The sequence below is a fragment of the Ambystoma mexicanum genome, chromosome 10, assembly GCF_040938575.1.
Source record: "Ambystoma mexicanum isolate Mex_15411 chromosome 10, UKY_AmexF1_1, whole genome shotgun sequence".
Classification (NCBI taxonomy): domain Eukaryota; kingdom Metazoa; phylum Chordata; class Amphibia; order Caudata; family Ambystomatidae; genus Ambystoma; species Ambystoma mexicanum.
Window position 1 is genome coordinate 1,172,920,295 of NC_090932.1, and position 1,107,658 is coordinate 1,174,027,952.

The window sequence follows — 1,107,658 nt, forward strand, 5'->3', positions numbered from 1 at the left end:
GTGCTGTTCAATACACCAATAGTCACTATATTACATATAGAGCAACTCTATAGTGTAGTGAACCACGAGTGAGGCTTTTTTCAGCAGCACAGGCTGCAAACGGAATCACTTCCAGAGACTCCCAATTTTTGCAGAAAAGACTCAAAGATTTAAGAATTTGCCCAGCATCACACATTTTGGTTAAGTGGTAAAGCCAGGATTTGGTCACAGTCTGTGATTTAAGTACTTGACCAGCTATATTCCAACCTTTAGTTCATATACATATTTGTTGTTTGCATTTCATGAGTTTAAATAATATATATATATATATATTTTATTATTTATTCTTTAGGTCTATTTAAACCTTTACAAAAAAATGCAAATAGAAAAACAATCTTTGACTTTACATGACAATACAAGTAATTATGTTCGATGTAAATATAAGAAAACATAATTAATTCACTTAACAATCACTATATGCTTCAATAAAAAAACCTCATAAAAACTAGATCCTCTGAGCAGCCAAAATCCTGAACAAACTAAGATAATTCACATATACTTTCTTTTATAGCGATGCCTAGAAAATACACAAATTACATAATACACGTACCTGACCATATATAGTTATAGAAACAGGTCGAGCAAAAACAGTATGTGTATAACTTTATTTTCTTCAGTCTGAAAGTTTCACCATGCAAAGTAATTGGTGCCCAAACATGTCCTTTGAGTTTTAAGACTGCAGTCATTATTCAGGGGGAAATCTCACAGAAAAGTGAGGACAGGGTGTGCAGGGGTCACGGGCAATATCAATAAAACTGGGACAGTCCCACAAAATATGAGATGGTTTGCCAGCCTACTTTTAACACCCCCTATGTTCAATTATATGTCCCGGGCAGGAGGGACATATAATTGAATTGAATTGATTGAATTAATTGAATTGTTTTCATTATTTAAACTTAAAAAAAATGTTTTTGCACGTGAAAATAGTCATAACAATAGCTTCAAAATCTACAAAGGTTATATTCATTACTTTCATACATAGAATACATCCGAGGTTAAGATATTAAGAACATTGACTGTCATGAACAATTATGCCTTTCCTTGCCCAACAATTTCATTAATTTCTATTAGTCCGTAGAGTTAATTTTATAAACCTTTAAAATAAAATTCATTAGACCCTATCAGGGCTCTAAGTGGGCCGCTGCTAGCAAGGCTTTAGGTGGGCCAGTCAGTCTTTGAAAATGATCTTTGAGCTAGGGCCCGGCAGGGGCTCCCCTGACTTCCCAGACCCAATTTCGTAACCCACTAAATTTAAAAAAAAGGTGAGCGATAATACTGCTTCTTCCCAGTAGATATGATATGATATACGTCATTTATAACGGGCCTGTATACAAGTGTTTCTAGGCACGACAAGTCAAGGAAGGGGAGCCAAAGGGAGGACCAAAAAAACGATCTTACTAGGCCTTGTGTCATTCAGATCATGCAAGTGTGAGGGGGAAGGGAGAGGAGAAGTGCCCGGGGAGGGAGGGTGAGGGTGCAATAGGCAAGCTCAAGTAAGTGGTGCTGGGGTGGCCGTCGCAAGTAAGTGCAAGGAGGCAGGGGACTGTAGGGTTGCAGATACAGTCCGTAAGTGTGTGGCAGGCCCGGCAGTGCAAGGGGCTGCTGGTCGTGCAGGAGCCTGGTGCCCGTTAATGTTCAGAGGGTGGCGAGGTAACCAGTTAGCGCAGCAGACAGGTACATCAGCAGGGAAGAGAGAGAGAGAAAGCAGAAGGGAAAAGGAAGGTCTTTTGTTGCTTCCGGAACCTTAGGTGGCCCTGCTGAAGTTTGAGAGAGGCAGGGAGGCTGTTCTAGAGGGAGGCCCCATCCGAGGAGAGAGATCTCCTGTCACTGTCAGCCATGTTTAGAATCATCTCTTCGGTTATAGATATTTTTTTTTTTATTTGTGTTTTTGGTTAAAATTAAACCTTACACAATTATCAAACAAATCGGCACTACATCCATTAAAAACATATAAACTAAAACACCATATATCAGCAAAGTTAATAGACAATACATTATTACATACAACACATACGTTAATTCCCACTTATCACTTTAAGCAACATTTAGGTACAATTTATCTCACTATTACCCAATTTTCCCAACATTTCTTTTAAGAATGCCACTGCGTACCAGAGACATTCCATTATCAAGTGGTAGAGTGACTCCATATGCTTCATACCACAAAGTCTACAAGTGCGCTTAATTGTTGGCACGCCTATTCCTGGGCCAACTACTGCCGGCACGCGTACACAAATCAGTTGGAACCTGAGCGATCATTTCCCAGGGGAATTTCATGAGATAGAGTCTTACATTTCTCTGATTCGTATATTGGATCATTGAGTCTTTATATAATTGTAATCTTAAGAAATCCATTTAATCAATTATTTAATCCCAGTTCTTCATCCTGCAATTGACGGCAGATACAGTCTGGTCCCCAGATATATTGGCTTCAACTAGATATCCTTCGCATGTGGCCCCAAGTTCTACCAACTTCCTTACAGACTTTGTCAGCATCAGTTCTCTCAATTCCTCATACAGTGTTCCATTTACACCTTCCATTATTTTATAATAGAGGCCTATTCTGCGACCCTTTTAGTACGACCACCAAGAATGCAAGCCCTAGCACACTTCTCCATATCCCCCCTCCTTTCTATCAAACAGTTTCCCATTATTAAAATGTTGCCATTCTAGGCCACACATAACCTTCAGAGTAACTTTTACCCCATACAACTCAATTAGAGGGCACATTGAATATGCACAATTCTTTGCTTTTATCATTCTCATTAGAGAGACACATGCATTCACCTTGCCCTCTGCCATTTCTTTATTCATTTTTTATGTGCACTCTGGCTATATCGAAACCTATGTAGATAAACTGTTTACCTCCTCAACTCTCTGTTCGTTAATTGCTCCTGCATATCTCCTCCCCTTCTTAGTCTTATTAAGTGTTAGTATTTCTGATTTCTCTGAACTGATCACAAGACCATTTTCTGTTAAAAAGTCCACCACACTGTCTAGTCTGTGCTGCAAGCTTAAAGGAGTTTGTGCCATTAATATGATGTCATCAGCATATGCGATGCATTCGACCCTAAGCTTCCCCAACCTGGGTGGGTATATGGCCAGACAAGTAAACGCAATCGCCTCCTCTGCGGCTTACCATGTCAAACTCCTCAACGCAATCAGGCCTTTTCTATCAAAAGACACATGCACCAACATAGCGAGAGCCATAACTGGTTCCCGGCTAGACTACTGTAATGTTCTCTTCCTAGGGGCATCCAACAAAAACCTCGAAAAGTTGCAAGTAATTCAGAATAGCGCCCTGCGCGCTGCACAAGGCATTGCCAAGAGGGAGCACATCACCGCTGCTAGAAAAGCATCCCATTGGCTCCCCATTAAGGAAAGGATTATATTCAAGGCGCTAAGCATCACCCACAAATGTGTCCATCTCTCAGCCCCAGCATACCTATCCCAGAGAATCCACCCAGTCGCGTCCACAAGACCCACCAGGACACCCTATGCCAATATGCTCTCCGTGCCCAGGGTAAAAAGAGCTAGAGCTGGTGGTGCCAGCTTCCCCTACCTTGTCGCACTACATTGGAACACCCTCCCCACCTCTCTCCGAGCGGAACCCTCACTGACTAATTTCCGCAAAGCCATGAAAACTACCCTGTTCACCTAACCAACCTCTCATGTCTAAACTTCAATGACTAACATGTATGATATACTATGATGTATGATGTACCCTGTTATATGACTCTCCTTATCGCTTGACACAGGATCCTGCCTCTCTGTAACCCCAGGCACAACCTATACCTGTAACTAAGTTCCCTTACAAGTAACAGCGCCACAATGCCCTTGGGCTGCCTGCGCGCTATATAAATGTAATAAATAAATAAATAAATAAATATACATTAGGTGCCATTCCCAGGGTCCACATGTCAGCTAGGTATATGTTAGATATTTAGAATGAGATTCTTTGTTTTCTAAGACATTGTTTAATTTTCGCAGCACATTATATCGAAAGAATTAGAATGATGTAATACAGTGAATGTATAAGAATTGTAGATTTTTTGAAAAAGAAAGGACAGAATGGAACGTGCATTGGGCTATTTTGATGTTGTAGAGGAGGAGCCAAGTAGCTCTACCGGAAGTCCCGCCCCTATGTTGCCCATATGTTGGGAACCGGAAATTGCGACATGCGCAATACCAGTGAGGGTGCCTATACCACAAACGGTTCTTGAAACAAGGTATCCATTGAGAAAACCCTATATGTATCCACAAAGAAATGATGGTCTTCTGAAGGAAGTTCCAGAAGAAGTTTGAAAATGAATGAAACAGAAGACTGGTGACTCACATGAAGCAGAAATGACGCACCAGAAGAGATGCCAATGAAGAAAGAATATAGACCTTATAGAATCTGATAGTGAGGTAAAGAATTGAGTGACGTTTCATGTGCTGAATGAAGATTGCATGTGTGGAGAAGCACTGAAGAAAATGCAAAGCCGTTTTATAATAGTACAGGTGCAGTAACGCCAGTAGACCAAGTAATCATAAGGCTGGCTATATGTAGTGAATAGACTGCAGGCGATGCGCCAAGATATATATGTGTGTATAGAATCTGGATGTCCCACAATGCATTTTAGCAAACTTGGACCCCGTGAATGAAATGGCTGGAAGTTTGGCGCAGCAGAATAGAATAGCTGACAGCGAAGGAAGATTCTAGAAGGCTTGCCTGGCCTAGTGTCAAAAGTCGGGGCCACCAAGATCCTGGTTATCTATTCGAGAAGATACAATGAACATGAGAAGCAAGCCAAGCTCCTGTTTGAGGTGTAATGGAAAAACACTCGAAGTGCCAAGTTTTCTTCATTTAAAAGTATTAAATGCAACAAAGGAGCTCAAAACGGGGTCTCTAGTCACATAGTCAGATGAAAATAAACTTTGGGGCGAGTTACACCGAGACCAGAAGATAAGGCCATACCTTCACCCTTTTATTCTCAGGCACAGTGAGCCTTCTCAAGGCTGAGTTCAAACGCATTAATTGCATGGCAGACCGCAGGAGTGATGATGGATGTTGGGCTAATTGGGTGGGGAGGCATGACCAGGCCAACCCCCCAGCAACTGGGGTACCATCTTGCGTGCTGCTAGCGAGTGGAATACTCCGGAAAGGTACAAGCGTGCCAACCAACTGTAGAGGGCCACACAGCAAGGAGTTTGAGAAGTCAATAGAACGTTGTGTATTTTCATGACACAGAAGATGACTTGCACTTGGAGTGGGCTTAGTGTCCACCTGACCTTAAAGACCCAATCACAACCCCACAGAAAGTATACTTAGATGTGCCTCTTAAGCTTATCACATCCCCTAGTAGGTTTTCCTATTTTGCCATGTAGTATGACGTCACTTATGATGAATTTTTAGTATAACGTTGTGTTTTGTATGAAATATTTTGAGAGCTCGTTTAGTGAGCTGTGCGGTGTCCGTTGTACTCCCTGTTTTAAAGAATTGTTATAAAACAGTTAATGTTTGCCAACTTCCTGAGTCAATCTGATTATTGATGTATGAGTAAGATATCCATCCCCATTCATCTCAGATACTGTACCTCATCTTAAAGGACCCCGGTGGGTTCACTGCGATGCCAATTTTACACTTGAGTACCTTTATTTTAGCATTTTTTTTGTCTGCCAATTAATCCTATTTTACACACCTTTGAAATAGATTTTGCTTCCGTTCATTCCAGGTATGAAAATTTGATGCAGTCTATTAGGCCACTCCTTTCATCGCTTTGGCCCCAAGTCTTTTAAAGGTTCTTAGCACTTCTGAGGCTGCATCAGACACATTTTAGGCCCGCCCCGAAATATTGTTTCATGACATGCCAGGACTTCTACTGTTGGGTTGGTGACAACCGGCCGGTGTGCCACTTCTGACCCAGCACGGGCCACACTTGAGCACTGGGTCTTACACAGGATTTCAAAGGCTGTCGAACTGGGAGGGAGGACTGGCCCTGGTATTTTGTTTCCTCCTCAGTTGCCCTGCATGCTTGTCCCCCTTAAAGACCCAGTGAACCTTATCCTCCAGGGAATCGCCAAACAGCATGCAGCCATCCAAGGGGATTTTCAACACTGTATTCTTCTGGCGGGAGTCTGTTCGCCAATCCCGGATGTGCAGGTGGCCCCTCCCAGTGATCACAGAGCCCATGGACATAGCTGCTGCCTTCATCCCATCATTAGCAAGGTCCAACATGAACTCCACTTGTGATCCAACCCCTCTTCTGCAGCATTGATCCCTGACTTCAGTCCCCCTAAAGCCGTTTCTGCAGTCTAAGAGGCATAGGTGACTGAAGGAGGGCTAGATGCACTCCACCATAAGCCTTCTTTAGGGTAACATCCACCCTCTTCTCTGTGGGATCCTTGATAGCATCCTCTGCTGCCATGGAATACCTCCCCACCAAGCTCGGGAGGATGTCATCCACTTGGACGACCTGTGGCATGGAGGCCTCTTTCCCCCTGCAAGGGATACAGCTTCGACAAGAACCTGGGTACTGCTGTCTTGTATGGCTCAGTCCATTCCTATAGAATGGTACATTTCATTTCCGTGAGGAGCGGGAGGCCTGTTTTTGGGTGCACTTACACTGGAGAGGGGGGGTCTGGAGACACTAGAGAGCATCAAAGAGAGCTCACCCATGTAGTGGGCCACCTGGATAAGGAGAGTGTGTTAGCTTCCTTATCTCCCCTTGAAGCCTTTGCACTGAGATGAAGGTGAGTCGTCAGAGTTAGAGCAGGAGGACTCAGATGATGAAGGGGGGAACACCCCCACCACAGTGACTCCTGATACCCTCCTCCTACAGGGCACTCCTGAAAAAATTCCAAGAGCCAGTCTTCAGAGACCTTATCCTTCCTCCTCCTCTTGGGTGGTCGAGGTGGAGAAGAGGAGTTAGGGCGAGGGAGACCGTGGCTCCACGTCACGCTTTCTGTCAGCATGCTTCCCCGTAGCAGCCCAAAACCAGTACATGACACAGCACAGCAGGCAGGAGCCGTAACAACCAACGTGAACTGCAGGCCCTGCTGTAAAAGAACTAGAAATCCCCATAGGGGGAGCGTGTGCAGGAGAATGGGTTGCTTAGCAATACCCCAGCGCCCTGGCCGCCTCGGTGGCAGCTGAACACTGGTCATATGTTTTATTGTTCTCAGCTCTGCCCGGGGCACGATCGCCCAGGCTGCAGCAGCCACACCAAATATCAGCTCTGCAGGCCTGGTGGGGCGGTGACCATCCCCAACAGGGAGAGGTGTCCTCAAATAATGCCCAATGCTATGCATGGGTATCAGGAGGTCCCAGGACCACAGGCCCCCAGCTCAACGGAGAAATCCTGCTCGGCAGGGCTTCCCAGTAGCCATGACGATGAGTGGATGACCGTCAGCCTCACAGAGGCAGTCTGTCCCATGGGTTGAAGAGTGTCCCCCCGAGGCTCTGCTCAAGTGGGAAGGATCAGAACACCACCCAAGGAGTACCTGCTGAAGGCAGGAACATAAAAGACTGATGTGTTTGGAGGAGGAGGGCCATTATGCACTGTGGGCGGGAGGCTGGGCCAGTGGGAAAGAAGAATGGAAAGAGAAAAGGGGTTTCTGTGGGAGGTGGGGCACCTCACATATTAATACTGGGATGAGTAAGAGGGATGTGGAGGTAATGCTGTTTCAGATAAATAGATGGTGTTGCTCCGGCCTTGCCCTCTAAAATAAAGACAAACTTTAGGCATTCGTGTGGGCCGGTAAATGCCTTACACAAGCAATAGACCCAAGCTTCTTCAAGTACACTCCCCTAAAACATCTCGTGTACATCTCTGAGTTTATGGGGGTTTTATGCTGTCACACAGTGCTGTTCTGCAACTTTGTTCACATTACTCCACCCCATGCCTCATGGCTGAGCTGATGCTGGTTGGCCCCACGTGTCCCACCCCTCCACTCTACCCCTGCCCATTCCAGATAGGTCTGCTACCCCAGATTCTGCATGTAACTTTCTTGGTACATCCCTAATGTACTGCGCTCCATTGCTTCCCAGCCAGGCATGTAACAGCAGAAGACACAAATCGGCTCTCCAGTCTCTGCTTTTGGATGTTGTAAGCTGTCACAATCTGCCAGGTGTTCTGCAGCTTCTTTTGTCATCATAAGAATGAACTCTGTACTCAGAGGTAAACATCTGCCGCTGCTGGAGTAACTCTGTAAATATACTACCTGAAAGATGGTTTTCTCCTGTATTAAGTGGTGTCACGCATTTACCGTAGATGTGATGGTCTTCTACTCTTGTTCCGTGGGATATCTCAGTATTTGTATTTTAGCACTAACACCCGATCCAGCAGGCCGGATCTGGTGGTAACGGCCTGGGGCCCAAATTACAGGCCTAAGTGCAGCGAGGACCTTAACGATGGGCCATGGCGACATTACCGCACAATCCAGCAGGCCGTATCTGGTGGTAACGGCCTGGTGCCCAAATTACAGGCCTCAGTGCAGCAAGGGACTTAACGATGGGCCATGGCGACATTACCGCACAATCCAGTGGGCAGGATCGGGTGTAATTGCTAAAATATCTATACCTAGATAATCGGAAACCCTGGGAGCTGACAGCAATGTTTTTTGTATACTTAATACTTAAGCATAATTCTTAAGCTTAATACTTAAGCTTAATACAATAGCCTAATATTTAAGCAAAATGGCCACCACGGAACTGGAAGACGTGGCTCCAAGCAGAGACCCTCTTCCACTTCCATGGTGGCCCGGGAGGCTGGAATGACAGCGGTCATTGAGCCGCCGCCCAAAACAATAAGGTGAGTGGAGTAGGGCATGGGGAGGGGTGGGAATGGTGACCGAGGGAAGAGGAGGGTGGGCGGAAGATGGCGGGGAACAGCCATCAGGGGAACGCAGGCTTGTATCGGTTGATAAAGCCCACAATCCAAGTTACCTGATTGGCTGGCTCCCCGCCACAGGTTCTAATTGTATATATATATATATATGTGTTACATGATATTTAGACAAAAAATACTATGAATGTTCTGCAAACAGGTGCCTTTCAATTCAACTTGTTGAGCAATGGGGACAATGAACCAGTCGATGTTAGGGGAAGTTCACAACATGCCCGAGACACACAGATGAGTATATAGAGGGAGATTTAGGCATATATTGTGGATATCCCTCCCTGCAGGTTGTAGTTGCTACCTTTACTGGGTGGGAAAGGCTTGGGCGCATGAGGGGGCGAGAAATACATGTACACTGTGCCAGGTAACTGTTATTATTATTGGCTTTTCAACAGTGCAGACCAATCCGGGAAGCAATGAGAAATTGAATAGAGGCGAGGGAACATAGTGGGGTTGGGGACATGGTGTTAAAGGATGGGGATCTTGCTGGGGTCCCAGATGAGTGGCCGATGAGGTGTTTTTTGAAGAATAATGCCTTACTTTGCTTTTGTGATGTGTATGGTGCCCCACTGATATGTGCTGGCCTTTAGTTGTAGACTGGGTGCAAAGCAAGAAAAGGCTTGCTTTCCTGCTTTTGCCTTCTTGTATCTCTTATTTTCCAGTCTGGAGATGTTGAGGCTTCTTATGTTGTGGTGACCTCTGGAGATGGTGAGAGTGTCGGACTGCAAGAAGGCGCCTATGCCATCACTGTCTTATATGTGACGCAGGCAATCTTAACCGTAATTCGGGCTTTCACTGACAGTCGGCAGAGGTGTTGCTAGGTCTGGAAAAGATCTGGGGCTGCGCTAATGTTGAGACTGTCAGGATTCGGGGCTAGCTAGGCTTTTGGGTGTAGCCCCTGAGCTTCTATTCGGGGCTACAACCAAAAGACCTGGGGCTATAGCCTCTTCAGCCCCCCTTAGCAACGCCTCTGACAGTCTGTGTAGCTACTTGGTATTGTACAAAAATGTTGCCCTCATTTGTGCGCCCCCGCAGTCACTGCGACTTTGGAGGCGCACAAAATGAGGGTGACATTTACTGCGCCCAAGCAAAGCGGGTGTCACCCGCTCTACCTGGGCACAGTAACGGTGGTCGGGGGTTGCGGAGGGTGTCCCCCGCTTACCATTTCGGAAAGTGGGGGACACGTAAGAAAAAAAAAGAAAAAAAAAGCACCCTGCAGCGTCAGCTGTAACCCACGTTAGTGGGAAGAGCTGACGCTGCAGGGATCGCAGGGGGCGGGCGGCACACTTCTGCGTGTGCCGCCCTAAAGGTGAGTGGAGTGGGGGGGTTGTGAGGGGTAATGTAGGCCGGGGGAAGCAGGCACAGAGATCCATATGATCACTGCGCCGCGCCGTAACTGGTGTCGCCATTTTCGGCCGTCGCAGTTACGGGGGCGCAGTGATCACATAAATTCGCTGGTAGAGAAGGCGCGTGGTGGTGTTTACTTTCTCTGCTCCGTTGGGGCATAATGGATGGATTTCAATGGGGTCACTGAGGACTCCACGACACCATCCGCGTGGGCAAGGAGGAATGCTTTGACGATGGTCCTGAATAGGTATTCAGTAGTCTTGTAGAGAAGAGCGTGCAGATTGCGGCCAGTTTTTTCTCGGCATTGTGAGCCTTGAGCGAGAGGTTGACATGGATTGTGGCAGCAAACTGGGGGAGAATCTCTCCAGTCCCATTTCTGTTATCTAGCTCTGAACATGGATATGGTTGGATTGTATCCAATTCTTATTCCACAGCCATTTATAATCAACGAGTCGCACAGTCGCACTTAAGGATGGCATCAAATCGCCACGCACTTCCAAAATATTGTATTGATAGCCGAGTGCCCACAAAGTTTGCTCTCTGCGGGTAACCAGCCAAAACACCCACTAGCCCCTCTGTGCACGTGTGCGTATCTGAAGTACCAGCTAGCCACAGAAAAAAAAACCGAATTAAGTTCAGGGGTTGATATCTAGAGGCAAGTGAGAAAAGAAAAGGACAGATGAAAAATCGTAAATACCCATCCTATGGCCCCTCCCCTGTTTTCTGTTCAATAGTCTACTACAACTGAGGGAAAGTATATGAGTGGCCATTCGCTGGACAGTAGTTATTTCTGTTGCTCTTCACCAGTAATGGATTTGCCAGCACTGAATAACTCTGTTAAAGCAGGACTGCCTGCCAATCTTCTGCTCCGAAATCATTGAAGGGTTCCTGGCCACATTTTCTCTTTGAGTAGATACCGGCTGTCACCACGCCCTTTCCCTGCAGTGATGAGTGTGAAAAGTTACAAAACCTAAGCAAGAAATAGGGGGTGATTGAAGGACCTGGGGCATTGATGGCTGAAATATCTAAGGGGGTGCACTGCACCTGCTGGCTTGATTGCTGGAATCAGGACTAAGATGACCCTCGATGTGACAGTGCGCATAAGGAATAGAGCTACATAATGAACAAATATACAAATAATTGGCTAATATTGATGATAGATACCTAGAAAAAGCGCCAAGGATCTTCTTGCACAGTTTGTTGAAAGAGTGCTTTAAAAATACGACAGTGTTAGTCACCCATGTCAAACTTCCTTTGTTGTCATTTGGAGGAGTTGCAGAATTGATTGTCACTTTCAGACTGTTCATGCAATTCTCCTCTGAAAGAAAAGGAGACGGGTAAATGAAAGATCTTGACAATTTTATTCAACGGAAGGTGTACTCATATTTGACTGATGAGAGCTGTGTTGAGAACGTGCTGCAACCCATCCTTCCTAATACAGGCAATCCACAAAACCGCATGAGTACAAACAAATGAGAGGCGAGTCAGTCATCAACCTTGACTACACATTCAGCACTACCAGAGTGAACAAGAGAGGAATCCATCACCTTTATGGTGGGTACTTTATTCCTGTCGGTGAGAGAGAGAGGAAACCACCGGGGGCATCAAAATATCCCTTGAGTGGTCATGAGCCCGGTCATGGGTTACAATTCAACCGCCCACAGGTAATCCTCTTATTCTGCAGCTCATTGTCTAGGGAGCAAGAAGCATCTTTAAATAGGATCCCATGCCCTATTGCTGGGTAGTTGATTCCCTGAAGAATAGTACAATTTCCTCCAGACCGCACTGCCACAAACAGAAAAAGAATCACTGCTGGGAGGAGGAGTCTCGTGAAAAGGTAGTTGTGCAAAACACGGCTTCTCCCAGGCTTAGAGAAGAGATGAAAAAGACAATGATCCTAGGTGTCTTGCAAAAACCAGCAGATGTGTGCCTGAGTCCATAGACCAGAAATCCCCCTGGTACCAAGCCCGACTATCAGGTCTGCAAGCAGATCCAAATGAGAAGAAAACCAAACAAAGACTAGTTTGCAGGGGCCTAACCTGGACAGAATGAGACGCAAACTGCAGGACAAAGAGGGGAATCCAAGGAAGAACAAACCAGAAGAACTAGCGAGAGAAGTCGGGGCATCAAATACAAAAAGCACAATCCAAGGAGAGCAAGCCAGGTCGACACCAGAAGATCCAAACAGTCAAAAGTCCAATGCCAGCAGGGTAATCCAAAGTATGGAGTCTGTGAAGAAATAAGACAAATGTTCAAAAAAACAAGAAAAAAACAGGATGTAGGCAACCAGAAAATCTCCAAAAATTGCACTATTGGGAAGTAGATCTGTTGAGGAGCACTGGGCCAGTGGGGTGCAGATGTTTTCTTTCTGCATTCAGTGTGCTGTCAGCATCACGTGACGCGTGATGCCGTCGGCACCTGGGCTAGTGGGACGCGTAGTACAGAATGCATCCCCGGTCTCCAAGGCATCATGGCAACATCCAGCTTTGCCCCTGCTGCGTATTGCAGGGGGCTGGCAGCGACGATCTGTGACAGAGCCCACCCCTGCAAAGTCTGCAGCCCCCGCGGACATTCCGGATGTAGACGGCGAAACCTGGTCACCAACAACAACACATGTACCAGCCATGAGGGTTTGCATTTCCTGTCCTCCAGATCATAACCCTTACAGTCCATGAGGTGATACAGGAGACCTTGAGTTACCTGTGAATCCAGGATAGCCCATACCTCGTACTCTTCTATGTCATCCACGAGAACAGCTGGCGGTTTGGATGGTAGACACATCAGGGGAGCGCAGGGTTTCATGTTGGAAATGTGAAAGAATGGGTGTACCTTCCAATGCCCAGGGTATTGTAAATGAACTGCTATCGGTTTCACTACACGCTATATCTTCTAGGGACCCAGAAACCATGGTAGTAACTTATGAGCCCCTGGTGTGCACAGAAGATATGTGCACAGCCACAGCCTGTCCCCTGGTTTGTATTCCGGGAATGGTCTGCGGCAGGCATCCTCATATAGTTTCATGCATTTCTGCACATCCTGTAGATGTTGTCACACTTTTGCCTGTGTCTCCTGGATGTGTTGGATGCAGGAGTCAGCCACGTGGATGGCTGTGGGGTGCGGCAGAGTGATGGGTAGTGTGCGGGGGTATTGACCATTCAAGGCATAAAAGGTAGAGGCAGCCAAAGGGTATGGATGAATTTATTGCCGGAGAATTCAGCTAAACCAAGGAGGGTCGTCTGAGATTCCTGATGTTGCAAACAGAGACAGCAGAGATATGTTTCCAGGGTTTGGTTAGCTCTCTCAGTTTGACCAATTGAGGATGATACTCTGAGGAATAACAGGCATCAATGCCTAGGATTGCTGTGAGAGCATGCCAAAAAAACGAGGTGAATTGTTGACCTCGAGTCAATATGATTAGCGTAGAGAGGCCAAAGAAATGGAAGACCCTACAAAAAAAGACCTGTCACGACAGGAGCTGATGGTATTCCTTTACACGGTATAAAGTGGCTCATGTTAGTGAAAAAGTCAATAACCACGTCCATCATAATCGTGTGCCAAGGCTGACACAGCACTGGCAGTGGGAGTAAAAGCCCCATCGACCGAACATTCTCAGGTTTGCATTGGGCACAAATAGCACCATTCTGAATGTACTCGGCCACGTCGCTTTTCATGGAGGGCCACCAACACCAACAGATTCAGTGTTTATTCTGACCAGGATGCCCAGATAACGTGTTGTCATGGCACCATTGGAAGGCCAGGAGGCACATGTCTGTGTCAGGGAGGTACAATCGGTTGTGTATAGTGGGAACCCCCTCCGCAATAGTGAGGCCCATGTTGGCCAGTTGTTCAGAGCACTGGTTCGCCCACATCCAGAGAGAATCAAAAAGAGAACTGGAGGAAGTGCAGGAACAACAGACTTTAGCTGTCCCCAGGAATGGTTCCTGTTGTAGATGGTCCGGTTCTAGTCTTCCAATGTGAGATAGAGCATCCGCATTGCCATGTTGACTCCACAGGTGTTAGGTACTCATGAAATCGAAAAGAGTTACAAAAAGATACAAGCGAGCTTGACGTGCATCTGTGCATTTTGCTGAGGCCAATGCTAAAAGGTTTAGATGGTCAGTATAGATAAGCACCTGGTGTTTGACTTCTTGCAGGTAGTGCCTCCATTCCTGGAAGGAGGCTTTAACAGCCAGCATCTCCCGCTCAGTGACAGTAAAACATTGTTTTGCTAGTGTTGCCACAGGATGCAAGGAACACGTCTAGGGGCATCTCTGGGATAACACTTCCACTCTCGCCACTGCAGAGGCATCCACCTCAACGATGAATTGGTGCTCTTGGTTGGGGTGCTGGAAGACTGGAGCTGAAGCAAAAACCTCCTTTAGGGCTAAAAAGGCAGCTTGCACTTCCATCGATCAATGAAAGCACACGTTCTGGTCTGTTTAATAAGTCAGCAGAGCAACAATGAGGGAAAAGGACCTAATGAAACGCCTATAGGAATTGACAAAGCCAAGGAAGGATTAGTACCCTGTTGTTACTCATTTGAATTACACAGGGATTCAGAAGAAAACCCAGGAACTCAACTTGTGTAGAATGAAGACACACCTTTCCAACTTGGCATATAATCGGTGTTCCCTGTGGCGTTGTAGCACAGTACGCACATGCTGTACACGCTGTTACAGTGTGTTGAGTAAATGAGAATGTTATCCAAGTACACCATGACATACCTATCCAGCAGGCAATTGAAGACCTCATTGATGAAATACTGGAAGGTGGACAGAGCATTGCAGAGACTGAAGGGCATGACTAGGTACTTGAATAGCCCGTACCTGGTGCAAAAGGCTGTCTTCCATTCAACCCCTTGGTAGACAAAGATAAGGGTATATGCCCATTCAGGTCCAGCTTTGTGAAAACGCTGGAGGAAAGAAGCTGGTCCAGTAGAACGGAAATAAGGAGAAGCGGATAGCTGTTGGAGGGTAAAGACAGGAGAAGTTGGAGAGAGAAATAAGATTAGTAGACAGAGTGTGGAGGGAGATCTAGATGGAGAGACTAGCAGACAGACTGTGCAGAGAGAGAGAATGCTTAAAAGAGAGGAGACATGTGTACTGAGTGAAGATTGAGGAAAAGGTTGTGAGATGGTTGTTCGGAGGGCAAGGCCACCAGGAAAAAGACTACCCCCCCACCCATGTCACCTAGAAAGTTCCTGAGCGAGTCAAAGAGATAGGGCCTCAGACTTTAGGCCCACCATAGATCAGGGATAGACCAGTCAGTATGATATCCTGGCATGGAATTGCAACCTGCTGGAGTAGGAAGACTAGGTAGGGAGATGGGTGCTCCCTCAAAGACTGAGGCAGAGGTGTATAGGGATTCCACCTAGTGTGGGATGTGGGGCCCTAAATTGCCTGTTTTTAAAAACATTTTTATGATAAAAACAGAACACTTACTGTAATTGTCTTGTGACTCATTGAGCATCCTGTTACAATATGAAACCTGTCTCTCATAGGTGATGGATAAGCATTTAGGGCAAGTTTCCAAAACCTTGTTACAAACCATGGGAGATTATGGCTTGATTCAAATATGGCACTTACTTCATCCCATGGACAAGGATTATTCTTTCCACTCAGCGCCTCACAAGTTTTATAGCCACATGTATTTTGCTTTGTTGCACACGCCATATCGGGCCATGTATTACAAAACAGCAGATTATCTAGACAGATCACTGTGCATTCACACCACACCACATATTGCATTAATGTGGACAGCAGGCAGACCACAGGCTATTCATTGATGGGTTCAGGTTAGTTTACAGGTAGATGGAGCATATCAAAGCTGTTCTTGGATAAGCAGTAACATGTTGATGATGCAGCAATGGCATGGGAAGCTTTTAAGGTAATGACTAGAGGCAGATGTGTTTACCACGTCTTGTGTGTTGAGAAAAGTACTTGAAAGGCAGGCTAACCAGCTAGAAGACAAGATAGAGGAGCTGGAGAGAAGAGTGCTGAATGATATGGACCTTACAAAAAACATTTTAAAGCCATGGGGGAGCTTTTCACATTGTGTGAGCAGTGGGATAAAATGATTATATGGTTTATGTTTCTTGACAACGTAATTTAGTGGATAAGGCTGGGAGAAGATAAGCCTGGCTGGACAATATGGAAAGAGCAAACAAAACCATCACATTTATGTGGGGCAGGTAAGTCAAATCTATCCGGGACCAATAGGGCATCAATCACATTTTTAGGGTTTCATTAAGGACCTACACACAGCAAATAAGGAAAGAGCTGGAACAGGCTCAGGAGCTACTGAACAAGGCTGATATGTCTACGCTTTGCATATGCTGCACCTTACATAATGGGCATTAAACAGCAGAGCTATCCCCGGGAATCACACATACTGCATTGCCCGAGGTCAGGCTTTAGACAGCAGAGAAGTCCCCTTAAATTACACATACTACTCCATTCATGGTCAGGCATTAAACTAAGAGCCGCCTTTTCTATTGAATCTCATGCACTTCACCTTACATGGTAAGCTGTAGATAATATAGCCGTCCCCCTAAATTGCACATGCTGCACTGTACATGGGCAGCCTTTCGACAGTAGAGCTATTCCCCTAAACCGCACGTATTGGTACCTTGAATGGTCTGTGTCTCACAAGAAGGCAGAACATGCAAACCCAAAAGCGAGAAACTGTTCAAAAGAGACAAGGGGAATTCTGGAACCCACCTCGGGCTGATGTAGCAAGAGGAGGCAGAAATGCAAAGGGGATGAGCAAGCAATAGACAAGCTAGGGCAACGATGTAGACCATCAATGGCCCATGATTCACTTCAAAACAGCACATGTTGACAAAAGGGAGGAATGGAATTGAACAGGTACACACACACCCACAAGGCCTCCTATGATCTGGGCTCAATGGCACCACCTTGAGTCACCATGAACAGAGTCCCCTGCACACCAGCATATTGTCTGCAGGTGGTATGGGTCCCTGCAGGTACAAGGTGGCATGCCACAGAGAGGGATGCCCGGTAAGGATTGCTGGTGGGGGAAAAGCTGCACTATACAGTTATGGGGTGAAATCTAGCCCCTGAAGGCCAGAAATAAAAAAGGCAAGAGTAATATGTGAATGCTCACCGAACCGTAAGGTTGACACAGGAATGATGTCAAACATGAGGCCTATTGACTCTAAATTTAAAGGAAAGAAAGTGGGACTAAATTTAAAGTACAAAGATATGCACAATGCCTGTCAGGAAGGAAAAGAAAGACACGTGGCAATGATGTTTTGACAAATACATGGAGAGCTGCACTCACACATATAAAGAGACCACAGTGCACAGTATCTTCAATGGGATACCAGATTGGGCTCGAAGCAGCTAAAGTGAAACGAAGCATTGCATGTAAAATAAATCAAATAATGTCATTTTCGTTTTTCCCTCATCCAAGTTGACAAACTGCTAAGCGAAACGTGCACTAGACGTTCAAAGTGTGAATATGATGTTCTCATCTAACCGCCATATACACAGTGACAATTTATAAGTGACACTCATGTATGTGGAAACTGTGAAAGCCTTATAAAATCCTGTGTAAAATTACAATTATGTGCAAGTTTAAAGGCTATTTGTGGCAGGGTACATGGACGGTCATTTCTCCCAATATGAAACGAATCTCCAGGACCTCCACTCTGCTGTCCTGAAGACAGGCCTGGTTGTCATCATCAATCGGAACCATTTCATAAAAATACAAGAAAGAATTACATGGCTTAGATAGAAAACGAAGTGAAGACCAGATAAGCCCATCTCTGTTCTTGCAGCAGGATTGACCTTGAAGTCACAAAGCCCATGAAGTGCCCATTGGGAGCTGTTATCAGGGCATCACATGCCTTGAAGGGGTAAGCTAACATAAACAGACCATGCTCTGCTAGTCACATGCCTAAAATGGGAAATGAAACTTAAAAAAAGGTGGGGGCAGGAGTGAAAGAGACTTGTGAAACTGCATTTGATTAAAATTGGTGAAATACATTTTATTGCATAATATGGGCACCATAAATGTCACAACGGTCCTTCCAGACATTTATTAAAGGTGATAGTAACCCCCTTGTAACCATGCTAAAACGATTATGCTGTAATAAACACAACTAAAGTTATTAAGGAAAATGTGATTTGGGCCTTCCCTTGTTTCTGAGAGAGGTGAAAGTTGGTATGCACGTGCAGGCCATAATTAACATGGAAATGGTTAAGTGGCATATTTTTCACTGATATGGCTCCTGAGTAAATGAAGAAAAACTGTATCTCTGCATAGGAAGGGCATGCAGATTTCAGACTAGTCTTATCTGATTCGCCTTCAAATATAGTTCTCACAAATATATGCATACATGTAAAGATTTGGAAATTTGGGGTACTTGCAATGTTGAGAGATTTCTGTATCCTAAAGCATGACCATGTCCATCTGTCTAAGTGGGATGATGAAGCTCTCTCCTCCCACAACTGTCCCAAATTACTCCCCCATCCCCATGTCCTATTAGCACACATGTGGGAGGTGGGTAGTGAACATTAACGAATCCCTTTCGCGGGAAGCATGACAAGTCAGTGATGCCATTTACCCTATAAGCATCAATAGAAACGTCAATTCCAATCAACGTCAATACAGAAACACCCAGACTGAACCATTATAAACCAATACAAGGAAAAACTAATAAACAAAACCACACCCAAAAGATCGACTGCAATGTAATCAACGCAAGGTCGATGTTCAAACATGCCACCAAAATCTACGACCTCCAATGTGACAGGCGTATCGACATCCTATTTATAACTGAAACATGGCTAGACGACAATTACAAGATCACCCTCAACCACTGCCTGCCTAATAACTTAAAATGCGTCCAAGCAAACAGAAAAACTAAAGGAAGGGGGGGGGGACTGGAAATCTTCCACAAGGAACACCTGGCTATCAAACTTGAAGATCCATTAAACATCAATAAATGCAAATCCTTTATCCTACGCCTACCGGTAAGCCCCAAAACCAACCTGAAATTCATAATGATATACAGACCACCAACATACGATGCAACCTTCATGGACGACCTTCACAGAAGCAATCACAACCCTAGCCATCGAGCACAACCATCTGATCGTCCTTGGAGATTTCAATATCTGGTTTGATGAAGAATTCACAACCACACAAAAATCTCTAACCAGCCAACTAGCAGCAATGAATCTACAACTAGTGAAAGGAGCAACCCACTCGGCTTGGCACACACTAGACACAATGTTTGCCAATACAAAACCAGTTACCACAGCACACCCAACCAAAATACTCTGTAGCGACCACCTTATCATTCCCTTTGTAATCACACTAACCATCCCAACAAACAAGCAACAAGACAAACTACCGATCACCATGAAAAGGAATTGGAGAACCACAAAAAACTCCAACCTATCTAAACTTCTGGAACTCAGCAAACCACAAGCAACAATTATGGAAGAAGCCGCCCTAGACATAAAAGTAACTCTACTCCACAACTGGATCACATCAACGATCGACGAAATCACCAAAGAAAAACCTTTTACCACTTCACGTAAAAGAGCAACGGCAAAATGGTTCACCCCACTACTGAGCACAATGAAAACTAGACTGGAGGACCACAAATGACACGGGAAATACATTTAAATTTCAACAACATATCTGTTCATACAAAAAGGAAATACAAAAAGCGAAAAAGAAATATTACGACAACCAAATCCTCACAGCACCAAACACCCAAAAAGAACGCTTCAAAATCATAAATGAAATGAAAAATCCACCAGGCTGCAACAACACGCCATTACCATCGATGAAACTATGCAATGACCTAGCAGACCACTTCAAAAACAAAATCGCCATCATCCAACAAGCCATACAAAACATACCATGTGATCGGGCTACGGAACCCGCCAATCCTTACGAGGAACGTCTGAACAAACTACAAAACATTCTCGAAATATCAGTGGAGAATTTCGTCAAACTGGTAAATCAAAGCAACAAAACGGGGTTCTCCTGAGGATCCTTGTCCACTGGATATATACCAATCAATCCTCACAAAAAGAACTCCCATGGAATACCACAGGAATGTCCTCAACCTTTTAATCTCAACAGGGAAAGTATTTGTATTTATTTTATTTATAAAGCGCAGCCATGCCCTGGGGCATCTGGGCGCATACCTTGAATATACATCTGTTGCAGTATTACAAGAAATACAGAGAGGGAATATACAAGTTAAACATAGTTATTATATACATAAGGCAAAGTTAAGTACAGTAGTTATATACAGTTAGATCCTGCGGTATAGTGCAGCGTAAGCATGGGCACCGGGAGACGTTAGGACTCCTGCTCGAAGAGCCAGATCTTTGAGTTTTTTCTGAATAGTCAGTAGGATGGTTCAGCTCTCAGTGTTAGAGGTAAGGTGTTCCACAGTTTCGCCGCTAGGGCAGGGAAGCTGCACCCTCCTGCCTTCTGTAGTTTGTATCTTGGGGTTATGAGACAATGGGCCTCATTACGAGTGCGGCGGTAAGGGGTTAACGGTGCCGGTAAGGATGCCGGTGCTGTTAACCTCTTACCGCCGCATTCCGAGGTCCCTTAGCAGGTCCCACTAAGGCCGACTGGTAAAACCAGCCGTCCTGAGCGGGAGCCGCTAAGGGACCATGGAGCTAATAACGGGCCCGCTATTTGTGGGCCCATTATTAGCTCCCTCGCCATTCCCATTGAGCCCTATGGCAGCTCGAATGGGAATGGAGATGGGTTTTTTGAATGGCGACTTACCGGGTCCTCCAAGGTTGGAATGACCCGGTTAGTCCCCATTCAGGGAACCCAGACCCGGAGACGACTTTGGAGGCAGCCATGGTTCTAATAGCACCATTGCTATCTCCAAACTCGTAATGACCCCCAATGTCTTTTAATGTCTAACATTGCCTTGTGCTTTTACTTGCAGGTGCTGCGGTCACCGACGAAGTGCGTAATGTTGCGTGCCTAGAAGGATGTTTCAACGTCCTCAAAGCCATGAAGATGTGCTGCGGTCCCCGGATGAAGAGCTCAGCGCTCCGTAAGGTTTGAAGGTAAGCTGCGGTGCCAGGATGAAGATGACGGCGTCCCGGAAAATTTGAAGAAGACGCGCACAGGTGAGAGCAGATTCCACAGATGGTAAATATAGAAGCAGGATTTCCAAGGTAAGTTTTAATCCCAGGCGGCGGTGAGCGTTAATGCTGCATGGATGTGCAGAACAACGCGAAGCGTCTGCCTCGTGGATTGGAGCAGCTTATATAGCTGTGATCGTGGGCACGCCCACTAGGCCGGCTTGCCTTCCGCACCCTGCCACTCCTAGTGAGTCAGCACGTGCCAGGCAACCCAGTAATAGCAGCCTCACCCCAGAGTACACGTGAGGCTGCTTTAGGTGATGGAAGTTTCCACGTTAAATGCACCTTGCACCCGGGATGCAGTGCTATGCTTGTAATAAAAGCATTTTGTCCCGAATAAATGTTCTTGTTGACTGTTATTTATGAGCCTGGAGCCAAAGGCGCCAGGACTTTGTCCATCCGGGCCCTGTCTGTGTTCCTGGTCATATGAGCCTGGAGCCAAAGGTTCCAGGACTGTGTCCATCCGGGCCCTGTCTGTGTTCTTGGCCCGGTGACCATGACACTCGCCCAGCAACCTGAACACGCTGCACCACACAGCAACAACAACAAACAACACATATATTGCATCAACAGCACACGAGGTCTCGCTCCGATCCGATACTTACACCAAAGCTCAGCGCACGGTGAAAACCGAACTGAAGCCGCCAACAGCACACCACTTCTCTCCCTCTCCTACTCCCTCTTTACCCGACTAACCTAACCCCCCACCCTCTTGTTACAGATCCGCCAGAGCGCCTGGGGACCAACTCTGTTGGTGACGGTGTGCAATATAAATACCTTTAACATTAACATTAACATTATAAATAAACCAGTTTGCATGAGAACTGGACTTCTAATAATTCTGAGAGGTGACCTGCTGCTAAAATCTGGCAAACAACATCTCAGCAGAGAGGCCTAAAGCTTGCATTGGAGACAGAACCAGGAGACATAGAAGCTGATTGGGACCCCTTAGAGGACTCGGAGGAGATCCTTGACTGACCCCTTGCCATCCCAGCAGTGCCCTGATGTTCCCTGATGCCTAGTTCCAGACTTCTCCTGTGAGTAAAACCACGCCAAAGCCATAGATTGTGTAGGGTTTATATTTTTCGAGCATTGTTTTAGTTATTTCCCCATTGAAAAATATCCTGTTTGTCCGTGTAGATGCCTAGCATATTTAATCAAAGTGAACCAATTAAGTCCCCTATAGTGATCATGGGATGGGTATTGTTGGCATTCGAAACCAACAATCCTTTCCCAGTGTGTTTTGAACCAGTATAGACATAAAGACTTGCCAAAATAATTAATCCCAAAACCCTGTTTCCATGTGAGTGCGCAGGGTGCAAAACGAACATTCCCAATTGATCCTCTTCATTTTAAAGTAGAAGGGTGAAGCCTGGTAGTTCCTTGGCATACACCAGGTACAAAACGAAATTGCCCCTGTTTACCCATTGTACTCTGACCAAAACCCCTAAGCCCTGCCTGTTCTTGTTAGGTGTGGCAAAATGAATTTCCCATTGCTTTTCTGTCTCCCATTGTGTTCCCACTCTCTGCCCCTGCATTCCATTCAGAGGAGCCAAGTCTAATTGGTGTTGGGAGGGTGAGGTTTGTTGGGCGAAAACCTAACAAAATCTACAATCACTGTGCTTATTGAATTTTTCTTTTTCTGTCTTGGTGGGTGATTTCAAACGAAATCATTTTAACTGCATATCCTGGTGTTATCTCTGTGCTGGTGCCTTTACAGAAGCCATTTTTGTTTTGTGTTGCCACTCCCTTTGTGGCTGATGTTGTTCTATTTGTGATATTTGGTTGAAATAAATTAATAAATATAACTAATTTGAATACACACCAGCCTGGTTCCTAGTCTATTGTGGCACCGGGTACTTGTTGGGGTTGGGTGTGAGATGGGTTGGAGGCCTTACCAAAGTGAACCAAATAAAAACATAGTGCTTTATTGTAAGCCACATTCATTGGGGGAAAGGAACTCCCTGAGTTGGGTGTGACTGCGTAATAAACCGTGACACAGTGTGTGCCTGTGTTTAATAGAGGCCACCTCCACAATGCCCATTATGAGCTGTCACCCAGAGGTGTTGTTAAGTCTGGAAAAGATCCAGGGCTACGCTAATGTCAGGACCGTCGATACTGTCGGGACTCAGGGCTAGCTAGCTTTTTGGTTGTAGCCCCTGAGCTTCTATCTGGGGTTACAACCCAAAGACCCAGGACTATAGCCCCCGCAGCCCTCACTAGTGTCACCTCTGCTGCCATCACTGGCTGCCACTCACATCATCTATTTGGGACTGAAAGCTGTGGCATGCATGCTGCACCAAGTTCTCTGCAGCTAGTGTCTCAAACCTTGAAGCTATCAGATGTAAAAGCAGCAGCACAGCATCACCCATCTCACCATCGGTTTTCATCACAACTCTAGACCTGCTGGTGAATGTTGCCTCAAATATTTGACAGATCTGCTGAAACTATTCCCTATACATGCTGGCCAACTCTTCCAAGAGTTTTACCAGGCCACATGTGGAGGCACTCTTACTGCTTTCTGACTGGTCTGGGATCTGGTCCCCTTCAAGATTAACGGCAGGATGTTCCCAGCAGCAGACAAATAGTGCCACCTCATCACCGCTGGGGATATGGCTCCATCATGGGCATTGATGGCTTGACGTCAAGCATCACCACATCTTTGGTGTTGGTGGAGTCTAAGGGCCTCATTACGAGGTTGGAGGTAGCCATGGCACTATTAGCGCCATGGCTGCCTCCAAACTCGTTCCGACTCCGCCCTGGTGAATGGAGCAATTACTGGTCCATTCCAAGGTTGGCAGGACCAGTAATTCCCCATTCACCAGGGCCCTTCCCCATTCCCATTTGAGCCCACATAGGGCTCAATGGGAATGGGGAAGGCGCTAATAACGGTACCGCAAATTGCGGTACCGTTATTAGCTCCAGAGTCCCTTTGCGGGTCCCGTCCTTAACGCCTGGAAAAACCAGGCGTTAAGGGAATACCTGTAAAGGGAACTCGTAGTAGGGCGGTAAGGGATTACCGGCACCGGTGCCCTTACCGGTGCCGGTAATCCCTTACTGCCCATCTCGTAATGAGGCCCTGGCCTGAAACTTCTCTGAGGTGCACCCAGAAGGATTCCTGCAACATCAATTATTGATCTGCTTCGTAGATCAGAGACTTCCTGAGGGGTACAGTGCATCCGATTTCTCCTCGCCAACCCATTGATCTGAAGTAACAGAGCGCCAGTGTAACCAAAGCTTCTTTTTTTCGACGACTTTGACATCTGCATCTGTAATCTGACAGTATTAATGGAGTCCATCCATTTGTGCAATGCACAGGAAGTAATGTAGCATCGTACCCCTTGTTTACGCAATTGTCGATAAAATCAAACATGCACCATACAGCACGCGGAATAGAATGAACATCGATCTGCAAAGCAAAGTATGAGCCAAGGTCAGTTGAAGCCGAGGTTCTTTCACATCTGGAATCCGTCGGCAGGCCCTGCAAAACGTCCAGCTGCATTGACTCCTAAGACGAGCCCGCTCTTGGCAAGGGCGCTTTTTCAACATGAGGGCCTTCTTGCACTTCACCTGAGGATGTCTTGGCCTCCTCAGCCTGCAGACATGCAGGGGCCGGGATCTGAGAGAATATTGCCTTCCACTCTCCTGGAGTGCCAGCAGTATGGCGCGATTTGACTGGAAGGTGTTTTCCTGGGTCCCATTCTGGCTGCTGCCCGTGGATGACCAGGAGAGTGGAGAAGGTGTATCATTCTGACAGGTCAAAGTAGAGGGCATCTGTATGGACAGGGCAATAGTCTATGGGGATTCCTAATAACACGGATTTGCCTTCTGGGGGCAAGACCTGGGTCAGGCACTTCTGAGACCTATGGAGGAATGCCAGGCACACACCTCTGTCTATTCTGGCATCGAGTGTCATGTCTGATTTCAGAGCAATTACGCCATTGTAAGTAGGGCATCTCCAGGTGGTAGACTACCATAAACAAGGCCAATCTGCAGCTTCAGTGAGAAGTTTCTTCTTGTTTGGCCAGTATCTATCTGCCCCATGTCCCCGAGGCTATGCAGCCGACATTCGACCAGATTTTGGACTAAGGAGGAGTGGACAGTTTCAAAATGTTGTTAAAACAAATGCCAAACGTCTATTGTGATTTTATGAAAGGTCTAACTAAAGATAGTGTAGTTTTCTCGTTTACTCCTGCCGCCATGATTTAATAGCAATCCATAAAAAAACAGAAAAACTCGTTCATTAAAACCACGGTCTCCAAATCCCTCAGAATCATTCTGTAAAATGAGTCCATTAAACAAGGCCCCTTCACACAACCTCCACCAAAAAATAAGAAAAAGCAGGTCCCAAAACACATTTTAAAGAAACAATTTTGTATATAATACAGCCCTGAAAAACAAAACATATTAGTTCACTAATTTAGTACAAAGCATACACAATTATGGTCTCATTTTTTGCCCTGTGTCGCTACACCCCTGTTGCTGTTTCCAGTTAACATGGTTTCTACTACATCCAGATGGTAGCAAAAATATATGGTTGATTGAAAGTCTGGCGTGCAAGAGCTTCTTGGTGTCTAATGGTGTCCATTGGCTTCAGATGTTTCTTTTTATTGAACCAGTGGAAATGACCTGTTTTTTTCACTGGCTATGTATGTCCCAATGTCCAACAACCTTAAAGCTGCCAATGGATCTAGTGCAGGGGTCTGCAACCTTTGGCTCTCCAGGTGTTGTGGCCTACAACTCCCATCCCCTCTAGCCAGCATAGTCATTTTTGATGGATTATGGGAGTTGTAGTCCAAAACATCTGCAGAGCCAAAGGTTGCAGAACCCTGATCAAGCAGAAACCTATTGGAAGGGGTCAGTTGGATTTTCTACAAGGGATGGCAATGACCTTCGTCATTGGAGAGCAAGAGAGCTGGCATACATAGTCCCTTTGGTTGTACCCCGAAACCGAGGCCCCTTTATGACTTTCCCACTGTGAATGCATTAATGTTGTGCTCCACAAAATACCCACTGACAAATATCAAAACAAACAGAAGTGTGTCTTTGACTTCTCCTCTGGCTGGTGGTGTTGACAGTCTACCAAAATAGAGTTCAGCATATTTTCCCTAGCTTTCCACAATTCATTCACATTGTTTCTCACGACACGGCTAATAGCCGGGGCAGATCAAGCTATTGAGTGCTCCCAACCCTCCTCCACTGGCCAGGTAGATGGTCCATGCTCCACAGGGCTCCCACGCTGGAACACCTTGATGTGGTGTGAAACTGACGGAGGTGGAACTCCATAGCCAGGGCCCTGGCCATCGTTTTGAGTGTGAAGAACGCACCCATCAGCTCTGCGACGAGGAACAGCAAATAAACAGTGTGCACTGCTATCTCGAGGGGCAGGAGCAGGGTCTCTTGGTCTGTCAGGAGGAAGAGCAGGAGTGGCAGCTGGATTAGGAAGGACAGGAGCAAGAACCCAGCTAGCTCTGGTACCTGAAAATGACAAGCAACACGTTAGAAAAGGAAACGACGGGGACCTTAATCTCAAGGTACTTGTAGTCCTTCACATCACCCCTGATGGACAGCTCTACGCTAAGATCCTCAGTCTATATTTTGTTACGTTCTATAGCATCCTTGTATGTAAAAGCTGCCCTTCAAATAAAGATATGAGTCTATATCTGCATGCAAACCATAGCTTTTCATGAAAGGACCTCAGTCTAAATACTCATGCAATTCTTGCCATCTCTCTGTCAATAGACCATGCTCTGCTGAGTACCATATTCTATATGAGCATACAAAATGTGGCATCACTCTGCCAATGCACACCTTTCAATTCATTGTGAATTACTGTGCAATTCGTGTCATCTTTCTAAGTATAGAGCACCGCCCGTGTAAGGTTCCTAATCCATGTGCCCATGGCCTTCTTGAGCTCTGTCTTTGGATGGGCCAGCACTATGACAAGGACTGCACTCAGAATGTCCATGAAATCCATAGTATCTCTGTCTGGATGGCCCACTCTTCAGATAAAGTGCTCAGCTTATAGGGTATGTTTTTGCGGCATTTGTAAAGCCCTACACAACCACAGGTTTGACGTTGTAGCCCACAGTGAGGTATGGTAGTGCTTTGCTGCATCTAACTGGGTTTCTGGTAGCCCGAATTCTGAATATTGTATACATCACTGCACTTTCCAACACCACATCACTCCTCACTGGACTTCCCAACAGCACCCTCTGCCCGCCTTGCAATCCAAACAGAATGCAGCTGCGAGACTCATCCTCCACTTCCCCAGGCACCCTGAAAGCTAACACTCCCACAAAAACAAGCAGTCACCGAGTGGGTGCCCAGAGCCTAAAATGACCTATCACTCCACAGCCGAACTGCACCCACCATCACAATTTTCTGAAAAAGCTTCAAACATACCTCTTTTCCCAAGCCTCGCCCAGCCACTTACCCCACCCCCTGCAATCACCTGTCTATCCTAATCTTCCTATCTTGGTCTAGACATGTTTTGGTAACTTATGTTTCACCTCCCACCTTTTGATCCTTTGGACCTTGTAAGGCACTCTAAGACCCTCTGGCTAAAACCAGCGCTGGACAAAATTCAAACAAAATAAAATATAAATGATACATTGCATGCATAGTGAGAATAATTACAAGATTGAGACACTGTCCAGAGGTTTTCTGATAATTTAAGAAGTAGGCTAGAGGGAAAACCTACTTATGGTACTTGCTTGGAATGGATCTATTGCTCATCCCATCGCAGGGAGATGTCCCCTTGTCTGTCCTCTGATGACAGAAGGCAGAGGCCATTGGATGACACATATAGACTCCATTTGATGCCACCCCAGAACTTCATCTTTCTACTAGGCCTCACAATTATTTCTAAAAAGTCATCTCTCCCATTGTCCAGCGCCGCGCACAGCCAGCCCAGACACCCCCTTCACCTTCTCCCCTGTCTGTGCCGCACAAGCTCCCTTCTCACGGAAGTACAGCCATGTATTGTTGCAACTCGCCTATATCTTTCTCTTCCTCTGAGCTCATTGCCCTGTGTGTGACCAGGCCGAATCTTGACTTGTGTACTCATCCATCTCCACAAACCCGTATGTCCCCTTTCAAACTCCACCTTCGCACCCACTGCTCGAGAAACCCAGACTACACTGTCCCTTTGATGCTGATACATATCTAGCCCCCTGAAGAGACCGAGCACGTCCCCACCACGGCCCTAACTCCCCCTGTACCATATATCAAATGAAGAAACAACACCTATCAATCTGTATCATGATGCACCAAGTAGATCAAACCCTTTCGTGGTGGGCGCTGGGATTAAGGCACTATGTTTTATTGTTCCTTGAGGGCAAAGTATAAGCTGGATATATAGTTGTTAGATGATCTTTATAGCACCTGCACTAAATGTCAGAGTTTAATGTTGATTAGTTGTTTCTAGCCTTTTTCTATGTTGTCAGAATAAATAGATTAGTTACTCAACCTGTGCCCAACGCCTCTGAACTTCACCCCACCCAGATGACCCACGTGCTGCGAGGAGCACAAGCCAATCAAGCTACATCACCCCAGTATAGTCTATAATGTAACCAAGTAGTGAACCAATGACCATGTACTATTCATCACCTATATTGTTAGTCACTGCTGACGAAAATTGGTCTTGTTATGTGCTGTTTTTGTATTGTTTGACAGAGCGCTCTCGGGCAGCGGAGTTCTCTGCATGCATCTTTTACCTGATATAAACTTTGTTCAACTTGCAATCTATCTCCTGGTCTCATTCCCTACTGGGGTGTGTCCATTTACTCTGAGTTTGGGATATGTGTTTGGGGATGAGCGCCTTCAATAGGCTGTTACTCAGCATTAAATATTAGTCTATATGTCAATGAAATCCATAGATGGACTGCCACTTAGTTTATGGTATTAGTCTATGTGCACATACAATCCTTGGTATGCTTCTCTATTTATTGGCCGCCACTCTTCAGTACTTAGGACATTAATCAATATTCTCTCTATGAATGAGGCACACACATGTTAGGACTCCATTCTATATTCACATGCACATTTTTGCCATCACCCTATGCAGGGATCGAAATGAGAGTTTGATGAGCAGGAGCAAAAAGCAGCTCCTGAGTATTAGGTATCACCCAGTAAGCAGGGCCTACCTATGGGAAATTAGGAGAGAGTTGAGAGAGCGCCACAAATGTAACTTCCACATGAGATGCAAACATTAACCTTTTGTCTATACTACATGACCCTCATGCTTTAAAAGCCTTTTGCATGTGTCCAACCACTCCTTTACACTTTCCCAAACATGCTGTGTTATTGTCAGGTAGGTATGTTAGGTATGTTTTATGGCAGCGGATGGCCAAAGGAGTCAAAAATAGTTCCTGGTAGCTGCTGGTTTCATGCTAAGCAGACTCCACTAAGCTACAAGCAGGAGTTCAATAGCTCCCAGCTCCTGGCAATTTCAAACCCTGCTCTATGGATGGACTGCTCCTTGTCTTAGGACTTAAGTCTATATGACCATGTAATACTTGGTTCTGTGTATTTATGGACCACTATTCAGTTTATGCCATCAGTCTAAGTTTCTGTTCAGTCCTTGATATAATTCTGTGGATGGACCTCCACTCAGGTTAGGCCTTCAGCATGTATGCCCATGCAATCCTGGCTATCTCTCTGTGGGTGAGTTGCCGCTCAGCTTAGGTCTTCAGCATGTAGGCCCATGCAATCCTGGCTATATCTGTGTGGGTGAGTTGCCACTCAGCCTAGGCCTACAGCTTGTAGGCCCATGCAATCCTTGCTATCTCTCTGTGGGTGAGTTGCCACTCAGCTGAAGCCTGCATGTAGGTCCATGCAATCCTGGCTATCTCTCTGTGGGTGAGTTGACACTCGGCTTAGGGCATCACTCTATTTGGTAAAGACATGTTATTTCTAAGTATTTATCTATCTCTGTTACTCGTTATAAAGGAGCTCAATTTGTATCCCTGGCAGAAATTTCCTTTTAACAGATGGGGATAAATTACTTGGCTGGTTAAACTGCTTCGGCAGAATGAATTTCGTCCCTATACTATTAAACTCTTCACCTAATTTGTGATCGCCCACAACTGTGGTGAGAAATGTGCTTTTTTTCTATGTTTGCAGGCATTCCTTTCAGCTGAAATGCCATTCATACAAATATAAGTGAATTCATTAACCTCTTTCTTGAGAAATCTTCCATTCTTTCTACAGAGATCAGCAACCTGCGGCTCTCCGTTGTTGTTTTGGACCAGGACTCCCATGACCCCTAACCATGGACTGTGCTAGCGCCGTCTGATGGGTGTTGTAGTCCAAATCATCTGCAGAGCCAAAGGTTGCAGACTCCAGCTCTCCAAGGTATTCGTGGGATCCAATAACTGTGTCGCTGTTCCGATTAACCCATTCATAAAAGTGCCAAATCAAAGCCCATTTAAAGAGCCCCCATTGCCCTCTTTGTGCACATCACTTCCAGGCTGTCTGAGTGCAGGTAGGTCATCTTTTCCTGAAGGTCGTTCATTGGCCCCTCTCTCTAGGAATCCCCTCTAGGGTGTCTGGGTTTACATGCTGGTAGGTCACTTTCTGTGCCTGGTCCCTTTTTGCCTCCTCACTCTGGGCATCATCTTTCAGGTGTCTGCGCCGGAGCGTGGGAATGACACATTCGATGCCTTAGTATTCATTTGGTTTTGTCTCTAACCATCACCTCTATGTTGTCTTAGTCTGAGTGCAGATTGGCAACTCTACATGCCTGGTCATTCATTTAGTCTTCCCTCTAGGCATCACATGTTGGGTGTCTGAGTTTACATGCCGGTAGGACACTCTCTGTGTCTGGTCATTTATTGGCTCCTCCCTTGAGGCATCACATCTAAGGTTCCTAGTTTCAGGGCTCTCTGTGCCTGGACAGCCATTGGCTGATCCTACCTGGCATCTCTACTAGGGTGCCTGAGTCTGACTGCTGGCATTTCAGTAACCACGTTTCTTTTAGCCGCTCTCTACATGAATCACCACTTGGGTACCTCTCTAATTGTGGATAATTATGCCATTTATTTGCTCCACTCACATTTAGATTATCTGGGTCTGTTTCGAGATATGTCGCTCTACATTATTGATTAACTATCCCCTCGCTTCTCCAGTTATCACTTCAAATATTTCAGAGTGCAAGTACCTTCATGTCAATGCATGGCAGTTCATTGACTCCTTTCCAGAATGGCTCTAGAAGCAAGAAGCTGGAGAGGGGGAGCACTGCGTAGGACATGTAGTGTCTGGTTCAATGTGGGTTCATCACCACAATTTCTATAGGGGGTAGTTTAGTTGTGAAAATGACACTGTTGCCATACAATGATTGCTTCTTTCTTATAATGGGGGTCACCCCAAATTTTTTACGCCCTCTCTGCTAATCCCCCCCCCCCCTTGTCTCAACACTGCATAGCCCCCACCAGCCCCATATCTCCCTCCATCCCTAGGAAAGAGTTTCTGGGGTTTGGTTTTAGAAGTGGCCCAAGGGGTGGGTGCAGAAGAGTACAGGGAGTGGGGGAGATGCTGGGGCAGGGAAAGAATTCAAGTAATTTTAAAGCGAGAGGGGCGCACCAGGTACCAGTCTTTAGCACTAGGTTTGAGACTGTGGCTACAAAGGGCTGTTCTATTTGCCATAACAGATAGATATATAGGCCATTTACTATACTGTCAGTACTGTGGGAGGGTGTTACAGATTAGGGACAATGTGCCATGAGGTTTTTCAGATTGGTGAATAAGGTAAGGGCAATGCAAAGAGAGATTGCATAATGTGCAGTGCTCTGGACCAAGACATGCTGGCTTATTAGGCACAAAACATGCTCATCACAATTTACATACAAAACATGTGCAATACCAACCTTTAAACATTCAAATAAAATTCATTTTCTCTGGTCCTCTGTGTGAGATGGTAAGATTTTCCATGCGTTTCTCTGCACTTTGTAATGTGATGTTGAGTTGGGGTGGAGGAATGAATGGACTGTGGTGATAGGCATACCTCTATCTGGTGCCACAGAGATCAACATATTAATATTCTGTACAAAGTTGCCTAATTTATTTGAATGCTTAAAGTCTGGTATTGCATGTGTTTTGCATGTAAATTGTAATGAGCATGTTTTGTGCAGACTTGAAATCCTCTGTTGCAAAAAGGAAAGGACCAGAAAACAAGCCTTCTCTGCTTATGCCGCATGACTATGGAACCTTATACCCGTCAACATCAGACTCGCCCCCATGCTCCTACAATTCAGAAAAGAACTCAAGACCCACCTCTTCAAGGAGTCTCTCCTCGTCAACACCTAGGCCATCACTTTGCCAGCTCTCGCCACCTGACTCACTCGACGCCATCCGCCCCACTCCTCCCCGCTACCCTGTACAGCTGAACCCCTCCTCTGTTTCCCTCTGTATCCTAAACCCTGCTGTATGTCTGTTCTGTTGTAACCTCCGAAAAGCGCTCTGTTATGCATCTGTACTGTTGTATACCTCTGTAAAGCCCTCTGTTGTGTATCTGTATTGTTGTATACCTCTGTAAAGCGCTCCATTGCTTATCGAAGCTAGGTCCACGCTCATTAAATACAATACAAATAACCATAATAATAAATGTTCCTGTATGCCCCTGTCTACTCCTCACAATTCACAGATTATTAGGTCCACTACAAGTTCCAGAATGCTCTTTCGAGTTCACCAATTATTGGGCCCACTACAAGATCCATCATGCATTTTCTGCTGCGTGCCACAGATCATTGATGTTACGGTCCACCACAGCTTGCAGCATGCCGTACTTCTCTGTATCACGTTCATATCCATTTCCCCGAAGGCCCATTTGTTCGGGCCCATATGTTCTTGTTTTTTTTGTACACATTTAGCTGCAAATATAGATGGAGGGGGTTAGGTATTTATTAAGTAGGGAGAATGTGGGGAAATTGAGGGGGGTCTCCCCACACATTTCTTTGAAGCCAAATGTGTAAAAGAAATGAATTTGAGGAAGCATTATCATACAGGGAAGTAGATCCCTGTATCAGAGCCTGTTCTTATTCCCATGGCTTTTCAACTTGTCACAGTTTCTCAATTGTGCAAAGATTCTTTCTTTCCTCTATAAGGGTATCACAATGCAGCACCATACAACAAGTCTATAGAGTACTAGAATACAATACATTAGCGATACAATTTTAAGGATAAACTATGAAGAGTAGGTTTGAGGACATCGAGAGAGGTTGTTTAGGGTTACAGGCTGGGATACAAGTCAGAGAGGGAGAGGCAGACCCAATTTCGATGAATTTTTAGATCTGTAGCTGATCTCCATTTGGAGCTGTGCTCCTGCGAGCTTAATGAAATGGGACAATCCCAACTGCACTGCAGAGTGCCTGGGCCTGCTCGCTTGCCTTCCTTTGCTATGGGCTAGGGTACCCAGCATTTGAATTTTTTGGGGGTGGGGGGTTGCAGGACGTCAGGCTTTAGGCAAGTTCCATTGAAAGTATAGGAATATCTAGCACAGCCTGCTTCCCCCAGGGTGTCTCCGGGCCCTACTATGGGCATTCCAACTTTCAGAAGTTTCTCACATTTTGAACTGTTCCTTTCCTTCTTCTCCAAATGGTATCCCACCTTCCTTCTTATTAACATGGCATTTCAACTTGCAAGAGATTTTCAGCTAGTGAAGGAGTTACCAGGCCCTCCTCTCACTAAAGGCACTGGGGCTGCCACTGTGACTTCTTCCCCGGGTTTATTCGCCACATATTGGCCTCTCAGAGTTTGCCCATTTGAGTGGTCTCGCACAGCCTTGGGTGTTTCTGCTCGGTCTCACACTGACTCCACTCCGTGCTCAGGCCTTTTCTGTGGTGCTTCTGCGTACAGTTATTCAGAGCCGACTTCCTGCTCAGGCAGACAGCAGGATTGATACTCGTCCTCACTGACTCCCAGGGACTCGATATCAGGCATGTTCTGTTCTGCCTTCCAGAGAACTTCGTTCAGCAGCGTCCTGTTGGCTTCCCCTCTTGTTCAGATCTGCATTTCACTAGGGGGAGTGCCGCCCTCTCCCTCCAATCTGGTCCCCCTCTTCTAACTTCTTTGTACAAAGTAGGCAGTGGTTTCTGCCACATTGTTTACTTGGTGTTCCAATGTAAACAGCAACCTATCATTTCGATTTTTCAAGCAAGGTTAATCAGCACTTAATCATACCCAAAAGTAGCACTTGATTGAGTATTTTTCTGAAATATATTTTCGCCAAATGTTGTACCTCTCTTTTGACCACAGATGGTAAGTATGGGTAAGGTAGATAAAGGGGGGTGAGGAGTGGGAGGGGATATTGCGGGAGGGGGTTCTCCCCCACTTTCTGTGGTAAAATTAATTGTTAGAAATGGCAAAAACAAATCTTCAAAATTGCCATTCACCAGAAAATAATCACCAAAGCCTAATAGATCCCTTGATTGACGTATCATTTTATGACTATTGAGGCTGCCCCTTATCCTCAGTTCTGTCTCTGAGCATTTAAGTCAAAACCAGTTTTCGCTCACACACTTATTGATTAACTCGATGATGGTACTTGGTTTTTCAATGTCATCAGGGTTCCTTGTATGTTCCGTAAATAGTTAGGAGTCAATGCCAAAGCAATGCAATCCATTGCCGAGACAGGATAAGGTCTTACAACGGTTTGGTTTATGCATTGAATAGCATAGGGCATAGATCTGTGCCCCTGGGTACTTCACTAACAATGCTAACAGCGGCCATTGCACGGCTATCAAGGCAGATCTGGATTTTCCTAAAGTCCAAAAAAGGGGGAGAATGAAGGTCGACTTTTCCCAGGCAATCTGGACATGGACTCCCAAAAGGACAAGATGGCGTTGAGGTCCAGGTTGTTAAAACGATCTTAAAGATCACGCCTCGTTAGAAGAGAGAGCCTTTTGTTACTTTCACTAAAATGACATTGATTCAGAACAGAAACAAATTTGCTTGGAAATCTACTCACCTTCTCGTGTAGGTTTCCAATGTATCCAAGGTACAATCGAAGGGATTCTATCACGGAGATGATGGTGAGCGCCATGACCAGGAGGAACTGATAGTGATAGGGCAAGAGTTCATACTATAGAGAGAAGAAAGGACATTTCAAGATGAAACACTGTGCTAGGAAATTAAGCAACTCCAAGTTCATAATTGCTCTCTTGTAGATAATATAGCAGAAAGTGTAGGCAGATAATTTGCTATTTATATAGTTATGGTCAGGAAAAAAAGAAAGTCTACCGTGCTGAACCAGGAGAGAAATGAACTCTTTCGAGGTTTTGATAAATATTTTGGACCAATGCAAGTCATATGTTACAGATGCATGTAAACTCCTTTGGGACCTCAATGGACCCTTCCTCAGATCCACCACTGATTTATCTTATTTATCTAAGGGAGGGTCTTCTGAGTTCCCAGGAGCTTGAACATATATTAATAATATTGGAATTTCCCTTGTTTGTCAAATACAAGGTATTTTTTGAACCTCATAGATTAGTCTGTTAATAATGCAAAACTCTACCCCATGAACGATGCTGGGCTTCATTATCCATGTCATATGGAGATGGCATTACTACATGAGGCAAAGCCTCTGGACATTTAAATTTGTACCAACCCAGGAACGGGATTAGTCAAAATAAGCCTAGAATCTGAAGTACTGATCAATTGATTGTACTTTTAGTAAGTGTGTACGTATCGCTTCCCTTAAATAACTTGTAAAGGATTTGACTGCCATGGCTATTATTATTATTGTTGTTATCTTTAGGGTATTTATTGAGAGCGGCCCTAGCTTTCGGAAACCAACAGAGCGTTTTACATGTGGGGAAGGACACAATGAGGGAAAGGGAATCAAAGACACAAGGGAATGGGGGATAACAGCGAGGGAGGGGGCAAATTGGCAGTAAGGGATCTATAAGCAACTAGTAAGGGAAGGAGAGGGAGCAGATTACCCAGTCTCAGGTTAGTTGGGGAGAGAAGGTGTGTGCAACTATGTGTTAGGAAGGAGCCATTCCTTGACGATGTGGGTCTTGTACTCATTCCAGATAAGTAAAAGTGAGGGAGCTAGTCTAGTATTGATGGGGAGGAAGTTCCAGAGTCTTGGAGCGTAGACAGTGAAGGTCTTTCTTCTGTTGTTTTTCTTCCTGCACCGGTAGAGTTCAAGTCTGCACATGTTGTTACTTCTAGTAGATCGCAGGCCTCGAGAGATGCTGAGGACCTCAGGGTGACAGCCTTGTAGATGTTGCAGCAGGATTTGAAGATGATTTTGAGGACGGTCAAGGTGATGTGGTTGAATTTGAGAAGCCTTTTGATCAGTCATCCTGTGGGAGTGTCAGTGTCGTCACTGGAAGTCCTTCGAGAAGTTCATTGCCACCATCCAAGTTGGAAAGGAACAAGTATAGCCCAGGCTTGGGCAGCAGATCTGAAGTTGTTTTCTGGGATGAAGAGCTTGACTGCCCGCAGGATGGAAAGTTGGTACCAAGCAGTTTCAGCCTCATCACGAGTTGGGCTGCATCCCAACTGGGATACCGCCCAACTGTATTTGCGTTACTGCCCAACCCTCCAGCTGTATTACCGCTGGATCACGGGTTGGGCGGTAACTGTAATTCCCCATTCTCCTTTGGACCCAATGGGGAATTTCTTGTGCAATTACTGCCACCGCTATTACCGTGTGGTAATTGTGCCAGAAATTGGCATGTTTGCGGCGCATTTACCCCCAGCTTAGAGCTGGAGGTAAATGCTGCCAACCGGAGATTGGGAAGACTCTGAAATGCGCCAGTAATAGCATTACTGCCGCATTTAAGGGCTACCGCCCAACTCGTGATGAGGCCCTTTGTGTCTTCCTTGCTATGTGTTTCTTGAAGGAGATGTGTCTGTCTATGTCGAACCAGAGGCACTTGGTGCAGATGGTTAACTGGGCTGTGAAGCACTTGAGGTTCATAGCAGAGAGTCAGGTCTGGATGTCAGGGTCTTCAGTGTTGTTGGTCAGCAGTAGGAATTCGGTCTTGGAGGGTTGAGCTTCAGTTAAGCACTCACCATTCAGGACTGGATCGATATGAGGCTGGCCTTAAGCTTCTGGATGTCTTAAATGGAGGATATCTTGAGGTAGAGATGCATGTCATATGTGGATTGGCGGATGTTGTGTGAGGCCAGAAGGTTTCAGAGTGGTTCCATGTAAAGGTTGAAGATCACAAGGGAGAGGATGGATCCTTGGCGGACTCCACAGGTGATGGGTAGAGTTGGTGATCTGGAGAAATCCATCTGGAATTGGTGGTGGTTAGCAAGGTAGGATTAGAACCAGCTGTAGTCGATATTGCTGATCCCATGTGGCTAACTGTAAAAGAAAAAGCTGGCACACTTACATTCACAAATTATTAGACAGCTTGGGATACTTGGATTGTTTAAATGATGTGCCATACGTTGGATCCAATTACAACACATGGATTCACCAGGCTTTTCTGATCTGTAATGAAATGCTTTTTTACAAGTATGAAAAAAGTAAAGCAATTTATAGAGCTTTTCTTCCTTTCTTATCAATGCCTTATAAAGAGGGTCCTATTTGTCACTTGTTCCCAATCGATATGCAAGGATTTTGATCATCACGGAGATGAGATTTCATAAATTCCTGCTAGTCATTCTTGCAATTCCTTGATCATATGCGAATGTCACAATCATTCTATAGAGTCGAATGTGCATTTATTATTCTTTTTGTGTACGTTATAACAAACCGCAGGGACGTTATTTGATTCCATTGCTCTGCATTTTTAATTTTAGACCGTTTTTTCCTGCTTACTTTTGTTTGATGTTGGCAAATTATTCAAGAGTTTGTTGGGTCATGAACAGGAATGTAAATATGACTTGGTATAATGATTTGGCCCGCATCACTTATGAACTTTTCTATGCATGTGCCATTTTGTGACAGCATTTTAAGTATCTATGAGCGGTGTTTTATAACATAAGTAAATTATGTATATTTTGTGATATACTTAATGGTGATGATCATGGCAATTGTGCTATATGAAGGGCCTATATTGACATGTATGTCTTTCAAATTGCTGGAGATTGATGTGTTTTAATTTTAAGGACCTTATCTGAAATAAACAATATATGTCTGACTAGTGCCCACCATGCACTCTGCAGAGGGGTCTCTTGGCGCTGGTCACTGATGCCAACTGAAATAAAGTGTTTTAGTTTGGACCTGAAGGTGGGCACAGAAACCGGATGTGTCATCAAGTAGGAAATAGTTCCACGCTCTTGTAACTTGCACAGAAAACCTACGACCTCCTTTGGGAGCGAGTTTAAACCTGGGGACAGAGAGGCTTATATTACAAGTCCTCTTAAGGTGCACATGGGCTCATGGACTTAAACATGTTGGGGTGGGAGGTCTATTTTTAAACCCCAGGATCATAAAAGAAAAGTGAAAAATAAAGCTGTACACTCTTTATGAGTTGCTTTGACCCTCCGGGGGATTTTCATGCTATTTTGAAGAAGAGTGGAGGCATGATATGATAGGTTATTTATAACGCACTTAATACCCAGAGGTTTCTAAGTGCGGACCTGGGGATCGAACCCATGTTGCTCCGTGTCGTCTCGCTTCCAAGGACCGGTTCCCCTGAGCTATCCGCATGGAACGGGATAGGCATTTCTGTTGTGCATGCCTGCTCCTTCTTCAGATAGAGCCATGGTTTTCCACCTGCATGTATTTTGAGGGTGACGGAACACCAATGGATTCCTATAAGCCCCCCACCCCCATTAATTTACCACCTGGTAAAAGCAGGTTCTGTAGTAATTCATTGCATATTTTGCTTGCAAAGCGTCATTTTCAGGCAGCATTTATACTTTTCCCAAAACTCTTTGTTTTTCTACTCCATTTTGGAAATGACATACATTGCATAAAGGGGAACTTTAGCGCATAAGTGCAAACGGACACTTTCCCCTGCAGTGCAATTTACGAGTCCTGTGAAATGACTCCCAGTGTCTACTATACAAGGACACACACATGACCGATTGATGCATCCTGCGCCCGTTGTGGTACTAGCAACAGGTATTCCGGCATCTCAGGATAGAATGCACTGTAAGTACTAACACATGCACCTATCTCAGCTGGCCAAAGGGCAGAAGACTAAAGTAAACATGTTCATTAAAGGTGATCATCTCAGTTTTAGGGGGACTGGGGACTATATTTTAACATATCAGGATTCATCCATGGATTTATGACCAAGGGATAGAGGCTTACATAAGTAGATGCTGAGCTTGAAGTATAATGCGGAAAAATATATGTGTATTACCTAGTAATAAGGAAAGCATGAATATGTGCAAACATGGGAGTACAGGTCTAATACAGCTACATGTGATTTAAACGAATAAAAACATAACGAATGAAATAATAACGAAAACAAACATATCGATTTTTCCAAACCCCCCGGGACTCCACGCTTCCAACCCCCCCCCCACCTTTTAACCCTTTACCCCCAAATATTATTTTTCCGGTATTTTTTCGTTATTGTTGCATTCAGGGTTTTTCCCTTTATAATTACTACATACTGTCTAATACCAGTCTCAGGGGAATGGAAGCGGAGGTTACCCCTAGACTCCTCTGTGGCAAAGAGGTTCCTGGGAAGGTATTTTCAGATTGCCACAGAATATCAAGGGCACATCTGCATTGAGGTCACGTCCATTGTGGTTAAGGATAGGGTCTGAACAGTATATCCCCACTAATTCTTTCCCAGTTGAAGCCACTAAGGTGCTGATCACTGAGACTCCATGACTGTGAATCACCTCACTGGGTGGGTCCCATGTGATGGTAAGACCTAAGTGCCTTACTGACATAGATACAGAAGGAGACCCTCAGAGACAGAGTTCTCCTGGATTTTGACAGTCTTTATCAACCTTGAAGACCAGCAGGGAGCATCTTAAAAGAAGCGGAAGGCCCCTGACTGTTGTGCAGAGCAGAAAAGTAAAGAGGCTACACCATGTGTGGACCTGAACATAGTTGCCTTACTTCGAACCATAGAGGTACCAATCTCCTCAGAGGAGATGCTGATTTAGGGGAAATACCTTAAATATTTTCTAGAGTAATTTCCAGAAGTCCAAGGTTTCAGAGTGAAGACAACAGTGACTCAGTATCAAGAGGGCCCCCAAAGGGAGAAATAACAAGGGTGCATAAACCTGAAAGACATGTAACAACGGGAAGTTTCTGAAGGGAAGGGCCCCCCCCCGACCATGCATGATGAGGGGGAAAGGGAGCCAAACAAATGGTAGATGACAACAGAGATCTTTTACTGTTGATCTTATAAGTAGGACCCTGGAAAGTACTGATACAGGGGAATGATCTCAAAGGTTTCCCAGAAGACCATGTGGGAGGAGAAGCAGTGCCTCCTAGCACTCTTAGGGTGGCAGTTGATACCCCCTGGCCTGCAGAATAAACATTCAGTTGGCCAGTGGGGTTAAGATGTCTTGGTTGTAGAACTAGGAGAGAGATCCTTAGGTTCTGTAGAAAAATTTAGATATTCCTACCATGACTCTGCTAGTGTGGCATGGCTCCCTTGACCACTAGTCCCTTCCCGACGTACTGAGCAGAAGAGACAACACTGAATCAGAGGATGGTCCCCCAAGAGCAGAAAGACCTGGAAGAAAAAGGGAGGTTGATAGTGGCAATGAAATATCCAATGCCCAGATCAGATGCCAATTACCATGGAGCATCAACTCCTGGGTGGAGTAAGGCCGACCAACGGGATTATAGTTCTTGAGAAGCAATTATTTTAGCCAAAGTTTCTCTCAAGAAGCATCTTTAGGTTTTGGTGATGCCATTGGAACATCAAAGTGAAACAGTGGCTCCTGTATGAAGTATTGTCAATTTCAGGCCCCCCCTCCTCAATGCCAAGCTGTCACATTGTTAGATTTTAATGTGATATGGAAGGAGGTTGGTAAGAGTCCCAATGATAACATTTCACAGTAGAGTCATCACCTATAATCAGGGCCTTCAGCCAGTCCTGGGCTGTCATTTATTTCCCAGGCCCCTGTTATCTAAGGGAAATGGTTTCATAGAGGACAGGGTCAAAGTAATCAGTCGGGGTGTGGAGCCCCAACAGCTTCCATCAACATTGGCTTCTCTAAGGATGAGACAAGACCCATGCTTTGCGGGGACTAAGAATGAGTGCAGCCTTTGAGGGAAGGATCCTGCAGGGTTGGAGTGATGTATTGTCTTGAGTGTATTCACACGAAGATGAGTGTCCACCAGAGTAGGTAGAGAATATTTTGCGTAGTCATATCTAGGGCCAGTGATGGGTGACATCTTCTCTTCTAGCACCCTTCCCGGATGTTTGATTATTACTGTGCTTTTTGACCTTGAAGAAAGGGACTGTCCTGCACTCAGGGAAAGCCCCTCTGATTACTGGAACATGTTTCCACACAGTGTTGTTACTTTCAGTGGTACAACCTGTTCACTGGTGGTATCATGGCATCTTAAATGTGTGTTTTCCCATGTTTTACAGGACTCCAGACCAATACTCACCAATGCATCTCTCCTGTGTGCTTGTTTTTACACCCACAGGTAAGGTCTACCGTTCCTTTGGTTTTATTTGTGTGTCCTTATGTTTGAAGATGTCATTGAGCATTAAGTTGTGTAATGACGTCTACTGTTTGTTCCCTTGGAGTTCACCATCTGAGTAATGATACGTTTGATACATTTTAAACTTATTAATAGGGACAATTCTTAACTCTCCCATTTTATTACTTTCTTCCTTTCTTTTTGTATCTAATATTGTAGAAGGTTACTTATCCACTGCTGGTCTAGGTGGAGTTTGGACATGTCTCTGAATCCTCCTTACACAGGCAAGGCAGTGGACTATGCAAAATACCCTAAGGTCTTATTTTGGTGGCCATTAGCTGCATTAAGAAAGAGTTCCCTAGGAGATGTCTTCAGTAAAAGCAGCAGATCTCTCCAGGCAACAAGGTTAACTGAATGCTGTGTATCAATAGAATCTCTGCTCCAGCTCAGGAAAGTGGCCAGAGTTGTTTTAAGTGGCAGCTTAGGGCATACTAGTGGTGGCAGTGGTGAGAAATGGCAGCAGTGATATTTCTTTTGGTTACAAGTAATGGGAACATTTGTGTAAAAGACATTTGACGTGCATAGGTGAACCAAAGGTGTACCTCGAAAGGCTTATCAAAGTGCCCCCATATTGCACCGTGCGAGAAAACTCAATTCCTCTAAGTAGGCAATGGGAGCTGGGGGGAGGGGTTCTCCCTCTTCCTCTGCCTGTGTCTCCTCCTTCTCTTTCCTTCCACCCTTCTGTCAAATTCCAGTACTACCCTAATTGCCTTTCAGGCATAGTAATTCGTAGTCACCTGTCTTTGTCAGCCGTCCTGCCCCACCCCCCCCTCTTCTAAGACCACTATTAGCACTTACTCTTATCACCGGTCTCATGACCTCTGATAACAGCTTGTCTGTCCCTCCTCTCCCTTCTTGTTTTCTCCTCCCACTCCCTCCCCAGTACTATCTTGAACTGCCATTGACCTCTTTGGATAGTCTCTTGTTTTTTTCCTTACCTTACCCTTTCTCTCCTCTCCCTTACCTCCCCTCCTTCCCCCTCCTCTTGTCACTCTTGCACTGCAACAATTGTCGTCAGATATAGTAATGTTACGGCTAGTTTTGTCTCCTTCTTTCCTCTGTATCCTCTCCCTTCTTTGTTCCATGCACTTGTACTGTTATGATTTGATAGGTATTTTTCACATTCTGTACTGTTTCAAGGACCTGTAAGAATGTCAGTGTATTCTCCCATGTTCTCTCCCTCCTTGAAGCGCTTTGAAACACGATGTGTATAGGCGCTATATAAATAAACAATTAATCAATCAATCAATCAATCAATAAATCAAAGTAATTGTTTTAAGAAAATGGGTCCAAATAGTGAATTTTAAAGAACATTTGTCCCATATAAGAATGAAACAACTAGTTAAACATAACAAGAAACTGACATATAACATTTGTTAAGCGTGAGGAATAACATACAGGAAACTTTTTACCAAAGGCTCCCTGTTTTCCGTTTTTATTCTCCAATAAAAATGGAGTTCACTGTGGTACCTGTCAGAATTTATGTACAACAACTCAAACAAATGGGAAAGGTGGTCGTCCTGCATGTCTCTGTGGTCAATCATTCATTGCAGGCCAATGGATGCATAAACCGAGAGAATGCATAGTGAAAATACATGGATGCAGTGCAGAGTCTCATGTCTCCAATAATCACAGGATAATTGTTTTTTAATGAGCTTAAGTCTGTTTATTAAAATAGATATTGGTTGGATATGCAATTATAGTTTGTGGGCCAGCATGTGTTTGTTTATATAAAGCAAATGTATGTGAATGTGTATGTGTGTGTGTTTGTGTGCGAGTAAGCTGAAGTACAAGAACATGGAGATCAATTTTATCTGTTGCAGTCCAGCACTAGAAGTTGCCCATGTGCGTACCATGTTTTTTAAGCAAATACAACAAGTGACAAATCACGGGTTTCTGTCACTTCTCCCCATGGGGGAGCTATTCTCTGTGAGGATAGGGAGGTGAGCCTGCTACACGATACCCTCCCTAAGGGTAGAGGTAAGCGGGACCTCACCGGGAGAGACTCCCACTTGGGGACAAGTTTAGGTTGGTCACGGATCATTCTCCCCACATGTGCAAGAACTTAAGAAAAGCAATAACGCTCGGACCATGAGATTGTTCTTAGATCTCCAGGCATTCTGTTTCACTGTGGAACACAGAAAGGAGCAGGAGCAAGGAAATCTGGACTTCCCTAGCCGATTTCCCGTCAGTGAACAAGGGGAAGCCAGCAAACCAAGGGAAAGGGTATGTGGCGAACTGCAGGATTCAGTCAATTCTCCTCTGGGGGGATCCTTCCCCTGTGAGGCTAGGGAGGTGAGCCCGCTACGCGATACCCTCCTTAGGGGTATATGCAAGCAGGACCTCATGAGACAGACTCCCCCCTTGGGGACAAGGACTCCCATTGCTTACAGGAACTCCCTAAATCACTCATCTATAACCGATCATAATAACACTTACCGGAATAAAACCTGAAGAGCAAGCTGATGCTTGTTATTGTCATGTAGAAACCATAAGTAAACATAAAAAGAAATACTTGTCTAATACTGAGAAGAAGATCATGCAAGTAATACAGAGTACTCATCTAACAGAGACGAAGGACTTTAATGCTCTGTCGGGAAAGCCCCAGCAAAGCATCATGAAACAAGGAGCAGGAGTCCAGAGAGAGAGAGAAGTCAGCTGTGGAAGGAGAGGTGAAGGAGACAGGGATGCACAGTGTCCAAGACTAGAGGGAAGTTGGTGTATAAACTCTACACAGGGGAAACCTGAAACGGGATAGATTGAGGAGCGGAAGCCTCAGACAAGCAACAAAATCCAAAGTGGTGGTGTGACTGAGAGTCTGTGCACTGGGAAGTCAATAACAATGCTGCAACCATTTACCCAACTACAGCATGGAACAGGTACAATGACGAAGAGAAGAAAATGAAGAATCAAGGAGCCAACCTCACAACCCGAGGAACGGATCTCATACTGAATGCAGGCCCGCTGATCCTAACCCTGAAAGCTAAAGGTAATGGGGAAGGCGGGCGACCCAGGAGTGATACCGAGAATAACCAAGGAAAGAATCATACTCGTCCAGGGGGGGGGTCCTAATGTTAAAGTTTCTGAAGAAGAATGGGAATCTATACAAGAACACTCATACTCGTCTCAATAAATACAGAATAACAGAGAAAGTTAAGAATCATTATTTGTACACTGAAACTCGTCCCAGTAAAGAACGAGCAGTAGAGACTGATGAGAATCATTATTGGAACATTCTTTTTTTTTGTTTTTTTTTTTAAATATATTTTATTAGTTTCATAACATAAGATAACAAAACTGGCATCAGTGGTAATAGGTCAAGCATATCAAAAAAAATAAAGTCCCCAACTCCCCTCCACCCATCCCCCCTCCCCTTCCAAGACCATGGTTAGTTCTTTGTTCATCATGAGTCCATGCCCGGGCCTGGGTCGCCTTCCCTGTTTGTCTCACCCTCCTGCGACTCTGGATGGAGCCGGGGTACTGTTAAGGCCACCCAATGGTGTAGCTCCTCGCTACAATCAAGTCTCTGCACTTGGATCGCTGTCTCCCATGCCGCGGATTCGGCTGTGATCCACTTCGCAAGATCTCCCCAGCATAGGGGCTTAAGCGGGCCTCTGGGGCTTTTCCACCCCATGGCTATACGCCTTTTGGCCGTTATATATATAAGGTCTCTAAGCTTATTGAGGGATTTATTCTTTCTGCTGCGCCTATACCCGCCCAGGATACATGCCGAGGGTTTGTCCACTTCAATGTCAATGTCTGCACCAGCCACTCTTTCCTTCACTTGTGTCCAGAACTCTCTAATCACTGGGCATCCCCAGAACATGTGGGTCATACCAACCTTGGGCTCACTGCATTTGGGACATGATTGGGTGCCCGCGCCGGTAAATCTTTATATAGCTTCCAGGGTTAGGTACGCTCTGTTCATAATATACAGTTGGATGAGCTGTAAGCGGGCATTTCGGGAGTTTTTTTGTGGTAGTGGGTTATATCACCCCAGGCTTTGTCTTCAAAAACAAGGTTTAATTCAGTCTCCCATTTGTTCCGGCATTTGAGGTCATCTTTGGTGGAGCCCCACAGTAGGGCCTCGTAGATACGTGAGGTTTCGTGGCCCCCTTCAGCAGCGTTCAGTATCGTTTCGATGCATTCGTTTTCATCAGTCTGGTCGATAGCGACAGGCCATCTGCTATTCAAGGCCTGTATGACCGCTCTGTGCAACAGAAATTGCCCGGCCGGGAAGCCCGTGACATCGCAGAGATCCGGGAAGGCCAAAAACACCTGTTCTTGGACCATGTCCCCCAGTGTGGCCACCCCGAAGGGCTCCCATTGTGTACAAGTCCCAGGAATGATTGGTCATGAGTGCTGCAATGCTGCAATGGGGATCTGTGGGGAGTACGGATCCTCGGACCCGACTAGCTTGCAGGCCCTTTTCCAGAGTCGGATCCCCAACTTAACAAGGTAAGGGCAATGATCGAGGGCACTCTTTCTTGTCCACAGCAAATCCCTAAGTAACACCTGGGGGAGAGCCGGCTGGAGGAGGCAAGTGTCTGTTGTGTTTTCATCGGCCATCCACCGCACAATGTGTCTTAACTGGCTAGCAAGGAAGTAGAGTTCGAAATTGGGGATCTTCAGCCCACCCCTCTCGTATGGTCTTTGGAGAGTCTCCAATGCCACCCTGTGCCTGCCTCCCTGCTAGAGGAAGCCCCTACAGAGTTTGTTGAGGTCTTTAAAGAACGCGGGGGGATGTAGAAGGGAATGTTAGTGAAGTTATGCAATAGGCGGGGTAGGGCGACCATCTTAAGGAGGCCCGCCCTCCCGGCCACCGAAAGCGGGAGCCGCCCCCAAAACTCCATGGATTTTAAGAGAGAGTCTTTGGCCCTAACGGTGTTAAGAATATGTTCCGTACCGGGGTTTCGATGTATAATTATCCCCAAATATTTGAACGATGTCGCCTGCCATTCGAGGTCCAAGGGGGGAGAGATCCATAATCTTCACTGTGTAGTGCAGCTAGGGGGTAGAGGCAAGATTTACTCTTATTAATCCAGATCCCGGTGTGCTTGTGAAAGCAATCCAGGGTTTCAAGAATGTAGGGTAGGAGGTGTTCAGGGTCCTGTAAGTACAAGTGGGTGTCATCAGCGTACATAGAGACGAGGTGAGTCGTTCCATCTATTTTAATGCCCCCATCTCCATATTCCTGTCTCAGGTAGGCTGCTACAGGCTCAGCGGCAATGATGAACAACATAGGGGACAGAGGGCAACCCTGATGGGTGCCCCTGTGTAGAGACCATTTCGCGGAAAAGGTTTATTGGGTGTACCCTTGCAGTGGGGTTGGCATAAACCAGCTGAGTCCATTTCAGAAATACAGGGCCTATTCCCATCTTCGCCATGGTAGCATATAGCCATTCCCACCTCACGGAATCTAAAGCTTTGGTGGCATCCAGTGACGCCACTGCAAGTTTCTGTGGTCTTCCCTTGGTACTATAAATGACGTGATGTAACCTACGCAGGTTCTCAGTGATGGATCGTCCGGGGACATTTCCGGTTTGGTCTTGGTGAATCAACAGTGGGATCACTCTGCGTAGTCTGTTAGCGAGCAGTGCTGTGAGGATCTTGCAGTCTACGTTTAGCATAGAGAGGGGCCTGTATGAGCCACAATCTGCCCCGTCCTTCCCTGGTTTGAGTAGGGGTATTATCACGGCCTCACTCAGGGAATCCGGGAGGGCGCCACACTCGAAGGCCTCATTATAGACCTGAGCCAATATAGGGGCGAGTGTTTCCTCATAGGTTTTATAGAACTCCCCGGGGAAGCCATCCGAGCCAGGGGTTTTCCCAGCTGGTAGCGATCTAATTACCACCCTGACCTAGTCGGGAGTGATGGGCTCGTCAAGGGTCTCAGCCATATGCGAGTCTAATTTAGGCAAGTTGATGACGTCAAGGGCGTCTTCGATCCCTGTGTCAGAAGGGGGGGGGGGTCTCGGAGTACAAGTTGCGATAGAAGTTAGAGAAAAACGAATTAATTTCCTGTTGGGTATGCACTGCAGTGCCGTCTGGTGTGAGTATGTGGCAAATGAGTGGCCTGGGTGTTTCCCTTTTATAGAGCCAGGCTAAGAGTTTCCTGGGTTTGTCCCCCAGGGCATGGACTATTTCCGTGTGTTTGGCGTAGTTTAGTTTACCTAGGGCTTCCCAGTGCTTTCGGCAGGTTTGTCTAAGTTCGGTAATTTTATGTAAATGATCAGGGGATGGGTCAGCCCTGCCCTCGAGGGCACACAGGTCTCTCTCGGCTCGTTCCAACAGGGTTGTGATGGATCTCTGGGCACCCCCAACTGCTGCGATTATCTCTTCCCTCATGACCACCTTATATGCCTCCCAGGTGGTGCTCATGTATTTAACGCTATGTAGGTTGTTCTGCCAATATTCTTCAGTACCGTCCCTTATGCGTTCTCTGAATGCTGTATCAAGTAGGGCTTCAGCTCTCAATCCCCACGTGGGAATGGGGGTTTTGGCGGGAACAACTCCCAGGTGACCAACAGGGGAGAGTGATCGGACAGTACCCTCGGCAAATAGTGCGCGTCAACAAATGCAGACTGTTGTATTTGGCTGAGAAAAATATAATCTAGCCTGGTATGCACGGCATGTGGTGGGGAGTAGAAGGAGTACTCACGTTGCTCCAGGTGCTGGTCCCACCAAATATCACTGAGTTGCAATTGTTGGACTAGTTTGGAAAGTATTTTGGTTGGGGGGAGGGGCAATCGTGTTTATTGTCAGATCTATCCAGTGGAGGGTCAAGGGTGCAGTTATGGTCGCCTCCCCATGTCATAATTCTGTCCATATATGGGGTGAGCCGTGTATAGAGGGAGTGGAAGAAGACAGTTGCGTCGTAGTTGGGTACGTAAGTACTAACTAGGCATAGCTCTTTGCCCTCGATAGAGCCACAAACCACAACCATCCTCCCCTCGTTGTCCGATTTAGTACTAGTAAGCCTGAAGGGGACCGTGGGGGCAATCCGGATCAAGACCTCTCTGGCATAGGAGGAGTAAGCGGAACCAACTAGGGTGCCATGTCAGGTTTTGGCCAGGGCATCTAGCTTTTTGGCAGTTAGGTGAGTCTCTTGGAGCATGACAATTCCGACCCTGCATCTCTTCAAGTAGGATTGGGCGTGTCGTTGTTTGACGAAGCTGTTCAGGCCTCTAACGTTCCAAGTAACAATCTTTACTGTGTCAGCCATTGGTGTTACGTGGACGGACATGTGGGGCCAGTTGGACTCGGGATCTAGTTAGTGCAGCAATGCATATCGAGGGCTTCCGTGGTCTCCGTAATTTCCGTTTGTAGTTCCCAACTGTAATAATAACTCCCTGTTTCCCACCCGCCCCTTTAACTGCAAACAACCCAAACATAGAACCAGCCCAGCGAGGTCACCCTCGTTATGACAATCCCATTTCTGCTCCGTAGGACCGTACATAGGTCTCCAGGTGCCCTATGGGTGGGTATGTACACCCAAAAAAAGGGAAGAAACTTTCCAGGGGGTGGAGTGAACCTTGACTCCAGTGTCTCCATGTAAGGATCTGATCAGCTGTGTGGAAGCTCAATTCGCCCGCCGGCGGTGGTTAGAGGCTGCATGATTCCTATCGAGATGGCGGGAGAAACGTTATCTCGGTTTCCGCTTTATTTCCTCGACATCAGGTATTTGCAGTCCGTCCATCCAGTCTCTGGTCTGTGCTGGAGTGTCGAACGGGTGTGCCCTATTGTTGTGCAGCACTTTAAGTCTTGAAGGGTACAGGAGCATATAACGCAACCCAGCTGCCTTCAATCTGGCCTTCGTGTCTATAAACTGGGCTCTGTTCATTTGAACCTGGAAGGTATAATCAGGGTAGATAGTGATTGTGGCGGAGTCCCGTTTGATTTGACCACCTGCTTGGGGCGCCCGGTGGAGGTTTCTTAGCGAGGGACCTGTGGGCCCTTTCAATGGTGAAGCCTTGGGAGAGTTTACCAGCTCCCACCTCCTGTATCAGGAGGTTCTCTACATAGTTAGAGGGGTTGGAGCCCTCAGAACCCTACGGCAGCCCGAGGAGATGAATATTATTACGACGGGCTCTTCCCTCCGCCTCCTCTGCCCTATCTTCCAAGTTCTTGACCCTTTGTTGGAGCTCGTCGACGTCTCGGAGGAGGTGCGTTTTGGATTCGGTATTTTCTTTGACTTGTGTTTTTTCGAGCACCTTAGTCCTGCCGGCTAAGGAGCGGACATCCTGGCGCAGGAGGCCCAGGTCTATGGCAACGGCATCGATTTTATGTTCCATCGTTGTTTGGAGTAGTCTGATGGCTTCGAGGATCTGGGTGTTACTGGGTTCGGGTGTCGCCGTTGCTGTAGGATCTGATTGAACGTCTGTGGTCACTCTATTCGAGCTTTCAAGGTTCGGAGATTCGCTGGCTGCGTAAGTGTCCATGGTGGTCTGTCGCTGCTTGGGCCTGCCGTTTTTACCAGCCATCTTGTGAGCACACAGTCCACTCACGCCGAGGGCGCCGCGGGCGCAGGTGGTAGGCCGTTAGTCACAGTCACGGAGGGGTGCTTCTCACTGTTGCTGCAGGGCTCACAAGGCAGTACCGCCCGGGGCCGAGGTGAAGGTATGAGGCTGCTCGGGTGTCCCAAGGGGACCCAGGGGTCGCTGTACAGGGGGGGAGAAGCTTCGGCCCAGTGAGGCGGGAGGCAGCGCCCGTTTCAGATGTCAAGGAAGGGGTAATGCGCAGGCTGCGCGAAGGTGGTCATGCTCCGATCCCTCGCCGTATTACAATTGTTTGGCATCCCCTTTCCGTGGTGAGTGAGAAGTGGGGCCTTTAGGCGGTGATTTCTGGGCGCCAAGGTGGGGCCCCGTACATCCGAGGTGCCAGGTGGCGGGGTCAGGGAGTTGCGCAGTGCCCGAACCCCGTCCTGTGGGTGCAGGCGCTTGTGTTGTCAATGTTGGGCGGCGGGTCAGCTATGGCCGCCCGTGGGCTCACCAGTTCTTGTGGGCGCACAGTGCGCGGGGTATGGGCTGCCCTCGGTGTCGACTGCAGGGCGCAAGGCAGTTCCATGCGATGGGGGACTACTGGGATCCTCTCCTGCGACTCTCCCTAATGTAGATTCGCGTTGGCGGGGGGCAGGGGACCGAGGTCCCAGCAACTTGGGGAGGCCAGCCCCGCAGCAGGGGGACGGAGCACTATGCGGCCGCGGGTCCTCTATCGCTCCGCTCCCGAAGCACGAGTCAGGGCTAGTTACCCCCGCCCCATTTACCATCGTGGCACCGGCCGGCCGCTGGTCTTGTCAGGGCTCCGCTGGGCTCCGCGGGGCTCCGCCGCACTCCACGGGCAGGACGCTGCTGGATGGAGGCCCAGGGGCCGGCCTGCTCCGTCTGCGAGCACAGCTGCTCCGCTCCTCTCCCTCGACCCCGGCGCAGGCTGGCTGCTCCGGCTCCCCTATGCGCTTCAGTGGGCAACGTCCTCTGCGGTGCAGGCGCGCTCCAGTCCCTCGAGACTCAGGACACGGGAGCCACCATTTTCGTTCTCTGCTCCGGCACTGCTCACTCGGCGTATGACGGCGTTAGTTGTCCCCAGCCGTCTGAGAGACGGATCAAACGATTGCGGATGGGATCCGGCGGCGAATGGTGCAAGTTGCAACGTTTAAAAGCTAGCAAAAATACATGAAAACAGCTTATGATGGCACATCAGCACGGAGCTCACAGGAGACACGTCCGCTCTACATGGCAGTTAGCCACGCCCCCCATTATTGGAACATTCATACTCATCCCAGTAAGACCGAAGAGGTGGAGAAAAGTGAGAATCATAACTGGAACATTCATATGTGCCCCAGTAAGACCAAAGAGTTGGAGAGAAGTGAGAATCATTACTGGAAGCCTCATACTCGTCCCAGTAACCATCAAGTGGTGGAGGAGAGTGAGAATCCATATGGGAACAGTCCTATCTGGCTCAGCCAGGGAAAAGTGTGGACACTGAGTAGAGAAAAAGTTGCAAGTTTAACGAACAAGAAAAGAGAGAAGAACAATATTGGAATGGGTGAAGAACAATATTGGAAGGGGGGGAGAAAGTGTAAAGGTCACAGTAGAGAAATTGAAGAGCCCCCATATCTAAACAATACGACTTGATCAAAGTAGCTGCCAAGAACTACATACAGATACATTACTAAAGTGAATTTGCTGTAAAGCAGACCACAGAACAAGCACGTTTTTCTTCTGTGCCTTAGTTGGTTTTGATAGTGGCAGTGACAGTTTAGGTTAGTTTTGGACAGAGGACAGATCTTCCTTTTTGACTCACTGACAACTGACAAGCACCCTAAGCACCCTAGTTAGTTTGTGTTAGGTAGGGAAAACCCATAGTTTAGGGAAAGCTAGGAGTTGAGGGTTTTCTTTTAATAAAGAATATTCCAAAATGGAAGATACAACTCCTTGTCCTTCTTCTGACCCGCCACAAACCTTAGTTTTATTTAAGGGGAAACAATTGAAATTGCCTTGATCTTCAATAGCCAAGCTATGTCCAAATCAAATAAAAGGCATGCAAGCATTACCATTTTCCATTAGAATAAATGTGAAAAGTATTACTTGCAATACATTTATTTTGTAGAGCGAAAAATAAATGCAGATAAATACAGATACAATTACAAGAAAAGGAATCTGGATAAATACAGATGGAAATGTAGAAAAAATAATTACCATAACACTGGGAGCCTTATTTTTTAGCAAACACTTTATGTCAAATGGATATTTGAGATGAGGAGAAATTGAATGAAGGGGATGAGGTGCGCCAGAGAGTCGGTAAGAGGAGCAGAAAAAACAGGGTACAACACAAGAGGGCCATGAAGCAGAGGCTTCACCAGAAAAAATCTCCAGAGTTCTCTATAGGCCAGTCTGCCACATTGACCTCAGCGTCTAGTTGAGCAACTGGAGAATACTGAAAAGTAGGTATCCTGAAGTAAATACGATCTCTCCCTCTTTGAAAAAGGAAGTCACAACAGGTACATTGTTTCCATGGTGATAGATATTGTAAGGGTGCAAGTAAAGCCACTGACACAGAAGGGTCATGGTGATTATTAGAAACTTTTATTCAAAGATAAAAAGAAAAAGAAAACCCAATCTCGCTGTAACTCTAAGAGGGGTTTCCCTGCCTCAACTGAAATAACTAGTGCCAGAATGTACAAAGCAAAAGTCCCAATGTCCAATGTCAGGATCCTAACTCTTTCCCTCACATCTAAGTTTAAACTAGAGTAAAAGTTCGGTATTTGCAGCCCAATGGGAGTGCTACCCTTCCCCTGTACAAATGACAGTTCTGGAATCTTCAGACCTTGAAGAATTGTGGAATATCTCCTTTTCACAGCCTTGTTCTGACTCCTCGTAAAGTTCAACAACTGTTGGGGTAAAGCTCATTCCCTGGTTGTCCCTTCTCAGGCTTTTATTTAGTCCCTGGGTCCCTGGCCCTGATTGGTAGACCTGCTTCCTTTTCACCAGTGTGAGAAATCTTAAGGCGTCTCACTCGCTAGACCCTGGGGATCTGTCTTCCAGGTGGCCAGGACATGGCAATTGCTATTGGATCCAGTTCCAGGTGGTGGACCAGTGCAGCAGGATCACCTGGATGAGGGGTCTTTGGGGAGTGGAGGTTCGTCTTGGTATCCCCTTCCTTATGACACCTTTTCCCCATCCTGCCCAGTAGGATATCTAGAGACTCAACCCCCACCCCTTTCTTGGCACAAACACTTTCTCACAGACAGATTACTGTGAAAACAACGGACTAACACCAGAGTTGTATACTTGACATGTCCCAACACAAGGGTCAGGCAGAGTCAGGCAAGCTTAGGGTTGGAGAACATAAATCTAAAATTCATACTAAAACTATTACAGCTCCCCTAACAGCACATTTCTGGAACATAACCATACTTGTGACGACCTGAAATGGTGGATACTAGAGAAAGTTTCTGGCGTTGATTCTAATAATATAGCCGCAAGACGAGCCCAGCGAGAGCAATGGTGGATGTACAATACAAATAGCTATGAATCTCGCCTAAATCGCCAAGAAGAATGGCTTCATTGCATTACCTAATTTCTAGGTCAGTTTCTTTTCCCAATTAGTCACTTCAATAAATTGGCTCATCTGTGATTTTAATTTGAGGTGATAATTGCACGTTGTCACACTTGCACTCATGGTAGGCCCCATGTCTTGGCTATTTAGGCTTGATTTTTCAAGTTCTTTACCAACTTTTAAGTCTACATCTCATGTCCGTTTAATATAGTGTCATTTTTTCCCAATACGCTATTCGAGAGGTTAAGGAATCTATTGGCCACAGCATCTTTTTAAGGTATTCCGCTTTATTTCGGCTGAATCATGGACATTTAAACATGTCTGCATACATACCTTATTCCTTACAACTCCAGCCTTTTCCACCTTACTTCGGTACATCTATTTCATTCAAATATGTCTGCACATATGCCTCACTTCATTACAATTTTAGTCCACTCTTTAGCTTGATTAGAATTCCCATAAAACGGAAGTTGTCCTACTTCTTTGTCAAGTTTCTGGCGAGATTCGAGCTACCGCTGTTAACAGGTTATGGTACTATAAATAGGAGACGCGAAGGAGCTTCCATTTGCGTTCGCGTCTTTATATCGCGTCTTTATATTCAACTACACGTTTACATGACAGAAGTATGGCGGATACAATTGATTCATAAGCGAGGTAAGCACTGCTGCGACTGTGAACTATATTTTAGTGATGCATTTCTGTAAGAAACTCGATCCGTTTTAAACAGCAGGATCGAATGACCCACTTTAGTTAAACTTGCTCTGCTAGGGGGCGTACTCTAATCAGCCTTGCGCCACATCTAACACATATATTACAGGGAAAAAGGCATATCTTTTGGCACTTAAAGATTCTTGGTAGACATGCATAGACTTTCCGCGTCGGCCCAAGAAGAATGGCAGGGTAGCAAGGATACAGACATGCATTTTTGACTAAGTTAGACATCTGGCAGTCTTTATGTTTGTTTTATTTGCCACCGGATGCCCCTAGTCTTTATTCGTTGTTTTAAATGCAGTTTCCTTTCTTTGTATGCATTTAGGCTCTACTCGAGTGCCTTTTGACAGCAATGGAGTCCCATGTTACGGCTGAAAAAATGTTGTTTACTTTGAAAACATCTTCTTAAACTTACGGAGAGTGGGATTAGTATCTCACAGACACATATGCTCTGCATTGATAAATAATTCAGGTCAGTATATATTTTTAGAGAGGCAGCTCAGTGTGTTCAATTGGACCTTGTTTTCGGTTTGCAACATGGTTGGAATTTGGGAAAATTAATTGGATCCCATGTATCTTTTTATCTCCATAGATGCTAAATAAATGCCATCTGTTTCGTTTTGGGCTGCGTGAAAAAATCAATTTTTCTCTGCACCTTATATGGACTAATATAGGTGAATAAATTTAAAATTGTTCGGCCTATTACAGGTAGTTCATAAATGTTGAATTCTATTTGGGTGGTTAGGTATAGAAAGCTCAGTCATTTCTTTGTTTTTAATATGTATTTTTTCTTCTTTTTCTTTTGTTTTTGTCTGGCATTCATGTTTCAAAGACATTGAGATCGACAATCAAGTTTGAAAGCCAACAATGAAACAAACTTGGATCCCAGTTGTTTGATTATTAAGTGTATTTGTGAATGTCATTTTAAAATGTCAGATGCAACTTACTAGTGCGCCCTGAGGAAGGCGACCATCAGCCCTTGTGGGAATTAGATGAATAGTGTCGCTGAAACTACTTTAAAAATCCAGAGGTATTGTTTACATGTAGTAGGCACTTAGCACTTTTTTGCCAGCATTTTGGCATTTAGCACTTTATTGTCAGCACTTGCAGAATTGGCCATTCCAAACATTATTCATTTAATTAAAGAGGGTTCTTTATACAGCTGTTAGTAAATGTTTGGCCATTCCAAGTCTTAGTTTCTCTTTTGACAATTCAGTCAATTTGCTTACATGAATATATACTACAATGTATTTTTATGATGTTATTGTGTGAATATAATGTACATTTTTATGCTATTATATTGATTGTGATAAATATTAAAATATGATGTTTATAATGATTATTTTCTTTGACTGAGCTTCTTGTCCCCTTCCACCAGTGGAATCAACTGAGATTGATTAGAAGTGTAGTAATCATCTATGTGACCTAATTTCTCTTGTTTCTATTAATTGCTGATAACTACACACACTTGACTTCCTTTTCACTTCCCCACTGGATAAAAGGCGAGCACGAAAGCACACTCTGAGCAGGGCCAACCGCACGAGGAAGCAGCTATTCTAGGATGGCAGCCCACACATGTCCAACTCATGTCCCCCTGCACCCCCACCCCCCACCAGTCAGGGGCACCTGCCAGCAGCCCCCCACACATGTCCCCCAGCCAACATGTCATCACAATCTAGATCCCTGGGCCTTGTGGGCAGCCTCCAAATGCCAAACACCCACCCAAGTATTGCATCCACCCACTTAGAAATGGCAATTACATGATACAACCCCAATGGCAATTTTGTAAATGAACACATGTCCCTCACATACACACAATGGGTGTCAGTGAATGTCAAAACCCATATCATGATATGCATGAAACCAATGAGATGATACTACACATTGAAGTTTGAAGAAAAAATATGTATTAAAAGCAACATAAATTGAATCAAAAATAAACAAACGAAAATGGGAATTAAAAAAAAGAAAGCAGCATGTCCGTAAAATAATGTAAAACCACATATCATAATCCAAAGGAAAGGTGTCCAAAGTCACAGTTCACAAAAGTAAATCCAATGGAAAATTAAAATCGAAAACCATTGCTCCATGGGCAAATTATAAAACAAAAAATAGAAAATCCAACAGTCAACTATATACAGATAAACAATCCAGGGTCCATGATCCCAACAGAAGAAATGAAACCTATCCAATAACAGTACCTAATAAAAAAAACTATATACAAAAATGTGGCCCATTGTCCAAAAGGTCCAAAAAAAATGCAAAACCAAAGGAAACCTAACACTAACTACAGAACTATTTACAAGGGCAGCGGGCCAGTCCGACGGCTCACTTCGGGATGTTCGGGCCAGGGCATCATCGAACTCCTGCTCAATGTCCCGGAGGTGGTCCTCCTCCATGGTCCCTGCGGATTGCCTCGAGGCACTTGGCCCGCCTCAGGGCCCTCCGCATGGAGTTCTCCGCCCTGACCATTGCGAGCCGTGCCTCTTCCGCCCGCTGCCGCTCCGCATCTATGGCGTGGCCCAACCACTGCCACACGGAAGACACTTCCCGTCCTGGGTCCTCCTGCCCTCCGGTCGATGCCTGCCCCTCCGATGTCGAAGGCCCTGAGCCATGATGGCTCCCACCTCGTTGCTGCTGCTGCTGTGCCTGTGCCCGTGCCCTGGCTCCTGCTGCCTGCACATCCTCCACCGGCTGGGGTGCAGTCGTTGATGTGGTCACCCCTGCTGGATGTCCGACTCCCGACTGTGGCAGGGATGCCTCCTCCACCAGCCTGGCCGCACCGTCAGAGGCAGCTCCACAGGGCACCCAGGTGACTAATGGGTGGGAAGATGGCACGGAGGACAACTGGCGCATAGTGGGTTCAGTTGAGGAGGGGGTCTGAGCAAGCCCCATCAAATGGAGGAATCCGGCCTGGGTGACCTGTCCCAGTAGGCCGACGCGGTCAACGAGCCATTCGAGATGACGTGCAGTCTCCTCATGAAAAGACTGCAGGTCACCTCACATGGCCCGTTGATGCAATGCTGCACCAGTCAGGACAGGCTCAACCCGGACCCGGATAGCCACGTCCGCAGGCAGAGGAAGGCCAGTTGTTGTGAGCTCATCCCCTGCCTGAAAACGGGTCTGGACGTAGGCATCCCTGCTGGTGCAAGATGATGCAGTGACAGGATCAGGGACAGGATAGCACACAGGCACCTCCACGGCTGCCTGTGCTGCCTCCTGTCCCTGGTCCTGCACTGCACCACTAGCACCAGTGGAATCCCCACCTCCAGACCCCGTCTCTGTTGCTTGCACGGCCTCCTCCTCCACCAAACCCCCCACCAACCTGGATGACTCTGTGCCATCTTCCCCCGTTGGGCCCTGTGGGGTCCCAGCTGCCCCTTCTGCTGCCGAGGAGTCCAACTCCAACCTCCGCCTCTTGGACCTCCCCCCGGCAGCTGCGGCCTGGGACGCGGCACCGGACTCCTCACTCCCCGACGAGATCACAACCTGGGAGGGGAGCCGGGCCTTGCGTCTCCGGCTGGCGGTGCGATCCCCGCCGCTGTGCTCCACAGCACCTTCTCCGCCCTCTTCATCAGTTGACGCTGCAGACAGTGAGAAATAAAACACAGACATCAGGGCACTGTACAATGGACACATACACACATGACAGTTGTACATGAGTGGCATTGGCAAACCTCAGACATGGCATCACAATCGCCAACACACATGTCATTTCAACTTGCACACATGAGCCATACCACAGCCATATCGCAACAGCCAGCACCATCCATACACATACAACAGCATGAGCAGGCTAAGGTGAGCCAGACATCACATGCAACACAGGGAGTGCACTACACATGCACACACACCACCACACATGCATGCATGTGTACACCTCTGCCAACTGTCGCAGTGTTCAGATCGGCATCCATGCCACATCTGCCAATCAGGCTTCCACATCCTGCTGTCACACGCATCCATGTTGCATCACCGTTGCACCCTTGTCAAATACACACACATGCACATGTACACAGTGCTGATACATGCAGCTGAAAACAACATCCATGTGTGACATCACGAACATGCCTACTTACATACACATTCATCCAAACATGTGTGCCCACACAACTGCATTTGGCATGCAAGCCTACACACACAAGCACCATCCATGTCTTACACATGAGAACCCTTGCATGTGTTAGCCTCACGGCCCTGTACACCCCCACCCATACTTGGCCCCATACAAACACATGTGCAACCTGCACACTACTGGCACATCATCACACACACAGTTTACAATCATGATGCATGTACACTTACCGCTCAACTCCAGATGGTCTGCCTCTCAAGGACCTGGACGTGGAGCGCTGGGGATATGCATTCCAGGACCCTCATCTGATCGTCCGACAAGTGGCCCCGGCGCCCTTTAGCATCCGCTGCCTTCAAGAGGCGCTGGGCCTTGTTGAGGGTCCTGGACCTGAAGTCCTCCCAGCGCTTCTTGACATGATGGAATAGTCGGATTGCTACCCCCTCCGCGTTGATGGCAGTCACGATGTCCGTCCAGATCCGAGTCCGTCCTTCCTTGTCGGCGCGCAAACTTCCAAAGAGGGCATCATACTGCCCCAGGACTTGCTCCACCAGGACACCACGTTCGGTGGCAGTGAAGCTGGTGCCCCTCTGCCTCTCTGGCCGGGGGTTGTCAGTGGTGCCAGATGTTGCAGTGCCCGACATGACAACCCCAGAGGCAGGAGTGGGTGGGCAACTGGGTCCTGGGGCTGGGCTGTGGAGCGATGGAATCCCAGTCGGGAGTCTTCGGTTCCAGCAGGGGTGGTCACAGCAACAGCACACCTGGCTGATGTGCAGGCAGCAAATGGCAGGGCACGTGGGCAGCAGGCAATCAGGCAGCAGCAGATGGCAGGTGGGAGCGTGCTCGGGGCTCTGGGGGGCAGTAATTCGGCCTCCTGTGCAGGAGCGTGGTCTTCCGTCTGCTTACGCATGGCCAGCTTGATACGGAGTGATTTGGCACGTGAAAATCCAGCACGTCTGCATGTAATTCGAGGAAAGGGCCTTAACGCGTAAGGGCATCAGCACACGTATGCGAATTCATTGGCCCAAAGGCCACCAGTGCGTATGCGCGTCTTTGACGTGTGTACGTGGGCGTTTCCCTGTACACGGGTGCATGTTACACGTCCAATGACTGCACGTCAGAGTGTCAGCTCGTGTAATTGGAGGATGGGGCCTTAGCGCGTACACGGGGAAGTGACGCTGGACGTGTGGGCATATTTAAAAGGTACGTGTAGAACGCCATTTGCTTGTATGTGCTTTTCGTGGAGAGCGAGTGGGTGAAATCTGTACTTCTTGTCGGTTCACAGGCGATTTACTTCACAGCGTTCCAAGTTCGTACTCCCTGTTACCTCTGACAGCTTTTTGTCTTCTTGTCTTTTTCCTGGGCCTGTTTCCTCAAACAGCGTTCACTTCACCTGTTGTCCTGTCTCTTCAGACAGCGTACAATTCTTCTTTTGGCGGGGGTGTTGCCAACGCGCACACGCGCATATTTTTCACGCGATTTTTCCTGGCAGACGGTGAGTCGCGCACGTATTTGACATCTGTGCTTGCCCCGTGTGTAGCCTACCCCTTCAGAGGTCAGTCTAGGCTGCGTGTGACACGCATACGTTCATTTTTGTGTTTCTGGGTGCCACAGCGTAGTGCAGGTTTTTTTTTCCACGCACGTGGTCTAGGAGGGGTTGCATGCACATTATCTCCCTTTTTCGGGGTGCCTGTGCGTTGCGTGACCCGTCATCTTCCCCCAGGGGTCACATACAGCCTTGCTAGAGCACTAGGGTACGAATTCCATCTAGTACCCTACCCCTTTGACCCCCAATTGCCCAGGACAATAGTTTACTGCAACTCCCAGACGCACAACAAAATCAGTGCCATGGTTGGGAGGCGAGCACGCGGTAAGGGTGGCAAAGGTGGGCGAGCCACAATAGGTGGCTGTGGTGGATACGGTAGGGGACGTGGCCAGGACTTGCAGGGTGCCCCTAGCCCCCATGTGTGGGTGACCAGTCAGGGACACCCATGCCCCCCCCCTGGTTGAGGGTAACGTGGCTGACACCATCCCTGCTCAGCCCTTGTTGGACCAGCCCATTGTGGCACCAGACCTGGCACTGGGTGACTCCATGGCTGACTTGCAGGTCAGCAGGTCTAGGCCACGTGTGGCGGTGCACGTTGGTGTCACCAGCCCACGTGGATCAGGGGCAGCTATGTCATCTGCTGCCCCGAGTAGGCAGGGTGGGGAGGCTGCAGGGGCAGCTGCGGCTCCATCCACCCCAGCTCTGAGTGTCCCAGCTAGGACAGTGTTGGTCCTAGTCCATCCTGCTGACGTTCCCCCTGACTACATCACACTTCAGCTAATGCCTGCACCAAGTCCCATGGTGAGTGTTCATTCCCACACTCCTAGTCCACAGTCCACTGGGGCTCCTGCCCCTAGTGTCCAGAGCGGCATAGGACACTCAGTATCACCACCACCTTCCAAGCGGAAGAGGAAGAGTGCTCGTCCAGTACAGGCTGATGCCCCAGACACGGCTACACAGTCCGGCCCACCAAGGAAGCCCAGCTTCAATCAGGCCGAACTTGATGCACTTGTGGAGTATGTGTCCGCACATGACAGCAAAATGGTGATTACTGCAGGATGCAAGACCACACCTGCACAACGTCAGGCACACTGGCAGACCATTGCGGAACTCATAAGTGCCCTTGGATTCGTGAGGCGCACAGCTAATGATTGCTACAAGCGCTGGAATGACCTTAAGCGCAGGGCAAAGAAAAAGCTGGCCTCAAGTCATGCCGCAACTCTAGTGACTGGAGGTGGGTCTCCGGCAGAGGACATAGAACTCACTCCACATGAGTATGTTGCTGGGACCTACGTCACGGAGGAACAGATCCAAGGTGTGGGAGACCTGCCAGATTACGAGGCATTGTCCGGTGAGTGCACATGCATGTGTGTGTCATCCATGTGCACGGTGTGTGTGTGAGTGCTTCTGATTGAGTGCCAGGTGAGGGGGTGTGTGCCTGAGTGGTTTGGGTCACCCATGTGCTTCATCCAATACATTCTGCGCACCAGGATTTGGGTGTTGCAGTATCCCTTCTGGCAACAGTAGACATTCAGTAGACATTCAGCCCAACCTCATCTTGCCACAACATAGTTGCATGTTATTCTGTGTTCATTCAGGCTGATTGTCTGCATTCCACCACTTTCACTAGGCATTTCTCAGTCCTGTGTGATGGCATGTGTCATGTATGTGTATTGGACATGCCAATCACAGGCCAATGTGTGATGGCACTGCTAGGCAGCAAATTTCTTGGTGTCATCAATGTGTGCCATTTGCCTCCCCTTCATACGCAGGGACAGTGCATGCATGGGAGGGTTATAGTCGTGTGGTACATGTGTCAATGAAGTACTGTTTATGTTGCTTCTCAGCCCTAATTGTGTTCCATGTTGCTTATGCCTGTTCCCATTTCTTTTCTTTCATGTCTTTGCAGGGGATGACGCACTTGATACTGCTGGGGTTGTGGAGATGGTGCAGACCCAGGAGGGGTCTCAGGCCCGACCGGGCACCAGTGAGGGACGTGGTGTGGTGGTGGGTGAGAACCCACACTTGCTGCAGGCCGTCATCTCAAGGGGTGTCTCTGGGTGCACCTCCCCCGAGCTCTATTCAGGTGTCATTTCGGATGATGAGACCTATGTGCCGTCGCAGGTAAGTGTTTCTGGGAGGGATTCTGTACTGTCCAACCCACCTGCACCAGGGGTAGAACCCTCAATGGGGATGTCAGTGTTGGTAGGTCCGCCTTTGGTGGTTACGGATGCAGGGTCACACTCCGCTACATCTGATCCTGTTCCTGGGCCAGCAGATCAGAGGGGGAATGCAGTCCTGCAGCCTCAGGCAGTGCCGGCACAGCAAGGCGCAGTTCGCCTTGCCCCAGACAGGTGTGGTGCCCGCCGACGCGGTGGCCGTACGCCACCTGGCAATACCGCATGGGAGCAATCCATATACGGTATGGCAAACCAACAGGCAGCATCAACTAAGATGATGGCTCAGGCCATGGATAGGGTGGCCACTTCCATTGTCCCCCAAGAAAGGCTAATTGAACAACTACAGCAGGCAACAGACTCAATTAGCCAGTCACACAGGGAGGACATGTTGGCGTCCAACAGGGACAGGCGGGCGGCACTGGAGACTCTGCAGGAAGCCATTTCTATTGAGTCCCAGGGCCACAGGGAAGCCCTGAGGGTGGAACTCCGTCAGCTCAGGGCAACTCTGGTTGAGCTTGAGGCTTCAGCTAACATGAGGACAGAACAGCAGCTGGAGCGGCTCACACGTACGCTCTCAGCTGAGATGCAGGCAACTAGAGCGGAGGTCTGGACATCCCGTGAGTTGTTGCATGGGGACCTACGCACAATTATCCTCCAGAACCAGACCTTCCACACCCGCATGCTTGCTGCCATGGAGGACCAGACTAGGGCTTTGCGTGGGCTGCCTCCCATAGTGCCACCACCTCCTGATGCAGCTGCAGAGGGTGAGGTGATTGACAGCAGCGATTCTCCCACAATAGGGTAGCCGTGCAGGCCATGAGCCCATGGAGGTGTTTTTTTCCCGCAAGATCCACACAGGTGGGTTTTGGTGTGCACCCTGTCCTCGGACCTCCTGGGTGGCCTCCCCCACCCCCCTGGGCCCATTCATGGCCATTTTTGATTTTTGATATTTTTTTTATTTTTTTTTTGATTTTTGAATCTTGATTTTTTTTGACAGTGTGTTGCCTTGTGTGGCTCCTGTGGGCATACGCTGTATTGTGGCTGGGCACATGCAGGCTTGTCCTGAATTTGGGTCAGATGCTTGGGTTTGTGTGACATACACCCCTCCTGCTTCCCGTTTCCATGGGCTTGCAAAGGGTGTGCCCAAGTGACATTGACTTACACGGTGATGTTGGACTCCCATTTGATGTGTGGGCAGTCTGTAGCCAATACTGTGTATACAGTCCTAGTGCATATTGTTGTTGTATTGTACACTGCATGGTGTATTGATATGTGCCTCTGCATCCATCTCATCCTCCTAATTTGCAGGTCCATTTCTCATGTCTTCACAAGGTGGTCTACTTTGGAACTGGAGTCCATGTTGTAAGCAGTGCACCTACACTCTTGCGTGGTGCTAACACTGTATAGTTGGAAGTGTTCGAAGTGCTGGCATTATCAGGTAGTGAGGCTACCAATTTTCCGTACTGTCATGTTTATGGTAGGTTGGAGGTTGTGTAGGTGATTGGTATTATTGATAAGTATTTGGTAATGTGTGTTGTTGGTCCTGCATTACTGTGAGCATTTCATGTGTGGCCAGTTTCCATTAGGGTCACTGTAGTTGGTGACACTTGGGGCATATTGTGGGGATTCATTTGTTTGCTCTCACATTGCATGACATGCCATGGTGTGTTGTGTGGCCGTGCCGGGGAGGGGTTGGGTGACATGGCACTGTTCTCATGTTGTATTTTGCAAGTGGGTATTCATTTTTGCTGCATGGAAGTGTGTCTTTTGATGACACTGCATTGGTGGTGTTTGTGTAGGTAGGGATGCACACATTGTGACACGTCCAGATAAACAATCTCAAGCTGCTATGGTTCTTGACAGTTGACTGTCCCTTAATTCATCAGAATTGTCAGATTGAGTCATCATTGATTGTCAGATGGTATGTGATAGGGCTGTGTGCACTCCACAGGGGTGTGCTTTCTATGTGAAGTAATTAGCCACCAGCTGCGTACGGGCTGCCTCACCCCGTGCCCTTTCCCCTCCCATGCGCAGCGGGCGTGCATGTGGTTGGGGATGTGGGGGCACCACCATGTCCACAGCCAGGCCCTGGCGTGTTGCAACATTGTGCAGGACAGATACTGCCACTATGATCCTGCACACTACTGGGGGAGCATATAACAGCTGCCCACCAAAACGGTCAAGGGAGCGAAAGCGTGACTTGAGCACTCGAATGTGCGCTCCACTATGCCCCGTGTTGCAATATGGGCTGTGTTGTATCTTACCTCGGGAGGCATGATGGGGTTCCGAATTGGTGTCATGTGTGTGCTCAGAGGGTAGGCACTGTCCCCTGGGGAGGTGGCGATGGGGATCATTAGTGGGGTATTGGCATTACTCTGTATCTGTCATGCATGCGTGTGCTGTGGCATTTCTACTCACCAAGCAGCCATGCATCGCCATGTCGCCCAGCTCCCATGTCCCGGTTTAGAGTTGACATCCTGTAAATGAAGCTGTCGTGGGTGGACCCTGGATAGTTGGCATATACTGAGGTGATGACTCCCTTGGCATCACATACTACCTGGACGTTGATGGAATGCCAGTGCTTGCGGTTTCTATAGATGTGCTCAGATGCCCTGGGGGGACGTAAGGCCACATGGGTGCAATTAATGGCAACTAGCACTTTGGGGAATTGTGCCACCCTGTAGAAATCCTGGCTGACAGCCTGCCTTTCTGCAGGTGTTCTGGGCAGGTATATGTGCCTGTGGACTGATGGGCGTGCAGTGATGATGGCCAACAGCTGGTGTAGGCACCGTGACTGCGTGGCCTGTGACACCCCTCTGCCCCCCACTATGGCACTTGTCCGCTGAAATGATTCAGTAGCCAAGAAGTGCAGTACATTGAGGACCTTCTCCAGGGGGCTGAGTGCTTGGGAGCACAGGGTGGGTGATGTGAGGTCATCCTCCCACTCACTGACCAGGTCGAGTATTATGTGTGGTGGAAACCTGTACCTCCCATACACCTGGTCATCAGGCATACCAAATAGACTGGTTCTGGGTGTGAAGATTCTGGCCCTGACTATCCTTCTCCTCCTCCTGCGGTATCCCACGGCCACTGCTGCTAGGAACGGTATATTCATCCTGGCGTCTGAGCTTGTTTGTTGTTTGTGCACTCTTTTATGCTGCGTGGGAGGTGCGCCTGCTTCATGCTGGCGTACGTGTTTCAGGATTGGACCTTTTATTTTTTGGCGTGTTGTAGGCGACCGTGTAAATCTTCCCGCCCACCCCAGGAATACACGTAACACGCTCTCCCAGGCCCAGTCGCGAGTAAATATTCCCGCCCACCCCTGGAATACACGTACCCCACTCTCACAGGCCCAGTCGCGTGTGGAACTTCCCGCGCACCCCGAAATACACGTACCCAGGGCAATCACGTGTGGAACTTCCCGCAAACCCTATAATACACGTACCCTGCTGGTTTCGCGTGTGGAAGTTCACGCAGACCCATAATACACATACCCTGATGGAATCGCGTGTGAAACTACCAGCGCACCCCAGGAATACACGTACCCAGGCAAATCACACGGCTGGGGGGTGGGGGTGCAGGGAGACAGGAGTGGGGGCCTGGTGGAGGGTGCCCCTGGATGCAGGGGGGTGGGGGTGCAGGGGGACATGAGTGGGGGCCTGGTGGAGGGTGCCCCTGGATGCAGGAGGGTGGGGGTGCAGGGAGACAGGAGTGGGGGCCTGGTGAAGGGTGCCCCTGGATGCAGGGGGGTGGGGGTGCAGGGAGACATGAGTGGTGGCCTGGCGGAGGGTGCCCTACAGTGCTGGGGGGTGGGGGTGCAGGGGGAAAGGAGTGGGGGCCTGGTGGAGGGTGCCCTACAGTGCTGGGAGGTGGCGGTGCAGGGGGACATGAGTAGGGGCCTGGTGGAGGGTGCCCCTGGATTCAGGGGGGTGAGGGTGCAGGGGGACAGGAGTGGGGGCCTGGTGGAGGGTGCCCCTGGATGCAGGGGGGTGGGGGTGCAGGGGGACAGGAGTGGTGGCCTGGTGGAGGGTGCCCTACAGTGCTGGGGGGTGGGGTGCAGGGGGACATGAGTGGGGGCCTGGTGGAGGGTGCCCCTGGATGCAGGGGGGTGGGGGTGCAGGGGGACATGAGTGGGGCCTGGTGGAGGGTGCCCCTGGATGCAGGGGGGTGGGGTGCAGGGAGACAGGAGTGGGGGCCTGGTGGAGGGTGCCCCTGGATGCAGGGGGGTGGGGGTGCAGGGGGACAGGAGTGGTGGCCTGGTGGAGGGTGCCCTACAGTGTTGGGGGGTGCGGGTGCAGGGGGACATGAGTGGGGGCCTGGTGGAGGGTGCCCCTGGATGCAGGGGGGTGGGGGTGCAGGGAGACAGGAGTGGGGGCCTGGTGGAGGGTGCCCCTGGATGCAGCGGCATGGGGGTGCAGGGGGACAGGAGTGGTGGCCTGGTGGAGGGTTCCCTACAGTGCTGGGGGGTGGGGGTGCAGGGAGACATGTGTGGGGGCCTGGTGGAGGGTGCCCCACAGTGCTGGGGTAGGGGGTGCAGGGAGACAGGAGTGGGGGCCTGGTGGAGGGTGCCCCTGGATGCATGGGGGTGGGGGTGCAGGGAGACAGGAGTGGGGGCCTGGTGGAGGGTGCCCCTGGATGCAGGGGGGTGGGGGTGCAGGGAGACAGGAGTGGGGGCCTGGTGAAGGGTGCCCCTGGATGCAGGGGGGTGGGGGTGCAGGGAGACATGAGTGGTGGCCTGGTGGAGGGTGCCCTACAGTGCTGGGGGATGGGGGTGCAGGGGAACAGGAGTGGGGGCCTGGTGGAGGGTGCCCTACAGTGCTGGGGGGTGGGGGTGCAGGGGGACATGAGTGGGGGCCTGGTGGAGGGTGCCCCTGGATGCAGGGGGGTGAGGGTGCAGGGGGACAGTAGTGGGGGCCTGGTGGAGGGTGCCCCTGGATGCAGGGGGTGGGGGTGCAGGGGGACAGGAGTGGTAGCCTGGTGGAGGGTGCCCTACAGTGCTAGGGGGTGGGGTGCAGGGGGACATGAGTGGGGGCCTGGTGGAGGGTGTCCCTGGATGCAGGGGGGTGGGGGTGCAGGGGGACATGAGTGGGGCCTGGTGGAGGGTGCCCCTGGATGCAGGGGGGTGGGGGTGCAGGGGGACAGGAGTGGGGGCCTGGTGGAGGGTGCCCCTGGATGCTGGGGGTGGGGTGCTGGGAGACATGCGTTGGTGGGCAGTAGTGCAAGGTGACATGTCGGATGGCTGGGGGGCATGGCCATGGTGGATGGGCTGCCTACGGGACATGTGCAGGGTAGTCCCCTGTGGTGTGGGCCGCCTGCAGGGGCCGTCGAGGGTGTAGAGGGAACAGCTGGGAGGACCCACACGGCCAATTCACATGTGGGACTCCCCGGCACCCCCGAAATACACATACCCTGCAAATTTGCGTGTGAAACCTCCCGCGCACCCCAGAATACATGTGCCCAGGCCAATCGCGTGTGGAACTTCCCTCGAACCCTGTAATACACGCACACGCTATTTTTCACACAGCGGGTGTCCGTGTTTGTCGTACCCCTTTGCACCTCATTTGTCCTAGAGGGCCACTGTATGGATCATTCATCATAGCTGTATATGGGTGCACATTTTGGCACACATTTATTTCAGGCGCAGGGACGCTACCGCCTGCTTTCTTGTGCATACTTGTTTGGCCCTGTGCACGTCTTTGCCATTGTGCGCTGGTTTGCCCTATTCGATTCCATGAATACGAGTTGTATGCGAGCGTGTGGGCATTCCGCGCACTTGCGTCCTGTACTTCCCCCGTGACGCCCATATTTTCATGCGTTGTTCCCCATTCCGAGTGTTACGCCCCGTGTTCTGCCTACTTTTGTAATGTGCGCCGTGCTGTGTGCAATTTCGCAGCAGCCGTGGCGCACGCCGTTGGATGACGCGTGCGCCGTGCACTTTTTCAGCGCACATCCAATATTTTTTTCGCGCACGGACTTCCATGAATCGATGTGCGCTGGTTTCCCTGCGATTTTCGCAGTTGCACTGCGATTTTTGCACTTTTACTGCGAATCGCACGTTTTGGCACCTCTGCGCGGGAATTTTCGGCGCACATTAATTCCATGAATCGGCTTGTGAATCAGTGACTCATCCCCTGACGTGTGCCTGAAACAAACCTTTAATGAGTCTAGCAATTATTGCATAGAATTCCAGAAAGACGCATTGTTTGGTATTCCTATTCGTTCTTATTTAGGGTCACTGCTGAAAGTGTTACACTTGTGGAACCCCTGTTTTTAGTTTTTTCAAAGAGGCCTGAACAAGAAAGCCAGCCATTCCAGAAGCAAAGAGCCACATGGCGCTGGCCACAGCCAAGGAGCTTGCATTAAAAAAAAGGTGGTAGCAAAGGAGACCACAGGGGTACCGGTGATCCCTAAATGACGTCCCTGCGTGGCTGTATGTTTCGTGCTTCATAGAAAAAGAGGCGCCAAGCTCACTGGAAAATCCTCCACCATCCCAGTCGCCAATCCCAGCTTCTGTTAGTGTTCAGGTTTTCAGAATGTCCATTCAATGCTATCTGGTGATAAAGTCACCTGGGAAAAGGTCGCCAGGGGACGACATTTCCCCAAGTTTGCACTCCCACGAAAAATCAAGTACTTTCCCCAAATATTCTAGGACTGGAGTTAGAATAGACCATTTGACCTGTCCTAGAATATCTGGGAGAAGGCTTTTAGGGGTGCAGGGAAAAAAGTCACCTACCTGGCGACTTTTTCCCAGGGGACATTTTCACATAGAACCCATTCAATCGAAGGTCATTGTTTGAAGCTGTGGGAGGTTTAATCCATTTGCTCAGAGTGCTGCAATCAGAACCCATGTGGTAGGATGCTGTGGGGCAGGATGGATGAGCAAGCGGATCCAGGTCCTCATGGGCAGCTTGGGAGATAGAGCTGCTCAAAAGGTGAAGAAGGGGTTCCAGTGTCCACTAGTGAAATATTTAGCAACATTAACTGTTAATATCAAAGTTTCAGAGAACAACAACAATATATATATGTACTTCAATATTTAAGTTATGAGTTATGAAGCATGTCAGCATTTCTCGGCACATACCAAGCGTATGGTCATTTTGCATGGGAGGTGCTTGGAAATTAGAGTGGCACAACATGTGAGTCGAGGATTGGTCGAGGCATGGGGTGTGGTAGTCATTGATTGATTGGAGCGCCCAATGGATTGAGAAAGAGTGGGAGGGATCTAAGGACAAACACCTTTCCCTTGCCCCACATCACATTAGATAGCAATTTCTCATTTGGAACACCATGATTATCTGGGACCATGCATTTTCTATCTGTGGTGATCTTCTCTTCAGTAATCAACGTGAAGCCAATTGGACCCTACACCACATGGGCCTGGAGTAAGACAGAATCAAAGAGATAGAAAGAGGGCCTCCAGGCCAATAAACAGACCAGTGGCAAATTAGGGCCTACTCTTCGGAGACTCACAACAGTGGATCCGGGGGTCTGAACAGTAACACCACCTGTGCCACATATGCATTATTAGCAGTGTGTAAACCAGGATGCCTGCTGGTGTGATTTCTGCTCTATTCCCCTAAGGAAGTGAAGGAAAGATATCTCAGGGGCAAAGCGTTTGTCTTGGAAGCAAGACAACGCAGTGCAACAAACCCGATCCCGCGCTTAAAAACAACATGGTATTAAGCGCGTTATAAAATACCAATTATAAATATTACCTTGTCATAAGAAATCTCCAAAGTCTCAAGTTTCCAAGCGCTGGTGCCAACTTGGCATGAAAGATGTCCTTGTGAGCTGAAGCACACCAGAATCCAAGAACCAAGATGAAAGTCAATGTTTGTTTTTAAAGTGGAGAGTCGTTTAGTTTCACAATTGTACACACTATTGGTGATTGTGATCATGATTGCACTAATGGTCTGTTTCCCATCACTCAGCGTCATGATATCGAAATAATGGAGCGCTTCTTGCTTTGGCACATACGGAACATGGAATGGAGAGCGTAACTGAGGCCCAACTTACCTTCAGAAGCAGAATAGTGATCGCGGACACCCACCAGAAGGGGAAGTAGAGTGCATTGAAGTAGAGCATCATCTGGAGAGGAAGACTTGACTGCACCTCATGCCCTAAAGGAAAGGGATGTCGTTGTTAAAAAAATAAAGTTGATACCTGTCAGTATTTGCAGAACAATCGCCCATTTAAAATTGTACTTACAAGCCCTCCAACTCAGAACCCTGTGTCTTATGGCCAATGCACTGGGACATTGTATCTTGAATTTGGAGTTCCACTCCAATGAAACTGCCTTCTGTTTTGGATCCCTCTGTGCCAATGGGCCCGAACACTCACCCACTCACCCAAGGGTGCCAACAAACACTTGTGTCCCATAAGGTCTTCAATTGAACTGGGCAATTATGACAATGCAGCTTTACTGTCGCTCCAGCAAGAGCACCCACAATTTATTGGTAAGGAGCTCCAACCATGACCGGCCCTAGGATTTGTGGTGCCAAGTGTAGCAAATTAAGTGCGGGCCCCTTAATTTGCACTTGATGACATCACATGAAGTGACATCACAGGAAGTGACATCACAAGATAATGACCCCCACGTATGTGGGAATGAGCGAAAACATGGGTCAAAATATAAATATTGCGGTAGCGTCCATGTAGTTATTGTTAAGTTGGTGTTTCCCTAGGAAGAGCATTTTTTGGGTGGCTTATAACTTCGCTCCCTCTGGACGAAGCCTCACCAAACTTTGCAAAGTATATGGCCCACTCTGAATTTTTTTGCAAAGTTTGGAGAGGTTTGGTCCAGGGGGGCAAAGTTATAGGGAGGGTCCCAAAACTTTTGTTTTTTCCCATAGACATAATGGGAAAAAACGTTGCGCACGCCTACAGCCCAAACCGCTGGACGGATTTACACCAGATTTGCGGCAGGAGCGGGGGCTTGGTCCGGAAAGCGTGCTTTTGCAAATTTGGTGTAAATCCATCCAGTAGTTTTTTTTAAAATGACCAAAATGTAAGGCAAAAAAATTAGTGATATCTCCGTTCGCTCTGCGGACGGACTTCCCTGTTCACTCCGCGGACAGCGCCCCGATTGGCCAAGCGGCTTGCGTGATGTCCGCGGACATGCAACGTGTTTGCTGATTGGAGGGTGTAGTGCGTGAAGCGCGTCAGATTTTTTGTGGCGCCCGCCATCTTGCATTCGCCGACGACCGCGGACAGCGCGGTGGTACTTGGATTAAAAATTGTATTTATTGGAGTGTGTTGGTGTGTAAGAGTGTTTGGGGAGGGTGGGGGAGTATGAGATAGGTTCAATGTTCTGTTTTTTTTTATGTGCTAGACGCTTTTGTTGTGTTCGATTTGTCTGCGGACAACACGGCTGTTCTGAAATTTTCTATATAAACTAAATGGTGGGGTGTTCCGAGGACGGAGTATGTGTCCGTTTTGTTCAATAGCAAGCTAAAATTGAGCTAAGAACACTCGCAGTGTCCTTAAAGGTTGGTACATAAACGAAATGGGGGTGTCCTGAGGACGCTGTCCGTATTGTACTCTGGGAAGTTGAATGTGTTCTAAGAACACTCGCGGTGCTGAAATGTTTGCAATTAAACAAAATGGGGGTGTTCTGAGAACGCTGTTCGTATTGTTCGTTGTCAGGTTGAAAGTGTTCTAAGAACCCTCCTTATGTCCGCTGACATTACAATTTCCTATGGGCCTTACCCGACTTTTTGTCCACTAAACAAACGATAAATCAGGCTGCTGTGCGCCGACATTATGTGATAATCCTATCACTTGCCCCATCGACCTGGCTGACCTGTTTTTGCGACACTAAATCATATCTCCCCCCCCCTAAGCCTGACATTATCAAAGCATTCATATTCCCCGTCTCTCTCCGTGACGTTATAGGGTGCATAGCCAAACGCACCCAGTCGTCTCCAGTCCTACGCGACTTTACACAGAACCCGGAAAACAACACACATCATCTCACAACACAGCGCGCCACAATTCGGAATATGAAACTGTGATTTAAAAGCAAACAGCAACATTGTACATTTCGTAAAGTACATTTATTTGACATCAAATGTTTAGAGAATATTCAGCGATTTGCATTTGTCTTTGCTGTCGATCCGCAAAAGTTCATCTTGACTCACGCGCTGTTCCTTTGCGCTACACAGGGTGTTGGTTTATGATAAAAGAAGCACTATGGTCGCACTGATAATCGGAATGCTGTTCCAACAACGAGGCATTATGGATTATAAAATACTAGCATATTAAAAATGGCAGTACACGTTTAAGAAGCGACAACAGAACAACCTAATCATTGTGGGGTTTATTTAAATACTAGTGCATTGCACGTGAATGTATGCATATGGATGTAATGAGTTTGCATTTGTGCATTCGCGACTTTCATTACAAAAAAGGGGTGAGCTCAATGAAACGCTATAACAACCATGCCCTTGGCAATCACCCATTATGCACCTGGTGAATTATGCAAATTAGGTTATGACGTCATTTAGCTACTTCTAGCTACTTTTATGACGGCCAATAGCTACTTTTCTTACTAAGGAGTTGCCAACACTGCTCCTAAGCGACTTCATACAGAATCCGGAAAACAACACAGATCATCTCACAACACAGCGCGCCACAATTCGGAATATGAAACTGTGATTTAAAAGCAAACAGCAAGATTGTACATTTCGTAAAGTACATTTATTTGACATCAAATGTTTAGAGAATATTCAGCGATTTGCATTTGTCTTTGCTGTCGATCTGCAAAAGTTCATCTTGAATCACGCGCTGTTCCTTTGTGTTACACAGGGTGTTGGTTTATGATAAAAGAAGGACTGTGGTCGCACTGATAATCGGAAGGCTGTTCCAACAACGAGGCATTAGACCACCATAACGGTTGGTATGTTGCTTCTAGCCGCTAGTACCGCATAAGGGCATATTGGTCCTTGACGATTGTCCCATAAAATGGTGAGGGTCATGAAGTTGTTTACTTGGATCTGCACCTGGCAGTTAAAATCGTGGCATTGACAGGTCTGAAAATCGTGGCATTGACAGTAGGGAAGGATGTACCTGTTTTAAAAACATAAATTAGTCTCACGAGCCGATCTTCATTAAAAATATTCATTTTATTTATTAGGGCGTGAAACAATTTTCTAGCGAGGATAGTGCAACGGAGTATGTTAACTTATTTCCACTAACCCACCCTCTCTCCTCTGCCTTTTTCAGAGCCGTCTGAGCGCCAGCGGACCACTTCGGCGGTGATAGTGCTTCTTCTGTTACTGAAGAAAATTATGTGGCTTAGATATGTCAGTAAAGGAAAAAAAGGGAGAGCCAGCCATGTGATGTCATCAGTGATGTCATCAATGATATTTGTGATGTGATCTTTGATGTCCTGGGTGTTAGTGTTAGCAGTGCACGGTGGCGCGAGTTATGGTTGCTTATTTTACATAATTGCCGAATTTCAGGGGTTTTTCGGTTTTACTTTGAACCATAACGTCCCTTTAACAAAGTTTTTTTACTGAATTTGATAGGTTTTTAGTAGCGCAACTTAACCATAACGTCTCTTTTAAGAACGTTTTTTCATTGAATATATATATAAATAATCTGAGAGGAGACTTTCCAATAACTACACTAGCAAAGTATAAAAGTCGCCCACCAATTTATAATGAAATATTCCAAATAAAACAAAATCCAAACATGAAACTTGCGCTTTAATGGTGCTTTTATGTGTTCTTGTGGGTAAGCATCTGCACTGGAAACCTGACAACCTGGTTTGAAGTCCTAGTAGCTGAACACTTGAGCGAGCACACTTTTTTTAATGCTGGCCTCAAAAACACTGGGGTTGCGTCCACCCGTTGAAATAAGTGGGCGGACGCTGTCCACCCACATGTATCGACGTGTGCCCCGAATATCAGTACAGGGCCAGAACCAGAGAAAATATCCCCTACAGTCTCCAGGATGACAACCTCCCTTGTCACATCCTTGGTAAATATTCATGGCTCGCTTCATATACAATGTGAGGAAAATGTTACATTGTACTTAAACGCTTTTTGGCTTGGTAAATTAAAACATGTGGAAATAAAGCAAATAGCTAAAACGGTTTTGTGCGATATGTTTAATTGTGCTGGAGGAAGGCACAGATTTTAGGCAGCCAACTGCTGCTTTGCATGGGCTTTCAAAATAAAAATGCCCCTGTGCATTGTACACAACAATGATCTCTTAAATAGGCCATCACTAGTAAATCGCACCCACTTTAAATGCTCTGCTTTAAGAAGGAAAGTGATCAGCAGTGCTTACGAGGCCTGCAGAGCATATTGGGCCACTGAGATGAGGCATTTTTCTCTGCAGCGTCACACCAGGAGGTTGACAGGCAACAAGTTGCCTCAACTGAAGAAACAAAAGGGAGCCAAACCTCGAGGGAGAAGCGCCACTTTTGAAAAATATAAGCTTCCCCTTCACCATGCATGCTGCAGCGTGTGCCACCTGTGCGCTCAGGTACTCTGAGTACACAGCCCATGCTGCAGCCTTCAAGAAGAGGGAGTCAACGGCACCCTCGGCAAGGGCCTATGAGTGCGGGGCCAAGTGCAGCTGCACATGCTGCACACACCTAGCGCCGGCCCTGGCCCCAACCAGCTGCTAATGCTTAACATTCCCCAAACAGTTGTGGGCATCATTGCCAGGGACCGTATCTCTCCTGCCCTAAAAATCTTCACTGGCTCCCGGTTGCTGCACATATTAAATTCCAACCCTCTGCATATTCCACAAGGCTGTCTGGGCCCGGGATCCTCACTATCTTCAACTTTATCTCACTAAATACTCTCCCTCCAGACCTCTACGTTCTTCTGGCACCAACTCTTTGTGTGTAAAGCGCTTTGCTAAACAGAGGGCAGGAGGTCGATTGTTTTCTTCAGCTGGCTCCCTCCTATGGAAAAGCCTCCCCTCTCTCTGCGCCTTGAGCAGGACTTACTTAAATTCCAGAAGCTCCTCAAGACTTTCCTCTTTACCACCTGCTTCCCATCTTCTTTCGTCTGCTAATCTCACAGTTGCTGTGATTGGTGTCCTGGGCCCTTATGCATCCTCAGGCCCTGACCTACCACACCCAATCGCCCAGCTTCTGTCTACTCTCAGCACTTGCCTTGGCACGCCCTCTGCCTTGGAGACTCACACTTACACCCAACACCGCTCCAGATTGTGTAGCACTTACCACAGCATGCACTTCATATGTTGCTCACTCACGAGCACGGACACTCCAGCACCTACCCCGTCTGCCCTTTTCCTTGCTGCACTTGCACGTTCTGAATTAATCACAAGTAGATTCATATTTTATTTCCTTTCCCCTCCTCTGTTTTGTATTCAATATGTATCACTCCCTTTGCTCTGTGGGCGTTTTGAAACAGTATGTACTTGCTGTATAAACGCCTAACAAGCGAATAAAATAAATTAAAATAAATAAAGAAATGCATAAATAAATTGTGCTCTGTGTTTTGGTGACTTTTTTATTTTTCACTTTTTATTTGCATTATCGGCTAATTACAAACCTTTTGCGTTTACTCAACAAAATAACAATTATCAGACAAACACTCTTAATAAAACAGAAAAAAGAAAACAGATAAAAACATCAATCCAGATATATAAAAAGTGACTTTTTTCTAATATACAAATCCAATCCTAAAAATCTCTACTGAACACTCTTTCCAAAAATGTCACTAATGCTAAAACCAACAAGGTATTCTCTCCTCTTAATGCTATCTGCCACCATTCCTTAGCTGATAGAGAGATGATGGAGGTTCTCGACCTTCTTCTTTTCCTTGCAGAAGCTACATGATCTATCTCTACGTCTGCTTCCCTGTCGTACTGAGGTCACCTCTTTCGTTGGATGAAAGTTTAACCAAAATCTCATAAACACCATTCTGAAATACCTGTGAGGAAATTTTAACAGGTATTTCGGTCGTGAACCAAGTGCCCTCGCTTCACTTGACATTTGGAAGCCAATTTGCACCCATTTGACTAATCTTAGGTAGAAATCCATTCCCTTTCCCAGATCTTTAGTTTGACTCTATCAGGGTTTTCTCTTAGCTCTTTTTCTGATGTACATATTTCCTCAAGCAGTGCTCTGCAAGAGGGGACCCACATTTCTAAAATGCCATTTCCAGACCCCATTTCCTCATGCAACATTATGAAAATTGGAGGCGCAATTTCGAAGACACATTTCCTGAACAGTGCCAGAGATTTCCAATCAACACAAGCCACCATTGAGACTAACCCCAAATCTCTTTGAATCACCTGGATCGGAGTTGAGGTTGGCAGACAAAGTACTCGTTTCCAAAAGTCCCCTTCTATTTTTGGCCACAAACTCCTAGGGATGAAAAGCATAGATTCTGCACCACTGTAGGGACAACTTTTGCTCGATAAAATTCAATTATAGGCAGCAAGGAAAATCAACAATACTTTCGATCCAAACATCTAGCTTAGTTTGCCATCATTTTAGCTGAAGCTTTTAGATAGTTTCCCGTATAACTCACTGTTTTACTTCTGTCTTTGCTTATCCCCAGGTATTTTATAAGGTCTACCTGCTCTATTTTCATTCTTCCCAGCCACCAACCAAATGTCTGCTTTTTCTTTCTATGTCAACTATCCAGTACCAAGATCTTCGATAGCTCGTTTTCAACTTCATATTCCCCCAATTTATCCAGTTGACGCTGAAGGCCAATTTGGGTCTGATCCAGCAAGATCAAATTATCCGCATAAAGAAGCCACCCTATTTGGTCTTCACTGATTTTCAGGGCGATTGATTTCGCCTTGTTTAGTTAACCCTATGTCAGACAGGTAAAGGTTGAACAGAGCAGGCGTCAAAAGACACCCCTGCTTTAGGCCCGAAAGGTGTTTATTTCCTCTGTCAGCAACCCTGTTGCGTTCAATTGAACCCTCAGAGATGTATCATTGTACAATGATTTAAATTGGTCAGCCGGGCAGTTCCAGTTCACCAGTTTCTGACACAAACTTGACCTACTAACACTGTTGAATGCCTGCGTCAGGTCCACAAAGGCCAGGTATGATAAGGATTTACCCTTTAGAGCCCAATCTTTGAGGACAATCACAATGGCAATATTCGGGCTTGTTCCCAAACCTTTCACAATCCCTGTTTGGGATCTATTGACCCTACTCAACCTCATTACCCACTGATTTAATCTAGATAGCAAGAGAGATCCATAGATTTTCTCAATTACATTCAGAAGGGCAATAGGGCAATAGTTTTTGGGATCATCCCTATTGCCATTCTTTTAGATCTGGACCACAACTGCTCACCTCCATGATGTTGGAATGTCCCTCACTCATTTCCTCGAATAAGATACACAAGAAACTGGCCCATAAGTCCGGCTCTTGTTTTAATACAAAGTTTGTTAACCCATCCAGTCACGAGGCTCTGGAGTTACTTGCTATCTTAATTAGTCTGACTATATCTTCCTTATTATCATCAGCATACCAATTATACTTATACTTCTGATATAATGCCGGCTCTCCTACTGACTCATCAGCATATACGCTTTCAAAGTGCTTTATCCACTCCTCTGTCGAAACACCATTTGTTATCCTGAAAGTCTGCGCTCCTTCATTGTTTTTTTATAGATTCCAAATTACGCCAGTTTATTTTTTACATATAACTCTTAACATGTTCTCTGCATTTCTTTGGAGCATTGCCCCCTTATGCCCTTTAACCCAATTTGGATATTTGGATTGTATGACTCTTACGGCTGACTTATAGTCCAGTGTTGCTTGAGGTTTAAGCCTTTGAAGCTGTTTCCGTAAGTCTCTCGTTTTCTCGGCTAAGTCCTTGTCATAGGTATGTGAGCGGATGCTTTTCTTTCCACTCTGATGTTGTATTTATTGGTAAAATTCTGCAAAAACCATTTACAGTTCAATGGCGATCTCCAGCTCGCCATTTCTCTCTCCTGCACTCTCATCGAAACATGATCAATAAGCTGGTCCAGTCTATCTTTAGAGATTGATAGCCGAGTTCCACCATTCACTACTTCTGCCTCCACTTTCATCACAGCACACGCTTGATCAATTCTCTCTTTCCAACTTTATTTGAGGAGTCTGTGGTCGCTAGCCTCTGTATCTATCACTTCGAAACTATTTAACATCCACACCATGGGGCCTCATTCCGAGATTGGAGGTAGCCATGGCGCTAATAGTGCCATGGCAGCCTCCAATAACGGTACTGAGTCTGCCCTCATTCAATGGGGACTTACCGGTCTATTCGGACCTTTGCAGGACTGGTAAGTCCCCATTGAAAATACCATTCCCCATTCCCATTGAGCCTATGGCTCAATGGGAATGGGGAAGGTGCAAATACCGGTACCGCAATTTGCGGTACCGTTATTTGCCCCCTGGTCCCTTTGCGGGTAAAACCAGACGGCCTTAGCGGGACCCACAAAGGGACCCCGGAATAGGGCGCAAAGGGATTACCGGCACCGTTGCCTTACCGGTGCCCGTAATCCCTTTGCGCCAGCCTCAAAATGCGGCCCATGTCTCTTGAAATAAACATGTAATCAACCAATGTTTCATGGTTACCACACGACCAAGTAGGTCTACAGGGTTTGTCATCATAAAAATGGCCATTTAAAATATGAAGATCTCTTAATCTATAAACTCCATCCATGCCAGCCCTCTCTGTATTGATGGTTTAACGTATAATGGACGTACTCACCTTACCTCTCCCTTGCTATTAAGGCATGAGGCGTTCAGATCACCACAAATAATTACTGAGCCACTACTTTCCATCATATGTTTTGTCAATTGTTACTGAGACTTACAATCTGGGGCCCCCATTACTCTTGGATTCCAATATACGTTAATTAGTGTCAGGCTGGCCCTCTTGGCTTTCCCCTCCCCTTAAATCACTACTCTTTGAATGAGGGAATTCTCATTTTCCACAAGTTTCACTTCCATACCTATGCCATTTCTTATGGCTACCAGAAGGCCAGAGGACGGCCTCCCTTTTTGACCTCTTAATGCCGGGTTCAGGAGGACAGTATACCCATCCAAACTGGTTTTCTCATCTAACCATGTCTCCTGGAGACATAAAATGTCAAACCTCCACCAGTCAATTCCCCATTTCCTAAATTAGTGGGAAAACCCTCTTCTATTCCATCTTGCCAAACATATGTTTCTGGGTTTCTTGTTTACATCCAGGTATTGTTAATTAGCTCCCATTATAGCATCCGGTAGCCAAGACCAAGACCAAGACATGTTTTCAAGCATTGTTATATTTTTCAATTTCTGGAGTTCAACCATTCGCCCCGGGGATGACAATCCTGTGCTAGAGATAGTCATAACCAAGTCCAAAGGTGCACATTTCTCTTGGCTTTCCGGATCTATTGTTGTACTATTGGGTGGGTTAGTCCAAAACACTGCTGGCCCTCCAATACTTGTGTTTTCTTCCCAATCGTACGACTTTATTGACCTCTGGACTTCTTCCCAGATCATCCAAAAATAAGTCCACCACAGCTGTCAGATCAAAGCCCAACACCAGCAGGCTCTCGGACGATTCCAATAATGCTTGTTTTACAACAATCGAGTATAGATGTAAATATACCAAGTCCAATCTTTCCTCCCTTATAAATTCAATCACTTCAAGGTTGTCCAATCAAAGTTGGCGCAGATTCAGGGTACAGTGGAAAAGTTAAATTACAGATTTCCTGTTCAAAATGAAGTTATCCATTTTGCCCATCAAACTTTCCAGTCTTAAACATCGTGAGTTGTCTGTTTTCACCCCTTCTTTCCTCATATCTTCCTGAGAAGCTTTGTTATTGTTCACAAGAGTTTCAACAAACTCAAGATTAAAGGTATATTCACTATAAGCTTTGTGTCTCTTTCCTGGTGGTATAAAAGATTTCTGTGAGGATCTTACTGCTGCGGTCTCTTTATCCGTTGCAAACTCATTGACCTTAGTTAGTCTAGAAACTGTATTATTAATCAGGGGATGGGTAAAAGACACCAATTATTTGGACTGTGCTTCCCTTCTCCATTTTCCCCCTTGGGTTTCTCCGTCACTGCAAACTTCCTGTCGTTTGCCAACCTTTTCTCCGCCAGAGATGGAGAATTGGCACTCCTGTTGTACCTCCTTTCTCCTGCTATTCAAGTTAACTTCTCCACTAGATATCGCCACTTTTATAAACCCTCTCCATTTTTCATCGTGGTCATCTTCTTCAATGTTATCTTCAGCAACTGATCCGTTATTACCCTCACTAAGTAGTTCACAGAGCTCTTCTAACTTGTCGTTGATTGAATATACCGATACATTCATTATTGAATTCTCTACAGTGTTCCTTGGTAAGTCATCCAGTTTGTCTGGTTCATTTGATTCTTCAGATAGATTTCTTGCTGCTGCCCTCTGTTTCTTCCTACTCAGCCCCTTAACAGCTTTCCTCTTCCCCAAATTGGGAGACATTAGAGGAGCCATTTGATTCCTCAGGAATGGCCTGGAGTTGTTTGATTTGACCATCGGCACAATATTTCGCTTTTTAGGCGCTACAAGGGCAGCCCCTCTTCCTGGTCTTTTACTTCTTTTTTTTCCTGAAGATGGGATAGTCCCTGGTAATTTCTACAGGTTTCTTTCCGGGAGGATCTCCGTTTCCACTTTCTCCTCTATATCCGTAATCAAGAGGTCATCTACTCGCTCCGGCTGTGCTTTCTGTCACACCAGATTTGTGGTTAAGGATCCTACACACATTTCATGAATTTCAATTACACTATTTACTGGTCCCCCTTCTACTCAACAGGGAGTCTCAGTCTCCTGGTCGTGGGTAGTCACTGAGGGAATTAAGATTACGCTGGCTCCCACCATACCCGCCTCCAAAATTGGACAGCATTGATGACAGTGTTTTGTGAGTGATCGCACATTCCTTGCACACTCCCTTTCAAGGCAATTGCTACCTTTTCCTTCATAGCCGTAATATAACCTTCGATAAATGTTATTTTTGTGTGCATCATTGCCATCAAGGTTGCTTGATCTTTCAAGTTGTCATTAATATAGTCGTACAACTTGAGAAACAGAGCCACTGCAAGGGACAGGGCCGACATTTGAGTAAACATATCTGAAGATGAATTAGTGTTTCTAGGTTTCCCAATTAGGCTGCCACACCTGCCCACCTCTTATTGCTCGGCCGTCCCAGGTTCAAAGCTGGAGTATAAAAATGATGCCACAGTTGAGGCATATGATGTTGAGGAATCGCATAGCGCACACTCCAGAGATTTTCCTTTTGAGTTTGTCAGTGGCATTTCTTTTCCCAGTTCCCTCAAGGTTGCCTCAAACTCATTATGAGAGATCTCAAGTCCCAAACTCTCCTCTGATGTGGAGTCTCTTGATCTTTCTGGTCATGGTAAGTCATTTGAGTTTTTACTTGAGTTCACAGGTGTTAGGCTTCTAGAGTCCACCATTTGGATCTTATGTTGAACTCTACTGATGTTGTTCCATAAGGAGGCTCCTAATTCCATTCTCATTGTTTTTACTGATATGAGTTCTTGACGATTTGGAGTACTAGTATTGGCTACTTCCATGTCAATTGAGGTGTATGAACCAAGACTTGCACAATGCTCCTGCGGGGTCGTAAGGGACTGAAATTGCAATGCGACTTTTCTTTGTGTGGCATGGCAGCGCATATTCTTTTTCGCTGTAACGTTGAGCTGTTTGGATAGTCTGATAGCAGGAACAACCTGCTTTATTACAGGATTCACAGCAGAGCCTAGCTATCCAGTTTTCTCAATGACCTCAAGTCCTTCCAAGAGCTCTATGTCCGTCAAATCCGCTACTTCTGTTGGTTGTCATATCTGTTTGTGATGGACAGCAATACTTTTTCTAAGGAAATCCGATGTTTCTCTTCCTGTGAGGGGATTCAATGCACCCCTCCTCTGATCACACTCCTCAGGCTCTTTTCTTTTGACCAAGGAGGAAAGCCCAACTTTCTGCACTACTTCCTTATGCCCATTTTGTGTCTGGGGACGCTTTCCTTGTGCAGGCAATATACAGCATTTTCCACATCTCTGCTCGGTGTAAACAAGACCTCTACCATTGTCCCAAGACTCTGGCATTGCTCAATGTCACCTAGGTTGGCGACCAATACTTTTACCAGTGTCTGCCTCCTCCGGGGGCAGCCAGGTCAGGTAGGCTCTGGCCGGGGAGCACCACCGGATTTGACTTTTGAGTTTCTAGTTTTACCGTGCACTTTTTCATGGCGTCACTTCTATCCTCGACCGGGCTCACCCACACTCCTCGCCCACTCTCTCTTCCCCCCCTCCAAAAACAGAAACATTAAATGGTTGTGATTTAGGAGCTGCAGTGGGAGAGGGGGAAACTCCCTCCTGTGCCCGCATCAGTTCCAAGTCTCCAAACTGGGTGGGGCTATTCGGGGGCCATTAGAGGGGGCACGATGTTCACAATGTTCACAATGGTCTCGACAAGCGGCTTGCTCATTTGTCTGCGGGGCATTAATGCAAACTGATAATACACTCATTACTTGGTGCAGAGGCTGTTTTTCGGCCCTCCCTCCAGAGACATCTAGAGCGGGGAATTCCATCTGACCGTTTACTGCCCACGATTTCTGTCTGCTTCGGAAACTCCAGCCTTCGTCCACCATGCCCAGCTCCACTTTTCCTGTGCTTTCGTCCTTCGCCCCTTTCCACTGCATCTTGTGTTCTCCTCTCAATCTCCTGTCGAGTGACTGGAGAGAGACTGGACTCTCCGCAGGCGCTCCACACCTCCTAGCACCAGATATACTCTCTCTTAAAGACAAGGCTTCAAATGCACGAAGCAGAGTTTTGGTGAAATGAGTTGAAGTGTGATTCTCTGATCGCTGCAGAATTGGGAAATGGAGCTTTCCCATGACGTATTGATACCGTCTACTTCCTAAGGCTCCAGTGATGCTAAGCCTCAAAATTACACCAAGTTAGTGAGAGCCCTTCCACTTGGTTACCAGTCTCGAACCCACAGCACGTCAGATGGCAATATATAATACAAAACAGTTTTTAGGATTATCGCTGTCCTCAAAAAAAGGCCCTGTCATCATGTGCTCCACCTCTGAGCTGCTGACTGCTAGCTTCTGAAAATATCCCAACCACCAGATGAGGTAATTTCCTGCTATCACAACTGCAGATGTGTGCAGCAATTGCCTCTGGTAAATCATCACACCTTTGGATTTACAGTGGAAAAATACTGCGTGCATGTGTAAACGCGGTGTGAATGCGCAAACACATGTTCACCAATCAAAATTCAGAAGCAAATAGTCCTGAATGCTTTCGGCACCGCACAGTGGCCAGAGACTGCAAGAGCACTATGGAATCTCTGCTGTGCATGTGCCCCTGCTCTCTACCCCAATCTTGTGTCACTACCCCCCACACCCCCTGTAAATGCTCTTGTCCCTGACAGATATATTGAGATGCTTTAAACCCCTGAACTCTATCTTGCAGTTCTTGTAATTTTACCCTGCCCAGAATTGCTGCATCCTCCACCATAGAGCGCCCCCTGCTGTTCCATATGTGTCCTGTTTTGAGAGCAGATTCCACTGTCTGAATATACTGCCACCATTGGCCGCTGGTCCAGCAGCCTCTCCTGTAGGTCTATGGCTGATTACCTGTCAAGTCCCCATACTTTTGTGAATCCACCAGGACCATGTCTATAAGGGACCACGAGAGAACGTATGTCAATAAGGAACAGATCCTTCTGGTAGATGACGTCATCAAGGAGGGGGCAGATCAATTTGGGTTGCTGACAGTGGTACTGTGAGTCACCTAGCATTTTTAACAGGGTGATACAGATGGACCTGTGAAACGTACAAATGCCAAGCACAGTGATCCAGTATTTTTTATTTCTTTTTATTTATCTATTTAAATTTATAAAGCGCACAACAGCCCTTGAGCATCGTGGTGCTGTTACAGTATGCTTACTTAGTTGCGAGATGGGTACAGTTAGATGACAATGCAGGCAATAATGACAACAGGGAAGAGGACAATACAGGTTCCTTGGTTACAGTGGAACAAGATAAAACGGGTTCAAGCTTACAGTGGAGCCACGACAAGTAACAGAGACAGTTATTAGTGATATATTGTTAACATTACATAGGAGTGCTGCAGCTGTTTAACATTACAGACAAGTGGTGGTAGGTCTACATAGCATAATTAATTGAAGAGTTTGGTTTTCAGCACTTTACAGAAGACTGCATATGATGTTTCATTTCTGAGTGCTGTGGGAAGGGCATTCCAGTTTTTGGGGGCTATATGTTGGAAGCTGGAACCTCCTGCTTTAGTTCTTTTGAAGGAGGGGGCGTAGATCTGGTTGGAGTGGTGCCTTCTAATGGGTCTGGATGATGTGATGGGGTGATCTTTTCAGATAGATAGGGGGGCAGTGTGGGAGAGGCACTTGTGTGTGATGGCCATGGTTTTGAATAGGATGCGCTCTTTGACTGACAGCCAGTGCACATCTCTTCTCGCCTGAGAGAGGTGTTCGCTTTTAGGGATGCTCAGTGCTGCCCTGAGGGTGTTGTTTTGCATAACTTGTAGCTTATTAAGGTTTTAGGCGTATTGTCAATGTTGGGGGTCGAGTTTATTGAGCGTCTCTTTGGTGCCTACCAAGAGGATCTCTGTTTTTTCTCCATTGAGATAAAGACCATTTGCTACCATCCATATCTGGATGGCTGTGTAAATGCTAGCTAGAGCAGCTGAGTCTTGTTCGTAGGAGCCGGTTAGGGGGAGTAAGACTTGGGTGTCGTCAGCATAGTTTGTGTACACTATGCTGCGACTGTCCAAGTCATTGAAGAGTGGTAAGGTGAAAATATTATATAGGGTGGTTGCATTGCAGGTGCACAGTGTATGGTAGTGGGTCCTGCGCAAGCAGTGTCCGAGAAGACCCTTATAAGTCTCCCTTTGAGGGAAGACGAGATCCAAGCTATGGGTCTAGGGGAGAAGTGGGCAGCATTTTTGAGTTTTTTACAAAGGGAATCATGGTTAACGAGCTTAAACACAGCTGATAGATCTAGCAGGAGGAGAAGTGCCGGCTTGCCTTTGTCCATAATGCCACTGAGTTGTACCTTGAGATCAAGAAGGGAAGATTCTGTCCCATGGCCCGGGCAGAAGCCTGATTGCCTCTTGCCTAGGATGCTGTTTGCTTCCAAAAACTGCTGAATTTGGGTATAAGCAACCTTGTCCAGAATTTTCAGCAGGAATGGGACGGTGGTCTGTAGTTGTTGGCTATCTCAGGGTCCAGTGAAGGTTTTTTCAGAAGTGGGAGAACTCATGCCTCTTTTAGGCATGCATGTACTGTGGTAGAGTTGAATGAGGCATTAATGAAAGTTTTAAGGAATGGGCGAAGGTCTCTGCTCATTCTTTGACCTGGATGGGCAAGCATCGCCTTTGCAATTGGATGGTCTGATTTTCCGTACGATGTCCAGTACTTCGGACTCAGTTACTTCCCTAAACGAGAAGAGTGTTTTCTCTTTTGCGTCCTTGCTAGTCGTATAAGTTGCTGTCATGTTGTATTTGGGTAGGTCTTTGTGATGATCATTGATCTTTTTCTGTAAGAGTTCAATTTTATTAATCAGGGCTGTTTGTACACTGGTGCACCATGCTTCGTCTTTAACGACTTCTTGTGAGTTGGTGACTGGTGTGGATAGTTCCTTAAAGACAGCAAAGAGCTCTTTAGATTCTGAGGTAGTGCTAGTGATCATATTGTTGTAAGATGAGGATTTTGCTAGGGCTATAGCTTTTTTGTATTGAGTAGTTAGAGTTCTGTAGGCGGTTAGCGTGGAGTACTGTGGGGATCCTTGCCATTTGCTCAGGGCTTTGCACTTGAGGGCAGATAGTGCTTTCATTTCAGAGGAAAACCAAGAATTAGAGTGTTTTCTTTTTTTTGCCTTTTTCTTCTCTAGCGGTGCAATGGTGGCAATAGCTGTTTTGACCGTGGTATTGTAGATATCAGCCAGCACAGAAGGGTCTGATGAGAGTGGGTGCTTGAGCACTGGAGTATCTAGGTAGGGATGGATCCTTTCTTTGCTTAGGTTACGTGCACATCTAGCTAGAGCAGGTGGGACAGGCATGAGAGTTTTCGTTGTGTTGGAGCTGGTCGGGATGAGGAAGTGGATAAGGTGGTGGTCAGTCCAAGGGGTCGGAGTAGGAACTGACGTCGACACCGCAGTTATCATCTACTACCGTATCTAGGGTGCGCCCTTTGCAGTTGGTGGGATCGAAGAGTTTTTGGTGGAAGCCAAGTTCCTGAAGAGCTTTAGCTAGGGAGTTTGATGGTTTATCTTTCTGATCATTGACTCCCAGATTGAAGTCCCACAAAAGAATGGCTTTGGAGGTGGTTTTCAAATTTTCCCCCAGGAGATGGATTAGATGATCATGGAAGTCTGCTATTGGTCCTGGCGGGCGGTAAGCTATGTGAATAGCAATGGTGGTGTTGGGAGAGATAGCGATCTTGATTGCAAGGGAGTCGCCGTTCTCACTGAGATGTGAGATGGTTTGTCTTACTGCTAGAGTCTCCTTAGCTATGAGGGCTACTCCCTCACCTTTGGCAGTAGGTCTATCTTCCCAGACGATGGTGTATCTTGGTGGGAGGGCTAGGGAGAGTGCCGGTCCTGATGGTTTATGGAGCCATGTTTCCGCAATGACTATGGCATCAATGTCCAAATTGATGATAAGGTTGTGAATTTCTGTGGCATGTGCTGGGAGGGATCTAGCATTAATCAGTGCATATTGCATTGGAGAGGGCACCGGATTGGATTTATTATTGCCTCCAATTATGAGAGGGCATCCAGTTATGAGGTAATCCTGACAGACCCAGCCATTTAAGTGGTGACGTGTTATTTGGTCAACCCAGCTACCTACAAAGCAGAACCTGTAGAGGAAGGAGACTACATGCCTGATTGTGAAGCACACATGGACAGAATGGAAGGGAACATACAGATAAAGGAGGAAGAAATAGCAAGGGCAAACATGGTTTATGCTGAAGGGTCATCGAGTATAGACCTGGAGACAGGGAGGAGACATACTGAAGTGGCAGTGGTGTGCAGCATGAATGGAGAAAATGTAATAGCATCCCAACAATGACTACCCTCCCACTATTCACCACTGGCAGCAGAACTAGTAGCAATGATCAGTGCATTAAACATGATGCAAGGACATGAAGCTAATATTTTTTCCGAGTCTGCCTATGTTACACCAACAATACATTCAGGATTGGCACAATGGGAAAGGATAGGGTTCTGAAGGAGTGATGGGTCCCTGGTATAACATGCAGAGCTGCTCACACAGCTAATTGAGGCCCTAAAAGTACCACTAGAAATGGTAATAGAATGTGCCACCCATGCAGGTAAACAAGACAGAATATCAATAGTAAACAAAATGGCTAACAGAGCAGCGAAAGAAACATCCTATCTACCTGAAGGAAGTATAAGAAGGTACCCAGGAGCAAAAGAAAGAGCTCTACTCATGGCTGTACAAAGGTGGGTGGGTAGGAGGAGAGAGAGGAAAGCTTCAACACAATACCCATTGTCCAAATTATAGAAATGCAAGGAGAAGCACTGAGAGAAGGAAAAGAGTTATGGATACAGCATGGGTGCTCACTCTCACCCACTGACTTAATTTGGCAACAGAATAGCACAGGGATGCCTGTAATTGCCAGAGAGAATTGCTAATTGTAGCGGTAGAACAGCTGCACTTCCCCACCCATGCATCCAAAGAAAGTATAGCAGCTGAAATGAATGAAGGATGGTACATGCTAAATGTTCATGAGAGAGTAACAGAGTTCATGGGGAACTGTGTGGCGTGTCAACAGTTTTTGTCTGGTCATACATTGAAGACAATCCGGGCAATGATCCGTCAGCCGGGAGGGCCCTTTGGGACTTGCACATTGACTTTGTTTACATGCAAGAATGATGTGTCTCCTACAGGTACATGTTAGTTGTTTGTCCTTTCTCATGTTGTCTTTAGGCGGGACCCTGTGCAAAAAGTGCTGCCAAGTTCTTGGTGAGGGAAGTGTTCCCAAGATGGGCAGTGTGTGAGGAGACGAGCTCGTATAATGGTCAGCACTTTGCCAATGACCTTTTTGACGAGAACCGTCTGCTGGCAAACAGGATTGTTGAACGCCCCAATGGCTTACTAAAAGGGCGCTTGGCAAAGCTAACCCCTTCTCTGTGCGAAAATTGGTGTTCTTGACTCCCCCTTGCACTCTTTGCTCTGCGTAACTCACCCATTATGGATCATCACTTGACTCTGCACATAATTGTAAGATGTAGGAATATGCATGCATCTCTCCTTCCTACACATTCAATTCCAGATGCTAACCCTAGCTCAGAAATAGTCTGAGATTAAATGAAAGCATATCTGACAGAGATGACAAATGTTCTCCGCTACATCTCCCGCCAGGTTCAGCGACCTACATGTCGGGCGACCAACACTGAAAAGCACACAGGTGCCCATCAGGGGGAGGATGTGTGTGCTCTCCCCTTGCCTCGGCTCCCCGGCACCCAGTTCTTTGTTCCCGCCCCCTCCAGCCCGAGCTCTGTGGTTGGTAGACCATAGTTCTATCCACGAGGGTTTCTTCCCCCTGCACCCAAGCGTCTTAAGGTCCTGGCTCAAGGCAGAGGTGAGTTCTGGGCTTCCCAGTGTCTCCTTTATTTTTTTAAATAATGTATTTGTCCTTTGGTTCCTTCTCACGCTACTGCACCCACTCCCCCCAGCTAACACCCTCATTTTGCCACCTCCCTCCCACCCCCAGAACTCAGTGATTGGGCCTGCAGCCCTATTCAGTGCCAACACCCAGGGCAGCCCTCTGCCCATTGCAGCCCCTGCAGCCAAGGGCCCCAAGGCAAAGGGCAGCTCCTACAGAAGCAGCTACAGATGATGTCCGCCGGTGTGTGCCAGAGAAGCAGGAAGCAGGCAGCTGTCAACCAGCAGCGACAGACACTGTAATTGTGGTACAGACAGGAGGCACAGCAATCACTGCACCCCACCAAACTGCCCCAAGCCTCTAATATCTTATCTTCCCCCACCACCCAAGAGCTTGTAGCCTGCATGTACCCATTTCTATCTAGCAACTGTTGCCCAATATAGACTCACTGCGTTGTGAACTGTGTTACCTAGCAATGTCTCACATCTAGTAGAACTGTTAGTTAGCAATATTTCACATCCTGGTGGATTGTATTCTAACTGTGCTAGCTAGTCCAGACAGAATTGTGCATACTAACTTGTGTTGCATCTAGACAGAAATGTGAATATTAGCTTGTGTCACATCTAGACAGAAATGTGAACATTGGCTTGCATCACATCTAGACCAGTGGTAGAAGTGTACCAAAAAAAGTAGTGGAACTGTGACCTGGGAGGGGAGCAACATGCAACACATTTTTCAAGGGTTGCAGCCATTCTGCATGACAGGCAATTGAGTTGAAACATATCTCAATGTATCTGTAATTGCTATTGGGTGGTAAGGTGGAAAGAAGTGCTTTAAATTCACACAGAATTGTGAAAATGGTTGCAAAAGGTAGTTGAACGGTTCATAGTAAAAAATAAAAGTAGTAGAACTGCACTCCCGACCGTTCCCCTTCACTTCAACCACTGATCTAGACAGAAATGTGAATAATGGCTTGCGTCACATTTGGACAGAAATGTGAATACTCGCTTGCGTCACATATAGATAGAAACTTGAATATTTGCTTGTGTCACATCGAGACAGAAATGTGAATACTAGCTTGCGTCACATCTAGACAGAAATGTGAATACTGGCTTGCATCACATCTAGTACAATACAGGAAATGAACCCATAGATGGAGGATGACAACCTATACATTTGTTTCTTCATAAATTATAACAAATGATTCAATCTTTTTTACTTTGACACAAAAAATGTTAATAATATTGCATATCTAAAAAACACCCAATGGTGTAGAAATAATTAGAATATAAAACACAATTAATACCTTTTCAAAAGATCCACAACATTCAACCCCACATACCATTCATATCTCTTTTTCAAACCAACATTCATGCAACAAAAACTCTATGACCAATTGATTTTGGTCACACTCCAGTGTACAAATATATTGTTGTTCGGTATTCAATCCTTTTGTTACAATCTTCACATATGAATAACCGCCTATATCCCATTAGGCAGTAAGTCGACAAGTGTTTCGGGTTGTATTTTCTAGACTTTACTCAGTCCACTATATACACCAACCCACTTCAGGACAAACAACAGGAACAACAATAACATCCCTTTCGATCTAGCAGGGTGGGTCAAATTGCCTAAAAACAATGGAAATAAAAAACTTTGATTACATATTTCCTTTGTGTCATCCTCCTAATTCCATCACACACTATTAATGGGTAAAAATGTCTACATATAGAACATACTGTTGTATACATTTTCATCTTTTATTAGAGATATGAAAAACAACTACCAAATGGATAAATCCTGTACGTGCCCTACTAGGAATCCTTAAATAATCAGAACAACCATATAAGGACGCCGTCCACAACATACAGTCCAACACTGAACCATAATACATCAAAGATTATCTATTTTTCTTTTTTTGACCAATCAAATACACTTACTCGGAAAACACCAAGTAGCAGTTCGCTCGAAGTGTCTCAACAGCCCAATCTTTTAAAAGGACTTCTTTTAGTCGTGTGCATAGTATCCTTAGCACACCAAACTCTTACGATATAGAATCCTCAACTTTTTTGGCATACACCTAAACCAATATTTTTAAAAAATAGCTTATTTTGGTTTTTCACCGTTTAGCCTAGAGGCCGTCTCACAATCTCTTCATGCCATCTCACCTTGTTGTAGTGGTCACTTTGTTCGAAATGGGAAATGTCCCACTCTTGCCTTTTTACTTTCAAGACTCCGCGGACTTCACAAAGTAGACGCTAAATTTCAGAAATCTTTCCTAGAGGAAGATTATGTAAATGCCTTTTAGATGCATATCGAAGGAGCCGAAAAAGTCACCAATATCAGATATGCTCCTGCATTTCTTTTCTTAGACTGATTATGCCCCACTCAAAGTTTTATTGTCTAAATATTCACCCCACACTCGTGGTACATCATTTTTGTAACAATGGTGGGCTCTCTTGTTTCTTGTTTCTCTGCGTCTCAAAATTCCACCATTATATGTCTATGCCACAAACGACATCAACACATTGCCAAAGTTCGTAAGCATTGCTGAATTCTATCGTGTTTCCCGCATTAGTTTACAGTGCCCGGCTTGTCTTAGCTCCGCGACTGTGTCATAAATAGGCAGTAGTTTTTAAAGTGTGACAACTAAATCTCGTCATTCTGCAAGTAAATAATAGATGCATGGCACCATTTAAAGCACCACACACGACCTATCATGGCTACGCAACTACATGCTCGACACGCGACAACCTCTATGGCCTGAACACAGCTTCTCATAGCCTCGCATGTCTGTAGTTGTTCAGCAGTTACACTAACAATCTGACCGCATTCGCAAACATGCATCCATTCCCTTTTATGTGCGAAGGCGAGATTCTGCACACAAGTAATGCCCTTCCTTACCTGCTTCTCACGTAACGCTTCCCCTCAATGGTAAACAGTGAACGCGACCGCCGCCAAATCCTGTTTATATTGTCAGCTGATCGGCTTGCCTTTTACTATAGGCATAGAAACAGGACTGGTTTCTCACATTACGAATCAGGATTTTTGCTCTTTCTATATAGATAGAAGGCTTCTGTATATATTTCTATGTGCTGTGCCGGTATGGATATCCAATTTGTGTGTATATACAAATTATACCCAAACTATTGTGCTCCCAGTTGGAGGCTTCTTTTGAAGTATACAATAGAATCATCAACACAACGTCACAGTGTGACGCGCCCAAATGATATAACTTCCTCGGGCTACCTGTACAATAATGTTGACTTTCTATCACATGTTCAATATATTTGCAGATTTTAAGTTTTCCAGCGGGTAGACCAGCGAAAGAGGAATAGTGAATAGTTTCACCCAATTGTGATCCACACCCCCATCTCAGGGGTTTCAATTTCATGCTACTCAAGGGGTCCAGCTGAGATACTAAGCCTAATCTGTACTCAGTATAATTAATGGGTGATGAGGGTATTCCATTCCACTGATAGATTTAGCCCTTGCTTAACACTATTTAGGGAATAAATCCATCGTTGTTCCATTTTGTGTAGTATGTTTGCTGTATAGCCCCCTCTTCTTGATGGACTAACAGTGTGGAGAACAAACCATTTAAGGTTTGTATCTTGATGTTTCAACCGTATGAAGTGCTCCACCAGTGGCTTGTCCGCTACCTTATTGCAAATGCAGCTCCTGTGCTCCCCGATGCGCTGCCTTACTTCGCGTGTGGTTTTTCCTACATACAGCAATTTACATGGACATATGATAATGTAAATGGCATTTTTAGTTCTGCAATTTGTATGATGTTTCAATTGCCAATTAAAAGTCCAGTGGATAAATTCTGTCCTGGTTTCTGTCAGAGGACAGGCCACACATTTCCCGCATTTATAATGCCCTACAATGGGGGGTAGGCCCCACTGATTCAACAATGTGGGATCCTTATGTTTTTCTGGGTAAGTATGTACCAGTTGCTGTTTTAGGTTTTTGCTCTTTTTAAAGGCAAACATCGGTTTCTTACTTGGGAACCCTGGTTGTTTGATTAGGTCCCAGTTGTGATTAATGATCTTTTTTATATCATTGCTCATAGGGTTGGTGGTAGTGACACACACCAAATGATCTTGTTTCCGTTTATTCCGGGGAGTCAGGCAAATGTCTCTATTCGTGTTGGATACCCTTTTTAAGTTGTCTTTCACCAACTTCCTCGGATATCCGCATGAGGTTAATCTGTCCTTCAGGAACAATGGATGTTTGTCAAATTCCCTTTCCTCAGAACAGTTACGGCGCACTCGCAAAAACTGACCATAGGGAAGGTTTTGCTGAAGTCCCACCGGATGATAGCTTGAGAAATGAAGTAGAGTATTTCTATCGGTGGGCTTCCGATAGAGAGTAGTGACCAAGGTGCTGTCAATTCTTCTGATCATTAAGTCCAAAAAACTTACTTCAACTTCATTCATTGAAATTAATCTCCTCGCTGCAGGTATTATGCCAGTTTTTAAAGGCTATGAGGACATACTAGTTTCTCTCCATACAATGAAAATGTCATCGATATACCTGTACCACGCCACCAAGCCATGGCAAAAAGCTCCTTGTTGTTTAAGGAGACTGTTTGGTCCAATGACAAACCTATCTTCATAGTCTGCCATGAAAAGATTTGCAACATCGGGGCAAAAGTCGCCCCCATGCTTGCACCACACCTTTGTTTATATAAAGTCTGCTTGTATAGGAAATAAATGCCCGTCATTGCAAGACGTGCACACTCTAGAATGAACCCTGTCGGTGGCAAATGAGGTTCAGATCTTTTGTGTAGGAATTGTGCCAACACAGCCAGGCTTGAAAAAGGTATTAATTGTGTTTTATATTCTAATTATTTCTACACCATTGGGTGTTTTTTAGATATGCAATATTATTACATTTTTTTGTGTCAAAGTAAAAAAGATTAAATCATTTGTTATTATTTAGGAAGAAACAAATGTATAGGTTGTCATCCTCCATCTATGGGTTCATTTCCTGTATTGTACTATATATTTAGCCCACAGGACCCTAGATTATTGGGCTATACCCTTTATTTTTGAAAATAGCGTCACATCTAGACAGAAATGTAAATACTGGCTTGCGTTGCAGCAAGACAGAAATGCAAATATCAGCCATTTGTCACATCTAGGTGAACTGTGTTAGTTAGCCATTTTCCACATCTAGGTGAACTGCGTAAATCAGCCATTTGTCACCTCTGGGCAAACTGTGTTGCTTAGCCTTCACTCGCATCTGGGCAAGCTAATACTAACACTCAACACTTCGCATACTCCTCTCACATACTGCACTAAAGACAACCAGAACTCCTCAGCACAGCAAACCGCACATACTTCTCAACACTGCAACAAGACATTGCCCACATAACCTTGCACAACACCACACGATGGCAGCTTCCGAATCTCGCACCAGGCTCAGTGAAGTACTCATCCGAACTGAAGCTGGCAACAGTACATCACAGCTCCCTTGCTCTTTTTCCCACCCCTCCCACTAACCATACCCTCTCCCCTCCTTATTTTTCTGCTGAAACACCAGAGCTCCGAGCGTCGCACCTGTGCGCGTTATAAAAAAAACCTTTAACATTTAGTATTGAAGGATTTTACAATGCTATTGGTGAATGAGGGGACATCACCTCTGAAATCGTGTATTACAGAGAGATGAAATGGGTGGGGGAGAGAACACTAATGGTACCTGCAATGTGTGCTCACTCATCCCACAACTCACAAGAAGTAACAGTAAAGGAAGGGGGATGTCTGATGCATATGTTATTGTGTAAAACCAGAGGGCTCTTTCAGGGGCACACCATAGACGTAAAATGGATGTAAGTATTTAAAAATGTTCATTTATAATGTACGTAATACCAGAAGGGTTTCCTAAGCCTGGGAGCGGGATTTGAACCTGCATTGTGCTCCATGGTCTTGCTTCAAAGACAAACACATTGCCCCTGAGCTATCCTTCCTCCCTGGATAGATCGGGATGGGGTGTACTCTGATAACTATATGCAACTTGAATTCCTGGCCCAGGGTGGAACTACCAAGCGCATGATCCTGGAATATAACACAGAGAAAGGGGAAAACAGGTTGTCACAGCCAATATGCGAATATTCTGTAAGAGTGCAACATGACATGATATTCCATGGTGTCACACCAGGCCCCTGATGCAAATCCAATGTTTGGTGTATTACATTAGAAAATGGTAAAGAAGAATGGTACAGTGCCAAGCAGAAGGATTGGTGGTGTTTGAAGAGAAAGTGGTGAAGAAAATAGATGTAGGAAAATATGGAATAATAACATACATGCCTTAACCTGGATAGATGAAAAACACTGCCCAGTCTACACAAAGCCGCTTGCACAGTATTCTTTTGTTTCAGAGCAAACGGGGCGGTGTCGCTGCGGATGAACACCAGCTGTGGGTGACTATGAGCATTGCAGAGTTGCAGAAGGGGACTGCTGCAGTGATGGACGTGTGGTGGGCCTGTGGGACAAGACCGTATGCCCAACTGCCACGAGACTGGGGAAGAGTGTGTGCACTGGTGACCCTCCACATCCCTGCCTTGGTGGTACCCCATGCAGATCTGGTACCATTCAACAAGCTATTCACAGAGAAATGGAAAGATAAAATAACTGGACCCATGAAGATGTGGGGGGAACAACCAAAGATAAAAAGGAGGAAGAGGGCCAGCAACTATATCTCAGCAGAATCCACCCAGAGCTTGGACGCTATCCCACAACATTTAAGACTCTTCAGCAAAGCGTCCGTGCTCTTCAGCTCACTCCTACTTCTTGGGGTACAAACGGCAGCTTACACAAAATGGATTCAAATCACGTGTTATGAGATGCTCCAATGGCTAATGCAACTGAAAAAGGATTAAATGCAGTCCGAAAAGAGCTCAGAGCTTTGCGTCTAATGATCCTACAGAATAGGCACGTGCTGGACCTCATGACTGCTATGAAAGGCAGCATGTGCCACAAGATCAGAAGCACATGTTGCACCACAATACCCACAAACGATGCAACCAATGGGACACTTACAGAGGCTTTCAGGGGGATACAAACAATACATGAAAGGATGACTAAGGAAACACAACATATCACATAAAACACCTAGTTGGATGCATTATTTGCATGTGTCCCAGATTGGCTGGCAGCAATGTTCAAAATAACAGTCCCTTTGCTCGTCATGATTCTCGTCGCCATCTTCATCAGCCGGTGGGTCATCGGCTAGGGCAACTGCTACCAAAGGAGGGCACGATATATAATGGCTGCCAATATAGTTGAGCTGGGTAAATTGTTAGGTAAGGAGCCTCCAAGTGTGAATGAAAATGAGGATGATGTGGAATTTATATTTACAGCACCTCCACAAAACTTAGAATGTTATGTAGCCCTTAGGGGCGAGTGCTCCCCCAATGGAACAAAGATATTGGTATTTAGAAAATACAGACAGGGGTACGAAGAAGAAGGGGACATAAACAGGGTCACATGGGTGTGGGTCTGCAAGGAAAAGGGAGAGGAAATGAGTGGGCAGGAGATGCCGATCGAAAGATCGATCGAAGGGGGGAATGTATTAAAGGTGCTAATTCAGTGCCAGATAGGCGGGTGCACCAACCACCTACGAGAGTAAACAAGGATGAACAGGGTGCCTTCTAGGCGTGAGTGAAACATGAGCACACAAAGAAACTGCAGGCACACCATGAAAGAAAGCCTGGCCGGAAAATGTGGGGTTGGGGTTGCACTGGGCGTATCATCAGCCTGGGGAACCTTTGAACGTCAGAACAAAACATAGAGGAAACCCCAAATAAAGATATCTAGCCCGGCACTTGGAGGAAGAAGGGAACCAGACTTAAGCCAGTGAACCATTTACATGGCCAAGAATGCCTATCGGCAGGTGGTTATGGGAATGGGAATCTGAACAAAGTGGCATTCCTGGAAGGACCAATCAAACAGTAAGTTTCTCTGTCCCGGGGAGGTGGCCAGCCTTCAGAGTATCCACTAAAAGGTTTGTGAAGGCCAACATCCAGTAAGTACCATGTGAATGAATCCCTTCCCACCAGAAGCATGGTGTCTCGTTTTTTTTTTCTCAATGGTGCTGACCAATGGCAGTAAATTAAAGTTCTGGCGGTCAGCAGAAATGTTATTTTACTAATTGCAAACTGTTCCTGGGAGGGGTGAGAATCGATGTGGTGCCAAACAGGGAGGCGATGATTTGGGATACTGTTGATCTCTTAGCTCCAATCATGTTCTACTAACATACGTTAGCTCTAAGGATATGACGTAGCATAGCCAATGAATTTCTTGGGAATAGAAAATAAAAATCTTCAAGCTGTAACTTTGTCTAATGCTTTGACCAGTGTATTCAGAGTATACAACTAATGCTCGCTGTATGATCAGATGGCAGCTCTCATCAATCAGTTCCTGTCCACTGTTCTGCTTGGTGTGTGCTTGCCCAGCGGTAATAAACAGCCTTGCTTCTTGCCCGGTGTGTGCTTCTTTTTGTCTACAAGTTTTATATAGTAGGAAGTGAACTTGTATCAAGGCAATGACATGCTCCAGCTGCCCCCATGAGGCTGCTTTGAATGGTTTGTGGACATGCTTTCATCTGTAGTGGTCATACCAAGGATTCCTGGCTGCTTTTAGATGATGCATACATTTGGTGGTGTTCCCTCAAGGCTTCATTTCTGGCCCGCGTTGTGAACCTGTCTATGCTTATGTATTATTGATTTTCTGTGAATACTTCCTACCCACTGGAATCTGTATGTGGTGATATGGAAAGCATGGCTACTTATCCAGTTAATATCAAAGGTATGACTATTACATACAATTGGAAGATGTTCCAGGAAACCTATGGAAGTATTGCATACTCACCTCTCAAATGTGCCAGTATTGATGGTTCCGAATGTACAGATAGCTTACTGGCACATACGTGCCACATGCTTAGAGTGCCTATGAATATCGTATGTCATTATTCCATCTCAAGGGAACTCATTTTTATCAACTGAAACCAAATAATTCAGACAGTTTAGTGCTCCGAAGACAATTTCTTTTTAATTGCCTTCAAAAGTAAGTTATTAGACTACATGAATTTTAATAGAAAATCATTATTTGTGTGTTAGTTGATCATTTATTCAATGTATGCATGGATTTTCCTATTCCAAGAGGTCATGTTTTGATCCCTAGATTACAAAATATTTGCTGAACTGCAATGTACAGTTTATTCCTATTGCCAGCAGGCTCTCATAGGCGGTCAGGACAGCCACTGAAACTTGAATATCGGTCTGGAATGTGACTTTGCAGGAGTTAGAGGTTTTTCCAGCCACTGATGAACTGGACTGCGCACATCATTTCATGCTCACGCGCCACCTTTTATCTGGATCTACTGCAATCAACGGGACTCGCTTGCCCCGCCCATCGGAGCAGGCATCCACAGTGGGTGGGACTTCCTGACCACTTTCCATGGTGGGGGGATCTGGCTCAGACCACTTGCGCCCAATGGTGAGATAGGGCTGGTGAGGGATGTTCTGGATGTCAAACATTGTTGGTGCTTTACTTAGGTGCCATTGGTTAATGCAGCCCTGGCCACAGATGGGATTATGTTTCATTTGATGACAAATGTAATGTTTCTGGACTTGTGTCCCATTGTGATGGGAGTGATCATGTGCCTCCGCGCGTCTCATGGTGGAAATGTGGTTTACTGTTTTGATGGCATATCAGTGGAACAGGCCATCGGCAGTTAGAAAGCCATGCATCTCAATATTTTTGCACAAACAAAAGTATCTGCAGCTGATATTGCTGGTGTGAACATCCTTTTCAGGGTGAAGCATCTGTCAGGGTTTCAAAATAGCACAGCCGATGCTTGCTTTAAGAGGCAGGAATTTAGGCATTTCCAGTCAGCAGCAGGTGAATAGGTGACAGAGTTTCAGGTTCAGCTATGAAATCTTGGGGAACAGTCTTCTCTCATCTAATTACCGCCCCCTTGCTACCTACCACAAGTATGACTTACGGAATGGTTTTTCAGTCTCTTTTTTTGGTTTTTGTAATGTGTTATGGTGTGGTCAGATTTTCTCACTCAGTGCATTGATAGCCTATCTTAGATATTTGCATCAAGGAAGGAGCCGCCTGTATGAGAAAAACATGAATTCTGCGGCTCATGACTTGGATTTTTTTCTGGCATTTTAAAATGATAGATTTACACTAGGTGCATCGCTAGTTGCACCACATCTGCATTATCTAAGTTCCTGTCACATTAAGGTAATTTGGAGATGACATTTGTGCCTGCAAAAATAGCTTTCTGAAATGTGAATAGTTAATTACATCTACTAAGCTATGCCTTGTGTAATGAAAACGTTTCTCAGCCCCTTGATTTATAAGCAAGCAGTATCCCAGCACATAGGCCTGAGTTCAGCTGGTAAGCCTGTGTCGTCGTGTCAGAGCTATTAAATGAATAATATGTGAAGTATCTGGTATTTACTCCTGACCCCACAGTATCTGCATCACAAAAAACAAAAATGTCTAGGACTGAAAAAAAATTATTCCTTTCTAACAATGTTCTCATTTATTTACTTCATGTCATTTTTCTTGACAAATTATTACGAAGTGAGTTTTGGGTGCACACCGAAACATAGCATAATCAACTTTTCAAATTTCATGGAAAATGTTTCTAAAAATATGTGCATGAACAAACACCATCAATAACATAGGACAGGCCTCCACAAGCCTACTCAAGAATTCAAGTAGTTCAAAGTCAAAACATTTGCATGGTATTTTTCTCTTATTTACACACAATTATATTCATCTAAAGTTTCAAGTTGATTCTTTATCAACAATGCGTCGACACACAACGTTTCGGCCTTTTATAGATCTGAACTCAATTGTTGCTCTTTCTCTTTCATGGACTTCATCAGGACCAGTTCACTTGACTACAATGAATATGTATCCATGCAACAGTTTGTTCTAGATATTTGAAGTTGTCAACCTTTCTGACCAGGTTATCATGTGAATTAGTGCTATTAACACCTTTCTCACCTACACATGGATGACTACAGAGGGTTGCTCATCTCCCCAGAGGAAATACAGAAACTTAAAGAGAAAATGGTGAGCAGGCCAATTTGCAAACTTCATGCTGAACTCCTCCACAGCCTCACATCTCATTGATATTTGCATATTTGCTGGGCAGGAGAGGCTAATCTTTGCATGCCAAAGTCTTAGGAGCACGTTTCATCTCTGGCTATTTACCCATGTCTTTGAGACAGCAGTTGAGAAAAGAGAAAACGTGAGCCTCCCCGCCCTTCATCCTCCGCCCCGGCAAGGGGTGGGGTGCGCATACGTACTCTTCTATACCCCCTCTGAAAGTGGGAGATCATGCAGGGCGCTCTACCTCTTTGGCATTCCCTTCCTTTCGGGTACCGGCTGAACTTGGCGCTCTGCACACTGACGCTGCCAGCAGTACAGTTTGGTGCTAATTCCTTACCAATTCCTCACTTTCTGCTATTGCACTGTAATTCCAAAGGACTGCAAAAAACAGGCGAATGCACAACTCAGACAAAGCTGTAGAAGTATTTTCATTTTTGGAAACTGTAATATTGCCATGTATTTGAGATTTCAGGAAACTGCGGCTCCACCGAGCAGCCTTTCCAACCGAGACAGCAATCTGTGAACATTCCCTGGCAGTTCCTCTGAAGGAGCATAGCCGGCGCCAAGCCTTGACCAGGAGCTGAAGTCAATCGCCAGATAGCATCAGAAACTAGATGAGGCCTGATAACCGCCTTGCACGGGAACACTTACTAGGCCCTGACGCGTTTCCTAACAGAGAACTTCGTTAAGAGCAACTGCTTTAAACAGCATTTGCTGTTTGTTGAAAGACACAGTTATTGGCGTTGCCAATGCGTGTTTGCAATGCTTTCTGCTCATCACTTCAAAGGAAGTGCAATGCTCTGTAGCCCACACCACAGCAGGAGGGCCCTCAGATTAAAACTGTAAACATCCAATAACTAATTCCTGTAATCTGGACATGGTTCTCTGTGCACTGTCTGGATACCATGTCCCCACCCCCTCCCGCCCCCAGGTTTAGGGTGAGGCAATAGCGAAAGATTACTCAGTGGTTTGAGCCTCTCATTCAGAGCTCTCTGTGTTACACCTGCAATTTACAGGTCCAAGTCTGCACGGGCGCCTCAACCTTTCATCCTTTATTAAAATGAGAAATATTGAGTTATACAATAAAACCACCTTCAATACAAAATGCAACATACTAGCATTCATAAACTAAATAGAGCAGAGAACATGGAAAACGTACCCATTATGTCTTGCTTTCTGCATTATTCCACACATTCTGCATTATTCCACGCTTTCTGCATTATTCCACGCTTTCTGCATTATTCCACACATTCTGCATTATTCCACACTTTCTGCATTATTGCATGCTTTCTACAATATTCCACACTTTCTACATTATTTCATGCTTTCTCCAGCATTGGATCGTTCATCGATTCACATGCTTAGAATATTCCCCGTCGTCAGACTGGGACCCCTCGGTACACATATATAGCCTTTTCCTGTAGGAAAACTTCCGACACTTTTGTGTCCTATCTACGTCCTTTTAGGACCCGCCTATGCATGCTCCGTAGGCCGTCCCAGTATAAGAGGCCCGCCCCCGCGGCTCCCCTTCAGATTTCAACCGTCTCCAAAGTAGTGGGATCTCCTCGCGTTGTCTTACTATTTTGTACAAGGTTGTATTCCTAGAGTTTGAGTTAGAAAAAATTTCCTCCATGTCAGGAAAAGCGCTGTTCCGTCCATGCGCGACGTGCAGCTTGAAAAAAGTTTACGAGGGGGACGGACATATGGATTGTATATATTGCCTCCACCCTCATCATTCGGCGGATAACTGCGACATATGCAAAGGGTTTTCTCAAAAAACCCTCAAAGACCGGAGTCGACGACTGGTGGCATGGCTGAATGATGGAGCGGGGGCATACCCCCCTTCTGAGGTAGGCTCCACACAATTGGCGAAAACATCACGCCGTGCTACCTCGTCGGAACCACCGGCGAAGAAATCTCGACCGACGGAAAAAGAGTCATCTGGGAGTCACTCAGCTAGAGACTCCTCGTCAAAGAAATCATCTTCATCAAAAAAGCATGAAAAGGAAAGGAAATCCTCCTCGGGCGATCATCATAGATCGACCACAAGTCGAGAGTCGAGTAAAAGCAGGCCAAGTGTGGAAAAGGCGGGACCGCCTAAACCACCTGCTAAGTCACCGTCGTCGACGGCGGTCCAGTCATCGGCCTCCACCCTGCCACTTACGCAGGTGGCATCCACCGCCCCACCGACAACGGCGGCGACGATGGCCTCGTCGACGGGGGTTCTACAGGAGGCCTGGAGGCCTGAAGTTTTTGATCCGATCCCCCCGGATACTTTACTGCAAGAACAGGCTGTGTCGCTGTCCTCGGAGGACGAGAACGAGAGAATAGCTGGCCCAGCAGACCTAGGGCTACAAGTGGCTGACAAGTCGTCGACGAGGGGATCCGGTATACCGGTATCTGCCCCTCTTCTCAATCCTCAATCTGTTTTGTCGTTGGAAATTCTGTCCACGCTTCAGTCCTTGCTACAGTCGTTGGACCAGAGACTACCTCAGGCAAACCTGCCACAGTCACCCGTCGACGAGCCGGGCCCGTCCCGTCCACCGACACACCTACGCACGCCAATCTCAGCACTGGCACAAGAGGAAGGGGAGCTGCCAGATTCGGAGTCTGACAGGGGAGCCATGTCGGATATCTCCTCATCCCCCTCCAGGGATCCAACCTGGGAGTCAGAGGTGGAGTTGGAAACCCCTCGAAGCCCAGCTCACCCGTCCCCTCCGGACGACATTGCGTCATTCCATTCTATGATGGAGAAGGCATGCAAAGAATTTGGTTTGTCTCAGGAAGAACAGAAAAGGGACTGTTTTTTGTTCGACCACATGGGTAAGAGAAGGAGGTCTGTGTTCTCAATACCAATACTAGACCACGTGTGGAAGGAGGGGTTGCAGACAATGCGTCACCCTTTTTCAGAGCCGGCAGTGAAAGGACGCCTCGAGAAAAAGTTTAAGGCTCCAGAGTCTACCCCCAAGTGTTTATCCTCCCAACCAACGCCAGACTCGGTGGTGTCGGCGGCAGCGGCGAGGAAGGCGAAGGCCCAGCACAAGTGCACGACTCCTCCGGAAAACGAAGCGAGACGCCAGGATGCCTTTGGCAAAAAAGTGCTATCCGTGGGAGCAACCACAGTAAAGGCCGCAAACTCTCTGGCGATTGTAGCCAGATACGATAGGGAGATGTGGCACAGGCTAGCTCCGTTGCTTGATCATCTTCCGGAAGAGCATAGGAAGGCAGCAATGTTACTTGTCCGAGAGGGTGAGGAAGCCTCAAATCACGCAATAAACATTGCGGTGGACCTCGCTGAGTCAGGCTTCAAGCAAGTCAATAATGGGGTCGTATTACGACGACAGTCATGGTTTAAGTGTACCCACTTCAGGCCAGAGATACAATACAAAGTTTTAGATATGCCCTTTGAGGGAGACCTTCTTTTCGGTGAGAAGGTGGACGAAGCCCTAAAGGGGATGAAAGAGGACTGGGACACGGCACGTTCATTGGGTGCCCTCCAGAGTGGCCGAAGCTACAAGTCTTTTTGTCCCTTTAGAGGGGCTTCAGGTAAATCAAGATTCTCTGCGTCTGGAGACAGATCCTTTGGCAGATCGGCTTACCCCTCCCAGGGATACAGACGTGCTTCCCAAATGGCAAACCAACGCCGGAACTTCCAGACTTCCAGGAAAAGACCATCATATCCGTCGTCGTCGAGAGACAAGCAAAATAAAGATCAGCAGTGACATACAACACACCGTTCTGGGGGGAAGAGTGTCAGCATATGTCGAGGAATGGGAACGAATAACGACGGATCAATGGGTGCTGGACACTATAAGAAACGGACACTCTCTACAATTCAAACACAGCCCTCCGCACATTCCACCTACGTTCACCGCTCATTCCCATCTGAAGATACTGCAACAAGAGGTAACACTCATGTTAGCAAAGGGCGTGATAGAATTAGTTCCAACATCACAGAGAGGTCAAGGAGTCTACTCAAGATATTTCGTCGTAAAAAAGCCAAACGGCAAATGGCGTCCCATTTTAGACTTACGCAATCTCAACAAGTCTTTAAAGAGCCTAAAATTCAAGATGCTCACTCTGCAGGAAGTGATCCGCGCCGTTCAAGAGGGGGATTTTCTAGCGTCCCTGGATTTACAGGATGCATACTTCCATATTCCAATGTGTCAGAAACACAGGAAATTCCTGAGATTTGTAATAGGGCGGACTCACTACCAGTTCACGGTTCTTCCCTTTGGGCTCAAGACCTCCCCCAGAACGTTCACGAAATGCCTGGCTCCAGTAGCGGCCTGGCTAAGGAAGCAAGGCCACCATGTATACCCATACCTCGACGACTGGCTGGTAAGGGGATCCTCCCCAGCGTCGACCAACACAAGTTTACAAGCCACCATGCAGCTTCTACAACAGCTGGGATTCGCCATAAACTTCGAAAAATCCTCTCTGCGGCCATCGAGAACGCTGGTATTCCTGGGGGCACAGTTCGAGACCCAGTTAGGGCTAGTGAAACCTTCTCTCGACAGAACCTCAAGACTCAATCAGCAAGCGAGCCGACTACGGCGAAACACCAGGCTCTCAGTGAGAAAATACGTTTCGGTCCTAGGGGCCATGGCATCCTGCATCCATCTGGTGGAAAACTGTCGCCTATTCATGAGGCCAGTCCAGGAATTCCTCGCGGACCGATGGACACAGGCTCAAGGATCGTGGTCAGACAAGATAACCATCGACGACGACAAGCTGTTTCGGACCCTTCAGTGGTGGCAGAGTTTCCACAATCTGAACAACGGTGTACCCCTACAGGAGCCGGAGTTTCAGCGAACCATAGTCACGGATGCGTCCCTAACCGGATGGGGAGCTCACATGGGTGCTCTCCAAACGCAAGGTCGCTGGTCTCCAACGGAGTCACTCCTACACATAAACGTGTTAGAGCTCAGAGCAGTACGATGGGCCTTGAAGGCATTCCTACCACACATCAAGGGTTTGCGAGTACGAGTACTGACCGACAATACAACAGCCATGTTTTATCTGAGGAAACAAGGAGGGACGCGATCAAGAACTCTTTCCATAGAAGCCCAGAAAACATGGCATTGGGCATTAAAGCACGAAATTTCCATCGTGGCTCACCACCTCCCAGGAGTGAGGAACTCCCAAGCAGACTCCCTCAGCAGAAGCATGGCCCAGATTCACGAGTGGGAAATGGACACAGTGCACCTGATGAAAGTGTTCGAGAAATGGGGTCACCCCCCTCTGGACGCCTTCGCGACCAAAGACAACAAGAAATGCGAGCAATTCGCAAGCATATGGCCTCAAGAGGGTTCCATGGGGGAGACATTCTCCTGCCCATGGATGGACATGTTCCATTATGCTTTTCCCCTGTTCCCCCTCATACGGAGGACAATACAGTGGATACGCAGATACAATTGCCGGGTAATCCTAGTGACACCATACTGGCCAAGGCAACCGTGGTTCTCCGACCTGCTTCACCTGTCGCTGGAACATCCCATAGCGTTTCCGAGAGTCCTGAACCTACTATCCCGGGACAAAGGCACGGTGTGGCATCACGACCCGGACAGTCTCAACCTTACAGCCTGGCTCCTGACTTTTCGGAGTTCGGTGCTTTAGACGTTTCGGAGGATTGTCAAAAAATTCTGCAGGCGGCTCGAGCCCCTTCTACAAACAAATCTTACTCCTATAAGTGGCGGAGGTTCTGTGAATGGTGTAGAGGACAACAAGGCCTACAACCGTTGTTGGTGACGCCGGAACAAGTTCTACCTTACCTGCTCCTCTTGGCGGAGAGGGGGTTATCCTTCACATCGATAAAGGTGCACCTGGCGGCCATCTCAAGGTTCACGAGGAAGAGGCAGTCGTCTCCTCTATTTAGCGATAGACTTGTGAAACATTTCATGAGGGGTTTATTTCGAGTTTTTCCCCCGGTAAAATGTTTCCCCCCAACTTGGAGTCTCAACACAGTGTTGGCAGGCTTAATGAAACCGCCTTTTGAGCCTATGGCCACGTCCGACATAAAATTAATTTCGTGGAAGTTGGCGTTCTTGATTGCTATCACATCAGCTAGAAGAATCTCGGAACTGCAAGCGCTGGTCGTAGACCCGCCATACCTAAGATTCTTTAAGGACAAAGTGGTCCTGGCAACTAATCCTACGTTCGTCCCAAAAGTTCCGACAGTGTATCACAAACACTCGTCCATTGTTCTCCCTACTTTCTTCGCCACACCATCATCGGCAGCAGAAAAAGCTCTTCATACCCTGGACGTTAAGAGGGCTCTGAAATTTTACCTACATCGTACACAGGAACTCAGGTCTACTCGACAACTGTTCATCGCATATGGTCCGTCGACGAGAGGAAAAGCAATCTCTAAACAGGGATTGGCTCAATGGGTCTCATCGACGATTGCGTTTTGTCACTCTAAGGCCGGAAGGCCACTGCAAGGACATCCTAGAGCCCATTCTACAAGATCGATGTCCTCCTCAGCAGCTTTATGGGCAGGAATTCCGCTGACAGACATATGCCAAGCTGCGGCATGGTCAGTGCCCCACACGTTTACCCGCCACTACTGCCTTGCCAGGCAGCATGCGGACGAGGTGCAGATGGGAAGAGCTGTCCTGCGCCATCTGTTTCAGTAAGGTAAGCTCCACGCTGTGTAGAATCTGTTTTCTACCTTTTTGATGACAGTATACTTTATGTGGGTAAAGTTATATGAGTTAACTTATTCCTACTGTACATATGCATTGTGTAGTATGGTGAGGGTACATTACATTACATTCTCACCGCCGTCTCAAGTGTTACTGCTATACAATCTATTCTAAGCATGTGAATCCATGAAAGATCCAATGCTGGAGAAGGGAATAGTTTCTTACCTGTAACTCCATTTCTCCAGCATTGGTATGTTTCATGGATTCACATGCGCCCGCCAACCTCCCCGGAATGCAATGTATTTGATTGATAAGTTTAACCCTTCCTACTTTGGAGGGTCCGAAATCTGAAGGGGAGCCGCGGGGGCGGGCCTCTTATACTGGGACGGCCTACGGAGCATGCGTAGGCGGGTCCTAAAAGGACGTATATAGGACACAAAAGTGTCGGAAGTTTTCCTATAGGAAAAGGCTATATATGTGTACCGAGGGGTCCCAGTCTGACGACGGGGAATATTCTAAGCATGTGAATCCATGAAAGATACCAATGCTGGAGAAATGGAGTTACAGGTAAGAAACTATTCCCTTCTGCATCATTCCACGCTTTCTGCATTATTCCATGCTTTCTGCATCATTCCACGCTTTCTGCATTATTGCATGCTTTCTGCATTATTCCACGCTTTCTGCATTATTGCATGCTTTCTGCATTTATTTCATGCTTTCTGCATTATTCCACGCTTTCTGCATTATTCCACACATTCTGCATTATTCCACACTTTCTGCATTATTCCTCGCTTTCTGCATTATTCCACACATTCTGCATTATTCCACACTTTCTGCATTATTGCACGCTTTCTGCATTATAGCATACTTTCTGCATCATTCCACGCTTTCTGCATTATTGCATGCTTTCTGCATTATTACACGCTTTCTGCATTATTCCACGCGTTCTGCATTATTCCACACTTTCTGCATTATTCCACGCGTTCTACATTATTGCATGCTTTCAGCATTATTCAAGCGGGACACCGAATGCGGCCAGGTGAACCTCCTTATAGAGCTCATATTTAAGATAAACCTGATGGAAGAACTTACGTTGTAATGGTCAGGGGCATAATCCTGCCCAATATTTAGATACCCGGAGGGTATGATCCTGTTGCCCACTAATACACTTGCTGGGATAACAGTCAATCCCAACAGACATTGACTGAGTACAAACCATTGTGTCACTCATCAGCCATTGCACAGCCTTGAAAAAGACCATCACTGGTCAAGACACGTGCCGGCTTGGCTAGGGTACAATGTTATTAGTCCTATTTCTGTCAAATTAGCAATGTGAGCCTGATATTAACTCACTGGTTACTCCAAGCATTAAAAACATCTTCCAAATTGGACCGGTGTAGCGTTTTGGTGCGATTCCGTTTATAGTTATGTGTTATTTTGCACTTTTTTTTATTACAGGTGGTTTATTATATAATCGGTGTGGATACATTAGTCCATGCTCTCTGCTCTATTAATTGTATTATTTATTTATTGTGCCACAGTTTACAAGAAACGTTTCACAAATAACATCCACAACATTACAGTATTACAATAAAAAACATGCAGTTAATCAACGAATCATTTGGGTGGAATAAATCATTAGAAATGTCATATTTCAATTCTAAAATTAAACGCCCTCACTTCTAATATAAAACGATGTAATTTAGCCCATATTTCGTATGCCAACATTTAACAATGATCACTTGGCTCCCCAGTTCACAGACATCCTTGTTCACATATTTGCAGCCACTGAAAGCAGTGATAGTTGTTTTCCTGACATAGTACGCCCCCAGAATTGATCTGCATGAACACACTTCAGAGCATGCCCGCTCCGGCCCAAGGCTTCCATTCCCGCCCTCTTTGTAGCTGCACAGAAGGTGAACAGATGTTTCAGAATGTCGACTTCTTTGTTTCGTGGCTTACACGCCGAAGACAGCCTATCATATCTAGCTCAGGGGTGCCAACACGTCACGTGTCCCTATGAAATTTGCTTTATAATCACATGACAGCTAGGATGTTGGTCAAGTAGGTTTACATCTTCCCTTGCCACAGACAATTGCCAATATAGTTACTGTACAATTTTTTTTGTTTTTGTTTTGTATTTAATCAAAATTAGATTTTTACAAAAGAAGAAGAAAACTTTCTTTGTTATCAACTGAAGAGAGAAGAAGAGAAAAAAAAAAAGTCTACCGTTTCCTGTGTACACTGGTGCGCTCATACCGCTGGTTGATTGAGGGTTTCGACTGCTGAATTTTTTTGCAGAATTTTCGCCAAAGCAATGTCTATTAGCTTGGAAGCCGCTATTAGCCATCTAGTTTTGGCTCCCGTGATCAAACTATTCCACCAGACATTGTTGTCGATGACATATGATGATTTGAACATAGGGCCGAGAAAGGCCTCTCTTTCGTGGTCAATTGAAGGGCAAGCCATCAAAAGATGTTTGATTGTTTCTGTGGATTGAGAATCTCCACAGAGTCTGCAGGATTTTTCTTTTGATGTGGCCCGAATTGCCAGGACTTCTTGAGTCGGTAGAAGATTTAAACGGGCTTTGAGTAGAGTTCTCATGAGGCGCTTAGTCGGATATTTCAGACAGTACTCCATTGGTTGCTTTAATTTGTTGTAAATTGGTGGCAGGTGGGTTAGTAACTTGTTCGTAGTTGAGTTGTCGTTTGTTTTTATCCAATCCAGCCATTCCATTTTAGATTTTATTCTCATGGGATTCTGAATTAGTTCCTCTTCTGAGCAGGCTATTTCTTGCAGCTTAAGCTTTTGTTTCTCAGCCCAGTTGGTAAGGGATTTGTTGGTTTCCTTCGATATTTCTTCAGAAATCATTTTATATATTTCCAAGCTGTCTTTGTTCCGCAGTTTCCTGTAGAGCTGAATCGTGCTCTGCGCAACTACAGCCTCCAGGGAGAGTAGGCCGAGTTTGCGCCTTATAGGAGCCACTGCTGTCGATTTGGGTAAGCCTAGAGTTGTTCTCCAGATGAAACCTTCTAGCTTTGCCCATAGGGTCATAGGAATGGAAAGATTCGCGTCCATGCCGTATGTCAAGGCTAAAATTATTTTGGACTTATAAAATTGGATTGCAGGGAGAAGACTGAATTTACCATATTTTCTGTCCACTGCGCGTAGTTGTGCTGTTAAGTTTTTAGTTTTACACCACAGGATTTTCTGCATGCTAAGAGATTTTTTCGAACTGTCGATGGTTACTCCCAAATATTTGAATGAGGGTACTATTTCGATTTTTGATTGGTTCAAAAACCACTTCAACGATTCTTTTTTCTTACGACCTTGCTTTTGAAAAATCAATATTTTTGTTTTTGAGTTGTTAATCTCCAGATTGTTCTCCTTTGTGTACTTTTGCAGATTGTCCAGTTGTCGTTGGAGACCCACCTGGGTGTGGTCTAAAATGATGAGGTCGTCTGCATATAGGAGTCTGGCAACCATTGTGGTTCCTATTTTCGGAGGAAACGATCTAATTGGTTCTTGTGAAGTTTGGAAATCACCGAGAAAAGAGATAAAAAGAGCTGGAGTCAAAGGACAGCCTTGTTTGACTCCTCGATTGGACGGTATAGGATTGGAGAGTAGTCCACTGTTTAGCCTGACTGATATATGAGTATCCGTGTGTAAAGCGATGATTGGGTCGAGAATCTGACTAGGGCAATTCCAGTTTTTCAGCTTGGCCCACAGTTTGGCTCTGTCTACTCTGTCAAAAGCCTGAGACAAGTCCACAAAGGCAAGGAAGAGTCTCGGTGCTCCAAGCAAGACTTTTTCTTTTAAGATGCTTAGGATCATTAAGTTAGCCGCTGTGCTAGCATTTTTTTGGAAACCGGTTTGGAGAGGGTCCATAGCTGGCGATGTTGTTTTCCAGTTCCGAAAGTGGGTCAGGAGATAAGTGGCAAAAACTTTTCCGATAACATCCAATAGGGCAATTGGGCGGTAGTTGGACGGGTCGTCTCTCATGCTTTTTTTGAATATCGGGACGATAATTGCTTGTGTCCAGGAGCTCGGAATTATCCTTCGTTCCTTGCAGTGTTTGAATATCAGGCTCAGGGCTGCTGACCACGCCTCTGGGTATTGCTTCAAGTCGGTGTTAGCTAGACCGTCCGGCCCAGGTGCGCGCAAAGGTTTCAGTTTCATGATAATTGACTTTATATCGTCTGTATCGGATAGGTCGACCCAGTCGGATTTGGTTGGTGGATGTGCCCTCTCAGTGTCTGAGGGAGGATGATCAAACAGTTTAGAGAAATGGTTAAACCAACATTCTTCCGGCACAGCATTTATCATTGACAGATTTGGATGAGATTTCATATCGTTGATCAGTTTCCAAAATTCTCTGTTTTTTTTGTTAGCTATGATCGTGATCATGCTTTCAGCATCAGCTTGATAGAGTAGTGATCTGTTGTTTCTTAGCCACTGTTTATATACTCTGAGCTCCAGACGGTAAGATTCCCATATGCTAGGGGAGTTCATCGTAGTTGCGACTTTTTTTAGTTTTCTTAGGTGGCGGCGTCTGATCACTAAAGTCCGGTTGTAAGTATGGGTAAAGTTCTCACTTCGGCTGTCTAACCTTTTCCGAGGTTTTTTGAACTGCAGGAGCAGAGGGATGTAGCTACTCCTGGATGTTGCATCATTGGCTTTAGTATCCATGATGAGAGCTTCATAATCGTTAGTCAAGCATTTGATGTCGTTGGCGTTCATGCGTAAACGAGAGAGCTGCTTGTTCACCTCAACTGGGACGTTATAGAATTGCTGGTCATATCTCTTGGTTCTGCACGTGAGGTTTAACAGGTTGTGGTCACTGCTTTCCGTTCTGATTACTTCAAAAGACGCAATGCTTGAGTAAATATTTTCTGCAACAAAGATGTAATCAAGGGTTGCTGTAGATTGTTCGCGCTCCCATGTCGGAATAGTGAGATGATTATTGACATTTGCGGCGTTAAGAAGGTTTTTAGAGTTCATTAGCGAAAGCCACAGAGTTCCTCTTTCTGATGCTGGCGTGGAATCAGTCGCTTTTAGGCAATTGCAGTTCAAATCTCCACAGACAAGAATATTAGAGGTTTTGTGTTCAATTATTATTTCGTCGATGGTGTTGGCAGCTTCATCACAAAATTTAGCGGACGACATTCTTTGAGGATTCCAGTAGGTATTAATAATTGCCCAGATTTCTGAGTCATTTCGTTGTTCGTTCTTACAAGCACTACCAAGAAAGCGTAAGTGGCTATGATTGTCTTGATGATTTGTAGATTAGACCCAGTCCGGATGGCTATCAGGAGGCCAGAAGATGGTCTGCCAAAAGGCCCCTTTAGCGCCGGCGAGATCGCGATGTTATAGCCATCAAGTGCCGGTTTATTCAATAACCACGTTTCTTGGAGGCATATAATGTCATGGATTCCCAGGTTGTAGCTGCCAATTTTAGTTAGATGCATGTGGCCTCTAGTGTTCCATGACGCTACGGATAAAGTAGCATTCATTTGGACTTCATTTCTGGATTCGGGTCGCCGACGTGGTGAATTGGCTCCCCTTGTTTGCTGCTATTTCTTTAGACCTGGAGTAAAGGCATTTCGGAGCCAGGACCACGTATCCTTTGTTGATGTAGGGTATCGGTGTGTCGTAGACTGGTCTACCTCTTGTTTAGGTCGTAGATAATGTGCTGGAGATGGTGGTCTTTGTTCGTTCTGGCGCGCTGACAATGTATGCGATGGCGAAGTTGATCTTCTATGTTCATTCCAATTTCTTGTATCATTCCTGTCTTCCTTTCTTTCATTAGCATAGCGGTAGTGTCTCGAATGAACAGTTCTAGATGGGACTATCCCCGACGTTCTAGTTTCATGATAGACTGGTTTATCCCAACGAGGCGGTGTTCTTCCACGTCTTCTCGATCTATACAAATCTTCAGTCTGTGATTTATATCTATATTTTTTTACTGCCGGGGATTTATTGCTTTCCATCTGGGTCTTGGTGGTTTTTTGAGACGGGATCTCAGTCAGGATGAAGCCCTCTTGGGCCACTTTTGCGTAGGCTTCTTGGGGGATTGCTTGAAGCGCCGAATTCTTAATATGGAGATATGCTTTCGTTTGCTTGTTTCTGTGATACGGCTCTATGAGCGTAAAGTCGTCAGATTTTAGTGTGTTAAGTATGTCGACCTGTTTGAGAATTTTGAGGACAGTTCTTCTATTCAAGATCATGTAATGGTCTTCTGCCGATTTTTGTTCGATCTTGAATAGGCGCACTGAATCACGGATCTTGCCGTTGGTTCTTACTGAGGATTCATGTTGGTATTTGGTTTTCGCCACTTTTTCCTTATAAGGAGACGATTTACTTGAGATGGTAGATTTAGTGGATTTTAATTTTTCATACAGTTGGTTGATACTCAAGTCACCCGCCTGGTTAGGATCAGTCTCACCCTTGCCAACGTGGCTAGGTGCAGATATGTTTACTTCTTCTTTTTGTAGGGGCGATTGCGTTTCATGAGGATTTCTGTCGCTGTCTCCCGTCACAGTATCAAGATCAATAATTTCTGCTGGGTCCTCATATTGAGATACATCCATCAATGAACTTTGGCAGATGAAGTCCTCGACAGATCGAGGCGATTGGATAGGGCGGTAGGTGCCAGGTGAGCCATTTTCGTATGCTGTCACTTCATCTGTAGAGTAAGTTCTGATCTCTTTAGAGATTCTCTTGAGAGAAGATGGTGGCTCTATTGTGGGTTCATTATATCTCTTGGACGAATCTAGTTGAGGACTTTTTGTTAACTTCAATAGAGGTTGATTTGACGTTGAGGGTAATGTTTTTTTGGAATTGGCTTTTGTCCCGTTTTCGGTGGCGCCGTTTTTCTGTGGGGTGATTTACTTTTTTCGTTAAGAAAGAGCGGTGCTGTTTTCATAGGTTGTGTTTGTGGTGAAGTCTGAGTTTCTTTCTCATCCAGGGAGCTTTTTTCCAGGTTTGTAGTTTGTAGCAGTCTTAGTTTTTCTTCCAAAACTGATAATTTCAGGTCCCAGGTTTCTCTATGTTTCTTATTAGTTTGCTCCAAGGCAGTAATAAATCCTTCTACAAATATCAACTTTGTATGCATCATTGCTGAAACTGTGATGCTGTCCTTTAATGAGTCGTTAATATTTTCATAAAGCTTCCCAAAAGGAGCTAAGGATATTGTAATAGCCGACATGATGGTTGCTAAGTCGTTTTTTTTTAAAGGAGAGTCTTTGGAATTTGGGGGGGGGTTATTTCACTAAGTCTCCTGTTCCTTGGCAGTGGACGTGGTGAAGAGTGCAGCAATTGCTCTGGCGAGAGTAGATTTTCATCTGTTTGAGAAAGCTGGTCTTGGTTTTTCGGTTTTTGCATTTGTTGTTCCAGCGGCAATTGCGACTCTAGCTGTGTCTCCGGCGGTTGCTGGTTGTTTGGGACCGAAGGAGACAGTGGAGCATTTTCGTTGACTGTTTTTTTTTTAGAGGCAATTCAGCGATTAGGGGCAGCAGTACGCCAGTTCGATCTTTCCCTTTTGGAGGTGTGAAAGATTTGATGTTATTTGCAGCCTCCGTTGTACCCAAGCTAGTCATGCTAGGTGGTGGTAATTGCACGGGTTTCAGGATGTCGGACATAGAGTCTAGGGTGGTTTCTTTTAGATTCGGTTTGGTTTTTTCCGCTTGGATTTTCATAGTAGAACTTTCCCTATTCTGGACATTGTTTAGATTAGAATCGTTTTTGTTGGCACCTGAAGAATCCATTACTTTTTTGGGATACAAGGATGTTTTTCTTGCCTTGTTGGCAGGGGGGAGGTCCTGTATTGCTTCCAAGATTTCTGCATCTGAGAGTTCATTGACCTCATCCAATTTTCTTTTACATTGTTTTGTAAAAAAGTCTTTTAACGGCAATGACAGCAATGGGCAGGGTAGATTTTTTTTCCCTGTATCTTTTTTCTTATATTTCTTTTCAGGGTTTTGTGTTTTTTTGAGTTGAACATCACGCTTTAGGTTCTTAGCGGCTATTTGGGATGCGGGAGATTCAGAGGCCGGTTCTTCCACAATTTCCTCAATATGTTCATTCGATGTGTTGATGTTGCAGGGTTTAGTTGTTCTAGGCTTAGAAAGGTTTTTGGGACTTGAGTGGTTTCCGGGATTTTTTTCCCTTTGTGGACTTATTGAAGGTAAATGTTCGTTGGTTGCGTGGATTTGGGCCAGGATTCTGACCGGTACCTGCGGAGTGTTTTCATGATTGCTGATGGGCTCTGGTAAATCAGTTGCATGCTCATCCAATGCGGAGGAGATTGCCGCTGGAGTAGACAGAGCATTACCAGGGGCAGCGGCGGCGCAGCCAAGAGGAAAGGGTTTCGGCATTGGTACTTGAGGCTGCGTCTCTGGGTTCGTGTTCGTAGCTTCGCCTCCGTCGTCCTGTGGCCTCCCCCCTCAAGACCGTCCACCCGGGCTGCGAGCACAGGGGTAGATGCCGGCGGTCCTCCGACCGCCGAATCGTCCGCACCTCTCGCCATCGTCGGAGCCTGGCGGGAAGGCTGGGCAGGCTGGACGCCGGTACGGGAAGGGGAGGAGGGGGAAGAGCCCCGCAAGGCAGACGGCGAAGAAGTCGAGGAAGGCGTCACGCCCTGGAAGCTCGGTGAAACCAAAGGGTCGCCAACACAGCGTCCCCTCCCAACTGGGGAGACGAAAGGATCCGAGGTAGGCGCGTCTTGGTTAGTTGAAGGATGCGAGAAATTAGCTGCCTCCGCTTCTGTAGGTTCTGTAGGTTTTGCAGCACTGGATAACAGCTCCGTAGGCGTCAGACATGATACATGAAGAGAACGGTGGCCCCCGCTGAAAGGGTTTTCGAAATCAAAACAGGTTTTCAGGGATGACAGGGTGCTACCAGAAAAATCGCTGACCTAAGGTGTCAGAGCAATGATCCTTGGGACCTTCGATTTTGTAGCCGGATGTTTCATTGACGTAGCATCGACACATTTAAAGTTACTTCTTAGAAGTCTTTGCTCCACTGAGCAATCTGGCCGCACTTGTTGCGCTTCTTGCGGACATGTAGAGATCATTGAGCTTTCCTGTGAATGGACTTCACATGAACCGCGAGGCTTCATTTTCAGAAGGTCGCGGGGCGCGGACATGCCGCGGACTGCTGATGACTGCCTCTACCTCGCCTCTAGCTCCGCTCGCCGCTCCGCTCTGGAAACAGGTATTTAGTGGGTCCTCCCACTGTAGAAAGGATAGAGAGGGTAGAGAGACTGCTGATGACTGCCTCTACCTCGCCTCTAGCTCCGCTCGCCGCTCCGCTCTGGAAACAGGTATTTAGTGGGTCCTCCCACTGTAGAAAGGATAGAGAGGGTAGAGAGACTGCTGATGACTGCCTCTACCTCGCCTCTAGCTCCGCTCGCCGCTCCGCTCTGGAAACAGATATTTAGTGGGTCCTCCCACTGTAGAAAGGATAGAGAGGGTAGAGAGACTGCTGATGACTGCCTCTACCTCGCCTCTAGCTCCCTACTGTACAATTGTCTTCTTCCTTAACTGCCACAACAAAGAAGAGGAAGCCCACTGTGTGATTTACAAGGACCACAAGTGGGATCAATAAGCAATACTCTTTCAATGTAATCAATATCTTTTAATGTTGTATTTTAACAGATTGTGGGTTGCTGCATTTTGACCATTCTTCTTGCATATATGTGTTGAGGAAGGCTTGACCCTTGAACTGCTTGGCCCTTGTCAAGCAGAAACTCGAGTAGGCAACTGCAGAATACAACTAATTTTGTTTCCCGATCAATTAGCTGGGGATAGCGGCAGATTTGGCTGTGCTATCTACCCCATTAGATATTGGTTTAGCACACAGGAGCACACAGGAGGTTGGCGTGAGGCTGGGGTGACCTACAAATGCACTCCTAGGTGTATGATACACACAGGGTTTCAGGAATACTTTTTTTAATTGAAGTTTAATTTATAATTGAAGTTTGGACACTTTTTGTCTGGTGGTGGCAGCACTCTTGAGTTGTGTGTGTTTCTTATATGGCTGTTTTTAAAAAGACTGTGAACCAATTTTGCGAACACGGGTCCTTATATTTCTAGAATTGAGGTATTGTCCTTTTTTTTATCCTGCATCGTTGAGTTATTATATGAATATGGTTATTTTCAAAGGTGTGTTCTTTTTTCTACTGAATCCTAATTCTTTGTTGAATTGACAATACATGTTAAATGGTTGCTAAACTTAGTGTTTTGATGGCTGAAGATTGACTCCTTATGGTAACAAGAACTCTTGTAGATCCTCCCTAACTGTTCATAATCCTTCATGTGGTCCCACCGCAATGCTTTTCTTTTTATATCACCCAGGGTCATCCTCTGATCATTTATTCCTAAATCTACCTCCCAAAGATACCCAATAAGCGCCATGGATGTCGTATAGCCTTCTATGGTCCAAGGAGACTTCCCGCTTCTTTTAACACAGTCTTTCAAATGCTACCAGATGGTGTATTTTTCTGCTTCTCAAATCTTTATCGAAGTTGCTACTTTCCTTACCTCTAATGATGTTTCTAAGAATATAAGCCCTAATTCCAACCCTATCCATTCTGTGGGAACCGACTTGGGAATCCCAAAGGCTGGTCTCCAGAGGAATTCTTCCAACCTTTTCAGCACACCTTAGGATCAGTCTCCAATTTATACAGAATAATCGGGAATATCTTCATTTTGTATACCTCATTTACAAAAACTAGCGTAAATGCCTGCATGTCCTGTCAAAGTCACAAAAAGCCACCATGCGGTTTTGAGCTCTAGTTTTTAGTTTCACATACCTTTTTGCTGCTGAGTGAGACATATTCAACAATACACCTAAATACAAAAAATCCATAACTTTTACCACTTTGATGTTTTCCACTTGCCTCTCTGTATCCTTAACGTTCTTGTTCTTTTGAGCAACCCACATAATCATTTTGCCTTTTGAAGACTGCTCATTCTCCTTTGCGTTTTCTCTTCAGTCTCCAGGCGTCTTTGTAAGCAACTGTAGTATGATCGAATATAACTCTTTGAGAGTCTCTTCAATGTGTGCTTGGTATAAATTAAACAGGCGGGGGTGGGGCATAGCACCCAACCTTGCTTTAGTCCCCAGTCAGTTTGAATTTTTTCCATAAACTCTCCATCTACATTTAATCTCACCTCGTGGGTATGGGTGTGTGTGGGTGATCGTGAGCAGCATTACAGTTCTTAATCCGTGCCCAAATTCCCCATTTATTGCCGCAGCCTCAATCAATCTACTTTGTTGTATGTTGCCGACATCTCTAGAAAAGCAGCGCACACCAGACCCTTTCATGTCACTTCACACTTATTTTGTAGTACTTTTACCATTATAAGGTTTGCATTTGTGCCTCAGCCATGTCTGAAGCTTGCTTAAAATGTTGACAAAATCTTCTCATTTTCTACCATTTATTAACCTCTTCCAAACAAAATCTTGCTGGACACATGAAGGGGGACTATAGGTCTGCACAAACACAGCTCTTCCCTTTCCCCTTTCTTCAACATTGGTATGGTTAGTGATTCTACCCGTGATTCGGGCATAATTCTAGTTGTTTTAATTTGATCAAACAATATTTAAAAGGCATACGTTCAAGCTACGTAGCACCTTTTTAACAATATTGGCTAGGCCATCTGGGCGTGGGGCTCGAGATTTTTTTTGCAGGTTCATTTTTTTGTCTAACATATTTTCTTAAGAGGTGACACACCCCATGGTTTACTCGCATTTTCTATACAAGGGGAACGCTTGCCATTATGTAATGTCAAATTGCCTCTAATATATTGGCTCCAGAACAGAGCCGCTAAGAGGCTAGTCTGCGGGATGTTTTTCTTAGAGGAAAAATTAATGTAGCCGACCCCCAAGGGCTTTAGAGTCCCTTATTCAAAATATACCTAACACCCTTTTCCCACAATGCTCCGACTTTGATTACTCTATAGGATTTTAGCCAGTTCATGTACTTCTGTTTAATGTTATTAACCTGAATTATATACCGTTCCTCCCTGTTATTTCCTTTATTGGCTAAAGTCTGTATTTTAAGGCAGAGCTCTCTTTTCTCTATCGCCATTTTTTAATCAGACAGCACCAACCTTCCTTCCTTCTTAACCATATAAAACTCACCTTTGATCGTGGCACGCATCTGAGACCAGCTTTTTACCATCTATGAAAATGTTTCTGGTTTAGGTTTCTAAGTCCCCCGAATACTGTATTAAATAGTCCTTCTTTACACTACAGCTGGCCTGAGGCTTTGTGTATGTTTTGTTCAAACTACACCAGCACTCTTCGCTTTTTTGTTGTGTCCGTCCATCCTATCATACGTAAAGTTTCCCTTTCCCTCAAAGTTGGATGCCAGTTTAAAGGGAAGACTGTATGATCATTCTGATTGTTTCTTATTATTTTCAATCTGCTCATTTCCTCATGTGTAACTTGAGGTAGGAAGATATAAACCACTAGAAACCCATGATTAACTTTAAATAAGGTATATTGCCCCGTATGAGTCAATCTGTTATATCTTTTAAGGCATTTAGCCCAGCTTTCCCAAATGTGGCCCCTTTCTTTTGCAGAAGATTGGGTGTAGGGAGGTCGCTTCTCCCTACTTTTTCTTCTACGCTTTCTTCTTGTTTTTCCGTACCCATGGCATTTAGACCCCACAGAAAATATTCTTTCAAAACTTGCCAAGGACGTCCACTTTTCTAGAATTGTTTTCACGTCCTCTGTATTAATATTAAAAAGTTCAACCACTGATGTGTTTTATGCAGAGATCATTAAATATTTTTCCCCTTCCAACAACGGTCCCTAAGACAAACCCGCCCCAGTAACAAAATGGTGCTGCTCACTTCTCCAAATCTCTCAATACTAAATTTATTTTGACTACCATTATTATTCCTCCACTCGCCCTTGGGAGCTGGGTATGAAATGCATTTATAAGCATCTAAAATCAGAGAATCCACCAACCAGGTTTCCTGCAGCATTAAAATATTGTGCTTAAATATACAATTTTTTGTTAATTCATTCTGAGTAAAAAAAAACTGCAAAAATCTCTAGTGTTCCAAGATAGCAGCAATTAGGGATGTGACATTAATTCCTTTTTTATCACCTTAGGCATCCACTGGTAATTCCCGTCAATATCAATACGTACCAACATTCTCTGTTCACTTACATCTTATCTAGAGCACGCCATTTTCAAATCGTTATTCCGCAAATGTCCTCTGATGACTCTCTCTTTTTCAGTTCAGCTTGTATCCCCCTCACATTTTTCCCTCTTCACTAAAAGACTCCAGTGAACAATAGATTTTTTTACCTTTAACACCAACAGGTCAACACCTCTTTTAAGCAATTCATCGACTTCCTGCAAAATAAAACATGCGATTCCTGAGGACTTAAAATGGACAATGACCTTCCTTGTGACCTCTTGCTCTGGGAACTCCACCCAGCCAATGTCTGCAGTTGTAACTACTCGGAGCATAGGAATGTCATGGCAAGTTTAACGACGTTTAACAATCTCTTGTCTAGTTTAATGATGGCATATCTCCAGTTCACACACGTCACAATTCAATGATAATACTTCCAGGTGGGCACCTACATCTCCCCCTTCCTTAAGTGAGCCGTCTTCTAGTTCTCTGGCTCCTTAATCAACCACTCTGTGTCCATGTTCTTTTGTTTTCCTCCTCTCCTTCCGACTCCATGTTATTTCCCATCAGGACTTCCCCTTTATCTTTTTATTTACTAATCATTAAGTCTCTTATGTCCCATGCTCTCCCCTTTTCTTCTCTCTCACCAGTCTCTACTGTTCCATTTAAATTAATTAATTGTGTGTATGTCATGTTGCTGTTGGTATTACAGTTGAATTGCTGTATAATAGGTTTGGGTATATTATGCCACATTGTGCGCTCTATTTATTTCATGTATATTATGCTGCATTTGATAAGTCTTATTATACAATTCAATGGATATGGAATCCCATCCTGCCCAGGAGCCTGGTGGACTCCCAATCTCCCATAAACCTATACATTACATATGGGATAGAGTACCCCAAAGTGTGCCTTATAGGGATACCGCAAGTCCCTGAGGGGTTCTGTGATGGTTACAGAGTCGCGCGGATGCAGGCAGAGTGCCTTTACAAGGTCACAGAACCTCGAATGCTAGAGATGGACCCCCAAATACAACCGAAGACACCGTAAAATCACATGAGGGTGAAAAAGCATCATCAGATAAACACAACTGGACAAATCGTAGTTAGGATCAGTACAACATATGCACGGAATGTCTGTGGAGTTCTGACTTTGCACCTTTCCATAACAGCATGCTGAGCCTGGGTGAAATGGGGTCGAATTTCGAAATCTCAAGAACTCGGATATTTAATGGAACTCCTATGACCTGGAAAATCTAGTGGAGCCGTTGCTGACAGAAAAGATCATCTCCCCAAAAATATCCCGGCCATCTATGAAAAGCAATATCCCGGCCATCTATGAAAAGCAATATCCCAGCCATCTTTGAAAAGCAATATCCCAGCCATCTATGAAAAGCAATATCCCAGCCATCTATAAAAAGCAATATCCCAGCCATCTATGAAAAGCAATATCCCAGCCATCTTTGAAAAGCAATACCCCAGTCATCTATGAAAAGCAATATCCCAGCCATCTATAAAAAGCAATATCCCAGCCATCTATGAAAAGCAATATCCAAGCCATCTATGGAAAGCAATATCCCAGTCATCTATGAAAAGCAATATCCCAGCCATCTATGAAAAGCAATATCCAAGCCATCTATGAAAAGCAATATCCCAGCTAGTTGGTTCCAAGGGAAGAGAGTGGGAAAAGCGAAGAAGCGAGAGGGGTGGGTAGAGGCCCGACGAAATGGACACAACTTATGTCAACAGATCACAAAACAGGTGCATACCTTAATTGGCAACTGACACACACAAATCAATGTGCCACGCTTCTGAACCCTCCCCCCAGAAAGATGCTGCAACTTCCTTTATATCAAGCATTGGCAATGCCAGCAGTTTGGGCTTTTGTGTAGGCATGGGAAAGGTACTTTCCAGGCACTGCCGTAGAGGTATTAACTGGCCATTAAGGGTAGCAGGTGCAACATTGTGTGAGTACCTGGCCATCTAATAGCAGTGCCTTTCAAATGTCTAATACTTAAAAGCAAGCCAAAACTGTTGGCGTTGCCAATGGGTGTTCTTAGCAGGACTCAGTGAAGGACACTCAGATTGCTTATAAATCGAGGGCCTGAAGGCAGACCTGGTTAAGACATTTTTATTACACAAGTAGCACTTTACAGCTCCAAATTAGTCATTAACTCTCTGAAGACTGCTTTGAAAAAACACTGGCAGGCAATTCGAGTAGAATGTTGGATGATATGGCTTGCAAAAGCTAGCTCAAAGAGATCCTAGGAGTATCTGTTTTGGGCAGGGAGGGGAATGAAGTGGGTGGAACGGCCATAGGGATTGGCCTGGCCACGGGCAGTCAATCGGTGGGTAAATAACCAAACAATACCAACAAGCGTTGTGTCCCTCCTCGTATGCCTTTTCTCCCTGCCTGTACTCTAGTGCAATAGTTCCAGCGTGTAGCCGGTGCCACCTAATAGCCAAAACAAATAAATGGGATACTCCCATTCTCCGATTCGCACTTGTTTCTGCTACAGCCTGCAATAAAATACATGTCAGATGGGCTGCTTAACAGCAGCAAAGAACATCAAAGAGCCCTTAGTGATATACACTTTAAAAGCACAATTTTCAGCATTTTCAGGGAGGTGCCTGCCACCTTTAGGAAAGTACAAGCTGGTGGCTGCCTCGGGCCCTCGAGCCCCAGAGCATTATGGAGCACGAGTCCCATGGAGCCATATTCCCAGGCACCTGTTCACCAGGCTGCCACTTCACTCAGTCTCTGGCCATTATCATGCCTGGGCAGTACACTTGTTCCACCCCACGGAAGTTTCTGGTGTCGCTCGCGGGCAGTACACCAGACCCCGTCTTCTGCAGTCTCTACTTTCGCCATTGCTGATGGTCATATATTAGGGGGGGTTCACCAGGCTGCCACTTCACTCCTCAATCTTTGCCTATTGTCAGAGATCAGTGGCACACCCGCTCCTCCCCAGCGCAGTCTGGACTTGGCCTTGCGGAGTGCCATACCTTGCCCTAACCCATTGCAGTTTGGCCTCCTAAGTGCACCGTGACCAGTGCAGCTGCCCCTTCCCAGTGCAGTTTGGTCGTCTAAGGCCAGGATGCCATAACTGGTCAGTGCAGCTGCCCCCCCCCACCCCACGCGCAGTCTCTGGTCGCATTTCGGCGTGTCATACCTGGCCAGTGCACCTGCCCCTCCCCAGCGCAGCACAGTCTCGTCATTGTGGAGCGCAGTACCTGGGTTCACACCTGCCCCTCCCCAGCGCAGTTTGGTGCCTTAAGGCCAGAATGCCATCACTGGTCAGTGCAGCTGCCCCTCCCCAGCGCAGCATAGTCTCATCATCTCATCATTGTGGAGTGCAGTACCTGGGTCTCACACCTACCCCTCCTCAGCGCAGTCTGGTGCCTTAACTTAAGGCACCAGACTGCGCTGAGGAGGGGTAGGTGTAAGGCTTACTAAGGCCAGAATGCCATCACTGGTCAGTGCAGCTGCCCCTCCCCAGCGCAGTCTCTGGTCTCATTTCGGCGTGTCATACTTGGCCAAAGCACCTGTCACAGGTGCTGAGTACACGGGGGCATAGGGGTCTCTTGCCCCTGTTGTCCTTCAGCAATGGGAGCAGGTGTGTCATGTTGCCCCCGTGGAGATTATGTACATATTTTCATGAGGATTGTTGCAAGTGCGACCAAAAACGAAAATAATACCCGATTTTGGGTGAAAGTAATCTTAAAAGGCAAACAAGCTGTGACTGTTTACAGGCTCAGAGGGCATGGAAGGGCTTCTGGGCCCCTCCTGCAGTGCTCTGTGTTGGTGAAGTGCTAGCATGCATTTTACAAAGTTAGCACGTGCTGCTCACTTCAAAGTGGGAAGACAGCCTCACCATCAACTCAACTTTGATTGTGGGGACAGTGGACACGCCGTGCACGTTCTTGTTCTGTTATTTCATACTGTTTTTCTCTTTAATCTGTTTTATTTTTCTAGCTTTGACATTTAGCATCTCACTTTATTTCCATTCGTTCATCCCTAACTTTCTCTTTCTTTCTGAATCTTTTTTTCAGCCTCCCCACCTGTCAACCTTCCTCTTTCCTTTCCCTCATTTATCTGTCTCCCACCACCCCAGCCCCATGGTTTTGCTGCTGTCTCCCTCTTAAATGGTAAGTATTTTTTTATTTATTTATTGGGTATTTATAATGTGCATATACACAAAGCAAGAGGGGGGAACACGGATAAAGAAAAAGAAAAACGGTTCTACTAGTCCTTGTGACATTCGGATCGTGCAAGTGCAGTAACAAGAAGTGCCAGGGAGAGGGGAGGATGGAAGTGCCAGTCAGGGCGGCAGGGCCCGTGGATTAAGCGAGTGCCAGGGGAGGCCAGCTGGACAGAGCAAGGGGAACGTGGAGAGTGCAGGGGAAAGAAGGTTTGCGTGCTAAGTGCAAGGGGCGAGGCTGAAAGAGCTCAAGGGGTGCAGGCCCAGCCAGGCTAGTGCAGGGGGAGGGAGCCCGGAAGGACAAGTGCAGCTAGGGGAGGTTCAGGGGAGACCAAGTGCAGGGGTGGACTGGTCGAGGAGGCCCTGGTGCCCTGTAAGAATCTGAAGGAACCAGGCAGCCAGTTTAAAAAGCAGAGGGGCACATAATCAGAGGAGGGGAAGAGGGAAGGAGGAAGAGAAAAGGAGGGCCTTCAGAAGCTTCCAGAACTTAAGTGAGCCACCCACCCTCTCCCAGGTGACATGTGCATGACTGTTCTGAGTCCACTGATTCAAACTCCAATAAGTTAGCTCGGCATGTTTATGCACCTGCTGTGAAATGCTGTGTGCAACCAGAAGGTCCAGCTGCTTAAGAGACTGGCAGAGAGGAATAGAAGAGAGGGAAATACAGAGAGATGGAGGGGAAGAAAGGAAAGAGGGAGCAAGGTAGATACAGACATGGAGAGAAAGAGGAAGCGAGAGAAAGGCAGGAAGTGTGCTAGGGATAGAATGTGAAGCGTATAGGAGGGAGGGAGGGCAGGGTGAGTGTGAGAGAATAGGTAAATGGGTTTGGGAAGGGGCGAGCAAAGAAGAAAGAATGGAGGCATCAGGAACGAATGTGTGGAGAGAGAGAAGGAGGGATGAGACTAAGGGAGTGTGAATTAGAGTGATGGAAAAAGCAAAGGGAAAAAAAATTAAGCATTTGAGGGATGGAGAGAGGGAGTTACAATTCGGAAAAGATAGAGGGAGAGTTGGTAGAGGGTAGTTGGGACTATGGAGGGATAGTGGTAAGAGGAATGAGATGGGATGAAAAGCAAGTGTGGAGGAGCGGTTGCAGGGATTGTTTAGATACTCAAAGTGGCCCACCATAGCCTAGAACAGAGGTCTTCAAACTGTGGGGCGCGCCGCGGCCGCATCCCAGGGGGGGCGCCAGAGCCCAACATGAAATGTAAAAAAAATAAAAAATCATGTTTTCTTTTTTTTTTTAGATTGGAGGAAATGGGAAGGGGCAGCTCACATGGTCAGACTGGGCCATAAAACGGTCTTAGGCACCAATGAAAAAATGGCCAGCAGTTGCAGATGGATATTCAGTGTTTAGTCACAGACTGTTTGAATAGTACCCAAGGGGTTGTTTTTTGTGCAAATGTAAAGAAATGGTGATATTTAAAGAATATTTATTCAGCAACAATGGTCAAAACTACTAGCTGCATAGTAAAGTAACTCCTCAAACTGGCCCACATTGGCCAAAAAAGTGGCCCATTTTTACTGGCCTACACTAGCATTTTGCATTTTTGGTACGGTCATCTCCCTATTGCCCTATAGGCCAGTCCAAGCCTGCCGGCTCATCCATGATGGGTGAGGGGGCGTCCACCCACTCGACACCTCACCCATTATGGAGGAGCCGAGGAGCCAGCCCAGTGAAACACTGAGCACTCCCTCAGCTGCTTTTTCCAGCTGAGGGAATGCTAATGGGCTGGCTGATCTGTCAAAGGGAAACTCTGTTTGCCTTTGATAGTTTATTTCCCCAGCCGCACATGATCACTGAGCCATGCAACGCTGGGGTTGTTTTGATTCGCCAGCCTTGCATAGCTCATTGGAAATGCTGGCTGGGGCACTGCATGTATGTATGTGCGAGGGGGTGCTCCTGCGCCTCCTCGCACATACGGGCAGAGCAACCTGGAGCGGGGCATTTTAGCAACCACGCGAGGTACGTTTATGGTGATTTATTTTTTATTTAAATGTGTATGGATGTGTGTATGCTTGTGTTATGGGACTGTGGTGGGAGCAGAATGGGCGGCAGCACTGGGATAGTGGTGGGAGTAGGGTGGGGAGAGCCCAGGGTCTGTACTGGGAGTAGGGTGCGGTGATGGCACGCTAAAGTTCATAGCGATTTCTACATACTGTCCATCTGGCACTTTTGGGGGGGGGGGCCCGGCCTGCCCAAACTTTGCTCAGGGGGGGGGGGGGCCCAGGCCAAAAAAGTTTGAAGACCACTGGCCTAGAACCATAGCCCCCAGATATGTACACGTAGACACAAACCCTGAGAAACAATAAGGTAAAAACAGAAAAATAATCCATACCCCTGCAGAGGCTGCAGGGATTTGCCACTCTACAACTAACCAGTGCAACAGAACCACAGGCTCCCTGAAGTGCAAGGCCTCTCTAAGGCCCTCCTTCTAACTTGGCCTGGAGCACATCAACCAATCATTGTGGTGTTCTTCTCAGCTCCAGAGTGCTGCTCTGATGGCAAGGGATTCTTGTCAGTCTCCCAAGGACAGTGTTAATGCCTTCAATCCTTTCAGTTTAAACGGGTCCTGAGCTTTGGGAGGCCCCCTGAGAAGGTACCCACGTTGGCAGTCTAATGACACCGCAACATGCTCCTTTCATTTGGGAAATTAAATGTGTGCTTGCAGCGCAGACTTTACAGGCTGTCTTTGCTGGTGCCTTAAGGCCATCACCTCTATCAGGCCTCTTGCAGTATCCAGCAACCTTATTACTGTGTTGCATTTTTACTCCGGTTTCCTCTTCATTAGCACCCTGCTATCAAAGAGCAATTAATAGCTTTTCAGTCGACAGTTAGTGTTTCAGCTTCCACACTCACTGCATTCTTTTGACTACATTATAATGTAAGCACCCCAATGGTCTTTTGGACTGTTTTTCCCAGCTGTAGGCAAGGGGGCTCCAAAACATAATTTTGAAATGGGCCACCACCAGCCCTGACACATTTTCAGACATCCCTGCATTTTCCTACTGCTTTGTATTTGCTTCTCTTAACCCTCTGGCCCATACTCCCCATGGCTGCTGGTTTGACTACAATTTATCGATGTATCGATCAAATCTAAGGAATGTTCAATGTCTGACACAAGTTTCCACTCTCAGTGGGCAGGCATGTGCTTCCCTTTCCCCCTCTAACCCCCTTACCGTCTCCCACACACCAACCTCAACAAAAACACGGAAGAGAAAACGTACTTGGTCTCCCTCAATCGCTCAGTACTCATCGCCACTCCTGTCTTGACACATCTCCTCATCCTCCCAATCTCGATCATCATCACCCACCCCCCAAGCCACACCCTACCTGAAACCCCTCTGCCTTGAATTCTCACCGACCACATCTGAAACTCCTAACCCCCCACACCCCACTTTCAAATCCTCCAACCCGACTCCAATCAACCTATCACACCAGTCCAACCCGTACCCACCAAACCCACCAACTCAATTGCCTGCCTACTTGTCTCATCGACCACCAAGCACCCCCCTCTATCGCCCCCTTTTCCAACCTCCCCTCTCCCTTCCCAAAACTCTGCAACTCCCTCATCATCCTCCAGTACCAAAGTAAATTGCATCCTTTTTAATGCCCGATCTGTAGCAAAAAACAGACACAGCATCTTTGACCTCCTAGCCTTTGACAAACCGGACCTGGTCTTTATCACGGAAACCTGGTTCTCTGACTACTTCGCTCCTATTGCCAATTAAGCCTTCCCCCCTGACTACTCCCTCATCCCACTGAACCGTCCCTCTAGAGGAGGTGGAATAGCAATCGCCTTCAAATCTCACTTCCACGCCTCAATCATTGACAACCAGCCATCCATTCCTTCCTGCGAATCACTCCTCGTTAAACTATCCCTCCCCCCTTTGTTCTCCCACAGCTTCCTAAGCATCTACAGACCCCATGGCTATGATAGATAATTCTCAAACAACCTCTGTGACTCTACTGCCACCCTCCAACTAAACCATCCCCCACCCTCACCATTCTGGGAGACTTCAACATATGGCTCGACATCCCCACCAACCCTATGGCCCACTCTCTGGTTGACGGCCTAGACGCGATTAACCTCCATACCCACATAAGCGGGCCGACTCACTATAAAGGAAACACACTTGATGCCATCTTCAGCTCCCACAACCTGATTCATCTCAACCCCCCCACCCCTATCATCTGGTCTGATCACTTAATTGTTTCTTTCACCATTCACTCTCCCAACCCGCTCCCATAAACCAAACCAGAACCTCCGGACCTACGCAAATGCTGGAAGAAACTAAAAATCCTTCCCGACCTAGCCGATGCACTCCTTCAGTATACCCCCCTACCCGCCTACCCAACAAACTCCTAACCTCTGACGCATTTGACTCATGGCTCAGCACCTCACTAATCCCGCACACCCCCTCTTGCAAACCATCAGCTCGCCATGGCCATTTTCCTAGATGGTTTACACCAGAACTGAAGATCACTAAACAGCTATATAAATCACTAGAATGCAAATGGCGGAAAGACGAAACAGCCCTGAGCAGATCTTCCTTGGGACGGCACCATCGCCTCTACAAGGCCGAAACCCGGAAAGCTAATAAAGCCCATTACAACTCCCGAATCATAAACTGTAAAAACCCCAGCAAAGAACTTCACAAAATCATCGCCAAATTCACCAAGCCATCATGTACCACCACCCTTCCCACCCCCTCACAATCACTGTGCGACTCACTCTCTCTACACTTTTACACCACAGCTCTCGAAAGAACAAACTCTCTAACCAACAAACTTGCTCTCATACACCCAGGGCCATCTTAAGCATTTTTGGGGCCCTGGGCATGGACATCTTTGGGGCCCCCCTCCACCAGACCAAAGGAATTAAGTGATCAAGAATATCTGGTGGCACACCCTCCCCCAGACCCCTTTCAAACGTGATCATAACCTATAGGTTGATATCCTGCCTCGCAGCATTCAAAATAAGCATGTTTACTCCTTTTAAGTCCCCTTATCCTCTTCATTCTTGCTCTAATCAGAATGATAAACAAGTAGCATTTGCCTGTGGGGTGCAGTATATCAATGCTCATTATTATAGTGGAAGCAACAATTTAGCCAATGTAACCATGAATGAGGCTTTTATGAAGATCATACCCTGACAAGGAAATCACTCTGAAGGGCTGACAATTTTGAAAGGTTTAGGTACTGTCAATTTTGAGAGAATAGGCAATAAAAGATTACATGAGATGCCCAGGATCACACATTGCTTAAGGGGTAACATTGCTTAAGGGGTGAAGCTGGGATTTGTGCCAACTCTGCAATTTTTGGATTTGAGCACTTTCTTTTCCAGCTCTTACCATGTATTAAAACAATCTCATTATATAAAACGGAGTTGCAAAGTACACAAATCACATTTCCAAACCTGACCATTTTTAAAACCAAAATATTACAGAAGGGTGTTATGCCAAATGGGAATGATTCTAGCTTCATTCTCATCATCAAGGGAAGTATATAAGTACCAGCATACCAATCAATGTGATTTAACAGATTTAATATAGGTATGTCTTTTGTATGTTTAAGCTTTAAATACTTCCAAAACAACGGCTTGTGAAATTGTCATTCATAAACGTGCAGAAAAACCATTGACTTTTATACAAAAAGCAAAACGTTTTTTGTGTCAAATAAGCAGACTTTAAAATATGCTTGCCAAAGGCCTACAACATCTGGTCCGCTCTCTCCTACCACCCTTTCCACTCAAATGGCCTACGTAAGAAGAAATATCAAGTAATGAGCTAAACGATGCCACCAGCATGCAAGAAGGCAAACCTCACAGAAGACAGCAGTGTAATGCAAGAGATATTATATGATTTTACCAGGATCACTGTATTGTTTGCTGGCAAAGCCAGGATACAACCATGAACACTTTGGTTCCACAGTCTTGAATTTGGATACTTATTCACCTCTTGGATTAATAGTTGATGCTCATCTTCGGAGGGGATTGCCTAGGTTTTAAAACGCCCAATCTGAACAAACCGATTTCCAGACCTTCACCATATGAATGACATGTTAGTTTTTACAGCAACCCCTATCTGGTTGCAGAAACATTGCTGATAATAGCACCTCTTAAGCTGCAGAACCAAGTAAATATGCAGGTAGGTTTATAAACTTCAGACATAGGAAAGGTTAAGCCAGCCTTGCTGGAATGTGCTCTTCTAATCTTTCATATGAACACATATCTCCACAATGAGTGTTTAACACACTGAGTTAACCTCTGAACCATTGTGGCACTCAATTTATCAAGATGCATTTCACCAATTTCTATTGCACATGATCAACATAATTCCCACAGGATGGAAAGAATGCTACAGAGCTCTGCCATAAGGAACACACAAACTCTGTATACCAAAGTGAACGCAGAAAGCATTACACGATCAGTTGATCATGGCAGAATGTACTTGTCAAAACAGACAGGGAATTTAGCGCCTCAGCAGCATGCCATAAAATATCCTGGGGTGTGCTATTTAAGTCTGGTGAACAATGGAATCTTACTTTAGATAAGACAGCCTTATGGGGGCCCACTCCAAGGTGAGGGCCCTGGGCAAGTGCCCCTTTTGCCCTCCCATAAAAACGTCTCTGCATACACCCACCATGCAATCCACCCACTTTACCTGCAATCCCAACACCTGCGACCACTACCCAACCGACTTTCGACTCCTTCACTCCAATATGAACTGACCAATTTCCCAAACTTCTCTCTGACCACAAACCATCCGGCTTCCCGCTCAACCCCTGCCCAGCAACAACCCTCAAAGAAATGTTTGCATCCCCGCGCAAGAGAACACGCAAGAACCATCATAAACGACTCCCTCTCTTTGGGAATTTTTCCCGACGCGTTCAAAACTGCTCATGTCAAGCCTCTTCCAAAAAAAAAACCTTCCCTCGACCCTCTCGAGCCCAAAAACTACCACCCCATCTCAAACACCAGGTTCCTCGCCAAGCTCATTGACTGAACTGCCTACTCCCAACTAAATGCCTTTGTCGAAGCCAACAATCTCTTTCACCCCGCTCAATGAGGTTTCAGAGCCGAACACGGAACCGAAACCACCCTAACCGCAATCTGGGATGACCTTAAAAACACGGCTGACCCTGCGGGATGCGCCGCTCTAATCCTTCTTGACCTATCCGCCGCCTTTGACACAATCAACCACTCAACCCTCCTTGACTGCCTCCACTCCTTAGGAATCTGTGGAAATGCTCTCAAATGGATAGCGTCTTTCCTCGACAATAGGAACCAAATAACCCTACTCTCCACCTATGCTTCCCACGCCTGACCGATCAACACAGGAGTTCCACAAGGAGCATGCCTATTGGCCCTCCCGTTTAACCTCTATATGTCCACCCTCCCACGAATAATCCGCTCGCACAATATCCTGTGCTATAACTATTCCGATGACACACAACTAATCCTAAAACTCCTGAATTCAAAACCCAACTGCCAACCCGACCTCGCTTCCTGCCTCCTCGACATAGATCGCTGGATGACCACAAACCACCTCTAGCTAAATCCCTCCAAAACTGAAATCATGGTATGTGGCAACACCGAACTTCTTCCCCACCCGCTACCCTGGCCATCTGCCATGGGCATCTCCCCGGCACCCTCAAAATCTGTAAAAAACCTTGGATGCACCCTAGACTCAGACCTTACCCTCTCACTCTAAGCCAACGTCTCCAAGTCCTGCCACTATCACCTTAAAACTCTTAGACGCATTTTTCCATACCTCTCCTTTCCCAACAGACTTTCCGCTGTCCAAGCAATTGTTATGTCAAGACTGGACTATGCTAACCCCCTCTACCTCGGGGTCCACGCATACCAACTGACTAAACTACAAAGGGCACAAAACGGTGCAGCCAAACTGTTATTAGCACTTGGCCCAAGAGACCACATCTCCCCAGCCCTCAAAACTCTGCACTGGCTTCCGGTCGCCCGAAGGGTGACCTTCAAAACCTTATGCATCTCTCACCGAGCACTGCATAAAACCGGACCTCAATATCTTCAAGACAAACTAAAACCCTACCATCTTCCACGCACTCTAAGATCAAGCTCTGCCACCTCCTAGTCATACCCAAAACCAACTCAGTCAGGTTAGGTGGATCATCATTCTCAGCCCTGGCCCCTACTCTGTGGAATTCACTTCCACCCCACATCCGACTCACCGAGGACCTCATGGCTTTCCGCAAATTACTGAAAACATGGCTCTTAACTCAAACTGGATAACAGAAATCAATGACCTTAGCCCAAAGCTGCTTTATCATAAATAACAATCCAGCATCATGATCCGAGCGAGAAATCAAAAGCTAATAACCGCCAATGTAAATTATAATGGATAAACTGAATAGAATGAGTGAAGTGGGTGAAATTAGTAAAGTGGACGAAAGGAATAAATTTGATGAAAGCAGTGAAGTGGATGAAAGTAAGGAAATGGATGAAATCAATGAAATGGAAGAGAGGAACGAAGTAGATGAGATGAATAAGTGGACGGGAGAATGGAAAAGATGAGTAAATGATACGGATGGTGTGCACTGAATAGATAGAGTGCATGGAACGAAGAGATGGCATGGAATGACAGAGTGCATGGAGTGAACGGAACGAATGAAATAGATGAATCAAGTGCATGACATGGATGGAGTGCATGGGACACATGGAGGGCATGCAAGGGATGGGGTGCATGGGAGGGATGGAGTGCATGGGACGGGTGGAGTGCATGAGATGGGTGGAGTGCATGAGACGGGTGGAGTGCATGAGAAGGGTGGAGTGCATGAGATGGAGGGAGTGCATGGGATGGATGGAGTGCGTGCGACGGATGACGTGGGTAGAACGGACGAAGAGTGTGGAGCAGACGAAGAGTGTGTGGAGCGGATGGAGAATGTGTGGAGCGGACGGAGTGTGGGGAGCGGGTGGAGAGTGTGCAAAGGATGATGTGGGTGCAACAAATGGAATGCATGGATCAAAGGAAAGCATGGAACTGATTGAACTGATGCAGCGCATAGAACTGAGGGAGCACATGCAAGGGATTGATTGCTTGGAACAAGTAAGGCGCATGGAATGGACATTGCACAAGAATGGTTGGAGTACATGGGACGGTTGGAGTACATGAAATGGTTGGAGTGCACAGAACGGTTGGTGTGTGCGGAACGGTTGGTGTGCCCAGAACGGTTGGAGTGCGTGGAGCAGTTGGAGTGTGTGGAGCGGTTGGAGTGTGTGGAACGCATGGAGCGTGAAGGCGCTTGATCTCAAGCACCTACTGAAAACCACCATATCACATCACCACGCTCACTCTCTTCTATACACCACCATCCAAATAGAACACAGTGATACTATGACACATTCGGTATAGCTGTTCTCATACCAACACCTGCCACATACTTCCCATCATCCTAACTAAACACAGCTGGCTGCACACCCGTCAGCCTAGGCGTTCTCCTCAGGCCTAACGCAGCCAGAGTCAATCTGGTATCACCCTGCCAGAACTCACACATACTCCTGATCTCCCAACCACCACACCTACCCCTAAGAAGCAGCCATCAACGAGTGCCACACCTGCTGCACACATATCCGGTGCACACACGCACCTTATAACTCTCTCTCTCTCTACTGACTTGAACTACGGTTCCCGAGGGCGTTTAACCTACCAGCGCCTTGTGATCATACCAATGGTACATAAGGCGCTACATAAATGCAAAGTAACATACCATAACATAACATATCAAATCACAGCATATTGGTACTGACTGCAATCTCGTTGTTTACTGTCTCAGCTGTGAGGCCGTGGCTTGAATGGGCATGCATTATGTCCTACCTCACGCCTCTTTTGGACAGATTTTGGGTTGCCAGCATTTCTCGATTTAAAATTGTCATTCTGATACACTGCACCTTTTGGACACGGACACCATAATGGATGAGTTTATCAGATTGCAACGGTACATGAAAACATATTTGCCTGGAATTGCCTGCAATAGTGGTCATTTCAATAAACTGAATATTTTGTACTAGTCTCCCGAATGAAATGCAAAGCATTATGCTATGCTCTTTTGGACACCTTACAACAGAATCCAACAATTTTAAGGTGTTTACAACTCGTTGGAGTAAATCGTGCTAACTTTTGCAACATTAGGGTTAAGGATTTAGTAAATGTAAAATCAAATAAAAATCTTGCCCCTGTAATGAAAATCAAAAGTCGGCACCCATGGCACCTGCCCCTCCCCAGCGCAGTCTCTGGTCTCCTCATTTCGGCGTGTCTTACCTGGCCAATGCGCCTGCCCCTTCCAAGCGCAGCCTGGTCTCCTTATTTCTGCTTGTCATACCTGGGCAGTAGGGGTGCAACAAAACCTACAATATTTGTGGGGGGCTAAGTGGTGATGGGTGTGGCAAACCTGGAGGCTCTACCCCCTCTGTTCTACCGCAAGGGTTGTCAGGCGTGGGCCCCAAGTGGTAGCTGCCCAGCATTACACATAAGCGCACACAGACACACAGACGCAGACACACACAATTACACAATCACTCGCTCATTTAAACATCCCATTCACCATATACTCGTTCATTTACAGGCGCACCTAGCCCATCAAACACCATACACTCAGTCTTACACACTCACTCATTAACACATTCATTACGTACACACTCCTTGCAGACATACATACATAATGAACTAACATGCAACACCCTTTAAAACTGCTAGTTTCAGAAAAGGCGTCCATGGCCTCTCTACCTAAAAAAAGAAAGTGTGCGCATCAGCCCCTTCCCCATGGATGCTTGGCTGGGCTTCAGCTCCCCCCGCCCCCGCAGAAGTTTTGGACTATGTTAACTGGACCTAGCAGACTTACGGAGCAGCAACCTGACAGAACAGGACACAGATGGTAAATGGCGCCTGAACTTCTCTGTTAACAAAGGCCCTGCAATTACTAACATAAAGCATTTCACTGTTAGCACCTGCATTCATATGAATACATGTGTAGGCAATTGAAATTGTGATGTGGGGTTAGTACTTGCATGCCAGGGTAGTAACCAAAGGGTAGAGAAGAGGGTGGGGGGCAGGAGACCACTCATTCTCACAGCAATCCTTAAGTGGATGCTTTCATACTTAAAGGAGAGAGTTAATTGCTTGTAACATTGAAGTAGCACTAGACTAGTCTGATTTGAATGCGTAAAGAACTTAGATGCCCACCACACAGAGAAGTTTGACCTTCCCCCACTGTGTCTGAAGTTAGTGCCTCACTCAACATTTTAAGGGTTATCCACCCCTCCTCCCCATCCCTCACACCTCCCCTCCACCCCCGAATGTAGGTTCGTTTGCACCCCAGGATGTGTGCATTTGATTTTTGTTCGGCAGAGAGGTGAGGGAAGCCTTTCTTAAAACTAGCAGCTTTAAAGTTTTGCTGCGTTGCATAGTCACGGGTTTCAGGAGAGGCTTCTCTCCCCTCTCTGAATAACATAAAGCTATGTGCAGAAGCCCCGCCCCCAGCTCACAGTTCGGGCGGCTCAAGCCGAGTTACCTCAAAGGCCTTGCGCGCCGGCCGGGCGGTGCCACTGCCCCTCCCCTGCTCAGTCTGTGGTCTCGTCATTTTGGAGTCTCATACCTGGATGGTACACCTGCCTCTCGGCTCCGTAGACGCTCGTCTTATTGTTGGTGAAGAGAGACCCGCTGATACTGGCCAGGCTCTGCCGGATGTTGTGTGGCAGAGGAGTGTAAGCGGCCATTACGCATCTGCTCTGTCCTCTTTGGGCTCCACGGGATAAAGCGGGATTAGCAGAGGCCTTTTCATACCAATTAAGCGGCACGTCCAACTGCCGGCCTTGCTCGGGTCGCTGAAGTAAGTGAGGAAGAGGGGGATTGACAGGCCTGCTTAAACACGGCTCCTTTGTGTTCTTGGGTCAGAAGGCACAGGCCTCTTATTCTGCGGCAAATTTCTCGTGCAGAGACGCTTCCCAAGAGAAGTGAACACACATGAAATCTGCCTAGAGGCGGTTCAGACCACTACATACAGTGACAGCAAATAAAATGAGCAGGTCGCATGCAGTGACAAGGGAGTGCCCGGGACTGCCCACCACAGCAGGAGGACCAAGTAGGAAGCAGCGCCCAGATCAGGCTGCGCCAAAAAAGCTGGCTGCGTTATCACTTTGTATGTGCATTGTGAAAACATAGCGCAACATAGTACAGCACCAGCAGATGCAGCGCCATCTTAAGCACTTTTGGGGCCCTGGGCACGGACTTCTTTGGGGCCCCCCTCCACCAAACTAAAGGAAGTAAATGATCAAGAATATCTGAGATGCCCCCCCTTTCCCACCGCAATCACAACCCATAAATTGATATGCTGCCCCACAGCATTAAAAATAAGGATGTTTACTCCCTTTAAGTCCCCTTACCCTCTTCATTCTTGTTCTAATCAGACTGATAATGTTGGCCTTCAAATGCTACTTGTTTATCAGTCTACGAAGAGGTTACTTCTGTTCTAGCATAGATACAGGAGACTTTATATCAATAGAATCCAGGACGGTATCCAGCCTGTAGTATTAATGCAGGACTATGTAAAAGGTACATGTAATCCAGAATAGACAGAGATTTCACATTTGCTGCCTCACAGAATGCAAGCGTGCTCAAGCATGGATAGAGCAGACCAATTGGTAGGAAGGAGACAGCTAGACGTACCATAGCATGGATAGTAGAGGCAGATTAGAAGCTACCAGGGAGGTGCCTCTATCCAGACAGAGATTAGAAGTGGGACATGGTTTTCAAATAGTGTTGCCATTAGGATCAAATAAACAAGTTCCTGTGGTGTGCAATATATCAATGCTCACTATTACAGTGGAAGCAACACTATAGCCAGTGAAACCATCAGTGAAGCTGTTTTCAAGATCATACCCTGAGAAGGAAATCCCTTCTGTCTACCACCCCTTCCACTCAAATGGCCTACATAAGAAGAAAGATCAAGTAATGGGCTAAACGATGCCACCAGCATCCGAGGAGGCAAACTTCACAGAAGACAGTACACTAATGTACGAGATATAAGATGATTGATAGGATCACTACATTGTCTGCTGGCAAAGCCAGGATACAAGCATGAATGCTTTGGTTCCAAATTCTGATACTTATTCATCTCTTGGACTAACAGTTTATACTCATCGTTGGAGGTGATTGCCTAGGTTTTACAACACCCTACTGAGCACACCAATTTCTAGACCTTCACCATAAGGATGACATGTTCGTTTTTATAGCAACCCCTATCTGGTGCAGGTATATTGCTGATAATAGCACCTGTTGTGCTGCAAGACCAAGTACATATGCAGGCAGGTTTATAAACTTCAGACATAGGAAGGCTCAGCCAGCCTTACAGGAATGTGTTATTCTAATCCTGCATAGTAACACAATACTGCAATGAGTGCTTAACACACTGAGCTAACCTTTAAACCATTGTGGCACTCAATTTACCAGTATGCATTTCAAATGTGGCTATTGCACATGATCAACATAATTCCCACAGAAAGGAAAGATTGCTACAGGAGTTGTGCCGCAAGGAACACACAAACTATATATACCACAGTGAACACAGAAAGCATTACATGAGGAATTGATTGAGGTAAAATGTACTTTCCAAAACAGACAGGCAATAGGTTTAGAGCCTCAGCAATATCCTTGTGTGTGCTATTTAAGTCTGGCGAACAAAGGAATGTTACTTCTTTAGATCAGGCACCCTTGCGGGGCCCCCTCCATGGTGGAGGCCCTGGGCAAGGGCCCCTTTTGCCCTCCCATAAAAATGTCCCTGAGCAGATGTATGTAAATAGTCGTTTATACTCAGTGCTGAATATGGACAAAATGTACTGGGGGAACTTCCCTCCCACCCACCTTCGTGTGCGCGCGGGCGAAGTGCAATGATTCCAGGAAATGGGCCGGAACAAGACATAGCAGGGTCCCAGACTCGACTCTTTCAAAAGACTCAGCGTTGGTGAGAGCGCAGGCTGCTCCTTCTTCAACGAGCACTGAAGCCAAGCCCGCATACAGAAACTGCCAAAGCCTAACATACAGTTTTTCAGCTGTTTAAACTGGTATATATGCCCTGCATTTTACAGACATCTCTTTATTAGGGTGGATATTGTGACCAATCAAAACAGAAAAGTCCATTATTCGCTTAAAAGGTTTTCTTAATAAATAAAACATGTTTAACATTTAACATTTTGGTCATTATGCTGTTCCCATAATGCTCTTTGCTTATATGTAAATCGCCAGGATTAGGTTCTGTATAGAGATACTGTTGGCCTCATTCAGAGTTTGCCAGTCTGGAAATAAGGGTGCTAGTAAGCTCACTGGCACCCTTGTTTCCAGATCGGCAAACTCTGAGTCTGCCTGCTGTGGCCGCTGTGCCCGACAGGTCTGACCCTGCGGGTGCAGCGGCCACGGTAGGCAAACTCTTCACGGAAGCACTGGCTTCTGTGTCCCCACCCCCATAGCGTCCCATGGAAATGGGGACCTACAATTTGCTGGCGCCTGACTTCCAGGGCTGCCGGACTCGTAATGAGCCGGTGGCACCTGGAAGTCAGGCGCCGGTAAAATATTACGAGTCCGGCGGCAACCTGCCAGTAGCACCTGCAGGGTTACCGCCAAACCCGTAACGAGGCCCTGTTTTGTGCAACCTGGCCAGGGGCTGCGCTCCTTCACCCAGACCCTCCTTCCAAAAGCCCGGCCCCTCCTAAGAAGTGACGGTTCCCCCAATAAATGTCAATTTCTCGAACTGGGCGCAGTGATAGGTGGTGCTGGGGGCTGGGGAGTTGCTAGTGGTGTGGGCGGGACTTGGAGCTAGGTGTCGAATTATGTGGGTGCCCTGAATGTAGAGTGCTGGCGCTATCTATACCTGTGTTTGATGCTGGGGTGGACTGGGAACCAAAAGAGAGAGGGCCTGGAAATAATGTTCAAAGGTGCCCCATATTACATACACATTTTCAGCAAGCACAACCCTTTTCCTATGAGAAAATGTGGAAATAAGATAGGTTACTGCACAAAAGAGGCCCAGGGTTTAGAAGCCTACGGGAAATCTGCAGAGTTCCATATAGGCCAGCCACCCCTGGTTTGAGGTTAAAAACTGAAAGTTGTAAAGGATGGACAGGGCGAATGGTGAAGGAGAAAAAATCGACCTTAAAGTAAATGCCAAACAGAGTGGTTAATTTTGGCACTATGCGGGGTTAGTACTGGGAAGAGGCATCGTTGCATTTTCAGTGTGTACAGCATCCAGGCAACCACAGCCTCAAATAGCAATTTGCTAAAAAGGAAAACATTTTTACCAACATTTTAAGTCCAGCTGAAATATGGTATTAAAGCAAGGTGAAATACAGCTTTGTGAATACTCTCAAAGCACTAAAAAATGTCTCCCTGCTCCTCCCTAAATTGTAGATTTGATAGGGTCCACCACCGCATTTTTGTTAATCGTTTGGTACTATGTCGGACACTAAATTATTATGCAATTCCTGTAGTCCATGAGCCAGTAACTACACTCTTCTGTGGCCCTTACTTTCTCCTTACCCCTTTTCTTCTGTCTCTTGCTTCCTCCACACTTCAACCCATCCTGACTATGGCTTTTGCTTCACCAACCTTCATCTTCTCGACAAGTGCTATTGGCATCCAGCGATTTGATGGCACAATATTCCCAGCTCACAGTTTTCAGTGCAGAAAACTCATTCAAAGAAATTCACTGACAATATATAATTGAAAACATTTTGTAGGCAGTACATTTGGGAAAAGTAATAAGGGAGTTTTGGGTGCCAATATTGGGTTGGGGGAGTTCTCCCCACATTTTGCTGCCACAATGAATCGAAAATCGGTGAATAGTCAAAAATGAACCATTCTGCCATGAAAAAAATCCATGGTAAAAACACATGGGCCTATCCTTTCACTTCTTCTCAGCCTCCCTCATTGAAGCTCCTCCCACATAACAGCAAGAGCTTCCAACGGACAGTCTCACCATCGCCATCTGTATGCCTGAAGTGACCTGCCTGAAGAAACCTTCTGGTTGTTCCACATCCAGGGTGAGACGGTCAGGGCCTTGTTCGACTTTGGCAGCACCAGCAACACCATACACCCTGAACTGCTATCCGTGCACAATTCCCGGGCAGAGAACAACATGGCTACTTATTGCATCCACACGGACTAGATTATTTAAGGCCCTGATCCTGTCAGGGGGAACAGGGAGCATGTCACACCCGGGTTGCGTGGCCTTTGAGAGGGAGGATGAGGGATCTTGGGTGAAGAGGGGCAGTCCCAGCCTCCTCCCAGAGTGTCCTCTGCTGGTACCGAAGTCCCTTCCGCAGTGCCTGTCAGGACCTTTCCTGGCCAGAGTTCACTTTTCTCTTTCAGGACACCAACTCCCAGAATGCACCTGGGTACACGCAAGAAAACCAGAACCAGGGCAATGCATTCAAGAACAGACATGGAATGGACTGGAATTTTTCCTGCCCAACAGAGATGAGAAACCCAATAACGGACTGATCCAACCCTAGATGGACCGCAAGGGGAAGGTGGTGCAACAGAAAATGAACTGAGAGTGAAAAGGGACTGCAGGGGTTGTGGGGGAGACACAGAAGTCCCCCCAACCGAATTGGAAGTAGAACGCACCAGCAGATGAAGAAAGACACAAGGATAACAAGCAGCCTATCCTCATGGCTGCTATACTGCAAATTGAGATTGAAAACATGTGGGATTAAATGTCTTTTTAAAGCCTTCCATGGATAGCTAGGCCAGAGATTGGTCAAGGGGAGCATGTGACCAGGCGGGCCAATGGGAGCTGCGAAGAGTGTTGGAAGGGGGAGGGCTGGCCTATAAAATCCCAGTCAGCACAGAGGAGATTAAAAGGTGTTCAGGTGAGATCAGGTGGAGCAGTGGTTGATCAAGGGATCAGACAGAGGGCAAACGTTGGAGTGGAGTGCTGAGGAGACTGACAGTGTTCTGACGGAGTGCAGGTAAGGTATTGTATGTAGTAAAGAGAGGTACCAATGTAGTTAAGTGAGGTGAGGGGGGTGTAAGATATGAAACAAAGAAAGGTTTGAGATAGAGAGAGAAGTGTAGGGGGATTTTGAGAGGGAGTGAGAGCAGAATTAATAGAGAGGGAGAACCTGGTAGAAGAATGTTGAGAGTTTACCGGGTGGTAGTGGGAGTAGTGATGAGGGCAGAGTGACTCAGGAGGAAGGTTGCTGGGAATGATATGCAGATAGCGTGTGTAAGATCGGGAGACAAAGGAGTAGACGGGATGCTGAGGGAGAGAGGTGAGAGGAGAAAGGTGCAGGTAGTGCAAGGGGGATGGAAGTGAGGTGATAGGAGAAGAAGTGGGGAGCAGATAGAAGGGGAGCGAGAAGGGAGAGAAGTGTGAGGAGAAGGAAAGAGGTGCAGAAAGAGAGAGGAGTAAGATCATGGAGGGAGGAGGGAGAAAATAGATATAAATGGACAGAGAGAGAGGACAGAGGTGCAGGTAGTGTGAGGGTGGTGGAAGTGAAGGGATAGGAGAAGGAGAGGGGAGGAAATAGAAGAAGGGAGAGAAGTGAGAAGAGAAGGAAAGGGGTACAGAGTGAGAGAGAGGAGAGAGGCAGGGGAGTAAGATCATGGAGGGAAGAGAGAGGATATAGATAGAGAGAGGGGGCAGAGGAGAGACTTAAAGAAACCCCCATGACACCGGGCAGTCCAAGAGAGCAGAGGTATCCCTTAAATGGTCCTGGAGTTAGATAGATATAAAGGCCATGAACGTTAGGTTTCCCCATCTAGGTTAAATGATTCTGGGAGTCGTAGGGAATCCCTTAGATTCAATGCCACAGTCTTCCCAGACCAGTTGGTTACACCTTTAATAAACCCTTTATATCTACTATCTTTGTGGCTATGGCACTAGTCTTAAACACAATCTACCCCTCATGAATCTATCACAAAGAGTGCAGGTGACACCAGCCATTGTGTTTTCACAGCCTGACTATATCAAAGTTGTGTGTGTTGGACTGCTCAAATGCCTAATCCATCAGCCCAATGCCGTCCAGAACAAGGCTCCCAGGGGGACCCTGCAACTGAAACCACAGGATCACATTTAACCAGGCCTGAGCTCCTTCCACTGGCTCCCAGTGACAACCCACATTAACTTTACAATTCTGTGATCACCAATCAAGCCTCCTGGGATACTGGACTGACCTGCCTCGCGTGGAAAATAAAAATGTACTGTCTGACAAGACCTCTCAGAACCTCTTCTGCAGCGAAAAACATTGTTGCTGCAACATTCAAGAGAAAGAGGTGTGGAGGTAGAACGAAATGGAAGCTGCAGTAACAGCCCTTTGGAAAGACCTTTCACTGTCTGTAAAGATGGAGAACAATCACCTTTGCTTCAGGAAGAGCATTAAGACGGATTCCTTCCATAACACCTTTAGATCTTGCACTTATCCAGGGAGCTGTATCTGAAGTATTGTTACTTCTGCTTCCCTCCTCTCTTCACCATCTTAGATCCCCTATGTGACGAATGGGATTCTGCTCTGCAGGAGTACACACATGAGTAGGGGTAAACTGACCCAATGAGCCCTCACACGCCTCCAAACCAAAACACAAGGCAGCCATAAAGGTATAACAGGGACATATAAGAGATATACCTCCTTTGCCTTTTGTGGTAGCATGGGCTGAGGGGAGGCTGTGCTCTTAAGTGCGGTGTGAAGGTGAACCAGTAGTGACCCAAACAACACAGTAGCACAGTTCAAAATAAAGGAAATGCCCAATCTAGTTTCTATACAGATATGAACACTTTAATTAAACACACCATCTGCACATAGAATGACAAGAGATTACTAAACAAAAACCCACCCTAAAGGAAGAATAGAGAAGATGCTACATACTGGAGATAGTAGCTTTCTATACGTAGTTCCTGCGGTTCTAGGTAAGGTACTTCCATAAAAAATTATATCTCGTCAGGTATATTTTCCCAGAGGGCAGGTTGTGCCCCAGCAGATCTCTCCGAGAAGCTTTGGGGTTGGCTGCTTTGGGTACTACAGTACTGTCATATGCAGGCGGTGTTCCGTAAACAATGGCCCTCTTTCCCTAATGGAGACCCATGAGTGTATCAGTAAAATTGTGATGGCAGAGGGGACTAGGTGTGGGGTGTCCAGGTTATACAGCCTGCTTCAAACTCACGTTAAATCGAGAAACATGATGAAAGCTGCATGGAAAAGAGATTTGGGGTTAACTTTGGAGGAGGATAGATGGAGTAGATGCTGCCAGTTGACGAAAACAGTCTCACTTAATGCAGGTCTCCGACTAGGCTGGTTAAATTCGCCCCGATGCAGGTGGTGACTGTGGTGGGAAATGTGGCAAAGTGCAAGCCGACTCGTTCTACATGTATTGGGGATGCCCCCCACATCCTAATATTCTGGGGCAAAATCGTGGCCATATTGGATACCATGTTGGAAATCCTGCCGGCAATAGCACTGCTCAAATATTTGCTAGTCTGTTACAAGACTCTTTTTTAACATTGCATGTGCTATTGCTAAGAAATGTATACTTAAACACAGGAAGTCAAAGTATGACCCTAGCAGTGAGGAATGGCTACTTGACTTGCAATACACCAATGAAAAAGAGGACGACTATGTGCTTTCTGCAACTTCCGCATGTGGGCCCAAAGACATTTGGAATCCGCTCAGACTATTCTTAGCATGTTTCAGCTCGACTGGGTGGGAGAACGGGGCGATGTTGCACTATGAACTGCTCAGCGGTCTATGTACTTGTGTAGGTGCCAAACTATTTTTACTGTATGTCGTTATACTGACATGGTGCCTGATTCTGAACACTTTGTACTGCCAATCGTGTTGTGCTGTATATGATATGATAGTTTATATAGCGCCTATACACAATGTGTTTCAAAGCGCTTCAAGGCAAGGGAGGGAACAAGGGAAAATACAATGACATTCTTACAGGCCATGAAAAGTAAGGATGTGAAATTAACTATCGTACTCGGCCTGACGACATTTCAGATAGTGCAAGGGCTAAGACATAGATAAGGAAGGGAGGGGGAGAGTGGGAAGGAAATGGAAATTCGCCATGCGACTACCGTACTAGGCCTGATGACATTTCTGGTAGAGCCGGAGAAAAACAAAAGGTGAGGCAGAGGGGTGCAGAAAGGTTGGGGAGGAACAAAACAAGCGACTATCATACTAGGCCTGACGACATTTCAGATAGTGCTGGAGGTGGGTGGGGAGGAAAAAACCAGTAAGGGGATGAGGGAGGAGACAGACGAGGTTGCTATCATACTAGGTCCAGGGACAATTCTGATAGAGTAAGTGCATAGAAGAAAATAAGGGGAGGAGATAGGAAAAGGGAGAAGGGAAAGGAGGAGAGAACAGAGAGCAGTCAAAAGAGTGGAGAAGCAAGAGGAGAGAGTGAATACAATTGCAGAAGTCAGTATTAACACATAATGTTGCAAGCCAGGATACAAGATGAAGATGGGAACAGCATGATTCAGGGGCACCATGAGTACAAGATGCAAAGGAAGTCCAGCATGAGAGTTGAGAAAGGGTGACGCACCGTGAATGAATGAAATCCATAAAAATCCAGCATTGGCCACAAGACGGTGATGGTGAAACCAGAATTTATCAGGACAGACTCCTGCAGAAGTAGGCTTGAGTGGGTTGAGGGGGGAGCAGGGTAGAAGAATCAAGCAAAACAGGCAATACCAATGTGCGAGAATAGTGGGGGTACAAAGGAGCATCACGGGGGGACCAGAGGGGGTGGGGATGGCCTGTGGGGACATAGGGTGTAACACATGTTGGTGCATGCTTACCTGTTGTCTGAGCAGGGGGTCGGGCCCTGGATCCTCCTAGTCCAAACAGGAATTGCCTGTTACTTTGTCTGCCTTTCGCTTAGGATGCCCGGGAGAGAGACATCCTTGATCTAATAGGTAAGAGCACGAAAGAAGAGGTAGGGCTAAGAAGGTAGGTGGCGCTTAGGCCAGGTGACCTACATCCACTTGCACCTGCTCCTCATCTGCAAAGGAAAAGAGGCTGGAGGGCTCCTTAAGTAGGGAAAAAGAGTGGCAAGCTGGAAGGCACCAGGTGGGCGGGGCTTGCTAAGTGGTATAAAAGAGCGGCGGGCAGGAAGGCACCAGGTGGGCGGGGCTTGCTAAGTGGTGAAAAAGAGTGGCAAGCAGGAAGGCACCAGGTGGGTGGGGCTTGCTAAGTGGTGAGAAAGAATGGCAGGCAAGAAGGCACCAGGTGAGCGTGGCTTAGGCCAGGTGACCTACATCCACTAGCACCTGCTCCCCATCTAAAAAGGAAAAGAGGCTGGAGGGCTCCTTAAGTAGGGAAAAAGAGCGGCAAGCAGGAAGGCACCAGGTGGGTGGGGCTTGCTAAGTGGTGAAAAAGAGCAGCAGGCAGGAAGGCACCAGGTGGGCGGGGCTTGGCCAGGTGACCTACATCCACTAGCACCTGCTCCCCATCTACAAAGGAAAAGAGGTTGGAGGGCTCCTTAAGTAGGGAAAAAGAGCGGCAAGCAGGAAGGCACCAGGTGGGCTGGCTTGCTAAGTGGTGAAAAAGAGTGGCAAGCAGGAAGGCACCAGGTGGGCGGGGCTTGCTAAGTGGTGAAAAAGAGGCAGGCAGGTAGGCACCAGGTGGGCGGGGCTTGCTAAGTGGTGAAAAAGAGTGGCAGGCAGGAAGGCACCAGGTGGGCGGGGCTTGCTAAGTGGTGGAAAAGAGTGGCAAGCAGGAAGGCACCAGGTGGGCGGGGCTTGCTAAGTGGTGAAAAAGAGTGGCAGGCAGGAAGGCACCAGGTGGGCGGGGCTTGCTAAGTGGTGTAAAAGAGCGGCAAGCAGGAAGGCACCAGGTGGGCGGGGCTTGCTAAGTGGTGAAAAAGAGGCAGGCAGAAAGGCACCAGGTGGGTGTGGCTTTCTAAGTGGTGAAAAAGAGCAGTAGGCAAGAAGGCACCAGGAGAGCGGGGCTTAGGCCTGGTGACCTACATCCACTTGCACCTGCTCCCAATCTGCAAAGGAAAAGAGACTGGAGGGCTCCTTAAGTAGGGAAAAAGAGCGGCGAGCAGGAAGGCACCAGGTGGGCGGGGCTTAGGCCAGGTGACCTACATCCACTTGCACCTGCTCCCCATCTGCAAAGGAAAAGAGACTGGAGGGCTCCTTAAGTAGGGAAAAAGAGTGGCATGCAGGAAGGCCCCAGGTGGGTGGGGCTTGCTAAGTGGTGAAAAAGAGCAGTAGGCAGGAACGCACCAGGTGGGTGGGGCTTAGGCCTGGTGACCTACATCCAATTGCACCTGCTTCCCATCTGCAAAGGAAAAGAGGCTGGAGGGCTCCTTAAGTAGGGAAAAAGAGTGGCATGCAGGAAGGCACCAGGTGGGCGGGGCTTGCTAAGTGGTGAAAAAGAGCGGCAGGCAGGAAGGCACCAGGTGGGCGGGGCTTGCTAAGTGGTGAAAAAGAGCAGCAGGAAGGAAGGCACCAGGTGGGCGGGGCTTAGACCAGGTGACCTACATCCACTTGCACCTGCTCCCCATCTGCCAAGGAAAAGAGGCTGGAAGGCTCCTTAAGTAGGGAAAAAGAGCGGCAAGCAGGAAGGCACCAGGTGGGCGGGCTTGATAAGTGGTGAAAAGGAGTGGCCGGCAGGAAGGCACCAGGTGGGTGGGGCTTGCTAAGTGGTGAAAAAGAGCGGCAAGCAGGAAGGCACCAGGTGGGTGGGGCTTGATAAGTGGTGAAAAAGAGCGGCAAGCAGGAAGGCACCAGGTGGGTGGGGCTTGATAAGTGGTGAAAAAGCGGCAGGCAGTAAGGTACCAGGTGGGCGGGGCTTAGGCCAGGTGACCTACATCCACTTGCACCTGCTCTCCATCTGCAAAGTAAAAGAGGCTGGAGGGCCCCTTAAGTAGGGAAAAAGAGCGGCAAGCAGGAAGGCACCAGGTGGGCGGGGCTTGCTAACTGGTGAAAAAGAGCAGCAGGCAGGAAGGCACCAGGTGGGCGGGGCTTGCTAAGTGGTGAAAAAGAGTGGCAAGCAGGAAGGCACCAGGTGGGCGGGGCTTGCTAAGTGGTGAAAAAGAGTGGCAGGCAGGAAGGCACCAGGCGGGCGGGGCTTGCTAAGTGGTGTAAAAGAGCGGCAAGCAGGAAGGCACCAGGTGGGCGGGGCTTGCTAAGTGGTGAAAAAGAGGCAGGCAGGAAGGCACCAGGTGGGTGGGGCTTGCTAAGTGGTGAAAAAGAGCAGTAGGCAAGAAGGCACCAGGAGAGCGGGGCTTAGGCCTGGTGACCTACATCCACTTGCACCTGCTCCCCATCTGCAAAGGAAAAGAGACTGGAGGGCTCCTTAAGTAGGGAAAAAGAGCGGCAAGCAGGAAGGCACCAGGTGGGCGGGGCTTAGGCCAGGTGACCTACATCCACTTGCACCTGCTCCCCATCTGCAAAGGAAAAGAGACTGGAGGGCTCCTTAAGTAGGGAAAAAGAGTGGCATGCAGGAAGGTCCCAGGTGGGTGGGGCTTGCTAAGTGGTGAAAAAGAGCAGTAGGCAGGAACGCACCAGGTGGGTGGGGCTTAGGCCTGGTGACCTACATCCAATTGCACCTGCTTCCCATCTGCAAAGGAAAAGAGGCTGTAGGGCTCCTTAAGTAGGGAAAAAGAGTGGCATGCAAGAAGGCACCAGGTGGGCGGGGCTTGCTAAGTGGTGAAAAAGAGCGGCAGGCAGGAAGGCACCAGGTGGGCGGGGCTTAGACCAGGTGACCTACATCCACTTGCACCTGCTCCCGATCTGCCAAGGAAAAGAGGCTGGAAGGCTCCTTAAGTAGGGAAAAAGAGCGGCAAGCAGGAAGGCACCAGGTGGGCGGGGCTTGCTAAGTGTTGAAAAGGAGTGGCCGGCAGGAAGGCACCAGGTGGGCGGGGCTTGCTAAGTGGTGAAAAAGAGCGGCAAGCAGGAAGGCACCAGGTGGGTGGGGCTTGATAAGTGGTGAAAAAGCCGCAGGCAGGAAGGTACCAGGTGGGCGGGGCTTAGGCCAGGTGACCTACATCCACTTGCACCTGCTCTCCATCTGCAAAGGAAAAGAGGCTGGAGGGCCCCTTAAGTAGGGAAAAAGAGCGGCAAGCAGGAAGGCACCAGGTGGGTGGGGCTTGCTAACTGGTGAAAAAGAGCAGCAGGCAGGAAGGCACCAGGTGGGTGGGGCTTAGGCCATGTGAGCTACATCCACTTGCACCTGCTCCCCATCTGCATAGGAAAAGAGGCTGGAGGGCTCCTTCAGTACGGAAAATGAGCAGCAAGCAGGAAGGCACCAGGTGGGCGGGGCTTGCTAAGTGGTGAAAAAGAGCAGCAGGCAGAAAGCACCAGGTGGACGGGCTTAGGCCTGGTGACCTACATCCACTTGCACCTGCTCCCCATCTGCCTCCCCATATGCTGCTTGCTGTATGACTGTCTTTTAAACAAAAGTTTAAAAAAACAAACAAAAAAGGATATCTCGCAAAAAACAGGAGCAATTGCAACCTACCGAGTCTCTAAGGCCCAACAGCATCGTGTGAGCAGTACAAGGTCAACAATACCTAAATACAGTTTTTAGTGGGCTGACACATCAGACCCAGGATCGAACATTGATGCGAGCTGATCAGGCTCAGTTCGGGTATGTAGGATCGTGGAGGCAGCAAGCGGGTGTCAAGTAGGGCGAATGCGGTGCTTTGTGCAGTACAACAGCAGCTCTTCAAAGACGCATGCTGGGGCATGCTTCGCAGTTGTCCAGGCCGAGTGTGGTTTTGGGCCGCAGGGAGGGGTTGATGAGTGATGCTCCAGCGGTTCGAATCAGCAGGTGACGGTCTGCGAAGTGGTGACCTTGGGTGCTTCTATGTGCGATTGATGAGGTGGCATTTCTTGGACTAGTAGGGCCGAGCTGTGGTTGTATCCCCGGTTCGAGTCAGCAAAAGTCGCTTCAGGCCCAGCAAGTGACATGCTTTCACTAGGACACAATGCAGTGTCAAGCTGGTTTAGATGCAAGCAATAGTTCAGCTGGTTGAAGAAATGAAGACACCAGAGCCTTCAGTCTTGTTCAGATGTGGTGAAAACGGAGTGATCGGTACAGTGCTGTAGAACAGGTAGCTTCGGCTAGTCTAGCCCTCCGATTGCTGTGAGGCGTCCGCAGCGGACACAGGGACAGGATGCTTCCATTCAGGTTCTGCTTCCCTAGTGTAAGAGATCTGTTGCAGAGAGGTTGGTCCTGGTCCATAGCACTGGTCACTCCTGATGTGCCCTGGGACTGGTTAGAGACAGATCTTCTTGTGTCGAACGGCTCATTCTTCACCTCAGGCTGAGGGCTTTGGACAGTACAACTGTCCCAAAGGAAGTCCAATGAGAATCTTCAGAATGACTGTTCGACCTTAAAGGATCCTTGACGAACTGAGTGAATCTGCTGAAGGGGTCAGCGACACCTTCTTGTAAAGGTACAAATCCTCAGGTGATTGGTTTAAAGTTAGCCTCCTTTAGTGGACCAATCCATGCTCCTGGCCAGAGTGAACTTTGCCCCGTTGATGTCACACCCAAAGTGCTTTGCTCCAGAGGAAGTGGATGGAACAGGAACGGGAAAGAGAGACAGCGTGAAACATGATGGTGTAAGGCTTCTTCCACTAACCAGAGCCAATCTGCCTATCCTACTCCCATATCCTGCCCATTTCTGACAACAAAGGCCTTTCGGCATTCTTTACCCTGGTGTGAGGCTATTCCTCCTGAATCGGTTTGCTCCTTTGATACCTGGGCCCAGTACAGCTGCCTGCCAAATGGCTGTCTCTGGGGAAGGGTGTTACCGGCCCTCACAAAGGGGATCAAAGAGAGGTTGGGTTTTCTGGGTTTCTCTTCTACCATTTGGCCGTATCGACCTGTGTGACCCGAATACACATTCCCCTTCCACAGCAAAGCTGACTCACAGGAGCTGACTCATGTGCAATATCAATTGTGCAATATCAATTTGAATGTGGTGGTTATGATCATAAGTAGCACCATGCACTATACCTAAACTCAGGCATAGCTTATTTTGAGAGATTACCCTGCCACCAGCATGGGGCACTCATTATCATCGTATTGATACAAGGGCCATATCTTAAATGCCGCCCCTGTGCTGCAGTGACTAGGCTGTCGCTGTGGCGGCCAAGTGGGCATCTTGTGACCATTGAAACTGCTTTGTGCCATGACCGGAGTAGGTGCTGCGGATCAGGCTACTGATGCAGTAGGGCATAAGTACACTATGCTTTTTTCATGGAGTTGCGGCAAAGGGGGATCTGGTAGGCAGATTACACTTTGGAGAAGAAATCACCTGCATCATTTTATGTGCTAATAAAAATCAAAAAAGCCAGGGCTTGCACCCTACCAGATGGCAAATCCTCACACCCTACTTGTCCTCCTCTACAGCAAACCCTGCCTCTGTCTCCTCCCCATTGACATGCTGCTGAGTTCCTAGCACTTGCTCTATCAGTGTAAAAGGCCTTGCAACAATATGTATGTGCAAAGCCGATAACTCCTCATAACTCCACCAAAGACCTCAGCTGGTGCAAGGACATCTAAAATGCTCTCCTTCATAAAAGTTCCCTACTCCAAACCAAAATCACTGCAAAAATAAAAAGAAACTCCTGATAACTGAACAGCCTCTAGACCAGCGGCCCCTCACCCCTCCCTCCACTCCCAGGTTCGAGTTCACCCCGATCACAACCACAGAAACTACCAAGATTATTAAAGGACTGAAACCCTCAAAATGCCAAGGAGACATTTGTCCAGCCACCTTCATAAAGGATTGTGCTGAAGAACCTGCCCCATTCATCACGCCGATAATCAGTACACCCTTCTCAATTGGCAATATTGCAGAGAATCTAAAAGAAGCCTGGGTACTCCCACTTCTCAAGAATCCCACACTAGATGCCATCATTCTAACCAATGACTGCCCCATCACGACCGTACCCTTCCTCCGAAAAATAATACTCGACAGAGCAGCCTATCTGCTAAACCAACATTATCTGGAAACCCACAAGCGTTTCGGCCTCTGGCAACAAGGCTTCCATCCCGGTCATGGTACGGAATACGTCCTCTGGGACCTAAAAATCCAAATAGATGAAATCAAGGACAATGGCAACATGGGCAGCCTCCTCCTAATTGACCTCTCGGCAGCCTTTGATTTGGTCAATCACATAATACTCTGCCAACACCTCTCCTCAGCTGCCCACTTCTTAGCCAAAGCCATAGCCTGGATGGAGTCCTTCCTGACTAACTGCACAATGAGAGTGTTCTCCACCGCAGCGGTAGCCCCCCCGGCACCAGTCACCCGTGGAGCGCCTCAAGGCTCATGTGTCTCACCGACACTGTCCAATATCTTCACCAAACCCCTCTTTGACCTCCTCGATGTCCATGGTGTCACCTACACTATCTATGTGGATGTCACCCAAATCCTCTTAACCATCTCCGGTAACTCTTACACTAACTCCAATGCACTTAACAAACTATAGCAAACTATCCAGGCCTGGATGGCACAACACAGACTATGCCTAAATGATGAGAAAACCAAACTACTCCTCATCAGTATACTACATAGGTTAAACAGACGCAGCAGCTCATACAAAGCCTGTTCCATCGACAGGAATACAATCACCGTTGCCAAAGAGGTAAAGACCTTGGGTGTATGCCTGGACTACACGTCATCGCTAACTGGACATGTAAACGCTATCGCATCAGAAGCAGCTCATACTGCGAAACTGATTAATGTCTACAGGCCATTCCTATCCATGGATAGCTGCATCACACTCTCTAGAGCCCTCATACTATAAAGGGTCGACTATTGCAACTCCCTTTTCACAGGTACTAATGATCGCAACATAAAAAAATCCAGGTAATTCAAAATAACACTGTAAAATCAGCCCTAAATATCTCTAAAAAAGACCACATTTCCACAGCCAGACAAAACATCCACTGGCTCCCGGTCCAGAAATGCATCAGGTTTAAAACCAAGGTGGCAATCAGGGCATGCAGGATGGGCAACTTAGACGATTCCTTCCTGTATGTTGGACATGTGGAATGACAGGACATATAGAGCGAACATGTGGGAGCCAAGGGTATGCACAGAATGGGCAATTCTCAAGAGAAGGGGAGCAGCTTATCCTCCAGCATATAGCCCACAAAGGGTTCACCCAAGAGCAGACAGTGTATCAGACACAAGCACAACGAACACAGTAGGCTTTGCAATCACAGCAAGCACCATTGAGTCCGCCACAAGGACAGTCACAGCCCGTACCCATGCAGATACAGAAAAGTGCAAATACATGACAGTTATTGACCCCTAGAATAGGAGGTGTCACCGGGAGGGTGGGATTCCTTTCACAGGTACTGGAATAAGTAAGTACCCACAATAGGACAGCTCATTGGGTGTTCAGTACTGTCTGTGACACCTAATCCTCAAGAGGAACCAAGGGTTGACATCACGATAGGATGCAAATCCTTTTTTTTTTTTAGTAGACACTGGAACAGCTCGCTCATTATCGGCTAATGCCATGAATGCTCAAGGATTCTCAGGAGCTACAAGTAGAGTTATTTTTACTGAGAAATTGCCAGTCTCTATAGGAGAATGTGATATGTGTGTTCCATTATTGTATTTGAAACAGACGCCAGTTAATATACTGGGTCGAGATTTAATGACAAAGTTAAACATGACAATTTCCTTTACTGATGAAGGCATAGTGTGCTCTATACCAGGAATATATTATTTGAATGTAAATGAATTCATTATAGCATTCACAAGGCAAATAGCTTTGCGAGGAAAGCTGCTAGAACCTGAGGTTTTTCACTATGGGGTACCCATTTTGTTAACATGGCTACCTGGTTTAGTGGGCAAGCTAATGAGAATACCTGATGAATTTCTGGTCAGACCACAGATACCAATGGACGAAGAGGGGGGACAGATATTTCCCCTGGAATTACAGGCTGCCATAGTACGAGGGGAGTTGGTCATGCTCGAAGGATTCGATGACGATGGCAGGCCATGGAGAACAGTGATTGCTATTGGGGAAGGGTGTAGGTTGACTGACGTCACTGATGAAGATATGTTTAGAGATGACCCGTCAGATGACGAAGTAGTGTTTGAAATGAGCATTACATATTGGATCAGGACAGAAAAGAGAGAGATCCTGCAGCGAATGGTGATCATGCGGCAGCGTCCCACATTTTTTGATGAAGAAATTGAGAAAATACCAATCTCCTTATGGACTACGGAACCCTTATGACGTAGGCCTGTTGTAGGGGGAGGGAGAAGTTAAGATTAAGCTGAAGCCAGGAGCAATTTACCTCACACAAGGCAGTATCCTATGTCTCAAGAGGTGGATGAGGGAATTTTTAAGACTACATCAGCCCTGAGGGATCAAGGCATTTTAGGGACGTCACCGTCACCATGCAATACCGCAGTTTACCCTATCAAGAAATCAAAAAGGGGGTTGTGACATTTAAATCAGGACATGAGGCCGATTAACCAGATTGTAGAGGCAGAGTTTCCTCTAGTTCCAAATTTGGCGACAATCCTATGTAGTATCCCTGTAGAGGCACACTATTTCATGGTGAGTGACTTGAGAAATGCAGTTTTCTCAATCCAATTGGATAAAGATTCTCAAGATCTGACGTCAATTACGTTCCATCAGATTAAGTTGAAAAGTACAAGATTATCTCAAGGGTATAGTGAGTCTCCATCGATTTTCAATAGGGTCCTGCAGATGGACCTAAGCAATATTGATTTGCCAAGTGCTGTGCTGCAATACGTAGACGACATTATATTCTGCAGCACATCAGAAGAAGAGTGTAGATGAGACTCAATTCAGTAAATAATTATTTTAGTAGCAGAGAAAGGATAAAAGATAGAAAAAGAGAAATTGCAGTATTGCCAGGAAGAGGTGTTGTAGATAGGGCAGTTAATCTCACACGAATGAAAGAAGGTTACACCTGAAAGAGCAGAGGTGATTTTGAAAACAGCAAAACCCCACTTGATAAAGCAAATGTATACGTTTTTAGGACTGTGCAATTATGTCAGAACATTGTATTTTTAATTATAGTTCTTACACAAGACCATTGTTGCAAGCCCTGAAAAAGACACAGCAGAATCAGGAAAACGTTGAATGGACTGAGGAAATGGAGGAGGGGTTTGAAGAATAAAAAAAGGCAAATTACAGTGGGATTTTGGACACAGTAATGAGGGGTCACTTTCCTTGCGAACAATCGCTGGCAGCAGCCGCGTTCACTGTTGAGAAATCTGCAACCATAGTAATGGAGTGTTCCATGATGTTATTTGTCAAGCGTGCTATGTTTGCTGTTTTGCAAAACCTAAGGTAGACTGATATCTCAAAGAGCCTCTGCTTATGAGGTGGTACTATTGAATCCGGCGATCAAAATAATCAGGTGTAAAATAGTGACCCCTGCCACATTTGTTGCTGAACCACTGGCAGAAGATGAACAAGTGCATGACTGTTTGAATTATGAGGAGTTCTATGATGATATTCCGAGAGTGAAAGAGAATGCTCTCGCAGCAGGGGAAATTCTCTTTATTGACGATTCTTCGAGAATCGATCAAACTGACGGAGAAAGACATTCAGGTTCCGCTGTAGTAAAGCACAATGCTAATGGGGAGTTTGAAGAAATGGCAAATGCAAGACTACCGTCTCACTTTTCAGCAAAGGCTGTAGGGTTAGTGGCACTGATTGTCATGCTCGAGGAACACGCAGACTAGGAATTAACAGTGTACAGTGACTCTGCCTATGTGACGTCAACCGTGCACACAGGGCTAGCATGTTGGAAAAGGAGGGGCTACCTCAGAGCAGATGGCACTCTGGTGCAACACGCTGCTTTATTAGATAGGCTCATTAAGGCACTACAACTCCCAGTAGCCATCGCAGTAGTTAATTGCACAGCACACACTAAGAGAACAGACTTTATTTCATGCAGAAATAAAGCCACAGACAAAGAGTTGAAAAGGGTTGCATATTCATCTGGCATAAAGAGTTTTGATACGCCTGATGTGAAAGGGAAGATTGTCGTAATGATGATTGTGAATGAAAGCTCTAATCACTCATCAAAAACGCAATTTATGGAAGTTCAGGGTGGAGCCCCACAGGAAGAGAAAGACCCGTGGACAAGAAGGGGTTGTTCTTTATCCCCTACCGAAGTACTGTAGCGACAAGACAGCACTGATAAACCAGTAATACCTGTAGCCTTATTAAAGGAATAGTGCGCTCAAAAATGTTATTGTCCCGAGCGTTCGGGCATGTGGTTTAAAGCAATGTGTGATCGATCATAAAAACATTTCCTATGCACCTTACCATAGTTTTCCTCACTTTTACAAATGTAAAATCAAGCATTGTGGCGCGGTCATCTTGTGCTAATCTTATCCGTTGCCCGCATCGCCCTAAGTTAAACTGCCCTTGCGGCACTAAATTGCATCCCCAGCCCCTGAAGCTGACATCACTAGACTCGTACGGCCCATTTCACAATGCGAATGCACGTCTCCTGTCAACATTCTCTGTGCGCCAGCTAATGGCGTGTCTCCATGGAAATGGCAGGACGCCTCTTTCCTCAATAAGTATAAACAGACTGCTTCTCATCAGACAACATCAGAGTTGCTTTTTCAATTGTTTCACTGCCTTTTTTTGTATTTCCTGTGACTCGTTTTTCTGCTCTATTCAGCTATTTTCGTTGCTCGTAGCCTGTACGAACAGATACTAGTACTAGCATTACTATCAATTTTAATTTTGTCATATAATGGCACCAATATAGCCCTACCAGTACGAGCCAGAGTATTCTGAGGTGGAATTAGTTGAAAGAGAAAGATGCAGAAACATTGGGGCATCGGACAACAGTTGGGAGGACGAATCACCGGATCCTGAACCAGAGCCTAGTCGCATGGAAGACGTCTCATCCTGGTGTACCTGCAATCAGTGCTAGGTCATGGCAACCGAGGAGGGGAACTGCTGTGGTAGAGAAAACTCTGCATGATTAGCCTGCATATCGGAAGACGAGACATGGCCGCAATGCGTTACCGAGCTGTATGACTTGAGGGCAGCCTGCCTCACAAGGTCCATGTTGAGGATTATGATGGTGCTTATTCACAAACTTCACGCAACACTAGTTTGCCCTCGCAATCCAAGTAACGAGTAAGTGTACTCTAGATGTAATGTAACTTAGGCCACTAACGTTTTATTTTTTCTCCTATATTGTCGTAACTTTGATCTATCACTGCCAAATGAATGTAGTCTGGCAATTCAATCCATCTCTCACGATTTGGGGAAATCATAGTGGTCATCTTATGTGTCTTTCACGTACAACCAAGAAACAATATTTCTCTGCCCCCCAAACGTTATGGATTGCGTGGGTGTTCACTTTTGTAATGTGTCTACACTTTAAAGTCCAAGTTGATTGATCTATGAAGTAACATTTGTACTGGCAACTATGCGATAGGATGCATTTTTAATTAAGGTTTGTACAAATATCATGTTCATTTAAATACAGTTTGTATGTTTCTCTTCCACAGGTGGTACTGGCTGGTGGCCTATCGTTTGTTTACATGGTGGATTCACTGGAGCGTTCGACGAGTAATACCCACCTGTGTCGTTGGTGGCATATATTCCCCAGTGACAGCGGTCAGTACAGGGATTTTCCCACACTGTGCTGCAACCCGAAGTATACAATTTGTAGTACATTTGTGCCATAAACATCAGCAAAAAAAAAAATCATCTTTTATGAATAGTTGCTTCAATTTTCCATTGAATCAAGGACACACTCACTTGTCCTTGCAGGGCTGGCAGGGTGGGAACGGCCAAGGTGCCAAACACAATGTACACTTCAAAGGTATCTTCCGCGCAAGGGCCATTGCTCTCATGGCCCAGCCAGACCAAGTATCTCCAGGCAGGCTCCCCTGAAGCAGACCACGCCCCTGCAATCCACATAAGTGCGTCTCCATTCAGCAGTGTTCCGGCCCTTTTCTGCATCACATACACACCCACTTTTCTAATTCTTTATAAACCCCTTGATAGTTATCCTGAGAACATCTGTGAGTACTGGAAGACAACTTGTGATCGTGCTACCTGTTCTCCTGCTACTAACTACCCTGCTTGCTGAATCCAATTGTTTGTTAGTCAAGGTAAGGGCAGGTCACCTAATCATCTCTTTCTGATCTCAACATTTTATCTATTTCGAAACACATGTACCTAGTAGTGTAATGTTCATTCATCTCAATGACTTTACCATTGTCTACTATTTAAAGTGTTCCCATCTCGATATATAGCAAATTTCATCAGTGTCAATTGTTATAGAATTGCATCTTTCTCGAACCATGTCTATAAGCATGGTTCCTTTTGATGCATGAAAGTACATTCAACGGACAAGTAACACGTTACGATTTACATCTCATCTATCAATTCTGTATGAAAGTTATCCCGGTGTATATTCGACTATTCTACACAGGTTTTGCTTCTTTGACCAAAATAAACATTGCATAGAAAGCTTTGATATAATCCCATCAATCTCATGCATTCAGTAAAATTATTTTGTAATTATGTGTACTTTTTTATACAGATTTTTCAAGAAAGACTGCTTGTATGGTTTTAGGAGCCATGTCAAAAGCATGGGCACTATATGCATAAATACCTGACGAATATTGATTTAATAATAGAATGTGTATTTCCGGTGGATGACCTTGAAAGTAGAGTCAAGGCTGTCTTGAGAGACACAAAAAAAGCATCAACTCTGATCGTCATGTAAATTGCTTCCAAATGCAAATCCAACTCTATTCATGCACACGCTGCCTCAGGTATTTACCAGATTGTATTGCTTTTTAACTATACCACATTTTACTACACATCTGTCCCCGGTTTATGGAGCATCATAGAAAGCAATTATGACCATAGAAAACAATTCCATAGTGCCCTTCAATCTTTTTGTAATCGAGTGCTTGACATGTCCATTTTTTCAGGAGAGCATTCTGACTGGAGCACAGACCCTCACAAATGACTACACCACCAACACGTCCAGTATTCCAATGGTGAGCCCTACAGACTTGCAGAAGTTCATATTATCAAGAGTTGGATCTTCCCACATATCTAATGCAAATCGAATTTTCCCTTTTACCACTTCGTGACAATGCAGTGAAAATGAAGGAGCAAGATTCTGCATCCATTTCTTTTACGGAGTCAACAACAACTTCTAGCGCCTATCAGGTAGTTTTATTTCACTTTTCAATTACGAGAATGTATTATGCTTGGAATTTCAAATAATATGAAATTGTTTATGTATCCTGTCAGTTGTTTACACTTTGTGTCATTTAAGGGTTTCTCTTTATATGTACCATTGTCTGCATCCCATTGTCTCTGTTGCATTTTGCTGTTTTCATCCATATTAAAACAAGTACTATGTTACAGGGGGATGCTGGTACTTCGACTACAATTACATCATCCTTTGGAGCTGGTCCAGAGTATGAGGTATGCATACTGACAGTTCCCTTGAATCAGAGAAAGTAAATCCTACATAGGATACCATTAGACAGTGACATTCTTATAAACGTGCAGTCTTTCAAACTTTTATCATTTCAAATCTAACATTACAATTTCTCCCTAATGCAGAATACATTGGAAAATGTTTGAGGGCAACATTACAATCAGTATGCTTGGCATGGTGATGTCTGATCGAGTACACTTGCCATCAGTCAGGTGAAATTTGAAATGTATATTTTGACTAAATGATGTACTCTGTTTAGGAGGGTATGTATGTAAGCGATGTGTGCGATGAAAGATTTTAATTTAAAAAATGTTTGATTCTTTTAAAAAAAAATCAATATTCTATTCAAGGAATGTATACAAGGTCGGAAATTAGACGAGGAGGCACATGGATCAGAGGTGGTGGACCAGCTTGCTGGTATGGTCGTTACAGAGAAGACCAGTGTTTCACAGAAAATCAAGAAAAGGGTAACATTTTTTTTTCATTTTCTCGAAGTGTTTTGGACTGGTGTTTTCTTCATAACATGTTTTTTTATTTAAAGTACGATCTACTGTACGTGTGATTTACATTGAACATGTTTTTACAACCCATCTCCTAGATGCCCAGAAAAGTATAAGGACACAGACAACAAATGAAACCAACGATGCTGCTTGCCAAACAGATTTCACCATGGAGCAACTACTATTTGAGGCGCAGCGTGGTCCAGTCAATAAGCAGACTGGAGATGCTCATGCCCAGTGGCCAGAAAATGAATTCAATGTGACCGGCGAAGCCAGCAAAGTGTTGTTGGACCATTGCTACAATGTGAGACCTTGACAAGATGAAGATGAAACTGAATATAATGAAGATTAATTGGAATTCCTGGAGGACCACTTGACACAATCTACACCCGCAAAAAAAGGTCCACCCAATAAACATTCATTGTTGATGGTTTCTCCAATTCGTGTGCAAATAACACAAGCTGAACTAACAGAGACTGAAGCTTCAACGCAATTGACCGAGGAACTTGCCAAAGGTCTCGACTACAGTTTGCCTAGTTTGGGCAAATTGTCCATTACAGTTGAGTCACAAACCGCAATCATGCAGGACGATTGGCTAATAAAGGAGCAGAAATACATTGTATTTGACAGCTGCCTGGTAGAGATTATACTGATGCTGAAATGTGTGCATCCAGTGAGGGGGAAAATATACGGGGAGCCATTGTTGATTGTGACTTGTGTATCACAAGGCACTAACCCGAAAATCCAAGCCACCTGTGCCCACCTCCATCATAGATTTTCATGGTCCGCTCAACCAATGCTGGGCAAAGTGCCATCTGGAAATCTACTGTGTTCAGCAGCTCTACTTTTCAGTGGCTCTACTTTTAGTAGGTTGTCAATTTGTGGGACTTCAGTTCCTTGCTAAAACGCGGTACTACAAATATCGAAGAGAATTTGTATTCCCTGCTAATAGTCAGGCCTGGAAAATTTAACAAATGTCAATTGAAAGGACAATCTCTAGCAAACAGTTTAGGCTAGCTGGTAATGGACAGTGTGACAACCCTGGATTTTCAGCAAAGTATTGCACATACCACTTTCAGGACATGGAAACTTAAAAGTTTGTGAGTTCAGGGGTCGTGCAGGTGTCCGAATGTGAATCCTCAGTGGCCATGGAGAAACATGGTTTCATAAAATCCCTCGAACATCTTCAATACAGGTGAATGCAAATAGACCTCATAGCCACTGACAGACATGTTGCAATAGCCAAGGCCATGTGAGAGCAATTTCCAAACATTCGCCATCAATTTGATGTATGGCACATTGCCAAATCAATCAATAAATAAATCACAGCTGCAGTTAAAAAGAGGCTTCTGAAAATATTTTACCATGGTCCCAGTCTTTCAGCAACCATCTTTGGTGGAGCTCCAAAACTTGTGATGGGTCTGTGGAAATTCTACTTGAAAAATGGCACTCATTGATGCAACACTGTTCCAACGTTCACTCATGGACAGAAAACCAAAATGTTCACCAATGTGCACATGGACCTTTATCGGAAGAACAGGAATGCAAGAAGAAGTGGTTGGTTCCATCTTCACCTCCACACAAAGCTCTTGAGAAGATCGTGTTTGCTAAAACTCTTTCAAGAGGCCTGAAGCGACTCACAGAATTCTGTCACACAAGAGATTTGGAGGTGTTCCACAATATGTGCCTAAAGTACAGGCCCAAGAGGTTGCATTTCGTCATAGACGGTATACAATATCGAACATTACTAGCAGTATTAGCCCATAACGGGAAGATAGGGAGAGAACAATCGAGAACTGCAGGAAACTTTGGGATGCTTCGTTACAAATGGCCTTTGCAAAAAGAAGCAAAAAATGGCTGGTCAAGCCAATATTATAGGAAATGGAATTCGATTTTGTGGAAGATCTCACTTTGACTGTGTTGGACGTGTATTCTCATGGAATTGATCATGATTTTGTTCCTAAGACACATACATTGCCACAAAACATTGCAAACGTGTCCTGTCCACCAACAGCGGACCCCATTGAATAGTTGACTTCCTGGTATAAATGATTAGCAGCAGTGTGTATGTTCCACAATGTTTGTACATTGTACATGACCAATGGAAATCTATTTAACTTGAATTTCAAAGCTATTATAAGTATTAAGAAGTATTAAGCGTCCAAATTGTCTTTTCAAATGTATCCTCTTTGTCAATTATTTTGGCAAGAAGTGCCTGTTCGAGGATGCCATACAGTGTAACTCTGTGTTTTCCACCTTCCCGCTTTCGCCCAGCTCTTGTGGGTCCTTCACTGATCAGGGCACGGGAGGGTCAGATGGATATCAGCATGAAAGCAACAGCGGGGTCTGCAGTTGCCTTAGCATGCACATGTCCAAATAGACAGAATAAATATGTGTCCCACTAGGGAATGAGACCTAAGCTAAATAACAAACTTGGCATGCAAGAGCTAATGACTGTAAGCAAAACACCGCATGAAAGGGTGATATTGGTGTGAAATAGGTGCATTCTGACCTATATTTTTATGTGGGCATGTGTTAGGGTTCTTTGCTTTCAGATGCCTTATCAGAAGGGCTGATCTTTGATTTGAGGCCTTTGGAGTCTTACAATTTCAAACACAGTGTGGATAGGTGTTAGTGTTACCAGATTATAAGACCAGTCTAGATTCGGTATATGGTAGGTGAATTTGAGGTGGTGCAGGGGTAGGGTCTGGTGACCAGATGCGTTCAAAGGGAATTGGGGTCCTGGATTCAGGGACTGTGGCCTGGCAGGGAGGGGTTGGAGATGGCATGAGTCAGTCAGCAGAGATGGGTGGGGCACTAAGGTTGGAGCAGGCCTTGGTCTCACATTCTTGGATGAGCACATTTTGTCAGGGCTCGATACTTGCTGCTTGCAAAAATGAATAGCTGAATTTCTGTGAGAACAGGAGACATGCTGAGCTGACAGAGGACAGAGGTGGTGGGGGCTGGCTGTGCAAAGCGCTGGGGGAGGGAGAGTGAACAGTTCACCAGAGGGGCAGAGGGCCTCAAAAAAGAAGGCGTTTGGAAGGAAACAAAATGTAGTTCAAAGAATACACATTAGCACAGCCTTAATATACTGATATGAAACATGGCTGATGCAGATAGGTACAGGAGGGGTGGAGATGTATCCCACCAAAGCTTATACATCATTTGTCCAGTACGAGAATGGTGCAGGGGGTTGGAATATGTGTAATACAATAAAGAGCAAGATGATACGTGTTGTTTACTTGCCTCCAACCCCCCGCACACAGGAACTCTATAAGGTTTTCCAGCATCACTAGTCCTGAAAAAATGGACCGTCTGCTATAACTGATTTACACAAATGTATAACAAGTTTATTATTCAAATAATTCAAACTGAATTTAAACAAAAAACACTACCCTCACCTAACACAGTGTACTAAACATTAAAAAACAAATATAAAACAAATATAAAACATCAGATGACTTATTTATACGACACAGAAGATATCACATAACACACAAAAAAATCTCAATGTGTCACTAAAACAACAAGCATCCCAACATGTTTCTGTTCTTAACTGCCCAGTTCAGGCGAACATTCTTCAGGGGATAAATTTAAAAGCATCCACTAATCTCTTCCACACCGTGTTGAAAGGGTAGATTCAGGCACCCAAGAGGGTAAAAGGAAAACAACCTCCAAGCCTTTAAATGGTGAAACTTCAAAGCACGTCACAGGATGACAAATTTGCTGGTTTCCCTCCAAATGAGAAATCAATACTTCAACAAAGCGTCACAGTCCGCTAGAGTATCGCCACACCTCCACCAATGTAGGGATCAAGACTGCAATTCACAATTCAGTAATGAACAAGTTGAAATGGAAACATCCATACGATCAAGCAATAAAGTACAGAGTCAATAGCATTCAAACATACTCGGCCAGCACTCGATTCAGAGGAGCCATGGCTGCTGCACAATCTCAAAGCGTCTATTACATATATCTATATCCCCGTTGGTGGAGTAGGATGTTTTCATGTTAATAGGGATTCTTTATACCTATTTAAACATATTATTGGGGGTTGGAATATACCGCCTCTCCTCCAACATTTGTTAGGGCATGGGAAGTTCAGTGGAGATGGAAGGGCACTTGGATTTATGACTTGTCAGTGTCCACGTTATCCGCAGAGCACATTCCTCCACATAACCAAGGCGCACACAGATGAGACAATGGGGAGGACACTAACTGGAACTGTTGTCATAAAATAACTAAATCACTATCAATATAGAAGAGTAAAAAAGTATTCACAATAGCGCGGCATTGGTGTATGCCAGCATACAATTTGTTTGTTTTTTTAACGTATTTGAAATGCCTCGTTGGTCGGCCGGGCTAATCGCTCCCATGGGAGTGAAGGTCACTGCGTTTGATGTTGCTTGTGGGCTGTTCACACCGACGAATCAAGTACAGTATGTTTTTGATTTGTGGCTTTCCTTCTCCAAAAGGAAACTCAGCATACACGCTCCTAAGAAGGTTAAATTGTTGTTCGTCCTTGGAAGAAAGGGAGGATTTGCTATAGATTGAATGACATTGAGGTGTCTAATACCTGCAAAAATTATAAGATTCACCATTTCAAAACTGGACAAAGGAACATGTAATTTCATTTCATGAAAACCGTTGATCTGAGAGGACACTCTGCGTTACGCCAAGAGAATGGAAATAACAAATATAATGTAATTTTACTGTAGATGTGTTCACAGACGAACAAGTCAAGGTTTAATTTTCTAACCGGTTTTGCTGGCTTACATTGTAATGGGTTGCTGCTTGGGGCATATTGTCACAACATGCAAATGCAACCTGTATGTATTTGTCTTTGTCCCGGGCACATGGGCAGTCTAGCACCAAAATGCATGGAGTCCATGTCTGGGTTCTCCCATGTTCCACCAATGCCAAGTTCGTTGCTAATACTCTGTTATAATGCTGTCTATGTGTTGTTCAAATTCTTCCATCAGCTTCTGCATCCACATCCCATAGCGAGCTAAACACACTCCACAGCACTAATCTCTCAAGCACATCGTAGACTCCAACTTTCCACAATGTTTTCTCTGTGTTTCCATTGTTTCTGTTTTGTGTTCATTATTAGGTTTCACCTGGTGCAGAATTAAAGGGTAAATGGATAAATTAGAATAAAGAACGCTACTGAGATATATTTCTGTTATGTTTTCTACACAGCTACATCCTTCCTTTCTGCAATTGTCATTGATTCCAGATACCCAGTGATGGGTTCTTCAGCGGGCAGTGGCAGATATACCTAAATGGCTGGCTTACAATTACGCTGATGTGGGACGATCGCGCCAGACCGATATGCCCTTTCGTGGTACCAGCGACAAGGAGCATCCTGACATCTTTTACGGTGGTCTAGCAAGAAGCTGATGCCGAAACCTTGCGATTCAAGGTGCATCCAATGTGCTTCTTCTCCGAAAGGAATACCATGTGCCTCATGATAAAGATAAATCTTTGAAAACATAGAAATAAAAAATTGGGTTGAATATGGAAATTGGCGGATGTTCTTGGAGCATTTATTGTGACATAAAAGCACATTATAAATTGCAGAGTATTAGTGTTGCCTTTAAAAATTGTGTTTTCTAATCCGATTTGGGACGTGCTGTGCTGTGAGAGGATTTGTGTGTTGATATTCCGGGTTCTGCTTCAACTAACGTTAAGACGTAGGTGATGACTAGGCGCGTTTGGCTACACTGTCCACTAACGTCATGAAAATAGGTGGAGAATATCACAGGGAATAGTGATGTCAGCTTCAGGGGTGGGGGATATGATTTAGTGCCGCAAGGGCAGTTCAATTTAGGGCAATGCAGCAAACGGATAAGATTAGCACAAAATGGCTGTGGCCTGTTGCCTGATTTTGCATGTGTAAAAGTGCAGAAAACTAAGGTAAGGTGCATAGGAAATGTTTTTATGATTTTTCACAGTTTGCTTAAAACTACATGTCAGAATGCTCGAGACAATAACATTTTTGAGTGCACTATTCCTTTAAGGGTGGCGTTAGAACAGCTATATTACCGTGCACATGTCATTAGGGAAAACCTTGCAGCAACCATTGCGGAGGACTGGTTTGTGCCGAACCTGTTAGAACACATTGCTTTTTATGTAGTCAATTTCATCGTATGTCAGAAGTTCACTGCTGGGCACACGCTGAGAACAGTCTGTGGAGTTATCCCTCAACCAAATGGTCAATTTCAGCATTTACATATTGATTATGTTGATATGCTGCACGTGTGTAATGGATATAGGTATATGATAGTGGTGGTATGCCCCTTCCCAAGGTGGATCGAAGCAGATCCATGCACACACCCTGATGCCACTTGCGCTGCAAAGTTTTTAGTCCGAGATGTATTTCCTAGATGGTAGTATGTGAGGTGCTGAGATCAGATAATGGCCCCATTTTGTGAATGAAGTGTTCGAGAAAATTAGTATGTTGCTTAGTATAAAGCACAAGTTTTCTTCTGCTTATCACCCGCAAGTGAACGGAATATGTGAGAGACTCAACGATCTGCTCAAGGAAAGCATAGCCAAATTAAAGGTAACAATGAAGAATGGGTGGCTGCATTTCCTGCTCCTTGCATTATATGCATTGAGAAATCAGCCTGGCCCAGACCACCACCTCACACCCCACAAACTAGTCACAGGGAGGTGAATGAGAACGCCTCTAACTCCTCCATCAAGTACTAGGAGTGATGCCCAGACAATTGCAGAATTGTTAGGAACTGAGTTACGTGATTACTTAACATGTATGATGGCTAGTATCTCTCTCATTTCAGACCAAGTCAAGCGGACGGAGTATCAGTCTCAGAACACAGATGAAGACCATTCAGCAACCTGAGTTCAAGAACTATCTATACCTAAGATATTGCCAGGAGATCAAATACTGATCAAAAATGTCACAAGGAAGCGGCACAAGCCTAGATTTGGTGGCCCTTTTATTGTGGAAAATGTCACACTGTCAGCAGTCAAGGTCCTCGGAGGATGAGCTTGGATTCATCAAGGTGACGTGAAAGTCTACGCTGGAGAGACCCTTGCAACCCCAACCCATTCGGAAGCAAGTCAAGAAGAAGCAAGTATGTGCAGACTAGATCGATGGCGAGAAAGAATAGATAGACAAAGGCTACTTTGGACTGTGGCTCCTTCGCAGGCACTCTTGTAGACACTTCATGGGAGTGCATACCAGCAATTGTTTTTAAGCCACAGGGGTTTGTGACGTTGGACTGTGGCTTCCCTGGAAACACTCTTTGTATCTGCTACAGCAAGGAGTGAGAAAATTACTGTTTTTAAGCCACAAAAGTGTGTTGACATTGGGCTTTGGAGTGCAAAAGAAAAAGCAAACAATGCCAGATCTGGATTTCCTGTTTGACGATTGGAAGAGAGAGCAGTTCCTCGACTCTTTCCAAACTGAGTTTCTCTTTGGTGAGCCATATGGTGCTCACTGGTGTCGGCGTACACAGACTACTTCTTGCTGTCTTCATCTTTACACTCAGAGCTTACCCTGCTCTTGTCGGGCGTCGTGTTGATGTGCACACTTTCATCCAAGATCCTGAGAATGGCCCAGTGATTAGACGTCTTCTGGCAGCAATTGTAGACTAGATCAGACAATTGTCTGAACATCTATGGATGCACGAATGGTCCTGTCGAGTGATGACATTCACAATTTATTGACCTTGATCTTTTACTATTTGCTTGAAGTACATCCTCATCTTGTTTGGCACAAAGACAACACGTTTGTGTTCATTCGGAATCCTATCAATCGTCCTGCAATCAGCCAGCTGCTTGTGGAGCAGATTCAACAGCTGCCAGAATATGTTATGAGATTGCTTGAATTAAAAGAGTTTTTCTTTCCTTAAAGGTAATTACAGGCAAACCATGTGGTCCATAAACCACATAGCTATTCCACAAAGTGATCAAAGATGCAGATGAAAGGAGCCAATGTACTGGTGTATGATATATGCTTGCTCAATGTTTATTGTTGTTTTTCTTATCCTGATAATTCATGCTGTGTCTGTTATGAGTCCAAGAAAGGGATAAGTTCCTTTAATTCTTCCCACTCCAGTAGCTAATGGCGAGGTAGACATTGCAAGAAAGCGTAGGCCCTATGTAATTGTCCCCACACCAGTGGTGCATAAGAAAGCACCTAGTTCTGTGACAAATGGGTCTGAGGTTCTCTCTGGGGGGAGATCGGCTTTGTTCTTCATGATCTTTGGATGCCTAGTTATTATGCAAAGAAGAGACCCAATAGACATGCAATAGAGGATGATTACGAATTAAATCATTATTTAGACAGTACAGCACATTTAGGAAATAATGTGTGGTATCAACATATGAAAGAGGCGGGCAAACAAACTTCTGAAGAGGAATGCTATGTTTGTCCACTCCTGCCTTATAGTATGGGGAAGTCTAAGGTTTTTATAGCCATTGAAATAGATGTTCAAACAGCACATTGGATGTCTCAGATAGCACTTAGCAAGAGGCCAGTTCATGGGTCGAACAGCATCTTTGGTATGGGCGAAAGAATGGTCATCCCCTAATGAAGATGACTATGTTCAAGATTTAAAGACGAGAGCAAGAACATGAGCACACACCAGAAATCATATGATAAGATATGAACAGCCTGCTAAGAAGGGAGGAGGAATCAGATGGGAGATAAATAGAAGACTTGAAAGCCCAGGAAAGACTGCAGAAGAAATCTGAAGATGGAAGGAAAGAGGTCAGATGCAGATCTCGGGATCAGTACTTTCTCCAGACTGTTGGGAGGAAGGTGTAATTATCTGCAGAGCTTGAGTAGTGATTGGTTACCGCAAGCCAACCATTGACATTGTGGAAAATGGATGCAAACCTTTATGGCTGAAACTTGCAAAATTACTGATGTGTGTTGAAGACAAAGGAGGTCCTTTGCAGATAGTACCTCTGGACAATGCAAAGCTGTGTTTTAGAAATAATGGCATGAGAAAAGTTGGAGAGAATCCAAATTGTGGTTGAATCTTTGATGCACCAGGAATGAGCATTGGGACAGCAGGGATAATGGATCACAACTGGGCCTGTGGATCCAGAGTTTACATGAAGCTACCCAGAGATTGGGGAGGACTATGTTCTTTAGCGATTGTTCATGTTCCAGCATTGGTGATTCCAAAGAGTGACCTGAACATTGGTGAATTCTGAAAAGCAGATGCTCACCTGAGAAAGAAGAGATCTGCTGAGCTCTTGAATCAATTGTAGAAGGAGAACTATTTCTCAGCAAAGTCAATAGAAGCTTTTGATTCCATCCCATATGAATACAGATTGTTTAATAAGACTTCATCGATAGTCACAATAATCTTTATGCCCAGGATCTAGATGGATACAAATACTAAATGGTTACAAACACCCAGATGGGAGCTGTTGCAGACAATCAACACTACCATAAAGGGATTCAATGCTATCAAGGTAGAGCTGAGAGCCGTGCGACCAATGACCCTACAAAAGAGATATGTTCTTGACATGATCACAGCTATGGATGGAGGTGTTTGTGCCAAAATCTGACATTCATGTTGCACATTCAAACCTTCTCATGACGGCGAGAATGGCACCTTATCAGAGGCCATATTAATGTTGACAAACCTGCACGTTCAGATGATAGATGAAGTAGAAGACATTGTTGATGAGATTTGGCTTGGATCGATCTTCTTGTAGATTACACAATGGATAGCAGACATGTTTAAGTTCTTAGTGATGGTCATGGTCGGATTTTGTGTGATCAGAATAATAATCACACAATGCACGAAGACTGGAAAGAAAGCTGTGGGAATGAAGATTATGATATGATAAGGCATTTATAACGCGCCTATACACAAGTGTTTGAAGGCGACACGAGGCAAGGGAGGGGGAACAAAGGGAAGGCAGACAATGATTCTACTAGGCCAGGTGTCATTCAGATCGTGCAAGTGCATGGGAAGGGGGAAGGGAAAAGTGCAAGGGGGAAGGCAGAGGGGAAAGTGCAGTACATGGGATAGTAGAATAAATAAGAGAAATAAAAAGGCCAACTGGTGGCAAGTGCAGTGATTGATGTTGAGCTGACAAATGAAGAAATTAGCGATTACGTGAAGGCAAGCATTCACGCACCAGAGGGTACAAAGTTCCTGTATCCGAGACACCACAAGAAGTATGTGGAGAAATGGATTTACTGCAGCCCCAATGGACAATGCATGCTTATGACCTGGAGTGTTGATGAGCATGTGAAATCAGCAGGAGGTCTGAAGGGAGTCATAAAGATATGGGAGTATCAAAGAAGCATTTCTTCAGATGAGGATGTCTGATGTGAAGAGTGAAGAGAGAGTGGCCGATGAATCCCCCAGAGTGGAGAGTGTAGAGGTGGAGTCAAGTACCCCCATCAAAACTCTGCCCCCATGTTGGGAACCAGAAATGGCGACATGTGCAGTTCCAGTAAGAATGCCAATACCGCAAAGAACCTTCGAGATAACGTACCCACTGAGAAAACCCTATATAAATGCACAAAGAAATGGTGCCTGCCTGGCGGAAGTGCCAGAAAAGGTGTGCATTTGAATACGGACGGAGACTGATGACGTCATGCAAAGTAAGAGTTGATGCACCTAGAAAAGATGGACGAGGAGAAAGAACATAAACATTCTCTAAGAGCTGAAGAGAAGATGGTAAAGATGAGCAACATTTCAGGCTCCAGATGAAGATGCTCATGCTACAGAAACGTTGAAGAATATGTAAATCAGTTTAAACTTGTACAGATGTAGTAACGTAAGTAGGTAAAAGTAATCATACGGCTGGCTACGTAGTGAATAGTTTTGCGGCGATGTGCCAATATATACATATAGGAATGTACAGAACCTGGATATTCCACGATGCACTTTAGCAAGGCTCGAAATCCCATGGGTGGAAAGGATTTCAGTGTGTGGCGCAGTTGGAAATTACTGATGGCGAGGGCGAATTTTGAGAAAGACTTGGCTGGCCCAGCACCAAGAAGATGAGGTTTCAGTGAGTTGGGCGCCTGTCAAAAAAGGCTACAACGAACGTGAAAAAAGAACAAACTTCTGTTTGAAGCAGAATGAAAAAACCCTGAAGGCGTCAAGAGTTCATCATTTAATAATAGTAAATGCAGCAAAAGGCTCGAAAGAGTGGTCTCTAATAACATGGGTGAGATCAAAATAGCTTGGGTTAAGCTACATTGAAACCAAGAAGACAGAATTATGCTACACTCCCTTTTTTTCTCAGGTGCAAGCAGCTTCTGCGAGGCCAAGTTCAAAGCCTTAATTGACTGGCAGACTATAGGAGTGATAATAGATGTTGGGCTTACTGGTAGGGAGGCAAGGCCATGCCAAACCTCCATGCACCTGGAGTGGTAGCCTGTATGCTGCTAGCGTGTGGAATTTTCCAGAAGGGTGCAAGAGTGCCAAACCAATCATAGAGGGTAACGTAGTAAAGAGCCCTATAGTTTGTGTAACCAATAAATCGTGGTGTATTTAGTGATGATAATGATGACCATTTATTTGGGGTAGGTTTAGTTGCCCACCTGACTTAAGATACCCAATCATAACCTCTGGCTATATAGAACATATACTTATATGTTCCCTGAAAGCCAACCACCGTTACTCATATGTTTTTATAGTTTGCCATGTAGTATGATGTCAGCAAGTACGAGTTTTTGTTATAAAAGTAGTTTTTTCTGAAATGTGTTGAGATCATGCTGTGCGACGTCGGATGATGTCCGTTGTACTCCCTGTTTTAGATAACTGATGATAAAACAGAACTCAGTTTTGCCAATTTCCTGAGTCGTTTTGATTATTGATGTTTGAGTAACGTCTGCATCCCCATCTACCTCTAAGTATTTTTACCTCGCCTTAAAGGACTCTAGGTCTATCAGTTCACTAAATAGGCTCCTGCAAAATAAGTCTCTATCATCCATTAGCCTTTGGAATGTAGCAGGGGCTCTATGTTACCCAAATGGGAGAACTGCAAACTGGTATAGACCTTGGGGGGTTGTTAAAGGCTGCTTTCTCTCAGTCAACTGCGTTCTATAGCACTTGCCAGTAGCCTTTTCATTAAGCCCAAGGTGTTGATGATCTGGGCATCCCCAAGGCGTTCTATCAACTCATCAATTCTTGGTATAAAATAACTATCAAAAACCGAGATAGAATTTCGTTTTTGAAAATCTATGCAAAGTCTCCATGAGGCGTCTGTTTTTGCTACTAGAATGATAGGGGAAACCAGGGAATTTGTGAAGTTTCTATCACTCCAAGTTTTAGCATATTTTCTATTTCCTCTGCTATGATATATATATCTATCTAGCTATCTGCATTTTTACATAGCGCCACTAACCCACAGGCCTCAGGGTGCTCGTAGAAGATGAAAAAAAAGCCTAAAGCTAAATATCTGAAAGAGAAAGACAGACTAGGAGTAGAGTGGGTGTTCATATAGTAAAAGTAGGTTCATTGATCCTTTAACCAAGCTCTATATCAAAAAGAAACGTCTTCAGATGTTTCTTAAAGAGGATAGTTGAGTCATTATCAACTAGATGTTTGGGGAGAGCATTCCACAGGGCTGGAGCCCAGGAATTAAAACGAGCTCCTCCAATCTTCTTCAAGTTGATACGTGGTTGACTCAGCTGAAGAGTATCATTTGATCAAAGGGTGCATCTGATATGGTTCTTTGTTATTCTGGTTTTTAGACTACGCCCTTGAAATCTAGCCTCTGTCAGATAGATAGCCAATGCAGGCTCCTACGAGTCGCAATCACATGTGCTTTACGCGTTAGGTCGCAGATGGCGCGTACTGCGCCGTTCTGAATCACCTGAGGTTGTTTAATATTTGTGAAGTTCTTGTAAGTAGACTGCTACAATAATCCAACTTTGAATTTATGATAGCAGCTGCGATCATGACTCGATTTGCATCAGATAAAAATGGACGAATGTGCCATTGTAGTTGAGTGTAGTAGCAGCATGTGAATTTTAAGTGGTTAAACTGCCGGTTTAAAAGATAAATGGGGGTCAAGAAAGACACCCAGAGTCTTTACTGTTTTAGAGACAGGAACAATGTGTTGAGCTATGATGACATTCTCGTATGTAAAATCGAGTTTCCTCAGCTTGTGTTGAGTGCCTCAAATGAGAAGCTTGGTTTTTGAATTATTCATAGCTAATGAGTTCATTGCCATCCATTTTTGTATCATGGTGAAGATATTATTTATCTGTACAAAATCATCGGTGTATGTGCTAGATAAGCCTCACTATAATCTGTGTATCATCGGCATAGTTCGCAAAATATACCCCAAGAGTGGAAAAAAGATCACATAGCTGTTTTTAATAGACATTAAATATCAGAGGCAACAGGTACAACCCCGGAGGGACACCACAGGTGAGAACAGTCCAATTAGAGTACGCAGTGCACTTTACAACATTCATGCTTCTCGAACCGAGAAAGGATTTGAACCATAATGTGGCAGAGGGGGAACACCTACCAATAGTGGTTAATCTATCCGCCAGGAGACAGTGGTTCACAAATCAAAAGCGGCGGTTAGATCTAAAAGGAAAAGCATTGCCACATTTCCATCCTTAATGATACTTGTAATCTGAGACTTCAAATCCAGCAGAGCTGTCTCAGTCCCATGATTGGGCCGAAAGCCCGATTGCTGAGCTGCAAGAATATTCTGGCTCTCAATTAACAGCTAATATTGCATGTATGCTATTTGATCCCAAATGTTCAGGATAAAAGGAACGTTGGTAATAATGTGATCATTCCCAACCTCTTTGGGATCGAGATTGTCCTTCTTCAATTAGGGGGTGACCCACGCCTCCTTAATGTTTTCAGGTACCAAAGCTTCATGAAAGGAACGATTTACAAACCTTGTTACCCAAGGAACCAAGAATGAAATAAAGTCGTTAAACAGCGTAGCTGGAAAAATATCACCCCAGCAAGATGTAGGTTTGAGTTTATGAACCACTTCCAGTGCTTCCTTGTCTGACACTGCTTGGAACGCGAAGAGTGTTGACTCTGGAATATGTTTTTTGATGCATTAGAGATAAAGTTTGCAGTGTAAATCATTAAGTTTACCTGTTCTTGTATATTATTCTGGTGTTTGCATGTTTTCTCTGTGAAACTGTCATGGACACATTGGCCCCAGCTGTTATCTACAGGTATAGTAGGAGTGGTTGTGCTTCCTTTTAACTCCTGTAGAATAGGTAAGAGCTCTTTAGGTCTTGATTTTGCTGGTAGAATTCTAGCATTCAAGTTTGATTCCTTAGCCTCTTAAATCAGGGATTTAAAAATATGAGTATCCTGTTTGTAAGCATGTCTTCTGATCTCTGGGATCTGAGAGGACTTTAACTTGACCAATTGCCCAGGGCGTGTTCTAATGGAATGGAAGACATCTTAGCTCTTCTCGGTTCCTCTGAAAAGACCTCAGAGAATTGGGCCACTAAGTCCTGGAGGTCAGCCTGTTGTTCCCTACTAAGGTCATCAGGAATTAAGGTATGCTTTTTCTCTTCCTCTACCAAGAGTGCAGTCATGGTTACAGTGCCGTGCTTTTCTCAGGCGGGTTGCCAGCATTTCAATACGTTGATGTGATCATTCTGGGGTTTTTGTCTTTGGTCGGGCTGTGAGATTAGTGTGAGGGACGCTTGCATTCTAGGACCTTGTAGAGTCCATACAATTTGGACAACGACTTATTTTTAGAAGTGGGTAGTAGCACTAAAACCTGGTCCCCAACAGAAAAGAATCCAGCAATCAGCTTTTTGGTTGTAGTGCTTGTTTTGCCCTTCCTGAGCCCTGGATAGGTGAATGTTGACATTCTCCCTCACTGTTTTTATGTGGGATTTAAGTTTGGCTGCAGCCTGAGATATGGACAAGCATCCTATCTCTCTTCACAAGTTTTCTGCAGCATATCTAACATGTCCTAAGGTTTTTTTTACTGTATAACAGATGAAAGGGATAGTAGTCTATTGCTGACTGAGAGGTTTTTTTTACAGTAAACAGAGCCCAAGGTATCATTAGATCCCAGTTCTTTCCACTACCAGTTTCCAAAGGATGCATTTTAAAGTCTGATTAAAATGCTCTACTAAGCCGCCCATTTGCAGGTGGTATACTGAGGTTCTTAGCGTTTTAATGTTAATCATTTCTTTCACTTCCTGCATAAGACGAGACAGGAAAGTTGTGTATTGATCTGTAAAGATTTCTTTAGGAAATCCCACACTGGAGAGAAAGTGTGTTTTAGGATATCCTGGGTTGTGTTATTTCAAATGGGGGAGCTTTGAGGTATCAAGTCTCATAATGAAAGCTCACTACAATATATTGTTTTCCCAATTTGGAAGGCTCAAGAGGTCCCACAATGTCCATCGCAATTCAGGAAAAGAGAACTTTGATAACGGTTAGAGTTTGCAAGGGAGCTTGATGTATTGGGGTATTGGCAGTGTTTTGTCAAATGTCGCACTATGCCACATAGGTTTTGATATTGGGGTAGACACCGGACAAATAAAATGTGCCAAGTAATTGATCTTGGGTTTTCCCAATCCCCTGGTGCACAGCTGTTAGATGGAAAGGGGCGAGTTCCATCACAACATTTCAGTGACTCTTTGGGATACACTACCTACACTTCCTCAATATAAAAGGCCCCTTTTTGTGAAGTACAAGGGTTCTTCTGCTCTGCCTCATGATCCTTGGCTATAGCATGATCAAAAGCCTCAGCCAGGTTTTGATTGTTTCTTTGGATAAAGGTCAGATCAGGTAGGTTAATGGAATCCTCAAAATCTGTTTGAGGTAGACTGGCTAGATTCCTTTCGGCCTGCCTGAAGTCTAGCTGACCCCTCTCCTTTGTAGACAGATCTTTAACTTCCTGTAGATGAGGGCTCAGGTCTGCTCTAGGATACCCTGAGCGGTAGGTTCTCCAGGTTTTACTGTATAGCTTTGGGCCCCCGCACACCACCATCAATTCTCCCCTAGAATCTGTGTCGATGACCCCTGAGGATATGTCCAAGGAATATTTTCATGCCCAGCCTGACTTAGCTGCCAAACAAATATACATCCCTGATGGTGGAGAGATTGCCAGATATATTAGTCTTCTTTACTGGGTGGGTATTCCTACCTCTATTAGGCTAAAAAGGTTGAAACCCAAAGGGATAGGATGTAGCTTTTTCAGGGAGTCTGGCTTTAGGGTCCTTTTTTTTCACTAACATGTGGGTCAAACCTGTACCAAGTTGTATGCAACCAACTTCTGACACCACCTCTGATAGGTCAGAATCCGGACTCAGACAGCAGGCATGTTTTAAGAGTTTTTTCTCTCAAAGTGAAACCTACTCTTTCCCTAACTCTGCAGAAACAACAGACTCAACAGAAAGACAAAAAGGGTGCTCCTCAGAAGCTCAAGGTGTCTCAAATTAAATAAAGTCCTCTCTCCGGAATCCTACTCTAACCTAATCACTTTCCCTATCCACTAACAGAAAACAAAAAAAACAAATAAAGACTTCAGAGAACTACCCACGGAAAGAGATGGATGCTGGCTTCCGACCCCACCCCCATCCTTCGTTACCATAGGCCCTTGCCTATGTTTATAGTTCAAGTGATACAATTCTTGATGACTGGACTGTTATACAGGTTTGTGTCTTGTCCCACTCTGGATTTCTTTCAGTCTCACCCCCGCTCTGGGGCTCCTCTCCTTCTCACTCCACACTCTGGGGTTCCTTCAGTCTCTCCTCACTCTAGGGTCCATCCTTCTTCTTATTCCCACTCTGGGCTTTCTCTCTTTGTCCTACCTACTCCAGGGTTTATTCCATCTTTCCCCTCTCTGACACCTTCCTCTTTCTCATGCACCACCCTCTTTTCTTTTTTGTCTCTCCCCACTGTGGGGCTTTCTCTCTTCTTATTCCCCACTCTGGGATTCATTTCTTTCTCTCTCCCCACGCTGGGGTTCTTTCAATATTTCCTCAATCTGGAGTTTTTCCTTCTTTGCCTCACTCCTCCACCCACCTCCCTCTCCACTGGTGCCAGCGCATACCTGATTGCTGTGGATGGTGCTCTTCAGGAGGGGTGTTGGGTTGGTTTGGCTCTCCTTTCTTCATAGAGCCGCTCACGTGACTCTTCAACTGGATTCTGCGTGGGTGTTCGGGTGAGTCTTGTCTCCCACTCGCTCAGTGTGGGGTTGTTTAGGTGGCTTCTCGCCATCTTTCAGATAGGCCCACTGAGTTACTTTGTCTCCTGTCTCTCCACTTCCCAGGACTGCTTTGGTCGCTCATCTGCCGTGCCTTGCTCCACTTTCCCAGAGCACATCATGGAGCTATATGACAAGACTGGGTCTCTCACCGGCCACACCCCTTGTGGTCTCCTCAATGTGGTTATACTCCGCTGGACCTTGAGACTCTCTCTCCTGATTGGTTCTTCCCTAGAAGCTCCTCTAGAGGCCTGGTTCACACATCTCTCCACCGTCTTCTGCGGAGATGAGACAGTGGTAGGGTCAGAAACAGTCAGCCATGTTTAAAGGGTGTATAGGGTTATCATACCACTTAGCCCATGTGTAACCCATAAAGGTGTTAGTGTCTGAGGGGGAGAGATGGTGATTTGTATCCCTTTCTTGGGTTTTACTGTCCCCCAAGGAGGAGTCGCCTCCAGAGGGAGCACGCTTACCCTGTCCCCTATGGGGTGTTAAGCATAGCAGGCTCACCTCCCTAGTCCCAAAGGGGATAACTCCCCCCTGGGGAGAGGTGACAATCTCCCTTGATTCATCAAATAGGTTACAACGTTTCTGTATTTGCTGCTTATCCTCACAAAGTCCGCTGGAGATAATTGAGATAGCAGAGTGGAATTTACCGTTATCAACAGTCAAACAAGGAAGATTGTAAATATCATAACGAACTACAGGGACCAGAGTTCCTTCAGTGTTGTGATTAAGCAGAAAGGTCGACAGCACACAATATGTGCGATACAATTTAATTCATGTATTAAATAAAATGAATATTGGCCTTTACCTTTAGCAACATTTAGTACCCCCAACCAAACAAGTTGCATTTGTGACAGTAGCTGCATTGTAGTCACCGTTTGCATCAGATAAAAAAATTCACGCTGCACATTCTCAGTTACAAACTCATTTGGGGAAATGGCCCCATTTTTGTAAAGCAGAATGGTTGTAGACTCTCCCGAGTGGGCACCTTCCCATAGAACGGTTATTTGTGGCCGTGTTCGTTCTCAGAAGAGGGGCTACCAGACCTTTTGGAGCATTGATTAGGAACTTGCGGTTTCACCCTAGGTTACCCAGGGTAATACAGACGTGGAACCCTTACTCACTGTGCTTCAAGAGGCACAGCTTCACTTCACTGATGAGGCCCAACTAGGCTGAAACACATGTCTGGGGTTGCTGGTGTTACTCTTGTTCAGAGGAGAATTGCCTAGCATTTCGGTGCTGGATTGCCCTTGTTGGTGGGACAAAGACTGACATGCAAATGGATATTTCTCCTCTGTGAAAGGTACAGCGAGCTAAAACGTGGTGGTAGACCATCCCGAGCGGGTACCTTTCCATACAACCAGTTATTTGGCCGTGTCCGTTCTTGGTAGAGTGGCTCCCAGACCTTTTTGCTCATTTGGGGAAAACCCTGCTCTTTGGCTTTAAGTTTTGCATCCATTTTATCCCTATGGAGGACCAAACCCTCCACTTCAGTGTTTCTGGATCCTAGCCCAGGCAACGCAAGAAGAGACTTCCTGAATGAGAGGTTGTCAGTGCCTTCTTTGATTGACGAGTAGCCCTTCCAACCCTTAGCCAAACCTTCAGACTTGTAGTCCCTAGATAGATGCAGGTCCTGAAACCGAACCTGGACCTGAGCAGAGGGACCTTGGCTCTCCGAGGACCTTTATCGCCTGGATAGCCGACCCCACAGTGAGCATTTGTTTGCGAATTAGTACAACCCGAATAACCACTACACTCGGCGCAAGCACGCCTCAAAGGGAGAACCTGTTGCAAGCCCATTTATGGATAATAGTACTTGACAATGGGAATACGCATTTCACCCTGATTACTCTCACTCTTTGTTGTTACGTCATAATCTAAATATCTGCAGTAAAGTATTTTGCATACAGTATGAACATTTCAAGCAGAAACACCTCAGAAACCGTGCATGGGCTCAGATGGTCAATTCTGCCATTAAAGCAAAGCTTCTGCTTTCTGATTTAACTTTGTGATGGGTATTCCAATTGGATCCAGAAAAAAACATCACACCAGACAATATCCTACCCCTGCTCCTCCCAACCATCAATGCCTTGCCATTTGATTCTGACCAAGACACTATGGTTAAAATATACAACAACACCATGGCCATAGCCATGGACACCATCGCACCACTGAAAAACTGTAAAAGTAAACAACAATCCCACCTTAATACTTGATTCGCCGCCCATCTAAAAGAACTGAGACTGGAAAAAAGGAAGCTTGAAACTGTATGGCAACACTCCCCTACAGCTGAAAATAAACTTAAACTCAAACTGTGCGCTACAAATTATAAGAAAGCAATCATCCAAGCTAAAAAAGAAGTCTATAACGACCGAATTTCCAAAGCATGCTCCAATACAAAGGAACTATTCGCAATCTTGCGAGAACTCAAATCCCCCATATCATCACCTGATAACGTACCCAAAGACAAGCAATGGTGTACAAATATCCAAAATGCCCTCGCTAATAAAGTATAACACTACAATCAAAACTTGATATAAAAAAAGCCTTGCTCCCTCTTAGTGAAATTCCCAGCACGCCCACGCCCACGCTCAAACCTAGCCTAACACCCTTCAAATTCTCTAAAGTTTCCACTCATGAAACTGAAAAAATCATTGCCTCACTAATACTATCCAATTGCAAAGGCGATTACTGCCCGGCCCAGATAATCAAGGATGCCGCCAGAGACCTTGCCCCCTTCGTCACTAAACTCCTCAATGCCTCCTTCTCATCTAGCACCGTCCCAAGTAGCTTAAAAGAGTCTGAGGTTCTCCCCCTGCTTAAAAAAACAAACCTTAGACCCCTCCATCCCCACCAACTATAGGCCCATCACTACTGTCCCTTTCCTCCTGAAGATAATTGACAGAGTGGCCTATCTCCAAATCCAAAAATACCTGGAGACCAACCAACTCCTCGGCACTCGTCAATCGGGCTTCAGACCGCAACACTGCACTGAGACCGCCCTTATAGATCTTAAAACCCAAATTGATGAGCTCAACGATAAAGGAAACACAGCTATGCTACTCCTCCTTGATCTGTTGGCGGCTTTTGACCTAGTGGATCACGCAGTACTCTGCAAACACCTAGCGTCAGCAGCCCACTTCTCAAGTGAAGCCATAGCCTGGATCCAATCCTTTCTCGACAACAGAAGCATGCAAGTCTTCTCCACTTTAGACTCTGCAGACCCTATCCAGACAACATGTGGAGTCCCACAGGGCTCTTGTGTCTCGCCAACGAAGTATATCTTTACTAAACCTCTATTCGACAAATTGGACAGACTGGGTGTCACCTACACAAATTATACAGACGACACCCAGATCCTCATCCCCCTTTCGGGCAATTTCACTACAGATACAGCTTTAGTAAACAAAATGTACACCCTTATTCAGGCATGGATGGCAACCCATGGCCTCTGCCTGAATGACGAAAAAACAGAGATCCTCATACTAGGCTCACCCAACAACCTAAAAAAACTCGATTCCAACTACAGTTCCTTCAATATCAATGGCAATATAATCCCTGTCGCCAAAGAGGTGAAAACCCTCGGTTTCTATTTGGACTCCACTTTGTCCCTAAGGAAACAAATGAACTCCCTGGCCTCATCCATAGCCTATACCGGTAAACTTATTAAAGCATGCAGACCCTTCCTCTCACCAGCTAGCTGCATTATCCTAGCCAATGCACTAATCCTCTCAAAACTGGATTACTGCAATGCACTTTATGCAGGCACAAATAAATATATCATCAATAAACTTCAAACCCTACAAAACAATTCACTCAGAACGGCCCTGAACCTCCCAGCTAGAGAGCACATCTCGAACGTGCGGAGAAAATACAACTGGCTAAAAATTAGCGATAGGATCACCTTCAAAATTGTCACACTAACATTCAAATGTCTGAACAATGCAGCCCCCCCCCCATACCTTAGGGATAGAATAATAAGAAAGACCACTGCACGACCAACCAGAACAGCCAACTCTTTCTGCCTCCAAACCCCTAGATTCCGACAAATAAAAACAGGAGGTAATAGCTTCCCTGTGCAAGCAGCCCAGTACTGGAACGCCCTACCAGTTGAACTGGGAAGGGACCAGCCCTACAACAGCTTCAGGCACCATACCCGCACCTGGCTTCGACGCAACGACCTCTGATACCTGTGACCGTGAGCATTGTGATCTGATGGCACACATACCCCTCCACTCTTACATGTAAAATGTACATAATGTATTACTATATATAATTTGTTACCTTTCCACCCTTACATGTATAGAATGTACATAATGTAATTACTGTATACAATTTATGTTATCAACAACCTGTAATATGCAACCTGTAACCAAGTTCTAAGCATTCTTGTTATTCTGTGCGCTCAGCTACCCAAGGGTTTTCTGGTGCCCTATAAATAAACAAACAAACAAACAAACAAATGGTTTCTACCGGATCCATTAGTTTAGTGGCAAAGGGTTTTTTGGATGCTGCACTGCATAGGTCCAGCAACAGGGAACATTCTACTGGTTTGAAAAACTGTCAGTCTCCAGAGGCACTGCCCGGGAAGCCTGGGGCACAAAAGGTCATGCACAAAAGTGCGGCGCTGTGCTGTGCCCCGGGCTTACAGCGCTGTGGTGCACAGATTGACAGCGGGCGAGTAGAGCAGACAGAGGGTGGAGCCTGCATCAGGTAAGAGGGGGGTGGCGGGAGGAGGCACAAGAGGCCGCTTAGCGGCTGGGAGTTCGGGCAGGGGGGACCCCGACATGGAGGGGGATAGGGCTGCACACAAAAGGTGGCGCTTGTGGGATTGCGACCTTTTGTGCGTGACCCATAGACATAAATGTGCAAAAAAATAAATACAGAGACCATCAGTCACCAATTACCAAAATGCAGTTGGAATACAGAATGTTTTCCAAACTAGTTCAGTAAATGTATAAACAGACAAAGGCTAGCAACTGGATCCAGAGAAACCTTTTATGCATACCTGATCACATTTTATTTTATTTTTATTTGTTTATTTCTATAGCGCCGCGGCCCACGCGCATCAGGGCGCTTTATAAAGAGACTAAGACAACAAAAAACAGACGGGAAAATATGGGATGGGTACAACCTGTCAGAGTGCTTAAGAAGGTCTAGACTATTTACAGTTCATTTATTTGAACAGAAGGGTTTTCAGTTTTTTCTAAACTATAAGTAGTTTGGCTCTAATCGTAGGTGGACGGGAAGTTCATTCCATTTGGAGGCCACTTTAGTGGGGAAAGCCCGACCTAGTTCCTTAGCTTTTTTTGAGTGCGTGACTTTCACTAGCCCTTGGGTTTTAGACCTCAGGGCACGGCTAGGTTCATATGCAGTGACCTGTTTTTTTAGATAGGCAAATAGATTTTTCACATGGGCTGGTCCACACTCACAACCCCTATGTACGTGGAGATGAGCAAATGAACATTTCCCCCCACACTCTCCCAAATCAATGAACTCATGCTAGGAGGCACCATATATATTTATTAATTTACTGGAAGATGGTTCGCCCAGTCACATGGGGTTACAGGAAGCGCTGGCATCCCTCGGTCGTGGCCCCGGCCCGTGTCAGCCTTTCGGGCCCCGACGTCATGTTGGCGCTCAGTAATAACCTTGGGACTGAGCGAGTGTCTCCTCAGAGCTCATCCTTGGGTGCCTTCAGTGGGTAATGCTGGAACTCCTCCGGCACCTCTTCTCCCTTCTTTGATTTCTTGTAGAAGCCAGCAGAGTCCAAGAGGGCGCAGATTTCATCGGCCTTCAGGTCTCCTACTTTGACCACCTGTGGGACAGCATGGACAAGTCATTAGTAGACGTGCAGACGCTCCAAGCAACACACACATCTCTTTCTCAGAACTCCCCAAACCTTGGGTTACAAAGATTCTTTGAATATGACCATAGACGAGAACAGTACAACCTTGCTACCCATCCCAATTGGCTGCTTGCCATGGCTGGCTTGGTCTCCAGCTTTACTTGTGTTTGAGCAGTGATAACGTGACAGTATTACAGTTGGGACAGCGCAATCATTTTCTAACTCTTTGGCTTTTTCTACTCTAGTTGTGATCAATAAAACATGTTTGATTGCTGTGAGTTCACTCATAGCGAGGAATAGTCCTTTGTTGTTGTCACCTTGGAGGTTTACATGTGAACTAGATCAGGAATGGTGATAGAGTACCCGGAAATCTTTTGTTGCTGGCTAATTGAGCTGAGAGGGCTGCACCTGCATGCATGCACTTATTTCACTTTCCAGTCTGCTTACCATCTGGTGGATGAAAGGAGCTCTCTAAGTTAAAAGGGGTACATGTAACCAGTGCTCCAGATAAGATTTGGAAGTGGCAAGTATTTTACACACTATTTTTTAAAGTTGGGATTAAAATGATTTGTAGGGAGTACACATGTAAATCCAATTCCCAACGGGAGTATTTTATATGTGAATAAAAATGTTTTAACTGGAAAAAAGAAATATTTTGTAATCATTATTTCTTTGTATGCCAAAGAAGGTCTGGGAGTCCCTCAAATGGTGCAAACACAGCCCATTGACATGTTCTCTGGTGGATGGCCCCCGGGAGAGTCTCACCACGCTTTAGCTCACTGCGCTTTTCACAGAGAAGAAATGTCCATATGCATATCAGTCTTTGTCCCACCCAAAGGTATTCCAGCACCGAAAAACGTGTCTGGGTTGCTGTTGGTACTCTTGTTCAAAGGAGGATTGCCTAAAATTGCGGTGCTGGACTGCTCAAGTGGGTGTGATAAAGACTGATACGCAAATGGATATTCCTCCTTTGTGAAAGGTACCGTGAGTTAAAACTGCAGACTCTCAAGTGGGCACCTTCCCACAGAACAGGTCATTAAGCCGTGTTAGTTCTCGCAGAACGGGTGCCCATCAGGGACGTCATTTGGGGGTCGCCAGGGGTCGCAACTAAGACCTCTGTGATGTCCCTTGCGACCTCTACTAAAAAAAAAAAAAAACTTTTTTTTTTTTTTTTTTTTTTTTAAGTTATGCAAGCTCCTGGGCTGTGGCTCTTTACTTCTGGGGTGGCTGGCTTTCTTGTTGAGGCCCCTTAAAAAAAAGACTTGAGGCACTCCTGTTCTTATTTTTCTTATAACACTTTCAGCACTGACCCTAAATAAGAAAGAATAGGAATACCAAATAATGTGTCTTTCTGGAATTCTATACAGTAATTGCTGGCCTCATTAAATGTTTATTTCAGGCACACTTCATGGGGTGAGTCACTGATTTAGTCTGTTCTTAAACGCCTCACTAAGCCGTTCATCCTTCTGAGGTCGATAAATGAGTACCAACACAGGTTGGGTGATATTGGGTGTATACTTTTTCTATATAAAGCGCTTAATGATGTGTTATTATATAGCACTTACGCTTATCATTTGGTCATGGACGTCTGCTTGCATACACAGTCATTTGGTAATACGGGCCAATAAACACTGAACTTAATGATACATATGGCGATCCATTCTTGTATGAATGTACATCATATAGTGATATCATAACTATATTTTTCATAGTGTACAATGCTATGTGATGCCACTTCCTGTTTTGTCAACGGGTGAAATGTCGTGTTCCATCGCTACCCGCTATATCACTTTGGGGCGGGGTCTAATGACATCACTTCCTGTGATGTCATCAGGGGTCAAGGGTCGGGTGATGTCACTTCCGCTACCCCTGGCATTTTGGTGAAATGACGTCCCTGGTGCCCATACCTCTTTTTCATTATTTCTTTGCACCTAATTATTCATAGACATTAAGATACATGTTTAGTTCTTCTGAACAGTATATTCCTGTGGTACTACCTGCGCTACTGTCCAAACAAATCCATTGAGCTGTGTCGGTGAAAGCAGGAGCAGAAGGTTCTACATGTCTGTTTCCTATTTTGTGTTGGGAGTATTGTTACTACCTATTTTTATTTTTGGGCAGTATTTGTCAATTTTTAGGGTGTGAAAGTGGCCAATACACCCCTTATCTCTGGGGCTGTATTTAACTGTTTGGGTATCGAATATAATCGATTGAATAGTATATTTGACCGAATTCGGCGAATACCATTCAATCGATTATAAAGTCAAATTAAATACCGAACATGTGGTTAAGGGGTTGTGGGGGTGTTCCTTGCTCCCCATGTTCAGTATGTTTGGCCTTGAGGATTGCAGGGGTGTCCTCCGCTTTTGAATATTAGAGGCGGGGGATGAAAAAATAAATAGAAGGAGACTTTGCTGCGTCGTATCCGACCCGGGTTAGAGGGCCAGAACTGACACTGCAGGGTCAGGAGAGGCATCAGACGGAGAAAAGGTAAGTCGAGAGGGTGGCGGGATGTACTGGGGAATTGGGGGAGATTGGTTTGGTGTGTTTGGCCATGGTAAACTCGTATTTGCAGCGAAATGGACTACGGTCAATTCCACCCTGAATAATTCTACCATGATCAAACAATCCAAATCTGCTGTTTGTAGGTAGATTTGGAGCGTGGCGGAAGTATGGATGTATGCGGCATACCTGTGCCTCTTTAGGGTCACCATTGGGTCACCATTCATAAGCATACAGGCCAGGCTTATTTTACCTGGTGGGCTCAGGGCTAACTGGCAGGGGCAGTCCATTCCTCACCCATGGATTTGAATTCAGAAGCAGCAATTCTGTACCTTAGTTACTGGATCTTGATGGTGTGGACGAAGGGCTCATGTCCCAAAACCCTAGTATAAAAGGTGTTGTTGAAGCTCAAAGCAATCCATAGTACCTTTTAAAGGGCTCATCAAAAAACAGCCTTTCTCAGCAAGCAAGAGCCCTGCAGTGGAGCGTCGAGCTCCATCTTGCATCGCAGAACAGAAGAAGCCTACAGCACTAAAACAAGACCACCAGCCCATCCTGCATTCCAAACCCATATGCTAGCCTGAGATGGAGGATTTTGAAATACAGGTTAGAGGTCATTATACAAATTCAACATTTCTGAAATGAAACCCAATGGCAAAAGAAACATCTGAAGCATTAATATTCTAGCAACTGTCCTGCATCGATCATAAAACTGGACCATGCCGGTTCCTCCATCCTTCCGTACTTCATATCTGATAACCAACCCAGAGAGCACCTGGTCCACTAACCAAAAATAAAGCTTTGGCACTGCATTCCTGCACCAGGTACATTTCCTGTGTAGCCACAAACTGAAGTCTACTCTTTAAGGTCAAGTGCTATGTTTGTACCAGACAAAGGCAGGAGCAAAGGCAGGAGCACTAAGTCGAACCACTACTTAAAAAAGCGTGCCAAAGCCACAAATTGGTCCCGTTCCTTTCATGGTCTTATGCCAAAAGGAGGCTCCATCATAATCACCAACCTGAGCATGATGGGGCCTCCTTTTGGCATAAGACCATGAAAGGAACGGGACCAATTTGTGAATTTGGCACACTTTTTTAAGAAGTGGTTCGGATTTTCACTGACGGGATCCCTGCCATCTTGAGGAATTCAAAGGACTTTGTTCAGTATGTTTAAGACTAGAAACCCCTGACCAGGCACTCCTAAAATGTAGGTACTAAATCCAATCTTTGGGGGTTTTCACCGTAAAAATAATTTTTCTTCTTTGGTGACTTCTTTCCATTTTAAATCAGTTGACTCTCCATTCCTCTGAAAACCCTGCTTGGCCGTATTAAGGCAATTCTTTTTTCCATGTGTGCCAAGCGCTACTGAATTATTTTGAGATTTAATAGAAAAGAGATTGCAACAAAATGTGCAACAAAAATATAAAAAAATAAAATAAATGGTAAATACAGTGTGTGATGCTACATCAACCTTTCTGATGGTCCACTTATCTGATATTTGACTGTGAAGCGGTCCACGTCATTAGGATAATCTGGCCCTTTCTTATCCCAATTTCTGCAGTAAACATCTATTTATTTTATTTATAATCTTTTCTTTTAGGAAAAATCTTTTATATTTAGATCTAGACATTACATCTTACATTTCTAATTGTGTTAAACTATCTATATCATTGTCCTAACACACTTCTAACGAGAATCAGCTATCCAGTGCCAAAAAAGCCAATTCTTTCTGATGACATTAGGATGTATGGCTTGGCGGAAATTCCACCTGTGCAGTGGAAGTGACAGTTTCCACCCATAATTCTCCTCCACCAGAATGGAAATCCCTAGGAGTCCTTCGCTGGGGGAGAAACAAATCCATAGTTATTGCCTGAAATTTCAATGTGATCTGGATGCTCATATGCCAGCCAATTTAGTCAATCAGGCTGTGCAGAAACCTTGGCTCTCCTAATTGGCAGGTATTGTATTGTCATGCAGCATTTCAAAAAGTGCATTAAACACAATTTGGTGGAACAGCAACGGGGGTGTAATTTTCTCCTAATCTGCCATTCCTTTCAGTAGTCTGAAATTCTACAATTCTATAATTCCATGAGAACTGGAGCAAGCCTTTGCTGCACCAGATTCTCTTCTCGAACCCTTATTTGCTACGCATGGATGTGGCGTATAAGCAAAAGGATTTGTGATTGGTGTTTTGTTGTCTGATTCTCAGAATCTTTAGAATAAACTAAGTGCACTTGTGCTGGGAGATCGTACATCATAACTGACAATCCCCGTTAGCCACCCACTTTCACCAAAAAAAGCAAAGACAAGTGACGGGGAAACGGCAGAACAAGCATGGGGTTTCAACTGATTCCCGTTTCTTTCATGGGAGGAATCGTTTTTCTCCCACCACACTTTATAGTCTAGTTAAATGTTGTTTCTCATCCATGCACCATCTCTAATCTGCCTATTTATGTGAGGCCTGCAAAGCTGGACGGAGTACTCAAGTAGCGCCTTGTCCCACCTCCCAGGTCCTGCTCCATCTAACAGTGTACCAGTCACACAAGATGATTGGCTCCCCAAGCCTTCTCGAGTATTTACGTCACTATTGTACTCCTCAGTGGGATGCAGGGAATTAAGTCCTTCTCTCATTGTTGTCTAGGCTCTTGTACTGTTTCAGAGCGTGACTGAGAAAGCCAACGAGCAATAGATGGACATGCTTGAGTCGAGAAACTGTGCTGTTATGGACATGAGGGCGAGCATTGAAAAGCGCCTTGAGATCCCTGTTGGCACTGGCTTTGGGACTGGCCATTGGAAATTAGATTTTTAATTGACCTTAGGGCTGACTTACATACTGTCCTTGGTATAGGAAATTCAGGGCAGGTGTTGGGACTGGCTTTTGGCACCAATTTGGGTATTGGATATGAGATCAACATTGGGACAGTCTTTGAGATTGGCCTAGTAATCACCCTTGTGATTAGCAATTGGCTTTGAGGTTGGCCTCTGTTGCCTTTAGGACAAACATTGGCATTTGACTTTCGACTTGCAGTAGGATCTTTCCTCAGCGATTGACGATGGGACTGATCTTGGTGCGGACCTTTGGGAATTCCTGCATGGATTTGCTTTTGTAACTGGCTTACAGACGTTTTGGGATTGGGGAGTACCGGGTTACTCGTTCAAGAAGAAAATGTGGCTCCATTGCTATGAGAGGTAGGCAGCGATCTGCATATGAATTGCTATAGGTGCAGCAGTGTTTGCAGGTAATCGGAATGGATCTGTGTGGCTAAAGACATGGGCACGTCCCTTAAGAGGTGCGAATGGTGGGTGATTGGAAGGGGAGCCTGATAGAGATGCACGGGGGACAATGACACACTAATGGTGGTCATTTAAATGTATTTTTCTTGCACTGTGTTTTCTTCAGTCTTACTAGAACTGCTGTAAAACGCAGGGTGGAGTGGAGGAAAGGAAGGACTCGGTATGGGGGTATGATTTTGTGGGGTGACAGTGAGTATGGGCGTGGGTAGTGGGCATAAAAGTGGCCGGGGCAACAGCAACATAGTTATGATATGGCATTTATAACGCGCCTACACACAATTGTTTCAAGGCGCAACCAGTCAAGGGAGGGGGAACGTGGGGAGACAGACACCGAAGATACTAGGCCAGGTGTCATTCAGATCGCGCAAGTGCATGGGAAGGGACAAGGGGGAAAGTGCAGTACATGGGATAATAGAATAAATAACAATAAATAAAAGTAAGGCCAGCAGGTGGCAAGTGCAAAGGTAAGTGCAGACAACAGGTGTCAAGTGCTGGTAGTGGGACTGTAGGGATACAGAAGCAGTCCCCAAGTGCGGGGGTTGCCAGGAAGGCAGTGCAGGTGTGTGTGACTGGCGGGGCAAGGGACATGGGCCTGAGTCAAAAGGGAGGCCAGGTAACCAATGCAGTTTTGGTTTAAGCCAGTAGATCAGCAGGGGAGAGGCGGGAGAAAAAGCAGAAGCAATGAGAAAGGTTTTGAGGTACTTCCGGAACCGGAGATTATTCTCCTCAAGTTTCAGGGAGGCAAGGAGGCTGTTCCAGTGGGAGGCCTCAGCCGAAGAAAGAGATCTACCACCAACTCGTTGCATGCAGAAGCGACTGACCCTGAAGGAGTTGGGGGTGGATGAGCGAAGAGCTCAAGAAGGAAGATATTTAGGAAGAGAGAGTTGAAGGTATTGAGGCCCCAGGCCCCAGAATGCCTTGTAGACAATGCAGAGAGTTTTGAACTTAATCCTTGCAGCCACTGGGAGCCAGTGAAGAGATTTCAGTCCTGGAGAGATATGATCCCTGGGCTTGAGGCCAAGGACAAGTCTCGCAGTCCTGTTCTCGTTGAGTTGCAGAGGGCGGAGAGGGGAGGCAGGCAGATTTAGAAAGAGGCTTTTACAGTAGTCCAGCCTAGAGAGAACCAGAGCTCTGGAGACAGTGAGCTTCTGGGGGAAGGAGAGGGAAGGAAAAACACCTCTGAGGAGGTGCAGCTGGTAGTGTGACTTCTTAGAGACATCAGAATGTGAGGAGAGAAGGAGCGTGTAGAGTTGAAGATGACCCCGAGGTTTTTAGCCTCACAGGTGGGAGCAGGAAAAGGGCCAAGAGAGGCTGGCCAGAGAGTGACAGGAAAGGAGGGAGCGGGTGTGCCGATGAGGAGAATCTCAGTTTTACTGGTAGTAAGGCAGAGATCATTGGCGGCATACCACTCCTGGATAGCAGGCAGACAGTCAGAGATGAGAGAGGGAGAAGAGGTGGCTGAGGGTAGCCTGAAAATGAGCTGAGTGTCATCCGCATAGCACTGGAAGTTGGGGCAGAAAGCAGCAATGCAGTGGGCAAGAAGTGCCGGGCATTGGTTGAACAGCTAGGGAGAGAGGTTAGAGCCCTGCGGAACACCACAGGTAGAGATAGAGATAGACGAGAGGTAGGACCCAAGTTGAACCAGGAAGGGTCGGTCAGAAAGGAAAGAAGTCGGCCACGCCAGGGCCAGACCGGTGATCCCCAGGTTATCACAGAGACGGTTGAGCAGGATGGCATGGTTGACCGTGTCAAAGGCAGAGGAGAGATCAAGTAAGATGAGGGGGTGTTGGAATCAATGTTGGAGAGCAGGTCTTCACAGATGCTCAGGAGAGCAGTTTCTGTGCGTCTGGTGCCAGACTGATGATCATGGAGACAACCAACAGATTCAGTGTGAAGATTGAGCTGGGAGATGGCCAGCTTTTCCAAGAGTTTGCCCAGAAAACGAGTGATGCAGATTGGGTGATAGTTAGCCGGGCAGGACAGGTCGGCAGAGCGGTTTCTAAGAAGAGGTTGCACAACAGAGTGCTTCAGGGGTGAAGGGAAGACTCCGGACTACTTTATGTTTTACACTTCGACCACTGCAGGACAAGCCCACAGTAAGGAACAGACTGGCCTCGTGACGTGCTGCCTATGACCTGTCATCCTCCTGGAGTTACCTGCATCCGGAGCTCAATCTCTTGGTATGAGATGTACAGACAGGCCCGGCACAAAGGTCACGTTACATTTTACAATTAAATTAATTACAGAAAGGAAACATGTATGACCGGTCCTAACACTGAACCTTGCATGAGGAAGAAGAAATGTGGTGGCAATTTGTATTATGGGCTGCCTCTCTCCATCCCTTAAACACGCCACTTGCTACCGTGCGGTAGGTGCACATCCAAGTAAGGCACCGAGTCTAGCAAGGCAGAATGGGCTTAAGGACACTCACCTTCACCACTTCATCCTTTGAATTATAGAAGATAAGCCGCGGCTCCTCCTCTTCCCTGGAGTCGTACTGTAGATTATGGCTATGACGCCAGAGTTAAGGAAATCAATTTTATTTATTTATTTATTTATGCATTTATATAGCGCACCTAACCCAAAGGTATCTAGGTGCAGTTATTGAGAATCCATTGAGGTTACAGCAGGAACAGACATTGCATCATGGTGAAAAAATAGCAGAGTAGATAGCTACCTTTTCAGTATGTACAGTTACAGTTACATCATAATTACAGAGGAGGGCTAACATGGAAATGCATATCAGAGGGTATACATGCAACTTTTGGTAAACCGCGTGATTGTGTAATGTTTGCAGAATTTCACCTACACATCCGGTTCAGAAAACGTAAGGCAGGAGGTCAGACTCCTCACTCAGGCAAACATGGACTTCTCTTGGACATGTCACGGATACAACAACAAATATATTTTTTTATAATGAGCTTCCTGACTGACTCCAGTCTCTAGGTGGAGGACCAGGTATTGAACCTCTGTACTCGGCGCTGTTCCGTTTCTATGAGGAGCGCATTGCACCTGAGCTAGCCTTCCGTTCAACACAGTCCACGCCTAGGGCCCACTCAATACCTGCCATTTTACTGAACCAATCCCATTGATAAGTGATGTAGGGCTCCAGTCGCCTTCTGCCACCATTCCATCTATTAATGGACCCTTGCTGAAATGGGAATCCATGTCCCACAGAAACTCTGTCCTTGGCCTCGCTCGGATGGGAAGACGTCTAGGCGCGAGATAGGATCTCAGGCCCCTTGGATTCTGGGTCTCTCATGAAGGGGTCCCATCTTCCAGTGAGACCGCAGCCCAGTATTTGCAGCCTTTTCTTGTTGTCTATCTCTGGGCGGTTTAGTTTGTATATGCCAGAAACAAACTATGTATTACGTACATTTATTGGGAAATATACTCAGTGCAATAGTGAATATGACCAGAAATAGTGCAATAAAAGTAAAGGGGAGCAAGACACATGGCCGTCATCAGTCTGTCTGTATGCCTGTAAACAAAACCTGCAAAAAGAATTTGCTGCCAAAACCGCTGTTGTTAGATTGACTCTTGCTGTATTCAAGTTTTGTCTTGGTGGAGAGGGGTAGAGGGTAGCCTGCATTTCCAGGTTAGTCATGTTTTGCGGGAGGGGGTAGCCTGGAGTTTATTCATGTTTTCAGGGCTAGTGCAAGAGGGATTAGCCAGGGTAGCCAGGATAGTCATGTTTTGCTAGTGAGGGGTGAATCATGTTTTGCCAGAGGGGGTAGCCTGGGGTTAACTTAAGCTTTCAGGGCGAGGGCTAGAGCGGTTAGCTAGGATTGCCATGTTTCTCATGTCTTGATGGAGAGGGGTAGAGGGTAGCCTGTATTTCCAGGTTAGTCATGTTTTGTGGGAGGGGGTAGCCTGGGGTTTACTCATGCTTTCAGGGCGAGGGCTAGAGCGGTTAGCTAGGATTGCCATGTTACTCATGTTTAGATGGAGAGGGTAGAGGGTAGCCTGCCTTTCCAGGTTAGTCATGTTTTGCGGGAGGGGGTAGCCTGGAGTTTATTCATGTTTTCAGGGCTGGTGCAAGAGGGATTAGCCAGGGTAGCCAGGATAGTCATGTTTTGCTAGTGAGGGGTGAATCATGTTTTGCCAGAGGGGGTAGCCTGGGGTTAACTTAAGCTTTCAGGGCGAGGGCTAGAGCGGTTAGCTAGGATTGCCATGTTTCTCATGTCTTGATGGAGAGGGGTAGAGGGTAGCCTGTATTTCCAGGTTAGTCATGTTTTGTGGGAGGGGGTAGCCTGGGGTTTACTCATGCTTTCAGGGCGAGGGCTAGAGCGGTTAGCTAGGATTGCCATGTTACTCATGTTTAGATGGAGAGGGTAGAGGGTAGCCTGCCTTTCCAGGTTAGTCATGTTTTGCGGGAGGGGGGTAGCCTGGTGTTTGCTCATGTTTTCAGGGCAAGGGGCAGAGGGGTTAGCCAGGATTGCCATGTTACTTATGTCTTGATGGAGAGGGGTAGAGGGTAGCCTGCATTTGGAGTTTACTCATATTTTCAGGGCTAGTGCAAGAGGGCTACAGCCTCATCCTCTCTCCATCTAAGCACCACTAACCTGGCAAACCATGTAATGCCCACACCCACCACCAAAGAAACACAACTCAGATGGCAATCATTCATTCATGTTTTAGTTCGATTTTTAGTCACATTGCAGGAATTATTATCAGAAATTTTGTTTGAGATTGTGTGCCTAATTAAAATGTTGGCTTTGGTGTGATAAGATGTGCAAGGTGTATGTACAAACCATATCACAAATAAATTAAAAAAAGACAAAATGAAAAAAGAAAGTAAGATGACACTCTTGGCTACGGCACTTTACTTCCCTCCCTCAAAACGCGACTACCTGGCAATGTACTACCTGTTCTTCACTTAAACTAAATCAGACAAAGTATCAAAGAAGTGTATCCGGAAACATTTCAGCTGTGTTTTAATGTCAGTGCTGAGCGATGCACTCTAAGATGTGATGTCATACAGATGATCCCATGCATTTCATGCATGCATTACTTTCATGCACTGCCCATTTGTTTCAAGCTATTCTTGGGGGGGTTCACACTCATGGAGGAGAGCACAAAGCATGTGCTACTACACACCATTGACATGTTGCCACAGGGGGTGTCATGTCATTCTAAGATAGATTTTAATTTCCTTTTGGCGGATGCGAGTCAAAGGGCCTCGTTGCAAGTAAGGTAGCCAAAGTAGAACGGGCAGTATTTTTGAATACTGCCTGTTTTACCACTCCTCCTGATTATGGGGTTTTGAACCCATAGAGGAAAAAAACCCTAATCACAATGGTAGTCATGGTGCTGGCGCTATTACCGTGTGCGGTAATGTCGCCACTCCCCAGTGAAGTACAATGGGATTTCAGAATGGGGAGTAACTGAAGTCCCTAATCAGGCAGTGAATTACCGTTACCACTGGCGATAACGGTAATACACTTTGAATGAGATCAGCGCTCCTAATGCTGCCAAACTCGTAATGCGGCCCAAAGTCACATTTAATTATGTTGTTACAGCTGCTAGGACACAGGGAAGGGAGTGTTCTATTCTTGATGCTGATAGAAATCTTTATTGTTTCTCACACTTGAGGGAAGGCAGCCACTGTGCCACCCATTATTTTAGTGACACATCACCCGCCCCAGCAAATCCATCGCATAAAATGGGCTGCAGGTTTAGAGAGAAAAGTTTGACATTTGGCACATTCTCATCCAAAGTCTGGGCGAAAGATCCTGGCAAATCAAAATCTTAAACAGGGTATATTGGACCCTGGAGCGTTTGTGGAAGAGAGATCTTTCCAATAAGAATGACTGCTGGGGTTGTGTGCATCAAGTTGGAATACTGGAACATATGATGTGGGATTGTGTGTGGGTGTGAGATATTTGGCGGGAGCTCGCTGCAATTTCTGAGAAGGTACTGGAGATGAAAATTGATAATGATTTTACGACTTTAATCTTGGGTGGAGATGAATTGCTTGAGGAATTAACTACTTATCAGAAGAAATGGCTTTTTCGTAATGCTGCAATGGGGAAGAAAATGATCCTAATTGGTTGGAAATCTACTGTTTCACCTAATATTGATGTTTGGATTGATGAAATGCACAGGCTGGCAGAAATTGAGAGAGCAATCTACAGCAGAGAAAGGAAATTCTCTCTTTTTGATAAGCTTTGGGGGAAATGTATGCATTTGTATTAGACTCTGATTAATTTTATTACGGATCTGGGGGGCTGGGTTGGGGGGGATGGGTATTATAATTTGCTTGTTCTAATGTACATAGTTTTGTTAATTGGAACCTGCTGTTCTTTTTCTCTCTCTTCATTGATGGTTATTTGTACTCATTGGAATATCATCTATGTATTTTGTTATTGAATATATGAAAATAAATCATTTTAAAAAATGGGCTGCAGGCATCCTTGCTATCACCCGCTTGGTTTTTCAGGGGCAGTTTGAGCGTATTTGTAATTGTATGTGTGCGCTCTTGTGCATTATCACGACTGTTCATTGTTGATTGTTAACAAAATTTTCAAGAGAAATGTTGATCTTAATGTTTTAAAATTACATTAAGTATAAGGGCTATCTATGTGAATTGGACCTGGTAATTGTTACCGGCATCACTATCTATTTCTGGATCAGATTGATGGATAAATGGCACGGTCTCCTCACCATTTACCCTGTACTCGGGCGAATATCCAAGGTCCTGTTTTTAATATGGATGTGTGTGTGATGCTGATGTGGAGGAAGCAGCACTCCCACCGTAAAATGGGAGAGTTGTGGTGTAGTAGCAAATCAAGCTTATTTTGCCTCCCAAGACCTGAATATGGTGTTCCTTCCATGGGCCATACCGGGGGTAACGTGCCAGCAGCCCGAGTTAAAGGCCCTAGTGAAGTGGGGGCAGTTAACGTTATTACCACACCAGCCAACTTAAAATGAGGCCCAGGGCCCTCATTACGAGGTTGCCTACAGGCAACCTTGCCTTACCGTTGCTGTCGCCTGACATCCCAGTGCTACTGGTATATGACAAGCTGCAGAGGAACGGTACATTCCCATTCCCGTGGATTCCCATAGGACTCCATGGGAATAGGAACCCTGAAGCACCGGCACCATTAATAACGGTGCCGGTGCTTCAGTGAAAAATCTGCCGGTAGGGGCCTGAGCTCCCGGCAGGTCAGGCCTGCTGGTAGTTCACAGTCCCTACCGGCAGACTTCGAAGTGAGCAGGTCCAGAAAGGGAGCCGGTAACGTTGTTATGGCACCTTTATTTCCGTGCTGGCTGACTTGTAATGAGGCCCCCACTGTCTCCACACGCTTGCCATTGGGTGGAACAAATAATGGTTAGAGCTCCAATTGCAAAGATGCTAATGGTTTTGGCTTGACTATCTCACTACACTGAGAGAACCTACTCATTTTCCTGCAGCAGCCGGCTAGCCTTTTGAGCTTGGCCTTGCATAGGCCACTGGTTCACATAATGCTGGGTGAATGGTAGCATTCCTCATTAAAGTAGTTACATTATTTCCCTATTTGGATATCGCTATAAGTTTGGATCTGTATTTTATAGCATTTTCGTATGTTACCAATGGTCTGAGATTTACAAAACGTATTCTGCCTTTATTTAATACAACTCTGACAACTTATTAAAACAAGAGGTTGTTGATTTTTTGGGTGGTAAGAAACTTTATCCATTTACAAGTTGGCACATTAATTTAATAGAAGCATTGATTATTTTTACAGAAAATGTGTTCAGTCGAGACAAACGTTCAATAGACACTGGAAATTGTCTAGGCAGTAACTAGGGCTCCCAGTTTTTCTGATATTTAAATAAGACCCCCTTGGGCCTCATTACGACCCTGGCGGTAAGGGGTTTACGCCAGCGTTAGCTGCGCCGACCCCTTACCGCCAATTACGAGGTCCCTTAGCGCCATGGCGCTTTTAACACCTGCTTTTAGCAGGTGTTAAAATCCATGGCGCTAAGGGACCATGGAGTTAATTACGCCACCGTAAATTACGGTGGCGTAATTAACGCCTTCCCCACTCCCATTATGCCCTATGGGGCAAAAATGGGAATGGGGAAGGGTAAATGGGGATTGGGGACTTACCGCCCCCGCCAACCTCGGAATGGGGCGGTAAGTCCGCCAACCACCATGGCGTAAACATAGTTTACGCCATGGTGGTAAAGTCACGGCCCAGGCGGTAACTTACCGCCTGGGTCGTAATGAGGCCCCTTGTATTTACACATAGTACTAGGCCCTTCTCTACACACATATCAGTCACATGCTACCATGATTACGTCATCTGATATAGAATTTGTATTACAAATACATGTCCAAGTACATTAGACACATCTCCTGCCTGCCTAATGCATCAACAAACTTTGCTTACTTCAAAATAATACAACTTCTTAAGAAGATTAAAGCCACTTGCCTAACCTCATTTTCTTTCAATTCCTTAATTAAGACATAGGTATGAAAAGCTAATATTACTGGACGGAACCCCCCTTTTATACCATATTCCCCTTTTCCTCTTTCCGCTCATGTGTCTCCCACCCATTCATCTTTACACATCCCATCCTTGGCACTGACTCTTCATTTAGCTGACTTGGCAAAACCAGTGTTCTGCCCTTGCACAGGGGTTGCGTTACAAATCAGTCTGGTAAAAGCCCCCACAATACTAGGGTCTGCTTCAGCACCTCTTAAATCCATCACACAACCAATCACCAACTTGATCTACCAACCAGGCTTTAGTGGTCTAGAATACGCCATCACAGTTAATTGAGCTGCACATAGCAGAATCCTCAATTCATGTGTTACGGTTGTCACACATGCACACCCAAACCACAGTCCTCTCCCACCACCCTATCCCTGCAGAATTTGTTGGTCTTTTTTCTCCCCTCTTTCCTATTCTCATTCCTCCTAATCTTGCTTGTCCTATCTCCCACTCCATCTGATTCTACCTTAACCCTTCTTTACCCTCAGACCTAGGTCCAGTTACACCCATGCGGGGTCACAATATGCTCCATTCTCAGACAAGGTTTAGGCGCCGTAAGACCACTACAGTGGAGAAGGGCACAGCCAAAATGCCTAGCAACATAACACAGTAACGGGTTTATTTTATATCCAAAAATCCTTCTAAAGTTTTGAATAGTTTATGCTAGATCTGGGGCGGCAGTCTCGAATCGGGGGACTGGAATCCATGTAGTCCCTGCATGTACACGCTAGGGTCAATTCACAAAGAAGTCCATTTCCATGCGAGTATTGCAGCAAGCATACATTGTGACCACTCACAAATTGCATATCTAGCGTGGTTCAACAAGAACCCTATGCATGCTATGAGCAATGTGTGCCTACTACCCTTTGCACACACAAATGGACCTTCTTCCCATAAAAAACAGAAAATGACAATTTTCAATCCCTTTGCCTGGTTCATCAGGCATTTTACGGAATTGGAACTGAATATCTCCAAGATAAATTTCGACCTTACACACTGGGTCGTCCTCTTCATTCACAAAACCGTTTTAGGGCCTCATTACGAGATTGGAGGTAAGGGGTTACCGGAATCCGTATTCCGAGGTCCCTTAGCGGGTCCCACTAAGGCCGCCTGGTTTTACCAGCCGCCCTTAGCGGGAGCCGCTAAGGGACCATGGAGCTAATAACGGGCCCGCTATTTGAGGGCCTGTTATTAGCTCCTTCCCCATTCCCATTGAGCCCTATGGGGGCTCGAATGGGAATGGGGAATGGTTTTCAGAATCGGGACTTACCGGGTCCTCCAAGGTTGGAATGACCCGGTAAGTCCCTATTCCGACAACCCGGACCCGGAATGCGGTAAGGGTGTAGCCATGGTGCTAATAGCACCGTGACTACCTCCAACTTTGTAATGAGGCCCTAGTATTTTTGTGCCTCGCATCCGAAGGTCCCGGGTTGGTGGCCGGGCCTTCTCTGTTTCAGCTGCGAGGCTGTGGATCACTCTCCTCCTAGCCCTTCAGGCTATCCAAGATCATCTTTCCTTCTGTCGTTCTTTAAAAACGTTTCTGTTTTAGTTGTGTTCCTTTTTTTTGCCTATCTGTTGGTTGGTTTTGTGGGTTCAGCGCCAAGACGCCTCTGGCATACGTGCGCTCAATAAATATTAAATCAAACCAGTCAAGTCCCTGAGCGTTAAATTCACAACGTGAAGGCGACAAATAAATAAAACATGGTTTAACATTTTTACCTGAATGTGGCGTTAAACTGCACTAGATATGGAACACTTTTGGGGAAAAATATTTAAAAGGTGACATTTGTTGCTGAAGATTTTCCTATATCCCCAAAACATATATGCTATTTGTTGTCATTTGGGATGCTCCAACAGACACACCCATTTTGCATAGGCAGAGTAACTGCTAGGAGGTGTTGCATCTCTTCCGGTGTGCAAATTGTAAACGTGGAGTAATTTGCACACACATTTCTATACACCCACTAATGCATGGCCTGATTCAAAGTTTGTGAATCAGGCACACATTTCCCAGCTTCAATAATATGCAGGTCCGAATTTACTTGTGCTCAACCAAAGGTTTTGTGAATTGGAGGCAATGACCTTGTAGTTCACTCGGTGCAACAGGACTCCCTTAGTTCTCTCATTTTAATGAATAGTTTCTGCCAATGGCTCAATGGCTGGAATATGTGACAATGGCCACCATGGCTTTCTATCCCTTTCCTTTGACCTTGTTAATGAAAGTGTGACCTAAGATAGTGGTATGCTGCCATTGACAAAGGATTGCTTTTCCATTGAGAAATTGAATGGAAAATTGGACAGTGAGATGGGAGCCTACGCACTTCAAGTATTTAGGCATTGGTCCTCGTTCCGAGTTTGGAAGTAATCGTATAGTTTTTCTGCAGAATTAACACCAGATTCGATTAGTGTTATCACCACAAGCTCTAGTGCACTTAACACCAGAGTCTGGGTGTCAGTATGCCGGTCTTAATCCCATTTTTGTGAGTCTATGTGAGTCCATGGAGATATTGTCAGAATTACCGGGGGGCAATACGTCTGCTGTGGTAATACTGCCGATTTCTTGGTGTTAAATTGGAAGATTAACCTCCAACCTCTTTTTGGAGGTAAATCATGTACTTCAAGTGCAAACTCAGAATTTGTCGTGTGATAAACATAGCAGTAATTATGTTACTGCCAAAAAAAGCCAGCAACGAAATTACTGCCAATTTCTACCACAACACCAAACTCAGAATAATCCTGATTGTCAAAGTGGATGAGGGTGGATTTCATCTCCTAGATTTTAAGCTTCAGTAAAGTGATGTGAATTGCTTGATTAAATATGGTTGTCTGTAATTGCTTTTCAATAGCTCAGACGATGGGTAGAAGCCTTGGTTCAGCTTCCAATACCCCTTCATTCCCCAGCATTGTACACACATGACTCTAGTATTGATGTACCTTTTTACAGATTACAAACATGTGGGTTGAAAACCCTTCTCATTCAATACATACAAAAACCTGGTCCAAATAGTGATGTGTGACAGTCTTCATTTTCAGATATGTGTGGCATAGGAGGGAAATGTAGTAACATGTATGTTTTTTATTAATTTGCTGGCTTAACATTTTAATGCAGAGAAAAATGATTTGTGGCACAGATACATGGCTGCTCACTTTTGGAGGTCCTCATCTGAGCTGGTATTCCTACCACCTAGTTATATCCCAATATCTCCAGAGGTTGTGAGTAACAGAATGAAGTCTCTTTGGTTTTTATGTCGAGACAAACTCGTCTCCTTCCCCAATACCTTACTTGATTCCACCAGTGAAAACTATATTAATTTGACCCGAGTACTCAAGTCTGCTGAGTCTACCATTAGACTCGAGCAACATTTGGTGATGCACCTAAAGGGTTACACTTACAGAGAAATGTGGGTCCTTAAATCAATCTGATCATTTTAGAGGAATGTAAGTTCCAAACAGACTGTTTAGTGGTGATGATTGGTCATCTCAAGTCTCACGATACGTAACCCAAGGATCAGGAAATGGAGAAGGGAATTTTAATAGATTGCTCTCCATAAGTGATCTTGATGAAACAGCTGTCTAATTTTGGGTATGTCATCTTGCAATAAATGCTTCAATGTTCTTGTGTCACATTTGAGTTCAACGTTCTTCATAGATATTTTAATTGCACATCCCAGACCTACAGTAAAAGAACAGCCAACATCCATCTTCCCCTAATCGAGGATCTCTTCATCTTCAAAGCCTTCAAACGCACTGCTTGAGGGGCCCAGACACACTTGATAAGCAGACTTGAATTTCCTAAAAGGTTGAAAGACAGAAACAATGACATGGTCTTGAAGAGAAAGATAAATCATGGAGATACCTTAATTGTTGGAAAACGGACCCGTCCTATATTAGTGCTTTTTTCACAGAATGGAAGGTTTTGCTCAGCCAATTTGTGCAGGTCTTCATAATTTGTTTTAAACAACTGATTAGTTCAAAAATTTGAAAAGCACTTGGAAATGATGAAAGGAGGTCTGTGGAAAGACGTTTGTGAATAACTCTTGTCTATGCCCCCAAAATCTGGAGCCTCATCCCCGTCAACACCAGACTTACTCCATCACTTCTACACTTCAGGAAGGAGTTCAAGACCCTTCTCTTCAAGGGATGTCTTCTCCCTAACATCTTGGCCCACTCACCCTCCACTCTCCACCTAGCCTGAGACTGGGTGATCTGCTCCCCCTTTTTCCTCTGTGGGTTGCGTGTAGATCCCTTGCTGACAAGTTACCCACACTTACTCTCCCACTTTATCACCCCCCTGCCTTGCATCTCTGCTTCCTTCAATGTTTCCTTCCCCCTATGGTTTTTAAAGCACTCTGTTGCTATCGGAAGCTAGGTTCATGCTAAAAAAAATACCCTCATTATAATAATAATAATAATAATAATAATAATAATAATAATAATAATAAAGATAATAATAATAATAATAAAAACTCAGTCATAAGCAATGGCAAAGACCGGCTGGCAGAAATCAATAAGCAAGTAGAAGATGTTCATACTTCCACTATAAACAGAAATACAAACAACTTAGCAAAGGATATGTGAGAGTTTAAGAAATAAATGTAATGTATTTCTCTATTTGTCCAATTACTACCCCATCAGACTCAACTGTGATAATAACAGACGACTAGGCCCAATTGACGAAAGTGGTGTCCTTTCCATAATCCTTGGGCAGTGATTCCACCACCCATATACAAACAAGAAATGTTTTGGGCGAGGTTGGACCAGGGGTCACCATAGATACCTTTTTTTAAAAATTTCTTTATTGTTTTCTTTGAACAAAAACAAAACACATAACATACAAACAAGCGTAACATAAATGACTTATTGGCACTTTGTACGGATCTTGCCCTTCCGCTGTCATTTCATAGTTTTCTCCAACGACCTTGTTAGTTCAGTCCAGACCTCCCGTTGGGTCGAACAGCAGGTCTAGTACACATAATGTTCTATTCTTGGGCTTCGTGCTTGGTCTTTCTATTTCGTCTATGGACCCTCTGTTTCCAAAGGATCTTCAGAGTTTCCCTCCTCTCGGTGGCCAAAGAGGTCTTGTATTAGCGTGTTCCATGCGGTCAACTTGTGCGCAGTTTCCCCTTCCCCTGTTATCACTGCTCTCATCCACACCACCGTCTCTGCCTGCGTCCACTTCTGAAGGTCTGATCACCATGCATCTACGCGCGGGCCCTCCCTTGACTTCCATGTCATTGCTATCCTTCTCTTGGCCATTATACTTATTAAATCTTTCATCTTTGCTAGATGCGATTTGTGTTTGCCCCCCTCTTGAGAAGAGGCCCAGTAGGTACTTTTCGGGGTGTTCCGACTGGATTTGAAGTCCGCTTCTTGCTATCTTAAGTCTGATCCTGTCCCAGAACTCTTGTATCACTGGGCAGGACCAGAACATGTGTACCATGTCCGCTTCTTCCGACGAGCCGCGGGGGCACCCGCTCTGGCCTCCCATCTGGACTTTATTCATCTTTTTGGTCGTGAGATACGCTCTGTGCGTTACATATAGCTGCGCCTGGCTAAACCTTGCATTTCTGGATACTTTTTTTGGGTATCGTAGGGCCCTGGTTCATTCTTGATCGCTGAGGGGTCTCCCCAACTCCTCCTCCCAATGCTGCCTCGTGTGTTGCTCCTGTGGGTTTTTAACTTTCAGTAGCTGTTCATATAACCTGGAGGTTGTGTGCGTTCCCTCTGCAATGTCATACCATACGTCTAATGTTGTCTCTTCATCCTGGTCTTCCCAATCTGGCCATCTTCTCGTAATGTTTCTCATCATGCCGGTATATAGGATGAATTGACCCACATGTATTTCATATTTGTCTACCATTTCGTGGAAGTCCGTCGACCTTCCCTACCTTCTCAGGTCTCCAATTTGTGCTACACCTTTAGCCTCCCAATGTGCTCAATATGTTGCTAATGTGTTTGTGTTCCCTCCCAGGAGACCTGCTAGAGGGATTTGTGCCAACTGCAGATCTTTTGCCCCTTGGAGTTTCCACGCTCTTTTCCATAAGTCCACTGCAATGTTGAGCATGTTCGGCAGGGTTCTGAGCAGGGGTCTGTTGAGCCATAATATTTCCCTTAAATAATATTGCTTCAGTGCTGGCTGGAAAATGCTTGTATCTATTGTTTCGTCTTCCCCCAGCCATTTTACTGCAAATTGCAGCTGCCCTGCTAAGTAGTACCTCTCGAAAGTCCGGTAGTCTAATACCCCCTTCTTCGTAGTCCTTCTGCAATGTCCTTATTGCGATCCTATTGCTCCCTCCCCCCCATAGGAATGAGGAATGAACGCGTTATCGGGTTTAGTTTAGTGAAAAAGGCCCTGGGTATGCTGTATGGGATGTTCGTGAGGAAGTATAATAGGCGGGGCAGTACCACCATCTTCAGGAGGGATGCTCTTCCCATCATTCCCAGTGGGAGTGTCCCCCAGAAGGTCATCGACCGCCGTTTTCTTTCTAAAGCGACAAGCGTGTTGGATGTATGGGTATCAGCGGTGTCATGATGTATCCCTATACCAAAATACTTGACGTTGCGGGGCGCCCATGTCAGGCAGACAATGTGGGGGGACGTGTTTTAGACCCGCCAAGGGGAAGAGGAGGGACTTCTCTTTATTAATCGCTATGCCCGAAAGCCTGGTGTACGCCTCAATCACTTCTAAGAGGCAGGGTAGGTTTGTGGTTGGCTTGCTTACGAACAGGAGCATATCATCCGCGTATGGCGAGATTTGGTGGAGTACCCCATTTATGTCTAGTCCGGTGTCTCTATATTCTGCTCTAAGGAATACCGCAAATGGCTCTAAGGCCAGGATATATAACATTGACGATAGCGGGCACCCCTGCTTGGTTCCTCTATGTATCTTCCACTCCTTGGAAATAAATCGCCCAGTTTTCACCCTTGCTCTGGGTTCCTTATATAGTAATCTGATCCAACGGAGGTACCCCTCCCCAATACCAAAATGGGTGAATACACTCACCAGCCATTCCCAGTGCACAGAGTCGAAAGCTTTGACAGCGTCCAGAGACACTATTACGCTCTCGTCTTGTAGTCGATTTGTCTCATCTATCACGTGGTGAAGTCTGCGGAGGTTCCAGGACGTGTTCCTTCCCGGAATGTAGCCCGTTTGGTCCGGGTGAATCAGCATTGGTATTACCTGTTTTAAGCGGTTGGCTAAGACTGCCGTTAGTATTTTAACGTCCTGATTAATAAGGGATATCAGCCTATAGGAGGCGCATTTCCTGGGGGACTTCCCTGGTTTAAGGATCGGGACGATTATTGATTCCGACAGGCTTGTCGGGAGACGCATACTCTCATACTCATCTTGGAATGTCTCTAGTAGTTCCGAGGCAATGGCGCTCTTGTACGTCTTGTAGAACCCTCCCGGGAGCCCACCCGGGCCCGGGGTTTTGCCGGTGGGAAGTTCTGTGATCACAGTCTCTATTTCTTCCACCGTGAGGGGTGCGTCCAATAGCTGGACCTGTTCTTCCACTAGCCTCGGCAACCCTATTTCTACCAGTGCATCTGCTATGTCCTCCGGGTCTATTTCCGGATTCGGGGCGTACAGTTGCTCGTAGAAAAGCGCAAACAGAGCATTAATGTGCTCTTGATCCCTGATCTCTGTCCCAGTGTGGTCTTCTAGCACCGTTATGGGATCCTTTTTACTCTCCTGTCTGGTGAGCCAGGCCAGGAGCCTACTAGGTTTATCCCCTTCCACGTCTAACCGCTGTAGGTACCTCCCATAGTTTAGCCTCCCTAGTTTTTCCCAGAGCAACATACATTTAGTCCGCAGCTCTATCAGCTCTCCCGGTTCCTCCCCCTCTATCCCCGCTCATTGTTCTCTCAATTCAATCTCCCTCTCGAGTTCATTCAACTCCCTCATGGCGGCTCCCGTCAATCCTCCCATTTTGCCTATTGCCGCTCCCCTTATTACTACCTTAAATGCGTCCCATAATACGGCGCCACTCTCAACACTGCCCTCGTTCTGCTCGAAATAATCATCGATCACCTCCTGGAGGTGTTCCTCAAACTCACCCTCTCTCAGGGTCTCTGCTCAAAGTCGCCATGTTGGAATAGGGGCTTTCCTATTGGTGTGTGCCCATGTCGCCACTATTGGGGCATGATCAGAAAGTTTGCATGCTTTGATGTTGATTCCAGTGATATCTTGTAGCGATTCCCTGCCCGCGAATATGTAGTCTATACGTGTGAATGTTCCATGTGGTGCGCTGTAGTGTGTATAACCCCTCCCCTCTCCATGTACCTGCCTCCATACGTCCGCTAGCTGTAGCTGCTCCAGGATCCTATGCAGTTCTTTGGCTGGGGGTGCTGGCTTCTTGTGTTTATTATCAGACCTGTCGAGAAGGGGATTCAAGGTGCAGTTGAAGTCGCCGGCCCAGATGAACGTTGCCTCCCTATATTGCGCTAACTTGAGCGCTAGCTTTTTAAAGAAGTCTGTTGCATCATTATTCGATGGGTAGGTGTTGACCAGGCACACCTCTTTGTTTTCTAGCATGCCATGCACTAATACCAGCCGTCCCTCTGTGTCGGTTGCCTGCTTGAGTAGCTGGAACGGGACCCCCGGGGCAATCCATATCAGTACTCCTCATGCGTAATTTGAGTATGTGGCGCTGTATATCTGTCCTCCCCATTTCTTATCCACATTGGCCTGTCTGTCTCTTGTGAGGTATGTCTCCTGTAACATCGCTATCTTGATTTTCATTCGGTTTAGCCAGGCATAAACCCTAAGTCTCTTGACATACGCATTGAGTCCTCTCACATTCCAGGTAGCTATTGTCAATTCGTCTGGTCCCATGATCTTCTCTGTGTGCCTGGCTTCATTATCCCACTGCCGTGTCCTTGCACCCTGCCCTTTGGCCTCCTCGTACCTATCTCCCTCAGTGTTCTGGTCCCGGTTCCTTGCCTCCTGATGCAGCCACAGCTGCTGTCGCTGGATTCCTGCCCCATGTTACTCCGGTTGCTTATTGTCTGTATTATTTTAATGTCCTTTGCGGTAGTCCTTCCGTAGTTCGTGCCGTGTGCCGCCCATTCACTCCATTCAACGTCCTTAACCTTAACAAAAACTGGAAAACTAACGCCCAGCCACCCTCCCCCTGCTCGGGCTCCGCCGCGTCTCTCGTCATGCCCCTTTGAGAGGGGCAGACTCGCCGCAGCGTGATGCCTTAGAACTGACATCCAAGCTAGTAGTTCATTCTTCCCGGGGGCGCCGCTTCTCTCAGCCAACACAGCTAAAGTGGGGCTGATTGCTCCTCTATGCTTTCTTCTAGCTTCTTTTACTTATGTAATGCTTATTTTCTTTGTTCCAGGTTGCCTTTGTTACTCCTCATCGGGGTCTATTTCCGACATTGCTAGCGTTTCTCTGCCTCATCTGAGGGATGCCTTGTGTGTCCATCCAAGTGTGGGCCTCTTCGGTGGAGTCGAAAAAACATGTTTTGCCTTGGTGTATCACCTTGAGTTTAGCGGGGAATAGGAGCATGTATTTTACTCCCACGACCCTGAGGCGTTCTTTTGTTGGGCCGAACTGTGCCCGTTGCCTCTGAACCATAGCCATATAGTCCGGATACATTGTGATCTTGGAAGAATTTCTGATGATTCCCTCCCCCCCTTTGAGAACGCTAGTATTTTCTCCCTGTCCTTGTAATTCATGATCCTAGCAGTCATCGCCCTCGGGGGGGGGGGCACCCGACTGGGGTCTTCCAGTCAGGGCTTTGTGTGCCCTTTCTACCACAAAGCCCTGGGATAGTACACCTGCTGCGACCTCCTGGAGGAGCATGTTTTCCACGTACTCGGTGGGGTCTTTGCCTTCCTCACCTTCCGGAATTCCAATTATGCGGATGTTGTTCCTCCGCGCTCTCCCCTCTTCATCTTCTGCTCTCCTTTCCAGAACCTTGATGCTCTGTAATACCTCTGACATCTGTATCTGCGTTACAGCAACCCCTGCCGTATTTTGCTGCACCTGCTGTTTCGTCGCCGTCACTCTCTCTGTTAAGTTCCTTGCGTCCCAGGAGTCCCACATCTACCATTACTGTATCCAGTTTATTTTCTAGAGATGCTTTCAGAGCCCCTATTGCTGTGTCCATCTTGTTTTCGAGGGATGCTTTCATGGAGGCAATGGCCTCCAGTATCGTGCCTTCGTTAGCGGCTTGCACTGGGTTTGAGGTGTCATCTGCGGCTGCCGCCTTGTCCGCTGATGGCGACTGTTTGTGTCCGGATGCCTTAGTAAAGGTTTCCATGCTTACTTGCTTGGTTTTCCCTTCTGTTTTCTTGTTTGGCATTGCGGGGGGTACCGTCCTCGGCCTGTGTTGCTAATACCAGTCTTGGCTGTGCCCCACGTGCCGTGCCCCCTGTTTCTTCCTCCGCCCAGCTCTCCCTACTCCTCTGTGTTTGCGGGTCTCTCCGGCGTATGTTCCTCGGGCACCCTGCACCTTGTGATAGGGTTGTTACACTTTTCTGGCAGGTATATATGTTGGGCCTTCGTATCCTTGACACCCTCGTTGCCCCTGGCGCTTTTTGCTGTCGGATGTCGCCTCGGGCTTGGGCCTTTTCCGTGACTGCTGCGTGTGTCCTTCCAGGTATGGGACTGGAAACAAGGATCTCCGTGTTGCCTGCGTTGCGTATGAGCGGTCCGGGAGTCACCTCACCGTATCAGGGGATAGGTTCGGCCCTATGTCGGTGTTCGCCTGCACCGCGTGCACTGGGTCCGGCTTCAGTATTTATATACAGGGGTTCTCTCTCCTCCAGCCTCACCTCCGGTGCCCGCCTTCTCTGTGGTGCGGCTCCGTGTGCCTCTGACCCCCTCGTTGGGTTTCGCGGGCGCGGTTGGCCATCCGGAGAATGTACGCTTCGATCCGCGTCCTCGGGTCTCCTCTGTTTTGCCGTCCTTCTTCCTCCGGCGGCGCTGGTCTCCGTAGGTTGTGTACTGCGGTCCCCGTCTACGCCTTCGGGCCTCTCCAGCTTCTGCATCCCACTTCCACCAGTTGCGCTGGTGTCCACGTCGTGGGGTTGACTCAGGCTCGGGTCTTCCCTGCACTAGTTTCTGCGTTATGCGCGGCAGGTGTCCTTCTCGCTGATCGTGTAGATTCTCCGGCTCACTCTATATTACGCGGCCGGGGTTCTCCCACAGCTCGCACATCCGCCATTTTGATTTCGCGGGACGATTTCTCTCCGGCGGTCTATCTTCCTTTCCACCGCCCGATTTTCTCTGGGGGCTTCGCCGGGTGGGCAGCAGGTGTTCCGGTCTCTGTGGAGAGACTTTGGCAGTCTTCTGGAACCAATTTATGCTAGTTTTGTCGGATCTTGTCAGGATCGCTCCAGAGCTCCTCAGCGGCATGTCTCACTACATCGGCTGCTTAGCCACGCCCCCCCCCATAGATACCCTTGCCACCAAGGATACCCAAATTAAAGGTTGCTGGGGAAATTCCCAACCTATCAAAGAACATATAAAGAGGAGAATGTACCAGCAGTAGCTTACAATGATTAGCTGTCTTTGTTTACTTGTCAACCACTCACTAACTAAAGAAGACACATCATTACTTGCATATGGTCTCCCGTTTCTGCCAACAAACCCTAGGGACTAGTTTCAAATAGAAATAGAAATTAGATATTTATGTAAAATCTGCTTAAATTGAAATAATCTTTTGAAACCATCCTGAACCAGTAGAGAGGCTTCATACAGGTCTACCCAATATATCTGTTATAATGGCCATGGCAGGTCAAGTATTGGCTGAGATTTTAAGATTTGAAAGAGTTATCTTGAGAGGCATTGCAAACGAAAGGAATATCTTTGCAAATTGCTTAATAATTTCAAACATCCTGAACGTCAATCCCTCAAAAAACTACAAAATAACATAAAATAGTCATAACAACAGATGACATGGGCATTTTCATTATGAATGCAGTACAATATGAAGACATGATCATGTTTGTTTGTTTGTTTGTTTATTTATTTGTAGGGCGCCCTAAACCCTTAGGTAGCTGGTCGCACAACATGACAAGAATACTTAGAGCTTGATTCCAGGTGTAGACAGGTAAAGAGAATACTTGCAGGCATAGTTATAGATGTTAACAGGTACACGTGAGAGGCAAGATACGAAAGCAAACAGCTGTAGTCATTAGTCTAGTGGTCATTGAGGCGTAGCCAGGAACGGGTGTTGCGTCTAAAGCTGTCATAAGACTGATCCCTTCTTAGCACAACTGGTAATGCGTTCCATTGCTGGGCTGCTTTTACAGGGAAGCTATTGCCACCTGTGTTTTTTAGTCGGAATCTAGGTATTTGGAGGCAGTAGGAATTGGCTGTCCTAGTCGGTCGTGCAGAAGACTTTCTAGTTATACTTTCCTTTAGGTTTCGGGGGGCTGCGTTGTTGAGGCATTCGAAGGTTAATGTGACAGTTTTAAAGAGGATCCTATCGCTGATTTTTAACCAATTACAGTTTCTCCTGGCGTTAGATATGTGCTCTCTAGTCGGGAGGTTCAGGGCCGTTCTGAGCACATTATTTTGCAATGTTTGTAATTTGTTGATGATGTATTTATTGGCTCCTACATACATTGCATTGCAATAGTCCAATTTTGATAGGATGAGGGCATTGGCTAGAATAATACAGCTTGCAAGTGAGAGGAAGGGTCTGCATGCTCTAATAAGTTTGCCAGTATAGGCAGTGGATGAGGTCAAGGAGTTTACCTGTTTTTTTAGGGATAGCGTGGAATCCAGGTGGAAGCCAAGAGTCTTCACTTCTTTGGCAACTCTGATTATATTGCCGTCAATGTTGAAGGTGCTATAATTAGTGTCAAATTATTTTAGGTTGTTGGCCGAGCCAAGGATCAGGATCTCTGTTTTATCGTCATTCAGGCAGAGGCCATGGGTTGCCATCCATGCCTGAATGAGGATGTAAATTTCGTTTACTAAGGCTGTTTCTGGGGTGAAATTGCCCGAAAGGGGAATGAGGATCTGGGTGTCATCTGCATAGTTAGTGTAGGTGACACCCAGTCTGTTCAATTTGTCAAATAAAGGCTTAGTAAAGATATTATACATAGTTGGTGAGACACATGAGCCCTGGGGAACTCCACATGTTGTTTGGATTGGGTCTGCAGATGCTGCGGTGGAGAAGACTTGCATGCTTCTGATATCAAGGAAGGATTGGACCCGGGATATAGCTTGACTTAAAAAGTGGGCGGCCGATGCCAGGTGTTTGCATAACACTGCATGGTCCACCAAGTCGAATGCTGCTGACAGATCAAGGAGGAGTAGCATAGCTGTATTTCCTTTGTCGTGAAGCTCATCAATTTGGCCTTTAAGGTCTATTAATGCTGTCTCTGTGCCGTGCTGAGGTCTGAAACCACACTGGCGGGAGCCTAAGAGTTGGTTGGTCTCAAGCTGCTTCTGAATTTGAAGATAGGCCTCTCTATCTATTATCTTCAGGAGGAATGGGACTGTTGTGATAGGCCTGTAGTTTCTGGGGATGGAGGGGTCTGAAGTTTGTTTTTGAGAAGGGGTAGAACCCAGGATTCTTTCAAGCTGCTTGGGACGGTATTAGATAAAAAGGAGGAATTAATGAGTTTAGAAATAAAGGGGCTAAATCTCTAGCTGCTTCCTTAATTATTTGGGCCGGGCAGATGTCACCTTTGCAGTTTGATGGCTTTAGGGAAGCAATCATTTTTTCGGTTTCCTGAATGGAGACTTTAGTGAATTTAAATGGAGCTAGGTTGGACTTGTCAATGGCAGTGGTGATAGTTGGGGTTTCAGCGAGGTGAAGAGAGGCTTTTTTTACTGCAATTTTAGTTTCCAGTGTTTTTATTTTGTTTGCTTGGGCATTTTGGATGTTAGTACACCATTGCTTGTCTTTAGGTACATTGTCCGGTGGAGGTATGGGTGATTCTAATTCTCGCAGGATCACAAATAATTCCTTGGTATTGGAACATGCTCTAGATATTCTTTCATTGTAGACTTCTTTTTTGGTTTGGATAATTTCTTTCTTGTAGTTGGTGGCACAGAGTTTTAATTTTAGTTTATTTTCTTCCGTTGGGGTATATTGCCATGTAGTTTCTAAGTTCCTTTTTTCCAGTCTAAGTTCTTTTAGGTGAGGGGTGAACCAGTTGTTGAGATGAGTCTGTTGTTTACTCTTGCAAGCCTTAAGTGGGGTAATGGTATCTAGGACCTTGGCCATAGTGTCAATATAGGAGTCCACCAGCATCAGATCAGAATTGCTTGGCAGGGCATTAATCACTGGAAGGAGGAAAGGTAGGATGTTATCTGGTGTGATATTTTTTCTTGATCTTGTGGGGAGAGAAGGTGCCATTATTTTTTCTTTGTTTGCTTCTTTATTAAGTGTTAAGCTGAAGTCAATTAGGAAATGGTCAGTCCAATGTTGGGGTGTAATTTTTGTGATTGTTGTTGAGCAGTTTGAGGTGGCTACCCAGTCTAAGGTCCTGTCTTTATCATGGGCAGGGGCGAGGACTTTTTGGGAGAGGCCATGTTCATCAAACATGGTGGCTATCGATTGAGCTTGTTTGTCGTCCGGGTCGTTAAGTCCTAAGTTGAGGTCGCCTAGGATCATTATCTGTGATGAGTCTTTTGTATTATTTGCTTAGAGGCTAGATATGTCCTCTTCAAATGAGCCTAAGGGCCCTAGTGGCCTGTATATGAGGTAGATGGTTAGAGTGCGACATGGGGATATAGGCAGTTTCGCCGATAGCAGTTCACAGGATTTTAGTGGGGGTAGCATGGATAGTCTTAAGTCCAGGTTGGCTTTAGCAATGATAGCTAACCCACCTCCTCTAGAGTTAGGTCTGCCCATTGTTAAGAGTTGATCTTCTTTTGGTATCGCTAAAGAGAGCGCTGGGCCTGCTGCCTCGTGCGGCCAGGTTTCTGTGACCGCTAAAAGGTCGAGGTTATCTGATGTTAGAATATCGGCTATTTCAGTGGTAACGACATATCTAGCATTGATCAGTGCTCCCGCTATTGTAGTTATTCTAGGTAATCTTTGGGTTTTCAAAGTTACTGGTGTAGGTTCTTTCATTTTTGCATCTGGAGTGGTTTGTTGGTGGGCTTGCGTCAAATGCAGAGTAGTATTCTTAGGGTCGTTACGGCGGTTTAAGTGGGTATTGCTAGTCGGTTTAGGCTCGTAGATGGAAGAAGGTCTAGCTCGAAGCCTAGTATTTCTGTTCATAATAGGACAGGGTGCATATTTAATTTGGTCCATGGTTATCGAGATTAGTTGTATGAGCAGCAAAGGTGCAGATAACAGCAGAGTTTTGCTGACATACATCATGCGGCAGTAGGTGCCGGTTACAGAAAATAGGGTCAAGTGGTCTGAGGCTGAGGCCTAATTGGCATGAGTCAGGTCAGGTGGGTCAGGTAGGGATCAGACTAGGAGTGTTTGGCTGCAATAGTTTATGTTCAGGTTTGATCATAGATCTACTATCAGTAGAGTCGCATTATTGAAAATTGTTGGAAGATCACACTGCTGATATCCAATTATATATACAGATTACATCACTCTTACTGGGTTGGACCAAGGCTGTGTCAGCAAATGTGAATTTGATTTCTTAAATTGCCCCAATCCAGCTATACCATCTTAGTATGCTTTACCAAAGCATCATGCAGACTCCATAAAACCACCTGGCAGACTCATTGTGTATTTATTGTTTGTCAATATTTGTACAGTTGAGTAAGTTTGTAGATATTTTTCTGAAATGATTAAGCTAAGAGACGGAGATGTACTCCAAGGATACTATTATTGTCATCAAATGAGTTGTAAATTGCCAATTTAATCCTTCCACAGATTATTTGGGAACCTTAGATAATAAGACGCTTGGCACTAATCCTTCCCAGAATGAAACCATTCTACGTATTTGGAAACTTTTAAATACCACTGAGAACACAACCATTATAGGGGAATAAATTGTAGAAATCTTGACAATAGTACTCAAAAGAAATAATTTCCAGTTTAAGAAATACTTCTGTCAACAAATAAAGGGTGCTGCCATGGGAGCTGTCTTTACTTCCCATCCGGTAGTGCTCTTTATAGCACAATTTGAAAAATATCATAGTTTGACGGCTACAAACTCCAATCGAGCACAAATAGCTGAATGGAAATGTTATATTGATGACATGTTTATGCTATGGGTAGTGGTTGACAATTTCCTTTGGTGGCTAAACTAAATAAAACAGCACATTCATCTTACAATGACTGAGAGCAAGGGTAACATTCATTTCCTTGACCTCCAAAAGGCCATTAACAGTGTGAATTTAAGTTTGCATTAAACCTATATATCATACCACTCTGCTGCACTACCAGAGTCTCCACCCATGGTCATTACGAGGTAACCTCCCGGAGGGTCAATATCTCAAAATTCATATTAACTGTAGTTCAATGCGTAACTATCAGCAAAATGCACTAGAACTAGACAGCCATCTAAGCCCACAGGGTTATCCTGCCAAGTTGATTCAAAGGAACAAGGTGTTTTTACCCTTTGAGCAACACTCTACACACCCACATCATGAATATCTATCCAAGAAGAGAATTGATCTGTGTAAGCACCTTTAACCCCAATACCCTAACATACAAAAAATTATTAAAAGACATTGGTTGCATAGGCTACCTTCTGAGGCCATTCCACTCTTCACTTTGAAAAAAGAGGGGAGAGCATTTGAGAAAGAGGGGAGAGCATTTGAGAAAGAGGGGAGAGCATTTGAGATGGCTTACTGCATCATAAGTATCACTATATTAAGGATGGCCCGTCACACATTATGGAACACAACTCCTGTTTTACGCCATTCTCCATGTGGATCATGCACTACCTGTTAGTTTACCAAAATAATGAATTTTCTGAGGACTGGAACATGGGACTGAGAACGTTGCCAGGCGACACAGTGTAGGAGAAAAGCAGCACTTTATTGTATTGAGTGTCCATCTATCTGATGTAGGCTTTTCTGTAGCAAATACCCAAAAGTGATATTGGGTTTTTGAAATATAAACACATACAGAAAACATATAGTTTCACAATATATTTGTAGCCATTTCCTTAGATGCAGCACCAATGTTTGGTAAAATTAGTTAGGTTTAATTAATTCATGAACTCTCCAAATGGAGTAACCTTTTGTTTTCAAGATGACTCCTCCTAGCAATGTTCAAATCAATTCAATCATTTGTTGTCTTTGCCAGTTTGGACAGCAGCCTGCTTGATATGGATCCTTTCTCTTCCTTTTTGACAGGTAGTCCTAAACCACTGTTGATCCTGTTGGGCACAGCTTTACATTTTCCATCAGTATTTAATAGGGATTTGCTTTTCTGGGTCCCTATCTTTTTTCCGGCGTAGCCAATTATTTGATCTACTAATCAAGTCTAGAGGGCAACCTTTGTTCATGTAGAGTCCATAAATTCCAGAGTTTAAGAAAAGTCTGTACTCAGCCCAGGAGCTTTATGATTAAGAAGATATTTCAGGATATGCACACTTTCTGTGTGTCTTGAAGGAGCCTCTTGTTTACCACTAACGTTTGCTGGATTTCTTTGTAACCCTGTCTGCTGCTAGAAATATATACAATTATCAGATATAATGGAGTAGGGGGAGGATTGTCAGGGGTATTTCATCTTAAGAAAGAGTTTAGCAGCGTGGATCTTGAAGACGTATCGGGTATCCCTCCTCTTTTATTCATGATGGTATCAACATTTTTTAGACTCTTGAGCCCTAGTCTGCCATGCCAGGCCTGTCCTAGATCTTTCTGCCTGTTCAGAAATGTGACAGATATGGAACTACACTCTTTCTCTTTTAATCACATAGTTTGTACAACAATCCTTAGTGGTTCTGACACATTTAATCAAGCACTTTATTGCTTCTTTGCCAGAACCCAGTCCTTTATGTAGCTCTACTTCCAGATATGGGTTATTTTGCTGTTCTAATGCCCTCTTGTTTAGCTCTTTTGTTTTCATTTAGAAGTGTAGCCGGGAATTCTTCTTCTTACTATCTCCAGATTTGCTGGATGTATGTTAATAGGAACTATTGCAGAATCTGGTCCTTAAATTAGTTAAAATCTCAAGATCAATCCCGTGAACACATCTGGATGTGTCCAAATAAACAGAGTGTCATCTGGACAAACAATAGGCCAATGTTCTACCTTTTGAACGGTTTGAAGAAGATGGAATGACATTAAGAAAAAAACATTTCTAGGGCACTGCTTATGTTTAAATAAGGAGGACAACATTTCAGTATGTTCCTCTTGCTCCTGACAAGTCTCCACTAAACATACCCATCCATTATATGCCTCGGGCATAATTTATCATCAGTTGCCTTTCCTTCAGTGCCCAGAAAGTTTTGACCAAGTCTGGTTTTAGCACTATGTAATGACCATTGACTCATGTTAACTGGCAAATTAAAAAAGTATCATATCTAGTTTGTGAGAGCTCTTGCCTAAGCTTAGCCTAACTAACTGGCTCTGTCATTGTTATTGGCATCACATTATGAGACCACAATTTATTTACTACTGTAAGGACTCCCCTGGGTCCTTTTTTATCTAACTTATCTGGAGGCCTGATTTTTTTAGAACAGCACCTCCACCTAGCAATTTTAAAACCATCTTAAATTGTCTGGTTCGGCGGCTTGCATTTTATGTACTAGACAGTTATTAGTTCATTGACAACCTATCTATTACAAGGAAACAAAATGAGTTTTGTTTTTTGTAAGATGTCCTCTTTCCAGTCATATCATAGTAGAATCAGAAACATAGGACAACAATAGCTGAAGTAAAGATCTCGGGAATAATTGAACCCATCGCATATTCGAGCCATACAAAGTTGAAGGCTAAAGATGCAAGGAAACTCCACTTAAATTTTATCCAAATGTTACTCTCAAAAGAGGGGCTGATTTGCTCTCCTTCACCTTTGATAAGACTCTTCTTTACCATTTGATTGAGAATTAGAAATTAGAATTCTTGATTTCATATTATTCCTTGCAACAAGAAAACATTTAAGCCAATTTCTCCACTACAGTGACATTGTTCTCCAATCTTCTGTGAAAAGCACGGCCTGCTATTGGGCCTATGATCCAAAACTGGCCTACTAGCAGTTGGCTTTGTTAAACCGTGCTACTCTCTGGGAAATTGGGAATCCAGAGCTCTAAATAATCACTTCATGAAGACCTTGGTTGCCCAAGGCAGACTCCCCACTCTAGCTGTCATCAGAACAGAAAGGATACTATAGTGCCCAGCGCTCCATCATGAACAGGTACAGCTCTGGCATCTTCTTGATCCCTCACGCCACCACACTGGGTGCCTAATAGAAAACACAGCACACTGTTAGCCTTCAATCAGGCAATATCTTAAACATCAATATGCAGACACCAAAGGTGCTCCCAGCCGAACACCCTTCAATATCCTTCACATCATTTACGTTCATGGGGTCAGTGAGAGTTTATGGAATAACACATGAGCCAAGGGGCACCTACCATACTATTGTGCACTTATCATTTCATCAATCTAAGCATTTATTTCCATACATTTAGACAGATGCCAAGACCCTCTGAACACACAAGAGAATTCATGATTTATTTGCAAACATTCTGACTATCAATGTAAGACACCACCTGCAAACAATTTGGAGGAAATGTTTATATTTTTCTTTGATTTTGCGACATCATAGATGACATGTTTCTTAGCATGTCCATTCACCATTATTCTAGAAAGAACACTCTCAAACCTCGTTGTACTGTAGTTTTTAGTCTGTGCACGTGCCAAGTGATTATTTCAGTGCAATTAATGTTGTTCTTTTACAGTTGCATTTAACTTTATGAATTAAGCAGCAAACAATATAACAATCCCATTTTACCTGTTTTCCCACAGAAGGCATTTCAAATAATTCAAAGGAAATGTGAACTTTTTTGTTTATTCAGTGTTGTCCATTAACTTACAAGGTGGAAAGCTTGTTGCTCTATCTTTATTTTAGGTCCCCATTGCATTTGTCAAGAAAGGAGCATTTGTTATCACGTGGTCTTTGCGTGAAGTCTCATCAAATGTCCTCTTCTGCGTCTTTATAGAATGATGTATCTACCATCATCCTTATGCTTTTTAAATCTAACGGCATGAAATAATTACATATGGCCTTTTTAGTTGTGGCTTTTCTTTTTAGCAGGTGTGTTCTTTTTCCAAAAAATAAAAAAAATAATAAGTATATAATGGCAGAGATCATAATTTAATTCAGAGTAAGTACCATGCTTTCTGTATGCACAAACCAAAAGTAAAGTGTCATCAAAGCAATACTTCCACAAAATGTTACTATATTGTTTAAAGCAAGCGTCCTGGAAAGAATAAAGGCCCACAATACAGTAAGGAAACAATAAGCACCTCTACATAACATTAATATAACTATTGAAGAAAATTGATGATCTTTTATGTTATTTTACGTTATTGTGATTTATACTGTGCACCGCTGCCATTTTCATCATCTCTAGGCGCTCTGACGGTTCTGACGAGGAAGGGGTTAGATAGTGGGATTGAGAGGGAAACGTGTAATAGAGCGTTGATGTGCTGTTGGTAGTTTCAGTTCGGACAAGCAAGTCACTGGCCCTCATTACGACCCTTGCGGAAATCGGAAAACGATGGCGGAAATGCAATACCGCCATCGAATAGCGCTCGGTGCGACTCTGACCCGTCACCGCAAAGTACGAAGCCATTAGCGACACCGTAGTGAACGCCAACGCTAACTGCACCAAGCACGCGCACGCGCGCCATGCGAAACCGCAAACACCACCATGGCGCAACGGTACGCCAATTCCGACCCTAGCGGACATGTACCTAACGCCATCAGGCATGGCGTAATGTACCATTCCGCCATGGTGAGAAGTACGGCATCGCGAATCAACCGTAAACGGCCCCACTGAGTGCCTGTACACCGCTCCCTGCCCACAAAGTACAACTCCCCGTAGGCGCAATGAAGCCACAATGCAACCATTGAAATGTACAAGTCACCCATGCATGGCAACGAACAAAAGAAACACAAGAGGGGCCAATGGGAGCTGCAGGGCACAGATGGCACGAATACAGAAGCCATCCCAATGGACATGACCACAGTCCCCCACCAAGAAACGCACGCAAACACAGGCACCTGTGACCAGCCATATTCCGAGAATCACATCATTCCACCAGTCCACCTGGCTGACCGGCATCTGTTACACAAAACCCAATCCCCCGCCCCTGAGCATGACAACATTCAAACTGTCATATTGGCAGCCCCCATCCCTGACCTCACGGGCTTAGTAGGCAAACGCGCACAGTACAGTACCACGCAACTAAACTCCGAAGCTGGAACCCAATGCAGATCTCCTCACAATACATCGCCCCCCAAATAGGCATATGCCACATCACTTGCAAAGAATAACGCTACACGGGCCAAATCAGAATAGAAATTTAATGCACATCAAAGTCACCAAGCCCATACAGCCATCAGGCCATGAACTCCTAAACACCAATCACCATTGTGGGCTGCATCCGCAAGAAATGACCAGCCACTACTTGTGTGTCGTCCTGTTCCCTCATGGTACACAGAGCCACATTCACGTACGAAAAGGCAACATGGAAGCGCACAGAACCGCAGGGCCGTCCCAATGGGGAGGCACTAGTCCAGCTGAAAGGCCGAAATGTTGCTCCGAGCCACCAGTACTGCGTAAGGGCATGTGGGCCATTGGCGATCGTCCCATAAGATCGTAATGCTGCTCCACTGATTAACACGAAGCAGCAGGTGTCGGGAGTAAAACCCATCTGCAGGAGTGGCATACAGATGGCAGTGGCAAAAGGGGAGGAGATACCTGTCAACCAAAAGAAAAGAAAAAGAACAGAATGGCCATCAGAACTACATTCCAACAACTCACTTCAATGATCACACGAAATCCACAGCCATATGCATGCTAGCCCACTCCAAAGGATCATCACCACCCCAAAACCACTTGCGACTCCTAACCATCTATATCGAGGTGCAAACACCATCACAAACGGGTGTACCTGTGCATGCGTCTGTCAAAACAGAATCCATCAGATGGGAATGTTAATGTGCATGGACACAAGTGTCTGAGGGCGTGTCGAGACAGGGAGGGCTCAACAAGGCCAGATAGACGATGGTCCCACCATGGCAGCCCTGCATCACATAGCGTAGGGGAGGCGGATAGATCCCAAGAAGCCCTGTACATGGCAAACTCTGTATCAAATCCCCTGCCCATGCATCCATTCATCATTCCCTCACCCCGGAATCAAAACGCCTGAATAATTACTCACATAACATTAGAAACATCCATTGAGTCTGTGCGTTATGCAGCCTGCAAAATCCACAGTGCCCCAGCCCGTAATTCCAGTGTTGTGAAGTAACATGTATGTGGGAACGGCCGGCCTCATCGCCCACGTAGCAATTGCGCATCCCAAACTATTCATATCAATCATTGCTTCCTCGCCATGGGCCCTGTCTCAAGGACATTGAACAACAGAACGTTATATTTGCAGTCAGACCTGTGGGCATCTCCTCGCCGCTAGCTGGAAACCGAAAGCGCCGCCCTTGGAATTCCACATTTGCAACATCACGCCGAAAAGGCATCTGTGGCCGTTCGAAATCACTAATTATTCCATCGAGTGCGGCTGTGTGTGAAAATGTCAACTGCCTTCACCCACAAATGGGACGCCCCGCCCGTCATTGCAACTCGGTAAAGTGATGCATGAGGGCCCACCGTTACTCGAGTACTACGTTCCACTGACCCTTCACATGTCTGTTCGCGACTGCACAAATAGTATGTGCAAGAATGGGACCACAGCAGAATGAACATGTCAACCAATGTTACACGGCCATCGGGTACAAATACATGATTGCAATAGCAAGATGCCATTCCCCGATTTGCAGCGTTGTGCGCGGGACGTGCTCGGCCAAAGGGGAGAGCAGCTTGCACAGGTGGAATTAATCACCACAGGTGGAGGCCATACAGCCTGAAAACACATAAATTGCACAGCCAGTCTCCTCCCACAACCACACCGAAATGCTACCGGCAGGACTCGCGATGTTGGCCCTGGGGGACCTGATAGCACTGCAACTACTCCAACTCCAAGAAGAAGACGAACACCAACTGCTACCGGCCGCACGAAGGAGACGCAGGAGGAGGAGGAGGCCAAGGCAGGGCCAGCAAGGCCCACCAGCACAGCCACTACCACCACGCAGGCAGCCCGCAATCCCACGCCTCCGAGCACATCCGTTCAACCTCACTGACACCATAGCCGCCATTGTGGACATGACACAGGCTGACCTTGTCAGCATGATAGATAGCCCTACCGCCATCCCACCCCTACTGAAGGTGGTGTCTGTACTCCACTTCCTGGCCACAGGCACCTACCAGCACACAGTCGGACAATTACATGGCATTTCTCAGCCACTGTTCTCACGGACACTATTGCAAGTGCTCGATGCCCTCCTGCAGCACGCAGACGACTACATCTCTCTACCACGCTCGGAGCAGGAAATTACCAACACAAAAGTGGGATTCCATGCACTTGCCGGCATACCGGGTTGCATTGGTGCCATCGACTGCACCCATGTGGAATTGGTCGTCCCACATGCCATGGAGGCCCAGTACCGCAACAGAAAACAATTTCATTCCCTGAATGTACAAATGGTGTGTGACTCCAACAGGATCATTACACATTGTTGTGCCCGATTCCCTGGATCAACCCATGATTCTATGGTCTTGAGGAACTCTACAATACCACGCTACATGGAGCGACACGCAGGGAACAGATCCTGGCTACTCGGTGAGTCTCATTACATGCATGATTATGTGGGGAATGTGATTTGGCAATGACCTGGCAGGAAGGGGGGGGGTGTGCGTACGTAGCAATGGCATTCCACATCATACGTTTCTCGTCCACATACAGGTGATGCTGGATATCCACTGAAGAGATGGCTCCTCACACCAGTCCGGAACCCACGGGACCAGCATGAGGAGGACTACAACCATGCCCACTCACGTACCCGTGTAGTCATTGAACAGGCATTCGGCCTACTGAAGACTCGTTTCCGCTGCCTCAGCAGGTCTGGCGGGGCACTCCTGTACCGCCATGAGAAGGTTGCAAAGATGGTGATGGCATGTGTCATGCTCCACAACATGTGCGTACGTAGAAATGTGCCCATGCCCCCTGACGCAGAACTGCAAGCACCTGATGATGGTCATGATGAGGGTGGGGATGTGGCAGCACCTCATGGAGTCTGCGAGGCACCGGAGGCCCGTGACATTCGTCAGCATCTCATTGATGCATGCTTCTAGCACTCACGCCTGGTGGCTGATACATGGACACGGGACTCGTGGCACTGTGCGTGTCTGGGACATGCACAACATGGACTGTACGCCTATGATGGCCTAGTACACAGAAATCAATGTCCACACATCTCATTGGTTGATCGTGCACTTTTTATGGCATATGTGATGTCATGTTGAACACCCTATCGACCCGCCACCCAAGTGAGCCCAACACACCCCCTCCACCCTCCTACCTCCCCCACGAACCCCAGTGTCCAAAGATGCTCATTGTCAGTGGGCTGTCGCTATTGCAAGCCCCCTCTGCGGGTATCAGGGGCACCCCTGCCTGTGGAGCGCAGGTTCCTTCCAGATCTACGTTGGGGGCTGCCCTGGACGGAACTTGCAACGGATGATGTGTCTGCCTGCTCACGTCCATGCATGTCCCTAAGGGTTTGCGAGAGCTCAGTGAGCACACGGCGCACTGCGGCAAGTTCGGCACATACGTCTTTGGACGTCGCATGCAGTTCCCCCCTCAGGCTCTCGGTGCTTCTCTCCATTTGGACTCTCAGGCTCTCGGTGCTACTCTCCATTTGTGCCCTCAGCGTCTCTGTGCCTCTCTCCATTTCTGCCCTAAGTGTCTCAGTTGATGTTTCTATGTCTGCCTTAGTGCCCCCACATTCATCGGCATGGTCCTTGAGGAGCGTGGCCATTTGCTGCTGTTGCACGATTAACTGGTCGAGGGACTGTTGCCTCTGCTGGGCCATGCCCATTTGCGGGGGTGTCACAGAGGGGCTGTTGTCCTCATGTTGCCTTGCCACAGGGCTTGGGGGGATGGCCAGTCGTTGTCTTGTGGGTGCCCCTGCGTGGTATCCTCATGTTGTACGGGATGGGACAGACAGGGGGATTGGGACAGGTCATGGATGGATCTGACTTCGACATCCCCGTTTTCTGTGTCGGAGCATGCTGCCATCAATGGGGTGTCACCTATGGTGCTGCTGCCACCAGAGGCAGTGCCTTCTGTGGCATCCATTGGGGGGACCTGTGGTGGTGGTGTTGTGGGCATGCTGGCTGCTGGGGTGCCTGTTGATGTTCCCTCCTCTGTGCTGCCACCTGATTTGTGCAGCTGCCGTGTCTTGATGCGTGCAGCTGAGGTGGAGGGTCTCTGGCCGTTGGTCTTGGCCCTCTTTGCAGGTGTGCTGGTAGGGGTGTCCTGTAGCTCGTCGTTTGGATCGGACCCTGTGGTGGAGTAAAGGAGGGCGAGGGTTAATGATGGGTCTGTGCGAATTGGAATGGCATTGTATCACATGCTCTGGGGTGGTACCTGAGGGTGATTTGGGTCGGGTCCTTGGAGGTGCTTTGATTTGTGTGTGGAGTGAGGGTGCAGTTGTTTGGCAGCCTGCAGTTAGGGTGTGCCTGCTGCACGTGTAGTGCGTGTATTAGGGGTTTTTAATTATTTATGTATTTATTGTGGGTTTTAACGTGCGCTATCAGGCCGATGTGTGTGGCCGTTCTCCTGGACATGTGTTTCTGTTGCACTATGTGGACGCATGGTACTTCACATGGATGGACAGTGTGGATTTGGCATTGTTTTATCGGGCCCACCTACCTGAATCTTCGGATGTCTGCACTCCTTTCTCCATCCCTCCGACTCCCTCTATGCTCTCCATTCCGATGGTGGAGGCACAGATTTCTTCCCAGGGGGTCAACTTGATGGGTGATTCAGGACCTCCCCCGGTGGCTGTGGCAATGTTGCGGTTGGCAGAGAGTATGCTGCGGACGCGTATCCGCAGGTCGTCCCATCGCTTGCGGCATTGCTGTGGGGTGCGGGGTGCGGTCCCCACCGCACTTACCCGCTGTGCCACCAGAGCCCATATGGTCTTCTTGTTTGCAAGTGCCGTTCTGGTCATTTGCGTGGAGAAGACGACGGCAGCATTCTCCTGGAGGGTCTCTGTTAGCACGGTGAGTTCCTCGCGGGAGAAGTGGACCTGCCGCTTGCGGTCGCACGCTTTCTTCGCTACTTTTCCCATTTGTCTTGGTTTCGCTAGGGTGGGTGACGGGTTGGGGTGTGTTTCAGGGTAGTGATTTTAGTGGTTGTGTGGTTTTAGTGTTTTTATAGGTGTACGCCGGGATGTTTCCCGTTCCGGGCCCATGTTTTAACTTCCGTTTCCGTATATTTCCGGTCACCGTACTTTCCGGTAGGCGCACACTGCGGTGACCGCTAAGAGGGGTGGCGGTATTGCACCTAGGGCGCCGTACGGCGGCGGTGTGGGCCGTTTTGGGGTCATTTCCGCCATCGCGGACTTTGCACTTCCGCCGTGGCGTGGTGCTCGTGCCCGATGGGTCGGAATGGGCCGCACTTTGCTCCTTCGTGCAATGGCGGAAACGCTATTTACGCTGTGGCGCTCCGGTCAGTCGCTTTCCGCAAGGGTCGTAATGAGGGCCACTGTGTGCTGGTTTGTTTTTGTTGGTCAACCTTATGTGGTGTTTGGTGCATGATTGTATATGTGTGGTTTGTGTGAGTTTGGTTTAGTGTCCTGTTGAGTGTTGTAGAGTGTCTGTAGTTTACAGTGTTTTTTTCTTCCTGTGGCAGAGGTATGTGTCTGGTTTGTTCAGTGTTGGAGGATGGGTATGCAGAGTATTAGAGAGTTTTTTTGTAGTGTTAGTCGGCAGTCGTTCTTTTTACAAAACATCACAAATACGTGTGGATTTTGAGCGGCAGGTGGATATCACCAAATTGTAATGCAAGACTGTACACACTTGGTAAGCTTTAAAGGAATGGTTCGCCCAAAAATTATTATTGGGCAAAAAGATGGGCAATAATTTTTTTTTAAAAATCAATCTTTTTTTTTTAAGTTCCTATGTAAAGTTTTGAGCAAATGAAACTCAAACTTTATAAAAGGAAGCACATGGGGGCATCCATTTTGTGAAATAGATGCCCGGCTGTGCTTGCTTTTGCAGCACTAATGAAGGAAAAGCCAGCCAGCTGTAGTAAACAAAAGCTACCACTGGGTGGCTTTTCCTTCATTGGTGCCGGGACTCGGAGGGCGGAGACCGGAGACTACAGGCAGAAAAGCTGCAGCTGCATCTCAGTAAGTGCTATTTTTTTTTTTTTTAAATAAACACTAGCTGCAATTTTTTTCCTACGTTTTCCGGAAAACTTAGAAATGAAACCACAGCTTTTTAAACGTTGTATTTGTGTTTGCGGTAGCTTCATCTTGGAGCCCCATGAGCTTCATTTGCTCGAAACTTTACATAGACACTTAAAAAATATATATATTTTACATATTTGTTTTATTATTGGCCATCTTTTTGGCCAATAATATTTCTGAACTAACTATTCCTTTAACTTTCCTTAGTGGTTTGGCCATTACTAAAATTATGTTTAGCTCATGACAAACAAGTCTTTCTTTTAAAACGTTTCTAAACTTATTATTTTCAGAAACATAATTAGAGGGTATAATCCCTACTTGATCACCTATATGGAGAAGTGATAGGGCCACCAGCATGCCAAGACCGAATACGGATACAAGGGTGGCATCCTTCCAGCCAGGGCTGCCATGGTAACAATATGGTAGATGCACTCCTGGGCCTGTAGAATTTACATAGTTGCCAACATGACCCATTCCAATCTGTAGGTGCTTATCCAGTCCTGTTTTTATCTTTGCATTCTGGGACTTGTAATCAGACTTTGATAATGGGAAAAATTGAACTACAAGCCCAGAATGCAAACCGGGACTGGATAAGCACCTACAGATTGGAATGGGCCAAGTTGGCAAGTATGAATCTTTAGTGTTGACTCTCATTCCTCCGCTTCAGAAAAGCAGAAAAGTGTTCATCTGATTCCAGAGAATTCACCAGGGTCATGAGGACTGTTGTGGATTTCCTACCATGGCACTGTGTTCCCCTTAGCCATGAGTGTAGCAGCCCACACCTTGGATCCTGCAGTGCGTGGGTTCCACCACTTTTCAGAAGACCACTCTAGAGCCCTGTTAATGATGATGTTATTGCAATGTCAGTAAACTAGTTATGTCTGTGGTTGATTTACCTCCAGGTACATTCTTGCAATCTGATTTGGTTCATGTCTGCAATGGCGGTATTATGTCTTTTCACTCACAATTCTTGTTGGTTTATTCCGCTCCATCCTTGCCAATGACATGTCCATTATCAATAGAACTTGAGTGTTCTTGGTTACCAAGTAAGAGAGAATCTATAATTGTTATGATTCTATTTTCTTAGCTTGCTCTGATAGTTCTATAGATATTATTGTTGGGTACCAAGGTAGATGACAGTGAAGTCAGGACTAAGTTTAGGTGTGTTTTGTTTTTAGTTTGAAAGTTTATGAATTGCTTCCATTGAGCCTTTTGTTTGGGCAACCATGTGGCGGGATGCATGTGGCGAGAAGCATGTGGCGGGAGGCATGTGGCGGGATGCATGTGGGGTGCATGGCGATGGAAGTAACGATTAACATCCCTGCAAATTCTGAAGTCCACTTGTTTTGTTTGACTTATTAAAATGTGAACGTTGATATCATTTGATATACTCGTTCCTATTCTAGTGAATCCCATTTTTGTGTGAATACATTGTAGTGATCTGCTTGTCGGATGTGTCATAATGTTGGTGTGCAGGTGCTTTGAGTGTAGAGCGTTAGCCTGGAGAGTGTTCCTGAGGGTGACAGTTAGAGCTGTGCTGGCCGGGGTGCTGGATACCAGTGGTCATACTTCAGTACTTTACTTGCGTGTACCTGGCAATAAAGGCACTTACCTAATTACGTGGTACAGGCATGATACTTGTAAATTGGGGATATGCTTCTGCCAATATCCCAAACCCACCACCCCAAGTCATCCCTTCTTTCCTGTGTATGTAGCAGCTACTTCCCACTGTCCCATGGGCTTATCTTCCACTCGCAAACTAAAGTCTGGATACTGCTGCCAGGGTCATAATGCGCCACTCCACAGACAAGACTAGGCACTCTGATACTACTACGGTGGTGGTTTAGCACAGCATAAAAATATGTTAACATACCACTGCATTGTACATCCTGTATTGCCAACTTGTAGTGTAAGCTTGGAATGTTGCAATGAAATACTTCAAGGAACTTGTTAATAGTGTGAACCCTTATGTTGCTTTAATTGAGGTAACACATCGTACGATGAAGGGGATGCAGAATAACTCTTACACCAAATATTAAGACCGACTCAGGAAGTTGGCAAAATGTCTCTCTCGACTGTTTTATTTTCAATTGTCTAAAACAGGGATTTACAGCGGACAGCAATAAACGTTGCACACGTAATATGTGACATGATACTACATGGCAAACTAAGAAAACCTAGGTGGGATTGTGGTTGGCTCAAGCGGAACATCTAACTATACTTTCTACAAGGGATTGGATTGTGATTGGGTCTCTACAGTCAGGTGGACAACTTATGCCCACCCCTAGTGCAAGTCATCTTCATCAGTTATTAAGTACACAGTACATCATTGACTCTAAATTTATAAGGCCCTTCGTTATATGGCCTTCTACAATTGGTTGGCACGCTTTTATCCTCCTGGAACATTAGCCTCACTAGCAGCACGTAAGCTGGTACCCCAGGTGCTGGTGGGTGGACTTGACCATGTCTCCCCGCCCAATTAGCCCAACATCTCTCATCACTCATGCCGTCTGCCATTCAGATTGTCTTTGAACTTGGCCCTGCAAAGTATCATTGCTCCTGAGAACAAAAGGGAGTATAGGCACAACCTTATTATAGCTCAGGTCTCCACATCCACTCCTATTTTCATCCTCAGATACCTTGTCTCAAAGGCTCTTTGTGGAATAGACACCATCCCTGGTGATGTGCATGTCGCAATTTCCAGTTTCCAGCATATAGGCAAAATGGGGGCGGGACTTCCTGCAGAGGCATTCAGCTGCTCCTCTACAAGTGTACCTATCGTTGAAGCAATGGCTAATGACTCCAATCTTGAACCCCAGCAATGCAGCTGATGAAAGTGCATATTCAGACATTTACCAAGTATATTCTTCTGTCTGCACAATCCTGGTGGAGGTCTTCTGCTTTCTTCAGAAAAAAGAATTCTGAATTATTTATGTATTCATTTATAGCAGCACAAATAACCCATAGGCCTTATGCATTCATTGCTATTGTTCTACTTTTATTCGTAAACACATGTTTGAGTGTGCTCTATATTCGTGGACTTTTAGTTGATAAGATTTCAACCAATTTAATTTTTTTAAATGACGAGTCCCTCCATGCTCTCCCTTAAGCCCACACGAGCAAAGACCCATCCCCCAACCTTCCACCCTTCGACCCCACGTAGCCAGTTACATATACACATACATATATATGCAATTGGTCGATTTCGACCAAAAGTGCACAAAGTGCACACGTTTAAACAGCTGTCTGCAAAGTATTAGGTTTACTACATTCTGCACAATGTTGCAAAAACATGGAATATTCTTCTGGGTGATGGTATAACAGCAGGTGGGTGGTAATACCACTGTTAATGTGCTTCTGGAAGTTGTGTATAGTGCTATTAGTGTAATGGAAGGGATCACAGTTGTGTTTACCTGGGTGTAATGTATGTGTACTGTGCGTACAGCTTCGAGGCCTTCGGGTTGTTTGTGCGTTTATAAATGAAATTAATAAATAAATAAATAAATACATTGGATAGAAGGTACAGACGTATGGTGTAAAAACCTTGATAAGAAAAAATGTACCTAACGTCCTTCCATAGAAAAGTGTGCTTATAAATGAAAAGGCACAAAGACCAGATACATATTTTTGCCATATATGGATGTCACTTTCCACAAGGTTGTTTGATGACAACTTCAACTAAAGAAGCGAATCCTCATCTCAGGCAAGATTGACATATAAATCAACATAACATATATACAATTGAATTGAGTCACACAAAACGAAAACGTACCTTCTTGTATGACAAATCCCCCCACATTCCTTATAAACAGATTATGCAAAAAGTACAAAAGGACTACACACAAACATAGACACTAACACACACACGTGTAAATTGCCCCAGCCTAAATGGTGACTTGTAACTTGGACAAAGCATATCTGCTTTATGAAGTATACCCTGAAGCTGAACCTTTGTAATAATTAATAATGAAACCTTTAAACACTGACCCCACAATGTGAAATACACAGCACTAACTGCAAAGGCACAAAGTGTAAGCAAGGTAATGGTGATGCAAGAGCTATTTAACAGGAGCAAATCGCCGTCAGAATTGGAATGGGACTGCTTGGTGCATAAAACAAGTTCCCTGGAATAAGAGCGAGTAAGTCCTGTTTCACTACATTGCTTTCCAGGAGGAAGTCAGAATGACCTCCAAAGTACTTCCTGCAAGTGTGCTCCTCATTCATACCCAATGAATGTCTCATGTCCATGTTTGTTGCCAGGAGCCCATCTTTGCGCACCATTCATGCTCAATGTCTTGTGCCCACCTGACTAAGATGCTGAGTCCTCATTGTATTAGGTAGCACATTTAACATTAGATGTGAAACCTTCTTCGAGATTAGAATTGCATGACGTTGCCATTGATGGCTGTCTTTCAGCTGGAGGGAGGGGGAGGTGCTCTGTTGCAGGCCAAGACCTCTGATTATGCTCTGTCTTGCTCTGGCTGTGTTCTCAATGTAGCTTAACATGCACTTGGATGTGCACTGGCCTATCCTTTGCCATTTCCGTGGTGTTTATTTGCCCGTTGCCTACTAATATCATCATTACTCCTGTTGGCATATGCATCTTCTACTGTGATCTCGTCTTCACACTCAAGAATACTTTTCGAAGAGAATACGCTTACCTTCAAAATCTCACTTCAAGACACACTACTAGGAGTGGGCAGATTCCAGCGGATCTGCTCTTCAAAAAGTGAGGTAATATTTTCAGGAAATTCTCCTGCTTTGGTGAATTTTGCCTCACCCATAATTCCTGCTTCCCATGCAAATTATTGGTTTGCAATTTCATTTCAATTTGGCATGCAAAATTACCACAAAATCGTGAAAAAGTCGAACGCGAGCTGCACTTCACATAAATGTTTTGCACGCTCTGGTTTTGACGATTGAACACGTCTTCTTTCGTGCAGAGGGCCACCAACAGACCCTTGTGTACCTGTTTTTGGAGCAAGATGCTGCTCTCTGAACTTTTTCATAGGTCACAACGCTGTTCTCTTAACATTGAGGGGAGCTGGGAGCTATTTGGCTCCTGCTTCTAGCTTAGGAGAGCCGGTTTAGCTGGAAAGCAGCAGCTACCAGGAGCTACTTGGGGCTCCTCGGGCCAATGGCGCCTTACAAACATGCATATGCCACATTAAGTATTTGAGAATGTTCATGAAGAAGAATTAGGGGACATCTAGTACACACTGAAATATAATGAATCCTAGATAATAGACACTAGGCTAAAGTATGGCATCTCATGTGGAAGTTAGGTTCATGGTGCACTGGGTATTTGTTCCTGGATCCCTAGCGGTAGCTCCTGCCTACTAGGTGCTGTCTGACACCCAGGAACAGATTTTTGCTCCCGCTCATCACATCTTAATTTGGAACCCTTATCTATGATGGTGCCTTTGGTTCCAGAAGAGGAATGTGTATGTCGCACAATCCTCCCCCAGACTGTATTTTTTGCATGTTTGGAAGTTCACTGGGATTGGCTACCAAATAACATCTCACAGATGGTTTGCTTCTCCCTCTTCTATTTCCAAGTCATACTCTGAGAATGTGCCAGTGGGCTTCTTTGGCGTCTTAAAAACATCTACATATATGCAGGGCATCAAGGTCCAGTTTAGCATTTCCCCAACTATGGTCTACTCTGCCTTGCACTTTATTTACAGCACAGAATTTTCAGTACTTGAAGTTTTTCAAAACTTAATAGAAATAGACCAATGAAAGAGGCTTACTTCTCCTTATAGAATGGAAAAAGCTTCTGGCTACAGGAGCAAGTAAAGCCAACAATTACAGGAGAAGTCGAGCCAGTAAAACCAACACTTTCAGGAACCGTCTGATTAGCACATCTTCAGGACGCTGAAACTTTTTGGCGATCTCTATATAAACACCAACGACATCACTGTATAATTAGCAAATGCTACCGAATGTTGCCAAAAATGCATCAAAATTAGACAGTAAATTGTTTCAGCCACTTGTCGCTAATCACGGACACGATGCTCTGCAATGTCATCGAAACTTGTGCCCTTGAACTTCTCCCATAGGATTAGACAAAGGCAGGTTCAAGCTAATGAGCTAAAATGGCGGTGGTATGGCTGCGTGCAAACCTCCCCAGGTGGAGCGATGTCTGGTGAAAAGTCACACTGTTATGATATCTGGAGTTCGAGTTCTGGTCTACAGTGTCTTTTTTTGTTGAGTGACTTTCGACCCTCAGAGACGTGTTGCTCCAGTTACCATTCTCGATCAGCACACCCTCTGGCCTACTGAACACTTGCAATTCATTGGTGAGTTAAGTCGTGGGGGGAGGACGCGTAAGCAGGGAGAGGAGCAGAATCGGATTGCTTTAGCGTCAGTGTTGGCACCCTCCGAATGCGATCACGGTGCTTTGGAATAGAAGCGCGTGCTTGTAGGAGTATTGGGCTGCTGTCAGACAGTTTTAGGAAGCCAATATTCATGTACCTGGTTTATGCAGGTTTGGAAACCTTGCAGGCAGAATCGGGGAACTCGTAGTAGGAGGTGTGGTTCCTTAGGGGAGGGCTGAAGATCTTGGGTAGGAATTGGGTGGTTTGAACATGACTGGGCCCATTAGGCAAGGTTGAGGCCCTCTGGGGCAGAATAGCATTTTGGGCGTTTTGGGCAGGATTAGAGTTTGGGTGTTTTTGCAGTGTTGAGTGCTTGCTTTTGGCAGGATCAATGTGGTTTTAGAGCAGGACTGACATAGGTTGGAGCAGGATTGAGGGGCCTGTTCTGGGAATTAAAATGCTTGAGAAGAGGACTGTGGTGGTTTGGGAAGTAATGTGGTTGTGTTGGGGTGGTATCCAGGTGTCTTTACTGCTGATTGGCGTTCCTTAAGGAAGATGTGTAGGGGCCTATGGCTGTCTCTATTTGTGCATTGGAGCAGTTTTGATGGTAGGAGCTGGTGTACTTGCCAGTCTATATTAGATAGACAATAATTGTGGGCTGGGGAGACATCAATGTGTGTAGTAAGGGATGTCAGGTGCTTAAATCTTACCCGGGTATGTAATATCAGTTGCTTAATGGATTCTCTGTCAGTTGAAATGACTCCATTTTTTTTGTGAGTATTCCATTTTGAGCACTGTGGGCTGCTAAAATCATTTTATTCGAGGCCCTGAGGATCTGCTGCTCATGGCCCTCTCATACCAGTGGGCAACAGAGTACATGAAGCGCTGAGCTGGACCAATCTGAAAAGGCAGAAGGGGGCCCAAATTCGTTCTGCATATCAGCTTGACTCCAGGGTAATCTACTCAGAGTTGATGTGTCTATCCTCTCTCTCCAAGTCACTTCTGGCGGGCAGAGCGAGACCCGTGAGCACAACTCGTATTATGGCGGTATGGTAGCAACGGTTCCGTTACCGGCGCCGTTGTTGCCTTTCCGCCATACTCATGAGGCCCAGTGATTCTCAGCAGTGGATTCAGACTGGGGGCTGGAGGACAGGTTTAGAAAGCAGCTCGCGCGTGGGGCTATATTGTTTTCTTTCGCCCCTTGCTTCATCCGCTATGCCTTATTTGGACCCATTACACCCATCTGCAGCCCAACTTTGAGCATATTTAGTTTCACAAAGAGATGCTAATCCTTGGAAGTGGGAGCCAGGCCAGCTAAAAGCTGAGCAGAGCAGCTAAGTCTGGCTTCATGCTTATAGGGGCTGTGCAGCCTTCTATCCTCTGCCACTGTACATGAGTTGCTGCTGTCTATTAATGATTGCTTAAAGACTCTCTGCTCTCATTGGTGAGGCATTTGGCAGGTTCCCGCTGCAGCGCCACCTTCCATTTCCCCGGACTGAGCATCCTTGCACAGTGCTGCCTTCTGCCTGTAACTTCCTCACTTTGGGAGGGCTTCAGCCCCCCACAGCCCCCCCGCCCCCTCCCCCTCCCGCGGTGGCTAGCGCCGCCGCTGCTAATGCTCATAACAGAACACTTCCATTGGTTGGTGAGACTAATATGCAAACATTCATCTTCTGAAGAACATTTGCAGAGCGTGTGGTGTAGAGCTGGAAGAGCTCCTGCCCCCCTGCTTCAGCTACACTTGATAAATACACACATAGGACATTAAGTGGGCGGGGGCGGTGGCCCCCAGGCTTGCCACAGATCCCTCAGTCCTCCCTGATTCGCAACCAAAGCAGTTTCTCCTGAGCGCACGTCAGGAGTCTGAAGGCATGTGTTGGGAGACTTGCGCTACCTGAGAATACATTTGCAAGCTGTGGAAGGAATGCATTTGGGGAAACGAGAAGTCGCTATAAGCAGCCCTGCCCAAGCCTCACACCTCAGAACTGAGGCTTTCTTCTTGTTTGGTTTGCATGGAGCATTTTCCGTCAATCTTGACCATGTCCGCCCCCTTCTGGACAGTGTTCTAAGCACACTCTGCTTTATCCTTCCTCATGATATATATTTCAGTCCAGTGGTCGAAGTGTACACGCAGAAGTAGTGGAACTATGTCAACTTCTGGCCCGCCTGCTCCCCACAACCCCATCGCCACACCACCTCCGAGCCAAGCCTGGGTCCCACCTTTCCTCCATTCCACATCCACTGCGGTGTAAAGGCTGAAAGAAACGCAGTGAAAGAAAATGCAAAATACATTTTAAACGACCCCCATTAACTTTATTCATTGTCCCTCATAGCATACAGCTTTACCGACCCTGCCCTCTCTAATCACCCACCATTCGCACCTCTTAAGGGGCATGTTTTGTCTTGAAAATCGGGTCACCCTAGCAATGCAGCAGCCGCTGTGGTGTTGTGGGGGTCACACGGGCCTCCTGTGGCCCACACACGCGCTCAACTATGCACTCATGCACACATGCATGCAAGGAGACACGGGACGTGCTGTTGCTGCTTGCGCTTCCCGGCGGCAACTGCCGTCGTATGCAGTTTATTAAACCTGCGCATGCGCGGGCCCGAAACGAGGCTCGCGCATGCGCGAACAACCTACCTGGGACGTCACATCCCTTTTTTTCTATAACGAGAAACAGTATAACACTAGGGGTGCCTGGGCTCCCCAGAACAGGTAAACATGAACACTTTTGCTCACCACTCGGGAGCGGCCTCTCTTGCTGCCAGCTCAGTCCCCTGAGTCCAAGATGTAGTCCTTGAGGCGAACGGGTGGCTTGCAATCCCGTCGGACCGGATACCGGGGCGGGACCGTCGGCAGGGGTCGGTCACCCTCTCCAGAGGGAGTGCTCTCACTCGCTGGCACGTCCTCGTGCACTCGGGGATTCCTTTCGGGGCCTCCAGTCTCACCCAGGGTCTGTGCTTCCTCCGGCATGTCCACCTTCTTAAAGAAAGACCGGTTGCGGGTGACGGTGCCCCGCTCACACGCTGCCGTCACCATGGTCCCTTTTACATGCGTTACCTTCCAGGGGCGAGGTTCAAAGGGTAGAGACAACTTGCCTTCCGGGTGCCGATTACGAACCAGCACCGAATCATCAACTTGCATTTCCATTTCTTGCAGACCCCTCCTCTCGCTTTCCTTCTGGTTGCGCAACTCTCGTTCCTCCTGCACTTTCACGTCGTCGATGACCCCGGGTCTTCTGCCCTCCATTTCTGGCAACATTCCCCTCGGGCACCGCCCAAACAGCGCCTCTGCGGGAGCGACCCCCGTGGACTGGTGGGGCGTTGCTCGATACTCCCTCAAAAATTCCACGAGCGTCGTCCGCAAATTTTCACCCCCACTGGCTGAAATCCTCAGCACCTTGTTGAGTGTCCGCATCATTCTTTCGGCCTCTCCATTGGCTCGTGGCCATAGCGGAGACACGCGGCGGTGATGTATCCCCCTTTCTCGGAGAAAATGAGCAAACTGGCTCCCAGTAAATGGGGGTCCATTATCAGAACACAGTATGTCCGGGAAGCCGTGCGTCGCAAACATTTTGTCCAACGCTCTGGTGGTGAATTCCGTGGCCGTCGACTCCACCACCTCGACCTCAGGGTACCTCGACCACTGGTCTACGGCCACCAGAAAGTACATGCCTCGACCCGTCGAGCCAAAGTCCACATGCACCGTCCCTCAAGGCTTCGTGCTGCGCTCCATGGAGCGTATTGGCGGGGCCTTGTCTCCCGGGGTTGCCGCCTGGCAGGCCAGGCATCTTCTCACAAACTGTTCCACCTCACCGTCCAACTCTGGAAACCAGACCTTGGGCCTCAACCTCACCTTGGTCTTGACGACCCCCTGATGACCAATGTGCGCCAGTTCCAACACCCTTTTCATTAGCGCCTGTGGTATGACAATTTGTTGCGCTCTGAGAAGGAGTCCATCATCAGAGATAGATAGCTCGTCTCTCACTCGCCAGAGCGCTTGTAGGTCCCTCCGGGCCTCCTCGTTCCTCGTGGCGCCGTGAGTTGTTGCGCAGCACTTCCCTCCAATCTCCGCTCCTCACCGCGGCTTTGATGATGGCGAAGACCTCATCCTTGTAGGATTCCGTCGCTATGGCCAGTCTCAAGAGAGCCATTGGCAGTGCCCCCTCCACCACCTGACAGAGCAAACCTTGGCAATCCTCTTCACCGCTCTCTGCTTCCGTATTCTCCTTGTTGGGATGTTGCGACAGATAGTCCGCCGGGTTGTTGGTCCCCGGTCTGTATATTAGCCGTACTCCATACTCCATGAGGGCCAACATCCACCTCTCTATTCTCGGCGGTGGTTTTGATGACACTCCCGCCAATATAGGCAATAGCGGTTTGTGGTCTGTCACTACCACGACGGGCTTGCCCAAAATGTAGAGGCGGAAATGCCGGCAGCCCCACAGGATGGCCAGGGCCTCCCTCTCAATCTGCGAGTACCTCATCTCGGTACTGGAAAGGGCCTTACTTGCGTATGCAATCGGTCGCATGTCCCCTCTCTCATCAGGCTGTAGCAACACCGCCCCCACACCTACAGGGCTGGCATCCACCACGATCTCGGATTCCACCGATGGATTGAAGTACGCCATCGTGTCTTCATCGGACAGGGCATTTTTGAGGGCTTGAAATGCCTCCTGTTCACGAGCTTCCCACTTCCATACTACATCATTCCGCGTCAGAGCCCTGAGCGGTTCCGCCAGCGAGGCCAAGCTCTTAATAAAACGCCCGCAGTACGTCACCATACCCAGGAAGCTCCTCACCTCCGTAGGAGACTGTGGGGCGGTCGCTTCACGAATATCTCTGATCTTCGCCGGGTCAGGCGACACGCCGGAGGCGTGAAAGATGAGTCCGAAAAACCCAATTCGGTCTTTAAAGAATTCGTACTTCTGACGATTTAGAGTGAGACCCAGATCGTGCAGTCTTTTGAGTGTGTCCTCTAGCCTTTTCATGTGTTCAGCTTCAGAGCTGGCGAACACCAAAATATCGTCACTCACATTCAACACACCTTTTAGGCCTGCCAGAGCTCCCCGGATGGTGTTTTGGAACACCTCGGCGGCCGATGAAATGCCAAAACTCAGACGTTTGAACTGGTAGAGACCCTCGTGCATCGTAAAAGTGGTGATGAACCTCGAGTCTGGATGGAGCTCAAGCTGGTGGTAGCCAGCCCGCAGATCCAACTTAGAGAACACTTTCGCCCCCTGCAACTCCCCTACAGTGTCATCCATGGTGGGCATCAAATGCCTCTCCCTTTTGATTGCGGCGTTAGGGAGGCGCATATCTACACATATCCTCACTGCGCCGGGCTGTTTTGGCTTGGGTGCAACCACTATAGGTGACACCCAGGGCGTAGGCCCCTCCACCCTCTCGATGATGTCCATATTGACGAGCGACCGCAGCTCTTCCTCCACCTTCTCCCTTAGATGGAAAGGGATCCGCCTATGCTTCAGGGCTGTTGGCCGGATTGACTCGTCAATGTGCAGACGCACAGGGGGTGCCTTCAACTTTCCGACCCCTTCGAAAAATGCCCCCAAACTTGACAAGCAGTGAGTCAATGTCCGCCAAATACACCTTGTATGCAAAATGTACCAGGTTCAGTGCTTCGGTTGCCGCACAGCTGAGTAGGGAATGGGGACTCACGTCCGTGACAAAAAATCTTGCCCTGATAGTTTTTTCCCCCTTGGATAACAGGGTTACGAACACGCCCTTGATTGGCAGCAGAGTTTCCCCGCCGAACGTGAATATTTTCGCCGTCGACCTGTCCAGTGCGGGAGGGCCTGGAATTTTCTGATAGTGCTCTTCCGCCAGTACGCAGACCGATGCTGCGGTGTCAATTAGCACTTGTGTCGGCACTCCTTGAATGTCCACTACACACTTGGGCTGCCTCTTTCTCTTAGTTCCAGAGGCAATCTTTGAAATGAAGAACACTTCGTCCTCCTCTTCCTCTTCCTCCTCGGCCCACTGTAGTCTCTGCATATCCTGCTCTAGGGCCGCAATGCTCCATTGTCGTCTTGACCCACTCCCCCGAGCTCTAGCCGGGCCTCTCTGCACCGGGACGGGAGCAGGGGCCCGACACATTCTCGCATAGTTCCCCGGTCCATTGCACCTGCCACACGATCTTGATTTTGCTGAACACTCCTCCGAATGAGGCAGATCATACCCACAGTCTTGACAAATCACGTTAGACCCATATGGTGTTTGGGTCCCTTCCTTTCTCGGACCCCACTTGTTTTTCGATCCAGCCCGCTTGCTGATGGCAAAGGCATCCTCAGATGCGCCCGGTCGCACTGCTGCATCCATCCTGGCACCTCTCGCTTCCGCGAGCTCATACGTTCTGCCGATGTCAAGTATTTGTTGTAAGGTCCATCCTGGCTCTCTCAGAATTTGTCTCCGTAATTTCCCGGATCGACACTCTTGGATGACCTGATTACGTATCATCAAATCCTCATTGTCCCATCGGCAGGTGGTGGCCATCAGCCGCAATCTGGCACAAAATCGATCTAGGGATTCCTCTTCCTTCTGTTTTTCCCCGCAGAATAGGAATCTCTCGAAATCAACATTGGACAGTGGTATGAAGCGATTCTCCAATGTTGCTTTGACGGCATCATATGTGGTAACTTGCAGGTTGAGAGATTCATATATGCGAATTACGTCCAGACCTGCGGAATACAACAGAGTCGCCCTTTTTGCGTCGTCATCAGTTATCCCCGTTGCTGTGAAATACATGTCAAGTTTCTTAATCCATAGCAACCACTTTGGACCTAACTTTGACGGGGGACCTGATACATCAAATTCTTGCATTGGTAGCAATGATCCTTGTTGTGCTCTCGTCGCTACTGCCGCAGTTCCTCCTTCATCCTCGCTTTCAGCCATGGTCACAGGTCGCACAGGCACCTCTTAATGTCTAAGAGGCCGCAAACCTGACTGGAGTTGATTTTGCACGTGCCTCAGATTGCTGCTGGCCAATTCACCGCCTTGTCGTGTCTTGCAGCACTCCTTGACGGGGTGTCTGTGTCGAGAAGATCGTCCTCAGGGCTCTGGGGCGACCAAAAGTTCCAAAAATTGTTCGGTGGCACTTACACAGCAGCGCACGAGCACACTTTCAGGCCGCTACTGCTGTGTGCTTGCCCTTTGTAATTGCCAGAATGTCCGCGCCGGGTCCGTGCTTCCATCCGACGTGGCGTCGCCAGCTTTCACATCCGTGAATGTGAGGCCAGCACTACGGCGGTCTCCCGCCTCGTCGCCAGTTGTGGTGTTGTGGGGGTCACACAGGCCGCCTGTGGCCCACACACGCGCTCAACTATGCACTCACGCACGCATGCAAGGAGACACGGGACGCGCTGTTGCTGCTTGCGCGTCCCAGCGGCAACTGCCGTCGTACGCAGTTTATTAAACCTGCGCATGCGCGGGCCCGAAACGAGGCTCGCGCATGCGCGAACAACCTACCTGGGACGTCACAGCCGCAGTACGTGGACCACAGCACACACTGTAACATGTAATGCAGTGTCCACAATATATTTAACACTGTAAACACTTCCAAATGCAATGCAGTACTTGCAGTACCTTTATCACTGTATAGATTGTGATAAATATGTAATGCAGTCTCCAAAGCACATTTAACAATCTATGGACTATAAAATGTAATACAGTACATTTCATTATTCATAGTACATTGCACTGTTTGTACAGCGGGTTGCCGGAGCTATCCCAGTGCATCTTACGAGGAGCTGTAGGAAATTAATGTTAATGTTAATGTTAAAGCTATTTGTACCGCGCACCGTCAGAAACGGAATTGGTCCCCAGGCGCTCAGACGGATCTGTAAATGAGAAGGCGGGGTGGGTTAGTAAGGTGAAGAGGCAATAGGATAGTGAGAGAGGTGGTGTCCTGTTGGCAGCTTCAGTTCGGTATACACTGTGCGCTGAGCTTTGGTGCGAATATGGGATCGATGTCAGTCCTCGTGTGCTGTTGGTTTGGCTTATGTGTTGTTTGTTGTTGTGGTGTGGTGAAGTGCGTGCGGCTTGCTGTGCGAGAGGTGGTTGTGTGAGTTTTGTGTGAGTTAAGTATGCAGAAAAGTGCGTGTGCATGGGTGCGCATGCGTGTACGTATGTGCGAGTGTGTCTCTTTAACCCTGCTTCACTAATAGAAAGCATAAGCTGCAGGTGAACTAATTCTATGCCATCAGAAGCTGCAACGAAGCGCAGACTGCCAGGTGGTTCCAGGCGAGATGCATCAGGGATATGAAGTGTCTAACCCATTATCTGAAGACATAAGTGCATCCTGGAAGGCTGCCCGTCCCCGATTATCAGGAATAGCTGCTGCTGCGCCTGTGTTTCCTCTCTGGTCCAGCCCCTGTGCATAAAGCCTTTTACAAAAGCAGAGCTTGGCCACAGAAGCAAAAACATGAGTAGCGGTGTGTCGACAGCATCACCACATTTTAGACGCCACTGTAGATGCCTGGGGTAAGGCCCTGGAGCGTCTAAACCAATTAGGGCTTTGTCTTGGCCTCCATTTTGTTCAATCTTTTTCCTAATGTCTTACATGACTATTTTGGAGCCTTGGGCCAGGGTTCCACCGTGTTTGGGGGCTGCCTCACCCCTGTCCAGTTGTTTGTTGACAATGCGGTACAGCCAGCAGTAATGGAGCCGGCCCTCATTGGTCTCCTGCAGGGTCTCACAGAGTGTTGCCGTGGGCAGGAATTGGTCAACAAAATCAATAAAACACACATTATGGTCCTGAAGTAGCGATTGCGAGGAAGAAGGCCACACTGAAAATACTGTGTCTCAAATACTCCTTTGGAAGTGGTGGTCTATTGCTACCACCTGGCTGTTTGTGTTGGCCCGCCAAAATTCTGAAGAGTGGCACGTGCCTCGCCCCAGTGGACATGCCCAAATCTTGGGTGCAAGAGAACATTTGGCCTTGTACCTATTTCTCGTGCACTTGAGGTTCACCAGGCTGCGTTTGCTTCACTTGGTAGAGCTACGGTCTGGGGTGGACCTAACTCGAGTGGCGTTGAGCCCGTGGAATTGAAATTCGTTCTCCGTGATGCGCTCCCCCAGTAAACATCTTCGCTTTGTGTCCGGATAGTCTGGGTGTCCGTTCTATTATTGATTTGGCTAATATATCCACCCACTACTTTTTTGGGTCAAACTGTAGAGTTTCGAAATGGCAAATATGTTTCGATGTGCCATTGGAGAAGCGTCCCACCTGAAGGATGCTTCACGGACCCCGTGGCATGAAAGACATGTTGCTTACTGGTGGCTTCCCAGAATGTTGGATTCCGCCTCACCTGACCAAGTTCGACTTTGGGCTGCTGAGGAACCCCATGAATTTAATGGGCTTCTGACTTGATGAGCAGTGTGGAGTGATCCCATACTTTAGGTGTATTGTTTTGTACACTTCAGGACACACTTTAAAATGAATGGCCTCGTTGCACTATGAATATGAGTTTCCTTTTTCCTTTTGCCAAGGCTTACACAATAGATCCTAGAGTCTGAGTCTGTTCTGGTTTTAGGATTCTGCCATCTTACAGCAGTCATATGGTCTATAATGACTTGCTTGCTAAATGATTTAACACAGGCCACATCTTCTTTTTAGTGTATACTGCTAGAAGTGATTTTTATTGCAATTTGTTTTTTAATGTATCTGTATTGTTTTGTCTTTAAAGGTTCCTTTTACACCTGTAGCAGATGTTATTATTATTCATTGCATTGTTCTGTGAGTAGTTTTTATTTTCATTTGAATGTTTTAATGTGTAATATTTCTGCATTGTGTTCCATATAAACAAATATATTGTTTATTGACTCCGCTGGCATTGGTCGTCCTCCACTATCTGGAAACATAGACTGATTGAGATAAATGGTAGGAAGAACCTCTTGGTTCTCTTTGTACAATAGGGAATCGTTTCCATAGACCATCTGTGGCAGGATGGACCGGCGCTGTGCTTTGTGCTTCTCCGGTTCAAACATTCGCTGGTGGCTAGGGAAAAAATGAAATATGTGCTTCTGAAAAAAGATCTATAGAAGCCCAAATCCCACTGAGAGATGCTCCAAACCTTTTCACTGTACTCATGTGTAACAAGATAGAAAAGCCACAATTTAATTTGATTGTTTTTTTTGTAACGCGCTTAATACCGTACCCGAGTTCGGTTTCTAAGCGCAGATCTGGGATTCGAACCTCTCTTGCTCTACGTGGCCTTGCTTCCAAGACCCGCCTAATACCGTTACCCGAGTTCGGTTTCTAAGCGCGGATCCAGGATTCAAACCTCTGTTGCTCTGCGTGGCCTTGCTTCCAAGACTCGCCTAATACCGTACCTGAGTTCGATTTCTAAGCACGGATCCGGGATTCAAACCTCTGTTGCTCTGCATGGCCTTGCTTCCAAGACCAGCGCGTTGCCCCTACGCTTTCCTCCTCCAAATCTCTGGGATGTTAAAGCAAGGCAAATCAATGAAGGACCAGGACCCTGATGCATGATGTGACCTCTGCTTCAAAGCACACATTGCCAAGCACACACCAAATCAAACCCTTTTCTGTGTCTCAGATTCAGATTCATGTGTCCAGGCTTTGGGGCTCTCCCTGGGCGGTGGCAATACCCTCCTGGCAAGTTCCCAACAACTACTCTGGCCCCACTGAAATCTGTCCAGCATGACTCATTATAGGACTGAAGAAATGTGACCACATTTCCCCCATTCTCAAGGAACTACACTGGTACCCCTCTAAGCTTGTGTTACCCTCAAGACAGCCTGCTTCACCTACAACACCCTAATGTCCAAGACATCATCATACTTTAAAAAGATCACCATCTCAGGTGGTCAGTAGAGCCAAGATGTCACCAGACTAGAATCCAAGAAGGGCAAGAAGGAGAGACCAGTAAACAAGGATTTTACAGCTTCGCTCACAAGCTCTGGGGCAGCCTTCCTGCTCATATCAGGCCAGCTCCAACCATCCTGGGACTCAGGAAAGATCTGAAGACCTTCTCTTGAAGAAACAATTCACTGACAAATGAAGACCTTTAACTGATTAGACACCCCCTCTATGTTCCGCTCCCTTTATTATACAGCGCTCTGTCGCTTACTAGCCACGATTGCACTAGATAACTCACCTACCTACAGAATGGATTGTAAATTGAATCGCTTCTGCACCAGTTGTCTCAGAAACTGTGCTGTAAAAGGCACCATTTCCTCCCATTATTTCCAAACATTTGTCAGGCTAGAAGCCCCCTGGACTCTGCTACATTATTTTGGGTGCCCTCGCAATTCTTGGTTACTTATGCTAATTTGGGGAGATATATAGGCCCCTTCAGTGAACATATTCCCCAGCCGTGACTGACCATGAACTCATTTAGAATACTGGTGCCGCGTCTGGAGCCACCTGTCCCCCAGGCCCATAAAGCTACCTGGGACCCTAAAAATCAGCATTCCCACCTTTTTCTTATTCTGCCTTTAATTCAATTCCCACCTCCACCCATGTGGCTTGTCCTTTGTGTCCTCCTGGCCTCTTCACATCAGCATTAACCTAATGTTACAAGACTAAACTGCATGACGAGTTAGATTTTCTGTGATGTATTCTTGTGCATACAATTGTTGTTGCTGCTTTGTTGTGTTCTGAAAATTCTTAATACAAATACAGATTTTATTTTTGCAGACATAGCAGGGGGCTACATTACAGGTGGCATCTTGGAGTCGGGTAGCCAAGAAGGGAAAGAAAGAAAAACAGAAATCAAGGCAGGTGCAGTAAAAACAGGCAAACAAGTAGCAGACAACTTACCAATTCACCTCTCACAATACATAGGCCCTCATTACGACCCTGGCGGAAAGGGGAAAACGATGGCGGAAATGCAATACCGCCATCGAAAAGCGCTCGGTGCGACTATGACCCGTCACCGCAAAGTACGAAGCCATTAGCGACACCGTAGTGAACGCCAACGCTAACTGCACTAAGCACGCGCGCGCGCACCATGCCAAACCGCAAACACCACCATGGTGCAACGGTACGCCAATTCCGACCCTAGCGGACATGTACCTAACGCCATCAGGCATGGCGGAATGGACCATTCCGCCATGGCGAGAAATACGGCATCGTGAACCAACCGTAAATGGCCCACTGAGTGCCTGTACTCCACTCCCTGGCCACATTGCACAACTCCTGGCAGGCGCAATGTACTCACACCATGCAACCAGTGAAATCTACAATTCACCCATGCATGCCAACGTAGAAATGCATGCAGGTGTTCGAAGCGCCCCGTGAGTGGGCATCCATGTACGGCATTTCACCATAGCCGTACTGATGCAGCACAGGCATGTGAAGGTACAAGACATCAAAATGGAAATCAAGAACACATGACACAAAACAACAGTAGTCCCCCATCGCTTGCCACCAGCGCAAGGCAACATCCAAAACAGCATCCTGAGGGGGATTGCACCAGACCTGTACTCTTGCCAGTAAACAAACCAACCATCAGCAGAAGCATGTACCACACAAGTTGGCAGAGTGACTGAGCAGCCAGGCACATCCCAAGAGGGGCCGATGGGAGCTGCAGGGCACAGATGGCATGAATACAGAAGCTATTCCAATGGACATGACCCCAGTCCCCCTCCAACAAACGCACGCAAACACAGGCACCTGTGACCAGCCACATTCTGAACATCCCATCATACCATCAATCGACCTGGCTGACAGGCACCAGTCGGCCAAAAGCCAATCCCCCGCCCCTGAACAGCACATCATGTAAACAGTCACAATGGCAGCCCCTATCCGTGACCACACTGTGCTACGTAGGCAAAAGCGGCCAGTACTGTACCACACAACTCAACTCAGAAGGCGGAACACAATGCAGATCATCTCGCAATACATACCGCCACAAATCGAAAATCGCCACATCACCTGCAAAGAATAACGCAACACGCCAAATATCGGAATACAATTTAAATGCACATCCAAATGACAAAGGCCTCACAGCAATTTGTAAAATAACACCAAAACATCCATCATCACCGAGGGCTGCATCTGCAATAATTGACCAGCTTCCACTTGTGTGACGCCCTGTACCATCATGGCACACAGGGCCAACATCAACGTTCCAAAAGGCAACATGGAAGCGGCAAGAACCGCAGGTCCGTCCCATGAGGCAGGCACTAGTCCAGCTGAAAGGCCGAAATGTTGCACCTAGCCACCAGAACAGCGTAAGGGCATGTGGCCCATTGGCGATCGTCCCATAAGATCGTAATGCTGCTCCACTGATTCACCCGAAGCTGCAGGTGTCGAGAGTAAAAACCATCTGGAGGAGTGGCGTACAGATGGCATCTGCAATAGGGCAGGAGATACCTGTCACCAAAATGAAACACAAATTAACCGATTGCACTACATGACACATGATGCATCACTATCTTCATTCAACACACCAAATCCACACCCATATGCATGCTAGCCCACTCCAAAGGAATATACACACCCCTAAATCAGTATCGATACATAACGAAACCAATCGAGGTTAATACACCATTGGCAACGTCGGTTACTGTGCATGCGTCCGTCAAGATAGAACCCATGACATGGGATTAGTAACGTGCCTAGACACAAGTGTATGAAGGCGCGTCGAGACAGGGAGGATCCGACAAGGGCAGATAGACGTAAGTCCCACTATGGCAGCCTTGCATCACATAGCGCAGGGGAAGGGGATTGAATCAAAAAACACATGTACATGTCAGACCCTAAATGGAATCATCTGTCCATGCATCCATTCATCATTCCCTCATCCCGCAATGAAAACGCATGAACATTCACTCACATAATATGTGAAACTTCCATCGCGTCTGTGCGTAATGCAGTCTGCAAAAACCACTGTGCTCCTGGCCGGATCTGTAGTGTCGTGAAGCTAGATGGACTTGGGAACGTCCTGCCTTATCGTCCACTACGCTATTGCGCATCCCATTCAATTCATGTCATTCATTGCTTGCTCGTTATGGGCCCTGTCCCAAGGACATTCAACAATAGAACGTTACATTTCCAGGCAGACCTGTGGGCGTCTCCTCACCGCTACTTCGCAACCAAAAATCCTGGCCTTCGAATTCCTCACTTGCAACATTACGTCGAAAAGGCTTCTGTGAACGCTTGCATTCACAATTACATCAATGTAGTGCGGCTGTGTGTCATAATGCTAACTGGCTGCAATCACAAATGGGACGCCACGCCCGTCGGTGAAGTACGATACTGTGCTGCATGAGGGTCGGCCATCGATCGAGCCCTACATACCACTGACTCTTCACAGGTATGTAAGCGGCTGCAATCATAGCATGTGTAACAATGGGAGCATAGCATGAAAATCAGTCAAAGTACATCACACTGCCATCGGGATTTGATACATGATTCCAATCCCAAGATGCCATGCGGCCAAATGCAGCCTTACGTGCGGGACGTGCTCGGCCAGAAGGGATTGCATCTGCCACAGATTCATTCAATCAGCACAGGTGGAGGCCATACAGGCCGACAGCACATATATAGCAGACCCAAACCCCTCCCACAACCACTCCCACTCCAAAATGCTACCGGCAGGACTAGCGATGTTGGGCCTGGGGCACCAGATAGCACTGCAAGTGCTACAACTACAAGAAGACGACGAACAACAACAGGTACAACAACCGGGCGCACAGGGGAGACGGAGGAGAAGGAGGAGGAGGAGGGCAAGGCAGGGTCAGCAAGGCCCACAAGCACTGCCACTACCACCACGCAGGCGGCCCGCAATCCCACGCCTCCGAGCTGATCCGTTCAACCTCACTGCTGAGCAGATCCACACCCTCTACCGTTTGGACCGGGACACCATAATCGCCATTGTGGACATGACACATGCTGACCTCGTGAGCATGATAGATAGCCCAACCGCCATCCCACCCCTACTGAAGGTGGTGTCTGTACTCCACTTCCTGGCCACAGGCACCTACCAGCACACAGTGGGACAGTTGCATGGCATTTCACAGCCACTGTTCTCACGGACACTCTCCCAAGTGCACGATGCCCTCCTGAAGCACGCCGACGACCACATCACACTACCACGCACGTACCAGGAGATTACCAACGCAAAGGTGGGATTCCATGCACTTGGCGGCATCCCGGGTTGCATTGGTGCCATCGACTGCACCCATGTTGAATTGGTTGTCCCACATGCCATGGAGGTCCAGTACCGCAACCGGAAACAATTTCATTCAATCAATGTGCAAATGGTGTGTGACTCCAACAAGATCTTTACGCATTGTTGTGCCAGATTTCCAGGATCTACCCATGATTCTATGGTCCTGAGGAACACAAGAATACCACGCTACATGGAGCGACACGCAGGGCACAGATCCTGGCTACTCGGTGAGTCTCATTCCATGCATGACATCGTGGCCCATTTGATGCGTCAATGACCTTGCAGGAGGGGGGGGGGGCTACTTAGCACTATCATTCCACTGACACCCTTTATTCGTCCCATACAGGTGATGCCGGGTATCCACTGAAGAGATGGCTCCTTACACCAATCCGGAACCCACAGAACCAGCATGAGGAGGACTACAACCATGCCCACTCACGTAGCCGTGTGGTCATTGAACAGGCATTCGGCCTACTGAAGGCTCGTTTCCGCAGCCTCAGCAGGTCTGGCGGGGCACTCATGTACAGCCATGAGAGGGTTTCTAAGATGGTCATGGCATGTGTCATGCTGCACAACATGTGCATACGTAGGAATGTGCCCATGCCCCCTGACGCTGTACTGCATGCACCTGAAGATGATGATGATGAGGGTGGGGATGTGGAGGCACCCCAGGGAGTCCATGAGGCACAGGATGCACGTGCAATCCGACAGAGCATCATAGATGCATGCTTCTAGCAACCACGCATGGTGCCTATTACACGGAAAGGGGACCTGTGGCACTGTGTGTGTGTAGTACAGGCACATAGTGGACTGTACGCCTATGAAGGCCTCGTACGCAAATATCAATGTCCACACATGTCATTGGATGATAATGAAGTGCTGTATTGTTAATGTGATTTGATTCATACACCCTATGGACCCGCCACCCAGTGAAGCCCAACACACCCCCTCCACCCTACTTCCTCCCCCCCCAACACCAGTGTCCAGATATGCATGCTGCCCGTGGGTAGACGCTATTGCAAGCCCCCTCTACGGGTATCAGGGGCACCCCTGCCCGTGGAGCGCAGGTTCCTGCCAGATCTGCGTTGGGGGCTGCCCTGGACGGAACTTGCCACGGATGACGTCTCTGCCTGCTCGCGTCCATGCATGTCTCTGAGGGTTTGTGAGAGCTCCGAGAGCACACGGCGCACAGCAGCAAGTTCAGCACAAACGTCTTTGGACGTCGCATGCAGTTCCCCCCTCAGGCTCTCGGTGCTTCTCTCCATTTGTGCTCTCAGGCTCTCGGTGCTTCTCTCCATTTCTCCCCTGAGGCTCTCACTACTTTTCTCTATTTGTGCCCTGAGTGTCTCGGTGGATGTTTCCATGGCTGCCCTGGAACCCCCGCATTCATTTGCATGGTCCTTGAGTAGCGTGGACGCTTCCTGCTGTTGCTCGATCAGCAGGTCGAGGGACTGTTGCCTCTGCTGGGCCATGGACATTTGCGGTGGTGTGACAGGGGGGCTGCTCAACACATGTTGCCTTGGCACAGGACTTGTGGGGGTTGGCCAGTCGTCGTCTTCAGGGTGCCCCTGCGTGGTTTCGTCATGGTGTAGGGGATGGAACATGCAGGGGGATTGGGAAAGGTCATGGATGGTACCTACGTCGCCAGCACTGTTTTCCGTGTCGGAGCATGCTGGCATGACAGCTGTGTCACCTATGGTGCTGCTACCACCAGAGGCAGTGCCATCAGATACGTTCTTTGGGGGGACCTGTGGTGCTGGGGTTGTGGACTTGCTGGCTGCTGGGGTGCCTGTTGCAGTCCCCTCCAGTGTGCTGGCACTTGATTCCTGCTGCTGCCGTGTCTTGATCCTTGCACCTGAGGTGGAGGCTCTTGGGACGTTGGTCCTGGCCCTCTTTGCAGGCGTGCTGGTAGGGGTGTCCTGCAGCTCGTCGTTGGTATCGGACCCTGTGGTGGAGTAAAGAGGGGCGAGCGTTAGTTATGGGTCTGTCGGATTTGGAATGGCAACGTATCAAATGCATTGGGGTGGTACATGAGGCTGATATGGGACTGGGCCTTGGAGGTGGTCTCATTTTCGTGTGGATTGAGGATGCATTCATTTGGCTGCCTGCAGTTAGGGGGTGCATGCTGCACATGTAGGGGTTGTTTATGGCATCTTGATTAATTTGTTTATTCATTCTGACTTTTAGAGGGCGCTGTCAGGGCAAAGTATGTATTGCACTATGGGGTCACATGGTACTGCACATGTTCGTGGTTTGTGGATTTCGCATTGTTTCTCTTGGCAAACCTACCTGATTCTCCGGATGTCGGCACTCCTTTCTCCATCCCTCCGACTCCCTCTATGCTCTCCATTCCTATGGTGGAGGCGCAGATCTCCTCCCAGGGGGTCAACTTGATGGGCGACTCTGATCCCCCCCCGGTAGCTGTGGCGATGTTCCTGTTCGCAGAAAGTATGCTGCGTACGCGGATCCGCAGGTCGTCCCACCGCTTGCGACATTGCTGTGGCGTGCGGGGTGTTGTCCCCACCGCACTTACGCGCTGTGCCACAAGGGCCCATATGGCCTTCTTGTTGGCAAGGGCCGTCCTGGTCATTTGACTGGAGAAGACGACGGCGGCATTTTCCTGCAGGGTCTCGGTCAGCACGGTCAGTTCCTCTCGGGAGAAGTGGACCTGCCGCTTGCGATCACACGCTTTCTTGGCTACCTTTCCCATATTTATTTTTTTAACTGGGGTTGCTAACGGGTTGGGATGTGTGTCAGGGTCGGATTTTTAATGGTTGTGTTGGGATTCGGATTTTATAGTTGTGCGGCGTGCTGTTTCCCGTTCCGGCCACATGCTTTTACTTCCGTTTCCGTATATTTACGGTGCCCGTAATTTGCGGTGCCCGCTCATTACGGTGCCCGCTCATTACGGTGACCGCTAAGATGGGTGGCGGTATTGCACCTGGTGCAGCGTACGGCGGCGGTAAGGGCCGTTTTGGGGTCATTTCCGCCATCGCAGCCTTTCGGATTCCGCCATGGCGTAATGCTCGTGCCCGATGGGTCGTAATTAGCCGCACTTTGCTCCTTCGTGCAATGGCGGAAACGCTATTTACGCTGTTGCGGTCCGGTCAGTCAATTTCCGCAAGGGTCGTAATGAGGGCCATAGACCGGAGATCTGCACTTGTAAAACCAAGAGTAGTTCTAAGAAGGGGCTGGCCATTACATGCAAGCGTATAAACCCATAACCCCAGGTAGCATCCTAGATCTTGCAGGTAGACCCTGCAGTATCATACGATCAGGCAACTCCAGTCATCGGAGAGTAATCCATCACCAGAAACTGCATGGAATGGGAAGTCTCACTTCTCCTCTCCACCCCACCTTCTCCCTTAAGCCAATCATAAATACCTGATGCCCCATCAAGACTGGCAAGAACAGAAGAAAAGGGACAGGAGAAGAGGGACTACACACCAAAAGGCAAAAAAGATGCTGGGGGGACTGGCACATAGTAACAGCAGTCCCCAGCAAAAGTGTTTTTACAGGAGGGCAAAGGACTCCTACTTACGCAGGAAGGTGCAGGAATAAGAGGTGAAGAAACATTTTATACGTAGACGCTGTCTTTGCGATATGACTCATTATGAGGTTTTTCCTCATAAAAAATGCTTAAAAATCCCAATAAAAATTCTTGATTGATATGATGCTCTGATTTCAAATACTGTTGATTTAGAATAATTTTGTTTGTAAAATACAAATGATCCAAAAGAACATAGGATTTCTGTCGAGGTTGATTTGTTCCAAAATTGGTTCTGCTTTCTTCATATGATCTTATGTTTGGTCTTTTGTCTCGCATATCACTTTGTCTTGTAGGTAAGTTCTCTATATATACAAGGATATGTGTGTGTGTGTGTGTCTGTTCGAAATGTTCAGCATACTTCCCAGCGTGCTACAAAACTAAAAATTGGCACGTGGGTAGGTTCCATGGTGTAGACAATGCAAAAAGTATAAAATATTCATTTTTCTATTTTGTACTATTTGTAAGTGTTTTTTTAAAGCGGTATGCAATGCTTGGATAAGTGTGTGTGTGTCTGTTTGAAACGTTCAGCATACTTCTCAACATGCTACAAACCTGAAATTTGGCATGCCGTTAGTTTCCATGGCGTAGATAGTGTAAAAAGTATATGTTTGTCTAATTTTATTTTTTGTAGTGGGAATTGCAATGCAAAGCACGGGTACAACTGCTAGTTTAAGTATATGTGGTGTAATGTATTTTTTTGCCATTTTGCACATATATCTGCCCTATCTTGTAGATAAGTTCTTTCAAACTACTTTATTTTACTTAGTTAAAAACAATTTGTGTACATAAAACAATACATTGCATTACACATCTTTGCAGGCTTATCCACAGCCTGGATGTTTTCCAGGCGGTAAGTTACCGCCTGGGCCGAGACTTTACCACCATGGCGTAAACTACGTTTACGCCATGGTGGTTGGCGGACTTACCGCCCCATTCCGACCTTGGCGGGGCGGTAAGTCCCCAATCCCCATTTACCCTTCCCCATTCCCATTTTTGCCCCATAGGGCATAATGGGAGTGGGGAAGGCGTTAATTACGCCACCGTAAATTACGGTGGCGTAATTAACTCCATGGTCCCTTAGCGCCATGGATTTTAACACCTGCTAAAAGCAGGTGTTAAAACCTCCATGGCGCTAAGGGACCTCGTACTCAGGCGGTAAGGGTCGGCGCTGTTTACGCTGCCGTTAACCCCTTACCGCCTGAGTCGTAATGAGGCCCACTGAATGTAGACATTGACTGTGAGATTTCAATGAATAATTGAATGAAATTGAACTAAAATCCAGCGGGAACATACCCCATTCTGCTTGGCCCAGCAAAAGTAGACACAGGTAATTCCAGGAGAGGACATTACAGGAAGGAATTGCATGCTCTGCTCTTCAAGAACCACCTCGCCTCCACTGACTTCCTGCCAGCAACTCTTTGCCCATCCCCAGGCTCCCCTTGTCGTTCTTTTTTGGCACATCTCTCCATCGCTACTTAGTAATGTTTGCGTTTTATAAATCCCACACATACGTGCATACAGAGTGCAGGGTTCCACTTCAGAAACAAATAGGAGTACAGAGCTAACCTGCAAAATGAGGGCACCTGTTCCAAGAGAGGGGTCCCCAGTCTGTGAGGGAATGGGCGACACCCTCTCGCTTGACAGCTGCCCTCCATTCTCAGGCTCAACAAATAGTACATTATAGTACATCAGAGAAGGGCACATTCTCAAATCATACATAGTGAATAAGGAAGAAAAGGGTACTGAAGATGACATCCGGAAGAAGGCATAGCACACCCAGCCCGAGAGTGTGCGCTTGCACACACACACGCGTGCACACCGACAGACACACAAAGTTTAGGAAGAAGGTCTGGGTATACTTACACCATGGTTACAGTGGGCAAAAATATTATTTTAAGGGATACAGATTTCGTGTCTCTGGAACAGAGACTTACCTTCAGAGAGTAACGACTGTGTGTGACAAGGCAGAGGTTTGAGGTGACAATCAGCACATCACTACCACCATAGAGGTTCAGGAACATCCGTTTCAACCCGAAAAAAGCAAGCAAGACCATACGGTGGAAGACTGATATAAGCGGAAACTGGCCTGCCTGCCACAGCTCCACCATCAACCCATCAAAATGGCCTCCCTTTGTTTCGTGACTTGTCAGAGCCATTATTCTATTTGTTAACGAGTTGGCCTTCCACCATGATTGAACAGACAAGTAAGCTTTAATCTGTACACACTAACCGTGCAGAACCCAACCACTTACTATGATTGTTCCTCTGGCAACCTCTTGGTCTTGCTCGGCAGATGCATCTGTGGGATTGTCTGTGTCCTGTGCAGAGATTCCTATGGCCAGGAGACACAGAACCACCTTCCACCCCATCGTGCTGCGTGTATCACCAAGTGCGCACCAAGTCTGCAGGGTATGTCCAGGGCCCAGAGTTTATCACCCTCACTGTGGATCAAACCACTCTGCGTAGGGGTGTACCAAATGGAGATTCCTTTAAGCAGATGTCAGTTCCCTGGTGTGATCTGTGGAAAGGGTTATAACAGAATGCTGGGCAAGGTCGCCAGCGGCCATTTCACATTGTGAAATGGGGAATTTTAGAGTCCGGTTTACAATCTACATTCTTTCGTCGACTGCCTCCCCCTCATACTTCAAGTTATTGGTTCGGCATATATGACTATTTTAGTTTTAACGTTGAATTTAATGGAAACAGGTGCGATCTTATCGCGTTTTCTCTCATGAAAGCTTGACCTGGGGAAATGTGTTCAGTGATAAACATTCCAGATCGACAACCTTTCCACGTCGCAGGGGCCGATTTCTGGCTAAGTGAGATTTTTCAGTGGATACTCAGGTGGCTACGTGTGATTATTTTACTTATTTGCTCTTGTTACCCTTCAGCAGAAGGCGGCTTCGACAACATTCCAAACACACAGACACTTACACGTGGGAGCTCCTCTGAACACCATCTCCCTGAAAGGGAGCACAGCGCGGCTTTCAGCCTGCATGCTTGTTTTTTGCTGTCCTGTTGCACACATTCGAACAGTTCGGGATTTATGACGGGGAAGTCCAGGACTACATGTCCCAGAATGCAAATAAAGAAACAAGACTTGAATACTACCCTGGAATGGAATAGGGCATGTTGGCATGTTTGCTCTTATTAGCCCTGAAGGAGTGTGCATCAGTTGTGTTAGCAGATTGTGTCTAGGAAAAATAAAGACACAAGGTGGGGGAGACTAAGTCAAACTCAAGTGACTGCACAACTGCACTGTGATGAAAGTTAGTGGAAGGCTGGAGCAATGAGGGCTCGAGGAACATTCCAGTAAGCACTGTGGGGGTGGGCACAGTTGAGCAGGGCTGCTTCCAATGAGAGATAGAGGCAAGGCACACTGTGCTGCATGTGAAGGAGCCGGCATGCACAGTGATTGTCGCAGCATGGTTTCATTTATTTTATTGTATTTACTGGTAATTTATTAAGTGCCATTTCTAGGTGCTGTCACTTTGTGCCATCCTGATAGGGAAGCGGGCCGGGAGGAAAACTGATCTTTGCATCGATTGGAACATTCAGGTCAGGTAAGTGCAAGGGGAAAGTGGAAGGGGAGAAGTGCAAAGCGGGAAGGGAACAGTGGGAGTGCATCGCAAGACGGTAATACAACATAAGGTGCAAAAGAGCAAAGTGCCAAAGTGCAAACCCAGGACTGTCTCAGATGAGGGAAAGTCCAACAGTGCCAGAGCCAATCCATGCTCAGGCACAGGGACGGTGGTGGTGCAACAAGGAGGTCCCAGATCAGAAAGTGTTTACAGCCAAGAGGCAAAGTACTAGGGGTTGATGAGGCGAGCCTTGGGTGTTTCCGGAAGCACAGGTGGGTTTCTTTTGCTCTAAGAGAGGACTGAAGATTGTTTCAGAGGTTTGCGCCAGGGGCAACAAAGGTCCTGCTGCTGAGCTTTTTTCTCCTCACTCGCCATACGGCATCGGACGTGGAAGAGGCCGAACATAAGACTGCGGAAGGGCGGTATGTGGACAGCTTCTCTTGGGGGTATCTTGAGTGCATGACCCAATAGGCCTGTTGATGATGCAAAGTTCTTTGAAAGAGATTCAGGCATTGGCCGGGATCCAATAAAGAGATTTCAAGATCAGTGTAATGTGGTCTCTAGGTCTCGTCCCAAGGAAAAGAGTGGATGCCTTGTTTTGTAGGACCTGCAACTGGTCAAGAAGCATTTTGGGAAGAACAAGGAGAAGACCTTTACAGAGGTGAAGACTAGAGAGATGTGGGGCTCTAGTCACTTCCGCCTGGTAAGGAAAGGGAGGATGCGCTTACGCTGAAATAGCTGGAAGAGTGATTTCTTTGATAGATCTTGCACTCGGGGGCGAAAGTGTGCGAGGCATCAACGATAACCCCAGGTTCCCAGGCTTCACGGTCCAGAATAGGAGGAGTGCGTATAGAAGAGGACAAGGAGGAAGGCAGGAAAGGAAGGATGGGGAGCCCAGGTATGTGCTTTCTGTTTTGACTGTGTTAAGGCATTGGTTATCAAAATTCCAGTCCTGGGTATAAGAGAGGCAAGACATAATGAATTCACTGGAAGGCCGAAAGGGGTCGCCTCCAAACTTGAATGCAATCTGTTATCAGCATAAGGCTAGAAGGTGCAAGAAAAAGTTACCATGAACTTTGCCATCGGTTATAGGTAAGTGTTAAAGAGACCTGGGAAGAGGGTGAAGCCTTGTGGGATCCTCTAGGTAGAAATTCTTGGGCCCAAGAGGAAAGCGAATCACCTCACCTTGATCCATTTATCTCAGAGAAAGATTGCTGTCCACCACAGGGTGCTGTCTTTGATCTCAAACACATTTTTCAGATGATCGGGCAAAGTAGCAGTGTCAAAGGCAGAGGCCAGTTCCAGATGAATGAGGATGGTGGCGCAGTCACAGTCTAAAGGCTGCAGGAGCTCCTCTGTCATGAAGCGGAGGGCAGACTCAGTTCCTCTAGAAGGCCGGAACACAGATTGATGGTCCTGGAGCAGGAAAGTGGCTTCACTATCGATTAAGTGCTGGGTTTGGATTGTGCCAATAAAGTTAGTGAGGGCAATGGGGCAGGTGTCACTGGGCCATCTGAAGGTTTTTTGATTAGAGGAAAAACGCACATTTTTTTTAGATTTTTAGATCTTTGGGAGCAACACCCACAAGAAAAGATGTACTGCTCTTCGAGGGAGAAGGATGGGGTAATCCCATTGTGGAGGAAGCTTTTGGTACCAAGGGTGCCAGGTATTCCGAGGGGGGCACCTCCACCATAAATAATGTTTTACCCCATTAACATTTTTAAACTGAAATGGTGCATTTTAAAGCACATTTTATTTAGAAAAAATGGGTTAAAAGGCCATACAATTTACAATCTCTTATGTAGGGTAACAAATAAAAATCACAAAAGATGGATGCCGAGTCACCAACAGTAGACAGGAGCAGCGCACATCATTTTCATGAAAGCCTGTGTCCCCAAAATATGGCAGCATTGCACTGCTAACCACTTTCATGATGGTGACCACAATATATGCTAGCATGACCACTGACCCTGTAAAACACATGTTCATGCAGCCTGTGCCCATATGTATGTGACTATTCCCACTGTATACTTATGTGATGGTATCTCGAACATATGTCAGCATTGTGAAACACTTTTTCATGCACTGTGCCTACACATATGTGTGTATTGCCAGTTTAAAACTCTTCCACAGTGGTGTCCCCAATATAGGCCAGAATGGCCCTGTAAAACATTATTTCATGCTGCATGTGCCATCCAAATATATGCCAATATAGTCAATGTAAACAGTTTTATGATTGTGACCCTACTATATGCCAGCATGCCACTGTAAAACACATTCAAGGCTTGCTGCGACACACACACACACACACACACACACACACACGCACAACATTCGAACCATCCACTCCAAGCATGCATAATAACGCTAAAAGCAAATGTACCATTCCACGTGGAAGCAGTGAAATTGTCCTCTATCTTCCCTCTTGTCCAGAGGGCTCCTCCAGCTTCCACCAGAAGCCCCTGAAGAGGAACATGTGCGCGGGCCAGAACGGGGTCTCAGCTTGGTTAAAAAAGCAACATGCAAGCTGTGGGCTGGAGCAACACGCCCCTGCCACGGGCTGCATTGACTGTACATAGCATACAGGGCCTGCCACACTGCTCAGGCAAGAGAGTAGACCAGGATGTTGAAGAGGGGCCCATGTGTACCACCACTGCATTATCCTTCAATCAAGGAAGACCCACTCTGAAAGAAACATTTACAGGATCAAAATAAACAGCACAGACAAAGCCAGTCGTTTTGGATCCCCTGATACCTCTCCCCCTCACTGCTCTGCCTATGTTCCTATCTCTATGTATTCTCCACCTGTTTTGGTTCTTCGGCTATTTAGCAAAGTTTACATGCTGTAGAATACCACACATATGTGCATGTGTTAGGTATTGGCATCATATGGTGGTTACCGAATCCATTTGCCAGCTGTTGCCATTATATACCCAGACAGTAACTACATTTTCCATGTATTTCCATGATATGCTCTAGTACCAGCATCATATAGCAGGAATTGCCATCAAAGGCCCTCTAATTGTAATTGTAATTGGTTATTTGTAACACGCTTAAAGAGGTTTCACGCTCTACGTCGTCTTGCTTTCAAGATGAGTGCTTTGCCACTAAGCTATACTACCCATGCCTAAGCTGGCTCATTGCTAGGTATTTCTGCCACATTCCCAGTATACACCCTGCTGTTGTCCAATGCTCAGTATCCCACACCATTATGCCACAATGTCATTGATGACAGATGATCTGAACCCCAAAGTGATTTTGGCATCCTTGCACTCTATTTTAGATTATTTGTTACTTGAGACTATGGTCACATACTGCCCTAATAGCTACCCACATGATCTTTGGCTAGGAAGCTAGATCTTTGGCGGTCCCAAGTCTCTGTAGGGTCATCAATTTGGTTGTTTGAGTTACATCTAGTACCGCATCACCTTAAATCCACAGTAATAACACCTCGGTTGACCCTGGGCCTGGGAGATCTTGCACATTTTTGCCCAATCCCCCAAGTTTTATTACACAGGAAAGTTGAGTGAGGCGGTGACTGTTACAATTGCAGACATTTATGGAGGTGCAATGTTTGCTGGGTGACTCACACTCTGAATTTAGGCATGGTCAAAATATTGAGTCGGTGGTTGTTACAGCCATGGATGAACTTAGGCAGGTGGTGGATGGCGGAGGTGTCAGGGTCCTTATTTTACTAGATCTGTCAGTGGCATTCACCATCACTCCCTAGTGGAACGTCTGTGTAGATTAATTAAGAGTTCAATATGTCCAACTTCTCTGAGGGGGCGTGCCATGCCCCAGCAGGGCTGTGGTGTATGTCCAAAGACCATGAGAGTTATGGCAACCAGACTACCTTTGTAGGGCGCTCTTCATGGGTGAATCATGTCATGAGTAGCTTCATGACAGAACGCACACACAAGAGATATGTTTCAGCACCTACAGCAACTCAAAAAAATACATCAAAGCAAAACAGTGAAATGATTAACACACATTCTCTCAAATAGACAAATCTAAGGGAACGGTATTCCAGTGAGCAATTTCTAGTATTCTTGAAAAAACGCCCAGATATCTTCCCACGGCAATGTTCTGTAAGTCAGTCACAGGGCTTTGAAAGTGTTCAAGCACAGTACTTTCATGATGGCATCACCTTTGTCATGGCTTGTGACTTGTGGTCATTTTCCTGGCTGCTGTCTCAGTCTTGGCTTGGTCTTGATCCATGTCCTAGCCTTGGATTGTAGGATCAGGCAGTGACTTCACAACAACTACCTGGGCAAGCCCTGTAGATGACCTCTCTTGCCTTAGAGGTTTCTTTGTGAATACCGGAGTTTGACATTCTGCCCCCTACCGGGTACTTTCAGTTAGGATTTATCCCCCCTACCTGGGCTGTCAAAGGTTAGCAAGACTTCCTTTATTTAGACTTGTGGTCTTGCAGCAACTCCCACCAGGGTATGGGCTACAGCCCCAGCTGGCTTCACTCAAAGTGCTTAGGGAATTGCAGGTTGTGGACCGAGTCGCTCCCTGGGCCCAGGTTCTCAGCTGTCCCATCAATCCAGCTTGTCTCTTTAAACATGCTTTTCCAAAGCTTGTGAGCTTAGGGACCTTTAGGAATGTTGTTGATTTATGTTTGGGGTTTTGTTCTGGGCGCAGCTACTTGACCCAGTGACCCAAATAACACTTTTGTCAGTCCGGTGTCGTGCTGGTGTGTTATTTCAGGGAAGGACCAATCCCCTCCTTCCCTTGGTTACAAAGTTATACGTTTGATACACACTTAGACTGCGCCACCCACGTTTATTACTTGAAAAAAAAAACGCTCACTCTTCTTTCAGTAATGTTGGAGCAAATTTAATTATTGGTAAGCTCCCATTGCACATTTGAATGTTGTTTACACATGTTTCAGCCTCTCAAGGGCCTTTTTCAAGACAACACCTTTTTTGAGGGCTAATTACTTATTAAATAATACTTTCTATCTGTGTATTCCACAGATAGCACAGTGAAAATACCACACATAACAAACAAACCAAAACCATATTTTGGTAACAAATCAGTCATGTGGTAAAATAATAACATTTTAAGCATGCATGTATGCATACAGATGTACATAGTAATATATTAATTAGTGAAACAATGCAAGAGAAGAAAGAAAAAAGAGAGGAAAGAGAAAAAAGATGGGGAAAAAGAAAATACAATAAATAATAGGTTTGTGAAAAACGTGTACATGATTCAACCTCATGTCTACATTCCATTCAAAATTAAAAAAACGTACTAATCCTTGTTTCCAAAATGTTTGTCTTTGTTCAGTACTTCTAAGTCGCTATCCCAAAGTATGTCCTTTTAATGGTTCAAACAATCTTCAACATGCCAATGAATAAACCTTCTTATTATTTATCATTTCCCCACAGTATTCTGTACAATAATTTCTAAATTGGCAGTTGTTGTTAACGTCTTTCTTAAAAGTTAAAATCCCCATGTTTGTGCACATTAAATATTGTCATTCCATAACCTATTTGCGCAACATCTTTTTGCTATTATTCACCTATTCTTGATAATAATAAATGCCCATTTATAAAGAGAAATTTGTGGCTTACCGGGATTCCATCTCTCAAAAGTCATAGATTAATCACTGTGGAATAAAGAAACGTATGTATTGAACTGCTCTTCACTGTATATCATGAAAGGCATGTAGTATCAAGTCCCCCGCCCTGTCTTGTTTTTTCCCTGTCTCTCTTTTTTCTTTCTTCTCTTGCATTGTTTCACTAATTACTATATTACTATATTACGCACCGGGAAGCACGAGAAAAAGCACTGTTTGCTGGCCGGACCCGACATCTGTGGCTCGTGAGGACTGCTTCACTACACGGCCCGGAGGACGTCTTTAGCAGCTACACCACGCTGCCTGGAGTGTGCGCCCGTGGCTCCGCCCATTCTGTGCCTCGGGCACTTTTTTTCTCCTATTAAATCCCGTGGTGCAGCGCACTCGCGCGTGCACCGGGAAGCACGAGAAAGCACTGTTTGCTGTTCGCTGTGTGCAGTGGGAAGAGTGCCTCGACTTCTCTATCTACAACTGTGCATGTCTGTCATTATTCCTCCGCAAGATTTACTCTCGACTGGCTACATTCGACTGCTGGCCACTATAGGGTAAAAATAATTTGATACACTTAGGGATTGACTTAGGTCTCTGTTGTGGTTTTCAAGTAAGTGTGTTTAAAGATGGGGAAAAAGAAACCAGGATTACCAATGAAAGATATAAGAGCAGATTTTTTCAATGCTGTTAGCACGCGTCGCGCTAGTTTGGCGCGGGCTGCTGCTCTTCCTTTCCCTGTAATCAGTGATGAGGAAGAAGCCCTGCTGCAATGTGCTCAGGACTGCTCACCATACTGCAAAACTATTGAGGATACTATTGACCCCTTGCAACCTCTTTTTGTTGATGATGAACTGATAGAGCTTACTGAGGGGAGGGAAAATGGTTGTGAGGGTGAAGCTGCCTCGGTGGCCTCTAATGGACAGAAAGACAGTAGTTTCTGTTATGACAACTTTTTGGAACTGCCAATCAGTCCATCAACTGCATTCGGGCAGGCCTCCGTCCCTGATGTGAAACTTGACAATCAGGTGGGGGACGGGGGTCTGGGTTCGGATCTTGTTACCACTCTAAGTATATTTAATAGATTCCTTCTAACCGAACTGAGAAAACAGACCCAGGTTTTGAACTTATCGTTAGAACTATCTAAAATACCCCACTACCTATCGGGGTCCATTTCGGTGGCGTTAAAAAAGGAAACCCCCTGCATTATGGCGCAGGTTCTTAAGCTAATAAGGGACAATACGAACACTCTCCAGGAAAAACTGGCTTTGTCTGATGTCATAATCACTATTCCATCGACACAGACCGTGGGGGGGGGTGCCTCCAAATAGTCCTACCAACAATTTACAGGCCCATAATACAGACAAGGTCAAGGAAATAAACTGTCCCTCCAAGATCCAGGACAACGAAGTCTATGAGGTAAAAATCTCCAAACGTCAAAGTAAGAAACTGGCAAAGCAAAATAAAAAAAAAATAATAATAACAATGCAGCTAGAAATAAAATGTCTCAAATATTTTTGAGGAATTTGGATCCTCAACAGTTAGAGCACGTAGAGGGGGCTCTACTTGTGAACCCTACTACGGTCCATGCTAATCCAGACACACGTGCACTGCCAACTACTAACGCTATGGGTCTCACACGTGACAAGGGAATTTCTTTGAGGGACTCCTTTTCAGATGGGGCTAACACTCTAAGTGAAGAGCTAAAAAAGAAATCAGATGTGATGTACCAAATCTTCAAAGGTCCTCATTCACTTCAAGCAACTAAAGACAATACTACCCTAAAGAGCGTTTGGGGAACAAATCTCCATGACGCGTGCGCATCCATTATTGCCCGGGAGTTCACCCGTCCACTGCATTCCGAAGGAATGTCAACCTCCTGCCTGCCACGAGAACCCTACTATGATAAGCATACTATGATTCTCTCTGATCCAAAAAAGACACTAACATCTATTAATAAGGGTTCAAATGGTTTGGAGCTGGATGTTGACAGCAGTGCCGGAACAGTAGACAGTAAAATTAAACTGAATAAAAATCTGAATGCCAATTGTATCCTTGACAACAATGTAGTGTCTCTTGGTTGCTCTGAAGATGAAAAAGAGCTAGAACTTAGACGTATTATTCTGAAGGTGTTGGGTGAGAATCAGACTCCAACAAGTAGCTCTACTCTGGGTACGAAACAAACTAGCATGCAAACTGGTGAGAAGTTTGTCTCTACCCATGGCTTTGTGCAGGGTGGTATGGGTAGAATTGATCACGGAATGGGAAGAGCTGACAAAAAGGTTATACCACAGGAAAATATATACACTAATGGGTTCTCACCTTTTGACAATATGGGATCTGATTTGAAACAACCTGTTTCTCCTGAAATCCCTAGTTTGATATTGACAGCACTATTCCAAGAGCAAGTGCCCATTTCACTGAACCGATCGTACATACTTTCATTACTTTCTACCATGCCTGAACTTAGTCTGATCCCTTCGGCCGATATTACCCTGGTTGATTTCATTCATAGGATCAGCTATGACTATGTGAGACTTGCTATACCCTCTGCTCTGATTAGGTCGGTTCTGTTGAAGGAATCAGAATCTTTTCAAAAACTGGGTTTTGATATCTATGAATATAAGTCTCAAATTATTGCTCAAAAGAAAACTATTCTGTCTGAACAGGTGCAAGTTCAACCTAGTCAATCCACTAATCCCCCTGATGAGGAATCAAACCTGAACAAGCAGGAATGGAGGTGGCTCGCCTTGACTCTGAGGGAGTCTATTGACTCACTCAGGAAGCTTGGCAATACCCTCTAGCCTCCTCCTCGTTCTTCAAATTTGTGAGTTGGAACTCTCGGGGAAATGTGAATCTTTTGAACAACGAAGAATGCATGAATTTTCTGTCACAATTTGACTTTGTTTTTCTTCAGGAAACCTGGTCTAGGGAACAGCTATGCTGGGAAGGGTTTACTGTGGTCAATGTTTGTGCACGGGGCTCCAACAAAGGCTGCTCAAAAGGTGGACTACTAATAGCCATCAAACAAAACAACTCTTTGTCAAAAATGGGGGAATGGTGTCTGGAACACCACTTTCTTGCTGCAGTGTTTAAAATGGATATAGAAAACAACGAGTCCCTCTTTATTTTATTTATTAATATCTATTGGAACCCCAGTGAGATGTCCGATTTACAACTTGGTAAGAAACTGACCGTTTTGGGATCTATAATTGAATCCTGGCGTGAGACAAACCAGGGAGGTCAAATCATTATGGCGGGGGATCTTAATGCAAACTGTCTATGTGATATGTTAGTGGGGGATGAAATGCTGGCCAATGCTGAACAGTCTGTGAGGGTTGGTGGCTCTGGAGTATTGAGAGGCAGATTGTGGTTACATTTTGCGGAATCTCTGGGTTTGGATCTCCTTCGAGGGCACCAACATACTTGGAAAGCCAGAGGCTTGGAATCCACTTTAGACTATATTTTGTGTCTATTGGTATCTTTAGGAGTGTATATGATTTGGAGGTGATTGACTCTAGCTCTAGTGATCACTCTTTTCTTACCTGTAAAATGGCCTTGAAATTCCCTACCCCAATTAAAGAAAAATATACTCATGGGGTGATGATAAATCAACAGGGAAATAGAATTAAATGGTGCCATACTAAAATCGTCAAGTTTACTTCAACTATGATAAGGGACTATCGGGTAATGACTGAGTTACATCGCGATCTATGCTATTCTCCCTCGAACCTTTCTATATATATTAAGGACACCATTGACAATCTGTCCCCCCGTTTTACACCAGGGTCTAAAGTAAAACCAAAATGTAAACATTCTATGGATATGGTGATCCATACACGGAAACTTGTTTATAGAAAAGAACTGAGAAAATTAAAAAAGGAAGTACTGTCATCCTCTGACTTCTATAAGAGAAAAAACAAAATCAAGCAAACCTATAAGAATTGGCATATCCAATATAGAGCAGTACGCATGCAGCAAGATGGTGAGCTTATGTTGAAAGCAGTGCGAGGGCACTGCTGTTCAAACTTCTGGTACCTGATAAATGCAATCGAAAAACCTCAACAAGATATGGCAGTAAATGTAATCAATGAGGATGTTTGGCATGGACACTTTACAAACCTTTATGCATTGAACAAAGGTAACCAACAATTGCTCATGTCTTAACCTCAGTCTTGGTCTTTGAAGTTTTCGAGCTATGATATTACTGATATGATTAGGAAATCCAAAAACTCTGGAGCCATGGGTCCGAATAATCTATCTAATAAATTCTTAAAAAGGGACCCTGTGATTTGGGGAAAAATCTTATATATACTGTATAGTAACATTTTGGAGACCAAGCTTATACCCCTATCATGGAAAGTGTCCATCGTTATTCCTGTCTTTAAGAAGGGAGCACGCATGTCCCCATCCAGTTACAGGCCAATTGCAATTGCGGACCCTGAGTCCAACATTTTTTGTTCGTTGGTCCTAAAGGAACTTCAAGAATGGATTACTGAAAAATCCATTCTTGACAACAAACAAATTGGCTTCAAAAAACACATTGAACAGACTGTGGTGGGCTAGTGCTAAAAACGTTGATAGCCAACTCTATGGTAAAGGGGACTAGATCATTGTTTGTGGCATCGATGGATCTCAGTTCAGCATTTGACCTTGTCGATAGACAACTCCTCTGGCGGAAGCTACAGGATCTCAAAATACCTCTCCATTACTCCAGATGATCATTGCCTTATACACTGACACCAGTTTAATGGTCCGCTTGACAACGGACGGTTTACTTTCCAGACCTATTACAATTCTGAATGGTTTAAGACAGGGTTGTATGCTGGCCCCGACGGTCTTTAATGTGTATGTATGTGGAGCCCAAAATGCCCTCAGTGGTAAAGGTTTGATTTCCCCTAAGCTTAATAATGTGTGTATTGACTGGTTGGTTTATGTGGATGATTTTCTCTTACTGGACAAAACAAAAATTGGTTTGCAGAGGCTTCTAAAAGCTTTTGAATCATTTGTTGAGGGTATTAAGTTGAAAACTAACCCAACAAAAACTGTTATTGTTAGATTTGGCAATAAGAATAAAAAGGAGAATGCCTTTACTTGGTTATGTGAAGGAAAGAGAATTAAGGCGCTACCTTCATTTAATTACCTAGGTTTCTATTTTTCTGGTCAGGACTCTCTTGCCCTGATATAAACTCAGCTAAATCTAAAAGCAGACATTGCCATTAGGCAATCGAGGGCAATAGATAATACATTTGGTAAATTTACTATGGTGCCGCTAAGAGACTTTTACATAAAAAAGGTTATACCACGCTTAACCTATGGTATAGAATTATTTACTAAGGAATTACATACCCATCTGATAACTATTGAAGGGAGAATCTTGAGAGCGGTGCTATGGTTCTTGCCGAAATGTATACCCTTAGCCTTAATCAGATATGAACTTGGTTTGCATTCCCTTTCCTCCTACGCAGTCTGGAAAAGACTATTGGCCTCATTACGACCCCGGCGCTAAACCATGGTGCTATTAGCACCATAGTCCATGCCGGGGTCCGCCATGGTGAATGGCGGAATTACCGCCCCATTCCAAGGTTGGCGGGGCGGTAATTCCCCATTCACCTTGGCCCCTTCCCCATTCCCATTTTTGGCCCATAGGGCTCAATGGGAATGGGGAAGGCGCTAATTACGGCACCGTAAATTACGGTGCCGTAATTAGCTCCTAGGTCCCTTTGCGGGTTGGTTTTTTAACGCCTGCTAAAAGCAGGCGTTAAAGTGCAACCCGCAAAGGGACCTCGTAATCAGACGTTAAGGGTTTAACGGCGCCGACACCTTTTACGGCGCCGTTAACCCCTTAACGCCTGGGTATGTCTTTGGAAAAAATGCAAAACCAGCAAGGAAGAAACGCTGTATAATTGTGTGTACCTTGATTCTTCGAATCCTTTTATGGCTGCCTTAAAAACAGAAAGTGAGACTTGTTTGATAGAATTAGGTCTAGCTATGAGCTCACTATGTAACAAACCTGGCAAAGTTAAATTTAGTTTAATGGGTTCAGATTGGCAATCTACGAAATCAGTCATTGAAGACTCTAAACTGTATAATTCAGCCTGCTCCATTTGGAAATGGCAGGCAAATATACAAGGCTATCTATGTAAATACCCAAGCAAGAGGTTAAGCAATGACTTCATGCGCTTCCGCTTTAATGTCTTACCCACCAGACAAATTTTATGTATTAGAAATCGGACCAATGAGGTTGTCCCTTGGTGTAGATATTGCAAAACAGTTGAGACTGTTGAAACCTTACAGCATATTCTACTGGTCTGTCCTGGCTTAAAATCACAGAGGATTAGGTACTTCTCAAAGTTTGTAGTCTCTATCTTTGAAGTACAAAGAGACTTTATTTGGCACAGAATGCTCCATGACAACTGTTTAAGTCTAAAAATAGCTGTGACAAGTTTCTTGAGAAATGTCTGTGATTTGAGTTAACTGGGATAATTAATTTTCTGTTAAGAAAGGGGATTTGTTTCTAACTTATTTTTTGGATTTAATGTTATTATTTTTTTATTTTTTCAATACAATTGGTTGAAAGGTTATGGTTCTCATCTATGCTTTTAACTTCTCTGCTGCTACTAATTCAATGCAAGTCTTTACTGATGTGTACAAAGTTTGGAATTTTAAGCTCTTGAATTCATTCTATTTTATGTTTAAACTCGTTGTTGAATTAATTTAATAATTGATGATTTTCTGTAAAAATTGTATAACTGTATGTTTTCTCTTGTGAGATTGTAAAGATTTGTAATAAACCAAAACAATAAAAAAAAAAAATCTGTATGCATACATGCATGCTTACAATGTTATTATTGTACCACATGACTGATTTGTTATCAAAATATGGTTTTGTTTTGTTTATGTTATGTGTGGTATTTTCACTGTGCTATCTGTGGAATACACAGATAGAAAGTATTATTTAATAAGTAATTTGCCCTCAAAAATGTTTTGTTTTGAAAAAGGCCCTTGAGAGGCTGAAACACGTATAAACAACATTTGAATGGGCAATGGGAGTTTACCAATAATTAAATTTGCTCCAACATTACTGAAAGAAGAGTGACCGGTTTTTTTTTTCAAGTAATAAACGTGGGTGGCGCAGTCGAAGTGTGTATCAAACGTATTATCCTTTAGGAATGTGCATGCAATGGATGGGTTCACACAGAATTACTCTGAGTCCAAATAACCGAACAAACTCAGGAAGATGGCAAAGTACTGTTTCATTAACAATTATCTAAAACAGGGAGTTTACAACGAACATCACCGGACGTGCGCTCAGGTTCTCTCAGCGATTTTTACACAAACAATAGCTTTTATATTAAAAAGACGTCGGTGACGTCATAGTACGACGTGGCAAATAGTGAAAACATATCAAGGATCGGGATTGGCTAACGGGAGACATCCAAATATATCTTCTATAGGGACTAGGATTGTAATTGGCTGCCCACTATCAGGTGGACAACACATGCCTACCTCTAAAACACACCACCATCTTCAGAAACATTAGGTACATGGTTTCTCATTGGTTTTCAAACGTAAGGTCTTTCGATATATGGACTAATATAATTAGTTGGCAGTGGATTTTCTGCAGCACTTAATGCACATGTAATTTTCTTCTTCGTATTTGAAAGTTCACTTGATTCTCTCCTTCAGCATCAGGTTCTTTAGGATCCATACATCCTCTTCAGCCTGAATCTCTTTCTCCTTGACTTGCACTCAATGCTCGGCCTTCTTGACTTAGCAAACACAAGTTCTTCTTACTTTATTAAGCTCTCCCCATTATAGCACCACCCTTTCTCAGGGTGGACTCTCTCAGGGTGGCCTTTCTAACAGCCACCAAGTCAGAAGGAGTGTGCCTCCTTTTGTACATGTGCTGATAAAGTAATTGAAATGAGGAATCTTTGCATAAGGTTGCGCTACTTAGATGTACTGTTATTGTAATATGCTGCACTTATGTTGAGAACAAAATCTTTAACTCAAGAAAGTAGTACACTTAGAGTATTTTTATTCCAAAACATTAACGTGAATTTTCTACATTTTTAGTTTTGACTTGCATTGAGTACAGTACAACGATTAAATAATTAAAAGACCTGCACTATATGTATACTATCCTTGACTACAATATAGCTTTGTCCTTATTTGAAATGGGTGTCAGTGTGTTCACCCCCCGCTTGTATAAATGTTGGGATACAGTGAGAAGTCATATCCAGGTAGTTAATCGGAACTTGATGCATGCCTGAATTAAAATGCTAGAAGAAACAAATCTGGCTGCATCACCCTTTATCTGCACATAGGAGGGGGTTGAGAAGGATAAGGATGGTAGATGAGGCCCCCACCCCTGCTATTAAAGAAAAAGAAAAGTAAAACAAATGGCACAGTCTTCAGGTTTTGTATTGCCCTTTATTGAGGAGCTTACTGATCGTAGGTTACAATACGACACTCTCATTGTCCTGGGGGACTTCAATATCTGACCGCCTGATTTTGTCCTTGCTATGCTGACCGTAGTCAATGACCTGGTCCAGATTGTAGACCAGTGAGGCATTGGTGCCCTGAGCCTTTTAACCTCTCTGCCGCATTCAAAACCATTGATCATGACACCATTGTTCATGCCATCCTGATCAACAGACATTCAGCAGTGGGTGTCTCCAGGGTCCTTGTTTGGTTTCTTTCCTTTCTCTCAGATCGTTCCCAATCTCTCTCTCTCTCTCCCTTCACCTTCCAGTGTTATGCAGATGACCCACAATTTTTGCTCCGATCCTCATCTCACTTTATCTGTCATTCCTGATGGTCTATCTGCCATCCAGTCCTGGTGTATTTCCAATGACCTCCGCCTCAATGCCAGCAAGACTGAGATATTTCCTATTGGGACTCCTGATCCCTCTTTCTGTCACTTCACTCTGGCCATTTTCCATGGGCTCTTCCCCTTCTCCTTTGTCTGAAGCCAGAAAGCTTGGAGTCATCTTCAACCCCCCTCTCTCCTTCATCCCTCACATTGACCTTGCCAAGAAGTCCCACTTTCAACTCCACCTCCTCAAAGGAATTTTCCCTTTCCTCACTTTCCCCCAGAAGCTCAGTTTCTCTAGAGCTTTGCTTCTCTCTAGGCTGGACTACTGCAATAGCCTTTTCCTTAATCTACTCTGTTCCTCTCTACGACCCCTCCAGATAATCCAGAATCGGCCTGCAAGGCTTATCCTTGGCCTCAAGCCCAGGGACAGTATCTCTCCAGTGTTAAAAACTCTCCACTGGCTCGCGGTTGCTGCAAGGATCAAATTCAAATCCTTCTGCATCATCCACAAGGGTGTCTGGGCCAGGGACCATATTATCTGCAACTTGCTCTCACTAAATACTCTCCCTCCCGATCTTTACGTTCCTCCCACACCAACTCTCTGTGTGTTAAATGCTTCGGTAAACAGTGAGCTGGTGGCCGATCTCTTTCCTCAGCAGGCTCCCTCCTATGGAACAGTCTCTGCCTTCCTCTTCATCTTGAGCCGGATCGCCTCAAATTCCAGAAGCTCAAGATTCTCCTTTTAACCTACTCCTTCTCTCCCTCCCTCCTCTGCTAACCTCACAGCTGCTGAGATTGGTGACCAAGGCCCTTATGTGTCCTCCTGGGTCCTGGCCTCCAATACCCAATTGCCTACAGCCCCCGCCCCGCTCAACACTTTACCTTGGCACCCACTGGCCTGTGCCACCACAGACTTCCACTTACCTATTTATTGGTGGTTGAATACTCCACCTAGGCACTTACAGCTGCTCACTCCTAGCACTTCCCACTTGATACACCTAGCACTTACCCTGTATTCCCTCACCCCTTCTCTCTCTCTGCACTTGCACATTCTGAATGTTCACAAGGCCTAGTAGATCCGCCTCCATCTTACAGTGTAATACCTAATTTTACTCCCATGTTCCCTCCCTGTTGCCCTGTCGGCGCTTTGAAACACAATTTACTTGTATAAGCGCCTTACAAATGACTAATAAATAAACATTAAATAAGCTCCCTATGCCCCTCACTTGCAGTATACCTCAGGGGTCTGCTCTCTCTCCTCTTCTCTTCAATATATATATATATATCCACCCTCTTGTCAGACTGATTCACTCTTTTGGTTTTCGGTGCTACTCCTACGAGGATGACATGCAAATCTTGGTTCGCCTGGAACTAGCTCTCCCTTCCACTGCTCAGCATTGTCATTCCTGTCTGTCTGCCATCCACGCTTGGATGGGTAACAATTGGCTCTGTCTTAATGGTGATAAGATGGAGGTCCTTTTGGTTGGTGCTCCCCCTTACTCCTCACCTTGGTCCTCAGCCTTCTGGCCGGCTGAACTTGGCCCCCTGCTGCCTCCCTCGGCAGTAGCAAAAGATCTTGGGGTCAAGTTAACTGCGTCCCTGTCCATGCTTGCCCAGGTGAACGCTGTGTGCCAATCTGTCCAGTTTAAACTTTGCATTCTGCGCACCTCATCTTCGTCCTCTAGTTGTCTCTTCTCTCACTTCAGGTTCCTTCCAGTATTGCAATTCCCTTTATCTTGCCCAAACTGCCCATCTCCTCCAGCACCTTTCAATTTTACAAAATTCTGCGGCTGGATTGGCCGTTGGGGCTCCTCGTCCTCCACCATCAACTCCGTGCACTGGATTCCGGTGTGCAAACGTCTGAAGTTTAAGACGTTCTGCCTGGTCCATTTTGCCTTCTACAGAGAGTTTTTTGCAGTCTAAATTTAAGCAATAGATTACCACCCGTCCTCTCTGCTCTGCCACCACTTGCTGTATTTCTATTCCCCTTTTCAGTGCTCCCTCATAGGGGGCGCTCTTTCTCAGTCGCCACAGCTCTGCTGGGTAAACCTTTACCTCTTTTGCTCTGCAGCATCTGTGATGATCTTCCCTTCCGGCACGTGGTGAAAACCTTCTTGCTTTCCGCCTAAATCTTTGCCCTTGATCTCTCGTTGTCTTTCAGGATGTGCCATTAGCACAATGATGCCCCAGTTGGTGATTGTCCGCGCTCTATAAATATACACAATATAACATAACAACATAACTCTTCAATCCCTGCCGGCATTCTAAAAGCAGCAGTTTCATGTATGGATGGAGAACCAAATCCAAAGCATGTTGGCTCCTGCAAGAGCACAACCAAATGATCCAGAACAGGGGACCAACTGATCGTACAGCAATCCAAGATCTGAATTCAGTTTAATGGGAGGTTCTGTGGCTAACGAGAGATAATCTTAGGAAAACCGATTGGAAGGATGTGAATGAATAGTAACAGCTGGGAATTTCTCTGGGCAACCTGCCAAACACTACGCTTTCAGCCTGCCATGCCAATGCAGAAGGGGAAAGACCATATGCATATCCAAAAAGGGGCAGTCCAGCCCAAACTGCTCTTTTCTGCACAAGACCAAAAGCGACTCCAGGCACGTTTTTCGCTTCCTTAAGCATCATCGCTGAGGTGCAGCTTGTACCTGTGAGCAGGGATCGTAGCTGGTGGATTCCCTGGTCCCTGTAACCCCAGTTCCCTGCTCTCCCATATTCAAGTCTTTAGCTACCAAGTTGCAAGCTGAGGCCAAAGCGCTCTTTTCTGAGAATATCCTGAACTGCAACCGACTGCCCTGGAACACAGTGTTCTAAGGGAACAGGTTGCTTTGCACAGAATGCCTCCACATTGTAACAGGGAACCAGATGGCGGTTCCTCTCAGTTACCAGGGGGAGGCTCTCATGCTCAAGCATGAGATACTGTAGATTGCGTCGCTGGGCTTTACTTAAACCTGAACCAGATTCTGAACTACTTCAATTGCCTGCAAGTAGCCACTATTTTTTTCAAATTTTTTTTTTAGTAAAACTTTGTTCAATAAATCAGTACTGAACTTTTGTTACATTAGTAAACCATCGTAATTTACATGTTAAGTCTCAAGTCGTTCTCAAAGTCTAAGTCGAGGTCCACATTCGTTACATTTCCTTAGGCTATTTCATGACACTTATGTTTTCTTGCAGTAGGTCTTTTCTTTTCCTCTGATTTTTCTTTTGCCAGTCGCTGACTATTTGTCGCTCAGGATCATATCGAGGTAGTCAATTAGCCTGCATGATAGCTTGATGATTCTGCCAGCACTTACATAGGCCCACCATTCGTCCATGTCATTGTTTTGCGGTTTGAAGCTACTCAAATGCAGAATCCGCTGGCTGTTTGTGCCAGTACAGGCAGTTATCAGATGCTTTAAGGACTCAATTTCTCCAGTACCACAGAATCTGCATTTATTATAAATTGTATCCTTATTCCTTCGTATCCAGAGCATTTCCCTAATATTCAAGACGTTTAGCCTGAATCTTAGGAATTGGTTTCTGTGATGACGTGACGGACAGTCTAATAAGTACTTTGGTTGGTTATGTAGTTTGATTTCCCCTAGTGATAAAGGAAGAGCAGTTTTGAGTTTCATGCGTTTTTTGGAGTTCGAAATCCAGTCCCAGATTGCACATTTTTTTTTTGCATGTTGCGGCCGATTTAGTAACTCCGATCTGTTTATGCTAGCAGCTTCCATGATGGCATCTAACTTTAGATTCCACATCTATGTTATCTTGGATCGCATCTCTTTGATTCCAATCGCAAAGATTTTGTATGCAGGAATCTTTTCACCAAGGTACATTTTCCTCAGGGTGGCGAGAGATTTCCATATAATTATCATGTGGAAAGAGTTAATGGCCAATTCATGTCTCAGCACAATTACTGAGATGTAATGGGGGAGCCTAGGGGCTCGTTTCCAAAACATGCCTGCTAATCTTTGCGAAAGACGATGGTCAAGATTCCAACCTGCTTCGGCACCAAACACGATAGTTGGAATACATTTCTGAAGGTAGAATGTCATTATTGGGGCGATCGTGAATTTCCCATATTCGTTGTTGATCTTTACTCCTTGTAGACCAAGTTTGATTGTTCTATTAGTTAGGTCTTTAGTCCATGCTGCTTCACAGATAGAGTCATTGAACATCACACCAAGGTATTTTATGGACTTTACAGTGCTTAATGCATCATTTGCAATAGACCTTCTGAATTTATTGTCTTTTCTTGTAAGCACTTGTCCGATGCTCATGATCTTTGTTTTTTCTGCATTTATCATAAACTCGTTTGTTTCCATATACTCATATAAACGATTCAAGAGACGCTGCAGACCAATCTGAATATAATCAGTCAGCACCACATAATCTGCATAGACAAGGCATTTGATTGGTGTTCCGTTGATCTTGGGAGGAAAGCAGTGGATTGTGTCTAGCCACACGGGCAATTCAGCTATGAATGGTTTGAACAATTCAGCTGCCAAAGGGCAGCCTTGCTTGACACCTTTATGTGTGGTTACTGGTAGCCACTATCATAAACCACCTGAAGATCTTCTGCAGGTCATGTCAGGATTGCCAGATCAGATCTTCTGTAGGTCATGCCAGGATTGCCAGATCACAGGCAAGGCATGGGAGCAGTTTAAGGATCTTGTGGGCACTCCCTTAATGTCAATGGGGCAATTTCCTAGTAGGTGGGGATGAACACCAATGGTCCCCTGCAAGCTCCCAGGGGCACTAGTAAAAGCTTCATTTTGGTGCTCACAGATGAAGCTGCTACATATCAGAAGGGGTGGTGGAAAGATTAATTCATGCCAAAGTGGTGGTAAACGCTTTTATGCAGCTCTTCTCTCAAGTGGCTTCCTAGCGAATCTGATCTTTGACAAAGATGCCCTGTTTTTCAACAGTTTTATTTATTTGTTTGAAAATGCATTCAGCACAAACATACACCACCAAACTGTTATTTTGCTGCCAGATGCCATGAAAGGGCAGAACAGCAGAGAGGCTACTGCATAAAGAGATCAGTTTCCCCAGCATTATGCAATGGAAGGTGACCAGACAATGGGCCTGATTGTGTTACATAGGGGGGTGGGCTGATGTGCGGAAGGACGAGCTGCCATACTGAGCCTTGCAGTGCATAAGAACATGTAGACGAAGAGTAGAGGGTGAGCGTAGTACGACTGGAGTTTACAACTAGAATTTCTTCTGGGATGTGGGCTTTGAAGGGCCATAGGTTGGTGAATGATGCAAAGGGACTTAAATTGCGTTATTTGGTCTGCAGTTAGCCAGTGGAAAGCAGGCCATGGCAGGGCTGATGTGGTTGAATTTAGAGTCCGATTAGCAGGTGAGTCCCAGAATTCTGGATTCTCATGCGGTTGAAGATGTGTAAGGAGGAAATGCCACAGTAGAGGCTGTTTGTAACAGCAAGTATGGAGGAAATTAGGGCACTGACCACAGTTACTTTGGGAGAGACAGGTTTTGCAGAACTCTTTTTAGAGTGCTGAGTTTGAAGATGCAAGAGCTAACCACCACTTTGCATAGGAGTGGGCACTGTGGGACCTGGAGGAGGAGGACCCAAGAGATGAACACAGTGATCAGGATTTCAGATGTGTCTCAATTCTACTTGTGCCATTTGCGTAGTATCCGAGAATATATGGCTTCCACGCATTATGCGATTTTATGAGCAGTGGGCATGGAGTCGTCAGATTCGACACAAGCAAAGAGGGTGGGTTGGTCAAGCATGTCAAAAACTGATGTGGCCTAGTGGCTAAATTATGTGGTTTGGTGGGGCCGGGTGCATTGTGGCCAGAGGCCATAGCCACAGGCTATGTCCAGTGGCCCCCAGCCCCGCAAAGGAGGCGAAGAGGCCACTGGTCGAGCAAATTTGGGTGACGTAGCATGGCATGGTGGCATGGCCATAGGACCTTCCCCAGCAAAGTGCCCACTGGACATAGCCACATGGCAAGCGGCCCATGGACCAACAATAAGGAGTAACGTGGTTACTAGGCCTGGACCAGGTGCAGTGTCCATTTATTTGTGGCTTGGTTGGGCCGTAGGCATGGCTAAAGGGCATTTAATGGGATAAGTGGCCACTGGCCAAGTCCGTTGGGTACTGTAAAATATGGTATTCCATATCATTAAAAACATTAAAATTCCGTTAAATAACTTTTGTTAAAAGGGACTTTACAAAGAAGTTGAAAAATTACAAACCTAGAAAATCCATTGAAAAAAAACGTTCTTAAAGGGACGTTATGGTTGCAGCTCAAAAAAAAAACTGCAAAAATTCACCAGTCAGGAGTTCGAAAGCAACCAAACTGTGCCACTGTCATAAATCAAGCATACCTCAACGACTGCCAAGCACTACTCATGACGTTTCTCAGGATTGTAACTACCCTAGGAAATGGTTTCTTCTATTTGATCTTGACAGTTGTTGGGTATATGTTTTGTGTTGCCTCTCGGACGATATCTAAACCAAAGATAAAAGATTCTTGTGGCCCTCACATGAGACTATTATTCAGCATGTGCTGGTGAAATGCTCTATGAATTCAAACACATTCTTCCTCACTCTTACTGCCTGTCGACCACTTAGAGCTACAAACAGGTTCTCGAGGGTTGGCTAGATCTAATGGAATTAAATCATTGTGACAGGAGACTTCATCCTGCACCTTGACAATGCCCCAGACAAGACTCCTGCAAGTTGGATATGCCACATGTCAAACATGGGATTAAACCAGCTGATGCACGCCCCTAATCATGCGAAAGACCACACCTTGGATGCCATTCTGACTAGCAAAACACCAATCACGGTCATCGCAATCCCCAACCTGTTGTGGCCTGACCACCATTTATTCTCAGGCAGATACTCCCTGAAGCTTAAACCAATACCCTCACTGGCACCTGAAGAGGATTCCCACACTCTATATAGTTTCTGCAATGCTAATAAGCCAGAACAAGGGCCATCATGGATTCTGCAAGAAATTGAAAAGACACTGGACCCAATGAACTAAAGTCAGAATCAAAACATCAAATAAGTGGCATAACAAAGCACTTTCTCTCCTCAAACGAGAAGAGAGGACTATCGAAGCAGTGGCACAATTTAACAACCCAAATGATAAAACACCCTGCAAAACCCACGTTACTGGGACTAAAATATCGATTCAACAAAAGAAAAGTCACCCCTGCAGGAGAGATTGTCAGAAATCTGGAACACTGCTGACAAACTATTTGGGCCTCATCACGAGTTTGGCGGTATAAGGGCATATATACTCCTGAGTGGTATTTGCGTTAACTCCATGAGTTGTGGTGCAAACAAACCCCATCACGAGTTGGCGGGCCCGCACACACGGCCTGGGCGTTTATTGAAATAGCGTTGAGCGGCATTAGTAGCTGAAAACCTGAAAACTCAGTGAACACTGCGTTACCGCCAGTGTCTTGTGCTATTAGTGTGCGCTACTAGCGCGCACTAATAGTTCTGCAGGAAATGCTTCACTGCCAGAACGGGAAACAAAGCGGTGACCATTTTGGAAATCACAATCCACCCAAAACCGGAGCCCCTGGAAGTCATCCACTCCAACAAACCCCAAAACATTTCTCAGGAGCGTGTGAGGGGCTAGTCTGCCCTGGACAGGGTGCGCAAACCTAAGTTCTCGGACTCCGAACTCACTATACTGGTGGAGGAGGTAATTTCCCACCAGGGTGAACTCTATGGTCCCCAACAAAAAAATACGGGCTACCACATCTGGGCAGACATCTGCCAGAAGGTAACTGCGGCAGGCCGTGTCCCCAGGGATGGAGAGGACTGCCGCAAGCAATTTAACGACCTGCAGGTCCGTGTCAGGGGCCTCCTGGCACAGCACAGGAGTGAGAGCATGGCGACCAGTGGAGGGCCACCACCACCAAGGAAGCTGGCACCATGGGAAGAGCAGTGCACCACCCTCATCGACATGGCATCCATTGAGGGAGTGGGAGGAGAGGAGGCAGGCACCCCCCCTTTCAAAATGCATTGTAAATGGGCCACCACTCCATCCCCAGTGTGAATGTCTGACAGCCAGGCACTGTGAGTGGGTGCAGTACGTGTGATCAACCACAGCCTCCCACGACTGCACCATTGTACCAGTGTGCCTAGGCGACCCCATGGATCCAGAGTTGTGAGTAGGGCAGCCAATGGACACATGCAAACACCATGGCACACACATCCATGGCGGGGCACAGCAACATCAGGTGGGCATGTGTAGTACCATCCCCCCTCACTGACTGCAGCATGCCAGCTGTGCATTTGCATCATATGCATGAAAAAGCTATCCCAACAATTCCTAACTGTGTCTCACCCATGTAGTATGCCCCAGTAATACCAACATCGTGAATACTAAAAAGGGTCAGGCCCAAGCATGATAGAAATTGTCCTGTACAACCCCCCCTTGTAAACCTTGAAATGCATGAACATAACTTGAGGTGCCCTCAACCAGCCCCACCACCCGTGAAGGGCCCGGTAGGATACTCCAAGGCAGAGGACACACTCCACCCCACCACTCCAGGGGCTCACCACCTCAGTGCCCACAAGCCACCAGGGACTGACCACCTCGGCGCACACAAGCCATGAGGGCTGCCTCACCAAGCCCATCCCAAGCCACCGAGGTCTCACAGGATGTTGAAGTCACCACGAGTGCAACCACCCCAGAGGAGGGTGCCTCATCCTGTGAAGAGCAGCATGGTGTACCAATCATTACGCCTACACACAGTCCAGTGCAGCAAATGGACACACCCGAAGGGACCCCTGAGCATGTGGAGAGTCCCAGCCACAGTCCACATGCCTGTGCATGCCGCTGCTCACACACACCAGTGGCGGATGAGGACATACCCTGATATGGATCACCTGCTGCAGCCCCTCCATCCACAGCAGCCCCACCAGACATCTCGGCACCACAAGCAACAGCAGCCCCACTACCCTGAGTAGACCTGCCAGGCACTGCAGCCCCCACAGATAGCCCAGGACCACATAGGAACAGGTCTGGCCAATTCAGTCATGGCATGCCTGGATGTAATGGAGGCACGCCAGATGAGAATAGAGGGCATGGCCAGCGAAGACAACCGCCACATCAAGGCCATTAGCAATGAAATTGGGGGGCTGCCAAAACCATGGTGCGCGACAATGCCCGCACACGTAAGGTTGTAGAGGGATGCACTGCAGCACTCACCGGGTTTGGCTAGCGAGTATGTGAACAATGCGAGGTACAATCTGAGCATGCAGAACAAATGCGTGAGTCAAATATCTCCTCCGCCAGCAATTGCAGTTGGCTGTATTGGTGACATCCACCTCAACAGCCCCCTCAGAGGGCTCCCTACAAGGGTCACCCAGGCCTCGGTCACAACGGCATTTGCAATGGCACTCCCCTGAAGGCAGAGCATGTGGAAAGCAACAACGTCCCTGTTAGATGGACAATGGGCCGGGCACATGGACCCACATGCACTGTGCTGGGGGAGGGGGATATGTGTGCTGGGGAGTTGGTGGGGGCAGGGGGGTATGTGTGGTAGGAGAGTTGGTGGGGGAGGGAGGTATGTGTGCTGGGGATTGGTGGGCAGAGGGGGGTATGTGTGCTGGGGAGTTTTGGGGATGAGGGTGTTAGTTCCACTTTAATTAAAGCCTGTTCAAACATGACAGAAAGCTTGGATATTCATGATTGTGTACAAGTGTAATTTATTTTACAAGTGCTCTTCGTGACATGTGCCCATCCACCAAATCAGAAAACATTCTCACTCAACGCCTAACTGGCCAACCTTCCCTCCCTCACCCCTTCCCTGTGTGCTTTAGCCCCGGCAACGGGCACATGGTCATTGTCACTCCCATCCCCTGGGTGTTGCCCCTCAGCATCAGGGGTAGTGGCACATTCCTACGGCAGCAGATGTTGTGCAGCATGGCACATGTGAGTACAATCTTGCCAACATTTTCTGGAGCATTCATCTGTGCCCCTCCAGTTATGGTCAAGGCACCGGAACCGTGCCTTCAACAAACAAAATGTCCTTTCCACACATGTGCAGGTCCTACTGTGGGCATTGTTATATGCAGTTTGTGTATTCCTCACAGGGGCCATCAGCCAGGTGAGCCTTGGGTATCCTGAATCACCTGCATTGGATGAAATGTGTACATGAGGCCTAGGTTACTTCACTGGGTGTGCAAGGAATAAGCAACAACAAACTATGCACTGGGGTCATCTTTATGTGCAACGGGGACATGCAATGTGATTGGTATACATCCATCATCTTTAAGGACATACATCATCTGACCCGTACATGCACCCTGTGTGATTGAGTTGGCTGTCCTGTGGCAGATTACATTTGCCTGCATAAGGGATTACTGGACGCGCACTGGTGGATGATGACCTATGTGTATGGGATTGTGTGGGACACTCATGCTCAACATGTAACCACTTGTCCTTTGAATTTGGTGTATTCATGTTCCACAGGTTTTCTCTGCAATGTGTGCCATGTCCCTTGCAGCCCACTTTCTACATGCACCGCTCCCTGGGTTTGATTGGCACAGTGGTGCATCCATACCGTCAGGTTGAGGCTCCCGTCATGACTGCCTGTTCAGGGCTAGTGTTGATTTGTATTTGGTTGTGGCTGGCTCACTGGATGGTGGAACTTTAGCTACACGGCACCAGTTTTTGTTTGTTTCACATGCGGGTAAATGTGCATTCATGGGTCACTCTCTCAGGGATGTTCATGTCTGGGTTTGGCCTGATCATCTACAGTGGTTTAGTGGATGGGTATTGCATTCCTCTCACTTTGCCTTCCTGTAGGGTGCCCTGGATGAGGTTACTCTTGTGTGTCAGGGTGTAAAGCACCACTGCAACACAGACAAGGTGCATTCTAGTTGTTGTGGTCCCATTTGTTATGGTTTTTTGAGAAGTGTGTGCCATCCCCTTTTGTGGGTCTATATGTGGTGGCCATGTTCAGGTCTCCTTGTGTGCCTCACATATATGGTACTGTTGCTGTGATGGTCCTGGTGGCATGAAAGGCTTACTATGGCTCTGCCTCCCCTACATGTGTTGTACTTTGGCATCTATTTCAGGCAGGGTTTGTACTCACCAATTATCCATGTGCTTTGGGCTCTGTTTCTCTCCATGTAGGCTGGCAGTGTGATGTTGCGCAGCACCATGGAGTCATGGGTGGATCCAGGGTAGTGAGCGCAGCAGTGGGTGATGGTCAGGTCTGGGCTACAGGTCATCTGCACGTTCAATGAATGGAAATGCTTCAGATTCCTGTAGGCTGCATCATGGTCCCGGGGTGCAATCAGTGCAACATGTGTGCAGCCTAGGGCTGCAATCACGTTCGGCACTTTGGCAATGACATAGAAATATGTCTTGAGTTCACTCACCTGTGCCTGGGTGGTGGGCAATGCAATGTGTTCCTTCACATGGTGCAGCAGTGAATCCAGCACATGGCCCAGAACGGCACTGAATGTGGACTGGGCCATGCCATGCATCTTGGCAACTGTCTGCTGGAAGCCGCCCGTCCCAAGGTATTGTAGGACTGACACCAGCTTCACAAGTGGGGCCACAGCGGTGCTGATGGCAATCCTGCTGCCAATGTCACCTTGGATTGTGTCCAGCAACTGGTTGATGGTAGCCATGTCCAGCCTGTACTCGGATACTAACTGACCATCAGTCAGGGCCCATGGTGTTGGCCTGACCCTGGGGATGGCTGGCCCCCTTGCTGGGGCTGGTCTACTCCTCCTCCTCCTCATCATCATCATCATCATAATCATCCTGCCCCCTCCCCTCCTTGTGCCCTGGGCTGGTTGTCAGGCCTCTGCAGTTCCTGGCGCAGCATGTAGAGGTCAAGGCTCCAGTTCCAAATGGCAACATGGTATTGGGAAGAGTGTGTGGGGCATGGGTGGGTCTTTTGTAGGCCTCTTGTGTGCATTGTTTCCACCTGTGGCTTTGTTACTCTAACCTGTGTTCTTTTACCTCCAGCATTTGACCAAGGGTATTTTCAGCACTATTAGCGCCGGTTTTCCGGCGCTAGGAGTGCCGATACTGTATTTGTGATAGGTCTGTGATAGCGCGTTGGGTTGTCAGCGCAATTACAGCCAGCGCTATTACAGCTTGCTGTAATAGCGCCCGACTGGAATAACGCCGGCTGAATTGCAGTCGTGAACCAGGCGGAGCGGTATTGGCGGCGCTAATAATGTTACCGCCAGATTTAAAGGCTAACGCCCAACTCGTGATGAGGCCCTTAATCTGGAGACTGCAAAGGATATTGCAAACGTTTTAGGAAAAAAATCAATTACATCATGGGAAACATCCATAAATTGCAACCCCCTTTGGTGTTCCATCATACTCTCCTAGTGTCGTTTTCATCCTTCTCCTCTTCTTGCCAATCAATTCCAGTAGAGGTGGTGCTCAAGAAGGCTTCCAAATTCAAAGACTAATCTGCAATAAGTACCCATGCTCAGCATCATTCACGAAGGGCCATCTGAGAAGCATAGGGCCCCACGTCATGTCCATCTGCAATGCTTCCTTTTTTTAAAAAAACGTTTCCTTGCCTCCTTCATCAAGACATCCAGAGTAATTCTTCTTGAAGCCAACTTCAACCCCTGTTGCATTTCTTCCATTCAAGGCCTTTAATTGTGGAAATATTGTGCAAGGGCCAACTGCAGTGAATAAATCTCACTCTTCCATGGCCAATAGTCATGCTTAGGCCCTCCAGAGAGAACTCTTTTCAACTTTCGGGAGGAGATTCTGAAATCGTTAGATGTTAATTTCCCCAAAATCCTTATTCTCTTGTATCTATAAGCAGCCTCTGGTACTGTGGATCTTGAGGTTCTGTTAGACCACTTGGGATGGCCGGTAGAATACCTGGAAAAGCCCTAGCTTGGATTCCTCAAAGAGAGAAGCTTCCAATTCCCAATTGGTGACCATAAATTCAAAACACACTTCCAAACGTTTGGGGTGCCACAGCGATCTTTCCTTTCACTGTGGCTCTTCAATGTACACATGAGACCCTTGCTTCCTTTCAGAAATTCTTTAATTCACCATTCCTTCTAAAGAAACCCACTCTGGATCCTGTCAGCCTAGGTAACTATCGCTCCATCACCCATCTTCCCTTCCTTGGTAAGATCATTGAGAAAGTGGTAGCCGCACAACTGCAGCAACACATCAACACCAACAATCTCCTCCAAACCTACCAATCCGGGTTCAGACCCAGATGCAGCACGGAGATAGCAACCATACAGGTTGACAACAACAGCCACCCCTGCCTCCTCATTCTGCTTGACCTCTCGGCCGCTTTCGACACAGTAGACCACCAGGTGCTTATGGACACCCTACATCGGTGCATGGGGATCAGCAAGCTTGTCCTATGCTGGTTCAAGTCCTACCTCGCCAACCGCAAGCAGTTTGTTTAGATGGGCTCATTTAGATTGCCAATGCTACCCGTAACCTGTGGAGTCCCATAGCGTTCCATCCTCTCCCCACTGATCTTCAATCCATACATGGAGCTGCTGGGAGCCTTCCTAGCCACACAAAACATCCACATCTAGCAATACGCCGACGACAGACAGCTATTCCTCAAGATCGACTCCATCTAGGACATCCATAGGCTCAAAACCTACCTCTCGCTGATCCAGTCTTGGATCTCCAGTGCATAACTGAAGCTCAACCCATCCAAGACTGAATTCCTACTCCTCACCAACAACACCAAATACCCAGACATGCAGACCTTGCTATCAACCATGAACTCTGAGGGGTTCACACCCGAGCTAACCTCCTGCGCCAAGTCCCTCGGGTTCCACATCGACAAATACCTCTACTTCACGACACACATAGCTAAAAATACTCTGCTGGTATCAACTCTCCCTTTCCCTCCTGCGAAAAGTCAGCCCTTCCTCCATCTGGACAGCTTTAGATCCACCGTTCGAGCATAGATCCTATCCCACCTGCATGGGGACACTGCACACTCGAAGGCATCCCGTCATTCTCTCTTGTGCCCCTGAGTAGTGCCCTACACATGGCCGCACGCCTCATCAAGGGTCTACCCAGATACAACCACATCACCCTGGCCCTCATCAATCTTTACTGGCTCCTGGTGCATTCACGAATCACCTTCAAGTCTTGCTGCATCATCTATAAGCCAGTTGGCCTCAAGTCACCCAGCTACCTTGGAAGAGAAACTCTGCATCTCCGGCAGACAGCACACCACCAGAAGCCAGGACACGTGCAGGCTTGAAATCTGCCGCTGCAAAAAGGAAAGATCCAGAAAAGAAGCATTCTCTGCCTATGCCCCAAGACTATGGAACCTCCTCCCCGTCGGCATCAGACTTGCCCCCATGCTCCTACAATTCAGAAAAGAACTCAAGACCCAACTCTTCAAGGAGTCATTCCTTCTCAACACCTAGGCCATCAAATCGTCCCTCGTGCAACCTAACTCACTAGACGCCACCCGCCCCTCTCCTCCCTGCCACCCGGTACAACAGTACCTCTCCTCCTCCCACTTTGTATCCTATACAGCGCTGTATATCTGTTCTGCTGTTAGCACTAAAAAGCACTCTGTTATGCATCTGGAATATTGTACACCTCTGTAAAGCACTCGTTATGTATCTGTATTGTTGTTATACCTCTGTAAAGCACGCCATTGATTCTCGAAACTAGGTCTGCGCTCAATAAATGACAAAATAATAATAAAAATACAAATAATAAAATATAGTGCATCGCTCGCAAATCCTCAAACATAGATAAATCCTTGGTTTGATTTGTTTTAATTTAACGTATTTAATTTATAATGTGCATAATTTTCTGTGAAGGGAGAAACTGGGCACACTAAACTGCTTCTGGGCGCAGATCTTACTAGGTTTTCCGATTTCCATGAGAAAATAGAATTACTGATAGAGAGCGTGTGAGGAGCCAGGAATGAGACGCGGACGCAGAGAACTCATGGTTTTGGCCATAAACCTTTATTGAAACAAAAAGGAGTTGGAAAACACCTCACTATCCCTATTCTAGGAGGTATTTCCCTGCCTACAACAAAACTAAGGCTCTGTCCAATGTCAAGATGTCCAAAGCAAAAAGGTCCTATGTCCGAAATACTATTCTGGCCATTACACTCTGTAAATTAACTCTAAGGTGAAAAGGGGAATGTCTTTGGCCTTGACAAATACAAAAATGCTCGAAAAGGCTAACTCCACCGGTGGTCATTCTGCCAAAAATGCCCCACACAGTCCAATGCATCTCAAAAAAGGGGTATTAACTCTGCCACCGCCACTTGTAATCCAGCGGCAATCCCGCTTGACCAAGTAGTGATACCGGTAATTTCTTTGGGTGCTATTCCGGTGCTTTTCCTGCCAGAATACCGCCCAACTTGTAATGAGGGCCTATATCTCTTGCAGGCTCTAGTTAGAAGACCTGCCTAGCGACCACATCCAACAGAATTTTATGATTTTCACCAAAGCCGCCCCCCTATTCCATCCAGGACATTGGACCTCCAGGACAGTGGGCCTCAGGGCTCACTTGGGTGTAGTGTCCCTTACCCTCACTTATTCTCTCTCCTTTCCACCTTCCCCCATCCGTCCACTCTGAGGCAGTCGTGTTCTTCGTGTGTGAACATTACACAACTCCTAAATAAATAATTAAACAGGTGAACTAGAAACAAACCCTAAGCTTTCTTACTAACTATGACTTTTTTGTTGATGACTTCTGGGTCAACATTTGGTTACCTACATTTCATTTTTGTTGGGATGTTTGTGGCATCATGATCATGAGCCATCCATGGATGCAGCTGAGTTATGGTTGTTTCACTATGGTGGTGTCGCAGTTTTGGTTGTCCCAGAAACCATAGCTGGGACATTTTTGGGGTTATGTTTTCTTGCAATAACTAGTTTCAAGGTTCTTTTACGGAATATGATGGGATTTAAATAAGTATGTGCGGGGCAGTATAACACAATGGGACAGCAAATCAAGCAGCAAGGAGGAGATCAGCCAGTAGTCGATATGAGACATCATGTCGTGGACTGAGGAGTATTGTTTGGTTGGCGGGTACAGGGTTCTCCATGCGTCTGAGTCCGAATTTTTCCATAACTTGTTTAATGGCCTTTTCAGTGTTAATGATTGCTCTTTTGGTGCATGTAGAGCGGTCCATCGTCACGTCTAGGATTGTGTGCAGTCCCCTGCCCATATCATCAGAAGATCTAGCCAATTATCCAGGATGGAGGGCAGCTGAGTGTAAAATGCAGGGCCGTTAAGATTGGGCCTCTGAGTATTAACCAAGATGATGTCAGTGCCGGCCACCTTTCCTCGCAGAAGAACATACCTACCACCGGGGTCTATAATGGAGTGGGTGAATTAGAAGGAGAGAGTATGGTGGATTAATGTCAGCACTCCACAGGATTGGAATGATTATGATGTATAGTACTGGAGCAAAGGCGCCATGAACCCTCGCTGTTGCATGCATCTTCCGCAACATCACTTTTCGGGGGTAGAGGCATGCAATATATGCCATCTATTGTCTAACCTTCGCTGGGCTGCTGATGCCTCTCACATTCCAGCTAAGGAGTTCCATTGGTTTTAAGAGGCAGGCCGTCATCAGAGTGCAAGCTTGTCCATGTGTCTAAGATCAGTCGCGATGCCAGTACTATGAAGCATAACATCTTAGTCCATGTAGAGCCAGAACAATGCAATTTTAGAACTGTGTTTCGCCCCTCCCTTCCCCCACACCATCCACCCCAACTCGACAGTGAAATCCTCCTCCTCCCCAACCAATAATGCAAACTTCAAAGAGGGCGTTGCGAGCAGCATGCCAACTCGGCTGCCCCCAGGAAAACTGCCCAACAGGGTATAAATGTTTGCGTTCTTGCCACGGGGTATGACATCTTCAGAGTAATAGCCTGCATCCCCAGACTGCAATGCTGCATTGCTCCTAGCATACCCCTATCGCCACCAGCCGCTATCGTGCAAGTCCAATATCCACCACAGCACATCCTACCAAGAAAGTATGGTATATACAAGTCAAACCCAATACAGCAGTCGGCAAAGGCACCATCGGTACTGTGTCGGCTCGCTGTACTGTTTACATGTAGGCACGCACATGAATTTCCAGCCATTCGCATGGGCCACTGGGACGAATACAGGCACTCTGGAAACAGCCGATACCATGCCATCAGCCATTCCCTGTTGCAGGAGCCCTTTGCCCACTGTGTTTTTTTCTTCGCTGTGTCCTTTCCTTTCGGTGGCCCATAGGTATATTAGACTCAATCTACATTTTATCCTCCCCAGGCGATGTGAAAAAGTGTGCACTGTCCTTAAACTGAAGTCTGAGCTTGGCTGGGAACAGCATTGCATACAGCATTGCGGGTGCGAAGTCCAGGTATATGAAAACTCTGCTGGCTTCGTATCGTAGTTCGCCACGTTCCCATGGATAGCTTCAGAATTAAATATCGGCCCCTGTAGCTGAGCAGGTGCACTATAATGGTCTTTGGAGGGGCCCACAGCCTGGGCGGAGGCTGCAGGGCTCTGTGCGCTCTTTCCACCATGAACTAAGAGGAGAATAAAGGGTCATCAAGTATCACATTGAGCATATGTTATACATAGGCCACCATAGATCCTATGAAGGGTGTCTCCAGAATCCCCACAATATGTATGTTTTTCTGTCTGGAGCGAGAGTCAAGGTTGTTGCATTTTGTTCTGGTGAGTGTCAACTCCTTCCTGAGAGCCACAATATCCGTCTCCACAGTGGTCATCCTGTCTTCCGTGTCACTTATTCTAGTCTCTGCATGTGTAATCAGACCACTATCCTTCTGAAGCTTAGTCCACAGTGAGGACATATTGGCTGACTTGTTATCTAATTGGGAGTTCACAGACGCAAATCCACTCTGCATGGCCTCCACTATCGGGATGAGAGGGCGTTGCCCAGTAGTATCCTCTGGTCTGTCCATCGATTGCGTAGCCAGCAGCGTTGGGTCCCTGGATGGAGTGTTGGTATACAAATCCATGGGGCAGCGCTTCCTACTCTCTGGTCATAGATGTGAAGGGCACCAGCAGTGAGCACTACACATAGTAGGAGTCGGGCCACAGCCATGTGCTACCCCATACTGAGGGTCCCATCTGGCACACACCACAAACCCTTTCCCCACAGAACGGGCCCACAACACCATTGCAGGCAGCTACAGCAAATTAAATGACTCCTATTATCTGGGCACTCACCATGTAGATCCAAGATGGTCACAGAAGGGCCTATAGTGATGGTAAGAGTCTCTCCAGCCCCCAGTCTGCAGGGGGGCCACCGATCATCCTCCAGAGGCGCACCCAGGACACCAGCTGCCACCCCAAACTGAGGTGTACCTGCCTCTCTCGACACTGATCCTCCTACACGAGAGCGACACAGGCTCGAGGGGCCCTATTCCAGCATCGTTGCTGGACTCAGCGTGGGCGAGACATTCCTCAACACAGCATTGGCACAGTTCCAAAGCCCCCCACCAGGTCATGCTCTGCACTCCATACAAGCTGACGGCAGTACACACACCCTCAGCATCCTCTATAGGGGATTGCTATTAGGACCAGCACAGGATTGTGGCTCTGGATCGCAGCCACCAAGCCTGCCGGGTTCCATGTGTTAAAATCGCGTCACAAATGACAGTTTACACAAGAAATTGTGGCAAAAAAGGCCATGGTTTTGCTGCCGCAATCCATGTAAAGGATGCAGGGGACACCCCCGCAACCCCCAGACCCATTATACCATTTAAGGGGAGCAGGAAACACCCCCGCAATCCCCGCTCCCCTTAAATGGTACAATGGGGTACACCTTTACCGGGTCAAACCACAGCATTTTTGCCACGATTTTTTGTAAAGGCGACATTTTTGCCGCAATTTTATTACTGCATACCGCCTGCCAGCCTCGGAACATAACCCAGCCCCGCCGCAGATGGCGGGGACGCACCGCGATACATACTGGTCCATTAAAGAGGTTAGCTCAGGTGTCTCCACAAATTCCCAGGAGCAGGCATTGTTTCTTCAGCGGCCAGGTGCTGCCTCTGAAGGCAGGAGCTATTCAAGGATATTTGTCAGGCGCTGAAGCTCCATGTTTAGGCGGACATCTTGTTACTGCTCAACCTCACCACCCAATCCACATGTCCTTTTAACAAACATTTTCCAGTGAACTTTAATGTTTATTTATTAGTACACAATATCATATCTACATAAATGAAATTCGCGAAACGTGGCAGTCCTTTCCAAACATTGAGATTAAATAGCATATTACAGTTGGTACATTTGCATACATGGTTGAATCCATGCCTTTTTATTCATGTGAAGGCTGTGTTAATATCGTGCACAATGACCTCTCTATTGTTATAAGCGTGCAAACGTACTTGTATTTGAACAGTAATTTCGACGAATGTTTTCTTGTACCAACCTTACTTTCATAAACGATATGATAAGTGGGTGGTAGGATGGATGGATGGATGGATGGATGGATGGATGGATGGATGGATCTGTACAGTTTGGAATCCCTTACAGGAAAGTTCACACTACAAATGTAAAAGTGATTTGAAGACATTTGCAGTTAGCCTGGGTTCTCAGAGAACTTGTCTCTTTTTGTTTTTAAAAGTCTTAACCTTGTTTATTGATGTCTTTGCTGGATCTACTTCCAGACCAATGTCAGGAGAGGGCAGCATGGCACCTTGTGGAATGCTTATTCATTGCTTTTAATAATTATTTTTATCTAGCGCTCACGCTGCCTTCAAGCACATAGGGAGAAAGGCAAGAGGAGTTGGGATGGCCAGAGAGCTGTTCCAATGGCCATACTCCACACGTTGATCAGAACAGGTTTATCTTCCGAGGTCAAGATGATCAAATGCAGTGTGAAGGGGAAGCAGAAGGGGCGATCTGTGTGAGGCGCCTCAGCAGCACAGGGAACTCACTCCCAGAAACCTGAGAGATGTCTGTAGAAATGACAGAGAAGACCAAGAAAGAGAACAACAGAAGAAAGAGGAAGAGTCTAAAGAGAGCCCAGGTACTACAGTGAAGCACCATCTTGGAGGATGCATTAACTCTGGGCACAAAGGATGTGTTGTCATTGAAATTCGCACCCAAGACTTGATACGTGGGTAGAAAGGGTGGGGCTTAGAGAGCGGGTACAACTGGGTCGAGGAGGTGAAACGTTAATTTTGGAAGAATTCAGCATTGGTCCGTGTTCATCAGCCTCTGTTTTTTTTTGTTGTGGGGCAGCTGGTCACCAGCTAGTGCCCTAATATATGTCTTATAGTTGCAGATGTAGCCGAGCGTTTTCAGCATACAGGTGGAAACCTATCCCAGAGCTGCTTAGAATGTGGGTGAACGAGGACATCAGTGATGGGGCAAATGCATGGGGCTCACTCCATTTGATCTCGGATGGTGAAAACGAGACGAGAGGGATGTCAGTTTCACTTGGTTGGTCCCATTGCAGCGGACGTTTGCAAACCAGTTGTTTGTAGTGTTTTCAATGCTTGGGATTATGTAATAACCCATAGTGAACCCTTTCAAAAGTCACCAAGAGGGTGAGCTGAACCAAAGCAAGCAATGGCTGCAGTTCTTAGCTATGAGTAGCTCTTCCCGGATGTCCATAAAGGATAGATTCTATGCCATAGGGAGGCCACACACACCAACTACACATTATTTAGATGCCCGTTATATCCTATAAGGGACCATTGTTTCAAGATCATTTGCTTCACGGGGGGTGGGGGTGGAAGAGGGGGAGAGGGTTCCAGTGATCGAGCTGAAGTGGAGTAGGGCCTGCAGTTGGTATGTGGGCATCTTGGTGAGTGAGGCCATTGTGGCATGTGGAGGAAAGCTTTGCCACTGCTTAAAGATGTATTGCATAGATGATTCAGAAGTGGCCCATCACTGCCAGGCAAAGCTGTGCCACACTCTAGTTGCAAATGTATGGCAGATGACAGAGATAGCGGAAACCTGAATAGTGTGGGCGAGCCGGGCAGAGCTTTAGGAGGATCAAGGCGAGGGGGGAGTTTATGAGACTGGAGCTGGTTGGAGGGATTAAAATGGGGAATTAAGACCCTCATCAGGGAGACATGCAGGATTGTGTGATGGGACCTAGAAGGCCTATGGGGAGGTGAGTGTCCACTTCTGAAAGATGCAGAAAAGTTATTTGGCTGTTATCATCCCATTCAGGTCTTGCAACCTGTTCATGATCAATCAGTAGAGGATGAAGGCCACACAGGCTGAGGTGGGGCAGGTCCTGCACTGGGCTACACTAGACTTTTAGAATCTGCAGTATGTATAGCAGGCTCAGGGGTTAGGCTGCAATGTAGATTTACCCCCAACATCTTTTGAGAAGTCTGACACAATGCACCTATGGTCTTTGGGTTTCAGGGGACTAGTCTATGGTATTGGAGCTGGATGCTCAAATAGGCATAGCTCGGCCCAGAGAGCTCTTCACGGGCGGCACTGGAGATGATAAGCATCAGACCACCAGCCCTTCCGCATCCTCTGTTTCTGCTGAGGATGTCATCATGCAGTGCGAGCAGATTGAAACGTGGGAGGTGGAGGAGTCGGAGAACAGTGACTCATTCATAACTGGGAAGTCATGCAAAAGAGCGGAGAGGATTTCATGCATGTTGGTGGCCTTTTCTGTGCAGAAAGGGATGTATATAGTGCATGAGTGGGCGTGCTGTCTGGTAGATGCCACAGAGGGGCTGCTGTCCACATCAAAAGACTGGGCAGGGGGCAGTTGCTACAAGTGCAGTGAGACTGGATGTGGTGTCGGCAGTGGGTAGGTGACCAGGTGGAGTCAGAGTTCAGTTACCAACAAGGGTGGACATGGGCCCTTGAACCTTCTCATTATAGGCTGAGAGTCACTGACTGATGTATGGGTGGGGGTTAATCAGAGCTTGGCCTCTCGGGTGGCTAGCAAGACAGTATCAGAGGCACGCATTGAGGAACTATTTAGTACCCTCTAAGGACTTTGGAATGCAACTATGCAATGAAACCTTGATTGAAGGCCCAGAGGAGACCATTGGTTGGAGGATATCAAGGGGGAAAGGTGTGTAGCGGGACTGTCTCCAATAAACATATTTTGAATCTCTGCACATGGTGGTCTTTATATTGGCGACAAGGCGCATCAGCATCACAATACCCTGCCCCCTTGCCTGCTGTGGAGGAGCATCTGAGGGATCCGTCTTTAGCCCACTGGAAGGAGCCATTCCTGCCCTTTCTTATATGCCCACTTTATTTTATGTTAAGAGAATATTTGCAAACTAACTGGTGGTACTGTATCCACAGTATTCAAGGCTGGTGCATGACAAACACTTTTGTATTCAAGGCACTGTCCTTTCTTTCTGTGCTTCCTTTCAATGACCCTCTTGTATTTCTTGTGTGAAATGTTGCTGGGTAATTGCGCAAGGGTTTTAGGCATATCTGGCAAAGGCGGATTCATCGGAATCCATCTTGGCCGAATATGAGTCACCAGAAGGATGGCCCGCCAATGCGTCCACACACTGAACACATAGTATATGACTATGTGGGGCGTGCACAGAGGAACAAAGGGAGCAATGGGCAGCCGAGGAGGAACAGGTTAGGAGAAGATCAGGGTGGAGTGGTGCTAGATTGGTGATATGGAGGCGGGCATGGGGGTATTGGCCTGAAAGAAGACAGAGAACAGTGGGTAGGGGCAAGGTGGGAAAGAGACCTTGAGGCAGAGTAGCGTGGGTGTATGTCGGTGATGTGGGGTGATGGAGAGGCATGTGGGGAGAGCCTCCCATTGAGAGATGGAAGGGGGTTTGGTGAGGATCCCCCCTGGGACGGAAAACTAAGCAGAGGGTGGGGGAAGGAGCAGAAATGCTTAAAGGGATTCGCTGAAGAGGGGAGGTCACTCGGCGGGATTCAGTGAGTCAGGAGTTGGCACGGCCGAGTTTGATGTGTGGCACTTCAGCGCAAACACATAGAATCTGTGCAAGGATATAATAACCCCAGTGTTTTCCAATCACTCCTCGTGATCCTGCCAAACCATGGGAACATTGGGGACATTATTTAGCAGCTCTAGAACAGAGCATTTGGTGTTCTCACACAGTGACTGGGACCAAGAAGTACGCCAAGACCAGAATGTTCAGTCCCAAGTATTTTATTCGGGATTATCTGCAACAAAATGGATTAACTAAAACTAAAACATGATCTATAGTGAATACTGAAATAATAAGTCCGGATGGCCTGTTTCCCAGGCTGCTGTAGACCTCCCTGGCTGTCTTGGCTTTGGGAATGCTCACCCAGTCGCCTGGGGATCTTGAAGTGTCCAGACAGTTTTCTCACCTCTTTCCACAGATCTGCTTGCGTTGCAGGCATTAGGGTTCCCAACCCCTTCTTATTACAATAACTAGTTGCAGGCAGGCTTCTGGGCCCCATACTCCAAATGCTAACTCTTCCCACTAGTCCCTCAGGCACCCAGGGAAGCTCTGAAAGTCTTCAAGTCCTTTTGTTGAGACAGAGAGATAGAAATGGAAATGAATCCTTTTAATTCTCTCCAATTGTAGACCCTTCTTGTCTCTTCCACCTGTGTTTCTCTACTCCTGACATACGTTCCCTGTTTCACTTCCGTTCCTCCAATAACCTTCTGGGCATGCCTAAATCTGACCGGGCCTGAACCTTCCTAGGCTGATTGGCTAGGTTTCAATGGTTAGTCACTATCTCCAGGGTCTCACTATTCTTCCCCTTTCATTCCTTCTCTGAATGTTTTCCTTTAACAATCCTTCTTCCTTCTACATGGTGACAGCTTCTGACTTCTGCCCTCTGACATTCTCCTTCCAAGTCCTCTCTCTACTCCAGGTCCTTCACCAAGCCAACCTCATTCACAATACCATGTTCTCTTCTCATTGTTACCTCCTCGTCAGCACTGAACTCACTTTCTGATGTTACCACCCCCCTTTAATAATACTTCCACCTCTTGATGTTGCCACCATCCCCTCTGTATCGCTTACCTTAATGCCACCTTCATCTCCTGAACTTACAACCTCCTCAATAATACTTATTTCCTACAAACCCATGATCATCAGGGTTTTCTCCTCCGTTACACCTCTGTCTTGCCAATATCATCCATCTCTTCAGCCTCTGCGCTCTCCAAATATCTCTCTTCACCAATCACTTACACACCCCAACCTGCTTCTCCAACAACCAAACTCATTGTCTAGAGACTCTGGATTTTATAGGGCTCGGTTTCCTCTCCCTGTGCTGGGCTCTTGGTAGTCTGCACCTGTATTCTGTAATACATGGAGTTTATGCACGTACAAATAGCAACACAAGTCAAATAACATCCGACTTTCTGATAGAAATCATTCTGGTAGCAGATATACCCCTGTCAAATTGGTCACAGGTGTGTGAGGGCCTTTTAATCTGCAAAGCGTTATGAAATGTATTATTGTGATTAATGTTTTATTCTCCAAGTGGCCAGAGTTCAAGGTGCTTTCCACTGTATTTTCAGAAGAAGTAATATGATCCATTGGTGGTATATTTGTAAGAGAGGGAAAGCCAACGTGTATTCTAAGAGGTGAACACCTACAGTTTTAAATTGAGGATAATTGTATTAATATGCCAAATCAAATCGGCCTGAATGTAGGCACTCTACAAATTATCATCCAAAGTGCAATGGCAAAACCGAGTGAATGAATAGGATTTTGTGTGTGAACATGCCAGTTGCGGTCAATCAAGATTTGAAATGAACAAAAGGCACACATGAAACTACATACAGCAACAGAACGATGTATGCTTCAAATGGGGAATCCTGAATCATACCCACAGTGGGCAGGTTTTCTGTATGTAGGTTTGCTCCAGTGTGTTTGAGTTATTTCCAAAGTAACAAATTGAAGTTCGAGGAAAGGAATGAACGGCTTGAAAAAGCCCAGAAGAAACACAAACATTTCCATGATTCCAGGCTCTCGAGGAAATAAAGTGCAACAATCAAAATTGGGCACTAAATGGGAATGCAGAAAAGTGCCTTTTTACATTTTCCACTCCAATTCAAGGGGCAAAACTATGTGCAAGGCTGCAGGGTTCATGATTGGGAAATTGGGGAGCAAAAAGAGGTTGATCAAATTTGTAGAAGGTTTGTCATCAGAATAGTTTGAGTGGAGCGGCACATCTCAGTTGAATGGAATGAGATTTGTTTGAAGTGAGTGTTGATGATCATTGGGAAGGAATGGTTATCAGGAGCCAGGCCAAGGAAGATGAAAGTGGGACTTTGGTTGTGGATTGATTTGCATCTAACAGAAACTTTAGGGGACATTAAGATTTGACTTCGAGCTGCGCTTGCTTTGGAACGCACGGCTCATGAGTGGCTTACAGTTGAAGGGAGGCTCCACTGTTGGGAGCAGTTTCCCTTACCTCCACAGGCCATAATAAAGGTCTGGCTGAAGTCTACCTGTGTCGTCTTCTCTACTCAATACTGATGAAATGCTTCACTGCGTGGGTGAGCAGCCAGGGCCTGCAGAGCCCATGTGTGTGCAATTCTAAGCACAGGGCTTTGAGTCCGGGCAGGCAGCCTGTGTTCTCTTGAAGCTGCTGTCTGGGCGGGCGGCCCATTTAAGCAGCTACCTGGGGGTGTTGATCCTGACACCCAAGCATGCTTGCATTTTGGGAGCATGATCCTTCTTGGCAGGTGAGCCATCAGCACAGGCGGTCGCCGTGCAGCTATCATTCTTCACATTAGATGTCAGTTCGGTTTAGAGGATCATTCCTTCTCGGATGGGAGGAGCAGGCAGTATTGGGCAGCTGCATGCATGCCTGTGACAATAGCAGAGGTTGTGGAAAAATGAGCCCCAGAATTCCTGCAGGTGTTCACAAATGAGTAGGGAAAACTGAGGAATATCGAGCACCACATTAGGGTTAAAGCGGGTGCCACATCGGTGGTTCACAAAGTGAGACCAGTGCCACACCATCTCAGGGACAAGCTCCTGAGTGAGCAGGATGCTTTAGCACAGAAATGCATCATAGAGTGAAGGCGACGGATTGGTTATCCCCCATAGTTCTGGTGACCAAGAGAAGTGGAAACCTGCAACTGTGTGTCAGCCTTGGAGACCTGACCAAGAACATTTCGTCTGACTGCCACCCCTTACCTATCATTGCAGATGTGTTGACCATGCTAGGTGAGGCCAGATGTTTCTCGGTTATAGACCTCTCGTCAGCTTACCATCAAGTACCCTTGGCACCTGCTTGACAAGACGTCACTGCATTCATCACCAATGAGTGAGCTTTAAGTACTGCAGGATGCCCTTTGGCCTGGCGTCGGCTGGGGCCGTTTTCCAGCGCATGATGGAGAAGGTCTTGGAGGACATGCAGAATGTTGTGGCTTTTCAAGACGATGTCCTTGTTTATGCAGACTCGGAAAGGGAGAAGGACAGTTTGTTGAGAGCTGTGTTGGGCAGGCTCAGGGAAGCAGGGCTGACAGTTCAGTGCGGCAAGTGCAGGATTGGAGTAGAAAGTGTTGAATATCTGGGCCATCAGATAACAGCTCAGGAGATTAAGCCTAAACCAAATCTCGTCGAAGCTATAGGTATAGCACCTCGTTCCATAGATGAAGACCAATTGAGATTGTTCTTGGGGTTAGTCGACAACTACCACACATTTCTTCGCAATTTTGCACTGATATGAAATTCCCTCAGATCTCTGCTGAAAAACGATTGAGGTGTGACTGGTTGGAAGAATGTGGAGAGGCTTTTGAAAGGATCAAAGGAGATATAGTCAGTGATCCCAGCCTAGGGACGTTTTGTGACATAAGTAAAACATATCTGGCTTTGGACACAAGCATGTTAGGTCTGGGGGTGACATTGGCGCAGAGTGATGGTAATGGTGAACATGTTGCAGCGTTTGCATCAAGGCCCCTTATAGGTGCATAGGGCAATTACTCTGTATGGAAAGAGAAGCCCTTGACGTCTTTTGGGTGATTTAGCATTTTACATTTTGTTTGTGGGGCAGACGTTTTATAGTCAGAACGGACCATAAGCCCTTGCTATAGATGCTGTCAGGAAAGGGGTAGATCAGTGGATCACCTGGAGCTGCGAGATGGCTTTAAGGACTGCAAGGATATGACTTTCAAGTATGTTACGTACCTGGTAAAAAAACACGGTTGTAGATTGCCTATCAAGGTTACCTGTGGAGCCTTGTGTAGTCAGTGAGGAGGCACATGTAGTTGTGTGGAGTATTGGTCAGGAAGCGATTGGCAGATGGAATGGAGTCTAGCAGAACTCTCTGATGAAGTACTTAAATACGTGGTGGAGTGGACAGTTGCCGGATGGGCTCAGAAGAATGTCCTGGAGAAGAGGTTTGAACCTTTCTTTGAGGTGAAGAATGAATTGTCCCTGGCGGGGAAGAAACTCATGAGGGGCGATACACGTGTTCGCCTGGAGGGGGAGAGAGTCAAACTGATGGAATTGGCACAGCAGGGTCATTTAGGGGATGGTGGCACAAAAGGGACATTGTGCCAATGTTACTGGTGGCCCATGATGGACATGTGTGTGGAGCACAAGGTGAGGGATTGTGGCACTTGCCTAGCAAGTGACATGAGCAAGGCTGTGCAGGAAACACCATTGTTACCATTACCAGATCCCAGTCAACACTGGCAAAAGGTGACCATGGATGTTATGGGTCCTATCCAGGGTTTGGGGAATGGTAACACGTTTGTTTTTGTGTTAGTGGATTATCACACTAAATGGGTGGAGTGGAGGGCTGCAAAGGATGCCACTACTAGAGAGTTGTTCAGGGCTTTGGAGGATGTGTTTTTTTGGGAGGGATGCCGATGGAGACTGTTACTAACAATGGAGTTCAGTTTACTTCAGATAATATGAGGACGTTCTTGAATCAGTACTCCATCAAGCATGTGTATACTGCTTTATATCATCCCAGGGCAAATGGCCTGGTGAAGCACATTAACAGATTTGTGAAAGGAGGGATTAGGTTGGCGTTGTGGTCTGGTCTGCAATGGCAGCTTGTAGTCAGACAAATGATGTGGGGTTACTGCACAACTCCACACTCTGTTACTAAAGTGTCTCCACTTGTATCATTGAAGGGGCAGGAAGGAGCCTGGTAACCAAGTGTGCCCTGGGTGGTTGGGTATTGCAGGAGCGGTGTCGGTAGATTGTGAGGCAATAATGAGGGTCATACAGAAAGGCCGGAAATGTTATAAGGACATTTTTGGGATGAAACCAATAGAGTAACGCTGCTAGGGCGGGTTGTTGGTGATCATGTCGTGGTCAAGTACCCCAGGATTGGTCTCAAATGTCTTGAGAGTAAAAATGTAGGCCCGAAAAGGATCACTGCTGTGAGGAGTGGTTGTGGTAGAAGGAGGTGAGGTTGGGTCAAAAGGGAGATTGGTACAATTCGAGGGTATGTTTAGTCTGGTCTTTTGAGTCCAGGAGTGAGTGTTGCTAGGGCAGAGGAAGGATGTGTTGATGAGCCCAGTGACATTCTGGCTCTATTGAGGATGCTGACGCTAGGGGCAGTGCAAGTGATAGGTCAGAAGGAGGCCTACTCGCCTTCAATACTGTGTGTGTTGAACCATGAAACCTTAATATTGTTCTAATTGTGGGTAGGTGGGGGAGGGGTCCCATTTTGCTCAGTTTATTTTCCCCTCTCTTCCACCCCAGCTTTCCTTTCTTCCTTTTCTTCCCTTGCTCCTTTTTTTGCCTTGGTTATTGTGGTGAGGGGAAGGATGTGCTATGATTTGACTTTGAGCCGCGCGGCTTGTGAGTGGCTTACAGTTGAAGGGAGGCTCCGCTGTCGGCAGCAGTTTCCCTTACCTCCGCAGGCCGTAACAAAGGTCTGGCTGAAACCTACCTACGTCATCTTCACTCCTCAAAAGACATGTTTTCAGCCATGCTGTTAGTAAACGTAAGAGGTTTTTAAAAACAATACCAATACATATAATCCATTTATACACGTTCATTGGCCACGCATCGAGCCTTCACACAATATTTTGTACATTAGTACCAACATAGTACTTTTCCTAGACACATAAATGATACTGATATTTTGCAGGATCTTGTTTTCAAATGTCTTTACTTTGTTGTATCAGGCCTGCGCTGGTTTAAAGACTAGATCCATACTAGGTTTGTGGATACAAAAAAATAAAACAAATGTTTTTATGAGGATTGGAACAGCCTTTTGTTTGTACCCCATGTAGAAGAATATATATATATATATATAATAGAAAGGAGTGTGACAAAACTGCCTTGACCATTTACCCTCCACCTTGCTAGCAGTTACCACATGCTAAGTGGTTTTCCGTTTATGCAATATTTATTTGTACCAACCTAAGCGCTTTCTTGTTTAGGCCATGATTTTTGTGTACTGTTGATCTCAAGTTCTTGCCAGGCTGGGGTGAGTATGGCATGTTGTTTTTTCCGTACCTGGGGTGAGGATGGCATGCTGTAGTATTGCCTGGATCTAACAAACTCAAGATCAACAGAGTGGTTGTGTGTATGTGAGTTGGTGTACTGTTTGTGGAACCAGAGAACGACCGTGCAGCAGAACCTGCACAAGAGCCAAGAGCTTTCCCTACAACCCTTTTCCCATCCACAACCTCTCCCTAATCCTCTTTCCGGTTAACCCCCTTCTTATCCAACTAATGAGACCCTAATCCTCTTTCCTCAGCAGGGTTACAGAGCCCTGTGTTTTTCTAATTGCATGTCCCAAAACCGTGGTGGGGGTAGTTGATTTGGTTCTACTCCTGCGCAGTGGACCGTGGAGCCTTGTCATGTAGTTTGTTTGCATGATATTTCGGGGGTTGGGCATGTTTGTATAAGTGAACAGTGAATGAGTGCATGTATAAAGGAGCAAGTGGCGTGTGAATGTGTGTGCTTTTGTTAAATATGTGGATTACTTATCGGTAATCTTTATTACTCCTAGTGCCACTCTTCCTCATCCCAGTGCTTGCCGATGAAGCACCTTGCCTCATATATAAGTACTGGGACAAGGAAGAGGGACATTGAGGATATACTGGCCTGAGGAGTTGATTTTGGGATTTGGTGGAGAGCAGGAGGGAGAGGAGACGTGTGGGAGGGGTGGGGCAGGAGAAGGGTTTGCTAATACATAAAAGTCATCAATGATAAAGCAGGCATGATATGTATTAGTGGCTAGACTGGCATTTTGGTACAGCCAGTCTAGTCATTTCTTACTGTGGCATGACATTTGTACTGGCCATCTATAATAATGTAATCATGATAAGTGTTATTACCTGTCTTGCCTGGCATTTGGGTTCAGGCAGTATTGCCGTTTCTTACAGTGTCATGGCATATTTTCTGGGCATATATAATGAAGTACGCATCATAAGTGTTATTACGTAGCTAGACTAGCATTTGAATGCAGCTAATCTTGCAAGCATAAGTGTAATTTGGGTGCAGCCAGTCAAGCCTTTCCTTACAGTAGCCTGGGATATTTTTCTAGTCATCTATGATAAAGTAAGCATGAAAAGTGTTATTACATGGTTAGATTGCCATTTCGGTGCAGCCCATCAAGGTTTGTCTTACTGTGGCATGGCCTTTTTTACTGTGCATCATCAAGGCCACAGAAAGCATGACACTTGTTATTACGTGTCTAGCCTACATTGTGCAGCCAGTTTTTACATGTTTTCTTATTGTGGTATTGTATTTTAAACAGCAAAGCAATAAGAAAGCTCAGCGGGTTAAGCACTAATTGCTGCAAGCTATGTGAGATATACAGGTTTGAATCCCGGCAAGGCCAACTCACCATTGCATTCTTCAGAGGTTAATAAATAAATGTTAAACTTCTGTTGGAATTATAATTGTATTTAAATATGTTCTATGAATAGTGATTTGGAGAAAGCGCTTTATAAAAAACAAATCGTTATCATGAATCAAAGCATTAATGTTCCTGTGCATTGTTGGTGACTTGCAGCCACTGGATTTTTGGAAACTGCAATATCGCAGCAACTGGCAATGTACGGGCTCCAGTTATCACATAATGACAATACCCCACGTGCAGCTATAAATGGCACAATATGGAAGTAACTGCCCATATAATGTTGAAGTGGCATACCTATGGCAGTACCTCAGCTTTGTGGTGTCTATTGGGTTTAACCCCATAATATCATGACCCCCATCCATGACATAGGAAGGCAGCAGCCTTGTTAAAATGTGGTTGGTTTCTAAAATATTCTTGTCTGCTTGTCTTCTCCCTCACCCGCTCTCAGGCTTCCCTTTGCCCCCTCTCCCTTCCCCTCCTACTCTCCTCTTCTTCTCCCACATCACCTGATGAGGTTTCTAGACAAGTCCACTCTATGAAAGTCTCATTCAAAAGGGTGCTGCCTTGATCCTCCAGAACTATCAAGGACAACATTGTCTCCCTTGTTTTAGCCTTGGCCAATTTCTGCAATCACTCCTTTGCCACTGGATCCTTCCCCTCACTCCTCAAGCACTCCCTTGTACACCCTCTCCTCAAAAAAGCCTTCTGCAGACTCTTCTTGTCTTGCAAACTACCACCCTAACTCCATTACCCCCTTCCTGGGCAAACACTTGGAGAAGCTGGCCATCTCCCAACCATATCCCAGCTTATCCACCACACTGAATTTGTTTGTTGTCTCCCCAACCACCAGTCTGGCATCAGAGCTGCCAGAAGCATGGAAACTGCTCTCCTTAACACCCGTGAAGACTTGCTCTCTAATCTCGATTCCAGCTCTCGTTCCATTCTCATCCTTCTTGACCTTTCCCCTGCCTTTCATATGGTCAATCATGCCACCCTGATAAATTGGCTCGGTGATACACCTGGCATCGTGGACCTGGCTCTGGTCTGGTGGACCTCCTTCCTCTCCGACCGACAATCCCAGGTTCAACTGGGCCTTTTCTCTCCACCATCTCACTCTCCACCTGTGGTGTCCCTCGGGGCTCTATCCTATTGCCCTGGCTCTTCAACATCTACTTGGCCCCTCTAGCCCATCTGATCTCCACCTTCTCTCCTAACTTCCAGTGTTATGCGGGTGACACGCAGCTCTCCTTAAAGCTCCCCTCCTCTAGCTCCTCCTCGTCCTCTCTCTTCCTGACTGCCTTTCTGCTATTCAGGCATGGTGCACTGCAAATGATCTCTGTATTAATGCCAGTGAGATTGAGATCTTTCTAATTGGGAACCTCTTTCCCTTCCAGCCTCTGGCCACCCTCCATGGGCCGACCTCCTCTCACACTTCTATGAGGCAAAAAACCTGATCTCATCTTCGACTCCTCTCTCTCCTTCTTGCCTCACATCACAGACCTTGCCAAGAAGGCCCACTTTCGGCTGCACCTCCTCAGAGGCATTCTTCATTTCCTCACCTTCTCCCAGAAACTCAATGTCTCCAGAGCTTTTGTTCTCTCCAGCTTGGTCTACTGCAACAGCTTCTTCCTCAATCTGCCTAAGTCCTCCCTTCGCCCCCTTCATCTAATCCAGAACAGGACTGCAAGACTTATCCTTGGCCTCAAGCCCAGGGACAGCATCTCTCCAGGCCTAGAATCTCTCCACTGTCTCCTGGATGCTGTGAGGGGCAAGTTCAAGACCCTCTGCATCATTCACAAGGATTGTGGGGGCCTGGGACACTGCTATATCCAACTCTCTCTCTCTAAATTCCTCCTTCGGTCGTCTAGCTCTAACTCTCCACAGATCTGATGCGTTTCCAAGCAGAGAGTGGGGGTTAGATCTCTCTCCTCCACAGGTGCCTCCCTCAGGAATGGCCTCCCTGCCCCTCTCAGACTTGATCTGGATATACTTCAGGTCCGGAAGCTTCTGAAGACCTTCCTTTTCTCTTCTTCCTTCCCTCTCCCCCTCCCCTGCTAATGTCCCCGTATCCCTTGACTGGCTGCCCATGCCTGCCTAGTTCCTTCAGAGTCTTACAGGACACCAGGCCCCCCTTAGTCCAGTCTACCCCTGCACTTGGTCTCCCCTGTCCCCCGCCCTTCAACCTGCACTTGCCCTTCTGGAGCCCTCCCCCTGCACTAGCCTAGCTGGGCCTGCGCCCTTGTAACCCTTCCAGACCCTTACCTCACACTTAGCTCGTGGTCCTTCATTCTCTTGCACTCTCTGCTTTCCCCTGGCTCTGTCCACCTGGCCTCTCCTGGCACTCGCTTTTCTCACGGGCCCTTCCATCCTGACCGGCACTCCGCCCCCTCCCCTCTGCCCTGCACTTCTCGTTACTGCACTTAGACAATACAAATGTCACAAGGCCTAGTAGGCTTGTTTTTTGTTTTATCCTCCTTGGTCCCCCACCCACCTGTCTTGCGCCTAGAAACACATTGTTTATAGGCGTGTTATTTGGTATTTTAAAAATTGCACATTTATGTACTTGTTTTATTCCTGCAAGCCGCTTCTGGTGATGTCACAAGGGATAAAGAGGAACTGATGCCCTCCAGGTCAAAGGTCATGCGACATCACATCCTGTGATATCGTGTGTGTGATGTCACTTCTGCTACTCCTGGCATTTTGTTGAATTGTTGTCCCTGGAACTGCGTTGCACAGAGAGAAAAAGGTCAGGCCTACATTAACAAGGTGAAGGTACTCTGTCATTTAGTCTGTACATTCAACATTCAGTCCTACATCGTGCAGCCCACTGTGACTTTGGCCAAACAGGAGTAATCTCTGCTTTGCATTGCATTATTTGCATGCCACAATGGCTCGCTGAATAGCGCCAAATCTGCAGATGTTATGTTATGTTATCAGAACTTGTTAAGCACATGTACACCCAGAGGCGTCATGGCACTGAAGGCATAAAGGAGGTTACAATAGAGATATGCTTTTAAAATAATATAGTTTTCAATTTCCGCCGTAAGACAAGATGATTGACAAGATGGTCAGATCTGACGCCAAATCCAAAACACACAGGAAAGAAAAGGGCAGTTATTCCAGGTTTCAGAGCAGTGCATTAATGGTCAGATGATCTATATTGCAGGTTCTCTGTGCAAGAGTGTAATGTGCACGAGATCTGACATTGTAATTGAGTATGTGGTGGCAGGTTATGAGAGCAGATGCCCCCCTCCCTAATGGAAAGGAGTGCCCCCTCTGCATACACACACATGCACACCAGAACCTCCCATACACACAGTGTGTCCACTGGTCAGTAACTGGTCAGTAACTTGCAGCGCAGGACTGGTCCTCACTACTCTGCTCTCTGTAGATTAGGCTTGATTTGGAACAGGGACGTGATTTAGGGGTTGCAAGGGGTAGAAGCTGCTATCCCTGGCTCCCCCTCTTCTACCCCTAGACCTGTCCTTGCAACCCTTGGGCCAATGGACAAAGAAGCAGCGCCAAGAGCAGATATCTGTGCTGCACCTGAAAAAAGGCGGCTGTAAATGCAGCTAAATGTGCCACAGCTTTTGTCACCTGGAATCTACATCTGGTTAGTTGGAGAAATAACAGGAATGCAGGAAAAACCATGAAGCAGCCATCGCTAACAGGTTGGCATTCCATTGGTGAAGAATGCCTGGATGGTTGGGTTCAGAGGCGGGGCTATCTGTGCAGCTCATACCCAGTACTGTAGCAACAGAAAGGGTATGGGAGCTAGGGATAGCTAGCTGGTAATGGGTAAGGGCAACCTACACTGTGGACATCAGCATCCTGAACATGTTTTACAGTGAGAACGTTGGAATATATTGTAGTAACAGGCATCATTAAGGTGCTTTACAATGGGAGTGCTGGCATTTATTGCAGGCACAGCCTTATGAAGAGTTTACAGTGTCAATGCTGTAAAACGCTCATGCCTATTGCTCATGCTTTTACATCAATTGGATTTTTTCATTTTACCCAGTTCAAACAATTGTAATTTGTATGACTTTTAAACTCCTTTTTTCTCAAATATTATGCTGCACAATGCACCTTTTTAAACCATTTTAAAATAATCTCCCAGATCCGCCCTATTTTATTTAGTTTTCTCACGCCAATTCTAGCAAAATATGAATGCTCTTCCTCTGAAAATGTTCATCAGCTACGAATGAGCTGGAATCTTTTAGAAGACTGGTGTGCCCTCAGGAGCCACCCGTCCTTCCTGACCATAGCAGCTACGCCCACCAATGTGTGGAAAGGACATGCCATCGTCTACTGTGTACATCCTAGGGCCGGGCTGCTGGTAGAGTGCGACTGTCACTCTCCTCACAAATTCACTTTATGGAAATGCGGACAGCAGGCTGTGGCTTAACACCTTCACACATCCTGTTGCATTCCGAACTTTCGTAAAGTGAACACGTGCGCCGTCACTTTCACACCCTGCACTCTTTGTCAGAGAGGCTCACTGTTTCTGGCTGCTGCATGGTGAACAAATGGGGCAGGTGAGGCGGCCCTGCTGTGGGCGTCACACTTTTCTCAGCCTCACTTATTCCCCTGTCCTCAAATTCATATTTATTTGCCCATGCTCAGTCATTTAGCCCTATATGGATATTCGATAATCCATTCAACCATATCACACTAATGCAATAATCCATCCAGACACCTTCACAGTCATATGCCCTTAAAGTTTCATGCTTTTATCCATCTTCAAAATCTCTCAAGCATCCCTCCAGCAGTGTACACTTATCCATCCACGTCTCCCCATTCATTCATTCACACATCCTCCCTCTCTCTAAGTCATCATCCATTCCTCCTGTGCCCTCTCTCCAATTTCTGTCAGCTTTCCCTCGACATATCCACCCTCTCACTCAATTTAGTTTGTGAGAGTGGTGAGCTGTTAAGGACTGGGTTGGTCCGGCCACCACCAAATGTGCCTCCCAGTCGGTGGAAAGAGTGGTATCGCATAGGCTCGCTACTTCCACGAAGACAGTGGCCCTCATTACGACCCTGGCGGATTTTTTCCGCCAGCGACGGACTTTCCGGCCATGGCGCAAAGTCCCTTTACGCCATGGCGGATGGCGGACTTACCGCCCCATTCCGAGGTCGGCGGGGCGGTAAGTCCCCATTGACCCATTTACCCTTCCCCATTCCCATTTCGGCCCCATAGGGCTCAATGGGAGTGGGGAAGGAGTTAATTACGCCACCGTAAAATACGGTGGCGTAATTAACACCAAGGTCCCAGAGCGCCATGGATTTTTCCGCCCGCAAAAAGCGGGCGGAAAAATGACCATGGCGCTCCAGGAACTCGTAGTTGGCGGTAAGGGGTCCGCGCAGCTAACGCTGGCGCAGACCCCTTAGCGCCAGGGTCGTAATGAGGCCCAGTGTCACATCCTCAGGGGTGCTGTGTATCCTTCCCTTAAAGCCACATACAAACAAACTATCAGAGAGTACATGAAAAACCCAGTACAGCACACTTATGTTATTGGGACTTGTACCGCGCACCACTGCCATTTTTCATGGTCTCCAGGTGCTCAGGCGCAGAGAGGGGAAAGCGCAAGAGAGCTTTGATGTGCTGTTGGTAGCTTCAGTTGGAAAAATCAGTCACTCTGTGCTGGTATGATTTGGTGGATTGTCATTTGTGTGTTGTATGCAGATATTACTTGCGTGTATTGAGTGTTGTGCGAGAAGGTAGAGTTTATTGGCTTCGGTGTATCATGTCTGAGATTTGTATCTAGTCAGTTATGTAATGGGTGGTGGATATGCCGAGAATTAGAGACTTTGAGAATAAGAGAGTTGTTAGTAGGGTTGGGTGGGGCTTTTGATTTGCTGCGATGGGTTGGCTCTTTCACGTTGTCTTGTTCCGTGATGAATTTGCGGTTGATGTTTGAGTGGTCCATTCTCCTGGAGTTCTTTTGCGTTGTGGTGGGTGATTTTGTGTCGCTTCAACATTTGTTTTCAGCTCTGAGTGTTAAAGAGCCAAGTTTTCAATTGTTTCCTGAACCTGAGGTGATCCTCTTCTGTTCTTATTTCCTTTGGGGGTGGCGTTGCACAGTTTTGCCGCTGTGCAGGAAAATCCTGATCCCCAAAATGTTTGTTTTGAGTATCGTTTGTGTTCGAGGCGGACGTCGTGGCTGGATCTTTGTATTCATATTCGTTTGTAGATGGGGATTTTCTCCTGTATGCATTTTGCTCCTTGGCCATGGATCGCTTTGTGTATTATGCAGAGCGTTTTGAAGGAGACTGGCAGCCAACTGAACTTTCTCAGTGCTGGTGTGATGTGCATTCTCACTTGCAGGAGAATGGTGATTCTCTCATATTTGTAATGTGACTTGAACATAGTTTAATAGAGGGCAAACCTTGCCGGGCAATGTGCTGGTCGGGCCCTGTCAGACCTGCACACCATTTGTAACGTGAAGTACAGAGTTTGCGCCTCATTGGAAACCGAAGGACTGAGGGCAACAAGGGCAAGCCAGCAGTTGGACAGAAGGTCACACACCAGCAGGTAAAGAATGCTGTGAATGCCCTAACCCACAATGGAAGTATTCCAAGATGGCAGTGATGCTACAAGGCATATATCATGATGCAGAACGTACAGGTGCAAAGACTCACCTCCTTATGCAATGCGGAAAGACTAATTCAAACAGATTTGAAAATTGGTTCGGGAAGCGCAAACCAGGAGTGAATCCCAAACCCCAACATTAACCTCATATGGCTTATCCCAAGGGCTGAGACAGTTAGTACGACCACAGAGAGTCTATAGACAAGCAGGGTTAACCCAGAGAGGGGAGGAAGAGATGGAAAATTAGAAGGAAGCCGAAAAGCTTCCATTGGTCCCTTGATACACGGGAAGACCACTACCTGGAAAGAGAGAGTACAGATTTTAGGAGCTGTGCATGGCTCTGGCTTCTCATTTCACCACAAAAACCCAGGACATCCTGTCTGCACTCTCCTCCTCTTTGCCTCTCCCCTAACCCCTCTCAGGCCTGCCTTGCCCCCCCCCCCCCCCTTCCTCTCAGTTTTTCCTCCTTCTCTCCTGTAACACCTGAAGATGCTTCCAGACAGGTCTGGCCAATGAAAGTCATCTAAACAGGTGGCCCCCTGCTCCTCCAGAACCATCAAGGACAACATTGGTTCTCTCGCTCCAGTCTTGGCCAATTTCTGTGATCACTCCTTCGCCACTGGCCCTCTCTTCTCAAGCACTTCCTTGTGCACCCCCCCTTCTAAAAAAGCCTTCTGCCGACCCCTCCATTATGGCAAACTATTGTCCGATCTCTATCACTCGTTTCCTGAGCAAACACCTGTAGAAGTTGGCCATCTCCGAGCTAAGCCTCCACACTGAATCTGTTGGTTGTCTCCATGACCATCAGTCTGACTTCAGAGCAGCCAGAGGTAGGGAAACTGCACTCCTGAGCACCTGTGAAGATCTGCTCTCTAATCTTGACTCTAGTTCTCCCTCTATCCTAATCTTCTCGACCTTTCCTATGCTTTTGACACGGTCAACCACAACATCACAGATCAGGATCTGGCTTGGCTGACCACCTTCCTCCTGGACTGACCCTCCCAGGTCCAGCTTGTTTTCTTTCTCTCTACCACCTCTCTCTACATGTGGTGTTCCCATGGCTCTATCCTCCCCCCTGGCTCTTCAGCATCTATCTGGCCACTTTGGCACTCCTGATCTCTCTGTTCACCTCTAACTTTCAGAGTTATGCAGATGACATGCAGTTCTTTTTCAGGCTACCCTCAGCCTCCTCCTCCTGGCTCATCCCTGACTGTATATCTGCTATTCAGTCATGGTGTGCCTCTAACAAGCTCTGCCTTAATGCCAGCAAGACTGAGATCCTTCTCATTGGGGCATTCACTCCCGCTTTCCCTCTCCCACTCTGGCTGCCTGCCTTGGGTCCTATGGTAAGGCAAAAAACCTTGGAGTGATATTTGATTCCACACTCCCTTTCTCTCCACACATCACAGATCTTATGAAGAAGGCCCATTTCCAGCTGTACCTCCTCAAAGGTATTCTTCCTTTTCTCACCTTCCCCCAGAAGCTCCCTGTCTCCAGAGCTCTAGTTCTCTCTAGGCTGGACTACTGCAACAGCCTCTTTCTCAATTTGCCTACCTCTACCCTTCGCCCTCTTCAACTCATCCAGAACAGGACCGCAAGACTTATTCTTGGCCTCAAGCCCAGGGACTGCATCTCTCCGGCCCTGAAATCCCTCCACTGGCTCCCGGTGGCTGCAAGGATCAAGTTGAAGACTCTTTACATGGTCCACAAGGCTTTTTGGCGCAGTGGCCCTCTCTACCGTCAACTTTCTCTTCCTACGTACTTTCTGCCTAGAGCCCTTCGCTCATCTACCTCTAACTCTCTGTGGGTGAGTCGCTTCTCCAAGCAGATATTGGGGGTTAGAACTATCTCCTCTGTAGGTACCTCCCTCTGGCATGGCCTCCATGCCTCTCTTCGTTTTGAGCCGGATCTACGTAAGTTCTGGAAACTCCTCAAGACCTACCTTTTCGCCTCTTCTTACCCTGCTAACCTTCCCTTGCTCCTGCTCTGTCTGCTGACTGGCTGCCTGGTTGTCCTCTGAGTCTTTCAGGACACAAGCCCCCTTTTGCCCCCCTGATCAGTCCCCTTGCAGTTTTCACCTGGCCCTACTTGCACTGCCTTCTGGCTAACCTTGCACTTCCGGGCTGGGATAATCCCAGCCTCCCAGCACTTAACTCAGGGCCCTGCTGCTCTGGGTGCACTTCTCCCTGTACCCTTTCCCCTGTTCTTCTTGTTTGTGCAATTGCACGATCTCAGTGACACAAGGCCTAGTAAGATTGCTGTCTTGTCCTCCCTCTGTTCTCCCTCCCTTGCCTTTTTGTGCCTTGAAACACTTGTGAATAGGTGCATAATAAATAATCAATCAATCATTCAATCAACGTAAGTGCAAAATAGATGACATTTCCAAACATCACCTGCTTTACCTCCCCACTCGATTATGGGTTTGAAAACCCCCTAGACAAGCCCTGCTTGTGAGTGGAGGTATTGCCTCCACTTACAGTGGCAGCTTTTGGGCTGATTACCACATCTGGTACTACCCCTCCACAATGTAGTCCCATGATGTCAGAATCATGTTGCAAATTACCACTACCACCAATGATAGTAGTAATTTAATAATGTACAATTAGCACTGCTGATACCTCCAAACTCGTAATGAGGTATTCATCTTCTTTGCTACCCAATCATATTTCATGATTGTTCCACACATGCAGTGTCCTCATGCAGTGTCCTTAAAGTGAATGTTGCCCTGCAGTCCAATCACGGCAAAAAAGACTTGGTACTCAAGGAACAGCCAATTTTAATCCTTAAGATGACACATTGCAGAACTACATGCCTGTTAAAGTGGCAAAAATGTATATCAGACTGAAGAAATGCCATCAACTGAAGACTAAGGTTTGGAACAGTCCTAGCACTGCAGGCACATGGCTGTATCCAGCTCCAAGTTAAGCGTGCAGGCATCTCGGTAGCATTCTAGGTCACAGGCACATGTGTTTTTTCATAAATGCACATCAGCAAACCACAGTTTATTCCAGATCAACTTGTCCAGATAGCCACATGCCACCGCATTCATGGAAGAAGTTCAGATGGCTGACAACCCAATGATTGGTGTATCCTTCATTTCACTCATTAGATCTCTTTAGTTTGTGGGCATTGTACAAAGGCTCACACTCTCCCTGTACATTACAAAATGGCTGCCAATACATAGCAGGTGCTAAACTGCTAATCGGGTGCCAGAGCATTTAGTGCAGAGCAGATACCCTAGGTCTGCCTTGCTGCTCCCAAACCTGACCGCTTCGGAGCTGTTTGAAACCTTCATTTATGACCACCTCAGGTCCTCCTTTTACACGTTCCCCCAGGTTCAACAGGGACACTTAAAAAAATATCTCTACAACAATACATACATTTTAAGCATTTAAAAAGTAATCTCTTCCACTTTTTGCAATGTTTCTAATTACATGAATGTTCGAAGCCAGGGGTGAACTTCCATGTTTATCAATCCTCAAAGGAGTTGTTGCCGGCATGCCCTCCTTTCCATGACTCCCCCAAAGGAATCAACAGTGCTTGAGTTAGGAGATGTGTCTTTATTGGAGAAGCCGACTCTGTATTCTGGATGGACTCCCGGCGAATCAGCGGGGAGAGAATACCCCGTTCTCATAATGGCTCTTTGATTCCATGGGATTATATTCAATGCATTAGCCGATAAATCCTTTATTGCCACGATTAGTTTCTAATTCTCCTTGACTTCTTCAAGCGAGTATAGGAATTTTGGCAACCTTTGGAAAAATGAGTGCTGATTTTTATATTTTTCTGTCCGTGTTTCCGTCAACTCAGCTCTTCTTGCATCACTGCAAGTCTGCCCGATGCTACGATCCTTTACCAGTTAGCCAAGACATGTCACCAGTTCTATAGGGAAATCAAAGAAGAGCGACTGTCAAAAGCAAAATACAAATCAGAGACTTATTATCTAAATATGAAAATACATTGAGCACACCAAATGACACTGGGAATAAGTCATACATTCATCATGAAGGCCGAATACTAGATTGGGCAAATCACTTGATCAATTATTTGTAAAGATCTCTGAAATTCTAAGGGGCTCATGTTCTTGAAAATCGTAATTGGACTGTGGGGAGCCGTTACCTTTACACTTTAACGTAAGCTGGTCCCCACTGCCACATTCTGGTCATTTGCACTGTGGGGTCCATATGTGAATGGCAAACGGCGGTGAACAAGCATGTACGCTGCCTTTTGACCTTCACATTTGCACTCTGCAGTGCAAAGTGAGTAAACACTGCCTGCCATTCTGGCATGCCAGTCAGCATCTACTTTTGATTGTGAGCACTGCCTACCAATGTTGCATGGCAAGCGGCGCTCACAATTACAATCTCCAACATGCTCGTATGGCGGAGAGCATTTCATTTTCATTTGTGAACACTGCTTACCATGTGTGCATGGGCCCTGGGGTACTAGTTATTGAAGACTGGTGGTACCGGGGGTGGAGTGTGCATTTGGCTGTGCGTCAGTGAAAGAGAGGATGGATGAGCCAGGCCACAAATTTCCACAGAAGGGATCAGAAGAAAGGAGGAGCCGTGTCACACTTTGTACATGGATCTAGGCAGCAGCGCAGCATTACTGAGCAGAGTCGGCCAATGGCTGGGTGATGAATTTGGTGATAGGCCAAAAGAGAGGCAGTGGTAGCATTGTGGAACAGCAAGTTAAGAGGGTGCAGACTGGTTGGTTCAACATTTCTGAAAAGGAACCCCCTGCAGCTGGAACATCTTTAATGTGTAATGCCTGGTCCTGTTAGCTGGTTGGGTACTACAGCAGAGGTCAAGTGTGTCCTACTTATTGCAAATCCTCACAGAGTTGGTGAAATCACAACCTGTTCCTTATCCTTAATGAACAATATAGAATTATACATGTGTCGAGCAGGGCTGGACTGAGTACGGAAAGTGGCCAAGGAAATGGTTTTTCAAGGTGGCCTCATGTAGCCATATACTGGAAGCTTTGCAACACATTCTTTAATTTATCCCACTCAAAAGAGGCCAACGGTGCAGAGGCCCACCACAAAAACTCCAGAGTTCCCTGTAGTTGTCAAGTTGATTACACCTGCACTCCTCTTGCTTGTGCGCTATCAAGGGTCAAACTGCTGCTGGTGCCCACCTGCTTCTGTAAGCACCTGCCTCTGCCAAGGAGCTGATATCATCATCTTCTGCTATCTTTACTAGATTTACTTTTTATTGGAACAAGGTATACTATTGCCATCAGTACTGCAAATGGCAATATTTAGCTGTGGGATCCCACTAGCGAAGGGGGTATGGTATTGTGGGGCCCTGCGGGGTAGGGGTGTCAGGAGATTTTTCTCAACCCCCCCCATGAATAAACATTTCCCTTTTGGGAGTTAACTCATTCATATCTGCGAAATCACCCAAGGGAGCATGAGCGTTTCCTATAATGTTGCATGCAAAGTATAAAAGGTGTATACCTTTTAAACCTACAAAGTTGTACTCCTACCAGGCATATTTTCAGAGTCCCTGACCAGAAATTCAAGTAGTCTCGTGGATAAGTGTCTCCCAACAGCATGAGTTTGAATCCCGGTTTTGGCAGTAAAAGCAGATAGAAAAAGCTAAAACCCATAAAAGGGGCACGTGTATTTCCCAGATCAGAGATCCAGGGAGACATTTTTTGCCGGATCCTGGAAAATCTGGTCCGATGACCAGCGCTGTTTACCATGCAAACCTGTGCAGTTCTCAGTCACCTGAACAGCTCCTGCGTACGCTTAACCTTTTAACTGCCATGGGTTCCCCCCCCTCAGTGCCACGGCCTTTTTTGTCGATTTTGGTATTTCGCCATTTAATGCCTTCTAACGTTTTCGGTTTCCTTAACCCCTTAAGTGCCAAGGACGAGGTATCTCATCCTTGGCAACAGGGTGGTATAACCAAACCACACAATAAACAAATAAAATAAGCAATTCAAATGTGTGCAATATGCAGGTCACAGGTTCCAGTTATGCTAATGGCAACTTGGTCTGGTCTGATTATAACATGGTGCACCCGATATTATCTCACCAAGTGGCCACTTCCTGTATTGTAACAGGGTAGACTGATATTGTGCATTTTGTTAATTTTGCGTACCCCCTTCTGAACGCCTTAGTTGCTTCGCTCCTCCAATTTTCCTGGTAGTTATGCGCTCTTCCATGTTTCACCAGTCTATGTCCTACCATGCTTTCAATCTTCATGCCTCTCGCTACTCCATAGTTGCCAACATGATCCATTCCAATCTGTAGGTGCTTATCCAGTCCTGGTTTATACTTTGAATTCTGGGACGTCTACTTCTACATTTCTCCGTATAAAACTCGCACAACAAGTGCCAGAATGCACAGAAAAAAAACCAGGACTGGTTAAGCACCTACAGATTGGAATGGATCGTGTTGGTAACTACGCTACCATTCACCTTGTCCCCATGTCCAACTGTGAGTTAACTGGTGGATGGGAACAGAAGAAGGGAGAGACGGTCCCAAGGTGGATGAGGTACAGTAGGGATTCAGGTAAGTTGCTGGAACTCAAGTTAAGGAAAAGTCGATACTGAAATGCTGGGTGCCACAGAGGGTGATGCAACGCAGTGGATATTGAAAATACCACACCACAATCACTGTCTACAAGTCATCGCACCTGGTCAGATCTTGATGAACTGATAGGGTCACGGACTGGACCCTGCCGGGGGGGGGGGACAGGGATCTCAGCCCACCTTGGGTAGGCGGTCTACCAGGGCATATGTCAGAGTTGATCCTACCCCAGTGGTGGGGCGAGGGATTTAGGAGGGCCCCAGTCCCTGAAAACCCCATGAATGCATCTTAAATGATACCTTGGATGCCACAGTGTTTTGCACAATCCCTTGCCAACCCATTTCTGGCGGTTTTCTTTTAATTATTTCTGGACTAAAAGCCCCTGAATGCCAGGTGGCAGCCACCAAGGCCAAACAACTCAGGTGACAAACAGCCTCTGGACCCCAGCAGAGAAATGCCAATTGGCGCAAGAGCAACAGAAGAGAAACCGGACCGAACACCTAGCAGAGCAGACTGCACCTGCCTTGAAACACTTGTGTATAGGCGCGTTACAAATGCCATATCATATCATATCATATCATATCATGAAGACCCACTCATGAATTTGGGGTGTGGCTAACGGGTTTTCAAACGTTGACCTGTGCTAACCCAAGCCTGGGGAGAAGGGAAGGGCTAGATTATCCCAGAACACCGCCTGGTCACCTGCAGAGTCCCACAAGGCTCAATACCTTCCCTGGTGATCTTTCATCTACAGATGGAACCATTGGGGCTCCCTTCTTAAGGATCCCAACTTCTCACTCCAATGATACCCAATTGTATCTAATTGTTAAGTGCTGTCCAGGATTTCTCATGCCTCAGGACTTGCTGCAACACCATCAAAGCCTGTATGACAAACACATACCTGAAGCTCAACCCAACAAATTTGACATCCGTGCAAATAGGTCAGGAGTACAGTGCAGTGGGGTAGTAAATTGTGTAAAAAACGGTGGACCGATTAGTTACTAGAGACATTTTGCAGCTGCATGTGTATGTGTGCATACTGAGGTAAGGGGCTGCTCTTCTACCCTTGATAATTTATTTATTTATTTAATTGCTCATTTATATGCGCTTAATACCAACGTTGTGTTTTCTAAGCAGGGGATCGAGATTCGAACCTGTGTGGCTCTGCGTTGGCTTGCTTCCAAGACAAACCCATTGCCCCTGGGCTATCCTTCCTCACCAATGACCCTCCTTCCTGGGTTTCACGCATTACTTGTTTTATTTTTATGTGTTACAGCCTCCTCAGAAATCCACTTTGAAGTTTGCACCTTCTGTTTATCAAGGTGTGATTAGCAAAGCATGTGTGTATTACAATTTGCTGCTATCACTTAGCTCTATGGATTGCATGCGAGTTATTCTCGGGGCAGTGTGAGTGGAGTTGTTGCAATACTGGGTGCAGTGTGAGTGGAGGTGTTGCATGTGTGGGTACATCTTTTGCAGCATTTCCTCTGGGTGCTGTCTGTGGTTCACACGATTGTCCAGACGTCTTCACTAAATGTTCTGTTCATCAGCACGAGGGTGCACGTGGGCGCCAGCAGTTGGGCTGGTTGTGTATGGCACACTTTTTCTGTAAGGTGCACATGTGAGTTCATGGGGACCCTGTTGTTTGCCATGCATCGATTTAAAGACAGAGTGGCACATATGAGGTTGAACAGTTCACCAGCTGTTGGTGCTGGGTGTGTTTCTTGGCAAATGGTGCATAGTCCATCACATGTTGAAACGTGACGTGCTTCACTGTAGTGTGGCATTTGAGAAGGTGCACTGTTCTACAGCTGTCTTTCTGGGTGGGTTTAATTACCCTGTGGTGCATGCTAGGGTGCACCGTTCTCTGGCTGTTGTGCTGGCTGAGGTTCATTGTAGTAAGGGGCATTCAGGGTTCTCTGGTCACCAGATGCAGTGCTGGCACTGATTCCTCAATGGTGTAAACGGTGGTACCTGCTTGAGGGCACCTGTTTATCTGTATGGGGAAGTTGTACTGTGTTGCCGTTGTGCTTTTAGTCCTTGCTTTCTGGTGTTAGTTACTTTTCTATGTTTTAGGCTTTTATTCTGTGGTTTGTAAAGAGGCAGGTGTGTGGAAGTGGCTTGGCAACTGGAATGAAGAATGCTTTGTGCAGTGGTGGCTCCTCTATAATGGGGAGCTGACCAGCCGTCACCCCTCCCATTATGGGGGAGCAGAGGAACTAGCGCAGTGTAAACACTGAGCGGTCCTTCAGCTGCTTTTGGCAGTTCAGAGAGCACTTCTGGGCTGTCTGAACTGCCAAAGGGAAACACGGTTTCCCTTTGCCAGTTCTGTTCCCCAGCTGGGCATGCTCAATGAATCATGCAAGTCTGAGGTGTTTTGTTTCCCTAGACTTGCATAGCCTATTGGGAATGCTGGCATGGGAACTGCGTGTCTGTATATGCGAGGGGGCGCTCCTGCACTTCCCCGCACATACAGGTAGAGCGGGGAGCTTCCTTACAACTGCTCTGGCTTCTGCGTGCATGTGCAGGAGCCAGGAAGCATATGCTTCCTACCTCCTGTTCATGCTACGAGGGAGCTGGAGCGCTGGGAGGAAACAAGCGAAGTTTATGTTAATTGAAATATGTGTATGGATGTGTGTCTGCTTGTGTTATGAGTAACTGTATGATGATGGGTGCAATTGTGTAATGAGCCAGTGCATGCTGCGTGTGAATGTTAAGTCAATGCAGTGTGTTTGTGTGTGTATGTGTGTGCTGGGCCAAGGAGCTGAGTTTGGTGACTGGAGGTGTGGGGGTTGTACAACAATGCCTTTGATGCACGTCCCTCCCTCCCCACTGGCAAAATCCGATTCCGAGTTGCTGAAAGGTGCAGGGGACAGGCATGGTATTATTTTTTTACTGGGCATCTATGAAAGATGTCTAGTAAAAAATGCCATGCCTGCCCCCTTGTCCCCCCAGCACCTCGCATACACACATAATCACATTGGTTGTGTGCATGTTTGTGGCGCTGGGGGGCCCAGGCATGTCATTTATTTACTGAGCATGTGAGAGAGATGGCCTGTAAAAATATAACGCCTGACCCATGCACCCCAGGGCCTCGCATACACACATAATCAAATTGATTGTGTGAGGAGCTGGGGCGGGGGGGGGGGGTTCAGGAGGAAAGCATGTCATTTTTTCCATCTGGGAATCTATGATAGATGCCTAGTAAAACATACCATGCCTGACCCCTGGGCCCCACAGTGCCATGCATACACACATAATCATATTGATTGTGTGCTTGTGAGGCACTAGGGGGTCGAGGGGGCAGGCCCATCTTTTTTTCATGAGTATGCCCAGTAAAGAATGCCTTGCCAGTACTCTGGGAAATCTAGCGCCTCACATGCAATGTCATACCTGACTCCTGATCCACCCACTTACTCCCATTCACACATAATGGATTATCTGCACGTGTGAGATGCTGGTGGGCACAGGGGGAAGGCATTCTATTTTTTAAGTGGAATCTATGATAGATGGGCAGTAAATAAAATGCAATGCTTGTGCCCCCCAGTGCCTTGCATGCACACAGTTGATAATGTGTGTCTGGGAGGCGCTTGGGGCCTCCTGGGGCTGTCATGGCATTTTTTACTGGGCACCTATGCTCAGTAAAAAATGCAATGGCTCTCCCCTGGGACTGCAGCGCTTTGCATACATAATCTGCCCCCTAAATCCTCCAGTGCGTGCCAGGCACTGGCGCACCAGGGGGCAGGCATGGCATTTTTTTTTACTGGGCATCTATGATAAAGCAAGCATGATAAGTGTTATTACATGGCTAGACTGACATTTTGGTGCAGCTATTGTAGCCAATTCTTACTGTGGCATGATATTTTGTATTGGGCATCTTTGATAAAGCAAGCATAACAATGGTTTATTATGTAGCTAGACAGGCATTTGACTGCAGCCAGTCTAGCCATTTCTTATTGTGTCATGGCATTTTGTATACAGCATCTTTGATAAAGCAGGCATTATCAGTGTTATTGTGTGGCTAGATTGGCATATTGGTGCTGCTAGTCTAGCCATTTCCTATTGTGGCATGACATGTTGTATTGGGCATCTTTGATAAAGCAAGCATAACAATTTTTTATTATGTAGCTAGACAGACTTTTTAATGCAGCCAGTCTAGCCATTTCTTACTGTGGCATGACATTTTAAAGCAAGCATGATCCGGTTATTGCGTGGCTAGATTGGCATGTTGGTGCAGCTAGTCTAGCCATTCTGTACTGTGGTATGCTGTAAAATGTACCATTTTAACACATTATTTTAAAAAATGTCTTGGGAGGAGGAAGCCCCCGAACCCAACTTGATAGGTTCAGGCTCTGTCCCTAAGCTCGATCGCTCCAGCATATTTGGGGGAAATATGTAGGTCCCTCCCTTAAAAAAATCACCAACCGCCACTGGCTTCATGCATGGTTTACAAGGAGGAGATATATAGCTTCTGGCTCTGATGCTGGATTTGGTGCTAGGGTGTTGAATGCTAGGAGAATGGTGCAAAGGTCGGACGTGCTAGGTGATTGTCTATTTACATGCAACAGAAAACTAAAGATAATGCTCCTAGTGCACCATTGGCCCCAGGGAATATCTCTGGTTACAGCAGCAACCCCTCACACCAAACATTCTCTGCTATAATGGTTTAGAAGGCTGCACATGCCGTTGCCCCCTAAGGTTAATTCCTATTACAAGATGTCGAAGGGGATCACAAAATGGAGGCTTTCATCTTTAATACAAACTGAATTCTGTGTGAATTAATTGATAGACAGAATGTATATACAGACCCTTTACAATGTAGGTATTAATTGGTTGTGAATTGTATATGCACAGCTCCCATGGTTAATCGCTTCCGGGAGCTTGCATAATACAGCATGAAAAGTGCAGAGACAGTGGAATTAAAGCATTTTACAGCACAGCACTGAAACCATTTACGGTTAAACAAGGAATGAATAAACGAGTCAGGATATTTAAATCATACAACATAATATGTTTAGGGTTATAAAGGCATACACAAAAGTTACATTTGGCAAACATTTGCATTAAAACAGAACTGGTTGGGAGTAGTTCATTTGGGGCCAACAGGCCATTTGCCGGGCGCCTAAAGTGCTACTGGTTATTTGTGTCCAGATATTTCAGTGTTGGGAACTATGGCACTATGTATGCTTCTCTAAGATTTTTTTTAAGGTTCTATTGAAGCATTTGTGGTTCTGCTCTTGCCTAGCTCATTAGTAATTTCAATTCTCATCTCAAGTGGGAGACAGCTCAGCGATTTTAGGGTTGCCAAATGTGATGAAGTCTATTGATCACATTTCACGGCTTGCACTTCTGTTTTGTACTATTTGCCATAGCTTTATGAGGTGCTTGACATACCCATCTATGCGAGACTGCACTAGTCTTAATTAATTAGATCTAGGAATTGTACTTGTTCAGTTTTGTGGTTCACAGTTAAGATGGTAAGGCTGTTTTGATTGGCGTGGAGCTGTAGATGTGCGCTTTTAATGAGGGTGTCAGAAAGGCAAGTTTGAGATGAAAATGATCCCAAGTTCGTCGATGTTGTTGTAGAGTTTGATGTGAGACGGAGTAGTTTGCCCAATGACAGGTATTACCAGGCGAGTGTTGAAACCTATGTGAAGAATTGCTGTTTTCTTTGCATTAAAGCAAAGTGCCACGATTTTGCCATTGTTTGCAAGTCAGATTTGACTTAAACAACTGGGTGCCATTCGCATAAGGCTGACACGTCTCTGCATAGGTGTCAAAAGGGCCTGCAACTGGACAGCCATTACACATCCAGGTGGATATTGAGGAGTCGTGTGGAACTCCACATTACAGAATTTGGGTGAAAGATGCAAAGTCTTTTCTTTGGATCTCTGCAGGTCTGTTGCTTAATGAAATACAACAAGCATGGGGTTATGTTGCCTCCAAGGACATGGTTATAATATATTCTGTCCAGGAGAATGTTCTTATCAACCATAACAAATGCGGCTGAGAGAACAAGAAAGATGAGGTCAGTTTTTCCATTTTTGTCCAGGATATTAAGCATTGCCTCTTTAATATCCATCTGTCTAGTTTCAGTGGTGTGGTTTGGGTAGAAGCCTGATTGCCGGTCATGGGAAAGGTTCACCTTTTTGCTGCATTCTTGTAGTTGGCACGTGGTCAGTGTTTCAAGAATTTTACCCATGGATGGGAAGCTGTGGCCAGCCCCTCTGGATCATAGGAGCACTTCTTAGAAGGGGTCAGAGGGCGGCTTGCATAAAGGAGTTTGGGAATGTCCCTGTTTGCAAAGAGGTATTGTACAAGTGAGCTAGGTATGGTGCCCCTGTGTACATTTGGTCTTTTATAACTTAGGCTGGGCCTGGCTTTCATTTTGCTGACATGTTTTCAGGGGCGTTGCTAGGGGGGGGGGGGCTAAGGGGGCTATAGCCCCTGATCTTTTGGTTGTAGCCCCGGATAGAATCTCAGGAGCTACAGCCAAAAGACTAGCTAGCCCCCAGTCCCAACAGTTCCGACATCAGCTCAGCCCCGGGTCTTTTCCAGACCTAGCAACTCCCCTGCATGTTTTTATAATATCCGTCTAAAAAATGGGCTGAACCTTAACTAAGGTGAAGTGCATGATCTTAATAATATTAGTAACTTCTTCTGTTTAAGTCTTTTAAGTTTTTCAGCACTCTTGAAATCTTTTCAATTTCTATCGGTGTAATACATGTTAACATACATGAGCAGAATCCATGTGGCGAAGAGTAGAAAATAGTCAATTAAGCGCAACAGGTCCCATGTTTTCCGACCTTAGTGAGGACCGACATGGAGTGCTTATTGGTAGGCTGTGTGCCAGTCAACGAGGTCCTCTCAAGTATCGTATAGTATCAAAAAATTCATCCATTTGCCCTTTGAGTCCTAAGTAGTAAAACATATCCTCACTTCCCCTGTGTGAATCCTTGTGATGTCCACACAAGTATAGCAATGCATGTGTGTGGTAGGCAATGTGTTAGTGATGCAATTCTGTTGAGGGAACGTTGTGCGTGAAATTATAAAAATTACCTTAGCTGGGGACAGTTCTGCGAGTTGGTACATCTGAGGTTATGGTACAGATTACCTTAATAAACTGATCAACTCCATCCCGGCGTATGGGAATCTACCAAAGTCCGATATTTAATCTTAGATTTGTGTAGAGAGTGCTGTTGACAGTAAAATGTGTTCTGTGGACATGGAAAGTAATAGGAATTCATCCTGGGCCTTTTACTGGTCTCCCAGCAGCGAGGTGTGACTGAGAAGATATTGCCCGTAGTGGCCGGTATGTACAGGATCTGTTTAAGATCTTGTATTTTGATATTTGGTGCTACACCGTCACTGCAGACATGACTTGACAAACCACTTATATGGCTAACAATGTGTGTAGTTAGCAGGCTGTTTCCTTTGATCCTGCGTCCATGGTGTGTTTCTCTGGCAAACCCTTTCCTAGGTAATGCTGCCAAGCCAAAAGCAAGGTCAACGAACTGTTCTTGCAAGCCCGTCCAATATTGGTAGTGCCACTGAGACTTGCATCTTCAGACAGCCGGCCTCTACAGCATCGGGCTCATGATTGTAGAGTCTAGCGATGTCTTGAATTGCTTCTCCCCAAACCATCGGTGCAAGAACTGCAAAAATGTTGATGGAAAACGAAACTGACATCCGACTGATATCTGATTTACCAAAACCTGAGTGTGATGGTCATTCTTAAATTTAAATTATTATGATGTTGTAATTGATTAGTGTATGTACTGTATGTAATTATTATGTGTTTATTATGATGAATTGGTTGATATGAGTATTGTTTTTGAAAGTTGTATTGTTCTATTAAATATATTCACAATAAACAAGTGTACTACTATTACTGGAGCAGTGCATGTGTTGCTGGCTCAGATTAGTAAAACCTTTGGGGGATTTTGATAGATGGCTCAGTCAGCAGGTTAATGAGACAATCTTAGGGCAAACTCGGAATTCATTATCCCCCGATGTGTGTAAGCCACACTCTACTGTATTGAATTGAATTGATATTTTATTTATATCGCGCTCATACAAAGGTGTTTCAGAGCGCGACTCTGTATCAATTATCCGACAACTTATTTGTTTATTCATTCATTGGTGATGGGTGCCATGCTGTAGGCAAGTATTTACCCTCCAACCTGCAATTAGGCAAGCAAGTGATCGGGGGTGGGTGACGTGAAGGGTAACCGGGAACAGGGAAGATTACAATTGGGTTTGGCATAGAAAATAAGAGGCAGTTAAAGCGAGCGTCACCATGCAGGAGCAAGACGGCTGCTGCTGTTGGGTGATTCTGTCTGTGGTTTAACAGTCGTGTTGATGAATGCAACCAGATATCAGTGCGCTTGCCTCGAGCGCGAAGGCTGGTTGGAAGAGAGTGGTCTTCAGAGTCTTTCTGCATTTTGGTTGGTCTTCCCTTAGTGCAAGATCGAGTGCTCAGTTGTCCCACATCTTTGATCTTTGAACCAAGCAAGTTCAATCTTCTTCTGGCCCAGCAGGTTTTAGGTTGTTGACAGCAGACTTTACCACTGAAGACAGATCTGAGGTTGCAAGCACGAATGTATGTCTAGTTTTGTCAATCTGGACAGATAATCTGTGTGTGTTGCCCAGTGTAATCTAAGTGTCCTACTCAGAGGTTTGAAGGACATTGTGTGGTCGACTGAGAACAAGTGATACGAATGACAGTGTGAATACGGGACCCCGGCAGAGATAATACAACAGTAATTTGGTGTTTTCTATGCCTGGCGCAGTTTGAGGAATTAATGTTGGGCACAGGATGTGACGAATCGTACTGCGTTTTCAAGACAAGACGGTCACTGCAGTGAATAGAGAAGGCCATTGTGAGTGCATATACCACTTCTGGGTGTTTTTGAACTAATTCCATATTCCACATATTGGTTGGTGATGGATCACAATACAACTAACTGTGATCATATGGACTGCTTGCAGATATTGGCGAAAGTGGAATCCAATGGGGGACTCATGAAATCGCAGTTGGATGAAGAAAACCACACGAGTTGTGAGCGTAGAAGTCCTGTACTATACTAATGATGCGCCAACATATGGGATGCAGTAGAACATGGGAGATACAGGGTTTCAACCGGTGGATAGATATTCTTGAATTTTGTAAAGGCCTAGCATTGTGTTATTAAAAGAACTAGCCCTTATATAGTTCTGGCGATTAGTTGCAAGGCCTATGAGGACGAAAACATCTCTTTAAAATAATAGAAGAGCGATACTGGTATTTGAACTTTGAATGTTGTAATGTCTTTATAGCACTGATGCCCTTTAGGCAAGTGTTATAAGGAGCAGTTTAGGTATGAATGAGGTGTTTGAATGGGATGATTAGTGGGCACTGTAGTATGTGTCAGACATTTCTTATATATTGATGAAAAGTTTAGTAAAAGATATTTTTCAAAAATATTAGGTATACTGTGTTGAGAGTAAAAGCAACCAAATGATGACATGTTGTTAACATATTAATACATTAACTAATTTTGAAATTGAAAATGAGTCTCAAGTTGGTTTATGGTTATGATTAATATCAAGCATGGATACCCTCGTGTCTATCTTGTAAACGTTTTATGCTATGTTATGTTACATGCTTGTATAACACCAACACTTGTGCCACCTTTTGGCTGCCCAAAAGCACTCAGAGGATGCAGAAGAGGGGAGCACAGGACATGAGCAAGATGGAGCAAAGAGGGAAGGAGGAGCTAGTGCAGAGGAAGGGGTAGAAGAATGAAGGTGCCATGAAATATTTTGTATAGCACCTTTTGCCACATGTCTACCGCCACAAGTGGTTTAGGGGGAATAAATGAGGAGGGTGATGGACAAAGAAATGGGGAACATGGAAGCCACCCTAAAGTGCTGCGGAGAAGAGGGATTCATAGAAAGGTGGAAGATAACATGGTAGAGACGATGGGGCAAAGGCACAGAGAAGTAGAATGTAATGAGCAAGGAGGTGGGGAAGGAGGGAACATGGTTATGCCATGTTAGTTACTTGTATCATGCTTTTTACCCAAATGCGGTAACATCACAGAATGCAGGAGGAATGGCAAGGAAGGTCATATGGCACCAAGAGTTAAGAAGGCAGCAGGAAGGTGGGTATAAAAATGAGGCAAGGAGGGAACATGATCCTATGGCACATTAGTTGCTTATATAGCACATATGCCACAGAGAGAGCTGTCCATCTTGCCCATGGGAAGAGGGCAAATGAGGTCACCTACCTTTCTCCCCTCTTTTGTAAAACCTTACCCCAACCTTCCACTAATACTGTACTCTATTCCTTCCTGCCAGCCCATCAAACTGCCCCCATTTCGCCATAGTCCACTTTCGCCGTCTCTCTTTCTCTTTTTGGTTTTGGTGAATTTTTGTGGCACTTGAGCCACAAAATTGCCGAAACCATTGTTACAGAAGGGAAAGAGAAGGAATGGGAGTCCTGAACTGAGAATATCTGGTTGGCATCGCAAGGGGCAATGCCATGGCATGAAACCCCCAACTCACTAAAATCTCTTTTTCCAACTCCTCCACCATACTACCCAATGAGAATTTCCTTAACAATATTTGCTCCAATCAGCTGCTTTCAAAGATGCAAGTTGGTTGCTTGGCTTTCCATTTCCCAGCTGGCAGTGATTCAATATTTCAATAAAAGGAAGCAGGCGCTCCTCTCCAGAAAGGACATGTCATGATAACCTGTTCTGAGATGAGAGTTTGCGGCACACGCTTTTTGCTCACTGTACCTTTCACAGATGGGAAATAACCATTTGCATATCAGTATTTGTCCCACCCACATGGGCAGTCCAGCACCGAAATGCTATGGCAATTCCTCTCTGAACAAGAGTACCAACAGCAACCCCATACACGTGTTTCAGCCTTGTTGGGCCTTATCACCCACACCAATTCCCTCTACCCCACCAACCCCACGCCTACTCTCTCTACCCCTACCCACCCCACTCTCTCTACCTCTACCCCTACCTACCCCATTATGTGAGCTGGTTGGCTTTTGTTTGGTCTATTTTGGGCTACTTTTGACAAGTCCTTCTGAGGCTGCTCTGTTCTTCATGTTATTGTCCCCAACCAATTTCGATCACTCAACCAACCCTATACTCGCCCACCCTCTCTATCCCCACCCTTCCCCCACTTGCAACCCCTACCCACCCACCCCAGCCCCATTACGTGAGTTGGTTGGTTTTTATTGGTGCTATCTTGGGCTACTTTTGACAAGTCCTTCCGAGGCTGCTTTGTTCTTCATGTTTTGTACCCAACCAATTTCCATCACCCACCTACCCTATACTAACCCACTGTACCCCAACTCTCTGTACCCTCACCCACCCTAACCCCACTCGCTCTACTGACACCCTCCCACCCTATCCCACTCACTGTAACCCCACCCATCCTACACCCACTCTCTCTACCCCCAGGCACCCACCCTACTCCCATACTTTCTCACCCAACCCCCTCCCTACTCGCATACTCTCTCACCCAACCCCCACCGTCTCTGCAGCCACCCACCCTACCCCCAGGCACCCACCCTACCCCCACTCTATCTACCCTCACGCACCCTATCCCGCTATATCTACCCCCACCCACACACCCTACCACTGGCTCTCTCTATTCCCATCCAACCAACCTTCCTCTGCTCTCACTACTCCCACCCAGCCTACTCAGCTCTCTCTACAGGCACTCATCCACCCCAAACTCTCTCTAACCCCACACACCCACCCTATCCCCCTCTTTCTCTACCCCCACCCACCCTACCCTTGCTCTCTCTATCCCCACTCACCGTACCCCTGCTCTCTCTACACTAAACTGTTCTCTACCCCACACACCCTACCCTCACACTCTCTATCCCCAACCAACTTACCCCTGCTCACTCTAGCCCGCACCACCTTGCCCCCACTCCCTCTACCCTCACCCTATCCCCGCTCTCTCTACACCCACCCACCTACCCCCACTTTCTGTCAACACCCTCTCTACCCCCACCCAACCCCCACTTTCTCTACTCCACCCACCCTACTCCCAATCTTCCCCCACCAACCCACCCTACCCCACCCACCCTACCTCGCTCTCCCTCAGCCCACCCACCATATCTCGCTCTCTCTACCCACAACCACCCTATCTCACTCTCTCTCTACACCCAGCCCTCCTCTACACTCACCCATCTCTTTTGAGCCCTCTATCCCCACACCCACCCTACCCACACTCTCTCTACCCCATCCATCCTACCCCCACTCTCTCTACCCACACATACCCTAACCCTACTCTACCCACCCCAACCCACCCTACCGGCAGTGCCCTTTGTGCCTGCTGTTTCACCCACTTTGTCTACACCCACCCTACCCCCACACTCTACCATCGCTCTCTCTGCCTCCATCAACCTGCACTACCACCCCTCTCTACCCCATCCACCTACCCTATCCCCACTCTATCTACCCCCCCACCCTACCCCCAATCACTCTGCCCCCCAACCTCGCCCACTCTCTGTACCCCCACCCCAATCTACCCTGCTCATCCTTCCTCCCACACTCTGGCTTTATTTTTTACCCTCTCACTCTCCACCTTTCTCCGTCATATTTCCTCTTGATCATCATCCATGGCATCAATCGTTTCCTCCCTTACCCCACTCTCTTTCCTTCTCACTCTCTTGCACACCTGTGCCCCTTATTGCATCTTCCTTCGAAACTTTGCACTCTCCACCTTGCACCTTGGTGCCTATAAATGCAAAATGCAAAACATAGCAGCAAACGCCCAAACTACTGGCTTTGCCAATGGTTGTTTCTGTCAGTCATTGGCCATGCACCACCTTAACTACACCTCTATTTGTCCAATAGGGAAGCATTGCAATTGATGCAATTGCAAACACTGAGTAAAGCCAAAGTAAAACACACAGATGTGTGCCACTGCTGTGGTGCAGCATAATATCAGCCCAAACTATGCGATTCACAGTCTGCATGATGCGCATTACCCTCGGTGCACGACTATCTGATCATGCCTCTTCCAAGGAATCATCACCCAATATACAGCACTTTTGCATCTATCAAGAATCAGCCAAATATGAGAGCAGCTCGATACAGGATGGCACAACTAAAATCATGGCCTCCGTGCCCTTGATTTAAATTATAAATCATTTTCTGGCGAATCTCTTAAAACCTCTGTCCCCCGATTAGATTGCTCAACTCCTGTCACTCTAATGGATCTCTTGACATTTCTCACGTCTCCTAAAGTCCCCCCCACTTCAGTGGATCACTTAGATCTCTCTCATGTGCATGGATTCCTTATGTAAATGTCACTTGAATTATTTTCTTAAAGTCTCTCCCCGTTAAATTGATCTCTCAGCCTTCCCATGCTGCAATGCATCTACACTACAGTTGAAACTTCAATGGATCACTTAAAGGGCAACTTTCCTGAATGGATTCAAAATGCTGTCTCACATTAATTAATCCGTAAAGCTTCTGTGATCTGACTTAAATGAATCCATTATGTCTCCAAACTTTGATTGCTGCCATAAAGCTTCTGCTTCTTGATTGGATCACAAATACTCTTCCACTTGAAGGACCGTTAAAGCCTCTCCCCCTTAAACAGATCCCTAAAGTCTCTCCCACGTGTCCGTCTACATTGGATCCTCCGCTGCTGAGCTACTGAAAGCTTTTCTACCTGACGAAATCTCTAAAAACCCGGGATCCTTGAGAAGGCTGGATCTGGGGGAGCTTGTGAAACACCCGGGTGTTTCCACGGAAAGAGTAAGGGCCACCTGTGCAGCCGAGTATGCAGGAAATAGCAGTAGCATCAAAGCAGTCGCTGTGCACAGAGGGACGTTCCACCAAAAGAAATTCAATTTTCACATCAGTTATAGTGCTTTAGAACTGCCAGGCTATTATGCAAGTCTTGGCACTTAAGAGGTTAATCTTATGCCCTCTGGGACCTCGTAGATGACATGCCCATGAACTCATTACTCCACCCTCAATCTTAGGGTACAAACGTGAATACTTCAAATAGAAAATGAGCCACCTTTTTCTCCTAAATAACCCAACAACTTCCTGTCAAATGTCTTGCGAGCTTTCATTGGTTAATCCTTGAAGTGATGAATTGGTGTGCCAGGCAGATCACCATACATGCCCATGTGTTTGGTGGAGCCGCCCCTTTATCAAGGGAGTGAACACCTGCTCTTTGCATGTCCAAACACAGAAGCTGACAGCGTGGTCTTTCTCCACTAGCAGCAAACTGGGAGGGCTGTCCATATGGTGCTCTCGCCTCTCTGCCCTGCGACTCAGGGCCGATCAATGTATTGATCCTGCAGAGAGCGGTTTATTCATTAGTCATCTACACCTTGGAAGGCAGGAAGCCGAGAGATTGCAGGATCAGCGTGTCATGACCTTTCTCCTGGGCGCCTGCAGGGGCTCCAATAAGCCACGTGCAGCCTGCAGAATAGCTCAGCACAGCAGCTCCGAGCATCACATCAAGAATATGCTCTATTCCCGGAGGCCAAATGACCTAGAATGCTAGGGACGTTTTTCTGATGATGAATAGTACAAACTGTTGACCTATGTGTTCTTGAGATCTTCCATTGAAGGCCTGATTCTTGGAATGTTCAGTGTGGTGCAAAGTGATTTTGCGCTACAAAAATACACTTTGCACTCCTCTGTGAATCATGGTGTTTGTGGTGCAAAGTCAATTTTAGAGTGTACTGCAAATATACTCTTTGTATACACTAAATGGGCCTAATTCGCAGTGCAAAGAGTACTTTTGCATTGATACACTTTGCACCGCTCTCTGAATCAGGGTGTTTGTTGGCACTTTGCACCACTTTGCACTGCGCAAAAGATTCCATGGAATAGGCCCTAAATCGTCTCCTTAATATCTAGTTAATAAAAATGACATCAACAATAACAGCAACAATAATAATTTGCCTTTTAAGTACCACAGTTGACACCTTTGTTGGCTCTACATCACAGGCGCGTCTATTACCCAACTCGGCGGCTTGCATTCTATTGCTCAGCAGGATTACATGTTCGGTGAACCCACCCAGAATTGGACCCGTGACCGGCAGTATACACAGACATATTTGCAATTTCATAAGATGTCACCTTATGCCTCTCAAAAACAAAAGAATGAAAAACAACATACTTGCCGAGCTGAAGGACCATCCTGACATTTGCGACAGCATTAAATAAAGGAGGAACATTTTACAATGTGGCACACACGGAAATCGCAATCTTTCTCTCTTACTCTTTGGTCATTGTTTGTGCCTCAGGATACCTTGGCAATGACTCTCTTTTAGACAGACAGGTGTCCAGCTGCAACCTTGCCCTCCTCCCTCCAACCTGTGGGCATTCAAGCAGAGTGGTTAGCTGGTAAAGGCCCAAGCACTGTGATATGTGGTGCTTCCACCTCTCATCCCATCTACACCCGTTTGACAGCTGCCCCGGAGCCTACACTTAAGGGCAACAGGGGCCAGGCATATTGTCTGTTGAGCCAGAATTACTTGGTGCCATGCTGTGCCTACATTGGTTGACCTGGTAGGAGGAATGGACTGTGCCAATATCTTGGGCCCCAAACGTTGTAGTTGAACATGTCCACATTTCAGAGCTAAAGTAATACAGGAACCCACGTCTTCTGAGTGACAGAGCACATCTCTAGCCATGAGTCAGAGAGCAAACTCTGCATTATAGTCATACACTAAATTGCGTTGTTTTGAAGTATTAAAAACACTGTCAGAGTAACACCAAGCCATCTCTAGGCATTTCTGCCCCAATGGTCTCTTCCCAACCTGCTGGATCCAAGGATCTTCATCACCCTCTGCATTACCATACCTGGTCTGGTCTTATGTTGCTTGATCCTTGCACAAATTCCAGAAATATACTCTGACCCGGAAGTGGATCAACGACCTACAGTAGGTGGACACCACACATCTTGTGCCCATACCCACCACTGTGAAGATATGCATTAGCAATGTCTGGCCTTTCTGAAGAATAAAACATGTGTCCCAGAGGCAGGGCCTGGGGTGCAAAACAGCTGCCACACAAGTAACAGTAATTTAAGTAGGGTTGATGCAAAAGGTATGGTGACTTCTGGCACCATCTGTGACGAATCAACTCCCGGGGCACTAGTGCTCCAGGGATGAATGTCAGTTTCTAAACCTTCAATCAGCTCCACAACTCTAGTAAACCAGAAGGGATCCAAACAGTTTGGAAACACAAGCAAATTATAAACCTCCTTGTCCAATTTTGGCAACGTGGACGGAATGGCAGGCTTATCGCTGAAAGGCCGTGGATCGTTGGTTAGTTGCAACACAACAAACATACAATTTTTACCCAATGTTAAAAGGGACTGTCTAGTCAAGGTTGTATGACAATATCTACTTTATTATCATCATAACAGGCAGTTAGTTCTAGCACACTATGAAATACAACCCACCCTGTAAAGAAATGCTGAGGACAGACACTTTCAAAGAAAGAAAAGGGATGCACTATGGATACTGACAGGAGGGTAGTCGGAATAGTAAATAATCGCAACAGTTCAAGGATACTTGGTTTCAGCACAAAGGGAGCAATGGGTCGTAAAAGGTCTCTATGGTTTTCAGAGAAGGACCGTGGCACAGAACCACAATGTATCTTGTGCTTGTAGATGTTCTTGGTGCTCAACAGAGTCAAGTCAGTTTCAGGGCACTTTGCAGCTTCTGTGACAGAGTTCATGATGGGAGACAGCTGCGGGTATCAGGCGGCAGGCAATTTGGTGAGTGAAGCTGGACGGACGGCTGCAGGCTGGTCTACACAGGGGCTCGGGTCAGGATTGTTGTCTCAGTGCTGGTAGGGGGTTCTGAAGCACTGTTTGAGCAGTCTCAGATGGCTTTAAGCGACTGCAACGTAAAAGCAGTCAGCGGTGCAGTTGGTTGCAGCTCGAGGGGCTCGACTGGCTCAAAAATGTCCTTTAAAGCGGACGTCGGTAGATGCTCGTCAAAGGCACTTCTAGCTTCTTCACTGGGCTAGTGTCGTCCTTTAATGTGGACAACTCAAAGCTCAGGAGAGTGTTGAAGGCAGCTGCCTTGTCTTTGGTTTGGTTCAGAGACACTCTGGCACTTCCCACCTAGGAGGCTTGCTGCAGATCCTGGCAGGGCACGCTGTGTGCTGGCTGCGGACTGGTTCTGGAGCTGCTGAAGGGTCCTCTGGATTCGGTATTTCCCTCTGTTCCTTGGGAGATGTTTAGGGGAGGGATCTTGCTTCCCTCTTGGAGGCCCTGGCCTTCCTTCACTGGCATAAAACGGAAGCAGTGGTCGAAGTAGGCGGGAGCAGTTGGGAGCGGTGCTCCTCTGCTTTTTTTAATTAAGCTTCATGCTTGCTATACTTTTATTTTAAAAAGAACCCGTTCTGGAACGTTTTCATTTTAAAATAAAAGTATAAGAAGTTGTTAAAACTTGCACTTCAGTGCACTGCATCAGGAGTAGGTGGGAAAGGTGGCTTTAATCCTTAGCATGCCCCTTAAGAGGAGCGAAAGGTGGGTGATTACAAAGGGGAGTGTGCATAAAGCTGCATGCTGTGGGGGACAATGAATAAAGCTAATGGGGGTTGTTTAAAATGCATTTTGCATTTTCTTTCACTGTGTTTCTTTCAGCCTTTACACACTGGTGGGGTAGTATAGAGGAAAGGCGGGATGCAGTTATGGGGTTTGTATTGCATTTGGGAGGGGGCGTGATGATGGGGTTTGTGGGAGGTGGGTCATCAGGGAACATAGTTCCACCACTTCTTTTCGTACACTTCGACCACTGGGTGTAAGGCAGACTGTACCTTCAGCCAGGGTACAATGCCAAGTTCTTCTTGTTACTCCTTGCAAAGTCTTCATTTGATTTGTCAAAAGAGTGGCTCGGCCCTCTTTTAAGGCCAAATGGACCACAGGGATTGGTGCAGGCTAAGCCTACCTTAATGAACCAGTCCTGGGTCCCCGCCAACAATATGCATAAGGTCATAACTAGAGTGCTTTACAAGAGAAAAGGTAAAAGGTGAAAACATTTAATATAAAGTCACACCCGATGGAGCTCTCTGTGGTTCCTGATTAAAGCGGCAGGTCTCCCTTAAAGCTGCGGTGAGACCAGCCTTTCTGGCTCCGTCAAACCACATACTCGTACCTTGTGAATGGGATCCTCCTCCGGGGATGACTAATGTAAATACGCAATCCCAGACATGATATTTTACTGTCAATCGATACTGAGGGGAGTAGCTGGCTTTAGGTTGACACAGTGCATATACAAGGGTATGTGGGTTCCCTGTCTCCTTTGTTAGCCTCTGCAGCCAGGCCCCATGTGGGCCTGTTTGAATTAGTTTCTGATTAGTATGCAAATTGCTGCCACCAGCTAGAGGCCCCAACAAATGGACAGGACAGATCCATGGAGCCTGTGTTAGTTAATTAGACTGGCCATGGCAGGGGGCAGGTGTGTCCCTCCCCCTTCTGGAGATGTATTGTGTACTCCTCCTGTCATATCCCAACTAAATATGACAGAGGGGACTGTGCTTGTAGTCGCTGTCCACATGTCTATGCGTATGTTCTGCGGTGAGCATAGGAAAGATGTGTGCGGATTAGACTCACATATTTTCCGGAGATTGATTTACCATCATCAATTTCATTTAATATTTCAAAAAAGCACAGGTGAGAGCACACCCACCATGTGAATGGTCGAATTCTTCACACCATCATTCTTGTCAGATAGCATAATATAGCACTATATGCACTGGCATCTCAGGTAATGACACTGACTTCCTTTATCGAAAGGATGCACTTGAGCTCTCCAGCCATGCAATACTTGGGGACCGATTCATGGAATTTTCTTGCACCGTTCATCCCTTCTTGCTTTCAAAGTACACAGTCAAAAGCCCTATCACCTGTTCTGGTGTTGCAGCCAATCACGAAAGGACATCCTGAACATTCACAAAATCCTTGTTTTTCTTAAATATCCTATGCATGGTTCTCTGGAAACTAGAGGAAGCAGATGGTAACCAAACTGTGTTCTCTTGAATTGATATGTTCTCCGTGGTGTTAAAGTCGGTTTTGCAGCCACAGTGTATTTCTGCTCAGAAAGCTCCCTTCATTGAAAGAGTCTGCTATGATAGAGCAACATGCTGAGTAAGATGGACCATGTGAACAAGAGAAGCCCTGCTTGCCCATGCCCACTGAGGTAAAGGCCCCAGAGCCGAGGAAAGGCACACTCTTCAGCCTCCATCTTGAATAGATGAGTAGAAGCAGAAACACACAGGATTTGAGCATTTCATGGCCCATTATACTTAGGGAAGGATTAGACGTCTCAAGTGACTCAATCCTAATGGGTGTCTAACAGGAAAAACGTACGTTTTATTGTGCACAACAACCCCAGCTTCTTTGATGTCTGCCGAGCTGTATTCGCTTGTGCGCACCAATATATTGCGCTATTTGGTGGCTTGGCAAGGTATTGCCTAGAAAAAACGAATTCCATAATAACGAGGCTGAAAATGCCGAATTTGTTGACTGAATTTGTTTATATTTTGACAGTTTTTTTGCCATAAATAGATGGTTGGGGGGGGTTGGATAAGGGAATATAAAAAAGGCTGGGACATGGGGGGCGGGGGCTGCAGGGTTCTCCCCCTGCATTCAAAAACAAGTGCAAACATTTTCTTTTTTGAAATTCGATAAAAACAAATTCGCCATTTTGAGCCTCGTTATTTTAACGTAGATCCCCTTTACAGTACACTACCGTGTGCTAGAAATTGGTGAAGTGTGTGCTGAACAGATTGACCAAACAGTGAATCTAATGCTAGGGAATGGAAGCTCGATGCACTTGTATGTGAGGCGGGTCATGCATGCAGCACTGGACAGTGCATGAGCCATATCAGTCCAATGGAGGAAATGTGTACAGGGTCAAGCTGTGTGTTGGATATTGACTGAGATTCTCAGTCGTGGTAGTAAGTAATGCATGAATGCAATTATCATGATGCAGTGCAATGTGTTAGCAAGTAAACGGCAAATAAACCTAATGTTTTGAGAAAAAGAATCCATTGTGCAAATTCATGGTTCAAATCCTGCGGCTCCTCACATTACAGGGCCTGCGGTAGCAGCCCTGTAGTTATGGTCAAGTTGCGTAACTCATAGGAAGAGCACTTTTTGGGCGGCTTATAACTTTGCTCCCCCTGGACGAATCCTTACTAAACTTTGCAAAAAAAGAATATTGCCCTCTCTGAAATGTTTTGACAAGTTTGGTGAGGTTTCATCAAGAGGGAATTTGGGGGGCAAAGACGCAATGGAAAAACGTTTTTGCTCACGTCTACAGCCCAAACCACTGGACGGATTTCCACCCAGAATGCGGCAGGAGCGGCGGCTTGGTCCCAAAAGCGTGCTTTTGTAGATTTGGTGTATCGCAGTAAAAACCTGTTAAAAACACAACATTGCACTTGTCAAACTCATCAAACAATCTCTGGGGACGGGGGGAGATGATGATGGGATATGGCCGTAAGAAGCCAAAAAAACAGGTGTTTTTCACCCCCAAAGTCTGCAAACAGTGCGGATGTTCGGGGACAGCCCTGTGATATTCGCAAACACTTGAGATGTTCGGAGCCATCTATGCCTATTTCGGCATTACTGGGTTGGTGAAAAGCAGTTTTTGGATGGCTTAACTCTTTGGCGCCACTCAATGAAACTGCATGACATTTTGGAATTTTATTCCAGACATGATTCCGAATGGTTTATAAAACTGTGAAACTGTTTTGAATATTGTAAAGGCTTATAAATGTGGTGCCATTTGACGAATCCACACAGAAGTTTGCAAAAAGATTTTAGATCTAGATATACATGTATTTGTAAAGTTTGGTGGGATTTTGTCAAGAGGAGGCTAAATTAGAGGGGGGGTTTAACATTGCCGTTTGATGAATGTGGACAAAAGTTTTCCGAAAGATTATAGACCCAACCGTGAATGTTTGTGTAAAGTCTGAATGGATTTTGTCAAGTGGTGGCTAAGTTATATGACTATTTTATGTACATACATTTTGACACTTTTGAAAAAATAAAACATGGGCAGATTTCCAGCAAACTCGTGTAAGGAGCATTGGCAAGGGCCTTACAGCATGGTTTTGCAATTGTGCCTGTGTTTTATTTTTTGACAAGTGATATAATGTAGGTTCAAAAAGTAGTGTTATACCTTTGGTGACTGAGGTATAGCCTGTGGCCATGGTCAGTGTCCAGATTGTCTTGGTCATGGCATACGGTCATGACCCGGACAAAACCTAAGGGTTCCCGCCTTAGTGCTAATGGCTCCCATTGCAGGGGCTGGACTGGGGGATAATGGTCCGGAGCCCTCGTTATCCGCCCTCGCTTCGCTTGGGCCGATAACAAGGGCTGCCGGGCTGTTATCCCCTGTCCACTCCCTGGAACGGGGGATGAACGCCACATTATTCCGATTAGCATAACACATCTTGTTGAGTCTATGTACTTTACTGAGAAATGCAAAGTAGATGGAGTCTATAAATTTTCTTTTTTTTTTAGTTCTATTTTTTAACTGTGAAAGGTGGTTCCTAAAGGAACCTTTCTTTTGTTTTTGTATGTCTTTTGTTTTTGCAGGAGAGGATAGAACATAAGGTGGGGAGGGAAATGAGGGAAGAGGCACCAAGCACTAATATGGAGGGGCAGGTGGACAGGGGAATGTTGCACCTGTGTTACTTCTAAGGTAGGGGGCAGAGTTTCTCATGTTCCTTGATTATAGCTTCAAAAGCACTTCAAAATTGCTTCCCCCTGCAGAGTGATGTGTTGCAGTATATGCAGAGGACTGTTGTCTGTCTTCGAAAGATATTGATCAACAGCCTCTTTTATTGTTTGCAGGGTAGCTGGTGGGATTTTGTGCCCCACAGAAGTAGGCTGTGTGGTTACAGTATTGGTTCAGGAAGATGATGTGGAGGAAGCCAACCTACTACTTGCTAAGAAAGGTACAACCTTTCTGAGAGCATTGCAGTGTTTGGATTTGGTGTGGCAGCGCATGGCGGTGGTGCCGTAGGAGTACTGTCCAGGTAGTCCGCTACTGATTACATCTTTCACTTTGGTAGCTTTAGCCTTTGGTACATTTCCAACAGTGGTAAAGGACTGCCCCACCCATGATTCTCTCTAGGTGCTAGAGGTAGGCACTTCCTCTACCTCATCTTCTTGGTCCTCTTCATTGTCTTTAGAAGTACTGCTATGTTGTGTAGGTCCTCCAGCTGGTGGTGCTGGTGGCTCCTGTGGAGGATGGATGGCAATAGCTGTTATAATTTCTCAGATAAATAGCAGTTTTGCTAATATTATTATGTGCTTTGTACTAGATTGTTAATGGATAACGAGTAAGAATAGGTGTAGGAGCTTTGCAAGGGTACATTTTGAGCTTGAAAGTTCCTAGATCAATAGAAAATGCAGTTCTGAACTGTCCTCGAAGCACAGACCCGATCGTGAACTGCAGACGTGTTCTCTGACACATCAGCATGCCGCACGTGAGCGCATGGTCACGTGGCACTGTCAGGAAGGTCTGCGATGACGTCAGATGTTCGCGGACATCGATAGATGCAAAAACAGTGGAAGAAGTTGCAAAAATTGTTCTGAAGTGTAAAAAAATGATGCTAGATGGTGGGAAATGGCAGAGTTTTAAGGTGAAACTTTGTAAATTGGACAAAAATGTTACTATATTGGGGTAAGTATGATATTAGTAACTTGTAGGAAAATAGCATGCACTGGTAAGAACGTTGTCTTTGATGTCCTGGGTGTTAGTTTTAGCAGTGCAAAGTGGTGGCGCGTGCTATGGTTGCTTAGGTTACCATAACTGGCAAATTTCTGAGGTTTTTCGGTTTTACTTGCAACCATAATGTCCCTTTAACAATGTTTGTCATTGATATTTATACAGGTAACTATGTGTTGTGCCAAAGGTATCAGGAAAAAAAGACTCAGACGAGCCAATGTACGCAATATGTCCTGCAGGTGTAGCTTTCTAAATCAGCTGCCAATTGTAATATGCATAGAATATGCCACACTGGCCTTAATTATGAAAAGGGGGAGTTCACATAAAATTAGTTCTACCACCTGCCAAAGACACATTCATATGGTAACTTCCTTGTGCGGTAATCAAGGGGAAAATGTGATAAATGCAATAATTTTGAGGTGAGATTCATCATGAAAAGCCCCCTGCGCTGACATTTTCAAACCTCTGCTTTCCTTGCACAATCCTTGAACTGTGTACAATGATGTTGTGTACACTGACAACCTATGGGCCATACCTGCATATTCAGTATAGATTTAATATTTGGTTTTTGCACTTTGCCATAATTCTCATTAGCACCCCAGAATTCCTGATTGTCCAGTAAGGATGTTGGGAACGCGGGCATTATTTATAGGGGCAAGCTCCTGTTTCCCACATTTTTTCAGCACTGGATTCCAGCACTATTTGTCTGCCTCCCTACTCACTGTCTCCTTTCTTTGTGTCCCTCTCCTTAGCCTCACTCTTTACTCCCCGCCTTCTCATGGCACAACCGCTCTGCCTCACCTCTTTGCTGGTCGGGGCTGGCGCCATTACCCCTTCCATCTCAACTCACAGCTGGCACCACACGCCACTGCACAGAATAGGTGGCACGTAAACCCAAATGCAGTGTCTGCTTCAATTAGTTTCTAATAGATTTCTATGCCTTTTCTACACCCGCGGTGGATGCTAATCGTGATAATGTCCTCAGGCACGGACATATTGTCTAGTAATGGCCGATCGATAATGCCCTTGCTCCGCTTCGGATATTACCAAGGCATGGTGGGCTGATATGATATGGTACAGCCCACTCCAATGCCATGATCCCGAAATTAAATGTGTTAGTGACCATTCGTATCAGGAATGAGGGAATTGGTGAATCCCCTCCCAAGTTCTCCAACATCCTCATTCTTTTCTCTTGAACTTAGGTCACAAAATAGGGGGTCCTGCTGTGATTTCAGTGCTGTAACCATGTCTTCTTTTAAACAGTCTCCCTCTTTACCATACTAATATCACCCGCATTTAGAGTGCAACATTCTTCCACTCATTTGTAGACCCAACTGGACACAGCTGTTGCTGGGCTGTTCTTCTGATTGGGCATGTGCATGAAGCTGGGGCTGCCTCCCCGTGAGGTTGCACATGGCCATCTTAGTCGCTTGGGCCATTTCATGTCAAAGCCTTCACAGTGGTGGTAAGACTCACCATATGGACCTAACCAGATATAATCTCCTTCATGCGCTGCCCAAGAGTGCTCCATAACTGTGTGCCTTTGCTTAACCCCCTTCTGATGAAGTGTCTTATTTTACAGAGACATGCTCCTAGGTCCAGGGCCATCTAAAGCAATGTTAGGGCACAGGGCATGCACAACTTTGGGCCCTCCCCGCTCCCTCGAACCAAAGCAATTAAGGGCTCCAGAATATCAGGTTGTGCCCCCTTCATCGTGATCACAACACATAGCTTGACATGTTGCCACACAGCGATTAAAATAGCCAATGGTACTCCCTTTCAGTCCCATTACCCTCTTCATTCTTGCTGCTACAAGAATAATAAATAAGTCGCATTTCAAGGCCAACATCAGCAGTCCACGACAAGGCTACTTGTGTTCTAGCATATGTACAGGACACTCTTCATCATTAGTAACCACGAGGACGGTACACCAGTCATAGTATACATTCAGGACACAGATGATATGTATACGGTGTACATAATCCAGAAGAGACAGACGACTCAGATTGGCTCCCTCACAGAATGCAAAAATGCTCGAGCATGGATACAGGCGACCAGTTGGAAGCAAGGAGAAAGATACAACTACCATAGCATACATAGCGGATGAAGGTTAGAAGCTACCAGGAAGGTACAAGTCGCTGTGCTGTGCAATATGTCAATGCTCGCTATTATTATAGAGGAAGCAACACTATAGCCAGTGAAACCATGAGTAAAGCGGTTCTGAAATTCATACCTTGAGAACAAAATCACTCTGAAGAGCGTCAATTGTGAATGGTTTAGGGACCGGCAATGTTGACAGATTGGTAATGCAATATTAAAAGAGATGCCCAGGATTACACATTGGTTAAAAGGTGAAGCTGGGATTTGCGCCCACTCTGCAATTGCTACACTTTACCACTTGCTTTTCTGGTACGTACCATGACCTAAAATAACCCCATTTTATGTATCTGACTTGGAAAGTTGACAAATCACATAACCAACATGACAATGTTGAAAACAAAATGCAATAGAAGTATATTATGCAACATGGGAATGATTCTAACCTCATTGTCTCCATCGTCAAGGGAGGTAAGTACCAACATACTAATTGATGTGATCCTAAAAGATTACATCTGGGTTTCTATTTTGTATTTTAAAGCTTTCAATTGGGCCAAAGCATAGGCTTGTGAAATCGTTATTTACAAACATGCACAAAAAACCTTTCAGTTGTACAAAAAAGGCAACCGTTTTTTGTGCCAAATGTGTAGACCTTTAAATATGCTTGCCAGAGGCCTGTAATATCTGATCTCCTCTCTTCTGTCTAGAACCCCTTCCACTGAAACTAGAACCCCTTCCACTGAAATGGCCTAAATAAAAAGTCGGATCAGTTACTGAAGGGGCTAAAATATACCCATAGCATGTGAGAAGCCAACCTTTTCAAAGATGACAGTGCAGTAATGTCAGTGAAATCAGATATTTTGTCCAGGATTATTGTATAATCTGCTGGCAAAGCCAGGATCGAAGCAAGAACGCTTTGGTTCCACAGTCTTGAATTTGCATAACTAATCACCTCTCGGACTAACACTTTATAGTCTTCATTGGAAGTGGCTGTCTAGGTTTGACAAGCCTCCATCTGAAGAAACCAATTTCTAGACCTTCTTCATCCTGAAGCTATATTAATTTTTTATAGCAACCACTACCTGGTACAGGTACATTGCTGATAATAGCACCTGTTGCGCTACAAAACAACGTGCACTTACATACAGATTTATCAACTTCAAACATAGGAAAGGCTGAGTTGGCCTTGCTGGAATTTAGTATTATAATCTTGGAAATGAACACAGATCTCTGTAATTAGTGCTTAACACACCAAGCTATCGTCTGAACCAGCGCGGCATTTGTCAGTATGCATTTCAACTTTGGCTAATGCACATGATCCATATAATTCCCATAGAAAGGTGAGAATGCTGCAGTTGTGCCCAGTGAACACACAAACTATGTGTAGGACAGTGAACACAGAAAGCATTAGAGGAGGAAATGACCAGAGCAGAATGTGCTTGTCAACAAAAGGCAGGCAAAAGGTTCAGAACCTCAGCAGCATGCCATAAAATATCTTGGCGTGTGCTATTTAAGTTTTGTAAACAAAGGTAACTGACTTCTTTAGATTAGGCAGCCTAGTGGGGAAACCCTCCAAGGTGGGAGCCCGGGGAAAGTGCCCCTTTTACCCTCTCATAGAGACATCTCTGCCTGTGTCCCGGTACTGCATGTCTGCAGAATCAACTGGTCTCTTGTGATGCACTTTGTGACAATTGGGATAAGTGCTTACACATTGATTTGGGAGGTAGACTCTTGAGTAGAAGGAACTCATTGCCTTCCGCTCTCTGCCCTAGCGTACTGGAATACGATCCCGGTCATGATAAGGACCGCTACAATGCGCCTGCACTTCAGAAAGGGACATTAAACCCTGCTTTTTAGTGGACTGCCCATATGTGACTTAGGACCACTGTCCCCGAATTACCACCGTTCGTGGTTTGTCTTTTAAATGTAACCAATGCAGGGACAGCACGGTTGCTCCCGAGCTAGGTCTTTGCTTCATAAAACACAAATAGACATTGGGCCTCATTACACGGTAGGCGGTAAGGGTTTACCGGTACCGGTATTTTACCGGTACCGGTAAACCCTTACCGCCTTACTACGAGGTCCCTTTGTGGGTTGGTACATTAACGCCTGCTTTTAGCAGGCGTTAAAAAACAAACCTGCAAAGGGACCGGGGTGCTAATTACAGTACCGCAATTTGCGGTACCGTAATTAGCGCCTTCCCCATTCCCATTATGCCCTATGGGGCAAAAATGGGAATGGGGAAGGGCAATGGAGGAAGGAGGAATTACCGCCTTCCCAACCTTGGAATAGGGCGGTAATTCCCCTTTCCTCCAAGGCGGTACCGGTAAATTACCGGCATGAACCATGGCGCTAATAGCGCTATGGTTTACCGCCTACCGTGTAATGAGGCCCATTGTCATATGGCTTGGTTGATAGATTCAACTGTGATAAGTGTCCGGGAAGAAAGTAGCCTGGCAAACACAATTCGTCAAAAGGTTTATGGCCTCATCACCAGTTTGGAGGTAACGCGAATATAAGCAGAGTTTGCTAAATAATGCCTATTTTAGGCTTCTCTTCATTACAGGCGATATTTCCCTCTGTCGGTATTGCCAGGGAAACCCACTACCAGTAAAAATGCCACTGCATTACAAAGTGGTAAAATCGTCCAATTTCAAATTCCACCTAATATATGGAGTAGGTTATTATGTTCAATACAGGGGCAAACAACGTTTTCAATAGGTACAGTGGAAGGGCGTTAAAAAGTGAGCATCCCTGATGCCCTCCTTCTTACCACCTTACGCATGTAATCCATAAAAGAGTCATAATGTATCTTTTTGTGCATTAAGAAAATGTAAAGTAGTCTTATGAACCACTACTGACCACTATACATTCCACCCTCAAAATGATGGGAAATGAAAAGAATTATAAAACGTAATTGGGCAGATTTCCAGGGATACCTTTGGCGATAGGGGTAATTACCTCTGGGGTGGGGGGGTACTGACGCAAATAAATATGCCCACCTTGCAATGAGGCCCTAAATCCTGAGTGCATGTGGTTGGCGCATGAGTTTTGAGGGTGTTGCACTACCAACAATCAATTGTCTCAGGGAAAGAAATGGCTGAGGTGTGACTGACCTTATACCACCCCTGACTCTTGGTATGCAGTGATTTCAGCGACAACAATTTCAGAGAGGGCCTTTTCAACGAATTGAAAACAGCTAAACAAAACACCAATTCTTTTTAAAAATATACATGGAGGGTGGGTAAGGGGATAAAATGGGTGGGGAGGGGTTTGGGACGGGCTTAAACTCATGGGGAAAAAGGGGCCTTGAGGGGAGACCCTCCAATAGAAAAATAAAGAATTATTTATTTTGCTGTTTTTGTTGATTTAAAAAAACCCTTTCTGTCCTATTTCACTACTTCAGGCGGCCTCCTAGGTCTAGTGCACTTAACAGATTCAGACACTATCCGTCTTCTATCAACAACCAAGCTGTTAGGATTTGCACTTCACAATCTGTCGGATGCCCATATGGCTCGCCTGCCCAGTCAGTACCAACCACAAACAACATAGAGATATTCATTTCAACACACAAGTGACAGGTACCTCCTACTCACATCCATCAACACCAAAGGCTTCTGCGTCTGCCTTCTCACTATCTGACTAACACAGCGCACCGGTCTTTATTACAGAGTCATGCGCAGCTAGGCCAACGTTATCGGCAGACGGGCGCCAATAATATATAATCCCACTTTACATTACATTTCCGCATGTATGCCCTCCAGCAGGCATCAGCTGGACACTTCGGTTCACAACAATAATGTATGCCACACATTCACAATCTAAAACCCAAGAACCCCAAAGCGGCTCTCTTCCCGTTTTCCCGCCTGTTTAGTGGCTCTGGTGCAGAGCAGGCCAGGATGGGCACTTCTATGGAGGAAACGGGTGCGTCGGGGGGGGATGCAGGGGGGGTCCTGGCTTCAATCCCCATCAGTTCTTATTTTTTGACAACTAGTGAAGATGGTACTGCTTTGAAGGAACACATGTAATAGCGCTTTTTGAAATTATTTCATTGATATTGGATTTTCCCTATTAAATAACTTGCAACAAGCATTCTCATCCTAGCATTACAACATTTCCCCCACCAGCCTTTTACATCTTCAAGAACCTCTGCATTCAGACGCGCGATATAAATGCAACCCCCAGGATCACTCCTCTGCTTTCAAACAGAGAACCTTTCGATGGAAATGTTTCTGGTCCAGAAATCTGTAACAAGAGCTTTTCCCACTGCTTGTATTCTGAGACCTTAAACTTCTTCCATTGTCTCATGCAGGGTTGGCCTTAAATCAGGGAAGGCCGGGCGATTGCCCGGGGTGCCATTAGCCCCCCAAGACGCCATTAGCCCCCCGCCATGCCAGCTCGGGGAAGCCTATGAAGGGCTCCCACGAGCTGGCGTAGTGGGAGAAGGTGCGGCAGGCACCCAATTGTTGTTAAAGGCGCCTGTGGCGGCGGGGGGCATTTAATAACAATCATCAGCACCCTATTGAGATGATTAACTCCCTGCTCTGACGCGGGGGCGCAGTGATTTTGATTAGAATAAGGCGCTCATGCGTAAGCATGAACACCCTAGTCCAGTAATTAAGTCCTGCTCAGGAGCCGCAGAGGGGAGCTAACGCTACTGCAGTCCGTTTCTTCGGCTAGCATGAGCGCCCTACTCCAGTGATTAAGTCCTTGCTCAGGCTCCAGAGAGGGGAGTTAAAAACAAAAATTGTAGATAAAATAAAATGTTTTCTTAAACCAACCGGCGGCTGCCACCACTAAGGCCATCACTGGTCTTGTGTGTATCGTCCTTGCGTTCGCTAACGCTACTGCAATCCATTTCTTCGGCTGATTGGGGAGTGTCATTATCACTTGCTTGAGAAATCATAGCCTAGTTAAGTCCTGCCCATACAACACTGCATTTGCCCCAAGGTGTCTTTGATACATACTTGGTAAAAGAAAGGATGGGGACAGGCTGCAAAGACTGGCATTAACTTCCTTGCTTGAAAGCAGACTTAGTTAAGAGGCATTCGGTGCTGGGCAGGTTGCTGCTGTTTGCAAAGCTTTCCTCTACCAGTGTGACAAGCAAGTGTCTAGTTTAGTTGGACAGGTTTCTGCCATTCTTCCAATCGGTTCATTGAAGGAAAAGTGCTCAAAAAAAAGCAAGGACACTGAAATCATAGGCTGAAAAGCAGTAGAAGGCTGTATTGGGGATGTCTGGTCAAACTAGCCCACTTGATCATTTTTTATAGCAAAAACCATCAGCCACATGCTTTCTTGGGGGGATAGTAGCCCGGTAAACCGAATTAAAAGCTTGAGTGAAGCAAAGGTGTTTAATGAGAACTACAGTCTGCTGGAAAGTCAGCCTGTAAGGTGCTTATACCTAGCATCACCTTGTCATCTGGTCCAGTGAGGCAATATTTCTTTTTAAATTGAGAAAGAGTGTGCTGCTGCGTCTCAATTTATATAAAAAAAAAAACAACTTCAGAATAAGATGGCCGCCGAGGAAACACAGATAGTGAACTACTCTTTGTGAAGTGAGACAAGGCTGGTTGGCAGCCAAGTGGTTGGGAGGAGGAAAGTGTCAGGTGGTCAGGAAGGGGTGGGGAGGAGCGGGGATGCAGAGGTACAGGAACAGGTGGTGCAGGGAGACAGTGCAGAGAGGGGATCCGGGGTGTTGGAGGTAGGTACTAGCAGAGAGAGGCTGTGCACTGACGGGAGGGGCGCCAAGCCCATCAGAGGACTACAGGTCCATATTACGAGATAAGGCGCATGCTCCAAGACTTCTAAAACGTTGACAGAGGGCCTCATTACGACCCAGGCGGTAAGTTACCGCCTGGGTCGTACCTTTACCACCATGGCGTAAACTACGTTTACGCCATGGTGGTCGGCGGACTTACCGCCCCATTCCGAGGTGAGTGGGGCGGTAAGTCCCCATTAACCCATTTACCCTTCCCCATTCACATTTTTGCCCCATAGGGCATAATGGGAGTGGGGAAGGCGTTAATTACGCCACCGTAAATTACGGTGGCGTAATTAACAACAAGGTCCCTTAGCGCCATGGATTTTAACACCTGCTAAAAGCAGGTGTTAAAACCTCCATGGCGCTAAGGGACCTCGGAATCAGGCGGTAAGGGTCGGCGCTGTTTACGCCGCCGTAAACCCCTTACCGCCTGGGTCCTAATGAGGCCCAGAGTCTTTGACGTCACCTCCTGGGGGCTAATAACTCAGTCTGCTTTTCAATGCTGTGAACGGAGAGAGTGGGATCACAACACTGTCAAACTGTGTTAGGTAGTAAATAAAACAAGAGAAGCTCTGCCATAAAGACCAGAAACTGCCTTCCTCGGCTACTGCATCCTACATGCGTGCGGTGTAGAGGCTTCTGTATAGTCCACTGTCTGTCGTGTTCGTAGAGAGCTGCACATTGGCAACTTCTTCACTTTCTAAATGCTATATCCTCCTGCGGTGACATCATAGCAGGTGCTTATGAAAGATTCAGAATCAGCTGCTGTGAATTCATAGCAGGGGAATGTAGCATTTTCTCGGCCAGATATTTATATCTTCTCCTTTTTGAGTTTCTGCAGCTGAAGGTGAAGGGGGAACCTGTTTCTGTTATGCTGCATATAGTTCCCTCATTAAGCGCTTCGAGGCCATAACCTAGGGCAGGAGGCGCCATCGAAATGCAAGATGACATAACTAAACACCTGCAGACAAGCCTGGTCCATGGTGACCGGGAAGTGGGTGGAAAAGTGATGCAGGGGAAGATGCACGACATAACAGCTTTCAACTACGGTGTGTATTTGCCCTCGAATTTCAAGTGACCTCATAGACAGCTCAAGCTTTGCTCCCTTTGTATATCAGATGCCATTCAGAGCCCCTAAGGGAATTTATCACAGTCTTGGGAGGATAACTCAGGGACCAGGGAGCTAATACCGGGCCCGCTATTTTCAGGCCCGTTATTAGCTCCTTCCCCATTCCCATTGAGCCCTATGGGGGCTCGAATGGGAATGGGGAATGGTTTTCAGAATGGGGACTTACCGGGTCCTCCAAGGTTGGAATGACCCGCTCAATCCCCATTCTGACTACCCGGACTCAGACATGGGTTTGGAGGCCCGTGCACCATGGCTACCTCCAACCTTGTAATGAGGCCCAATGTCTTGGAATGCCCCAGCCTGCGTATGTCTAGTGGTCTATGCAAGGCTGGGGGCGTTTTGCAGCCACATGCTTGGATGGCCAATTGGGTGTGCTGTCTGGGATACAGCATGCACATTTCCGTAAGGTGAACTATTCTGTTCATAACCAAGATTGTGGGCATCACGGGGGGCAGTATTTCCATACCCAGTGCTCACACATGAAGCAGAACTCGGGAGAGGGACTGATTGACACCGCTTCCATCTTCCTGCCCGCATGCAGAGTATGTGGATATCCTGACCCAGAGAACTGGCAGCGCCATGTCTTGAGGTGGGCTGATTGAACTTTGTTTATGCATGTGTATGTATATGCAAGGGGTTGTGTGTGCATGCCGAGTGGGGAAAGGATTTGGGAAAGTAGAGTGAGCAAGTTGCCAGAAATGTCTTTTAATGACAATCCTGATATATTTTGTGCACTGGCTGCAAAACAACGTGTTACAGGACAATGGCTGCCTAAACTGACAGTTTACATAGCCAGCATGATGGTCACTTCTTACAGAGGCAACACTGGCATTATTGGTTACATTGCTCATGAGTATTCTTCCACTGGCAATCCTGGAATATATTAGCACAGCCATTGCAAAAATGTCTCCTTACTGTGGCGTTTGTGGTATTATTGGGTACAGCCAACATGAGTTTGTCATTACAGTGGGAACTATGGCATTATTGGACACAGTCAACAAAAGTGTGTTCTTACAGTGCCAACAATGGAATATATTGGCACAGCCATCAGTAAAATTTATTTTTCCGGTAGAAAAAAATACTAGCAAGTATTGTGCACTGAGGTTCCATGAAGTGCTTAACAGTGAAATTGCTGCAATATATTATGGCCGAAGGCATCATGAAAATGCATTGGGAAATGCCCCTATGTACTGTCAGTGACCTTGCATCTATTGAAATTGATATTGAAATTGTTATGAGTTAACCTACAGAACCGACAAAAGTGTGCTGTAACATACAATATTTTAATCCATTGTTTAAAAAAAGATTTTTGGGGGAAGAGACCCCCCCAAACCCGCTTGGATGGTTGGGGCTCCCCAGTTGAGCTCATTCTCTCAAGCAACTAAGCACAAAATATTTACAGGCCCCAGTGAAAACTCTCATCACAACCTCTGAGCCAAATGTATACTTCGGTAGGGGAAAAGCGGCTACATTTGTGATAAAGATGACACCCTATCAATGAGGGTGGGGACCTCTCTTACGCAGATTTTGCGCACATCTCCTAAATACCTCTTTTTCACTTCCCAAGCCATCCTGAACTAGTCATCCCACAGCGGTCTGCTCACAGCTGAATATCCCTAAGTTGCAGTGTACTCTATATCAGAGATTTAAGATCCCTTCCCCAACCTCTGCTCTTTCCCACTTTGGCTCATCTAGCAGACATACTCGCCCCCCAAAAGAGATTCAAGTACGTCTATATGGCAGAGTATGACCACCTCACAAGGGAGCAAGTCCGGTGGCTGTGTGGGACTGAGCCTGCTCGCCACTCTTACTTACCTTGTGCTTAAACGGTGTGAAGAGAGATAGACATCTGGACAGAATTAGGCAAAGAAGTAGGACACATGTAAATAGCTGACTGTATTTCAATGCCGTTGTACAATGCAGCATGTAATGCAGTCGCTAGGAAATATTTCGGATACGGGCAATTCCGGCCTGGAAAAAACCAACTAGCCTGCCTGACCTTTCAGCGTTGTACACATCCCCCCCCCCCATGCATCACCTGCACAACGACACGCAGCACCTACTTACTCAACATCCCGTTTGCGGATTGGCTTCCCAGAGGCCATGACTTCAGCCACCTTTGAAACGATGGGGTCATAGTTGATGCTTGCCACAGCGATCACCTCTTCATTCCTGAAACAAAGGTCAAGGAGATGAACACAGTTTTAGGCATCAGATCATCCGAAGGCAATGTTATCGCACCACTGTACCAGTTAGTCGCCATATTACAGTGAGGCCGGCTCTCCCAACACCACATGCAAAACGTAGAGCACCAAAGGAGGCCAATGTTGACTAATTCTGGATGCTGCGGAGAGCACCTATCAAAATCCCTTGGTGAGATGTGGACGATGAGAAGAAAGGGAGATGCGGTTCAAATGCGCCTCAAAAAATGTTAGTGTTTGTACTATGTCCAGGTTTGTACACATCCACAGAAAGAATTGTGGAACGGGTTACTTGGTTGTTTTTTCGGAGTGCGTACGCTTTAGGAAATGCCGACATTGTTGTGAGGGTTATGCAAAAGGCAATTTTACTTCCAGATTTGTTAACATTTGTGTGCGCATTAGAAATAGCAGAGGGGTGTCCTCCACCATGGTTCCCCCACTCGCTCATGGAGGAAATTGGTGACGTAAGGTTGAGCCGCTGGGGGAAGCGGGGCACGGAATGCTCAGTGTGTGAAGAAGAATTTACTCTAGCCTCAGAAGGGTATTATGATCACCCATTGTCACATCAGAATGGGGGAACAATCCTCAGGCAGGGCCCATCCAATCATGTGTAGCCGATGCAAAGGGACGGCCAATGGGGTGTAAAGTTCAGGATCCAGAGGGGAATGGGGCAACGTAAACTGGTAAAGATGCAATCAAAGATGCCGTTCACACTAACCTTTTGAGTGTGGATTCCAAATTCTAGGCCCCTCGATTTATATTTGTTATTAGAATCAACAAAAGGGAAGGTGGGGCCGACAGCTTCATTTGGCGTACTTTGTCAATGTTGACGTCTTAAACATCTTACGTTGCATGTGAACATTTTACACCAACCCACACCCAACACCAGAGTAAGACAAAGGAGGACATTGTCCAAAGACAGAACCCACAACCCTAAAGGAAAGAGCAAAGAGAAAACTTCTCACCACTTTCATGAGTCAATCTGCAAAATCTGGAATGGTTTAGGCTGACCGGCAACACCAGATACCTTTACCATGTACTGTAGGAGTTGCTGAACCTGTTTGCATCTTCTGGCTCCGAAGCAGGCGGTGTCAGAGATGATGCTCTTCAGTGGGAAGTATGTTCATTTGCAGCAACCAGGACATGCGCTAAACAAAATACCATTCTTCCAAACTACCACAAGTCAAATTCTTCTTTCTATTACAACACACTGACTCCGGTATTAAGCATTTCTTTCATTACTCAGAGCCTCATCAGCAAAGAAAAATAGCTGAACACTAACAATGTTTTGAAAGGGAACCGAAAAAACATTTGTTGTGTTAGAGTGTGGGGTAATATGCCGGTGCATCCGTCCAATGGGAGTCAAATGCGAATGGGGAGTAATTGTTACCGGCACCCGGCAATGAGGAACTACCGGGTCCACCGGGGCTGGAATGCCCCGGTGAGTTCCCATTGCTGGGTGCCGGTAAAAATACGACCCTGGCGGCAGCCGTGCCGGTTTTACCGCCAGCTTCATAATGAGGTCCATTCTATGTAAAATTATCTCATAACTATGAATGAGGGATATCCCAAAAATCTGACATGTTTCCGGCCCTTGAGGCCTGGAGTTGGACACCCCTGATAACTCCTAATGTGGCATTAAGCACCTGTTCCAGGGGCTGCAACGGGTGCTAACGACCCGACGGCCTTAAAGGCCTGAGCGACCTAGAATGTTAACACCTGTTCCAGCCCTTGGAACGGGTGCTTAATGCCATTAGCACCCCGGGTTACCCAAGCGGTAACCCGGGGTGCTAAAACAAAAAAGGATTTAATTCATTGAAGGGGACACGCAAGCCGTCCGTTCAATGAATGAAATTCTTTTCGAAGATGGCTGCCATGGACAGGGATAGCGGGGCTCTTAGGAGCCCCTCTTCCCTTTCCATGGCAGCTGGAGAAGCAGGGAAACAGCTCTGGCGGCAGCCGGGGCCGCCACAGCAAACAGGTAAGTGGGGGTTGGAAAAGGGGAAACTGACAAAAAAATAAGGGAACGGAGGGGGCAGGGGGGAGGTGGCGCCGGGCAGAGCCGGCCATCAGGCGGTATGGAACGCAGGCTTGCACCAGCGGTTCAAGTCAGTGTTCCTAGCCACCTGATTGGCTGGCACCCCCTGCCAGGGTGCTAATGGAATTGCCATTACTTCAGCAGAGAATGTTGACTACCTGGAAATCAGGTTGAAGAGGAACGGATCCTGGAATGATCATTTAACTAAAAGCAAACTAACATTAACATTAAAGAGAACATGTGTGGCAATCATTTACTCAGAGTTAAGAGTGATGTTTCCCGCTCCGGGTGGATACAAAGCTACGGGGCAGACAGGCAGACAGGTGCACATTTTGGAGCAGGCATCTGGGATCACAGCATATTTGGAGCGTTGTGAAAACATCTTTTTGAAGAATGTATTTTCCTTAATTATGGGAACACCAAACCCAACACTCAAATTGGAATTCGGCTTTATGGGCATGGGTGATGTTGCTGGCCTTAAGCCGTTTTTATATTTTGGCTCAGAATGTGGTAAACAGCAGAATTAGGATTTCATCACGAATTGGCCATTATCCCAGTGGTGATAGCGCCGAAAATAGACGGAAAGCTGAAGATTTACCTTTACGCCCAAACCCGGGATTGAGCAGAGTGGTAATGCTGCGGTAATAGCGTTACCGCCACATTTTGACAGCTCCCCCCACCAACTGATGAGGCCCTAGACACTTACAGAAATGCGCCTGTGGAGGTGTCTTGGCTAGCTCGGGAGGAGCATCACGGCCACGGTTCACACATGCAAAGCACATATTAGCCACTTTAAATGTGAGTTGCTGGTGCGGAAATCCAGTTGAAATGGCACAGCAAGCTCCAACTATAGTTCAGGCAGCTTCCTCGACTTGGGTGCTTCGGAACATGACGCGGACAATCCCAATGGGAACCCACTGAAAAGAATATGCAGCGCGAAACTGGATGCCTGGCTTTGAAGTACACTTTGAGGAGAATGAGCCATTCACATCTCAGCAGTTGTATCACACATTTTGTCTCGGCAACTAACGCTGGCCAAACAGAAACTCTTAAATGTGGCTTTTGTGCCACGCTATAGGAAGAAGCAATGCATTTTCTGTTTGTATGTCCCTTGGATCATAAAATCCGAGAAAAACGTCACGTGGCTCAAACCAGTTCTGAGAAATAACCACGTAAACTGTACAAAAGGCGTGCCCAAGTTGTGTACGTTTGGTGTGGAGAGCCATCTGCTTCTGCCAGTTTTCTAATTAGGGCTTGCAATAAGGCACCGCTTATCTCTAAAATGGCGCCATAGTCCGACACGGTTATCTAGGATGCCCCAGCATTTTAGTAAGGGTAGAATTGCTTGCATTTTAATATGCCACGTGAAGGTTGGCAATGAGCCGCTGGGCAAGTAAACGTCGGTGGTATGTATACCTATGCTGCCCACAATCTGTCATCGAATGTACATGTTCTTAGAGGAGAATTGTGCCGAGGCTTTGTATATATCTTAGTTTTCTGTTTTTAAAGAAATGGCTATCTATATATATATGATGGATTTGGCTCCTTCGTGAGGTTTTCTGGTTGGATCTTAGGTTTATGGACTAATATTTGAGTAAGAATATTTCTGATGATGGCGACTATTCGAATCATAGGTGTTCATTGGTTGGAGTGTTTGCCCAGTTGTTTATGGCACTCTATAAATTAAACAATTGCCAGTTACAGCCCTGTTAATAATTTAGCTCTGCACCTGGCCTACTGGCTTACCTATGCATTCACAATTCAGCACTCTTTGTATTCTTCCCTATTGCAATGATTGCGTGACTTCTGGGGTCGTATATCTTTACAGATTTCAATGTTTGACCACCATCTAGGCCAGTGGCGCTGCCATTACTGCCGTCAATCCTAATATTCCTTCCCTGCATAGTCAACAGGGAACAAAGCAAGTCTCCAGAGCAATAGCACGAGGAGCTGGACTACAACCATACTCATAAGACACAATCCTAACACTAGCCCCTCACACCTTCATGATATGCCCTCATAATGAGGGTGATGGATGCAGGTAATATTAATCACTTTATTGACTAGACGGGCATACACTCCATGAAGGATTCGATCAGTACCTTAGTCTGATAGTTTCTTTGCACTGTCATTAGTTGTCATTATTCCCCTATGTCTTCCACAGTGGTCACTAGGCCATAGTATCCTCACGTGATGACTTATTGATCATTTAAATCTGTCATAATCCACTGCCAACGTACACAGCTACTTCCGGCCCCACGTACCCTTCAAAGCTGTTGCGGGTCCGTTGGTACCTTCCATAGCCCTACCTAGGCCAATCCATAGAATGCTCTATTCCCCCGGGACTGTCCATCACTGTCACTGTACCTTGGCACCTGCCATAGCTCCGGCAATACCATTGGCACCTTCTATACCAATTGCTAGGCCCTTGGAAAACGCCATTGTAGTCACTAGGCCCCTGGTACCTTCCACAATCACCACAAGACTTTTGGCAGCTCCCACAAACATCATGAGAACTTTGGCAACTTAGAACAGGGTCACTCAGGCTGGTATTAGCCTGTTTGACCTAAAGAAATTGACCCAATGACAATTAAGTCGAATTTTGCATGGGTCATTTAGCCTTCGGGGCAATTTGGTCGCATGTATTACAAAATACCAGCCATGGAGAGTGGGGGTTGCAGGGTTTTCCCCGTCCCCATTTTTGATATTTTGCAATTTTGAGGGTGCAGGGGTGTCCCTCGCTGCCTTAAAATTGGAGGCTGGGAAAAACAAAATAAAAAAACAAAAAAAACCGCATGTGCTTTTAAACAAACCCTCAGGCTTTATAGTTACCAAACAGTTGAGAAGGCTTCGCACCTCCACACCTGTCAACAGTTCTTTCAGTAGTCCTTGGTAGCTCACAGACCTGTTGTAAGTTCTTTGCAACATTGCCGACTGGCTCTAGGCCCTGATATCCTTTCACACGGTCACCTTGTTTTATTGGCTTCCAGTATGATCTCTACATTTTGACATTTGGCCTTTCACAGCTGGCATTTCGTTAGTACATTTATGAGTCGATTAGTAGTGGAGTGGAAGAGAAAACAAGAATATTAATGATAACCAACAGCCAGTTCTACTTGAAAGCTGGTCAGAAGTGAGCGCAGGGTTACCACCTCTGTCAACAATATCACAACATGTTCAGAGAAATAATGGCCCCGGAGTACTTTCCAAAAGGCGTTTCAACATCACCAACCCGGGCTGGCTCTGAACTGGAGATCTTGCTGTGAGGGATGGTCTAAGGGTGCATGCTCATGGGATGAGAGGTCGCTGCTGAGCTCTGAGCTTCCACACATCCTTTCTGTCAAACAGTGGGGGTCATCATAAGGTTGGCGGTGCAGTAGAAGTGCCAGTAAATCTGGTACTGGCCCTTTGAACTCACCGCCAAACTACACTTATAGTAAATAATGTATTACCGGCACTAGTATTATCTGTGTGGGTAATACCTGTAATCCCCAGGACTCCATTGAATGGGGGTTTACTGCTCTTTCCGTCGCCTGTAATATCCCAGTGATACCGGGATATCAGGCAGCCAAAATGGTAGGTCAGTTTGCTGGTGTCCCGCCAGTAATACCGGCAAGCTTGTAATGACCGCCAGTATGTAAAGTGATGATGTAACCACATCACAAGAAGAGAACATGGTCTTCCATTCCCAGCAAATGAGAGATATACACTGGGCCTCATTACGAGTTTGCCGGTTCGGATACAACGGTACCGGTAAGCTTACCAGTACCATTTTATCCGGACCGGCAAACTCTGATTTGTGCTCGCAGGTGCCTTTCATTCCCGCCAGGTCTGACCTGGCAGAATGAAAGGAACTCGCGAGCACAGCATTTCGGGTGCCTGGGCATCTGCCTTCCCCATTCCCATTGAACCGTAAGGGGCTCAAATGGGAATGGAGAAGCATTTTTTCTTGCACCAAGGAATGGGCAAATAGCGGGTCCGGCAAGGCCGTAATGACCCGGTAATTGCCCATTTCTGGGCGCCGGAAAAATGCAACTCTGGCGGCAAGGGTTGCAATGAGGCCCACTATGTGGATCTTTGTGCCCAGAAAAGCATAGATGAAAGGCAGAATGTCACAGGAGCACCTATACCAGTTGGGTGAAGAATGCAGAAGAAGGGTTCACCATGCCCATGAGTAATGAAGTGCTGACAAGGTCGCATACAGTGCACATATGGAAGTGCTACTATTGGTGCAGGCAAGTCTACACTATATGGTTATTTCAATGAACAGCCATTGGGCTGTTAGAAAATACTATTTAGGGGGAATCTGCAATGGAAAACCTGCTCAACTATATTGTCACAGCCGGATCGGGCCGTGAAAGAGCACATACTTGGGGCACTGTGGGAGATATTTAAGAAAATAAGTGCAATATGGCAGGTGAAAGATCTGTGCACATTTGGACATTAGACGTAAGAGAAGTCAGGTCAGTAGCATCAACTGTGATTAGGAGGAGCAAGAAGGAACAAACACTTCACAGTGGTTGGGCTGGAAAGAGCATTACTGGAAAAACAAAGAAGACCAGGTGGAAAGAATATATGGATGTGGTAGAATGAGAAGACAAGAAATCCATTTAGCAGGAAACAAAATGATGCCCAACACGAACACAACTAAGAAGAAAGCATGCGTAGAGGAAGGGCAGGGAAAAAGAGAGTGTAAAACTAGAGGTAGTGACGGGCAGGGAGTATTGCACACATGCATGAAGGATGGGATAGGAAGCAGATCCAGCAAGGGAGCAGGATAGAGGAGTATACAACTACAGGAAGCCCAAGACAGAAATTGTGCACATCTCCATGGGTGATGGGACACAAGTGAATGACCTCACATCTGAATGCTGGACACGCGAAAGCACATATTGGTTGGGAGGAGGAACCTGAAGGTGAGAACATTGAGGGATGGTAGGAAGAGGATCCACAGTTCAAGAAAAGCAGAAGGTTAAGAACTGAAATGAGGGAACACCAGGCCAGGCTTATTTAGGAGGAGTAAATATCAGGACAGCCAAATACAGGAAGGACTGCATATCAGAAATGAAAAGCCCAAGCACCCATGCTCTCTTGGCTCTGAAGGAGCAGACTGTCAAACAGTGTGAAACCGACATACCTTCTCTAATATCATTGATTGATTAATTGAGAACACTACCTCCTATACCCACACAACACCCCCTCATTTTGGCCAAGGCTCTAACTGACTGCTCCTCTTCGTGTGCTCAAAAGCAATTTCAAGCCCATCCACCTGATTACCAACACAGACATTTCCACTGAGCCAATCCCCCCCACTTGAAATGACCCAATTATTGCTCCGAGATAACCTATGCAGAAACGTACTAATCTTCCACGCCAATGCTAAACATGCTCTTGAACTCCACTCTCTGATGACTGAGAGGAACCTAAACCAGGGCTGGACTGGGCACTTAAAGTGGCCCTGGAATTTTTTTTCGAAAGTGGCCCCATATTTCGCTGAAGAAGTGAGCACAGCGCGCAAGCCCAACCCTTCTATGAGGGGATTGAGATTATCCCCAAAGAAGATGTGGAATGAAATTAGTCCATTTAAACCATGTTTTAATCATATATGGATTTTACAGTGGCTCACAGCGGAGTGTGCCTCATTGTACACATAGCACATACAGTGCCAAACTCCACAGAAAGGGCCCATTAGCAGCTGCCTCAGCAGACAGAGACCTTTCAGTAAAGTGGGTGAGTGACCCTGTGATCCAAAGAACAATGAGGAAGGATTACACAAATAATAACAAAATGCTCTTTTATATTGTGCGTCACTGCCCCATCTCATATACAGTACATATTCAGACTACTCAGCATAACGGAGGACTTGTCTGCCGTAAGAGAGCTGATCAGCACAGCACACATGCAGGGCCTCTTAGCACACGCATGACACCTCCACACATACCAGGTACTTTACAGTGGCTCACAGCAGAGTGTGCCCCTTTGTACCCCTACCCCATAGCTTAGAGGAGAACTTCTTCACACACTCATGTTCGAGTTTTGGGGTTTCAATTTGGGGTTTTTTGTGTAGACAAACACAACCCCCCATCACATATCTGTAACTATTTCAGAGTCTTGGTTTTCCAAATTGGCGATTCATTGTTTTTTAGTTTTTAAACTGATGACTGGGATAATTTTCTTCTGTCATTGCGGTGTCCTGTCTAGCAAGGAGTCTGTGTGAAAGGGCAGACTGAGCCCAGGTGGGGGATGAAGGGATTACCAAATGCTGCTGCCTCTGAGGAGCCAGTTGGTTTGGGGTCAGGGCCAGATACATTATAGGGTTCTGATATGTCAGACCTACCCCACTGGCCTTAAAGTATTTGACCGTCAGAAAACCAGAGGCAATAACTGGCCGTTAAAAATGTTGCATCCGGTCCTCAAATTTGTGTCCACACTATTTAGCCTACCCACTTTTGCTTAGTTGACAAATAGGCAACACCCTACTTTCATGAAGTTTTTGGACTACCACCCGCTCAGAGAGCCGTCCAAGGGGAAATTTATCTCACAGCAGCAAAATGTGACCAGTATGTTGTATGTTCTGGAGTAACATAACACCATCACAGAGTATCACATGACCGATTTTCACTAAATCACAAGCATTATGTGTGTGGCATCATCCGCAAATGCATCATAAAAAATGAAGTAACGAAACGAGGGAAAACACATGAACTAGAGCGCTGGAGGACACGAGGTCCGAAGCCTGTTAATAGCAACATTTTTCATTTTTAGCTGAGTATTTTTCCTTCACAGAAGGTGTCTGTGTGTCAGGGTAGGATGGCAAGAGAAAAGCATTACCAGTGGCGCAGTGCTTGCCCTTTGCTGCCTGACGGGCTGGAGTCTGGACACAAACGTACCCTGCAATGTCAAACTAATTATCTCCCCAAGCAAGGCCCGTAGTGTTAAAAATCACACTTTGCTTTACTTTAGTTTCGATTTGCTACAATTGACCGAATTTAAATGGTTAAATGACGATATATATGCGGGGGGGAAACACCCCGCAGCCCTCCACCCAATCCAACCCCCACCCCAACCCCCCCTCCAAATCCCCTTATATTATTATTACACCAACCCAACACATAAAATATATTAAAATGACCATACGGTCAATTGTGCAGAAGGTCAATTAGGACCCCTATTATTCGAACAATTGTGTTATTCGAACAACTGTAAATGAACAATTTGGGTAGTACCTAACTTAAGTAGGCTCCTCATCTGACCAGCACTATGATGAGACCACCACCATCCACCAAAAAAAACACCAGTTGCTTCCAAGGAAGCTAAGGTGAGGGTCGTTTCGTTTGTGCAAACAATGTAAACTCTCTGCTGGAAGCTAGCCCTGTGCTGTAACATTTCAGTGATTGAAGTCCCGAGTCATCTACTCAGTCAGCACTGAGAAACAAAGTGCGTTTCATACTTATCAACGTTGGCCAATTCCCCTCGCTATGGTGAGTGAGCACCTATACACGAAGGCGAGTATTATCGTTAGTCTTCTTTATCTACTCAGCAGCATCAAAGGAAAAATACACTTAACAAAAAAATGTAAGCACATTTAAACAGATTTCAGAGAGCATGAAATGCAATGACTCAATGACCCGTAATGTCTGTACTCCTTATCCATTGCCCCACAACATGACACATGACCTTGGCAGTCCCCCTACTTTCAGAGAGTGCGTGACTATGGGAATTTAACGGAGGGGCAGGCCAGCCAGGGGAGTTATTTCCGGAGTATGGCACGGTGGCCTGTGCACCCCCAGCTATGAGGCACGCAGGCACAGCATGCCCCTGGGAGGCTTGACATGATAGAGATTTTGCAATTCACCCTCCTGCGGCTTTCAGAGCACGGGTCTAATGGGTTTCACTGGCAGCTGAGAGGGGAGTACAATTGCCAAGCCGTCAGCCCGCAGACACCACATCACGCACTCAGATCCTTAGACCAGAGGCGACTGACCCTCCCGTCCGGTGGAGATTACACAGAAAACAATGGTCTTATCTCAGTTTATAGTCAGCAGCAGAGCGTCAAAGCAATGCTAACAAATAAATAAACAAACTTGCATCACGGCTAGGCCTGTCTGACACACACAGGCACAGGGGTGTATCCCATTTTGTGCACTTGCAGCACTTGACTTTTCTATAGTATTAATGCACAGAGCTTGTAGGCTCTGCACACTTGGGGCGCAAACAGCGCAGTGTAGGATCGTGTCTCTACACATAGAGACGGTCACTCATTTATGGGGTCCCGCTCTGATGGGCACACGCAAGTGCAGAGAGGAGCCCTCTGCCAGGGGTGGCCGTGGCCTGGCTTCCCCACAGCAGAGCTTCAGCCAGTGGCCAGGTGTGCAGTGCAGCCCGGCCTTAGCACACAAACAATAAAGGGGCGCTACTGCCCTGTACCCACCCCACCATCCGCTTCCCTTCCTAGATGGGGCTCCCTCTCAGCCCTGCTGGCAGGCATCCTGCAAAGCCCAGCTCTACTCCCACGGTCTCTGGACAGCCCCCCTGTCTAAGAGCGTGGAAGGAGCTGAACTGCCTGGCACAGTCTGTGTTGCAACTGTGCCAGCAGGTCGCAGTGTTCCACATCGCATGTGCCCCGAGGGCAGGCCTCAGTCATCCAGCCAGCAAGACTATGCACCGAACTAGCAGTATGCCACCCGCACCCTCCTTAGCAAAGCAACGCAAAGGAAAGGTCTACACAGCAGGGGCATCGCATGTGTGGGTCATTGGCACAGGGATTGGTGTAAATGGGAAAACAGCACACAGACACAGGGCCCACCCCCCAAACAACTGTGCAGTTCATACATCCAAAAAACAAACGTGTATCAACGCTTTCCAAGCACTTCACAAAGCCATCTATCCCCTTCCATGAGGACTCGAAAATTACATGTGGTGTAGCGCTGCACATTGCATGTGCTTCCAGGGACAGATTCGAGAAAGGCAAAAGCAAGAAAGAACATTAGACATGTGCTATAAAAACACAAAGCCACTCATATTTACTCAAGGAACAAGATCCTCGAGCAAAAGATCACACGATCTCCAGATAAGCATTTTGCAGCTTACCTTATCGGCATCGGTGATCAATCTTCCTGACTTGCGGCTTGCAAGTTGCCATTAGGCCTCATGAAGCCCGGGCCAGCTCCCTGCAGCCTGACCTGCTGACTGCCTGCACTGCCAGCGCAAATGGGTGCCCAGGAGGCCCTCATGCGCAGGCGTGGGGCAAGCCCAGCCCAGTTGCTGGTAAGAAAAGAAATTGCAGCGCCTGCCTCGGTCGCACTGGTGGCAGCCAATTCACGGCAAACCACCCAGGCGGAGCCAATGCAAAATCGATGCGATCTGTGCTCAATGAGGTGTATCCTTCCGCTCAAAAAGAGGCCCTACAGGTGTGAGGCCTACCGGGGGATGTCCCGGTGTCCCGGTGGGGCAGTCCAGCCCTGCCTAAAACATTCCCACCTACCGAGCTCTGGCCTGACCTCTCTGCCCTGCACAGGCTGACCACCTTCCTTCTGTGTTCTGCAGCTTCACCAAGAACATGAAGCTATCAATGGCTGCCATTATCAAATGCTCCTCTTTGCCTGATCTAGCAAAACAACCAACACTGATAGAGATTTCCATCCTATCCTCTTCACATAAGGTAATCTGCTACCTTTCCTCTTCTACAGAATCGTTCCAGATCATCTGACCGACCCACCTGCCCAACCATACCCTTCTGCCAACAACAATCTAGTCTGGCTTCAAGCCTTATTTTCTTTAACCAAAAGCAGTGGAGCGCTGCACAAACAATGGGTTAATAGGAATACAGGGAAGGGGAAATTAAACAATACAAGAAGTAATTAGGGGTGAGGCGAGATTGACTGGCTCAGAGGTATCTGTGGTGCATTAAGAAGTTGCTCCTTGAAGATAAGGGTCTTGATTTCTCTTCTTAATTGATTGCAAGTGGGTGCAAGTCTAATGTTGATGGGCATGAGGCTCCACAGCCGAAATGGTGCAGATCGAGAAGGCCTGTTTCACAGTTGTTGGTGTTTGTTTTTTGGTTATTGTAGTTTTGCAGCACTAATCTGGCCAGGTCCTGGCTTCTTGTGGACAGTTAGCCACCAGAGATGGTGATCTTATTGACTAAGTAGGAGGGAGCATACAAAGTGACAGGTTTGTAAATGATGCAGCTAGTCTTAAAGGCAATATGTGTTTTTATGATTCGGAAGATATGGGCCCTCATTACAACCCATGCGTTAAGGGGTTAACGGCGCCGTAAAAGGTGGCGGCGCCGTTAAACCCTTAACGCCTGATTACGAGGTCCCTTTGCGGGTGGCACTTTAACGCCTGCTTTTAGCAGGCGTTAAAAAACCAACCCGCAAAGGGACCTTGGTGCTAAGTACGGTGCCGCAATTTGCGGCACCGTACTTAGCGCCTTCCCCATTCCCATTGAGCCCTATGGGGCAAAAATGGGAATGGGGAAGGGCCATGACGGCATGGGGAATTACCGCCCCGCCACCCTCGGAATGGGGCGGTAATTCCCCATTCCGCCATGGCGGAGTCGGTAAGTTAACGGCATGGACCATGGTGCTATTAGCACCATGGTCCAACGCCTGGGTCGTAATGAGGGCCATGGTCTGGAAGAAGAGCTTGACTTTCCACAAATGAGAGATTTGGTGCCAAGCTGTAAGGGTTGTCTTTTCTGGGTGTCTTTTGAAGGAGGGATGGCTGTCAATGTAAAACCCCGGTACTTGGTGCATGGTGTCAGCAGAAGGGTGAAGCCCTCTAGGTTAATTGTGGACAGCTAGGTCTGGATGAGGGTATGTTCAAGTTTATTGGGGAGGAGGAGGTATTTGTTTTAGTGGAGTTCAGTTTGAGGTATTTGCTGGACATCCATAAATTTATCAGGGTGAGGCAGGCCTTGAGCTGGTGGATGTCTTTGATGTTATGTTATGTTAATTTATTTTGTAAAGCGCACACTCGCCAAAGCATCTTGGCGCTAGCAGAGACTGGAGGAGAAGAAGATCAGTTGGAAAGAAGAGGAAAAGGTTTAGAACAGGTAGGCTTTCAGCAATCAACGAAAAGCCAGATGATTATCTGTGGATCTTAAGGGAATGGGCAAAGAGTTCCACAATTTAGCAGTGGCCACCGAGAATGAGCGGCCCCCAAATCGCTCAAACTGATAGCGAGGAACAGCAAGAAGACAGGAGCCCTTGGACGGCAGTTCGCGAGAGGGCATATAAATACAAAACATTTTGTGGCGATACTGTGCACCTGACCCATAAAAGGCCTGGTGCACTAACACCAGTGATTTAAATTGCACACGCTGGAGAACTGGCAGCCGGTGCAATGATCTAAGAACGTTAGAGATGTGAGCCCCATAAGGAGTGCCAGTGCAAATATGTGCCAGGTCATTTTGAAGAAGTTGTAACCGGTGCAGCAGGTACAAAGGTTGTGCCAGCAGCATGGAGTTACCATAATCTAGTCGAATTAATACCAACGAAGCCGTGACCAGAGACCTAAATCGGGCAGGGAGAAGCAGCAACACCCTGCGGAGAACACAAAGTTGGAAGAAGCCTGCCTTGCAAATGGCCCTGACCTGGGAATTCATCAACAATGAAGCAGAGAAAATGACTCCCAGATTTTTTACCTCCAAGACCCGAGAGGGACAAGTCCCCAGTTCAACGGGCCAGAAGGCCAGAGACCAGGTCAAGACATGCCCAGTGACAGCCCGCTGGGGACAGTTGGGGGTACACCATCAGGACCTCAGTCTTGTCCCTGTGTTTAATTTCAGCCAATTGCTGCCCATCCACTCACTCACGGCGCCATGCAACTCCTAAAATGAGATGCGAGGTCCGGCTGGGAAGAATTAAGCCGGACGATGATCTGTGTATCATCAGCATAAGAGTAACATCTGAAGCCGAAGGAGCGGATGAGCAAACCAAGAGGCCAAATGTGATGTTAAAAAGAGCCGAGGGCAAGGCCGATCCCTGGGGGAACCCACATAGCAGCATCGCAGCAGCTGAAAAAACGGAGGCAAGAGTCAATATTGGCTACGGTCGGCCAGAAAAGAGGCAAACCAAGCCAAAACTTGACCAGACAGACCGGCAACAGCCAAACGATCCTCCAATAGCACCTGGTGGTCCACTGTATCCAACGTGGATGATAAATCTCATAAAATAATGTAAGAGATTTATGTAAGGGATTTTGAGGTACAGTTGACTAATCTGGTTAATGTTAGTTTCAGACCATGTCTCTGGTAAGGTGAGATCCTATAGGCTCCATATAAATGTTGAAGATCAAGGGTAAGTGTTGGATCCTTGATGGATTCCGCAAGTGACATTTGTGGGGTGTGATCTGGAAGTATCCATCTGGACGACTGATGCCGGACTTCAAGTATGAGTTGAATAATCACTGATTCCCATGCAGTTGTTTAGTATGCCAATGATCGCTTGATGATCTACTGTGTCCTAAGGCTGCCGAGAGATCGAGGAGTACAAGGAGGCAGTGGTGGCCCTCATCAATGATGCACAGAGCATCATCTACCACTTGGCTTGTGCCAGTCTCCAATCTGTATCTGGGTATGAAGCTTAATTGGTAGGTCTGAATCAAGTTGTTGGTGTCGGTGAGTATGTGTAGTTGAGTGGTTACAGCTCTTTCGATGATCTTGCCAAGGAAACAAAGGTGTGTTTGGGGTGAAAGTTGCTGCGGTCATCAGGATACAGTGTTTTTTTATTTTAGGAGGGACAGTATTTGTCCAGTTTTGATGGTAGTGGGAAATGTTTCTTAGATGAGGAATGCATTGACGAAAGCGAGGAATGGTTGGAGTGTTCCTTGTTATGTGTTTTTAGGAGAGAGGCTATTAGGATGTCATCAGAGTAGGAGGTAGCTGTGGGGATGCTACAGTGTTAGTGAGGTCCTCCATAGATAGTGTTTTGCAGGTGGTCCATGTCGCTGTTTCACACAGTGGGATGAGTGTGGCGGTGTGTTGTGGTTTTTGTCAGTCTTTTGAAAGATTTTGCAAATGAAAAGGTTGTTAATGGCAGTGGAGTTCTCAATGGAGTGAGGCGTTAGCATGTTGGGGAGAGGATTGATGCACTGACTGCCTTTACAAGAATCTTGATTTCATTGTTAAGTTTGCAAAAATCTAGTGATCAATAGCCAACCCCTGGCCTTTTGCTTGATCTGGTCTTTTCCAGTGGCTGACTGGTTGCTGTTGACAATCTGTGCATTTTTGCATGGGCCCATCACTACCTGTCCCTTTCTCTTCCCTGGTTTTCTCTACGGCCCCCTTCCCCACAGAGCTAGAGAAGTGTTTTCAAACGAATGGAGCCAGCCTGAATGCTCCAAATTCCCGCACATACGCTGTTAAGAAGAATTTCTGAACTCTGTTCTGGAGGAGCAGAGGTTCAGAAGGCCAACCTAGTTTCTTGGAACAGGGTAACCTCTGGACAAGCCAGACCAATCAGGGTCACTATGGCAAGCGGTCAAGACTAAGGGGGTCATTCCAAGTATGGTGGTAGTCATGGCGCTATTTGCGCCATGACTGCCTCCCATACCGGTACCGACTCCGGTTTGGTTCAATGGGGACTTACAGGTATAGTCCGACCTTTGCCGGACCGGTAAATCCCCATTGAAAATGCCATTCCCCATTCCCATTTGAGCCCCCATAGGGCTCAATGGGAATGGGCAGGGCGCAAATAACGGACTCGTGTATGTCAATTCCGTTATTTGCACCCTGGTCACTTAATGGGTCCCGTCCATAAAGCCTGGTCAGACCAGGCATTACTGGAGGGACCCGCTAAGGGACCTCGTAGTAGGGCGGTTAGCGATTACCAGCACCGGTCTCCTTCCCGGTGCCTGGTATCCCTTACCGCTCAGATCGGAATGAGGTCCTAAGTCTCAGGAGGGGTGAGGGTGACTGAAAGACCTCAATGAGCATACAAAGCAAGGACACTTACAAATTACTCCAGACAGTTGTTATATTAAACATATAGACACATTTATTACAAGGCCTTTGTAACATAGACCATAGCAAAGAATCACAGTAACACTAAGTAAACCAATACATCACACTCAATACAATATACATACAAGACCAATCGGGTCTAAAGGGTTAAATGCACATAATATGTTGACAACCTAGAGGGGAAGAAAACAGGTAGTGCAGGTAATCTTTAGACCCAGTTCCACATCAAAAATACACCTAACTGAGAGACAGTCTAAGCCCTATGAAGAGAGGAGCCTTGTGCTCAATAGTACATGCATGCGCTTGTGCCAATGGGAAGGATAGGGTCTCTTCAAGGGTCTCTAGCAGCTCAGGAAGGTGGATGAGGCGATGCAGAACAAGTTCCCACTATTCCAGAAGGACCTCAACTTGAGGGAAGAGGCAGTTTGAGAGTGCGGGATGGAGTCGCTATTTTGCAATAGCTGTGGGAAGGAAAGGGGCCCTCAGGGGCTACTCGTGCGTAAAAATAGGCTCTTGCGCTAGGGGCCACCGGTTGGGGTAAGGACTACTCGTCGGTCCCCGATGCAGGCAGACCCAAACTTCACCAGTACAGTCCACTTCGCTGGCAGGTTCGAATGCGGCAAAAAGGACGTCTCGACACCTTGTAGTTCCCAAGATACAGCGATGATTCTGAAATGGGACAGTGGCGATTTCTCCGCTCCGGGCGGAGGAATTGACCCAGGTTCACTGCCGCAGGCTTCAGGGGCAAGAGGGTCACAAATGTAGCGAAGTTGCACAGTCCGTTGCCGCAGCAGGGCAACACGGTACCCGCTTTTACTCCGGTCCTGGCACACTCGTCTCACTTCAGACCTGGGAATGCCAAGTGTACGAAATTCAGTGTGAGGGTGCCATGGACACAGAGCTAGCAGTATACCAAGTTTCAAGGAACTCCTCCAAGCGGCTGCGGTGACAGAGCAAAGCAACTGGGTAAGCTTGTCAGCCCACTGGTTGGCCCAGGGACACTTTCGAGAAAGCTTACTTGCAGGGTTTGATGAAGGTGCCGAGAATAGTTGGTCCCACTATTCCAAGTGGTCGAAGTGTCTTCGCAGACCTTCTAGGATGACCAGATGCAGAGGGGTCCCACAGGACGACAGCGGGCTCAGGGTGCCAAACCTTCCAGCAGGTCACCAGCGGTTCCTCGACTCGGCTTCATGTTGCAGGATACTTGGCTCCTATCCTTTGTTCGGTGTGAACTCAGGAGATCGACAAGGAAGTGGTGTTTTCAGCCTCCTCTTATCCAAAGTTCCCTTTGCGCCAAAATGGAGAGGACCCAATGGGAGATCTGCTCACAAACACACACTCCATACGTGGACCAATCACAGACCACGGTGGTCCCAGGCATTCAGGGCATTCCAGACTCTCTGGCACCCAGGATGTGTATTGGGATCAGACATCCCAGCCCACATCCTGGAGGCACACACATAAGGCATGCAGAAGCCTGCAAAAGCATTGGGATTCGCGGAAAAGTGCATGACCAAATAAGGACTGACCCTGGTCGACTCGACCTGGGGAAGGTGAAGGGGCAAGATGGCCAAAGGACAGGACAAAGAACCTCGTGGCATGGCCATTTTTGAGCCGGGCCACCTATTTGTGCCAAACGCGGTTAACATGGCAGGAAGGGGTTAAAAATAATGTGAAAAGATAGCTGCCACCAGTGCTGTCCATGACACATCTGCAAAGTTCATAAAAAGTGCAGCAAGAGTTTCTAAGGCCTTTGGAAATGACTAGAGACCCAAATGTGCTGTATTGTAAGATACATTGCACACTTGTTACATGTTGCACAAAAGCTGCAACATGAGGAAAGGACTAAGGGAAACAAAGTCTCCCAGTACTGCCTGTCTTAAGGGCATGTCAGTTTCCCCATAAAAAGTGAGCGAAAGCCCAGAGGAGTGCAGCTGAAGGCCGTGCTTCTCTGGCAAAGTCAGTCAATGGTGTCTAAACAGCAGCAAAAAGTTTGGGGGTTGACATATGGAGGGAAAATGACATATAATTATGAAATCTTTCCTAACACTCGCCCCTCTCAGACTAAGGACAGTGGGAACTAATCCACCCCTGGATGATTTTCTTGTTCAGGTCGGTTAAACATTCTGGACAGCCCATCAGCATTGCTATGTTGGATACCTGGCCTATGCTCAATAGTGAAGTCAAAGCCTTGCAGACTTATGGACCACCTATGCAACTTTGGATTCTCTCCCTTCATGTTCATTAGCCACTTTAAGGGCTTATGGTCAGTTTGCACAGTGAAGTGGGTCCCATAGAGGTAGAGCCTCAGCTTCCTTAGGGCCCACACAACAGAGAAACATTCTTTCTCTATTGTGGACCATCTGAGCTCTCTGTCCTTAAGCTGGCGACTAATGAAGCTAATAGGGTGTTCCTTACCCTTCTCATTTACTTGTGATAGTACAGCTCCTATCCCAGTGTCAGAGGCATCTGTCTGAACAATAAAAGGTCTTTGGTAGTCAGGGGCCCTGATAACAGGGGCCTGGCACAAGGAGTATATTAAGCAATTGAAGGCCTTCTCACACTCGTCAGTCCAAGTTACCTTCTTGGGTTTCTTTGGAGTAATGAGAGCAGTCAGAGGGGCAGCTATGGTACCATAGTCTGCCATGAAATTTCTGTAGTACCCAGGGAGTTCTAAAAAGGCTTTCACTTGGTTCTGTGTGGTGGCGGTAGGCCAGTCTTGTACTGCTTGTACTGTACTGGGTACAGGCTGTATCCTCCCTCCACCTACTTCATGTCCAAGGTAGACCACTGATCCTTGCCCAATCTGGCACTTACTGGCCTTTATGGTCAAGTGGGCCTTCTGAAGAGCGTCTAACACAATCCCCAGGTGTTTCACATGGTCTTCCCAGGTGGCACTGAAAACTGCTATATCATCCAGATATGCAAGGTGGAATTCATCCAACCCATTCAACACATGATTCACAAGCCTCTGGAAAGTGGCAGGTGCATTCTTCAACCCGAAAGGCATTACCCTGAACTGGTAAAGACCCTCTGGAGTTGAGAAAGCGGTCTTCTCATTAGCATGTTCTGCAAGGGCTATTTGCCAAAAGCCTGCAGTGAGGTCAAACGTGCTGAGGTACTTGGAGGCACCCAAAGTATCCACCAGCTCATCTGTTCTAGGCAAGGGGTGTACATCTGTCTTGGTGACAGCATTCAGAGCCCTGTAATCCACACAGAACCTCAATTCAGAAGTACCTGCCTTTGGAACCAAAACCACTGGGCTGGACCAAGGACTACTGGAGGGTTCAATCACCCCAAGATCCAACATTTTGTTGACCTCTGTCTTAATGTAAGACCTTACTTTGTCTGACATTCTGTATCCCCTACTTTTGGTAGGTACACTGTCTCCTGTGTCTATGTTATGTTTGCACCAAGGTGTCAAACCAGGGGACTGTGAAAACAAGGGGGAAAATTGCCTAAGCAAACTTTTCACCTCAGACTGTTGATCAGAAGTCAGGTGAGGGGCCACTCGGACAACCTCAATGGAGCTGTCTGAAGGACTGCTTTCGAATAGGTCAGGGAGAGGTTCCGACTCCTCCTCCTCAACATCTGAAGCCAGCAGCAGTGCAGCGATTTCAACTCTTGGGATGAAAGCCTTCAGTCTATTTACATGGAACACTTTTGGAGCCTGTCGAGGCCTTCCGAGGTCCACCAAATAGTTGACCTCTCCCACAGTGACTCCACCACTGTGTTAGGGCCTGGCCATTTGTCCTGTAAAGCCCTAGGCCTTACAGGATTCATGCTCAGGACTTGCTGACCAGGTGTGAAATTGATGATGGAAGCTTTCTGGTCATACCAATGTTTCACCAGGGCTTGCCCTGCCTTCAACTTTTCACTAGCCAGCCCCATCAGGAGTACCATCCTTTTTCTGAGCCCTAGCACATAGTTCAATACATTGGTAGTAATGGGGGGAGTGGGCATCTCCCATCCCTCCTTGACTATGGCTAAGAGTCCCCTTACAGGGTGACCAAACAGAAGTTCAAAGGGGCTGAAGCCAAAACCCTCTTGTGGTACTTCTCTGTAGGCAAACAGTAAGCATGGTAACAGAAGATCCCATTTTCTTCTTTGAGGTTCTTCCAGAGCCCCAATCATGCTTTCGAAGGTCCTGTTAAATCTTTCTACCAGACCATTGGTCTGTGGGTGGTATACGGAGGAAAACATATAGGTGACACCACATTACTTCCACATGGCCTGCATTTACTTTGGTCACACTAGGAACTCACAGTTTTTTTTGTGAAGTGGGTAGGGATGGATACATCTCTACCACTGAACTCACAAATGCAAGTAAGTACACTCTATCGTGCTAAAAGACACAAAGCCGATCCAGACTATATGTGTGTCTGCCATTTTTCGGATGAAATTCTAAAATCTTTAATGAGCTTTCTCCGTTAGGCAGGTGCAGGAATGTCTATTAAAAAGACTGGAGAGTGTGCATTGTATTCTCCAGTGGGTTCCTCTTTTGCATCTGAGCATGGAAGAATCTTGTAGGGTCCTTGATATTTGTTTTTCAGGATCCTAATAGGGAAGACCCTGCCTGTGCTGTTTACTGGAGCACTAGGTCAGGTGTCCCAATAGCTGACCGGTTTCTGTGGTATGAAAGTGGTTACACCACATTCCTCGAGGCTTGAGGAGGCACACAGTTGGGTTCCTCCTAGTTTTCAGTGGCAGCTTTGTCTGCATTATTTAAGGCCCTCTCCCCTTTCCATGTGGTAAATGATTCTATGCACGGATGGGTGAGGCAGCCCGAGACCTGCTACTTTCGTCTGCAAAGAGGTCTGGCGGGCTGCACGCAGCGTCTTCTGCATATACTTTGACATAAAGTTGCTGCCTCTGTCAGACACAACTTCTTTAGAGAAGCCAACCCCAGTAAATATTCCAAGCAAAGCTTTTGCAATTGACTTGGCAGTCACAGGTTTCAATGGGATGGCCTCGGGATACCTGGTGGCATGGTCGACCAGCACCAGGATAAACCCATTGCCTGAGGATGTTTGGGGGTCAAAGGGAGCAACAATGTCAATCCCTACCCTCTCAAATGGTACCCCCACAACTGGGACTGGTACCAGTGGAGCCTGGATGGTTGAGCCACTCTTACCAGATAACTGGCAGGAGGCACAACTCCTGCAGTGACTTTCTACTTACACCCCCATCTTGGGCCAGTAGAAGTGCATGGATAACCTTTGCATGGTTCTCTTGATTCCAAGGTGACCAGCAAGGGGCACTTCATGCGCCAGTTGCAGGAAGAAGGGTCTTACAGCAAGGTAACCACCAACCTCCTATGGTCTCCTTCTGTAGACTCTGTAGGCTCACTATACAGGAGCCCACCTTCCCAATAAATCCTGTGCTTCCCAGGAGGTTCACCCTCAAGCTGGGAGCAGGCCTATCTCCTTAGGCCTTCCAAAGATGGGCACTCACGTTGGCCCTTACTAAATTCTTCCCTGTCAGGACCACCTTCTACTAACAAATCTTTTATTCAGGATGGTCACTGGGGTCAAATACTTCAGGTATCACCAACTCCTCTTCAGGTCCTGGTGATTGACCAACTACCTCCACCTCAGTGGTAGGTGAGTTAGTAGGGAATATTTTCTTTCCCTCTTTTTGATTTCCTTACTCCTTTAGCCTTGGGTTTCCCCTTTGTCGCTGGTAGGGCATTGGTCTTGGCCAGTGGTGCCCTTGTTTGAGACCTTCTGCAGGGTCTGTCAGCTGTATCTCCCACAAGCCCTAGATCTCTGAGATCATTTCCCAGCAAGACCTTTCCTGAGACACTCCTCTGTATGCTCACTGGAATCCTGACTGCTGTACCATTTATAGTAAGATTTACAGGTATTACTGGGAACATGAGAAGTGGGCCATCAGCCAACTTAGTGGGCAACAGAGGAGCTCTGACAACTTCCTCTGGGTCCACCAAGGTAGAATCCACTACAGTTAGACTACACCCACTATCCCTAAGAGCTGGACTATCTACTCCATTGATCAGCACACTGTCTTTAAAGTAGTGCTTGGTATTATCTGGAATCCTAGCATAAGCCTCTGAGATTTTAGGCTCCCGGGAACCCAGGGAAACTAAAACTACCTCAGCTTCTATCCCACTGAGGAAGGAGTCTGAGGAGAAGGATGCCCCTGTAATTGCTTCTTCCTCATCGGAGGAGAGGGCCAGATTAGCAGAGTGGACCCCCAAGGTTTTGACCTTACATCTGGGATCCCCCTTCACATCGTCAGTTGCTACACAAGCAAAACAAGATCCAGTGGGTCTGTTTACATAGGGAGGCTTACTATAACCAGAGTTCTGTATTGGAGGCTGACCTCCACTACCCTGTGAGTTCTCTTGGGTCTTACCCTTATTTTTCTTTTTGTGGCCCTTATGCGAGGAAGATTTATCAGATTCCCCACCCTCCTTATCTTTTGACTTTTTCCTTTCCACCTGCTTACCAGGATGAGTATTGTCCTTATGGGACACTCTATGTGACATCCACAAATCTGCTGGTATGGCAAGCTTCTTAGGATCTATCTCCTTTGAATCTGCCAAATGCTGCTTAAGCTCAGGGGAAGAAGATGCAAAAATATGTTCCAGCATGACAAGACATATCATACCTTCAAAATGTAGAGGCCGTATAACCTTCAACCCAGCCAGTCAAGTTCTTTAAGGATTCAGTTACATAAGATATCCAAGTACCACCTTCTTTCTTTTTGTACTCTCCGAATCTTTTCAAGTATTGGGCAGGAGTCTTTCCAAACTTGAAGACAAGAGTTTGCTTCAACATTGCAAAATCTGCTCTCTCAGCCTTTGACATTACCATAATGGCACTGAAGCCAGAATGTGGCAGTCTGCTAAGTAACCAGGCAATTTTATCAGCATTGTCAACTTGTTGAACTTCACATGCATACTGAAAAGTATTCAGGCAGTCCCTAATGTCATTCTTTTCCTCATACACACAGAGCAGATCCTCAGGAAACCTTGGATCAGAGGAGGCACAGACCCATGTCCAGGACGCTTGGATCCATTGGCAACTTGAAGCTTGGCCAGTTCCAACTGGTGATCCCTGTCTTTCTGTTTTTCTGCCTGCTCTATTTTCAGTTTGGCCATGTTAAATTCAAGCTCCTTCTGCCTAAACAGCAGCTGAATTCAAGCATGGTCTCGCCTTCAGCACTGGCAGAGGAAACGTTAGACATTACATCTTCCAAATCCTCATGGTCCCTGGAGACCAGTGCAGCGACAGAACTACTAGTTCTGCCAGTGGGAGCAGCCCCACCTCCTTCTGCACTGTCATCAGAAGCTAAGGCACTAAGCTGAGCTTCTTGCCAGTCCATGATTCTTTGGATCATTTCCATTTGTTTGCCTTGAGCAGAGACACCTCTCTCAGCACACATCTTTCTCAATGTTTCAGATTTAGAAGCATGTAAAGTTAACAAGGTACTTGTTTCCATATTGTTAGATAGGACTATGGTTTTTTTCAGTTATACTACAACAATTCACTATGTGTCCTGGTAGGAATACCTTGAAATGCCTTCACTAGTATGCAACAATGGATACCTTCAGTCCTATCCCACCGCTGTACACCAATTTGTTAAGAAGGATTTCTGAACTCTGTTCTGGAGGAGCAGAGGTTCAGAAGGCCAGCCTAGTTTCTTGGAACAGGGTAACCTCTGGACAAGCCAGACCAATCAGGGTAGCTATGGCAGGCGGTCAAGACTAAGTCTTGGGGGGGGTGAGGGTGACTGAAAGACCTCAATGAGCATACAAAGCAAGGACATTTACAAATTACTCCAGAGAGGGGTTATATGGAAAATATAGACACGTTTATTACAAGGCCTTTGTAACATAGACCATAGCAAAGAATCACAGTAACACTAAGTAAATCAATACATCACACTCAATACAATATATATACAAGACCAATGGGGTCTAAAGGGTTAAATGCACAAAATATGTTGACAATCTAGAGGGGAAGAAAACAGGCAGTGCAGGTGATCTTTAGACCCAGTTCCACATCAATAATACACCTAACTGAGAGGCAGTCCAAGCCCTACGAAGAGAGGAGCCTTGTGCTCAATAGTACATGCACGCGCTTGTGCCAATGGGCAGGATAGGGTCTCTTCAAGAATCTCTAGCAGCTCAGGAAGAAGGATGAGGCGATGCAGAACAAGTTCCCACTATTCAAGAAGGACCTCCACTTCAGGGCAGAGGCAGTTTGAGAATGCGGGATGGAGTCGCTATTTTGCAATAGATGTGGAAAGGAAAGGGGCCCTCAGGAGCATAAAAATGAGCTCCTGTGCTAGGGGCCACTGGTTGGGGGTAAGGAATACTCACTGGTCCCCGACGCAGGCAGACCCAAACTTCGCCAGTACAGTCCACTTCGCTGGCAGGTTCGAATGCGGCAAAAAGGATGTCTTGGCACCTTGTACTTCCCAAGATACAGCGATGATTCCCAAAAGGGACAGTGGTGATTTCTCCGCTTCGGGAGGAGGAATCGACCCAGGTTCACTGCAGCAGGCTTCAGGGGCAAGAGGGTCACAAATGCAGCAAACTTGCACAGGTCGTTGTCAAGGCAGGGCAACACAGTTACCGCGTTTACTCCGGTCCTGGCGCACTCGTCTCACTTCAGACCTGGGAATGCCAAGTGTACGAAATGCGGTGTGAGGGTGCCGTGAACACAGAGCTAGCAGTATACCAAGTTTCGAGGGCCTCCTCCAAACGGCGACAGTGACAAAGCAACTGGGTAAGCTGGTCAGCCCACTGGTTGGCCAAGGAGCCCCTTCAGGGAAAGCCTACGTGCAGGGTTTGATGAAGATGCCGAGAATAGTTGGTCCCACTATTCCAAGGGGTCGAAGCGTCTTTGCAGACCTTCTAGGATGACCAGTTGTAGAGGAGTCCCCACAGGACGACAGCGGCTCATGGTGCCAAACTTTCCTGCTGGTCACCAGCAGTTCCTCGACTTGGCTTCGTGTTGCAGGATACTTGGCTCCTATCCTTTGTTCAGTGTGAACTCAGGAGATCGACATGGTAGTGGTGTTTTCAGCCTCCTCTTATCCAAAGTTCCCATCGTGCCAAAACGGAGAGCACCCAATGGGAGATCTGCTCACAAACACACACTCCATACGTGGACCAATCACAGACCACAGTGGTCCCAGGCATTCAGGGCATTCCAGACTCTCTGGCACCCAGGATGTGGATTGGGATCAGACATCCCAGCCCACATCCTGGAGGCACACACACAAGGCATGCAGAAGCCCACGAAAGCATTGGGATTCGCGGGAAAGTGCATGACCAAATAAGGACTGACCCGGGTCGACTCAACCTGGGGAAGGTGAAGGGGCAAAATGGCCAAAGTACAGTACAGGACAAAGAACCTTGTGGCATGGCCATTTTGAAGCCAGGCCACCTATTCGTGCCAAACGCGGTTAACGCAGTTAACATAGCCGGAAAGGGTTAAAAATAATGTGAAAAGATAGCTGCCACCAGTCCTGTCCATGACACATCTGCACAGTTCATAAAAAGTCCAGCGAGTGTTTCTAGGGCCTTTGGAAATGACTATAGACCCAAGTGTGCTGTATGGTTAGATACATTGCACACTTGTTACATGTTGCACAAAAGCTGCAACATGAAGAAAGGACTAAGGGAAACAAAGTCTCCCAGTACTGACTGTCTTAAGGGCATGTCAGTTTTCTCATAAAAAGTGAGCAAAAGGCCAGAGGAGTGCAGCTGAAGGCAAATTCAGTCAATGGTGTCTAAACAGCAGCAAAACGTTTGGGGGTTGACACATGGAAGGAAAATTACTTATCATTATGAAATCTTTCCCAACATACGCCGCGGCACTGTCCACAATATATCAACACTCTTTCAACCCTAACACAGTTCTGTCCACGTTCTATGAATGGATGGCTGGCCCTTGAGACTATGGCCCCTTTGAAACCTACCAAATTCAAGGCTAAATCTGCAAATGCCAAATTGCACTAAAACGTCCTAACTGTGACCTTGAAAGTAAATAAAAAAATGCTATGGACCAATTACGCTACCTTTCACACCTTAACGCATAACACTTAGAGCAGAACAACACTGCCTCAATCATAAACCATTGCAATGCTCTAAAATTACTAAAACACATACAGTTCTCTACAACACTCCTTGCAGTTTTCTTCACAATGTTCTTGACATTTTCCACAAGGTCTTGGTCCCTACTCTAAAGAGGGAAGTGCAGCCTAAACTGCTAGGTCACATCCCTTCTGCATGAGACCACAAAGCAACCTCAGATATGTTTCGGCTTCACTGGGCATCACCAGGGAAGCACAGCTTGGGTCTCTAGGCAGTGCATGCTTCAGGTGGTCCACCTCTGGGTCTATCCGTTCCACTTAGGGTAACCAATGTAAAACTGAAGCATGACGGATAGACTTGAATCCCAAGCTTGTCTAGAGTCCCCAACTACACCTCACTGATGAAGCCCACTGAGCCCGAAACATATGGGGTTGCTTGTGGCCTTGTGTAGAAGGGATGTGACCTGGCAGATGCCCCCTTTTGAATTGCTGAATTAAAAAATATTGCCCAGTGCAAATCCAGTCGTTCTAATTCACTCAAAAACGCTCATCCAGCTCTCTTCGGTTTTGCAGGAGACTTAGAAATCAACATAACACAAATGATCCAGATGGGTAAATAGATTAAAGACAGAACAACAGAAGACGTATATGAGAGAAATGCCCAAAGCAGTGGCGTTGCTAGGGGGGCTGAGGGGGCTATAGCCCCGGGTCTTTTGGTGGTAGCCCTGGATTGAAGATCAGGGGCTACAGCAAAAAGGCTAGCTACCCCCGAGTCCCAACAGTCCCGACATTAGCATAGCCCCGGATCTTTTCCACACCTAGCAACACACCTGGCCCAAAGTACAGGAATGAGATGCATCAAGGTGAGTGCAGAAAGTGCACGTCAAGGGAGGGGAGTAGAGGAGCGGTGCACTTCAGGAGGGACAGGTGCAGGAGGAAGTGCATATAAGCAGTGGTGAGTAAATAAAAAGTGCAGAAGATGATGAATATGTGGTGGAAAACGTGTACATCATCATAAGTCCTTAAAGGGAGGAGTGCACGTTGAAACAGGCACAAGTAGAAAGAGGCTCAGACAGAAAAACATGTATTCCAGAACAGTTTATGACATGAAGCAAATAAAATCAGCTTTTGGCTGCATGAAATGTAATAATTTGTATCCATCAGAGGGAGTAAACACAGGCATCATGCAGAGGTGTTGCTAGGTCTGGAAAAGATCAGGACCTACGCTAATGTCGAGACTGTCGGGACTCAGGGCTAGCTAGCCTGAACTTCTGTCTGGGGCTACAACCAAAAGGATCTAGGTGATCACTGCGATGGCCAAAAATGCCAACTTTTTGTTTTAACCCTTTACACCACATATATATGTGGACCCCCCATTATTAATATTATACTCTAAACTCCCCCCCCCACATATATATATGGTGTAAGGGGGGTTAAAAAGAAAAGAAAAAGTCGGCATTTTCGGCCGTTGCAGTTTCCAGGTCGACATTTTTGTACGATTCCCAACCAAAAGACTCGGGCCATAGTAAGGACCGTGCCTAGCAACACCACTGCATGTATGCAGAACAGGACAGAACAGCACACAATGATTTGCACATCAAGACCAATTAGTAAATCAGGACAGGCAAATCTAGGAAGGTGTGCAAACCAGTGCTCTCAAGTGCAGCAAGAAGATTGCATCAGTAAAAACTCAGAATAAGGAGTGCACCACTGGACAGTCACATGCTGGAAGGAGTGCAAATTGGCAGAACATTTGCACAAGGGGTGGCACACAAAGAAAGCAGGTATATCAGCACAGGTACATACAGGATATTGTGCACAGTGGGCAGGAACACACAAGGAGAAATGTGCATGTGGCAGGCGCATGTAGGAATGAATGTTCATCGATTTAGGGAGTGGTGAATAGAGGAAAGCTTGCCCTTTGATGTGGTGCATGACAAATAATAACAGGGCATTAGGACTCAGGCAGCAACAGTAAATCGCAAACCAAAAGAGGTGATGGTTGGAAGGTTTGGAATGAATCCTAATCTCTGGCATTGCTCTGGGCAACCCTCCATACCATCGCTCTTTGCCTGCCAAGCCATTACAAAAGGGGAAAGACCATATGCAAATCAGACTTGGCCCCACCCCAAAAGGGGCAATCCATCCCGAACTGCTTGGTCACATTCCTTCTGCACGAGACCACACGCATCCCCAAACATGTTTCGGCCTAGTTGGGCCTCATCGGTGAGGAGTAGCTTGGGTCACTAGGCCCAGCAGGCACAGGACCCACATCTGGGCATACCCGTCCCACTCGGGTTGACTTGCGCAAAACAAAAGAGGTGATGGTTGGAAGGTTTGGAATTAATCCTAACCACTGCCTGGTAAATCAGCACGAGAACTGTTCCATGTGCAACAGCACAACAGCAATGGAAGCTAGTCAAGTCTACTACCAACAGTCACCTTCTTTTGTACATCTTATCTGCTGTAATCTCCTACTCCAAAAACAATGTGATAATGTGATTTCCTGACCTCAAAATGTATCTAACAGCAACATATACAGGTTCCAGTGTAGGGCCAGCCAGCAGGTTGGTAATGCGTTTTAGGATATTGTTTGTATAATTAATATAATTGGGTCTTGCTTTTTAAAATTTAAAGCAAGGCCTTTCCATGGTCATAAGAATGAATGTGAAGTCCCAACAGCCTATCCAAGGATGTATTTTAAAGAGCTCCCTTCTTCTAACATGCTAAAAGGAGGTAATGTTGACAGTGGCAACCACGGTGTCTCACTTCTGGACCAGCCAGAGGAGGGTAAACCTCAACCCAAGAGTTTGTTCTTCACACAGCTATGTTACCTCCACTTCTCTACGTAGGAGGTCATCGTATTATCAACGTTACTTCTCTTCTGTTTTCTAAATCACAAAACAATGTAAACGCTTTTAGAGACTGAATAGCTCCTATTGCAATATCCACGCTCAACAAATGCTGCATTTGGCCGAGTGGAATCCCTTGGCAATTTCAGAAAATACATATGTTACAATATCGTTCCGCAAGTTTGGGTCTAAAATGATGTTTTCCACTTAAAATCACACTTCCCAATGACTTTGTGATGACCGGTAGAACCGCCATATATTCCTTCTGTTCTGCCAAATCCACATCTCAGAGGCTAAACATACCTCCAGCAGACACCAGTGGCATCAACAGCCTCAGAATAAAAAAAAATAAACAAGGACTTACCCCAATAATGAGATTTTTCTTTACTTCTGGGTCATGAGCAGAATCCCTGCTTCGTCAGTTGCCTCACAGTGTCAGTGAAGGGTGCACCCGTTAAGATGTACAATCCCAACCTCCGAATACTCGGGTGCACATATAAAAAAAACTCAACACCATTTGCTTCCACTCTCCATGGCTTCTAGGTTGCTAGAGGAATTTTGTGATACCACAAGTAAACAAAGGGAGGATCACATTCACCTAACCAGTGCCTTTTGTGGCTGGCACAAAAAAAATCCTTTGGAAGATGCCCTCAATCGAGGGCCCGCTTCTGTGGTCCTCTATTGGAAGATGCAGCGTCCAAGAGAACAATCGTTACTGTGGTAACCTGTTCTTCTCTTGTATGGTCAATCTTTATTAGAATCACAGCTATGCCCTACATCTTACAGCAGTCACTGATAGATGTAAGGTGATGGGGATTTATGGGTTGTTCTACTTAGCAAAAACAACAGCTATGCATTGGCCTCCATATTTTGTAATGAGCCATAAGAAGAGGATGTCTTGATACTGCTACTGCAGGACTCAGGGCAAGAATAAAGCCTATATCAGTGGTGGCTTCACAACCATTTTGTTGGCTGACTGGGTCTGGAGATTTTAACATGTGCTAAAAGATACCGAAAACCTCCTCCCCATACAATGGCAATGACTGATTATTCACGTGTTTGACAGTTGTTTTGTGCTCACCCATGCTTAAGATTGTCAAAGTTCCCAAAATCCCTCGCACGACAGGATGAATCACATTTTGCTCAATTGGGAGATTCAATTTTTTAAGATAAAGAGCAAATCAATATTTTTTCTTGGGTTCCAAACTCTCATTCTTTAGATCCAGGGTCAATATTTCAGAAATGATCAACAGATTATTAAGCAACTCATATAAAATATCTTATCAGAAACTATTCTAACTCAAATTGAAGGGCAGTCGGCCGTCCCAGACATGTGCAATTATTCGGGATTATTCTACACAATCCGAGGTTCTTTAAAGACTACATGGTGTTACAAGATACTTACCACTCTCCAACAGCAGTACGAGGTTAACTTTTAAGATCTAATTAAAGAGTATTCAGTGTTACCTGCAAGTCTGATGTGATGCAACTAAATGCAGGGGTTACCCTAGAAGAGGGCAGTTTACATGCCCTTGGGAACATCCCTAGGTGCCAGAGAATGTGCCCTCCTCATTGTTCATAATCAGATAGAATAGGAACATAAAACTAAGGGATCTTGTCGATAGCAATTAGTCAATTTCAATATATTAAGATGGTTAGTAACTCCAGCCTCCAGTATGCAGGAATTGGCTTTTATGTAGCTCAGGCCTAGATGGGAAGCAATGCCCTAGGTGGGAAGCAATGTTGTAGAACAATGGGATACATTTCTACGATGCAAAATATGGGTACAAATAGATGGAAGAATATTGGTATCAGTTAGAAGGTAATGGAGAGAGGGAATACAGAGGGTTACAGGCATTGCATACAGGTGAGGAAGGGAAAAGGGAAACAATCTGGGCCGGGGAGGTTCCACAACACTGCTGCCATTGGAGCAATAATTCTGTAACTTCCCAATGATCTGACCTTCCTAACTGTGCTGCTGAGTCCCTGACGGGGCGCCCACACAGGAAGCAGAGCATTCCCATTTCTGGGTGCGGAGCACTGGGCGAGCAGTAGCATTAGAGCATGAGCGGGCTGTTGTGCATCAAACAATGCACAACATGACTAGATGTAGACTCTTCTAAAGGTTTTTCTAAATGAATGGCTGCCATGCTGGCTGACAAACAATTTGAGATGCAATGTTCTGAGCCCAAAGAAAAGACTGAGCTCTCCAAATGATGGAAGTGTTGTGTGCTTCCAGTCAGTGCATGCCTAGGATAACCTGATAGTTGGTTGTTTGGATCAGATCGAAGGACAGAGACTCCTTATGAGGAATCTTTAGAAGAACTCAAATGATGATAGTCACTATAGAGCCGCCTTCAAACGGGTGTCCTTCCATCCCCTGAACACTTGCTTTTACTCTATGGGTACCTCGTTGGTTGTAGGCCAGGTGCTGTGCATAAAAAGCCACGCTGCACCAGAATCAACCAAGGCCATCGTCTCCAGTTCTCCCACTGAAGGCACATTCAGAAGAACTCCAAGTATCAGTAGGGTCGAAGTTGTCACCAGCGTCACTTCTAGGTAAGATAAGGGACTAACAATGTTTTCCTGACCGTCGTTCTATGGTTGGGACCTGGTGTTTACCAAACTCCTGGGTGGAGCCATCGGACAATTACAGTATATAGGTACATGCCTGCTAGGAACCTGAGATTGGCCTAACTCAACACCATAAGCACTCCCAGGATAAGAAACCAGCATGGAAGTGGCACTGTGACAGCTTTCAGAGCAAACTACTGGAACAAGTTTCATGTGGTTTAAAGAACTGACCCACCATTTAAAAGATTTCAGCGATAGCTTTAAGCCTGGCTGCAGCATACTAGTTTGCAAGGATGCCCCTACACCGGATGTCTCTGGAGACACATGACTTCACACTTATCTATCACAGGCTGCACCTCCAGTCCCCCAATCATCCCTGATCCCACTGACCAGTCCTTTTACTACAGACAGATTTCCTTTTCCCCAGTTCCACAATGTGCAGTTGTCACTGTGATTTGATTGAAATATACCTTTTACCTGTTGTCCTCTGCTTTGAAAAGGCTTTACAAAACCAGTGTCTTGTCAGGATTCACCACTGTAGTCCCGGGTTGTGGTCCCAATCACTATGGCAATGCTGGAGGCTCCAGGGATGAATGCGTGCGCCACATACGTGGCACGGAATGACGTCACGTACCCGGAAGCAGGAACAGACGCAGCTTCTTTCTATTTAACGATCGGCAGTATGAGGCTCAGCGTGTTGCAACTGCCTTGTTGCAGTAATGCTTGTTTCTTTCTTCTCCTTGCTCCTCTCTTCTGTTTATCCTGAATTCTGCCATTTTCACCTTGCCTTGCCCAACCCTTGAATCCTGCTCGCATTTGCAACCTGGTCTCTCTACCCAGTTACTACTTGCTCTGCTGCCTTGCTGTTTTCTGACTCAGCTATCTTACTGAAGAGAGGGTCCTGGGAATGGCCTTTATGACCCATATGTGACTGTCAACCCGCAGAATGAAGAATGAAAAATATGACTCGCTGTTTGGGCTGTCACCGACTGTACCAATGTATCACAGATATGAGAAGAGATATTCTCTCAGACAGCTATTTAAACTGTACCCAGTTGATGGTTTCGAGGAGACAGAGGTCTCATCAATGGACCAGGTCAACTGACAATAATGGCAGGTATCGATGACATCATTAGGGACATCACGACATAGCCATGAAGAAAATACGCATCCATTCATGAAGCTACACAAACATGCTCTAGGTCATTGCTTGTAGTCATGAAAAACATGCTTAGAACTCCTGTAGGTAAATGACGGATACATTTTGCATAATTCTAAGAACCTTTCCTTTCTTTCGCCAAAGCAAAACTGCAAGATGCCGAATGTACGTGGAACAAGCTTGCATATGCTTTAAATAAACATAAGAAACCATGAAAACACAAAGGGAACCTATAGGGTTTGTTTGTTTGTTTGTTTGTTTATTTATTTATATTGCGCACCAGACCCTTAGGTTACCGGGCGCAGCAACAAGTATATGCGAAGCTTACAATGTTACAATGTTATATAAATGAATTTACAATATTACGCCATATTACACAAATTACTAGAATGTACAGATAAAGAGTTGCCGTATTTACATGAATGTACAGTTAACAATATACATGATTAGCAGTAATAAACATAAAGGTTGATGTCGCGTCGGGGTGCATTAGGTAGGACTACGCTTGTGAGTGTTCGGGTGTTAAGTCATTGTTGGCGATAATGTGTTTGATAAGGTTCCTTCTGAAATGGGGGAAGGGTTGGTCAGCTCTAAGGTTAGGTGGCAGGGCGTTCCACAGGTTAGCAGCTTTCACAGGGAAGCAAACGCCACCAATTTTGGCAAGTCTGAATCTAGGTACTGCCAAACAATTGGAGTTGGCGAGTCTCATGGGTCTATTGGAAGTTTTTCTTTTTATTTTGTCCATCAAGTAGCTAGGAGCAGCATTATTTAAGGCCTTATGGGTTAATGAGATCATTTTTAGCTGGATTTTATTCTCAGTAGAAAGCCATTTATGTTGCCGCCTAGTCGAGGAGATATGCTCCCTCTTTCTTATTCCTAATGCAGCTCTGAGAGCATTATTTTGTAGAGTTTGAAGTCTTAGGGTAGTGGCTTTATTGGCGCTACTGTATAGGGCATTACAGTAATCAAGTCGGGAAAGAATTAAGGCTCTAGCCAGGATTAGGCAGCTGGTATTAGACAGGAAGGGCTTGCCTGCTCTGATCAATTTACAGGTGTAAGCAGTGGTGGAGGCTAAGGAATTTACCTGTTTAGTGAAGGACAGGGTAGAGTCGAGATAAAAACCAAGTGTTTTTACTTCCCTCGAGACTTTAATGACATTTCCGTCAATGCTGAAGGCTGAGTAATCTAGGCCCAATTTGTTAATATTGGCTTGTGTGCCCAGAATGATCAACTCTGTCTTATCATCATTCAGGCAAAGACCGTGAGTGGCCATCCATGCCTGAATGATGAGATACACTCTATTCACCAACTCCCCATCCTCACTGTGATCCCCAGAAAGTGGGAAGAGAATCTGTGTATCATCTGCATAGTTAGTGTAGGTGATACCGAGATTGTCCAAATCATCGAACAGAGGTTTGGTGAATATATTGTAAAGGGTCGGAGAGACGCAGGATCCCTGAGGGACACCACAAGTAATGGGTATAGGGTCAGCTGCTGCCGAAGGGGAAAAGACTCTCATAGTTCTCTCACTCAGAAAGGATTCTATCCAACTGATGGCTTGGGTGGAGAAGTGAGCGGCAACGTCCAGGTGTTTGCAGAGGACTTTGTGGTCCACAAGATCAAACGAAGCTGAGAGATCTAGTAGGAGGAGGAGGGCTGTCTTACCCTGATCTCTCAGTTCGTCTATTTGGGCCTTTAAGTCAATCAGGGCTGTTTCCGTTCCGTGTAGTGGGCGGAAGCCAGATTGTCTAGATCCTAGTAGTTTGTGCAGTTCAAGGTAGTTTTGAATCTGTATATAGGCCACTTTGTCCAGGATCTTTAGCAGAAACGGAACTGTGGTGATTGGACGGTAATTGGTGGGGATGAGAGGATCTAAAGTTTGCTTTTTAAGCAACGGGAGCACCCAGGATTGTTTTAGGTTAGCTGGGATGATACCTGTGGAGAAGGATGCATTGACAAGTTTGGAGATGAATGGTGATAGGTCTCTGGCAGCGTCTTTTATTAGCTGTGCTGGGCAGATGTCACCTTTGCAGTTGGATGGTTTGAGGGTGAGGATGATTTTTTCAATCTCGAGTGTGGAGGTTTTGGTGAGGGAGAATTTGGTATGTTGAGGCATGTGGATCGCCTTAGGTGGTGACAGTGTAGGGAGTTTAAGCGAGTCTTTTTTAAGTTGAATTTTGTTTTGGAGGGTAGTAATTTTATTAGTTAGAGCATATTGGATGTCAGAACACCAGGTCTGATCTTTAGTGCAGGTGTCTGGTATGGCAATAGGTGACTCAAGTTCCTTTAGGATGGAGAAGAGTTCCTTCATGCTTGATTTGGAGTTGGCGATGCGATCGTTGTATGAATTTTTCTTAGCCAGACAGACTGCGTTTTTGTATTGACGGGAGATAGATATTAGGTTAGCCTTGTTCTCAGCAGTTGCACATATTTTCCAGTTGGATTCATAGGGTGACTGAAGTGAATCCGGTTGGAAAGACAGGCCTCAGATACATGAAAGGGGAGACATGATCCCTGCAGCATGAGGTCCTACGATGGATTCCACAGCCAAGGACAAGGGCGGTTGGAAAATTCCTGGTTCCAGAGTCAGCAAGTCACCTGCAAGAATTGAGAATAAAATCCTCAAATTGCAGACAGAAGAACTTTGTTTTGCGGTCCCCTCACATGTGACCCAGCAGAACAGGACAATGCTCATTTACTCATGGTGGGAAGAGAAGCTGTTCCCAGTGAGACAGAGTGGAATGATACAAGTGTTGCCCACCAAAACTGCAATCTGCAAGCACTCTTTCAGGCTTAGGTGATCAGACAGTGGTAACAATATGGAACACAGCCCTCCATGTTCTTATCCATTACCTTGAAAAGGTATTCTCAGCTCTGTGATCAGACAGGGTCCTAGGCCTGGGAGGACCCGCTCTAGCCAATCCAGAAGCTCAACTTGTTAGGTGGTATAAAATGTTGCACAGGCCAATGGTCTTCCTGCGACCATGCAACAGTGTAGTTTGCAACATTTATGGGTAGTCTCAGGCGGAGCCAGCCACCTGATATGGGGAGCCAATAAATATACTAATATATCGTTTTTGTATCTGTAGTTAGCCTGTACTGACAAATGAAGACCTCCCGTAGGTTTTTGAGGTGGACTCGATTTGTGTGACGTCACATGGAAACAAAACCCTGTAACATGTTCAGAAGCTGAGAATGCCAGAGAATTGTTTCTTCCTGTGTGATCCCTGTCAGTATTGGATAATAAAGACAATATATTTTGCCCCATGGCTAAGACTTCCATTCTTGCGGTGGGGAGTCTTTGATGGGCCCAAGTTTCTCTGCCAAGTATCTGGACGAATTCTGTGAAGTCCCATCCGCAAGTCCTTAACATTACCATTTGCTGTGGGCTCTGTGACCTTGCTGGTTTTTGCCCATCTTTTCCATTGGATGTTTATAATTTACCACATTGTGACGTGGCTCCTGTGATCATCTCTTTAGTTCTTTGTGGCATCATTTGGCCAACTGCATAAGAACTGCGGGATGTTTTCCCTGAGAAGCATTTTTTCCCACATTATCGGATCTGTTCCCCTGGGCAGAGCCAAGAGTCAGTTTCATAGTCGGTCTCACTGTGGTTGTCCTGGGGGCCAGACGCCACCATCAGCCAGAAAGAGCACCCTCCGATTCTAAGGTAAGGAGGAATCTTGACATGTCTCATTTCTGGAGGCCCAGAAACATTGCAAATATCTAAGTCGCAACTTGGCCCGAAGATGGACAGAGAGCAGAGTGACCAAGTTGTGGCAATAACTGGTCTTAAATCAAGTCCAATTTATGATAATGTCTCTGAGGACCACTCCTGTGATGAGGACCGACAGTAGTCTTACACAATCATTTTTATGAAAGTCAAAATTAGAACCTATTTCATAGATAGCCCATTTGTTTAACTAAGGCGCCTCATCTTTCTCTACCATACTGTCCTGATATACATCCAGCTGGCTTGTAGTGCTTTGTCGATACTGTTTCACTCATGTAAGCAGCGCCCAGATGTCTGCAGGCTTGAGTGCGCTTTTCAAATGAATAATAAATAAATAAATAAATAAATGTGCTGTGGGGCTTGGTGGCACAAGAAGATCAGATGAACATGTGTGGGAGGAAGTCAGTAGGGAATCTGTGAAAACAAATGTTGACTTACAGTCAGATTTTAAATAATGTCTGGGATGCAGGCTGTGGCCACACGTGCCCTCAGGCTGCTTTTGGTGGTGGCACATGCTTGAGTTTTGTCATTTCACACATTGGAAAGGAAGGGGGGAGCTGGACATCAGAGTTAAAATGGCGATCCAAAGCCGTTGTGTTATTTCCTTCTTTTCACCTTGCATTTCTAAAACTGATGATCTACCCTCTTACTCCCTTCCTTTGCAATGTTAACCATAGTCTAAATGTGGAACTCCCACACTGTTCTATCACCAAGCGGACCTTCTCCGGAAATGGTGCTTAGCCACTTTACTCAGACCATCTTGTTCTAACTTCATGACAAGTGTTTGGAATTCAATGCACCAAGACTAGACCTTTTCTACCCTCTTCTTTCCAATGTGTGGCCCCCAGCGTTCCCTTCCCTCTCTCTACCTAAAGTCCCCAGTGTAGTAGCTCTTCAGAGCACTCCTACCCGGCCCATTCATTCCAGTGTTTTCTGTTCTGTCCCAATGTAGGCATATGGCTCATTCCCTGTCCTCTCATTCCCTTGTTTTTATCTTCTGTCCCTGATTTAGACATGCTGCTCACTCCCTGTCCTCTCATTCCCTTGTTTTTATCTTCTGTCCCTGATGTAGACATGCTGCTCACTCCCTGTCCTCTCATTCCCTTGTTTTTATCTTCTGTCCCTGATGTAGACATGCTGCTCACTCCCTGTCCTCTCATTCCCTTGTTTTTATCTTCTGTCCCTGATGTAGACATGCTGCTCACTCCCTGTCCTCTCATTCCCTTGTTTTTATCTTCTGTCCCTGATGTAGACATGCTGCTCACTCCCTGTCCTCTCATTCCTTTGTTTTATCTTCTGTCCCTGTGGTAGACATGCTGCTCACTCCCTGTCCTCTCATTCCCTTGTTTTTATCTTCTGTCCCTGATGTAGACATGCTGCTCACTCCCTGTCCTCTCATTCCCTTGTTTTATCTTCTGTCCCTGATGTAGACATGCTGCTCACTCCCTGTCCTCTCATTCCCTTGTTTTCACTTCCCACCCCAATTGTAGCCACATTGCTCACTCTGTGCCCTCTTGTTCCCCTTGTTGTCATGTTCTGCTCTTCTTGTAGGTATACTGCTCCCTCCCTGTCCTCTGATCTCCTCGTTTTCACTTTCTGTTCATAAAGTGGGCATACGGCTCACTGTGTGCCCCCTCATTTCCTTGTTTTCACCTTGTAATGTAATGTCCTGGTAATTGGCCCTCTAGTTTTCTGATATTTTAGTGACCTCAAAACGTGTGCGTCTCTGGAAAAAGTGGGGTCGGGATGTTAAATGAATAGAGGGGGGTTGCAGGTGCAATATCCTCAGATAGTGATACGCACAGCCCGGAGGTACCAGAGTGCCAGATGCTGGATTGGTTGTAGGTGTTTATTGGCATTGATACTTGGGCATGTGCTTCATCCAGATGGGTGAACCCAAGATTAATCAATTCAAAGTCAGTGCTGTAATACCAGGTTACCAGCTGGTGGATTTGTGTGATATCTAAAGATGTGAACAGTGGTACTGCTCCTTGAAGATGGTGTTTCTAGGCAGATCTCTGCAGTGTGGACTATGAGTAGTGTAGGGTGGTTAAGGGATGGAGAGGTATAATGTAGGCATGCTGCTCACACCATGGCCTCTTACTCCTAGGTTTACACCTCATGGTCTCAGGTTAGGAATACTGCAGGCGATGGCCCTCTCTTTGAGGCAGCGTGTTGCCCTATGGGACCTGCCTGGGATGTAGATCATTTCCTGGCCTATCATAACCTTAGGGTCATCTCGTGGCTGATTGTCAGAAGTTCATTCACCTTGTCACTCCTTGTGTTGAATTTGCGGCCAATGCCCTCCCAACTCCATGTTTTCTTTTGCCCCGTCTGGGATTGTTGGGCCCCTCCATTACACATCCCAACCCACCCCAGTATACATGTTTAAAGTACCTCGTGTAAAACGCCACAAACTTCAGCTCGTCAATGTCCCCTTGAATGATGACATCATCAAAGCCTTCACCATGCCCTAAAAGGAATGAACATTGAGCAGGCAGGTTAGGCAGCTGTACAGTTAAGGTGTTTATAACATACACACTGCAAACTCACCATACAATTCCTCTATGCAGATGGCATTATTGTGAGTTTGATGCTAACAGTAAAACATGTTTTATCTTAAAATACCGCCCAATTGTGAGATTGGATTGCATGGGATATTTACAGCAGGGGCACACACAGAAAATGCATGGGGTCAATACCCCATACATGACCTTCTAGGGCTCCTTATGACATTCAAGCCTGCCAAGGAGAGGGTAACATTGCCAAATGTCTTGATGAAAGAAAGCAAGGTAGAAATCTCCTGATTAAGAAGGGGTGTGTTTCCACCCAAAATCATAAAGAATGGTGGCAATGTGTAACCCTGTTACAGACATACCCGAAACATGCTAACAGACAGACAGGTACAACAGGTAGACATCTTAGAAATGATCCGGGTCTGGCAGAAGACATAAATCCAGACATTCATTGAAACCTACAACTGTACATTCTGGATGGATCCCCTTGGATCAGTGTGGGCAACCCTCTGCTGAATTGCAAGAACCAATTGCTGAACCTGTGTATTATATTCTTTATCAGTGTTCCGTTTGAGACATATGGGTCTCATTACGAGGGACCTGGAAGTTTTTACCAGCACCTTTTCTGGACAGGGTCATTCCGACTCTGCCGCCAGGGGCGCTGAACAAACGACAGGCCTGATCTGCCGATAGTTTAGGCCCCTACCATCAGGAAATTCACTGAAGCACCGGAACTGTTAACAATGGTGTCAGTGCTTCAGTGTTCCCATTCCCATGGAGTCCTATTGGACTCCATTGGAATCGGAACTTACCGTGCTGCTGCCTGTGATATCCCGTAACACCGGGAAGTCAGGCAGCGGAAACGGTAATGTGAAGTTACCGGCAAACTCGTAATGAGGCCCATAGTGTTGAACTTTCAACCACTTTGTGTGGGATGGTTGCTTGTTCTGATGTTAGTGCCAGTCTCAGGCAGATTTACTGTGATTTTAAGCGTGAAAGCCTCTCTTAGTTACAAATATTGATGAGCACATTATGGTTGGTTTCCAGTGTAGACACTTAGAATATAGTTTACATTATGTCCACTTTGCGCATGATTTCCTTTCCTTTTTATTCAGGCCCCACATCATGGCCGGTTCCCAGTGTAATCAGTTAATCCATGATTGACTGGCCTTAACTGTCCTCTCCTGGCATGTTTTACATTGTGTTGTGTGGCAGGCCGGAGGAAGGATGCAGACACTTGAAGGACATTATTACTGCTGTTTATTAACATGATAAAGATAAAGCCTATCAATTCCTATTGCTAGAGGGGTATCCCTGCCTATATAAATAACTCAAGGTGCTTGTCAGTCGCCAGGAAGTCCCAAATTAATATGTCCACTGTCCTAAACTAGTTATAACTGACCCTGCCACTATTTCAACTAACTTAGCTTATACTAAGAGAATGTCTCCCCTCTCCTAATGATCTCTTATGGCAGTGTCTCTCCTTAGTCCATAGTGCTCCTCAGTAAGATATATTCAAATAGTCTCTTGTCACCTTCTGGACAAGATTGTGCAATTCTTTTACAATGTACTTGGATTTCCCCTTTAGGGACAGTTGTTCCACAGTGTTGGGCATCACTCTTTCTGATACTTTGATCCAGGCTTATATGCCTTTCTGACAGTAGTACTATAATCAGGCCTTCTTAGGTTGGTTATCCTTTGTAGTAACTTGACCTTCCCCCTTTCCTGGGGTTGCTCAGTTTGATAATTTCTCGTTTTAGCTGGTTCACTTAATTTCACTTCCCATTCATATTTATAAACGTCTCTCTGCGGTTTCATCCACTCTTTATTTCTTAAACTGTGGAGTACTTTCCATTCTTCCCAGGATGTGTGTACCCAGTTCGAAATATTATCTCTTTTAGGCTTATTCATTATTCTTTTGATCAGATTAACACAGTTCCACTTTAATGGCTTTATATTTAGTACCTCATCAATTTCACTGGGATGGGTTTCTCTTGCTCCATAACAATGCCCCGGCGGCCTCACAGTACCCCCATTCTCCTGTTACCTCGTATTTGCAGGAGAATGCTGTTGGGCTCTGTGCTCGCTCGGGTTTTCTTAATCTGCTTTGGATCTCGTGCTTCTCCTGGTTGTCGGTGCCCTGCAATCGGTCCTCTCTCTCGTTGCAACCGGGTATGGATGTGGGTCGTTGACTCCCCCGCTGGGTGGTGTCGGTGCAGTTCGATGGGCGTACGGCCCACCAGAAAGTCATTGTGGTCATGCTACCACCGGTATAAGGATTCTCTTTTACTCAGGTTCTCTCTACTCAGAAACACAGCTTCTCCAGAGTTTCCCTTTGATGTTCAGGACTCCTCTGAAAGTCGCAGGCTCCATGGCTCACCTCGGCTCCGCATCTTCCAGGCGTCAACTCATCAAGGGGCTTCCCCTGTTTATGCTCTTCTCTCTCTGTCTGTGCTTTGCCTCTCCTTGGCATGTTCTGCCTCTTCCCCGGATGTTCAATCTTTCTTTCCAGTCTACTTGTCTCAGTTAAATGTAAGTCTCTCCTTAAAGAAACAGATGCTTCTCCTTGGACATAATGGGGTATTTTAGTTTTGTCTTCATCCAAGTCTCTGGATTCTACAATTTTCTTCATATCTGATAGTCCATGTATGCTATTAAGGTGGGTGGTCTAGGGAGTTCCTCACAGGAATGGGAGTCCTTGTCCCCTAAGGAGGAGTCTCTCCCAGTGAGGTGCCTCTTGCTCACACCCCTAGGGAGGGTCTTGCAGAGCGGGCTCACCCCCCTAGCCTCAAGGGGGGGAGGCTCCCCCTTGGTGAGAAGGGACACATATCCTTGATTCGTGACAGTTGTCAGTGCTGGAAGGGAGCTCTACTAATCCTCCACATGTTGACCTAGGGCCTCAACAGGCAGTGGGCACAGCGCAATGGAGATTCTGTCCCCACCCACAGAGTCTGATATTAGCTTGCAGGTCTGTTGGTGTGCACTGAACCGCCAAGCACAGACTGCAAGCAGACAGTTGCGATCTGTGTATATTACAGAGCTTCCCTCTGGAAAGTTCTTTATGGCACGCATATCATAACTGCCCTATCTCTAGAGCAATGACCCACTTGCCACTCGTTTTAGGGCTGGAGCAGTGACCAGATTTGTGTTGCTTGTAGTTCATGTGCAACTCCTAAAAAGGGCTGGGTTTTCCACTGGCACAATGGCCACATATGTTTAGGTGTTAGCCCTGGGGATAACAGCAGCACCAGGCTTGTCATTGTGCAGGCATTACACTGCCACAATTAATGACTCCATGCAGGTGCCAAAACAGCACTTATTAGGTCATTTCACTTATATTGTTAATTGAACCCCTGGCATAATCACCACATAGATCAGCGCTTAGCTCTGGCACATGGACTACATTTACACCAGTGCTGTTAATTGAATTAGAAGTGCACAGTTTTGTTCATTGTGCTAGCAATTTATACTTGCTAGAAAAATAGTCTCAATTAAAAAGGATACAGACCCAGTATATCCGGGATTGACAATGCTAGTATACGCCCAGTTTGACAAACTCAGTAGGCACCCAGTTTAACTGCGGTATACTCTAGTTTGAAAATACCCATACCTAGGATCCTGCCTCCCCAGCAAAGAACACAAAATGCATACCTGCACCCTGTGCACTCACCCCCCCACAACTTAAGACCATCACCTGTCATCCTGCTTCTTCATCGGTATGCCTAACATAATTTGCTATCATTATCATTATTTACAGAGTAACACTATAGCCATAGACCCATAAAAGTGAGGCTTCCTCTACAGATAGTTAAAGAAATTAAGGCACAGTGATGAAAAGTGGTTTGCTCAGGATCCCATAATATATGAATTGCCGAAGGTAGGGATTTTAGCCCTGTCTTCCTGGTTCCACAGTTTCCGATTCAGAAGGCAGGGGAGACTTCATCTTCTCCTATTCCATCTTCAAAATGAGCAACAAAAAATATGCTTTCTACAAAGTTGTTATTCATGGTTTGAACCAGTATACTATTCAATAAATCTGGTTTTCAAAGCACCAATATATTTGCAGGTGGAGCCTATTCATAGTCTGTATCCTCGGGCAAATACATCTGAGAAACAGACTAAAATTATAATGTAAACTTACTATAATTGTAATCTTAGTCTGTACAATTGTGTGTACTTTCAAAGCACCAAGTCACATGATGAAGCAACCTGAAAACATATACTTGTAATTGAAACATATGTTCATGAAGCAGGTATGCATCAATTAGTCAGAAAAAAGAAAGGGGATCAAGCCAGTCCCACAATTGAGTGCAGTGGCATGCATATTGGACATAGGTCTCAGCAACAGTCAACCTGCTGACCTACCATTCCAGATATGTACTTGTATCTCATTTACCCTATTTTTCTTACCCATCCATCGATGTCCTTCCCTTGCACCACATTATCAATACCTCCCTGTTTCTTACAATTAATGTTCAGAACTCTGTTCCCCTTTTGCTCCATCCTTTAACTATTAACTCAATCCTCTTTCCTCACCTTGCACGCACCTCCTTCCCTTGCCCACATTGCTCAATTCCCAATTCCTTGGAAACGATGCCATTTAATTGCTCATCACACCATGTCCATTCCATGCCCCTCAGCACCGTCCGTTGCCCTGGCTTACAGTTAGACAGTAGACCTCCTCGATTTGCCAGTCAGCCTCTGGCAGACACCACAACAAGCCATGGTCAGGGTCTTCTGGTATTAGTGGCTATGAGGTCTGCACTTGGATAATGCAGAGCAAAAGGCAGCGATGGGACGTGGCTTTTTTTGTGCTCCAAGTTGCACTTTCTTGGAAAGTCAGGTGCATATTTCAATTTATGTAATAAGAGAGAACTGGAATACACCTTGGGCGTGGTGAGGGAGCAAGAACGGCCTATTATATCTATGTGTATTTTCAAATAAGGTGGAGTGTGTGTTTCAGTTTCTGTGACTGGGACAAGGTGTTTGAGTGTGTTTGTGATAATCCGTGTTCATGTGGCTTTGTATCTATATATCTGAATCTGGTGTTGATGTGCATGTGTGTCTTTTGTTGGTCACATAAAAGAAGAGTGTTTTGGATAGGACAAGGAAAATGATCACAGACTCAGGGGGGGTCGTTCAGAGTTGGGTGGTAACAGTAAAATTGTCAGTATTTGGCAAAAACCCTTTATTTTATCATCCACCCAATTCAGGGTTTGATCAAATACCATCAGTGGTATTCCATGTGAATACCGGCAGTGGTATTTTATGCAGCCTTTTTGCAGAAAGTCCACCTATTTTTACATCTGCCTTGAAGGTGGTGGTAAAAAATCCAAACAGGCCCCACTTTCTTTTAATCTTTCTTTTTATTCCACAGAACGGAAGCGCTGGTGCTTCTCTTCAATTGAGTGAAACATGTTTTTACAAAGTGCCATAATGATGGGGTAAAAGGGTGGGCTTCTCCAATTGTGTCCTTTTACCACCTTCCACATATAATGCATAAAAGGCCCCAAATTTACAATTTTGTGCATAAAGAAAATCGACAGTAGTACTATAAACCACTACTGTACATAATCCATTGCTCCCTTCACATTGATGCTGAAAATGGCTGAAAGAAAATGTTAAAGAAAAACCTTTTATATTAGCGCCACCAGAGGTGGTATTTCTCAAATATCAATGGAGGTATTCCTGATGTACCACCACTGTTGGTGGTAAATTTTGGGTGGGGCAGAAAAGAATTTCAGAAATACCACCCACAGAGCTGTTAATTTAATCAATGGTAGTAAAAAATCCGCTCAACTCTGCGTCCAAAACTAAGTGCCCCACACGGTTCAACAGCCATTTCTATAACCACTATATAAGTAACATCCATGTGTGCTGTTGAGGGTGCTCTTAAACTCTTCTTGTATGAATACACCGGTGATCAAGTAATTCACCAGGACATAGGGAAAGCATTTATGCAGGATCAAACCAAAGACAAGCTATAAAAACATACGGGTCCTTACTTCCTTGACATGTAGGTGTCGTGATACGATGCTGTCGATTGTAACAGACCAATGGTGCATGGGGGAGCAGTTCTGCCAACATTACCATGCAGGGTAACAGAATCTAATATTTAAATGCATACATTGCCACTGAGCGGTGTGAACATGTCCCTGAAGCCTAGACTCCTCTCCCTCTCAATCACTGTGGAGGCCCATGTGTGGGGGCCACCGGGGCACATCTACAACACTGCTGAAATCTAGATCAATGCCTTTCTCCATTTGCAGAGAATGTGAGCGGGGTTTGCAGCACTTGGTTCCTTTGTGGCAGGCCAGATTCTGAAAGATTGTGTCTTTTTCGATAATTTCTTTTACCTTACAGTTTGGAACTCTGGCCCATGGGGCAACAGCCCAGCCAGTCTGCGGGGAAATAGCCTCTTTGCACACCTTGCCAGCCTGCCCCGGGGTCCAACCCTCTCCACTTGGGAGTATTCAAACTGCACCAATTTAGGCTTCCCAAGGAACCTGATGAGTCAAGTGGTACGAACACTGCTGTAGTCTTTTGATGTACATACGCAAGTCTGACCATATGAGGCAAGCTTTTATAGCTTTGCATTGGTTGCCAGTAGAGAGCTGTGTATTTTTAAAATCTATGCTAGATGCTACACAGAATATGCCTTGAAAAACTGCCCTCTTTTGTACACTCGAAATTTACAAAGTATACCCGATATATAACTTTGCGGGATCCACATCTTCACATGTGTTCATTGGCCCCAAAACAACGAACTACAAATTAGGTAATGTGGTAAGTCAGAAAGACGAGGCGGACAAAGGGATGGCATTTCAGCAAAGTTGTATTCAAAGAATAAGAACGAGAAGACCTACCTGTCCCTATAGCCAGAGGGATTGCCCTAACAAAGCTATAACTAGGGTGCTCGTCGTGAAGGTGATTGTCCAAATCAAAAAGTCTGTCCTCCAACTCCAAAGTATCCTACTTTGACCCTACCACTAACGAAAAGGATTCAGCAAAAAACAAAAAGGTGCTCAGGAGAATGACTCCCTTCTCCTGGTCAAGCTTACTCAGCCTTAGTGAATGATCTTCTTATGGTCTCTTCTAATATACTTGATTAGCCCTTGCAGTTCCTCAATGTGGCTTTTCCAGAACTTCACAAGGGTTTGATGACTCTTCTGAATAAGTGCCTCTTTCTCAGGGTTTGGCTATTAATTGAAATGTGATGCTATCAGTGTCTCTCTTTTGCCTCTTGGGTCTTGATTTAAAATATTTCTTTTCCAACTAATGTATCGAGGAAGAGGTCCCCCGAGCTCTTATAGGCTTAGTTGGTAGTTTTCCAAACTACTGGCATGAGGAGGAAAGCTCCCGAAGTCTTCTTGACTCCTTTTGTGTACTTCACAGCTTGTTCCACTGGTATTACTGTTTTCACAATCACTGTGACGAGGGAGATTACTCCTGTATGATTCTTTACTTCCCTTACTGGTTTTGAACTTCTGTGAACCCCACCCAGGTCTCCCGCTGCTCCCATTACCTCGGTGGTCACGGGTGCAAGTCACCAGTTCTTCCCAGGGATCTCAGGTCAGCTTCCCTTCTAGTCTTCCCTTCTAGTCAGGCTCCCTGCATGTCTCTCTTCAGCCTCTCTGGTTCCTGTGCAGCTGAGACCTTGGAGAGGCGGTTCCGATGCTGTTTGCGGACCACACTGTCCACCTGCTTGAGGTCACACCAAAGCTTGGTTCCTTCCAATCTTTGAGAGAGTTGGTTCCCCACCGACTCGCAGAGAGCTTTTCTGACCTCTGCCCACCGTCCTCTCGGCAGAAGACCAGCATCCTTCCACTGCCTTCTCTTCCCCAGGTTTGAGCTTCCATGGCTTTGCTGGCTTGAAGCTGGTTTCCCTTCTTGGCAAGTCCTTCCTTTGTTTTTCCCCCGATTGCTGGTTCATCCCCAGCAGAGTATCAAAGTCCTTCTTTTGTTTCCAGTATGTGTTCTTAATGCCGCCTTGGGGTCAACTCATCCCAGTGCTGTCGCGCTTTACTGAAGTAGTGGTTGTGATTACTCATTCACTCTCTTTTTCCCAGTACTGTGGAGCACCAATCTTTTGTCAATCCAGGGCTCAACTACATGTGAGATGCCAACAGTACTAATACTGAACAGTAAATGCAAAACACAACTCTAACATTAACTGTCAGTTCACCTCATCCTAAAATTGCAATGGATTCAAAAGTACATAATCTGAACATTAATAACAATGCTAACACATCCCTATATGCACTGAAGTAGGCATTAAGTGACATATTTGTCACATTGATTTGTCATCTTAATTTAATGGGTGACAGATAATTTATATAGATCTAAATGTTAACGATATTGTCTAATCCTATATCGCTTTTGAAAATATATTAATATATCTCCAAAACTCTATATATGGTCCAGCCCTATGTCAATCTTAATGTTTCTTTTACTCTTCCTCTTCTCAGTGGTTTTAGGTCTTAGGTGAGTACAAGTAGAGATATTATAATAGCAAACAGTCGTTTGTTCAGGTTGGGTCTCTTGGAACATTAAGGGTCTCATAGGGAAGAGGTTTAGGGAGTTCCTTCATGGAACAAAAGTCTTTATCGCCCTGTGGTAAGACGTTATTACATCAACAGGCTTGTTTTCGCCGATTCTTTAGCCGAACATAGGCCGAAACACTCATTGGATAATATGGGGGATGGATGGGTAAGGGAATGTAGGGGGGAATAGGGGCTACATAACAGGGAAGGGGTGCTTGGGAGGGATCCCCCAAATTTTATTTTAAAAATTAGATGAGTTTTCCTGCCAAACATTTTCAGCAAAAAGAAAACCCTGGCGATCTCAAAAAATAGAACCCTCCCTGTGAGGTCCCGCTTACCGCCACACCTAGGGGGAATGTTGCGTAATGGGCTCACCTCCCTAGCCTCACAGAAAAGGTCTCCCCTCTAGGGAGAAGCAACGAGATTCCATGAATCGTCACAGTAATCATTTCAGAAAAGATGTTGAAGACCCATTTAATCTTCCAATGATCTTTCTAATTGTCTGTGTACTGCTCATTGTTAGGTCTACCTACCAGTGCTACAAACCCACCTTGGTTGGTTCAGTGCGCTATATAAACTCATCGAACATAACACATATATTTAGGGTTCAACTGCAATGAAAAGACACAGTCCCTCTCACACATTGGGCAAGGCTTTTCTGGGAATCATGTGCATTTACCACTGCTCCACACACTCCCTCGCTGTGCCACAGTTACCTTTTTGCATTTAAAGGTGGCAACATGGAAAGCTTGACTGTGTTCCTATGGTCAGATTGGTTGGGTGAAATGATCTTTACACTGAAACCTGCATGGTTGAGCTGGTTCTGAGTCTGGTGGGACAAAACCTAACTAGAAGGAGGGATGTTTTATACCCAAGTCGATACATAAACTAAAAATGTGCATATAGGTGCTTGCAATTTGCAGTATTTTCCACTGAGCCACTGGGAAAGGAAACTCTGTTTAGTCAATATTTGCTATCAAATTCTATACAAGCAACACATTGGGATTCATAAGTGTGCCGGTCTGGAAAAAATGCAGGTAATTCCGGCTCCAGCATTTATTCTGGACCAGCACACTTCAAGTTTGCCGGTGGGGGCCACAGATCTCCATGCAGGCCTGACCTGCCAATATTTTTGGTCCCTATCAGCAAATAAATGCCTGAATCACCTGCGCCGTTACTAAATCTGGCTATGTAAGGAACAATATCGAAGGCATATGTAGAAAAATATCTGTGCTGTATCCGGTAAATTAATCTCGACTCATATTTCCACTTCAACAAAGTCTCCATTTCTAAAATGCAAAAACAGGTGCAGAAGGTAATTAATTCCTTCACCAATTATTCCTGCTCCATTTAACCAATTACACATCCATGGAGGAACAGGAATAGCAGTTGTGATGAATCTGTCAATGTCATCCCTCCTTTCTCAGAGATAACCTTCCCTTTTTTAGCCAGGGTGAGGAAGGTGCTTAATGATCCAAACCCTGGACGCAGATAAATGAGGGAGGATCACATGGGGAGGTGATCCTCTGGGAGAAAACACAGCTTTGTTGGCGGAAAACACATACCCCCCTTTCCTTTTAGGGATGTTCCTTCCCTTCCCCAGGCCTTGTTGGCCTATTGTAATACTCTCCCTCACCCCTTTGCCAACGCCACCTCCAAAACTTCCCCACATGACAGAGGATAATATAACCACAACCGGAATGAGGAAGAGAGACAGAGCAGTAATGATTACTCCCAATAGAGTCCAACATCCACTTCCTCAGTATTGTGCTAAAACCAATCTGACAACAACTGGGACAAGGACGAGGGCTGGCGTAATAAATATGACTAGGACCGGCAATCCCGCGCTGTGGTGTAGTCTTGGAAGATTGCTCAGACAGGCGGGGAGGATTAAATTCAACATGGCTGATAATGAGGCGTGTGAGCTGTAGGAGCGGATGCTGACTGCAACACCTGTCGCCGGTCAGAACGCCAAGCCAAGCACGCCACAGGAAACAGAGCAGTCGAGACCTGAGACCACAGAAAGAAGCTTAAGTGCAGAGAAGCCACCACCGTCGAGTGCAAAGCAGCAGGAGCCACGCCCAGGTGGAAGAGGCATGGAAAAAGCACAGCGGCTAAAGGGGCACATGCCAAGTCAACAGAGTGAAGGAAACCAGAACGAAGACATTCGAAAAGCATTTCCAGCACCCAGTAAGGCAGGGAAAGCGAACGGGTTACAGGGATGCCGCATTGAACAAGGGAACCTGAAATACTTATGAATTGTACCACAAACGGGTTACTGAACCCATATTTATAGGGGGAAAGCAAAGTGAAGTTAACAGTGAATATTAAAGAGAACTCAGTTGAACAAAATCTAACAAACCAACTTTGGGCAAAAATTGTTTGATGAACAAAAGGGAAATAAACACATATAAGTCCTGGCAGGAGAGAATACCAGGCCAAGCCAAGAATATGAGACAGATTGTAAGCCAAGAAAATTCAAGAGCGCATAAAAGTCCCGGCAGAAGAGTATACCAGGCACAGTCAATTGTGTAAAAAGGATACTTAGGAAGAACCATACCCTTGGGATTGTGAATCAGTGAACTGCGTGAGAAAGTCCTGGCAACGGAGTATACCAGGCAAAGTCAATTGTGTGAAACAAACCTTAAGGAGGACCCATACCCTGGGGATTGTGCAAGTCTATGGAATTAATTGCAAATATCAGGAAGAGGAAGTTATCTTCTTAGGTTATAAAGAATTTGATTACATTTTGGAACTTTTGTTTTTGCTGGAAAACAAACCTGGGGAAGGGCGACGTTCCCAGGACTTGTGAACACCATCTAAGTGGAAGCCTTTTTGTCGAAATGTTAACTTTTTTTTAACTTGACCATTTGGGCACTTTTTCAAGCCAAAGAAACACTTGTGTACAGGCGCGTTATTAATGCCACATCATATCATATAGACATTACCCTTAGCACATTAGAGTTATTTTTAGTATGTGAGGGCCAGAATAGTATTTAGGACATAGCCATTTTGCTTTGGACATCTTGACATCTGAGAGACCCTTAGTTTTGGTTGAGGTAGGGAAATATCTCTTAGAGCAGGGACAGCCAAGCATTTTGCAAATTTTTTATAAGGAGTAAAACTCTACAACAATCAACATGGCTCCACTGTGTCTGCATCTCATTTCTGGTTCATCACAGAGTGCTTGTATGTTGCTTAAATCAAATCCAAAAGAAATGACCTATTTTGCATTACATTTGGTGCACCAATACCATAGAATTGCTTGGACGAGTCTATCCTGATGAGATGTCATTACCGGCACCTACAACAGTACAAAACTAAGTGTCCGCTGCCTGCAATGTCCTACCTCACACAAGAAACTGCCCAACGAATACTGCATTTAACGCTCAAAGGCACAGCTGAAAACAACACAGCCAATTATGGAGCTGAAATCTCCAAACTCTTCATACGGGTGAGTGACATGCTACAGCGTTCACTCCACTTTCAAGGGTTCTCTTCCTAAGTCAACGTCCAGCATAGACGTAACGTTGCACATGAAAACTGAAAAGGGACTTGAAACATACCACTGGATTTACTGTGCTTGTTAGGACAGACATCTTGTACAGACCCTGTCCCAATGGAAACCACGAATAAGTAGTCATGTAACCAACAGTGATATAACTATCGAGCTTAACCAATATGGCAGCAACAACAATAAATGTAAATGCATGAACAATCAGCTATACCTGGAGCTATCATGCATTCCATGAAGTACATATCCTGACCAAACATACTCGGCATACCAAGTGTGCCAAAAGACCAATTAATCTTAATACAAGCGAGAATTCAATTGTCTATGAAATCAAATGCCACAACTGAACACACAGTGTCCTATGAACATAATAGACAAATTGTATATATTATCAGAATATCAATCACTCTATACGTAGTACGAGCTCATCACAAAAGTACAGACCAGTCCAACTGGTGATTCAGACCATCTATATGTGCATGAAGATGGAATATGCACTGCTGTTCACTTCTTACCAGCAGCACATCGACAGATCCACTGCCCCTGTGCACCACAACATTTTCAACCACAACCCAATGAAAATCTTCTGGTGGGTGGTTGAACTCACAAAATTGTGTGACCAGCAGAGCTGTTGTATGGGAGCATAGCTCAGGGGCAATGTGCTTGCCTTGGAAGCAAGACGACACAGAGCACCACAGGTTCAATGCTGTGGTGCATGCTTAGAAACCTCTTGGTATTAAGCGTGTTATAAATAACCTATCATATCATATCATCTTATTACGAATGCATGATTTATGTTCATTAATTCGAACATGTACTGGGTGCTTCATTTCCCAACATAATGTTTCTTGCAGATACATGTGATAACATACACCCCATTTGATGTTGTACAGTTAGTGAAGTGGTTCAATGTTCATGTTTTTACTTTTGCCTCAAAAGTAGTAGTTTGCCTAATACATTGACATACAGAACAATTCCCAAACCTGTAGTGCCCTTTGACCGGAGGTAAACTAAGCATTGTATGAGTGTTAGTGTTGCCTCCCTCTTTTTCTCTTGAGGCATGCACTAGTCATTGACTCAGATTCTCTCCTGACAATGCAGATTACGTGATGAATTACTCAAATGGCAAAACGGTGTGACACAAAGAAGGTGATTTTTTTCAGTTTTTTCTTTGGAATCAAGTAGGTTTTCCTAGGAAAAAACTGTGCCCGTTTAATGGAATACTTAAGTAGCTTTGTTGGGTAACCACATGCCAAAAGGCATCTCCTCATAATGTTTGCTTGATGATAAAACTCTGCAAGCTTCATGCAGTTTCTTTGCACACAGAAACTGGTTAAAAGGAATATTGTTTTTCAGGCTCATGGTATGTTGGCTACCATGGTGTACAATGGTGTTCCTGCCTATCTTTCCTGAAAGGCGTTACTTTCAGATGGTCAGCAACAACTTGAATCAGTAAATCCTAAAAGGAAATCGCTTTCTGACCGGAAGACAATGCGAATTTGAGATTTAACGCATTCACCCAAGAAACAAAAGGCGTTAAAGTGACTAAATCACTTTGCCACACATTATAAATGTCACCAATATATATATATACAGTAAACCTTTGTGTGCTCAAAACGGGTTTCTGAGAGCCAGAACATTGGTTTCTTCAAAATCTTGTACAAATACGTTTGCAAAGCTAGGGGCAAATGAAGCACCCATAGATGTCCCATACATTTGTTTATAGAAGATTCCCTTATAAGTAAACACATTCTTGTCCAATTCTATAGTGGCTAAATAAGTGAGAAGTTTGGTAGGTACCTGATGTGGCACTTCCCATGAATTAAAACTGTGCGTAATGACTTCAATGGTCAATGTGGGTAATACTTTCCTTCTTGTCTGTTTATACAGTTCTCGTCTTGCCAATAAGATTTAATTCCATCAGTTCGGTATTCAAAATAATTTGTATTATTCAGCGGTCACATACGGCGTGTACCAGGGTTACCTAGTGACAGTAAACTCACTGGTTTAGTTACACGCGTCCATGCGACTCACTGTTCCTCTTTGTTCTGGTTCTTCTGCCTCCATCTATATGGTAAGCTGCTTCTTTTCTCCCACGGCCCATGGCAAACAGGAAAGGAGCTTTCCTTGCTCCGGGTGTCAGCTGGTGTTCGATTGCCACCATGATACAACATGCACAGCGGAGAGCCTCTCTCTCCCTAGGGAAAGTCAGCTGCAAGGCAACTTTTGCTGCTCTGCAATTCAGGTTTTTCCCTTTGGAGACCCTCTCAGGACCGACACCCGTTAGAATTGGTTCTGGCGACTCCCTTCTGCACTTGCATCTGCATCTGCTCTGCCACTGGTGGGGTCTTTAACTTCATCCTGAGGTCCTAATGGCCTGCACCTGAGAGGGCCTTATATATTCAAAAGTCCCGCTCAGATGTGGGTCATTAGAGCCACCAGACTACCTCTGCAGTTTAGTGCCTCTGAGGCCCTCTTCTTCATCCCAGTACTGAAGGTATTGTGGGATTTGAAGTCCCCAATGTTTCTATTGTTTCTTTCTTTACATGGTTCACGTTTACAATAAGCCAATACGAGTGTAGGGTCTTTGGGGAACTTTTTAAGGAAGGTAATCCAGTTTTCCTGACCTGGTTCCCCCATGTAATCCTCCTGAGCAGCTCCACCCCCAGGGTCAAGATCAGGGAGAGTCTGCCTAGGATCTGCCTTTCCCTGGTCACATGAGAAGGGTTTCCGAGGAATTCACTTCTGATTCATCACACCACCTGCAAGTAACATTTTTTAGTAAAGATACAGACAGGAACACCATCCTACACCACGATAGTCAACATGGCATGAGCCTAAAAAACAATATTCTTACCAACCAGTTTGTGCATGTGGAAACAAATTGCATGAATCTTGTAGAGTTGTATCATCAGCAAACATTATGAAGAGTTACCTTTTGACATGTGGTTACTCAAAAAAGCTACTTAAACATTCCATCACATGGGCATAGTTTTATCGTAGAGAAAACCTTCTTGAGCGCAGAGAAAACATTGAAAACAATCACCTTCTTTGTGTCACAATCTTTTGCCATTTGAGTAATTCCTTACATAATCTGATAGTATATTATTGGCATATTTTACAGATCATGGATCCAAATTTGGCAAGACCGCTTTTTGCCTTTAAAAAAGGAGTGAATCTACTTCTGTCTAAAAAGAGGGAGGCAACACTAACACTCGGACGATGCTTACTCTACGTCCCGTAAAAGGGCACTGTGTGTGCAGGAATTGTTCTGTGTGTCAGTGTGTTAGGCAAACTACTACTTTTGAGGGAAAAGGAAAAACATGGACATTGAACCACTTCACTAACTGTACAATATCAAATGTGTTGTATGTTATCACATGTATCTGTGAGAAACATTAGGTTGGGAAATCGGAGTGCCCAGTACATGTTTGAGCTAATGAACATAAATCGTTAAGCGTGGTAGGCCATTGCAGGCAGCTGACACTTAGCTTTGTACTGTTGTAGGTACTGAATGTAATGACATCTCATCAGGATAGACTCATCCAAGCAATCCTATGCTATTGGTGTACCGGATGCAATGCAAGACAGCCGCGAGGTACTTTCTTTTGGATTTGATTTGAGCGACATAGAAGGACTGCTATGCCGGTTCCTCTGTGAATGTGTAACTGGATATATGGGGCAGCAATAAGTGGAAAAGGAATTAATGACCTTCTGCACCTCTGTTTGCATTTTGGAAATTGAGACTTTGCTGCATCAGGTAAATCGATCTCAACCCATAATTCTGCTTCAACACAGGTATTTTTCTGCATATGCGTTCGATATTGATCCTTACACATCATGATTTCATGTTTCATTGGGAATTCTTCTTTTTGTGCCATTAACTATGGCCCTGAGGAAGATCACTGCACTTTTTCCGTTCTTCGAAGCTAGTAGGTTAAGCATTGGAGCTATGGGATGACATACTATAATCTGCACAGTGGTTGAGCGTTGTACATTTGAATTACAGTAGCATCATACGCACATTACTGTTCAATACTAGTTGGCCCTTGGACTTTGGCTGCAATTGTGACTAGGGGCGTGAGCCATCCATGTGATTGTGCCCCCACACTGGACATAGTGTACTAGCACATGCACTTTAGTGACTTGTATCAGCACAGTGAGCATGTCTGCACTTGTTGTTATGCTTATCAATGTGTGCTTTGTAATGTATGTATTAATAAAATATCCCGGTAACCATGTTTATGTGTGGGAACATGTTGCACTAAATGGTAAGGCATGTTGTCCCTAGTACACAAAATGTGATTTTGACTACGTGTCTACATGATCTATTCATGGTTTCTATCTATGAAGACAGTGTGTTGCTTGTATAGGTTTGTCCTGGTCTTCGTAGTTGTTCAGGGCCCCTGGTGTAGTCTAATGCTTTCAGATTCTAGGCATCAGGGCAATTCTGATGACCTGATAGACACATCTAAGGTATTTTTCATTTCTTTTGGCGTTTTGTGTTGTGCTACAGATCTTAAGGTTGCTTTTACAACCCTTGTATAGTCTTAGTTTGGCATTTCCACTATACCCAACATAGTATAATACAGTTGTGTCAGAAATACTCCTAGTATTACTACCAATGTTTTTTTTCTCCAGTTTCCTGGGTTTTAGCACATTACAAGTTTGACAATCCAAGCATTTTCCATTTAGCACAAGCCTGAACCATATTTTCCAGTAAACACAATACCGGCATAATCCAATATAATCCCAGTTAGACCATGCCAATACATTCCCAGTAAATCAGCCTCAGTGTGGTATTCCCAGTATATTCCACGTTTGACAATCCTACACAACTCCCCTCTTGACAACCATAGTATATTCCAAGTGTGCACAATTACAGCATATCAGTATGTCGAAAACCAGTAAATCCTTCTATAGTTCTAGCTTTCAGAATCCCACTGTGCTTCCGGTTTGCACAATCCACGTATCCCCTCAGTTACACAATGTCGTAAATTAACTACTTGCACAGTACCATTATACTTTTGATTCATAAATATATCTCTACTCAAGTGTGTGTAGTCTATATTTTTGTGGTCTATATTTTTGTGGTCTATATTTTTGTGACATATGTTTAGCCAGTCTTTGCACACAGAACCATAGGCTGCTTTGCAGCAATCGCACAACCACATTTCTTCCTAGAAACTACATTCGCCAAAGACATTTGTTGTAGGCTCTGCCTGCAGAGCATGATGAACAATCTCAGAGTTGTTATACATGAGCGAAACATGTTGGGAGAAAGTACTCAGGGTTGTAAATTGAAAATGTAACCACAATTGAGCAAAATTGTTATTGCTTTACGAGTGCTTAAGGAATAATGTTTTTAACACGCACGGTCTGTACTATGAATAGGTTAACAGACTTTCCTCACCTTGCAGTTAGGAGCACTCCAAAAAGCCTGTAGTACAAGCTACATTGTTTATAATGGTTTCAAGCAGGAAAGTTTTATCAATAAAATAATCCTGAGAAAAGGACACTAAAAAGGTTGTTTTTCACATAAAGTAGTAGTAGATTCATGGGTTTATCCCAAGGATACTCATACGGTCTGCTGGCTGCTTGAACCCCTTTAGACCATTTGCTGTGCCCTCCGCCCTGGCCTTGCCTTTTCTCTGCCTCTGCTGCAATTCCACTCCCTCCCTCCCTCCCTTCATCAACAGTGCTGCATTACTCTATAAAATGCCAAGCCCATTGTGAAGTGCCCCGCTGCTCTTGTACTCTGTTTGTGCTATAAGAAATTAAATAATACAATACTAATGGAGCTGATAAGGGCCCTGCTTGGTAGGGTAAGGGCTTCTCTGATGAACCTTCCAAGTGCTTATTCAGGAATTCAGGACCAAGCCAGAAGGTCAATTTGGCACAGTCATGGGTGGTGAGTGAGAGGAGCCAAAAACAATAAAATATATAAATATATCTCTCACAGGAGAGGAAGATAAATAATGAAAAAATAAGCATTGACAACGCCATACGGTTCGCGCAGCCGCGCATACCCCAGCAGTATGCTCCATTTCCTGCCAGAACAGCCTCACATGTACATGTGTTACTAATAGGTCCAGCAGAGTCTTGGATGCCACAGTAATGCCACCTAACGATAGTTGCATCCTCATATGCACAACACTTGCCACGTTTGCATTGTATAACAATTAGTTGTTATGCACGTCTCTCTGAAGTTGTCCAACCCCTGCGAAAATGGTTTCTTTCTTTAAATCTCATCATGCTTTTGGCGAGTGTTCCTGGCTCGATGCTTTCTAATTTGGCACATGTTCTTTTTCACACTGATTGCTTGTAGAAACATTCCCAAGCCTGCCTAAACATTGGTGTTCGAGTCCGATTCATGTCCTGCTCATGTTAATTCACCTGGTGCTTAAAAATGTGGCAAACGTGGCAACCACATTTCCTTGGGCAGAACTGCCAAACCTCTCCTGGTGTGCTACTTAAATAATATAATGTTTTACCGAAAAAACTTACTCAATGGGCTTTTTAGAATATTAAAATATTTTTCAGAACTTGGAAACCCCATTGTCATTAAGATTGAGGTATTTCTTGTTTTGGGGGCTTGACATTTAGGGCAGCGGCTAGTGATCAATCCAGCCCGGAGGCAAAGAGCAAACTGAACATTTTGTACCCTGGAAAGAAATGTGTGAGCGCCCCCTGTTTCATCCCAACAAGGGTGATTTATACTGTGTGCGCGCATTCGGGGTCCCCTACGCCCCTGATTTCAACAGCTCTGATGGCTTCTTTAAATGTCTTCTTATTGCATTGCAAGCATCACCATCATTATGAGAATATCAGGTTTCACATAGCGCTTAATGCCCGATTCCTCCTTCTTTCAAGGTCTATACATAATAGCTGTTATGATGGATTAATGTAATGGTACTCGATTGATCAACCTGAGAAAGATGAAGGGTTGCACCAGCTCTGCCGGCATTGGAACTTTTGAAGTGCAGGCTGCACTTTAATGAGCGATTCAGCCCGGTGATAATAAACAAGGAAACCCTATGCTATTGTTCTGGCCAGCTTTATTAGTTACTCACAACAGTGAGCTACACTATATCTGACCCTACATTTAGATCAATTTTCTGATACATTTAATATATATTTGTTTTTTTTTAATAAGTACATAACAATATTCTTTTTCGCTTTCGATTGCTGAGTGCTCAGACTTTTTCTGGGGTCATCATTTTTGGGTCATGTAGCATCTCTGCATTCCATGCCTGATCCTGGGAACCTCTTATTTTTTGGGGTGGTGGGAGTTTTCAACCCTCTTGTCATCAAAGCAATTTCTTTGCTCCCCCCCTCCAAGAAAGGAAAGAACTCTGGGCCCAATTCCAAAACCTTTTTTTTCCGCAAACGATCCGATGAGCTGGCACAGCCCCTTCACTGGATCCGATGAGCTGGCACATCCTTCACTGGATCTGAAGGATCCGATGAGCTGGCACATCCTTCACTGGATCCGATGAGCTGGCACATCCCCTTCACTGGATCTGAAGGATCCGATGAGCTGGCACATCCTTCACTGGATCCGATGAGCTGGCACATCCTTCACTGGAGTGTTTTTTTGTTGTTGTTGTTGTTGCCAGAATCAGAAAGGGCATTTGAACGTGTGCATCTTAGAAGGGCACACACCGTACCCGCCAGAGGTGTGGAATAGTGCACATTAAAGAGGGGATGGGGGGTGGGGGGTTAAAGCATTTGAAAGTGCTTCCTGAATTCACAGAAGTTGCATTTTCAAATGCGAGAAAAAGTGGAGTACACCCTCTGCAAATGTTTGGAACAGGTGCAGGGGTGCAATGCATTAGTGGGTGAATTCTGAATCAATTTCACTTCAAAAGTGGCGCAGCAGTGGTATGAACCGCTGTAGTGCATCCCCGTTCTACTCCCAATCAGGGATAGCATTTTTTTTTCATTTTGACATTTCACAACAGGCGCTTTAAAGGGCTGTCATTGGGAGATAGGCTCCCAACACCCAGGTGGGTGCTTCCAACAATAACGTATGCACGGTGGGTGGCAAGTGCATCACTGCGCTGGCGCATCACCCTCCAACATGCACGGATCACTTTTGTAAACAAGGTGATCTGCACGGACCTTACTTTTGTGGGGGTAGGAAGTAAAAATGCACATGCTCTGTGGCTTTTGTACTTGCGTGATTTATTTTTTTAAGAATCTGACCCAGTAAATAATAATAGCAAAGACAATACTTTGTACATTTAATCCCCTCATGCAGAGCCTCTTTCAGGACTCCTATCTTTTCAGTTCCTGAGGAGTCTGGATTTTAAAACTTTGTATTGGAGGCGTAAAGGTTTTCACCCATGTCTCATCCCAGGAGGCCTGATGGGGCACACAGGGGGCGATGGAAGGAACATGCACTGGCCAGACTGCTAAGGTTTGGAACCTGGTCTTAGAACCATACCCCTTCTTTTTATGAATTTTATTTGATTTTTGTAACATAAGGGGGGAGTCAGGGCAGAGAAAGGAAGGCTAAAGGGGGCATTGACAGAGGAGCCAGGAGTAAACCTTCCTGACCCCGACCTTGGGGCGCGGAGGGATAGAGCGGCAGGGCATGCACTGAACCTATGACAGGGAGCATAGTCAAAGTTAAATCTTCACAGCTATTACCATCATCTAAAGTATGCTATTAATTAGAGTGAGTGGTGGAGACATGCGTGTAGGGTAGCCTGCGAGGCTCAAAGTGAGAGTGAAGGAGTGCTCTGGCTAGGAGAGCAAGTACAGAGACAGGCTGGGACTGGTGGGCCAACAGCAACTGTTCTCTAGCCAATAAGGAGCCAAGTATGATGACTGCTGTCATGGCATCAGCAGTATTTCCTGTCCTGGCCCCTCTTTCCTGCTCCTGGCTCCTCCCACTTTCTTCCCAACATGCACCTTCGCAGGCTAAGATTCAAAATGACTCCATGATCATTACAAAGCTATTGAAAACGGTTCAGGGGTGTTTGGAAAACCATCTTAAAAGGATATTTATGGTGGTAAACAGGAACGAGTTTATGTGGGGGTCTCCTCCAATCAACCAGCCAGCTGAAATGTACAGGCCAAGCATGTACAGTGGTTGGAAGACACTATCACTCTTGCTCTCAAAAGCACCTGCCAGTTAGGGGGACAAATGGGGTGTGGTGATTTGGGCACTCTGATTTCAGAGGCAAAAATATATTAGCAATATTACGGTAATAAAAAGAAAACACGCCAGTGCGACTATTGCATGCACCCTCATAAGACTCAGCAGAAATACACATGAAATGGAATGCAGTGTTTACCTGCATATCGAATGCTTTTTCCAAACATGGCCGTCCACAGATAAGGGACCGTGTTGATTTCGACCCCCTGTGCCAGCATGTTCAGGGCAGCTATTCGACCTGGTGAAGAAGAAAGAGTCGAGACTTGTGCTTACTGAAGTGACACAAGAGCTGTGAAACATAAGTAAAGTCACAGTGGAAATTGAAAAAATACTTTCCTATCAGTCACCAACCTCTCACTCGAGGGCACCGATGGCTGCACCAACCCATACACTAAGTATGATTTCAAAACTGTCTGAAAAACTTTTAAAGAGACGAAACTCTACAGAGCACATTGCTAAAATCAAGCAAGAATATTCGATTTCTTTAGAAAAAAAAATGCAACATTCAGCAGAATTGAATATTGAAAGTATCAGGATCTGGGCTTCATGAAAGTGTCTTACAGAGCAGGATGTGCCACTGGGTGCATGCAACCACACCACACATGCCGGGGGTGATACACAATTGAGGTTCTGCCTGGAGCATGGCAACTGTTTGTTTGCCCGTCGTCGTGGTCTCGGTTTGGGTCTATTAGACCTAAAACATTTGACCTAATCAAATTGTATCAAATTTGACCTTTTTTTTCGGTCTGAAATGTGGGGGGAGACCCCTCACAAGCCCCTCAATTCCCCTTAACCTAATCTATACGCTTACCCAGCCCCATATATATATTTAATTAAATTTGACTGAAAAAACGGGCACAAAAATTCAATCAAATGTTTTAGGTCAAATGGTTTTAGGTCAATTATGCTAATACCGTGGTCTCCTGTGCAATCCAGTTTGGTTGAGGTTTTCACCAGACCAGAGCATTGCCCTTGACTATATTCACAAAAGAGCAACTTGAGGTAGAGAACTGAGTGAACCCGTGACCTTTAGAACTGTACGCCTCTGCTAGGTCACACTAAGAGGCAGTTATATTGGGCTGCGCCCTAATTAGTTTGCAACTGGATTGTTCCTGCAAAAGAGTCCTGGGCTGTACCTGTCTAAAGGGCTCATGGACTCCCCACTGCTTAATTTTAGATGGTGACCCATCTCAACTGGCTCCTAAATCTTATCTTGGATAAACTGTTTGGACTGTACCCCAGAGCAACTTGCCCCTCGGCTGGGCCCCAGATGATCTGATTTTAGGTTGGGATCTGCTTGTAGTCCATCCTGCGAATGTATTGCTCTTAGATGGTCCCCAACTGGATGGCTCTTTGGTTGGATACCAGTTTGCTTTGGTTAGGCCGGACCTCAGGTACATTTGTTCCTAGATTGTCCGACTAAGCCTAAAGGCAAATGTTTGAATCTACACCAACTACCACTGGTCAGCCATGTACGCAATCCACAGGCACACACAGGCTCCAACTTTCATTTTGTACACACTATACAAGACTCTGCCCCCTCAACCCTCTGCTACACTGCACCACACATCTGGACTCCAGCCAGGCCCGTGAGGTAATTATCCGACCTAACAGACAGGATCATAATACAGAGAAGTTATGACAATATACACCACCTTAACCCAAATGCATGCAAGCTTCCACAAAAAAGCTACCTCACCTACAGACACTGGGTTGTTCGATTCTGTACAAATCAACACATTAGCCACTCAACACCCTTCTTTCCCCCTTTTCCCTACTCGCCCTTGCAGGACCCTGCTCCAAGGAGCCACCAAAGGATATGGCAGAAGCCGCACTTTACAAGACCCAATGACATTACGTTCGACATTATGGCATCAGAAAAGATAACAGATACCCTTCCTCATGAGAAGCCTCCGCTGGCTGATAGTTCACAATGAGTAGAATTCAAAGTAGTATGGGCCTCATTCCGAATCGGCCAGTCTGGTAAAAAAAGTGACGGTATTCATGGATACTGGCACTTTACCGGACCGGCCGATTACGGGTTTGCCAGTGGGGCACCTTGGTAACCTCCAGCTAAATGTTGGAGGTAAGGCAGGTGCCCTACTGGCAAAAAAGCCCTCATTGCCGGCACCTGCATTGCTGGTGCCGGTAATGACGACAAATCGTATCATGGAGTCCTACTGGACTCCATGAATGGGGATTACCTCTGTCCCTCCGGCACTCGTAATCCGGCAGCAATGCCGCAAGACCGAGTGCTGGAAACAGTAACCGCCTTTGCTGGTATCGTGGCGGATTTACCGCCAGGAGACCGGCAAGGTTGGAGTGAGGCCCTATGTCTGTTCTAAATGAATCTCTCTGGTGTGGCCCGTGTTTGTAGAAACTCCCTCTGTGACACACACCCTTCCAGTTTGTGCACATCAACCAGGTCCCCATCCATGAAGTTACATGTGTACGACACTTTGACGGGCATTTAGTAATCAAGGTCCTCACTCTCTGGAACCGAGGTCCCAACACAACCAAAAACAGGTATTATTCCTCTACTTGCAACCTCATTCCATACTCCTTAAGTTTTCCCCTCTTCCCGCTGCAGACCCGACACTATCCCACTGAATGTGCAAATTATATGACCTGCAACACAGCACAACACAACACCAATTAAGGCAAGCCGTGACTGCTCCGTTCATCTTGGTCACACACCAAGCAATCCAAAGTGATCAAAAGCACATAGTGAGAATTACAACTAGATCAGGGTTGTCCAACTCTAGGCCACTAGGGCCGGAAACATGTCCGATTTTCCGGATGCCCCCTCATTAGTGTTCATGAGACACATTTGCATACATTGATTCTAAATGTATGCACATTTTATCTAATGAATATTCATGAAGGATATCCTGAAAACTGTCAGAATTCCGGCCCACGAGGACTGGAGTTGGACAACCCTGAACTAGGTCATAGTCATACGCAAAGCATTCCTATCCACTACGAGTCCCCTCAACTGTGTGGCCCATGTTGAGCATTCCAAGCAGAGCAGCGTTGTGTGACTGCTGCGAGCCACCCGCTGGCCAGTTCACATCAATGTAAGCAGCAGGTGAAGCATTCCACGCAGCGGCGCTGTACTCTCTAGCATTCCACACAGACCCGAGTTGCAGCGACTAATTCCAAGCAGAGCATGCGTGCACAAAGCGGCCCAATCAGCCGCGAGTCACGTGCTGACGCTTCGAAACGGATAGGCTGTGCACAAAGCGACCCAATCAGCCGCGAGTCACGTGTTGACGCTTCGAAACGGATAGGCTGTGCACAAAGCGGCCCAATCAGCCGCGAGTCACGTGTTGACGCTTCGAAACGGATAGGCTGTGCACAAAGCGGCCCAATCAGCCGCGAGTCACGTGGTGAGTCAGACATTGGGGATTCCACACGGAGCGGCGATGGACACACAGCAGCCCAATCACCTGTTACTCACACACGGGGCCTTCCAAAGCGATCCGAGTCGCAGACGAAGCATTCCAATCAGCGAAAGTATTCACACACACGCTGAGCAAATAAATCGGAGAGTCGCAGTCTGCTACCCATCGCACATAAATGACTCTCGTCAGGTGAACATATCAACATATTCAGAACATTGCTTATATCTGCACCTCCCAGGAAACTCCCTCTGTCATGCTTTCTTTCGTCCTTGCATAGTTCTAAAACTATTTGGCCACCTCCTAAATTAACGCAGCGTTGCTGGAAATTATTGACAACGCGTGCATTTTTTCATTATTATAGTACATCCTGAAAGGGGAAGTCATTCAGACGGCCTGCTGTGCTCACTGAGCGAATGCCGGCCTTCCCTTCGTCGTCAGGGAATCCACTGCACGTGTATATCCTGAAATGGCAGCAGCACAGGGTCAGGGGAGACGTGCACACGTTCCAGTGCGGCTAAACCGCAGGACCATTTCAATCATGCTGCCGAGTTATCTGTCTCTGCTTGGCCGCCTATTCTACACGATGCAGCGGCCTCTTTGCGGTTCTGTGGCTGCTGTTAGGAGATGCACCCAAGTTGGATCCCCCGGATGATCATTAAATGGAAGCCCATCACTGCTCAGGTCTTGAGGTCAACGTTTGGCAGGCGGTGATTCCTAGGTCTTCACCTTGGTGACAGAGGGTCCTGTCCCTCTTTTGAGGAGATTAGTCGCCTTGTATAGAGTCTGGTATAGAATCTGGAATATTGGCAAAGGCTCCTTTCATGACAGCAGTTTTCAGGCCCTTCTTGAGAGAAGGAAAGCTCGGCAGAGCCATTATGTGGGGGAGCAGTGCTTTCCAGTGATGGAACCTTGCGGGCCTTGTGGGGGAGCAGTGCTTTCCAGTGATGGAACCTTGCGGGCCTTGTGGGGAGCAGTGTTCTCCAGGGATAGAACCTTGTGGGGAAGCAGTGTTCTCCAGTGATGGAACCTTGTGGGGGAAGCAGTGCTTTCCAGTGATGGGACCTTGTGGGCCTTGTGGGGGAGCAGTGTTCTCCAGGGATGGAACCTTGTGGGGAAGCAGTGTTCTCCAGTGATGGAATCTTGTGGGGGAAGCAGTGCTCCCCAGTGATGGAACCTTGTGGGGAAGCAGTGCTTTCCAGTGATGGAACCTTGTGGGGAAGCAGTGCTTGTGGGGAAGCAGTGCCTTTCCAGCGATGGAACCTTGTGGGGAAGCAGTGCTCTCCAGTGATGGAACCTTGTGGGGGAAGCAGTGCTCTCCAGTGATGGAAGCTTGTGGGGAAGCAGTGCTTTCCAGTGATGGGACCTTGTGGGGAGGCAGTGCTTTCCAGTGGTGGGACCTTGTGGGGAAGCAATGCTTTCCAGTGCTGGAACCATGTGGGGAAGCAGTGCTTTCCAGTGGTGGGACCTTGTGGGGAGGCAGAGCTTTCCAGTGGTGGGACCTTGTGGGGAAGCAGAGTGCCCAGTGCTGGAACCTTGTGGGGGAGCAGTGCTTTCCAGTGATGGAACTGAAGCAGTGATTTCCAGTGGTGGGACCTTGTGGGGAAGCAGTGCTTTCCAGTGAAGGAACCTTGCAACCTGATTGTTTTTCCTGCGAATGAAACTACTAAGAGGCCAAATAGCCTGATGGCACCACCATTCTTCTTAGGCATTGCAGAACAACAGCACAAAGACATGTTGGCCTTCTCCTCTGCATTCATCTTGAATTGTTCCCACATGTACAATTAATGATACAATACACTGCTAGTGAGTGACCAGCACAGTTCATTTCAAGCCCACCTTTCATGATATGAACCCACCTTGCATGTGCGCCATCTGCCAGTGAGGCACGTTGACTTTCTTGTTATTGCGGAAGGCCAGGGGGAAGGTGACCACATCGCCAGCTGCAAAAACCCCAGGGATATTTGTCTGCATCATCTGGAATAAAGCTTTGAGTGAGACTGGCACCAATGACCAGCATGCGTATCCACAAAGGACATCTACGCGACATTTCAATCACGGAGCGGTACAAGCACACATCCACTCAAATGACTCACGCAGCCAGCTAGAGACTCACATTTTGTGAGATATCTTAAGCCACTGTCTTCACGGGTCTCATCTTGCATGAGTGTTTGGTTGGATTAATTAGACACAACTCCACACACGTGGAATGATCCTACGGCAGAGGACATGGCCATGTGTGACTCTGATTACGTATCAAGTTTGTTCTTAAAACGCAAGTGTGGTGGCCAGTGTTCTCGATAAATGACTTTACGAAAGTCCTCTACTTGGGGATATGAGCAGAGTGCATCCCTTCTTGTTTTTGGAGGCTGCTTTCAGTAGCACATGCTGTGCAATTTGATGCAGCTCTGCAGGGGTAGTTGCCGCCTAGAGTTTACATGGAATACTATTGAAGGCCAGGGCGTGGTGACTGTAGCCAACACCTCAGAGTCGACCACTGATTGAGAGCTGGAATCCTCCTGTGTGCAAGAGTTGAAGCGAAGCACATTTTAACATTTTAGAATCTAGCAGAGTCCCATGCCTCCTAATGAGATAGAGTCGTTATATTATTTATTATTGAGTGTATTTAATTTCTATATCTTTTAGCTAGAAGCTAGCCACTAGATAATTTGTGACAAAGCGGTTAAGAAGTACTTTGGAATCTAAATGATTTAAGGCCATACATATTGCATGTTTCAATCCCTATTTTTATTATGCATGCCATCACATGTTTCACTCTTCAGATCTTCCTCAGGGCTTTAACACTGGAGTGATAACATTACAGTGCATAATGTAGTAGCAATACTGTGAATACTTATGCAATCATATCCAAATGAACATGTCGTTTTAAGATGCCCTATCTCCGTATACAGTACATGCACCTGAGCTGGTTCAAATACGTCATACTATTAAATGTATGTTTATTGCACAAATTACAGTGGTTTCAAAGCCTACATACCAAAGGCATGATATCCTCCCCCATACATTATTTTCCATATCACACAGGGGTAACATAATTCCCGTGAAATATGGATTTCACCCATTGGCACGGGGAACATCACCCACATCATTTGGACCAATTGTTTTCTGAGCATTGCAATCACTTGAAATGTTGAATAAAAGTGTGCCACTAGCCTCAAAGCAAATATGTCAATTTCTGTGTGCCGCGATCCGGACAATTCTGGGAGCAGCTGTGAACCAAGTTAATGATTTTCTTCTCATTTACTCAGCAGCTATGAACTAAACTAATCAACCCCCGTTGCTTAATCAGCAGCTGCGTTCTCAGACAAGGTGAAGAGCCATTCTGGGTGTTCCACTAACTGCCCAGAGGACCTTTGTAAACCCAGTCCTTCTACAGATCAGGGCTGTAACCCGTAAACTGAAAACCTCTTCATTGAAACCCCAGCAGTGCAATTAAATATATGAAGTATATCATTTATATTTTGTTTTACTTCTATCTACAAAATACGTTTCAACATTTCTCAATTTTGCAATCTTTGGAATTATTTACATGTTGCAAAAAATATGTCTCATACTATAGCAAATTAAACTATGCACTATAAATAGTAAACATCACACTCTTATAAATGACACAACACTAATAGCATAATCTGTATATTGGTATCATATGTTAAATTATTTACTTGCAGATCATTCTCCAGGATTTAAGATTTCAATAATTGTGACATGAAATATAAAAAAATACATCATCGTTATTGCGTGTTACGAACCAATCATATCAACTTAAGATCTGGTGATATGTACACACAATGTGTATTTGTTTTATCTTGTAGCCCAATCCCCTTGATGGGATTATTGGATCATAATGCAGCTACTCATTATGTAGGTTTAATTTATTTTATACATTACACATCTGCTTTTATTGATTTGTCAGTCTTTTATTCAAAATGTGAATCCCATAAAAATACAACCAATGGGATATGACAATTGCTTAGTAACAACAAAAACAACAAAAAACGTGACCTGAAAATCAATTGTATTACGGAGGAAAACTGGGGAAACTATATCAATGAGACTTTGGGTAGAGTAGAATGTACTGAGTATGTCTTCCCAATTCCAAATTATTGAAAATGTAAAGAATTTACCCGCGGCAGGTCCCGATAGGCTTTGTAATCTTCTGATTAAAAAACAACCTGAGCTTTGGGGAGCAGCTCTACACCTATTACTCAAACAAATAGGCAAACTTGGAGTAATTCCAATCTCATGGAAAACCAGTAATATCTTAACAGTACACAAGAAAGGGGTGTGGGAAAAGCGTGCAAACGTTCGCATGTTAGCGATGTAAGATATCTCCTATAAGATCTTCACAAGGGTTCTATTATGTGAATTGAATGCATGAATAGTGGAGAAAAAACCCTAGCATCAAATCAAACAGGCTTCAGGGAGAAATCTAGCACCACACACAATCTGTTGATGTTAACTTCTGCAGTTGAGCATGCATGGGAAAAAAGCAACCTAGATGTTTACTGTGCATATATCGATTTCTCCGTCGCTTTTGATACTGTGTTAAGAAATCGGTCATGGCAGAAACTAAACTCATGGGGAATTCCACAGGGCCTATTAAGAATGCTCATGTTACTACAGACAGATACAACTGTATGTATAAGATTGAATGCAGTGGGAAGACACTCTAAATTCATGGCTACATGTTGTGGTGTAAAACAAGGGTGTATGATTGCGGCCATTTTCTTTAATTTATATCTGGCTGACATGAAAGAAACATTCAATATACCTGAAGCCAATCCGGTGAAGATTAATAGTGTTGTTGTTGGATGGCTCGCATATGCAAATGACTTGCTAATTTTAGATTACACACCAGCATGTCTGCACCGAATGCTTGATTCCCTAGTGGCTTACTCCAAGCTCAATGGTTTGACAATCAACATTGACAAAAGAAAAATAATGGTCTTCTCTAAAAAACAGACCAAAGAAATATATATGGAAATTGAAGAGCAAAAAGATTGAACAAGTCACGACATATATGTACCTTGGCATAATAATAGATGAGAAGCTAAATTGGGAACCACACTTATCTGCCCTGAAATTACGGTGTCTTACCTCAGTTAATGCACTAAGTATATATATATATAGGAAGAAACAATGGTTATTCAGCTTCTGCTGTTTCGATTATCTACATTGCAAAAATAAAGGCGATGCTATTGTATGCTGTTGTGATATGGGGCCATAAATTTGCAAGGCGACTTGTGGTATTTGAGCCCAAAATACTTAGAAAATGATTGCGAATCCCACAAAGTGTGAGTGTGGAATAACTGTATCTAGAGTTTAACATAAAAGAAATTTTGTATGCCTACATAAGCCAATGTGTAATGTGCTAAGAGAATGTATGCAAACTGCAAACAGATATGATCATTGTCCCATATGTAAAGGCATTTTTAAGGTTAGAAGGCAATGAGTTAGTTGGGACTATGGGTACTGTGCAAAAGACTCACAGGAAATGGACGTTGGGGAGGGATCATCAAAGCATAACAGTGGACTTGAAATCGTGGTTAAAAAAGAAACTGTGTGAATTTGGATATGAGCACAATCTGATAAACATAGCATTGAAAGTACATAGTGGAGCATTTTGTGATGAAAGATCTACTCTAATCATGCTTCCAAGGTTCATTAAAGCATACCCCAGCACAGGAACCTTTCATACTTACCTATTACATTTAAAACGTCTGCGGTGTTCGAGACTAAAGGCGACAGACTAGAAATGCCATATGTGTGCAGGAAGTGTCGTTTATGTGGCAATCAGGTGATTGAGTGTTATATCACTTGATCATGGATTGCGGAAGTCTAATGCAATTGAGATACAGGTATTTTAAATCATGTAATAATGCGATTGATATGAATTAAATTATGGAACTATGGATGGGTTTTATGAAAGAAAATGATATTAACCTCATTTCATAGAATTGTTTTATATAAAAATTGTGGACATTTTAAGATGTATTGAATAACTTGTTTAGATAATGTTTTAGGAGCTTTTATATTCAATTTGGTGTATTTAATATGTAATTTTATATGTAAAAGTTGGTATGTCTTGTGTTATACAAAGCCTGTTGGCTGGATGTATATCTAATAAACGTGAACTTGAATAAAGATACACAATTAAATTAAAAGATATAACTTGTCGTCATGCAATATAAATGTACATACCTACTGTTATCAAACTCACAATGTAAAAAGGAGAATCAATAGTTCCGTTCTCTATGTCATCACCCCATGGAGACTTACCTTCCTTAACTATTGAGTAAAGATCCTTTAACCTCTATAGAATTTGCCCAAAGTGAACAGATTCAAGAAAAGTTACATTTTCACAAGTTTCGCTGTCTCATTACAGGGAGGAGTGATCTTCTCCCTGGTTCTAAATATTTCTCACAGAAGAGTAATATATGGTGTAAAGGGGCAAACAGGGCACGGTGATTGCATTACTCTGTCTTATCCATGCTGCCATATTGTCAGATAGCTTCCAAGTCTAACACTTTCTTATAGTTATTACTTCGTGATCCTCATAAGATGTTTTAATTGTCATACAATTCTATTTCAATTCTTGCAATATTGCAGACATCGGAATAGCAGAAGACTGACATTTTCCAACTTTTGCATTGGCCAATTGACAAACACTTTTTTGTCCACTAATACTTCTTTAAAAGAAGAAAACGTCTCTTTTGTTTCAAACGTAACCATGGCACTGTCATGAATTGGTGAGATCAGGTAAAGGCTTGGTAAGAGTGGCGAATGGTGGAGTACATTTTCCGCAGTAATTGACCGTGCATAGGAAGCTTTGACTTTGGAGAGTGTCTGTGCAGGTGTCGATTTCTTGATGTTAGATGGGTTTTTTTCAGGTCAGCCATTATGGCTTCCTGATTGGATGCATATACCAAACACTACAAATGAGCATTGAGAAACGTGCATGTTTTTGGAGTAGTGTCAGCTCATAGTGCTTAAGATGCAGAATAACAGAACAGTGTACTAGAAGGTGGTTTCTCATATTTCGGGTGTATTCTTTACATATAAGAGCCCTTTGTGAATCATGCCTTGGAAGACCTCTGCCAATGAAACACTATCGCTTGAACCTGCAGAGATCAATGTGCATAGAAAACATGTTCTGCAAGCATTGACGGATTGGCTGTCCCCTTAGAAACGTTGCTTTAACCCTTCAGAAGGTGGCAAAGTGTTTATGCCTGTTTGCAGCTTTGTAGACCTGCCTCGATCTGGCCATTTCACCAGTGGGTGCAATGCATATCCACATAGTGGTAGCGGGACGGAACAGCAGGGGTCAGAGTAGTGAGAAAAGACCTCATGTCTGTCAATGCGAAATTCTCTTGTACACCATTCCACAGTGACGCTTGTTTTTCCACGCGGCACCGGCCCACTGTTGGGTCCATCACTGCTCTGCAGGAATCTACCTCTTTGAGGTTGAGATATTTCCAGATCTTCTGGGGGGACATGCAGGGCTCATGCATGATGGGTTATCTTAGCCTTGTTGACTCAGTACTTTGGATCACCTGAACGCCGATATCGTCCTCTATACCTCGCAACTTGGAGGAACTTGCCAGCTGATGTACTCTGGCCTGAACATGTTCCTTGGATTCGCTGGGCCGTTGCACGGCTCTAGGCGGGTGGTAGTGCGCATAATGAGGATTCACTTGTAGGTAAAAATGCAGTGACAGGAGTGTATGGATCTTTACAGTTGGAGTCAAAATGGCTACTACCCCCTGTCTGTACCCTAACATCTATAAGACAATAAAGACAGAAGACTTTTTATTATTAGGTTATTCCTATGGCTAAGTCCCTAGGACTTAGCCATAGGAATAACTTAATAATAAAAAGTCTTGTGACAGAAGTGTAGCCATCATCCTCACTGACTTCTGGCATTGGTAGGAACAGATTGTTGGCCTCCCATTCCAATCATGCAGCAACATCTCGAGACAATGGGGATCGATCTCCCTCTTGGCAAATAAATAATTCTCTTGACAGCGTCACTACATTGCCCAACGTGGCCCCACTGATGATGCACTCCCCAACCCCTTGTCAAATGTTTAGGAATTGTGGTAGTACGTGCAACCAGTGGAGCTAGAGCTACGACAATGCGGGCCGGGTCACGTGTCTTATACACAGTGGCCCAGTTCTCAAAATCTTCAATAATCTGGGTACAGTAAACCACCCCAAATGTCAGTGGGCCACCTCTCCAGAACGGCACCTCAATGAGGGTTCCCAACGGGAAAGGTGTCTGCTGGGAGGACAATGTGTGCTGAGCAATTCCTGCTCAGCAAGCGCATTGTCCTTGCAGCAGGACACATTACCCTTTCTGAAACGGTAGAAATTTCCCACTGCCAGGACAATGCCACAAGGAGGTCTGGGCAACCAGAGGGGCTCTCCCGTTGCCCTGTGTAAGCAGAGCATTAGAATATGAGCCATTAGGCACTGATGGGAGCGCGGGGGGGGACTGTTAGCAGGGACCTTTGTCCCTTCAGAAATGCTCATGGGATGTTGTGAACAGCAGTGAGAAGGGTGCATAATGTTGCATGCGTTATGAAATAATTACTATGGCTTTTCTCAAGGGGGATTTGTTAGGCTCACAATCTGCATGATGCTATTGTGACTTTGCATGCAGGATGGGGAGAATACAACTGAAGTCAACTTGTTGCTCAACATATTTCTATGATGTATTTAGTGTAAAGTTAATTATGAACGGGTATTTTATTATGTAATGTGCTTTGCTTCCAAGGCATTGCTAGAAATAAAGTATTATTTAGGCACATGAAACGCAAAGGGAAACCTTAATAAATATCTGTATCAACTAAACCTAGGAAGATGTGCTCAGTTGCTTGACCACATCCCGGTTTCACCATTTAACCAAAGTGTGTGAACCTGGACAGATCATTTAATCACACTGTCTTATGTGCAGCGCTGTAAGTGATTCACTTCAAAGCTTATGTCAATATAGCATGCTGTTATTTTTTTTAACGTTTTCTAGAGTCATTTTCATGGTGCCTCCAGTATCAAAGACTGATGATGCTCCTTGCGATGTCCTTTTCTGTGAAGTCAATTCTGTTGGTGCAATCCATATGCAAATTAGGAGGTTTGTATGTCTTTTGCCCCAGAGCGCCTGGACACAGCTCTAATAGAGGAGTTGCCTGCATCTGTAATGATTCTGCAGTTTTCTTTTTTTTTTGTTATTTGTTAAAATGCCATCTGCCACTAATGTTACCAAAAAAGTAGATTGGGGCAGGGGTGGGTGGTTTGTGGGCCCGAATGAGACCATGTGGAATTGCACCCACTGCATTTGGAGGGAAAGCAGCAGGACTTTTTTCGTGGCTCGCCCCCCGCATCCCTCCACTCTTGCAATGCTGGATAGTCACCTGATTGTCATATACTGCTCCCGCTCACTCTTCACAGCCCTAATCTGTGTTCCATCATGCCAGTGGTGCAAGGTTCTCAGTATAGTATACATAACAAGGAGGGACGGGCACAATTTAGCAACACGAAGAGGGGGAGAGGATAAAGAGTTTATCCTACAGTACAAGACATACTATACTGGGGGGAGGGGCTGCCACCCCTATTTTGTGTCAGCTGAGCATATATAAAGTGCCTGGGAAAATGAAATGTCTGTAGGGGCGACCCAGAGAGCAGTGACAGGCCGAACTGAATTAAATTGTGACTTGGGTCATTGCAAAGTTGGAGGTAACCATGCCGCAATTTGTGGCATGGTTACCTCCTTACCGGGTACCAGATCCGGGTTCGTCAAATGAGGATTTAACAGGCCATTCCAACCTTGGAGGACCCGGTAATTCCTCATTCGAGGAACCCGGACCCGGTACATCCCCATTCCCATTTGAGCCCCCATAGCGCTCAATGGGAATGGGGAGGGAGCTAACAAAAGGCCCGTTAATAACGGGCCTGTTGTTAGCTCCCTGGTCTGCTAGCGGGACCCGCTAAGGGCGCCTGGTTTTACCAGGCGCCCTTTGCAGGTCCCGCAAGCAGACTTGTAATAGGGCGGTAAGGGGTTAACGGCGCCAGCACCATTACCGGTGCCGTTAACCCCTTACCGCCCAGCTCGCAATGACAGTCTCACCTCAAGTGTTGGGGTGTGAAGATGGGTACTGGATGGTCTATTATTAGTAACTATTTCAAGGAAGAGAGTTAAAGGGGATAGAGAAATTCTATCTTGCCCTGCCTAGTTGGGCTGTCCCTAGGTGGCGCTGATGTGCCACTTATCTAATAGTGGATAGGTTAACGGAAAAGGGAAATCAATTGTTTTACTGCATTTAGTTTCAGTACCAATTTATATCTTGTATCTACTTGTACACGGCCACGATAACCAGTTTGGTGCCTTACTCGTGTGCAACCTTAAAAATATTTTTTTGGGTTAATTGTCGTTCAGTATTATGGCGATGACTCCTTTATTGGCCAGTACTGAGGAGGCAACGTATCCCTATTAAATACATTCTCAAAATGAGGCGCTAAAACGCTTTCTTTATGAAGAGTGGTGTAGGGGGTCTAAACACACTGATATCCAAGTGGACCCCTTGTAATGTGACGGAGACTCTAGTAAAACCTTTTTGACTATCTTCCCGTGTTAGACCATCCAGTATCCATCTTCACACCCCAACACTTGCGGTGAGACTGAAGACCTAGGGCCTCATTATGAGTTTGGAGGCAGCCATGCCGTTAATAAGTTAAACTCGGGTCCGTGGTCCCTGAATGGGGAAATACCGGGCTGGAGGGCCCGGTATTTCCCCATTCAGAGAGCCCAGACCCGGACCATCCCCATTCCCATTCGAGCCCCCATAGGGCTCAATGGGAATGGGGAGCATGCTAACAACTGGCCCGTTAATGACAGGCCCGTTGTCAGCATGCTGGTCCCCTTGCGGCACCCGCAACGGATGTCTGGTCTGACCAGACGTCCAGAGCGGGTCCCGTGAGTGGACCTCGTAATGAGGTGGTACGGGGTTAATGGCGCCGGCACCTTTACCGGCACCATTAACCCCTTACTGCCTCACTTGTAATGAGGCCCCAAGTCACGATTTAATTCAGTTCGGCCTGTCATTGCTCTCCTGTGCGCCCCTACAGACATTTCATTTTCCTCAGCACTTTCTATAAGGTCAGCTGACACCAAATAAAAGGGTTGGCAGCCCCTCCCCACCTCCCAGTTTAGTATGTCTTGTAATGTAGGCTAAGCTCGTTATACTGGAGAAGCACACCACATTAACGAAGGGAGAGGCACACAAGTTGCACACGTGGATAACTGCACAATTGCTTGCCATTTTAAAAGTCAATTGGGCACATTAGGAGTATGGCACTTTCGTAAAAAAAAAAAAAGTAACAGCAAAGGAATTGCTGCCACGTTAACGGCGCCATCACGCCACAAATGTGGCGCTATTATGCAGGAGGTCCATCAGATATAGCTGATCTCCTGGGTCATTTTGCTGGCAATTTTTTCTGCATTTTTTATACCCTCTGCCAAAACCCCCATACCTTCTCCACCCACTAGCCTTAAAAGGTATGTACCCCAACCAAGCCCCCGTAAAGTAGCACCACAAAAAATGCAGCAAAACGTCAGTTTCACCAAATGTGGGGAATGGCTGTGACCAATTGAGTGAGTGGCTCTGCTAATCCCGGCTTAGTTCTTTTCATTTTGGATCTTGTATTTTACTGACTGGCACAGGATCAGTCAGATGTGTGTCATGGCATGGCATTTACAAATGGCGCGATCATATCCCTTGGCAGTATATGTAAAATGGGTGTAGTTTCAACTGGCCAATGATTTATGATAGCCTATATTTCATAGCCTGTAAGTGGGACACTTTATCAGGCACCACATATGTGGTGTAGCACATATGCATGTCTGGGGCCAGATAACCAAAGTTTGCACCGGTGCAAGTGCAAAGTATGTACGGTATTAGCACTAGGGCAAAGCTTGCCCTATTTTTAAAAATACTGGGACACATTAAAAAAACCACTGCACCTCAGCAAGTGCAGTTTGGCATATTAAAAGTCCCAGGACAAAAATTGCCTTAGTGCAAAAAAGATGCATTTTCACTACATTTTTGCATCAGGGCAAACTTTGCCCTAGTGCTAATACCGTGCAAACTTTGCACTTACACCGGTGCAAAGTTTCTGTAATCTGGCCCCAGAAGGGCAGCCAGACCTATCAGTTACACCATTTTTGAAGTATCCATACATGACGTGTGTGCTGTGGCAAACATGACATGCGAGTGGTAGTAATGTAGGTCAAGTATTCACATTCAGATCAGAGAGTAAATCCTAAGGCTTATTATCATGTATTTATGTGCACCCATTCAAAGAACCTTATTCGGCTGTGAGCCATCAAAGATCATACACACAAATACAGTAACATATCCACATCAAATACATGAAACTGACACAGTGCAACCATATAAAATACATCCATCTTCACACCCTACCTGGGACTGCTTGTTCTGATTTAAAAAACTTCAAGTATCAAAAAAAGAAAGCATACATATGTTAATACCGCATTCATATCAAGAATGAAATACAAGCAGAGTACAACATCAATTTTGCTCAACAAGTGCTTTCCTCGAAATTGTTTGCCCTTCTCAAAAAAGACAATAGGGACCAAGCCAGAAGACATGAATTGGCCATCAAACGATAACAAAGTACCAGGCGACATTGTGAAAACGAAAGTTGTCTTAAAACTGGTAAAATAGTTTAACATAAAAAAGGACATTGGTTCATCCACTGCGCATGGACTAGTGTTCAATTCTTTCCCAATATATAGTCTTTTGATTAGCAATTGTAATTATTTCCAATTCTTGCAAATGAGAGATCTCAGTAAGCTCTTCATGTTCAGATCTATGTTTAATTTATATCAGTGATTGGTATACTCGTGCCAACATGTGTTTCGACCTTTCAGAGCATAGGTCTTTTTCAGGGCCAATTTATCACCTCTTCATTGTTTATTTGTGATACAAAATAATTGAGGACTTATATCCAACATCTTTCAGAGGATCTTCCTAGCTGAGTTATTACTGCAAATCATGTGGACTGTTACTCTTTTGCTCCTTAATTTGGAGAATTTTTTCTTTATCATGCTTCCAATAGCGTTATTTGTATGGTAAAATAGTTTGTTTGCAAATTTCCGAATAAGCAGGACAAAAAGAGGACATAGTGCAATACGTCTTCCCTGTCTGCCCAACACAGAGGACAACTGGTATGGACAGAAATGCCCGGCCACTTAGCAGTATTGGCTCTTAACTGTAGGCTGTCAAAATGTGCTCTAGTGATCACCCATCGAGCTGATTGACTATGGCGAAGTGTAAGGTAAAATGGTAATGATTCAACGCGGCTAACAGTTGCATGGCTCCTGTTTAAACTAATCCTCATTCCCCTAGATTCCCGTTGTTCTTTGACCATGATATTTAGGCTATCCTTGTAGCTGTTTTTCTGCACATTGGTCAACAGCCTATCTGGGATAAAAAGTGCCGGTACATTTAGCCTCCCAAGGCCCGTTCTGATATAATGCAACAAGAGGCTCTTCATTACGCCCTCCCTACTCAGGAGTTCCTTGATTATACACTGCCTATGTTGCACCTTGGGATCCGCAGCCAATGATCGCGAAGGGCCAGGCGTCATTCGTCTTCCAAATAGGCTGCACCCAACCCCACATGAACCGCAAAATAGGATGCAGAGCTGGGAAGAGCCAAAAGCCATTTAAAAAATGTGTTCTCACTTGATGTTCTCAAAGCCCCATAATGAGGCACCGCAGTTAGTCGCTGCCTTTGTCTGGATATTATAAACGCTTAGAATCATCTACAAGGGTTGGCCTGGACACATTCCCATAAAACGTGCAACTCCCCCCAAGCATTGGCTCATCCAAATGTTGTGTTTATTAACATGAGCTTTACCAGTCAAAGATCTAGAAAACCAAACCGCATACCCAAATAATGAAATTCAGCTACTCTGGTTATAGCTGTCCCCTTACATATCATTGTAATCATTTTGATTATCTTGTTCCCAGGTGCACAAGCCTTTGCGACTGATTTGGCTGTGTTGACTTGCAAATCCAACTCATTCATGAAATGTGTGTAGGTAGATATCAACTTTTGAAGTGCCTTTGGGGTACGACTACGAGCAATTAACACAGTATCATCCACATGTGTAAGAGCGCGATACAAATACAATATCAATCTCAATACATAGGGAAGGATTGGGAAAGCTGTATTGCCTAATTTTGGGTTATCTGTATTAGTCTCTAGACCATATAAAGAGTAAATAAAACTGGTGCCAAAACGCAGCCTTGGCCAACTCCATTGTTTACGTCAAAATGTGTGCATTGACCCTTCTCCCCATAATGTGCACATGCACAGTTAGCTCGGTGTATCGCCTGCAATAAAGTCACTATCCAGGGACCTGAGCACGCTCCATCATTTTGCCCTGTTAACCGTGTCGAAGGCAGTGCTCAGGTTCATAAATGCTACAGAAATAAGCTCCTTCCTGATGTAAATCGACTGGGCCTACACCAAATGAAAATGTAAGGCCTGATCCCCTGTCCCCACCCCAGGCCTAAAACCAAGCTGAATATCAGCTGATATAGGTTTCCATGATAATCAATCTTCCAGATACCCCGACACCACCCTTCGAAAGATTTTAAAAGTTGCATCCAGAAGAGAGATAGGTCTATAGGATAGAGGACCCTTCTTAAATAATGGGAAGATAATAGCGTCTTTCCACGAGGCAGGGATTACACCTGAAGTGGCAACAGCATTTTATCATTAAAAGTGGCGCCCAAAGTTCCGGTAAATCCGGAAAATAATCCACAAGAATTGCATCGGGACCTGGGGCACGATTATGTGCTCGAGTTAACATTGCCCTTCTGTATCGCCTGTTTTAATGTAAACTTCAGCGTCACATCTAGAGCAGTCATTTTCCCCCACTTTGGAATGACCCCGATATAAATTTGAAAAATGGTGCACCCAGGCCCTTGCTTCTACTGTCATTAACTGTTTATAATACGGGCCAGCTGCCGCCACCAGTTCCCAACACTTTTTTGAGGCTTTTACCAATATGTGTATTTATTTGATGGGTTGGCAAACACGATAGAAGAGGCAGTGCCTGGCCCGGGCGCCTTTACAAAGATACAGTGATAATACAGGTGATATCAAACCAGCTGACCAGGGGGGAGTGGATTTCTAAATTATAAAGGGGACACATGGTAATAGCGGAGCACACATAAATAAGAATTTGGACATTGAGCCAGTAATTACATGAATGCAATTTATAATTATAATTGTTCATTAATAACGAACTTAATACCAGCGAATGGTTTCTAAGCCAACCTGTGTTGGACTGCGTTGTCGTTTCCTAGATGAACGTGTTGCCCCTGAGCTATCTTTCCTCCTCATAGATGGTTCAAATGTCTTTTTATTGTGCATTGCTTTATCTCTGCTTTTTTTGCCACAGATATTTTACCTTTTTTACCAAAAATTGTGAGTGGTGAACCCTGCTCCCTCTTTTCTCCCAGGCCTCTTCCCTACCCCATATTTCCTGACCCAAATCCCCCCTGCATTTTACCGTTAAAAAAAATGGTAAAAATTGACTTTGCATGAAAGACTAGCTATGATGAAAAAAATGTGGCAAAAAGACTGGATAAAAATGTATATATATGCATAGAACACCATGTGATCTGTCAGGGGGGATTTACGAGGAAGGGAATCAGGGATTTGGGGGAGCCCTCACAGGCGAGCAAGTGAACCTGGCCTGGCATAGTTCAGCAGATTGGGATGTGAGAAGATTCCAGCGATGGGAGCAAGTAGTGAGAATGAGCAGAAGCAGGAGGCAGCACCGGGTCGGTCAGGTGGTAGAGGCATTCACCAGCTTTAAGGTGAACGTGGACAAATCACTGGTGTTCCCACTGGGCTGAGCAAAAACAAAGAGGTGATGGCTGGAAGGTTTAGAATGAATCTTAACCAGTGGCATTGCTCTGAGCAATTCTCCAGACCATCGTTCTTCGCCTGTCAAGACATTACAGAGGGGGAAGACCATATGCAAATCAGGCTTGGTCCCACCCCAAAGGGGGCAGTCCAGCCCGAACTGCTAGGTCACATCCCTTCTACACAAGACCACAAGCATCCCCACTGGGCTCACATTGCAGGACCTGCCGGAGGTCGGGCTACCCTGGGAGGACGATCGATAACTTTCACTATTTGGGTATTCAAATTCATCACTCCATGGCAGACACCTTTCAATACAATGTAGTGAGGGCACTCAGGGGGATAGAAGATAGGATTGCATTTTGGAACAGATTACCTCGGTCCCTTATGAGCACGATAGCTATTTGTAAAATGCTGATGCTCCCCAGACTGCTTTATTTATTTGCGAATATTCTGCATATGGCTAGGATTGCCTTCTTAAAATTAATAGACAATACGATTATGGATTTACTGTTGGGAGGGGAGCGACACAGGGTGCCACTGGCCACATTACGTAGGAGGCAGCAGGAAGGCGGGGCTGGCTCTCCCAGACTTCGAACTATACTTCCTGGCGTCCCAACTGCAACACGCCACTAGGTGGGAAACCGGAGAGGAAGGTATGGACGGGCAGCTGATGGAAAACCCGAGAGACACTACACAGGGATGCGCCCTGCCTGAGCAAGGTGTTAAGGCAGGCATTGAAAAGGGTGTACATTAAGCAACAGTTAGGGGACAGATATACCGCCAATAAACCCCAAAGGGCATACCCCTGGGTGGCAGAGACCGTAAGGGACATAAGAGACTCCAAATGCGCTCAGGAAGGATGCCTGGTGTTAGGCGACTTCTTTGAGGGGGAGGGGGGAGACACTATGCAAGGTTAACCAACACATTTGCAATTCAGTGGGGCACAATACCAGAGGAACCCCCAACTACCCCCAATCTCCAGGCCATCCTCACTACCGGGAATGAAGGGCATGCTATATCTAGGTTGTATTCTGCACTACAGGACAGCAGATCCCACCCTCAGCCCAAAGTAAAGGAAAAGTGGGGACGGGATATGGAGACCACATTTGAAGAATCGTAATATGCATGTGAGTTAGCAAAGTATCTAGAAATGCCGGCTTTAAGTTGATTCAGTTTAGAATCCTGCACCGGGTCTCTATGAATCCGCAGAAATTGCATAGGATGCGCCCAGATCACCCACATCAATGCCCCAGATGTAAGCCAGACTTGCCATTTCTCTTGGCACATGGTGTGGACATGCCCGATAATACAAACCTACTGGCGAGAGGTGATGGCCAGAATCCATGCTTTATTGGGCGAGCCAATTAGGCTGTTCGACCAAGATATGCCTACTGGGGGTTATACCTGGGGGCAGCCGGGGAACCAGAGGAAGAGAATGACAGCCTTCTTGTTATTGTTAGTGAAACGCATACTAGCAATCTCGTGGAAATGCCAGAAGCGCCCTGTGCTGTCGCAGTGGCTGGCCGATGCACAATGGTGGGTAGCTGCCGAGCAGCGGATTGTGCAAGAAATGGAGAGCAAGGAGGGGAACGAGGATAAGGGACTTGCATAGAACATTCTCCTAAATGACTTATACACCTCTCCAGGTGATCACTTCCCTGAGATACAGAACACTTGATCACAGAAGGACGGAGAAGGAAGCTAATGAGGAAGGACCGCCGGCTGCTGGTGCAGCGTACGTTATACAGCTATAGACGGGCATCGGCGGGGAGAGGGGTACCTCCTGAACTATTTCGGCACGGACTGGGCTGGATCGGGGGCGGGGAACGGGGTGCATGTTGTTGCTGTCTTTGTTCTATGTTTTGGGAATTTCAATAACCCGATTAAAAAAAGAAAGAAGATGTAGCGCTGTCACTCTCAGATCTCAATGCGGCAGCTAATAATGCATGGAGAGATGTCAGCGGTGAAGGAGCCAAAGGGCCAGAAGACCTTGGTGTCATCCACAAAGAAGAAGTCGTGAAAGCCAAAGTATACTCGGGCAGGTTTTTTAGAGGGTGAAAAGGAGTGGTTCCAAGACTGAGCATTTAAAGATGCACATGGGAAGATGGATGGCAAAGGAGGTGTTAGGAGATTGGGACGGAATGGTCAGAGTCGACCACTCCACGTCGACTATGGTGACTTCGAAGCACAGGGAGAAAAGGAAGGGATAATCCATAGTGTTGAAGGCGGCACAGAGATTGAGTAGAATACGTATAGATGAGAATTGGGAGTGGTGGGCAGTTGTGAGAAAGATGGAGACGTGTGGGAGCGGTTTTGGATCAGTGTTTACTGTGAAATCCAGATAATTGGAGGGGGGGGTGCATAGTGACTCTTCTCAAAGGAATTAGTGATGTGGTTGAAGACCACCCTCTCAAGGATTTGTAGTGGTGAGGTAGTAAAGGGACAGGTCAGTAAAGTAGGGATTGTTAGGATCAGCAGTAGGTGTCTTTAAGATGGGTATGACTGCGAACATCTTGTAGCAGACAGGAAGGGGGCCAGTAGATGGAGAATGCAACAGGTGAAATGAGCAATTTACTTTTGTTCTGTTGTGAAAGGATCAGTTGGGGGCACAGGATGGGTTGGCGTGGGAGTGGTAGCGGAATTATATAGAGACAAGTCAGTGGAGAACTGGGGAAGAGCTAAGAAGGAGGAGGGCACAGAAGGAATTACATTTGTTCACATAGTTCATTAATGTGCCTTAGTACACATAACATAACACATTTTATATGATGTGTGTACAATTTCAAATTATATTGAACCTTCTCAAACACAGCCACCCGAATCACTTTAATAGCATTTGCCATCAACAGAGAACGGTAGGGTATCCTGTGCTGCTGAAACCCCAAGGAACAAAAGAGTGGGAGCCAGAAGTGTCTCCTCAATTCAGAATCAGGTGGAGAAAGGGGGAGAAAATACACATGTATTTTAATCTCCTGGTGATCGCATGGGCAGAGGGCTGCACCTGGTTCCCTTGCTTGCCAATTCTCGATATTCACAGCAATAGGGAGTTGCTGGAACCGAAGCCTTGGAACCAGTTTGCAGACATTGAAATCTAGAATGATCCACAGGTATAACTCCAGGTTCCCACAGAATTGATAAGCCAAATACTGAATACACGAAGGCTACCCTTCTTCAGCCTGGAACCCCTTACAGTCTTGCAAGGCTGGAACTTCATTTTCTCAGGACTTTCCAAGGTGAGGTGGGAATTAAAGATGGATTCTCAAACCAGGATTTCAAGCGTAGCTCAGTCAGTGTATCTTGGACATATATCAACCAGGGTATTTGTGATGCACTCGATAGTTTGAAGAAATCTGAGATTGTTTCCCTGTTTAAGCCAACCTACTGGTTCAATCACTGTGAACAACGGGTAACGCATTGATATCAGCTTTGTGCTGCAGCCCAACTTCCTTATGGAGGCTATCTTTATTTATTTAATTATTGTTCATTTGTAATGCGCCTATGCACAAGTGTTTCAAGGTGCAACCATGAAAGGAGGGAAGGCAAGGGAAAAACAGACAGTCTTCAAGGCATGGTATATTCAGATCCTGCAAGGGCGCAGACAGGTGTGGGATAGGGGAGTATGGGGGGGACAAGTGCAGGGGTGGGGGAGTGCGGGGGACCAAGTGCGTTCAGTCAGAAGCTAGGGTAAGTGTTGAGAGATGCCATTCTCATGGGTCATTGACCAATTGCAGTAACGATGAATGAGGCAACTGCCAGGCCCCGTGGCAAGTGCGAGAAGACTGGCGAGGGTGCCAGGGAACTGTGAGACTCTGAGGTACACCAGGCAGCCAGTCAGCAGGCTGTGCGGAAAAGGAGGGAGAGGTTAGCAGCGTAGTGGGAGAGAGAAGGAAGAGGAGAAGATGAATGTCATAAGAAGTTTCCCGAACTTAAGATGGAGGGCGGCAGGGAGGCTATTCCAGAGAGAGTCCCCTGCAGAGGATAAAGATCTCCCTCCAAATCTCTGCGTGGAGAACCGGCTCACTCACAGAAGGTTGGAGGTAGATGAGCGGAGGGCTCGGGAAGGACAGTATTTATGTAGGCAACGTTGCAGATAGGTAGGTCCCAGGCCCCAGAAAGCCTTGTGGACAATGCAGAGGGTCTGGAACTTGATCATTGTATCCACAGGGATCCATTGGATGGATTTCAGTGCTAAAGAGATGCGGTCCCTGGGCTTGAGGCCTCTGTTGTGGTTTCGTGAGAAACTCCTAACATGGCTCCAGAAATGTGTTTTCTTCCACCAATTTGCTTTGAATCCATGCATGGCCCCGAAGCCTGCTAGCATACGTTGAAGTGGGGCTTGGGGTAATCATGTGCAGAATAATATGTGCTTCTATCTTTTGCTTGCCATATATATGAAAAAGTGTCTAAGCCCAAAATTTACTTGAGCCAATCTACTTGTAGCTTGCGATACTTGCAGACCCCTAGCTAAGTGCTCTGAGAATCATACTCCCAAGTACTACAGTCATGCATGTTGCCCGGGGCCCCCAGTGAAGGGAGTAAATCAGCGATGAATAAGGGAACTGTCTGAAAAGCTACATTGCTCATGCTGTACTGTCAGACTTAGGATCCAATGCAGTGCTCCTGCACAATGCTTCTAAGCACTAGTAGTGAATGTATTTGTATTTGTATTTTATTGAAGTTATATAGCCCTTTCATCCAAAGTGCTTTACATAAGAACAGGCAAAATACAACAAGCATGAGATGGTAAATGAATCATAACACGAAAACAGTTTAAAGAATTGTTTAAACTGCATGTTTGAGGCCAGTTGCAGATGACAGTTCCAATTTGTTGAATCGCATTTCTCTTTCCTCCCACCTTGTTCTACGATTCGTTTCACATTTCTTTTCTTCTCCTTGCCTTTAAGGGGTGAGGGGATACCCCACCATTTCACCCCTGCACTGCCTCCTTCTCCCCCACTGTACTTCTACATTCCCCCTCTCATACATATCTATTTTGCACACTTCACCAAAGTCGAAATTAGCCCATATGTTGTTCCTCGCTGAAGCATATTCCATAGATGCGGGAAAGTGCTTGGTGCAGTGCAGACGTCATGAAGCAGAAGGTCTTACCTTGTTAACAGGAATGAAGCCCCTGGGGTCGATAGCGATGCCACTCTGCTTAAGAAACGCTGTCGTTGGACTAGCTCCTGAAAAATATGAAGGAAAATGCTATATATAAACGACAATAATGTACTTTTCTACTTACTGTGCACTTCCACACTGTCACCGATACCCAAAACTAAGTCATCACAAGTTTGGCGGTAAACCTTAAATGCGGCGGTAACACTATTACAGCCGCATTTAAGGGTCTGCCAAATCACAGGCTTGGCGGATTCGCCCCCAGCTCTCTGCTGGGGGCAAATCCGCAGCGATTTTGCCAATTTTCGGTGCTATTACCACCGGCGGTAGCAGCGCCGAAAATTCCCTATTGGGCTCATTGGGGAATGGGGAATTCCCGAATCGGCCCAATGGAGAATGGGAACTTACCGTTCCGCCACACCCATGATCCGGTGCTAATAGCACCGGGGGTAATACCGCCGGGGTTACCGCCCAACTCGTGATGAGGCAACTTACAGTCTATACCTTGATTCACGTTACTGCCACCTCCCTCTCCCCGCCTCAGGCCTTGCTTGTGAATAGACAGGAATCCTTTCCAACTAAATGTATATTTCTTAGAAACCCCCAGTTCCATGCATGGTATAAAGGTATGACCTCTGTCCGCCATCTTCCTTCATGCAAGAGTTTGCAAGGGGGCCTGTCGCAGGTGAACCAAATGACCAGTGACGGCCTTTCAGGGAAAGACTGGCATTTGCGGCCCTTCCTGTGGCTGCTGCTCGGCTTGGGCCAGGAGTTGAGGCATGAGCCCCTTTCCTCCGGATAAGTACATGAGGCCTCACTGGTACACCTGCGGGGCAGTAGATCAGGGTTAATGCCCAGGCATGATCGCAGTCCGGCTGCTCTTTCCAGGGCCTAAGAGAGATGTACAGAGATTCTATGACGTTCTGCGGCACTGCATCCACGCCGGGAGTCATTGGAAAAAAGGGTGCAATCTGCAATGCATTCCTGTTGACAAGCATGTGGGTGCATACACCCGTCACTCTAGTCCCCTTAGGTCAGTGTGCGCATGTGCAGGAGGTGTGCCGGCATTTAAGAAACATGACTTTATTTTACAGCCACCCTTGAACAAAAACGCACATCCATCCATACGGCCAGAAATATTGTCGAGCACTCCAGTGCCACCGTGGAGTGACGGCGTGGCGGCCACTACTGCCACCACTCACTGCTGCCCTCCACAGTGTCAATATATTTTGGAATGCAGCTGCAAAGCTCTTTGGGCATGATAACAGTGGCGCCTCCCGACATTTTTCATAGCAGTGGCCTGATGAGGTCACTGGAAATCTTTGGGTGGCACACGAAGTTGCATTCATAAGAGGCAGGCGGGCCGGTGGGGGTCCAGCGCTTTTATAAGGGTGGCCAGGGCCTCCCCCCTCTGCATGATAAGTGCAGCATTACCCATGGCAGAGGCATGATTTACAAATACCAATCAACATAACATGAAAAGAACATGATTCTCTGTTCTTCTGCAGAAGTAAATTACAACGTGGTAATTTACTTCGGCAAAATTACTTTGAATTACCTTGGGGTTTTTTCCAATTAGTTTTTTTAAATAGGAGGGTCCTCTCTCTTCCTCATTACTATCACCCCAAACCCACCTATACTCCGTACCCTAAAAATGCATATGTATTCCACCATCTTGAAGTAATGTTATCGAAGTAAATTACAATCTTGTAATTTACTTCGGCAAAACAACACAACACCAATAACATTACATACTATTTTTATCTTGAAATGAGACAACGAATGCTTAACCTCTACTTTCTTTAAACACATCATCGTAGATATCATTTATCTTTCATTCTATAGGGGGCAAGTGGAAAAGAAACTGCAAATAGGGTGAAATAGCTTCCTTCCTATAGTGAAGTGTTGACAAATTCAGCCAAAAGCATAACTTAACAGATGAACTTGCCTTAAACACTGATATTCTATAGGTCGACACTCAGCACAGGAACTCCTACTTGTCAGTGGTATTTCCCCTGTCCTTGCACCCTGAGGTTGTGCTGCTGGCTGGACGTACCTTCTATGTTCTTGTCGGTCTAGGTGCCCCTTTGCCCCTCTATTGGCACAGGCAACTTTGGTGCACTGATCACATTCACGTGCTAGCATGACTTTAAACATCAGCAAGTTATTAGAATGGTATCTGTCTGGGTATCAGCGTATCCCATGCTGGCTGTGTACCAGAAAATAATTGCCAATGCCCAGTTCAAGGCCTCTACATGTGGCAGTTGAGGTACAGCATAGTAGACCTGTGCATGTCCCATGCCTGCCATAAAACTGGCATATATCCCAAGACATCCTTTCTTCCCTCTCTTCCACTTCACATCATACACCAACACCGGAGCCTCCCTTGTCCCCTCCCCCTCCTCTTACCCTCTCCTCTCCCTCACCGGTCGCACCTGATGAGGTCACCAGACAAGTCCAGTCTATAAAGGCTTCATCCAAACAAGTGGATGCTTGCCCCTCTACAACCATTAAGGACAATATTGACTGCCTCGCCCCAGCCTTGGCTAATCTCTGCAATCTCTCCTTCTCCACTGGAGTTTTCCCAACTGCCCATAAGCACTCCCTTGTGCACCCTCTGCTCAAGAAACCCTCTGCCGACCCCTCCATTCCAGCAAATAATGCCCTATCTCCATCACTCCTTTCTTGGGCAAACTCATGGAGATGTTGGCTATCACTCAGCTGACCTTCGACACTGAATATATTGGCTGCTTCCATGACCATCAGTCTGGATTTAGAGCATCTAGCGGCACAGAAACTGCTCTTCTGAACACCCGTGAAGACCTGCTCTCAAATCTTGACACCAACACTGCCTCTGTCCTTATTCTCCTTGACCTCTCCTCTGCCTTTGACACGGTTAACCACAACATCCTGATCTTACGTCTCCATGACACCCTGGGAATCACAGGTTAGGCTCTGGCATGGATAATCTCCTTCCCTCCGACCACCCATCCCAGGTGGAACTCTGAGCCTTTCTCTAGACTATTACTCTCTCAACATGTGGCGTTCCCCAGGGATCTAACCTCTCCACCTGGGTCTTCAACATCTATATGACTGCCTTGGCATGTGTAATTGCCACTTTCTCCTCTAACTTCCAGTGTTACACGGATGACACGCAACTATCTTTTAGGCTACCCTCAGCCGCCTCCTCGCTCATATCTGACTGTCTGCTATTCAGTCATGGTGTGCTGCAAAAAACGACCTCTGCCTCAATGCCAGTAAGACTGAGATTGCTCTCATTGGGACCTCTGTTCCCGCCTTCCCACTTTCCCTCTGGCCGGTCTCACTTGGCCCAGTGCCTGCATCCACCTGCGAGGCAAAAATCCTCAGAGTCATCTTCGACTCCACTCTCTCCTTCTCCTCTCACATCTTTGACATCTCCAATAAGTCTAACTATGAGCTACACCTCCTCAGAGGTACTCTACCTTTTCTCACTTTCTGCCATCAGCTCACTGTCTCCAGAGCCTTGGTTCTCTTTTAGGCTGGAGTATTGCAACAGCCTCTTCCTCAACCTCCCTTCTTTGGCCCTGCGCCCTCTGCGACTCATCCAAAACAGAACCGCAAGACTTATCCTTGGCCTCAGGCCCAGGGGCCGCATCTCTCTGGCACTGGAATCCCTTCACTGGCTCCTTGTGGCTGCAAGGATCAAGTTGAAGACCCTCTGCATTGTCCACAAGACTTTCCGGGGCCTCAGACCTACCTATCTGCAATGCTGCCTGCCTAAATACTGTCCTTCATGAGCCCACTGCTCATCCACCTCCAACCTTCTGCGGGTGAGCCGGTTCTCAAAGCACAGATTTGGCAGTAGATCCTTATCCTCAGGAGGCTCCTCCCTCTGGAATAGCCTCCTTGCCTCCGTCTTGAGCCAAAACATCTTAAGTTCCGGAAACTCCTCAAGACCTTCCTCTTCTCCTCTTCCTTCGCTCTCCCTCTTCCCTGCTCACCTAGCTCTCTGCTCTCTCTATCTCTCTCTCCTCTTCCTTACAGCTTGCTGACTGGCTGCCTTGTGCACCGCATAGTCTCACCAGTCCCGGGCACCCCCGCCAGTCCTCTATCGCACTTTCCTCAGGGCCCTACACCCACCCACCTTCACAGCACTTAGAAATAACCCAAGAGTGGCTCTCTGTGCGCTTATCCCAGCCTCTACCGACTGGGTAAACTTGGACCTCCCCCTCCCTGTTACCGTCTACGCACTTACACAATCCAAATGCAACCTGTCTGAAGATCGTCTGTCTGATCTGTTCTCCTCTGTCCTCTCCCCATAATTTGCACTGGAAAAAACTGCACAATCGGTGTCAGGCCTATTTGCTGTGTCTCACCTGTTAAATGTATTTTACGCACTTATTCTGCCTGTGCAGACCGTTATTGTCAAAGAATTTCAAGGGCTCTGTGCGACTGTTGTTTTTTCCCCTTGTCCCTAACCCTCCTTGAGCGCTTTGAAACACTTTCCTGTGTATAGGCGCTATATAAATAAACACTACAATACCATGCATATGCATGTGCATGCCCACCTGCCTGCTAAAGTCGTTACCTGCCCCTATTACTACAGCCACACACCATATACTAGCACCACTACTCTGTTGTCGCAGGTCTGCTGTTAACAACAGTAGCAGAGCAGTGCCAATGTCATGTAGGCAGAATGGAGCAGCTTGCGGGAATGGCTAACAGCACCCTTACATTCCTGTAATGTTTTATTTATTTTGAATTATGTAGCACCTAACGCCCAAGCACTTTGCAAAGAAAATAAACTGCATAATAAAATGAATACGTCCACAAATCAATCATGAAGAGAGAAGGTGCTCTGTGAACCGGGATTTAAAGAGGGAGAAAATGAGAAGAGAGTGAAGTGCTTGGGGGCCAAGAGAGAAAAGGAACGAAACCAAGAAGGGGCACAGTGAGGACGGGGGACTACAAGAAGCAAAAGAGATTGTGAACGAAGAGAGCACAGGGAGAATAAAAAGAGACAAGCGAACAAAGATAGGGAGGAGCCAAACCATAAAGGCATTCAAAAACAAGACATAAGAAATTGAAAAGAAGGCGAGTATTGAAAGGCAGCCATGAAGTTTGTGAAGGGAAGCAGAAATAGAGACCCAAGGGGAGGGAGAGCAAAGAATATGAATAGAAGACGAATACATAGATCTGAGAGGAGCGAGACGCCAAGCAGGAACACCAAGGAGCAGGCTTGAACAGCCGAAAAGGCAGGAAAAGACGAGCAAAGATATAAGAGGTTTAGAAGCATGGAACGTAAGGAACGAACGAGCCCTACGAATGTTAAGAAGTTGGAAGCATCATGAACGGGCAATAGAGGAAATGTGGGAAGAGAAAGTCCAGGACGAATCGAAAAAGACACTAAGGTTACGAGCAGCAGAAGAGATAGAGAAGACGGGGCAAAGGAGATAAAGGAAGGGAGTGAGAGGGGGAGGAATGGTAGAGGCGGGGAAGAAAACACCCTCGATTTTAGAAGCGTTAAGATGTCAGAACGTGACAAGCCATCCAATATTGGATGGAGAGAAGACAGGCAGAATGGGAAGAATGGATAGAATCGGACAGAAAGATTTGGGAATCATTAGCATAAAGGTGGTAAGAGAAACCAAACAGAACCAATAGGGGAAGTATAAAGAGAAAATAGAAGGCGAGCACCGTAACAGAGAAGAAAGACAGAAGAAGACTGGCCTGCCCTAGACACAGAAAAGGTGTGATCAGTGAGATGAGATCGAAACCAGCTCAAGGCAGTGTCACGAAAGCCAAGACAGGAGAGGGAGGAAAGGAGAATGGAGTGGTCGATCGTGTCGAACGCAGCTGACGGGCCGAGAAGGGCAAGAAGAGATGAGCGTTTCGCATTGTGACAGGAGAGAAGGGAGTCATAAACAGCTAGCAGGGCAGTCTCAGTGAAATGTCTAGCCGGAAGCTCATTGTTGCTCATGAAAACAAATAACTAGCACAGTAGTGCAGTGAGGCTCATCAGGTTCATGAATAGCAATGAGCTAGCTTGATATGCAGAAGCACGTGGCCACTGCACACTGATGCTACTTGTTGAGCGATCACTGATTGGCAGTTAAAATAATCACGTTGCCAAAACACTGCACATAGTCAAACTGAGTCTCCGACAATAAGTGTCAGTGCCGCAAAATAGTTCCCAGGGCTCAGCCCAGGCAAACACCGCCACAAGTTAAGCACGACATCCATCCACAACAGCACAACCTGAATGACCTGTAACTGGTGAACGCACAGTGCTTCTGCTTACTTCTACCAACTTCCTTTCAGTATTCGTGTTATAATCCGTGGCAGAATATGTTTAATGTTTATTTACCGTGCCTCGGGATGGCTTGGGAGCTTTGTGTAAAGGTTTGACCCAACCCCTTGTTTATGCAAGATTAGGCAAGCAGCACATAGTAGTGGTCGATACCTAAGGATTACATATGCACACGTGGGCATCTCATTAGAGTTTATGGGACTACACATGAATCACAGGTTGATTAAACACCGCAAAACAGGCCCTTTATTGGAGACGGTCTTTACAGCGCTATCCACATTCCCCAGAGTGAACTCATTGTGCACAGCTCCTTTCATAAAGGCTGGATCCTGATTACAGGATTGGCTGGAACGAGTGGGGCATTAGTAGAGCTTTTGGGATTTTACCCTGGGTTTCCACCTGCAGTGCGATTCTGTTAGCGGCTAGGGACTCTGTCTTTCCGAGCTACTGCCGTCTTAGTTATGGGAGGTTGGGACTGGTCCAGGCCCTGGGGATTACTGGAGACAGGGTCCATCTCCATAGCCCAACCTGCAAATCGGTCATGTCCTGATCGACAAATGCTCTCAGGTTATGCGTTATTGCAGGACATCATTGGGCATCAACATTTAGCAAAACAGTGGCCCAAAGTGCAGCCATGTTGAGGCTTAACCTCACATTGGGGCCCCAGACAGTAAGAGCCCAGGGCTCGGAAGTGGTATCTTGGCAAACTATCTCAGAGTGTCTGGAGACCTGTGGGGAATACTTGCTTCAAATGATTGAAATTCAGACAACAACCCAACCCTTTTGCAATCCTTGTCTACCTGAGATTTTAAAATCAGAATCTCTTTGTGGATCCACTTATCCCCTGACCTCACATGTTTCAGGTGACATCTAGAACACTCCTTTAAAAGAGTGATCTCACCAACGACAACAGTTCATGCTGCTTGCCCGCCATAATCATTGTGGATCAATTCCTGACTTTCTGTGCAATATCTTTGGAGATAGGCAATGATTGAGGAAAGTGGGTCATTTCGATACACATGACAAATGCATGAATTTATTTTGTGCGACACTTCTCTGTTTGTGGATGACGTTCTCTGCTGATCCCACCCAAAAAAAGACTACAATGTGGATGGAGGCACTCATGGAAAAATGGCTAACGGACCCTATATACTTCCACCAAATCCCTTGTTCCCCCATCTATGTCCCTGGCTTGCCCGCACAAGATGATCTACTGATTTCTTTATTCCACACATTCGTTAGCCACTAGCCCACCTATTGAATGCCTTGTTGTTGGTTAAGTGCTTTATCAATTCAACAATTCAACAAACACTTTGGGGTGCATGTGCAATCTGGCGTAGAGGCTCCTGACAGCGAGGAAAAGGACCCACGGAATTAGGAGCAGCGATTTAAAAAAAAAAGAAACAAGCACTATAAGCACATTTTGTTATGTGTCTGTTTTGCCTCTTGGAATTTGTAATCGTGTTACACAGTGTGTGCATTTACTCATCTTAATCTCCTTATCGCGGCTGAGTGGCCCTGGAGCGAAATAAGTTGAAGGCCTGTCTGCATTTATTTTCTCAAGACAGAAACATTGGAAAGAGGGCGGGAGATTGCAGGCAGCGTGGCCATGGAAGCCGTGGCGACGTGGACTGCTAGGCATTAGGGAGAGGAGAGGAAAGGAAAGCGCGCCAAGGCAATGGCAAGGCCTGCACAGCAGCCACCCAATGAGGAAAGCGCGCGCAGGCTATGGCAAGGCCTGCACAGCAGCCACCCAATGAGGAAAGCGCGCGCAGGCTATGGCAAGGCCTGCACAGCAGCCACCCAATGAGGAAAGCGCGCCAAGGCTATGGCAAGGCCTGCACAGCAGCCACCCAATGAGGAAAGCGCGCCAAGACTATGGTAAGGCCTGCAGAGCAGCCACCCAATGAGGAAAGCACGCCCAGGCTATGGCAAGGCCTGCACAGCAGCCACCCAATGAGGAAAGCGCGCGCAGGCTATGGCAAGGCCTGCACAGCAGCCACCCAATGAGGAAAGCGCGCCAAGACTATGGTAAGGCCTGCACAGCAGCCACCCAATGAGGAATGCGCGTCAATGCAATGGCAAGGCCTGCACAGCAGCCACCCAATGAGGAAAGCGCGCCAATGCAATGGCAAGGCCTGCACAGCAGCCACCCAATGAGGAAAGCGCGCCAAGGCTATAGAGAGGCCTGCAAAGCAGCCACCCAATGAGGAAAGCGCGCCAGGGCTATGGCAAGGCCTGCACAGCAGCCACCCAATGAGGAAAGCAGACCAAGGCAATGGCAAGGCCTGCACAGCAGCCACCCAATGAGGAAAGCGCGCCAAGGCTATGGCAAGGCCTGCACAGGAGCCACCCAATGAGGAAAGTGCACCAATGCAATGGCAAGGCCTGCACAGTAGCCACCCAATGAGGAAAGCGCGCCAAGGCTATGGCAAGGCCTGCACAGCAGCCACCCAATGAAGAAAGCGCGCCAAGGCTATGGAGAGGCCTGCACAGCAGCCACCCAATGAGGAAAGCGCACCAATGCAATGGCAAGGCCTGCACAGTAGCCACCCAATGAGGAAAGCGCGCCAAGGCTATGGAGAGGCCTGCACAGCAGCCACCCAATGAGGAAAGCGCGCCAATGCAATGGCAAGGCCTGCACAGCAGCCACCCAATGAGGAAAGCGCACCCAGACTATGGAAAGGCCTGCTCATTAGCCATCCAATGAGGAAAGCGTGCAGGCTATGGCAAGGCCTACACAGTAGCCACCCAATGAGGAAAGCGCGCCAAGGCTATAGCAAGGCCTGCACAGGAGCCACCCAATGAGGAAAGCGCGCCAAGGCTATGGAGAGGCCTGCACAGCAGCCACCCAATGAGGAAAGCGCGCCAATGCAATGGCAAGGCCTGCAGAGCAGCCACCCAATGAGGAAAGCGCGCCCAGGCTATGGCAAGGCCTGCACAGCAGCCACCCAATGAGGAAAGCGCGCCCAGGCTATGGCAAGGCCTGCACAGCAGCCACCCATTGAGGAAGGAATGTGCTAATCACAGCTTGGCGTCAATGTCCAGGTGGAGGGGATTTACAGAGTCTGTGAATACCCACACAAGAAATAAAGGAAAACACAAGTTGTGAATGAAAACATAGTAAAAATAAACATGGAACAAGTCAAATACTTGTTGCAAAACATAAATATGGAAAAATAGATGGAAATGTCTGGAAATAAATGTTATAAACACGGGAGCCTTTATTATACGGCTTAATTTTAAATCTGCGCCATAACACAACACATTATCCATGGCTCGTGAACCCCATATCTACCTTTAATGAGGGTGGAAAGTGAGTTGTGAAATTGTCACCCCCTGTTTTACTCACCTATACCAATGACACACACATCTGCTCGCAGGACCTTTCCGCTTTTCAGCACTACCTCCTTCAGCTTGAGAGAAAGAAAACAGGCACATGAGGTACACACATTAGTCACTGCAGTGAACACACCAATGAAAACAACTCACTCACTGGGTACGTCAGAGCTCTCAGTTCGCCCCCCCCCCCTTATCAATAGGTCACCAAAGCTTGGTTTTTACGGTGTGTGGTGAGATTTGCAGTTCTGCTTTTAATCATGACAAAACTGAAAACCACAAGTCCCAGAATGCAATGAAAACACATCAAAGAGATGCTCGGACTGGCCATCTTGCCTCTGGCGTCCTCCCACACTGCACTGCACACTATCCTGGCAATGCTCTTGACTGCCCAGCTGAGGGCACGGCTATGCTTGAGCCATCTCACCCACTGTTTGCACAGAGTATTCTCATGATGCCATTCTGCACTCTAACCTTTCCTAGTGAACCCCGGAAACAGAGGCAGGGGTATGCTGGTCGATTCTCTGCATTGCCAGCTGGAGAAAGCAGCCTGATTCTCTAGAAATGGCGAATTATATCAATCAATGTACCTCACACATGTATTAACTAGTGTTGGCTATTTTTTTTTTTACTCAGAACTGGTGGATATTACACCGAGGTGATCTGTGGAATTTAAATTGGACTGTAATGAAACATATCTAAGGTTCAGTGCTTGGTTGGACCCTATACATCTGGTATACCAAATATGAATCCACATGAAATACAAGTTCTCCCCCTGGGTCAAACTGTACATCAACAAACTCAAGAGGTATGAGTGGTCCCTTGTCAGAAATGTCCACCAGAGCCGGGTTGGCTTTCGACAAGTTCACAAGGTGTGTGTCTCCCCTGCCATGCACAGTGTTAGGATTTCCTTACTAGGCATCGTCTGGCTTGAATTGAGCTGTCATTTGCATACAACCAACTTTGATGAGCCCTGTAGAGCTTGTAAATGTCACTGCATCTCTCCCAAGAGTTGTAGGTAGTAGCTAACTTTCTATGCCAGGCTGAAAAAGAGGCGACTGGGCAGGCCTTCTCCGCTTTCATACATAATCTCATAATCTAGAGAGCATTTTGCCACCTCCCTCTTTACCACCTCTCTACTCCTGTTTGGGTCCTGATCCTCTGTGGCGCCAAGATGCATGCATATTGCTCCTCCCACCATGGCTTTGGTGGCTTCAGATTGGGGCCTCACCCCTAACCTCTGCCTTTGGCCAAGCCTGCCCTCTCATTCCAGCATGACTTTTACTCACTAGGGCCTTGCTAGCCACCTGATATTCTCCCCCCACCGCTTCACAATGTCTACAAAACACCTGCGGCTTCCATCCATGACAACAACCTCCACCTGATGCTTCCAACCAAAGTCCTCATATTTCCAACCAACTCCCTGACGTTGCCAACCACCCTGCTGTTTGACCTCCCCCTGAAGTTCCAACCAACAAGGAACTGCCTTCTGAGTGCACGCTCCATGCACAACATGTGCATGGAGCGTGCAGTAACAGGGCAGTTCCAATGACTGAGCAGCTAGTGTTTGCTTAAATATACATACTATCAACCAAAGCACTGCATTTTCTCGTACTTCGGCTGACAGTAAATTCAAGCAAAACATACACATCTCGTCACGTAGGTCCCTGCACCCTGCTGGTCACCGCCAACAGCCTGCGCCTAAGAGGGATCTGCGCCCAAAGGGCTGCGCCCGAATGTCTGGCTTCATGGTAGTTAACACGGCAACCGACAATTGGAACAGCACTGACACCATGTGGTCATTTAAAGTATGAAACATACATAAAATGTTTAGACCTCTCCACAGCTGGATTCGTAGTCATACAAAATCAAGGATACATTTATGGAAGAGGATCATACTGGATACCCTAGCAGTCCTTATCTTTTTTAAACATCTGATTACTGGACAGCGCATCTAAGCATCGCAGGAATCTCTGATGGAACATATCCTTCAGCAAAGTGAAATAGCCACCCGATTTAAAAAAAAAAAAGATAATTTTCCTTTAAAATATTTCAACCTCTTGCATAAAGGAGCTGTCAAGTATCATATAAATTACGCATCATCTATGCAAACATCCAAGCGTCCAGGCACAATGCAGGGAACTATGGCGAGGGGGTCATGTCATGTTATGTCATGTTAAAAGTTCTTATGCCGCGCACTGTCGCCACTTGAGTGGTTCCTTGGCGCTCTGGCGGATCTGTAAAGCAAGAGGGTAGGGGGGTAAGTTAGCAGGACACATCAGGAAAAAAAGAGCAAGAGAGCTGTGATGTGCTGTTGGCAGCTTCAGTTCGGTTGACACCGTTTGCTGAGCAAAGGTGTGTTTTCGGTTTGTAGCCGTCATGTGTTGTTGTGCAAGGCTATGTGTGGTTTCTTTCATTGTTGTGGTGTAGTGAAGTGCGTGCGGTTGGTTGGTTGTGTTGTAGAGGTATGGTTGTGATTAGTTCTGAGTTTGAGAGGTGTGTGCAGAAGGATGAGTTTCTTTTTGTAGGGTTGGTTAGTGGCGGTGCCTTATCCTACACCATCTGTTTTGATTGACTGTTGCACGTATTCCTTCCCCTGTCGTGTAATCTGGTGTGCTACACTTACCCCTCCTATGTTGTGTGCAGAGGAGTGGGTCCTCAATGGGCTAGATCTTCCCCTCTAGTATATTTTTCTGTGCCACAATTACCACCCCCATGGGTTCCTCCAGGGTTGGGATGTGTTCCCCCCATGTCGTGTGATACATCGGTTTCGATCTGGGCACCTCTCTCTCCCCTTTTTTATCTAAGGCTCTCTATCAGTGATCCAATGAAGTCAGATCCATCTCTCTCCCCGGTTTCCTGTTTGACCCTCTATAGAGAAGGGTACACATAGGTCTCCTTCCCATTCGGACTAGTCTCATCCTCCCTGCACTCCATTCCGGTCTGGCTTATTCCCCACTCCTTCTCCGTCTGTGTTAATTTCATGGTGAGTTAATGTTCATTCGTTTTTGTCCTGTTTAGAGTTGAAGAGCCAGGTGTTTAGATGTTTTCTGAATTTTAGGTGGTCCTTCACAGTTTGTATTTCTCTGGGGAGGGAGTTACAATGTTTTACGGCTAAGCAGGAGAATGTTGATCCACCATGTGTTTTCCTCATGTACGGTTTAGGTTCTAGGCAGATGTTGTCGCTGGATCTGAGTGTTGTAGTCGGCTGGTAGAGGGTGATTTTCTTTTGTATGGATTCCACTCGTAGGCCGTGGATTGCTCTGTGTTATGCACATCGTTTTGAAGGTGATTTGTTTTTTGATTAAGAGCCAATGTAGCAACCTTAGCGCTGGAGTGATATGGTCCCCACCTGAGAGTTTGAGGAGAAGTCTGGCAGTTGCGTCCTCTATATGTTGCAGTTTCTAGGTATACGCTGTTGGCACAGTCCATCCCGGACATGATGAGGGAGATGATGGCCAGTGTTTTGTGCGTGAAGGAGAGGAATAGTAGAATCTTTTTTAATTATCGCGTTTACTTGCGGTTCTAGGGTTAGCTTGTTGTACATCAGATTCCAAGGTTTTTGACAACTTCGGATGGTATGGGCGCTGCTCCCAGTTCTGTGGCCCATTATGTACTGGCTGCTTCCTTGGTTGTTTGATGTAATCATGATTTCCGTCTTGTCCGGGTTGAGTTTGAGGTTGTTAGTGTTCATCCATTGGTAGAGTTTTTTGAGACAGTCTATTAGCGTTGTGTTCTCCTCTTGTTCACTGACGATTTTGAAGATGTTTGGGTATTATCTGCATAGTTGTAGCAGCTGAAGTCATGTCTTTTGATGAGGTTGATTAGTGGTGTCATATAGATGTTGAAGAGGAGCAGGGATACAAGGATCCTTGTGGTACTCTATTGGATTTGTTAATTTTGTCTTCCTTTGTGATATTGGTTATGTATTTGTACTCACTCTATTTGAATGTAATTTTGAAATACGATGACTTATGTCTTTCCTCATTGTTGATTGATGAAAATTACGTTTGAAATCTTTCCTATTAAGAAACCTGTCATTTAAAAGTCATTGTGTAGTGTGTGTCAGAATGACTGGCCGTAAATATTTTTATTAAAATCAGAAACAGTGCGGGTCTATCAGTTGTATCCCACCATGTGGGGATCACTGCCTATGATCTTCGAACATACCTGAGACGTCTTGTCCCCCTAGGAGTCCATGATAGGGATCACCAGCTGGCAACTGGTTGTGTTTGGCATACTTTCCTTCACATCTCAGGTGGCCTTGAGACTTTTCCCTTTTGCACCTGAAATAATTTGTTATATCTGCAAATTGACTGAATTTGTTTGTTCCACTGAAATACAAGTACGGAATGAATTATAAGATTACACTGCACTGTCCCCCCATCCCCTCTCTTGGACTTTCCTAAATGCCCCATTTATTGCATAACAACACAAGACTGTACGCAAACATGTTTTGTGGTTTTACTTCTTTTCCCAGAGTAAGGCACTCTGTTTCTCTATTATCAAATGTAATACTTATTCATGCGCTTGGACATTATGGTTAAGTCCATGACAAGTTCAGTGAAAGACGTGTTGGCCAGATCATGTTACATGTTCAACATATGCTTATCTTCAAAACAAGAATCTATACGACCAGAGTTGATCGGAATTAGTTCACTTGTCCTCAAAACCATAACTGGTGCATACTTATTGATCCTTAAAAATGTATTGTTATAGTAAAAAGATTGTTGAACATTCACACTTCTGGCTTTCGAGTATTTCATAATTGATAACTTTTTGATTACCAAAGTTTATATTCAGGAAACAACAAATTGCTGTGGGTTAAGAGTGACAAATCACAATAGAAATGTCCAAAGATTGCCCTACTATGGCACTAAGCTAAAATATAGGTTGAACAAGTCACGCCAGCACCAGGTCATGGCCTGAAATGTATTCCCCCTCCTTGCACACTTGATTTGTTTATTTGCCTTCTTTCTCATGCTCTGGAATTTCACAGCGGTTCTCAAACTCGTGTAGATTGTTACAAGAAGGCAATACCATTATCAGAGCCGACAGAACTTCAAGCAAAGGCGGTGGAGTGGCCTTCATGGCCAAATCCCACTTAGCTCTTAGAGCCATGCCCCACACCAGCCTCCATTCTGCTGAGCTCCTATCAGTGAAACTAACACTGACACCCTCCATCACAATACTCATGCATCTTGTCTACCAGCCTCCTGGCCCATTACATTCCTTCGAGGGCAACATCCTAGACCTCCTCTCCACCCACACTAAACTTGCATCAAAAACTATGCTCCTAGGTGACCTAAACCTCAGCCTCCACAACCCCAATGACCCACATGCACTATCACTGGACAACTCAATTTCCAGTTTAGGCTTCACACACAGAATCATCACACCCACCCACTCCAAAGGCAGAATGTTGGACTGGATCGCTGACCTCAACTGTTCCATCTCCATCACCCAAAATGAACCTGTTGCATGGTCCGATCACCACCTCATTCTATTCTCCTCCCCAGCCAAAGCCAATCTAGAACCCCCATCTTTAGCCAGAAACTGTCGGAATATTTCCATAGACAGCCTCCAACCCTTCATCAGGGACATCCTTAACGAGTCTAAATTCAATAACCTTAACCCAGCAAACCTGGTTGACCTATTTAACAGCACTCTCAAGTCTGCTCTCGATATTGCTGCCCCCCTCAAACTCAGGAAATCCAAACCCCTGGCCCACCTCAACAAATGGTTTACCCCTGAACTAAAGAGCCTTAGAAACACAAAAAGAGCTACAGAAGCCACTTGGCGCAAAACACCTTCCACTTCAAATAAGACAGCGTTCACGTTAGCATCCGCGAACTACAAAGCAGCCATCCTGTCGGCCAAAAAACACACCTTTGACTCCAGAATCCAAAACGCCAATTCCAGAACCAAGGAATTATTCAGCATATTAAAAGAGCTTGAATCCCCGGCATCCCTCCCTCAGGATTGCATCAAAAACGCAGAATGGTTCACTAAAATACAGCAAGCCTTCGCAGATAAAATCACCCTACTCCAAAACAGAATCAAAGCCAAAAAAGCAAGTCTTCGCAAGGGCCCCCAGCCACCCCACCTCAACCATGATAAAATGGCCCACCCCTGCCCACCTTTCTCCTTCTCGCAAGTAACACCCAAGGAAGTCGAAGACATCATCAAAAGCCTAAAACCCTCCCATTGCGAAGGAGATGTCTGCTCGGCCACTATCATCAAGGAGCGAGCTAAAAACGTAGCCCCTTTCATCACCACCGTGATAAACTCCTCATTCACCTCCAACCAGGTACCCAAACAACCTCACGGAAGCCTGGGTCATGTCATTACTCAAGAAAGCCAATCTCGACCCAAACATCCCCACCAACTATAGGACCATCACTACTGTCCCTTTCCTCCTAAAAATTCTGGATCGTGTGGCTTATCTGTAAATCCAGAAACATTTAGATGAGAACAACCTCCTCAGTCTTAGACAATCAGGCGTCAGACTCATACATGGAACTGAGACAGCCCTCTTAGATCTAAAGATCCAAATGGACGAGGCGAAGGACAAAGGCAAGCTAGCAATCCTCCTATTGCCCAACCTATCTGCGGCCTTTCGACCTCGTCGACCACCAGATTCTCGCCAAACACCTGTCCACAGGAGCAGCATTCTCCTCCGACGCATCCGATTGGATCGAATCCTTCTTAGCAGACCGGACCACCAGAGTCTTCTCACCCTCAGCCTCAGCTGACCCCACCCTGACATTGTGTGGCATCCCACAGGGTTCCTGTGTGTCACCCACATTATACAACATCTTCACGAAGCTACTCTTCGACCACCTGGACAACCTGGGTATCGTGTACACTAATTATGCAGACGACACTCAAGTCCTCATCCCCCTCACTGGTTTCTATGACCACGATTCCAAGCTGCTCAACAACATCTATCTCGAAATCCAAGCTTGGATGGCCGACAACGGCCTCTGTCTCAATGACGACAAGACGGAGTTAATGATCGTGGGTACTTGGCACACCTGAAAAAACACAATAGTAGATACTCCTCTTTCGTCATTGACAACAACACAATCAATGTCTCCAAAGAGATAAAAACCCTGGGGGTTTATCTCGATTCAATCCTCTCACTTAAAAAACAGGTCAATAGTGTTGCGTCCTCCACAGCCTACACAAATAAACTGATCTACAGCTGCAAATCTTTTCTATCCACAAGCAGTTGCTTAATGCTGGCCAGAGCACTCGCTCTATCAAAAATTGATTACTGCAACACACTATTCCTCTGCACCTCGGAACACAACCTAAACTAACTCCAGGTGCTTCAGAATAACTCACTGAGAGCAGCACTCAGTCTACCGAGATCTTCTCACATCTCCACGCACAGACATAATGCCAACTGGCTGCCCATCCGTGACAGAATCACCTTATGCACTCTGGCCATCACGCACAAATGCCTCACAAATTTAGCCCCGAAATTCCTGCCAGATAAACTCTGTCAACACCAATCCACACGCACCACCAGATCCTCTCATGCCCTAAACCTAGTGGTTCTAAGATATAATCTAAAAACAGCAGGAGGAGCCAGTTTCCCAGTCCAAGCTGCCAAACGCTGGAACGCTATCCCGACCACCCTCAGACAGGAACCATCCTTCCTTACTTTCAAAGCTGGTGTAAAAAACTGGCTGAGCAACAAACCTTCTCAGTAAGAGGCACGTTGCTTCTCCTTGCTTTGACCCAGCTGTAACCAGGGTCTGCTACTGCACTTCCACTCGTGTATCTCATATCCTGGCCCATCTGTAACCAGGGTCCTACTTGTTGTCCATTATCTGTATGCCTGTCTATGCCTGTAGCCTACGTTTTCAAGCGCCCAGTTACACCAGGGTTCGGCGCGGGATAGAAGTAATAAACAAATACAAATACAAAAATACAAGTTTGCTGTGTTGCACTGTGTGATTTCACTGTGCAGTTTACTTTCAGCATGTGTTTATTTGGTCACGCTTAGGTACGTTACTTCCTTTCCCAGAATGCAGTGTTTTATTTTGGCACTGACTTCCTGGGTTGTGCTGTGGGATTGCGCTATGTTTTCTAACACGCAGTTGCTTTACTTCTTTTCCCACGTTGACGCTTTTCGGGGAGCGCTTCCTATGTGAGTATGGAATGTCAATCGGTGTCCCAAAATACAGTGTTGTGTTTCATTAGCACCCACCGCCAAAACCAGTCAGCCAATCAGCTCACTTGGATTGTGGTCTAAATCATACCATAAAGGTTTGCATTCTGAGCCAGTTGAAGGTTCTTCTCCGCTTTCCCCCCACTCAATAGCACATTTGCCCATTTTCTGCGACTTCAATCCCCCTCTCTGGCTAAACCCTCATCCGACTGCCTGCACCACACTTGCTAGTCTCACACCAGACACGCCACCATCCTTCTTGCACGCAGGCCCCCAATGGAAAGAGAGAAGCGTCCACATCATAGCGTTGCTGCTTATTATGCGGCTTACACACTTTCCACCTCACCAGGACACTCGCTCTGTAGTGCTTCCTCAATTGGCCTAATTTCCTTATTCACTTAACAGTGGCAGAACATTTATCCTAAACTGTGGCATCTGCAATTAGAGCGGGTACTGTTGAGACATGACAATCCACATTCTGGACAGCAGACAGGGCTAGCCAGGGCTAGCCATGGGCTCTGTTTTCCAACATGCACCGATACTCGTTGGAAAGCCGGGGACGCGCTGAGCAAAGGGAAGCCTGGGAGGACCGTAACATAGCTGCATCTTCCAGCAGGCCTCCCTGGGCCCACGTCTCCCCACAACCCCTGCAGCTGGGACCAGCTGGGGAACCTCTCACAGACAGGCCGACGCCAGAGGTCAGGAAGTGGCAGTGGGGAGGGAAACTCAAGGTGCGAAAAGGGCGGGATGGGGGAAAGAAGGATAGCCCATCCCCAAAAAAGTGCTTATAAGCATTACACCCCAAGCAAACACCCTCTTTTGCCGGACTCGCTGGGTGCAGAAAGGATTCAAAAACTGTAATGTGGAAAAATGTGAAATGTTTAATATGTCATGATTTAATAATCTACAGCAGAACCGTCACAGTGGAGGTACGTGGTGCATCCAGGCTGGTAGGCCTGCCAGAGAACATAAGGGACTGTGCAGTGACTGAGATTGTTGGCGGCGGATTACCTAACCCCGCAGGCCACAGGGAAGTGGGGTAGGGATGCGCGGGTGAAGGTGGAAGGGGAGGTGCAAGAATCAAAATGGCGGGTCAAGGCAACTGGCGATAGGGTCTGGCAGGCGACAAGGTAACAGGGCACAGGGGAATCCAGTTAGTCAGGGAAAGGGGTAGGAGGGCAAAGGTACGAAGAAGCGGTGCAGCAACTTGGAGAGTTTGTAGAGGACTAGTGGTCGGTTACCATGGGTCGAGCAAAGGATGAGGAGAGTGGGGGAGAGCAAGGAAACCAAGGGAGGCAGGAGGAGACAAAAAGGAAGGAACCCAAGGGATGGGGGAGAGGTCCACAGACCCAGGAATGGAAGGAAACATAGGAGAGGATAAATGGCCCGGGGAACAAGGGGGAGGAAGAAACCACATCAGGGGGAGGAGCCAGCAACCAACCCCAAGGGAAAGGGAAGTCACTGAGGCAAACAGGAAAGTGGCAAGTGCAACAGGGAATGAATGAGGACAGGAAACAAAAATGGGGCATGTAAGAAGGTAAGTCACAAAGGAACGGGGAACAGCGTACAAGGCCGAGAGACTGAGTAAAAGAGGCAGAGGTTAAGGCACCAGGGCCGTGGGCTAGGAGGTGAGAGAGTTCCAGAACTCCGGGGGAAAGGAATCAGTTAGGGACATGGAAACTGGGGGTTGGGGTACCAAGGGGTTGGGGTGAATGAAAGTTGAAAATTCCCCTGGCCAACAGGGGAATATGGGATGAGCTCAGGCAATAGGGTTAAAGATCATGCACCAGCTTAATGATCTTGCACCTGGGTAAAGTAGTAAAGTGGAAGTGGCTACCTGAAAAGCCGTTGACCGAAAGGGAGAGTGTGTTTGAAAGTTAGTAAAGTGTAAAGGCGTCAGCCCCGCACAAAACCGGATGCTGCTCCGCCAAGTTAGAAAGTGTAAGGGCTTTCAGCTCAGAGCAGAATCCTGTTGCTGCATTGCCAAACGAACACCTGTTAGCTACCTCCTGCTTAATAAAGCAACTGCGGCCTGTGCACCCACAATAAGGGTCTGTGTGTTATTTCAGGAGGTGGGGGGTCGAGGGCATGGCAATGGGGGACATGTTGCTTGAGGGATATGCAGGGGACAATCCAAGTGAAGTGGAAACCAAGCATTACAACATGCACGGCACACGGGCCTAGTGTGGGATGTTGTGGCTATGGGTCTTTGGTGCTTGACTTCTCAATTGGGCTCGCACTCAAAAGGCTTGCTCTTCTTACGTTTTGGGGCACTTTGGCATGCACTTTCTTTACCAGCTACATCGTTGTTCCTTGGAATGTGACTTGAGTATGACTTGTGGACTTAATTCCTCACCGAGATGTTGACTGTAAAGCTCTTCCTCAACTGACCTGCTTTCCTTAGGGTCATAGTTGCTCTGGCATGGACTGTTTCCCAGCCTGCAGTGTTAGTCCTTGAAAGGCTGCTCTCTACTTATTATTCAGTTCCCCACAGAATGATTCTAGCCAAGTTTGTAGTTTGGCATTCCTCTCTGCAGAGCGGATAAACTGTCTACGGACTCCGGACTTCCTCTCTGCCAATCTCTACCATCATGGCTGGCCCAGTCTTTCTCTTCCAGCTCTGTCAGACAGTGGAAGTGGACCCGAGTTGTAGGCTTCCATCTCTATTGACAGCCCACTTTGTCTCCTCCTTCCTGCCTCTCCCAAGGTGAATGGCTTCATGTCCTCAGTGACCTGTGTGGTTCTCTGGCCTACGATAGCAGCTGCAGTGTGATTCCACTGCTCGCACTAGTCAATGGCTGCCATCTCAGATCCTGCTTCCTCTGTCCTGCTCATAAATCCTTTCTCTTATGCTCTCCTCACTCCCTCTGCATTGGCTGTCATGGAAGAAATCCTCTGCAAATTCTGGTGTAATACATCACACTTGGCTAGGTAATTTTAACCTTCGAGTCAGGTGGGTCTAACCAGCAAGGAGCAAGGTATGCACCATTTGATGTGGATTGAAGCAGGGGTGGTGGACTGGGAACCAAAATAGGCCCAGGAAATAATTCTCAAAGTGGCTCCATATTGCACATTTTCTGCAAGCCCAACCTTTTTCCTATGAGTAAATGTGGAAATAAAATAGGTTACCACACAAAAGATGGCTCCATGTGTTAATATCCCTGCAAAAATATCGCCATATTTTTTGTGGCGATATTAAGGCATGGAACCTGCAGGGGACACCCCCACAATCCCCTATTTTTTTAAAAGGAGCGGGGGACAGCCCCGCAACCCCCGCTCCCAAAAAAACCCTAATATTAGCCCCACTAAAAATATTGCCTATGGACGTTCCTGGCGACCATATATACGGTGATATTTTTGGTGGGGATAATATTACCCGATACCCAAAAGATGCCCAGGGTGCAGAGGCCTACCGGGAAATCTCCAAAGGAAATCTCCATATGAAGCCCTGCCTTCCCTTTTTATGGCAGCCCTCTTGGAATAGTCTTTTCATTGCGTGAACGGGACACCCAGAGTTGCCCCTTCACAGAACGAAAATACTTTCAATTAGCCCCGTTGCAGCTGAGGGACAGGTACTAATGCCATTAAGCACCAGTTCCAAGGGCTGCTGAGTAGTTACCAATCGTTCCACCCCTTGGAGCGGGTGCTTAACGCCACATTATGGCCTTCAAATGTTATTCAACACAGATTCCGTGACTCTTCAATACAGGGGTGGACTGACCTGTAGGGAACTCTGGAGATTTCCCAGTTGGCCACTGGACTTTGGGCCTCTTTTGTGTGGGAACTGATTTTATTTCTATATTTTCTCATAGGAAAAGGGCTGACCTTGCTGAAAATGTGTAATATGGGCCACTTTGAAACTTATTTCCAGGGCCTGTGAGGGAGTCAGGCAGAGGTGTCCTGTTCAACCTCTTCCTGACCAAAGTTGAGAAAGCTCTGAAAGAGGTGAAGGCTGACAAACCTACGGCTAGTTCTATAGCTTGCCATATGTTGCTTTTAGGAGAACTGCTAATTAGATACAGCCTCATCTATGCGTCTTAGAAACCTAATGCTACAAGCAAAATCATACTATTAACACTTCCAACATGCCTATGAAACCTGATAACATTAGGCCGAGGGTATGCTAAGACGCTGTGGGGGATTTTCTAAAGAAAAAATATCCCTTTTGCACCGGTGAAGGATTTTGGTTATCTGGGCTGTGTTGCAATCATCTGGGTACATGGACCAATCCATTCTCAGAAGATCGACCGACCTCTGTTTCGGTGACAGTTGGCATGTAGTGACATGAATGTCCCCTGGAAATAGCGCCTCGTGCTTAGTCTGTCATGGGGCAAATATCATGTCTCCACTTAGTCAATTTTCAGACAAACAGCGCGTCTTTACTTCTGTCGGCAGACAGTTGGGCACCAGGTCCACGCAATAGTGTTTCAGGTACTAGGGAAGTGATGGCCAAGAGAAGGCAGTGGTGGAGGGAAGACGGCAGGAATGTGTGGTAAGAAGGTGGCATGGTGCGGGTGGTGGAATGGGCATTAAAAGGAACACTAGACTCCCAAACGTGTGGTGAAAGGGGTCTGCAGGGAAGGAGGTGAGGAGGAACGGAGGCTGAAGGGAGGTATGGGCGACCATCCATTATGAGAGCAGGAACCAGAGAAAGAGCAGGCCAAAGGGGCAAGCGTGGCATGGAGGGGAATATAGAAAGCATGTTTTTTAGATTTCCCAGTGACGCAACCTTCGCAACACAGAGTAATTGTCATGTACAGCAGGAGCTGGCAATCAAACTTGCAGGGGTTGCTTTTTTTGACAGTCAAACATGCAGCTTTCCATATTAGCAAAAAGAAGCCACATAGAAGCAGAACAAGACATTTAGATAAAGTATACAGCCCTTAAGGGTGGTTTCCTTAGGAATTGCTAAAAGTTTTTTTTTAAATGTGACTACCTCAGCATTGGAGGCCTTTTGAACTAAGGCCTGTGCTTCTGACTCATATGGACCCACGGTGTTTGGGGCACTGAAATTGGCCTTGATTTTGGTATTAGAACACTGGTTTCGGAAAGGTCTTCTATTATCTTAATAAAAGCCCCCAACCCCAAATCCAGCCAAAACGCGAGCTGGGCTTGGAGAGATAAGTCATGTGGTAGTGTGGAGAGTGGTTTATTGCTGAATCCTTCACTTGGAAAGCGCAAAGTAGAGCATCTTCAAGGTCCACCAAAAGGGTAAAGCAGGCTTCAAACATTCAGCTGCCCACCTGTGGTACCAACCTGTTAGGCTGGTCACAGGAAACCGGGGTGCACAATGTCAAGTTGCAAACTATTAGCTAGTCATAAGAAAGTCACTCAAAACATGCTTTTAAATTATGCTAACTTAATGGAGAAATAGGATTAGATACATATTGAATGAGCAACAGTGGCCATTACATGGAAGGCTTTACAGATCCCTACAATGGGGCTTTGGTGGTTACCTCCTTAGAATTATTTTGGTATTCAATGGCAAATAGTGCATTTTAAGGCACCTGGAACCTGTTACTTTGATGAAAAAGTGGTTAGGAATAAAACATATTTTTCTGAAGGATTTGGAGCCTCTTTTTTCTATCCAAAAGAGATTTTACACACAACTTAGTGGCAAACCTTGGTGAAAACGTTGAGCATTTGCTGACCACTTCATAGAGGGGTGTGGTAAAAGTATGAGCATTAACTTAATTGTATATGAATTTAGGGTAATTAATTATGAAAAATGTGCATGCATTTGCCTTATCTACCCATTATCCACTTGACAGTTGGGCTGAGTATCAAACGATGAAAAGGTTTCCACTAGCACACCATGTAATAATAAATATAGGTGACACTAAAAGTAATATTGCTGATAAATATAATGCACAGCGGCATCAAACACAAACCTACCTTGTACAAAATACAGCATAAGCAAATGATTTAATAAAGGAAAGTTGGCCGTGCATGCCACTCACGTGCCCATTATGGTCCTACTAGCTGTACAAAGGAACAGAATATGACAATTTTCTCGAGGACACAAACATAGTACAATTATTTTGCTCATTAATACCTTTGTCAGCTGGGCAAAGTATCTAAAGATGACAGGGTTTCAGCAATGGCACTGCTATAATAAGGAAATTGAAAATAACTTGCATGGTGGCAACAAACTCAAATCTTGCATCTACACAAGTAAGTCAACTGGAACCACAGCAGGCTCTTTGGCTAACATTCTCGCACAGTCCAGTACTCTGCCCTGGCTATACTGCTACTGAGGTCTCTCTCATCCCTTCAGCACCTCCTTCTAGGCCTGCACACCATGGCCAAGAGGAACTGGCGAGCAACAATGTAGGGTGCCGCAAGCCACATGTTGCTCTCGAGCCACAAATTGGGGATCACTGCTCTAAGCCAAACAATCTGGTGTTTTATCCAGTTGTTTGTTTGTTACACCGGCATCTGGAATGCCCGGAGCAGGGTGAGTGGCAGGAGGAGTAGGCGTTCCTTTCATTTGGGTTAGGGAAGTCCCTGCTTCCCTCTCGGGCACGACACCAAGGATGTGCACTCAAGCCCACCTCCATTCCTCCTAGTCTAACCTCTGTGGGTAAAGTCTACTTCACACTTGGGGATAAAGTCTCATTGATAGGGACATACTCCAGTCCAAGATATTTATAAACGCTTTCCAGGGATCAATCAAATGCATACCACATACATTTAACAGGCTGTTTGCAGGGAGTGAGTTTATGAGGTAATGGCCGATACTTGTAGAGCTTTTACCTACAACAACACAGATCCAAGGACCAGCTCGGGCTTGTAAACCACTCAGGGTTACGTTCTGAAGATGCATGTTCACTCTATGGATACTATGCATACTCCCTAAGATGTCCAAAGCTGTGGCGTTGCACAGTGCAAAAAGGCGTTCAAGTCCAAGAAGGCGAGGTGGCCTGGACTGCCCTAATCATTACCATTGGAAGGAATAGATTAGCCCTTTCTATGCCAAACAGTTTTAAATGTGACACAAAGGGAACCATATTTAGCTAATTTGAAGACTTGTGGATTTGATACCATGAGGGGTCCTTGTCACAGGATAATGATGGTTTTGGTAACAGGAGGTATCCTAGTAGAGGTCTTCAAGCCAGACCTGTGGGATGTATCCCATGAGGGCTCCTAGATGGGTGCGCATATGTTACACCTGTGTGGTTCCCAACACTGGGGCTTCTAGAGAGATGCTCTTGTGACAGACCAGTAGGGATGGTTCTGTGAGAGCTCCTAGATGGGTACCACCATGGAAGAATTTAGAGGTTATTTCTACAACAGTTGCTTGATGGGCGCATTAACGACAGGCCTGTAGGGCTCATAATACTGGGACACTTTGATGGGAGCCAAGTAAGGTGGGATTTGCAGAGGTTGCAGAGCATGTGCTGGAGTCTTCCAACTCTACAAGACCCCAGTATCGAATATTAAGTAATTCATTAATATAACATACCAGATCACATGAGAGCATGACTCACCTTGCCATCCTGCTCCCGCAGCTCCGACACCTCTGTCTGAAGGTAGAACTTCACCCGCTTGCTTTCCATCAGCTGTTTCATTGGAGAAGAAAAACACAGTGAGTACCGAAGAACCTGGGTCCCAATTACCTGTTGCCAAAATTCCATCATAAGGGAGGGATTCAACATGTATGATCAGAGTATGTTTTCTTGACTTTAAACAATAAGAAAGTGTGGAATCCAGGCTCAAACCCAGCAGAAACCCACAGTCGATGCCTTTACTTTGTTTACCTTACAGTTCTTAACTCTCTTGGCCAATCAGCAGGCTTGGAATGGAGGCTCTAACTGCCTGTAAAGGATGCATTCCAAGCTTGCCTTTGTTATGTGCGGACACTGTCCAAGGAGACACAGACAAGCTCTGTCACAGGAAGCCCCAGATGAGGCTGATCTCACACACGCCCATTGCAAAAGCTCTAATAGTGTTAGAGCCCTCACCATTGGGCTCAGGACCAATGTTCCCTCTAATTTTTTTGGGCTGTGTGCGCCAAAGAATAGTTGTGTGCGGGCTGTTTTTCAGTCATGTGCGCAAATGAGTGATGCGCTGCCAGACCGGGGGTGGTCGTCGGCGCAGCGGCGGCGCAGCGCCGGCGCAGCGCCATACCAGTGAGCAAACCTTAGTGATCAGATTCCACAGTGTGCAAGCGAGGAATGCGAATTTGCAGCACAACAAGCTCTACTTCAAGGGACATTTGGGTGCTCTATTCTCCTCCCAAGACTTTAGCTCTTCTGAAATTGTGTCCTTTTACATCTCTAAACCAAGATCTTTCGTTTTATGATGGGTTGGTACAAGAACAGAGGGGTTCTTGTAGTGGAACACAGATTCTGCCTCACAAATTAATATTGGCAAAGCATTAGCTTCTCCATTCACTAAATGTATGGAATATAAAGGAAATGCATTCTCTTGGTTTAATGAAATAAACAGTACATGAACATGATTAATGACAAAGACGGCTTAATAGAAGGCGGGATATGAATGGACATTGCACTCTGACAGTTAAATAAAAAGCACTGAATCATGTAATCATGTAATCTCAGATGATTGTCACCACTCACCTCACCAATGCCATTTGTGAATGTCATGTGACTGCCAGTGTTTAAACATAAGGTCTGTTGTAACGTAACTTTTAGATCATGTGATCTCCATATGTGTAGCAGTGGAGAAAAGAGGTGTTCATTCTACAATACTCTGCCCATTTGAGGCCCACTGTATTTATTTGCAACTGGATTTAATTCTACAAGGTTTTTACTTGTCGCACCATGGAGTACTGACCTTCCACACACCAGGTCGGGTGGAGAACAATCGTGTGGCAAGCACGGGATGGCTCTATCTCTTCTACACATATGCCCAATTCAACATATTGAGGGTTCATGTGTCTGTTACATTACAACACTCCAGACAACGCCTCTACAGCCAACTTACACAACATCACCACCTGTCCACTCCCTGCCCTGGTCCCTTTCGGGATACCAATGCCCCTATGCCCTCAACAAAGACACTGTGGGGTCGGTGCTTCCGAACTGCACACAGCAACAAAGGCTAGCATCATCCGGGGTCAGACTGGGCCATGTAATTGTCTCAGGCACCAAAGAAAAAGTGGCTCGCACTTGCAAATAGCTTTTCATTCCTTTTGTGATACTGTTTGAGTAGTACCCAGGGGAGCTTTTTGATAAAGTGACGTGCAAATTGTACATTTTAAAGAATATTTATTCAGCAACACTGGTCAAAACTACTAGTCACAGCAGAGTAAATTAACTCAAACTGGCCCACATGGGCCAATAAGGGTCCCAGTGACTTTTTCTTTCTTTCACCAATGCATCAGGGCTGGACCCCTGAGCTGCTCGGGGCTGGCCCTCTTGACTACAGCAAAAGAAACTCTGCTGCAAGACCAGGGGCTCTGTGTGTAAACCAGCTGACTCGCACACTAAACTTTTTCTTTCTTTTACCAATAAATCAGGGGATATCGCGAACGCAGTCCCCCACTACTAGAAATAATGCAGTCGAGTACCCTGCATTTGGGGACATCGCAGGAGTCAGCAAATCCGATGTGCAATGGATGAGCCTCACCCGGGGAGCTCTGCCTTTCTGATCACAGATGCTCCCTTGCCAGGTAAGTATGAGTTGCGAGCAAGAGGGCAGGGGTTGGGCGGCGGGGCCTGTTCTGGAAGCCCCGCTAAGCGAGGGTGAGAAGGCCGGCACTGACCCAGACCCAGCCCTCCCAGAAGCCCTGAGCGTCTGCAGAGCTGCCTGCCCCACAGGCAGGGAGAAGCTCCGGCAGGCAGAGCCCAGCAGAAGAGGCACATTGTAGCACAGTTCATTTCTCCCATCAGGCCCTGCTCGGCCCGAGATTTGCATAAATTCGGACCTGGCCGCCAGCCAGCAGGCACAGTCGGATAGTGAGCAGGCCTGGTGCAGTGGGCCCACTGGCCCGTCAGCCCCAGGAGGGTCCATGGCCCTCCTGAGCCGACAGGTCACCCCGCTTAAATGGAGCGTCTCGGGTGGGGTGCCCCCCATCAGGACACGGCAACGCCGTGAAGGCAAGGCCCAATCGGTGCTTGGACGGGGCCGGCGGCAGCCGGTAGCCAGACCCCCCTCCCTCATAAATCCCCAGGAGCTGCTGTAGCCAGACCCCCCCCCCCCATAAATCCCCAGGAGCTGCTGGCTGGGCCTTCTTCAGGTTGGAGGGCCTGGGCGCGAAAACAGGCAGGGTGGCTTCAAGAACTACCGGGGCACCTCATAGCATGGGGCGCACATGGGTGGGGGGGGAGGGTGCGGCTGGGTGACGTCCATGGGGAAACACACCATAGCGTTTTTTGCCAAACCCTTTTATAAGACGAGAGTCCTCTCCTCCTTACCTTGTAGCACAGTGGCAGGCTGACTGTTGGCTGCTGACTGTGGCCTGGGTCGTCGTCGCCTCGCCTGGTGGTCCTCCTCAGTGTGGCTGTCCTGTGTGTGGGCTGGGCACTGGGCTGGCTGGTGGTGTGACTGGTGACTGAGGTCCACTGGTGCACCCCAATAAATCATGCCCAGCCAGGGCCAGGGCCAGGGTGGGTCAGAGGCCCAATAGCATCAGTCACGTGCGTCACGCCGTGATGGACCTGGCGGCACTGAGTCTGGGTGGACACGAATTTTCATTGGCTTGTTCTTCCCCCAGGCACAAGTGGAAGTTGTTTCAACTTTGTAAAGAAGTGCAACAACAAATTTGTTGTTACTTCCTCCAAAGTTGAAGCAACTAGTGTGCAATGTCACTGGGCCCCAGCTCAGCCCTGCAGGCAGGCTGCCCCCCCAGGGTCAGGACTCGGAGGGAGGCGGCAGGTGTTACAATTGCTTTAGTGTGTGCAATTGCTTCAGCCGCCTGCCGCCTCCCTCCACAGATCAAAGTAAACGTTGAACTCGGCCGGCCCGAGCAGAGCGCGGGCCTAGCACCACACGGCACCGGCCCCCCACGGCCGGCGGTGGCCCGCCCACCATTTTGAATGATGCTGCCTGCTTGCTACACATGCATCTGCATGCATCATAAGTTATGATGCATGCATGATGCAATCATCAAAGCAAGGTAACAACATCTAGTGTTAACTTGCTATGATGATGAATTGTGTGCAGACACTGCAGAGTGCCTCCTGGCTCCTGCCCTGCCCAACCCAGCCCCAGGCGGCCCAGCCCCCAGGAGTCTGACTTGACTTCCCGGCTGCGGGATGAAAAAAATAAAATAAATAAATAATCATTTCACCCCAGGAGTCTGACTTGACTTCCTGGCCGCGGGCTGGGAAAAAAAAAAAAAAAAAAAAAAAAAATCACAAAATGATGATTGCGGTGCGCGGCAAAATAAGCACTATGCGCGGCTCACAATCAAAAGGTGCGCGGCCGCACAGGCGCGCACCTTACAGGGAACATTGCTCAGGACCACTTTCTATTGTGGTGGTCAACTACCACACAATAGAGCCCTCTGGCTCTAAAACTTCAATATGATAACAAGCATCCAGTGCTTTGACACAGACACAGGGAAATTGTAATGATACCTGCCTTTGAAAGTCTGTACATGAACAACCCCTCGATAGGATGACTTTGAAATTGCATTTAACACAGAAATTACCTTGAGAAAGTACATACTGTATTTGAAGCACTTTAATTCAGCATTGGCAAGACATTAATTAAGCAATAACCACCCAATGCATGGGCTGGAACAGATGGTAATGTCGAGGGCCTTTAACGAGGGTGCCAAGTGCCATTACCACTCGTTCCAGCACTTGGGATTGGTGGTTATTGCTACTAGTACACTGGGTATCAAATCCGGAAACCCGGGGTGCAAAGAGCATTGTATTTGATTCAATGAACGGGACACCTTGCAATGTCCCGTTCATTGAATCAAAATACTTTCTTAAGCTGGCCGCCATGGATCAAGAAAGCGGGGCTCCCTACGGAGCCCCTCTTCTATTTCCATGGCAGCCAGGGAGCAGCAACAGCAGCACAGAGGCAGCAAGTGCCACCGCCGCTGAGGAAATGAGGTAAGTGGGGTTAGGGGTGGGAGGGACGAGACATTTTAAAGGAAAGAGGATGGCGGAAGGTGGCGGGCGGAGGTAAGAATGGAACGCGGGCTTGGATCGGTGGAGTCAGGCCGCGATCCAAGGAACCCGATTGGTTGCTCCTCCCAACCGGGGTGCTAATGATTACGAAAAAACTATTTGCCCAAATTAAAAGGTACATGCACAGGGACGTAATTTAGGGGTCGCCAGAGGTCGCAACTTTTTTTTTTTTTTTTTTTGTAATGCAAGCTCCTGGGCTGTGGCCAGCCCATGTGGCTCTTTACTTCTGAAGTGGCTGACTTTCTTGTTCAGACCCCTTAAAAAAAGAAGAAAAATAAGAACAGGAGTGCCACACGTCTAACACTTTCAGCAATTACCCTAAATAAGAAAGAATAGGAATACCAAATAATGTGTATTTCGGGAATTCTATACAATAATTGCTAGACTAATTAAAGGTTTATTTTAGGCACAGTTCAGGGGGTGAGTCACTGATTTAGTCTGTTCTTAAACGCCTCAAGTCAGCCTTTCATCCTTCTGAGGTCGATAAATGAGTACCAACATAGGTTTGGTGATATTGGGTGTATATTTTTTCTATATAAAGAGCTTAAGCATAAGTGCTATATAATAACACATCATTATCAGTTCGTCATGGACGTCTGCTTGCATTAACAGTAATTTGGTAATATGGGCCTATACACACTGATCTTAACGATACATATAGCGATCCATTCTTGTATGAAATGTACATCACATTATAGTGATATCGTAACCATATTTTTCGTAGTATACAAAGCTATGTGATGCCACTTCCTGTTTTGTCAACGGGTGAAGGGTCGTGTTCCATCGCTTCCCACGATACCACTTTGGGGTGGGATCAGGGGTCATGTGATGTCACTTCCGCTACCCCTGGCATTTTGGTGAAATGACGTCCCTGTACATGCACTGGTGTTATGTTTTCATACAGACTTGAAACCTTGTACATGGGTGAGTAAATTGCCACTTCAGTTTCTGCAGATAACACACATACCCACTGCATCAAAGTTTTGAAAAGGTACATTGATAATGCGAAGAATATAACACCCTTACATTGAATTGGAAAATGCAGAAATCCTGTTTCTAGAGCCAGTTAGGCATGAACTTGCATGGTTGGTCCAAATCTGTTCACTAAATGCATACAAAAGAATGCATCACTTCACTTTGAGACTTCTCACTCAAAGTTTCAAAGCTGGGTTATTTTACCAACAACGTCTATAAATCTGACAACATTATGGGACGTGCCATTTCTTCAATAAAGTCTTCACAAATGCTTCTTGTTACAGGCATTCCCGAAAGTGAATGATTAACCTCTCCGCGAAAGTCCCTCATGAAGAAAAGCATACTTCATCCTGTATCTATATAACAAAAGAGAAAGGAAGTCAGGCCTGCTGCGACTGCAGAGCGGGAGCATGCGTCTCGACGTCTCTGTCCGCGCACGTGGTCCGCACGTTGCCAAACATGCAGCCATTACGTAGAAAGGTGGGGCTAGTGCACTCACGTCACCTGTCAGAGCCAAAGGTTGCGTTAGTGAGTCCCTCCACAGCAGTTGACAGGAAGGAAGCAAGGAGGGATAGAGGCAAGTCTAGGGGAAGAGGGATGGAGCTGGTAGGTTGTGAGTTGGGGGGGATGAGGGCAGTGAATGGGGTTGTGGCAAAAACTGTCCACAAAATAATGCAGAAGGACTAAGGTGAACATGCACAGGAAATTCGACAGAGTGCGTATAAGTAAGGAATAATAACGTGTGCTGAGGGCTTCACAAGCCGGTAACGGCCCACGCCCAAGTCATAGGCCGTGCGAACGCCTTAACACCGGGCCCCAGTGCCATTTCCGGGCCAGTGAAGCCGATAGAGCACGTTATTGCTATGAGCACCCTGAGGCAAAGCCTGGAGGTGCTAAGAGCAATTGGAAAAAAGAAAAAGCCTGCTCTGCTTCGTTCGCGGGTCAGGATTGCCATGGAAATAGAAGCCAGGGCTTTTCTCTGGGGCCCTGATGCTAGTTCCATGGCTTGAACAGGAAGCCAAGTGGACAGTGAGGGCCTGCCGGTGGAGCCCTTTTCAGGTAAGGAGCGGGGAGTGGGGGGTATTCAGGGGCTTGATTGGGGGCGAGGGGGCAAACAGCAGCGCCGGGTGGAGGGCGGCTGCGTAGAGCACTCGGATTGCTCTAAACCCGGGCTTGCATCAGTAGATTTAGCCCGGGTTTGGAGAAACCCGATTGTCTGCCGCATGCGCCAAGGGCGCTAATTCAGAAAATGGGTGCCTAGTTGTGCTCCCGTAGTGTTCTGGAGAGGGGCATGCAAGTAAGCCAGCCCATCAAAAAATATGTTTTTCTGCAAAATAGGCCAGCGAAGTAACAACATGTTTGTAAAAACAGAATCCAGGAAAGAAATGCATAGTTTGGTGATAGATTAACATTTTCTGGATGGAAAGGGGCTATCTGACAAAAGTAGAACTTCAAAGAAACGACAGATAACTAAAATGATCAGAAAACACCATGAACCAGGATAGGCAAAACGTATATTTTATAAACTGAAAACGCCTCCAGAAACTTGTGAGTATGGCCATGAACATTGCGAAGAATATGGATCTAAACAGGTGACAGAGCAAGGTGGCATGGCTGTGCGTGCTACTTAGTCCAGGATGCGAAAAGATTAGTAAACTCTAGTAGGAAGGAATTGGAACCCTATCCATGACTGCAAATACATCGAGAGACAACTTTTCATTTTTTGTTAATAAACACTAACTGCTAAAAACGTATGAAGAACCTGCAGAAAATATGAGCCCTCAATGATGGGTATGCTGGGAACTGGCTATGATGCCAGTTACTGAACATTCAAAACTGTCCACACATGGTACACTAACAGCAGAAGAGCTAGCTTATTCTAACTGCGATACGACCAATGCGAGCCACTGCGTTTCAGGTTCTCTCTATATATATATTGGTGCGTTTACATGTTTATGCTTTTGCATATGTGCACCTGCCTTTTTTAACACCCTGCCCTCTCTTTTTTTTAATACTCCCTTAGCCTTTTTAGATCTGCTTTTTTTGTTCCCTGAAAAATGAGAAAAGCTGGTGCAAATGTACCAATGCAAATTCACAGAGGTGCAAATGCATTAATGTGAAGACGTTAGCAAGAGCATAATACAAATTGAGTATTTCACACAATTCTGCGCCACTGTTTGTAAAAGAAAGTAAATAACTCTGGAACGAGTTGTATGAGAGTTTATTTTGGTGTTTTTGTTTGATGGTTTAGTAGGAAATAAGCCCTCTTTTGAGACACCCGTTTGGGCCTCTCTTGTGCCTTTTTCAATCAGGGCAATGGCTATTTTATTCCTTTTGTTTATCAAATGTTCATTTGCTTCTTTTTGGCTGTGAGTCACGAGTTAAATCCCTCCTAGAAACTCACGCGTCGGCTCTCCGTTCGGTCTTCAAAGGGGAAACAAAATACTTCAAGTCCCACAATCCAAATGGGGCTGAGGGAAGAAACAGGACTGGATGGCCTACTCGCACCATGAGAGCTCTGTGCGTCAGAGTAAGAAAGAGTGGCTGAACCAACAGGCCAACAAGAGAGCGCATTTGAGAGAATCAATGCATGAGTGAACAGAAAAGAGTGAGTGATTAAGAATAAATAACATGAGTTATAGATTTAAGTGAGTTAAGAAGGGAGCAATGAGGAAGGGGATGGATGAGGGCTTGAGATAAGGGGTTAGGTGGCAAGTGATTGAGTAAATGAGAATTGAGGAAATTAGTGAATTAGTAGAGTGCAAGCGACCAAAAACAATGGGTACATTAATCAGTGAAAGTATTACTGGGAGTTATTTTTTTTTTAAAGAAAAGCAATCAGAAAGAAAGCAATATTTAAACAAGGATACCTTTTGTCATGTTCTGCAACATCCTTGTTATGTTAGAGGCTGGGTTAGGGTGGGATGCTTTGGGGAAGGGAAATGACGTTGGAGGACAGGAAGTTCTCAGTGTGAAATGAAGCAGATTTGAAGCAAGTCGTTCTTGTGGGCCTCCGTTATTTCATAAATACACTGCGGTGCCTGCCCGCAGTCTGACACTGGCGATGAAGGCCCAGTGTCCCCAGACAAGCGGCGGGGCACGCGCAATTGCCAGGTGACCTCCAGCCACTCAGGCCGCAGAGGTGTGGTGTCATAAGCAGAGGCCTGGGCAGCCCGACACACGCGAGCGCCGGCCCGCTACTTCCAGGTGTCCTGGGTTGTGGCTGCGATGCATAGTCGCCGGCGCACATTGTACGCGGCAAGTCTGAGACCGTTATTAGACTAACACCTGTTTGTGCAAGCTCTTAGAACAACATATGCTTCTGTAGTTCTCATGTCGCTCCTTCGTAAGGAAGAGATGTCTTACACGCACAGTGTGGCTATAATGCATTTGTCAATCTGTCAACACATCAGTATTTCTTTATTTTCTGGTGATTTGTAAGACACCCACTGACAGCCACCAGAGCCAAAGAGGAAAGGGGGAAGGCATCTGTTTATTCACAGCTGCGGGGAGGTTCAGATCAGGCAAGTATATATCTGTGAAAAGCATCGGTTACTTTCTCAGACCAGGTTGAATGCATCTTGGGAAGGAGGGGATGTGTTGGCAGTGGTTGGAGTGGCCGGGAGCGGTGCTCCTGTACTTTTTTTTAGTTAAGTTTCACCGTTCCTATACTTTTATTTTTTAAATAAACCGTCCCGGAAGGACTTCTTTTTAAAATAAAAGTGTAGGAAGAATTTGAAACTTGCACTTCAGTGCACTGCCCTGAACGTTGCCTTAAACAGCAGGTGTGTTTGTTTCGGGGGTTTGGGTTGCACCTGGGAGTGGGCGTGGCGATGCTGTTTGTGGGGAGCGGGGACAGGCCAGCAGGGAACATAGTTTCACAACTTCTTTTCGTACACTTCCACCACTGTGTGTTGGTGGTGCACACTACACATGTTATTGTATGTATATGTCGCGGTGTGGCACACTGATGGCAGGAAAGCTTGTCAACGTATGCAGCGAGTCGCACATCTCTCGTTTCTGTTCAGTGTGATTTTCAGTCTAACACATTTCTGCTTCATTTTCATTGCACACACCTTTGTGGCAGTGGGACTTTTGAAATCCATGTGTAGAGTTGGCAGTTAGAGGTTTGTCAAGCTATTGATAGGACCATCTCAATGCTCACCTACTGCAATATTGGTTTCTTTGTGGTTGATGCTGTACTGCTGTGCTTATTCTTTTTTTCAGTATCCTGCTTCGCCCGCTAAATTGTGTGCTTTTTGTATCATGTTATGAAGGCAAACCACATCAGAAGGTGTGCAGGGGAACGAGACTTGTATTTCAGAAGGCCATTCTTTTGTGTTAAGTGGATTGTGTCTTTCTCTTTGATGCAGGTCCAGTTTATGTATTGTTTGCGCTAGTACAGGTGTGCACAGGATCCTGTTGTGAGGCTAGTCTTTCTGCTTGAGCAACAGTTAGTTGCAGATTGTTGTTTTGGATAGCGGTGGAATGGCTTCCCTCCGCACACTGATCAACCACTAGGATTGAGTTCCATGCAGAATCATTTGGAGCAAGACTTCTATGTGTCTATTTCTTAGTGTCTATATGACAATCAGTGCAAAACGTCATTGAAGATGTTTAGTGACCAGCAGAGCAAAAAAAAAAAAAAAAAAAGATCACAGGTAGGTTGCTTCTAGGTATTGTGGTGCGTGTGCACAATCCTGTGGTTGTGGCATGGTTTGGCGGAATTGTGGCCGAACTGATCCAACATCTCTGGTTGAGGACTCATTTTGTTCTTCCTCATGTATTGTTTCATTTTTTTTTGTGCTTTGTATTTGTGGCCTATTATTGCACTTCTCATTTACTTTGTCTTTTTTATGGAATCTGTGACCACCCTCGTGCTGTGCATCACTTAATAAAAGCCTTTTGATTGATGCCAATTAAGGAGCCCCCTTTATCTGTTGGCTCCTATCTGCTGCATCAGGGCACATTCTGTTTTACTCAAAATGTGTTTTTGTGCTATTTTGCCATATGTAATGTCAGTCTTTTATGCGGACTGTTGTGTCCCAAAACTGATTTTCCTTCAGTGAACGTGGCTGATTAAAGTTGATACAATTGGATGGACCTTGCAGAGATTCTGAAACTGCCCGCAGTCATTTGGCAATCAAATGATTAGCATGTTATCACTGTAACAGAACTTAAACAGTGGTTTCATCCATCATAGCCTATGTTTTTCTTTTTTATTAACTAGAATGATGTGATGTCAAGGCGTATGCTCTGCGAAATGAAGATGAAATTACATGGTTTCCTCTGACAGGTGGTGATGTCGCTTGTTCCGTTCTGCCACACGTAGATTGGGTTACTGTGGTGCCAGCCTTGATTCTACAAGTAGACATCATTTTCACTTGGAAAGTAGCTGCGAGGTAAAATAGCCCTTGTGAGCGAATTAGACTTTTTCACTATTTGTCAGATTGCTGCCATTTTGGCGTCTTATTTTACAACGTTTTTTTGGTCAAGTCGGTGATCTCCTATATGGATTTGGTAACTTCTGTTTCCAGTGGTTTCAAAAGGGGAGCCTACGTTATTGTTCTTCTGTACATTGTGGGGTATTTTTCGGAATTTCATCCACCCAGTGATCTTTTGCGTGGGCAGGCAGGCAGGCAGCAGGGGCTCAGGCAATTTTTTGAGAGAGGAAGTCATTACATTCTAATGTGTCAGACATTCCATGCCTGTGGAAGTCAAAATGCACGCGTATTTAAAATTCAGTAAGTAAACAACTTCTGTGGCAAAGAAAAATGTAAGTTGATTCCTAGATTAAAAAAAAAAAAAAGAACATGCATAATTCGTTTACCTTTGTTTTTCAAGTTTGAAAACAAAATAGAAGATACATTCGAATCTTGCCACTGAAAGAGGATGCAGGGACTCCGGAAGACTTCCAATGGAAATAACAACCAGCTTTTTTAAGGATACTTCTATGATTCCAGACCTGTAAGTCATATTTTACACACTGTGTGATCTTTAGAATAATTTGACTTCCTTTCTCCTCATTTTGGGATTTTCTAAAACAAATCTGGAATTTAAAAAGTCCTAAAGGGGCTTAACTGAAGTGCTGGCTGGGTGTTATTTGAAGAATGTATGAGCCTGTTGTGTGCATTTGCTGGTTGGCAGATTAAATCCCCAAAGTGATGGCTGGAAGGCTTTGAATTGTTACTACCAGCGCCACTCTGAGCAACCTTCATACCATTGCTTGTTAGCCCTTCTAGGATGTCTACAATACGTCAGGTACCCTCCTGTAACCACAGTCTTGGTCCTACCACCACTGGGAGTAGTCCAGCCAGAACTGCGGGCCTCTTGAAGGGGCGAGTTTGTGGTTCCATATACCATTTTCATGTGTTCACTGGCTGAGTACTTTTTGTATGTATCTATCATATGCATTCTCTGCACCTCGTTTGTCTGTATTCATTCTCGCTGATTATGCTCTTGTTGAGTTTCAACAAAGGTACAGCTCTCCTTGCATGAGCTGTCAGATTGTACATTTGATTTCCATATTTTGTGGTGGTCCGCCTTTGTTTTTTCTATGTTCATTTTCAGGTTTATTACTGTAAATCATAGTCTTCGAAGGGCTTTAAGAGAAATGATCTCACAAAAAGAAGCAACATCCCACTGATCACAAAAATGCAATCTGTGAGCAATAAAAAATCATGACCCAAATAAATGAGAATGGAACATGACTTTTTGTACTATAGTGTAAGTTGTGAGGAGATGGCACAAAATCTCCTTTATTTATGGTCTAAACTGGTCTGAGGAATTGCACTTTCTCATAAGATATAAACTGGAAGAGGACTGTCCACATTGCTTTCTCAGCAGTGTTTATTATTGTATAAATAGATATGTTAAGGTATCTACCCACCTATCTATCTAGTTCCCAACTGGTCTGCCAGCCCATCTATCTATTCGTCTATAGATCCTCAGGCTCAATGCCAGCCTCACATTGATCTAGTCCTGGATGTCCAGTGCTTACCCCTCCAAGACCGAATTCCTACTGCTAACCAACCACACTGAACACCCTGGCATCCAGATCTGGCTCTCGTCTAAGAACCTCAAGGGCTTCACACCTCATCTAGCCATCTGTGCAAAGTCCCCCGGGTTCAACATCGACAGCCACCTCACGTTCAAACAGCGCATAGCAAGGAAGACACAACGACTTGGTACCAACTTTCTCTCCAGCGGAAAATCAAGCTTGTCATCCCAGAAAACAACTTCAGATCTGCCGTCAAAGCCTTGGTTCTCTCCCACCCTGGATGGTGGCAACGGCTCTTTTGTGAGGCCTTTGGTAGGCCTTCCAGCGAGTGTCCGGCCACCCCTGAGATGTGACTTTTATTCTGCAGAGTGACTCATCAAAGTCTCTGCAAATTTGGCCAAACTCTAGTGCTCGATTCTCAAAAAAAGAGGCATCTAAATATAGCACAGATGATGAGCTTTTTGTAGATGCCTGATTTATGGAAATGTGCAGGTCACATTAACAAAAAGATGACTATTTCCAAAGGGGCTGTGCTGCAGCACAAAAGATTCACTATCAAGCCCCCAATCATACATTAGAGTGGTGGCTGCGCTACCGTGGGAAAGGGAGGTTTCATTGCAGGAGAATTCATTGAATTCGAATTTGTCAATATGTTTTACATTCATTTGGCAGCAAATATGTGTTGGGGTGCAGGTAAAGGTAATAACTAAGGAGAGGGAAGTGGGGGTTGGCTGCAGGGGGGTCTCCTCCACAATACGTTTGTGGCCAAATTGAATCAAAAAAATAAAATTGACGAAATCAGATACAATGATTTCTCCTTGAAGAAATCACATAGAACCTGCTACCTGAGACTATATTATGACACTATGTCAACCTTCCAGCACCCACGCAGGGGCTAGGAGCGTATTTCAACGGGGCCCTAAAGGGTCTAAAGAGCATGGTACTCTGAAATGCTGAAAAAAGAAAAAAAAACATTTCAATTTCTGCTTAAAGGATATAAATACAGTGGGCAGCAGTGGTTCATACCTCTGCTTTATCACTTAGAAAAATGCACGACAGGGTCAATACTGACCCTTCATGCATTGCACATCCCTCTGCACCTTTTCCAAACAGGCGGAGGGCAAGGTCTGTTTTCTGCGCATTTTAAAGCTCATCCGCTTTATAGCCCATTCCCTTTCAAATGGACAAAATTCCCCCTAGTTTGCGCAAATGCAAAAAGTGGGTGAAAAAGGGCATCTGAATGTGCACATCCGGTCAAAACTTTATGGGTGCAAGTGAAGGAAACGCCCCTGTGCATACCATCACTTGCACCTGGAAACATTATGAGAATAGGGCCCTCCATCATCAAGTGACAGTTTTTGTCCAGTCCTTTAACAAGGTACAGTAAGGTTTTCTGAAGATGGGCGCCAAGGAGGGAAGACGCGCATGAGCGGAGCTCCGTCTCCCGGCTCGGGGCCGCAACTATAAAGTTAGACAAAAAAGCTGCCGAGGCTCTCAAAGAGGACGGACAGGGTGGAAGCACCCACGACACAAAAAGAAGGTGAAAATTAGCAGGGGAATTTCACACGCACCATAAGCAGCCGAGGTGCAACGCTCCGGCGCCACAGAGAGGGTCCGCACAGGCCACAGTCAGCAGACGGGAGAAAACCCGCCCTGCCATCGGGAGACGAGCTGAGGGCGCACCAAGGCTGACTGGCACAAGAGGAGCAGCAAGCCCGGGAGTAACAGAGAGCGACTCGAGCGCATCCAAGAGCAGACACCAGCCCGATACGGGCAGGAGCCCCACACCCAAGGAATGGGCCAATGCATGGGGAGGAGAAGCCCAGGCATCCTGATTCCCCTGGTGGGAAAAGCAAGGGAACAGCGGCGAGCAGAGAGGGAACGCGAGGCCCGCAGGTGTAACCAATCCCCACCCCGCCGGCAACAACGGCAATACGCGGTGGATGCTCTGGAGTACTCTGGGACCCTGAGGAGAAGTAGACGGCCCAGCAGGACAGCAAGAGGGACCAGAGCCCAACGGAGCGACGAAGCAACAGGCCCCGCAAAGAGGAGGAAGAGCAGGCCCGCTTCAGACACACACGAAAGAGGCTATTTACGGCCCCGACGCGGGACAACAAGAGGTGAGGAGTAGGGCACCCCAGGGGGAACCACACACGCCAAGTGAAAACCTTACAATGCGACAGAGAGGGCCCCAGGGACAATTCAGGGAACGCAACATCCAGTGCCCACCACGGAAGCCATAAAGAAACAAGAGAAGGACCCAACACCAGAGAAGGCCCCAGGACCACCCAGGAAGGAGCATAAGAGACAAAACATCCGCGGGGCCCCATCGACATCGAAGAAGGAGATACCTTCCTAGACCCACCGGGAGAGACGCATGGCCACAGGAGAAGGGACATAACACCACTGAAGGCCCCCCGTACGCCCCAACCCAGGAGGTAGACACAGGAGAAGCAGGGAAACCTAACAAAATAGCCGGAGGGGGGGGGGCGGAGAGGGCCAGCACACCACTACATCCAGAGATGCAAAATAAAGCAAGGGCTACAGAATAAACGAGACACTCCCCCCACAATAAGAGAACAAGCAGAGCACCGGAAAGGGCATACTCAGGAGTGCAGAATAGAGGAGGAGTGCGTAAATCATTACCAAGACACACCAGACCCAAAATAAGGGAAAGGGGACAACAGCACGGCGCATAAACCGCGACCAGGGTAGGGCAAGCACACATGTCCAAAACAAGGAGCCGGCAGTCACAAGCAACAACCGCAAAAGGGAAACAGGACCAGAGCCTGGCACAATTGTGGGGAGCGGACCTGCAAGGAAACCCAAAAACTACAACCCAAAAGGACAAGGAAGAGACTGCACGAGTGGAGAAAGAAGGAGCTGACATGACCACCAAAAAAGATCTGAGAGATTGGTTTAAGGAGTTCCAAGAACAATTTATGGCCTCTATGCATACACAATGTGAAACAATGAAGGGCGAAATCAAACAAGCGGTACAAGAACAAAAGCGGATGTAGGAAAACTGGAGGAGAGGACAGACATCCTAGAGAGAACTGTCCAGAACATGGATGAGGAAACACAACACTACGCGGAAGTTCAAGAACGCCTGGCCAGAATATCTCATAACCTAGAGATACAATGCGAGGACCTAGAAAACAGGTCCCGGAGATCGAATATAATAATTAAGAACATGGTCGAGTCGATAGAAGAAAAAGACCTCAAATCCGCAGTACAACAAGTGTTCAGAGACATAATAGAGGAAGAAGAGGAAACAGAGATACACATAGATAGAGTCCACAGAGTGGGGCTGCTCCGTGTGGGAGAACCAGGTACACGCCCCAGGGATGTGTTAGTAGCAATGACCTTGTAGACACAGAAGGAGCAGATACTACGGAAGGCAAGGACGATGGAAAAGATAAGGATGAACGGGGTAAATATACACCTATATCAGGACTTGGCACAAACGACACTCCAGAAGTGCAGGGAAATGGCACCAATCACAAGAGAACTTATAGCAAGGAAAATCCAATATAAATGGACATTCCCATTCGGCCTTCTATTTACTTGGGAGGGCAACCAACAGAGAGTCACCATGTGCGAGGAAGGGCATGTGCATTATGAACATACAAGAAGATGCGGGAGGAAAAGCCCGAGCCAGAGAACCAACAATAGGACAGAGAATCCCGAGAGGATGGCAAACGATAAACACCAGAGATAAACACCCTCCTAAGAATAAAGAAACCAAGTAGACACAGCCCTCGAAGGGAGGAGAAAAACAGGAAGGAACCCACCATACACCGAGGCTAAAACAGAATAAACAAAGAAACGACCGACAGCAAGTATAAAGAGGCGAAGAGAGCCGGGAATCGTCCACGGATTCCGGAGACCACTAAATTGGATTTAGGACTCCCCACAACCTAGTTATACCTGAGTTCAAGAGGGCATGGCGCGAAGGGCAATACGCCCTAGCGATCATAGGGCCCAGAGCCCTCCTCAGGGAAGTTATGGGGATGGGGGAGGTTCTTGAAGGGGAAGTTGGGGGGGAGGGAGGGAGGAAGGGGAGGTTCGGGGAAGGAAGTTATGGGACATTCACAAGAGGTAAAGGGGATAACTACCGGCGTTCATGGCTTTCACAGCAAATCATCTCAAAAGACACAAGGAAGATATGAGACACAGAGGACAGGATGGAGCTGAGAATATTAACATATAATGTCAGAGGACTAAACTCCCCAGTCAAAAGAAAAAAGTGGAACACTTTTTACAGAAGGAGAAATTCGACATAATAATGCTACAGGAAACACACAAAGAAACAGGGAAAAGAGAAGCTCCGCCTGAAAGGATATAATCAAATACTACAAGCCAACCATGGGGAGAAGAAAAAGGGGGTCCTGATCGCAATAGCCAACACACTCAATGTGCAAATTCGAGAACATTAGCAGACAAACAAGGACGATTTCTATATACGACTATACGGATCAAGAATCGCCCACTGACACTCACAACAATATATGCCCCAAATACTGGCCAGGATGGATTCATAGAGGACACAATAAACAAACTAGAAAACTTCACCAAAGAGGAAGTGATACTAGCCAGAGACTCCAACCTGGTGTGGAGCCCCAGAGAAGACCGCTCAAGTTCCAAGCAATCACAACAGGGGACCCCGACACAATCCCTAAAGAATACGATGCAAAAACTGGCGCTAGAAGATGTATGGCGGAGAATCGGGTGAGCGACCCCAGGATATACATATAACTCTCATGGACATGGCACTAGCTCCAGAATAGACAGGCGAGCCTGGTAGGAGAAATCTAGAAGGCAGAAACGGGCTCCATATCGCTATCAGACCACGTACCCCTATGGATTACACTTCACATGTTCCGCAAACAATCTGGCCTATGGCGATGGATACTACCAAGAGAAATTATACAGGAATGAGTAATGCGAGAGACAATTAGAGAACAGATAGTGGAATATTTTGACCATATAAACACGCTGGAAATGACAAAATCCACAATATGGGAAGCCTTTGAGGCGGTACTACGGGGACAGATAATTGCGCTAAAGGTACAGAAGGACAGACAATCCAGAAAATGGGAAAATTAATTAGAAAACAACCTAGCAGAGATAAGAGAGGAAATGTCCAACAACCATTCCTTAAAACTGAAGAGAGCCTATTGTCACTTACAGGGACAGTTAGAAGCCATTCGAACCAAAAGAGCAGAGAACCAACTGATTCACCTGAAACACTGGTACGCAATGAAAGCGAACAAAGCGGACAAACCCCTGGCAAGACAACTGAAAGGGAAACAACAAAGTCAGACTGTAAAGGCACTGAAAGACAATCTAGATCAGATAAACACCAACAAAAGACATACAGGAAATATTTAGAGACTATTACCAAAAACATTATACATCAGACAAACCAAAGAAAGAGGAACAATTAGCCTACTTGAGAGATATAACACTCCCAACCATAACACCAGAGGAGAAACAACTACTGGATGAACCAAAACAGCGGAGGAGGTGACAAGAGCAATCAGAGAACTACTGAAAAATAAAGCCCCGGGACCGGTCGGCTATATGGCTGCATTCTATAAAACCTACACAGAATCCCTGTCTCCTATATTAACGGACCTATATAATACCTTTAAAGACACAGCAAACATTACAAACTCGATGAATGAAGCAAAGATACTGGTCTTCCACATGAAAGGGAAAGACCCGGAGAATCCGAGCTTATATCACCCAATAGCATTAATAAATCTAGATGCTAAACTATACACAAAAATATTAGCCAACAGACTTACACCGCTACTCCCCAAGCTGATACATCAAGAACAATCAGGTTTCATTTCTAACAGATCAACGGATGACAACATCACCCGTCTGATAGAAAAGGTGGGAATCGCCAACATCCCAGCAGTAATGTTGCCGATAGATGCGGAAAAAGCATTCGACCGAGTGGAATGGTCAATGATGTTCGACACAATGGGGAAAATGGGCATGGGCGAAACATACATCAACATGGTACGCGCCAACTATGAGCCACCCACGGCCAGGATAGCAGTAAATGGAGAGCTATAAGGGACGATCAGAATTGAAAGAGGCACAAAACAGGGGTGCCCCCTCTCCCTGCTCCTGTACGCAATCTTTCTGGAGCCACTCTTAGCGAAAATCAGAGCCACACCCAGCATCAAAAGAATAGATATGGGAGGGGTATCACATAAAACTGTGGCAAATGCGGACGACATGATGATGACCCTAGCGGACCCGGTGAGGTCACTAGCCCATCTCACACAAGACATAGAAAAATTTGGAGCCATATCAGGATTGAAGGTAAACAGGCAAAAATCAATGGTAATGGCATTGGCTGGAGATGAAAAAGAAATCCATAAGTGGGCAGAGGCACTACACCTAAAGGTGGAGGAAGAAGGGGTAAAATACCTCAGAGTCACCATGACCAGCAATATCAAAGCTCTATACACAGGAAATTACCCGAACCTCCTAAAACAGGTGGGAAGAGACTTGGAAAAGTGGAATCCACTATCAATTACATGGTGGGGCAGAATAACAGTCATCAAAATGACAATCTTACCCAGACTACTTTACTACTTCCAAGCGCTCCCCATACGGATCCCTCCCACATTCTTTAAAACACTCACCAAAATGATATCAAAATACATATGGCAGAACAAAACAACAAGACTATCAAATCTAGCACTCACGACACAAAAATCAGTGGGGGGGCATGGCACTCGCTCACTTTTGGAAATATTATGAGGCAGCCCAACTATGGATCTGGAAGGAATGGATCCCAAACAAATCAGAGAAGTTATGGGAGACTCAGAAAAGGGCAGTGGCAAGGACAAACCTACAGCACTTACTCTGGCTGAGCCCCGAACATAGACACCCGAATGTTCGAATAAGCGAAATCATGAGCGCCACCCTGGAAGTATGGAACAACGCAACCAAAAAAGAAACACTAACAATAGGCCCGGCCCCCTTTATGCCCCTATTTGAGAACCCAGAATTCCAACCGGGCACGGAGAAAGGAGCATTCCAGAGTTGGATAGAAGCGGATTGTTCAAAGGTGGGGGGCATGTGCGAAGACTAGCGAATCAGAACATACTTGGAATGTAGCAAACTCCTAGGCCTCACAGAAAGGGACCGATTTAAATACGAACAATTCCATCACTGGCTATCCACTCAGAGAATAACACAAGTGGCTACAAGACCTCTGACCCCATTCGAATCATATATCATGACACAACCAGGGACATAAAAATTCGTCTCAACCATGTATAAATTCCTAAACGCCCAAACAGAAGAAACAAAATGGCACTATATGAAGAAATGGGAAACGACATTAGGAAAAGAAATCACGAGAGAAAAGTGGACCTATATCTGGCAAATAATCCCAAAATGGTCGAGGGCGATCCAAACAAGGGAAGCATGGACAAAAATCATTATTCAATGGCACTACACCCCGGAAAAGATACACAGTATGTATAAAACAGCACAAAACAAATGCTTGAGGGGCTGCAATGCGGTCGGCAGCTGGAGACATATATGGTGGGACTGCCCAAAATTACAAACCTTCTGGACGGAGATGAAGGCCCAAATGCAGGAAATGTTTAAAGGCGTAGAAAACCTAGGAGAAGAGGTATGGATGTGCGGTCTGTGGGATCCCAAGGATAGGACACTGACAAAAACACAAAAGAGAAACTTCATGGGACTCCTTTCAGCAGCCTGGCTAGCAATATCCCAGAAATGGAAACAGAAGCTGCCCCCATCTAATTTGGAATGGTTGCAGAGAGTCTGGACACATGTAGCGATGAAATGCATCACCTATAACATACAGGGGGTCCGTCAAAACTTCAGATCTGACTGGGGAGTGGCGATAGAATACCTGCAAAGTGACTATATGCTACAGTGGTGCCCACGTCGAATACAAATTCTGGACATGTTTACATGAAGACATGAACTCTAAAGGAACACTATAGAAACTTTAAGAATGGACTGCCGGTGGGGGTAAGGGAAGGGGGGGTAGGGGCGGGAGAAGGGACGATGCAAACCCCAATCTTCATGTTTATGAAATGCAAATAAAAATACCTTTAAAAAAAAGAAAAAAACAAAGTACAGTAATTATTACTGCTACGGGTACGATCCTTAAAGGGAAGGCGCTAACATGCCGTATAATGATGGGCAGCTGCGAGATCTAATGGACCCAAAGGCCACCCGTAGAGGCCTATGTGAAGTGAAATAGAGACAAAGGAGGGGCTGGGTCATGGAGTATCAGTGCTCTGCCCTGCTTGGTTTAAAGGCACATTTATATGAGTCCGGTAAATTAAATAAAAGGAGTCAAATTCACAATTTAACGACTGTTCAAAAAGGTTTTAATGGTCCCATGTGGCATGGTCAATACAGCCGACACGTGTTTCGACCCCCACTGAGTCGTCTTCAGGGCTGTTTGCTAAATATACATAGTATCAACAAGAACAGCAGAAACCAAGTTCAGCATATTGCACAATTAGCACAGTGTGAAGTAATATTGAACAAAACATATGTTGCAAAAGAAATTTTACAAGAGCAAATAAACAAAAAGTAAAAAAAACAGATTACATACCCCATGGTTGTTGTCACACGAGAGAGGTATTTGAAGAAGCGGGTGAAAACAGAACAAAGACATTGATCATGTTATTTATGGATTCAGTATTACATTGCAAAGCAAAATTAATAGCTCACCCGAGGTTAAAGGTAAAGGACTCAATGTATTATGACGTAAAACAGCTGGTTTGCTGTAAACGCAGAGAGTAGGTGATGGGTGCATACCTCTCCCTGCCAAGCACACCCACTTATCTCAGAGAATAGATGTTTTAAGATGCCGAGTCAGTTTCGATAGTGCTAGATGACAAGTGGTGAATGCCCATTGAAATGTTATAACAAGCTACCTAGCCCATGCCACAATCACCGCACCCTATTTATGTGTCTAGAAACATAAGTCTAATCAAAGCATGAAATGAAACCGCTTACCCAGTCCAAATGTAGTTACAGTCCCTAAAAAATAAGTCAAAACCTATAGGTACCAATGATGAATTTGCATGGTAATGAGTTAATGGTTCTATGTCATTTCATCTCGGGATGATTTTTCGCAGGGTTTTTTTACCGTGAATTTTTCAACGAAAAAACTCATTGAACTTTTATTTTTTATTTTTGGGGGCTCCCCCACGACAATCCCCCCGTCAACTTTTATTTTGTATATGTTCCCAAACACCCCAAATAGGCATCGTAAAACATCTATTCTCTGAGATAAGTGGGTGTGCTTGGCAGGGAGAGGTATGCACCCATCACCTACTCTCTGCGTTTACAACAAACCAGCTGTTTTACCTCATAATACATTGAGTTCTTTACCTTTCACCTCGGGTGAGCTATTCATTTTGCTTTTCAATGTAATACGGAATCCATAAATAACATTGTCAAAGTCTTTGCTCTGTTTATACCAGCTTCTTCAAATACCTCGTGTGACAATAACCATGGGGTATGTAATCTGTTTTTTGACTTTTTATTTTCCTTGTAAAATTTCTTTTGCAACATATGTTTTGTGCAATATTACTTCACACTGTGCTAATTGTGCAATATGCTGAATTTGGTTTCTCCTGTAGTTGATGATACTATGTATATTTAACAAACAGCCCTCAGGACGACCCAGTGGGGGTCGAAACACGTGTCGGCTGTATTGACCATACCACATGGAACCATTAAAACCTTTTTGAAAAGTCATTAAATTGTGATCTACACACAACGGGAATTTGACTCCTTTTATTTAATTTACCAGACTTATATTAACGTGCCTGTAAACCAAGCAAGGCAGAGCGCTGATACTCCAGGACCCAGTCCCTCTTTTGTCTCCCTTTAACAAGGTACCCCCTGAGTCTGCAGGTGTCCTAGGCCAGGTGCATTCAGTTGGTGGGGAGCACGGTTTCAAGTGGGCTGGGTTAGCAGGTGCGCAGCCAGGTAATCTCCAAAAACTGCTTTTCCACCGGGCTCTGCCAGGGCTCCCTCAATGCTGATTGTTCATGCAAATTCTTCTACTGCCACAATCATTACAAAATGAGAAGTAAACTTAAGTGCCTCATTACGAGTTTGCTGTTACTGGGGCCTGATATCCCGATTTTACTGGGATATTACGGGCACCTGCAGCGGCGTTAACTTCCAATTCCATGGAGTGAATCACCAGCCCTGCTATTACCGGTGCCGGTGATCCGAGCAATTCTCTGCTGGTAGGGCCTGGACTCCCAGCAGGTCAGGCCTGCCTGTAGTTCATTGGCCCTACCGGTCTGGTAAAAATGCCAGATCCGGTATTACCAGCATTTTTCTTGGGCATTTTTACCGGACTGGCACACTCGTATTGAGGCCCTTAGTGTAGTTTGTTGGGTCCCAGTTCATTCCATCAATGTATTTGTGCAACAACCATGTTCTTCAATGTGGTAAGAGTTGGACTTGGGGATCGCCTCAGGCAGCCGAAATGGGGAAACGACACTGCACCGTGCCGAGGTACATCTCTCTTTGCTTGCTTTGCCCAGCCCACAGTGATTCATTGTGGCCGGGAGGTACAAGCCGACCCTTGGCAGTGTGAAATCCCCTCCTGCTGTTACACACTGTTAGTTGAAGAGGGCAGCAAATACATTTCTATACATTTTAAAGCATCAGGTAAGGGAGAGATCAGATGCAGGAAAGGTGAATATCTGGCAGGGGGAGAAGTGAAGGAGGTGAGAAAGATCACTTGCTGGATATTGAGGTCCAGGTAACCTGGAGTCGTACCAAGCAAAGAAGGCCGGGAACTAGAGAACTCGGGACATAGAGAGACGAACCAGTGGGGCCGAATGTGGAGCAAGGCCAAGATGTCAGGGCTGAAACCATTGATAGTCTTACTGGCCTTGGGGTAAAGAACCCATTGGTCAAGTGTGTTATCAGGTATTAATTCTTCAAAAACATGTCTATTCCTTCATAGTATTGACTTGTGACTGTATATGTTTGTGTGCACCACTTTGATTGCTGGTTACTAAGTTCAGATGTATTTCAATCTACAAAAATGTTTATGTTGCAAACATGAATACACGTGCATGAGAGTAATTTGTCCAGTAAACGCAGCATGTAGCTTCAGCACCCTTGCGGAAAAAGGTGGAAAAAACAGGGAAATCACCCTTGTGTGACAACCTGAGTACATAGAAGGGTGTGATAATGCGGTAACGGAAGGTTTGGCCGCGGAAGAATTGGTCGAATCCGATTTTCATCTAATTCTTTTAAACAATTTTTGATGCAATTATATATTGTGGGTGGGTTTAGGTGAATAACTAATGAGGGGGGTTTATGGTTCGGCTGCAGGGAATCTTCCCCCGAAAATATTTCCGGCAAAGTCCTCCCCCAAAAAACATTTGATTAAATCGTTTCCGACCAAAAAATCCGACCAGATCACATAGAACCTGGGAACGCAGGATCTGCATGGATTGCTGCTTCCTTCACTGTGCACAGTCAATGTACATCCTCCACTGTTTACAGGGGTGGATTAGAATTGTGGAAAAGAGTGTGACTGCCCTGGGGCACAATAGTTCTGTCTTTTGTCTGTTGTTCCAGCGATGGCAACAGACTGAACACATCCTTCTAATCCAGTTCCTGTCGCCATGCATTCTCGTTTATTTTTTTTCATTTTAACTGCTGCAGTTGCAAGGATGGGAATCGCAAAGAGGAGGCAGCACGCAAAAAGGAGGCGCAGCAGACCCCCCCCCCACATACCTTCAGTATTGCTCTTCCAACCTTCTCCCCAAGGAACTTCTTGAAGGGAATATCTTCCAGCTCCACCACAGACACCGAGTGGGCCTTGTCACACAGGTAGGCCGCCACTTCCATGCCTGAAAATACAGTGGACGATGAGAGTGTGAACGTGAGGCCAGCAGCCTCTAAAGTTAGAGACTGATGAACGGGAGGCAGAGCTCATAATAGGCAGAGTAGTGAAGTGCATGCAGAGATGACAGAAACAGCAGGTAGGCTATTAGAATGGGCATAACGCTCAGTGGGTTGAGGGCTTGCTGTAGAGATCTTGGTAATTTGGGTTCATGACGGGGCTAAGACTCTTTCATTCATTCAAGGTCGATGTACGGTGGACCATTGAGTTATTTAAGCACCAAGAGCCAATTCAATCTTTACTGAGGGCCATAAAATGATTTGTGTTTCTTTTACTATATTAGACTCTACACATTCAGGTGTTTTTCTTTTGTGGTGTATAAACTATATCAAATCAGTTATGACTTCTGACTCATTTTCCAATATCCTGGTTATGAAACCCTTCCTTTGTAATAGTGCAAGCAATACCTAGAAGTTCAGAACAGAGTGGGGATACACATGAACACATTAGACTGGATTGTTCTAGTGCTAAAGCGCTCAATAAATACCATAATAATAATAATAATACACATTTTTTTTAAAATGTATAATGGGTTATTTGTGAATTTCGAGATTATCAAGACTAACAGATGAAGTCTGTGGGTGGGTAAGATTGCTAAAATCATAATAAAGTAGTAGGTATGTGAGAGGTCCCTGTAGACCTGCTCTAATCCTACAAGCCTTCATGGTCACCAAGATTTATGTCCATTGGATCATTATTGCTATGTGCAAACTGAGTCCGTATAATGGACTGGAGAGGACATTGCACGTCAAGCCTTTGGAAGAATGAACCTTGAATAAGACAATATGCTTTACTATGGTGGGGGATTGGGAAGCCTACTAAATAAAAGAAAAAGGGAAATCCCAAACACAAATGTTAGGAGGAGGAAGCGCATCAAGGACAACGGAAGCTCTTCCAAGACGAAAGCTATGAATGGTCATCTTAAAAGGGGTGCATGAAAACTCAACCAAGTTGGCCGATATGGGAGCCTCCATCAGAAAGAGGATACCAAAGGTCATTAAGGTCACCATTTATTGAAACTCACTTAAGAAGAACTACAGGGAAGGGCATCTTTGAAGGATGACATGGTCATTGTCCTCGTCCTCAAAGAGGAGAGATGGAAACTTACCCAAGATGAATGGTATAAAAGCCTTCAGTACCGTAAAACAACAATGATGGAGATCACTTTACAATGACACCCTGCAGGCGCAGGGAAGCTAACCTTAAAAGTAAGAACGGGACGATCCACTTAGAATGGGATACAGAAGTTCCACTTAAAATGGGCATATCTAGTCTCACCTTAGACAGGGAGTAGGGAAGGCCAGTACAGCGACTGGATATAGAAGCTCAGCTTAGGAAGGACATGTGTGCCAACATTAAAAGGGGGATACAGAAGGATCCCTTAGAAGGGACCACAGAAGCTCATTTTAGGAAGAGGATATCAGAATCCAAATGTATGTGCGCTCCTCAACCTTCTCTGTGATTGGAAACAGGGGATCCTCACTAATGACACTGTGCGGCCTATGAACCATACGCAGAGGCATGTGCAGTGATGTGGAGGCAAGACCCCACACTGGAGGAAAAAAAATATGCCAGATGGTAAAAAATGACAAAAAAGAAGACATCATGCAATGGAGCACAGCACAGGAAATATTGAATTGATGGAACAAGAAGAATTCAGCATGACCTCCTCTCAATGAAGCAGCCTTTTATACTGCTGGCTCGGCCACCGACATGAAGGGAATGCGCAACTGCCATGATGGCCTGGGATCCTTGCCACCCATCCATCTAAAGTCATAAAGGACTGCAAATATCTTAGCACTGTAAATAAAGGGGCAAGCTCAGGAGCAATGCCAGATGCCTGATCCAACCTGCAAACACGCACACCTTCTGCCACTGCGCGCATCAATTGTGTGTGCTTGGGTTCAGCAAACCCAATTATCATAGCCCGATCGCCAGCATTAACACATGCATCCACAAACATGTTCAACACTGCCACACCAGGCCATACTTAATACAACAGCCTGTCATGATAAACTTTGAGCATGAGAGAATTCACCCTTTCATAGTAGTTTGGCAGAAAATGAGTGATTAAACCACAGGACATGAGCAGCAGGTTCCCAAGACTTACCACTAGCAGGGTAAACTTTCTACCCAACCAAACACTGGATCTTTCAATTGCAAATACAGGAACAACAGATATTAAATGCTTCAAATTCCTCATTACCAGCCACCAAAACAGAGTTCAATTTATAGAATATATTTCCACCTGAAATACATGGAAAGCGAGTTGGATCTTCCAATCACTAGGCTTTGGGCAACCGTTTCTTTTAATCATTGACGTTAATTGCTCTCCCTTTTCTTGTAATTTAGGTCCCCCATAACAACTCCCACCCAACCTGCCAGCCCATTCCCCCTTTCTCTCAGCCGTCCGTCCCCCCTTACCTCCTATCTATGTATATATCTGTTTGGTGGTGGCAATCAAACTGCCACAACAAAGAAGTCCACTTTTAAAATGGTGCAGGTAAAATGACTGCAGACCTCTTTCCACAAAATGCAAAGATTACCTTCAACATCAAAAATGACCCATAAGCAGATGCTCTTTTATATCCAAAAGAGCTGGACAACTGAGGAAGTGGAGCAGCCTCACCCAACCCCACAATGGAGGTTGGTGATCTTGTTTTTGGATGCCTTCCCAGAAACCAAACAGTCCCACACACCAGGAGTCCCTTGTCTCCACACTACGGACTCAACGCTTATGTCAGCAGGCTGTGAAGGGTGCCTATCACCAATGGGTACCTCCAAATCAGTAAATATGGTGATGGAGGCTCTAAGAATTAAGCCTTCACCTTATAATTTCCCACATTCATGCAAAATTGCATTAGGATCACTGACTCCATCAACCCCTGAAAGGATGCTTGGCGAAAAACCTGGGCAAACTCATTCTTGATATCATCCTTCCGTCACCCAAAAGCACATACTTTGTCTTTGCCAATCACCAAGACTTGTGAGATGAGATGCTCCTTCTTCCTTCACTTTCTACTTATATTATTATCCCCCGTTTTACTTGTCCCCCCTCTTCTGAGCAGCTCCCTGTTGTCTCCCTGCATAGAAATAAAAAAATAAAAAAGCACCATCTGATGAAGGGCCTCGGGTGGCTGGGACAGCAGGAGGGGATTGTGCATTCTCGCCCGCTGTTCCAGCCACCTGATTGGCTGAGCACCCTTACCCGGGTGCGAATGAATCAAAAACCAAGGCAAAGCTCTGGGCAACCCATCAGAGTATCATTTTCCAGCCTGCGATACCATTAAAGAAGGGAGATAATGGATTGCACTTTAGGAAGAGGATATGGAAGTTCAATTTGAAGTAGGATATTGGAAATCATTTTAAGATGTATAGATAGTAGTTATCACGAGCATGGAGATGAAATATAATCCAATCAGAAGGAGAGGGACTCCAACACAAAAAAGTGAGGGTGAACGATCACGTCGTGAAGGACGAAAATTAAGCATCACCTTACAGGGAGAACGGAGCACATCTGAGAACGGTTGGAGGAATGGGATAGAAGATTTCCCAAGAAAGAAAACAGGAAAACTTATATAATTCATTAACTTATGTAAGGTTGAGGAGAAAAAGCCAAATTCACCTAATGAGCAATAGTCTCAAGATTCAAATCGCTGCAGAAGGAAGGGATGGGAAAAACACTTGAAATAGAGGAGGGGAATGTGCAGATAGCTTGCCTAAGGGAGGGAAGGAAAAAGGAAAATGTAAACTAAGAAGAAAAAAGCTCACACAGTGCATCCAAGAAGGGCAGGAAAAGAAGCTCACCTAAGAAGGATGCTCCAATGATAACAGCGTTCTTACTCATCGCCAGCTTCACCACCCAGTTGGCATCTTCAGGCGTCCGGATGGTGAACACATTGTCCAGTTCCTTCCCTTTGCAGGTCAGCGTTTTAGGCCTTGGGAAAGAAAGGTCTGCATTTTAATACATTTATTTACAATTTGAGTCATGTTTGCCTTGTACATCAATTATGTACATCTGCCTAGCAAGTATTTGCATTGCTGGACCAAATGGGTTAATACAAACGGCACACAAGTGGTTAAATCAGACGCAGGAGATGTTTGTTCTCTCATTGTTATGAGCTGGTGCTGGGCTTGGCAGGGAGGGTGGTTAAAAGAATGAACATCTATATTTCACTGCTGTGACTAGATCAGGACCAGTGATCTCATTTATGACTCCTAAAACTAAGTGGCACCTCATTTTCTCTTCCACTGACAATAAGGGCCCGGTTACTGATGGACTGATAAGGCCCCCGCTCGTGGAGCTGCCCTAGATGTTTACTTCATATTCCATTAGCACCTAAAAGTACTTTTAATCCCTCAATTCAAAACCATATACTCACAACCTTTGAGAAGAAGGTCTTGGAAGACTTGAAAAAACTGTTTTACATCCAAAGAAAACAGCAATTTTTCCAAAACTGAAAGCGTGATTCTAAAAAGACTATTGGATAATCAAGAAATCATCTTTAAACCTGCAGATAAAGGGGGAGCCCTTGTCCTTATGGACAAGAGTGATTACATAGATGAAGTCAACAGACAACTGAATGACAAAGAGACCTATAGAGAAATGAACTTTAACCCAACAGACAAAGTACGGACCCTAATTACTGCGATACTAGATGAGGATTTGGAGAGAGAAGTCATCAGTGAAAAAACCTACAACTTTCTCATGAAGGACCATCCAATCATGCCTGTCTTCTATATATTACCGAAAGTGCACAAAAGCCTAGAGAAACCACCCGGGAGACCTATCATTGCAGCAACAGAGAGCATTCTGGAACCACTAGCAACATACCTTGACAAAGTCCTACAACTTTTGATACAAAACAGTCCCACTTACGTGAAGGACACAACTCACTTCCTCACAGTACTGAAAGATACCCAGTTTGTAAAAGGCCGAGCCACACTATTTACAATGGACATCAGCTCGTTGTATACTAATATCATACACAAGGATGGCCTGGAAGCAGTGGAATGGCTACTATTAAACTGAGAAACATGTCTGGGAGACAGGCTCTTCATACTTACATTACTAAAACTGGTATTGAATAATAACTTCTTTAAATTTAAAGACAAACACGACCTACAAATATCAGGAACAAGCATGGGGGCAGCTATGGCCCCATGCTATGCAAATGCATTCATGCTATATCTCGAGACAGAGCATGTACTTAATTTTCCTCAATGGCTCAGACATCTGTTAACGTTTGTCCGTTATATCGACAACATATTTGGGATCTGGATAGGGCCTTCGGATGAATTAGAGGAATTCTTCTCTATGATGAACAACATGAACAGACGGAATAAATTCACAACCCAAACCAGTGACACAAAGATCAACTTCTTGGATGTACAGATCTATTGGGAGACGGACCGTCTGAATACAAGAATCTTCACAAAAATAACGGATACAAATAGCCTTTTGATAGCAACAAGTTTTCACCCCCAACGGACATTGGAGAGTGTACCCTAAAGTCAATTTCCTAGATATAGGAGGAATATCTCAGACACAGAGGAGTTTAAACGACAATCTAAAACCTTGGAAACAAAATTTATAGAGAGAGGGTATAAACAAAGTAGCATCAGCAAATTAGCCACCAAAGTGGAGACGATACAAAGAGAGACTTTATTTGAAACCAAACCGAAAAAAACGGAAGGACAGTTAGTCTATTTAACTACGTACTCCCTACAAAGCAAGACAATTAAAAACATCATTAAGAAGAACTGGCCTATGCTACAATTAGACCCTCAGCTACAACATCTCTTTTCGGAAAACCCTATTTTTGCTTACAGAAACAGCAAATCCCTACGTAACAGCCTGATAAAAGCTGAGATGACAGATGTCCCAAGAACAAAGAAACAGCACCGGGGTACCCATCTGTGCCATAACTGTCAACATAGCAGCAATGTGATTACGGGCACTAATATTTCACACCCATACTAAGTGAAAAGCATTGAACTCCAACATTCATGCACATGTGATGTCACTAATGTAGTGTACGCTTTAAAATGTCCGTGTGGACTCTATTATGTAGGCATCACCACCCGCAAAGTTAAAATTAGATGGACCGAACACAAATCCAATATTAGAACTCAGAACACCAAATCGCCTGTGGCAGCACACTTTAAAGAACATAAAGACACTACTGCACAACTTAAGTGTGTGATCTTAGAATAAATCAAAGTAGCCTCCAGAGGGGGTAATTTACAGAAAAGATTGCTACAACGAGAGATATTCTGGGTTGATAGACTGGACACTTTGTACCCAAGAGGAATAAATTGTGACTTTGATTTAATGTGTTTTTCTAATTTAATTGCTATTACTCAATGCCTCTGAGCAAACACATTGTGAGTGGAATATCCAACAGGTGATGTACACCATCTATAAGACTCGAGATATCCATTTTACCACATGACATGTTTTCTGTAACTTGTTACCATTCCACAGAAAATATTTTCACCATATAATATAACCCAGTTTGGGTTTTCCCTACCACACCTCCAGTGCGAATTGTAATGAAGTAATGCATGAGAGATGCATCTCACAACGTACAACTCACGACCCGGGTGTACTGGAGGAACGCTGGGATAATTCTCAGTGTTCCGACCGCACTGCACTTAGGGTCGCATAACATTTTCTTTTTACAGTATTTGTATTTACTTAAGAATGATAGCATGATCTTTTCCATTTGCTCTGAGATCATACAGCGACTCTCAGTAATCACCAGACAAACTCACCAAGATGCAGTGTGCACAACACGCAATACTGCCAGAGAATTGAGACATACAGTAACCCTTGCTACATAGACTCGTTCTATATGCCCACACCAAGATGGCGGGCGCTACAATGAGATACACGCATGCGCGTGGCCGCCATAGTGACAAGGATATACTCTCGGGGGCGGCTTCTGCATACTTCTTGTGAAACGAGTAGAACCCGACGAGTAAGGTAAATGAAATAGAGGCAATATTTTGTTGCAGCATTACTCCATACCATTCAAAATTCACTCAGCCGACTTACAGACACACAGACACCATACGATGTGACAAGCGTTTAGATAATGATAATCCCCAGAGCATATACAAACATACGCGTAACGGCGTAAAGCACACTCGAGATTACGGCTTGATTCGGTTCTCCGCAAGAGCATACACATAAGGCATACTGACACCGTAGTCGAAATTACAACGTTCTGCAATTGCAGATTAGCTGATATTGATTCTTTATTTACAGAACCTTGAAACACTCCCTGTGGGTGATCGATAAGACATCCTCCTACATAAAAGTTACTTTGGAGAGATCACACTCGCCCGTGCGGTGAGTATCTCTCTTTTAACCCATTAAGCATATTTAATTGAAACGTATGATTTACATCGTAAGGGATGTAATCCGAAGAGTTATACAATTTGACAACTAACAGTTTTACATCAATCTAATAAAACCATGCTAGATGTATTAGATGACATGATGCTAAATCTATATAATGAAGCCCATATCTGTCTTACCCACAGAATGGACCCTACCTTTTGGAACAGATAACTTTAAGGCCCTGAAGATGAACTTTTTAAAGTTCGAAACGCGTTGGCACTAACTACAAAACATCATCCCAAGTATCCTCGGTTCCTTGAAGTCTACTCAGAACCCCATGCTCGATCTCTCGTCTGCCTTTGACACTGTCAACCATGCCATCCTGCTCAACCGTCTCCGTGAGAACCTGGGTATCACTGGTCAGGCTCTGGCATGGCTGACTTCTTTCCTTTCCAATCGACCCTCCCAGGTCCAACTTGGGTCCTTCCTCTCTGACGTCTTCTTCTCCACCTGTGGTGTTCCCCAGGGATCTAATCTCTCTCCCTGGCTTTTCATCCAGTATCTGGCACTCCTTGCCCACTGCATCGTCGCCCTCTGCCCCAACTTTCAGTGCTATGCGGACGATACCCAGCTCATTTTCAGGCTACCCTCGGCCGCCTCCTCTCCTTCCCTCATCTCTGACTGTCTGTCTGCTATCCAGGAATGGTGTGCCGCCAATGACCTCTGCCTTAATGCCAGTAAGACTGAGATTCTACTCATCGGCACACCCACTCCCTCCTTCCCTGCAGCGCTCTGGCCGGCCTCTCTTGGCCCTCTTCCTGCTCCTACCTGCAAGGCAAAAAACCTTGGGGACATCTTCGACTCCACACTCTCCTTCTCTCCTCACATATCTGACGTCTCTAAGAAGTCACACTACCAGCTGCACCTCCTCAGAGGTATTCTTCCCTTCCTCTCCTTCCCCCAGAAGCTCACTGTCTCCCGAGCCCTGGTTCTCTCGAAGCTGGACTACTGTCACAGCCTCTATCTTAATCTGCCTGCCTCCACTCTCCACCCTCTGCAACTCATCCAGAACAGAACTGCGAGACTTGTCCTTGGCCTCAAGCCCAGGGACCGTATCGCTCCAGGACTGAAATCTCTACATTGGCTCCCAGTGGCTGCGAGGATTAAGTTCAAAACCCTCTGCATTGTCCACAAGGCCTTCTGGGGCCTGGGGCCTAAATACCTCCAACTCTCTCTTCCTAAATATCTTCCTTCCCGAGCCCTTCGCTCATCCGTCTCCAACTCCCTCAGGGTCAGCCGCTTCTCAAAGCAACGAGCTGGGGGTAGATCTCTCTCCGCGGCAGGGGCCTCCCTCTGGAACAGCCTTCCTGCCTCCCTGAAATTTGAGGAGAACCATCTCTGGTTCTGGAAGCACCTCAAAACCTTCCTCTTTGCTTCTGCTTTCTCTGTCCCTCTCCCCTTCTAAATTCTTCATTGAAATTGCACTGAATCTGCAACTGGCCCACTCTCACCGACCTCTGTCCTGGGCCCAGTCACTCTCCACTTGCACTGCCTCCCTGGCAACCCCTGCACTGCGGGACTGTCTCTGTATCCCTACAGCCCCCCCTTCCCAGCACTTCTGCACTTACCTTGCACTTGCCACCAGCTGGCCCTATTTATTTATTTTATATATTTTTTTATTCTACTTACTTGTACTGCACGTCCCCCCTCCCCTTCCCCTTGCACTTTTCCCTTCACCTACCCCTGCACTTGCACGGTCTGAATGATACCTGGCCTAGTAGGATCGTTGTCTGTCTTCCCCTTGTTCCCCCCTCCCTGCCTCGTCGCGCCTTGAAACACTTGTGTATAGGCGCGTTACAAATGCCATATCATATCATATCATGGAGTCAATGGGGAACCGACAGATTGTGAATTGCTAGAGACAACCTGATTGTCTTCCTAGTGTTAGCCCTTTAATCGAATATCATATATGTATAACACAAGTTATACTTGAACTTTATGTTTACACTGAATTATTGTTATTACTGCTTTGAACACATGATTCCCTGTACCTTTCAATGCCAAGATTGTTTTCCTAAGCGAATACGGACATGCAACTAATGTCTAATATAATTGACCTGATTAAATTGATGTACTATCTAACTCTTGAAACATATGCTTGTGACTATTGAGACATATTACAACATAGGCAATACTATACATGCTTTAGGTTTGATGAACATATTTTGACAGAAATTGCTATCATTTAAATATTCTAAATTGTGCCTGATGTAATAACAATTGATTATAAGAACTGGTCAAAGTTTGAGCGAGAAAGAATACATGTGGGCATCGACCCTATAGGAGTGCAGGAAAGTTTCACCCTTTTGCAATAAAGGGCTATCTTTCATATTTTGCTTCATATTCCATTGCCATAGCAATGACCCCGGCCAGGCCTAGCGTCTGCATCAGCAAGACGAGTGCAGCAACTCCCTGTTGATGATAAGCCCCAAAAGCGCAATTCTCCAATGCACTCCTGACAACCAATAGAGTTTTACATTAGGGAGCGGCTTTGGGATCTGTATACTGTTCGGGCCTGTCAGCGCGTGTACGCTGTTAGCGCAATAACGAGAGGCCAGCGGGACCAGACTTTGGACGTCTCGCCAGCCTCGCATTATTTTGCGGTACGTTTGTTGCAGTGCCCAAAGGACCCCACATTACAAAATAAAATGCATGGGGACGTACCCCTGCTCAAAGGCGGTCAGCAAATTCCCTCATGCAAATAAAGCACATGCCTGGACTGTGCTTCCTGCCACTCATGCGCAAGGGTGACGCTCCCCACCCGTAGTGAGGAGCAGCCACTGCAAGCATAGAACGATACTGGGCGTTGTTCGAGAATTGCTGACTGCTCTACTCATGTCCAGAAGTGAAAGCAAGAAAATGGCACTGCCATTATTCCAACTCCTGGAAAATTCCACCATTCTACTGTTTCCTATTCATCAACAACTGCCTCACTCAGTGAGCATACACGACCTTAAAGTCTAGTTTTATGGAGCACTGTACCAAGTGCCTTTTACTGTCCTCAGCTGTTTAATGGTATTTGCCAAATCTTGCTCTTTCTTAATTTGCCTACCGATTAACTCGGATTTGGTTTAAGATCTTCTGTTTAGCCTACCAAACCTTTCACAGCACTGCCTTTTTTCATATCTATACTTCAGTCTTATTGTCTTCCCAGAGACCTTAGTTCCAGCTTCCCACTTCTCAAGACAGTTCCTAATTTTATCCGGCAATACAACTTTCTTCTTCAATTACCTATCTGGTCTCCTCCTCCAACACACCTTTAAGATATCGCTCTTCTCTGCTCGTTGATGGGTCCTTCCTCTGTTTCCATGTTCTAGTCACTAAGACCAAGCACCAAGAAACAAACCCCTGGATGCTATATACATTTCAATCAAACATAAACACTGACCAATATGCAGATAAAGTGCAGCTCTGAAAGTGTCATCTTTGACCGAAGTGAAACACCTTAGGGTGTATTCAAAGACAGTCCATGAGATGATGCGTTTCCTGACTTTCCGCAACACTTGTGCCAATTCTATGACAGTGGGGCTCTGCACAGAATCCTCCTTTCGCATTGTCAGGCATGCCTGCCAATTTGAATTTGAACTCTCTTTTGAGGGAGATTAATTTGTGGGCAGCTGTGTTGGGAGACAGTGTGGAGGCTGGGCAAGACAGCGTAGATGGGGCAAACATCCTGAAAGCCCTTGGTAAACCCCACTCCTTCTCAAATGAACTGGGGAAACGGTGCCTGGTCCAGCTAGACCCTTAGTGGGGCCCTGCATGGTGCATGCAGATAAAGGCCGCAGAGCAGCGTGCATGCCTTCCTACATCTTATGCACCCTACTCATGAGGGCATTCATGTTTGGTACATCCCACAGTACATATTACATAACTCTTTCCTACCCCTGGATCCTCCATTGTGGACTTCCATGGAGGTAAAGATCTACACTTGGCTAGCAATCCTGTGCTCCCCGCGCCTCGAAGCAATTTTTTGCAGCGTGAATTACGGTGGTCGAGTAGAGGCATACCATTTCCTCCAACATTGTAGGCGGTCAGCTGACTGCTGTGATGAGTAGACCGTAAGTAGAGATTTTTTTTTGCACTCTGCCAGAATTAGCCCTGATGAAGGACTATTCCGTCAGAAATGCACTGACATTCTGGTTATTGCCTCAAACACTGGCTGATTAAAATATGTTTGACTTCTCAAATCTTGAATGAATTGTGAGCTACTTTTTTGATTTTGTCTAATAGACAGATGCACACATCTTAAGATTGAAGTAATGTCATCTAGCTTTTGGAGCTAGACCAAGGGAATGCAACCCTCACCACCGGCTTTCGAGCCTAGATCCTGTTGCTTTAAAGATCTACACTGTGACAACTTATTTTCATTTGGAAAGTCTTTAAAGCCAGGTTTTTTTCAGTTGCCGTTTCCCCCAGTTAGGGTATTGTTGCTGAGTGGGATTCTATATTTTTCTCCCAGAGAGTTTTTGTTGTTGGGGTTTTAGGTTACGTGTCTTTTCAACTGGTGCTTTTTAATGTATGTTGCTGTTATTCTTTTCTGATGCTTATACATGGCGATTAGCAGAGTTTTTATTTTTCTTATCAGTACTGTGCCGCCCTTTGGTGCTAGCGCGCATTCTGTGAATTAAATAAAAAGTGAGGTGCTCAAAAGTACCCCAGCTCAGACACCAACCAGAGGTTTCACGTTGCAGTGCTCTGGAACATCTGGGTCTTGTAGTACTGCCGCCTAGTTCCAGGCCCCAAAGCCTGGAGCCTTCTCTTCCCGCCACCCCAACATACCAGGGTTTCTGAGGCATGAGAAGGTGCCTTCCCAGCATGACTGTCTCCACAAGGTTACTTCTGGAACCCCATCAGCCCTAGCCGTCATAGTCAGTTCTGAGGGATCATGAATGGCATTGTACAAGAAAATCTGGAGAGCCGGTGGTTGCTGCCTTAGGCAGTCCCCGATGCCAGTGCTCCTCCCAAAAAAGTCTTCATTTCTCTGCCCTCATACCACAAGCCTCTGCAGGCAGCTTTGGGGAGTGGAATTCACACCCACAAGGTCAGCTTGGCAGCTTAAACACGGACACTCTCCCATGGATGTACGCAGCCTGCAACCAGCATTGCTTGGGCATGGACATCTTCACATCGCTGGCGCTCGCCCTTAATTTGAATAGCTGTTTTTTCAGGTTTGCATGTGTCACATGTCTATAACACTGTATCACACCACCCACTTTACATGTACAAATTCACAGTCCGCTCTGTTGCCCTTTTCACATGCATAGAATAGGGGTTCACCCCACAGTGCCCATGACACTGTAGATCTATGGGTCTATGTGCCTCCCTACAGTGCTCCTCACACAAAGCACATTGCAGTTCACCTTTTCTTACAGTGTCTATGACTTGCTTTCACTCGATGGTGCAGGCATTGATAGCCCTCCCTGGCCAAGCTAGTGATGTCATTTTTACACTGATGTGTCTTCCAGGCCTTCCACGCAGGTCAATCACAGACCAAAAGGGCAGCCATCTCCAATGAATAATAATGTTATCTGAAAAGGTCTGTTCAAATTATTCATCGTTTTATATGTAACATGGCACATCCCAAATAAACAAGGTAGACACAATCCTGAATCCCAGAATCTGAAAATGACCCTATTTTATTTCAAATCTGTCCATCGCCTCTGGCCTTTTTAATTCTCTCGTTTTCATTATGCTTCCTTTCAACCTGCATGGGGAAAGCAATGGCGCACCCCTGAGGCATATTGCCACTCCTTATCTCCCTCAGCTTGCTGCACATTCTCTCAGCTCCTGGGCATCAACCTTCCCCCCCCCCTTCACATTTTTCGGAGCAGTGCTGGCACTCAACATGCAGCCATCAGGAGTCATATCTCTGGCTTCCCTCCGAGCAGTGTATTTGGTGCCGCGCAGGAATCCAGCATGAATGAGTTCCTAGAACGCTGCGCTGACTATGCACAGTTCGGGTTAGGTAGAAGGAGGACTAGATGTCGCAGGTCTGTGTAGGGTGAACGGAAGGGGTATATGATGCTGTTGGGAGGAGGTGAAGGTGGCCCGGGTTGGCTGCTTGAAGAAGGGGGATCATAGGGGTGAAAGCCAGATGAGAGATAGAAGTGCAGTAGCGGTGTGGGAAAGAGGCAATTTCGAGGGGACAGAATCAGTGACAGAGCAGAGAAGATAGGGCATCAGCTTGTGGAATTCCGCTCGAGGAGATCAGAGGGGAGGGTTGATGAGCGGGAGATCAAGATCAGGCTATACACATATATATGACCCAGTCAAGTGGATCACTGCAGTGTATATTGTGTGTGACATCCCTTAGTACTATGGTAGAACATTCCACTATCACATAACCGGCTGCGCATAGGCTCGGCAGACCCCTTGTCTTAAGTTACTTACGTGCTCCCGGTGGCGATCAGTAGCTTGTTGTACTCCATCTTGAAGCCATTCTTGAGCAGGGCTATCTTGTTCTTTATGTCCAGGGCCGCCACCTGAAATTAGTTCTGCAAACTGTGAAAGGCTGAATGGCTGACGTGCACAAGGCAATTACAGTTACATTGTTTCAATACAGTCAGGGATGGCCTTCTCAGTCATGGCTTTTAAAGGTTGCGCTTTGCTGTTTTGTGTTGTGTTTGCTTGCGTTGAAGTGCATGTGGTGTGACCTGTGCAATTCTTTGTTCTCTAATCTGCATCATGAGTGCATACCTGCCATTATGGTGTATTCTATGAGACAGGTGTGGTGGGGAACCTGCAGAAAAAGTGATGAACCCGCCCCGAATCTGGAGACAGTGTGAAAGCTGTAAGATGTTCAAAGTTGCAGTGAACAGGTTGCACCGCTCATATGGCATTCTTGCGTTATTTTGCGAGACGTATGCGCTAAGGGCGTGTGATGTTTGTAGGGCAGAGTATGTGCCCTAGGCATAAAATGCCTATAAAATGGTGCCTCCACCTGAAGTGGATTTGGCAGCTAACTCCAAGGGTCCTCCTTTAGAAATGCGGCATCAGATGCAATCGCACACTATGGAATAATAGGTTGAGTAACAACAGTTTCAACCAATGAAAGAATGTCCAACACAACTGAACTGTAATGTTTCAAACCCCCTTCATGGGGCATATTTTGATGTTTTGGTTTTAAGCCCCTCACCCACCATTCCTTACCCAGTAACATCACACATTTGGTGTCTAGTCAAATGGTCGACAGACAAATGGTCGACACAATTTGGTCGACAGGACAAATGATCAAATTTTTTTTTTAGTTATATATATTTTTTTAGGTTTTCATTTAGGGAAAAAAGTGGCTTTTAACAAAAAAAAAGGGGGTTGGGCCCCCCCCCCCCAAAAAAAAATGTGAAAAAAATAATAATAATAATTCGATCATTTGACCTGTAGACCTTTTGGTGTCGACCATTTGTCCTGTCGACCATTTAGATTCGACCATTTGACCTACAACCCACACATTTATAACGTAAAGGCTCAAGGCCACAGTGCAGATCCTTAGTCAAGTATACAAAAGTTTTGTGCAAAATGTGAAGAGTAAATAAAGAGGTACCTTGAGAATTTTAAATAACGCACGTCCATAAATAACCGTACTTACACCCCTGGCAGGGACAATGGGGATAGAACTGTGATTGTTGAGCAGAAAATAGCTAAGGCCCTAAATAAGGTAGTGTACCACATTAGGAAAACACAAAAGAGTCTGTATTTTTGCCTTTTTCTTGCTCCTTCCAGCCTCTAGAAGGCAACAGTTTGGAGCTTTCGGAAATGCACCAAAATTTTGACCTCGTAGCTGCATCCACTCAGTCACAGCGACTTTGGTGCATTTCCATTTACTGACTCCCATTACTGCGCCCAAGCAGAGCAGGGGTTTCGGGGGTGTCCCCCGCTCTCCTTTGCAGGGGTGTGTCCCACTTACCATTGTGGTAAGCGGGGAACAAGAAAGTAAGCGTCAGGTCCGACCCATGTAAGTCGGAGGAACCAACGCCGCAGGGATAGCGGGGAAGGTGGCATACACAGAAGTGTGCCGCCATAAAGTTAATTGGGGTGGGGGGGTCAGGTGAGGGAATGTGGGGTGGGCGACATGGGTAAAGTGATCTATTTGATCACCGTGCAGTTCCGTAACTGGCATCGTCATTTTCGTTGGCGCAGTTATTGGCGGCGCAGTGATCGCATAGATTCGAACAGGTATGAAACATGGAAGTGAGAGGGCAGTCACAAGAGTCGATAAATACAATTAAGGTTTTGCGCAAAAACCATCCACTTATACAACCAAAACCATTCTACCTTCAAAGTGGGCTATTGCGCTGGGCCAGGTGATGGTTCTTACCCAAAAGGTAAAATAATGGGAGCAATTTCTGATGCACAGCTTTCCTTCACATTAACTCAGTGGTCAAGAGTATTAATTTTCGACTAGACGCTATCTAAAATCTCACCTCTCCTATGAACAAGTCATTATTTAGAAGGAAGATCCTTGGGGATGGCACATCGGAATAACGTAGTATATACCTTGGCCGCCCCAAAATCTTAACTGACAGATGCCAGAGATAAGACGTGCACCAATATCCCTACATTGGCTCTTAGTGGCATCTAGGATAAAGTAACCCCTTTTTTGTATCATGTGCACAGCCTTTGGAACAAAGGCCCAAGCTAACTACTGAAACTGCCCCTGCATTATACTCCAGCCAGAAAATTCATCCAAAATGCATCATCTGCCCAAAAGGACTTCAAAAGAGAAGAGCACAGTCCCAGACTTTGGAGTGCTCTAAAACTGCGCACTGTGATTTCATCTAAATCATGTGCTCTGTGTCCGAGTTGGCACAGTCGACACTACGAGACTCAATGGCAGTTCTACAGTTTTTATTACAAGTTTCCCTCTCGTCTGCTGTGAGAACTCCTCCTTAACCCAGGTGTCTGTAACTCTGGTAACCGTTACTGCCCAAGGTCCATTTTAGTCTAATGAGCATACCCTAGGTGCAGGCTCACTGGCTCCCTCACTCTCCCTACACTATCCATGGGCAATTGAGCCTTTCACTATCTCTGTTGGATTTGACTAAGCTCAATCGCGTCCACTCTCACCTTACCCTTCTTCTCTGCCTCTCTCCGAACTCCACCCTCCCATCCTCTCTCCCTTCAGTGTTTCACTCCTCCTCTCTCCTGCCTCCACCCTTAGATGTTACCCCCTTCCCCAGTCTACTCCTCTTTCCCCCACAACTACTACTCCTCCTCCTTTCACAATACTGCTTCTCCTCCCACCCTATGGCTCCTCCCACTCTTCTATTATTCTTCCTCCCACACTATTACCCCACCAACTGCACTACTTCCACTCCTTCCATTACTACACTACTCCCCCACTACAATTCTTCACCTACTACTACAGTCCTCCTCCCACTACACGAACACCCTCATTTCACTAAATAGCTTTCACTTCACATTCACTCCATACACTATTTTCTGCTACTCCCTCATCACACAAACACACACACTCAAATTGCAGAATCCCTCTTACTCCTCAACCAATACCACAAATGCTCCAACAACCCCCTCCACTAGCCGCTGCTCGTTTCTTTCTCCTGCTGGTCTCTTGGTCGCGCCTCCTCCACCACCTCTGACCTCACCCAGTACACTCATACCTGCTTCTTTCTGTTCCGCCTTTAAATATCCCTCCTATTTTAGGGATTGTGCTTCTCTTGTCTTAGTCAATCTTGGCTACTCCCCCAACCCTGTGATGTGTATGTGCATGGGAAGCTTTGAAATAGGCTCAAGCCTGACACCTGGTTCTGTGGGTCATGGTAAAAGTTTGTGTTCTGGCAACTTGTCTCCTTTCTGGTGTCTTAGGTCCTTTTAATTGTTCCTGGTGGATTAGTGGATGATTGTGTGCCCGATCCCCTTCCTGTGTTTCGTGGCTGGACCATACCACCTCTGCAATTGATGCATGTATCAGAGGCTTCCATCTGTGGCTCTCAGCCTGTTCTCGGAACGTATTTGCGCAGTCTCGCCAAGGTGTGTGGCATGCTTGATAGCGCTGGAGGGTTTCTGCAGGTGCTGTTGGTTTCCCTGCTGCTTTGTTTCTCTTGTCTTGGTTGGGCTGACCCTCTTGCATTACTGCAGATCTGCAAAAATAAGAGAGACTACCGAGTGGTTTGTTCAAAGGGCATGGTAGAAGATAATGGAATCAGGGCCCTTTTGCTACCACCGTCAACTCAATGGTAACACTGTCTCAGAATGGTTCCCCGCTAATCCTCTCACCACTGGCTCAGAGGGGCTCCTCTTCCCTCTTCACAAGGCTTGGTGTATAGCCTTGTCACATCTGTGGTAATTAATTATGTGGTCATTTACTTGATTGGGTAAAATTGATAGGTATATGTAGAGGTCTGGGGGGTCTTTATGATTGGTAATGGGCAGTGGTGGGGGGAATTGGAGAGGACCCTGCATTCCACTAAAAGTAAAAAGCGAAGTAAATTACTGCAAAGTAAATTACCACGCAATTATGTATTTCGATAAAACCACATAGAACCCATTATGTCTAACCCTGAGAGAGCAAACTGTCTTACCTTCAGAAATGTGCTGATGTCCAAACTTTCAAAGAACCATTTGAGCTTATTTAGGAACATGCATATGTAATGGATGGGATCATACAAAATAATTAAGAGTCCAAATAACGGAACCAACTCAGGAAGATGGTACTGTTTTATTAACAATTATCTAAAATAGCGAGTTTACAACGAACATCAACGGCCATATGCTCAGTCTCTCAGCGATCTTTACACAAACAATAGCTTTTATACCAAAAATACGTCAGAGGTGACTTCATATTACATGGCAATAATGAAAAACCTATCAAGGGTCGGGATTGGCTAAGAACATCTAAGTATACTTTCTTTAGGAACTAGGATTGTGATTGGTTGTCCACTACCAGGTGGACAACATATGCCTACCTCTAAAACATGTAATCTTCAGAAACATTAGATACATAGTTTCTCATTGGTCTTAAAACTATAAGGTCCTTCATTATATGGAATAATATAATTGGTTGGCACGCTTGTGCCATGTCTGGAATATTCGGTTCATTTAGCAACACGTAAGCCCAGGCCTAGGTGCAAGGAGATGGGGCATGACACTACCTCCCCACCCAATTATCCCAGCATCTCTCATCGCCCATGCCTTCTGCCATGAAGATTGTTTTTGTCCTTAGCCTTGCAAAGTATCCTCCTCTTTGAGAATGCACGGGAGTGAGGGCACTCATTATCGTGCCTAGGACTCCAATTTGAACTCTATTTTCATCCTTGGCTCACGTGACGGGAGACCACGGCTTGGTCCATTCTGCAGGTTTTAAATGCTCTAAAGGGATTAAACTTGGCACTCTAGGTGTTCTTTCGTTGCACCTTAACAAGGGATGATTCATCCTCTGCACGTTTGCTCATTTCCAGAATAGATTGCTTACCTGGGGCCTCATTCCGAGGCTGGCGCAAAGGGATTACCGGCACCGGTAAGGACACCGGTGCCGGTAATCCCTTTGCGCCCTATTCTGAGGTCCCTTTGCGGGTCCCACTAGGGCCACCTGGTTTTACCCGGCAGCCTTAGTGGGGGCCGCAAAGGGTCCAGGGAGCAAATAACGGTACCGCAAATTGCGGTACCGTTATTTGCACCTTCCCGATTCCCATTGAGCCCCGTGGGGGCTGAAATGGGAATGGGGAATGGTATTTTCAATGGGGATTTACCGGTCCCACAAAGGTCCGCTAGACCGGTAAGTCCCCATTGAATGAGGGCAGACTCAGTACCGTTATTGGAGGCAGCATTGGCGCTATAAGCGCCATGGCTGCCTCCAATCTCGGAATGAGGCCCCTTGGCTGCTTCAATATTGACTCCAGGCCAGACAACCTTGCCATATAGCTCCATGATTCTGATTCTTGCTGCAACAGTTTTCCTTTCCTGCATCATGGCTCCTGACTTACAAAATTCATGATAATGGCTGCTTCTCCTGCGTTCTATTCATTCCGTATAGCTAGCTTCTATGATTACTTATTCTACCTTGCGTTTCGGCGTCTGTACATCTATTGAACGGTTGATTTTCTGCAACACTTCGTGGATGTGTAATCTTCTTTTTCGTATTTAAAAGTTCACTTGTTACTTTACATCGTCATTAGTTTCTTTAGGATCTATACATTCTCTTAAGTCAGTATCTCGGGTCGTCGTGCATACTTTTTATGGCGTCACTAACTTCTTTTTCTTTGTTCCTTCTCATATTCCTTCAGGGAGGTCCTCCCTTAGGTTGTCATCACTTTGGAGTTACATTTGGTAGGGTTGTCTCAACAAGTATCTTCTTTCGAACATATGCTGCAGTATTGGCACAATGGCCGGTGTCAAACATAGCACTGTTTCATGCCTCCAACATATGGGAAGAAGGGGGCGGAGTCTCCGGCAGAGGTATGCAGCTGCTCCTCTTCACATTTGACTCATACGTGACTTGATAATGTGACGAATGACTAAAGCCAACCCAGCTACTGAATCTGACTGTTGGGCTCTTTTCCATCTGCCTTGCTGCTCTTTCTCCTATATTCCACTTTTGCTAACTAAGTAACCTACCTTCTCCCTTTAATCACTCTTCACTCCAGTATTCTGTTACCTGTGCACATATACTCAACCCACGTGTACTTATCCTTTCCTCTGCTCTGAATTTGATTGCCCATCTATTCTCCTCACCCTTTCATTTTTGTTCACATTATGTCACATTGGTTATGTGCAGTGCTTAGAAGTAGCTGAAGGCAGTAATTATAGCTCTTTATAAAACAGCTTATACAATGAAATAAATAAATACAAAATAAAGGCTGTTCCTGAAAATGTAACTTTATAGACTAGTTGTCTTAGAATTCAAAGTGCATATACCTCTGGTCCCATTATATAAAATCCACCTTCTAAAGTCTATTGTAACTAAAAAGCTGCTGCAGGCGATAAGAAAAAAGAGAAATAATCAAGGTACCCCACCCCCCAAAAATCTAAAAAGCAAAACCATAGGCAGGCTCTATGTCCTCCACAGTACCTGCCAACAAATTCAGGACTGTACTGGCACACTGGAGGCTTCTGCAGGCTTCTGTGGACTCTACTAATGGATGAACACTAAGAACCTCAAAATCAACCCGGACAAGACGGAAATCATAATTACACCCGACAACCAAGGAAACAACCAGTAATCCCATGACCCACAGAACTGGGAACACCACCCACACCATCCGAAGGTGTGAAAAACCTTGGAATCCTAATGGATGAGTTAATCCTAGAACTGTAAGCAAATTCCATGAATTGGAAATGTTTCTTCCATCTACACATGATCAAAAAGATTCTACCAATCCTCTCCTTCACGCACAAAACACTTGCCATTATCTCCCTCATCATGTCCAGGATAGACTACGCCAACAGCGTATACCTTGGAATGCCGGTCTACTTACTGAGGAAACTGCGATGAATACAGAACACAGCTGCCAAATTTCTCCTCAAACTCCCACAAAGGCACCATATCACACCAGCGCTAAGGATCCTTCATTGGCTCCCAGTCAAAAAAACAAATCTCCTTCAAAACAACGTGCATAACACACAGAGCAATCTACGGCTAAAGAGCGGAATTCATACAAAATAAAATCACTATCTACCAGCCGACAAGAAAACTTAGATCCAGCGATGACATCCACGTGGAACATAAATGATACATGAGGACAAAACTTGGTGGATCAGCATTGTCTTGCTTAGCCGTAAAACTTTGAAAGTCTCTCCCCAGAGAAATATGAACTATGAAGGATCATCTAAAATTCAGAAAACTTCTAAAAACCTGGCTCTTCAGCTCCGAACAGAATGAAAATGACTGAACAACATCCACACACCATGAAATGAACACACAACTGAAAAGGAGTGGGAAGTAGGCCGGACCAGACCAGAGTAGAGGGCAGAGGAGAAGAGAGGCATCTGAATGGGAAGGGTGTTTGTAAACCTGAAGTCTACCAATCCTGATAGAGGGCCAAAGGTGGTAACAGGGGAGGGAGAAGTGGTGTAGAAACTAAGCAAAAGTTCCACAAGACTCCAGGGGTTGATTCACTTTCCCCAAGGTCTTTTTAGACTTCCTTGTAAGCCAAGGCAAATGTTTTAACAAGGTTGGGAAACATGTAAACAAAAAGGGTTTGATTCCCTTTTCCCCCCCAGAGTCTTTTCAAAGTTCATTAGAAAGTAAGCAAAAAGTTCAACAAGACTCAAAGGGTTGATTCCCTGTCTTTATAGTGTTCATATAAGTTCCATAGAAGTGTAGAAAGTAGTGATCAACCTTGTCTTTCCGGTAGGCCTTGATGCTCAGGTCTTGTGAAAAGGATGGTTGGCCTGGACACCTTTTCCAAGCCGTCTTCAGGGTTCGCAACCCTTTTCTCAGTACCGCTTTCTCGATCTACTCTCCTGCCAAGTAGGGTATTCGACTTTCTCATTCACCCACAGCCTTGGTTTACTCTTGCCAACGTCTCTGAGTGTCCCAGGTATATGCTTGCTCTGTGTTCCTTGATGTTATGGTTTGGGGTATTTGTCCCCCGTGGGGTCACAGAGCCACTTAACTTGATTAGCTTCCTAGCTCTCTTTCTCCAAGTCCCAGCCTTCGTTCACGCTCCTGCCAAGGTCTGTGAAACTCTTGTATTCTTAAAGTTTATAATCCTCTTGGTTACTAGTTGGGGAACGTTTCACCAGCATGGGTCCAGGCCCCCTTCACTTGCTCGTTCTCACAGTCCCTCTTATTTATATGCCCCAGCCAAGTTCTGTGTGTGCTGCTGGAATATGCAAAGTTTGTTTCTGTCATTGTTCAGTGTTCATACTTCCACTGTGGTTCCCAGACCCCTTTAATGTGATTAATTTGCTACTTTGGCTCTTCATATGCCTTGCTTCAAGCTTCTTGCCCTCTCTGGGACTCCCCAACCCCGGGATGAGCCACCCTGTTACCTATAGGGTCTGGGCCATCCCACGGCTGTTCAAGGGTAACCCAAGAGCTTTGGTGGATCACCAGGGTCTCTGGCATACTCATCGGCCTTCTGTGTGCTTCTTCTGCTGTTCGGCATTGGTTCCTGTGCACTCCTGCCCCTCGAGTCACCGGCAAGCAGAATCCCTTCACTCCGGCCTGCTTCCCATGTTGTGAGCCATCTGTGAGTGCAGATCTCTCTTGAATGCGGTCTGCTTCTCCCTCTGGCTGCTCTCCACATACCTGGAGCCTCTGGCGGCCAGCATCAGACCAAGAACGAAGACGCCATCCTTTGCATCCCTCTCTGCCTTTGAATGGTAGTGGACCAATCGGGTCGCTGAAAGGCCAGAGCATTTATCGTTGTTCGTGTGAATAATCATCCTTACTCATGTCCTCTTCTTTGTCCCAGTAGTAATTTCCTGGGATGTATTACAACAATAGGGGGGGGGTATCAGGTAATGTGGAGACAGATGGGTTTTGAGGGAAAGGTGGAAGGGGCAAAGGGATATTGTGTTCTCCCAAGCTGGTCACCATTCTCAATGGGGTTCTCCCTCCCCATGGGATCCTCCCACGGAGCACCACTGCCAGGTGGACTATCGAGTAGAGGCCTCAATCTTGTGAAGCAACTCCAGGCACAGTATTAAGGTTTTATGGATAAGTTTTCAAAGCCTTTAGCTTCATTTCTTTCATGGGAAAGCAAATCTCATGTCCTGCAGCTTGTTGGGTGGAGGCGGGGGTGGGGGGGGACTCAGGAAAATTTCTCTTTGATTTATTTTCCCAAAATCTGCTATTTCCCCAATGCAACTTTGAAAAGTCCATTATTCTCTGTGTTGCAATTGTAATTTCAAAAGAAAAACATTACAGCATTTTAGTCCATTATCAGAGTCCTATCAAAGACGTTTTTACAATGCACAGTTTTAACCCTCATAAACAATAACAAACAGCAGAAGAATGCAGGCTCAGATTCGCTTTGAGACCTTTAATGAAAGGCTGGGCTTTTCATCGCAAATTGGACTGTTTTTCCATTTTAATAAATGTGTACTGGGTTCTTCTACGTTACACAACAATTCCTTTATGTGCCTTGTCAATTAACGATGAACATACATTATTTTTTTAGGTGAGGTGCAAATATTGCAAATTTCCGTGCGCATGCGTTTTTCCGATGCTGTGCACAGGCTGCAGCTCACATGTTTGTTTTCAAAATGGTGCCTTTCTTTGCATTCTTTTGTCCGATAAAGATTTCCCTCCACCCCTCTCCACCATAGCACATGCACCCAATCCATCTGATCGATCGTAATCCCTCGACATAATAAGAGCAGTGTTGTGGAATCATAAGCATGACTTTTCAGTTTGTGTGGAAGATGTGGTGGATTAACTCAGCTGGAGCCGATGGCTTGTCAATGGGATGGCCGAGCACATATGCATTTAAACTGGCATGATGTGAAGTCATGGGGGTCATTACGACCCTGCCGATCCGGTAACAACGATGCCGGTAGGGTTACCGGCACCGTTGTTACTGGACCGCCAGAGTACAAGTTTGCAAGCCAGATGCCCTCCCAACTGCCGGCTCTGACTTGGCAGTTGGAACGGCACCCGCTCGCAGACTTTCACGGTAGTACCGGCACCGTTATGAATGGTGCTGGTGCTACCATCATCCTCATTCCCATTGAGTCCTATGGAACTCATATGGGAACGGGGATTACCATTTTCCCAGTGCCTGACTTCCCGGAACGCCGGGGTTGGAATACCCTGGCAATTCCGGGAAGCCAGGCGCTGGAAAAATCACGAGTCCGGCGGCCAGCCTGCCAGTTTTACCAGCACGGCTACTGCCAGACTCGTAACAAAGCCCATTGTAGTTGCAGCATTATTAAGGACATTAAGACTCCAGTGCACTGACAAGTCAGATGTTACAGAGTTGGCTCAGGAGCAATTATTGTGCTGAGCACCAAATTCCCACATCACGTCAGAGGCTTCCCTTAGTCACAGAATGTGCTCAAATGAGAGGAGAAAGTGCCCATCAACCATCACCACCAAGGCTGGTCCAGCAGCCCCTTTTGCACATGCCTTGGCATTTTGTGACCATTGTAGCCCTCTGGTACTTGGCCCCCAAATGGCCCTGCGATAGGAGATAGTAGACATGTACTATCTCATCCTCCTCAAAAAGACAGGCTATATAACAGTTGCAAGACTGCATCCTGTGTCAAGCCATTGGTCCCCCGAACAACCTGGCCCCCTGTTAAGTGCATAGAGCAGAGTTCAAAACCTTGGGTAGTGCATCAGTTTTAATTTTGAGTGCTTGGCCACAAGCTAGTATGCACTGATGTCCATCAACAAAATCTCGAGATATCCTGTTGTGGAAAATGTTGCTTTAACTGCAGCAAGCTCAGATCCATCGAAATTGAAGATGATGTTTCAGACTCATTGATTACTTAACACTGTGAAGACAATCCACTTGCCTCCTTTCCAGGGGGGGAATTGAGATAGTTTCAGACCTACTGGGAGTGAAGAACGTCTGCATCACCCCATGATCGCCTCTACTAATGAGATGCAGACTAGTTCATAAGAATATCAAATAGGTTTATCCCAATTGCACTTGATCAACACAAAGACATTTAGAAGGCTGCCGATCAATTCCTACAGGAAGAGTGGTCCACATTACAACCACTGACAGGAGTGGCTCCAGCACTGCTACTCATGGGATGATCGTCAAGAACGACCAGCCCTACACACCCATCATGGCCCCCACCAACATGCATTAATACAGAGGAGATGAGGACATTATCACAATGTAATGCAGAGGAGAGTGTCCACCAACATACCAAAGAGCCAACTATTTTCGCTGGTGATTAGCAAAGACAAATATAACCAGCAAAATTATCATGCGATTCTAATTAACACCATTCACAGTAATGGCCAAAGATGGTACTGTTGTCACAGCACAGTGATGCGCTTAACTCTCCCGCAACATATCCGTCTTCGGGCAGATGAAACAAGGGCCAATGGACACAAGTTTGAAGATGAAGAATTTTGCCCTGCAAGTCATCGGGGATAAACTACCTGAACATAATGAAACTCCAGCGCTCAGCTAAGCAGGAGTGACTATTCCAGAACAAATCTGGTCAGAACAGGACAATTGATGAAACCAGTCATCTACAAGAAACCCACTATCTGTAAGACGAATGCCATGTCGCTTCAGTCGCTTTGTGATTGAGTGACCTCACATTGTCCTTCTATGGACATTATGTCAATAGAACTTGCAGGACTGTGCTTGAAAAGCATCTGATAGATTTACTTAGCTGACAACCTGTCGAGGTGACAGCCAGCACACATAAAGGCACTCAAACTGACACGTGGTGACATCATCATCTTCACTGCGTTTATAAAGTAGGGCCCCAGTGCATGTATGAGTAAGACGCAACACAGAATTGGCTTTGATGGATTATTACGCTGCAAACCAAGTGCCCACACTACGTCAGAGGCCTTTCTCAGAGCCAGCAAGTGCCTGCTTAGATTTCAGGTCGACACATAACTGAAGAGACATGGATTATGATGGGGGCCTTTTTCTCAACCTCCATCCAGAAAAGGCTTTGCCAACACCTTTTACTCTCTCAGCTTAAACTGCTGCCACCCAGTGCTTTTGCCTGTACCAGATTAACTGTGCCCTTTGCTCTTGCAGCCTAATGCCACCCATGGATGGCATCACACTGTCCACAGTCTGATGCCGGTGGGTGGAGTCCTGCACCAGGAAAAGCATGCAGGAGCCTGAGAAACACTTCAGAATCTACCTCTGCCGAGTAACCAATCCCCGCCAGTATCCATAGCCCTCTACTAGCCAGGACCCCTTACTGGTCCAGTGATGAGGAAGGGCTTAAGGAAGGAGCCAAAACCAAAGAGGGATGGGGGATGGGGGGTTCCTGTATTATGTCTGTGGTTAGGTGGGGCGAATACCTAATTTACAAGAAGATGATGATCAGGGAGGCTACACAGGGGTACTGTGCTCGAGCACCACTGCTAGGAGCTTTGCTATGATCCAAAAGAAAGAATCCAGTGTTGCCAACATTAGCAGAGTTGCTCTGATCCAATGGAGAATACCCACTGGTTGTATGATAGAGATCCACCATCCGTCCCGTGCACAACCTCATCTCTTCCTTACCTGTGTCTCAGTGAGGACCTCGATGTCATGGGTGTGGAAGAACTCTTTGGAGCGCAAGAGGAGCTGATCTGGCTGGGTATCCATGGACTGCAGCATCAAAGAAAAGACAAGAAGGCACATTTTAGTATGTGGCGAACCTCATTCATAAACTCCAATGGGACAGTTGTCAACAAAATCCAGAACAGGGCCACTCCATGCTCCGTGGTCTTTCTGTACCGTTGTCAGAATTGGAACCTATGCGTTGCACTTGATCTGCGGCCAATGCGCTGTGTCTTTGCTGCACAAAACTTCAATTGCAAAGGATATGTTGTGGCCTCACATATGTTGATTGTATGAGGAAAATGTTACGATTGCAAGGAAGGTGCACTTCTTGCAAGAGATATGATGTTATTGCCAGGTGTCTGCTATTGCCAGGGATGCATTGCTTTTGGTAGGAATAGATTGTCAATGCCACAGATATATCTTTAAGACCAGGCATGCCATTATTGTGACAGATGGGTCATCACAGACAATCGTTTATGGCTGTTGCAAGGGAAATGATTTTACTGGCATGAAAACCTGATCATTGTCTGTGATTTACAATGTAATTCTAAGGGATTCTGAAGGCTGCAAAATCCGTATAAAAGCCTTAATATTAATATTCCTATTACAGGCAAATTGAGACATCACAATTGACCTGTAATAAGAAAATGACATCATAACTGCTCTGTAATCAGTTATCACTGCCATCTGTGAAGTCACAAGGCCTGCTGCTTGAGCCAGCAGAGAGCAGAATTCCAGCTGTCACTGCAGCGCATAGTGAAAGTTCTGACAAGAATTTCAAATTCCTTGTTTGTAAAATAGTTTTCTGCAACACTTTATAGCTATTAATTGATAAGGAACTGTTTATGGTGCAAAGTTTAATTTAATTTGTGTGCTGCTGGAGCTTAACATATGTGAGCAAGAATGTGCATGTTTTTACTTGCAGCACAAAATGAAATCGTTTTTTGATGCATTTTATTAAACTGCTTTAACTAGGTTTTCACAGCACATTAAGAGCTGCATGTTAGCTTTATTAAATCCACACAGATTCAACGTTGAATATATGGATCAGCAAATGGAAGATCTCTTACATTAGATTAAGCAAGAGGTCAGATATTAAAGGGAATGACAGAGTGGCCTTGTATCATATGCAATAAAATATCCCATAACGCACGTAAAAATGATATTGCAAGAGTTCCATGACCTTATAAAACCTCAGCCTTTGTCCTCGTTCCACTGTTCGGTCATGGAATTCCTCTGTGACTTGCAATATCCTTATAACATACGGGGTGGGGATACTCTATCCCATATATCAATTTGCTACGGAGATGGTATAACTGCCAGGCAGATGTGTTATTGCCAGGGCAATGCTAATATTGTAAGAAATATCTTACATTTTTGATGGAGATGCTGTTACTAGTAGGGGCATCATGTTTGTTTTGCCAGAATATGTTGACATTGCCGTGATGTGGCGGGCTCCCCACTGATGTGCCCCCAGCTAGTTCCCAACTCCTCCCTGTGCACTGGCGTACGCTGATGGCATGTCTTTGATGGTGCTTACACTTCTTGCAATGCAAAGGCCTTCCTATGTATAGGTGCATTTACTACATGGAGGTCAGAAACCAGAGAGATAATAAAGCGAAAAGTGATGTCATGTATCCCCTAGGCATGCCAAGCCCCCTTGCTCAATGATGTGGGACCTCTAAATTCGGGTGGGCGCCCCAGTTTGAATACCTTGGGGTAAACATTACCAAAAACAATCAAAGCATGAGTGCATCCAAATAATGCAGCTATGTTGAAGTAAGCAGGGTGTTGGGAAACCGTCCAACACAAATAATGCGTAGACTTCTAATGCTAGACCACTGGCACTGCCGTGTATGGTTCACGAGTCTGGGGTAGAAGTTACTGCAGGGGATTACTGCTGCAACAAGAAAATCCCTTCTTAAAAACTAACAAAGTTTACTGAAAACCACATCCATATATGTAGTAGTTGAAGGAATGGTTGCCTCTACCTGGAGGATAAAGCATGTCATAGTCTTTGTTGATGCGGCTGTCAATTGGGGTTAACCCTCTTCGGTCCCTTACAAGAGATTTGATTGCCGACTTGATGTCTATGCCCCGCCCCTTAATAGGGATGGGTTAATATTTAACTATCGAAATTCAAGCTGCAGGCATGCTATGCAAGTGCTCTGTGAAGACCGAACGGTGCAAAAGTCTCACTAAAGTAAAGATGTATAGCAATCTGGCACTGTAATCCCGAGCGAATAGAATTAAACAAATCTGCTGTGCCTAGTTCCTTCCCTTGGAAAATAGCAGCGTTTGGAGTATTATCTTAAGTGATATACACATAAGGGTATCAGGTAATATTATCCCCATATATATGGTCGCCGTAAATACTATCGCCGGGAAAAGGTCACGGCGATATTATATGGGTCACCATATATATGGGGACAGGGGCAAAAAAAAAACATTTTAAAAAAAAAGGAAAAAAATATATTTGTGGGTTGCGGGGGTGACCCCAGCATGTTCCATGCAATAATGTCACCACAAAAAACAGCAATTTTTCGACGATATTTTTGTGGCGACATTATTACATGGAACCCACACAAGTCACCAGCAGGGGACATTTTTCGCTTAAGTGATATAAACGTATCTGCCACGTGCATCAGTGACTGGGAGTTGACAAACTAAGCATGATCGTGAACACCTATATTTGTGTGATTGCGTCTCCTTGGAGACCCTTGTGTGCTTTCTACTATTCTGGCCTTTTTAGAGTACAGCCAAGACAAGACTATTGCTACCCATTTTACGAAAACATTGTGGGCCTCATTACGTGTTAAGTGCTAATTCGGTGGTACATCTGCTGAACTACACCAACATCATTTACTGTTAACTCTTTTCAGCCCCATGCGTGTACAACAGGATTACGAGTGGTGAAACGGCAGTGTAAATCTCCACTCGTGGGATTTTGGTGGAATTACTGAAAGCAGTATTTCTATCGTGATAATTCTGCCAATTTTCTGAGGAAAAGTTGAGGATTTAATTCCAGCTTTTTGCTGCAGGTAAATATTCCACTTTTCCTCCAAACACAAAATTAGGTAGTGCTGGAACAATTGCAGTAATTCCGTTACCACCCAAAAAAGTGCTGGTAACGGAAAATCACCTCCATCATCGAGCCCTGACAAGTATTTCTAATACTTGATAAACGAGTGGCAGTAGTATAGAAATAGTTTCCAATTCAGGCTTTTTTCGAATCCAGAGACATAGGAAGCCATAAGAAATGTTGAACGAGTTAAAATGTAACAATGTTTTTTTTTTCATAGATTTGAAGAGAGAGACATAAATGTGACCTTCGTTGCACCGGTCACACCCTCGTTCGACGTCAAAGAAATGAAAGGTGTACATAGTTCCTGGCCCTCTCCTCCACATCGCTGATGTACTGCAGAAGTGATTAAAGCTATTCACTCAGAGAGCCATGTAGACCCTATCCTGATGACATTGTTGAAGAGATACGTTTGCAGTCGATGGAGCAAGTAGACTGACTGTGACTGCGCAGAAATTTGAGATGTGTTAGAAATGAAGCACATTTACATTCCTGCATGAAGCTACGAAGACACTTAAAATGCCTCGTAGACACGAAGAACATGTTTAGGGCCCACTTAGATAGAGGTCGGATACACCTTTGCTATGCAGTGACCGCAAGTCACACAAGAATACATATGAACTGCTTGCTGATGCTAAATGCAACTAACATGAGTGGCCATGTAAATCAAGATGGAACCCACAGCCACATTGAAGTAAATGAAAGGTACTGAAAGGGCTTGAGAATACAGAGAGAGGCCCGAGATGCTGATTTCGCAGAAACGCACAGGCTAGGCTGTCTGTGCAGCCAGCATACATATTTTGGCCAAGGACACGGAGGGAGAGAAAGTTTCACATTAGCAGAAGAGATAGGACACCTGCATGTGTAAAAGCTGAAAATCTTCATAAATGTGAGCAGGAAAAATCGAGTTTGTGGACCCTACACACGTAACCTGAAGCGGAGGAACAGAGCCTATTAATTCGAACCAGAGTCCACTGTTCCCATCCAACTGAAGACAGGCGATACAAAAGTAATACCAGGATCGAAGCTAAATGTTCTGTCTCAAGGCCTAGAGGATCGGAGAGGGTAACCTTTTTGGGTACATACAGCACGTTTGGGGCTGTTTCCGCCACCTTGAATAGTTGCTCGTGCGCTGGTAATTTTCCAAAGTGCCAAGGCTGAGAAGACCCTCTCTGACCAATCCCTACCCACCTTCCACGCTAGCTCACACTTTGTTGCAAGACCTAATGGTAGTGCACTAACTTGACATGCGTGTAGTTGCAACATTTAGGAGGTGGTCACAGGAGGAGCCACCAGATACTGTTCAGCCAATAAAAAGTACTAACCTAATATGTTTTTATATGTAGCCTACCGTACTAACCGATCCCATTCTACCTTAGGTTATTGCTATGTATCATTTATTTTGTGACATCACTTTGCAATAAAACTCCATTACAAGCTTATAACCAGTGAGAAAGTATCGGAAAAGCATGCAATGCCCATAACTTGATCCCTGTTTCAAAAGCTTTTAATAAACAGCGAGTTTTGTCACATTTCTGGTCACTTCCTTTTTTGTGCAAGGGATTGCCCCTGAACCAGTTCCTCTTGCTTGTAACTGGGGACATGAACAAACCCCGCTTTACTTCAAATTAAAGTGTTTACAAGGGAAAATGTGAGGATATTTTAACTATTGCACATGTATTTGAATGGTTTTATAAGTATATATTAGGAAACGTCTTTGTTCATCTACACAGGAGGCCACCCAGGGGCGGCTGAATGATGTGCACCTTGATTTATTCACACCTAAGTTGGTCACGTGTGCCAGATCATTTGAGTTCATTATTGGTAGCAATCTCTCCTTCTGGCAACATATCCCAAAAATAGCCCAAACCGACTGTTATCAAGGAGCACTCTTCTGGAAGATAAAAGCATTCCACCCATCAGGGGATTTTAGAACCACGGTCCAGGCCCTGGTCATCTAACACCTCTATTAAGGCAACTCCCTCCTCAACGGCACCCCGACCACCCAACTGGCACCTCTTTAAGACCGTTCAACACGTGCTGCAAGTCGCATAATGGGAACTAAGAAATGTGGCAACGCCTCCCCCCAAACCTAAAAATATTACACTGGCTACCCATTCCAGCAGGGATACTCATCAAAACTGCCTACATCACATATAAGGCAATTACTGCGCGAACACCAGCTTACCTAGCCGTAAAACCAGGGGGCTCGGGTGGGAAGCACTAACTAGGAGCCAGACCATTAATTGCGAGGCTCGGCAGTAAACTGGGATGCAAGAGGAAGCAAGGAAACAGGCCTTCTCTTGCTTTGCCCCAGACTACTGGAACACCACCCAAAACACAATCAAGACTACTCCAATGCTCTTGCAGTACGGGAAGAAACTCAAGACCCTGCTCTTCTGGGAATACCGATGGATCACTTAGGAACGGCTACTCTGAGCGATATACAACTCCTGCGGTATGGGATATCCACATTGCCATAACCTGTAACCTCCCCCTCCACTGTCCTCTGTTAACCCTAAATCACTTGTACAGCGCTCTGTTGCATCCTAGCGTGGTCTGCGTTATATAAACTCGATGACAAATAAAAAATACAGAGTGATATATTATGCACTGCACTTTTATGGAAATGTACTTTCCGAGGTAGGTGTATGTTGATTGCATTGGCTGATGATATGCCAAGCTTGCCACTAATGATGTTTGTTGTAATGCATATGTAGCTATTGCCAAGGATGCGCCATTATTTGAAGGAATAGGTTGTTATTGCCAAGAATGATTTTTTATTACGTGGGAAATGTGCTTATCCCCAGGACTATGTTGCTGCTGCCAGTGATATCTTTCATTGCAGATATATATTGTTATTCCCGTGGATACTGTATGTTTGTATTGCAGGGAGAGGTTTTTATTGCCAGGCATGTCCCTATGGCGAGGGATATGGTATTAAAGCGAGGGATATATTGTTATGGCTGGGGAAATGACACTTTCACTATGGGGATGCTATCACCAGGAATTCGTCTTCATTGTCAGGGTTATTGTATCCATTGCTATGGATAAGAAAGTGGATGTGACTTAGAGTGGATGGGCCATTCAAACCTCCATAATGGTGAGGACTACGATTCACTCGTTGATGGAGTTTATCCTGCCATCTGCAACCTTTGATTACCTAAGCCCAACAGGTCAACATCTGGAGCAGAACTGATGGTAGGCATTTATTTTTCAAGACTATGGGCCTCATTCTAAGGTTGCCGGTCTGGAAACAACGACGCCGGTAAGCTTACCGGCACCGTTGTTTCGGGACCGGCAAACTACGGGTTTGCCTGCCGGAGCCGCTGTGCCCGGCAGTTCTGTTCCTGCCGGGCACAGCGGTCACGGCAGGCAAATCCGTCACGGAAGTACTGGCACGTTAACAACAGTGCCAATGCTTCTGTGGTCCCCATTCCCGTACGAAAATGGGGACTTACAATATCCCGGCACCTGACTTCCCGGCTGCCGGGGTTGTAATCCCCCCGTGGCACCGGGAAGTCAGGCGCCGCTAAATAATTATGGGTCCGGCAGCCACCTGCCGGTAGCAACGGCCTGGTTACCGCCTGACCCATAATGAGGCCCTATGATTCTCTTTCCCACAAAGGATTTCCCTTGTCCTATACTGTGCCACACCCTTCTTCCCAAGACACCCTACAGGAAATTGTGGCGTGGAGAGAACGTGAACAATCCCCATCTGGATAAAGCATACACAAACCTTGCTCAGCTTTGGCCGGTCGTATGGTAAATGTTTCTCTGTCGTACACATCACTATCCGATCCGAGAACCCCTCTTGCCGCAATGTTTCTGCACACACCAGGCCTGCAGGTCCTGCAGAGTCAGGGAAGAGGAGAATGATGAATACAATGGGAAGAAAACATATATATGTTCATCATTATTCTTGTGGGCCCCTACTGACTTTCGGACACCGTCCTTCGAGTATGTTGTACGCTGTTACCCGACTCCTTGTGCCTACCTCTCTAACTATACTCCTGACCTATAGCCTCCCCCCTCATCCCTCTCACCCTCTTCTTCCTAGATCTTGTCCTTTCTGACTCCATTCCAATGGACATCCCAATCACGATCATGGGAAATTTCAAACTGCACAGAATCCCCCCCAACTTGACTGTGGGACCACTTCCTGGCCACCTTTGACCACCTAACTACCCTCACCCAAGGCAACTCTCTTTCCTGCTTCATCTCCCACGAGTAACAGCCTTACCAGCACTTCATCTCTGCTTTTACTACTGATGCTGGAAACAACCTACTTACTACCAGGAGAATACGCCCTCTCCTCACCAGCCATTTGACGAACACTCCCATCTCTTATCAGGGCCTCAATCACCTTGACTACTGCTGTTGTTATCATCTGGGCCACCACGTTACTCCCTGGGACAACATCCACATCTACAGCGCCTGCAGCCTCCACAATCCTCCTCCACTTCTCCCACCGCCTCCTTGGTGAATGGTTCATGATGCGCAATTGGTCCCTCTTTAAATTCTTAAAGCTGGTTTCCAAATCCATCCATGGACTAGCCCCACCTCCTTACCATGCTGCCCCTATGTCCTGCTACTCTCCTCCCCGCTTCCTTCACTCCAGCAATGTCATTAGTTTCTCCGTCATTGACCAGCCCTGTACATCCTCTCTCTTCAACCCGGCATCACTGGCAAACTCTACCTGTGACATTAAAAACAGCACAAACATCCACCCCCAAAGGGCCTACTTCACACTGTACATGGCAGGTGTGTGAGGCACCCACATGAAAGGCTGCCCTACTTACTTTATACTTCGATGCACATGTTTGTGTGTAGAACTCATGTTATCTCTCAATAAATGCAATATGTCAACATAAAGCTTTCGGCCATCTTTCAATATATACCTACAGGAATTATGCACACTTGAAAAGGGATTATATTGCTCTTGTCCCTCGTGCCTCATCATTTAATCCAGGGACTCTGAACTCTTCCTCACGTGACCAGCAGCCTGATTTTCGTACAGCCTTATCTAGCCCTAAATCTCAAGAGATATTGACTCTTGCTTCCTGTGACGTCACACTTTGCAGTATATCTTGGTCCAGCTGGCACAGGTTATGAATCCTACTCTTTACTCCATCAACCCTTTGCTCTTTTTCATGGCATGACGTGGTTGGGGGGAGGGGTGGGTTCAAAAAATGAAGATGTTGTGTATAGCGAGTACTTAAAAGCACCATTGCCAGTCTATCCTCTTGTGTGAAATGGGCTGCCATCTTGAAATGTGTTCTGCCAGCTCCCAATAGAGCCGTGATGACGTGCAGTAGATTTAACCTTGCCCATTGCTGCCCTTTGGGAGCCTCATGACCCTGGCTTAGTTCAGACTCGCATTTATTCAAGGTCCCCTGTTTTGTCAGCAAGAGTTTGTTGAACAGACATTGCATTCTTTGATTGTTGCAGTCATAGAACAAGATCCTAAGCTGATTTTCTCTACCTCTGGTTTCTTCCCTTCGAGGATATTGTTTGTGCTCTCTTGCTGTGCCACTTTTGTTAAATGCATCACACATTCTTGATATTTGGCTTCTAGAAACTGCCTCTGTGGTTTGGACCTCTTGGTTTCAGACCTGTGGAGATGATAATTGCACTCCCTGATGCCTTTCAAGGTCTGGCTTTTCGCACATTTCCCCCCCTTTTTTTTTTTACTCCGCCCCTTTGCCAGGTTCGGCATTGTCCAGACACTGTATACTGTCCGTACTAATCATTTGAGCTCAATATAGTGCCAGCCACCTGGATTTCCTAACCCTGGAGTCTCCCTCTTTTCAGAATCATGAGTCTCTGCGTCCTAGATCTGGCACGCCTGGAACCCAGGAAACAGGGAGCCTCTCTTGACGGCGACTGGCTCACTTCTTCGCCCGCTTCCTGTGCTATTCTTAAGAGGACCAGGATTTCAGTCCCTAGATTTCCATTCTCCTTCATTTGGCCAGTGACACATCCTACTCCCCCTCGCTCACTCAACCTCTATGGGAGCTTCTCTGCTGGAGGCAAACATGGAACAGCAGAGCGTTCCCTTCAGCCAGTGTGGATTTGTTCATCTCACTCAGCAGTATCGTTCTGTGTTTTTTTTTTTAACAACTTTACTTAGGTTTTCAAGAGCATTGGTGACAAACATTTTGAGGATAACAAGTGTTGCCTTTCCTCATTGTCCGCTTCAGCTTCAAGTTTTATTTGCTCTTATATTTTAACAGCTTAAAAGTACCCCCTCCTCCACCCTCCCCCCAAAGGATCTCTGTAATTCGGGTTTGGGAGTGGGCATCCTGGGGCCTTCATTCTTTGGCCCACGCTGATCTCCTCCTCAAAGTTCTGGCTCAATCAGGTTTGATCATGCCACTGGTTTACCCCACCCTACAGCAACTAGTGGCACAGTAGTATGAGAGTGAATATTGACAGATGCTGCCCGCCCCAGAGAGGGACATGACCGGTCCACACCTTTCCTACTGTACGTGGCCAGAAACCGCGGAGAACCCGGGTTTCAAAGCCTACCTTCTGGAATTAGACAAGAACAAGCCCAATCATCTGTCTGGCAGGGCAGGGAGGCATTATGTTCCTATTAAAGACCTCTAACAAACCTGCGGCGATAGACATAGAAGAATTAATATCTTCCTTCAGTGTTGACAGAAAACAAATACATTCTTTTCGCTATTTAAATACTCAAGATGTTCCAGACAACAGAAGGTCTTCCGTGTGTTCCTTGGGATGCGGATGAGTTATATATCAGTGTTCCCTCCTCTGTGGGGGTTTATGTCTATGTCTACATTTCTCTGCTACTTGCCCTGTACACAGGAATTCTACTGCAACACGACACAACTTAACAGGAGAAGTTCCAAAATCACAACAGTCAATTAAGGATGTCCTAGTAAGGATTTCAGATACAAATTAAGTCAGGAAAAGGCCTAGCTTAAAGCACTGGAACCTGGGAATTGCAATCAACATTTGGATACTACGTACAATTGGGAATGGCATGTTAACTAACAATCAAGTTGCATTGCATGTAAAAAGAAATGAAGAAATTACACTATAAGGAATCCCATGGGAAATTAAATGAACATCCCATATATTGTCAGTCTGTTTTCTAAGTTTATTGGGGAGATAAACCAAATAACAATGACTCGAGCGCTACAGTGTTTTTCCACTGCACGCTAAGGCATTGTTAAAAAAGATGGAATTGCAGATAAATACACATATATGCAATGATTCCATTCTAGCAGTTGCGACTCTAAAACTCTGCTGATCGGACAAGTGCGATGGGCCTGGGGTACATGTAAAGGTGTTCAGGGGGCATTAGCGGGGTCTGGTGAATGGGAGGGGGAAGAGCTGCCAGCTTGCAGGCCAGGGTAAGACTGAGTTCTGCAACTCATGGTATCGCCCTATGAAGGCTGTACAGTATGGAAGAGAGAAATGAACCCCTCGTGGCGAGTGCAGGCTGCCCCGCAGGACTCCCAGAGTCCGGCTTCTTCTCTTGATGGATTTCTGGAGACCTCGTTCACATTCCTCTTTGCCCAGCACTCAACGGGTGGGATCCCCTCTTTAATCTTTTAATTCCTGCTATCCTGGAAATGGGGAGTGGCTACCTGGTAACGGTTTAGGAAACGAATGCACTGTTCACTGACTCGGGCATGGGGACTTTCTCTTAAAAAGAGATGACGGTGGTTCTGACATCGCTGAGGCCACAGAACATTTTGATCTGGGTACATTTCATTTTCCTTTAGTTACTCATACATTAGCAGGGGAGGCTCTGCACGTGGCCATTAACAGAATGCACCAAGAACTCCATATAATTGGCCATTAGTGGCGGTGACCTTTCTAGTTTAGCTGTATTGGTGGAACTTGTAAAGGTTTTCTTAAGAGCCTGGCGGGCACTGAGGACCCTAACAGAGAAAAGTACTTACTCTCACATAAATGGCTTTAGGGCCTCATTATGAGTTTGGTGGTAATTTCTTGGTAAATCTGCTGAATTGCCGCCAGCATTAGTTATCGTTACTGCCACTTGGTTCCGTGACTTCATTCCAGATTATGAGTGATGGCATGTGGTGTAAATACCCGTTTTTTAATTTGATAAGACTTCATGGGGATTTTGGCGGAATTATTGTGAACGGTAATTCCGCCAATTTCTTTGCCTGAAAGCGGAGATTTTGCTGAAGGTAAATCCTCCACTTTAGTGTCAAACTCGGAATTCGGCTGTGTGGTAAAAACACTGTAATTCCATTACCATTAAAAAAAAAAGTGTCAGTAATGGAATTACTGCCACTTTTTTACCACATCGCCAATGGTGTAATGAGGCCTTAGATGTTTGAATTTCCTCTGCTTTTCAAGATAATGCGCATTGAGCAAAAAATCCTTTCCGGACCCATTCATCAATATTCATCATTGCATTGTTTTGTATTGTAAATGACAGTGTGTGAACAGTCATCCTTTTAAGAAGTTCTGATTGTAAATTGGTGGTCAACGTCAACATATGTTCAGAAGATTAATTTTCTTAATCGATCATTGAATTATTTCCTTTTTATTTCAAATATTAATAAAAGTATTGTCAAAGCTACATTTTGCTTTTGTATAGGCATGGGGTAGTCATTTGCCAGGCATTGCCATAATGGTGCTACCTGCCCAGAGGATGGAAAGATCTTGCAAGTGTTGCGAGTGCATGGATTTATGGTGGCGGTGCCTGGCAAATGCACATCTAATGCCTATACATGAAGCAGATCTGTTCGCTTTGTCACTGCTTATTTTTAACAGGAAGTCAATGCAAGGAGCAGATGCGAGTACAGACAAATTCTAGCACCATAAAAAGTAGGCTGATGCAGCCCTAAATGGGGATGCCTGCACAGGTTGGGTCTCATTAGGAGTCTGCCGGTAAATCATCAGTAAATACTCAGATTTACCACCCAACTCCTTTGCCAGTACTGCCACTTACTCCTCCTGTGGCATTATCACAGGATTACCAATGGTGGTAGGTGGTGGTAGGTTTAGATCCCAAGTTTTGGAGTCGAATGATTTACAGAAAGTAGTTATACTACAGGGCAAATATGCCAATTTGTGGAGTTAAAGTGGGGCATTTACCCCCAGCATTTTGCTGGAGATGAATTCTACCCGTGCCTTTAGCTCCAAACTCGGAATTCGACGCTACAGTAAAAGTGGCTGTAATTCGGTTACCGCCCAGAAATGTGGCGATAATGGAATTTACCACCACTTTTTACCGTAACAGTGCACTTGTAATGAGGCCCATTGTTTTTCCCCACAGACTGGGATTTTATGTAGGCCTATTGTCTGTGCCACTATTATTCACCCCAGGGATGTCATTTAGGGATCGCCAGGGGTCGCAACGTAAGGCGATCCATTCTTGTATGAACTGTATATGATGTCCTAACCATATTTTTCGTAGTTTACTTAGGAACAATGCTATGTGATGCCACTTCCTGTTTTGTCAAGGGGTGATAGGCTGTGTTCCATCGCTTCCCACGATATCACTTTGGGGTGGGGTTTAATGGCATCACTTCCTATGATGCCATCAGAGGTCAAGGGTAGTGTGATGTCACTTCCACTACCAATGGCATTTTGGTGAAATTACGCCCCTGATTCAGTCAATCAGATTCTCTGTATCCACTACTTGAGTCTGCAATACAATCCAAGGTATAACTTTCAGGGGCACACAGATCTCTAGAGTAGATGCACTAACAGTGGAGTAACTTTGCTAAAAATATTGCGGGAGACATGAAATCTGAAGAAAAGGTGCCGCAGCCAAATGAATGGGCACAAAATGCTGTGCCATGAAAGTTGGGGGGGACAAACACCCCTGTCCCCCCTAAAATTACGCCCACTAACCCACTAGAGGGGCATGCTAGTTATAATGTGGGCAACTGAGCTGCAAATCGCGGAATGCAAAGAGATGTCACCAGAACTGGCTTGAGGTTGGCCAGATTGCAGGTTGAATGGCCAATTGCCAAGTATTTCCTCTACAAAATGTGATACTTTAGTGTCATGTCAATACAAATGTACCTATGCATATAGAAAAAGAACGAAAGAACTGTATAAGTGTTTCATGCTCGGTTTTGGAGTCTATGTGCACAGCGCGTGTGATCAAATTTACCTAAGAGCTACAAGACCTAAAAAGGAAGCGTGGACTATAAAAGTTTGTTATACAAGCAGTCAACATCGATCTTCTTAAATTGCTGCTTCCATTACTCACTGAAGTTTACGAATATATATATATATTTTTTATAGTATGAAACAAAATTGTTAGCTGAAGAGAAAGGGAGACATTCTATCTGCACATAGCAATCTGCAGGGAATCAGGTAAGCGAACCTGTCTGTCAGCAATTGGCACATAGCGCAAACACCCAGCTGTGTCTCTGCACAAGAGGAAACGGGCAAATATTGTAATGATCAGTGTAATGTGTAGTACAAATGTATAATAAAAAAGTGAAACATCTCATATCACTGAACATGACAGATTTCCGTATTGTATTGGGTTATTTATTTAGCGCTCTTTCCTCATTTGCATGGCCTCAATGCGCTTTGTAGTTGGGATGCCCTTGGTGACCGTAGTCAATGTGCTGGAGGTTCTAAGAGATTTAGATTGGGTGATCCATGTCTGCATTTTTCGCCGGTCTAAGACTTAGGTGGCTCGAGTAAGCAGCCCAAAAAGGTCAGGCACGTGAGTGGGCGCTGTTGGAGGTTTGCGATAGAGTGCTATTGTTGAAAAGTCGATCTGTGGCCAGCTATACCGAAAGTTGGAGTAATGCTTCCCAAATAACTTTTTCGAGAGCCATGACACGAATAGTGAAGCTTAAAGGAACTGAACACATCAAGAATTACAAATGGTTTACCAAACAGAACAATGTTTTTGTGACGCAAGAACACTGCGCACTGTAAGCAGTGTTCCCAATCGAAATAGTAGGGGAGGGTTTCATTGTAATTGGAGCAATGCTTGCCATGCTCGCATGGCAAGCAGCTCTCGCAATCAAAAGTAAGCACGGCAGAGTTCAAAAGTGCAGGGCAAAAGGCGATGTACACCGCCTTTTTCCCTGCACTTTTGCACACTGCTGTGGAAATGATGACAATTTGATGGTGGGGCGCCATTTATGTTGCAGTACAAATGTAATGGTTCAATGTTGCCTGCTAGAAGTGGCGAGAGGATTGTAATACGTAGTGCAGGAATGTCATTGTAGGTGTAGCAGAAACAGTTTGGTGTTCTAGGTGGAGGAGGGGAAAGTTCAGATGGGGACCCAAGATACGAGAAGAAAGTGAGGGGGCGGAAGAAAGGAGGATTGTGGCTTTCATGCCTGCTGTGAGGGTCGAACATGGCCTTTAATGGCTCGCCTTTCATGGTAGGCCCGAGCGAATCGAGGGCCTCAGCTTGGGCTGTGGCCCGTTAAAGGCCTTGTCCAGCCCCCAAAGCTGGTATGAAAGTCATTCGCACCCCAGGGTTCATCTGGGGTGCCAATTACTGTTTTTTTTTGCTCAAGAGATTTACGCTTCTTGTGTAGCCAATCTCCCGGGGCCGCTACCATATGCAAAAGAGACTGTCTCTTTTCCATTTTATTTATTTTATTTGTATTTATTGTTCATTTGTAAGGCACTTATACATCAAGTAAATTGTGTGTTCGGCGGGCAGACAGGAGGAGCGCCAGGACCAGAGAACAAAGGCTCCCTGTTGCATCCCCATATTAAAAAAAAAGAATGGGCGCCACCCGGGGAAGGGCCTTGGGTGGCTCGAACAGCAGGCGGATATTGTGTATTCTCGCCTGCTGTTCCAGCCACCTGATTGGCTGATGGTCCTTGCCCGGATGTGAATACAGAAGAATGGCAAATGCAGCAGGGAAATGGAAGTGAGAGATGTTTGGATGATGAGAATTTTCCAAGTGAGTAGGTAGCTGGTAGAGTGGAAGCAGAGGCAGGAGGCGAGTATTAGCAGAAAATGCAGGGAAGTGGAGTACTAGAAGGCTTCCAGGGATAGTTGACAAGAGTTTGATGCCATGAGTTTTCTGCATCTGTGGACTAAGTGGGCAGTCGTTGCGGTGACGGTCGGGTGTGATGAGGATGGTGGTCACAAGTGAGGGGATTGATTCAGCAGCGTGTTTCGATTTTGGTGATGGAAGTTAAGAAAGGGCTGGGAAATGGTCCAATAGGGCGCCCTCTGCTCTGCCAGCCACACCCAATGGAGATGTGCTAGGCCTAGAATGGTGCTCATATGAGTCTGAGCAATGGATGCAGGGTTTGAACCATAAATGAAATTCAGGTAAAGCCAATCGTAGTAGGATGTTTAGATCAGATGGTGTGAGATATATCCTTGTGTATGGGAAATCATTTCTGTATTGGCTGTGTGGAATGGAGAGATGCTGTAGACTGGATCATATGGCTATAGCTGTGCTCCTATCAAGGCTCAGGCTGTACTAATGCTCATCCATCCCAGTGGAAGCATACAACAAAGCCATTGCACCGTCCTGTCCCACCCTTGCCCCATCGATGTACCCATCCTCAAAGCGACCTCTTCCAGCTTTGCTGTACCTGCTCCAATGATCAGCACATTTGTGGTTCCAGGGTTGTAGTTGTTGAGAGAGATACATTTTGCCATGACTTTGGTCCTCCTCTGAGACTGAAGAGCCTGTGGAAAGAAATATGTCCGGTTTTACCCTCATAGTTGATTCATTGCACACTTGAGGCAGCCAAGGCAAGCCGGCTGCCACCTCACAGGTGAAATAGCCACGTCGGTTCCCAGCACTTGCGCACAAGGGATTTTAAATCACATAATAAATCCTGATAATTAACTCATATAGTACATTCAACCTACCTTTCAATATACCAAACAGCACTTTCCTAACACACTGAGTTTCATGGGTTTTGTTGCAAAAACGAGCATCTTAACTAAAGTTTTTTCACTGGAATACATACTATATATATATATATATATATATATATTAAAAAATCTAGGGCAGAATTGGTACTATCTCCAGATAAAGGGCTCTGTGAGCCAACGTAGAGGCTCCGCCCATCTCCACAATCCAGCCATTCGCGTATACTCACGCACTGCAAAATCCCATCAAAGATAAACAGAGATATTATGGAGGACAGTAAAGAGAAATGTGTTACCAGCATATTAAGCTGCAGTGAAGTGAAAGGCCAAAATCTACACTGCATGTGGAATGGTACAGATGTGTCCTGGCATAAATGTGGGGATGGGGGTGACAATCGGAGAAGAGCCTGTGCCCCCCCACACTTCCTGTTCTGGTGTGAGCATTAAGAGCTCAGTAATGCAACCATCATAAAACATGGTCGGGAGAGAGAGACGAATGGGGAAGGATGTTTTCTGCAAAAATGCTGCCAGTTACACTTGTGGGAAAAGGGACAGAGAAAATGCTAGGCCACATGTAAAAATAGGGAGATTCACCTAAGGCTGTGAGGAGGAAAGGGGTGAACATTGAGCAGTGGAAAGGAATGCAGTGGGAAGGAGCCCTTTCGGTGCAAGCATAAAAGGCATGATAAGGTGGATAATGCAACAATATAATGGGTGTAGCCTAAGAAAATAATTGTACAAAAACATGAAAGTGAAAAAGAAACAAAATGTGAAAAAATGGCTGAAAGAATGAGTCTGGCAAACGGATGAAATGTGAGGGCTTAATAACAGATTAGATGAGGCCTGATCAGATCAGATCTATGGAGGTGGCTGGGGTTAGTTTAGCTGGTGTTATGAGTGCGCAAAGACAGCCAAGAATGGGAATGTGGGAGTAGGATTGCTCTACAAATGCGTTTAATGGTCTTTAGATGAATTGCCAGAGTTAAAGCAAATCAGTGTTGCCGCTGACCCTCACACGGTCACAGCAATATGCAACATCCATGGGAAATAGCTCTGCCATGGTCTTTTAATAGTTTGGCGTCACACACTATAGATGCATATGTGAATTAATATATATCTATATAGTATGCACACACACTCACACACATATATGTGAAAATAATTTGTTTAGCAGGCATAACCCTTTATAAGGTCTTGGCCGACGTACTAATTATCATATCAACTGGACCACATATTTACTGGGCATTTTCCTGTTTATGTTGCAATATTGCCTTTGTTACTGTTAAGCCAACAGTAGCATCATATCACATTTGACTAGTTGATTGCTTTGCTTCTTATGTTCTCCATACAGTATTGACGAGCTGCACCTGCCAGATATGATGCTGTATTCTAGCGCTACAGTTGTAACACTGTTGTCTTGCAGTGCTGCACTGTAATGGTTTCCTTTCTAGTTGTGTGTTGCATGAGGATGAGCAAAAGAGTAGTTGAGCAGTATAGAGCATGCAATAAAGGGGAACTTGCATTCGGAAGAAGATGGTTTTGGAAATATCCTGAATATGATATGATATGACAGACAGCAACGTCATTTAGGGGCCGCCAGAGGTCGCAATTGCGACCTCTGAGGTCTCCCTTTGCGACCTCTGTGGTCTCCCTTTTTCTTTTCTTTTCTTTTTGTAATGCAAGCTCCTGGGGCTGTGACCAACACCATGTGGCTCTTTACTTCTGGAGTGGCTGGCTTTCTTGTTCAGGCCCCTTAAAAAAAAGAAGAAAAATAAGAACAGGAGTGCCACATGTCTAACACTTTCAGCACTGACTCTAAATAAGAAAGAATAGGAATACCAATGTGTCGTTCGGGAATTCTATACAATAATTGCTAGACTCATTAAAGGTTTATTTCAGGCACACTTCAGGGAGTGAGTCACTGATTTAGTCTGTTCTTAAACGCCTCTACTCAGCCTTTCATCCTTTTGAGGTCTATAAATGAGTACCAACACAGATTGGGTGATATTGGGTGTATATATTTTCTATATGAAGCGCTTAAGCGTAAGTACTATATAATAACACATCATTATCATTTGGTCAGGGAAGTCTGCTTGCATTCACAGTAATTTGGTAATATGGACCTATACACACTGATCTTAACAATACATATGGCGATCCATTCTTGTATGAAATGTACATCACATTATAGTGATATCGAAACCATATTTTTTGTAGTGTACAATCTATGTGATGCCACTTCCTGTTTTGTCAACGGGTGAAAGGTTGTGTTCCATCGCTTCCCGCGATATCACTTTGGGGTGGGGTCAAATGACATCACTTCCTGTGATATCATCAGGGATAGAGGGTCATATGAGGTCACTTCTGCTGCCCCTGGCATTTTGGTGAAATTATATCTCTGATGATAGGTTATTTATAATGCACTTAATACCCAGGGGTCTCTAAGCACTGACCCGGGGATCAAACCCGTGTTCCTCCATGTCGTCTTGCTTCCAAGGCGAGCACATTGCCGCTTAGCTATCCTCCCGAGACATGTGCAGTAATTTATTATTTTTTATTATTGTAACTAGACAATTTTACAAATAAGGTGACCGAGTCTTTCTTGTTCATGTTGCGAATCCAATCTTCTTAATTTTGTATTTAAGGGTTTTTGTTTAGGGCTTTTCCTTCCAAGTCGAGACTCTGCAAGAATTTAGCTGTGGCTATGGTCAAGGAAGTATTCTCTCCACACATCGACCATTTCCACCAGGCTTCTTCCGTTAATGTCAGATGTTGGAGCCTTTGTGGTTGAAAATAGATAAGTCTGGAGTGTGCGGTCCCGAGGCATAGCATGAGAAGGAATTTGGATTCTTGCAGAAGCGACATGAATTGCACTTAGATTGTCTTCAAAAGTGCAACACTTCATTCGTTTTCAGAAGGTTAAAGCAAGACCTCAAGAATGTTGTTCGATGCCCTTTGTCTGGAAATTTCTTAAGATATTTTCGGACATCATTCACTTTTTGTGTGTCTCTTATGAGGTCTATGGATGACTTGTACTCCTTGGCTCTATCGAGTGTAACAATCCAATCCAAAGTTTTTAATTTTCCTTTGACTTTGTCAGGAATGTATTTGAGGTCCCATTGGGAACTTCCAATTTTTTCCAGCAGTTCTAGGGAGTTTTTGAGCCAAGCTGTTAGCGTCCTACTTTTACCATTGGTCAATTCGTTGTGGCATATGTCAAGTATTTTTGGTCTTGGCTTTCCTAAGATGTTTCCAAGAAAAAGCATTGTGTTCCTCTCGACCACTGATTTCATTGATGGTAAAGACAGTTCTCTTCGAATTACAGCCAGGGGAGTTGAACTTGTAATCTCAAAACTTGTCACCAAAATAAGCCTTCAAGCTTTATGCACAATGTCGGTGGTAGTTGGGGCATGGCCTCAGCACCATATGTTACTGCCGGTGTAACTTTTGCTTTAAAAAAGTTTATCACCGGTACTAATAAGAATTTTCAAAATTTTCTTTCCAAGATCGCCGCTTGAACGGCAAGTGTTCTTGTTTTTGCAAATAGGTGTTCCTGCATAGTGACTTCCGTGAAGCTCTGGGATATTTTCACCCCCAAGTAAGTAAAGTTCTTGGCCAAATCCAGTTTCTCTGAGTTCATAAATCACTGGTATTGACTGTTGGATTTTGTTTTGTTCTTTTCAATGATGAACACCTTAGTTTTGCTTATGTTGAGATCCAATTCGTTTTTCTTAAGGTACATCGAGAGGATGTTTAATTGACCCTGTAGGCCGATGGCTGTTTGATCCAGGAGTAATATGTCGTCAGCATAGAGGAGTCTGGTGACCTTTGCATCCCCTATTGTTGTTGGAAAAGAACGAGTATCGTTTTCGATGTCCATAATGTCGGACATGTAGGCATTATAAAGAGTTGGAGCCAGGGGGGCATCCCGGCTATACTCCCCTTGATGTTATTATGTGGGTGGAAAGTAGGCCGTCAGTATTCAGACGCACATACATTGAGTTGTCGGAGTGTAATGCTTTAATAGGGTCTAGGATACTAGCTGGGCATCCGAATTGCTCTAGTTTTTGCCAGAGTTTTACTCTTTTACTTTGATTCACACGATCAAAGGCCTGGACCAAGTCTATTGATGCCACGAATATTTTTGGCTGGCCTTCCATCACTCTCACCTGTAGGATGTTGATCAGCATGATATTGATTGAGGTATTCAGATGTTTTACGAAACCAGATTGGTAAGGGTCCGCTGTTTTGGACTCTTTCTGCCAGATTTGAAATTCATCCAGGATCAGGGTTCCGAATAGTTTGCCAATAACGTCCAATAACGCTATTGGTCTGTAGTTTTTAGGGTTGTTGCCTTCTTGTAAATCAGAACTATATTAGCTGTTTTCCATGATCCGGGTATTTTTCTGGTGGCGAGAGATTTGTTGAAGATCTCGAAAATCAGGTAGCCCATTCTTCCGGGTTTTTCTTTAGATGGGTGTTGGCTATTCCATCCGGGCCCGGGACTCTAGAGTTGTTCAGCGGCTTTAACTTTTTCAAGATAGTTTGTTTATCGTATGGAATGCCCCAATCACAGGAGACTTGTTTGGCCCCGTTGTTTATGATTGTGGGGGGCTGTTTAAACAGGTCAGTAAAATGCTTCGTCCATGTTTCCTCCCTGATAGTACTTAAAATTTCAGAAGCTGTGGGCGCTGTTTGTTTGACGATCGAACAGAAACTTTGGAATTTCTCTTGCAGATAGCACCTAGCATTGTTTCTGCATCCAGTTGGTAAAGTCTCCATCAAGAGATTTGTAGCCAATTTTTGTAGCTTTTCCTCAGTTCCGCAGCACGAACCACATTTTCAGAGGAAGGCGCCATTTTGCCCAGTCGTGAGGCTTTTCTTGAGCAGGCTTTTGTAGCTCTTAGTTCCTCGTTGCGTCTGTGCAAGTGTGTATTACCTAGACCATTTCTTGTCGGTCTTTGCTGTAAATGCGGGACCAGGAGCAGATAGTATTCCAGGTTTGTTACTTTTGGGTCGTTTGTTTCTTGGAGATAATTTCCCTTGTATCTCCTTGTAATCAAGTTGAGAGCTTTTTTTCTGAGCTTTAGCCGAGTGCCTTGCAGATTGACTTCAACCTGGTGCGGCATTACTAGGGATATGTCTTTGGATGAAGGCCAGGATGCTGTCAAGAGGTTGTGATCACTGAGAGGTTTTAATCACTTTAAATGAATCGATAAGTGAATATAATTCTTTTGAGGCATAGATGTGGTCGATAGTGCTCTTACGGCCTGCACTCTCCCAAGTAGGCTTGTAGTAGATGGATTTGTCCAGTTGGTTTAAGTTGTGCAGGTCCAGAGAGTCCACGAGATCAGCCCATGCGTGTCCTCTCGAGGTCGATTCGGCTCTCTGATGGGTTATCTTTGGCTTCACTGGGTTTTCACCTCCTATTTCAGGAATTGTTGAATTGAGAACTCCACATATCAGGATGTGGTCCACTTTGTGGGTGCTTATTGCCTCAGTAAAGGTCAGGTCCACATCATTTAAGAATGCTTTGGTCAACTGTGAGCAGGGATTCCAATATACATTTATTAGTAGTATAAGTTCCACCTCTGATGACTTTGGGGGCCTTTGACTTTGATTCCATGTCAACAGGGCCACTTGGATAAAGGTCGATGAGACCAAACTGCATTTTATTTGCAGGCTCCCTCCTATACGAACTGCTATTAAAAAGCCAGATGTCAGACGACCTTTAGTTCCTTTGAGTGCAGGAGCTAATAAGGTTTCAAAGTCATCTATGGTTGGTGGAGGGAGGAACCAAGTTTCTTGAAGGCTCAAAAGGTCAAATTGGTCGATATTAATCTCTCCTGCCTGAGTAAAATAGGAATGGCTTCTAGTGTTCCAAGAGCCGATGGTTAGTCTGCATTGCAAGGCTTTGTCATTAGTTGTTTCACACTTAGGGCTGTTGATAAATGTTTTTGGTTGCTACTTCCTGGTGTAGCGAGACAGTGCAGCTGGGATCCAAGCCCATCTGTTGTGATCTTTGTCACTGGTCCTCTGCTTGTCTGTTTCTGGAAGGGTGCAGGTCGAGTTCTTCCTGTTTTTTTTGTTGCTCTCCTATGTGGCTCTTGGTCCGGCGGGTTTACGGTAGGCATCTTTCTCTGTAGACAAATAGGCTGTTCCAGGAGGCGACAAAGAGGACCTTGAAATGATTCGTACCCTGCTTGCATCAGTAGGTTGCCTTTTGGACAGTATTCTATCACTGGCTCGAACTTCGTCTCTCGTACTAGAAGTCCCAACTGAGTTGGATTGTGATTGCGTTTTCAGGGTTGATAATGGGTACATTTTTTCTCTCCCCTTGTTGCTGTTCAGCTTGTTCGGACCCTCGCTTGTCTCACATTTCATGTTATGGGTAGCGAGTCCTCTTTCTTCCGATGTTATTTCACAAAGATGGTAACCAATCTTTGTAGTTTGCTGGTAGTCGAAAGCAGCATTTTCTTTATGGTTTGTGGTGTAATATGAAGGAAAATGCTGCCAGTCCTCCGTTTATGTGCGAATTCTACGACCTTTATATCCTCGCTAGAGATCGTACCTTCGTTCATAGTTCTCTTGAGGAGCTTCAACATTGCTCTTCTGTTCAAGATGGATTTGTCTTCTATGTTTGATCAATTTTCTAGCTTTAAAGTTCTTGTAGCCTGGCTCTTGTGTGTAAAGAGTGCTGATACTCGTATTTGTTTAGAAGATGAGTATGACGGGAGATGGAAGCTGTTTCAATGGTGTCCGTTTACTTTATCAGCAGGCTTAACCCACGGACTATAGGCAGCCTTTGATTGAGCAAGATGACTCCGCTCTTGGGAGCGATTAGGTCTCGATCTACTTCTTTGGTTGGAAAGCCTCTTTTTCCTGTGTTTTCTTTCTTCATTTAGCAAGTCTTCGTTATAACTAGAACCCGTCAATCGACGGTTCCCAGGATTGTCCACCTGATGTTCACTGTGGCTTTCGTCCCCTTTGTGTTGACCTTTATTTAACTTCTGCCCTGACAAGCGACGTATAGTTCTTCTTTCGGGGCTAATCCGATTTCTTGCAGGAAGGCCCTCATCGTGTTTTTTAAGGGACCCTTTCAATGATCCTGCGCGATTGTCGGCGCGATGCTTCAATAATACAGGCGGGGCTGGTAGCTCATCCACAAATGAGACCTTCCTTTTAGAGGAGAAATTTCTGAATCCGAATTTTCTATGGAGTAGACACTGATGTTAGACAGGTCGATCATGTCGCTTCCTAACTCTTCTCGGGGCTCTACAGTGTCTCTCCTTGCAGTCAGTGGGTTTGCCGGTTTTTGAGATTTTATTTCCATAACGGTAACCCATTTGGTTAAAGTCTCGTTTGCCTCTGAGGTATTCACTTTTTGAGGTTTGAAATTTGTCAACTTGTGGCTTTTGTTCAAAGGATCTCGGGACTGAGTTTTGTTAAGACTCAGTGTTCTTAAACCACTGTTTTCGTTGTTTCACCTTGCAGTTTTCTTGAGGTTGGGCTGGTCAGATCTTGAAAATCCTCGTGGTTGGATTTATTTTGCGTGTGATCAGCTTCAGTATAGCCCGATTTTCCACCTGGCTTTTGGATGGTGTTAATTGATGATTTTGATCTAGCTTTTGACAGATAACAATCCAGTTGCTTCTTAGCAGTAGGGGAGGGCAAATGTTACACAGCCCTCGAGGTTTTTTCTCCGTCTTTGTTAAAGGTTTTCCCTTGTTGAGACCTGATATTGTTCTGAGAGGAGTTCGCCGAACAATCCAACCTATTTAATTTAATAGCTTCCTTCTCCGACGTTTTCTCAGAACTAATGTTTGATGTTGAGGGGGTTTGCGTTTTGGCCTCTACTGACTGCTTTTTAAACAGGAAAATCTCTTGTTTTTGCTTTTCTGCCGAGTTAATTGATGTTTGAATATTCTCTGTCATTGAACCCTGGTCTCTCGTGTTCGCCTACCAGGCTTCTGTGGCCATGATGTAGCCCTCCAGGTGGGAAAGCTTTGTATTCATGGTGGCTGTCATGAATGTGTGTTCTTTTAATGTTCCATTTAATGATTCATATAGCTTTCCAAAAGGAGCCAGGGCTATCGTAACAGCCGACATTATGGCGAATATGTCCAATTTCTTTTCCGGCAATTTTTTTTTCCGTTGAGCTTGGTATATCTCTTTGTGGTTTCCCTTGTGTTGGAGTCGCTGGTATGGCTCTCGATATGTCCACAGGGATGTCTTCTCTTGAATTTGGTAAAGTCAATTTCGGGCAAAATGTCGCCTCTGTTTGTTTTGTCACTTTCTTTTCTTTGAGATTTAAGCGGTGTCGGCCGATTGATCTTCTTTGAGGCCGATCTGGGAAAAAGATATATCCGATAAAGCATTGACCGTTTTCAGGGTTCTAGGCTGATGATCCACAGTTCGTTAACGTTTCTGTCATTTTGTGCTGGAGAACCATTGCTCTTTTTCCTTGGGGATCTTTTGTTTGACCCAAGGGGACAGAGGAAGCCTGTGACTGGCAACCCGAGCTAACAGGTCCTGATGACTTAGCTTGACAAAAATGCCATCGTATTGAGTCGAGGATTTGCCACCTGTAACAGTGGACTCCTTATCATTCTGAACAAAGATATTCTCACCAACTGATGCGGACATGCCCTCCAGTGTTTCGGCATCCGATAATTCACCCACGTTGCTGGATGGCATTTTGACCATTTTATTAAAGAACTTGCCAATGGGATTGTTAGTATAGGGCACGTTTGAAATCACTTTCCTAGAGGGGGTTTTGTTTTTGTAGGAACCCTCTGGTGAGGTGTAGATTAAGCTTGTTTTTATTAATGTGGAACGTTGAACACAAGGTGCTTCCGATGTCTTGTGAGAGCTTAACTCTCGAAGGACTCTTTCGGATTCCAACTTGAATGGAAAGGGATGGAGAGTACTAGGAGGACCATCTCCAATAGTCTCCACTTCCGATTTCTCCAGCACAGATACGCTCAAATCTGTCACCAAATGATGGTCTTTCAGGATATTGATGTCGTCTGTATCAGAATCATCAAGGTCTTCTGAGGTGATTATAGTTACATTTGCTAGACAGTTTTCTTTAAAATCAGTTAAATCGAGTTGTGGGCTAGGTAATTTGCCCCTAGCGGTGACCGGGTGGATTTCATTGTCAGCGTCAAGACACTTAAATAATAAAATGCCTTTGCGTGCTTTAGGCACTTCACTCGAATTTAGGGAAAAGATTGGCAATATCTCCTTGTTGCCAGAGTGCTGCTCATGCTGCTTGGGACATGCTGTTGATCCCTGTGTTGAGGGGAGGAGGATTAAGATTCTGTGTAAACCCGGGCTCACCCCACCCCACTGCCATGCTCATAATCTCCTTCTGCGCCACGTCAGCACTAAACTCCCCCCCTGGAGCAGAGTCGGAGTGCGCCTTGCCGATGTCATCTCTGACAAGCAGCTTTCACCTGACACGGCCTCAGAGAGCGCTGCTCCATCGGTCCTCGGGCCTCTAAAGGCGTCCGCATCGGCTCGTTGCGGGGGCTCCAAGGTAAGTGTTGTTTATGGGGAGACCTCAGTGGGGAGACTGGGGGACTACATTTTGCCTCCGGGGGCACACAATTCTTGGTAGAGTTGCTGGAAGTGGCGGGTAGGTTGAAATGCGCTAAACCTTTCCTGAGCTCGCTGCTGTAGGTTGGGGTCAGAGGGAGGGAAGACTGGAGAAGAGGCAGGCTGGTTTTCAAAGAGGCCCACAAGGCAGGGCGAGCCAGACCATCCTGCACGTCTTGATTCGTAACACGGCTAATGCGCAGGAGCCAGCCAGCTTCTTCCAGTAAGGCTCCTGTGTGTTCCGTACTTCCCTCTTCAATTGCCGATCTCACTTTCCATTTCTTAGACTTGTTCACCGTTAGTGCTTTCTCACACAGTTCGGCCTGGGCCGTCTTCGTTGTTAATGCCACCATTTTGGTCCTGGGCTGCCAGACTGCACCTCCACGCAGCTAACCGCGGCCAGAAAGGGTTTTTAAACCGTCCTCCTCCTTAGAATGAGAGGCAGGGAAAACAGACTGTAGCTTGTCACAGGGGCAAAAAATGAAGAGAATAAGCTGCCAGACTGCACCTCCACGCAGCTCTCCGCAGCCATAAAGGGTTTTTAAACCCTCCTCCTTTTTAGAATGAGAGGCAGGGAAAACAGACTGTAGCTTGTCACAGGAGCAAAAAATGGAAAGAATGAGCTGCCAGACTGCACCTCCACGCAGCTCTCCGCGGCCACTCCGCGGCCAGAAAGGGTTTTTAAACCCTCCTCCTCCTTAGAATGAGAGGCAGGGAAAACAGACTGTAGCTTGTCACAGGAGCAAAAAATGGAGGGAATGAGCTGCAGACTGCACCTCCATGCAGCTCTCCGCTGCGGTAATTGGGTTCCAGGCAGAGCGAAATGGGAAGACAGTTCCAGAGGTTTGCACCAGCATGAGAGAAGGCTTGGTATTTGTGGTAATAATTTGCTAGACTTGAAACATTGCTTTCAATTTTGGACCGCTCTATTTCCGATTCTGATTACAGGCTTGCAGTGCTGTACGTAGAGCACCGCTTGCTAGGACGGTATTTGAAATATTGCAGTGCTGCACTTGAACCACTGCATGCAGTATTGCAGTCCCGGTTGACCTTTAAGCATTTCAGCGCTGCACGAAGACCATCACTTGTGTTATTTCTGTGCTGCACCGCTGCACTGCACATAGTATTGCAGTGCTGTTCTTGGATCATTGCTTGCAGTACTGAAGTTAGCAGTCAGAACATCATTCGCAGAAATGCAGCACGGCACATGAAAGACTTTTGGTGACATGGAAGTGCTGATCTTCTTGGAGCCGTGGGAGGTTAGTCCTATGAAACAACCCCCAACTGTTGCCTTGTTTCAATCCCAAGCACTTTCTAGAAAATGCCTTATCAGGATCTTGAACAGAAATGGCAAAACTGGGTTGATTTAACGCATTCCATTGCACAGAGATGTTTCCTGTCAAACAGAGGCATCGCTGGGGGGGAGGGGGGGGGCTATAGCCCTGAGTCTTTTGGTTCTAGCCCCGGATAGAAGCTCAGGGGCTACAACCAACAGGTTAGCGAGCCCTGAGTCCCTTTATTAGGGTAGCCTTGGATCTTTTTCCAGACCTAGCAACACCCCTGCTGTCAGATGTGCCTGTGCTGGAGCAGAGCATGTTACAGAAATGTTGAGAGACAGAAATGATCCGAGATGGAGATTGAGCTTCTCTTTGAAGTACTGGCGTGTTCTTAGCGCATAGTTAAGCCCTGAATGGCATTTTTGCAGAGCTGAATAAATGCAACGGTTAAGGCCAGTAAGCTCTTGCAAACTCAATTACCTCTCTTTCAGTGAAAGATTTGATAAATCGCAATAACACGAAGAAAAGGCATCTGAGCTCAGCAAATTCTGTGCTCGCCCGTGTGTACAACCTGCAGCACACATGACACACATTACTACAGCGCTAAGAAGTGGAAGCGATGGGCACGAAGCACTATGCAAAATCTAACATTGGGCCTCATTACGACCCAGGCGGTAAGTTACCGCCTGGGCCGTGACTTTACCACCATGGCGTAAACTACGTTTACGCCATGGTGGTTGGCGGACTTACCGCCCCATTCCGAGGTTGGCGGGGGCGGTAAGTCCCCAATCCCCATTTACCCTTCCCCATTCCCATTCTTGCCCCATAGGGCATAATGGGAGTGGGGAAGGCGTTAATTACGCCACCATAAATTACGGTGGCGTAATTAACTCCATGGTCCCTTAGCGCCATGGATTTTAACACCTGCTAAAAGCAGGTGTTAAAAGCGCCATGGCGCTAAGGGACCTCGTACTCAGGCAGTAAGGGTCGGCGCTGTTAACGCTGCCGTAAACCCCTTACCGCCTGGGTCATAATGAGGCCCATTATCACGTATATGGTGAACATCTTTGATTAGGCATTTCATAGCATTTGAAAACAGCACCTCTTTCACCCGAAAAGCATAATAATGACTGTACACAGAGATGCTCTCGAGAACTCCATGTGTACTGTAGTGTGTGCTCCATTGTGAGCAACTGTAAAGAAGGCCTATAATGTAGGATTTTGGGAAGGCTTCCTGGGCAGGGTGCAGTGTGCATGTTTGAAGCATTTAGGGCAGGTGCCAGAAGAACGTGGGGAGACCACTACAGGTGCTTATGTAGAGGAGAGACCGAGGATGGGAGATGCAAAAGGCCTTTTTGAGATGTGCAGAATGTGCTTGAAAAGAAGCCAAGATCTTCAGATTCTAAGACAGGCGCAAAGGCCGAGAAATAGAGCAGATGAATGAACAAGAGTGCAAGGAAGGAGGGAAAGAGCAAATGAGGTTTCCAGCAGTAACTTAGCTGACAATGTTGGAAGGTGTGAGGGTAGAATAGAAAGCGGGATGGATTGAGTTACCAGAGAAAAAGATTTAAAGCAAATCATTCGCTGATTAAAAAGCGCAGGAATAATGGCAGTGAAGGAGTAAGGGACCTCGCCCGTCTCCTCAGCATTCTGCTTTCAGAAATAGGACAGGATCAGTGTACGATAGTTATGCATGAGACGCGTTCCCTGTGGTCACTGAAGGGGAGATGGCAGCAGGACTTGCAGTGATGCCCGAATGTTTGATTGACTTCTTACCTGCTTGCTGGCTCGGATGTGGACCTTGTCCTTCTCTATTCTGACCTGAAACAAGAGAAATAAAAAAGACTTGTCAATATACTACTGCTTCCCTTTCCCTTATATTTGCAGCTGAGTGTAGACCCGTAAGTGACTCCATTTTGTAATGAAAGTATGTTGTCACAGCTTCCTAGCGCAGTAGGGCAGGATCTTAGCCATGACCTGGTTGATAAACACAGTACAGGGTATATGATGGGCACTTGGAGAACATCACGTGTCCCCGGCCTGTGTAATGGGTAAGTCTCATCAACAGTGACGCAAATTTTAATCTGCTGACCATTTTGCTGAGAGTGGTAAATTTGGATGGAATTAATTTTGAAATCGGGACGCTAATCTAGAAAACATAAATCAAGACATATATTTCAAACTGCTTTAAAAGAACATACTGTCCTGGGAGGACAAATCCATTAATAGTAAAACCACAAAGGACTCCTCCATGTATGTATGTATGCTTCTATTTTATATGACAGGGTCAGATTCAGGACCCCGTGAGTGGGAAGGATGATACGGAGGGACACCAGTCTCTCAGACCCCCTCATAGGCCATAGGTGCACCTTTGGGATATACTTACCCACTCAGCAGTACTTCCCCACATCACCAAGCTGCACTTCAGCAGAACCAGCTAAACGGCTGCGCTGGCTCCTGTGAGCACCACTGCCTCACTTTAAAACTGCATTTTGCAGCTACAAAAAGATGGCTACCCCATCTTGCCAAGCACATATTGCGCCAGTTCGAACAGGGAGCACACTGAGAAAGGCCGCCAGTAATTATCACCCCATTGGTGATTGCTGCCCAATTTAAAAATGTGTGTGATTTTTGTGAATTTTAAAATAAATAAATATTGTGTTCCCACCCACCGGCCTGGTTCATGGTCCGTTGTGACCCGGGGTATTTGTAAAAGGGGGTGTGCGACGGGTCGGGTATCGTCTCAATTTGATTTTGTTGAAATTAAAGAAAAAGTATTCCTATTGAGCACCACATCCCAGGCTGAGACCAAGTGTCCCGGTCTGGTGTGTGATGCCTGATTGGAATCCTTAACAAATTGGGGGCTCATAGTGGGGGATTGAGTTTGTTTATTCACCCGTGACAGCCTAACACAGCAGACTAACATTCAAGGTAGGGATACTTTGTGTGGTTGGAACACTGGGTTACACTGTAGAAGCGCCTCCCCAAAACAAAAATCCTAAGTACCAGGTCTGTGTATAAAATCAAAGTTAAAGCAACCCCAAAAATAGACAAAAAGCAATAGAATACAGATTACCTGTATATAAATAAATTAATAAAGAAAGAACACTTTCCAAAATGGCCACAGTAGAGATCAATATAACTAGGGAGCACCTTCTGCACAAATTATTTTTCTGGGGGGAATGGCCAGAACAAGATGAAAACGTCAAGCGAGAAGAAATGGTGCAACAGGTCACTGCCATAGACATGGATACATATCAGGATGATGGCCTATTACATCAAGCACTGAGTGAGTTATGCATGACTCTGAAAATTAAAGAGGAGCAGATTAGAATTGTCAGATTTGCGGCCTACCTGTATCTCCATATGGGAGTGATGCAGACAAATCATGAGGAAAATACAACTTTTGCGCAAAATCAATCCGAACTTTTAGCTCAAATCCAGATTGAACTAAAATTAGCGGAACAAAAATTGCAAAAAAGCCAAGATTCTGGAGCAGAAGCTGGAAATTACATTCAAAAATGAAAAGAGGACTTGGCTCTCCAAAGGCAGAATAATGTAGACCAAGAGGCCCAATTAGAGGCATTAAAAGTAGAGTGTCAGGAAAAGGCTGTCTCTCTAAAAGAGAGTCAACAGAAGCTGACTCAACAATTAACATATAACAGGGCCTGCTCAGGACAAATAACTATGCTGCAAGATCAGGTCAAAAGATTTGAAGAGGAGAATAACAAATTAATTATTAAAGGACTTCACTCCCAAGCAGAATTTGATCAAGAGCACCAGAAATTAAATACCATCAAGCAACAAAGGGATGACCTGGCTGAACAGAGAAGCACCCTATATCAGGAGAAAGGTGCCCTATGTCAGGAAGTAAGCAATTCAAAAACAGAGTTACAGGAAAGTGAGTTGGGCCTCCAGAAACTATATTAACTCAAAACAGAATATGGAAAGTTACTGGAGCACACCAGACAGGTAGAAAGTGCTCTGGGAGAGAACACCCAAACTAAAAACGCACAGACTCAGGAGGCGAGTCTCCTGCAACAAAAATTGCCTCAGTGTTCTCAAACTATCCAGGCAGCACAAAGAGATAATGAGGCCCTCTGTGAGGAGAAAGATGGGCTCCACAAGCAAGTGGCAGCTCAAGAGCGGGTCATAGAGGCCAGTAAAGCCCTGATAGCCGAGCAAAAGGCTCAGATCTTTGCCTATCATCAAGAGATAGTGGCTGAGAACTCAAACCCATTTAATACTTTGCGCACTGCTGACTTCATGGCTACCAGTTCACATGAGCCAGAAACCACAAGGCCATCAGAATTAAATAGGCCTAGCATGATTCAGCTGACAGGTCAGCGCCTCCCAGAAATTGATAGTAGGGCATCCCTAGGTAGATACAAAAATATAATGGCTGATGCCTCTGACCAGAAAACCTCCTATGATGAGAGAGTCAGGGAATTCAATCTACCGAATCACTACCTCCAATGGGACCAGTTGGTTCGATTTGCACAGAAACAACAGGAAAAGAGGCCCCAAAAGAGCATCCTGAAGCCCTCCACCCAATCAGGGCAGTGGGGGGGATACCCTGCCAACCCTGGAAGCAGGTAGGAGTCAGAAGACTACTCTCCTGTGCGCCACAGGGGAGAAGAACCTAGGCCCCACCATTCTGTGAGCCCCTCCCAAGCTCACAGAAACAGGGAGCACCTAGATGATCAAGAGGGGGCCTCAAACAGCAGCGCCTCTGAGTCTGAGGGCGAATGGACTCAGGTGACGCGGCGAAAGAAGGCAGATAAACCAAAAAGAGTTCTGATGAAAGACCCTATTAGACAGATACAGGCCATCAGGAACTTCATGACACTGTACAATAAAAATGCAAAATATTCTGTTTCAGAGCATTTAGAGCTCTACGAACAAATGATGGATACATTTCACATAAAAGATAGCCAGAACTGTATAGATTATGCCAAACAGACATTCTCTCCAGAATACTCCAGCTTCTTTGCTGGACTGGAAGACCAAAAACATTGAAGATGATGCACCGACAAGGCAGCCATCTTGAAGCACTTTTCCACCCACAGAAAACCCGAAGAGGCTCGCAAAGCCTCCTACAATCTTCAGTGTGGAGAAGATCAGGCCCCTCAAGAGTTTGTGCAGGAATTAAAATGCGCCTTTGCCCAAACTACCCAGAGGGTGTCCACGGATAGCAGGGAGTTTATTACTACCTACTTTCATGCACTCCCAAAATACATTATGACCTAGCTGGTGAGGGATTTCCATGACCAAAGATCTCTGGACTGGGTAATAGAGAAGGCTACCCGGAGATATGAAGTCCAAAGACCTGCAGAAAATAAAAATCAGCATAACAACCCCAACCCAGCCAACACACCTGCTGCTGCTAAGGTGGCGGTGGTGATGGTGAAGGTTGCCCCCATTTTGGACCTAGAAATGGGGGAGTCTAAAAATGTATCAATCCCAAACCAGCAAAATCTGAGACCAAGAAGGCCTTCTGGCCAATCACAAACAGGGGGTGGTCAGGGAGGCAATCCCACCAATGGGACCACTAACTCTCCTTATATTATAAGTCCCAGATACAAGGGCAACCGACCTAATATGGGATATGTATGGACTCCCAGAGCCCAGCTGCTTTCCAACACCAACTTGACGAACTGGTCATAATCACTGATTTAGATTATGTCCGGAACGGGTTCGTGGAGCACCTGGTTAATTGGAAAACCACAGGCATGCTATGTGCTAATAAATCGCTGAAACATGGCAGGCTTATCCAAAATATTGATGATCTGGTCACCTCTAGTGGGATGACCATCTATTGGAAGAGGATCAAGGGTCATTCCAGAATAGAGGGGCCAGACAAACCTGGAAACAACCTAGCCTATCAGCTGGCCAAAACTGGAGCCATCCATGGGGATCTCCTTGAAATATAATCCCTGTTGGGGGAAATCCAGGTCACTGCTTTCACTAGGTCCCAGACAAAAGCTCACAATGAAATCTCAACTGGTGGTCTCTACCTCATTCCGGAGCCTGATGCTAAGTCACGCCCATGATGTGGCTACAGCCGGTCATCAGGGGTTTCACACTACTTTAGAAATCTTGCGGGAGGATGCTTACTGTCCACACATGGGGCAGGACCTCGACCAATATTTGAAGGGGAGTCTTGTGTGTGCACAATTACAGCCAACTTCACTCACACACCGAGCACCCCTCCAGAGGAGAGGGATGACACTGCCTTGGTCAGATTTACAATTAGATTTGATTGGGCCCGTGATTCGCTCCTCTAGGGGGAACAAGTACATGTTAACAGTAACATGCTTGTTTACCAATTGGGTAATGTCTCCCAGCCGCAAATTGCAAAGCAGAAACAGCAGCTGCCCTGATGATCAACCACATCTTCTCGCGTTTTGGCCTACCCCAAAGGATTGAGTCAGACCGAGGTAGTCACTTCACCAGTGAAGTGATGAAAAAGATGTGAGAGATACTTGGGGTAAAAGGAAACTTCACTTTGCATACCGCTAGTCCTCTAGTGGGGGCATGGAGAGGTACAATAAAACAATTGTGAGCATTTTTAAAAAGTTTTTGGCAGATTCTGGGCCAAGTTGGGGCATACGATTACCACTTGTCCTGATGGCCATCAGATCTACACCTTCTTCTGCAACCAAGATGTCTCCATTGGAGCTGATGGTTGGGCGAAGTATGGTGCTACCTCGGCATTTGCTCTACAGAACACAAGAGCAGTCACTGATAAACGCCTCCACAACACATGAGTATGTGGAGAATTTAAGAAAACACCTTCAACATGCTTTTGCATACACTCAGCGGAATCTGGAAAAATCTGCAGAGGGGATGAGACTCAATATGACTTAAAAACAACCAAAAAGGAATACCAAGTAGGAGACATGGTCTACCTGTACAATTTCCAAAGGAACCAGACCAAGGAGTGGAAATTTCTCCCCAGCTGGCGCAGACCTTTTGAAATTGTAGATAAAATTTCACCTGTCGCCTACAGAATCCGCATCCCCAAAGGAGAACTGACAGAAGAGAAATGGGTCCATATTAATCAGCTAAAGAGTTATCACCCTATGCACACTTTGCAGCAAATTGAGGAGCCAAGAGATAATTAAATAGAGGAGACATCTGAAACATAAGAACAAGAAAAAGAAGAACCACGAGGGAACAGATAGGTTTAGAGCATGGGTGCACAACATACGGCCCGCGGGCCAGTTGCGGCCCGCCATGCCCTTTTGACCGGCCCGCGAGGCACAAAGACTTTCCTAATGGAGGGCGGCCCGCGGCCGCCCTCCATTAGGAAAGTCTTTGTTGTCTTCCGGGCCGGTGAAAACACTGGCCCTCATTGGCTAGCACACACACGCATCACGTCGCTCCTACGAGCCACGTAATGCGTGTGTGCTGCACCAATGGAGGGCCAGCAGCACTACGGCTGGCGTGGCCCATAAGGCTTGATGCCGGAAGGCATTTCAGCCTTGGACCACGCCAGCCTTAGTGCGATTCCAGCTTACCTGCCTGCCTGCCTTCCAGCACGTCTCCGGTAAGTGGTCTGTTTGTGTTTGTGTGTCGGGTTTGTTTTGCTTTATGTTTGTGTGTATGAATGTTTGTGTTTTAATGTATTTTGAGTGTATGTTGAGATGCGGGGGTAGGGGGGTGTGTCGGATGTGTTTGAATGTTTGTGTTTTAATGTATTTTGAGTGTATGTTGAGATGCGGGGGTGGGGGGGTGTGTCGGATGTGTTTGAATGTTTGTGTTTTAATGTATTTTGAGTGTATGTTGAGATGCGGGGGTGGGGGGGTGTCGGATGTGTTTGAATGTTTGTGTTTTAATGTATTTTGAGTGTATGTTGAGATGCGGGGGTGGGGGGTGTGTCGGATGTGTTTGAATGTTTGTGTTTTAATGTATTTTGAGTATATGTTGAGATGCGGGGGTGGGGGGGTGTGTCGGATGTGTTTGAATGTTTGTGTTTGAATGTATTTTGAGTGTATGTTGAGGTGGGGGTGTGTGTCGGATGTTTATGAATGTTTGTAGGGGTTCGGATCTGTATGGGTGCTTGTTTGAGAGTTTGCTGATTTGGGGGGGTGGGGGGGTTCGGGTCTGTATGGGTGCATGTTTGTGTGTGTGCTGATTTGGGGGGTGGGGGGTTCGGGTCTGTATGGGTGCGTGTTTGTGTGTGTGCTGATTTGGGGGGTAGGGGGTTCAGGTCTGTATGGGTGCATGCTTGAGTGTGTTTGGGGCATAGTGTTTGGTTGGGGGTGAGGGGGCCATGGGGCATAGTGTTTGGTTGGGGGTGAGGGGGCCACGGGGCATAGTGTTTGGTTGGGGTTGGGAGCCATGGGGCATAGTGTTTGGTTGGCGGTGAGGGACAGGGGGCATAGTGTTTGGTTGGGGGTGAGGGGGCCATGGGGCATAGTGTTTGGTTGGGGGTGAGGGACAGGGGGCATAGTGTTTGCTTGGGGGGTGAGGGACAGGGGGCATAGTGTTTGGTGGGGCCCATGGGGCATAGTGTTTGGTTGGGGGTGAGGGGGCCATGGGGCATAGTGTTTGGTTGGGGGTGAGGGGCCCATGGGGCATAGTGTTTGGTTGGGGGTGAGGGGCCCATGGGGCATAGTGTTTGGTTGGGGGTGAGGGGCCCATGGGGCATAGTGTTTGGTTGGGGGTGAGGGGCCCATGGGGCATAGTGTTTGGTTGGGGGTGAGGGACAGGGGGCATAGTGTTTGCTTGGGGGGTGAGGGACAGGGGGCATAGTGTTTGGTGGGGCCCATGGGGCATAGTGTTTGGTTGTGGGTGAGGGGGCCATGGGGCATAGTGTTTGGTTGGGGGTGAGGGGCCCATGGGGCATAGTGTTTGGTTGGGCGTGAGGGGCCCATGGGGCATAGTGTTTGGTTGGGGGTGAGGGGCCCATGGGGCATAGTGTTTGGTTGGGGGTGAGGGACAGGGGGCATAGTGTTTGCTAGGGGGGTGAGGGACAGGGGGCATAGTGTTTGGTGGGGCCCATGGGGCATAGTGTTTGGTTGGGGGTGAGGGGGCCATGGGGCATAGTGTTTGGTTGGGGGTGAGGGGCCCATGGGGCATAGTGTTTGGTTGGGGGTGAGGGGCCCATGGGGCATAGTGTTTGATTGGGGGTGAGGGGCCCATGGGGCATAGTGTTTGGTTGGGGGTGAGGGGCCCATGGGGCATAGTGTTGCACTCCAAGAGTGAATTCAATAATAAAGCTAAAACAGGCACAGTTAGGAGATGTACATCCTTTGCTTTTTTGAGGAAACCTGACTCAACGAAGGCCATACTCCTCTTGGGTAACCCAAACAGCAAACTATAGCAGTCCAAAATAACGGAATGTCCAATCAAGGGTCAATAAAATATATATAATTTAATTAAACAGACGATATACAATAACTAAATCAAAATAAATGATAGCAATGGAAAATGTGTAGTACAAAATGTAAGTTTGAAATGCAATAAAAATCGTTACCCCTCAAAAACATATCTTTTTCCATGTGTTTAATACAAATTGGGGGTTGAAAAAGCCTCCTGACATGTCCCGCCTACCGCCCCGCCCACTTTTACTTTTCGGCCCACTATAGCCCTCATGTAAGGTACTTTCGGCCCTCTGTCAAAATCAGTTGTGCACCCCTGGTTTAGAGGTATAATTATTTAACAGGGAGTAATTTCTTCATTATCAGGATGAAAGGGATTCCCCAAAATTCTAGCCAAATCCATAGTTATCTGCGTCTTGTGAACGATCAATTACCTTTATTGTTTAAATACTGTCCTTATTGAATGTATGCGTGTCCCACTGCTGTCAACCTTCCTGGAAGGCAGTCAGTGGGAAAATGTAGTAACCAGTTCTTATTTATTTAATAGATTCGTACTGGTTCCGCCCATTCATCACCAAGGAGGACCTCCCTGGGGACTGGGAAAGGAAAGAGCAAAGGAAAAGCTGAGGGTGTCGCTCCACACCACAAAGAAAGACCAGAGAGAAAACTGTGGGTGTCACTCCACACCACAAAGAAAGACCTGAAGAAAAACTGTGGGTGTTCCACAATCGAACGAGAAAACACACGAGGATCGTGGCATACCGCCCCATGATGAAAGAAGGACTCCACCTGGTGAGCCCCACTTTGCCCCATTGATGAATCCCACTTTGCCCTACTCTCCACCCACAAGGAATCACAGAAAAGTCAGGGGGGGGTTTGTGGGATATATTTACCCACTCAGAAGTACTTTCCCACATCCCCCAAGCTGCACTTCAGCAGAACCAGCAAAATGGCTGCACTGGCTCCTGTGAGCACCACTGCCTCGCATCAAAACTGCATTTTTCAACCACAAAAAGATGGCTGCACCATCTTGCCAAGCACATATTGGGCCAGTTGGAACAGGGAGCACACTGAGAAAGGCCGCCAGTATGTGTCCTCGTGTGCACCAAAAGAAGCGAATGGAAAAACAGCGCTGCTCTGCTGTTTGCTTAACAAGTTCCCATTGAAAAGGGAATAGTTTACATGAAAAAGGTTGCTGCACTGACACTATTTTCCTCTGTTCCTCATCACACTACGTTTATCAAGGAGGCCCTGTCATGCTCATCTATATCCAAATTTTGCTCTAGTAGAAAACAGCAGTATCCCTGAACGACAGCCTGTTGTTCAGATCTGTAGAAATGAAAAAAGAAGCTTTGCTTCAGCTACACGGAAAATGCTTTACTTTTGGGCTACAAAATGTCAAAGATCAATGCTCCAAAGAGCCCTGGCTCTCTGGGCCTATGCTGCAGACTGGGACAATAGTATCTGGAACGCCTACCTGTGAAGTGAGGAAGTGGCAATAAACATTCAATCAAATTGGGAAACCCCCATGGCCACACTGGGTTGGACTGACAGTTGGTGGTAGCTGAAGAGAACAACAATTGTCCCAGTGAAGGACAAAGGCTGCCAATTTGTTTCAAAAGACTATTTTATTAAGAAAGTTTTAAAACAGTTATCTTTGCAGCAGGAATTTGCAGGAATGTAAAAAGTTAACAGTTTTAATGTAATTTTGTGGGTTTTAATTTAAGACATTGTAGCCTTCACTGCCATATTGGGAACATAAATGGCAGAGAATTGGGTATTGTAAGGAAGGTTTACATGAGACCACTGTGAAATTCAATACTGACATGCCTAATGATAATTCACACACCTATATAAAGTTATAGAATTTTAGCCCAAATATTCACTTGAAAAACAATGAAAAATTGTTAAGCGGACGAAACAAAGTCTTACACAGTGTAGAGTTGGACTGTCATGCTCTGCGTAAAATAGGTAACCTGCTTATGTAATTTGTTAAGATGCCCAAACCGTACAAATGTGCCATTTATGTCAAAACTGGACTTTAGCTAAAGTAATTGTGGGAGGGTCACGACATTGTAAAACTCACATCATAAATCTGACATCATGCTCTTGAAACGCAACCGGCTGATAGGAAGGAGGTGACAATCACCCCTGTCCAATCCAGTTGATAGGGGCATGCCTATCTTAAGCCTGTCCCACCACATCATCCGATGATGTCAGCAATAAGGGTGGCTGACAGAACTCTACACACTCTTTCCTGAATTTCCAGTGCCTGCGTTCCTGATCTTCTACATTCATCTTGCTAGATTCCAGATTCCACTGCAAGGCCAAAGCATAGTTGATCCAGATTCCACTGCAAGGCCAAACCATTGCTGATCCTATCCCAGCAAAGCCTTAATCCAGAAAATCTCACTAAAAATCCCAATAACCAAGGGAAAAAGCTATGGTATTCTTTTGGGGAGCATCTTGAGACCAGACTGGCTTTTTGCCCACTAACTGCATGCCCGCTACACCTCTGCCGTCCAGCTGTACTTGTTATCCAGTGACCAGACAGGCCCAGCTGTTGTTCTGCTAGGAGAGTCTGCCACTACCTGGTGACCCGAGCCCTGGAGTCCAGAACCCGGTTGACTGTTCCTAATCCCAAATTTAAGAGCGGACTGAGTATTTCACCATTCTATAGAAACTCAAAGTCTACCCCATCTTGGCTTTTGTCTTTATTTCCACTGTCTAAGCAACCATATCCATATCCTGATACCTTGTCTAGACTTTTCTAATTCTCTGTGCACCCTGTTCTTGTTTTTCTAGTATTAGCGCAATTCTTTTATTCACCCCATATTGTAACTAATTTAAAATTAACTCCCACATAGATGTGAACGCAGCATGGAAAGGTTGAAGTTGCAAATCAATCTTTGAACGTACCGTGGCTTTGTGTCTAGATAATTTAGTTTAACTAAAATTTGCCTTTAATTTTTAAAACCGAATTTCTCTTTATAACTGCTCTATTTTCCTAAAACTGGACCTCATTCTACCTTGAAAGTCTCATCCAATTTTTCAGCTATAGGCGTTCCTTCACCTCTATATTGTCCCTGTGATGCGCATCTATCACCCTGCCCCCAAACCGTATTCCGATTCAGTGTTTTTCACCCATTTAAAAAAAAAAAACGTTTTTGCCATTTAAAGCTAAAAAAGTGTAAATGCAACTTTTCCACGTGTGAATTCGGCTGTACTGGGTTTTGAATGTCAACCTGCTTTGTGAACTGTATGCTTTTGTGATACCTTGCAATGGGTTGCTAGTGATATAACATCCCTGATACGGTGATAAAACATATGTACATCATTATTTAAATACACATATAATTAATTATTTGTCAAAATTCGAGTGTCATTTTAGGCCATTGCAAAGGGGAAGGTCGGATTTTGATTCGGTTTGCTGCCTCTTATCCCTGACTACCTGGTGCTTCATTCTATCCACTCAGAATTCGATTATTTGTGGGTTGAGGGAACATTGCAGGGGGAAACCTTAACTTGGGTGCTATCTATCCTAATTGAAAAAGTGCTCCTATTCAATTGTGCTTTGGATATGTCCTTGTAGAAGATTAACCAAGTGTAGTTCAGTGGTTTCTATTGCAATTATCACCCCATTGGTGATTGCTGCCGAATATTAAAATTTGTGTGATTTTTGTGAATTTTAAAATAAATAAATATTGTACTTTCACCAACCGGCCTGGGTCATGGTCCATTGTGACCCGGGGTATTTGTAAAATTGGGTGGGAGATGGGTCGGGTATCGTCTCAATTTGAATTTGTTGAAATTAAAGAAAAAGCATTCCTATTGAGCGCCACACCCCAGGCTGAGACCAAGTGTCCCGGTCTGGTGTGTGACACCCGATTGGACTCCTTAACAAACCTGAGAGCAACCAAGAAAATCCAGACCAGAATCAAACAAAGGGGAAAATAGAAACACTGCAAATAATACAAACTATAAGCCTTTACCACAAACAGCTTCCAGCACCACAGAAAACACCAACACAACAGAAATGAACTTCTAGGCCCACTGCACGCCAGAGAATAGCAAGGAAACTACCAGAGATTGCCAACAAAACCGTGCTGGAGCATAGGGAAGGGCTTAGAGGGTTTTTTAAAACTCTTCAGCTTTGTAACCCAGCCCATGGGAAAGGACAAATCCAGATTGGCCATTAGAGCAGGTGAGTGCTGGAACAAATGGATGGGGTGGAGGGCATGTTAGAAGCAGTATAAAAAGTGGAATAAAGGAAAGGCAGTGTGTGAGTTTCAGGGGCGATGGCAGGAGGTGTTGAGGTAGACCTATGACCTTATGATGGGGCGGGGTGGACTGATGGCAAATGAGTGCTTCTGATAAATCAGAAAAAGAGTTTGAACTTCCAAGGAAAGAAACACCCAATGTAAGGGAATAAGCTGGAGACCTGGAAGTACAAGCTACCATGTCACAGCTGTCGGAAACGTAGCAACTGCGGTAGGACCCCTTCCTCGCTGACCAATTCTTCACTTCTTAACATAGTGGTACCCCCAGCCCTGAAGCTCATCCTCTTAGAGCTTCAAAATCCCTCTCCACCTTTATCTGGAATAAAAAAGGACAACCACAGAAAAGATGTGATTTATTTTGCCGCCCATGACAAATAATGCAATTGCGTGTCACCTTCAAAGTAACAAATCTCTAGTAACGTATCTCTAAAGAAACTATATCTGATCGATTGAATATATTGTTAACTTAAAAGTTGTACATTGATTTGTATGAGGGAATATGGGTGAGGTTTTTGGGACCGGTGTGACTTCTTGGATCCATGCTTTGTTTTCCTGGCCTGTTTGCCTGTATTGTTTTACTATACATTTGTTAATAAATATGGGAATACAAAAACAAAACAAAAAACGTACAAGCTGCCTGTTACCCCAAATTCACTGCGGCATTCTAAACTTTACTCTGTTCTCATGATGCATCTGTTTGTATTTGTGTATTTGGCTTTAAGGAGCACAACTACCTCTGGAGAGGAACAGACATCTGCACAAGAGAGCGGTAGGCTGGCAAACCTGATGGGTGATGGCGCGGAACGATTCAGGATTGGGTACAATGTTGCGTTATGTTGGCAGGAACGTATAGGAAGCATGTCCTCCTGAGGCTTTCCTGGCACTACAAGTGAAGAAAAGGCATTAGACAGGTTAACTGACAGGTTCCCACAGGCGACCACAAGATGCCCAGAAATGCAGGTGTCAAGATTGGGAAGTAAGTCCATTGGGAAGGGGCAAAGACTGAGCCAGAAGAGCCACCATGCACTTGCCTCTTAAAAGAAGGCTCCCGGAGCAGAAAAGGGGCAATGAGTGCTGGAGGTGGGTCGACTATATCTAATTTTTTCTTCACGGAAAGGACGGGCCAATGCCCTGCACAGCTTTATGGGTGAGGTAGAAACAATTAAATTACATGCTACAATGGGCAGGGTACAAGTGAATTTGCTGTAGAATTGGCATACCATGATTTGATCTGAGAATGCAAGTCAAAAGGCATGCTGTAGAGTTCTGAACAATCTGCCCAAATTTTAGTGGGTGTGGCATGTGGGGAAATGCGAAGATGGCAATGCTGCAAAGGTCTCGCTGAGCTCCACTAACCCTGTTCTCATACAACCTTGATCCGGTGCCCCTATCCAGCTCTTGATGCTCCCAATGTGAGGAGAGACATCAGGGAGGTGAGGTCCCCTGAGTCAGTGTCATGTGCAGAACTGTTAGTATGGGTCCAGCAACCCACGGCGAAGACTGGGGAGAACAAAGCCGATCACCAAAATAGCACCGTCTGAATGCTGAACTGTTGGGTGGGCGAGATCACGGCAGTGCACAGAGGAGCGGAGCCTAGCTAACCTGGAGTGAAGATGGGCTCGGAGCTGCTGTGGAGATGGGTTCCGAAATGGTAAATCATATTGTGGACTGGCCTGGCCAGGGGTCTTAAGCTGCAAGTCAGAATTATAAAACTCAACTCGGCTGGCGAGAGCTCACTCTCGATTGCACAAGAGGACTGTGGAAAGAGTAGCTCCTGATGCCGAAGAGTGTCCCGGCTTCCGCCGTGAAGGTTGCCCTCTCCGAGTACACAATTCAACCTACAAATAAGCGGGCCCCTTACCCGCAAATGTTATATATTAAAAGCAAGGTGCCAAAATCGTGGCCACTGAAGAGTGTGGATGGAACATTCTAGAGGATTCTAGCCCCATGTTGAAGATGGAAGCACCGCCTTTGTTGTGGCATGCCTTCATAACTGGCTATGATGGTAAAGTGGAGATGACACAAAGCAGTCCTACAAGCCATGAAGAATAGGGGAGTATTCCTTAAAGACTACAATACACATGCTTTTTGGCTTCCAGCTGCTACTCTCTACAAACGCTACAGGCCAGGGAAAACTACCTAAAAAGGTGGGATGAAGGGGAAAGCCAAAAGTTGTGGGAAAAGCTTAACAAGTGATATTCAATTGACTACACATTAAGGAAACCCAAAAACACTAATCACTGAGTGTGACACAGCCAGGGTCGCATTCAGGGAACATGGAAGATTATCTTATAAGAAAGATATGTGTGTCTCCCTGTAACGCTCTGAACGATTACCTCAAGACTACTCTGTTGGCAGAACTGCAACTCCTCAAAGAAGATCTTTTGAAAACCATAGCAGAAAATAAGCAAGAAAACGTGAAAACGTTAACCAGGTGGAGGACGATATCACATTGATCAGGGATAAAACTGCTTCAACTTCTACAGCAGTCATCGTCATCGGTAAAGGCTCCTCAAGGCAAATATGAACATTATGAGAACATCAGGATTAAAAACTTCAAGGAAGGTTCTGATCTGCAGGATATATATATAGCGGGATCTGTATGAGCACTGCTTTAACAGGTTGTGCCTCAGGACCCAGGTATTGAGATCCACATTAAGAGAGTGCATACGGTAGGTTGGCCACACAAAGAGCCCGGAGACGCTCCAAGGGAATTGCTTGTTAAAGTCCATGACTATGCAATGAAACTGAGGATCACACAGCTGCACACAGAAAGGATACGTTTTCAAAAGGCGATCGTTATTTCAGTGGTAGAGAGGAGAAAGCATACAATCTCTTGTTTCTGACCAATGACTTCCTTTCGACTCGAAATGAAAATGTCTTCTAACATAAAGAAACCCTTGAGCATGATTCAGCATGATTTGTTCTGAATCCAAAGTAGTGTTGGATGTTGCTAAAATGGACACTTACCTCTGTCGGGTTAGGCTATTTTATTGAGATGTATACCATGCTCCACTGGCATTTTCAGGGTCTCCATGCATTTCTGGTGCATCTGACAAGTAAGGAAGGTTTGGGAGGGGTCATTAGTGGGATGGAGCAGGAGAGTGAAAGATAGCTTTTGCTTTGCTTTGGCAGCATTAGTTCGGAAAACCGGGCTCTTCGTGTTAGGTTTGCTTCCAGTCGGTATGGGTTTGATGTTGATTTGGTGTGTGAATCTTCATGGGATCGTTTGTGAGTCCATGGTGTATCTTTTTGTGGAGGTTCAGTGTTTTGCATTGAATCAGGTGTTGCAAGAGTCTGCAGTTTGCTGTGTGATTTCAAGATTGAGCTGTATGTCTGTTTCAATTGGTGGTTGTGTGCTAGTTTGATGGAAAATTGAAGGGTTTTAGTAGGGTTAGTAGAGAGAGAGGTCTGTGCGTTCTTGCAAGTTACTTAGATTTGGTTGGGCTCAATTCCTTGTATGGCCGTTGGCGTTAATATGCTTTCTCATTTTTCTGCTATTCGGATTGGTCTGGTTCGGTTACAGTTGTCTTGGTTTGTCGCATCGCTCCTTTTGCCATGGTCGGGTGTTTCTCATTGATAGTATTTCCTGTTTACATGGGTCAATTGAAGAGCCAGGTTTTTAGTAGTTTCCTGAATTTTAGGTTTTCTTCTGTTGTTCATATCTCCCTAGTGAGGGAGTTCCATTTTGCTGAAATGCAAGAGAATGCTGATCCACTGAATTTCAGTTTTGAAAATTACTTTGGTTCGAGGAAGAGGTCACTGCTGTATCTCAGGGCTTGCTTCGGTTTGTAGATGGAGATTTATTTACTGTATGAATTCCACTCGTTGGCTGTGGATTGCACCATGGGTTATGCAGAGGGTTTTGAATTAGATTCTGTTTTTTGACTGATAGCCAGTTTAAGATTCTCAGTGCCGCTGTGATGTGTTCTCACTTAGAGAGTCTGAGGAGTAGTCTTGCCGCCGCGTTCAATATTCGCTGCAGTTTGTGGGTTAGGTAGTCTGGCATTACAGGAATATGCTGCTGGCGTAGTCTATTCTTGACATAACGAGGGAGATAATAGCGAGTGTTCTGTGTGGGAAGGTGAGAATAGGTAGTATCCGTTTGATTGTGTGTTAGCGGAAAAAGCAATTCTTTACTACTGCACTTACCTGTGGTTCAAGTGTCAGGTCGTTGTTCATTATTTTTAAGTACTTTGCAAGGTGTTGGCCGGTTTCCCATTTTAGTAGGCCATGGAATGTGATATTTGTTCATCGGGTTTTTGGATGGGATCATGGCTTCTATTTTGTCAGGGTTGAGCTTAAGGCTGTTGGTGCTCATCCATTTGCTTATTTGTGTGAGGCAGTTCATGAGGGTTTGGTATGGTTCTCCAGTAGTGTTGATTTTATAAATAATTTGTGTGTCATCTGCATAGGTGTTGCAGGTGAGTCCATGGGCCTCATTACACGGTAGGCGGTAAGGGATTACCGGCACCAGTAATCCCTTACCGCCCTACTATGAGGTCCCTGGTATTACCAGGCGTTATGGAAGGAACCCTCTAAGGGACTTCAGAACTAATAACGGTACCGCAAATTGCGGTACCGTTATTAGCTCCTTCCCCATTCCCATTGAGCCCTATGGGGGCTCAAATGGGAATGGGGAATGGTTCCCGGTATGGAGACTTACCGGGTCCTCCAGGGTCGGAATGACCGGTAAGTCCCTATTCCAGGAACACGGACCCGGAATGCTGTAAGGGGGTAGCCATGGCGCTAATAGCACCATGGCTACCGCCTACCATGTAATGAGGCCCCATGTCTTTCGATGAGGTTGATCATGTATATGTTGAAGAGTAGCAGCGAGAGTGATGCGCCTTATGAAACTCTGCAGGTTAGCCAGGTGGGTTCGACCCTTTCTGTTAGAAAGGATTTTAACTATAGCAGGGGCATGTTGCTGATTCCTATTTCTTGGTGTCTCTTGACAAGGGTTTCGTAGTGGACTGTATCGAAGGCTGCAGATAGGTCTTGTAGTTTTAGTGCAGAGGTGATGTTGGAGTCAGCGTTAGTTTTTAGGGCATTCCAGACAGATAGTAGCACAGTTCCCATTCCTCTCATGGATCTGAAACCAACTTGTGCCTGGTCTAGTATCTAAATGTGTTATAGGATCTGTTCATATATGTAGCTTTCTAGTAGTTTCACTGGGTAAAGGATGGAAAAGATAGGTCAGTAGTTGGTTAGGTCTTCTGTGTTTCCTGAGGGGCTTTTGAGGAGTGGTTTAATGCATGCCACTTTGAAGCTTTGTGGTACAGCCCCTGCTGTCAGTGAGTGGTTAAAGAGGTCCCAGAGGAATTCTGCCTTTGTCTCTTGGGTGAGGATAATCTTGTAGATGTCTAGTGGGCATGGGTCTACTGGTGATCCTGCTTTTTTGCCTTGATTCACTAGGTTGGCGAATTCGTCTGATGAAAATGGTGAGAAGTGTTTCTGTCTTGTGGTTAGTTTGGAGTTAGATGGTTGGTGGTGTTGTTATTTGTGTTCTTGGGCATTCTCTTGACGACTTGTTGGATATTTGTGCATTTAGTTTTTTCAACTGGTTGCAAGATCATCACACAGTTTCTGCAAGGGAGTGGGTGTGTTGTTGCAGGCTGTCGGGATTCTTTGTTTATTGATGATGCTGAACATCTCTATTTGGGTGTTGTTCGCTTTTGTGATTCATTTAGTGTAGTATAAGTTTTTGCTTTAAGAATTTCACTTTTATATAGTTGTAGCTGTCTTTGGTATATGATTTGTTTTGTTGGATGTAACATTTCTTCCATTTTTGTTGCAGTTTCCGTTTTGTTTTGTTCATGTCTCAGAGATGGACTGTGAACCATCTTGGTGTTGTTTTCTTTTACAAGGGGGAAAATGTTTCTCCTGGTGCAATCTCATCTACGGTTTCCATAATACATTTTTTGATTATCTCGTTCTTTACTTCTATGTGGTGTGACGGCATCATGGGTCAGACACAGACAACAGATTCAATTTCTTTCAACAAAGGTTTATTAACTCAAAAAGGTAGGGTGGGGTCATGCCCAACTTGCCCTATTCTAAGGTGGGATTCCCCTACCTAAATACAAATAAGGATAGTCTGTGTCCCGAAGTCCAAAGTAAAACATTTGTTTGTGTCCAAACCTATACTTGTCCTCACAACTAACTGGATACAATGAGTAGGGACGTCAGCCTCAAACTGAATAGTGTTCAAAAATAAAGTTCAAGCTTTTTGTTGCTCTTGGCTTATGCTCAGCTCCCTTTCCCCAAGTTCAAAGTAGTTCATAAAGCACAGGGGTTCCCTTCCCCAAGAGTTCAAATCTTCCAGCTTTTCAACAAAACACAAGAGGGAGTTTCCTTCCCCAAAAGTTCAAATCTTTCAGCTTTCAAAATAAGACTCGATGTCAAAATCACCAAAAAGACCATTGCACGACACAAGCTTCTTTATAGGTGTTTTCAGTGGCTTTTCAATTCAGGGGGTACCCGGTCTAGGCGCAGTTGTTGGACCACATAGTCCTCCCATTCATTCACATGTGTCACACTCTCCTAGCATTGTGTGGTGGCTTGGTTATTCACCATACACTTGCTATACCTTCTTTGGTTCTTGCCAATGCTTGTTTCCTTGTAATATACAGTTCCTTGACCTTTATTGGCTTTGACAAATGTTGGATTTCTCATTTCATGCATACTTTCATGCATGGCTTTCCTTTTGATTCTGCACTCGGTTGTGCTGTGGCGGTTGAGTGGCAGTTTTGTTGCTTTCTATTTCTTCATTAATTAGTTCCAGAAGGTTGCATTTTGAGTCAGTGTTGTCTTCAGGGTTGTCTGTGAGTTGTTAATGAGACTTTTTCTCTTGCCAGTCTTTTGTGATGAACTGTGTGATGAAGCCTCTTTGTTTAATGGTGCTTTGTCTGCCCATTAGCATCCTTCCTTGTGTGGTTAAAGTGTTTATGGATTGCTGGTTGTTGAGGGGAATTGTAAGTTGATAGGTAACGTGACAAGTAATTTTTGTCATGTTTGGCAAAGGGTCTCTCTTACAGAGAGTGGTTTATTATAGTGGTTATTGTAGTTCCTTGATGTAGCAAGTTGAGATCATCTTCTTCCGTCTGATTTGTTCCCCTATGTTGCTTTCTTGTGTTTCAGTCTTCTCCTGGTCCGTGGCATTTTGTTGGGGGTTTGTTGATGCATTGGGGGCCTGTTGGTTTGTTGTTGGTTTCTTGTTTGGATTTGGGTGTTCTAATGAGGTCAATGTTTCTGGTCATTTGTGGTAGATTGTCTGGGTCACTGGAGGTTAAATCTTGTGTTGTTCATCAGGGGTAAGATATTGCAGGAGGAGAATTCCACCAGGGAAAGTATTGCAGGAGTAAAATATTGCAGGGGCAGGATTTCGCAGGGGCAGGCTATTGCATGGGCCAAGCCACCCTGGGACAGTGGTCTCACAGTGGCTAAACCCTAACTGTGGCAGTGGCAAGACTCACAGTGGGAGAACCTCACAGCGGTAAATATGAGAGTTCTAATTCAAGAGCTATTTTCATTAAGCAAGAGGACACCCAAAGAAAATACAAACTCTCAGAAGAACGAGAGAATATTGTCTATGAACAAAGGGCCCGAGTCATTTGCAAGGTCTAACCTTCATATACTGTCAGACTTACAAAAACTATCTGATTGGCTAGTTGTTACTTAGCAAGATATAGGTAATTTTCCTAATTTCACAGAGTGAACAATTGGAGTATTAACCAACATTTGCTCATAAGAAGCATTGCAGACTGGATGAGAGGGCTATGCCAGTAGGTAGGGTGGATGGATGGACTATGCCTAGGGGGTGATTAATAGAGAGAATCTCATTCCTTTGGTGGAAGTCATATTTGGGGATTTGGGTTACGGGAGAGAAGGGGAATTTTCACATCTGCAATCTTGAAAGAAAGGCTAATCAAAATTATTTTGTGTTTATGCTTCTGAGACCGCATGAAGAGCTGTTTATTAAGTTCCTGGGCAGTAATCACAAATTCATTAAAATGCTTGCAGACCTGCAGATCAAGTAACTTAGTTTATATGCTCAACCTAAGAGAAATTCTCTTCACCCATGGGAATAGATGATAAAACCTACTGGCGCTTTCTGCAAAAACTTGCATGTCCCCATAAAACCACTTTATGTATGACACACTGCTGCCACCCAGAGGCTAGCCATGCACATTAAAAATTGTATTTGACATTTAAAGCTAACAAGGTTTGTTTGCAGTAAACGTCAAATAAAAGTTTCAAACAGATTAAATCACTGCATATTAACACATCTCAGAAATAAAAGCAAGAGTATGCAAACTGAGATGAATTCACTGCATAATAAAACACATCTCAGAAAAAAAAAACACTTTTGATATGTGCTAACATCAGCTCTACTGGCCAAGATTTGTCTTGGATTAGATGAACTACTTAAAGGCATGTCACTGGCGCATGGCCAGTTAGATGCTCCTGAATCGCGAGCCATCATAAGTCATCTTGAAAGCAGAAAAGATATGGCCTTGGTATCCACAGACTTCCTATCTCATTCCCTTTACCGCAAAGGCACTGTTAAAGCCTTGGTCATCACAGATCACTTCCCTAGAAATTCAGAATACGAGAGTAGTCCAAATGCTCTTGGAAAGAGCAGACCATCAAGACTATTCTTTAAACCATGTTAAAGGCACTCTAATGTGATGAAAGCAAAAGTGATGCCAAGTTGTTGACGATTGGGGACAAAATAGCCGACATTCCTACAAACCCATATCTAAGTTTGAGGGACATGTTTTCACATTGCAAAGAAGCTGTGAAAAGCGAGATAGTGCAAACAAGGTAAGTGCATCTTTCACACTGTCATTTAGCAAACAGGGCAAGTAGTGCACATATGTGATGTGGGATGGTTACAGATTAGGGAAATGTGAGGGTCACAGACTCCTACACCAGGCTTACTGGGAGGAGAGTGCAGCTTGCTGGCCATTGTACCAGTGGTCTCAAAAGACCTTATGCAGTAGCAACTTGTGCTTGATCAGAGGTGGTGGGAATGCAGCAGGTTCACAGCCTCAAGATGGCTGTAGCATTTTTTACACTAATCTTTTTACTTTTATTTGACTTTAAACACTTCTATAGCGCCAGCTTGGACCCACAGGTATTAGGGTGCTGACAAAACATAGATCAAGGGGGAAACCTCAGAGGGATGCTGGGGGGGGGGGGGGCAAAGAACGATTAGGAGACAAAATAAATTAGGTAAACAGCCAGGTTTTCAAGTTCTTTTTGAAGCACTCGAGTGGACGGTGCTCCAAGATCCAGCGAAAGGTTATTTCAGGATGTAGGGGCTGCAAGGTAGAAGGCTCCTTTATCGGCTCCTCTAGTTCTGATTCTAGGGATGCTCAAAAAAGTCTGGTTGTTGTATGCTCGACTATACATTTTTTCCGTAGTGTGTTGCCTAAGATAACATGGCATAGTGCCTAGGATGGATTTGAAGGTGATCACTAATAATCGAAACTTAACTCGAGCCTCCACCAGGAGTCAGTGCAAGTCCCTTCTAGCAGCAGAAACGTGATCACAGCGTTTGAGGCCTGTCACGACACGCACAGCACCGTTCTGAATAACTTGGAGCCTATTCATTTTGGTTTTACTCATGCCTATTAAGAGGCTACAACAATAGTTCAATAATCGCAAGGGCGACAGTTTCAGCATTATCATGACTAATAAAAGGCCTAAAATGGGCTAAAGGTTTTATATCAAATGTAGCAGCAGAAACCAAACTACCCAGGTGGGCCTTCATCGATAGTTGCTGGTCCAAAACAACTCCAAGGGTTTTGACCTTTTTTAAGGGAACTAAAATAGCTTCACCGAGAAGAAAGCTAAGGTAAGACGGACCCAACTTTGACAATGAGAAAGGCGAGCCCATGATCAAGAGCTCCGTCTTGCTTTGGTTAAGTGCAAGATTACTATTCAACATCCAGTCCTCTATGGATGAATACACACGATTAAGCTCAGCCTCGTCCACTGAGTGTGTGCCTACCACCGGGACGACCCACTGGGAATTGTCTGCGTAATTGGTGAACACGATTCCCTCTTGGTCCAATAAGGCAAAGAAGGGGACCATGTAAATGTTGTAAAGACATGGGGATACACAGGTGCCCTGAGTGACACCGAAGTCAATTGGAATAGGGGGGGCTTCCGCTTCCCCTGCAAAAACTCTATTTCGACAGTTGTTCAAAAAGAACACAATCCATTGTGCTGCCATTGGGGAGAGGTTAGCTACTGCCTTCAACCTGTCTACCAGAATGGAATGGTCAACCAGGTCGAAGACAGCAGAAAGATCATGAAGCAGGAGCATGGAAGCGAGACCCTTATCCATCCGCTCCATGAGTCTAGATTTTAATTCTAATAAGGCGGTTTTGGTGCCATAACCGACTCTAAAGCCTGATTGATGAGGGTTTAGCGCCGGAAAGTTATTGAGGTGCTGTGCAAGCTATTCGTAGGCAAAATCTGAGCAATGTAGCACTTACTGAACACCTGCTATCTGCACTTTAGCCCTTGCACTTGCCACTTGCTGGCTGCACTACTTGTTTTTGATCCCTTCTATGACACTCTCCCATCCTCCCCTTCCCCTTACACTTTTTCCCCTCCTGTTCTCCAGCACTTGCGCAATCTCAATGTCACTGGGCCTAGTAAGATTGTTGTCTTTGTTCTCCCTCTGTTTCCCCTCCTTTGCCTCGTCACGCCTTGAAACACTTGTGTATAGGTGCATTATAAATACCATGTCATATATCATATCATTGATCAAATGAGTATGCTGAGGGAGTCGGGCTGTGTGAGGCATGCTCAGAAGGTGGCATGCTGAACTTCATCTATCATCTATGTGTGCATTGGCACTTGTGAGCAGACTCTCAGCAGAGGGATAACCCCATGCGTGGTAATGCCACACACACCACTGCCGGAGACTCTGCACAAGTATGAGCTCTCCTAGATATGTTGTGTTGAGCCTGGTTTCCTTTCTCCTGCGAAAACTATTGTCACTCAAGATTCTCCATGGCAGGATGCGTGCAGCCATAGTTACAATGGGTGACGCCATTGCTGACGTTCTCTGCGTGCATGTGCACAGCCAAGAACGCCACGAGTTTGCTGCTTGCGACAAGTGCTCGGAAACGTGAGGAGACACTTGGTTTCCATACCTTTCCCTATGCAGGCAGGCATTCATCACTGCCATGTGTATGCAGAAATCAGAATCTTGGGAAAGAGCAAGACTGAGTGCACAATGAATCGGTCAGGTGCTTTCTCGAAACAATGTTGCATGGATCTAGATCATATCCTGGGATGCCACTTCCTGTGACATCACTGAACTCAAGAAAGTGTGATGTGTACAGTAATGACATAGGTTGGCGGTCAAAGCTGCTAATGAGTTTGGCGAACAGAGACTCGCTGTCCCACTGAATCCCATGATTTTGACTCTGAAGCTCCAACACTAGCGAGAATGCCATTAACGCAGGAAGAGTTCTGAACTCCAGAAAAAAGTTAAGCCAACATTTACAAATGGAATCACAAGGAAAATAAAAATGGCCCAAATTCAATTTGTTTTTGCAGCTGATCCGCTGACATTTAGCATGTGTTGTCTCTGCTACAAACCTCTGCAAATTCTCAGACGACAGGGCACCTGTCGTGGTGCTCTGAGTCTTGCTGGGCTCCCTCCTCCTTGAACTGAGATCCGAATTGTGGACGGTGCCCAGCAGAGACGGAATGCCTACAGACAAACCAGAATTACAAAGGCTAAAAGCAAGCAAATCCTACAGAGCAAATGTCACCAGGATCATAGCAAAAACATATCTCATGTAGGATGTATTTATTAGGAGGGGGCTTCAGTATTGCTAAGAGCAATTTATTAACCAGTGCCACAACTAAGATCTTTTAGCAGGCCTTCCTATTTTATTAAGGAGGCAGGGCAGAATTCAAGGTATACCCAGGCTTTTAACTACAGAAGTTGGTAAGAGTTAGGTTGCACATCTCAGTACAGTTTGCGGTCCCCTTAATGCAGGTTCTCACTCTTTCTCTAGTGCACACCAACCGACAGGATACATTAGATGCCACATGTAATGAAGGGACGCGACTCACGTGCATAGGCATGAAGGCCTGCTAAGCCACATCAGTGTATGTTTCTCTGCGTGTGAGAGTCTATGCCACTGCTGCAAGAGAGTGCCGCAGTCTGGGGTGATCACAGCGAGCTGTGAGATGGTGAACGCCACAATCTAATGTGGCAGCATGTCAGCGACGCGAGACGCAGAGGAGCCGTGAGGTCTATCAGTGAACACTAACACATCAAAGCAAGCTACAGCCATCAGCCCAACTCCCCCATCATCGGTGCACTTGCCCCTGCTGCACTGGGGCGTACGGGACAGGGGGTGGGTTGACTTGCCTGCATAGGGAACTTAACCACATCCTGCAATAACAAGCACACATTTTAACTTTATGGTGGAGGAGAAACAAAATCCTCTTCACTTTACCCAACATTGGGGGTGAGCACAAACATATGGCAGCCACAACAGCTCTCGCGGCCTACTTCAGACCACAGAGGAATGCTGGGTTGGGATTCTGCATGCTTGGACAGGCAGAACTCTGGGCACTATGTGGTGAATGGCGAGGGGAAGACTATGAACATGCAGGAGTTTTCCATGATGTAGTTATGTAGGCGCACACAGAGATCGACGTAGCTCACCATAGAGGATTCAGCGCAGCTGGGTAAAGCTCACAAATTGACCAGCTCCTGGGCTGCAGATTATGAAGGAGACACTTGAGGGACGAAACAAGAGAAGATGAAGACCCTGACCATAATGGAGGGAGTTCAAGCAGTGCGAGACTGAGATACAGGAAAATGAACATAATGGTGGGTAGAGACCAAGGGCCATTGCAAGAATGCGCGGCCATTCACCACCTGAATGAGGGTGTCCCCCCCAGCAGGTGCCCCAGGCCTCGAGTGAGGCAAATCGAATCATTTGTTTAAAGTGTGGAGTGCACCAGAGCAAACACAAACCAAAATAATTCAAGAAGAGTTCATTCAAACACACAGACTGGGACCAACTACTCAGATTCAGGGTGATAAGCTTCAAGAACTGCTCAAACTCTCCTAGGGAGACAAAGGACAGAGAAGCAGAACACGTCATTCCTTTTGCAGAACAAGTATGCAAGGGTTAGACACGATTGCAGTGAATGTCAAAGCGTGGCCATACGACTGCCAGCTTAAACCGAACCCAAAGCTGAAAGAGGCATAAACCAACATTTAGGACGTTATTAATGTTCAATACATTTTTTGCTTAGGAATTATATGTTATTTTCACTAATTGTGTCAAATATCGTTTATGGTATTTTTTCATTTGTATTTGGTTTTTCTCTATTCTATGATTGTGCAAGATTACGCTTCTTTTTCCTTGTACTTTCAGTGTAATTAGCACCCAGGGCGGGGGGTGGGGTCGGGGGAATCAGCCAATCTAGTTCTGCAGATCACGGGCTGAAATTGCTGATCTTAGGCCGCGTTCCATGGAACCCGCAGGCTGCCTTCCCCGCATTGACCGTCATCTTCTCCCCACCCTCCTTCACCTTTTTTTTTCTTCATATTTCCAACCCGCCTCCACAGCCCAACGTATCCGATTGTGCCAGTCACGAGGCCTGCCACTGCTGCTGCTTCTCTCCGTCTCACTTTGCCGGCCACAACGGAAATGGAAGTGGGACTCCATAAGGATCCCCGCCTTAAATCTCCTTGGTGGCCATCTTTGAGCGGTCATTTCTATGACAGAAGGGGTCGCTGCAAGGCATCCAGTTCACTTATAGAAATGACACCGCTATCAGCATCCTGGGTTACTGCTTTGGTAGCCTAGGGTGTTAATGGCATTAGTAACCCGTTCCACGGGCTACACTGGGGGGGTAACATCCCAGTTCACTCGTTAAACGCCCTTACTTCCTTCAGTCCTTTAACTCGGGCGCCAGGCCATTACCAACCATGTAGCGCATGAAACTTACGCCATATTAAATGTGAGATATATCACATATATGTGCTTTTTTAGAATTGCTAGAATAACCCTTATTTGGATGATGCCGTTGGACTTAGACATTCATCGGTTAAGAAAATAAATGCAGTTTATGGTCCAAGAAATTTGAAAATGATCCAACCTGGGACAACACCCTTTTTTGTATAATATAGTTTATACCAGCGTACTAGTTTGGAATACAGGTAACCCCACAAGGTATAAGTAATAAACCAAAATGTAAGCAGTCCGATGCCCTTCAAAAAACTCCTGACATTAGATTAAAGCACAAGTAGAAAGAAATATCCCCAGAAGTGCTTATAACAGGTGCAGGGCATTCTACTCAACTGTACAACAGCAGAGACGCAGCAAGTGATCTGGATTGACCTTCTCTGAATGATTATTACTTCCTGTTCACAGTGGTGGTTTGCGTCAGGCATACAAAAGTAAAGTTGCAGATTAATGGCTCAGTGCACCCCTTAGACGTCGGATACAGGCAAATGGCATTTCACAAATGCTCAAAGGTTGGAGAGGAAATAGTCAAACTTAGTAAGCAGATATATTTGTCACTGTTTGTTGTCTCGAATAAGGCAAGCAGCCAGACAATTTCAGAAACAGGGACAAGAGGGTGTTCAACAGCAACTCAGAGAAAAGTCACTCGTCATCAACAATAACCAGCCCGCACTCCGCTCCCATGCACCTCCAACCCACAGAACCTCAGCCACATCCCACTCATCACCACCTATGCTCCACCTCCAAAGCCCACACAACTTCAATCTCATCAGTGCTTACTGTGCAGTAGTACATGCAGAAGGCATTGCTGATCTCTTCACCGCTCACAACCTGGGTGCACTCTTTATGATAGAGGCATGGCTTACCTCCACCTCTACACTACCTGGAATTCCTCAACTGCACAGACTACAGCGTCCAACAAAAGGGCCTCAAAGGGAAGACTGGCAGGCGGATCAATTGTTCAGAAGCAATTCACACTCACATTTATGGAACTCTTTGCCTGACATTTCCCACTCGCCTAGTCTCAGACAGTTACTTTCCACCTGATCTCCCAACCACACGAAACATCAGGGTATTCCTGCACGAAATCACAGACCTCATAACGAAATCATCCATCAACCACACAACTAGCATCTTCCTCAGTGACTTCAACCTGCCCAGGAGACAATCCACCAAGAAAACATGAGACTCCTTATACTGCTCAACAATATGGGCCTCAAGGAACCGATCACAGAACTAACCCATAACAAAGGCAACTCGCTTGACGTGTTATACACCATCTCGCCAGCCATTCTATGTCTTCACCCTGACTTTGTAATAGACAGAACAAACAGCCATACCTTTCCTGTTTCACAACGTACATCTCCTCCAGCGGGGCTAACACAAACCAATCAAAACATTATACCACCCATTCAAGAACTTTCCCATGGATGCACTAGAAGGAAACCTCATCGCCTTCACCTCCCCCTACGATGCACAGCTTAGCACACTCAGCCACATCCTTAATGAGACGACCAACACCTACTGAAACTTAGATTCCACACACATAAGCCTTCTGCAGCTTGGTACACACAAGACCCCATCGACAGCTAGCATGCCATCTGCAGACAATAACGGTTCCAGATAAAATCCCATCAACAAGAACCTCATCACCCTGAGAACTCTGTTTAGCACCCAAGACACTCTTCCCCCCAGCCAAATCAAACTATTACACAACAACCATCATGGAACCAATCAACAAGAGCAGAACAATACACCAACCAATGAAGCATTGCATCCACCCCCTGCCAGACCCTGACAAATGCAATGCCATCAACAGCTTCTTCACATACAAGTTAGACAATATAAGGCAACGCATTGACAGCTCCAAACACTCCACAGATGTCTGACCCATTCCAGCCATATCAAGATGCACCAAATTCAGCTCCTGATCAACACTCCCACAGCATTCAAGACCACCACCTACAAAGACAAGATCTATGTGATTTCCTCGCAGTAGTTTGGTTGAAGCTCATTCGCTCATATTTAGTTTACCACATTTTACTGCATGAAAATGCGGGGGGAGACCCCACAGCACAACCCCTACTTTTCTTTTTTTCCAATTATATTTTATACATTTTTAATCTTGTAAAGAAGAACATTACAATGTTAAAACAGTAGGGAGTTCCCGTACCTTAAAACCAAAAGACAGAGTCCAACACTGAGTTTAACAGTGCAACAACCTTGAGAGTCCACGTTCACTGATGGGAGGGGGGGGGTAAGGTGATTTAATTCTAACAACCACTCCCATTAACAAGTGGAGCCCAGGGTAAAACTGCATACATGTGTCAAAACAGGACCGGCCCTTCTCTGGGGCCGCATGTGTTGAAATAACTCGAAGTGCTCACACCGCACTCAGTACGTCGAGCTCAAGCTGTTCTGGGAGCCATATTGATACAAAGCCAATTGGGTCATTCCCCTCAGTGCCTTTTGGAGGACCGATTATGCGCAGTTGCGAGGCCTACACCGCATTCTCGAGAAGTTCAAGCCTGCTGTCAAACATTCCAGCGCTTTCACCACTGCTTCCACTTCATGGTTGAGTTTCTGCACCATGGGGAATGTTTGAACACATTGCCGGTCCAACTCACTGGTCTTCTGCTCTAGTGTGTAGGTTCTTGTCTCTATTTGGGCCACCTTCTCTGTCAGTTTATCTAGTTTTCCTTCCAAGCGAGACTGCTCTATGTGCCCCAGCACCGCCATAACCGGATCTTGAGGCAATCATTTCCCCCTGGTACGTTTGCCACTACGGGGCGTATAAAAGTCAACATCCTCCACTATGGCCTTTTTCTTCCCCTTCCCTGAAGTCATGACCCTTTGCCTCCATCTGGCAGTCCATGTCGGGGCCCCTTCATGGATCAGCCAATCCTCCACCTCGTCACAATCAGCACACTCAGTGGGTGTGGGGCAAGAAGGCGCAAATTGGGAATCCTCAGCAGAGCGCCACTTTGTTCAACACTTATGTGCACTTCCTCTGTATCCTGTGTGATTCCGATGCCCTAACGGCGCCTCAGTGGGCGGTCTGCCACAAAATGCTCTCGGTTCGCTGTGATGGTCCCAAGGCAGGCTGCCCTCTGCATTCCACTATAAGATGCCCCGGGGCCGCTTTGCATTCTTCAGTTGGTCCGGGTATCAGCCGTGACCCCGCCGACCTTGAGGTCTCGATCCCTAGCTGAGACGGCTGCCTTAGATCAGGAGCTGCAGCAAGTGTGCCGTGCAATGGGGGTTCTGGCCCTTTGCATGTGACCTGGTTGGAGAAGCTCGATGCACCGGACGATGCAATGCCAAAGCCGCCCGCCCCCAGTGCGATCGTCACACACCGGGAGTGCACTTCCACAGCTCAGCCGCCTCACTCTGCCACCAAGTTCGCCCTCATATGACGCTGCGGAGATCTCAAGATCGAAGCAGGCATTTGCTCTGGTATCACAGCTGCCAGCTCACTGCGGTGAGGTCTCCTCCCAGTGCAAGTTATAATGGTGCACCAAGTGTCGGTGCGGCCCCGTTCTTGCCCGACACCCACTTTTCTAAATACCTAGACCCAACCTCCATTTATATTTTGCGGTAACATTTTACAAAATATTAGGAAATGGGGTGCAAGCAAACTGGCCTGTGAGGAAATGTGGTATTTCACAAAGACTTTATCACCCCTTCTCCATTGTTAAGGTCATTACAGGTGTAGAATTCACATTACTTCTCAAGGTCATTAATGCATCCCTCACACGAGGCAAATTCCAAGATGCACTGAAAATGATACAGATCCTCCCCCTGCTAAGGTTACCCACACTCGACCCGGATAACCTCAGCAAAGTGATTGAGAAGACCATCGCTATCCAGTTGTATGAAAGCATCACTCAGCATAATCTCCAGTGGGACCATCAATTAACTTTCCATGCAGCATAGAGATCACTGCCATCCAAGTTATCAAAGATGCTCTGCGCATCCTGGGCAGAGGGGACCACTGCTTACTCATTCTACCATACCTTCCTGCCCCCTTTGATACTGTTGACCATGAAGCCCTCCTCAACTTCCTTGCCACTCCCCTGGGCTTCGATTTACCAGTCCTTCAGTGGCTCGTCTCCTACCTCTCCAAAAGAGAACAACTTGTCCAGATGGTACCCAATGGAGCCATGTGCCTCCCAGGAATGAAGAGTTCCACGGGCTACATCCTGTCCCCTGTCATCTTCAACCTTTGTGGGCCTTGTCACCAACACTGATACAATAATAAGCAGATGACACAGCTTCACATAAGGAACAATTGCATCAACCACATCCAGCTACTTAAGCACGGTTGTCACGCTTCCGATCTGGGATGTCACGCACCTATCTGAAGTTTACCCTGGAAAATATTAAATTAATTCTCCTAGGAAACCCCCAGCAAGCATGTGCAAGTCCAGATTTGTCTGACTCGCATACACCTCAATGGATCCTTTCCACAACTCTCACTCAGTGCATAATCTCTCAGCTTTATCATGAACTATGACCTCTCATTCAAAACACATCACCAAAAAGAACCAAGCAGCGCAGCACTAGCGTGTGCTCCTCCACAAACTCAAGCCTTTCATTCCTGCCCCGAGTTTCAGAAAACGTGTTCCAGCTCTGGTCATCTCACAGCTGGACGATGAAAATAACCTCCTTGCAAGAGTGCCAGATGCCACCTTTGCCTCGCCAAAAGCCATCCAGCCTACCGCAGCACACCTCATCACAGGACTAGGAAAATTCAACCACATCAACCCCATCCTCCTGGAGCCGCTTTAGCTACCCGTTCAACCACACACAATGTTCAAGACTGCCTGTATGACATACAAAGCAGTCACAACTAAAACACAACTCTCCCTGGCCGAGAAACGTACCATCTCCAGAGGCCAATGCACCATCAGAAGCCATGACATCACCAGACTGGAAACAAACAATGCTAGAAGGGCTAAACTAGGAAACAGACCTTTTCTGCTGTTTACCTTGTCTCTGGAGCATGTTACCAATGCTGAAAAGACTAGCAAACTCCATCCTACACTTTCAGAAAGGACGCGAAGATCCACTTTTCAAAGAACACTTCACCAATTGCTGATCGCACCTTTCAACCCTACCTTTCACCCTCTGGGCTTCCCAGCTCCCCATTTCAGCTGCTCTGCTATCTCCACACCCTACGTGTAGCCAAACCTCCTTGGTGTGCCTTCTGTGTTCAACACTCTGTTGCATCCCCTCTAGGTTTGCACTTTATAGTAATACCAGCAATCACTAGTTGCCTTTACAACACAAATCCAGATACATTGGTACATTCTCAATTCACCTGGGGCGAAAACTGAACAAGATGTTGGTGTGTTCTCTGCAGTGGAAGATTTCCATAGTACCACATGGGAAGTAATTACAGGTCAGAACAATGTGTTTATGATATGAGTGATAGCCTAATGATTTAGACCCATAGAAAAAAAGAAGTGCACCATGAAAGACTATGGGGCTCATTACAGTTTCTCCGGCCCGGAAACAATGCTAGTACAATTGCCGGTAGTTCTGGCACCAGCATTTTTACCAGACTGGAGAAAATTGTTTGCAGGTGGGGGCCATGAGTCTACCTCCAGGCCTGACCTGCTGGTAGATCAGGCCCCCAACAGCAGAAGAAATACTGCAATTACCGGCAATGGTATTACTGGTGCCGGTAATTGCGGCAAGCCCCTCCATGGAGTCCTAGGGGACTTTGTGGAATGGGGAGTTACCGGCATTGCTGCCGCCTGTAGTATCCCGGTAATACTGGGATATCAAGCAGCGGGAATGCTAATTTCGTTTTGGTGGCATCTTACTGGAATTCAGGGGGCGGGATACCTCCAAACTCGTAATAAGGGCCAATGACTTGTTCTGCATATGCCGAACAAATTGCTGATGCTTTGTCTGAAAAAGTGTTTATTCCGGAGTTCGCACTCAGGAATTCCTCAGCTATGTCTTCATCCCCACCAAGTAACATTCCCGAAGTAAGAAGCTTTCTGGGAATGTGCAATTACCGTGGATTATTCAGACTGAACTTGAGCCTTGTGGAACCGAATCAGGGAACTGCTTAGGAGTGACTTCCGAACACAACGCAGTGTTCCAAGCCACTAAACACACTTTAACAAGTGGCAACAACAGTTATTTCAGCCTGGAGCACCTTGCAGAATCGATTGTCGGGGTAGGCCTGTGTGGCCTGGGTGTAGCACTGAGCCTCTGACCAGGAACCTGCCTCTGCTGGTAGGGAGTAGAGGCGACTGAATAGCGCAGGAGGAGACTGGCTGTGGAAACTGAAGGCCTTCAGGTTAGAGGAAATCACCTAAAAAAAACAATGATGGAAGCCACCAATGCCCGTGGGTGGATAGACGTCATGATTAGGCATTGGCACTGTATCCCAGAGGCAAAGCGTCACCTGCAAGCCCTGATGAATGTGTGCCCAGAGTTGCAAATATGCCATGGGTGTCTTCTGTCATGTAAAGTAAAAGAAACACAGACCTTCAATGTGAGTTAGGTCATGTTAGAAATCCTTCAAAATCAGGCGAATTCCCCTGCCCTTCCCTGCCCACATTAAACATTCTAGTATGGGTTCTTTAGGGCACATAGTGGTTGATACAAGAATAAACGGTAACATTCCAAGACATCAGTGAGGCAGTGCAAGTGCAGACGTAACCTTCCACGTTCCACACTGTGCGTCACTATGCCTGAGACGCTCAAGGCTGCGTGCTTCGTCAGTAGCCAGATAAGCTTCCAGCTGTGTTGGGGTTATTCGGTTAATGTAACATATCACTGTGCTTTGAATCAGGCAAAGACAACTAGCAAGAAGGAGGTATGATTAAAATATGCCCGCCTTAAACATTCTCATTCGGAAGCCGTCTTCTATACTCATTTCCTGGCCCTGCCCTTTAAACGTGAAGTCGTTGTTTATATTGCGCAAATTGAAGTGAGGCTGGCCAATTACAGGCACGTTTGAAGCTATAGTTCCCCCAATGCCACACTCCCCTAGTGCAAGTGATGTTGAGCTTGGGCTGGGGCACTGAGGGTGCTGCCTTGCCACCCTTTGTGCCCCACTCCCACTGCCAAAGTGTAATTGAGTGGCCATCGGGTGGCCATCAAGATATAGAACCACCCAGGATAAGAAAAGGCATGAGGCGTAGCTGGAGCCATCCCTGGAGGCCGCTCTTACGGGCCCCCTTTTTGAGGCCACACATTGCCACTGCACTGAGCAGAGACCATGTCACTGATGCAGACAAATCACTTGTGCTAGCTAGGGGCCGGTGTTGTATGCCTAGTGCATAGTTGTGATATGGTAGGAGCAAGTAGGTGACATTAGACACAATATATAAGGCTGCCCCACTGACGGCTTGGACATGGGGAAAATCATTGCTGAGGCAAGTTATACTGTGATCAACATGTTTACATGCTACATTGCTAAAAACAAATTAATCTATCATCACTACTATATAGTGTGAAATTAATGCTTGTAGGAGTCACCCATATTCTCCTAGGTCACCCATATTCTCCTGTGGCTCAGTGGACTAATACATCCACTATAGGGGCCTGTGTTTGAGGTCACAGGTTCGACTCCCGGTTCGACTCCTGGCAGGTCCACGCAGCCCTTGATCCATCCAAGATCGATTCGATTGGCCACATTACATGTTTGCCGGTCTGGAATTAACGTGCTGGTAATAACGTTTACCGGCACGTTTCAGGACCGGCAAACTACACGTTTGCTGGTGGGAGTGGCCTGACTTACCTCCAGCCAATAGCTGGAGGTAAGTCAGGCACCCTACTGGCACCAGTATTACTGGTGCCGGTAATACTGCCAATCCCCCCATGGAGTCATGTAAGACTGAATATGAAGAGTTTGTGGTCAAAGCCTCACGTATTAAGGTAATCCCTCAAGTAAAAATGCTTGGGATGATGATGGAATCTTCCTTGGGTTCGGAGGCGCAGACCAATTACCTCTACAAAAATAACGCCTACTATATAAGGCTCCTGAGAGCCATCCGCCCGCTGATAAGCGAGAACAACTCAGCCACAATAGCCAGGTCCATTATACTGTCACGGCTTGATTAGGGCAATTCATTATTGCTGGGAGCATCTAAAAAATGCATCAAGAAATTCCAGATAATGGAAAATAACACGGTCCTGGTAGTTAAAGGGTTCAACAGTAGAGATCATATGACGGAAGGCAGGAGATCTCTTTATTGGCTCAGGGTTGAGAGAATCCTTTTTAAAGCCATGCCGTTGGTGCATAGATGTCTATACGGAGTGGCCCCACTGTATCTTAGATCTAACTTTACCCTATACACCCCAAACAGGACCTTGAGATCACAAGCACTAGGCAAGCTGCAGGTTCCATTGGCAAACCGAGCCAGGCGGGGCCGGGAAATCTTTCCCGGTCCAGGCAGCTTGGCAGTGGAATAGTCTTCCCATGGCAATGGGAGCTGAACCAAACTACAAAATCTTCAGGAAAAACCTGAAGACTTACCTTTTTAAATAAACTCCCGCTCAAATGGACCCTCACCAGCACTCTTCCATCTTTTCCTGCAGTTAGTTCTGTCTCTCTGCGCACTGATGCCCGCGGACTTTCAGTGCTTTATAAACACACACATAAACATAAACTCCATAGAATGTGGATTAACCTACCCTCGCTGGGACCTGTAATTCTGGCAGATCAGGTGCTGGTATTGGTATTACCATTTGGTCGTATCCCACTGGAATTACTGGCGAGACACCACCAAACATATAATGAGGCCAAATGAGTACCATTAAGTTGGGCAACAATAAACCTCCGTTATCTGTCAATAGTGCCAAGTTGCCCCTCTGGGGGTGCACGTGTGCTCTACAAATACACTTGTTATGTTCTGTTAACATCCCTAACCTGCCTAATCAATAGCCAGGTATCATGGGAATTGTAGTCCGAAACATCTGGAGTGCCAAAGGTTGCAGGCCCCTATCCCAGGTGGCACCCTAGTGATCATTGCTTATCAGCATAAGTTATACTTTCTCAATGCATCAGCGCTTCCCTTCCAGGGCCTGTGAGTTGAATTTATAGAGTTATTAACCCACCATTATTAACATTAGTTTCTTCTCATCTCAAGAACTCATGGCAATGACACCCAAGGACGTACTATTGGAAAACTAAAATGACCATGTTTGAAATGATGGATGGAACTAGTATCCGAACATTCATGATGTCTTGTCGTTTTAGCCCCCCAGGGGAGCTCATCTTCACCTCCTGGGTCTCCTGTGGACACAGAAGGCTCTGCAGGTCACTCGCTCATGTGTAGGGTGCAGCTGGGCACGTCACTCGGCACAGGCGTCATGGAGTTAGAACTATGCATGAAGTGCGAGATGTATGTCTGAATACATCACCTGGAATCGGGGCAGTCCATCTAAAGCGGGAAAGTCTTCGATGTCTCCAGTGCTGATGTTGAAGCAGGCACCATGCCAAGGGCAGCGCACCCTCCCTTTAGACAGCACCCCTAGAAGGCAAATATTAGAGGACATAGATCAGCCAAACACCCATGAAGAAGCACATCTTCTGTTCAACAAGCCAGGCGGTTTCCTGGCTTTTTCTCCCCGAAGGAACAAGCACAGCAGCGCATTAAGAGGCCATGGGGGATGGGGGGGGGGGTCCCGCTCAATATAGAAACTGACATAACATCACAAATCGAACATATTACATATACAATAATACATGCATCACGTATAATGGATAACAAATTACATAACATAAAACACAACATAAGACATATAGCAAGGAGCAAAACAGCATTTTCTATATCACATGGAATATAAAACAGGTAATTTAACACATATAAATTATAGGGCCTCATTTTAAGTTTTGTCGGTATTCTAACAGTAAATCTGCCAAAACGGAATTACTGTTGCCGCCACTTGGGCCTGTGGATTTACAGCGGGTTTACAAGTGAAGGTAAAGCTGTGTAAGTCCCTATTTTTGGAGTCCACAGCACTCCATGGGGATTTTGGCATAATTACCACCACATTACTGCCATTTTTACCACACCAGCATTCTCGTAATTAGACCCATGGGGCCTCATTGCAAGTTTGGTGGTAATCTGGTGGAAAATCCATTTGATGGCATTGCAGTGCAATTACCGTTACCGCCACTTGGTCTGTCGTAGTTACCCCCAGATTACAAGTAGTGGTATGGTGGTGTTAGTCTCCATTTATGGAATCCATAAGACTCCATAGGGATTTCAGCAGAATTAGCACTGTCGGTAATGCTGTCGATTTTTGGCGGAAAGGTGGCGGAATTACCTGCAGCATTTTGTCTCGCTTTCCCAATCATTCCCACCAGGCCCTATCAGACAAAGAATCCCTTCTCACCAGATGATTCACATTTAGGGCAATCATTATCACTCCACTGCAGAATTGTCATGTTAGCTAAACGCTTAACTTTTGCATGTTGCGTGAGATTATCTCTCATCCACATATCAGTGCAAAATTCAGAAACAACTGCTAAACAAATGCGTCCGAGAGAGTGTCTGACTTGCAGTGGTAGAGACTAGAGTCCCTGTGAAATCTGCCACATCACCTACGCATCATGAATTATCTTCCGTTATCACTGCCCCTTGATAATGTGAAAATGTGGCAAGATGCCACGCTCCATATCTCATACAACTCCCTTTCTTAGTTTAGATTTTCTTCCAAGATTTTCCACTTAGATTGGGTGCAGTAGACCCCAAATCTCGATCTAGGTCAACTTCAGTATCTATGAACGGTAATATATGGAGAGTTTTGAAGGCAATATCCCTCGGACGGACGGCGTGTGGCCAAGTAAGAGGGCAGGCGCCTCTATCTTACACTCCCCACCCCAAGTCAATTAGGTATCCCTTTGGGTCTGGCCTACACTGCATTCTATATGCACGTCATTCACAAAAGAGCTTTTTCTAAATGCAGAGTATTTGTAATGATCATAAGAAATAGGCATATGTGCTGCATTACACAAACCTACATCTTAAACTGCCATTTTTGCACTCTACCAAACCGACGGTCTGCTTGTGAGAAGATACTTAAATAGGTGTATTTTCTATCATGCTCTGCATCTACACCAGGGGCCTGCAACTTGCGTCCCTCCTGATGTTCTGTACTGCACAGCCCATGTCTTCACACCATTCGCTATGCTGACTAGGGCTGATGGGAGTTGCAGATCAAATGATCAAAAACATCTGGAGATCCAATCGTTGCAGACTGCGGATCTATACACTGTCTTGCACATCTTATGCACTATGTTCTGTTCCATGTGTGGTGTGCCACAGGGATCAGCAGCGCCATCTACAAACCAAGCTAAAAGGTAAACTCAACCACTGGCAAGACTGAGCCAACTGTTCAGACTGAACTTTCTAAACTATGTGGATGAAATGTAGACATTTGTATAAATGCCTTTGTCCGATACACAGGACTCAAAGGTTTGGTGGTATCGTAGTTTGTTGATCGCATTAGATCACTGGGTGGGTCTAAACCTTTTTTAAGAAGAACCCCCTCCAAAACAGAAATCTTGATTTTTGGACCTGATTGTCTAAACCCTAGTCCCATCTGGCCTGTTGCTTCAGGCCCCTGCCCATCAGCCATATGTGGAGGTAAATATCCTGAGCATTTACTTTGATGCTGATTTAACTCTAGAAAATGAAGGAGGTCAACCTGCAAAGACCGAACACGTCCTACTTCACCAATGACAAAAGCTTTCTCCCCTGCTCCCATGTCCTCGGGGTGTCCAATGGGCGGCTGCAGTGGTCACGTCTCACCTGCACTGCACTAATGGTATACATCCAAAGACTCCAACGTCCACAAAATGTGGAATCTTGCTTCCTGCCAAGGACTCCAAGTGGAAGTCATCTTTCTCCAACCAACAAAGTGTTGCATTGACTCTCATTTCAACAGCAGGTGAGGTCTGAGGGCCCTCTGCATTGATGTTTAAAAGTTGGTAAGGCAGGCACTCTGTTACCAGTCTTTAGCTTCTCCTCCAAACGCACGTTTTCATGACTCCATTAATCTTCAGGGAGGCTGAGTTTCTTTGCTGTTTCAGGCGTGTCTTCATTTCTTTTTCAGGTGTGGCAAGTTAATTGACTCCGAGGATTCTGGTACTTGTATTTTTCGCACTTGATTTTACTGGCAGGTGACTGGGCACAACTCCCTCCATAGCACAAATGTTCCCCTTTATGGGGGCAGGGGGAAAGCCATGGTTGTGGCTCTCCACTGTAAGGCATGATGGCCCTGCTGCTGCTGCCTTTGAGCCCGGGACTCCTGGAACAATGTTTAAAAGTTGGTAAGGCAGACGCTCTGTTACCAGTCATTAGCTTCTCCTCCAAACGCAGGTTTTCATGACTCCATCAATCTTCAGGGAGGCTGAGTTTCTTTGCTGTTTCAGGCGTGTCTTCATTTCTTTTTCAGGTGTGGTAAGTTAATTGACTCTGAGTATTCTGGTACTTGTATTTTTCGCACTTGATTTTACTGGCAGGTGACTGGAAACTCTGCATTGATGACCGCATCCTTGGTCCAAATAGTCCCTCCCTTTTGAATCCCGGCTTAGAGGGTACATGCTGGGAAGAAACATATCATCCAGATCCATGAATCTCCTGGTGGGTCTGGATTTAGTCGAAGTGACTTTGGGGGAAGAGCATGTTCTCAAAACGTCCCATAATGCCATTCTTCTAACTCTAGAAACATATCATCACATAGGGTAATAAAGAAAACAAAGGCAGCCTTGCACATGCAGCGTTGTTTTTTCTTAAAGACTGCAACAATGTTTTATTAGCTAGTTGCTGGCGAACATTCCACATTTTCAGTTATATTTTGCCATCAGGCTGGTGCGGCCTGTTTGTCTAACAGGTCGCAGTTAATTAATATTGAAAACAAACATTTTCGGTAAAAAATTGAAAACGTGGGTAAACGTTCTAGCAGCTTCACGTTCAATCTACAGACAGTGCAGCTTTCCAGCAGCAACTCGTTAATGTAGGACTTTTCTATGTAGGTAAGTAGCGTAACATCATAAAGACATTTAATCTTTGATCTTTGAAGTGGGGCTGAATCACACCAGTCACAAAGCACAGGGAATTGGTGTGGAAGGTGCATTGCTATCAGGAATAAAGAAGCTTCAAGGAAGACTTCTTTATCACCAGGTCCTGGCGTCTATTGGGTCCTTGAGGTGGATGGAGCAGGGTGCAGTGTGGCGGGTTTGGGGGGCTCCAGGCGTGCACCCAGTGCGTCTTCAAAGGCCGATTATCAAGCTACCTTTATAGATCCCAGTTCACAAAGGCGGGAATGGGGCATAGCAGTGCATTCTGAAATTTGTTTGCCAGAAGACTTGTTGTGAGTGAAGTGATCTCTGTATTCAACCTGCAAGACAGGGGATGAAATCCTGGCGCCGGCCTGTATGCGTGGGTAATATTCATATTGCTGTTCAGCATCCCTTCACAGTCGCCATGGCACAGGTGTATGGAAGTTTCATGGGGCACAAAGAGTTCATGTTTTCTTTGTGCTGCTGTTGAGAAATGTCTTACCGAGCACTATCTCCCATGGTTTTCAACGGATCAGATAATAATATCCCTATATATATGGTTGCCATAGATAATGTCACCGGGAAAAGGTAGTGGTGACATTTTAAAGGTGACCATATATATATGGAAAGGGGGAGCGGGGGTTGTGGAGGTGTCCCCCAGTGCCCTTGAGAAAAAAAAGGGGTTGGAAGTTGCGGGGCTGTCACCCGCATGTTCCATCTAATAATATCCCTGCAAACAAACAGCAATTTTTCGGTGATTTTTTTGCATGCCATTATTTTTGAGGGGACATTGTTACATGGAACCGTTTTCAAGAGACACTGCCAACTGCAGCTGTGGCAAAGCTAGGTGTGCCCACACAACACGTATCTTCCCCCAATACTTTTAAGCAGTTTTGGAAGTGATACAAATTTATTTGAAAGGGAAACGCTGTTAATTGAGCACCGGGCTCCACCCAAATCAGCTCCCAGCTGTCCTTATGCTCCAAAGATCACTTTCCAGGCCTGTGAAGACCCACACAGGTGTGACCTACTACAAGTGTGGCCACCTTGCGAGCAGAACAGCAGGCGTGCGATTGCTGTGAAGATGTAGTCAACCTTTATTGCTTCCAACTGAATCAATTTCTGCTCCCAAGAAAAGACCCTCATTCATGACATCTGAAGGCTGCAAGTGCAGCAAATATGTCTTCTGTTGCCTGGCAGCTCTGCCTGCAGCATCGTCCAGCGAGAACATAAAAGCCTATTTACACGTTGGTACGATGGCCACTTTGTGGGCATTGCCCATGGACTCGGGAAACATAAGTTGAGTCCGGCACATGGGGTTTGAGATGTTGCCAGCACTGCCTAGAACACTTGGATAGTAGCTGTCCGGAAGGAGTCTAGACCCCTACTGGCGTAACCACACCTGGTGACAAGCTTATAGAGGCGTCCATGTGTCTTTTGGGATACCGCGTGCAGTACTTACAACCTGCCTATGTCATTACCACCCTCTTGTCCACTAGCACGTTAATGAACCCCCACATTTGTGAATATTTTATTAATAGTGGGATAAGATGGTTTATGGAATTCAGGGGTCAAATAGGACATATGCGTGCATCCTGCAGACACAGGTTCCAATCCTGGCAGCGCCAAGTCAGTTCTTTCTCCTTCTGGGGTACATAAATTGAGTACCATTAAATTGGGTAGTGACACTTATCTGTTACATTATTTAGAAGCAGGAGGAATATGGATTGAAACACTACATAAACACGTGATGTTTTAACAGTTAAATTTGTTCCAGAAGCAGTGGAGAAAGCCATCCAAGCGTTGCAGGAGCCATCAATTAGACAGAGCCATGAAACTCACCTTTCACTAGCGGTGCCCCGTAATGTGGGCATTTGTGTCCCATGGCAGAGTATTCCCCATTTTGCTTGATCAATAGAGCTTTTCCGCAGCCCAGATCCACCTCTCGCATCCTGGTTGAAGCAGAAAAAAACAACTGGCAGTCATTCCACAAAAAAGCAAGTTAACTGGAGAGTGGAGGACATGAGCCCATGTGTACCAATGGGAATCGAATGTATGTGTGCGTGTGATTCTGTGAACTTAATCGAAGAGTTAGCCTGTGTATAAATACAAGAAAGTCATTTTCTGCCAGTCATTACTCCTTAATGGTTCAGTGAGAAAGGGGGGGGGGCAACACATTTCCTAACATGCCCCCTATTTTGAGTTCATCTCCAGAGGTGTACTACTTGTTAGCAAATATCGTCAGAATCCAAGTAGAGAAGCAGGGAACAAAAGTAAAGTTGCCCACAACACGGTTAAAGACACACGTGCCCTGTGTTTTCCTTTCTATACAAGGACCTGCTTGGACTTCACTATTAGGCTGGCAATGAACTATGACTTTACAAGGGCAGCAAAGTAACAAGTCATTGCTTTGCACTGCGGGCTCTCGCTATTAATTCAGGTCACGTGGAGAGAGAGAGAGAGAGAGAGAGAGAGAGAGAGAGTGTATATATATATATATATATATATATATATATATATATATATATTGAACTTCAATTACACTTCCTACATGTTTCTTGTGGCTGTAGTGGCCCTTCTACTCTGTTCTGTCAACACAAATGATAACAGTTCGCAGCAGAAGTGATGAACATATAGGGTGTATCGGCTTGCTGGCTGTGGCCTTTCACCTCTGGAAGTGATACTTGCACTCGAGCCTACTATGGAAAATGTTCCAAGAGGTGCCGTCCTCACATCTGCCAGTGAGAGCAGCAATTGTCATATGTCTGGACACATATATATATACAGCCCACTGAGATTACACTATGACCTACTTTATAACAGTGGCCGGTCCCACGGTTCTTCCCTATACTACAATCCCAATGGCCCCCTACCACCACAAGCTCATGTACACCACCTCATCTTAGTACCCTGTCCCCCCTTGGAACACCCTTTCTTTGGCAATAGATCTTCAACCTCTCCAACTACCAACAAAATGGTCCCCCCTCGGTCCATCTCCACTAGATGCAGAACACCCCCTCTTCCCCATAACCACTGCCGCCCACAGTGAGCCTCAGGTGCAAAGAGTGCATCATAGTCAGGGGGACCTTCTGGACTAATGCATAGCTGATGAATAGTTGCCACCGCTGCACTCTCCAATGGCCTCCACATGTCTCTCCACTGGCCTCCACACGTCTCTCCAATGGCATCTCTCCACTGGCCTCCACACATCTCTCCACTGGCCTCCACACATCTCTCCAATGGCATCTCTCCGCTGTCCTCCACACATCTGTCCACTGGCCTCCACACATCTCTCCAATGGCCTCCAGACTTCTCTCCACTGGCCTCCAGACTTCTCTCCACTGGCATCCACACGTCTCTCCAATGGCCTCCACACATCTCTCTAATGGCCTCCACACATCTCTCCAATGGCCTCCACACATCTCTCCAATGGCCACCACACATCTCTCCAATAGCATCTCTCCACTGGCCTCCACACATCTCTCCAATGGCATCTCTCCACTGTCCTCCACACATCTCTCCAATGGCATCTTTCCACTGGCCTCCCCACATCTCTCTAATGGCCTCCACACACCTCTCCAATGGCCTCCACACACCTCTCCAATGGCCTCCACACGTCTCTCCACTGGCCTCCACACATCTCTCCAATGGCATCTCTCCACTGACCTCCACACATCTCTCCAATGGCATCTCTCCATTGTCCTCCACACATCTGTCCACTGGCCTCCACACATCTCTCCAATGGCCTCCACACGTCTCTCCAATGGCCTCCACACGTCCCTCCAATGGCCTCCACACATCTCTCCACTGGCCTCCACACATCTCTCCAATGGCATCTCTCCACTGGCCTCCACACATCTCTCCAATGGCATCTCTCCATTGTCCTCCACACATCTGTCCACTGGCCTCCACACATCTCTCTAATGGCCTCCACACATCCGGCTCTTTGCACTATAAAACTGCACTAGATTCACTATAAAACTCACGCATACCCTTTGATGTAACTACTACACAGTATTTTTGGTCCAGATTGTAGCCAAATACATATTTACATATACTCCCCATAGCAGTTCATTCTCAGTGGAGTCATTGAGTGTTGCAGACATTAGCAGGGACTCTCTCATAGACGGCGGAGACCTGCAGACAGGCTGTCTCCATCTACACCCCCAGACTATGGCGTGGCCTGATGCAGCTGCTCAGCGTGGCGGGATCACTCCCACAGTTCAGAAATGAATGCGCTCAACAACATCAACCTCCCAATAGGGATTCCAACACCCCTGAAACTAATGCATACCAGGATTACTTATCCCACACATCGTCCTTACTCTTTATTTCTCCCATTCTTACTCGGCAAGGGGTTCATAGATGGGCATCCGAGTTGCCCAGAATCCCACAATGGCAGCCATTTTCTCAAAAATGCAAATGGCATGTAAGAGACCACTTACTGTTGTAATGCCAGTTCATACTTTTGCAAAACTGAGTGTAAAGGTAAATAAAAATACACGAAAGTGCACAAAACGAATGCAGGCATACAACAAAGAGGTTTTGCAGGTGGGGGGAAGAGGAAAGTGATTACCCGTCCTTTCTCGGACTGTGCCTCCAACCCATTCCTACATTCCCAACGTGTTTAAGTGAAGAAGCTGGGATTAGAACCCAAAGCACCGGCTTTCGAACTTTATACTTTGCCACGAGGCCAAATTGTTTTGAGGCAAGAATTTCAGTTGTTTTGAGGTGAGCAGAAGGGGAAGTGAGGCCTGAGGGAGACTGATAAGGAATGAGGAGGCAGGATGAGGAGTAGGGAGGACGTGTGAGGATTGAGGAGAATAATTGATAATGTCCTAAAAGGTGCAATGTGTGATAAGTGAAGAGGAGAGAGACGAGAGGAGCAGAGGAAGGAAGGGAGGAGCAGAAGTGAGGCATGAGCCGGTCAAGTGGCACAACGAGTAGAGCGCTCGCTTTGACATCTGTGCAGAGCCTGCTAACGCAGGATTGAATCCCGGCAGGGCCAAACTCAGCCTTTCATCCTTCCGAGGTCAATAAATGAGCACCACACACCAGTGGGTAATAATAACCAGTGCTCAGATACCTGAGGGTTCGTAGTGCTATATAAAATGCCAAATTATTAAATTAATTATTAATTATGAGGAGAAGGAAAGAAGAGTAATACTGATGAGTGAGGAGAATGACTGCAGAGTGAGAGGAACAAGTGTGGAGGAGAGGAGAGGACGCCCTAAAATGGATGCAGTACTTAAGATTGTACATCTTTGTGGTTGTAGACTGGAGATAAATCAGCCTTGCCACATTTGAAAAGTTCCTGTCTTTTGTCCTTCTGCCTATTGGTTCTCTGCAAGTGGTGGTTCTTGTGTGTCCACTTCCTGACTGAAGCAAATCTAGGACCCAGTGTGTTTTGTCTTTTGCCTGTGCAACTGCAATCCACAGTGTTCACATTTGGGTTGCAGACTGTCTGACTAGCGGCTATCTACCTACCAGATGAGCTAGTTGGACTGATCTTGAAAAGTTTTGTTCTTTGCTTTGGCTTGCTGGATCTTTAAGGCTGAAGTCGGACCACTCCCAGCTGGTTGCCTGTGAATGCATTTCTCAATATGCCTTGATAGTTTTTGTGCAGCTTCCTATTTCCCCCAAATCTCTCTTAAGTACTCTAATTTTATGTTGTGTAGACCATAGGTCTTCAAACTGGGGGGCGCGGCTTGATACTCGGGGGCCAGGTGGGTGCAGGAGACCAGCATGAAATTACAGCAGGGAAAGAAAAAAAGAATGAAAGAAAAAGCCAGCGTGCGATTGGACATCCCAACATGACCCCACTGCACATGTTCAGTGTAATGGGGCCAGGCTTAGGGACAGTGGGCATGACCGACCCAGGAAATAAACACCCAGGAAGTGAACGTCCCTTTCCAGAGAGGGCACTTCCAGGGTGTTTGCATCCAGTGATTCCAGTCGGACGAACGGAACAAAACGGGATAGGGATTATACAAGGTAAGGAGGGGGCCTTGGGGTTCTTTTTGGCATGGGTGGGGAAGCCCTCCGATTGATTTTGGAGATGGTGCAGGAGTCCCGGGGTTGTTTTTGGACCGGATGGGGAAACACTTGGGTTGGTTTTTGGAGCCGTTGGAGGAGCACAGGGATTGTTTTTGGAGTGGGTGGAGCGCCCTAGGACTGTTTGGGAGTGGGGCTGGGGATGCCTAGGACTATGCAAGGAGCAGGGCAGGGGAGACCGGATAATGTGGGGGCTGGGAGTAGTACAGGGTTGAGAATATACAGTGCAGCACAATTTCCAACAGTGTGTACATTCATTGTGCTCTGTATTTGCACACGCCATTTGGCACTTTGGGGGCTGGGGGCACCTGCTGAAATTTGCTCTGGGGGAGTTGGGGTGAAATTGTTTGAAGATCACTGGTAGACTACGTATGGTTATCGCTCAGCAATTGCTCTGGTTACCTGCAAAAGTTGAATTCTCCCGGTCTCCCTTCTAGAGATTAGGCTAGTTTTCTTTTTCCCAATTCCCCTTAAAACTTGTGACCCAATTCACAAAGATTTGAACTGGAGCAAATCAGAAGATGGCTGTAAATGTCTTAGATTTGCACCGTTTACCTGATACAATAAATTAAAATCTAGAGTGAATCTGGTGATGCCCAAAGCATGGTATCCAGTGAAAATGTTGCCAGCAAAAATGTAGTCAGAGAAAAAGTAGCAGAGAAATTACCTCTGCAGTGAAAAAGTTGCCAAGCAAAATGTAGTTAAAAAATCTATCTAAAATGTAGCCACAATTGTAGTGCTGCTGTAGAATTGTTAGGGTTAAGTAGGGTTGTGTGGGCTTGTGATTGCCTGGTTTAGGGCAAGAAAGGGGTAGGTGTTATGGTTAGAGTAAAGATTTTGGTTAGAATTAGGGTAAGAGTTAGGTTCCGGGGGGTTGATGCAGAGTTGGTGATGTTGGGTTTTGGTTATTCGTTAGGGTAAGTGTTGGGATAAGGGGTTATGGTAAGGCTCGCATTAATAGTGTAATGGTTTGGGTAAACGTTAAAGAAAGGGATAGGGAAGTTGGGGAGGGCTGGTGATGTTGGCGTAGGGTACGGGTTAGGATAGACCTAGTGGTTAGAGCAAAGCAAGCATTAGGGTAAGTGTTAGAGTTGCAGTTAGGGTAAAGTTAGTATTACAGCAAGGGTTTGGGTTAGGGCAAGAGCTATGTAATTTGTGAAAAGGTGGTAATAGGGTTGGTTGGAGTTATGTTCACTGTTCATTTTCCATTGTTTTTGTATTGAGTAACATGCAAATAAGACGATTTAGCGTGCTGAAGGGCTCTTGTTCTGTAAGAGTTCAATATAGCAATTAGAGTTAGCGTAAGCTCTAGGAACGGAGTAAGGGCGATTGTGGCGGTTTTATTAAAGGTTTAGGTCATTGTTAGGGTTACAGCCTTGTACTTGTGTATTTAAAAATAGCTTTTTGGCGACCTTGTTACTGGCAACATTTTTACACTTTTGAATGATTGTATTGAATGACTACATTTTTCTTTTAAATGAGATTTTGCTGGGTACATTTTCACATGAATACATTTTCATGGGGACTTTATTAGAGAACCCAAAGCTGCTGAGATGTCCTTGAGCAAATCTTTTTAAATCACTATCTGCTCTTTATTCAGGTTTAAAGCAGCTTTATTCCATGTGTCAGTGGGTGCTGACCGATTCCCTTCTAATTGTAGCGCTGCTCGACTGTTAGGCACTGATGCCAGCTTTCTGCCATCTCATGCCGTAGACCTCAAGAGGCTCCACTGTAGAGCAAACACAGTGGCACCTTACCACCCTTAGTGACAGCAGGCAAACCCCCCAAAATGCACCCTATCCTACATGATTCAGAGCAGGGGTCGGCACCCTGCGGCTCTCCAGATGTTTTGCACTACACCTCACATGATCCTTCACAGTTGACGAAGGTGGGCATGGCTGGTGGGAGTTGTAGTCCAAAATATCTGGTGAGCCAAGGGTTACAGACCCCTGGTAAAAGGTAACTTGTCTAGGAAGGATGGTAGTTTATGTCATGACTGTGTACATTAGTGTACTTTCTACAGTGTGGCCTCTCAGCCCTTCTCATTTTGCAGTAGCCTGGACCAGACAATCACATGTGAGCATTTCTTATGCTTAGGACGTACGGTACTACCCCTCCTGAACACTAAACACTGCTACTGCACATCACCTCAAAATTGCGTGAGGGTAAACTACTCTGGCACCACCACCTTGAAAATCAGCTAGGCAATAATGGACCTTGATGTTATGTAATGCTAAGCGGATTTGCCATATTTATCTATATATTTATTTATTGTGCATTTGTTAGGCGCTTATGCATCAAGTAAATTGTGTTTCAAAGCACTCACAGGGCAACAGGGAGGGGATATGGGAATGAAGAACAAATACAACAATGAAAGATTGGGCAGGCCTACTAGGCCTTGTGAGCATTCAGAACGTGCAAATGCAGAGAGACAGACGGGATGAGGGAGTGGGGGAGGTAAGTGCTAGGTGCATCAAAAGGAACTGCTAAGGCGTGAGCAGCTGTAAGTGCCTAGGTGGTGTGGTCAGCCCCCAATAAATAAGTAAGTGCAGGCCTGTGTTGACATAGGCCAGTGGGTGCCAAGGCAAAGTGCAGGGAGAGGTGGAGGCTGTAGGCGATTGGGTGTGGGAGGCCAGGACCCGAGGAGGACACATAAGGACCCTGGTCACCACTCTCAGCAACTGTGGAATTTAACAGAGGAGGGTGGAACAGAGGAGGGTGGAAGGGAAGGGGTAGGTGAAAAGGAAAGTCTTGATCATTGGAAGTACACCAGGACTGGATGGCAGATAGGCAGTCAGGAATAATGGAGGAAGGAAGAAAAGGATCAGAGGGAAGTTTGAAGAAGAGTTGTGTGTCATCTCCATAACACTGAAAATTTGCGGAGAAGGTGGAAACGAGGTGTGCAAGCGGAGCAAGGTAGTTTTAAAAGAGCCAGGAGAAAGGTTAGAGTATTGGGGGATGCAGCAGACAGAGGTGGGGGAGGAGAAAGAGCCCAAAATGACCTGGGAGGGACGGTCGTTGAGGAAGGTGGTCAGCCAGTTCAGTGCCCGCTCCGAGATACCTAGTGAATTGTGGAGCCGTTTTATGAGGATGGAGTGGTTGACCATATCAAATGCAGAGGAGAGATCAAGTAGAATGAGAACAGCTGGAGAGTTGGAATCAAGAGATGCAAGCAGTCCCTCACAGGTGTTCTGAAGAGCAGCTTCCATGCCTCTGGATGCCTGGAATACAGATTGTTGGTCGTGGAGGCAACTAACAAGTTCAGTGTGCTTGGTCAGTTGTGGGAGACCAGCTTTTCCAGGAGTTTCCATAGGAAGGGGGTGATAGATATGGGGTGGTAGTTAGCTGAACAAGACGGGTCTGCAGAGTGTCTTTTCAGGAGGGGGTGCTTAAGGGAGTTCTTGAGGGAGGAGGGGAAAGATCCAGTAGCAAAAGAGTGGTTGCAGAAATCAGCGAGTGCAGGGGCCAGGAAGCCAATATTGTCCTTAATGGTTCTGGAGAAGCAGGGGGAAACCTGTTTGGAGGGAACCTTCATGGAGCGGACAACTCTGGTGACCTGGGAGAGAAGGAGGAGAGTAAGGCAGAGCGAGGATAGGAGGCCATTGGAGAGAATAATGGTGTGGGTAAGAGGGATGGGGAGAGGGACGCAAGAATGCTCAGGATGTCCTGAGTTTTTTCAGTGAAATGTGTGGCCAGTGCGTTTCAGGAGACCTGGGAGGGAAAAGGAGAGGAGGAGACTGCCGAGGGGTTGGCTAGTTCCCTGCAGATTTTAAAGAGTTCAGCCATGTTGTTGGATGCACTAAAGATGTGGGTCTGGATGTGGGCCCTTTTCTTGGTGCGGATAAGGAGTCTGTATTGACTTTGGAGCCTGCAACAGTCCCATTTGTGAGAGGATGAGCCTGAGGTCTGCCACTTCCATTCCGCAGCTCTGCATTTGCGTTTTGGGGCTGCAAGTTCAGAGTCATACCAGCTGTTACCCTTAGAGGAATGTTTCGGGCAGATCCTCAGGACTGGGGCAGGAATGTCAAGGGTATTGGTAATGGCAAGATGAAGTTTGCTGAGAGCGGAGTCAGAGGTAGAGTCTGTACTGGGGAGAGTGGGCGGTGAAGATAGATGTGTTTCATCGGACGGATGTTCATGAACAAGGTTGTCATTGCTGGGGTAGGTGTGTTCAGAGGGCTGAGAGGACCCCGTTGAGAGGAGAAGAGAGAGTGGTCTGACCAGGAGAGTGGGGTAGTCATTGGGCAGGAGAGCAAAAGATTGGTGTGGATGAAGGCATCAAGAGTGTGTCTAGCTGAGTGGGTAGGGCCAGAAGTGGTCATGGAAGAGAGTGGCGGCCATGATTGAGGACTCAAGGTGGATGTTAAAATCGGCCAGGAGAAGGAGTTTAGTGGTGGTAGTGAGGCGAGAAGAGGAGAAATCAGTCCATTCAGAGAGGAACAGGGTGGTAGAACCAGGTGGCCTGTAGATGATGGTAATGGTCAGTGAGGAGGTGGGAGAGATGGCTAACTTGCAGACCAGGCTCTAGAAGGAAGAGTAAGGCTGGGCGGGTATGAGGGAAGAAGGTACCAACTAAGGGAAAATGAGACCAACCCCACTGCCTGCCTGGTTAGGACCAGGCTTGGAGATGATCTTATGGCCATCAGGAAGATGGGAGACAAAAGCAGCGACTGAGCTGGCCTTGAACCATGTCTCAGTGAGGGCAAGGATATTAAGTTTAAGGTCTGCAAGAAGGAGGCAGATGTTTGTGGCAGAACGAACATTAAGCGTGGCTAGATGCAAGATATCTCCACCTTTGAAGATTTTCCAAGGAGGGGTACAGGGGCATGGTACACCAGTTAGGGGGGTGAACAGAGAGAGAGGAAGAAGGAGGAGTAGTAGGAGTGGGTAGGAAGTTAATGAGGGTGGCAGGCGCAGTCAAAGAGAACGAGGTTGGGTTGAGGACCTTGAACCAAGATGGTGCCAGTGTGATAGACATTAACGATTCACTTGGATGATGCGAAGCCCGCCAAGAGGACTTTCCATTCAGTGCCACCATTAATGGGTGAGGATGCAAGAGGAGAGAGAGTAGAGATGAGGAGTCCATGGATCTGGAGAGGGGACAGAGAAGAGGATATCAGTATAGAAATCTGTCTGGAAGTTGCGCTGGCATAGGCGTCTTGGCTAGCGGTCAGGATATCTTTTTTAAGCTTTTTTCTTCCAGGCTTTTTGAGAGAGGGAGGATAGGTGATAGTATAGCAGTTAGAAAAGATAGGGGAGGTGGTGAGTGCCATAGGGGTGGAGGAAAGAGGAAGAAAGGGGAGGGGCTGCACAGCACAGTACGAGCACAAACTCACCAGGAAGCCTAGTAGCCAAGGGAAGCAAGAAACAGGTGCACTGGAATAGCAATAAAAGCACACAAAACATGCAGGACACCTAAAATCGATTTTTGATGAAAGGCACTCTAAACACACAAAACGAAATTCCCAGCACAGATGTAAGGGCATATGATCATTGCTTGTGAATATGACATGTGACAGTATCGCAAGTGGACACTAAACACTTTTCTAGAATAACATCCCATCACTACGGTATCTGAGTATTGCTTGAGGATAAGGTACTGTGGCTCTCCCAGATGTCAACACTGTCAAGGAATAATGTACCTCGACTACCACATGTATGCATTGCTAGGCAATAAGGTGTGGTTATTCTACCTACTACACCTGCATATTGCATTAGGATGAGGCATTGTGACTTTACCACATTTGAGCATTGTTCGAGGATAAGGTATTATGACTCTGCCATGCTTTAACAATGTCTGGGAAAACTGTAGCTGGCCTCTGCCATTTGTGAGCTTTGCTAGGTAACAAGTTGCAGTGGTCATAGTACATCTCAACAATTGCATGAGGATAAGGCAATGCGACTCTACAACGTCTGACCATTGCTGGGCAATAAGATGCTGTAAATATATCACATTCCCAAACTCTCTGGACATAATGTCCCCCAAAGCTACCGTTCTAAGCACTGCTGTGAGATACGGTTCTGTGAATATACTGTACATGGATTAGGGATTGCAATTCCACAACATCTGATCACTGATGCGTAATATGGACTCCAGTCCTGCACCTACTGTCCATTCTCCAGGTCTTTCACATGGCACACCGAGGCTTCCACCACATCCTTTGGGTGAGGGTAAGGGTTGAGCGTGATGGGACGATCTTCGTGATGGTAGTGCCGTGCAGTGCCGTTCGCTTTGTATCCCAGGGGGCTAGCTTTACCGTTGGGGGACATCTCTTCTTTTTCTCGCTCTTTCTCTGGAAGCACAACCTCTACTTTTATCTCAACTGTAGTGAAAAAGCACAAGATTCATTTGTAAAAAAAGTGTACGACTAAGTTCATAGAAACAGCACGAGTCTAGGCAAGGGCAGTGCTTAATAAGCACAGCATTCCTTGCCCCGCAAATAGTCCATGCACGCCTCTTACTCCACTCTGATAATCTGCAATGTAATGCATCTCTGTCTGCAACACAACATGCTAGCGCCCTGTAACTAAGCCGTTCAATTATGTAACAGCGCCACAATGCCTCCGGGCTGTTTGTGCGCTTTATAACTGTAAAAAATAAAATAAATAAACAGTACCTGTACTGCTTGCCTTCATCCGCATAAACAGGTTTTAGACCCTTAACATATTTAGGCGTGGCTTAAACCTATTGACTTCAACAATGTATTTATTTGAATTTTTGTAACGCGACACTCGCCCCTGGGGCTCAGATCGCAATGATGGCATTTTCTCACACTGGAGTCAGGCATCCTTTGCATTCTGTTATCTTTCATTTATTTTATTTTTCTCTCTTCAAGTATTGTGCAGATTACATCAATACCATGTCGGTATTTGTGTTTGTATTTATTTAAAGAATAAGGATGTTCATTTCAATCAGAAATGGCTTACTACAAACGGAGGCGGCAGAGGCATTACTGATAGCTCAGGGGCAACGTGCTCGCCTTAGAAACAAGACTACATGGAGCAACACAGGTTCGATCCCCTGGTCCGCGCGTTGTAAATAATCTATCATAGTGCAAAGGGTGCCTGCACCATAGCTGAACTGAATGCTAAGGTTGAATTCGTAGTGGTATGAAGTGAATGTGTGTACCCTAATTGTGTTATTCACACTCTAGTAGAGTTTACATTTTGTTTATTAACTTTAAATATTATTTAGAGGATTTAAATTAATTCCAGTGTTTTTTTGTGGGGGTCTGGCATATATAGCGCATGAATGTATTTCGTATAGGTCTACGTAGCATGAGTGTATCTTGCAGGAGTGTATGGCATATGAGACATTCATTTTACATTTTGTACATGTACACGATTTACATCTTGTATAAATCTTGTACCCATGTGAAAATGGACATCAAAGTTACTCCTGACATTGATGTAAGTTTTGTGACGACTCCTGGGAAATCATCACCTCTCCCCTAGGGAGCCACCCTCTAGGTGAGCCTGCTAATCTTCACACCCCCTAGGAGACAGGGTAACTGTGATCCCCCTGGAGTTGATTTCTCCTTAAGGCACAGGAACACCTCCGAAAGGAGTACAAGTCACCATCCCTGCCCCTCAGATGATAATAACTGTATGGGATATATCAGAGCTAAATGGTGTGAAAAACCCACACACACTTTTATCATGGCTGACTCTGCTTATGACCCTAACTATGCCCAATCTCCACAAAAGACAGCAAAGGGACAAATTGACCATCCCCTGGAGGAGCAGTCAGAGAAGAATCAATCAGGAGACAGTCTGCACAGGTCCTGCAGAGTTTAAAGGGATGGTCTAGTAAAAATTTTTATTTAAAAAATAGATAGGCAACATAAAAAAAAAATACTAGCATTCTCTGTTTTAAAACTTCCTATGTAAAATTTTGAGCTATTCAAGCTCCAAATTCGCAAAAGCAAGCACATGGGCGCATCCATTTTGTGAAATGGAGGCCCTCCTGTGCTGTCTTTTGCGGCACTAATGAAGGAAAAGCCAGCCAGCTGTAGTAAACAAAAGCTACCGCTGGGTGGCTTTCCCTTCATTAGTGCTGTAGGCGGAGGACGGGGACCGGAGACCAGAGCAGGAAAGCTGCAGCTGAATCTCGGTAAGTGCTATTTATTTATTTTTTAAAAATAAGCACTAGCTGCAGTTTTTTTTCTAGGTTTTCCGGGCTGGAGGAGCCCGGAAAACTTAGAAATAAAACCGCAGCTTTAAAAACGTTGTATTTATGTTTGCGGTCGCTTTAGAAGCGACCACAAACATAAATACAACGTTATTGTGTTGGAAAACGCTGTGGTTTTTCTTTCCAAGTTTCTCAGGCTCCTCTGGCTCGGAGGAGCCTGAGAAACTCGGAAAGAAAAACCGCAGCGTTTTCCAACACAACCGCGTTGTTTCTGCCTGAATCTGCTTTCCCATTTGGGGTTCTCGGGCTCCCGGGGAGCCCGAGAGCCCCAAATGGGAAAGCAGATTCAGGCAGAAACAACGCGGCATTGCGGAAAACAACTGCGTTGTTTCTGCCTGAATCTGCTTTCCCATTTGGGGTTCTCGGGCTCCCCGTGGGGAGCCCGAGAGCCCCAAATGGGAAAGCAGATTCAAGCAGACACAACGCATCATTTAGCATTTCCCATTTGGGTCTCTCGGGCTCCCCACGGGGAGTCCGAGAGCACCAAATGGGAAATCAGCTGTAGGTAGAAACACTACGCGGCATGTAAACATAACCGCGTTGTGTTTCTGCCTGCTGTGGCTTTCACTTTGGGTCTCCGGTGCTCCCCTGGGATTTTTCTTTCCAGGTTTCTCAGGCTCCTCCGAGCCGGAGGAGCCTGAGAAACTTGGAAAGAAAAACCGCAGCGTTTTCCAACACAATAACATTGTATTTATGTTTGCGGTCGCTTCAAAAGCGACCGCAAACATAAATACAATGTTTTTAAAGCTGCGGTTTTATTTCTAAGTTTTCCGGGCTATTCCAGCCCGGAAAACTTAGAAAAAAAAACGCAGCTAGTGCTTATTTCTTTAAAAAAAAAAAAATAGCACTTACCGAGATTCAGCTGCAGCTTTCCTGCTCTGGTCTCCGGTCCCCATCCTCCGCCTACAGCACTAATGAAGGGAAAGCCACCCAGCGGTAGCTTTTGTTTACTACAGCTGGCTGGCTTTTCCTTCATTAGTGCCGCAAAAGCAAAAGCCAGCACAGGAGGGCCTCCATTTCACAAAATGGATGCGCCCATGTGCTTGCTTTTGCGAATTTTGAGCTTGAATAGCTCAAAATTTTACATAGGAAGTTTTAAAACAGAGAATGCCAGTATTTTTTTTTTTTTATGTTGCCTATCTATTTTTTAAATAAAATGTTTTACTAGACCATCCCTTTAACTGCATCAAGGAAATCAGAGGAAGTGTGGCAAGCAAGAGAGCAAGAACACCAGTCTCAGAGTGCGGCACAGCAACCCACATTGGTAGAGTACGGTAAGGCAAGCGGACAAGCGGCCAGAGAAGCCCAGTTAGGCGGCAACAACAAGGACATGCACCTTGGAGAGCAAAACCGCAAGTCAGCCAAGAAGCCACCTACACAACCCCACACTGAGGTAGTGGGAAGAAGGACTCGCCAAAGGCCAACGCAGAGCCCAGGTGAAGAGTCGCATAAGCGGCTCCACAGCACCAGGATACATGACCCAACTTGACGCCCCTCCCAAGGAGTCCCGCTCTCAGCAACCAGGAACGCGGTGGCTGCCATGGAGAGGAAGGTGACCAGGTGCAGGAGGATGAAATGTAAGAGCTCCAGGGGGTAGAGGGGTGCAAAGAACCCCAGAGTAGAGACTGAGAATGAGTAAAGCCCTGGAGTGGGGAGCGAGAACAAGTAGAGTCCAGAAGAGGGGTGTGAGAATGAGTAAAGTCCCGGAGGGGTGAGAGCCAGAAGAAAGAACCATCCAGTCGGGAGTGAGAAACAGGAATTCCCCCAGAGTGGGGAGAAACTGAACGAATTTCCAAGTGGGGAGTGAGAAGGACAGACGTGCTTAAGTGGGGAGATGCAGAAAGAACTCTCACATAGGGAGTAAGAAGGAGGAAGACCCCAGAGTGGGGGCGAGAGACTGAAAGAAAACCCAAACGGGGACCAGGCCCAGAGACGTCTGGGCTGCAGAAGCCGTACAACTTCCAAGTCACCAAGAACTGTATAAGGGTGGACTACAGACATAGGCAAGAAGCCTAAGATAAAGAGGTGTAATGGTTGGGGTCAGAAGCCAGCAGTCATCCCTGTTAAGGGGTAATTCTCTAACCTCGGATGGGTTTGTTATTTCCTATTTTCCTTTGCAGAACAGGTAGAGCAGGTAGGTAGAATAGGATTCTGGACGGAGGACTTAGTTATGTGTAGATGGGGATGGACGTAATTTTGAAAGGAAAAGAAAAGACAAATAAAGGAACAGAGCTCCCCTACCCAAGAAGGGCTGTGCAGGAGAGAAAAGAATCTAAAGCAGATTTCAATAAAAGACAACAGTTGAGAGACGGTTAAAAAAAAAAGGAAAGAAGACAGAGGAGAAAAGGGAGCGAAATGACAACAACTCCCTGTGGGCGCCGCTGCCTTGAGAGAACACTCTGTAGGAGGTAGGAGGGCCGTGTGTGGGGACGACCCGGCGAGTGAACTGCAGGCCGGCTTGCATGCCAGGAGCACCCTGGCTGCCCATGGGAAAATGGCAGGTGTTAGTCCACTGCGGGCCAGACCATAGGGGCCCAGGAAGATGAAAGGGCCCAGGCAGCGTGCGTGGGGCTGCCCAGACCAAAGATGTAGAGCTACCCAGTCCGGGACTCGGAGGTGGTGGCCTGAACCAGGCCGCCTGGTCGTGCCCCTGATGGTCCGCCTCGTGGCCAGCGAGAGAGGCCCAACAACAAAGATCTTCCGAGCTGCGCTTGTCAGGTGGCACAGGAGGTGAATGCGGCAAAGTCTGGGGCTGCCCAGCAAGGCAGTCCCGGTGAAGAGGGTGCTGGTGGCGTCCTGGGATGCCTCGTCATGGCAGCCTGGGTGAAGAGAAGCTCCAGCGGCCCAGCCCTTCTGTCCCTTTTACAGAGGGATGGTGTACCCCAACTTCCAAAGAAGGGTTCAGCAACAAATGTAATGTATAGAAGATGTTAGATCCCATTAAATGCTATAAACAGATGGGAACATGCCCGAAGAAACACATAACAACAGTAATTCATGCTGCTTGAGAATCCTTAAAGACATCATAAGCGATTAACGATGAAAGTGTAACAATCACTGTAGAGCGAGGTGCATTAGGAGTTCGTTATCCCTACTTCTATGGTTGCCTCCCGTTGTAGGGGAACACAGTGAAGTAAAGAAAGTTCCAGAACTAGGGAATTTTGCACATGTGCAGCATCATTGTCAACTTTGGACTTTTTTGGAGTACAGAGATTCCAATGGCGATCTAGATGTGCCTCTGGTCTGGTCCTCTGATAGAAGTAATCCTTTGGAGAGAGCTTGCTGTGGTCGCGTAGGACAATGGTCTATATGGTGCCGATTATACCAGGTACCGCACCCAGCTGCCTTGGCTTCGGAAGATGGTGTTATTTTCTTTGATGCAAGTGCATTATCTGGCCGGTTTCTGATGTCCATTGTGTCATTCTCTTCAGCATCCAGGAAGGTTTGGGGTTCATTGGGAACCAGTCTTTGGTGATTACCATTCTTGGCAAGTCTAAGAGGCCTTATTTTAGGCCCCCTTTTTTAAACGCTGTAAGTAGATGCAAAAGATTCTTTCTCTTTACAGGTTACAAAAAAGAAGGGTTTCGTCTTTTGGACATGTTGAAGAATGGGACGCACGTGGCCATGTCAAAGCAGACAAAAAATAAAGGCCCTTTGTTTTATAAAGGCAAGGCCTTACATACGCAGTTTAAACTAAAATAATATAGTCTTAAAGACTGAGGGAAGGTTCATTATCACAACATAACCCACCACCAGGTTATGGCCCAAGATGAAGCCGATGGCCATAAATTGGGGAAGGGTCATTATCCCAAGCAATAATGGCCCCTCCCGAGGTACATAAGGCTATTAGCAAGTGGTGGTAATGGCAATACATGGTTTGGGGGTGAAGTAAGTGAGTGAGTGAAGTAAATGGTCTGAGTTAGTAGTTCAAATGCGATTTTATTTTGTATTTAAATAACATAGTTCTCTTCTTAAGTGAAGCATTTTAACTGCACCTTGGTTGAACTGGAATAAATTGTGGGCGGGACAAAGACTGATATGCAAATGGTGATTTCCCATCTGTGAAAGGTACCGTGAACAAAAATCGATGGCTGCAAACTCTCAAAGTGGGAAAAACCACAGAACAGGTTATCATGCCATGTTCTTTCTGGAGAGGGGTGCCTGCTACCTTTTTGAATAGATTTCACATGAGCATGAATAAGATGTAATGTAAAAGTAAGTAAGGACGCCGGTAAGATAGCTCAGTGGGTTGAGTGCTCTCTGCTGCAATCTGAGCGTGATCTGCAGGTTGCAGATTCGAATCCCGGCAAGTCCAACTCAGCCTTTCATCCTTCCGAGGTCGATAAATGAGTACCAATTTCGGTTGGGTGATGTTGTATGTAAATATGTGATCTGTAAAGTGCTTTGGATTAAGGCGCTACATAAATAACACATCATTATCATTAAAAGTAAACGGTTTCTCTGTAAGAAAGTGAAAGCATTTGCCAATGTTTTAGATTAGACTTGTGTGTTGCATAGCATGTTGCAGCAAAAAAAAAAAAGAGGGAGTGAATTGTTGAAAGAATTCTTGCCTGGAAATGTAATGTATGTTTCCCTGTCTGCTTCTGAAGACAGAATGTTCAGAATACAGTCAATACCAGTAGTTATCAACTGCACTCTAAACATTCTGATTGGCTGAAAGGAGGTCGGTAACGATCACCATGTGCTAATAATACTTATTGATTGCAGTAATCTTTGGAAGTGCATACAATGAGACAACTGCCTGAATAGACAAAGGCAAAACATTCCATAAGCAAAGCACTATGGTAGAAAAAGGCAAGTTCACCTGAGTGAAGAATCCTCGTAGGACAGTGCCTCTGTCTCCATCTTACTGCATGCATACTCGGAAGCGAGCTCAAGCACACACTTAAATGACAAACAGGACTTTAGACATGACCCTACACTGGATGTGCTGCCAGTGCAGACTACTAAGACGACTAAGAAGTTGAGAGATAAGTTGGTGTTTTTATATCCCAAGAACACCCACATAAACTTGGAAGGTTGGGCATTTTTACCGATTAAAGTATGTTAAAATTAATCTTTTATTTTAATTAATATTTCTGTAAGTAGACAAATAATTTAAATGTAGTTAATTTACAAATCTACTGTGCAAAGCAGATTTATTTTTCAGCTGAATTACTTTCTTTTCCCTGTGCTGGTCAGCAATGCTGTACTGAAAAGACTGACACCCTGATTCATGGAACGTTTTCCTATGGGATTGCGCCGTTATAAAACACTACCATGTTATCAGTAATGGGAACCATTTAGCATGGACGTGCCAAGTTCTATACACTATGCAACCCCTTTATGCATATTGATCAATGGTCCTACCACCACTACATGACATTTACTAGGAACACATGTTAGGATGTAAGAGAGCACTTTCACTGGGTGGCTGCAGAGGCCTTGCAAGGAGAATATCTGGCCGTTCTATGGGTCTCAGAAAATTAAAGTGCAGCATTACCTGCAATTTACTTTGATTTGGAGCACTCATGCACTAATGGGACATCCCTAGTAGGGCACAAGGATGTGAGACCAACAGAATAATCTTGACACAGAAAATTTAGTTCAACACCTTAGTTGAACACAACACAGCCGGTTGAGTTGGAGGAACACGTGTCAGGGAAGTCAATGTTCAGAGAATAAGCAAGATGGCCTATCTGGCTTGTGCTAATCTGTACAGTGTGTAGGATGGGAGTAAATAATACATTGGCAGGGATCTGTATTTACATGATACCTGAGGCAAATTCGCCTCCCCTGCATGGGGGTGACTCCCTTGGAATAGGACCCCCTAGCTTGACTCTCAAGACCCACTCTGTTCTCGAGTTCAAGCACGGGTGAGTTCCTCCAGTCTCGATGGATGTCTCCTAAAAGTCAAAAGGGGAGCAACATCTAACAGTTTCGGGATGGAGGAGTATCAACGCAAGTGAAAGGACCTATTCTGAAACACCTCTGTATAGGCGCGTTATAAATGCCATATCATATCACCTCGTGTCCAAGTCCAGTTTCCATCATTTAATAAGCAAAGCCCAGGGATGTTGCACCCTGCTGGCTTCTTTCCTCATTCACAATCTCGGGGATACAGCACCCAGCATACTTCTTGGCATCTCAGTCTGAGGGGTACAGCCCTCAGCTAACTCTATTCTGCCCTTTGTCTAGTTTCAGCGAGTTTTTGGGATCTAGCCCCCATCAGGCAATCACCTCTCTTTTTAGGCATATAGCTTCTGCTTTTGGTTTTCTCCCTTCCTTTGGACCTGGTATCTGCCTGCATCATACTGCCTGTAGCGTTGGCTGCTTCTTGATTGGATGAGACATCGTGTGGTTCTATGCGTTGGGAGTAATGCTTTGAAGTTCAGTGCTCGGGGGATTTAAAATGGCTGATGGAAATCTTGGACACCTGCCATGGGAGTAAGGATTTCTATGGTGAGTAAGCTGCTTCCTACACTGCCTGGTTTACTGCTTTACTTGCAAGGCATGGGGAATTTCGCATGCTTCCTCCCATTTTCCTTGGAAATTGAGAAGTGGTGTTTCCAGTGTGGTTTTAAGACTACGCTATTGCACTTATGGCATGAGGGGTGTGCTAGGACGTGCTTACATTTGCCACTCCCTCGTTCTGTGTGTATCTCGCCGCTTGCTCCACGAAACCCGCACTGGTGATGCGATAAAGCCTCTTTTGTTTCTATTTCTTTTCTTTTCTGGACTTTGCAACACACTGCAGTATCTCAAAGCACTAGGAAGCAAATGAAAGGCATCCTCCTAGCGCTGTATATAACACAAAACAAATAAGAAAACAAGACATAATAAAACAAACTTCATTTTGGAAGCCACCAGTTGTGTCAAAGAATGAGACATGACTCGCTTGCCAGTTAGGCCCGCGTGTGTCTTCCGGTAGCTAGGCGAGAACACCTCCTGATGGGAGGGGAAATAGTACCTCTTAATGAAAGGAAGGATCAATTTGCCCCAGGGTGGAATGATGGAAGGGTGTGAAGGGTGGAGTCCTCCTGCCTTTAGAGCCCGGGGCATTGGCCTACAAAATAGCACTCCATTCCCATGCTGCCCTGTTTTGAGTATGCGCTGCCCTGCTTTGGAATGCTACGCTCACTTAGGTTGGGTATGCTACACTGTGTTATGTTATGGTAACCATGACATGTTTTTAAGCTGTCATGCAATATTGTCTGTTAAGGAATATGTGTTTTGCTCCCAAATCTAAATGCATGTTAACTGGAAAGGGCCTGAGTTTTTCTTGTTTTTCACTTGCATTTTATGTATTTCCTCATTCCTTATTTATTGCAATTTTTTGGGGACTTGATGCCAGCTTACATTTATAGCAGCTGGTTAGGTTATGTCATAGAAGGTTATATTATGTGATGTTTCATGATTTAGTTTTGCATTCATGTTGAAAGTCCAATTGCCTTGAAGCAGCCATAAGGTAGTATGTAGCATCCCCCCAAAAAACATACAAGAATAAAAAGCATGACCGGAAAGTAGACCTGGAAAAGTAATCTGGCAACCCCTATTTTGACAGAAGATTCACATGCAGGCCTATATTGTCAGGATTAAATAACTCTGGCCTAGGTTGAGAAGGATAAAAAAGGTAGGATTTTCCAGACTGACTTCCATTAGCACCCTGGTAGGATTTTGCAGATTGACTTCCATTAGCCCCCTGCAAGGGGGCGCTGGCCAATCAGGATGCTCGGAACGCAGGCTGTATTGTATGGTACAAGCCTGCGTTCTGAGCTGCCTGGATGCTGCTAGCCAGCCCCCTCTTCCCTTTCCCACTCATCCTTCCCTTCCCTCTTCCCCCGCACCCATGTACATCCTACAGGGGTGCTAAGGGTGAGGCAAACTTAATTTAAAAAAGAAAATCTTATCTTCATGTATGAGGGTTTGTGTCATCAGTGCAAAGTCACTTTGAACCGTGCAAAATGTTCCATGAATCAGGCCCTTTGTGTGCGTATTTGGGAGCAAGTCAGCGGGTTTATGGGTTATTCAGGGCCCATGCAAAGATATGTCTATTTATAGCTTGAATAAGCATTTAGATGTGTTCTAGCGACAAGACAAGAGGATTAGGAGCCAGGAAATACGCATGGGTTCGCATACCAAATCTGCACGTTTTCGTCCTGAAGTGAAGTTGAGCATGCCTTGGATCCGTAAAAGAAAATGTGGGAGATAATGCATATCTCGGCATGACTAATCCTGCACGATTGAATATCTGCCTTGAATGGCGATCAAAACAAGTCTTATGTCCCACGACGTTCTCAAGACGGCTGCTCTGCTTCTCAGCTAACCCAGCTTTCACATTAAGATAACATGTGACATCACTGATAGAAGCCAAATCTCAGATAACCTTTACTAATCAAAAGGTTTGCAGCCTTGCTGGCAGTCACATGTTTCTTTACACCTGGGACTGCATGCATGCACTAGGAGAATAGTCTGTCACAGCAAAATACTGGGCCAGCTGTGCGGCAAGGCGATTCTAGGTGTAGTTGCCTGGGACGCCTAACCACTAGGCTCTACAAACATCAAATGTTCACTCATTGCAAGAGAATGGCTCATCAAAATGGCAGCATGGACCCTTTCAACATCATTTATGTATTGTTAAGTGTCCGTGTTATAGCAGACGTGCCACACTCATTTCACTCCTAAATAACTTAGTGGTATCATCGCCAAATGTAATATTATTCAATGTATCGACTTCCGAAGAATGCAATCCTGCATCACCCCCGCCAAGATTCAGACTTGCGAAATGAAAGGTGGCCCTGAGTGTCAGGTGAGCACCTAGCTTGTGAGCTGCCCTTGTCGCCAGTGCATCACGTTTTTAAGTTTCTGAATATAGAAGCATCCATGCTTGGATATCTTTCAAAGGCAAAGAGATTTCTACTTCGGATGGAAGAAAGGAAATCCATTTGCCGAACATGGCTCCGTGCAAAACACGGGGAACAGTTTCTGAAAAATACTGATATTTTCGAAATCGTGAATTTCGAGATCTGGGAACAACCAATTGCACACATGGAGTTAGATATCAGGAAACATAACTCTGTAACTGGACCACTTGTGCAAGCTTATTGAGATAAATCCGAGACTGATTCTAACAGAATACACATCATAAACTCACAACAAGAGGACACGCAATAGTTCATAATAGTTGTCAACCACTTTGTTCCCTTTATAAGTACTGTCATGTCACAGGTGTTATTTTATTGAATGAGTTCTAAGTGTATAATTGCCCTGAAGAAGCCCAGACGGTGAAACACATGTTAGCAGGCGTGTATTTAGACTCTTAGTGAAATAATGTAGGCAACTCATATTATAAAATGTTATTCAAAATAACCACTACTACATTGTTTAATAATTATTTTGTAATAGTGGCTCAGAAAGCACCTTGTTAATCTCGAACGAAGCGCAAATATGCATCTAGGCGAATATTTTCCTTTTTATACTTTGGGTGATAGCAGCAAATGAAAAGGAATGTACATGTATTAGGTCCAGGGAGTTATACAAACTTAAACTAATGCATAGGATGAACTCCTGTAATACCTTTTTATTTTAAGAGCAATTATTCTAGAATCCGGACCTAGTTAATTTGAGGAAATATACAGTAACATTATTCTTACAAAAAGAATTGCCAATTGAAGCTGCTCTGGAAGCCCCAGATGCAAAGGAAAACACGGGCCAGATTACAGACACTTTTCCCCGGTGAAAGTGCAACATTGCACAGTGTGTGCATAGGGCAAAATGTGCACTATTTCTAAAAACACTGGGACATATTAAAAAACCATAGCACCAAGGCAAGTGCAGCTTGGCATGGCATAAGCACCAGGGCAAAAGTTACAATAGTGCAAAAAAGATACATTCATTTAAAAGGTTTTTCAGTTTGTGTAGATTGGAGACAGGGCAGTCGCCCATCTAACAGAGACGGGGTCACAGGTGCATGTTCTCTGATGGCCCATGCTGTTTGGGAGGTACCTGGGAGAAGCAAAAGTACCTGTACTTCACTCGTGCATAAGCAGATTGACTTGCGTATAAATCCAGTGGCTGAAGACATACTCGGTTGAGACCTTTTTATTACACAGGAGCTGATTTGCAGCTCCAACTAAGTTATTACATTTCAGAAAACTGCTTAGAAATAAGATCACCATCTTCTTAAAAGCACAGAGCTAGCTCAAATCGAACCCTTGGGAGAGGGGTGTTTTGGGCAAGGTAGTCGGTAGGAATGGTCATATGACTTACATGGGCATGGGCAGTCAATGGGTGAGTAAAAAGCCAAACACCCACAAGCTGTGTGTCCCTCCTCACAACCCACCATCTTCTATCTTCACCTCCCTTAAAAATAGTTTTGTCTTACTGTCAGCGCTTACACCACCACTTAAAATCCCAAATTAATACGAGGCCCAGCTCGAAAGATAACCATCTGTTGAGGCCCTTCTGCCAGGAAAGGCCCTTTCTTCAGACAGTGTTCAGTGGAGGACTGCAGATAGTTTAGAGAAAGTATGAATTCTAATTTGTTTAGTAAAGCGTATGCCAATGCATAGAACCAAAGGAACTCACTGTCATGTGTACCATAAAATCCTCCACTGTCCTTCATTCCATGACATGCTCTAAAGCTTCTTATGTTGGCGTGGAGCATGGTCGGAGAAACTGCTACCAAATAAAACCATACCATTAGAACACGACGGAGAATGTCAAATGTGCTAGATGTGCTAGATGGGATAGAATCCTTCTGTCATATCTGGACTGGATATTTGCATTCAGCATTCAGTTATTTTACTTTATTTATTTATTTATTTGTAACGTGCCATAGCCCACAGGCATCAGGGCGCACACAAAACACTACACAAGCAGACAGACATAGAAGACGGGACACTAAGCACAATCAGATACCCAAGGAAAAGAGGACAGATTAGCGGAATAGGAGGGTCTTCAGCTTTCAGTGAAATTTGCCTTGGTTCTTTTCAAGGCTTAGGTTGGAGGGAAAGTAATTCCACACCTTAGCTGAGATTGTAGGGAAGAAGTTACCTAGACCATGAGATCTTTTAAAGCAAGTTGTTTTGTTAAGGCCTTTGTTTTATGAGTGAAAGTCTCACCTAAGCTACTTTTCAGAAATGCTCAAAATATCCTCCAACGTATGGGCTTACAATTAAGGAAGGATAATGTGGTCTAGAGAAACCAGCCCAAGACGTATTGAGGACAAAAGCAAAAACACTGTCTACTCAGGCTAGGACACTGGATAAAAAGTATGGAAAATGTTCATCATTGGCGTTAATAAACTTTTATAGAGGAAAAGTGGTTCCAACACTGATCCACGGCATGAAAGCAATACCACAACTGACGCCTACAATATGGGCTAAAGTTGAAGATTTGTTTTGGCGAAGAACACTTAATCTATCGCAATCAACGCCAATAACCAATATCAGAAGAGAACTGAGCCTCTCATCTCTGGCTACCTTGACAGAAGGGAACCGTTTAGCGCTGTTTAGAAAGATCTTTCTGCCCAAGATCCATCCTATCTTTAAGATTCTATCTGAGGAAGCCGAACTGCATGAAAGCAAGATGCTGGCAACTCGGATAAAGGAAGGAGAACGACCTTAAAAGACATAGGGCCTCATTACACGGTAGGCGGTAAGGGTTTACCGGTACTTTACCGGTACCGGTAAATCCTTACCGCCTTACTATGAGGTCCGTTTGCGGTTTGGGGAATTTAACGCCTGCTTTTTGCAGGCGTTTAAAATCCAACCCACAAAGGGACCAGGGAGCTAATTGCAGTACCGTAATTAGCGCCTTCTCCATTCCCATTATGCCCTATGGGGCAAAAATGAGAATGAGGAAGGGCAATGGAGGGAGGAGGAATTACTGCCTTCCCAACCTTGGAATAGGGTGGTAATTCCCCTTTCCTCCAAGGCGGTACCGGTAATTTACCGGCATGAACCATGGCGCTAATAACGCCATGGTTTACCGCCTACCGTGTAATGAGGCCCATAGACTGCCCGGAAGATGTCCTGATCCACAACCCAACAAGAGCTAAGAAAAAACTTTTGAAAAAGGACTGGATTACTACATTGGGAACAGCATCAGCCAGTAGTCTTGCTAAAGATCTCCCTGTGGGCAACACGAAGCTAGACCAGCTATGGACCTATTTATGAGGATGAGGCTAAATCAGATAGAAAGGAATGAAATAAACACAATTCGTGGGAAATCTAAAGAAAATGACTGTCGTTTCTGTGACAAAGGTAGTGCCCCAGAGACCCTGAAACACCTGTTAATAATGTGTAAGGGTGATATAAGAAGACACCTAGGGCCACTGACAGGAAACTACAGGACATTGGAAGAGGAAGACATGTGGAAAGCCTTGATGAATGGCGAAAAAACCGCGTGTGTTATAGCAGCAGTCTCTATGATCAGCGATATCTTGTCAATACCGGAAAAACCAAGAAGCAAATAGACCAGGACAAAACCTACAAATAAAAACAAAAAAAACAAAACAAGGATGTATCAAGAACAAGGATTGTCACGATTTTGACTAGTTTTTGTAAAAATTGTTAAATCAATTGAATCAAATAAATTAAAAAAAAGAAAATGTGATCTAACGAGTTAGACAAGCGTCACTCCAACAAAGGCTGATGGGAACTAAATCCCATTGATGCTGAAATTAAAGTCACTGCCTCTTGGCCCCAACCAATGACACATGCCTTGATCAGGAGGTGTCTGGGCAATGAAGACTAAATCAAAACATTTGAGACCCATTACAGGTTGATTTAAATGCCTTTGTGTGATGAAAGTTACTTGTATTTCTATTTCTCATATTGGAGGTTTTGATTGTGCAACTCAAGGACATATGCATGCCTTTTTTAACATACAAATAAAGGAACGGAGCACTTTACAATTGATTCAAACCACCACTACATATTCCACCTTACACCCCATGTACATCTAAACTGTAGTCTAAAAGAAATGCAAGGAATGTAAACAATGGGGCATATGTTGTGTAAACATATACCCCATAAAATCCCTCTCCCATCATGGATTCACTGGGCATACATCTCGGTCCATCTCCCGACTCCACCTCCAAAGCGATGACCAGCGGATATGAAACATGTAGGAACCTGACTCACTAACCAATCACAGGGCTACTTTGACTTATTCAACAACCCGTCATCAACCCCCTGTACCTCAGTTACTCGATACCTAAAGCTTGTGAATCTTCATCATAGAATTCTAGAAGGTCTCTCCAGATGGACTGGAAGAGAGGGTCTCTGTTTCCGATTGCCAATTGCCAACTTATCCATTTCCACCCACCAATTCTCCACTTTAAAACACACCTAATTTCTATTAATCCATGATACCCCCCTGACTTATTGCCATGGTCATCTTTACTCAGAGCCTGGAATGAGTCAAAGTTCAGCTTGCCACTGGTTGAAAAAACATAATTTCAGCCTCAAGCCTGAATTGGAAGCCCATCTCCTCATCCATTCTGTAGTCAATTTCACACCAGCTGGGAAGAATCTTGGCACAGGAGAAGAAAACATGTTCATAGTCCTCCAGGTCTGCAACATTTCTAGCAAGCATCCCTGTCTCTTGCAAAGGTGACTTGGCTGCCAGTAGCGGCACAGGCATGTTTTCTGTTGGCGAGGCCAATCTTTAACGTTGATGTGTTTCTTTGTATCGTGGATCTTACCACAGCCCTCAACAGAAAGAGGAGTCCTTAGGTCCTCAATCCACTTGCCGAAACACTTTTCAAATTTATGTATCTATTTATTTATTTATTTATATTTATATAGCGCGCAAACAGCCCAAGGGCATAGAGGCGCTGTTACTTGCATGAGCTTAGTTACAGAGGTACAGGCGTGGTAGCAGTCGTTGGCACATTATAAATAAATACAGACATGGTTATCATTACAGCTTATGCGATTGGTCTTTACAGCTTAAGCAGTGGGTCATATGGTTAGTATTCATGCTGCTACAAGGGACTTTATGAGAAGAGGATGGTTTTCATTGCTTTACGGAAAGCGAAGAGGGAGGCCTCACCTCGGATAGTGGGAGGTAGGGCATTCCAGTGAGTGGGTGCGAGATATGGGAAGCTGGATCCGCCGCTCTGGCTCTTTTTACTAGTGGCACACAGAGCATGTTGGTATAGGGTGATCTGGTGGTCTTGTAAAGGAGACGGGGTGGATTCTTTGTGAGAGGTAATCGGGAGCAGTGAGGTGGATGCACTTGTGGGTCAGTGTCAGAGCTTTGAAGACGATTCTTTCCTTTATTGGGAGCCAGTGGGCTAGTTTTCTGGCCTCCGAGATGTGTTCCCTTTTAGCAATGCCTTGGGCTGCATGGAGAGCACTATTCTGGATGACTTGTAGCCTTTCCAGGTTTTTATTGGATGTTCCTAGAAAGAGTACATTGCAGTAGTCTTGCCTGGAGCCGGTGATGGCTCTGGCTAGGTTTGTGCAGTTCTCTTTGGAGAGAAAGGGCCTGACTGTGCTGATCAGTTTAGCATGATATGCGGCTAAGGAGGCAATTGCGTTGACTTGTCTGTCCATGGATAGGTTGGAATCCAAATAGACTCCAAGAGTTTTGACTGAGTCTGTGACAGGTATTTTGATGGTGTCGATGGTGAAGTGACTAAATTGGGAGTCTAGATTTTTTAGCGTGTCGGGGGAACCTACCAGAAGGAGTTCGGTCTTGTCAGAGTTGAGGCATAGTCCATTGTCTGCCATCCAGGCTTGGATGGTGTTGTAGAGGTTGTTAAGGGTCAAAGAGTCAGTGTCATAGTTGCCAGTGAGGTTGAGGAGGATCTGGGTATCGTCTGCGTAGTTGGTGTAGGAGATACCCATAGCGTTGAGGATGAGGAAGAGGGATTGTGTGAAGATGTTGTAGAGGGTGGGGGAGAGGCAGGAGCCTTGGGGCACACCACAAAGTATGATGGTGGGTGAGGCGGAGGCTAAGTCAGAGAATACTTGCATGGTTCTGTCTTGTAGGAAGGAGGTGATCCATGCCATGGCGTCAGGGGAGAACTTGGCAGTGGAGGAGAGGTGATGGCATAGGACGTCATGATCTACGAGATTGAACGCTGCAACACATGGTCTCCTGCTGGATGTTCCTGCATATAGATCAGGAGGCCGAACTAGCTGCTCCTGAGCTAAGGATAATGTCCTGTATTTATTTATTTACTTTTATAGTTGCGCACAAAGCCCATGGGCATCTATGCGTTGTTACGCACACACACACACACAGTGGATTTGCGTAGCGAGTAGTGACAGACAAGATTGTTGAAGAGTAGGTGACAGTAGGTTAGTTGAGTTTTACATTTTATTTGTAACTGGTGGAAGGGAGGCTCCTTGCATAGTGGACGATGGAGATTATTCCAGAGGGTAGCAGTGCGGAACAGGAAGCTGGAGCCATCAGCTCGTTTGCGCTTGAATCTCGGTATCCTGTGTCAACAGTTGGTGTCTTCTTGGGAAGCAACGAGGCTCCACTCTATGATGTGCTGAGGCAGTTCTTGCGCCATATGTAGATCCAGAGTTCTCACTGCAGAAGGCAAAATTCCCCTCTAAGTTTATTGAATGTTTTTAGTGATATCACACTTCAAAGTTGTTGCACATTTAACAATTGGCAGATGAAGTGTTGCTGCAGCCGACTGAACATGTATTTAATCTAAACATACATTTTGTTGAGGATAGGCGACACTTTCGGTAGCAAAGTCATTTTGATCATATTTAGCACAGCCCATAGGCCCATGTGTGTCCCGTTCATCATCCACAGTGCTCGCTGGGGGTGTTTTGCTGTAGAATATCCAAGTTTTAGCAAGGGAAGAGAATTATCGAGTACTTTGGTTGGTCATCTGCGCTGGCAATGTCCAAGTTCCCCAGTGGGCCCAGATGTCCAAGACTTGCAGGTCACATCCCTTGAGATGTCCACCAGAGGCGAAATCACTTGCCAAATCATTTGCCATGAACACAGGTATAGAAGTGTATTTCTCTGAAAAGTTAACAGCAGACCTTCAGCAAACAAGAGAGTTTATAACTCGAGCCGCCTACTCCCAGCTTCCTCGCTTCCAGATTTCCTTGCAGCTCACATGCCAGGACTTCAATTGCCCAGTCGACTAAAACTTGGGACAGAAAACATCCCTCTTTCATGCCCAAGAAGAGGGGCAGGTGTTTCTCCCACGCATTGTTCGCAGTGACGGTGGCCCAGACTCCTGTGTAGAGAGCATACATAGCATCTGAGAAGGATGGCGGGAATCGCATTCTTCACAGCGCCATGAAGGGCTATTTCCAGCAGATCATACTGAGGTCTCTTCTCCAAACTCCGGCATCTCACCCCAGAACCACCACGAGGCAGACTGTGTTGTTATGTACACAATGTTTCGCAGTGGCCTCGCATTGGCCACACCTTTTCTTCCTCCTGTGAACTCAGGCTGGATGCTGAGCACAAGTTAGCCAATATATTCCCGGCAGAGGTGTTGCTAGTGGAGGGCCTGGGGGGGCTGTAGCCAGATAGAAGCTCAGGGGCTACAACCAAAGGGCTAGTTATCCACGAGTCCTGACAGTCCTGACACTAGCATAGGCCCAGATGGTTTACAAACCTAGCAACACCCCGGATTGCCTGTAGTGCAAGAAGGATCTTCGTCAGTGTTTTTTAATCCACTTGCGATGGGGCAGTAGGCCGGTAGTCAGCTAAAAGCTGAGAATCGCTCTGCATTCTGTGAAATAGTGTAATGAGCAAGCATTTAATTAAATCTGGAAAGGATTTAATTGACCGGCACTCATTGTACGCCTGGAGTTGACATTCTGTAAGCATGGTTCACGCAGTATGTGACAAAGCCAGATGAAATTCACAGCACAATCTCTGTGTGATAAAGATTCTAAATACTTCAAAGTGTGAGTGGAGACATGGAATACTTACAAGCTTGGAAACTTATACGGTCTCATGCAGATAGCTGTCCACTGGAGGGCGATAATCGCAAAGTAATCACAAAGTTTCAATATATTTTGAGCCATCACAGGTAAAGACATTTTCTAGCTACCACTTTATTGTGGGAGGGTGGTCGGCCATTTTCGCTGACAAGCTACTTTGCATACCCATAGTGCATTGCTCTGTGGCTCTGAACTAGAGTTGAAGTTCCAGGGAGGGCTACTAGATGGTGTTCCATGTGTGACTTGTGAACTGAAATTGTCTAGTCTACTCTCACAATACAGGTAGACTTAATTTGTCTTGCATGTTTTAACCCCACCATAATAGTGATGCAGTTCTATGTCCACATCCCTCCTATTGAACACTGCTAACAAAAAGGCAGCGTTTTGTAGGCTGATTTGGTGCAGCCTTCAACAAGTGGGAAAATAGACCCTCACCACCTGCCCATCTGCATCTTCTGTCTTGATTTACTTTTAATCAGGGGGGTTGACTCCCTCAACCTTCCTTTTACTCCTCCCAACTCCCCCTTCCCTGCCCCGCATACGCACACGAACATACATACGTACACATAACTACATTCACACACACTTACCTGCTGCCAGCCCACGGTTTCCCTCTTCCGGCCACTGAAACATGTCAACCCCTGTGTGCACGTGTGTGTAAAATGGGGCGAGGCTTGGCCAGCCTCAGTAGTCTGCAACCTTACGATGTGTGGCCTCCTTTGCCCGCCAAATGTAGATTGCGGGCAAAAGACGGCACACCATTGATAGTGTTTATTACAGGTGATAGAGCTATTGCCCAAGCCAACTACTCTCTAAAACCTCAGCCATCCACCTTACACCACACTTGAACTTTGATTACTGATACCAACCACTGGCCTAGTCAACACCACATGAATAGTACTATCCTACAACTTATGCTTCTCTCTTCAGCTATCACACTCCCCAGCATTAGAGGGCAACAACCCTCTAAATTACACTCAACAGCCTTCAGGCATTGAGCTCCCCTATTGGGATAACTCCCAGACTACTTCTCCAACCCAACAGAACCACACTGATACACAGCACTAGGTGATTCCAACCTGAACCCATAATCACCCCAGTTTTTGCATCTGCCCCTCCCGATACCCCATAGTCAACCACCCGCCGCCCTCACCCCCTCCCACTTGCAGAGCTGTGTTCACTAAGGCAAACAAAAATGGCAAGGAGCACCATAAAAGACCACTTTATCAGTAGTATTATTCCAATTTATCATTGTAAACCCAGTTTGCAGTATGCCCTGCTAGCACTGCAAGGCCAGGTTGCATAAACCAGATTCCACTGTACCCACTTTACACAGTAAGGCCTTATTTCCACTATGCCCAGTTAGAACAGTACAACCAGATAGAATTATACCCATTAGGCATAGTAATGGTAGATTCTGCTATGTCCAGTTTGGTTACATGTGAATTTAACGAATTGAGAAATAACTAATTCAATAAAAAATACTGATTTATTTTAAATGGGGGTCCACCCAGAGCCCTCTGTTTACCCATTTTTCTAACCCCACCCCTAACCACCTCCCGCAGCTTTTAACCCCTTCACCGCAATCCCTATATATTTAGCATTCTGTATTTATTTCGTTAAAATTGCATTCGTTTTTTCCTATTCGATATAATCACTGCATACTGTCCAGTTTGCACAATAAGGCATGAATACACATTAAGGCGTAATTTCATTAAGAGCAATTACCACTCCCAATCCAGATTCCACATGCCAATTTTTACTTGAAGGCCAGATTCTATAATGGCCAGTTATCACACGAAAGCCAGATTCCAGAAATCCCATTTACCACATTAAGGGGGTCGTTTCGAGTATTCAGAGTTAGTACAGTAAGGTCATATTTTAAAATTTGAGTTTTTATGTAGCGCCACGTGTCTTGAAAGGCCTCATAGCACTAAAATAACAAACATCTCCATTGAAATATGAATGTTTTGCAAAGATCACACACGTTTTTCCACTTTTCTTGGGAAACATTTTGCTTTTTGAAAGAGCTTGAGAACTACATTTTTCTTATATCTACACATTTGCCATTGTTTTGTCATGTGAGCTGATAGTTTCTATATTTCCATCCTAAGAGGGTGCCCTCATGTGCCTGGTTGTGTACGCCGCGCTTACACCTGCTGGTTATTTACCTTTCTTTGTATTGACACAGTTTTAGGGGTTAGTACTCCCAATTGTCCAGCACCCTTATGAACTTGCTTGCATTTATCAAGTGAAAATGCTTACAAAACATTTCTGCTTGAACTCCCCAAATGTATATTCCATGAGTATGTTCTCATTCTTCCCAATTCAGAATCTTCAACATTATGACAGTGCTGAAGAGCGAAATTTGGACATGTTGCTCATTTCATCTGCCTGAAATGGCAGTTTCATCCGCACATATCACCACTATTTTGGCACCACAATATCCCTGCTAGACAGATGATCCAGCCACGTGACACACTGGGCCTCATTACGAGTTTGGCGCTCTGGAAAGAAGGGTGCCGGTAGCAACGTACCGGCTCCCTTTCCAGAATGCCAAACAGAGTCTGCCGGTAGGGGCACGGAACTCCCGACAAGCCTGACCTGCCGGGAGTTCAAGCCCCTACCGGCATGCTTCAGTGTCCCCATTCCCGTGGAGCCCTATTGGACTCTACGGGAATGGAGATTTACCGTTTTGGCCGCCTGTCAAAATATCCTGGTGGCACCGGGAGGTCAGGCGGCAGAAACATTGCGACAGGGTTGACGGAAACCCGCCTCCTACCGGCGGGTTTTACCAGCAACCCTGTAATGATGCCCACTGTCTTTTGTTTTGCCATTGTGTGTCTTTTTGTCATTCAAGGAGACTTCTAGTCATGTAACAGGACCTGGATACTCATGCCCCGACCACAATGCACACAGGCTTCTTGGGTTGAAGGCTGGCTGATATGCACTGGGACATGCATCTTTGCCATCATCTCATCTTGGTGAACCAGAGGTTAGAACACTCACCTGGGAAGCGAGCAGCTGTAGGAGCTGTGAGTTCCATCATACCATCACCAAATTAATTATTCTCATCCATGTTATTAATATTCATATTTTTGGTGTAATATGAACAGCTGTTTACTGTTTCAGTAACGCCCAGTATTTTGCACGAGATGCCTGGCAAGGAAAACTCGAAAAACACCCAGAGCATAGAGTCAAGGTAAAAGACATGTAGAAATATAGTAATAGCATGATGGAAATGGGTCTTTCAATGTCCTTCAGGCATTTCACAAGCTATAAAACAAGGCCTCCATTACAGTGAGCACAGTTTATTTCCAAGTATAAACACAACTGTACTTAGAAAGTAGCTCCTTAAAACCGGACACCCAGACTACGAAAGGGCATTCATAGTCTAAAAGACCTGGCTCAGTGCTTCTTTGTATATTTGTCCAGTATCCGTTTCGATCCAGCCTACGTGACCAACCCTTGTGGGTAATTGGCAAACTCAGACAACACAGCCCTCCAGGTATCCTCAGAAATGATTGGCAATAAAAAAAATGGAAGGGAGAAATTACTGTATCTGTTGTCCGAAATGTTGGGACATTTTTTAAAACTAAAGGGGTGGATCGGGGCAAGGGTAATAGTTATGGTAAGGGGGCCAGGGGTCTCCCCACGCATTATTATTTTAAAAAAAATAAAAGGATGCAGTCATTTCTTCATTCGATATTTTCATGGACATCCTGCCCTTCAGCAATGAAAATGGTGCCTCCATTGGTCAAAATGAATGCCACCTTTCAATGTTTGACCCCCTCCAAGCGACCAACTCTCTTTTCCTTTGCTTTCCTCTCTTGACTCATCAAAACCAGATAAACAGCAAATCGTTCCAGTTTTACAAACACAAGTACACTCTACCTAAGGTGCAGTTTGTTTGTTTGATATTGTGCAATCTGTGATGGTAATTTTCAACAATGTCCCATATTTCCTACCGATACTTACACCAGAACCCATAAAATATGTGCTAGTATTAAGATTCTCATCCATGCAAAACACGATCAGCGTGCGGTTGACTGGAGAGTCTCATCTTGTTATAACTGAATATAGTAATGTAAAGGTACATGATCGACAGGTCAATCTAGGGCAGGTCGCCTCCCTCACATAGCTTTTCCTGTGCCCTTCACAAGGATGTGTGAACGTAAGGCTATTAGCAGGAGGCTGCATTTCAAAGGCTGTGTGAACTCCTATGGTTTATCTTGTGACTTTGGCAAAAGAAAGGCCCCATGATTCAATGCATTCCCACTCAGGAAAGCAAGGGAGGAGGAGTCCCCTGTTCAGGAAAGTCAGTTAAAGGATAGGCCTATGCTTCTTCCCCCCCAACCCCACGCCCAGTTCCTTCTCCCCCGGACAACAGAATTCTTTTAACCCCGAAAACACAATTCAAAAAAGTACACAATTCAAAAAAGTAAATGTGGCCTTATTCTTTTATGTCAGGTACTTATGGATAGTTAGCATACCCATACACACAAAAACACAATGTGAGGCACCCAGGGATTGAGAAACTATCAGCGCTGTATTTATTTACTCCATTGTTAAAATCAAAAGGCAGTTGGAGGGATCCATGCACGCAACAACGCCAGACATGTTTCGGCCGCTAGGATTTTGTTATCATACCCATATTGGCCTTAATCAGGCAGTGGGCCTCATAACAAGTTGGGCGGGGAGGTAAAAACGTCTTGGTAATGCTAATACTGCCCTATTACTGCTGTGCCCAACTATTAGTTGTGCAGAAAGTTGTGAATTCACCTATAGCTCGGAGCTGGTGGTAAATCGCTGACTTTCCACCCATTTTCGCCACAATTACTGCAGTGGTATCAGCGCTGTAGTTATTGAGCCCGAAAATGCCCCATTGGGTCCAGTGGACCCAGAATAAATGGGGACTTACAGTGCCACCGCAACCTGGGTTCCGGTACTAATAGTGCTGGACCAAGTTGCGGTTAAGCTAATTGCATTAGGCGGTATCCTGGCGGATTTACTGCCAGGATACCGCCCAACTTGTAATGAGGCCCAGTCTCTCCCAGTACTTCCTCTTGGTAAGGCACTCAATGGCAGTCTCCTTAATAGTCTCTTGTTTTCTTCCTCATCAGTAAAAGTTGCAGGATCCCCCCTCCAGAGGACTGGTGAAAGGAATTAACTTGCAGAAATAACCAGCGCTATGTTTGTTTGTGCTGGTGTTTGGGACATCAGCACACTTGGTGGTAATGATGAGTAAATCTTTAGATATAGCGCTGCCATGTGATTGATTTCGTGGTTTGTAACACAGAATCGATTCTGACCATAGAAAGATATGAAGGAGAGGACACTGATATGAAAGCACCTATGATGCTCTTCTGCAGGAGGGCAATGGTACTGAAGTAAAATGTTTGCACTCTGCATTTTCTTCTTCCCTAAGCCACATACGTGCAACATGCTGGACGCTGCATGCTTACACGCAATACAACATATGGCGTCAAATTCATCGATGGCTTTTATTCATTCATTTTATAATCCTGGCAAAACCCTATGCTTTTTCTACAATAGCCTTTGGAGAACCTCCAGGAAATTATTTATTATTATTATTATATATTTAATGGGATATAGTTTTGAAAAAAAACTTTACACATATCAAAAATACATTTCTGAAAACTTATACAGAAACAGTATATAGTGCTAGAATTCATATTACACAATATATAATACAATTTATAAAAACATAACCTAAAAAGGACTATCCAAATGGATATAACACATAACGAATGAAAAATAATAAAAACATCTCATATTCACTTCTAATTTCATTTTCATCCCCCCCCAAACCCCCAGTTTCCTTTATCTTAATGTTGTCATTTCATTATTTCATTTTTTAGAGATGACTCCCCTCAATTGAGATAGTTAATGTACCACTCCTAAAATAAAAATAAAAATCAAAAGCCACTCTGACACAGCAATATCATTATCTAAGTTTCTTTGTTTTACAAATGTACTAGAAGGCTGAAACAAACAAAGTGAAAGAAAATGCATCATATGATCACCTGTTGGGAGTCACTGTTCCTCAGAGCATGCAGCTTTTTACATCCCTCCCCTTTCCAATCACCCACCGTTCGCACCTGTTAAGGGACATGCCAACGACCATAGCCACCCACCACTACCCACACATAGCTGTGCCTGAAACAATCTAATGTGCTGGGAAGTTAGTCTTCCAGTGCTGGGACCAGCTGCTCACTGTTGGTGCAGTACTGCGTGGCAGGTCATGGAATGGAATTTAAGTCCCATAAGGTGATTGAAATAAACTGACGCAAAGCTCTGTCAGCATGCTAGCTCAATGAACTACAACACCTGTGTGTTACCTGCTGGTGTAGTAGGTGTCTGTGCAGTCCCTGTGGTGTCAGAGGGCTGTGAGAAACCAAAGGGTGTCTCACCTGCTTTTCCTCGGGGATCTCTCTCTCTCAGGTGGCCAGTGCATGGCCATCGCCTTTGGACCCCGACCCTGGGGTTCGAACAGTGTGGGAGGATCACCTGGGTGAGGTGTCTTCGGCGAATGGGGATGAGGCAGCCGATGGCGAGACACTGTATTACTCCCTTTCCCGTACCCATGATCCCTCCTTTTTCATGCGATTCTCCAATGTCCCAACTCCCCCCTTTCCACACAAACACTGGGCCAAGGAAGAGGACGACTGACAGCAATAATGCTAACTTTTACACATTGCATTGGATATGTTCCACTAATTGGGTCAGGTACTTGACTTTAAGTGCATATAGCTGATACCAATTAGCTCTCCTCATACAGATAAAAGGCGGAACATAGAGACACACTCTGAGCAGGGTGGAACACGAGCAAGAGCAGAAATTCTGGGTTGAAGGCAATTCTACTGGAGCAGAGCAACGGACTGAGGGACGAGATCCACGTGTGGGGAACCCCAGGAGTTCCCTGCAGTCGGTCGTTGCCTCCAAAAGGCAGTGAAAGACATGCAGAGAAGGGCGAATCCCAAACAAGAACGGCAGAGTTGGGGAAACGAGGCCAAGCCTGTGGTACTAACTTAGACTCGTAAACTGAAAGACAAGAAAGAAACGCACACAGCCGGTGACTTGGCAAGCGACATGAGAGACCTGAGTGTGCTAAAGAAAGATTGAAGTGGCATATTATATCGCACAGTTGAAGGCTGCACAAGTGTGGATGAGACACAAAGTAAGATAGACCTGCGAATGGACCTTGAAATAACGATAGCTGTAAAGTCAGAGATACTGAGCAACGGAATGGTCCGGCAAAAGGAAGTAGCCCACTCAAAAGTCTCCATGAAAGGTGAAAAGTTTGTATCAATAAAGTGAAAGAACTGTAAAAATGAGGTGATTGAAATTAACCCAGAGAAAAGGTGGGGGCGGGGGGGGTAAAAAGGGGCACTTTGGTGCATAATACTATTTACTACCCAGACCAGGAAGCACTGGTGCAAATAACATAGGAGTGTGAATTGAAAGCTGGAAAGTCGAAGTGGTCCTGCACAGGTCTGTAGAAAAAGCAATGCACATTCAAAAGTCTTCGACATCGGGAAACATTTCAAGCCCGACTGAAGGAGATCAAAGGTGAAATAAGTCAGGGGAATGGAACCTCTGAAGGAGGTGAATTAAGCTTGGGGAAGGGAACCCATGCAAGTGTTTTGTTTTGCTGTGAAAGGTCTGAGCCCGATTTTGAGGGGGAACGACGTGAACTTTCTGGTGAACTGTACTTTTGCTTTTAGAGGTCTGAGCCCGACAGAGGGGGACCAACGTGAACTTTTTGATGAACTATGTTTTGGAAATTGGAAAGTAAGACTTTAACGTGGAAGGCCAGGAGGGCCTTGATCCACTGCCTTTGTGTTAAGAGCCTGAGCCAGAGTGTGTGATCTTGCCTACATAGACCGCCTTATTCCGTGCTGTCCAACGTGGGGGGGCAGAGCGGACTCAGCCACATTTATTCTTTATATTTGAACACTGGCTTTCCATTGCATACATATTCTCCTTTTCACATTTTTTGTACAAGATATAGGGCAGACATTAGGTTTTTGTTAGTATAGGCCATTTTGATTTGACTAACTCAACTAGGACTGTTTTATTTATTATTTGATGGTCGAGACTACTTGCATCTTAGCTATGGGGCAAAGTAGGAGTTTCTTCAACCACACTGAAACTTCAAGAAAGGTTTTACAAATTGTATCCTTTGTGCCAGTGTCATACTTGGGATACCATGCCCCCCCTTACAGGACTCACTAAAGCAGGTACGTCACACTATGAGGGCTACTAGGCCCCCCCATACCAGATCCAGACATTTGCAGTGTTCTTATTTGAGTTCACGTATTTTGGGGCCAAGTCTTTGGGCATGTGTCTGTGAAAAAGAGGAAACACGCCCAAATTCCCTTAGAAACAGGCTCAAACCACACACTCTGACCATACTGGAACAATGTTTGTGTGCAGCTTCATCAAAGTGATTTACAGTGACCATACTGACAAGGATTGTGGCCGCAGCATCATGGAAGAGGGCTACAGTGACCATACTGGCATAGATTGTGGTCACATCTTCATGAGTGATTTACAGTGACCATAATGGCCTAGGCTTTGTCCACAGCTTCATGGATGCGGTTAACAGTGACCACCATACTAGCAAAAATTGTTGCAACAGCTGCATGAAAGTGACTTACAAAGACAGTTCTGTTGGTGACATTGCAACTTCTACATATTTACATGTGTGACCATAGGAAAGCAATTGCAAATCGTGTCGCTTTTTAACACATTTTTCTCAGAAATTGTAATGTAAAAGAACCCCACCCAATCACCCTACATTTGGGGAGGAAGGATAGTTTAGGGGCAACGTGCTTATTTTAGAAGCAAGACAACAGAGCGCAACACAGGTAAGAATCCCAATCCCACTCCCACGTTTAGAAACCACTCATTGGTATTAAGCACTTTATAAAATAACAATTATAATATAATTGTCAATACTAAAATACATTACTTAGGTCTCCATTGCTACGCTTGTTCGCTTGCCGCATTTTATGGGGAATTGTTTACAATGCTAGTATTCACTAACGAGCTGTCCCCTGCCCATAGCACCAAAAGCGACCTCTTAATCTGATGTGCAATTTTTATTGTACTGGCTGAAAACAGTGGTGGCTGATATGTTTGATGCTCGATTCTAGTAGCAGCTTTTTCAGTATTTGTTGAAGTCTCCTCAAGAAGTGCAGATCCCCAAGAAGGTCGGTTCATCATTCTGTGATGTTCTTTAGTTATATATAAGATTCCTTATAAGTGAATAGATTCAGAACACTGAAACATTATTATTTTTTGTATTGTAACAGTTTATTGAGAAGCCATTATCAACACAGGGAGTTCCTTGCCTCCCCCCTCAAGTGTTTATGCAGCAAACTGTTTAACAGATTCTTTTTTAGCCCTATCTCAGACATTTATCATGCCCCTTGGATCCCTCTCCCCCAAGCTAACAATGAACCAAGGACCAGGCCGGTGCATGGGAAATATATTGGTATTTCTTTAAGTTAAAAGTAATAGAAATTAGCACGAAAATGTCAAACACCACTTTATCCATGCCATAACACAATCAATTTAACTCAGCATAAATAAATCACAAAAGTGAGTTAAAAAGAACACAATTACAATTCTTCACTTTCTGCACATTTCACTTCATGAAATAATTACACTGATCAATTACAAAGGCACTTATCATGTAATGTGCGATTTTGATTTTCCTGCAGGTTTAAAAGGCTAACAGTACGATTTCAAGATTGGTAATTATGATTTCGCCCACACTTTTGGTTTAAAATAAACACAGGGTGAATTATCGGTTTGATTTTCAGACCCCCCTTGCTTTGGTCTATTTTGGGAAGTCAGACAGAAAAATGTGAATGATTGGGGAATTTTGGATTTCAGACCCCCCTTAATGAAAGGCCTGTATTGGGGAAGCTGGTTAAAAAGGTTGGCTGATTTAACAACAAAGACACGCCTCTTCCTTAAAGAAGTCGGGGTCATCTGGACAATAAGGATCACCCAAATAAATTATAGGCTATAGTTTTCAGCGCACACTGGGAAGTGAGCTTTGTTAATTTAGAATTTAAACATAATTCACCCTGTTGAGTTCTGCCAAATGGGGAATTAATTAAATTAATATTTCTGGTTAAATAGGCCATGGATCTACACAGTTTTGCCTCCTGCCCACTATAAAGGGAAAGGATTCAAGGCAAGCAGCCTCCCCCACCTTTTGGTTTCCCAGGGCTCAGTTTTACTTACAAAGCAAGCCTCTGTTTAATGTTCAGGAAAGCCAGCTGCATTTCAGGACACTCTGGAAAGATAGGGGAGGTTCTGGTCACTCCACTCTCAAAGATGGCCTCCCGCTCCCCACCATAGGACCCAGTCAGTTTTGAGGCCTTCCTAGAAATAGACAGCTCCACCCAGATTCACTCTCGGCAATCTCCTCTGGTGTCTCCTTACAGCTGTAAGATGGTAAGGTGCAGCAACCTTCCTGATTGTCTGTCTCTTGTCTGCCTGTCTCCCTCTCAGTGCAGTCCCCCTTATATATCTGCAAAACACCATCAATTTTACAATCTTGGGGAAGTACCCTGCAATAGTTCCTGCTACTAGGATTGGACAGTTACCCTTCTCTCTCCTCCTAAACCCAGCCTCCAAGTCAGGTTTGATTTAGGGGTCTGGAAAAACATATGGCAAATCCCATGTGTAATCGCCCTTTGTTCTCCTTTCAACTTTTTTTTGCAAAAACGAGTTATGTATCACTCCATTATTTTACTAACAGCTGCCATACTAAACATATTTTCTGATCCAGCTAATCATAAACCGACCACCAAATCCATACCATGTAACACGGCCATGTGGCACATTTCTGCCGTTTCCATAAAAAGCACAACAGTTATGAAAATGTAAGTTATTAAGTATATCCCTAATTTCATTTTCTACCCACTCACCAACTCTCACATTTGGAACATGTTCAGTTCAGTCAGAAACCTAGGCTAACTGGCCATTTCAGTTCCCAGAGTCACAGGTAGATGACTTACATGCCCAAATTCACCTGGAAATTACATTAAAAAAATTGCACTAAAATGAAATCGATCCTCTTTGTGGTTGCTGAGAAAAAGACCTAAACGATAGTCACTTTTTCTGCCTTCCGGGCCATGTGTTTTCACTGGGTCAGCCTGTACCCAGAGTTTTATTTATCTGTCTCCTTTGTGTTGGAAGCTTGCTCTTTGAGGTGGGTGCCCCCATTTTCACACATATTAGTCATGCTCCATCCAAGGGTAACTTTTCTTGAAGTCAATGCTTTCAGAGCAAGCAGGTCTGGAGAACACTCAATTTTGACACCTTTAGCAGGACATTTTATTGCGGTTGGTCATTAGATAGGAGATGTGACATCCAGGCTGGGAGTGGGAAATTTAATTGTGATGTTTTTCCCACAGCCAGCAAAAGGGTTTGCCTGGGGCTGACATTTTCCATGAAGACAAAGTGGCTCTTCAAATGTCACTGGAGTTTTGTAGATGAAACATAATATGCATTGCTTGTTGTCAACCCGCACATCATGTTTTGTTATCCTGACATTTTTCTGTGAGCAGTGATACTTTTTTTCTACTTTTAAACTGCTTTTATTTGCACACACCTGATGAAGGGAGACCCCTTCTCCTGAAACATGTAGTGACAACAGGAATTACACTTGACAGTAGATGTGGCTACAGACTGTGGACAATTCCTGTAAAACTTTATCCTGTCAGTTACCAATTTTATGTTATTGTATATGAAGTCAATATGTAAATATGTCAAGTTGCAGTATTACTGTTTACTATTCAGAATGTGAAAGGAGGCACAAGTTGATCCTCTTAATGTATAATATTTGAGCTTGAATTTGAGCACATCTGTGAGGAAAAATAAATGTACTTTTCACATCTTGAAATTGTTGTTTGCTTTCATTCAAAGTGCTTTTGAATCTATGAAATGCATAACACAGTGTTTGCGGTTCTTTCCCAGAGGAGTGCCCGGGTATTTCCATTTTTTCATAATTGTATCACTTCAGCCAGGGATATGATATGATGTGGCATTTATAACGCGCCTGTACACAAGTTGTTCTAGGCACCAAGGATATCGACCTGGAGCACCTGAAATCATACGTACTCAAAACTAACATTTTTAATTGTGTAAAATGTACTAGTGCCTCCCTCCCCCCCAGGTGATGTGGTACGTTTGGGTGCCAGATACCACCCCTTTGTTTCTAAACTCTTGAAAGATGTAAGCTTTGATTAATAAACATGCTTCCATCTTTCATCTAGTGCCGCCTGACACTCTGGCAACATGATCACCGTGCATGGTTGCCCGGCCGAATCGGGAGTTTGTTGCAGCATGCGCTTCTGTGAGGTGCTTGTGGGGGGTAGGGGGGGTCATCAGGGCATGCAGGGGGCCCCCCACATTTTCAGCTAAGCTATTGCCTGGAGAGTTAGGGGGCGGACGCAGGAAAAAAAGTGCCCTTTCCTATCACCAACAAACGATAATTCAGAAGGGAAAAAGTAATGGAGGAATGGATTCATTTTTGGTAAAAATAAAATAACGTTGTATGCAGTAGTTCCCGCCAAGTTTGACCAGGGGCCCGGCAAAGCAACTGCAGCACAATGCTGTGCTATTCTTTGGACATGCAGATTCCTCCAATGTGGCTTGTTTGTAATCCCCATGATCCTGCTGCTTGAATGTCCATCTGGCTTTTAGAAATGTATTGCACTTTAACAATGAGAACATATCTGTTTTTTCCAGCAGAAATGCCACTGTGCCAGTGTGGCATGGGCGCAGATGCCCTCTGTATCTATCAGGCATAGTTCGGATCCACAGTGGGAAAGCTATTAAAGGGATTTTGGAAGTAGGCCAAAGAGAGCATCCGCCCGTGGACAAGGCTACTATGCCAGCTTCACACAGGACCAATCTCTGATTTGGGAAAGCGTTTCATGTTCGTGCAACAGCCTGCATAAGAGGCTTAGCGAGCATTGCTTAACCTATAAACCCCAATGGTATGAAAGCAATGTACGGCACAGTCATTTTCCCGAAAGCACACAGGGTCCCCCCTAAGCCCTTTCAGTTGTCATGGTTGGGCCTGGCGGGGTGTACTCAATCAGGCATTCGCCTCGGAGGCAGCGAGGTGGCGCGGACACCAGGCGATACATGGTCCCGGGACCAAACAAGATTTACATGGAAAGAGCTTAGGGTCAATGGCATCAAATGATGAAAATCACAAAGAAGGCAGAGTTGCCGCCACACAGACTTGTGCCATTCTCCCATGATATAACAGTTAGTCAGTGCTTTAAGTGGGGTAGTAAATTGAGGGGGGGGGGGCTCTCGTTAGGGGGCTTGGCCTAAATATGAGTGCTTAGATCAAGCCCCCCAACAAGAGCCCCCCCTCCCAGCCCTTGCATTCAAGGAGCCGTGGTTAAAGAATTGCCTGGGGGTAAGGTGGGATGAGCCTCCCGGCAACCCTTTAACCACATGGCTCCTTGAATGCAGTGTGCCGCCTGCTGCGTGATGTCTCTTTATTCCGAAACAGGAGGACAGGGTTGGCCAGCCTCTCCTTTTGTTTCTGCGTAGAAAGCTAACACGCAGTGGAAGCCCTTCAACCAAGCACAGTTAATGGGCTTCCTGCTGCATGTTAGCGCTTTACTTAGAAACAAAAGGAGAGGCATGCCAACAAAGCCCTCCTCCTGGTTTCGAATGAAGAGACATCACACAGCATGTTTAGCAGAAGTGCTGCTCGGTTACACCGCTGATTGTCAGCATTTTGGATTAGAAAAAAGAAAAGGCGATCCCTTTTCTTTTTTCTAATCCAAAACACTGACACCTGCAAGCAGCCATGTAACCGTTCAGCGCTAGGCTAAATGGCTGCCTAAGAGGTCGGTGTGGCTGGGGCTATTCGGAGTGAGCCCCAGCAGGGCCCCAGGCTTGAGAGCCCATCTCAAAGACTGCCGGGGCTTGGCCCTTGCTAGCCCCTGTCCACTTAAAGCCCTGCATTTAGTGACATCTCATGACCTCCGATTCTGATAAACGATTGTAGTTTAAAAACAATACATCTTTTGAAAACATGGGGATCTATCTGGCGATTATGGCGAGGTTTATAAGAGGCGCGCACAACGGGGTATACAACCTAGCAATGCCTCAGGCACACTTTCTGATTGATATCCGTGACTATTATATCCGTGACTGCGATAACAGCCGGCAATGGTAGGATGTCTGAATTAGTACAATCTGCTGGACACTACAGTTTTCAAGTGTTAAATGGCCCCTACTGGATCCAGTTGTACCATTTACGTGTTTAGTCACTGGACTCCAAGGGTCAGATTGAGAAATGTTTCTCCAGGCGCAAGGGCTTCTTATGGTTGGAAAAAAGTTAAACCCGCACCAGAGCAAGTTAACTCTCCATCACATAGAGGCATATGCCTGATTGGCAAGGCAATTTCCAACTTTCCCATGGGCACACGACTTGGCACTAATTCGGGCATTGCATGACACTTTACATCAGGAAACTGTACCACTTGCACACGCGATATAATGTAGTCCATGCAGTCAGTCATCTAGAATGGTCATGTCAGGGAATTTGCTGGTGTGTGCTCGAAAATAACCAGTAGCGTGTCCAGACCCTTTTGACTGGGTGGCCCAAGTGGGGCACTAACTTATACAGGGGTGGCATGAAGTACGAGCACACACATAATGATCAATGTTTAGGATCATGGGGTGGACCCAGGGGTGGCCAATCAGAATCCAGGGGTAGCACGTGCCACCACAGGTCACTCGCTGGACACGCCTCTGAAAAGAAGTGCACACCCGTGAATCAGTAACTTAGAATTCACAATCAGCTTAAGACCATCTCCATGCCACCATGCCGAGGCTGGTTATCGCTAACTATCCGTAATCCCCTTTTATTGTCTTGTGCCAAGTGGTCTTTGAGAAACGAGGGGAGCCACAACATAGCCAAACCCATTCCCATGGCAGTCGGAAGTCTCTGTAGTGTCTTAAAATCTGATGAATCAAGCGGCACTGCTATGGTGGGCGGGTTAGCATCTGGGGAGATTTTAAGATTCCCTCTTTTGGAAACAAGCAACCTGTTTCCACCCCTCTTGGAGTGTCTAAACCCTCATTGGTTATCACGGAGCCATGCAGTCTCTTAATTGGTCTGTGGCTCGCTGAGTGCTGTCTGAGTTTGGCCCATCAGATGTGGGTGTTGTCAGTAGTGGGGCAATCGCTGCTTCCTTTTCCATGGACTGGATTAGTCCATACAGCGGGATGAGTGACTGCCAGACATAATATAACAATGGACTCCCATCGGCATTTCTGAACGTGGGAAACATGTTCCCCAGAAGCTCCCGCTGATCTGACTGCCTTAAGGACCCCATGAAGAGGCAGGGGCCTGATACTCAGGGGAGCAGTGGTCCTTCTGGTTCCTTGATGAAGCAATTGTGCGTTTTTGTTGAGAGCTGGCGTTGAAGGGTGGCTATTTTTGCCTGAAATACCGGAGGTAATTTCTCTGCAGGTTGGTGTGAGGCGAGAGCTCAGCAACATGTGGATTTGAATGGCTTGGGAAGTTCTCTTTTTTTGGCCGATGCAATCAGGTTCTGTAAGAATGCCTTCTACTTGCTTTCAGCCATGCAAAAGTAGCCTCTTGGTTGGGTTTCAGGAATGTTTCTTGCATTTTATTTGCCGAATGGCATCTTCACCGAATTTGTTTTGGCCGATGTATCTGCTTTTTTACCACAAACAGTGGGGGGAGACCGCCGGCACCCCCCTTTCACCTCCTCCTACTATATACACCTTACCCCCAACCTACCATCTACCTTTTTGTGGTAAATAAAAGTGGCAAACATGTATTCGGCAAAGTTGCCATTCGGCAAAAGTGATGCATACCCTTGTTTGTCCTTTGAAAGCAATTCAATTTTCATACATCTGGGATTCCTGCAATTTATGTTTTAGGTTTCTAGAGTTTCTTTTATTTGTTTTGAATTCCTCTCCAAGCCCTTTATTTGCCCTTTTAGTCTGATGACTAAACTTTACTGGCATATGGTGCCAGAACACAAAGGGTTTCCACCATTTCATGGCCCTGGAAAGATGGCTGAAGATTACATAAACCAATGGAATTGTCCATTGCTGTCCCTATCGGTATAATGGTGTCAATGGTAAGTCTATGGTGGCTTTCCACTAGCGGAGCAGGCTTCTGGAGCCAGATAAGGAGAACTTAATTATAACATTGACAAAATAGACTCATGTTCCATTCACAATTCCTTTGACGACAGAAGGCACGCAAGTTCCTGCCTACGACTCTAGAGCAACGTAATTACGCTTCACCTTCTCATTGGCTTTGTACATTAACAGCAACAGCACCATTCTAAGCAATGAGCGTGAGATATAGGTCTGACGCATGTCCCTTCGTACCACATGAACCCCAATCAGCTTTGCTGGTTCCACTGCATCGCCCCATAGCACCATGCAGGTAGCTTGTGTGTCCCTCGAAGTCATGGCCATTACAAGAGGCACGCTGGAGTCTCTGATCCAAGGGGTTTGCCTAGACATTAGTGATGCATGTGGCAGAAGAGAACATGATACTCCAGGCTGTGTTCAAGGATCTGATATCCAGGGCAGAGGGGGGATCACAGGAATCATTGATCGCCTGGACATTGGCAAAGCATCATCCAGAGTCTGGGCGGGGTGCTGCACGTGCCTCTGACTCCAAAGGGTCTCTTTATGCACAGGGTATAGGCCACTGCTGGCATTTAAACAGAGGGAGCTGTTCAAGCGTGCATGACACAAAGGGGAGGTTGGTTTAGAAATTGCATATACCCAAACCACTGTCCAGGCATTAGTGTTGTGCCGGGCAAAGTGCCACATGTGTCATTGATAGCCAGAGGAAGATGGTCATATGATTCTCCTGGTCACAGCTGTCTCCTGGCTTGGATTAGCCCGTAGGGCAATAGGTCCGGGCCCAAAGGGCCTGCCCAACAGGACTGGTGGGACGGTTTTCTGGGCGAAACTTGGCCACTTTAATGGCTTAGCCGCACTATACAATTGGTACTTTTTCCATAAGCACTGGCTGGTTTATAGTCATAATGTCGAAAAAAAAATGTCGACAGACAAAAATGTCGAAAAAAAAATGTCGAAAATAATAATGTCGACATCCTATACTTATAATGTAAAAAGTCATTTTTTCGAAAAAAAAATGTCGACATTTTTTTTTTGACATTATGACTATAAACCCTTAAAACTATCAACACCTCACCCAACACCCCCCTGCCACCCCCCCCCCACACCCCCCAACCACCCCTCATACTCAACACATACCAATTATTTATTTATTTATTTATTCAATAATTAAATAAATAAAAAATGTATTTACTATGGGGGGGTCCCCCCCCAAACCCCCCTCACCCAACACCCCCCTGCCGCCCCCCCCACACCCCCCCAACCACCCTTTCACCCCTCATACTCAACACATACCAATTATTTATTTATTTATTTATTCAATAATTAAATAAATAAAAATTGTATTTACTATGGGGGGGTCCCCCCCAACCCCCCCTCACCCAACACCCCCCTGCCACCCCCCCACACCCCCCCAACCACCCCTCATACTCAACACATCATATATATATTTATTTATTTATTTATGCATACACTAAATTAATGTCGAAAAAATATCGAATAATGTCGACATTTTTGTTTGTCGACATTATTGTTTTTCGACATTAATTTGTCGACATTTTGACTGTCGACATTATTGATGTCGACATTATGACTGCACACCGCACTGGCTCACTGTGCTTGTGTTTTCAAATACGCCTTTAGTTGCACATTTCGCCAAAGAAATGCTCCCACAGTCCCCACTCATACAGGTTTATGTGGTACATTCAGGGTAGTACAACCTGCCTAAAGGAGGATAGTAATGAAATTTCACTTACAGGAAGCTTAGTGTCCTGAGTTGCCTTTAGGACTTGAGAAGACCATCCAAGCAATTGTCAAGGACATGGGAAGGTCAAAGCTTACAAGGGAGGGATGTGTAACATGAGTGGATCTATTTGAGAATGGTATATTGTTGGCATTCGAACAGTGGGCAAATAAATATATTATGCTCACAGGATCGTTCTTAAACTGCGGTAGAACAGTGAAACAGATTTGCTTTCAACTGGGGGAAGATCCCAGGAGACTCTGAAATAAAACCAATTTTAAAAAAATGATACCGTCGGTGGGATCAAAGAAAGGATTCATTACTCAAATATAAAAGGAACAAATTAATGGGAAAACAAAATAGGTTTGAAGATGAGAAAAAAATGGGAAACGATTTAGGAATCGAGTAACTTATCCCCTTCACAAAAAAGTGTCCAGTAATGCTAAATTCAAATTAATATAATTTAATATCCTCCACGGGGTATAGTTAACCCAAGCAAAATTGCATAGGCTTAATCCAGTCTTACCTCACATGTGTCCCAGATGTCAACAAGAAATTGCAGGATACTGGCATGTGATATGGGAATGTCAGCTGGTTCAAATATGATGGCAAACAGTAATTGCCAGAACTAACTCATTAATGCATCGAATCTTCGATTGTAACCCATGTATTTATTAGCGAATTTACCAGGATGTAAAAAGTAACAGCACATTAAACAAATTGCCAATTTATTGATTCTACTTGGTCAAAAGAGACCAGCTATCTCTTGGAAATGCCTCAAAGGACCTTTGATTAACCAATGGCTGAAAGACATGCAAAGATCGAAGGAAATACTACGCAGTAGTAAAAAACATAATGAAGAAAATAATAGCCTGCTGGACTGGGGACAGTTATTCAATGAGTTAATATCATCGCTGGATGATAAACCACCCCAAGACCCATCATAGAGGGTGGATTTGAGTAATGCAATGTAGACAAGAGAGGTGTATCACGAAACTCTACAATTTACGATGGAATCTTGAATATCTGCGATCAGCTATTAATCTAACACTGGGAGGTTGCACGGTTTAATAATGGGGACCAACTTCTCAGCTAGATTACCAATAGACGATAATACGCTAAATCTGGAACAGAAAGATATTATCGAGATAAGTAAGCTTATGTTCATACATACACGGCTTATGCTGTCGCGTCTACTGCCAGGTTTCTGTAAAAAATCAAGTATGCCTGTGAATGAAAGTCACACTTTTTGGTGCCCAGGACTATTTCTCATTCCAGTCTGACCCTGGGTTCCATTGATAACAACGGATCTGTCCTGGCATCATCGATGCACTGGGTAGAGTATTACAGCTGTTACTAATACCAAGGATTCTGTCCGGCATTAGTAATCTACAGGGCCTGGTGCCACAGAGGTCATTGCAACACAGCATACTCTGCACGTATCATGTCATGCCATACAAAACCAAGCCAATGGCCGTCACCAGAGTCATGGTGATACGGCACAGAGGCTTGTCAGGATAGTGGCGTACTGTGCCCCCACCCGAGGTAACACAACTGTGGTTTATGGAGGGGGGAGTGAGAGGATATGAGAAGTGGGAATAGGATAGAGACAACCAAACAACTGGAAACGTGAGGAAAAGGGTGTATGATTGTGGTAGTTGCAGTGAATGTGCAATCAATGGTAGTAGACCAAAGGGATTCTGATCAGGAGACTAAGAGAATATAACCTGCCTTTGATTTCCAGGACATTTTCTGTGGGAGCAGTTTCTAGCACATGGATAGCATGCTAGAGTTAGGGCATGGTTGTGTGATGGACTACACTCTAGGCATGTGCACAAGCGCATCCTAAATCTGGCAGTGTACAGGTCAATGCAGGGCACACAAAGGGGGCGAAGGACCGGAAACAAAGGATAGTCTCAATCCTCCAAGTGCCATCCCTGCTTGGCCACTTGATGTGGAATGTACTTTGTTAGGCAGAATCCAGTGCAGTTTCCTTAGGGAGCACTACACCAGATTAGGACTACAGGTGAGAGCAATAAATCCCCTTTGGTATAAGTCTGTACCACAAAGATTTAGTTGGTAGCTGTGGCTGAGCAGTCAGTCTTATCTCAAGAGGGAGATGAGCAGTATTCATGGTTTACACAATAGGTATCACAATACTATGGGACAAGGAAACATTGGCCAAAGCTTTGTATCAAAAAGAGAATATATTTATTATATACACATCTAGTTCAATACATAAATCACAGTTGATAAAGTAAGTTCAGTTAAGTCAAGGAAAAGTATATACAGCTCCCTATTCAATTGTAGACAAGTTTGCGGTAGAGTGAAAACTGAGCAAAACGGCACAGTGAAAACCAACTACAAATGGCGCTCTAACAATTTACCTAATGGGAGGGAAAGCACAAGTTAAACTGAAATATCTTCAGACACCCCCTAGCAACACTTACCTGAAGTTTTGTGAACAAGTAATGCACAGGGACACTTTAGCAGGAAGATAAGTGAATGAAAACTGAGCAAAATGGCACTCCACAAGTTAAAAACAGTAGGAAGGAAGAGGGGTTTAGAAGATTTAGGTGCATCAACACATTTCTCATTGAAAACCAATCTAGTGAGAGCAGTTCTAACAAATCAGCCAGAGTCAATAGGCCTAAGCCAGAGGTACAGGACCAAGAGCTTAGGAGCAAAAATGTTCTTGTAGCTGCAGTCAAGTCTTTAGTAGAAAAATATTGAAGAGGTAGATGCGAGGCGAAAGGCAATGTTAAGAGAGAGGGTGGCCAACCCAACAAGTAGATAAAGGATTTAAAACACCTTTAGGGCTACCACGGAAAAAGGGAGGCCTGGCGGAACAATGTACCTTAAACCTGAAGAAGTGGCTCCTGCGGTGGTGGTTGTTCCTGGTAGTTCCGGCAGTTCGAGGGGTCCAGCAGAGGAAGAGAGGCTCTCGTCATGGAGGAAGGTTCGAGTCACTGCACTACCCAGGGATAAAACCAGCCGCGGTGCTGCCAAACGAAGTTTAAAAGGTATGCTCCTTTTAATCGCGGTCCGGGTCGATAGCTGCCTGGCTATCCGGTCTCCAAGTGCGGGGCACTGTCGATTCGACCAAGGCAGGTCCCGAGAAGCAATGGGTGAACTGGTTGTCCCCACCAGCTCAAGGGAAGAAGACTCTTTCGATGAAGATCTCCTCTCGTCGTGTGGAAGAAAAGTGGTGAGACGATCCGGCAGGGCTCCACCGGTGGTGTAGATGCTGAAGATGTCTGTGGCTTCTCTCCCCTTCGTTCCGTATTTCCAGTGGCGATGTCTTGCTCTTTCAGTCCTCAGGACCCTGCTTTTATGCAGAAAGAGACCCATTCATACAGCCTAGCTGTCACTCACACAGTGGAGTGGTCTTCTTGGCGGGAGACCCTCCAGCCTATCAGGTTACTGTGTGACCTGAGTTGCTGTGGCAAGTCTATCCAGAGGTTCTACTCCCCCTCCCAAACAACAGACCCACCCCAGACTTCGAGGCGCAGAAAGGAGGGCTTTACTTGCAGAAGCCCGCCAAAAGAGCAAACAAAGGATCCCCGACCTGGGTTAGGAGTATGGAGCAAAACTCGAGAAAGAAGTTAAATTAAAGTTCTGGCAAATAAAACCTACTGGAGTAAAGTTAAAAATAAAATAAACCGGCGGTATGTTAGAGGCTGTCAGTAAAAGTATTAGCCTCGAACAATGGGAAAATCCCATCGGAAAATATTTGCAGTTGAATATTTTTGGTAGTAACCACTGCCACCAGCCAGAAACTTTAGAGAGCGGGACTTTAAGGTACCCCCTCGAAAATGAACCTAAGGGAAAAACTATTAACCCTTTTCAGTACCTCCATAGTAAGATGGGTTGTACTGGTTAAGTTTGTAAGATTTGACTAGTAAAGTCAATGGAGACTTTACATGCTCTGGGAGACAGTAGTCAGTCACAGGGTATGGAGTCTATGTTTGGGGTCGCTATGACACCCCTGTGTCACTGCACGAAGGGTGCTGTGTAACACATGTGCATAAAGATGGTTCCTATGGGGGAGAGAAAACCCCATAGGAATTAAACATAAAAAAATAGCCTAGAACACACATAGCAAAAATGCCTAAGAGTGGGAAAAAGAGTGTCACTCTTAGCAGGTAAAAAGAAACAAACCCTTCAAATCCAGCAAAGCTGCTGGGGGTCTCCATAGGTAAGGGAAATTAGCTATAGAATGAGAATTCTCCCTAACATACTTTAATCATCAATGTTGGGGGATACAGGTAAAATGTAGTGCAGTCATTGAAAGAAAACCATCAAATCCTACCAATGTGTACCTCTCTATAATGGAAAAGTAGACCCACAGGTCAACATCCAGGCTGTGGACAGGTGACTCAAAGCTATTCTCCTCTATGTTATCACACAGAGGGATGCCATCAGAATGTCCTTCCTTATTAACTGATGTCGATGCACATGGCACAATTTAAATATCATCCCAAGAAAGAAGGTAGGCATTCTTACATTGCCATTATGTAATTAGCCAAGCTCCAAAATGAATTATAGGGCAATATAGTGGCTACAGGTTGACACCTATGAATGCTGCCAAAACGCTAATCAACCAGACATGGGCACATTGCCTCCATGCCACCAGATCCCCCCCACACACTAGTCACAACTAGCATGTCCACATACATGCTGATGCCATCCCCTCGTGGCCACGTCCCGCAAACCGGCGCCGAGTCTCGGCACAGGACTAGACTCCTATCATGCCGTCAAGGACAGCCACAAAGCAGCATATACTCTCCCAGGCCTGTTCTCACGTAAGTTATGTTAATAGTTCAGTTTGTATACTGCACTCGATTGGTCTGAGGTTGATCCTGAGAGTGGACTATTGTTCCCCCACCAGTGGCATCTGGACCTTAGCCAGCAGAGGAATGAAAAAGTGGGGAAGCGTGAAGAGGGAGCGTAGTTCCGCATGAATGATCATTGATGCCCAGGGCAGAGTGGCATAGGTGTAGCTGTCTCTGATTCCAAGAGGACTCTATAGACATCACTGATGTACAGTGAAGAGTGCCACATGTGCCACCGATAACCAGGTATCTGTGCCATCGAGTGCCATGTGTCACCAATACCATATTTAGCCCGGCACTGATCAAGCCTCAGTGATAGCCAGGGCAGGGGGGAAACTGGTATCACCCATATCCAGTGACTGTTGAGGCAAGAGTGATACCTGGGTAACAGTGCCACGGATGGCACTGATTGCCAGAGTGATTTTCGGGCATGTTTGGTACTGAGGTCACCGTGCCCTAGGCTTACTTATAAGAAGGAACTGTATCCATTATCAGGGATACAGTGTTCAGAAGTTGGCATTTTCTTTGGCATGTGTCGCATAGAGCGTGTACCCCATGTGGGATATCATTGTAAAAGGTCTTGAGTTTCGAACTCATATTAACGTTTTCCTCTTAATGGATGCATTTTTCTGTTGTTTGTTTTTATCTGGTTTTGTGTGCGCACTGAGGCTTTAGGGCGAGTTGCGCGTTATAAGAAAAATAGATTAAATAACTAAATAAGTGCGGGATGAGTGGGGTTGTTGATTCTGTTAGGCAGAGAACTAGGTTGGCTGAAGTGGAATAAATCCATCCTTTACACCCCATGCCTGCGCCTCACCACCCAAGCAACATGTACCAGTCTAGGCGAACGTTAAGGGCAGCATTACTATATACGCTTCATTTCCGGCGAGGTTCCAGTCTAGCAGATTTCGATCTTTTGTTACTATTGTAAAAAAGTGCTCTTACTATTGCTAGCCTCCGTTTTGAGATGTCTTCAAACACCTACAGAAACATACGTATGCATGTGCGACTGGTTTTTGTATGGGGTGAACCCCACTGTGAAGCAACGGAGCGCTGTCTGAGAAAGGACTACAGTAATGGGGTACAGTAACCTGGATAGACTCTTAGGAAGGGTATGCAGAGCGGATATACAGAGTCTTACCGGCAACACATACAGGTGCGGGAGGGAAAGGCAGACCCATTAGTTGGTGGATCTGCTGCTGCGGTTCTTCCGAAGCTATAGTCCCCTGAGATTCGTAGGATACGGCCTTCCTAACCGCACCGTCGAGTCCCTGTGCCCGCCCCAGTGATTCCTGGCCTTGACTTCTTCTGCTCCCTCCTGGCAATCATGAGCCTGAACAGACAAAAATACCTGGAGAATCTGGCTCATAAACACTGGTCGAAGTGGGTCGAGGCGGTTGAGAGCAGTGCTCATCTACTTTTTTTTAAATCAAGTTTTACCATTCCTATACTTTTATTTGAAAAAGAAACCGTTGCGAATTGGCTCTTTTTCAAAGTGTAGTAAGAAGTTGAAACGTGCACTTCTGTACACTGCACTGTACGTTCCCTTAAATAGCAGGTGCATTTGTTTGGGGGTTTGGATTGCACGTGGGAGGGGATGCAGTTTGTGGGAATCGGGGGCAGGCCGTCAGGAAACATACTTCCACTACTTCTTTTCATATACTTCAACCACTGAACATAAGCCCCTTTCCTTGCCAGGTCAAGTGTAGGAGAACGGTCTCACTGCTCAGTGATGCCTCATGCCACGTTCGGGGTGGTCACTATGTAGCAGAAGCTGCGCACAAGAGGTTAAATCTGTGTAGTGAATTAACATCTCGTTAACAAACCCTGCCAATGAACAGTTCCCTTAGCATCTGGGGTGCTTAGGTGGCACTGAAAGTTAAAGTTTACCCTCACTAGTGGTGATGACGTTGCCTGAGAGCTTGCAGTTCCTGCAGCCCACTGTGTGTAGACTCCGTGTTACCAGAGGCAGGGGTGAGCGCAACACCCCCACACTGCTTCTCGGAAGTGAGGTGGTCAGCTGCCGAGTCCCATTAAGTACCTGACCGCACCCCAAGAGAGAAGGTCCTTGCCCTTGCCTGGGACATGAATGTGCGCAGGTCAGTGCTCTGCTCCTTGACACTGCTGGGTGACGTGCACGTTGTTTTCTGGTACAAGAAGCTGCGTGTGAGCTGGGGGAGCTGCTGGGAACGGAATGCCTCTTTCCATGGATTAGCCGGGTCCTGCCGCGGCCGTTAATCCGGTCCCGCCAAATCCCTGAATTAACGTTTCGCGACGCAGCCTCCCTGCAGGCGCGCGCGCGCGCGTGTGCGTGACCCAGTTGCGCGAGGGAGCCTGGCGCGTGGCGGCGCACGCCTGAGAACGTTACCTGGCTTGGGCTTCGAGAAGCATCCTCCCATGGCGAGCTAATCCAGCGCCGAGGAGCGGGCAGGGCAACACGCTGCGCAGCTTCGGCTCTTTCCATCCAGGTCTCCAGAGGGGCCACGCCGCTGAGGCATACTGCAAGCGGTCGGAAGATACAGGCTTCACAGAGGCAGCACTCCCACCGAGTCCTCTACACAGTGGAGGCCTTTCTCACCATCCCCAAGAAGAGGCCTTCTTCACCACCTGTAGGAAATCAGAATGGGCAGGTCAATTGGCGACTCAATGCAACTTCATTATTTCAAAGTAACAGAACATACTACAGTCACAGATCGAATAATAGCCCTGGCGAGGGCACAGCAAAGTCCATCCCATTCATACAGGTGGATTTTATAGGAACGCCGTCCAATGCCAATAAAACACCCCTGCCACTTTAACCCTCCTTTCTGGATTCGCTTTTTTCTCGAGCTCTGATGAACCCACAAATATATATTAAAAAACAACGCATGTGTAATCACATTTTTTTTAAAAAGGTTTCATCTCTTATGTTGGTCGTTATTATACAATATTTCCAAAAACAAAAGGCTCTTCACGCAGACATTGCCTGTGGCTCAAACAGGAAACATGCACTCTGCACCCAGTGTCAATACCCCCAAAAAGTATGGGACATAGTCCTTCGTCGGTCTCTAGTTGTGGCTATTGCTCGGGGTGGTAGTGAAGGATTGTTGCATGGGTGTGAAGGATAGCCCAAATGTGCGTGTGTGCCACAAAATCCACCCGTCTTCATGTGTACCAGAAAGCAAAGTCTGCGCACCACTAAGGCTTGAACGAGTAGCATGGAGCTGCAAATAATAGAATAGTGTCTAGCACCTCTCACTGCACATAGATGAAACCCAGGATGTAGACAGTTATTTATCAAGTCACCCATTTCTCCTCTCGCACACGGCACCATTGCAATTTAGCGGTAGGCACAGGCCCATTCCACACACCCTGCACTCACATGTAACACAAATACGATTGCACAACAACTCTACCATAAGAATGAAGCTACTTTTAACGACAAAGATTCAAACTGTAAGTTCCCACATTACTCTCTATCTACTTAAACACAATCCTCCGCCTTTTGTTCATAGTATACCTCCCCTGCGCCCGTCCACATGCCATTCAGACATGGGTGTCTGGCAGGGGCCTGGCCACCCTCACATAACTTTAATTGGCTGAAATACACACATGCATAATAGCACCTCCCAATTCTCCCAGATTTTGGACTCCGGTCCCTACGGGGGCGTAAAGCCAGCAGCATGTTGGGACCATTATTATGATGAAAGGCGCTATACAAATGACAAAATGAATGAATGAATGAGTCCCATCTTCACAGACCAGTGATGGGTATGACAAGAGCAGTGATGGGTATGACAAGAGCACCCTCACAGGATGCTGACAACCCCCTTTTCTAGCTTTAGGGATAACGTCAGCCAGAGTTTCCAGAGCCTACAAGTTTTCTGGCAAGGGTGTCACAGTATGATGTAGCACCTGACAATGAAAGATGCTGAAAGTCTTCCCCTATTTTCAGGAGTCATATGGTTTAGGGTGAACCCCATTGCAATTGTATCTAGCATAGCCTTCACTGTATAAAACGTGTTGAATAATTATCTGAAATGCCCTCACACCAGTGTCACTGACCATATCCTAGTCACAACAGATCGCTGGCCCGTCTTCACTCTGATGGTTCTTAGGATCCGGTGGAGAATACTGGACGAGCTTACCTACCCACCTATACTGGGCACGAAGTGTGAGACGTGACCGAGCCATTTTGAATTAATTAACACTGCATTCATTTGCATAATTAGTACCCGGCAAGGGACAATGAGCGTGTTACAAGCAAGCTCATTGGCTCTCGCGGAGTCGTTACCAGCCCGACAAAGCCTTTGTTGGGCTGGTCGCAGCCATGTCCTGGCCACCATGGAATAGGGAGAAGGGACTACTTGTAGTCTCTTCTCCACATTCCATGGCGGTCATCTTTTTTGTGGCCTTTTTTTCTTAGTTTTTCTATGGCTGCCATGGAAAGGGAGAAGGGACTACGTACAGTCCCTTCTTCCCGTTCTGTGGTGGCCATGTTTTTTCTTTTATCAGTTGCTGGACGGCACAGGCGTCTCACAACTTAAAAAAACACTATTAGTACCCCCGCCTTACATGCAGAAGTACTACTAGGAATAAGCCCCTTGCCAGTTGGCCATTACTGCGTCAGGTAACGCCAGGGGCTTGTGTTAAGGCCCTCAATTTGCTCGGACATGTAACTATGGGTCCCGGGGCATTACCTGAAGTGGCAATGCCCCTCCAGCTCGGGGTTTAATGCTTAAGTATACAATATTAATAAGAACATTCATAGGCAATGAAAATTCAGCCTATTATCTCTGGTATAGACTCATTCCAAATGTTCTGACTTGAGCATTAGTTTAAAATCATTGACTTTCCTCTTTAGTGGCACATCTCTGTGTGCTAATAGCCTTACAGGCCTCAAGAGGAGTCAGAATTGCTTCGGACAATGACTTTTGTCCAATTTACAGCCCTTGGCTTTGCCTTAGGGAATATTTTGGGGTGGGTCATTATCCCGCGATCATCACACCCCGCTCGGTCTATGTTGAGTAATTGGTATGTCAATAAAGTGTTATTAGAGGCAGTAGTACCATGATCTTTTCTACTCCAATCTCAGTGAAATAGTTCAGACATTTAATGGAGATGCCAGAAAACATATCTAAAAAGAAAAAAATCCCCCATTATAAGAACATTTGGTAGATTTCTAAAAGTTTCAGACATATCATTAGATAACGCATCTGCACTGGCAGCTTAATGACGTACATAACACTAGTCAAAGGTGGCCACAGGAATTGCACAGCAATGCAGTTATGCAGAGCTTGGTGAAATGGCAAACGGATCAGTGAAAAATACAATATAAAAGTCAGTGGGAGCTGTCAAAAATGGACATCAGGGAAAAGAGTGCCTTGCATGCTACCCAAGATTCTTAGAAGGCAACATTCTACGGGCCAGATTCACAGAGCGCTTGCCCATGGGACTGCGCCATTATAAACGCTTCTGTGAATCAGGCCAATTGTGTCATACCTGAGCAGCCATGGCGAATAAACTCTGCTTTATCAACGGACAGGTCTGAGGCCAGGTTTCTCTTGACACTCATGTGGTAGCTAGAATGAGCACAAGGATTAACCCTGCAACGCATTGCAGTGGATACAGGAATCGACAAGTACAGTGTGAAGAAGCTCAGAGATCAAGAAATCCATTTCCAGGGAAAGTGATCACCAAAAAATAAAAAATAGTTTATTAACTACAAATGAGGAAAAGTTAAGAAAGCACAAACAAAAATAACAGTGCCCTATTGGCGATCAGAATAAATACAGAATTTGCTGATCAATATAAAGTATGGTTCAAGACCCTAGTCTAAGTGTTTATTTGGTCAACCTGTTAAAGTATGGAAATATGGAAAACATTTGTTTTAGAAAAACGCCTAAATGTTTGTCTGGTTGTTTCAGTGGGACGATATGGAGGACCAGGAGAGAGGGGATGTAGATGTTGTGGTTGAAGTGAGATCCAGCTGCGACAATTTGCTGACAGAGTCATGTGACAGAAAGCAGGCACCCACAGCATCAACTACCTAGGAACAGGATGAAACACATGACTTCTTGCCAAAACCGCTAAAGGAACGAAAGAACGCCTGTACAGCAGAAATCCTTTAGCAGAACACAACTCCCATTTCATTCCATAACCAAGCCGCGGGAGAAGCCCAAAATGCAGATCAATACCACCACGGTAGGAGCCGTGGCAATGTCGCACATCATTACGATTGGCCCCCTGCCGAAACACCAAGCTAGGCATGACGCAAGAGTTTAAATTGATTTACCCAGTGTGCACCACTGCTTTGAAGTCACTCACTGCATGCCACCATGCTGATCCAATCGGTCTCCCGTTGTTTCCACGACAGTAATTACTTCGAAAAATACATGTAGTTGTGGGTTAAGGGATAAAAAGGGGTTTGGGAGGGGGCTGGGGCAGGAGTAGCAATGAAGGGAAAGGGCAATGGGGGGGGGGATCACCACAAATTAAAAAAATAAATACATTTGAAAATTAAATTTCTAAGTAATTTCTTGGAAGTAGATTACTTCGAAGTAATTACTGTCGTTGAGATGACATGGAACCGATCCAGTGCTGCATGGTGCCATCGCAATGGGTGGTATTCCCACACTACCTCCAACCCCCAGGCTTATCAAACTTTTTTGAAAAAAAGCTGTTCATCATTCAAAGAGAATGGGCCTCATTACAAGTTTTCCGGTCCGGTAGTAACGGTGCCGATAAGCTACCGGCACTGTTACTACCGGACCAGCAAACTACGAGTTGTGCTTGCGGGTGCCTTTCTGCCCGCCAGCTCACCGGCACCCGCGAGCACAACTCGTTCGATGCACCGGCACCATTTGTGAATGGTGCCGGTGCATCGGACCTCCCCATTCCAATCGGAATGGGGAGTAATGGATACCGGCACCAGGCAATGGGTAATTACCGGGTCCGCCGGTGTCGGCATACCCCGGCAATTGCCCATTGCCAGGTGCCGGTAATTTCACGAGTTTGGCGGCAGCTGTGCCGGTTTTACCGGTACGGCTACTGCCAAACTCGTAATGAGGCCCAATGACTCCAAAGCTCTTTCAATCACGGGATACATTTTGCCAACGGAAAACTGTACTACTTGCAACCAAAACAAATCTTAGCCTCACATGGGAGGAGGAACTGTCAAATGGCAAAACGGGCCCTGACCTCATAGCTTTACATGAGAAACATGAACACTTGGGGGAATCTTCACATTATCTCGAAATCATAGATGAGTCACAGGAAGAGATCCGTCATAAGGGCCAGTTGTCCACAATAATATGTAGAAAACCTAACAGGCAAGAAAAACCAACAGAAGATCCTTGGGCTTAACAAAACCATGTTTATGAAGGAATATGTCAGCGTAGGGTTACTAGAAGAATCAAAAAGCATTCAATACCCTCCTTCGACTTAGAAGGTTCTTCACCGCCACACTATCAGGTTGTGTTTTTTCATGTAAGATAGACTTGGGAGTGGGGACAGCGTTTGAAAAACAACTCATGGATGTAAACTACATTAAAAAACGGGTGAAACTCAAGTAGCTGAATGAACAGGATTATCATATACATACTCTTTGGTAGGAAGTGAAGCTCTCAAATTAAACTCAAAGGCATGAACAGAACAACACAAAACAAGTACTGCTTAATTATCTAAGTGACACTATACATCTCTTGATTTGTCTGAGGATAATAACCACCTGAATGTCAATTCTAGGGTAGATTTAACCTCTCTGTGTTCAGTAGGTCACAGCTTCAATAACTCAACCCGGTTCTCCCAGCGAGGAATAAATAAAGTATGCCCCAAAAAATATAACTAATCCATGGTGAATTGATTTGATGGGGCAAAGAAATCAATCAACCTTAACTTACGCAATCAATTCCTATAAATAATAAAAACAGCATTTCGGTAAAAAGTAAATATCACGTGCATACAGGAAAAAGAAGTTAAAGCAAGCATTGGCAAAGCCAATAGTTTTGGGTTTGTACTTGTTTATTGCCTTTTACATTCAGCATGAAGGGAAGGAATGAGGAATGACAGCACAGGGAGGATGAAATAACAGCATGAGGGGAAGGAAGGGCAGCACCATGGGGCAGGTTGAGGGAAGCTCTGGCGGGGGCAGCACAAGAGATTAATGACAGCACGAGGGAGAATACAAAACTCCAATAGATGAAAGCTAGGCCAGCAACAGTACACATGAGCATTATACAACATTTGAAGGGAGGAGTGACAGCGCAGATGGGGGAAAGGAGGGACAGCGAAAAGGGGGTATGACAGGGCAAGGGGGAGGAATGGCAGTGCCGGGGGGAGGAGGGACAACACATGGGGGAGGAGAGACAGCACAATGGGGGAGGAGAGACAGCACAAGAAGGAGGGGGAGCGGGGACAGCAAAAGGGGGAAAGGAGCAAAAGCACAAATGCGGGGTGACATTTGTTAGTTGTATGTATAATTGCAAGCTTTGGTCACAGTTGTCCTATACTATAGTTTTGATCTCACTGTGATTTCTAACAAGCACACCTGTATGTTGTCAGTGGTACTGCACCTCTCCAATGAACTGCAATCTACAGATGCTCTCACAACTTAATTTATTGGAGAGGTGCAGTACCACTGACTACATACAGATGTCCTCATAAGTAGAAATTGCATTGAATTTTCTTATGAGGACATCTGTATGTTGTCACTGGCACTGCACCTCTCCAAAAAATAAAATAAAAAACAAGAACCATGGAAACAGGAAATGGAAATGAAAACAGCTTGCGAGAAGGAGAAAACTTCTCCACTGACAAAATACAGATGTCCTCATAAGAAATCACATTGAGATTTCTTATATGGACAGCTGGATGTTTTCAGTGATACCGCACCTCTCCAAAAATCCAGCATGGAGACAGGCTGTGGTGAGAAGAAAGACCATGGCATGCCAAGATAAAGTACTTCTGACTGGGCGAAAATTTATTAAGTCACTATTGGATTACATCAGCATAATGGAGCAAGAAATAATATTTAGGGAGTCGGCCGATCATTCCACAGCATTTCCAGTTATCATGACAATGGCAAAGCCAGCTTTCTGGCATCCCGTTACTCACCCTCTTCTCCATAGCAATCGTGATGGCGAAATTATTGTGACACACCACCAAAATGCACCAAAACCAAAAATACATACATTTACAATGTCCATAAAAACATTTGAATGTAAAATCTCAAATACACTTTACGTACTCAAATTTGTAGATAGTTTTTAGTTAGCTAGAGTGTTCAGGACGACCAGCGGTATGCACACATTTTGTTTGGTTTTGCCACGTTTTACCAACATATTTCAATGTTGCTCTTGAGTCGTTTTCATTAGATGTTGTTTTGCACAGCTACAGTCCTTCTCCGATGGTCTATATATAATCAAGCAATAAGCCCCGAGCCGCGGGCGCAATACCGAGATCAGTAAAGCCCCGGGCCCATAGTTAACGAAGGCCCGGGGCTTTACCTGACTCGGTCATTCGCGTTTTTTTAATGACATTTTATGGCAAAAGTATCTAACTGGCGCTGGAGTTCACTGGGGTTTTAGGTATAGGCAACAGGTCTTCTGCCCAAAAAAGCCTCCCTACTTTCTCACCACGTGCTACAGGCGCATCTGCTTCCAAAGCATTTAGCTAATTAGCAGTATCGTTGATATAGATTGAAAATAGCAGTGGAGCCAGCACACACCCTGCCTGACGCCTCCCCCCCCCCTTCTGTTGTTAAACGGTCTAGTACATGTTCCTGCCAGGCCTCACTGCACCATATCAAAGTTATCTGTGTACAGGAAATGTGTAGCGTCGACTATCCACGGTGGGACTGCTAGATCTACTAATAGGGGCCAGAGTTGGGACCAAGACCCGGAATCAAAGGCTGTCTGTAGATTGATGAATGATGTGTATAGAGGCAGCCTCCTCAAATTTACACAGTCATTTATCAGCATTGTTAATCTAAATGTTTGGATAATTACTGATCAAGATTTTCTAAATCCGGATTGGTCAGGGGATAAGAAATTTGGATCCTTGCACCAGTCTTCTATCCTGGGACAGAAGACATAACTAAACTGCAGTATCAACATGTATAGCTTCCTTAACCTTATCAAAACAGGAGCATGCCAAATCCAAAAACTGACCAGGATCACATGTGGTGTGTGATTGATGGCTCAGGTGATCAAATTCTGGCGACTATCATGATGGAGCTTCAGCCTTAGCATTCTATGCCAAAAAGATTTTTTTATTTTTATTGTGTTTTCTGTACACATGGTACGTACACAAATTTGATCATAAAATTCAGACACTACAGTAAAATTATCATTCCTAAAATCATCAATGCTAATATTTGATAAACAATCAACTCACGTCTCAAAATTCCTGCAGAATCCAACGAAAGAAAGCATGGACGAGGGAAACAAGAAAAAAAGAAAAGAAAGAAGATAATAAGAAACATACATCACATCAATTATGCAATTCTTAGACAATGATCTGGATCGAGTAACATAACTCATTGCAAACAAGTTCCTTTAGAAAAGAAGTTATCCCAGAATCAAAGTGGGCTAACAAAATAAATCCACTTGGCGTCTCTTCCGACATTGAACCTCAGAGAAGACCAGAAGGTTGCTATGGTCCGTCCACGTAACAAATGGAAAACATTCTCCTGATATCAAATGTCACCATTCCGAAGGAGCCTCCTTCATGGTCAATAACTTCCTCTTAATCAAAGAATCATTTATTTTACACGCAATGAGGTATGAGAGTCAGAGATTCACATATATGATATTCAACCAAGGTATTTTCCTGAAACTGCAACACATCTACTCAACTTGAAGAATTATTCTACACTAATCCCAAGGCAATATCTTATTTGCGTAAACTAACTGCATTTCCATCAATTATGACAGGCAGAACGTTTTTGGCATTCTGGAGGGGTGGGTTGGGTGCATTCGTCTCTGCTGGTGATGTAACAGACGTGTGTGGTTTGAGTTTGTGAGCAGTCTTGTAGGGAAAGCAGGAGGTGGCTGGTGACCTGTCTAGTGGAGGGTTAGGGGTATGCAGGGAATGCCTATACATTGAGTTAGGTGGGGGAGAAGTAGAAAGGCTATTGATTGTTTACTTTTTGAATGCACCCGCTGACAGACACACAAACATGCACACACAAAATGACATTTGATTTGCAACTACTAGGAGAAGACATTCAGATGCTATATTAGAGTGTGCCATGCATGTGCCAACTTGTGAGTGACTGGTGAGGAAAGAATTCCAGTGGCATCTCCCCTACTCACCTCCTCTTCCTCGTCCGAAAACACAAGGCAGCTAAAGAGATCCAGGATCAGCTTAGTCGGATCCACCACTAAACTCTCACAACAAATCACAGCTGGGAAGCGATGAACACAAAAAGACACTGTTGGGGTGTGGTCATTTTTATTTTTGAGTTGGGCTAAAGGGTTTCACAAAAGATTCATGAAGATCTTCACAAAGAGGTCCACAAAGGATTACATGAAAAGGTGTCACAAAGGGTTTCCTAGGGACGATTTTGGGATTAATGAGGATAAGCAGAGAGGTATTCACAAACGTTTCACATAAAGGGAGTGAAAATTTAAGGGACGTTATCAACTATCACATTTAATAATATGTTGAAAAGAGAACTAAATGTTTGAAAGACAAAAATCTGCCTTGTAATCTCCTTGTGTGGCTTACCTCTACCCCGCCCGAAAGCAGCCGTGCACACCATAAAGGGAAACAGGGAGAGTGCTGCGCAAGTTCTAGGGCCGCTGAGCTTTGACGTGTTTGGTCTCTGATTGACCAGATTAATGTTTCTGAAAGGTTTGGCACTCCAGATCCGACTGCCAATCTTGCACCCAGGCCATGAACTTGTTTGGGAGTTAGGTTACGATTGAGGCATGCCAGTGAGTGTCGCAAGGACAGTGAGGTGGCCAAACCCTGAATATGGGATTTGGTTTGATTTGCCAGTTTGGTGTGGTGGAGGGTTCAATCTGGACTAGTCTCCTCTATAACTTTATTTGCAGTTTCGGGAAGATTCAAATCAGGACCAGATGTAAAGATTTCCTCAAGAGCTCGAAAAGCCTTCTTCACTACGTCCTCCCATTAAATCCCTTTAGCAGAGTTTCCATCTTTAAAAGGCAAGTAATATCACAGATACAGGCTCTCATGCGTTTGCTGGTGGTCCGCTGTTAATTCCGGCTGGGTTTCTGGTAAACTGGCCCTACCGTCTCTGCCGCCCGATGTCCCGGCATTACCTGGATATTTCGGGTGGCAGAGAAGGAAGTAAGTTCCCATTCCAGGACTCCATGGGATGGTATTGCCTGAATCACCAGCACTGGTATTGCCGGTGACGGTAATTCAGGCCTTTCGTTGCTGGAAGGGACCTGAACTACCGGCAAGTCAGGCCTGCCCGTAGATCCCTGCCCCCACCAGCAAACTTGTATTTCCCTGGTATGGAAAACAATACTGGTGCCAGAATTACCGGAATTTTTCCCAGCATTTTTCCCGGATCGGCCATGTTGTAATGACCCGGATAGTGTTAGTCTGAGTAAACACTCTAATGATATGCTAAAGACCCCAACATGACAATCAAATAGAGGAAAGAATGAATCCCAAGTATTCAACAAATATGTTTCAAAGTTGAAATTCGTAGGTTACGCTGACATCTAATTATTGTACTCCCTTCCTATATCCTCTTGTATATGTGCTTGGTGTTATCAGCATATTACATAATTGACAATAAGGAACTAGTTTTGGATAGATGGGAATATCAAATCCATGCACCTCTGAAAAACAGTGCATTGCATAACCCAAAAGGCATTCAAATTTTTCTAATTACAGTGTGGGGTCCTAAAAGACTACTTTCACTGTGTAGTAAGGTGTCCCAGTCGCCAAACATAATAGTAAGTTGCCTAGCCTGTCCTTAATATCTACAATCAGGGGAGTGGGACCACAGCTCTGCTGAACTTAGAAAATAGGTGTCCTGCTGGAGTGTAGAGACACTAAGGAGCAGTACAAGGCAGATGGAGAGGATTAACAGCCAAAGAGGAGAGATGCTGATGCGTGATGCCAAGCTGCTGACAAGAGCCCTGCCAGAGTGGAAGGAGGTAAAAAGGCTGCATCAGACAAGAGGAAAGCAATTCCTGTCCGACCGAAGAAATAACCAGCGCTGTCAAGTGGGTGAAGAAAGGGTCTAGCGTCAGCAGAGTCATGCCATCAGTCGAGATCAGGTGGAGAAATGCTCCTGAAGAACAGTCCCTGGTGTTAGATCAAATGGAGGTTTTCGTACAGAAGTCTTTCTGTAGAGATGGAAGGTGCAATCCTGCAAGGCCACTGATAAATCATGGGGGGACCTGCAGCTGTATGTCAGGTACTCGGACCAAAAGCAGCAGCAATGTGGAGGTACAATTAACAGAAGTCTCAGAAGAAGAGCGATACACCCCTGAGACAACGTGGCCAAACCAGAATCCCAAGAAAGAACTCGGCAAAAAGGGAATCATCCAAAAATACTGATGTTAAAAGTCTGAAACGGAGATTTGGTCGAATTTCGGCCATTCGAAAATACCCAATGGCTGAGAAATTCAACCAAATCCCCCATTCGGTTGTGGGGGTTGCAGAGGTGAGCCCTGCAGTCGGTCCCGAAAAAAGAAAAAAAGGAAAGGACCCTGCAGTCCCGGTTCCCGATAATGGAAGTGAAAGGTAACAGGCGTCGCAGGGACACCGCGAGTCGGCATCAAGGTAAGTAGAGGGGAGGCGGTGGGTGCCAAGTCGGAAATGTTCAGGGTAGAAAGGACCAAAGGTTATTTCAGAAAAATGATCTTCAGTCTTTTCTCCCTCAAACATTCTGTCTCAAGCTTTCAACCCCGATCCGTAAAAGGTGGGAAAGGCTTCTTAGAAAAATTGTCAGAGAGCACATGGTGTGAGAGAAGCAAAAGGTGTATGCTATATACCAGCAGCAGCCATTACGTATTTTAGCAAGGCAGGTAACCTGTTGTTGCATCCAGGACCAGTGATCAGATACCCAAGCGTGCCACCATGCAATTGATCATTGCGATCAGAACAAGAAAAAAATAAACGTGTATTTTGAAAGATGACAGTACAATTAAACACTGGAAACAGAAAGTAGTAAATGCAGTGCATTTTGGAACTTGAAGTGAATGTTATCCAACATATGACTGGGCTACTGAAGACTGGAATGGGAAGAGAAAAAAAAGGAAGCTATTCTGGAACCTGAATGGGAAAGTTCTCAAAATTCCCACAGCACAAATGAGCATTGAGATCGAAGGGAAGCAAACACATTGCACCGAGGACTTTGAACTGAAGGTTCCCACAAACACCACAGCACCAGTGACTGTTGGGAACAGTAGATGGAGCATCCATTACATCATGGAATCTAAATTGACAGTTTCCAAGTGCACAGCAGGGCACTGGAATGTTGTGAACAAAACAGAGGACACTCGTGCCATTCTGGAAACTGAAGGGAGGAAACGTATTGCACAGCGGAACTTGAAGTGGCATCACCAGGCATCCACCAGTGTAAAATGGGGAACGCCTTCTGTACCCTGAAACCGAAACTAGTTTTCTTTTTTAATGTATATTTTACATTTTCATAAATAGTACAAGCAATCACCAAAAAGATCAAACATTGATACAATCAAAAACAAAGATATTTACAAAATGAACTACATTAGTAAGTAGTTTTCTAAGACCAACACGCGAGTGGTAGGTACTAAAGGCAAGTAGATTGTTCTAACTACAAGTTCCAGGGAGAAAAGCAATGTGATAGTCCCGAAAACCTTTTTTTATTTGGGGGGTCAACCCCCAAACCACTGTTTCACCATGTTTTTAACCGCCAAAACCCTCACCACCTGTTTTATCCCCTTACGCCGCCCCACCCCCCAAAAATATATGTGTGTGTTTTTGGTACAGATCACGACAAAGAATTCAAAAGAGCTCCTATCTCAAGTATTCATTGGGAATGTGCAGATTCGCTATGAGCGAAACCATGAATTGCATATTTGAAATGTCCTAGGAAAGTGCAAGATTACCTCGTTGCAAAACACATACATTATGAAATTAGATTATCAAAACACTTGCAAGCAGAACAGTGCTGGTGGGCAGCCAGTGCTGTGCTCAGCTGAGCATGCATGGGAAGACGGGTCAGCGGGGCGGCCAGGAAGTCACCCACAGGAGCAGGAAGTCCGGAAGTGCAGCGATGTGAGAGGGAATGCGGAGCAGACTAGAAGTGAGCTCGGAGACGATAAGGAAAATCTGGAGAATGTGACCCTGAGGAAAAGGGAAAATGGAGGCTCACCCCAAGGAGCCCGAGAAGAAAGTTGTGTGTGTGTCATTGGGCTGGGGGGAGGGCAGAAAAGAGCGGGGGAAAAGTAGACCTCCCCCTCTGAAACTGCAGCAATGTTTGGGAGAAAGAGTAGGAGGGAGAGGTGTGTGTGGGGGGGCAGGAAAACAAGAAAATTGGGGCTAAATGGTGGGCAGAGGTGAGACAAAGCTATACATGAAAAGGAATGTGGAGCGTGTGGCGAATGGGGTCAGCATAGTGATGGCCAAGGCGAAAAAGAGGCACGCAGGAAAATAAAACGAGGGGTTCATGAATAGAGTTAAAGCATAGATTTCAAATGACCAAAAAACAGAACAGTGTGTAGGGAAGAAACAACATAGGCCCTATTAATGAACATCCTGACTATTGTCCTGCAAGAGACAAAAATAATAGTGTTTCTAAACCGAATTTTCAGATTTACAACTTGTTTTATAGGAAACCAACACATGTATCACCAGTTCTAATATGCAATAGGTGATCTAAATGAGTATATGTAATAATAGCCTCTCAAACTACCTCAAAAATGCCCCTAGTCAAAGCTAAGGGATCACAATTATCTAGTGTGACATTAACAATAGGCACATTGTCTTGCAAGTATTTAATGAATCAGTCTCGGACAATGTGTATATCCATTGAAACAGAACCACTAGCCATGTGCCCCATCAACTGCACTCTTATGCATTAGGAGGAAGAGCCTAACTCGCAGGTCTCTGAAAGGCGCTCAAATGTGTGCGCTATTGGATCAGACCAACAGGGATCTTTGAATAAGGGATGTCGCCACAGAACCCTTAGCTGTAACCTCCAGATTACTGTAAAGGTGCATTTCTATAATCTGGCCTGCTAGACAGATTTTAGGAGGCCATCCTAGTTGTAATAAACAGGGGAATTCGGAGAGGTTAGCCATACCCAATCAAGGTAAGCATGACTAATGGTCAAGGCTTAGTCTCAGGAGAAAGTGAGTGGAGTCAGGGGTCCACAATGAGTCCACACATGAAGCACACACTAATTCAATTTAGACAGGCAAGTACGAAAATACTAGAAAAATGAATCAAGCAGGTAGTAATATCACACAATACTGAATGATCAAACGCATACACAGTCACATTAGGTTTTTAGGAATGCATACAAAACTTAGACAACTAAAATAAGGTAAGTAGCGATGCAGTAGAATGAAAACAGAAGAATGATGCCCTAACTTTATAAATCCAATCTCTATGATGTATTGGGTCTTGTGCACAAACGTCACAAAGATTCTTCTTAGGAGAGGCGACAGATGTAGCAAGAGTTCTTGTGGTGGTGAAAATGTCCCCTAAGATATTGAACAAGTTACAGGTTTGTAAATTATTATTCCTATATTTCAGATACAAGCTTTTAGATCTGATCTAAAAACGATTGAATGAAATAACCAACGTTTATTCTAAGGTTTATTCAAAGAACACAGGGGGAGATGAATGTGTTGCAATTACTTACCCATGACACTGATTTGCCCAGATGACTAGATATGTTGACTGGGTGGTCGCTGGCGGTAGGTTTTCAAGCTGTTGGATCCAGTACAAGATGCCCTGGAGCTGCGGGTGCAAGGATTCTTCTGGTCGGTTCCAGGAACAGAGTGCCACCCTTTGCAAAGAAGACATGCAGAAGGCACTGATGCAGACCTCTTCAGGCCACTTCACCAGACATGGGAAGCCAAGTTCCAGCGACACTACCGCACACGGTGACAGCAGGCGTCTTTCCAGTCGCAGTTGAAGACAACCTTACAGAGAAGGATCTCTTGATGATGGGAAGCTGAAACCTGGCCTATATAGCACTGTTTTAATTCCTGACTAGGTGGGTGTGGTATCCTTGAGATTGCCCTTCCCTGCTAGCCATGAACTTTACTATGCACATTGCACTTTATTTTGCACTTTACAAATGTATTGCATGATTGCACCTTGTACATTTCTTAAAAACCCACAGAAATGCGTTTTTGATTATCAGGATTTTTGTGGTATTAAATGTTATGGTTTATATTCATGCTGAATCAATGTGTATGTATATTAATGCTGTCTGTGTTGTACCTGACAATTTGTTGATTGATAAAATGTTTCCATGACTATGGTTACGAGAAGGGTGATATATGACTGATGTTTGAGGGACAGTGTCACCAAAAAAGACTAATTAGGTATGAACTGTGTATCTTTAATCTATTCTTGTTACCCACATGGGTTCCATTATGAAGACATTGGGCCTCATTACGGGGTGGGCGGTAAGGGGTTAACGGCGCCGCTAATGGTGCTGGCGCCGTTAACCCCTTACTGCCCTATTACGAGGTTTCCTCGTGGGACCCGCTAAGGCCACCTGGTAAAACCAGGTGGCCTTAGCGAGTCCCACGAGGAGACCAGGGAGCTAACAACGGGCCCGTTATTAACGGGCCCGTTGTTAGCTCCCGCCCGATTCCCATTGAGCCCTATGGGGGCTCGAATGGGAATGGGGATGTGCCGGGTGCGGGTTCCTCGAATGAGGAATTACCGGGTCCTCCAAGGTTGGAATGGCCCGGTAAGTTCTCATTTCAGGAACCCAGACCCGAGTTTGGAGGCAGCCATGCCGCAAATAGCGGCATGGCTACCTCCAAACTCGTAATGACCCCCATTGTGTTTTTGTATATTGGAAGACGGCTTGTGGCACGAGCTGAAGACCACCATATTTCTGGTGACAAACGCAGAACAGCAACGATTGTACAGCGGTAGCCCACTGGAGAGCTGGTCAGATCACTGGTTAGTCCAGTGACACTTCCAAAGACTGAGGATGGCTGTATCCTAGATAACACATTGAGACCGGTTGGTCCCACCAGTCCAAGGGTTGAAGCACCACACAGGGCCTTCGCAGTACAGAAAGTCCAGTAGGGCTGCACCGGGCCAAACGCAAGAAGGGATCTCAGGCCTCTTCAGGATCTTCAGTCAGCTGCTCTTGTACACAGGACACTTGGCTCCAATGCTGATCTGAAGAAATGGCTGCAGGAGTCCTCTACTTATCCTAAATCCTGGTTGGAAGTTAGTGCAAGCCCACCAATGGTAAGGATCTACACCATTCAAACAGCCAGCAGTTGTCCAATCAGGCACCACTGTTGGTTTCACTCATGCCACACCCTCAGACCCTTTGACACCACAGATGTGGATTGGGACCAGACAGTCCCACACATTTCCTGGCCCACACACACACACACACACACACACACACACGGCATCACTAGCCTGTGAAAACAGCAGCTTTCCCAGGCAAATGCATGACCTTATATGGGATTTCCTGACCTGAGAAGGCAAGAAGAAGGCCAAACAACAATATAGCCAAAGGACAAGCAATAGATCTCATGGCACGGCCGCTTCAGGACACTAACCACGTTTAGTAGCCAGACGCGGTGAACACAAATGTGCAAAATAAGAAGAATGAAAAAATGGTAACAATATATCTATTGCCACCAGCTTATCTTTAGGCACATAGAAAAGTAACCAGAAATCCCAAGTGTAAAAGACTAGGGTGATACAAATGTATGCCCACTGCCCTGCATTATAAGATGCTATGTGCAGTGTTAAAAAGTTACTAAAAAGCTAAAAAGACAAAAGGGAAACAGTTTCCAAGTACTGATAGTCTGAAGGACTGATCCACTGTCCACATGACCAAATTTGCAAAAGACTTCACTCCCCTGTAAAAATTCAGGACAGGTTCAAAAACAAAAGCCAAACGTTTGAGGGTCCATAGAATAATGGAGGGAAAGTTGACTAAAGAGAAATCTTTCCTAAAACTGCTCACAGACTCTGCCCCCCCCCCCAACACCCATACTAGGGATAGGGTGATCTAATCCATCCCTGAATGGTTTTCATGTTCCAGTGGGTTATACATTCTCAACAGTCCATCACCATTGCTATGTTGTGCACCTGGCCTATGCTCAATGGTGAACTCAAAGCATTGAAGGCTTATAGACCATCTGAGCAACTTAGGATTCTCTCCCCACATGTTCATTAGCCACTTTAAGGGCTTATTGTCAGTCTGCACAGTGATGCAAATCTCAAAGAATTAGGGTCTCAGCTTCCGAAGGGCACACTTGATGGAAAAACAATCTCTTTCCACTGTCACCCACCTGAGTTTTCTGTCCTTAAGCTGGCAACTAATAAAGCATATAGGATGTTCCCTGCCTTTATCATCTAACAGTGAAAGGACAGCACCTATCCCAGTGTCAGAGGCATTTGTTTGCACTATAAAAGGTCTCTAGTAATCTGGTGCCCTGAGAAGAGGGGCCTGACAGAGGGAGCCCTTAAGGCCTTGAAAAGCCTTCTCACACTCAGACGAAGACACATTATTAGATGTCTTAGGGGTTGTGAGAGCAGTCAGAGGGGCAGCTATGATTCCATAGTCTGTCATAGTGTTTCTGTAAGACCCAGGGAGGCCTAGAAAAGCTCTCACCTGTGTTTGGGTTGTGGGGATTGCCCAGTCTTGTAGAACCAGTAATTAGCTGGGAAGAGGCTGAATCTTGCCCCCACCAACCTCATGCCCAGGGTAGGTCACTGAACTCTACCAAATCTGGCACGTGGTATCCTTTATGGTCACCGGAGTAGCTCTGGCAAAAGCCGCTGGGTTTACAATTGTGGAATCTACCACAGTTGGACATGCCCCAGTGTTCCTAACAGTAGAAGCACTTAGAGCTTATACCAGCACACTATCCCCAGGAAATTAATGTTGGGAATGTTCAGGTATGGGAGCAGAAGCTCCAGCATTGCTAGTTTCCAAGGAAACTAACTCTACTTCAGATCCTTCACCATTGTGCAAGGTATCTAAAGAGAAGGATACTCCTGTACCTCATCTTCTTCACCTCACAGCGTTGTGAGCCAATCTATGATGCCATTCCTTTCCTCATATATACTGAGCTGATCCTTAGGGAATCTAGGATGAGAAGAGGATCCAGAACTGCTCCCAGAACATCTGGAGAATCTCTTGTGGAGCCTTGAGACTCTTGTCGTCTTCCAGCTCCAATTGTGATCCCTATCTTTGTTTCTCAGTCCTGTCAAACTCCAGCTTAGCCATGTAAAACTCTTTCTGCCCGAGCCTGAGCTTCTCTTTTTTAAGCTCTGGTGTGGCCTCAGCCAATACTCAGACAATACTCAACTATCAAACATACATACGGTCACCTTAGGTTTTTAGGCATGGAAATGCAGCAACTTAGGCAACTACAAGAAGATAAGTTGTGATGCAGTAGAATGAGACCAGTTCGCAAGAATTATACCCTAACCAAGTACAATCTCTATGATGTATGGGGCCTTGCGCCCAAAAGTCGCAAAGCTTCTTCTTAGGAGAGGGGACAGATATAGGAAGAGTTCCTGTGGTGGTGAAAAATGTTCAAGAAGATACTTCGACAAGTTACAGGTATCTAAAATATGATTCCTATCTTTCAGATAAAACCTTTTAGATTTGACGATCAAAAACAGATGGAATGGAATAACCAAAGTTTATTGAACGGTTTATTCCATGGAGAACAGAGGGAGGATAATGCATTGCAATTACTTACCCCCCTGACTCCGATTTTCCCAGATGACTAGGTATGTCGACTAGAGTTCGCTGTAGGTAGGTTATCCCACCATTGGATCCAGTAGAAGAGGCCCATGAACTGCAGCTGCAAACATTCTTCTGGTCAGTACCAGAAGCAGAGAGCAACCCATTGCGAAGAAGAAATGCAAAAGGCACCAATGCAGAACTCTTTAGGACACTTCGCCAGACGGGAGAAGGAGAGTTTCAGAGATGGCTACTACACACTGGAGACAACATGCGACTTTCCAGTCGCGGTTGAAGAAGACCTTCCAGAGCAGGATCCCTTAATGCTGGGAACTGAAACTAGGCAGGAAAGCGAATTGTGACACAAGCTGGCAACCACAGAAAGTCTGGCGACGAATACAGAACGGCAACAATTCTATTGAGGTAGAACACTGGAGGGCTGGTCAGATCAGTGGGTGGTCCAGGGACACCCCTGAAGGCTTGGGGTGGCTGGATCCTTGAGAATGCCTTGAGACTGGTTGGACCCTCCATTTCATGTGTTGACGCATCATTCAGGGCCTTCGCAGATCAGGTATTCCAGCAGGGCTTCACCAGGCCAAACGCAGAAAGGGATGCCAGGCTAATTCAGGAGTTGTCCACAGATCTTCAGTTGGCTGCTCTTCCACACAGGATACTTGGCTCCAACGCTGATCTGAAGAAATTGCTGCAGGAGTTCTCTTCTTATAAAGAATCCTGACTGGAAGCTAGACCAAGGCCAACAATGGTAAAGATCTGCACCATTCAAACAGCCAGCAGCGGTCCAATCAGGGACCACTGTGGGTTTCACTCATGCCACACACCTAGACTCTCTGGCATCACAGATGGGGAGTGGGACCAGACAGTCCCATCTACTTTCTGGGACAGACACACAGACAGACAGACAGACAGACAGACAGACAGACAGACACACACACACGCTTTCTCAGGTAAGTGCCTGACCTTATATGGGATTTCCTGACCTAAGAAGGCAAAACAACAATATGGCCAAAGGACAAGTGACAAATCTCATGGCATAGCAATTTAGGGCACTAGCCATGTTTAGTAGCCAGACACATTTTTGTGCACACAAAAAAAGAATGCAAAATTCTAAAAATGTATCTGCTGCCAGCTTGTCTTTAGACACATATAAAAGTAACCAAAAATCCCAAGTGAAAAAGGACTAAGGTGATACAAAGGTATTCCCACTGCACTGCATTGTAAGATGCTGTGTGCACTGTTAAAATGTTACCAACATGGTAAGAGATAAAAAGATAAAAAGGGAAACAGTTTCCCAGCATTGATAATCTGAAGGACTGGTCAGTTTTCCCATAACAAAATGAGCAAAAGGCCAGGGCAGTGAAGCTGAAGACTTCACTGCATATAAAAAATCAGGGCAGGTTCAAAAGTAAGAGCAAAATGTTTGGCGGGCCATAAAATATGGAGTTAAAGTTGCCCAAAGACAAATCTTTCCTAGCAATCACCTTGCCCCAATTCGGAGTCCAACACCCTGCCTCAGCTAAACAGTGCAACTGACAAACAAGGAACTCAGAAGACTGAGTGTGCACTTCCGTTAATAAGAGGGCCATGCCTCTGTAACCACAGAATCCCAGAAATCATCAAAGGAAAACTGGGAGGGGGCATGAAGCCGAACGACAATATTACCATGTGGGTATACGACCAAACTCCCAATGGCCGATGATGCCCTGAAAGGCACGGAGGGGAAGGAGCCCATCCATTTTAATTCCCAACCTCAATCTCCACCTGTTCTGAAACTGAATGATGGGTCGTAAGTGTAAACAAGACCAAACAGTCACCAAGGATTATGCCAAACAATGCAGCAAACAAGTCGGGTGTGGGCGTTAACTGCCCGGCTCTCTCATCCTCGGGAAGAAAGTCACCCGGACCCAGAAATGAACAGAGAAAATGCATTATTTGGAACAAAAGACAACCGAAGTTTCGCTGTCAGCGACAGATTATTCATGGTTAAGCATCATAGAAGAAGGACCACACATTTAAAATCATTCATTACGAGTCCGGCGGTAGCCGTGCCAGTAAAACCAGCAGGCTGCCGCCAGACTCGTAGTGATTTACAAGCGCCGGACTTGCCGAATTAACCATGGCATTACAGCCCCTGTGGTCCGGTAAATCTGGTGGCAGCAATTCTGCTAATCCCCATTCCCGTGAAGTCCCAGAGGACTCCACGGGAATGGGAACCACGGAAGCACCAGCACTGTTAGTAATGGTGCCAGTGCTTCCGTGATAGTCTGCTGGCGGGTGCCATTCTGCCCGCCAGGGTCAGTCCTGGCAGGTGGAACGGCACCCGCCAGTAGACTCGTAGTTTGCCAGTCCAGGAAACAACTGTGCCAGTAACTTTACCGGCAACGTTGTTTCCGGACTGACAAACCTCTAATGAGGGCTGTAGTCTTTCTTACAGAGTTTTGTAGTCACGATAAAAATAGAAAAATCACTCAAAAAGCATAGTGTGCAGCGACATATGTGCCAATAACTTACAACAAAAGTGGCGAGTGCTTGAAAGTGCGAAACTGATGCTTCACAGGCGCATGGAGCAAATTGTACGAGCAAAATCCATATAAACAATTGCATGTGATTACAATAAATTTAGTACAAAACACAGTCACCAAGGATTGTTTAACCCTACTGGGTTCATCACCAAACCTTCCATGAAACTGGTTTGCTCAAGGGGCTCTTTGCAGACATCAGGGCAGGTGCCTGTTAAGAAAGGAAGAAGGCAATGTGCACGGAATCTCACAGTGTACAACTTTGAATCTAAATATGTGCATACAAAACCCAAGACTTGTGTATACTAAAACCCAGGAGAAACAATAATACCTATATATGAAAAGGAATGTGGGGTAAGCACTTAGAACCTCCTTATGACTGAAAGGAAAGTCGGCAAACTCCTTACCCACTATGCTATTACAGATACTGACAGCGCTAAACCCACGTAGAGGGCAAGCAAGGACAGGATCTGTGAGCTGACACTCTGGATGATACAGAATAAGGAACTTAGAAACTGTACTCACGAGGACCGGAAAGACCACTTGAATGTCAGTAAACTCACGAACCCAGTTGATCAAACAGGAACCCTGAAGGCTATAACAGCAATGGGTGGAGGAAACTAAATACATAAGACCCTAGTCAAGGGGCGAGTACAAATAGTGATATAAAATAGTGAGGAAACAAAAGGGCATTTACACTGGGACTAGTTACAATAACACCCACACCTAATAATCCATAGGAAATGAATGCAGAAGTGAGATGGAAAACATGGAATGGATCCCAATAGAAAGTAAGGATCAGGAGCAGGGAAAATGATATCACAAAAGGAAACCTTGAGGCAGGAAGCTAAATCTATAAAGGGAAAGACTAAAACATCAGGTTTTTCCGTAGCAAAGGACAGCAACAAAGAAACAGAAAACACAGGCGAATTGGGCAGCATCAAAGGGTAAAGCACAGAGACAGGCTGCCTACAGACAGAGGAAGACAGAAAGGGAAATCCAGTGAGCAGAAATCAATTAAGCAGAAGAATCCGAAATCCAGGGCAGAGGAACAAGAAACAGGAACTGGGCACTAGGCACAAAAGCTAGGAACAAGGAACAGGAACTAGGAACTCGGCACAAACGCTAGGAATGGAACAGGAACTAGGTACTGGGCACAAACGCTAGGAACAATGAACAGGAACTAGGTACTAGGCACAAAAGCTAGGAACAAGGAACAAGAACTAGGTACTAGGCACAAAAGCTAGGAACAAGGAACAAGGGACCAGTCACAACAGGAACACAGCAACAATGACCAGCGCTGGACTGAAGCAAACTGAGGCTTTTAAAGCTGCTTAACGAGCACACCCCTCAGGCGTGCCGCCTGCTGCACCTGCAGCCACAGGTGTTGCCTATCCTCCACCCAGCCTTGTCCTGCAAGGGAGGAGGTGAAGCAGTGAGCCAGGCATTCTGGGAAGCATAGTCATTTGATTAAAGTAGCAGTAGCATGCTGGCTGCCAAAAACCTGGAATGGATCCGGAAGGGAAGTAATTTGGGAAATAAGGTTTTAGCGCTCCCAATTCATCAGGACACTGTAGCATAAGGTTCGGAGGAAATGTCCAGTAGGGAATAAACCCCAAAACATGCCCCCAAGTGGCGGGAACGGGAGCGAAGGGAGCGAGCCGTGACACTATACCCCCTCCCACGGCCGACTCCAGGCGGCCGTTACTCGCACAAAACATCTTCTTTCCATGACAGGAGCGCTTTGTCTTCAGAAGTGGCACTGACGGAAACGATGACCCACGGACAGAAGCAGAAGGACTGGAATGAATAGAATCAGGCCGCAGTCTATAAGATCCATAGGCAGGTTTTCGGTGAGGAAGAGACTCATGGGTCGAAGAAAGCCATGATGGACTTGCAGGACCTGAAGCAGATTTGGAAGGTCCAGGATGCTCAGTCTCTGGGAGCGAACACTCATACATCATTGAGGAGGGAGGCAGGCTGGTGCAACATGCTTTGGACAATGATTGATGCTCTGGTAGCCCCCCTGCTGAGAGAGGACACACAGGAGGTGAGAAATCAGCAGGTTTCAGGAAATGTTCATGTTCAGACAAAGAAGGTGGCGGCCGAAGTAGTGGTTCGGATCGTCTCTCATCATCCATTTGATTAAAGGCCTGTGGTTGAGGGTGACCAAGGTTCGACTGCATCTGTCCCATGCCTTGGGGGCCTGGAAGTCCAATGGGTTGTACGAGGTTGGCACTCCTGGTGTCAGTCATGTAGCCACCTTGTTGCACATGGAATACAACCGCAGGAACGTTTGGCATACCGATAGGAGTGATAGACGCAGTACTTGGCACATCAGGCACATTCGCAGCAGGAGCAATAACGGGCACATTTTGAACTGCAGCAGTCATATCCTTCCTTTGGCTACTAGCACCCGAATGGTGCAGCAGTTGGGGGGCCGTGCCCGTCCCTTCCTTCAGGCTCATGTGGGATCCGGCAACAAAAAGGCTGTCAAGCGGCTGATCCAAACCGGCCCCCAAATGTGAACCGTCCAGCCCGTTATCCTGGTTGGCTACTTGTTCGATGTCTGGGCCATGGCGGATGGTATCCGTCTCCCATTTGTAACACTCCAGGCAAGTCCAACGGCCTTGCATGTAAGGCCCTCCCGAGTCGTGATCCAGCTTGATGTTTCTGGGAGAAGATTCAGACTCAGATGTAGCATATGCGGGAGGTGCTGATTCTACAGTCAAGCAGTTGGGAGAATTAACTTGTGTAAAAGGCAGGCCTTCTGGTGATCCTCCTGAAGCATAAGAAGGGCAGATTGGACGTTCATCCGTAAAAAATGGTTGGGATTTAGGAGGTAGCTCTGAAGTAGATGAATCTGCAACACGATCAAACAGAGCAGACAGGTGCACCGCCGATATTGGCAGCGAGGCTGAGCAGGATACAGGTCTTTCATGAACTGAAGCCAAATTAGCAGTAGGCTCTGGGACCGAAGACAGGCACTCAGGATGTGCTACCGGAGGCTCCATGGCTGAAGGATAATCCGCTGGATGAGTCACTGTAGCCGAAAACAGGCATGCCAGAGGAAATTCAGAGGCTGAGGGCATGCAAGCTGGAGCCGTCTCGTTAGCTGATGACAAACTTGTCAAGGTCTTTGACTCTGACCACGTACATGGTGAAGGCTCTTGAGTGATTGGCAGACATAGCAATTGTTCATTGATTGAAGACACGTTAGACAATGATGACTGCAGAGCCATGGACTGGATAATCGAAGAGTCAATGGTTGTAGGAGGACAAACAGAAGTCCCAGAAGTCGACAGACACATTTGTGGCTCAGGAATGGAATGCACCTTTAGGGCGGTTGACTCCTTGGCACCAGTAACCAAAGACTGAACTGTAACCATGCCGTCCCTCTCCTTAGTGGATGACACAGAGTCTCTTCCTTTGTAAAAGTCAAAATCAACCAGAGGAATCACCATAGTAAAGTCTCTGTTAATCAGGATTTCGTCAAATGTCCATTCCTCTGACTTAGCTTCTGAAAGTGGCATATTAACAATCAACAGTTCAGGAATTGCCTGCCGGGTCTTATGTTCAGTATACTGTGGAATGAGTCCATCAAAACATGAATCTTGTACTGTCTTTGACTGTTCATTGAGACAAAATTTGGCAGAAGAAGGAGCGAACACAGAGGTAGCATCGTTTTCCACATCAGCTTGAATGTCTACTTCAGTCTCAGCAGCTAGATCGAGGGCTGAACCTAAGCCTACAGTAGTGACTGATTCTGTGTATGCCACCATTGTGGATTGTGTTTGGGAATCAGAAGCATGTATGTGTTCAAGCTCAGAATTATGACTGACTGCTAAACAGGAAATCTTAGGTAAAGGAGTGGCTTGTAAATCTTCAGTTAACGGCAATTCCTGACAAACGGTAGAACACTTGTCAGAACCTGTGCCCTGAATAAGTGTTGTGCTAGAAAGAGAACTTTCACTCCCAATAGAATCTTCATATTGACAAGTATCATGACCTACAAAAACCTCCGCACTCAGGGATTGAACAGTATTCACTTCATCAACGGATAAGGTTTGAGGTGTATTCAGAAAAGACCGTAAAGTCTTATTCTCCTCTAGTAAAGTAATGTATTCTTGTTTTAACTCCTCAAGTTCAGCTTTTAGCATGCCCCGCCTTAACTGTACATCCCTATCAGTAGGCATAGGGGAAGGCATGGTGGCATCAGGGCTGGATCCTGCCCTAACCTTCCCGGTGTGCACTGATTGTACATTGTCATTTGCTGCTTGCAGGTTTTGTGATCTATACTCACTCTTACCGACTTGGTCTGTGTTACCCTTAAGCAGACTACTGACATCAGACTTCTTGACATTAGGGACTACAGTAAGTACTTGTGCACAGGAGTAAGCAGTTGACTGAGGGCTGAAAACAGAAGATATGCAATGAACCCCTCCATTCTTTATGTTTGAATCATGAAACTGTTCAATCTGAGGTACAGCACAACCGGAATCATGGGGTTCAACAACAGACGTTCTCGTGTGTAATAAATCTAACAGTGTGTTGTTTTCCGCTGCTAAGGCTTGTGCGGACATAGCATCTGGATCAAAATTAAAGACAGAACTAGGATCAGGCAATGTACGATGGGCCATCCTGTGGGTAAAATACTCAGCATGTAAGTACCTATTTGTATCAAGGAGTTCTTTTAAGTCAGGATCAATGATTTGATTGTCACAGGTAGACTTAGGGGAAACTTTCTGTACTAACTTGTTAGTTACCTTGCTGCCTTTCTTTCTTAAACTGGCCATATTCAAACGCGAATAACGGCTGGTCATTCTGTTAAGAAAGGAAGAAAGCAATGTGCACGGAATCTCACAGTGTACAACTTTGAATCTAAATATGTGCATACAAAACCCAAGACTTGTGTATACTAAAACCCAGGAGAAACAATAATACCTATATATGAAAAGGAATGTGGGGTAAGCACTTAGAACCTCCTTATGACTGAAAGGAAAGTCGGCAAACTCCTTACCCACTATGCTATTACAGATACTGACAGCGCTAAACCCACTAGAGGGCAAGCAAGGACAGGATCTGTGAGCTGACACTCTGGAAGATACAGAATAAGGAACTTAGAAACTGTACTCACGAGGACCGGAAAGACCACTTGAATGTCAGTAAACTCACGAACCCAGTTGATCAAACAGGTACCCTGAAGGCTATAACAGCAATGGGTGGAGGAAACTAAATACATAAGACCCTAGTCAAGGGGCGAGTACAAATAGTGATATAAAATAGTGAGGAAACAAAAGGGCATTTACACTGGGACTAGTTACAATAACACCCACACCTAATAATCCATGGGAAATGAATGCAGAAGTGAGATGGAAAACATGGAATGGATCCCAATAGAAAGTAAGGATCAGGAGCAGGGAAAATTATATCACAAAAGGAAACCTTGAGGCAGGAAGCTAAATCTATAAAGGGAAAGACTAAAGCATCAGGTTTTTCAGTAGCAAAGGACAGCAACAAAGAAACAGAAAACACAGGCGAATTGGGCAGCATCAAAGGGTAAAGCACAGAGACAGGCTGCCTGCAGACAGAGGAAGACAGAAAGGGAAATCCAGTGAGCAGAAACCAATTAAGCACAAGGATCCGAAATCCAGGGCAGAGGAACAAGAAACAGGAACTGGGCACTAGGCACAAAAGCTAGGAACAAGGAACAGGAACTAGGAACTCGGCACAAACGCTAGGAATGGAACAGGAACTAGGTACTGGGCACAAACGCTAGGAACAATGAACAGGAACTAGGTACTAGGCACAAAAGCTAGGAACAAGGAACAAGAACTAGGTACTAGGCATAAAAGCTAGGAACAAGGAACAAGGGACCAGTCACAACAGGAACACAGCAACAATGACCAGCGCTGGACTGAAGCAAACTGAGGCTTTTAAAGCTGCTTAACGAGCACACCCCTCAGGCGTGCCGCCTGCTGCACCTGCAGCCACAGGTGTTGCCTATCCTCCACCCAGCCTTGTCCTGCAAGGGAGGAGGTGAAGCAGTGAGCCAGGCATTCTGGGAAGCATAGTCATTTGATTAAAGTAGCAGTAGCATGCTGGCTGCCAAAAACCTGGAATGGATCCGGAAGGGAAGTAATTTGGGAAATAAGGTTTTAGCGCTCCCAATTCATCAGGACACTGTAGCATAAGGTTCGGAGGAAATGTCCAGTAGGGAATAAACCCCAAAACATGCCCCCAAGTGGCGGGAACGGGAGCGAAGGGAGCGAGCCGTGACAGTGCCTAGCTAGAGCCATCGTCAAATAAAGGATCCCATTCTTGAGATTATAGACCTCAGCAATGAGACGGAGCACTGCAACATAAGGAGATGCCTTTTGTTGCATCTCCAATGAGATCCTTTTTGTCTTTGCGACCTGTCAGGACCCGGGCAAACTAGCGATCCCCTTCCTTTCTTCTGTAGTCAGCCTACCAAATAAGGGAACAAAGCACTGCCGAGCAGGAGATCAACAGCAATGGAACTCCACTGGGGGAAAAGCCACAAGGCAAGAAAGAACTGGGCTGCAGAATTTAGGATCCAAGCGGTGAGGAGTCCATCAGCAACCAGGGAGTCAAGAACAGTGGTGACATGACTACATCCTGTCACAAGCTGCTTCAATATGCTGCCTTTGCCAAGTGACAAGTCAGCGGTGTACTCAGTGTTGGCCATCTTGAAACTTGAAGAAACACATGACTTCAGGCCAGCATTTGAAAAAGAAGGAATACCTTCAGGGAAGACATCTCACAGCCAAGTACAACCAAAACATCCTTCCATATCCATGCCTCATAGAGAGGAAGTCAAAATGCAAGGGTGTAATGGACACCCCTGCAGTCCTCCCAGTAAAGCTCCCCCGCCTCTCCACTATCTCGGAGCCGCTACATTGGTCCAATGCCTGCATATACTTCACGGTAGCAGGAATTTTTGGAGGTCCCTCAGCATAGTTGGCATGAGCCCTCTTCATTATATGCTACACCACTGTCCAGAAACCAGTCATTACCACCAACACCAGAGCAGTGCCAAAGCTCCCCACTGCACAGCTGGTTCTGCCACCCAGAACACCAAGCTAGGCACAGTGCATGTGGCTTTCAGATGGAGCTAGCATCAAGTGCCACCATGAAGCCTTCAACACCCCAGGCTGCTATGAGGTTCTGAATGCAGCGACTGAACCCACTGCCACCATGAAGCCTACAATGCCCCAGGCTGCCATGCGGATCTGAATGCAGTGACGGAAGCCACCGCCACCATGAAGCTTACAACACCCCAGGCAGCTATGCAGATCTGAATGCAGTGACTAAACCCACTGCCACCATGAAGCCTACAATGCCCCAGGCTGCCATGCGGATCTGAATGCAGTGACTAAACCCACTGCCACCATGAAGCCTACAATGCCCCAGGCTGCCATGCGGATCTGAATGCAGTGTCTGAACCCACTGCTACCATGAAGCCTACAATGCCCCAGGCTGCCATGCGGATCTGAATGCAGTGACGGAAGCCACCACCACCATGAAGCTTACAACACCCCAGGCTGCTATGCAGATCTGAATGCAGTGACTGAACCCACCGCCACCATGAAGCCTACAATGCCCCAGGCTGCCATGCGGATCTGAATGCAGTGTCTGAACCCACTGCCACCATGAAGCCTACAATGCCCCAGGCTGCCATTTGGATCTGAATGCAGTGACTGAACCCACTGCCACCATGAAGCCTACAATGCCCCAGGCTGCCATGCGGATCTGAATGCAGTGACTAAACCCACTGCCACCATGAAGCCTACAATGCCCCAGGCTGCCATGCGGATCTGAATGCAGTGTCTGAACCCACTGCCACCATGAAGCCTACAATGCCCCACGCTGCCATGCGGATCTGAATACAGTGACGGAAGCCACCACCACCATGAAGCTTACAACACCCCAGGCTGCTATGCAGATCTGAATGCAGTGACTGAACCCACTGCCACCATAAAGCCTACAATGCCCCAGGCTGCCATGCGGATCTGAATGCAGTGTCTGAACCCACTGCCACCATGAAGCCTACAATGCCCCAGGCTGCCATTCGGATCTGAATGCAGTGACTAAACCCACTGCCACCATGAAGCCTACAATGCCCCAGGCTGCCATTCGGATCTGAATGCAGTGACTGAACCCACTGCCACCATGAAGCTTACAACACCCCAGGCTGCTATGCAGATCTGAATGCAGTGACTGAACCCACTGCCACCATGAAGCCTACAATGCCCCAGGCTGCCATGCGGATCTGAATGCAGTGACTGAACCCACTGCCACCATGAAGCCTACAATGCCCCAGGCTGCCATGCGGATCTGAATGCAGTGTCTGAACCCACTGCCACCATGAAGCCTACAACGCCCCAGGCTGCCATTCGGATCTGAATGCAGTGACTGAACCCACTGCCACCATGAAGCCTACAATGCCCCAGGCTGCCATGCGGATCTGAATGTCGTTACTGCATTCACTGCCACTACAAAGCCTATGTGAGTGTGTAGGAGTAATAGACGGACAGAAGGGTGGCATGTTGATTGGCAAAGACTTCTAATAACAACAATGGGGGTGGGGTGGTTGGCGGAAAACTTAACCGATCTGATCTCTAAGAGGTGTGTCCCTGCCTCAACAAAACTAGCTAATGAAACTGTTGGTCTGTTCCCACATCTTAACCTATCCCTCAGAAACTAAACCTAACAAAAAGTGAAAAGGGAAATGTCTCTTGGCTGTCAACCTGCAGCCTGGCTTTGTAGTTCAAAACAAAAGTTCCAAAAAGGTGCAGAAAACCAAACAAACGTTCCACAAGACTCAGGAGGTTGATTTCCTTTATCTGCAGTCTTTCCAGCTTTATCCAACTTGTCTCAGTGTTTTTAATGTTCACGGTCAGTCTTTATCTTTCCTTGACAAACCTGATTCCCAGGCCTTGCCACAAGGAAGATTGGCTTGGACGCCGTAGCCAAGTCATTTGAGGGTCCCAGGCTCTTTGTGGGCAGACCCGGCTCCCAGATGCTGCAGTGGGGCAGAATAGCCTGGTTTTCTCTCTCCCAAGCTGTGTTGAGGGTCCCCAACCCTTTCTCTCAGTCACTGCAGGTCTCAGTCCCTGTTCTCAGAAATCCTCCTCTTGGTCCACTCTCCTGCCAAGTAGGGTACTCAACGTTCTTGGATTCACAATTCTCTCTTGTTGTCTTCACTTCCACCCACAGACTTGGTGTAATCTCCTGCCAAGGACTCTGAATGTCACTGGTGTACACAAACATCGGTGTGTACTTCCCCAACATGGGTCCCAGACCCCCTTCACTTGATCTTGGACAATGTTCTCTTTGCTTAATCTCGCTCCAATCTGCAGCCTTGCTTTACTCTCCTGACAAGGTCTGTGATTGCCACTTGTATATGTAAAGTTAATTTCCCCCTTTATAACTGGTCGGGGTATGCCTTCTTGATATGGGTCCCAGACCACCTTCACTTGGTTTTTCACAACGTTTTCTTTATATAGTTTTGCTTCGACCCACAGCCTTGGTTTACTCCTCTGCCAAGGTCTGCAGGTGTCACTTGGATCTGTAAAGTACTTATTCCCCTTTGTTACTGGTCGGGTCTGCCATTCTGATATGGATCCCAGGCCCCCTTCACTAGGTCACTCTGCCCCTATGAGTATTCCTTCTGTTCTTTCCTCCAGCCCTCTTGTGCTATCTGGATCTCCCTGACCCTGGGAGTAGTCACCCTTCTACCTGCATGGTCTTGCCCGTCACCCTCCTTTTGTTTGTGGGTCTCCCAGGAGCTTTGGTGTCTTCTTCTGTGCACCGGGTCCTACTCTAGACTTCCACACGTCTTCCCTGCAGCTTGCACTTTGGTCACCATCGGATATTTTCCTTCTCCTCCGGTCTGCCTTCTGCGTCATCGGCCCTCTGTGAGTGAGCTTCCCTCCTGGACACCGTCTGCCACTCTGCACTGTGGGTCTACACAAGCCTTGCCAAGTACTCTGTCCATACTGAACCATGGAGTCCTATAGGGGACTAACAAAATTGCTAGCGCCTGATTTCTCAGCCGCCGGACTTGGAATAGCCCAGTGGCACTGGGAAGTCAGGCGCCGGTAATTTTTTACAGGTCCGGCAGCAACCCGCCAGTACCACTGGCAGGGTTACTGCCGGACCTGTAATGAGGCCTTATTTTTCTGTGTTTTGAGACTGCCAACATGGGGCAGAGCGCCAGGGCCCATTTCAATAGAAAGAGGTGAAAGGCCCCGACGACATCCCTGTAGGTACATGGCCTTTACCAGTTAAACGCTGTATACGGGCTCTTGAGCTGTGATGCAGCAATGTGTCTGGACTGGCAGCAGACCTCAGGTCAATCCCTCCCTGATCCACCACGGCTTCTCTCCTGGGGAGCCCAAAAGTGAGGTGCAGAGTGCCACATTAGGTGAAATTTCCAGATACTCGCTGGCTGTGAGCACACTGTCTGCTTTATAGTGGCACGGCCCTAAATACTTAACCCGACTATGCAAATGTTCTTTAACATCACTGCAAACTCAGAGAAAGGCAAAGAGACCTGCTGTACCCCCTGGTTTTGCACCCGATGGGTGTGCACACATTCTCGTTGATGCATGTGGGGAAAGAGGTCCGAGCAAGGTTCACCACTTGGGTGCAAACAGTACCCTATTATCCCCATGCATACAGGCACCCGGAAGAATGTGCAAAGGCAAATAAAAGAAGCATTGGCAAGGCCAACTGTTTTGGTGTTTACTGCTGTTCTTTGCATTTTGCATTTATATGCACCAGGGTGCAAGCAGGAGAGTGTAACGTTTTAAAGGAGGATACGATTAGGGGTGCAGGAGTGCAATAGAATGAGGTGGGGGCTAGAGCAAGGGAGGAAGCCGTTGAGAGTGTGCCATCGATGAGCTAGCGGAAATACAATAGTGAAAAGGTGAGAGTGAGAGGGTAAGCAATAAAGCAAAACTTTGGGGAAGGATGAGGGGATGGAGAGAGGGCAACATGGTGGGGGAATGGAGGGGGTGGGGTGGGTGGTTTGTGTGGTGGGGTAAAGAGAGAGGGGGTGGGGTTGAGTAGAGACAAAGGGGCGGGATGGGTGGATAGGGGTAGAGGAGGGGGCAGGTTTGGGATAGGGTGGGTCAGTGAGAGAGGGCAGAGAGTGGGGGCTGTGTGGGTGTCGAAAGAGTGGGTGGAAGGTGGATGGGGTAGAAGGAGTCAGGGTAGAGAGAGTGGGGTAGAGAGAGTGGGTGGGGTAGAGAGAGTGAGTAATATGAAACTTAATTCTATTTCTCAATCTAAGTCAGTGGTATTCAAATATATAAATGCCCATATTCTATTGAAAGCAGTCACTGCATCTCTGATTAAAGATCCTAGTGCCCCCGTGGACATCCCAAGGGGGCAACCCCACAGTTTGGAGGCCACTGGTCTGTGTTTAGATGGGTGTGCATGTGTCCAGAATGCCAATCGTCTTTAGTGTTCACATCAAACTTTTCGGCTTCACAGCTTTTAAAATAACGTCCTTGTCTTTGCCGAGTTTATTGGCACAGCAAAGGTAAGGAAGGGTGTTACATACAAGCAGTGATGCGGGATAACATGAACGTTTCCGCGGGTGATCTCAGTTTAATCAATATTGTTTCCAATTAAATTGACATAGCTATCATCAAAGTGGGGCAAACATTTATCAAAATGGTATCATACACAGAAATAGACCTGCACTGTGTGCATCTCTGTTGCATGCCAGATCAGGACACGTCTACTTCCGAGGCTGTGGGACCAACTCAACATTGACGGATCCGCCTGGCGTCTGCCCTGTGAAGAAGCCAGAATGACAGAAATCAAAGATTCGCCTCCCACATAACGGTTATTGCATCAACAAGGTGGACATTGGAGTTTGTGGCAGTCGCCATTAACGCTGCTCTGTGGCATAAAAAAAGACTTCGTCAGTTCCCACAACTGTTAACATGACCCCAACAGTCGACGACCACAAAGTCACATGACATGCTCTAGGAACCAGACAAACTGGAATGAACTGCTGAAGGTCTATTACAGCAGACGGCACCACACCAAACTCCCTAAAGACTTCCTGCTGGACACACTTGCTGTGCACTCCACTCCTACAATGGTAGGCAAGTGGGCCGAACAGGTAGCACACAGCGGCCATCATTTGCTAAAGATGCACAATCACTTGAACTAGTGAGTACAAGGATCCTAGACGACAAACAAAGACACACGAAGGAGCATTATGTAAGTAGTAATAGACACATGAATTGGTGGACGCATGAAGAAAGTCACAATGAAGTGCAGGTATACATGCATGGCAACAGACAGAACCGCATGGGCCAGAGTGGTTGTAATAGAAGCAATCAAATGAAGGCACTGGTAGAAATATACACAACACTACCAGCTTATTGCATGCTATGTGCATTCGAAAAAGTATTTTAAACTAGATAACCATGCTGCCCTTGTCACAGCGAACAAAAACTGGTGCCAACCCGTTCCTCACTTAGACAAGATCAGGGGCTGGAAGCCCGGGGGAGCAAACAAGCTCACCATACTGCCCTTGGCACAGCGAACAATCCGAACAAGGGAGGCTCCAGCCTGGATCTAACCGCTGGGAGTGGGCACACAATCCCACCTAGAAACCCTGCATTATTCCATAAGACCACTAGGGCCCTAATGCAGTGTGGCTGAGGCTGCTGCCGACACACTCACAGGCGTCCATGCTCATGCCAGCTATTTGGCGCGCAATACCCCAAGTGAAAAGGAACAAAGAAAAAGGAAACATTTCAGTCCCAACCCTCCCAGTCCCCAATCGAGCATGACAAAGGTTGCTGCACGACCACATAAGCCCCGTTGTCGAAGCAATATTTCATCCAAAACACCAACCTTTCAACTTAACCTCTCCGAGGTCAAGAAAGAGGGCTCAGACTGTGGAGAAAGTCCTGGCCGCCCGGCGTCGGGATGCAGCTGTTGGCACACACTGTGCCACCCACATCAAACCACATATACCTTAATGAAGGGCTTAATCCCTTGTTCCTTCATGAGCGTGGAGAGCCAGCACTGGCCCCGGGTATGCCACTGGGACAAACCATCCCACAAAGACCCGGAGATGGGGGGCCTGCCTCAATCTCATCTCGGAAATAGATCAATCCACGTTTGAAAGTCACACAGACATGTAATGTGTGAGGAATTTGACCATCCGCACGGGGAGTGTGCACTCGCCTGGGCTTTTTTAATTTTTTGATAATGAAAATGAATGATGGGAGACCAACCTCGGAAAATGTGTGAGGCCATTCCGCACACATTTTCTCTGCTCATCGCACGAAACGCATAGTCATGTGTACTCCGGGAGGACACAGACTACAGGCGCCGTCTTCCCCTGTCATGTTAAACTGCAATGTGTCAGCTACACATACATCAACGCATCTCAAGAAGGGGGAAGGCACACCTTCCTCCGACCATGTGCAGCCTAAATAAAATATCAAAGGCTACATGGAACTGCCTTCCTATTGTGGTAGTTCGGCTGGTGGCAGTGCATACTAATGAGGAATAATTAAGGCAATCCTGGAGAAGAGGCTTGGTTGTCGAACTAAAAATCGGAAGGCAGAGCTAACACACCTTTGTTAAGAAATGTGTTAACTTGAAGCTAATTCCTACCCCTCTGTATGAAAGGCAGTGAATGGCAGGTCTAGGTCCATTAGTTACCACAGGTGTCCTTGTGGAGCAGACCCCTTTCAGAGGGAAGAAATATGTGATTTGGGGAGACAGGAAGTCTGCTCCCATCACAAACTTCAAGGGAGACCTCTGCTTTAATCAAGAGTCACAGAGGGCTCAGTTAACCAGAGAGACACTTTGATCTACAACAGACAGGAAGACGGGTGGGACTTAAGTGTATGTTGCCACCCCTTTGTAAGTGATTTCAATCCGGCACACACCCAAGTCAAAGCCCAGCATGTAGTGCGCAACTGAAACCCTTATTTATTTTTGTCTACACATTCAATATTCTGAACGATATACCACTCATATCACACCCTTCTCCCGGAACCCCCCAGTCACACTGAACCAGGAATCAGGCTAGTTTGCAAAGGTAAATATTTATTTATGTATTTAAAATGTAATCACAATATGTTTTAATAGCTAAACAACAATCACCAATGGGATGACAGAACACTTAAGAATATCTTTAATACACTAGGAATAAGTAATGAGCAAAACAAATGCAGCACTGAAATAATACTTTTGTGTTGGTTCAGATCAGATAGCACTATGGTTAGAGGTTCCCCCTGCAACACCCCCCAACTCCCAATAGGCAATGTAAAGAGATAGGAGGGGAGAGCAGGTATTCAGGAATAGCACAAATCAAACCGAATATCAGTCCCACCTTCCCCCCATAAAACACAAGAGAAAAACGGAATTGACATTTCAGCTGTCAAATTGGCTTTAAAATTGTCTTTAGAAATGACTGGGCAAAAACACCAAATGTGGTAAAAAATGCTTAAATTGTTCTAAATTCTTATGGGAGCCACTTTGAACAGTTACACACAATCACAAGCAATGATTTAGTCCAAAGAAAGCATTTGAAATCTTAAGGTCCAAGTCGGAAGCAGTTTAAAGCTCTTTTACACATGTAAACCTTTCAGATTTTTAAAATCACAGCAAACTTTACATTGCGCGATATTTGCGATAACGTGAGAATGGCAATGAGTGTGATATTGGGTTCTATGGATAGCTACAGATGTTAGGTACAAGTAGGAGTTGAAATTTCGTTTCTATCATAAAAACTGATGGAGTTATAGAGGTTTTAGTAAAGGTCGTTTTTGCGAGATGGCGCGAGAATGGAAAACAGAAATGCACTTTTGAAAATGACAAATGGGTTTGCTTACACTAGAGGATGACTTTGAAAAAGCGAATACCACACATGGACCTCACACAGTCACTTGATCAGGGTGACCCGCCTGCTAAGGAAACTCAACTTCTTCAGATGAGAAAAGGGTCAGCGCAAAGATGGTTCTAACAATACTGGTTCTGAAGAAAAGATAGGATGGGTTTGAGATAGGGATAAGACAATGGAAAGATACTCCTAACAATATGGGTTCTGAATGAAAGAGAGGACGGGTTTGAAATATGGATAAGACAATGCAAATATACTATGGGCCACAGTTCTTCCTATTAATACTCACAGGATATATTTTTTTAAATGGGCCCTCAGCTCTGGTCATAGGATTGGGTCTGGTCTAGGAAAGACAGCAACTCAGGCATGGTACTGGATCAGCTATGCCGGTCGCCGGATTTGCACAGGATCTGCCCTTGTAGTCTGTGGGTACTTGAATCAGCTTCATGGCGTGTTCCTCAGGCAAGCCTAGTAGTGGCAAGCCAGAGAATTTCAGGATACTGGTTCAAAATACCTTCTCACACCACACAGTGCTTTACTGAGTGGAGAGAATACATTTGAAGATGTGTGCCTTGCTGGAAATCAATGGCTCTCCAGTGCTGGCAAGAGTTTTGGCATCTGGATCTGGAAGAATATTAAAGCTGGATGGAGGATGCTGGAATCAGGAAAGTGAGTGGATCTTTGAGTCCCTATGTGTTGTCAGCTGTCTCTATTCATGCTATAAAATGACATCACAAAGGGGGTGTATGAGCCGTCTTGCTCCTGTGAGCTGGGATTGGCCTAAACTTCATCTCCGCCTTGTAATTTGAGTGATTGGATCCAGCCCGGATGATGTCAGATTTTATGGTTTGCTTTACAATCTTTAGAAACCTCCCTTTAGACACTGGTCTCCAAATCTGATTTTATATTAAAATGTATATTTCTACATTGGTCACCTTTATACAAATCACATACAAAGATGCCATATTTTATGTAGCATCTGTTGCTCAAAATCCTGTAGCTGTGGGATCTTGTTTCAACTTTCTACAGAATTGTGTCCTTTTTGCTATGAACCCAATTTCCAAACTTTACACAACTTTCCACAAATGTGTGTGTTTAACATAGGGATGTGCGTGTATATTTTCACATTTCTAACGTAAATACAGTCCCCATAAACCCACATTTATTGCCATTCCTGTTCAGAATAAGCTGCACGGTTGTACTAAGTTTTAAAAGGTAGCGCAAAAATGTAGGTTGATTAATATGCCATTTTCAGATTTTGCACCGTTTTTGATAATAAGTTATACACCTTCTAAAAATGTACATTACATATCCTGTTAACACCAAATGGTCAGTATTTATCACTCCTTGAAGCATGTGGTAGCCCCTTCCTTTTGGAATTTTCTTCTGTCAGCTAGGAGTTTCCTGGGCTGCAGCAGTTTTACGACCTTTCACACCTTCAATATCCTGGGCTGAAGCTCTGTCATTGTTCCTTCTCTTTCCCTAGCCAAACGTCTGGGCTAACCAGCAATTAACACCTCCCCATGAGTTTCTGCTGAGAGGAAGGCCCTCCTTCTGGGAGAAACCTGCTTTTCCAGTTCTTGCAGTTCAGTCAAGCTAATTAACTTCTTAAATCCAGCAAAAACCAAGTTTGTTGCATCAAACAAATACATTTCTTTCTTGGCCTTAAAATCTGTGGGACCAACAAAGAAAACACATCTAAAATCTGTATTCCTTTTTGACAACAATCCTTTTTATGTTTTGCTAATCCAGCAGACTTAGTTTTAGGTCTTTTTAAAGTTTCATCAGTAACTCATCTGACAGCTGTCATTCAGATGGCCCCGGGTACTGCACCCAGAATTTGGCATAGGCTGTAAGTTTTCACACTTTGTATGTTTCACAATGCTTCATTAGGTTCATGAATTTTAGCACAAGGCAAGATTTTGAATGTTGAGAAGTGTTGTGTTATAGGCATTTTGGAGTTTTTAGCAACAAAGCAGATGTCTTTTGCAGGCCCATTATGGGGTTTCACTTACAAAGTACTGCTTCTCTCTCTGCCCTCTGTTTGCTTGTCACGATGCCCACTGGCACATTTCTGCAGAGTGTGCTCTATTCCACCGCACATGCACCATGGGTGGCAGGTTGTGCATCCCTCTTTTGTGTGCTGAAGCACGCGTTTTTTTGTAGGTTTTTGTAGGTTTTTGGTGCGCACAAGGGTTTTGCTGCCATTGTTGCCGTTTCTTTCACCATAACTGGCAGGATGATGCCACATATCATAGCGGTGTGGGTCAATACATCCCACACCTTACCTTTCCTGTTGCAGAGCACTCTGGTCCTGACCTCATACATAACAGAAGAGTGTTGTTGGGGACCCAGTATTGGTTCATTAAGGTGGGCTTAGCCTGCACCAATCACTGGGGCCCATTTGGCTTTAAAAGAAGGCTGAACCCCTGACTTAGCAGATCATCCGACAACTTCGAAAGGAAGAAGGACTCATTTGAACCCGGCAGAAGGTGCAGTCTACCTTACATCTTCCATCAGTGAAGGAAGGCCAGGACTTCCAAGAGGGAAGCAAGATCCCTCCCCTAAACATCTTGCAGGGAACAGAGCGAGGTATCGGACTAAGAGGACCTGTACAACAGCTCCATAACCGGTACCCAGACAGCACACAGCATGCCCTGCTAGGTTCTGCCAGCAAGCTTCCTAGGTGGGAAGTGCCGGAGAGTATCTGTACTAAGGACAAGGCCGTTGCCTGCAAACACTCTCCTGAGTTTTGGGCCGTCCACCTTGAAAGGAAGACACAAACCCTGCGAAGAAACTAGGGGGAGTGCCAAACGAGCATCAACCAGAGTCCATCTTTAAAGGACATTCTCGAGACAGTTGAGCCCTCAAACCGTGACAAGCTGCACTGCTGACTGTTGTCATGCCGCAGTCAACAGAGCCGACTGAGACGCCTTGACCAGTGCTCCAGATACGCCAACCAACACAGAGACAACGATTCTTCACCCTGATCCGCCGTGTAGGCCAGCCTGCAGCCGTCCATCCAGCCTCGCTCGCCGAACTGCCAGCCGCCTGATACCCGCCGCTGTCTCCCGTCTCAAACTTTGTCTCAGGAGCAGCAAAGTGTCCTGTAACCGTCACGATGCTGTCGAGCATCAAGAACTTCTTCAGCACCAGGTACATTGTGGTTCTGCCCCACAGGTCCTTCTCCGAAGGCCCCTAGAGACAGTTACAATGATTTGCCCCCTTGGTGCTGAAACCAAATAACTTTGAACAGTAAGACTGATTACTTTACCAACTACCCTCGTATCCAGAGTGCATCCCTTTCCTTCGTGAAACCGTCTGTCCTCTGTGTTGCTTTACAGGGTGGGTTGTATTTTGTAGTGTGCTAGAACTCTCTGTTGTAGTAATAATAAAGTAGATATTTGTGTACACCTTGACTGGACAGTCCTTTTTATCATTGGGTAATAATTGTATTTTCGCTGTGTTGCAACTAACCAACGATCTACGACTTTGCGGAGATATGCCTGTGGTTCCATCATCATTACCAAAATTGGATAAAGAGGTTTATAATTCACTTATATTCCAATCTGTTTGGATCCCTTCTGGTGTACTAAGCGTGTGGGGCTGATTGATGGTTTAGAAACCGATATTCATCCCTGGACCACTAGTGCCCCGGAAGTTGATTCGTCACAACATGTTACAGTACTCCTGATTGGGAGAAAAGACATTAAACATGCCACTATTGGATTACATCCGCGCAACATAACAAGAAAACCTTTTTGGTGATTTTTCTCTGCAGCGTATTGCCAAAATTAGGGTGAAAATTTCATGATTGCAAATACCACTTATGGTGTCTAGATGTTTCTCCATCTTCAGGGTCTGGTTCAGCATTAAGCAAAAAACCTTTTAACTATGGCATTGCAACACTATGAATTTCGTCAAAGTCCTGAACATTAATCATTGCCAGATATGAAGGGGTGTCCCGCGACCTGCTTTGGCAGATTCCGCAGCGCAGACATATACCTGCTGAGCTGCTGTCGATAAAAGAGACTGCTATCATGATAATAAAGAAGTAGTCCGGTAGGGCCTGACAGGAGAGCTCACCCCACAATTTGCAGTGACTAGGGTGGTTAGGCAGGGGTGCATTCATACTTGCTCCCCTCTTGTTTAATCTCTTCCTTGACAAAGTTGTTAGAACCCTACTCTAGAAGTGTTTAGATGCCCTGAGGTTGGGCCCAGAAAAACTACTGGCACTATTCTTCGCCAATGACGCAATCCTACTATCTACCTCCCCTCGGGGGTCAAGGTGGCCCTGGCGTCATTTGTGAGGTGTTGTGGTAATCTTGGGCTCACCCTCAACACAGGAAAAATGAAATCCATGGTTTTTAGACCTATATTTTCTAAACAACAGCGGATCATGGCCAGTGTAGGGGGAATAGTGCTCGAGAGGGTGAAGGTTTATGACTACTTGGGGGACAGATTTAATGAAAATGGTTTCTGGTCCTCCCAAGTGGATAAAGTATGCAGACACTTGTCCAAATACAGTGGCGGGATACTGAGATTTCATGCTTGTCATGTTAGGAGAGCCATCTCCCCTGCAATCGAATTATAAGAAACAGGCTGTGATATCTGCCACATATGGGGCAGAAACCGGGGGTTACGCAAGCACTGCAAACTTGATTATAGCAGAGACTGATTTCCTTAAGAAATTGGTCCTGCTATCTTGCCGGACCCCCAATGCCTTAATCCGCATGGCAGTTGGTCTGGCCTCTATTGGCAATGAGATCTCAGCAAAGTCAATGCTCTTCTGCTTAAGGCTGTGGTCCAACCGCGGTTGGAGTTATTTCATGATGCTATCACTCACCTGCTTGGCTTATCTGGAGGGAAGAGTCTACCAAAGGTCACCCATGTGTGGAAAACCCTGTTTGATCTGAATGAGCAAGAACTTTGGATCCATCCTAAGATTATTGGCAAAGCCGCTTTAACTCTGGTCAAGAAAACTATTGCTTCTTGTAGAAGAGAAACCATGATTAGTAGCTGCCATCAAATGTGGTTGAGCGACAGATACTTAGAGAGGAGGTTTGAATTTGGCTTTGAGGCATACTTGGATTATATCCAGCCATTTTACACTAGTGCCCTATGTCGACTTCTGCTTGAGCACATTGAGGCTAGGCTCGTTCACAAAATCTTGAAGCCCAAATATAATTGAAGTATGTCCCTTGTGTAACATGGACGTTGAGTGTCAGTCACTTTTTGTTTTTTTGCACCAGCCTCAGGAGCTTGAGTCACTTCTACATAAAGTCCATACTAAGGGATTCAGGCGTACCAACGATTACTGACTCACTGAGCCATCTGCTCAAGACCCTGACATCGTTGTATCAGTGGCCAATTTTATTCATTAGGCATGGTATACAAGGCCTAGGACTTGATGTATTAGAACTGTACCTAATGGGCTCTCTTTCCCAATCATCTCTTCTGTTGTGGCCCTAATGGAATGACCAATTTATGTAGGGTAGGACTTACACATCTCCACCCATGTGAGCAAAAGTTCTTAAATTCCACGAAGGGCTGCGAGACAGATCTCTCTATGTTGATAAATCTTATACCAGCTTACACATTGTTATTTTTGTGAACGAAAGATTCAAATCTCCAAAATGAAAGATTTCAAACTATGTAAAGGGCTGCAAGATATCTCTCGCTGTGTCGATATAGCTTATATATCCCTATCTCTGCAAACGCAAGAACACAAATGATGTAAAGGGCTGCGGGATAACTCTCTCTATGCAGTCAAACACTACACTAGCGCTTCACATTGACTTTTCCGCAAGAGTAAAGGGGCTACGATTGATTTTAAAATATGTTGCAATAAATTCTGGCCCCAGTGTTTTAGTATATTCTCATTATCCACTTTTAAGCGTACGGCCTGCTGTTTTGATTGACTATCCCACAATGAATTTGATTTTCATGTCTACCATACATGAGATCCTCTTATGAACATGCATTTGTCTGCTTGTGTGTGTATGTATTTATATGATGCTCTTATGGCGAATAAAGAATTTTGATGATGATTAATCTGTGCCAGATTAGAAATTGTGGAGCATTGATCGTGGGTGCGTCTGGCACGCAGTCTGTCATTTGCGACTGCGTGGCCACTTCTCTATGCACAATATTAGGGGTGTGCAGTGCTTTAAGTGGGATAAGAAATTGAGGGGGGCTCTAATGAGTCGTGAGGCCTAAAAAGGGTTGCACTCAACCTCATCAAATCAAAAGGGGTCAGTACACCCTGCTATCTCACAGTTCTTCTAAAGGAAATCCATTATTCATACATACTAATGAAAGGCATTCTAATGATAATGCTTTAATACAATGTGTGGCAAAAAAAAAAAATCAACAAATGTAGTCTGTTATAATTTTCCTTTCCCGTTTGAAAAGTACCTAATTTCAATTTTTGTTTTAACTGATGTTGTGATTTTAAACGTTACTGTAGGGGACATCTACTGAAAGAGCAGTAGTGCCACTCATAATGAAATTTGGTAAGGGAGGTCAGTTCACGGAGCCCTAGTGTAGCCTTGGCTCAAGGCAAATATTTGGAGACAGCCAGGGCTGAGTTCTGGCTAACTCTGGCACACTTAAAGCCGTGGGGGTGCGAGTGGGGGGCAGTGCTTTAATTTGCCCGGGGCCAGCTGGGGCTGGGCCGCGGCAGTCTCCAAAAAGTGGGCCTGAGCCAGGGCCCTGCCGAGGCCCCCCGGTCCCTCCATGCCAAGGCGGGACACATAATCCCGCCACGGCAAATGTGCCCACCCTTTTCAAGTCAGACAAGCTGACAGCAGTGCCAGTCAGCCACAGCGTCTCTCAAATTCAGCAACGCTGTGGCTGGCTGGACCTTCTCAGTCACTACAACTTGCTCTCATGACCCCTCAGGTGCACGAGAGGAAGTTACGGTCCCATTGTTTCCCCACCCCTTCCCCAGGTCAACAAGGCGTCTTTGACCCTCAGCGAACCGGGGGGGCTCACAGAGACCTCAGTTAGCCGAGGGTCAATTGAGTACTTTTCAAGCCATCTTTACATATTTCTATGTTTATAAAGATGGCTTGGAAAGTACACAATCCAAGCCATCTTTTATAAAGCTTTAACGGAAAAGATGCATCGGGCTTTGTCCGTCGGCAAAGCTTTATCAAAGATGGCTTAAATTGTTTACTTTTCAAGCTGTCTTTTATAAACATAGAAATCTGTAAAGATGGCTTGAAAAGTACACAAACCATAGTAAGGTATGCATACAAAATATATAAATACCTACCCACATTTAAATATTTATTTGTGTACCTTACTCTGGTAATTTTCAGGCCACGACCATCATGGAGGCCACGCCCCCAAATGAGCATACCCTCAATTTCTTAGCCCACTTACAGAGCTGGTGGTGGGTCAGGGATTCGGGGATATACGCAATAGTGATTAACCCTCACTAAAGAGTTGGTAAACCTCATTGCGCAGCTAGTGGTGCTGCTGACATCACTTCTTCAGCACGGGAGGTGCATACAACAGAGGTTGGGGGGCACATGACAAGTGGACACCGCTCTGAAGCAGTTTCAAATAAACGAAATAATTTTAAACAATAATGCAAGTTATTCCTTTCACTCCCATTTGGCTGCCTGTGGAGAACAGAGGCTCAAATTCTACGCCATCTGATTGGTCGAGCGCCACTTGTTTCCTGGTGCAGTACAGCGCTGCATTATGAATGGCTGGAGACTTATGAAAGCAAGTTGGCTGCACAAGCTCCAAAATACGGTCGCGCGGGCTGTGTAACAGAGCTGTAACCATTAGACCAAGCTTCGCAAAATGCGCACTTCAGAAGTAAAACGTTTGCTGTTCACGGTCCAAGACTATGGAAGGATGTACCACTGGAGCTGAGAGAATAGGGTCTCCCCTGCGCCTTTACTCTGTCTCCTTCTGAGGATCTGCACGGGTAAGGAACGGGGCATCATGTTCCGTGCATATTCACCATTACAACTTCCGGAAAATGCGGTGGTTATTAAACAGAAGAGATACATGTTTGCTGAACGTGCACAGCCTGCCACTCACGCGCTGCATGGAAACATTTGAACACACTTTGAAAGTGATGTAAATAACATCTCAATCTTAAACCTTCATTTAGCAAAGTCCCCAAACAGCCACCTGCCTGCCAATGCACTCAGTTCACAGGTATACTCAGCTGTTTTGCAGTGCAATGAAGCAACTTGGGTGATTGATTGTCTGATTCTCAGATAAAGACAGGTGACGCTGGCTCGCAGCCCAAACCTGTTTACACAAGACTGCATTAGAAGTCTACATACACCTGCAGGCAGGTGGACAAGATAAGAACTGGACCAGCCTGTCCTGCTGTCCCAGAGCTATGCAGCGCCAATACAAATGCAAGCACACTGGGGTCAGCAGGGGGCGCTAAAGAGCACGGTTTTCCCTCGGTTATCATGAATGATGAAAACAAAATGAAAACAATCTGAGCGTAAGTGGCAGCGAGGTACAATCCTGCACACCACAGTCCTCACAAGGCCAGGAGTCACTGACCTGTCAGTGGCAGCAAGGCTATTGCCGACTGACACCTCATGTTCAGCTGCCCGCCACATGATCTGTCTCAAAAGTAAAAACGCAGACATCTTGCAAGAAGAAGGCTGCCAGGTCCAACGACACGGAGCCAGGCGAAATGGAGGCGGCACCCCCGATAACCCGGGCGGCGTCCTTCTCGGTTTCCAGCCCCCTCTCTCCCTTGTAAGGGGGAGGGGGGACGCTGGGTCAGGGCGGCAAAGTAGAAAGCCCGCAAAGGTAGCGCGGGGCAAAATCAGGAATTGCCCCCGAAAGGGAAGCGTGGCAAAAAGCAAGGAAAGCCCGCGAAGGGCAACAAAGGAAGGGGGCGTGGTTCCCTCTTCATAAGGAGCGGAGCGCCCAACAGTGGCACACAAACAACTGCAGCCGAGGGACACCCGTGCTCTGTGCACAGGACTGCAGTGGAAGGTTTTCGTTTTCCCACCCACCAACCCTATGAACAGAACACTCAGAAAACGCCTGGTCGTCATCGTCGCAGGTCGACTAGGCGGTGTGGCGGTGTTTGGACAGACAAACACAGGAGACAGACTCCAGAAGAGCCAGGAGAATGCGGGAAGGGTCTTCGCTCTTCCCAGACCCAACGCCCCTTGGGAGCCTAAGCGGCAGGGGCGGCGGGGAAGGACAATTACGGCTCAGCTTCCCCCAAGGAAACGGCACTCTCCCCGCTCAGGAGCACCTGCAGGGGCAGGACAGGCTTGGATACTACCAAAGCAGGGAGAGTTGGGCCTACTGATGGACTCTTGGGAAAGGAAAGGGGGAAGCAGGTTCTTGGGACACGGAGTAGTCGCCGCACCTGGCAGACAAAGTTTTTCCACAGTTATGTACAGTTTGGGTTTTGTATTGTGGAATAAATTCTGCAGCCATCTTATGCCAACAAACAAACAAGTCTCGGTCTGCACTTTCTGGGGGAGAAAGGGCAAAGAGTTATGGTTATATGTTGTATGTTGGTCATAGGTGGACGGATGCCGGGGTTATGATAAAACCCATGCTCAGAATGCGCCCATTCATCCAGATCAATGATGTTTCCTCGCAGCAATTTGACAGAGGCCCATTTGGTCGATTTTTTCCGCCACATTGTACAGTAAAACATGTGGGGGAGACCCCGTGCAGGCCCCAATCTATCATCCCCCACCTTTCTAAATACCGAAACCCAACCCCTCATCTACATTTTGTGATCAAATGTGGTAAACAAAACAATTATGGGCTGGCACTTCGGGCATTGCCCAAAAGGCCGCCAGAGTCCGAGCCAGGTCCGATTTGTATCCTGGCTGATTTTGGGGTGAGTGAGGTATTTTACGCCTCACTCACCGGATCAACTCACATCATTTGGGTTGTACTGATCAGCACTTGAGGCCACCTCTACAGGGAGAGCTTCTCCCACGCTCCTCTCCTCTTTATTTTGATGTAGCAGTGCACACCACCACATTAAGTGGAGTGCTGCAGGGACACTTTAGGTCCCCTTTTCTTTTTAACACAAGTGAACCCATTGCCTGACTGACTGAATCACAGTGTGCTGAGAGTGAATACTTTGCATACGGGGTGGGGGGGGTCATCCTTTCTGCTGCCATAAATCCACCTAACAGATAGTGTAATTCATCCTTCCAGTCATTGTGCCACTGGTGAATATATAGAACAACCCAACACTCTGCACCAAAGACATCTCCAACTAACCCAACCTCCAGAATGTGTCACAGGGACCAATTTAGGGCAGTGCACCAGTTAAACTGCTTACGGCCTAGGTCCCGTAACGTAGACAAGATGGTAAGCATCAGCCCTTCCACTCCCTCACCTTTCTTCCCTTACTCTGTAGGCCCTATCCTGCCTACAATCTCACCTTCTAATCCTACAGTTCACTAAGCCACACAGCAACATGCCAAGAAATCATGAAGACAATAGAATTAGGAAGAAAGGCGAAGAAAAGTGATGGCAGTCGCCCGAGAAATGCCCTAAAACCAGTCAACTAGAGAAATCCCACTGCCACACCTCGCAAGACCCCCTAAAAGCCTTCTTACATAGATACCTTCTAAATCATTCAGCCAAAACCGAGCAGATACGAGCAACCGACCAGTCCACCGACAGGAACAATCAACAGACAAGCGGGACGCAACCCAACAAGCTCACCTCTATCTCTATATCAAACTATTATAAAATCACAACTGAAGGAACCCTTGCATAATACACCTTTCATCACAGAACAACTTACAACCACCCCACAAGGACACCAGGATGATAAAAAGATTAGGACGGACTACAGGAAGAACCTAGCTAGCCTCTTCGATTTGGAAAGCATGAACCCAAAGTCCTTGGAAGTCAAGAGAGCGACCCACAGACACTCCTCCCACTGTTAGTACCGACCAGAGAATGGTGGGCAGCTGACACCTCTTGATCAATGCATGGTCAATTGCCCAAAAACACTCCTCAGACATATTGGACCTCCTGTCATTTCATCACAGAAACATGCCTCTCTGATGATCAATCCCTAATCATGCAACGAAAATATTCCTCCAAGCTGCAAGATAAAATGCACTAATTGTGCCAACAGGAGAGGTGCAGGGATATCACTGGTCTACGGAGGTTCTATCAAAGTCCCAACCCCATGGGGTGAGAACAGGCCAGATTATGAATTGCTTGCAGTCATCTCTTCCCCGTCTCACACCTCATTCCTGAGCTCTCTCCTCATAGAGAGACCACATTGCTAGAGTCACGCACACTAGAAAATATTTTCTGTAATAGAAACAGAATCATGGTCTGCTCGCCAGTCCAGCTAACCTGGGGAGATCACCTATACATTCCTTTCACAATCTTCACATGAGGCATCACCACTCGCTGAACTATCAATTGGATCCACAACTGTGATCAGACTCTGGACTGAAGTAGGAATCACTACTGTAATGAAAACACCGGTGGCAAATTAATTATTACACTAGACCTGCCAACAAATACACCTGGTGAGCTAATCTACATCCTACACAACTGGATTAACTCTGCTCTGCTATACAACACAACGGTCATCCCTACTGGTTTTGTTCACCGGGGGCCTGTTACCACTAGGGGTTGAACATCCATTGTAACACATAAAGGTTACAGGCTACCCCTCCCTCTTAACATGATTTCATGTAACCTAAAAGACTAATGCTGGTGGGCTTAAATCACCACACAAACAGGTCTTCACTGATTTCAATGCTCAAAACACAGAAGCTGTGGTTAATTCTGCTCTGGACACCATTGTACTGAAAAAACCTTTCAAAAACTCACAGAAGAAGAAACTGGCTACATGGTTCTGTAGAGCAGCAGTTACATGCCTCTGCAGGAAATCCACCCCTCTACCCCGTGTATGTTGGAAGCCTGAGATAGTGCCATGCTTGACACCAGCTGTTGTGACCAAACCACAGCGAATATTCGAAAGAAGGTACCCACTGAGAAATCTCTATCAAATGTATCCCCGAAGAGACGACAATCTGAGGGAGGAACTCCCTGAAGGAATATGAAAAAGAGTGAAAGAGAAGCTGGTGACGTTACAAGATACCGGCATGACGCCCTGAGGATACTGGCTGAAAACAATGTATGGATCGTAGTTAAGAATCGAGTAAACCTTTATATGCGAAAAGAAGATTGCATGTGTGCGAAGAACTGCAGAAAATGCAAGCCGTTCAATAACTGTACAGATGCTGTAACGCAAGTAGACAAAGTGATCATAGAAGTTGGCTATATGTAGTGAATAGACTGCAGGTGAAGTTACCATTGTATAGAGGTTGGGCATCGGTGTCATGAATTTAGTAAGCCAGGACCCATGGAGAAAAAAGGCGAGAACTGTGTCGCAGCAAGAATAAGCCGAGATTGTAGATGAGCATGGTGAGGCTCTCTGGCCTGGTGGCAAAGCTGAAGATGCCAAGGTCGGTTATATATTCTTGAAGGTGGTGAACATGAGAAGCTGAATCCTCCCTTGTTAAGGTGCAAAGAAAGAACACCAAGCATGCCAAGTTTGATTCTTTTAAGACATTTAAATGTTGCAAAATTGAGCAAATCGTGGTCTCCTGTCACGTGAGCCAAGAATTGAAACAGAGTTGAGCATCGAGTTCTAGAACAACGATATATTCCAAGAGACAAGAATACTTTGCAAGGCCAAGTTCAAAGACTATCTACCTGGCAGAAGGCATGGGTGATGAGAGATGATGGGTTAATTGGGTGGAGAGGTAAAGTCAAGTCCACCTCCTGGCACCTAGGTCTGAGCTTACGTGCTGCTAAGTGAACCAAATATTCCAGACATGGCACGAGCTTGCCACCAATTTATAGAGGGCCGTATAATGAAGGGCCTTATAGTTTGAAGACCAATGATAAATGTCCTGACAGTAGATAACCAATCACAATCCCAGCCCATTTAGAAAGTATACTTAGATGTTCCCCTTGAACCTATCACAATCCCTCGTAGGTTTTTCTTATTTACCACGTAGTATGAAGTCACATCTGATGTATTATTTGCATATAAAGGATGTTTTTATGAGGAATTCACTGAGAGCTCGAGCGAACGTCCATTGATGTCCGTTGTAACTCCCCGTTTTAGATCATTGTTAATAAAACAGCACATTTGCCATCTTCCTTAGTTGGTTCATTTATTTGGTGTCAGAGTTATTCTGCATCCCCATCCACTGCATGCACGATTCCCAAAGGGCCATATGCTCCGTTTACTCCCAAACTAAACTGCATATAGAAAGAAAATAGGAAACAGGAAGTTGTTTTTCCTCCAGATTTCCTCCAATTAGACAAACTCTCCGAATGTCGACAGCTACTCTTTTACAGGGCAAAAATCATCAAAGCCAAGACAGCTCACTACTCTTTATGTGCAGAATCAGCACAACATTCAGGGCGCACACAAAACCAGTAACTGAGCTTTCTATCTGGAACAAGCGCCATGATGCCCTCAGGCTGCTGAGCGCTCTACAAATTTGAATAAATAAACAAACAGGGGAGAATCAGAGGTGTGCGGCAGGAGATCGATGATTAATTAGAAGGGCAGTTGAAAAAGAATGTTTTCAACCTTTTTTTAAACTCATTTGTCGTTTGAATTTATTTTAGTTCAGGAGGGCTGGAGTTCCAGATTAAAGGGGCTTGAACGTCAAAGCCTGTGCCCCCAAATCTACCCAGCCTAAATCTAGGCTTGGAGAGTCTGGCTTGATCCTGAGAGTGCAGGATGGCTGAAAGGAATTCAGGCACCCCATAAAATATGTTGGTGCCTCGTGAACCAGACATTTGTGGGTCAGAGTCAGGATCTTGTGGGAGACACGCTGCTTCATGGGCAGCCAGTGCAGCTCCGTCCTTGCTTGGGTAATGTGATCTCGTCTATTGAGACCCGAGGTTTCTTTCACAGCCCTATTTTGTGTCACTATTAATAAAGCCACAAGAAGCCCGGATCTGGGTGACGTGCTGTCTCAAGGTCAACTTGGCTTCCACAATAACACCCAGAGTCTTTACACTCTTGGCGACCAGGATGGTGATGTTAGCAATGACAACGTTTTAATACTTGGGGCAAGTTTAAGCATGTGGCCGGAGGCAGCAACTAGAAGCTCTGTTTTTTTTGGAATTGAGGGCCAAGAAGTTGGTTATCATTCAAGACTGGATGGTAAAATAGATTGTGTTAATGGCCTGTGTGTCTTGGGAGTGGATGCCGGAGAGCTTTAGGATAACCTGGGTATCATCTGCGTAGTTGGTATAAAGGACGCCCAGGTTGTCGAGAAGTCCCAGCAGTGGCAGGATGTCGATGTTGAAGAGAGTGGGCAAAAGGCAGGAGCCCTGTGGGACCCCGCAGGTGACAAGTGATGGTGATAAGCTAGCATCATTAATGGTGACTCTGGCATTGCGGGGGCCCAGAAAGGAGGCTACCCACTGTTCTGCCATTATGGAGAAGCCCACCAAGGACTCTAACCTGGTCACCAGTAGAGCATGGTCGACCAGGTCACAGGTGGCAAAGATATCAAGCAACGTCAGGAGGGCGCGGTGGCCCTGGTCTATGATGCAGGAGAGACTGGATTTCAGATCAAGCATGGCAGTCTCAGTGCCATACCAGGCTCTAAAGTCTGATTGCCGTGGTCCCAAAATGCTTTTCTCTTCAACACATTTCTGGAATTGGAGATATGCCACCCGATCCATGATTTTGAGAAGGAAGGGCATATTGGTAATGGGACGGTAGTTTTTTGCGAGCAAGGGGTCAAGATTATCCTTCTTAAGTAAGGGGGTGATCCAGAAACACACCCTTCGGAAAAAGAGAGGTTGACAAGTTTGGTCATCCAAGGGCCTAGAACATCGAGGCAGCCTATTAGTAGCCTGGAGGGGCAAGTGTTGCCTTGCATGAGGTGGCCTTGATGCTGGTAACAATTTGGTTGATTTTGGAATCAAATGCTCTAAGAGAAAGAGAATACGGTTAACGTTTTAACAGTGATGGAGGGGGAATGTCCTGTCATTTTAGGGGAGCCCAAAGATAGGGAACATAGCCAAAAGGAGATGCATAAGATAATTCAATAATTCTACACAGCACCTTACTACCCTACCAAGACTATATCACCTCCATCCCCAAACACCCCCAATTTAACCACATTCCGCCCCTTCTCCCTACGCGAACTAAACTCACCACAACCGACTCCTGTAACCAAGCAGGATATCAGGCAGACCCATGCCCCCCAAACATTTATAAAAACATATCACTAAGCATCTGGAACCGATGCTCGTGTTCTTATACTTCCTTATTGACTGGATCATTACTAGGAGCGCCCCTCTACTTTTTAAATAAGCTTATGTGGTGCCACTTGTCAAAAAACTGACAGCAGAACCAAATTACTCTGCAAGCTACCACCCCATCTCAAACAAACACACTGTTCATTGGAAAAGTACTAAAAGATCACATAGGCCCAAATATGGGATTCGATTGAGACAATATAACCTTATTCATGAGGCATAGCAATATTTTAGACTAATGAGGAGCACAAAATCAGCCCTCTGCTCAATCTGGGACACTCTAAAAAAAAGGATGCAAATGAAAACAATAATTTGCTTGCCACATCTCAGCAGCTTTTGAGTTGGCCTTGAGATTCTTCCAAAACAACTGGAAGACAATACAATAAAGGGGCAGTTCTATGCTGGATCACCTATTTTCTCACCAACTGAACCAAAACCACCATCATGCCCCCATACAAATCCCCAGCCTCGCCCCCGTTGATGCTCGATTACATGACACTCCTACTAGCCCTCATCAGTTTGTCTGGGCGTACCAGCTACAGCTATGCAGATAACCCACAAATAATCTACCAACTGATGAACAACCTTTTACAAAACTCACCAGACCTACAAACATGCCTTGCTCACGTGGATACATGGATGATGGTAAACAGGCTAAAATTAAACCCTACCAAAGCGGAAGTTGTGCTTTTCAGTGTGGCTCCTTCCCACACAGGTCTAGTTCCATTACTCAACAAGATGGAACCTATTGGGCCAGTGTAATCCTCCACAGAAAGGAAGCCCAGAATCACAATGGATAGTAGCCTCATGCTCACACCGCAAGAGAGAACCATAGTCAGAAGGCGTTTTTCAACTCCATACTCTACGATGGAACATACCCTGTTTATCTTTTACCCACAAGAACATGGTCAGGACATCACTAGGCCTATCAAAACTGGACTATGCAAACAGCGATATTTTGGACTTCTGGAGTGCAAAAAACAGTGGCCAGACTACTCCCCATGATAAAAAGGTTCAAACATATCCCACCTGCGCTGCGCCTGCGCCATTGACTCCCGATAAAGAATAGAATACATTTTAAAACCCTCTGCATCTTACACCGTACTTATCATAGAGAGAGCCCAGCCTCCCTCAAGCAGAAATGTCAGAATTACATACCGTCCAGGACACTAAGGTCCAGTAAAGCTGCTCCAGTCTTAGTTTCTAGCTTAAACAGGAAAAGGCTACGAGAATCCTCACTCTCCCTACTAGCTACCAAACTATGGAATACTCTACCAATCCATCTTCGCATGAAAGTGAACCACCTGACTTTCAGAAAACAGCTCAAGGCATGACTCTAGAGAAGTACATCACTCAACATCAGTTCTCAATCTCCAAAAGAAGAAGTGTTATCCCTACCCCTCTTTCCCATTTTTTTCCACTCCTTCACTAAGCTCCTGAGTACTAAAAGCTTTCAATGTACACCAACAACACTCCCCAACAGATGTCTCACAAGGTCTAACTTACTAAACACAGACTTCTACTCCTTCCAGTTACCATAGTTAAGATCACCATCCAACACACTCATCTCTACTCTCTCAACCTTAGGACAGCCCTTATGGCTAACCTGTTCCAACATAACCCCACCCACAGCATAATTGAATCCATACCAGAACATAAGTAATGGGTGCTTCTGATCTGCACCAATCAACTCCACATCGGTTTCTTGCATCTGCCTTTGCTACTATCACTCTAACACCCAGTACTCCACTCGCTTTCTCTTATAGAGTCACACGTAGCAAGAGCACCCTTATAGGTAGGAGGATGGAAAATACGACCACTTCCTTAATATACCTTACCTTAACTGAATCTTGCACTACAAGTGATCATTTTCCATGTCTAAAATAATTTCAATAGTTATATGTGCACAGAATCTGTTGGAATGTCTCTAATTGATACATTTTGGCAATGAATACATCATTAATAGAGGTTCTTCCATGATAATAACAATAGCACATTGTATTCCTCTTTGTATTGTGTTATTATTACTCAGTGTGATGGTATACAAAAAACGGGCATCAGAAGAATGAAGAGCAGAATCGGCAGGTTGAGATTTGAACTTGTGGCTGAATTAACACATGACATATATTTATTTATTTATTGTGCATTTATGAGGTGCTCATGCATTAAGTACATTGTGGTTCAAAGCGCCCACAGATCAACCGGGAGGGAACTTGGGAATGACAGGCAAATAGAACAGTGAAAGAAAGAGGTGGTTCTACTAGCCATTGTGAGCTTTCAGAGCGTGCAAGTGCAGAGAGAGGGAGGGATGGTGGGGGGGGGGTAAGTGCTGGGAGTAACACAGATGGAGGTGCAAGGGAGTAAGTTGCAAGCAACTGTTAATTGACTTGCAGAGATCCCTTGACAAGAGAGGACAACTGCCAATAAATAAGTGCAAAGCCTGTGATAGCACAGGGCAGTGGGTGACAAGGCAAGTGCAGGGAGTGGGCGGAGGCTGAAGACGATTGGGATGGGCGGCCAGGGAACAGGTGGAAACAAAAGGGCGCTGGTCACCAATCTCAGTGACAGGTTTAGCAAAGGAGGGTGATGAGGTGAATTGAAAGTCTTGAGGAGCTTCCTGAATTTGAGGAGATCAGGCTCAAGGCAAAGAAGGAGGGGAAGGCTGTTCCATAGGTGGGAGCCAGCAGAGAAATCAGCCACCAGCTTGCTGTTTAGAGAAGCGCTTGACATGCAGAGAGCTGGCGCCAGAGAAGCATAAAGATCTGCAGGGAGAGTATTTGGTGAGAGCCAGTTGTAGATAGCATGTTCCCTGGCCCCAGACAGCCTATTGGATAATGCAGAGCGGTTTGAATGTGATCCTTGCAGCAACTAAGAGCCAGTGGAGAGTTTCTAGGGCTGGAGAGATGCCGTCCCTGGGCTTGAGGCCAAGGATACGTCTTGCAGCCCTATTCTGGATTAGTTGGAGGGGATGTAGGAGGAAGAGGGCAGATTAAGGAAGAGGCTATTCCAGTAATCAAGCCTAGAGAGTACCATAGCTGTAGAGACATTGAGCTTTGGGGGAAAAGTAAGGAAAGGAACGATTCCTTTGAGGAGGTGAAGTTGAAAGTGGGCCTTCTTGGCAAGGTCCTGGATGTGAGGGAGGAAGGAAAGAGGAGTCGAAGATGACTCGAAGGGTTTTGGCTTCAGAGGAATGAGAAGGGGTAGAACCCATAGACGGTGGCCAGAGTGAGGGGAAAAAAGAGCAAGCCGGAGTCCCAATGGGACGGTACTCAGTCTTGCTGGCATTGAGAAGGAGATCATTGGAGGTACACCATGACCAGACGGCAGACAGGCAGTCAGGAAGTAAGGAGAGAATCAGAGGGAACTTTGAATAAGAGTTGTGTGTCATCTGCATAACACTGGAAGTAAGGGGAATAGGTGGACATTAGGTGTGCCAGTGGAGCAAGTAGATGTTAAAGAGCCAGTGAGAAAGGTTGGAGCCCTGGGGGACAGCACAGGTGGAGATAGAGATGGCAGAGGAGAAAGAGACCAGGATAACTTGGGATGGACGGTCGTTGCGGAAGGAGGTCAGCCAGTCTAGTGCCCGCTCCGAGATACCTATGGTATTGTGGAGCCGTTTTATGAGGATGGAGTGGTTGACCTTGTCAAATGCAGAGGAGAGATCAAGTAGAATGAGAACAGCAGGAGAGTTAGAATCAAGAGAGGTGAGCAGTTCTTCACGGGTGTTCAGAAGAGCAGTTTCCGTGCGTCTGGATACTTGGAATCCTAATTGATGGTTGTGTAGGAAACCACCAAGCTCAGTATGCTGTGTCAGTTGGGCGACCAGCTTCTCCAAGAGTTTCCCAAGGAAGGGGGTGGTAGAGATGGGGCGGTAGTTAGCCAGACAAAACATGTCTGCAGAGGGCTTTTTCCAAAGGAGGCTCACAAGAGCGTGCTTGAGGGAGAAAGGGAAAGATCCAGTAGTAAAAGAGTGATTGCAGAAATCAGCAAGTGCAGGGGCAAGAGGGCCATTATTGTGCTTAATAGTCTGGAAGAACAGGGGGTGGCCTGTTTGGAAAAGACCTTCGAAGAGCGGATGACTCTAGTGACCTCGTCGGACAGATAGGAGATAAGGAAGTGAGAGAGGAAGAGGGTGTGATGGGACGCCATAGGTGGTAGGAGGGTGAGGGGAGGGGAGGGGGAAAGGGAAGCAAGGGTGCTCCTTTCGATGTCTTTTCGATGTCCTGAGTTTTTGCAGTGAAGTGTGTGGCCAGTGCATTGCAGAGGCCCTGTGAGAGAAGAAGTGAGGTGGAGACTGCGGAAGGGTTTGCTAGTTCCTTCCAGATTTTAAAGTTCTTGGGTGTTGTTGGGTGCACCAGAGATGCAAGCCTGGAGTGATAATAATTCAGTTGAGCCCTCGGGCTATAGCATGGCTTAAGTTGCAAAAGATCTTGTAACAGTATTTATCATGCCCTAGTATTTCCACGTCAATGAAATGAAGTCACAGACTTAGCCTTCCCTTTCACAACCCATTTATTTTGGCACATACGGCGGGTGTTAGCGACCCCTTGTGGCCAAAACGTTGTTATAGAGAGGAGGGAAAAGGCATAGAGAAGCAGAATATTTGGTTGGCATGGCAACTAGTAATGCTATTGGCGCACACTGTGTGCATAACAGATACATTTTATTTGTGTCCTGCTGCACACCATGCTTTCTTCTGTCAGAATGTGTCAGTACAGGCAAGAGTAGACACATAAAACTGCAGAGCCCATGTATCTATGGAGATTTAGTCACAATCAAAGTCTCTCATCCTACTCCTAGTGCCTCATACTAGTCCTGTGTTCGTAATGATAGTCCTTGTCGCTGTCTTACTCCTCATCACAGTCGTAGTCAGTAATGTCAATTCACCAACATGCCAAGTGTCGTAGATGTGCCACCCGCTACATCACAAGCATCAAATGGCCATTGCCCCTCAGTAAAAGTGCAGAAAATGAGGTCATATGGCCTTTTAACCTGATGACATCACAATGACATCAAGGACATGACTGTGGAGAACGAAATAAAATAAGACTGACAAAGCAACAAGGTTACTAAATCAAATAAAAGTCTAGTTAAATCACCAACCATATATTAAATACAACACGATCATGATAGACCAGGTATACTGCTGTAATATACCAGATGCATACTGGGCAATGCCACCATATGCCAGTTTCAACCTCATTCAAAGTGGCGGCTGGGGAGTGTTTTAACTGGAGGTGCGTCAATGTTTGATTCGAATATGTGGGAGCGACCAAAAGTAGGGAGGGAGCTCGACCCAATCAAGTGTGGTTGGGAGGGTTCCTCCACCTGATAAACGTTTTTTTTAAATGGTTACAATGGTGCATTTTACAACATGCATTTTTAGAAAAATGTGGTTAAAACCCATACAGTCACACCTGTTCCCCAGGGGCCTTCTTCCCAGGTGGCCAGGGAAATGTCATTGCTTTTGAATCATGACCCTGGGGGTGGAGATGCGAGGGAGGATCTCCTGGGTGGAGGGTCCTGGGGGGTTGGGAAGAAGATGCCCGCAGGTGAGACATGGTATCCCCTTTCCTTTTCCATGTGATGACCAACCCTGCCCTATCCCTGCCTTTAGAGGCTTATCAGTCACTTCCCATTTTTTTCCCTCATGTTGACCACTATAGTACTGGGACGAGGAAGAGGCGACTAAGAGTGGTATACATTGACAGGTCATTTTACCACTCTAGTACTGAGACAAAGAAGATGCCTGGATCGGTTGTGTGGGTCAGGCATGTCCAAAATACAATACTAATTATGGTCAGGCAATTGTTCTTGAGGACTCACACCTGCAACCTGTTAAATGGTTGCAGGTGTATAAAAGGTGGGACCGACAAGCAAGGGAGAGAGAGCAGCAGGTGTGGAGACTGCAGTCAACCATTGAGAGAAGCAGAGTGTGCCGAGACGATGACCCTGTGCTGGTTAAGTCATGTATTGAGATTGGTATTAGAGCCAATGCTCTAATCTGCAGAGGTCATACGGATTGGTATGATTTGACTGTGGCATAATTGTTCGCGGCGGATTTGACTGTAGTCAATTGCACCACAAACCCAATTTTGCTGCGGGCAAAATCATACCAGTCCACCCTCCCTCTCCCCCCAATACACCCCCACCTCCCTCTCCCACCCCCCGCCTCTCCCAATACATCCCCACCTCCCTCCCCCCACTTAACTTTCACCATCCGCTTTCCATCTGACCCTGCATCGTCAGTTCCGTCCCTACAACGTGGGTCAGAACTGACGGCACAGAGACCCTACTCCTCTTTTTTTTATTTTTTTTATTTTTTTAAGTCCCCTGCTTCCAATGTCCCAGAAGTGGGGGACAACCCCGCAACCCCTGTTCCCATTATAGCGAGCGAGGGAGGCAGGGGACACCCCTGCATCCCCCATTCCCCTTATTCGATATGATGGAACAGTATGGCCCATTTGACCGTATTTTTGGTTGTACGATCATTTTGTACAGCCTAAATTCGGTCAATGGGCCATAGGGTCAAACAGAATTGGTCAAATTTGCCAATACCGGTCGTGCAGCAGGAAGTGGTGCCGAAACAGACCGTTTTATATTGAAGAAAGACTCCTGTAAAGGCTTGCTACCTCTGTGTGTTATGGTTGCACCGGAGTGTCAGATGGACAGAGGAACCCTTTGTCGAAGCAGTTCAAGAAGACTGGAGGGAGAAACCTATTGGTGGGAAGCAAGCGCTGTGGTGAGCTGCGTGAAGGGAACCGGTGTGCAACCTGGAGGCTGTGACACTTGGTGTGGCAGAGCAGAGCGAGGGAGCAGGTGGAAAGACAGCAGTCCAGACCAGAATAGGCCACCCGAGGACCAGAAGCGAAGAAACTGCTTCAGAGGGCCGGGCCGTTCACCTGCCCGGAGAGCGCCACTCCACCCGCAGAGAGAAGGCTGGCAAGTGTATGCCAAGCCATGTAACAGGTGGAAGAGGCAGCTGGATCTCCCCCACCAACAAGCAGCATGAGCCACATTAAGAGGAGGATTGCGTACCGATAAAGGAATGTCAAAAAGACCAGTGAGCCTGCCGGACACCAGTGGGGAAAACGGGTGGTCTAGAAGACTAGTACATGAAGGGAACACACAGAAAGACTGTTGATGTGTCTTGAGAGACCCAAAATCAAATGAAGCAAAAGTGCAAGAGTGAACCTTGAGTTGACTTGTGTGAGTTCCAAAGGCATCCTTTTGAATACCGAACAAACTGAAAGCATTATTGAATACCATAAAGAATTGAAGCGACATGAAGTTTGATTGAATAAGCATTTGTGAATGCCGCACAGAGATAAAGCAAATTAAGAGAATGTTTTGAAAGGGACAAAAGCAATGTGTGGCAGGTGGCAAATACCACAAAGCAAACTGAATGAAATACAAGTGTTGGCAAAGCAAGTAGAATTCCCAAGAAGGGTGAGAAAAGAGAAATAAGTATCAGCAGCATAACCAAGTGAAGGGTGAGCAAGCTTCTGATACAAAAAGTACTTTTCACTGTTAAGGAAAAGCAGTGGACAATCACTGCAAACGCTGATGAAAAGGGGTATTGGTTGTGTGACCTGTGATGAGTGGACCTTGTGGTCTGTTAACTGCGCCTAGACGGAGAGAACCCCTGCATTGGAGCAATATTAAAGAACAACAGCCAAGAATGGGATATCAGTTGGGTGACCTGTGTTGGGTGGACCACGTGGTCAGTCAACTGCGCTTAGACCGAGGGCCCGGCATGGAAAGCAAATGAAAGGAGGAATCAAGAGTGTAAATCTTGCATTGGTGTACCAGAGAAACTATCCTTGGCAAGAGGGTTGGGGAGAATCCCAATCCTTTGATAATTGTTTTTTTTTTAACTTTGAACTTTCTGTCTTGAACTTGGGGAAGGGAATCCTGCGAGGTTTATGGAACTGTTTGGAACCTGGAAAGGGGAGCTGGAAGAAGCTCAGAACTTAGTTTGGAACACTATTTCTTTTATTGCTGACATTCCTACACATTGTTTAGCTTTAGTTGTGACGGCAAGCATAGGTGTTGGGCACAGACAGACCTTTAAGTAGAACTCTTTGACTCAGACTGTCCTTAGTTTCTTTAGGAAGGGAACTCTCAACGTAGCTTAGGGCAAGTTAGGCCTTCATCGATCCTGACATTTAAGTTAAATAAAGTGAGTTTGTTTGAATTTTGAATCTGTTGTCTCTGTCTTCCTTCATGATGCCTTCACAATGGTAGTACATCAAAAAAGAATCCAGTAGATACAAGTCACCAACAGTGAACAGGAGCATTTCCCAACACATCGCCATAATGCCTTTGAACCGGAAATATGCCAGCATGAGAGACATTTTCATTCATGTTGTCCCTATACATGCCCATTCAGGCTGCACCAATATATGCCAGCACTACAATATAAGAACCTACTCCCGTTGGCTTTGCTAGTAAAATATCCATGTCACAGTAAGAAAGCAAGTCAAGACTAGTTGCACTAATGTAGGTCAGTCAAGCCATCTAATAACACTTATGTTTGCTTTACCGTTGATATCCAGTAAATAAATGTCATGCCACAGTAAGAAAATAGATGGGGGCTGGCTGCCCCAATATAGGCCAGTCTAGTCACGTAATAACATGTCTCGTGTTTGCCTTACCCTTGATGCCCAGTAAAAAATGCCATATCACAGTAAGAAAGTATATTAAGACTGGCTTCAGTAATATAGGCAGGTCTAGCCACGTAAAATAACATATCATGTTTGCTTCACCCTTGATTTCCAGTAGAAAATTCCATGCCACAGTAGGAAAGTATATCCAGATAGGCTGCACACATGTAGGTCAATCTAGAAACATTATAATGCAAATCATGCCAGCTTTACCCTTCATACAGGTAAAGAAATGTCATGCCAGAATAAGAAAACATTACTAGACTGAGTGCACCAATGTAGTCCAGTCTAGCTAGGTGATAACATGTGTCAAGTTTGCTTCACTCTAGATGCCTAGTAAAACATGTCATGCCACAGTAATAAAGTATATCCAGACTGGTTGCACCAATGAAGACCAGACTAGCAACATTACAACTCATATTGTGTTGGCTTGACCATTTATTCACAGTTAAAAGAAAATACCATGCTGTAGTAAGAAATAATTTACTAAAACCAGAAGCCTGCTCCCAGTCACGCATACACACACACACACACACACACACACACACACACACACACTACATTCCCTCTCTCATTCACATGCACGCCCTTACCAGATTCATACACATTTACACATGCACCCATACATCATTCATACACTCTTTAATTCACACACCCACTCGAACAACATACATTCTATCATTCACACGTGGACACATGCGGATACAAACCAGGCATACATACATAAGTACATACATACAAATATACATAATATTCCTTACCTGCAGCCCTAGTCCAGACATGCCTGACAAGATGGGCCCATGGCTCCCACGCAGAAGGCTACAGGACACCAGGAAGAAGAGAAATCTTCTTGGGTGCACGTGGAGTCGGAGTGTCGCAATCACACTGTCCCAATGGCCCTGAATGTACAGGGAGGTGCAATAGCACCCCCTATGCACATTCATGCCTGCAGGCCCTACCCTGCATCCCCAATGGCCCACACAAAGCAAAACACCCTTGGCCTTACATGGTCAATTGGACATGCAAGCAGGGAACTGTAAACTCTCAAAGGGAAACCATGCTTGCTGCAGCTGGGGGAGTGCTCAGTGTTTTCACTGGGCTGGTTTGTCTCATCTATGTGTGGGGGTCAACGCTCAATATGGACAAGCCACCCCCTGCTCATTTGTCAAACATCCTGATCTACCACCTGATTTCATGACCAGGAATGGAACTATTTGCCTAGAAACTGAACTAAATGTCCAGGTGCAGACACCTATAGCCGGTGTAAGGGTGCAGAAGTAAGACTCTGACATGGAGGGGTCACAGTGGTTGGCATAAACCTTTATTATATTGTGAAAATGAAAAGAAATCCCTATTTTACCCTGACTCTAAGAGGGGTTTCCCCACCTCAACCAACATACCTAATGTCACTGTCAGGATGTCTTAAGCAAAAGTCTCAAAGTCCAACATCAGATTCCTAGCTCTGTCCATCACACTCTAATTTAAACTAAACAAAAAAGGAGGTGTTCACAGCCTAGAGGAATCACTCTCTTCCCCTGGACAAAAAGACAGTTCTGGGTTTCTCAGTTCCTTAAGTGGTGGGTGAAGGCCTTCCTTCCCCACCCTTCCTTAGGCTTCTGGTACTGTTTAACAACTGCTGGGGGATGTCTCCCTTCCCCAGCCTTCTTTAGGCTTGTAACAGAATTCAATAATTGGTGGTGAAATATCCTTGTTCCCCAATTGGCCCTTCGCAGGCTTCTTCAGCATCTCTGGGGTTCCCAAACTTGGATTAGTAGGCCAGTTTCTTTTTCACCAGGCACTGTGACAAAGAGGAGTTTGTACATGTCTCCGAAAAGGTGGTGTGTCCATAACCCTGGTTGGCGGACCTGGCTTCCTCTTACCAACTACTGCAATGGTGAAGAGTGGCTTAGATGTTCCTCCATGCTGTGGTGGGTCCCTGACTCTGGTTGGCAGACATGGTTATATTCTCCCTAAGGTCCTCTAGTTTCAAACACAGACTTGGTTCACTCACATGCCAATCTTTGTGTTTCTCTGTATTATTCGAACAGTTCGTTTTATGGTCTCTTGATGTCACATACACACTTGGTTTATTCCCCTCCCAAGTACTGTCTTCACATGTATCACTTTTCTCAATGAGGTCTTAATTTCACATACAGACTCGGTTTACTACCCTGCAAAGTACTGTCTTCACATATATTGCTCTCACAGTTCTCTTTATGGTTTCTCTTATATGACAGTCCTGGGTCACCATCCTTCCAAGTACTGCCACAAAGAAGATTATGCCTTCTTATCACTTAATTGATCTGTCTCCCAGAGAGGAACCCAGAACCTGTTTCCCTTGTTACCATATCTTGGTAAACTGTCACTTAGGATCATGTAAGCGCTGTATTTTTCCCCCCACTTTTCATTTGTTAAACATTTCAGGGTTTTCATCACCCCAACCACAGGCTCAGCCACCAGGTAACCTTCAGGATCTTGACTGCAGCTCTCCAGTTAGTTGCAGGTTTCCCTGTGTTCTCCTCTGCTTCGTCAGCACTGTGGTGCCCTTGGTCGGGTAGCTGCAGCAGCTCCACGGCTTCAGACCCACTTCAGCGTCTCCCTCTTCGCTGGACCGCATGTTCCTGTCGGACTGCCCTTTGTGCACATCCCGCAGCCAGTCTCTTGTTTGTTTAGCGGTTCCAGTGGAAACCACCCCTTCAGCATCTCCGCGCCTGGGTCTGCTCATGCCGGCCTTCTCTGCAAGCTTCCCTCTAGCGGTTCCTCTTCGTATCATCTGACAATCAGGTGAGCCTGTTGTCAGTTATGCTACTAACCAGTAAACTCTGTCACTGAAGACTAGACCGTTCAGATAGACTCCTCTGAGTAATCCACGCAGCTCTGCACTTCTTCCTCGTCACAGTTTCTTGCTTTAGATCTTCATTGTTCTCAATCCTATTCTTCCTCATCTAAGTCCTTCCTACTTCTTTCACACTACACACGTGTATAGGATAGGAGGATAGGGGGGAGGAGAGTGGGTGTGATAGAGGGGTGGGGGTACAAGGTGGATACCGCATTCTCCCCAATAGTCGTCACTGTTTCCATAGGGGGTTTCCTCTCCTATGAGATACACCCGCTGAGTACCACCCCGATGGGCACTATCTGGTAGTAGCCTCACCTCCCTGGCCCCATGGGAAGGGGCTCCTCCTATGGAAGCAGTGACAACATTCTGGGATTCACCACACTCGGTATAGCTTCATATGTCATATGTCGGCCGGCCTACGTCATAGGTCCTCCACAAGCTAGTGCACAGTAGCAGCTTCATTTGCTCTTTACATCATATTCTCCCAGTAAATCTTTATATGTCCAGCTAGAGCCTCCTGCGTCAGGCACAGTCATATGTCAGCAACAGGCTCCCATGATGATGCACTGCCATCATATGCCAAGTTCAGCCCTACTAGGAAGATTCAGCCTTGTATGATCATGTACTGACACCACCTGGCAAGTGCAGCCTTGTGTACTAGGATCCTCGCGTCCATGGACATGTTCAGGAACTACCATTAGTTGTTATGAACAGCCTTTAATTCACATGCACTGCCTTAACATGCAAAGGGCAGCCTCATGTTTAGGCACAGCGTTGTGTGGTATATCCAGCATTCCATGTCTATGTAATGCCATCATATACTAATGGAGCTTCATGTGCAGAGGTAGTGCTATTGTATGATTTGTAATGCTTTAAATACTTAGGTACTGTTATCATATTCCAGATGAAGATGCCACCAACAGTCACATGCACTTGCAGTGCCATCATAAGTCCAGCAAAGCCTCGTATGGCCATGTACTGCTATTTAATGCTATGTACTGCCTCGTGTGCCCTAAGAACCTGAATGCTGCGACTCTTCTCTCACAATATTGGCCACCGAAGAAACTTTTAGAAGTTCATAACAATGCTCCCCAAGGACAGCTCAGCGGAGGAGATTATCTGTGCAAGTCACCACCACAAAACCTCGGAAGATAAAGTTTGCTGGCCTTTGTCAGGATGTGCTGTAACATCCCGACCAGCAGCCGCTCCACATCGTTTGGTGGGAGGTCTGCCGTTGCGGCCACAAGGGAAAAAGGAAGTGACGTTGGGCTAGGGAGGGGGACAGGAGAAACAGTTAGTATTACGTTTGTATTGAAATAAAGAAGACATGCCTTGGAGGTCTCGTGTCCGGAGCATTAATGTGTGCAGTTTGAGTGCCCTAGTCGTGCTTCCGGAATCTACACAATTGCGACGAATTCGCGGTACGCTGACCCAGCGTATTAGGAGGACTGTCATCTGACAGCTAGCGCGTGTCGGTGCACCTCCTTGTGAGAGACGGCACAGACCTGCAGAGGCCCCGACCCTCCAGCCCGCCGCACATCGTTAGCCATACATGGCGGTGCCTCGGGACAGCGTGGAGCAGAATGCACTGCGGCCCGCAAAAGAGCCAGAAGCTCACAAGGAGAGGTGTGCTGCGACTTCGAGTACCTGCAGAGGGTGTCGGGAGCCCGCAAGGAGGGACAGCGAAGAGCGTAACACGCTGCAGCCCATAGAAGATACCAGAAGCCCACAAGGAGGGGCGCACAGCGATGCCAGAAACCCACAGAAGGTGCCGGGAACCCGCAAGGAGGGGCGCGCAGTGGCCCAAGCGGTAAGCGTGCCGCCAGTCCACGGGGAGGCCGGGAAAAAAGACTACATCAGCCCAAGTGGTGGGAGGGGAATCAAAGGATCACATCAGGAGACTAATCCGGGAGATCACGGCAGCAAAGGCCTGAACACACCCCACGCCAAACCAGCACGGGCATGACAATCAAGCAGCTGGGGGGGCAGGTGAGGAGAGAAACTTTTCCCTGGAAACCAGGCACCACCTGATATACACAGACTAAACTTAGTAGTCAACCCACCAAAGGGTGCAACACAAGGAAAAGCATTCAAAAGGATCCCTTACGCCACACCAACTACGGCAACACTATGTCAAGCCCGGTGGCATCCTCGGCCTGGACAGCCTCCACAACATCCTCATCACGCCCAGATGGAGACACCAATGCTAATGCAAATGCGAATCAGGCCATAGCAGCAGGAGGGACAACCCAAGCACTGAACATGCCCCCACCATTCGACCTGAGTGACACCATCAATCTGGGGCCCCGCTGGGCCACATGGCTAAGGGATTTTAAATTCCACGATGGGGCCATAGGCCTCAAGGATGATGACAGACTAAAAAACACCCTGTCCGTAGCAGTAGGGCCAGCCGTCAGACATTGCAGGAGAGCTACTAAACCTGAACAACGCCACATACGGAGAACTACATGGCAAACTAACAGACTATTTCGCCCCACATACCAATATCGATTACGAGCGCCACATATTCCACACCACCAGGCAGGAAAAGGGTGAATCCCTTGATAACTTCATGATGCGTCTCCGCATCAAACTTAAATACTGCGAGTTCCACCGATACTCCAATGAAGAAGCGTTGCGGTCACAAGTCATAGCAGGGTGCATATTGCAACCCTTCAGGAAGCAACTACTGCAAAAACGGAGAACCCTTGAGGAAATACTGGCCATAGCCAGGATGGAAGCAGCGGTAGAGTCCCAGCTAGAAAGCCTCGGCAAAATAGCGTTGCAACAACAGACGCCACACCAGGACCAAATCAACAAACTGGCCACATTGGCAAACCAGGGTAACAGGCGTTCAGAGGCCACCTGCTACAGGTGCGCATACGAGTACCCGCACACAGGGGAGTGCCCAGCAGTGGGACAACAATGCGCCGCCTGTGGCGGGATGGACCACTTCAGGGCAGTGGGCAAAAACGTGCCCACCTCCATATCAAGCAGACAGAGACCCTCAGAATGAAGGAGGAGCACAAGCCACAGCCCGACAGACACGAGACTGGAAGAAGATGCCAGAACACAATGCAGAAAAGGGAGAGAACACACGAAACACCCACGGCAGAGAAGACAGGCGATTTGCAGAACCATCGAGACGCAGCCAAAGAAAGATATTCATGAGATAAATAGAGATGCAGTCACCTTCAACCAGTGACACCCCGTCATCCGAAGATGACCAGAGAAAGAAAGGTTACGTCAGGGCCCTCAATGACAACAAAACGACCACCCAACATAGTCCCACTCTCACCCTGCAAGTCAACAACACCCCTTTGGAGTTTCTCATAGACACAGGGGCCACCGTCAATATCATTAGTGAACAAGCATACAACACACTAAAAAACTCGCCCGAAATACGCAAAGCCACGGTGGACATATACCTGTACGGGGCAACCACGCCTCTGCCGTGCAAAGGCACCATCACCACGTGGTGCACACACAATTCCCACTTTTGCGAAGATACCACTACACATACTTTAGACCAAGGCCAACAGTGGATGCATATTGAGCTTCAAGACAGCAGTCGACATGGGGCTGGCACACATCCTGTACCAACTGATGGCTCACAAATACTTTGCCAAACCAGAAGCCATCCAACACACATTCCCAAAACTATTCAAAGGGCTAAGGAAGCTCAAAACAGGAAGGTCCACCGACACATCAACCCTGACATCCCACCAGTAGCGCAGCACTACAGGGGGATACCAGTGAACATACAGAAGCAGGTAGAAGACGAGCTAGCAAAGCTCATCAAGGCACAAGTCATCGAGCCCGTCACTGGACCAACACCATGGGTATCGCCCATAGTCCTTGTCCCCAAAAAGTTCCCAGACGGATCAATCCGCCTGTGTGTCGACATGAGAAGAGCGAATGTGGCAATCGAAAGAGAGAGACATCAGGCGCCAAGGATCACGGACATGATCCACCTCACTACATTCTCTAAACTGGACCTAACAAAGGGATATCACCAAATTGAAATAAGCCCCGAATCTCGCTACATCACAGCGTTCGTGACCCACGTGGCATTTTTCCAATATAAGAAGCTTAGCTTCGGCATCTCTTTGGCCGCAGAGATTTTCCAAGAAGAAATTCACTGAGTCATACGCCACATGCTGAACTGCTTAAACTACTCAGACGATGTGCTAGTATTCGGGAAGACCAAGGAAGAACACGACGTGGCCCTGCACCAGGTCTGTGCTGCATTGGAATCAGCAGGTCTCACACTCAAAGAAAAATGTGAATTCAACAAGGGGTCCATGCGATTTTTTGGGCACATCTTCTCGGAGAAAGTGATGCGCCCGGATCCAAACAAAGTGGCTGCCCTCAACACAGCCTCACCCCCCACTAACATCAGAGCTACGCTCCTTTCTTGGACTTGCCAGTTACTGTGCCAGGTACTTAAAAGATTATGCCACAATAAGCAACCCCCTGCGTCTACTCACTCGCAAGGACCAACCCTTTGAGTGGTCCAAAGACTGCCAACACGCATTTGAAGTCATCCGCAATGCCATCTCCAGAGCAGAAGACATGGCCTACTTCGACGCACAACGCACTACGGAACTGATTGTCGACGCCAGCCCCGTCGGGCTGGGAGCCATCCTCACACAAAAAGATCCGTCAAACCCATCCGAAGTGTTCATAGTGGCATACACCAGCAGGAGCCTCACCACCACTGAACAGGCGGTGGTATGGGGCAAATATTTCCATCTATTCATGTACGGAAAAGAATTTACCATCATAACTAACCACCAAGCCCTATTCACGATCTACGGGGACCCCAAGGCAAGAATGCCCCCAAGAATTGCAAGATGGGGATTGCGTTTACAAGACTACAAATTCATCATCAAACACCGACCGGGAAAAGAGGACAACCCTGCAGACTATCTGTCCCGCCACCCCACAGTACCAGCGGCCGCCCAACCATCCATAGCGGATGCATACATTAATTATGTGATACACCACCTACAACCACTCCCCGTCGGATGGCCAGAATTGGTCGCCCAATCGGAACAAGACCCAGCCTTGAGAATAGTCCGGCACTGCATACAGCTCGAAAAACGGGCCCACATGCGTCAACAAGCCAGACGCAAACCAGAGACGGTCAAGGACTACATCAAGTGGCTAGACCAGGTCATGGACGAACTATCCGTCGTTGAGGATCATGTCATTCTAAAAGGGTGCAAAGTCGTTATACCCGAGTCCCTCTGTGAAAAGATGGTCCAACTGGCACATGCAGGACACCGGGGGATAGCGGCAACCAAACGGCTACTCAGGCAAAAAGTGTGGTCCCCAAGCTGGACGCCTTGTTAGAACGGCTAGTGGGGGGATGCAAGATATGCGCGCAAGTAGCTCCTCCACCGCGCCCAAACCCTGTACAAACATCCCCGCTCCCAGAACAAGTCTGGGATGAGCTAGCAGTAGACATGTTCGGCCCACTCAGAAACGGCACATACGTACTGGTACTGATCGACGAACATTCACGATTCCCGGAAGCACAGCTGGTCGAAAGCACAGCTGCCACGTGCATCATCCCAGCACTGGACTGGATGCTATCCGCATACGGAATCCCGAGGATAATTAAATCAGACAACGGCCCGCCATTCACCAGCACAGATTTCCAAAAATTTGCAAAGTACATGGGCTTCCGAGATAAAAAGATTACTCCCCGATGGCCGCAGGCAAACGGCATCCTTGAGAGATTCATGACCAGTGTCAAACGGACACTGCAAATAGCCAACATATTGAACAAACCATTTGAACAAGCCCTCTACCAATTCCTAAGGGAATATAGGCACACCCCTCACAGCACCACGGGGATGTGTCCGGCTGATCTAATATTCAGGAGACTAGTCAAGACAAGGCTTCCAGAGGACCCGCGACCCGATCCCCCAACGCTGCTAGAGCAACAGGCCAGACTAAATGACATGGTGGGAAAGAAGAAAATTAAGGACACGGCCGATGAGAAAAGACGAGCTCAAGAATCAACCCTAGAGCCAGGCGATTTAGTGATCGTAAAACAACAAAAGAGGCGGAAAGAGAATGCCACTTTCGCACCCGAACTGCTCACAGTGACCCAAAAAAAAGGCAGCATGATCACCGCTGAGGGAGAAGGTCATGCCACAACAACCCACAATGCATCCCACTTCAGGAGGGTGGCTGCCCCTCTAGACCTGGCCTGGAAAATGGCAGACGATGAAAGGGAAGGAAGATAGCGGGTGAACCATACCTGGGAGACAGTGAGGCATCAGAAACTGAACAGGAAGAGACACTTGCACGACCGGTCCCATCCACCCCGCGTAGGCATGGAAGACCACAACGAAGTCGCATGAAGCCACAAAGACTCATCGAAGAGATGGGGTAAAGGACACTTCAGGTCACATGTTAAAAAGGAGGGAGATGTCAGGATGTGCTGTAACATCCCGACCAGCAGCCCCTCCACATCGTTTGGTGGGAGGTCCGCCGTTGCGGCCACAAGGGAAAAGGGAAGTGACGTTGGGCTAGGGAGGGGGACAGGGAAAACAGTTAGCATTAAGTTTGTATTGAAATAAAGAAGACGTGCCTTGGAGGTCTCGTGTCCGGAGCATTATTGTGTGCTTGTTGAGTACCGTAGTTGGGCCTTCAGGAATCTACACAGCCTTTAGCAAAATAATGAAAACACTCCATATCTGAATTTATTTCACTTCTCTTTGAAGCTGCCCTGTTTGTGATTTTAGAACAGCACAAGTGCACGAGCATTGGAGAGAAAGAGAAACTGAAAAAGGCAAAAAGTTCCGCAGCCAGGCTGTTTCTAGTGCCTCTGTGCATTTACTCTACTGTGGGAAAAGATGTTCCAAGGGCCTATTTGCACCAGAAAATGGACGCCATGTCTTCACAAAGGCATTGATGGAAGGTTATCTGTGATTGATAACCATCAATGGATGCAGTGCATTACTGCAAGGACAATAGGACATAATTATAGCTCGTTATTATAAAACCACGAGTGGGCCTACATGAAGGCAATGCCATGGAGTAAATATCCTCTATACATTAAATTGTCACTCCTAACGAGATTTGTACATCTTTTCACCAATTCATCTATAAAAACACTGTCATAGCAAATGTGAGCTTTTCTGCATTGCTTGGACTCTACCACGTGCTCAATGGAAAGGCGAGTGCTTCTAATGTCTTTCCCTATTGTTTTCTTTCACGTGCTTTCCCTTCTGGGGGTATTTTCTTGTGTTGTGCCTCAAGCTCACTTGTATGAGTGAGGGGGAGTGGGTACATAGAAATTAATATTAGAATTGCAGAAATGTAGGGAGCGTCACGCGTGACCTAAAGTGGCACCGTTAGATGTGTCAATACTGAGTGTCTGGCCAAAGAGAACCTTCTTAGACATTGCTCCGATTATATAGTGCAATAGTGCATCATGTGCCCCTGTGGCATATACTATGTTGGACAATCCAAGAGATCTGCGAAAATCCGATGGAATGAACTCCGATCCAACATTCGGACTGGGAACTTGAACTCAGCTGTTACAAGGCATTTTCTAAGAACATCGCCACCATTTCAGATACCAGAGGTGATCTCCACTAAAGCACATGAAGCTATCAACAGGACATTGAACTGTAGGGGAGCCTATTGGATTGACAGGCTTGACGCGGTGTGCCCCGGGGTTATGAACGAGGAATGTAACTTATGTTTTCTATGTACACATTATAATTCTCTTTGGTTTCCGTGGGCTGACTAGGTTGTATGTCTTTTTTGTTTTTCTATTGTATGCTCCATCTCTGAAATCATTTTGGACTTCCTTCATTTTTTTGTTTTCCCTAGTTTGCTTTTTCCGTTATTATTTTTTTCGGTGCTTGACATTACATTGTATTTACATATATGTGCCTGTTCCCATGAGGTTAGCTCTCATATTTAGTACATTACATATAGACGTATTCCATTGTTTGCACTACAGACTTTACATAATGAATAGATAGTTATTATTTTTTTCGCTATTTGCATCTTTCGGTGGTTAGAGCTGATGTAACCGTGAAGGACCCTTGAAGATTACAGTCTCTGCTGTTTGCACGTTTGAGAAGTATTTTCACCATGCATCCGTATGTCACTTTTTTCTACCTTTTTAATCTCGGGTGTCTACCTTTTACACTTTTATATTTTCCGCTAGTTCTACTTTTTTCAAACCTTAATGTGATGTGTGCAGTTCGTCACCGCCCGTGACGTCACCGCGCCCGACCGTGGCGTCACGTGGCCTTTTTTTTGCTACAGCTTTCGCGCAGAGATTGGGTCGTGGTAGATTGATAGTTTACTTCTGATCTGGTTTACCAGTCCCTCGATTTTTTGTCTTTCCAGCTGATGGAATTTTCTGGCATTTTAAACCATTATAAAGGAATTATTAATATCATATTGTCCTATACAGATGAAATTCTCTTAAATATCCCAGAAGCACAGGTATCACATGTTACACCCATCTAAGCATGTATTTATTTATTTGTTTCTAGAAAACACTGTATTCATGATCACGGAGGTCCTGTTTGATTTGAAACATGCTTCTGTTCTTGTTTATTTCATTACATACCGATTGGCCCCAGATGAAGGATTCTTTCCCGAAATGAATTGTTCGAAATTGAGCAGTTCTGTTTTTGCCGATGTTGTTACTTCTGTCTCACCTTACAATATACTGTGAAAAGTTTTTATCCGAAGGCTGCTGCGGTCATTTGTCTTACCTGTATTTGTACATGTGCCGTAATAACAATGGCTGTTGTTTGGCCATAGGGTTGAGCTCACAGCACTAAGGAGGTTCTCTTTGGTCAGACCCTCAAGCTCACTTCCCTCATTGACCTCATCCCAGCCAAGGCCACGGAACCTATGCAAGCCCAGCATCTGCATTCATGGTCTGTCTGCTCCACAGGATGAGGTCACTTTTACAGAGTTCCCTCATCCTTTGGAGCAAACAGGCCATGAGTAACGGTAAACAAAGATTCGGTGTGCGTTTTCGCCTAACACCGGTAGCACAAGTGATGCAAATGTAATCATACAAGGCCATCTGCTTCACCACAGCGCACCATTTGGTGATAGTTTCCAATCTTCTGGCCAGAGCCTAGCATGGCCCTGAGCAGCTCAAGCAACCTGTGGGATTTGAATTCCCCAGCACATCCTGTTGCCAACCTGTGAGCCCCAGGTCAGCAGCATTATGAGCCAAGGAGGCCTAAGCACTGTGGGGACACAAGTGGGGTTAAGTGGCCCAGTGCCACGCACCAGTGGCATGTCCTCTCACAAACTCTCTCTTCTTCACCCCCAAACTATACCAGAGCAGTTATGCACTTGCACAGAGCAATTTCAAGTCCCTCCCTCAAGACATAAAAAGATAACTCTACAGCCAACTCACTTAAGGTCTGCAATATAGTCTCTTCTGGGAGCAAACATAAATGATTGGGTGCCGGGTTGGAAACCAATGTTGCGGATGCAGATTGGATCGAGCACTTTGCTACACTTTATAACCCCTCTGACGGGGCATTGGGCGTGGTAACCTTTGACTCTGACGAGGTACCCGAGTTGCTAGAAACAAGGCAACAGAGAGAGGAAGGGCAACCATTGTCATTCTCAAAGAAGTAGCAGATGTAATTGTCCATCAAAAACTCAGCCGTTCGCCAGGATCAGACAGCACCGCAGCTGACCTGTTTAGAGAAGAGATAGAATTGTGGGCCTCAGTATTAACAGTTTGATTTAATGCCATGTGTGCAAAGGTGCCATTTCTGGCATCATGGTGGAAGGCAATAATTCAACTCATCTACAAAAAGGGTCCAAGAAACGGTACAACGTCCTTTCATCGTCTGCCTTTTCATCCCCAGGCTTTTCAAAGTGCACATTCCATCGAATGTGCTCATTGAATTTTTTTTTGGGGGGGGGGGGGTCGGAAAGGGCAGATAAGGGTTTGGGCGGGTGGGCAATGGCAAAAAATAAGTGTGGGAGGGGGGTTTGGCCCCGCCCCCCCCAAAACAAATATAAAAAACAAAAAGCGATGAGCACAATCGATGGAATGTGCACGTTTAAAAGCCTGGGGATCAAAAAGCAGGCGATGAAATGACATGGAACCCAAGAAACATTCCGTCCTCGTATACACCAATCTCACTTCTTGACTCTCTAAGATCTTTGGAAGAGCGCTGTTGGGGAAAAATCAGATCTTGGATTAACACCAGCGATACTCTCGATAAGATACAACTGGGTTTTCGTCTAGGACTAGGGACAAGTGGGAACATTCTAATTCTTTATTTGATTTTGGCCAACTCACTCTGAGGTGCGCACCTATATATCTTGCATTCATGGACCTAAGCACAGCCTTTGATATAGTTAATAGGAAAAAGTTGTGGGCTGTGCTTGGGTCACAGGGTTGCCCGGCGGGAATAACACACTTGTTGATTGGTTTGCATAAAAGTACCCAGGCCTGTGTGAGAAGTGGTTCCTCTGGCCATTGCACTGCTTACTTTCAGGTCCAGGCGGGAGTACGACAGGGATGTGTAACGGCTCCTGTCTTGTTCTCTCTGTACATCAATGGGTTAAGGGAGGCCCTGAAGCAAGCCACCATTGATGTGCAGAAAATAAATGGTAAGCCATACACAGTCTTGGCATATGCCGATGACAGTCCCGATCACTCGTACACCTAGAGCTCTGCAGGACCTTGTCACGACGTACACAGACTTCATGACATCATTGGGTCTGAAGGTTAAAGCTGCTAAGTCGGCAGTTATGTCTTGCGATTTGAGCAGGAAGAGCTCAAAAATGGTATCAATCTGTACAAAGGGTGCAATAATCCCGAGAGTCATGTTTTTTGACTACTTAGGATATGTCTCACCCCAAACTGGAAACCTGCAGCCCATATTGAGAAGCAAGTGATCAGGTTCAATTAACCTCTTGGGGGGTTGTAGATTTATATCAATGTCCAGTTCTAAGCCACTAGATGTGGTAAAGACGGTGTACATGAGCAAAGCAAAAGCAGTTTGAAAATATGGAGCATCGCTTTAGAGCCAAAACATCCAAGTCTCCGAGAACCATTTCCTAAAACTCATCCTTGGCCTCCCCCAATCGGCTCCAAACTATGGTGCCCATACTGAGCTAAGGATGCTGTTCTTAGGTGATGAAATGGAGTTAGAGCCAATCCTGGACTGGCTCATACTATGGGCAAATCCGAAAGCTGGGGCAACTCTTTGATTAAAAATCTGAGAGCAAGAGGCAGATCTAAGAAAGTTCCATGGCTGATACAGATGAGGAAGTGATTGGTAAAACTGAATGCTGAACACCACCAGACGAATCCTACGCTAATCACCAAAGCTGTTGCAACCCAGTCAAGCATTTTCTATTTCTAGGGCTGAGAGAAAACACATAGAACTAGAGAAGGGCACCAACAGAAATCTGGCAATGATCTCAATAGATGCGATACAAAATGATCTATTATGAGCAAACCATCCTGGTGGGACACAAAAAGATAACTCTACAGCCAACTCACTTACCACCACCCTGGGCAATGCACCCTAAGAACATATGCCTCTATGCTCCCAACAAAGACCACCTATAAAGCAGACCCACACGCAGTACCTGAGTACTTCCTGACCCACCCCAGCTTCAAGTCCAGCAGAGCACCTGCAGATAACAGCAGCGCATGGTGTAAATCCCAGTAACAGAACAATGCAGCAAGGTGACTAAAGTCATGTTTACATAACACATGAATAATGAGGTAGCACGTCTCATAATTTAAATGGAGGCGAGAACACCGGACACTGGACCTTTCCACTTGCTCCCTTGCCCAGAAAAATCTTCGTGTTCATTGACTGCCCTTTGGGAAACATGAATTTTTCATTTTCTGGCTTCCAGGAAGGCGGCATTCTCATTGAATTTCTCATGGGTCACAAGAAAGGTTCTGGAGGTACCAAGCCAGAGCTCAGGGGTAGAAGCCTCAGGCGAAGCTGAAGGGGAGGGCTGCAATGAGGGCGTGTGGCCTAAATGATGGGCATGGCCTGAAGTGGCCCCGGCACACGACAATGAAAAAGAAAAGTTGTCAGGTTACTTTTTTAATTTTTTTATTGTCTCATGCTGGGGAATCACCCGAGCCCTGCTGGTGACAAGCCAGTGTCAAATTGCACTGTGCTGTTTCATTGGTGCCCAATTAGTTTTGTTTCATTCAATAGACTGTGTGAAGCAGTGAATTAAACGAAACCAATGGAATCCAGCACCTACGAAATAGCACAGTGCACCTACGAAATAGCACAGTGCGATGTGGCACTGGCTTGTCATCAGCAGGGCTCGGGTTTGAATCCCGTGCTAGGGATTCCAACCTGAGCCCTGCTGCTGACAAAACAGTGTTGCAGCACACTGTGCTATTTCATAGGTGCACAATTTCTTTTGTTTTATACAATAGACTGCTTAACGCATAAAGTGCCTTATGGGCTTTATGAAGCAGTCTATGAATGAAACAAACAAAAATCCACCACCTAAGTAATAGCACAGTGCAATGTGACACTGGCTTATCAGCAGTGTGTGGGTTCGAATCCTGCTAGTGGAAAAAAAGCAAAGTGGTTGTCGGGGCTGTGTGGGGGTGAGCCACGGCTCTATAAAGGTTTTGGGAGACTGCCACGGTCCCACTTAAATTCATGAGTAGCTTGTACCACTGGAGATCCTTAAATGACGTCCCTGTTCACAGGAGACCTATGACTGGGTAAGGGGTGGCATCCTACCTCGGCCTTGTGTGTCTGTGTGTGTGATTCACAGAATGCGGGCACCACCTTCCTGTGAAGGTAAGTGGCTGCTGCTTCCATTTCATTAAAGACATTAATGTAGAGCCTCCACGCCCTTCCAGCAAGAAAGAACCACAAAGGCCCTGTCAATGTTGGACCAGGAAATCGAGTTTCTATTCCAGTTTCCCCACTTGGCCAAATTCCAATGAAACAGGTTTACTTCTGCATTTAACGCCATACGTATGCATTTATTCATTTTAGAGTGTTGGTTCGTTAAATTGTACATGCTAGCTCACATCGCAAATGCACGCTCACACAGCACATACAGCACAAAATATATACGCATACACACACTTGCATTGGACATACACCCACACACTGCACGTATACATCTACACTACACATATATGTTCATACTGTACAAACATGCATAAACTGCGTACACACACCCACACTGCACATGCATCCAAACAATACACAGTGCTAAACCATCACACACACGCATGCTACATCCACACACTGCACATGCACCCTCATAAACTGCACACGTAGCTACAAAATCCGCACACACACTGTACATATGCATACACACGCACATAGTTCAATTTCTATTCAAAAGCCACAGCTACTGACTTTGCCAAGGCTAGTTTTTCCTTTTGTTGTTGAGAATTTACACGTTAGCACTTCATATTCAATAAAAGCAGCACTTCTGGGTACTTTTTGGGTTCATATCCCACTGGCAGCACAAAGTCCTCTACGCCTGTGCATTACTGCACTCAAACTCATTTTGCCTTGGCTCATGAGGGGAGAGACATTCTTGAGTGCACCTTTGCTCAAAGTCCAATGGACTCTATAAAAATGTGGATTAACTCCACCACCGCCACTTGCAATTTGGCGGTAATTCTGCCAGACCAAGTAGTGGTAACGGTAATTCCATTGGGCTCTATTCTGGTGGATTTACCACTGCAATACCGCCCAACTCGTTATGCGGCCCTAAGTCTTTTTCCTGGATATATGTCTTACTAGAGCCAGGGTCTCCAACCAGTAGATCGTGATCCATTGGTAGCTCGCCTGAGGCTTCCCAGTAGCTTCTTGCATCATACATCAAAATTAACACTGTAGGTTTATTTTGTTGTGTGAAATCCCTGGGCCTCTTCCCCAGTGCGCTCCCTCACCTCTTCCAGCAAAACAAACAGTCAAAAGCTGTGTGCACAGTGAGAGGAGGGGCTGGATCAGAAGGGAGCGGGCCAGTGCCCCAACCAAGGGTAACTATCAATAACTATTTTTAAATTTGAATTTTATTTGTGATTTGGTTTATGAGCAAACATTAAACCATAAAAATAGATTTGGTTTATAGGCAAACTTTACACAATAAAATGTATCAATAACAAAAGGGAATGGTGAACGTTTGTTGTGGCCATTGTCACTAAGAGTTGAAAAATGATGGCTGATTAGAAAGGGAAGGGGTGCATAAATCTCCATGCCATGTGATAAAAAGTTGGGGCTCTGATCGTTTCAGTCTTACTGCGTTCCTTTAGATGTGTTCGGTTAGCATTACTTAGCATGCTGGTAATTGTAGGCTTTCAATCAGAAAGCTACAGCTATAATAGTTTTTTGCTGCGTGTGTGTGTGTGTGTGTGTGTGTGTGTGTGTGTGTGTGTGTGTGTGTGTGTGTGTGTGTGTGTGTGTGTGTGTGTGTGTGTGTGTGTGTGTGTGTGTGTGTGTGTGTGTGTGTGTGTGTGTGTGTGTGTGTGTGTGTGTGTGTGTAAAAAAAAGCAATCCACGCAAGTCCCAGCTTGCAAGAAAAAAGGTACATCTAAAATGTATGTGTTGCTGTTTATTGCAAAACTGTGAATAATTTTTTATTTTTTTATTTGAAGATACTGAATTCTCGGTTGTAAGGTAATAGTACCCAATTGTAGTTACAGTTGGGATGGAATTTGGTGCGACAGGGAGGAGCCCACCTCTATGCGTGTCCCAATACAGGAATTCAAAAGCTAACAGAAATTTTACATTTAAGTAAATGGGGGGAAACAAATAGCAGCGCTGCATTCTTGTGCTTGCCCACTTACATTTATAAAAACTAAACAGGAATGTAAAATGACACATGCTATCAATTCCAGGACTTAAAAAACATGATTTAAGAGTTCTGTTTCAGCATACGTTTTACGAAACAAGACTACAAATTAAGTAATTAGATTAGAAAAGTGAGCAGTGATTTGTATGTAAATATTTTGATATGTATAGGATTAGTATAGCTTAGACCTGGTTACTAAGTAACGGAGAACTGTACAAAACAGGGTTGTGAATACAGAGAGAGAACATTGAGGAGAGCCATGAGTTGAGAGAACAATTAATAGGATTGATCTACTTTAGCTATGTACACAAACCCGGGAGATCTACAAAGATCTGTGGGGAACATGTATGCTTATGTTAAAAAAGCCTTTCAAATACTGGACTGAGATGATGCAAATTATGATCACTAATTTTGGTAAAATTTGGCCTAAACACCATGCAATTTACAATTAATTCTCCAACACATGGACAATTCCAATAGATGCCATGGCATCAACAGTATGTAGGATATGCAAGCAATGTGCCGGCATTGTCACTGTAAAACACGTTGATGCCATTGCAAACAATGTTATAATTGTCATTTTAAACTATCTTTCTGATGCTGGAGCCATCAATATGTCTGAGAGAGCTGCATGTGCAAGACAGGCATGGCCCATTGGTCATGCGCCATAATGACCTGCATTATTCCTACAGAGCTGTTCTCTGTGATACTGCCTCCTTCTCAAGGACTTTGCTCAAAATGTTAATATAATCATTCATATATTGTTTGGTTGGGTTGTTATAGGATTCATGCACATTGCAAGTCATCGCTATAAAACTGAATGTTATTTTAACCCTGTAGTTTTACACATGTACATTTTTTTCAATCTTGGCAATTGTTTTGACATAAAAACATGTAATGGTAGTCAAAGTAGTGCTTTTGCTTACTTTTTCATAGCTGAATTCTGTGACGTGGCATGTGAGCAATCTGCATTAATTGGTGATATGCTTAACTCGCAGTGGATTTTATTTTTTGACAAAGTAGATCCTAGTATATGCTGAATGTTTTTTTAAAACAGTAGAACACATTGATTGAAATACTCCTCGAATTGGTTTTGCACATATAGCCCCAAAAGAAACAAATAAACTACCCTTGTTGAAATCCTGGACGAAGATGGGTCATCCAACAAATAAGAAAAGATGTACCATTTCCATTGAGAGTAGGAAAACTTTTTTTTTTTTTATTTCCAGCGTAAAAAGAAAATATGCATCTTTAATCTAGAGTGCCCAAGTTACAGTGCGAAATAATTGCCCCTAAGGAAGCTGCCTGCGATCCTAAAGTAGGCAAACTAAACACTGTAATGCAAGTGCTGTTACTGAGGCATCCTTTGAAGTTGGTAATTATTTGATGAAAAACAAATGTTCTTTTACAGATTGTGCAATTGTGAAGGGTGCAGTGACTCCCGGGGCTCAGTATGTTGTAAGAGATTTTAAAATCTGTCCTGAATTTATGTCTGCTTTGTCAGGTGTGCAGTTAGATGCAAACACTATGGCAAGGGTAGGAGCAGATTTGTCATTTCAAAAGCACCTTTATCCCATTAGTATGGCTTCAATGCGCTTGTGGGGGGAATGCCTTTAGGGGACCAAAGTACAAGGTATGGGAAAATGTTCAGAAGGGATAGAAGGCATGTGTTCATTTTGCCAAATAGAAACAAGGGTGGGATGACCAAGCCCCAGTAAGCTACCTATAATTGTCAGGCATGTGGATGGGTGCTGAGAGGTGGTCAGGAGAGTGAAAGAGCAGGAGACTAGTTATGTGTCCTGTTAGGCCAGATTTTTGTTGGGGGACTGAGCTGCATTCTGATGACAGAGATGTTGTGCATTGTGTTTTAGTTTGGCGTATGGATGCAAATATGTGCGGGTAGGTGGCCGTTTCTGCGGCTAGTGTCCACCGACGTTGTGTGTAACTACATACCTTAAGCATCAGTTGTCATTTTGCTTAGATGTGTCCATGGAATTGGTTCGTCCAGTCTTCTCCGAAATTATACTTTACCTTTTGTTCGAGGATATACTGAGCGATGAAACTGTTTGTGCCTGCCCCTGCAAATCTGCCTTTTCCAGACATGAACGTACTGAATCAAAACTTTGATCCAATCTGGCAGCATCTGAGTGCTGTTCTTTTTTCAAGCTACACAACGAATTACAGAGCACTTGTGATTAGCATGCAGTGTCCGTCTGCCCACTGAATGTTGCGATTGGTTTCCTAAATTCTGATATGCTTAACAATTTTTAAGAGACAGCTACTAATAAAAAATAATAATGAAATAAAGATGTTTCTGAAGTTATTAATATCATGGTAAATGCATATGTTATTCCTTTTTTATAAAGCAAATGAATCACCTTCAAGAAATACTACCACTGCTCAAAAAGAAACGCTAGACCCTCTTATACCTACGAACTACCGCCAATACGAACTACGACAGTGCCCTTCCTGCTTAAAATCTTGGATAAGATTGCCTACAATCAAATCCAAAGTTTTCTGGAACAACATAAACTCTTAGGAGAGCGCCAATCAGAATTCCGGCCTCAACATGGCACAAAGACTGCCCTCATTGACCTAAAGGCACAAATAGATGAACTAAGAGATAAAGGAAAAATGGCTCTCCTCTTGTTGCTGGACCTCTCGGCGGCATTCGACCTCGTGGACCATGGGGTACTTTGCAGCCACTTAGGCTCTGCCGCACATTTCTCTAGAGAGGCCATAACTTGGATCAAATCCTTTCTTAGTGACAGGACCATGAGGGTGTTCTCCCCATCGGCAGTGGCTGACCCAATCCCTATCCGTTGCGGAGTTCCTCAGGGCTCGTGTGTCTCCTCGACTCTCTACAACATATTCACTAAGCCCCTTTTTGATGATCTGGACCATCTTGGTATCACCTACACTAACTATGCAGATGATACCCAGATTATCCTCCCACTTTCCAGGGATTACAACAAGGATTTGGCCTTGGTGAATAGGGTGTACATCATCGTTCAGGCATGGATGGCAACCCAGGGTCTATGCCTGAATGATGACAAAACAGAGCTGATCATCCTAGAGGCACATTCTAACATTAAAAAACTCAGCCAGGACTATACCTCATTTGAAATTGATAGGAATATCATCAAGGTACCTAAAGACCTGAAGACACTTGGCTTCTATCTGGATGGCACCCTCTCTTTCGACAAGCAGGTGAAGTCATTGGCCTCGGCCACCGGCTATACTTGCAAGCTCATTAGAGCAGGCAAGCACTTTCTCTCTGACAACAACTGCCTTATTCTAGGGAGAGCATTAATCCTCTCGAGACTCGACTAGTGTAATGCCCTCTACATTGGAGCTAATAAATCCATCACCCACCGAATTCAAGTTCTACAAAACAATGCCCTACGTGCCGCCCTTGGTGTATCTAAAAGATCACATATCTCAAAGATCAGGCGCCAAAACAATTGGCTGTCCACTCAAAACAAAATTCACTTAAAAGTAGCGTCCTTGGTCCACAAGGCCCTAAACAATGTCGCACCAAGCTATCTTTGTAACAAACTCACAAAAAAAAAAAACACACGCGCCCAACCAGAACCTCAAATGCCAATAGCCTCATCATTCCAAGATTCAGGCTATCCAAGGTGGGGGGCAGCAGCTTCCAGGTCCAAGCAGCCCAATTATGGAATTCACTGCCTAACACCCTACGCGAGGAGCAGCCCTTTCTGAAATTCAGAACTAACTACATTAATCTGTTGAGGTCTGCCAATGATTAGCCCTTTGGCGCCCACTTATCCTCACACAACTCCAGCATATACGCATCATTATCCTATTCGCCTTTGATTTTATGGACTGCCTCACTCTGCCTACTTGAGTCATTGTCCACCTAGTGTCTGTATATATACTATCTTTATTTTATTTGTATGTACTTTGTATGTAAATTGCAAATGCCACCTACCTCTGATATATTGTATTTTGTATCTGTACACTGTATGTAACCCATGACCTGACCCTGTAACCCAAGCTTCGCATTTTCTTTTCTGTTGCGCCTGGCTACCTTCCGGTCTGGTGGGCATTATAAGTGAAACAAACAAACAAATCTTGGTACAAATTCTCATACTCATGGACATCACCACCCGAGTAGCTCTTGCCAGAAGCTGCAGCCTATTGGCCATTAACTACAAGTAGTTCTTGCTAACGCAACGGTTGGAGATCCCTTTACTCGAGTTTTGAGTGTGCACCGCAGATATGTGCTTTGTCTAATAATTTTCTATTTCTAGTTTAAGAAATTATTTGGTCCTGTTGGCAGTAAAGATCCACTTGTAAAGTGGAGAACAAAGTACATATGTGAGATTTTGTTTGGGTAGAGTAACCCAAACATCTGCAAGGACCTATGTGTTGTATCACCTAGAGTTCATATACATTCAGTACTTTCATTACTATTTCTCATACATATAAAGATCCTCTTTACCAGTATGATCTGACTCTGTTAGAGGAATCCTCACTGGGCTTCAACGTGATGATAGAATTTTCAAATGATTCTGTGCAGTGTTCAAATCTGCATCTGGGGTATCTTTACTCCACTCGGCAGTCTAGTGTTGACTATTCGCACAAGTTTGTGACCTGGTGACAGCAGTAACTTATATTTCCCCCAGCAGGGATTCGGTTTCTATGAAATCCCCCTGCAGGGCTCCGGTTTTATCCAGCTGGTCAGCCAGGTCATTCCCAATCTTATCTGGCCCCTCGATTTTGGCATGAACTCTTATCTTCTTCCTAACTGGAGGCCACCAGAACGTCAATTGGCTGTATCGGGTTGGCCTGCTTAATGGGTTTATTGTTGGCACAGAGCATGCCTCGATTCTGCCAGTTAATCAGGTGCTCCATGAACCCAGTCCTGACATAATCCGAGCCAGTGATTATGACCAGGTCATTCAGTTGGTGGTGCACTACAGTGAGGATGGCTTGATGAATGACCATCAACTCTGCAACCTGACTTCTTCGGGGTCCTATTTTGTTTTTCATTCACCCAGGCATTCGCAATGCCAGCCACCAGTTCTTTTTCCCTGTTGTCATCAACATGGTAGGAGCACCCATCCACATAGACTGTGCGAATTCCCTGACACAAGTCTTCTTCATAGACCTTGTGTGGGTAAGTTGAATACACCTCCATGTTGTGGTTGGTCATTAGACTTTCGTCCTCAAGATAGTTTTCTTGAGCACAATCATGCAAGTCTGCCAACCCTTGTGCGAGGGGGCTCTTCTTGTTTTGCCCATATATGACCTCCACAGGAAATCCTTGCATGGACAGAATCCAGGAAGTAATTCTGGAATTAATGACATTCCCCGCCCAGATTCTGTCACTTTGGATATATTGCAAGGGTTAATGAGGAGTGTTGACAATGGTGTGCTCCATCTGGATGAATGGGTGGTAATTTGCAATGCCCACCCGGTTGCCAGGAGTACCTTCTCACAGTCATTGAATTTTTCCTCCACAGAGGACAAACTCTTGCTCACGTATGAGATAACTTTGTTAACCTTGTCATGCTTTTGATACAACACCACTGTTAGACAAGTATCGGAGAACACAGTCTCCAAGAATTCATTCTTGTTATTTATCGGGTAAGCCAAACAAGGAGCCTGGTAAAGGATTCTTTTCAATTGTTTAACTGCCTCGGCTCGTGCCGGACCGCAGTCTCACTTGACTCCGGCCTTTCATAAATGAACCAAGAGTCGAGTGACCTCTGCGTAGTCTTCAATGAACGTAGTTAGTGAATACAAGGAGGTTTCTTAATTCTCGCAGAATAGTTGGGTCTTTTAATTTCAATAAGGCTTCCACCTTCTTTGCCTGGGGATTCAGACCCTCAGGGCTGATCTCATGCCCTAAGAAGTTCACTCGGGTCTTACACCACTGCGCCTTCTGAAAGGACAGTTTAGCTAAGGCTTTCTGCAACTGGGGTAGAACATAGTGGATTTCTGCTATGTGCTCCTCCACAGTTGAGCTCTTGCTAAGAATATCATTTACATAGGCCAGGTTTCCCTTTTCGCCCAAGTCGGGCATGGCCTTGTGTAGGAAGATGTTGAACTCATTGCCGGAGTTTGTTTCCAAAGGGGGTTCAGGTCCACACATACTGCTGTCCCCGAAGGTAAAAGCAAGCATGTGCTGGTCTTCCCTACTCATGAGTACTGTCCAGTAGCCATTGGTCAGGTCAATGGCGGAGTACACCTTTGACACTTGCATCTGTGCCAGCCCTTGAGATCGATGTAGGGAAGAGGCCATCTTGACATGTGGATCGGTTTGTTCAACTCCTTCAGGTATGCACATAGTCTCCATTGACCATTGGGTTGGAGTATCCCGAGTACTGCGTTGTTGAAGGTACTGTGGATCTGACAAATTATTCAATGGGATTCTAAGTTCTTAATAAACTCTGAGGGATTCCATGGACACAAGAGGTAACCAGTATTGTTTCACAAATACTGGAGCCATCTCAGGGTTCGTGGGTATGGTGGTTGGTTGAATGAATGAATGTGCGTCCACAGTCGTATGAGTCCACTGAAAAGATATCTTGGAATTCCAGGAAGACCTGTTTCAGCTTTTGTCTTTGCTCCTCTGTCTCACAGGCATCCGCAAGATTGATCATTTCCTCAAGCATCTGCTTTAAACAGGGAAAGACCTCAGGCTTGGCAATTTCAGCAATATCCTCCAGGTGGGTGGAGAGATCTCTTTTGATGGTGTTTACCTGGACAGCAGGTGGCTGGGATTCGAGGTAGATGTCCTTGACTCTAAACACTACTCCCCCACTCCCTAATGTCACAAGTCACCTCTTCCACCCAATAGAATAATGTTGGGCATCAACTGCCATTTCAATAAAGGTATCTGCGCCCAAAGTGATACTTTGAGGGTCATTGTTATCCACCAATATTCGTATGGTGTTGTGTTCTAGGTCTACTAGAGGTGTCAAGTCTAACTACAAACCTTGTTGTTGGAGGTGGAAATGTACATTTATATAGGTGTCCTGATGTTGTAGGTTCTGTCCTCACATACTTTTGAGGGGAATAGTGGATTGTCACACCTGTCCTGATATGGTATTCTTTTCTCACACCTGAACCACATAAGGCAGCAATTGAGTTGACTGGAATGCTTTTTTTCGGTGTTGTCAAACCCCATTGGGTTACCCCCCCAGTCATTACCAGGCTTTATCACTAATTAAGGCCAAAATGATGTGAATCAGTTGAGAATGTGACTGCTCAAATAAAAGGCGGAAGAGGCATCTCTCACACCCCAACAATTATGCTCTATGTTTTTGTTGCCAATGGAAATGTTTAGCATACACCTGTTAGGGAAGAGATGTTTGGAGTTTGGAGATTCCAGACCTACTTCCCATTTGTCAATGAACTTCAATGTGGGAATGGTCTGAACTTTTGGCAGATTCCTGAATAATCCTTCACTTATGAAGCTCCTTCCATTATTCAGGTATACGCTGGCTCCCCCCGGCTACTCACCCTCAATTAACTGAATGGGGAAAAACAATTGCTCACCTTTTTCAGAAAGTCTGTCAGACTTCGAGCAGGTTCTTCCTTGTCTGGTTTCACAGAACTCCACGTTTCTTCTGATTTTGGACTGGTGTAACATTTTAGGGTGTTCCTTTCCAGTGTGGATTGGCACTTAAAACTGGGAGGAAAGTTGATTTTCAAGAATGCAGAAGGGCTCCCATCACCAGTTTGTTCTCCCACAGATATGATAGTGATGCCTGGTTATTTTTTAAATGGAATTCTAATTTCTCAAAAGGTTGATCAATTAAATGACAATAGGTAGTCATTTTTAACTATATGTCGCTGGTTAGAATGGGTCCAGAGGACCTTGTTTACACAGTCAATCAGAGGTGATCATCTCCTCAGGAGATCGTTGGGACATTCTGGGAAGCAGGGTTAGGTTGAGGATTGGACCGAGCCCTCAGCATGCAGCCCAGGTCATTGGTCAGTTGCTGGACCTGTCACTCGAGCGGCGAGACCTTTTCCGAGCTGTAGGGAGGTCTCGAGTCATACCTCTGCTGCTCCCAAAAAGGTTAACTGTATCTTCTCCTCATTTCTAATTATATAGGATGGTTAGACTGGGTCGAGAGGACCTTGTTTACACAGTCAATCAGAGGTGATAACCTCCTCAGGAGATCGTTACCCAATAAACAAGGTGTACCCTCTGGAGTCACGACTATCACTGGATGTTTCAGTCGATGTCCCCGATTTTTATCTCCAGATCTGCAGTCTCTTTGATGGAAATGTCATTCCTGTTGACATTTTGGAGTTGTCCAGGAAGTAGTGTAAGGGGAATTTGGTGACCCTCCCCCTGTGCTGAGTTAAGTTGGTCAAATGCCTTTTTGGGCAGGAGGGTGGCTTGGGAGCAAGTGTCCACTGGAGCCGATAATTCACCCTGACCCTGAACATTGACCAGTGCATAGAATCTGCCTTCTTTCTCCTCTGGGGTACATAGAAAGTGTGAGTTATTTACAAGCCAGGTGGTCATTTTCTTAATCTTGAACTCCGACACTGTGTGATCTTGGGCGATTTTCTGTGTCAGAGATCGGGAATCTGTAAATAAAATGTTGCAACTAACAATGGGCGGATTTGGGGAATCCTCTTTCTTCCCCGATTCTTTGATGTCCCCCTTTACTGAGAGGCAGTGCTCAGAACCAGTTTGGATGGAAGGACACCTCCATTTCTACCATGTCTGGCTCACATTTTGGGTGTTGAATCAATTCTTGTTCTGGGTCAGTCGCCATACTTATACCCTTTCCTACTCTGGATCTTTTGGGACCCATTTTTTTGGGAGGGATCCCCCCCATTTCCAAAAGAGAAGGTCTGCTTACATGAATCCTCCAGGGACTCTTCTCTTTCAAAGGGGATAATCATGAGCTCTTCCACAAAGTGGGTTCTTCTTTGGCCTCTCCTACTTACCCTTTTCTCTTTGAGGTCTAACATTTCTGGGATAGAAGAGTCACTTTCAGGCTGAGAGCTTTCTATGGGTTGCATCTGGGTGATAACAGAAGCTTCCTCTAGGGCTTGGAAATCTCCCCTCCATTTGGGCCCTCTCCTCAGGAACCTGTGGTTTGTCAGATGTTTCCTCCCATCATTTCCCTCTGCTGCTCCCAAAAATGTTCAGGATGGGAGGTGGAGTGATACTTCTCTCCTGAGGGCAGTCTGGAGGGAAATTACCTGGGGCAGTACTTATCTGATTGATTTCCCCCTCTTGGGCTGTGGGAGTGTATACATCCCCAGGATTAGTTTGGTACCCTTGTAACTAGGGTTTATATAGGTTGCAGGGTCAGAACGATCAGTGTTTGGGCCTCTGCTTGACTACCATTTGATTGGACCGGGGTGGGGGTCCTTTCTGCCTTCCATTTGCTTGTGGCAAGAGGGTTACTTTTAGCAGAGGTGTTAGATGGTTTGGCGGTTTTAGGGGGGGTTACTCTCAGTGGACTTCTGGAACTCATAGATCCTGGTGGCCTGTTCAGTCACCAATTCCAGTGTCCTGTGCTCATGAAAATCATGCACCAACAGAGTCATTTGGGGAGCGCATGGAAATATGTAATTATGAACTCCCTATTATTGGTGTTCACACACCGGGAAGTCTGAGCAAATGCCCACTTTAACTCCTGCACAAACTCCCTAGGCGCCTGATCCTCCCCACATTGCAAATCATATGGATCCTTACAGGCCTCTTGTGGGTTCCTATGGGTGGATTTCTTCTTCAAAATGGCCACCTTATAGGTGGACCATTTATAATGATTCTGGTCCTCCTGACCCGAAAAAGAAACTGTAGTACTCAGGAGAGAACGTCCATTATACAAACTGCATACAATTTATGTCATTATTTATTCCAAATGAGGATATCATCTGTTCATACAATTCCAGATGTTCCCACACTGAATACCTAGCTTTTTTATGATATGGGGTCATGAAGCTCTTTATGGCCTTGATCTATCTAATTGGGTCTTTGAGAAAACCCTTTCTTTGTTTTCCTATCTTCCCTTTCCTCTGCACCCAAGTCCATTCACCTTCTGACTCAGAACGGCTATTGGTACTCCATTCCCTATCTTCTAGGCACTCCCTATCCCTAAGAGACCACAGGGTCTGGACTCCCCTCGCCTGTGATGCTATGAATTCTCAGGGTCATTTCCCTTGTAGTCACCTTTTGGCACAAAATTAACACTCAGTCTCTTCCTCAGACTGACTCAACTGTCTAGTTTCCCCCCTTCCAGATAGTTTGGGGAAATGCACCCCTTCCCCTGAATGTAAGGAGGTTTTTAATGTGCCCCTCCTGGGTTGAAGCTTTGAATGTTCTTCTCCAGCAAAGCGAGCTAGGTGGTCTCTCTGCAATCTCATTTCTTTTAAGTTCAACTCCCTCATTTTCTCATCAGGTCACTCTGGTCCGGCCAATTTCCCCTCTGTGTGATAGAGGACTGGCCTTCTGGATCTGTTTGGCTAGGCCTGGATAGGTCTAGGTGCCTCACGTTTCCTTGGGCTTTGTAGGTGGAATGCATGCGGTCAGTCGCAGTCAGCCCATAGGAAGTTGTGGTTAACTGGCATGAGGTTCCTGGTGTGGAGGGCATCACCCCTGGATAAGAAGGCCCTTTCCTATACCCTGATTGGCCAGGATGCCTCAATGCCTGTTTGTAATTTTCAATGTCATGTGTTAAGCTCTCACACCCGCTTCTATCTGTTCTTATTTCCTGATGATGTTCAGAGAGCTGGCTTTTTAACTCTGAGACCAGGTCATGATTGTCCTCAAGCACTTTACTCTGAGCCATTAATCGATTTTTCAATTCCCTGATTTCATTCCGACTTGACTCATTTCCATTTTGTGCAGCCTGCATTGTCTGCGCATTTTCAAAGTGGTTTGCTTTCAAAATACCAATCTCTTTCTCTTGTGTGTTTCTATACTGTGCTGCCTGTAACAGATCAGCTTCCACTTTCCTTAAACGCTCCATGAGTTGTACATTTTCTTACCTGTAGTTCCTGAGAACCTGACTGACTCTTTTCTGAATCCACTTTCAACTGATGCACCTCCTGTGCAAGGACACTATTCTCCTAATTCAAGAGGTCTTTTTCCATCACAAGTTGTTGTTTTAAAGTATGTACCTTCTGATATATCTAATCAAAGTCATTTTGGGAATCAACCCCTTTTATAATCAACTGACTGTTTTTATTTTTCAACTCCTTTATTTGTAATTGAAAGGCCATAAGGTCATCTAATAGCATCTATTATAAATATTCTGATCATTTACCTTATGTTGCAGTGTGCTCAAATGTTCTACACACTCTTTATGTGCATCTTGCAGTGCATACAACTGTGTTTCATGCTCTGCAACTCTCTTGCTGCTGAGTGTTTAACTCATTTAGAGTTGTTCCATGAGGCATTCTTGTTTTAACTCGAAATGATGGCTCTGCTGTGCTTGATCTTCTGTTTAAGTTCTTTCTGCGCCGAACATTACTGCACACCAGGAAAATGTCCAAGAACACCAGATTTAAACTCACCCAGCTACATATCACTCACAGAGCATACATGACCGCACAGAAGCTGAACCTCATAGTGGGAGAAGGCGACCATACCTGCCCAAGATGCATGGGGTGGGAGCAGGGTTAATACACGTGTTTTGGGAGTGCCCAGTAATCCAGAAATTCTGGGGAGCAATAGCGGAGAAGGTGGCACGAGGAGGCATTCAAATGCAGCAGTGGCACCCGCAGAATTGCCTGCTGGGTCTGTTCCCAAGGGGCGGGAGAAACAATACCCACCTCACCAGAATGAAAGACTTGATCTGTATATTATCAAAGTGCAGAATCACCATGGCCTGGAAATTAGCTGAAGACCTCAGACTTGAAGCCTGCTGGGCAGACTTAAAGAAATGGCCATTGGCAAAGACTGCAATGTGGCACAGAGCGCTACAAAGGGCGCGTATGAAAGAAGTGAGGAATTGAGGCTTGGAATGCTCTGACACGAAGCATGTTTGCCCCTGAAGCAGATGGCCCCATTGAGGCATTAGTCTAGGAAGAGTTGGGATACAAGTAATAGAGGGAACAGATGAGAAGTGCATGTAAAAGGCTGACACCCCTGGGAAAAGCCCACATTGATATGTGCCTGCATTACTACATAGACATAGTGAAACTCGTCTGTATTTGTTTTATTTGTTTATTTTGTGTGTTTGTTAATAAATAAAAACATTAAAATAGAAAAATTAAGTTCTTTCTGCGCCTCATTTAGAATCTCAGTCTGACTCTGCGCTGTGAAGGCATCATGAAGTTTGACACAGACAACAGACTTCAAGTTTAAACAAAAGAGGTTTATTTAACTGCAATGTCAGGATGGTTGAAGACCTAACTTGCCCTATGCTAAGGTGGGATTTCCCTACCTAACTAAAACTAATGAAAGTCTGTCAACAGGTTCAACTTAAAAGTCTGTTCGTGTCCAAAACCTATCTGCCCCTTCATAACTATATCAAACCATTGTGTAGGGATGTCAAACTCAAAAGAAACAATATTGAACTCAAAGTTCTGAGCTTTTTCCAGCTCACAGATTTCTCTCAGCTCCCCTTCCCCAGACATGAGAAAGTTACAAGAAGGAAAAGTCTCAAAGGTTACCTTTTTCAGTTCAAGGCAATAGGCATTCTGTTCCCAAGAAAACAAGTGTAGTTCAAAATTGTTGCAGTGGTTTTGTTGAGTTTGTTTAGTGATGTCTTTTGCTCTCACCAATTGGGATTCTCTGGTCTAGGCACAGTTGTCAGACCACATGGTCCACCCATTACAGGTAGCGCAGCCAGGGTCCCTGGACTTCTCAGCCCAAAATACAACTTCCTTGGCACTTATTCCTGTGCACCAAGTCACCCTTACTTGACGCTGCTGTTTTGGTCTCCTGGCCTTTAGGGTGCTATCATATATCCTTTGGCTTTTCTTGCATTGCCTTGTGGCTCTGCCACCAAGTATCACGCACCCTTTGCCAAGTACTTGTCTTGCCACACTGCAATCATTTATTAAAGTTCATTGTTCAGGCTTTCTTTAGTCAAATGTAAGATTAGATGTAATTCACTGTGCAACACAGCTTTACTATGATTTCAGTTTCAATTTAGAGTTAAAAAAAAGTATTCTTGTGTTTCTTAATCAAATTCAAGTTTGTAGGCACACTTGCATTGTTTCAAGGTAAATATATTTTAGAGTTTGCAATTCAATGTGTTCGTTTAATTCAATTGGAAGTTTCCTTTCAATGCAATGTTCAAAAGTCAAAGTCTCATATAGGTCAGTTTTCAGTATATCTGCATTTCCTTGTAATGTTAAGTTTTCATATAGTTCAGTATTCAGTATATCTTGGTTTCTTACATGGTTAATATTTAATGTAATTTGGTATTTAGTATACCTTGGCTCCTTGCAAGATTATGTTTTTAATATAGTGCAACATTCAATAGGTGGACGCGGCTTGCCTGCAGTCCTATTCGTAGCTCCCCAGTTCTAGCGTGTCCCTCCGACACTCCCCAGTGGTGTGCTCCTGTTCCCTGTGGGTCATCACGGAGCTCACTGTTCTTCGCGTGTCACTCTGACACTTACCAATGGCCTGCTCCGGCACCCAATGGCTTCTGCTGCGGGTTACGCTCCACTTCTGGGGCGGGGTATTCCACCAATGCGAGCCCTGCTCGCCTTGCTGGTTCTCGCGAATGCAGACAGTGTTCTTTGAGGCCTGGGCCTGCCAGCATCCTAGTTTGGTGTCCAGTTCCACCTCGGCTGTCCTGCGAACAGCGGGTCCCTTGCTGGACTCTCTGCTTCTCCATCATGGCTCTCTCTGCTGGTTCTCCTTGCAGACTTTCTCTCTCCTTGTTGGTCAATCATTTTATGCACCTGCAGCCCTCTCTCCTGTTTGGTCGCTCATTCTATGCACCTGCAGCCCTCTAACAGACCATAGTTAGACAGACATTTCTGACCTTCCAAGTGTTTGGGATGCAACTTCCTCGTCTCAGTACTTAAGTGATGAAGAGGGGTAATCTTCATTACTCTCAGTTGCCGATTCTTCGTCTTAGTACTGTCAGGTGGTATGTGTGAAATCATGAGGGGAATTGGCTTTTAACAGCCTATAAAGGTTGAAGGAGGGTCAAGTTGACTATTACTAGGAAAAGGGGATAGCATGTCTCACCTAGGGGTATCCCAATCCCAATCCTCAAGGACCTTTCACCTACATGATCCTCCTTTGCTTCTCCACACCCAGGGTCAGGATCCAAAAGCGATGGCTTTTCCCTGGCCACCTGCATAGAGGATCCAAGAGGAGGAGAGGTGATAATACCATCAGGTTTCTTACAGCGCACAAGCCTCACTCTTCTGCAATCGCCCCTCCACTAATTGCAAGTAGAAGTATAAAGCTGTGCGCTGAGCCATTTAACTCAGTTCTTCTTAACAATTTCAGGTCATATAAAATGCCTCTAATCCTTTGTGCCATATCCCACATTCACACCAAATGGCAATTCCTTCTGATGTAACATCTTGGATAATTTTAGCTTGTCAGCTCCCTTCATCTGCCTCGATCTACTCACCACAAAGTAACAGCTTAGGCATCATCTAATTCAATTGCATTCATGTTTTAAATTGGCCTCTTTGCAATTTTTGTAGAATTTCCTTTGCGCAGGGGCAAAATCACCCTGTTCCCGCTTCATTTCCAATCACAATGCCAAATCAAAAATCAACTCTTACGCAATCTTAATTTTTCACCTATATGTCTCCCTGGAACTCAGGGGTCAAGTCCTTGCGACACTTTAACAAAGCAAAGATGACTTTCCCTCCACCTTAATGCAATTACATCAAAATGAATAGTCTGTCACAATGCACTTGTCATGAGTCAAAAATAATCCGCCAAATCCCGGATGAACCCCAATTTGTAATAGTTTGAGAGGCCACCCTTAACACGGGGAGTTCCTTCCCTCCCAAATCAAGGTGTCACAGAACAAACTCTTTAATGGTAGTTCCTTGTTCATCCCTATTTCCGATTCATCTCATACCCCTTGGATCCCTCCCACTGAGCTACCAATGAGCCAAGAACCAGGCAGTGTTTAATATATTTATATTTATTTGAATGACATAATAAACATTGCACTAAACTACACACACCACCTTCTTTGTGGCGTACAATTACACTCCTTTTTACATAAATAGATCACACAAGCTGTTTGGCAAAAACCAAATCAAAATACTTTACTTTCTACGGATTTGATTTGATTTTTGCATTTTTAATGTGCATACCTTGTAGGGTCCAGGAAGAAAGTGCATCTGGGCACAGATGAGAATTAACAACTAGTCAGAGGCTTCACTGAGCTGTACCTCGGTGCTTGTGTTAATTAGTAAAAAAACAAATTACAAAAAAAAAGTTACGTTTTCATTTGCTTCCTGAAGACAGAGAGATTCTATCCGTTGCAGATCCATTGGTAAAGAACTCCAAGAGTGAGGGTCAAAAGAGGAGAAACACCTATCATCCCATGCTGTAGTTTTAACAAAAGGGACCGCCAAAAGGCCCTGTTCCATAGATCGAAGTGATCGATTTGGGAAATGAATTTGGATTTTTGAAATCAAATAAGCCAGAGCTAGGCCATGGATACATTTAAAGAACTGGCACAGAACCTTAAACAGGATTCTTTCCTGCACTGGAAGCCAATGAAGATTTTTCCAATACTGTGAAAGCGTTGACTCCCCCGGCAGTGCAAAAATGGGCCTAACTGCAGACTTCTGTGAAACATGCAATCTCTTCATTTGAAATCTTTTGACACCCATAAGAATGGCGTTACAATAGTCCAATTTTGAGTTTGTAAGTATGCCAATCACTGTTGAGCAGTCCTTTTCTCCAATAAGAGGCAGTAGGGGCTTAATTAATTTTAATTGATAGTACACAGATTTAACCGTCTGATTGACATGTAGGTTGCAGTGCATACTGGACTGCCAAATACAGCCAAGGTTCTTTACTGTATCAATACATTTTGTGGGAGCCCCAAAAAAAAAAAAAAAGGTTGGACAAGAGGTACTCTGTAGGGCATTTGCTACCTCTTCTTGGAGCCGAATGCAATAACCTCAGTTTTTTATGGGTTTAGTCGGAGCTTGTTTTACAGCATCCATCTTTTTATTTGGGTGCCATCAGCGTATGAGTGTTAACACAGGCCAAACTCAGATTTTTATTTCAACAGTGGGCGAATATAAACATTGAACAGAAACGGGGACAGAGGATCCCTGGGGCACCCCATAGTCAACAGACAGAGTTTGAAATATATGGGCCAACTTTGACCTGCTGAGTACAGTTGGTCAGAAAGGAGATAAACCATTCCAGGGCTTCATCCAATACCTGTGCCACCGACAGTCTGGAAATAAGAATCTCAAAGTTTACTGTGTCAAAGGCTGCCGACAAGTCCAGCATTACAAGCATGCTGATATCACCTTCATCAGCAGCCCCCAACAGATCGTCCCAAACTGCCATAAGGGCCGTCTCAGGGCCATGGCCTGGTTTAAATCCTGACTGATATGAGTCTAGAAGATTGTGTTCCTCCAGAAAACTCTGCAATTGAGTGATTACAGTTTTTTCCAAGATTTTAGCGTGCCATAAAAGTCCAGCAATTGGACGATAATTAGAAAGATGTTGTGGTTCAATGTTGACTTTTTTATAGCAGGGGTGTAAGGTAAGATTTTTTAAAAGTCTGGTGGATCATAGCCCTGGACAAGTGAGAAACTGACCAGGGTTTGAACACCCTTGCTAAGCGCATATGCATGTTGCTTGACCAGATAGGATGGAATTGGATCGTAACATACGTTGGTAGGTTTGAGTTTGCCCAAAAAAATTGCCATCAATGCTTGCGGGTGAGAACATGAATTTGCGAGAAATAGTTTCTGGGCCTCATTACGAGGTAGGAGGTAGCCATGGCGCTATTAGCACCATGGATACCCCCTTACCGCATTCCGGGTCCGTGTTCCCGGAATAGGGACTTACCATGTCATTCCGACCTTTGCGGGACCGGTAAGTCCCCATTCCGGGAACCATTCCCCATTCCCATCTGAGCCCCCATAGGGCTCAATGGGAAGGGGGAAGGCGGCAATAAAGGTACCGTAAATTACGGTACTGTTATTGACCCCGGTGTCCCTTTGCGGGTCCCATCCTTAACGCCTGCTAAAAGCAGGCGTTAAGGAAGGACCCGCAAAGGGAACTCGTAGTAGGGCACAAAGGGATTACCGGCACTGGTGTCATTACCGGTGCCCGGTATCCCTTTGCGCCCTACTTGTAATGAGGCCCTCTGTCTTTATTGATAGTTATTGATAGTTTCCAATCTTTATTGACTGGAATAAAGTCTGGGACAATACGTTGGGTATCGATACTGCCTCTGATAGTTCTAATTTTGTCCAGTGAAAAAAGTATTGAACTCATTGGCCGTTTGATATGAGGCTGTTAGGCTAACATTGGTACACACGGGATTGGTGAAATTCCTAATAACCGAAAAAAGGCCATTGGGTCTGTTATCGGCAAGTTTCATTTGTTTTGTAAGGAAGAGGATGTTGCAAGTAGAATTTCTTTTTGGTCTTAAGCTATATTTTTTCTTTTTCCAGTAACCTTTAAGACACTAAAGGTTTTAGCGCATTTCGGGGTAACAACCCCTTCTTCAGGAGCAGAAATGCAGCTGTAGATACAAATAAAAAGCTATTGAAACAACCTATTGTAACATAATTTCTCTTAGATGATCGTGTAAAATGTAGCATAACATCCATAATTACAAATAAAAAATCAAAGACTATTATCAGACCTGCTCTCCATACTGTGCACAAAAATAGAGGAGTCCCCAATGAGAAAACCAAGGTTAGCTATGGCTATTACACCGGAGTTTGGGTCCAGAAAAAAAACGAATAAAGAATCTATCCAATGTGAGTCAATATACATATACCTATTCCATTTAGATGGGTCAAGCAATTGTTCCAATCCACTGTGAGTTTCATAAAATAAATACGTTCCATCAATGAAATAAGCATATACTGGCCTCAGATCTACTTATTTGAGCTTGCAAGAGAAACATATCTTACTTACATCACACAGGACGTAAATAGTGAACAACAAGGGATCACTTTCAGGAACAGGGGGATCCCTCCCAAAGATAAATGGGTCCCAAAAGACCCTGACTGGGAGAGGTTAAGTATGGTGACCGACCCGGCTCAAGAAACTATTCAACCCCCAAAATATGAGACAGATAAGGTAGAAATGGAGGGGTCCTCACCCCCAAACAGGATCCGAGAACTGCCTCCGTCAGAGTTCAATATCAAGAAAATGACCACCAGGCTGGCTAATAACTCACACATCTTTGCACCCTGGAGGAGAAAGAAGACTGATTTTACGCGCCAGTCAGGGTGCAGGGTCATTGTGAATTGTCAGCTCTGGTGGACACTGGATCCCAAGCCACCCTCCTGTCAAAAAAGGCCTTTAACCAACTAAAGTCAGGACGGGGAGTGTGACCAAATTCCTCTCACACCACTTCCCGGACAACTCCAGAATTTCAACAGGAATTATATTTTCATCGAAGGTTCTGCGCATTTGGAAATCAAAATCGGGTGACATTGATTAAAACATCTGGTGAAAGTCGTGACTCGAGAGGGAACACCTTGTTTACTGGGGAACGATCTCCTGAGGAGGTTATCACCTCTGATCGACTGTGAAAACAAGGTCCTCTGGACACAGACTAACCGGCCTATGTAATTAAAAATGAGTTCCAATTATGTAAGCATGAATGGTACCTGTTATTTATTGATCAACTTTATGAGAACGTAGAATTTCATTTCAAGAATAACCAAGTGCCAGACAACACCATCATCTCTGTGAGAGAACAAACAGGTGATGGGAACCCTTCTCCATTCTTGAAAATCCACCTTCCTCACATTGGCAATCCACACTGAAAGGGAACACCCTAACATTTTACACCAGTCCAAAATCAGAAGAAAAATTGAGTCCTGTGAAACCAGACAAGGAAGAACCTGCTCGAAGTATGACGGGCATTCAAAAAAAGTGCGAACAGTTGTTTTTCCACATTCAGATAAATGAGGGGAAGGAGCCTGTACTCGCCAGAGTATGCCTGAATAAGGGGAGCTTCATCAGTGAAGGATTATTCAGGAAACTCCCAAAAGATCAGACCATTCCCACATTTAAATTGATTGATAAATGGGAAGTAGGTCTTGAAACTCCAAATTCCAAAAATGTCCTGCCTAGCAGATGTATTCTAAAAAATGTCCATTGGCAACAAAAACAGCAAAAAGAGCATAATTGTTGGTTCATGAGAGATATCCCTTCTGCCTTTTATTCAGACAGCGACATTCTCAACAAATGTGCAATCAATTTGGACCTAATTAATGATAAAGCCTGGTCACCACTGGTGGGTAACCCCATGGGCGTTGATAACACTGAAAAAGCATTATCGTCTGCTCAATTGCTGCTTTATGCTGTTGAAGTTCAAGTGCAAGAAGAGGTTACCATCCTAGGATTGGTGCAACAATTTACCAGGATAGCACCTCATACATCAGGATGCCTATATACATTTAAATTCCCACCTCCAAAATCAAGGTTTGTATTTAAATCCGACACTTCTAGTAGACTTAGAATACAACACCGTTCGAATATTGTTGGATAACAGTGACCCTCAAAGTATCACTTTAAGCAGAGACACCTTTATTGGAATGGCAGTTGATGCCCAACATTATTCTATTGATTTAGGTAATGAAATCATGGGACCAATCCCAAATGACTGTTTCGTCATCAGCGATGGTATTCCTCCAGAAAAGAAATGTAATAGGCATGGGGGGAATTTCTTGGTGTACTTGTCCTGCCCCTAAGGCGTAGAAGAGGTGACCTGTGACATCAGGAGGAAGGAGGTAGTGTTTAGAGTCAACATCCACTACCTCAAATCCCTGGAACCTCCCGTCCAGGTCAACACCATCAAAAGAAATTTCTACACCCAACTGGAGGATACCTCTGAAATTGCCAAACCGGAGGTCTTTCCAGGTTTCAAGCGGATGGTCGAGGAAAGGATCAAACTTGCTGATGCCTGTGAGACCGGGGAGCAAAGACAAAAGCTGAAACAGTTCTTCCTGGAATCCCCAGATATCTTTTTAGTGGACTCATATGGCTGGGGACACACATCCATTCATTCAACCACCATAACCACAGACCCCAAGATGGCTTCGGTATTTGTGAAACAATACTGGTAACCTCTAGTGTCCACAGAGTCACTCACAGAGATTATTAAGAAACCTGTGGGATAATTTGTCCAATCCATAGTACCTTCAACAACCCGGTACTCAGGACACTCAAAACCAAACGGACAATGGAGACTATGTGCAGACCTGAGGAAGTTGAACAAATGGGTGCACATGTCAAGATGGCCACTTCCCTACATCGATCAAGGGAAGGGATGGCCCAGATCAATGGATCAAAGGTGTACACCACCATTGACCTGACCAATGGCTACTGGACAGTACCCGTGATTAGGGAAGACCAGTACAAGCTTGCCTTTACCTTTGGGGGCAGCAGTACATGTAGACCCAAACCCCCTTTGGATACATAAACTCTGGCAATGAGCTCAACATCTTTCTACATAAGGTCATGCCCGACTTGCGTAAAAGGGGTATCCTGGCCTATGTAGGTGATGTTCTGATCAAGAGCTCAACTGTGGAGGCACATATAGCAGAAATCTGACCCAGTTGCAGAAAGCCGGAGCTAAATTGTCCTTTCAGAAGGCACAGTTGTGCAAGACCCGAGTGTACTTCTAAGGGCACGCGCTCACCCCTGATGGTCTTAATCCCCAGGCGAAGAAGGTGGATGCATTATTGAAATTAAAAGACCCAACTACTCTGCGAGGATTAAGAAGCCTTCTTGGACTCACTAATTATAGTCAGAAGTTCATTGAAAGCTATGCAGCGGTCACTCGACTGTTGATCCATTTATTAGAGGCCGGAGTCGAGTCGAGTGGGGTCCGGAACAATCCAAGGTAGTTAAACAACTGAATTTAAGCCTTTCCCAGGCTGCTTGTTTGGCTTACCCATAAGGAACAAGGAGTTCTTCTTGGAGACGGGGTTCTCAGATACTTACCTGACAGCAGTGTTCTACCAAAAGCATGACAAGGTCAACAAAGTCATCTTGTATGTGAGCAAGACTTTGTCCTCTGTGGAGGAAAGATTCAATGACTGCAAGAAGGCACTCCTGGCAACTGTGTGGGCTTTGAAAAATTACTGCCCATTGATCGAGGGGAAGCACATCATTGTTAAGACTCCTCACCAACCCTTGCAATATTTACAAAGTGACAGAATTCGAGCGAGAACGTTAGTAATTCCAGAATTATTTCCTGGATTCTGTCCATGCAAGGCTTTCCTGTGGCGGTCAGATATGGCCAAAACAAGAAAAGTACACTAGCGCAAGGGTTGGCAAACTTGCATGATTGTGCTCAAGAAAACTGTCTAGAGGAAGAAAGTCTAATGACCAACAACAACATGGACGCGTACTTAGCTTCCCCACACATGGTCTACGAAGAAGGCACATGTCAGAGGATACCCACAGTTTATGTGGATGGGTGCTCCTATCATGCTCATAATGGAGAAAAATAACTAGTGGCTGGCTTTGGGAATGCCTGTGTGAATGATACCCGAACCCTCTGCTGGTCACAAAATAGGACCCCGGAAGTAGTCAGGTTGCAGAGTTCATGGCAGTTCATCAAGCCATCCTCACTGCAGTGCACCACCAACTCAAAGAACTGGTCATAATCACTGTCTCTGATTATGTTAGGAATGGGTTCGTGGAACACCTTAACTGGAAGAATCGAGGCATGCTTTGTGCCAACAATAAACCCTTAAAGCATGCGAAACTGATCCAGTGACTTCCAATGAGATGACCATCTATTGGAAGAATAGAAGGGGTCATTTCAAAATTGAAGGGCCAGATAAGACTGCGAATGACCTCTCTGACTAGCTGGTTAAAACCAGACCTCTTCAGTGGGATTTCATAGAAACAGAATCCATGCTGTAGGAACCAAGTGGCTCCTGTCACCAGGTTGCAAACTCATGCTAACAGTGAACTCTTGACTGCCCAGTGAAGTCAAGATACCCCTGATGCAGATCTAATCACTGCACAGAAAGATGCCACATTGAAGACCCCATGAGTTTTCCTCTAACAGAGTCGGATTATACCGGTATGGAGGATCTCCGGGTGCTGATGAAGTTTTCTAAAATGTTCCAGATCCAAGATGGTTTGATGGTAAGGAGAGCCCTATCTGGCTGTGACCAGTGGGTGATACCTACCTCATTCCGAATCCTGATGTTGAACCACACCCATGATGCGGCCACTGCTGATCACAGGGTGTTTCACACAAAATTAGAAATCTTGCTCAAGGTTGCCTACTGGCCACACATGGGCCAGGACCTCGACATTTACCTAAAGGGGTGGCTTGTGTGTGCTCAATTTCAACCCAGTTCACTCACACACAGAGCTCCCCTACAAAAAAGGGAAATGACACTGCCCTGGTCAGATTTGCAAGTCGATTTCATCGGGTCAGTGATTCGCTCCTCTAGAGGAAACAAATACATGTTGACTGTGAAATGCTTGTTCAAAAAGTGTTTAGAATGTCTTTCAGCTCCGAATTGTAAGGCGGAGACAGCTGCCGCACTAATGATCAAGCACATCTTTTCTCAGTTTGGCCAACCGCAAAGGATTGAGTTCGATCGAGGAAGTCATTTTACCAGTGAGGTGATGGCAAAGATGTGGGAAATTCTACGGGTAAAAAGAATGTTTTCCTTTTACCCCTAGATACTCCCCATCTTCGCCTCCCATATTGCCTACCGCTGGCCTCAAGCGGAGGGGTGGAGAGATACAACTAGACAATTGTGAGTATATTAAAGAAGTTTGTGGCAGACTCTGGACCCAGTTGGGACATCCAATTACCACTTGTCCTGATGGCTATAAGGTCTACACCATCTTCTGCAACAAATATGTCTCCATTTGAGCTTATGGCCGGATGAAACATTTTGTTACCTCAGCATCTGTTCTACAGAACTCAGGAGCAGACACTGATAAATGCGTCCACCACTCATGAGTACATTGAAAATTCAACGAAGCATCTCCATCACGCTTTTGCTTATGCTCAGTGCAATTTAGAAACATCACCTGAAGGAATGAAGACCTATTATGATCTAAAGACCACCAAGAAGGAGTATGAGGTAGGAGGCAAGGATTACCTGTACAATTTTCAGACCAAAGAGCAGAAACGTTTTCTGTATTGGTGTGGTGCCTTTGAAATCATCCGAAAAGGAGAACAGACCGAAGAACAATGGGTCCACATCAATCGGTTGAAAAGCGGTCATCCCTGACAAGCATTGTGACATATTGAGGAACCAACTGAAAGTCGAACAGAGGGACCATCCGAGGAGTGAAAGGAAAGGGTGAAAATGCTGGATGGAAAGGGTGAAAATGCTGGATGGAGACTTACAACAGGTGAGTAGTTCAATCAAATATTCTTTCAAAATATTAAGGAAAATATATGTTATGTTGATGTTCACAAATGTTGTAATTTCTTTTCTCTCAAATCCAATGTCCATCTTCTGGGGAAATATGTTTAGTAAAAAGTACTGAATCTCTCTTTTCTTTCTATTGCTAGATGATAAACTTCCTTCACTTCTAGCCTGGCTGCAAACATGGAGTTCGGGGAGGACCCCAGGGACCCCGGGAAGAAGGCAGGAAAGGGGGTTCCGTCCTACACACCCCAAACCAAAGATCAAAGTGAAGGCCGAAGTGTCCACTCCGTAAAGAAGGAGAAGGAACGGGCTTCCACCCTACGACCCCCAACCCAAAAATGGAGGAGGAAGCTGGAGCACGGAAAAGAAATAAAAAGGACTTCGTATTAAAACTCTACTCTGCACTGTTCTTCCCCACTTAGGAATCATGGTAGAACTGGGGATGGGGGGAGGTTTGATCATAGTCCCAAACAAACACAACCAAAGGGCCCATTGGAAAAATGACCTGCCAGCCTTCAAAAACCTTCACGCTGAAAATTGACCTATTAAGGCAGACTAGGTGGGTGTCTTTCTACAGTTGAAATCCACAGAAAGCTGAAAGAAAATGCATTCAGAGTGCAAATCGGAACGGCACATCACACTGCTGTCTGAGAGATAAATTCAGCATTTTCACTGAAATGGCCAACATCAAAAGGTGGTGCATTATGACAACTCAGACCCACTTTTTAGCATCGAAACAAACAGCAGATAATTAAAAAGATATTGTGTGCAAAAAGAAAGAAAAAAATCCACTGATGTAAAAGCAAAGTGAACCATGAACAGTACAATACACAGTATTTAAAAGTATAAAGGCTGATGTTAGAAGAGGCAATATGTGAGTTAATTCTGCCAAGGACAATCTGTGGGTCTCTGGGCAGAATTTGCAAATGGCTTCCTCCACTGCAAGCGTGCTGGTCTCTGGATCTGAAGAGGGAATTTCTTTGAAGCTCTTGCATCCCAGCTATTTACAACTGCAATACAGTGTGGCCTGCCCTTAATGCTGTTCAAAACAAACATCCCTCATTGCCAGACCAGTTGTCTCTGAAGGCTCATTTCTTTGCAGGGAAAATGGCCTAGCTAGTGCGTGACTGGAATGTAGGGAGGAGCTGTATGAGCAGGGCCTGCTATCAAGGGAAGTTGAACTCTGAGTAAAATACAAGAAAAGACAAGGTTTTCAGATGGAAATGGTGATCAACTTCAGATATGCAAAAAGAAGGGGTAGGGACAGCAAATTTAAACAATACCGTTGACTATCTCATATTAGTTCCTGCGGCTTATTCCTGTAAAAATTGACCTAATAGCCAAACCGTAAAATCACAGTACACATTTTATTACAATTCCATATACAAATTCAACATAGTATCAATCTAAAACACTCACCTAAGAACATCCATAAGCACGTTATAGAATACAAGAATCATCAAACATATAATACATACAAATATGACTAACAATAGACTCCAAAAAAATACATCACATCAACACAGTAGGATAACAACTGAATTTAACTTAGTCCGGTTTGTGTCTCCTCACTTAAAGGCCCAACATGTTTCTGTCCCTAGCACCAAAATGGTCTAACATTCATCAGTGGCTGTCCACTGTAAATCTTTAGTCGGGCTGCCAATTCTTGTATCATGGATCTTTTCATTCACATTAAGAACACTTGCTAATACTATGACCCCAAAATACAAATAAAACAAAAGGGGAAAGAAAAGAGAAAACAGAGAAACAGTCACCAAAAATTCATTGAGGATATTAATTCATCTATATGAGCCAGAAAGAAACAATTTATGTTTCATCTGGTATGGGTTTGTATAAACACAAACTAAAACATGAACAAGGGTACCTGCTCATTATGCATGGTAACACCCATACACTAGAGAATTAATCCCACAATCCTTCATCATAGGACTTGTTCTTCAGAATGGCCTCAAAGTGCCTCTATGACTACTGCAAGACACAATGCACACAAACAAACCGATCAATGTACAAGGAACCAATTCGAAATACACCTCCATCCTTATCCAACACCATGCACAGCTGCATTTGCATAGCCCATGTACGTTGTGTATGCGTCTTAATGCTCTACACCATTGGAATTAGCCATCAAATGTCATGGAATAGTGTTATCTATTCGCACACCAGCAGAGATAAATCTGATGCTTTTCACTCTCTAAATGGTAAAAAAATTCAAAAAGCCATGCAGTAGGCTTGATAGGTGGGAAGTGCAAGAGAGTCTCTGAAACAAAAACCAAGGATCAAGGCATCTGCCTGCAACACTCTCCTCAGCTTTGGGCCATCCGCCTTAAACGACGAAACAAGCCCAGTGAAGAAGCTAGGAGGAGTGCATCGACAAGCATCTACCGATGTCTGCCATAAAGGACATTTTCGAGCCAGTCAAGGCCCTCGAGCTGCAACTGACTCCTGACCCCGAGCTGCCATGTAGGCCAGCCTGCAGCCGTCCGTCCTGCCTCGCTCACCAAACTAGTTGCCGCCTGATACCCACAGCTGTCTCCCATCTTGAACTATGTCGCAGAAGCTGCAAAGTGCCCTGAAACTGACTCGCTCCTGTTGAGCACCAAGAACACCTACAAGCACCTGGTACATTGTGGTTCTGTCCCCCTGGTCCTTCTCCGAAGACCCCTAGTAAAATGTTATGACCCCTAGTAAAATGTTATGACCCCTAGTAAAATGTTTCCCTTTGTGCTGAAACCAAATATCCTTGAACTGTTGTGATTATTTACTATACCGACTACCCTCCTGTCAGTATCCAGAGTGCCTCCCTTTTCCTTCTTTGGATGTCTGTCCTCTGCATTCCTTTACTGGGTGGGTGGTATTTTATAGTGTGGTAGAACTGTCTTTTGTGATAATAATAAAGTAGATATTTTTCTTTATACAACCTTGAATGGATAGTCCCTTTTATCATTGGGTAATAATTGTATTTTCGTTGTGTTGCTAACCAACGAACCACAACCTTTCAGAGACAAGCCTGCCGTTCCGTCCATGTTACCAAAAGTTGAACAATGAGGTTTATAATTTGCTTGTGTTTCCAATCTGTTTGCATCCCTTCTGGTGTACTAGGTGGGGCTGATTGATTTAGAAACTGATATTCCTCGCGGGACCACTGGTGCCCTGGAAGTTGATTTGTCACACATATTTACTGAGAATTATCAGGGTATAAGTCTCTTGCAAGAAACCAATTATAATGGATGCCACCGAGCCAGAGCAAGCACACAGCTGGGGTTATACTGCATTGATCATATAAACCAGCTACAAGAAAGAGTAATTCTTCCTCTGTACAAGACAGCTGCTCTAAATGCATCAATAATTATACAGCAATAATGTACAAAACCCTGCCTATCACTGCTATAGTGATGTGTTTCTCACCCATTTCCTATTCCTTGCACTGGCTTTCATCACTTCAAACACTGATTGAGTGGTGCTACGTCTACTTCTGCATCAGTGGCTTCAGATGTGCTTACTGACCAAGCATCTTTTATTACGTGTGTCAAATTCTCAATTGGTTACTGATGGTAAATCAGTGTAGGTTGCCGATTTTAATACAATCACTGTTTCCCTTCCATCCACTGTAGCGTGGAGACGGACCGATATATTTGTAAACCAGCTTTTTGTCTGGATTGCCTGGTCCTCATTTAGCAAATACTAATTCTCTGTTGTTCCCTTTTGCACGTTAGGAGTGAATCATACAGTTGTATTGTCCAGTTGATTTACCATGTGGTTTAGTGCTTTGCTTTTTTTTTTTTTTTTACACAAAGTAATAAAGTTGCTTTTGAAAGACATCTATGCAGAAAGCATTGTACATTGATGTAAAACTAAAGCTGTGATGAGGGACATATAGGTGGTCATTAGGCGTATGACTATTTTTTAGATCAATGCTGCCATACTTGTTTATCATTACTGCTACTCATATCAGCCTTAAATTCATCTGATTACAAGTGGTAGAAATGTCACATTATTCCCCCATTAATGGAGTTCCATAGGACTCAATTAGGGACTTGGAGGAAGTATCGCAGATGGTTGTTATTCCACAGAGAATAATTCCTCCAGTTTTTGGAGATAAAGTGGAGGACATATCTCCAGCCAAGTGCTACAAGAATTTCTTCTATTTTCCTTCGAAACTGGCAGTATGATGGTGTGGTAAACTTGGCAGGAATTCCAGTATCTCCCATTTCTTACAGCACCACTACGCCTGTAATGACGCCCATAAACTAGTGATTGAATTACAAACTACGGAGCCAATGTATGTGACCCTTGGCAAATCAATTTATGTCACAGCGCCTTAGTTTCCTTAGCTGACAAAACAGTTATCATGCTACAACATTTGTAATGTGTGTGTATTCGATGGTTGGTTCAGTGTTTTGACAGCGCAAAGGAGAATTTTGTGTGGGAGACATGATGATGTGATTAAAAGTAAGGTACACTATGTCACTGTAGGGCATCATAACAAAAGATCCAAAGATGCTGCAGTCACTGTAATTTATAGCTATTGTTTCTATGGAAAGTAAACTATCAAGTGCCGGCTACCAACTCACTGTGCTCTTCTTTTTAGGTGGGTACACCGCATTTCTTTTTTGGAAAACCTCACCCTCCATCCGCCACACCAATATTATTAACTAAGCTTCACGCCTGTATGTATAAGAAGATGTAGCTTAATCAGTTTCCGTGGGGAATATTTGCGTATAATTTGTTCGCTCTTAAAGCCAGACTGGATATTACTATTTAGTGTCTTGGCCAGCCATAGCCTGCCTGATGTCACTGCAAACTTTCCCCTTGGGTTCATCATGGTGCGATGGCATCCTGTCCCCCCATCTGACAACTGTTGGAGAGTGAGAAAAGGAACTAAAATGCTTCCGATCAACACAGAATCTAACTGTGCCTCGATATAAGCTTCACTGAATGTCTACAGATTTTAGGGACCACTCCTCTGTGTGATACCCAGCATTTTATTTATTTTTTATATAACGTGCTTAATACCAGAGCTAGGCTTCTAAGCGCAGATCCGGGATTCGAACCTAAGTTGCTTTGCGTGGTCTTGCTTCCAAGACCAGCACTTAGCCCCTGTGCTATCCGCCGTTCACATTGCTCTGCATGCACAAAACAACACACTGAGGGAATGTCTTCTGGAGACCCTATATTACGTCTCTACTGAAGCTGTGTCGACGCTTAACTAAATGCTGTAAAACTATGAATATTAAAATGTGTTCTCATGTAGTGCTTCATGCCAGATAAATACCTACTGCTTCTAAGCACTGTAATAGCAGGGGATACTATTACCCAATTAAATGGCAGCCCCTGCTCCTTCTTCCTCATATCCTCCTCCACTACGGTACTATCTCCTCTATCTTCTCTAACTGCTATACTATCACCTATCCTCCCTCTCTCACAAAGTCTGGAAGAAAAAAAGCTTAAAAAAAAAGACATCCTCACCACTAACCCTGGCCTACTTATCGTAGACACCTATGTCAGCGCAACTTTCAGACAGGTCTTTACTGATATCCTCATCTCTGTCCCTTCCCCAGATCTACGGACTCCCCATCTCTACTCTCTCTCTCTCCTCTTACATCCTCACCCATTAATGGTGGCACTAAATGGGAAGTCTTCTTGGTGGGCTTCGCAACATCTAGGTGTAGCATTAATGTCTAGCACACTGCACTAGCCTAGTTCAGGGTCCTCAACCTAACCTCCTTCTCTTTGACTGGTGCCTGCCGTCCCTCCTTAACTTCCTCCCCACTCCTGCTACTCCTTTTTTCACTCGCTCTGCCCCCCACCCCTCTGACTGGTGTCCCACGCCCATGTACCCCTCCTCGGAAAACCTTCAAAGATGGAGACCTCTTGCATCTAGCCACGCTTAATGCTCGTTCTGCCGTCAAACACTCTGCCGACATCTGCTCCTCCTTGAAGTCCTTGACCTCGATATCCTTGCTCTTACTGAGACATGGTTTAAGGCCAGCTCAGTCATTGCTTTTGACTCCCTTCTCCCTGATGGCCGTAAGATCATCTCCAAGCCTCGTCCTAACCGTGCAGATGGTGGGGTTGCTCTCATCTTCCCTGAGTGGGTCCCTTCTTCCCTCATATCCACCCAACATTACTCTTCCTTCAACAGCCTGGGATGCAAGCTGGTCATCTCTCCTACCAGCTCCCTGACCATTGCCACCATCTACACAACCTGACTCTACCACCCCGTTCCTCTCTGAATGGCCCGATTTCTCCTCCTCTCTCCTCACAACCACAACTAAACTCCTTCTCATGGGTGATTTCAACATCCAGCTTGACTCCTCAATCACGGCATCCACTCTCTTCCATGACCTCTGCACCTCACTCTCCCTCTCCATTCTTCTTTCTGGTCCTACCCACTCGGCCAGGCACACTCTTGATGCCTTCATCCACCCGATCTTTCGCTCTCCTCCCCACTGATCACACCATTCTCCAGGTCAGAACACTCTCTCCTCTCCTCTCACCTGGGCCCTTTTGGCCCTCTGACCTTGCCTCCTCCACCCATGCCAACCTTGTTCATGAACATCCGCACGATGAAATGAGTGTCAGCTGCTGCCTAGCAGCTACCTTAATCCCTCCCTCCCCACTGAAGACTCTACCTCTGACACTGCTCTAAGCAAGCTCAATCTCGCCATCACTAATACCCTTGACATTCTTGCCCCAGCCATGAGGATCCACCTGAAACATGCCTCTGAGCATAAAACCGGGTAAGACTACAGACTTGCAGCCCTGAAATGCAAGTGCAGAGCTGTGGAACGGAAGTGGCAGACCTCAGGCTCACCCTCTGACAAACTGGCCTGTCACTTACTCCAAAGGCAATACTGACTCTACATCCATACCAAGAAAAGGGCCCACATTCAGGCTCGCATCTCGGGTGCATCCAACAATATGGCTGAACTCTTTGAAATCTGCAGGGAACTAGCCAACCCCTCTGCAGTCTCCTCCTCGCCTCTTCCCTCTCAGGCCTCTGCAATACACTGGCCACAAGCTTCACTGTAAAAACTCAGGACATCATGTGCACCCTTGCGTCCCTCTCCCAGTCCCCTTCCCCAACCCCCATGCCTCCTATGGCCTCTCATTCTCCCTCTGCCGTTCTCTCCTCCTTCTCTCCTACCATGCCTGATGAGGTCATCAGTGTTGTCTGCTCCACCTTCTTCTTCAGAACCATTAAGAACAATATTGGCTCCCTTGCCCCTGCACTCGCTGATTTCTACAACCAAACTTTTGCTACTGGATCTTTCCCCTCCTCCCTGAACCACTCCTTTGTGCGCCCCCTCCTAAAAGAAACAGCAGGCGAAGCGAGCGGGAGCAGTTGGGAGCGGTGCTCCTCTACATTTTTTAATTAAGTTTTACAGCTCCTATATTTTTATTTTAAAAAGAAAGCGTTCCGGAGAGGTTCCGTTTTAAAATAACAGTGTAGGAAGAAGTTGAAACTTGCACTTTCAGTGCACAGCACTTAACATTCCCTTAAACAGCAGGCAAATGTGTCTGGCGGTTTGTATTGTGTGTGGGAGGGGGCATGGCAATGGGGTTTGTGAGGAGCTGGGCAGGTCAGCAGGGAACATAGTTCCACTACTTCTTTTCTTACACTTCGACCTCTGGAAAAAACCTTCTGAAGGTACATGTTGTCCAGCCAACTACCGCCCCATGTCTATCACTCCCTTCCTTGGGAACTCTTGGAGAAACTGATCTTCCCCAAACTGACCCAGCACACTGAACTTTTTGGTTGCCTCCATGACCATCAATCTGGATTCTGAGCATCCAGAGGCACGGAAACTGCTCTTCTGAATACCCGTGAGGAACTGTTTGCATCTCTTGATTCCAACTCTCCAGCTGTTCTCATTCTACTTGATTTCTCCTCTGCTTTCGATACGGTTAACCACTCCACTGGACTGGCTGACCTTCATCAGCGACCATCTAGCCCAGGTTATTATGGGCTCTTTCTCCTCCCCCACCTCTATCTCCACCTGTGGCGTCCCCCAGGACTCCAACCTTTCTCCCTGTCTCTTTAACAACTACCTTGCTCCACTTGCACACCTCATTTCCACCTTCTCCCCAAACTTCCAGTGTTATGCAGACAAAACACAGCTCTTCTTCAAACTTCCCTCTTATCCTCTTCTTACTTCCTCCATCATTCCTGACTACCTATCTGCCATCTAATCTTGGTGTACTTCCAATGATCTCTGCCTCAATGCCAGCAAGACTGAGATCCTTCCTATCGGGACTCCTGCTCCCCCTTTCTGTCCAGCACTCTGGCCTTCTTCTGTGGGCTCTCCCCCTTCTCCTTCATCTGAAGCCAGAAACCTTGGAGTCATCTTCGACTCCTCTCTTTCCTTCATCCCTCACATTCAGGGCCTTGCCAAGAAGTCTTACTTTCAACTTCACCTCCTCAAAGGAATTCTTCCTTTCCTCACTTTCCCCCAGAAGCTCAATGTCTCTAGAGCTCTGGTCCTCTCTAAGATAGACTACTGCAATAGCCTTTTACTTAATCTACCCTCTTCTACTCTACGACCCCTCCAGCTAATCCAGAACAGGGCTGCAAGACTTATCCTTGGCCTCAAGCCCAGGGACCGCATCTCTACAGTCCTAAAAACTCTCCACTGGCTCCCGGTTGCTGCAAGGATCAAATTAAAATCCCTCTGCATCATCCACAAGGCTGTCTGGGGCTAGGGACTAGCTATCTACAACTTGCTCTCACTAAATATTCTCCCCCCAGATCTGTATGTTCCCCCAGCACCAACTCTGTGTGTCAAGCGCTTTGCTAAACAGTGAGCTGGTGGCTGATCGCTTTCCTCCGCAGGCTCCCTCCTATCAAACAGCTTCCCCCTTCCATTTTGTCTTGAGCTGGATCTCCTCAAATTCCAGAAGCTCCTCAAGACTTTCCTTTTCACCTCCTCCTTTCCTTCCTCCCTCCTCTACTAAATTCCACAGTTGCTGAGATTGGTGACCAGGGCCCTTATGTTTCCTTCTGGTTCCTGGCCTCCCACACCCAATCGCCTACAGCCTACACCCAGCACTTTGCTTTGGCAACCACTGGCCTATGCCAATACAGGCAGCACTTATTTATTGGTGGCTGACCACTCCCCCTAGTCACTTACAGCTGCACACTCCCTAGCACTTCCCTCTTGATACACCTAGTACTTACCTCCCGCCACCACTCCCCGTCCCCCCTCTCTCTGCATTTGCACGTCCTGAATGCTCACAAGGCCTTGTAGGTCCACCTCTCTCTTCATTGTTATATTTTACTTTCTTTGCCATGTTCCCTCCCTGTTGCCCTATGGGTGCTTTGAAACACAATTTACTTGATGTATAAGCACCTTACACATGCACAATAAATAAATGTATTAACCCAAGAAGGACGGCATTTAAGAAGAAAGCGCTTAACTCATGAGCTAGCCACCCAAGCATGTGAAGTGAGTGAAGAATGGGCAATGCTGTAGGGCCGCCCAAAGTGAGGCAGGGTAACTGCTGTTACCATCAGCAGGCCAGGAGAGGGGCAGCCCAGCTTCGCCCCCCGCCTGCTCCTCTCCTCCCCCCAGCTAGAGAGACACGCAGTCTATGCAACACAAAGCTGAGGAAGGGTGAGGTGTGAACAATCACCTCACCCTTTCCTCCTTGCAGCAAGGTGCTAAGCACCTAAGGAAACCAACAATCAGGCAGGGCCAAGGTTCAAAGACCTGCCCCCCCCCCAGGGGGGCAGACAGTTGGCTATCCGGCAGTGGGCTGGAACTCAGCAGCCCCCACTACTATACATATCAAAGACCCAGGGTTTCCCTGGGTCTTATAAATGAGAGCAGCATGCTCTGACTAAACACAATCAGTTTGTGGCCCTGAACGGGGGACCCAAACAAACAGGAGGTGCACTGTTTACTCAGTGCCTTCCAACCTTTGCTTCTTTACCACAGAACCCTCCCACCCTACAAACAAGGGAGAAGAACAAAGGAAAAAAGGACAAGGCACTGTACGGTGCCCACAACAAGTCATGGGACATGAGAAGCCGGCACGGGCCAGAGGGGGTAAGCTCAGGACCCGGTGCCCAAAAGTATGTTACTATTATGATATGTGATTATTGTTATCTCCATAACCATATCTGTACAATAGAAACCTACGGCCTTTTATTGCCAACACTTGACAACACTATGTGAGCCAAATTATTCTGGGTGAGGGTATGGGGTCGGCCAATAATTATGCATGCATATGGGTTCAACAGTTATAGGTCTTTTCCATACAGTGTTTTTGCTTTTTTTCCAGTTGTGGAAGAAGTCAATTTGCGCTACTTCAAGGATGCAGGTTCCATTCCAGGTTAGACTAGTTCTGTCTCCTCCTTCGTCTTGCAGGACCAGTTTTACTGCCTGCAGGGTTGTGCGACTGTGAGTCTGTGTGAAATGCTCTACTGTGTGATGTTAAAGACCTGCAGCCGCCCTGGGCCTAGGAGTGTCCAGTCCCGGGCACTCGTGTAGTCCAAATTAGGTGACGGGTTCAACACAGAGGCCAAGCACGAATGTAGGAAGAACTGGTCCAGTTTATGGGTTGTGGGGACACAACTAGGGGTGACAATGACAGAAGCACTGCTTTATGAGAATGTATACAAATTGCAATTATTGATACACTTAAACCAAAGATCTAAAACTGCATGTGTAAATAACAAAAAGGTATACGTTTTGTGTAGTATGTAATTACTCACCACCTTGCAAAGAAATAATGACCAGCACTTGAAGTAACTTGGGCCTATCAGAACTAACTATGCACGTCACGTGAAATTGTTTTTATTTACAAATACGAAACCATGCCTAAAATCACGGGCTTATATGAGTGGGTGCACGTGCGCGCGTGTCCCTGTGTAATGTACCTATAGTTTAAGATGCACGTGCGCACGGCTTAATTTATTTATCGCATAAATGTACCAAATAGATTTACCATTTCGCACTTTTGAATTCCCTTTTCCTCGTGGGTGCAAATACTTTACCCATGACTGTTCTGGCGGCGCACACGCGCGCGCGCGCGCGCGCGCCCTGCCAACCAGACAGCAATTGGCGGCCCCTTGCCACACTTATTTCACCGTTTAAACCTAGAGCAATGCGGTGTAAGTTGGTTCCTTGACACAGTGTGGCGAAAAGCATTTACAAAAAACGTGTCAGTAGCCGTGTAAGGTGCATACCATCATTTACTTTGACCTGCTTTAGCCACTCTCAGAGACACGATTCGTAATACCCACGACCGTCTGCCTACTTGGTAGTAAGTTGTGAATGTGTTTGCTATGCGTGGTGTCTGTTACTTACTGAAAGAACGTACACATTTTCTACCTACGCTGTTACCTAGGAATGTGGCCGTTACGACTTTTTCAAGGCTAATATTCGTTTTACGTGCAGAAAAAAAAGGTTTTAAAATTGGACCGAACACAGACGTTGCAATGAGCATTGTTGTCTGGGGTCTACCTCTTAACTCACAGTCAGGGTTGGGGGATTTGAAGCATCCTGGATAAACGCCACCTGGTCTACATGCACCCCCAAGCAAGCATTGGCAAGGGCAGACTCCAGTACCCTGATAGTGCCATCATATGACTTGTATGTGTTGATGCATGCTAAAGTATAACCCCACATCTGCAGGCAGGCCCATAATATGCTAAATACAGCCCAAGAAGCCCCAATAAGGCCTTCTTGTGCATGGTAAGCCACCATGTGTAGGGTATAGACGCGAAGTTACTGACATCACATGCCAAATGCAGTCTCAAATTCCCCAAGCATGCCATTAGAAGCCTCTTTAGTCCCTATGTGAAAGCATAACCTCACATGTCCGAGTACGGTCAAAACATGCCGAACGCCCATACATGCTAATATTGTCCATTCCATTCGGGAGATAGTAGTCCAGCCTTAACTTTGCATTCTGGGACTTGTAGTCCTGGGTTTACAGAGGCGAATACACATTTAAAACCAGGACTGGAGTACTGTCTACCAAATGGACGGATCATTTTGACATGTCTGGAAGCATGGTTTAGTAATCATATTTAAGACCAGCTTTAATGTTAAGATTCTCGTGACGGAGTGCTTTTTGTTCACTGATAAAGGGCTTAATCGTTTGACAGAGAGGCCGATTACAGGAAGGGCTACAAATCTGACGTGGCTTTATGTCAGCCTCCTCTAAATACAGTCGCAGAATTTGGGGTTTGAGAAATTGGGCTCAATATACATGTAGAGAGAGAAAAAAGGGTTTAAACGAGATGAGGCTACGAACTATAAAAAAGTGAAGTGCAATAATGTTGGGAATGCCAATGCCAAGGTGCAAAAAAAACCAAAATGTAAAGTCTACAAAGGTTGTGTGTGGAAACGTTAAAATACAAATACTTACAACAAAAAGTATTTCCCTTATACAAAGTGCATCACACTGCCAATCAAATCTTAACTCAAAATATATCCCCGCTTCACAATACTCACTTTATCTATAGCATTCATGTGAGTTACCTAATATTTAAAGCCAGCGCTCAAGTCGAGGGTACAGCGGGGGGACGCAGTCCCCCCACTTAATTCAGAGGGCCCCCCCCAGCAAAAATGAGAAACATTGAATGTCCTCTTTAAATCTATGAATTAAAGACGATCTCGGGGATCAAGCCAGACACTTCACCACTGCACTATGTAACCTGGTGAAGAATAACAAACAACTAAAGGTCAAATGTCCCATTTCAGTCCTGCAATTTCTGGCACGTCACATCTCATTCGTTTGCTGATGAGTCCCCCCACTTTCATTTTTAGGACTTGACCACTATTTAAAGCGAGTGATGTGAAATAATATTTTTTTTTATGTTAAGTTCCCTTCCTCTGCACCCAACACATCTACATAGAATTCTAGAAGGAGGAAGCCCCAGACTCCAACGAGAGCTGCACCAGGGCAACTCATGCCTGTCTTTGGAGTGCCACACTGTCGGCTATTGCCCCAGACCCCCACTGAGTTTGGGTTATGCTATCCCTCTTATCCTGATGACACCAAAATGTATGTACGGCTCGAACAACCCTGGGAGGCTATGGACCGAGTTTTATTGTGTGCTGAAAAAAATTAAATCTGGTTGCTGGACAATAAGCTCGAATTGAATCCATCGAAAACAGAAGTTATTGTCTTTGAGTCAAAACTTGAGAATGGCACTTTATTTCCCATGTGCACTTTATTTCGGCGCACCCATGAAGTTTTCTGATAAAGTAAAGAATCTTGCCTGCATCTGGCAGTCCAGTTTGGACTGCAATTTGTATGTTAATCAGGCAGTCAAATCTGCATACTACCAACTGAAATTGATTAAGCCTTTGCTGCCTCTTATTGCAGAAATAGATCAATCAACAGTGGTCGGTTTATTCACAAATTCTAAACTAGATCACTGTAATGCACAATACAGAGATTGCAGGTAGCACAGAATGCTGTCATCAGACTGTTTTTTGCACTACGAAGGAAGTCATCCGTCTCACAGTATCGGAAAAGTCTTCATTGGCTTCCGGTTCAACAGCGAGTTTTGATCAAAAATCCAATGTCATCAGCCCACCCGATCTCTTTGATCAGCAGGACAAAATGTAATGGTATCTCCTCTCTCTAAAACGACAACACAGGGTGATAGGTGTTTTTCCTCCTTCGGTTCTCATTCTTGGAACTCTCTACCTAATGACCTTCGACAGATTGAGTCCTTACCTGTGTTTAGGAAGAAATTAAAAAACCCATCTTTTAATGTAATTGTCCTCAGCTATCACAAGTCTCTATGACAGCATAATGATGTAAACAACTGACTCTAATTAATATCTGGGCCTGGATGCAGTTCCTGCTTGGACCCTTTTTCACTGGGTATGCGTGCTACAAATATCAAATCAAACTGTGGGTGGTTGTGGGTGAGCGGGTTCCCTGCCATCTGAAAACTACGGCTACCAGAGATCCTTGCTGCAAAATTGACACCGATTTAAAACACCTGCACTGACTGCAGGCTGAGATTGCCTCTCTGATGATGGGATGAGCCCTAAAAACGTTTGGAGGCGAAGACCAGTTGCTGAACGGTATTTTGATAAGGGAGCCAGAGTGTGCCCCTCCCCTCCTGTACTGATATATATTTATCCATGAACACAAAAGTATTGGATCAGCACACTTCGTGGTTTTTGAGAAAGTGAACAAGACTGCTGACCCTGCCGGGATAATGGAGCGGCACAAACAGTAAGCAACCTCGTAATGAGGGCCATTGTCTTTTTTAATCATATAAAGATGTTCTTCAGCGAATTATTGTATAAAACTTCCCATTACATGTTAAGTGGCCGTCCAATTACATTTCCCACCCGCTGGGCAGCCAAATTGTAGTTCATTCTTATTTCACGTCCACATCCCAAGTTAAACTAAGAAATGTTCACCAAACATTGTTCTTTTTTCATCATTTGCATCCATAGTAGTATAATAATAATAATTTAGCATTTATATAGCGCTACGAACCCTTAGCATACCCATGGTGTGTGCCGCTCATTTATTGACCTCGGAAGGATGAAAAGCTGATTTTGGCCCTGCCGAGATTCGAACCTGAATCGGCAGGCTTTGCACGGATGTCAAAGCGAGCGCTCTACTAATTTCTTCCTAACAGGTTTATCATGTACAATAAAATGCATACATTATGACCACATTTTAATCAAGGAAATGATGTTACTTCTTTACCATATTACACCTTACAGTGATAATAAATACATTTAGCCACCCAATAAACAATGAAATTGAAGGTTCTATGTGAGAATGTCTTCCTCAAAACTATCTCCACTAACTATTGTAGCAATAATGTCCCCAATTAAAAGTGTAATAAAATATAGAGGGCGAATATTGTAAGTATGTGCCAATTTACTAATCTTAACCCAGTCATAGTATATTCAAGAGTTAGTGTTGGATGTTTTTTTTTTCAACCCACAATTTGGTGTATTTTTCTTAGGCTATGTTTCAACCGAGCCAGCATTTTCACAGTGCCCGCTGGTGATTTTTATATTTGGAGTGGTGTAAACATTCCTATTAATGTGTGCAAGCAACCAATTGTAGTGAGGGAACTCATACTAACCAAATATGGATTGTGGAGGGTGCATGTGTTCTCCCCAGACAATATTTTTAAAATAATGGGCTAAAATGGTGCATTTTACAGCACACTTTCTGTGAATAATTGGGTAACAAGCCACACAGTTCACAATCTGTTTGGTAGGATAACAACCCATGAACAATTCCAGTGCTATTGTAAGAAAATATACGGGCTACAAAAATGCAGGCCAGTATGCCCACGTAGGAACACTCCTTGTGTTGGCTTTGCCCGTAATACCAGTACAAAATGCCATGCTATTGTGAGAAAACATGTCCATAATGGCTGCATTAATGTAGGCCAGTATTCCTATGTACAAGCACTCATCATGTTGGCTTTGCCCATAATGCCAATAAATAACAACATGCCACTGTGAGAAAACATGGCAATGTTGGATGTGCAAATGTGGGCCAGGATGGCTATGTAAGAACACTCATCTTGTTGGTTTGCCCACAAGGCCAGTAACAAATAAAATCTATTTTAAGAAAACATGCCATACTGTCTGCAGCAATGTATACCAGAATGCCTACCTAAGAACGCTCAACATGTTGGTTTTGCTCATAATGCCTGTAAAAAAATGACAATCTTATTTGAGGAAACATGTCCCTACTGGCTGCACCAATGTAGGCCAGCATGCCTACGTAAGAGCATTCATGTTGGCTTTGCCCAAAATACCAGTTAAAAATGTAACTGTACGAACACTCATTATGTTTTATTTGCCCATAATGGTAGTGAACATGTTTGCCACTGTACATGTTTATTCTGGCTCCACCAATGTGCCTCTCTCTAAATAAAACTTTCACCCCTGTCCACACTTTCATACACACATGCTAACATACACTCGGCTCACTCATTCACTCGCATGCACAGCCATACTCTATAAAATCAACACTACACCCTCATTCACACACAAACAGGATCAAACATAAACAACATACACACTGTACTCATCTTCTCACATGCGCACAGACACATCCCACAACTCCTCTCATACACGTACAGCATACATACATGTACGCACGCACTCACACATGTGTACACAAAGAAATCTTTTTTTTTCCGTGCCAGCATTATGCCCGGTCTCCAGCACAAGACTTTAGCCTGATGACGCCATGATGGCCTTGCTGCTTGAATGCACTCTGCAGACAGGAACTAGGAAGCAGGAAGAGGTACTGGGTTCCTAACATGTGCAGTGGAACTGAAGCAACACCATCTCGCTGTCCCAGGCCACACAAATGCACAGGAAGTTGCAGGAGCTCTTACACACATTTGAGCCTGCAGTAACCCAGCCTGCAAGCCCAGTGGACCATGCAAGGCTTGGGAATTGAAATGCCCCTGTCCTTGCATGCTCCAGTGGGCATGCAGGCTGGGCCACTGTAGCTTAGTAACAAAGAAGCCAGCCCAAGACAACCCCCTCAGCTGCATGCCCTACTTGCATCTGTACGTAATTCATGAAAAAATTAGTCATCATCCCACACGCTGCCCGACGGCCCCTTAAGCCACCATTTCCATGCCTGTATTGCGAAGAAAGACCTGCTGGTAACCAACACTGGGTGACTTGTACAGCTCCATTACAACTCCTGCCAATTTCTCCTTATTTTTATGTGCTTTTTTGGGCAGACCTGACGCCTGTATTCCCTTTGCTGCAGGGCAACACAGCACTCCATCCCTCCCGTCCAGAACACAATAACATTGGTGTGCATGTAACCCACCTAGCTGCAATGTCCCTTTTGGCCACTATTATTATTATTATTATTATTATTTTTATTTACCGTTGTTTGGCTAACACATGTCAACCTTTCAACGTAAAAAATGTTTTTTAAAACAATCCATTAGTTAACATTCAAATACAGTTCATAATCAAGATTAAATCATATACCATTATTTTAAAAAAAGAAAGCCATTAGATATTGTTATACATACATCAATGTCAATTCATAACACTGATCTTGATCCATCACATTGTTATTTTCTTAAAGGCCCATACATTTTTTTACGTTAGCTTTGTCTAATTACTTGCCATCATCGACGCTCCTAAGTGTAAGTTTATGTAAGAAATGTGTGATGGCGTATCTAATTGAGTGCCTGTCAGTATGGTACAAGGCCTCCCATAATTGTGCGGCATCCAAGTTAACGTGTTTCTCAAAGTGACATTTAAAATAAAAACATCTTAGAGGCAATAACACTTGACAATTAACTACTAAATGTTGTAATGTTTTGGATTCCAAGTTACAATATCTGCACAGTATGTCTCTACGGTGTAACATTTTCCATTTTATCATAGGGTCCTCAGTAGTCCATACATTCAACCTAAATAGTAAAAAATCTGAACGATGCTGCGGGTTAGGCGATTGTAGCAAATAGGCAGCTGTTTCACCACATTTTTTCAAATAAAATGGATTTCGCTTAAATCTGACGTAGGCTATGCAGCAATCGCGCGTTAGACACCAATCCAGCTCGTATCGTTTTTGTTTAGCTTTTTCTGGATTATTCACCAAGATTTCAGGGGAAATATCAGCATGAAGCAACATTTTCATGGCTCTATGCCGCCATAATTTTGCCACTGTTAATGCTTCAGACACAAATAATTGTTTGCATTCCGATAGACTATAATTGCCCATTATTGCCACTATGCAAAAACCAGGGTCTCTGTTGATCATTCGACCCAGTGCCACCCTCCCATTTCCCACACCTCCTTCCAGTAACCTTGAATTTTAGGACATCCCCATAGAGTGTAGTAAGAGGTACCTCTATCACTCTCACATCAAGGCAGGAGGGCCTTTCTGCATTAATCATGCAATGTAACCCTGTTCGAGAAAAGTATGTTCTATGTCAAAACTTGCTGAAGTTGCCCACCTCCAGGGGAACCATTAATGCCTCCCTCCTCTCATCATCAGTTGGTATTTCAGAGCCAACACCCCCTTGGCTTCCCATTGCCATTTTTCTTTTTCAATTTAGCAACCTCTGGTAAATCCACGATGTTCCAAATCAGCACTTACAGGGTGACCCTGACTCACAATCCAAAGCCCCCATTACTTGACGCCACAGCTGTATCACCTGTCTTATGGCTCGTGACACCTTCTCATATAGACTCTGGAGGGGACTTTGTTCTCCTATGTGCTCCCTTTCTATGCATAAACACGAGACCAAGCTGTTCCTTTGGATCCACTCATTGGCTACTGCCAATTGAGAAGTAATATGATAACTGGGAAATGAATCCCTCCTTTGCATGCTGACCGACACTCTCAGCACTACATTTTGCTAGAGGAGCCCCCGAATCAAGGATTCGTTTTTTCATAAAGTGTTCCTCACAACATGTTTTGCAGTACATACAGATCTCTCATTCAACAACATCTTTAACAATGCCGCTCTTCCCAGCATGCAAAGAGGCAGCACTGCCCAATGTTCCACATCTGCCTCAACTATGTTTTTAATTCTGGTAGCTTGTTGGGTCTTCTGCCACTTGGAGTGGGCACTTATTCAGGAATGGTTCCTCACTCAGCACCCTGTATGGGACATAGATTCGATGGTTCCCAATTTATTGGCAAATACTGGATTGCCTAAACTTCCTGAGCATGTATATTATTCTGGGACCCGACCAACAAGGCTCTCCCAAGTAGATCAGAAGATCGTCCACATATCATGATATACAATATTCTCTTCCTTCTGGCCATTGGAAGCCCTTCCTCACTGGGACTCTACACATTCATTCCACCAGAGGCTCGATTACAAGAGTGCCCAAAGGTAGGACAATGGGCAACCCTGAGTCGTGCTCTGGGGTAGCATGAACCCTCTGGAAATCAGCCCATTTATCCTATCTCTGGCAGTAGGGCTTGCCTACAACAACTGTACCCAGGAAAAAGAAGTGTCTCCAAAACGCATCTGATGTAAAACTTCCAAGAGGAAAGACCAGTTGACCAAATCAAATGCCTTCTTCGTAGTCCAGCGCCTTAATTGGTAAGTGGCCTTTTAGTGTTCCTGCCATAGTGAAGGCCTTAATTCCCGAGGATCTACCAGGCACAAATCCACATTGATCTGTGTGGACCAAGTGAACTAGGACCACAATCAACCAGTTTGCAAGTACCTTTGCCAATATCTTGGTTCTATGTATATCAGTCTATAAGTTGTATGTATCCCAGATGGTTTTGCCCTTCTTAAGCAGGGCTATAATGATAGCCTTCCTAAATCCGGTGGCAGTTCCTCCTGCTCCCGGGTACCTTCAAACAGAGAAAACAAATGTGCACTAATCTTCCCTCCCAACCCCCTCCAGAGTTCCACTGTCCACCAATTGCGTCATACGGCCTTCTCGGACTCCAGCACTGAGATAGCTTGTTCTGTTTCCAATGTTGTTATAACTTCTTCCGGTTCCCTCCGTAGGGTATACGATAGCCAGGATACCAGCATTTCCTGGACAAATCGATACTGTTTGTTGACCCTGAATTCCGCCACATGGCTAAACAGTTACTAAAAGTAGTCTGCGATGGCTCCTGTGGTACCGCTGTCACCCGTCACGAATCTAAATGAAACAGATCCTATCTGTCTCTCACGTCTAGATACACGCTACCTTTTTTCCAACCATGACAGTAACATACCAGCCTTATCCCTTGACTCATATATCCTTCCCCTTGATACTCAAATGGCCTACCTGGCATTATCCATTGTTGCGTTCCTCTATGTGTCCGTGTTAAAAGAATCTTCTTGGGATCTTACTGTTCTTGGTCATTAGGAACTCTCACGCCAAAGGGTGACCTCGAGGACAGCCAGTTCTGCATATTTGGCCTTTTTCCTGGATAATAGTATGGGCATCGCCTCACTCCGCAGCACAGTTTTGTATACCTTCCACATCAACGCTACCTCATCCACTGTATATTCAGTGCAAAATAACATTGAGGGCTCTTCTCCTAAAGCTCCATTCCTTCCAGAGCCACCAAATAATAGGTGTTTAACTTCCACATCCCTCCCCTGTGGTGTTAAGCCCCCCAGTGCTGCGAAACTGCCAGTAGCGATGGGTGCTCAGCAATCCCTCTGGGAAAGAATGGTGCCTCTTGAATGAAATCCAAACCCAGGACTAAAATATAATCAAGCATAGGCATAACTCTATCTGCACCTGAGTGGAAGGAGAATCTTGATTCTTTGGGATTTAGTTCCCGCCACGTGTCTGCAAGACCCAATGCCAGTGACAAATTGTAATGGTGGGCCTCTTTTCCTGTACGTGACTTAGCCGCACTCAATCAGTTCCGAGATCCATTACATCAATGAAGTGACCAAGGATTACCCAGAAATCTACATGCAAATGACAAAGAACATGCTGTAGTTCCATGAGAAGGTATACTGAAAGGAGCGGGGTCGGGAGGGGGAAGAGTGCATAAACGCTGTCCACACCCACCTTTTCTTCCCTAAATTCCCCTGTTAGAACCAAATATCGACTCCTCATATCTCACTGTATCCCAATACCTGGGAGCAATTTTTTCAAAAAAGGGTAGCCATTACCTGCGATCGATTTAAAAATCCTGTTTGCATGGGGTCTGGATATGACACGAGAACCTATAATCTGAACATGCAAAGTAAGTTTCTTGTAATAAAAAAAACATTGGGTGGATGGCGGTTAAGAATTTATGCAAATGCTCCCCATTTAATTTTGTACCCCAGCGCATTCACATTACATGTCCTACAGGCGAAACATCACTGCCCTATCAATTCTGTGCGTACCATCGTAACCATCCTACACGTCTGAACATGCCACTCTAGGTTTATGGGTCATCCACAGTACTGGATTAAGCCCTGTGAAGTCCCTATGCAGTCGAAATGTGACCCCCCAGCCCCCTCGCAAATTATCTCCTAAAACGCTTTTAATTTTCTGCACTGTTTTATTTTGATCCGTTGTCGCAGGGCCCCTGAAAGGAGTGGGGGTGCACAGGCTACTTGGCCTAACGGATAATCTGGCACTGGTCATCCACAGTGCAGCCAGTTTGATGACAATATTTTAATAAACCTACTTGTGAACAAACATCCCTCCAAATTCTCCCCAACCCACACTTCCATAGAACGAGAAGCATCTGTTGATAAACCTACTTGTGAACAAACATCCCTCCAAACTCCCCTCCAACCCACACTTAAATAAAACGAGAAGCATCGGTCACCTAAACTATTCAAACTAAGATAATTTATGTATTTTTTATTTATTGTGCATTTGTAACGCGCTTATACAACAAGAAATGGTTTTTCAAAGTGCCCACAGGGCAAGCGGGGAGGGAACATGGGAACAATAGGCAGATAGAAACACAACTAATGAACAGAAACAAGTCGGTCCTACTAGGCCTTGTGAGCATTCAGAACATGCAAGTGCAGAGAAAGAGAGAGGGGAGAAAGGAAGGGGGTAAGTGCTAGAAGATTCCCACAGAGGGGGAAATGCCAGGGAGACAACCAGTTGCAGGCGACAGGTAAGTGCCTGTCAGAGATCACTTGGTAAGTAGTGGTCGCCTGTCAATAATAAGTGCAGACCTGTGATGCAACACAGGCCAGTGGGTGCCCAAAGGTAAGTGCTAGGAGAGGGCGGAGGCGGAAGGCGATTGGGCAGAAGGCCAGGACCCAGAAGGACACATAAGGGCCCAGGCCATCAATTTCAGCGACTTTGGGGTTTAGCACAGGAGGGAGAAGGGGGAAGGAGGAGGAGGAGGTGAAGAGAAAAGTCCTGTGGAGCTTCCGGAATTTGAGGAGGTCCAGCTCAGGACAGAGAGGAAGGGACAGGCTTTTCCAGAGGAGGGAACCAGCAGAGGAAAGAGAACAGCCACCAGCCTACTGCTTAGAGAAATACTTGACGCGCAAAGAGTTGGTGCCAGAGCAGCGTAAGGATCTGGAGGGAGAGTATTTAGTAAAAGCAAGTTGGAGATAGCGGGTCCCTGGCCCCAGACAGCCTTACAGATGATGCAAAGGGTTTTGAATTAAATCCTTGCAGCAACCGGGAGCCAGTGGAGAGATTTTATGACTGGAGAGATAAGGTCCCTGGGCTTGAGGCCAAGGATAAGTCTTGCAGTCCTATGCTGGATAAGCTGGAGTGGGGGCGGAGAGAGGAAGATTGAAGATTGAGGAAGAGGCTGTTGCAGTAGTCTAGCCTATAGAGTACCACAGCTCTAGAGACATTGAGCTTCTGGGGAAAAGTGAGGAAAGGAAGGATACCTCTAAAGGAGGTGGAGTTGGAAATTGGCCTTCTAGGCAAGGTCCAGGATATGAGGGAGGGAAGAGGGAGAGCAGTCGAAGATGACTCCAAGGTTTCTGGCTTCAGATGAGAGATAAGGGAGAGAGCCCATAGCAGGTGGCTAGAGTGAAAGGGGGGGAAGATTGTGCCGGAGTCCCAATAGGAAGGATATCAGTCTTGTTGGCATTGAGGCAGAGATTATTGGTGGCACACCAGGACTGGTTTCGCAGATAGGCAGTCAGGAATGGTGGAAGAAGTAAGAAGATTAGAGGAAAGTTTGAAGAAAGGTTGGGTGACTTCTGCATTACGCTGGAAGTGGCGGGAGAAAGTGGAAATAAGGTGAGCAAGCAGAGCGAGATAGACATTTAAGAGCCAGGGTGAAAGGTTGGAGCCGTGGGGGATGCCATAGGTGGATATAGAGGCATGAGAGGAGAAAGAACCCATGATAACCTGGGAGGGACGGGCAGAGAAGAAAGAGGCCAGCCAGTCCAGTGCTTGCTCCGAGATACCCAGGGTATCATGGAGCCGTTTAATGAGGATGGAGTGGTTGACTGTATCGAATGCAGAGGAGAGATCAAGTAGAATGAGAACAGCAGGATAGTTAGAGCCAAGAGATGCGAAAAATTCTTCACAGGGGTGTTCAGCAGAGCAGTTTCTGTGCCTCTGGATGCTTGGAATCCAGATTGATGGTCATGTAGGCAACTAACGAGCTCAGTATCTGGGTCAGTTGGGGGAGGACCAGCTTCTCCAGGAATTTTCCAAGGAAGGGAGTGATATAAATGGGGCAGTAGTTAGCCAGACACAGGGGGCAGGAAGAGGGCTTTTTCAGGAGGGGCATACAAGAGAATGCTTGAGAGGAAGGAAAAAGCCTGGTAGCAAGAGAGTGAGAGAAGGTGGATGCAAAGGCAGCAACTGACACTTGTTTAAATCGGGTGAATGTCCGTGAACGAGGTTGGCAGAGCTGGGGGAGGAGTGGTCAGAGGGCAGAGAGGACCCACGTGAGAGGAGAGGAGGGAATGATTTGACCAGGAGGGCGAGCTAGTGAGTGGGGTGGAGAGTAAAAGATCAGTGTAGATAAAGGCATCGAGAGTATGTCCAGCTGAGTGGGTAGGACCAGAGGGAAGAATGGAGAGGTAGAGCGAGCTGCAGAGGTCACAGAAGGGAGTGGACCTCGTGATTGAAGAATCAAGGTGGATGTTGAAGTCACCCAGTAGAAGGAGTTTAGAGGAAGATGTCAGGAGAGAGGAGGAGAAATCAGCCTATTCTGAGAAGACAGGGTGATAGCTCCAGGTGGCCCATATGTGGTGACAATGGTCAGGGAGGAGGTAGACGAGATGACCAGCTTGCAGACCAGGCTTTCGAAGGAGGAGTATGGCTGGGTGGGTACGAGGGAAGATGGGACCCACTTAGGGAAGATCAGGGTAACCCCACTGCCAGCATGGTTAGGATGAGGCTTAAAGATGATCGTGTAGCCATCAGGGAGAAGGGAGTCAAAAGCAGTGACTGAGCTGGCATTGAACCACGTCTCAGTAAGAGCGAGAATATCGAGGTTAAGGTCTTCGAGAGGAGGCAGATGTAAGCAGAGCGAACATTAAGCGTTGATAGATGAAGCAGGTCTCTACCATTAAAGGGGCAGAGCGGCGTGGTACACCAGACGGAGGTGGAGGGAGAGGGATGGATAGAGAGGAAGAAGTAGTAGCAGCAGGTGCACAAGGGAAATTGATAAGGCACAGGTCAAAGAGGAGGAGGTTGGGTTGAAGACCCTGAGCCACGGCACTTCCATTGCAATGGACATTAATGATACACCTGGATGAAAAGACACCCGCCAAGAGCACTTCCCATCTAGTGCCACCGTTAATGGGTGAGGATAAAACAGGAGAGAGAGTATAGATGAGATGAGGAGTCCAAAGATCTGGGAAAGGGACAGAAAAGAGGATATCAGCAACAATCTGTCTGAGAGTTGCGCTGATGTAGGTGTCTGCAATGGGTAGACCATGGTGAGTGGTCAAGAATTTCTTTTAAAACTTTTTGCTTCCAGACTTTGTGATAGAGGGAGAATCGGTGATGGTATAGCAGTTGGAGTAGATAGACGAGATTGTAAGCGCCACTGGGGTGGTGGAGGGAGAAGGATGGAGGATAGAGGGATGGACTGCAAGGCACACGCACAAACTCACCGGGTGGCCTAGTAGCCAAAGAAGAGAGCAAACATATGCAGCAGAAACAATTGGATACAACATAGGGGTGTAAAGTTGTAAAAACACACCTAGATTTGAGAATTCAAAAGGCACACAAATGCAATGCAAAAATGAGGGTGTAAAGTTGTAAAAACACACCTAGATTTGAGATTACAAAAAGGCACCCATGCCGAAAAGGTAAGGGCATAGTAAGGCAAAGAAAAAACAGAGGTAAAAGACTAAAGGCACAGCCTGCATTAGTGAATCGGCATCAGGTAGTCCAGAGCATAACTCACAGGTACTACAGAGTGGGAGAACAAAGCTCTAGGTGCGGCATATTAAATTAAAGGCAGGCTTCCCCTCCCTTCTAGCCTTTAAAAACCAGCTGCTGCTTCCCGATTTCAGTCACCACCAATTGGTGTTGCAGCCCACAAATCATCAATGTGTGCCAATTCAACCTTTATAAGATCACCATCCACTCTAAAATGTGCAGTAGTGTCTCCTCTGTTGATGAAGACCTCACAACCTTTCAAATTATCGCCCCATATAAAACCTACCATATATGCATTTATTGCATCTGTGTAACGCCCAGACCCTGAGCTATCACAGCGTGTGTACACATCCTGGGGAGAGGGAACAGGCACAGACATGGATAAAGAAAGAGTATATAGTGCATCACGATGACGAGGAAGCGGTCTTGGTCATGGTCGTGGCTTCTGCCCAGTCGGCAGAATAGCAGTTAGTCATATTTGTTGAACAGCCATGTTTTGACAAGCTTTCTGAAGATTGTATATGTGGCTAAACTAATTAAAAACGACTAGTTGAACTACTTCAATATTTTGTGGAGACCAACAACATCTCATCTTAACTTACCTGCTAAATTTAGACCTCAGCATGGGGGCCGAGTCAGTCATCACAGCCATTATGGTCGGTTTACGGTTCCGAACAGACCAGAGAGGTTCAGGGGTGCAGTTAATTGACATTAATTAGAAGAAGCTAGGGGTGCCGGCTGCTACCTCTCACAGTCCACCTCGATGTCCCTGGCACTGCCTCTGCCAAACCTGTCCTTAGCAGTGTGATGTCAAAAAGTAATTTCTTTCATCTGAAAAAATGAAATGAAAAACACTGATGAACTGAAATCCCTTTGGTTTTGGCGCTGTTAAGTGTGTGTGTGTGATCATAAGGAATCTAAAAAAAATGTCACAATAGCAACTAAGACGGTGTCCAGAATTCCTGTTATTTAGACAACTGTGTTTGTCTGAATAGTGTGTGTGTGTCAGTGGCAATGTGCTTAATTGTGACGTTTTATATTTAAATGTGAGACTTTATAGCAATATTGTGCATTTCAGATATTACCCACTTTTTAAAAAGTGTGTAGAAAGGAACAGAGATAACTCAGAGGGTTAAGTGCTTGCTGCTAGTGACTGTGTTGATACTGAAGCCTGTCAATGCTTCAAACCCAGCATAACTGACTGAGGCGTTTAACCTTCCGATGTTCAAACACTGGGTGCCAGTAAATTGCATTACTGTAAACTCTGTTACTTAGAGCTCTACAAAATGAAGGAAAATAATTGTCAAACGCTAAGTAGAAAATAATACAATAAATCACATTTGTTTTACCCAACACCATTCGATTCAGATTTCTTTTATATTTTCAGGTTGATTCAGAATGTGGTTTGGTGCTTTGTAGGTCCACTTGTTTTGCGTTTAAAAAGGCTGTTCTCTACATGAAAGACAATGCATTGCCTTTTGGCGTTTGGGGCAAGCAAGTAAAATGTTGGTTAGTGGGAACAGAGCACGTGCTAATAGGATCACATGTGCGAGGCTCGTTGGGTGATACCATTGCCTGTGGGTGAGGTCTTGCGTGTGCATTCTGTGTAGGGTTTTGGATGTGCTCTGAAAGCTGGAGGCTGGAGTCTAAATAGTAGATCTGTCTACATTCAATTGGCAACAGGCATGTCTGGAGCTGCCTGCTGTCCATAAACTGCCGCTCAGGATGTTGGGAGCTGTGATGGGGCAAGGGATAGAAGGCTCGAGCCTGTCGAATAGCAGAATCAGCAGGGTCTTCAAACCCGCTCACTCCTTCTGGAGGGGCCATGGGGCAAAATGAGCCTGATCTCACATACAGGGGGTTGTTACCCCTTTATCTCTCCTGAATGAAAGAATGAGCTCTCTCAGACACAAGTTATCATCCCTGCACACACATTGAATGAATGTGGTATGGATCTATAGATATAGAACTCTAGAGAAAACTGGAGTGAAAATTCAGAGCGTTTTAACAGAAATATAATTGTCTTCCCAGATGGGAGACTGACTCCCTTAATATACATGCGGTCACTGAGATGACCAAGAGTGAAACTGTACATTCAGTTGTGAGATTACCAGCATCGGTTGATACTATGCTCCAAGCAAGGAGTGAGATGCCCACTCAATATATCACACCGTTTATAGGTGTGAGACCCATCCTGAATGCTTGCCCAAAGAGCCTTGGCCAGAGTTTCACACTGAAGAAGTGAGCATGTGATCCGGGGTCTGCAGCCCACACACACGCAGGGGATTCCCATGCTCCCACTTGCGAGATTTGCACCAAATTAGTGAGATTGTGCTCCAAGGTAGGAGGCACCCGCACAGTCTTTGCTGTGACGTTTGACACCCTCACAGGATGGGACGGCATTTCGTTCTCGCATCCTAGTTGTGTTGCTCTGCCTTTTGAGGGCTACTATAACCTGGATGATTATAGAGGGGTGGAGTAGGGGCAGTGATGGCCTACTGGAATGCAACTCGAAGGCTTAAATCTCCTTCTTACTTGACTTTAGTATATGCAGTACATGCTAGCCAATGTTTCCACTGTTCTGCGCTGCACGCGCCTCCCCCCCCGCGTGCCGTTGCACCAAGTTGGCAACTACATGCAAATTTGTGGTCCTATAACTGCCAGTGATGTCACTTCCTGTATTTGCCCCCCCCCCTCTAATCCCCCCAGGAAATTCATAAGTCGGCTCCCCTGGCTGGAGCTCATTGCTTCACTGGGGGTTAGGGCAGGGGTTTCTTGGGGTAGAGAGAGTGGGTGACAGAGCTGAGAGATCTAGTGCGTATTTCACATGTGGGATGCATGTTGTGCGAAGACATAAAGGCAGGTGGAAGGTACTATTGTAGAGTTGGATGGGTGTTGGTTAGTTTAGAAGACTGAGAAATAGACCACCTAAAACCAGATCACTATATTCTCCATGCACATCACCTGCCCCACCGTCACTCCCTGTCCACCCTGGGTCCTTCCTGATATTTTCAGCCAAGGGGGCATTTGCATTAAATCTGCCACTGTTGGAGGCGGGACACTTGGCGGGCACTGCACAAAGCTGTGCCTGGGCAGTTGAGGATACACTTGACACACAAGGCGTTATCTTCCAGATGAGAATACCTAGAATATAAGGCTTTACCTGGCATAAAATAAAGGACTTTGTTGGATGAGCCTGCACTTGACCTGTGATTGCAGCACTTGGGCTGTGAGGATGTATCCTGCTTAAGATGAATACACCTGGCATGGGATGCTGGACCCAATATAGAACGGCCATACATGGGTAGAATATTCCCCCACCAGGACATGTGAAGCAGTATTGTACATGTTATATCTATGCCTGGCATGTGCAGCTTTAAATGGCACAATATGGCAGTTCCTAGCCATATGAGGCTGGGCTGGGCTGGCATCTGGCGGCAGTTTTGTACATCTATTATGGTTCTGCTCGGCGTTCTACTTTAGTACTAGTTGATATTATATGTATTTACAATTATTGTAGTTATTATTTTACATTTGTGATGTTTCTCTTTACATTCACATAATTTTCTTTTTGCATTAATATCGTTGGTAAAGGTCATATAACATCACTTCATGTGATGACATCAGAGTCAAAGGTTGTGTGGTGATGCTTCCTGTGATGTCATCAAATGTGTGATGACACTTTCTCTACTCCTGGCATTTTGGTAAATTGACATTCCTGGCACTCTTGCAATTGGATCTGCTTGCTGGCTTTTCATACGTTTCCCAATGAGAAGCTCTTAGTCAGTTTAAGGGAAATTGAATGCACAGGCAACACCTTGGAATGGCTGCACTCTTTTATGGTGGGTAGATAGCAGATGAGAACCCCAAAACCTTTCAGATCAACATCATGGTCTCTGGGTTTTACAGGGATTTGCCCTCTGCTTCTAATATAATATATGATATAAACATTTATTATTATAATAATAATTATTGTATCAGCCATCACCCTCGAATGGTCAAGAAGTTTGGTGTCATGGCATATCATTATGCCTATAATACAAAGTTCATTTTCAAGCTGAGCCCTGCTGACCCTTAGGATACCACCCTTTATTCTAATTAGAAAAAGTCCTACAATGTTCTGTTTTACCCTAGATGATCTTCCCATACCTTAGGTTACCAGGCACATTAGAGGATGCTACAAAATAGGTTATGTACAATCAGTATAAAGTAACAACATAAACCCTGGTGTCAATCTCCTGCACTCTATCTGGGTAGCATTCTCTTCCAAAAAAACATAAACACAGTTAAATTTAATTCAAATTAACATACAATATTTTGAAATCACAGAGGTTTTCATAATACTTATATAAATGTTCATAAACTCGTAATGAAGCTAGCCGTCTACTACTTCCAATCAATATATGATGATTTTCTTATTTTTAAAACCAAAAAAAGTCCATTAAATGTATTTCTCACTAGAAAAAGTGAAAACATTCCAAAACAAGTTTGTAATTCTCTGCAAACCGATCTAGATGTTAAACAAATAAGTCCCAGCGTGTTTTGGCTAACAAATCCTTCAAGGGTATGGGCCTTAAAGCTTTCCTATAAAGGAAACATATGTTCTTAAAGAAGCATTCATGAAATCGGTAAGAAAATTAAATCTTTATGAAAAAAAATGTCATGCTTACTAACTTGATTTCTGTTACAATAGAACTAACATTGAAATTCCATAAGAGAACGTGTTCACTTCTGTTAACAAACAACACAGAGGTATAGTGATCAAATGAGTTTAAAAAAATCTTATCTTTGTGTCAGTCCTCTCAAGAAATGCTTGGATCTTACCTAAAAGATTATCTATGAAATGTTTACATGGTTTTCACAATGCACTTCTGTTCTTTGTATAGTTGAGCAATATGCAATTCATGATTTACAATAAAACATAAGACCAATTCTAGATCCTTCAATTAATATTGAAAGTCAACATCGAATAGAAACAATATCCTGATATCCTTGCCTATATGTACTTTACAAAACAATGTGATTGACGTGTTATCACTGAAGTCCATATGGTGAAAGAAACTGTCTTCTTACTGATCCGTGTGCAAATAGTTTCCTTTATGGGATAGTGTTAAGGACTATCCCTTGAAGTACATCTTCTTACCTTTTTGTTCAAATAATTACATCTGCCCTAGCATACATCAGATATAGGTAGCAACATAGACAAAATAGCAAAATGTTGTTTAGTAAAATAGATAACATAAGTGACAATAGAACAGACAGAAGGGTTCTCTGATGAAGAAGCTTCACAAACACTAAGGGTCTGATTCACAGAAGCATTTTATAATGGCACAATCCCAAGGGAAAACATTCTGTGAATCAGGCACTACACATGAAAAAATAAATCACACAAAATGAATAGTCTCCAAAAGAAAAAACAGAGTCCATTATAAAACAATTAGAAATTCGGATCCAGAGAGAAATTATTCATAAATGACATGCCTCAACACTAGCACAGCACCATGAAGCCCAGAGAACACCATATGCTTTAAGGATATATTTACAGCCAACATTATGTCAGGACAACCCACATTTTGTAAAACGCTGGTGACAAATCTTGAACAAATGTTCATTTCATATGATCATTTTAACTATGTAAGAATTGGATAATTCCTTACATAGGCTAGAGACTTCTATTATTATTATTTTAAAGAGTAATCTGTTAATGTACCTGAAAAAACAAGAACTGGATGCTACACTATATGATATTATTAATGAAAAACATGAGAAGGAATTTGAAAACAAGAAGATTAGTAAATTCAGGTGAGATATGATGGATTATAAACTAGACACTGTATATTCTTGGCAAGAATATTATCAATTTAATAGGAAAGAGGGATTAAATATACTTGATTGCTGAGAAATACAAACTTGTTTGGGAAGTTTTGGACTTGCACTAGTAAACAAAAATGTAATGGACTTCTTCAGTTTACAAATAAGAAAATCATCACGGACGGATTGGAAGAAGGAGATAGTGAATTTAATTAAGCGTTAATGAGAATGTATTAAATATGTTATGAACACTAATTTGAATTAAACCATTATTGTGACATTAATTTCAATTAACCATAGCTGTGATTATATGTTGTTTTTTGGAAGCGATTGCTTCTCGAATAGAGTGCTGGAGATTTACGTTAGGGTTTCTGTTTTTACCTTGTACGAATTTCACATGTCTTTGCGCCCAGGTAGAAGACTATTTGTCTCCTATCTCCAGAAGTGTTTCATTAACATTTCACCTTTTATATTTCCATATATTTCTATTAGAGAGTGTGCCTTGTTACTGTTACGCTCACCTGACTCCCACGGAGGCGCTGGCCAGGATCGTGCTGCTGTGACCTCTTCTAAGGTGTTGCGCGGGGCTCAGAAGATGGACTGGACCGGACTCCCAACTCCTGCTTGTCCGGCTTGCAAAAGTATCGTTCTGTAGGCGAGAATAAGGGATTAACTGTCTGCGGGGAATGCTACCAGCCCCCCCTTTCCCCCCTCACCCTCCTCGAAACCCTTCTGTGCTTCCCGTGGCGTCTCACCTTAGGGTCTTGAAGGGCGAGCTCTCCTTCCTGCTTCTGATGCAGGGGCGCGTTGGTATCCAGTTACTTCACTGGATTCTTGGTTTTATGAGAACCAAACTTGCTTGGCTTCCAGGTAAGTTCCTTGAAAGGTTCCCCTTTTGTCCTTGCATCAATATGCTAATGTCAATGTCTTTTTCCCCATAGGGGCCGGGGTACAGAATGCCGGGGAAAAGGCACCGACCCGAGATGCGAGGTGCGAGGTGCAATCCCTGTAGAAATCAGGTAAGTCTTGATGAGCGTTTTTGGGTAATGTCTTTTCATTCGCTCATTGACGCTAATGTCTTTTTCCCCATAGGGGCCGGGGTCCGGAAACGCCTGGATGCGGCACGGTCCCGAAATGAAAAGGGAATGACCCAACAGGTAAGTCTTAACATGGAGGTTTAGGTTTCCTCATTCCCTTCTCTCTCTCACCTTTGCTCTTCTCTTTTTCTCCCTAGGCGTGAAGCTGGTGCTGGGCAGGACAAAGACTGATATGCAAATGGATATTTCCCATCTGTGAAAGGCACAGTGAGTAAAAGCAGTGGCTGCGAACTCTCAAGTGGTTAATAACCACTGAACAGGTTATCATGTCTGTTCTTGCGAGAGAGGGGCGCCCGCTACCTTTGTAAAACTAGGCGTGAAGCGTGGCTGCGAATCCGGGTGATCGCTGCTGAACATGGAGGCGCCCTGTGAAGGTGAGTGGAATGCGGCGCTGCGGCGGTCGATGCGATGTGCTTTTAAATTAAGTGTCTTCCTTTGCAGGATCGTCGGCGAGCTGACTCCGGAATGCGGATCTTGCAGGTAAAGTCTTTTCCTTCTCCTATTCTCTCTTTCTCTTCCTTTGTAGGTGATCAGGATGCTGGCAGGCGTGGCAGAAGTCGGAATGCAGGAGCAAACACGGTGAGCGTCCAGCTGCTAGATGCAGAACAACGCGAAGCATGTGCTGCTCTTCGGGTGTGGTTTAAATAGCCTGTAAAGTAGTTCCAGGTATGTATCCTTCCACTCAGATATGTATTCTTCCTCAGACCACACCCGAGTGATAAAGTAGTCCAAAAGATAAAGTAGTCCCATTCAGTCCTCAAGAGGGCCTGGATGTAGCAGCACGGTCTGCTTCAGGTAAGTGCACATTAAAACACTTACACACATGTCTTGCTTTATGAGCCTGGCGCCTAAGGCGCCAGGACTGGGGTCCAGAATGAGCCTGGCGCCAAAGGGGCCAGGACTGCGTCCAAAAGGCCCCAACTTGGGCCTGCTGGGACGTCCTTGGGGAAAATGATGTCTGCCTCTGGGGTTGCTGGGCTGGGCCTGGCTCCTTGGAGGTAGGCATCATGACAGTACCCCCCCACAAGGCCCCTCCCAAGGTTGTTTCCTCCGGGGGTTTTGGCTTGTTCGGGAATCTACGGTGGAACCTTCGTATTAATCGAGGTGCGTGAATATGGTTACTAGGCTCCCACGATCTCTCATGAGGTCCATAACCCTTCCAGTCAACAAGATAGAAGAGTTTTGACTTTAACATTTTGGAGTCTAAAATGTCTTTCACTTCGAATTCTAATTCCCCATCAATTTGAATAGGATCTGGAGGCTTGAACAGTCGCGTTCCTGGTTGTACCGGTTTCAAAAGTGATGCGTGAAAAACGGGATGAATACGCATGTTGGAAGGCAAATCCAGTTTAAAGGCCACTGGGTTGATTATGGCTTTGATGGGGTAAGGCCCAATGAATCTTGGATTGAAAGTCCGTGGGCCCTTGAGAGATAAATGTCTAGTTGCTAGCCAAACCTGGTCTCCTACTTGGTAAGGAGGTGTTTTACTTCGGTGCAAATCAGCGTTTTCTTTGTACTTTTTCTTGGCTTGCTGTAAATGAGTTGTAGCTTCTTTGAAGGCTCGGGTTATTGTGGAATGCAGATGATTTACTGCGGGCATTTCCAGGGTCAGAGGTGGATCTAGGTCAGAGGTTCGAGGATGGTGACCATACAAAGTATAAAAAGGAGTTTGACCGGTTCCGGAATGCATAGAATTGTTGTATGCATATTCTGCGATCCAAAGAATGTCTTTCCAATTGTACTCGGATTGGTGCAACATGCACCGAAGATATTGCTCGAGAGTCTGATTTGTCCTCTCGGTTTGTCCGTCGGTCTGGGGGTGGTGGCTGGTGGATAATCGCACATCTATTTGTGCTAGTTGGCAACACTTCCTCCAAAAATGGGAAATGAATTGACTTCCACGATCTGAGACTAGTACGGAAGGGAAACCATGTATTCGAACTATATTCTCCAGGAATTCCTTGGCCAGGATGGAAGCTGAAGGCAATCCTTTTAGAGGGATAAAGTGGGCCATTTTGGAGAACAGATCCACGATTACTAGGATAGTGTTGTAACCACCACACGGAGGCAGGTCCGTAATGAAGTCCATAGACAAGGTGTGCCAAGGTGCCGGTGGAATCTCCAAGGGTTGAAGTAGGCCGGCTGGCCTGTTCCTTTGACCTTTATTTTGGGCGCAAACTCCGCAAGACATCACAAAAGACTTAATGTCTTTTCTCCAAGAAGGCCACCAGAATTGGCATTTGATCTTTTCTTCCGTTTTAGCGATACCAGGGTGTCCTTCCATTAACGATTCATGATAATGAGCAATAACTAGTTCTTGCAATTCCTTTTTTGGCAGAAATAACCGCTCTTGGAAATACGGTAAGTTATCCTTAACGGTGAAGTGGGGACCCTTTTGAGTCCATTCCAGTAAGGCTGAAGGGTCAAAAAGTAGTTTGACTCGAGTTTCAACGTCCCCGATGGTTTGCAATGAAGTCAAACCTAAGATTCTTTGTTCAGGTATTATCAGCACAGGTTCTAAACACGAATTGGGTTCTTCCATGCCAATCCGGGATAAGGCGTCCGCTTTGCCATTCTTGCAGCCAGGGCGATAGGTAATTATAAAATCAAATTCTGCAAAGAATAAAGCCCATCGGAGTTGTCGTGAAGATTGGGCTTTGGCCGTCTTTAAATACTGCAAATTTCTGTGATCCGTAATTACAGTGATGGTGTGTCTTGCACCGAGGAGGTAATGACGCCAAGCCTTAAAAGCAGATTTAATGGCCAGTAACTCTTTGTCGGTAATTGCGTAATTAATTTCAGGAGCTGAGAATTTCCTGGACCAAAAGGCTACAGGGTGTAGCTGGTTAGTTTTCGGATCCCTTTGCGACAGGACAGCTCCCATGGCTAAACTGGATGCGTCAGTTTCAACAATATACGGGAGATCAGGACGCGGGTGCTTCAACACAGGTGCGGAAGTGAATTAGGTCTTTAGGTCTTGGAAGGCTTGTTCGGCCTCTGGAGTCCATTCAAAATGTTTATTCTTACGTAAAAGAGCAGTAATGGGTTGGACTATTCGTGAAAACTCCGGGATGAATCTTCGATAGAAGTTGGCAAAGCCAAGCATACTCTGAATCCCTTTCACTGAACCGGGAGGTGGCCATTTGAGGATGGCGTCCACCTTTCGTGAATCCATTCGAATTCCTTTAGGAGTCAGAACAAATCCGAGGAATTCAACCTCAGTGGTATCAAAGACACACTTTTCCAGCTTGGCAAATAGTTTGTGCTGGCGCAATTTCTCTAGAACTGCTCGAACATGTTTTCGATGATCTGACTCAGAAGATGAGTACACCAGGATGTCGTCGATGTATACGATGACACAAACATCGATAAGTTCTCGCAGAACATCGTTCATGAAGAATTGAAAAGCTGCAGGCGCGTTGCACAAACCGAAGGGCATAACCTGATATTCTAAGAGCCCGTATTTGGTGCGGAAAGCTGTCTTCCACTCGTCACCTTCTTTTATTCGCACTAGGTGATAAGCTCCCCGGAGATCTAACTTGGTGTATATACGAGCATCTTTTACTTGATCAAGAAGTTCAGGGATCAGAGGCAGGGGATAACAATTCTTTATCGTTATCTGATTTAAAGCGCGGTAGTCAATACAAGTTCTAAGGTCTCCTTCTTTTTTAGGCACGAAGAACAAAGCGGAAGAGACCGGGGACTTTGATGGGCGAATAAAGCCATTGGCAAGGTACTGATCCAAATACTGACGCAAATGCTGGCTTTCAGGTTCAGTGAGAGCATAAATCCTACTACACGGCGGTTGAGCATTGGGAACTAGATCGATCTGGCAATCGTAAGAACGATGGGGGGTAGCGTGTTAGCCTGTTCTTTCTGAAAAACGTCCTGGTATTCAAGGTATTCTGCCGGTAGTTGAACAGTGGCGGGGGTTACTATGGCTAAACCAATAGCTGGATTTCTAGGATAACAAGTGGGACCACAATCTGGAAAAGTTATTCTCTTTGCTCGCCAGTCTATTCGAGGATTGTGTGTTTCTAACCAAGGAATTCCGAGGATTACTTGAAATTGTGGAGCCTTGATTATATCAAACACTATTGCTTCCCGATGTCCATCCTGACTCACAAGTGTCACTTCTGTGGTGGAATGCGTTACCGGCCCAGAGGCTATTTCGGTACCATCAACCATAGTAATGACATCCTGGTTTATTTTTGGATGCAGAGGAAGGTTCATCCTGGAGGCCAATTCGCGGTCCACGTAGTTTCCGATAGCTCCGCTGTCGACGTATGCTTTGATGGCATGCAACCGTTGGGGCTTTTTTGGATCCACGAGCACCATTGGCAAGACAAAATGCGAGGTCAGAGAGTTCGTTTTCAAGCTCGGCAAGCGGACCTCTACGCTTGTCGAGCCAGGTCGTTTCCCGAAACAGGTTCCATTAAGTTGTTGTCAGAGGCACCAACCACCTTCCTAGGTGGTTTTACCGGACAATCATGAAGAAAGTGACCGGAAGCCCCGCAATAGAGGCATAGTTGCTTTTGTCGCCTTCTCTCGCGTTCCTTCTGAGTTAACGGCCCCTTAACTCCCCCCTATTTGCATAGGTTCCGAAGCTTCGGTATTCCTGGGGTTTACGAGGGTTCTGATCGGTACTCGGGTTTCAAACTTGGACCGATCTGCTTTCCTATTCTGAATTCTGTGATCCAGTTGTACCACAAAGTCAATATATTCTGCGCAGCCCTGGGGTGGATTCACTACTTGGGCCAGAATGTCTTTTAGCTCTCGGCGCAGACCCCGGTGAAATAAAGTGATCCTTTTATTTTCAGGCCATCCGGTTTCCACCACCAGTCTGTTAAAGGAGGCTATATAAGACAAAAGATCTTGACTACCTTGTCGTAGAGATAGCAGTTCGTTGTCAAGGGCCTGTCCCTGCGAGTGTCGAGCGAACAACCTTTCCATGCTGGCCTGAAAGCCCTGAAAATCCTGGAGAATTGGATCGTTCTGGTTCACCAAGGGAACAGACCAATCGGCAGCACAGCCACTTAGGTACGATAACACGAAGGCCACTTTGGTCCTATCATCAGGGAAGGCTCCTGGTCTGCATATAAAATGTAAGCAACATTGGTTCATAAAAATGGCATATTTCTTTGGGTCCCCCGCAAAACGTTCAGGCGGTGCTAAAGGCATGGATCCCGGCAGATTGATCTGAACAGGGTTACTCGAACCCAACGAAGTGGAAATTCCCCCGGGACTAGGTAAAGGAATTTGTCCAGCCTGACTCTGTAGCAATCGTTTGGCCAGGTCATCAGTTTGTTCCTTGGAGAGAATGAGTTCTCTTTTGAGGGCATTAGTCTCTTGGCGAGCTGAGTGTACCTCTGCCATTAATTCCCCCAACAGCTGGGCCAGCTGGTCTGTCTCAGAAGTCTCCATAGCGCCCGGGTGGGAAATTGTGGGTAGGCTTCGCGTTCTGTTACGCTCACCTGACTCCCACGGAGGCGCTGGCCAGGATCGTGCTGCTGTGACCTCTTCTAAGGTGTTGCGCGGGGCTCAGAAGATGGACTGGACCGGACTCCCAACTCCTGCTTGTCCGGCTTGCAAAAGTATCGTTCTGTAGGCGAGAATAAGGGATTAACTGTCTGCGGGGTATGCTACAAGCCTCCCCCTTTTCCCTCTCACCCTCCTCGAAACCCTTCTGTGCTTCCCGTGGCGTCTCACCTTAGGGTCTTGAAGGGCGAGCTCTCCTTCCTGCTTCTGATGCAGGGGCGCGTTGGTATCCAGTTACTTCACTGGATTCTTGGTTTTATGAGAACCAAACTTGCTTGGCTTCCAGGTAAGTTCCTTGAAAGGTTCCCCTTTTGTCCTTGCATCAATATGCTAATGTCAATGTCTTTTTTCCCCATAGGGGCCGGGGTACGGAATGCCGGGGAAAAGGCACCGACCCGAGATGCGAGGTGCAATCCCTGTAGAAATCAGGTAAGTCTTGATGAGCGTTTTTGGGTAATGTCTTTTCATTCGCTCATTGACGCTAATGTCTTTTTCCCCATAGGGGCCGGGGTCCGGAAATGCCTGGATGCGGCGCGGACCCGAAATGAAAAGGGAATGACCCAACAGGTAAGTCTTAACATGGAGGTTTAGGTTTCCTCATTCCCTTCTCTCTCTCACCTTTGCTCTTGTCTTTTTCTCCCTAGGCGTGGAAGCGTGGCTGCGAATCCGGGTGATCGCTGCTGAACATGGAGGCGCCCTGTGAAGGTGAGTGGAATGCGGCGCTGCGGCGGTCGATGCGATGTGCTTTTAAATTAAGTGTCTTCCTTTGCAGGATCGTCGGTGAGCTGACTCCGGAATGCGGATCTTGCAGGTAACGTCTTTTCCTTCTCCTATTCTCTCTTTCTCTTCCTTTGTAGGTGATCAGGATGCTGGCAGGCGTGGCAGAAGTCCGAATGCAGGAGCAAACACGGTGAGCGTCCAGCTGCTAGATGCAGAACAACGCGAAGCATGTGCTGCTCTTCGGGTGTGGTTTAAATAGCCTGTAAAGTAGTTCCAGGTATGTATCCTTCCACTCAGATATGTATTCTTCCTCAGACCACACCCGAGTGATAAAGAAGTCCAAAAGATAAAGTAGTCCCATTCAGTCCTCAAGAGGGCCTGGATGTAGCAGCACGGTCTGCTTCAGGTAAGTGCACATTAAAACACTTACACACATGTCTTGCTTTATGAGCCTGGCGCCTAAGGCGCCAGGACTGGGGTCCAGAATGAGCCTGGCGCCAAAGGCGCCAGGACTGCGTCAAAAAAAAGGCCCCAACTTGGGCCTGCTGAGACGTCCTTGGGGAAAATGATGTCTGTCTCTGGGGTTGCTGGGCTGGGCCTGGCTCCTTTGAGGTAGGCATCATGACAGTTACCCTTTTGATCAAATAATGATATCATTTATTCTGCCCATCGTGGATGAGTCTAATAGCTCCAGGCTTGGACTGGCAAGATTTCTACTGAACCAACTGGAGGGACTGCAAAATTCTGCCATGCACATCTTATTGAGAATGCAACAACATCAACATTTTAATCATGCACTCTGATCATTACATGGTCTCCCTGTGGAAAGCAGGATTACATTCAAGTCTTTCTTCATTGCCCTCATAATGTGGTATGTGATGAACCCAGGGAATATGTCCGCTCTTCCCCGTGAGGAGCCACCCCATTTGGGTCTAGGGAGGTGAGCCTGCTAAGTTTAACACCCCCTAGGGGACAGGGCAAGCAGGATCTCACTGAGGGGGAAACCCTTTTAGAGGACAGGCAAAACCAAGATAGGGATATTGGTTATCCTCCTTTGTCCCCAAAAGATAACAATTTAGTTGGTTATATGGGAAATTAATGGTGCACTGACTAGCAACATCATGCACGTGTGGTTGACTTGTCTTCTGACTCCTTTCAGACAACGTCTGTGACTGAATTGAGAACAGAGCATAAACATGGTGCTTTTCAGGGTAGCAGAAAAAGATACGATCCACATGTAGAGCAGCAGGTAGACATGTTATCCCTAGCTCCCGCCCCCTCACCTCCATCATACTGGAACAGTAGGAGAAGAGCCCTATGTGGGATATCAGATATCATCCCAAGACCGCATTGCGTATATGAGAGACGATATGCACTCAGACAACCGTATTGAATGTACCCTCCTACAGAGAGGGTGGAAGAATGTCTGCACACACCATTGGACATCATAGAGCTGTAAGTGAATTCTGACAAGAGCAGAGTGACGTCAAGATAGTGAGGCTCGCTGAAACAATATGCAAATACTCAAAGAATAAAGATGTAACAAGAGAAACATGTAATTGAATATGAAGTAATCGTGTATGCAAAGAAGATAAAGTAACCTGCTGATTAATAAATGTATATACACAAAGAAACACAAGGTAGATGAGACATATAGAAGCTTGCTGCAGGGGAAAGCTGATGGAAAGATCGATGTCAGACTTGTATTAAAACCATTAAAGCTACCTCTGAGACAGACCCGGACTGCAGAGTGAGGAGACGCTGGAAAAACAGCTTTGGGTGAGTAATAAATAGGAGTGTATTGGCTTGAGATCAAGGATGCTATTTCAAGGAATAATTGCAAGGCGCAAGGGAGTCAAAAGGATAAGCCATGTACGTAACACATATTTCTCTTAGATTAAGCAAAGGAGAAAACATCTTCAAGGGCCAAGTATTAGACAAGTAAAGATGTGGAAAGTTCTTGTAAAACAGAGACAGCAAGTGTCCAGAGGCTGAGAAGTGTAATGATACCCAGCACAATTGAATCAAATAGCAGTAAATTGCAGGGCAAGATAGACACATTTGTGGTCTCCTCACATGTGATTCAGAAGTTGAAAACGAGGGCTATTCATTAAGCCCAAACGAAGATAATAGTGTGCCTAGACTCCCTTGAATGTCCCAGAACAGAGAGCAGGCTTCGAGGTCAACTACAAAGGAGAGGCCTTGGCTTGGGGCCTGACTGATGAGAGACAATGGACTCATTGGGAAAGTGAGGAGTAGTCTGACGTTGCTTGCGACACCTGAGTTTTTTTTGCTTACGTGCTGCTAACGAGCCAAAAGTCAAAGGTTGGAAAAGAATGCCAACCAATCAGAGGGTCTGTGTAGCAACATGCTATACGATGTTGCAGAGACCAACCTGCTGCCATTTCTTCCACTATAATCAGTATTATATGTATTTAGAGGTAGTTTGAGGTGTGTCCACCAGATAAGGGGCAGCCAATGAAGGTATTAACACTTATGTATACTATAGGTACATATGTTCCCTTAACCAATCCCTCCCTTCAATAGCTTTAAGTTTGCCACGTAGGATGACATCATAAATGACGCACATCGAGGTATAAAACCTTTGTATAATCACATTTGGGTGTGAGTGTGTGAATTACTGCCTCTTATTCCCCAGATTGCCCCACTTTATTTTATGCTGATAATAAAGTAGTACTTTGCCATATTATTTGACTCTGTCAGGTTATTTGGGAGCAAGATCTATATTGGTAATTCCATCTAGCACATGAGACGCTTCAAGGTGCTAGATCACATTTTGCTAGCGGTACAGTTGGTTCTGGTCTAATCGACCTAGGCCCAGATCTAGACTCTCGGACTCTTGATTTATTCCGCCAGTAGCCAGAAGACTGTGGAGCTTCGTGTGGAGATCGCCGTGCAAATAAAAACGTATGGGAAGAATCAGCCGACAGATGCCCCTTTGATGAAATTCCTATCCGGTCCCCGCTGGTGACAGCGGACAGAAGGAGAACTGGTCGATTGGGGAGGAGTTGATGGGGAGGGACTCGAGCTGAGCCACAGACATAAGTAGAACATCAAAGGAGGCAAAAATAGGGAGAGGGTCTGTATTGCAAATATATGTAAAACAGTAACAGTATTTTTGGGGATAAGAAAGAAGAGAAATAGATACCTTGATTCCCGGTTCCAAGAGTGGCAGAAGGGTAGGCAATATGGCAGAAGGGTACGCAATACAACTCGAAATAGGAGTATTATTTAAGGATTCCTGAGGCAAGGCCAAGAAGAAAAGTGTGTATCAAACTCCAAAATTGAGTAAAAACTGAGATGAGATACATTTATTTTAGATAGTAAAGGAAGGCGTACACAGAAAATGTAAAAGTGCACACGTGTATGGGGTTATAAATATGTCAGTATAAAACTTTTATTGTGCCTAGATTAGGAGACATAAAACAATAATACAAAATTAAGGAGATCAGCAGTTTTTTAAATCAAGAGATTGACGTCAAGTAGGGAGGGTAAAAATCAAAGGAGAATAAATAAAGACTTAAAATATCAATAATAAAACACCAAATTGTTAAAATTGATGGAAAGTGTAAAGGAAGGAACTAAAAGAACATCATTGCATAGATTTTTAAAGTGGTTAAAAAATAGTTTTTTTGGTAATAAGCGGCGATTGATGGTGCCTGCTCAAATTAATCATTGTGGTATACTTAATAAAAAATAAATAAGAGAATAAAAGATCGACTTGTCATCATGGGGGACACTCCTCTTCTCCACCTATGTAGGACACTGCTGAGATACACACCCAAGATAAGACAATATCACGGGGAGTGGGTTAGAAGCATGACTAATAAAACACTCATGCCGTGGCCTCAGGAGGGTTTGTTGTCAAAATTGCAACATATGACAACATATTTACATGCTGCATAAAAGGGGAAGAAGTTACAGAAAAGATTGGCCGTTTGAGAATTGGGGAAAATACATCAGAGCGAAAAAGCAGATCTGCCTGAGAAGGAGTGGATGCTTAATCAGCATAAGGAGGAGGATATAACACCTCTGGCTCCTCTTTCCACTCCTGGAAAAACTCCTCTGTCCCCTTCCGAAAACAAGAGCATGGATACTGAGGAGCACAGTTTGTATCCTTTAAAGGAATTGAAAGCAGCAACGGGTTATGCTAATCTGACATACGAGACCCCCCGCTTATAACAGTGAGGATAATGCGGAATAGAGCAAAAGTAGAGAACACAAATGTATGACAACACACAACAAAAGTAAACAGCGTGATGAGAGAAAGAACAGGCAGGACCGACAGATGGAGATAGAGGAAGAGGCAAGGTGACAGAGGGAAGTGAAAGATAGGGCTAAGGGAGTGACGACAGTACAGAATGAATGGATGGGAGGACAGATATTACTTAAGTTAGATGGTAAGGCCATTGATGGGGGTTTGAGAAAGGGAAGAAAGAGAACATGAGAGGGCATACAAAGAAGAGAAGGAAAAGGAGAGAAAGCAAAAAGGAAGAATGAAGAAGGTACCAGGCAAGGAATTTAAAAGAGACTAGAAGAAAAGAAGCAAGAATAGCTAGAAATACAGAGAATGCAAGTACGCAGGTTGAAAAAAGGCAATAGGAAGAAGAAAAAGAGGGGAGAAGAAGGGAAGATGAGATTAACAGAAGTAGGGGACTAAAGGATGATGAAATAGATAATATATTTCATAGAAGCATAGTGCTGATCGAAGCACAAGAAAGTTTTGAGGAAGAGTGAGGGTGATTACAGCCCTGCAGGGAGCTGCAGGGGATACTGAGAAAACAGACATGGGCTGACAAGCATGAAGCAGAAAACATAGGCAAGATGATTGGGGATTTATATTGGCAAATGAGAGATAAAGATGGAACTAAAACCTAAGAGGATGTTGAAGAAGCTTTAGTGAGGGAAACAGGAGGAGGGTCTGGTGACGCATTAACAGATGAGAATAGAGCGCTGTCTGTTTTCAAGTAGACTAGATCTGGATGATGTGGAAAGGGATGGAAGTCATACAAGCTGGGGCATAATGATGTCAGTTGAAGAAAGGGAAGAGAACGAGATAGTGGGAAGAGAGGGCACAGGCAGTTTCTCAAAAGATTTGAGTGTAGAGAAAGGGGTAAAATGGTCAGACTTAGAGGACCCTGAAGAAAAAACACCATCACCAACACCATACACTGAGCAACCACAATCACAGTCACACAGTGCAGGGGATGTATCTCCGCCTTAAGTAAGCAGACTAAGGTCACTACCAGGATGGAGACCAATGGGCGAGACTAGCCCCGCCTGGAAGACAAGAAGAGAGTAGGTGGGTATGGTTTAGGATGATTTTGCCTAATAAAAAAAATTGTCGCATCAACTAAAAGTTCTAAAAATGATACCACCAAAGGTTCGAACACCAAAAGTTCGAACCTTTGGTGGTAGCATTTGAAAAAAAAAAAAACGGGGGCTGCGGGTGTGTCCCCCGCATCGCCCCACTCACTATACATTATGGCAGCCTTCCATTTAAAAAAAGAAACGGGGGCTGAAGGGGTGTCCCCTGCAATGCCTCGCTCACTATACTTTATTGTATAGTGAGCGGGGACTGTTAAACCCCTGCAGCCTTCTGTTAAAAAAAAAAAATAAAAAGAAAAAGGACCCTGCAGCGCCAGTTCCCGATCACGGAAGTGAAAGGGAACTGGTGCTTCAGGAACCCAGCGTGAAGATGAAGGTAAGTGGGGTTTGTTTATGTTGGGGTGTGGGTGGGGGTGTGCTGAGGGTGTGGGTGGGGGGTGTTATGGGTGTGTTGTGTGTGTGGGTGTGTGAATGTAAGTGTGTTCACATGAGAAAGGTGCAAACTTTTGATAGTTCGCACCTTTCCCATGCAAACATTTTGCCTGCGGTACTTTCAGCCGTGGGTAAATCACTTGGATTTGGTGGGTATGATTATCGCTCAGGGTTTTCACAATTCCCATTATTTGAGAAAGGGGGAGGACGACCACAATATATTCTGTGGCCACAAATGGACAAGGATAATTTGAAATGTAAATTACCTGGTTTGACTTCAGGTGCGGGAAAATTGATTACTACATCGGGAATGATGTTAGCTATAGGTGACATAAAAGGCCTGCAAGCAGCCATCCTTGGAGGGATGGCTGACGACATTTGGAAGTGAGCAGGATATGCGGGTCTTACTGCACAAAGGACGACACACGATGGAGCGCCATTCAATACATTTAATAATTGCAGATCAGATGTATGGTGAGTGCTCAGAGTACAATATCCAGATATATCGGATATGGGTGCGATCATGACTCGGAAGATGGGTAAGGATGAAGATACTGTTGCTTTTATTCAAGATATTCAAGAGAGATGGTGTCTCGAGACAAGGAAACCGTGGGACAAAACAGTGGCATTATTTTACCAAATTGTATGTCAGGGACTGCCGGAGCCAGTGCAAAGGCAGATAAAGAAACAGGTAGGGACGGAAATGAATATGACCAGAGATATAATTGACTATCGTGCACCAATGCCGATTGTTACAAGAGAAGAAGAAGAAAGCTGAGAGTAGAAAGCAGGAGGAAGCGAAGTTAGTTCAGAACATGTTGTGAGAACTAGCCATAGAAGGAGCAGTATTGCCAAGTAATGAGGGTATGACGACAAAAGAGAAGCGACCAGTGCAGCAGAGTTATATAGTATACCCTATGTATAAGAGTGGGTAACATTTTTGGCCAAGAGGAAGAGGGAATGGACTCAGGAGAGGAGGACGAGGCAGATTTCAGAACCCTCAGGCAAGAGGAGGATTTAATGGCGGACAGCCACAACAACAGTGGAATTGTGGAAGGATGGGACATATAGCCAGAACATGTAGAAGTAGAGGGGTCATACAGCAAAATTGGCAAGCTCCAAGAGGGGGCTGGGCTATGTTCCACAATATAATACAGAACCAGAGGAATATTATGCCAAAGATCACACGCAGAATCAGGCATGTGTGCTGCAACCACAGCAAACACAGCAAGCTCCACTACAAATGCAATCACCACAAGGGCAACCACAGCAAGTGCCTGTGCAAGCCTAACAGATACAGACCCAGCAAGCACAGGCACAACAGGCCATGGTACCACAATGGAACACAAATGTAGGAATACCGCAAACACCGACTCCTAAACCAAGGAGTGTCACTGTGATAGCAGGAAATCCTTTCACAGGTACAGGGATACATTTATATCCACAATAGGACAGCCCAAAGAATGACCTGATGTGTTCAGTACCATCAATGACTCCGGGCTCCCGAGAGGAACCAAGGGTCAAGGTAACGATAGGTGGCAAGACATTTTCTTTCCTTGTAGACAACAGAGCAACTTGTTCCTGTGTCCGGGTGGGAAAATACCCAAGCATTGTCATGAACGTGCAGGATTCTCTGGGCAATGCGTTTAGTTACTTTTACAGACAAATTACCACTCTCTATAGGAGAACATGACATGTCTATGCCCATATTTTATTCTCGGCAGACACCAGTTAACAAGCTAGGATGTGACTTGATGACAAAACTTAATATGATGATCTCTTTTACTGACTAGGGAATAGTGTGTTCCTTTCCAGGGATACATTATATGAATGTGACCACATTTAAATTAGCCTTCACGGGCCAGAAAGGAGTCTCTTTAGGTCTCAAAGTATTTTTGTATGGAGTGATTGTTTTATTATCGTGGTTACCAAATTGGTAGGTAAAATATTGAGAATACCTGAAAAGTGTTTGTTTAGACCAGAAATACCCATGGATGATGAACAAGGAAAGGGTACCCCTTTAGAATTAAAAGCAGCAGTGGGCAGAGAGGAAAGAGTGGTTGTCCATGGAACAAAAGATGAGGTAGAGGATGGAGAGAAGTGATAGCCCTCGGTGAAGGATATAGGTTGACAGACGAAGAGCTTGATAGGGATGATTATTCTGATGATGAATTAATATTCTTTATAAGTCTCACTTATTGGATTAAAGTGGAGAGTTTGAAAATACCACAGAGAATGGCAATGGTAAAAAAGAAACTGTCATTTTTCCAGGAATATTTGGAGAAAGTGATAAATATTTTATGGACGAGTCCATATGACATGGTCCTATTCAAAGGAGTATGAGCAGTTAAAGTTTAAATCAGGAGCAATTTTGCCACGAGCAAAATATCCCATGTCCCGAGAAGCAGATGAAGGTATATTCGAGACCATTTCCGCTTTAATGAATCAAAGAATATTGGTGCCATCTGAGTCCCCATGTAACACAGCTGTGTACCCAGTGAAGAAATCAACTGTGGGGAGGGGGGGCATCGGGGAGATTCATTCAGGATCTTTGCCCCTACACAATATTGTTGATGCATAGTTTCCTTTAGTTCCAAATCCCGCCATGATATTATGCAATATTCAATCTAAATATTTCACAGTTGTAGATTTAAAAAACGTGTTCTTCTTAATTCCCCTTCATGAGGACTCACAAGATTTGACTTCCTTTTCGTATAGAAATATTTGTCTGAAACATAATCATTTGCCCCAAGGGTACTGCGAGTCCCCATCGATCTTTAACAGGGTCCTTCAGATGGACCTGGACAATGTACAGCTCGAGAGTGCAATAATAAAGTACGTAAATGACATATTGTTGTGCAGTGAGACAGAGGAAAGGTGCAGGGAAGACTCAGTGTGACTCATGATCATATTAGCAGAGAAAGGTTACAAAGTGGACAAAGAAAAGTTACAATATTGTCAGGAAGAGGTCCTGCACATAGGACAGCTAATTTCTCAAGAGGGTAGAAAAGTGACACCGGAAAGAGCAGAAGCAATTATGAAGACTTTAGAACCTAAAACAGTGTGGGAAATTCAACAGTTGTTAGGCGTATGTAACTATTGTAGGGCCTGGGTTTTTGATTACAGCAACTAACTTGAACCACTTTTAAAAGGAAGTAAAGAAGCGCTGGTAGACAAAAGCAAGATAAGATGCACAGATAAAATGACTGAAGGATTTGAGGAATTAAAAAGGCAATTAGTACAGCCCCTATCGTAGGAATTCCAGACTATCATGAAGAATTTTACTTATTTTCTCATTTAAATGGAGAAGTCATAAGAGCAGTTCTCACACAGAAAACGACATTAGGACATGGACATAAACCATTGGCTTATTACAGTGGGATTTTAGACCCAGTTATGAAAGGGCATTACCCTTACGAACAAGCTTTAGCTGCTGCTGCCTTTGCAGTTGAAAAAGCTTTGAGTATTACAATGGGGTGTTCAGTAACAATGTTCGTTAAGCATGCATTGTTTGCCATTCTAGAGAAACCCAAAAGTACATAGACCAGACAAAGAGCATCAGGGTATACGTTAATTTTCTCAAAACCTGTGATCTAAAGTGTTGGATGAAGAATAGTGAATCCAGCAACAATGATGCGAAATCAGACATGCAAAATAGACATGTGGCTGTGACACTGTGGAGTGCTTCATTAGGTAAGTCTTTGCATTATTAGTGGACCCTAAATGTTTTTCACAAATGGCAAACTAATTGAAGTGCAGATATTGATATATAGTCATTTAATTTATAGGCTAACATACCTGATGCAATGCTTGATTAATTTTATAGAAGCAAAGATTCATCAGCCCTGCTTAATACCAACTTACATCAAACAACAAAATGATTCATATGAGATATCATACGAACATAAATGTACAATAAATCTACAAACTATTGATTAGCAAGATGATTTGGTATGACCACATTAAGTTGATAAAACATGATATATTCATTTTTCAGACCTATAGTTTGAAAAATCAGATAATGAGGAATAGGTAATTGGAAGAGAATTTGAGTCAAATAGAACAATAACGTATAAACCAGGTAATACCATTGCTCAGTACTGAACCAGGTAAATCATATTAACGTATTAGTCTATTATCAAGCAACCTAGTGCATTGAATGGCATACATATTATTTTTCAGGTGACAAATAGACCCATGCTCGGGAAATAAAACTGATGACCATTGCAATTGACAATAAAAGTAATCAAATGCACAATATTCAAGGTACAGAAGTTCATTATTTCAAATGAGCAGAAATATTGATAGGGAAACATTTCAAACTAATGTACATTTCATCACTGTTTTGTAGATCCTGAAGAAGCACTCAATGTGGAAGAATTGTATTCCACGTGTGAAACACATGTTGGGCAAGAAACAATCAAGATACTAAACTTATATTAGTAAATGGAACAACACAAATTCATTTGATCAAACCTCATTATCTATCAAGGAGACACGAGGCACATTGTCTTGGAAATGTAAGACATACTTTGTTAGAGAATTATACCAACAGAAATGTATACAAGGAATTAATTATTTGCTTGTGACCATGTATCAAAATCATGTATGTGTTGGTTTAATTTATGCAAAGAATACAATGTTCCTAACATAATTTGTTCCTATCATTTTCTGTTTCGATTATTGTGTACAAATGAGTTAATTTGCATAAAAACAAATGATCCCATTCATTATAGTATTATAACAGGTGTAATGCATTTAGCATTCCAATAGTTGCTGAGTGTGCAATTATGTAATCATAATTAGCACAGGCATTTTGAGAACACTTGGCTTTGTTTGGTTAGAATCAGAAACTGCCAAGGCTCGTTCATCAAATAGATCCTGAGACAAATTATCTGGTAAAGTGTAATATGGAAGACACCAATCAGAGACTTTAATACCAACTGAGGAAAAAGAGAAAGAAAACAGAGACTTGTTGTAGTCACTGGGACGCTGGAAAGGGCCAGGAGCCTGTGCTACTATGACTAGACGAGATCATGCAGAGGTCAGAATTCAGTCAGCATTTCTTTTGTTTTTTAAAGGATTTTCCTGTGTTCAAAGTGGTAGGGACAGAATTCACGCTAGTGTAGGTTGTCTGGGTGACGAACTACGTTTTCTTTGTAGGACATCCTGACGAGCACCCTTTGAACTTCTTTTCTCTATGTTAGGCTCCACACATTAGGGACAGAGTAAGATTTGAAACACTTAATAAAGAGTCCTTAAGAAAACGTTAGAGTGTCTGTCTCCTGCTTCTGACTTACCACAGGTACATCTCAGACCCGAGGTTATGCACTAGAGGTTCCAGAAGTACGCCTTCATGTACTATTTGATCAGAGTCCACTCTTCTGTTCTCTGTCCCAAAGACGTGACCGGAGCATGCAGGCGGCTTTTCGGTGTGTGCCGCACTGTGGAACACTCCACTTGTCACCACAAGAGGCCTAGAAGACCATTTTCCATTCAGATATGCTTTGAGAACCTATCTCCACACCGGGTTAGTCCTTCAAACGTGCACTGGTTGTTAATCAGTTAGTGGCAAGAGGCCTCCCTTCTAGTAGTAGTGCACTTAAGAAGGCATGGTAACACACCATAACATTGGGTGCACCTACTGCAATTGGGTTCGACGTCCGTTCATCAACATGGATTTTTTTCAGTGGGTTTTTGGCTGTTTTTTTCTTGAAAAAAAAACCATCGAAAAAAATGGGGGGCTGTCCGGAAGGGGTGGGGGGTCGGGAACAGTGATAGATTAATGAATGGGGTTGGGGGAAATCACCACAAAAAAATAATTCCATGTTTTTTTTCAGAAAAAGAAATTCGGCTGAAAACCCATCGAAAAAAAGTTTGTTAATAAATTAATATAGAACCTATTGTTATATGATGATACCAGTGTAACCAAATATACATATAATACATAATAATATCCTTAGGATGTATTGTTCCGGTACACGTTCCTGCGTATGATGTCTGACTCAACAATTGCCCCAGAATATGTCATTTGTGTTGCTATGCACCGCTACATTTCTTTGCACGATGTGATTTCATCGCTGTCCATCATTTCTGTTAGAGGTGCAGATGAGTCGATTAATACGAAATCTGCACGTGCGCCCCTTGCATCCCAATAAAGGCGGGACGCAAGTTCAAGTTCTACACTTTGAGCTGTTTTAATTACATTTGATAAGATAATAAATATCTGTGTGTCCTATGTGGAAGGTGAAAAAAGGGCAACTTAAAAGAGAGTGTATGTGCCCAAAACTCAGAATAAAGGAGGCCTTTAATTTCAAGGCAAGGATTGTGAAGTGATCCATCAAGGTTGGTGTGTACAGTATAAACTATATCCAAACTTCGTGAGGGATCCCTCGATGCAAACTTTGACTTTCCAGATATGTTGGTCTGTTTCCATTAGACCTAGCTAGCATAGTCAATTGTGAGGGATCATGGGAGTTGTAGTCCGAAACATTTAGAGAGATGCATATTCCTAGAGCCCTGGATGGGAAAACACAGTCCAGCCAATAAGGCAGCTCTGTGAGGTTGACGGCAGCCATACATAGCTGTGTTCTACTTGTAGAACACGGGTTCATATCCGACTCAGCCCTTCATCCTGCTGATGCAGTGAGTGCCATTAAAGTGGATTACATGAACAGTTGTTACTACGGCCCCTAATAGTACAAGGAGGCTGGCATAAAATGTTTAATATTATTGATATGATATGGCATTTATAACGCGCCCATGCACTAGTATTTCATTAGCATTGTGAATTGTCTGTGAAGCCAAATGTGTTCTATAAATCCACCTGTGTCATCCGGTGGGTTCGTAATCACAAGGTCTGCGGGTTCCTGAGAAAGGCAGTTTACAGTAGGCTTGCCTCAGGGTTACCCACGCCTCCTCGGGTGGACATACCAGTGACCTTGGGCGCTGCCCACAGTGCTTAATTTGTGGCGGTGTTTGCTGGGGCTCGGCCCCGGCACTTATTGTCTCAGATTGATTATGAAGTGATGATAGCCAGAGCATCCGGCAACCCCAATGAGCAAGTGCGAGCTGTAGTTTAACCCCAAATGTGACACAACACTATGGGGAGCAGCTGTTGGAGGTGGCAGCAATGTTGGGGAACTGCCTGCCCGCAGTGTTGCAAGCGTGCTAGAAAGTATTTGGGCCCTGGCACTTATTTTCTTACACATTAAACACTCCACCCTTGCAATGAGCTAGTGGGGTACATTCTGTGGCACAGTAACTGGTGCAAGAGCCTCGTTTCATTCCCTGCTTCTGTTAGAAGTTGGGGTTATCTATCAGTGTTGCACATTCGTGGTACTATATGTAGCACTTCCTGTGACTGGGTAGGGGGTCAAAGGCTGCGTGATAACAGTTCTTGGGAAGTGATTGGGCGATAAAAGTCACGTGGGGTCACCTGTGCTATGGAATGATTTTAGTGAAAGGACACCAGTGTTAAACCGGAAACAACAGCGGAATGTGAGACCTTACCTCTGGAACAAGACCCCGAACCAGACTCGCATGGGAACTCTGCACCTCTTTTCGCTCGAGTAATGAGAATCCCCCATGGGCGTGTCCGTGTACTAAGGCCCCTTTAGAAAGCTGGCCATGGCCCCTTGGCTACACGGGCTACGGGCACCCTTCGGGATGATGAGTGTTGGACCCCAGTTTCTGGCGGGCGAACGCGCCAGCGAAGGTGGCATGGCGGGCGCCGCCCCTTAGGGCAGGGAGCCGACGGAGAAGCCGGCCTCATAAAGGCACAGGTTTTCAGACACAAACACATTCTCCCTCGGTTTCCTGCCCCCACCGGATCGTGGATTTTGTTTCCCACCAACCCTCCCAAGAAACAAAATGTTTGTAATGATTTGTCTTTTGTTTTGCAGGTCGCCCAGCGGAGTTACATTGCGATCCCTGTAGCGAAGTAATGGCAGGCCCATAGGGGAACGCTCAGCCAACAGCTTAGATCTTACGGTGCCCCAAGAGTACTAGGCTCAGGGGAGGCCCTGGGAAAAAGGGGAGGGACGTAGGGGACTTGGGAGCCAATTCCAAGCCCAAAATTGCGGGGGTGGGGGGAATCAACATAAACTCACAATCAAGGCCATCAAGGGAAGTCGGTCGGGGGGAGCAAGTGGAGACTACGGGGGGCTCAGGTAACGGTGACAAAATCAGCAAGGGGAAGTCTTCACGGAAGGAGGGGGGCATGAGGGGGAGGGAGGTGGAGGATCCAAGATAGTGCGGCTAGGCGAATAGAGGGAACAGGGGGGAGGAAGCCAGCCCCAAGGAATAAGGGGGGGGGGGGCAAGGACCAAAAGCTGGGGGACAGGAGACGGGGTACGGAAGAACAGGGCTGGGAAGTCTGCCTCTGGGGGGAAATGGAGCTAGGAGATGGAGGGGCAGAAACGGCAGGGAGGGGGGGGTTTGGCGGGACCCAAAAAACTGGGGACCTGGTGAGTGGAGGAGCAAGCGAGGGAAAGGAAGGAAGTAGAAGGGATAGGGTACACCTAAGAGATATTACGCTGGCAGGGGGGGCACTGGGCCAGACTCCACAGGGAGGCCTGGGGGAGAGGGAACTGGGAGGATTTAGGGGCTCGGCAAGACGGAAGGGAGACATGGGGGGGGCAGGATAGATAGGATAGGGCTTCCGGTACAAGCAGCACTTGGGAGATGGAGGTGGGGGACAGAGTAGAGTAGAAAGGACTCAAAATAGACGGGCATCGCAAAGCGATGACCATATAGGCAGGCAGAAAGTTGTGGGCCGGCACCGGAGGGCGGTGTCGGCCTTAACGTACGGATGTGGGATATGTGTAGCGTTGGGGCACTTGTGGCGGTGCCGGTATAGGAACCTGATCACTAGCGAGGCACCGCGTGGCTGCCGGTTTTACCTAGACCCAAACACAGGACACAGTGAAGTGTCGGGGGAGGGGGGTGGCAGGGGATTCCCAACAAAGACCTAGAGAAAAAGGGGGGGCCTATGTCAAAATCGCTCATGGGAAATCTACAAACGGCCAGGGGTAGAGAGAGGTTAATAGCAAGGGTCGGGCTCAACCTGAGGCGTCCACCGGACGAGGAGGGTAAGGGAGGGGGGGGGCAAGGGTTACCTGGGTAGCCGCACACAGAGTAGTATACCTGTGGTTGTGAATTACGGATCGCCTGTAAGATAACTCCAAGACTTTATGCAAAATAAAGCTGCTGAGGCATTTTACTCTTCCAACTTTATAAGGTGTCCGAGTTGTTTTTTCAACATGTGATGTATGACATATGCGGGTGGTATGAGGGGAGGAGGGGGGGAGTGAGGGGCCAGGTCATGGAGGAGGGGGGGGGGGTCAAGGCACTGGGGTGCCCACGCTAAGGGTTTCTGGTGCACCTTAATTGTAATAGGGACAGGTGCAATTTGCTCAGACTCGCCAAAGTTTCTCCTTTTAACCCCGAAGGCTGTCTCATTGCTGCCTTCAATTCTTAGGTGCGCGTGTGGAAGCCTCACAGGCAGTGTCATATACGTGAACATGCATGTTCCGTGGGGGTGGGGAGGGGACATTTCAGTGTGTGAGGGAGACAGGACCCGTTTCTTCCATTATCGTGGAGTTGCGCAGATTAAATTCTACGAAATGGCTCACTCGCTGACGTGAGGAAAGCGTGAATGTCCCCAGGTATGCCGCCACCAGGGTAGCCTGGCCCGCGGGGACACTGGGAGGCAGCTAGGCATGCTGGGTCAGAGAGAGAATGACGCCTTAGGAAGTGAGCGTTCGCCAGAGGGGCTGGGGCAGATGCCGTCTCCTGCTGCAGCCCCTCAGGCTTTCTCTGGAAACCTGCCATTGTGCCCATAAACCGGTGTCACCATCTGCCTGCCACTCGCCCTGCCTCAGCTGCAACAGGGATTGACCAAACTCCGGTTGTGTCTGGTTCAGACAAGTAACCCGTGTGATAAAAGCCGGCCCAGCTTGATAAAGTGTCACTCGCCTCCGCGCCTTCTGCGCGCCTTTGGCACTTTAGCGAGCGGAGTGCAGCCAGTCGGCCTGCCCCAATGCTCTAACTAAAGCCCCAGCAATGCCGAGTGGGCCATCTGGGAATATATGCATGGCCTTTATAACACGGGAACCCAGCTGGGGGGCATCAGATTGCTGTATGGAGGCGGGGCATGCAGACAGCTCGTCCACACAGGCCCAGCCTGGAGTTCACAGAAAACCTATAAAGTGCGTAACAGTGAAACGTGCTATTTACGATTGCATTGCACAGTTGCAAACAGTGGCAGCACCTGCTGTATTATGCACATTATGTGTGGGGATATCCATTATAGTATGCGGGTGCCATCCTTCTGGTACTCCCGGTTCTCATGTGTTTCACTTGTTCCCCTAAATGTGATGTTGAAAGTCACTCTGTTGCCCTTCGGGCCGGTTCACACCCGGCGTTGCCCTGCTTGCAGCCATACAGCCAACAGCGCAGGCGCTCCGACTTGCTCGCACTCTGACACTTAACACTGCCCCACCGTACAGCGCAAAGACGACGGCGGGTGGCTTGTGAATGCGTGGACGTTGGGGTCGTTGGAGGGCACGATGACTGGAAGTAATCATAAGGCATGTGTGCAACAAACCCCGGGGGAAGCCCACTCTCCCCAAACCCCGCCCTCCCCACAGACACATCTCAGCATTAGGGTTGTAGGCTAGAACCCCTCACGGAGGTACACCCCAGCGGAGCCTCCGTCCTGCAAACCAAACACACTTCTCACACAGCGCCTTGAAATGCTGCCTCGGTGATACATACTGGGTGGGGGTTTATGGGCCTAGGCAAGACCCCCAGCTCCATAAACCATCTGTGCGGTCAGATGAAAAAACGATCCTTTGCCGGAGCAGAGCCCCTTTTCTGCACTTTGCTGCGCAGAGGAGAAGTGCTTACCTGAGCAGAAACGCGGCTGCAGCAGGCGTGTGGGGCTTGCAGCCGGAGCCTGGGGATGCTGCACCCGGAGCGTGGCCACTGCAGTAGGTGATTGGCGGGTGCAGCCGGGGTCTCGGGGCTGCGGCAGGAGTCTGTCAGCGCTGCGCTGGTCTGTGGACTTCAGCAGGGGTCCCGTGGCTGCAGCGGGGGTGCGCGGGGTTGCCCTTGGGGCAGCAGGCACCTGGGGAAGTTGCGGAGCTGCCGCGAGAGATGACTGGCAGGCTGCAGCGGGCGCCACGCGCTCCCAAGATGTGAGAAGTCCCGGCGCAGGCAGGAAGGATGCACTTGGCAGATCTTTGCGCTGCGCTCCAGTGGGAGTGCCTGAGTGGGGGCTGGGGGGGGAGGCTTCTGGAGAGGCGATTGCGGGAGATAGAGGTATGAGGCGAGGAGGCTGCAGGAGGGAGAGAGAGAGAGAGAGGTAAGGGTTCTTCGGGGATAATGAGCTGGATGCAATTGTGGGTGCAGGGAAAAGAGAACGACGCTGCGAGAGGAAGGGGATAAGACTCCAAAGGAGAGGGGAAGAGTGTGGAAGAACGAACAGTAGCGTGGAAAGTAGGAGCCTGCACGCGAGGGGGCAGTGGGGCTGCAGGTGAAAGGTGAGGGGACTGATGTAGAGACGGGGCGGAGCCACTGAAGAGGGAGGCGCTTCAGGTGAAGGGGCGGGGCCTACGGGACTGGCGCCCGGGACTGCAGGAGCGAAGACACACGGAGGCTGCGAAAGGGAGGAGGAAGCTGCAGGAGACGGGAGAGGAGGGGACAGCAGGAGAGGTAGGAGGCTGCAGGTTAGGGAAGGAGGGGACTGCAGGAGAGGTAGGAGGCTGCCGGTCAGGGAAGGAGGTGGCTGCAAGCGGGAGCGGCGGATAAGACCTCGGGTTAGCAAGGATCAAGCTGCCTGCCATGGAGACAGCGAGGGCGGGGCTGCAGGGAGGAGCAGGAGGGTGCAGGAGAGAGATGCCGGGGCGCAGGAGGGACTGGAGAGGCTGCAGGAGAGAGCGAAAGAGAGGGGACGGTCCGATGAGGAGAGAAATAGAACGCTGCAAGGGGTGGAGGGAGGGTTGCAAGAAAGGGAGCTGTTAGTGCTGAGGCTGCACGGCTGGGAGCTCGGGGCTGCAGGCGAGGTGGTGCAGGCCGGCAGGAGGGGAGGCTGCTAGCCCCTGGAGAGGGCTGCGGAGTGGCTGGCTGGGGGATGGGGCTGCCTTCAAGGCTCTGCACGGGGTACACAATAGGGTGGGCGCAGGAAGTCACCCCTCGTGCAATACCAGCGCTCTCATATGGAATCCCGGGACCAGTTTCCAATTGAGACCTCAGGAATTAGGACGAGACGCCAACCAGAAACTAGTCCCATTCACTGCTCTGCCAGGCTGCGAAGGCCCACAGAAAAACGCCACCAGTGCACGCAGAACAATGGAGCCCTGCCCCGAACCCGCTGCTATAAATGTACAAATCAACCGATGGAAACCTGGGCCCATCTCACGGAAGGGGTGTAAGGACGCACCCCTTTAAATAATACACAGAAGGGGTCACACAACCGAGCTAGGGATTTTAGGGCCCTGTGAGACAAAAGACGCCCCCTTAATTTGCATATGTGTTGACATCACTGAAAGTGACATCACAGAATCTGTTACAATCTTTTATACCTGAAGGCATCATGGGAAATTACAAGAAGTTGTGAGGAGTAAGACATGACACACGTACCTTTATGGTATACACTAAATGAAGAACCACTGTGATTATTATATATGTAGCCACACTACTATATAACCATGGTTATGTATTTTAATAATGATCAGTATGAACAGGATTCATTTGTAAGGTATCCATATTTTCATAGATAAGGTACAGTGAGATAGAATAAGTTGCCCAGGATCACACACTTCAGTTAAATAGTGAAGCCTGGGTCTGAAAGTGGTCTGTGATTATGGCACTTGACCACATATCTTCTAAGGTTTAGTTCCTACACATATACATTGTTTGTTTGGCTTTCAAGAGCTAAAATACTGCTTTATAACATTGACTTGAAAAGTATTAAGTCACATATTAAATCAGAAACCAATATTATAAATCCTTACAGAAACAAGTATGCTAACGTAGTTGTCCTTTTCCAGTCAGGATTGGGAAAGTAATATGAGCCAAGTTTTACCACTGTGCTTCCAAACGTCCCGCAAAATATGCTGTGTGTTATGATTGCCTGCCTGTAGTCACTGTCTGGCACAGACATGTAGTGTTACCAGGGGAGCCGACTTATGAATTTTCCGGGGGGGGGGCCCAAATACAGGAAGTGACATCACTGGCAGTTATATGACCGCAAATTTGCATGTAGTCGCCAACTTGGTGCAACGGCCTGTGGGGAGGCGGGTGTTGGCGCGCTCAGCGCAGAACAGTGGAAACATTGGCTAGCATGCACTGCATATACTAAAGTCAAGAAAGAAGAAGATTTAAGCCTTTGAGTTGCATTCCAGTAAGACATCAATACCCCTACTCCACCGCTCTATAATCGTCCAGCAACACAACTAGGATGGGAGAATGAAATGCTTGCTAAACAGAAGGTACAGCTGCAAGGTGGAGTACCACCACCACCAAAAAAAGTTCCCAATTCAAGGGAAACGAGAAGTAAAGACGTTTCCCGATTAAAAACTACCAAGCAAGACGTGTGTGGTGCCATAGTTCAGTAAAACATCAACAATTCAAACTTACAATAGTGCTGCTGTAGATTGGCCAGCCACAAGTGACATTTGCTAAGATGTTACCTCTGGGTAACCAGATAGAGTTAGGGATGTAGCTTAATCTTAAACCTTTCAGTGGACACATCAGATGTGCTGCTAAAGTATAATGCAATCCTGGCTGAATTATAATGCAATCCTGGCTGAAGTATAATGCAATCAAGTGTGGTTTCAGAATTGTGGGGGAATTGTGTTAACCGCTTTTAACATTGTAGTTTACCAGAAATTCTGGTAAAGTAGTGTACAATGTTAAAAAAGCAGTTACCCAGGCTCACCCTGCACCCAGGTGATGTTTGGGACTGATGGAAGTACTTGCATCTAAATGTTGTAGCCATGGTTGTCTCCATGTTTTAAAAACTCCCACTTCCCGGGTTTTCAACATTCATTTGAAACACCCCTTATTCAAAAAATGAAGGAGCCAGTAAAAAAGCCAATGCTGAAAAGCCTATTTCGCACAAGTAGTAAGACCCAAAGGGTAAGAGCGACTGTATAGCAGACCATGCCAATGTAGGATACTCCAGGATTACCTTCAGTCAAAATTCACCCACTGCAATGTTCCTAAATTCAGATTGCAGAGTAGTGTCTGGCTGAACCTCAATCAGCTCTTCTTGGGCATCAAATGGATGATGCACCACCTCCTCTGCCAGAAAAGTCTGCACCACCAAGTCATTAATGCCAGTATTTACTTCAGGGAAGTATTCATCAAAGCTGGACCTTAATGTTGCTAGGTGGCTTGCCCAGATCCAACTGTTCTCTTGCAAAGGTTTAGCTTCCTCTTGAAGGCAAATACTTTTTTATCCATTCTTTCCTCTGTGTTCCCATGTACACAGGAATGCCCCCAAAGGTGGGATTGGGAGTTTCTAGGGTGGTGAGTTCTAGTGGTCTAAGTTTCCGTGATAAAATACACAAATCACATAGTATGTCAACCAGACAATGTATCATTGTGTACAGCTTAAAGGGGGCCACCTGACCCAAAGCAGCACACTAGGAGATGTATTTTGGAACAATCAACATTGTAAACACACCTCTAGTTTAGATTGTAAAGAGTGCTTGTGCTGCAATTACAAGCACCCAGTTAATAAAGTCCAGACTTAAAACACTTGATCAGCATTCAGTGAGTAAAATAACCTTATAAAAATAAAATGCAGATTTGCATAGAATTACAGAGTATTTTGGGATTATGGGGGTAATACCGCTAAAATCCACCATGGAGTCCTATGGACTCCAAAAATGGGGACTAACACTGCCTACCACCACTTGTAATCCGGCAGTAATACCGCCAGACCAAGTGGCAGTAATGGTAGTACAGTTTGGTGGTATCTCAGCAGATTTACAGGCCACACAGAGACATCACCTCTCCCCATGTTGTCTTTTATTGTAAAGTGGATTACCAGGTTTCAAACCTGTAAAATACCCGTCTCCTCAGGTGACTCAGACCCCCACCATTCCATCCTACATAAACTTGATGCCCCCAGGCTGTTCTTCTAGTCTACTTTTATTCTACCCATGTAGATCCAGGAACGTCATACTCCTGTTACTTTCATGGATTATTTTACTTCCTGTTCCTTAAAGCCAGGGGTCTTAAACATGTGGCTCTCCAGATGTTTTGGACTACGACTCCTATGATCCATCACCATTGACTATGCTGGCTGGGGCTGATGAGCATTATAGTCCAACACATCTGCAGAGCTAAAGGTTGCAGAACCCGGAGTCCAAGCAGAGGCCTGGAACTCCATACTGCCACAAGCACCTTATCATTTGACTCTGGCTCTGAAATAGAGACTTTATGCCGGCCCTTTACCCACAAACACTGGTTGTTAATATTATACCTTGGAGCATGCACGCGTTAATAGCACTAGTGCAAGAAACAGACGTTCAGGACGGGCGGTAAAAATACTTCTGTGGGTCGTATGCGGCCTATGAGTTCACAGGGTTTGGTTGACCAGGGAATTGTACACGAGGCATGGAGTTGGGACAGGATGGCAGGTTAGCTGCTGGCAACCTTTCAGGTGGCATCCGTAAACCCATGAAGAGGGAGCAGAGATGTGCAGTGCTTCTTTGCCCCCCTGATTCTCTGATTTGTCAGAGCTACATTTTCAAAGCCTCTCTCTGAATGGAGCATGAGTCCATTCATCTCTCAGTTGACTCACACAGTTATTGTTCTGTCTGAGTCTTTCATTTGTTATAAAACAGCACCCAAGGTTGGGCACCAGTAAATCATCAAGAATCGATGACTGGGAGAGATGCTGCAGGAGAGCGATTCCCCCTTATTTGTATGGTGCAGTAGCACAGATAGGAGAAAGTGGTTGGTTGGCTCTCGACTTACATCTACCTGTTCATTAGCACACCTGGGAGTGGGTAGTTGAACTGGCTTTGGGGTCCCCATTTCTCTATGACAGCATACTCTTGAGGGCATACTTTTTTAATGAACATTTAATTGCAATTGCATGTGTATACCAAGTGCTTAATTTGTAAAACAGTAGGTGCCTGTGCCCAAATATGTTCTAGCACTTCTGTGACACTTGGGCAGTTCCACACCACTGCTGCCACCCAGGGTCAGACTGGGACAAGAAATAGGCCCGGTCACCCAAAAGAAAAGTGGCCCACCCCTCGCCTCACGACACTTGACCTCTGATGATATCACCGCAAGTGATGTAATTTGACCCCACACCAAAGTGACATCCCGGGAAGCGATGAAACACAACCTTTCACCCCTTGACAAAATAGGAAGTGGCATCAAATAGCATTGTTCCTAAGTAAACTACACTACGAAAAATATGGTTATGATTTCACTAAGGTGATATACATTTCATACAAGAATGGATCACCATACGTATCATTAATATCTGTGTGTATAGATCCATATTGTCAAAATACTGTGACTCCAAGCAGACGTCCAAGGCCACCTGATAATATGGTATTATATAGCACTTACCCTTAAGCTCTTTTTTATAGAACAAATATGCATACAATATCACCCAACCTGTGTTGGTACTTATATCGACCCAAGAAGGATGAAAGGTTTTTGAAGAATAAAAAATGAAAAAATAAATTTGAAAAAAATTAATTTTTCCAAATATTTTTTTTCAAACCGGCCCAAGCATGGCCTGAAACCGCCCCTTAATCCCCAGGGATGATTTCATCCCGGCCAGGGGCCAATCCGACCCTGCTGCCACCACCCATAGTGAGATAGAGGCCGGGCCTTTGTGGGGCCACAGGCTCCATTAGGAGCCTATTCATGAAGACAAAAAAAAGCACGCGCATTCTTTTGCCATGATGACCATCATCAAAGCAAAAGAAGGTGTGCGCTTTTTCTTTTGTCTTCATTAATAGGCTCCTAATGGAGCCTGAGACCTCACAAAGGCCCGGCCCCTGTCGCACTAAGCATGTGTGGCAGGGGCCGTGGATCGGGCTGTTGCTTGTTAATGAAGCAACAGCCCGACCCTTTGGTCATTTATCCTCTTTTTTTTTTCAAGATGTGGATGCGTGCCCCCCCTGGGCATGAGGCTGTGGCCCACCAGAGGGGCGCATCCCACAGTTTGAATACAGCTGCGCCTAAGCCCTCCCCTCCAGGACCATACACCAATATGAGTCCTAGAGGGGAGGGCTTAATAATCGCACATTTTTGCGATTATACCCGGCCGGCGAGAAGTGATGCAGTATCGATGGAAAGGGCCATCGATTCTGCATCACTTCTCTCCGGCCGGGGGGGCTCAGCCCCGACTTGATTTTGCCGGGGGGGGCTCGGGCCCCGGAGCCCCCCCGTACTCGGCGCCCCTGAGTATTACTGTGCAATTTTAAATTGTATCAAAAAAATAAATGAGTGTGTGAAACAATCCTACAGCACTAAAATCAAGTGTGTGGCTTTAAAGGCAGGATATATTTGAGGATTCAGTTGAACTGCCTTGAGAAATGACACACATTTGAGCAGCTAACATGAGCTGTGTGGGGCTTTCACATGCAAATGGTACCATTGATGTTATTATCACACTTACTTCTGAAGAGACCCTTATTTGAAGGTCTAGTCCTCATTTTCTCTTTTCTAGACACAAAATGTCCACTTTCTTACGGTAACCCTCAACAAGTAGTAGTCAGGTTGTCTTCAGTGGAATAGGGAGTGATTAGGATGGTGTGTGCCGTGCCTTACGGAAAAAGGTTGACACACATAATCCAGTGCAAACCGTCCTTTCCTGAATGCACAGGCCGTTAGAGGGGCAGGTTTGGCCGGGCTGGCAGAGGAGCTGAGGTGAGTACGGTATGGCAGTCAGGAGTCGTAGGCGAGGAGAGGAAGGACAGGGGTTCCCGGGTTGTTTCCCCCAGATTAGGCACGCAGGGAGGGGATTGAAGGAATAGGTGGAGGTTCTGGGTGTGTCCCCTGGGTTAGGTAAGCAGGGAGGGGGGCACAGCAATGGGTGGGGTTCGGTGGGGTGTTCCCTGGAGAGGCATGGCAATGGTAGGGGGTGGTAGGGTACATGGCACGAAGATTCATCCGTTTCAGAACTCCTGTTGCGCAATAGTGACGGCTCAACAGGAGGATGGAGCAGCAGTTCAATGTCAGGGGACCATTATTATAGCTTTGGAGGCAGGTTGACAATTATTCTGCCCACTCCCTTGCATCACCCTGGTGCAAGGTCCCACTCATGGGTTCCTACAGCATCTACATGCAATGCAGGGCGTTGTCATTTGGGGCTTGAAGCTGAAGGCATGTACCTCTGTGCGCACAATCCACAGTAAATACATCCCGCTAAAGAATAAGGCCAAGAGATAGCTTTGCAAGGATAACAAGGTTTTACTCGTACAAAATACAAGTGCCAGCAATGAAATCTCCTGCTCGAGAGCGCTCTCCTCTTACATCATTAGGCATGAGTTTATAAGTACAAAAAACTTCACATCTTTGCTGAACATTCTGGGGCTCCTTTTTTTTTTGTTGTTTTTTTTTGGTTTTTTTGTTACACTACATTGTTTAATTGAACAGATACAATGGATATTTCACTGGGAAGTCATTTCCATATAACCTCTTCATTCGGCCTCAATTCCCTCTTGAATAACAAGCTCTTGTTGCGGAAACACCTTCGCTTGTGCCCTCTCCCGACTGCCCTCTGCCTGCTCTCGCTGCTGCGGTGGGTAGCCACCATGGTGAACGTCTTGAACTTTGTTCGTGATCATTGGGCCAATGTTTTCGTCCCACTGGGATTTGTGATTGGCTGGTATTGGGATCGAAAGAATGATGAAGGCTTAACATTCTGGGGCTCCTGATTGGAGGCACCCTATACACGGGCCTGGTCCATAGGGGATGCCAGGCGTTAATTGGCTGCTTCTTCCCACGTCGATCTTGGCTCACATGGGTCAGCTGGGCTCATCCTCGCGGTGAAGGTCAGGGCACACATTTATACAATATATCTAATCTAAGCTAAACAAGAGAAACTGGTTATTCATCCATTATGGCAGGCACCTGGGCATCATAGGAAAGGGGTGCCAGGGAGAGGGTGGATAAAATACAGTTATATTGACCCCTGCATTAGTTAATACTGCAGTTCCTGCACCCAAGGTCTCTCCCCTGGGGATTGATCTATGATTAACCCTTCACGGTACATCATGTTACAGGAGACGTGTGTTGCTATTGGAGAGATATACAGTCGTTCAGGCTTTAGATCTGTGGTGGGCACCTTAGGGAGGTTAGGGCCTGGGGGTCAGGTTGGTGAAGTGTGACCGGCTCCGGCCTGACTGGGTGGGGGTCAGAGGCCCAAATGGCAGTTTAGTGAAGATGGATGGACGCTGCGCAGAGCCTGGTACTGTCTCACACTCTTAGCTGGGGGCATTCCTGGAAGCGATACTAGATATTCGCAACACTGGAGGGACAGGAGGGAAATGGACTTCCATGGGCACAGGGCTCATGCGGAGCCACCTGGTGTGCCGATAGCTTGGTACCTCTGTGTGAACTCAAGGCGCAAGCATTGCAGGCCATCAGCATGTCTTTTCTGGGCCAAATACAAAATGGAGTCACAGAGCAGGAATATGGCTAGTGCTATTCTCGTATTTCTATGTGCTACAGGGCCTTTGTCTGTACCCTGGGGGTGGGGGTTGTTCCCCCCTTGTAGGTTATATCACTTTGTATGGGGTTTGCCTAACTTGAAAGCGCCTAGGGAGGTGCGATAGGCTCATTTTCATCCCGACAAAGCGCAGCCCCTCCCATCATGAACAGGTCAGTACTGAATATTCTCAGTCATGCACAGCTCTCCCAGAAGTGCATGCAGGGACCTTTAATTGGGGCATTGTCCTATATGCAGGCCTCCAGGGCCTCTGTCCCTGCAGACATCAGGCGGCCTGGCTCATAGGAGCCAGTGTAAACATATTAAGTAAGTAACAAGCCAGACATAAGAAGTCACTTGCCCCATCAGTTCTCCACTTGCACAAAGCACATCATTTCTTACTTGCCAAAAGTATATTCTCGGTTTGCAAAGGTCTCCCTGCTCACTGTGCTCAGAGAGGCACAGCTTCACCTCACTGATGAGGCCCGACAAGGCTGAAACACGTGTATGGGGTTGCTGTCGGTACTCTTGTTCAGAGAGGAATTGCCATTGCATTTCGGTGCTGGACTGCCCATGTGGGTGGGACAAAGACTGATATGCAAATGGATATTTCCCATCTCTGAAAGGTACAGTGAGCAAAAAGCGTGTGCTGCAAACTCTCACCTCAGAACAGGTTATCATGCCATGTTCTCTCTGGAGAGGAGCACCTGCTACCTTTTGTGAAATATGTGTAAGGAACTTGAGGGTGGTCACCCTACGTTACCTGGGGGCAACCAGACGTGGTCTCCCTGCTCACTATGCTCAGAGATGCACAGCTTCACCTCACTGATGAGGCCTGACAACGCTGAAACACGTGTTTGGGGTTGCTGTCGGTACTCTTGTTCAGAGAGGAATTGCCATAGCATTTCGGTGCTGGACTGCCCATGTGGGTGGGACAAAGACTGATATGCAAATGGATATTTCCCATCTGTGAAAGGTACAGTGAGCAAAAAGCGTGTGCTGCAAACTCTCACCTCAGAACAGGTTATCATGCCATGTTTTCTCTGGAGAGGAGCGCCTGCTACCTTTTGTGAAAAGTATATTCTCACTCGCCAATAGCTGGTGGCAAGTGCAAACCGGTTTTTAGATGCTACCTTTTTGTCGGCCTACGGGTCGTACAGTGCCAGGAGTCGGGTCGGGATGTTGCCAATGAACTTCCCCCTCCTACTCACTGTGCAAGGTCAGAAGAGTAGTTGCAAATGGAGAGGAGCCAAGAAACTTGGCAGAGAAAAAGAAGTGTAAAATAATGTGGATGTATGTGTGTGTTTGTTATGTGTACGTGTCTGAGTGGGAGGTGCAGATGGACACTGCATAGTTGGACACAGGCACCATGACAACGTGTTTTGCAGGGCAATGCTGGCATATATTAGGCACGGATACCGTGAAAACGTGTTTTACAGGGTGGTGCTGGCATATGTTGAGACAGGCCTCATGATTTTATTTTGGGCACAGTCAGCATGCATATGTATTTTTATAGGAAAAGGCTGTCATATATTGTTGGGATGAGGCCTGGCAGAATGAAAGTCTGGCAATGCTGGCATATTGCATTGACAGGCCTCACAATCAGCCTCGGGAACATGGCGTTTTAAAATACGTTTCAAAGGACAGTGCTGCCATACATTGTTGAGACAGAAGCTGTGGTCTTTATTTGAGCACACCCAGCATGAAAGTGCATTGCAAAATGCTCGAAAGCACTGTTGGTGACCTGACATATTCCAGTTTTCATGTGTTTCCCCAACATACCCAATTGTGAATTGGCTGTCATGTTTAACACATGTTTTCAGACATTTGTACTGCAAAATACACTCATTTAAAACTTAAAAAAATGTTCGAAACAGAAAATCTCTTCAATCTACAAAAATGGTTTAGCCTCGCTAGATGCTATCACTCAGACCAATTCAATGAGCAAAAGGCATGACCCTTTAACCGTCAACGGTGGAAAATGCCTCTGGGACACTGTTGTGGTCCTATAGTAATGACAGATAACTGCTGGAGGAATCTGACACTCCGGGAGCCTTGTATACCTTGTAAGGCAGGGTCGAGAAATCGCACAAAGCTTGGGTCCCGTGGCGGCACCGATGGGCTCCTGTGGAGGAGGCAGATACAGCTAGCGTCTTATAGCACCGAGGAGCCACTGGTTGGGCGCTGCTGCCTGCTGAAGTGCTGTGTCACTGTCACTTGCAGATGATGCTAGAGACCTATAGAGTCAACGTGGCTCTGATGGAGTTCTGTAGCACTGCTGTCTGTGAGTCTTACATGCATCCCCCTTGAGGTACTGGTAGAGCAATATCAAACCACTGCCCCCTACCTCACTGATGAAGCACTGCTGGGGTCTTTGACCTCTGATAGGGTTCTCCTCGAGGGAGTCCGGTGTGCACGAGTCCTGTAGCCCCAACAGGCTCTGATGGAAGAGACTCACATTGCTGGCTGTGCGGTATGTTTTTTAAATGCAGTCTTTCAGTTATTTTGTTTAAATAGCCATGCCTGCAGCTCTACCCTAGCTATTAATGGATACCTACAGTAGCATCCAACACATGTTTTGTGTACATTGTTTTATTATGTCATTCTGACAATATTATGCTATGAATGATGTGAAGAAAAATTTAACTTCCATCCCTCATCTTCCATCTTTCATCTGTTTTGCTAAATTCGAACTTAGCTGTGCCCAGTGGCCGCGTTGTGCCTGCCTCTGTTTTGCCTAAATCTAAGTTAGCAGTGCCCTGTGGTTGCATTGTGTTTCATTATGTTGCGCTAGAACTAATCCTAACTGTGTGCACTGCCCCCCCTGTCTCCAACCCCTTGTGCCCCCCTTCCTCCTCCTTGTACCTCAGAATGATGTGTCCGCCTCACCACTGCAGCTAGCTATGTCGCTATCTATCTCTCCTATCTTCTCTAACTGCTTCACTATCTCCTATCCTTCTCCCATCACTAAATCTGGCTGGAAGAAACTTAAGGACGACATACTGGGCCCCAACCCAGGCCTTCCTATTGCAGACACCTATGTCACAGCTTCAGCCAGAGTGACTCTCACAGACATTCTCTTTATCGTTAACGCACCTGACCTATGGACTCGCTACATGGTCGGCTTTCTCTCTCCTATCGCCCCTTCTCCCATTAATGGTGGGACTCGCTGGGAGGTTCTCCTTGACCTCTTCACCATTTCCAGAGTTATCATTAATGTCTATCTCAACGGAACCACCCTAGTTCAGGGCCCTCAATCCAACCTTCTACTCTTTGAAAGGCTCCTCCCTCGCCTCTCTAAACTTACCTCTCCCTCTGGCCAGGCTCCCTTGCCCCCTGTGCCGACCTCTTCCTCTGCACAGGCTCCCTTGCCCACTGCACCTTCCTCCTCCTCTGCACAGGCTCCCTTGCCCACTGCGCCTTCCTCCTCCCCTGCACAGGTTCCCCTTCCCTGCCACACTGACCCGGCTCCCCTGTCAGCCTTGGCCCCTCCGCCATCCTCCACTATTCCCCTTGCCCTTGGGCCACCCTCGGGGGGGGGGGGGGCACCGTCCCCTGCACCCTTCGCGGAAGACCTTCAAAGATTGCAAACTACTCCACATTGCCACGATCAACACCCGCTCCATATGCAACCTCCTTGAACTCATGGACCTTGATGTTCTTGCCATCATGGAGGCATGGTTCTAGGTTAGCTCTGTCATGAGCTTTGGCACACTCATCCCTGAAGGCTACAAGATCCTCTCTGCAGCCAGGCCAAAGAAGATTGGTGGGTGAGTGCACTGATCTTCCCAGAATGGATACCTGTGACCATCACCCCCACCCAGGCATACTGCTCCTTCAAGAGCCTAGTCTGCAGGCTCTCACTCTATCCTAAATCTTCTCTCCTTCTGGCCACCCTCTATCTGCCACCAGGACAGTACACTCTCTTCCTCTCGGAATGGCATGACTTGGCCTCCTCTATACTTTCCTCCTCCTCTTAACTTCTCTTAATGGGTGATCTCAACATCCATCTGGACTCTCCTGACTCCTCAGGACCTCTCTATCCTACCCTCTGGCTCCACGCACAATGCTGGACACACTTTGGATGCTCTCATCTCCACCGACACCCCTCTCTCTGTTCCTATCACTACCTTTTTTTCTTGGACTGACCACTCTCTCCTCTGTTCACACTTGATGCTCCCCTATCCACTTGCAGCAGCAGGCCCGGCACGGCCACTCAGCTTCAAAGTCACCAGACCTATGAAAAGAGTGACATCGGCTGCCTTTGCCTCCACCTACTTACCTCCTCCTACTCCCGCGGCTGACTCCCACCCCGACACAGCCCTCGCTAACTTCAATCTTTCTATGTCCAACACTCTTGACACTCTTGCCCCTGTCATGAGGGTCGGACTGAAGCCTTCCAAAAAGTGCAACTCTTGGTACGACTCTGATCGGGCTGCCCTTAAATGCAAATGGAATGCGTCGGGCGGACCCTCTGACAAACTGGCCTGCTGAAGTGGCAACATCCACCCTGCATCTGCACCAAGAAAAGGGTCTTTATTCAAGCCTGCATCTCTACGGCATCAAACAACACGGCTGAACTCTTCAAAGTCTGAAGCAGCCTCTTTTTCTGTCACGCCCACACAGGACCTTTGCTCGGCCCTGGCTGCACACTTCATCACAAAAACCCAAGACAGCCTTTCCTCCCTCTCTTCCACGCCACAACATACACCAACACCTGAGCCTCCCTTGGCCCTCTCCTCTTTCCCTCTCTTCTCTCTCACCTATCACTCCTGATTAAGTCACTAGACAAGTCAGGTCTATGAAGGCTTCATCCAAACAGGTGGACCTCTGCCCCTCAAAAACCATTAAGGACAACATTGACTCCCTTGCTCCAACCCTGACTGATCTCTGCAATCTCTCTTTTGTCACTGGAGTTTTCCCAACTGCTCTTAAGCACCCCATTGTATTGTATTGTATTGTATTGTATTGTATTTTTTATTTATATAGCACACACGCCCTTAGGCATCTTGGCGCATTTCTTACATTGGGGCAGTAAAAGTAGTTACATGTACATACAGTGGATAAATTACAAGGATAACAAAGAAAAGAGGTACAGTAGTTAATTTACAGGGTTACAATTAATCACAGAGGAGTAGATACAGGGTAGGAATGTGGTACAATAGACCAGTAAGTGGGACAGTATACCGAAGGTGTGCTATACATTGTAGGAGGATTTAGCAATATGGAAGATCAGACTGTTTGAGCCAGGTCACTACCTGATTTCTGAATATGTTGAATGAGAGTTCGGTAGAGAGTTCCACATTTTGGCTGCAAGGACTGGGAAGCTACTGCCGCCTGGCTTTTTTAACTTGAACCTGGGAATGGTCGGCAGTTGGAATATGCGGATCTAGTCGGCCGGTTCTAGGATTTCCATATGAATTTGTCACAAAGGTACGTGGGTGCTAAATTGTGCAGGCATTTGAAAGTAAGTGAGAGGGCTTTAAGACTTTAAGACTGATTATTTGGGGAACAGATAGCCAGTGCACACTTTGCCTTAGCTCTGTGATGTGTTGAGATCGGGGTGGTTAGTTGCTGATCTAAGTGCATTATTTTGGAAGATTTGGAGCTTTTTCAGGTTGTGATTGTTGGTGCCGAGATAGAGAGCATTGCAGTCTATCTTGGATAATACTAGGGCTCTGGCAAGACTAATGCTTTTACCTGTGGTCAGAAATGGTCTGATAAGCTTTCACGTGTGTGCAGTGGAGGAGGCCGTTGCGTTGATTTGTCTTGTCCGAGAGATGGCGGAGTCGATGTAGATACCTAGAGTATTTACATCTTTTGAGACCATAATGATGTTACCATCAATATTGAAGGCATTGAATTGTTTGTCGAGTCTGTTAAGTCTGGCTTGAGTTCCCACAAAGAGCAGCTCAGTTTTGTCGTCATTGAAGACATAGTCTGTGTTTGGCCTTCCAGGCTAGGATGATTTGGTAGATGTCATTTAGTCACGTGGAGTCTATGTAGTCTATGTAGTAGTCACCAGAGATGGGAATAAGGATTTGGGTGTCGTCCGAGTAGTTTGTATAGGAGACACCCAACTGGTCTAAGTCGTCGAAGTGGAGCTTCGTGAAAATATTGTATGGGGTGGGTGAGGTGCATGATCCTTGGGATACTCCGCAGGTGACGGGGACTGGGGTCGCAGAGGCGGTAGGAGAGAAGACCCTGGTGGTTCTATTGTTTAAGAAGGACTGAATCCAAGAGGTGGCTTCATCAGAGAAATGTGCTGCAGATGAAAGATGTTTGCAGAGGACTTTGTGGTCCACCAAATCAAAGGCCGCTGATAGATCTAGTAACAAAAGGAGTGCCAAATTGCCTTTGTCTTTTATGAACTCCATTTGTGTTACTAGGTCTAACAGGGCTTTCTCTGTGCCATGTCTAGGTCGGAAACCTTATTGGCGGAGTCCTAGTAAATTTCTGCTTTTTAGGTAATGCTGGATCTGTAGATAGGCAGCCCTGTCCAGAATTCTAAGGCGAAAGGGCACTTTTGTGGTAGGTCTGTACTAAGTTGGGGTGTTAGGGTCTAGGGATGGCTTCTTTAGAAGTGGCATTACCCAGGCATCCTTCAGATTCATCGGTACTGTGTTGGTTGCAAAGGAGGCATTGATTAGGGTTGTGATAAAGGGAATGTAGTCATTAGGTGACTCTTTAATAATAGATGCGGGGCAGTCATCGCCTAAGCATCTAAAAGCTTTCAAACTCAAGATAATATCCTCAACATCCTTTGTGGCGAGAGGTGTGAATTTGAACAGGTCATGATTATCAAAGGGGGTTGTTTAGCTTGTCAGTGGGGCAGTGTTAGTAGTTAGGCTTGCTCTATTTTTCTCTATTTTGGTTTGTAGAAGCTCAATTTTGTCAGAGAGCGCTGACTGAATATTGGTGCACCAATTAACATCATTAATGCAGGTTACAGGAGGAACAAAGGGGGGTTCAAGCTCTTGAAGGATGCTAAAGAATTCTTTAGTGTTGGATTTAGCTTTGGATATTCGATCATTGTAAGAATCACTTTTAGCTAGGAAAATTGCTGTTTTGTAGTTCGATACAGCTGTTAGGAAGGTCTCTTTGTTGTCTACTGTGGGGAAGCTTTTCCAGGAGTCTTCGGCAGCTCTTTTATTCTTGCGCACGGTTCTAAGGTGTGGAGTGAACCAACTGTTTAAGTGTGACCGTGGTTTGGCTTTCCGCATTTTTAGTGGGGCGATCATGTTGATGGCATTCAAAATGGTGGTGTTGTAGAAGTCCACTAGAGTGGTTGGGTCGCTATTGGAGATAACAAGGTTTGTGAGATGCTTGACGAATGGGAGAAGTTTATCGGCAGGTAAGTTGCGCATATGAGACGATGATAGTGTGATGGTCGGACCAGGCACAAGGCAGGTTGGACAGGATGTTAATATTGCAGTCGAAGTCCGTGATCCAGTCTAGTAGTCTACATTTATTATGAGTTGGTTGTGAAATACGTTGTGTGAAACCTAACTCTGAGATACTGTTAGTGATTATTAGTCCATTGGCGTCTTTGGGGTCATGGAGACCTAAGTTAAAGTCTCCCAGGAACATCACTTGTGAGCCTGGCTTTATGTTGGATGTGAGGAGAAAGTTATGTCCTCCTCGAAAGGAGGAAAGGGGGCCTGGTGGTCTGTGCATCAGGTGAATGGTTATGGTTCGCGTGGGTGTCAATGGTAGCTTAATAGTGAGGCGTTCAACTGAGGGGAAGGTTAGTGTGTGGCCGGGCCTTAGCCCAAGTGAAGTTTTTGGGATAAAGGCGACGCCTCCGCCTTTAGTAGAGGTCCTGTGCTGCCTAATGATAGCATAATTATCCGGAATGGCCAATGAGAGAAAGGGACCGGAAGTGGGCTGTAGCAAGGTTTCTGTAATGGCCAGGAAGTCTAGGTCATTAGAGGTGATGAAGTCACAGATATTGAGTGCATGGGCTGTAAGTGATCTAGCGTTGATGAGTCCCCCTTTGATGCCGTATTGCATCTGGGGCTGCATTAGCAGCAGAGCTATGGTTGTCATGATGGGCAGTTTTGTCAGATGTAGGTACCTGATTAGGAAGTGAGAAGGTGGCTTTGGCCCAGTTTTTGTTGATGCTTTTAGGTAACAAGTAGATGGCTCTAGGGAGTCTATAACTCAGTCTGGAGTTTCTGATTGTGGTGGGGCAAGGTTGGTTGAGCGTAAGCCTAGCAGCATTTAATTGGATCCATTGGGCGGGAGATGGTGTAGGAGGATGAATAGGAGAGCGAGGGTCCAGATTGTTAGGTTTTGTGCCTATTAGATCCAACTGTGGTAGGAAGGTGGTAGGCAGCACCCTCTGCTTAAGAAACCCTCTGACGACCCCTCCATTCCGGCAAATTTTACCCTATCTCTATCATTGCTTTCCTGGGCAAACTCCTGGAGAAGTTGGGTATCTCTCAGCTGACCCTCTACACTGAATCCATTGGTTGCTTATCGCTCTTTCAACTGGTGGCATTCCCCAGGGATCTAACCTATCCCCCTGGTTCTTCAACATCTATATGGCTGCCTCGGCACGTGTGATTGCCACTTTCACCTCTAACTTTCAGTGTTACGCAGATGACACGCAACTATCTTTCAGGCAACCCTCACCCCCCTCCTCCTCGCTCATATGTGACTGTCCGCTATTCAGTCATGGTGTGCTGCAAATGACTTCTGCCTCAAAGCCAGTAATACTGTGATCGTTCGCATTGGGACTCGTGTCCCTGCTTTCTCACTGTCACTCTGGCCAGGCTCCCTTGGCCCTGCGTCTGCACCCAGCGGCGTGGCCAAAAACCTGGGGGTCATCTTCGACTCCACTCTCCTTCTGCTCCCACATCTCGGACATCTCTAAAAAGTCGAACTATCAGCTACACCTCCTCAGAGGTACTCTACCTTTCCTCACCTTCCCCCAGTGCCTCACTGTCTCCAGAGCCCTGGTTCTCTCCAGGCAGGACTATTGCAACAGGCTTTTTCTCAACCTCCCTGCCTCCGCTCTGTGCCCTCTGCAACTCTTCCAGAACAGGACCGCAAGACTTATCCTTGGCCTCAAGCCCAGGGACCGAATCTCTCCGGTGCCGAAATCCCTCCACTGGCTCCCTGTTGCTGCAAGTATCAAATTTAAGACCCTCTGCATTGTCCAAAAGGCTCTTTGGGGCCTAGGACCTACCTACCTGCAACGCTTACTTAAATACTGTCCCTCTTGAGCCCTCCGCTCATCTACCTCCAACCTTCTGCGAGTGAGCCTTTTTTCCAAGCAGAGATTTGGAGGGAGGTCTTTATCCTCAACAGGAGCCTCCCTCTGGAACAGCTTCCCCGCCCTCCTCTGTCTTCAGCCTGATCTTCTCAAGTTCCAGAAACTCCTCAAGACTTTTCTCTTCCTTCTCTCTCCCACTACCCTGCTAACCTATCTCTCTACTCTTTCCCTCTCTCCTCCTTTTCCTTACAGCTTGTTGACTGGTCGCCTGCTGTACCACAGAGTCTAACAGGTCCCAGGCACCCCCACCAGTCCTCTCGCACTTGCCTCCGGGCCTTGCACTCACCTCATTATCACTGCACTCATAATGACCCATGAGAGTGGCATCTCTTGGCACCTACCCCAGTCTCCACGGACTGGGTGCACTAGGACCCCCTCCAATACTTCTCCCCCCCTGCATATTCCCCCGAGACACCCTGTAACTGTCTTTGCATTTGCGCGTCCCAATTATGCCATGCCTAAGGATCGTCTGTCCCCCCCGTCTTCACTCCCTGTTACCCCCTCATTTGCACTTGGAAAAACTACAGAATCGCCGCCAGACCTATTTGCTATTATCCCCACTGTTAATTGTACAATATGCACTTACTCTGCCTGTGCAGACTATTATCATTCAGAATTTCAAGGGCTCTGAACGACTGTTGTTTCTGCCCGTGTTCGCCTCCGTCCTTGAGTGCTTTGAAATACTTGCCTTGTGTATAGGCCTTTTATAAATAAATATCACCATACCATACAATTCCACAAAAAACATTGTTTTGAGTGTCAAACAAGCAGACACAATGGAGCTTTAAAAGGGGCTCTCACCCTTCAGGCAACATTTCAAACGCTTTGGGGTTCACCCTAAGTTAAATGGGTAATCCAGAAGTGGACCCCTTAGAAAGACCTTGCATCTTAGCCACACCTCACTGATGTCGCACAGCCATGCAGAAGCACGTGCCAGTGGTTGCAGCTGTGCAGTGAAGTGCGTGTCATTTCGCTGCTGATCTGTCATTGTGGGTGGGAGTAGATTGATATGCAAATGGTATTCCTCCTCTTGTATCCTACAGGAATGTAAAGTTTTTTTTAAAGCATGAACCTAGTTGGGGAGCAATGGAGCGCTGTACATAGTTAGAGCAATTTAAACCTGGCATAGCATTGGCCAGGTGGACTCGATGGTGAGGAATGGAGGTCGGATGGCTGGTGCTTCTGTGATTAATAGCACCTATCCGAGGAACTGCAGCTGACGACCAGAGTGGCTTCAGTGCTTTCTTGAGTGTTGAGCCGTGCGGCTGTCTGCTGGCGTGTTATACCACAGCAGTGGCGTGTCCAGGGAGTGGCATGGGCTGGCACCTGCTACACCTGGAATCTGATTGGCCACTCCAGGTGCCACTCCATTATCCTAAACTATGATCATTATGTGTGTGTGCGGCCCTACCTCTTGCCACCCCTGCATAAGTGAGTGCCCAACTTGGGCCACCCAGTCAAGAGTCTGGACACGTCACTGTACCACAGTAACAGCATGTAACAGGGGAAGACGGGTTTCTTGGTTTTCCCTTTCATGCAAGGTTTTCTCTCCAGTCTCGGGGTGCTGCAGGTTTTGGAACTGCGCTGTCCCCCAGAGATGGCTAAGAAAAAGGTGATGCTTGTGTGGATACTGCCTTGCATGTGATGCAGGCCCCCTTGGAGATGGTTCGGGCTAGTTTCAGCACCCAGTGCATCTCCTTGAGGGTGGGATGTATGCTTGAGTTTCCTGGTGCCTGTAAGCAGTATGATGGACCACTTGGGGTGGTGATAGGACTGAGGCTCAACACCTGAGAAGAGAGCACCTCCCAAGCATGCAGGTGTGGCTGCCCAAAGTCAGTGGTTGAGAGGAAGGGCTTTTACTTTGCGTGGGGTTTTTTGGTCATGTTATTTGAATGAGCGGTTTCAGTCAATGGTAAAATACAAAGATTTTGCATTCTGGGCTATGGTCAGCATGAACCAATGATTGGTTGACTAGTTGTTTATGCAGATTCCAGAGGAGAACACGCTTTGTATTGGTGGGTTTGCATTTGAAGTATATTATTTTCATGTACTAGTTATTCTTAAATGAATAAGCAAGCACAAGACAACATTTTAACCATATTATGCCTTCAGTGCATGCAACCTTTACGTAGAGTTGTGTGTTGTCGGAGTATTGGTATGCCGAGATCTGGTGTCCTTGAGGAGAGCACATTGAGGTTCCATGTATGAGTTAAAGATAATGGGTCACAAATGGACCCTTGGGGGACTCCGCCTGTGATTGGACAGCATAATGATCTGAATGTCCCCATGTGGACTAATTGTTTTACGATGTAGGAGACCAACCTGTCGAGAATGCAGTCCGTGAGCCTCCTTCGTGTTGCTGGAAGTGCGAGTAGCGTTGTGTAGTCGACAGCGCCTTGTAGACTATGGAGAATGGGTACAATCCCAAAGAACAGGTTATTTGGCCGCCTTTGCGCTCAGAAGAGGGGGACTCAAGCGAATGCCAAATGCAGAAATACGTGGAGTTTCCCCTCTGCTTAGAAGCGTTATCCAGATGTGTGGCCTTAGCTGTATGGAACTAGAGGGACACTGCACCACAGCCACAGCTCGGTGAGGATGCCTAAGGAGGCAGAGACCCGCGCCTGGTCTTGCTGGTGGTACTCTTGTACAGTGGAGAATTGTCTGTCATGTCAGGGCTGGATTGCCTTTGTAGGCGGGTGGTGCAAATATGAATTTCCCCTTCGGTAAGGCACTGTAATCTAAAACAAGATTGTTGCCCCTTGCAAGTGGACAATCTCCCAAAAAACGTGTTATTTGGCCTTGTTCATTCTGATCACAGGGGTTCTCGCTTTTGGCGAATGCTTAAACATTTGGGGTTCTGAAATGGACCCCTTGCTCTCTGTAACTAGAGAGAGGCTGCACCTCAGCCATACTGCTCTGATGGCACCCAACACGGCAGAGATGTGTGAATGGGGTTGTTGTTGATACAGAGGAGAATTATCTGGCTTTTCAGTGCCAGACTATACTTAGTGGCATCAGAGTCATATGCAAATAGACATTTCTATTCTTGTTTTAGCTCAGTCTGCCTCACCGGATTAAGTGAGTACCATCATCCCATGGGATATGTTGTTTGGATGTGTTCTTTCATAGCAGAGGGCCTATCTCATATTCTGACAGGCAGTTAAAAGGTGTTTACTTTGTTATTTAGTCTAATTCTGCTGTCTTGGAAAACGCCAGACATCAGGGAGAAAATCTGGTGCCCCTATGGGATTCTCAAAAAAAAAAGGGGAGGGACTCCAAGCAAGAAATCTACCCACGGCCGTGCTTGGAAGAAGCACGTATATATAGAGCAACTAAGAGGCCGGGATATGGAACTTAGTATAGGTAAAGGGACAAAACTGGATAAAGTTTAGACATATACTGTTGTTAATACAGCTAAATATACATAAAACACATCGCAAGCTGGGAGGTGAAAGGATTCAATTCACATCCTCTACAAAATAGAAAATAGATTTATTAATTGGATAAAATATACCATAAGGATTATAAAATCTCATAATATATCAAAAATATTGAGATAATAAAATACAATTTAAAACATACTGACACATAAATATCAAATGATATTCACTCGAGATAATGTGCAACACAACCAGACCCAATCACATCACCAATCATTCCATTCATACTAAACTCATAGAAAACTAAAGTGCATACTTCAAAAACAGTAATGATCTCAAAAATACACAAGAAGTGCATGAACATCAGCAAACAACTTGTACAAAATATTCTAGCACCATAATTGAATTCTGGTCAGTAACAGGTACTGTAACACTAGAAGATAAAGTGTCCGGAAATAGGAGACCTTATTATGTCATATTAATTGACAATAGGATCAACACAAAGAAAGACCAATCAAAGAACCAACATGTTTCTTTCCATCTTCATGATCGAAATAATTGAGTGGAAATTCATTGGGGTAAGCTGAGGTCTGAAGTCTTCAGTGGTGAATGGTACTGGCAGTTACACAACTCTGTATACCAGTCTTGACCTAGCACTATGCTGTGAACCGGATTCAACTGTGCAAAACAGTGAGTCAGTCATATAGTGTTAAACCGCACACTGCAAGACCAAGCCCAATTCCTGGAAAGGCTCACCTAGCTAAACCAGTATCAGCAAAGGCGTGGTTTAAAGTAGAACCGTAATGTGTCCAATCCCATAATTAGGGGAAATTCATATGGGAGAAAGATGCTGCTATAGACGTATATCCAATCCGGCTGTTCATTGTACCGAAAGCTAGCGTTCGACTCCCGTCCATTCTGCAAGTGAAAACAACATCTCGGAAATGAAAGAGGGAAATGGCTTCGAGATGCAGCAATGTCCATCCCAATGCTAATGATACAAACATAAGCACTGACTTAGTAGGACTTGCTGGAGAACATGTACATTTGCGCAACCATTCCCTTCAGTCTGCTGTGGCTGCAGCAGTCCTAAACACTATCATAAGTCTGCTCTGAACAAAGGGACCTGTTAAAAAAGTAATTGCCTGGCTGGCGTGAAGCCCTAATGGAAGTGTTTGTGGATCAGGGCCCAGAACATTATGTAATATCGACACCTCACTCAGAGGCATCTCTGGGATTTTATGAATCTGGTGTCGGGGGTCAAGAATGAAACTTGGACACATAAAAAATATGGTTTTGGCTAAAGAGTTTTATTGATGGATAAAAAGGGGTTGGAAAAAGGCCTCACTGTCCCTGCACTAGAGGTGGGTCCCTAAAAATTGAATATCTGTCAGTGTCAGATTGTCCAAAATAAAACCATCCTGTGTTCAAAGTACTATTCTGACCCTCACATTCTAAGGAAATACATCTTAATATGTAATGATAATGTCTTTGGCCTTCAAGGCTTTAAAAAATGTTTAAAGGTGGAAATAAATAAATAGCTCCAACAAAAGGCTCTTAAGGATATTGCTCCTTAATCCAGAGGGTATCTCCCTTCCTGAGATTCCTTTTCACAATTTCTTGACGATAATTGTTCTTATCTTTCCTATTGTTCAATATCAAAGTTACATATGTATTTATCTGTCTGGGTTGTCAGGATACCTGGTATACTTTCCTGCCAGGATTTCTGTGTTTCCCGCTATTCACATACCTGTAATTGCCTGGTATATTCTCCCGTCTGGGCTTCTTGTTTTCACACACTTGCATATTACTGGTACACTCTCTCCTGGCAGGGCTTCTTATTCTCACACCCTTGCAATGGCCTGATATACTCTCCTACCAGGACTTCGGGTGTTCATACACTTGCAATGGCAGGATACACTCTCCTGCCAGGGCCTATTGTAGTTGCCTGTGTCTGCAACTCCACCTTTGATCGTTGTTCACATTAGTCATTTTGGCTAATTCCTTTAGACCATAGTATATTGCCTCATTAGTGTTTTGTTCACATTTCTAATCATTCACCACATTAGCATTGTGGGTTCATTTACATTGTCCATTAAAGATTCCTTTCTGAGGCCAATGTGCTTTTAACTTCTTACTTTCATATTTAAGAAATGATTTTCTCTTTTTATCAGACTTGGATTGTGCAATGTTTAACATTCAGTGTGTTCGCCGATACGCCCCGTTATGTTCACAACAACTAGAGTGTTGCCTGTGCTTAAGGCTTTCGCTGCTCTGCATTCCTCTTCCTCGTTGCAGTGTTAAGGTGTTTCTGGGAATAGTCGTTTCTTTTTTACTAACTTGCACGAAAACATTGAAGGAGTACCTGTTCTAAGGGCGTCTGCCTGAGGTTCCCAGTGGGACTTGTAGGAGCACCTGGTAACTCTGAGACGCTCAAAGATCTTCTGAGATGAGGGGCCAAGAGGAGCCTGCCAGAGAAACTCAAGGGAGTCTTTGGCTATTGAGCCAAAGAAGTCTTTCGTGAGGAGCACAGGGCTGATCGGAAGCACATGGAGCCTTGGGCTGAGGAGCCAAAAGAGCCTTTCATGAGGAGCCCAGTGGTGATGAGGCACATGGGAACCTCTGTCAGGCATACACATGGGAATCTAGCTGCTGATTAAGCAGCAGGCATGTCTATGAGCAGGCGAGGCATAGACAGGGCAGGGCCTGAGCAGGCAAGGCCCACCCAAAATCTGTAAATGCACACTCAGCAGCGCTGTGTGGGAATTTACAGAGTATCATAATTATAATTGTTCTTTTATAACACGCTGAATACCAGAGATTGGTTTCTAAGCTCAGGATGAGGATTCAAACCTGTGTTGCACTGCGTTGCCTTGCTTCCAAGACAAATGTGTTGGCCCTGAGCTATCCTCATCACCTCTAAGATGTTAATGTCACGGTGGTGGGTCCAACTACATTAGCTTCAGGCCCCACTTCTTAGACAATCCTGGCTATGCCTCTGACGAGCAGCACAGGCAGGTACAGATTGAGAAATCTGGACATAGATAGAATCCCTTGTGGGCTTCCTCTACTTCGTTCCTTCCTGATGTATAGGCCACCAGCTCTAAAGTAATTTATCTTAAAGTCATAGCTCTTTGGGACTTTGTGCAACATGAGCAGCCTTGAACCCAGCACACAGAGTAAGCCTCAGCAGAACACACTCATCTCGTCCCCAGCTGCCCTGCTCCACTCTTTATCCTCCATACCTAAACTGTGCTCCCTAGTTATGCCAAAGTCACCCTTGGGAGAGACTATATTAAGCAGAATGGGGGCCTCTTTACTCTGAAGTGACCCTTATTTGAAGGTCTAGTCCTCGTTTTCTCCTCTTTTCTAGACACAAAATGTCCACTTTCTTACCGTAACCCTCAACAAGTAGTAGTCGGGTTGTCTTCAGTGGAATAGGGAGTGATTAGGATGGTGTGTGCCATGCCTTACCGAAAAAGGTTGACACACATAATCCAGTGCAAAACGTCCTTTCCTGAATGCACAGGCCGTTAAAGGGCCAGGTTGGTCCGGGCTGGTAGAGGAGGTGAGGTGAGGTGAGTATGGTATGGCAGTCAGGAGTCATAGGTGAGCAGAGGAAGGACAGGGGTTCCCAGGTTGTGTCCCCCAGATTAGGCACGCCGGGAGGGGATTGAAGGAATAGGTGGAGGTTCTGGGTGTGTCCCCTGGGTTAGGTAAGCAGGGAGGGGGGGCAAAGCAATGGGTGGGGTTATGTGCGGTGTTCCCTGAAGAGGAGAGGCAAGGCAATGATATGGGGTTAGTAGGGTACTATGCACGAAAATTCACCCATTTCAGAACTCCTGTTGCACAATAGTGACGGCTCAACCGGAGGATGGAGCAGCAGTTCAATGTCAGGGGACCATTATTATAGCTTTGGAGGCAGGTTGACAATTATTCTGCCCACTCCCTTGCATCCCCTTGGTGCAAGGTCCCACTCATGGGTTCCTACAGCATCTACATGCAATGCAGGGTGTTGTCATTTGGGGCTTGACGCGCAGCCCCTCCCATTATAAACGGGTCACCACTGAATAGTCTCAGTAATGCACAGCTCTCCCAGAAGTGCCTGCAGGGGCCTTTAATTTGAGCATTGTCCCATATGGAGGCCTCCAGGGCTTCTGTCCCTGCAGACATCAAGCGAACTGGCTCATAGGAGGCAGCGTAAACATATTAAGTTGCAAGTTACGAGCCAGACATACCAAGTCACTCGCCCCATCAGTTCGCCACTTGCACACAGCACATCATTTCTTACTTGGCAAAAGTATTTTATCACTCGCCCATAGCTGGTGGCAAGTGCAAACATGTTTTTAGATTGTGCATTGGGACCCCAGCCGGCCCATAGAACTGGGGGTGTCCCAACAGCACTTTAAGATGAGCAGCAGCACCCTGGCGATGGATGGGGATGAAGATTAGTACTCTTGCATCAAATCAATAAGGACAACTTGATAGTTTGGCAGAGGGAGTCTGTTTAATGACAAGTACAAAAAAGGGGATTCCATGAATATCAGCAATCGCTCTATCTTCCTTCTCGCTTCAACTCCAATTAATTTCAGAAAAAACACATCATTTATGCTAAAAATTCATCATCACTGACGTGTAACTCTTAAAATCTGGCATGCAATTCTATTGGTTCTAGGAATGTAACTTTAATATAGGTGCTATATCTGTAACAGGGAGTGGGGATTGGAGAAACACTGTCAGGTCGAGCATCTAAGCCCTTCCATGGCTACTGTAAACATCCCTACAAGTACGACGTCTCATTGGTTCTACTAACTATAGGACCCTAGATTACTTGCTCCACTATGATTGGGGTGGCAACAACCCCACTCATACTTTTCTACTTGCTTAGCAGTGTGCAGAATAGCCAGGTGCAGGGAGTTTGTCTGCACCCCAGCTTCCCTCCAATTATTACTACAATCAATCATCACCTCAGTGGACATGTGTCAATTATTTCTTTGTGGTTGGCCTCGAGACTGCTTCTTGGTCTGGAAAAGTTAAGACATCTGTGCATGACACAAGTCCATGCGTAGGTGTGAAAGTTTCATCCCTTCACGCTCGGCTGGTCACGTGATTCTGACACTGTGAAATCGTCTTATTCTTCATGCAATTTGTGTGTTTGATTTAATTTTGCCAGCCATCTGCCTTCTGTGGCTTATCTTGACCTTTCTGAACAGCATACTCTGTTCTTCTTTTAATAAATTGTATCCACTGTTGGTCTATTTCAGCCGATACGACCATGATTCTTGGCATGATTTGCCTTCGTCTGAGTTTCTCTCTGTCTTTAATTCTCACTTTGTTCGCTGCGGAGCTCTCCTCTTGAGGCCTTTAGTAACCTTTGGTTGATTCTGCTCTTGTTCATAGTGGAAGTATACTTACATAAAATGCTCCTTTTGAAGTAGATATGTATAGGCGGCGCTTTCCGCAATCTACTTTACTACTAGCATAATCAAGCCTCACAAATTATTGCTTCTTGCGGTTCCTTGCATATGTACACATTTAAACTACATGAATATCTTCATCTGGCCTAATCTTTGACATTTTGACGTTGATTATTTCACTTCAGGCTCAGGATGTCACTTGTCCATGGTGTTTCGTCTTTTTCCATCATTCACAGGTCATCATATCTTCTATATGTGAGTCAGTCCGGGTTCTTGTGACGTCACCATTCATCTTCTTTTAGTATCTTTTTAGCTTCTTCGGGGATTGCATTCTGACAATCTTCATTCTGTCTCATTTGTCGAGATGGGTTTCTCAATGGATATGTTACTGCCCAGGTTTTCTTTGGTGTCAGTACTTCAACAGGTGCTTTTCTTCTTATAGGTACTGGGCAGAGCCCCACTGCAGCTCTCTGCTGGTTTATTTGCTCATCATACGTCACATATTTCGGCGTCAACGTTCCTGATACTTCAAAATGGACGGTTGGAGTGCGAATCGTGCTTAGGACCTCCTCTACAAGACGCTCCCTTTTTTTCGGCCTATGGGTTGTACAGTGCCATGAGTCAGATTGGGATGTTGCCAATGAACTTCCCTCCCTACTCATTGTGTGTGGGCATAAAAGTAGTTCCAAATGGAGAGGAGCCAAGAAACTGGGCAGAGAAAAAAATGAAGTGTAAGATAATGTGGACGTATGTGTGTGTTCGTTATGTGTATGTGTCTGACTGGGAGCTGACACTGCACTGTTGGACACTATGTACAGTTGGGCACCATGAAAACGTGTTTTGCAGGGCAATGCTGGCATATATTAGGCACTTATAGCATGAAAACGTGTTTTACATGGCATTGCTGGCATATGTTGAGACAGGCTTCAAGAATATATTTTGGGCACAGTCAGCATGCATATTTATTTTATAAGAAAATACTGTCATATATTGTTGGGATGAGGGCTGGCAGAATGAAAGTGGGGCAACGCTGGCATACTGCATTGACAATCCTTATGATCAGCCCCGGGAACATGACCTTTTAAAATATGTTTCAAAGGACAGTGCTGCCATACATTGTTGAGACAGAAGCTGAGGTCTTTATTTGAGCACACCCAGCATGAAAGTGCATTGCTGCTGGTGGCCTGACATATTGAAGTTTTCATGTGTTCCCCAATATATCCAGTTGTGATTGGCTGCTATTTTTAACATTTTTTCAGACATTTGTACTGAAAAATACGCTAATTTGAAACTTTAAAAAAAATGCTCAAAACAGAAACACTCTTCAATCTACGTGGTTTAGCCTCACTCGATGCTATCACTCAGGCCAATTCAATGAAAAAAAGGTATGAGCCTTTACTGTACAAAGTCACCAGCGGAAAATGCCTCTGGGGCAATGTTGTGGTCCTATTCTAATGACAGATAACTGCTGGAGGAATCTGACACTCCTGGATCCTTGTATACCTTGTAAGGAAGGGCCGAGGAATCGCACAATGCTAGGGTCCCGTGGCGGCACCGACGGGCTCCTGTGGAAGAGGCAGACACCGCTGGCGTCTTATAGCACCGAGAAGCCACTGGTTGGGTCCTGCTGAAGTGCAATTTCACTGTCACGTGCAGATGATGCTAGAGACCTATAGAGTCGACGTGTCTCTGATGGAGTTCTGCTGCACTGGCAATGTTCTTCTGGTGGAATCTCGCCCTGCTGTGCTACTGCTGGCTGTTAGAGTCGTACATCCCCCTTGAGGCACTGGTAGAGCAATATCAAACCACTGCCCCCTACCTCACTGATGAAGAACTGTTGGGGTCCTTGACCTCTGATAGGGTTCTTCCCGAGGGAGTCCGGTGTGCACGAGTCCTGTAGCCCCTACAGGCTCTGATGGAAGAGGCTCGAATTGCTGACTGTGCAGTATGTCTTTTAAATGCAGTATTTAAGTTTTTATTTTTTTTTAATAGGCATGCATGCAGCTCTACAGTAGCTATAAATGGATACCTACAGTAGCATCCATGTTTTGTACATTGTGTTATTATAAATCATTTTCACAATATTATGTTATGACTGATTTGAAGAAAAAAGTAACAGGGATAGTAGGAGCCCGGTATGTATTGGCGCTGGATCTGTGACTGTATAATCACGTCTGTTCAAGTTCAATAATGAATGGTCAAGACACTTTGCCTGTGTGTTAAGTCTTCATTTAATTGCCACATCGTTGCCCGTTGCAGCTGGGCACGTGCTGGTTACAAGAGAAAGCCAATACGTGTTTCAACCGTAGATCTTTATCAAGGCTGTTTAATAAGGTGTTCCCTGTCCACATGTTCAATTAGAAGTTCTAAAATTACTTCTGATCCCATGGTTAAGTTTTCTTCCCATTTTGCCGCAAGATCAGCGTTCTCCTGATTGTTGAAATCTGGGAAGATTATAATTCTTAGTCCACAAGAGATTCTTTCCTGTTTGATGTAGGTTTGACACGTGTTTAGACCGTAGGTCTTTATCAAAGCTGTGTAATAAGGTGGTGAGGTGCAAGTGTTGATTGGTGATATAGTGAGTTTCATGACATATCCCGAAGCAACATAATTAAATGACATTGATGAAAGTTATATTGATAGACATGTTTCCATGTTTATGTTGTGACCGATGTGTTGAGGGACATTGTGACGTGTGAATTCTGTATTAACATATATGCAATACATGTTAATTGAGTTTTTATAGTATTCAAGTAAGTTTATGCACCATGAAAAAGCATGATATGCATAGATGGGAGAGAGAGAAAAAGAGAGAGAAAGGCTGGATTAGTTTAGGTGACTGAGCACGTTTGTTGTAGTTTGATTAGCTGGCAAGATAATGAGATATTTTACCGGAGTCTATATTTGAATGCCGATCCTTATTTAAGGACGCTGGATAGCCACTGGAGGAGAACAAGGAGGACCATGTTTATGTTAGCATGTTACAAAAGGTCAGAAAATGGGTGAAGCTGTGAATTGGTGAGCGAGGTGCCTGGTGCTGGTGGCTAACGTGAGGCAGTGTGTTTGCTGTGTCCAGGAATGTCCAGACCCCAGGTGGGGAGGTGATGTCCCAGAGTGGGACTGGAGGCGAGATGTATCAAGGTGAGGCTGCATTGGTGGTGGAGGTCAAGGGATGGGTAGTGCTGAAATGGAACTGGTAATGCACGCGGTAGTGCAGTTATATGGTTGAGTGGTTGACAGAGAGTACGATCTACGGGGCTTGTGCGTGCCTATAATTGAGGAAGGATGTATGAATGGGTGGAGGATTAAGTGCGATCTAGGAGGTAAAATGTGCTAAGCAGTATACTATGAAAGGGAAACTGGCACGGCAGGCTGAGCGTGTGGTGCTTAAGTGAGTGAAAGATGGAGAAGCGGTGGGGCACGCCTGAACCACGGAAGCACGGAAGCAATATGGTGTGACGTAGATCAGCAGAGCAGTGGTGTGCAGGACTCAGTGGCGCATCAAGGTTTGGATAGGAGCGGTTAAGGAAAATGGGCCTGGAGACAGGGCTAATAGAGCAGTCGGATGGGGGGATGGGGTGGAATTCAGATGTGCTAAGTCTGCATACCGTGTTTTCCGGGCGGTCAATAAAACGGCTGGTTGCAGCACTAGCATCAAGGCGTGGTGCCAGAATCAATCATAGGGAGGGGCATGTCGTAGGGCTCCTGTGGGTGCCAAAGCGGGCCAGAGTTGGACTGGTGCGTGTGGCGTGGGCCGATAGCTGACCGGGACGTGGATCATAATTAGCCGATATCGGAGAAGAAGTCGATTGTGTGCTGAGGGCGACGCGTGTTTGGTTGCCATGGTGCCAGCAGTGTGGGTTGTACAGGGTGGCAGGAAGGCACAAGTGGGGGCCAAATGAGAATTGGCCCACGGCGCGTTGATGAGGGTACAGTGGGGCGGGGTGAAATAAGCTCGATCGGGCCCCAGCGGGGCATGTAGTCAGAAGATGCGTAGTCCAAGTGATCTTTCGATCCCGCCCACCATCTTTTGTCTAGGTTAAGTAATAGGCGGTGGCAGGTTGGCTGGCTGGTCCTGTGTGACCAGGCAGCCGATTGGTTATGGGCGGAGCGTGCAGGCCAGGAATAGGTTGGGAGTGGCTAGGGTTGGTGTGCTCCTGACAGAGAGTGACGTAAAGAGTCTGAGGGCTGGGTGTACGTGTGTACACATCAGCCCAGTATTGAAAGTTAAGAACAAGGTGGGGAATTGTGGAATAGCCGGAGGGCTGCAAGCAAGGGAGCGGGGGTTGCTCATTAAGGTGGTTTAACAGCACAGAAGCTGATTGAAAAACAAAGAATTTAGTGCAACAACCTTTGCATGATATTATGAACATTAAATATGCGTGTATTGATGCCGTAATAATTGAGAAAAGAAAAAACGGTGAGGGGGTGGTGGGGTTGGCTCAATTAGTCACTCAATTACATATGCAGTTCCTCTGTAGATCCTATTACTCAGAGCTATAATGAACCTGTGTTGACAATATGTATAAGATGACAGGTTTGACAAATGTTAGGATAGGCTTAGGAGGAAGACATTGAGCTAGTTCTCAGACTAAAGTCCAAGGCTGTAGATTAGGTGCAACCACCTTTGCAGGATATTAAGTACATTAAGTATACATGTACTGATGCCGTAACAGTTGAGAAAAAAGGGGGAGTTTAGCAACACTGGTTATTCAAATAAAGGACAGCAATTGCAGTCCCTTGGTACATCATATTCATCAGCGCTTATATCAACCTATCTGGAAATATGTATAAAGTGACAAGTTTGAGAATTGTTACGAAGGTCTTTAGAGGAACACATTGAGCTTGTGCTCAGAATTAAGGCCAGAGCTCCCACATCTATATTTGCAAATTAGTTTTGCTTCACGTTCTCGCAGTTTGAGTTCTCGGTCTCCACCTCTCGAGTCTGAATGGATGATTTTGAGTCCCATAAATTGGATGTCTTCTTTCCTGTCTAGCTGGTGTTTCTCTTGCCAGTGAATGGCCAGCGGGTATCTTGCGTCTTGAGAGTTGAGGAGACTTATATGTTCTCTAACCCTGGTTCTTAGTTCTCTTATTGTGCTGCCAATATATTAGCGGTTACAGGTACAGATTAATGCTTCGTTACGAATTTGGATTTACAATTATTACATTTGGTTACTTTGTTTTGTTCTGTGTCATTGTAATCAAGAGTTTTGGCGTTCCTTGCATGGGGACACATGGTGCGAGTTCCACACTTGTGGAAACCGACTGCTTTGCTCGATGTGAGCCAAGAATGATTGGTAACTGCTAATGGTGCCATGTACAATTGGCTCAACATGGTGCGCAGGGTCGGGGCCTTGGTGTAGGTCAGTAGTGGTCTAGGGGGTATCAATTGTTTAATATCCTTGCCTATACTGAGTAGGTGCCAATGTCTTTGGAGTATTTTCTGGATCCTGTGGCTATCCTGGGTATACCTGGTCACATATCTGATGGCATCTTCTGGACCTGGCATAATGGATTTGGCTTTAGGGGTCAGTAGGGTCTTGCAAGCCCTGTTGGTTGCCATGTTGATTGTTGATCCTATCACCTTCTCAGTATCTCCTCTTTCAGAAAATCTGTTGTGCAACCGTTTGCATTCTGCACCAAACGACTCATTTGTGCTACAGTTACGTTTTGCTCTAATGAATTTGCCTTTGGCTATATTGTCTATTACGCTTCTGTGATGACAGCTAGTAGCGAAAAGTACAGAGTGAACCTCAGTGGGTTTTCTGTATGTAGTAGTTGTCAGTTCATTATTTTTCACGCTGATGTTTATGTCCAAAAAGTCGATGGAGCTGTCACAGAGTGTGTCAGTTAGCTCTAGACCAAACTGATTGTTGTTGAGGTAGTCCTTGAAGCAGTAGAGCTGTTCAGTGGAGCCCGTCCATATCATCATGACATCATCAATGTAACATTGCCATTTATGGATATGATGGTAGAAGTCAGGGTTAGACAGTGCATGGACTTGTCCGTATTGATTCATAAACAGGTTGGCCATTTAAGGGGCATATGTTTTGCCCATCACAATTCCCTTTGTCTGTTTGTAGTATACTTGGTCAAAGATAAAGATGGTGTTTGTAAGTGAGAATTCTAAGAATTCTTTGGTCAGTTATAGGTGCGAATAGAAGGATGCAGATGCTTTGGAAAAGGTAAAGGCAATGGCCCTGAGTGGTACGGTGTGGTCAATGGCCGTATACAGAGCCTTGATATCCAAAGTTACAAGTAAATAATGTGGTTGCCTGGCCACTTCTTGCAGTATTAGCAAAGTGTGCATTGTGTCCCTTCGATACTTGGGTATGTTGGGGACCTCTGGAGCAAAGATGTCATTAATATATTTTGCAATGGGTTCAGTGACCCAACAAATCGCACTTAGTATTGGTCTTCCTTCTGGAATTTTGGTAAATGTCTTTTGTACTTTTGGAAGAAAGTAAATTGTGGGCATTCTAGGGTGCTTGGGTTGAAGACATCACTTTCTCATCATCTGTTAGAAGCCCACGTGTATAGCATTTGGTAAGGAGTGCATTGGCTTGTTTAATGATAGTATTAGATGGATTATCTTGCAGTTGTTCATAACACCCTGGTACAGACAGGTGTGTTCTCGTCATGCTAATGTAGTCACGTCTGTCAAGTATCACTATATTGCCAGCCTTGTCAGCTTCTTTTATTACGATGGAGGTATTCTGTCTAAGTGCTTTTAGAACTTCAAGTTCCTCCGACGTGAGGTTATCTTGTCTTGTCTCATGTTTGTCACATTTTGTCCCTACACAGGGGTGCCTGTCCGTAGGCAGCGTATGGTGCAACGCCTATCTAATAGGGATAGGGTAAAGAGAAAACTGTCCCTCAATCTACCAAATGTACAGATGCCCCGACCTGTATTAAAGATTCTGAACAGAAAATGCTAAAAAAGAGAGAGCAACCAAGGTAAAAATCAATTTTTCCTGGTGCGGCAGGACTGATTATTAGATCACTGCCCAACACAGCTAAACATAGCTTACATGAGTATTTAAATAACCATGGGATTTTCTGTCCATGTTTTATTCACCCTAAGGAAATTTAGTTTGATCTCGTGGTGGAGTGGTAGATGTTGTTAACATTTAAAAAGGCAATTGGTATTGGTACATCAATGCCGTAAGTGTGAAACACTATAAAAAGCTCACAGCTTGTGAGTAATGGACTGGTGTTATGTTACTTATAGGGTATCACCCCTTATTGTTGGGGATATCTAAAAATGGCCATTAGACCACCCATGACCAATAGGGTCGACCGGTTTCGATGGAGTAGGGGAATTCAAACCATCTTCTTCAGGACCATCTAATCAATCATGCGGTGAGTCTGTCTTCCAAACATGCCCAATGGTAGGGGTACGGTGTGGATGGGCTGATCTGTCTCCTGTAAAAGAGACAAAAACAAATGGACCATAGCAAGGTGTAAGTTAACCCAGTAGTCCTCTCAGGATGTAACATGCAATTATGTTAATCATCAGAGATCAGGGGAACCAATTATAGGTGCAAGTAAGTCAATGGGAGAGTCATAGCAATATGCATGGCTACCAGCTGTGTAGCAAACCAGCAGCGTCTAACACTACAAGAAGAAGTGGGGGTGGGGGGCCAAGAAGTAAGTGAGAGGGTGGTAAAAAAGGGAGGGAGGTGCAGACTAAAGTGCTCATCATGGTGGCAAATGCCAAAAAAGCACACCTGTATGTCTAGTGACTAAGAAGGCGGTCAGTCAGGATGCCCAGGCAGACAGAAGGGCTAATTTTTATAATCTTGTTCTAAAGAAAGGTGAAAAGGCCCATAACAGGCTATTAATCAGCGCTTAAACTATAAGTTCAATGGAACATATCAACACGCCGAATGCTCACCACTGCGCATCTCTAAATGCGAGGTTCTATGGTTTACCTGCTTTACAAAAAGCAGAAGAGCAATGCGGCAGCCATCCGTGGAACGCAAGGGTAGTGAAGCTCCTCTACGGGAGCGTGCACCAGGAACAAGACTTAAAAGTTCTGACATTAATTTAGATCCCATGATCAAGTTTTCTTCTCATTTCGCCACAAAATCAGCTTCCTCCGGATTGTTGAAATCTGGGAAGAACATGATTCTTAGTCCACAAGGGATTCTTTTCTGTTCGATGTAGGTTTGGACTCGTATTTCGACTGTAGGTCTTTATCAAGACTGTGTAATGAATTGGTGAGGTGCATGTGTTGATTGGTAATATGGTGATTTTCGAGAAATATCCCGAAGAAAAATAATTATATGACATTGATTAAAGTTATATTGATAGACATATTTTCATGTTTATATTGTGACCGATGTGGTGAGTGACATTGTGACATGTGTGAATTCAGTATTAACATATATACAATAACAATACATGTTAACTGAGTTTTTATAATATTCAAGTAAGTTTGTGCACCAAGGAAAGCATAAGATGCATAGATGGGAGAGAGAAAAAAGAGAGAAAGGCTGGATTAACTTAGGCGACCGAGTGTGTTTGTTGTAGTTTGATTAGCTGACAAGATAATGAGATATCTTATTGGAGTCTATATTTGAATGCTGATCCTTATTTAAGGACGCTGGATAGCCACTGGAGGAGAACAAGGAGGACCATGTTCATATTAGCATGTTACAAAAGGTCAGTAAACGGGTGAAGCCGTGAATCGGTGAGCGAGGAAGGCATCACTGCCTGGTGCAGGTGGTTAACGTGAGGCAGTGTATTTGCCGGGTACAGGAGTGTCCAGATCCCCAGGTGGGTGGGTGATTACCCGCAGTGGGGCTGGAGGCGAGATGTATCAAGCTGAGGGTGCATGGGTGGTGGGGAGTCAAGGGATGGGTAGGGCTGAAAAGGAACCGTTAACGAACGCGTTAGAGTCGTTCTATGGTTGCGTGGTTTGACAGAGCGTGAGATCTGCGGGGCTGGTGAGTGCCTATGATTGAGGAAGGATGTATCGGTGGGGGGAGGATGAAGTGCGATCTTAAGCAGTGTGCTATGAAAGGGAAGCTATAAAAACTCAATTAACATGTACTGGTATTGTATATATGTTAATACTGAATTTACACATGTCAAAATGCAAAATGCCCCTCACCACATCGGTCACAATATAAACATGATAATATGTCTATCAATACAACTTTAATCAATGACATGTAATTATGTTGCTTCCGGATATATCACGAAACTTACCATGTCACAAATCAACACTTGCACCTCACCACTTTGTTACACAGCCTTGATAAAGACCTACGGTCGAAACACGTGTTGTGACCAGCACTACACATGCCCAGCTGAAACTGGCAACAAAGCGCCGATTAAATCAAGACTTAACACACAGGCAGTGGAGTAACTTTGCTGAAAATGTTGGGGGGTCGGACATGACATCTGAAGAGAAGGTGCCCCAGCCAAATGAATGGGGACAAAATGGTGTGCCATGAAAGTTGGGGGGGACAAACACCCCTGTCCCCCCCTAAAATTACACCCATGCACACAGGCAAAGTGTCGACCATTCATTATTGAAATGGAACAGACGTGATTATACAGTCACAGATCCAGCGCCAATACATACCGAGTTCCTACGATCCCTCTTAACCTAACACACGGGACCTTGTGAGCTGGTCCCACTGAATCCCCGAACACGGCAGCGAGGACCTTGTGAGCGCAAGGGTCTGTTTTTCCTATAAGCGCACACCAACCTAATTTACAAGAAAAATGTAACCTCCACAAAAAAGACTAAATTGTTTTGATTGTCAAACAAGCAGACACAATGGAGCTTACTTTTTAGGCAAAACTTGACAAGCTTTGGGGTTCACCCCAAGTTAAAAGGGTAATCCAGAAGTGGACCCCTTCTACTGTTTGCTTAGAAAGACCTTGCATCTTAGCCACACCTCACTGATGTCGCACAGCCTTGCAGAAGCACGTGCCAGTGGTTGCAGCTGTGCAGTGAAGTGCGTGTCATTTCACTGCTAATCTGTCATTGTGGGTGGGAGTAGATTGATATGCAAATGGTATTCCTCCTCTTGTATCCCTCGTATCCTACAGGAATGTAAAGTTTTTTTTTAAGCATGAACCTAGTTGGGGAGCAATGGAGCGCTGTACATAGTGAGAGCAATTTAAACCTGGCATAGCATTGGCCGGGTGGACTCGATGGTGAGGAATGGAGGTCGGGTGGCTGGTGCTTCTGTGATTAATAGCACCTGTCCGAGGAACTGCAGCTGACAAGCAGAGTGGCTTCAGTGCTTTCTTGAGTGCTGAGCCGTGTGGCTGTCTGGTGGCATGTTATACCACAGCAATGGCGTGTCCAGGGAGTCGCCTGGGCTGACACGTGCTACACAGGGAATCTGATTGGCCACCCCAGGTGACAACCCATTATCCTAAACTATGATCATTATGTGTGTGTGCGCCCCTACCTCTTGCCACCCCTGCATAAGTCAGTGCCCCACTTGGGCCACCCAGTCAAGAGTCTGGACACGCCACTGTACAACAGTAACAGCATGTAACATGGGAAGACGGGTTTCTTGGTTTTCTCTTTCATGCAAGGTTTTCTCTCCAGTCTCGGGGTGCTGCAGGTTGTGGAATTGCGCTGGCCCCCAGAGATGGCTAAGAAAAAGGTGATGCTTGTGTGGATACTGCCTTGCATGTGATGCAGGCCCCCTTGGAGATGGTTCGGGCTAGTTTCAGCACCCAGTGCATCTCCTTGAGGGTGGGATGTATGCTTGAGTTTCCTGGTGCCTGTAAGCAGTATGATGGACCACTTGGAGTGGCCATAGGACCGAGGCTCAACACCTGAGAAGAGGGCACCTCCCAAGCATGTAGGTGTGCCAGTACTAGAGATTGGATGGCTGCCCCGAAGTCAGTGGTTGAGAGGAAGGGTTTTTAAATTGGGTGGGCTTCTTGGGTCATGTTATTTGAATGAGCGGTTGCAGTCAATGGTAAAATACAAAGATTTGGCATTCTGGGCTATGGTCAGCATGAACCAATGATTTGTTGAGTAGTTGTTTATCTAGATTCCAGAGGACAACAAACTCAGTTTTTGGTGGGTTTGCATTTGAAGTATATTTTATACATGTACTAGTTATTCATAACTGAATAAGCAAGCACAAGACAGCATTTTAATCATATTATGCCTCCAGTGCATGCAACCTTTACGTAGAGTTGTTTGTTGTCGGAGTATTGGTATGCCGAGATCTGGTGTCCTTGAGGAGAGCACATTGAGGTTCCATGTATGAGTTACAGATAATGGGTCACAGAATGGACCCTTGGGGGACTCCGCCTGTGATTGGACAGCATAATGATCTGAATGTCCCCATGTGGACTAATTGGTTTACGATGTAGGAGACCAACCTGTCGAGAACGCAGTCTGTGAGCCTCCTTCGTGTTGCGGGAAGTGCGAGTAGCGTTGTGTAGTCGACAGTGCCTTGTAGACTATGGAGAATGGGTACAATCCCAAAGAACAGGTTATTTGGCCTTCTTTGCGCTCAGAAGAGGGTGACTCAAGCGAATGCCAAATGTAGAAATACGTGGAGTTTCCCCTCTGCTTAGAAGATTTATCCAGATGTGTGGCCTTAGCTGTATGGAACTAGAGGGACACTGCACCACAGCCACAGCTCAATGAGGATGCCTAAGGAGGCAGAGACACGCGCCTGGTCTTGCTGTTGGTACTCTTGTACAGTGGAGAATTGTCTGCCATTTCAGGGCTTGATTGCCCTTGTAGGTGGGTGGTGCAAATACATATTTCCCCTTGGTAAGGCACTGTAATCTAAAACAAGATTGTAGCCCCTCGCAAGTGGCAATCTCCCAAAACTGTGTTATTTGGCCTTGTTCATTCTGATCACAGGGTTTCTCACTTTTGGCGAATGTTTAAACATTTGGGGTTCTGAAATGGACCCCTTGCTCTCTGTAACTAGAGAGAGGCTGCACCTCAGCCATACTGCTCTGATGGCACCCAACAAGGCAGAGATGTGTGAATGGGGTTGTTGTTGATACAGAGGAGAATTATCTGGCTTTTCAGCGCCAGACTGTACTTAGTGGCATCAGAGTGATATGCAAATAGACATTTCTCCTCTGGTAAGGCACACTGAGCTAAAACAAGATTACGTGAGTACCATCATCCCATGGCATATGTTGTTTGGATGTGTTCTTTCATAGCAGAGGGTCTATCTCATATTCTGTCAGGGAGTTAAAAGGTGTTTACTTTGTTTTTTAGTCTAATTTTGCTGTCTTGGAAAAAGGCAGACATCAGGGAGAAAATCTGGTGCCCCTATGGGATTCTGGCTTCGAGATGCAGCAATGTCCATCCAAGTGCTAATGACACAAACATGAACACTGACTTAGTAGGACTTGCTGGAGAACATGGACATTCGTACATCCATTCCCTTCAGCCTGCTGTGGCTGCAGCAGTCATACACAATATCATAAGTCTGCTCTGAACAAACAGACCTGTTAAAAAAAGTAATTGCCTGGCTGGCACGAGGCCCTGACGGAAGTGTTTGTGGAGCATTGCCCAGAACATTTTGTAACACCGACACCTCACTCAGAGGCATCTGTGTGATTTCATGAATCTGGTGTCAGGGGTCAAGAATGAAACTCGGACACTGAAAATATGGTTTTGACTAAAGGCTTTTAATGATAAATAAAAAGGGGTTAGGAAAAGGCCTCGCTGTCCCTGCACTAGAGGTGGTTCCCCAGTGGTCGAAGTGCCCGAAAAGAAGTAGTGGAACTATGTTCCCTAAGGCTTGCACCGCTCCCCACAAACCTGATCGCCACACCCCCTCCCATGCCCAATTAAAACCCCAAAACACATGTGCCTTCTGTTTAAGGGAACGCCCAGTGCACTGCACTGAAAGTGCAAGTTTCAACTTCTTCCTACTCTTTTATTTTCAAACGAGACCATTCCAGAACGGTTTCTTTTTAAAATAAAAGTATAGGAACGGTAAAATGTAATTAAAAGAAGTAGAGGAGCACCGCTCCCGCCCACTTCGACCACTGTGTTTCCCTACCTAAACTCAAAACTAAAGATTTGTCAGTGTCAGGTTGCCCAAAACAAAACATTCCTGTGTTCAAAATACTATTCTGACCATCACATTCTAAGGAAATGCATCTTAAAATGTAAAGGATAATGTCTTTGGCCTTCAGGGCTTCAAAAGATATTTAAAGGTGGAAATAAATAAATAACTCCAACAAAAGGCTGTTAAGCATATTGCTCCTTAATTCAGAGGATATCTCCATTCACCTTGATTCCTTTTCACAATTTCTTGACAATAAAAGTTCTTGTCTTTCCTCTTGTTCAATATCAAAGTCACATATGTATTTATCTTTCTGAGTTGTCAGGATACCTAGTGTCCTTTCCTGTCAGGATTTCTCTGTTTCCTGATATTCACACACTTGTGAATGCCTGGTATATTTTCCCACCAGGACTTCTTGTTTTTACACACTTGCAAATGACTGGTGTATTCTCTTGCCCGGACCTCTGGTTTTCACACACTAGCAATTGCCTTGTACACTTTCTCCCTGCAGGGCTTCTTGTTCTCACACACTTGCAATGGCTTGATATATTCTTCTGCCAGGACTTCTGTTTTTACACACACTTGCAACGGCCTGGTATACTCTCCTACCAGGGCTTCTGGTTTTACACACACTTGCAATGGCCTAGTATACTCTCCTGTGTGGGCCTCTTGTAGTTTCCTGTCTCTGCAACTCCGCCTTTGATAGTTTAGTATGTTAGCCATTTTGGCTAATTCCTTTAGACCATAGAATATAGCCTAATTAGTGTTTTGCTCACACTTCCAATCATTCACCACATTAGCATTGTGGGTTACTTTACATTGTCCGTTAAAGATTCCTTTCTTAGGCCAATGTGCTTTCATCTTCTTACGTTCATATTTAACAAATGATTGTCTCCCTTTATCAGACTTGAATTATTCAATGTTTAAAATATGGTGTGTTCGCCAATGCGCCCCGGTGCTCCCTTCGTCCCAGTGTGGACTCACTGGCTCTTTGTTGCAGTTTCTGGTCTGTTTGCAGTTTGCCGATGACAGCCACAGGATTCTCTCTGTTTCGCGCTGCTTGGCTTTCATTTTCCACATCCCCGTGGCTGTGGCTGGGTTTCTCCTCTCCTTGTGGATCTCCAGTAAGCTTCTTCATGCAGTTATTCACCGGTGAACACCCAGCAACACTGTGTTTGCTTCTGACGTTCCTGCATGGAATCTTCCTCACGTCGTCCTCTGCTGCTCACTGTATGAGCCGCTTGGCTCCAACTTTCTCTTTTCGGTTCTTCAGCAACACAGAGAGCTGCAGTCCGCTCCCTCGGTTTCGTCGTCCCTTCATGGCTCTGGCTGGGCTTCTCCTCTCCTCACAGCTTTCCAGAAGCTTCTTCTTGCGGTTTCTCACCGGCGAATGCCCAGGAGCACTGTGCTTGCTTCTGGTATTCCTGCATGGAATCTTCTTTGTGGCATCCTCTGCTGCTCACTGCATGAGCCAGTTGGCTCCAACTTTCTTTTTTTGGTTTTTCTGAAACATGGAGAGCTGGAGTCCACTGCCACCAGCAGTCTACCATTTCTTCTGGTGATCTTCTTTTAAATGTCCCGGGCACAGTTGTATTTTCACAGCAACTACAGCATTGCCTGTGCGCAAGGCTTCCTCTGCTCTGCATTCCTCCATTCCCCTTCCTTATCACAGTGTTTTGGTGTTTCTGGGAATAGTAGTTTCTTTTTACTAACTTGCACGAAATCATTGGAGGAATTATTTTAACATGTCTTGAGGGTGAATTAATGTTTGAAAGTTGCTCTGAAGAATTGTTTGAGGGAAATTCAGCATTTTCCTTGAGAGAGCAGAGCAAGAGCCACAATTTACCATTAGGGTAGTGTGTATGGGTGATCAATCCTGTAAGGGGAAAAAGGGGTACCATGTCTCATCCATGGACACCACCACTTTCTCCCAGAGGCTGTTTTCTCCCATGTGATCCTCCCTCATATAGCCACCCCAGTGTCAGGATCAGGCAGCGGCTGCCATGCCACATGCGAGGGGGTTACCCCACTGGCAAACAGCATTGAATCTATCAGATTCTTCACAATGGGTACTGACATATTTGTAGCTCCCTATATCACAAATTACAATTTCAAAAGCTGGCAAAAATTGCACTTCTCCATGACTGATTTCCCAAGGGATTCTGAGGTAGGGAAGGTGGTGATACGAGTACATGTTGTCCTTTAGAACCAAATTATGCCCAGAATAGCTGCTGCAAAATGTTCATTACTCCCACAGATATAACACAGTGTAACATTTAGGAACATGCATTATAAAGTTTTATGTATGAAGCCTTAGGCTAGTTGTTCATAGAATTATTATCACTCTGCCACTCTGCTGGTAACCATAGTTTTTTCACCAACGTTGGTATAATGATTGCCCGTGAGGAGTAGACCGGTATCTCAATTTCTTCTCCCTCTGCATCATATCCATTCAGGGTTATTTGATGCACTACTTCAACTTTTGAATGGCCTTACAATTCACAAACATATAATCAGGCAAAAGTCTGGCAACTATAGGCTGGTCTACCTGACTTTAATCTAAAATAATCATTGGAATCTCTTTTAAATAGAAGCTGCTTGTGGAATACGGTGGGTTATCGGGTACCCTAATTGGATTATTTGATTGGAGTTAGGACAAAGGAAGAGTAATTGACGTGGTCTCCTTGAGTTCCAGTAAAGCCTTTGATTCAGTTCCACGCAGGGATAGCTCCCAAACAAGATCGACAGCCTTGGGATGGGTGATAGGGCAGTAAACGATGTTAGAAAGTGGCAGGGTGACCTGCAGCAAAGAGATATGGTAAATGGATGCTACACGGCTCTGCCATGGTTTCATTCCATGCGTGAATAGATCATCCAGCCCTGGTTTTAGTCTTTACATGGTGCTTCCTGTGGTTGTACTCTTCTCACAAATGCAGGATTGTACATCCCAGAATACGAAGAAAAGAACTGGAGTGGATTAACTACTCAGGCAGGGAACGGAGCAGCAACTTGAGAAGTAGGCATTGCCTCTAAGAAACACAGGGTAACAAGTGGAATAAAGCAGTAGTGACCAACCTCGTAAATATAAAGGAATTATAGAGCTCGGGTATGTCTATGAAATTGGAGGCGGGCGGTTCAGAATTAACTCAGTAAATACAATTACCACCTGAGAAACAACTTAAAAGGGGAAGCTGAGAAGGACACAAGTTCTATTACCACCACCTCTATGAGACAAAACTTACAAAGGGAAGTTGAGAAGGGCAAGTTCTATTGCCACCTCTATGAGTAAACACTTAAAAGGGGGCGCTGAGAAGGACACAAGTTCTATTACCACCACCTCCATGAGACAAAAAGTAAAAAGGGAAGCTGAGAAAGGAAACAAGTTCTATTGCCACCTCTATGAGACAAAACTTAAAAAGGGAAGCTGAGAAAGACAAGGTCCATTACCACCTCTATGAGCAGAAACTTAAAAGGGGAAGTTGAGAAGGACAAGTCCATTACCACCTCTATGAGCAGAAACCTAAAAGGGGAAGCAGAGAAGGGCAAGGTCCATTACCACCTCTATGAGCAGAAACCTAAAAGGGGAAGCGGAGAAGGACAAGGTCCATTACCACCTCTATGAGCAGAAACTTAAAAGGGGAAGCTGAGAAGGACAAGTTCCATTACCACCTCTATGAGCAGAAACTTAAAAGGGGAAGTGGAGAAGGACACAAGTTCTAGAACTTCGATCATAAATACATAAAAATAGACTTGACCTGGAGTGCTTAATATTACATGAAGGGGTGGGTGTGAAGAGGGAAAATGGATGCAAAAGAAGGAACTAAGGAGGAAAAAGTAAGAGGGGAAATCCTTTCCAGTGCCATTGCTACTTGTGTCATTTGCTGCAGCCCAGTGGAGTGGGACGCGTAGTGCTTCAATATAGTCAATCTGTGTGTCCTTATATAAGGCCGATTTATACTTGCATAGGGAGACGGAGGGGGAACAGCAGTACACCTTAATCCTGTGGGGTGGCGCTGAAAACTGTTGGAAAATCTATGGTTTATTCAAAGTTTTTACAATTGCTAATGTACAAAATAACTACATGACAGTGTACACAACTGCATGACATGACAACTTAACCATGTAAAGTGTCTGCAGGTCTGGGGGCAGTCAAAGGGTTTGGTAAGTACCCGAGCAAAACATTTGGTGTGGTCCCTTTCCTATGCTTTGCACTACGCTAGCAGCACCGCAAATAGGTGACATGAAAAGTCAAAGAGTTTACGTGTGGAGGATATAGATGTGTTAATGAGGCCCTCTGGTTGGAGCTGGGCCAAGCTAAATGCTTGCTGTTGCTCCATTGCACTCACCGTCAAAAAGATGTGTAGGGTAAATCTGCAGACTGAACACACTGGAAATCTCTCAATGCTCATGTCACGGTCGCACATTTGTCCTCCTTCAAGAGCATCTCGAGGCATGAACCGTGACCCTATCTTGTACGCTCGAGTCAGATGAAATCTGTGCACGTTGCTGCTAAAGTGAGCTGCAGTAGGACACTTCCCTCACGATAACCCCTGCCAGAAGGCTCCTAATTTCATGTATGTTTTGGCTTTCTCTAATGGGTTATATTCGCAAAGGTACAGCTTTATGTAAAGTGCTTTGGCAAAAGCGCTACATACATAAAGAATTATCCTAAATGTCTAAATGTTAGCATCAATAAATCCAAGCATAGACTCAGAATAATGTCTTACGTCTTAAATCTGTCTCTCAAAGTGTGGCTTCTGTGACTCTTATGCAACTTCAGTCCCAGGTGTTTCTTTACTTCCTTGAGATATGTGCGTGAATCTTATTTTATACAGCTGGCCTGTCTGAAGTGGTATAAGACTAAGGGCCTTCACACTGCAAGCAACTGTATGTGCCCTCCTTCCCAAATACAACTCCTAGACACACCACTCTTCTGCCCCAACCTTTCTGATGGTCATGAACCACATGAGAAATCCCTATAAAATAGCCCCTCTGGGTAAGCGTCTTCCTGAAAACTGGATAAGGCAGTTGAGGTGGAGGGAGCGGCATCACAGTCAGGAATAAGGCCAGAGATCTTGCAGGAAGCCGGCCTTCTAGGCCGTTCAAGCAAGGTGCTGAGTCCAGGTGGCCGGGAGGTGAGCTCTGTGTGCATAATACAGCTGAGAAAGGGGCCCAATGGGAGCCATGAGTCCAGCTCCTTTTTGTAGCCTTCCTGCACCCTGCCATGTCACTGATGGGTAATGAAAGGTGTTGATGGTAAGTGAGCGGTCACCAGCAAGTCAACTCTTACCCTTGAATGTATCTGAGATAAAGCGCAGATACATTGAGCGATAAGTCATTCAGAGATTAGACTTGCCGTCATTTGTGATAAAACTGTTTAGCGCCACCCTCACTTGCCTGTAAATCGATGGTTGCATGGGCAGAGCAATATGGTAACCACCATTGTGGGAGTAGAACCTCATCTTCATGAGGCACACTAAACAACCTCTATGTAAAGGCACAGCCCCTACAAGATTGTTCACAGGTCTTCATCTCCGCTCTGGGCCTGTGTCTTGCCTACTAACTCTCTTGGATGTTAAATGCAGGGGTATCCATAGCAGTCTCCAACCTTATCCCAATGCAGATGCTGGAAATACACTCCTATGCCTTCCACCACAGATAGACAGGGACAGGGGTAAAGGGGCAAGACCACCAGTTCTGTGCTCAAAACCCAGGTTCTGCATGGGAATAGAAGAAAGACTAGATAACAAGGTACATGGGACAGGAGGGAGCAATGCACTCGGCTGGATAGTGCACATGGGTATCCCATCCCATCATTTACCTTCACTGAGAGTGATGCAAATCCTTTCACACCTTGCGAATATGAAACAGGAAAAGTAAATTGGAACAAAAATATGTGATAACATGAATAACCTCTTACTTTCTTTTGCAGTGCTTTTGTTTGCCGAAATGAGCGACGGGAGCTCCATGGCGATCCATATACAGCAAAGAGCAACTGTATCAAGAGCAATTGAGCTGTTATTCTACACCCCAGAGCCACTGCGGTCACACTGATGAGGCCTAAAGAAGAGAGAGCTCTACAGCACTCTTGTCTAAGTGGGCCAGTGGACTGGCACTGAGAAACTGTGGGGTGTACTATGATTTTAAGCAAATCTACTGCAAGCTCTTAACCATTGACTGGCCAATTGACTGCTCTTTTCTTTTCGACAGGTTTGGACTGTCACATATGACCTAATATGGCAAAGAGCAGCCAACAGATCGACATTCAAGCCCTGAAAGACCTCCAGATGCGCTTTCCTGACATTCCGCAAGGGGTGGTGTCGCTATACTTGCTACAGTACAACAACAATCTTGAGGCTTGCTCCCAGGCGCTGATTCAAGAGAGCAGAAAGTATTCGCACATGGACTATCGTAGCTCTGATGAAAATCGAAGAAACAGGAGTCGCCTTTTGCACATTAATCTTGGGATTCATCCTCATTCCAACAGCCTGGGTGGCTATGGGGCTCAAATCAATGGTGGCCACACACTGGTACACAGCTCAAGCGACGGGCACATTAATCCACAACATACCGCTGGGAAACAGCTCCTGTGCCTGGTCCAAGAGCCACATTCTGCCCCAGCTACTGTAGCAGAATCCCCAACATCCAATCCCTTCTTCATAAGCAACCATAGCCAGGATGCATCCAGTTCGCCGCCACAGTCGCAACAGCAGTCGCCTTCTTGGCAACCAGGAGTTAACTCGTCTACTATGCACATCAACTCTTCATATATGCACCTACGTCGGCACTGTACAAGTCCTACTACTATGGCAGTCCCACAAAACAGTCCTCCTGGACGAAGCCTGCCTAGAGCTTTGCAGGTCATTCCACAAAGTCAAAGCAACCAGTATGGGCCCACTGACTCTGCGTATGTAAGACGGGCTTCTCAAGGTTCTCCGGTTAGGCAGAACCCACAGACTACACAGTGGAGGCCCTCATCTCAAAGTTCCTTTCCTCATTACAATCCATGTGCTGTAACTGGTCACTCCCATCAAAATTCTAAAATGTCACACAGTCCCCCTACACAACTCCACATTCCTCAATCTGGTTGTCAATCGCCACCCACGACTCGCCGTCTTTCTCCCTTTAACTCGCCTTTGCACCAATTTCAGCCAAATCACCTAAGCCGCCAGTCCTATGTTTTCATGCCTCCCAGTCCTTCCAGTTCCCCTACCCATTCATACAAGCATTCACCCCCAAGCTTTCCAAACCAGGACACGCAGTCCATGCCGTATCTCCCTTATGGACCTAGCTTTACCAAATGTTCTATGAATAAAGTAGAACTGACTGGCAGCCCCCCACATAGAACTAGGAATGCAACAAGCAGGAGCCCCTCCCCAATCAATAGCCATTCATCCCAAATGGGGCCGCTTCCCCTCTATGCAGCAACTATGCTTTCAAGATCTCCTTCTAGGGGGATGTCCAGCCCAACACAGTCTTTCTATGGTGTAAATCCCTTGTGCATCACATGTAGCCCTCCAACAGGGCCTGGCTCACCTTTGCCATCTCCTTGTGTCATGGTAACACAACCCAACCCAACTGTTTTCAAAATAACCGTGGCTCCAGAACCAGTTTCTCCAATGCCAAGACCTGAAAGCGGAAACTCCAGCCAAAAATCCCAGAGGAAGAGCAGTTCTGGGTTAGATGAATACGCCTACATCCAAGCTTTGCTGCTACATCAACGCGCACGGATGGAGAGGCTGGTCAAAGCCCTGAAGCTCAAGAAAGAGGACCTGGACAGAATGAAGGTTGAAGTGAACAGCATGGAGCATGACCGCATGAACAGGCGGCTCAGGAAGGTGACCTACTCAACTTCAAACCCATCACCCGAGGAAATGACCAGATGGAGGAACTTGAACAGGCAGCTCCAAATAAATATCGACTGCACTCTGAAAGAGATCCACCTACTTCAGCCTTGAGATCACAAGACCAGGTCTGCGTCAAACCCGGAGAAGTGACGCCAGCGAAGAAGGCCCCCTTGCCCCCTGGAATTGCAAAAGCTGCACCTCCTTGATTCATCCTGCACTAAATCGCTGGGTGCACTGAGGGGTGTTGATGAATCGGGAAAAGCTCCAGCTTGCAAAGTGAACCTGGAGATTACGATTTTAAGAATAGGAGGACAAACATCACCAAAGAGGGTTAAGTTCATCCTGCAGGCTCACACCTTTGTCCGTTTCAGCAACCCAAGGGAGGACAGGAAAGACAAGCGATGCACATCACTCGAGGTTTATAGCGCGCAATTCACTCTGATGTAGTAATTGGACTTGGCAGAACTGGGGTCCTTCTCTAAGTGTGACCCGTGGCACCACCCATTCATGCCATTTAGAAAATATTGTTGTTTGAAAATGTGTATGCAAGGAAAGCATTGTATTGGAGATAGTAATCCATCTGATGGCGCTTTACTTTTCAGTGTGGTATTCGGCTAGGCGCTGCATGCAAGCCAGAACTTTTGGCCCTTGTTGACTAGTTTGACTCCAGTTCTTAGGACCAAAAGGGTTGTCAATGTGTGATTAGATTTGGTCCCTCAGACTATTACACACCTGATGGAAGATCAGAAATCAAAATTGCAAAAACAGGGGTGGCTTAAAGAGACTACTGGTAATTCTAACCCTGAAGTTGGGGGGGGGGATAATTGCAGTATTATCCAGAGTAATTCCTGTAAAAGTAGCAAAGCAGCTGTTTAGAATGAGACCCTGTAGGCCAGGAATATCCGCTTGAAGCATGTGTAGAAGGAACCTGGGGCAGTGCACTTTCTTCTTATACAATTCTCACCACACATGATATCAAAGCTTGTCAAGCTACATAGCCAATGAATGAATGCTTAAGAATTACATTCATTGATTCATTGTGTTTACAAGATTAACATCCACCTGGGAGATGTCTTGACTAGCTGTGGGGCATCGTTGTTCATCCAGAGCAGTGTTTTGGCAGTCTTTCTATGAAGGTTGCTCTTCACTGAGGGACCACGTAGACGATGATTCTTCTTTCAACGGAAGAATTACTGCTGCAAAGCTGGGAAACCTGGAGCTGAATATACACGCATTGACTGGTGGAAATCTGACCCTCATTTCAGATGTGTCCCCCTGGATTTTATGGTCTCCAACAATGACAATGGAGTATGGTCTCAAAAGGCCTACAAAGCACAGCCTCACATTTCTTGAAGGCAAGAATGAAGGGTAAGACCCTGTAAAAGTCCTGTACTCCTCTAACCAGCCGCTTCGTAAGTTCCCCATCGCCAGATATTCAGACAGGTGAGATGGTGGGGGGCTTTCAGTCCCACTTCATGCAACCATTTTTGCTTCTGCATACACCAAGCTGCCCCACTGCTCCAATTCAGGAAACTTTCAGGGGCCTCATTGCCTAAAAGTCATGGAAGTACAAATGCATTTTGCGCATGTGCGAACAGAGTTTCTGCATGCACAATTGCATTCTGGCTGCTGCACATACATCTGAACTGAACTGCATTAATGCATTAAGACTAGCACTACAGTAATTATGCGTGATCAAACATGGTTTGCAAATGTGCAAAATAAATTTCTGCTGCCAACAAGCAATTTTTTTGAAAATGAGGCCTTGGCCTCATTACCAAAAATATGCAGTAGCACAAATGCCTTTTTCGCACCCACAGTTGCATTAGCGCAGGTTCATATCGATGCACACTGCATGTGCCCTAACCCTAAGGCAATTTCACATACAAAAATGGTAGTAGCGCCTGTACAAAATGCACTTGCGCTGCTGTAGATTTTCAGAAGCGAGGCTCGCATCCCATTTATCAGGTAGAAGTAAAAAAAAATGTGCTTTTGTTTTTTCAGAGTTCTATCCCACTCTTTTGCTTCTACCGCCTCTGTAATAACCCATTACCTCTCTCCCCATTCTCCCCCGACCTCTCTGCCTGATAACTTTGTGCATTTTTTAAAAATACTTATCACAGCTCAAATCTTATCTTGGACCTTTCTTGATCTCTGACAAGTGCCTGGTAATAATGTATTTAGTGATCTGCGCTTTATTGGAATGCAGAAATATGCAATATGCGGAAGAACGCTACTACGAGACTGACCGGGAAGCATTTCAAACTCCCAAAGTTGTTACTTTCACCCGGAAGTAAATCATCGGCGTGTCAACATTCAGCTGTAAATGAAGGTGCTTAATTTAGGAATAGCTCTGTTGAAATAATACGGATCGCCTGTAAGTTAGCTCATGTATTAAAACTGCTGACATGTTTTTTTCCAAAGCACAGTTGTGGACTTTACTTCATCTGGGGAGGGCGTTGTGATGGGTGTCGCCATGAAGGAAGGAGCTGGGGCCACAACACCTTCGGGAGAAACTCCCTAGCCTGGTGTTTTGCCCCCCTGGTGCGGGTAGGGCGGCCATAGGAAATAATGGATAGACTTTGACCAGGATAGATAGCTGATATCGTCAGATAAGGCAGACGAGTGAGCCATTACTGCTGAACTTCTTTGTTATCAGGCAGTCATCGAAAAGTGATAAGGTTGTGCCATGTGAAAGGGACAAGGCACGGGGGCCCAGAGGTCATACCTTTGTTATGATATGTGCAATTGGGAGGCAATGCACCAGGGTTGTACAACTCCAGGCCTTGAGGACGTGTTTTTAGGAAATCCCTCATTAATATTCACGAGGAAAAATGTGCATACATTTAGAATCCTTGTATGCAAATTTATCTCATGAATATTAATGGAGGTATCCTGAAAAACCGACATGGATCCGGCGCTAGAGGCCTGGAGCTGGACAACCCTGAGCCATCACTCACTTATCTCAATGCGTCTCTGGCTCAGGTGCTTTCTGCAAACTGGAGCAAACAACACAGAAGAAAAGAGCTACTCTACTTCCATGCTTTCTCAATGCCTACTCAATCTATGTGGCACGTTCGGGATGGCAGTCAATGCAATTCAACAAGAGCAGGGGGCGGGAGTGCCAAGGCCCTTATGCAATGAATAAGGAACGCATTGTAAAGAATTGCCCTGTACGTTGGTATTATTTTTTTATGTGTAGAATGCTGACAGCATGTGGGTTCAATTGGACGTTTTTCACACAAATCTATATTTTTAACTGCAACGGCCCTCATTACGAGTTTTGCGCTATTTGCATTAGGTATGCCTCAGGCAGGCGTTACCCTCACTGCATGTGGTTATCTGAGGGCTCTGCCTGGAATAGAACGTTACCAGCGCCAGGGGGGGTAAACTCTAACCAAACACTAAAAAAAAAAAAAGCAGCATTTCTGGAGTACCTTATGTTGTTAAAAGTAAAAGTTTTCGAATGAATTTCCATCCCCGCGTGAATGTCGGAAATGCTTTCGAGACATCAGAAGACCACACTGCTTCAAGAAGCAAAAATGCACAGGAGGGTCAGTAATGACACTTCTATGCATTATGCAAACAAATGCTCCTTCTCCTTTTACGTGCCAAGACCGCAGAACAACATCCCACCACACATCTTCAGGGCTCCTAAAATTACTTACAGGACACAACAGAACATAGAACACCTTTGCTACCCTCCCCCACAGTCCCCAACGGGACCACCATACCAACGTATGTCTCTTTGTATGACTCGTATGTACTGTGTACGGATCCATGTGATCGCCCGCCCAACCATAATGTCGAATTTCAAATTGCTGGCTCCCTTTATGGCGTGACGCAGTGATCACATAAATCACTTTTCCCCGCAAACCCCTACTCATCCACTTACCTTTTCGGCAGCACACTTCCCAGTGTGCCACCGTGTCTCCTATGTCCCTGCAGCCTACGTTCTCTCCCACTAACGTGGGTCTGAACTGGCATAGCAGGGTCGCTTTTTTACTTTAAAAAAACATGTTATTGTCCCCCGCCACCATCCAATGGAAGCGGGGGACACCACCAAAACCACAGACCCCCACTACACCAACAAAGGGGAGCAGAGGGGACCCCCACAACCCCTGCTCACATTAGTCAGTGTAGTGGGGGTCGGTATGTTAGTACCGCACAAATGCGTAGTAATTAACATGTTGCAGTGTTCGGGGTGACATTTTTGTATGTTTCCCGGTGTACAGCGGTACATTGATTCCTAGCTAGATTAGCTCTATATACATATTATCCATCAATCCCTACATGCAGACATGGCTGAAAATTGGTGAGAAAGTTAGTTGAGGATCTGAGATGTTATGTTATGGCTATTTATAAAGCGCCACGACAGCCCAGAGGCATCTTGGCGTTAAGCAGCAAATGGGTAGGATTAAGAAAAACAAAAGGGCCGACTCATTAGAACAAATACGATTTTAAGGACCGCCTAAAAGACAAATGGTTGTTCATATGACAGAGTGATAGAGGGAGAGAGTTACAAAGCACAGCAGCTGCTATGGAAAAGGCTCATCCACCGATTCAGGAGTATTTAGCATAGGGGATTACAATCCGACAGGCATTGGAAGAGCGGAGAGACTGAATGGGAACATATGGGCAGAATTAAGCCTGTCAATACCACGAAAAGCGCGATGTATCAGGCACAATGTTTTAAATTGAAACTCTTTTGGTCACTGGTAGCCAGTGAAGATGGCACAGAACTGGAGTGATGTTGGCACGCCTAGGCGTACCGGTGGCTACTCTCGCCACAGAATTCTGAAGAACCTGCAAACACCTCATCAGATAAGCAGGTTGTGCCAGGTAAAGAGAGTTACAGTAGTCCAGTGAGGATAAGACAAGGGAGGCCACCATAGGGGCCCTAAATTCAGATGGAATAAAAGGGAGAACCTTGCGCAAAATCTTTAACTGGAAGTAGCCCTTCTGGTGCATAGCACTGAGCTGGTTTTGGTAGAAAAGAAGCCAACATTTTTACCCCTGGGTCTTTTCCAGCCACCACTGGAGTGGGACACGGGCCAAGAAAAGAGGGCCAGAAGAGCAGAGTCCAGAAAACCATACCCGAGGTGGGCCCAACACCTTGGTCTTGTCACCATTCAGCTTGAGCCAATTGTTGCTCATCCACTCCCGCACAGCACCCAAAAAGACACCAAGCGTTGATGCACTGTCAACCTGAGAAAGGTCGAGGTGCACAATAATTTGCGTATCATCTATGTAGGAGTAACACAGGAAGCAATGAGAGAGGATGAGCTTGGTCAGGGGCTGAAAATAGATGTTGGACAAGATCGAGGAGATGGCGGACCCTTGAGGGACACCACAAAGAAGAGGGACAGGAGTAGAGCAAAAATGGGGAGAGAGAGCGATTGAGTCCGGTCTGATAGAAAGGAACTAAACCAGGCCAGAACGGCACCCAAGAGGCCAGCATCTGCGAAGTGCTCCAGCAGGATGACATGATCAATAGTGTCAAACGTGGCGGAGAGGTCAAGACGAATCAATGCTCCCACACTGCTGTGATCCTGATCTCCTCATGTCATCAACCGCAGGCACTAGAACTCCCTTGGTGCCATGGCCTGATCAAAAGACAGACATAGAAGGATGAAAAAAGAGGAATCTTCTAAAAATGAACTAAGTCAAGGGCCCACCAGAGATTCCATCCATTTCATCAGGAAAGGAAGTAAAGAGATGGGTGCCATGGGGCAGATGCCCATATCACCACTACCCTTTGGGGGATCCTGCATATTTCTGTCCCATAATTTTAAGGAATACCACACCAAGTAAATACCACATGACCCATAATTAGGCAGCCGATCACAACATACGGTTTCTCTAACAGTCAATGCCTTTACGGTTACCACCAACGGTACATATGTTGCGTGCAACGTGTGAATCATAACATTATGAACACAGGTCAGATTTTGTTTGCATTTTGATTTGATCACTATGCCCTTGTGAGCAGATCAATCAGAACCATGTCTTCGAGTTGCCCAATAGTTGCAAAAAGAAGGTGGAAAGTATGCAACTGTATGCATAGTTGCTTACTTTAGATGCACTTGTAAATATACATGATCCAAAGACACCTGTAGAGCCACCTCACCCAGCAAGTTTGGATTTGCTGCATGCAGGCCAACTTCCAGTTATCTTTTCCTGAAATAGAGACCTTTTGTCAGGGGTAGAGGACACCTGTTCCTGGCATGCTTTCAGTGACGGTCCTTACCTCGCTGGCCGTAGGGACCGGAGAGATAAGGTCTGTCTTGTCCCATAACCACCTTTGCTATAAACTATGATATATTGATAGGCAATGTGTCCATTGGTAAGAGGAAATTGACAAAGGGAAACCTGCGGGAAATTGACCACAGGCAATTGAGAAGTCAGGAATGTTGTGTTTCCAGGTGGACCTCGTGTTTCCAGGTGGACTGGGGCATGCAAGCAACTTTCTCTACACCAACTGATCTGTGACGAGGGAGCAAGAGGCCTCAGGACCCTGAGGAGTGAGGGCCTGGAAGAACTGCAGTGGCCGCTGCAGGGATACGGATCCATCTACCCCATCAGCCAGTACCATTCGGTCAATAAAATTCAATCAAATTGGGTGATAAATGGCAAACATGGGGAGCGGGGATTGCAGGGGTGTCCCCCGCTCCCCATGTTTGGCATTTTTGGCCTTGGGGGGTTGCATGGATGTCCCCCGCTTCCTGAATATTGAAGGTGGGGGACGAAAAAAAAGAAAGAAAAGGGGACCCTGCAGCATCGGATCCGACCCACGTTGGAGGGACGGAACTGACACCACTGGGTCAAGAGAGACAGCAGCAGAGGAAAAGGTAAGTGGGGGATGAGGGGTGTATTGCAGGTAGAGGGGCAGAGATTTGTGGAGTTTGGCCGCGGTAAAATTGCATTTGCAGCGAAATTCACTACAGTCAATTCTGCCGCAAACAATTCTGCCATGGCCAAATCACACAGATCCCCTCATGACACAGGCCTCAGTAGCTGACTTCCATGTTTTGTATCAAACAAGTCACTTTGTATTGATTGAAAAACAATGACCCGACCGGAAGTGGATAATGGTTCCTGACAGCAGGGCACTTCACCAGAGCACTTGCAGTGCTGAGACACACCACCAAAGTGGTGAATGAAACATTGCAATTCAGTGACAAGTGTGTCTTGCACCTGCTAGTCCTCTTGGAGATCTCAGCTGCGTTTGACACATTGGACCATCAGACACTCTTAACCCCACCTCTCTGATACGATGGACCTCTCTGGTACAATTTTAAAATAGTTTGCTTCCTACCTATTCGGCAGACACTAAGTTGTACAGATAGGTCTGTTCAGATCCAAACGACTCCCATTCACATCTCCCCAATCATGTTTAGCCTCTAAATGGAAATGCTGGGAATTTCCTTAAGCGCCCCAACTTAGCCATTCACCAATTCGCTGATGACAACAGTACATCAAGGTCAAAGGCCGTCAGGCAACCTCTGTGAGAGCCTGGCCCCTATCAAAACCTGGATGTCGAATGCCTACCTTAATTTTAACCCCACCAAGACAGAATTTGCCCTCATTGGCCCGCCTGCCAAACAGCATGCCCAGAAGGGGCTTGGCAATGGGCAACTGGAAGGATTCACCTCAAAGCTTATCCCTAGGATTAATTGCCAACAGCAGCCTCTCGTTCCAAAAGCACTTAGCCAAGAAAGCCCACATGGCCTGACTTCAGACCACCACACACCATAAACTCAAACCCTTTGTTACCCCGGATGACTTCTGCACGGTGGTTCAGACTCTAGTGATCCCCCACATTGATGGGGAAAGGTCCTCTTAAATGGACCCCCACCTCGTATCCGACCCCCATCGAGGCTGTCCATCACGCTGCCACCCATCTCATTATAGGCACCCATAAAGTTAACCACTTCTCTGCCTCCCTGCATGAGATTCACTGGCCACCCCTTCCTGAAAGAATCCTATTCAACACTGCTTGCACCTCTACAAGGCAGTCATTAATGCACACCAACACACCTGGTGGCTCAACTCCACACCTCTGCGGGCCCCGGTTGCTACTGTAGAAAATCCATCAAAAGGCTGGTCAAAGCCAGCCCACAACAGAGGACCAGCAAACACTTTTTTCCAGGCCACACCCCAGTTCTCTGGAACATGATCTCACTGCAGGTTCAGAAAGCCATCCTCCAGTTCCACAAAACATTAAAAACGTGGCTTTTACAGCAATGCCACACTTCTGAATCCATGTGCTCTTCTTACAACAGTAACAGTACGCCCCACTGCTGCCTTCCACACTTTGTAAAAGGTTCCGTGCATGCCCTCAAGCTATATTTGTGCTACAAACTATATCATTAAAAAAAGACTCTTAGTTTGTGCATGAAGCGGGCACTTATACATTTTCAGGAAGACCTATGCTCTGCCACAAACTAAAGTCCATTTGTAAAGCTACTGTGGGCGACAGGTAGAAACACATATAGGCGTGTGCTTCCTAAGAGGCAGGCATCCACTCTGGGTAGCCATGCTTGCCAGTCAAAGGAGGTCCAATTCATAGAAGTATGATGATAATAATAGCAGATGTTTATATTGGGCTATCTGTCATAGGTGCTTTTATTACCTAATGTATCGGTACTCCGCTTGCCACCATCAGAGGGATAAAGGTCCTCTCAGGGTTCAAACAGGCTGGCCCCATGGCTGAGGCGAGTGCGCTTAGCATGCTGAGTTATATCTGCTGATAATCGCAGATTATAGGCAGTCCAGAGGTCGATTGCCAAGATGATGTAACATCTTGCTCATAAACCCTATGAGCTGATGTGAAACAACTTAGTATAACAAACAAAGAGGAAAAAAAGCTGCGCAGTGGCTTGACCGCACTCCAAGGACTAAACAACGAAGTATATGCAACTAAGGATTCATTCACAGCTGCTAATGTATGTTCATGTGCTGCTTTACCTATGTCATGTGGGGTTCAAGGGTCTCTCTTTAGAATCTGCTAGTTTTCTATTCTAACCATTTTCAAGCAAACACTTACAATTGTTCTATTTGGGAGCAGTGAAGGGAAGAGCTGGCTGTCTGTACGAACCAGATCTAGCTATGTGACTCTGGCTAGCGCATGCACTCTGTCTGGAGCCCCCGTGGCTTGATGAGGAGCAGCCAACATGACCCAGATTGCCATACTGAGAATCTACAGCAATGGGTAAAAATGCTGGGACGGTTTCTGACACCCTGGATCCCTCCCTGAAAAGCTCTAATAGCTTCCGAGCAAGAGAACAGATCAGATTGGCGAGCCTCGTTCAATTGTGCTCATGGGGAGAATTACTGGGCCAGGGTGATGGTTTTGGGGATGAAGAGTTTAGGATGGAAACATGAAAGAAGTACCAATAAGAAGAACAGGAATTGTAACGGTAGATCTGAGGAAAAAGGAGGCGAGGAGAATTTAAGAGAAGACTCTTGTTAATCTGGCATTGACTGCTCTAAACTGTGTGGGATCGCAGTAATATGTACTTTATTCACAAAGGCAAGGGAGTTACCCATTTCCACACCTGCACCCAGTCATGAATACTTAATTCCCTCCTTGCTAATTGATCATCTTTATTATCAGCGTCCTTGCTTTAGGTTACCCAGTTTTAGGTTGTGATATGGCACATCAGCGACATTTATGTAATCCAATCTAGTGTTAACAAACTTTATTCGGCGACTGCCATAAAAGTGCATCATACTACATACAAACTATACATTTCAAGCATCAATTGGGTAGTAAAATCATAAAATGAATAAAAAGATTCCACATACTTCAGTTCAATCCCCATGCAAGCGCAGAGAGGTTTAAATGCTAGGGCTGTTGCTTATCTATAATTACACATGATGAGACGTATAAACCGAGTAGTATAATAACCATAAAAAACAATATCGAGAGCCTTCAGCCTATCAATTTTAATCCTGATAGCAGTTTTTAAATACATGAACCAAATCCCTGCAATTAAAGGGGAATTGGCCATTAAACTGTAGCACAACCCCTTCTGCATTGCGTGATATTCAGGCTTTGCAAAAGTGGAGTCATGGTTTGTTTCCTAAGTTGTGCACATCTAGGACAGAAAAAGATAAAATTCAGCAGATCCTCAATACCCCCATTGCACACAATGCAATTGGAATTGGTAGGTGAAGCTCCTGTCCAATAAGCTGTAACTGCCCTTAGTGGCAATAAACTTTAAACAGGTAATTTAAACCAGACTGAAACACCTGACATACCTCAACACCTCTGCCACTGGCATACAGCTACCACTACCCAAAAGGAATTTGGTATAGCTTGTCGCGCATAGACTCTCTCAACAATAGCAATCTATCTCTAACCCTCAACAGCACCCACCCACGTGCCTGACCTCTCCTGGGCTGCTTAAATCGAGCTTTGCCTGCCACCCAAGTCTTAGAATGGCAACATGCACACAAGCATCCCCTAAACTAAATCCCCTACAATTTTCCATACACATTGACTATGGTTACCAAGGGCGTTCAACCAAGGAAAAAGCGCATTGAGGCCACACAAGTGGGGCAAGAGCGCTATATAAATGACAAAATACAACACAATACAACAGTCCAAAATGTTCTATTAAGTAATTTTGCATATATTGGTGGCGTAGATCATGTATCTATGATTAAAGGGCTTAAGGAGTTCTCTTGATTCATGGTCGCTGGATAAGACCTCAAGAAACCTTTATTTGTAAAATGTGTTTGAGCTGCTTTCTGTTGTAGTAGCGTCAGTAAAGATCAATCCCGCATTGATTCTATCAGAGGAACATGTCATGTATTGTAGTCGGGGAATTAGCATGGTTTCCCTTTCCAAGGCCAATCTAGAGTGCAATATCTGATGGGTGCCCTCTTGTTTGACAACACCCTTCGCAATAATAACAAACATTATTTTGCCCTCAAGGAATCCGATGCCTAACTCTTGGTGTACTGCAAAATTCGGCGCTGAGGTTGGCAACCCCAAAAACGATTTCTCCTTAACCTGGAGTATAGAAGGATATGTAAACCCCCAAATTCCTGCTCCATACTTCACCACGGCCTTTGTGGTGTACAGCTTGAGCATCATTTTGATAGGACGGGCTTTATATATTGTAGTGAATCTGTTTATCCCACCTATGGCTTGCCCCATATTGTTTGCTTGCTTAGTGCAATGCCGATGCCTGTCAGTGTCTCAATACTCAAGTGAGTTGGTTGAACGAAGAAGCGTGCCCCTTTACACAGATCCTGGAATGCCTGCAGTTCCTATTGGAGGCCTTGCAGCTCATCACAAATGATTTTGCCACATTCACCTCCAAATCCAGATTATACATATAACTCGTGCATGTGTCAATCAGTGTATGTGGGGTTCTCGCAAGGAGGACTGCATCGTCCGTGTATACCAGGATTGGAATTCTCAAAGTACCAAAATACCGAACATGCCGTTTTTTTTATCAATCAAAGTGGTCATTAAATCATTCACGTATACAGAAAATGGCGATGGGGCTAACGCACAACCCTGGCGAACCCCCGTTTCCACCGGGAACCAGAGTGGGTACTGACCATCTTGTCTTTTGTGCACACATGCCCTAGAATCACTGTGCAAAGACCTTAAAATATGTTCACTGAACAATGCTGCCATTTTAAGGACAACCACAGTTGTGTTCTATTAACCTTGTCGAACGCTGTTTGTAAGTCTATAGAAGCTAAATAGATCTTTTACTTTTCTGAGCCAGGAAGAATTAGCCAGTAACAAATAAAGGTTCTAAATGTATTCCTTCATGCCCAATCCCTTTCTGAATCCCAGTCGTAGCGGTGACAGCAGTCCCTTACAGACCACCCGGTCCTGACGCTTTGCCAGTAATACCCTCCCACATATTTTGAGTTGGGTATCCAAGAGAGAGAGAATGAGCGGTACGAGCCAGGATGGTTTTGAGGGCCCTTCTTATCTACTGGAATAAGTATAGCATCATTCCATGCTACTGGAAAAGAGAGCTGAGCTATACTAAAGCTATTACAGAAATCGCCAGCACCGGTCCCCATAATTCCACGAGTATCCCAAATAGATCGGATGGGATTGCGACCGGCACTGGGCTCCTGCCTGTTCGGATGCCCTTCATGGACCTCCTGTCACATTAAAGTGATTACTGCAATTTCACCGGTTCACCCGTCCGCCTGATAGGTAATGGGTTCATTGCAGCTATTAAACTTTCTACTTATCTTAATTTGTGTCACATAATGATGATTTGGAACAATGCCAACTTCCTGAAAGATAATTAAACGAATACAAACTTCTTGATTGTGTGTTTTTTATAGACACATTTTGAAAGAAAGACACCCCTCCAGCACACAGGGCTGGATGGAAATATTTGTAAATATTGTTTGCCGGCTAAATCTGGGGATCTGGGCCGTTTCTTTGTAGTGGCAGCTTTACCAATTTTTTTTGCTGCATTATTTTATGGGGGCAAGACCCCATATGGCCCTTTGAATGCCCCAACCACCCACAACCGTAAATTCAATGATGTATGTACCCTTTGATTGCCCCTTTTAAAAATAGGCCACAAAAAATACAGCAAAATGGCCACCCTTAAACGCGAGTGTAGGGTGGCTGAGAGGAAATGGTGGGCCTCTTGTACATCCTCCGACATATACAGCAAAATGGCCACCCTTAAACGCGAGTGTAGGGTGGCTAAGAAGAAATGGTGGGCCTCTTGTACATCCTCCGACAAACTAGCCTGCCGCCTGCTCCAAAGGCAATGCCGGCCCTCTGTCTGCACCAAGAATAGAGCCCACATCCAAGCCCGTGTCTCTGCAGCATCTAACAACTCGGCCGAACTCTTTAAAATCTGCAAGGAGCTGGCCAACCCGGCTGCAGTCTCTGCCTCTCCCATCGCCTCCCAGGCCCTTTGCATGGCCCTTGCCTCTCACCTCATCTCAAAAACCCAGGACATCCTGTCCGCCCTCTCCTCCTCTCCTCCTCTTCCCCCATATCTATCTGCTACCTGTGGCCCTCCTGCAGCCGCCCACTCCCTCTTTCTCTTCCTTTCCTCTGTTCTCCCCTAACGAGATTTCCAGACAAGTCTGATCTATGAAAGTCTTGTCAAAACAGGTTCTTCCCTGTTTGTCCAAAACCATCAAGGACCACATTGACACCCTTGCTCCTGCTCTGGCCGACTTCTGCAACCTCTTCTTTACCTCTGGAGCCTTCCCCTCCCCTCTGAAGCACTCTCTTGTGCACACCCTTCTCAGGAAACCGACAAACGACCCCTCATGCCCGGCTAACTATCACCCGATCTCCATTACTCCTTTCCTGGGCAAGCTCCTGGAACAGCTGTCCATCTCCCAGCTTCACCTCCACACCGACACTGTTGGTTGTCTCCATGACCATCAGTCTGGCTTCAGAGCTGCCAGAAGCATGGAAACTGCTCTCCTGAACATCTGTGAAGACCTGCTCTCCAACCTCGACTCCAACATCCCTTCTGTCCTCATCCTACTGAAACTCTCTTCTGCCTTTCACACAGCCAACCATGCCATCCTGCTCAACCGTCTCTGTGCTAACCTGGGTATCACCGATCAGGCCCTGGCCGATCTCTTTCCTCTCTGATCGACCCTCGCAGGTCCAACTTGGGTCCTTCCTTTCCTCCCTCTAATTCTCTACCTGTGGTGTTCCCCAGGGGTCTAACCTCTCTCCCTGGATTTTCAACCAATACCTGGCACCCCTTGCCCACTGCATTGCCGCTCTCTGCTCCACCTTTCAGTGCTATGCGGATGACACTCAGCTCATTTTCAGGCTTCCCTCTGCCACCTCTTCTCCTTCTCTCATCTTTGATTGTCTGTCTGCTATCCAGGAGTGGTGTGCCACCATTGATCTTTGCCTTAATGCCAGTAAGACAGAGATTCTCCTCATCGTCACACCTGCACCCTCCTTTCCTGTCACTCTCTGGCAGGCCTCCCTTGGCCCTCTTCCTGCTCCCACCTGTGAGGCTGAGAACCTCAGGGTCATCTGCAACTCCACACTCTCCTTTTCTCCTCACATCTCTGACGTCTCTAAAAAGTCAAACTACCAACTGCAACTCCTTAGAGGCATTCTTCCTTTCCTCTCCTTCCCCCAGAAGCTCACTATCTCTAGGGATCTGGTTCTCTCTAGGCTGGACTACTGTAACAGCCTCTTTCTAAATCTGCCTGCTTCTAATCTCCACCCTCTGCAACTCATACAGAACAGGACTGCAAGGCTTGTCCTTGGCCTCAAGCCCAGGGTTCATATCTCTCCAGCCATGAAATCTCTTCATTGGCTCCCAGTGGCTGCAATGATTAAATTCAAGATCCGTTGCTTTGTCCACAAGGCTTTCTGGGGCCTGGGTCCACAATACCTTCAACTCTCCCTTCATAAATACCTTCCTACTCGAGGGCTTCGCTCCTCCACCTCCAACTCACTCAGGGTCAGTCGCTTCGCCGAGCAACGAGTTTGGGGTACATATCTTTCCTCAGCTGGGGCCTCCATCTGGAACAGCCTCCCTGCCTCTTTGAAACTTGAAGAGAACCATCTTCAGTTCTGGAATCACCTCAAGACCTTCCTCTTTGCTTCTGTCTTCACTCTTCCTCGCCCCTGCTGATCTGTTTGCTTCAGCACCGGGCACCTCGTTACCCTATGATTTTCAGGCCCAGGTCCCTGCCCACACAGCCACACACTCACACTGCCTCCTGGCAACCCTGGCACTTGGGTCTGTATCTATAACCCTACAGTCCCCTTACCTGCACTTATCTGACACCCCTTGTCTGCGCTTTAATATTGCACTTGCCACCTTGCTGGCTGCACTACCATTTGTTGTTGTTTTATCCTTTGCTCAGCACTTTCCACTACTCTCCCTTGCACTTTCCCCCGTCCCCACCCGTGCACTTGCGCGTTCTCAATGTCACTGGGCCTAGTAAGATTGTTGTTTTTGTCCGTCCTTGTATCCCTCCGTTGCCTCGTCGCGCTCTGAAACACTTGTGTATGAGCGCAATACAAATAAAATATCAATATCAATTTCAATTCACCATATGCGGTGAAACGGCCGCGACTGGGTGGCCCGGTATCAAATATGTAACGTATGTTTTGGGCTCAACTCTAGTAGAACAGGCATACGTTAGAAAACAGCCATGGGCATGTTTCTCTTGTACTACAGTGCAGACATGTTATAAGGCTAATTATTCATTTAAACCCAGGAGACAAAAGGATGTATGTAAAATAAGTAATCCAAACTAACCTGCAGTAATCCAATGGAGTTACTTGTGTGCTGAAGTAATGCAAAACAGTGTGACATATTCTTAAATAATGCAAAAGTTGGGTGAAGTAATCTAAGCCTGCCATTTGTATACGTTACCCGGTTGTCAATTAAAAATCTATGTCACCAGCGGTATCCAATAAAAGCATTTCGAAATGGGTTTTATTGGCTCGAGTTGATGACATATGAGCTTTTGTACACGTCCTGAATCAGTATGTAGGATTCTGGGTAATGTTTCTCTCTGCCTGTGCACACCCAGTGCCAGCCCTCTCACTTCCTTCACATGTGAGGGCAGCGGCCCAGGAACATGCGCCCCCCACCCCTCCCCATTGCGCGGCTTTCCCCTGGCACGTCTCTTTATGTAGTGCAACTTATTATTGCCTTGTGAATGCTCCAAATCGCCCTGACATTGTAAATATACAGAAATGTAAAACAATAAAAGTGGGATCATGAAACACGTGAATATGCAGTTGGCACGTGGAAGACGTGCATTTTGCCGAGGTACAATTCGCTGATATACGCTACGCGCGCTGCAATCCACGCTCCATTGTAACTCCAACAGGGCCCATATAAAGTTAATTCCCTCAGCCAATCTGGAAAAAGTTATGCTGACCTTGCTTGAGGTGCCGCGTGCATTATCTCAAGAGGGGGCGGGGTGTACATTCATGACTCAGCTGATATTTATCGAGGTCACGGGAATGGAAGCCCGCTTATAAGCCAAAGTGAGTTTTCTTCACACAAAGACAAGCGCCACAGAAAAGCTCACTGAGACTGTAAATTGGTTGAAGCTTGCTCGAGATTAACAGCCTGATTCATGGAATTATTTGTGTGGAAAACGCAGATTTGCGCGCCTTTCTAGCCAAAAATCTCTGTTAAGTATGGGGATTTTCGGGCAGAAAGGCGCGCAAATTTGCGTTTTTCACACAAATAATTGCATGAATCAGGCTGTTAATTTTGTGTTGGTATTACAAAATTCTAGCCCTTTTTGTAAAATTTTGTAATACCAAAACAAAATTACATTTCGAGCAAGCTTCAACCAATTTACAGTCTCAGCGAGCTTTCCTGTGGGGCATGTCTTTGTGTGAAGAAAACTCACTTTGAACCTGTTACACGGAGTAGAGGAACTCATTGGGGGTCATTACGAGTGAGGCGGTAAGGGGTTAACGGCGCCAGTAAAGGTGCCAGAGCCGTCAACCCCTTACCACCTCATTACAAGTCTGCTCACGGGAACCCGCTAAGGACGCATGGTTTTACCAGGCGCCCTTAGCGGGTCCCGCGAGTAAACCATGGTGCGTTGTTAGCACCCTCCCCATTCCCATTGAGCCCTATGGGGGCTCGAATGGGAATGGTGATGTTCAGGGTCTGGGTTCCCTGAATGGGGAATTACTGGGCCCTCCAAGGTCGGAATGGCCCGGTAATTCCTCATTCAAGGAACCCGGACCCGGTACCCGGTAAGGGGGTAGCCATGGCGCTAATAGCGGCATGGTTACCTCCTACCGTGTAATGACCCCCATTGTCTCCGTTTACCTCTTAACACACATGTGACACTCCAATTTAACTTTAGAGAAATTAGGGCGTGGAGGTCAATAAGTTGATATCCCCAAAAAAAAAAAAAAAAGTTCCTCACATTTTTGCACTTATGAGCAAAGGCTGTTCAAATAGTGTTGCAGGGGATGTTCCCTTCGTGATAAAGGTCCCCTCTTCCTCCACGAAAACAAGTCCTTTTGTGCTATTGAAGTCTCCTCTTCATCATGGACGTACATGTCCCAGAGTGACTCTGTCGACAGATATAGGGCAAATAGACATTTGTTGTCCAACAAACCGCCCAGAGGCTGCTAACTTCAATTTGAATTCAAAATCTATTAAGGCTTGGGTGACAATAAAGGGGCTAAAACTACTTGAAGAAGGTCTGTTTAGGCCCTTGTGACCTCCAAAAGGAGTTGCCGGTCCACAGAGCGGACGTTCCTAACCTTAGCGAGTCGAGTAATGTAATGGCTGGAAGACTTGCTATGTGAATTCTAATACAAGAGACACTAACAAACTCGGCTGTCCCACCGTGGGGCTACTGGGATTTGCTGCGGGGTGGGACATGGCTGTGACAAATCGGGCAAAGAAAAGGAGCCTTGGCTCCGGTACTTTCATGTTTGACAGTTCAAATGTACAGAAGACGCTTCATGCAACTACTAAACCAACAGCTTTTAATGTACTTACCACTATTGATAGGCATAGTGAAAGAAAGCTGGCCCCAGAACATAAATGCCCCCGAAACTTAGTGTCCAGCTCTCTTATTCAAGCCAGACCACGCAGAGGGCCGCAGTGCACAGTATCAATCGCATTAACCTATCACACACCAGGACATCTGATCTACAAGACAGATCGGGGAGGAAACAGGGAATCCCCTCAACATGGTCCTGGAAGCAGTCAGGTGGAGGAAAAGGCCAAGTACATTGTACGAGTACCTAACTTTTCGAGGCAACTGGTGAATGGGGCGGCTCTTTGGTTAACAAATCCGTACTAAAGGTTGTCTACCAATGATTTGTGATGACATAGTTGAAGTTGTGTGCTTATCAGATTTAAATAACCCTAATTGTAATGTTAATAAATTAGTTTTGACCCATCAAGCAGTTGTGGAGGGGCTACTGTCTATGAAATATCAATCTCCCCCCAACCTCTAACATCCATTGTGTGTGATTAGACCATCAACAAGGGCTTATGCGGCTTAATTGAACTGTCTATTGAGTGACAAAACCCCCTCACATCAGCCAGCAAGCCCACCCAGGCTGGGTCCACCCAACCTGTTGAAGAGCTGATTACATTAGACTCATTCTTTGCCTCCCAAACCCTGCAAGGGACCCGTAACTGAAGATTAAATATCAAGAGAGAAATACTCGTGAGTGTAACCTGAAGGTATTGTCATAGAATATTGATGGTTTGCAGAGTGAACTCATGGACCGGATATGGATTGACAGGGCTTCATTGATAAACCATAGATAATCTGCTTCCAGGAGACCCGGCTTCTGAACCCATCTATAAACCTGGCTATGGTACTTTCTTCATTCCTGTGGTAAAAGATTCGCATTTCCAGCACAGCAGGGGGGTGCATTCTTCAGCTACCCCGAGGGCACATGCACTGTGCCTTCACAACTGGATAACGCCTTACAGAGTTCTCGAGGCCCCTCTCCAGCTCTCTCTGCTACGCAGCGCTGAGCTGTTTTTCCCAATCTTCTCTACATGCTGGGCTAAAGCAGCAGCTATTGCAGTCTGCACACAGCCCTGTCACTGCCCCCACCAGCTTCTCCATCCCTCCCCATGCAGAGCTAGGGCCAGGCCAGGGAACAAGCCCATTAGCACTGCAGAGATACAATGGATCTCTAAATGCCAGGTGCAATCAATATTTAATTCGCCCACTTCAATTATGGAAATGAATGTTTGATGGTTATCCCGCCTGCCTGGAGCTCTGATGCTGATGTTTTCACTCTGACCCCAGCTTCTACTTCCAGCTGAGTCCATCTTGCGTGGGTCATTCCGGGACAGCAATGTCACTATTTAACTTCGTGACAAAGGCAATGATTTCGTCATTTGCTTCAGTCCTTACACTAGTAAAGGCGCACTACGGTCACTGCTGATGAATCAGTGGCCTTCTGATTGGCTCAGGGAAGTCTCAGTGACAGCATGGTGCTTTACATCATAAGAAGGCGCCCTTTAGCTGAGCCAATCGGTGGAGGCTGGGGACGACCTGCGTGCTGGTTGGTCTGTGGACAATGCAGACAGTGGACAGACACATCACTGCTTGGCTGTGAGCTGTGGCTGAGGCACGTTTAGATGCAAGAGTTCGAGATTTCGGCCTCGTCACCGTGATACTGTTCTACTTTTACGAGGGTACCAGTCAGGGCGTCCACGAGTCGGAAAGCTTTTGCTCTGTTTATTTTGTCCCCTGAGATTTCTTGCAGACAATTTGTTTTCTGCAGAAAGGATTTCTGGAAGAAATACTATGTTTTTATACAGCTATTTAGGCAAGGCCCTTGCTTCTTGTCAGATCTATAGATAGCAGGTGCTGGTGTTATCAATTTAATGGCACTGAACATGTACACCTGGGCTGCTGGCTGGATGTAAACTTGGAAGTGCAGTCTGGCCCCATGTCTGAGATGGGCGCTTAGGTTGCTGAGATGTCCAGCCATGTTAAATGCGGTTGGAGTCTAGTGTATGCTTCATTTTGAAGCCGGTGCCACCGAAACCCTGAATGAGATGGTGGCATAAAAATCTAATCACATGCCCAGGAAAACCGTCAAATGCAACCTGCCCTTATGCTTGAAAAGGCGGACATTTGTACAGATTCTATGCGGATGAGATAAGAGCATATTTTTTCTCTTAGAATTCTTCTACAGATTATTTTCTGTTTACTTAATGGCCCAAATGAATTTCCCCTGTGTAGCACACACAAAACAGTTACATGCTCTTCTAACCTACTCTTCTAAACATAGATGCCTACTAAACCTGAAAAGGTGGTATCTGACTTTGACACAGGAATGAATTGCATCACCCCTGCTTTACTCAGCACCTGTGGAAGGGTCCTTTGATAGCTTGAAGGGTCATTTGATCCCATGACAGGAGCAAGACAATCGGGAAGGAGGTTCAGCAGATATGCAAGAAGAAGGACGCCTCTGATCAGCTCTGAATGCAAGGCGTAATGGTGGCAACGTATGTATGTGTTTCAAACCAGTCATTTCCCTCGTTAGTACATTAAACGTGCATTTTTCACCATGGTTCTTATGATCAAATTATTAGTTTTTTGTTTTTGAATGGCGGTGGGGGTCAATCGCCACTCCCACTACCCTGCCCTGCCAACCACCATCCCCCAACCCACAAACTCATAACATATATATATTCAGTGAAAGAATGTGTTAAAGGGACATTATGGTTAAGTTGCACTAATAAAAACCTATGGAATTCAGTGAAAGGGACCTAATGGTTACAGTGGTTACAAATAAAACAGGGGAAAAAATTCACCAGTTATGGTAAGCTAAGCAACCATACCTAGCACCACCACAATGCACTGCTAAGACTAACAACGAGGACATCAAAGATGACATCACAAATGTCATTGAGGACATCACTGATAACATTACATATCTAGGCCACTTGTTTTTGTTCACTGACAGACTATGAAAATTCAAAAGGTGCTATATATCTAGATGTTAACCTTGTATGTTCTTAAAGTGATTTCCTTAGGGTTTGGTCTCGACTCATGGCGTACATACATAGGGCAATGAACAGGCCTTAAACACACAGTTCATTTTTATACATGAAGATGACCTTTAATGTTATTGACATTTTCTGGTGATGTTGTTTTTTTCTTCCTTACTTTAGTTTCCCTGTATTTGCCTTTGATTTGTATGCAGTGTGGGTCTTCATATGTATTGTTTGTACTAAAACAACTGTGTAGTAACTCTTGAATTGTTAGCTTTTTATTCCATGTTTAACATTACTCAAAACTCTGATAAGGTAGCATTCATTATTTTACTTTAAAAAATGACCAGATTAAAAATAGTGTACTTCTGTGGTGCATGTGCCAGCCATTGCCTACGTGTTTGTATGATTAGGTTCCCAACAACACCCCTATTTAATGTTTTCTTTAGATGAGTACATTCTTTAATACATTTAGTTCATTACAGGTCTCCCGATCACCCTTGACAACTTTCTACCACCATTGTAAACATAACCCCTTGTATGGACTTTTCATCAAAATTAACTTTATATGTGATGTCATCAGTGATGTTATCAATGCCATTTCTGATGTCATCTTTGATGTCCTCGGTGTTAGTTTTAGCAATGAAAGTGGTGGTGTGAGTTATGGTTGCTTAGTTTACCAAAACTGGTCGATATGGGGGATTTTTGGTTTTACTTGTAACCATAACATCCCTTTACCAAAGATTTTTCACTGAATTTCATAGGTTTTTATTACTGCAAATTAACCATAACGTTCCTTTAACAAAGTTTTTTTTAATGAATTTCATGGGTTTTTATTAGTGCAACTTAAACATAATATCCCTTTAACAAAGTTTTTTATGTGAATTTCATAGGTTCTTACCAGTGCACCCTAATGTGCTACAACTTCCTAATGTCATACTTACCCCAATATATCAGCATTTTCAGCCAATGTAGACAATTTCAAATAAAAACTGTGCCATTCCCCACAGCCTAGCAACATTTTTAACACTGCTATGAACTTTCAGCAACCTTTTGGCACCATTTCCTGTTCGCCAATGTTCGCAGATGTCTGACGTCAACGCAGACTGTTTGGACAGTGACACGTGACCACGCATGCACAAGCTGTGATGATGTGTTTGCGAACACATGCATACTACACCAATGACTCTGTGCTTCGCGAACCATTCTTACTGATTTCCCATCTGCAGTCCAGGAGAAAGCACATGCTTGGAACAATATTAGCACAACTGCTATTTAACGTCAAAAATAGCATCAGTCATGGCCATCCCTCCTCCACAGAAGCCACCACCTGGAGAGGCTCCAGAATGGAACAAGCACAATCATGCGCATAAAACAATCAAGAGGACCAGCAAGATGACATAGAGGAAATGCCTACCTCCAACACCCAGAGAGAATCATGGGTGTGGCAGTTTTTTTTACCACCGTTGGGGATGTACCAAAGGCATAAGGCTACAAAGTTTAAATGCGGAAAACCTGGGCAGTGCTCCTATAGGACCGCCTCCATGCGATGCCACATCAAATTCAATCACCGGGATGCTCTCAGAAAGGCTGTTCCTTTCTCACAAAGTAGTAGACTCTTCCTCTACCTCATCTTCCTCAACCGCTACTGGCACCACACAGGCCACTGCTGTGGGACAGAAGATCCCACCAGCTACCTTGAAAGTGATAAAAAAGGCTGTTGATCCATTCCTTTCCAAGACAACAGTACTCTGTATATACTGCAACACACCACTCTGCTCTGGGAGCAGTTTCAAAGTGCTTTCGAGGCTGCAATCAATGAGCACGAGAAACACTGCCCCTTTACTTAGATTTAAGACCCACACAACATCTTTCCCTGTCCATCTGCCCCTCTGTATCTTTCACTGGTGCCCCTTCCCACATTTCCCTCCCCCAACTTACTTCCTAGGCTCTCCTAAAAAAAATGAGGTTCCTTTTGGAACCACCTTTCACAGTTAAAAAATAGAACTAAAACTAATAATTGTATAGACTCCATCTACTTTACATTTCCCAGTTACTCTCCAACATTTCTATTAGCATTTTCTATTATGCTAATGAGAACAATGGACAGTTGTATACTAGAGAAAAATATAAAAGAACAGAAAGAAAGTTCTGTTCCAAATACCTTTCTCTAGCATAAAATAAGGACCATAATCTATTGACCTATATAACTATCTGTGGTATCCACAGTACCCTTTCCAGGCCACGCGTTACTAAAAGACCCGGATGGGATGTGTACACCATCGCACAGGAACGCCCTTGTAACCTTTTTACTTTTATATTTGTAACACTCCCTCATTGCCTACTTTCGAACAGTCACACACCCATCCGCCAATTATTTACCAAAACTCGACATATAACCCTATCAACATATTAAACTTCCACACACCAACTGTCACTTAACAAATGCACATATGCATTGTGCAGTGAGAGAAGTGCAGAAATGGAAGGGGCAGAACGGATGGCAAGTGCTCTTGGGAGCCCAGGAGGGAAGTGTAAAGGGATGCCAAGGTGAGAAGCTGCTGGCTAACTGCTGGGGGAGAGGAGTGCCAGGGGTGGGGTGCGTCTTAACCGTAACATCCCTTTAACAAAGTTTTTTCTGTCAATGTAATACATCACCATCTATAAGTTATTAATAATTCCTCTTTTAAGAACTATAAACCTCCATTAACAAACATATTGTTTGCAACTCATACTTATATCAATCGTTATCAGCAGCCCATGCTGTGGATGCAAATATTGAATTGCCTACAGCATGAAGCTCAAACATAGCCCCCAGCTCCACCAAACCACCCCTATTATTCACTGCACCTACCCTGCATCCTAACTCAGTGCCCACTATACCCTAATAATGTGACCAGTGGCCAGTGCTCATGGCTTGCGGCCAAGGGCAGTCTTCAAATCTGTGGGGTCTGGGCTTCGGCCAAGCTGTATTACCCAATAAGGAAATCAGAGTACATGTTTATGTTTGCTGAGGGCCAGGTCCACTACCCAGACACCAAATTTATATCACTAATTTTTCCACTTACATCCTGACACTTTGGAAAAAGTAGAACGCAAGGCAAATATGTGAAAACATGCTTTAGGTCCTTGCTGAGGCACGTCGCACAAGTTTGTTGTTATAACGAGCACATTTCTGGTGTTGTTTTTGGTTTTTACTTGTAACCATAACGTCCCTTTAACAAAGTTTTTCCACTGAATTTCATAGGTTTTCATTAGTGAACCTTAATCATAACGTCGCTTTTAACAATGTTTTTTCACTGACTATCTTAGGTTTTTACTAGTACACCCTTAATTTTCTACACGTTCCTTATATTATATTCACCCCCCAATGTAGCAGCTGCAGAGTCCGGCTGCAGAGTCCGCAGATAGCTCCTCTTAAGGGACCCACCTATTACTTTTCCTCATTCTCAATCTGGCTATCCAGGAGAGAGCACATACTTTGGAAAGCTACTACGGAGGCCTGCAATCTTGCTGAGCATGGCATCTGTTATCGCCATTCTTCCTCCCCAGCCATCCCCACCATCACCATCACCATCTGGAGGGCCTGGACAGAGGAACATGTGTGGTGATACAGATTAGGTTGAAGAGGAAGATGAATACAAGGTGCAGGAAGTCCCTATCTCAAGCACTCAGAGTGAGACCTGAGTGTGGCCATTTTTCACCACCGTTGGGGATGTACCGAAGGCTCGTGCAGCCAGGTTGAGATACACTGAGTGTACTCAGGTGTGGAAAACCTGGGCTGTATTTTTACAGAACCACCTCCATGTGGCGCCACACCAAATCTAACCACCCGGGTGCTTTGAGGAATGTAGTACCTTTCTCGGGTAAAAGTAGGTTGAAACCCTCTACCCCATCTTCTTCAACTGCTCCTGTTACCACAAAGGTGCTCCAGTGGCCGCCTCGCAGGCCCTACAGAACACTGTTAACCCTTAGCTTCCAAGGGTCACAGTAGTTTGTATGTACTGCGATGCACTGATCTGTAGGGGGAGCAGTTTCGGAGTAATTTCGAGGCTGCTGTCAAGGAGCATGAAAAAACACTGCCCCTTACCTTTAATTTATACCCACCCAACATCTTACTCTGTTCACCCGCCCCTCTGTCTCTGTGGTTGGTGCCCCTTCCCTCCCTTCCTTCCCTTCAATCCCCCACTTTTCCTAAAACAAACACAAAAAGTCAACATAATAAAAAAACAAAAAGAGGTTCCTTTTAAGAGCCACCTTTCAAAGGGGCATCGTGGCGCTGTTACAGCGAGCTTGAACTTACATTGGTAATATGAAACAGAGTCGGTTACAGTAATATATACAGTATTAAATACTTTGAATACAGTAGTAAAGACAGGAATGAAATGTTGTCACAGAAAGATGCAAGTCAAGTATTATGCTTTTGCTATGGTTACAGTGCAATAGCATGACTATGCAGGCTAGTTTTATACATTAGCAGAACAGTAAGGTTTTTAGGGTTTTGCAGAAGGTGGTGTATGATTTTTCATTCCTTAGTGTGGTTGGCAAGGCATTCCAGTTTTTAGGTGTGAGGTGTTGGAAGCTAGATCCTCCCGCTTTGGTTCTTTTGAAAGTAGATACATAGATCTGATTGGCGAGGTGGGATCTGGTGGGTCTGTTAGAGGAATTGAGGATGATTCTTTCAGAAAGGTAGGGTGGGGCATCTGATGAGAGACATCTGTGTGTGATGGCCATGGCTTTAAAGAGTATACGTTCCTTTACCGGTAGCCAATGGGCTTCTTTCCTAGCTTGACAGATATGTTCCCTTTTGGGGATGGTCAGCGCTGCCCGGAGCGCATTGTTTTGCGTGACCTGGAGTTTTTTTAGATTTTTAGCAGAGGTGCCTAGGAATAGGGCATTGCAGTAATCCAATTTAGTGCCTACTGTGGCTCTGGTGATGGATAGGCAGTTTTTGGTGGAGTGAAAGGGCTTGACTGCGTTGATCACCTTGGTGTTGAGTGCTGCAGAGGAGGCTATGGCGTTGACCTGGCGGGACATGGATAATGAGGCGTCTAGGTAGACTCCTAAGGTTTTGACAGTCTTGGAAACTGTGATGGTGAATTGTTTTTTGCACAAAAAGTGGTGGCTCTTAAAAGAACCTTTTTGTTCTCTCTTTTTAACTTTCATATTTGTTTTGATTATTTTGTTTTATATAGTAAACTAACAAAGATTCTACACAAAGTAATAATTTTTTGTAACTTTCACAAAAAGTGTTTTGTTTTTTTGTGTCTATTTTTCATTTTTATTTAATACAACTTCTAACTAATTTTTGAATCCATACTTTGTGTTCACAAAACGGATTCAATGCATTTTGAAAGTTTTCCAGGAAACTCTGATTGCCCGCATCAGTTAGCTCCATCGCTCCGAAAATTGTTGACAATATCAAATGTAATGTTCTCATTATGAAAAGATGTCATTCCAAGATCTTTCAAAAAAGCACACACAGCTTTATTCACATTGCGCCTTGCTTTTTCCTTTTGCCGATAAAATAAATTCCACATTTGTCTCTGAGTAATCCGAGAAAACATAATTTTTGAATTTGGAAACATTTCTATCAACTTTCCAAATGTATCCTTCTTTGCAAACTGCAATGAAATTCCAGAAACATACCCCCAACTGTTCCCTCTACAATAAAGAACATTGCTATCCACATGTTTTAAATGAACCATCTTACAAAACGAGAGTAAGTCAACCCGATTAATTTCAAGCACTCCATACCATGACACTTAAAATTCATGCAATCCAAGATTTTCAGACAATCCACACTGCTCAGAATAGACCTACAGCCAATGGATCCAAGAGTCCCCCAAAATCCATACACTTTGCCTCCTCAAAGACATAGCCATAGCCATCTTCAGTGCTCTCACCAAACAAAACTCCTGCTACCCTCTCTTGCTATACACCACACCCAGGAAACCTGATTGGCTGATCCCCTGTTGTCCGCAGACTACAACATTGTCCGCATACACGGCAGCCAATCAAAGGGGTGGAAGGAGTTTTAACTCAATTTCGGTAATTTATTCTTTAGTGTTGGCTTTGAAAAGAACCTTTTGGTTTTTTGTGCTTTTTTTGGGTTTGTTAACAAACAATTTTTTTCCCCTTTTCTTGCTTTTATGTACAGTAGTACTGTACCCTGTAAATCCTCCCTTGCAATTTCCTTACAGGAAATGTTTCAATGCATTCCTAACATTGTAAAGAAAAAGTACATTTTCCGACATCTGTGAAATGGACTCCATCTTCATCAAAAAGGTTCATACCTTATATTGACATTCCTGCAGCATATAAAAAGCAGATACAGCTTTGTTAACAAGCTGTGGCAATTCTTCCATTTGTACACTGAAAAAGGTTTGCACATCTCCATATTTGCCTCTGATTCATTTCAAAATAAATAATCTTTGCAGCAGGAAACTGTTCAATTAGGCTTTGGAAAAAATCTTTCAGGGCAAACTGCAAATACATTGCAGTCACATACCCCAAACTGTTCCCTCCACAATGCACAACTATAATGTCTGGACATTAAAAGCGTGCCATATTTTGACAAAATGACAGCAAGCTTGCCCAGTTTGACCCAGAAATTGTATGCCACTATACATCCACTTCTTGCAATCCAATACTTCCACAGATGCCATGATTTTGAACATACACCTTCTATGACTATATCGAAGAATCTCCCAAAATCCAGATACTTTGATTCCTCAAAGCCACAGCCATGGCCATCTATGCCTTCACCAAACCAAAATCCTGCTACCCTCTCTTCCTGTACACCACACCCAGGAAACCAGATTGGCTGATCCCGATATAACCGCGGACATCCATGACTGTTCGTGGTCTCTGCAGTCCCCTTTCCATGCCAGGCACCCTCAAAAGACCCGGAAGTGGCACCTGCCATCCACGGAATACCACGGTGTCCGCGGACATGACGTCCTATTGAAGGGGGTGGGAGGTTTACACTCCATTTAAACAATTTGTGCTACAATCATGGCTCTTAAAAGAGCCTTTTTTATTTGTTTCAGTTGCGAATCCTTTTTGTTTTTCTCATTTTTATATCCTACAACTACCAGCAAATGATTTACTATACAATCCGCATTTCCCATTGAAGTTGTTCATATTACTTTTTCAAAGCATTTTTAACATCGAAAAAAATAGTCATTCCCAACATCATTTAAATTCACTCCATTGCTCCGAAAACTATTTACACCATCCAACATGATATTTTAATTCTGAAAAGAGGCCATCCCTGAAACATATAAAAAAAAGCACATACACACCAGCTTCCTCGCTTTTCCATGTCTGGCCTCAATGTATTGCCATCTCCATATTTGCAAAAAATAATCTGAATGGTTGGAAACAGTTCCATTAGGCTTTTCAAGAAATCCTTATTGGCAAACTGCAATGATGCTGCATTCACAGGGCCCAAACTGGTCCCTCCACAATGCACAACAATAATACCTGGCCATTCAAATTGAGCCATACGCTGACAAAATGATAATAAACTCACCCAATTTATCCCACATACTATATACCACATAACTTCCACTCACTGCAATCTAATAGTAGCAGAAATGCCACAAGATTCAGTAAACCTTTTAATGAATTCATGCCACAATCTCCCACCATGAACACATTCATGCTCTTCCTAGCAATTACCACAGCCAATTCCCCTGCACACAATAAACAAAACACCTACTACCCCCTCTTGCTGCAAACCACAACCAGAACACCTCTTTGGCTAATCCCCACAGCCCCCTTTTCATGCCAGGCATCCTTAAAGGACCAGGATGGCTCGACTGCTATCCGCAGACTACCTCATAGCATGGGGGCTAATACGCCAACAGGTATCTAACTACATCTATAATACTACAATAGTACTTTAAAAAGTCAAGATAGTTAGAATACACCAACAGGTATCTAACTACTTTAAACATTCATTTAATAACAACACACTCCAAACAAACATACTATCACACTTACACTGACATAATTGTGGTAGGGTTTTTTTTAAATCCTGTATGGATTTTCTTACCCAATTATTATTAAAGTCAATACAACAACAAAGTAGCATGCACTAATGTTGTACCAAACATAGTTCATGGAATTTATTATTTATGAGGGTCAATAAAAGTAAATGTATATGTAAAATTGTATGCAATTAAAACTTTTCAACTATTCTGCGTGACAAATTAGTGTAAACAAATGCATATTCCATAAGCACTATCCTCAATTGTACTTCAATCATAAATACCACATATTTTCTACTCCGCCTACAGTGCCTATAATTACTACACACATATTACTATAGTATGTGTTGCCAGTGGCAACAGCCACCACAATATAATTAAACCATATAACAAGTACATACAATACAACTTCAAATAACAAAACTCGCCCTGAACCCCCTGTCATTGAATTGGTGTCCGCGGACACCGATACTGACCGCAGACTCGGCGGCATCTGCAAACCCTTTTTTACCTATAAAAAACACTCCATATCATCTTTATTCCACTCCCCTACCCTTTCCACGCTCTCTTTCAATAATCAAATAACTCCAAATGTGTTTTCCAAACTGACACTTCACAGCGCTGTCCGTGTATTACTGCAGTGTCCGCACACTATCATGGCACCTGCACACCCCTTTTTCACCTATAAAAACAGTGCCATATCATCTTTATTCCTCCCCCCTTCCTTTCCAGGCTGTCTTTAGGCCACCAAATAACCCAAAATATATTTTTCAGACTTTTCCCCCACCGATCCATCAGCAGACATTGGGGGCTGTCCGCAGATCCAACATGACGGGCGTTTAAATAAAATATGATGTTCCGCACACTTTTCACCAATCAATCAGTAGGTGCGACCGATGTCTGCAGACATCACACTGCCCCCTGATTGCCCCAAATGCCTGTCCATGGAGCGAATAGGGAAGTGAGTCCATGGACGAAACCCAGATATCACTAATTCTTTTGGACCTACTTTTTTGGGCATTTAAAAAAAACAACTGGACAGATTTACAGCCAATTTACAAAAGCACGCTTCCGGGACCAAGCTGTCACTCCTGCCGTGATTTGGTGAAAATCCATCCAGCGGTTTGGGCTGTAGGCTCGAGCTAAATTATTTTTCTATTGTGTCTATGAGTAAAACCACAAATGTTGGTACCCCCTATAACTTTGCCCCCCCCTTGACGAAACCTCACTAAATTTTGCAGAAACCATCCGAGGGGGCAGTATACATTTTTTGCGAAGTTTGGTGAGGATTCGCCCATGGCGGGGCAAAGTTATAAGCCGCCCAAAAAGTGGTCTTTCTATGAGTTGAGCAACTTAACCATAACTAAAGGACTGCTACCGCAGGCCCTGTAATATATATAACACTTGTGTACAGGCACGTTATATATATATATATATAATTTGACCAAAACAACCACAGTGAAAAATGCATGATTAGTGTGTTGAAAACACGTTATACAGCACTCAGAAAAAGTGTTTGATGGTGTAGTGGATGGACCCCCAGAATCCAGAAAGGGATTTCACCTCAACCCTCCACCTCTGCTGGTTGAAAAGGCTGATGCTAGTGCCTTGACATGGGGAACTTTGAAGAGGTGACTACTCATGGTCAGTGGACGTAGATGGAAAGCTACAGATCATTGAACAAGAGAGAAGGTAAGGCCATCTACGGAGCACTTGCATTCTTTGCCACACTCCCCTCTCCCCAGATTCAGCAGAGCCAGCTTGCTGTCAGAAAGGACAACACCACAGCAATGGCTTTTGTCGAGTGTCAGGGCAGAATAAATCACAGGCCTTTAAAAAGGGTAGCTGCAAGATAGGCCAGTGAGTGGAGATGAACCTTCTCTCTGGAAGTGCCACACACACCAACAGAGCGTAGAACACACTGGCAGATACTCTGAGCCTTACTCTGAATCTTGCAACTAGAGAGCTTTGCCCTGATTGCTGAAAGACTGGGGTTTCGCAGGATAGACTGGCCGCCTTGAAGGACAACACCCTTCTCCCACTATTCTACCCAAGGATTCCAGTGGTGGGGCTTGAGAATGGAATCCTTCGTCAATGCAATGGCCCAAGAAGATTATGTCTGCATCAGAGGTTTAAGTGAGCGGGAACTATTGGGAACAAAGTTGTATTACTTTTGTTTTTTACTCTTAATAGTTCCATTACTTTTTACAATGATTTCCACATTCACAGAGCTGATTTATTTTGTTGCAGTTAAACCATGCTGCTGTTTTTAGCTCTGTATTTAACTTAATTAATATGCCAATCTCTTCACCTGGGCACCTGCTGAGTTAGTAAGCAGTAAACAATGTGTGAAATCATGTTACATGCTGCTTTCTAGCTCCTTTGTGTGCTTATGGGTGTTTGCCGGGCGAGTTTCTTAGACACACATTGTTTGAAGGATGCAATGCAAGCAGAGAAGTGCATATTCAACACCTTATACGTTTATTTTGTTGGTCTTAAAAGTTCTGGCAGAGCCTTGATGGGCAAAACAAATACAACCTTTCTTCAATCTATGTATCCCTTTGGCATTCATGTTTGCCTCTTTCCATTTTTTTGCTGGCATTAAGGTGTGTACATTTATTGTTTACAAAGAGACAACTGGTTCTTGACCACTTTGGGGTAATTGTCAACATCTTAAACCGCATTTGCCAGAGCATGTGCTAGTAAAGAAGGCTGGCTTTGACACATTAATGTACCATGTTTAAAAAGCTTGGACATTCCCTCGTCCCCTTAAGTTTAGTTTTTAGGAAAGAGGACAGGTCCCTATGCCCCTGCTTTCCTTTGCACTTGAACTATTATAAATTGAAATAGTGTGGAACTGCTGTACAATAATATAAAAAGTCACCATCAAGACAAAGGAAACATCTAAATGGCAACCTCCACAGACTTTCTCTACAGCGTCTGGATTTTGCAGATGTAATTCCCTCGCCCTAGCATGGCCGGTACAGTTAAACTGAAAATTGCTTGACCACGCACTCTAAAAGCCTCATGGCCTCTTGACGGGATGAACTTCATCTGGCTTCAGCTGAGCCACGGGGAGACAGAGGGCATCCCACAAGATTCCCCAAATCCTAGGAAGCAATCCATGCACACACCGTCTTCCAGCCCCTTGTTTTAGGTGAACCTGCCACGCTTTTATCTCAGGTTAAACACGAAGAGGTTATATTTGATAAAAAAAAACTTACAATGAAAATGAGGGCTAGGCTGCTTGCAAGGAAAAATATTTTAATATCAGGAGGTTAGGTGGATTTGTTGACTCATGCGGGCGACCAAGCATGTGGTTTAAGTTGGCACCACAGTGAATACTAAATTGGACGATCATTGTTTACTCTTAAGGGTTACCTCAATGAAGCGATTTATCAAACCCCATGTGGCTAAGCACAATGTAGTCTGATTGGTTTCAGGACGTAAACCACAGGGTAGGCAATAAGGTCCTTCCGCCAAAGCTCAGAGGTGGACGCGGTTTCCATTTGCTGCTCTCGGCGGTTATTACGTCCACACTATCTCCATTCTCTGAGACGTACAGCACCGCTGGAACTCAAGCTGCTAACAGAGACGCTCTTTCCTGCACAGGTGACTTCATTACGACACATTGTATCCATCCAGTTGTTCTCATGGATGTGCCAACACCCTACGCAATGGCATGATACCACATCTCAGGTGATTCCGGCCTATCAGTGTGTGTCCTGAAAATGAATTCCATTACATTCACGTATATTTACAAAGTTAGTTTTGTGGAGCTTGCATATACCAAATCTCTAATTGAAATTAACTATTAAAAACTGATTACCCTACCATCCATTAAACTTAAAGACTATGTACGCTTTTCTTCCTTTGAATTCTTCCGTCCTAATGAAGACGGGGCCTGTATTTTAGTGGCCCTTGAAGCATAAACTCAAGTAGCTTGAGTCGGCGAACCCTATTTTAGAATCTTTGGCTTGTCTGCCAACCTTTTTGAACTGCTACTTCATCAATTTCTTTTGCGGTTCAACATTTTTTATTTTCATAACAGTAATCAACAGCAAAAGCAAACATTAAGCAGCATAAAAGCAACAAATTATAAACTACTATTAAGCAACTCATTAAAGAGAAAAGAATAGAGATACACAAGGGAAAGAAAAGATGAAGAAAAAGAAACAAGAAAACAGGAAAAAGGCAGAAATTCATACAGCAATGATAGATGACAACAATCCACAGAATCAGGGGCACAATAATCCCAATGAAAGATCAAGACTAGCCATAAACATCAAGAAAACATCTCCAAATATCCCAGAAATTTTCAATTTCATCTTTGCATTTATAAATGGCTTTTTCATACATCGAGACAGTTAGAAGCTCTTCCACCCATTCATCAATATTAAAAGAAAGGCTCGACTTCCAGGACCTCAATATCATTTTTTTCGCAACCATACATGCACGCAGCAACCACATTTTCTTGCCAAAGTCAACATCATCCAGCATGGAAATATCTCCTAGAATGAACAGAGAGGCACTGATGGGGATTGCAATGTCCAGAACCAGACTCAACCGTTCACAAACCTTTTCCCAAAATTGTATTGTCTTAGGACATGACCAAATCAAATGACTGAGGGAGCCTCTAGAACAGTTAAATTTCCAGCAAAGGTCAGTGTCCAGAAGGTGTCTCCTGAACAACCTCTCTGGAGTCGAATAGGCCCTAAACAGTAATTTTGTTGACAAACCCTGAGGCCCCAATCCAAACTCACCAGGCGAGTGTTCTCACAGCACCTCTTCCAACATCCCAACGTAACATTCTCCCCCAACTCAGCAGCCCAAATAGTAGGCAGCCGAGGATCCCCTTTTCTTGTAGCCTTTAGGAATCCATACATGGAGCAGGGTGTGCAGTACTCGAGCATGTTTCCACGGCTGTCCAGGCGGCACTCTGAACAGTCAATCGCGGCATCTCAACACAAGCTGAAATTATCCTCTTCAGTTTTCTGAATTCGGCAAATGAACAATTCGCCATGTCATGTAATTGTGCAAGACGAGCATACGAAATCCAATTACCATCTTCAAATAAATCTTTCAAATATTTAACACCAGCCACAAACCATTCAATCCAAAAGAGGGGTGTACCTTGGAACTTCAATGCCGGGTTATTCCAAATGGACGCGTCTGGATGCAAATAAGGATCAGCACCCATTTGATCCGAGAGAGTGCACCAGCAGTCTTGCAAAAAAGAAGTGAGTGCACTGGCCATTTTGGACTTACATCTTTTAGAGGTCAACAGGGCTTTTGGATCCAGTTGGGATACTGCACCACACTCCCAATTTCCTTTGATCACCTTGGTACTCATATGTCAATACCGATTATGTCATTAGAAATATTTTCCTTAACCTTATGTGGTGAATTTTTTTTCCTATGAAAAATGTGTTTTTGTCTCTCAGTCACAATGTGATTTACACGGTTTTTTAATATCTCTAATTGTTTTTGTTTGCAAATTCTTTTCGTGCTGGTAGCAATACAATTCATTTTCTCATTTCTGTTATACAATATATATGTAAAACTCCTTTTTTATTAAATGAACTATTTTCTTTTACATTTTCCTTTGTCAATTCCCCTTTCAATTTGCTAAATTCCTGTGAGGGAACTCCTTTGCTATGTACTATTTCTCTTTCGATCCCTCACCTATCCATTTTCAGAGAGAATGTTGTGTTCCCTTACACTTCATCACACTTAGACAGCCGAACCAGCTGTAGATGGGTAATTCATTGGGACCGGCCGTTCTAATTTAACAGACATTACAGCAGAGATGAATGTAAGAAGTCAAGATGCAATTGTTTTGATTAGGCTAGAACCAGGGTGCTGGAAATCAGAACCCTTAATGTAACAAGGCTACCCTCTGCGTGAGATATCGGATACGACCCGGGTGGAGGCTATAGCACTAAAGGGCCTTGATTGATGAGTCATTCATGTGTCCAGAGAGAAATAACATTTTAATAGTTATCATACACCTGCTGTAATTAATAGGAATGGTAACTGGGGATTACGAATTTGCCATGTATATGATACCTACTTGTGGAGAAGCATTTCTGAATTGCAGTAGAGTCAGGGCAGGAGCCAATATGGAGAACAAGTCTGTGAGCACAGAAAAACTGGATGTTCAATCACACGAGCTGTAAACTAGGGACTGTCAAAAAGTGTGGACTTAGATGCAGTCTACCGTGACAAATTGTTAGCAGTCTATTTATGCTCGTTCTCAGCACGTGATCATTGTCCATTCCATGGCTAGCTCCCTGCACATGTCCAATGGACAGGTGATGCTTGATGACTATTCTTGTGCAGGTTACATTCCATTAATAGTTACAAGAGTTCAGTGCATTGAAACATGGTTCTCTCTGTGTTTCCTAGGACACTCTGCAGACTGGTTGAGGTTTCTTCTCCACAAGTCTCTGCATTGACATTCTAAATGTGCAATTCTTAGTCAGAGCCAACTCATGGTTTATTTAGTTCCAAAATTCAGGATAAAACTCATCAGAAACATTATAGGTTCACGATAGGTATCCGTGTCAGTACAGGTAACATCTGGTTCTTGGTCCAATTTCATGATTTGGGTTTAGATGTTGAATTGTTTCAAAGAGTAAGTTAGTAAACATCTGTTTTTCATTTGTTAGTTGAGCCCACAAGAGGTCATGGGTGCTAACTCCCCACAGTAACACCCCCATAAGTGTTATTGTTGGGTTTAAGGATGCTGTTCACATGCACAAATAGTTATGGAATACTCAACAATTCAGACAGTGGCCTCCACCAGATTGACTTGGAGTCTGCAGGGTACTGACCTGAGATGTAGGGGCCAAGATAAGAATGTAAAGAACATTTTGTAAAGAGACAAGCACACATTTACTTGCACCTTACTTCAATATACGTAACCAAAACATTATTCCAGTTGAATAGTATTTTGCTGAAGGGTCTTGCATCAGCCAATAAAGCTTATCATCTGGCAATATTGAAAAAGTATGCTGTTATATTTAAAGCAACAAAGGTTTCTGCTATTTTCATCTAGAACCCGTTACAGACCGCGGCAGCGACTCTCCGGATTCCGCAAAATAAAGTTCAACCAGTTCCACATTTTAAGGAAATATGTGCGTGAGACTTTGTGCATAGGACACACACAGGAATAAGATTGCAGTAAGTGTCCCGCTGCATGGAATGCGCATTGGGATAGTGTGAGCACTACTTATGGCCCGAGTATCAACATTAAACTGCAAACGCTTTATCCTAAAGTAAGCACACAGCATCCATGTTAGTAGCCAGTTTGCTACAGTAAATTCCGGTTACTACTGTGCCATCCACGACACTTTTTCTGCTCTGTTTCGCTTGTGCACAACCACACTACCTGTTACTCCCCACACTCCCACATGCTTCTTCCATGTCATCTCGAAGTAAGCGACAGCCAGGCACTATCTCAGTCCCTTTCTGCAGGCTGTTCCCCCAAATCCATGTGAGAGACGGTAGAAGACACCTTACTGGAGCTTTAAAACATGGAACCACATGGAGCACTTGTGCTTATATTGTGGAAGAGAAACAGAAGTATATATGCAAAGAAGTTCCCTAAATTGAAGGAAGGGAACAATGTGGCTCAGACATAATGAGGGGGCACATCATTGAGCCAAGAAGTGGCAATGGTTCCATCAAGTGAAACTATAACAACAAAATCCTAGATGTTTCTTCATAAAATGTCATCACCAATCTCATAAGGTATTGGCCTTTGGTGATCCAAGAATTATTGGCAGTTACCAAGTTTGTGGGAAAGCAAGATGTTTGATAGAAGACACAGAAAGACCAGAGTTGGTGTGGGCAGGATATGGACCTGAATCACAGTCTTGCCAAGTGTCTCAGCACAAAAACACATTTTGGGGACCGGTGCTCAAGATCACATGGAACAAGTAGGTGACAGATACCACTGTATTTAATGTGCTATTGGGTATACTGCAGCTTATTTCAGATAATCTTGGGATCCACTTAAAAAAACGTGAACTTCCAAGGATTGCTTTAAAAAAAGCCTTAAAATCATCAAATGTTAGTTTGTTCTATGTTTAACGAGGAAGTTCCTAGAAATGGCGGCTGTGGTGGCAGCTGCAGAGGAAGTGAACACTGAAATACAAGAAGATCTTGCTGATGTGTTTCGTCCTTAAGAAGCTGAGAATATACAGCCCTGTCATTCTTCTTAAAGTGCAATCGAGCCAATCACTGTCATTACACTTTATCATTAATTGGCACATTTGTCGATCAAGAACAAGAAACAACGTCTTCCTAAAAATAGATTTGCATTACAAATGCAGCCTTGAAGAACAGAGCTGGATATTTGGAATGTTAGGGTATTCTTTCTGTCATCTCTCTTGCACCTGCTACATTTCAACGTTGCCATTTATTTGGATGATATTCAGATGTTTTTTTGCAGAACCTTAGATGATCATCAGCAGCACGTGAAAATGGTTCATCAAGACATTTAAGAGCATCTACATATTTATTGGTGATTTATAAGGTGCCAAGTGTAACAAAGTCTCTGTGTGGCGCCCCCTAGGCAGAAAGGTAAAAAGGACAACTGATCATTCGCAGCAATGGGGAAGAATCAGAGCAGACGAGGACGGCGATGCAACAGAAAATGAATACAGTTCATGACTAATTAGTGGGAACGAGAGTGGCAAGCAAAGAGGTAGCAAGCAAAGTTGTATGCTGCACCGGAAGGTAGGAGAGCCAAAATAAAAAGAGTAAAGGGGAAGATGACCTTATTGAGATGCAATGGCAACATTGGAGTGCTTTGAGTTTCCTCCTGAAGTTCCTGCACATACAAAGCCAGAGTGCAGGAAGTACACAATAAAAGTTCTTTAGGAAAATGTAAAATATTGAAAGTCTCCTGGGATTTGTAAATGCAGATTTATTACTGAGCATTCAATGATGGTGACTCCATTAACCGCTCGCATTACAAAGGAAGCTCTGTTCAACTTGATAATTTGCTTTGCCAAAAACAAAAGATGCATTTCTGTTCACCAGAAATATTACAGCAGCCAAATTGTCCAGCAAATCTGATGACACAAATTACACAGGAACTATTTTTTATCACAAATGAAAGCTGATTTTAAGGGGCCAATTTTTCCACAAACCTGTTTATGTAACTACATTATATATGATTAGGAATTCCCTATTGAAATTTCGAACAGATCACTTAATCCTAGTGTGTAATCTCACAACAGTGAAGTGTGTGGCTCATCAGCGGACAAGAAGTAACTCTCCTGTTACTAGGTTTAGCCCTTGTAACAGTAATGGGAAGGTGGACGCCCTGTGGCATTCCATATCGAAGAAGGTTTGTATTTTGTATTAGTATTGTTTTATTTTTTTATTGTGTTACAGTTTGAGGTGAACCTTTCACAAAAGCAAAATAAAAGAAGAAAAAAAAACATTACAACATATGAAACATTACAAAACAATTATTTCATGTATAAAAGAAAGAAATAAACCATATCATATCAATCCATCATCGATATTCAGTTGAATGGCATTTACAGAATGCAAAAGTGCAAACAGTGATTGATTCGAGTGCCCACATAATAAATAGGTCCACAATACTTCATCATCAGAAAAATCAATTTTAAATATCAGATGTCTTCAAAATTTCATCTGTTTAAAATGTAAAGAAGGACATCTAATCACAACATGCACTGAAGTTTCAACATTGTCAACACCCTTACAATATCTACATGATAAAAAAACGACTGTTCAATAAACCCCACCTTACTTTAATCTCCCTTGTGGGTACAATATTAAGGTGGAATCTCATAAATGTATCACACATCTTCCCATTGAGAAGTAACATAAGATATGTTGGCAAGAGACCAATACTCTTATCCTCATATTTGAGATGGGCTATGGATTTATAACTATGCATGGTCTCAATTGTCTCACACCAATCTGCCATGAACAACGCTTTTTTTAATTAAAGAGAGGTTCATTGGGATCATCTCTACGGTAAAACCCAATTTCTCAATGTTATTAGTACAAGTTGATGATAATAATCGCAAAGAGAAATTGGAGTTACTTCCAAGCAATTCTCTCATATCTTCATACAATTATTCTTTCAGCAGTTCCATGAATTTCCACATAGGCAGATAACGTTCCTGTACAGCCTAGACAATAATGATTTCAAACCCAACTCATACTGAATAAAAGAAATGGGTACACATTTAAGAAAATTCAAGGCTTTCCTCCACACCAATGCCTCTAGTATTTCCACTTTATCAGCAACCCATGCTGGCATTACCTCCAGTTCGTACATCAATTTAGGGATTACTTTGCCAACATAGAATAACACCAAAGGTTTTATAGAAAATCTACAGTATTTCCTTTTGATGACATGCATATGAGTGCCCAAACACTCTGCCTTAGTCATTACAAATTATAACGTTTTCACTTTATCAGGTTTATTAAAAAACTTAGAAAACCCAAATACATAATGCTTTCTGCCACTAACAACTTCTGTGAACCTAAAAACCAAGAATACTTATAAAATGTCTTCATAGATGAGAAATGTAGTATTCTAGTTTTGTCTGGGTTAATAATAAAACAAATATTTTGGGCATATACAGAGAATGCAGATATCAATCTCTGTAAACCTAGTGGTGTAGAATCAAACGCCATCATTTCATCAGAATAGGCCGTAAAAAAGAAAATTCAGTGAGGCAAATCTTGGTGGAGCAAAACTTACTGAAGCAAGAATTTCATCCAGGTCCGATAAACAAATGCATATACTTCTTGTTTTTATGCTAACCTGCGTCTTGCAATATTCTAATCAAAAAGCCACTAATGGAAGTACCCTGGCTTTTGCAAAATCCCACCTGGAATGTATTCATTCTCCCTGCTCTCGATGCCCATTCCTGTGTTGCAAGATTATAGACGCAAATAATTTCTGATCAGAGTCCATTATCATCAACGATCTATAATTACAGGGATTAAGTCGGTCCCCTTTTTTATGACTTGGCAGGACATAAGAGGTGTCCCAAGAATCAGGTAAGACGCCTGCCTCTAATACCTGTTTAAAAAACAAATTCAAGATGAGGGCCTAAGAGGCAGCAGCAGCCTTAAACATTTGATTGTTCAATCCATTAGGGCCAGAGGTTTTAGACGTACTAGCCCTTCCTATTGCATCTCTTACCATATGTAATGTTATCTTGGCATCCTTAAGGGATCCACCATCCAAAGGTAGGCACGTTTCCAGCTCAGGACCACCTTTTTTATATATTATAAATGTTCTTTTATAATTGTTCTTCTTTTTGTGACTCAAAATGCTTCATCCAACACTCCTCAGAAATAGGATTACGCTGAAGAGAAGACTGGGCATTTTCCTGACAATTGATTACTTTCCAAAAAGCTGAGGAGTTACCATTTTTCAACAATCTCAACATAGCCTACCCGTCATTCTGAAACATTATGCACCTATGACTTTTTAACCAATTCTTATACTTATTCTTAACAATTTTTAACCAATTTATCTTCTGAACCAGAGGGGATTCACGATTTGGATTTGACAGATGAATTGTCTGAAGGCATTTTTGTGTTGCCTAACTACATAATCATATTCATGTGTATGATGGACGATTTGTCTCGATCGTTTCCGGAGTGATCCTGTACCTAAAAAGAAATTATCCAACGTTTCTCTTAAAACAAATATGAAAAGAGTCCACGTTAAAAGTACTCAGTTTCCAATTATAAGTACTAACATTCCAAAGATGTTCTAGATTCTCATTAAAAGTGTTCAACGCATAACTGTTCAAGTACATCTTATTTTTACCTAAAATATTATGATCACTGAAATCAGTCGTCTTGACATTAAAGATTTTACAAAAACAATACAAGGCCTGGTCCACTAATACATAATCATTTGTATTTAATTTTTATAGTGCTTCACGCCTAAACGCTCTATTGAAGGAATAAAACTGTACAAGTTAAGTTAAATAAAATGAACAATCAAAATAGATAGAAGATGAGTTTGAGATGCGACTTAAAAAGAGGCAGAGAAGATATAGAATGATAGATGGAGGGAGAAGATTCCAATGCTTAGGGGCAAGCAGTGTGAGTGAGCGGAAACCAAGCGGAGGCACAGGGAGGACAAGGAACAGACAAAAGAAAAAGAGATTGTGAGTGGAGGGCATAAGGAGCAGAGAAAGCAACAGGAACAAGAGATTGATGAAATATGAGAGGAAAATGAGAGAGCAGAGTCGAAAATAACACCCAGATTACACGCCGAAGAAGAAATAGAGATAACAGAAGGGGGAAACGAAATAGATAAAGGTGTCGTGAATTATAGAAACAGGAAAGAAAAGAATCTCAGTCTTGGAAGGACTGCGGTGCAAGTAATGATTGGGCATCCCAGATTGGATATAAAGGAAACAGGAAGAAAGAAAAGGATGGATAGAGTCAGGTCAGGAAGAAAAGGAAAGATGACTCTGGGAATTATCAGCATATATGTGACAGGAAAAGCCAGAAGAAGAAATGGTGGAAGCAAAAAGGAGTGGTGTAGAGAGAAAAAAGAAGAGGACGCAAGACAGAGCCTTGAGGGAAACCCCAAAAGAGAGGATAGATGAAAGAGGATTGACCAGAAGAGGAGATAGAGAATGTGTGATTGGAGAGAGAGAAGTGAAACCAATCCAGAACAGAGTCACGAAATAAAAGAAAATGAACAGAAGAAAGAAAATGAACAGAAGAAAGAAGGACAGTGTGGTCGACTGTATCAAAGGTGACCGGCAAATCATGGAGAACTAGAAAGGAAGATAGTTTAGAATAGCGACAGAATGAAGGGAATCAGAGACAGCTAATGGAGCAGTTTCAGTAGAGTGACATGAGCAGAAACCAGATTGAGAAGGAGTGACTTAGAATTAACAAAAGCAGAAACCTGTGGATAGACAACACATCAAGGTTCAATACAATAAGGTTCTTGCATTAAGAGTGATGAACTGGCCATCCGTCCTTTAGATCACACCATTGGATCCATTGGCATTGTGGATTATAGGAACATGCTAAGAGTGAGGCTGTATCAGTCAACGCTAAACTGCAAGGAACTAGAGGAGTAAAAGCTTGAGAATAACTGTGTGAAACATTATTGATCTCTTCATGCCTTTCAAGCAGCTAAAAGAGAAAGTGCTGTGATGGGAACATGCTAACTTATATTCAGACATTCAAGCAATCAGAAACATGTCTACATGCATATCACAGATGTCTTAGTAACTTTGAAACAATCTGAAAAATGGTTGATCTGTGAGATCTTTGGGCAACTCTTTACAAGGTAAGTATTCCACTGCAAAACATAGTTGACTTTTCATGTTGTCACAGCGCCTACCCCTTGCCATACGTTTTCGCTTTATTGCATTAGAATTTCTAAGCCAATTAAAACAATGGGCCTAATTACAACACTGGCGTTATGGGGTTAACAGCGCCGGTAGAGCTGCTGGCGCCATTAACCCCATAATGCCTCATTACGAGGTCCGCTCGTGGGACCTGCTCAGGACGCCTGGTTTTACCAGATGTCCTTAGCAGGTCATGCTAACAACGGGCCCCTCATTAATGGGCCTGTTGTTAGCATGCCCCCCATTCCCATTGAGCCCTACGGGGGCTCAAAAGGGAATGGGGATGTACCGGGTCCGGGTTCCCTGGATGGGGAAATACCAGGCCCTCCTAGGTTGGAAGGGCCCGGTATTTCCCCATTCAGGGAACCCAGACCCGGACCCGAGTTTGGGGGTAGCCATGCCCTTAATAAGGGCATGGCTACCTTCGAACTCGAAATGAGGCACAATGTGTTAATTAATTGGATTTCCATTATCTTTAAAATTAGCGCACATTTTCCTAGCCAAAATCTATCATCCAATTTAAATATTTGTAATCCCAATGTGTCAATCCGTTTATGTATAAGTTCTGCAGTATTAAATAATATAATATATTGACGATGGAGTTATAACCATCCTGCACTTTCTAAGGTCAATATAGACAGCTAGATAGGACTACCACAACAATGGAGTATTATCCAAGGTATTTAATAAATGGTCATAGCTTATCCAAAGATCTAGGCGCTCTGGTCTAGTCCAACCTGGTGGGAGCCTCACCGTCAAACCTCTGCCCCCTGTTGGTTTTCAAAGTCCTGAGGCTTGATTCCTGTCTAACCCCCACAGCCCCTAGATCCTCTCCTCTTCCAGAATTTCCCAAATGCCTCACTCTGGAAAGGTTGCATCCCCAGACACCTCACATGTTCACACCTCAAACTCCTATTCAAAAGGCTAACAGAGCCTAGTTGATTGGAGAAGCTATTTTATAAAGTTCCTTATTGTAAATGCATGTTTCTTGAAAGCACGTGCGGCGTGGGGGGCGTGAGAACAAGCAGTAAATGTAGAGGGTTAGGAAGTACAAAAAGGAAGAAGGGTGGTGAGGGAGTGTAGGGATTGATATTGTGCAAAAGGAACAATCACTGAAGTAGGAACAGCTAACATTGGGATGTGTACTACCCATGTGCAGCTCCAAAACAGTACATTCCTGCTATACACACCAGCATGTAGTAAAACCAAAGACTAAGCATAATTAATGTCACATATCTGTTTTTAGAAGTGCTGCAGAGTTGCCCAGAAAGGACTTACTATGACCGTCACCCATCCGGAGAAAGCCTCAGGGCAGGGAAGAGTAAAAACTGTTTAGTCATAGGAATGGGGAAGGATGTAGAAGATGCCGATAACTTCCAAGTGAGTTGCTTGCAGAAGAAGGATGGGATAATAGCAGGATAGTGTGATGGGTTGAACATTGAGGTATTCCTGTTTAGATATTGCTATTTTAAAGATTATATTTGTATAGGACTTTAGCTGGTGAGCCATTTTGTGGCTTTTCTTGAAACCGACCAAATGTTTGTTGAATCAAAGTTCTTTGGATTAAATTTTCACAAAATGGGAGCTAAGGAAGTAAAGCAATGAACTCTCAATCCTTTCTTCTTGTATTTTGTTTTGAGTACTTTGATTTGTCCACCTAATTAGCGTTCAACACTTGACAGGCCCTGTCGTAGTATGTGACCTGAAATGTGTAACCACTATCAAACTTACATCAATGAACATAAGACAATGACCTATGCCACAGACACATCAGCAATATCCTCTGCATGTCAGTAATGAGCTTAATGAAATTAAGTGAAGGATTCAAACATATTCATAGAAATAGGCATAGAATTAAACTTTCATGTGGATTCAGGGGAGGGTAATATCCCAAACCCTATTAATTTTGAGTGTGATCAGAACAGGAACTCTTTTGCCCCCAGCAAAGCTGTTTTAATCACCAGCACTATGCAGAAGGCACGGTGAAAGACCCCATTACTCAATTTTTCCTCAGGTGTTTTTTGGCAAATGTAAGAGCCATACCCCAAAGGTGCGCTAAAAATGATTGCTGCTTCCTCTCCCTTCCTCACATGCTCTTGCTTTATGGGAAGACTACCGCAAATTAACTGTGGCACGCACCTAATGTACAGTGCTGACCAAACAGCTAATTACTGAACACACTAATCTTTCAAAATGGCACCTGCAGTGTGCCTGAATGTGGCTCCCAGCAACACCCAGGCCACCATTTATTCATCTGTCTATAAAGTAAAAACTGAATTACTGATATGGAGAACCCTAGGAGCAGCTATTTTCAACACTTAATGAAAATCATTTGGAACCACTGACCATCTACAAATTTGCAGATGATACCCAAATCATCGTCAAGGTATCGACAGACCAAGACCCAAACAACTCCCTCAACAATTCCCTCACCGACATATACTGCTGGATGACAACCAACAACCTCAAGCTAAATCCGACTGAAACAGAAATAATGATCCCACCAGAGGATGCAACAGACACAGAACTGAACTGGCCACCTGGCATGGGACCCCAACTGGACGCATTGGCCGTGATAACACATCATGGAAAACCGACTAGCAGTAGAACCACAAGTCAACGCTATAGCAAAGAAATGCTGCTACCTCGTTTGGCTATTAGAAGGATCCTCCCCCACCTCTCCTTCTCACACAGAACCCTTGAAATCATCTCACTAGTACTATCAAGAATCGACTATGCAAACAGCCTCTACCTTGGAATGCCAGAAAGGCTCACTAAAAAACTCCAACGCTTCCAAGCACTGCAGCAAGGATACTGCTGAGACTAAATAGAAGAGACCACATCACACAGCACTGAAAACCCTACACTGGCTGCCAGTAAAAAAAACGCATTAACTTCAAAGCCCTCTGCATCGCCCACAAATCACTATATGGACAAGGAGCTGATTTCCTCCAAGCCAAGAGCAACCACTACCAACTAGGAAGAAACCTAAGATCATGCGACAACCTCCAAATCTCAGTGAAACAATATGAAAAAAAGGAAATTCGGAGGAACTGCATTCTCACGTCTAATTGCTAATCCATGGAACTCAATCTTGAAGGAGATAAGAATGACGGAAGACCACCTCACCTTCGGAAAACGACTGAAAGCCTGGCTATTCAACTCACAGTGACTAGCATAAAACGGGCGCTGCCTGAAATATCACCGGGGATCATGGATAATCCAATGACAATACAAATTCTGTAACAAACTGTAAAACAAACACACTGTACGAACAACTAACATTCCCCACTCCTCGCTCCTCTCCAGCGTAGCCCACACACACCACACACAATCCAAAAGATAATTCTCACTTAACTACCCACCCACCCTCTACTATTCACCCCTCACATAAAGCCGAACACCAGATGTATCATTCTCAATGACATTAATCGAGGCTATAATGATCATCATGATCATAAAGCTACAGCCTTCTATGCGGCTCTCAAAGATATGAATTCATCCAATGAGTACATTCACATACCCATAATAAAGGCAGAACTCTTGACTGGATTCTCATCCTTAACTCACAATTATCCATTGATTCCATTCTACCTCTTGACTGGACTGACCACCATATTATCAACTTCACAATAACCTGTAGCGACACAGACCCTCCTATGACTAAAAGAACGGATACCTACGAAACAAACATTAGAAAACTTACAGCGGACAACCTCTCTCCTATCCTAAGTCAAGCCCTGGCCACCACCACCTTAACGAGTAACAATCCCAAGTACCTGGCAGATTGCTATTAGAAATGCCTTACAACCACTATTGACTCAGTAGCACCTATCACAACCAAAACTCGACACGTTCACAAACGCACTAACTTCTGGTTCAATGATGAACTAGTTACTCTCAGACGCAAAACAAAGATCCCTCGAGCACATTCACAAACAGAATATTTAAAAAAAATTGCATCACCCTAGCCAGGGCCTTAATACTATCCAAGTTGGACTACTGTAATGTACTCCTATTAGGTACCTTAACACCAACCTTGCTAAACTGCAACTTATACAGAAGAAAGCACTACGAGCAGCACTAGGAATTAAAAATCTGAACACATCTCAGACATCAGGAGAGAAACTCAATGGCTACCTAGGAAGGCTAGAATCATCTTTAAAACCCTCGGTATCATGCATAATTGCCTCACCAATAAAGCCCCTAAATATATTAATAACATATTAGCCAAAAAAGCTCCCTTAGATCTAACAAAAACTCACTCGTTTAAATCCTGTGCTACAAAAGCTCCGGAGCAGGGGGTAGAAGCTTTATAGTTCTGGCTCCTAAACATTGGAACGAACTGCAGATAAATATCAAAACTGAAGAATCATTCCAATGCTTTAAAAAATCTAAAAAAACTTGGTTATTTAACCAATTTCAACCGATTAGACCGAGCCTTGAGAACTCTAGACTTTGCCTCAACTGTAAAGTACAACTCAGATAAAGCTAACAACTGCCTCCTTATCCTGTAAGAATTGTGTATTTCATATCACTGATGTAACAATGATTGTGTAATGCCTTATCCTAGTGTTAATTGTGTATCTCTGCATAATAACCAAGATGTCTGTAACTATGCGGGGATACCTCAGGGTCTGGGCGTATAACAAATGTAATAAATAAATAAATAAATAACACCAACACACAACCCACACACCCACCATAAAAACGAACTGCCGAAATCAAACATCCCAGTCACTGGACATTGCCCTTCCGGACACAATAACTCCAGTGCACACAATCTAAACACACCTGGAAAGCCGACTCACACAGACGCCAGTTTCTCTTGGTTCTACACCGACCATCAGAAAAGCACAACCTCTATCCTTCTCCCTCTTCCCTCACTAACCTACCCAGCCCTCTTTCTTAAAAAACCATGTGAGTGCCTGGAGACCATGCTAATGGTAATGGTGCACGCTATAAACTTAACATAACATTATAATAAATGCAGGGAGTTTATTTATAGAGCTGCTCTACTCTAATCTTATTAACACTGGAAAGTATAAGGGGCTGCTTTGGGGAATATGTAGCCTGCAGGCTCTGTGAAAATAAATGAACAAGAGAATGCTTAGGGGATCTATGTAATCCCCCCCCCCACCCTCTTCCGAGGACACCAATACATTTTTCACATCACCTCCGGGCACTAACGGGATCAGGGAGCCTTACCAATCCAGTCACCTTTTCACTCAGTTCAGCCGAGTCTTACTCCAGGCTTTCCGTTATCAAACCTCACCAGGTTATAAACATGGGATAACATGCTCGTATTCTCTCTCTTGAATATCATTCCAGAGAGACTCAGAGCCATAGAGCTCATCAGTTTATATTGTAGGTTGGGGCGCCTGTCTCCACCCCCCGCTGAGAGTGCGCCCTAGGAGCTTCTTAATGGAAAGCCCTCCCCTATTCCTGGAACAACTTTACTTCCACTTACCAGCGACCAGCACCTCCACACTGGCTCCTAATAAATCCTCCCCTGACAGAGGACAGAGCCCAGCTGTCAGAGTCTGTACGTTTCACTTCAAAGTAACTCACTATGTGCCCTTCAGATGTTTTGAACTTCAACTCCCACAATCCCTAGACTGCATAATCATTGATGAAGGAGCATGGTAGTTGTAGTCCAAAAACATATAGAAGACCACATAATGAGTAACCATGCAACCTGTCATTCAATATGTGTCTTTTCTTGTTACACAAATCCCTTGTTAGCGCACAATCTCCTAAGGTGTAGCCACTCACTGCAGTGCAGGCAGACGGTCTAATGGAACCCAGTGATGCCACAAGCCAGGTTCACAAAGTCAGGCAGCAGGTGTGTTGATATGTCCCACCACACAAAGATCGTTTGTATATTTCAGTCCACCTTCCATACCTCATTCCAGTTAATGACTGGTCAACTAAATTGTATGTGTGTTAATCGATTGGAAGGGTCCTTATGGTGGGCGCATTGCGTTGCTTCTTCATCACTCCACTGGTACCTCTCCTCATCCAACACATCCCGTTCTCCATTCTGGCACCAATGATTAGTTTTGGCTAATAGGTGGCAATTTAGCAACACTTGCGCCAAAACTATTGGTATGTAGTGTAAAGAGGGGAAGATGGTATATGAACAGGTGTCTCCAAATTCCTATGGGAGTCATTACAGTTTTGGCTGTCCAGAGAAATTGATGGTAACATTGCCAGTAATTCCAGCACCAGCAATTTTACCGGAGTGGCAAAAACAAAAGTTTGGCAGTGGGGGTGCTGATTTACCTCCAGACAAGAGCTGGTGATAAATCAGGCCCCTACCGGCAAATAAATCTCAGAATTACCTGCACCGGTATTACCGGTGACAGTAATTCTGACAATCCACTCCATGGAGTCATAGCGGACTCCATAGAATGGGGGTGTATCGCCATTGCCAGCACCTAGAATATCCCGGTAATCCCAGGATATCAAGTGCTGGTAAAGGTAAGGGCGGTTTGCTGGCATCCCGTTGGAATACTCGTACATTTGTAAGAAGTGCCAACGTCATTTGCTACTGGTTGTGTGTGGCAGTTTTCATTGGCAGCTTTTGCTGTCCCTTTGATGGAAAGAGCTATTGCAGTCTCTATGGAGGATTACTGATATTCTTAAGGCTTCAAAGACTTTTACCTTCTCACAACTAGAACATTGACTTCTTTTGTGAAAAGGTAATGGGTTGAAAACGTTGCTTGGTTATGTGGCAGCTCTGAGAAGTTATCCATCCGTCTCAAACAAAACAAAACATGGGGACAATGCTGAGTGCTTTGCAATGGAAAACGTGCACCTGTAAGGCCACAGTTTTAGCTCTTGCACGGATGTGAAATGGCAATGCGGTGTCTGTGTTTTTGTGAAGATAGGTGATGGTGAATTCTGAAAGCTTTTTATTGACACCTTTTCGTAGGTATTATGCTTGTAGTGAATATGTGACAACACGTTGTATGCACCACAGTTTAATTAACGTAAAAAACAATGTTTTCAGGATATGAAACGGGGCCTACATTTTGGGGTACTGTAATTGTAATTAGGTAGTAATATGAGTACTGCATCATGGCATACAAGTGTATGTGATATATATATATATTTCAATAATAGTAAATAATTATACACAACTTGAATGTGTGTTTTGTGTTATATTTGCAGGCGCAGAGCATCTTCCATTTCTAAGTGGTGTACTAAAAGCTGTTATTATTGTCAAATGTAATGGCCCTCAGTCATTTGACCTCAAAGGGCTGGTGTGTAACCACTGGAATCCAAACTTCTAGTGTGCAAGATGCAAATTCATTTATGCAAGACTCAACACACACAGCTAGCCTCAAAACAAACTAAATGTTGTTGCCCCATGTTATTCTGGGGCCAGCGTTCTTTCGTTCTCTCCTTTACAGAAAGCCCTAGGAGCGTTCGGAAGTGAGGCATTCAAACCACCCTAAGGATTGCCCTGTCAGGTGTCAATGGCATCAATACTCACAGCTATCCTGCCGACCTCTTGCAAAAGGGATGCCCTCTTACTACGATAAAGGCATTTGTGAATAGAAACTGACATTTGCATCTGTGCCAAGAAGTATATTGGAAGCACCATCTGAATATATAGGGTGAATTTAAAACACAGATCCAAGATACCGCGTTCCAGGGGAATGAACAACACGTCAACAACAAAACTGAAGAGCTGCAGTTTACTAGAATTAAACACATTGAAGCACCTCGAGGAGGAGGTGACCACGTTATATCCGATAAGGCAGGAAAGCACCTGAATTCAAAGACTTGAGAGGCCACATGTGGTCTAAATACAGACAAACAGCCTCATTACGAGTTTGGTGGCATCTCATCAGTAATACCACCAAGATACCACCAAATGAGTTTACTGTTACCACCACTTGGTCTGGCTGTAGTACCACCAGCGGTATTATCACCGGATTAAAAGTAGTGGTAGGTGGAGTGAGTCCCAATTAATTGGAGTCCATAGGACTCCATGAAGATTTCGGATGTATTACCACTGGCAGGAATATACCACCAATTTGGCTGGTTTGGGTGGTAAGGCAGAAGAAATATCTCCAGCAGAATGCATTCTGCTGGAGGTATTTCCTCTGCCATACCGCCAAACCCGTAATTCGGTGGTGTGTGAATGCGGTGCATTGCCACCGTTTTTTACCACACCGCTGAACTCGTTATGAGGCCCAAAGACCTTAGCATTGACTAAATAGCTTATAGTAAGAAAGACATAGCTCTGTCCATGCATACCGAACATTTAGGATGTCATGTTCTAAAGTGGCACTCCTTTTGGTAACGTGGGCTGCAAATTCTATCCTGGGCTTCTCTAACAAAACAAAAAAATAACAATTATAATAATAATTATCATAATAACAGTAATAACTCCTCCCTCTTCCCGGCCTGCCTTAAATGAAAGACGGTCCAGTAATTACAACCCTAGGGTGGTCCTCCGTTATCCTGGCAAGGCTTGCGTTTGAAGCACCGGTTCCCAGCTACCCCTCTGGAGGTTGATCCGGCCCTCTTGCGATGGTGGCATGCCTTCCCGGAGAGAGCTAAGGGGAGTTTTTAGGGCTGCACTCAAATGCTTTGCTTTGAGTGAATATCAGCCCCATGCAAGCGTATACAAACTCTGCCAATTTAATGAGTCACTAGTACCAACATTGACAATAAAATGACATCAAATGTGTTTTGGCCAGTATAGTTGTATATTCTCATAGACCCCCTATATAAAAGCAAATATAGTCTATATATATTTATTAATATGCCACCAGGCCTTAAGGGAACACAATTATGGACATAATGTGGATCAGGTTTGCCCACAGTTAAGGGTAACCCCTGGTTGTTGGGCTTTTGGGTTCCAGCAGGCTGTTGCAGGAATGTACATGTTATTCTCTAACTGCCATGTTGCCAAACTACAAGACAGCTGCTAGGAGTGTCAGTAGAGAGCAGCAATGTCATGTAGGGGTCTCCAGGTGACGTAAATGCAACCCCTGTGGTGACATTTGCTTCCCCTGCCGACCCCCTTGCAACCTTATATATATATTATTAAAGTAACAAAAAAAAAGGTTAAAAAAGAACAAATTGGAAACTGCAGGCAGAGGCATAGCCAGCAAGTGCTTAATTTGGGCCCAAGGCCGTCGCTGTCCGGTGCTGAGCCCCAGCACTTTTTGGGAGGCAAGGCTAAACACTGGCACTTCCTAGACACGGATTGCAGAGTAGCCCAATTACAGTGTTGGCAGAAGTTGTTCACCTTCACCTGTACAAACAAAATCCTACCTTCTATTGGCTGGCAGGTGGATAACAACGTGCAGGACTGGAGGCCTGGAGCCTTGATTGGCGGGCACAGTGGCCGGGGCGGGCCTATAGCAGGATGTGGCAGTGCATGAGACTCAGGATTCATGGCTTTGTGTATCATGTCCATTAGTCTGGTTGCTTGCAGGTTGAGCATCCCATCACCAATGTATTACTGACCTGGACCTGTTCCAAGAAATGATGCGTGGTGCCAAGCGTTGCCCTCTTCCGCACAAACAAGCTAATATCCCCTGCAATGTCTGGGTGCTCGTTGCATTTCCGATTGCTAATGTGAAGGTCTGTATTGCAAAACCTTGTCCATACGTTGCGCAAGACCATCTGCTAGCAAAAGTTGTGACAGCCGCTTTTAACGTGGCATCTGTAATGTGTTCAATACTCTAAATTATGCATTGTGATTAATAGTTCACACGTGCATTGAAATGTGTGTTTTTCCTTGTATTTTACGATAGTTCTCATTTTAGATTGTTTTGTCCACACCTAAATTAGGAATACATATGTATGTGCCTTGTCAAGGGATGGCATGCTTTGGGGCAGTGCCTGTCTTGTGTGTTTTTGCGGCCTGCTTAGTGGTGTTTTTATATGGCGTTCCGGCTCTGTGTGTTGGCGCTGGCATTCTAAAATGACTGTGTCTGTTTTGCCTGGTTCTGCTGACACAACAGCAATTTAACAGGCCTCGAGGAGAGGTGGCTGTCTTTTTGATGCCTTCGTCTCTCATGCGCATCACCTTTGATCCCTCTGCTGTAGATAGGTCTTTGCTTTCTCTCGGGGTGTTCTAGGATCATTGGTCTCTTGACCTCATTGTTTTCAGGTCCTAGAACACCATCATGGTCGCTGTGAATAACCTACCTTCAAATATCAATCAAGTTTCTCCCCGTGGCAAATGACCAGGGTTCACATGAACAAATGTCATTTCGCCTTTGCAGGGCTTTGTCTCGCAAGCATGGCCTACATTGGTGCAAGCCCCCACCGGCTCTGTCTGGTTCAGACCCTTATTTCATGACTTCCTTATGATTTGGGAGGCCTGTTATGAGGCATCCCGTTTATTTGTACTGTTTTGTTGCAGCTGTTTATCTGCAGTTTTATAAGTTCAAATGGGCCAGAGCAAAAGATTGCATTGTCGCTTCTCAATGTTACTTCGTTCCAAAGGGATCCCGAGCCACAAGCAATGAATTGGTGTGCAAGTTACATAAGCCAGCAAGCGCATGCGCTCTAGGTAGGTGAGAAGGCCCACCTAAGTAGAACTCACCCCAAAAAAGCTGTGTAGGAGATGCGTTCAAAAGGCTTTGGAGGCAGAAGATGGCATACAATCGAATTATCTGGCTCCAATTTCATTAAATTGTACCAGGATAGCGAAGATCTGAAGTTATGGGTGCCAAGCAAAGCCGAATTTGAGGCAGGGCAATTCTAAACAGCCACGTATGTCACCTCCTACAATTTCAATTTCAATTCAATTTCAGTAACATTAGGCGCTCAAGACAATAGACAACAGACAAGCGAGGCCTCTTCGAGATGCTCTGTCTGTTTGCAGTTTAGTTCGAATGATGTACAATAATCCAGGTTGTTGTGTTGGACATCTTCTTACATTCAGAGTAATTTGGTAATATGTGCCTACACACACTGAAGTTAACGCTACTTATGGTGATCCATTCTTGTATGAAATGTATATCATGTTACAGTGTAAGAACAAAGGAATGGGTCAATCTTACCTCTACCTATGCCCCAATAGTTAATTATATACAAAGTACAAGGCACACCTTATTATGTTGGAACAAAGTATATGTATTCATAGGTGAAGACCTAATGGTCTAATAGCACACATAAATATAGAGTTATCCATTCCAAAACATGAAACAAATACATGACGTTGTAAAACAAACACATTGAGATAATTCAGACTCAAAATTCAATACAGTGGAGTTTAGACAATACAGAACCTACTGCTGTGTTGTGTCACAGCAGGGGTCAAACAATTATTACATGGATAAAGCAAACAACATGAAAATTGTCAATATAAACAGTGTTAACAATTTTGCACTGCACTTAGGATTAGAAACTTGTCTACACAGATGTTTTTCGGACCTCACTGGCTGTTGTGACAGCCATTCTTGAGCGGGCCTTCATCAGGACGAAAAGATGCTGGATGGACTGTTCTATGTGATGCCACTTGCACACTTCCGCTTTATTTCCAACTGCTTTTCTTTCTTTCTTATTGCTTTTTGTTTTCTGTGCCGCTTGCACACTTCAAAACTGTTTTTCCTGTGCCGCTTGCACACTTCAAAACTGTGTTTCCTTACCATGCCGCCGCTTTCTCTTCCGTGCCTCTCACACACTTTAAATCTGTCTTTCTCTTCTGTGCCGCTTACACGCTTTACAACTGTCTTTCTCCTTCTTCAGACTCACACACGCACCGGGTGTACCATGCTGCTAGAAACTCACCCGTTAGTGCAATGCTGCTCACAATGCCCGCTTCAGCTCTGAGGTCAGGGTTTCACCGCCTGCCCCTCATACATTCCTGGGGTCTGTATCCTGCCCAGGAAAATGAGCACTTTGCCACACCGCCAGCAGGACTCAGCGTACCCTCCAGGGTTTGTAATTACGGCTTTTTCGGAGACACAGCTCCCTCGTCATACTCTGACTGTCACCAAACAACGGGTCAGAGTCTCGGCGTCCTGTTTGGCACCAGATGTCTGGGGCTTCTCTGCTCCAATTTCCTGGCATTCTGCTCCCACGGCTCGTTCGCTTTCTGTAGCAAAGCTCCACCTTTTATACTTTGGTCAGTAATTAATGTAATGCAGGTGTGCATAGTTATTGTCAATTGCCTGACTCTGCCTGACATCATTAAAGGGACATGCTGATAGTGTGCTGCAGTATGCCTCTCTAGTCATCTTTCTCCTCTCAGTACTATAGGCATCTTTCCCAAAGGTAATATGCATTACTCTCGGACACCTCGTCCTCATCTCAGTATGTGTTGTAAATGGGGATGGGGGAACGGGATATGACTTATAATAGATCACAAAGGCTGAGGGAGAGTAGGGTGACTGAAAGTAGGAAGAGGGGGAATTTCAGGTCTTATTTCTATATACCCTGTATAATTCCCCTTTTCCTATTGTATCCCTAACTGCTGTTAGTAGGGAATGGGAAGATTGATTTCTACAAGTCTTACGATTTGAAGTAGGAGTGAACAGGTTTGTGTTAAGGTTGGAAAAAAGGTTATGTTCCATTTGGTTCTTGTACTTTCCTCCCCTTTGTCCTCTACTGTGGTTAGGATTCCATCTAAGATTTGAGAGAAAGAGACCCGAATACTCTTTGAAGACTTCAGGGATATCATGATCATCCCTTACTGTCCTGGTAGGATACCGTGTCTCACCTGAGGACTTCCCAGGTTTATTCCCCCAATGTCCCCTACCCAGGTGATCCTCACTCGCTTGTTCACCCACAGGGTTGGGATCCAAAAGCGATGGCCCTCCCCTGGCCACCTGAGCAGAGGATTCTTGGGGTTTACATGGGAAAACACCCCCCAGGTTTGTCACACAGGCAAGGCGATGGGGTGCCTACACCAACTGAACATGTTGAATAGTGTTGTGGCCTCTCAGGGGTTGTTGTTGTGCTTCTGCAGCGCATGGGTCAGGGTCCTCAGGTATGGCTTAGTGGAGAAAATGCAAGCTTATCCAGCCAGTATACCCTGATTGTGTGAGTCATGGCCTTATTTCCATCATCTACCTGCATTTTGCACCCATGCGCAAATGGCATCAGACACAGGCAAATGATGATCCTCCTCTTTGTCAGAGGTTGTCCATGTCCATATCATGTCATATCATATCATATCATGCAGGCACCTACCCCAGACACTCTAACATGGGTCTACCAGGCATAAGCCCCCCCCCACACCCTTGCATGGTAGATGCAGGCCTTGCAGTCCTATTTCTCAACTACTCAGAATATAGCTGGTGCACCAAATTGGCATGTCCCAATTCACCCTCTCACTCCTTCTTTCATTCTCATTACTCCCTAACAATGAGCTAAATGCGTTGACAAAGTCTGATGTACGTTGAAATATGGAGTCTTGCTGGCAGTGGGTGTAACCATGACTATGGGGGTCATTACGACCCTGGCGTTAAGGGTTTAACGGTGCCGTAAAAGGTGTAGGCGCCGTTAAACCCTTAACGCCTGATTACGAGGTCCCTTTGCGGGACCCGACCTTAACCAGCCGTTAAAGTAGGGTGCCGCAAAGGGACCTCGGTGCTAATTACGGTACCGCAATTTGCAGTACCGTACTTAGCGCCTTCCCCAGTCCCATTGAGCCCTGTGGGGCGAAAATGGGAATGGGGAAGGGCCATGGTGAAATGGGGAAATACCACCCTGCCAACCTTGGAATAGGGCGGTATTTCCCCATTCCACCATGGCGGACTTGTTACAACACCGGCACCAACCATGGTGCTAATGGCGCCATGGTTTAGCGCCGGGGTTGTAATGAGGGCCTATATCTGGAATTGCTTTATTGACTGCAGAGTTCGGATTATGGCATGTCAAATTATGTACATTTGCAGAATGCACTTTCTTCAAATAATGGTCTCATGGCAAGTGCTCATGGTTGAGCTACATGAGGATAGAATATCGGTGGCGTGTCCAGGGAGTGGCCTGGGATGGCACGTGCTACCCCTGGAATCTGATTGGCCACTCCAGGTGCCAGCCCATTATCCTAAACTATGATCCTTATGTGTGCCTGTGCTTGTATTTTATGCCACCCCTGCATATGTTAGTGCCCCAATTGGGCCACCCCAGTCAAAATAGTCTGGACAGGCCACTGGGAATATTGGGTGAAAAGCCATGTGTTTAGGGTTTTGCAGATGTGCATGTGTGAAGATATGTTTCGTAGGGTTATAGGATATAGTATCAACTCAAAAGGATTGAATAACAAAAGGGTTGAGTTAATTCGACCGAAAAAAAGGATTGAAATGTATTTATTTATTTATTTTGGGGGGGTTGGGGCCCCCCAACCCCTGTTTTTGGTATAAAAACACCTTTTTTAAGCTAAACCAGAGCAAAACAAAAATATACATTTTAAAAATGTTTTCGATCCTTTTGTTTTTGGTCCAATGCACTCTCACCTTTGGCATTCGATCCTTTTGTTTTCGAAACTTTAACTGGACATCGTATCGTAGACTTTGAGTGAGGGGCTTCCAAGGCTTAGTGACTTGGTGGAGAAAGCCCCCTGCTCCCCAAATCTGATGACGAAGAACCTGGCACAGCTATTGGGAACACCACCAGCAGTAAATACCACCTCTGCCATTGGCCTTTCTGCAAATCCGCCCTAGTCAGAGTTTATCACTGGCAGTAGTGGAAAATCTCTTAAGGTATGTGTGTAATGTTTCTTTTCTATTTCCTCCTTAAATGTAATGATAGAATAGATAGCGTATGGTACTGGTTCAGACCACTACTGTACATTTTATAATGCACAAAAGCATAATTTCTGACCCAATTCTGCACTACGTGGAAAAGGTAGTGAAAAGATGGGCCCCTCATCCGTTCCAGGGTCCCCATTAAACAGTTTATTCTCTGTATTGAGGGCAAGCACTTGTGTTTCCAGCTGAAAAACCTTCGCAAGCATTTAGAGGCAAATGTGGACCTTACCGCTTGGGTGGATGGGAAAATAGGGAGACTTTCGGGGGGAAATCTGTCAGAGGACTTTACCCTCAGTGGTATGCAATTAGAATACAGTGGGCCTCATTCTAAATCAGCCGGTGTGGGAAGAAAGTGCTGGTATTCATGGATACTGGCCCTTTACTGCACTGGCCGACTATAGGTTTGTCTGTGGGACATCTGTGTTGCCTCCAGCAAAACGCTGGAGGTAAGCCAAGTGCCCTTCCAGCAAAAAAAGACTGCATTGCTGGTGCCGGTGATGACGGCAAATCCCCTCATGGATTCCTATGGGACTCCATGAATGGGGATTTACACGTCACTCTGGCCTCCGTACTCGGGTGCCGGAAATGGTAAATACATTTGCTGAGATCCTGGTGGCTCTACCGCCAAAATACAGGCAAAGGTAGAATAATGCCAAGTCTGCGGTAATAACTCCAAACTCTCAATTGCACAAGTCTTGAGGTATTTTACAAATTCTGCCAGAATTACCAATACCACCAAACTCCTGATGACCTCTATAGTCCTTTGGCAGGAACATGTGGGCTGGTACATTGTTTAAGGTATAATGTATTATTTCCGAACAGAAGTCAGCGAGTTCTGCATAAAAGTTTAAACTTAATTGGCTTCTCCAGAAGCACCCAGAGCAGAGATTTCAGGAATGGAGAGATGTGGTTTCTTTGTGGCTTTGATTAGCAGGTATGCAGGAGCACTTTGGAGGCACTGCAGCCTTTTAAGATGAAAGGGTGGGCCTCCCAAGCAGATTCCATTGGCATAACCTACTTCAATGTGGTTTCCTCGTTTTGAGGTCAGAATGGGGAATTACAAAAACCGCATATTGGTATTGAAAACTGCGGTCGGAGAGCACAGAGGGCTCGCACCGGCAGAGATACCAAATGCCTCACTTGAGAGTTGCCGTGAGAAAGAATGAAACGAGTCGTGCCAAGTCAGGGGTTCCATGTGGGGGAGGGGATCAGGGGGTAAAAGGTCTCACCTTCCCTTTTCTGAAAAATCACCCATTGTTCCCTTACTTTTTTCCATCCAGTCATTGGGCCTCATTACTGGTTTGGTGATATCTCAATGGTAAATCTGCCTAGCTATCACCAAACAGAATAACCATTACCACCACTTGGTTCTGTGGTGTAAAACCTAATTTTTTCTGGAGTCCATAGGACTCCATTGAGGATTTTTGGTGGAATTACCACTGGCGGAATTACCTAGTGGCAATTACTCTGGTTTTTGGAGGAAAGATGAAGAATTTAACTCCAGCATCAAGCTGAATGTAGATTCTCCACTTTTTCTCCAGAAATCGGCAGAATTACCACTAGGTAATTCCACCAGTGGTAATTTCAAAAATGGAGGTACGCGAATTACCTCCACTTTTTTCCTGCACTGCCAAACTCATAATGAGGCCAATTTTGTCTGGACGCTAGGAGAAGGTCACATTTGTGTTATAAATCCCCCTAGCCCCTTACTGGGATTCAAACCTTTGTCCTGCAGGTAATATACTGGTCGCATAGCTCCCTGATCAATCATGCTGAGACATCTTTGCTGCACTTTATTTTGATTGCCTACTTGGAGCATCAAGTCCACTTCCTAATCACCAAATGAAATGGCATCAGCAGTGATCAGCATTTGTCCTCTGCAGTTAAACATGATTAACGTTAAATTGCTGCAAGCACAGATGTTTGTGGGTAATGCTGCTGATTAGAAAGGGTGGGTTCATAAAGATTCATGCTGTGTGGAGCAATGACTAAATGTAAATGCTGGTCTTAAGATGTATTTTCTTTCACTGAATTTCTTTCAGTCTTAATACGACAGTTATAAAACACAGTACGCCTCATCACGAGTTGGGCAGTATTACCGCTGGGATACCGCCCAGGCTAATAACGTTACTGCCACCCGGTCTGGCGCTATTTGCCTGGATCAAGGGTTAGGTGGTAATGGGTATTCCCCATTGGGTCCAAAGGGGCATTTTCAGCGCAATTAGCGTGCGCTAATAGCGTTGCGCTAATTGCACATGAAAATGGGCGTTAAGTTGGCGCATTTACCCCAAGTTTAGAGCTGGGGTAAATTCTGCTCGACACGTGATTGGGCAGACCCTTAAATGCAGCAGTAATAACATTACCGCCGCATTTAAGGGCTACTGCCCAGCTCGTGATGAGGCCCAAGTATCGCGAGTAGAGGAGAGACAGAACACCCGGTAGGGGATTTGTATTGGAAGAGAGTGTAAAAAGGGAGGGGGGCATTGGAGGAGCCCTGTTAGGAGGGCGGGGCTGGAGTAGGCACATAGTTCCACTACTGTACTTGTGCACTTTGACCACTGTGCTAAATTGCAGGCAGACCCTTAAATGCGGCGGTAATAAAATTACCGCCGCATTTAAGGGCTACCGCCTAACTCGTGATGAGGCCAAAGTATCGGGAGTAGAGGAGAGACAGAACACCCGGTAGGGGATTTGTATTGGAAGAGAGTGTGCACAAGGGAGGTGGGGGCATTGGAGGAGCCCTGTTAGGAGGGCGGGGCTGGAGTAGGCACATAGTTCCACTACTGTACTTGTGCACTTTGACCACTGTGCTAAATTGCAGGCAGACCCTTAAATGCGGCGGTAATAAAATTACCGCCGCATTTAAGGGCTACCGCCTAACTCGTGATGAGGCCAAAGTATCGGGAGTAGAGGAGAGAAAGAACACCCAGTAGGGGATTTGTATTGGAAGAGAGTGTGTACAAGGGAGGTGGGGGCATTGGAGGAGCTCTGTTAGGAGGGCAGGGCTGAAATAGGCATATAGTTGCACTACTGTACTTGTGCACTTTGACCACTGTGCTAAATTGAAAGAAGGCAGGCCTTTATTTCAAAATGTTTTGTTCCTTGGTGAAAAAAACTGGCAATCTCCTGCAGCCGGCTATTGTGTGAAAGTGAAGACAAACGCCTAATTCTGAGTTTGGCCGAGCAGTAAAAAGTGGCGATAATTCTGTAACTGCCACTTTTTTTCAAATATATACAACATGTTGTACCCTATGTTTTTATTTTACGAGGGGTTTGTGGTATATCAGGGTACTAGTTCTATGAACTAGTTCTATGAACAGATGGTGCATTAACAGGCACTTGATCCCTGCTTCCCCACGAAGTTTCCGGGCAGATTCCGGGCAGGAAAATTGATCGCCTGCAACCAAACACATATTCTGTCACAGAGAAAGTCTGTCGGTCACAGAACTTTGTGAATGACGCCAAAATAAATAGTCTGTCCCTGCTCTGTCCATCGTAATAAGAAAGTAGAAGCACCACTGGGTTTAGAAGATTAAACATCTCAATAGACCATTTATATCTGTCCTGATGAAGGCCTAGCTTCATTAAAGAGAAGACCAAGGGTGGATGCAGTCTATCTCTACCATTTGGGCCAAAACGCACCGCGTCGACACTACTTTTGCAATTTCATCCATTGCTAATAGAACCCTCAGAGGTGATAGGTAGCAAGCACCTTGTAATCAACAAAATAACTCTCTGTCCATTTTCCCTTTTCAAAATTGGTTGGAAATCAAATGAGCTGGTACTCTTTGATGTATTGTATGTACTTGACTGTTTTATTATTGTTTGAGCCCAGATCAAATGTTGTCTATATGAAAATATGTCCAATGTGATAAAATCTTTTGTAGCATATGTTTTTTATGTGCTGTATGTGCTTTAATATAAAAGAAAAACTTGGTCTTGCAAAAAACAGGGACACAAGATGAGTCAATAATGAAATATGATGTCCTGTTTAAAAAAAGTATGGTTTGGTCTATAAGAAGTTTATATGGTTTATAACTTCAGGGTGTGCACATGGTTCTGATAATTGATAATCAGCCAAAATGCAGGAGCAGGAGGAAGTTTGTGGTTCTTTTTGCTGCTCACTGCCACTTTTTTGACAGGATACAGATTTACAGCCATTTTTACCACTCCGCCAAATCCAGAGTTTAGTGTTGAAGTGGAGGATTTACCTGCAGCGTCATGTTGTATGTAGGTAAACCCTCCATTTTAATGCCAAAAATCGGTGCGATTATCGCAGCAGAAATAAAACAAAGGGTAATTCCAACAATAAACCCATGGAGCCCTCGGAACTCCAAATATGGGGACTAACACCCCGCTGCCACCACTTATAATCCTGTGGTAAACCCATGGGACCAAGTGGCAGAAATAGAAACTGATTTTGGCAGCAATTCGGCAGAATTACCATTGAAATACTGCAAAACTTGGAATGAGGGCCTAACGTATTTTGTATTCACACCGCGGGGGAGTGAGGTTGGCAGCGTGTGACCACTCACCTTGGTGAGTGACTAGCCGTGCCTCACCTAGGGGAGCAGTGGTTCCCCAATAACACCAGAGTTTCAGGGCCCCTCAGGTACATCTTTGTTCTTAACTCACAATATTTCTCATTTCTTTGGCTGGAGTTTGGAGCTGAACAGCACTTCCGCACACTAGTGCAGCAGCATGGCAGACGATGGTCATCCGCACCGCTTTTTGCGCTGTTACAGTGACACTGCACATAGATACCAACATACGTGTCGAGCAGCTTGAAAGGTGTTTCCCAAGAATACAGTCTTGCCTGGTGCCAAGCAAAGAACTGGTGTAGCAAAAACCTCCTTTACTGCTCCAAGAGTTACCCAAGACGGGTGTATACACCTCTCTCAGCCAGGATTTAAAAGGGCCACAAGCAGATCTACCTCCCGCGTCACTTTTGTGATGCAGAGAAGCAGATTAAATCCACCACTATTTCCATGGGGTGCTTTCGCACATCCCTGGTGCAGCGCATTGCTAAGTGTTGCAAGTGCACACTGCCGCCGACTGCTTCCCATTGCTCCTGTGCTTAATTTAACTCTCAGGCTACTGTGTCCTCTCCTACCATGTTGATTAATTTTCAGGTTCTAAGTGGTGGACATGGCTGTGCCTCTTTGGGCCTCATTATGCGTTTATCAGAATAAGTGGTGCTAATACCTCCAGTTATCACCAGTTGTGACATCTGATTCTTTTGTTACTCCCCATTCTGAAGTGTCATAGGACTTCATTGGACAATTGAGGTATCACCTCCGGAGGTAATACAACTAGAGGTAATAACCTCCCATTTATTTGTAGGAATTACCTCCATGCACATGCTGAAGGAATTACCCCCTTTATGGGTTAACTAACTCATAATCCAGAGGACTGAAAAAAACAGGTGTTAATGCCTCATGGTGAGATTGTGAAGCCTGCCACTGTGTGGGTGTTGTCAGTCATTGGTGGTAGGGTGTGCCCCTGGAGCAGGGCCAAGAGGGAGAAGCAACAGATTTGGGAGGGAATGCAAGTGGTGCAGGGTGCGGTGAGGTGGAGAGGAGTTAGGGATGTCTGAGTGCAGCAAGGAGAGTGCTGGCAGGTAGAATCACCAAGTTATGGGTTTGGCAAACCATTGGAGGGTGTTAAAGACCGCAGGAAGGAATTTGAAAGGGCAGCAGTTGTGCATGGAGAGATAACCAGGTTGGAGGTGTGAGAGGCTCCAGGATGATTGATGGAAGGGGGAGTTAAACATTGGACCTCAGTAAAACCAGACGTCCACATTGGGTCCCGCGAGGGAACCTCGTCATAGTGCGGAATGCGTTTAACGGCGCCGGCACCATTACCGGTGCCGTTAAACGCATTCTGCACAGGTCGTAATGAGGCCCTTTGTCTCTAACTTTGACTATAAGTGGGAGTGAGGAAACCGTGATTCACCTTGGTGAGTGACTAGCCGTGCCTCAGCTAAGCGCCTGATTTTGTTTGGTAGTCATCCACACTTTTATCCTTAACAGAAGGGCCAGTGAAATCCTAACATATTCTTGTAATGTACCAACTAACATGCTCTGTTTTCACAATCCTCAGTTGTAATGAATTCTGGCCGACAGTGCCGACTTTCCATTTGGCTACGATGGAGATGGAGCAGTCTGTGATGGGCTAGTCTATTTCCAGGTGGTGGCATCCTCAGAATACTTCCAACATGGTGGAATGGCTTCCAGTTCCCATATTGTCAAACTAAAAGGATTTATTCTAGCAGGACCTACAGTCAACACATCGCAACGCTTCAGGATCTTCCTGTATATCTCCTGTCAATTCTGCAAAAGCCTCCTATTTCTCCTCCTGCCTTCTTCCCAGTCTATCTATCTGCTGCTCATCACAAGCCTACCTGCAGTTGCCAGTTACCTTTTAGGTACTTGCCTTCCAGGCTTCCTGCCATTTTCAGCCACCGCTTTGTGCAATAGCACCTGGAGCATTCCAAGTGCCAAATGGGATTACCACAATAAATTATTGCAGGCCCAAACAACTGGAAAGACTCAAAGAAAATGGCAAAATATTACTTTATTATCAGTTCAATAAAGTAGGGAAAACTGGTGAACAAACACATTGCAGCTCACATACTCGCAATGCATTTCAGTTACACAAAGGGCCTTATAACTTGATATAGGTCAGCTATGATGTCATCTGATTTGGCTAACAGTAAAAACCTACTGGGTGGAGGGATTGATTAAGGGAAATGTATATCTGTAGTTTGTATAGGTGATAGCATCATCAGTGGATGCCTCTTAACTGGTGGGCATGCCTTGGCCTACCTCTAACTATGTAAAATACAGATAATAAGGTAATACCAGCAGCGGATAGGCTTCTCAAACAATGTATGGTCCACCATTGCATAGACCCTCATGATTGGTTGGCACTCTCTTACCAACCTTGGACATTCAGCTTGCTAGCAGAACATAAGCAATGAAACCAGGGGCAAGGGAACAACCTCAGACAACTGCCTTTCTTAGCTAATTAGCTTACCATCGCTCATGAGTTAGGTCATAATCCAGGGCTTCTTCTTTGTAGTTGACCTATCTGACTGTTCCCTTCCTCTGAACTTTAAAGGGAGTGAAGGTACATTGCTATCTTTGCCTGGAGCCTTATGAATAGGCCTTGTTTTCCAATCTTAAATCACGTGTGAGGAGACCATGAGTTTGTCCAGTTTGCCCATCCATTTAATATTATTTGATTTAATTATATTAGGTGCAGTTACTCTTCTTGGCCTCTGGAGACTTGGTTGCTCCATTCTGCATATGCTTTCTGCATCTTTGACTGATAGTACTTGGCACTCGCAATTGTTCACTCCTTTAGTTAATGTAAGAGCAATATGTCCTGCATACATAGCGTATCCTCTGTGACTCATTTCAAGCCTTACAGTTGCCTCTTGCTGTGGAGTCCTTGATTCTGAGCCAAGCAAATACCCTTTGTTCTTGCACAAATCTGTATTACAGTGCCTGTCAGCTCTGCAGCCTTGGTCTTTCTCCTCTAGAGGCTTCCTGCCTACTAATGCTGATGTCCATTTTCTCAACATAGCTGCTTTACCCGCGTTCTATTTCCTAGCAAGATTCTACGTTGTTTTATCTACCTTGCGTTTCTGCATATATACATTTGTTACATCTCTTCATATTTGCGTATGTTTACTTTGTCACTTCAGTCACATCTTCATTCTTTAGATGTCTGTATATTGAGTACAGTCCATCTACATATTTTTTCTTCTTCATGACGTCACTTCACATCTGTCAACCTTTACTTACAGTTCTTCTATGTCCAGTGGTGTCTTCAGACTCATGTCTACCACATCAGTTTGGGAAGACATTCAATAGGGTTGTCTGAGCGCATAGCTTCTCTCATATCTCCAATGTGGTATTGGGATGATACCAGGTGTCATGGACAGTGCGTTCTTGCTATTCTTCCAGTATGATGGATGTGAGGGGGTCCTAAATGTCCTAAATGACAAGGACATCTACCTCTCTACAGCTTGGCTACACGCCTTCCAGTCTTTCCTGTAATGTCTGCTACCTTTTCACTACCCGCCTCTCATTGCTACCCTGCTTGCAACCATCTGCAGGATCATCCAGTCACCTTGCATAATCTTGGCCATCAGTTCGCTGGTGATACTTCTTCAGCAAGTGGAAAGTGTGTTAACATCAGAAAGTGTTTCCCCTTTTGGGTTTTTCCGCCAGCTGTAGCCTCTTTCCCCTCAGGTTACCTTGAAGTTCCATTTCAGACTCCAGCCTTCAACATGGCTTCAGGTAGAGAACGTCCCTTTCTCTACTCTAAAACCATCACTAGACATATGGTAATCAAAGACGCTGCCATCATCTCTACAAGCTTCTCTTGATTGTGGTGAGGCTCTGGTGCCATACCCAGGACCTTGTCCACGTCTTCTCTTTGCTGTTAGGGGGCTCTGCTATCTGATCTGTCACCTCTGACTCCTGGTGTTTATGGAAGCCTGTGGTGCCATTTTCTACAACTGAAAGGCTGTGACTTCCCATCCTTCATCTCAATCACCTCTTTAGGAGTGGAAGGTTCTGCTGTCACTTCACTCATCTCTAACCCTTCTTTAGAATTAGAAGGCTGTGCTGTCTGACCCACCTTTGGATGGGTGGCTCTGCTGTCAAAGGCTTTCCCGCATCCCCCTCACTTTACTCCTGGAGGTGTCTGCGGTCACATTCCTCACCTACGAACCCTTATCTTTGGTGCAGGGAGGCTCTGCTTGCACATCCTATCACTTCCCCCACCGCATGCCCAAGATGGCTGCTCCCACACCCCCGGCCCGCCCCACCACTACCCCCTCTATTGTGTACTGGAAGACTGTGTTATCAGATATAGCCATATTACGCCTGCCTATATCACCCCTTCTCGGAAACCACTGATGTTACACCAGTGATACACCATCTCTGTTATGTGACAGAAAGCTTTGCTGTCACAGCCCGCACAGTTCCATTTTCCCTTTAGCACTGGAGGCCATTGATGTCACAGCCCTCATAGCTCTCAACTCACACGCTTTTGTCGCCCGCCTTGTAAACAGCTGACTCACCTGCCAAGCCTCCTGCACGCCCATTAGTTTCAATGGGCTCTCACCCGCCAAAAACAAAATCGGGTGTTTTCACCCGCCTTCGCAACGCAAATGGTTGAGACCTATGCCTCTACCCCCTCCGACTAGTTAATGATGGGGGGGAGGGGCTGCTGTGACATCTTTTAGCTTGCCCCCCTCTCACTGAAGCAGTGAAGGAAACTACTGTCGTATCTCTCAAGGCTCCCTCTGCTTCTCTTTAGTGCTGAAAGACGTTGTTGTAAATTCTCTCACCCCTTCTCTTTAGTACTGGAGGCTTCTGCTGTTACATCCCTCCCCTCCACCCCCACCTCTGTTTAGTGATAGAGCGTTCTCTCCTGTCACATGACTCTGCAATGGCGCTCTGCTTACTGATGCAGGGTGATGCTGTTACATCGCCTGCATCTTCCGCTCCCTCTTTAGTACTCCGGGGATCGCGCAGCTCACCCCATCTCTCTTTAGTTCTAGATGGCTCTTGTGTCACACCTCTAATGGGGTGGACTGAGGTCCACAAGTGGTCCTCAAAAGCCCCCCATTACAACATGCAAGCTCTGCAAGCTCTGATGCAGAGTTCCACTGTCACACATCCCACCTTTTCTCTTTTACCTCTGTTGGAATACAGCGCTCTGGTGTCAGTAAGCTCTCTCTCTCTTCCCCCTTCCCCCCACATCCTTCTTTCGGCCACACCCCTCTATTTCCCCTCTCTGCTAAGTGATGCAGAGCTCTGCTGTCACTTAGCCCACTTTTCCTCATCTGCCTTTCGGGCTACAAAGCTGTGGCGTTCCCTGCCTCTCTCTCCTCCCTCTCTTTAGTGCTGGGAGACCCTGCAGCCACGCCCCTCTGTTAAATGACGCAGATTTTGTGTGGCATATCCCACCTTTCCTACTCTATGTTTCCTACTAGAAGGTTCTAGTGTCACATCGTTCTGTCCCCCTCTGAAGGCCCTGCTGTCACACCCCTCCCTTACCCACCCTGTTAAGCGATGTCGCGTATCCGGCCTTTCCTCCTCTCTCTCTGGGACTTGACGGCTGTGAGGTCACATGACCCCCTCTCTCCTTCGCACTAGAGGGCGCTGCTGTCACACCACTCCCCGCCCCCTGCCACCAGGGCTGGAGATGTCCTTCCAGCTCAGTCTCTCCGCACGGTGACTATCCCATGCCGCCCTTGGGCCGCAGATATTATCGCAGGCATGTACTGATGTAGTGTCTAGTCTGGAAAGCGCCCTCGGTTGTCTTGACCTCTGGCAGCCCTAATTTACAGTCTCCATGTGCATGAAACACCCAGGACTACTGTTCAGATTCAGAAAAATGTAATTTATGGCTGCTAATGTCTGCAGCAGACTAGACACTGCTGGCGTACGTGATCCTCCCTCCCGATGCCGCCCTGCAGTGTAGGAGCTACCTGCTTCCGGACAATGAGATACACATAAGTGCCAGCAGTGAAGCCTGACACTGGCAGTGCTCCACCAAGGCATTTCTTCAAGTCATTTGTAAAGCTCTCGTCTGCCATTGGTTTGGCCTTGTCTTGCACTGACCTCGGTTCAGGGGCATATGCTCATTGCGGACTAATGCGCATTTCAACAGTTTCCTGCTTGAGCTTCACAGCCATCATTAGTAAGACATTGGGCCTCATTACGAGTGTGCCGGTCCGGTAACAACAGTGCCAGTAAGCTACTGCCACCGTTGATACCGGACTGGCACACTCCGAGTTCTGAGGGTGGGTGCTGTTGCACCCGCCAGGTCTGACCTGGCGGGCGGAACGGCACCCGCCCGCAGACTTTGACGGGAGCACCGGCACTGTTGCACACAGTGCCGGTGCTTCCGTCCTCCCCATTCCCATTGAGTCCTATGGGACTCGAATGGGAACGGGGAGTTACTTTTTCAGGTGCCTGGCTGCGGCTCCAGCGGCAGCCATGCCGCTTTTATCAGCACGGCTACCACCGGGGTCGTAATGAGGCCCATTGCATCATTAATTGGTCACATAGCTGCATTTTACAGGCATTCCCTTGGCCAGGTTCTGCCAGCGCAATAATACTACAGGATGCAATATGCACGGTTGCAGTGTGGGGTGGGTGTCTGGGTATGTCAGTTGCTAGTTATGCTATGCGCAGGTACTTAGCCTTTATTTCTGTTTCCACATTTGTGGATATTTTAGTAGTAACCGGTGACAGCGTGGCATGGTCCTCAGAGCGGGTTCATTACCATACAGAAATGCCACCACCCTGAGCCTCCTCAGGACTGGAGGACACCATCTCCCTGCCATGTACCCCAAGTGATTGCTCCCCGGCAACTACCACCCCCCTTTCCCACAGATGTCTCTCCCTCCCGCTCAACTTACCTGCTCCTTTCTCGTCCCGCGCTGGGAACAGTATTGTTCCCGGTGCATCCTGCTCCCGATCCGTGACACGCCACCATGGAAAAGGAGAAGGCACTAGGTAGTCCATTCTCAACCGATACATGGCGGTCATCTTTTTTAAAATTATTATTTTCAGTTGCAAACGCGCAACTGATAAAAGACACTATTAGCACCCCAGTCTAATGGGCCGTGATACTAATAGCAATAAGTCCCTCGCTGGGGGGGCATTACTGCTTTTCGGTAATGCCCCAGGGCCTGTAACCAGGGGCACCGAGTCTGCGGGTGCTCCGGGGCCTGGGCACCCGCCGGCAGAATGAAGTCGTGGCTGAGCCCCCACCCGGGCCGCAGAGAAGAGATGCAGTATGGATGGCCCTTTGTTCCATCCATACTGTGGGCTTTATCACGAGTTGGGCGGTAATGCCTGTGCTATTAGCGCCTGCGTTATTAGCCCTACCGCCAAACCCACCGGCGCTATTAGCACCGGATCACGGGTTTGGCAGAGCGGGAAATCCCCATTCCCCACTGAGCCCATTCGGGAATGCCCCATTCCCCATTGGGCTCAATGGGGAAATTTTGCGTTCTTACCACTGGCGGATTTCCCGCCGGTGGTAATAGCATGAAATTTCAGCGGATTTCCCCTCAGCTAAAAGCTAAAAGCTGGGGGGAGATCAGCCGAAGCTGTGATTTCCCCTCAGCTAAAAGCTAAAAGCTGGCGGGAGATCAGCCGAAGCTGTGATTTGGCGGATTTGGCGGACCCTTAAATGCGGCGGTAATAGCACTACCGCCGCATTTAAGGGTTACTGATGATGATGAGGCCCTGTGTCTCTCTGGCGGCCCGGGTAAAAGCCGGGTAAAAAACGATGTTTAGAAATTGAGGGACAGATGCAAAGCAAGAGGCTCTTGCTTTGCATCTGTCCCTCAATTTCTAAAAATCGTTTTGGGTTGGGTGTATTTGTACATCTGTGCACCCCTCTTGTATAAATTGAGGGACAGATGCAAAGCAAGAGCCTCTGTCCCTCAATATATAAAAATCGTTTTGGGTTGGGTGTACCTCATCATCTGTGCACCCCTCTTTACAAGAGGGGTGCATAGATGTACAAATACACGCAGCCCAAATCTGTGCACATCTGTGCACCCCTCTTGCATTGCATCCATTGCATCTGTGGAGGGAGAGGGTGGCAAGGAAAGGGAAATGAGAGTGTTTACATGTCTCTGAGGGTGCACGTGGTGAGGGTGAATGCTATGGGCGTGGAACGGAGGCGTGGGAGAGGGTGGGAGTGTGGGGTTAGGTGGGATCACTTTCTTGGGGGAATTAACAGGGGGGGTTAGTAGAATGTGATAATTTGGCATTTTGAAGACCACACAAATCGGCCGAAATAAATTGGTCTTTTTTGTATTTGTTCTTCAAAATGCAGAATTATCACATAGAACCCAGTATGAACCTTGCCATGCTGTTGACCTTGGTCAGTGTAATAGCATTCAATGGGACAGTACTTGCAGGACAGCTGTAACTCAATGGTGCAGAGCTATTGGGCTTCTATATTTTTGAAGAGACAGTAACAGCCCTTCTCAGCAGGGCTGTGCAATCGATATGAGCCAGCACTTTCTAGTAGAGCTGCCATATTTGAAATGGGGCAATGTTTGTACTCCTCAGTTAGCTCGCTATACTCTTGATGGGGTAGTACTGCTGTTTACCAACAGGGCTTCTATAATTGTAGAATCTTCTCAGCGGTAATACTATGCTTTTGTTGAGGCCATGCTAGTTCATCTTAGTGAGGCTGCTATACTTTTGATGGGACAACATCAGCACCTCTCAGTTGAGCTGCTACACTCTTACTGACAAGGCCCAGCACTTCTCAGCCGATTTATTAATTTTTATTTTTATTGGTTATTTATAATGCGCGTAATACCCAAAGGTTTCTAAGCACGGACTAGGGACCGAACCTGTGTTGCATGGACCGAAGGATCAAACCTATGTTGCGCGGACCGAGGGATCGAACATGTGTTGCTCCATGTCGTCTTTCATGGCGAGCATGTTGCCCCTGAGCTATCCTCCCGAGACTCTGAAGATCTAAAGTACATTTAATGATACAGAACCAGAACTATTGAGCAAGTCTGATATCATCTTCATCATCATCAGAATAACTCAACACTGTTGTGGTTATACAAGAGCTAATATGTTTAAAGGGATAGAATTACTGAGAATGTAGCAGCGCTATTCAATAACCCAAAGTGCTTAAGCATAGTTAATGTGAAAATACTACACTTCTCACCGTTGGGACAGTACTGCCACTTCTCACAGAGGATTCTACTCCTTTTATGGGCCAGCACTGATGCGGCCTACTACACAGCTTCACTTTTAATGGCACTTCTCAATAGGGCTGCTATACTTCAATAGGAAATGACCAACACTACCCCGGAGGGAATTGCATACTCTTGATGCCACCGAAAGAAGCACTTCCACCCACCACAGCTGCTTTATTTTTAATGGCACAGTGCGTGTACTTCTCAGCCACTCTGTTTTACATTTAAACAGACCGAATGGTCATTTCTCAGCAGGACTGCAACACTATACCATTGTGCTCTGTATGTTGAGTACTTCTTCACCACGAATGTGAATTCATGGCACTCTCCCAGTGTCTAAAAAGTAGATCTGGCTACATTCAATTGGCAACAAGCATGTCCCGAGCTGCCTGCTGTCCATAAGCTGTCACTCGGGATGTTGGAAGCCGTCATGGGGCAAGGGATAGAAGGCTTGAGTCTGTAAGATATCAGAATCAGCAGGGTCTGTTACCCCTTTATCTCTCCTGAATGAAAGAATGAGCTCTCTCAGACACAAGGTATCACCCCTGCACACACATTAAATGAATATGGCGTGGATCTATAGATCGAGAAAACTGAAGTGAGAATTCATTGTATTAACAGAAATATAATTATCTTCCCAGATGGGAGACTGACTCCATTAATATACATGGGGTCACTGAGATGACCAAGAGTGAAACTGTACGTTCAGTTGTGAGATTACCAGCAACAGGTTATACTATGCTCCAAGGAGTGAGGTGCCCACTCAATATATCACACTGTTTAAAGGTGTGAGACCCATGCTGAATGCTTTCCCAAAGAGCCTTGGCCAGAGTTTCACACTAAAGTAGTGAGCATGTGATCCAGGGTCTGCAGGCCACACACACGCAGGGGATTCCCATGCTCCAACTTGCGCGAATTGCACCAAATTAGTGAGATTGTTCTCCAAGGTAGGAGGCACACGCACAGTCTTTGCTCTGAGGTTTGACACACTCACAGGATGGGCTGGCATTTCGTTCTCCCATCCTACTTGCGTTGCTCTGCCTTTTGATGGCTACTACAACCTGGATGATTATAGAGGGATGGAGTAGGGGCAGTGATGGCCTACTGGAATGCAACTGGAAGGCTTAAACCTCCTTCTTACTTGACTTTAGTATATGCAGAACATGCTAGCCAATGTTTCCAGTGTTCTGCGTCCCATCCCCCCTTGCACCAAGTTGGCTACTATGTGCAAATGCGGTCATATGACTGCCAGTGATGTCACTTCCTACGTTTGGGCACCCCCCGGGAAATTCATAAGTCGACTCCCCTGCCTGTAACTATGGACCCCGGCATTGCCGTAAGCGGTAATGCACCCCCAGCGAGGGGCTTATTGCTTGAATGTTGTGTATGGCTTTCAGAGGAGGCCGTTACATCGATTACCCTTTATCCTTCTAAGGTGACCCTATAGCAGAGGATTCTGAAAATCATAATCTACTACTATGACCTAATAGTAGGGTGATACAGCATTTTCTCTGCCAGTTTTTCTTTTGTCCTTTGTAAGGGGCTGTAGGGTGAAGGGAACGTGGGGCCTCATTACAAGTTTGGTTGTATTTCCTGTAGAAATACCGCCAAACTTATTTACTGTTTCTTCGACTCGCAATCACAGTAAATCCACCTGAGTACAAGTGTCAGCATGTAAGTGCTGATCTACATTCCTGAAATCCATGGGATTTGGAGGATTTACCAGCGGCGGTGATTTATCCCATGGTAAATACTCATTTTGGCCATTCAGAAATGTTAGTGGTATGCTGGTTGTAATGGGGTTACCACCACTTTACTGCCATTTTTCTCGTTCTACCAAACTCATAATACGACCCTTCGTATTTTGTATGGTGTATAGCACCTCACATGGCTCCACTCTACACCCTCTGCAATGTTGCTCCAAAAGGGACAGCGCAGGGGTTGGAAAAGGGGTGTAGTTGGGCCATGCACAACATAAAAGTCCAGATGGATAGCTTTCCACTGCGGGGTGCATTTCACCTCAGGTTTACAAGCGACTTCATGGGCAGCTCAAGCATTGCTCTCGTTGTCTATCGGATGTCAATCAGAACCCCTAGGTGGAGTATATCCCTCCACTGTTGATAGCCACTTATCTATAATTCTATGGGCCTCATTATATGTTTGCCGGTCCGGTAACAACAGTACCGGTAAGCTACTGGTAATGTTGTTACCGGACCGCAAAACTACGAGTTCTGCTAGCGGGTGCCTTCCCGCATGCCAGGTCTGACCAGGCGGGCGTACCGGCACCCCCGAGCAGAGCATGTCGGATGTACCGGCACCATTCACGAATGGTGTCGGTGCATCCGACATCCCCGTTCACAAATGGGGAGCATTTTTTCCGGTGCCTGCAAATGGGCAATTACCGGGTCCGGCAAGGTCGTAATGACCCAGTAATTGACCATTCGCGGGCGCCGGAAAAAAAATGATACCAGCGATGCCGTGCCGGTTTTACCGGCATGGCTACCGCGAGTATCGTAATGAGGCACTATGTATATTCTATGTATAGTCATTTGTGCTGTGCCAGTTACCACCACTAGGGGTCGCCCACTGCTCGTGTTTATCGAGAATATGTATTGTGCCCATGCTTGGTAACCGGATCTGGGTGAAAGGGGAAATTGATATGTTGGATTAGAAGGGAGGGACTAGAAGGAGTAGATGGCCTACGGAGAGGGAGGAGACTTGGGGAGATCAGGGATATGGGGAAATGCTTGCTCCTGCCCGGACGTGTGGGATCTCACGATTGGTGGATTGTGGCAATGTTAATCCCCTGACCGGGAGAAGAGCTAACTTTCTAATGCAAAAATGAAATTAGCAGGCCAAGGACCTTTGCAGTATGGCTGTTTGTACTTTTATGTATTTATTAGTTTACACTCTCATTCTGCTGCATGCAGAGAATTCGAACTGCAGAGACGAATTACTTCCCATGGGGCGGCCTCTTTACCAGCGGCGTCGCTAGGGAGAGTTGGGGGGGCTGTAGCTCAGGGTCTTTTGGCTGTAGCCCTGGATGGAAGCTTAGGGACGACAACCAAAAGGCTAGCTAGCCCTGATCCCGACAGTCCAGACATAAGGGAATTCCCGGATCTTTTCCAGACCTTGCAACACCCCTGCTCCTTACGCAGGAGTCTTCTTGTGATCCCCACTGCAGGGAGTGGCAAGGCTGCGGAGCATGTGCCCACCTGTGAACAGAAGGAACACATGCATGTGCTGGCAGTGCATAATAAAGCACACTCTCCCAACTGATTTTCCCACCATGTCAGTTTTTATGTCACAAAGGAGCAACAAATGATGCAGCCAGGCTGCCCATCTCATATCGAGGGGCATTGGCATCAGGATGTCTTCCCAGTAGAGTATGGCAGGCCCTCCGGGCAGTATGAAGTGGTGTGTGGTAGGATACTGTGCCAGGGCACTTCTCCTGGTATAGGTAGGTCTGCGGTGGGTGCCAGTGGCAGGGCCTCTTAAGGAAGTTTGGATCCTAGGGCACAGACACCTTTCAGGACCCACTCCACCAAACATGTTAAGGATCCAGAATCTCTGGTCACGCGATAAGCAAGTATACTCCCTTAAATTCCCATTTTCAGATTCATCTTTTAGGAATCTGAATTGGAGTGGCATTTCAAGGGCAAAATTAGCAGGTCACGGCCAGGGTACATGCGGTCTAGCATAGGGAAAGGGCACTTTAACAATAGCAGGCACGAGAAAATTATACCAGCCGTAGTATAAATGCAGGGTAAAGATCAGTAGCTGGCTGAAAAATGAAACGCATACCCCAGCATAGACAAAAAATTTTGGATTACTACTCCTCACACAGTCATAACGGTTCAAGCACTGATACAGGAGATCAATTGGAAGCAATGAGGAGGGTACACATACCTCAGCATAGATAATGGAGATACTTCAGAAGCTGCCAAGAAGGAGCACATATCAGGACTTGGACGGAGATTAGAAGGCGGCCATTGTTTTCAAATGGTATGGCTGCTTGTGAGCAAAGAAGCAAATGACGTTATGGTGTGTGTCATGTCAACGGTCGCTATTATTGTGTAGGAAGTAACACTATAGCTAGTTAAACCAGGAGTGATGTTTTTCTTTTAAGAGTACTGTGAGAACTAAATCTCTCTCAGGGCCTGCCAATACTTTTAAGGTTTGACTGGTAGTTGTGACAGGTTGCAAGGATCACACAGTTTAGTTAGAAGGTGAAGCTGGAATTGGAGCCCAGTGTGCAATTTCTGCACTTGACCAAACTGTTTTCCATTTCTTGTCATATAGAAAGTAGCAAATATTTGTGAATGTTTAACGCTCATGAATTTATTTAGGCTTCATGTCTTTCCATTATCAGGAAAAGAATACCAAAGTATACCAACTACCGGAATACTAATTCATGTATGTATATAGTCCAGGTTTTTCCATTGCATTTTATTTTAAAGCTGTAAATATAAATATACCCAATAAACAGATTTGTGGATTGTTATTCATGTTTAGGGGTGGCTGAAATTTCTACCCGCAAAGTGTGGAATTCGCACCCCCTTCCCACAAAATCAGCATTACGGTTCGACCATCACTGAAATATCGGCCAGTTTTGTGCTTTCGTGAGGAGCGTGCTTGTTCTATTCCATGTTGGTTACATTTAGCGATATGAGAAACTTTGTACAGGTCTTTTTTCGATCCGTGCTAGTTTCGTGCAGTGACACGAGAAACTTTGTGTGGGATTTTCCGAAGTGTTAGTTTCGTGCAGTGCCATGACAAACTTTGCACGTTTTTTGATACGTGCTATGCACGCGCAGTGACACAAGACATTTTGTATGTGTCTTTTTCATTCCGTGCTAGTTTCAAACAGCGACATGAGACATTTTCTGTGGGTTTTCTCGATCTGTGCTAGCTTGGCGAGCGACGCGAGAATCTTTGCATGTTTTTTCCAATCCGGCAAGGGTCGCGCAACGGCACAAGCAACTTTGCGCAGTTCTTGTTTCAATTGCTACTAGGTTTGCGCAGCAGCATGAGAAATTGTGTGCTGCTTGCCAAGCTTGAAACACTTGTCTATGCATAGGCGCTATACAAATAAACAATACCATACCATAGCTGCTCTTTCCGATTCATGCTAGATTTGTGCAGCGATGTGAGACACTTCACACAGTTTTTGTTTTGATTCATACTAAGTTCGTGCAGCAGTATAAGAAACTTTGCGCCACTCTTTTCAGTTCATGCTAGGTTCATGCAACGGCATGAGAAACCTTGCGCCGCTCTTTTCGATCCGTGCTAGGTTCACGCAGTGGTACGCAAAATGTCAGGCAGCTTTTTTCAATTCATGCTCGGTTCGTGCAATGGCATGACAAACTTTGCACAGCTCTTTTCAGTTCGCGCAGCGGCACAAAAAGGTTTGCGCCAATCTTTTCAAAATGTGAGAGTGGTGGAATGGTGGATCGGGGCAAAGCGGATCAAAATCAGACAGATTTTGCTCCCGCGGCTGGCAGAAATCTAACAATTTCACCCAGCCCTATTCATGATATGAAGGAGAATATTTCAAATTGCACAAAAAAACGCAAAACTGAAAATAGGTTTCCCTATGCCTGTGACATTGGATTGGCTTTTTTCCATCTAGAACTCCTTCAGTTAAATGGCCAACATACAAGAGCAGGAAATGTCTTGAACAATTTGACCAGAATTTAAGTAGGCAAACATTTTCACGTTAGACAACACAGTACTATACATTGAGATAACATAATGTGTCGAGGAACACAGTGTCATCTGGTGGTAAAGTCGGATTATGAGCTTGAACACTTTGGTTCTACAGCCTTGAATTTGGCAACCTACCCACCTCTCCTCACTAACACTTTTATGCTCTTCATTATGGCTTTCCGCCCAATTTTTACAACCCTCTTTAGGAGGAAAAGCTCTCTAGAAATTCACCATACCAATGGTGAATTTGCAGGTTGTGCAGGTAGTGCAATATAAGCAAGTAGGTTATTTTGTAGCACAAGAGGTGTTACTGCTCTAATGTGCATATACACACATACATTTGTGAACCACAGACATGGGAAAGGCAAAGTTGGCCTTGACAGAATTTGCTATTGCAATCCGTCATATGAACATAGATGTCTGTAACAAGTGCCTAACAAGCTGAGCTAACTTGTGAACCATAGTGACACTGAAGTTTAGCAACTTGTCTTTCAACTTTAGTTATTGCAAGGGATCAGTATGCTGCCCACAAAAAGATGAAAAAGCAACTGTAATTGTACTTTAGCTAATGCGCTAACTGTATGCACTACGGTAAACACGTTAAGCATTACATGATTACTTGATCTGAATTGAACATACGTGTCAACAATGGCTAGGCAGCGTGGTTCATAGCCTCACCAGCACACTATAAAATATCCTGACGTGCTATTTATGCTTTCAAAATATGGGCAAAGACTTCTCAGCATCAGGCAGCCTTGTAGGCCCCCAACCCAAGGAACGTGCCTCTTTTGCCCACCTTTTAAGACTGGTTATTGATACTGGAAGCAGGGTTGCTGGAATTGCAGTAACTCCCCTCTAAATCCTGGAAGGAATGTCAGATGGCAGGCTTATCTGAAAAAGTTGCTAACGCCTCACTTTCTTTCATGTTATTAGCAGCAGGCTCAAGACAGTTGTATTTGGCTAAATTATGGGCCGTGGCTGCATTTTCCCCTTTCTGCTTTGTTTTGCAATGTTGAGAATAGATGCAGGTATTTTATTTAGCAGTAAATGTGCAACAGCATTTCATTTTACTTTGTGATTCAGAATCAAATCCCCATTTTTTTTAATGGCTTGCTGATTTAGATGCGTGGAAAATGAGTATTGCCCTCTGTGTTTTAAAGTGTGTGTGTGTGTGTGTGTCCCAGCATACCTCCTCTCCCCCCCTACCTTAACCTATACCCTTACCCCACCTCCTTTTATTTTTTACTAAAGATTTACACACATTCCTAACAAATTCGACCAAAGAAATTCGGTCATTTTGCAATAGATATTTTCGAATTCGATCATTTTTGCAGACACCCTTTGGAACATGAGAACATATCCACCTGCTCTATTGTGTTAGCTTTTCCTCAGAGAGCTGAAGCTTCTTAAATCCAGACAAAAACCTTCACGCTTCCTTTTATTGTAAAGAGGAGCAATGAGAGTGAATGTTTTGTATTCTCATGGGCAGATAACTGGGTGATTCTGATTATTGGCAACAGCATAACTATGCGTAATTGCACCTGTGTGTCATCATGAGCAGATCTCTGTCATTTCTGGGATTATTGGGAGCTTAATCTGAGGGTGTCTGGCTTTCATTTGTATAGACTACAGCACTTGTTGAGCCTGTATACTATCAGAAATGGGGTTTGCATAAGTCAGGATATTATTACTAATAAGGAGGAAACTGAATTTGTGGGATATTGGGAGCCGGGCTCACTGTGAGTCTGAAATATTTACCCAGTAAACAGAAAAACATGAATTGTGTGCTTTTCAAAAGACTTTCTTGAACACCCCCAACATTATGCAAGTCTTCAGTATTGCTTTCAGTTCATAGAGATATGTTTGCTGTGGGCCAAAGATTCACACAGACACGATTGCTGTTCTTTAGTTAAATATTAATTTATTGCTTGTGATGACTGCAGAAGATTAAGAGGTAAATCTGTTTGAGAATGTGACCTCGATAATGACTGCTTCCTACCATACCCAATTGTCATACATTAAGGAAAATGTGCTTTTAAATGCACCACCAGACCCTATTTTTCAAAACTGCCTTGCGGGGATTCCCACTGCAGAAATGATTCTGCTAAAAGGGGTTGTCACATTTGCTTGATTAGTAACACCTGGGTATCAAGCAAGTCTTAGGATGTTGTTGAGGTGATGCCCCTTGCCAGCAGCCTAACGCTGAAAAGTGTTGCAGCACCACTGCCCCCTCGGATTATGCATAACGTTGCCTTATTCCGCAGCCTGAAAATGCCATCATTTGTTGTCCATGATCTAGTCTGTCTCACATCCTGATATAAAAGTATTTGCAAACGATGGAACATGTTGCGCACCATTGCAGGCCCCATGGTTTGTAGTATTGGTCTTTGAATCTGAAATAATTATAGTAAAATATTACATATCCCAACTGTAAAAACGCCTTTATAATGCTTTATACATCACTTTCGAAAATCAATAATTCTATTGCCTTTCAGCTGCCTTCAAGGAGATTGGTGGTATGAATGCTGTATATTCTGGTCATCTAAAGAATTGTAATTGACACAGAAAGTTGCCTGTCTCTTATCTTGGATATATGTTAGTACCTTTCTGAATAATGAGTATAGAAAATTGTCAACAATCATAAAGCATAATAATGATTACAGCTTGGTGATGACTATAGCAATGACATGGTGGTCCGGGTCCCGTGGTAACCGCCTGGAACCCAAGTTATAGGCCCAAGCGAAGTCATAGCGATCTATTTATTTAAATGAATAGGTGCTAAAATGGCCATCATGAAAATGGAAAGTGGGGGTTCCATGCAGAGCCTCTACTCCATTTTGATGATGGCCCGAGATGCGTAAGCAGCAGCGACCACCACCGCTAGTCGAATCAGGTAAGTGGGGTAGGGAGAGGTGGGGGGTGAAGGAGTGGAAACTGGAAGGAGGGGTAGGGAGAGGGAGGAAGAGGTGGGGAAAATGGCAGGACAGGCGCTCACAGCTTCAAGCTTGATCAGAACACAGGCTTGGATCGTGGGTTTCAGCCCGCAATCCAAGCAAATGATTGGCTGCGGAACCCAACTGAGTGCTAATAATGGATACTCTCCATTCAGAAGTCCCACGGAACTTAATTGGAGAGTTATGGTATTAATGTATGCTGTAATACCGCCACCACCATTACCAGCATTGTTCCTAAAAAGTAGGCCTGCTAAAGTGTGTAACATAATGTAACATATGTAACCCGCATTTTCCTGTGGGTTTCAGTATGTGAATGGGCTCTGTGTCCCGTTTTTCTGACTGGCCTGTTTGTTTATTGTCCTTTCTCTATGTTCGTTTATTCTTTGCTGCCTGGGTTTTGGCGCGCAGTGCTGCCAGCAGAGACACATGGTAGGCTTCACCAGCAGGGGGAGCAGGGCTGTCTGTGAGGTGATTTCACCTCATGACCGGCACAAGCCCCCCTGCTCGTGGAGATAAGTGGAAAGTCCACCGGGAGCTTAAGAGCCCCGAGGGGCTTGTGAGGGGGAGAGCGCCTGAAGATGCAAGGAGAGAAGAGCTCCAGACCGACACAGAGGGCACCCAGGCCCTCGGTTGTGTCAGGTCCGCCCTGCCGCCTGTGGGCCGTCCGACTTTCTAGTCCGGCATTCCTCTCCCCCCCACCCAGGGTCGAGAGAGTGTGCTGGGCTACGGTATATCTGAAGGAGCATTCGGCGGGTGTTTCACCCGGCCCACCCCGCTCGTGTGGAAAAGAGCGGAGTCGGGTCTCATGCTGCATCGTAGCAGTCAGGTAGGAAAGGGGAAAGGGAGAAAAATGGGACAGCGTTCCCTGCATGTGCCAGCTGGTGGTAACACGTGAGCAGTGGAGGAACAGCAGGAAAAGTATTATTATCCACGCCTGTGCCATGGCGCTGAGAGGCTGTTCTCTGTCAGTCGCTCCGTGGGATGGTTGGTATGATTTAACTCGCCTTATGACAAGGTGGGTTTGGCCAACTCAGAGTACTGTATTAGTAAGGTACTGTGGTGCCCTGAGGGGGTTGATCCACTCTGGTAGTAAAGGTCCTGCTTATTTTCCAGAGGCCCGTCTTGGTCCGCGCGTTAGGTGTGGAACAGTTCCATCTCCCACAGAGTTAACCGCACTGGGGGAGCGGGCCGGCCTAGTTCAAAATAGAGGTGGATAACAGCCCAGTAGCTGGACTGGGGGATTGTTGATTGTTGTGTTAAGTGTTGACATTCTGTCGTTATCAGCCGTGAGGAGCTGCTGGTCCGACCTATTCAAGTATTTATGTACCAAATGTGAAGGAGATTCTCAAGGAGATCCCACTGATCTACTTAATTATTTATTTATCAAATGTGAAAGCACTGGTTTTCAAGTGAACCTACTGGTCTATTTAAGCCAAAACATGGAAATGAGCTGTCACATCCCTAGCAACCTCGAAGGGCAAAACATTATGGAAACTACAGCAGGACCTCATTTTATGCCACCTGTGTCTGAGAAAGCCTCGTGCTTGTAGTACACAGGTATGGGACATAACTAGGCCCCTGTTGCAGTATAAATGCAAGGCTCTACCTGTGCTATGACAGCCAATCGATGTCTGCTCTTTCTGGTAGAGACAGGAGCCTTATTACACTTGGGGCAGCCTGTGGTGGCTAACAGATGTGCAATACACCCTGAAAGTAGTGGTCCCCTGCTAGACAGGCCCAGGAGCCCTTGGGGATTCATGGGAGAGTTATGGTATTGCGTCATGCTGTAATACTGCCAGCACCATTACCGCCATCTTGAGTGGAGGCATCTCCTCTACTCATAAGAGGAAGGGTTTTGGGTCGTGGGTGTCAAAACACATAATCGGGTGGTGGTGCAGTACATCAGGCGGTATTGGGTAATACCACCTGTCTTACAGTTACCACAACACTCAGGGGTAAGGCTGGTACTGTGTTCGGTCACCTCCCGTGAGCTCAAGCGCACTTTTGACCATGAATTGAATGCAGACAATGGAAGCAGAAGCACTGAGCTCTGCTTCACAGATTACAGGTTAGGTGAGACCACACTGACCCTCCTCCAACCCATGCACTGCTATCAATGGAGGAGACTCAGGGAAGAGTGGCGGGGGTGCAGAGACAATCCACCAACCGGTGAGCTTGTGCAAGCAGTTTGTTGTAACCTGGTACACATTTATGGAAGTTTGTACACACACCAGTTGTGAGCCTCTTGGTTAAGAAGTCTAGGAGAGCTTTATTATACATATGTACAGTATATATATATATTCCTAACGTGAACAAGCGCTCAGGGAAGCGCGAAACGCGTCGTTAAGGACACTGCCTAGGCGTCCTGTTTTGTCTGCTGTGTGTTGTTGCCGTGTATATTTTTTTACCTTCCATTAAACTCGTTTTTTCCTACTTGGATTCGAGTTTTTTTCATCTTTTTATTTTTTTTTGGGACTCAAAGACCTCGTGCATGGAGTGCTGGTTTTTTCCATCCTCCATGTGTTTACAATATATATATATATATATATATAGCTCCAGTTACTCTGTAGTATATACATGCAGAGACCACCCACCGGCCATCCTTGTGTACTGCAGCTCAGGCCTCCAACTGACACATTCAGTACCTTCACAATCATGCACTTATCAACTTTCTCTTGCGCTGTCAGTCACAGCATGCAGCAACATTCCATCAGCATTCAAAGATGGCCAGCCGGACCGGACAACATTCATACATCATAACACTGTTTTTCCACTTCTCCAGTAGAGCTGCTGCTCCTGGCCTAATCTGACAGCTTTTCACTACCGCAAGACAGTTTGCTCAGGTGTAGCAGTACCTCTTGTCAGTGTTCCCTACGCTACAAAGTAATAACGTGCGCTGTGCCTGAAGACAGGCGCATGCCAGCAGTATTCCCCATTGCCAGTGCTTTAAGTGGGGTAAGAAATTGAGGGAGGCCCTCATTTGGAGGTGTGGTCTAAGAACTGAAGGGCATGGCCTAATTGATGGGCATGGCCTAAAGACGGACATGTAAAACAGGTATGGCCTACATTACTAAGTACATATTATGTGACAGACTGCTTGCTACATGCCTTAAAGTATAACAAATCAAAGCTCAAGGTCATTATTTATTTATTGGACCCTTAACTGAGCCGTTGACAAAAGGATAGGAAGCTGCAAAGTGAACCAAGTCATGGAAGTGGTCCACATTGGCCTACAAAACACGACCCCTCTGGCCAATTGAGCCTGCCTTTCAGGCTTTGCCCTATTGCCCTATAAGCCAGTCTGGCAAAGCAGTCACAAATATACTGCTCACTATTGTTGATGCCTCTGAAATTAAAACAAAATCACGCAGCAGCCAGCAGGCTACTTTCTAATGCACATTGCCTGTTATCTGAAAAACGTGCCTAGTCTAAAACATCCTGCAGCTTTTCATCTTCCCTGTACAAAATGTTCGGCTAGTCCTATTTATTTATTTCGCTTTGCATTCTGGTAATTGCAGTTTTTCTACGCACATTTTTGATGCCTAATTGCAAGTACCAAAACACTGTTTATGCATGTGCAAATGAGGCCTATTTCTTCTATACAATGTGAACTGCGACAATTTGAACATCCTGGCGTCTAATTGTGTATGCAAGGTTTTACGACAGCAAACTTCATGCTTGACCTTTAACTTCTATTCCAGAAAATGCGTCAGGGCAAGCAAAACATTTAAGCTCGGACCCCTTGCAGAGAAGCAGGGCCTCCGTGTTACTTAACACCATGTGTTTCACTCCAGTTTCCCATTAAAGGTATGCAAAGCCACTCCCGCCCGTGGTGCCTGTCACATATCTAATCCCTTTCCCCAAACTGCATGACAATGTGCACATTCTGGGGTCTGCTTCTCCGCTAAGTTGATCTTCCTGGGGGGTGGAGGAGTGGAGGGCATGGGGTGCTTGGGACAAAGGAAAGGCATGCAGATATCTCCAGCTGTATCAGCTTCCCGCCAATCCCTTCCCAACCCCTATGGTGCATCGGCCTGATATTGTGCAGATCGCCATCAAAGAGAGAATGCCATGTAGGAACTGGCACTTGCCTGTTAGTGGGGCGTCATGGGGCGTGGACGGCCTCAGCTTGGAAAGAGTGAATGAGCTTGAGAGGAGTGATGGCATCCCTGCATCGCCAGGCTGGGACTTTCTAACTTCCTCTGGTGACCCTTGCGAGGGGTCACCAGAGGAAGTTAGAGAGTTCACAAAGGTGAAACACTTACAGCAGCAGGCAGCTATGACTTGGCTGAAGTGTCAGCCAGTCACAGCGTCGCTCAAACAGTTTGCGCGATGCTGTGACTGGCTGGCAATTCTGTCAGTCACAGCTGTTGCCTGACTCTGTTTGCCACTGACTTGCCTGACTTAATCATGGCGGGCCGAGCCGCCCACGATTAAGTCAGGCAAGTCGGTGGCAAGTGGTTGGCAGGCTCATCTCCCATAGCAGCTGTGGCAGGGGATGATAACCTGCCGGTGTCGTGGCTTGGTGGGACCGGCAGGGGAGTAACAAGGCTCAGGCCTCACTTTTTGGAGATTGCCGGGGCGCCGCCCTGGCAGGCCCCGGCCCACTTAAAGCACTGCCCATTGCTGTCTCCGTGTTCTAAGTGCTGAAAGAGTGGTATAATGATCTTCTGCACCAGTCCATTGGAGCACACATACGGTCAGGGGAGTAACAAGGTGGTCCTGGACCGTGGTGAAAGCAGTGAAAATGGTCTGTCCACATCGTTCCGGCACCGAATAAATGTCTCTCAACCATCTCCTCACCCACTGACTAGTTATCTCATGTGTGTCTGACACCAGGCCAACGAAGGGTGAACTCCATCTCTTCAACCATAAACCAGGACCTGAATGAATAATAGATAGGTACACCATGAAATCATCATGAGTCAGCCATTCATGACACACTATCCCAGCAGCTTGAACGGAAATATCATTTAAACATTGACACGGAATGGGTAGGTCTCCGGTAATGAATGAAAGAAAATCAGAGTACATGAATTGATTAATTAATAGATTAGGTCAAAAGGCATTTATAACAAGGACTTCAAAGATCAACAATAAAACATAAACATTACCAACATTAATTTCTACAATAATGATATGTTATGTTAATAAGTATTTATATAGCATTAGAAACCTAGGGTATATAAGCTCATGATAACAGAGTAATCCCACAACTAAATTCAAGGTGAACATTACAAAAAGACATGTTTTAAGGTGTTTTTTCAAATTCAAACGATTGGGAAGCGATCCTGTGGTTTCTGTTAGTGTATTCCATAATAGCGCGTTCCTGATTGAGAAGGTCTTACCCACCCGCACATGTTACATTCAATTATGGATGAGTGGCAAGAGTTAAAGAGGACGAACACAGAGTTCGACTTGGTTTGATGCAATTGATTTGAGAACACAAATATTTAGGAGCAATAATCTGCAGACATGTATAGACTAAAGTAGTCACTTTTAATTGAATTCTATCCTCGATAGGCAACCCGTGATGATGATAAAGAATGGGTTTGACAGAATGCCATCTGGTAAGGGCAGGATAGCCTGAGATCTTTGGATTTTTATTAGCACAACATGATGTGGTTAATTCTGTTTCTGAAAGGGCGGTCTGCTAATTAGACCCCCTTTCATAAATACTCCATATCAGAATTATAGTGCAAACATCTTCCTTTGCTGAGGCAGCCTCCTGGCACACTCAGCACCAGCCCTTTAGCCCTCTTGTGGTAACGGCCAGATTCACAAGTGAAATGTGCATTCCTAACTGCTGCTCGAACACAATTTCCTGTAGGAAGAGGTGGCATTTTAATCTTCTGCACTTTTGTTGTCAAACTTAATAATTGTATGCCTTAGTCAATCTGGTGGCACATACATCTTTAAAACGAAGCCATACCTGGTTGTGGCATGGTGGCACACAATTATACAGCCAAAGCAACTTGGTTTCACATTAGTGTCAGCTCTGTGAGAAGGGTCCAGCTATGACAGAACTGATGTATATTGGTGTCTGGCCTCACTGTCTCCACAGCTGCTTTGTGGAACAATAGCCAGAATGTTGTCCTCTTGATTCTCCTGCAGGAAGGGTAACATAGGGACTTCACCCAGGAGGTTTCCTCAGAACAGGTGCTTTAGAGGTAGTACTGACATAATAAAGCAATTCTCATACCAGGGTGCTGACTACTGGAGTCCCTTTAAAGTCAACAGGAATGGGAAGGGGGCTGAGTTGGAGTAGTCAGACGGGTTCCATCATCTTGATTTCTGTTAGAGATCTCTTTCTTTTCTTGTCCCCTCCATGTCCTGCAGGTAATGTACTCTATGTGTGATGTCATAAGGCAAATGGCACGTGTTAGAGCAACTTGGAATGGATCACTTCCAGCAGGATTTCTTTGGACCAATTCTCTGTGACATTGTGTCTTTCAAATGAGAGGGGAACCCACTCATTCTTTGATTTATCTTTGGACCCTTGAAGCACAATGTTATAATGTGTGTCTCCCCTCCATTCCATTTACCTCCCCTGGTGTGGTGATGTCAGTGGGAATGCGGTGATGTCACTGGCTTGGAGTTTTGTGTTCTGAATATGTGTTCCATGGGGAGCAGTTGGAGAAAGAGAGCTGGCTGGCAAGGACTTGCCAGTGTTCCTGCTGTACTACATAACTAATAAACCCACATAACTTACCTGCTGGCTCAGGTGTGTTGATGAACAATACCACTTTGTTACACTGGCAACGAGGATGGGATCCTATCGTGGAGGGGACAGCAGTTGATCAGGACACCACCCTCCAAGTGTTGATGTCCTGGTAGCAGCCAGTAGTGCAGCTCTGGAGTCCAGACCGGAGTTTGCAGTTCAACAGGCCGGGTGGTGTTGAACAAGAGGAACTGGCTCCTGAGATAGCGTGAGAGGGAGCCTGGACTGTCTGGAGTGCCCAAAAGTGTTCCTTTACAGCCTGTAGCAGGGGATTGGAAGCCCTGCTGTCCCCGGGTCCAGTGCTTTGTGTCGGAACATCTAAGGAGATTTGGGCGTTGCGTGTGCCAAGTTTAGCAATGGGCACTGTGCAATCTCCAGTTGCTGGGACCTTTTGAGCGTGGGTTCTCAGGTCCTGTGCCAGAGCGGAGGGCTGGAGTTGCCGGCGTCGTCTTCCGGAGTAGAGGACCTGGTGATTGTGTGTCCTTGGGGCCTGTGCCGGAGCAGAAGATTAAAGGTGCTGGCGTGGAGGAGATGGCAGGAAGCGTTGCCTGTGCGGGGTCGCCGCAGTGAAGCGGTGAGAAGATACGGCCCCTGGGGTCCTTAACTCCTTTGGCGGAGTGGAAGATTAGAGGTGCTGGTGTTGAGGAAATGGCAAGCAGGGTGGCCTGTGCGCAGTCGCCGCGGTGGAGCAGTGGGATGATGCGGCCCCTGCGGTCCTTGGCTCCTGTGCCGTAGTGGAAGCTGAGGGGTGCCAGCGTGGAGAAGATGGCAAGAAGTGTTGCCTGTGCGGAGTCGCCGCAGTGTAGCTGCGGGACGATGCGGCCTCTTCGGCGCTGCAAGAATAATGATGACATCGTCGGGGGGGCGTCCCCGTACATTCCAGTCTCTCTGATCATGATGTTGGAACGTAACGGCATGCCCTGCATTCTTGATGCGCAGGGGGCAGTCCAATGTCTGTTTCTTCATCCAGGAAGTGAAACACTCTGGTCTGACGACGTCTGTACCAACATGGTACAGTCAGGCTTTCGGGGTGTTGGTGGCCTGCGGGAGTGGACTACTCATAAGGTACTTTTTGTGTTGCTGGAAGTGGAGGGGTGTCATGGACTGGAACATTCCCATTCCCTGATGCAGGTGGTGAGGACAGCGTTTCGAACGATGTCTCATTTGCAGTAACTGTTGTGGAGAACAGTGTTGGGGATTTGTAGCTGTTGGGTCAGTGTGCACGGAGTGACGTATATGTGTTGTGGCCCTTATGTTAAGAAATGTTTCCGTATTGGCCAGTATGGGTGTGAAATGAGTGTGAATGTCCATGTTGTGGCCACATTCATTCATTGTTAAATGCTATTTTAAAATGTCATGTATGTTAATATTATTTTCTCTAGGAACGATTTGGACTGGGGATTTGGAGGAGTGTTCCCCACCATGTCATGTTATTGATCTGCGAATGGGTGGGCGGTTTCTGCTTCGGGACTTGTGGGAGATTATGTCTAATCTACATTAGAAACTGGTTTGCGTTTGAACTTGGCTGGCGTTTTTTGCCTGTTACGCTTTGTGACAATTTTACCAAATTTCGTTTTTTCAAGTAAAGAAATGTTCTACACTTGAGCACGCGCCAGTGTTTGAAGAACCCTGCAATAATGATGGTGTTTTTGTGTCTTTTGAACACTCTCCATTGTGTTATGAGCTCCAGTGATATTTATGATGTGTTGTATGTCTTTTGTTGAGGTGTGAGTGTGGTGCGAGTGCGCACGTTGGAGTGTGCGTATGTTTAAAGTGCGTGTGCGGAGTAACCACTGTGGTAGCCTAGTCGGTGCTAGGGGTCCCACTTTAAGGTGGTGTGTGCCATTTTGGATGTTTTTGGTGGGTGTGACCACCGTGGTAGCCTGGCGGGGGCTGGGGTCCCACATTAGGAGGTGGTGTACTGTGTTTGGCAGGGACTAGGGGTCCCGGGGTGTGTGGAAGTTTACTGTGTTTGCCAGGGATCAGTTGTCCCGTGGTGTGTAGAGTTGTGCTGTGTTTGGCCAAGACTAGGGGTCCTGTGGTGCGTGGAGGTATTCTGTTGGTAGGGACTAGGGGTCCTGTGGAGTGTAGAGTTGTGCTGTGTTTGGCAGGGACTAGGGGTCCTGTGGTGCATGGAGGTATTCTGTTTGGCAGGGACTAGGGGTCCTGTGGAGTGTAGAGTTGTGCTGTGTTTGGCAGGGACTAGGGGTCCTGTGGTGCGTGGAGGTATTCTGTTTGGCAGGGACTAGGGGTCCTGTGGAGTGTAGAGTTATGCTGTGTTTGGCAGGGACTAGGGGTCTTGAGGTGCGTGGTGGTCTTTTGTAATTGGCAGGGACTTGGTGTCCCGTGTTTACATAGAGGAGATTTATGCAGGGCAGGGACTTGGGGTCCTGTGTTGTTAGGTGTGGTGTCTAGGTTGCACTGTGTAAGGGGGGATTTTGGATCTTTTTTCACTGAGCGTAGATGCGTTGTTTCTCAGGAACTAGAGTTGTAGAGCATTTGTCAGGTTGGTTGAGGTGAGAGTTAATGTGTTCCCTTATTTAGGGTGTTTTGGGAACTGAGGTTGTTAGTTGTGCTCGTTGTTACTCTTATGAGTTGGGTTAGTGCCCGGGGGTGGCAGCACTGGTGCCCTGGGGTGCAGACCAGGGTGGAAGGATGTAGGTGCACTGAAGGACTGTGACTGTTAGGTAGTATATCCGTTTTGGGAACGCTGGGGTGTGGCAGGCCCTAGGTTTCAGGGGGCAGCTTGAAACAGGTGGAGTGCTTGTTTTTATTGTTTTTGTTCCTCGAGTTGGATTTCCAGTTCAGTTGAAGGGAGGTGCAGCCCTTACTACATGTCGGTAGGTTCCTCTTTTGTGAGAGTTATTAGTGAACAGAGTGGAATTAAGGTGTTGTTGTTTAGATACATGTTCCTATTGGGATGGTGTCTTTAAGCACGGTTTTGTTTCCATCTACTTAGTGCTTTCGGGGTTTTATTAGTGTGGAGCGAGGTTTCAGTGTGTTTTTGTGCCTTTATGGTAGTGTAGAGTGATTTTGCTCATTTGTTGGCCTTGGTGTGTGAATGGGCTTCATTTGGACCTTTTCCTGGGGTTGGGTCTCATGTTCATCTGAGCTTGGGTGTTGCTGGGGCAGGTACGTGGTGGCCACGCGTATTTGTATCGGTATAGTGTAGGTTGGTACTGTGTGTGTTGGAATGTACTAAGAGTGTACCAGTGGTTGGAGCTTTCCTATTATCGGAAATGAAGGGAGGGAGAAGTGTTATAATGCGTGTCTCCCCTCCATTCCATTTACCTCCCCTGGTGTGGTGATGTCAGTGGGAATGCGGTGATGTCACTGGCTTGGAGTGTTGTGATCAAAATATGTGTTCCATGGGGAGCAGTTGGAGAAAGAGAGCTGGCTGGCAAGGAGATGCCGGTGTTCCTGCTGTACTACATAACTAATAAACCCACATAACTTACTTGCTGGCTCAGGTGTGTTGATGAACAATACCACTTTGTTACACACAAGAATAATTCATTGTACCTCTGAAGGAAGTGCAGTCCATTCCAAAGTCCTCCACCAGTGAGGTGAGATAGAAGGCATGCAAGACAGAGGAGAGATCTGTCCCTTAGCCATTCGCAGGGAGCAAAGGGAGTGAACTGCTCTGGTCTATTTGCTGGTTGCAATGGAACCAGGCTTCTCTTCATTGGAAATTAATGATCCCATGTAGCTTCCCTGGAGTCAAACCCCAAAACTGTAGTATTCCTCTTGTACCTGGAGACCCTGGATTGGGCCTTCACAGCAACCAAGATGTCAATAAACCCCTATGGGCCCTGAGTCTCACATGAGCAACACTGACTGGAATATTGACTGTCTGTCCCAAACGTCTTCCTGCCACGTGCCACTGCTGTTTGTGAATCGCACCATGTGTTGCACCCATTTGCCCAATTCCCAAACCTGATTCCGAATCACAAGCTCAGAAAGCACCTTGAAGCCTGGCTTGATGCAGTTGAACCACAAGAACAAGACAAAGAGGCATTTAAAGAAGCGCTGCTCCCCTGATCCATTTTAAATGACCACAGTGACTTTTAATCTCCCTTTCTCTACCTTTGTATTCGAAAAACTAACTTTGAAAATTGACAGCGTGGCCAGTCTATTACCTGAAGACCCCTGATATTCTACCCAGAGTGTCTTTTTACAAAAGTCTACATTCTATTTGTTTCATTTGCAGCGGTGTGTTTGTCTAGTGCTTTTCTGAATAGTTCTTCATATTTTATTGTTGATTAAAAGTCTATATTTTTAAAGAACCTTGTTTGGAGATTCTTTTTTTATGGAATATTGTACTTAAGTTACTGGTTTGCTGCTGTTACCAGATCACACACCCCCCTGAAGATATTGTGTAACTGATTGCTTAACTCTTAAAGGTGGTTCAAGAGTTTTTATTTTCCACATGCTTAAAATCACGTTTTTTCTCTTGTCAGGCTGTAGGCAGGGCAGGCTAATGTACTTACCTCCTTTGTCTCCCGTGGGCTTCCCACAACCCTAATCCAAGGGGCTCCAAACCTCAGATGTTTACAACTAAAGATCTGTAACACCTACAGTCTAATAGTAGCTGTCTGTGAGGGACTAAAAGCAAAGCCTTATCTGTCTGGCTCCCTATGGGGATTTTCTAGGGTTGTCTTGACCTAACACTTCCCTTGGTATTTCAACAGGAAATGGTGTTTTGGGTGTGCCAATGTCAGAGACTCTGGCCCAGCCTCTCTGACATCCACATCCTTTCTCTCCTCTCACAGATCATACTATTCCCTCTACTCTACTCCCTCTCCCCCGTCCCATCCTGTCACACTCCCTCCGGTCATATTCCCACTTTCCATCTTCTGTCACACTGATGTCCACACTCTCTCTCTCTCCACTCTTCTTTCCTCACCATCTTCCAATCTACTCTCTGCTCCCCTCTCCACTTTACTCTACTCTCCCTCTCCACTCTACTACCCTCTTCACTGTCCTCTCCCCTCTCCACTCTCCTACACACAATCCCCTATCTAAGCCTCTATACCCTAACCGTGTAACCCTCTCTGCTTATCTCTTCCACCTACTCCCCTTTCTGCTTCTCTACACCCTCACCACTACTCCCACTACCAGCTTGCACTCTCTACACACCCTCCTACCATACACTCTGTCAATTACTTTCACTCTCGAATTCCACCTACGCTCTCTCTCCCTCTATCTTCACTTTCGTTTCACACTCACCTTTTGCATACCCTTCCCCTCCTCACACTACATTACATGATATGATATGATATGCCATTCATATAGCGCCTGTACACAAGTGTTTCTAGGCACGACAAGACAAGGGAGGGAAGACAGAGGGAGGATAAGACAAACGATCTTACTAGGCCTGTGTCATTCAGATCGTGCAAGTGTGACAATGCAAAGTGCAGGGGAGGGGAGATGGGAAAGTGCCAGGGAGAGGGAAAGGGGAAGTGCAATCAGGGCAGCATAGCTCTGAGTATGTGCAGCCAGTGGAGCGTGGCTCCGGGTAGGTGTAAGGAGGCAGGGGACTGTATGGTTTCAGTCGCAGCTCCCAAGTGCGCTCTAGGCCTGGAGGCAGTGCAGGAGAGACTGATCATGGAGGAGCCTGGTACCCAGTGGGATTCTGAGGGTAGCCAAGCAACCAGTCATTGCATCAGACAGGTAGGTCAGCAGGGGAAAGAGAGAGAGAAAGCAGAGGAGAAAATTAGGGTTGTGAGCTGCTTCCGGAACTTCAGGTGGTCCGGCTCAAGTTTGAGAGTGACAGGGATGCCATTCCAGAGATCTACCCCCCACTCTCTGCCTGGAGAAGCGTCTGACCATCAGAAACTTTGAGGTAGCTGAGCGAAGGGCTCAAGAAGGATGGTATTTCGGAAGAGAGTTAGATGTAGTGCGGGCCCCGTTCCCAGAAGGCCTTGTGGATGATGCATAGGTTCTTGAACTTGATCCTTGCATCCACTGGGATTCAGTGGAGGGATTTCAGAGCTGTAGACATACTGTCCCAGGGCTTGAGGCCAAGGACAAGTCTCACAGTTCTGTTCAGGATTAGTTGCAGAGGGTGTAGAGTAGAGGAACATTCAACTGTTACCCCTCCCTCTCACAATCAATACCTCACCTGCACTCTGCTCCAACACTGCCACCAAATTTCAGCACTCCGCTCTGCTTTCAGTCCTCTGCCTGATCTCTTTGTCCCGCTTCACAGCTCCTGCCCTCACTCCTGCAGCCCACACTCTGCCTTCCATTCTCTTTCTGGTTCTATTTCCCACCCCTTCCATTGGCTCCAGGGCTCAACTGACTTTGTGGACCAACCTGTATCTATTATTTCCTCCAGGGGCTGGGTTATACAGGTGCAAAGTTTCAAAAACCTCTCTTATTCCCGTCCCCTTTGAAATCTCTATTTGCAGTGGAGCAGCCTGGTGCGCAGGCTGCCTATTTTCCGTGTGATTTCCTCCCTGTGGTGGTGAGTTTTGCTGCCAATTTGGTTTGGGACGGATTTCTGTTTCTCTCCTGTTCCCCAGGAGTCACTCCCCACTCCCAGTGTGTTTTCTGCTCCACCATCAAAATTTGGGATCACTGCTGGCTTAGCAGCAGTGTGGAGCTGAGTAGGCAGCTTAGACACTACTCATCCCTTTTCTCCCGCGGAGCAGTAGTCATTTTGTCACAATCGGTTTCACACGGTCTCTAGGCAAAGACTTGGGAACTATTCTTGTACCGAGTGCTGCACTGTTTGGAGCCGATCTGTCGGGTTTTTAGATGCACCCATGTAAATGGCATTGACATAGTCACGTTTATCACCGGCAATTGCTTTAGCAATGGTGTCGAACTGGTCATTAGATACAAAGGGATGAATCAGGCAGAAGCGTTGAATTAAGTTACTGGAACTACTAACCACCTCATTAACCTGCAGATTCATTAATAGACAAGAATCAAAAACAGCCTGACAGGTGTTTGCTTGCAGGACCATAGTATCGGGAGGATAGCTCAGCGGCAACGTGCCAACCTTGGAAGCAAGACGACACGGAGCACCACAGGTTCGATCCCCACGTCCGTGCTTAGAAACCTCTGGGTATTAAGCGCATTATAAATAACCAATCATATCATAGACAGGGCTCAACTCTTAAAGAAGAGAGCAGAGCTTAGTGGGATCTTTGAATTGTATGCACGAGGATTGGAATCGGCTCTGGGTTTAGTGCATTTAGGATGAGCCAGTTATTAGTCATCCAGTCTTTAATGTGAGAGAAGATGGAGTGGAAAAGAAAATTGTCAAGCCTGGAACTGCAGTGAAGGTTACAATAAAATAGTGAGCCGTTGGCATAGCAATGAAAAACAACATGCATTGTAAAGGCATTATTTAGTCACACATTAAAAACTGGTTCCTCTATAAAACTCGTGCTCCCCTTGATCTTATAATAGGACTCAGCAACTTTATATGTGACGAGACAGCCTTTTGCCAGCGACTTTTTGGAATGACTGTCTTTTTTTCGGGGACATTTTCACTGGCTATGTGTAAAACATAACAAATACACATTTTAAACACATGTGTAAAATGTAACAGAGCAAATAGTTTTGTCTCTTACTGACAGCGACACACGAGAAAAACTGTTCCAGTCATTAAGGTTGAGTAAATGCCAAAGAACCATGTTTATTTAATCCATTATATAGTGGAGGGTAGTGGAAGATATAATGCATAAAGAGATGAAATTGACCCATGCCCCGGGCCGCATGAAATGCAGGAAGATAGAGGGTCTGGGAGTTTAGGCGCAGGGTGGGGGAAAACGGCGCGAAAACATAGGGAGGGGCGTCCGAACGGCGCCACAAGAAACAAAAGCCCAGGAAGGGCAGGAAACACCACCTGGGAAGGTGCGAAATGTAACAGCAAGGGATCAGGGGGGTAACCAGGCCACCCCCAAGAAGGAACAAAAGGCCGGGGGTGTATAAGTAAGCCTGGAAAAGGAGAGGCGGCACAAACCAGGTAAGAGCTCACCTCTCTCGGGTAGGCTCTTAGTGCCTGGATAAGGGGAAGGAAAAACGTTTGCTCTTGCGGGCTCACGCATTTTTCTACCTCTCTGAGTTTGTCTAACCGCAGTGACTACGAGTCGCCCAACGGTGCCGGAGCAGGAGCGACACAGAAATACCAGCGGCGAACAAACAAAGAATTTTCGCCGCGGTCAAGCGAGAAGCGTGGTCGACAGAATTCAGACGAGAAGGATGGCGGAAGGAAGAGCAAAAAGGGCCCAAGAATTCTCAGAATGGGTCGAGAAAGGCAGAGAAGGAATACGGGGCACAATGGGTGCTGGAGATAATGCAGAAAGAAGAAAGGGCAAAGACAACGTCACCTCTACTGTTCATAGAGCCCAGCAGCAGCGAAGGAGAAGACGAGGTACCGCAAGGACAGAAGAGGGGAAGAGCGGAGTCGAAGAGATCAGAGGAACAGACATAGGCACCGACCAAGAGAAAGAAAAAAAGATAAAAAGAAAGGTACTGTGAATAATAATGTGGGGAATAAAATCGTAAAAATGTTTAAAAATTACATCACGGTTTCGGGTAAGTCGCCCAGAACCAATGACAAGAAGAGCAGACGGGGGAAGGGATCCAGGGAGGAGCAGCAGGGGAATTCCTCAACCGAAGAAAGCAGTGATGACGAGGAAAGGGATCACTTAAGGGCTTGGGTAAAATGGAGAGGAGTGGTGAGCAGGGAAAAACAGAGAGGGACAGGTGTAGAACCCAGGGAGACCCGGGCCCGGCTCCACAAGGGGCACCAGTAGAACCCAGGGAAACACCGATCCTGGCACCACAAGGGGCACCGGTAGTCCCAGTACCACAAGGGGCACCAATAATCCCGGCACCGCAAGGTGCACCGGCAGGGCCAAACGTAGTGACAGGGGACACACCACCGGGAGCAGCACCGACGGTGGCAGCGGCAGAAAATGGGGGGCCACTCATGACGAAATATGGCAGGCCAACCATGAGTAAAAACGCACAGGGCAGGTCAATGAAAGCGATGGCTTGGTACATAAATGACAAAGTAAAGGAAAAAATATGGAGGGAAGAATTGATCGATATATTTACATTGTTAGATTGCCAAAAGAGGGGTATGAATGTGGCCCTAGAGGACATGAAGGAGGACGAGAAAAGTTTACTAAAAAAAGGGGCCAGTAGTAAGGAGTTTTGACAACTGGATGTCGGCCTTCACCATAATTTCTACAATTATATTACAGAAATTCCCGGAAGACGGGGTAGCGTTAGTAGCATATCAACAGAGGGTGCTCAAGGTACACGCAGCGTTTGGAGGTGACGCAAGGCTGGAGTATGACCACGAGTTCAGGAAAGAGATGGACTGCTTTCCGGATATGGGCTGGGATGAAGAAAACTTTAATCTCTACATATTTAACGTGCTAAAGGAGAAATGGGATTCCAAGACGTGGAGCACAGGGGGACAGCAGAGAAGGCAGTATTGGCAGAACGATTACAAAGCAGATTATAGATACAATGGCAGAAGGTACGAATCCAGCTATGACAGAAATAGAGACCAGAGTTTTCGGAGCAGAAATTATGGGTCACAGAGAGGGTGGCAGAGTAGCCTTCCCCCGACAACACAGGGGTGGGGGGCAGTGGGAGCACGGGGACAACACGAGCTGAACCAGGACAATGCAGGAGTTTTGAAAAGAGGGTACCCTGTAGCTGGGGATGGAAGTGCAAGTTCAGCCACAAGAGATGTAAGGGTGACCACAGCAGCTCCAAGTGCACAAGGGCCGCAGCTCCAAGCGGCAGAAGCGATGAAACGCGGAAATAAGGACTGGGGCGGGAAAGGGGCCACACCAGTAAGAATCGAAAAGATGGAAAGATGGCTCCAGAAATACCCAGACCAAGAAACGGCAGAACAGATCAGACAAGGCTTTAGAGAAGGTTTTAACATCCCGTTTACCGGGCAGGGAGCGCAAGACATTCCTAGGAATCTGAAATCGGCAACTGAAAACAGAGATATAGTGACCAGTAAGATCTGGAAAGAAGTAGAACTGGGGAGGGTGGAGGGGCCATTTTCGGCCTTACCATTCGAAGAATTTATATGCTCTCCACTAGGGCTGGTGCAGAAAAAAGACGAAGGGGAATACAGGCTGATACACCACCTATCCTACCCCCCGGGGGCCTCAGTGAACGACGGCATCACCCAGAGCGATGCAACAGTATCATATTCAGTCTTTGAGGAGGCAGTAGAACTGGTCAGGAAAGCGGGAAAAGGGGCATGGATGGCGAAAGCAGACATTAAATCGGCATTCCGCCTGTTGCCAGTCAACAGCGGATCACAAAGATGGTTATGTATACAGTGGGAGGGGGAATACTTCATCGACAAATGCCTCCCGATGGGGTGCGCCATCTCATGCGCATACTTTGAGAGGGTAAGTTCATTTTTACAATGGGCAGTAACACAAAAGATGAGGGAGGCCATGATGGTACATTACCTAGACGATTTTTATTCGTCGGGCCCAAAGGATCGGAGCTATGCAGGGCAACCCTGGACAAATTCGTGGAAATAACTAACGAGTGGGGTTTTCCTCTGGCGGAGGAGAAAACGATGGTCCCTACGCATATTATCCAATTCCTAGGTATAGAAATTGACTCAAACAAAGGAAGGTGTCGGATCCCGGAGGACAAGGTGACGGATCTGCTGAAGACAATAAAGTCTACAGGGAAAAAACAAGGCGGCAGTGAGAGAATTGCAAACGCTGGCGGGGAAGCTGAACTTCGCAGGAAGAGTCATACCACAGGGAAAGGTGTTCCAGAGAAGTATCGAGCTGAAAACAAGAGGTGCTATCAAGGGGCACCACAGAGTCAGGCTGGGGGGAGGAATCAAGAGAGATCTGGAAGTGTGGGCAGAATTTCTGAAATACTTCAAGGGGTCGGTGATATGGCGCTCACCGGTGAACGAGGAAGGTAAAAGGGTGTTGTTCACCGATGCAGCAGGTGGCCTCAGTTTTGGCGCAATACTGGGAAAAAAATGGTATGCAGGCAAGTGGCCAAAAATATGGCAAGTGGCGGAATGGACAAAAAACATAACGCTGCTGGAGCTCTTCCCGATATGGGTTGCGTTATGCACATGGGGGGAAGAGCTAGGAAACAAGGAGTTGGCAGTATGGTCAGATAACATGGTGGTGGTGCACGTGTTAAACAAAGGAAGTGTGTCATGCAGGGTAGTGTTGGAATTAATGAGGGCGATCACACTGGAAAGCCTAAAAATGAATACATGCATAAAGGCGAGGCATATCGCTGGGGAAGAAAATGTGGTGGCTGATGCAATCTCTCGCTTTCAGTGGGAGAAATTCAGGGAGCTGAGACCGGACGCCGACAAGGAAAGAACGCCCACGCCGCGGAAGGCATAGGTCCCATTGGAGGCACTAGAAAGGAAAGCATGGTTGGCCACAAGGTTGACTCAAAAGAAGTGGGAGAAGAACGGAGAAAAGAAAGGGTCATCGACAAGCTGACCAGGAACGTCCTAACGTACAAAACGGGTAAGCAGTACGAAAAGCATGTAAAAGATGTGTTGATGGAAACAGGTGTAAAAGAGGTGGAAGAAATTTCAACGGAAAACATTTGTGAATTTCTCGAAGGGGCATTTGCCAAAGGGAAAAAGAAAAGCTGGGCAGCAGCGCACCTAGCGGCGGTGGCATATACCACAAAAGTGGGGGGCATACCGGATCCGACTGACAGCGCTAAAATAAAATACGCTATGAGAGGATGGGCGAAGTTAGAGGGGAAGAAACCAGATATCAGAAGGCCGGTAAATTTTGGGGCGTTGATAATTCTGTTAAAAGTGCTGCGAGACACATGCAGCAGCACGTACGAAACCGCGCTGTTCAGGGCAGCATTTGCGCTAGCATACTATGGGGCCTTCAGAGTAGGGGAGCTGGTGGCCAGGAACACAGTGGCAGGAGACGGCCTGGCAAGGAAAGACATTAGTATGGGAAACAAGGGGATGTCTATAATGTTAAAGAGATCTAAGACAGACCAAACGGGGAAGAGGAGAGCAATAGATCCCAATTGCATCATAGAAAAGGACCACTGTCCCAGATGCATCACCCAAGAATTCCTAGATCTGCGACCAGAGGTCGACGGACAGTTATTAATACATAGGGACGGCAGCGCACTCAGCAGGTACCAGTTTCAGGCAGTATTGAAACAGGCGGTGGCAAAAGCAGGATGGGATCCAGCGGAATTTGGGACACACTCTTTCAGGATAGGAGCAGCTACCTCTGCGTGGGCGGGGGGCCTGGGAGCAAAGGGGGTGAGAAGGATTGGGGGATGGAAGTCGCAATGCTTTAAAAAATACATAAGGGAGGAACTGATATGACACTTATCTTCCCCGTTTTCCATAGAGGCCGGACCCTACAAATCGGCATGGATAGTGGGGCACTCTTTTGTGACCCGGGCAGGCAGGTGGCTGGAAGAGGAGAAGCAAGGACTACATTTCAGGAACACAATTACGTCCTGGTGGGGCATCCCGGGGATGCACTGGGTGGACATCCACGACAGGCTGTCGGACCTGATAGGTTTCAGGGACCCCCCGAGTACCTAGTGATACATCTCGGAGGGAACGACCTGGTGAGCACAAACAGGGGTAAATTACAAAGGAACATTTGCGAGTCGCTGCATAGCATAGCCCGCAGCTGGTGGAAAACCGAGATTTTTATGTCAGAAATAATACCAAGAAGGGTCTGGTACGGGGCACAGAAGAGGCACGCAATTGAAATAGCCAGAAAGAAACTAAATAAATCAGTAGAAAAGTACTGCAAGAGCACAGGGCTGCATTTCATAAGACATGGCTTACACCAGAGCAATCCGGACATGTTTCACCAAACATTTTTAGGGCACTCCAAGAACGAGGCTGTAGGTAGGGTGCTTTTGGGGGGACCTGAGCGGGCGTAAAGAACACCCACTCAGGTGTGGCGGCATGTGCCCAGGAACGAAGGCCCAGGGATAACAAGGACTCAGGAGGAGCCTTGGGCAACTTCGGGACTGGACACAAGGTGCCCAAAAGCATTTGGCAGTGTAATTATTTTGTTGTGTTGTATTTTCTGTAAGAAAATAAAATGCCTACGGCCTACAACTTTTCCATACACATAAGTTGTCTGTGATTTATTACTTAGGGTAGGGATCTGGTAAGAGAAGCGAAGGGAACCCACAATACTCAGCCTATGACCTAGGCCCCGGGCCGCATGAAATGCGGGACGATAGAGGGTCTGGGAGTTTAGGCGCGGGGTGGGGGAAAACGGCGCGAAAGCGTAGGGAGGGGCGTCCGAACAGCGCCACAAGAAACAAAAGCCCAGGAAGGGCAGGAAACAGCACCTGGGAAGGTGCAAAATGTAACAGCAAGGGGAAAGGGGGGTAACCCGGCCGCCCCCAAGAAGGAACAAAAGGCCGGGGGGGTATAAGTAAGCCTGGAAAAGGAGAGGCGGCACAAACCAGGTAAGAGCTCACCTCTCTCGGGTAGGCTCTTAGTGCCTGGATAAGGGGAAGGAAAAACGTTTGCCACCCAACCCACCCTACAAGAATAACGGAAGAAGAAGGGTGCAGGCAGGAGCAGGTACGCCGAGTACTCTCTCGGTACACGGTCCAAAAAGAAGTAAGAACGCTGAGTACTCTTTCGGTACACGGTCCAAGAAACGAAGGAGCAAGCAGAAGAAGGAACGCTGAGTACTCTTTCAGTGCACGGTCCAAGATACGTTGTAGGCAGCATGTACCCAGGAACTAAGGCCCAGGGATAACAAGGACTCAGGAGGAGCCTTGGGCAACTTCGGGACTGGACACAAGGTGCCCAAAAGCATATGGCAGTGTAATTATTTTGTTGTGTTGTATTTTCTGTAAGAAAATAAAATGCCTACGGCCTACAACTTTTCCATACACATAAGTTGTCTGTGATTTATTATTTAGGTAGGTATCTGGTGAGAGAAGCGAAGGGAACCCACACTACTCAGCCTAAGACCTAACACGATGCACTCTTTAGTGGGGAGCTCAGGATGAACCGAAAAGTTTGCATCACTGTTACAAGTGGGATTGTTTCTGAAACGGGAAAGGAATGCATTACTGAAAATGTTTATTGAGAAGTACCAGCTCAGAATGGGCAGAATTAACTGAATACCTTTATATCAGTGTCAAATAGTGCAAGAACATTTCACCATTGCACCATGTGTCTTCTGACAAGGAACCATGCAAAGCTCATGCAGGCGGGAGCAGGGAGTAAGCATCAAGCTACACAATAAGGCTTTTTGTTGTCAAATAAAATTAAAAATGTAATACTAAAATGTATTCCACTTGTCAGTCCACCAAGTCATGCGTGGTCCTTCGAGCCCCGAATAACAGTTAATGGAGCTCAGCAACTGGGCATCCAGTCCCTGCTTCTATGATGGTGTGACTCGAACTCTGATCGGATGATCTGTTCTCTGGGGGTGTAGCTGTGGTGCCACTCAGTTTCGTGCCCTCCCCCAAGAACAAATATCACAACAATAATACCATTGCAATGTTAGAAGCGCCAGATGTGGTGGAACTCCAGCCTGCTCGGGCCTGAATGCGCTGCCACAAGCACTGGATGTTGCAGAGAAATATTGACAACTAACTTGGCCGAGCCTGAGCATTTGCTGGGGGAGCAATTCCATGAGCATTTCCTGGGGGACTGGGTGTGGGCCCCGCAGGAAACCTAGCGCGAGCCCAGTGCAGCTGCATTAGTAGCACCAATACTAGTTACGGCCCTGGACGGGGAAATCTCCAGCTCCAGGCCTGCTACCCCTCCCCTACACACCTCTCTAACCAAAACAGCCAGGGCCGGACTGGCGCATACAATTGTCTCTGGCAGCAATGAAAGACCGTTGCAAATGAAAAAAATGATTCCTTTTGTGTTTGAATAGTACCCAAGGGGGACTTTTTTGATAAAATGTGCTGCAAATTGTGCAATTTAAGGAATATTTATTCAGCATCAATGGCCAAAACTACTAGGTGCATAGTGAAGTCGCTCATCAAACTGGCCCACGTTGGCCACAAAAGTGGGCCACTTTGACCCCAAAAACAGGCCCAGACTTGCAATTTGCGGTTTTGCAATAGGCCAGTCTGAGCCTGCGCACAGCTTTGCCCCATCAAGATCGGGGGACTGGATGCTAAATGCTGGTCATGGTGGAACTATATCCACACCTGAAAGAAGCTGCCTGCACTGATCGCGGAGGACTTCTACCTGTGTTTCTTGGAGGCTCCATGGAGAAAGGGCACAGAGGAACTTGGAGAATCATTGGAACGTGTTCATTATTCAGAAGCAGGTTCATTGAAGCACATCCAGATCAGGGACTATAAAAGGGGCAGCAACATGAATGATGACCTCTACGAAGCTGGGCCCGGTCCCTTCTGGCTCCTGCCTTCTGGCACGGCGCTGCCATCATTTCATTGGGGGTTTATGAAGGAGGAGCCTTGTGGTGAACGGCTTACCTACACTACTTGGTATGAGATAGGCAAATAAGTTTAGAAGCATACTCTGTGCCAGTCTGTTATCCAGACCTGATTTGCATACTAGTGTTTTAGGTTCAAAGCAATATACAGTTGTGGGTACTGTCTTAGGCCAATATTTGATTTGAAGTTCTTTAGATAACAATTAGACACAGTTTGTGATCTTGTGCTGTCTGTTTTACAGAAAGAACCCGGAAGACGCCCCGGAACCCAACATTGCTGGGCAGTACCAATTCAGCCATCATTCATAACTCACCTGTTGGTAGGTGCTTCCCACCCTGTACAGTGACCCACCAGCTTTTGTGTTGCACTTCTCCAAGTTTTCAGATTATTATCCCGTCACCAGAATATCATCTAATAAATAGTTTGTATGAGCTCCTCTTCTTCTCCTTTTTTCAGGAGCCTATGTTTCATGTTGGAATTCCATGCCCGTCTCACTACAGTAGGAGTCAGATCGGTTTTCATTTCACTTCCAGTTTAAGACCTGGTTGTGGTCCAACCCTTACCCAACAGAACAGTCTGTTTTTGTGATTCTCCCTCCGTAGCCACATTACTGATTGTTGCCCCTTCCACTGCTTTGTATGATGATGTTTTTCTATTTTTATTTGTTGTTGGAACCTATCTTTGTCTTAATGTGCACAGCGTTCTGATGCACGCTGGTTCCATATTCACAGTTCAGAAAAATCTCAATAAAATAACAACAGGGATGTGTGCTTGAGAGAGAGAGAGAGAGAGGGAGAGAGAGTGTGTGTGTGTGTGTGTGTGCACATGCCCTCTGCCATTGTGCATACAGTGTACTCCTACTGTGTCAGCACACAGCGCACACTCAATGTGCAACAAGAGTGTGTGAGGATGAATTGTTTGATCTAGTTGAAATATTTGCCCTAGTTCATTGTTGCGCCACTGTAACCTGCTCCTTAGGTCCTAGATCGTTTGCCCCTAGTATGAATTGTTTGCCCCAACACTAACACTCTTTTTTTACCGCCCAAATCCACTCTACGAAGACCCACTATGCCACTCACACATGGCAATTTAAGATCCCCCCCTAAAGACATGAAACAACAGAACTACACCTCTACAACCAACTTACATACCACTGTCCTGGCCAACTTGCTACTAAAGCTGCCAAAGACAAATTAGTTGCAGATTGCAACTTGACAGCATCCTGCTCTACTCGGGAACTATTCCAAGTGGTTAGGGATCTTTCTGCTCCTGTGCAGCTGCTGACTGATGCTCTGCACACACAAGCTCAATGTGACCTCATAGGCTCCTTCTTCGTCTAAAAGATTAATAAGATTCGGCTATCCACTGGGGCTGCCAAGCTTTGCCCTCTGAACTCGGGTTACTCAGCTCATTCTATTACAGGGAGTAACCATGCCAGCTCTTTTCAGTTTAAAACAGTGACCAATGGTATGGTCCAGACTGCTCTATTGAAACTTAGGCCAGCTTCCCCTACAGACCATATTCCTTTGTATGCCATCCAGGCCCTTCCTGAAGAGGCTGTTGACTTATTCACAGCTGCATTATATTACTCTTTTGTAAACAGGATGATCCCTAAGCCTTTAAAACATGCAAGTGTCTCCCCTCTGCTGAAGAAGACCCATCTTGACCCTGCCTTGGCAGAAAACTATTGTTGGGGAGGACCCCCAGGTATGCCAGAGGGACACTGGCAGTCTGCAGACTTGGATGGCCCAACTCCCTCCACCCAGGATACACGGAGGACTCAGTCAACAGCAAGTTCAAACTGTGGTTTATTACAGGCAAAACTAACAGGGATCAGCACAGGAACAGGACACATCCATGCACATCTTGCTCTTCCTCGGCTCGCAGGCCGGTTTTACTACCCACTGGCGTCAGCATGATGTCGCAACCTGGGCCCTTCTCCAGAAGACCTATCGGACCACAGGATTGGGTATTGAGTATTCTACCACCTATAGTGGACTATATAGATGTTTCTCTACTGGCTCTCGCATGTCAGGTGGCTGGCCTGGTCCATCCCCAAGTCACTATCTATAACATTGTTGCAGTGTGGTGGCCTTACCATTGGTTCTTGCCCATTGCTACCCACCCCTAGGGTACTAATCTGTGATTGGCTAGAGCTGACGTCCCCAGGCCTGGGATCAGCAAAGGTTCTCAACTCACTGTGTACCTCTTCAAGGTAATAAGAATGACTATGAGTCTGCATTAAAACTTGCGTACACCACCTTCGCTTATGAGAGTGCTCTCCTTGTTGCATCCTTGTTGTTGTCTGTGTCTGGTGGCTTGGGACCAGCGCTCCTTTCCCACCGCTGCTCGCTGTCCATTGTCTGCTTCGGCTGCGTCATGGGTTCAGAGACCACGAATATGAGCTGTGCAGCTCTACAATAAGGATTTATTAGTCTTTTCTGCAGCTGGTCCCTTTGTCGTCTGGGGATTGGAATGTCATCCGTATCTCTTGGCATTGGCTGCGGGTCCTGTTTTACACGCCTTCCTCTCTGTCCAGCCTGAATCAGCTCAGCTTGTCTCTTGTTCTGAAGCCTGGAGCCTGCTGTAATTTTCCTAAACCTAATAATGCGGTTTCTAAATTGTCTATACTATACTACATTTCCATAGGTTGGTCACACTTGGTTCTGTCAGGTCCCATAGGTGCTCCTGCAGTTCCATAGGGTTATTCGCGTTAAAGCATCTGCCAGCTTTGCTCAGGTTCTCTTGTGCCTTGCGGTTTCTGCATTGCTGCATTTTGCTAACGACAAAATAATAAAAGCAATGACAGTATGTATATGTATCTGTCCACTAACTATAGAACTATATGCTCGTGTTCTTCATGTATTCGAGTGCATGTTTATGTCCCGAAGTGCGGATGGCATGTGTGCCTCATGTCTAATGCTGCTATGTCGTGGTATCTCCAACGACGTCAGCAACATGGCTTCTTGATGCTTAATCCAAGCTGTCAATAGAGGTGTCCCTGTTCATGGCCTGCGGCTCTTGGTCCACACAGGGGTAGGTCCGCACCGTCCCTGGTCTGCATGGCTGGCTGAGTGGGTACCCCTCGACATACTTAACAATCATGGGTCCATTGGGAATGTGTCCGAAATAGAATGGGTGATTGCAGTGTATTCTGGCCTTCTTCCTCATCATGAATTTAGTAGGAGAGGTAAGGGGTGGTAGGCTTCCCCATCCCTCTTCACTATCGACCCATCTCGCTTCTCCCACTTTTGATGAAGTTGATGGTGGCCATTGTTACCCCCCAATTTTCCAAATGACTTGAATCCAATTGTCATCTTGACCTGTTTCAGTCTGGTTTCTGTCCCTATATTGGTGCAGAGTCTGTGATGATCTATATTCTCACTGACATCGCCAGAGAGGTTGGAGTTTTGACTCTTTCACCTCTCCACGGCTTTTGACATGATTGATCAGGGAATCCTGCTGTGAAGTTTGGAGAGGATTGGCATTGCAGGTTCTCCACTTTTATGGTTGTCATCTTTTCTGTCTGATCGATTTCAGACGGTGTCACGTCCTCTGTCTAAATCCTCACCAATGGCATTGATGTGCGGTGTCCCACAAGCGTCAGCTTTATCTCTCCTGTTGTTTAACCTATACTTGCGTTCTCTTGCTGACCTTATTTTGAATCATGGGGTGCGCTTTTACAGTTACGCAGATGAGACACAGGTTCTGTTTTGGGTAAATGCCCCATTGACAGATACTCCTTCTAAATTGAGCAATTGCTTATCTTCCATTGGAGAATGGATGGCCTTGAACTGGCTTAAATTAAACAGTGACAAAACTGAGGTCCTAGTGGTGGGCTCTCCTTCCACTAGCCCTTCATGGAGCACCGACTACTGGCATGCGTCTCTGCGGCCCTGTCCAGTGCCAGTACAGGCGGTTAAACGCCTAGGGGTCAAGCTCCTTACCAGTGGTTCCAGAGAGGCCCACATTTCTTCTGTGTGCCAAATGGGCTTTGTTAAGCTGAAAATGCTGAGAAAAGTTTTTTCCCTCTGAGTTCCGGGCTAAGGTGGTTACCTCCACGATCATGGGTTCCATTGACTATTGAAATGGCATCTACCTTGTGCATCCCATAGGTCTGCTTCAGCACCTGCAGATTCTGCACAATTCAGCAGATCGGCCAATCTCCATTGGTTGCCAATGAGAGCCGTATTAAGTTTAAAATACTATGTCTGGAGCACTGAGCCATTCACAATACTGGTGCAGAATGTTCCAGGTTTGCACTCTATAAACCTGCTAGACCCCTCAGTCCTCCTCACAAGTTCAGCTTAAAATCCTGACTCCTCATAGGGCCCGAGCAGGTGGACGTTCCTTTTCAGTTTTGGCCCCTACTATATGGAACTCCCTGCCGGCATGCCTGCGTAACAATGTTGACCATTTTCAGTTTCAAAAGACATTGAAAATATATCTCTTTTGAGGCTTCGACCTTCTGAGTGGCCATCCCCCACCCCCCTATCATTGGTTGTTAGTGCTTTGATGTCTCTGGGCTTTAGTCCGCGATCTAGACGTTTATATAAAATACAAAATAATACAATGCACCCTTGTTCCATTGGCTGATACCTCCATATAGATACACATGCTGTTTGCCAGGTATTCTGGCCTGCAGCCCTCATCAGCCCTAGTCTAGCCAGAATAGTCAATGGTAGGGGATTGTGGCAGTTGTGGACCGGACCATCTAGGGGGCTGTAGCTTACCCACCACTGCTATGTGCCCCCGGCACAACTACTGGTAAACAGACTTGCACACGGTACCTGGGTCCAAACTGCACAAATCAACACATCAGAGAAAGCTATCTTGTGTTTTCCCTCCCTCCCCATTAATCTAATCCACCCCCTCTCTTTCAGATTGTTGGGATGCCTGGAGCAGATCGGTCGTTGGATGGCCCAAAATTGGTTGAGCCAGAATTGCGGTAAAACTGAGATCCTTGTGGTTGGTCCACCACAGGACAGCGCATTCTGGCATGCTGATTACTGTCCAGAATTGTTGGGGCCCTGCTCAGCACCTAGCCCATCAGCCTATGGGTCAAACATCTAGCATCTGGCTCTAGAGAAGGATGCAATGCAGCAATCTTCAAGACTGGCTTCTTTAAACTGAAACTTCTTAGGAAGGGGCTACTATTGTTCCATCGCAATTCCGTGCTACAGTAGTCACTGCCTCCATAATGGGGCCAATGGACTACTGTAATGGTATCTACCTGGGACAGCCAGTTTTCTTGATCCAAGGGCTTGTGATACTACAGGACTCTGCAGCACAATGGGCCTTGAAAGCCTAGACAATCTTCTGCTTCACTCTTACTTACCAAACTTCCCTGGCTTCCTGTAACTGACTATTATCATGCTTGACATAGAAGCAGTGTTGGTGTCAAAGGAAAGGATTGTGTTAATAGCAACAGATATAGATGAGGGAGAGTGGCACACAATTCGGTGTATTGAACCAACCCCGCCTCTGAGAGACATTACAGATAAGGACCTTTTTGAAGATAAGGACAATGACGGGGAGATAATAATGGCAGTTTGTTTCCCTTGTGAAATAATGATTCAGGTTGTAGAACGTGGGCCCTAGAATGGAAACTCTATTCCATTGCTGAGCTCTAGCTCTAGTATTGAAAGTCCATTTGGTTGTGGGTCGTATTGGTTGCAAGATCACAGGTTAGTGTTGAGGCATAGCCCATACCTCTTTGTTTGGTAGAGAAAAGGGGGTCGGGGGTTTCACCTGGATATCTTGCCTTCATTAGTTTCAAGAAATTGATTTTCCACGCAGTTTTATATGTTTTGGTGCTTAATTGTGAAAGGGTTTCTTTATTAGTTTTTAGGAACACCCTTATTTAAGGTACAGCCGGGGCTCCTATGTCCCCATGTGGTCAGCCGACACGTGTTTCGACCCTTAGGTCCTTCTCAAGGCTATGGATTGCGGTCCGGCACCCCCTGTAGGGTTCTGATAGAGAGTTGGATTGGTCCTGTATGTGCAGTAGCTCCTGTTGGGCCCTGGAGTTTCTAATATTTCGCGGTTCGAGTCCTGTGAAACTTTGTAATTCTTTAAGTGCTGTAGTTTCACCTCTGTTCATATTTCAGAAAGCTCTTCTTTCTTCTTTCTCTATCTCAGATAGTTTTTTTAAGCATGAAAAGTTATAGACTCTGCTGAAACTGCCTGAGGCAATAGATAAGAAGAAGATTTGTTGTGCAAGTTGGTGACATCCTGAGCCCCTGCAACGTGCTTGTCGCAAAATATTGTTCCAAACAGATTTTTCTCATAAACTTGGTCAATTCAATTCTTGTTTGCAAAGGGTCATGTTTTGCTGTAGGAACAAAGGCAAGCCTTTTTGTAACACACTCAGATGGTCTTGTGTCAGTATAATATCCGATAAGTTAACCACTAATGACTGTCCTTTGTTGGTCATATGTTTCTTTGGTCTCGGTTTCCTTATTGTTGTTGAGGGTTCCGCTCGTACCACCCCCTGCCTCGGTTCCTGCTCACCCTGGGTGACTGTTCTTGCCACCAACCTCTTGGTCTGCCACGTCCTCTCGGTGTCTGAAAACCCCGGCTGTTCCCGCTTCTGTTTTGTTCTACGTCCTCAAAGCAGAGGTTCTTGTTAGTTCTTCCAGAGTCCTCATCTAAGCTACCGCTTGAGAAAGTCCAGTTGTTTGGCTTTGCTCTGTTTCTTTGTTGGTATTGTCTCCCTCTCTGTGGACCATTGCCAACATATTGGTTGTTGGTCTTTTCTAGTTCTTCATAGTATTCATTCGTGGTGTACGGGTATTTCTTTTCATGTGAGAAGACTGTAATGTTTTTTTTTATTCTATTATTTTCTTGTTAGAGTTGAACGCCTTGAACTCCTTCATTTTGGCATCCAATGCAGTCATACTCTTCAGATAGTTTCCCACTATAGTTTTCGTAGCTAGAGCGTCTTGTTTGCTGATTATCTCGTTCATAGGTTTTTCTGAAACTGATTTTGTGGTGTTAATTATTAAGATAATCCAATTCCTCGTACATTTGTTCGCCACAAAACTCCTGTCTTTCCTGAATTGTATGTTGTTGAGGAAAATTCTGGGCTCTATTCTAATCATTAATCCCATCATTGAAGAAGCCAAGGGACAAGGTTACATTAGCCAGAAGGAGGCAGGCTTTCTGTGTCCAAAACATCCGAGATGCCCAGCATTTTATTCTCTTCCCAAAATACACAAGGGGATCCTTCCCCCACTGGGACGTCTGATTGTGTCAGGGATAGGATCGATACTAGAACCCCTGTCCCAGTTTGTAGATTTCTTCCTGAAGGATGAAGTACACCAAAGACACTACGGCAGTGTTGCTGCATTTGGACAGTGTCGTTCTGGAGAGTGAAGATATCCTAATTGTCACCATGGGCATTGAATCGCTGTATTCTAAAATACCCCAGAGAGAAACTTTGAAAGTTATAGGGAACATGTCCCTGAACAAACCACAACCAACAGAGATGCCCACCACATTTATCATGCAACTTGCACAAATTGCATTAACCAAGATTTTGTTTTGGTAGAAGAAAACTACTATGAACAGATATCAGGGACAGCCATGGGGGCTATGTTCGCCCCAACATTGGCGAATCTATACGTAGCAGATTTTGAAGAGAAACATATATACAAGCATACCAACCCTTTCTCTAAAAATATCTTAAATTGGCGTTGCTACATCGACGATGTACTCATGCTATTCCAAGGAACGGAAGCTGTACTCTCAGGGTTCATCACCTGGCTCAATGATCTCAATCCATACTTACGATTCACCCATGAAGCCAGTAAGAAGGAAGCCACCTTCCTTGATCTAAGGATCATCAGAAATGGATCAAACTTGGAAAATACTGTGTTAAAAAAAACCACAGATAGAAATTCACTGCTGGAATACAACAGCTTTCACCAAAAGTTATTGAAAGAGAATTTACCTTTTGGACAATTCCTCCGTTACCGAAGGAACTGCACAACAAGTGGGGAATATGACAAACAAGCAGAAAGGCTTACAGACAATCTCAGAGAGAGAAACTATCCAGAAAGGACGATTAGACATCCACGCAAGAGGGCGAGAAATATCCCTAGAGAGATAACACTGATGCAACATGGAAAAAAGGATTGAGAAGAGAATACAATAACAGCTGTATTTAGTCATTCACCAGTCCTCAATCGACTCAAAAAAGAGATGAAAAATAGCCTGGTATGTACTGAACACAGGAGAGAATCAATTAAAGACCCCCCTGTTTGCAATAAAAAGAAGGAGGAATATCCGGGAAGGTCTGGTGCATACATATAAGGAAAAGATGAAAGAAGCAGAACAAACCAGACTGTGGAATGCACCTAAAGCCACTGGGCATACTCCACGTGGAAACTGCACAGTCTGCCAATAACCTAAACGTACTACATCGATTGATATTGGTTGGGAAAAACCATGGGAACAGAGATCCCTCACAAACTGTAATACTACCAATGTAGTATATCTCATCCATTGCCCATGCGCCAAAAGATATGTCGGATGACAACAAGAGCGGTGAAAACCTGTATCTGCGAACATAGGTCGAACATAAGAACTAAACGAACTACAGCCCCACTAGTGGGACACTTCATTCAGAACAACCACTCAGAAAATGACCTCAAGTGGACAGTCCTTGAAAAAGTAACGATGCCAAAGAGAGGTGGAAATGACACAGCTTTGCTATTAAAACGAGAACAAATGTGGATTTATAGATTAAAAAGCCATATGGAAGGCCTAAATGAAGAAATATGTTGGCAAGCCTTAGCAGTATTATAATGTTGAAATAAAAGGCTAAACCACAATGAATAGCGAGTTGAACATTTTACCATTCCATTTTTTCACAACCCGGGAAAATCGAAAAACAAAGATGTGAACCCCACCCTATATGAAGTTAGGGTGTTCCAGTCCTAGTTCACACAGTAGATGAATTAACAATAAAACTACATCTCCCAGCAGACCCAGAGCCGAGGGTAGTTAAAGTGCACAACTGACATTGAGCCCGAGATTTGGGATCAAAGACACCAAAAATCCGCCCCTGATACATCAGACACGGATAAGGAGGGCCATTAGAACTGACTTAGTCATGCAATATGAGAAAACACGGAAGAGTGAGAACACGGCAGTAATAGTAGCAAAAAAACGACATTTCCCAGAGATCTTAGAGGCTGGGATAGTCAGAGTCTGAAACGAACTGAGATACTGCAGTAGTAAACGAAGAGTGGCCTTACTGTGGAATATTTGTATCCACGTCAATGCGCCACACTGCACCCCTTTTCCAATGGGGAAAGAAAACTGTGAAAATGGAGGCGATAACCCCTGTGCGCACTAAATCTGCAAAATTGCGCATGGTTCATAACCACAAAAGAGCTGCACACCCTGCCACACACACAGGCAAAGTTGGTGTGAAAACAGGAATCACTGCTGTCACCTGTCATCTGTAATCTGTTACCTGTCACATGAAACAAGGCCACATAAGAGCAAAATCCGAAAATGCCCTTAAAAATTCACTCATTTTCCCAGAGAATTATGGAAAGGAAAGTGTGCTGAAATCATGGATTCTCCAGGCAGTCAGAGGAATCCAGGCATCACTGCCTGACAGCTGCCTAAGGAAATTGGCTGTCAAACCCAGTTTAAATGTGTTTTCTTTTTCCTGAGGAAGTAAAAAATCTACCTGTTTAAAGCATTTTTCTGGGAAGGGCTTAATTCCTTTAAAATGTCAAAATCCATTATAAACTCTGTTCATTTTATATCTTTTACATAAAAGATTCTAGGTGAATGTTACAGGAACCCAGTCTGGAGCTAATCAGCTATTTAATTCTGATCTGACAGCCCAGCCTGGGAAGATTAACATGTCAACTTGACACTCAGTTGCTACAGGATGGCTTAAGAGATGCTAATGGTTCCTGCATAATGACAACAAGCAGTACAATGGGACCTCAGTAGACTTTCGTTTGGGGCTGAGCTAAAGAACAAAGTACAGGCTGAACATTGACTTGTGTTGGGAGGGGCAGGAACTTCTCCCTCCAGGAAGGGAACACACCCGTGTAAGTGGTTTCAACCCAGCACTCCAACTAAGTCAATGCCTAGCGTGAGATACCCAGCTGGAACCCTTAATTATATTTTTTTAATGCAAAAGTTCTTTTATTTCTGAATGATGTACCCTTATCTCACGCCCCTCTCTTTGAATCCCGCCGGTCTCACTGAACCAAGAAGAAGGTTGTTTTGCAAAGTCAAAAGATCTATTTGAAGGATTTGAACAATATAAATATCACACTTTTATGAATTATTAACAATATCTGGATATAACGCTATTAATATGTATACATTGATAAGCGTTGGGTGATATTACAATAATCAACAATCTCTTAAATCAATAGGAGTATGGATGAAAAGAATAATGTAGCATAGGATAAAACTGGGTGTGGGTTCAATGAAATGCAATGATATGAGATTAATGCAGCACAAAACTAAAACTTGGTATGAATTCAAACAAATGCAATGTAATCACTCTTTCCCCCTGATACTACTCAATCCCACCCTAATATGCAGTATGAAGAGATGGAATGAGGGAACACAGGTTTCAGGAATATACACGCAACAAATGCAGTTTCAATCCCAATTCCCCCAGCAAGCTTAGAGAGAAATAGGAATGATTTCAACACAGGTCAAATGCTTTAGAATGTGATTTTGTAATGAATGGAAAAATACTGAAAAATGACTTTAATTCGCTAAATTGGATTCAGAACTAGTGGGAGCTGCTTTGGATAGCTTCAGGTAAACACTAGCAAGGATGGTTGAATGACTGATAGATAGGAAACTGAATTCAGAGGTTAAAGGCAAGAAATAGCAGTTTTATATTGGATGAAATTGAGCCAAATGCAGAATCGCTGCAAACTTTTCAGCGTGCGAGAAATGCGATTACAGAAAAAATATAAGGAGTTGGAATGCGGTTTTGGATTCGTTTGAAAGCTGAGGATGTTAGCTTCAATTTGACACTTACAATTTTTAGCATGTACGGTTCAATTTGACACTTACATTTTTTAGCATATATGGTTCAAAATTTACAGAGGTTTTAGTAACGGTCGATTTTACTCCAAAAGAGTCAAGATTTCAAATGAAAGATATGCGCTTTTGAAGATTACAAACAAGGATTGGCTTTACACGAAGAGGCTATGAAGATGCGAGATACCAACGGTACAGCCACCAGTCCAGAGGCGCCTCTGTCTGATCTTTGTCCGCTGCGAATCTTGCCTTTCTTCAGAAAATATATATTAGCGCAAAGATGATTTATCACTACAATTATCACAGGATTATATGGATGAAACAAGGATTCAGGACAGACAAAAGAGATTCCACAATGCAGTCTGGATATGTTGGAATGGGTTGGATAGGATTACTTAAGGATAAGAGATTGGCTATGGACGATTCTATGCTAGATACTCACAACTATGGTTTCGGAATATGAATAGGACCGTTGGGATCTGGTCAAAGGTTTTGGGCTGGAATTCGGCTCACCCACCAGACAGGACCCATGCACCCGGTTCTGCACGCAGCACGGCACTGGGTCTCTGCACGGCTTCTTGGACTGGATCTGACGGGTTGGTTCTGGGTTACAGCTCTGCCCTACTGGTTTGGATCTCTGGGTTCTAGCAAGGGTTCTTGACAAGAAGCAGAAAAACAGCACAGCCCCGCTGTTGAATTGTTTGTGCCCCTTGGAAGTTTGGGGTTAAAATCAGGTTGCAAGATTTTAAAGGCCAGCTGAGAAGGGTTCAGCTTTGGATTGGGCCTTCTACTTTCAGAGTTCTGGAGTCTTGATCAGGGTTCTGGAGTCTTGATCTGGGTTCTGGAGTCTTGGTCTGGGTTCTTCCTGCAGAGCGCTTCGCCAGTAAATCAGTTGATGGGTGAATGTGTGTGTCTAGGTCCTCAACAGTCCCTATTTATGTATTTCTCAAGGGTGTGGGTAGGCTGATTATACTATGCCCAACCCTCTAAGAAGCCGATAGGTCAGAGAATTTCCTCTCCCCTGATTTGAGAAGGAAACAGTGTGTCATAATGTGTCATAGTGATGCTGCCATTTACAACCCAGGGAGAGACCTCCCCTTTGTTCCTATACAGAAAATCTGTTTTTCATATAAAACATATTTCCAATATCAACAACTTGCTAATAATACATATTTACATTATAGATTAAATAAGGCACGTATCCATCAAAGTCTAATCTTCCTAAGAGTTTTGGTTCACAAATGACAGTTTTTTGCGCTTTTGGTTGGTTACCCAGTGTCAGATCTGTACACATCTTTCTAGGTACATGCACATAACATCTGGGCATATTCCTGTTAAGTTTCATATTTTTAACATCATCAAAACTGCTACAAAGTCAATATTTTGATAGTTGAGTCTCTGAACATTGCACAAATTCCAGAGTAGTTTTAAAATGTGACCAACCTTTTCATTTTAACAACACTATATTTACAGATTTTTACCAATTTTGTTCAGTTTTCTATGAGTCTTTTTCAAAAAGATATTTTCTGTGCTCTCTGAATAAACAAAACTGTTTGTCTCCACCCCCAAGGGTTTGGGCTGGGTCAGAGCAGTCCCAGGCTTCTTCCTGCCAGCAGTTGTTTTCTGTCACACCCGAATTAGCATTTTCCTTTTAGTCAAGGGAGCCTTTTGTTTCTTGTCAGAGCAACAGGCCAAAGTCCCCTCCCATTTCCTTTCACAACTCCCTGCCAGTTCTTCAGCAGAGGGCAGGGGGGAAGATTCCTTTGTTTGGGGAGAAACTGTGGAATGTCTTTGAAGCTCAGTGTGGCTGGCTTTAACTTACTTTTGAAACAATGTTTAAAAATAGTCTTTCTCTAAAAAACAATTAACATTTTTACAAATATAGCCACAAATCTCTTACTTCCAGCCTTTTTTAAAACATAGAGATTGAATTGTCACCCTATATTGCGTTTGATGGGAAATCTCTTCTTTTCCATACTTTGGTTTTAAGACACAAGTTTAAATGACAGTATGAGCAAATAGCAGTTTCTGACACAGGCGAGCGGTGGTACTACGCCTATTTTTGACATATTTTTCCAAGCAAGCATCTTTGAATGTGGATTTTCTTCTAATAAAATATGTTTCTGCTGACCTTGTGCTTAGGTGAATTCTTTGATAAAGTGATGTTTAACACCCAACAAGGATGTTGGCTCTTTTGTGAGGTTCAAAACCATGATTTTTTCACTTTCGACAGCCAAGGAAAAATGGATTTTTAAAGCAGTTCTGGGTTTTCCTTTGCAATGCAGCACTGCTTCTTCAAGTAGTTTCATTTTCCTCTGTGGGCAGCCAAATGAAAGGTTTTGGCATTGGGCTCCTGTGTTACCACTGACATAAGCAAAATGGATTGCTGGCCTATTTTTCAGGTTTTCCTGCGCACTTTCAGAGATTTTTAGCGCAAAAATCTTTTTGGCGGCCATCCTGTTGTTTCTGATGCAGGCAGCGCACAGTGCTGTTGCAGGTCATGGAATAGTGGGTTAAAGCATCCCATACCCCCCCGATCAAAAGACTGGACAGCTGCTACCTGAGAAGGGAGATTACAAAGGAGATCTTTGATGTTAAATCCTTATGTTTGATTAAAGTTTAGAACTCTTTTAACTAAGCAACCTAAAAAGGAACTAATCTGAAAATTGGTAGACATTAAACTAATTTCAGCCTTGTGATTTGAAGACATTGATGAAACTTGTACCATTTATGGGACCAAAGTTATGAAAGATGTCTCATTGCAGCAGAGCGATCAATGTTGCAAACCTAAATTGTATGTACATGATCCACTGATCAGCGCCCAGAGATGTACCGAATTAGAAATGATTAATCCAAACCGTCATAGTTGAAATTGATAAAAATCCGTAGAATGTGAACGACAGCTTGCACAAAGATAGGAATTGAATGTGGATGTAGACAATCAAATATAATGTTAGAAATGTACATTTCTGCAAAAGTTATGTTTTAGTAAAAATCAAGGTGGGAGTTCCTAAATCCTGTCATAAGATGACAGCTCTGTTCAGACCGCCAACCAGGGCAAAGCACATGCCTGTAGCCACTCACAGCCCTGGGGGTGTGTTTTTGAAGTTCAGCCCACATCATAAACACTGTAATGTATAAATATAGGAGTTTCACTACACATAGATACACACTGCTTCCATAACCCATCCAATGTCCGTGCAGCACCTTATTCCAGACCTCTTCATCTTGTAGCTGACTCCAGAATTCTTTGAAGATCCAGATTTCTTTGCAGAATCCAGATTTAGCATTGCTGAACTATTGCTAGCTTGACCCAATTGAAAACCTCAAGAACTTAAAAGAATAATTCTCATTCAGCTTGGCTTGCTACCATTAAGGCTTGCCCACTGAAACTTGCATCTTGTCATCTACCGTGTCCAGTAACCAGAAGGGCCCATCCTAATCCATCCTGAGGCGCAGACCAAAATTGACCAGAAACGCGCCGCTGATCCAAATCCCTCCAGAAGTGCCTTGCTGCCGGTAGACCTGATCCACCCAATGATCAGAGCTGACAGTCCAATTTAATTATAAAGGACTGTAAGTATAAGAGGAAGAACAGTAACCCATAGCATATCTGTATTGTATTATCCCAATCTCAAACCAACCCATCTTTAATTCAGAACCATATTATTGTTAGAATCCTTCTTGCGCTGATTGTCTCACCTGGGTTACACAACCATAACTCGCTAGTGATTTTGATTAACTAAAGTAAGTCCCTGAAATTGAGTATCCACCACGGACTGGTTGCGCTGGCCACATAGCTGTGAAGTTTCATGTGTGGCATCCTCTTTTTCATAGTCCTTAATATAGTATAAGAAAACCCATATGTCATTTTTAAAACCGAATTTCTGTTTTCATTTTCGTGCCTATTTAGCAAAAACGCCTGTCACTAAACCTCTCTAACTTCTTCAATTTTAAGGATAGAAACGAAATTTCAACTCTCACTGCTACATCCACAACTAAACACTTCACGTTTTTCTCCAATATCGCATAGTAAAAGTTTGTCGCCAATTTGCAATTTTAGCCAAAGTTACATGTGTCTTTTGCCCATTTCAAAGTGCTTCTTCCACCCCATCCTGATCTGAAGTGTGTATTGTTGTTTATGTTATAGCACATGTGTGTTAGGACTTGTTTAGAGTTGCTTTCCTTAGAAATTCTATCCATTCAAGCATTTTTGCACCATTTTGCAGTATTTCACAAAGCCATTTTTCACCTGTCATTTTGAAAGAGTCAATTTCCGAAATGGTTTTCTCTCTTGTTTGGGGAGGGATGATTGTATCTAAACTCTAGACCTTGTCTTTCAATCTGAATACTTGCTGATTACTCACATTTGTGTAGGATTGCTCGTTTGTATTTAAACAAAACTTTGCAGGGGGAATATTAACCTAAACGCTATCTGTGCACAAAACAAAACCTTTCTTTTTCCTGTGTTTTCTAGTTTTCATTATTATAAGTGAATTCAATTGCTTTGCTTAGTTTCTGAATAGTATTCTCACTGTTAGGTGATTGCTGCCCCATATATGTATATATTAAAATTAATGTGTGATTTGAATATTAAATAAATAAATAAATATTTACCTTTGCAAACTAGTCTGATTCCTGGTTCAGTGTGACCTGGGGGGGAGGGGGTATTTTGAGACAGGTGTGATATGAGCGGTATATCATTCGGAATATTCAATTTATAGACAAAAATAAATAAGGGTTTTGTCGATTGCTACATGCTAGGCGAGACCTGGGTGTGTGCTTGATTAAAATCCCTTACAGCTTGGGGGCTCGTGCCGTGATTTTGAATTTGAAATACCACTCGTGACAGTCTAGCACAGCATACTAGCCTGCAGGGTACAGACACCTTGCTAGGTTGGTGTACTGTGCTACACTGTACAAGCACCTCTCAAAAGAAATACTCCAAAAACTGGGCCTGTTTGCAAAAATAAATTTACCCTGAGATAAGTCAGAAGGAAATGAATATTTCTGAAATGGTGATCCCAGTAGAGATTAATATTGCTAGTGAACACTGCCTGCACAAACTGTTTGTCAGGGGTGAGTGGCCCGAACAGAATGAATAGGTATGTCTACAGGAAATAAAACAACAAGTCACTGCAATACACCTAGATACATGGCAAGGTCCATTACATCAAGCGCTTAGCGAACTGTACATGGCCTCAAAAATAAAAGAGGAGCAGTGTAAAATTGCCAAAATAGCAGCTAACCAGTACCTCCACATAGGAATAATACATGAAAAACATGCAGATAACATAGATCTGGCAAAGAAGCAAGGGGAAACACTGCAGGAAATGCAAACTAATCTGGACTCTGCAGAGCAAAGGCTCCAGAAGAGCCAAGTATCTGAAACAGAGGCTAGGCAGTATATTACCAAACTAAAAGAAGATCTGGCTATTTTACAGAAAAAAAATGCAGAGCAAGATACCAAATTACAGACACTGCAAGATGAATATCAGGAGAGGGTTGACTCTTTAAATCAGAATCAACAAAAGCTGGCACAACAATTAACTTTTAATATAGTCTGTGCAGTACAGATGGTTGTCTTACAAGACAAGATAGACCACTTAAAAGAGGAAAATAATAAATTAATTATTAAAGACATCCACTCTCAAGAGGAATTTGAGGAGGAGCGCCAGAAAGCTAGTACATTTAAAAAACAGAGGTATGACCTGGCTGAACAGAGGGGCACTCTATGTCAGCAGAGGGACGCCTTAGGCCAGGAAGTCAGCCAATTACAAACCAAGTTAGAGGAAAGAAAGCTGGCCCTTCAGGAGTTAAGTGAAGTCAAAACTGAATATGAGAAGCTACTAGAGCACACGAGGCGGGCGGGGGATGCTCTGGAAAGGAACACTCAGACCAATAATGACAAAACTCAGGAGGTGAGTCTCCTGCAGAAAAAATTGGCCCAGTATTTCCAATCCAGGCAGGAAGCACAGAGAGACAATGAGGCTCTCTGTGAAAAGAATGAGAGGCTCCATAAACAGGTAGCCATGCAAGAGCAAATCATTGAGACCACTAAGGCCTTAATAGAGGAGCAAAAGAGTCAGATTTTGGCATGTCACCTGGGAATAGGGGCTAAAAGAGATGAGGTAGGAAGGGACAGAGAAACCCCAGAGCATAACGTCAGGACCCCTGTCATCAGGGTCTTTAACCCCTTCAGTACCATGGACTCTGCCGCCCTCATGTCCCCTGGCTCATATGAACCAAGGGCCACAGGGAAGGTAGACTTCAGTAGAATTAGCAACATGGGACTGACAGATCAACGCCTCCCAGAAATGGATGGGCGGGCATCTCTGTACAGATCCCCAAATGTTAGGGCTAGCCTCTCTGATCAGGAAGACTCCAGTGAGGGGAGAATCAGGGAGCTAGTTCCCCAAAAATACCGCCTACCCAGGGATCAGTCTGTAAAATTTGGTGTTGAACTCCATGAAACCAGGCCCACAAAGAGTATCTTAAAGACCTCTTCCCAGCTAGGGAAGTGGGGGGGTGGGGGGGTACTCAGCCAATCCTCGGAGCAAGGGATAGTCAGAAAACTCTTCTGAGCGCCATAGGTTTCAAGAAACTAGGCCCCCACATTCTGCAAGCCATTCCCAAACTCGTAGCATCAGGGATAGCCTAGGGGGATTAGATTGCCACCTCCTGTAGCAGTGCCTCTGAGTCAGAGGATGAGTGGACACGGGTGGCTAAGACTAAAAGGCCAACAAAATTAAGAAGGCTCTCCTAAAAGATCCCCTGAAACAGATCAAGGCCATTAGGAGCGTCATAACTCCCTATCATAAAAATGACAAGTAATCAGTTTGGGAGCACCAGGGGTGGACTGGCCTATAGGGAACTCTGGAGATTTCCCAGTGGGCCTCTGCACCCTGGGCCTCTTTTCTGTGGTATTTCCAAATGTTCTCATAGGAAAAGCATTGGGCTTTCTGAAAAGGTGTCATACAGGGCCACTTTGAACTTTATTTCCATGGCCTCTTTTGGTCCCCAGTAATTATTTCCAGGGCCTCTTTTAGTTCCCAGTCCAGCCCTGGGGAGCACCTTGAGTTCTAAAAGCAAATGTTGGATACTTTCCATTTGAAGGATAGCCGGAGTTGCATTCAATATATCAAATGGACATTTCCCCCTGAATACTCCAGCTTTTTTCAGCCCATGAGGATCTGAACCACTCAAGATGGTCCACCTATAGGGCGGCCATCTTAAAAACATTTTTCCGTACATAGGAACCCCTAGAGGCCCGCAAGGCGCATACAACCGGCAATGTGGAGAAGACCAGGCCCCACAAGAATGTGTGCAAGAATTAAAACATGCCTTTGCACAGACCACCAGGAGGGTGCGCACAGACAGTAGGGAGTTCATTAATACCTTCTTTCATGCACTCCCTAAATACATCAGCAACTCGTATTTATGAAGTGCAGAAACCGGTAGAGAATAAAAATACAAATAAAAACCCAAAACCAGCCAACACCCCTGCTGCTGCTAAGGTGGCAGAGGTGAAGGTTGCCCCCATTTTAGATCTGGAGATGGGGGGGCCTAAAAATATTCCTGTGCAAAATCCTTCTAACCAAAGACCCAGAAGGCCCTTGTGCCAATCCCAAACAGATAGCCAGGGAGGTAATCCCACAAATAGGACCCCTAACTCCAGGGCCATCTTAAGCACTTTTGAGGTCCTCGGCACGGACACCTTTGGGGTCCCCCTCCACCAAACCAAATGAATTAAGTGATCAAGAATATCTGCCCCGACCCCCTCCCCCTAAGCGGTCACAACCCATAGGTTGATATGCTGCCTCACAGCATTCAAAATAAGCATGTTTACTCCCTTGAAGTCCCCTTACGCTCTGCATTCTTGCTCTAATCACAATGACAAACAAGTAGCACTTGAAGGCCAACATTAGAAGTCTACGAAGAGGTTACTTCTGTTCTAGTGTAGGTACAGGCCACTTTTTATCAATAGCATCCAGCAAGGTAGGCAGCCTTTATTATTAATGCAGGACCGTATGCAAAAGGCACATGTAACCCAGAATAGACCGAGAACTCACATTAGCTACCTCATAGAAAGCAAAAGTGCTCAAGAATGGACAGAAAAGGCCATTTGGAAGGAAGGAGAAAGCTACACACACCATAGCATGGATAATGGATGCAGATTAGAAGCTACCAGGTAGTGTGGGTATCCAGACAGAGCGAGATTAGAAGTGGGACATGCTTTTCAAATGGTGTTGCCATTAGAGATCAATGGAACAAGGTGGTGTGCAATATATCAATTCTCACTACTATAGTGGAAGCAACACTATAGCCAGTGAAACCATGAAGTGAGGCTTTTTTGAAGATCGTACACTGCGAAGGAATTCACTCTGAAGGGCTGACAATTTTGATTTTAGGGTCTGGCAATTTTTAGATATTAGGCAAAACAAGATTAAATGAGATGTGCAGGATCACATATTGGTTAAGTGGTGAAGCTTGGATTTGTGCCAACTCTGCAATTTCTGCATCTGAACACTTTCATTACCAGTTCTTACCATGAACTAAAATAATCTCATTTGATAAAACTGATTTGGAGAGTACACTAATCACATTACCAAACATGACCATTTTAAAAAACAAAGTATTATAGAAGGGTGTAACAAAGAATGGTTCTAGCTTCATTCTCCCCAGCATCAAGAGACGTATATAAGTACCAGCATACCAATTAGTGTTATTGAACAGATTTAATCTGGGTTTGTCTTTTGTATTTTAACGCTTTAAAAACTTCCAAAACACTGGCTTGTGAAATTGTCATTTATAAATGTGTAGAAAAACCTTTGCTTTTACAAAAATGCAATGCGTTTCTTTGTGAAACAAGCGGACTTTAAAATATGCCGGAGTCCTGCACCATCAGGTCCACTCTCTTCTGTCTACCGCCCCTTCCACTCAAATGGCCTACCAAAGAAGAAAGATCAAGTAATGGGCTAAACGATGCCACTAGCATGAGAGAAGGCAAACTTCACAGGAGACAGCACAGTAATGTATGAGATATTAGATGATTTGACCAGGATCACTGTATTGTCCGCTGGCAAATCCAGGATACAAGAATGAATACTTTGGTTCCAAATTTGGATACTTATTTATCTCTTGGACTAACAGTTTATGCTCATCGTTGGAGGTGATTGCCTAGGTTTTACAACACCCCATCTGAACAAACCAATTTCTCGACTTTCACCATAAGAATGACATGTTTGTTTTTATTCTAACCCCTATCTGGTGCAGGTACATTGCTGATAATTGCACCTGTTGTACTGCAAGACCAAGTACATATGCAGGCAGGTTTATGAACTTCATGCATAGGAAAGGCTCTGCTAGCCTTACAGGAATGTGCTATTATAATCTTGCATAGGAACACATATCTGCAATGAGTGCTTAACACACTGAGCTAACTTCTTAACCATTATGACATTCAGGGGGTAATTCATAGAATACAGCGCACAAGTGGCGCACGCGGCTGGCGCACAGTGTGCGCGTGCGAATCCCTGCGCCAGCCGCGTGCGCTAAAATCCATTTCCGCGCACAGCGTATTCATGGATTCCAGCCACCAAAACCAGCCGTGGCGCACAGTGGCACAGCGACCCTGCAGCAGCGCCAGTTACGCCCCCAAGAACGCCTCTCGTGCAGGGAAAAGCCATCAAAATCCCCAATAGCGCAAAGGGCTGCGTTAACCCTGTACCAGCACGGCAAGCGGGCTACGTGTATCACTGGGGTGCGCAGGAAGTACCTCACGCGATTGGCCCCGTGTGAGCAGGGTACGCGTATTTCAGGGGTGCGCGGGAATTTCCACACGCGATTTCCGCAGGGTACGTGTATTTCAGGGGTGCGCGGGAAGTTCCACATGCGATTTCAGCAGGGTACGTGTATTTCAGGGGTGCGCGGGAAGTTCCACACGCGATTGGCCCCGTGCGAGAAGGGTACGCGTATTTCAGGGGTGCGCGGGAAGTTCCACACGCGATTTCCGCAGGGTACGTGTATTTCAGGGGTGCACGGGAAGTTCCACACGCGATTTCCGCAGGGTACGTGTATTTCAGAGGTGCGCGGGAAGTTCCACACGCGATTTCAGCAGGGTACGTGTATTTCAGGGGTGCTCGGGAAGTTCCACACGCGATTGGCCCCGTGCGAGCAGGGTACGCGTATTTCAGGGGTGCGCGGGAAGTTCCACACGCGATTACCGCAGGGTACGTGTATTTCAGGGGTGCGCGGGAAGATCCACACGCGATTTCAGCAGGCTACGTGTATTTCAGGGGTGCGCGGGAAGTTCCACACGCGATTTCATCAGGGTACGTGTATTTCAGGGTGCGGGGGAAGTGTCACACGTGACATCAGCAGGGTACGTGTATTCCAGGGGTGCGCGGGAAGTTCCACACGCGATTCCATCAGGGTACGTGTATTACAGGGGTGCGCGGGAAGTTCCACACGCGATCTCATCAGGGTACGTATATTTCAGGGTGTGGGGGAAGTATCACACGCAACATCAGCAGGGTACGTGTATTCCAGGGGTGCGCGGGAAGTTCCACACGCGATTTCAGCAGGGTACGTGTATTTCAGGGGTGCGCGGGAAGTTCCACACGCGATTGGCCCCGTGCGAGCAGGGTACGAGTATTTCAGGGGTGCGCGGGAAGTTCCACACGCGATTCCCGCAGGGTACGTGTATTTCAGGGGTGCGCGGGAAGTTCCACACGCGATTTCAGCAGGGTACGTGTATTTCAGGGGTGCGCGGGAAGTACCACACGCGATTTCATCAGGGTACGTGTATTTCAGGGTGCGGGGGAAGTGTCACACGCGACATCAGCAGGGTACGTGTATTCCAGGGGTGCGCGGGAAGTTCCACACGCGATTCCATCAGGGTACGTGTATGACAGGGGTGCGCGGGAAGTTCCACACGCGATCTCATCAGGGTACGTATATTTCAGGGTGCGGGGGAAGTATCACACGCAACATCAGCAGGGTACGTGTATTCCAGGGGTGCGCGGGAAGTTCCACACGCGATTCCATCAGGGTACGTGTATGACAGGGGTGCGCGGGAAGTTCCACACGCGATTCCATCAGGGTATGTGTATTACAGGGGTGCGCGGGGAGCACCACACGTGAATTGCACGTGTGGGTCCTCCCAGGTGTTACCTCTACACCCTCCACGGCCCCTGCAGGTGGCTCACACCACAGGGGCCTACCCTGCACATGTCCTGCAGGCACCCCATCCACCATGGCCATGCCCCCCAGCCAACCCACATGTCAACTTGCACCACTGCCCACCAACGCATGTCCCCCTGCACCCCCTGCCACCAGGGGCACCCTCCACCAGGCCCCCACCCATGTCTCCCACCACCCCCACCCCCCAGCACTGTGGGGCACCTGCCAGCAGGCCCCCACCCATGTCTCCCACCACCCCCACCCCCCAGCAGTGCAGGGTCACCCTCTACCAGGTCCCCACCCATGTCTCCCACCACCCCCACCCCCCAGCAGTGCAGGGTCACCCTCCACCAGGCCCCCACCCATGTCTCCCACACCACCACCCCCCAGCACTGTGGGGCACCTGCCAGCAGGCCCCCACCCATGTCTCCCACCCCCCAGCACTGTGGGGCACCTGCCAGCAGGCCCCCACCCATGTCTCCCACCACCCCCACCCCCAGCACTGTGGGGCACCTGCCTGCAGGCCCCCACCCATGGCTCCCACCACCCCCACCCCCCAGCAGTGCAGGGTCACCCTCCACCATGCCCCCACCCATGTCTCCCACCACCCCCATCCCCCAGCACTGTGGGGCACCTGCCAGCAGGCCCCCACCCATGTCTCCCACCACCCCCACCCCCCAGCAGTGCAGGGTCACCCTCCACCAGGCCCCCACCCATGTCTTCCACCACCCCCACCCTCCAGCAGTGCAGGGTCACCCTCCACCAGGCCCCCACCCATGCCTCCCACCCCCCTCCCCCCAGCACTGTGGGGCACCTGCCAGCAGGCCCCAACTCATGTTCCCCAGCCAACATGTCATCACAATCTAGATCCCTGGTCCCTATGGTCAGCCTCCAGATGCAAAACACCCACCCGAGTATTGCATCCACCCACTCATAATTGGCAATTACATGACAGAACACCAATTGCAAGTTCCGAAACAAACACATTTCCCTCACATACACCCAATGGGTGTCAGTGAATCTCAAAACCCATATCATGATATGCATGAAACCAATGAGATACTACACATTGAAGTTCACTAAAAAAATATGTATTAAAGGAAACATAAATAAAATCAAAAATAAAGAAACAGAAATGGGAATGTACAAAAATGAAAAGAAGCATGTCCGTGAAAAAAAGCAAAAGCAAAAATCATAATCCAAAGTAATGGTGTCCAAAGTCACTGTCCACAAAACAAAATCCAATGGGAAATAAAATTGAAAGCCATTGCTCCATGGTTAAAATGTGAAAGAAAAATACAATCCAACAGTGAACTATGTACATACGAACAAGCCAGGGTCCATTATCCCAACAAAAGAAATGAAACCTATCTAACTAAACTAACTAATTAAATAAACTATATACAAAAATGTGGCCAATGTCCAAAAGGTCCAAAATAAATCCCCAAAAAAAGGAAACCTAACACTACCTACATAACTATGTACAAGGGCAGCGGGCTAGTTTGACGGCTCACTTTTGGATGTCCCGGGCCAGGGCATCATCGAACTCCTGCTCAATGTCCCGGAGGCGGTCCTCCTCCATGGCCCGAGGGTCCGCAGGGCCGTCGAAGTGTCCACCTCCAAACCCCTGCGCATTGCCTCGAGGCACTCGGCCCGCCTCAGGGCCCTCCACATGGAGTTCTCCGCCCTGACCATTGTGAGCCGTGCCTCTTCTGCCCGCTGCCGCTCTGCATCTATGGCGTGGCCCAACCGCTGCCACACGGAAGACACTCTCTGTCCTGGGTCCTCCGGCCGATGCCTGCCCCTCCGATGTTGAAGGCCCCGAGCCTTCATGGCTCCCACCACGTTGCTGCTGCTGCTGTGCCTCTGCCCCTGCACTGCCTCCTGCTGCCTGCACATCCTCCGCCGGCTGGGGTGCAGTCGTTGATGTGGCCACCCCTGCTGGACGTCCGACTCCCGACTGTGGCAGGGATGCCTCCTCCACCAGCCTGGCCGCACCGTCAGAGGCAGATCCACAGGGCACCCAGGTGACTGATGGGTGGGAAGATGGCACGGAGGACGACTGGCGCGTAGGGGGTTCAGTTGAGGAGGGGGTCGTAGCAAGCCCCATCATACGGAGGAATCCAGCCTGGGTGACCTGTCCCAGCAGGCTGACGTGGTCAACGAGCCATTCGAGATGACGTGCAGTCTCCTCATGAAAAGACTGCAGGTCACCTCGCATGGCCCGTTGACGCAACGCCACACCAGTCAGAACAGGCTCAACCCGGACCCGGATAGCCACGTCCGCAGGCAGAGGAAGGGCAGTTGTCGTGAGCTCATCCCCTGCCTGAAAACGGGTCTGGACGTAGGCTCCCTGCTGGTGCAAGATGATGCAGGGACAGGATCAGGGACAGGATTGCACACAGGCACCTCCACGGCGGCCTGTGCTGCCTCCTGTCCCTGGTCCTGCACTGCACCACTAGCACCAGTGGGATCCCCACCTCCAGACTCCGTCTCTGTTGCTTGCACGGCCTCCTCCTCCACCAAACCCCCCACCAACCTGGATGACTCCGTGCCATCTTCCCCCGTTGGGCCCTGTGGGGTCCCAGCTGCCCCTTCTGCTGCCGAGGAGTCCAACTCCAACCTCCGCCTCTTGGACCTCCCCCCGGCAGCTGCGGCCTGGGAGGCGGCACCGGACTCCTCACTCCCCGACGAGATGACAACATGGGAGGGGAGCCGGGCCTTGCGTCTCCGGCTGGCGGTGGGATCCCCGCCGCTGTGCTCCACAGCACCTTCTCCGCCCTCTTCATCAGTTGACGCTGCAGACAGGGAGGAATAAAACACAGGCATCAGGGCACTGTACAATGGACACATACACACATGACAGTTGTACATGAGTGGCATTGGCAAACCTCAGACATGTCATCACAATCCCCAACACATGTCATTTCAACTCGCACACATGAGCCATACCACAGCCATATCGCAACTGCCAGCACCATCCATACACATACAACAGCATGAGCAGGCAAAGGTGAGCCAGACATCACATGCAACACAGGAAGTGCACCACACATGTACACACACCACCACACTTGCATGCATGTGTACACCTCTGCCAAGTGTCGCAGTGTTCAGATGGGCATCCATGTCACATCTGCCGATCAGGCTTCCACATACCGCTGTCACATGCATCCATGTTGCATCACTGTTGCACCCTTCTCAAATACATACAGATGCACATGTACACAGTGCTGATACATGCAGCTGAAAACAACATACATGCGTGACATCACAGACATGTCTACTTACATACACATTCATCCAAACATGTGTGCCCACACAACTGCATTTGGCATGCAAGCCTACACACACAAGCACTATCCATGTCTCACACATTCCAGCCCTTGCATGTGTTAGCCCCACGGCCCTGTACACACCCACCCATACTCGACCCCATACAAACAGATGTGCAACCTGCACACTACTGAAAAATCACCACACGCACAGCTCACAATCAGGATGCATGTACACTTACCGCTCGACTCCAGACGGGTCTGCCTCTCAAGGACCTGGACATGGAGCGCTGGGGATATGCGTTCCAGGACCCTCATCTGTTCTTCCGACAAGTGGCCCCGGCGCCCCTTGGCATCCGCTGCCTTCAAGAGGCGCCGGGCCTTGTTCAGGGTCCTGGACCTGAAGTCCTCCCAGCGCTTCTTGGCATGTTGGAAGTCGCGGACTGCCACCCCCTCCGCGTTGATGGCAGTCACGATGTCAGTCCAGATCCGAGTCCGTCCTTCCTTGTTGGCGCGGGAACTTCCGAAGAGGGCATCATACTGCCCCAGGACTTGCTCCACCAGGACACCAACTTCGGTGGCACTGAAGCTGGTGCCCCTCTGCCTCTCTGGCCGGGGGTTGTCAGTGGTCTCAGATGGTGTTTGCCCCGACCCCAGAGGCAGGAGTGGGTGGGCAACTGGGTCCTGGGGCTGGGCTGTGGAGCGATGAATCCCAGTCGGGAGTCTTTGGTTCCAGCAGGGGTGGTCACAGCAACAGCACCCCTGGCTGATGTGCAGGCAGCAAATGGCAGAGCACGTGGGCAGCAGGCAGTCAGGCACCAGCAGATGGCAGGTGGGAGCGTGCTCGGGGCTCTGGGGGGCAGTAGTTCGGCCTTCTGGGCAGGAGCGTGGTCTTCCGTGTGCTTACGCGTGGCCAGCTTGATACAGAGTGAATTGGCACGTGAAAATCCTGCACGTCTGCGTGTAATTCGAGGAAAGGCCCTTAGCGCGTATGCACGTCAGCACGCATATGCGATTTCATTGGACCAAAGGCCCTTAGCGCGTGAGCACGTCTGTGACGTGGCGCGCGCGGGTGTTTCCCTCATTACATGTGATGACAGAGCACACGTGGTAAAACTGCACGTCCGAGTGTCATCGCGTGTGATCGGAGGGAAGTGAGCGTACACGCGATTGGCCTGGGTACGTGTGTTTCGGGGTGCGCGGGAAGTTCCACACGCGATTAGCCTGGGTACGTGTGTTCCGGGGTGTGCGGGAACGTTCACACGCGATTGGTGGAAATCCACGTGTGTTCTGTCATCACGTGCAATGAGGGAAACACCCGCGCGCGTCACGTCACAGACGCGCTCACGCACTAAGGGCCTTTGGTCCAATGAAATCGCATATGTGTGCTGACGTGCATACGCGCTAAGGGCCTTTCTTCGAATTACACGCAGACGTGCAGGATTTTCACGTGCCAATTCACTCCATATCAAGCTGGCCACGTGTAAGCACACGGAAGACCACGCTCCTGCCCAAAAGGCCGAATTACTGCCCCCCAGAGTCCCGAGCAGCCTCCCACGAGCCATCTGCTGCTGCCTGCCTGCCTGCTGCCACCGTGCCCTGCCATTTGGTGCCTGCACATCAGCCATCTGCAGGGGTCCATTTGCTGTGTCCACCCCTGCTGGAACAGAAGACTCCCGACTGGGATACCATCGCTCCACAGCCCAGCCCCAGGACCCAGTTGCCCAACCACTCCTGCCTCTGGGGTTGCCATGTCGGGCACTGAAACATCTGGCACCACTGGCAACCCCCGGCCAGAGAGGCAGAGGGGCACCAGCTTCAGTGCCACCGAAGTTGGTGTCCTGGTGGAGCAAGTCCTGGGGCAGTATGATGCCCTCTTCGGAAGTAAGCGGGCCAACAAGGAAGGACGGACTCGGATCTGGACGGACATCGTGACTGCCATCAATGCGGAGGGGGTGGCAGTCCGCGACTACCAACATGTCAAGAAGCGCTGGGATGACTGCAGGTCCAGGACCCTCTTGAAGGCCCGGCGCCTCGTGGAGGGGGGCCGGGGCCGCATGAGTCCCATCCAGATGAGGGTCCTGGAACGCGTAGGCCCAGCGCTCCACGCCCAGATCCTTGAGAGGCAGACCCGTCTGGAGTTGAGCGGTAAGTGGCCAAGCATTGCTGTGTGAGACAGGGCATGTCGCAGTGTGCTGGTTGTCTGATACTTGCCTGTATGTGTGACATAGGCCATGTATGCATGTGTGTGTGCAGGGACGTCATGCATGTGAGACCAGTAATGTGTGAACCACACGGTTGGTGCATGTGTTCAAATGCAACATGGGTTGCCCTATGCGGAATGGCCACATGAAAGCATGCCAGTCTCTGTTCCTGGACATGGGTGGGGGTGAGGGATGTGTGCTGATGCCATGTACATGTATGCTGTCCATGTCTGTGTGTCCGACCTGTGTGTCTGTGACTTGTGAATGCCAGGGATGCATGATACATGTCTGTCGCAATGTTCAGGTTCACTGATGCAGCCTAGTCATCCTTGTATCCACTGTGTCTGTGGTGTACGAGGCCAGATGGATGAAACTAGGGTGAAGTGTGTGCATGTGATAGGCATGGCCCATGATGCATGTGAGTTCCAAAACAACATTGTATGTTCCAAGAATCCCTTGGACATGTATGCTAATGTCCATAGCATGCGCCATGCCTGTTACCGCATGTGTTTTACCTGCACTGAGCCATGTGTTGTGGACGGACATGATGGAAGTGATCTTTGACAGTGCCACTCATCTGCTATTGCTTCCTGTCTAGGGGACCATTGTACAGTACCCTGATGCTTGTGTTCTATGTCTACACAGCTCCACGTGAAGAAGAGGGCGGAGACGGCTCTGTGAAGCAAAGCGGCGGGGATGCCCCCACGGCTGCAGTGGAAGGGGTGGGTGAGCCCCCACAGGGGCTTGCAACGGCGGAAGACGGGGTGGAGCCATCCAGGTTGGTGGTTTCCACAGAGGAGGAGGAGGCCGCTACTGAGGCGCACATGGGGCCTGGTGGGGGCATCCCTGCTGGTGCAAGTGTTGCAGTCCAGGGGCAGGGGCAGGAGGCAGCACAGGTCGCCGTGGAGGGGCCTGTGCATATCACTGTCCCTGACACTGTGACTGCACCACCATGCACCAGCAGGGATGCCCCATCCCAGGCCCGTCCGCAGGTAGGGGGGATGTCCATGTCATCTGACTCCCCTCCACCTGCGGACGAGGGGACCCCTGGCCGTATGGAGAAGGTCCTGATTGGTGTCGCGTTGCGCACAGGTGCAATTCGTGATGAGGTGCGTGCTTCCCGGGAGGAGCATGCACGTCAACACGGAGAGCACAGTGCCGACGTGGCCCAGTTGGGAACGGCCATGGTCGGGGGTTTCAAACATGTGTCGGCCAATCTGGCGACCCTCTCCTCCTCTATGGAGACTATGCACCAGTCGTTCTCCATGCCGTCTTCCGGCCCAGATGCCACCAGGGCCCCCTGTGGACCTGCCCCGAACAATGCAGCCGGCTCGGTGGGGATCCCATCCCTGCCACAGTCAGGAGTCGGAGGTCCAGCAGGGGTGGACACACCAGCAACTGGACCCCAGCAGATGGACGATGTGACGGCATCATCGGGCAGGGCACGTGCACGACAGCGTCGGTGGATTCCATCAGCCTGGATGCCGTCGTGCTGGCACAGGCAGTTGCGTCGGAGGCAGCGGCAGGCTCGACGTGGGAGGCATCATGGCTCGGGGCCATCAACATCAGGGGTGCAGGCATCGGCCGGAGGGCAGGAGAACCCTGGAATGGGAGTGGCTTCCGTGTGGGAGCGGTTGGGCCAGCAGATAGGTGCGGAGCGGCAGCGGGCAGAGGAGGAACGGCTCACAATGGTCAGGGCGGAGAACTCCATGCGGAGGGCGCTGAGGCGGGCTGAGTGCCTCGAGGGTCTTCGCAGGGAGTTGGAGCTGGACACTGCTTTATCCCTGCGAGACCTCGGGGCCAGGGAACATGCCCGCCTCCAAGCCATTGAACAGGAGTTCGATGATGCCCTGGCCCATGACAACATCCAGTGAGCCGTTGGACTAGCCCGCTGCCCATGTAAATAGTTATGTAGTTAGTGTTAGGTTTCCTTTTTTTGGGATTTATTTTGGACCTTTTGGACATTGGCCACATTTTTGTATATAGTTTATTTTATTAGTTAGTGTTGTTAGATAGGTTTAATTTCTTTGGTTGGGACAATGGACCCTGGCTTGTTCGTCTGTACATAGTTCACTGTTGGATTTTATTTCACTTTCACAATTTACCCATGGAGCAATGGCTTTCAATTATTATTTCCCATTGGATTTTCTTTTGTGGACAGTGACTTTGGACACCATTACTTTGGATTATGATTTTTGCTTTTGCTTTTTTTCACAGACATGCTTCTTTTCATTTCTGTACATTCCCATTTCTGTTTCTTTATTTTTGGATCTATTTATGTTTCCTTTAATACATATTTTTTTATCGAACTTCAATGTGTAGTATCATCTCATTGGTTTCATGCATATCATGATATGGGTTTTGAGATTCACTGACACCCATTGGGTGTATGTGAGGGACATGTGTTTGTTTCGAAACTTGCAATTGGTGTTCTGTCATGTAATTGCCATTTCAGAGTGGGTGGATGCAATACTCAGGTGCCTGTTTTGCATTTGGAGGCTGACCATAGGGACCAGGGATCTAGATTGTGATGACATGTTGGCTGGGGAACATGAGTTGGGGCCTGCTGGCAGGTGCCCCACAGTGCTGGGGGGTGGGGGTGGCGGGAGACATGGGTGGGGGCCTGGTGGAGGGTGCCCCTGCACTGCTGGCGGGTGGGGGTGGTGGGAGACATGGGTGGGGGCCTGGTGGAGGGTGCCCCTGGACTGCTGGGGGGTGGGGGTGGTGGGAGACATGGGTGGGGGCCTGGTGGAGGGTGCCCCTGCACTGCTGGGGGGTGGAGGAGGTGGGAGACATGGGTGGGGGCCTGCTGGCAGGTGCCCCACAGTGCTGGGGGGTGGGGGTGGTGGGGACATGAGTTGGACATGGGTGGGGGCCTGGTGGAGGGTGCCCCTGCACTGCTGGGGGGTGGGGGTGGTGGGAGACATGGGTGGGGGCCTGCTGGCAGGTGCCCCACAGTGCTGGGGGGTGGGGGTGGTGGGGATCATGAGTTGGACATGGGTGGGGGCCTGCTGGCAGGTGCCCCACAGTGCTGGGGGGTGGGGGTGGTGGGGACATGAGTTGGACATGGGTGGGGGCCTGGTGGAGGATGCCCCTGCACTGCTGAGGGGTGGGGGTGGTGGGAGACATGGGTGGGGGCCTGGTGGAGGGTGCCCCACAGTGCTAGGGGGTGGGGGTGGTGGGAGACATGGGTGGGGGCCTGGTGGAGGGTGCCCCTGGTGGCTGGAGGTGCAGGGGGACATGCGTTGGTTGGCAGTAGTGCAAGTTGACATGTGGGTTGGCTGGGGGGCATGGCCATGGTGGATGGGGTGCCTGCAGGACATGTGCAGGGTAGGCCCCTGTGGTGTGAGCCACCTGCAGGGGCCGTGGAGGGTGTAGAGGGAACACCTGGGAGGACTCACACGTGCAATTCACGTGTGGTGCTCCCCGCGCACCCCGAAATACACGTAGCCTGGACATTCTCGTGTGGAACTTCCCGCGCACCCCTGTAATACACGTACCCTGATGGAATCGTGTGTGAAACTTCCCGCGCACCCCGAAATACACGTAGCCTGGACATTCGCATGTGGAACTTCCCGCGCACCCCTGTAATACACGTACCCTGATGGAATCGCATGTGAAACTTCCCGCGCACCCTGAAATACACGTAGCCTGGACATTCGCGTGTGGAACTTCCCGCGCACCCCTGTAATACACGTACCCTGATGGAATCGCGTGTGATACTTTCCGCGCACCCCTGATATGCACGTACCCCGCTCAATCGCGTGTGTAACTTCCCGCGCAACCCCGAAATACACGTACCCCGCTCAATCGCGTGTGTGACTTCCCGTGCACCCCCGAAATACACATACCCCGCTCAATCGCGTGTGTAACTTCCCGCGCACCCCCGAAATACACGTACCCCGCTCAATCACGTGTGTGACTTCCCGCGCACCCCTGAAATACACGTACCCCGCTCAATCGCGTTTTAACTTCCCGCGCACCCCGAAATACACGTACCCCGCTCAATCGCGTGTGTAACTTCCCGCGCACCCCCGAAATACACGTGCCCCGCTCGCACAGGCCCAATTGCTGTATGTTGCCACTTTTGTAATGCGCAGGGACGCTACCGCCTGCCTTCGTGTGGCGGACGTGTTTCGGCTTGTGCGTGTCTTTGGCTGTGCGTGGCTTTGCCCTATTCCATTCCATGAATACGTGTGGTTCGAGTGCGTGTGGGCGTTCCGTCTGCTTCCCTGCAGTACATCCCCAGTTACGCCCTTATTTTCGGGCATTGTTCCCCATTCCGCGCGTTACGCCCCGTGTTCCGCCCACTTTCTGGTGTATGCGCCGAGGTTGCGCGCTTTCACTGTGCGCGTCGCGCACGCCTTTCGGGATGTTGCAGTGACGTGTGCGCCATGCACGGGTTTGGCGCACATCCCAAGGAAAACACGCGCAGGGACTTCCATGAATCGCGTGCGCCTGTTTTTTGGTGCTTGCGTCTGCTTGCGCAAAGATTTTCGGCGCACGTTTGTTCCATGAATCGGCCCCTCAATGTACCAATATGCATTTCAAATGTGGGTATTGCACATGATCAACATAATCCCCACAGGAAGGAAAGAATGCTACAGGAATTGTGCAGCTAGGAACACACAAACTATATATACCACAGTGAACACAGAAAGCACTACATGATGAATTGATCAAGGCAGAATGTACTTGCCAAAACAGACAGGCAATAGGTTTAGAGCCTCAGCAACATGCCATCAAATATCCTGATGTGTGCTATTTAAGTCTAATGAACAATGGAATCTTACTTCTTTAGATCAGGCAGCCTTGTGGGGCCCCTACCAAGGTGGGGACTCTGGGCAAGTGCCCCTTTTGCCCTCCCATAAAAACGTCTCTGCCTAACTCCCCTGATTGTATAAGCCCCTGTTACAAGAGCAATAGACCCATCCTGGGCTACGTGTGGACTCCCCCAGCTCAAGAGGGGGGGGGGGATCCAACCAGGTAGCAGCCAACCCAGGAAACTTCCCTCCTAACTTTCCCCAGGAGGGCAGTAATTCCCCAAATGCCGGGTTGAGCTTCTTTCCCCGGTACCCGCCAAACATCAACCCCCAAAACAACCCTTCTTTCTTTCCCCACTTTGCTGAGCCTAGACAGCCCAATCCGGGAGAGGGGAGGCAAAGGGTGGAGGGTTACAGAACTATTCCAACCCCAGGTATTATGGGAGAAGGGACAGTTACCCTTCCCATAAACCACCTACGATGGACCAAAGCCCCCCGTACCAGCCAGAGCGGGTGTCCCAACTGGAGCGCCAGGTCCAGAACTTGTCACAGGATTGGGTTGCATATTGAGGGCTCAGCAGAACCCTCAGATGAACATGGCAGCCCAGAACCCCTCAAATCAAGGGTCTGGTACTCCAGAGCAATGACAGGGAGAGAACCCTGACAACCCACCGGTTCCCAGAAAGGAGGCACAGGGGGAAGGTGGGTGTTAAGCCTCAGAAGAAGCTTCCTTCCCCATTTGTGAAAAGCCCCTGGAAACCCAGGAACCAGAATCAAATTCTGCTGCCCCCGGAAGTCTGCAACCTAAGGAACAGAGGGCGGGTAGGAGAAATAAAGGGCTTACAAAGACCCATTTTGTGGAGAAGGTTAGAGTCTTTCAATTTGAAGGAGAGAGGTCCTCAGAGGATTCTTTGAAAAGGATCTTCTCCTTCAGTGATGGGGGAACTCCTCCCAAAGAAAAATGGGTCCCGAGAGATCCTAATCCAGACTGGGTAAATGGGGGGAGTTAAAACCGCCCATCATTGAACCCCAGAATGACAAGCCAGAAAATCACCTTGCCCAAACCAATTCTGGTGACTGCTTCCAGAAATTGGGGGGCAGCCGAGAATTAGAACCAGGGGAGCCCAAAGCTCCCCCGATATCCAAATGTCACCTTTTTCTTACAGATTCCCAAGCTCCCAGACAGAATCCTGCCTAAACTACCCATCTGTCAGAATCAAGAGTAAAGAAATTAACCCACCAACTGGCCCAAAATGCACATTATCTTTGCCCCCTTGAGGAAAAGGAGGGAAGATTTTATGTCCGGTCCGAATACAGGGGCAATGTACATTTTTGGCACTGGTGGACACTGGATCCCAAGCCACCCTTCTGTCAAAAAGGCCCTTTGATCAGCTGAATTCAGGAAGGGGGGAGAGATAACAAATCCCTCTCACCCCTCTTCCTGGAAAACATCAGAACTTCGATCGGAATGAAATTCCTGTTGAGGGGACTGCATATTTAGACATTAAAATTGGGCGAGGCAAGGTGAGACACCTGGTCATAGTTCTGACTCCAGAGGGTACACCATGTTTACTGGGGAATGACATCCTGCGTAGATTGTCCCCCCTAATAGATTGTGTAAACAAGGTCCTCTGGACCCAGACTAACCGACCAATCAAATTAAAACATAGTGTCAACCATGTTAGACTATATGGCACATGCCACATGGTTGAACAAAAATCTGACCAAATTGAATTCCATTTTCAAAACAATAAAAACCCTGACGTGACAGTAATTGCAGTAGGACAACAAACTGGTGATGGGAAGTCCTCTCTATTTCTGAAAATCAACCTTCCTTCCAGTCTCAAGTGGCATTCCACACTGGAAGGAAATACTCTGAAATTCTATACCAATTCACAATCAGAAAATCCCACTTCTATTATGAGAAACCAGCCCAAAGCTTGGCTGACATTCAGAAAATTGGAGAACAGTTGTTCATCCCTGTTCAGTTAAATGAAGGGAAGGACTCTGGTCTCGCCCGAGTCTGCGCGAACAACGGTAAGAGCTTCATCAGCGAAGCCATGTTCCAAAAACTCCCAAAATATCCAACCAATACCACCTTTAAATTGATAGACAAATGGGAAATGGACCTGGAAACACCCAATTCCAAACATCTCCTGCCTAGCAGGTGTATGCTCAAAATTTCCATAGGCAACAAGAGCATAGTCCATAATTGTTGGGTCGTGCAAGATGTCCCTGCTGCATTTTATTTAGGCAGTGACATTCTCAATTGCTTTGCCATTAGTTTGGACCTAATAAACCTCAAAGCCTGGTCCCGATTAGCGGGTAATCCCATGGACTTTGATGATCCAAAGAAAGCATTTCGGTGAGCTCAACTGCTGCCATATGCAGTTGAAGTTCATATTGGAGAGGAAGTCACCATCCCAGAACTGACCTGACAATTCCCACATGAAGTAAAAATTAAAAGAGGACAGAAACTGAAAAATCCTGACGCATATTTTCACCTCAATGCCCACTTCCAACAGCAAGGGTTGGGGTTAAACCCAAAACCACTAGTCAATACAGAACATGACACCATTCCAATAGTGGTGGATAACAGAGACCTTAGGAGTATCACTCTGGGAGCAGGCACCATCATTGGAATGGTGGTTGATGACCGACATTTTTCCATAGATTTAGGTATGAGCTGATAGGACCAATCCACAATGACTGTCTTGACAGTGATAGCGTCAATGACACAACACCAGACAGGATCTTCGCCCGGCATGGGGGGAATTTCCTGGTGTACTCTTCCTGCCCTTATGGTAAAGAAGAGGTGACCTGTGACTTCAGGAGGGATGAGGTGATCTTTCAAGTCCACCAGGATTGCCTTCCCACCTGAAGCCATCAGTCCAAGTCAGTACTTTAACCAGGGACTTCTCCACCGGAGGAGGCCGCTGAGATAGCCAAACCAGAAGCCTTTCCGGGCTTCAGGCAAATGGTTGAAGAGAGAGTCAACCTAGCTGATGCCGGTGAGACTCTGGAGCAAAAGCAAAAATGTAAACAAGTTTTCTTGGATTTTCAAGATCTCTTTGCGGTGGACTCATATGACTGTGGTCGCACCGAAATCTATACAACAACAATTCCCACAGACCCTGGCATGACTCCAGTGTTTGTGAAGCAATATCGCTTGCTTCTCGCATCCATGGAGTCCCTTACTGAAATAATTAAGAACCTTGAGTCCTATGGGATAATTCGTCCAGTCCACAGCACCTTCAATAATCCGGTGCTGGGGATTTTGAAACCAAACAGCCAGTGGAGACTCTGTGCTGACCTAAGAGAGCTAAACAAACGGGTCCACACTTCCCGATGGCTTCTTCTCTACATTGACCAAGGGCTGGCCCAGATCCAGGGGTCAAAGGTATACACTGCCACTAACCTGACCAATGGGTACTGGACTGTACCTGTCAGTAGGGAGGACCAATACAAGCTGGCCTTTACCTTCGGTGGGGCAGCAGTACACTTGGACCCGGACTCCCTTCGGATACATCAACTCCGGCAATTAATTTAATATCTTCTTGCATAAGGCCATTCCCGACTTGGGCGAAAGGGGTAACCTGGCCTATGTAGATGATGTTCTAATCAAAAGCTCAACTGTGGAGGAACACATAGTGGAGATCCGTTATGTTCTGACACAGTTGAGGGCTGCTGGAGCAAAACTATCTTTCCAAAAGGCACAGTGGTGCAGGACCCGTGTCAATTTCTTGGGGCATGAGATAATTCCTGAGGGTCTCTGTCCCCAGGAAAAGAAAGTAGAAGCACGAAACTAAAAGACCTCACAATTCTGCGTGAGCTAAGGAGCCTCCTTGGACTGACTAATTACAGTAGAAAGTTAATTGAGGATTACGCAGAGATCACAAAACCCCTGATACATCTGTTGAGTGAGATGTTGTTGTGGCAGAGGATGGGGTGGGTGTGTGCAGTCTCCTACAGACCTAGTGTGGAGGCAGGTCAGCACGGGGAAAGCAGTAGTGTCTCAAGAATTGGTACTGGTCACTTTCAACCAGTTGCGCTACCCCTCGCATGTATCCAAGCTGCACATTGCTGCCAATATACAGCAGAACTGGTACACGCCAAATTTACAGGACATATTGAATGTCTTTACATCAAACTGTACTGTCTGCCAGACATATAACACAGGACAAAGGTTAAGGACCCTAGGGGGCACATTGTCCCATTCTAGTGGACCATTCCAAGAGCTCCATATTTATTTTGCAGATATGGGAGAATGGTGCAACACATTCCGCAATCTTATAGTAGTAGTGTGCCCCTTCTCCTGTTGGATTGAGGCTGGTTCATGTGCACATCCCAAGGCCAAATCGGTGGCCACATTTTTAGTAAGTGAAGATTTTCCCCGATGGTGACTGTGCGAAAACATTAAGTCCGATAATGGCACCCACTTCTTTAATGAGCTTTTTAAAGTGATTGCAGCTCTTCTAGGGATCAAGCATAAGATGTGCTCAATTTACCATCCCCAGGACAACAGTGTTATTGAGAGAATGAACAGCTTCTTGAAGGCTAAACTGTCTATACTATCTGTTACTCTTAAGAAGAATTGGGTCCACTGCCTGCCTCTGGCCCTTTTCAGTTTGCAGAATGTAGGGGAGGCATGGTATCACAAGTATGACATGGACACAACGCGTACAGTTTGTAAAACCTTTAGTGAAATGGTTGGGGTTCAAGAAACTCTTAGTCTGCCCTATAACTAAGATTGAAGGAGTCCCGACCATCAAATAATAAATTACACAGTCCTAGTGGAGTCCGTCAAATCAAAATAGCCTTTGCTAATAAAACCTAACACCTGCCCTATCTCTTGTACAAAAAATTGAATAAAGGAGAAATGTATGAAAAAGGAAAGATCAGTGTTCAAATGAATAAATGTGGTTGGACCAGCTCTCCTCCCCACGTTAGACATCACGGAGTAAGGCTGTCCCTGTAGGCAGTATGACACACTCTGGCTCGGCTTCCAACACAAATACAGTTCCGGAACGTGGATCGAGGCCCATCTGGCCTTCCATGTTTAAATCTCTTTTCTCAACCAAAAAGTTCACAAAGGTCCCCCTGTGTTGGACTCACACCTTTCACCACACAGTTCTCATAGGTTCCCCTCTGCCGGGCTCAGATCTCTCAGGATAAAGTTCAACACAAACTTGCAAGGGGCTCCCTTCCCCAAGCTTACTTCACTTCAGGTCTCACTCTGTTGGAGTCAGACCACTTTCGGATGTCAAAGACTTTCTAATTTGTGTGGCTTGCTTTTCAGACCACTGCAGGACCACTTCGACTCAAAATATATAGTTCAACTTTTACTTTCCCCTTTTTAGGAGTTAAAATTTTCCATATCACTTTTGCTGTATATTTGCTTTCCCGCTTTGACCAATTTACCTTTCAAAGAGACTTTCGAGTGGGCTACTTCTTTTCGCCGGACCACTCCTTACTTAACTGCTGCCTGTTCCTTCAAAGTTCCTTCACAGGTCTGCCTTTCCTCGCGTTTCATTCACACATGTGCAGCCTTCACTTGTGATAAAATGTTGCTGTTTCAAACTTTAACACACATCGGTCTTTCAGGTTGCTTGCCAACACACAGGCTGTGTGCGGTTCTTCTTTGCATTACGATTTCCAATTCACGAGTCAAGGTTAGTACCACAGACTTGGCCTCACCTCCCCAAGTCTGCCGTTCACCCGGGAGGGTTGCTGGTGTCCTTGAAACACAGCGCAGTTTTCACTTGTGGAATCTGGCCTTCTCCACGTTTCTCTCGTGGCCTGTCGGAGGCAACGACCTTCAGTAGGGAACTCTGGGTTTTCAAACCACTGCTCTCGCCCCTTAGTCTGTCGCTCTGCTCCAATAGGTTTGCCTTATTCCCGGAAGTCCTGCTCATTCTCGCGTTCCGCCTTACTCAGAGTGTGTTTTTGGGTTCTGCCTTTTATTAGTGTGAGGGGTACCTAACTGGTATCAGGTATATGCACTTAGAATTAAGTGCCTGACATTGCCTAACCTGACTAGCGGGACATGGCCAGTATGATGTGTGAAAGTTAATGTTGTTACTCTCAGTCAACCTCTTCTTCGGCCCAGTGTTTGTGTAAAATGGAGGGGGGGAGTTGGGACCTCGATGCATCCTAAAACAAAGGATGGGTTGGATAAACAAAATAGGGGGGAATACCGCGTCTCGCCGTCGTCTGTCTCACCCTCACTCCCTGAAGACCCCTCACCCAGGTGATCCTCCCACACTGGTCCACCCCCAGGGTCTGGATCCTGAGGCGATGGCTGTGACCTGGCCACCTGAGAGAGAGATCCCCGGGGACTAGCGGATGAGAAACCTTGTGGTTTTTCACAGGACCCCGTCCTGCAAGGACCATCACCTCTCCCCTCACGAGATAGTGATGGTCAGACGCATGCACCCGCCTCTGTCAGCTGTGCGGAGTGTTTCTGATGCTCACAGGGCTGCATCAATTCTAGGCAATGAGTTCAAAATGTATTTAACTGAACTAACAAAATCCATAAAATGCCTTTCTTGATATATAGTGCCACGCCGAGCAGAAGAAGAAAACAGCTGCACCAAATTCTGGGAGCTCGCCACCCCTTCAGTTTCATCCAGGGGACTCTGGGTTTCTCTGAAACTTTATCCACAGGTGCAGTGAGCCAAGATATAATGTATGCCTCTCCATTTGTGGTCAATGTGGACAAGCTGCGGTATTGGGTGTACCTCTCTGATGTCAGGAGGGCACCCCATGCATCATCTCTTTCCATGAACATATTGTCTGAATGTTTTTTGTAAATTACTATATTAAGGAAAGGACAGTTGTGTTCCCAAGTTGTTTGAATTGTATTTCAGCTGAATATCCTCCAAAATCCATATCATCAGACGAGGATCCAACACATGTGTGTAATTGCTCTTGCAATATTGATACGCTGTTATTATTCAATAACTGATTTCGTTGCAAACATGACACGTTCCATTGATATTGCACTGTCTACCACTTCCTCTCGCAGTACATCTAGGCTGCTGAATAAGCATCTCTGTACTATGTTTATTTTTGATCTTTGTTGTGTTTTTATTTGGTAAATCTTTTCATTTGTCAAGTGAGTTTAAATGTTTATGTCATATACAGGAGGGATGTTGTATAAGGGGATATGTAAGTAGTGAATTTTTTGATTCCAGCACAACGCCCGCTGAAGATTTTACGATTACTATGTTGGTCCTAAAAATGGTATGTGTAAAGGTTGCAGTAACTTGGCACTGGAAGCTGCGTGTAAAAAGAGGGATGGATGAAGAAAATGAATATGCCCAATGTAAAGGGAGTGTTTTTTTCACAATGTCTGATGTGTACCATCCAGAATTCAGTAACGGGTGGTATAATCACATGCGCTCAGCGGGGAAACAGGAATAACGGGAGCTGTTATGTCTGCTCCCGCATCCCACATGTGTCAGGGGTGCCCAAAATGTTAGTATCCCAGGAAATACCATCTTTGGATGCCCAGTGTTTGGTTCATCTGGCGCTGTGTCAAGTCTGCAGTCTATTCCAGGGGCACAAGGTACAAGTTATATTAATGGACAAGGAGGAAGACAAATGTGCAAAAGAAGATAACGGTGCTCAATGTAAACTACGACCCCTGCTGAAACTGGATGGACTGCTATTCATGTCAAACAGATGGGAAACAACTTTGGTGAGATGCGTGCCATGGGGGTTGGCAGGGTTTGGAGAAAACGCGATATGGAATATCAACAAAAACTGTTTCACAATACGGCAACACATATCTCAAAATTAACATGGATTGAAACAAGAGAATTTCCACTGAAAGCATAAGCAGCTGAAGAATACGAGTACTGTTTCCGAGGGCATGGAACAGTTCCAGTAGGAACTAACACCAAATGCAATAAAACATTGCTCCTTCCAGATCTTGCTAAAGGCACAGTGGCCCTTATGGATATCTACTGGGTATGTGGTCAGCAAACATACCTGCACCTCCCACCATCCTGGCGAGGCACTTTTGCATTGCCAACACTGCACTCAGCTATTCTAGAGGTTCCTGAAGCACATCTAACGATTGCATCTAAGCCTGCTGCCAAGCAACAGAAACAGGTTGTGACGCAACCTCCACAGATGAAAAGAAAGAAGCACTCACTGAAGGTACGACAGAAGAGATCGAATTATTTGTCTGAAGATTCTTCCAAGCTGCTCAAAGCAATCCCAGATAAATAGTGCCTGTCTACCAAAATGGAGGTGTTCTTTGCCTCCCTTCTGTTGCCAGAGGTCCAGGCCGCAGTGAACGCCAAGTGGTTGCAGATTTGGAGGTCGGAGATGATCCAGTTGGCAAATGATACAGAACAAGTACTGATGCCATCAAGAGTGAGCTGCGGGCTATCCGGTTGATGACTCTCCAAAACCGATATGTTCTGGACCTTCTGACAGTGTTGGAGGGGGGCATGTGCGAAGAATTTAGACTGTCATGTTGCATGTACGTCCCCACAAATGATGCAGAAAATGGGTCCCTGTCACACATTATGGGGTCTTACACAAGTTGAAGATGGATATGAAGCGTGAAGCAGGAGTACAGGCTGAAGAATGTTTTTGTGGGCACCAACATGACTTGGAGAAGTGGTGAAGATATTGGTTCCCATTGTGGTGCTTTTGCTGTGATACTCTGCACGTGCCAGATGGTGCCTCGATGCTGTGCGAAGACAATCCCAAACAGTGCAATGATGATGGTCTCGATCAGGGCAGGAATGGCTCTCTCTGTTACAAAGGATGGGCAGGTGCAGACAGATGACCTGAACAAGCCACAAATGGTCAGAACAGAGAGATCGATAGATCTCCCTGGAACGCTGACCTCACCCCCACCAGGCCCAGAGAATAATACAGAACACTGGGTTGACCTAGCGGGTAATGGGGATTGCATTTACCTTACATTTACCCCGGAGAAGTATGCCTCAGATGGAGGAGGTTTACGATACGTATGCAGGGTGTGAGTCCCAAAGGATGATGCTGATAAGAGGAGAGAGGAGGAGCGGTTAGTTAATGGAGGATTAATGAAAGGGGGGAATGTTGGTATGCACATTCAGATTTCAGCCCCTCCCAAATAATTTAGATGGCGGAAAATATACTAATACATGGAAAACAAACAGGATTGGCTACAGGGGGCTGGAGATTAGTGTGGGTTGCACTAACTGTAGATATTCGGATATACCCATAGTAAACTAAAATCAACCTTGTAGTATAGCAGTTACGTATACAGTATGTGCATAACACAAATGCTGCAAGTCCCCACCCCATGACGAGAAACACTGAAGTGCCATCAAATTCAAAGTTAGGCCTGGGCCCTCGCAGGCCGTGTCGAGAACACAGAACAGCGAGGCATTGTGTTTAAATATTCCACCCCATCCCACGCTAGGTAGGGAACACACAAGTGTATCCTGTTAGAACTTTGCGAAATTAGAAAGGAATGTGAATGGACTAATACGAGCAGGGCTGCAGCTGGCCGTGAAGGACACACCCATGGGAGTCAGGGCAGAGGCCTCGAGCTGCCAAAACAAAGTCTGAGATTTAGGACATCAGCAGCTCCCAGAAAATGGCCATCCGATTTGAATTGCCAGATGCCTACAAGTAAACCACCTAAATCCTTCACACATTAGACTTATTAGGGGGACCTGCTGAGAACCACACCTGCCCCCAGGAGGGGCAGCTGATAAGGGGGGAGCAGAGGACAACCTGACCCGTGATTTGTACCATAGAGAGCAAAGGATGATGACAACACATACAAGATTGCTACAGGGTGTCTTGGTGGGGGCGCCTGTGTGTCTGGGATGAGAAAAGCTTTACTTTATTCGAAAGGACCAGACTGAACTTGAGGTTATCCACTGAGCTCATGTTGATAACCAATTGCACATTACGTGACTAGGCCTTGGGGCAGGGCAATGGTTTCAGTAACCTAACCAATCACCTAACAGCAACCGAAAGTGAGGAGACCGAGACCCACGTTTGAAGAGGTTGGGGTCGAGAATGATGTGGCCAATGAACCAGGGATCTATATGTAATTAGTAGTATGTATATAGGGGGTAGCCAATGAGGGTGGCAGTTAAATACTGTATATCGTGTGCTTCATAAATGACGATTCTTCCAGTTGTATTGTGCTGTTTGCTTTGAAGAAGTCAGAGAGAGCTCTGCAGCAGAGGACTTATAATACACTGTCACCATTTCCTTTTTTTTGTATACAAAATAAAGCTCTTGTTCTTTTCACAAAAAGGTGCACCAAGCCTTTTTCCTCAGAGGATTGCCATTTATCTGTCTGGTTGTTGGAGGTTTACCCTACAAGATCCACCAGAGTGCCTTGAGACCATGCAAATGGCAGCAGTGCCCTGTGTGAATCCCAGAAACATAACATAATTCCCATAGTGTGAAGATGGTGACAGTGTGCATTTGTATTCAAATTCCATACCCACAGTTTTCACCCATGTTCCACACCCAAACAGTGTATGCCGCTAATGTGCACTCAGTTTATTATGTGTACCCAAAGTTACAGTCCTCCTCCTCCATAAAATGTACATATCTATGATCAGGCTGCAGAAACATTTCGGTCTTAAAAGAACACTTAGGTTTTACGTGTATTCTTCCTAAGTGCTTTGACTTTGACTTACTCTGCCCCCAATGCTATGCCATAGACGTATTAAATTAATTTCTCTGTAACAATCCCTTGGGAGGCACTTATGGTGTCATTACAAAGCCCCCTGATATAGAGCTACGTAAGCACTCACCTACATTCTTTAAAGGTTAGGTAAGCACTCTACAACCATTTTATCTGTGATCTCCCATGTGTACCCTTAATAATCCATCCTTCTAAAGGTACCACCTGCGATGGTACCCTATTTCCGTATACCAGTGGGACCCCAGGCTCTTTTAAATATAGGCAGATTTTCTACAATTTATAATTTGTTTAAAGTCACTCACTTTAATCCTTTTTTAAACTAAAAACAGTAATCTTAATCCCTTTTCAAAGGTTCTGCCCCCCCCATCCTTGGGGCCCCCATAGGGGCCCAGCACCCCCAGTTTGAAGACCACTGCCACGTGCACTTGTCCTGCAGGCGGCGCCCTGTTGCTCCCCAGCTAGGATCACGCTACGTAAAGCCCAGCGCATACACCGACGAGGCCAGAACATGCCTCGTCTTCACTTTCACACAGACTTACACACAGGCATCTGTGATGAGCTTGGCGGTACACTTTATGTCAATGAAGTGTGTTTCAATCTGACGTTTGAAATCAGCCTCGTATTTTTGAACGCCGGCTAGGTTAGAACACTGTGCTAAATTATGCATTTTATGAGCTGAGTGCTGTCTGTGGTTTGTACAGAAAGAATTATTTTGCAAAAGCCACCAGTGTGCCCACGTGTGCGTTACTTGCACTGCTCCCTATCTTTAATACTTCAGCTGAAGATGTAAGGGGGTTGGGAAAGCGATGGGCACATACTTCGGACTGTATGTAACACACAAGGGGCCTCATTACGAGTCACCCGGTATGGAAATAACGGTGGTGGTAAACCCGCCGCCACCGTTGTTTCCATACCGGGTGATCTCGAGTCCTGCAGGCGGAGGTGTCATTTCCGCCAGGTCTGACCTGCCGGGTTTAACACCGCCCATCTGCAGGCGGACGTGGAAACACCGACACCATCACGAGATGGTGCCGGTGTTTCCATGGTCCTCATTGCCATTGATGGGAATGGGGATTTACCGAATTCCGCCTCCGGAATTCCTGGGTCACCGGGGTTGTAATGCCCCGGTAATTCCGGGAATCACGGAGGCGGAATGGTAATACAAATCCAGCGGTAACCGAGCCGGAAACACCGGCAGGTTACCGCCAGACCCGTTTTGAGGCCCAAGGTGTTCCTGACATGCATACATTTTTTAATGAAACTTTTACATAAAACAATGGCATCTTAATGCTAATTCTAATAGAAGGCAGTCAGAATCAAATGTATCTTATTTATTGTTCTTACATTCATATTGTTTTACTGCATCATTTGCTTTTTTTCTCAATCTGGCAAAATATGATTTTATCACAATTATGCATTATCACGAAAACATATATATAACATATAGCATCACATGTAACATCATGACAAACAATTGATATACAAGTATAAAGTGCCCATGTGCTAACAAGGTAGTTAGTTCTGTTCAAGAAGAATCTTCATCTAAAGTGCCGATGTGCTTCAGATTGGGCAGTCTATGGCCCTCATTACGGCGTTGCTGGAAAAGCCGCAGGTAGGTGGCTGGTTTCCGGCAACCTTGTAACACTGTTTCCGCCGCCTGACTTCCCAGTGCCACCAGGATATTATGGCAGGTGGCGGAAACGGTAAATACGAGAATTGTGTTAATTAGTGTATTTGTTGCTAACGGTGCCACAGTGAAAACACTGCCGGTAGGGGCCTGAATTGCCGGCAGGTCAGGCCTGCTGGGTGTTCCGCGCCCCTACCAGCATTGTTGTAGTATGGCGGTCCGGAAAGGGTTCCAGTATCCTGCTACTGGCACCCTTATTCCCGGACCGCCATACTTATAATGAGGGCGTATGTTTAAAAAGCAACAAGGTCTATGCAAACACCGTTTATAGGTTTTCTAAAAATAAACTGTGAGTGGGAAAGTTCACAGTCTGACTAACCCTGTCTAAAGTGGGTTGAGTCTTCCTAACAATTCCTCTGTATTGGCCTCAACCTCCAGAATTAACGCGGCCATTGAACGTGTGTGGATATGTTTATGGGAATTGCAGGCTGCATGTGAACTCAGCACTGCAGTTGTTCTTTTAATAAATGTATATTTTATTTCATTTTCAACAAGAACATGTTCTGGATTCAGTTCAAGTACAACTCTTTTAACCCATAACATTGTGCCAGGAAGCTATAGTTCTAAGCAAAACAACAAGACAATTGAAGCCATAATGGTGACAGTTAATGTTATATCTAAGATGGGACAGAGTTGTCTTCAATGTTTACATTAAAGCTCCCTAAATGACTTACATTATTTCAAGGAACACAGTCAAACACAATGAGATAGCTGTGACAGGTTCTGATCCATTCATAACAATTTAAATGCTTTTAATAACTGGGGTTTGTAATGGATACCATAAAAGTCATTTGCTTCCACAAAAGTCATGAAAGCTTTCCAGGTATTATATATTGGCATCTCACTCATTGATATAGCCAAAAGATGGCTATGGTGGTCCAGATTCTAGTCCACCATTCGCTAATCTCAGTGACCCCGGTGGGTGATCCAGGTTAGACGAGCGGCAACCAATCATTGCCACACATTTGGATTGATTGCCAACTGGTGTATAGGTACCTCCAGGAGCTTCAGTGCCCAAAAGTATTACATATGGGTCAACGGGGGAGATTGATATCTGTAATCCTCTTAGTATGGGCCAACGCATCTTTCCAGAACCGCTGCCTCATGCGGCGGCAGCAACAGTGGTGCAACACTCTGGAGCAAGAGAGCATCGCCAGAACAATGATAGTGTGGTCGAAACCATTGTCCTCAGCCTAGAAGAAGTGAGCCTGCCCATCACACATGCAAAGAATGATGGATGGTAGGTTTGAAAGTTCTAATTACTCTACGTGATCAACACCATGTGATAATGCCACCTGGAGAAAGTCACCAAGTAGGTGCCTTTTTTTCCTGACCCCTGATATATGTTCCCCAAAAATTCAATGAGTATAATTTTATGTTATAAACAATCTTGGAATATTTGGGGAAAGTGTTTGATTTTACTGAGGGTGCATTTTTTGAGAAATGTCGCTCCCCCCTCCCCTGGTGGCCCTGGTGGCTATTTCCCATGCGACTTTATCACTTGACACCTGTTCAGCTAGAACTAGTAAACATGTCAACCCATTATTACCTTTATAAAGCATACACTGGAGAAAGAAAATGTGGGAGTCTAGGTATAAAAGTACATTTCCCATTTTTCTGTGTCCCTCTTATCCATCACATTTGAGCAGGAATTGTAATAGTGACTCCTGTGCAGACCTAAAATGTCAATGTTCCGCCACAAGAACCACACATTCACATTTTCTAATAGCGAGGGGCAGGAAAAATCAACACATTCATTTTCATCCTTCTCACAGGAATTCTCTTTCCATATGCACGCTTCTTTGGTGCCTTGACTGGCACATAGCAAAGGATTGGATTGTCTAGGTAACAAAGGAACTAAAACAGTAGGCTGCGAGTAAAAAGAAAACTGCTATTAAAGGTGCAGATCCGAGCAAGGAAAAGGGACAACAATCCTGCTGTGGCCTACAATGAAGCTTGCAGTGTGCACATTACAGTCAATGGTATCCTTATGGGCGTTAGGATTCATGCGTGAAGTGCAATGGATACCAAAAGTGGCTTCTTAGCACTAGCAATCACCACTACGCAGAATGTGCCTATCCATATCCTGTGCAAGGTCACGCTATCATTGCGGGCGCCATACTGCAGCCAGTTTCTCTGCTGCTTTTTAGCCATGAAACCATGTTTGAGTGACACTTTGTCCATAGCACACTTGACTAAAACACTGATCAATGATCCCAAATGAAGGAAAATAAGGCCTAGTAAGATAAAGCAATTCGCCCAGGATCCTATGTGTGCTTAGCTGGGGAAAGCTGAGATTTAAACCCTGGTTTTCTTGTACTAGAATTGGCAATTTATTAGACCAAGTAATATCTGTCCGCTCTCAAAGGGTTCAAGGTCAACAAACAACAAAACATGTCTGCCAAATGGTTAGAAGTCATTCTGTGGAATAAAATGCATCCAAAGAGGTCTCCATAGCGCGATGCAAAATGCACGGAAACTGCACTGTTTGCTAAAATCAGTGCACACTACGAATACCGGATACACGAAGGGCAACTCTTTGAGAAGTTCACAAACCCATTTAAATAGACCATACTTCCAATATGAAAGAGGTGATCTGGACGGTTCAAATAGTAACACAAAGAGAGCTCTTATCTGCAGAGCCTGCTTTCATGTTAAATGCTGAACCTCTGAGGCTCAGCTGGGTTTAGTCACTGCTTAGCATTCCAATGTATAAATCTGTGCTTGCAGCTTCACTCTTTTCAATACCAGGCAAAGGGGCCCGGAAAAGAAACGTCACAAGGGCCTTGCAGCAGGGCCATTTTAAGCACATTTAGGGCCCAGGGGACAGACACCTTTGTGGGCACCTCCACGGAAACAAAGAAATTAAGGGATCCCCGTTATTGCAATGTCAACCCTTTTTATGCAGCGATTAATAAGCATAGGTACTCCCCTTACACTCTTCATTCTTACTGTAATCAGAAAAGTAACAGATAGAATTCCAAGGGCAACACAGAATAGACAGAGAACTCACCTTAGAAGCAGGGGAGTTGCTAGGTCTGGAAAAGACCCGTGGCTAAGCTGATGTCGGAATTGTTGGGACTGGGGGCTAGCTGGTCTTTTGGCTGTATCTCCTGAGATTCTATCCGGGGCTACAACCAAAAGATCAGGGGCTATAGCCCCCTTAGCCCCCCCCTAGCAACGCCCCTGCTTAGAAGCCTCACAGAATGCAAATGTGCTCATGCATGGAGATAAATAGGAAGCACCGAGAAAGGTACACATACCATTGCACACATAGTGGATGCAGATTAGAAGCTACCAGGAAGGTGTCGGTATCCAGACAGACTGAGATTAGCAGAGGGTCATGATTTTCAAGTGGTGTTGCCCTTTGAGAGCAAACAAACAAGCAGCTGTGGTGTGCAATATATCAATGTTCGCTATTATTATAGATGAAGCAACACCATAGCCAGTGAAACCCTGAGAACGAAATCACTTTGAAGGGCTAACAGTTTCGAAAGGTTTAGGCACTGGCAGATTTAAAAGGCCAGAGATGAAATGACTTGCCCAGCGCAAATCAAAGCTTCACCTCTTAATCAATCTGAAATGTCTGCACTTCACCACTTTCTTTTCCAGTTCTTACCATAAGCAAGGTGCAATTATTTGTTAACGTTGGACTTTCATGAACTAAAATAATCCCATTTTATAGCACTAACTTGGAAAGTACACAAATCACATAACCCAACATGACAGTGTTTAAAAACAAAACGTTAAAGAAGCATATTATGCAAAATGGGAATGATTCCAGTACTGCATAGTAACGAATGTGATCTTAAAAGATTTCAGCTGAGTATCTCTTTTGTATTTTAAAGCTTTAAATACATCCAAAGGACAGGCTTGTGGATATTTATTAATGAGGAGTAGAAGAACCTTTAAATTGTACAACAAAAAACAGTTTTTGTGGCAAATAAGCAGACCATACAATATGCTTGCCAGAGGCCATCGATATTTCGCTTTCTTCTATCTACACCTGCTTCCACTAAAATGACTTACTGTCTAGGCCAAGCGGCAGGCTATCTTATGAAATGCCCATCTGCAAACATTCGCAATAAATTCCTGCCGATAAGGTTAAATTTATGGCCAACGAGAGAAATTCTGGCTAGACGTAAACTTATTCCAGCGGATCTCAACTTCTGCCGATTCTGTGAGAAACAAAATGTAAAGGAAACCCTCCAACACATAATTGTGTCCTGTCCAAACTTAACAGCCATTCGTGATAAACATTGTAACAAGCTATTGAGTTTGTATATGGAGAAGAATGATAACGAGATATGGAGTATTTTATTTAAGAATGTTAGATTTTCAGTAATGAAGGCCATCATTCACTTTTTAGAAGCAGTTTTACCTGACGAAATAATGATTTAATTAGCCTTCTTGTGAGTATTTATTTTATATACTCGTGAATTATTATTATTATAATTATTATTATTAACATGGGTTTGATTCTTTATAGATCTAACTGCATCTTCTTAATGAATTTAAATCTCAATCTATAGGTTTATTTTTAACTATGTTTCTTTTGGTCATTCTTTTCCATCATGTTGCCTTCTGATTATGTATGTACGTCTATATTGTTTTTATTAATTTATATAATTTTTTACTAGTTTTGATTGATTCTGATTGATTTTGAAAAGTTGATGTCTTCAGCTATATCAAAATAAAAATAAAAATTAAAAAAAAATGACTTACATGAAAAAACAAATCAGGTAGTGGCATAAACAATGCCACCAGCATGTGAGACGGCAAATCTTTTCACAAACGATAGCACAGTACTGTCAGTGATAGAAAATGATTTGCCCAGGATCACTGTATCATCTGCTGGGAAATCCAGGATATTAGCATGAACACTATGGTTTCACAGACTTCAATTTGGACACCCAATCATTTCACCGGACTAGCACTTTATGCTCATTGTTGGGGTGGCTGCCTAGGTTTTACAACCCCCATGTCTGAAGGAACCGATTTCTAGATCTTCACCAAACTGAAGCTATGTTCGTTTTTATAGCAACTGTTATCTTGTACAGGTACATAGGTGAAAATAGCACCTACTGTTTTTCAAAACAAAGTACACTTATATGCAGGTTTTTCAACTTCAGATTTAGGAATGTCTGAGTTGGCCTTGCTGGAATTTGGTATTGTAATGAGTGCTTAACACACTGTGCTATCTATCTTCTTAACCATCGCAGCACTCAAATCTATCAATCTACATTTCAACTTTGGCTATCGCACATGATCATTATAATCCCCACAGACAGGTGAGAAGGCTACAGAAGTTGTGCCGTAGTGAATACACAAACTGTGCACACCACAGTGAACACAGAAAGCATTGCAAGGTTCATTAAGAGAGCCACATGTACATGTCAGCAACAGCGGCAATAGGGGTAGAGGCTCAGCAGCACACCATACAATGGGCCTCATTACGACCCTGGCGGAGGACCATGGTGCAATTTGCACCATGGTCCATGGCGCAAAGCTGCCAACTCCGCCATGGGGGTTGGCGGACTTACCGCCCCATTCCGACCTTGGCGGGGCGGTAAGTCCCCAATCCCCATTTACCCTTCCCCATTCCCATTTTTGCCCCATAGGGTATAATGGGAGTGGGGAAGGCGTTAATTACGCCACCGTAAATTACGGTGGCGTAATTAACGACAAGTCCCGTAGCGCCATGGATTTTTCCGCCTGCAAAAAGTAGGCGTAAAAATCACCATGGCGCTACGGGAACTCGTAGTCGGGCGGAAAGGTACGCCATGGTTTACGCTGGCGTAAACCCCTTTCCGCCAGGGTCGTAATGAGGGCCAATATCTTCACGTGCGCTATTTAAGGTTTGTGAAGAATGGGAACTGACTTCTACAGATCAGGCAGTTTTGGGCTCTCCCCACAGCCCCATAGAGGCGACCCGGGCACAAGCCCCTTTTGCAGTGCCATACAGACGCATCTGCTTGGCAGCACGTCACAGCCCCTTTTTTGCCAACTTCGGTACCCCTCGGATCTGCCTGCATACCAGCTAGCATGACGGAAAGGTAGAATACCAAAAACGATGACAAGGATCCTTTAAGATGCATCATTGGATGAATACATGAATGAAATCTGGCTTTGTTTTCCATCGACAGACTGTTTTCTCCCTAAAGCCAAAGTTCTAAGCACGAGGTGCTTGATTTCAGAATTCACTAAAAGACCTGCCACTTCGATCTGGCATCTCCTTTAACTGGGGATCATTCAGTGCAGGTTCACGTGTCTGGATTAATGTTCAACCACTGAGAGAACACTTTTAACAGCAGGTGACAGTACTTTGGACATTTGGAATGGAAAGTCTGTCCCGATAAAGAGTGACTGATAACGATCAAATGTCTTAACTGATAAGATGATTGTTTTGACCCTGCGTGCGTTCCTCGAATTGCTGTATTCTGAGAATTGAGGGCTGATAGAAACTGCAGGCGTCCCTGGAAGTCCTCTGCAGGCAGCAGCTGAGGGTTCGGAGAGCACAGCCCGAGGCAGATACATGTTGAACCACAATGTCCTACCAACAGGTCTCTGTCGTGCAATGCAGAGGGTGGTTTAGGAAGTGTGGCGCAACCAGACGCGCACTGTGCGGTGCAAACCTAGTGTGAAAACGGTTGCTTTAATGCCAAAGGTCTGAACTCACAAAGAACAATAAATAACCTGACCTGCAGCCTTCTAGGCTTTTCTTTCCATATACATTTCACTCACCTTAATATCATGCCCTAAATTCCCGCCCTCTTGAAACCTACCCCCTTTACAACCTGCTCAGCACATGATTTCTCTATGGAACGATCAATTCTATTCAATCGTGTTTACCAACCGGTACCTGTCACGGTCAGTACTCGTGATAACCACTTGCACATCTGCCCCCGACCCACAGTGGGAACACTGCACCAAAAAGTAGCACTTAGAACGGCCAAACAACTGAAGAGGACCACTTGGTCCCAGACCTGACACCTGTGACGCCAGGCCCATCATGGTGAATAGTGGCAAGGTCTGAACCAAACATGGAGGGCATGAAGTCACAGTCCTATTCCTCAATAGGGCCATGCAGATGAGTGTTTTGGGTGTGGTTGGGCACGCGGGCAAGACATCCTATGGATAGCTGAGCACGCATACAACAACTCTCTACACATCAGTACCGGACAGAGTCCGTTTTACATCATGTATTGACGACACTAACGCACCTCCAATTTAGACCCCCCCAAGGCCTTGGAAATGCCTGCACACTACCATCACCCAGGTCTTCCAGAAGGCAGCTGAGAACCTGGCCAGAGCCGAAGAACGACATAAAAGGTTCTCGGACCAACATCGTAGGAAGGCTCCTGTGTATCAAGTTGGGGATGAAGTTTGGTTGGCTTCTCGGCACGTACCCATGAACGTCCCAGATATCTAGGCCCATATGCCATTCAGGCCCTCATTAACCCTGTGGCAGTGAAGTTAGCCTTACCATCAAACATGCAGATCAATCCGGTGTTCCACGTGTCACTCCTAAAGCCAGTTCAACCTGGTACTCGGATTAAGTCACCTCCAGACCCTGTGTTAATCAACAGCGAACCAGAATTCTAAGTCAAAGATATCTTGGATTCAAAAATAACCAGATCTAGGTTATACTACTTAGTAGACTGGAAAGGATACGGCCCTCAGGCCAGGACATGGGAGCCCAGCGATCAAGTCCACGCGCCGCGACTGGTAAAACGCTTCCATCACAACCACCCAACCAAACCAGGACCAGACGGAAAAGCAACCATGAGAGGGGCCTTAGGGGAGAGTGCTGTCATGGACAGTAGTCGTGAAAACCACTTTCACATCTGCCCCCGACCCACAGCCTCTGGCACCAGGCCCATCATAGTGAACAGTGGCAAGGTCTGAACCAAATATGGAGGGAATGAAGTCACATTTCTATTCCTCAATAGGGCCATGCAGACTAGTGTTTTGGGTGTGGTTGGGCACGCAGGCGTGGCTGGCTATATAAGCCACGTCCCGACCTAAATTCGTGCTTTGCGTTGCTGTGCATTCCTGCAGCGTAACGCTCACTGCGTCCAACTCCCGGTGTTCCACGAACTCCAATCCTGAATCCAGCCGCCGACCTGCAAGGAGAAAAAACAAGACAACATTAATATCCACGCTTACCTGAGAATCCTTGAAGTCCTGAATATCATCCGGACGTCTTGATCTTCCACCGCCCGCGGAGCTGCTGCCCTGCAACATCGAAAAAAGAAAACAAGGAAAGGCAATAGGTTAGAAACATCTGAAACCCACAGCCCAGCGCCAGCGCTTCACGCTGCGCGCACCCGAACTTACCTACCATCTTCACCGGTCTCGGTACCGCGATCCCCCACACGCCTTCCATCTGCACCGCAGAGTCGGTCCACAGGTCCTCTGAGCCGCTCCGGATCCAATTCAACTCCGGCAGAGTCAACACCTGCAGAGACAAGGAGAAAGCAACACATTAGTCGGCAGTCCTACGAACAGTTAGGAAGCATAGAAAAGAAGCGCAAACACGGAAGGAAAGAACGGAGAGAGAATAGAAGCAAGAGAGCAAGTGTGAAAGGATACAAAGGACACGCATATAAAGAATAGATAAGGGGACAGTCTCACCACGCACAGATTGAAGCAGTAAGACAGTGAACCACAAGTCTTAGCCACAGCTGTTCTGGGCTCGACTTACAGACTCCAGAGGACCAGTGAAGCAACTAGGTCCTACAGACGCCTGCACCAGCAACAGCGCCCCTGCACAGATAAGCAGGAAGGAGAGCTTGCCAAACGTAGACCCAAGGTGAGAGTCAATCCTGAGGGAAGGGACAGTGATTCCGGAGGGAGGTGTGGGTCGTACTAAACAAGGGCACATCTCACTAACTCCTTTCGCCTATCATAGGAGAAGCCTCCTCTCAGCCCAAGCTGACAGCCAGAGTGACCAGAAGCACCCCCAGCAGGCGACCACGTCCAGCAACCTCCAGCGCCCCAGCGGAGACCAGGTGAGCGTAACCGTGTCTTCCAGTTCTTATCAGAACAATGCAATCATTCAGACCCATAATGCTCCGTGCTCTGTCTTCTACCCCCATTTCCATAATCACCATCAGGGGTGCAACTGGACAAAAATTCAGGGGCAGGGGTTCTAACCCTTCCAATTTTGGGAGGGAGCTAACTTCAGAGACTGTGGTGGAGGGGCAAACTTACTTGTGTGGGGCATCTATCTTCTTCACACAATCGCAGAAGACACTTCTGGTGAAGCTTCAATGTTACACGCAGTTAACTCTCTCTTTCGCATCTCAAACCAGACACTTAAGGACTGCTAAGAGAATGAGCTGTCTCCTGCCTCCTCCACCCTTCCAATCACTCCTGTGGCATGCAAGTACTAACACCACATCACAATTTCGATTACCGAAAAAGGTATGCACACTAATGCAGTTGCTAGCAATGAAATTCTTTACATTGGCACCCGGGGCAGGCAGAGTTTCTGTGGATCATGCTGCCATCTATTCAGTGGACAGTAATTATGCATCTTATATTGCATAGACAACAGACCCTTCCAAGTCCCTTCACATATCCACATCCATACCTCCTATCCTATTTCCTTCCCTATGTCTTTCTCCCACCAACGCTTTATGATTGCCTCCTTTTACCCCTATTATCCATTAATGCCTTATACATATTGGACAGCAACTCCTTTGATGTCGTCTGTTTATCTAACACCTGTTCAAAGTCAGTTAAAGGCTTTTTAAGATTTCCTACGCATTAAATAATAATATAATAATAATAATAATAATAATAATAATAATAATAATAATAATAATAATAATAATAATAATAATAATAATAAACATAAATAGCGACAGCTTTGGTATTCCTAACATTGCTTGCAGTTGGTCTATTGTTACAAATTGTCCTCCCTTCCACATGTGGCCCGCCCTCACTAACTCTTGTCTGTACCAAGAGTGGAGTCTTAGTGGTCATGTATTCGATCTCTAATTTGGGGTGCCCAAATACAGCTTAAAGGCAAAGGCCATAGCATCACCCCTCCCATACTGCTGTGCTGCTACCAAATGTCCCACAGCACCTTCAACACCGGATTATTGCAAATCCGTCCAGAGAGCCATGTACTAGGCACCCATAACCAGTCTCCCACCGTTACCGGGGTGAGGCCTACGTTCGCCAGCACTACCCAATTGCTTATAAGTATTTTTCCTAAGGTGGTCAACTAACACTCGCAATTGTGCCGCTTTATAGTAAGTTTCCATACATGGAAGGCTTGCACCCCGTCTTCTTTACTGTGAGTCAAAATATAGTGTGCCACTCTTGTTTTCTTTCCTTGCCATAAAACGTCAATAATGTCCTTCTCATCTCATCTAGGAAAGTTGATGGCACCGTGACTGGCAACATCTAGAATCAAAACAACATCCTCTAGAGAAGGTTCATCTTTGTGGCTGCAAGCCTACCTTCCCATGATAAAATCATCTCTTCCCATCTCTTCAGATCTTCCCCAATCGTCATGCACCAGGCATCATATAAATCCTCAAAGAATCTTGTGCTGTAGACCCACATATATTTAATACTGCTGTCACTCACTCTTATCTGTGCATCTTGCAACATTTGCAAAGCCCCTTCTGAACTGCTTGCTAGGGGTAGGGCTATTGACTCCTGCAGATTGATCCTGAATCCTGAGATCTCTCCATAGGAAGTCAGCAAATCAAGTAGTCTGGGTAGTGAGTCTTCTGGTGTCGACATATATTTCAAAAGGTTGACCGCAATGAAACTTTATAGGCCTTCCCATCAACTGTGAATCCATGAAACCTCTCGTCCCCAGAATTGTTGCGGCTAACGGCTCTACTGATAATGCAAACAAGAGCAGAGAGAGCGGGCATCCTTGCCTCGTCCCTCTGCTCAACAGGAACATGTCAGACGCCACTCAATTAATCGATGCAAATGCCATAGTGTGATGATATAGTGCCTCCATTCCCAATGTCCATCTCTGTCCAAATCCCATCTTCCTCAGTGTGGTAAACAGGTTTCCCCACTCCACCCGGTTGAAAGCTTTTTCTGCCTCTAAAGATATAAGCGTCACCATACAGGGAGGCCATCAGATCCAGGGTCTTTCTAATATTGTCTTCTCCCAATCTCTCGCATACAAACCCTACCTGATCTGTATGAGATCACTTGAGGTAGGAAACCACGTAATATTTTTGCAAGGACACTAATTTTAGCATCACAATTTAATTGAGAATTTGGTCGGTATGAGCCACACTCATCCCTATCTCGCCCTACCATATGAAGTACAATTACTCTAGCCTGTGAGAAGAACACGGGTGCTCCTGCCCCGTCCATGATCGAATTAAATAGTCTCTGTAGAAAGGGTGCTAATATGTAGATGTATCGTTTGTAAAAAGCTGGATGTAAACTCATCCTCAAGGAGCGTTATAGGGTTCTTCAATATCTCCTGATCCTCTGTCTTCAGCTTTGGTAAGTCTATCTTGTCTAGGAAGGATCCCTTCCATCTCTTATGAATCCTCTCGCTTGCATTTTATAGCTCCTTAAAGAATCTGCCAAACCTACTTGCAATTTCCTTCAGATGAGACACCAACTGTCTGTATCCGTCCTCTTCCCCTCTCACCCCTGTCTCTTCCTGCTGTTTCTTTAGTCTATTTTCCAGAATTGCATTCGCCTTATCTCCCTTTTCATAGAATGTTTGCTTATAAAAATCTACGGTTAGCAAGCACTTTATCTGATATTAAATCTTCTAGGGACTGTCATCATTTCTTGGATTAAAGAATCGCTCTCCACCTCTCGCCATCTTCTCCATAATTCAACTTCTCTACCATGAATGGGTCCATTCCGTTTTCTTCACCACGTCCTCTGTATAAATTAGCCCTCTTAGGGTGGTATTCCCTGCATCCCATACCACATTTAGTGCTAGTTCGCCAGTGTCATTTATAAGAAACAAATTCTTTATGTGTTCCCTCATCTCCTTATCAAAAACCCTATCCTTGTACAAAGTAGTTCATAATTATGCAATTTACTAATATCATGTGTTTAACAAAACAAAATGTATTATGCCCACAGCTAGCTGTTCGATATGTCATCCTTGAGCAGCCAACACGTGTTTCGGCACATCGTCTTTATGAAGGAATTTGGCGAATCTTTGTCAATCCCATATGTTGGGTCATATCAAACAGCCATGAGATTGTTTAAAAGCTTGTAAGTACAATGTGCTATGTATTCTTTTATGCAAACATTCACATAGATATAACCAGACCGTAATGGTCAAACCGTCAGATCATTTACTGGTAAATCCTTGGATTAAATATCCTGTGCAGATGTCCTGTAAGGAGTCATCTGATGCAGCGTCCTGGGGTTGCTGTTGGTTGCTGTTGGTACTCTTGTTCAGAAGAGAATTGCCAGAGAATTCCGGTGCTGGACTGCCCATGTGGGCGGGACAAAGACTGGTATGCAAATGGATATTTCCCATCTGTGAAAGGTACAGTGAGCTAAAGTGTGGCTGCGGTCTCTCGAGTGGCTACCTTCCCAAAGAACAGGTCAGTGGGCCGTGTTTGTTCTCGCAGAGGGGCACCTATGAATAATTTTTGACTTTAATAGACAATACCCTAGGTATTTTAACCTAGTTAAAACAATCACAGCAATACAATCGGGAAGGTCTCACCTTCTGTTTTTTTAGTAAGGTATCTCATATTTCAGGAAAACCATTTTGTGGTTTTAAATATAATACCCAGTGGTGTGGTGCGTCAGAGTTTTTGTATCCTCGTGTTGTTATTTCATGCACGAGAGAACCTGTGGCCAGCCTGGTGCATTTCAGGTCCTGGTTTTCAACAATGCAGAGTTAAAGTTTCTCTTCAAAATACAGTTTTTAGTGTGATTGTTTTAACTAGGTTAAAATACCTAGGGTATCAGCAATTAAAGTGAAAGTATTGCCAAAATACCTCACTAGGGGCCTCATTACACGGAGGGCGGTAAGGGTTAACGGTCACCGTTAATGGCAACGGTGACCGTTAACCCTTACCGCCGTACTACGAGGTCCCTTTGCGGGTTGGGGGATTTAACGCCTGCTTTTTGCAGGCGTTAAAAACCAACCCGCTAAGGGACCTCGGAGCTAATTACGGCACCGCAAAATTGCGGTGCCGTAATTAGCGCCTTCCCCATTCCCATAGAGCCCTATGGGGCAGAAATGGGAATGGGGAAGGGCAATGGCGGAAGGGGGATTTACCGCCCCACCGACCTTAGAATGGGGCGGTAAATCCCCTTTCCGCCAAGGCGGTGCCGGTAATTTACCGGCATGGTCCAGGGTGCTAATAGCACCCTGGATCACCGCCTTCCGTGTAATGAGGCCCTAGGTGTTTTACCATTTCTTCTTCTTTCTTTCTTTTTTCTCCTCTTTGAGTATACCAAGGGGAACTAGAAAGTCTTTTTCGCTATTGAAAAATAGTACTGTGAGAAATTATAGAATCATACATTTGGGGCCTCATTACACGGACGGCGGTGGACCTTGGTGCTATTAGCACCTTGGTCCATGCCGGTAAAATACTGGCACCGACTTGGTGGAAAGGGGAATTACCGCCCTATTCCAAGGTTGGTGAGGTGGTAATTCCCCCTTCCCCCATTGCCCTTCCCCATTCCCATTTTTGCCCCATAGGGCATAATGGGAATGGGGAAGGTGCTAATTACGGCACCGCAAATTGCGGTACCGTAATTAGCTCCCTGGTCCCTTTGCCGGTTGGTTTTTAACACCTGCAAAAAGCAGGCGTTAAATTCTCCAACCCGCAAAGGAACCTCGTTGTAAGGCGGTAAGGGTTTACCGGTACCGGTAAAATACCAGTACCGGTAAACCCTTATGCCTACCGTGTAATGAGGCCCTTGGTCTTGCTAATCAGAAACAAAACAAACATCATCAACACATGTAATTGTCTTCCTATGCTATCCCCTGATATACAAGCAGTGCACCAGCACAAACTAAGGGTTCCCATAATATAGGTAGGACTAGTTAGCAATTTACTCTGTCCTTTTTCTCGGAACATTCAATTTTTGAAGACAAATAACTGTGCAGAGCAATCTGAAGAACATATGAAAGACCATATATATTTCTCCTTATACTTATGTGAAAAACCAGAAGTTGTTTCACAACCTAGTCTCTGGGGATCTCGTACTCAGGTGGCCAGGGAAGGGCCATCGCTTTTGGATCCCAACCCTTTGGGTGAACAAGCTCACCTGGGTAGGGGGTCCTCAGGCAGTGTGGGAAAAGCACCTGATGGTGAGACATGGGGCCTCATTACACGGATGGCGGAGAACCATGGCGCTATTAGCGCCATGGTTCATGCCGGTAAAATATCGGCACCGCCTGGGCGGAAAGGGGAATTACCGCCCCATTCCAAGGTTGGCGGGGCGGTAATTCCCCCTTTCACCATTGCCCTTCCCCATTCCCATTTTTGCCCCATAGGGCATAATGGGAATGGGGAAGGCGCTAATTGTGGTACCGCAAATTGCGGTACCGTAATTAGCTCCCTGGGTCCCTTTGCGGGTTGGTTTTTAACGCCTGCAAAAAGCAGACGTTAAATCCCCCAACCCGCAAAGGGACCTCGTAGTAAGGCGGTAAGGATTTACCGGTACCGGTATTTTACCGGTACCGGTAAATCTTTACCGCCATCCGTGTAATGAGGCCCATGGTATCCCCCTTTTTCCATGACCCATTTAACCCCTAACCCTGCTTATTTCAAGGGAAACTACAGCTCCCATAATTCCTCCCCACATTACATTGGCAACACTACTGAGCTGAGGAAGATGAGGAATAAGGTCAGGCAGATTACCTCTACTGGCTTGCAATGGCGCTGTCCCTATAATGAGGCCAGGCAGGCTCGGTCAGTAATTCTAGCTATATACACCTGCCACTTGTTAACACTCCAGTTCAGACGAATAAAAGGTGGCGTGCACAGGCACACTTTGAGCAAGGCTGGGTACGAGAAAGAACAGCTGATGCGAACCAGGCGATGGAAGTCAGAAAGCCAAGGGGTTGATCTGCAGTTACAAAGATTGAGAGAGAGCCAGGTGAGAATCCCACACTTTCGGCAAGCCATAAGTGCTTCAAGACTGAAACCGAGTGAGTGGAAGAAAGAAACCTTCAAGGTACTTTAGATCAGCCCCCAACCCTGCCGGGTGAATGGCAGAGTTGGGCAGGAGCAGAGAAGTCATTGGAAACAGCCTTCACTGCTGCATTAAGAGCATTGATGATAGAAAGGTTATCAATACTACTGGTGAGTTATGGAAGGCAACAAAAGTCTGGTTGGTGCTAAAAGCGAAAGTAACTGTAACTCAAAAGTTGAAGGTTGCGCACATGCCGATTAAACGCATAATGGGAAGGACAATTGCTGAATTGTAAAAGGAATCGATACAAAGTAACAGATTGTTCCTGCAGGGCGAAATCGCACATTCGAAAGTCTCTGTGAAATGTTCTGAGTTGATTGGAAATCAAAGGCAAGAAAGTTATCTCGATCCTGAAAGAAAGTTGAATGAATGAAAAGCAAAGTATGTGAACTCTGGATATGCCAAGACAGCAAAATTTATGAATTTTGGAAAGAGGCCAAGAAGGCAAACCAAAGATAATAATAAAACGACAAGTACCAAGATGCATTGGTGTTGTAAGAGAAGGAAGATTGTGGATTGTAGAATTATTGAAAGAGAGGTCGAAGTGGTCATGCAAAGGTCTATGTAAAATCCTTGCAGATTCGAAAGTCTTCGGCAGTGAAAAGACCCCTGAGACAAAAGATGGGGAAGGGAACCCCCATGAAGAGAAAGACAAGCTCGAGGCGGCAGAGGGAAGCCTGTGCAGAACTGTGTGATAAAGTGAAAGGTGAAAGACAGGCTCAAGCAGAGGGAAGCATCTACAGTAAAGGTCAAAAGTGGAACTGTATATTTATGACAAGGCGGACGAAGCCTAAGGAAGTGATTGAACTACCAGAAGCTTGATGCCCAAGCCTAAACTGTTAAATTGTACCAGTAAGCCAAGGTGTGCAAGACTGAAAGAACTGTGCCATCCACCTATACTTTTTTACTTTGTCATTTTGAGAAGGAGGGCAAGGTTAGGTTTTTCTTAGTATAGGCCTTTTTATTTTGACTAGACCGACTTGGACTGTTTATTATTCATTTAATGGTTGTGGTTACACCCATTCTAGACTTAGGGCCAGTTAGGAATTCTACCAACCCAACCGAAATACCAAATAAAGTTTTTGAAACTTATATCCATTGTGTCTGTGTCTACTATTGATACCATGCCTTCCTTTCACTTCCACAATCAGTTTCTCCTATACTTATGATATCTCCCTCTCCTTAGGACTGTTGGTTGTTCACACAGCTAGATTACTGAGTGCACTAGTCTCCCTCAGCCAGCACTTGGGTGTGCCTGCCATTTTCCTTCATGTTACAATCTTTTATATCCAACCCCCCATTTTTGGTTGGTCCTGATGCCCTTATCGCTCTGCAAAGTATCGCCCTTTAATAGCAAATTCCCCTCCTATCTTATATATTGTTTCTTGTAGAAACAACACATGAAGGTGGTCTTGTTTAAATATCCTCATCACCAAAGCCCTCTTCCCGGGTGAGTTCAAGCCTTTCACATTGAGGATACCTACTTTCACTTCATCATCTAACCATAATATTTTGTTTAATTCTCTTATCCTGAAGCTGTAGACAATGTCGGGCAACCCAACAATTTTCCCTAAACCATACATCATTTACATTCATGGTTGTTTTCATCCCTCTTTACGCTCCCATCTCACCGACACCTGATGGCGGTGATGGCAGCTTCCCTTTTCTGCTCCTGATAGCTGTCACTGCTCACAGTACAGTGTCAGCTCGCTACCTTTGGTGTCTCTGCTGCACCGCTGCATGGGTTCCCCGTGTCTGCACGGGCAACTGCCTCATTATCTCCACAGCAGGAATGCACATCCGTGTGACTCAGGACGTTCCCCCCGCCTGGTGGTTCCCTTCCTCTTCCCACAATGTCCTCCGGCAATGCCTACAATGCATGCAGTAGTGATGAAAATCTACTTCCAGGCTCCTCCTTGCAAACATGGAGAGGGTATATCCACCCCCTCTTTTTAGTTGCACTTGTTCTCTTGTCTCAAGGGGCAGTCCTTGCTGTCATTTCATGTCTGCCACATTTTCATTAATCCGGGCTGCTTGGAGGAGCATGACTCTCAGGCTGCCATCTTGCCTACGCCCCCTGGTGGTTTCAAAGGTCACTATTATTTGATGAATTAGTCTAATCGTATACTTTTGACACATTTTAATTTCTTTTAATTATTTATTTGGGCGGATCCAAGGCCCTTTTTCCACCCCTCTACTCTTCCCTTGTCACTTTTTCATTTAATTTCTTTTTTCACTAGGCTTTGCCCTTTCGCCACCAACCCTAATCCTCATCCCAACCTTTCCTCGCCTTTATTCCATGTATTTACCTTTTTTGCGCTTCTACACATTTCCTTAACATACCTTTTACCATTTTCCTAACTATCCTAACCTATCCTCTCCTTTAAATTTACTGAGGTATTTCTTCCCCTTTTGTTTTATTCATTCATTAATCCAATATTAATTAATTGAATCGAAGACTGTCTGTAATGGTCATTTAAGAATGATCCTACCAATGGTATTTGGGGGCAATGAATAAGAGATAGTGTAGTGTAAGTGTGAAAAGGTTGCTTCAATTGGATACACTTAAGTTCACCAACAGTAACCTGGCGTACTTCCTAACATGCCAGTTCACCCTTGCCCCCAACTCCCTCCTCTAAATTCCCTCTCTCTTGAAGCCCACTACCTTCTATGTCAGTCTCAGCACATTAATTCGTCATTCATGCCCATTGTTGATACTATCTTGCAACTCCTGGTTGTACCCATCCAAATTCCATCCTCCTCCTACCCTGCCTATTTTACCGCAGGCTGGCCTTCATGTGCGAACAATGCTGACTAAGCCTTCTCTACTGCCACACAAAACCATTTTACTAAGAACTATTAACGCTAATAAACCTAAACAAATCCTTGAATACTGACACAACAAAACAAAAACCCCTCTGTCAGTATTTATCTGCCTCATTCCTTGATTCCATATCTTTCTACATTTTCCAAAATAATCCCACACTCTGCTCCTATGAACAAATAAAACTAATTTCCCCGTTTTCTGGTTGTTCACCTAGCCTATGGGCCTCATTACACGGATGGCGGAGAACCATGGTGCTATTAGCGCCATGGTTCATGCCGGTAAAATACCGGCACCGCCATGGTGGAAAGGGGAATTACCGCCCCATTCCTAGGTTGGCGGGGTGGTAATTCCCCCTTCCACCATTGCCCTTCCCCATTCCCATTTTTGCCCCATAGGGCTCAATGGGAATGGGGAAGGCGCTAATTACGGTACCGCAAATTGCGGTACCGTAATTAGCTCCCTGGGTCCCTTTGCGGGTTGGTTTTTAACACCTGCAAAAAGCAGGCGTTAAATCGCCCAACCCGCAAAGGGACCTCGTAGTAAGGCGGTAAGGATTTACTGGTACCGGTATTTTACCGGTACAGGTAAATCCTTACCGCCATCCGTGTAATGAGGCCCTATGTCTTTGTGAACCCTGCCATATTCATCTAACACACCACTTAACTCTAGATTGCCCTTCACCGGTATGTGTATTGACTTATGCTAGCCAATGTTGTCACCTTGTACATATCACCCATCCTTAATCAATCAATTCCCGCAAAGACACCCCATCTTTTTATTCCACTTTCTACATTAATTCATTAATTTCTAGTTGTATTAAGTGCTAACTCACGGGGGAGCTGCTTCAAAGCGCCTGCAAAATAGGTATTGTGTACAATACAGCGGTGTGTCAAATATACATACAAGCAAGCTCGGACTGGCTTATAGGGCAATGCCCGAAGTGCAGGCGCAAAATGCTAGTGTGGGCAAGTTCTTTTGGTCAAAGTAGGCAAAATTGATCAGTTACTTCACTCTGCAGCTAGTAGTTTTGACCAGTGTTACTGAACAAATATTCTTTATAATGCACGATTTGCAACAGATTTTACCAGAGAATGACCCCATGGATGCTATTCAAGCAGTCTGTCAGAAAAAGAAGAAATTGGCGTTAATGCGTGTGGCGCACTTTTTCATTGGTGCCCGAGCCAATGTTATATGCTCTAATCCGACCCTGTATACATGGAATAGGAAGCATGGTGTGAGATTACAGGCCAAGTAGTTAGCCTAGTTACAGTCAGTATCCAAATTCCAAGATGAAAGTTGGCTACCATAATATGTGTGAAGCTTTTGTTAAGGGATAATTGGGCGACAGAAATTCCGGTGCTTGCACGTGATTCATATTTCAACAAGCCTAAAATAAGTGGACTTTCGAACTTCAGGTAACCTTTCACTAGCCCAATGTAGGAAAATGTGAGGTTATCAATTAATGACTTAATGCGTCTGTGGGGTGGAAGTTCTACGCATAAGGTGCAAAGGAGTCAAGTAGGGGAGTTATTAGGGAGAGAAGGTTATTTGATTAATGTACACAGGCCTATCTGAGTTAGATCTTCTGTTCATGGAGCCAGATTTTAACATTTTTTGAACCTCTTGGTGATATATCCTGATTCTAGAGTTGTCAGGGTTCCGTCGCCGGCAACGGGTGGCGTCTCCCATGGCGTCTTGGACAACAGAGAACCCATTCAGCAGATGTCAGGCCTACACGTCCCAGGTCATGACAGCACGCTAGACTACATCGTATGATGTCAGTCCGTTCTTCTGCGTTATCACAGTCAGGAAGTGCTGTGTCTCGCTTTTCCAATGAAAACAAAGATGCGTTGCGGCTCTGGTGCTCCTGAACTGCTTTGCAGTAACTGCCTTGCTTCTTATTCATCTTGCTGTTTCTAGTCCCTTTTGGCTACCAACTCTGTTGTTTTGTCCCTTGAACTGCTCCTTTTTCTGCTCTGATCTGCTTTGTTACCCATTCTCAGATGGTCTACATGGATATTGGATTGCTGCCTGTTTACCAGACTTCTTGTTTGGATTACCCTGTTTTCTTGTCATTTTGTCTTTTCTGCTGCAACTTCATAAAGACTATAACATACTCACATTTTTCATTTTTTGGTTGTTTTGGGACTTTGGTGCCTTCAACAGAAGAATTATTTCCGTATCCTTTGAAGCCCCTATCTATAGCTGCACCCTTGTGCCGTTCGGGACAAGGTCCCTAGCGTTCCATAGATTGTGTTAGGGTTTGCACCCTTATGCCTTCCGGGTTTAACATTGGACTTCCTGGACATTTTCCTCGTCATCTAACGGCGGGCAGTTTTCCTGGTCTATGGACTATTTACAAGTGGTAGGAGAAATTGTCAACTCTATGTTCATTGACCATCACGCACGTTATCCAGGTAGGAAATGGGTAGAGTCGTGGAGGAGTAGAACTATTGTACAAACCAAAGGAACATAAGCTCATTTCTTGTTCTATTTTCTTGCAGCTGGTTTGTGCACCCTCCTGCCTTTTCACCTGAGCCCCTGGCCTGCCAGTGTTCTATCATCTGGAGGCTGTCGTTCATAGGGGGAAAGTCTCCCTCTGGTAGGAGACCCTACATCTCGCCTTGTGTGGGAATAGGGATCACAAAAGTTGTGAGGAGGTTGTTTCAGAAATTTCTGATGTAATAGTTTGAGGGGTTTCCCTCCTTGTTTTAGTCTTTTGAATCTGAATGTAGTTTATATTTTACACTGTGATGATTTTAGCAGCTTTCTAGATAAATATTCGTTTATGTAACATTTCAGATATTTAGGAGCAGTGTTACAAAGGATTCAGAAAGTGGTACATTTGATTTTGTGTGTTAATCTCTTTGCAGCCAGGAGCCAGTTGAAGTTTTCAGGCCTGGTGAGATAAGGTTCCAGTATGGGTTTCCTAAAAGAAATCTTAACAGACCAAGGTACTGCATTTATGTCAAACCTTATGAAAGAGGTAAAAGAGATATTACTCTTTAAGAACATCTGTGTATCATTCCCAGACCAACGGTCTCATAGAACGCTTCAGACAAACCTTAAAAAGAATATTATGGAAACTGGTTGAGGCCGACAGAAAGAATTGGGACATGATGATACCTTGGGTCCTCTTTGCATTCAGCAGGACTCCCGCAAACCTCATTGTGAAATTCTCCCTTCAAGCTTCTATTTGGAAGAGAACCACAAGATGGCCTAGACATGTGTTAAGTGAAACCCGGGAGAAAGAGAAGAAACGCGTTGTGCACGATGAATAAAAAAAATTTAATGAAAAACTATTGAACTAAAACCCTTGTGAATTTATGGACGCCAAGGACAACCATCACTGATAAACTATAGTTGAAATTTCATTGACCAATAAAAGTAATTTTTCCTATGAATCAGTTATTACTTATTAAAAATGTGTCCAAAAGATTTTTGTTATTTACTTGGACTACTGATTGAAAGGTTTGGCTTTGTAGCCTTGGAAAGTGTGCGAGGGACGGGAGTCCCCAAAATGGGGACTTCATCTCTGTTGGTGTTAGTTTTACAACCCCTGTGCCAGGAATGTCGTTTCTCCCTTGCAACTAGAACCAGATGACTAATAATGAATTGCATATAAAACTGTATTTCACTACACATATTACAAGGGAGTGCAGTGAGTATCACGTGTAAAGGAAAGGGAGGAAGCCCTGCTACCCATCTCTCAGACTGCTCAGAAATTGAAGTCTCACATGAAAACATTACAAGAGATTGTGAAGCAACACCTAGGGCAGGCCCAGAAACAGCAACAGACTGCCTATAATAGGTGTGCAGTTGCCCCTGCTTTTTCATTTGGACAGTTGGTATTGGTCCTGCTGCCCACCTGGTATGGTCCATATAAAATTCTAGAACAAAAGGGGCCATTGAATTACCTTATAGCACATTTGAATAGATGCCAGAAAACATGTCTATTATGTAGGTTTACTTTAGGAGTGGAAAATAGACCCAGGTGAAACCAACACCATTACCATTGCGGCCCTTCTTAGCGAGTCCCCTTGTGAAAACACCTTAATCCTTCCTGATCATCCACTCCCCCAACATTCTGATTTTAGGGATTTGCTAGAACAATTTTCCAAAGTATTCTCGGGGCAGCCAGGGAGAGTTACTAACTTTTTTCATTTCATTAGAACACTGCCAGGAAAAAAAATAAATCTCAAGCCTTATAGACTCCCTGATTCCTGCAAAAAGATAATTGAGGAAGAGATAGAGAGAATGCTCAATGCCAACATAATTGAACCATCAGAGAGCCCTTGGTGTTCCCCGAATAGTCTTAGTTGCCAAACCTGATCAATCTTGGTGTTTTTGCATTGACTTCCTGTAACTAAATTCAATATCCCCTGATTGACAATTATCCAATGCCAAGAATAGAGGAGCTAATCGAAAAGTGAGGCCCATCTAGGTGTATATCCACCTTAGACCTAACAAACGGATATTGGCAGGTGCCTTTGAATGCTGCAGACTGAGAGCAACCAGCCTTTTCCACACCACATGGCCTATTTCAATTCAAGGTCTTTCCGTTTGGTTTCGACTCCACCTCGATTTCTTCAGAAGCTGTAGGAATGACATTGGCAGGCTGCAGATAGCCTCCCCCAACACCCTGAGGCTCCCGTGATCATTGGGGACTGCATCCATCAGTACTGTGCCAGAAAGGACTCACTGGAGCTATGAAGCTTGTGGGGCACTATAACTTCATTAATAGAGTGCTTCTTTGCATCTTTTAACTGATCACTTCTTAATATGCGAACAGTGTGAATGTGCTGCTGTTTTATTCTTTTTACCATCATTGGGCCATACTTTCTTTATTAAATTCGACCTTCAAAAATGGCTGCCTGAAGAAAGAAATGACCAGATCAGCCCTACCTGAAGCAGCCCAATGCTGCTGTGTGATTGGCTTGTGCCCCATCAACTTGGCCAATCTGGAAGCTGTCAGGCGTATATGCCGGCCCCCCTCACCAACGCCCCACTCCTAAGGCTCCTGTCTGTGCCTGTCTAGGCCTGGAAGGGCATGGAGGGCCCCCTCATTTCCCTCCACCCTTTTTGAATCATGAAGCAGTCTCCTGATGCAGCTGGTGCCCACACTAACTTGTGCCGCTGTACCGCCACACCCTCTGCAGATCGTCAAGTGAGTGATCGCTGAACTCTTCCACTGCCTCTTCCACTAACAAATCTGAAACATAACTGTGCCACCCTCACTCTGCCTTCCTGCCTCACCTATTCTTCATCTTCTTCACTGCATTTTGTGCACTTGTTTGATCCTCAAACCCAGGTGTGTGTGTTTTTAACCTCTTACACTCCATATTTGGCATTACTTAGTGTACCCCCGTGTAACTACTCGGCCGCCGGGTGAGTATGGGCCAGGACTTTGCAGTGCAGCAACCCCTCTCCCCTTCAACTATCTTCTGTCACCCTGATGGCACTCACCATCTCTCCTATCTTCTCTAACTGCTACACTACCACCTACCCTTCCTCTCTCACAAAGTCTGGAAGAAAAAAGTACCAAAAAAGACAGCGCCAATCCTGGCCTACCCATCACAGACACCTTTGTCAGCGCAACTTCCAGACTGGTCTTCACTGCTATCCTCTTCTATATCAACTCCCCAGATCTATGGACTCCTCATCTCCTCTCTACTCTCTCCCCTTCCATTAATGTTGGCAGCAAGTGGGAAGTCCTCTTGGCGGGCTTCTCATCATCCCGCTGCATCATTAATGTCTACCACACTGACACTATCTTGGTTTAGGGTCCTCAACCCAACCTCTTTCTCTTTGACTGGCGCCTGCTTTCCCTCATTAACTTCCCTCCCTCACCTGCCTCTCACCCAACTACTCTCTCCCTCCCCTTCCGACTGGTGTACCACGTGCCTATACTACTCCTCGGAAAACCTTCAAAGATGGAGACCTCCTTCATCTGGCCACACTTAACGTTGCTCAGCCAACAAACACTCGACCGACATCTGCCTCCTTCTTGAAGACATTGGGCCTCATTCCGAGTAGGGTGGTAAGGGATACCGGGCACCGGTAAGGAGACTGGTGCCAGAAATCCCTTACCGCCCTACTATGAGGTCCCTTAGCGGGTCCCTTCCTTAACACCTGGTCTGACCAGGTGTTAAGGACGGGACCCGTTAAGGGACCTGGGCGCATATAACGGGCTTGGTATACGCCGGCCCGTTATTTGCGCCCTCCCCATTCCCATTGAGCCCTATTTGGGCTCAATGGGAATGGGGAATGGGGACTTACCGGTCCCGCCAAGGTCGGACTGGACCGGTAAGTCCCCATTTCACCAATCCAGACACGGTACCGTTATTGGTGGTAGTCATGGCGCAAATAGTGCCATGACTACCACCAACCTCGTAATGAGGGCCATTGACCTTGACATTCTCGCTTTTACCGAGACATGGTTCAATGCCAGCTCAGTCACTACTTTTGACTCCCTTCTCCCTGATGGCTACAAGATAATTTCCAAACCACGGCCTAACCACGCTGGCGGTGGTGTTGGCCTAATCTTCCCTCAGTGGGTTCCTTCCTCCCTCAGACCCACCGACCCTTACTCTTCCTTTGAGAGTCTGGTTTACAATTTGGTCATCTCTCCCTCCACCTCTTTGACTATTGGCACTATTTACAGGCCCCCTGGTGCGACAACCCGATTCCTCGCTGAATGGGCTGATTTCAGCTCCTCTCTCCTCTCAACCACCTCTGAACTCCTTCTCTTGGGCGACGCCAACATCCATTTGGACTCCTCTGTCACAGAATCCACTCTCTTCCTTGACCTCTGCAGCTCACTCTCCCTCTCCATTCTGCCTTCTGGTCCAACCCACTCAGCAGGACACACTCTTGATGCCCTCATCCACTCTGATCCTTCACTCTTTCCCCCACTGATCACACCTCTCCTCCCCTTGGCCCTCTGACCGCACCCCCTCCAGCCCTGCCAACCTCATTCACAAATATCCGTCCGATGAAACAAGTGTGAGCTGCTGCCTTCGCATCCACCTTCATCCTCCTCTATCCCCCCCACCTCAGACTCTACCTCTGACTCTGCACTCAACAACCTTCATCTGGCCATTACTAATGCCCTGGACATTCTTGCCCCAGTCATGAGGATCTGCCTGAAACCTGCCCCTAAATATAATACCTGGTGCGTCTCTGTACTTGCAGCCCTGAAACGTAAGTGCAGAGCTGTGGGACAAAAGTGGCAAAACGGTGGCGCACCCTCTGACAAACTAGCAATACAGACTCTCTATCTGTGCCAAGAAAAGGGCCCACATCCAGGCCCGGGTATCTGGTGCATCGAACAACACGGCTGAACTCTTTAAAAATCTGCAGGGAACTAGCCAACCGTTTCACAGTCTCCTCCTCCCCATTCTGTCCCAGGACCTCTGCAACACACTGGCCACACAATTCACCACTGAAACTCTGGACACCCTACCCCATAACGGGCCCCACTCCCTTAGCTCCTATAGCCACCACCCTCCTTCTTCCTCTTTCTCCCCCTTCTCCTCTGTCACACCTGATGAGGTGACCAGAGTTGTCAGCTCCATGAAGGTCTCCTCCAAACAGGTATCCCATTGCTCCTCCAGAACCATCAAGGACAACAATGGCGCTTTTGCCCCTGCATTTGCTGATTTCTGCAACCACTCTTTTGCTACGGGATCTTTCCCCTCCTCCCAAAAGCACTCCCTTGTGTGCCCCCTCCTGAAAAAACCTTCTGCAGACCCTACCCATCCAGCCAACAACCGCCCTATTTCTATCACCTCCTTCTCAGGAAACTCCTGGCCTTCCCCCAACTTACCTCACACACTGAACTTGTTGGCAGTCTTCCCAACCATCAATCTGGATTCCGAGCATCCAGAGGCACAGAACACCCATGAAGAACTGCTTGCATCTCTGCAATCTAACTCTCCAGCTGTCCTCATTCTCATCTGCCTTCGACACAGTCAAACCACTCCATCCTCATAAAACGGCTACATGATCCTCTGGGTATCTCGGTGAGGGCACTGGACTGGCTGACCTCCTCCCAAGTGACCATCCATCCGAAGTTATTCTGGGCACCTTCTCCTCAACTACTTCGTTTTTCACCTGTAGTGTCCCCCAGGGCTCCAACCTCTCCCGCTGGCTCTTTAACCCTTACCTTGCTCCACTGGCTCTCATCATTTCCTCCTTCTTCCCCAACATCCAGTGCTATGCAGATGACGCACAACTCTTTTTCCAATTTCCTGCTAACCCTCTTGCTTCTTCCATCATCCCAGACTGCCTATCTACCATCCAGTCCTGGTGCACCTCCAATGATCTCTGCCTCAATACCTGCAAGACTGAGACCCTTCCTATTGGGACCCTTGCCCCTTCGTTCTTCCCCTCACTCTGGCCATCCTCCATGGGCTATCCCCCTTCTCCATCATCTGAAGCCTGAAACACTGGAGTCATCTTCGACCCCTCTCTTTCCTTCCTCCCTCACATTCAGGACATTGCCAAGAATTCCAACTTTCAACTCTTCCTTCTCAAAGGAATTCTCCCTTTTCTCACTTTCCTCCAGAAGCTCAATGTTACCAGAGCTCTGGTTCTCTCTAGGCTAGACTACTGCAATAGCCTTCTATTAAATCTACCCTCTTCATGTCTCCAACCCCTCCAGCTAATCTGGAATAGGGAAGCGGGACTTAACCTTGGCATCAAGCCCAGGGAACGTATCTCTCCTGCCCTAAAAACTCTACACTGGCTCCCATTTGCTGAAAAAATCAAGTTTAAATTCCTCTGCATCATCCGCAAGGCTGTCTCACACCGGGGACTTTGCTATCTGCAACTTGCTCAATACTCTCCCTCTAGACCTCTATGCTCCTCTGGTACCAACTGTCTGTGTGTCAAGCATTTCCCTAAACCGAAGCTGATGGGCGACTCTGTCTTCAGCAGCTGTCCTCTTATGGAACAACCTTCTCCTTCCTCTTTAACATGAGCTGGACCATCCCAAATTCTGTAAGATCCTCAAGACTTTCCTTTTCACCTCCTCCTTCTTCTCTTCCATACTCTGCTAATCTCACAGTCGCTGTGATTGATGACCAGGGCCCTTATGTGTCTTCCGGGACCCTGGCCTCCCACACCAAATCGTCTTCAGCCCCTGCCCACACACAGCACTTGCCTTGGCGCTTACTCGCCTCGTCACTATATGCCTGCACTTACCCATTGATGTACTACAGCTGAAAGTTTCCTAGCACTTACCACACTGTGCACGTACACCTGCTGCTCACCCACGAGCACCGGCACTCCAGTACTTACCCCCTCTCCCTCTTCCCCTCTCCTAACTCAGCACTTGCACCCACTGAATACTCACAAGGCCAAGGAGGTTTGTCTTTATCTTCCAGTGTATTCATTGTTTTCTATCCCATGTTCCCCCCCTGTTGCCCTGCGGGCGCTTTGATGCACATTTACTTGTTGTAGAAGTGCCTCACAAATGCACAATAAATAAATAAAATAAATGGAGCCCTGGGCACCATTCAGAAGTTGATCCAACTCTTAAAACCTTATTCCGCCGTCAGTGGGGCCTATTTAGATGATATTGTCATACATAGTGCTAGTTGGTCTGGACACGTGTCATCTATATGAGATCATTCGAGCCTTGAGAAAAGCAGGCCTCAGATCCAATCCAGGAAAAATGTCATCTTTGCCAGTCCTCAGTGAAATACCTAGGTATTATTGTTGGAACCTGATTAATCAACCGCAAACTGAAAAAGTCAAGGGAGTCCCAAAACACCTACCCCTAAGACCAAGAGAGGACTTTGTGCCGTCCTAGGTCTGACAGCTTACTATAGCACATGTATACTCAATTATTCAAGCATTGCTGGAAACAGAAAAGTTGACAAAATACTCAACCACAGAAGCTGATATGGAATAAAGAAGACCAGGAACATTTCAGTGGCCTGAAGAACATCAATTGTAGCGAGCCCATACTTAAGATGCCGGACTTCAATAAGGAGTTTATCGTACAAACAGATGCTTCTAAATTTGGGCTAGGGGCTGTACTCTCACAAGAATGTGATGGAATTAAACATCCTATATCATACACAAGCCGGAAACCTTTTACCAGGGAGCAATCTTACACTACTGTGGAATTGGAGGACTTGGCCATAAAATGGGCTGTCAACCATCTACGGCATTACCTCACTTGTAGAAGATCTAGAATGATTACCGACCATTCTCCCCTGACCTGGATGAGCTTACGGAAAGATACCAACGCCAGAATAATGAGATGGTTCCTGGACTTGCAACCCTTCTGTTTTTCAGTGGAACATCGGAAAGGACACAAACAAGGAAACGTTGATTTCTTGAGTCGCATTCCTATCAGTCCAGAAGGGAAAGGCACAGAACTAAGAGGTGGGGTATGTGATGAATCAAGGAAATTTTCTCCTTCTGCACCAGGGGGAGCCCCTTTCTGTGAAACTAGGGAGGTGAGCCCGCACCGCAATTCCCTGCATAGGGGTAGAGGAAAGTGGGACCTCACTGGGGGAGACTCCCCCTTTGCGGACAAGGACTCCTGTTCCTGTGAGGAACTCCCTATAGACGTCCACCTTATGGCTTGCATGGCATGTTCTACAACATGAGAGACGTTTAAGTAGCACAACTGGGACAAAGAAACTCTAAATAGAGACCAAAATCTTACTCAAAAGTAACATGTACCTTTAAATTCCAGTGAACTGAATAACCTCAGTCCTTTAAGATGAGTAGCAATTACCCTGGAGATGGATGGGGATGTAGAAGTTACTCAAGTATTAATAAGCGAAACAACTCAGGTAGTTGGTAAAAAAGATAACTGTTTTATCCTCAATCATCTAAAACAGGGAGTACAACGCACATCAACAAACTTACTCGATCCTCTTACTCAATGAGTTTCATAAAACACTGAGCTTATATATCAAAAATTCATCATCATTAACGTTGACCTACATCACCCTACGTGGCAAACTACAGAAACCTAATAGCAACTGTGATAGGCTATTAGTGAACATCTAAGTGTATGTTCTATAGTAGTATAGGATAGTGAGTGAAAGTGATAGGTTTCTTAACATCAAGTGGGACAGCTAAGCCTTCCCTTCAAAATGGCCACTGTGAAGGTCACTAAATACACGATGTCCCATTGGCTACACAAACTATAGGACCCTTAATTACGTGGTCCCCTACAATTGGTTGGAACTCTAACCTTTGTCAGTACTTTTCCACCTACGTCTAGCAGCATGCAGATTGGACTTCCAGGTGCTGGTGAGTTCGTCTAAAACAGAGCTTCCCACCAATTAGCATATCAATCTACCATCACCTCAGTGGTCAGCATAGTCAATTAGGCTTTGAAGCTCAACCTTGAGTTTGTTCTGTACTGTGGAGAATCAGGGGAGTGAAGGCACACTCTGCCCTCATGCGTAGGTGTGAGAATCTTGGTCGTCCAACTTCATCCTTCCACTTTATTATAGACCATGATTTTGAGAATCCATTGTCTTTAAAATACTATTTTGTAATTGACCTCTGACGTCTTCCTTGTTTGTTTGTTTGTGTCTTTTCAACGATTTGTTTGCAATGCTAGTTGACTTCAACCTGATAAGACCTTGGCGTCTTGGCTTGGCTTCATGGCTCATCCAGCCTCTCATTTTTGAGAATCACTTTTAATTAATGTGTTTTTTTTACTTGCGACACACTGAGAAGAGGCCTTTCTTTTTTAGTCCAACTCTGCTTATAACTTGTAGTGGAATCATCCATCCTTTACTCTTTATACATACATGTATATATTGGTGCATGCCACAATCTATTCCCTATAAAGCTAGCCTCAGCTAGCCTTTGTCTGCTTGCATTTCTTTTGCATCTGTACACATCTGTACATGTGTAAACTAACTTGATATCTTCATCCATTTTACGGCATAAGCTTCTACACCTTGATCCCAAGATGTCACTTATCCTTGATACTTTCTTGATGCCTTATAGAATATCTGCATTTTCTGGTCCCTCCATCTTTTCTAGGCACGTCAGCTCAGCTCTGTGTGACGTCACCATTCGTCTTGACTATTCATTTGCTCTGCTTCTTCTGGGATTTCATTCAAATGGCCATCATGTTTTCTTGTAAGCAAGAACAGTTTTCTCAATGGGAACCTTGCCTCTAGGATTCTACTAGGTATCGGCATCCGGCCTCCCAACATATAGGCAATATAGGTGAGATGGTTGAGGTGGGGGTACTTGGCTCCTCCTCTACACCAGTATCTCATACACTGCGACAAGGTGGTTAAATAATGGACACTCTACATGGCGAAATGAGAGAGGCAGAGTCAGCACAAGCTGACAAGCCCGCAAGTTTGAAACTTGCATGAAGCGGGAGACAGGAACGCTGAGAGGAGATAGCGAGAGAGAGAAATTGGGATGCCAGAGCCACAGCATCAGCCTGACAGGAGAAACCCTAAGCAGGGAAACCTAGACTGAAATGCTGGGATGCCCGAGCCACACAGTCAGCACATCACAAGAAACCTGAGGAGGGGGAACTTCGAGAGACAGGCGCAGATGTCAAAGACGAAGCGCCAACCCAGTCCTAGAAGTCTAGGGGAAAGAGCCAGAACGGAGGTGGTGGCGAGGCCATGGAAATCCTGTGGTGGACAATCGGTCCTTCCAATGTCACTGACACTATTGCGCAAGTAAGGACACATGGTGTCCACATCCTTGTAAACAGACAGGGATACTGAAGAGAGAAAAAAGAGCCAAAAGATAGGTGCGACGCTGAAGTGCATGCTACGGTGGTTGGAGACCTGAGAGGAGGTCCAGAAAGTATAAGGCTGAGGTGAGCGCCCCCTGCCCGCTGGAATAGAAGGTAACAGGGAGAATTAGTATAACGGGCTGCCAAGAAGGGTTTGTTATGGTAAACAAATAACACATCCCAGTATAATCCATGCGATAAAGCTCCCCTTTGAGGAAATTAACAAAGACTATGGGGATATAAGAGAAAAGAATAATACAAAGAGAAAAGATTCACAGATCATAATACCCTGGGAAAGGATGAGAGTCACAAACCAGATTACACAAGACCAAGAGAATATAAAAAGGAGAGATTATGTTGAATCCGAGTTTAAAAAATCAGACAAGTGAAGCTAAATAAGAGGCAAACAGACCAAAGAAAACCTAGTCACAATTGGCCACCAGAAAAAGGTTGTTCTGACATAAAGAAACCCAAAGAGGTTTCTGAAGAGAAGTGAAAACTACACTCTGCACTTGAAGAGTTACAAAGACTGATGCAAGATAGCTCAAGAGACTATTTAAAGATGACCTACTATTAAAGAGTCTTACAGAGTGGTACTAGAAGTATGCTCAGGAATGAAGAGTCATGTTCCACCTATACGTTAGCTTAAATAATGGTAGGGTAGGATAGGATAGTTTTTGGACAGCAGACTTTTTCCTTTTGAACATTCATGACTGATGGACGAGCACCTTAATTTTGAATATAGGCAGGGACCACCCACAGAGACTGGGAAAGCAAGTCCTTTCCTTACTTTTATACAAATATCGTGAACCATATCCTTAAAGTGACTGCGTCCTTCATCTGACCCACCAAAATATCCACAGTCAGAGATGAAGAAGTATATCTGGAGAGTCCAAAAGCAACAGTAATCATAAATGAAGTACCAGTTGTAATGATGGTCAACACGAGAGCCAAGTACACTTTATTCCCAGAATTGGCATGGAAGGAAATGTTCAATCATAATTATCTACCTACACAATGTTGACATAAATCTGAAGGTCTAATGGGGTTTACAAATAGAACTCATTAGGTGGTTCCAGGCCACACTACAGCTCAATGGGAGACCAGTCACTGGAAACGTCTATTTATCAAGAAAAGGATCAATGCCACTGCTGAGCTAGGCTCACCAGAAAAGATTAGAAGTGAAGTTAAATCCCAATGCGGTGGAAGCAGAACTGTCAGTAGAGTGCGACAACAATGTCATAAAACAGATGCAGAACAATGTTTTTGGAGGCGTAAAAGGGTTTGTGCACCAAATAAAATTAAAACAAGTGCCCAAACCAGTTGCACAGATACTACAGAACATTCCCAATGCAATGAGGGATGAAGTGTAAATAGAACTGAAAAAGTTTTAAGATCGAGGCATCATAGAAATAATAGATGCCTCAGAGTGGGTGTCACCACTACTGGTTGTAATGAAGGCGTCAGAATAGGAGTAACATTTAGCTGAGTCAAGAGTGTGAGAGTGTGAGAATGTTAGAGTGAGTTTACATACATAAAGAAATCGCTAGCAAATGCACCAACACTGGACAACTATAAAAGAGGAAGGAGAACGATAATCACAACTGATGCAAGTAATGTTGGTTTGGACTCAGTTTTGACACAAGTTGAAAATAAAAAAGAGTATGTAATAGCTTTTGGACCCATATTACTAAAGGGACCCATAAAGATGCATGCTACATTGAGAAGAGAGCGCTAGCAATTAAGTGACCAACGGAGAAAAATTCAGATGTTTTATCCCGGGAACAGGATTTGAAGTCACACAGAGATAATAACATCGAACCGTTGAGACAAAGTATCTGTCAGGATATGGCGATGAGTGACTCATTTACAAGAATACAATTTCAAGTTGCTGCACATACCAGGTGTAAAAAACTACACAGCCTATTGTTTGTCAAAGATGACGATTAACGATGAAATTACTGACAGGAGGAATGAGAAGTGGTTTTGGAGATTTGTATTTATTTGTACTTATTTGTGACTTATATAGCAATTTACGCCAAAGTGCTGAACAGAGAACATACTTAACAATGCAAGAAAATACAGGGTTAAAAACTACAAAAAGGTATTCACGGTTGTCATTCTAAGTGAAGAAGAGAGGTCTTAAGAGTAGTAAGAAAGAGAGAGTAAGAGGTAATAGAACAAAGCGATAGGGGTAGAGCATTCCAGTGAGAAGGAGCTAGCAAAGTAGAAGAGTGAAATCATATTTGGGCACAGGGAGGAGGTGGAACTGATAATAGAAATTGAGACTGAGAACAAAGATTGTGCAGGAGAATAAAAAGAGAAATTTGAGACGAAGGTGAAACAAATGTCAGCCAATAGAAGACAATGGCGAAGGAATTGAGCTACAAAAGGAAAGAAGGTATAGGAGACAAAAAGAAGCATTCAAAACAGACTTCAAGGAGGCCAAGCGATAGACAGGGAGTCCAAAGAGTGTGGCAGAGCAATAGAATAATTGTGAAAAGATAAGTGAATAAATCAAAATCTTGGTGGCATCAAACATAAGAAAAGGATGAGATTTGCAAATGTTAAACAGACGATAGCGACAAGCACATGAAGTAATAGAGATGTGATGAGAAAAGGATAAATCATTATCAGGATAAAGACCAAGATTATGAGCAGAAGATGAAATAGGTAGTTGTGAAGGAGGAAATGAGACAAAAGACGGAGGAGAAGGAATAATGTATGCAGGGAAAAAAAGAACTTCAGTTTTAGTAGCATTCAAGACGAGAAAATTAGCTGACATCCAGGGTTTAATAGTTCAGCGACAAGGTAAGATTATTATGAATAGAAGATGAAAAGGAAGAAAAGGACAGAAAAGGCTGGGCATCATACATATAGAAATGATGGTATATTCCAAAAGACGAGATGATAACAGCAAGAGGAGATGTATTGAGAGAGAAAAGAAAAGTTCCTAAAACAGTGCCTTGAGGAACGCTGTGAACAAGAGGCAGTGTGTCGTAAGAAGACCCAGCCCAACATACCGAATACATTTGGTTAGATAAATATGAATGAAACCAAGATAAAACAGAACCAGAGAACCCAAAAGAAGAAAGAGAAGAGAAGAGTATGATCCACAGTGTCAAAAGCTGCTGATAAATCCAATAGAATCAAAAGAGAAGAGTGTTTGGAATAACAAGCAGAAAGCAGGAAATCACAAACAGAAAGGAGAGCAATTTCAGTGGAGTGGAGAGGATGAAAGCCAGACTGGGAACAAGGAAGAATAGAGTTTTCAGTGACAAAAGTATAAACCTGGGAATAAACAAGACGCTCGAGAAGCTTCGAGGGGTAGGGAAGAAGAGAAATGGGTCAGAAAGTAGCCAGAAGAGAGGGGTCAAGAGAAGATTTCTTTAGAATGTGAAGAATAGAAGCGTGTTTAAATGTGGAAGGAAAGGTTGAAATAAGAAGAGAAATATGGAAGAGAGCAGAAAGATAGGAAAACAGTGAGGGATAGAACATAGGAATAAGTAAAGAAGGTATTGGATCAGAGGGAGAGGCAGCAGGGTGGGCACGAGCAAATAAGGAAGAAGTCTCAGAATTCGAGATCTGAGAGAAAGATGAGACAGCTAAGCTGGAAGAAGAGATTGGGGTAGAAAAGCAGACAGTAGAGCCAGGATGATGGCCACTTTGAAGAACAAGAGGAAGAAAAATCAGAGGCAGTTAGAATGGTGTTAAGTGAATAATCAGGAGAGAGGGGAGAAAGAAGACAAGAAAGCAATTGAAACAGATGCCTAGAATGAGTAGATTGAGATAACCAGCACACCGATTCCAGTAGGAGAATGACACACTGCCATGGAGAGAGATTCGACAATACAAGTTGAGTAAGACATTATTCGAGGAAATAAACATGGAAGCCATATGGCACGTTAAGGATGAACTATACTTGCACAACAACATTCTGAAGAGAGGAGAGAAGGTCATACCACATGAAGGAATAAGACAACAAATAATTAATCTATAACACCAAGGTCATCAAGGGATAGTAAGCACAAAGCAAAGGATCAGAAGCGATTACTGGTGGCCTGGATGCGATACACAAAAAGAAAGAGCCACGAGAGAATATATTGTTTGTTAAAAGAGTGATACAGTATGTGTGAGTGGGATACTTCCTATGGGTGTGATGAACAAACTGAAGAAAACATGGGAGAAACTAGGAATGGATGTAGTTGGTCCGATATGGAGTGGTGGAGTTTAGAAGCATTGTTTGGTAGTGATAAACTTACTGACTAGGTGCACAGAAATAATCATGATGCCACATGCAAACAATCAGAGAAATATTGCATTTTAGAGGAGTTGTGCAGCGGGAAGGATATCCCAACATGATTCTGATGGATAATGGAATGCAATTTAAATCATAGAAAATTGAGGCATTTCTAAAAGACCATGCCATTAAACATCGTACAAGTGCTAAATTCATTAATTTCAGCTTTATTTCGGCAGATCTACCATAAAACCACATATAAATTACAACAACAAATTCATAAGAATACTAACATTGCTAAAATACTATAGTTTAGTTCTGTTAAAAAGAAGACGTCCCATTAATATTAGACATTTAAGACAATCATATGAAAACCGTATAGGAAGAACGAATTCAATGGGGAAATGATAAAATACATCATACATAGGAAAACAAACGTCCATGCAAACGAGGATATGAATATACCCCAAAAACTCTAACACAGATCTAATTCAATAATACCTCAAACTAAGTACTCAAACATTTATCAAAATATGGCTGAATAAAATGTCATAAAAGAACAATAAAGAAGGAAAATATCATCGTTCTAAAATGCAAGTACTCAGAAGCGCTGGATTTCAGAACAGGTCTCCAGTCCTTCTGTACAAAATGTCTCTGTCAAAACCCTCAACAGCCCCATGAATATATAAACATTTGGAAATGCATGGCAAGGAGAGAAAACCTTTCAGCCTCGCCTAGGCATCAGTGATCTTCAAAATTGTGACTTGTCTGTTTCAGGGTCTTAACTCGTAGCTACAATGCCCTATAGATATAATGGGCAGTTGTAAAGACTACACAAGGATACATAAACTGGTTCAAAGATCTCACTGCCAGAACAGAATGGCAAATCTCTACCTCCCTCAAAACAGGTCTGAGGTATATTCTTCTCAGACGGATGGTTTTACAGATCAACACAAAATGCGTATTGTCTCATTAACAGCCCCACACAATGGACACAAACTCGTGTTCGATACTGTCCAGTTTTGGGTAAAAGGAAGCCACAGGTATTATACCTAGTCTGAAACGCAAATATAACGATTTATGTGGAGGAAAAATTGTATCAGGTAATAATGTCCCCATATGTATGGTGGCCATACATAATGTCGCTGGGAAAATGTTGTGGCGACATTATATATGGTGACCATATACAGGGCATCGAGGGGGGTGTGGGGTTGCTCCACTTGGAGAAAAAAAAGTGTTTGACTGTTGCGGGGGTGTCCCCCGCATTTTAAATGTAATAATGTCCCTGCAAAAAACGGCACTTTTTTGGCAACTTTTTGTCAGGCGACATTTTTGCAGGGACATTATTACATGGAACCGCAAAAATGTCATCCATATAAGTTTTAAATCCTGGTGGCATCCTAAGTTCAAGATATTCAGGGCCCAACTTCAAATTGGTGGCATCAACTATAAAGTAATTCACTGGTTCTCATTTTTACAGTATTTTTCAAATTCTTAATCAGAAATGGAGTCGAGACGCAGGGTTTTAGCCATAAATCAATCGTGCTAAGGCCTTTGAGAGTTTTCTTAACATGCAACACTCAATATAAACTCTTACCACCCTCCAAAGCCAGAAGATGGAGCAGTGCCTCCCTGTATTTATCGAGACAATATTGTTTCCATTATCTGGCCCAAAAAAGGGCCCGTTTAGCGATAATGTGAGAAGCAGCCTGACTATTATCAAGCTCCAAATAGACCAAAGCCGTAGGAGCACTAGGGGGGGGATCAACCTGCTCAATTTATAGACCCTCCACTTCTAACCTCAGAAGTTTACGTTTAGAAAAAACATCACTTTGGATTTGGCGATGTTCAGGTTGAGTTGCAGCTCATTGCATTCATTCAAAAAAGTAGATAAGGACTTTTTCAAACCTTGTGTTGTAGATATCAGGACTGCATCGTCTGGGTAAAATGAGGCAGGATAATTCTCAAATACCATCTTAGGACAGCCTTGACACTCACTCAATAAAACGTCTATCATTTCTTGTATATAAATATTAAAAAGGAGAGGGGCCAAGACACAGCCTTGTCTGACACCCATATATATATCAATAAATTGTGTCAGCTCTCTTCCCAGCCCGTAACGTACACTGGTTTTATTTCATGAGTATAGTTGACATATGGTGGTAACCAGATTGATTGGGGCCTTACGAGATAAAAGTATTTGCCAAAGGATTTCTTTAGAAACAGACTCAAACGCGGTCCTTAAATCTAAAAACCCCACATATAAATACATTTGGTGTGTTATTAAGAGACACGTGGCTACCAAGGATGGGATTTCCCATGCCTGATCCTGATGATCCAAAAGTTCCACCAACTCTTTAAGAGGTTCAATCTGAAGATTGATGTCCCAAACTGAAAGAATATGATTATTTTGAGGAAATTGACAATTATTGGTATTTATATACTTCTGGAGAAAAGCGGGTGTTGTTGTTCCCCACATAGCTGTTGGCTTGTTACAGATGTTATGCAAGCACAGCTCTTTATTTTCTCCAGTCCAAATAGATAATGCTTGAAGATCGGCGGAATCAATATGACTGAACTCAATCCTCCAGCCAAGTGTGATATCAATCCATACCAAGAGACCACCACTAGGATTACCTTTGGGACCTTTAATTGCTGGAATAGCAAAGGTCGGATGCCCGTGAAACAAAATAGAATAAAGTGTCCATGTCTTTTGTAATACTATGATCTGAAAATTGCACACATAATTACACCAATCTGGGATATCAAGCATCCTATTAACTCCTGCTTTGTTCCAGGATAATAATTTATAGTCATGGGTACCTCCCACAGTACTGCCATCCTCTTTTCCCAGTTAGTCCACTTCTTCCAGGTAGCTAGGGTTGTTGCCCCCACTATTGCCAAAAGGTCCCGTGGCAACCTCACCATGCAACCTTGGGAAGTGTGAGAATACCTTCTTACGACTAACAAGGGGTTCATGAGAAGCTAAACATTTAGAAAACGTATGCAGAGACCTTAGGATGAACTTAACAGTAACAGCAGAATAGGTTCTGCCATATTTACTGAGAAGACCTTCAACCAAAGGCCATGATGAAAAAAACACCTGGTTAAAATCAAAATCAGAATGGCTCCCCTTATACAGTGAGTCATTTCATTTCTGATAATAGAGAGACAACCCTTCGAATGTTGGATACAATAGTTAAGCTTGTTTTTAAGTGACTCAGGATTATCAAAAGAATGGGAGGTTAACTTGGGCACATCTACCATAACTACAGAGGGCCCATATCCGCTCACAACCATAATCTCTAAGCAACACTCCACAGTACCAGGGCCCGAACAGCTAATGTCTCCACCTTTTCCTTGATCCTCTTGATTTCACCCATCAGCTCGCTTAACCATTTTTCGATACTGTGAACAATTGATTCTTTCAGATCACTAAGAATTTCCTGGACTTTCAAGTTGGACATGCTACAATCAGTATTAGTATTTGTACTAATGTCATTGAAACTTGTCTGGGAACCCACATCTTGCTACATCTTTGCACCTCCAGACTGTGCCTTCCCCTGTTTACTCCTCACCGATGGCTGTTCCCCATCCATTTGACCCCTTTTCTTGTGAGACACAGTTTTCCAACAGGACTTGGCTGGGGATTCTAACAAACAACCCACTTACTTTGTCTCTACAGGGAGGGGCTCAAAGTGATGGATAAGTGGCAATGGAGGGGCTTGCTGGGAAACACCAACATTAACTTGTGCCTTTCCCTCACCGGATCCAACAAGGGGAGAGCTAAGCGAGACAGGCAGAACAAGCTGCACAGGGGAAGCCGCATTAATGGTTGACTCGTCTGCCACAGGAACAAGATTCTGACCCTTATCCTGTGAATGAAATTCAACATTATTAGTACCAAAAGAACCCCTTTCCAACCGATTGCTGGACGCTGCAAAGGATATGCTTTTCTCCCCTATTTGGCCAGGTTTTTGAGCAGTTTCAAACAGAGCCAAATTATCCTCCTTCGAAATATGTATTCCAATATCTTTGAATGCTTTAGTTGCTACGGATTCAATGTCACAGAAAGATATCAGATCCACAACGTCTTCCAAAACAACGCAGTTCGATTTGGAGGCTATTGATGGCTTGCTGGGGAATTGCTGGTTGTTCCCTTTGGGTTCTCTCTCTGATGCTTCGGGTTGGCTCCCCATCTTGATTTCATCAATATCTAACAACAGACCCTTTATCTCAGATATCAGAGAATTAACTTCTTTAATGGGCCTGAACAACCTTGAGATCTTACATTGGCTGGACCCAGAGGGAGCAGCTCCTTCTGCTTTCCTTTTCACCATTATGATCGCCCTGGATAGGCTGTTGCTGCCTCAAAACAAAGAGGAATCCAAGAAACAGATCGCCCAGCTCACTGGGGGCTCCATGGAAGGATCTGCGGGGACCCAATAAGACAGCACTACACAGGTACTCTAATGTCTGGATCCTCAATAGACAGAACACTAATTGAAAAATATTATTAACACGAAAATGCCAATGGACACAAATAGTCTGCTGCAGTATATTGCACAGCAACAAATAACAGAGGGCATCCATCAACAAACATTAGGCCACCAACACTCCACCATCTCCCACCTCCCCTGACATGCCCAAAACCACACCCTTCTTACCTACCCTTTCCCGAACACCAAGACCAGGTAGTCCAGGCAATCTCCCCAAAACATGCGCTCTCAAGGAGCCTGCACCCGGCAGGCCTTACCATACAATCATCACCTGCCCGCCAAGTGGGCCTTACCCTGCACCCTGCAGGCCCAGCGCTTCAGTACTTACCAGACTGTCTAAGGAACCTTGTCCCATACCATGGTGACTGGCTACACTGATCACAGCCAGCACCAGCACACTTAAAGGTCTTTGTTCGGCACCCAATAGTCCTAACAAAGGAACTCGCTCTACACCAAATAATCCTGACTTGAATGTCAATACTAGCTCATCTGAGTTGACATGCCCCTCCCCTGCCCAAGACAAAGCTGATGCCCTAATCTCCTGCCACTGGCCACCACTACTGTTCAACAAGGGCCCCACATACCCATGTGTAGGATCCCTCTGTCTTCACAAACTCTGCACCAGAACCCTACACCTGGCTCCTCTGCCACCTCACCTCTCTCTCTCTCCTTTCATTGGGTGTACCCAGATTTGCCAGCCTCAGCTCTCGTACTACCCCCCTCTTCCCCTCACCCAGCGAGGCGCATCACACCCTTACTTTCACTGCCCCCCTGCCACCAGCTAAGCAGGTAGTAGCGTTACATTGTGCCCTACTCAATGTTCGCTCATTGGGAGCACACGCTATTGGGGTCCATGACATCCTACTCGACCACCACCTTGATATACTAGCCACCATCAAATCCTGACTCCATAGTGTGTCTGGGCCACTGCTTTCCATAGCCATCCTGCCTGACTACACCATCTATATGGCTGTCTACCTCTACGCTCAAGGAGGTGGTGTTTCTCTCATCGCCAAATCCTCCCTGCAGATCAGATCGATCACCTTGCTCCCCCACCCCAAGCTATGAAATGTTGCTAATCAAGCTCACCACTAATCCCTGGACCACCTAAAATGTGTTTCTTTTGTACCGGCAGCCTAACTTCCCCAGCTTCCATGACCTAGACGCCCTCCTCTTGGTTACCCCACTCATTAAACCCACAACTAAGTTAATTATCCTGTGCGACTTCAGCCTCGGATTCAAGAACACATCAGACCTCAAAGCCACTGCACTCATGCAAGCACTTGGGGACATGAACTTCTCTCAACTGATTTCTTCCCCTACCCATGCAAAGGATGCACCCTCGACTGGATCCTCACCTCCAATGCCTCTATTGACATTGCTTCCATCAGTACAGTACCCTGGTCTGACCACTCCCTTATAGAGTTCGGTCTCTCCCTAGCCAAATTACCTACAACACATTACCTCCCGTTGAGCCCTGTCAGGGTCTGGAACACCTGTATACGCTGCAAGCAGCGCTCATTACGCTCCCTACGTTCACTAACAAGAGTTTGCAAACCCTACCTGATCTCTACCAACAAAGCTCTTCCACTCTGTGGATCACCAAGCTCTGATCAAAGCCAAAATACCCAAATCGCACAAACCTGCCAATATCTGGTTTGGAGAAGAACTAGTCTCCCTATGAAGAAACAAAAGAGCCCCAAACACCTCTGCAAAAAAACGCCCCTCCTCAAGTAACTGCCAATCACTCTCCAAAGCTACCAAGACCTACAAGAAAGAGGTAATCACACACAAAGCCAACTCCTTTGATGCCAGAATTTCCAACGTTGGCTCCAACATTCAAGAGCTCTTCACTATCCTGAGACAACTAGAAAACCCTATCCCTATGAGTTCCCCCCGATCCACGCCAACAAAACGTGGTGTTCCACCATACAAGATGTCCTTTCTAAGAAAATGGACTCCCTAAGGGCCAAAATTAGGACAAAAACCAGACTTGCTCCCATAGCCCCCAAGCCCGCAGAACCAGAGCGTCTTCTAGCGACCCCACAACCTGCTTTTCCTTCATTCACGTTCTCCCAAGTCACTCAAGAGAAAGTAATGACAACTATCATATCTTTGAAGCCTTCAAATTGCAAGGGAGACAACTATCCAGCTCGTATGGTCAAGCTCTGCACACCCACCTTGACACCTATTATCACAGACTTTGTCAATACATCCTTCCTGTCCAAGGAAGTCCCTGTCAGCATAAAAACAGCCTGCATCACACCCCTCCTAAATAAGCCGACTCTCGACCCTACCATCCCCACTAATTATCGACCCATTACCATGGTCCCCTTCCTCCTAAAAAGTCTGGACCATCTGGCATACTCCCAAGTTCCATCATTCCTAGAACATCACCACCTGCTAGGTATCAGACAGTCTGGCGTCTGCCCAAAACATAGTACGGAAACAGCCCTTCTTGATATGAAAATCCAAATGGTAGCATCTGTGATTCAGGGAATTTAACCATTCTCCTCCTATTAGATCTGTCTGCAGCTTTCAAACTTGTAGACCATGATTGACACCCTTTGTGAACACCTTAGCCAGAACTTCCACTTCTCCCCTGAGGCCACAACCTGGACAAATCCTTTCTCAATGAATGCTCCACAAGACTGTTTATCGGCGATGCAGCTACTGATCCCATTTCAGTTTGTCTAGGTGTCCCTCAAGGCTCCTGTCTGTCACCCACCCTCTACAACAGATACACCAAACTCCTATTTGACCTCCTAGACTCCCTTGATATAATATATACTAACTTCACTGATGACACCCAAATCCTCATCTCAATTACAGGTAACCACAGTCAAGACTCTGCCACCATAAACAGGGTATACACTACCATACAAAATTGGATGCCCACTGATAATCTCTGTCTCAATGGCGGTAAAACAGTGCTGCTGATTTTGGGCTCCCCCTACTTGCTAAAAGAACCTCAAAACAGCCTTCTCCTCCTTCTGCATTGAAGGCTTCATTATAACAGTCCTGAAGCACGTTAAAACACTCGGGGTCTGCTTGGAAGCAGACCTAACCATGACTAGATAAATCTCTGCACTTGCCTCATCCACAGCCTACACATCTAGGCTCATCTCCCTGAGTAGGCAATTACTTGCCTCTAGCAACTGCCTTACGCTTGCGAGAGCCTTTATCACCAGCGCACTAGACTATTGTAATGTTCTCCTCATGGGCGCCTCAGCAACGAACCATGCAAAACGTCAACTATTACACAACAAAGCATTGCACGCTGCTTTAGGACATTTCAGCTACTAGGCGAGAGGCCCTTAGTTACCCATCAAAGCTCGCATTGACTAGAAAACTCTAACTACTGCGCACTGTTGCATCTACAAAGAGGCCCCCCTCTACCTTAACAAAAGTATCACCCAGAAACACCCAGTACGCTCACTAAGATCCAGCACCAGTATCTCATTGCTCACCTCTCGATACAAGAACAAGCGAGCCAGAGGTGTTAGCTTCTGTCATGGCACCCACCCTCTGGAACTCGCTGCCGGCAAACTTCAGAAACGAGCACTCTTACTCCACCTTAAAAACACTTGTAAAAACGTGGCTTTTTGATAAACATGACTAATGTCTGCATCACGTGTACCCATTGCTGGTTCACCTATGTACTAAACGCTGTGATACCGCTGGGTGTAGGCGTTACATAAATACTATAAATAAATAGAGATAAATAAATAAGCCTTCTAGCCCACGCAGCATCAGGGAATGTGTTCACCCAGCAATGTGCCGAGTCATTGAGCAGCCACATCGAGACTTGTTTAAATGCTGCAAAACCACCAGCTAACGTTTTAGGGAACCTTTTCTAGAAACAAATGAAAGACATCTAAATGTCTGAATCATGGATGCCCCCACCACATTGTGGAATCCTGCAAACCAGGTAGTCAAAGGGGGACATTTCTTGCAATTCAGGGTGCATGCCCATTTATCGATTGATTTGTTATTTATTATGCACCTATACACAAGTGTTCCAAGGCGCAACAAGACAGGGGAGGGGAACAAAGGGAGGACAAGGCAAACGATCTTACTAGGCCTCGTGGCATTCAGATCGTGCAAGTGCGCAACGCGAAGTGCAAGGGAAAGTGCAACCAGGGCAGCAGGCTCTGAATTAAGTGTGAAGGAGGCATTCACCAAACATATGCACTTTGAAATGAGAACACATGGTAAGTATCCCCATGCGCATGTTTTCAGTTCATTTCTGAGCCTTCCATGCACTCTTTAGAAATGGAACAGGAGTGGTATGAACATCTGCTGTCTCTGGTGTATTTCTATTATTCAGATAGGGCCAACATTATTGTTCTTCTTTTGTTAACATTTCATGATGGCAGGGCCTTTGAAGGGGGGCTGTGAGTCTATGACATATTAGTGTTTACGTACCAAATGCTAATGTTTTCGAGGAAGCCAACCAACGCATCATTTGCACTGGTGCTCAGCACCTGAGAAATGTAAAGATCACCCCTGTGGATACGGTGACCAGTGCTCTGAATCACGCCAGTGAAAAAGCGTCATTATCTGGGCTTATTTGCCAGCGTGTTTTTGTGCGAATCATTCCCTTAGAACAGGGTTGTCCAACGCCAGGCCTGGAGGGCCAGATCCATGCCGGATTTTCAGGATAGCCCTCATTATTATACATGAGTTAAATTTGCATAAAATGATTCTAAATGTATGCACATTTTCCTCATGAATATTAGTCAGGGGTGTCCTGAAAACCCATCAGGATTCCAGCCATCCATGCCTGGAGTTGGACAACCCTGTCTTACATCTTCCTGGAGCACCCCGACAGCCTCTTGACATAGCTCTGGATATATTTGGAGGAGAGTGGAGTGTGGCATGCTTATACATAGTGAATAGATGATCTGAGGCTGCAGGCACTTGCAGTCAATTGTGGGCTAAGCAGTGTGTTTTCCCTTGAGAAACAACTCTGTGAACAAAGATGTCATATATATCTTGTTTTGGGGGGGGGCGATTGCAGGCAGCATATTGGTCTTCTTAGTGATTCACATGTCAAAATACTTCTTTGGCAATGGTCTGCAACCACTGTGAACGAAAATTCCACCCATCTCTCTATATATGCATATTTATTTATTGTATTTGCATAGCATTAAACAAAAAGCTGTAGGCATAATAGCGCTTGACAAGGCAAACAATAGAAACCAACAACTACAATTGGTTATATGTGATCTTACCGACCACAATTAGAGGTGTATTTTTTTTAATGTTTTTTATTTGGGAGCCCCCCCCCAATCCCCTGGTTTTTGTTTTACCTTTTAACGGCACCCCAACCCCATGCCGACCCATTTTGACCCCTTACCCCACTGTTTGCACTGTTTTTCGGTGTTATTGTCTGCTCTGAAATGTACCATTCTATTTTGTTTGCAATAAAATGACTGGATACCCTACAAGTCAAACAGTAGAAATGTCAGGGGTTCAGAATATGAGAGAATCATTAAAACAGAGGGGTTTTCAGGCCACATTTACAACTAGAAAAGGACTGACGTGCCCTTTAGTCTGGCAGCAGGACGTTCCAGCTCCTTGGCGCAGCACAGGGAAAGGACCTCTGGCCAACTAGAGATAACTTAGCCCTCAGCACTTGCAGAAGGCACAAATTGTTTGATCTGAGCACCCTCTGGGCTGGTCGCCAAGAGGGTCTACAAGACAGATATTGGGGACTGTTGCCATATAGGCACTTGTGTGTAATACAAAGTAGCCGAAAGGAGATTCTTCAGTCCGTAGGCAACCAATGCAAAGCCCTCCTGGCCACCGACACACAATCCCTTCTACGCAGGCCCTCCACAGCACGCACTGCATTGTTTTGTACAATTTGCAAATGGGTGATTTCACCCTTGACCATACCCATAGGAATGCTGGAGCAATAGTCCAATCTGGCCCCAATAATGGCACGAGCAATGGCAGCACAGTGGTGGTGTTAAGAAAAGGTCTTAGTTGCACAAGCAATTTATGATAGTGCGAAGTGGCAGAAGCCAGACTATTTACGTGTGCCTTCATATTTAGTTCTTGGTCTAAAATTCCACCCAATGTCTTGACTTTTGGAGGTGTGGCAATGGCACAACCTTCTATCCATAATTGCCTAAACTCAGGACTCATCTTACACAGTTGAGCTGCCGTGCCCTTTATCATAATCTCAGTTTTTGTGTCATTTAGGGCTAATCCATTGTCTGTCATCCAAGTTTGTGTCAGACTATAGATGGAATTGATGTTAACAGTGACAGTGTCTTTGGTGTTATCACCTGCAAGAGGAATAAGACACTGTGCCTCATTATGACTGTGCCAGTCCGGTAACAACAGTGCTGGTAAGCCTAAAGGCAGCGTTGTTACCAGACCGGCACAGTACAACTCTGCAGGTGGGTGCCGTTCCACCCGCCAGGGTCAAACCTGACGGGCAGATTGGCACCCGCCCATAGAGTTTCACGGAAGCAGCGGCACCATTACTGTGGTCTATTAACTGTTGAAAATACACACAACCCTTACCTAAGAGTAACAAACCACAGTATGATTACCATGTAATGGTCTTTTAGGGTTTGCTGCTCTCACCGATGGCTATTCAGCTTTGGTCTAGTGAAGTTGTTCTCATCCCTACATAGAACAAGAATTATGAGGACTAAGAGACATATAATCCACTAACACAAAAGCTCAAATTTCTGCATACTTAACTCACGCAAAAATCCATACAACCACCTTGTCGCACTGCAACAACAAACAAAAAATAACTCTCACCAACAGCACACGAGGACTCACATCGATCCGATATTCACACCCAAGCTCAGCACACGGTGAAAACAGAACTGAAGCCGCCAACAGGACATCACCTTTCTTACTTTCCTACTCACTCTTCACCCGATTAACCCCCCCCCCCACACCGGCCTTCTGGTTTGCAAATCTGCCTGAGCGCCTGGGGACCAATTCCTTTGGTGACGGTGCGCGGTACGAATACCTTTAACATTAACATCCCTCATTTTGGCTCTGGATCGATTTCATCAACACCCTCTCCAAGAGAAAGGGGTCTACTCCTCACAAACATAATGACACGTTAAACCGACTGATTTTTCAACACATAATATCAACCAAAGAAAGATGAGGTCAGTGTGGTTCAGTATAATTTTCCAGTCAAGTTTGTAATTGGGTTCTAACCACTCCCAGGGATCTAGGGACGCCCTCAATGCACATACCAAACTGGCCATGTAAAAATAATTTAACCTCAAGAAATGCTGTGATACGAAGGTCTCGACCTCAGAAGACGAAGGTATGTTGTGCCAAACGCCTTGAGTATCTTCTCTTTGCACTAACTTGAGAAACTGGCCCAATTCATTTTGCTCAAGCAAGAACTGTAAGACTTTAAGTAAAAAAGGTACTGGTAAGAAATAAATGTGAACATGGAACTAAAGGACTATAAGTGGCGTTTCTCTTTCAGTGCTTAAGCGGGGCCTGATGTTAATGGGTACTTTCTACAAATGAGTGCACACATCCAGGGTTTGTGAACACTTGCAGCATTTCGGCTCTCGGAGTAAGTGCATTGACTTGACTGATTAACTGCTAAATTGCTGGGAGTGGCATTACTGGTGTACGACATTGTGCCATACATGTACTTGAAATCTGTTTTGTAGGGTTAGCTCTCCAGCAGTTCCTTTATTCTATCAAGAGCAACATAGCGAGGCATTGATTCATAGCGGGATTGCATCCAGGGCACTGTTTATAGTGTATTGTCCTCTACCTGTTGAAGTAGCACGGGTGAAATGCTGCACATCAGGTCCTCCATGCAGCATGAACGTCAATTACATGTGGATATGTCAGGACGAAATGTGCATTGTCATAGAGAAATAGTGAGTCATTTCACATTTAGAAAAGGCTTATGTTAGAGGGTCGGCAACTTTTGGCTTTCAAGATTTGGACACCAACTCCCATCTGCTGATACCAGCATTGTTAATCTGGAGGGATCATGGGAGTTTTAGTCCAAAATATCTGGAGAGGCTCAGATCACAAACTGCTGACTTATGTTTAGCTCAGCGTGGTTCTTTTGTGCCCATGTGGATGGAACATTCAGGTATAAATAACCACTAAGTACACATGCGTGAAACCATTGAAGTATGTTTATCATGGTCAATCAGCATTCTTACAACAAGAGAGAAGTTAGCCTTTACCAAGCACCCCCGCAGAACAATGCCCAGTTCAAGGCAGGTGGCATAGTACCTCCACCAGTACCTAATGATAAGACAAATACCAAGCCATGAGATCCCACGGACACCTGCCTTTTGGTTTGATGTTTATTTTAACTTTTAGGGCCTCACAACGCTGGAAGAGTGAGAGGATGTTCTTGTAGTTAAACTTAGTAAGGAAGAGCCGGGTCTTAGGAATCTTCCTCAGTATACTGTGGTTGGTTGTTGCCCGGTTGCTTTGTCAATTTGATCGAGTTATGTGTTAGACTAGCAGTTGTACCCTTGCTCTGAACTGTAATTCCTACACAAAAAAGAGACAAAGGTATATTCATATTTTATGCTTGTTACATTGTCTACACAGTGAAACCTACCCACATGCCAAATTTCCGGTTTGTAGCATGTTGGGAAGTATGCTGAACATTTCGAACAGACACACACACATATCCACAAATTCCCCCCAAACCTTTTTTTGACAAAGGTATATTCATATTGTATACGTTTTACATTGTCTACACCATGGGACCTATGCACATACCAAATTTCAGGTTTGTAGCATGTTTGGAAGTATGATAAACATTTCGAACACACACACACACACACACATATCCAAGCATTGCAGACCGCTTAAAAAAAATGCTTAAAAAGTAAAATCAAAAAAATGTATATTGTATAGCTTTTACATTGGCCCTCATTACGACCCTGGCGGAAATCGAAAAACGATGGCGGAAATGCAATACCGCCATCGAATAGCGCTCGGTGCGATTATGACCCATCACCGTAAAGTACGATGCCATTAGCGACACCGTAGTGAACGCCAACGCTAACTGCACCAAGTACGCGCACGCGCGCCATGCCAAACCGTAATTACCACCATGGCGCAACGGTACGCGAATTCTGACCCTAGCGGACATATACCTAACGCCATCAAGCATGGCGGAAAGTACCATTCCGCCATGGTGAGAAGTACGGCATCGCGAACCAACCGTAAAAGGCCCTACTGAGTGCCTGTACACCACTCCCTGGCCACATTGCACAACTCCTCGTAGGTGCAATGAAGTCACAATGCAACCAGTGAAATGTACAAGTCACCCATGCATGCCAACAAACAAATGAATCTAGGGGCTCCAAGTGCCTTGTGAGTGGGCATCCATATTTGCCATGGCACCATTGCCGTACTGATGCAGCACAGGCATGTGAAGGTTCAAGTCCAGCAACATGAACTGAAATATGAGACAAACAAAAACAGGCCCCCCATCGCTTGACACCAGTGTAAGGCAACATTCAAAGCAGTATCCTGAGGGAGACTGCACCAGCCCTGTACTCCTGCCAGTAAACAAACCAACCATCAGCATAAGCATGTACCACACAAGTTGGCAGAGTGACTGAGCAGCCAGGCTCATCTCAAGAGGGGCCAATGGGAGCTGCAGGGCACAGATGGCACGAATACAGAAGCCATTCCAATGGACATGACCTCAGTCTCCCTCCAAGAAACGCACGCAAACACAGGCACCTGTGACCAGCCATATTCTGATAATCACATCATTCCACCAATCCACCTGGCTGACCGGCATCTGTTACACAAAAGCTAATCCCCCGCCCCTGAGCATGACATCATTAAAACAGTCATAATGGTAGCCCCTATCCCTGACCTCACTGGGCTTCGTAGGCAAACATGCCCAGTACAGTACCACGCAACTATACTCAGAAGCCGGAACCCAATGCAGATCTTCTCACAATACATCGCTCCACAAATAGGAATATGCTACATTACTTGCAAAGAATAACGCTACACGGTCAATATTAGAATCAAAATTTAATGCACAACAAAATCACCAAGCCCATACAGCTATTAGGTCATGAACTCCAAAATATATTTCATTATTGTGGGCTGCATCCGCAATAAATGACCAGCTTCTTCTTGTGTGACGCCCTGTTCCTTCATGGTACACAGGGGCTACATTCACGTTCAAAAAGGCAACATGGAAGCGCCTAGAACCGCAGGGCCGTCCCATTAGGTAGGCACTAGTCCAGCTGAAAGGTCGATATGTTGCTCCTAGCCACTAGTACTGCGTAAGGGCATGTGGCCCATTGGCGATCGTCCCATAAAATCGTAATGGTGCTCCACTGATTAACACGAAGCAGCAGGTGTCGGGAGTAAAAGCCATCTGCAGGAGTGGCATACAGATGGCAGCGGCAAAAGGGGAGGAGATACCTGTCACCCAAATGAAATGAAAAAGAATAGTATGGGCATCAGAACTTCATTTGAATTACTCACTTCAATGATCACACTAAATCCACAGCCATATGCATGCTAGCCCACTCAAAAGGATTATTCCCACCCAAAAATCACTTGCGAATCATAACTATGAAAATCGAGGTGAAAACACTATTACAAACGAGTGTTTGTGTGCATGCGTCTGTTAAAACAGAATCCATTAGATGGGATTAGTAACGTGCATAGACACAAGTGTTTGAAGGCGCGTCGAGACAGGGAGGGTTCAACAAGGGCAGATAGACGATGGTCCCACTATGGCAGCTCTGCATCACATAGCGCAGGGGAGGTGGATAGATTCCAAAAAGCCCTGTACATGGCAAACTCTCCATTAAATCATCTGTCCATGCATCCATACATCATTCCCTCATCCCGGAATGAAAACGCCTGATTATTTACTCACATAACATGTGAAATTTCCATTGAGTCTGTGCGTAATGCAGTCTGCAAAATCCACTGTGCTCCAGGCCGGAATTCCAGTGTTGTGAAGTAACATGTATTTGGGAACGTCCTGCCTTATCGTCCACTACGCTATTGCGCATCCCATACTATTCATATCAATCATTGCATTCTCGCCATGGCCCCTGTCCCAAGGACATTAAACAATAGAACGTTATATTTGCAGTCAGACCTGTGGGCGTCTCCTCGCCGCTAGCTGAAAACCGAAAGCGCTGTCCTTCGAATTCCTCATTTGCAACATCATGTCGAAAAGGCATCTGTGACCGCTTGAAATCACAAATTCATCCATGTAGTGCGGCAGTGTGTGAAAATGGCAACTGGCTTCACTCACAAATGGGACGCCCCGCCCGTCGGTGAACCTCGGTACAGTGCTGCATGAGGGTTCACCGTTAATCGAGTACTACATTCCACTGACCCTTCACAAGTTTGTTCGCGACTGCAAAGATAGTATGTGAAACAATGGGACCATAGCAGAATGAACATATGAACCAATATTCCACTGCCATCGGGATTAAATACATGATTGTAATAGCAAGATGCCATGCGTCGAATTGCAGCGTTGTGTGCGGGACGTGCTCGCCCAAAGGGGATTGCAGCTTGCACAGGTGGAATGAATCACCACAGGTGGAGGCTATACAGCCTGAAAACACATAAATTGCACACCCAACCCCCTCCCACAACCACACCCACTCCAAAATGCTACCGGCAGGACTAGCGATGTTGGCCCTGGGGGACCTGATAGCACTGCAAGTACTCCAACTTCAAGAAGAAGACGAACACCAACTACTACAACAACCGGCCGCACAGAGGAGACGCAGGAGGAGGAGGAGGGCAAGGCAGGGCCAGCAAGGCCCACCAGCACAGCCACTACCACCACGCAGGCAGCCCGCAATCCCACGCCTCCGAGCTCATCCGTTCAACCTCACTGCTGAGCAGATCCACACCCTCTACCGTTTGGACCGGGACACCATAACCGCCATTGTGGACATGACACAGGCTGACCTTGTCAGCATGATAGATAGCCCAACCGCCATCCCACCCCTACTGAAGGTGGTGTCTGTACTCCACTTCCTGGCCACAGCACCTACCAGCACACAGTCGGACAGTTGCATGGCATTTCACAGCCACTGTTCTCACGGACACTATTGCAAGTGCTCGATGCCCTCCTGAAGCACGCAGACGACTGCATCTCTCTACCACGCTCGGAGCAGGAAATTACGAACACAAAAGTGGGATTCCATGCACTTGGCGGCATACCGGGTTGCATTGGTGCCATCGACTGCACCCATGTGGAATTGGTCGTCCCACATGCCATGGAGGCCCAGTACCGCAACCGAAAACAATTTCATTCTCTTAATGTACAAATGGTGTGTGACTCCAACAGGATCATTACACATTGTTGTGCCCGATTTCCTGGATCAACCCATGATTCTATGGTCTTGAGGAACTCTACAATACCACGCTACATGGAGCGACATGCAGGGAACAGATCCTGGCTACTCGGTGAGTCTCATTTCATGCATGATAATGTGGGGTATGTGATGCGGCAATGACCTGGCAGGAAGGGGGGGGTGCGTACGTAGCAATGTCATTCCACAAACATCCTTTATTGTCCACATACAGGTGATGCCGGGTATCCACTGAAGAGATGGCTCCTTACACCACTCCGGAACCCACAGAACCAGCATGAGGAGGACTACAACCATGCCCACTCACGTACCCGTGTAGTCATAGAACAGGCATTCGGCCTACTGAAGACTCGTTTCCGCTGCCTCAGCAGGTCTGGCGGGGCACTCCTGTACCGCCATGAGAAGGTTGCAAAGATGGTCATGGCATGTGTCATGCTACACAACATGTGCATACGTAGAAATGTGCCCATGCCCCCTGACGCAGAACTGCAAGCACCTGAAGATGGTCATGATGAGGGTGGGGATGTGGCAGCACCTCAAGGAGTCCGCGAGGCACAGGAGGGCCGTGACATTCGTCAGATTCTCATAGATTCATGCTTCTAGCACTCACGCCTGGTGGCTGATACATGGACACGGGACTTGTGGCACTGTGTGTTTCTGGAACATGCACAATATGGACTGTACGCCTATGAAGGCATCGTACACAAAGATCAATGTCCACACATCTCATTGGATGATTGTGCAATGTTTATAGCATATGTGAAATTATGTTACACACCCCATCGACCCGCCACCCAAGTGAGCCCAACACACCCCCTCCACCCTCCTACCTCCCCCCCGAACACCAGTGTCCAAAGATGCTCATTGTCAGTGGGCAGACGCTATTGCAAGCCCCCTCTCCGGGTATCAGGGGCACCCCTGCCTGTGGAGCGCAGGTTCCTCCCAGATCTACGTTGGGGGCTGCCCTGGACGGAACTTGCAACAGATGATGTCTCTGCCTGCTCACGTCCATGCATGTCCCTAAGGGTTTGTGAGAGCTCAGTGAGCACACGGCGCACAGCGGCAAGTTCAGCACATACGTCTTTGGACGTCGCATGCAGTTCCCCCCTCAGGCTCTCGGTGCTTCTCTCCATTTGTACTCTCGGGCTCTCAGTGCTTCTCTCCATTTGTGCCCTTAGTGTCTCTGTACTTCTCTCCATTTCTGCCCTAAGTGTCTCAGTTGATGTTTCTATGGCTGCCTTAGTACCCCCACATTCATCAGCATGGTCCTTGAGGAGCGTGGCCAGTTGCTGCTGTTGCACGATCACCTGGTCGAGGGACTGTTGCCTCTGCTGTGCCATGGCCATTTGCGGTGGTGTCACAGAGGGGCTGATCACCTCATGTTGCCTTGCCACAGGGCTTGTGGGGGATGGCCAGTCGTCGTCTTGTGGGTGCCCCTGCGTGGTATCCTCATGGTGTACGGGATGAAACAAACAGGGGGATTGAGACAGGTCATGGATGGATCCTACATCGACATCACCGTTTTCTGTGTCGGAGCATGCTGCCATTAATGCAGTGTCACCTATGGTGCTGCTGCCACCAGAAGCAGTGCCTTCTGTGGCATCCATTGGGGGGACCTGTGGTGGTGCTGTTGTGGGCATGCTGGCTGCTGGGGTGCCTGTTGAAGTTCCCTCCTGTGTGCTGCCACTTGATTTGTGCTGCTGCCGTGTCTTGATCCGTGCAGCTGAGGTGGAGGGTCTTTGGCCGTTGGTCTTGGCCCTCTTTGCAGGTGTGCTGGTAGGGGTGTCCTGGAGCTCGTCGTTTGAATCGGACCCTGTGGTGGAGTAAAGGAGGGCGAGCGTTATTAATGGGTCTGTGGAAATTGGAATGGCAATGTATCACATGCATTGGGGTGGTACCTGAGGGTGATTTGGGTCAGGGCCTTGGAGGTGGTTTCATTTTTGTGTGGAATGAGGATGCAGTTGTTTTGCAGCCTGCAGTTAGGGTGTGCCTGCTGCACGTGTAGAGGGTGTTTTTAGGATTTTTAATTATTTATGTATTTAATGTGACTTTTAAAGTGCGCTATCAGGCCAATGTATGTGGACGTTCTCCTGGCCATGTGTTTCTGTTGCACTATGTGGACACATGGTACTTCACATGATTGGACATTGTGGATTTCGCATTGTTTTATTTGGGCCACCTACCTGATTCTTCGGATGTCTGCACTCCTTTCTCCATCCCTCCGACTCCCTCTATACTCTCCATTCCAATGGTGGAGGCACAGATTTCTTCCCAGGGGGTCAACTTGATGGGTGATTCCGATCCTCCCCCGGTAGCTGTGGCAATGTTACGGTTGGCGGATAGTATGCTCCGTACGCGTATCCGCAAGTCGTCCCATCGCTTTCTGCATTGCTGTGGGTTGCGGGGTGCGGTCCCCACCGCACTTACCCGCTGTGCCACCAGGGCCCATATGGCCTTCTTGTTCGCAAGTGCCGTCCTGGTCATTTGCGTCGAGAAGACGACGGCAGCATTCTCCTGGAGGGTCTCTGTGAGCACGGTGAGTTCCTCACGGGAGAAGTGGACCTGCCGCTTGCGGTCGCACGCTTTTTTCGCTACTTTTCCCATTTTTATTGCTTTCACTAGGGTGGATGACGGGTTGGGATGTGTCTCAGGGTAGTATTTTTAATGGTTGTGTGGGAATTCTGATTTTATAGGTGTACGGCGTGCTGTTTCCCGTTCCGGGACCATGTTTTTACTTCCGTTTCCGTATATTTACGGTCACCGTACTTTCCGATTGCCGCTCATTACGGTGACCGCTATGACGGGTGGCGGAATTGCACCTGGGGCGCCGTACGACGGCGGTGAGGGGCGTTTTGGGGACATTTCCGCCATCGCGGACTTTGCACTTCCACCATGGCGTAGTGCTCGTGCCCGATGGGTCGGAATTTGCCGCACTTTACTCCGTCGTGCAATGGCGGAAACGCTATTTACGCTATGGCGGTCAGGTCAGTTGCTTTCCGCCAGGGTCGTAATGAGGGCCATTGTCTACACCATGGAATCTACCCACATGCCAAATGTCAGGTCTGTAGCATGTTGGGAAGCATGCTTAAAATTCGAAACAGACACACACACTTATCCACACATTTCCCTTGTATATATATATATATATATATAATAGCAGTTGTACCCGTGCTTTGCACGGTAATTCCTACTAAAAAGAAATCAATTAGACAAATGTTTATTTATATTTTATACTTTTAATATTTTCTACATCATGGGATGTACCTGCATGCCAGATTTCAGGTTTGTAGCCTGCTAGGAAGTATGCTGAACATTTCGAACAGACACACACACATATCCACAAATGTCCCATATGTATATAAATAGATATATATATATTATATATATATATATATAAATATATATATATATAGAAACACTAGGGGGACTCCTCTGCACTGGCACCTGCGGCGCCCAAAGTCCCCCATCCGTATGGAAATGTATTAATAATGTATCATTTCACAATATTAAAATACTCTTATGGTTCATTCATTCTCAAAGACAGCCAGGATACAACTACATCAGCACACAGTACACATGCAGAAGCGACTGATTAAGTGAGTTGGGCACAGAACCGGTGTCCTACGAGCTAAGAGCTGTGCAGCATGAAGATAGCAAAGAACCTGAGTATTTATCCCAGGGGTTTGCAACATCTTGCTCTCGTGATGTTTTGCACTGCAACTCCCATCAGTCCTGGGCAGCATAGTCAATGGTGAAGGATCATGGGAGTCATAGTCCAAACCGGCAGGAGGGCAAAAGATTGAAGACCTCTGATAGTCCGTAAAGGATTGAGTGTAAGCAGGGTGTGAGCATGGAAATAGGATGGGCCGGAACACAGCAGCAACTACCACTCCATTCCTTTTCTCATGTCAGGAAGTGAATGTCAATGTCTGGTAATGAGATAATTTGTTGGTCACAAGCTGCTCCAATTTATTAGAGTTAACTATTAGATAAAACACTTTTGTGTGTGTATATCTTGTTTTTAATTGAGACAAATAGGTTTGTGTAGTCCAATTCATTTGGCATTACCCAATGTATAGTATCATTATATTCCTCGTTGATCATTTATCCTTTACAATTGATTTTTGACATTTGACTTTGGTCAAGTATTCCTTTTAGTCCCCATTTGGCTTTGGTCATGCATTGGGCAAGATTGGCCTCCCAACATTGTGTGCACTAGATTTTTACACCGTACCTGCATGAAAAGTGCTTCTTGGTGCTCAAGTCCTAGGTTCATCATGACAACTAGCGCTCTAACACAATGCTAAATCAGTTTGCACAAAATAAAGAGAAATTGATCACAGGCATTGACAAAGAACATCTGAAGGTTTAAAGCCAATCTTGCAAAATACATGGGCAATATTGCCGAATCCATGACCAAAACCAAACCAAAAAAAACAGACCTAAAGAATGAATGTTTAATGGGGAATACAAAGATAGGCTTAACTTGCCAAATACATAACTAAATCCAATTATGAAGGATTAGTGAACCATAAGAGTATTATGATATTGTGAATTGATTAATGATTGATACATTTGAATATGGATGAATGATGTTCATGGAATAGAAGGATGCTGTGAATTGATGTATGCAGAATAAAGTTTTCTGCACCCCTTTTTTTGACAAAAAATCAAGACTTGCACATACAAAAGTGTTCTATCTAATACTTAATTCGGACGAGTCATTGAAGCACTGTCATGGCGCCATGATATACCTGCACAAATGATGTATGCTTCGTGTCATCATTCATGGATTATTCTTTGATTATTGAATTATTATATTAACATCATACCATAAGATTCTTGACAATAACGATTGTGCAACTATTTTATCATAAATGCTTTTATGTCAAAATTAAATCCAGATATTGTAATTTCTCATGCTTTTAATAATATACCACTGTCTCAATTAAAAAGAAAAATTCTAAAAGATAACCACACATCAATAGAAATTCAATTTAATGTAGACACAGTCGATCATCTCTACTTAACTATTATATATGGTCCTTACCTCATCAAATGTTAATGAAACACCAACTCGTATAAGATTACTATCATAACTGATTTTGCATACAATTATTCCAACCAAGTCTTAGATGCATATATACAAAAAAGGGAAATGTGTGTATATGTGTGTGTGTCTGTTCGAAATGTTCAGCATACTTCCCAACATGCTACAAACCTGCAATTTGGTATGTGGGTCGTTCCATTGTGTAGACAATGCAAAAATTATAAAATATAAATATACCTTTGTCTAATTCTTTTTTTAGTAGGAATTTGTCAGATATCCTGAAGCACGGTTCCGTGTTGACCCGTCGTGAAGAATATATTTCTTCCTACCAATGTGATTCTCAGGAGTACGAAAGGACAGGCTGAGAAACTAATTGATCGGAAGATGGTGTAGAGTCGTTGGGATCGGTAGAGTTGAGCGGACCGCAAACTTCACGATAGATGGAGAATCCAGGTTCCTTTCAACGACTGCAGAATATTACACTGATTAACAATCAAATACACCCCTTTCTGGATAAACGTTTAACAAATAATTAACAGACTAACCTGCAGAAAACGGGTTTTAACCAGAAGTGTTTCATGCAAGAATGTCCTCAATACTGGGGAAATCTGGAGACCATAAGAAGAGAAAATACAATCAGTACCAGATAGTGAGTTGTAGAGAATGGTAAGGAAAGTTAAGTTTCTTACCCTGGTTTCCCTGGAAGTGGTCGTCACTGGCAAATCTCCTTCTCCTTTTCTGTACGAACTGTGTGATGGTATCTGCCCCCCTGTCCGACGAACCAAATAATCCAATGGTGCAAGGAAGTCACTAGTCCAGCAACAACCTATTCCCGCCGGCACGAGGACGCCTAAAAGGTGCTCAGGAAGTCTCTAGTCCAGCACCTAGCCTATTCCCGCCGGCACGAGGACGCCTACAGCACCCTGGAGGAAAGGACAGGGAAGGAATAGGAGGGGAAGAGGAAGGAAGGAAAGAAAGAAGGTAAGAGGTCTCCCAACCTTCAAGGTCCGAAATCAACTTAACCAAACCACTAGGCAAGAATAACCAAAAAACAATCCGAGGTCAAAATACTAGAACAGGTAAGGGCAATCCGTGAGCATATCCAATAAACGTAATCCGAGATCAAAAAAAAAACACCAAAAATTTCCAAGCGAGAAGAGCCACTGTCAATATGGGATCAGAAGCAGCGAGAAGTGGGCGCCGGATCATTAAGTACCTGAACTACCGGCAACAAGATGGTCACGTGACCCAGTACGTTTTCTATCACGTGGAAGACGCCGCGCCCACTGACGTAACCTCCATGGTAACTTCCACGTGAGGCGTCGGGAACTACGTTCCCGACGAAAATGTCTACCGCGAATAGAGCGTGGATAATGCAAGCCCGCCTCCTGTCTGATATTCGAACGCGACAGGCGCTTTTGGCTACGAGAAGACAAGAGAACCGAAGGGGTATCACAAGACCTGAAGCGTTTTCTGACAGTATCCTCCCCCAAAGGACCCCCATACCCCCGTGAGGCCAGAAACTGGGACACCAACAACGGGGCATGCACATTCTGCTCTGGTTCCCATGTCCGATCTTCCGGACCGTAACCTTTCCAATCCACTAAGAAATACCTGGTACCACGAGAAACCTTAGAATCAAGAATGGAATTGACTTCATACTCCTCTACCCCTTGAACCAATATCGGAGATGGAGAAGCCACTACCCTGGTACTGTCCACACAAGGCTTAACCATGGACACATGAAAGACCGGATGTATCTTCCAAGAGCACGGCAAATCTAACTTGACTACCAATGGACTCAAGACATCCTTAACAACATAAGGACCGACAAAACGTGGCAACAAGCATCGTCGTCCTGGAATGCGTAAATTCTTTGTGGACAACCATACCCGCGAACCTGGAACGTAATTGGGTGCAGGACGGCGATTCTGATCAGCGTACTTCTTTGCCTGCTCTTGAGCTTGTTTCAGATGTTCCAGCACCCTATCACGGACCAGAGACAGATCCTTGATACAAGATTGAACTGCCGGGCAATCCGCAGGTAGTTTCCAATCAAGAGGTAGGGTGCGTGGGTGTTGCCCATATAAGGCATAAAATGGCGATGTTCCCGTAGATGAATGGCTGGAATTATTATAAGCGAATTCCGCTAATGGAAGAACGGCTAACCAGGATTCCTGATGTTGAAGGATGAGACACCTGAGATACTGCTCCATAGTAGCGTTCACCCGCTCTGTTTGACCATCCGTCTGGGGATGGAATGCTGTGGAACACCGTTCATCCACCCCTAATGAGAACATAAGATGCCTCCAGAAACGTGACGTGAACTGGGACCCTCTGTCAGAAACCACAATCTCAGGTAACCCAAAAAACCTGAAGACATGTCGCAAGAACAGCTCCGCCAGCTTAGCAGCTGATAGCAAACCTTGGCAAGGAACAAATAGAGACATTTTAGAAAAGCTGTCAACCACCACCCATATAGTATCAAAACCGTCGATCAAAGGCAACTCCACCACAAAATCCATGGTAATCATCGCCCATGGTCTGGCCGGCACTGGTAATGGCTGTAGTAACCCCATAGGTTTCGCCGAATGGGATTTACATTGGGCACAAATGGCGCAGGTCGAGATATATTGCGAGACGTCTCTTCGCATAGAGGGCCACCAACACCAGCGTTTGAGGAGTTCGAGGGTTTTCTGTGAACCAGGGTGCGCTGCGATAGCAGCGTCATGACATAAGGAAATAGCTGCACACCGGGTATCTTGATCAGGCATAAAGACACGACCCTGGACATAAGGAAGACCATGCAAAATATCCATGTTATATTCTGCCAATTCTGCGGGCTCTTTATCAACCCAGGTCTGGAGCGTTGACTTCAAAGTGGGTTGTAGAACACAACTACAAACCACTTGTGTTGGTAATAACAATGACCCATCCTGTGGACGTGAAACATCATTCCCCAAGCTTCTGGATAGAGCGTCAGCCTTGGAATTTAGAACACCTGGGCGATAAGTCAACGTAAAGTTGTACATAGAAAAGAATTCATGCCAGCGGGCATGTCTCGCAGTGGTGCACGTCAAGGACTGCAAGGCCAACAGGTTTCTGTGGTCAGTAAAGACCTGGACCGGTACTTCCGTACCAAGAAGATGATGTCGCCAGACCATAAATGCGTCCCTAACAGCCAACAATTCCCGTTCAGTTACGGTATAATTGCGCTCATAGGGCGTTAACTTGCGTGAATGATAGGCGACTGGATGTAATTCCCCGGTATCAGCGCATGTCTGGGACAGGATAGCTCCTACCGCAACATCCGAAGCATCAGCTTCGACGACGAAAGGACGTTTGACATTTGGATGCAGCAAAACAGGAGCTGTAGTGAATGCGGCCTTTAAAGACTCAAACGCTATTTGGGCGTTATCGTTCCATAAATAAGGTTTCTTGTTACTGGTCAATTCGGTGAGGGGTGCAGCAATAGAAGAGAACTGTCTAATGAACCGCCTGTAAAAGTTAGAAAACCCCAGAAACGATTGCAACTCTTTCCTTGAAGTTGGTACAGGCCAGTTTAAGACCGCTTTTACCTTACTACTACTCATCTGCACTCCTTTGTTGGTGATGTCATATCCAAGGAACTCGACCTGATTTGCATGGAATACACATTTTTCTAACTTGACAAAAAGGTGATGCTCCCGCAAGCGTTGTAAGACTTCTGAAACATGACGTACATGATCTTCCATAGATGGAGAATAGATGAGTATATCATCTAGATAGACGATAACGAACCTGTCGATCATGTCACGCAGAACGTCGTTGATGAAATTCTGGAATGTGGCCGGGGCATTGCAAAGCCCGAATGGCATCACCAAATACTCGAATAGGCCATATCGGGTCTTGAAGGCGGTTTTCCATTCATCCCCTCGACGAATCCGGACCAAGTTGTAAGCACCCCTTAGATCCAATTTGGTGAAGAATTCTGAAGACCCTAACTGATCCAGTAAGACAGAAATCAGCGGAATCGGGTACTGATTTTGGATAGTACCTGCATTGAGCTCCCGATAATCAATACAAGGTCTTAAGTCACCCTCCTTCTTGGGTACAAAGAATAGCGGTGAAGCAAATGGAGAGTGAGAAGGCCGAATAAAACCTAACTCAAGGGCTTTATCCAAATATTCCTTAAGGACGACTTCTTCCTTTTGGGTAAGGGAATAAATACGTCCCGATGGTGTCTTAACATCTGGTTTGAGAACAATTGGGCAATCGTAGGGCCGATGAGGCAGCAGAATCTCCGCTTTCCCTTTGTCAAAAACATCCTTATAACTTGTGTATTCGACAGGCAATACGGTGTTAACAGCTGCTCCAATGGTAACCACAGAGTTCAACAAAGCCCGACTAGGAGCTTCAGGTGCTTCATACATAGACTCTACTGAATTGCATGATCGAAGACATTGCTGAGAACTGAAAGCGATAGCCCCGGTCTCCCAGTTAATGACCGGATTATGAAGCTTGAGCCATGGTAAACCCAGGATTAGTTTATATTGCGGTGCCATAATGACGTCAAATGTGATGGTTTCCGAATGCTCAACACCAATGGTTAACAGTAACGGAATGGTATGTTCAGTAACAAGCCCAGAAAGAAGGGTTGATCCGTCAACGGCATTGACTACCTCAGGAACACTCTTTGACAATAAGGGAATACCCCATTTCCGAACATATTGGGCATCAATGTAGTTACCAGTTGCCCCAGAGTCAAGAACAGCTGCAGAACTCCAAGGCGTGACCTGGTCATAACTCAACATAACGTCAATATAGAAGGGTGTGGACAACAAGGAACCCTGCATGGAAGAGCTCGGCGTAGGGGTTCCTTCTACGACCGGGCCTTGGCGTTTCCCGACTTGCGGGGTCTCTTTGGGCATGCACTGAGTAGATGATTAGCGGAACCGCAATAAAAGCACAAATTGTTCCGTCTGCGATGTTCTCTTTCTTCCGATGTTAACGGGCCCCTTACTGCCCCGATTTGCATAGGTTCGTCACCGCCAGAAACAGGAATTGGGGAAACGGTAGTATTGACCGGAATTACTCTCTTCTCCCCTTTTCTTTCGGCGCGTCGGGCATCAATCTGAAGTACTAGGTCCAAGAAATCAGGAAAGGACGTAGGAACCACCGGAACCGTGGCTATAGTATCTTTCAATGAGTCCGACAATCCTTTATAAAATAGGGCTGCCTTTTTATCTTCCGGCCAACCAGTTTCAGCAACCAACTGATTAAACTTAGCCAAATATGACAACAAAGGAGTATCCCCCTGACGGAGATTTAACAATTCCAGATCCGTGGCTTGAGTCTTGTAGCGAGTATCAAACACCCTAGTCATAGCACTGATCAATGCATCGCAGTCGAACAATAGCGGACTGCCTTGTTCTAACAAAGGATTAGCCCAAACAGCGGCCATACCACCGAGGTTTGATAAGACAAAGGCAGCTTTTGTAGTCGCATCAGGAAACGAGGTAGGCCGACACAAGAAATGCAACCTGCATTGGTTAATGAAAGTCCGAAAGGATTTAGGATCCCCAGTAAACCTTTCTGGGGGAGCAAGCGGGAACTGAGCGGCCATGTACACATGCGTAGAATCAGATCTGACCGAAGGCCCTGCCTGACCTGAAGTGGAAGCGGAGGCCAAAGATGGTGATCCTGTAACCACTTCCCTGATACCAGCTTGCATTTCGTCAATGCGCCGGTGGGTGTCAGCCTGGGCCGCCGTCATATCGGCACGTAGGTCGGCCACCAACTGAACCAAAACGGCCAACGGGTCATTCGCGGCATCCATGATAAGGCTTCTGATTCTGTCAGATATCCTGAAGCACGGTTCCGTGTTGACCCGTCGTGAAGAATATATTTCTTCCTACCAATGTGATTCTCAGGAGTACGAAAGGACAGGCTGAGAAACTAATTGATCGGAAGATGGTGTAGAGTCGTTGGGATCGGTAGAGTTGAGCGGACCGCAAACTTCACGATAGATGGAGAATCCAGGTTCCTTTCAACGACTGCAGAATATTACACTGATTAACAATCAAATACACCCCTTTCTGGATAAACGTTTAACAAATAATTAACAGACTAACCTGCAGAAAACGGGTTTTAACCAGAAGTGTTTCATGCAAGAATGTCCTCAATACTGGGGAAATCTGGAGACCATAAGAAGAGAAAATACAATCAGTACCAGATAGTGAGTTGTAGAGAATGGTAAGGAAAGTTAAGTTTCTTACCCTGGTTTCCCTGGAAGTGGTCGTCACTGGCAAATCTCCTTCTCCTTTTCTGTACGAACTGTGTGATGGTATCTGCCCCCCTGTCCGACGAACCAAATAATCCAATGGTGCAAGGAAGTCACTAGTCCAGCAACAACCTATTCCCGCCAGCACGAGGACGCCTAAAAGGTGCTCAGGAAGTCTCTAGTCCAGCACCTAGCCTATTCCCGCCGGCACGAGGACGCCTACAGCACCCTGGAGGAAAGGACAGGGAAGGAATAGGAGGGGAAGAGGAAGGAAGGAAAGAAAGAAGGTAAGAGGTCTCCCAACCTTCAAGGTCCGAAATCAACTTAACCAAACCACTAGGCAAGAATAACCAAAAAACAATCCGAGGTCAAAATACTAGAACAGGTAAGGGCAATCCGTGAGCATATCCAATAAACGTAATCCGAGATCAAAAAAAAAACCACCAAAAATTTCCAAGCGAGAAGAGCCACTGTCAATATGGGATCAGAAGCAGCGAGAAGTGGGCGCCGGATCATTAAGTACCTGAACTACCGGCAACAAGATGGTCACGTGACCCAGTACGTTTTCTATCACGTGGAAGACGCCGCGCCCACTGACGTAACCTCAATGGTAACTTCCACGTGAGGCGTCGGGAACTACGTTCCCGACGAAAATGTCTACCGCGAGTAGAGCTTGGATAATGCAAGCCCGCCTCCTGTCTGATATTCGAACGCGACAGGCGCTTTTGGCTACGAGAAGACAAGAGAACCGAAGGGGTATCACAAGACCTGAAGCGTTTTCTGACAGAATTACAGTACAAAGCATGGTTACAACTGCTAGTTACATAACTCATTCCAATCGGCAAAGCACCCGAGCAACAACCAACCACACTCAATTTAGGAAGATTCTTAAGACCTGGGTCTTCCTTACTAAGTTTATCTGCAAGAAAATCCCCTCTCCCTCCCAGTGTTACGAGACAAATGGGTATGAGTACGCTCTATAAAACACTATCAAAGTTAAGGAAATAAATCAAACCAACAAGCAGTGGTGAGGGGGATATCATGGCTAGGTATTTGCCTTATCGGTAGGTACTTGTGGAGTATCGTGCCACCTGCCCAGGTTCCCGCAAAGCTATTCAGGATTGACCGAATTGTAAGCTTGCTTAAATATTTGAGGAGCCAGCGCCGGCCTGGTTATACATCCCACCACATATAAGCACATTTCTTGTTCCACAATATCTTGGTGGTTTGCAAGCAGGCTGTGAAGGGGTGTGTGAGTGCAACCCAAGCAACCATGAGGAATGCGGCAGACAATGACCGTGAAGTACCAGCAGACCAGTTGCCCAGCACTGATACCAAAAACGAAGCAAACTAGGGCTGCCTGCAACTCATGTTAGAACTGCACTGTGGTGTGGAGCAGGACTGGACGACATGGATGATGGTTTGGCTTGTAACTGCACCACCATGAGGGATGCAAGTGGCCCTGTATCCTGTCCACAAGGAAATGTGCATGTTTTGTACGTGTCATTGGGTTGCCCTTACCTAACAAGTTCCAGCGATGGATCAACAAGATTGAGGGAGGCCATGATTTTAGCCTTTGAAGCTCATTACTCACATTGATACACATGTCCAGAGCACTGCAAAGTGAGAGGGGCGCAACGGACTATTTGATAGTTCAGTATCATTGCGCAGTGGGTCCCAAATATGGTCCCCTCACTTGGTAACCCTACAGGAGACCTTTGTAAATGAATGACGCAATGCACATGCTTTTTGGTCTGAGTTTAGTCATTCCCCAGTAAAATGTACCACAGTGTATCCCATGGGCACAAGGTGAGCCATGATGAGCCATACCATTCATGTGCCATGTGTCAAATGAGGACGCTTGCAGCAGTGTGTACGCTCAGCTTCGCACCTCACAATACACTTTCCTTGGTCCTCCATTCTGTTGCTACTGCGACGGGCATGTGTATGTTGTAACTAGCAAAAAACAAGGGGGGTCCTGGGAGTCACTCTGCCAGACATTAGTCCCGGTTACGAGAGACTTACCCAGAGTCTTTAGCTCACTATATTTCACAGAGAAGAAATATCTAAAACATATCAGTCTTTGTCCTGCCCAAGGGCAGTCCAGCACCGAAATGCTAAGCAATTCTCCTCTGAACAAGAGTACCAACAGCAACCACAGACATGTGTTTTGGTCTGGTTGGACCTCATCAGTAGGGTGGAGCTGTGCCTCTCTAAGAATAGTGAGCAAGGGGTCTACGTCCTGCCCAGGGCAGCGCAAAGACTGATATGTTTAGGATATTTCTCCTCTGTGAAGGATAGTGAGCTAAAGACTCTGGGTAAGGCTCTTGTAACCTGGACTAATGTCTGGCAGAGGGTCTTCCAGGACCCCCCCCCCTTGTTATTTGCATATGTTGTAACTAGGCAATGTGGTTTGACATCTGCATGATGCTTGCCAGTTTCTCTGTTGTGCCCATCAATACCAGACACGACATGAGCGATCAGTGCAGATACGACATGTGCGGATGCGTGGTTAGTCTACTGACTCTCATAAGCGGCATCATCCACTACATGTCATTGAAGCCTGGATTTGCATTTATGCACTGTATGATTACTGCACGTAATGCCTGGGATTGAATTGTGTGCAATTGACACGCCCTTCCCCCAAACTTGATGTGAGTGCGGTACACATGTCCATTGGCTTACACTCTCATTATTATTATTATGTAATGTTGAGGCGTTTTTTTAAGCACACTGGCCCCACCGATAGTAGCCTCCTTGCAATAATGACTGAGTCTGGACAGTGGATTCCGATAAAGGTATATAAGATAAAAACAAGTTTTCAAAACTCTTTTACACAAAAGATGATCCACTTATCCTCTCAAAGAAATAGGAAAGGGCATATTGCTAAGTGGCAGCAAATAGCAAGAAATGGTGGTCGCCAATGCGCCTGAGTATTATGAAACCACTGGCTCAATTAGACTCACATTAAGCTGGAGTTAACTAGAGTACAGATTCCTGCAGGAGAGGTAAACAGACACACCACAGGCGTTCATTTGCATTTGGTATTTTCCTAATTCGAGCCAACTCTATAGATTGGGTAATTTTCTCAACAATGTGAGCTAATTCATTCCAATAGCACCACAATTATATCACAGTTTTTCCTTTCTCTCAAATGGGTTGATTTTTACAACAATGGGCCTCATTACGAGTGTGCCGGTCTGGTAATAATGGTGCCGGTAAGCGTACCGGCACCGTTGTTTCCGGACCGGCTCACTCAGAGTTCTGTGGGCGGCTGCCGTCCCGCCCGCAGACTTTGACGGAAGCACTGGCACTGTTGCACACGGTGCCAGTGCTTCCGTCCTCCCTAATGGAGTAACATTTTCCAGCGCCTGACTTCACAGACCACCAGGGCTGTAATGTCCATGTTATTCTATGAAGCCAAGCACCGGGAAAAATGACAACTCTGGTGGCAGCCTGATGGTTTTACCGGGACGGCTACCGCCGGGGTTGTAATGAGGCCCAATGTGAGCTAAGTCATTCCAAAAGCACCACAATGGTATCACAGTTTTTCCTTTCTCTCAAATGGGTTGATTTTCACAACAATGTGAGCTAATTCATTCCAATAGCACCACAGTACCACAAGTTCCTTTATAAGGTTTCTTTAATTTCTCCAAGGTTACACGCTAACTTTTTCTTCTTTATATCACAGTTTTCCCGTTCTCTCTACACGTGTTTCTCCACTGTTCTGTAGTGGTTCATAAGGAGAGAATCGGTCAAGTTTGCAGAACGGGATCCACTTGTCCCCTGGTTCGTGCCACCAATCCGCGATATACACACCACAGGCCTTGTTGAGATACTGTTTATTTAATGTAAAATGTGTGTGATTTACTGTAGTCATTGCTGTCTGAGCAGTAGAATGTTACACTTTGGAAGGGACAATAGGGATTATAAAGTGTGACTCTGCGGATGATGCGTTATTGGAGAATCCTGTGCCCGAACAGAGATGGGTTGAACATTTTACAGCTATTTATTCTGGGGGCCAACTGTGTTTCACCACTACTATTAACATGGATGTGGGCTCCTGGTCTCTGGATTTGGATAAAGATGAAATCAGGTGTCTGATTAATAAAAATAGCAATTGAAGAGCCCAAAGCCCTGACGGGCTCTCTAACGAGCACGTCAGTGGCTGGTTTACAATCTTTTCGCAGATTCTAAACTTACGGCGCGTCCCACTTCTTGGAAAGAAGCGATTTTCATTCCTATTTTTAAAAAGGGTGATAGGTCTGATCCAATAAACTATCGATGTATCACCCTTTTAGATGCTGCGGGTAAAATATTTGCCTCAATTGTTTTAAAGCAATTGGATCATTGGACCAGAGACTGAGAGATTTGGACACACATCAGGCTGGGTTCATCAAAAGGGTTGGAACTTTACTTAACGGGTTGGTTTTAAACTTATGTAAGACAAAGGTTTCAGAAAGTGGTAAAATTTTATATATGGCCTTTATCGATTTTGACCAGGCATTTGATAGTGTCGACCGCTGGCGATTATGGCAGAAATTGTTCAGCTGGAACTCTCCTCTGCATCTAATTGCAATCATTAAGGAATTATATTCTGATACATCTTTAAGAGTGAGGTGAATATGCAGTGGGATCTATCTGCCAGGATACTAACCTGGCTACGTTTGAAGCAGGGGTGCATTGTGGCCCCTGCTTTAATGAATTTGCATGAGACTTGAGCCTAAAATGCACTAAGGCTCGTTGTGTCCCTCTGTGCTTTAATGGTTATCCTCTGCAATGGCTTTTACACGCCGATGAGTTGGCCCTATTGGACCAAACTCCTATAGGCCTTCAGAGGCTTGTGAATGCTTTGCAGTCTTAAGCAGAGGAGAACCACAAGAAAATAAACTTGAAAAAATCAAACATTATGATTTTGAAGCCAGCTCGCTTTAAGCAAGCTATCAAATTCAAATGGAAGATCTATAATGATTGGGTATCCTAGAGAGCCCTAGACATATCTAGGATTCAATATGAACACGAGCCCGAGTGATTTGCATAATGTGGTAGAATAAAAAATGAAGGCGAAAGCTTTGGCTGCGGAGAGATTGGCGATACGTGACAAATGTGGTCAGTTCTCTCTTCTACCTCTGCCCAATTTTATGAATTAAAGGTGGTTTCCGACATTGATGTATGACTCTGAGGTTGCTCTTTGTGCTCCAAAGTCCCTTTGGAATTTAATCAAAGGCATATTTTGGAGAAAAGGGCTTAGCACTTCCGAAAAGGATTCCAATCTAGCTTGTTCGTTGGGAACTTGGTTTGTTGTCACTGCATGCTAATGTTTGCTGGAAAAACATTGTCACTGTACAGGAAGTGCTTAATTGGCGATGATAAGTCAAGTTGGATCTTTTAATAATGGACTGGATTGAAACGCAACAGGAATCTTCTGCTATAATTCGTGCATTATTTCAAAGGGGGAAAGTAAGGCAGTGGGCAGGATCTCAAACTACCTTAGTACATTTCCGTTTGTAATTTATAGAAATATATTTTTAAGATTTCAGTTTAATCTCTTACCTTCTAGGGTAGTTTTGGGTACCTGAGCCAAAGTTGATAAGGAATTATGTGTTTGCAGAGACGCTGATTCAGATTTTACCAGAATGCCCTAAACTGGTTGAGGTGAGAGCTAATAATCTGATCCATTTTCCTTCATATACCAATGATATGATGTGGGCATTGTTGAGAAGTGGGCGCGTGGCTAGTACTACAGTTGCAGTGGTGTGCTTTCTCATGAGAATTTGCCTTGTAGATTATTAGGTTTTTGATCAAGTTTTAAGTTTGTGATAAGAATTTAAGTCTGTGAGTTTAGGGTTTGAAATGTTTGTGAATAGGAAGATTGTGTAAATTAATGCTTTGCAAAATGTATGTGCTGTTTTAATTATTGGTGAATTCGAGTATCAAATTTTGTCTTTATTTGTTTTTTTCTTTTCTTCCTTTAGATGATGTAACTTGATTAAGGTGACATTTTATGATGTAATATGTTTCTGCGTGTGAGGCAAAAAAGGTTTGATATTCAAGCCAACCGCCGTAATAATAATTCAAAAAGGGAATATTGAGCGCAACTGGGCGATGGAGAAGAGATCCACCAGGTGACCAAGACAATGGATTTGACTGAGACTGAAAAGGGAGAGAAAGGGGAAAAAAATAAGACGATTGGCTGAGAGAGAAAAATCAGCTAAGTGGCAAATGTCTGCATGGCCGTGACCGCAAGTGGATCCTAGGGGATGGTGGAGCAATATTTTTGCACTGGGCTGTGTATGAGAGGAGCGATTAGGCAAGAATGAAATCCCCTGGGCCAGATGAATGGTGTAGCCTAGGGGAGGCGAGGTCAGGAGTTGGGCTGGCAAGGACTGAGGAACCACAGGCTGCATCATCCAGGTGTAATCGAGTTGTGGGGGCAAGGTAAAGGACTGGTGTCTGGGGTGCATAAATTGGGTGGCCCAGGCGAGGAGATGACTTGTGGAGAACTTTTGCCTGCCCTGAAGCCTACCAGCATGGACGTGCAAGCAAAACACCCTACACGGATAAGATCTGACCTGGGCAGAACAGGGGAGCACTGCCGCAGCAGTGCGAGAGTGTAGGCGCCAGAACCTCTGTGTAGAGGTACACCACGCGGTAATGGGAGGTTTGGCCGCAGTAGATTTCATCAAGGGAGAATTGATCGCATTCTTTTTGCTCCATTTTAGTGCAAATGTATGTGGGGAGTGGTTTAGGGGGATAATAAAGGCAGGGGGTGATTGGGGAGAGGGCTGCGGGTGGTTGGGTCTCCCCATGCATACATTTGCAATAAAATATACTTTACAAAAAACAAAATTCAACCAATTGTTCCTCGATGAAATAAATTTGAAGAAATCACACAGAACCGCACGACACCTAACACAGTCTTGGGGCACTGCATACCGGTGAAGGGACGAAGGAAAGAGGTTTTCCTCTCTGTGGTAACACTGAGCAGGAGGGAGCAAGCGCCGAAGGAGTTCAGTGGATGGCCGTGGCACTGGTGAAATGAGGATTGCACGTGACACACTGGAAGCGCCCCCACCATCCCCTGTGCCACCTAATGACTCCAAAAACAAGATGTCCCAGCCCTGGAGGGGGTGGCTGGAGGGAGGACTGAAGAAGAACATGCGCAGTAGCGCCAGAATGACTGGATTGGGATGGGCCTGCCCATTGACAGCTCACTCAGGTGCGTGAGATGGACATGAGGCAGGTGTACACCCTGGGGTGCCTGCTGCATATGAAAGGCACACTGCCAAGGAGGTAATGGCAGAGGACACCCCGGGCCGAGGGTAAACATAAAGTGAGGGTATAGGAAGTCTGTGAAAGCCACCCAGGGCATAGCGGCATCAAAAGACAGAGAACAATGATGGATATGTTAAGCACAGTAAGAGTCACCAGCACTGCAAACCTAAGTTAATGTATTGTGCAAATTCTGTCAATTTCTCCAGGTTATGTTTTGCCTTTGGTTGGTTAGTTATGAACCCAAGGAAGGGGAAGTGTTAAAGGAGTTTCTGAGGTGAACTTTTGGAATGTAACCTGCAAATGGTGGTTATGACATATGGGAAGGCGGCTTGCCACAAGCCGTCCATAAAGATAGGATTCCCTGTAGGTAATTCCTAGCTCAGTGGGTTCGGGCAACCGCAGAGATGGACATGGTCTGGGAAAAGGGTGTTGCTCTGACTGCTCGCCTCAGAGAGTCCTCATTGTGACTTCCTGAAAGGTGAAGCAAGCATGCTGAGCAGGGTCCTGTTGGTTGAAGTGAGGGGCTATTTGTTGTGTTTGTTTGCGTACAGGATGTCAACAAGTATCAGTTCAAAACGTCCTCAAACATAGTTCCCCTCTGGGGGCAACACGTCATATGACTCCAATGTGAACATTGGAGTTGTTTGTTAGGGTAATAACTCAGGTTCTAGCCCATCTCCTGTTATAAATGTTATATTTACATGGCAGGTTGCCTAAAGCTTGCTTTTTCTCACAGCTGGTATAGTGGTGAAGTGTCCCATGAAGCAGTCCCGCCCTGGCCTGGTGGGCAAGGATCCACACCAGGCCAAGGCACAAAATAACTGGGGCTACATTTGTCTTGGGGAACAATGAAAACGGGAGAAACAACTGATTTCAAAGGATGCAGGGTATGTATCTTTGAAATCTCCACTACACTAAGCTTGGCCCAGGAACGACCTGCTCTCAATGGGCAACCATTTAAGTGGCCATAGGGCTGGTGTAACATGGTCAAAATGACACAGCCGCAGCAGTATCTGTGCAGTGCCATTTTATTATCTCTGCAATGAATTGACCAAAAGTGTATGGAGATCCAGGTTGAAACTATTACAATAATCCAAAACAGAGAGAAACTTGAGACATGGAGGAATGGATCCTGCTTTCAAATGTAAGAAAAAGATTTCCTTTCAAAATTCTTAAAGTAAAAAACTACTACTAAAAAACATGAAAAAGAAACTTCCCAAAATGCAATGGTCTATAAATGCTATCCACATGCCCATTGCCTTAAATATGAGATACTTGGGTTTCGATGTAATTGACTTACCCTCAAGAAAAACGTGGTTTGCAAATCTAAATGTAAAAAAAAATGTTCTAACGACACAAATGCGGATGGTATTTATGAAACATTGTAAATTTTCAATGGAACCACTCTTGCAATTCTACATGCTGAAAGTGGAAGCAATTCTACTTTATGGACTTGATTTATGTCTATATAACATAGACTCAATATTAGACCAAATCCAAGGGCAATTGTCGAAAGCGACTTTGAGATTACCAAAATCACTCCCAAATTGTATTTTACGACAGGAGTTGGGAATCTCTGCTCTATCAACCAGGTTTTATTGGCGACAGCTAATAAATTATGGGAAGATGTTGTTTCCGCCGTAACAGTCATTGTATGAGGAATTTTTGATTATGATTGGGAATCGTGTTCCTATATCGTTGTTGATGTTTTCAAAATGTATGATAGAGAAACTTGCTGAATGTGGTTTAAAACCAATAGATCTTGAATTTCGCGTGGGACATGTAAAGAAACGTTTATATAAGCAGGATTAGTTAGCAACAATAGAGGAAATGCAAACAAAAAGACTATACTCTGAAGCTGCAAAATTTGCAACATCGAGATTGCCTCGCAAAGCTTATTTGATTAAATTCCCGGCGAACAAACAGAGACACTTCTATCTGAGATTTAAACTTAATCAGTTCCATACTTTTGAGAAAACTATTAAATGGGAAAAAGATACTCACGTCGGACAGAACCCATGGTGTAGATTTTGTGAGGGCAAAATCTGGATAGAAAACCTAAAACACCTTACCTTATATTGTGAACATTTTGAACCCTTGCGATATACGTTAATTGGTCCACAGGTGCTGGGTATGACACAGGAAGCGAGGGATTGGTGTTGGAAAAAATTCATGTGGGGATACTCAATGAAAGTAATTGTTCTACTATGTGCATTTCTTGAAAAATTGGAATTGGAACTAGATGAGAAAGAAAAATGAAATAATTTTTAAAGTCAATCTTTTTAGTAATTCATACGTATGACAAATGTATGAACTTGCCCTACTTTTTTGGATATATACTGAAACATGTAATATGAAGTTCAATGATTACTTCAATTTATTTTACTATGAATTGATTTTACTAACTGAATCTGATGATGTTGTAAATGTTTGTTAATCAAACTTATAAAACAACTTTTAATAAAAAATAAATAAAAAAAAAATAAAAAAAAAGTAAAATAGTTTTCTTAATGACTGGCCCAACCTGGGGTCCTCTGGTTAAGTCTGCATCAACAAGGACTCCCAGATTCCTTCCCATGGTGGTCGGTTGTGGTCATGTTACTGGTTGGGGTTTGGAGGGGAGGCAGATATTGAATAGCCACTGACCTGATGGTTTACCTTTGACCTTGATCTACATTTCGATGGGATTTATTTTTTGCTTGCATCCATCTCTGGAATGCCAAGAAGAAGTCTGCAAAAAGGGTAGAGTTGTTGTGTGTCATAGGTGTGACACTAAAGCTCCTAATGAAGCTGAAGGGTGGGCTAATGCAACTATTAAAGATGAGGGGGGGGGCTGGCAGAGCGCTGTGGCATCCCTCAATCCAGTGGCCAAGTAATAAGACCATTGGTTGTCACCCTATTAAAAAGGAATGGATCACATCTTATTTCCCATAGTCTAGTCAACAGGAGCCTATATGATGCTGTGTTACAGGCTGCGGACAGATATAGGATCAACAGTGCCCCCACTGCCTGCAGTTGTAGGTCACCTAAACTCACAGTGACAAGGGATTCAATCCAATGCAGGTCTGAATCCAGCTTCTGGAGCAGGGGCCTGCAACCTTTCCTCTCTAGGTGTGTTGGACTGCAATTTCCATTAGCCCTAGCAAACATAGTGGTGAGTGCTCATGGGAGTCGTATTCCAAAATATCTGGAGCGGCACACGCTGCGGACCCCTGCTCTAGGGGGGGGGGTCCATTACGTAATTGGTCTCTGCAGAAGTCTGCAGCTGGTGTACCACTAGCTTCTCAATGAAAGTTGTCACGTAGGGCAGGTTGGAAATCGGGCAAACATTTGAGAGATCCAAAATGGTCAGCTGATGTTTTTTAAGGGAGTAACCACTGCAAACTTTAAGATGTCTGGTAAGTTGTGCGGGCTTTAGCATGGAATGTGACATGGGGGATAGCACAGTTCCAAATGTGGCATTCCTCTCATGGCACAATTGCATCCAGCTTCGAGGGCAGGCTGCTGGACATGTTGGAATTGATGAAAATGGAGCAGCGTTGCCGCCATCAGATGGTGATGTGGAATAAAGGACACAGAGTGATCAGTCCCAGCCAGAGCCCTAGGTCTAAAATGACGGCCACCCACACGGGCCCTCATGCCACTGTCCCTATCACAAGGACCACACCACTTGCTTCGGGGCCAACACTTCCTACTGTGCCTTCTTCAACCCGCCCACCTATGCGCCCAATATACTGACAGCAGTACCTCCACATACACATCTTCCTGCAGAATGTTTCTCAGTCAATCAAGTGACCCATTTATTGATTTTTGAATTGGGTATTTATAATGCACCTGTACAGCAGACGATATTTCAAGGCGCAATTGCTATAGATGCATCGTTGGAGGGCAATGGTCATCAAACAAGTGTATTGGGGGCAATGTAGGAGGGCATTCCTGCACGTTCCATTCCCACCATGGACAAGACTGCCATGCCCACCATGGACAAGACTGCCAGTCAAACCTGCCAGCATTGCAACACACAGCACAGGCCAGAGGCCATTCAGGGGGATCAGTTCACCCTGAAGTCCCCATGGACCAGCTCTGTGATGTGTGATGTCAAATTCAACAGGCTGTGGATACCCGCAAAGACAAAATGCTTGAGAATTTAATTTGGCATGCAGACCTTTTCCAGATGTTGCTGATGGAAATGGAACACCAGCAAGGTATGGTGGTTCAGGCACAGATGGATAATGTCCTGGCATACAGGGATGTCACTCCTTAAGGGTCAGACTTCCAGGAAAACCTTACACACGTCTTAGCGGAAAACCTAAAAACCACCTCCAAAAGCATCCTTGCAGGTGACCTTAATCTCAGATGCAACGATAAAATAGACAAACCAGCCAAAACTCTCTTACTAGCTCTACAGGAACTAGGCTTCGACCAAAAAATAAACACACCCACACACAAAAAAGGACGCATCCTTGACTGGATTGCCAACCACAATTGTGGTATTGACATCAGCTCCAACACCCCAACCCCTTGGTCCGACCATCTCCTCATTCACTTATTCATCCCCACTGCCACCACCAAGGCATACACGCCTAACCCTTTCCCCCCAGCCATGGCAAGAAGTGCAAAAAACCTTACTAATGAAAAGATCGCACCACTCCTCAACACCCTCACCACAAATCTCGAGTCCTCTGACCCATCTGTGCTAGCAGATATCTACAAACACACCATCATCAGATCTGCGATAGACATTATTGCCCCACTGCAAAAGAAAAAAGAAAAAATAGTGAAACACCCCAACACCTGGTTCTCCTCTGAACTAAAAGAGCTCTGCACCCAGAAACGCAAAGCGCTGAACCTCTGGCAGAGAACACCCTCTGCAGCCATGCTATCTTCCTAAAAGAAGTCTCCTCCCAATACAATTAAAGCTATAATAACAGCCAAATCGGCATCCTACAATGAAAGAATCACAATTGCTAGCTCTGAATCCAAATAGCTCTTCGCCATTTTCAAAGAACTCACTACTCCAGCCACCAAATCTCAAGATATCATCAAAGACCAAACTTGGTGTAACACAATACAATTTGCCCTACTAAATAAAATCAAACTCCTGCAAGAAAAAATCAAGGAGTATCACAAGAAACTGTCACAGCATATTGAATTATCCACTAGCATAGAGCACAGGCTCACCCACAACGTAGCACCGCTAACCACCAAAGACCCCATTACCCCGTTTAAATTCAGGAAAATAACAGAACTCGAAGTAATTGAGATAATGAACAGAATTAAGCCCTCCAATTGCAAAGGAGATGCCTGCCCAGCCAAACTAATTAAGGACTGTGCAGTAACACTTGCCCCATTTCTCAAGTCCTTCATTAACACCTCCTTCAACTCCAACACTGTTCCAGACAGTCTAAAAGAAGCCTGGGTGCACCCTCTTCTTAAAAAACCCACTCTGGACCCAGTTATTGCCAACAACTACAGGCCCATAACTACTGTGCCTTTCCTGTTCAAGATCTTGGACAAAGTCGCCTATACGCAAATCCAGCAGTATCTTGAAGAAAACCACATCCTAGGCAAAAGACAGTCCGGCTTCCGACCGAGACATGGGACTGAGTCAGCCCTACTTGATCTTAAAATTCAACTTGGTGACATCATCGACAAAGGCAAACCGGCACTTCTCCTCCTCCTAGACCTGTCCGCTGCCTTTGACCATGTTAACTATGACATCCTAGGCATGCACCTAAAAAAACGAAGCACATTTGTCGCCAGAAGCCATGGCCTGGGTGTCCTCCTTCCTAAAAGGAAGACTCATGAAAGTCTTCTCGGACACTGCATCTGCCTCCCCCACCAACATCCACTGTGGCATCCCTGAGGGCTCATACACTGCCCCCACACTCTATAATATATTCACCCTCCCGCTCTTCAATGACCTTGACTGCCGCAACATAGTGTACATCAATTACGCTGACGACACGCAGGTACTACTCCCACTAACTGGGACCTATGAAGAAGATGCGGCCGCCCTAACCAAAATCTATTCAGCCACCCAGACCTGGATGGCTGCCAATGGCCTTTGCCTAAACAGAGTTAAAACTGAGATCCTCCTAGTAGGTACTAACGAAACTCTCAACAAGCTCCCTCCTCAATACAAAACCATCAACATTGACAACTCCACCATTCCAGTCTCCTCGACTGTTAAAACCTTAGGTGTCTATCTAGACTCCTCACTATCCATGTCTCGCGAAGGTTAACGCCATAGCTTCCTCAGCCGCACTCACCACTAAAGTAATCAATGCAGTTAAGCCCTTTCTCTCCACCAAAAACTGCTTATCCATCGCCAGAGCCACATAGGTACCAAACTGGACTACTGCAATGCCCTATTCCCAGGCACCTCTGCAAAAAACCTGAATAAACTTCAAGTCACCCAAAACAATGTCCTCAGGGCAGCCCTGAGCATTCCCAAAAGGGAACACATCCCTCAATCTAGTAAAGATGCCCACTGGCTACCGGTTAAGGAACGCATACTATTCAAATCCATGGCCATCACACACAGATGCCTCTCATTAGATGCCCCACCCTACCTATCCGAAAGGATCCCACTCAACTCCTCCAACAGCCCCACCAGAACCCACCTCTCCAATCAGATCTGTGTACCCACGTTCAAAAGATCGAAAGCAGGGGGGTCCAGTTTTCAGCACCTCGCACCAAATAATTGGAATGCCTTGCCTGCCACACTAAGAAATGAAAGATCCTACTACACCTTCCGCAAAACGCTAAAAATCCTACTGTTCTCCTAAATGTCACTAACCAACCTGCGTATACATGCTGTTTCCTTGTAACCCCAGTAACAGTCCAATGTATGCTCTTTTTTCTGCAGCTAGCTCTTACATCTGTTTTATCCTATGTCCTCACTACTGTTATGTCACCTATGTAAGCTAAGCAATCTGTAACAGTGCCACGATGCCCCAGGGCCGCTTGTGCGCTTTATAAATGCAAATAAATAAATAAATTGCCAAAGCCGCCACCAGGCATACAGAATGATTGGCCTCGTTGACTGAGTGTGCTGGTTTCTACTCCTGATCCCTCTTCTGCAACGGATATCAGTCGTTCAGTACACACACACCCATAAATTGGCAGGCTTTAAGCATTAAGCAGATAGGATGATCAGAGGTATAAATGGGGATGCTGTTGACATTAATTATGGAGTAGGAGTGGGGATGTTGCGAATATGCTGTTGGATTTATGGAAAACGTAGGATGGCGTGGTATGTTGCTAAGGTTAGTGTTGACAGTAGGGAAGGGATAGGATGACATGGGCTGTTGTTCCAGCACTCATCATTCAACTCCTACAATCATTCATTGCCCACATGACCCCCCACAAGAACTGCACTTAGTATCCCATGTATTACCTCTATTCCGTGCGAGGTGAAACAATTTCATCCCAAGCGGTGGCCTGGGTATGGGTTTTAGTGCTCACGAAGAAAGCAGAAGTATCCAAACTGTTCTTGCTGTAAATATTCCCACGCTCTATAATTCTTGAAGATGGATGCATCGTGGATGACATCAGCAGAGCAGTACATTGCAAATCAGACGGCTGTTTATTGACTTCCCCTGCTAGATAACATTCACATTGAGTTTTGGGGATAAGGTCCATATGTGTATGTGGGTGCCATCAATAGCCTCAATAGCCCCAGTGCTGCGGGGCGTATGAAGCCTTGCAAGGAATAACCCTGGGGTGGTGCACAACTCCTCTCATGTATGTGACATGTAACCTTACTTCTGCCTGCAGTGATTGCCTCTACCTCCTGAGTTATCTGAAGAGCTGATAGGGAGATAGTCCCTATGACTACTGGTACGGATCGCAGACTAGGCACAGAATATGGGGTAAGTGATTAGATGTTATGCTACGTTAATGTGATTTATACCGCACACCGCTGTCATTTTCATGGTCTCCAGGCACACTGGTGTATCCTAATAGAAAGAGGGGTAGGTTTGTTAGTAGGAGGAGAAGGCTAGCCCACGAGTGGTTTGCTGCCCTGTTGGTAGTATCAGTTCAGAAAAAACAGTCACTGGGCCTCATTACAAGTTTGGCGGTAGCCTTGCCAGTAAAAATATTTTTCTGACACCCACGAGTGGGCAATTACCGGGTCATTACAGCCATAGGGCTCAATGGGAATGGGGAGATCGGTGCCGGCACCCACGAGCAGAACACGTGGTTTGCCGGTCCGGTAACAACGGTACCGGCAAGCTTAACGGTACTGTTGTTACCTGACTGGCAAACTTATAATGAGGCCCACTGTGCATTGGGTTTGCTTCTAGGTGGTGTTGGTTCGTGGGTGTTGTGGTGTATGGGCTTGTGTTATGTTGTATTATGTTGCTGTGCCGAAATGAATGGTGCCTTGCCTTGACTCACCATTCACAGCTGATGTTCGCAGTACACTGGTCAGGCGAGCAAGAACCTGAAACATAATACAGCTGCGCCAGTGACTTAAAGCAGGGATCAGGTGTTTATCAGTAAACGGCCTCGTTTAGGAAGATAACGTTCACCATTTTTCAAAACGGAGTACCTACCCTGTTTAACAGCGCATAAAACACACACATTATCCTTCATGGTACAGCAAAAACGAAAACTCCACATTTTGTAAATTAATTTGGAAATATTTTACAAACATATTTCCATATCTGACTTGGTGCCCAGCCACCTGTTCTCATGTTTTACTCGTGTTTACGCTGGGTGGTTCCATCTCTGAGCTCAGGGTCCATAAACAGAATCAAACAAATAAGGGGTGCCACGGTTCACTCGCCTTGTGCAACGCTCTTGTGTACTAGTGCTGACGATGCATTGGGGTGCCTGCTTACCCGGAATCACTGCTTTACTGAGAGTTCGGATGCAATCTGCAGAGAGTGCCTTTTATACGGGGCTATAACAATCTACTGAAGAGCAAATGAGTCAGAGCAATCACGCTGCCAATGGGCCCTTACCCATCACCTGGAACACAGTGTGCTGAGTGTGGATTCCATGTTAAGCCTACATGGGCTGCAGGGCATCTGGCGATAGGAAGGGGAACTTGTGCTCACAGAGTGATGAATCAACTTCAGGGACACCAGTGGCCAAGGAATGAATATCAATTTCTAAACCATCAATCAACCCCACACCTCTAGTACACCAGAAGGGATCCGAAAAGATCGGAATACAAGTAAATTGTAAGACCTCCTTGTCCAATTTTGGTAACATGGACGGAATGGCAGGCTTATCTCCGCAAGGTCGTGGATCGTTAGTTAGTTGCAACACAGCGAAAAATAAAATTATTACCCAATGATAAAAGGGACTGTCAAGTCAAGTTTGTATAAAAATATCTACTTTATTATTACTAAAACAGACAGTTGTAGCACAATACAATTACAACCCCCACTGTAAAGGAACACAGAGGACATACAGTTTCACAAAGAAAAGGGATGCACCCTGGATATCTAAACTAATCAGTCTTATAGTTCAAGATTATTTGATTTCAGCACCAAAGGGGCAAAGGGTCGTAATTGTCTCTAGGGGCCTTCGAAGAAGGACAAGGGAGGCAGAACCACAATGTACCTGGTGCTGAAGAAGTTCTTGTTGCTCGACAGCATTGAGGCGGTTCCAGGGCGCTTCGCACCCCGTGAGACAGAGTTAGTGATGGGAGACACCTGCGGGTACCAGGCGGCAGGCAGTTCGGCAAGCGAGGCTGGACAGACGTCTGCAGGCTGTCTGACGCGGTGGCTCAGGGCCAAGAATCGTTGTCTCTGTGCAGGTTGGCGGATCTGGAATGCTGGTTGAGGCGTCTTGGACGGCTCTGGTGACTGGGGCATGACAACAGTCAGCGGTGAAGCCGGATGTGGTTCGAGGACTCGACTGTCTTGAAATTGCCTAAAAAAGATGGTTGCTAGATGATGCTTGTGTGCCACTCCACCTAGCTTTTTCGCAAGGCTTGTGTCCTCCCAAGGCGGATGGCCCAAAGCTCAGGAGGGTGTTCTCAGGCAACGGCCTTATCCTTTGTCCAGAGATTCTCTGGCACTTCCCACCTAGGAAGCTTGCTGTCAGAAGCTAACGGGGCATGCTGTGTGCTGGCAGGCTACCGGTTCTTGAGCTGCTGGATGGGTCCTCTGAGTCCTGTATCTCCATCTGTTCCCTGGGAGATGTTTAGGGGAGAGATCTTGCTTCCCTCTTGGAACCTCTGGCCTTCCTTCACTGGTGGAAGATTTAAGGTAGACTGTACCTTCAGCTCGGGTCCAAATGAGTCCTTCTTCTTAATCCTTGCAAAGTCTTCAGATAGTCTGACCAGTGAGGGACTCAGCCCTCTTTTAAAGCCAAACGGCCCCAGTGATTGATGTAGGCTAAGCCCACCTTAATGAACCAATCCTGGGTCCCCACCAACAATCTTCAGTGATGCTTCAGGTCAGAATCAGAGCGCAAGGCAAGACAGGGGAAGGATGACAACGTACTTGTAAGTCCAACCCATCTTCCTGTCTGCTGTACATCAAAGTGTCTCCCTAATTAACTGAGCCCCATGCGACACTTAGTCACAACATGGGCCTCCTTTTTTAAGCAGGATGTTGCAGGCAGACTTTCGTCTGCTACAATTCACATACTTCCCTGCTCTCGAAGGAGTGGTTCCAGACAGGACATTCACTGTCCTTTCATACCAAGATGGGATGTTAATACCAAGTTGACACATTGCATTACAAAGAGGTGTTGGTCTCTGGTCACTGTTGTTACTTCCTGCACCCAGCCCTTCCCTGAGGCCTGCTAATTAATATTCTTCAGTATTTGCCGCCACAAGCAAAGTGTAACAATGGAACTGGTAATGCATGGGTCCTTGAAATGCTAATCAGGCTGCCCACGGCTAGAGACTTTTGATGTACCCCCAGCGGTCAGGTGTCAGCTACACATGACAGGGGTGGGCGGCGCTGGTAAACTGTGTCCTCCCAGATTACATGACTATTTGTCTTCTGTGTGGTGAGCATGGAAATTATGTGTGGGAATGGCCCTACATATTTTCTGAGGTTAATCTCCCATCATTCATTCTCTTAAAGTAAACAAAAATCAAAAAGCCCAGGCGAGCGCACTCTCCCTGTGCGGATGGTCAAATTCCTCAAACACAGGGACATCTGGAGCTACCAAAGGGCCTTGTGGGAACACAGGGATTTAGAGCTGCAGGGGAGATGGTGTGCTCACGGGGGGAGGAGGGGACATGATGTGGTGACCGATAACAGGGCTAGCTACATCTAGGGGATCTAGAACAAATAAGGGGACAATGTGATGACTGGTGAACCTGTGCTAACTGGGCTATCTACACATAAGTGATCTAGAACTACTGAGAGGACCATGTGATGACTGGTGAGGGGACCATGTAATGACTGGAGACTTGTGCTAACAGAGCTGTCTACAAATAGGTGATCTAGAACTACTGAGAGGACCATGTGATGACTGGTGGACTTGTACTAACCAGACTATCTACACATAGGTGATCTAGAACTACTGAGTGTACCATGTGATGACTGGTGGACTTATGCTTACTACTGAGGGGACCATGTGATGACTGGTGGACTTGTGCTTACTACTGAGGGGACCAGGTGATGACTGGTGGACTTGTGCTAACAGGGCCATCTACAAATAGGGGATCCAGAACTACTGAGGGGTCAATGTGATGACTGGTGGACTTGTACTTACTAGGCTATCTACACCTAGGTGATCTAGAACTACTGAGGGGGCCATGTGATAACTGGTGAGGGGACCATGTGATGACTGGTGAACCTGTGCGAACAGGGCTATCTACAAATAGGGGATCTACAACTACTGAGGGGACAATGTGATGACTGGTGGACTTGTGCTAACCGGGCTATCTACAAATAGGGGATCCAGAACTACTGAGGGGTCAATGTGATGACTGGTGGACTTGTACTTACTAGGCTATCTACACCTAGGTGATCTAGAACTACTGAGGGGGCCATGTGATAACTGGTGAGGGGACCATGTGATGACTGGTGAACCTGTGCGAACAGGGCTATCTACAAATAGGTGATCTAGAACTACTGAGGGGACCATGTGATGACTGGTGGACGTGTGCTTACTACTGAGGGGACCATGTGATGACTGGTGGACTTGTGCTTACTACCGAGGGGACCATGTGATGACTAGTGGACTTGTGCTAACAGGGCTATGTACAAATAGGGGATCTAGAACTACTGAGGGGACACTGTGATGACTGGTAGACGTGTGTTAACTGGCCTATCTACAAATAGGGGATCTAGGACTACTGAGGGGACAATGCAATGACAGGCGGTTTTGTGCGGATCGCTAACAGGACTATTGACAGCACAGAGATCTAGAGCTAAAGAGAGCACCATGTTCTGACAAGGGGATGTATGCTGATTGCTAACAGCACTATCTAGAGCTAGCAGACGGTCCTTGTGTTAAAGGAGCCCACCGATGGACAGGGGTGGACTGGGAACCAAAAGGGGCCTAGAAATAATTTTCAAAGTGGCCCCCATATTACACATTTTGATCAAGCCCAACCTTTTTCGTATGAGAAAAATTGGAAACATCTACACAAAAGAGGCACAGGGTGAAAAGGCCTACCAGGAAATCCCCAGAGTTCCCTGTAGGCCAGTCCACCCCTGCGGATGGACCCTTCTCTATCGTCTGAGAAGGCTGGCAAAAAGACTTCACGAATTTGAGCAGGAAGTCCAGCACATGGAGAAGGCATTGGCCATCCTCAAAGGAGCAGCTAACGTTGACAGTCACTGGCTTATTTATTTTATTTAAAAGGTTTTCTATAGCAAGGACCAGTCCTCTGAAAGGCATCAGTATCAGGCATGAAATCTCCAGAATCTAAACCTCATCATTTTCGATTAATCACGATTAATCACAAAAACAGCATAACAAAACAGTGCATAAAGATCATTGGGACGAGTTCCCCTTGGGTCGTGATGTCTGTCTGGACGACTCTCAGGGAGACGGTGTGGAGAACTGGAGCGAAGCAGGGAGTAGAAGATGATGGCTCGGGCAGTGCAGACGTGACCTCACATCTCCCTTTCATTTGGGCTAAGTAAAATGAGAATGAGCAGGCCAGGATGTGTTTTTATTTTGGGTTAACCTAACTGGGAAAGTGGCTTTTCATTATATTAGTGTCAATAATGGTGGCAGTGGACAGGTATTCTTATGAGGCCTTTCTCATGGATCATTGTCTATGCTCAGCATCACTGGTTCTACAGTAATACAGTATGCTGCTGTCTGAGTGATATGATATGAAATGATGTGGCATTTATAACGTGCCTGTAGACAAGTGTTTCTAGGCACGACAAGACAATGAAGGGGAAACAAGAGAGGACAAAATAACGATCTTACTAGGCCTTGTGCTATTCAGATCGCGCAAGCGCAGGGAAGAGGGAAGGGGAGAAGTGCCAGGGGAGAAAGCAAAAGCGAAAAGGAAGGTCTTCAGTTGCTTCTGGAACCAGAGGTGGTTCTGCTCAAGTTTGAGAGAGGCAGGGAGGTTGTTCCAGAGGGAGGCCCAATCCGAGCAGATAGATCTGCCCCAAACTCTCTGCTTGGAGAAGCCTCTGACCCTCAGAGAGTTGGAGGTGGATGAGCGTAGAGCTCAAGAAGGAAGATGTTTTGGAAGAGAAAGTTGGAGGTATAGCAGCTCCAGGCACCAGAAAGCCTTCTGGATGATGCAGAGGGTCTTGGACTTGATCCTTGCAGCCACAGGGAGCCAGTGAAGAGATTTCAGAGCTGGATAGATACAATCCCTGGGCTTGAGTCCAAGGACAAGTCTTACAGTCCTGTTATGCATAAATTGTAAAGGTCGAAGTGTAGAGGCAGGAAGCTTTTGAAAAAGGCTGTTGCAGAGGCAGTGCTACTGGCAATGCACACCACCAGTGGCATACAAGAATAAATGCCCGTACCCTATCACCTCCTCAATCCCTGCACCTGCGTGTTTTTACTGGAGGCAATCATAAAATGGGAGAAAGTCCCAATATTGCACCACTGAATGGGAGATCATTTCGGAAAGAGATTTGGCAGCCGATCTGAGATGAGAGACCATAGACACTGCAGGCAAACTTTCAGCAGAGAAGGTGGGTTTGAGGAGATGTTGAGGAACATGTCTCAGTGTGCCAATACATTGATGCAACTAGCCCTGAATATCATGAGTACGACACATTCTCATTCTTCACCATGGACTTTCAGAATACGATTTGGGCATGAGTAGGAGAGGGGACGGAGTGCTCTGCGGAATGAATGGCCAGCCTAATTTGCTTCCCCTGTGCAAGCTTGAGTGGGCCTCGAATGTAAATTGTTGCCCAATAACAGCAAGAGAGGAAGAGAGAGGCCAAAGCCAGGGAAGTCTATAGGGATCGGTGACCTGGGCGGTCACAGTGCCGTGCATCCAGGGTAAAGCAAAAATGGTAAGTGAAGTGTTATTATGTGGATAGAGTGAGGGTATAGAAGAAGGAGACTGACAAGAAGGGGTTATTTTTTGGGCTACAAACTTTTATTAAATCAATATAAAACCTATCTCTCCCTACTTTTAAGGGGCTTGCCCTGCCTAAACCTAGGAAAACTTTAGTGAGTTGTCAAAATGTCAATCAAAGTTAAACGTTCTCCGTCCTTTGTCAGAAACCAAATAATCTAACCCTAACACTATGAACATAAGTCTTTAACTAAAGTGAAATTTGTGTCTTCCTCACCAGGAGTATAACTCCCTTCTCCTGGTGTCTTGCTTCCGTCACATAGCAGAAGTAACTCCTTCAATGTTCCATCAAACAGGACCTGGGGAATGACCCCCTTCTCCTGGTGCTTCTATACAAGTTATCCACAGTGGTCTTTAAGCACTTGGATTACTCCCCTTAACTTCTTCCAGGAAGTAGAAAAACCCATAGCCTTATTTGGGTTCCATTTACCTCTGTGATGAGGGAGATGTCCCCTGTTCAACTGTACGTGGGTAGCCGTATTGGGTAACCCACCGCAATGAGGGAGATGACTCCTGATACACTCTGCTTGGGCAGTGGTGTTTGCCTGACCACTGCGACGAGAGAGATGACTCCAGATAACCTCTGCTTGAGCAGTGGTATTTGGCTGACCACGGCGACAAGGGAGATGATTCCCAATACACTCTGATTCAGCAATGGTATTGGCTTGGCCTCTGCGATGAGGGAGATGACTCCAGATGCACTGTGCGGCAGTGGTATTTAGCTGACCACTGCGATGAGAAAGATCACTCCCGATACACTCTGCTTGGAATGTGGGGTTTGGCTGACCACTGCGACAAGGGAGAGGAACCCTGATACACTCTGCTTGAGCAGTGGTGATTGTCTGACGACTGCAATGAGGGAGATGGCTCCTGATGCACTCTTCTTGATCAGTGGTATTTGCTTGGCCACTGCGATGATAGAGATGACTGCAGATCCACCATGCTTGAGTAGGGGTATTTGGCTGACCACTGCAACGAGGGAGACAACTCCTGATGTACTCTGCTCGAGCAGTGGTATTGACTTAACCACTGTGACAAGGGAGAGGACTCCCGATACACTCTGAGCAGTGGCGTTTGGGTGACCACTGCGAAGAGGGAGATAACTGCTGATGGATTCTGGCTCAATGGCATGGTTCGGATTGTCACCACTGTGACGAGCGAGATATCTCCTGATGCACTCTGGCTTCTTGGTTTGGCTACCCTGATCCCATCCAGTCTTCCCACCATTCCTGTTATCTTTTTCTCTGTTGGGACATGGCTTTGGTTGTTCCCAGTGTCATGGGTTCCTCCCTCTGTGATTTCTGACATCTTTGTGGCTCTACGGCAGGCTCCAGCTCGTATTTTCGGCACTGTTTCCAGACCTCATGGCCCACATTTCTGCGGTCTCACCACCACCTTGATTGCTTTTTCCTTCTGGCAAGTCGGCTCCCAGCCGGCTCCTGGGACATTCTTCTTGGCCTCTGGAAGAACAACTTCTCTGCGTCTCTGGTCTTACTGGTTTGACTCTCTCGGGCAGGACTTGTGTTCTGTTGGATTCCACAATGAGAGCTGCCTAGTCCGTTCTTGCTTTCTACTTTATATTGTTGACTTTGCCCTCATGTAACATCAAGACCACCTTGGAAAGTATCTTTGGCACTCTTCATGCCTCCAGTGAGCCACCTCTTTCCAGTACTTGGCTGGTTTTGCATATGGCTTTTCATATTCTTCTTTGTCCCACTATGTTCTACATTTGTCACAGTTATGATTTTACAATAAAACATGGTCCACTATCAATGGTGGGAGAAAAGGGTGCCCATATGGGTAAGGGGTTCTGTGACAGGGTTGTAGGAAGGCTTTTCCCCAGGTAGATGTCCTTATCCCTAGGAGGGGAGTCCATCCCTACGAGGTTCTCCCACATATTACCACCCCCAGCTTCTTGCTTCCGTTTTATAGTAGTAGTAACTCCTTCAATAACACACTTCAATGACTCCCTTCTCCTGGTCCTTCCTATACATGTTCTCACAGTGACCTTTAAGCATTCTTGAAGAAAACTTGGATAAATTCCTTACAGGAAGTAGAACAACTCATAGCCTTATTTGGCTTCCATTTACCACTCTGATGAGGGAGGCTCCCATTCCACTCTACTTGTGCAGCAGTATTGAGTAGACTACTCCAATGAGGGAGATGACTCCCGAAATAGTCTGCTTGCTCAGTGGTATTGGGTTGATCACTGCGACAAGCAAGATGACTCCTAATGCTATCTGCTTAGGCAGTGGTGTTTGGCTGACCCCTGCGATGAGGGCGATGACTCCTAACACACCTTGTTGACTCCACCCTCACGTAACGTTTACACCATCTTGGAAAGTCTCTTTGGCACTCTTCATGCCTCCAGTTAGTCACCTTGTTGCAGTACTTAGAACAACACAAATACTCATGTAGACTTGCGCCAGTTACGTTTTTATCATCAGTATTTAATGAAAAAAATCATAATAGTGCACCCTTAGTATGATTTTTTTTCACTAAATACTGATGATGGAAATTAACTGGCACAGGTCTATGTGAGTATTTGTGTTTTTCTATATATCTGGCGTTTGTTTGGCTTTTTACTGCATTACTCACCAAGACGCGACAGTCAAGAGAATCCATGGAATAGGCATAAGAAAACTAAACAAACTACAAAATAAGTAGCAAGTAGAAAGGTGTCGCCAACTAGACCAGCCTTTACAAAAGCCAAGGCTTTAGTTTCATATTGTTGCAGTACTTGGCTGGGTTAGCATATTACTTCTCATGTTATTCTTTGTCACTATGAGAGCAGGGGATTCTTTGACAGGGTTGTAGGAAGGCTTTTCCCCAGGTGGACGTCCTTATCCCCAGGAGGGGAGTCCCTCCCTATGAGGTTCTCCCACAAATTACCATCCCTAGGGGGACTATTGGGTAGTAGCCTCACCTCCCTAGCTCATCGAAAAGGCCTCGCCCTGCGAAGAAATGACTAGACCTGGCGAATTGTCACAATGGGCTGGACTAAATTGAATGTAGGCCAATCCATTCAGAAAATAACACTTATCTTTGCTCTACCCATGATGCACAGTTACTGTTCATCAAGGATAAAGCAAACATGAATTGGCAATACTGGCTCTAGGGTGACATAGGGCCTCATTACGACCCAGGCGGTAAGTTACCGCCTGGGCCGTGACTTTACCACCATGGCGTAAACTACGTTTACGCCATGGTGGTTGGCGGACTTACCGCCCCATTCCGACCTTGGCGGGGCGGTAAGTCCCCAATCCCCATTTACCCTTCCCCATTCCCATTTTTGCCCCATAGGGTATAATGGGAGTGGGGAAGGCGTTAATTACGCCACCGTAAATTACGGTGGCGTAATTAACTCCATGGTCCCTTAGCGCCATGGATTTTAACACCTGCTAAAAGCAGGTGTTAAAAGCGCCATGGCGCTAAGGGACCTCGTACTCAGGCGGTAAGGGTCGGCGCTGTTAACGCTGCCGTTAACCCCTTACTGCCTGGGTCGTAATGAGGCCCATAGCCTCTACCATGCCAGTATGGAGGAGACTTTAAAAAACTCCTTTGTGCTGGCACGGCAGCAGCCGTGGCGCCATATGTAAAATAAAAGGCTCCCCCATGCTGATGCTCCAGTGGTGCCCTACGTAGGTGAAAAGCTCTCCCCCTTGTGGGAGGAGCTTTACACTTACTTTGGGCACCACTGCTGCACCAGCATGGGGGGCAGCTTTCCTGTTACAAAAGGCAACACTGGCACGCCATCTCAGGGGAGCCTTTCAAGGGTTTCCCTGAGCTGGCGTGGTGGAGGCACCCTATTTAAATTAAAAGTGCCCCACGGTCATGCTGGCGCATGGCGCTCCAGCACAGGAGCATGGAGCTATTCATTTGAATAGGGCACCGCTGCCATGCCAGCACAGGGCAGCCTTTGAAAGGTTCCCCCAAGCTGACATGGTTGCAGCACCCTATTTAAGTCAAAAGCTCCCTGCTCCACAGCTGGGGCGGAAGCTTTTCACTTTAATAGTGGACCACTGCCACGCCATCTTGCGAGAACCTTTCAAGGGGTTCCCTGAGCTGGCATGGTAGAGGCCCCCTACTTAAATGAAAAGTGCCCCGCTCTTGTGCTGGCGCAGGGTGCTCCAGCATGGGAGCATGGAGCTTTTCATTTGAATAGGTGTGAGAAACCAGAGGCTATCTCACCTGCTAGTGCCCGGGCATCTGCATCCAGATGGGCAGGACACAGCCATCACTTTTGGATCCAGTTCCTGGGGGCAGACAAGTGCAGGAGGATCACCTGGGTGAGGAGTATTCGGGGAGTGGGACACCGGGTGGTGAGACGTGGTATCCCCTTCCCTGTAACACCTTTACCCCATCCTACCCGGTAGGATATTTAGGAACTCTACCCCCCTTTTACAAAATCAACACTTTCTCACTGACAGTCCCCTCTAAGGGAAAACAGACTAACCCCCGAACCGTGCACCTGACATGTCCCAATACTATGGTCACGCGAGGTCAGGCAATTATCGACAATCACTCACACATGACTTCCATTACACTTCCCCACACGGATAAAAGGCAGAGCACTCCGAGTAAGGCAAAGCACATGAGGAAACAGCAGTTCCAAGATGGCAGTTTAACGAGAGGAGAAAGACGGCAAAACAGAAGGGGGTCACAAGAAGGGAAGTTCCCTTGACCTTTTTGACAAGGAACCGTTACTTCCACAAAACATTGAGAGAAAGCATAAGACCAGGAAACCAGGCTAAAGAATTCTGCATTGTGTGTCGGAAGTACCGGGGCCCTCCCGCATCGGCAGGGAGAATCTCCAGCCACCATGGTACTGTCCTTGGCTCCAAGAACAAAGCCACTTCAGTGAAAGCAACACAGCCGGTGAGTTGGGGAGACCGATACAAGACAGGTCTGTATTGAAGCCAAGGTTGCAAGCAGCAACATTGTATAGCAAGCACTGGAACAAACATTGCTAAAACACGTGTGATAAGAGATGCAAATGAAGTTAAACTGCTGATGAGTGATTGAACTTTAAAGCAAGTTGCAATACCTTTGACACAGTGGTCCGGAACCGCGTGGGTAATCAATCGAAGGTCTCTGTAAGGTACCCAGCTGAGTACTGATAAAAATAGATAAAGTTGGTCCGAGCCCAACAGAGGGAGATCAATCGAATAAATGCGAATCAAAATGGTCCTGCGACGGGTCAAGTCAAATCACGTGCACAGTCGAAACTCGATTTCAATAAAGTAAAGAACGTTTGGAAAAGTACATGGATTTGTTCCAAGCCCGACAGAGGGAGATCAATTGAAAGCTTTGTGTTAAAGTGGGTCTGAGCCTAGCGGAGGGGGTCCAGGGTGAATATAAAATCACCCAAGAAGCTGTACATGAGAATCTTAAGGAGAAAGGAACTTGTCAATGTTTGTTTGTCACACAAGGCCCTCTGAAGTAAGAGATTTTGAATGGCAGAGAGACTTTGACAAAGAAGGCCCTGACACTGAGATTTTAACTGCATCCGTGTACTAGCGAAGCCAGAGACTGTGCTAAGCTCGAATGTGCTGCCTTGTCCCGTGCCTAAAATGTGGGGAAGGGAGTCCAACGGCTTGAATATCCTGACATATCATTTCTTGAACAATTTCCTTTTGCATATCATTGTTTCCCACACTATTTGTACTTAGAAGTAAGGATTGGCAATAGGGTTATTAGTATAAGCCTGTTATTTTGACAAGACACCACTAGGACTGGGCTATTATTATTTGATGGTCCTAGCTTGCCCCATCTTTAGATTTAGGATTAGATAGGCATTTTTTCAAACCCAGTTGAAGTTCAATAAACACCCTTGAACTGTGATCACTTGTATCTGTCTTACTGTTTGATAACATGTCTTCTTTACATAGGGCACCATTGCTGTTAGGGAGAATTCTCACTTTATGGCTAATTTCCCTTACCTATAGAGTCCCCCAGCAGCTTTGCTGTATTTGAACGGTTTGTTTCTTTTTACCTGCTAAGAGCGAGACTCTTTTTCCCACTATTAGGCATTTTTGCTATTTGTGTTCTAGGCTATTTTTGTGTTTAATGCCTATGGGATTTTCTCTCCCCCATAGGAACCATCTTTATTCACTTGTGTTACACAGCACCCTCAGTGCAGTGAAACTGAGGTGTCGTAGCGACCCCCAAACATAGACTCCATACCCTGGGACTGACTACTGTCTCCCAGGGCATGTAATGTCCCCATTGACTTTACTAGTCAATTTCTCTGAACTCAACCAGTACAACCCATCTTACTATGGAGGTACTGGAAGGGGTTAATAGTTTTCCCCCTATGTTCATTTTCGAGAGGGTACCGTACAGTACTTCTCTCAAAAGTTTCTGGCTGGTGGTAGTGGTTACTACCAAAAATATTCGACCGCAAATATTTTTCTATGGGATTTTCCCATTGTTCGAGGCTACCACTTTTTCTGACAGCCTCTAACATACCGCCAGTGCATTTTAATATTAACTTTGCTCTGGTGGGTTTTATTTGCCAGAACTTTAACATAACTTCTTTCTCGTGTCTTTCTCTACAATCCTAACCCAGGTCGGGGATCCTTTGTTTGTCTGTTTGGCGGGCTTCTGCCCAGAAGCCCTCTTTCCGGCGCATCTGGGGTGGGTCCATTGTGTGGGAGGGGGAGTAGGACCCCTGGACAGGGTTGCCTCCGCAACCCATGTCGCACTCTAGCCTGATAGGCTGGAGGGTCTCCCGCCAAGATGACCACTCCACTGTGTGAGTGACAGCTAGGCTGTATGAATGGGGCGCTTTTTGCATAAAGGCAGGGTCCTGAGGACTACAAGAACAAGACGTCGCCACTGGAACTAAGAAGCCGAAGAGGAGAGAAGCCAAAGACACCTGCAACGACTGAACCACTGGTGAAGCCATGCTGCAGCGTCTCACCATTTTTCTCCACACGACGAGAGGAGATCTTCATTTGAAAGAGCCTTCTTCCCTTGAGCTGGTGGGGCAGACCAGTTTGCCAATCACCTTCCCGAACCTGCTGTGGTCGAATCGCCAGTGCCCTGCACTTGGAGACCGGATAGCCAAGCAGCTATCGACCCGGACCGCGATTAAAAGGAGCGTACCTTTTAAACTTTGTTTGGCAGCACCGCGGCTGGTTTCATCCCTGGGTAGTGCAGTACCTTGAATCTTCCTCCATGACGAGAGCCTCTCTTCCTCTGCTGGACGCCTCAAACTGCAGGAACTAACAGGAACAACCGCCACCGCAGGAGCCACTTCTTCACTTTAAAGGTACATTGTTCCCCAAGCCGCCCTTTCTTCGCGGTAGTGCTAAAGGTGTTTTAAATCCTTTACCTACCTGTTGGGTTGGCCGCCCCCCTCTCTTAACATTGTCTTTTCAACTCTTGCAACCACCATTTCAAATATCGTTAACGAAAGACTTGACTGCAGCTACGAGAACATTTTGCTCCTGGGCCCTTGCCCTGTACCACTAACTTTGGCACAGTCCTATTGACTCTGGACACATTTGTTAGATCTGCTTTCTCGAGATTGATTCTCCATTCGAACTAACTGTGTGCTGCACCCCTTTCTTATAACTACCCTTTCCTTCCCTTCCCACTGTTGAAACTTGTGAAATGCCATTTTGCTCAGTTTTCATTTAAGTACTGCTTATACTGATGCACTGTCTTGCCCCAACTGGGTCACAAGCTAATGGGAAGTGTTGCTAGGGTGTATAAGAAGCTATTTCTGAATAACTTGTGTTTTCCCTCCCTTGTGAGAAATTATCAGAACCTCCCTTGTGTGTAGTTTTCACTGTGCCGTTTTGCTCAGTTTTCACTCTGGTTCACTTGGTCTGCAATGTATATAGGGAGTGTGTATATTTTTCCTTGACTTAATTTAACTTGCTTGATACTTGTTATAGATGTGTTTGATTAGTGGTGTATAAAATAAATATATATTTACTTTTTAACTACAAGCTTTGGTCAGTGTTTCCTTGTGCCATAGTCTAGTGGGCCTATTGTGTAAACCCTGAATACTGCTCATCTCCCTCTTGAGATAAGTCTGACTGCTCAGCCACAGCTACCAACTAAATCTTTGTGGTACAGACTGATACCAAAGGGGATTTATTGCTCTCACCTGTAGTCCTAATCTGGTGTAGTGCTCCCTAAGGGAACTGCACGGGATTCTGCCTAACAATTGCCATGCCAGCACAGGGCAGCCTTTGAAAGGCTTACCCAAGTTGGAGTGGTGGCGGTGACCTCTTTAAGTCAAAAGCTCCCCGCTCGAGGGCTAGAGCGGAAGCATTTCACTTTAATTGGGGTCCACTGCCGCACCAGCTCGGGGAAGCCTTTGAAAGGCTTGCCTGATCTGGGGTGGTGGCAGCGCCCTATTTAGGGTATCAGGTAATATAATTGCGGCAAAAATGTCGCCGGTAAAATAAATCGCAGTAAAAATGCTGTGGTTTGACCCGGTAAAGGTGTACCCCATTATACCATATAAGTGCAGCGGGCGTTGCAGGGGTGTCCCCCACCTCCCTTAAATGGTATAATGCTCCAGGGGTTGCGGGGATGTCCCCCGCATCCTTTACATGATTGTGGCAGCAAAACCACAGCATTTTTGCTGCAATATTTTGTATCCACTGGCATTTGTGCCATGATTTTCAGACATGGAACCCTATTTAAGTGAAATGCTCCCTGCTCCAGTGCTCGAGCAGAAGCTGCTCAATTTAATAGGGGCCCCTTTCCCCAAGGACCTGCTTATCCACAACTTAATAAAGCTGGTAACGTGCCTCTTGACTTGGGGTGTTGCGATTTGGAACATGGGCTCCCAGAGAAAGTCAGGGATATATTTTGTAGAGTTCCTTCTTTGGCATAGGCACTCTGGGATCTATTCATTTTGGAAGAGGGCTCTTTACTTCAGCTATTTTCCAAGACATCTGCCATTGTCACATCGGGAGTGGGGTGGAGGGTTACCTGGGAGCTTGGACATGATTGTTTCTTCTGCTACCAGAAAAAACCTTTTACCCTTTGCATTAGCAACTGGGACTTCCTTGAAACTCACCGATGAGCCCTCCAAATCTAAGATACTATATCCATTGATGGATCTGCTTGCGAGATACTGTTCCAGTTTTGGTCAGCTTGGTTGCCAAACTTCTCCTGCTCAGCGATCTCTCTCCCACTCAATCCCTGGTCTGTTATTAGGGGAAGGCTGCCCCTTATGTAATTCCCTGCAAGTTCAAACTAAGAGTCAAGTAGCAATCCTCTTGTTTTCATACGATACTTTTCTTCTGTAACCTAACATCCAGCAGAAACGTCATATTATCATCACTCTTGCTGTAATGAGCTGGCAGCCTTAAAGATGTTGACTGTAGATTACTTTCTGTTACCAGCAAGAAGGTTTTTGATCATCTACAGTTATCACCAAGGTGGGTATAAAACAAGGGTGGGGCACAGGTGATGATTCTTGTGCACAGGGGGAACTCTGGTAATTTGGCACAGTCCAATGAAGAAGGGAGGTGGGTAATAATAGTGAAACTCTTTAAAGCTCATATGGACACTGGCGTACATTTAAGGTCCAACAGCAATGATCAAGGCACACACAAATATAAAGGACGGCAGGACAATAGTGGGCATTGACTGGCATGACATTCTAGACCCAATGCGTGGCCTGCATTTGGTAGTAATCCCCATGTCAAAAAACGCTAGGAAAGCCTTATATACTGTGCAAAGAAAACACCTGATGACACTGAACCTGTAGGGCAGAAGCAATACATTCTTTCACTATGAACAACAATCCTTCTCCTGGGTAGATATGATGCTGGTTAGCGAGTTTTCAACCCAAGAGGCTCAGACATTTTTCCCCAGGATCTCAGATGATGCACCAGTTAAAGTGATGTAAGGCCTAGCTGGGGTGGTCTGGGTCTGAGGCACAATGAACACACATTGCAATCACATGTCGCCCTGGTGTTTTTCACCCTAGCTTTGCAGCAGTTCACATGTCTGCATCTTTGCCAGGGAGGGTCCACTAGTTACTCTCCTCCTCCCCCCACAGACAAGCTGCCAAAGGAAGAGTGTGCTGGACAACCTGCTTTATGGCCCACCATTACATAGGAGATGGACTAAGAACCAGAGTTCCTTGGTGTTATCCCTCTTGTTTTTAGTCCCAGCAGGGACACTATATTATCCTTTAAAATATAGCACTGGAATATTATAGGAAGGACGGTTGTTACCACCCTATAGTTAAGGTGATACTTATGAGTCATAGGAAATCCGAAAATTCTATTGCTAATAACTTTTTTTTCTTCTTTTTTTTTAAATTCTTTATTTTCATTTTCTTAAACATACATTAACAATAACATACAGTATTAATATTCCTATACGTAAATGCCATCCAAATCCACTGAAATGATACACCCCTAAGACATTGTAATAAAAAATAATCCTTCAAACCTTTTACTACAAATATTACAACCCATCATAATAACTTTTGACTTGCAGGACAGATTTGGATGAAATCTTTTCCCAGACACAAAGTTTGTCACATTGCGAATCCCCCCTCCCCTCACACCCACCCCCCAGCACCCCAATCCCCCAGACTGGACAGTTTGGGAAAGATTCATTAAAAACTAAAAACGTTATTAAGAAAGCAAAGAAACACAGTTTTTGACCAACTCCCATGCATTTTCCCATAGAGATCAAGTGATCACAGTCGAATTGTGTTTATTGAACCTTATTCGAGGGTGTGATATACGCCTAAATCTAAGACGGGAGCAAGCTACGACCATCAAATAATAATAATGCAGTCCTAGTGGAGTCTTGTCTAAATAAAAGGGCCTATACTAATAAAAAAAACTATTTCCAAGCCTTACTGCTAATTTCCAAATAGCGTGGGGAAATGTTCATGAAAAATAAAGAAGTGTTCACAAAGAACAAGTTACTTACCCCTGGTAACGTTCTTTCGACTGGATGTTCCTCCTACATATTCCTCATTTTGATATTCTATATCCAGCTTCAGCTGCTTCGGAAAATATTTTCGGCAGAGGGCACTGTGAGTCGATGCAGTCGACTCAATGTCTCTCGAGGGGCTCCGCCTCGAGGGTGATGTCATTGAAGGTATACATAGCACGTGCTATGGCGTTGGCTTCAGTTCTGTTTTTTATTTCAGTAGCAATACCCGTATAACCACAGGATTCACCATACTACGCTTTGAAGGAGCGAAAGCTGTAATAGCATAGGAAATTCTACTGTGGGGTAGGTTGGGAGGGCGATGAGGAATACGTGGGAAGGAACATCCAGTCAAAAGAATGTTACCAGGGGTAAGTAACTTGTTCTTTGAATGAATTGTGTCCTCCCACATATTCCTCCTCTTTGATAGACTCCCAAAGCAGTCTTTGTTTTGGTGGACGAAGTAAGAATGTTCTCAATGGTTTCCATGAACCGAATGAAGGACAGCTTTACCAAAGCTTCCATCCTGACTGAGGGAAGAATCAAGGCAGTAATGCTTCATGAACGTGTGTATAGTAGACCACGTAGCTGCCACACAAATGTTTTTGATCGGGACACCTCTTTGCAGAGCTGTAGAGGTAGCCATGCCCATGGTGGAATGGGCTCTCAAACCTTCTGGAGGATCTTTGCCGCCACCCTGTAGCATTCTGACATTGTTAGAATGATCCATCTGGATAAGGTCTCCTTTGTCACAGCCTGACCTAGTTTGTGACCTGTGTAGCCTATAAAAAGCTGATCATCTATACGAAGTTTGGATAATCGAGAGATGTAGAAGCTTAGAGCTCTACGTGGATCCAATCCGTGTAACCTCTCCTCCTCTTTGTCAGGATGAGATGGAGGATAGAAAGTGGGCAATAAAATGTTTTGTCCTGCATGAAAATCTGAAATGATTTTAGGTAAAAATGAAGGCTTAACCCTCAGGGCAACTTTATCCTTGAGGATAATTGTAAACGGTGGTTTAGATGATAGTGCCTGCAATTCATTCACTCAGCGGGAGAAAGTTAGTGCTACTAACAAAATGGTTTTAAACGTTAGTAACCTAAACAGACATGAATGTAGAGGTTCAAATGGCAGACACATAAGACATTTTAACACCAAATTAAGGTCCCAAACTGGAACCTGGAAAGGAGATGGGGGAAACACTTTGGCTAGTCCCTTCAGAAATTGTGTTACTGGTGGGATCTGAAAATGTGAAGATTCCTTGGACGAGCGCTTTAAGATGGATAGTGCCGCCAAATAGCCTTTAATTATTCCAACGTGGAGCCCCAGATTGGCTAGGTATTGTAGAAAAGATAACACCTCTGGTGTTTTGAATAGTAAAGGGTCTATATTCTTGTCCTTGCACCAGCTGCAGAATTTGCGCCAACAGCAACTGTACAAGGACTATGTTGCTGACTACGTGGACGAAAGCAAAATCTCCATTACGTCATCCGGGATGTCCCAATCCTTTTATCTCAGCCTCTCAGAAACCAATGCGTGAAGGCTGAGAGTCTTGACCTCTGGATGGAGAACCCGAACCTCCTCTCGCGAGAGAAGCTCCTCTCTTTGTGGAAGATGAATTGGAGGGCAGGTTGACATGTCCAGAAGGTCTGGAACCATGTCCTCCTGGCCTAATCTGGGGAAATTAGGATCCTGCGTTTCACAAACTTTCAAAACCTCCTGATCAGGTGAGGAATGACGGGGACTGGAGGAAACGCGTACAGGAGGGGAAACTCCCAGTCGACCATAAACACGTCTCCTGGAGCTCCTCTTTGGGGAAATTCCCTGCAGCAGTACAGTTTGCACCTCCGGTTGACACTGGTTGTGAACAGATCTACTTGAGGGGTTCGCCAAAGGGTGAAGATCTCTTGAAGGACTTCATGAGCTAGTTCCTACTCATGGGAGACTGTGCTCTGTCTGCTCATAGCGTCCATCGCCGTGTTCTGCTCCCTTGCTAGGTGAACTGCCGATAGAGAGATTCCTTCTTGTATTGCCCAGAACCAGAGCTGCATTACCTCTCTGCACAGTGGTAGTGACCCTAAAGCTCCTCCCTTGTTGAGGTAGTACATGGCCACTGTGTTGTCCGTCATTATCAGGACATTCGTTCCCCATACAGATGGCAGAAAGGCCTTCAGCACAAGTCTGATTGCCCTTAGCTCCAAAAGATTGATGTGTAGTTTGGACTCCGATTGAGACCAGTGACCGCTCATTGCCAGATCGTTGGGGTTGGCTCCCCACCCCGTAAGTGAGGAGTCCGCCACTGTTGTTATCTCCACCCATGGTTGCCAAAAAGGTTCTCCCTTCTGAATGTTGTCCTTGCAGGCCCACCACAGAAGATCCTGTGCGACACTGCTTAGAACCTGAAGTAGGTCTGACATGTTACCCAAGAATTGAGACCATTGTGTTCTGAGAGCCCATTGAAGGGATCTCTTTCTCAGGTGAGTATCTGGCATCAGGAAAATGCAGGAGCCCATGAAGCAACTCAAAAAATCAAAGGCCTGGAGACGGTGGGCACGGTAAAACTTGGAGACCATCTGCAGAATGTCTTGAGCCCTCACCTCGGGTGGCGATCTCTTTCCCAAGGATGTATTCAGTATGGCTCAATGAATTGGAGCTTTTCAAATGGGTCACATGGGACTTCTTGTAATTGAGGGAGAAATCTAGTCTGTGAAGAGAGTGGCAGGTAACGTTGAGATGTTCCAGTGCTTGTTCGGGAGAACGCACCCTGATAAGTGAATCATCCAGGTAGGGGAAGACATGAATCCCCACTCTCCTGAGACTCGCTGCCACCAGCGCCATCAGATTGGTGAAACCCCTTGTAGCGAAGGTCAGCCAGAAAGGCAGAACTCGAAACTGATCATGAGAACCGCCAATGGCGAACCTCAGGTACTTTCTGTGCTTGAGATGGATTGGCACATGAAAATCAGCATTCTGAAGGTCTAATGACACCATTCAATCCTGGAGTTGGAGGGCCTGAAGGATCTGAGAAAGTGTGACGATCTTGAACTTGTCCTTCCTGAGGAACCTGTTCAAATATCTCAAGTCCAAGATGGGTCTCAGTCCTCCGTCCTTCTTAGGGGATTAGGAAGTATGGAGAGTACCATCCTTTGTTCCTCTCCGCTGCAGGCACTGGTTCTATAGCACCTTTCTCTAGCAGGGTCAAAATTTCCTGCACAAGGAGCGGATCTGGAACACTCAAAGAATGGCTCCCCGGTGGATATTTCTAAGGTCTCTGAATGAAGGGAAGGCAGTAACTTTGGGCTATGGTTTCCAATGCCCAGGCAACTGAAGTAATGACCATACATTCTTTCAGATGCTGAGACAGCCTGCTTCCCACTGGTGTTTTGTGACTCAAGACCTAAGAGAGGTTTTGAGGTAGCTGAAGCAGTGGCTGTTGGTAAGGATGCCCCTGCTTGAGCAGGCTTTGCACCTCTACCTCGTCCACCACAAGGGAATCTTCTTTGGCCTCTTTTACCAGCCATTCCTCTCACTCTTCCAACTGAGGATTAGTAGCAAAAAAGATCTACCCCTCCAGGGGTGTTCACTGGGGTGAAAGGGCTCAGGTTGCCTAGTAGTGGGACCTAAAGATTTGACTGCTGCCTTTGAGGTCTGAAACTTCCTAAGGCTTTCATCAGCCTTGTTGCCAAAAAGGTGAGACCCGTCAAAAGGCTCGTTAAGGAGTCTGGATTTCACATCCGGCACAAATCCAGACTTCTTCAACCATGAAAATCTGCGTATTACGGTGCTTGTTGCCATGGCTCTGCAGATGCTGTAAGCAGAATCCAGACTCGATTGAAGAGACTTGCACATGAATTCTTTGGTGTCTCTAACAATAACCAAGAATCCATCTCTTTCCTCCCCCTCAGGAATGTGCTCAGCCGCCAAGGAAATACAGTCCCATATAGTGAATGAAAACTTTGCTAAGGCACATGTGGAGATGGCCGATTTAATTGCCATGCTCCCTGCAGAAAATACTTTCCTTGCCCATGCATCTACTCTCTTGTCATCCCTATCTGGAGGAATGGTTGGGTAAGCTGCCTGTTTTGAGGTTGCTGTAACTGCCTGCACCCCCAGACTTTCTGGGTTGGGGTGTTTTGACAAATAGTTGGGGTCCCTTCTAGATGGGTGGTATTTTCTAGTTAGGATTTTGTTTACTGCCGGACATGACTCTGGCATTTACCAGTTGGCCGTCACCCTTTTTTGAAGAGCAATGTGAAATTGTAAAATGGGATCCATTTGCGGACCCTTATCAAGGATGTCTGATAGATCATCCTGCTCGAAGGGAAGGGTAGGTCTAGTCCATCCCAAGTAATCTACAACCTTAGACATTAACTACCTATATGATGCATCTGCATTTTCACCAGTCTCGGGTTTACCAAATTCTAGCTCTGGTGAAGTGTCCATTCCACTGGCTTTTTGCAAATTTTCATAAAGATCTTTTAGCCTTGACACCTTGGACATAAAACTCTCAGGCACATTTGGTGTACCATATTGTAGGCCGAATGGTGCATCGTTATCCGATGGCTCATTTTTATCATAAATTGAGGTTAGTGATTTGAAAGAATCCTTTCTTGGCAAAGGAGTGTAAGTCTTATCTGTAATGGGTATCAAAGGCTTCAGAAATGTTGAACTCAACGATCGAGGAGTCGTCGATATTTTTACTGAAGTCGTTTTTGGATTCGATGGCATTGAAGGCTTTGATGGTGTCGATGGTGCAGCTGGCATCGAAGGCACAGCTGGCGTTGATGGGGTCGATGACCTTGATCTCGACTTATGCTTCAGCTTATGGCTCAAAGGATCCTTCGATGATTTCTCATCGCATCAAGGCCTCGGTGTCACTGGATGAGGATCTGGGCTTTTTCCCGGGATCGAGGGCATGTGGGATTTGGCTCGAGCCCTATCCTTACCGGCTTTAGAAGGTGCGGTAGGAGCATGCCTTGTTGATGATTTTTGTTTCTCAAATATTTGTAGTATTTCTAACCTAAATGTTTTCCATTTGGCAGGATTGATGGCCTTTGTGGGACAGGATAAAGTTCTCTCAGGAGAGGAGTCTGATGATGAAGTCAAAGAGTGTGACCTGTGGTGCCTCTTTTTTGACTTCCTCAACGACGATGAGGAGTGGTGGGAGCCACTCCTCCGCTTGGACCTTTTCACCTTCTTCCTTCGAGGAGAGTCACCTCTCGCATCGTCCGAAGAAGGTTTTTTGGATGGGGTAGTCGATGGGGATTTCTTAGGGTTTCTACCTACCGCCAATTTCCCCTTACACTCCTTCAGACCTTTTCTGGTCATCGACTGCCATTTCGAGCTGGCTGAGGTCTTGTGCTCCAAGCAGAGACACTACAAGCATACCCGATGTGGATCGGTTATCGACATCTTGGAGCTACAGTCCTGACACTTCTTGAACCCGGTTTTTGGGGTAGTACGTGTCGAGGATGAAGACATTGGGCCTCATTACGAGGTTGGAGGCAGCCATGGCGATATTAGCGACATGGCTGCCTCCAAACTCGTTCCGACTCCGCCCTGGTGAATGGAGCAATTACCGGTCCATTCCAAGATTGGCAAGACCGGTAATTCCCCATTCACCAGGGCCCTTCCCCATTCCCATTTGAGCCCCCATAGGACTCAATGGGAATGGGGAAGGCGCTAATAACGGTACCGCAGATTGCGGTACCGTTATTAGCTCCAGAGTCCCTTTGCGGGTCCCGTCCTTAACGCCTGGAAAAATCAGGCATTAAGGGAGTACCCGTAAAGGGAACTCGTAGTAGGGCAGTAAGGGATTACCGGCACCGGTGCCCTTACCGGTGCCGGTAATCCCTTACCGCCTGCCTCGTAATGAGGCCCATTTTGATGAATTAACAATAGAAGCGCGCCGTAGTTATCGAAGCATAAGCTTACTCGGAAAAATGGAACTGAAGCCAACGGGCGTGGGGTGTGCTATATATACCTTCAACGACATCAGCCTCGAGACGGAGCGCCTCGAGGGACATCAAGTCGACTGCATTGATGTTTTTGTTTTCCGAGGCAGCTGGAGCTGGATATCGAATATCAAAGATGAGGAATACGTGGGAGGACACAATCCATTTAAAATGATAAGGCAGGATGTTCACGCTGTTCCCCTCTCCAAATTTTCAGCACGGGACAAGGCAGTTAACTCGAGCATAGCACACTCTTGGGCTTCTTTGCCCAAGTCTCTTACGTTCAAAGTCTTTTGATTCAGAGGGCCTGATGTACCAAAAACAATGAAAAAGTTCCTTTCCAAATATTCAAGTAGGGCGAGTCACTCTTCACACCGGATCCCCCTGAGCTGGGCTCAGATCCCTTTTCTCACCACAATCTTTCATTTGGCTCCCCCTCTTCCGGGCACAGATCTTTTGTATACAATTATTCTCCCTCACCGGGCTCAGACCAATTTTAGTTTGTAGCTATCCCTCATTCGCATTCACATTTTCCACAGCAATATCTTCTTGGGTGACTCACGGTTCACCCCAGATCACCCTCCTCTGGGCTCAGATCCCATTTTATACAATTAGCCTCCCTGAGCAGGTCTCAGACCAATCTCAGTTTGTGTTAGCTATCGAAGACTTTCAAATGTGCACAGGATTTAGCTTGACTCGTTGCAGGACCACTTCAATTTCCCAGTTCAATAATTTCCACATGCTCAGTTGGATACCAAACAGAGTCCTTCAAATGAGCACCCACGTGGCACCGGTCCCCTCTGTGTATGGTATCTATTTTGGTTTCACAAAGTTCACTCACACGCACTTCATCTTTCTTCTTACAATATTGCTGCTTGCAACCTTGTTTGTAAAACAGTGCGGTCTGGTATCAGTGTCTCCGACTCACCAGCTGTGTTCACTGACGCTGCTTTGTTGTCGGAGCCAAGGACAGTACCACAGCGGCAATCGCTTCTCCCTGCCTTGGCTATCAATGCAGGAGGGCCCGTGTACTTTTGACACACACTGCACCGTTATTATTCAGCTGTTATTCTTGTCCTTATGTTTCTTTTACTCGAGGTCTTGTGAAAGTTGCAGTGCTTCTCCGCCTTTCTCGTCAGTCTAAACTCCTTATGCGTTTTGCCTTGCTCAGAGTGTGCTTTCATGCTCCAGCCTTTTATCCATGTGGGGAAGTATGATGGAAGTCAGGTGTGTGTAATTATCAGTAATTGCATGACTCTGCCTGACCCTTGAGTTGGGACATGTCAGGTATACGGCTCAGGTGTTAGTCTGTTGTCGCTGCGTTGACCTGTCCATGAGAAAGTGTTTGTCTCAGGAAAGGGGCTTAGGGGGTGGAATTCCTAGGTGTTATTGGGAAGGGGAAACCGCATCCAGGTGATCCTCCCACACTTGTCCACCCCCAGAAACTGGATACAAAAGTGATGGCCATGTCCTGGCCACCTGGATGCAGATCCCAGGGGACTAGCTGGTGAGACACCTTCAGGTTTCTCACATGGATCACAACTGCTTGATCTCAACTCTAACCGATTTAGGGAATTGTATCCCCCAATCGTCGAGTTGGATCAAATCATTTCTTTCCAATAGACAATCTTCAGTATTTTGGGAAAATGCTTTTTCCGAACTAGCTCCCATTACCTGTGCTGTCCCACAGGAGGCCTGCATCTCACCTACACTTTTCAACCTATATGTTAGACACCTCTGCATCCTACTCGAGACGCTAGGGATCCCTTTTACAAACTATGCACACCACATTCAACTAATCCTGAAAATCAGTGGGGATCATAACATCGATTCAGTTAATCTGAATTCCATCTATGGGGTGACAGAGCGCTGAATGACAGTGAATCGGCTCTGCCTGAATGGAGCTAAAACCCAAACTCCTGCTTTTTGGCAGCTCCCCAGCAAGATGTTTCAGGTTAAAAGACTGTTCTATCCCAGTAGTGGGTAAAGTTAAGACCTTAGATGTATTCTTTGTTTCCTCCCTCAGTGCTGAGAGTCAGACCAACTATGTATCTAAGAATTGCTACTACTACCTGAAATTTATGAGGAACATCAAGCCTTTTATTTTTTAAGCTAATTGCTCTTCAATTGCTTGAGCCATTGTTCTCTCACGCCTCCATTAATCTAACACTTTACTAGTGGGGCAAGCAAAAAATACATGAAAGAACTGCAGATTCTCCAGATTGATGTTGGCCGCATGGTTAAAGGTATACCTAGACGCGAGCACATCTCCTCTGCTAGACAATCACTACACTGGTTTCCCATCTCTGCCTGGATCCATTTCAAGATAGCCTCTTTGGTACACAAATGCATGTATGGTAAGGCACTGACTTACCTGAGAGTGCGTATCTCATTGTATGAACCTACTCTGCCAATGTTGGACTAGTTAAGACTATTAAGTACAAAAGCACCAAGGGCAGAGGAAGTTCATTGCTGGTACTGGCAGCACAGGTTTGGAACTCACTGCCAAGTACCCTACACTTGGACCAAAATGGTAGGACATTTCTCATAGCCTTAAAAACTAGATTGTTCAACTAGTCTATAAAAACAGACCTCTTTTAGGTTTCTGTTTTCCTGTCACAATCCCTCTGGCCTTCTTTTACCTAGGCCTCTGCTGAATTTGTCCTGTCACATATGTATGTATCCTTGTGTTTTTGTGCACCCAGACGCCTGCGGGTAAACGGGGCCTTATGAGTAAATAAATAAAGTCTTTGAGCATTACCATGGGTTGCCCGTGGCATTGTACGTGGAGCATGCAGTCTTTGTGGTCTTGGAAAAATCCAAGTCGCCTTTGACGACCCAAAGAGTCTCGGAGTATAAGGTTATTCTATTGAATGCATCAATACATCCCGTGCGGTGTCACCTAGTCAATCCTGCAACATTTGTAACCGAGCCAGTGAAACCTGATGTCATTTTTCAAGATTGTGCAACATATGAGGGAGAAGAGGAAGAGAGGATGAGTGTTAAGGAGGATGCTTTGGAGGGATGGGAGGTACTCTTTGTTGATGGTTTCTCGACTGTCAATCACTACACTGGTGAGAGGCATAGAGGTGCAGCTGATGTGGGTCTTGTGGATGGGGAATACCAGATCAGACTGAAGAAATTGTTGCCTTCGCATCACGCCATGCACGCGGCGAAACTAGTGGCACTTATAGAGGTGGTAGAAATGAGTAAGGAGAAGGCGGTCACTATTTATGCTGACTCTGTGTATGTAAGCTCTGCTATACATTCAGGCTTATCAAGGTGGCACAGAAGAGGGTTTAGGAGATCTGAAGGGACCCCTGTCCAGCATGCTGCACTGCCATCCAGACTAATCAAATCGCTAACCCTGTACAGAGAGGTAAGACTCGTAAAGTGAGCTGCCCACACTAATCGTACTAACTCAATAGCATTTGCAAATGATGTTGCAGACAGGACAGCGAAAGAAGGCACATATTTTCCTTTTACAGATTCCCAGAAAATGGAAACCGTGTCCCAGAAGGGACAGTTGCCAGCTCCATACACTGCAGTCCCGTTGCTTCAAATCATAGAAATGCAAGGAAAATCATCTAAAGAGAAACATGAGCTTTTGGTAAAGAGAGGATGTGCCCTCTCATCCACGGATTTGCTTTGGAGACAGGAGCTGACGGGGAAGGTAGTAATGCCTCTAGAATTGTTTCTTGTGGCTCTATAGCAATTACATTACACATTGCACACTTCTCAATGACAAATTGCAGCACAGCTCCAAGAGGAATGATTTATACTAAACCTCTAGAAATAGGTAAGTAGATTTGTCGGAAATTGAATATTTTGTATGGAATGAAATCCTGGAAACACCCTGAGGTCAGTAAGATTGGGTTTTTCCTAGGCCCTTTGGGCCATATCGGGTGCTCCATATCGACTTTGTTGATATGCTTGTGAGATGTAACAACTACTGGTACCTTATAGTCATAGTTTGTCCAATATCCTAGTGGCTTGAAGTTGGTCACTGCGTACACACTGATGCTACGTCTGCAGCAACATTCCTGTGAGGGAGGCATTTCCTCAGTGGGAATTTATGAGGTCTTGAAGTCCGACAGTGGAATCCACGTTTTTAATGCCTTGTTCTCATAAATCACTTTGCTCTTGGGAATCCAGCACAGGGTTTACTCAGTATACCACCTGCATGTCAACGGCATAGTAGAACAGTTAAATGGGGTTCTTAAGGTCTGGCTAGCAAACATGTGAAGTGATTTAAGTAAACCATTGTTATACTGTTTGCCTTCAGTTTTATTTTATTTGAGGACTCAGCCAGGGAAAGAGAATCACCTCAGTCCTCACAAGATCGTAACAGAGCATAGATTACACACACCGCTCTCACCTGCATGCACAGCATCAGATGTACATAAGGCTGCAGAGGTCCTGGGTGAGGATTTTAGGGAGTACTCTAGGGCAAACCGAAGGTGTCAGAATTATATCTTCACAGGTTATTTCTTCTCACCAACAGCCTACAGGAGGAAGCAGCAACGAATCCAATGATCTGCAAAAGCCAATATTGTTCCCTGGGGACTGGGTGTTTATCTGGACTGCTGGAGTGAGCAGCATTTTGATGGGCCGCACTGTGCGATTTTCGCAACTCCAACTGCTGTGAAGGTGGAAGGCAACAAAAGCTGGGTCCATATCGACGATGTAAGAAGGGATACCAGGCTCCCTCCACCAGCAAAGGAGCAGGCTGAAAGTCAAGTATGCCCTAAGGATTCACAGTTCATTCCAGTGGAAAGGGGGGTTAAAAAAAAAACTGAGATTTCTTTTTAAAAGGAAGAAAACTGGAATTATAATGACTGTTTATATATGTCTTTTGTGTTTCTTTTGTCACGTTCAAAGATTGCCAACAGTATCGATGTGAATGGTTTAAATGTATCTAGAATCATACAATTTGATGACATATTATTGAGGTCACAAATAGATGTTGATGCTGATTTCCTGAGCAATGAGGACAAGGAAAATGTTGACCTGATAGTAGATGCTCATGGTTTTGCAGCAGATACTGTATGGTATATTCACATGAGCAGGGTTGGGAGAGAGATCTGTAGGATTTTGCTACATCTGCTCTCTCACCCCACATGCTCCGGGCATCCCTTGAGTGTTTATCCTGGATGAAATAGAGTCAGCAGACACACTGTGTCTATTGCATCTAGTTTTGTGCATAGTCCGAGGGCAGTTTCAAGGGCAATCAGTCACAGCACCTGTTTCTCCTGTTGACGAAGAATGTTTAGCTACATAACGTATAGAGCAGAAGAATGTCTGGTGTACACCAAGAGTCCAATTGAGTTTAGAAGGGGCAATTATTACCAATAACAATGGGAGCAAGGGGTGAAGAGTTGTAGAGCTGAAGGAATGTGATTCTCAGAAGAAGCAGTGGCACGTGTAAACTAAGAATGTGGAAATGTGTGGCAGAAATATTGGGATCCAGAAAAACCTGTTAAGATACAGACACTTACCCATTTTTCTCAGTATTTTAAGGGCAATGGCACAGTGCCTGTTGGTACAAATCAGAACTGCAGCCGCACGCTTTGCATCGCTGACTTGGCTGGAGGCACAGCTGCACTCCTGGACATTTTCTAGACTTGTGCACTATACGCCTACATGCAGTTGCCTCCAGCCTGGCAAGGTGCGTGCAGTTTCACCACGTTACATGTGCCTGCCCTTGCCATTCCTGAGAAACATTTGATTCTTTTCCAACCGATTCTCAAGGCCACATCCGCGCCCCCCTTGTCCATTATGCCCCATGCGTCCTCTGTATCATCACACATGGACATGTAAATGACTATCTGATCATGGAAAGGAGGGACTATTGTGATGAAACAAGTCGTCCAACTATCTTTTGACAGCATCTTCAAAAGCTTTGATGGACATTCCTGAACAGTATCAGTTGTTTAGTCATACAGAAACCTTTTTCCCGTCCCTCCTGGCACCTGTCGTCCAAGCTTTGCCAAACCTGAACTGGCTCCAGGTGACCCGATACAACCTTCTGTTATTTGTCAATTCTTCTGCATCAGCTTTCAGTGCCATCAAGGAAAAACTGTGGGCTCTGAGTCTTATAACCTTGCAGAACAGGTATATCCTCAACCTACTAACAGCTATGGAGGGAGGGGTCTGCCAAAAGATAGGAAACACCTGCTGCATATTTCTTCCCCCGAATGATTCAGAGAATGGGTCCCTGGCTCAGGCTGTTGATGCCTTGCACAAGCTTAGAGTGAACATGGAAAACGAGGCAGGATTCACAAATGACCTTTGGTTGCACTCTCTTTTTTTTTGGGTTCCGTCTTGGATGAGCCTAGCTGTGAAAATTCTAACACCTATTTGTATCTTTTTCCTTATTATCTATTTTTCCTGTCAAATGCTCTTATGATGTTGTTCTGCCCAGGTACCGAAATCAGCTGCAATGATGACTGCGACCCTGTCCAAAGCTAGAACCACTATCTTTTCATATCACAAGGGTACTGAGACTGAATCTGTTTTGTGTCCTCCACCATGTTGGGATAATTGCGTGAAGCAGTGGGTAGATTGCAGAAATGGTGGGGGACGAGTTGGGGTTGTTCGGAAGAGGAGTATGCCCTTATGGGTACCAATGTGAGAGATGATTGTAGGGTCCACCTCCCGCCCCCCGAGAAAATGGTTTTAAGGAACAGGAATATGATTTATTAGTTCAAGTATTAACTGAAGGGGGAATGTTGGAGAGGTCAGGAAAGGTCCTAATGAGGAAGAGGGGTTCACGTTGTGCATACCAAATTTTTGACTGGGGGTGCGGTGAAGTTGGGGCGATGTTGCAATTGTATATGTATACAATGTAGTTAATGTGAATGGGATGTGTTACTTTGTGTTCAAGTTGATACATATTAGATTTGCATGCACAAAGCAAGATAAATGTCAAAACTGCCAATAAAATACAAACACGTTTTAGAAATGGTGTGCTATGAAGTGCCTAGAAGCTAGACAAGGAGTTTCATAATGTGCATGAGAGGAAGGTGACTTGTCACCGAAATCCCAGTGTGAAGAAGGCACAATACTTATTAAACATACATATATAGTGATATATATGTAGAGGGAATTTATAAATCTACAGGTAGTGTGCTATTTTTATAAATTCGTTAAACTCTGCAGTCAGGGGTTTGCAAGGTGAATTAAGTGCTTGGGAGCAACTGCTTTCACAGGATTGGAGGATGGAGGAGAAGTAATGATTGACCATGACATTACGCCGATGGTCAAGCCATCAACCTGGCCGAGGTTTTAAGACCTTGCAGCATTGAAGAGGCCAGATGTAATCTTTTTTAAGTGCATGGGAGCTTGTTATTCATTGTTCAGAGGGATTTGCTTTTCACCAATAATAAACGGGTGAAGTGACGATCAAGGCCAGAATGACTGATACTTCATGAGTTTTGATTGTTTTCTCAGGATGTGACCAGAGACGCCAACAAGTCAGGGTGGGTGAGGTGGTTATCGTCAGTTCAAAGGGAACCTGTTTATTGCTCCCTTCCTCATTTTGTTTAAGGTATTCGTGCAAACCATGTGCAGTTACGTTTAGGTCTAGGTCTCAGACCAGCTGTGACTTGCAATACATTATGGTTTTATGTGAAAGTCTAACTATGTGCTGAGGTTGTGTTGTACACATGAGCTGAAGATGGTAGTTACGATTATTTTGACCAATCGGAATGGGGGAATTGTAGGAAACATTAGATTTCTTTTGTATAGGCCTTGACCAATCACATGGGGGTGAGGGGTTTGTAATAAAATATATGGGAGTGTTTTAACTGTTGGAAAAATGTATATAATGTGTCAACTTGTGTGGCACAGAGAGACCTGGGTGAGTTTGACTCTACAGCATCATCTAGCCCCTCCCTGGATGATTGTACAATAAACTTGCTTTATGTACAAATGTGCAATTGCTTCTTAAGTGGTGGGCCCGCTTTGGGTTAAGGTGATGAAAGGTGATTTAAGGTGATTAGAGGCCCATCCCCACACATCATTACAAAGAAGAATAGTACATAAGCATTTATGTACTTTCGAAGGAAATCTGTTATACTTCAAAAGAAATGTCCAAAAATATGTCTATAATTAAAAATTTACATTTTAATCTTCACTTCTTTTCTATAAAGGTAATTAGGAAGTATAAGTAACAGTTTTTATTTGTATGTGAACCAAATATCCAATTTGTACATTCTATACTATGACAGTGCGCATGGGTACGTACTTTCTTTTTAATGTGATTATTATTTTATAAAACCTGTGATCTAGAAAATAATGTGTTCATGTAATGATATTTTGGTAAGGAGAATTGTAAATTTAAGTGTGAATATTGACTATTTTTTCTCTAAATGTTCTATTAAACATGTTTCTACCTCCATCTATTTTATTTATTTTTTCCAACTAGATCTGCTTATATTATCTTTGAAATACCAGACATATATTTAGCTGGATCAGCGACTGTCCCTGCAATTAAGTATTGTAAATGCTTACTAATACATGAAATTCAAACCATTTGTATAATATTACATATTTTTATTGTACATTTTATAAGTTGATAAGTACTGTAAATCAATGCTTCACACGTAATCACATGATACTTGTGTATGGCTGTATTGTTCCATGTCATGTTGTTATTGCTTAGTGTAATACAGTAACATATGTATCAAAAGTGGTCAACAAAAATATTCTTTTATATAATCAGCTATGAAATATATGATGTAATTATTGACCTCATCAATTATGTCACATATGATGCAATTAGAAAGGGCAGGTTGGATGTCAGTTTGTACCGGGCTGCGCCACTAAGACCATCATATATAAGAAGTTAATAAATGGGAGCTACTCAGTTTAGGGAAGGCTCACAAACGAAAGCCTTAATGTGAACTAAGCTAGATTGGTATCCCTAAGTGCAAGCGCTTGCACTTAGGGATACCAATTTAGCTATGGTGTAATTAGTGACGTCATCTGTGAAGTCAATATTGTGGTCATATGCTGCGCAACAGGGTGCACCAAGTTAAGGTGTACTTGCTTGAAATGCGAGTACTGAATTTTCGAGGTTTTGTTGCATGAAATCTGTTCACCTTAGCCCTCTCTTAACCAAAGTTTTTTTCACTCAATATGTATATATCTATATATATATATTCTTCTCCAATACCCGTATTCCATGCACTGCCCTTCTCCGGTCGGTCGTACATGCCTACCCACCCCAGCGTAAAGAGAATCACAAATGGGATTCCCAGGGTGGGCATTCAGAACAGCCCTTTTTTACCCTACTCCTGTGCACGCATATACATAATAGGCTAAGGGACATAGGTGACCCTCCCAATGGACGAAAGTACCTGCTGTTCTGATCACACCTACAGCCATGCAATCCTACGATGTACCTCCAGTAACCTGAAGCCACCTGTCCTGGTCCAGTGGCGTTCCTTCACCAAAATATCTTCCACAAATATGACAGTAAGTAAACAGAGATATATACAGAATACTGTACAACTATTCAGGAGTATAACTGTTTATACATAGCTGATGCAGAGAGCTATGATAGAACCACATTCTTTAGTAGAAGCCTTATCAGCCTAGAGAACAGTACTTTGTATACTTTCTATGGGCTTTTCCTCATGGCCCAAGCAGCACGTATGTCTCTCAAGCACAATGAATAACCCACAAAATATTACCGCCATGGATGTGAGATTCCAGTTGTTCATGCCGTTCCCCATTTCCCAGGGGGGCACCGTGGGATCCGAGACCTTTGTGACCCACAAGAGCACTCGCCACTGTGCCATGCTCGTTCTGGGGAATCAGGGGCATGGCCTGACATCTTCTCACTCTGGCTCTGTGCAGCACAGAGGACAGGCCCACTCCTCCTTCCCCACATCACTGTAGTGAGTCTGTGTGCCCAGGCCACCACACCACCTGCACATACCCCACTATAGCCAGGGTGCTGTCGTTCACCGGGCTGCACCATATGTGCAGCCCAGGACTTCTGCAATTGCAGCCCACTCCACATGGCCACAGGGTAGGCTGAACTCTGGGGGCCATCCACTTCTGCCCAAGCCGCTCCACACTGACAGCCCTGACGTTGATGGTCTTCTGGGAGGACCCCCCTCAACTGGCCCCAGAGAAGGCCATGTCTTTTGCTTCCCAAGGCCGCCCTGCCCAAGCCCAAGCAACCCGTGATGCAGTGATCTAATGGGCCCAGGTTGACTGGCTCCCAGGCTGCTCTGGGAACATTGGCTGACATATGCAGACTGGCAGGTAGAAAACTAAAAATGCCTCGAGGAGCCACTCAAGATGCAGACCCTGAGGAAGCTGAATTTCAGGTGTCGTTGGCAGCTCCTCTACCCTCTATTGCCTCTGCCAAACATCTCCAGCCATTTTATTGATTTATTCTTGCCCCTGCAGGTGCACTTCAACCCTCAAGCAGTCCACTCCATGGACAGGGGCGATCTGGACATTGATCTTGGCCCTTGAGTTTCATTGTAAGCCACCCAAGCCCCCTTTGCCCCCCATTACTATAGGGGCTTTGGTTCCTTCAGGAGATCACCAGGAAAGAAAAGGTTCCCCACTTAAAAATGCACACTTTTACTAAATCTTTTTGAACAATCCATGGTGTCTATTTCTTTTCTTGGTTGCTGTGCCATATTTCCCTTCGGGTAACCCCCGTATGAGCCAGGCCCAGATTGGACCAGGGGTTGCAAAACATAGTACATAAATTGGGAAGGTAAAAAAGGAATTCTTCCAAATTAATGCAACTCAGAGTTTTGAACTGGATAACGTGTGGGATGCTGCCGAAGGTTAGACTTTAAGCAGTCATGCCCCAGTCTAAGTGAGTTCTTCAGTACACTTTACTGCACCCTAACATCGCCTGCGGCTAGATAATAGACAAAACCACATACCTATGGCAATGCATTCCATAAACGCTTAGAGATTTGAACATTCCATTTGGTAAATGGTTTAAGGTTTAACTGCTGAGATGTGGCATGATTTAAAGAGATATACACCTCTGTCATGCAATATAATCCACTAGAGTCACTTTGCCATTGTCCATATTTAGTATGATAAGACGAATCGTAGAAGAATTGGGCTAGAAGTGCTGAGGTCTTTAAGTAGGCGGTTGTCCTTTCCTCAAAGGAGGCTGCTTATAAGATTCCTAAACCTCTATCTGTAACACAAATGAGAGCATTTTTGTAAGGTTAGTCTGTTCCTGCTGGCAATGGGCATTAGGCCACTCTGAGATAGTTAAGCCTGTGCAGAAATATATGAAAATTAGTACAGAGGAGCCATTCCAGTGGATTCCGGAAGCGGAGGAAGCCTTTAAACAGATACAAAATATGTCTTATGGAAAAACCTGCTTTGGGACTTCCAAATTACAAAAAGCTGTTTACTTTGTACTGCCATGAGAAAGATGGGTTTGCTTTTGCAGCACTCATTCATAAAGATGGGATTCACCATAGGCCCATTGCAAATTACAGCAAGGAAGTAGATCCTGTAGCAGAAGGCAGTAGCATTGCTAGGGTGAGGCCGAAGGGGCTATAGCCCCAGGTCATTTGGTTGAAGCCCCGGATTGAAGCTCAGGGGTGACAACCAAATGGCTAATTAGCCCCGAGTCCTGACATTAGCGCATCCCCAGATCCTTTCCAGACCTAGCAACACCTCTGGCAGAAGGAATACCACCATTTTTAAGATCAGTGGCACCCGCAGCCTATGCCATAGAACCAAGTGAGAAAATCGTCTTGGGGTCCCCGTTAAGAGTTGGCATTTCCACATGCTGTAGGCACTATCACTGAAGAAAAAAACACAATGTGTCTATTTCTAGAAGTAAATATAACATTATACTTTTGAATTCTTCTGATATCACTTTAATCCTGCCTCCTTGCTTCCCACGCTACAGCCCCATGCTATTACCCCCATGACTGTGTAGCTATCACAGACTGTTGATGCCTTGTATTGACCTTACCGATGTGCTCTAACCAGAACTGGATTTAGTGTTTTTCATTGATGGATTGGGTTATAGAAATTCAAATGGGAGATTGGTGAAGTGGGTACCCTGTGTGTGCCCCTGGAGAAGTAATAGAAAGTGGAAGTTTATCCTAGTTCACTTGAGCACAAGTGATGGAATTACTAGTCCTTACTAGAGCCTGTTTAGATGTTCAGCAGTAAGTTAATATCTATACTGACTCGCTGTATGCTTTCAGGGTAGCCCACAACTTTGGCCATTTCTGGAAGCAGCAAGGATTTTGACATCCACATGCACCGCAATTAAGAAAGGACATTATGTAAAAGAATTGCTGGATGCCATTATGCTTTCTGAAAAGATAGACATTATTTAGTGTGCTGCACATCAGTCTGTAGATTGCCTTATTAGTTGTGGAAATTATTTTGCAGATCGAACAGCCAAATTGTCTGTCTTGTCAGAGTCTTAAGACACCTACATTCTTCCAAATAAAGCCAGTCTTGACCAGCCTGTTTATAGAACAATAGAAGAGTTGGTCCAAATGCAAGAAAATGCACTTTTCAGTGAAAAAGATAATTGCATATGAAAGGGGTGCCAATTCCATGAAGACTCTCTGTGGAGAGATAGCCAGTGGCATTTGTAGCCACACAAATTTGAATCTCCCATCCAGTCAGATTGTAGCATGGTCAAACACATAGGAATAGATGGAATGATCATGACTTCGAAATTGCTCATGGTTTGTACCTGATGTTCCGAAGATTGCTCAAGAATATTGCCAACCGTGTACTGTGTGCTTAGAAAACAACATGGGAAAGGTTAAGCCCCCCACCCTGGAAGCACACCCTCCTCATGATGGCCCTTTGTGAACCTCCAAATTGATACATTTCAATTACTGCATTATAACAATTGGCAGTATCCACTTGCTGATCAGGATGTGTTCTACTGGTGGGTAGTGGCAGATTCATGCTGGAAGGCAGATGCAATAACACTGGTGAAAGCTTTTGTTCCCAGGTATGGCATACCCATTTGCATTAACAGTGACCAGGGTAACATTTTGAGAATAACACCATGACGACCCTTCTGGACACCTTAGAATTACAGCACAGCTTGCATTGAGCTCACTACCCACAATCTGCCGGAGCAGTTGAGGGAAAGAATGGAGTATTGAAAAAATATTATAATAAACGCGCGTCGGCTGTTTTGTGTTTCATCACCGAGGCACAATGTGCCACAAGTGTTATGTTGCACCTGAACCAAAAAATACCAATGCACAACTACAACTCAAGAATGTTCTGTGAATAACTACCGACAGTACTGGAGCACCAACTCCCTGCCAGCGCCCGCAACTAACAGGGTTTTGTCAACCCACGCTGAACTATTGAAAAAATAAGCTTGCCAAACTATGTGAGGCGATTGGTCTGAAAAGGCCTGTGGCATTGCCCTTGGTATTATTCAACATGAGAAGTATCTCAAAAAGAAAAACAAGGCTCAGTCCATATGAAGTCCTTTATGGACGCTCCATCTGATTGTTAGTGTCACTACCTGTTAAAGTTGTGTTTAATCATCTACACCTGATGGTAATTTACTGGAATATATGAAATCACTAATTTCTTCTGTTAGTCTCACCCATAGTCAGGTAAAAAGCAGCCCTGCCAAGAGAACCACTTGTACTTGGTCCCTCCTTCCAGCCTGGAGGTGGAGTCCTCATTAATATTCATCAACAAAGGTCTGCATTGGCGCCACAATGGAAGGGGCCATACTCGGTACTCCTGACATCCAATTCTGCAATTACGGTCTAGGGACAAGTGCTTATGTCATAGATCCCCAAAGTAATGTGACATGACTGGCATGCTTACTACTTCTCAGATTCAGAGCTGGCCATAGTATAAGAAACATTATATTGTCCACTGCTAGAGAGGCCAGTGTGGTTTATGTGGAGCATGGCAGTGTAGGGTTGATCTGTGGTTGGGTTTCTTTCCACGGAAACCTGAATGCCAGTTTGGACTTGGTCCTCATCTTGTGAAACACTCCTGAATTGGAAAAGTGATGAGTCCAAGCATTAAATGCTGCAGCTATAACTCCAGTACCTGTGGAATTTGCTAAACCAAACCTGGTGTGATTAGCATAACATATGTACCACATGTAACTGAAATGTGTCCTGAACCACTCCATGCCTCTGGCCCAATTCATTATTGCGCTTCTGTCCTTTTCACTAGGAAAAGAAACAAAGTAAGTTCCAAAACTGTCCACTGGTACAGAGGGGTACCTGGCACTACAGTAGTGACAGCTAGGAATAAAAATGCTGGTAAAGGAAGGGACAACAGATGTGGTAAACTTGCCCCTTGCAATGCACAGGGTCATCGTGCTAGGGGAATGTAAGACTGAAGACTCTTAAATTCGTTTTGTAGATTCTCTCTCATGCCTTTAATAAAATTATATAAAGGCAAAATCATTCCGGCTACCTTATAATGCATGGAATGTAACCTAAGTGCCCGCAACATCAACTGGGACCGACTACAGGGTCGTCTATGGAAAAAGACACCATCTCTCCCTCTGTCCCTACCCATCTCAAGGTTGAGATATGTGTTGGGTTTACAATCTCTGCAGTCCTACTTTAACTGGTAAGTCGTTGCCCTTTATAGATAAATTCTAATTCCTTTAGATCATTCTCTGTATGAGGATATTCACGAATATCTTCTCACACAGAAGGACCTCTATCTGTCGAACATACAATATGATGCTGAAAAGATCCTAGAGAATTGTGAATACTCTAGTAAGACCATAATAGAAAATCCTGACAAGATGAAGCGTGCGCTTATGCACACTGACTGGATAAAAACTAGAGCCCCATTAAGTAACCTGCAGAACACTAAAAAATGTCACCTTATGCGAAAAATCTAGCAAGTATGTCCTTCCTTACATTAGAAGATGCCCTAATCCCACCTGGCGGGCGGAGCTATTGCGTTTTTGTTTAAATTTGAGCAAAACTAACAAAACGCATCGAATTTGACAAAAACTAGAACGCTCTGCTGGTGAATGTACCATGCGCAGTGAAGGGAGTCTTCAGGACATGAAACACCTGCTGCTATCATGTGCATCTACTCTGGCACTCAGAGAAAATTATTTCTCCCATTTCGTTCACAATATAGACTGGATTTCTACCCAGGACTTTTGGCATAAGGTCTGAGCTGGAAAGGAGATTCAGTTGTCCATCGCATTGTTAAAACTTTTAAATGAATTGAATTTCATAAACATTTCTTTGTAATTGAAAAATGTTGTAATGAATGTAAGCACGGAATCTTCCTCTTTCATGTATTCCTTCTCTTTCTCTCCTCTATTTTATGTACTACTTCTTGCTTCTATATATGTTTTTTTATACTAAAGATTTGTCAGTACAATTGTTTTTAGATTGAAAACATGTAAAAAGTCCTTTTATATGACCAACTGCACAATAATCCAAAAAAAAAGTAAGACTCAAGATTCTGGCAGGTTTCTAGGTAATGGGCTGGCCATTCCGTCAGTTGCAGTGCAAGCTGGTGGCCACACGGAATGCTTATAATGATACTGAGATGGTGCAAGTCACTCAACTTCCTGAAATGGTTTCGGTCTGTTTACTACAGATCTAGAGAATAAATAGGTACTATGATTCAGCATCTGTTATGGCTAGAGGTTAGGATCGGAGACTTTATGAAGAATTTGGCAGTGCATAGTCAGGTTCTGTGGTACGATACAGCAACCAAGCTTCCTAGGTCAGGGTACCAGTATCTTGTCATGAATGCTATATTGGCTGCCATTATGTTTACTGTGCCTCCATCCGTCTTTCAGGTCATTAAAGGTTACCCTAATTGTTTAGAGGACACAGCCATCAGGCTGCAGCAGCAGACGGGGGAGATATACAGAGGGCACCAAAAAAGGGAAGTAGTAGATCAAATATGGAACGAGATGAGGTGTGGCAAGCCACGTCATCTGCAAGATGGCTCCCTAAGAGCCTCCAACCAAGTGAAGGTGTAAATAGCAAAGTCCTCCTTTCCTAACTCCCCATGCTGGCATGAATCTGCAGAGATGAGCTGCGCACAATCTTGTGCTGCATTTTGGTGCCTTTCTGTCCCTGCACATTGTCCGCAGCTTGCAGATTGCAACAGACGTGTCGTGGCCATTTGCCACTAGTATGGGGCCACGGGAGTGACCCCGACAAAATGAAATGCAGCATCCACAGAAGTCAGCTGAATTGCTGTGCTTGTGTCTGCTGTCCCCTGGGGCACCGGGTGCCGCATCCATGTGGCAGCTCTTGTCGAGAACTGCGGACTGGTGTCTGACACAGGTAGCGGTTGCGGGAGTCCATGAGGGGGAGTGGCTGGCCTGAGGGCTCTAGACACCTGGGGACCCCTAGCTGCCCTTGGTGGCAGTGAGCCGCTGTGCAGTGCAGCGTCCGTTGGCTGGGTCCTCCTGCAGTTCCTCTGCTTCACTTTGGGGGGGTACAGAGGCACCTTTGTAACTTTCAGTGGGACCAGTGCTTTCTCCAAATGGGTCCGCGGTGATAATGGCAGTGAAGGTTTGACAGTGCACTGCCCACTGCCTCCCCTGGAGAGAGGCCATACTGCTAACAACCTGATGTTGGCCATGGGGCAAGGGTTGGGGTGCGCGAACGACCCTGCAAACGTAGGTACTCTATTCGCAAGCAGAATCACAGAATCCATTGTGGGCCCGACCTTCATAACTGATTAAAGTGTGTCCATCATCGTAGACCCCATAATGTGAGGCAATTGGCAAGTGACTGTGTACTCATTTATAACTCAGCTGACGTCTGGGACCCCTGCAGCAAGGTCTCTTGTACACTGTCCATATTGGAGTGGGGTCTGCCTGTCTGCGGCTGGACATAAAATATTGATAGGTATTTTGGAGGAAAACATGGCTGTGTTCTTAGGATAATCTTGTTTTGTGCACTATGACAAAAGGCCACTGATCACACTTTCTTTTTCAAATTGATGTAATAGCTACAAGGAAAGTTACCTTATAGGAGAAGTCTTTTAAAGATGTTTTTTGCATGGGTTCAACAGGTGGACCAATGAGTTTGCTTAGCAAAACATTAATATACCAACCTGGTGGCGGATCACCAACCGGTGGGTGTAATTGTTCTTGAAGGTTTTAATTGTTATAATGTACTTGTTGCCAGTGCATGACTGCAGGAATGCTGCTGTGTCCTAGTTTGGAGCGCTGTGTGAGCCTGCGGAATGTTTGCCTATGAATCCAGCTCCTGGGTTCCTGCCTGGTCAGTTGAGCCTGGGTGATGGGACCCGGTGGTCTCTCATAGTTAACAGCTTATGTAACTTATAATAAAGAACCTATAAATAACCCCAAGAAGTCTACAGAAGCTGCTTTATAATATTGGCGATGAGGATTTTCAAGAACCCATGCAGAGAGGAAGAAAGCTGAGCTGTGGTGGGGGAGCAGCAGAAGAAGCAGAGACCACTGCCCCCAGTCATCCAGAAGTAAGTCCCATCACCCAGGGGGCCAGAGTGCAGGGGGGTGTAAAAATAAATATGGGGAGGAGATGAGAAGAAGTTTAGCCCCAGAGAAGAAATAAACTCCAAAGGTAGAGCCTGGGCCCATAAGGTCGAAGAGAGCAAGTTTGGAGAAGTTAGATTTGGGAAATTGGTGAAACTCTAATATGGAAATGACTTTCATGTGAAGCCACATGTAGGATTAGGGAGAAATTGAGTAGCAACAGTGAAATCTCCAAGTACAAAGAACTTGTCTGTTTGATGCATGTTAAGGTCTGAAGTTGAAGTGAACAATTTATGTGGAGGGAAGATATATGCATTTGCATCAAAGCTGCGTATTTTCAGACGTGAAAGTGAGGAGAAAAGCGAACCCGGCAGCCTGAAGCCCGTAGGTGTGCTCCAGAGAAAGGTGTGCATAAAAGAGGCTTTTGGAGATCGCTTAGACTAGCAGCACTAAAGGGCGCCAGTGTGTACGGGAAGTTTTAAGATACCTCGATTGTGCTGGGGATTTGAATTGGCCAGCCGTAGTGAACGTCTAGCTGGGCAACGGTTAGCCGGAGGAGGTCTGATACGCTCCAGTGTAAAGCTGTGACTGATGACGTCACAGAGTAAGCAATTTAACTGATTGGATTCCCGCAATGTAATTAGGGGATTACAGTGTGGCGTGTGCGGACAGGCCCCGAGGACTTTAGAGGGTTGATGTACGGGAGCTCAGCCCCCTTCAGATGCCGGGGAGAAAATGATGATGTCTCGCTCTAGCAGCTGAAAATGGCAAAGGTTGGAATACTGCGTAGAGACTAGAGCGAGCGACCATTACCGAACTTTGTGGCGCGTAAGAGCAGTAGGATCTGCTTTGTATCTGAGGAAAGGACCCTGCTGTGTTCCGTGTGTGCATCAAAATGAGGAAGAGACCGTAATGCGGAAGCGATGAACAGACGGTAGTGCCACTTTCAATATATGGAAGCAAAGTGTTCGTGCGTGCGGCCGCCAGTGTGCAGCTTCGAGAGTATGCGGCGGTGGACAAATACGGTTGCACAAGTGACGGGCAAAGAAGCAAAACCTAATACACTTGAGCAGACGAATATCGGCGTGGGACAGATCTGTATGCACAAGTGAAGTGGAAATGAGACAGTATTGCCTAAGGTGGAGCCACGTATCCTTTAAGTCACAGCTAATGTAGAGAGAGTGCTAGAGGAGGAGCGCAGTACCTGAAGGGAGTCTCCATGTAATAAGCAAACCGCACTTGTGCGACTATCGTTGGAATTATCTAAGGCACGGGAGCACCGTCGAGCATGGGTCCGCCGTGCCTAATGGTGTGAAACCACCTTAGGAAGAAGTAGTGATGGACATGGAGAAGCACCATCACACACGTGTATCCTTTACGTTTACATGTTATAACATGAATTGTCTTGGGTGCATCGAAAATTGTATGATGTTGAAATGTGTGCATGGAAGAAGTATGCAGGAGATGTAATTGAAGTATCAAGATGTATCAGAGTTTAACCTATTTGAGGATTTTCTTTTTAGGTTAAAAATGGACTGATTTGGACTTCCTTAATGTGCACAATTAGCTTATGTGTACGAGTCAGTAATAGAGTGTGAGAGTGGCTAGAGATAACACCTGTGAGGATTTTTAGGTTAAAAAAATTAACTCATATGGACATTCTAGAAAAGAACTCAGTGTTCTTTAGTGTGCGAGTAAGAAGGAAGGAGTGAGAGTGGGTTAGAAGTAACACGTTTGAGGGATTTCAGGTTAATGTTGTTCAAAGAGAGATGGACTGTGTAGCAATAATAGGCTGCAGGAAGGCGGCATTGACTCTTAGAGATGTTTAGATTTACACATTGTTTGTTGTTTGTATATATACTAATGCCAACAATAAGATGTGTGGAAGAATGGTATGTCAGTTTCTCCCGTCTGAAGTTTGAGGTTTTGAAGTTGGAAGTGGCATTACCACCCAAAGGGTAAAAATTGAAGTCTGAAGCAAGTGTAGGGATTTCGTCCCATATTATTGAAGTATTAAGTCTGAAGCTGGTATAGGCATTACATCTCCTAGCAGTAGAGTTTGAAGTCTGAAGCTGTCCCATGGTAGTGAAGCATCCCAAGTTGGGGATAGTGTGAAGGCTGAAGTCTGAAGTATGTGTAGCGAAGTGATGTGATGATAGTTGTATATGTGGATAATGCTTAAAGTTGCTTTAAGTTTAAGAAGTGTGGAAGCATGTTTGTGATTACCGAGTGTTTAAGAAATGTGGGAAGTGTAGTAAATTGCCATTGTTGAAGTGTTCAAGAAGTCCCAAGCTAGATGAAGCGCCTTCAAGAGAGGTTGTAGTGCACCATGAGTGAAGTAAGCCCGAAGTTGAAGTGGGAATAGAGACCCATTGTGTGTAGGGATGACGTCCCGGAGTAGTTGAGCATGAAGTCCGAACTTTGAGGGATTACGTCCCCTAGAGGTAGGTCAGAAGTCTGAAGTAGGTGTAGGGATTTCTTCCTATATAATTAAAGTATGAAGTCGGAAGTATGGGTAGGGATTACGTCCCCTAGCATTAGAGTTTGAAGTCTGAAGTGAGTGTAGGGATTTCGTCCCATTTCATTGAAGTATGAAGTCTGAAGCCAGTATAGGGATTATGTTCCCTAGCAGTAGATTTTGAAGTCTGTAGGGTTTTCTTCCCATATTATTATTTAATTTGCGAAGATGAAGATGGTGTAGGGATCACGTCCCATCTTAGTAAAGTATTAAGTCTGAAGTATGGGTAGGGATTACGTCTCGAGGTAGCTTTCCGTGAGAGCTAGAGATATAGCAATGCTGGTGAAGCTGTAAGCGTTTTGTATGAGAAGAAGTAGGGGTTTAGGGCGTTTACAAAGTGTGATTGGTGCAGAGGCAGTACCAGGAAGAATTTGCACTAAAGGTTGAGGCAAAACGCACAGGACGAAAAATGCCTAAGATCTGTGTTTAAATGATGCTTCTCAGTAAAAGAGACAGTGTATGTGTAGTGAAGGTGGTCCCGACATCGAGTGATCAAGAATGCAGATGCCCATAATGTGTATGCGCTAAAGGCTTTGGCGTTATTGGTGGCAAGTAGCATTGAGGAAGAATGCCGTTTGGCAATCAGGAGATACAACATGTTTCCGAATAAGATAGAAAATGATGATGTCACTGTGTTGAGCTGCGTCTTAGTGACAGAACAGAACGTTGTGAAAGTTTCCATGCCAGCCGTTACGTTGGTCCGGTGCAGGCAATATGACGCTGAGCAGGGTCAGAGCGAAGTATTACTCTGTGGGCAGTCAGAGCAAAGCACCCTACAACGTAGATACAACGTGGGCAGGAAGTAGTGAGCATACCAGTGTATAAGCGAAGAAAATGGAAGTTACCCCGATTATAGATTTCAAGCAGAGTAAAAAGAGTTCTGTAAAAGCAGTAGGGAGCATTTGGGACTGATACTTGCAGGTACAAGGGAAAGTGTCATTCAACAGAGGAAGCAACCTAATTGTGCATCCGCTGATGTAAGAGGTAAAAATGCCCAGATGCAAAGATCCCGTTGGCAGAGGGTACAGGCTTCTTTTGTCCAAGCTATGGAAATATGAACGTTTTCTTTTTCAGATGTACTGCTTTCCGTGTGGAAGGGAAAGCATTGTTGGTATTAATTAGAGCTGATGTAGAGGAAACCAGAAATATGCAAATGTTATGATGCTACAAGAGATGTATGAGGTTAACATAACATGTAGTATGCGTATCGAGTATGAATGCACTGAGTGACATTTGAGCATGGAAGCCAGTTATGGATGGTGTATATATATTGAAGTTCATAGATGTAATCTATTGAGGATGTTCAGGAAAATATGGACTTTCATGGACGTGTTAAGTTTTAGATGATCTTAAGAATGATGTTTGCGTCCATGAGAGAGTGAGCTAGAACTAATGATCTTGAAGAATGTCAGGATTACGTTGCCCAGTGGCGACAGGGACTGTTAGGAAGCTGAAAGGAATGAGCAAGGTGTAAAATTAGGCTGACAGAGGGCAGCATGGACTTTTAGGGCTCCATATGTTGGCAGTTTTACAGTTATCAATATATGTAAATGCAAAATGTCCTCTGGATGTGGTAATAAGTTATTGAAGTTCTAAAAGGGAGATAGCGTCTTCCAAGTGTCCTCGGTGTGCTCAAAGATTTGAGTTGGGTAGAAATAGCTGCCTAATGAGGTAGTCGGAGGGCGAGGCAAGTAGTGGAGGGTAGCGCCTTCCCATAGTTTGCTTAGTATGAAGTTGTGTAGGTATATTTTCCAGTGTATGGGGGAGATTGCGTAGGGATTCCATCCTAGTATAGTGGGAGGGTAGCGCCTTCCCATAATAAGCGTGAAGAATGTGTAGGGATCCCATCCCGGTATAGTGGTGGGGTAGCGCCTTCCCATATCTAATAAGTGTGAAGAAAGTGTAGGGATTCCGTTCCAGCATAGTGGGAGTGTAGCGCCTTCCCACATCTATTAAGTGTGATGAAAGTGTAGGGATTACGTCCCGGTGCAATGAAGCCTAAGTTCTCTTATAGCAATTAAGTTGGTGGTATGAAGTCTGTAGAGGGATCCCATCCCAGTATAGTAGAGGTTAGCACCTTACCAGTGCACATAAGTTTGAAGCATGTGTAGGGATTCCATCCCAGAGTAGTATCGCATAGAGGTTAAGTGATACATTAATAGTTGTATAGAGCTTGAAGTGAAGCAGGAAGTAACCTCAGTAGGATATTCGAAGTCTGAAGTATGTTTAGGGACAACGTCCTAGTTATTTCTTTTGAGTTGCATCTCTCCAAAAGATGCCTGGCATTATGACACGTATTGTTGTGTTTGACCTCTCTTTGTTTGGGTCATCATTGGAAAGAGAGGAGATGTGTTATAATGTACTTGTTGCCAGTGCATGACTGCAGGAATGCTGCTGTGTCCTAGTTTGGAACGCTGTGTGAGCCTGCGGCATGTTTGGCTATGAATCCAGCTCCTGGGTTCCTGCCTGGTCAGTTGAGCCTGGGTGATGGGCCCGGTGGTCTCTCATAGTTAACAGCTTATGTAACTTATAATAAAGAACCTATAAATAACCCCAAGAAGTCTACAGAAGCTGCTTTCACTGGAATTCGCCACCGGGAGACTTTGTTTTGCGACATTGTGTAAGATTCCAATGCTGCCAGATGAACCTTCAAGGAATTAAATACTAGCCCTGAGTAGAGTTAATGAAAGCAGCATAGAGAATCAGTAAAGGCAAGCAATCATCAGGTTTTACATCATATTGTCTACACCACACACTCATTAAAGTGGCAGTGTCTGATTCCAAGATGGCATCTGAAAGCAAGCGGACGTGAAGACTGCACTCTGTCCTCAGGGCCTCCAAATAAACTGCGGTCCTGTCTTCTGAAAGACATGTTTTCAGAGAAGCCCTGATCGTGTAGGAGCGGACTCCAGGGGAAGAGGCCTACAGCCCGTCATGGAGGCTGGCAGGAAAAACAGAGGTGGCCTCGGGGAGTCCGGAACGGGTATGAGGTCTTTGGAGTACAGAAGAGCGGTCAGTGACATTGGACAGGCGGGAATCAAGCAGACCTCAATTACTGCTCCCCCCGCTTTGCAGAAGTACTGCAACCCTCAGAGGTGAGGATAGGCAGACACAAGAGGCAGAGGAGAGGACAGCAAGTCCAGCCCTCTGCAGTCCCAGCAGAAAGGAGAGGAAGGTGCCTGGGGAGCATTGCGAGCAGGAAGTGGGGCCCTGAGAAGGTAAGCACTGCAGGCAGCAGTGAGAAGTATCGCCCCCAAACAGGCCTCTAACCGTCTCCAGCCCCCTACCAAGCAGAAATAAGTTGAAGATCAGAGGCGCAAGATGGACAGGGCACTGCAGCCAAGCAGAACGTGACGAGATAAAGGGCCGTGACCAAGCAGACGCACCAGAGGGATCAGCGGCTGAAAAGTGCAGTGCTTCCCAAACAACACATCCGGAGACACTGGCAGAAACGGTCATCACTCGCAGAGTGTGCTTAAAGAGCCTATAGCAGTGGCCCAGCAAGCACAGTTCGGTGGACTGGAAGATCAGGAGGGACGCACTGGACCGAGGTATTTTAGGTCATTTTACCGCTCAAAGAAGCAGCGAGAGAGCACCAAGAGAAGACGGTGGCAAACAGAGCAGCCCAGAACTGCTAAAGAGTCCCCTGTGACGTTGAAGGGGTAAGAAGAAGGGACAGCCAACTTCCTGCTAGAAAGAGTAAGGAGTGGCAAAAAGAGAACAAGAGCAAGCACACTACCTGGGGGATACCCGGCACCCCCCCCATGTCTGTCGATGCCAAGGTCAAAAACGAAGGAAGCCTCAGGGCACCCTAGTCACTAATGCTTGTAGGCGGAAGGTGGGATACAACAATGCTGGCAACAGGGGACCACAGAGAGAGGCGTGCAGGGAGGAGCGAGATCCCCTGTGGGCTCAGCACAACTCACACACCGCCAAAATGGCGGTGAGCAACGAAGAATTAATCCAATGTCTCCAGGAGGTTCAGGAGAAGATAACATCTTTCCAGGAACAGTATGCCGCAATGAAGGAAGACAAAACAATCCATGAAAAGATGAAGGATGAAATGGGGAAACCAGAGGAGAGGATAGACACAATAGAGTGCCCTGCAGGCGGTAACAGAAGATAAAAAAAAATGACGAGGTGCTGGAGCACTTGTCGAGAATCTTGCAAAACCTAGAGCTACAATGTGAGGATTTGGAAAACAGATTGCATAGATCTAACATCCGCATTAAAGGGCTACCCGAAATATTTTCAGACGGAGACCTAAAAGCAGTGGGTGAAGTGAGTAGGAACGAACGGAAGCAGTGTTCCACTACTGTTAACAGCTCTAATACTTTTTGAAACCATTTTCACCATTATGGAAATGTTCTTTATGAAGTTGAAGCACATTTCTCCACTTTTCCACCGAATATCAGTTACAACTAAACTGATATCTATTTCAACTCAATTGGCCGTCAACCAACATGACTGTAACCCTCGAAACAATGTGTTTCACGTTGCTCCTTCCTTCATACTCTGTCCTACGCCGGAGTCACAGTTCCACTACTTTTTCTAGTAAACTACTATCACTGCCTAAAAGATATGTGCAGCATTGCTTTGGGGACCTTATCACAGACCTTGCACCTGAAGAGATAGGGAATTGATCTGATCCATTGGGTGTGTCCTATGAGGACTGAGCCAGGAGTGGGGCCATGGGATGTGCTAGTAGCCCCAACATAATATCATCAAAAAGAAAATTATCAAAGTGGCCCAAACGGAGCATATCACTGTTAATGGGGCAGAGGTCTATCTCTATCAAGATCTTGCACAATCGACGATTCAGAAGAGGAGGCACATGGGGCCAGTGACTAAAGTTTTTAATCAGAAAAAAAATCTGATACATATGGACCTTCCCATTTGGGCTGATCTTCACAAGGGACAATGAACAAAGGAGGCTCACGACTTGTGAAAAGGGCTTAAATTTCTGGCATATCAGTGAAGATGAGCAAAGGAAGAAACCACCCAGGCAATCGACTGGGCGAGGCAGGCGATAGTGGGAATGCATTTTGAGAAATGCATTATGGCAGACCTCAAGAAACTAAAGACCAAAAAACAGCAATACTATCACTATATATCTAAGGAGGAAAAATAAGCCATATCTGACCTGTCTAGGAACAGGTCTCTAGTAATAAAACCAGCTGATAAAGGTGGGAGCAACGTCCTTATGACGGCAACACAATACAAGGCCATGGTCAATACTCTCCTAATGGACAGTGAGAGTTATAAATAAAACATCAAAAATAACCCTACCAAAGACATTGTGTCAGAAATTTTGGAAACAACTATGTATGGAAGAGATCGCGAGTGGATCTCTGCTAAAGAAATTGAGTTCTTAACTACCAATCAAGGGAGGATTCCAACTATTTACGCACTCCCAAAAATTCACAAAAATATACAAAGTCCACCAGGAAGACCTATTGTTTCGGGATGCGGATCAGCACTTGAACCTATATGTCGATTCATCGACTCTTTCCTCAAACCCATGAGCATCAAAATTTCAATGTACCTCCGCGACACCACACAGAGCAAACAGGTGTTCGAAGGATTGAACTTTGACGCTAATAAACATCTACTTGTCACTTTGGATATCTGTTCATTATATACCAGCATACCCCAGACAGACACCATTGAGCGTATGCTCAAATTCCTGAGGCTGGCCTTATCCAAAAACTACTTCGAGTTTGAAGGGCAATTTTACTTTCAAACAAAGGGTACTGCAATGGGGGCTACCTTTGCTCCAAGCCTGGCAGTCCTTTATAGGGCTGATTTCGAAGAGACCTATATTTTGTCTGAGAACAATCCCTATAGGAAACAAATAAAAGAATCGAAGCAATATATCGACGACATTCTGTGCATTTGGGAAGGGATAGAAGTGGATCTCATATCATTCCATGCCTGTTTGAATAACACAAATCCTAATATCCAGTTTACCATGACATCAAGCAAATCTGATATCAGCTTTTTGGATTTAAAAATAGAGCATACAAATGGATGTCTTAAATGTAACCTCTTTAGAAAGCCTAGCAATAGGAATACGCTATTGCACTTTCTCAGTGACCACCCCAAACACCTGCAGGAAAACCTACCCAACGGTCAATACCTCCGTATCAGAAGAAACTGCTCAGATCTCAGTGACTTATCAACATGCTGCAGACTTGTATGTTATATTGGCAGCACGTAGCTACCCCCACCGCAACATTGCACAATCCAAAAAACGAGCCAGGTTCCATAAAAGAGAAACCCTTCTAACAGAAAAAGGAAAGGAGAATACCATCACTAAAGAATCGAGAACTACCTGTGTGATTACACATGGGATGCATGCCTCACAGATTTGCAAACTCATTTCTAAACATTGGGCCCTGCCCAGACTGTTTACCAAATGAGCCCCTACCTAGCTTCGCTTACAAATGGGTGAAAAACTTA

At 45.7% G+C, this 1,107,658-nt stretch overlaps 3 protein-coding genes, 1 long non-coding RNA gene, 1 other non-coding gene and 1 pseudogene across 9 annotated transcripts; 2 read left to right on the forward strand and 4 right to left on the reverse strand.

Moving 5' to 3' along the window:
- Positions 1-25,772: 25,772 nt before the first annotated feature.
- On the reverse strand, positions 25,773-136,350 carry LOC138492134 (transmembrane protein 17B-like). Its single transcript, XM_069619122.1, has 4 exons — positions 136,027-136,350; positions 70,609-70,712; positions 35,394-35,507; positions 25,773-26,905 (listed from the first exon to the last, which is right to left on the reverse strand). Exons 1-4 carry the CDS (start codon positions 136,145-136,147, stop codon positions 26,600-26,602), a joined length of 645 nt encoding a protein of 214 aa, XP_069475223.1. The 5' UTR covers positions 136,148-136,350; the 3' UTR covers positions 25,773-26,599.
- LOC138493298 (uncharacterized) lies at positions 54,683-56,131 on the forward strand. The gene is made up of 2 exons (XR_011276361.1): positions 54,683-55,266; positions 55,627-56,131. It is a non-coding gene; the product is annotated as an uncharacterized lncRNA (long non-coding RNA).
- Positions 136,351-182,084: 45,734 nt separating the features above from the next.
- Positions 182,085-251,571, reverse strand: LOC138493299 (selenoprotein M-like; annotated as a pseudogene).
- A 55,679-nt stretch (positions 251,572-307,250) lies between these two features.
- AIFM3 (AIF family member 3) lies at positions 307,251-786,339 on the reverse strand. 5 transcript variants are annotated; one of them, XM_069619124.1, is made up of 23 exons: positions 785,613-786,339; positions 662,644-662,742; positions 637,879-637,890; positions 629,873-630,111; positions 585,686-585,899; positions 575,365-575,474; positions 569,874-569,983; positions 534,624-534,668; positions 521,685-521,781; positions 512,872-512,984; positions 506,009-506,095; positions 493,281-493,372; positions 483,290-483,420; positions 479,314-479,429; positions 454,920-454,991; positions 439,261-439,324; positions 429,608-429,684; positions 410,372-410,489; positions 405,251-405,349; positions 383,770-383,845; positions 344,846-344,950; positions 326,207-326,227; positions 307,251-308,376 (listed from the first exon to the last, which is right to left on the reverse strand). In XM_069619124.1, the coding sequence occupies exons 4-23, from the start codon at positions 629,901-629,903 to the stop codon at positions 308,337-308,339; spliced, it is 1,818 nt and encodes a 605-aa protein (XP_069475225.1). In that variant the 5' UTR covers positions 629,904-630,111; positions 637,879-637,890; positions 662,644-662,742; positions 785,613-786,339; the 3' UTR covers positions 307,251-308,336. The 5 variants fall into 5 exon arrangements, with proteins under 5 accessions (XP_069475225.1, XP_069475224.1, XP_069475227.1 ...); XM_069619123.1 differs by lacking the exon at positions 326,207-326,227 and adding an exon at positions 373,889-373,945; XM_069619126.1 differs by lacking the exon at positions 326,207-326,227.
- Positions 456,911-457,074, reverse strand: LOC138496213 (U1 spliceosomal RNA). The gene has a single exon (XR_011277752.1). It is a non-coding gene; the product is annotated as a U1 spliceosomal RNA (small nuclear RNA).
- TAB3 (TGF-beta activated kinase 1 (MAP3K7) binding protein 3) lies at positions 786,302-835,774 on the forward strand. Its single transcript, XM_069619128.1, has 2 exons — positions 786,302-786,419; positions 831,444-835,774. The coding sequence occupies exon 2, from the start codon at positions 831,748-831,750 to the stop codon at positions 833,467-833,469; it is 1,722 nt and encodes a 573-aa protein (XP_069475229.1). The 5' UTR covers positions 786,302-786,419; positions 831,444-831,747; the 3' UTR covers positions 833,470-835,774.
- Positions 835,775-1,107,658: the final 271,884 nt, after the last annotated feature.

Bases quoted from the DNA above. Each gene is read 5' to 3' on its own strand.
- LOC138492134 (XM_069619122.1), bottom strand. From the start codon at position 136,147: ATGGCCGCTTACACTCCTCTGCCACACAACATCCGGCAGAGCCTGGCC. The intron at 70,713-136,026 runs GTATGAGACTCC...CCTTTCCTTTAG, and splicing joins GAGGCAGGTGTACCATCCAG to GGCATGAGGTGCAGTCAAGT. The intron at 35,508-70,608 runs GTAAGTTGGGCC...TTCTCTCTATAG, and splicing joins TCACTATTCTGCTTCTGAAG to TATGAACTCTTGCCCTATCA.
- TAB3 (XM_069619128.1), top strand. From the start codon at position 831,748: ATGGCAAAGAGCAGCCAACAGATCGACATTCAAGCCCTGAAAGACCTC.
- AIFM3 (XM_069619123.1), bottom strand. From the start codon at position 629,903: ATGGGAGGATGCTTCTCGAAGCCCAAGCCAG. The intron at 534,669-569,873 runs GTGATGTATTCA...CTCTTGTTTCAG, and splicing joins ATGGACTGCCCCGATTCCAG to GTCAGAATAGAGAAGGACAA. The intron at 308,377-344,845 runs GTAAGTAGGTGC...ATTTCCCTATAG, and splicing joins ATCCGCAAACGGGATGTTGA to AACTGGTGACATGTCTTGGC.